Below are 1,153,433 nucleotides of genomic sequence, written 5' to 3'. Positions count from 1 at the left end.
CATTAATACATACTTGGGAACTTCTTATATTCCATTTGGAAATGATTAAAAATGGTTCAGATCAGTTTTGTGCTTATCAAAAGAGTACTTTTATTGATTTCTAACATTTTTTACTTAATTCAACATAAGTATCATATTAGCCTCTTTATCTGTCTTAACCAGAACATCTTGTTTGTCCAAAATTTTCATGAACACCAAAGATTACTCTTGTTTTCTGTTAACCAAAATTATGATAGCTATTTTCAGAAAATATTTGGTTCTCTTCACCCAGCTTTCATTGCATTAACTGCATGAATTCAGGTAAGATTTGGTTTATGTACAGCAGAACTAACAACTGTAACTGGTGATTTTTAATCAAAATTAGGACCAAATAGAGTATGCTGAATCGAATCTAGAATTCAAACTCAAAGAAAGGGGGAAAAGTTATCTTAAAGGAGACGCTAACTAGTAAGTGTTTGTAACAAGGACACCTTTCTGACATTATGTGTATGCATCCGTATGAGCGGAAATAAATGAATAATTGATTCGTGGGGAAAGAATGTCTTGAATCGGACCATGCACTTGAAACAGATACCATTTACTAAAAGGAAATGGGCTATGTGTAACACTGGGAGTTATTATAATCCTGTCAAATAGATCATTTTCATCAAGCAAGACAGGAGTGATTTGAATTGACTGAGGATATTATTTACTTGACCTGGACATAGAGCTCAAGTTAAAGGTTATGTATTCACTGATTTTTTAGTGCTAAGGCCTTGCTATGGTGTTCGTGCTTTGTGTGGCGCCTCTTACCCAGTAAGTGCTGCAGAAAGGATCTCTGAGTAGTTCATGAAATGAATGTCTTTTGGGGACACGCTGAAAAGTGTTATGAAACATTGTTTAACTCCTTCACATTTTAAAGAGCACTTTTTCAAAGAGAACTGATTTGAACTTCAGTTCTGCCACGGCTTAACTTCTGTCATTGGCTGACTTATTCAACTTCAATGAGCATCTCATTTCTAAAATGGAATTAGTGATACCTAGTTCATAAGAATATTGTCAAGATTAAGTGCGGCCACATACGTGAAAACATAAAATAACATTCCAAGGCAATGTGACTCAAAGGAAAGTGCATGAGTCTTATAATTAGATAAACCTACATTTACACCCACCTAGATTTTATTTCTTTATTTGTTAGAGAAAGAGAGACAGAGTGTGCACAAGCAGGGGGAGCAGAAGGCAGAGGAAGTAGGAGGCTCCCTGCTGAGGAGGGAGCCCAGGGCAGGACTCGATCTCAGGACTCTGGGATTGTGACCCGAGCTGAAGGCTTAACTGACTGAGCCCCCCAGGCATCCCTAATTGTGTACTTCAGCCATGTGACTTTGAACAAGTTACTCTGGAGTCCCAGTTGGCTTCTCTTTAAAATGAGCATTAAAATACTCATCTTGTAGAAGAAAATGTTTGTAGAAGCACTTGGAACCATGGGTGACACACACTAAGCCTCTAGTAAATGTGTCCTGTTGTAGTTGTAGTCGTTGTGTAAGTCTGTTCGTTGTAATGGCAGGGGACACTCACTGATGAGAAGGTACTGTTAACGTTGTTATTGCTGGAGTCAAGCTGAGATCTGGATCCCCACAGGAATGAGATCCTGAGAAGAACCCTCACTTTACTGTACCTCCACCCTGTTGCTCCTCACACAATTCTCTAGCACTCTGGGCACATCTGCTGTATGACATATTCATTTGGGCACGATGAGTCTTTCTTGACCTTCACGTGTCCCTGGAGCCTGATTTCTGCAGTCTTGCTCCTTCCTGCTCTCCAACAACTCCTGCCCAGGGGTACTAAGCACGCTCAGTGCGAGCCATATATATGATTCTCTGTAGGTGTCAGCTGGGCCTGCTTGGGATAGGGAAGGCCCTCAGCTTGGCCTGGTCAGCCCCTGACCACCTCATAGAGGTCTGTGGTCAGAGACATCCCAAAGCAGGCCAGTGCAGGCAACTTTACAGTGGGCCTGGGTAGGGCCCCACAAACCCAATTTGCCTCCAAATGGGCCCCTTTCTTGCCTGTTCTCTAATGAGGTGGGGTGGATTTCACCTCAGTTGCTTAGTGGCCTGGCACCCTCAGTGAAGGGGAGCCTAACGGAAAAGTTCTGTGGCCTGTATGATTTCATAACCTCTGGTGGGTGGAAATGATCTTGTGCTTTTGTTCCCCAAGTTTAATAAGCACATTACCGTTCCCTTCATCCAACAAACTCACAAGAACCGCGCTGTCCGATATACTAGCCATTAGCCACACGTGCTGTGGAGCTTCTCGAATGGGGCTGGTCTTACCTGAGATGTGCTGAAATTTTAAATACGCGCTGAGTCTCAAAGACTTACATGTAGGAAGAAAATATTTAAATATTACTAAATAGTGTTTTATGTAGATTATGTGAAAGAATATTCTGGAAGTATTAATTTAAATACATTTTTTTAAAAGATTTTGTTTATTTGACAGAGAGAGAGAGCACAAGCAGGGGGAGCAACAGGCAGGGGCGAGGGAGAAGCAGGCTTCCTGCGCAGCAGGGAGCCTAATGCGTGTCTCGATCCCAGGACTCTGGCAGACACTTAATGACTGAGCCACCCAGGTACCCCTGAATTAAATACATTATTAAAATTAATTTCATTTGTTTTTCATTTTTGCTTTTTTGAAAAAATGCAGCTACTAGGAAATTTAAAATTGACATGTGGCTCATGTTATATTTCCATTGGGCAGAACTGAAATAGATACTATGGACCCAAGCCAAGCCATGTGGGAATATAAATTTTAATTCTATTTATGTCCCAGTAAAGTTGAAGACAATTCCAAGTAGGCAAGTGTTATTTTCAGAGCAAGCATATAGTAGCAATGTAATTTACCAATGAAAAATAAATTGTGTAAAGACTCTTGACTACCACAGCTGACCATAAGGAGCTTTATTATTGTTGACTAAATCATAAAGAAGAAACACTTATGGTCAGTGTTACCTGGCACTGTGTAAATTGTAGTTAAATTCTGTAAATTTCAAATGACACCATTTACATAAGAATGACTCAAACAAGAAGATGACTAGGGTGACTCGGTAAACCTGAAGGACTGCAAACTAGAAATGATGAGATACACAATTTCCATATTAACTGTCAGAACATGTATTTTTAAAATACTCCTGTCATATACTTTTATGTTTAATCAGAAATTAAGTTAGTAGTGACATTATCTAAGCAAGTCTTAGGAGGATTCTGATTAGCTAAGGATATTTCTTTCTAGTTACTGTCTCTTCGTATTCTAATTGATAAAATTATTACATTATCAGATTAAGGGTGGGGGAAATTACATGCATAGAAATCTGGTTCTGAGCTGCATTCTATTAGACACAGGGAGGTGTATACTAGTAGGCTTAGTTCTTAGAGGTTAAACAGTAGGAGTATCAGTCTATCAACTTTTAGAAACTTGATTTTTGGTTGTTTATATGTCTATGTACATTAGGATACAATCAGAAAAGCAGAACTACTAGGAGCTATATTCATTCATTCGTGTATTTATATTAAAGGCTTTATTATGGAGGTTTGACTGAAATAGCAGAAGCTGACTAGCAGGCATTAGGAGGGCACTGTCCTTGTGTCTGATGCTAAAGATTGAAGTTTACGTGGATAAGGGAAGATGGTGTGAAGTGGAGGAAAGTAGGAACAAGCTGGCACCCGTAAGCATCAGTTCTTACTGCCTTTTACTTTTATGGCAAAGGTTTTCTACAGAAGCCTTCATCGTGGAGTAACACACACACACACACACACACACACACACACACACAGAAATTGGAAAAGCAAGAGGAGAATTCAGTAGAAGATGGAGCTCTTGTACACCCTGCCCCTGACTTATACCAACGAGGTGCACCAGGGGATGAGTGACAGTTTGTATGACCTACACCGATGGCTGCTGCTCTACCTCCAGCCTGCAAATCAGAGTGACCCAGTAGCTCACCATCCGTGGAAAGATACAGGGAAGGGAAGTCAGGGAAGTGTAGTTGAACCTAGCCAAGAGGAAGCAATACAAAGCCACTATTGTGTCTCTTCACGTGTGTCTTAAAATGCGTTTCCATCTGTCCTCCATGCATAGTGTTATCAGGCATATATATATATATATATATCTAGCTTTTCTTGTCTCTCTCCCCTCCTTATCGGACACATGCTTTGAGCGTGTTGGCTGGCATTGTCTCCTTGGTGTGTATCTCTTTCTTTCTGTCTTTTGGGCCTGTTTTTGTTTTGTTTTGTTTTTTCCTTTTCTCTGACTCTCTATCTTTTCTTTCTTGCATCTTTGCCTCTTGGCCTCTTGCCTGTTGGTCTCACTCTGTTATGATCAAGAGACTACATTGCTTTTACAATTTTTTTAGTTCATTTAGCGAATATATTTTTACGGTCTCTATTCTTAACATTCAAATACAGGGCGACTTAGATTTATTTCTAGAAAAAATTAAATCAACTTAAAAAAAAGTGGCTGTCCCTAGATTCATGTTTTCTGTGAGTAAATAGCCCTGGTGGGAAGAGTCTGATCAATGTGAAAAGTGATCGATGCCAAGCTGTAATGGGTGCCTCGGAGCTCTGACAGCTGCTGTGCATCACCTCTGGCCACTGCTGCGTTTGACTGGCCAGTACCCCATCTGGTTCTTAAAGAGTACTCACCACCTCATTTCACTGTTCTGCATTTTTTGATATTAGAGAATGCCTCAGGCAGTCAGAAGAGGTAGCTGCCTCCAAAATTAAGGGATCTCTAGAAAGTATTCTTTTCCAAATTTTTTCTAGAGACCTTTTGCAACCATCATCCATTTAGAGCAATTACCAAATTAGCAAACATACAGTTGCGCAAGTGGATGTTATTATTTTGTCACCTTCCCATGTGGACCAGACGAATGGGACATTTTTCTTCTGTAGCCTAAACGTGTGAGAGTTTGATTTTGGGAGAAGGGTCATTGGAAATACCAAATGTTGCTTAGTGTGGTGTTAGGGACATTGACCAAGAGGGAAGATTTGGGCTTGCTGGAGAACAGCAGAGAGCAGCAGGGTACTTGGATGGAGAGAAATAAATGTCAGGAGATAGGCAAGATGGGAGAGTCCTAACAAATTTTTTGTGCATCTTAGCTTAATAAGGATGGGCCCTCTACTGCTCTGTATCTTCAAAAACTCTCACATCTGAAACCTGTGATCGGTTAGGTGGATCTGGGTCTTGCCTATGGGTATAGGTCCAGGCCCTCTCCAGGCAGAAGGGGTAATGAAGACCTTAGTTCAGGACAGAGGATCATTCATGACAGGTGGGCTTCTCCCTCAGGTACACATAAACTACACACACATACCCACCCACAAAACCACCTTGGAAAGGGGCGAGTTGTAATTATCATATTGATATCTGATGTTGCTACAGAATTTCAGAATTTACAGAGTGTTCATTATTTCAGAATGCCAAGAGTAAGAGGTTAGTGACCGCAGTTAGGAGGAGTGTGGAGAGAGTAGTTAAGAAAGAACAAGGAGATAAACAGGGAAGAAATGCCCCGGGATGGGGAGTACCTAGAAAGTAAGAAACAGAGAATGCAGTTAACTGAGGGAATTCGTTACGTTATCACAAATCTAATCAACCGATGAGTGATGTATTTTGTAGATGCTCCTAGGCATCTTGAAAAGAGATGCAGCAGATTGGAGAGTACTGAGATTTCAGTCTAGACTACAAAATTAATTAAGACTATTTGGGAAAAAATAGGTCAGAGATTTCAGAAAAGGACAGCTATGCAGGCAGCTTTTATTAAGCTTTGCAGGGTTGGGAATACTGATGAAGGCCCACATGTGTTTCAAACTGTTCTTTGGCTACGGAGACGCAGAGCTGGACAATCAGTGGGCTCTCTCCTCATTCAGCATTCAGGATCTCGGTGGGGGCAGGGAGTCATCAATTTAAGCAGCCTGGGGAGCAGATGCCTGGCTATGCATGCAGAAACAAGAATAGTCCCAACTGACCTCAGTGACACAGCAGTCATATGACTCTGCCTAGACTGCCCTGTGAAGTCTGAGAAGACAGCATTGTGGGTCCCCCCCACACCAAAACACACACTGCCCCAGAAAGCGGACATCAAAGGTGAGAAAACTAACCACCACCTGTTCTCTCAAAGGATTGACATCACTTAGTTCCTCCGGAGTCATCTTGTGTAGATTAAATGCCTTCAGCACTCCCCCCCCTCCCCAGTTTGTGGTAGTTATATCAAAATTAGGATGATTCTGATCTTAGCAAGGAAGTTGTTCTCTCTTCTCTAGGGTTTTCATATTCATTGCTATTCCCTTCAGTGCCTCTTTCCAGGCATCCTTGACAAGTAGTAGTGGAGTATTCAGAACAATGGACTTCATGAGACTCTTCTCAGATTTGCTGTGACCTTCTCTGTCTCTGTGTGTCCCTGATGCAAGAGAGAAGAAAATAAATAAAAGGACATGCCTTCCATTCTCACTGTGCCTGTCATGGTTTCCTCATCTTTAGCACGAGGTGACCAAGCTGCATTGTGTCCAGGTCTACTTGAGTTTTGACAACGTGACAGAAACAAATTTGATGCCTTTTGTAAGAACTCACAGACTTTTTGTATTAAGCACTTTTCTTTTCTTTAAAATTACTAGCAGATAGGTTCAACATTTTGGAGACCTCCAAAACATGAAGATAAAGCTTTATTCAAATATGAAGAATTTTGAAGAGCTTTGGATGTGTCTCTTTCAAGTCAGTAATTCCATTAGAGAGACAGGTACCAGTGCACAGCCTGTCAATAAGAAGTGGATGGATGTTGAGAGGGCATGGAAAAGGTGGGGCTGTGCAGAAGTTGTAACACAAAGATGAGCTAGCAAAATGCTAGCTTCTCTGTTATGGCTGGGAAGTGCCTGGGTCCAGGGGGTGTGGTAGAAAATCAGGATGCTGCCCATTGATTGTCCCTGCAGGAATGTGTAAAAGTCAGGTCATATGAAGCTTGGGGATCTGAAGACCAAGTTCAGGAGACAAACTGCCTTTCACACTGGTGAGCTAGGGCCAGAAAGTTGGTAGAGCCAATAGGGTGGAAATGCTATCACAATCATATCTTCCTCAGTTAGAGTCCCAGAAAAGGAGCTCTTCCTGGAATTCAACCTTATACTAAATTGCTTAGGACAGACACCTAGGAGTTTTAAAATGAGTTTCACTGTACAGTATGGAGGTTCCTCAAAAAGTTAAAAATACTACCTACCCGACAAGCCAGCAATCGCACTACTAGGTATTTACCCCAAAGGATACAAACACAGTGATTCAAAGGGGCACATGCACCCCAATGTTTATAGCAGCAATGTCCACAATAACCCAAATATGGAAAGAGCCCAGATGTCCATCAACAGAGGAATGGATAAAGAAGAGTGGTGTGGATATAGATAGATATACATATACATATACATTTACACAAAGAAATATTACAGTCATCAAAAAGAATGAAATCTTGCCATTTGCAATGACGTGGATGGAACTAGAGAGTATTATGCTAAGTGAAATAAATCCGTCAGAGAAGGACAAACACCATATAATTTCACTCATATGTGGAATTTAAGAAACAAAACAGACGCACATAGGGGAAGGGAAGGAAAAATAAAATAAGATGAAAATTGAGAGGGAAGCAAACTGTAAGAGACTCATAACTATAGGGAACAAACTGAGAGTTGCTGGAGGGGAGGTGGGTGAGGGAAAGGGATAATTGGGTGATGGGCATTAAGGAGGGCACTTGATGTAATGAGCACTGGGTGTTGTATGCAACTGATGAATCACTAAATTCTGCCTCTGAAACTAATAAAAAAAAAGGTTTTGCTATATAGGAAGAGGATATGAGTTCCTTTGGGATCGCACATTACATTGTGTCTTCGTAGATGCTTGATTAGATCATGTCTACAGGCAAAATTCTTTTCACTGAAACCTACAAAGAAGAGAAAAAAGGGCAACAGTATTATTTTTCCTTCATCTCTTTATATTCATGATGTTAAGGGACAATATATAATTAACTTTAATCTGGTATGACTGTCTGGGGACTAACCATTATTTCAGGGATAGGCCTTATTTGGATTTGGTTTATGTGTTCAATCTTGTACTGCACAGTTTAGGGTGGAGATATAAAAGTCAACTGAGTAGGCATATTATTGACTTATTTTGCCATGTTATCCATGATCATATTTCTGTTGTTTCTTTTTTCTTATAATTATGCTCATTAGAGAGATTCTGAAAAGTACAGAATATAATTTAAAAATCATATTGCCAATAGTTTCACCACAAGAGGCCATTGCTAGTAACATCTGGAGACATTGCTTTGAAGTTGTTTTCTTTGGCTTTGCAAATCATAGAACATATTATTAACAAATTTTTAAAATTTTTTAAATGGGCATGATCCTTATTTCCCTTTATTGAAGAGGGCTGTAATAAACCAGTGCTGATTCTTAGTGATTTAAAGTAGACCAAACTTGTCTCTGCTGTCTCTGATATTTTCAGATTTACCTGTCTGACTTTCCTACTCTAAGTGCCTCATATGGTGGAGCTTTTGTCCACCCTTCCCATTACATCACATATGCTACTGGGCCTCCAATTGGCTTGTAGTTCCTTTGAAGATAACCCCCACCCTCAATCCATACTCCAGCCCCAACCTTCAGTAACATATTCAAATAGGGATTTTTAAAATACCCAGAACCCCTTGACATCAAAATTTGCACATCTGATTCACTAATGACTGAGGTAGATTGAGAGGTCCCCAAATCCTACTATGTTGTATTTAATGTCCCTATCTGGAACTCCATATGGGATGATTAGAAAATGTTCACAACATTGGTGCTTCAGAGAGGGTCTACCTCCCTCTTTCCCTTTTACTTTTAAATTTTTAAAAGAGATTTTATTTATTTATCTGACAGAGAGAGAGCACACAAGCAGGGGGAGGGACAGAGAGAGAGAGAGAGAGAGAGAGAAAGAGAAGCAGGCTCTCTGCTGAGCAGGGAGCCTGATGCGGAGCTCGATCCCAGAACCCTGGGATCATGACCTGAGCCAAAGGCAGATGCTTAACCAACTGAACTACCCAGGTGCCCCAACCTCTTTCCCTTTTAGAGTTAACTAAGCCTTTAATTTAGAACTTGTTTATGAAGATATCTTATTTCTATTTGGGAATGTGTGTATTTTCTCTTGTTTCTCTTCTGTGAACAACATCTTGTCATCTTGCTGGGTCTGTGTCCCAGTCCAGTGAAGGAGTTTAGCTAGTGTCTGGTATCCAGTGAGACTGTGCCACAGGAACAAGGTTTAGCCAACAAATCCAGGAGTCCCTTGATTCCTCTCTTTCTCTCACCTGCCCACCTCACATGCTCGTACACACATGCCCTTCTAATCCATCAGCAAGCTCAATCAACGAAGACTTCAAAACACGTCTATAATTCAGCACAGTTTTCTCTATCCACTATCACTGTCCTTGTCCAAGCTCCTGTCGGGAACAATTGTGAAAGACTTTGAAATGAGCAAAAAAGATTACCAGATGTTTAGTCTAGCACATTTTTTCCTGGTCATCTGTGCCTTTTATAGTTTTTTTGAAGCTATTTTACAACTCTTTTAAATTGTAAAAAACTGATAGTAATGCATATGATTCTTATTCATAACAAATGCAATTGGTTGTTGCCTTGTGAATATTGGCCAGTTTTGCATCTATTGGTTTTGAAATTAATTTCAGCATTGCAGATTGGTAATACATGTGTGTTCTTCGACTTCTTTTTTCGATTAGTTGTAACATCTTACTGGTTTCTTCATTAATTAATGAATTAAATACCATCTTTGACATATGTTCATTTTGTTTGTATGAGAGTCATGGTTTTATCTTAAACATTATTCTTGAACACCATTTTCAATTCCTCACTGGATTATATTAGTCTTCTAACTTGTTTGACTATTTTCTCTCTGTTCTCCTTCAGATATTTCTCCATTCAGCAACTTGAGTGATCTATTCAAAAATTAAAACCAGGCCATCTTGCTTCTCAGCTGAAAAATTTCCAAAGGCTTCTTATTATTCTTATAATAAAATCTAAACTCCATAGCATGGTTTACAAAACCCTAAAGGATCTGGAATTTATAATCTCTCCAACCTAATCTAATGTCCTTCCCCTGATTTTTCACCACACTTCAGCTACACTGGTTCCATTTCTGTTCCTGAAATGTTTCAAAACTTTTTCCATCTCAGGACCTTTGCACTTGTTTATCTCTGCCATGTTCTATCTTAGACATTTGCCTGGTTGACTCAGTGTCATTGCTTAGGTCTCAGCTTCTTTCCCAGATTCCTGTGAGAGCTTTTGGTCTCATTTTCTTCTTCAGAAAAGCTTGCCCTTGTTCATCTTTATAAAATCGGCTCCTGCATTTACTATTTATTTTGTCCTATTTATTGTAATCCATATTGAGCTTACTTATTCCTTTTCTCATCTCTGTTTGATACCCCCACTAGAAAAGAAGACTCAATGAGTGGATGAAATGTGTGGTCATATTATCTGCTTTATTACCATATATATTTCATATAATAAGGAGTATTTGTTGAATAAATGAAAAATGAGTGCCACAAATTACCAGGGGAGGAAGAAGTCCTTGAATTTCAGAGGCAGAGATCTGGGGACAGATGACTGAGAAAATGGAGGTAAGTTCCAGACAAATGTTAACCAGGAAGATGGTGTGTTTCATGATGACCAATAAGCCAGGTATAGGTGTGGATATATCCAGGAATAGGAACAAGTAAGGGTACAATGCCCAGATACGAGTATAATAGTCTTTGGAAGAATAGATAATCCATCTTTTATCTACTTGTTAGTCATATATATTTAGTGTAAGGTCCTAGCCCTTGTTGTTTAGGGACTTTGGTAGAAATTCAATAATTACCCCCAATCTCATGAATGTAGTAATTTTATTAACTGCATTTTTAGAACATATTGATATATAATTAATGCTGGATGAATATATAATGAGTGAGTAAATACCTTGTAGGTGAATATAGTTAATAGAGAGGGGGATAAAGAAGATGCTTTGATATACTGATGATATTTGAACTGATATGGGGAAATGAAATGTTGCTCTAAGAGTAGTTTGAATAACAAGTGCTCATTGTCCACCAATCTTTCTCTTATTCTCTTATTCCAAGTCCTTCATGGTCTTGTTCTCGTCTTCAGGTGACTCTTCTTCTTCTTCTTCTTCTTCAGATTTATTTATTTATTTTAGAGAGAGCATGCATGTGAGTGTGGGGAGGGGCAGAAGGAGAGAATCTTCAAGCAGACTCCCCACTGAGTGCAGAGCTCAATATGGGGCAGTCCCACAACCCACAAGATCATGACCTGAGCCGAAACCAAGAGTCAGATGCTTAACTGACAGAGCCACCCAGGCACTCCACCTTTCATCTTCTAATCACTTTATTTTTTTCTACTGATCTCCTATTTCTTTTCAGTATATTTTACTTTTTATTGGCATTTCTCTACTGCCTTCACCTTCTCCAGAAAATCAAGGTGGAAGGGTCTGAAAGCCTCATGTGTATCTTACTTGTTCTATTGAGATTTTTGAGAAGAACATATACATTAAGGACCATAAGTTGATGATGTTAGTGATGCTGATATTTTAATGTTTAGTGAAACATCATTAAGACATTAAAGCCTCCAGACCATGAAAATTGAGCATTGACCATGAAATTATGATTATAGGTAATGGAAGAAATTAGATGCCTCTACTTGGATTCTCCAGAAAGTAGAGCCTGAACCAAAAACTTAAGTTGTCATACTTCATTGGGAGAGTGACATCCAAGGTGATGAAGAGAGGACCAGGTAAACAGGGAAGGAAGGAGAGCAGAACTAAGATGCATTATGAAGTTGACCAGTGCTATAGGTGACTAGTTGTTTGGCTGCCAGGTCTGCCTAAAGAGGCATACGAAATGAATCTCACGATTACCCATGTAGGGAAATAAAAGGGAAAGCAAATCTATCAGCTTACATTCCCCCTTAGTCATCGGATCACCCATGGGATGATAATTTTTCAGCATTTTCAAGCGGTACATTTGTGAATGTCAAGAGGATTCCAGTGGGCTTACTATTACAATGTCATTTAAAAAGCTCCTGGGCAGGAAGTAAGTGATGTGTTGTGCAGATCTGAGGTGAGGCACCACCATGCTGCCCTGGTATGAAGGTCCAGGCGGCCAGAGTAAGAAACGGGTGAGACCAAGAGAACTTGAAGGGGTGTAAATAAATGTTTAAAATACAGGGAAGTAGCAACATTAAAAAAGGGTAGGGGAGAGACAGAAGACAGGGAACAAGACAGAGAACAATTAACCAGCTGAGTGAACCGTATAGAATGCAATCCGTCTTTTAAAACCTCAGACCCTTCGACTGTGAAATGATGAAACTAATGTTGGCTAACAGTGAAATCATGCAATGATTTTTAGAAACACTAATGCTTAGGTCCCACCTTCAGATATTCTGATTTACTTTGTCTAGTGCAACCCAAGCATTGGAATTAAAACAAAACAAAATAAAACAAAAAAACTGCCTAGCTGATTCTCATATGTAGGCAAGATTGAAAATCTTCATTTAGAGCCTCTAAGGGCCCATTCAGTTCTTTTTTTTTTTTTTTTAATATTTTATTTATTTATGTGACAGAGAGACAGCCAGCGAGAGAGGGAACACAGCAGGGGAGTGGGAGAGGAGGAAGCAGGCTTCCAGCCGAGGAGCCTGATGTGGGACTCGATCCTGGAATGCCGGGATCACGCCCTGAGCCAAAGGCAGACGCTTAACGACTGCACTACCCAGGCACCCCGGGCCCATTCAGTTCTAATGCATTATTATTCCATCTGCTATTTTAAAAACTTTTTTTTTTTTTTAAAGTAGGCTTTGCACCCAGCATGAAGCTCAATGCAGGGCTTGAACTCATGACCCGGAGATCAAGACCTGAACTAAGATTGAGAATCAGACACTTAACCAAATGAGTTACCCAGGTGCCCCTTTAAAAACTTCTGAGGAGAAATATTCTCCAACCATGTTCAGCCAGAAGTGTCTTATAAGAACTTTCAAATCCAACAAACTTACTTTCTTCCTTTTAAGAACCATATCTCAATTAAGCAGATGATTCTGGATTCCTCAATTTTAGGTGAACTATAAGTTAAATTAATTATTTCAGTGGGCCTTTGATTAATATGTTTTTGTTTCTCTGGAATAACTCTGTTGCAATTTCTATTGGCTGCATAGTATGGTTCTGCAGAAAGTCTGCCTGGTGATCTTCCCCCTTGCCAAATTCTTTTGGAGAAATTGCTGATTGGAAACTCTTTCTTCCTCTTTTGCAATAATTGGACTGATTTTCAGTTACTTGTCTCTAAAAATATGAAATACTAAGTAGACATAAAATATTTTTAAATATAAAATATATATAAGGTATAAAGAAGGAAGATGTAAAAAAAAAAAAAGTCCATGCATCCACTACCCATTTTAAAAACAAAAAATTAACCCAAAATTCCTTGTGCAGATGCCCTTGCACTGTAATTTATTCTATTACGATCACTCAAAGGTAGCCTCCACCATGAATGTGATGTATGCATGTGATAGAGAGGGAGAGAGAGGCAGAGAGAGAAACAGAGACCAAGATGGAGAAGAACAGGGGGTGGGGGTGGGGGAGAAGGTCACTGCATGAGGCATTTATGACCACTACTAAAACTTATGTACACAAATTTTCCCACATTTTAGACAGAACTCAACTATGTAGTCCCACCCAGATGGCAGTATGCCCAGTATGAAAATAAAGTGGTTTGCAAAACACATGACATATTCTCCGCTATACCATGATATTTTGATGAACATTCAAATTGCTTTCCTTTATTACAATAGAGCTGTTATAGACATTTTTTATAAGTCTCTCAGTGTCCATGTGCAAGAATTTCTCTTAGTAGCTTTTTTTTTACCATAACTCAGTGTAAGAAATGTATTTTACATCATCCCCCAATGTAAACATATTCCCATATAAACACTTAAAACTGGAGGGAATTTTCACCAAGAAATAGTTATCCATTATTCTCTAAAAAAATCACCAATTTAGAGTTCTCAATTTCTATTGCTTTTAACCTGTCTAAATATTAATACTAATTCTCCTTGATCAGAAAGAACTGAAGGCTGATCCTGAGATGTTACATTTTTTTCTTCTGGATTCATCAGACTTTTCAATTATAACTTTCCCATGAAAAACAACTCACTTATTTCTGAACATTAGATTTTTTCCCCCACATTTCTCTTTTTACCAAAATCATCTGATCTCTTCCCTGAATCTGGGTGGGGGCTATGAATGAACCAACCTAAATGAAGGAGTTTGCTCAGGTCTCATTGGACAACACTGATTTCATGATCACAGCCTATTTCATTATTAGGTGTTTTTTTTTTTCTCAATTTTGTCAGGGTAGGAAAAATGCCATATTGCTTTAATCTGAATTTCCTGTGGAATATATAAGGTGAACTTTTTGTTTTCAAAATGTTTGTGGACCACTAAATATGTATATGGATGTATTTATATGTCTGCGTTTTAATTATAAATTTCTTATAGAGTCCTTTGCCTTTCCCTTTTTTTATTAAGTCCTCATATTTTTCCATATTTTGTGAGCTTTTTATATAAACTTAACCATTAATATTTAAATGTAAAAATAGGTATATTTTATGTTATATGCAATTTCACTATATATGTAATATATAACATGCATGTATGCATTTCTTCATTTTATGAAGACCAGGACAGAACTATAATTTAAAATTATTAATGAGGAACTAGTAGGAAGATCAGTTGGAAAAAAAAGTGAAACTGGGTGCTGAGACAAATTGGGAAGTCTTTGCATTAATCCATAAGAAAAGGAAGTAAAATGTGAAATGTAGAAAAGAGGAAATAATAGAAGTTCCAACTGAGTATTTTCCAAGAAGTTTTGGCAGTTAATTTACTGCCCGTAAGAGATGTTACCAATGTCAATTGTAAGTTATTGCGTCTGTTGTCTGGGAGGAAGGTGCTGCCAAAAAGAGAAATGAGAGTTGGTATAAGGAGTGGTTTTATGGCGGAAATGATCGGCTTGGGAGATTTAAAAAGTATAAAGAAGCAGAAAAAGTTCCCATAACCCTAGAGGGCAACTGATACTAAGATTTTAATGTATATCCTTTTATTTTTTTATTATTTTTTATTATGTTATGTTAGTCACCATACAGTATATCCTTAGTTTTTGATGCAATGTCCCATGATTCATTGTTTGTGTATAACACCCAGTGCACCATGCAATATGTGTCCTCCTTAATACCCATCACCGGCCTATCCCATTCCCCTACCCCTCTGAAGCCCTCAGTTTGTTTCCCAGAGTCCACAGTTTCTCATGGTTCATTCTCCCTTCTGTTTACCCCCCATTCATTCTTCCCTTCCTTCCCCTACCGATCTCCCTGCTATTTCTTATGTTCCATAAATGAGTGAAATCATATGATAATTGTCTTTCTCTGCTTGACTTATTTCACTTGTATATCCTTTTAGTCTACTCAAAGTATACTTTACAGAGCTGTTATTTTAAGTACAACGTTTAAAACCATTTTTACATTTAATATGAGTATATCTTCATGTTAAAAAACATTTTTTATAAATAGCTATTTAAACATATGCACCATAGTCTTATATAAATGTACTATTTCCTTAATTTTGGACAGTTTGATTCGCTTCAATTTGCCATTATTTTTTAAAGAAGTTGGCATAATCTGAAATATTTTTGTGTACAATCTTAATTAAATTTTTGTTTATTACCTAGAATAGAGTCTCAAAAATGTTATTGTTATAACAGTTAGGTGTGTTTTAAGCAATTTGTTACATGGCTTCTCCTCTCAGAAGAACTATGCCAATGTATATTCCCCCAAGCAGTCAGAATACCTGCTTACCATACCTTCGTCTACACTGAATATTCACATTAAAACAAATGGACAAAAGCAAGGAAAGAAAACTGCTAATTTAACCTGTGAAAAACAAAATAGCATCACATTGTTGCTTTACTTTTTATTTATTTTTTCACCTATTCAGAAACTCTGAGCTTTTAACATGTATGTATGTATGCATGTAGTGTGTGCATATGCATATGTAAAAACTGTTTATTTTGGCTATTTATTGAAACTCAGTATTTTAAAATATGTTTATAAGTGTTTTTTTGTATATCAGGGATTTCTTTTTTTACTTTAATATTTTTTTGCAAGTACATTTTCCCATTTGTTAAGGAGTGTTACGTTTCAATGTGTTGATTTTTATGGAATTCCTTAATGTAGTTAAAATATTTATCAAAGAAGTAAAATAGTAGGAGGCTCAGGAGATCCTTGGGTCAGCAAGTGGGCAATAGGCATTTGAAGCCCCACAGTAAAGGGTAGGAACATGAAAATGGAAGAATACCAAGAATAAATGTTGTCTGTGGATTGCCTAGTATGTGGTGTAAGCACTTAATAAATATTTGTTGGCTGATTGCTTCTAAATCCCGCCTAGAATTTGTCTTACATCTGTCTCTACTCCGGTCAAGATATAGTAATGAATTTCTTATATTCAGTGAGGGCAAAGCATTTCTGTAATTTACAAGTAGGTACAAATTAAAAATCTTTCTGCTTCCATACTTTGAGTCCCAGTGTTGCCAGACCTGGATAAACTTTGGCGGATCATGTTCTTAGCCATAACAAAAGCCTATGGCTTTGTCTCTTTTCAACGTAGTGTTAAAATTTCCTGGCATAGTTGTGTCTTCATATAACATAGAAGCAGGAGAGGGAGCCATGGCTTTTGAGGCTGGGCAATATTTTAATAATAGTACCCCCTGCGTAGATGAGGCAAAGGGGAATATCACCAAGAGACTTCTTGGTAAAGCCAATAGCTTTGTGTTCTCTCCCACGTTATACTGTATTTGAAAGGGATAAAGGTTTGCCTCAGATGGTTTTAACTCTTTATAAATAGGCTGCTACACTGTACTCGATGGCAAGTTTTAGTTAGTATGATGAACCCAGCCTTTCTGCTACTGAGCATTTAGGGTCATTCTTAGATCTGGACTAGAATTCATCTCCAGCCTTCTAAGATTCTTGTGGTGGATGATTGCAAAAAAACACAAAAAACAAAAAACAAAACAAAGCAAAACAAAACCCCAAAACCTAATTGTGTGAGATATAAGTGATTTTTCTGGTATTTTTTCCATCTTCACAATTGATTATGCACCAAGAAATGGCTGCAAGTGTACACTAAGGGGTGTACCCGAAGGGGTGTGTGCTCAAAAACAATCCACCTGACAGAGTCTTGATTCCACCACCTACTAACTCTAGTGACTTCAGGGAAGCTATCTTACCTCTTCAACCTGGAGTTCCGTCATTCTTAAAATCATCTTGTGACAAGTTCCCTCCAGTATCAAAGCTCTTGCATCCTGCAGTCTTGTTTTCTCAACCCTGGGCCTCTGCAGATCCTTTATTCTTCTCTGAGTCTCTGGGTCCCACAACCATTTGACATTTTCTGGGTCTCCCACATTCCTCGTACAGGCCTTGGGGAAATGGAAGTGTTGCCATGTCCTAAAGTATCTATCCATTTCCCTCTTTGAAATCTGGACTTATGGTACTGGTGGTGTTGTATATAAGGCACCAGCCTGTGTAGGGGACAACTCCCTCACAATGTAGGCCCATTGTCTTCAGGTGCCCCTTTCTGTATTGAGAACTTTCCGTGGGACCCCAAACCCTTACAGATTTCAAAAGGGGCAAAGTGACCATGGTGGTATTTGTCCTTCGTGCTCTAACTCTTATTATCTTCCTGAATCTTTCATTGTTGCTCTTGCTTCCCCTCTAACCCACTTTTCCCATTTCTTCCCTAGGCTTCTGTTGTATATTTCCCCTGTGCTATCGCCTGCTAGATCTTTCTGACTGTGTCTTCAGTCAATCAGACCTGCATCCCAATAGCTAATTGTAGGTAAAATCTAGAAAACCAGTTTATTTTCTTTAGTAACACCAAGTCTTCAAGTCTCTTCTTTGCTTTAAATTCAAAATTTCTCTTTTGAAAATCAAATCTGAATATTAGCTCTTTGTCTTTGAATTCAGCATTTATCATCCTTAAAGTAAATGAATGCCCTGCCTGACTAAAAAAAGTTTGGTACAAAGAAGTCAAAAGAGAAAAGCATATTGACATTATTCAGTAATTTTCCTCATTGACCTTTCTTCAACTATTATTATAACTTGAATGTCTATAATTATTTAAGATATCAAATTTCAATTTTCAAAACTTGAATTTTATTTTATTTTATTTTATTTATTTTTTAATTTTATTTTTGAGTAATCTCTGCCCCCTATCTGGGGCTCGAACTTACAACCCTGAGATCAAAGGTTGCACACTCTACTGACTGAGCCAGCCAGGCACCTCCAAAACTTAAATTTTAAATGAAAGTAGTAAAGTTCTACTTGTCATTAATTAATGCACACTGGCTTTTTGATAAACTTACTGTATCATATTTGATTGGAAATGTATCTGTGCATCTGCATATAATTATTCTTTTTTGGGTAAATAACCTTCCTGAAGCTCTATTATTATTATTATTATTATTATTATTATTATTACTATTATTATATTAGCTTTACCAGCATATAATTTTTAGAATCTAAAATTCATCTATTTTAATTGGGCAATCCATTGACTTTGGACAAATATGTAGAGTTGTGGAACTACCACTACAAACATAATGTAAGACATTTCCTTACCCTCCGTTGCAGTCCACACTCACAGCCCCTGACAGCCAGTGAACAGCTTTTTTTTTACTATTGTTTGGCTCTTTCTAGAATTTCATGTAAATGGAACCATACTTTCTGAAATCTTTTTGTCTGGTTGATTTCAGATAGCATATGCATTGGAAATCTATTCATCTATCAACTGTTTCCTTTTTTATGCCGTGTAGTATTTCATTTAATGGATATATCACAATTTGATGAGTGTTTGGGTTTTTCCAGTTGTGGCAATTGTAAATAAAGCTACTATGAATATTCAAGTTTAAATTTTTGTGTGGAGAGATGTTTTCATTTTTCTTGGGTGACTCTGTTGGAATAGGATTGGTGGGTTTTATAGCAACTGGTATTTAACTTCTTAAGGAACTACCAAACTGTTTCTCAAGTGTCTGTTTTATTTTGAATTTCCACAAGTGATATGTGAGAGTTCCAGTCGCTCTATATCCATACTAACACTTGACATTTTCAGTCATTTTAATTTAAGCCATGGAGAGGGTACATAGTGTCCTCTCATTGTGACTAATGACTGATGATGTCAAGCATCTTTTCATGTGCTTATTTGCTATTTGTAATAAATTCTTTAATAAAACTCTGTTCAAATCTTCTTTTACTGGGTTGTTTATCTTTGAATTACATTGTAAGTGTTCTATACGTAGTTTGGGTTCAAGTATTTCATTGTAGATATGTCTTGCAAAATGTATTCTCCCCGTCTGTGTCTTGTCTTTTCATTTTCTTAACATGTCTTACAAAAAACAAAAGTTTTTTTTTCTTTAAATATCGATGAGATCTAATTTGTCAATTTTTGTTCATTTTATGATTGATTTTTTCGTGTGGCCTAAGAAATCTTTAACAAACTCAGGGTCGTAAAAATATTCTTCAGCTTTTCTTCTGATATATGGTAGTTATATAGGTTCAACTCCTAGAATTAGGTCTATAATCTATTTCGAGTTAAGTTGTATATATATAAAGTTAGGGTTGAGTTTTTGTTTGCTTGCTCTGTTTGTTTTTTTCCACATGGATATCCAAATGTTTCTGTTTAATATGCTGAAAAGACTATCCTTTCAACACAAAATTACCTTGGCATCTTTGTTGACAATTAAATGTTTATATATGTGTTAGTCTATTTCTGGACTCCCTTTTCTGATCTATTTATCAATATATGGTTATGATTATACCAATATTATACCTGACTACTATAGATTTATAATGTCTTGAAATCATGCTGTCATTTAGTATAAATCCTTCAGCTTTGTTATTATTTTCAAAATTGCTTTGGCAATTCTAGAACTTTTGTATTTCCATATAAATTTAGAATTAGCCCATCAATTTCTCCAAAAGCCCTGCTGAGATGTCAACTGGGATTGTGTTGAATCTTTAGATCAATTTGGGAGAAATTGACATATAAACACTATTAAATCATTCTATTCATAGATATGGCTGTGTTAGCTCAGCTGTCATAACAGAACACCACAGGCTGGGTGCCTTAGACAACAGACATGTATTTTCTCCCAGTTCTGGAAGCTCAAAGACCAACATCAAGGTACTGGAAGCTTAGATTTCTGGTGATGCCTCACTTCTTGGCTTATAGCCTGTTACCCTCTTGCTGTGTCCTCACATGGCCTTTCCTTTGTGCACATTTTTGCGGGGAGAGGGCAGGAGAAGAGAGAGAGAGAGAAAGAGAGAGAGAGAGATGTTGTCTCTTCCTCTTCCTATAAGACACCAGTCTTACTGTATTAGGGCCCAAGCCTGACAACCTGTTAAAGTATTCAAACAAGCCAATCACATCTTCCCATGGGAACCAGAGGTCACTCCACTCTCTGGGTTTTATTTCTTGGCCTCAGGAAATCTTGAAGGCAGGAAACAGAAGGTGTTGGAAGCCCAACTGCTTGCCCATATTTTGTGAAAGCCTGAATCACATAGTTGAAGAGAGTGAGCTAGAGTACAGGAAGACAGAATTGTATGAGGACAGTAGGGATTGAAAAAGAGACACTGCCTTCAGCACTACGGCTTTGAAGTTTACCTAGGGACTCCAAAACTTAGTCTGATTGCCAATCCTGAAAAATCTTCCATCCTATACTCTCTTAATGTGATATGGAAACAGTAGTCCTTGGTTTAGATGAACTATGAAGGCTTAGTTAGGTCAGTATGGAGAAGAGACTTAAGTCTTTTTCTTAATTGAAACTTCCATTGGCCTAATGTAAGAAATAAAAGTCAGATTTAAATTGATTTAAGAAAAGTATGCTGGAGAGGATGTGGAGAAGGGGGATCCCTCCTACATTGTTGGTGGGAATGCAAGTTGGTACAGCCACTCTGGAAAACAGTGTGGAGGTCCCTTAAAAAGTTAAAAATTGAGCTACCCTATGACCCAGCCATTGCATTACTGGGTGTTTACCCCAAAGATACAGACGTAGTGAAGAGAAGGGCCATATGCACCCCAATGTTCATAGCAGCAATGTCCACAATAGCTAAATCGTGGAAGGAGCCGAGATGCCCTTCAACAGATGACTGGATTAAGAAGATGTGGTCCATATATACAATGGAATATTACTCAGCTATCAGAAGGAACGAGTTCTCAACATTAGCTGCAACATGGACGGCACTGGAGGAGATAATGCTAAGTGAAATAAGTCAAGCAGAGAAAGGCAATTATCATATGATTTCTCTCATCTATGGAACATAAGAACTAGGAAGATCGGTAGGGGAAGAAAGGGATAAAGAAGGGGGGGTAATCAGAAGGGGGAATGAAGCATGAGAGACTATGGACTCTGAGAAACAAACTGAGGGCTTCAGAGGGGAGGGGAGTGGGGGAATGGGATAGACTGGTGATGGGTAGTAAGGAGGGCACGTATTGCATGGTGCACTGGGTGTTATACGCAACTAATGAATCATCGAACTTTACATCAGAAACCAGGGATGTACTGTATGGTGACTAACATAATATAATAAAAAAACATTAAAAAGTAATAAATAAATTAATTAATTTAACAAAAGTAAAGATATTTAAATTTCTTGAATATATGAGTTTATGGTTTATATTTTCTAAAATTGCCAGATTGTTACACATGCTTGGACTGACTAATGAATAAGTAGTCGCTGGCCATTGAGTCAAAGTCTTACAGTTCTACAGAAGTGATAACAGAAACCCCTGGTGCCACCAAAGTGAGGGATTATGTATCCATTTATTCCTTCTCAATGAATACAAGTGTGGGAATTCATGTGTGACCATCCACAACTGTTCGCAGCAACAAATAAACTAAGATACTACAAGGTGAAACCCTAGACCCCTATAAACTGGGATCCAGTTTTGGTGATGCATGGAGTATCTCTGTTACCACCTGTATTGTTTTCTTTATAAGTATGAAAACTTTGTTTCAAGTGACAGGTGGTTGGAAATGCTACTTTTGTTTTTGGCAAAGGCTTGTAAGGCCTAGGCAGGAGAGAATGTTTTGGATACTCAGTTCAGAACCTAACCTCCACAGAAACCATGTCTGTCAATCAACATATACCACTTTGTCATGCTTCGCTTGTCACCACTTTGAGATGCTTCTTTCTTGGTTTTGAAAAATCTTATCAAACAACAAAAAAAAGTTAGCTAAACAATTATAGTATGCCCAATAAAAAGCTCTAGACAGTGTTTTCGCTAGGGCTCCTATCTCCGATGGCTACCTTTCTCCATCTGGCAATTGAATGAATACTGTGTTATGAAAAGAGACAACTGTACTGGCGTTTTAGATTCCAAAGCCATTACGCAATTTGTCACAGAGTAAGTTTCAAGTATTAGCATTGATTTGGTGCTTTGCCTTCTATCTTTCACTATAAATATCTTCTGCCATTTTGGTGACTAGGAAAGGTCACTCTTGCTCTCTACCATTCCTCATCGTTCCACCACCTCACATAAAATAACATTTTTATACTTCCTGAAGTTTTTCCAGATTTAGTCTCATCAAATTGTAATCTTTGATTATCTTCATACAAGCGTGAATAAAATGTGACAATCAAGATAATCTAAGTGTCATATTTGGTAGGTCTTTCATCGATGTTTAAGCTTAACAAGAATATGTTTCTGGAAAATTTTGAATGCATAAAACCTACAGGTTATTATATTCTATGGTTCCAAGACAATTTAGAGTTCATGGTTGTAATGAAATGAACCCAGGACAATAGTCAGAAGGCCTGGCTTTGTGTCCTGGTTTCACCAGTTCCTATCACTGTGATCTGTTGTTGTTGTTGTTTTTTGAAATTTTCCTTTCCTTTTCTTTTAAGATTTATTAATTTATTTTAGAGAGAGAGAGAGCACAAGTGGGAGGGGCAGAGGAAGAGGGAGAGAGAGTCTCAAGCAGACTCCATGCTGAGGCAAGAGCCTGAGGGTGGTGGGCTCCATCTCACCTGAGATCATAACCTGAGCTGAAACCAGGAGTTGGATGCTTAACGGATTGAGCCACCTAGGCGTCCCTCTTTTTTTTTTCATTGAAGTATAGTTGACGCACAATGCTACATTAATTTCAAATGTACAGCACAGTTGTTCAACATCTCTGTGTGTTGCACTATGCTCACTATGAGTAGCTACCATCTGTCACCATACAACACTGTTGCAATACCACTGACTATATTCCCTATGCTGTGCCTTTTATCTCCATGACTTATTCATTCCATAGCTGGAAGCCTATACCTCCCACTGCCCTTCACCCATTTTGCCCGTCCTTCCACCCCCTTATCAATGTGATCTTAAGTATATTTTCTATGAGCTTCTTTTTCTGTATTCGTGCAATGGAAATTCAATCCTTGCCTTTCTAATCTTACACTTTATTGTGAGAATCCAAGAAGATAATGAATGTGAAGATGTTCTGTAACGAGTGAAGTGTTCTATAGATTTGGATTATTATCTGCTTCACAGCTGTCCTTTCATAGATGAGCCCTGGTTTCTTAGTCATCCAAGGTCAAATAAACAACTCTGAGAAATAGAAAGTTTTAATATAATATTTCTGAAGCACTCTGATAAGCCCTCTGGATTTTCTCCACTTTAGATTGTATATTCTTGTCCCTATACCCAGGTCTGGTCATGTAAAAAGTAAGTAAAAGATCAATCATTTTTACAGTGCTTAAGTATATCTTTCATACCATGATTGCTTCCAGTTAACCACTTGCAGCTAAAAAAAGAAATGAATTTTGAGGGACGTATGTGATTTTTAGTTGCAAGCATAAACACACTAATTCCCTAGGCTCCCTGAATATAGCAAAGTCATGTCAGGTCTCGGTAAACTATGGGAGATGCCATTGCTATGATTTCATGTGATCTTTAAGAGGTTTCCTTTTTGTTTACTTTGTTTAATAGAGGACGATCTCTCTCAACTCTCTTTACTGTTAAATCTACACTACTTAGAATACGACCTAGGGTATATTAGGGCCCAGTGGATATTTATTGAATAAATGCTTTTATAATGAGAACTCAAATAATCTACTATTACTAAAAGTCATTTATGTGTGTTTGGAAAGAATGTGGTTGATAGATTAAAATATATTGTGTATCAACAATTTTATAAATGACAACTGGGAGACGTATAGGAAAAAACCCTTTCTTGGAGTTTCTTTTTTGATGTCCAGGCAGGGGGGAGATGGAGTGAGGAGAGCATTGAGAGCAAAGAACAATGAGAATCCAAGTTTTATTGAGAAAAGGAGCAAAATTTATGCTGTAGCCTCAGGCAGCAAAGGATTCTTGAAGGAGGTAGAACATACAGGATCATGTCAGTATCGTAACTGGCAATAGAAAAAATTATAGGAGACCATTTGTGATACAAGACGTTTAAACAAAGAAAACAGACTGAAGATATGATGACAACCTAGAGAGGGGCACATGCAGAATTCTAAAAAAATAATTTCCCAAATGTATGTATATGTATATATAATCAATTATGTGTGTGTGCATGTATATACTAAAGTGATTCTATTCTCTGTATGAACTCTCCACCAATATGCAAAGGCAAAACAATATTAAGTTACTTTCTTGGTGTCCTGTTTTTCAGGAAGGACAGGAGCTCATCTGATAGAGTGTGTATGGCCTTCCTTTGAAATCAAATTCTGGCTCAGCTGGTTACCTGAGCTCTTGGAACCTCAGTCGCCTCATCTCTAAAATGCAGATAATAATGATGATGGGATTTATCGAGGTACTTAAATTTGTAAGTACCCAGCCTAGTGGCTTGACATGTGATCTTTTCCTTTTCTTCCTCCCTTCCTCCTTTTCTGCTATTTAGCTTCCTTCCCTTTCTCCTTCCCTTTTCTTTCCTCTTTGCCTCCCTCCTTGAAGAAAAAGAAGTCCTTCTGTATTTAAAAGAACCATATATACTCTGTGCATGCTAAGGGAAAATTTGATTTAACCTGAATTTATTAAACGTCAAAATCTCTAATATTTGGTTGGGTATCCCTCGGTTGGGAAGCAAAAGCAAAATATGATGTGATCCCTTAACAGTATTTTGGGGGAGTTGAGATTTACTCACATGACACAAAGAGCCAGAAGTAAATGGTAAAATGGTAAACTAAATATAGGCAAGCACCATATAGTACAAAGAAAAATTTCTGTGACCAGGTGAGGAAGGAGAATGACTAATCATACTTACCGGTTACAGTGAAAAGAACTGGGACTACCAAGTTTGGGCAATCTTTCTGGGAAATCTGCTGCTTCTGCAGAAAAATGAGGGAGGCAGTTTTCACAGGACTCATTGACACTGTCTCTGTACCACACTTATAAATAAAATAAGATAAATTATTATGTTAAGTAGAGACTGGATACTTTGGAAGAGGATATATTTATTTCCAAAGAGTTATTATTATTTTTTTTAGTTCTCTGAGGTTTTAAGAATATAAATTTGCTCAATCTCAAATTTCTTGAATCTTACCCAATTTGGGAACAGGGTGTTCAGAAGATATTATAAAATTAAGATATTCCAGTAGAGAAGAGAGCGAATCAAACATAATCCTAGAGAAATAATTTCCTCAGTTTTAACCTTCATTTTGCTCTTTCCTCCAAATCCCATGCTGTTGGTCAACACATATCAGATTAGAATTAAACGTCCTCCCGGCCCCCCTTGGGAAACTTCAACTATGTTAAAAATGTAATTAAAAATGGAAAATATGACTTTGGTGTTTTGTTAGCGTCCTATCTCTGCTATAAAAATACTTGAATATATATCATCAGACCAACCATCCCAAGGAGGTATCATGCTTCTTCTTAGGGAAAATTACAGTTGCTAAACAGTCCATGTTTTGGGGAGATTTAAGAGATATGAAGGTATTAAACAGTTTTGAAAACACCTTGTTAAGAGTTTGAGATCTGACAAAATATGCGGAGACTCAGTGCACTGAGATTCCATTATCGGTAAAAATTGAAGTGAACGTATCTGGACCTTCTTTGCCAATCTAGGCTAGTTTTGGAATTCTTCTTTTTACATCTCAAGCAACAAAAAACATGGAAAGTGGTAGTGGCAGGAAGAAAATATACACAGTTTCCACTCACATAGTTTTTATTTTATGCCTTTTGCTTTAATACTGAAGCATGTATAAAATTGTTTTGGAGTCCAAACAGTGTGTCTTGTGAGTCAGCTTTTCATAAGGTATTGTAACAGGATCCTATATACCTCACAAAAGCACAGGTGTGGGATATAGATCACACACACACACACACGCACACACGCACACGGAGTTATTCAAAATGTCAGATAAAACATAAACAGATGTTTCTGGTTTAGGAATCACCATTCAGCTTGCTGATATCGCAATCCTATTTTGTAATCTGGATCCCAATGCAAATCCTGGAGGTGTCAACACTGTTAATCTGTTGGTGGTAGATGAGTTGGCAGTCTGGGCATCTGGTTAGCTTGGAGAGAAGCTAGCAGCTATACTTCTCATTAAGTGGGTACGACTTGACTTGCCACAGGGCTGGCAGGCATTTTTAAAGCTGAGTTACTTTCATAACAAATGCCAGATGCCAGTTAGATTTGTAAACATGAGCCAGGTTTCAAATAAATCTGGTTGAACTTGAAAATATTAATGTGCCCCGTTGGAAACTCTGTGTTCTTCCCATATGGCTTTCCAAAGCTTCACACATGCAGTTTAAGGAGTGAATTCCTGAGGCTCCAGGGTGGGGAGGTGGAGGGAGAGCTGGGGGCAGGGGTTGGAAGTGTGTGATTTAAAAGGAATGGAGTTGGTTCCTATAAGCCAAAGAGGCTGGGGTGCAGAGAAGGAGCACTCCTATTTCATTGGGTAAAAAAAAGAAAAAAAGAAAAAAGACTTTGTGATCCTAAAGGACCATTATGATGAAACCAAGAGTCTTTATCTCCTTTTTCTCTCAGTGCCAAGTAATAGTGGACTGGAGCTAATGAGACATGAGTTGTAGACTTTGCTCTTTTGCAAATGATCTGAACACTTCACCTTTCTTGGCCTTAGTTACCATGTACAAATGACTATAGTAATTTTTCTGACCATACTCACAGTTCAAAATTATAAAGAATAAACTGAGATAAAACTGTGAAGTTTTGTCACTCTGATGGATCTCTGGAAGATTTAGAGACACCATCATATTCTCTACAAATATCTACTTGCTTCCATTGTTATATATATTTTGAAATGCATTTTGGAATTTATTTGATTTTAAATTGTTGCCAAAATGAGATAATGCATGAGCTCACTATTGAACTTGAGTACATGCATCCTGTACTTGTTTTTCATGTATGAAAATAATTGAATAGACATGTAAAGCAGGAATTTTACTGCATAAGGAAAGAGAACAGATATTTATAAATAAAATCTTTCACAAAATGGTACACTAAGTATTGCTTTTATGAGATAGTATTTGAGGACAAGTAAATCATGGTTACATTCTGGTTTCACATTTCGTGGTTGGGTGACCTTGAGAAAGTCATCTTGGTATTATTGGCCTCAGTCTCTATATCCATACAATGGGGTTATGTTTCAAAGTTACGAAGACATATGCATGTCAACTATTTAGTATAGTTCCTGGCTCATAGAAAGCACAATATTAATGTTAGCTATTAATACTGGTTATTATTTAGAAGATAGTTTTCTGTTAAGCTTTCAAAAATTGGGCCAGCTGAATAAAATTGAATGAATATAAAATCAGCATGATTGCTCTAGCACAAAGATAAAGGAAATTGATAAATACTTAGATGGAATGTTTATCAATTCTCTTCATTCTGTTTAACACTATGCTTCAGGATTACAAAGATGAGTAAGGTATAGTCATTTTATGAAAAAGTTCACGTGCTTGGGGACACAATATGACCAGTGACTTGATAGTGCAACTGATGGAGCTGTCATGCAATTTCAGAGAAGAGACACCTGCCTCTGACGCAACCCCATCATGAGGTAGGGATGGGAGTTCAGTGTCCAGAGACACCTCTTAGATGAGAAGATGCTTAAGCTAAGTCTCAGTGGTAACAAAGAAAAGGAGATGATTTCCAGGCAGAGAAACAGGATTGGCCAAGATGCAGAGGCCTGGGAAAGTCTGGCAGGTTCATCAATGTGAGTAAGTATCAGAATGTCTTGTAGGAATTATTGCTTTGGGAAGGTGGTGAGAGAATGGACTGTCCCAGAAAAGACACACAGTAAAGAATGTGGGCTCTGTCTTGAAGGCAGACCTTTGGCAAGGTGATTTGGAGGTGAATGAAGGAAGAGAGGAGAGGAGCATGGGCGGAAGTAAAACAACAAAACAAAACAAAGACCCAAGAAAGATGTTGCTGTGATCCAGGTGAAACTGATGATGGCATAAACTCAGGTGGTGGCAGATGAGGTGGAAACAAGTGACAGAATGAGAGAGAGAGATCAAGGTGGTGGAACCAGCTGGCATGTGAGGAAGAACGTAGGATAAAAGACGAGTCACAGATTTCAGGTTTGGTCAATTCAGAGCAAAGTAACAACCTGTTCCTTAACATCCTTCAGAAACTTTTTTTTCCCTGATTTTCTCATCTCCATAATTGGCTTAGTGCCTAAAGCTTTCAGAAGGTCTTGTGTCTTAGAGCAATTTCCCAGAAAACAGGTATCACCAGGTATCAGATTAAAAAATCTGAGCAACACATTACTTCACCCATCCACTCCCGGGGACATTGGTGATCCTCCCTGCACATTAAAATTCAACTAGATCTTTCTTTTTATGTAAAGTACACCTCAACCAAATGTGATGTTTGGGGTAAAAACATATTTAAAAAAATACTAAGCCTGAATGAAAAGATGTAGGTGAAAAACTTTAGATCAGTATAAGGTGATACCCGACCTTAATTTTAGTTCACTTCTCTAGATCTCAGTTTCCTCTTTTATAAAATAAGTATACATTGGTCTAGACTTTTGTGCTTAGCTACTGGGGCATAGAGAGCTCTTTGAGAACGTGCCTCCATTTCCAGAAATATTAACATACCTATGTATAAATAAATACCACTCAATTTCAGAGAGGATCCTGGATCTTTCCTAAAGTCTGCTATTGAATCCCCAAATAAAAACCTCTGATCTAGATGACCTAGGAGGTCCTTCCTAGAAACCTATGCTAGAAAGAATGCATATATGAAGATAGGAAGCCAAGGGACAGGAGAGACAGAGACAGAACGTTTGCAGGAAACTATGGCCCTATACTTTTCCTTTTTCTCTTCCACCTCCTCCTTCTTCTTCTGATTATTATTATTATATAATCATATATTATTATACATTATTATTTATTATCATGTTAATTATTATCACTGCCTTGACTTAGTACATTGAGTTTTAATGCAAAGCATACTATTAGGTTGACCTAAGTCTTTGATGGCCCAACTAATAGCTTAATGTGTCTCTTTCTTTAATTTATCATGTAAGATAAAATCTATTTCAGGTGTCTACATTAACCCTAACCAAACCAAACTGAACCAAATAACTTCTTACTTTCCAAGACAAGAGAGGATTTCTTTTCTCCACTTGGATATGCATGTTTTTGTAATAATATTTCTAACAAAAACATCTAGAAATATTTGTGACAGGTTATACTGGTGGAGACATACATTTGGGATGGGCCAAGTGTGTTGGAGGTGTAAAGAAAGCTATTGAAAGGTACTTTTGCATGTAATTTTCTAACTTGATGAATCTGTTCTTAAGAATTACTATTCTAGTTACAAATAATAATTATGTCTGTCAGGTTGGAAAGACAGTCGGCTCTTGACCTTGTAACACCATGCTTTGAGTTGGTTTTTATGAAAAGCAGATAGAGAAATTAAAAATATGCTTTACATCATAGAACATTGCATCAGAAACTGGGGATGTACTGTATGGTGACTAATATAACAAAATAAAAATTATAAAAAAAGAAGGACCAGAAAAAAAAATAAAAATAAAAAATAAAAAAATAAACGGTCTCTATATTCCACACACACAAATATATATATATGTATATATATATATGCCTTACATATACACTTCTCTTTTTATTATTGTTCAACAAAATAACAATGTGCATTTATTTTTCTCTCCAAAGCATCTAGTTATGAATCATTTTTCCAACTTGGGAATTTTGAAAACTGAACCACTTCTAAACAACCCATATCAAGTTCTTATTTGGTTATTTCTTTGGTAGACTTAAGTTTTCATCCTCCCTATAAATCTAAAGTTAGTTGCAACTTTGATTTGATATTTGACTCTTGAATAAATGTCATAAATGTGGTGACAGAATTATGTATGAATTTCAAAAGTTATATTTAGTGCAAGGTCTTCACCAACTGCTTTAGTAGGTTTAACATATTGTGGTTTTTATTTTAGTTTAAAATGGAAAATGCACTTAGTTCCTCAGTATTCCCAGGATTTAAAACAGTCAGTGAATCACCAAAACAAACAAAGTAGGAGAAATCACAATATTTATGAGGAATACACAGTATATGTAAGACTATGAAAATCACCAAGAAAATGAAAACTATTTCTAAAGAGTGCTTTATATTCAGTTATTTTAATTTAAGGTGCAAATATAGGCTATGTGATACATTAACATTTTTAAAATTCTGAACATGTATGTGTTTGGCTTGACAGAATAGCAAAGGTTAAAATTCTGCAAACAGCTGCATACTGTTTGTAAATTGGAAGGACTGGAAGGAATAAACTTGGTGGTCAAGAGCTGTGGAGTCAGGTAGAGATTGATTCATAGCTTGGCCTCATTTCTTGCTGATCGAGCAAAAGTGGGCAAGTTTCTTAGCTGTAAAATGGAGATATTGCCCTTTCTTTATAAGATTGTTTAACGGATTAAATAATATGACATGCATCACCTTGTTTTAATGGCTCTATAGGACTTTAATGCTGTTGAAATGATCTGTTCCACTCCTTCTGTCCCTCTTAGGATGTAAACTCTTATACACAGAGAATTTACCTATCCTATTCACCATTGCATTCTTACTTTTTAAAAAATTTTTGTTGAAGTGTAGTCGACACAAAATGTTACATTAGTTTCAGGTGTACAACATAGTGATTTAGTAGGTTATACGTTATGTTGTGCTCACCACAAATGTAGCTACCATCTGTCACCATACGATGCTATTACAATACCATTTATATTCCTTATGCTGTACCTTTTATTCTTGTGATTTATTCATTCCATGCTGGAAACCTGATTCTCACCCTCCCCTTCATCTATTTTGCCGATCCTTCTGCCACCCCTCTGGCAACCATCAGTTTGTTCTCTGTATTTATCAGTCTGTTTCTGCTTTTCTGTTTGTTTGCTTGTTTATTTGTTTGTTTTAGATTCCACATGTGAGTGAAAATGTATCCTATTTGTCTTTCTCTGTCTGGCTTATTTCACTTAGCATAATACCCTCGGGGTCCATCCATGTTGTCACAAATGGCAATATCTCCACCATTCTATTTCTTAGAATAGTATATGCACATTGTAAATGTTTTATAAATATTGAATCAATGGATCAATGTTTAATACCAGGCTAAAAGGATTTTGTGTTATTTTCTACAGCAATGAAAGCTACCAAAGTTTTTAAATGTGAGGAGGAGGAGTGGTGGTAGCAAAATAAGATATCAAAGATTATAGACCTAACAATAGCATATTAAATACGTGGTTGGAAGATGAGGTGGAGATCGATATTAGAGGGAGGAATCATCACTTACATCTGATTTCACACGACTTTGGAACAATAAAATAAGTTTCAACAATCCTCACCTTAAAATAAGTAGCTCCACATTAAAAACCATGGCTTTTTGGTTTGATACTTTACAATGATCTCATCATTTCTAACATATCACTCTACGATCTCATCTCCAAGCATTTCTTATTAATTAGAGAGTAAAATGGTTGCATGAGAAAGGCATGGCTTCTGCTGAATAGAAGTTACCACTGATTCATCAGTCTTCCTACTTTTGAGGAATAGAGGAAATGCTGCTGAAATGTCATCTCTATACGCATGTTGTGGTCTCACTTTTGAAGTTTGCACATCCAGTCTGTTCCAGGCTGGCCCTTATTTTGTTTGGATTTGTATGCTCAGAGGACAGAAGGGCTATTTCCCATCTTGCTCAAGCATCTGAGCCAAGGCTGAAGTGCCCTTGAGATTTCAACAGGAGTGCTAAATTTTGCAAAGTTATGCCAAGTTCAGAACAAGATGAAAAATGAGCCATGCTGAGTAATTGCTCCTTATTTTCAGAGTTACTCAGTGAAAGAGAAATATATGTAGTATGACTTAGATACGAGGCTACAGTGTTCAGCGACCACAGGAATTCACACTGATGTGCAACGACAGATCTTTCTTCCTACATTTGCCTGAATAGAAAGCACATTTATATTTCCTTCCTCCCACCTACCTACATCATTATTTTACACTTCTCAATCTTTTGTCTATCTCTAATATCTCCTCTCTTCTCATTCCCAGCTGATTAGCTCAGCTGGTAACTCAGTCATTGTGACATACCAGACATACCAAACTACTACTCATCTTCCTTCCATAAAATCTATAACCCACTTGCATGCTTACTGCTTCTGCTCTCTCTCCCTCTGTTTCATATATATTCGTATATATTATACATAATTATATATAAATATATATTTTATAAATATATAAAATTTATTTATATTTATATTTTTATATATGTATATATATGATAGACAATAGATAGATAGATGCATTATGGAACCCATATTATATTACATATATTATAGGCTGTTCTTCACAGAGACCTCGCATCCACCTGGTATCTGGTTCCCATCCCTTCTCACCTACTTATTGACTTTGTTCCTCTAATTGCCTCACCCCACCCCCAACCTCTTCTACATAGTCAGTCTCTTCTTCTCTACAGAATTAGTTCTATGGACAAAAAACTCTAAGTGATCTCTTCTTGTTCTGCATCTTCAGCTAATAGCAATTTCCATGCAACCTTTAACAGGAAATTTCCTACAAGAGTTATCTCCAGAAGCTTTTTTATTTTTCACCTTCCATTCAGAAGTGAGATGACTGAGCCAAACATACATAAATGTAACGCTTTAATAAATTGTGCAAGTCTGCCTTCAGTACAGATTATATGAATGTGTATTTTCACTAAAAAGTCTATTTCCACCACAATCCTGAGGTATTGAAAAGGCTAATGAAAAACCTTTTATCTCATAGTGTGGAGAAAGCTCTGTGATTTTGGAGTGGACTTAAAAAGGTTTTTTAACAGAAATTAAACTAAAATTAAGAAGGATTAAATTAAAATGCCTTGATTTACTTCAAATGTTATTCTACTTGTGATTATAATATAATACTTGGGGGAAAAACATAGTAAGCTAGGTTCACAGACTTGTCTTCCTTTTCTTCTATACATTTCTGAAAATAATAGCACAAACCCAAGAAAGTCTCCTATATGTCCAGGCTCATATCTATTTGTATTATTCAACATATCCCCTAGTTTACAAATTTATAAATTTATAAATTATTTTCTTGAACAAGCATAACTGATTTATTCTCCATCCAGTAGCATGGATGCAACGTGCGTGTAAATATTTTTGATGTTATAAGTTCTCAAGAAGGTAAGTAAAAAATATAGTCAAAATTAGCTTATTAAGTTGATATTTTATTTCAATGTGCTTCAATGCATAATTCATAATTATATCTGTCAACTCACAGATTACATGGAGCCTTTTAGTGTGTTTAATGAATTTTTCAATAACTCTGTAAGGCATTCGTCCAAGTACAGTTTTCCTTAGGAAACTGAAAGCTAACAATAACATCTGTGAGGTTCGTGATTCATTTTTTATACTTAATAAATTTGACAGTTTATTTGCTTGGCCAAATAATTGGACATGACAGCCGAGAACTTTCTAAAACAAATTAAACATCACAATTTGATCATCTTTTATATGTAAATATTTCCTGTACAAAAATCCAGCCTTCAAAGATGTTTAATAAATGATAATATTTGTGTTTCAATCACTTATAATTTTGGAAGTTTCTTTTTGAGACATATTGCAACTTTTATTTTCTATGCATTGACTTTATCTGAGTGCCAAAGCACTCTCAGGACATATATTCAAGTTGCAAATTAATGACAATTAAACACAGTATGGATTTTCAGAAGGTTCCCATGACCAAAGCATTTGGTCATAAACCTACGGTAACAGATATTCTGGTGACTGTGTCACTGTTCTGAAGACAACTCATACAGAAACCTCATTGGAAAAAAATGTTGAAGTGTGAAAAATTTAGGTATTGATGAGAAGGTGAAGCAACCAGAAGAATTTTAAATTTATTCATCCATTTCAGAAAATAATTTTTAATTATTAAACAAAATTGAAAATATGTATTATTTCTTGTCATTTGGAAATTCTAAGGGTACACTCACACTGTGCTTTTTTGCACAGGCTATGATGACAAAGATTCTGTAGCATACTGTGTTAATATGAAAAGAAATGGAAACAAATAACAAAGTCCATAAAGAGTTGAAAGGATAAATGAAACATGAAATTTTGATCTATAATAGTTGAAATAGAACTATTACACAGCAATAGAAATGAATGCAGCATACCTGCATATGCGAGACTAAAAATTAATATCAAGGCATATTTTAGAGCGAAAATGCTAATTTCACAAGATGATAGAGCACATAATACATTTACATGAATATTAAAAATATGCAAAATGAAGAAGTGTCTTCTTTAAGGATACAAATGTTCCTGGTAATGCTCGAACAATAAGCAAGAGGAAGATGAATACAAAATTTAGAATAGTGGAGGAAGGGAAGGAAGGAATGGAACAAAACAAATCAAGGTGGTGGATATGCAGCGTTTATTGTATTTTTACTTTATACCTCATACGTAATTTATAAATATTACCTTGTAGCTGTTTAGTATTTAACAAAAATAAATTTTCAGAAACTCAGTTGAACATTTTAGGAATTAAATATTGGGAAAAAACATTATTTTATATGTTCATCTTGGTTCAGTAAGTTTGTTGCTTTAGTTAGGGCTAACTTCAAAACCAATTCAGCTAACTCAAAAAAAGAGGTGGGATACATCCTAAAAATACCACTATTTCATGCATATTGTGCCCAGACAGGCTTTATGGGGCCTAGAACCAGGATATAACACATGAGGGCTAGAAGCAGATCTCCCTCTCCATCTTCCTTTTTCTACCTCCTCTCTCTCCTGCATGTTCTCTCCTGTGGAAGCTCTTGGATTTGTCACTTCCCCACCAACACCAACTTTCTCTGTTATCCACAGTTTTCTTTCTCAGTGCGGTGACTCAGTCCAAGTCATTACATGCTAATTCTCAAGTGTGCCAACTCCAGCTGTCCACAAACCCTCCGTTTCTTAGTATATTTCTAAGGAAACAGAATCTGACTTGTTACTGAATGATGATCATTTTGACTGACTTGGAGTCAGTTGCCTACCATTCATCCAATTAGCTGTGACCAGAATGAGAGTGATGGGACAAGACACAATGTGCATCCCACAGAGGCTGAGGTCTGGAGAGAGATTCTGAGAAGACAGGGTGGGCTAGGGCAGTCACTCCAAAATATACTCCCATTTATATTATGTTGAGTCTTCAGTTTCTCCATATGGGGCTTGTGGTGCTTCCAGTCATTCAATCTGAGCTAACTCTTCTCGAGGATAAATAAACATTTCCCTAATGGATGTTGTGGTCTCCTAGCCTCTGCAATTCTGTATTTTAAGGTGATGTTCTGCTCCTCCAGGAACTTCAATTAGAGATCAGGAGAATGGGAATTGAATTGTCTTCCCCTGAGATGACTAGTTCCCTGATGAGGTGTTTTAGATTTCAAAGAGCTGTCTAGCAGCTGGTGCTTCCTCCCTAATATTAACCCCTCCTTTACCTTGCCTTTATGCAATTTAATAGTAGGATAGAAGTGGTAAACATCCCAATTATCTTTCTCTTCTCCGTGGGCCCACTAGATCAAGTCAGTTTGACTACCCACCTAACCCACTGCTGTTGGCTGCAGGAAACAAAAGGGACCAGCTGAAAGGGTATGCATCGATGACCAGGCAGCTACTTTTAGTACAGAGAGAAACCCACAACTCATTGTGGGCAGAATAGCATACCACCTCCTGTGCCGGACATGCATCTGGATACCCTCAGATCCCGTTCTCCCTTCTGGACTCCGCTATGTCATTTTGTGAAACAAGAGTCTACAGATTGCATTTATCAGCCTCCTATGACCACGTGATTCATATTAGCTTCTGCCAATAAGAGGCACTAATGGGAGAAGGTAAAAGAAGTGAAACTTCCTGCTTCAGATTTCAGTACTTCTTTTTGTTTATCCCGCTCTTCCGGTTTTCTGTGTTGAAGTCATGTTCTGGAACAACTTGGGGTGTTTTTGTTTTACTTACTAGATATAGTGCCACTATTATTTCCTGTTCCGGTTAGGCGAGGGCTTTTACAGCACAGCTTTGCCCATCTGAGAGGTGAGGCCTTCTGTCTGCAACCGAGAAGAGGAATTTTGGAGCAAAACTAGAAACTCGAGAGTACTTTGTAGATGCAGACTTCTCAGTGTCACCTTGCTCTGTAAGTATGGTAAAATTTCTAGGAAATAAGAAACCCATGCACACTATGTATGTACATTGGTTGTGTTTGTTGGTGCTAATCCTTACAGTATCAAGTTGAATTTTCAAAAATTCAAATGCACATCTTTTACAGAATGCTTTTCAAATCCCTGAAATGGTTTTGTTTTTGTTTTTGTTTTTTTAGCAGAATGATGAGTAAAATGACTAAAAGGTGTTTTAACTCTTCCTAAATTGAGTCTCTATGCTTAACAGTATTACTTTATCAAATTGAAGTTGGAGGGCATTATAAAAAATGGGCTTCAAAATATGATCATAAAAAATGTACCACTTCAAGATAAGAATCAATGATTTGTGAATGACCTCCCTCTAGAGGCACTGACAGTTAAGCATGAAATTTTATAAATGATTGTCCCTATTTTTGAATAATCCATCCAGCGCTCTACTTCAGACTATTTTTAAAATCTAATTCCACTTAAGTTTTTTTTTTTTTGGAATTTTATTTTATTTATTTATTTAATTTAAATTTAAATTCAATTGATTAACATATAGTGTATTATATGTTTCACGGGTACAGGTCTGTGATTCATGTCTTATATAATACCCAATGTTCATTACAACATATACCCTCCCCAATGCCCACTTAAGTTTTTAAGTACCAAATCCCTTCCAATTGCATATAGCAGGAGTTTTCTCCACTAAGGAAAGGCAAGCTCTAAAACTAGTCCTTGGATATGCTTTTTATTTCCTCTGCTATTTTCCAACCAAGAATTTGCATGCATCTTCTAATTTATGCAAGACAGATGAAAATAAGAGAAATCATAACAAAACGCTATTTGTGGGCAAGTATTGGAAAAAACATTATAAACATGGGAATGACTAAAGCTGGTGCCTACTCCTCCACTCCTTTCACAGAGCCCTCCCAAAATAGCATGCATGAGGGCATATCTCCAAAGGGATGTATTTGTAAAGACATTCTGGAGTTCTCTCCAAGTTCACGAGAATCTTGAAAGATGGGGGGGTTTCTAAACACAAATGCTTCTGGATTCTCAAACGTTGTGCTTGGAATGAAAAACTTCCAAGCCATAAAATTCAGAATTGTAAAAATAAAGACATGTAAATGAGGACCAATTAATAGCCTGACTTGGGTCTGTAGCAAGAAGCAGCATCAGGATTTGTAATTTCAATGAAATAAGTAGATCTCATTGGATTCAATGTCAAAGTATATCAATAGGAATAACCACTGAGATCATTAAACCTTCCATAGTGGTTACGTTGGTCCTGGAAACTTGAGCAAACCAAAGCGAAGAAGCCAAAAAATGAGAGACCTTGACCTATCACTTTTGTCTCTGAGAGTAGTAGTGGTGCTATGACAGTTTAGCGTTCGGACATGGACTAAATCGTGTAAAGAGGAAAATACTGCACATCTGCCCCTAAGACTCCTCGCTGTATGCCAGCAGTGTTAACTAATTCTTGCTGGGGATGACTGAGGAAGATTTCACAGAGGTGGTTATATTTGAACTTCTTCTTTAAAAACAGAGAACTTGGACAGTATGAAAAGAAAAGGCAAACCAAGCGACACACTTAAAAGAAAACATAAGCAGCATACTTTTATGAGAAGATAAGGTGCCAGTTTGAAATATACATAAAGCACCTGCAACAGGCAGAGAAAGAGGATAGAAAATGCTAACCTTCTTATTTTGGGGTCAAGGCATGATAATCTGGGACAAAACGATAAACCAAGGATTGTCTCACAAGTATATCAGCAGGCCAGGGATGATGAAACTCTGGTGGTCACTTTGAGTGTTAATCGGGTTTTAAGGCAAGGAATGAAAGTATCAGCTGTGTTAGATACAGTTCCTGAAGAGGATTCCAGATGAGTTACTCCTTTCATGGTCATTACATGCATTCTCTGGAAAGCAACAAACATAATACAGTGCCACAGAATGAGCATAAAGAGGATAAGCCAAGAGCCGGAGAACCGAAATGGTATTTGACATCAGGTGACTTGCCCGTCTACATCTTCTGAAGATTCTGGATTTAACAAAAGGTGTAAAAAAAGTGTTTTTAAAAGTGGGCATGCAAGACCATTGGAATATTTAGGTTTAATCATTACAACTGAGGGAGGGAAATGGCCTCTCAAATCAGACCTTCTTACCTTTATGATTACAATACTCAAATGCTTGTCCTGCTGCATGTATTTTTTTGGAGATAGTAATAATTTAGTCACATTTTACTTTCCAAGTCAACAGTGGTTTTTCTGAATGGAAATGCAATTTACCTTTTGTGCCCAATGAACTTGAAGGAGTTTAAAACGTGTGTCAGACACAGACACACACTTCTAAAGTTTTAACTTTAATGCAGAGTAAGAAAGCTTTCTGCAGGTGAACTTTTTAAATCATATAATCTGAATATCCTGGCAATGTTTAAATCATGGTGTATCATAAAAACTGAACACTCCTTCAATACCTTTGTCTGGTTTAGATTTTCATTGTTTTCATTTGAATTCAGGAGAAATTATCTTAGCAATCTGAAGGAATCACACTTCTCTGTCTTTGGATCAAAATGAAAATGAATCATTTTTTTTTTCCATGGAAAAATCCAAGACAGGCTTTTCCCTGGTCAGTGAATTTAAAAACTCTTTTTAGCTATTTGGTTTTGTTTTCCTAAATCAAACATGCTATTTGTCACTAAAATTACCCATTACTTATCATTGACTAAACCAATAAATCTGGCAGAAATCAAGTAGGCTACATAGCAAACTGAGTAAAAGCTAACATAGCCATGCCATCTTTTTTTCTGAGAAAAAGAAAAACCAAATTGTGAAAAGTCACTCAATGAGTTAATTTTTTCTATTGAAAAACAATTTTTTTTTGCATGAACACTTTCTTTTTCTAGCCTATTCTCTCTACATTAGAGATACTTATTTCATTCAACACAAATATGCATAGTCTGATTTATCTTTTACTTTCTTTTTAATGCTATACTCAATAGTGTTGAATCCTACTGTTTTCTCCTTCACCATATTTTCCACATACATTTAAACACTTTTTAAAACAGTAATAAAGGGTTAGGCTTTAATTTTTGTATATAGCTGGACATAGAAATTTCTACAGATTCTTTATAACTTTCTTTTTCTCCTATTTGATACAATCTGTCTAACCAACTAATTGATTTAACCATCTAATTTCAGAACTCACCTAATGATAAAGCTTTTCCCTAATATAAATGTTCCCATTTATATATAAAAGTGAATGGAAAAACTAGTGTATTTGTTTCTCTTTCTACAATTTTTAGGTAGTTACAAATCCATTCCAAGTTTCCAGGAGGTTGGAACTATAGAAACTAGGCCGGACAATAGGTGTGCAGAGACGAGGGACCTGTCTCTTGGCCCCAACACCTGTGTCTTTATATCATGTCTGAGTATCTCAGCTGTTACAGGGAAGTAATGAGCTGAGTGAGTTACCATTCTGCTGCCATCCAGAATTTACATCTTCTGTTGGTAACATCAGACTGTGCGCATCTCAGTTTCCTTTTTGGTGCTCTGGAAATGACAGAATGACCACTTTAGCTGGTACTTGGAAACTGTGAACATTAGTGATGGTTGATAAAACATTTTAGGAGCTTTCAGCAAAAGGTATGACTAATAAATAAAGTTCTATGTGACTCCATCAGGCAGGAGTTGCAACTTGTCACTTGACATATTTTTTCACCTATCTTGTTTTGCTTTCAGGGACTAGTACTAAGAGAATCCCTATGGTTGTTACCATAGAAATATCATAGAAAACATCTTGATGTCTTGATAGGGGTTATCTGAGTTCATAGGCTCTCTTTCTGAGACTAAAATGTAAGTTAGCAGAATGTCTTCCATTAAATGATATTCCCAGAGTTATCAATTTAAGCTTAGCTGTTATGAAAAGTGCATAAAAATCATTTAAAGAATTATCTCATTTATTCAAAATTTGATTGAGGATATGAAAAACTGTTGGTTAATTTTTGCGAGCCACCTACCTAAGCTCCCGTTGTTTTATTACTTTATACATATAAAGCTTAAATAATATATTCATGAGAAATGACTACTAAAATTAATTGTATCTACATACGATTAAACTGTACGTACAGAGAATAAATATATAGTAGGCAGAAATATAAATGACAGTTTCAGGGATGCTATATTTATGCTGTAGTTAACCATTTTTCTACAGAACTGGAAAATTAATGTAATGAGCTATTGAGCTTTTAATCTGTTTGGGAGTTATTTTCCATATAAAAATATTAGCTTCCTTATAACTTGAGAATAATTTAGATAAATGTATATGAAATATTATTGACCTATTAGAAAGATCTAGTAAATTTAGAGTACTTTTTTGTTGCGCAAATAGACTTACTAGTAACAAAGATGAGAACACCTCATTTTAGAAAGGCTCAGCCTTTCCTGACCTGCATCACCATCTCTATGATGATGACCATCACCTTGCGATGTTCACTCCTTCCCGTTCTGCACCAATATTCAGCTCACTCTAGATGCCTTCACTTGAACGTACCTCTATCCTCTAGGCATAGGCCTAGGAACTTAGAGCTTTTCCTGAGCTTTGGGAAACTTTGAGACTGGAAAAACATGTCACCAAGGTACGAAAAAGAAAACTTCAATATCAGAACAATATATGGCATGATGTCAACTATTCCAATAGCCACAAACCAGAAATCACATTGTTTGGAGCAAATTGTATTTAATGTGAAATGAGTACATTTAAGACTTTTTGTTGTAATGTGGGATATGATTTCCAAAAGTAAGACTGTCTAGTCTTGATATATGGCCTTAAATGACCTTTGCTCAAACCCAAAATAGTCAAACAATTCTCACTTCCTCTTTCATAACATTCTTACTCATTGTTCTCTAACATACCAATGTAGCACCCAGAGGTCTGGTCTCCAGAATGAAGATGGGGACCACACTTCCCTTTCATCCCTCTAAACATTCTCTCCTGGTCCCTCCAGAATACACGCCTTCCTTCCATTTTGCCTGGCTCTTCTTTAGTTTAGGTCCTCGTCTTTCTTAACTGTGAGCTGGATTCTAGGTTTCCAGACTCAATCCCCTTTGCCCTAGTAGTTGTCATACTTTACTATCAACAGCACATGGAGTACTTTTTAAAAACATGGATTTTTAGGCTCCATGTACCAGTTAGACTGTGATTCAGTTCATTTTGGATGCCGCTTGGCAATCTGTTGGCTTGTTGGCCTTTTAAGAAGCTCCCCAGGTAATTTTGACCCATACTTTGAGAAATATTGTAGGATTCCTTGTCCAAGGAATAACTAGAACTGTTTCTCTCCCAGGACACCTATTTTCATTCTTATGGCTTAAAATAATTCATTTCATTCAGTGTAAAAATCTGTCTTCTCAGAATGGTGCTCAAGGCTCTCTGTACTTTAACACTTGCCTATATCTCATCATACTGCATTGTCCTTATATGCTTAGAGACTTACAGCAAAGGAACAATGGCCATAGTCTAAGTAGGCTAGATTATGTCAAGGTAACGATTTGACTTCCAAATCTCAGCTGCTTAACTCAGTAAAAGTTTATTTTTTGTTCGTATTACATAGTGCAGGTTGGTTCAGGGCTTTGGCACATGCAGCTACTCAAAAACGCAGGCAGACAGATGATCTGACATCCCAACATAAATCATTAGAGGTTACTTAAGAAGCTTCTTTTCAAAGTTTTAGTATGCATGACCCATGCCACTTTATTTTTTTTCATGATCTATAAGCTAGATCTTACACACACTGCCTTACCTTTCAAGGTCAAGAAGTGTGGGAGAACACATGGATATTCAGTGAAGAGGAAATGTCTCCACCACAGGACCTTATGTACGGAATTTAAAATCTCCCTCTAACTGAGCCCACATTTTTTTGGAGCCGTCATTCCTGATATTGACTGTCTATATTGTTTACAAACATGGCATAGTAAATTGAAGACTTAGAAATCAATGAATCACAGCAGTCTCAATTTGGAGCCCTTCTAAATTATTTCATCTATGGAAGATGGTCAGAGAAGTAAAGAAGAGTGTAATTATTGATTTCCTCTGGTTATTTCTTTATTTAAAACCGATTGGATTATTAAAACCTGCCAGCACCTTTTAAATCAGTTCTGTATCTTTTATATTTTATTCAAGTTGAGTTTAGTGGTCCTAGTTTTTGTGTTTAATCTGTATACCTTTACGTGATGAAGTATGGAATATATGCCAAGCTCATTCAATCGATGTTCTTCCAAATGTAGGTGGCCTTGTTAATTCTTAGGTGTTGTATGCTGGCAAAGGCCAGTGCAAATAGATGTAATTTTCTACATGTGGGGAACATATTTCCTCATATTGTACTGCTTGGATAATTGTCATCTCTGTTATAACTCACAATATATTCAATAGCTTATTTTTTATAGATATTTGGAGGAGCTGGGGCTTTTTAGTTATCAAAACTAATTTTCAATAAAATAGATTTAACTCCTTGTCTGTTAAAATATAACAGTTCCTGGGAGCTGAAGCAGGTGCAGCCATCCTGCTGGTTTCACCCACATCTTACTGATTAATCTGTTGGTCAATAATAGCACAACGTACTGAGTTTCAAAGAATGATGCAAACTGGCGCTAGCAGTTGTCAAAGATGTTGATAAATGTTTTTTCTGTCTCTTAGCTCTCCACTGGTCTCTCCAATTTAAAGACATTTTGTCAATCGGTAGCAGCAGTAATTTAAAAATAAAAGAGGGGGTTGGAATGGCATCAACTTGAACTTACCGAGTTAAGTTTATGTCATCATTGTAGCAGGTCAACCGACCATTTTGAGCAGGAAAGCAGACCAATTCTGTGGAGGTTAATGGTATTGATTGTCATGTGTGTCCCATCCTCCCTGAATGAAGTGATTATTTATAAATCACCCCAAATTACAAGGGAAACTGAGGAACAACCCAGTGAGAGGGCTTGAATGTATACTCCCAGCAATCTAAAATTTGAAAAGATATATAGATTTGAAATGATACTCTCCTAAAGAGAAGGATTCTCATTCACACACACACACACACACACACACACACGCGCACACACACACAGTACAACAGTATGCTTATATTGCCCATCTTAATGGATTGTGCATCCAGATTATACCTGGATCATTTTACTCCTTTTTTTATTTTTAAGTGGGAAAAATTTAAGATCTAGAGTTAATGTGAAGAGAAATCAAAATTGTTCTTTTGACAACCTGGTAAGTCAGTTTTAGAGGCACCAGAAAAATGTAGGCCCTTATTTTTAATTTGTGGCTACATTTAGGTTAGTGTTTTCTTATTCCATTCTAGTGTTTTCTGGAAGTTTTTCTCAAAGGGAAAGCTCTGTGATCAAGTAAGTGTGAGCCACATTGCATATTCTATTTAGAGAGACTCAATGTACATTTTTAAATTCAAGAAATATTAAAGGGCTCTTTTGGTAAAGAATCACATTTAATTTTACTTAATCCAACAAACACAGTTTTTTTTGTTTGTTTTTGGTTTAGTTACACTTATTAACATTTTCCAGAGCACAGCTTTCAAATGATACTCTGCTATGTGCAGTGAATTATGTGTGTGTAAGTAGTGAAATAGGAATTACCAGAAGGCCTGTCCTCCACTGGCTTCTGGTCCTCGTAGGGGAGAGGTATGCAGTAATGGCCCACCTGTTGCAGGGAGTGATTAGATGTGCAAATGCGATCAATATGTTCTTGGTTTCCATCATTCTTCCATCATTTGTGTGACTCAGTTTGTTTAAAAATCATTTTACTGCTGTTTTTTCTGCACTCTCACATGGAAGAGGCCCAGGTAATGCCTAATGCTCAAACACCAGGGTAGGAATATTGCACAGCGGACTTGTTTAACTTGGCATCACAGGGTTACTGACTTTCTGCACATTTATGGCACTTATCACTGAGAACCCAGGTGGTTGTCCTCAATATGAATGAGAACTTGAGCTGCTTCTCATTTCTTCAAAATGAACTGATCGTAATGTTCTTTTGCAAATTTTTTTTTTTATTCTTAGGAATTATCATTTGAATCAACTCTTATGTTCAGTATAGTCATTTCAAGAGAGATACACTAGGATTCAAGTATTCATTAGTGCAGCAGGGAGCATGTGTCTTTTGATGTCTTCTTACTTTCTGACTGTGATTTTGATGTGTCTTTTTAAGGAAAAAAAATCTGCATCTTAAAGTAGAGGACTACATCCTGGGTATGAATATAGGTAAGTGGGTGTGATTGTTAAGTCGATTCAACTTTAATATATTAAATCCAAGGGGATGATTAAAATGTCCTAAATGGAACTAAACACTATACCTATCTCTAACCTATCAAAAAGAAAACAAAAACAAAAAGCTCAAAAAGACTGAGACAAATCATTTTGGACACAAATCATATTTTATATAACCCCATTGCCCTGAAGTATTCTATTATAGACTGAATGTTTGTGTCTCCCTAAAATTCATATGTTGAAATCCTGTCCCCCAATGTGATGTTAATACGAGGGGGGCTTTTTGGGTGGTGATTAGGTCATAAGGGCAGAGGCTTCATGAAAGGGACTAGTGACTATGAAATAGACCAGTGTGCCCCCTTGCCCCTTTTGCCCTATGAAGATACAGCTAGAATATGACCATTTATGAACCAGAAAGCATTTCCTCACCAAACATGGGCTAGTAGACTAGCGTCTTGATTTTGGACTTCCCAGTCCCCACAACAATGAGAAATGAATTTGTGTTGTTTATAAGCCTCCCAGTCTATGGTATTCTCTGATAGCAGCCCAAGCAGACTAAAACAGGTTCTGAGTACTATTTGAGTATAAATAAGGAAAAGGTCGGAGTGCTTACTCATTTCCAATAGTGATCGTAACAGAGGTCATCCCTTTTTCATGTGCAAGGTCATGCACATAATCGTGCTTGGATATTAAAGAAATCTGCTAACGGTGAAGTTGGAGTCAAGTATTCACAATTTAAGACCACTAGAAAAAAAGATTTTGTTTTCTTTTGTTTTCAAAAGAAAAGATGCAGAAAAATTTCACCTGACTGGTCACCATAGAAAGGTTTATCAGTTGCCTGGGTAATCTATTTCAGGATTATCATATCAATCAAAATTTCATGGATAACGAAAAGAACAAGCAGTGAAAAGCTTGCTATTTTGGTGCAGAAAAGAAGGAAATTTATATGATTTGTTTTTCTATTCTAAGAACTGATTTGTGGTCTTATAAAAGAGTATGGGAGCTTTATTTCTCCCATTTCCCATCTTCTGCGTATTTGGGGTAAACTTCCAAGCGATGGCTACTGCAGAGCTTTTTACATTAACTAATGTGCTGTTGACCAATATTGTACAAAATAGAGGAGCTGAACTGCGTAGCATGCTTTGTAATAGCACATTTACTGTTCTCCAGCCGCGACTTGGAGCCACATCTTAAATTATTAGGAATCGGGACAAGCAGTAGGCAGAAATCACCCACACTTCCTTGATTTGTTTTTGTTTGTTTTATTTTGTTTCAAGTTTTTATTTTAAATTCTAGTTAACATGTAGAGTAATATTAGTGTCAGGAGTAGAATTTAGCAAACTTCCTTGATTTGAAATTTTTGCATGACTAATTCTTTGTTTTTCTATTTCTTGTTTGTTTGTTTACTAATTTATTAATAACTTACTTATTTGTATAGTCATCCAACAAATATTTATGAAGGGACGGTTTGGTACCAACATCGTGTGCTAGGTTTTAAAGATCCAATGAAGATAGCACCCTTTAGTAGCTTCCACTTCAGAGAGGAGCAGAGAAATATGCAGCTACCAAGCCACATAGAAAGGGCTAGACTGCAGGAGCACAAAATTTGTGCTTAAGCCAGAAATTGACTTAATTCAGACTAGGGGACTCAAGAAAGGCTTTTCAGAGGAGGTGAAGATAACCCCAAACAAGTTGGGAGGAAAGGCGGGGAAGGAGTGTGAGAGGTGGGAGAGAAACAAATTGGGAGGGGGGAGAATAGATAAGAGGCTGCTGTAGTAATCTAGAAGAAAAAAGAAGAATGACTGAACTGACAAAGGGAATGGAAAGGTGAGGTTCCATTCAGAAGTCCTTGGTGACTGGGGCAAGGGATGGGAACGGTGACAAGCAGGTTAGAGAGGAGCAAGGTGACTCTCAGGTTGCCATGCAGAACATGACTCCAAATCCATTTGATTCGTTCATTTTGGCTCCCAAAACTGGCTCCAAGGATGTTGAGCTCTGTCATGGCTTCCAGTTCCCTGTATTGCCCTAATTAGAATGAATTAAAATAATTCGGCTATAGAAGCTGACCCCGTTCCATATCTGTGTTTATAAAAGTCCCAGGAAGACGGATCACATACAGAACACAATGGTAGTGAAGCTAAGTAGATGGTGAAGCTAAGTTAGTTTTAAAATTGTCTTCAGCTAATTATAAAAAATCTGGGGAAAGAATGGCTTTCCTTGTTTTAAAGATCAGAATTTCTGTTGTAAAAAAATGTGGTTGATCTAATGATTTGCATAACATTAAAATCCTCATCAAGGTTTTTCTATCTGGGTTTACCTAAAACTCCAGGTATAAAAAATACCATAACATGTGGTCCTTCCCTAAGGAGACTGCAGTTTTCACTGAGAAAATAAAGTATTAAAGAATTACCAGGGGCGCCTGGGTGGCACAGCGGTTAAGCGTCTGCCTTCGGCTCAGGGCGTGATCCCGGAGTTATGGGATCGAGCCCCGCATCGGGCTTCTCTGCTATGAGCCTGCTTCTTCCTCTCCCACTCCCCCTGCTTGTGTTCCCTCTCTCGTTGGCTGTCTCTATCTCTGTCAAATAAATAAATAAAATCTTAAAAAAAAAAAAAAAAAGAATTACCAATAACCGACAAACCATCTAAGATCAGTACATCTCACTAGGGAATTTCTTGGTCTATTCTGAGGAGATTTTAATTCATGACTTGGTAAAATTCTTTCTTTTAATCCATTTATCAAAGCAGAAGGGTGAATGAAAGATCACTGAATTTATTTTTAAACTACAGAGGAAGCCTCCCATATCTGTTATCTTATTTGAGTTTGCTTTTGCCTCCAAAATGGATGTTAATATTATATTCTCACAGAAAACTACAAAACACTATATTACAGCCAGAATGTAACAGAAGTATAATAGTTACATGGAAATGTAACCGAAGGGGTTGAACACAAGGTCATAGGATGTATGTGATAATAAGGTGAAGTTGACAAAAATAACAGCTGCAGAGAAAATTCAAATATACCTTTAAATGTGTACTTACATTATGACATCTTTCTGTTGGATAACTAATTAACAACTGATTCCCATCCAATTGTGCATGAGGTGGTTTGCTTTTAGTAACTTGGTGAAGTCGTAAAGCAAGACCATGGTGACGATGGGAACAGATTGTTCTAAGTCCCACAACAAGGTTCTACCCACTAAACTATCATTAACATTGCTTTGAAAAGTGATATGTACGAGTTTGACGTCACTAGTTTTCCTGCATTGCTAGTTATTTTGTTACATATTCTCATATTTTACATAAGTTTTCCTATCAAAAAAGACTTTTAGTATATCTATATTGATTTAATGCCATATATTTTATCCTTAATATTTGTTCATTGATAAACCAAGAAGAAAAATATTTAAACATGTAGTTTTGAGGATTGTATAAGCGCAATACATTGATTTTCATAAGTGGAGAAACTGACATCCAGAAAGATGTTAGATCCAAAATCATACTGCTAATCAGAGGGCTCTCTGCCTCTAGGCTATAGGACCCTGGAATCCAGACCCGCACTTTTTCCATCATCACTCCTGTTCTTCTCCTTTATTTGATACAAGAATTCTATTTCCTGTAGCTCTGATAAAACACTCCCAGCTATATGTTGCTTTGAAACTAGAGTTTTTGTTTCATTTGACCTTTGCATTTTTTCTAATGACCCTCAAATGCTTAGGGCCAGATTGGCTTCGTGGACATTTCTTTCTTATTGTTAGTGCACCTATATTCCGTGAAGAAAGGTGTAAATGTCTATGTAACCCTGTTCTCTAACGAAGTCCCACATGTTTCCCCGGTCTCTGTTTTCTCAGTCTGTAATGTAGTGGTTCATCACTGCAGTGTGGTGGACCATCATCAAAAGGCTAAAGAGAAAGCCAAAGGTGAGCAAATCCAAAGGAATCCATATAAAAGGTAATGTGCACACATCTTATCTTGGCATTTGAGGTTCTTAATAACCTGTTCCTACTGGGCCTATCCACGCTTACCTTATATTAGATATAAGGGACTCTTTGCTCCTATTGGGACAAATATTTTCAGTGTTTTCTCTGGTCAGTTCATACCCACTTTTCAGTAGCCTGCTCCCACCCCTGCTTCATCCAATATGGTTACAACCATGAATATCCTTCCTCCTTGATTTCACACTTGAGTCCAGCAATTTATACATGGCCTCACCTTGTCTATATGCTTCCCTTACTTCATGCACATTTATTTCTTCTAACTCTGAAATTCTTAACCACTTTTTTTTTCAGCACCGTACTCTGAGACTTAGAACGTTTTATATCTGATACTCGACTCTGTTTACAACTAGTTTCTAAAGTCTTCGAAAACAGGCTTGTGCTTTTGTGCCATTTGATTTCTCCTTAGATAGGCCTGTGGTGTTAGGACTATTCATATATGGCTCTTCCCCTTTTGGGCACCTGGTAAGATCGTACTTCCTCAATCCCTTGAAGGTTAGACACAACCTTACGACTTCCTTTGGAAAACAGAACGTGAGAGCAGCAATGTATGTCACTTCTTGGTATAAGTTTTAAGAGCCAGTGTGTTGTTCACTTATTCCTAACCCCTGCTGTGATACTGTGGCAGCAGATATGAAGATAGAGTCTCGATCAGCTTGGACCCTTGAATGGCTACGATGGTAGAGTTTACTGTTGAGCTGTGATGAAAATGTACTCTGAGTGAGAAATAAACTGTTGTTTTGATATGCCACTAAGATTTGGGCATTCTTTGTTTCTGCAGCATAACCTATGACGTCCTATCAGATTAAGCATCCTAGATAAGTGTCATACCTATGGTGGATATCCAATACATAGTTATGCTGCGGGGGCACCTGGGTAGTGTAGTCGGTTGGGCCTCAGACTCTTGGTTTTGGCTCAAGTCTGATCTCAGGGTTGTGAGATCGAGCCCCACATCTGGCTCCGATCTCAGTGAGGAGTCTGCTTGAGTTTCTCTCTCCCTCTCCCTCTACTCCTCCTGACTATTCTCTTGCTCTTTAAAATAAATAAATCTAAAAAAAATATTTGTGGTGTGAAGAATGAAAAGAATTAACTAGACACTCTAACTTGTAATTAATTTTGGAAAATCCCAGTGACAACCAGCAAACATAACCAGGGATACCAATGAGAAAAACAGTGAAGAGAAGATTTTTGTGCTGACATAAAAAATAAAGCTTAATAAATTCCCTTAACTCTGATTGACCTCAGAAGTACTGACAAAGTCCGGAACAGCCTGAAGTTGCAAATACTTGATGTCTCAATTCCTGGAATATTCATTTCCAAGGCCAGTTGGGAAATGGGGAGGAGGTAAGAAAAGAAAAAGAAAGGAAAAGCTGGAAAGATGGATGTTTATAGAGTTGGCAAGTTGTGTGAGTGAACAAACTGAACAGGGATTAAAAAAAATTATTGGTCTTACTTTGAGCCCATGTGAGACATGCTTACCCCTTATACTTATATATATGATAGCATTTAATACATATATTTGTTATATGCAGAAACATGACAGAAAGCAAAGGAGGCAAGTTGGCATGCGTTTTATCAAAATTATTGCTCTCAGAAAGATGACTGGAAAAAAAGGGTAAGATTCAGTTATTTAGACAATTCATCCCAAACCCGTAAGCAGCACCATTATGACAAGTTTTGCCTTACGTGCAGTCATTTGCATTTTACATGTTTTTTTTTTCAAATAAGCTGTGTGTGCTTGTATAAGGGTAAATCATGGCAAAGTCCTTAAAAATAACATAAAACACTGCAATATCCTTTCAGTTCTCTGCACTTCCATTATATAATTCACGCAGTATTATTCCAAAACTATTGGTTGCCAACTTACTCTGTACCAAGTACTGTTCTAAAACAATTCTTCAAATTTAATATGCATAATAATTAGGAGGGATTCTTGTTAAAATGCAGATTCAGGGCCCCAGGGTTGTGAGTTCAAGCCCCACATTGGGCTCCACACTGGGCATGGAGCTTACTTACAAAGCAAACAAACAAACAAACAAAACGAAATAAACAAATAAAATGCAGATTCATAACCAGTGGGTGGTAACTAAGAGTCTGCATTTCTAACAAACTTCGAAGTGGTATCAATGAAACCGCTATGGACCACATTTAAAACCTTGCTTGAGCAAGGTTTTAAGTAAAGCCTCTCAGGTCACCATTGGTGGCCATTGGTGGCCATTGGTTTGAGAGGTCAGAGCTCACTGGAGCCAGTCGCCACTACCTGAGTGCCCTCATCAGGAGAACCTCAAAGGGGTGCGCCACATGGTCATTTCACGTCCAGCAGTCATGAGTTTGTCCCAACTCACTGAGCCTGGCCAAAGAGGAAATCTATTTGAACAGTTGGCGAAGAGCTCTTCTCTACTCATCATGAACATGGAACTTATTGAACTGATGACTATGTGTTCCTGATATCCATGGAGAAAAATGGACAGCTTCCCATCAAGGAAGAGGAAGCAAAGAAACCCAGTGAGGCCTCCAAAGGAATAGAACACCAAGTGGCACTGCTGAGTCCTGTCCTCACACATGGCAGATTCTTTTTTTTTTTTTTAAGATTTTATTTATTTATTTGTCAGAGAGAGAGAGAGAGGAGACAAGCAGGGGAAGCGGCAGGGGCAGAGGGAGAAGCAGGCTCCCTGCTGAGCAAGGTGCCCAATGCGGGGCTCGATCCCAGGACCCCGGGATCATGACCTGAGCTGAATGCAGCTGTTTGACCGACTGAGCCACCCAGGTGCCCCGCATGGCAGATTCTTAAGCTCATTTGCAGCAGATATGCCCTTGCCACAGTAGCCTGGTTAGCTGAAGGATGGCTGCTTCAAAGATACATATATATTCTGCAAATTAGAGCTTCTTTGTTATTCCAAAACTGGATGCGAAAAAGTTTGAACATTCCCATTATAATAAGATATTACAGCATTAAGTTTATATATGAAAATAAGAACAATCTGATAACTGCTATAAATATTCCTTTTGTTACAAATTTTTATCATCTTTTTTGTAAAAAAGTTACTCATTGGTGCTATTAAGAATTTGAAAATATCATCATTAAAAACCCATCAGACGTTTTGCTCTTATTTTAAGCGCAAAGCTTAATATAAGATAGTATGCTCGTGAATGCCAGCTCATATTTCATGTTAAAATTTTGTAAAGGTTTTTTTTTGAAAATATTATACAAGTTTAGTATTTAACGTGATTCCTAGTATTTGTATCCTATTTGTCTTATTATAATTATATACCGAATGTAATATTTTTTGTTAAGCCACATATCAAGGTACTAAATCCCCTTCAATTTACCCAAATGTGTCAAGCACATTTTATTATTTCTATGTGTCCTACAATATCAAAAGGTTGGAAAGCAATGTTATTGGAGCTATAGCAGTGAATGAGACCAAGTGCCTGTTTTTTTTTTAAGTTTTCATTCTTATGGAAGGAAAAGACAATAAATGCTTAAACAAAAAAAAATATCAGAGAGTTGTAATTGTTACAAAGAAATATAAAATAGGTTGTTTTATTAGGCAGTAATGGAGTGGCTTCTTTCACCTTGTAGTCATAAAGATCTGTGTTAGGAGGTAACTCTTAAAGTGAAATCTGAAGACTAGGGAGAAGACAGACACGTGGTGATCAAAGGGATGGGTAGTAGGGCAGAGGGAATGCCCAGCTTCAAAACCCTGGGAAAATACTTGGCTCGTCCCGGGAAAAGAAAGGCTTGTGTGGTTGCAACATTGTAGACAAGAGGGAAGCAGAAGAGATGAACTTGGAAAGATCAGCAGGGTCACACTATGTGGGGGCCACAGCAAAGACTTATTCTGAGCATGACAGGAAACTATTGAAGGCTTTTATTGGGGATGTGGCAGCATAGAGCTAGTGTTAAAAGCATGGCCTCTGGAATCAACCTGCCTGGGTGCAGATCCCAGGTCTGCTGTTCCCAGCTATGTGATATGGGTAAGTTATTTTACTTCTCTGTGCCTCAGTTTCCTCATTGTAAAATATAGGTGACGATCTCAATAATGTACGTAGGTTTGTTGTGAGAATTAAATTGAGTTATTATTTGTAGAGATGATAATAGCATAATACACTGTGAATATTAAACTGTGTTTTGCCAGATAGTCATTATCTTGAATTTTATACAGCCTTCCCTAATCCAACTCCATATTTGAAATTTTCCAGGAGCCAAGCCTATATTTTTTTCAATGAAACCCTCTAATCCTATAACTGAATACAAATAAACTCTGATTCTATTTTGCTTTGCCATTGGCTCCTCTCTGTATAAAAATATCTTCACAGTAAATTTAATTTTAATAACTTTTTTAAAGCAATGTGAATGGGGAAATAGTTTATATCTTTTTGTAAAGTGTATCCCTTTCTAAAAATATGTTAGCTTTCTAGGATTTCACCATCATGGGTCCATCATTTTGGACCCAAAGGAATATGGTAAATATTAAATCATCACTTAACGTTGTTTTTTTTCTGGATCAAAATAAGTTAATTTTGAAGAGGAAAAACATCCTGCTTATTCACAGCCGCTTGTGTAGTCATATAAATGGAGTAGAGATAAATTATATACTAAGTTTAGCCTTGCTTAGAGATTCTCATTGCATTTAGACGAGAGTATGGGAAAAGAGGTAGAATGAACAGGATGAGAATTCAGGAGTCCTGTGTTCTATTCCTAGCTGCTAAAATAAGATATAGCTCACGAAGATTCAGAATCATGGTTGGCCTCAGTTTTTCATGTGTAAACTGAGAAACTAGAGTAACATTATCATCCCTACATTACAGAGAAGGAATTTTATGCAAGATAAGTTTGAGTTTCATTTTCTGATATCACACAGCTAGTAAATATAGAAAGGAAGGGTCTTGCCTTCATTTTTAGAAGGATTCTGTTTGATAAACTGATGCTGCTGTCTATTTTACATTCTCATTTTTCTCTAGTATTATACAAGTTTCGGTGAAGAATTTTTCAGTAAGGAATCACATTTTTGAAAATTTATGAAATTCCTCACATGATATACACCTATGAATTTAGCCTAGCAGTTTCTTGATTTAAACAAACAGAAACATTTTAAAAGTTATAAACTCACTCTCCTGTTGAAAGGAGAGAGCATAAGAAAGCCATAAAAAGGCTTCTCAATTTTTCTAGAAGTAATAGAGTTCTGCAGAGGTACTGTTTACATGATATAATATTGGAAACACGTAAAAAAAAGTAATATTGGAAACATGTAGATTAAATTTCACTTTATATATATGGGAATTGATGTATGATAGGAAGAAGCAGTTTCAGCAAAATGTAATTTGAGGTTTTTTTTTTAACCACAATTGATAGTTGAAACAAAGTACAAAGGAATCTGCTTATCTTCCTTGAATATGTAAGAAGTTCTACCTTAAGGCTATATTTTTATCAGAACCATTATCTAAGCTTAGTGCCTTGGTGTAAATTTAGTCTCCAGCTAAGGTTAACTTCTGATGAGATGGGAACAAACAAGCGCAGATTTCTCTTTTCACTTGACTGAGTCTGGGTTGTACCTTATAGTGGTGGTGGTGGTAGTGTGAGTGCTAGTGGGTGGAGATGGGAGTGGAAGAAGTTCATTATGAAGAATGTATACCTCAGCTGTGTAGGTAGTGCCCTCTGCTGGTCACTAATCATGTGAGTCAAGACTTCTTTGGAAAAGGAAGTTGAAAAAAATTATCCTTTTGCCCTAAAATAAGCATTCAATTCTAGACTGGGTATTAAATTTATTTTTCTAAGTCTAAATTATAATATTAAAGGAATCAGGAGTCTTTTATTTGTAATACCTAAGTCAGCCTATCACATGACTTTGACTATGGCTAACATAGATTTATAGCATAATTTTAACCATTTGTTATGTGGAAATACAACTTTCTAAAAAATAATTATTTGAATAGCAAAAACTATATGATGAGTTTCCTTTAAATATCCACTTCTCATAGGGATGTTTAAAATTTTTTAATTCTTATTCTACTCGTATTAAATGCTTATAATAATTTAATTTAAACACACAGTTTGGATATACCTCTATTGGAAAAAAAAAAATCTAGTTCTCCACATATGTTACTGTAAGTCTTACATGGGAACAAAGCAAAGGTCAAGGAAACCAAACCGAGACTGGTTGAGCAAGGCTTATCATAGCACGGAGAAGAGCTTCTTCAATGCCTCCTGCCTTAGTCAGAACTAGTTTGGGCACTGGACCAGTATTGGGGTGGTAGGTGAGTAAGAAGTAGCTCTGATGAATCTGATATCTATACCTGGAATCCACTCTCTCTGAATTGCTCTGATTTCCTCTTAAGGAAACCAGGGGCAAGGCTTCTGAACACCAGTTTTTTACAGAGGATAGTTGATAAGAATGTTCTCCCTTTACTTATTACAGGTACAAATCATGTGTAACTTAGACACCTTTCATTAAAGACCAGAAATCGGGACAATTCATTCTGGCCCTGCACCTCTTGAGGAAACTATTAACTTTTATTGTCTTTAGAGTAATGACAGAAGTTAACATTGATCATAATGCTTATATTGAAGCTAGGAAAGGAGAGAGCAAGGATTAGTCACTCTCAGTGGCTTGCAAATGACAGATCTTAGTGAATATTGTCCATTTCTCCAGTGTGCATACATAACCACTATTTCAACTGTTAAAGAGACTTCCAGTCACACACTGGAGGGGAAAAATCCAGAGCAATGTCAAGTAGAATAATTAGAGAAAAACAGCACACTAGACTCCGTTCTGACCACAAGTCCCTGGATATGGCTGCCATTGACGTGAGTGAATGAGATTCATGCCAGTAGAAACAAAGTCGGGCTCAGAGAGATGTCTTAACACCAGTTAGCAGAGTTGTAGGGGAGTCAGTCATTCAGTCAGTCAACATTTTCCTTCACTTAGACTGCAAGATCAGAATTAGATAGTGTTGATTTTTTTTTTTTTTTTTTTTTTTTTAAGAAAGCAATGAACAAGGAGAAGCTGTGATTTCCATCCCCCTGAAACCTGGGATAGGACAGAGGTATATCTGCATACTATGTGGTACAAATGTGGGTGTAAATATATTTGGGAGTCTGATGACAGACACCTACACATGTGTAGCAGAAACACATAAACTCATGAGCAATGTGTCCTTCAGAAAGCCTTTGGGCTTCATTTTCTTTTCTGTAAAAAGAAGGGGTTTAGGCTAGTTAAATGTAATGTTTCTTATAGGCCTAAAATTCTAGGAGTCTGTATATTCAGCCAGTTTTACTTGTGTATAAAAATGTTTTGGAAGAAAGATTGAGAAATTTTGGAATTGGCAGAATGATGAAAATCAGCCAAATCTCCCTCAAGGAAGTTTAATGAGGAAATGGATCTTGTTTGTGTAGATGCTTATCTCAATTTGGCACCTAATATGTGAGTGATCAGAAGCCAGATGAGTGGTAGACATGTTTTCTTTAATTTTTTTTTTTTCTGAGTTGGCAACACCTTACATAGAATTTTGAAAGACAGGAGAAGCTGGGTTTGAGAGGATTCGGGTGGGTATGACTAGTAAGGTAAATCACAAGGCTGAGAATTTTAGAGTGGGAAGGTCACTTGAGATTAATGAATGCAGCTTTCAACTCATGCACAAATCCTGTCCTGAAGAGTTTTGATAAGTTTTAGGGGAAATACATGCACAAAGTAGGATAATATCATAGATATGAAGTATTTGAACATGAGTCAGAGTTAGCCAGATAAATAATGGTGAAAAAGAAACTCTAGAGAGAACACCATGACCAAAGGTGAAAGGATTTAAAAAAGCATGGGGGTGAGGATACATTACAGTCATCTCCATATTATGAAAGCATTAGTTGTGAGTTAGAGAACAGTGGCAAATGTGACTGGAAAAATGGTCTTCGTGTCACGTTTTTTTGTTGAGCTAGGTATCTTAGGATTTATTCCATTACCAGTAAGGGTTTTAAACAAGCTAGTGGTACAGCTAGGTTAACATTTGCAATAGAACAAGCCAGGTGGTTCTATACATGGAGAATGTATTTGAAGGTGGCAGGACTAGAAGCAGGCTCTTTCATAGAGGTTATTAGAGCTAGGACCTAGGGCAGAGTGGAAGTAATAGGGGGGAAGGAGTAAATAAAGAATGGAAATTTTTGGAAAATCAAATCAACAGAATTTCTTTAATTGCTTGCTTTTCAAAAATAGTAGAGAAGACCTACAGATTTTTGGTTTGGGTAACCATTAACATAGGAGAAAAAAAAAGGTGGTAAATGAAGGGGAATATGGTAAGTAGGCACATGACCTTGGGCACATTGAATTTGGGTTGCATGTGGGATATTTAAGTAAGTCTAATTAATGCTACGTTTAAGGGAGGGGGGGGACAGAGACAGAAGAAATTGATACTACCATCAAAGAATGAACAGTGCCTAAACATAGGGTTTGAATTGTTTGATAGATAAGTTCACGAAAGGATCAAACTATAGATAAAACATACAGCTTTTATTTTTCAGTGCATCTGAAGTTTTTGAGCAATTTAATTGCTCCCACTACTTAGTAAAAACCTTTAGCACATTGTAAATATTCAAGTAATGGTGACTATATTTATTATTACTAGTTAGAATTTAATATCACCTTGGGATTGGAGGAAAAAATTGGGACGTAAAAATTCTTGTTTCTTCCAAAATCAGAGTCCATAAAACTCCATGTGTGAATTATGCAGTTAAATCATGTTCTCATGATTAAGTGTCTGATAGAGTGAGAAAGAGAAGAATAAACAGAGCTGGGTTAAGAATGGAGGACATTTCTGAAACAGATGGACTTGATTGTTTTTGAAAATATTACACAGAAGCACATGGAAAAGGTCTGGAAAGGCAGGTGGGGACAGATTGGAAAAGGACTCATGTGAAGCCACGGAATATGGACTTGATCTTGTAGGCATTGACTTTTTAAACAAGAGAATTGAACAGATATGAGTCTTTCTGATTTTGATGATGGCATCTGTGTGAAGACACACTGAAGCGTGGAGAGGTTATAGTCACAGAGATTAGGGACTAAAGCAGTGGGAATGGAGTGGGAACATAATGGAGGAAAAAACCTAGAACCAATGTTGCCTGATCCAGTGTAGTGATGGGTAGAAGACATTTATGCACAATACTCTGAGGTTTCTAGCTTGATATAAAATAGTCTATGGTGAATATTCACTTTCTTCAAACTTTGCTGTGAAACATTTCATCTATTCTTTTTTTTTTTTTTAGAAGGTAGATGAATGATTGGCACTTTTAATCTTTGGGTTTCCCATTACTAGATAACTAAATGCAAATCATATCATTGTTCTTACTGATTTTCACAGGGAATATTAATCCTGAACTAAATATTATTCTTCTTGGTATAAGATATTTATTATTGCTTTTTTCATCATCCTTGTTTCCATTAACATCACTGGTGACACTTTTGGTTGTAATGATTACACTTATTAATATTTGTTTAATACAGGTATATTTAGAAGTGGCTCTGCATTAAAGTTAGCAATATTGGAACAGAAAGAGTTCAAAAAACCATACTCTATAAAGTGATGATTGTCTGGAAATGCTATGAGGGTGCATGATATTTTCTTTTGGTCACTGATTCTTTTTAATTTTATAATCTAGATTTAGATCTAGATGCTGTTGGCTTAGTTAGGCTTACATGATAGTGTTTCTTATTGTTTTAAGCCCAGGTAGCTTTAAGATATGTAAATTTCATACAAACATACATACATTTCACATTTTGAATTAGGACCCAGTAATTTCCTTCACCTTCGGGAATTCCCAAAACAGCCTGATAAATAGTCTTGTTCCAATTTTTATATAGCCTTTAAACAGAGTTTCATTTTAAATTGGGGTTAAATGCTCTTCTGGCACAAATTTTCTTTTGTAATGCAAATTTATTCCCTAGAGCAGCAGTTCTCAAGCTTTTTGGCTCCAGACCTCTTTATATGTTTTACATTTTTGTAGTGTATTTCTTAAATGCTTGACTTGGTAATAAACTGGATTTTCATATCTGCTTCTGCATTCAATCTGTTGCAACAGATATCTGTTGTATATGCTTTCACACAACACCAAAACTTGACAAGTAGTTTCTCAAAGGTTGGTTACAACGTAGAATCTGAAATGTAGCGCTATGCCTTCTATATTCTGTTACATTAAAATCTATTGGTTTATCTTGCATTTTGAGTGGATCTTTTATCCATGCATGATTCAGTCACATAATGCATTGGTTATTTGGAAAACATTGTTCACTGAGTTATGAAGAGGTACCAAACGTGGACACATTTCATGATTCAATACCTTATTTGTCTGTGGCCTCTGGAAAACTCCACTGTACACTTGTGTGAGAAAAGGGTAAATAATATGTTGATGATGATAGGAGAACCTCCATAAGGGCTTGGGGACCACTAAGTGTTTGTGGACCACACTTTGAGAACGAATATTCTGGGACAATTGGCTTCCTTTTAAAAAGAAAATGAAATTGTTGGCAAAGTTTTATGTTTGGCTTATCTATGTTCTCTTTTCTCTTTGCATTTACTAAGAAAATGAAAATAAGAGGTGTCAGCAGGTTTAGGAAGCCTAGTAGAACACGTCTCTGACATCTTGGGTTCCATTCCTCATGAACAAATAACTCATGATTTTTACATGAAGGACTCATTTCACATAGATTAGATATGACAAGCCCAACATCTATTAGTATTCATGTATTCTAATAATATATGAGACAGCTACTGCATAAAAAATATTTTTCTTGAAGAATATGGGAAATACAGAGAATTCAATATGCTGTGCAGAGAATAAATAGGAAAGAACTAGGCTAAAATGTATGATTATGTCTTTAAAATCTTTTAGTACTTAAATATAATGGGCGTGAATACAGTTAAATTCTGTTTTCCTTTTCCATGGAGTTCCATGTTGTCTAGGGTATGAAAAGTTTCCATTGTCTAATATCTTATTTAATTCCTAGATATGCATAGAGTATTTGATAATTATCAGATGGCATCTAATATCAAATAATTTAATCATTCCAGGGAACTAGCTGATCATTATGGTGTTTTATTGACTAACTTACATGCAAATATTGAATGATATATAACAGCATACATACATGCATAGGAACTGAAGTATTAAATGATATATTTTTTTCCCTCTGTAGGACAACAACAGGTATGAAGTTTGCCTGGTTTTTGATGTACTGTTCTGAAGACGAGAGACATATATTCACTACTAAGGAAGCAAATCTATGAAACTGGAGAGAAAAATGTACTTTTCAGATTGGTCTTATTTAAAGCATCTTCATTTCTTGAGTAGTCATTTAGAAAACATTATATTTCAAGCTGCATAGATCTTTGTAAAAGTTTTGAAAGTCATTTAATATAGTTTTTTTTCAGACTTTGGATTTCATGGACAATAAAATGCAATTTAATACAAAAGAAAAAGATTTCATTTTATCGCCAACTCCTAATTTTGCCAAGGCATTAAAAACTAACAAACGAGATGCAAGCAAATTACCAATATGTGCTTATTTAGAACCCTAGTTATCACGGTCTGGGGAAACATATGTTATAAAACAACAGTTAAGAGAAGGTTGGAGAATGACTCTGAGAAGGTTGGAGAGTGACTCTGAGAAGGTTGGAGAGTGACTCTGGACAGTAGCATTAACACTACTGGTGAAATCACAGACTAGTCTCAAATATGACCAACAATTTAGGAGCTTGTTAAAATGGATATTTTATCATTAGCTTATTAATATGATTTCACTGATTTCATTGATGATGGACTCCAGGCTGAATCTTTAACCTCCTGCACGCAGACTACATCTTCTTTTCCCTTCCCTCACCTTCACCGTACAACAATACCAATAAAACATGAAATACTCAACCATATAGCTATTCTTTATATATAAAACACTATAAAAGTAATTTGACACTGCCTGAATCACTGGTGGTTTTTCCTTATCATGGCATCAATATATGCATATATATTAGAGCATAGATCTATATGTGGATTCTAAGGAAATTTTCTGTATAGATTGCATTTAGGGTACCCTATCCAAAGAGAATTATGTCAATGAGCAAAGTAGATTGAGAAAAAATAATGGTATTCATAGAGTAGTTATGTATGGAACAAACACATCTTCACACTTGAACTTAGCCAAAAGGCCGAGAAGCAATGAACAAATGCATCTTTAAAAAAATGTTTCTATCAGCCTGAAATCTAGGCAGAGATTTGTGCCTGTATACAAAATAGAGAAGTTTTGAATTGGTTTCCCCAGTATCTGTAGGCAAACATTTCTAGGACTTACTCTTTCTATGAAGGAAATTCAATAGTATTTAACGATTCACACAAAGACTGATGTATGTCTTTCTTCGCTGAGTACCTCTAATCTGCCCCTTGTCACATAATCTTTAAATCATTTACTCTTCACTGATTAATTCCTTAGAAAGGGTGTTAATCTTCCATCTCTTGTTTTCCAAATCTATAGAATTCTTCATATTATTATGAATTATCCTATATGTAATGCAGTTTAGAGTTATCCCCAACCAACAAAACTCCGGTATGAAACATATAATTTCACGTGCAGAACAATGTTTAACAAAACAGCTTTGTCTGAAGACCAATTATGAGGCAGTGGACTCTGAAAACATTGGCAACACTTTTAAGCTCAAATACAATAAAAAGTTTGAATAAAAGGTGAGGGAAAGGACACTAACACACTGAATAGTTTAACTTCCTGGGTCGTAGTGAATAAGGTAATGCTAAGTTTTTTCTGTTGTACTACAAATAGTATCTTGTGTATTTTTCTTTTTTTTTAATGAATTATTCAGGAAGTTACATTTACTTAATGCTGGTGAATATCTTTTGTCTAAGACACATACCATGTTTTGGTTCATTTAAGATTTTCATGTTCCAGTTAGGTTCCTGCATCCTCTTCTCCCTGCTGTCCATGCTGTTTTCCAACGTCATAAGAGGCAATTATTTAGAACTTCTACTCCCAAAGCATAGTGTACATCCTCAAAGGTGAATAAGGTTATGTCAAACTGCCTTGAAATGGGGGCAGCAAAGGCTTTTATGTTTATTTATGAGAGTTGATTAGGGCAAATCTCTCCCATCTTCCAAACACTTTTTCATCTTTGTTTCTGCTCACATTCATTCCTCACTTTAACTCCTCTTTTGTTTTCTTATTTCTCCATGAGCCTTCCTTTCCGCGAGCACAAAGGTTCTCATTTCTCTATTTATTGTGGCCATTAATTTATTATTAATACCTTAATTATTATTTATTAATATATTATTTATTAATCTAACCATTAATTCAAGGAAATGAATATTAACTGAATGCATATTATGTTGTAAGCATAGTATATAGTGGTGGAAAGACAGATACGGTCCTTGCCCCATACTGCCTCTGAATCAGACAACTCAATGTAACTATGAATTTTAGATTCCATGAGTGCAATGAGGTGAACACACATAGTACAAACATCTAACCCAGCCTAGGAAGGTCCAAGAAGGCTTCCTGTTGGAGGTGATCACCAGCATAAGTCAGTAGAAAAATAAGTAGAAGTTATATATAAGTTTACAAGGCGAAAGGGGTCAGGAAAAACGAAGAGATGTTCTGAGTAGTTGGAACAATCTAGGGGAAGGCTGTGAAATCAGAGAATATGGCATGTTTGAGGAAGGAATTTGATAGAGCTGCGAATAAAGTGCATGAGGGAAGATCTTCAAAGAAATAGGTGAGGTAAAGCTAAGGCTAAGGTTAATTTGTTTTTATTTTTATTTTTTACCATTTATAAATAGTTTGCCATTTTAAAGAGGTGTATCCTAAGGGCTAGGAGAAGTCATTAAAGTGTTTTAAGCAGTAGACTGATAAAAGCTATTTAAGTTTTAGAAATAATAGTCAAGGCTGAAATGTGTGAAGTGATTGAAAGAGCCATTACCAGAAGTAAGGTGATCAGACTATCAGAGGAGTCCTGGCAAGAAAATGAATGGAAGCTGAAGTTAAGGCAGTGGAAAGGGAGCGTGTATGAGAGTTTCAGTTTTTGCTTTTCTTTTTTTTTAAGATTTTATTTATCTATTTGAGAGAGAGAGCACACAAGTTGGGGGGCTGGGGCAGAGCTAAAAGCAGACTCCCCACTGAGCAGGGAGCTCAAAGCAGGGCTTGATCCCAGGACACTGAGATCATGACCTGAGCTAAATGGAGATGCTTAACTGACCGAGCCACCCAGGTGTCCAAAGAGCTTCAGTTTTTTCTTAACACTTGATATGGTCAGTCTCTAAATTAAGCCATTCTTATCGATATGTAGTAGTAGCTCATGGTTTTAATTTGCATTTCCCTAATGACTAATGATATTGGCTATCTTTTCACATGCATTTTTACCATCTGTATATTTTCTTTGGTGAAGCGTCTAAAGATTTCATCCATTTTACTTTTGGGTGTTTCTTATTGAATCTTGGGAATTCCTTATATATTCAATATATAGGTTATTTATATGATATGAAAATATCCTCTTCTAGTCTATGGATTATCTTTTTATTTTCTTAATGTCTTTGGAAGAACAGAATTTTAAATTTTAATGAAATACAATTTATTATTTTTTGAAACTGTACAGATTATTGTTTTGGTCATGTATCTAAGAAACATTTGCCTGACTTGTTAGTGGTAATGTAAAATGATACAATTACTTTGGAAAACTAATTTGGCAATGTCTTTAAAATTTAAACACTGATCTACCATATGCTCTAGCTATTCCAATTCTAGGTATTTACCTAAGAGAAATGAAAGTATATGTTTGCACAAAGCCTTACACATAAATATTCATTACAACTTTATTTGTAATAATCGAAACTGGAAATAACCCAAATATCCACCAACAGTTGAATACATAAATAAATTGTGGCATATCCATGCAATGGAATATTACCCACCAATAAAAAGTAACAAGTTATTTTAATACAACTTTAATATCCAACTGGATATTAAAATAATTACATGGAGTGAAAAAAGCCAGACTAAAAAAAATGAGTATATATTGTATGATTTCATTTATATAAAATTCTATAAATTGCAGCCACCCATGGTGACAGAAAGAAGATGAGAGGTTTCTTGGGGGGAGGGCTTGGGGCTATAAAGGGATGGGGGAAGGATGATTACAAAGAAGCAGGGGAAATTTGGGGAGATGACTGAGTATGTTTATTATCTCGATTGTGGTGATGTTTTCATGGGTGTATTTCAGGTCAAAAATCATACATGTGCAGTTTATTTGTTGATTAAACCCCAGAAAAGTTGTAAATATTATTTCTACACTTCTACATCACAAATATACCAACTCAAATGAAAAAAAAAGGCTGCTTGTTCTTGTGATTTGATCAGATAATTTGCTCAAAATCAAAACATCATCTTTTTCTTGGATTTGTTCAGTAGTTTTTGACTCAGAATGTGAGAACCCTGAGAACTGATAATGAAGCCTTGAGAATGTGGTGACGAGTTGCAAAATGTGTCCCCTTTTGCCTTGAACTCTCACACACTAAGCTGGAATCACTGCATTCAACAGAAAATACCTCTCCCTAGTTTCTAAGTAAACTTCCAGGAAATGATATTAAATATACTTTTTTTAGGTGTCTTTGTAAAGATCTTTTTTTCATGGATTTGGAAAATAGATTTTTTTTTACAATATTTTGTTTTCTAATAAAATTTTCCCAGAAACATATGTCTTAACAAAATTATATATTGGAAATACTGAAAAATGACCTCACATCTGCAATTTCTAAAACATGTTTAAATATTTCACAAGTCTTTCGAGTCCTTTGGTTTTTGTATGTAGTGTTTTTAAAAGAAACCTCATTTCAGTTTTCTTCATCTTTAACATTTGTTGTAACGTTAGAACTTCTAATACTATTTTTAAAAGATTTATCATACTTTTGCCTTTTGATGTGGGACATTTAATTTAAAAACATTGAATTAGCATGAAGTGGGCTTACAGTTATGTTATCTTTAAAAAATAATCACTTCTTTGATTGAAACTTTTTAATAGTTTAGCATAAAGTAAACAATTCTCTTTCTGATCCTGAGGGATTGTGATCAGTAGTACAAGAAAGGAAATCAGTCCCTCTGTCTTCTAACAGTTCTGTATACCAAGGAAGTAATGGGAAGGAGGCAGGATGAGCACACCTTCCTGTTTGCCTGAGATGGTCCTGGCTTATAGTTGTTGGGGGGAAGGGTTGTCGTTGTTGGCATAATTATCAGTAGCTATCTCTTTAGTCTCAAGGTTATCCTTGTTTGAATGATGGAGTGGATCAGATCCCCTTCACTGGGCGGGGGCATCTACCCCACAGTGGTCACAAGGGCTGGTTGCTGAAAACTCACAGCTGGTCCTTCCCAGGAGAAATGACCTCAGCTGAATCAGATTCAACATTATGGGGAGGTTATGCTCCACTTTCCAAGGCTCCACCCCCCAAGCCGCCAGAGGCTGAAAACCAACTACTGAAGCTGGGTTGGCTCCCTTGCTCAAGGTAGGACCGACTCTATGATTCCAACTCCACATGAAACCAGACTAAAACTAGTCTCTAGCTGAGACCATATGCTTGTTTGTGTTTGTTTGTTTTCTACTTTACGCTGCTTCCCTCACTCCCTTTCTCCTGAGATTTCTTGACCAATAAATTACACAAGAATCTTAGGTGCTGCTTCTAGAGAATCTGACCAAGATGTGCTGGAATTTATGCCCCCAGGCTGTTAAGATGGGCCTCTGGAGTTAGATAACTTAGTGGCTGGATGGCAATGAGAGCCCGGTCACTGGTGGAAGGCAGAGTTGATAGTCTGTGGCTTGCTTTGGCTTTGTGATTGTGGACATTTTCACCTATGGTGAACTTAGACAAGATGCAGGTAGGAGAGCATAGATTAGCTGGTCAATGGCTATGATATTTGAGAAGTGTAGAGAAACCAGTAACTGTAAGTATATTTGGAATTTAGTAGCTATTGCTAAACACCATTTGTGTGTGAAAAGAAAAAAAAAATTACAGGCTCAGATGTATTTATTATGAATTTAAAGCAAAGTGTGAATGAAAGTTAAGAGTCCCCCTTAGCAGAATTTAAAGACTCTCATCTCTTGAAGCCAGAGAGAGGACAGAACTTAAAACCAGGCACAGTACTTGACTATAAAAGAGGCAAAACTATTATCAGCTTAGTAAAGATGCCTATGCCAGTCATTGCTTTGATAGAAAGTGTGATTCTGAGACTTGAAATGGGGGATATATAGGTAGATGGAATTGAAATCCTTGAATCTCCTGATTCCCTGAACCCTCTGGGTCTGCAAAAGTGGCCCCCTCCCTTGTTGAAAGATAAGACCTCCCTTGCTTAAAGACTATTCAGAGTCCTCCAAGGAGGTCAGTGCCTTGTAAGACAATGTTTTCCTTCTTCAGCATCTATCTTGATATATGTTGATTACCATCAGGATTTATGGGTCTAAATCTCATGATCTGACTGGGGAAGTGCTAGGTCTGCTAGGGAATAAGAATTATACACCAAAGAAATGATAAAATCTGGCCAACAGGGACTGGCAAGAAACTCAGTGGTTTACATAATTACATCAATAGTTGTGATTTTGGAAGTATAAACAGAGGCATGATAAATAAACTTCAGGGTATCTAGAGATCATGAATATTCTGCATGGTTTTTAATATAGTATTTGGTTTTAGATTTTAGCTACAGGTATTTTTACATTTTCCAATTATGGCTTAGATAAAAGTTCTAACTCAACTTTAAGATCTTATCAAATAAATGGAAACTTAAACATAATAATCTATTTGATAACTGTAATTATCCTTTTATCAGTGTCTATTAAAATGAAAAGGAAATTATATTTAAATATTATTCTATTTCTGAGTATATTCTCTCCATATCCTATTATCTTAATATCCTGAAATGCTTTTAATTATATCAAATTTGAAAAAAAAATGTAGTTTTCCAAGAAGATCCCTGAAGGTAATGACTATATAACCAGATTTTCATAAATTCTGTCTACCTGATAAAGAAAATAATTTAATATATTTTTAATTTGATTCAAAAAGTATTGCAGCTGAATGCCAAACATATAATCTCTATATGTGTTTCTACAGAGTGGTGCCAGATGATCATTTTATGGATAAATAAAAAAAATACATTATTTGATTAAAACAACCCCATTTGGGCTAGAAATTCTGGACGGAAAAAAGAATGAGTGGTTTGTGTCCAGATTGATACATTAACACAAAGAGATAGAAAAGGAGAACCAGCATATATGCTGTTACTGTGAGCCTTTCCACTTAGAAATTCGCTGTAAACATCTCTGAGAACTTCTTCAGACTGCTGTATAGTCGTGATTTTTCCGTCTATGATCTTTGAGTTCTAGAGCTTCCTCATTGGAATTTCGGTTGCAAAGACCGGACACGAAGCAGGCCCTAGGCTTTCCACTCTATATTGAATGAGAGCAGCTTCATTTGTAGCTACCAAAACCACTGAACTTCTAAATAGGATTACATTTGAGGAAAGAAATAATTACACTTTAAAAAACCATTACCTTAGTTGATAGCTAGTCAAGAGGAAAATGATTATAGAGTTTTTTCTCAATTGATTTTATCTGCTAAGCTGGGTCTTTTGCTTGGAGTAACAAGTTAACCACCTCGTCATCACACCTTAATGTCGCTTGCGAGGATCCTCATGTTGTGTCTGCCTTTGCTGTGATCTCCTGCTAATTTCCATTACAAGCCTTCTGCTCTTTGTCAGATTTGTGTCTGACTATCCCCTGCTGCACCTGTGTTTACTGCCAACCCTGTAATCCTGCCCGCACCGATGTTCTCATCTGGAGCCTTTTCCAGGTCACACAGGTCACTTTCTTCTTGACCGCCTCTTGTATATATTGCCCATATTACGTATATCCACTAATTCACTATTTTCAAATATTTCTTTCTTAGTTTTGATTAAATAGCAGCCATGTCTTGTCATGTAGACCGTTGGAACCCACATGGAAACTCAATAGGTAAATGTCCATTGATCGATTGCTGTATTATACCTATGTCAGTACATTCTGAAACTCTTACCTCATAAATTAGGTTAGGAGATTTTTGCTCTTCTTAAAACGTAAATTCTAATTTTGAAACAATATCAAAATTACAAAAGAGCTGTAAGTACAAGAACTTTTCCCCTGAACTATTTGAGGAAAAGTTGTCAACCTGATGTCCACTTGCCTCCAAATATTCTAGTGTGTATTTCAATGTTTATGTTATATGTATTATATATTAGATTCACACAATAAAACAAGCTAGAGAAAAGAAAATGTTATTAAGAAAATCATTAGGAAGAGGAAATACATTAACACCACTGTACCATAAAAAATCCATGTGTAAGTGGACTTGCACAGTTCAGATCCGTGTTGTTAAAGGGTCACTTGTAAATCAAAAACGAGATGTCCAAAAATGGTGTAATTTCAAGAACCATTAGGGCAGGGTTGTTAACACTATTGATGCTATGTGAGTTAAGTCTATGTATATTTCCATTTATTTAGATTTTCTCTAGTGACATTCCATAAATTTATATGCATCTTTCTATGAAGGATTGCCCTTTTTCATTCCAGTTATTCCTTTTTTTTAAATTTAGTGATTCATCACTTACATATAACACAAAGTGCACATCACAAGTGCGCTCCTTAATACCCAGCACCCATCTAGCCCATCCCCCGTTCACCGCCCTCCATCAACCCTCAGTTTGTTCTCTATTGTTAAGAGTCTCTTACGGTATGCCTCCCTCTCTCTCTTTTTCTTTCCCATATGTTCATCTGTTTTGTTTCTTAAATTCCATGTATGAGTGAAATCATATGGTATTTGTCTTTCTCCATGACTGACTTATTTCGCTTAGTATAATACACTGTAGTTCCATCCACCCTGTTGCAAATGGCAAGATTTCATTCTTTGTGATGGCTGAGTAGTATTTCATTGTATATATATACCACCTCTTCTTTATCTATTCATTAGTTGATGGACATTTAGGCTCTTTCCATAACTTGACTATTGTTGATAATGCTGCTATAAACATTGGAGTGCAGTCATCCCTTCAAATCAGTATTTTTGTATCCTTTGGGTAAATACCTAGTAATGCAATTGCTGGATCGTAGGGTAGTTCTATTTTTGACTTTTTGAGGAACCTCCATACTGTTTTCCAGAGTGGCTGCACCAGTTTGCATTCTCACTAACAGTGCAAGAAGGTTCCCCTTTCTCTGCATCCTAGCCAATTCCTGTTGTTTCCTTTGTTGTTTATTTTAGCCATTCTGACAGGTGTGAGGTAGTAACTCATCATGGTTGTGATTTGCATTTCCCTGATGAGGAGTGATGTTGAGCATCTTTTCATGTGCCTGCTAGCCATCTGGATGTCTTTTTTGGAAAAATGTCTATTCATGTCTTCTGCCCCTGTCTTAACTGCATTATTTGTTTTTTGGGTATTGAGTTTGAGAAGGTCTTTATAGATTTTGGATACTGCCCCTTATCAGATATGTCATTTGCAAAAATCTTCTCTCATTCCATAGGTTGTCTTTTAGTTTTGTTGATTGTTGTCTTTACTGTGCAGAAGCTTTTTATCTTTCAAGTGTGTATTTCTTTCAAGAGTGTATTATAACACAACCATCAATACTAGGAAATTAATGCTAATTCATTTCTACCATTTGAACCTTAGACCCCATTCCAGTTTTGCCAAGTGTTTCAAATATTGTCCTTTATAGCAAAGGTTTTGGTTCATAATTATGTACTATATTTTGTTTTCATTTCTTTTTAGCCTCTACGATACTTTCAAAGAGTATAGTTCTATTACTTTGCAGACTGTCCATAAATTCAGGTTTGTCTGATGTTTCCTCATGATTTAATTCAAGCTATGCATCTTGGGAGGAATATCACAGAAGCGATGCCATGTTCTACTCATTGCATTCTATTACGTGTCTCATGATTTTAATGTTTCCTAACATTAGTGGTATATACGTAGATCACTTGAATAAGGATGGTATCTGCCAAGCTCTTCCACTGTAATGTTACTCTTTTTCTCTCTTTAATTAGTAAGCATATCATGGGGAGATTTTTTTTTTAAGATTTACTTATTTGAGAGAGAGAGAGAGTATGAGCAGGAGGGGGAGAGGGAGAGAGAATCTCAAGCAGACTCCACACTGACTGCAGAGCCCAATGCAGGACCCCGAGATCATGATGTGAGCTGAAACCAAGAGTCAGACACTTAACCTGCGCCACCCAGGCACCCCCCTGGGGAGACATTTTTAACTATGTAAATATCCAATTCCTATGACAGTTTTCATTTGTTACTTAGGTATATCAATATGAACTCATGGTTTCCTATTTTATTCAATGGGTCATAAGACGTTACTATCATTATTTATTTTGATTCTCGATTCGTCTTGGATTTGTCCACTGAAGACCCTTTAAACTAGCTTCTGTAAATTTTTGAATATCCCTATCATTCTTTGAGTACTTGTTGTCTGGCATAAAATGATGTTCCTGGTTCACCTTTTATTCTCCTTGCCTGAGCCCTGAGCTCAGCCATTTCTCCAAGGAACCCTAGTTCTTGCAAGTGGAGAATGATAATTAGAAGCCAGATTTAAGGGGAAGGTATACTCTTGTTATTGAGCTATCGTTGCTTGCAGGCCATTCTGGAGGATAGAACTTAGAACACACACACACACACACACACACACACACACACACATATACACATACACACATCTATACACATTTTATATCTATCTGAATTTGTCAACATATATTAAATACCACACATTTCTTATCTCCAATTCCAACCCCAAACCTCAGGATTCATTCTACCATTCTCTAATTCAGTTCTTGTAATTCTTTTCTCTGGCAATATCAATCTGGTCTCCATTAGCCATAATATATTTAATTTGCTCAGTATCCCTGTATGTAATCAATTTTCCTTGCTGCTTGCACTGCGTTCCCTACTCACACTACTTTGGCTGATTTCTTACACTTGCCCCACCCCCACCCCACCCCTCCATGGACTTTACTGGGTTCAGGCTCTGACTCCGCCCCAGTCCAGGCTACCTCCATAGGAGCACCCTCTTTCTCACTGTTTCATCTGCACTGCTGATGTCTTCTCTACACAGTTGTCCTCTGACACCCACAGTTGGCTTCTTCTCCACATGGACACCTCCCTTATTCTTTGGGCTGGCTCTGTCACCCCACATCAGTGGTTAGCCTCATCACTCCCACTGGACTCTTGACACCTAATGACACCCTTTACAATGATACCTCCTTATCCTGCTCAGCCTCTAAAACCCCAAGCCAGGCCACCTCTTCACATGGATTATTTCCTTCTAACCTCGTTCAGACTCTGACCCCCATCCAGACATTCCCTTTCTCCCCGTTGGGCTTTGATAGCCTACAGTGCTCACTCATGACATGTAGCTGCTTTACTCACCTGCTTGGTCCTCAGCACCCCACACCAGGCTCTGCCTCCACCTAGACTTGCCCCGCCTGACTTCAGAGCATGAGGACTGAATTATTCAGGAAGGAAATAGGAGGAAAAAGAAAAAGGAAGAAGAGAGATCTTTGATCTTTTTGCTTGCTTATAGTCACCCCAAATTTCCTCTTTCTGTTGTTTTTCTTTCTCTGTCCAAGGAGTCACTTCCAATTTGCTTTGGTACTTTTATCCCAGTGAAGCTTTTATCTTCCTAACCAATGATCTCAACCCTGTCTTCTCTATTATGTATTATTCTTATATGAAACTCATTGCCAGATGAAACTTGACATTCCTGGGTGTTTAATATATACTATTTAATTTTAATTCACACCAGTGTAAGAATTATTGGCTTAGCATAATGAGCTCTGATTTGTATACTCTTATTTAGAAGCAGAATTGGTAATATGTATCATTTTATTTCTTCAGGATGTTTTTATATTACACTGCAGCAGTAACTTTAAAAGAGAGAAAAATCCAGCCCATCAACCAGTAAATATGATTTTAATGAATATGTAAATTTCATCCCCACTGAATTGACTAAAGTCATGTATTATTTGGCATTATCTACCTATATCCTATAGCAGTGAAATGCTCGAATCATTGTGAGAGCTGAAATAAATATACAATAAAAATGTAAATACAAAGAGGTAATTTTCTGAGGTAGGCAATATTCCTAAAAATGTTTTTTACTATGTTTATTCTTCATATAATTCCAGTGGGAAAAATATATACACATAAAACTATGAAGGTTTATAACATTGTTTTAATGATGTTTAAGGAAGTATTGGGGATTGTGATATAAGCATGTGTTCTAATCAGTTCAATATTTATTCACGTCCAAAGTAACAAAGACACCACATTCCAGATAGTCTCCCACTGGCGGGCACAATTACCCTGCAGATAGTACAGAATTCTAATGTGATAAATTAAGAAAATAAAGGATGTTTGAATAGATGTGCTGCTTTAAGTAAGAGTGACATGATTACCTAAATGCATATTATCTTTTTAATGGAAAGACAATCTTTGTTGGCTTCCCCTACTATCAGTGAACAGAATTTCTTTCTCCCTAGTTTTAGTCAAAAATAGTTCAGTGACTGGCTGAGTTCCAAAGACTGAAACAAACCAAAGATTCCAAGTTATTTTAATTGCATCTGGTGGCAAAAGTCATAAGATTTGCTCCACAGATGCAGGCAATGCATAGGAATGAGTGGAGAGGAAAGGAACTGGCTTTGGTGAGCATTCTTTGTGTTAAGCACCATGATAACTATTTTATATGTTATTTCGTTGACTTCTCAGGCAACACTGAAAGTTATCTTTACTCTCAAATAACAGCAAATTCATGGAGAAATTAAGTTACTTGCTTGATCAGTATATTTTATAATAAATACCATCCGGGGCAACCAAATAAAGCAATGTAAATGGCAGCTCCTGGAGATTGCATATGGTGGCCCCTTGTAAGCATCAAGCACAGCTAAGTCTCTTCCTCAACTTTTCAAGACATCAGTTTCCTTCCTGAACATGCTTCTTATAATCATGCAAGAGGTTTGTAGAGCTTTCTGAATGTTAAATAAAATCAAAATCAGAAATTATATTTCTAGCTGAATTTGTATATAAGATTTTCTTCAATGAGGAAATTGGCTAAAAACAAGAAACAATATTATACAGAATAGCAGAAATTCACTCAAAAGTTATTTATTAAATTTCCTAGTCTTACATTAATAAGAAAAATCCCCTTTATCCTTGAAAGTCTTCAGCTGTAGAACAGTGATGACTTTTCTTTAAGGGTTGCAATAGTGAATGTAAAAATTGTTTGATTTTATGGTCTTATGTGGCTAATTGTGAACATTTTCATTTCTTCAGTATGGGCTCTATATGTTTCATTATATTTGCCACTGATCCTACATTAGTGTTGGTGATGGGCTTTGACAGGTGCCTAATACCGTCTTTTAAAATGTTACCAATGTTAAACTCAGCTGGACTTAAACGTTGTACTTCAACTTTCACTTTACTTTTCCCAAATTTTTCTTTTAAATTGAGAACTCCTAAAGCTATTTGTAACTTGGTTTTCTGGGATCAGTTTGTGAAATTAATGTCCATTAAGAAGATATATACAAGTGCTTGAAAGAGAGGTAGAATTATTAGAGTGGTATTTAATAAAGAGGTGGTCATTGTCATCTGTGTGTGATATTTTTATATTTCATCTACTTGTGATTGTGTCCCTATGACCCATCGGTACCAACACATACTCACACAGTGTACATAATACATAACCACGCACACACACACACACACACACACACACGCACACACACACGCATATCCTGTGTGTTTGGATCCTTGTCTTACAACCCCTTGGTCTTAACAGTCAAGCAGCCTTGGGCAAATCACTTACACTTCCAGAATTTAATTTTCCTCATTGAACAACAGGAAAAGGGCAAACTCTTGTTATTATGTAATTATAATGATAAAGTGAGTTAATATATGGAGACAGCTTAACATATAGTCAACAAAAACTTTAGTTATCAACACAGGATTTATTAACTATCTTATATGACCTGGCAATGGTTTATATCAAATTTATTATGTTACAGTTTACAATTATTTAAATGTTTAATGTATTTTGGTTTTATCTACCTCATTATATTTTATGTCCCTGAAGGCACTTGAGGTATAAAATTCCTTTATGGGAAGAATCATTGAGATATTGAGTTTTGGAACTAAGAAAGGATTTTAATCTCTATAGCACTAAAACAGTGCTGTTTAAAAAATTATTTAAGTCAATTAAATATTTGGTTATGTGAACTAAAAATGTGTGGCTAATAGAATTTCAATTAATTCATATTTTGGTATTATAGAGATATAATTGGAGATATTTTGAAAGACCAAGATTTTGCTTGCTGCTGAATTTGAACTTGAGTACAATTTTAAAAAATTGGAATTTTCAAAATTTAGGGTAAAAGTTTGGGTTATGAACATTTATTTTAAGCATCATAGCTACAGATAGAAATTGGCTCAGACTTTTCTAAACACCATTATTTACCGATTTTCAACTTTATTTGACCAATGACTAAAGATATACTCTTGAGCTAAAAGGAAAGCTCTGTTTCAATTATTAAATTTGTATTATTAAAATTATGTTGCATTATTAAATTGTGTTATTAAAATATTAAGTTTTATGACTACTTTTTTCCTATTTGGGAAGAAATATCACATGATTCTATAGCACAAAACAGTTTTACTTAATTATTTCTGAGATGCAAATTTTCAAAATGAGTCTCAGACAATGTATATTAATAAACAGGAATCCTACTACATAATTAAACAACTTCAAAGAGCACTTGTTAAATTGATTCTCCTTTTGGACTCCCTATACTTGATGACAGCAATGACAATATCATTTAAGCTCTTCTTTGAAAATTATCAACCTTCATGACATAAAAAAAAAAACACATTGAAATACAAAATAAATAAGTTTATACATTTATAAAATTAGTATAGCTCTGTAAATATGTACACACACATATATATACACAACTGATTTTGCTATAATCATTTATGGATAGCAAATATTCTTGGTGACAGGATCAGTGTCACTGATTTTTCCTTTTGCCTTAGGCTTCAATGTGACTCGGCAGGTCATGATTACCGATTCTATCTTCATTTAGCCTTTTGATATTTTGTTCCCCATGGCTTATTTTGCACATGTTTTGATTTTTTAAAAAAATAACTGCATTTGGGGTGCCTGGGTGGCTCAGTCGTTAAGCGTCTGCCTTTGGCTCCGGGCGTGATCCCAGTGTTCTGGGATCGAGCCCCACATCGGGCTTCTCTGCTGGGAGCCTGCTTCTTCCTCTCCCACTCCCCCTGCTTGTGTTCCCTCTCTCGCTGGCTGTCTCTCTCTCTGTCAAATAAATAAATAAATAAATAAATAAATAAATAAATAAAATCTTTAAAAAAAAATAACTTCATTAAAATATTATTTCTATTGATTAGTGAGATAACTTTAGTTTACTTCATCTCCACCCCTCATAATACAGATCCTCAGTACTGAATTCTGTTATTATTGATCATTATGTTTGCATTGAAGCACTTGATCCTTTTTATTGTTGATAACTAACTTCCTGTTTCCCTGCGGGCATCTGAATTTGTGATTCCTGCTTTGTTCATGAAATTTAGGAAAGTTGCCCATTCCACAGCACTATCAGTTAAATGGTGCTTGTGATTAATCTTGGGGCTTCTTTGTTCCACGTGCTATCAAAGGTATCTACCAAGTTTACTGGATAAGCAAAACAAGTTTTCAGAAAATTCTAAGTGTATCTTCTTAAGAAGAATTTACAGTGAGCCTTATATACCATACATACCAGCAAACGGTGATTATATATTTCCATGAAAATACAAACTGTACAAAGAAGTATGTGTTACCTTTTCACTTGGACACTCAGCTGTTGAAACTTTCAGAAACTTTCAGAAGTTTGATGGTTTCGCTTCTTGGGGTTTTGAGTGGCTAATTTTAATGGTGATTTTAGAAAACATTATTAGACAGCTGTTTAATAAGCTGTGAAGTAATAAAGGACCAGCATTTCCATAACTTTTTGTTGTATTAGTTACTTGTTCTTTGATATTTTTGTCTTGAAATGGCCTTGCTGTTAGATGAATCACCTTTGGGATAACTGATGTGGCAATAAGGTGGTGTAAAAAATATGGGTAGATGCATTTGGCACCTTCTATTTAAGTTGTAACTGAGGCCCCCACTTTCATTCCTTTTTAACATTGATTATTATCACCTGCCACTACCACAGACTCACTCTACACAGGTGAGCAGCGTGGTCCAAATGTGTCATTTTTCACCGAAATTAGGAACAGACATGCCTTAATGGCAAAAGTATTAGAAATTTTAACTCTAAATGAGTCTTCCATTTTAATTTTATATACAGAGGAGCAATGTGGACTGTAGGCTTGTGAGAATTCATAAGAAGGGCTTAAAGGGTGCTTAATCTTAAGCACAGTTAAGGAAACCTAACTCCGGTTTAATACAATGGTTCCAGGCACTGTGGAAAGTCTTACAGTAAACTGAACTCTGTCTTCCTTTGGGATGTGTTGTATCACTTACCAGCCAGCATGCCAAACAGGAGGATTTCCAGTGATTACAAAATACATTGTTGCATCTTAACCACTCCTGTTGAAAGCTTTATCTCCTTCAACAATAAAAAAGTGGTAATTGTGCCTAGACGTTGAATGTTACATTTAGAATACATATCATACCTTAACGCTCTTTCTCTCATCACTACTAAGTATAAAAACCCCCCGAATTGCCTCTGGCCAGGCACCCAGTTTGTACCTAATTTATACTGGGGTCTTTCTGAAATTTAATTTGTAAAAATATTAGACATTGTAGGTCACTTCTTCGTTCAACAAGGCAGCTTTTTATTGCTTCCAGTTACTTCATACTATTCGTTTTCCTTTGACCTCCTTGGTTAAACTCGGTTGTTTTGTATGTGAGAGTCCCTTAAATAATAGCTATTATTCAGAATTTTGTCTTTAGACTCTCCTCTCCTTCCCTCTCCTCTCCTTCACTCCCCAGATTTCCCTGGCCTGTACGCTCTCTTGGCAGTCCTCCTCTCATGGGCTGTACGCTCATGAATACCTAATCCATATCTCTAGCTCAGAATCTGCTCCCTAGGTCCATCCATCTGCAACTACATACAATAATCTCCCCTTGGATGTGTTGCAAATACCCACATTCAATCCCGGTGTTCCTCCTCCGAGTTCTTCCATTATAGTAAATGACACAATTCCTATGCCCACTTTCCCAAACCAAGATCTGAAAGCTATGCTGAATTCTGTCCCTGAATCATTCCATCAAGTTCTGTCCGTTGTGCTCCTTCATAAGCTTTCAAATTGCTGTGCTTTTTCTAGTTACCACACAACCACCTTAAATTTGCCTTTATTGTTTCTCAGATGACTAGAACAGCAAACTAGCTCCAGATTCCCTGCCTTGAGTCTTGTCTCTCCCCGGGCCCATGTCCACACTGCCCAGATTTGTGCTTCTGAACAGTCCTTGTGGAGGCCTTCTTGAACTGGTCTGTTCTCACTTCTCAGCCCTTTCTCTTCTGTCTACCCAGCATCTCACTATCCCCTCCTACCCATCAAAGTTATAATCAAACCTCTTATTTCCTATCACTTTCTCCAGGCTCTTCCCTGGTTTACGACACATTTTTTTATCCCTCTTCCCTGGGATAACCACTTGTGTAGGTTCGGATTTAGAGTCTACTTCGGGGAAGAACCTTGACCAGTAATCTATAAATGTCTTGGCTGGCCCTCTTCTCTGTGCCCACAATACTTTGTGCTTCTCTTTGCTATCTTATCTACCAGATTCTTTGTCTGCTTTCCCAACAGAAGACTCAAGGGTAGTAGATAGGAGATATCTGGGGGGCAATTGTGATCACATTTATAACTCCTTCCAGATTGCCAAAGGAAAGAATTTGGACAGAGAATTCTCAGAAAGCAACTGAAATCACCCCTACTCATAGTGGGGGCAAAAATGATCAAGTTTGGGGTTGGGCTAGAAATAAGACCCGTTCGTGCTCACTATAGGTAAAGCCAACTCATGTACAGTGTTACATTGTATGGCACATTTTTAGCATTTTGTTACTTGGAGATTGTTTTGAAATATTTGTTTTGTTCTCCTCATTCATCTTAAGCTCCCTGTGGTGGAAGACTTTAATCTCTACCAGATATAACATCAGAGGTCAGTCTCTAGAGTTGAAAAATCAGATTCCAGTCCCAGAAATTACAACAGTCCCATGTGAATGTGTCAATAAAGTGATCATAGGATGGTGATCAGTGAAATATAAATACATTATAACTGAGAATATAGTTTTGGGTAGAGATTAAAAATGTTTGAAGGAAAATTTTAAGAAAATGAATAAAAAATGTTAAAATAAATTTCAAGTTTTTATATTGGAAAACAATTGAAAAAGACATAATAATGTTAGGGTTAAATTGCATATTTGTTTTATATAGTTATTTAAAAAATAAACTATTTTTCCAGTGTTATGACCATGTGGCTACTAATAGTAACATCCTGACCATCACTGGTATTCCTTGGCAACAACCACATATACATTCTTTGACCTATATATTTGATCCCTTTTTTTTTTTTTCACATTTGATCTCTAATACTATTCACCATTTATAGGAAACAAGTATCTTTGGAGAGTAGCTAATTTTATGTCTTAGGGTAGAAAAAAAAATCAATCTGGTTTTGAAAATGTTTTTGCTAGAAATTTTGCTTTCAGAAAATCTTAGAGTACAAAAATGTAACACAGTCAACATAAAGTGTTCCCAGGTCAATTTGTGATGATCAAATACCCCAAATAAGATAATACTAGGAATAATAATTATAGTTAAATGGAAAGTTGAGGTTGTGATATGAATCATAATGATGCTTCAAAGAGACCAATGTATAGAGCATGTTGCAGGCTTGTTGTAATATAAAGGAAGGATAACTATAGTAGGATATGCTTAATATAAAACTTACTTTTAATGAGCGGAAGAGTTGTAACATATAGACCTATTTTGTATCTTTTATTAAGTGTACACCAACTTACAGCATGTAGCTTGAATCTCCAGCTGTGTAAATAGGGTTGTGAAAAGTTTTACTTGTCAGGTACTGTATAAATTGGTCGTAGAATTCCTGAGAATGCCTGGTATTTAAGACTGTTTTGTTTTGTTCTCCCTCATTGGTACTTTGTGAGTTTCTCCAAGGCCCATGGTGAGAACCTTAAGCTACTGTGTGTGTGTGTGTGTGTGTGTGTGTGTGTGTGTGTGTGATGACGGTTACCCGTCTTCCTCTAGCCGGCTACTTTCCTCATCCTTAGCCCCATGTTTCTGATGGTCCAATCAATATACAGAGACTCTCTGCTTTGAGGTCCAATTGTCACTACAGGTGCCCTGTTAGGCAGCATTTAAAATAGCTCCAGATCTGTTGATCCTCACCTATGTGGCTCCACATCTGGTTTATGGGAAATAGTTATGCGTCCTTCCCTTAAAAACTGGGAGTACCAACTGCCCGATGTAGCTACTTCTCCTTTACTTCTGCTGCTAGAGCTTATAACCACCAATTGCTCCCTTGTCACTTTTACGACAAGTTTAACAAAAGCTACAGCACCCCCTAACTGCAGGTGGCATATGGCCGCTTCTGTGAGAAATCCCATTGAAACCCTGGTCTTTGGACTTGCGACAAAGGGGGAAGCACACTCAACCCCCCTTCTTTGCCGGTTTAGATAGAACACAGAGCGCAGTTGCAGGAGCTCCCCCTCACACAGCTCACCAGTCTGTTTTCTGGTCTCAGTCTGAATGAGTAACCTTTATGTGGGTCTGGACAAGGTCCCTAACTTGTTCTTCGCCATCCTTTTTGAAATCTCTGAATGCCAGTCTGTCTCCCACATCATTTTGGGATCTGAAATCTATTGTTTTTGGGTCTCAGACACAGTTTAATTTTAATATCCAGTTAGACATGTTTCCCATAATGCGAGCACATTGGGACAATATAAGGAAATAGCAAGGGAATGAGTTTTATAACACTGACCAAATAAAACTTTGAAAATGTGATTTTAAAGAAAGGTACCAGGGTACATACTCCTTATTAGTCACTCAAGGTTTACATCATTGTGATCCCATGTGGTGACTTCCAATTGATGGGTTGATAACACAAACCGAATACCCTGGGCAGGTTTGAGATAATATAATTGTGTGTGTATTGGGGGCTGGGGCAAGTCTTGTAACATTGCTATAATCCAGAACGGTATTAAAATACTTATTATTGGGGGGTGCTTGGTGGCTCAGTCAAAGTGTCTGCCTTTGGCTCAGGTCATGATCTCAGGGTCCTGGGATCGAGCCCCACGTCAGGATCCCTGCTCAGCAGAGAGTCTGCTTCTCCCTCTGCCTCTACCTCCCTGCTCATGCTCTGTCTTCCTCTCTCAAATAAGTGAATAAAATCTTTAAAAAAAAAACCACCTTATTATTGTAAATAGCCTAAAAATTATAGAGCCAGAAATAATGAAGAGATAAGCCCACAGTTTTAAAAAGTAATGCATTTTATAATTATTGTATTTACGTATGTTTTGCCTGCTACTTTAAGTGTCTAAGAGAAACTAAATTTTTAGGTTTTGTGGGGGTTTTTTGTTTGTTTGTTTCTGTTTGTTTGTTTAGGACGTGCTTAGTAGACACTGTCAGCTTTCTAGAGAGCTTATACTCTGCCTCTCAATGGAATAAGTAGTAAAGGATTTGCAACCATCTTTAATCTACCACATTAACTATGTGAAATTTTCCCCCAGAGACCCTTTTAAAATTTTTTAAATGTATTAACAAATTATTTTTCTGCAAAGCTTAACGGATTGATCATTAATTAGATTGCAAGCAATGGTTAGTATGCCTCTTTACAACATAAAAGTGCCATAGACTTTAAAGAATCTTAGCAACAGTTAAAGTAATTAACTTTACATTAGAAGAAGAAAGTAAAATACAAAGACATAAGATTATATGAATGAAACACCAGGGAGCCACTGTTAGAGCCATCTCACCGTTAGTTAACCTTTTTAAGAACTATGTGTGAGACACTGTGATAAGTGTTTTGTTCAGGTTGTCTCACTTATTCTTCATAAAACCCACTGAGGTATGTTCTAGTATTGTTTGGACAGTCGCATAATTGTACAATTGTGTATTTATAATTGTGAGGAAATGATAACTTGAATTAAGTAAATTGCCCAAAGTCAAAAGATTAAAAATGGCTGAATTCGATCCAGGATTCTGCGACTAACCCACAAGGCAAAACCTGGATCCTCACAGCTCTGTGTGGAACAAGGATTGTCTCGTGCACTCTTCCTTATGGTAGTCATATGATTAAGAAGTTTCTGCTTTGTGTGTGTATTTTACTATTGACTTTTCCTCTTAAACCATAGGTACTACCTTCCAGTACCTTCTTGAGTAAGAAACACACTGATTTTTTTTTTAGTGCTTTCAAATATATCTTGTACTTTTTTAGCTTAATTTTATAAAATTTAGAAATAATTATGGAGAAAAAAAAGCATCCAGTATTTCGCTTTCAAGAGTCAATTGTCAGTTGTATCTTCAACTGTTTATGACCTTATTCTACACATGTTCGACATCATTCGCACTGCACTGACCATTTTGTGACCTGCTGTGTACTTTTGTTTACCATATCATAAACATGTGTTCATGTTATTGGAAACATTTTCAACATCATATTAAAATTTTTATATTAAAGAACATTTCAAACATACACAAAAATAGAGTAGTACAGAGAACTCCATGTATCTGTCACACAACATCAACATAGCTAATAATTCATCCAAAACTATTTCGACTCCCCTCTGCTCCAATTCCTACCTCATTTCATCTAAACATTACTTTCAATATTTGAATGTTATTCAATCTCATCACGAACCATATTTTGCTTATATAAAAAATCTAGTTATCATGGAAATTTCATCACGATGTCCCTGACTAGATTAAACACACTGTTCTGTGATTATATTAAGAAGAAAAAACGTATTTGTGCTCTCATATGAGCATCTGTGCCATATGAAACTTTTTCTAATTAACTTCCATGCTGCTGCTGAATCCTCAACAAAATTCTCTAGCATATACATGACACATTGACACACCAAATATATCAGGTTAATGAAAAAGCAGGGCTCTGGTGCTAATCACTTTTGAAACCATAAAATCACAACTAGTAACTTTGAATACACGCGATAAATTGCAGACACAGTTGAGAGTTCTGAAGCAAGTATTAGAAAGTGAACACACCTTTCATCTTAAAATATTAACGGCTCTGCACAGTAGAATCTTTCTATTCATTATAGACTCAATTTGTTTTAACACTTCCATTGGCTCTCACCTTTGTCCCAAATAGTATTTATCAGCCTGATTCATATTTCCTGTCCACATAATGAAGCTAGTGAAAAATGTCTGCCCTCCAAATACTGCCTCAGAGGTCTTGCTAAAATTCTCTCAATAATCTTTTACATCAGCAAAAATAATTTAGGAAAAAAAGGTCCGTGTGACAAGAACCAGGGATTGAGGTAAAAGAACGTCTTAGAGCCAAGTTCAAGGACATCACGTTATGTGACCATAGGCAAAAGTCTGTCAACAATTCCATTTAAAAACCCATTTCTAAAAGGTCTACAGCTCTGCTGATGTGGTTACCATGAGTCCCAATCTAACTTTAAAAAAAAAATGTGATCTTTTAAATTACATTTGCCAATCCACTTGGGCTGAGGACTTAAGAAAAAGGACAAAAGTAAAGTATTTTACTCTGAAGCATATTTATTTACTCTTTCTACATTAATTACTTTTTCTGCAAATAATGTGCTCATTTTATAATTGAGATACAAATTAGGAACTATTTTTGCATTGTTGGCTCACTTTGCACTTAATTCTCATCCTTTCTCTCTCTCTGCAGTCCACTAAGTACATGGATGTTAAAATTAACTCCTGTCCCATGTATTCACCAGTGTAATTTGGTTCCTATGATTTTTATTGATAAATATTTGCTTCCATTTATTGAATGCTTACCATGTGACAGGCACTTTACCAGCCTTACCTCAAAACTTCACCCCACAATCATGTAAGGTAGATGTTACTACTCCTTACAACAATAAGTGAACTGAACATCAGAAAGACGAAGAAACCCGCCTGTGGACACTCAGGCGCTTGGGTTGTGGAAGAGCATAGCTTTGTTTGAATACAAAACCTATCTATTCTTGAATATTTTCTGAATAGGTGATAGAAAGATCTTGCTCTAATAATGTTCATGTCCTTATGCCACTTTGACTATCGAGATAATAAAATACTATTAATTTCAGTTATTTCATTGGCCTCTTTGAAAGGAACATTGTAATTCAACTAAAATATGTTAAACGGTCTTCATTTACAGATACATAAAAGTAAAATTTAGAAGCATCTCTAAAAACTGTTTAGCCCAATACAAAAAAAACAGGTTTTCTTATTCTTTCAATGTTTTTGTTCTAAACCTAAAATATTCTGTATCTTTGTCCTCGCCAGAGACATGGAACGTAGCAACTACCATCTGAACTCTTCCCATCCCATCTGCCATGCCTAGAAAATTAACTCTAATTTTATAAAAGCAAAAAGAATGTTAGCATCACGGTAATTAATTATTGTTTTTAAAACACTATTTCACTGAACTTTTGCTTCATGCATTTCTCTGGGTTCGTGGTTCTTGCTGAACTACTTCCTTTCATAGTTCTTTTTAGTGGGACTCTGTGGGCGTCGAAATCCTTTGGTCTCTTTATGTCTCATATGTCTTGATTTCGTCATGAGAGTTTGGATAGGTTGTAGAATTCTAGACTGACAGTTATTTTCCTTCAACATTTATTGTTGATTTTGAGAAGTCTGTTGTCAGTTAAGTGCCTTTTCTTTATAGATAAAATGCCTTTCTTAGGAAATACGACTCCAGAGGTAACTTTTACTAGTTTTTTCTTTGATATTCTGAAATTTCACTGCAATGTGTTTAGATGTAAATTTTCTATTTATGCTTCTTGCCATTTGATTTTCACGTTCAATCTGAGGAAACAAATTTTTAAAATTCTGAAAAACACTAAATAAATGTCTCTTTTAATATTGGCTTCTTTCTTTTGGGGGGGGGAGGAAAGGGAAGAGGGAGAGATTGAATCCCAAGCAGACTCCATGCCCAGCACGGAGCCTGACTCAGGGGCTCCATCTCACGATCCCGAGATCACAACCTGAGCCGAAACCAAGAGTCAGACGCTCAACCGACTGAGCCAAGCAGGCGTCCCTTAATATTGCCTTCTTATCAACTCCTCTTTTTTTCAAAATCTAGAATTCCTCTTAGGCATTTGTGGACACTTCTCATTCTGGCCTCTGTGTCGCTCTCTTAACTCTGCTTTCAAGTATTAAACAAGCATTTTTATCTCTCTCTATTACTTTCAATGCTTCCATTCAGTTTAATAATTATCTATTTCACTCTCTAGTTTAATTTTTTTGTCCATTGGCTTCTTTTATTTCAATGTCAAAAATATTTTCTTTTAAAGATTTTATTTATTTATCTGACAGAGATAGAGGCAGCCAGCGAGAGAGGGAACACAAGCAGGGGGAGTGGGAGAGGGAGAAGCAGGCCCATAGCGGAAGAGCCTGATGTGGGGCTCGATCCCATAACGCCGGGATCACGCCCTGAGCCGAAGGCAGACACTTAACCGCTGTGCCACCCAGGCGCCCCCAAAAATATTTTTTTATTCCCAGGATTTCAAATTGGTCCCTTTATTATTATTATTATTATTATTATTCTTAATTATTCACAGCCACCTGCTTTTTTCCCTGAAAACTTTTCTTCTTCTTCTTTTAAATACAATACATTTTTAAATCTCTGCTAATATATCATGTATGTATAGTTTTTAGACTGTTGTGATATTTGTAATCTCTCAGGCATAAATTTCCTATTTATAAAATGTGTAACCTATCTTTCATGACCTTGATTTTCCTCGTGTAGTATGGAATTTTAGTTTATAAGATTGTTCGAGGTCTTTCTTTTTAACTGTTTTTTTCTGCACCTATTTCTCCACATCTACTGGTTTTCAGTTGTTTCTACTTGGCTACTTCAGGTGCAGGTGTTAGGTGGGTGGTTTGATTGTGAATCTTTGTTTCCTCCCCACCATATCCTTCTCCGCCTCTTCTTCTAACAATGTCCATTGAGGTAGTGATTTTGGTTTTGAGTCTGACTATATATCTTAAAAATCTCAACAAGATAAAGATATATTTAATATTTTGTAAAGATTTAACCTATTAGATTATCTTTCATAAATTGAAATAAAAATTCACAAACTATATTGAGCAGAAAGTTTACAGTGACATAGTTAGAATCATAAGATCGCATAAGGTCACAAGAAACCTTCCATTTTATAAAAAAATAAAGTTCAAATTCAGAAAGGACAAGGACTCTGGGAAACAAACAGAGGGCTTCAGGAGGGAGGGGGGTGGGGGAACAGGATAGGCCGGTGATGGATATTAAGGAGGGCACATATTGCATGGAGCACTGGGTGTTATACGCAAGTAATGAATCATGGAACTTTACATCAGAAACTAGGGATGTACTGTATGGTGACTAACATAATATAATAAAAAATTATTATTATATAAAATAAATAAAATAAAATAAATTTAAGCTACCAAAAAAAAAAAAAAAAAAAGGACAAGGAACCTCCATGATGCCACACATTTGGTGAGTAGACTATAGAAAACTATAAACGAATTCTCCAGACTTCTCACTTCTCTACCCCGCTTACTTAATCCTCCTTGTGCAAAATGCTCATTGACTTCTGAGAACAAAGGCTGGTGTTATTTTCATTCGAAGAAATAGGTGTCTTAAAATATCTCCAATTATAGATTAATGTTGGTCCATGAGGCTGTTTTGTCCTGTACATATATTTGTTTGGTTCACTTAGAGTTAATAGTTTACATGATTGCTACTACTAAAAGTGAGAGATTAAAAAAAAAAAGGACAGACGGCAACACGTGGCAACTATAGGCCACAGTCTAGCCTGACAATAATTACACAGGGATGAGTAACGACTGTGTCCATTTAGATGGAACATTGTTTTCCTTCACTGCTCCCCACCCAGCTGCCTTATTCACTCATACTTCTTGCCTCTCCCCTGAGTTGGTGATCCTTGATCTCAACACTCACAGTTCTGTAACACATTTTTGAATTTTCATGTTTCTGCTGCAATGGTGCCTTACAAATATTCACCATAAACACCTTATTACACATTAGTTTTATCAGATTAAGTATTTTCTAGTAAAGCAAAGTACTTTCTAGCAGACATTATTTTCTAGCACCAGGCAGACTGGTGGCAGGTGCAGGAGTTCTGCAAAGTTAGACAGCAGGAAAGATGACTTGGGCACCTGGGAGCAGGTGCCAAAGAATTTAGGAGCCAGACGAAGGGAGAACAGAGGGTGCTGAAGGTGTGTTTTGCTTTCTTTCTAATGGTGTTGACCACTTACCCTAAAGCCTTTGCGCTGCTACTAGGCAGCATAAAGTCTCTGTCATCTCCTTGTCCCTTTCCCGTGAGGGCACAATTACTTATGGGACTCAGGGTCTCTCTAAAATTGAGTTCTAGGGCTGAGAGAAACTACCTCGAGCTGGAAGGTCCTCCTCACTTGCCCTCTGTACCAATAGCACTGCCCCCTTATTTCACTGGGGGTAAATTGAGTGTTAAGTATCAGAGGAATTATAAGGCACATTGGGCAGCAGCCAGAAAAATACCACTCCAGTGGCAGCTGTTTAAAGAACCACCCTGTTTGTTGCAGAACTGATCAGCAAAAAGAACCCCAAAATGATTACTGCACCTTTCTGTGTTGTAACTTTCATTAAGACCTTGCAGTTACCCATGTACTCTCGATGTCGGCAATCCTGGCCATACATTCAGATTCTAACTGCCGTGAGCCAAACCTAATAGGCATTTGAGTTTTCTGCTCCTGGCTATCATTAGCTCATTATCTTGGAAATCACCAGTCCGAATTACAGTATATTTGTGTATTTGTACATGTACACAGAGATTGACGTCCACTGACATCCGGCGATGGTCCTCAGAGAGCGCTCAGATAATGTGGAGTACAGTATTGAGGAAAGTTTCTTCATGGCTTTTGTATGACACTGCAGACTATGTGAGGCCCCCTTCTGTTTGTTCTGACGCCGTCTTACGCTGACAGCCATGTGGGACTCACCAAATGTATGTGTTTCCTAGCGCTGCTATGACCACATACCATAGATGTGGTGCCTAAACAACAGAAACTTATTTACTAACAGTTCCAGAGACTGGATGACCAAGATCAAGGTGTTAGGAGGTTTGGTTTCCATTGAAGCCTCTTCCCTTAGTTTGTCGATGGCCGTCTTCTTGTTTCGTCCTCACACAGCCTCTTCTCTGTGTTCATGCATCCCTGGTGTCTCTCTGTGTGTCCAGATTTTCTCCTTATAATACAAATCAGATTGGACGAGGGCTCACCATAACAACTTTATTTTAGCTTCATTACTTTTTAAAGACCGTATCTGCAAATACAGTCACATTCTGAGGTATTTGGGGTTAGGACGTCAACATATGAATTTGGGGTGGGGCACACAATTCAGCCCATAACACCAGGCATATTGCATTTGCTCACTTGCTCTCTTTCCCACTAAAAACGAACCACTTGAAGGCAGGAGTCATGTCATACTTATCTTTGTGTTTCTTGTATCCATCATTTTCGATTAAAAATATTTATAGAACTGAACAAGCTAAAAAATGTAACTATGATGTTTTGTGACTTTGAAGAAGTTTTATCTGGTCCTGACATCCTTGGTTGGGAATGATAGGTGTCCAAGGGACTTATCTACAACTAAATTGCTCTTTAAAAATAAAGATTTTATTTATTTATTTGACAGAGAGAGCACGAGCAGGGGGTGGGGGCAGAGGAAGAAGCAGATTCCCCACTGAGCAGGCAGCCCAGTGCAGGGCTCAATCCCAGGACCCCGAGATCATGACCTGAGCCGAAGGCAGACACTTAACCGACTGAGCCACCCAGGTGCCCCCTAAATTACTCTTATAAAGAAATTCCAGATCTAGCCATATATTCAGAGCTAGGCAAGGGGTATAATTTTCTATTTAAAATGAGTGGGGGTGGAGAATAACACAAGGAAAGAAATAATGAGAGAACATGAAAGGATAAGTATACATTGGGAGAGGCTGTCATTGAATATATGTTGGTTCCCATGTCAGATAAAATAAGCCATTGTCTATACTTTCAAAGGGCTCATAACTAACGTAGGAACAAATATGTTCAAATGCTTAGGAATCTGTAGGAATAAAATATGGACAGAATTGTATCAGTGGATAGGAGCTAGCAAGTGCCGCAGTATTAACAGAGACCAAATTCCATTGTGGTCTAAAAGAACGGCTGTGGGTTTTGGTGAGCAAAAGTTGTGACTGAATTGAGGACAGTAGCTTAGTGTTGGACTTTTAAGGATAAAGGGGGAAAAGCAGCACAATTTAAATGGTTGGTTCCAGAATTTGGAAATCAGGAATGGTGAAATTATCAGGAGGGAGTTGAGAAAGAAAAAACCAGCATGGTTTTCACAGCGCAAATCTTTTAATTATTTTATTGACTAACATATTGCCTTTTAAAAAATGTTCTTTCAACTCTGAACAATGAACTGTCATGAACATTTCAATCATAACATAAATTAAGTCTACCCAGCATAAGCTTAATATTTTCAAAGGATAAATAGCTAATTAGTCATAACAAAATGACTTATCCTACTGTCTAGCTGGCATGGGAGTTAAAGTTCTGAGATTTAGGTCATAAATCATGAGATGATGGGTTCCCCGCACCCCAAAAAAAGCAGGGAAGAAAAAGAAAATATAGAAAAACCCATAAGATGTTTTGATTTCAGTAATCTACTGCTCTAAGCTCATAGGAAAATTCCTGTTCGCTTAAAACATGACAATTGGCAAACTTTATGTCACTCTAGCCTATACACATTCCATGGCATTACTTAATTTTTTTTCTTATCTTTTTAGCTCTAGGTGTTATTTCCAGTTCTTCATGTTCAAATGACAGTTTATATTGTCTTCAACAGAAAAATCAGCCCACAGTTTACGTACACCTCTTGGAAAATACGTGTCTGTCCACTGATGTTGGCTCAGTTTCTTTCTTTTTTTCTTTCTTTCTTTTTTTTTTTTTTTTCTGAGCTGGCATGGTTTACACTTCTCTTATGCTTATCTTAGGAGATATATGTCCTAGCACAGAATGCAAATTAGAAATACAGAGCATTCTAAACTAGTTTCCACTTGACATTATTTAATAACAGATTATTATGATTGCTTTAAATAGTGTATGAGGTATTCCTTGGAACTCAGGTTTTACATTCATTTATCACAGTTTTTTCAGACTCTGTTATAGATGATAGTAATTAAGATTATTTTAAATGTTTTACTAAAGGTGTATTACAAAACACTTAAGAGATAATTAGATTCTAGGTATTTACTAAATGCTTTCATATAAGAAGTTGAAATCCCTTTCTTCTGCATGCTGTTCCTTGGAGGGTTGGAACTCAGAGTCAAACCTTATTCTACCTCCCCTCTGATCCCTCCAACCCCATGCTCAACCCCATGTATTTTAGGGGGGGTCCAAGATGATCTTCCTTATTCCTGTGTCAGATAGTTTCTGGGTGGATTTGGCTACCACCATCAGGAGATTGGAGGTGAGAGAAGGGAGAGTCCAAGGCTCGCCCGTCTTTCCTTCCTTCTTGGCTTGCTTCCTTCCTTCCTTCTTTCCTTCTTTCCTCCTCTCTCCCTTCCTTCCTTCCTGTCCATCTGTCTTCTTTCCTCAGTATTATTTTTGTGTGTATGTATATGTTTTTAATTTTTGCAATTAAAGTATAGTTGACATACAATGTTATTGTCCAAGACATTTCTTCACCTCACTCTTTGCATCAAACAACATATCTACCTGTACCTGTGCTCTCCCTGCTTCCAGCTCCCACCTAATAGGCCCTCCTGGCTTCCTCCAGGTCAGCCAAGCTCTTTGGGTTCCAATAACCCCATCTATTCCCTTGGTCTCAGTCTATGTGTAGTGGGAGCTTCTGCTATTTCTAATCTCAGGGTTACCACATTTTCCTCTTGCTTGGAGTCCCAGGTCTATCTGTTAAACCAATGTCACTCCCATTTTAAATATTTGGAATGAGTATCTTTTTCTGGTTGGATCTTGACTGATTCATTCCATTTCTTTTTTCTTTATCTGATGATTGGTAAAATCACACTTACTCACACAATCTCGGTTAATATTATCATCATCATTGATACTGAAATATGTGTATTGCCATCTGCAGTGCACAGTGATCAGTGGAATGAGGGATAAGACTAGGCCCAAGTAGTGGAAATGATAAGATGGAAGGCAGAAATGTTGACATACATATTGGGGTTCTGAATTTGTAGATGGCTCAAAATATGGACCTTGTTGAATGAAGATACTAGTGAGGAGTATTGGAGCCTCTGATCTGACAAAACTTGGGGATAGAATTTCTTTATTCATTCACAGATAATTATAGGCTCTAACCAAATGGCAGGGTCTTTGCTAGGCACTAGGTTGAGGGAGCAGGCAAGACTAGGAACATACAAGATGCAGGGGGGACTGCATTCCTTCTAGAGGCTCTAGGAGAGAGTCTGTTCTTTGCCTTTTTCAGTTTCTGGAAACTGCCTGCATTCCTTGGCTTATAACTCCCTTCCATCTGCAACTCCAGAAATTGTATCACTCCAAGACCTTTGCTTCTCTGACTCTGACTTTCCCCCCTGACCTCTTTCACTTATAAGGACCCTTATGATTACAGAGGGCCCATCCGAATAATCCAGAATAATCTCTCCATCTCAAAATCCTTAATTTAATCACATCTGCAAAGTCTCTTGCTATGTAAGGTGACATATACAGAGGTTTCAGGGATTAGGGTGTGGCCACCTTTGGGGACCATTATTCTGCTTACCACACCCTTGCCATACCCCCTGAAGCATTGGGATGGTTACAATCAGACTTTGCAAAGGAGATGCTAAAAACAATAGGTAAACCCAGCTGGGTGCCACGTGCCTTTCCTTCCCTCCCTTCTCCCCTCTCCTCTCCCACCCCCTCCCTTTCAGCAGTTCTGCTTCCTGGTAAACTCTGCACAGAGTCCAGAAAAAGACTGCCTTGTTGTCACCTCCTCTGTTCAGGCCTTGGCCTTTAGGAGCCTGCTCCCTTCCTCTCCTGGGTCTTCCTCTCCTTCAGTTTTGAAGCTGGTGGCATGGTGGCTGCCCCGCCGGGATCTCTGAGAAATGTGGCAGAGTAGCCGGTCAGCAACTACCCGGATTTGCAGGCTGAGCTGTGCAGCAGGGGCTCCACACTCACCCTCGTCACATTCACCACGCGAGGGGGCAGCATTCAGTTCTACAAGCTAACGAGTATCCACAGGCAGTTTTCCTGGAAGTAGGTGTGCATCAATGTCAGGGAAGAGCTGCCACCAACAATATATCAGCAACATCCATAATCCTGGTTTTTTCGAAACAGAGTGAGAATTGACCAATATCAAGGAGCGATGCTGTGGGAATCCAAAGAACTGTGTGGGTTTAACGTCTCCTATTAACATGCTGCTCATGTCTTAATGAAAGCAAAGAGCATGGGTTTGATACTGTTTCCAAAAAGGCATGACCTTGGAATCTGATTGTGATGAACAGCTACTTATTACCCGAGCATTTAATCAGCTGGTAAACTCTATTCAGTGAGATTTCAAGGGCCAGCTAATGGTCAGGGGCCTAAATATGTAAAAAAAATCTTATCAATCCACCCCAATCTGTGGGTTTTGAAGAAGCAGAAAGAGGTGACCAACTCAAGCTCTGGAACTAATGGAGGATAATATTAAAGAAGATGGCATAGTCGCACTTCATTATTATTAATCTTAACAGTGTAACTATAGTTGTTTGGTCCAATCAAGGTGAAGAAACAACAATTTCATATCTTACCTTTATTGGTAGTGCAGTCCAAACAACAAATATGAACGACTTTAAACCAGTAGTTGGCAAAAAAGGAGAAAGCCACAAAAGACAGCAGAAGACCACACTGCGATCAGGTTTATAGCTCCTGGGTAATTGCTTGATTCTCCTCAGAGACTGTCAATATTCTGTTCATTGCTATTGCCAATAAGTCATTGCTTTTGTTCGGATGGTATCACGAGTGTTTTTATTGTAATCTTGATACATGCAGTGGTAAATAAAAAGTCACTCATTTTGCCAAACTAAAAAAAAAGCAAGAGCTAAACCCCCAACTTTAAGATAAACTGGCCAATTTGCATTGTTCCCCAACACACCTCTTTTTAGGAAAGAGTTTTCAAAATCAGAGAGGTGGCGAGACCCTTAGCACAACTGATGAAACCACCCAGTTCCGGGATAGTCAATAGAAAACTTTTATTGAAGGACAATTTTGCAGTGTATTTTTTTTTTTTTTTTGGAGGATTTCTCTGAAAGTCCAAATTTAGGTGACAGCAAACAAGTAGGCAACGACGAGTGGTGGTAACAGCTTTTTCTAAGCAAGTGGAAATAGGTGTGTGCTCTGTATGAAATGAGGGCTCCTTAGTATGCAGCTGTGGGATCTTCCATCAGTGGCCGGACCCACACGTTCTGGGACATTCCATCCATACTGATAGCCATAAGTAGTGCCCCTTCGTACATTCAAAGAACAACACCAAATGCATGAAAATCCCATGTGAAAGGGTATTTCTAGACTATGGATTCATATATTCTAAAGGGACTCTTCCCAATTTTCCACTGAATATTTTGAGCAGAAAGGTGGAATTTGTAAGAGATAGAATGTAATCAAAAGAATTAAGGGATCAGAAAGATGTTCCTAACCAGAAACGAGGGAGAGGAATAGATGCCCGAAAAAGCCTCTACTGGGATCTCCTTCCATTTGGGGCTTAGGATGTGTGAAGTGAGCCCTAGGACTTCCATGGGGACACATCCTGGGAGAACAGAAGCACTACTTTGGGGAAGGACACTCTTCTATAAACTTGAGAATACCCTACGTTTTTCAGCTCTGTTCAGGAAAATTAGTTAAAGCCCAGTTTCAGTTTTATTTTTTTCATAAATGTCTATCACCCTCCCCTCACTCCATAGGAGATTTCAGGAATAACTCTAAATTGCACATCTGAGAAGTTTGACTGAAATCAACTATCTAAATGTAGGATTGATAAAAATAACTATTTAAGTAGCATTGATAACTGACAAGAATTGTATTGCCTCCCTGCCTGCCCCCTGGCCTGAGGTAACCTTTTAATTGTCAAAGTATCATGATGAAATATTTCACAAGAAGATTAAAGATTTCACATTTAGTTCCCAACCCTAAATTTATGCATGTTGAGAGTAGAGATCCTTCTCTTTCAACCAGGAAACAAATTTCACAATAAACAATGTGTTACTTTAAAAAAAAAAAAAGATTTTATTTATTTATTTGACAGAGAGGGAGAGACAGCACAAGCAGGGGGAGCGGGAGAGGGAGAAGTCAGGGAGCCTGATGTAGGCTCAGTCCCAGGACCCTGGCATCATGACCTGAGCTGAAGGCAGACGCTTAACCAACTACACCACCCACGTGCCCCAATTCATTACTTTTTAAAGCATAGTGTAAGAAATAAGACAGAGAATAAGGTTGGCATTTCTCAGCAGTTTAATTTACAGGGCCTGGTCTCTTTTGTATTCTCTTTTGTTTGCTAAGCCCTCTTTTTTCCAAAATCCTCCTTGTCTGGGAATGGGGGGGTTTAGATCAGTAACAGGTATGGGGGGGGGGAGACTCAGTAGTCAATGCTAAATAGACAATGAATATTACACAAGATATGTTTACATCCTTTCACTCTCATTTTCAAATTTACCATTAATCAATTGAAATAGATTTCTGTTCAACATTTTTCAAGACCATGTTAAGTAAGACCAATGATATTAGCTACCATTTATCTACCACGTGGCAGGCATTTTCCTTGTGGTATTTTTGATATTCTCAACAACCCAACTAGATAGTTGATACAATCATCATTTTATTATGAAAAAATCGAGAGTGAGTACATTTGTAGTAAATAACTGAGTTGGGATTTCAACCCAGAGAACTTAATCCCAAAGTTTGTCATCTTTCTATAATGATTTGTTGTCTCTTTCAAGGGATATCACTGAAAATACTCTCCGTGAGCGAAGTCATCAATGAATTATCCAGGAACCGGGACTGAGTTATGCAGTTGGTGCTCTAGTGGGCTCTGGAGCCCACTTTTTTTTTCTTTTTCTGGCTGCATCCCTTTGGTCTCTAATATTGGACTTTTTTCTCTTACCATTTAATCAGATTTCTTTTTTTAAAAAAAGATTTTGATTATTAGAGAGAGAGAGAGAGAGCATGCGCGCAGTGGGTGAGCACAGCAGGGGGAGGGGCAAAGGGAGAGGGAGAGGCAGACTACCCCAGGAGCAGGGAGCCTGCCTTGAGGGCTCCATCCCAGGACCCCAGGATCATGACCTGAGCTGAAGGCAGACGTTTGGTGGACTGAGCCACCCTGGCGCCCCTAATCAGATTTCTTTACGCGGAACTATTTTCTCCTTCCGGGAAGAACGAGAACAATTCAAACTTAATCATCCGAAGTCATGACTTTTCGTAACTATACTTTTGCTAATAGAACAGAATAGAAAACTATTCAGTTATAATTTTGTAATATTATTGTCACCACATTTTTCTGTTCATGGGAACTTTTAAATATAGTACGTACACTTGACTATGCTGGCATCACAAATGTGTGAATGTGTGCACAGATGTAACAACTTCGGCTTGTGGATGCACAGAACTCCGAAAGTGTTCTCATTACTCTTAATCCAGTGGTATCATGTAGTAACTAGTAATAGAAAGAATTAGCACTAGAATGATCTGTTATTTATTTTTTTAGGTTGGGAGCATGAGCATGGGAGGGGCAGAGGTAAAAGGAGAGAGAGAATCTTAAGCAGTCTCCATGCTCAACGCAGAGCCCAACACTGGGCTCTGAGATCTGATATCACGACCTGAGTGGAAATCAAGAGTCCCACGCTTAACTGACTGAATCACCCAGGCATCCCTTCGCACTTGAATTAAATGTTCTTGCTATGCCTGATATATATGTGGTCTTCTTACTAAAGTTCACTTATTTGCTAATATATTGTCTGGCTGCACATTTGCGCCACGCAAAGGTAATTTCTATACCTAAAAGATACTGAGGAGTGCTCAAGGTTGAGAGGTTTCCAAACTGTGGTCATCAGTAATCTCTTGGGAGCCTGAGAGGAAAGAGGAGCAGGTAGGCTTAACACCTGCAATCCCGTTCTAGACAAAGCAACTGTGCATCTATATAAAAACAGAAGATGAAAAACATACACATAAATGAAAATTAAAAAGATATCTATATAATACATATTTTAAATATTTATAGACAGCCATGTAGGATTTTATTTAAAAAATGGTTTTAGTAGTAAAGCGGTTATTTTTGTCCACCCTATCGAAAATAGAGGTGATCACTCTGAGGCCCCAGGCACACAGCTACTAGACCTAAACCAGAACACACATTTTTTAAATCCTGATCTTCCCTAGATTAGCTGTTAGTTGTGAAAATATTTTATGAAATTTTGTTGGTTGAAGTTTATCATTTTCCTAAACAATTTATTTTGAACTGCAAAGATACTCTTTTTTTCTTCTTTTTGGGGGACACATTCCTCTTCTCTTTGGAATTGTGCTTCGAAGTTTAGATTATAAAATCGAAATCCTTTCAGAGGATTTCTGAATAGATATTTTTTTCCTAGAAGAGGGTTTTTTTTTTTTCATATAAATTAAAAAAAAAAAGATAACTGGGTGTAAGTCTTGCTGACTTGTTCTGTTATTCAGCTCGGATGTGGTAAGATAGTTTTCCCAACCTAAAGCTAGAAGCTCCCATTTGTCAAGTATGCTTTTGCTCTCGAGTTGTAATAATTTTTGCTTCCTTCGGGATGACATCTAGAAAAATCAATAAGTTGTGCTCAGAGGGAAATTCTGTGCACAAGTTTTCTTTTATTTTTTTAGAACACATAGCCTGTTTAAGTAAGTCTGCTTATTCTTCCAAGTAAGCAAAGTCTTGAGATGAAATATTTGTTTGACTGAAGGATTTAAATAGGTGTCTCTGTTTTTAGAATCCTTTTCCCATATTATGTTGATGTGTACTTTAAACAGCATTTATCCTAGGGGAGCGCCGAGGACCTCTTGTTTATAACTAGAGCCATTCTGATGCCTGCTATTTCTTGCCACATTCTTAGGCAACAAAAAAAAAAACAACAATTTTTGTGTTTCTCCCCAGATATGCAAATACAAAACAGGGAATGGAATATAGAAAAGAAAATAAATGCTTGGTTTCAGTATCTTCTCCTTTCTTTCCCCTGACTTCTTTCCACTAACATTTGTAAGCATATTAAGATATCAAAATGGGAGACAGTAGTAAATAACAACAAAAATGGAACTGGGTCAGAATTTGGATTTGAATATTTGAATATCAGTTTCACTATTTATCAACTGTGGTTTAGGGCAGATTATTACAACTCTTTAAAGCTTTTTTTTCCCCTTGTAAAATGGGGATTGCGATACATATGTGGAATGGGTAGGAAAATTCTGTGTCTGATACATAACAGGTATTCAGAAAAATGTTAACTGAATATGAATGTGATATTATAAATAGCAAAGGATCAGTTAACTACAAAATATTCTTTTTTACCATTATGGATAGAACTAGAATAAGTCATTTTTTATATTACATGAGAATTACAGTATGCATTCAGTTATAATTATCTAGGGAATGAAGTACCTTTTATAAGATGGCTGATTTACCATTTAAGATAGGAGAGCATATCCCTGAAAAAAATGGGCACCAGGACATGTAACTTTTGGCAAACAAGTGAAAGGTCAAGAACAATGTGACTTGGAACTAATAGCAGCTCAGTGGCTAGATCCATGGCTTGGTAACTAAATCTAAGAACATTAGTTATTTGGAAAGAGCTTACCAAAATGATGAACAGGGTCACTGAAGGGAAAAATTAACAAGAGCTTCCAGATAATTTATATTAGCTACTTGATTTTTCCCAGGTTCTACCTATGCACTGACGTTTTGGGAAACCATGCAGTAGAGAAACAGAGCAGAAAGGGAATAACACTTATTGAATTACGTGTTCCAAAAATTGTGTTAAGCATGTTTTGCACGTAAAAATAAAATCATTCTGTAAATCATCTTCTGATTGGTAACCGAAAGAACCAATAAGCAGCAAAACAAAACAAAACAACCCAATCCTCTCATGCTACGGGAAGGATGCTATAAGAAATACAAGCTGTTTCATGATATGTGTATTTAAAATGTGAAGTACCCTAAATTTTATTTATTTTCATCTCATATCCATGGGTATAGAAATAAATGTAAGATCTTAGTGAATGAGAATCGTTAAGTGAAGTGATATTACTTAGCTCGGGCTGCCATAACGAAGTACACAAGCTGGAGGCTTAAACAACAGTAATTTATTTTCTCACAGTTCTGAAAGCTAGAAGTCCAAGATCAAGGTGTCAGCAAGGTTGACTTCTTCTGAAGGTCATGAAAGGTAGATCTATTCTAGGTCTCTTTTTTAGGCTTGTAGACGGACACTTTTCCCCCTGTGTTTTCCCATTGTCTTCCCTCTGTACATACAGAGTGTGTCTATGTGTCTATGTCCAAATCTTCTGTGTACAAATTTGATAAGAACACCACTCATACTGGATTAGAGCCCACTCTAGTGATCTCATTTTAACTTACTTAACCTCTGCAAAGCCTCTATTTCCAAACCATAATCACATTCTGAGGTACAGCGGCTCAGTTAAGACTTTAACATATGAATTCTGGAAGTGAGGGACACCGCTCAGCCCATAACAACTACATTCTTCATTTCTCTTCTTCATAATTCCTCGCAGGAATGACTTGGTTGTAAAAGATGCTCCATAAATATTCAATAATGATAATTCAAGGACTCTTTGCATCAAATATGCAAAATAAAACTTTGTTGTCCTAAAGATACTATAAATATATAGTTTTATAAGTTAAGTCAAAACAGAAGCCATCCACATTAGAATACTTTGGGCACTTGAACCAGGCCAGACCACAAAAGCTAATTTAGGTTTGAGGACTGGATGGAATGATCACTCAGATACAGGGTCATTTCCTCTTTGGTTTACAACCAAAGCAGAAACATACAATTAAAGATATATACCAAATCAAGGCTACAAATGAGTGGACATGGCTCTCCGTCGCCTCCTTTTATGCCTACCAAAAACATGCCCAAAGTTTGGTGAGCTTATCGGTAGACTGAAAATCTCTGAGTTCAGAGGATTCCCAACTGTAGTTTACCTACACTCTTTGGAACTGAAGATGATGGGAATGATGAGAATGATGGAGGTGTAGAACTTCATTATTCAAGGATCCACCCTATTTCCAGGAATTTCCAAGGAAATTCCTGCTGAGCCACAATTGCATACTTCCAAGTTCTATTTCTTGTTGCGTGATTGGGTCTCTTGAAGTTTCAGGGAGTAGGCATGCTCTATAGCAATTTTTCAATGAAGTGTAAATTTGAGTATGTGTGAAAAGCACTTTGTAAAATGTAAAGTATTATGTCCGTCCTCCACTTTGAATGTTACAAATAAATAAGTAAAAAAAATAAGTCAGCAACAATTTTTATATATGTATATTTCTATTTATAGTATGTGTACATACACACATTGGGTACTGACTATGTTCCAGGTATTGCTAAGGATTAAAGATACAGAAGTAAAAAGAAAACAGATGTTATTCCTTTTGCACAGAATGTATAGTATAGCAATTTTGATATAATTTTCATAATGCTAGTCTTATCAGGACTACATACTTACTACCAAAACAGTTGCAAAAAAGGCTCAGTAAGTCTCCAGAATTTGGCAACACTTTAGTGGGTTGGCTTCCATAATTCCAGGACGCTAAATCAAAATACATTTAGTGGTATTGCATACTTCTTTCTTCTTTATATACAGAGCACACACTCTCTCCAAGTTCAAAAAGAGAGAAGGTTTCTTTGCCATTTTCTGCATTCTTTTTCATGGCTGTAGATTTTGACACTTACCAATATCTTTTTCATAGAAATAGGCAATTTATAGGACTATTCTTTGAGAAAAACATGATGTCCCTAGGTTTTGTCCTAAGAAGTGCCAACTAGAGAATGCAAGAGTAGGGACCTTGAATCAGGCTCTACCTGGCATGCAAGAGAGGGGAATACTTAAATTCTCCATCCATTAACAGGTTCAGGTGTATGCATAAACCTTCTACTCACGGATTGAAAAATCAGGATTCTTACCATTAGGGTTATAATTTTAAGGGATTAGACAAATTTATCACAGTGTCTCAGAAAACTACAACCAGAGATTAAGGGCAATTCATTGCATTAACTATTTTAATCCAAGCCCCAACTACCTAACACTTCCAGAACATCTCCTCTGTGCTTTTGGCTAATTGTTTTTTAACTGAGATCTGATAAAGTCTCTTTTTGTACATCTTCCATCAGGACAAACTAGTTATAGCTGCAAAGAATGTGTACCAATGTCATTAACCCTCCTTCCTTGCCAGCTAATTAAAGCTGAAGAACGAAGTCATAATTCCTCAGACACTGAAGAATTGTGTGGGCTGTGAATTATCTTCAGCAATAAATTATTGTAGAAATAGCCCATTAAGGTCCACTAAAATTGGAAAGGTTAGGGTTAGTACAGTTCTTATCCAAGTCTTGAGTGTTAGTGATAGCCCACTGCCCTGTGGTAGCCTGAAGTGCACATCACGTGCCTCATGAGAAAAGGAACACTCTCGTGGTTTCCCTTTCCCATTGCACTCTAGGCTGATCCGAGCATCAGTTAAAAATCCTTGTCAAGAGTAAGTATTGAGAGTTCAAGAGTTCATCTCTAAAGACCCAACGAAGACTATCCTGTTTTATTGCTCTTATTTGGGCATGTATTAGAGCTGTTAGAGAGTCTGGTTAAGTCTCTTGAGTCTTTTGACTTCTGACAAACACTCCGTAAAGAGAGAAACTTTAACCTACTGTATTCTAACATGTTATATTGGAAATAACACCTCTCTTCTCACATGGACTCTATAAGAAGGAAGTTATTATTATGTCCCTGGTAATCTAGATTACAGTTAAATGGGTAAACAAGTAGTTATAGTTGTTGTGTGATAAGTTGGTAAGAGAAGGAACTAGTTCAGTTGTGAATAATAACCTCCATGTAAAATAATTTCCCCCAAATTTCCAAATATTGATTTATCACCCCAAGAATTTTCCAAATACCTACAGTTTTAGGCTATTGCTTAGTTATTCAGCCACCTATCCTACCTTGAACTCCTTCCCCATTTCCCTGTAGTGCCTACCTCTGTCAGGATTCGTCCTTCCCATGGACAACACCTCACTCACCCCAACCACATTTAGAGCTTCCTGGAAGAGTCAGGGTTGCTCCGATTTCATGTTCCCCTTGTCACTTACGTCCCTTTGGTTCTTATCTGGATTTTTTCCCCCCTTTCTGACCCATTGTTTCTCCCTATTCTCCTGAGTATTTCTGAATTTTGAGTGCTTGCGTAATCCAAGGACCCTCTAGCTTCCTAATTTTTGTCCTGTGATCTAGTTTCCTGGCCTATCTCCAAAGTCAATTGTCACATGCTGTTCTGACAAGTTAGCTATCTGAACTCGAACAAGTCTCTTAATCTTTCTGGTCTCAATTTTCTCAATAAAATAAGAAGCTCAGTGTCACTTTGAGGCCTCCCATTTTAATGTATCAATGGGATTGAGTTGCACTTGACATATAAATTCACCAGTTTGGGCCCTGGTTATAGTGACTTTCAGATAAATGAATATCGTATGTGAATAACCGGGATATAAAGAACATTTTGTTTTGTTTTTGTTTTGCTTTTTAAAGGAAGTTGGTTTTAGAAAGTATTTCTAGGGTAGTATTTTATAAAGGGAAAAAATCTAATAGATAACTATTTCAGTCGCTTTTAAATACTCTAAAGAATATGTCTTACTTATAACTTACATGAGACTTGACTTTACCTAATTATCCATCTCACACAGTATCAGATTCAAAAAAATGTATAAATGCAAATTACTAATATTGTTTTGATCTCCTAATATGTATATATTACTGTGAGTTTTTAGGAATATAAATATATATTATATATATATAATATATTATATTACTATGAGTTTTCAGAAAAATGAAATGTCTAGATGGAAGCCAGAAGGGTATTCTAAATATGTTTCATATATTAGCTCTTTTATTTCTCAAACCCTCTAAAGTACATACTATTATTACTTCTATTTTACAGATGAACTGACTGAGGAAGAGAGGTTAAGGAACTTGCTCAAGTTGAGACAGAATAGGAGAGCCAGGGTTTAGACAAGAAAATCTGGCTTCAGAGCCTGTGCTTTCAGTATCACACCATTCTGCTCTTTGCAACCAATTCTAAGAAAGTCTTTGAATGGCATAAGGTTTGAAAAGGCAATAAGGTTTATATCTGTAACACAAAGCAAAACTTCTAACACTTTCCTTTACTATCGTACTCTTAAAAAGTCACACAGAATAAAAGCTGCACGTCTACCTGCTCATTCTTACTCTTTTTCTGCCCCTCAATATAATCTGAATGGATTCTTAAAAAATCTTCCCCACCTATTCTTTTCTCACCTCCCAAATACCTTATTCTTCCCTGGAGGCTGTATGTCTTTCTCATATGAGTTAGTTTAATTCCTCTGGCTTGTTCAATACAGCATCTCTACATGCTTCTAAACACAGGTCAGCATGAAGAGAGCCCAAAAAAAGAGGTTGCAGGGTTAAATAATCACATCACCTCAACACTTAGTGCCCCTGTACACAGCCGTACAACCTCGGGTGCAGATGTCCCACACGGAATTCAGCTGTCAGTCACTTGAACTTTTATGGGTTTTTCCACGCTAGGATTTCCATCTTTAGTTTACTTCTCATTCTAGGAATTCCCTGGATAATGAAAATGAGGGAATGTTTGGGCCTGTGTTAGGGAGGCAGATGAATCAAAAAGCCAAAGAAGGAAAAAAATTCTGGCTTCCATCTAGACATTTTGTTTTTCTGAAAACTCACAGTAACATTTCTTTTTTTTTTTTTAAAGATTTTATTTATTTATTTGACACACAGAGAGAGACAGCCAGTGAGAGAGGGAACACAAGCAGAGGGAGAGGGAGAGGAAGAAGCAGGCTCAGCAGAGGAGCCTGATGTGGGGCTCGATCCCAGGACCCCGGGAACACGCCCTGAGCCAAAGGCAGACGCTTAACGACTGAGCCACCCAGGCGCCCCCACAGTAACATTTCAAAAGGTAATGTCTGCTTTGAAAAAAATATAAGTTATGATTTGATTTCGCATGTATAAGTTTCTGGCTCACAGGGTGAACTGAATTTCTCACTTTCCCCCTGACTATTTAGGGGATAAGGAAACACAACCCAAGGAGGAAGAGATGGCCTAGGACAGCTAACTGGTGTGGCTTGGAAGAAAAAGAAAATGAACAGACCCAGAAATTTTATACAAATTTGAGAGCCGTAGAGCCTCACTATTCAAGGAGGGCACGTTTGAAATTTGACTTTCAGCAGAGTGACGAAACTCTTTTGTAAAAATTGTTTGAGCTGGGACGCCTGGGTGGCTCAGTCGGTTAATCATCTGCCTTTGGCTCAGGTCATGATCCTACGGTCCTGCGTTTGAGCCCCACATTGGGCTCCTTGCTCAACAGGGAGCCTGCTTCTCCCTTTGCCTGACGCTCCCCCTTCTTGTGCTCTCTCTCTCTTACAAATAAATAAATAAAATATTTTTAAAAAATGGTTTGAAGTTGAATCTTAGGTGGGCGATTAGCAAAGGACTTACAAAACCAAGTTATAATTTATAATCTCAAACTGACAAAGTTAGTAATTGGTTTTACTTTTTCAAAGCTTTAGAGAATGACTTAATCAGCACCTGCTCATATGTGAGTGTGTGAGCTCATGTTTGCTAATAGAGAGGGAAGAGGGATAAGTCAGACTGACTCACCATTGGTATAAGACTTTTTCACTTCTGCCTGAGACAAGAATGAACCTCAGATGAGTTTGCTTCTGGACACACTGCTGATTAATCACTACGATAACATTGAAGTAGTCATTCTGTATCATGGATGTTTAAAACAAATCTTAATTTTCTAGAGTTGGAACTCATAGTTTTTTGCTTTTATTTTTGTTTTATTTTACTTTCACATTTTCACTGAACTAACGGAGCTTATTAGGAGTTTGGCTATTGGGAATAAACTATCAGAGATGCAGGAAAAAAATTTCCAGCTCTTCGGATCTAAATGTAATTGGTAGATTAGAAAAATAGACATGAAAGTTAAATACCAATAGAATAATCCAATTCAGTGATACTTTACAGTTCCTGGAAATTTTCTTATCTGGGCAGATAAAATTGCTGGCTTGCTAAGAATAAACAAGAAAATAAAAGCCAAATTAAATGCCAGATATTAAGTACTTAAACGCACATATTTTGTGTCTTGGATCCTTCTGTAGATTTTCACTCAACCCAGTTCTTAATTTACGTACAACCTGAACGACTTTGGTCATATCTTATTCCAACTGTAAGGAAGTGGAAGACAATCTACCTGCAAGGACTTTAAGGGTATCAAGGAAAGAAAGTAGACTACTTGGCAATGAGATAATAAGCAGAATAACTCAAGACTTAAATGCTCACAGGAGTCACACCCAGAATGCCCCTTTGGCCTCTCCTGGGCTGTGCAAAATCAGTGTTTAGAGTACAGCCCGGAAATGTGTGGGCGTAACAATGACCAGAATTATCAAGAAAAGATTTAATAATCCTCTATGTATGAATTTATTTGAATGGATTTTAATAGAAAATGGTTTAACTATTGATATTTATTTAGTTAAATCTTACTAATCTCAAAGATTGTGTTCTCCAAAATGGTTTTTTCATAAAATCCATTTAAAGCAAAATATAAGAACATCACAGGACATTGTGTAAGTTAAGGATCAAGTATGTGGCAATCATAGTATTCTTGTTAGAGTCAGAACTGTCTCTAGCAGATATTGTATCTGGGGTGTATATTTAAAACTAAACACAATTTTGCCAGGTTCCACAGTAGCATTTTCAGCTAACTTTGTCCAGAAATACCATAAAACACACACACACACACATACACGGACTAAATAGGGGAAGGTCTAGGATGAACCTCTTAGGACCAGTTGGGCAATATGAGACTGAAGAAGTTCAGATGCTCCCATAATCCTGCTTGGTGGAGAAGGGGGACATTATCTAGAAATATGAAGACCAGGACAGATTAAAAGGTGTGATCTTTCAACTTTAGTAGCTTCCAGAACTGTGTCTCTAATCCTATCCATTTCCTCATGGGAAATAGTTATTTCAGTGACTACCAGGAGGAATATCTACAATCTGTACCTTTGCCCAAGATGTCAAAGATGATTCATTCTCCTACAGCAGCAAGAGCCAGAGAATTCTAAGCAGTAATGGCTCTTTGGCCAGACTACCACCTGCTGCTCCCAAGGGAGGCTCATGAACAATCATTTCCAGCATCGCCTCTCTGAAGTTTCTGGTATTTATTTTTCCCACAGGACTTTGGGGCCTTGGCAGCTGGATAGCTGCGTGAGTCTGTCTCAATCATCTCAATTAACAGCTTTTATCAGAGGATCTGTTCGACTTTGTTTTGGCAGCGCTGATGGTACACCATTCTTTTTGAGACATACGTCTAAAGGAAGTTATGTTGAGAACTACATTGAGGCAATACGCTTCTGTCACCCCAAACAAATTGTACCCTGCCCATCTCTTTGTCAAGGAGAGTTCAGAGATTAGAGAAGGGACTGCACATTCATGCACTGTTTGATACTTTTGGTAGCTATTACAGGACATTGTGAAGTTAATTTCCATGTCACTGACTCAATTTAGTTAATTTGTTTCTGTTTGTCTGGATATGAATATAGTGCTCAATTTTTCCCTGGAAGAAATTCATTTTTGAGGAAGAAATCAAAGAGTTTATGAAAAAAACACACAGGAGAAAAATCTTAAGCTGTTAGTTTTTATAAAAATACTGGAGATTTTAGTAAGTTACCATAACTTTCCAGGTTTATTATGAACTTTGGAGAGTGCTTATAATGATTTTACTTGGTATTATTACCTTAATCATAGCTATAAAATTATTCTCATATGAAAAATGAATCAGTTACTAGTTCTCAAATTATTTTCATGTTATTCCTATTTATTTTCGGCTTGGTAATATGGTTTACAGGACTAAAGAAAATTTTTTTAGTTAATTCAAATTCATATTTGGTGACAATTAGAATGGTATAATTGATATTTTAATAGATAATTATTTTCCTTTTATATTTTTTCAGGAGAATATTCTATATTCCTAATTTTTATATTAGCATATTTGAGAACCAAATTTATTGTCTAAGATAACACAGTTTTGCTTACATAATAAAAGTCAGTGGATAGATGAAATTTAAGAAATAAAATATATGGAAAATATCTTAGAAGTAATATACTTATGATGTGGGAATATATTTTTATTTAGTTACTGTGTCTATTGCATTAATTAATTTATTATTTTATAGGGGCATGTAAGTATTTGAGGAACATATTTTTAGGATTTTTTAACAAGCTGCTGAAACTCTTTGAAAGCTGAGAAATGCCTTCTATTTCTCTGGAATCTAATACTAAGTGTAGTACTTGATAGATTATATGAATCTGGTAAGATGGCTGTATTTCCAATGTATATAATTGCTAAGGTAATTTAAAAATAAATAGATTCATTTATTCATTCACTCATCCATTCTTTTATCCATGAACATATATTTCTTGAATAGTTACTCTGTGCCAGACATTGTATTTTATGTTAGAGGAGAAAGATCAATAAGGATACATCCAATGTTTAAACTGCTCAGAATTCTTAAAATGATAACAAAAAATGGTCTGTTTTCTAAGCCATTCAACAGCTTAGCATAATTCTGATACAAAAACAAGATAATAGCATAAACAAAAGGGAAATTATAAACCTATTTCACTCAATATATACATTTATGTATATAATTAAACAATAATGTATTGAATGAAAAAGTTATCATGGACACAGTGAGTTCATCCCAAAAAATGCAAGCATGGTTCAACATTAGAAAATCTATTACTGCAACTTGCTATGTTATGATAGAAAAAAATTAATATAATACAGTCTGGGTAGATTAAAGATATGTATTTTTTAAATCTATGAATTAGGAGAAAAGAAAAGAGAATGTGTAAAAATTGTGATGGAAAACATACACTAATACCATATTCTGAAGATGTAAAGGAGAAGATAGACTTACTTACTTAAGACTTACTTGCTTAAAATTTAAAAATAAAAGATAGTTTTTATACAAAAAGATACTGTAAGTAGAATTAAAATATAAGTTATAGACTTTTGGTTCTGGGTAAGATAGGGTCAATGCCCCTTTATCTTAAACTCAATGATAAAACCTGGACAGAATGCATGGCCAGCTATTTGAGAACTCTAAGAAATAAATATAAGAAGGCATATTGGGGAAGAACATCAGAATTCAAAGGACCTCTGAGCCAGCTATGAATTTGCCATTGGTCTGCCCTGGTTATACCCACACCAGAACTTAGCGCATTGCACAGTCCAGAATAAGCACTGTGAAGAAGACAGAGGTCTCTCTAGTTCCAGCCCAAGAAACTGAAAAGGAAACTCCTAAAACTCAGAGACAGTTGGGGAGATTTCTTGGAATTTTTTCTTTTTTTTTCCCTCTCCATTATCTTGGGAGGAATGGTAATGGCAAGAGTTCTTTTCCCCCTTATTTTTTTTTTTATTGCTATTAATTTTTCTTTGGAGAAAACATTCTTTCCTTGAAGGAAAAGAAAAAGGTTGCATAAAATCTAATTTGTTCTAGAAATATAAGTGGCCTTTCCAATACATAATACTTCGAATATCAAAGTATATGGTAAACACACAAATAAGAAGGTAACATACCTCCTATATACAGTATGCTATTTTAAATCCTAAAACAAGCTCCGTAAAGTGCGACTGGCAAGTCAGAAACCAGCCAAAGCCTAGAAGGCCCGGAAGCGTCCTCTCCTTCAATCCAGCTGCAGCTTCAAGAATGTGTCACTGGACCTGCTGTGTTTATGTTTTCTTTCTCTCTCTTCCTGCTGTGTGTAACCCTGAACTGGGTGGGAAGGGGCAGTTTCTGGTTGGAAGTCTGGAAAGAGCAGCCTGTGGCACTGGAAAGTTCTTGGCAGATAATAAAGAGGAGGCGTTCGGGAAGGCCACGCTGTAAAGCTGTTTATGAAATCCTGGGCTCGCCCTGATCTGTGCTGTTTGGGAAGGAAGTGGCATGCCATCTTTAGAGTGCTGAAGAAATGAGCTGTCAACTCGGAATCTGCTGGAGGTGACAATGTCCTTCAGTGCTTGAGGGGAATTAGAGACATTCTCAGATGAAAGGAAGCTAAGCGTAGCTGTTGGCAGCTGACCTGCTTTATAAGAATTGCTAAAGGAAGTTCTTCAGATTTAAGGGAAATTTGGAACATCGAGAGTAAAGAAAGGGAAACAAAAGGAAAATATCTATGTGCATATAATACTTTATTTTTCTCCTCCTTGAATTTTGTAAAATGTATTCAGTAGTTGAAAGCGTGAAATAGAACATTCTTTGATGGGAGTTTTCAGGTATGTAGAAGTAATAAAAAAGACAGCTAAAGCATAAAAGAGAGAAGTTATAGTGGTAACATTTCCACATTCCAATTAGGTGATAAAATACTGACTCTAAACAAACTGGGAACAAGCAGTATGTATTTTGTAATTCCTAGAGTAAGCTCTAGAAGATTACGCAATTCTTTTTTTTTTTTAAAGATTTTTATTTATTTATTTATTTATTTGACAGAGTAGAGACAGCCAGCGAGAGAGGGAACACAAGCAGGGGTAGTGGGAGAGGAAGAAGCAGGCTCATAGCAGAGGAGCCTGATGTGGGGCTCGATCCCAGAATGCCGGGATCACGCCCTGAGCCGAAGGCAGACGCTTAACCGCTGCACCACCCCGGCGCCCCAGATTATGCAATTCTATATGGTCAAAAGGACTAGGAGGTATTTAGAACACTGAATAAGAAAAGTATCAAAAGAAGAGATAAAAACGCCAACTGCCAAATGATGTTAAATTTAGAAAAAAGTTATAGAGTCTTTCTTCAGAGTCCCTGGGAAAATTTCCATAATATATCCTTGATATTCAAAAAGAGATTATTCAATATATCTTTAGGGATATGTTGTGTTGAACACAGACACAGCAAAGAATAGTAAAACCAGTTGAATGACATAACTGTAGAATTTTTTAAAAATTTCCTATTATAGCTATTTAATTTATGAAAAAGGCAACTACTATCATTTTGCCATCAATCAGTCACATTAAATAATCAATAATCATTACTAGTTTCCTTGAATGACCAACTGCTCAAATTTGAACTGCACATGTGTTTGGCTAAATTTGAGAAGTAGGTATTATAATTTATTAAAATCATCTTTGTTTTACATGAGAAATGCTACATTTCAATTTTAGTTTTATTTCATTAATGACTAATAGTTAAATATTAAATAGGCAAATTTCTACTGGATGCTTTATATTCTGTCACTACCCTAAGAGCAACATGTGTCGATTTTATAAGAGCAACTGGATCTCTCATACACTGCTGGTGAGAATAGAAATTGGTATTCAGAAGAACCGTTAGCAGAATCAACTAAAACAAATACATGCAAACTCTATACGTTAGTTTTTTTATTGCTGAGTAACAAATTACCACAAATTTAGGGGCTTAAAACAAAACCGTCATTAGCTCACAGTTCTGTGGGTCAGAAGCCCCACACAGTATGGCTGGGTTATCTGCTCGGGGTTTCACAAGGCTGAAATCAAGTTGTTGGGAGGACTGAGTCCTCATCTGGAGGCTCTGGAGAGAAATCCACATCCTAGATCATTCAGGTTGCTGGCAAAATTTCAGTTGTCGAGGCTGTAGGACTAAGGTCCTGTTTCCTTGCTGTCAGCTAGGGGCCACCATCAGCGACTAGAGGCCACTCTTCAGTCCTTGCATGTGGACCCCCGTATTATCAAGCCAGCCAGCATGCAGCAAGTCTCCCCCTTGCTTCACATTTCTCTGACTTCATGTTCTGCTCCCAGCTAGAGAAAAATCTCTGCTTTTAAAGCAGCTGGTGTGATTAGATTGGGCCCATCTGGAGATCCGTCTATGATAAAACCCATCTGGATCTCTCCCTTTCATTAGGCATTGGATCCAGGAGGCCATTTTTAGTATTCGGCCTACCTCCCCCTCCCCCGACTGAGCAGTTCCTGTCTTACATAATACCCAACAGAAATGCATATATAAGTTCACCAAAATATACACATAAGAATGTTAATAGAAGGAGCACTCATATTGGCTAAAATTGAAGAAATTATTCAACAACAATAGGACAAATTGTGGTATATTCTTATAATTGATATATAGAAACAAGAATGAGCAAACTCCAACTACTTACAACAACATAAATGGCTCACAGACATAATGAGGAGTAAGTAAATATCAGTTTTATGGCAAATGGAGGGGTACCTAACCCAGCCCAGAAAGTCATAGAAAACTTCCTGGGGAGAGTAAAGCTTTCACTGCAAAGAATTAGAATATGTGATGGGAGAACGGGAGGTAAGGACTGAATTTAAATTGAGATAATATGAACAGAAGTAAAAATCTGTAAAAATTATAAGCAGATAGGTGTTATGAATGGATGGCAAAATTGTGGAAAAAACAGTGTGCCTAGAGATTTGACAGAGGTCAAAACATGGAGAATCTTCCAAGCCATATTTAGATTGACCTTAATCCTTTGGGTCGTGGGAACATGGGAGCTCCTTGCAAAAGGAAAGATGTGGACATATTTATGTTTGGGATCACTGACACTGCAAAATGGAAGACAAAGAGGAAAATGTCAAGGAAACTAGACTTGTTAGGAGGCTATCCAAAACGTACAGGTGAGAGATGGTGGGAGCCCCACCTAGCTGGAATGAAGAGGGAAAGAGAACAAAGAAGAATGAATGCCTTGTATCTGTCTCTCTTTCAAAAATCTCTTCTTAAAGTCTTAATTCACGCCAAAGTACAATTGACTAGTAATACAGCTGCTGAATATTTCCATATCTCCCAAGAGAAGGTGAAATTACCGATTAAATAGGGATCACGGTTCAAGTTGAAAAGACAACTTCTAGTTGTGCAATGTCAAGTATTTTCCTGAATAACTTTTAAATTCTTTGTTTCTTTGTTTCTAAATCATCAGGACTTCTCCGAATGCACCACATCGATGCATAAAGGAACCGGCTGAGGTAACTCAGCAAAATCTATGCCTTAATTCTATGACTTTCACCAAGCCAGCAACAGCAGAGATCTGGGGCAGAAATTCTTCAGGACTTTCCATACTACCATGACCTGGGGAGGGGGGCCGGGCGGAACGGGGGCCAGTTGTTTAAAGGAAATTTCCCTAGCCACAGATTTACTATATCTGCCAGGAAAGCCTCGCGAAGTCAATTCCTATAGACACAAACTAGGCCAACAGAGAGGTCAATGACATCTGCATAAATGTGTGCTTTTTGACTTGTATAGACAAATGTTATAAAAGAAATATCCTTTTCTTTTTAAGTTTCTATTGTGATTGTGTTTTATAAAGGCTTCCCCAAGGTTTTAATCCTAATTAGCTTACAAAGAGAATGGACTTGACTTTTGAGATAAAGCATACGTGTTGATAGCTTAATTTCACTCAAATTCTATACACATTTAATTGTAATTGTTTTCAATAGAGAAATAAAGAAATAATTTTTCTGTTACTTTAATTGAACTAAAATTAGTCTCGAATTAGTGTTTGGGTTATTTCTTTGGATTTCCGCTTCCCTTCCTATCAGACTCACACACACACACACACACACACACACACACACACACACCACTCACATACACATATGTACACTTATATTTTGCCATGAATTATTTGACATCAGACCCTTTCATCAGGCAAAGATTCCAAACTTCATTTGTAAATAATGTCCTTACTCACGACAGGACTTCTACATTTTTTAAAGAGAGAAAAAAATAGCGATGTCTTTTAGCAGAAAATTACTCCTGAAAGTTTTAATTTTTCTCACATTTTTCATCATGGTTTAACTAAGTTATCTTAATAAATCTTTGGTCTAGGTTTATATCTTTTATATAATAAAGCAAAAAATAATTAGAAATTGATTACAATATTCCAGATATTCCATATTCCTGAACTCCTTTCTGGAGGTAATAAATGTGACTAAAAAGTGACTTGAAGACTGGGGCTTTTCTAATTATCCCTTTTTCCTGATTGGCAAGTACTGATTAGGTGCTCAAAAATGTCAAATTTAGTTCATTACTACACCTTGTTAAGAATTATTAAATTCTGAGTCAGTCATCCCAACTATTGAGATCCCACCAAGCTTCATATCATTTTCATTCTTAAAGATGTCTTCCATTCTTCTAAGTCATTAGTGGATTTGTTGAACTTCAAAAGATTAAGAACTTTGAAAACTCTCTTCAGGCTTGTAAAATGATTTCTTCATGTTTAAATGTAATCATTTAGCAGGGTGCTAATACACATATTCTACAAACATCCTCTGCAACTTATTATCATATGGGGCTATGATAATACATTGAGGGCTTTTTCCAAATGGTTGAATGAAATTTTCTTGAATTATTAATCTATTATTAATAAAGATGTGTTTCCTCTTAAGTTGAAAGATTCCTGGCTTTTAGTAGACATTAGGAGTCAGAATAACGTCCTTTCTCTTTGTTGCTTACAAACCATCTATGTATTTCGTAGCAGACAATATTTTGAAATATTAGCACTTTTATACCTGGAAATTCCTTTTTACCCTAGGACATATTCTCCATTTAAAACCAGACCTTGAGGCTGAGAAATGCATTGCCTTAGAACTAGGTTGTATAGGGATTAAAAGAAAAAGGCAAGGAAGTTAATTTTTGCTTTGATTTTCAAAATATGTGGCTGAAGCACATTTATAAGACAACTCCTAGAATGGTTTGGGGGTTTAAGAATAACAAGGATCGTTCTGAAATGGTCATAACTAGACACAGACCTTGAAAGTAGACACAAGGCCACAAAATAGTACATGGAGACACAGATGCCGTATTATCTTTGGATAGAGCTGGTGAAGTGGAGGTGGTGGTGGGACGTAGAACACGCAGAAAAACACGATAGAATGGAAATATTTCAGAGGTTGCCAGTTTGAGTAGATCTTTATGATATAGAACCAGATGAATTTTTTTCATTGATGTCCTATTTCTATAAAAACAGGTACCTGGACTTGGATGTAACCTTAGTGAAAAGTGGGAACGAAGAAAACTCTTTACCAATAGGAAAATTCTGGAATTATCAAGGACAATGATTGAAATAAAATTGTCATATATTAAAATTTATACAATTTTGAACTATTTTATTTTTATTTTTTTATTAAAGTATAGTTGACACACAATGTTACATTCATTTCGTGTGTACAACATAGTGATTTGACAAGCCTGTATGCTATGCTATGCTCACTGCAAGTGTAGCTCTCATCTGTCACCATAAAATGTATAACAATATTATTAACTATATTCCCTATGTTGTACCTTTTATTCTCATGACTTATTCATTCTGTTACTGGAACCTGTATCTCCCATTCCCCTTTACCCATTTTATTCATCCCCTCCCCACCCCTTGGCAACCATAAGTTTGTTCTCTGTATTTATGGGTCTGTTTCTGCTTGTTTGTTTATTTGTTTTGCTTTTTTAGATTCCAGATATAAGAGAAATCATGTGGTATTTGTCTTTCTTTAACTTATTTCACTTAGCATAATACCCTATAGGTCCATCCATGTTTTTGTCACAAATGGCAAGATCTCATCCTTTTTTATGGCTGAGGATATTTATAGATATTTTTTACAAATAAATTTTATTAATCTGCGACCTGTGAATTTGAAATTTACACCAGTCATTCTAGAACCAAGCCTGAAACCCTTGGTATTTCCCACCACTTGTTGATGTCAAAACTGTGTCTACGCACCTCCAGTCTTCTAATACTGCTTCCATTCTCTAAAATTCTTTTAAGTTTACCAAAAATAACTCTGTCATGATAGTTAAAATTTCCTGGGAAATTCAAACTTGCTTGGAGCAGGCAAGTTTTTTTCCTACATGCTTAAAAAAAGTTTGTTATGAGAATAGTTGAAAGAATAGTTGAATGGGTTTCATAGTGAACACCCATATATTCACTATCTAGATTCTATAATTAGCATTTTATATGTGCTTTATGGTCTATCCTTTCCGCCATCAATCTATATTATTTTTGATGCTTTAAAAATAAGTCATATTATATTAGTATAGTCTCCTTTAAATACTTTAGCACCAGACCATTAACTTGAGTAAAAACTTTTTTATGTTTTTTTTTCCTGTTGGTGTAAAATCTATATACAATGAAGTGTGACTTTTAAATATAACATTAGATAAGTTTGATAGATATTTATATTCCAATAAATAGGCAGAATATTATATTGTCTCAGAAAATTCTTTCACGCCCCTTCCCAGTGAATTTTTACCTCCACTACTCAGAGGCAACCACTGTTCTGATTTTTTTTCACCATAAAGTATTTTCTCTATCTAAATGGAGCTACGCAGTATGTCCTCTGTGGATCAGGCTGTTTTCACTTGGAATGGCTTCAGATTTATCCATTTGTTGTGCATTAGTAGTCTGTCCTTTCCTTTTTATTGATGTATTCCATTGTATGACTATGCCATTTATGTATCTATTTTTTTTATAGACATTTAAGCTGTTTCAATTTTTTGACTGTTATTAATAAAGCAGCTGCTATAAATATTCTTGCACACATCTTTTTGTGGACATTTGTTTTAATTTCTTTTGAGTAGCTTTCTAGAAGTAGAATTACTGGTTCATAAGAACAATGTAAGTTTACTTTTGCAATAAACTGCCAGACCTTTTCTGAAGTGGTATCTTATTTTGGTTTTTACAAGCTTTAAAACTACCCTGTGCTTTGTGTTTTTGTAAACACCATTCCTTTCACTAGAGAAGTTAAAGAAGAATAGAAAATAAAATTTTTCAGCTTAATAACAAAGATATTTGTTCCTCTTTGTCTAAATATAACATTTAAAAACAATCCCCCTTAATAATTGTTCTTCATATTGTATCTAAATTTTGTTTCAGTTTTGAACTCTGCCTACGGGCATTTTATTTCATTAATTTTAAGTTCAAAAAGCATTTGTAAGTAACTAACAAGGTCTAGAAAAATTCCTAAGCTTGATGGTTAAATAAATAAGTCATAATTTCTACCCTCAGTGGTCTTAACAAGAGGCAGATGTGTAAATAGCTACGTTTGAGGATTATAGATAGTATTATACACACACACACACACACACACACACACACACACACTACAGGAGGGCAAGAGGAAAGAACTGTCAAATTTACCTGGTAAAATGAGAGAAAAGCCATCTTTGAGGGGGAGATGCTTGTGCTTAATTTTTTATACAGGACTTTTAGAAGATACCATGTGGTTTAAATCCTTCGTTACTTGAAGGATTCTTGTTTTTATAGTTTGTTTTTTGTTTTTCGTGGAGTTTTTTGTTTTTGTTTGTTTGTTTTTATAGTTCTGTGAACATTTGGCTTTCTTCCTCTGCAGTCAATATTGTGGAAAGTGAGCTGGACCAAAGATGTTCATTCTGGCCCCATGTCTGTCCCTTGGCCTGTGATTTTCAAAGTCCTCAGTTCCTAATTTGTTTCCCTGACAACATCCACAGCATTGGGGTAGGGTGGGAATATGGCAACTTTCTTAAACCCTAAGCAAATGTGAGGCATTGTGAAGGTATACCATCAGTTATAACGCCCTTTTGTCTTTGCACTTTTCTCAGATGCTCTTGAAAACACTCCATGTTCTGTGTCTTGATCCACACAAGTGCATATCTCATGAAATAATGCACAATTGCCTCTTAACATGTCTGTTTCCTTGCTCCAGAACTTTCTTCCATCACCTTATTCCCGTTACTAGTCTCAGCTCTTCACGTTTGCATCATATCTATGGAGTTAGAGTTGCCAAAATGTGTTCTAATCTCAAATGTCTCTTGGTTGTTACTCCTACTCTGTTTATTAGCATATGGAGATATGCAGAAAACCAGTTGTCTTGGTTTCCTATGGCTGTTATGATAAATGACCACAAACTGAGTGGCTTAAAACAATATGAATTTGTAATCTTTTAGTTCTGGAGGTTAAAAGTCTGAAATGGGTTTCACTGAGTTAAAAATCAAGGTTTCTGCAGGGCTGTTTTCCTTCTTAGAGTCTTTAGAGGAGAATTCTTTTCTTTGTCTCTTCCAGCTTTTACAGGCCATCTGTAATTCATGGTTCGTGTTCTCCTCCTCTGTCTTTAAAGCCTGCAGGGTAGCATCTTCAAATCTCTCTTTGACTCTGCTTTTTTCCTCCTCATCCATATTCAAAGGACTCTTTGATTACACTGGGCCCACTGGATACTTCAGGATAATGTCTTTATCTTAAGGTCAGTGGATTAACAATCTTAATTCATCTTCAACTTTAATTCTTTCTTGCCATATAACATAACTTAAACACAGGTTCTAGAAATTAGAACATGGACATCTTTGGGAGTCAATTATTCTGCCTACTATACTGGTATTAGTTTTTTGTTTATCCGTATGTTTTGTTTTTAACCTAACAACGCTCTTATTAGAAATCCTGGACATCTCCCTCACTGTTGGCCCTTTGTTCCTGTCACAACATGTTCTTCATGGTCACTTTGTTCAGGCCCAACATTGTTCGGAATCCTCTCTCTCTTGCGGATTTACTTAAAGCGTCCTTTGGGCAAATGACTTGTTCCCAGAGCTTGAGAGAGCTCAGTCCTAGGAGGGGGCTTGGGCTTCAGTCTTGCATTTGGCCATCCATTTATTTCTCTTGTCATCCATTCTCCTTTCTTGTTAAAGTGCTAATGTTTAGTGAAAAATAAAAACACCTTTATCATTACTTGCCATTTTTCCATTTCTTTTTCAAGAGTTTGGAAGCTCTTAATAATTTCATGATCTTAATGATTTATTTATTTTTTTGTAGGTGTCAATCATGAGTCTACAAATAAGAAGTAATGGGTAGCACATAGAAGTTTTAGTTAACCGACAATCTACTTACTGTCACGTTCTATTTTTTCATTCCCAGTGGAATATGCGTGTATGTTTGTATGGGGGGGTGTATGATACTAGCTTTTGTAATAAGTAACCCTCAAAATTTTATTGTCTCAACATTAGAATTTTATATCTCACTAGCAAATAATCCAGTGTGATTGTTCCTGATTGTCAAATAACTTTTCTCCATTTCGTAATTCAGGGACTCAAATTCCTTCCCCCTAGAGGTCTGTCAGTCTATAAGGCCTTGAAGTCATCTGTAGAAAGCAGCAGAAGAGGAAACTGGTGGTATGATACATGCGAGTTTTTAATGAATCTGGCCTAGGAGCAAGGCATATAATTCTAATCAGATTCTGTTGGTATGAGCTAGTCCTATGACCACAGATAGATTATTGAGAAATAGAGTTCGTGGATGGACAGGTGTTTGCCAGTGATGACTCCACACTGTGGAAATGAGAGCAGGAACATGGGCAGATCTCTAAGCACGTTAGAACGATATTTCTTGATTGGCTCTGTTATCTCTCATACTTTCCCTTCCATATCCACTACCCACCATTAGGATCTTCCTTAGTTCCCCATGATTCTTCCCCAGAAATTCTGCACTCTCCTCATATGAACGAAGAGAGGCTCATGCCCGTGGGGTGGTTTCAGACATGTGGGTTACATGTATACTTTCTCTATGACATATCCCATAACATATCATACAAAGTGTCTAGCTTTCATTCTCAACTCTCTCCCCAGTATTGCCCCATAGAATGTTAGATTTCTGCTTTCTTTAAATTCAGAAGGCTCAACTGCTCCATTGCAAGACTTTCATGCTTATCTTGTAGCTCAACAAAGATGCCTTTCCTTTTCTTCTTTCTCCTACCACTTCTCACCTTAACATAGGTTTCAATCTTCACCAGATTCTTCAAACTCTCATGCCTCTTAATTTTTTTGTATTGCTTTATATTGTATATCTAATATCAGTTCATCCACTCTGACAAGTCAGATAGTAAAAGCATTTTCTTAAGACCTTACCTTTCTTCCTATACAGAGCAGCAGCCAGTTTGAATAAACACAAAAAGATTCAATGATTGCCTCTGGTAGAAGACTTTGGAATAATTCCCTGGGCTTCTATGTGGTCAAGGCTGATTTCTCAACTATTTCCTGCAGGATAACTCTTTTGGTCAGTGACATGCTGCATATAATTGCTAAAAATGCATGTGGGTGGTCAATCCCAGAGTTGGCCATTCTCTGGATTAAAATAAATGAACTGAGAAAACAACAGTTACAAAATAGTTCAGGTTTCCATTTTCTAGGGTAAAAAACACAAAGTAGAGTTGGTTATTATATTGTTTACTTGACTAAAGATAAGTAAACTCTTTCTTTATTAGGAAGTATAAATTTTATTGTTCTAGATTTTTCCATAAAACTGATCAAAGCTATGGCTCATCACTACAAGATTCCAACCTCGCTCCAATAAAATATTTATAGGTATAGTTGTACAAGATTCTGTGTACAAATTCAGGGGATTTCAAGATTTTTGAAAGCACATGAAACCCTATTTTATACTTATCTCAAGGAAGTATAGCACAGGGATCAAGATCATGATCTCTGGAGTAAGACTGTCACACAGGCTTTCTGATCTTGAGTAAGTTTCTTAACTCTTAGATGCCCTGGTATTGTCTTCTTTTAAATTAGGTAAAATTACTAAACCCTATCTTATAGGGTTGTTACAAGGTTTAAATTAGTTAATGTTTCTAAAATAATGCCTGGTACATGGTAAACACTAAAATTACGAATTAAATAAATTTGTAGTAAACTAATTTATCAGTTATTTATTTTCTTCAGTTCAAGGGCTCAAAATAGAACAGGTCATCACTATGTTCTTCTTCATCCAAATTTCTGATTTCTAAACTCTTAATGAAGCCATTGAAAAATCTATTCAAGTTATTATACTGGCTAATATGGGCTTTCTTATCTTTTAAAATGTTCTATTCTTACACTAAGAATCAATATGTGAATTCAGTAATAAAAAAATCATTTAATTATATAATATTGAAATATAATCTTATTTTTAGAACAAATGAACTAAAAAATCTAAGAGAAATTCTACTTTAATAATTTACATATGCTTTCCCAAGAGATGGATTAATTAGGCCCTGATTGTGAAAGGTAGAGGAGAGGAGAATATTGCAAAAGAATTAGAATTACAGGTGCCTGGGTGGCTCAGTCAGTTAAGCATCTGCCTTCAGCTCAGGTTATAATCCCAGGGTCCTGGGATCGAGCCCTGCATTGGGCTCCCTGCTCAGCAAGGAGCCTGCTTCTCCTTCTCCCTCTGCCCCTCCCCACAGTTCGTGCTCTCTCCTCACTCTGTCTCTTAAGTAAATAATTAAAATCTTAAAGAAAGAAGAAGAATCAATATTCAATAAACGTATTACTATGACTATACATAAATGATAAATAAAGTTTGCTCAGCAGGGAGTCTGCTTCTTTCCCTCTGCCCCTTCCCCGTTCAACAGCTCTCTCTCTCTCACATAAATAAATAAAATCTTTTTTTTTTAAAGGAATTAGAATTATAAAAGAGAAAAACAAATTGTGCTCTATTTTATTTTCCCACTAGTTCCAGTCTTGTCTTTCTCTTTAGTGGCTTTTATTCCCACCTGATTTTTTAAAAATAAAAACATAAACATTATGTCTGTAAACCTGTAAGCAAACCGTACTTGCTAAAGGGTCTGATTTTCTCCATTTTTTTCTTTTCTTGTCTTTCTCTCTCTTTTCTACTATTGATGTGTTTTTTGGAGTAGTGTTGTTGGGGTTCAGAGCTGATGGCCAAGAAAGAATTCTTGAGACGTCTTAGGTGCAAAAAGGTGGTTTTATTAAAGCACGGGGACAGGACATGTGGGCAGAGAGAGCTGTTGCCCCCAGAGTGTGAGGAGCAACGGATTATATACTTTGGGGTTGGGGGAAGTAAAGACAAAAGGAAGTTCTAAAAGGACTTTCATATGCTTAAGGAGACTCACAGGATACTGGAGGCCAGGCTGTTGTCCAGCTAAGGTAGTTTTTCCCTCTAGCAAGTCATTAAACCTCAAGACAGTTGGAAGTTTCCTGGAGGAAGGTTCTACTCTGCCTGCCTCAAATTATTTGTCAACGGACAGCAGGTTATAAGGACATTTAATTTTATCTACATTTCCTCCTGCCTTTGTTTCCCACATCATTATTATTTTTCATTTAGCCTTTAACCCCAAATACACTAAAACTTACAGTTTTGGGGTTTCTTTCTTGCAAGCAGAAGGAGTGTGTATGCTTATGTGTCTGTACGTGTATTGGCACCAGGGAGGTCTCGAAACAATTCATAATCAAAAGGTGAAAGTAAACTTTCATATAGAAGGCAGTGAATTCGCTGTGCTTAGCACTAAAGAAATAAGTTGTAGAACTTATGGGGCTAAAATAGAAGCAGTTCTCAGATGAAAATGAAAAAATTCTAATTCCTCTAAGAGGAAAACAGTCCTGATGTCCAAGTATTTTAGTTTATGGAAACAAAACAAAACAAAACAAAACAAAAACCTGTATCTTAAATCCTAAATGACCATCTTAATACTCCACTTCTTAATTCGAATTATCACAATTCTGCTGAAAACAAAAACAAAAACAGCTTACCTTTTTGCATCAGTCATTTAAGCAAGCTGGTGCCTTCTACAATTAGGAAAAGGAATCAAGGTTGGACATGACACTTGTGTTCCTTCTTTAATGTTTCTGTGGGTCTTACTTAGTGACTTCTATTTTGTAAGCGATGATTTCCAGACCCTCAACTATTCCTGTCCAAATAGAAAGTGATTTTAGTCTCCCTAATTGCTATCACATTTGCTGTGAAAAGAGTTTAAACCAGAATCCTGAGAAAAACATATTTTATACACACTGACATTCAACAAAATTAATTAAACCAGAAGCACATTTTTGGCTGTAATAACGCCAGCCCAACAGATTAAATAGACATTAATTTAGCATTAAATTCATGCTCTTTTAAAATAATGGTTTGACAACATTTTGTTTGGTTTCAACATTTTTAAGGATCTGAAAAGCTGTTTTAAACATGTATTACCATTTCCCATAGAAAAACTGGAGTCATCTGATAGGCTCTGTAAAGAGCAGAGCACAAGGTGTGGCATCAGAGATCCAGGTCCTCCTTCCCCGTAAATCTTGGCTCTACCCGCAGAGGTCAAAAGATAATCCACTTACCCCTCTACCAACAAGAGTCAAAAGCAAGGCACATTTAAACTGGGAGCATGCCTTCCCAGGGTGTAGCACTGCACATGGAGGAGGGCTCAGTATCCCCTTTGCTCCCCCTAAGCATTTTTTTGGCCATTCTCCCTTCATTTTCACAGTATCCATGAAAGCAAATACAAAGCAAAAAAACACAAAACCCACCAACCAAAAATGCAGCTTGAATCTCTTGTCATCAGGTTGAATTCCTCTCAATCCTGTAATATTGTCTTTCATTCTATTTTAGCCATTCCCTCTGCTGTATTCTAAGCCTAGTCATGACCGATAAGTGCAACACATTATAATTTCAATTTTGACAACTACCTCCTAAATTTTCAACTATGACCTCAAACTGTCAACCCCTTCACACGCTTCATTGATAGTATCACTGCTTCAATATTCTTCATCCACGTGATACACTCTTGCTTTCCTGAGCAAGATTCGTTCTCATGGTTCATCACCATCATCAGTCTCTTGCACATATTTTGACTCCAGGGTAACTCTTTCCCCTTTGCCTTACTTGACAAAACCACCGCCCTGGTTCAATGCACCTCCCAGCCCCTGTGCAGCTTGAGTTTGTGGAGAAATACACAACCATGCTGAGCTCATTCCATGGCATATTCATGAGTGCGAAACTCACAGTGGGCCCTTCATATTTTCAGGAAATCATTTTAGTGTCCTCTGATCCCTTCAGTGTCTTATTCTCTTCAAAGACAATTTCATATCTTCTCATTTCTCTAGAAACTCCCAAGACCTCATCCCCTGTTCTTACTCTCAGCTGGTTAGTCATATCTACCCTCTAACTGCCATCTGTTCCCACAGGCTCAGCCTTCCCATTGATAAACTGTCCCTAAACCTACCTAAATCTACTCCTCACCATCTCCCTTGCTGCCATCATCACTTATCTGAGCCATCATCATCGTGTGGCTTCTAGCCTGACCTCCCTGACCTCCCTGCTTTTACCCTTGCCTGCCACACTTATCTGGTCTCATTACAAACTAATACTTTCAATACATGTCAGATCATAGCACTTTCCTGCTCAGATTCTTTCAATGGCTCCCCATTCTACTCAGATTAAAACCAATTATAGTGGTCTACAACCCACAGTATTCTCTGAGCCCCTATTACAAGTCACCCCATTATCTTTCTCCTTTGCTCACTCCTCTCCAGCCACCCTTTCCGTTTTGTTTCTGGAATACTAGAGGAACACTCCAACATTAGGGTTTTGTATGTGCTTTGCCCTCTGTCCAGACAACCTTCCTTCATATATGTACGTGGCTCACTCTCTCACCTTCTTCAAGTGTTTTGCAAATGTCCTCCTCTTCTCAGTGAGACCTTCCTTGACCATGTTATTCAAATTACATTTCCATGCCCCTCAACATTCTTCACATTCATAACTTGCTCTAGCTTTATAGCACTCATTGAATTCTAATATAGTATTTCATTTATGTATCATGTTCATTGCTTATTTATGCTTTCTGCCCACTAGGATATAAGTTCCATAGGGAAGATGTCATCAGTTTTCTTTAGAGATGGATTTCAACTGCTAAGAGTATTGTGCTGACACATAGATATGTTGTCATATCTGTTGACAGAGTAGACACTCAGATATGTTGGATAAACAATAACTATTCATAAAGATTTGATACTGGCAGTTATGAATGAAATTCAATATCAAATTTCTAGATGTGTATATTTGATGGAATTATTTAGAAGCATTTAAATTAGCCATCTAAGATGGAAAATATAAATTATATACAAGATTTCATACACACACATACTCATGAACACAATAACCAAAAATATTTAGTGGAGAATTTTCATTTCCACATATTAATAGACTATTAAGAGAGAGAGGACAGCCCTTTCATGTAAACCCTCTGAATAATATCTTGTTCTTTAACTAAATTGTTCTTTTGTGAAATTTGCCATAAGGACGCTTACCTTGGAGGAATGAAACAACTTATATAATTTTGCATCTATTGCACTGTGCTTCCAGGTGGCAGGTATAATTAAGACATACCGGTATGTTACAACACGACAGATCTCAGGCTGACGAAGTGCGGTTAGTAAAATAATAGCCTTAAATAAAAGTCACCAATCTCCCGTTTTAGTCTCTTGGTACATGTGTAGCATTAAAATTGTAATTAGAAAATATATGATAACACTGTAGAAAAGAGTTTGGAGAAAAATACCAGCTCTCATAAAAACGAGAACTTCTTAATCTCTCCCTCATGAATAGGTTGGGCAATGGGACAAAGAATAAAAATTCAATCCCAAAAATGCTATTTTGAAATCAAATTTGGCCTACATTTTGATATTTGTAGGAATGTTGCATATCTTTTTCCCTACGATTATGTGGTTGGGTTAGATCTTAAAATTAAGTGAAGTATTTAATGTTGACGTACCAATGGAGAAACATGCTCCAGAAAGAAAAAAAAAGTGTACCATAAGAAAACATTCTTTTCTACCTTTAGAACATTTGACTTAAAGATGTGGGACCACAGATCTTACTATGATGGTGAAAGTTTCAGACATTCTAGTCAGACTGAAGTAGAATTTTTAAAGGAATTGAATTCTTTTAAACTCTACTACTTGACTCAATTTACAACTGTGAATTCCAGGACCAAAACCAGGGCCTGGGACAGAGTCTAAGCTTTCTTCTCTGTTTTAAGCAAACCAACCAGCCCAGCCCTGAGGGTGTTGGCAATAGAACAAAGTGGAGGATAAACTGATTTTAAATAATGGTGCTTTATTGAAGTCTCAAACTGTCCTTGGACCGACCCTTCTTCAGTGCAATTTGTAATTATAGAAGTTCACGAGGTCCAAGCACCACTAGACTCAAAGGAATCCAAACATACTGATTGCACACAGCGCCATTGGCAGGTTCCAAGAGAGGCAGGTCCCTGTTTTAATCGCCGCCCCTGCCTGGGAGTCTGGCCCCACCCTCCACACAGAAGTCACTGCCTGCACAGGGAAGAGGAAGGGGCCAAAGTTCGCAGCTGAAAGTCTCACCCCTCTCCACACGTTCTTTAATCAAGGAGGAGAGGTAAAGAGTAAGGCAGAAAGTTGAAGGCAAGAAACAGGACACAATATTTGGGGGGAAAGTGAAGAAACAATAAATGTGTATTATCTGCACAGAAGTGAGTTAAAATTTTCCAAAAAGAGCCAACATGCTTCTTCAAGCCTCTTCATCCATCACTGTCTTCTTGAGGCAGCTCTGTGAGCCTAATGGAAAGCAGGTAACCATACGAATATACACATTTACTTGCCAAGTTTTTGTGTATGAAAGACTTACCTACCCTTCAAGGCACTTCCCTGATCTCTGGCTGATCCTAAGACGTACACAAGGATTTGGAAAGGAGAGTCACAATGAATGATGCAAAAATAAAAAATGACAAAGGTGACAAAAATAAAAAGTGCAGTAATAGGGCCAAAGTCAAATATTCAAAATTTTTCTTAAGTTTGGAGCATTTGGGAAAAAATGAAATTTAGTGAAGTGTTGTTCCTCTGAATCGACACTTTTTTTTTTTTTTTTGCAGTGAGGAATATTTTACTTGTATTCTTTTCTGTATCTAATAAGATTTGTTTTCCTTTTTTATTATAGGTTGAATATTAACCCTCAAATTATAGATTATACCACTGAGATAATAAAATTTAATCACATCTTTTCTTTGGAATTTAGTAACAAAATAAAAAAACAAATATAAAAACTCATGAAATCTAATTAATCCTTAGATATGGTTATATACCTATAACTTCCTTGGAAAATTAGGCCAAGGTAAACTCAAGTTACTCTTTTTTTTTTTTTTTTAAAGATTTTATTTATTTATTCGACAGAGATAGAGACAGCCAGCGAGAGAGGGAACACAAGCAGGGAGAGTGGGAGAGGAAGAAGCAGGCTCACAGTGGAGGAGCCTGATGTGGGGCTCGATCCCATAACACCGGGATCACGCCCTGAGCCGAAGGCAGACGCTTAACCGCTGTGCCACCCAGGCGCCCCTCAAGTTACTCTTAAGATGTTTATTTCCTTTTGTTTCCCAAAGTTCAGGTGCTTCAAGATAGAGTTACATTGCAGACTTGGAAACACAAATTATTTTAGATTTGTGCTACATAAAGTAGCGAAGGAGCCCTTAGCAGTACTAATAATGAGAAGCAAGATTAAACTAAAATTTAAGGAACAAAAATATGATATTATTAAAAAATATTACAATAAAAATAATAATGATTCTGATTTTTTAAAGATTTTTATTTATTTGTCAGAGAGAGAGGGGGCACAACCAGGGGGAGCAGCAGGCAGAGGGAGAAGCAGTCTCCCCACGGAGCAGGGAACCCCATTCGTGACTCCATCCCAGGACCCTGGGATCATGACCTGAGTGGAAAACACACACCTGACTGAGCCACCCAGGCCTCCCTATTGTCATTTTCTTGAGCAATGTCGTTCTTGACATTTTGAACCAGTGTCTGGCATATAATTTTTCTTTAACATTATTAAACGAAGAGTAACCCAGCAAAGCTCAGGCAATGCCACACTGTCCCTCCTTCATCTCTTCTAGAAAAGCAGAGGCACTAGGAAAAATGAGCCTGAGTCTATTCCTTCCCATGCAGAGGGAAGGAGGGGAATAGAAGAATGAAGATTGAGAACTCTGGCGCCAGACACATCAGAAATCAAATTCTGTTAACCAGTGGCTGTGTGACTTTGGACAGACCTTCACTTCCTCAGCTATAAAATGGGCACATTAATAGCACCTACCTCAAAGATCATTATGGGGATTGAGATAAATGTTAAACTCTTACTGTTAACTTTATACGTTTTCAACAACTATTAATAAAAATCACAAAACTTTCCTTAGAAGTAGGCCATCACTCCCACTGACCATCAGGCCCTCATTCTAGCCCAGCTTTGACTTGCATCTAAGAACTGGGCAGACCAAAGGAACCACGTGTGATTGGCAAAACTGAACTCTGGGTTTAGACTAGCTTTGGAAGCTGCATTTATGTTCTTGGCACTAACTGTAAGGTAGCAGACTTCTCAGCGTAGTGCTGCTTCATTGCAGAGATGTAATTAAATAAAGCGGTAAAGAGGGAGGCTCTGGACACTCTGGGGACCCTGCTTCCCTAGGGAAATGCTCTGTCTTAGGAATACACGAAGCACTTACAAAAATCTCTTAGCAACTGAGGAATCTGAAGCACAAAGGCAAGAAGTTAGGTATGCAGCAGAAAAACAGAGACAAAATTTCAATTAGAGAAAGGGGCTAAGTTAATTTAGGTGCCCCAGGCACAGGCTAAGCTTTACGTGTTTCCATGGTATTTACCAGACAGCAAACATGGCCATTGTAGTGACAATTAGAGAAACACTATTTTTGAACCCTGTATTTTCTGTGTCCATGTGGAAATGTTTTTCTCTCCAAGATCTGACACTTAATGAAATTCTCAATTTTTTCCATTATCTTTATGCCACAATAAAATTAGAGCCACGAATGTGGGAAGTGGTGGTACAAACAACAAAGAAATATCGATAAGGCATTTTAAGCCCTGAAAGATTTCGTAAAACATTACTCCCTATTCTATGAGCCTCTGTTTTTTTTTTCTGTGTGTGTGTGTGTGTGTGTGTGTGTGTGAAATCAAAAAGTCTGTATGAAGAAATGTACAACTTCTCACATAGAATGATGTATCAATGTAATCTTTTTAATAAGCAGTCCTATCAGTTTTTATCAGAAGATATTTATTAAAAGTCAACTATGTAAAGCATTGTTAGGCAAAAGGATTCTTTTTTTTTTTTTAAAGATTTTATTTATTTATTTGACAGAGAGAGAGACAGCCAGCGAGAGAGGGAACACAAGCAGGGGGAGTGGGAGAGGAAGAAGCAGGCTCATAGTGGAGGAGCCTGATGTGGGGCTCGATCCCATAACGCCGGGATCACGCCCTGAGCCGAAGGCAGACACTTAACTGCTGCGCCACCCAGGCGCCCCTAGGCAAAAGGATTCTTAGGAAAGATTACCACCTTCAAGCAGATTGCAGCCTAATTAAAAAAACACTACAGAGTGTGAGTCAGATGACTTTTGACCTCTCCTCCCTTCCTTCATTCTGGCACATGCTCATCCCCTTTGCCAGAGCCTGACATGCTCTGAGTCAACCCCTCAACTGGGAATACGAGTTGATGATATTTAGAACAGAGGGAGGGAAAGTATTCTTTTAGAATAAGACCCAGGAGCCATATAAAAAGAAGTATCAAGGTTTGTTTCTCTTGTGTTCTCTACATACAAAATCTAAGTAGTTTATTACCTCTAATCTCAGGCCTACCTTGTGGTGAAGCAAGATGGAGATAACTGATTCACAGTCATCCCAGAGGTTGAGAAAAAATGACACCTGATGGATCAAGCAGAGAGATTCAAGTTACTTAAAAGCCATAAAGAGAAAAGAGACAACAGAAGAAGTCTCAAAGGCAGAGGGCTATTAGTTAATGATCACAAAGTAATGGTCATGGAGCTGGTTCCAAATCCCAGTTTGAAGAATTCAAACCTGGAGCAGAGTGGAGATTTGTCGTCTGGAGGAGGTATCCATCTCTCTGCATGGACCAGGGCATATGAGCGAGGCAAAGGTCTTGAACATTTTTCTGAATTAGATAAGACTATCTAGCCATATAGTTGTTTAAGACAGTCTGTACTAGGGGCACCTGGGTGGCTCCATCGGTGAAGCGTCCGACTCTTAATATTTCAGCTCAGGTCATGATCTCAGGGGTGTGAGATTGAACCCCACGTGGGGCTCCATGCTGGGCATGGAGTCTGCTTGGGATTCTCTCTCTCTCTCCCTCTCTCTCTGTCCCTCCCCACCCCTCTCTCCCTCTCGAAAACAAAAAACAAAACAAACCAGTCTGTACCAACGTTCCCTTTCACTATTAAAGGACACACCACCAATCATAAAATAAATAGAAAAACAAAACTTAGAAGTATGCAGCCAATATATAAGCCATAAATGTTCATGGCTTCATGCTCATAAAGGAAATGTTCATAAGGAAATGTTCATAAGGAAAAAAACCTGTGTTCATAAAGGAAATGTTCATAAAGGAAAATGTTCATAAGGAAAATGTTCATAAAGGAAAAAAACCTGTGTGTTCTAGTCAGAAATATCATCAGGAAAAAAATGTAACTGAACCTTGAAAGATGAGAAAGATTTAGATAAATCGAATGGGATGGGGATAGAGGCATGGTTTATGGTAACAGCGCAAATAAGGATGGGAACGGAATGAAGGTGGCATAGGTAGGAAACCAGCACAACTGAATGCCAAGATTTCTTTCTATATAAACAATATCAGAAATAAGACTGGCTGGGAAGCACCATGTTTTAGAGACATGTAGATTTGGGTAGAGGACTTTACACTTGTTAAAATAGTTGTAGAAAGCCTTTGGAAATTCTTGAACACTGGAGAGTGATGATGGAAGTTATATTATGGAAAGACTGGTAATTATAATATGGACAAATTTGAACAGGAAGACAGACATTCGAAAAGAGGCCACAGGGAGGCTTCTGTAGCAAATCAGGTGTGAACAGAGAGGAACAGACCACTCTGATAGACATTTCAAAGGAATAAGCAACCAGGGTTGGTGCTAGGTTATATATAAGAAACAGCAGAGAGAGAAAGTTCAAAGGTCACTTCCGCTCTGGTAGACTAGAAGAACAGTGCTGGGTTCACATGTTCCCAGGGCGTAAATGGGAGGTAAGGTATCAACTTGAAGTTCTGTCTTTTCGACTAACCAAATATAGGACCTCCGCCAGTAGCTCAATCTATTTGGTTAATAAAAATAAATCCATTTTCTCATCTGTACAATGAGACCAAAAGCTTAGGTGATCTCTGAAGCCTTGAAAACTTACTCTTTTCATGACTTCTACTTTAATTGTGTCAAATCAGTGCACATACTGAAAATCAGAAGGCTGAGTGAGGCTTAGAAAACACTGTATCTCTAGCCAGTCAGCATTTGTACTTTCTTTAATCTCTTGCTGCGCATGATGAAGAAGTTATGATGGTACCAGTTGCTGTGCCCTGATAGGGCTGTTTAATATTCTAACCAAGCAACAAAATTAATTCGAGTTTAAATATTCAAACGACCCTTTTCTAACTCTTGTGGTAGTTTTCTTCTTCAATTCAGGGGAATTCTATGACATTGGTATGACCCTAAGCAAGAATGTAAAGTCCATTCCCAGCTCACTAAGTCCAAGGCAGTGGGAATAAAAACAGAATCACCAAAAACAATAGTAACTAACACTTGGTTAAATTGGAAAGCAATTTAGATACATCGTATCTTTTGCTATTCAGACCCACTTCTGAGAGTAATATACTCATTTTACCCTATTGTTAGAGCTGATAACGTTGAGATGTAACAGTTATCCTTTTTCTAGCTACAAATTACTTAATAGTGGAGTTAGAACTATATCTTGAGCCTTTCTGATTCCCAAACCAATTTTCTTAACTTGTAGATCCTATTGAGGGAATTAAAATAGATTGCGAATTCTTCCAAAGGATGCGTGAGATTTCTTCACTGACTGAATGAGACCCAAGAACTAGAGACAGGAAGAAGTTGCTAGATTCTGGATTAGCGTCCATTCATCTCCTGCTGGGCTGGCTTGGTAGAAAAGATTACTTTGGAGCTCACATTTGAGAGCGGAAAGGAAAGAAAAATCAGAACCCTTACTCTGTACTCTCTCCCTTACAGCAGAATAAAGCAGGCAAAGGGAGAGTTAGTCTTGACTCACCTCTGCAACAGAGAAAGTTAACTTTTCTTGAAACTTCTCCTTCAGTGGTCAGAATACCAGGCATGGAGATGTACTTCCCTGTGACATACCTGAAATCTGAAAACATTCACTTTGACAACCACACAGAGTTTGTGGGAAAGGCTGTCAGAGAACACCTTCTCTAACTAAAAATGCCGTTGCAACTTAGTAGGTGATTACCGATATTTTTATCCACATGTCATAAAGAATTTAAAGAGTTGCTCAAGCTATGGTGTCAGTTTTGGGCCAGTGATATAGGGAAGAAAGAAAAAGCAATACATTCCTCATTAACAGCTTCTGCGTCATGCTACCTTCTTCGTAACTGGGTATCAAGTGTCTTTCCTTTAACTTGTAAAGTACTGATTTAGTACTATTGTGTGCAAAGCGATAGCTTTCCGGTGAAAGAAAAAAATAAATAGGCTGAGACAGAAAGTTTGTTCAAAACATAATGGAAAAAAATCATGTTACTAAGAAAGGATTAGGACAGAAAACTCCTGTCTGTCAGCTCTTAGATCGTTATTTTTCTTCATCACCTATCTTTTAAGGCGTTTGTCCACTTTCAGTCATGTTTAGAATACAGGGACTAAACACCTATAATAAGCATGTGAAACACATTTCGCTAGAGGTTTCCTAAGCAGCTTGGGCTCAGAATGCAAAACTGAAAGAGTCATCAACCCATTTGCTGTGCAATTTGCTGAAGGTGCGTTGTGCACTTGCCGTGGTGCCAAGTGCGGGCCGTCCAAAAGTGGTGCACAACCATACGTTGCTCTTGCAGCGTTTACAGTCTAGGGGCTGAGAAACGCATGAAAGAAAGCGCACAAAGCGTTATCTACTTGTACAGTGTAGTAAGTGCGGGCAGAACCGGAAACGAGGAGTGATCCATGAGACCAACAACGGAAGCTACATTGTGATCAGAGAAGACTTCATTGTGTAAGAGATATGAAGACAGGAAGGTAGCTCGGCAAGGAGAGGGAGCCACAGAACTTCAGGCAAGGGGAAAAATAAGCAGGCATAAAAAGTTCTGAGGAGAGAAAGTGCTGGAAGAAGGCCAGTATGGCGAAAATGCACAGACCGCAAGAAGCCAAACACGGGATGAAGGGGGACAGGAAGCCAAGACCAGGTCATGCAGCGTCTTGTAGACCACAGTGAGAATTCTGAAGGAACTGAATGCAAGAGAGTCACAAAACTGAATTTATGTTGTAGAAAGATCTTTCAATTTGCCGTATGAAATATGCACTGAATGGGAGCGCCGGTTGGATGTAAGGGAAACGTTTGCAATGCTTTTGTAGAGGTCCAGCCAAGCGGAGGGGATAATGAGAGGAGCAACAGAAAACGAATGAAAACTGATTTGAGACAGGCTTGGTCAGTCTTGCCATTGTGTTTCATGTGGGAGGTGAGAAAAACAAAGTTTAAAAAGGTTCAGTAAAAACAGGAGATCAGAACATCTGTCATGTTCTCTATCTTGATGGTAGTTTGGGTTACACAGCATACGCATAAGTGAAAACTCAGCAAAAGTAATCTTATGATGTATGCATTCTTATATTAAAAGAAAAAAATCTGTAAATAGACATTGAACACAAGTTAATTAATGTATGCTGAAGGATTGAGGAAAAAGTGTACTGATGTCTGCAATTTACTTTGAAACGCTTCATAAGATAAGATGGATTTGACTGGGGAAAAAAAGGCAGAAGGAAATGTAGATAAAATTATTGTCCGTATAACCTGCACCCCATTGACAAATACTTGAGGCAGGCAGAGTAGAACCTTCCTCCAGGAAACTCCCAACTGTCTTCATGTTCATGCCTTGCTAGAGGGAAAAGCAACCTTAGTTTGACAATAGCAAGGCCTCCTGTATCCAGTGAGCATATGAAAACCCTTTGGAACTTCCCTTATCTTTACTTCCCCCTACCCCAAAGTATATAATCAGTTGCCCCTCGTCATTTGGGGGCAGCAGGGAGCAGCAGCTCTTTCTGCCCATGGGTCTTGTCCCTGTGCTTTAATAAAAACCACCATTTTGCCCTAAAGACATCTCAAGAATTCTTTCTTGGCCACAGGCTCTGGACCTTACCCCGCCAAACCTCACCTGTATTCAGAAACTACATCAGATTGATGGAAAAGATAGAAGGATGAATAGATGAATAGATACAGTACATGATAAAATAAGCAGAGTAAGTATCAGTAAAGTTGCTAACTTGTCATATAGTTGGTGATAATGGTACCTTTGGAGAGGTGTTTGGAAATATGTATCAAAAGCATTAAAAATGTAGATTTCTTTGACCTAGTCAGTCTAATTCTAGAAATATGTCTTGTGAAATAATCAGAAATGCACACAAAGGTTTACTCTATAATGTTTAAAGACGGTGAAAAATAAAGATTGATAAATAAGGATGTGGATTAAATGTATTATATCTATATATGATTAAATTCTATATCCTCAGTATCATTCTGTGGGAGAAAATTTAAGCAATTGTGAAAAAAAAATCAGAAGAAATGTCCTAGTGGAAAAAGTAAGTTTGTAATACGTGATCCATATTTTATAAATAGTATTTGAAATGTTAGATATTTTACCAAAATGTTGACAATTACATTATTTTTATCTTTATATTTTCTCTATTTTCCACAATTTCTACAATATTACATATATGTTTGCTTCCTTAATAAAAACAAAAATGTAATTTTAAAAGAATTTTACCATATTATTTAAAATTAACTGAAATACCAAGATGAGCAATATTTACCTAGTACAGTAAAATAAGACTAAAATGTAAAGGTGGATTATGGCTTAGAACTTCTAAAATGTAATCAGAATATCATAGGGGGACTTTGTTAATATTTGGCTACATCCAACTCTTAATTATATGTAGTATGAGGAAGCAAACAGTCTCCATGAGGTTTCAGAAATGGCCGGAGGGAGTTTGTGCCAGAAAAAGAAGCCAAGAAGATTGTTGGCTGACATTTAAAATCTCAAAGCAGACAGGAAAATCACTATTTGCGTAGAACAAGCCTTGGATGTGTCTGAAGAAAATTGTTTATATTTTGTTTTGTGATGTCTTTGGGTTTTTGGGTTTTTGTTTCTTTTCATTTGGTTTTGGTTTCTTCGTGTAAGATAATGGCAGTGCTATGACCCACTGACCTTCTTTACCATTAAGTTAACCTTTGACTCAAAATGGTAGATTCTTTCCCTGAGGCTAGTGTAGCCCTTCTAAATCTCAGGCTTTCTGGAATTTTTGTCAGGAACCTCGAAAGCCTCTCGTGATAATATTTAGTATAAGTGGTGAAAAATGCGATTTAGATGAGCTCTGTTAGACTACTTTCTGGATAGTTACCCCCCCCCCCAAAAAAAACCTGAATCAAACAACATCAAATCATCTATTGACATCAGTCTAGATAGTTCTCAAATTTATGTTTAGTCCTGTGCTGTTTGATGTCTTAATAGATAATTTTAATTAATATCAGAATAATTTAACTTTTTAAAAGAGTAGAGTGATTGGCAATGCCTTCAATAATAGAATGAGGGGTGCCTGGGTGGCTCAGTCAGGTAAGCGTTCAACTTTTGATTTTGTCTCAGGTCACGATCATAGGGTTGTGAGCTCAAGCCCCATATCTGGCTCCATGTTCAGTGTGGAGTTTGCTTGAGATTCTCTCCCTCTCTCTTTGCCTCTCCCCCACTCACGTGTGCATATGGACGCTCTCTCTCTCTCAAATAAATAAAGAAAATCTTAAAAAAAAATAGAACGGAAGTCTAGAGATTAACACGGTTTGGAATGATGATATAAACTGAAATGAAATGTAAAATAAATAAGCAAGAAGTCATATAATTTTATGGCAAGTACCAACTGCATATGATCAGGATTAAAGATAATTGGCTTAAGAGTTGTATATAAAATCCAAGGATAGGTGACTAAAATCTCATTATTTGCCAACATCATGATTCAGTTGCCCAGTAAAAGCTTATGCATTTTAATATGATCCAGGATCATTTGGGTCTATTCTGTTCATATGAGATTATAATTAAAAGTATTTTCCACTCTTGTCACATTTTAAGAGCTCACTACACAAAAGACTTACCTAGCTAATGAAAGATTTGTTTTGCACACTGAACATCTTAAAATTTTGCATGGTTGTCAGAAGAATCAAATAGAAGCATAATAGATACCTTCAAATATTGAAGAGCTACAATTTTTAGAGTGAATTAACTTTATTCAGTAAGGCATTGGAAGGCCAAATGAGTGCTAAAGAGAATGATTATTTTCTATATACTATATACTATTGTCTCTTTGAAGTCTAGGATTATGTCTTGTTCTGTTTCTAGCACTTAGCCCATTGTCTATAATGTTTAGTCAGCATTTGTGATTATTGGTGAGTGAATAAATGAATGGAGGACAACAGTTTCCTATGCATAAGACATTATTTTAACAATAAATCTGTCCATGAGGAATATTTTGGTCCTATAAGGAATATTTTGTTAACTTTTCATCTTTTATTTTTAAAAATTGTGTATATTTTAAAGTGTAGAATATGATGATTTGATGTACAGATACATAGTGAAATAATTGCTACAGTCAAGCTGATTAACATATCCCCCTCCTCACCTGGTACCTTGTGTGTGTGGTGAGAGCGCTGGAAATCCACTCTCTTGACAAATTTCCAGTATTCAACACAGTAGTCACTGTGGTCACCATGCTGTACATTAGATCTCTAGACTTATTCATCCTATATAACTATCACTTTGTTCCAGAATAAAACTTTTTTAAACTTAAAAATAAAATAAAACGGGTGTCTGGGTGGCGTCCGACTCGATCTCAGCTCCAGTCTTGTTCTCAGGGTTGTGAGTTCAAGCCCCGCATTGGGCTCCACACTGGGTGTGGAGCCTACTCCAAAAAAAGAAAAAAAAAAGAAAAAAGAATAAAAGTTAAAAAAAAAGAAAAAGTGTCCAAAAAAATGGAAATGGTAACAATGTGATCACTAGAATGACATGAGCAAAATCGACATTACCGGTTTCAGAAGCATCAGAGAGAAAATCCCTGCTTTTACAGGAACCTTGTTTTACTCTGCACCCTCCCATCTCCTTTATCTACAAAGCAGCTATTTCCCATTATCATTTAAATTTGCTCTCCTCTTTTCTACCTTAAAAAATCCTGTTTTTGCTACTATCCTCTATCTCACCTTCCTTGTGTAGCCATTGTCTGAAATTACTTTTACATTATTGTATTATTACTCTACTTCACATCCCCTTAACTCTCCAGCTCAATGCTTCCTTCCTCACCGCTCCACTGAGACTATGCTCAGCGTGGGGTCTAACAGATTCCTTAGTTTTCAATCTAATGGACACACGTGCTCAGCAACATTTGACAATCCTGACTGCTTGCTTCCTCTGAGAGACTTTCTCTCTCTTTGGTTTCTGTGGTAACACAATCTGCTGTTTCCTCTTTTGTCCAAATACCATCTTTATGCCCATACTTTTCTTCCTCCTTTTGGGGTTCGCATTTTCCCCCTCATTTGCATGCTATCCAGAGCTTGCTTTTCTTCTCATTCTACCATTCTCCTTCATGACTCATCCAGTCTTTTATTTCAATTAGTGCATATGTACTAATGACTCACAGATATATGTGTGTGTGTGTGTGTGTGTGTGTGTGTGTGTGTATTTTTTTAAAATCCCAGGTCAGCTAACTAATTTCCAAACCCATGTATGTATCTTCTTATTGACCATCCACATTTGAATGACCCATAGGAATACAAGTCCAACTTGTCTAAAACTAATCCCTTATTCTTATTGCATTCAAAACCTGATTCTTCTTTCAGTGAGTGATACAACAAATACACTTTTCCAAAACAGAAAGTTAGTTATTATTCTTCACTTTCCTTGACCGTGGTTAATCCAGCCATACATGAGTGCCTAAGTCTATCGATTCTATCAGCCAAATGTCATGTAATATAACAAATGTGTCCTCATAACATATGTCCTTACATCTCTTAGGTCTTTCAAACAAACCCTCTACCAATTTCTTACTTTAAGCCACCACAATATTGTGCCTAGAGAGCTGCCATAATTTCCTATCTTATTTCCCTGATTTGAGTGTATATTACACATAGCAAGAGTAATTTTTCTAAAACATGAGAATGATTGTGTCACTCCTTTTCATCAAACCCTTCAATGGCTACTGATTTCTTTCAGGTTATAGTGCTAAGTTTTTCAGAATTTGGTATCTACTTATAGTCCTAGAGTCATCTCACATTAATATCTACCTCTTAGATCACGCATAAACTCTACCTTTTCTTATCTATCAGTCCTAGAAAACACCATGCTCAGCCTCATGTCTGGCTCTTTAGATAAGACGTTCCTCTGCTTGAACTATTCCTCCTTTCCTGCCTCGTACCCGCTTCAGCTCCTTAATTCAGGTGCCACTTATTTCAGAAAAACTTCCCTAAACTACCTCATTTATACTCCGATAACACCCTTAGTACCCCTTTAGAGAACTTAGTATCGTAATTTGTAATTGATTAGATTGTTACTTCTTTTAGTTGCCCTTAGGTTATAAACTGTGAACAAGGTGGGGGCCATGATATGTAATCCAGCATTGTCTTCCCACTAACTAGCACAGTGACTGGCATTTAGCAGATTCTCAAAAAAAAAATTTTTTTTTAAAGAAACAAGTGAATATAAAGGAGGAATGTTTATCAAATACGAATAAATAAAATTAAGTTACACATTCATGACACAAATAATAACTTAAGAGCATGGCAGGCACACATTGAAGACTACTTAGAGTTTTTCATTGGAATTATGGCAAATAAATATTGACATCTAAGAGGTGATCAGAGCAATAAGAAAAGATACCTTCATCTGAATAGGACCTAGTTTGAAGGAGGAGGGAGGGATGTCATTTCTGTGTACCTTAGAATGAACTTTGAGCTATGCTATTCTGTTCTGTATATGACTTATTGGAAGAAATGTTTGAAAAGCTATAGTGATGGGGGGAGCACAGAGGACAGTAAAATGTCTTAAAACCTTTATTAGCAGAAATGGTTGAAATAATTGGACCTAATTAACCTAGGGAAGACAAATAAAATGAAGACTGACTCCAATATTTGGCTGAAATATGGTTGCTCCAAATTTTTGAAAGACTCTCCTAAGAGAAAGGGATATCTGCTTCATATGGCTCAGAGGTTAAAACTAGTATGAATGGATCTACATGGAGATTGAACATCCTCATCATAGAGGGAAATGTCATATGATCTAGAGCTTTACAAAGAGCTTTTAGAGGTAAGACTTCCATGTTGTTAAAGGTGTACAAACGTAGTATAGAGGACTACAAAGAGTTCAGGCATTAGGGAATATAGGAAAGGTTCATGAGAGATGATCGCTGATCATATGTGAAGGTTCGTCAGTATGTAAGAGGTGGACAAAGGTGTAAAGCTAGAGTCATGTACTCTGTTCCATAAAGGTCAAGAACATAACATAAAAACCAAGTCAAAATCAGGGGACCACAGGACACAGTAGCACTATGCAGCTCAAAAGAGAATCATACAGGCCAAACTGAGTCCAGTAGACAGACTCATGCTCTTGTGGGACCATTAGTATATGTGAGAACCCTGCTTTCCAAACTGAGCCTTTAATCCCAAAAAGTATGCTGACACTATTTGATTATTCTCTTCAAATGTTAGACAGCATAAATGACAAACCTTAGCAAAGATAAGAGAGACAGACCTCCCTTCTGCAACTAGGTCTTCTGGTTCCAACAAGAGGATGTGGAGGCCCTCCGTGGTTTAAAGCAACATAATATTTCTGGAATTCTTTAAAAACCGCAGATTAAGGGATGCCAGAGAGAGAAACAGGGGCCTCTGAATTTGAAGCGAAGTTCCTGGATATGTGGGCTACCAAGATCCTCCCAATTCATCTTCAGCCACATCCATTCTGGAGTTTTGTTTTCAGATACTCCCCAGACCTCCTCAGAGCAGTAGGCAGAGTCACCATTTGCCCTTCCAGCAGGATTTCCTTAAGAAGAGCCCTGTCCCTTTAGCTCCTCCATATCTAGAAATTAATTTATGGAAATACTTTTGACACCAAATATTCCTGTGAAATATAACCCCTGAAGAACTTCATAACCTTGTGTGAATACATTTATTGGTCTTTTCCATAGAGTACATTTTGGTATTGGGGGAAAAAAAGGGACGTCACTATGAGGGAAAGTGTGGGAAAGGGAAGTGTGCAAATGACAGTTTCCTCTTCAGAACTTGCCTAGAGAAAGTGTTTCTGTGGCAAGAGGGCTTGGTGTGTCCCCTCTGCTTGTGACTACCTCGAAAAGATTTTGACTGTTTTCTAAAGTTGTCCAGAATCGACATGGGTTGTGAATGCTTCCATCTGCTCTGGCTGCAAGGGCACACAGTGCCCTAGTTTAGGTGCCAAGTTTGTGTTCTGTTGGAAACCACATTGAATAGTTTGGCAGTATCAATGCTAAATCAAGCAGAGAGATTTCCCCTTTTTATGAAACACCCACAAAAGTCAACATGCTGTTTTTTAACATCTATCCACCAAGTAACAGAGTAATAAAAACAACATTGGAAAGATCTGAAAGTATTCACATTGTTTTATTCTGCCATCCAACATGATTTCCACGAAATATTCTGTGGTTTAGTTAACAAAAAAATGAACTAGAAAACAAGTAGTTATTGAACATCTATCTTGTTCTCAGAAATGTAAGGAAAGTATAGAGTACATATAAAAAATTGATCCTATTCTGAAGCGTTAGTAATTGGGTAGATGAGAGAAGACAAGCATACCAAAAAATTTATTTAATTATACCCAAGGTAATGCATATTAGAAAACGTATTTCTCCTTACTCTTGTTCAATTCCTGACAATCTCTTCTCTAAAATACATCTAGAATCTGTTCTTTTCTTTCTTAGTGGAGGTTACCAATGATCTTATGGCTGAACAACCTCTTTTAGACTAGCCCGCCCAGCCCCATCTCCAAACAAATCTCCACGTGGTAAACTAATCATTTTAAAGCAAATTCAATTATACCATTCTTTTGCATAAGATCCTCCGAGGAATTTTCATTACACACGTAAAAAAAGCCACAATGCTCACTATGCCACAAGGTCCGGCACCAGGCAGCCCTGCCCATCTCTCCAGCCTCCTCTTGGGCCCTGTCCTTCTCTAGAGCTCACTTCGCTGAGGGGCGTCTACCGTGCCCTAGCCATCTTCCTAAAATACTCTCCTCCCGCCCTTCCTTGGAGCTCGCTCCTTTCCATCATTTAGGACTCCTCTTACATGTCTCCCTCCGCCAGCGCACTTCCTTGAGCACTGGGTTTGAAGTCCATCTCTGCTCTTTCCCACCTCGACTCCCTACTTCATTCTTAGCACACTGTGCCGCTTTCAATTTTTCATTTAAAGAAAATGAAATTGCATGCTGGTGTGTCCCCCATCCTTTGCCCCCCATAAGCTCTGTGAAACAGGACCCGTATTAGTCTTATGCCTATGGCTTCCAGCCCAAGTACCTACTTTGGAGTAAGTGCTTTAATACACTTTTTTAAATGAAAGACTAAATAAATGAATGCTCCATTTTCAAAAGGTAGACCAATGTTTTCCAATTTGTGTCATACTTCATGTAAATACATATCAAATCATGAAGTAGAGAAGAACCGGGCCGTGAATTCCATCAGCAGTGAAAGAGAATGAAGCGAACGGTCGGTTGTGGTTAAATGTACTCTCTGCTCAGTGTGGGAAGCAGCGGTTTGGAAATACTGGTAAACTCCATTTTGCTTTTAATGAAGTTGAAGAAAGGTAAAGCTTTACACAGCCTGACAGACTCAGGGACAGTTTAATGTAGGAAAGAGGGCTTGGGGTACCGACTTGAAGGAAAGATAGAATTTGAGTTGGGATGGAAGGGTGAAGAGGAAATGGTGAAAAGCCATCGATGCAGGAAAGCCAGGATGACACGGCTTGCTGGGTACTGAGGCAGCCTAACTGCCTGCTTTTGAGATACCAACATTCCATGGAATTGGATTTCTGAATTCTCTGTTCGCCCACTTAAATATCCTGGTTTATTTCAAAGCAGTTCTTTGCTTTTTTTTTTTTTTTTAAGTGTTTCATAGAGCATGGCTTCCTTTAACAAATGCATGAAAAGTGAAAGAAACCAGACTATTTTACTCTGTAAAGCTTCCTGATATTTAGATTTTATTACAGATTCTGTAATGCTTTTATCCTTATTCATTTTATTGAAGAGTTGGTGACATTTCGGAACATGCTTGCATCTGAGAATAACTCATGGCCGAAGCGGTCCATTCGTGAGGGCTCTCTCGTAACGAAGCCAAGTGGGAGGGAAATGTCCGACTTTGTTATTTGCTATTTGGTTAACCCTCTTCATCCAGCCTCATGTACATCTTGAGCAGAGACAACCTCGGAGGCCAGGAGTATCAGTGCCTCGTCCAGTCTATCTGAACCTCTCATGTAGTATTTAGATTCTATTTGTCCCACTTCCTCCTGCAGCCTCTACTACAAAACCAGTTCACTGAAACTTTGCTTAGTTTCACAAAAGTGCATCCTGGCAGCACCTTGCATGGACTCATCCCGGAGCTCTGGTTCTGCCATGGGGCTTATCCTCTGCTGCAGGGATGTTCTGGGCACGTGGGCAGGCATACGAGGAAGCTTAGGGAGTTAATGCCGATGACCTCGGCCTTGACCAGTGGGCCAGGACCTGATGGATATATACTTTCTTCTTTGTCCCCTGGGTGGACAGCTCTGAGGCATATTTCAAACGTCTCCTCTTAAAGTCACATTGGAGCAAGGTCCAGCCATGTGAGGTGGGTAATTAGGTAACAAATTCTTGCACTGCCTTTTTTTCTTCTCTTCTACTTTCTGTCTTGTCCCTCTCTTTCTCAAATGAACTACCTACAGACAAGCCTTTGTCCCAGGCTCCCTTTGGGGGGATCTAAAGCTAAGACATCCCTTAAAATAAAGCAGTAATTGGCAAGGTCAAATAGCAAGATGCTTAAGGTACTCAAAAAGGCCTGTAACCCAAAATAGCACTGATGCAGACCGTCCACAGTTCCACAGATCACCCTGTAAGCACTAGCCTTTATTACAGAAAGAAGTATCTGTCAGGGTAGCTACTGGCGTGAGAAACCGGAGCCAGTTTGGGCAGACAGGAAGCAGGTTCCCAGCAGAGAAAGCAGGCAAGCTGGAGTTCTGTAACAACCAGGAGATGCCCCCCGAAGACTGTGGGGTGGAGCGCTTGCAGCAACACTTAGGAGAGCCAATGCTCAGCACAGTTCATGTGACTCAGTCTTGCCTGGGGTCTGCCCAGATATGGAACCTTAGGGGCTGGCACTCTGCTACTCTTTCTCTCTGTCCAGTTGGCTATTGGTCAATGCATGTGGCCTTTGTACAATTGGAAGGTACTTTAATAATCTCACAAATGGTTAAGACCAATTCCATGGCATTAACAACTAGCAAACCTGTCATTTTGATATGGGCAATGGGCCATGAATTATTGAAGTCATTGTAGTAGGCTGTTTTACTCACAGAAAAGGGTAAAGCTCAGCTGATAGTCTTAAGTACTTTTAACTCTTGGCTATGCCCTGCTCAGCTTGCACTAGATAAAGTGCTTCAAGGAAATCTGTAGATCAGGAAGCAGGGCTCTGGGAGAGGGGGCGACCAAGCTAAGGGCAGGAAGTAAGGTCTTCTGCTTCCAAATCAGACTGCTAAGTTTTCTCTGATTTCGTGTACCTTTTTGAAAAGAAAAATGAGCAAGGTTGAGTGGTGAGGGCAGATCTAGGTCACAATAATACAGCCTACCTTTGAGAACTTGTGGCTTTCTTTCTTTTAGAAAAGATTTTGCTTTTTATTTCCTTCACACATCTGTGTTTTCCTTTACTTCCTGCTCCTCTTAGCTAGAAATACAAGGTTTTTTGCTTTTCTAGCCACATATGTACATATTCACCCAGTGTTTGTAACATCTACTTCGTTCTCTTTATTTTTTAAATTTTTTATTTAATTAGCCAACGTACAGTACATCATTCGTTTCAGATGTAGTGTTCAATAATTTATTAGTTGCATATAACACCCAGCGCTCGCTCCGTTCTCTTTAGCAAACACTTTAGTCCTAAGCTTCAGGACTAAAAAGTCAGCACATAGCCTATTTTCCTATCCCAACCCCCACAAAACATTGATTATGTTGTGGTTGATGTTGAGGGCAACCCCCTGCTGGGCTCACTAGGACTTGAGCTTTTAAAAGGCTTGCTCTTGCCTCTTAAATTAAGCTAATAGTTTTTCTTAAAATTGTTAAAATTTCTTCCTTCCATTATTATTATTATTTAAACGTCTTGACGTTCTGAGCACCTTGAGTATCTCCCACAATGTACTTTTCCCTAGGTAAATCTGATACTTTATAATACTTCTGTTAAATATTTATAAGCAAATTTAATACATTCCCATTCTACGGGAAACAGTGATAAAACTGAATTTTCCCATTAATATTACGTAACTAGTTACCCTAAGGGGTACCAACAGTTCAAAGCTCACATAAATATTAACTTTAAGCCCTTACATCTAGGGTTTCCCATTGTTAGTTTAACTCAGAGCCCAATAACTTGACTCCCCGGAGGCAGATCCTCAGCAGCACTATTCAGTTTTAAAGTCAGTGTGGAGCTCCTGAATCATTTCTTAGACTCTCTCTTTGATTGGCTTACCGATCCTGGTTTTGCTGTTGTCACTTGCAATGTTTTGTTTTATCTCGCAAATATGTATGTGAAATGGATCAGCACAGAAGTTTGAATATTTGTGGCCATCATATTTTTCATTTGATTGCTAAGTCTATTTTGACTAATGCAAGAAAAACTCCAACATTCAGAGTCAGCAAGTATTTTACAAAAGTCCTTTCCAAATGGAAATGGTAGAAGACTCTAAAATGAGTTGACCACTGAGTCAGTTTTTATTGTATTCTAAATAGAAAACTTCAGATCTTTGAGTACCTTAAATCCAAAGAGTTTAATCTAGCAAATGAATATTCATTACTCATTAAAGCTTGCTGACAAATGTGGAAAATAAGCTAATAGGAAAACAAAGAGCACGTAAAGTATGTTATTTTCATATTATTTCCTGATGAATGGTTGATTCAATAAGCATTCCCAAATCCTGTCTCCATGCCTTTCTTTATAGAATTAGCCAAATACTTGTTTCCCCAGCCTCCTTTGCTTTCCTAATGAAAGGGACCATTGTGGCTGGCATCACCACTCTGTCCTTTGGCCCATTAACAATAAAAGGAAATCTACCTCCAGACTTTTTGTAATTAAAGAAAAAAATTAAGTTCATTTGTCTAATCCACTATCAGCTGGGTTTCGTTATTGTATGCATTTGAACACACCCAAACTGCCCACACCACCATATTCAAGTGATGTGCTGCCAGCACCAGTATTTGCTCTTAAGTATCATTGTCTTTCACATACTAATATGCAAAAGGAAGCCACAGATAGCTGTCACTGCCTAATAATGGAATAGAAATATTATTCTAACAAAGTATTCTATAATGATGAGTGTTACTTTACTCAAATAGCATCAATCAGTTTTGTACCAACTACGATGAAGAAGCAGTACAGAGATTTTATTCATCAATAATTAAACCTTTGTTTGTTTGCTTATTTGTTTTTGCTACCATACAGTTCTCCTGAACTTGAGTAATAGTTCTTCTTTGATTGTTGGGAAGTGCTAAGAAAAATAACTACCCTGAAGTATGTTGGCAGTTAGAAAAAAGATGTTGAATTAAAAATTTAAATGTGGACACTCTACTTGAGAAGACTGGGACCTCAGTCTTATTATATTCTGCTGTCTTACCGATTTCTCTCCTTTCCCCCGGAATAGAAGTGAAGTTAGAGCTAGCTTGATCCTTCTAGCTTGGATTCCTTGCAGAAAAATAACTTTTATACAGAAACAAATGTCATCATTGGTCCTCTTACTTCAGTAGAAAGGGGAGCTATGAGAGAAATTAGAAATTCAGTTATTATTATCCAAACAAATGTACCTACCATTCTTCTAGAACTACCACTATTTGCACAAATAAAGTGACATGTTGACTCTTTTATTAGAATGTTCCCTTTTATCTAACCAGATGAGGGATTGTTCATAGATCTAATACTAGCCTAGAAACCAAAGCAATTGAGAAGACACATCTGTACAGGACCATCGATATTAGGGCTCAGGACTCAGAGGACCCTTGGCATAAGACTTGCCACTTCAAGACCACATAGACATCTTTTCTTTCAAGAGCATTCGAAGCCAAACCATGAATCTGGATAAAGGGTGTAGATTGAATCTACATTAAATACATTTCTATGTCTACCCTTAATGAGCTTTTTGAAAATAAATGAAGGAATAATGTTCTCAAGAATGAGGTAAGAGATAAAGAGAAGGTTCCAGGTGAAATTTCCTATCTTCACGTAAAAAGAATGAACAACAACAAAAGGACTTCATTATTCTTATCCCCATTCCTGTTTAAAAAAAAAAAAAATCCTTAAAATTCAGAACTTTAGGTTGAATTGGGACAATAAGCCAAAACTGAATGTCCTTTCTCCCCATGAGAAAAAGAAACACTCCCAACTAGATCTGTCAGGTTCCTAGAACTGTCATAACAACGTACCCCAAACAGTGTCCTAAACTATAGACCTTTACTGTCTCAGCTCTGGAGGCTCGAAATCTGAGCTCCAAGTGTCAGCAGGCTTGGTTCCTCCTGAGGACTTTGAGGAAGATTCTCTTCCATGACTCTCTCCTAGTTTCTCAAGTTGTTTGGCAATCATTGGTATTCTTTGACTTGTAGGTGTTTGCCCTGATCTCGACCTTCATCATCACGTGGCATTATTCCTATGTGCGTGTCTGTCACTATGTCCAAATTTCCCTGTTTACAAGCATACAGTCACATTGGATTAGACTCCACCCTAATGACTTTGTCTTAACTTGATCTTGTTGAAATAGATTTCTACATAAGGTCACACTCACAGGGACTGAGGGTTAGGACTTCAACATCTTTTGGAAGACATAATTTAACCCATAACATTAACTGAGAGCTCTCAGCAAAATAATAAAGAACAAGAGAAGTTCAAGTCCTCCACAAAGACTCCACAAAATTCCAGATAATCTCCCAATCCTGCGCCTTCAGGCTTGAGTGAAGTGTTTAGAAGGCAACATTTATTCTTCATATTCCATGTTCAAGATCTTAGAAAGGGAGTAAAAGAGTCAAGGAGAGGTCATCAAAATGAAATAAAAGTAAATGGAATGTTTGGGTGGGCAAGATATAAAGAATTGTCGTTGCAAACATGAACATTTTACAGCAAAAATAGGTAACATATCAAGCAAAAGATAGATGAAGGACTCAGTCTGGAAGAAATTCTAATCTAAACACCATAAGAAAACCTCCATGACTGCCCCATATTAAAGGAGAATTTAGTGAAGGCATAAATTTTGAGGAAAAAGTCTTCAAAGATAAGATTATTAACAATAACAGAGTAACATTAAAATAAATATTACTAAAGGAAAAAAATCAAGAATTAAAATGGCATTATTATAAACCAATAAATTGAATACCATCTAAGGGGATAGAAGAGCTCAATTTTAATTATCTGGGGAGAAAAATCATTGCAATAAATGCAGAGAAAGTATGAAATAGAGACAAATGAAATATCAAGAGAAAAAAGACAGAAATGAAGGACAAAGACCATCCAAAATAAGTGTAATCAGTGTTTTTTAAAACCATTCAATGATACAATAGCTAAAAAACTTTCTGAAATAAATTTATAGGTCTCACATAGGTATATAAAAAGAAATAAATATATGTTTGTGATGAGTCATAGCTTAGAAAACAATGATTTATTTAAGTATATAGATGGAAATTTGAGGAGCTTATATACAGAAGGATTAGGGTGGCCTACGCATCTTTTTACCATCATGTCATGCCAGAGAACAATAAAGCAGTATCTATATTTATGAAAGTCTAAGAAATAGAAAGTATAATAACAAATTTATACCTAGCATTGTTCTTCATTAAGTCACAGACTTGTATTTAAAGTTATAAATTTTCTCAAGCATGAAAAAACTGAAGAAATATAACACCTCAAATCCTTTCTTTCAAAAATTGATTGATTAAAAAAAAATTGATGACCAAATCTAGACAGCAAAGATAAAAAAAATACATAAATTACCTGATAATAGACAATCTTTGCTAAAATACCAGTGTTGAGCATTTGAATACAGATTTAAGAATAACTAACCATGGGACTTACATAACATAGCAACTTAACAGTATAATTAACAAAACTAAGAATAATAGAGAGGTGGAAAAAGTGTAGAGTGTACTAATTTACTTTACTTCCAAAGCAGGGAGACAATTGGTAAGAATTGGTATTTAAAAAGAAAAAGAAAAAATTGTGTTTTTAAAATTTTCTTTTTTAATTCTTTTTGGGGAAACCTTAATAGCTACCATCTTCTGAAATTAAAAAAAAAAAAAGAATCTGAGCTTCACCATTTCCTTCATTTTCAGTTTGGTTTCTTTCATTCTGTTAAATATAATTTAAAAATACATTTTAATACTTTTGTTAAAAATAGCATGCAAGGTGTGATTTTATTTTTATAAAAGTTCTTTCTTTATTCATGGGTCTATCCTTCTCTCCATATATTTAGAGATGCTTGGAATAATGTCCACCTTCTATCTGTCATGATTAGTTCTAGGTGGAGAAATGTGGGAATTTTTTAACCTTTTATTTTTCTGTATTGTTGCAATCTCTTCTTTGAATTTGTAACATTAAAACAATAACAAGTCAATTTTCAAAATAACAGAAATGGCCATTTACATAGGACACTAAGCAGCTAAATAGAGAACCAGTAACCACTTCTATATCCTTATTCATTTTGACAATCAGATTTACTTCCCCATCTTTAGTTCCATAGCTCTGTACATTTTGAATTTTGAAGAATATTATTAGGATGTTTATTAGCTTAGAAGCCCATGCATATAGATATTCTATCATAGTATAGTATTAAATATTCTTAGGTTATTAATTCTACACAGAAAAAGGCTTCATATTCTCAATTTCCTTAAAGGGAACATTGTTACGTGAACTTACTTGAGCCTTATTTTTGTAAATGTTGTTGTTGGCATAACGAAGTATTGTCAGCCTTCAGCTCACTGAGCATATAATCCCGTCAGCTATTAGCTGGCTTCCTCCGGGAGTGCAAACACATTGCTAAGGATCTACCATCTTACAAGCTATGACTGATAACCCCCAGCAGAATATGCAAATGAAAAAGGGCACAGTTTTAACAAAGCAGTATAAAGTAAATAATGTCTTTGTATGAACAGAGAGGGGTAATCTTATGGGAACACTGTTTACTACTTTGTCAGAATTCTAGAACTCCATATGGCATGTTTACATGTAGTTTTCTTTCCACTTTCTTCTCCTTTAAGTTTTGGGCAAACATTCAATTGATTCTGGTTCAACTAGAACTGATTCATATTTGTAAATATAAGCTTGACATTGCAAAAGTTTACCTTTCGTTTCATTGTTCATCTACGTTAAGCGGATTGTTCTGAAGAGTTATGGGTTCAAATGAGGTCAGTATGTACTTTTGCTTGCTGAAGGGCTGATCACCTGGTGACCTGATTACTATATTCATCAGTGTTTGATGAAGTTTTCAATGCATTGGATATTCCATCATATGGATTCAATAAACAGAAGTTCTGAATATCCTGTAGAGGCAAAGCTTCATGCTGAGATGGAGAAGTAATTAAAGATAAAAGCCAGATGATCTCTTGTGTCAATTTAGATTTTATCTTTTCCATAATTTACACACACACACACACACACACACACACAAATGATAAAATGAGCTAATAGAAATTTTAGACAGCTATTAAAAGTAAAATATTTAAAACTTTACAAACTGTCTCAACATATATTTATTGACCATATTCTATATGGATGACTCTTCTAAGTATAATATTTTGGATAATGTGACTCACAGCAAGACTAGTTTCTTGCAAGAGATTCAGTGGTGGTAGCAGAATAGAAAACAAGGGAGGGATTTCTGGATATAGCCACAGTTGGGCAAGGATAGAAGAAGAACTTTATAGCACAGTTGTATCTCTAAAATGGAGTACAAGATACCCAGCAAAAGAAGAAAAAAGAGGGGCACCTGGGTGGCTCAGTTGGTTAAGCATCTGACTCTTGATCTGAGCTCAGGGCTTGGTCTCAGGGTTGAGAGTTCAAGCCCTTACTTAAAAAAAATTTAAAAAAGAAGAAAAAAGAAAGGGTCACATAGACCAATTGTTGGCACATTTGACTTTGTATCCGTAGAAATGCTTGATTTAGTGTAAGGATTTTAGGAAAGAGGAAAAGGCTGTGCATTCATGCAGCATCGTAACACAAATATAGAACTGAGCAACTGACATTACCAGGCAGATAAGATTGAAAAAGTCACCATCCTATCTTCAAGGTGGCTTCCATCTGGTAGGTAGGGGAATATAAATAAATAAATAGGTAACAACAATATAAAAATGATAAATTGTGAATGTTCAAAGGAAGTACAGCGGCTACTGAGAAGCACCACGCATACACCCTTCAGGAAGGAAAGAGTCGTTCACCCACTGCTGGAAGAAAACCGTTAGGTGTCAACCCCTGCAGAACTGCCTCAGCTGAAGAGACATGCTTCCCTGCCAGGTGGCCCGCACCTAATGATTAATTGATGTGGGGGTGTAAATGCCAGTTTCCTTATCCTGACTTCAGAACACTCCATGGAGTTATCTGAGGTCCTCACTGAAACTAAGTCAACCACTCTTGCTGCTCAGTCCGGCTTTTTAATCTTTCCTTCCACGGGTGTGTGTCTCCAGATTATTCTCTGGGGGAAACATCTATGTGTTAATTGCTGCATCGGTGTCTGCTTCCTGAGGAAGCAACTCTGTAGAACTTCGTATCACTAATAGTTCAAGAATACGGATGGTGAGATGGAATTTTGGAACTGGACTATTTACCAGTTGGTGGGTGGTAAGATCCCAATTGCTGGTGGTACGTGGAACACAGCCCCTGGTAGAAGGTGGCAGTGTCATTGTTAAACCTTGCACTGGTGAACTGGATGCAATAGTGGTGGAGGAGAATTCACTAGCTGGTATGATATTATCAGGCTTTTGAGAAAGAAAGTGGAGATAGTAACTATAAGGACTATGGAGATAGTTGACTCTTGCTAAGCTTTATTGATGTGCAGGACCAGCAGGCAAAAGATGAGCTACTATTTTGGCTTTGGTGATTGATACTGGTAAGGCTGCTGTCATACAAGGGGTCCGGAAGCAATGTGTTTGGTACCAGATGGTATGGTTGGGATCCTCTTGATGGTTGCTTACCCCATTTTGAGAGTAAATGACAGTTGCTCTCCTCTTGTCACGGAAGCAATATTGCTTTAAAAGCCAGAAGCCAGAAGACCCAGCTGAAATCTAATGTGAGCTAAGTATTAATTATCTATGCGAGTTACTACATATCTCTGTTTTTCAGTTTCCTATGTGTGAAATGAGGAGGCTGGACAGCTAATATCAAAGTTCTTCTTCAGCTTATTATTATAAAAGAAAAAAGTGGACAGATATTCTAATACAACATTTAAAAGAAGTCACAGATTTCATGGCTTTTTTTTTTTTTAATGTAACATTTCATGCAGGGTCTAGAGAAGAAAACATACAACCTTGTGTTTTTCACTCTTTTAGTATGATAAATGGAGCAAGTCATTATGTGATGTGGGGAATGATCAATAAACGACTAATTCACCAAATAAAAGATAAAGGGCATATGGCAGCAGATCCTGTTGGAATATCTACAATTTAAAGTCTGTTGTGCTTCTGTTACACATGGAAAGGACTGAAATGGAATACTGGTAGCGAGAGAAAGAATTCCTGCTTCAGAGTTGGGATGAAGCGTTCACGTGAAGGATGGGAAGTTCCACTTCATTTCTGGAAGCTGATTCAAAACAATCTGCAAAAAGTTTTAAGGCTTTAGCATTCTACTGCTAGAATTTTAGAATGTTTAGTTTAAAAAAAAAAAAAAACATAAAAAAAAACCCAATAGAGCTTTTCTGGGTCTGATTTAGAGATGGTCTCTGTAGTAGTAAAATTTTTAAAATCCAGTTAATATAGCAAACAGAAGAGGGTGGGTGATACAAACATTCACACAAGTCCTTTTAACCACCTGATAAGATTGCTCAGGAAGCTGGAGAGGATGTGGAAATATGTCTTCGTAAAACCAGAAAGCCCCAATACAAATTACATTCGATTTGTGAGTCAGGCAAACTACTTAAACTTTCTGCGCTAATATTCTGTTAAATTGATTTTTTTTAGTGTGTGTGTGTGTCTGTGTGTGAAAGAGAGAAAGAGAGAGAGATAATGGAAACTCAGAGAACAATGAGCATTACTGATATGTCAGTTGTTGCTTCTTTAATTCATTTAACTTTATTAGTCAAAGACTATCTTGTAGATAATTTGAAACCACTATGAAGTCATTTTTTCACTTCAAGAATGTTGGTTTTCTTTATAATAAGTTATCTTAATAAACTTCCATTACCAGGCTTACAGAGATAATAAAAACTTGAGCTGATATATAGTATTAATAACACGATGTATCCTCACGACTTAGTATGTTACAGGAAACAGAAATATCAGGAAGGGAATCCAGTTCAGTACCTTCACTGACCATCATTGTTCCTCATTAGTCAAGTCAGCAATAGATCTGGTTTTGCCATAATAGCAGTCGGTATGAGAAAATTATATTAACTTCCAAACAGAAACCTAATTGTAAGTATAATCTTAGCATTTTTTTTTAGGATAAGACTAGAATTAGTTTCTAGAAATGTTATTTTACTCATCATTCCTTTATCTTACATATTAACCACATATACATAAAGTTGCTGTGATATGCCATTTACATAACAAAATGGTTACTGCTTTGCAGGTTTGGCTTTGTACTGTATCTAAAGTACTCTGATTATAAAGCTTTCTCAAGATCTTTAACCTTTTGTTCCATAAGAATTGTGTGTGGTCTAAGTACATCATAGAAGCCACGCCTACATTTTCTAACTTTTCCCTTTCTCTACCTATTTTCCCCTGCCTGTTTCCTACTGGGCCTTTCATTTTCATTACTTGTTCATTTCTAAAAATAGATGTAATGACCACTCATTCTTCTGAAAGTTTCTGAAACAAAAAATACTATGTCCATGAATGGGAAGATTCAATATTGCTGAGGTATCAATTTTCCTCAAATTAATCTATAGATTTGAAATAAACCCAATCATAATCCCATTAGGCTTTTTAAGTAGAAACTGATAACCTGATTCTAAAATTTACATGGAAATTCAAAGGACCCAGAATAGACAAAACAATCTTTTTTTTTAATTTTAAAGGTTTATTTTTTTATTTTAGAGTGAGAGAGAGAGAGAGAGAGCACAAGAGCGGTGGGGAGGGATAGAGGGAAAGGGAGAGAGAGAATCCCAAGAAGACTCCCTGTAGAGCATGGAGCCTGACCCAGGATTTCATCCCAGGACCCTGAGATCATGACCTGAGCTGAAATCAGGAGTCGGATGCCCAACAAACTCAACCAGCCAGGCACCCCAACAAAACAATCTTTAAAAAGAAGAAAAGCATTTATGCGACCTTACTCAAGTCTACCATAAACATGAGGTAATCAAGACAGAATAATTCTGGCATAAATCAGTGAAAAAATAAAGAGCCCTGAAATAGGCCCGCCCTTACCAGAGTCTACTAAGGCACTAAAGCAATGCACCGGGGAAAAGAAAGTCTTTTCTACGAATGGTGCTGGAAGAACTGGATAACTGTATTAGACACCATAAACATAAAAGGTAAAAACGTAACGATGTTTTTAGAAGAAAACAAAAGGTCTTTACGGTTGGAAGAAAGCAAAGTTTTTTAGAAGGCCACAACAATCAATAACCATAAAAGAAAAATCATTTTATTTTTATGATGAATAAATTACTCTTCATCAGAATTGAAAAACTTTGTTCCTCAAAAGACACAATTAAGAAAATGAAAAGGCAAGACAAATCCCAGGGGAAAATCTTCACAAATTATGTATCTGACAGGGGCGCCTGGGTGGCACAGCGGTTAAGCGTCTGCCTTCGGCTCAGGGCGTGATCCCGGCGTTATGGGATCGAGCCCCACATCAGGCTCCTCCACTATGAGCCTGCTTCTTCCTCTCCCACTCCCCCTGCTTGTGTTCCCTCTCTCGCTGGCTGTTTCTATCTCTGTCAAATAAATAAATAAAATCTTTAAAAAAAAAAAATTATGTATCTGACAAAGGCCTATATATTTCTGGAGAGGTCACCTACATCATTAGTCATCAGAGAAATTACGATTAAGATCACAGTAAGATGCCACTACACACCTACTAGAATGTCTAAAATTTAAAATGGCACAACATAAAATGTTTGTGAGTATATTAACCGACTAGAATTCTCAAACTCTGTTAGTTGGAGTGTAGAATGGTAGGAAGTGTAAAATCATGGGAAAACTTTCAGTAGATTGTCATAAAACTAGACATACACTTGACCCTATAGCCCTGCAATCCTGCTCTTAAGTAGTCACCAAATAGAAATTAAAACATATGTTCATAAAGACCTAAAACAAATGTTCATAGCAGCTTTATCGATGTTAGACAAAAACTGGAAGCAACCCAAGTGTCCATGAAAAAAGTAGATAAACCCTGGTGTACTCAGCCAAAGGAATACTATTAAGCAATAGGAAGGAACAAACTACTAACACAAAGAACACTGATGTACCTGAAAAATTTCGTTGTGCAAAAGACACTTTACCCAGAAATGTACATACTATATTGTCCTATTTATATGAGTTCTGTAATAGGTAAAACTAATCTCTGGTATGAAAAAGAATTAAAACAGTAGTTGTCTTTGGGAGATATGCAAAAGGATTGACCAGGAAGGGGTACAAGAAAACCTTCCGGAGAGACGATGATATTCTTTTTCTTGACAAATCTTTGGGTTACATAGATATTCATATTTATCAGAATTTATCACATGGTACACTTAAGATTTGTGCAATTCACTGCATGGCAATTTAAACTAAAAAAAAGAACTATAAACAAAATTGAACCCTAGTTAATGATATGCATCCTGATGTGTTGAGGGGTGAAGGGTACAGATACCAGAAACTTACTTTAAAATGTATCAGTAATGGGATAAATTGATGAAAGTTCAGAGAAATGGATAGTTGGATAGATATGTGACAAGCCAAATAGAGCAAAATGTTTATTGTTAGCATCTAGATTGTGCTTAAGTCAAGTTTCTTGTATTTTTGAAAATTTTTATAATTAAATATGGGATAAAAGGAAAAATAAATATGAAAGTTGATTTTAATGGTACTTATACTAAATAACCTTCTAATTTGAAATTATCTGACTCAATATATTGTCTGTTTTATGAGAAGATATTTTTTAAAATGGCAAGCAGAAAATAGAGAAATGAATGAAGAAACTGGTTTAATTTAATTTAATTTAATTTATTTATTTGACAGAGGGAGACAGCCAGGGAGAAAGGGAACACAAACAGGGGGACTGGGAGAGGAAGAAGCAGGCTCCCAGTGGAGGAGCCCGATGTGGGGCTTCATGTGGGGCTCGATGTGGGGCTCGATCCCAGGACTCCGGGATCACGCCCTGAGCCACAGGCAGACGCTTAACGACTGAGCCTCCCAGGCGCCCCTGAAGAAACTGTTTTTAAAGTGCTCTAAGAATATCGAGTGCCATGGGATTGAGTCTGATGTTCTACTCAAATTTTTCAGTAAAACACTTATAGCCATGAGAGCATATTTGATTTTACCATATAGAATAAGATTTACACTTAAATTAGTAGGTAAAAATTTTAAATTGAAAGAGACCTTAGGAATCATCTTCTAATCCCACTTGTTTTAAAGATGTGAATTAATTCAAGGTCACACAGCTAGGGAATAGCAGCGTGTTTACTAAAAAGACTCTGGGAAATCTGACTCATTGCCCTCTGAAGTTCTCTTGTGCTATTTTGAGAACCAGTCAGACAAGCATCTAGACTACCATGAAGAGCCATCTGTGAAATGGGCCCAATAATGTCTGCTCTGCTACTTAAGACCTTAGAGAACATACCAACGCTTTGGATTGTTCATAACACTGTGGGAAACTTAAATACCACTTGTGAATTTCAATTTCATGTGTACTACATCGAGGCGATAGACATTTCAGGTCAGAGGATTTCAAAAGGCAACTGATTCACCAGCTGTGATTTAATCCTTGATTTTCCATAAAGTCTGCATCAGTCGGAATACAATGATACAAGTGACCACAAGAGACAAACACATTTGAAATTAGAGCAAGTACTGGTGAGAACACATTCAGAGAGTTAGAAGACTCACCACTCTGCCATAAATTAAATTACAAGTTTTATTTCTATATACACTCTTCAAAGATATTTAGAATAAAACAAAATGTATTTAAATCCCTTAATGTGAGCTTTCCTCAAAGTAAAACATTAAATCAGAAGAAATATATTGTTTGATAGGAATATAGCAACAAAATATTTAACAAAACAAACCATATATTAGAATATATTATTGTGAAAATTAATAAAAGGAAACCTCACTTAGAAAGGAGTTGGGAGGCCAGCAAGGGGAGCTCTTACGCCCTACCACTCACTCATCATCAGTTGTAGACCCTGCATGAGAGACATGGCTTGCAAGTCCATATTGCTTTAAATACTGCTTTACAATCCCAGCAGGAGGAAGGAAGCTTTTCCTCTTCCTCGGCAGTAGGCAACAGCCCAGCTGACGAGAGACTATCATAACTCAGCCAATAAAAAGCCACCATGCTTCCAATCCCCAGTTTATTCCAATAGTCTTTTATGTTTATAACCGCCTTCCCTAGTTCCCTCTTTCCTCTATGAAAGACTGGGCTTTTATTCCTTGGGCTCGCCTATGGTTTTGCTGTAGCTTGCTTGTCCCAGATTGCGATTCTGGGCTATTTCCAAATAAACCCATTGTTTTGTTTTATTTTGTTTTTCTGGTAAAATAACTGGCAGTTTTATTTATAAGGTTAACACTATAAACCATTTAATAATCTCTATGTAGTTCTTTCCATGTGAACATAATTATTTTTTAACTCTGTGTTGACTATTTTATAAAGAGATGTACCTAAATTACGCGGCTTCGCATGGGATTAAGAGAACTGCCGTATGGAAAAGAGAAGTAGGTAGTAAAAGAAATAAGTGGGTAGGCTTTGTAGGACACCAGATCTTTTAAATTTATCCATAATTGCAAAGTGTTATGTTTCAGACTCTATTCTAAATCTGGGAACAGACAGAACAAAATGCTGTTTGTATGATGGCTTTAGCCTAAGTGACAGGTTTGGATTTTAGTCTCCAGGCATTATAAGGCCTTTGAACGCTCAAAACTAGTTTTGAAAAAGGCCTCATAATGCCTGAAGACTAAAACTAAAAACTAAAGTTTTGGTCTAATCAGAGAAATAGAGTAACCCATTTTGGATTTTTATAAAATAAAGTAAATGATTCATAGGAAAGAAAAGCTGAAAACAAGGTGCCCAATTAGAGAAGCAATAGAGTAATCAACATAAGAGACTTTAGGGCCTGAGTTGAGGGAGTTACAATGGGCTTAGAGAAGAGATCAATAATACTTAAGAAGTAGAGTCAATAGGATATGGTGAATGAAGAGATGTTTAAATCAAGGAAAGAGAGGGACCAAAGATGCCTCTGAAATTCCCCTTTAGAAAAATGGCAATTCCAATCAAGCTGAACACTGGAAGAAATGTTTTCTTTGTTTGGCCCTTCCACTTTTGTCAAGGCGGTATGTGTTGAAGAAAAGTGATTCGAATTCAGTTTAGAAAATGTCACTTGCCTACTTTTCTGGGATAAATTGCAAGCACTGTTAGGATTCTACATGGCCTATAGTAGATGGTGGCTCCCAAGGGGAGCAGGTATGGATTTGCCTTAATATATACCATACAGGGAGAAGGTAGGGATAGAGAACTGCTAACTCAAAAGAATGGGTAAATCTGAGTGCTTTGGGTTTCATTATGGTGAATAGAGAAAGTTTATTTTTTTTATTTTTATATTCAAAATTGATGGTATGAATCTCTATGTACTTGAGTGTGGGTAATCTTACTTATTAAGGAGTTCAGATCCTCAAATATTTTAGTGGATCTCTAGAGTAAGGCCACATATGTGCCCAGAATAAGTCCACAGAACGCTCTTCTGTCTGTCCTTAAACTCAACAGTACACTTAAACCACTTGAGAGTCATGGCTGCTCAAGCCCTCTGGGAAGTCAATGCTTCCTTTCTAGTTTCCAGGCCAAGTCAGTGTGGCCGTTGCTTCATTTGTTCCTTTACATTTCCAAGAGGGGATGACACCATTTTCTAGATCTTTTGTGTGAAGAATTCATCTCTGTCCTTCTCTGTATGCTGTGTGGTCTCCAATCATAGGAGAGTCCATAAGCAGCACAAAGAAGGAAAGAAAACACTTCCTTCAGCTTCAGAGCTTTAAAACTTCTTAAAAAAAAAAAGTATTTATTTGACAGAGAGCAAGAGAGAAAACACAAGCAGGGGGAGTGGCAGGCAGATGGAGAGGGAGAAGCAAGCTCCCAGCTGAGCAAGGAGCCCGACGCAGGGCTTGATCCCAGGACCCTGGGATCATGACCTGTGCCAAAGACAGATGTTTAACTGACCGAGCCACTCAGGTGTCCCCATCTTTGAAACTTCTGGATTTGTGGAGATGAGCAGAATACTGATGCTGTCACTCTCCCGTAACTATCTGTCTCTTACAGTTCTGTAATATGCCTTCAAACCCAACAAACCTTGCCCTGTAAGATAAGCAATCAAAACATCCCCTCTTCATACTTCAGTCAAAGGATGAAAACCACCAGTTATATCAATTTACGCATTTGTTTGGGAAGTAAAACTTTCTTCCGTTATTCAGAGGGATCTAAACCCAGGCTTCTCCTCACCTACAGCATCAGAATGGCAATTTCCAAATAAAACTCAACAACCCAAGCCGGAATCTAACTCTCCTCTTCTTTGTTGTCAACATGGCATCAAAGGCAGCCATCTCCCCCACTTCATACCAATGGCTCCAGCCATCCTTATGCTTTTACTTCACCTCTACATTGACCCAGTGTGGTCTATACATCCTAGAAAAATTGCAATTGTTTAGACCCTACAGCTCCCCACCTGACCCCCTAACTTAAGCATCGGCCTATTACTCTGCTGATTTTGAAGTTTTACTGAAATTCCCATAGAATTGAGAAAAGACTTACTTGTTTGTTTTGGTATCTATGAAATTTCATATTTAAAAAAATTTTTGCAGTGTTTGGGGCAAGGGAGATTCCGAAAATGCTGTCTCAATTTCTTCCCAGAGGAGGACTCAACCCTTTAAATTGTTGTTGGTTAGAATTTGTGGTTTTACTTTTTTTACACATCTGCTGCCTACTGTGTCTGTAACATCAAAAGTTCACGACGTGTTATCACTTGCTTGTCACAATCTGTCTCTGTTTAATAACCAGCACAAATGGAAATGAATTAGTCCTCTAATTTAAATAATGAACAAAAATACACAGCTAATGAACATTTTTTTTGGAGCCAATTATTTTTTCCTAGGCTAAAAAAAATGATGTGGAAAATGTTCCTTCGAGGGACATCTCAATGTGTATTCTCACAGATTCTTGAGAATTCAGGAAACATGCTTGCCCATCAGGAAACAGAATTAAATGGGTAATAAATTTGTCAGGTTTCTTCATAGACTCAAAAGTACTTCCAAGGACCCAAGAATTTCTTATTGCAATTCTCTGATTAATAGATTATATAAGTTCTAACCATGGAAGGGCACTGTGTACATAAAATCAATTTAATGGAAATTATTTTAGTATTAACCAAACTCTGTCCTTCTAATTACCCTTCAACAAACTCCTCCTCCAGGTATACACTTACAAATTGAGTTTCTGGAATTCTGCAAACACTTTCAGCTTGAGTTTATTCCATGCTATTTTTAAAAAGTAATGACTAAGTAGAAAACTACATTATCATTAATATTTGAATCCAGATATAACTTAATTATTCTTGCATGGCATGGTTATTGTTTGAACAAAAATTTCAAACATATTAAAATGACATAATCTGAACAACTAATTTTATTACATTTTGTTGCTGAGGAAATACACGAAGACCTCTCAGCTACGATCAGAGATGGTAACAATTTCTTTTTGGAATAATAAATGATGGGAAGTAGAACTAAATCAAGTGGCAAACATGCGGGCTCTTTCTAAATTAATAAAAAAATGAAAATGACTTACTATTTTTACGTTTGCTCTCAAAGGACATTGGGGTTTCTTGGTCCAACTATTTTAGATTTTGCTGATGTGCACTCTGTTTTATGGTCACCAATTTCCCATCTTCAAAGATATCAGAAAATGTGAAAATTACTTTAATCTGGTTGTTACAATGGTAGATTACCATTCCCTTAAAGTTTATGAGTGAGTTTCTCAGGTAACATAGGAAATCACTTCTAGAGATTATTAATATTAGGTGATCCTCTTTGCCGGCTGATACTGGTGGGCGTTAGGAAGATTGATCCAACGGTGCACAACAAATTCGAGCAAAGAGCAACTGGAGGCAACAAGATTGGTGAAGAAGGGATCTCGGGATCTGGGTGGCTCAGGTGGGTAAGTGGCTGACTCTTGATTTCTGCTCAGATCATGATCTCAGGGTCCTGGCATCAAGCCTGGCATTGGGCTCCTTGCTCAGTAGGGAGTCTGCTTAAGGATTCTCTCTCCCTCTCCCTCTGCTTGTGTGCTCTCTCTCTAAAATAATTTTTTTTTTAAAGAAGAGATCTTAGTACGGTCCTCCAGTTATGAAATGAGTAAATCATGGGACTAAAAAGCAGAGCGTGAGGAACACGGTCAGGATGCTCTAACAGAGACGCGACGGGGCCGATGGTGGCTGCAGGTCTAGGGAACAGAGCATAATGTATAAACTTGTCAAATCATGACTTTGTGCACCTGAAATCAATGTAACATTTTGTGTCAACTATACTCAGATAAAATATATATAAAGAAGCAATCTAAAAAGTTCAAGTGAGAGGTAATTATGTCTGAATTAGTGGAAAGGAATGAGTGAGAGATATGGAAGAGCTATTATAAAAGGACATTGAGACTGTGTGAAAGAAAATTTTTTTAAAAAAGACAATATTTGGGGGCGCTTGGGTGGCTCAGTGGATTAAGCGGCTGCCTTCGGCTCAGGTCATGATCCCAGGGTCCTGGGATCGAGCCCCAGTCCGGCTCCCTGCTCAACAGGAACCTGCTTCTCCCTCTCCTCCCCACTTGTGCCCTTTCTTGCTATCTCTGTCACTATCTGTCTCTCTCTCAAATAAATAAATAAGTGTAATCTTAAAAAAAAAAGACAATATTTATATAATACTGAAGGTATAAAGGCAGGATGAACAGAGATATTATTTGCAGATAAAAACTCAGAAAAAAGGGGCGCCTGGGTGGCGCAGTCATTAATCGTCTGCCTTCGGCTCAGGGCGTGATCCCAGCGTTCTGGGATTGAGCCCCACATCAGGCTCCTCTGCTAGGAGCCTGCTTCTTCCTCTCCCACTCCCCCCACTTGTGTTCCCTCTCTCACTGCTGTCTCTCTCTGTCAAAAAAATAAATAAAATCTTAAAAAAAAAAAATCAGAAAAAAAATGCTGATTCATGATTGGAAAAGCACAGAATATTAGTTCAGTTGTAAGTTTAAGCTCATTGGATGATACAGGTAAAGATATTCCACAGGCAAATGAGAACAGAAACATAGAAAAAGATCATAAGTGCTAAAATCTGGTAATCTGCCTCAGTACTTTTCAAGTTTTCATTTGCATATGAATCATCCAAGACTTCAAAAATGCACTTTTTGTCCTAGCACATCTCAGGTGGGGCACAAGATTCTACATATCTATCGAGCATCCAGGTAATGCCCAAATTACTGGTCTGACGACCACACTTTGGATAGTAAAGTACATCATTTTTTTCTCAAATGTCACTACTCATTGGAATCTCAAATACGTTTTTTTTTTTTTTTTTTTTTTTTTAAAGATTTTATTTATTTGACAGAGATAGAGACAGCCAGCGAGAGAGGGAACACAAGCAGGGGGAGTGGGAGAGGAAGAAGCAGGCTCATAGCAGAAGAGCCTGATGTGGGGCTCGAACCCAGATCGCCGGGATCACGCCCTGAGCTGAAGGCAGACGCTTAACCGCTGTGCCACCCAGGCGCCCCTCAAATACGTTTTAAAACAAACAAACAAAACTGATGCCTGTTTCCCAGCCCCAGAAAATCTATGTTGATTAAAGAGTAGCCTGGACACTGCATTTTAACTCCCAAGACAATTCTTATGCGCCGCAAGTTTTGAGAACCCTGTCAAGGTGGTAGTTTGAAAGAATGAAAAACTATGTTTAGACAGGTGTAGGGAAAAGTAAGAACATAAGGGGAAAAAGCAACCAGAGAGATGGGAGGAAAACTAGATGGGTTTTTGTATTTTGTAAGTCAAGTGAGAAGAGAAAGTATAAGGTAATAAGTATTATCAAACGCTGTAGAGAACGTGGAAAACATGAGGCCAGAGTAATGATGTTAGATTTAGTGACTAGGAGATCCACGGTGGTCTTAAGATGTTTTATTTTGGGTACTGGGCGAGTTGTTATTTTCATTAATGAAGAAACAATAACTCTATAGTGCTCATGGAAATGATTATGAATCAATCCTTATTAATAATAAAAGAAAATGCAAAGTCAAAAAATACATAAAACTTCAAATTCTGCTACGCTAAAATAATTGGCATCAAGATTTTTTCTTTCATTCAGGATGGTCCTTTTTCTTTTGTTTGGGTAGATGATAGAATCATCAGAGCTAAATAGATGAACTAATTTTATCAATATAAGATAACACTAACACTTTATAATTTCAATATTAACATTGACTTTATCAGTAGATTAAAAGAACAAGATCTTGGGGCACCTGGGTGGCTCAGTCAGTGAAGAGTCCAGCTCTTAATCTCAGCTCAGATCTTGATCTCAGGGTTGTGAGTTCAAGCCCTGTGTTGGGTGCAGAGAATACTTTAAACAACAACAATAAAAGTTAAAAAAAGAATCCCACAACATCTCCAATATCTCAGGTAAATATTAAACCATAGAAAAATGTGCTATTTCCTCCAAATGTATATATATAGTTTAAGAAAAATAAGATTATAGGAAATTTTGAAGTAAAAGCCATTATTTTTTTGTTAGATGCATACGGCAACATTAGGCCACACTCATCTTTGAGAAGAGAAATGAGGAAATCAGCATGTTCATTTCATTCTACTTCATCTCCTTCCATTTTTAAATTATATATATATATATATATATATATATATATGCACACACACACATATATATATTTACATTGTTGAGATTTATTACATTATTGGCTGTTCCATAATCACAATGGGCACAATTTTCAGCTGACTTTTATATATTTTTTAAATTTTTTAAAGATGTATTTGTATGAGAGATAGAGAGTGTGAGCAGGGGGAAGGGCAGGGGGAGAGGGAGAGAACAAGCAGACCGCCTGCTGAGCACGAAGCCCCACAGGGGACTCGATCTCAGGATCCTGAGATCATGACCTGAGCCAAAACCAAGAGTCAGATGCTCAACTGACTGAGCCACCCAGGTCCCCCAGCTAACTTTTATATTTAAAAGAATTCAATATTCACTAGTGGTCTGTTACCATAATTACTTCTTCCCTCTTCTTTTAAAAAAATACATATATTGGTTTCTTAGGTTTTACTGTAACCTTATTTGTTTGTTTAAATGCAGTCTTCCGGGGTGCTGTTCCCCATTATACTTAAAGGACAATTTGACCGGATATAAAATGAGTAGCTTTTACTTTTGTTCTCCCACTTAGAACTTTGTAACCATAATAATAACAATACTATTTAACATTTATTAGACAACAGTCTGTATGCCAAGAAATTTACATTCATTGTCTCCTTTAGTAACACAGCACAGTAACACTATTGCTGGAGGCTAAATAATGTCCCCCAAAGATATTCAAATTCTACTCTCGGAAAACTGTGTTACCTTATTGGTAGAAAAGAAACTTTGCAGATGTGATTAAGGATTTTGAGATGAGGAGATCATCCCGGATTATATGGGTGGAGTCTAAGCATGCTTGTAAATGTTCACAGAAGAGGGAGGCAAAGAAAGGTTTGATTACACAGAGGAGACGACCACGTGATGGAAACAGGAAGCACGGTGAGAGAGAGAAGATGCTACACTGCTGGCTTTGAAGATGGATGAAGGGGCCACGAGCCAAAGAAATGGAGCTCTAGAAGCTGGAAAAGGCAAGGAAACAGATTCTCCCTTAGAGCCTCCAGAGGAAGCATAGCCCTGCTGACACCTTGGTATTTGGCTCAGTGAAGCCACTTCTGACTTCTGATTCAAAGTTTTGATGCTTTAAGTCACTAAATTTGTGGTGATTTGTTTCAGCAGTCATAGGAAACAAATATACCTATGAATTTAATACAGTTATTGTTTTAGTTCGGGCTGTCCCAATAGAATACCATTGACTGAGTGGCTTAAATAGCGAACATTTATTTCTTACAGTTCTGGAGCCTGGGAAGTCCCAAATAAGGTGCCAGATGATTAGGTTCCTGGTGAGAACCCTCTTCCTGGTTTTCAGAAGGTTGAGGATGGAGAGAGAAAGAGCAAGTTAGCTAGCTCTCTGGCCTCTTTTTATAAGGGCATTAATATCATCATGGAGGCTCCACCCTCATGACCTAATGACCTCCCAAAGGGCTCATCTCTAAATACTGTCACACCAGGGATTAGGATTTCAATGTATGATTTCTGGGATGGACACACACATGAAGTTCATAACAGTTACTATCCTGATTTTATAGATGAAGAATCTCAGATACAGAGAAGTTAACTAATTTGCCCAAAGTCACGTAATTTACCAGTGGTAAGAGTCAGGATTTGAACCCTAGCAGCCCAATTCTGGCACCCTCACAATTAACAATACGTAGGCTTGTGAAGGAGCCTCTCTGTCATTTTATCCTTTTCAGTTCTAGTCTGTTTCATATTAAAGGGTTGCTGACTTTCTTTTTAATTACATCTTCTGATTTTCAGCATAATACTTAGCACTAAGTGACCTAAGCTCAAATTGAGAACATTGTTTCAGGCATAAAATTTCTTCATTCAGCAAATATTAACATCCTGCTTATGAAACCTACAAACATTATACTAGTACCAAACCAGGAGATTTTGATATTGTCTTATACAGAACAAACCACAGTTCCTCATAAAACAATTAAAACCTAATTCACTAGAATTTTGTCTGCATCAAAATCAGAGGATTAGTCCTTCAGGGTTCAGCAGGGATTTTTATCTCCACTGAAAGTAACCATAAAAACAGTGATTCTCAATAGTTTGTGTAGGAATATAAAAAAGTTTATTCTCCCGGGGCACATGGGTGACTCAGTCAGCTAAGTGTCTGACTCTTGATTTCGACTCAGGTCATGATCTCAGGGCTGTGGGATCGAGCCCCATGTTGTGTTGGGCTCCTCACTCAGCGGGGAGTCTGCTTGAGATTCTCTCTCTCTCTGCTGCTGCCCCTACCTCTGCTTGCACGCACATGCTCTCTCTCTAAATAAAATCCTTTTTAAAAAAAAAAAAAAGTTTATTTCCATTCATTGAATTTCAGAGAATAAGTAAGTTTCACACACTTTACAAAAAATATTCTAAGAAAAAGAATAGCAAACACACATGGCAAAAATTCAAATAGTATAGAAAGGTATAAAATGAAAAATTGCATCCATGTGTGCTGTACTCTCTTTCATAATTAAATTAACCATTTCCATATTGGAGGGGTGACCATATAATTTATCACCTAACCAGGATATTTTTTTTTTTAAAGATTTTATTTATTTATTTGACAGAGATAGAGACAGCCAGCGAGAGAGGGAACACAAGGAGGGGGAGTGGGAGAAAAAGAAGCAGGCTCATAGCAGAAGAGCCTGATGTGGGGCTCGATCCCGTAACGCCGGGATCACGCCCTGAGCCGAAGGCAGACGCTCAACCACTGTGCCACCCAGGTGCCCCATAACCAGGATATTTTTAAGGAGAGACAAATGCTAAAATAATAGCAAACCAGCAAGGGTCAGGCAAAACCCAGGACCTAACTGGGCTTGATTGTTGGAAATTGAAAATATTTTCAGGTTTTTCCGATAACTAAAAATGCTGACATAAGGTTTATTGTATCTTGGTATTCTTTTGTAAGAATGACTAGAAAATGAATCACTAAATATGTCAAAATCTGTGTGGATTTCGGTTTTGTTAAATATCAAATTACTCTCCAAACATATGACAACAGTTTATTCTCCTACCAACAAAGTATGAGAGCCCTGTTATCCCACAGTCTTTCCTATAAGAAATAATACCAAACATATTTTTTGACAATATATTTACAGATTTAAAAAACCATTTCTCTGATTTGTTTTGTAGTCCTTTAGCTTTAAGTAAAATTTACCATTTATTTATTTGTTTGTGCTTTTGTCTATTTCCTGAGACTTATTTATTCAATTCATATTTCTATTATTTCTATTATTTTTCTATTGTGTTATTATATACATATTGCATATATACATATAATATTTCTATTCTGCTCCTCCTATATATATGTAATATATATTATACATAATATATGCAGTATTTCTGTTAGATTAGATTTGGTAATTAGATTTTTATACTCATAGGTAAGAAATTCCCCCTCTGAAAGCAAATCACAAACTCTGCAGTATATGGTCAAAGTTTAACTTTGGAATGAGACAAAAACTGTCTTACCTATTAGATTTGGTCTATGTAAACTCTGTGATTTCAAACAATTCACCCATTGCCTGTATATGCATTCCAAATATTTTCCTAATAGATCATGTCTTCAATATTTCCTATGGCATTTTAAGAATTGTACTTCTTATATGTACTGACATTTATTATTCATTTGCTTATTTTCTTCTAAAGCCATAGCATTTTGAGCATTATTTTCAAAGAGAATTGATACATGGTCAAAATCATTGTCTCAGTTTTACAAGAAAAGAGTGAGGTCACTCCTTGAGTGCTATTCTGAACATTTAGATTTGCTCTATCTCTGGGCAAAGTCTATGTAGTTGATTGTATACACCATCTCCTCTGGTCACAAACCGTATTGAGGGAGAGAATATAGATGAATGGTTTGAATCCATGGTTATTGCTACTACGAAATAGCAATCGCAGCAACAACACCGAGCACCCGCGGCGTTCATCGTGTACGCTGAGCATCGTCCTGGTGCCCGATGTAACAGAAAGGACGAAAATAAGCAGGTACATTAGTTAGAATTCTATTTGTACTTCTGAAAACAGCCCCCTTCTTCATTAACTGCTCATCACTGTACTATGCAAAAGATAATATTCTAATTTCTCACCAATGCAAACCTCTCCTCTCAATATCTCAACTTTGCTTAGGGGGCTGTCATTAATTAACAATGTTCAATGTCCTAATTTAATTAAGAAGTAATTGACCGAAATATAATCAAATATTACCTTGAATGAAACCTTGATGAGTTATTGTTATTGCTTTCAATTTGCATTTACTTTGGATAAAATATTAAATTATTCTGTTAATTGATTTAAATACTAGTAAAAAAATCAGTGAGTATCCTTAATGGGTTAGGAAATGATAAGTTCTTAGGATTCAAAGATAAGTAATATTGTGGCTACATGCAAGAAATAAAAAATTTAGTTGTGGATTAAGAAAAAAAGGTATATTGTAAAATGAAAAGGTCTTTAGAAATATAATATAATGAATGGGAAAGAGAAAATCAATTGGAATAAGTAGAAAACTGTCAACAGACAAAGACTGTATATACTCAAGGTAGGAAAAATCATCCAGACGTCCCAGTTATTACTAATATAAAGCGGAGTCTAAATGCATTGCAATGTATTTTGAATGCTCCTTTGGAGTTCATTATGTATAGCTGACCATACTCTTTACCTGGGATCATTCATCATCAGTTTCGAGGCGGGGGGATTCATGAAATAGTTAGGGGGAAAAAGTGAGTGGATATCTGCTTAGCCCATTAAATAAGCCTAAACAGTTTGGCAGACATCACAGTGACAACTTTCTGAATCACATCCATGTAATAACCAATTCATTTTGAGGATTTTTAAAAATCCTGCTTGAGAAAACTGGAAGAAATCAGATAGTATCGTAAAGAAGACTTTTCATACCAGAAAGATGAGGAAGAAGAAAAGGGGCAAAGAAGAAACGTCAAAAGCTTCTACAATCTGTTTATGAAAACACCAGAATTGGTCAATTGCCCCAAGGCAACAATAAAAGTAGAACGAAATCCCTGAAACATTAAGTATTCTCTTTTGGTTGCTCTAGGCAACTAGATGTGAAGCACACAACTCCTGGTTCCTGCTCAATTACCCTGTGACGCTCCGATTACAAAGCCTTAAATGGCATGAATGTGTGTGTTAATGAGTCTTTTTTCTTCTTTTCTTTTCTTTTCTTTTCTTTTTTCTTTTCTTTTCTCTCTCTCTTTTTTTTTTTTTCCAAATAGACTCCTCACCTAGAGTGGAGCCCAATGCAGGCTTGACTCTCCAGCCTGAGATTGAGACCTGAGCTGAAATCAAGAGTGGGACACCCAACCAACTGAGCCACCCAGGCACCCCCTCCTTTTCTTTAATAATACATAATCCTTATTAAAAAGCTAATTTGCAGATAAGTGATAAGATTCAGATTCTGTATTATCACAATTGTTTTTTCCTGGGGCAGGGTTAGTGAACTGTTCTTTGATACTCTGAGATTTTCCCAAATGTCTGACTCATTCAAACTCTACACACAAGGTTTTATAAGACAGTTTTTGTCTCATTTCGAAGTTAAACTTTGACCATATACTGCAGAGCTTGTGATTTGCTTTCAGAGGGGGAATTTCTTACCTATGAGTATAAAAATCAAAGACCCAAGGACTCCTCATAAAATAGAATCCTAGTCAGAATTTGCTCAGTCAGTCTTCTGTATGCCTTGTAGAGAGAGTTGTTGAGAAAATTCAGGCCTATTAGCTGCAGTCACTGAGGCTTGTGAATGCCAGTGAGACACAGAAAACCATGATCTCAGAGATTTAATAAGCAGCCCTCTGACCTACCATCTCCCCCTTGGACTCTTTGTCTACAGGATGATTTAATAGTTGTCACCAGCCTGGGCTCTCAGCAACCATGCAGTGTAACCATAACCATCAGCTTTGACTGCTACACTCACTCACTACCAGCGAGGGTCTATAGAAACAGTGAGATATGGCCCATTTCAGCAAGCAACAAACTTTATCGCCAATAGCAGTGCCCAGGAGAGGCTTGCAAACTGAGTGATGCTTTAGCACTCCCTCTTATTTCTAGCCATGCAACCCACCAACAATAACCCAAATAAATATAACATCTATGAAAAAACAGTATGCTTGCTATAAAAACACAGCCCCAGGAGAAGTTTCCTCGCCTCCAAGCTTTCACCCAGGTTGGGGTCTGCAAACATTCTAAATAGAAATTCTGGATTTTAGTACTGGAAATTCTGGAAATTAGTACTTTAATCATCTTAGTATTTTGAGATAATTCAAGGAAGTGATATTTATTGAAAACCTGTTCTGTGTATGTTATTTCACCTAGTTATTACATTAACACTTTGAGGTAGATATCACTATTCCAGTTTTACAGATAAATAAACTCAGAATGAGATAATTTATGTAACAAGTTCCAAGCCACAGATCTAATAGTGGCAGGACTAAGGTTTGAAGCATGCGCACCTCTGTGTGTGGAAACGAGCTCCTACTCTATCATCTACATACACAAGGACAACATTGGCTATCCGTAGTTGCTGCATCTCTTTGTTTCAGTGTTGGGGTTAGGTAAACCTTAACAGCAGTCAAAAAGTATATTCTAGGTCTGAGAAGGGTGGCATGAATCCTAATTGGTGTCTAAATTAGTAGGATCCCATGTGATATGTCCATTCGGCTATGTGTTTTGTGCAACCTTGAACTCCTGAAGATCTCCTGGCCACTGGTTACTTACCAGGACTCTTACTGTCTATTTTGCTCTGCTTTCCTCTATACTTCTGCTGATTTTTCTTATTAAAAAATGTTTGATGTCTAAATATTTTTAGGGTCTTATAACTCCTTCTACTCTTTGATTTATCCATAGTCAATCCCTGTCCTTACTCCTCACAGAAAGAAATATTCTATATCTTCAATATTCTATTCAAGGTACTTTCCTAAGGTCAACTGCATCATTCATCTTTAGTGGATGCAGACAGAGTGGGAAGCTATGAAAAAACTCTCTTTTGTTCCTCTCTCACCTCCAAAAATAGCAATAGTTAGCCATCCTTGTCTCTGTCACTCAAGGGATAAGACAAGTTAAACTTCTTTCACTTTACAATGAACCCCATCCATTTCTGTTCTCATTTTCACCTGTAAAAGAATTATCTATTATTCATCCCTTATATCTGCAACTTCTTTCACTCCAGTAGCTTTGTTATCATTCCAGGATCCTAGGTTAGAATTCCTTCACATAACTGTTAGCCCAGAAGGGCCTGGAGTTCCACTATACAAGGATGCTGGGTGTAGAGGGGCCATTTCATTTTAAAACTACAAAACATGAAAAAAAGAAATAAAAAAAGACACAAACAAATGGAAAGACATTCTGTGCTCATGGATTGGAATAATAATTAATAAAGTTGAAATGTCCATACTATCCAAAGCAATTTTACAGATTCAGTGTGATCCCTATCAAAATTCCAGTGTCATTTTCCTTTTTTTTTTTTTTTAAAGATTTTATTTATTTGACAGAGAGACAGAGACAGCCAGCAAGAGAGGGAACACAAGCAGGGGGAGTGGGAGAGGAAGAAGCAGGCTCTCAGCAGAGGAGCCTGATGTGGGGCTCGATCCCAGGACTCTGGGATCATGCCCTGAGCCGAAGGCAGATGCTTAATGACGGAGCCACCCAGGCGCCCCTCCAGTGTCATTTTCCAAAGAAATAGAACAAATAATCCTGACATTTGTAAGGAACCACAAAAAACCATGAATAGTCAAAAAATCTTGAGAAAGAAAAACAAAGTTGGAGGAATCACACTTCTGATTTCAAACTATATTACAGAGCTATAGTTATTAAAATAGTATTATGGGATGCCTGAGTGGCTTAGTCAGTTGAGCATCTGACTCTTGATCCCAGCTCAGGTCTTGATCTCAGAGTCATGAATTCAAGCCCCACATTGCGCTCCACACTGGGCATGGAGCCTAGTTAAAACAGTATTATACTGGCATAGAAACAGACACATAGATCAATGGAACAGAACAGAGAGCCCAGAAATAAACCCATACATATATAGCCAATTAATTTATGACAAAGGAACCAAGAATACAATAAGGAAAGACTGTCTCTTCAATAAGTGGTATTGGGAAAACAGAACAGCCACGTGCAAAAGAATGAAACTGGACCACTTGACCACTATCTTACACTGTACACAAAAATTATCTCTAAATAGATAAAATACTTGAACATAAGCCCTGAAACCATAAAACTGCTAGAAGAAAACACAAACAGTAAGCTCCTTGACGGGCCTTAGAGATTATTTTTTTAAATCTAACATCAAAAAGAAAAGCAACAAAAGCAAAAATAAACAACGGGGACTACGTCACACTAAAAACTTCTGAACAGAAAAGGAAACCATCAAAAAAGTGAAAAGGCATCCTACTGAATGGGAGAAAACATTTGCAAATCATATATCTGATCAGAGGCTGATATTTAAAATCTATAAAGAACTCATACAACTCAATAGCAAAAAAAAAAAAAAAATCCTAACAATCCAATTAAAAAATGAACAGAAGATCTGAATAGTCATTTCCCCAAAGAAGGCATATAGGTGTTCAACAGGTATATGAACAGATGCTCAACATCACTAAACATAATGGAAATGAAAATCACAACCACAATGAGATATCACCTCATTGCTATTGTTAAAATAGCAATTATCAGAAAGACAAGACATAACAAGTGTTGCACTGTTAGGGGGAATGCAAACAGGTGCAACCACTATGGAAACAGCATGGAGGTTCCTCAAAAAATTAATAATAGAACTACCATATGATCCAGAAATTTCACTAATGGCTTTTTATCTGAAAAAAAAAAAAAAGAAATCACTAATTCTAAAAGATGGATGCACCCCCATGTTCATTGAAGCATTATTTACAATAGCCAAAACACAAAAGAATGTAAGTGCCCATGGATGGATGAACGGATGAAGAAACCATGGTGTAGACAGACAATGAAATATTACTCAGCCATAAAAGGGAATGAACTCTTGCCAGTTGCGACAACATGGGTGGACCTCTAGAGCATTATGCTAAATGAAGTAAGTCAAACAGAAAAGACAAACACCCTATGATCTCTCTTATATGTGGCATCTAAGCAAACAAACAAATAAGCTCACAGATACCGAGAACAGGTTGATGGTTGCCAGAGGCAGGGGTTGGGGGCAGAATGAAAGGGTAAAGCCAGTCAAAAGGTAAAAATAAGACAGTTGCAAACAAGGAATTGAGCTTTCCTAGTATTTACAATATTACGAAGAGGATCAGTCTGCAAACTTTTGAGAGTACTTCGGGAAGTATTTGCAGCAGCTTCCAACCGATGCTGTTTACTTGAAAACCCTTGTTTTTAAAAAAATGTGAAGCACACACTTACCATACGACTTTTTAACCCCACTCTCAGGTATATGTGCAATATAAAATGAAAGCACGTGCGCACAAAAACCCGTATGTGGAGGCTTATAGCAGCCTTTTAATACTTACCCCCAAATGAAAATAATCCAAATGCCTTATAGTAAGTGGAAGAAGCCCTGGGGCATGTGCAGATTCTGAGGCCCGGTGAAGGAGAACCCAGTACCCTAGCGGACTGATACGGAACTATACCTTGAGGGGACAAACCAGCCACTTGTTTGCAAGCTGAGTACAACAGGCCCTTTCTCCTAGAGACCTGGGCACCTCCTCCATCAATACCGGATCTGATACTAGATCTGATAAACAAAACTTGCTCAAGTCTGGTAAAGGGCAAGGAATTTTGATGTTTTCCTGCTGTTTCGGTCTTACTCCTTCATTCTCGCCTTTTTTGGGTTATCAGCAGGTGTTAAGCAGCATCAATGTGGGTACACATTTATTTTGCACCTAGAGAACAATAGTCAACCATCTCCACAATTTACCTTTGATTCAAGTCTTCTTGGTTGTTCATTGAGTCTTATTGGTCATTACCGTGTTTGCTGCCTCCTGGATTCTGATATTTTGGTGCCCCCACCTGGCTTCTTTGTGGTTACATCTTCATGGTTAGTGATATAACTCAGCTCTACAATGGCCTCCCCTAACATCACCCCTGACCTGCATAGAAAAGCTACCACTGAACCATTTAGGGATGTTGGTGCGCCTTTTATGAGCACATTCCTCATGGATTTGATGAATAACATGTCTCTCTGATTTTCTCGAGCACAGATTTTCTGCAGGGTCTTCTGGCCCCACATAAAATGTCTCTTCCAGCATGCTCACTTCCTTCAGTCTCTTTATTACTTCTGCTGTCTACCAAGGAAACTCAGGCATTTGTACTTTGCTGAATTTCAGCCATCATTTTGTCCAGACTTCTAAGTCATCCCAGCAGCAAGTTTGTCCTCTGGAGTCCTTGCCAGGGAGCTAGAGCCTGTGTCTTGAGAAAGTGAGCCCAGGTCAGAATTCTTGGTTATCTAGCCTTACTCAGCACTCTCAAAATGTATAACAGGTATTCTCACTCCTGCGGCTACGTACTACTAGTTAACTTTTACAGATCATTTGATGTGTAGTATCTTTTTCTTATATCAAGCTTAGCATAAATTCCATTCATATCATGCTGAAATTTAATCCTAGTTTTCGGCCTGGTAGTCAGGACAGAACATGGAGGCAGTTCCTGAAGCAGACACCTGTTGCCTTGCAATGAGGAGGTCTCTGCAGAATATTCCAGCACGGTAGACGTGCCAGTTCTTAACTTTGGAATGGTGGGTCACCTCAACAAGCCTAGGGAGGTCAGAGGAGCTGCAGACCCAACCTCTATAGAGTCACCCAGCCAGACGTTACCATCTTACATTACAGGCCCTGGGCTTTCTCATCAGAGTCTTTATCTCCATATATTAGAATTGCCTTGGCCATGCACATAATGTCTCTACAGCTCTACAACACTCACAATAAGATCCTCAGCCTGCTGCTCAGCAAGCTCCTCTTTCACTGCAGAGGATGAGGACTTTTCATTAGGGTCTTTGACTCTTGTGAATAGCCATCAAAATCAAGCCTGCTTTTCAAAGGCCCTTAATCTCGCATTTTCCCTCTTCATATGATTAGTACAACTTTTCAATAACCAGCAAAATCCACTGTTTTTCTGGACTTCCCTCTCCCCTATATTTTTAAAATTCTTTCATTATTTTTCCCATAACATCATTTTTCTCCACTGGGACATTCTTCCAAGGTCTTTAGTGGTTAAGCTGCTGTCATGTTCCAGGGATTTCCCATGCCCACCTACCTACCAACCACAATGGTGTCCTTTTCACCCGCAGGGCAATGGATAAGATCTCGAATCTCAATCTTACCAACTGTTTTCTTGGACCACCCTTGGAACCACAAGAGTTAATCTAGATCATCTGAGAAGCAGGCCCCAAGACAGAATCAAGGATGTTAGGGATTTATTAGGGAAAATGCCTGTGATGGAAAACAGAGTTGGAGGAGGCTGAGGGAGCTGTAATACCATAGAGTTGGTCTGATCCTTGGGAGGGACAGTGGGAAGGAGTAAAGGTTAGGCAGAAAGGTCTTAGATGACAGAAGTTCTATACAAGTTTAATAAGTCTGACAGAGTGTTCTGAGCTCAAGTGATCAATCTGTCAGAAAAGTCTCACATGTCCTTTCCAAATTTACCTCTTCTGTGTTCAGAATACCCAGTTATCATAAATATTTTGACTTGTTGTCAGTAGTATGCTGGTAAATGTTTAATAACTGGGTCTCCAGGAAAAAAAAAAAAAAAAACAGTCCTGATTGACAACGATATCCCAGTATATCCCATTTAGGGCTACCAACAAGCTACCACTGAATGCAAAATTGAAAAGAGATACAACAATACACACCATTATAGTATTTCCACTCTCTAAATACAATAGACATAAAACCTTAAGAACACAGAAAATAGCAAGAATAGGGGAGTAATGATTATTAACTTTGTTTCGTGTGTGTGATTTAATTATCTTTATACAATTAAATCTTTAATATTGGCCATTTTAAACAACAACCTTGCAAAGTTCCTGAAAGTTTTACAGTTGGCTCTTGCTAGCTGGTAGGAACCCTTCCAGCACACTTGTTGTTTATGACCCTTTTAAATTCCCCTTCCCTGGCTTATGGCTTCTTACTCCATTCTCCTTAAGAGCTGTCTCTACCTTGGATCTTCCCCCTTTCTATCTTCTTCATCTTTACTGGCAGGTCCATTGATATGCCTTTGGTTCTCCCAGGTTAGCAATTCAGGGAAACCGAAATAAATCATCAATTCTTCCAGAAAGTACAGAGAAGTGTCAACTCTATACACTCTAATCAGAAAACTCTCACTTTATGTTCACATGCCACCAGTTTCTAGAAAATAAAGAAATGATCTACAAGCCTAAATTAGAAGGCCCGCCCCCAAGAACATCTCATGTAATACATGTATCTGTCCTGGTAGAAGACTTGATCTTTTGGTTCACCATAAGATCTTATATTGGGTTTTCCCAGGAGAAGACTCTGCTACAAGGATTCAAGTGCAAATACCTGTGGAATACAGGAGACACCGGAGAGAGAAGAATGTCAGCCAACAAAGGGCACCCTATGAAACCATCTACTCCAGAAAACACCTGGAGTTTAATCCCACAGGGAACTCAGGAAACTGCTAAGCACATATCTAAGAATTATTCCAGCTCCTGAGAGCCTACGTGAGAAATGCGGGGGAGGTAGAATGAGACAGTTAAATTTTCCAGAATTCTTTGTCTGCTTGGATAGAGCTTTCCTCCATTCTGATAGAAAAAAATACATGTGCAGATAGCAGGGACTGCAAGGCTGCTGAAACCCCACTGAAGGATCTAGGAGTTGTGGCCAGAGTGCAGATGGCATCTGCTACCCACGCTAAGGGCCTGTAGGAAAAACTTTCTTGGGAATCTAAAGTCTCATGCTTCAAAATGGCTTTGCCCTTTTATCATTACAATTATGACCATTATTTCGTAAATATCCCATGTACTTATATGCCGTTCTTATGATTGTATTTGGCTTCTTGGTGAATATGTGAAGTATGTTAAAATATAACATGGAGAAGTAGAATTTCCTTCTACATCTTTTCTGATTTTGAAGATCAGAACAGATTTCTTCATATTTTACTTGAAGGGTGTTATGGACTGAATTGTGACCCACCCCTACAAATTCATATGTTGAAGCCTTAAACCCCTATGTGACTATACTTGGAGATATGTTTTTAAAGAGGTTATAATTAAGGTTCAGTGGGGTTATATGTGTGGGCCTCAATCTAATACAACATGATTGATGTCCAAATGGAAAGACGAAGAAACACCAGGGAGATGAGCACCCAGAAAAAAGGCCACGTGAGGACACAATGAGAAGATAGCCATCTAGACAAGGAGAGAGACCTCATGAGAAACCAAACCTTCTAACACCTTGATCTTGGACTTCCAGTGCCAGAACCATGAGGAAATAAATGTCTGTTGTTTAGGCCAGCCAGTCTGTGGTGTTTTGTCATGGCAGCCCTCACAGACCAATGCAAAGGGAGATTATCTCATCATTTCTCAACTATAGTATAACCTAGCTGAACTCTGAGTTTGACAGTGACTTTCAGGGACTTTGAAACAAATTAGAACTTTTCAGAGATTTTCAATTGATTACTCATGACACCTTCACACATACAGCACTGTAGATTTCCAAAAGACGGCCTTGAAACCAAGACTGAAAATAAAAGTACTGGAAATTGTTTTATTTTCTCTCTCATTTTGTTTCTGCCATGGCTGAGTTCGGAATGCTGTCCTCTCATTATGTGTAGACAGCCAAAGATATTAGGTCAGTTTGAATTTCCAAAATGTGCTACTCATGTCTCTACAATATCCAGGAACTCACTTTTGTTTATTTGAGTAAACTTATGTGTATATTTTAACGAATAAAATATTCATTAGGTATGTGACTTTTGTTGAAGTTTTTTGACATTCTCACTGACTATGATCATAGCTATTTAATTATTTTAACATTGATGCTTTGGTACATTCTTTAATTGCTCCATTTATACAGCCAACAGCACAAATGTATGAAGATCATTTCTGTTAAAATAAAAACAGCATCACTAAGACAATAAAATTTTCACATTACCTCAAATAGTGTCTACAAAAATAGAACCAATGCTTTCCTTGACTGTCTTATGAACATATTTTCTGACGTCTTTTTAATATCTCTAGCTTCTTTTGGTTAAGTCATTATGCAGCTAGTACTTACAGTTTGATTTTTAAGGGTTCTTTAAATACATTAAGACAGTCTCATGAAACTTAATTTCTCTCTCCAGCAAGAGGGAGAAGGTTAGCTTAACCACTGATGAAATAATGGAAAATATTCACAAGTTTGTTAGGTTCAAGGTGTTCCTAATCTGGCTATTTAAAAACTATAGCCGGGGCGCCTGGGTGGCTCAGTTGGTGAAGCGTCTGCCTTCAGCTCAGGGCATGATCTCAGGGTCCTGGGATCGAGCCCTGTGTTGGGCTCCGTGCCCAACAGGGAGTCTGCTTGGGATTCTCTCCCTTTTCCTCTCCCTCTGCCCCTCTCCCTGCTTGTGGTCTCTATCTCTGTCTCTCTTAAATAAATAAATAAATAAATAAATAAATAAAATCTTAAATAGTAATAATAATAATAATTTTAAAAAGGCTGCCTTTCCCCCACCTAACTGTAATAATAACGAAGTCCCTTGGAATACTCCCCTGGGACTTTTGTTATCTGCTAGTGTTTTTCCTGGTAATTGATGAGTGGTAGTGAAAGAGGGTCCATGCCATGCAGGATGGACCTGATTGTTAATTAGGTTTCACCACAGGATCAAATGATGCCCAAGGTTCTTTAAATTCTAAGGTAAGGAAATATATAAATACAGTATTAGTCTGGCTTGGTTTCATTATTATACTATGCTGATAGGTAACCACAAAGACTCCACACTTGAACACAACAAAAGTTATTTCCTGTTCACTCAACGTGTCAAGAATGGGCTGGAGGGGGCTTGGCTCCACATAGTCACACATAACACAGGCTGTTGTATGTTTCACACCCTTTTATCTGCATTCTATGTAGCATGTGGTCTTTGTGATTGGAGAACAGAGACAGAAATTACACATGGACTTAATGCCATCTCTACCAGTAAATTACATGTATCACTTTGCCTTAAAACCTATTGTTAGGAATTAGTCACAGAGCCCTTCCCACTTACAAGTAAAGGTGGGAAAGTGAAATCCAGCCATGTATCTAGGATCGAAGAACTGCATATGGGTAAGCGACAAACTTTTCTAATAATTCCTCTTACTAGACTCCCTAGTAGATTGATAATGAATTGGTAATTTTAAACTACATAGAAGCAATTTGAAAGCAGCAAAGTGTTGCACAGATTAAATCACTTTGCAAAGCAAACATATCCAATAATATAAATCCAAGTTGGTGCTGTGCCCCTGCAAGGGCATGTATGTATATTACACCTTGAGATAGGTTTTGATAATTCCTTCTTGAAAATTGTGTGCAGATTCGGTCAAGTAATACAGACCCATGCGTGGTTTTAACTTCATAGCTTCTTGACCAAAGATAGAATGATTCACTTCATAACTTGCCTGTGTTTGAGGCTTAACTCCACATTTTATTTACATGTGTGTATATTTCATTTATTTCCTCAAAACTATGCGAAACTATTTAACGCAGGCTCTTAAGAAAACTCACGCAAGTATATTTTTAGAAATGTGTTAACAACTTAATCACAGAATGTGCAGTGGATTGCTCTGAATGCCTACTTGAAGGGATAATATGTTTGAAAGTAGGATGTCAGTTCCAACTTCTTATTTAGAACTTTAATTATTTCCTTAACGTCCTTAACTGTACTTATTTCCTTAACTTCATAACTGTACTTAATTAAAAAGTTAGTGCAGGAAGATATTTACAAAATCAGCAATATTTATTTATTTATTTAATTTATTTATTAAGATTTTTATTTATTTATTTGACACAGAGAGAGAGCCAACCAGCAAGAGAGGGAACACAAGCAGGGGGAGTGGGAGAGGAAGAAGCAGGCTCCCAGTGGAAAAGCCTTACATGGGGCTCGATCCCAGAACGCCGGGATCACGCCCTGAGCGTGATGCTTAATGACTGAGCCACCCAGGCGCCCCCAAATCAGCACAATTTAAAACCCCATACAGAACTCAGCTGTGAGATTGATAATAAGCCAAGCTGATTGGCACTGCGTATCCTTTAATTCTGCATGGCCAGCAGTTTTGTATTTCTCTAATCTTTGTAATAAAAACAAAGCTACAGGAAAAGCCAGGAATTAACTATAAAAGTTTTGAAAGGCATAATCCTCATCACAAAACAAAGTGACATGGAAGGAACCCAAACTGTGACAACTCAAACTTCACATTATCACCAGTTGAGTTTTTCTAACACACGAAGATTAACTGAAGGCAGATGACGAGAGCATAAGGAAGTAGTAGCCGGTCTTGTTGGTCTGCATTACAGGTGATTTGTAATTCCTGTTAATCCTTACGTGTTTTGCACTTCAGATTTCCCATGCCCACGAGGGATTTTCAAGTATCAACTTTGAACTTCTATCCCACTCTCATTTTATTCCTCAGAGGCGTGCTCCAGGGTTCAGTTACTATAGCTAACAACAGCAACAAAAACCACCACTCATTCCAGGGACAATCAAGAACGTGCCTGAGCTAACGTCCCATTCATGTAGCACAGTCCGGCCATTCTCAGTTTCTTTCAAAATTATTTGCCGTTGCTGGACCAGGTAACCTTTCGAGGAGAGTAAATTATTTAAGGAATGCAAGTCTGGCATTTTGTTTCTTTTTTTTAAGATTGATTTATTTATTTTAGAGAGAGGGAGAGAGAGCCTATAAGCAGGGGGAGGGGCAGAGGGAGAGGGAGAAAGGGAGAGGGAGAGAGAGCATCTCAAGCAGACTCCCTGCTGAGTGGGGTGCCTGCTGCAGAGCTCCATCTCACCATCCAGAGGTCATGACCTGAGCTGAAATCGAAAGTCGGATGCTCAGCGTACTGAGCCACCCGGGTGCCTCAAGTCAGGTTTTAAAATTTATATAAAGAAACTCAGGCATGAGGATTTAATAAGGTAAGATGTTGCTTTAGAAATCTATGCTAGTGACCTCCCAGGATGCCAGCCCATCTCTAACGAGGGCTAGTGCCACAGTCTAAGCCACCAGTCCTGGGCACAGGTGTCCCAATGTTATTAGTACAGGTATTATGTAGCATGAGAGAGGTTCTAGTCCGTGCTCTAGAAATCTGGTTCATATAAACATCTCCTGAGATCATGGTCATGTTGCTGGAGTTTCCCTGACAGAGAATTTTTGAATCTCTCTGTTAGCCACTCAAAGATCCTCAGTCAATTCACCAAAGATCTTCTGGAAAATCAGAAGGGTGTCAATGAGGTTCTCTGGGGAATATGTCTTGTTCAGTCATGAGGCCCTGCAAATCCTGAGACCCTTTGCTAAAAGGTATTCAAATGCATAAGATAGATTGGTACTGTGCTTGAAGAATGACTATATTAACTACAAGGTACTTCGGCAGAAAGATACTACCAAGAAGAGAGGTTTTCACAATTCTTTTTTTCTTGCTCACTTTCATCCAAACGAGTTTTGCCAGACTGCTTCTTATGTTGCTAAGGTCTGCAAAAGTTCATAATTCTTCTTTATGGGTGTGATGGTCAGTGTGATGTGTCAACTGGGCTAGGCTACCGTCCCCAGGGATTCAAGCAAACACTAATAGAGGTGTTGCTATGGAAATCTTTTGTACATGGGAAGTAACTATAACCAATTGAGTTTAGGAAGGGAGATTATCCTAGATAATCTTGGTGGACCTGATTTGATGAGTTGAAAGCCTTGAGTGGAGCTGAGGTTTCCCTGAAGAAGCAATTTCCTCTTGTGGACAGCAGCTTTCCTCTGTGCCCTAATGTCCCAGCCCGCCCTTCCCAATGACCTGCCCTGCAGAGTTTGGACTCATCTAGTCGATCTCCCACAATGCATTTCTTAATATACATCTCCTACTGGTTCTGCTTCTCTGCTTGAGCCCCAGTTGATACAAGGGGTAAGTAACATACCCAGGAAGCCCCACACCAGCATTTGGACTAGATCTTAGGCTCCTCAGAAAAACCTCACTCTACACCCTGGGATTGCTGCATTGTGAGAAGTTTCTGTTACTAATAGTTCACAAAACTGCTATTTATAGACTGAAAAGCTACACAGAAATATCAGGCATTGACTTGCTCCCTTCTGACCGTGTAAGGCTGAAGGCAAACAAGAGGACAAGGACAAGGACAATCCTTTTGAACTGGTCTAGGCATTTGATGGCAGCAAACGTCTCCACTTAAACCTGAAAGACAACATTGTAACGGCTATGACATCCTTCCCCTTTTCATTGCTTTACACGTCTAGAGTCTGCAACCTTTCCCGAGGGGAGAGGAGTTTGCCTGTTTAATTACAAGGTCAATCAAAGCACTTACGAACTTATTGTAAAGACTGTGCCACAAGAGAAAATAATTCATCAGATTTTCATACTCTACTTTTTAAAAAGCTCTCGAAATTTTCATCAGCGGTATCATGGTATATTATCATATTTTAGGTTTTGGAATAACCTGGACCATTGCAGATGATCAGTGTGCGATGCACTCTAGGGCTTGATCGGCCACCAGAATGCCTGAGCTGTGCGTGAACAGCGTTAGGGGCTCAGTTTTCCAGATGGGGGCATGTGAAGAATATGGCTGCCACATCACAATATTTCAGTTTAAGGCCTTACTATACCTTACCCAACTTTGAATTTTCTTTATAATCTTTTCCAAGAGACAAATGTGTCCTGCCAAATCAATCATTATGCTTCTTTTCCTAAGACAATAATCATTATTTGGCCACCATTTCTTCTTTGAGCTTTGGGTAGCAGGAAATTTCAGAAAAAAATTCAGCTTCCGAATATGCCTATCAGCTCACATTCATCCTATTATTGCATTTTATAGCCCCCTCTATGGTTTTAAATGTTCTCTTTCTATCTGAATATGAAGTAGTCAGAGGTGCAGGACAGGAAGAAAAAAACAAACGACCTGTCTATTCAGATAGGAAAAAAAATAGTGTCAGAGACCCTAATGAGAGACTGAAGTGCTCAGAGCAAAAAGTATCTTGCGTCTCGACAAACTGCCTGGCACAGTGAAGGGAGAGTGTCTGAGCAGGGCTCCGGAGAAGGAAGGGTGATCTTCCCATAAATGAAATGTATTTGCCACAATGTACCTCAAGCTGTTTCTGTAAAAAGTGTCAACAACACATATGTATCCAGCAGGCGTATTTCCATTCAATACGTGCTCAGCCCACGAGTTATAAAAATTAATTGCTAGGACAGTTCCATATGGTTAGGACATCTGCTAAAAGACTTCCCCCAAGCAGATTCAGGGAAATACAATTAAAGAAAGCATGTGGAATGTTTGGAGCCATTTTTATGAGTTCCTAGTTTAGCTTAAGTTCAACAACAGCCGTCGGAGTCAGGTAAAAAATTGCCAAATTATATTCACATTCACCCACTGACCAGCAGCACACACTGTTATTAAGATTCAAAGCCGCATAGCCCAGTGCAAGGAGATCTCTTTGAAGGGGGCAGAAAGCAACAGGAAGTATTTCAGTGCTGACCTCAGGGTTCAGAAGAGAAGCACTTGGTCTGGTGGAGGCAGGTGCCAAAGCCTCTCAGAGAGTTGCCCACCCCCAGCCCTGTAAGCTCACACTGAAACCAGCTACTTCCCCTAATGGAAGAGTCCCGCTGACTTGGGATATTGAGGAAACTAGGCTTGACTTGGAAGGCAGAAGCAGTTTTCCCTTCATAGACATTCTACCAGACTACAGTTCCCAGAAAAAGGTTTTTAAGCATTCTATTATGCTGCTTAATTTTTAAGGACATAGCAATCCGAGCATATCATCGATGCCAAAGATAATCTGTAATGTGAGAAAATGCATTATCATGCTTTTGTAACTACTGAAAAAACAGCACTGCCTTCCAAATAAGAAAGTGTAGCATGTATAGGAAAAATCTTGGAAAACTATTATGGGAAGCAGTTTTTATAATTTGTTTTTCTAGTGATCCGCCTATCTCCTTTGACCTTTAGTTCTCGACCAAATGTTGGACTTAGTTTTTGCCAAGGCATGAAAATTATTTGTGTTTTCAATTTAGTGTCCATTCACACTGGTTAGTCTCAAAACTCTAAACAAATATAGATTTTAGGTAGTTATAAACATTTTCTTGTAAATGGGTTATACATGTCATAAGATTAAGTATCACAGAATGGGGGAAAGGTACAGAGGAAGGGAGATTTTTCCATCAGGTAGGCTTCCATACTATCCAGAGAGGGTGTAGTGATTGGTATAGAAACATGGGGAGAGATTTCTCATCTAACACTTGCCTAACGCAGCGTAATGGGTGTGTTTCTTAAGACTGTTGGTGGATAGAGACAGTGCTGGAGGGATCTTTGTCACTGTGGACGCACGCGAAGTTTCTACTACTGTACGCAAGCCAGCACCAGAGCTGAAGAACTAGATTTTTTCTTTGTTCCCTTTGGATTGTTCCCCCTGGTCATTGTACTCTTTGATCCCACCACACCTCATAGCAAGCATTAAACAGACTGAGGAAACAAGTGTGAGGACATGAAGAATGAGGCGTAAAATTTCTTCCCAGGGAATTAATTTATTAAATAATTAATCTCACAGAATGACCTTCCTGAGTCCTTGATACATTCCAAAAATATCCCCTTGGATAGTGTATAGTCATATAAGTCATATGCTTATAAACATATATATTTTCGGATTCAGTTTGCTTTTCATTGTCAAATTTTTTGAGTTTTTGTTCATGGGTAATATTGTCCGTAGTATTCTTTTTTTTTTGTGATGTCTTCATTCTGCCTTGATACAGTAAAACTAGCCTCAGAGAAGGCTTTAGGAGCTCATTCTATTTTCTTTATTTTAACCTCTTCTTTTTTAAAAAAACAGTTTGTGTTGAGTTTGGTATTCTTCCTTCCTTAAATACTTGGAAGGATTGACCAGTGAAGCCATCTAAACCTATTGATGATGATGATGACAATGATGATGATGATGATGATGATGATGATGATGATGATATTTTTCATTACTCTTTGTTTGAGCACAGCTGGTAAACCCTATCCTTCCTTGGCCCTCAGATTCTGGAGTGAGCTTATGATTATAAAAATAAAAACATCTATTAACTCATTTAACCCTCACAATAACACTATAAGGCAAGTTGTTTTATGGCCCTTAATTTACAGATGAAGAACAGAGAGGTTAAGTAACTAAATTAAGTTCACACAACTGGTAAGTGGTGAAGCCAGTATTCAAACCCAGGCAGATGGGTTTCAGATCTGACCCCCAAAAAAGTTGAGAATAATGTTCTTGTAAATATTTTCTCCTTTCTCCCTTCCTCCCTTCCTCTCTCTTTCTTTTTCTTTTTCTTTCATCACAACAGCTCTATTAACTGGCTTCACTACCTAGTCATACTTCAGAACCCATCTCTTGGCAGAAGCATGGAAACAAATTTCTTTACAGAACATGAATTTTCTTTTATTATTTACTGGTTAAGGTGGCTTGAATGGGCCTCTGCCTCATAATCCTTTAAAAAGTAAATAATAATGGAAATAAATTGCCAACTAGATTTTCTAAGGATCCATCCATCCTTTTGTCCAAGTAAAATTTTTATCTGACCTCTGAAGAGTTTTTATTTAAGATTATGACAAATCCACTTTATTTAGTAAAAGCTATGACTCTAAATATCTATTAAGTCATTACATAGGTTAATCAGCAAAAATTCTAATGTTAGACTTACTTCAGAGTCCAAGAAAAATACTGGTAGATCTCCATTCTCTATCCCCTTTCTCACATAATACTAATGCCATTTCATCTCTGGTACACAGGGAGAGTTGCCACACTCGGGGTGCCTACAGACAGAGAGATCTTCCATATGGGTTTTCCTAATGTGCGGCCTGCTTCCTACTCTCTGTCTTCTGCCCTTGAGATCATGTGGGACAGAGAGTTATAGCAATAAGCTACACCCTGGGTGCCTGGCTTTCTCTGACAGACTTGGAGAGGATAGTGGGTTTGCTTGTTTTCTGTTTGTTGGTTGGTTGGTTTTCTCACTTGAACCGTATCTTCCTCCCTCTCCTTCAAAGCCTTTTCTTTTTCTCTCAAGTTCCCTTTGGGAGCTCTTTATGCATTTTCCCTATATATGTCAGGATGGAAAGTTCTAGACTTTCCAATGAACCCAAGTAAAAGTATAGCAGAAAGGGTACTACTTGGTAGAATGGTGATTCCATGATAACAATAGTGCTATCACTGATGGGGAGAGAGAAATCTTTCAAGTGGTGAGTAAAGTATAAATATCCTCAACTATCATTTCAAAAGCAATCTCCTTACTTGGTGCCCATTCCTTTAATATTTCACTATCATTTTTCATTATTATTCTAGGAAATCATCTGGATAAAAACAGTATGTTTACAGAAAGTCCCCTTGCTTTTACCCAATAAGGCATTTGAAGTCATAAGCATAATAATGCAGTGAACTTGGACAGTGCCCTTATACCAAGGAATGCTGAGTGCTTTCAATAACCAAGTGCCAACTCACCAGCCTGCCTGGAATTCTTGCTGGTAGGCCCTTGCCCATTTTCTCCAATTTTTCTTTGCCACAAAATAAGGGCATAAACTGAGATGTCAATATGCATGTAATTTATACTAGCAAATGCTATGTTATCTCTCTTCCGTTTTGAAAATTTTCCCAGGCTCCTTCCTCACATCATTGTGCAACACTTTTTTTTTCCTCCGAGTGCTTTAATGTTGAGTCATTAGAAATAGAATGTTGAATTGTAAAATTGATTATATATATATAATGCCTCCCCATCATTAAAATCTAGTCTAACTATAGCACAACCTTAAAACCAGGAAATTGGCATTGATATAACCATAGAGCTTATTCACATTTCATGAGTCACATATGCACTTCTGTGTGTGCGTGTGTGTGTGTGTTGTGTCTGTGTGTGTGTGTGTGTGTGTGTGTGTGTGTAGCTCTCTGCAATTTCATCACATGTGTAGCTCTGTGTGACCATCACCACAATTAAGATACTTACCTGGGCCAACACCACGAGGTTCCCTTGTCCTGTCCCTTCACAGCCGCATCTTCCCCAGTCCCAATCCCATGCCTAACCCCTCACAACGACTCATCTGTTCTCCATATCTATAATTATGTCACTTCACAGACATGTTACATAAGTGGACTCATGAATGAATGTATGTATCCTTTTGAGATTGGGTTTTTGCATTTAACATAGTTTCCTTGAGGTTCATCCAAGCTGTTGTCTGTATCAGGAGCTCTTTCTTTGTTAGTGCTGAGTGGTACTCCATGACATGAATGTACCTACTGAAAGACCATCTGGGTTGTTTCCAGGCCTTGACTATTAGAAAGGAAAAAAACAAAACAAAACAAAAAAACGGTGCCCTATGCATTCATGTACACATTTCTGCATAATTTTTAAATTTTCTCTGTAATATATGTCCTCTGTAATAAATGTAGCAAGTTTATTGTTAGCATTAAAAGTAACTACCAAACTATTTTCCAGAGTAACCATACAATCTTACATTCCCAGAGGCAATAAATGAATGATCTAGTTTCTCTGCACCCTCTCCAGCATTTAGGGTAATCGCTGTATTTTTTAATTTTAGCTGTTCTGAAAGTGTGTTGTGATATCTCCTTTTGGTCTTAGCTTGCATTTCTCTAATGACTAGTAACAATGACAACGATGATGATGATAGTATTTTTCGTAACTCCTTCTTTGAGTATAGCTGGAAAACTCTGCCTTTTCTTTCTTTTCTTTTCTTTTTTTTTTTTTAATTTTATTTATTTATTTGACACAGAGACAGCCAGCAAAAGAGGGAACACAAGCAGGGGGAGTGGGAGGGAAGAAGCAGGCTCCCAGCAGAGCACAGAGCCCGATGCAGGGCTCGATCCCAGGACACCAGGATCACGCCCTGAGTCAAAGGCAGACGCTTAACAACTGAGCCACCCAGGCACCCCAACTCTGCCTTTTCTTGACCCTGAGATAATGTTGGTCATCTTTTCTGTGCTTATTTTTTTATCAGTATGTTCTCTTCTTTAAATGTCTATGGTGCTTTCTGCCCATTTTTAATTGGGTTGTTTATTTATTAATGTTGAATATTAAGTTCTTTATTCTAAACACAAATCTTCTTTTGTATGTGTGATTTGCAATTATTTCTCCAAGTCTGTAATTTGTCTTTTCATCCTATTAAAAGAGTCTTTCATAGCACAAAATTTTTAACTTTGATGAAGTCCAATCTAACAATTTTTCCTTTATGTTTTGGTGTCAAATCTTAGAGCTCGTCTAATCCTAAATCCCAAAGATTTTCTCTATTTTTTTTCCTAGAAATTTTATAGTTTTCTGCTTAGTATTTAAGTCCCTGACCCCTTTTTGAGACAATTTTTGTATGAAATGTGAGTTTTGGTTGAGATTCGTATTTTCCAATGGATGTCCAATTGCTCCAGCACCATTTATTGAAAAGGCTATCCCTTCTCCCTTGAATTGTTTTTGCTCTTTTGTCAAAAAGTAATTGGACATAATGGTGGATGAATATTTCTGGCTTTTCTGTTCAGTTGATTTGTGTGTCTGTCCCTCTACCAGTTCTACGCTGTCTTTGATCAGTGTAGTCTTAACATCAGGGAGATTGATTCACTTTATTCTTTTTCAAAGTTGTTTTAGCTATGGTAGGATACATCACTTTTAAAGACAATAAAACTAAAACAGAAAGGTCAAGTCTAGCAGCCATAGGTACAGTAACAAAAAATATCATGATATCAGTAAAAAAAATTTGATTTATGTTACTTAAAGAAGTTTTAAAAGGCTATTAATCTATTTCTAAGAATTTATTGCAAGGAAATAATCAGAAAACTCTATTAAGTTGTATGCCTAATAATATAAAAACACCTGACAGTGGCTTCTAGTAACTCAAATTTTGAGTCAAACTCAGAATTACACACATGTGGTCCACTTTTTATTGTTGGTCTGCAAACTGGGTTTTAGTGAGTCTATGGCAGGATAGAGTAAAGAACTGAGACTAAGCATTAAACTTTTATAGCAATTTGGCAAGTTGAACTTAGTAATTAAAAAAAATAGAAGCTTATATTTTAAAAAGATTTTATTTATTTGAGAGAGAGTGAGCGACAGAGAGAGAGCACGAGTGGGAAAGGAGCAGAGGGAGAGGGAGAAGCAGACCCCCTGCTGAGCAGGGCACCCACTCGGGGCTCGATCCAGTGAATCCAGGATCATGACCTGAGCTGAAGACAGATGCTTAACTGAGTGAACCACACAGGTGCCCCAGAAGCTTACATTTTATGCCTTCTTTTTCTTTTCTTTTCTTAGTCATTCATTTTTATTGCTATTTAATTTGTCACAAAAGTAATGATCTACAACAGATTGGAAATTTTAAAAAAATTGGACCTTCACCACAGAAACATTTAGAAGCAGTAATGGGACCAGTGCTTCCTAGATTATATCATTTCATAGCACAGATTTTTAAAAAGTTGATGATATTTATGGGACCCTAGGGTAAAGTCAAGGGCATTTACTTGCTTCCTAACTGGGTTTGGATGAAAAAAATATAATTACACCATATATTTATGATAAGGAAAGCATAATTCAAAACAGGGAAGAAATTAATTATTGAGCCACATAAAATGAGCAATTTAAACTTGTTTCTGTGAAGGTGATTCTTTGTGTCAAGACATAAATGTTGAATTTATATTTAAGGAATCTAACAGGTGTTCCTTTCCTTCCCTCGACAAATAAAACCTTGAAATTTTTTGTTTGAGAGTGCTAATGGATTTTTAGTCTAAGTAGACCATTTTCATGTCAAGTATTTCAACGTGTCCAGGCTGCTCTAACTTGCAGAATGATCGTACATTGGCAGAGCAGCCCTGTTGCAATACCCTGAAGCAGGGCATAGAGAATACCCCCGGTGATACCGTAACAGTGATGTAACGGGACAGATGGGAGCTACACGGGTGGCGAACAGAGAGTAATATATAAACCTGTCAAATCACCAAGTTGTACACCTGAAACTAATGTAACATTATATGCCAACTATATTCTGAATTAGAGAGAACATTTTCAAACAGAATGAAAAAAAAAAAAACGATAAAGCAAAACTCAGAAGATCATGTTGTTCCATTTTTACTCCTCTTTTCATCAGACTGTGTACATTAATTGAACATATTTTATGAGAAAAAGAGAGAACTGGTTTTCTGAGACATGGAAACAGACATGGAGGACATTACCTGGAGCTGCCATGGCCAGGTGCCCCATCTTGCTTCCTTTCCCACCACCACATCTGGCCGCATGTTGGTCTTTTCAGCGTGTTCCTTGACACCTGGAATACAAACTCCTTCAACAGCTCCACAGCAGTGGTGTGCCCTGTTGCTGCCTGCGGGTGTAGACATCCAAGCAGGAGAGGACCTCCTTGGTGTTTTCACTGTGTCCTCATGAAACAGCATGTGCCTGCACTCCCGGTGTTCACAGCCTACAGAGCTAATCACTACCCCGCTCCAAGCAGCACCAAACCGGGCTGTTCAAGGTCAGAGGCGACTGAACCAAATCCTTTCCTACTCTCTCAGACACTGCCTACTTACTATCAGGGCAGAAGAGATCAGGATCTCTCGGCTTTTCATTTTGAGTCTCTGCACATCTGTCTGGAAGCGCCGCAGAATCATCCCCACTTTGGTCACAGTGGTACTCAAGGAACAGCGCAGTTGCCTATCACGTAGTATGTGCTCGATAGAGACTTGTGGAATGAATGACTCTCTATCAATACGTGACTGGTTAAATAAATATGATCTGTCCATACCATGGGATACTATGAAGCCTCTAAATAGAATGGAGCTGTCAGTGAATAGCTCTGGGTGAAAATATTCAGCGGCCAACTAGTATGCCTAATATAACCCAATTTACATAAATTATATTTAAGGAATCTAACAGGTGTTAGATTAGCTCTGGGTGAAAATATTCAGCGGCCAACTAGTATGCCTAATATAACCCAATTTACATAAATTATATGTGTTTGTGTATACATCCAGCAATACTATGAAGAACTTTAACAATTTGAATTTGTTTTAATTTTTTGAATTCTTTCTGGTTGATTTCCAATCTTTTTTCTAATTACTAATGTAGACTGCCTCACAGATAATTAACAGTGAAGAGTGGGACCCCAGAAAGAAAGAACAGTGAAAGAAGAGCCAGTCCAAGGACGGAGCTTTGTTCTTCTTTTCAGTTGCTTACATTGTAACTGAACTGAGCAAATATGCATTGTGAACATTTAATAATGATCCCTGTCTCCCAAAGATCTTCCACATACCCTATTTCATCCGTGCCTCGAGTATTTGACTTCTGTGCTTTCTCTTGCTCCAACCGTTGGTGCATTTTTCTAAAAGTCCCTTCTCTGCGAAGCTTCTCTGGGAGAGCCCAATAGTGGAGTCTAGCCGATGAGTACCCTGGGTATTGGGGCTACTCCGTCCTCTCCTGTCAGGCGTCATCACTCAGCTTCATCTGTGGAGCTGCACGGAAGCCTCCCTGGGCTGCCATGGGAGACAGCTAGGTAAGTAACAGTAAGGCAGTTGATGCTGTATTGCCTTATGAAACTTTTACTAATTGTTTTTCTTTTCTTTTCTTTTTTCTTCTTCTTCTTTTTTTTTTTACATACATGGTATTTTCTTAAGTCACAATTCTATGGGGAATGAGCCAGAAACAAAATCAAGTAAGAGAAATTGTGTGTACTTAGACTCACTCCTCTGTGCTTATGGCTAAAACTTGGCTAAGAAGCAGTCAGGGTACTTGGGTGGCTCGGTTAAGTGTCGGACTCTTGATTTTGGCTCAGGTCATGATCTTAGGGTCCTGAAATCTGGGTCATGAGATGGAGACCCACGTCAGGCTCTGCTTCTCTCCCTCTGCCCCTCCTCCCTCCAAAAAAAAAAAAAAAAAGCATTCCTGCCCCACCTGAGTCCCTACTAACATTGGAATATTATGGTCTAATTGGTCCTCTGCCCTCCGTGCAAATAGATTTCTAGCTGCTCGCATCAAGGTGCTCCCTGACATGCACAGATGTTGCTTAAGCTTAAAGCTCAAACCTTTATAATAAATGAACTAAAAGGCAGAAAGTTAGAATGATTCACCCAAGGACACACACAATGATGAAGTTTAGATAACATTTAACCTACTGTGTTATTTTTCTCACTTATGACATTTTTGCAACCTTATAAAATGATAATAAGATACAGAGTTTTAGACATTCAAACAAGCTTTTCAAAGAAAGCCTTTTTGAAATGAGTAATTTTCATCACATTTTCAATAGGACAAACATTTCTAACAGTAGCCTTTTCACAAAGGGAAAACACATACATTATTCAAGTATCTTCCCATACCATTCCCCTGAAATTGACTTAGTGATCAATAATTGTGTTTACTTTATTTTAGACTTTTGCATTTTTTAATACAATATTCTTTTCTGAATATAAAAGAAAATTGAGACAATTCAGGAAAGTATGAAAATGTTTTAAAAGTTTCCATAATCTCATCCACACAGAGCTAACCACCATGGATATTTTTAGCATATTTTTGTCAATTGGTTCTCTATGCATTTTCATCTGATAATAGATCATGAACATTTCCCTGTATCATTAGCCATTTTCTAAGCATGACTGAAAATGTAGTTTTCTGTTGAGATTGTTGTTTTTAAAAGTGTTTTGAGAGACATTTATTTGAAAATACTTGTGAGATTAACTCTCAATTTTATGGCATTTCTCATATGTAGAATACCTTAACTTTCATGCAGCATAATTTAACAGCCTGTCCTTTTGTGCTTTTATTCAGAGAATGATTTTTCCCATAGTTGAGTAAGGTAATATTTACATAACTTTTCTCCTAGTCCTTTTTTTTTTTTTTTTGGTATATACCCAGAAATAGAACTGCTGAGTCATATGCTAGCTTTAATATTTGGAGGAACCTCCATACTGTTTTCCGTAATGGCTGTACTAATTTAAATTCCCACCAACTGTGCAAAAGGGTACCCTTTTCTCCATACCCTTATCAATATGTTATCTTTAGGATTTTGGTGGTGTTTTTTTTTTTTTTTTCACAATAGCTGTCTTAATATGTGTGAAGCGGCGTTTCAGTGTGGTTTTGCTTTGCCTCTCCCTGATGATTAGTGATGTTGAGTACCTTTTCTTACACCTGTTGGCCATTTGTATGTCTTCTTTGGTAATTATTTGTTCTGATCCTTTGCCCGTTTTTTAACTGAGTTATTTGTTTTCTGTTATTGAGTTGTAAAAATTCCTTATAGAATTTAAGTATTAACCTCTTCCCAGATATAAGTTTTGCAGATTTTATCCCATTTTATAGGTTGCCTTTACATTTTGTTAATTTTTCCTTTGCTGTGCAGAAAGTTTTTAGTTTGACATAATAACACTTGTATATTTTTGCATTTGTTGCCTGTGCTTTTGGTGTTATATCCGAAAAAAAAAAATACTGCCAAGACTCATGTTAAAGAGTTTTTTTCCTATGTTTTCTGTAAGGAGATTTATGGTTCCGGGTTTTACATTTAAGCCATTAATCCGTTTTGAATTGATTGGTGTAACTTACGGGTCTAATTCCATTCTTTTGCACGTGAATATCCAGTTTTTCCAACACCTCCCAATAAGCTCTCTCTCTCTCTTTTTTTTTTTTTTTGGCCTTTTAAAAAAGGCTTTATTGAGGCATAATTGATATGCAATTAATTGTATATATCTAAAGTGTACAATTTGGTAAGTTTTGACATACATGTACCCCCATGAAACCATCACCATAAGAAGGAATATTCATCACCACCAACACTTCCTTGTGTCTCTTTCAGTCCTTCCCCCACTGTTCCCAGCCTCCTCCCCAGGTGACTACTGTTGTCACTATAGACCAGTGACTTTTTCCTCGACTTTTATGTAAGTGGCGACATACAGCATGTACGCTCTTATCTATGCTCTTACTCTGCAGAGTTGTTTTGAGATTCTCCCAGGTTGTGAATATTTGTCCCTTGCTATCCCACTGTTTGGAGATACCACAGTTTACTGATCCACTTGCTTGTTCGAATCCTTGTGTTTGTTGTTATTATTATTGGTTCGTTACAATTCCTTTCTAAATCTGTACTTTTATTTTGTAGTATGTTGTGACATAAGGGTCTTACTTTCTTTTCCTAAATTTTTAATCACTTTTCTCCGTGTTACCTCTTAAATAATCTGGTATTTGCCAAATAATTAGAAATGCCAATTTTACCATTCACTATCTATTTATGTATATAAAGATATACATAAAAGCACCAACTCCAGGATTCAGAGTATCAGCCACAGAAGTCACTCCCTTCACATTTCTGTTATCTTTTCTCTCTTGCTCCCACCTCCCCAGTTCAACACCCAGCTGGTTCTGGGTGGTAGAGTGGAGGGAGCTGACCTCTCCAGGCCCCCAGTGCCCTCCTCAACTGCAGCCTCTTCAGTCTGAAGTTACATCCTGAGGGAGAAGGAAATTTTATTTTAACATGTTCGTTGAAAACTGCACAAGACTTTTAATTCTGAATTGAGATGATTCTTGAGAAAGCGTCCGTAGGATTTACTATCTAAGAATAAATGAAAAAATTGAAACTTTCTAAGTTATCCTTTCAAGTGCAAGGAAATATAGCCCCAAGTGACTTTAAAGCAAAGTAAGGAGAAAAAGCAGATGCTTTTTATTTTTACCTCTTCTAGTTCCTTATTTAATCCCACTCTTCATTTTAATGAAAAATGTAAGTGTAAAAATAGACAAGAGAGAACTGGATATACATTTTCTAGTTGTCAGATGTGTGTGTGTGTGTGTGTGTGTGTGCACATGTGTTTGTGTTTGTGTGTGCATCAGACTTCCCTTGTAAAATCCAAATACATATTTTAGAGAAATAGTATCATTTGTAAGATTGGGATCTCTATCTTCTAGGATAATGACTGAAATTGCCGTGGCTGGAATTTGCCTTAACTCTACTACGGCTACTTGGTATAAATATCTTTTTGTAAGGCACCTGTCTGGTTCTACAGCACATGGGAGTCAGCCCTTTCACAATGGGCCATGTACTTTGGGCAGGGAAACCAATTTACAGCAATGAGAAGGGGAAGAAATCGTATCCTAATAAGAGATAAAGAAGAACCATAATCCTTTTTGGAGCCTCAAGGTGGAAAGATCACCATTGCATGGGGTAGTTATATTAGTGTGTACTTTAGACGCATGTGCATTTATACGTACACCCTAACTTAATGGTCCATAAACATAATGCTCACTGTAGGTCTGGATCTGCCTCAATGACATAACACCCAAACCAATGAGTTGAGAATGAGCTATAAGGATCGCCATAATATATAAAAAGCTATTTGAAATTTTTAAAAAAGCACACTAGATAAATGAACAAAGAGTAAGAAAATATAAATGACTGTTAAACATATGAAAACATGACCAAATGCACTCAAAACAAGATATGTGTGAATTAAAACTATACTATTATCTTACTTCTCACTGATCATACGAGCAAAAGTCCAGAAGTTTGATAACAAACTGTTAACGAAGCTGCAGGAACACACATACATAGTTCATGGGCAGTGTAAACTATTAAAACATCAGATGTAAAATTGCAAGTAACAATGTTTTGTATTACTTACAATATCAAATTTTGAATCCAGCCTGAATGTCAATCAATAGTAAACTGGTTGCATAAAGTTGTGATAGAGGCATGCAGTGGAGTTTGAGGCTGCTGGAAAAACTGAGGGAGATTTCTATTTCTTGGTGTGGAAAAACCTCCAAAGCACTGAAAAAGTGTATGCAAAACAGGGTGTATAATATGGCATATGTTGCATAAAATGGAAAAAATCAGATGCTATAATCATTTGTGCTTTTTTTATAGAATTGTTTTTTTAATTTCTTACTTTTTTAAAGATTTTATTTATTTATCAGAGAGAGAGAGCGCATATAAGCAGGGGGAGTGGCAGGCAGAGAGAGAAGCAGACTCCCTGCTGAGCAGGGAACCTGACATGGACTCATCCCAGGACCCTGGGATCATGACCTGAGCTGAAGGCAGATGCTTAACCAACTGAACCACCCAGGCGCCCCATTTGTGCTTTTATATACATTAAAGAAATGGTAATTGTATGTATGAGAGTGCTAGAAGTTATTATTTATGAGAGATGCATGGGAACTAAAAGGATGGGAATTGGAATGAGATCTTTTAAATAAATTTGTTAGTTTTGAAATCATGCTAGTGTATTACATTTATAAAGAAATTAAATTAAAAGAAACCATAATAATGTGAAAGAGGAAAGGGGAAAAGGGACAAAAGAATAAAAAGGAAAGAAAAATCAATCCATTTGCTTTTGTAGGTACAGTATTCAGAATAAAGCCAGATTATAGAAATTTTTCTCCCAACACCCAACCAAGTAAAACAGAAATTGTAAAATCTCAATAAAAACTCACCAGAAGGAGTAGGTAGGACCTTATGCTACTCGTAAAATGGTTGTTGAGGAAAAGAACATAAGATTCTGTTACAGTAGGGTTCTGTTCTTAAATTTTCTTTCTCTTTTTCTTTTTTATTTTAAGATTTATTTGTTTATTTGAGAGAGAGAGAGCGAGCACCAGCAGGAGAGGCAGAGGAAGAGGAAGAATCCAAAGCAGACTTCATGCTTAGCATGCAGCCTGACGCAGGGCTCGATCTCTCAACCCTGAAATCCCTACCGGAGCTGAAACCAAGAGTCAGATGGTTCATCAATTATGCCACCCAGACACCCCGTTCCTAAATTTCTTAAAAGTAGTACTTAAAAGAGAAAAACGGTCAACAAAATCTTGAGAATTCACATTTGCATTTTTGTGTTTGAAAATACAGGGGTTTGGTCAGTAGTTCTGTCCAGTTTGGGGTCCCAGTCAGCAGGCCGTCGCAGCCGTGGAGCCCGCGGTAGAGCTGCAGCTGGACTGAGGATGCCCAGCACAGCCTCCAGCCTCATTAAAGCGGGAGTCCTGTTCGGAGACACAAGGCGGCGAGTGGCCCACCAGGGCAGGGGAGCAAGTCAGCACCCGCACCCAAGTCCTCAAGAAGGCTGGAAAACAAGACTACTTTCTCAAATGCTCACATACCAATGTAAGGACCACAACGAACCAGGCAAATATGACACCACCAAAGGAAACTAATGAAACTTCAACAGCTGACCCTGAAGTAATGAAGATCTATGAACTGTCGGACAAAGAATTGAGAATAATCCTCTTAAAGAATTTAGTGAAAAGAAAACACAGGTATATAAGAAAATGAAATCACTGTCTTGAAGAAATTGCTGCATTCCCACGTTCTTTGCAGCATTATTCACTATAGCCAAGTAACAGAAGTAACTTAAATGTTTATAAGTGGAGGTTTATCGATGGAGATACACACACACACACACACACACACACACACACACACAAACAGGAATATTACTCAACCATGAAAAAGAGCAAAATCCTTCCATTTCTGACAACATGGATGAAAGTTGAGGGCATTAATCTAAGTGAAATAAATCAGACAGAATAGAACACATATTGTATGATCTCACTTATGTGTGGAATCTACTAAAGCTGAACTCATAAAAACAGAATAGAATGGTGGTTGGCAGGGGCCGGGAGAAGCAGGGAGATGTTGATCAGAGGGTCCAAACCTCCAGTTATAATAGGAATAAGTTCTGAGGATCTAATACACAGCATGGTGACTATAGTTAACAATATCATACGGTATGTTTGAATATTGCTAAGAGCATAGATCTTAAATGTTCTTACCATACACACACACAAAATTGTAATTATATGAAGTGATAGATATATTAACTAACATAATTGTGATAATCATTTCATAATATATACATGTATCAAATAATCATATTGTATGCTTTAAACTTGCATAATTTTATTTTATCTCAAAAAAGCCAGAAAAAAATGAAATCAAAGTGAAGATAATAAAATAATAGAATAAGCTATGGAAATAACAAAAGTTACACTCTTACATATTTAATAGGTGAATTAAGAAGAACAGGAAGAAGAAAGACTTTTATGACTAAAAATATTATTGTGTGGAAAGATTTAGGATACTTGCATTAAGACAGGAGGAAAAATACGAGGAAATTTAAAAGATGAGATGTTTATCAATATGGAGGTGAAGCAGAGTTGAAACAATGGAAGCAAAATTAGTATTCTTGAAATAGAGACATAAATAAATATAGTGGAAAAATGTACTCAGAGACATAAAAGAAGAAAATTCCCTAAAATGTAGTGAAAATGGAATCTGTAATTTGAAATGACTCATTATATTCCAAGAACAATTGATGCAGAATAATCAATATTGTGGCACATCCTGCTTGTGTAGTAAAATACAAAGATAAAAAAAAATCTTCAAACATCTTAACAAACCAAGCAATCCACCTGTAAAGAGATTAAAATGGAACCTGGTCTCAGATTTTTATTTGCAGAGGACTTTCGAAGTGCTTTCCAGGCACTGTTCTAAGTGTTTTAAAACTACTATCACGATGGCATTTAGCTTAACAATACAATGGAATCGTGACTATTAACCATAGAAATCAGGGAAGAAAAACTCTTATTCCATAATTTTATCTAGAAAAAATCATAATTCAAGTATAAAGACAAGAGTTCAACAATTTTAAATAAGAGAGGTTGAGGAACGTAATACCAGAGCTCATCTTGAAAACTTATATTGTGGATAAAGTCAGAATAATCAAGAGATGAATTAAGATAACATACTCAGAAATGGAGAAGCTTTGGGAAAATAAGTGAAGGTAATCATTGACTATTTGAACATACGACAAATATTAAACAAATGTAAGGACGGTTAGGTCTACAGAAATCTTAAATGTCTCGGAAAGCAATAGTGATAATAAAACTATTAAAATGAGATGGGAGAAGGAAGGGCAGAGAGGATGCAAGATTCCTAAGTTTCTTACCTTTTATATCAGGGAGTCAATTTTTCAGAAAATTGAAAAAAGAAATTAAGGAAAAAATTGATTATAGCATTTGTATATTTACATAATTGTTCCCCCCATCCCTTGAGTTGAAGAAGCATTGATTGGAATGATATTCAGTATTCCCTTCACTTCAAATGCAGTTTCCTTATTTTTTTTTCCCATTAGGTTCAAGTACATTTAAACTTTAAGGTGTTATTAAAATTGTACATGTAGAATTATCAGAGTATTATAAAATGAATGCTATCTATAGAGCTGGAATATACGTACTACATGTATTTGTTGTACTCCCTCTGCCTCTTCATGTTAGTCTGTCTGTCCCTGCAGGGACAGTATTTGTAGTGATGCTCGCCAAATGAGGATTCTGGTTATTTGATGGTGATGGTGTTTGGAGTCATTTTCACGTCTTCTTTAAACTTTTTTTGGAATTGCTTGTATTTTCCGTAAAGAACTCATGTTTTTTAATAAAGAGAATGAGATCATTGCATACAAGGGGAAAAAAAGGAAAGATACCATCTTGATACATACCAGAAGCCTTTGGTAGTTGACCACATTTTAAAAGAAAATATTAAACGATGCAACAGATAGCATTGTTGCAACGAAAGAGTCATTTTCTTGGTTTCTCTGAAAACCATAATATATCTGTAACTAAAAATAACCACTTGGTCTGATGTTCCTGTTTCTGAGATGGTAAACTAAGACTTTCTAGCTAGTCTGTGAGGCCTCCCACAAGCTTACAGAATCAGGACTTTGGGCTGGAGGGCTTCCCTATGTTTGCTTTTGAGTGGAATCGTATAAGTATGGATGTCAAAACAAAATTTTGAGGTCATCAAATCCTATTTCAGAGATGGGGTAAAGAAAAGCCTAAAGACCTTAGTAATTTCCATGGAAAGATTCACAGCTAAGGGAACTGAGACCAGACCTAAGACCTGTCTTCTAAAATCGGCCGAAATTAGCCACATGCCACATTGCAGATCTGATTTTTTTCATATAATGGAGATGACTGTTTCACCAAATAAAAATATCATATTATCTGAGTATATAAAAATAATTGTCCTTGTGTTCTCTTAGGTTACCTGTAATTAAACCAAAGCTTCAAAAGGCTGTAAGACAAGAGTTCATAGAAAAGAAACTCCCTGTTGATCTGTCAGCAGAATTAATATCTGGTGCTGGCATAGCTGGTGATTTCTTTGGGTTTTGTTTGTTTGCAACTCATGAATTTTCTATAATTACATTTATTATTTTGGAATATTAAAGGAAATTATAATGTTTCAAGAATCAGAACCTAAGATTTTATTTTTTTAAGAACCTAGCAATTTTAATCCTTCGCTTCAGGAAAGAAGTCTCTTTTTCCAGATAGGATAATGAGGCCATCCTTTCTTTACAAAGACTATTTGAAATCCAGAAAATAATTGGGAGAAAAGTAACTTTTCAAAGAGACCGTTCCAAGGGTACCAGGGGTCCTGTGAGCAGCAGCAAGGACCAGCAGGAGAGGAAATGGGTCATCATGTTTGGGGACATCAACTCACGAGCCTGAGTCACCGCTCGAGGCCTCCCATGAAGCAGCTAGAGCTGGTGTCACCGATTCACTTTTTTCCAGTATGAGCGGAGGAACATTCATCTGTTTCTGTGGTGATGTAGGCTTTCACAATATCCTCTGGCCAAAGAAATGTAACCACAGCCATAATGACTTCAGACTCCAGCTATTTCAGCAGCAGCAATAACAGCAAAAACACAGCAGCGGCCAATTCCCAAATAAACTCATGTGAATGCTTCATATTAGCTAATTGTCAAGGGGATTTTTATGGGAAACCATATCAAGAATGTTGCAGAGCTTCCTAGGATGCTGTTTTCCCTTGCTTGGATCTGAAAAAGAAATGGAATGCCAGGGCAGTAGAATTTATTTGTTGGGAGTAGGGATAGAAATGTGAGATTTCTAAGAGACTCGTAGTCTTTGGCTTTGGTGCTCATGAATCCCATGACTGTTGGTGAGTCACCTGACCTCCATGCATCTGGCCTCTTCCCCCTCACCTAGTCACCCCACCCTCAGGTCCGAGATAGAAAAAGGAATGATATACCTGATAAATACTTCTCAATCTCTTTTCTTCCGTGACGTTCATAGCGGATGACTTTCACATATGTGACACTTCCCCATGAGCACGTCTATATGTTGACATAAAAGGAAATCTGGTGGAAATAAAGCCAGTAATGCTACAGACAGACCAAATCACAGATGAAACCGACCTCAGGTCATGTCGACTTCTCAGTGTATTAGCTGGCACGCCACCCCTTCTTACCCACCAAAGAAAATATATCAGAATGACTGAGAAAAGTGTTACTATAAGGGTAAATTTGGTTCCAGACTAATTTATATGCCAACACATTAAGGCTAATCTTCTTAAGGTACAATGGGTTTCTACAAACCAGTGGGGGGAAACTAATAGTTTTCCTAAAAAGAGCAAAAGAAAAGCAAGGGTATTTTATAGAAATAGAACTGTACCTGTCTAAAAACACATTAAAAGGCCCTCAAGATAGCTCAGCACTTAAGAAATCAAAATTACTGGAAGAACAATTTATTAAAATGTTTAATATTTAATAATAGACACAGCTGTCTAGGACATGAGTTAACAGAAACTCCTGTGTGAAAATGTAATTCACTCGGCCTTTAGAAAGATTTCGACAATATAAAATTTTTTGTGCATGTCTCTTTCGACCCATCAATTCATCATATAAATGCATTTGCCCAATAGTTTGAATTACATTATATTTTTAGCAAGAATGCAAGTAGCTGTCGCCTAATGAAAGAAGAATCAAGACTGGATTTGGTAAACCTAAATTTAGGGTTCGGCTCATCTTAGTAACTACAGAAACTTGAGCAAGCCACTTAAACTTCTTTGATTATCAGTATCATTTTGTGGTTTCTAATAGTAACTACCTTACTTATTTACAAAAACTAAATGGGAATAGATAGATGAAATCTCTTTGGAAATTCCAAATTATAGACAATGTTTTTACCAACACCACCACAACCAAAATTTCGTGGTTGCAGTTGTATCCTACTTACGAAAATAATCAAATATATATATCCTTTAAAATGAAGGCAGAAAGGATTCATATCCTTACCAAAAGAATTTGCTCCTGGGTTGCTCCATATAAATCATGTTAATCATGTGTTTCAACAACAATACCTTATAATAAAACATCAGTGTAAACAGAATTTATGGTGTACACGTCAACTAGAAAAAATATATATATACATAAGTCTTTGTGATTTTAAATATAATACAAAAACATGACTCCAAAATAGAATGTTTTTCTACCTGATTCCTGAGCAGAAAAACAGTGCTCTCCTGCTGCAGAAACGAAATTCAAGTGGATTGTTTTATATCAGAACCACTGTGTTGATCTTTGGAGATGAAGACTGCAGAGCTACGGTAAAAATAGGGGAAAGGAAGACTTTGCTCAGAGCCCGTGTGTGATTGAAATGAATCATCCTGAGAACACGGTTTCTCCTAGCATACCTTAGTTCAAAAGCTAAATTAATACTGAAAGGAGATTTATGGATTTCTTTGAGATTCTGTATATTTTAAACCTGATTAGATCACCCAAAAGGACACTGGACCACACTAACCCACGAAGTAGAAACTTAATATGGGTTCACCTAACAGAGGACGTCACTGACACAGAATCAACAAGCCGATTTGTAGCTGGAACAGCGTTTTCCAGCTCTGTTCTGTGGAATGTTGCGCTGGAGAACATTCCTTCCAGGAAGTATATAATAAGCACTATGCTCATATGCACACTCAGTGCTCTATGAGTAAAAGCGTTTGGGAAGGTAAGTGTGTTGTTAATCCCCTCTTGAGGGTTCCTGAGGCTCATTGACTTATGAAAGTGATGAGTATTCTTACTGTAAAGAGAAGTGGGAAGATGTAACCTAGACCTTCCCAGTCTTCTGTAATCTAAAATTCTTTTGTGCTCAACACATCTGCTAAATTTCCAGAAAGCATTGTGTGGGATATCAGTTTGGGAGATACTGCCGTGGGAATGGAAAACGTGGTTGCAGAAACAATATTTTGAAGTGGCCTGCATATGATGCTTGAAAACAGGGCTTTAAAATACATTTCTTCTAGAACTGAGAGTCATAAAAATATTTATCCTCATGAATTGACTTTTTTTTTTACTTTTAGCAGATAATGTAACATAGAAAATAAGAAATGTGGTCTCCCATTTGTTGTATTTGTTATGTACTCGATGCCAGGCACTGTTCTAGATAAGGAGAATATAGCAGGGAACAAAGTAGACAATACCCTCTACCCTCGTGTATCCAACCTCTAAGAAATAAGTTACTATGGTGCTTTAAAAAGGTTGGCTGATTAAGAAGCTACATGACTAAAGATAGCGTAAGTTATTTGTGGACCTTCTATCAGTGAAGTGACTTAAGGTTTTCCCAATAGGGGCGCCTGCGTGGCTCAGATGGTTAGGCGTCTGCCTTCAGCTCAGGTCATGATCTCCAGGTCCTGGAATCAAGCCCCATGTCATGCTCCCAGTTCAGTGGGGAGTCTGCTTCTGCCTCCCCCGCCATGCTTGTGCTCTCTCTGTCTCTTTCTCTCAAATGAATAAATAAAATCTTAAAAAAAAAAAAAAAAAAGAATTTCCCCAGTACATATCATAGCTTGTCACTTGTCTTTGGTTCATTTTTTCAGCGTTTAAAAGATTATAGTAAAACACGCATAGCATAAATTTACCATCTTAACCACTGTTCTGTGCACATTTCAGCAGTAAGTACATTCACACGGCTATGCAGCCCATCCCCAGAATTCTTTTCATCTTGCAAAAGAGTTTTTCCTATTTTGTATACATTCTATTTCCAGATACTCTAGAAGAATGAAAAACAATGGGATAGGTCTTAGGTAGTTTGTAAGTGTGCAATAATATAGGAAAATCAAAAGCCTTTGATATTATCAAATATAATATAATTAGATTGAACATAATAGTTTAAAATGGGGAAGGGGAGCTCCTGCTCTCTCCTAAACTTCTTTCTCTGCAGCATTTGCTTAGCAATTCCCTGTTCAGATGAACAGTTTTTCGTGAAGCTTTTGGTAACTTAGCACTGACCTTCAACACAAGTGGGTCTGAAGGAGCTTGGGAATACATCCGGGATCATCAAACTCTACTTTACAGCCAACGTTATGATTTAGAAGTGGGGTAAGATATCAGCTGCCACATCAGTAATTCCAAGTCGCTGCGTTTAGAGTTATGGCACCATAAATAAGAAACCAGCAATGCTGATCTTATCTCTCTAACCGAGCATTCAATGCAAACCACAGACTATCACTCAAAGTCATAGGAAAGAATACACTCTAGCTGAGATTCAATATATTCTACAAGCTGAGCCAGTTTTTTTTTTTTGAAGTCAAATTAGCTATCACACTTTTACAAGGATATTGAGAAATAATTGCCTATTATTATCTACACTTACTCAAGATAATTTACTCGCTGTTGAAAAAATTTTTTAATTTAATTGTTTCTCAGCAACCTAAACAATCTGTATACTTTTCCAAACAGCTTATGTGATAGTGATCAAATTCCAACGTAAGAAGATGAATAAAATTATGGTACATAAAAGTTTACTGAATAAACTGAGTTGAAATCAAAGTGTCTCTTGTGTCATTAACTTGCTAGGTGAATTTACTCAAACCTGGACTAATATTGAGCAGATACTTACCCGTAAGGCACTACTGGTTAGTGATAGCTGGTATTCTTTCTGAATAATTGTGCCCCCTATTCTGACTGGCCTATGACTGTGTCACTTTGGTGTTTTAATCACTTGGAATGTCGTAACTGCTAATAATTTACAACTTCTCAATGTCCCTGTTTACATCTCTGAGTTAATTAGCTCAATATTTGGTCATGGGTAATTATCTGCCTATTTATTTGATTGTTTGCTTTTCTACGACAGGAATTCACAAGCAATTTATTTAGATCTGTACTATCACCACCCTCCGTAGATCTGAAAATATTAATAAAACCGAATGTAGCTACTTCCTTCAATAAGTGGAAACCACTCTTTATAAGACTACAGTGTTTGAAAATTTGAAAGTTTCGTTTGTTTTATAATATTATATTTGTTTAACTCTGTCCCAGAAATGATTTATTCGGAGTTTCATTGTAAGCAGTCCAAGCTTTCACTAGCGGTGGGTGCTGTAGGATTTTACACGGTATTAACTTATTTCCCCATGTTTGAGTTACTTAAGTAAAGTAATTCTTTTAATACGACAGGGTGGCAACTTTTTGTCCTGTCTGAAAGACCTTTCCCTGAATTACTTTATATTACAAAATCATCTTCAAACAGACAACCACAGACATTTGAAATTTCAGGCGTTCAAAAGATTTATTCATTTAAGTGTTAGAAAGTTCTTACATTCCAACTCATTTCCAGTTCCCAGGCTTACTGAATTACTGACTCATGCTGACTCATGGATGGGTCTTATCCCTGGATGCTTCTTTTATTTATAACCTGAACCAAAGTCTCGATTTATTTCTTTAACAGAATTTTAAGAAAATAAAACACAAAGAGAAAAATCTACTGCCTGCAGCTTCCATTGATGTTTTGAGTTCTGTACCGCGTTTACCAGAAATAGCTCAAGTGAGGCTGGAAAATGCCGTAAAATATATGACAGATATAAAAGAAAATGGTCCCTCGGCTATCATAATGCTATTTTATATTTATATAGTAAAATATGTCACATACGTCAGTTCATCTGAACCGCGTGACAGCCACGTTTTGCATGTAGAATATTCTACTGTCAGAAGGCTGGAAGTTTCTATTCCTGGGGGTCATTCCAGTTACAGCCCCTCTTAACTATTTTCTGATGTCAGAAGAGGCCTGACAAATGTCCCTATTGACCTCTTCCTATGAGTTTGAATTAACCCACATTCTGACACTGGCAAAAAGCATGTCTCTTGCCTAACCAGGTATGTGGTTCAGTGTCAGGAGTCACCTTGGCTGGGATGGGGCAGGAGCTATGGTACAGTCCCCTTCATTTCCAGCCCCTGGTCCTCAGGTCCTTATTAGAGCCACTTTCTACCATCCTGTTTCTACCAGCCTGTTTAATTGCCTTGTTACCTAAATCACCAGTTCAGTCTCTAGCCCTTGGCAAAAAAAAGCCGTGATGGATTAGTTTCTTAGGAGACTAAGAAAAGGACATGGATTTAAGGTTTATTTGGACTAGTCTCTACGTTTTCAGTTGAACCTCTCCTTTATTAACAGGTTTAACGAAGGAGGAAGATTTGCCATGCCCATATGTTCTTTGTGGTGTTATCGGAAGATAAAAACTAAACTCGTGCAGGCACACATCAGAGAATTAAATATTAATTTTTAGACATCGTATACCTTAAGCAGAAATATAACAGCCAGAGCTGTAGAAGTATGGAATGAGTAGTTTAGCAAGAAATTTCCTATCTCTTGTGGTGTTTAGTCATTAGCCAACATGAACAGTCAGGGATGATTCAATGATCATTTCTCAGTCTTCATCATTTTTGATGGATCAGCAGCATTTGACACAGCTGATCACAATCACCTATTTCCTGGATTATTGCAGTAGTGTCTGAACTGATGTCTCTGTTTCCAGCACATTCTTTGGTCAGTAAGAATGCACAGCAATTGTACAGAATCTTGCCACGGGCTAGAGATTGAACTGGTGATTAAGTAGAAGGGCAAATGAAACAAACGAATGGAATTAAAAGGAAGGCAAAAAGTGCCTTATAAAAGGGTCTGGATACTAGGGGCTGGGAACAAAGAGGTTGAATGATTATCCTTGTCTCATCTGCACCCGGGAGCACTGCTGACTATAAACAGAAGCACCTCTTACCTACCCATTATTCTAACTCTGCATGTATGTGCCCATTAAAATGTAATATAGTTCAATCAAATTGTTTCTAAAAACGGGCCCATAAAAATCATTTGCCTAGGGCTCCATACAACCAATGGGTGGCCCTGACTGAAATCCCGCATCAGTCCATAAAATAGAACATCTTTTAATGATTTTCCTGCCCAGCATGTGCTTTTGGAGGGCTCTGTACTGCCAGTACTTGCCCCAATACCAGACACAGCACAGTCTTAAGCTTTTTTGCATTTGCTGTTCCTGAGTAACTCTCGTCCCAGATACCTACAGGTGTCGCCCCTCACCTTCTTCAGCCTTACTCAGGAGTCATCCTCAGTAAAACTTCCCTCCATCATCCTACGTATGAACGCGACAATCTCCATTCTCTGTGTCACCTCCCCTCACTGTTTTCTTTCTGCAGAGCCCTTGTTGCCATTTCACATGTTCACTTACTCGTTCGTTGTTTATATCTCCCCATGAGAATATAAGTAAGGCTTTTCTGCTTATTCACGGCTCTGTCCCCGGTTAGTAAGAATATATTTGTTGAGTGAATGAAAGAATATTGGATGAGTGGATGAATGAATGATGGCTGGACTTTACTTTGAAGTTTCCCTTCATCTCCATAATCCTTCATAAATTTCCATTTATAAAATCCAGTGTATGTTGATTTCCTTTTACAAAGATATCAAATCAAAATGAAGAACAAGTCATACTAAAGTTAAAAATATTTTCCTTTTTTTAAAAAAAAATTAAATTCACTTTAGTTAACATATACTGTATTATTAGTTTCAGAGGTAGAATTTAGGGATTCATCAGTTGCAGTCAACACCCAGTGCTCATTACATCCAGTGCCCTCCTTGTGTGCTTATCACCCAGTTATCCCTTCCCCCTACCCACTACCCCTTCATCAACCCTCAGTTTGTTTCCTATAGTTAAGAGTCTCTTATGGTTTGTCTTCCTCTCTTTTTTCATCTTATTTTGTTTTTCTTTCCCTTCTCCTATGTTCATCTGTTCTGTTTCTTAAATGCCACATATGAGTGAAATCATAGGATATTTGCCTAAAAATATTTTCAACAAAACTTTTACAGAAGGTGATTGTCTGGTCTTGCATTGTGTGCGGGATCATTAATGTTCTGCCCATGATCTAAAACCTTGGAAGGAAGCATTCAGTTCCACAACTATCTGCCCATTGCTTTTTGTCTTATTTTAGCACCATATGTAATTTTAATTTTTCCCCCATTTCTGGGACTTATTTTCTATAAGTCAACTTCTTCTACATTCTTTCTTCTATGAATTTCGCCCAATTTAGGCTGCTTTTCACTCCCTTACTATGGTCCTGAATATTCTTTCTCTAACCCATATTGTTTTGTGGTTGCCATATCTATAGATCATATTTCTATTGTGATAATTTCAGAATAATGCTTAATAATATTTTCTATGAAGGATAACTCAAGAGAACTTACAGCGGTATGCATGTATATAAAACCCGATAAACACTTTCTCATTAAAAGAAAAAAGCTACCAAAAATAATTTTGATTCCTTCATATCTGAGTCAGAGCATAAGGTGATATTTGCAATTCCCATGACTATTTTTTAAAAAATACTTCAGAGTGGTGGTTTACATAAAAGGTATTAATGTCCTCCAAGTACAACATTTGATTGTCATCTTTTTTCTCCCTTAACATGGCTGGGACTGGCATAAATCAACTTTAAGAAACACAGTATGACTTTTTTTTTTTTTTTTTTTTTAGTTTAAGACTACTGTTAGCAATAAAATCTGAGTTCAGACTGATTTTGGAACTCAGGCTTACAAAGAAGAAATAAACTCTTCAGCAGAAATGAACATGTAACTTTTCTGTCTTTCCAATAACATATTAATAAAGACAACTTTCTAAATAGTGTCAGTCAATAAAATTTGAACTCTAAGCCTGTTAGGAGTGGTGATTCAGCCCCAGCCACACTGGTCCCCAGCATAACCGATGGCCTCATTTTGAGGACAAATGGACTATATCAAGGCAAATCTCTGTGATTTTCCATCCAGGATCTATGGAATTTGAGCGTTTATTCCTAATTATATTATTGTTATGACTTAGCCACTTAAAACTTAGACTAATAAACTTAGATTTAAAGAATTAGAAAATTGGAAGGCCAGTGATCTGTGTGATTTCACACAGCTACTACTTTGCTGTAACAGTTAAGAGTTTGGGTTTGGTATCAAACTACCTTGCCACTTAGTGGCCATGTAGCCTTGGGTTTCTTACTGTTGTTTGTGATATTATTGGTGTTATTACTATCATTATTTTTGTTATTATCTTTTTAGGACTCTTAAGCAAGTTAGAATACTGATAATCCTTTCTATTCAATGTTAAGCAAATGATAATTAAAACTACGGGCTTCTGGGAAATAACAGGACCTCTTCAAAAACAAATAGATGAAATAAGTAATAATAAATGTGTAAAATCCCACAGCGATTTCAGTAGACTAAAGGGTACAGAAGTATAAATAACTTTCCAGCAAGGGGAAGATGAATTTGGAGTTCTAGAGAACCAAGGAAGCATCACGAAAAAATCATGGCCTAGATAGTATGGCAGGTGTTAGCAGCAGTGAGCACAATTAATTAGAGGTGGGGCACCAAAGACATATTTGAAAGCACAATTTTCCTGAGTAACTCCAGCATAATAATGAAGTTAATTTCTAAAACAAAACAGGAAATATGTCATTTAAGGGAAAACATTTGATGTTTAGGCTATGTTAAAGAAAATATTTAATAATTTCATGAAATCATGATGTCTGGAGGTTTTCTGGGGGGTTTAGCTAACCCAGTCTTATTCACTTCTTATCTTTAAAAGGGGATGAAGGGTATGTGTTGATTTCATCGATAACTAAAGAGTAGAGTCTCCAAAACATTTTTTCTTATACTGTTAAAGGAATATTGGTGAACATACCCCAATGTATTTATTTGCAAGTTGATATCAATAGGTTTTCAACAAAGGTTTAATTAGCTGAAAAGATAAATTAGTAGATTGCAAATAATGATTTTTAAAAAAAACTATTATAATACTTATAAATGTATCCACTATAGTCTAAATACCATGGTGATTTGATACTCAACATTATCCATTTACAAATGCATAAACAATCTCTTCAATAGTCTTAAAACTTATATCTATCTTTTTTTCCCCATGAGCTATAATTTTCATTCTAGTTTCCACGTAGAGTTTTATCCCAATGTAATATAATTTCACTCTTGAAAGTCTTATGCTAATCTCTCATGATTCTATTTAAGAAAAATATGTATATGCTAAGTTAAAATTGTTAAATTCTCTGACCCATAAGTCTCTAAGTGATAGAAAGTCTTGTGTTAAAAAGTCATTACGATGATTATTAGTCCATAATTGATCAAAATGACGCAAATATTATATATTTTCAAAAAATTATTAATCATAAAAAGTATTTTTGAAAATGCATCTGTTGTTGATTTGTACTGGCTTATTCACCAATGAGTTAATATAATTATGAATAGTATATTTTCTGCTAGATTAGACAGCATAAATTCAATTCCTATTTTTGGCTTTTTTAGATGTAAATATTGAGAAACTATGTTCACATAGTAAGGAGATAAAAATGCAAAGAGTTTTCCTAGTATACTGTCACTCAGTTCTTTAAGTTCCATCCTAGTTTTATGGCAAAAGCCATAAAAAGCCATTTTAATGATGCATTGGCTAGCTCTTTTTATTATGTCTTCCTTCCGTGTTCTCGAAAATAAAGAATTGAAAACCACCAGAACTGCAAAAAGGATTTCTTACTTATTTATTAGTTATTCATTTTCTCATCACTATCACCTGTATTTGAAATTATCTCTTTGTTTGATGCCACAAAAGTTTTAATACCCAGGAACATATGCCAAAGTAAGATTGAATGTTAGTAAGAGGTATGCCTTTGTTGGGCAAAAGTGAGCGAAGAGTGAGTTTGAAGGGGATGCTTGGACCACAGATGAATTCTCAAGAAGATTTACTTTAGGAGTTAAAATTTAGGAGTCAATGTTAAAGATCTAGTAATTGATTCCCTTAAAATTAATCTCTTAAATTTATTATTCTTCCCTTCTTACCACATTATTCTGCCCTTCTTATATACTCCAGGGATACATTACCCTAGTTTGAAGAATGCTGTTTTTGAAAATCTCTGAAAATAATGTTGAGTATTTAGAGTAGGACAAAAGTCCCTAAAAATAAGACTTGGCATTTGGAGGAGAATGAATAAAATACATTGTATGAAAATGGTAGTTTATTTGGGTTTTTGTTTGTTTGTTTGTTTAGATACAGAGATGCAAAGTTGTTCTTGATCAACCCGACTTAAGCCAGGATATCTTAGCTCCTAACAGATCTCTTTTATTTTGTAATTGCTCAGTATATTCTGCCCATACTCCGTATCTCGCCTGTATTTTATTATGTCACACCAGATACAGTACAACGTTCTTTTCTCGGATACAAACATAACACACGGTCACAAAAAATTTGCTTCCATCTCATCCTTGCTATCTTCTCCAGTTCAACAAAATGGGTGTGTGCATGTATGTGCGTGTGTGTGTGTGTGTGTGTGTGTGTGTGTGTGTTGCAGAGCTTGGGGGGAGTGTCATTACAAACCATTTATAAGTAGAAGAACTGTTTCTGACTTGTTGCTTTAGCCTATCCCTCTATAAAACTATGATTCAGTCTCACATTGACTATGGGATATAGCTTATCTTTGGTTATACTTAAAAACTATTAAATTGTACACTGTAAATGGGTGAATTGTATGATATATGAATACATATCAATAAAGCTCTGATAATAAAAAAAAGGCAGTATATTGGAACTGAATAACTAACCTCTCAATAGAATAAGGACCATAATACAGGGACAGTTACACATAAGAGCTCTTCTGATTCATAAAGATTAGGAAGCAGATTGAAAAGATCTATGCTTATGCAGTCACACAAATGAAGAAGGAACATCACATTACTATAGAATTCTAAAACTGTGCAATATTTCTTGAAATTAGAAAGAGGCAGTTGAAGAAAACAAAGTGGGTTTTTTTTTTTTACTTTTTTCTTATATGTATCAACTTACACAATGGTATAACTATTTACCCATTATTCTTTAACTGATCAAATGAGTACCAAAGTATCTGAGAGAATAGTAATGACACAGAAAATGTGGGAGCTTCAAGAGACATAAAGGCCCATTCAGTCACTACTTTTATAGACTTTCCCAGTGTTAAAGAAGCCCAGAAAGGTAAAGATATCACACAGAGAACTTGTTAAAGGCCGAGTAAGACTAGTCATCACGTCCTTTAGCTAATGACAAGGTGTCTTACCTTAATGTACTGACTCCAGGCCCAGGAGGGGTGGAAGCTAGACAGAAGATTACAGATCATGATTTCTTTGAAAGTGAAGATCGACGCAATTTAAAAGCAGGAAAGTTAAGGGCTTATATTACAAAGAGAAAAGAAAACTAACTATAGAACATTTCAGTGAAAGCTGTGGAGTTAATATCAAAAGGAGGGGGGTTTCAATTGAGTCAGTTACCAAAGATATCCACTGAAACACAGTGATCCCACCACGTGTCTCTTGTAGCATTAGACAGACTCGCATCTTGAATCATGAACCTTGAGTCAAGAAGGCCAAACGACTGGGTGGAAGAGAGAAAAGATGACTGATGAGACAGATTCATCACCATGGTCCTCTTTGGACGGTCTCAGTCTTCATTCTTCAGATGGAAGAAATACATCACACGAACTGCCCCATAAAAAGACATAATGTATAACCAGAAAAGCAATGAATAATCAGTTAAACAAAGATTGTTCATGAGATCTCTTTTATTCATGGCATATTACTAGATAATTCCCAATTCAATATCCAGGGTCTTTGCTGAAATTGTAAATAATCTCTCATACTTAAAAAAGAACTTTAAAAAACGTTTAAATAACTTGTCTTACAAATTTAGAACGTTGTATGAATTGCTTTCTATATTTATTCTATTCAAAATAAATTAGAAAGTACGGTCTTCTAAGGACTATCACCTTAACAAAACATCCATGGAGAAACAGCTCTTTTCACACATCTGGCAAAGGTAAAATTTGTATTATATCGAGGCTGTCAAAACTTAGAACGCCCCAACATTTGCAGGGCCTGGGGCAAGAGTACAAAGGAAGGCTCGTGTACCATATGTCTGTATATTTAGAAGGTATAAAACAAACCTCAAACTATTTAATAAAATATGCCCCATCCTCCTACACTGATTAATGCACATTCAAAACCATAAAATGAAAAATATGTGTAAGGCTGTGGATTTTATTTGACTAAGGGTCAGTGAAATAGCCGAGGCAGGGTATTAAATTATTTTGGCACAACTATCATTCTGCTGATGTCTCAGTGATACTTAGAAGAATTCCAATCACTGTATAGTGTTATAATTAAAATTTTCACATAATTTGTGTTCCAAGGTGAGTAGTGATCTAAAGGATTAAAAATAACATGTGATGTATTTGAAGTATAACAAGTTTGGACGTAGTTTCACTGGAAATGTAAACTAGAGTGAAAGTAAAAGGAAATTACTGAAATCATTTTTATAAACTTATTAGTTTGTTTTTTCTGAAACATTTAAAGTTATCTATTAAAATTAACAAGAAAATATACTTACAGGAGGCCAAATTATAAAATAGAGAATTTTAAAATTAACAATGTTTTTAATTTAATTTTGAGAAGCTAATTATGTCTATCTTATCTTTAAAAAAAACACACCAATTTTACAGCTGAGCAGCAGGAAAATGTCAATACATTACACTGAAGTGACCTAACACTTATATTATAGTCCCACAAATACCCATTATGGCTATGCACTTTAAGTTTGGCTAAATCAAATAAGCATCATGAGATTGCTCTTACCCTAAAAATTTTGGGGAAAAACCCTAAGCATTATAATGTGTGTGTGTGTGTGTGTGTGTTTACTCTTGTACCAATTCCTAAACCCTATATCCCAGAAAGTAACCAAAATTGTTTTTTAAATACCAAAGAAGTACTTATAGCAAGACGTAAGTCAATTTTTCTGGTTTTGAGGGACGAAACCAATAGGTGATTATTTATGTCTCTTAATGCTTTCAAAGGCGCTGTCTTCTGAAGAGCGAGCGTGGCTGCGGGCTGGGTAAGCAGGGAGAAGAAAGGAAGAGCTGCCTGCACCAAACAAGAAACACATTGGCCGACACAGCAGCCGTGCCCAGTCTCACAGATCAGTTCTCTAGTGAGCCAAATCACAACGAAGCTTTATGAGTTCACACTACACGGATTACTGGCCTGCAAACCACAACCTAATCTGTGTCCAGTAAGAGCCAATCAATATTTTTCTCAGCATCTCTAACTGAATGACACGAATGAAGTGGTTCTCACTGGGTAAGAGGCTGGCTGTTCAGATTCTTGGGAATCTTGTCATGCACAGCTAAGAGTGTTGATAATGGCCGAGAAATGTACTCCCACACTGACCTCTAATTTTCTTTGTTCTTTTCCAGTCTCCCTTCATGTGTCCTCCTCCCTATATTTGGCTATCATTCTGTCAATTCTTTCGTGTTCCTGATTTTAGTTTGATAGCACATTTGCGTCACAGCGGTTGCAAGCGGTTGAGAACTCAGGGGAGCCTGCAGGCCAGCAGCCCTCTGGCCCCGTTCCCCAGATCCCTGCTTCACTGTCACCAGATTGCCACCCATTCTTGCCAACACCTCTGGTCACAGGGCTGGTAAGTATGTGTGCGGTCACACATGCATGCCTAGCTGCTTCTGAATCACAGAGCCATCATAAGCTTTTTTGCATGACATCTAGAACCACCCAAATCTCACCACAGTTTCCCCAAGGCAGAATTTATTCATCTCAAAAAAAAAAAAAAAAAAAAAAGAGGCATCGAAACTATTCTGGGACTTTTACTACATGGACAAATTAGGAAGGCAGTAAAAACATTTTATTTGAAATAACAATCAAAAGCCAACTTGGAGCGCAGCAAGACGGGATTAGACCACCACATAATTAGCCTTACTGGAATCGATTCCAAGAATGTAAGAATTTACTGAGAGGCAGTATATTTTCTGGAACTATAACCAAAGGTGGATGGGGAGGATAGGCAAGTAAAGACAGCCATGGGGAACTTGAACTTTCATCATCTTGGTTATAGTGTTTTCAAGTATTAACTGTGCTTGGCAAGCAAAAAGCAGTCAAAAGTCCAATAACCAAGTGTAAACTTCACACATCTAAATCTCTTGCAATAGTTCTAGACAATACTTGGCAATCAGCTTTGTAAATGGGTTTTAAACAAGCACTCCTAATGATGAAACAATATAGTGGAACAAATTGCGGTAAGAGAAGCATGTTGTTGATGTCAAAGAAGTCAGCCAGTTACGGTAATACTAACAACACATTTTTTTGTCCACACTGACTCTGGTCCTGGTCACAGGCTAATTTCTGATGCCTGCTTTTAAAATTATCATCCAGGGTGCATGGAGAAATGTGGAAACCTTAGGTATGTTTAAAAATGGACAAGAAGGGGTGCCTGGGTGGCGCAGTCGTTAAGCGTCTGCCTTCAGCTCAGGGTGTGATCCCAGAGTCCTGGGATCGAGCCCCACATCAGGCTTCTCTGCTAGGAGCCTGCTTCTTCCTCTCCCACTCCCCTGCCTGTGTTCCCTCTCTCACTTGCTGTCTCTCTCTCTGTTAAATGAATAAATAAAATCTTTAAAAATAAATAAATAAATAAATAAATAAATAAATAAATAAATAAATAAAAATGGACAAGGTAATTCAGTTAAAACAAAATCTCAGAAATACAGAGCATAACCTGATATATGGACATATATTAACGAGGGACAAAATAGACAATCATCATTTTAGTCATTTTAATGACACATTATTAACCCAAACATCACTCTAACTTTTGTGGCACTCTCCTTAGTGAACATAGATCTTCTTTTATTTTTGGTTAATAATAACAAGCATGTATTTTATTTTATTATTTATTTATTTTTAGAGAGAGAGAGAGAGATGGGGGAGGGGCAGAGGGAGAGAGAGAATCTTAAGCAAGCTCCACACTCAGTGCGGAGTCCAACCTGAGGCTCGACTCATGACACTGAGATTACGACCTGAGCTGAAATCAAGAGTCGGATACTTAACTGACTGAGCCACCCAGTTGTCTTTACATACGTGACTTTTAATTCAAAATAATTATTATATGATTCTGATTGACAGGTTTATTCAGAAAATAAAAACTGCCTGTTCCTTTTAAGATTTGAAACATAATTGGATTTTTTCATGACTGAAATCATATTTACGATTTACACGTTTTTTCATAACACGATATTAGATGGTACCGTGGAGCGTGGCAAATGATACATTAGATGCTCCTGAGAGTTCAATACCACATTTGGACAGAAAAAATATATATACCAGTTTAAATGAAAATAGCTAAACAATCATTATCAGTCAAATTCATAGTTTAGCTAGTAATAATTGGGGAAATTCAAATGAACAAGAGTCAGTAGAGAAGCCAGGCTGAGAATTTATGTTGAAAGGTCATATGGTGGTGATATTAAGAGAGAGGACTCTGGGGCCAGACAGATCTGGGCTCAGAGTCCAAGCCTTTCTCTTACTCAGAACGTCTCAACCCATTATTATTATTTTTTCATCTGTAAAATGGAGACAGTAACAATCCTTAACTTTATAGTATTGCTGAGAGGATTAAGTGGGGGAACTTAATGCAGAATGCTGGCACACGGGAACAATTTCATAAATGTTTCAGTAAAAGGACAAGTGGAGGCTAAGGTTGCAAAACAAGTGTGACACATTGCAGGCAAAACAATAAAAGGGGCCCTTTGACTATAGCACAATTAGATGTGTATAAACTATAAGAGATGTCCTCTATAAAGAATTTCTGAACTTATAAGGAGAAAGGAAAATATCTAAAGGCAGAGAAGAAGATGATGAAAAATGAGAAGGAGAAGGAGATGAAAAGGAAGAAGGAAGAGAAACAGAAAAGGAGAAGAAGGAGCTGCCTTACAAAGGAATGACTTTAGGCTGACAAAAATATTGTCAATGGCACTGAGGGAAGCCAAAAGAAAATATAATAAAACTTCAACATTTTGCTGGAAAGCGTATGTTAATCAGAAATTGTGACCTACAAAGAACTATCATTCTAGAATTAAGATATAATTAAGGTGCTCCTGGGTGGCTCAGTCAATTAAGTGTTCAACTCTTGATTTTGGGTCATGTCATGATCTCAGGTTTGTGAGATCAAGCCCCATGTGGGGCTCTGTGCGGAGTGTGGAGCCTGCTTAAGGTTCTCTTCCTCTCCCTCTGCCCCTCCCACCACCCTCCTGCTCAAACTCTCTATAAATAAATAAATAAATAAATAAATAAATAAATAAGATTTGTTTTCAGATAAACACATACATGAGAGAATTAGCAACTACTACAGAAGGATATACTTTATGAAAAAAAATAATTGGCCCAGAAGGAATAAGAAAGGTCTCTGAAATGCAAGAATGAATGGCAAGCAAAGACATTGTTTAATATGTATGTAAATCTAAAGCAACTGTGCCTTTAGAATTAATACCATTGTAGCTATTATTACTTCTTATTGTCATTATTTTTATTAAAGAACAGAAGCTTTTAGAGGCATGAACTGGTAGGAATACCTCTATGGTAATTTTGATGATTTTCTGGAGACAGACTATGTACTAGCCTTAGAATAAGGAATCTCTAGGGGCTGCAGTCTTAGTGAGTCTCCTACATTTTCATTGGTTTAACTTTAGTAACCTCACTATATTCTCATGAAGGAGATCCTAGAAAGATACCTTCTAGGTTCTGGCAGGAGGAAGGGAAGTGTAATCATTGTGACACATGTCTAGATAATTCTCCATTTGAAAAGTCTATTCTCTAAGGAAAAGATTTTGCCAGAGCTTGATCTCAGGTCAAGACTATTTCTGCCATTCCAGCCCCTTCTAGACTTCCTTTCTTCTGTAAGGAGGAGAAAAGCTGTATCACTTGAGAAATACTTGTGAAATACATAACACAGAGACCCAGACCAACTAAACAATGAAGATTTAATCATAAGATTATAGAACACTTCCATTCTCCCACAGCTGACCACCATATCAACAGGGCTCTAACATAATAACAGTGGATAACAGCTGAAAGAACTACAAGACACAGACTCCCTCAGAGGAGGATTACTTAAAAGAAGCCCAGAGTCAAGAGGGGAGACAAAAACAAATAGAGGAAAGCGAAGCCTCTGGCAGTATGGTAGAATTAAAAACATCCCAACTCTTAGCCAGATTAATAAATTCTCACACTAAAGGTCTATTTACTATAGTTTCTGTTACTAATGCAACATGTTCACTTTTCATAAAAACTACAAGGCAAGCCAAAAAGAAAAAAATGTCAGAGACTGAACAGACAAAGCAAGCATATATACTCATATATGAGATGGATATTGGAATTTTCACACTGACTACTTAAATAGCTATAGATAATTGTTAAGAGTTTCAAAAGAAAAAAGTAAACAACATGCATGAACAAACAGATAATATAAGCGGAAATATGGAATATCTCAGAAAGAATCAAAGGGAAATAATAGAAATAAAAACAATATAACAGAAATGAAAAATGCTTTTTAATCAGTAAACTGGATAGTGCCAAGGAAAAAATCAGAGTTTGAAGATATGTCAGTAAAAACTTCTCAAATTGGCATTCAAAGATTTTTTTCTCCTTTTAATTATTTTTTGGAATAATAGTAATAAAGATATTCATCCATCGAAAGATATAATAATCATTACATTAAATGTAAATGGTTACATATGCCAGTGGAAAGAGATCATCAGACTAGACTAAAAAAATAAGACCCTACTATATTTTGTTTACAAGAAAACAAGTTTTAAATATAAAATTCAGATAACTTAAAAGTAAAGGCATGGAGAAGATTATACCATGTTAACACTAATCAAAAGAGAGCTGGAGTAGCTTTATGAATTTCAAGCAAAGCAGAATTCAGAACAACAAAAATTACCACGGATTAAATAATCCTAGGATTATTTATTATTAGGATTTCATAATCCTAAAAGGAATAATTCTCCAAGAAGACCTAAAAAACCTAAATATGAATGAATCTAACAACAGAGCATTAAATACACGAGGCAAAAGACTGGTAGATAGATAGAGAACTGAAAACAGAACTGAGAGGAGACTTGATGGGCAAGTCCATGATTACTTTTGGAGACTTTACCTTCCATCTTTCATTAATTGATAACTCAAACAGGCATAAAGTCAGTAAGGATATAGTTGACCTGAACAGCTTGATATAACTAATATTTATAAACTATTCTGTCCAACAACAGCAAAGTATATATTCTTCTCAAGCTCACATGGAACATTCACCAAGAGACCACATTCACAGCCATTAAACACAGCTTTAACAAATTTAAAGTAATCACACAAGGTATGTTCTCAGACCACAGGGATTAAATTAGAAATCAATGATGGAAAGGTAGATGGAAAATATTTGTTAATTAAGCAACACTCTTATAAATAACACATAGGTCAAATGATAAGTCTTAAAATAATTTATAAATTTTTGAACTAAATGAAAATAAAAATATAACATCAAAATTTGTGAGATTCAGCAAAAACAGTGCCAAGAGGGAAGTTTGCAACATTAAGTATATCAATTAGAAAAGAAGAAAGATCTAAAATAAATAATCTAAGCTCCCATCTTACAAAAGAAGAGACAGAAGATGAATTTAAGTGTAAAGAAAGCAGAAAACAGTAAAAATTGAAGCAGAAATCAATAAAATTAGAAACAAAATGATAATAAACTTAACAAAATCAAAAGATGGTTCTTTTAAAGATCAATAAAATTGAAAAATCTCTAGACAGATTAAGAAAAAATGGAAGAGATACAAATTACTAATATAAGAAAGAGGGCCAGGGCGCCTGGATGGCTCAGTCCGTTAAGTGTTGACTCTTTATTTTGGCTCAGATCATGATCTCAGGGTCGTAAGATGGGGCCATGTGGGGCTCTGTGCTAAGCATAGAAACTGCTTATGATTCTCTCTCTCCTCACGCTGTCCCTCCCTGCTTGCACTCTCTCTCTCTCGAAAAGAAAAAAATAAGAAGATGAAAGAGGATCTATCACTATTGATCCTATAACATTAAAAGGATGAAACAGGAATATTATAAACAATTCAATGCCCACACACTTCATAAGCTAGATGAAGCGGACCAATTCCTCAAAGACACAATGTACCTAAAACTCATACAAGGAGAAGCTGACAATCTGAATAGGCTTATGTATATTAAAGAAATTTATTAAAGATACAAATAACCTACCAAAGCTGAAAGAAGCAGGCCCAGATGGGTTCACTGCTAAATTCTACCCAATATTTAAAGAAGATTACATACCAACTCCCTATAATCTCCTTCAATAGATAAAAGCAAAGGGAATGCTTCCTAACTCATTCTATGAGGCCAGCATTATTATTTTTTATTGAGAGAGAGAGAGAGTGGGGAGAAGGGCAGAGAGAAAGGGAGAGAGAGAATCTTAAGCCGACTCCATGCCCGCATGGAGCCTGATGTGGGGCTCAGTCTCACAACCCTGAGATCAAGGCCTGAACCGAAACCAAGAGTCAGGCACGCTTAACCAACTGAGCCACCCAAGTGCTCCAAGAGATCAGCATTATTTTTATGCAAAGTCAAACAAAAACATTACAATAAAGGAAACTGCAGACCAGTGTCTCTTAAGAATATAGATGCAAAATCCTCACAAAAACATTAGCAAATAAATCAAACAATAAATGGAAAAAATTGTACACCAGATCAAGGTATTCCAGGTATGCAAGGCCAGTTCAGTATCTAAGAAATTAACGTAATCTACCACTTAAATAGGCTAAACAAATCTTGTGATTGTCAATGCAACTAATGCAGAAGAAGAAGCTGACAAAATCCAACACCTATAAATGATAAAGTCTCTCAGAAAACTAAGAACAGAGAACTTTCTCAACCTTACGAGGAACGCCTACCAAAGAATTAGAGCTAACATCATACTTAGTGGTGAGAAACAGGATGCTTTCCCCTAACAGAATCAAGACAAGTATGTCCTCTCTTACTACTCCTATGAAGTATCATACTGGAAGTCTAGCTGTGCAATATGGTAATAAAAAGAATTAAAATGTATAAGGAAGAAACGAACCTGTCTTTGTTCACAGATGACATGATTGCCTACGCAGGAAACCCCAAAGAATCAACAGAAACAGTTCCCGGAACTAATAAGCAGATATAATGACATCACAGGGTAAAAGGTTAATATGTAATAATTATTTTTGGTCTCCTAAGTATCAGTAATAAATAATTGGAATTTTAAATTAGAAACATACCATTTACAATAGTACAAAAAAACATAAGAAAAGAAATACTTTGTTACAAGTTTAACGAAATATGCACAGGATCTATATATGGAAAATCACAAAACTCTGAGGAAAACTATCAAAGATGTAAACAAATGAAGAGATATACTGTATTTATGGTTGGGATAGCAGTATCATCAAGATGTCAGTTCTTCCCAACTTCATCTATAAATGCAGTGTGGTGTCCTGGTAAGTGAGGACGGACAGTATGGAGCTGCAAGCAAGCATCCAGGGCAATAAAGAGGGAGCGGTTCCTTGGTCCTTCCAGGCTCATACCAGAATCTCAGCTATTTACATGTGACTATTTCATTTCAAAGGAGTGAGAAAATTAAATCAAAGGAAAGATCAGAAAGATAAAAGTAAAAGAAAAGCTGTTCCCAAGGCCTGACTCAATTTATCTAAACCTCACTTTTCCAGGCTGCCTGGAATAGAGTCCTTCAGACATGGGAAGAGCTTATCTCCCAACAGCTGCATGGCAGACAAATAATTTTTAAAAAGGTGCATCCCAGTAAACGCTGACCACCACCTGCCACCAAGAAGACTAGAATTCTTTGATGTCCAGAGCTTTATCCTTTTTTTTTTTTTTTTTTTTTGAGGGGAGGGACCCAGGGAGAGTGAAAGGGAGAGAATGTCAAGCAGACTCCATGCGGAGTGTGGAGCTGGTCATGGGGCTTGATCTCACAACCCTGAGATCGTGACCTGAGCAAAAACCAAGAGTCAGCCACTTAACTGACTCAGTCACCCACCTAGATGCCCCCAGAGCTTTATCCTTTCTCCTTAGTTCCCCGGAAACGCAGACATCTAGCACAGTGGTCCCACAAATGTGTCGGATAGCATCTCTCCGGAAGCTGAAATATGATTTAAAAACAAATTTCAGCATTCTAGAAATTAAAAAAAAGTTAAAGGCAACAGAAACACATGTAAAATAGAAACTGTGAAGAGAGCTGATGTCAGACAAGGTTTTATCCATTTGCTAATCCTGCTGTAACAGAAATGTATTGTTTCATGGTTCTGGAGACTAGAAGGCCAAGAAAGTGCCAGCAAGGTTGGTTTCTTTTGAGGGCTAAGAAAGATCGGTTCTCTGCCTCTGTCCTAGCTTACTCGTGGTTTGCTGGCACTAGTAGCACTCCTTGTCTTCACCCCGTGCATCACCCCAATCTCAGTCCTCATGTTCATGTGGCATTTTGAACACATGATGGTTTTCAAGTTTCCCCTTTTCCTAAGGACACAGGTCATATTGGATGAGGACCCATCCCAATGACCTCACTTCACGTGATTACCTCTGTAAAGACCCTACCTATCTCCAAATAAGCCCACATCCTGAGGCACAGGTTAGAACATCGACATATGAATTTGGGAGTGGGAGGGACACAACTCAATCCACAACAAAGGACAATGTCACTTCAATACTAGTAAAGACAGGAAGCGGGCTTCCTAATGTGCTATAAACAGAAGAACATTTATTGATGGTTGCAAGTGTGTTTTTTGTAATTATACATGTTTTTAGAAGTTAGTAGAAAGCAAGATCAATTTTCATTTACCTTGGGCTAACAGAATGGTATGATAAAGAGGTTAATAATGCCCAGGATATGAGAAATTAGAATAAATTTAGTGAGTACATGGAAGAAATAAAACACACACATTTGTACAGTGCTCCGCCCAGCATATTCTACGGAGCCTTGAATCAATTTTTAATTTAAAAACTGGTCAACCATGCATTGTCCCTAAGACAGTGTGAATCGCCAGTTTGGGCCTTCCTACACCCCTCTCATGAAAAACCAGCAGCATCCACATGAAGGAAGGTAAAGAATATATTTTTATTTCTTTCCTTCTATGTATCACAGCTCAGAGTCCTGAGCTAAATCAACCAAAATAGGAAACAACTGACCTGTTGCAAACATACTGCTCATTCATGTTGCCAGAGAAAATCTCTCCTCATCCCTACTCTATTTTCTAAATCCACCAAGGGAAGAGACAGAATGTATCCTTGAAGGTGTGGTCTCCTCAGTGTGGTCTCCTCAGTGTGGTAGATGGAGTGAAAAAGGCAAAAGCACAGCTGTCAAGGAGCTTACTCCTCTTTGGAAAAGACAATGACATCTCTATAGTAGATATTTGTCCTTTGTACTTGTCCAGAATCATTACCTGCCTTCTTGATTTTTGGTAATTTTCTTTATTATGAGTTCTGGCTGCCACATATAGAACCCCAGGGAGGGGGTTCAGTCTATTAAGGGGCGGACTGCTGATTTTGGCTCAGGTCATGATCTTGGGGTCATGGGATCAAGCCCTGTGGCGGATTCCATGCTCAGCTCAGAGTCTGCTTCTCCCTCTCTCTAGCCCCCTCCCCCGCCCTGTCTGCCCCTCCCTCCTTCTCTCAAATAAATAAATAAATAAATAAATCTTTAAAAATAAATAAATATAGAACAAAAAACTCATATACCCAATTTCTGTAGCTAAGGTATACAGTCTAGGACTCACCCATCATTTGCATCCAAACAAATGAGCACCTAGAAGAGGCAAATGTGTGGGGAGAACCAGTCACCTGGCAGGTGGGCAGAGGCAGGTGAATCCTAGGGTGACAGTGCTGGACCTCCAGGTCAAAGTGTCAGATGACTGAGTGATGGTGGCAGGGTGCTATTGCCAGAGAAGACTGCACAGCATGGCTGAGAATTGTTACCAGTTTAACACAGCCTCAAGGTCTATACTTGAGCCCTCCTGGGAATTCTGAAAGTCGTCCATTACCGTTAATAATTTCCATGCCCTCTCATACCAGTCAGAAAGCAGTCTGTTACTGACACCTGAGAGCCTCTGAACAATAAAATCATCTACTGTAAAATCTAGCTACTATGAAGAAAACAAACCAGTTGGTAAGAAAACTCAGTGGTCCCCAAATAATTTTTGCTCACAACTCCCTCAAGAAATTGTAAGCTGGTATGGACCTCCAGCATGTTTTTAAGTGACATCCAGTTTTTTCATAGGAGCCTAAATACTAACAGAGAATGTAATTTCTGTAATATGGCATATATTGACGTTTTAAAATAAAATAGTTGTAATACTCTTAAATGTGTCCAATGCAAATGTGTATGTTTGGAGACACATCTCTTTTTTTTTTTTAAGATTTTATTTATTTATTTGACAGAGAGAGAGAGAGCACAAGCAGGGCGAGTGGCAGAGGGAGAAGCAGGCTCCCCGCTGAGCAGGGAGTCCAATGTGGGTCTGGATCCCAGGACCCTGGAATTATGACCTGAGCCAAAGGCAGACGCTTAACCGACTGAGCCACCCAGGCACCCCAGGAAAGGCACCTCTTAATAAGATGAATAGGGCTTTTTTTAAAAAAAAAACATTTCAGTTAGCTTATATGTCGATGGTTAAATGTAATACATTGCTAGAGTCAGTCAATTCCATTGTTATTTTTCATTTTAATATTTGTAAGCTTTGAGAAAACTACTTAACATACATAATAAGATGGTAATTGAAGGAACTGTATTAGAGCAATTTTATTTCTTTGACTGTCTTATAGGTTATATCTCAAAAATGACTTCAGGAAGTCCTAACTGAATTCTCAAATGATACATTGTTAAAAATAATGTTGATGATAGACCACAATGACATACATTTTTTTTGGTTTCAATAACCAAATGCCCTTTCCAATAACTATTGATTACATTGGTTACTCCTTTTTCACATTTAATTCAATAAACTCAGAAAACTTTGCAAAATTACAATGTTATTATGTATTACACAGTTACCAATACAATATTTCTAATAAGAGGTTTTTATCTTATTGGGTGCAAAAATCGATTTTTATTAAAATCTTGAAACTGCAGTATTAGCATATTCAACTTGTGGAAAATATTTGCCTTGTTATTTAGGTTGGTAAACCAAATCTTCACTGTCATTTCAAATATACAGATTAGTTCTATTTTATTTTAGAAAAACACCACATTTTTAATTTCAGACAAGTGTTAATAAAGCATTTCAATAAGTATAAAAACCACTAAGAAGTGAATCACAGTATACACTGTGAAAGATAGTTCTGTAAAATCAGTGACTATTAAAAAGATATAGAAATTATCTAATCAACCTTTATATGTTACAAAAATGAGATAATATATCATTATAATTTTTTCTGCTTAACTTTTAATGATGCCATATCAGTAATTAAATTATTTATGGCAGAGCATGATAAAAGATATGATAGAGCCTTAAATGTGCATGAGTACAAAGTCCAATTCTAATGGTTGGCTTGTGGGAAAAAACAAACAAGAATTGATAATAAAAATCTGTAATAATGTTGATAATTTTGTTAAGTATCATGATACAATTTTTTCTATGTATTAATGCTAGTTTGTAGTAATGAAACATAACAGAAATTACATGTAGCTTTGTTAGTAGGAGGTAGAAAATACTAAACAATGTGTGAGATAAAATAATGAGCATTTACTAAAATTAGAAGAATAGGTGAAAATGTGATTTGAGTTTGTTTACCTTATTGGCTAATGTTCACTTAAAGTTATAAAATTACATATGAATTTTGTCCATATATTTTTATCAAATGTGTATTGAAAATTTTGATAGTGTTAAAGAACATCTAGTTAGCAATTAACTACTAGGATTAACATTCGAATTGATGCAGCTTTGACGCTTTGAAAGTGATTGCTTTTAAGAGAAGGTAAATCATTTTAAAGATGAACATTAAAATTTTTGAAAATAATTGCTTGAGTTTAAATGTTTTTAAAACTTTTTTCGTGCATTCAACATTTCTTTTTCATGCTTTCTTAGCTTTGCCTTCATAGTACCGTCTCTTATCTCTTATCTCTATATCACTCTCTTAAGAGTGATATAGTCTTGGGGGCACAGGGGTGGCTCAGTTGGTTAAGCAGCTGACTCTTGATTTCAACTCAGATCATGATCTCAGGGTCCTAGGATCAAGTCAGCATCAGGCTCCACATTTAGCAGGGAGTCTGCTTCTTCTTTTTAAAGATTTTATTTATTTATTTGAGACAGAGAATGGGAGAGCACACAAGGAGGGCAAGAGGGAGAAGCAGACTCCTTGCTGAGCAGGGACCCTGGGATCATGACCTGAGCCAAAGGCAGGCACTTAACCAACTGAGCCACCCAGGCAACCCTGATTATGGAACTTTAATAGAATATGCAATGAGACCATTTTGCCCTTGAAACATAAAAAAACTTATGTTTGCAGCTTATGTTGCTGTTTTTAGCTAATATCCTTTTCTCACCACCAAAATTTAATCATACTGAAAAAAAAACTAATCATACTTTACCTTAAGCAAGAAGCCTGGAAGTTTCTGTCAATATGCTTAACATGTAGTAAGTACACAAATGTTAGTTGTCTGTGATTCTCAGTCTCTTTACCATTTGATTTCATTTTACACATGCAACAACTTTCAGGCACACACATGCGTGTGTGCGCCAGGTCAAAAATGAATAGATTAGGTAGATAAATAGATCAATTGATAGATATAACAAATAAACAAACAAACAAACCGCACTGGGTCTTTGCCCCTCCAGATCCACCTGAAGTTTATTATTTAAATTTAATTAGCCAACATATAGTACCTCATTAGTTTCAGATGTAGTATTCAATTATTTATTTATTTATTTATGTATTTATTTATTTATTTATTTAATTTATCCCTCCACGCTGGCCCTTACTTGGAAGTCACTGGGGTTTCTCTTCCCATGGGCCTCTGCTAGGTTCAGTGTTGGAGCTCTCACAGACTAAGGGTGCCTATGGTTCCCTGTTCTCCACCATCTACTTTCCCCAGCTGCTCCCTATCCTTGCTGGAATTGACAATCTTTTTAACTTTAGCTCTTGTGTTAGATGTGTATCTCTATCTCATTGTGCCATCATTTGTAATTCCCTGATTGCTTGGCAACTTGGGCATCTTTCTTTGTGAAATGTGTATTTTAATATCTTAGCAATCATTTGAATACATTCTTTTATGAAGGGATTGTTTAAGTCTTTGCCCATTTTTAAAAATAAGTCTTTGCCCCTTTTTAGATATCACATCGTTCTTTTTTTATCTGTTTGTTTTATTTTGTAGGAGCTCTGTTATGAATATAAGTCCTTTATGAAATGTATGTGTCACAAGTATCTAGTCTGTGATTTGCCTTTTAGTAGCTTTAATATTAAAAATGTCTTTCAATGAATAAAAAATTTTAATTTTAATGTAGTCTGCTTATTAATGTTTTCTATTATGGATTGGGTTTTTGCACTGTTTAAGAAATTTTTGTTCATACCAAGGTCTTGAAGATTTTCTCCTGTTTTCTTCAGATAGCTTTATTGTTTCCTTTTTTATGTTGGGTCTATGATCCATCTCAAATTAATTAACTAATTAATCATATATGTAAAGGATCAAAGTTCATTTTTCCATATAGATATCCAATGAACCCAGCACTATTTACCCTACTTAACTGCAGTGGTGTTTTTGTCATATAGCGTATCATATATCATGTGTGGAACTGTTTCTGGCCTCTCTATTCTGGTCCATTGGTCTGTTTGTCTGTATTTATGCTAACCCTACACTATTTCAGTTACTATAGCTTTGTAGCTAGTCTTTGTATCTGGTACTGTACATCCTTCCTTTGTTTTTCTGTACCAAAATTGTCTTACTTTATTAGGTCCGCAGCATTCCCATAGTAAATGTACCAATTTCACACACACATAAATTAGAATTTTCATTGAGATGGTATTGCATCTTAGATAAATTTTAAGAAAACTGGCTTTTCAAAATATCAAGTTTAAAATTTTCCTTTAAATGCAGTGTTGGCAGCATTGCATAGGTTTTGATATATTAAATTATCATTCAATTTAAAATATCTCCTAATTTCCTTTGTAAATTCTTCTTTGACTAGTGGTTTATTTAGAAGTGTGCTGATTGATTTCCAAAGTTTTAAAGATTTTGTAGTTATTCTACTCCTTGTGATTTCTAGTTTAATTCCATTATCTAGAGATCTCTGCATGATTTCAATTCTTTACAATTTGTAGAGATTCACTTTATGGTCCAAGATATGTATTATTTTGGTAAATGTTCCCTGTGCAATTGAAAGAATATATATTTTATGGTCTTAAGAAGTCATAGTCAATACATGTCAATAAAGTCAAGGTGGTTAATTGTGTTGCTCAAATCTTCTAAATCTTTATTGATTTTAGCAATTTTTTCCCATGACTTACAGAAAAAAGTGTGCTAAAATCTTAAATATTGACTTTGGTTTTATTCTTCATTCAATATTGTCAGCTCTCATTTATATATTTTCTCAATTTTAAATTTTTAAGTGAATATAAATATTGAATTATTACATCTTTCTCTTGAATTGACCATTTTATATCTAGTACTACTTGTCTTATAATCCACTTTGATACTGATATACTTAAACCAGCTTTTTTTTCTCACTAGTGCTTGCATGGGAAATCTTCTTTTTCTTGTACTTTCATTTTCTCTCTATTTTTCTAAAGATTTTATTTATTTATTTATTTATTTACCTACTTACTTATTTATTTGTTTTCGGGGAGAGGGGCGGAGGCAGAGACTCTCAAGAAGACTGCCCACTGAGCACTTAGCCAATGCAGGGCTCAGTCTCATGACTCAGAGATCATGACCTGAGCCAAGGCCAAGAGTCAGACGTTTAACTGACTGAGCCACCCAGGTGCCCCTCATCCTCTCTATTTTTCTAATTAATGTGTGCCTCTTACAAATAGCATATAGTTTAACTTTCTTTTTTTATCCAGTTAGCAAACTTTGTCCTTTAATTGGAATATTTTCCATTTATGTGTAATATAATTACTAAGATATCTGAGTTTAAATAGTGGGCCTCCTCAAGGAGTGGCAGGTTCCTCAAAGTAAGAATGGAAGCAAACAAGATAAGCAGAGTATGAAAATGGTCATTGGCACTGCCACACATCTCCAAGAAGACTTAGATGAGTAGCAAAAGTGGTGAAGTGGAGGGTCTGGCAACTAACAGGTAGAGCCAGGATTTAAACATGAGCTATGCAATTAAAACCCAAGATCTTTTCTCTTCTAACAAGCTTTTCCCAAAGAACACATGCCCTTTTCTACTTTGAAAAGATCTATTCAATTCAAATGCTACAATCTAGAAAGATAAACAGAAATGGTTTCCTGTGTGATGGTGGTTTAACAACAACTGGAAACCCTATGCACAGAGTCAGAACTCAGTAAATGTGAGTAGCCTTTCCTTAATTAGAAATTTTTTTCAGCTGTTTGAATACTGAGTAGACATATATTTAATAATTGCCCTCTATGAGTAAGGCACAGGGCCTAAAACAGAATAATATAACATGGTATTTTGGAGGAATACGGTGAAGTAATACCCTAGGTGCATTAACCCCAGGCACTAACCCGAGGGGTTAGTAAGGACACTAACTTTTCATCTTCTTTACTAGGAAAGCAATAGATGACATTTAAGGGAAAATATGGATAAGTATGAAAATATGTAGGTCAAAACCAGAAAAAAAAGCTTACAAAGTTGAAATTTAATACTTCAGTTCAATTGCATAAATCAAAAAATAAGTTAACAAAAATTCCATAAATGTGATTATTTGATTAAAAACACTATTTTAAATTAATTTATTAAAAAAGCTTTTAAAGAAGACAAAAGTTCATTACAGTATTATATTTATCTTGAAGAAGACAATGTTTTAAGCCTAGAAATAGCCAAATACCTCTATGCTATAAAATTTCCTTTAGGCTATTACATTTTTCTTAAGGGAAAAAAAAATACTTAATTTCAGCCCACATCTGACTTGTGAATGACTATGCAATACAATGTTACACTGAAATCCTAAACTGTCTGAATGGGACCATAAGTCTGAGATATGAAACTAGCTACCATATACTGAATTGTAGCCCAGGTAAGTTACTATTTGTTCAGGGGACCAAAAATACTATTGAATGTGCATCATTTTCAATATGATTTATGAATTACATAATTATATGTGTTTGGTTTGTTTCTAGAAGAAATACGTACAGTTCACTGCTGCCCTCTGCTGCGTGGAAGGGTGAGGGACAAAGAACTGTCACAGAAACCTATTTGACCTACACTTAGCCGATTCGCTGTATTAACCCTCACCAGCCATTCTTTCTGTAAAATTGACATACTGACTGATATTACAAAATGAGACCTCGGATTAGATGGTAAGTGCCGCTAGAACACCCTCATACTTTTAGAGAGAAGGTTGTGATTAAAAAAAACAAACAAACAAACAAACAAACCTCAGACAAGAAGATCTTTGTGACGCAGCTACTATTTCAGAGACAAGGTCTGGAAGAAAATCTCATTACTAATAGGTCAGTATAGTTTTTCTTAGGTGGTTTAGTATCTGATTATGGGAAGAAGATTTAGAGAACATATCATTCAAATGCCCAGTCAATGATAAACTCCTATTGTTGCTAACCAGCACAAGCCACTTTTGTGTTTTGGAAGGTTTGGAGTTCTTTTTGTCATAGGTAGAAAGCCTTCAGCGAGCACTTCTCACTAACAGGTGGCTTGCTATAATAGAAACAAGTCTTAAACTATCTTCTGACAAATACACATTTATTAGCAAGCAGGAAATCACCTCATCTTGTCAGGTGAGCCGGGAGCCTGCCCACTCAGTCCTCATGGGCGCTCCTGAGCAAAGCGCAACGCCAGTCCTTTGGTAGAATCATGCAACACTCTAGGCAGTGCACCGAAGGGTTCCTCTGTGAAAGCGGATGCAGTGGTAGTATGGGAGAGTCAGAACCAAACATTGCACACACAATAGCACATCACACTCTGAAAGATGAAAGTGTCTTTTTATGTTGTCAAAAAAACATTAACTCCTGTTAAAATAACAAAATAATGCCTAATACAACTAAAAGTTATTCCTGAATATATCACCACCTGGTCCATTTCCAATTCCCACACATACCCAAAATGTGCTTTGTAACATCTAAACAGTGTCCCCTAATACCTTTTGGTTGATGATTTGACTTGCAGAATGGTTTTCTACTAGCAGGGATTTTCCACATTAGTTGGGAATATTCTGCTACCCCTGAGTCCTTGTGTGAAGGAAGGGGTTATCTTGAAGCTGTATTTAATAGCAGGATCAATCTACCTTTTTATCAGATAAGGTAACAAATTACTCTGTGATAGGAGTGGAGGAACCAGACAAAACAGAGCTTTGGGATTATAATGCTACACATCCTGTATTCTTATATTTTGTTTCTGTAAGGCAATTGTCAGAAAGTGGCTGAAGATGGAGTTCAAAGATTCCCTGAGATTAACAAACAAATAAACAAAAAACACCCCAGGATTTATGACTGTTTTGTGCTTTATTTCTAATAATTATTTGATATTTGACAGATATTGGCTTAAACTTGTTCTCACGGTAGTATTACACCCTATAAAGAGGCCATGGAGGAGCTTCTGTAAGCTAGATGGACTGATATTTATCATCTCCAAAAGAAAAAAGAAAACTCTGACCATCGATAAATGGTTGAATCAATCAGTTCTCAAAGCTTACCAAAGATAATGAATTACTATGACCAACAGATGATGAATTACTATGACCTACAGATGATGCAAGAGATTCCAAAAGATGGAGGGGACGTGGTGAGCAACAATGAGGGGCTTGGAATACTCTTGTGAGTTAAACCCCTGGTAAAGTACAATTACTAAGCAAAACACTAAAACCGATACACCTAAATATGCTAATATCAAAGATGAGGCAAAATCAAAGAGTAATGGAGTTGATCAGAGAAAATTTGCTGGAGATGAGCTTTAAATCAGATCTTAATGGGAAAAACAAAACAAGACAAAACAAAACAGATACTTAGATATAGAGAATGAACTGGTGGTTCCCTGAGGGGAGGTAGCTGAGGGGGTGGGTGTAATAGGTGATGGGGAATAAGGAGCACTGAGTCATGTATGGAATTGTTGAATCACTATATTGTACACCTGAAACTAATCTAACACTGTATGTTAACTATACTGGAATTAAAATAAAATAAAAAAGGAGTACACATATCTTGGTGAGCACTGAGTGGTACATAGAGTTGTCGAATCATTGTACTGTACACCTGAAACTAACATAACACTGTACGTTAATTACACTTGGGGAAAAATGGTAAAAAATAAAAAAAGTGGAAAAAGTGAAATTACCATACAAGTTTAAAAACATCAACTCAGTGGAAGAAAGAGATCTGATTGAATTAATAGAATCAAATCTTTCTAGTTCGAAAGAGCAAGCCTTAATGTTTTAGTCAGATGAGGAAGTTCTCTAGGTAGAAAAGCCTGGATAACATAGGTAAGGCATGAAGATGAGAACTACAGTATGAAGAGAATCTAATGCAGTAAGGATGGCAGGCCTAAGCCCTTGTAACATAATTCTGATGTTGCCAACAACACTAATCATCTATGCAGTAACTCTACAACACAACTTTCCAGAAAAAGGTGACAAAGTCCCCTTCCAAGCTGAAAAAAATTTTAGAATATTTTAGTTATGAGAATTAAATTCATTAAAATGATATTTTTGGCATAAATTTCTATTTGGATTTTCAATGAAAAAGTGAAAGTTTAAGTATTAAAAAAATGAATGTAGCATATTAAGATATGGAAGAAGAACAGAAGCAATGCTACAGAAACGACAAGGACTACTTCAGTCATCAATAATGTGATCAATGAGTTTATTTCCTTGCCAGGCAAAGGAACATAGACCAATAAAGCAACTTACCATTTTCTTAGTGGAATGTCTTTATCCTAGTGGATTATCTTAGTGGAAAAAAATCAGTGGGTTTTAATGTACTGGAAAAGTGGGTTTTATTAGGGTATTGCTAATTAAGGATTGAAAATCACATTCAGGATAGTCCAGAATGGGTTCCAAGTATGTATTTGACTGGTTAAAATGATCCTGTTTTTCCTTGTTCAGAAAATAATTTTCGCTTAGATCTGGTGAGAGTGTAGGGTACTGATATCTCTCAAAGTACTTTGTCATTTATCACCTTCAACAGATGGCCTCTCAAAGTTCATGGTCATCAGTTTCAAAAAGTTGTGATAAAAAAATAACATTTAGTTTTGATACCTGTTAGCAAGTGCTGCTTCAAGTGGAAAAGTCACATTTTACACAGTGTACGAGTTATCTCAATTGGATTTCTGTGTGATTAAATTTCTTTAGTACATCTTCACCCTTCCACTTCCTATACGTCATGGCCTCAGACAAACAAGGTTGGCAAAATACAGATCATGTCAGGTGTGATTTCTGATAAAGGTAACGTGAATAACCTTCCCAGGTGTAAGGTTCACTGCTTAACATTTCTGTACCTTGAATGAGTAACAGGATGGTGCGGGATAATAATGCTTTCCATTTGCTGGAAATGGTTCACTTGTGTTCATCTGGAATAACTTGATCCATCTGTTCTTATACAATTTATTAGATTTACTACAACTATAAAGTTAAATTTAGATTCTTGGGGGAAAAGCTGTATGAGCCAACATGAATTTACAATAATATTCAATTCTATACCTCTTTCCTTTGACCTGAATAAATTGACCAATTTCACAATTTCACATTGCCTAAGGATAACATTTAAAATACAGCAAAGTATGTCCCTTCCTTATTCAGAGCGAGTTGGAAATGTGATCTATAACTAAAGCACAATGATTCAACTTCTCCTTAACAGAAGAGACATCAATGATTGGCATCTTCCAAAGTGAGTTTTATTCCTTTAAGATATTTGTCATTTTGGCATTTGGAAATGCAGCCCTTCATGTATGCCCTATTTTAATTTAGAAGCTCTCCATGTTAAAAATTGCAAGGAATTATATATCAATAGCCAATACCAAATGAAAGGTATACTAGTAAATGCCAGCTTGTCCACTAATCTCCCATAGTTAATAAATTAAGGTAGTTTGCCTATGTGACCACCGGCTGTAGTTATGTAGCCTTAGACAAATTACTCAAATTTTATGTGCCTTCATTTCCTCATTTGTAAAGTAGAGATAATAATAACACCCACTCAAAGGGTGAAAACCAAATAAGATAATACAGATAAATTTCATGGAGCCTAACACATACTAAGTACAAAATCTGTTAGCTACCAATATCGTTGCTACCAAATTCTGTACATTCAGGTGACATCTGTTGTTCATTGTTACTCTTAACATGAGATCACTCAACCAACTCACCAAGTCAAGACGTAGGAAGGATAACTCTCACAGGCATGGCTTTTATTTTGAGAGAGTATGAATAGTCAGTTTCACTTCTGAGTTAGAGAATCTGAGATGAAAGGAATCGGGGACATTAATTACTTTCCCAGGTGGGTCAAAAACAGAGTAATAAAAAAGTTCTCAGGCTTGATACACCCTGATCACTAGCCATGTGAGTTTTAGAAGGAATTAGTGGTAGAATTTTCAGTAATACTTATTTTCTTTTTCATGCTTTTCTTATCTTTACATTTTTGTAAGCCAAGTTATCACTTCTACAGCAAAAATTAAAACAAGCAAACAAACACAAACTCTGACGTTTTTTGAAGGAAGAAACCAAAGAAAATGTTAATTTAGTAGTAACTTCACTGGTTAAAACTAAAGTTTTGTGATTTTAGTAAATAAGCTTTAGTTATCTGAGACATTTAAAAGCCACAAATCATAATCTGATGATATATGAATAAGTGAAGAATAGCCACAGTGACTTGGGAAAGTGATTTCTAATTTATTGTTTATGAAAAACTTGTTCAAAACTTAGGTAATGTGGGAAACATCCCCTCCACCGACACACTCACAACAGAGCGAATGCAATATAGGAACATTAACATTAATATCTGTTAGTACTAAAATCTTGAGCTCCAAATCCCTATTCGCCTATTAACGGAAAACACCTCTTTCAATGTCTTTGAGGATTCTCAAGGGTGCTTACAAACCGTGTCTCATCAGTTCTGGCCTTTTGCCTCCTCCTGCTACTAGTGTAGTTTGACTCTTAGCCAAGATGCCACCTTGGAGCTAAAACCCTACTCCTGATCCATTACCATATCACCACGCTTTCTGCGTGATGCTCAGTTTGGGGAAGGGCCTTCTAGCAAGGGCATACCTGCTTTAAAATCTCCCGGTAGTTAATGATAGAGCTCTCCCATTTGCCGCATGAGTACGTGGCCAAGGCAGGGTCTCATGGCCCAGGCACCCACTGACAGGGGCAGCTCCGTGCAGCCACCAGTTTCCTTGACCTTAAATGTCACCACTACCACGATCCCCTCTGCCATGGAATACCTCCTGATTTACCTACTCATCAGTATCATATATGGTGAGATGAATATTTGCCAACTATTATGTTCATTTATTGTGCTCAGTCAGGGAATACTCCACAGCAAAGGTGCAGGAGTCCTGACATGTTGTAGCTTTTTCTGGGCTCACATATTTTGTCACTGGTCCCAGGTCATGCAAATACCCCTCCACCCCAGTTCCAACTGGAATGAGTTTCAAAATCGGCTATACCTTATGATCCTTATACCAATAGGACATTTTCCTAAACGTGGACTCACATTTCCAGATTCTTCCTTCCATGTCTTTTTCTGTGATCTGTGCATTTTGGGGCCATTCAAACTGATCAAATACACTTGTATATCATTGCTTAGTATATTAACATGGTTTCCAGTCTCTTTCCTCAACCCCAGGAAGTCAACCTCTCTGCAGAGTAGTAGATTCAGAGAGATAAGATATCTATAAACTCTTGCAAGGTATAGGAATGAAAGCTCTTATCCACCCCAGATAAATTTCAAGTAAATACACCTCTAGTATATAATCACTTCCCAAGAAATGAAGTTGGCAGCTCTGTTTTTCACCCCCTTTCAACTTTTCATGTTTTTCACCCCCTTTCAACTTTTCATGTTTCAACTAAATAAAATGTTGAGATTCATAGACCAAAGAGTAGTTAGCCAGCTATGTAAGCATGTGCTTTTAAAACTCTCAGATTTGTCAGTATTTCTGACTTTTTGCTTGTGATATCGTTTGTGTAGGCCGTAAGAGATAATCTGTATACTTCATATCTTTTTTTATTAAAAGTAAATACCTGAAAGTATTAAAACAATATGGAACAATGTAAGGTGAAAGTGTGAGAAAGAGAGAAAGTGAGAAAAGCACAGGAAAATCAAGGAGGAGATGTGCTGACATCTAACAGTGGTTATGTTGGAAATGTTTTTGGAGGGAATATTTGGTAATTTTTTCACCCTTTATATAATTGTAAAATGGTGTGGTTGAGGCTGTTGTACTTTTTTTTGGCAATATGAAGAAAAAATGATTAAAAAAACAGTACTTTGGGCATTTCGGTGGCTCAGTCGGTTAAGTGTCTGCCTTTGGCTGAGGTCATGATCCCAGAGTCCCTGGATGGAGCCCCTCGTCACTGGGCTCCCTGCTCAACAGGAAGTTTGCTTCTGCCTCTCCTTATGTACCTCCCTCCGCTCGTGCTCTTTCTCTCTCTCTTTAAATAAATAAAATCTTAAAAAAAAAAAACCACAAAGTAATTTATTTGCACCTCTAGGGTAGGCATTTGTACCTTTTGAATGACACTGCATTTATACTGAATAACTTCTCTAGATTTTGAAGTAATAGAAATAGAAAGAACATCAACCCTTTTGCCACAGATTATTTTTAATTTAAACGTTTTACTATTCGCTAAAATGATATTAGTATAGTCCAGTTTTTCCATTTTGAATGTTATCCTCAAACTATCAGATAAAATAAAATTCAGTTTCTTTCTTATTGGAACCTGAAATTATCTGCATTACAAGTGGGAAAGGAACCCATTATCTATAAATTCAAAACCCACTTCTATTCTCTATAAAATGTAGTCAAAAGTAGGGTGCACTGTCTTAGATAAACCATTTGATTTATGTGGAAAATAAGCAACTCCAGCCAGTGTTCAAGGATTTCAAACCTGTTGTCTTAAAGTAGATTTAGTTTCATATTTATCATACTAATCTCCACTGTTCACTCTCTCTCTACTATTGATACATTTTCTGATGAAAAAGTACCCCGTATAAAGGTCAGGTTGTGAAAAATGATCCCATTTAGTTTGTAAATAGTAACATACAATTACTTACTGTTTTTAGATAGCAACAATATTTCATATATTTCCTTGGAAACTACAACTGATAAAGTCAGTTGTGTAGCCCATAGAGATTGCAGTGATTTGTTTCTCTTTAACTTATCCTTGATCTGACTTATAAATAACTCCCCAAGAAAGAAAAGAGAAGTTTGTATTCCCACCCCCTACCCCAACTCACGTTCAGATACTCTATGGAAAGAACAGTAAGCATGGCCCTAGGAATGCAAACTTGAAGTGTGAAGACCTGTAGCAGTTTGTGGCCAGTGCTGGTGATCAAGAAATGGAAGAGAGAAAACAAAATTTATGTCATATTTTTCTTCTTTACTGGCTTCCTAGATTTCTCTGTTCTATGATATATAGCAGAATGGGATATTTTTTTCTAGCTAAACCCAACCTGGAAAAGAATGGCATTAGACTGACTAAGAAAGAAATCCCAATGGAAGACACTAATAGAAGGTCTCAGACCTAGGGAGGACAAGGAGCTGAGCTCATGGCGTAGGCTAACAGGGACGGCCACAATGACCTTTGTATTGGATGAGTCATTTTATCCTTAATCAACAGGAAACCATCATTGTAACCTTAGGAGAAAAGCACCAAAGATTTTTCTTGAACAAGGCCAATGTCTAGTGCAGTAGTTGCCAGTTAGTCTGGTGGCCTTTGAAAATTCTTACTTGTCCCCTTGAACCCAGAGGGTAGTGTTCCACCTGTTCCATTCTGTCATCAGGAAAGGATATAATGTGAGAAAAGAGAATTTTGGTAAATCCTATCCAAAGATTCAAAAAACTAAAAATAGTAGTCCATGGGAGTTTCAGTTAGCAATTTAAATTCAGGTTAGGAGTTACCACTATAAGAAATTTGCAAGGTTTGTGATTCCCTGTGTTTGCAATTTTGTAGTTGTTATGGTGACTTTTGGTTGTTACTAGCAGTCTTCCTGCTTATTCTTGAGAACAACAAACACCAAAGGAACTAGGGTCGCTGTATCTCGTTTATGAGCTCAATTTTGGAGGGCAGAAAGGAACTCCAAAGAGCTTGAAGATGAGGTAGCATTTACAAAAGATGAAGAAAGCATTTGTGTCCTTGGGACCTACTGAAAAGAAAAAAGACCATTGGTGGCAGGTCTGGTTTTGCAAGACTTTAGAAAAGATTTTAGCAATGAAAAACATTTGTTGATATTTCTTAACAGTTTAAATTTTATTTGCAAAGTTTATGGAAAACTCTTTTATTTCTATAATATTGGATTAAAAGTTTATTCAAGTAAGAAGTGCCAGGCTGTTCAGTAAAAGACATTTAATTGAGTTTTCTAAGGGAAAGGAAAACAAGGCTTAAACAAAGGCAACGAAGAGTATCCCCAAACCTCTATAAGACAATCCTCTGAGAACTAACTTATGAAGTCATTTCCCTTCCTGCGGTTCATATACAAGTTTATAAAGGGTTCTAGAGTATAAGCCAAAAATGGAACATAGCATTATGCAGTAAAAATTACAACTAGAAGACTAAATAGACACGAATTCAGGATGCTGATGACCACTTCTCAATCCAAAAATAAAAATAATTTCAGGCATTTGATCATGTTCTTCTCTGGCCTGGAATAATTTAGTAGTTAGCCATGGCAGCCATCACCTGTTTGTTTGTATATCCCTCTATGGGATTCTGCCCACCCACAACACCTGCAGCCACATGTTCAAACCCCTCTCATTCCTGACCTTGGCCAGTTGAAGCAGGACTAGTCCCTGATCAGAGGCAGTTAATTCAGGGGATGCTGAATCCATGGGATGTTGAATCCTTTGGTCTGTTGACTGCAGTTGGAAGTAAAGAATTCACAATTGGAAAGCTGAGAGACAGTAGGACCAAAACACCTACAATATCTATTAACTATGAATTCTAAGCTTTCAAGGATTCCTGAGAAATCCAAACCCTCCCTATCAAGCTCTACTTTTAGTGAGACCTTGGTGTGACGTCTCTTCCCAAATTTCCATGAGAAGTCATTGATTTTCCCAAGGGCAGCCTCATAATAAATTGAATTAGCTTGAATTTTTTCCATTTGTTGCAGCTATAAGAAGCAAACCAAAATACCCTATATCCTATTTTTCCATTAAAGCAAAATCTCTTCCAGGCATTATTCAAAATTTACATTTTCCAAGCAGTATTCTTTTTAGCCTATCCTTTACATCTCGTCCCAATATAAATATAGTTTTTTACACATAAAGCAACCATCATTTATTTTGTCTAATTGTTTTCCTTTTCCTGTTCTGTGAGTTTCACAAGAACTGGGAGCAAACTTTTATTTTTCATACCCCATATAGCATATAATATACTCACATATCAAATAGGAGTTTTGAAAAAATATTATGGTATAAGAGACTGAGCTAAGAGTAAACCAAAATATTAAATTTGGAATAAGTAGGTGAGATTAATAACCCAAGGCTTTTACCTCATGTGATTCCAGCTGACTTGTACTTCCAACTATGGACTGAGCCAGCCATCAAAAATCTCCAGTTGCCACATGCTCTGGGCCAAATGCAGCATGGCTCACAGCAAAATACTGTTCCCTTCAGTCAATATCATGAGTCCAGTCTAAGTCTCATGGATCTTCACCGGGATGCCAGTCCCCTACTCTTCTGTAACGCTATTAATCTAACTTCATCTCCCCCCCTTCTCCATCCTCCCAAATGCTTCCCTCGTGACTTCTGGAACTGTCGTTCCCACATCCCACCATCTCTTCTTTGAAAATTTCCTACCCTTTATTGCTCTATATGAAATTTGGCTCTTGCCTGCATACATTTCTTCCTGCTTCTCTCTCAAATACAGACATGAATTATTCTCTGTTCCCTATGGTCCTTGCATTCCAGACACTGAAGGAGTCTTCTCATAGTTCCCTCACTGTCACCCCCATGGTTTTACATCTTTCAAAACTGCTTCTTTTTTTGAAGTACATGTCAGAGCGCTTACCACTCTCACTATACCATGATATGCCATCTACCAAAGTCTCAAACTCTGTCTCATCAGTGGACTCTGCTACTCCATTCATCAGTCATTGTGAATTCAACATCAACAGATAGTCATCTAACAACTTGGCCTCTCAATGCTTGGACCTTTCAGGACCTTTCCTCCTCCTTACCTCAACTATCCTCCTAAATCTCCATTCTTTGATAGTTACTTACACTCTTCTGTCCTATTTCCCTAAGCTAGTTCCACTCTACTGGCTCTGCTACGTTTTTCATTGTCTATATCCCCCTTCTATGTCCCTACTTTCTTCCCTATCAAGTACAGATTCCATGGTCCAAAACTAGAATGACTCTCTCACAAAAATCCTTTCATCATACTGGACTAGGAAATCCCTAACCCTAGTTAAATTAACCAACTGCTTACTTGGTACAGCTGTGTCCAAGCAGCTAAAAACCTTGGACAAATTCCACATACTTACTGACTGCACTCATTATAAATTTGTGTTTATGCTAACGGGCATCTGACATTGCTCTAGTAAATCCACTTTCCTCTCTGAGACAACTAGTTAACAGACAGCTAGTTAGCACCTTGCTCTCCTTAAGTCTCTAAAGCTCAGTTGCCTCCCACATACAGCTTTCAACAACTTCCTCATTGAAAAGAGTAAAATTTCAACAAAAAAAGCCAATTCCATTTTCCTGCTATGAATCTTCTCAAACTACCACCAACCACACGCACACAAATTCTGTTTTTCATCCTCTCCTAATGAAATTAGGGTCTCTTTTCCTAACTAAGTCTATTCCCTCCCCTGCGCCCTAGAGCCTATCTTTCCTTGCCTTTATAAGGATACTGTTTTAGATTTATCCTCTTTCTCTCCTATATCACCAGTTTTTCTCTCTAAGCTGGGTCATTTTTCAGATTAGAAATATAGACCGATATCTTCATCATAAAAACAAGCAAACGAAAAGTATTTATTTGAGGGGAGGAGTAGAGGGAAAGAATCTTCAAGCAGACTCCCTGCTCAACACAGAGCCCCTGTGGGGCTTGACCTCTCAACGCATGAGATCATGACCTGAGCAGAAACCAAGGAGTCGGACACTTAACTGACTGAGCCACCTGAGCCACCCAGGTACCCCCAAAAGGCTTTTTTGATCCCATGAGAGCTTTCAGCTACAACTATGTGTCTTGGATCTCCTTCACAGAAAATTCTTCCCAAAACTTGTCTAGACCCATTTTTGCCACTTCCTTACGTCACATTTTCTTCTCAACCCACTGCAAGTTGAGCTACAGTCTTCATTATTTCATTGAATTGGCTTTTCTTAGAGTTACCAATAACCTGAATCTTGTCAAAGCCAATGGCCATTTTTCTGTCCTCATCTTACTATGATTCTTCTCTCAACAATTGACAGATTTGGCCTTTCTTTCCTTTTTTCAACACATTTATTTTTCAATTTTGTGACTGCAGTCTTATTTTTCTTCACACCCTTTACTTGAAATTTCTTTCTCTCTCTCCCTCCTTCCCTCCCCCCTCTTTTTCTCCCTCTCTTTTTCCCTACCTTTTCCTGCTTCTTCTCCCCCATATGATTTCTATATTGATGTCCCAAAGCCAATGTCTATAGCTTGAGCTCTCATCTTTCCCCATAAATTCTATGGCATTAAATAAAGCTGTATACTGAAGATTTCCAAATTTATATCCTGATCCTCAACCTATTTTTTAGATTTTAGACTTGAATATCTAGTTGTTCAGTTCATACGTGCGATGGATATCCAATACACTTTGGCATGGCTTACTCCTTCACGATCTTCAGGTCCTTCTACAAATATCACCTCCCTGATGAGACCTTCCCCCCAAAACCTAGGAAAAAGCAAGCTTACTTTAAGACTTCAATTTTCTTTGTAAAGTTAAATTTTTCTTCATAACACTTTTTACCATCTGGCACATATTATTTATTTATTGTGTCTTTCCCCAAACCCAGGAAATCTAGCTTCATAAAGACAGGGACTAATTCTGTTGCCTTCACAGCTATATTTTCAGTGCTAAGTATAATCACGGACTGATAATATGTACCCAATAAATATTTATTGAATTAATATTCCTCACAATACACCTTTCCCAATTCAGAAAATGGCACCACTGTATACCCATTTGCTTAGAACAAAAATATCTGGAGTTATACCTGATTCTTCTCTTTCTCTCACCCTCCACATCCCATCCTGTTAATCTAACTCAAAATGTATACCAAGTCCTAACATTCCTCACTATCTTAATTATTATCTACTTCCGGTCCAAAGCACCATCCTGTCTCACTGGGCTATTTCTGGAGCTTCCTAACCATTTTCTCTGTGCCTTCAATTTTGCCTCTTGCCCCAAGATATCCTCACACACACTACAACTGACTGATCTTTCTAAATAGTAAATTCTATCCCACCACACCTGTACTCAAAATTCTCTAGTGGTTTCCCACTAAGCCTATAAAATAGTCCAAACTATTCAACACAATATGTGAGCTCCTATACAATCTCCTCCTTGCTCACATCGCCATCCTTATGTCTCCACACTACCCCTCATCACTTCCTTCAAATACACATGAGCATTCCCATCCCAAGTTCCTCTGTTTGGAACACTTCCTCAGAGTCTTTGCCTAGTTGATTTCTATTCATAACTTGAGTCTTAAATGATACCTGTTCAGGACTTCTGTGTTCACCCTTTCCAAAGCAATTTGTTCGCCCCTGTCGCCAAGCACTTGTATTGTCTATGGTTTTCTATGCATAAGTAGCATCTGAAATTTGTTTCTTGTATGTCTGTTTGATTAGACATACAAGACAAAGATTAATGTCTTTGTCTATCGTTACGCAGAAGACCGTCAACTTGTGGGCAAGATCATCTTATTTGCTACTCTATATCTAGTACCTAGAACAGTACCTGACATTGGTAGATGCTGAAGAAATGTTTGTTTTCTGACTGGCTAATTTGGAATTGTGTCACCAGCTAGACCCCAAGACTGACCTTTACTGCCCACCTGCTTGTACTCACTAATTTGTCTTACATTTTTCCTTAAGCTCTTCTTTCCAGCTTACCTCTTTCTAAAATTTATATTCAGCTTAATGAACATATCATGTATTATTCATTTCAGAGTTAGCATTTAGTGATGCATCAGTTGCATATAACACCCAGTGCTCATTATAACAAGTACTCTCCTTAATGCCCATCACCCAGTTACCCCATTACCTCCACTCACCTCCCCTCCAGCAACACTGTTTGTTTCCTAGAGTTAAGAGTCTCTTATGGTTTGTCTCCCTCTCTGTTGGTCTTATTTTTCTTTCCATTACCTCTTAACTTAGGCAAATGAACCCTGAATCCACCACCCCTGGGATAGTGCCTGTCCTGACAAGACTTCCCACTGGCCTAGATTATCCAGACCAGTTGAGCTAAACCCCTGACTAACCCGTGCCTGTGGAGATGGAACATGGAGTGACCCCTGAAATGACCTGCAATTACCTTTACCTCATTATAATACTAAAATCTCTGCCCAAGGAGAAGCCTCAGCCTCATTTACATAACATAGCATACAATGTATGTATAGGCATGTTTCCTTAAGGTGCATGTATGACCTTGTGCCCTGTGTAGACAGGATGACAAGGCTTCCCAATCTGAATATTCACTCTAACCCTAAACAAAAGGTAGCCATTCACCCTCTGCTGGGGAGTCACAACTTTGGAAACTATCCCCTCCCCTTACCATGATCTTTTTATTTGCTGCAAATGAAGTCTTCTTTGCATAAGAAACTGGTATAGTTTCTTATACTCACCTGGTATAGTTTCTGTGGTTCACCAAGGAGCAAACTCACATTGGTTCAGTTACAGTTGGACAACATGGTTAAATCTCACACAACATCATGAGCTCATTTTGTGGCTGAATAAATTATTTCACATCACTAAATGCTAATTTCATAATATAACAATAATAGGCCTATAAATTAAAGGACTATAATGAACCTCAACTGAGATCACACAATGAAAAGTTTTATGTAAACCAAATACTCCAATCACCATCTATACAGGATTATTAAAATCCTGGAAAGACTAGTTTATCCCAAGCATAGGCCAAAAAAATAAGTGAAAATGACAACTTCTACTATAGAAATATAGCGTTTGTGTGATAATACTTGATCTTTGAAAGGTTATGTTAATGTGTTACTCTTTATTTCAATGACAAGAAAATAATATTCAACATTGGTTGTCATGCAATTTACTGTAATTAAGGGGGAAACCCCCATAGAGAATTTTGTTCAACACTCTTAAATTTTGATATCTCAGACATGATACTTATGAAAAATCTACCAGTACGCCTTACCACCATGGCCCTTCCTGACTCTATCATTTTGCCATCTGCTTGAACAAATGCCTCGTGTTCAGTCATGGGGAAACACTTGAGTTAAAAAAGGGAATAAAGGCTACACTTCAGCCAAATGGGAACTGTTAAATTCAAATTGCAACTCCATTACATGACCAATTAAAGATAAAAGTGACTAACAATTAACCAATTAAAATGGCAAGTATGTGAATCTGAAAATACATAGATTAAATTTTGATCAGAGGCAAAGATCTACTGAAAAGATCTACTGGAAAATTAAATGACCAGAATTGTTCTGTTGAATTGAAAATAAAGCAGTGATCTCAAAGCAAAAAGTAAAAATTCTATTCCTGGATTTAGAATTTATTAACTATGATGGAATATTCCACTTCTCTGGGGATCAATTTCTTTCTCCACAAACAAATGAAAGGTGTAGGATATGACCTAGATGACTCCAAGGTCTTTCACCTGCTGGAATCGGAATTCCATGAACATCTTCTGAGAGACCAGCTCCAGGATGGGAGAAGCTACAGACCAAAAGGGAGCAATGACACGAAGCTGGAAGGAGCTATCAAGGCCTGGACACACATAGCGTTTAGGTAAAAGGAAACCCGGATGGGCCCAGATTTAATTGCTAGCTTTACTGCAAACTCTCTGAATGACCTCTGGGAATTTTTGCTGTCCCCAAACTCTAGAGCGTTTTAAAAATTATATGAGATAAGGGTGGGAAAGCACCTTTCTCTCTTGGAAAATTCCAAAGGATAATTATAAATACCTTCTATAGCTCATAATCTCAGTGTTGCTCATGTGTATTTATTTAAATATTTGTCCAGACTTCTGCTATCATAGATGATATCAGAGATGACAGATTGCTTCTGTTTATCAGGCTCTAAAAGGAATGTACACACTTTGACACAGCATGTTGGGAAAAGCAGAACTCCCTAACTGAAAAGAAAACAACTCTGAACTTTGTGATATTAAAGAAATATAGCTCTAACAAGGCATGAATTTAAAGACATTTGTCTTCAGTAGATGTAGATTTCGCCGGGTTAGGTAAATTAAAATTGTATTGGAAAATTTCTCTGGAGATTTTGTACTTTTTCATTTTCCCACAAATTCACTTGAGTAACTTTGAGTAATTATAGCTTTTTTTACACTTTGTTTTTCCACAAATTCTCTTCTCCTAAACTAACAGCAATTTAATTAATTACATTTTTAGGTTCGTTGGTAAACATTGGCAACCCAAAGGAAGTATAATAGTCAGTGAGAAAAATATTTGGGTTCCAGGTTTAGTCTAGCCTTGCCATGTGGTATTGGCTAAAAAGCCTGTCTCTTACCTATGCCAGTTAATGAAAAGGTTACGCTCTGAGACTGGAAGTTTAGTGGGCAAAATGTTCTAACAAAGGAAAACATCGTATTCTATATAAAAACATTAAAAATTAAATCAAGATTTTTTATTTAATTATCCCTTTTCTCTCTTCATATATATACATATATGCACAAAATTATTTTAATATGAACATATGATTTTGAATTATCATTTTCCTGTTGATATGGAATGCATATATTTTTCATAGGACTTAGATAACGATCAAGTTTATAATTTATCTCATACTCATATTTTTACTCAAACTCAAAATAGCTGAGATTAAAACTAATCTAAATATGAGGTATCATGTGCAAAAAGTAAGTAAAAAGTATAGTGCAGATTAAAGTGAACTATCTGACCACCATGGATTCAATCTCATGTAAAAATGTCATTAATTAAAAATAATGTAAAAATGCTCTGAAATGGGTGTTACAAACACATGCAGCCATCATACCATGTAACTTCTCTTTTCAACTTCCTAGAAACACAGAAGGGAAATGGGAGACAGGCAAAAAGAAAAGACGGCAGAATGAATAAAATCGAGAGAGGAGGTTTGAGAAAGCAGGGAGAGGACAAAAACATGGAGTTAACAAGAGGAGAATAACGGGGCAGTAGGATGAGTGACGATTCCGTGTCCTGCTGATTTTTCTTTCCATGCCTTCCTGCTTGATACTTTGTGTCTGGTTTAAAGAAGAGTGCGGGGTGGGGGGGGAGGTTAGTGCTTTTGGATGATTGTACTTCACAGGAATGGTACTTCTTCTCCCACTCAACTCCCCGTCAAGCAAGTGGTGGTGGAGATGATTTTTCATATCGTTGCCTCTTCCTGAAACCCAGATCTTTACAGAGAAGGTAAGTGCCTCATCTTCCAAGATGTTACAATTACACACTGATGATCTTTTCTGTGGGTTCCGAGACTCTGATATTACTGACTCATGGGCCCAATGGTGAAATGAGCTTGGTAATCTTTGTGTAAGCAAATATTATGACGCATGCGCTCCTCACATATTCTTGATGAAAACATACAGGGGAATGGACAGTGCAGGCATAATGAAATGATGAGACTATTTCAATTTTTATTGTTGATATTTTAGTTTATTTGGCTTGGCTTTTATTTTAAGGCTTGGATTGGCTTATGGAAAGCATGGTGGACAAAATATATTAAAAACAAAAGACAAAACTTGACTCAGCCTTAGCTAGCTTTAAGAATCTAATATTCCTCAATGAACAGTTTATTTTCTATATACAAATTCAAAATGTAGTATCTCCATACTGGTTCCTTATTTGTTTTGTTTTTTATGCTATAAACGATTACAAAGATGTTGGTCATTATTACTATTTTTTGTAATAATGTTACTAAACCACATAGTGGTATAATACTCTTATTTCCAATTAAACTTATTTCTCTGTAATGATTTGTCCCGTTTGTGGGAGTGTTCTGATAAAATGGACCCCCTTAGGACTCATCCTTCCTCATTTGTAATTTTTTTCTCTCATTAGCAATTGATCCCCAATCCCCTCTGTTATAATGTATTTAGCTTCTGGAATCTCTATCCAAACCTGTAACTCTGCCTGCACAGGCTATGAACTGTTCCTCACGTTTGGGGGAGGCAAGGGAGTTAAATGAGCCTATTTATAACAACACCCTTGTGTTGCTATGAGACGTGCCAGGGCAGAACTGAAAATCATCATCTTTGTCATGTGAGCAGAAGGTATAAATAAGGTGACCAGAGAAGTTTTATTGCTGTTAGTAACAGATGCAGCAGAGCAAAACAGCTATTCCAATAATACTCCCCATATGCTGGTGCAAACAAAAGAAAGATCTAGCAGTCTCAGGCTAAGTGAATTAGTGCTCCTCAGTGATGCCATTGCCCAGGGCTGGGTTTTGTTCTTTTTCTATGATGTCTTTTCAGTGCCAAATATCTTGTCAGTTCCCATTAACAAAGAGCCGGGCTGCCTAGAGTCTGGGTTAGACATATTCCAAGGATGGCAATTGCCTGATTCACAGGTTGTTAATGTGACATATCCTTAGGCCTTGGATGCCCTTTGGGGTCCAAAAAGTGCAAATAGGTTTTGTTTTGCTTTCCACTCTAGTTTTCAAAGGCAACACTCTTGTCCCTGCTACCATTTCTAGCTAGATTTTTGTCACTCTTTCTTTATCATTTGTTCCTCCTTCCCAAAATATGAAATGCAAAAGACTGACCTTGTCCATGAGTGGACTAAGTAATTATATTTAGCTAACATCGGAGGGAAGAAGACCTTGAACTTGCATTTTAACTCCAAGCCCGTGATTGTGGGATTTGTACTTTTTTCTAGCACAGCTGATGTGGTTGATGAACAAGTCTCATTTTCACACGCAACCTCACCCCCAGGGTTTCCTGCTTTTTCGTATAAACATTAAGAGTGGTCTTTAAACAAAATAGAAATCCTATTCTGGTCAATGTGGAGTCATTAAGGAGGAGAAATATTCACTCATTTTTGTCTTGGTATTATTGATACAGTATGGTTTGCCTACATATGTATCTGAATGCCAGGATTTTAAAACAGCTTTTTTTGCTCTGACTGGTTTCTCCAATAACCTCAGCATATTTTGTGGTGCTGTAGATAAGATTTTGGTAGTCCACATTTATCCACGCATAAATCAAATACTAATTTGAGACTACTATTATATGCAATATATTATAGTAAATACTGTGGGGAGTACAAAGATGAATTAGTATGTTTATCAAATGGATCAGAGTCTGATAGAAGAGATTAACACCTACACATAAACAACTTTCATACACGCTTTATTCTCTTCCACGGAGAATGCAGTTACCATTGATTCAGCTCAAGCTAGCAATCTTCACATCATCCTTAATTTTCTTTTCCCTCATATGATACAGCATTGATTATAAGATCTGCATAATTTGTTTTTGAAATGTTTTTGAATGTTTCCCTTCTTTTCACTACCAATGTATTAATTCATAAACTTAAACTTTCTCATATGGTTTATTTCAATGAATTGTTTGATTATCCTGGAAGCTGTATGGAGATATTGGAAGATTCAAAACAGAGGGACTATGTGATTATGCCTACTCTTTAAAAAATAGTATTGTTGATAATTTAGGGTCTGGATCATAAGCAGACAGTTTTACTAAGAGTGACAAAGACCATTTCAATCCCATTGATGAAAAAAAAGAAAGCAGTTAAATCAGAAATCAATAGTAACATGGAATACCAGAAACTTAGTTCATTCCCTTTACTAGGACCATAGTAAATGTGTGATAAAATATAATTCCTTAACGAATTAAAATATAATTATAATCATAAATTAAAATATAATTCCTCAACACAATATCCATTGAATTCAAAACGTTATACTACTTATGTGTGATGGACGAAGATTCCCTTTTAAGCACTGGGTGGTAATTGCCACAGACATACTTGAGAGTTAAAAGACCCCCCCAATTTGGGTCCTTGGCCTATGAGGCAAGAGGTATCACAGTGGAAAAGCCAAGGGAAAGCCTAGAAAACTATCCCCCCACTTCTGACCAACGTACCAAATTAAAAACATTATCATTTCCAAGAAAAGGACTCACGGGCATTATCAAATGATTAGTTAGCCAGTCAAAGGACTGGAAGAAAGATTGGAAGATTCAGGAAAAAGATAACTAAGATTGAGGTATGTGGCTAGACCTATCAGAGGATGTTAAATATGAGGATTTTTGTGTCATATGTTAACATGCTCAAGAAATCAACTATTACTGTAAATGTACGAAACCACCAAGGACGGAAGCTGATGTTAGTTAGTGTCTGCCATTGGCCACTCTGATGCTGGCATAATAGGCACATGAAAAAAGTGGCCACAGTGACAAGAATGGACCAAAGTTGATACAACTACTACCACCACTGAATGTTCAAACTGCCAACAAGAGCAGAGGACCAGTAGTGTTTTCAATAGACAATAATACCGCTAAACCCCAATATGGTGCTATTCCTACAGCCACTATGGAAAACAGTATGGTGGTTTCTCAAAAGGTTAAAGATGGAACTACCATATGACCCAGTAATCTCACTATCGACTCTGAGAGGGTATCCAAATGAATTGAAATCAGGATTTCAAAGAGATATTATATCTCCCATAGTGACAATAGCTAAGATGCGGAAACAACCTAAATGTTCATCAATAGATGAATGGATAAAGAAAACATGATACACACACACACACACACACACACACACGCACACACTCACACACAACGGAATACTCTTCAGCCTTAGGGAAGAAAATCCTGCAGCATGGGACAACACTGATGAAACTTGAAGACATTACACTATGTGAAATAAGCCAGACACAAAAAGGCAAGTACTGCATTATTCAAATTATAGGAGATACATAAAGTAGTCAAATTCATAAAACCAAAGACTGGAATGATGGTTACCAGAGGTTAGGGGATGGGGAAATGGGGAGTTGTTAATCAATAGGCATAAAGTTTCAGTTCAGTAGGCTGAGTAAGTTCTAGAGATCTGCTATACAGCACTTTACCTATAGTCAATAATAATGAATTGAACGTTTAACATTTGTTAAGAGGATGTATTTTAAGTTTCTTATCACAGTAAAATAAATTAAAAAGAAACACATATACACACAATATGGCACCATTTTTCATGGAGACCAACTGGCCATGAGGGGCATCATTAACCACTAGTGCACAGGCCAGATATTTGCTTTGATAGAAATAGATACATATTCTTAGTAGGGCTTTTCTTTCCTGCCTACAGAGTTGCAACCAGCATCACTATCCAAGGGCTTATAAAATGTTTGGTCTATTGATACAGAGTCCACATACCATCACAACAGACCAGGTAGCCCACTTTACCAAAAAAAATATGGGAGTGGGAGTGACCCATGCCATGGAATCCACTAATCATGTCATGTATCACACCACCCGGAACCTGCTGGCTTCACAAAATGCTGGAACCACATTCTGAAGGTGTAGCTGAAGTATCAGCTCAGATACTCTTCCTGAGAATGGTGCCTACATACTTTAAGATGCAGTGTGTACCCTAAATCAAATAACTTTATATAGTTCTGTGACCCCAAGAAGAAGAATACATGGGTCCAGGAACCAAGTGGTACAAGCAGGAGTGGTGCTACCCACCCTCACTTCCAATCCCCACTTGGCCATCTGTGATGCCAAAGTCAGCTGTAATGGAGGGAAGTACAGTTTGGCCACTCATCTCCTGCTCTTGCATTTCTTTCAGGAAGAGAGGTCCAACCAGGTGCCTAGTGGACTTCTTCCTAAACATATGAGAAGGGAATCCGAACACACAGGCGTAGACTGGGAAGGACATGGAGATACAACGCTCACGTGGCCTTCAAGAAAGGACGTGCTGCCCAGCTTCCAGGAGCCTGTCAGCAGACGGTCTGCAGCTATCAGCCCCTCCAGGCACTGCCTCACCTGAAGACAGTCTGCTTACTCATGGGCACGTCCTTTCTGAGGGGGTCCCTGTCCAATGACTGACAAAGGTGAGGGTGATCCATTGCCATCCAGCACCCATGGGCCACTGACCTCAGAGCTCCCCGGAGGATACGTTTAGTAGGCCTGGACTCCAACTCAACTTTTCTTTGTGCCTGCTATATACTCTGCTCCGTCTATGTTCCCCAGGAAACCCAAAATTTAGGAGCAGCTATACAGTGATATGGTTTTTAAAATTGTCCTTTATTTATTTATTTTTATTATATTATGTTAGTCACCATACAGTACATCCCTCGTTTCTGATGTAAAGTTCGATGATTCATCAGTTGCGTATAACACCCAGTGCACCATGCAATACGTGCCCTCCTTACTACCCATCACCGGCCTATCCCAATCCCCCACCCCCCTCCCCTCTGAAGCCCTCAGTTTGTTTCCCAGAGTCGATAGTCTCTCATGGTTCATTCCCTTTAAATGCTTGAGAAAGTTCGTGTAACAATACTAAGAAAAGGTAAACAAGTTACAAATTCCTTCAGGGGTGAGAGCATGTTTTACTCATCTTTATATTTTTATGGCTGGTATGGTAGCTGATACAGTGCATTAAATTGAAATGAATTAATACTGAACTGAGATGCTGGATAATAGATAATATTCAGTAATATAGTCAATAGTTGTCCCTTTTATAATTAGTCACCCTTACTTGTTTCTACTTACTTATTTGCTTTCCGAGACTGAAGTGTGAGATAAGAACCCACCGCCTCACTGGGATACAGCGCTCCTCCTGTTGAAGGAATCCTACCCCCAATCCTGTTTCCTTGAGGAAACGTCTACCACGTCTATACTTACAGCCACTCTTTTCACCTCCTTTGACTTGTAAGGTTGGGAGAAGTTGCATGAGTAGTGCAATCCCGTCTCTATTCTGGAAGAACTGGCCAACAGCAAGCACACTTCTTTCTGCCTATTTTATAAGAGATCCGCCCCTATGGTGAGGGGTGTTAAATCTAGGACAATTTGGGTAATTATTTCAATTTGAGGGACTATGAAAAAGTTTTAGGAAGCCTATTTGGCTCTTAATCCAAGTCATATTCTCCAAAACCAACTCTAGCAATCATAACAGTGATATTTTAAGTCCATCAGTTGAAATTTTATGTGCAAATATCTCAGATGGGGAGAGGAGTGCAATTAAATCCTGAAGTCCAGCTGACTCCCCAACTGGTGATAACTTCTTTTCCTGTTCATAAGATCCCACTCTCCCTTTGCACTCAATTCATCCCCTGACCCCCTTCTTCAATGCATCCTCATAGCCTGTGTGGCAGAGTCTGCTCGGGTATTGCGATCATTGTATGGAAATTCAGAGCTGAGGGATGTAGACAGAATCAGGAAGCATTAGGCTCCCTAATCCACTGTACTTGCTTCTACCTATAACGTAGAGGGCCGGCTACCGACCCTAGCAGGCAACTCTTTCTCTGTTAAGGTGAGGAAGTCCTCTGTGAACACAGTCAATCATTACCATCCACTTACTTGTCATTCTAAGAGTTGCATTGAGAAATGTTTGCTCAGCATAAACAAGATTATTGGCACACAACCATAATGAAGAACGTATTTTCTTACTGTGTTACCTCACTTTTATTGGGGAGGGCATAACGTGGCTTCATAATGATTTGTCTTGCATAACAAAAATAATATCATTGAAAAATATTAAACAGGTATATTAAATTACTTTTCCATAGGTCAAGTTTCCCTGTGGCTTCCCACAGACTGTGGCCATCATACAGAACAAAGAAGTGAACGGTAACTTCAAATTTTAAAAACATATTTTTGAGTGACATGGTCCTGAAAGATTTTTTTTTGGAAATATAGAAGTTTTTTTCTATATTACAAAAGCTTTCCTTTACATATTAAGAGTAAGTCTTAGAAGTCTGAGCTTAGAGGTTTACTATAGTTATGGAAGATGGGGAATATTCGGTCTCATATTTGTTATATTTGTTATCATTTATTTTAATAATAAAACAGAAAAAAATCTTGGCTTTTATTTAACAGGATAGCATATGTATTTTTTCATTTTTATAGTGCCATTTTCCCATCTCCATTTCTCAACACGTATGTACATTCAAATAAGTAGGTCAATATCCTAGTGTGTATATCTCACTCATTTGTCTATTTTCATATAATCATAATAAAAATATTTAGGATGTTTCATTGGTATTTGTTTTTACAAGTCAACCTATATGCATTGACCTTTGACCTGCTTTCTTACTTAATAAGACATTAAAGATCTTTTTCCAAGTCAGAAAGTATACACTTAACTCATTTTTTAAGCATTGCTTTGTGCATTCCTTTAAATTAATGGAATTTTTTAGAGCAGTTTTAGACTTACAGAAAAATTGAGCTAGAGCCTTCCCACCCAGTCCCTCACACACATGCACACACAGTTTTCCTTGTTATGAACTTCTCGCATTGATGTCTACTAATGTAAACTATGGACTTCAGTTAGTAAAAGTGTACCAGTATCGACTCATCGATTGTAGCAAATGTGCCACACTAATGCATCGTTTTGTTTTTTTTTTTTAAAGATTTTATTTATTTATTTGACAGAGATAGAGACAGCTAGCAAGAGAGGGAACACAAGCAGGGGGAGTGGAAGAGGAAGAAGCAGGCTCCCAGCGGAGGAGCCTGATGTGGGGCTTGATCCCACAACGCCGGGACCACGCCCTGAGCCGAAGGCAGACGCTTAACCGCTGTGCCACCCAGGCACCCCTAATGCATCGTTTTTAAATCAACTACCTGACATTATATTGTGTGGATTTATCTCTCCATTCCTTAACTGATGAAGAATCTGGCTATAGCTTTTTACCACCATAAACAGTGCTGCAATAAACATCCTTCACCATTTAGCTTATGCATGAGGAGCGTTATTTCTCAGGTGAGTTTTCATATGAAATTATCAGGTGAAAGTGTACTCATATTTTACCATTTGCTGCCACTTGTAATCATCCCCTTTTTTCATCAGGTTTTACAAATGCAAATCACATCCTCTTCTAGAGTCTTGGTACATAGCTAGTGAGACTTTGGAAACTCATGTAATATGCTTGGATTTTCATAAAGAATTGGATGACACGTTTGGCTGATATTACTGTAAGTACTACTGTTAAGTACTGTGTTCTGAAGGGATGAAAATGATGAACAGATGGGTTTATAAGAATCTGTACTCACATACTCTTATTTCAATGTGACAACTTTTATTCACAAGTAAGTTCTCTAATAGTTCCCTTGGGTTGTTTATTCTTTGCAGGATTATTCCATATGTTCGCTACTAAGTGACCTAGATAGCTAGTCCAATCCAACGTTCAAGCTCAGTAAAACTGATCTATTCCTGCATTTTATATTGTGTGCCCTTTATACTCATAGCACTTCTCATGTATCTGGAGTTCTTCTACAAGGAAATACTGTAAGATCATCTAGCTACTATGAAATAAAATTCCATATACCATGGACACATATGGTCAACAGTGTGCCCATAACAGTAGTAATTTGCTGGCTTCTTGCCTATAAACTTGTTGACAAAGAACACATGTGTGTATGTAATGGGGAAGCAATGGAGTTCAATCACGATTTCTGAATGTGATCTTTGTGGGCAAGGAAATCCAGATATGAGCCATTTTGACAACCAGATTTTAGATGAAGAAACTCAATTTCAGGGAAGCAAAGGGAATTGCTTCAGATCACCCAGTCAGTGACTGATAGTATCGAGACAGAGCAGATGTCTTCTTAAATGGTAGCTCCAGCCTTTTCCACTACGCGATGCTTCGTTCATCTGATATTTAAGATCGGTTCTGTGTGAACTCAGCTATCCTACCACCCTCCTCAGTTTATTCACTTGGAAAAACAAACAAAATTTCTGCCTTTCCTCAACCTTGCTGTATTAATTATTTAAAAGAATATTACTTTCAAATTATAATAGCTAATTTTTGTATTGCTTACCATGAGTCTGGCATCCTGGTTGATTTTTTAAAAGTGATAATCGTTTTTTAAAACTTAAAATTTTGGCAAAACAGACATTACACAAAATTTACCATCTAAACCATTTTTTAAAAGATTTATTTATTTGAGGGAGAGAGAGAGAGGGAGGAGGGGCAGAGAGAGAGGGAGAGAGATACTCAAGCAGACTCCCCACTCAGCGTGGAACCCGAGACAGGGCTCCATCTCATGACCCTGAGATCACAACCTGAGCTCAAACCAAGAGTTGAACACTCAACTGACTGTGCCACCAAGGTGCCCCAACTCTGAACCATTTTTAAGTGGATAGTTCAGTAGTGTTAAGTACATTTACACTGTTGTGCAACCAGTGTCAACTAAACAACTTCCCATTCCTCACTCCCATCAGCCCCTGGCAACCACCAGTCTACTTTTGGTCTCTGTGATTTTGTTTGCTCTAAGTACCTCGTGTAAGGAGAATCACCATATTTATCTTTCTGTGACAAGATGTTTTCACTCATCATAATGTCCTCAAGGTTAATCAATATTGTAATATGTGTCAGAATTTTCTTCCCTGTTTAGGCTAAATGCTATTCCTTTGTAAATACATACACCACATTTTGTGTTTCCATTCCTCCACTGATGGGCAGGCAGTTTGGCTACTTCTACTTTTTGACTACTGCAAATAGTGCTGCTGTGAATATGGGTGTATAAGTACCTCTTCTAGATCTTGATTTCAGTTCTTTCGGGTGTACACCCAGAAGCAGAATTGTTGGATCATGTAGCAATTGTATTTTAAATTTTTTGAGGAACCTCTGAGGGCTAAAATGTGAGCATTTTAACCGCTCTTTCTTTCTCTCTGACCCCAGTAGACATGAATTATTGTAGTAATAAATCTTTGGACAAAAATCACAAGAAAATATTTATACAAGCAGTGAGTTTATAAATAGAAAATTGATAGCAACAAAAATTTTGTAAAAGACTGTATATCAACTGTTTTGTCCCTTGGAGACTTTGTTGCCAATAAAATCACTAGCTGAGTAGATTGAGTGGGAGCCCCTGTTGCAAGTCCAATCTTCTTAGGAAACGATGGGCAGGTCGACAACTCTCCACCATAAAGACACCAATGTTGATAAGTTTAATTTTTTAAAAATCTGGTTTTCCTATATGTTATCTAAATAATTCAGGGAACTAAGATTTGTGTATTGTTTCCCTTTGAACATATATATTATGAAAACATGAACAGATATGATAAAATTTTAAGTTTTCTGGGGAGATAGTTTGATTTGAATTGTCACTAAGAATATGCCATGGAGAGAAGTCCCCTTTCTGAGGGGCAAGTCTGTAGGCAATAACACAGAAAGGGAGTGGCTATGGCTATGGTGGGTGAGGCTGATATGTGAACCTGTTCGTCTTCCTGTCTGTTCAGTAGCAACAGTCTTAAGTGGAACACTGTCTAAGGCCGTGGTGAGTGATGTGGGACCTGGGGAAATCTGAGTCCCACTGGAGGCCCCGACTCCCATTTTTCTCACAAAGCTATATTTAGTAATCTGGGGCCTTTTTGCCTGGACAGAACTTTGCAAGTGGTTCTGATGCTTATCATCTGCATAACTTTGGGAAAATTAATTAACTTCTTTTTGCCTCAGTTGCCTTTCAGAAAAAGAGAGATAACCAAACTGCAAACTGGATGAGGGTTTTGTAAAGATTTTAAAAGGTTACACATGTAAAGGCACATACATGGAACTCAGTAGATGTTTATCTATTGTAAAAAGTAGTATTAGCATATAGATTAGCATACCCAGCTCATAGATTCTTCTGGAAAAAGAGAATCTAGATTTTGAACATGCTGACCCACAGCTAACCACTGTTAATGACATTATGACTTCCTAATTTCTACTCTCAACTCCCCAAAAGACCACCAGAAAAAAACTGGCAATCAAATGAACTTAAGTTAATCAGACTCAACTACAGAGATAACAACTAGAGAAAATAATGGCTGGATAGAATTTGAACTGTGTCTTAGAATGGAAAGTTTAATGGAGAATTTTATGGGGTTTGAAGATTTGGGCTCCAGTGATATAAGGCAGATCTTTCAAGGTGAGGAAAGAACTGGGATTGAGTGAAGTTTGTGACTAAAAATCTCATGCTGAAAAATTAGCTAAAAGATTTTGGATTACGCCAGTCCTCTCTCTTGTATATGTTCCATACTTACCATGATATTTGAATAATAATAATAATGAGCACGTACTGATGAAATTTTAAAAATGTGGTTTTCCTGTTCATTACTGAAGAAGTCAGGGTAATAAGCTTTGCCTATTGTTTCCCCCTGAATACCTGTCTTATGAAAACCTGAACAGAAATAATACAATTTTAAGTGTTTTCTACTTTGAATTAGAAGATACTAAGAAATAGAAGATACTGAGCAATTATGTCATGGGGCCAAATGGGGATAAAGATTCCTAAGCTCACTGTTCTATTGCAACACATATTTTAGGACTTTTTTTTTCCCCCTTGTACCAGGTGATGGATTCTGTGATGAGGGAATAAGAATTAAATGTGACTTTGGTAGTGACCCTTGACTCCATCGTGAGGAGAAAGTGGTACATTGTTAAAACCTTCCACTGAAATGTGTTTCTTATTATAGAGATATTCTCATGTATACTATAAAATATACAAGAAGGGGCACCTGGGTGGCTCAGTCGGTTAAGCATCTGACTTCAGATCAGGTCATGAACCCAGGTGCTGGGATCCAGCCCCATATCAGGCTCCCTGCTCAGCGGGGAGTCTGTTTCTTCCTCTCCCTCTCCCCCTCCCCCCCTGCTCATCCTTTCTCTCTCTCTCAAATAGATAAATAAATTCTTAAAAAAATAAAAAATACCAAAAATATTATAATATATAAGAAATATGACAATGAATTAAGAATAGAAAGCCTTAATCTCTTAAGTGTTTTGTACAGAACACAGATGGTTAGACTTCCAACTGGAAATGTGAAAGATTAGATTGCATGGCTCTCTGTTTCTGTTGATTTATTTTACCAGGCTTTATTTCATTACACAATGGTATATAAACTAAACGTCTCTTTTAATTTTTTAGTACTTATGTTCTTCTTGAGATATGCTGTACCCTTTCTTGGATTGCCTTGTTCGCATTCCATTCCACAGACTTGCACATCAGTCCCTGTTGGGAATACGTGTGCTTCTCTGAAACCTGGATTAGTTTCTTGGAACTGATTATAATTCAGATCTCATAAGAATTAATTTTTATAGCTGATCCTGTCCCTGCTCTTCATGTATGTAGTACGTCATTACTCAATATTTTAATGTTTGTTATTGAAGGTCGAGATAACTATTTGAAGTGAAAATATTGATCTCTTTTATCAGAATCCTTCCCAAATATTTGTAATCGTGGCTAAAAGTCTGGTAACCAAAAGAATGTATAACTTGAAACACACACTGAAAACCTGACAGGTATGAAGATTCTTGCCTTTAATTAAGGAAATGGTCCATAAAGAAGGAAATGAAGGAGCCCTTAAATTAAGCCAGTTCTGGGCAAAGCACTGTCCATATGAACGTAATATAACAGCAAATATATTTTTTTCTGAACAATTGCGAGCCAAAAATGTGCCAGGTGCTTTCATAAATATTATTAATCATTTTAAAATGTGAGGAAATAGCCTCATTAATGTGAAATAACTTGCCCAAGATTACACCATTATAATATGATACAACAAAGCTTCAGTTATATTCTAATCCCTCAAAGCCATTTTGTTCCCTATTGTATCACACTGCATTGTTTCTAAACCCTATTCTGTGACTTCTAAAACATGCTCTAAGGGCGAAGAATGTATCCCATGATGCAGATATAAGCCATTCAGATAAGACAGCCAGCTAGAGCTGATTTAGAGTCTACCCAAGAGGGCTTCCTGGAGGAATGTGATCTCGGCAGAAAACAAACAAAAAATTCGAGATTCTGCTAGATGCAGAAATGTATTTGCTCCTGACAGGGATGGATCTGTGAATAGCAGATTCCCAGTAATGGGGCTGAGGCTTAGTGGTCTTCAAAGAACTCATGGAAACTTTCCAAAAGAGAAAATCAATTCTAAACACCTACCAAACCCAGAGAACACCAGTACTGGATAACTTACAAAATACAAATAAGATTTTTTTCCCTCTGTGGCAGGCAGAATCATGCCCTCTTCCCCTCAGAGATGTTCCTGTCTTGATCCCCCAAAGCTGTGAAGTGTTACACGGTAAAAGGGACGTTGCTGATGGGATTATGTTAAGGATCTTGAAATAGAAAGATTATCTATGCTGCCCAGAGCAATCCACACTTTCAATGCAATCCCTATCAAAATACCATCAACATTTTTCAGAGAGCTGGAACAAACAATCCTAAAATTTGTATGGAAACAGAAAAGACCCCAAATCACCAGGGGATTGTTGAAAAAGAAAACTAAAGCCACGGGCATCACAATGCCTGGCTTCAGGCTACATTACAAAGCTGTGATCATCAAGACAGCATGGTATTGGCACAAAAACAGACACATAGATCAATGGAACAGAAGAGACACCTCAGAAATGGACCTTCAACTCTATGGTCAACTAATTTTTGACAAATCAGGAAAGAATATCCAATGGAAAAAAGACCGTCTCTTCAATAAATGGTGCTGGGAAGATTGGACAGCCACATGCAGAGGAATGAAACTTGACCACTCTCTCACACTATACACAAAGATAAACTCAAAATGGATGAAAGACCTCAATGTGAGACAGGAATCCTTCAAAATCCTAGAGGAGAACATAGGCAGTAACCTCTTCGACATTAGCCATGGTTACTTCTTTCAAGACATGTCTCCAAAGGCAAGGGGAAAAAAAGCAAAAATGAACTTTTGGGACTTCATCAAGATAAAAAGCTTCTGGACAGCAAAGGAAATAGTTGACAAAACTAAGAGGCAACCCACGGAATTGGAGAAGATATTTGCAAATGACATTATGGATAAAGGGCTGGTATCTAAGATCTATAAAGAACTTCTCAAATTCAATACCCAAAAAACAAATAATCCAGTCAATAAGTGGGCAGAAGACATGAACAAGACACTTCTCCAAAGAAGACATACAAATGGCTAACAGACACGTGAAAAATGTTCAACATCACTAGCTATCAGGGAATTACAAATCAAAACCACAGTGAGATAATACCTTACACCAGTTAGAATGGCAAAAATTAATAAGACAGTAACCAACAAATGTTGGTGAGGATGCAGAGAAAGGGGAGTCCTCTTACACTGCTGGCCAGAATGCAAGCTGGTACAGCCACTCTGGAAAACAGTATGGAGGTTCCTCAAGACATTAAAAATAGAGCCACCCTACGACCCAGCAATTGCACTACTAGATATTTACCCCCAAAATACAGATGTAGTAAAATGAAAGGGCACATGCACCCCATTGTTCATTGAAACAAGGCTCACTCTGAATTAAGTGACCGCTCTATTGCCCCTTCATTCTGTAGGGCTTAGATTTCCTCCAAACACTCCTGTTCTCCTAATTCCTGCTAAATGTCTTTGCAACTGTGTCCTTTCTCCATTATACAGTTCCAGTGAGATTCTCAGTGCCGGTATTCTCAGATGCCCCACATTCAGTCCTACCTACCTTGTGTGTTATCAGCCTTTAAAAACTTCTCTTGTTTACAATCTTGTGGTGATTGTCGAAGCATAATTTTCAAAATGTTAAAGACATAATTGTCATACACAGAGCTAATAAGCATACAAAAAGTTTTTGTTTGACTCATTAATGAGGGAACCAGAATACAAAATATAAATTTTACATGGGCAGTGAAGAATGGTGCTGAGATCAGGTCTCTGAATGCAGATTAGATTATGTCCTATGGAACAATGAAACTGTGAATGTGGAAGTAATCATCTCTGACAGAAGAAAACCCAGTTGTTATACCTTATCAGTTTTCTATAACTTAAATTCTATATTTCAGAGCTATGCAATGCCCGGATCCTGATCAGTTTTGATTTGCACAATGAAAGTTCCATTTTCCAAGGGAGTCAGGTGTGTTGGATAATACTTTGGCATAATGCTAAAAATGTTACACCATCATCTTGCTTATTTATTTCCAAGTTGAGGATAATTCCCTGGAACATCCTTAACAAATACTAAAGTATATAAAAAATAAAAATGACTAAATAAATACTGACTTGCAGGAGAGCAAATTTTGCCACATAATGTGACTTTCTAGTTTAAAACAAAGTTTTTATTCATTTAAGCCCTGTGCTGGATTGAGCTGCATCTGTTTGGTTAAGCTGGGATTTATATTTTCCTGAATCTCCTTTTCTGTGTGGTTCTGGATGTGACTTGGAAGGGGAAAGGTAACTAGTGGCTGCGATTTGTTGAAGGACTCCGGGATAAATACTAGTGACGTTCACACGCAGCGATGCCTACCAGATCCCAGGTCGTCCCTCCTCTTCCTCGCTCTCTGATCAGCTTGCCTTCCCAGCTGAGGGCCGGGCTGCACACCGCTGTTCCAGGCCCACAAGCAGATGCTTGGCAATGGTACACAGAGGCTGAGTGCTTCCTGTAGACATCTCCCTGGAAGCCCCTCTGCACCTCCTGCATCGTCTCGTTATGCTTAGTTTCTATATTAACTTTCAAGCTCTCAATTTCCCATTCTTGCCAGCGTTTTTGACAGATGAACTTAGTGACTCTGTGCCCGATCCGTATGCTCTGCTTCAGACCTTCCCTTCACTAGCTCTTCCCACAGTTCTGTAAGATCTAATGTCTATAATAAATCACTTATTTCCCAGATGCTCAGACTAGCTCTGCTTTCCTGGCTTAACCCTGAAAGAGTCATTCCTATTATTTTAGAGCTATGATCTCTAATTTCAACCCTCTCAGATGAGATATTTCCAAACACATTCTGACATAGACGCTCTCCACTAAATTTATGATGATAATACTAACAATACTAACAATAATAATGATAATAGCTAACACTAATACTTGTGAGGGACCAACAATACTATAAATGATTTATTACTAATCTGCTTAGTTGTTTCTCATCCTCTTTAAGACTGCTTCCTCTGTCTTTGGGGAAAAAAAATCATGTTTTAAAATGTGAAAAATATTCTTCCTATTCCTGAGGCCATATTGGTATGAAAGGATCACAGGGAAATCTAGGGGTGTAGTGAAAAGTGTGGTGTGGGTGGCTAGGCTAGTCTGGAGCCTGTTTTATGTACAGGGCAGAGCCATTCCTAGTTCACTATCATTATTGGCCCTCTACGATGTAAAGAACCATTGCTAAAAAGGTCCCCAAATGCTGAATATTGCAGTCACAGGACTTGTTGTGGATTTGTCATGTCAGATACATTGCAAAGCTGTTTACATATATTATCTCACATAATCCTGCCCACGATGCCAAAAGGTAGAAACTATCAGCCTCTTTATATAGGTGAAAAACTGAGATTGAGAAAAGTAACTTACCCAAGGTCACACATTATATATGTAATCGAGACTTCCAGTTGTCTTCCTGCATCCATTCTCTCCTGCTGCTAAACCCCCAGGTCTTAGCTGAAGAGATATTCACAATAACAATGACTACATTCCTATCCTCCCTCGCAACTAGGTACATCCATTTGGCTATATCGTGATCACTGATGTAAAAGTAGGAGTGGTGGAAAGTTGCCCTATGGGGAAAGACTATAGTCTCTCTTGCCTTCTCTCCTGACTGCTGTAATGCAGATGTAATGGTTGGATCTTCAGCAGCCAGCTTGGCTCTCAAGGTGACATTGGAAACGGCATTCTAACACAATTTGCCGTAAGAATCTTGAATCCTTGATACCGGAACACCTTAGACACCTGCCTCTGAACTTTTACCTGAATGAAAAAATAAATTTCCATTCTATTTAAGCCACTGTTATTGGGGTTTTCTATAACTTGCAACCGAACCTAATCTCAATTAATGCAATAATATAAACTTTTATGTACACACAAGAATAAAACCAAAGAAGCCCATTACCAGTACCACCATTCATTCTTACAATTCTTTTCCCCTGGTGGTAGATTGGAAATTAGAAATCTTTCTCTGTTGTTATAGATTTCCAGCCTTGAGTCTGAGAACTTACATTTATCAGGAGTCCCTGAAAATGCCAATTTTATACCAACATGACCTCTCATCAGAGTACTAAGAATGGAGAGCTATTGCTAAAGTGCAACTGATTTTTTTTTCTGTAGTAGCACATTGGTGGGAAAATGCATGACTCAGGATCATGAAAATTAAAGTGACTCCAATCCTAAGTGACATTCAATTGTAAAATTGGACTGGATTGGTTTTTACAAACTATAAAAGCATAGCCCTGATTCACTTTAAAATATGACTGCCGGGGAGTTTTTTTTCTGTTCCTTTATACATACGAGAGAACTGAACTGGCTTCCTCTTTGGCTTGCTAACAGGAGTATATAGATTATATTATAAAAGCATTTTTTTCTTAGAGTAATGAAAACCAGACTTCCATTTATAAGGTAAGTACTAGGGATGTAAAGTACAGCGTGATGACTAGAGCTAACACTGCTGTATGAAATACAGGAAGGTCATTAAGAGAGTAGATCCCAAGAGGTCTCATCACAGGGAGAAAATTTCTATTTCTATTTTTTTCTTGTCCTTATAGCCTATCTGTATGAGAGGAAGGTGGTTAGCTGAACCTATTGCGATAATCATTTCACTATTTATGTTTATCAAATAATCATGCCATTAGGTTTTAAATTTATATAGTGATGTATGTTAATTATTTTTCAATAAAACATGAAAAAAGAGTTATGGGAATCAAAGGAGAATGCTAGGAAAACAAACTCTTGTAAATGCGACGTGTAAATATGCAGACAGCAAGGCTCATACGTGACTGACACAAGCTCAGAATAGTTTTCGCAGTTCTTACCATTCTTGGGGCCAAATATCCAAGATCATTGACTTCTGTTGCCCATTGCAATTTAGAGGGCAGTGGGTTTTTAATTAACCAATTACACTGATTTCTGCTGGGCTTTAATAAGCATTGAAAGTTTATACACATAACTTATGACTAACTAAGCACTCAGATCTGGATGAGGGGAGATAAAGAACTGTTAAGAATCGATCTGGGTGTTGTCCTGTGATGGCCTTGTAGGAGGTAGAGAAAACTACCTACATTTGGGATTTGAGCGTTCCATGAGACAATCCCTCTATAAATTAGTTCTTAGATTTCTAGGTGCCAACATTTCACCATTAGAGTTTAATTTGGTTATAAGATTAATATCTCTCTTGTTTAACTTTAAACACTCCTGAAGTGAATAACATGTTAAGTACATCAATTTCTTTCTAAGTATGTACATCAAGAGTAGACTGTAAAAGAATAAGGGGCATTGGACTAGCACTGGGCCTCAGCACTCCGGTATGCAGGCCAGCTCAAACGGCATGCTTCAGTTCACAGAAGCATTAAGAAAGCATTTTGTACCTTTGGGTGGAGGTGAGGAAAAAACAAAACAAAACAGTGATCTGATTAAAAAGAGGAGATGATGAGATCAGAGATTTGTTTCTTCTACTGACCTCCATGGTGCTTTCAGGTCACAAAGCTGGCACTTGAAATCAAATCAATCTACCTCTCAGTATTACTCTGTTGAATCCAGTTGAAAACCGAAACATTAACTACTCAATCAAGTGAACATCGGGATTATATAACAAAATGGTCTTAGTAATATGTTTCCCTGAGTTTCCTAAATTGAGCAACTTTTTTGGCATCACTGGAACTAAGCCAGAAGGGGAAGACATGAGGTTGATTGTGTCTTTCTTTGGGTGGGTAGGAAGAGCATGAAGGGTGGAGACAGTGATCAACCGAGTAAATCATCCCACAAGGAACCTCGTACTCCATTACTACATAGCAATTCCTCATTTTCTCGTTGTGGCATTCCCTGCTTCTTTTCTGGAAGGAACCAAGTTTTCCAAAAACTTAGAATCCATTTCCACTTCATCAGAGACAAATGAAAAGATACATTTCAACTTTCAGGACCCCTTTCAAAGAGTTGAGTAATAGGAAAGAAAAACATAATCCAGTGACCATTTCCCCACCTCTAACTTATAATACTGGGATCTATTCAGAACTGAATAACATAGAGGAAACATAAAAATAATCTTATTAGAACTTGGTCAAACACTGACCCCACTGGGAGTTCTTTATCCAAATCCTGAATCCCTTCCCTGTACTGGAGGGATTCAGGGAAAGGCCCAGTGGAGCCAGAATTCCATGTCTGGAAGGATCTAGGTTGTTCAAATGGGAAGCAGGTTCACTTGCCAGTCATTTCCCTTTTGTTCTCACCATTTCTTTTTCATTCTTAGATAAAATAAAGATCTAATGGTTTGTTTTCTAGAAGTGTAGGACCACTTCACACAGCCCCTTCCCTGTGAAAGCAGATAAGTTTGTTATTGCACATTTGACTTAGTAGAGCTGCTGCTTTTAATGTAGTAATCCTTGCAAATGAAAATGGAGTTAAGGCAGCCTGTCTGAAATGGAGACTCTAAAATAATGAAAAATAAATGCGCAATAGCTGACAGGACCCGACAGTCCAGCAGTGTGCACTTGTCTTCATTTGGAAAATTCTGTTTCTGTTCACGTATAACTGGGGATGCCAACCAGGGCTACAAAAAAAAAAAAAAAAAAAAAAAAAAAAAAACAAGCTGCCAGGAACTGTCTTCATGTTCATGGGCTTGAGATCACAGCCCGGTTTCCTGTTTCTTCATTACTAGAGTACCATATGGCCTCTTTCTGCAGCAAACACATTTGCCCATATTTCTAGGGCTTTAGGCCAAATTACACTGAGAGACATAATATAAGAATTTCTGAGTGGTTGTTTTATCTTATTTTCTTGTACATAATCATCATTTTATATTAAATTTTCAGTGTGCTGGAAATAGTAGGTGACAGTGTGCTGGATTCGACTCTAACTTTCACAAATACCTTTCAAATTAATGTTTGTAGGCTCAGTCACCATGTGTATTTTAGAAAACATATATTCCTGGTCAGAGAGGAGAAAAAAAAAAATGCTCCTTCATTTTCTTAACTTAAATGTGTGAAAAGGTTTCTCTGTTCTTTAATACTCAGAGATGAAGCATTTGGAAAAGACAGTTACTTGCAAAGAAGGTTGACAAGCGGTCTAGACTTCGGAAGACTGGATCACCAAATAAAAAAATAAACAAGTACTTCCTGATACAACTTCCAGAGTTTAACCATATTGCCACGTTTAGACTTCCTCTACTCATAATGGAAAACAACAGCTTTCTTCCAGGAATGTCATAGCCACGAATGTCTTTTTATCATCAGGGACTGCACCGTAAAATACAGGAACGAAACTGTTCGTGGTAGAGAGTCAGTTATCTTCAAAGAAATAATGGAATTTTCATTTCTTTAGAAGACTAGAGTTCAGTCAGACCTCTGCTTTGTTGCTGCTGCTGTCGCTGTTTGGTTTTGTTGTTTGGACTTCTATAAGGATGCAAAGTGCGGTTCCCACACATAAGGCGGCAAGGCAAGTATCCTTGCTTTCGCAGTCTGATACACTCAAAACCTTTACATTATCATTTTGAAGAATTAAAGAAGAGAAGAGGAAAGAATGGCATCGAGAATGATGTGAAAAGACAACCAAGGAAATGGGGCAACAGTCAACACCAGTGACAACTCAGCGTTATCAGAAATATGGAGTGAGGAGTAAATGTAATCCCATGAAATTCCAGAGATCTGGAAGACGTGGAGACCCCTCACAAAAAGTAGACTGAAAGCTCAAGCTTTTTATGTGGATGTTAATGAAGAGAAATCCCACCGGAGGACTTAGATACATGTAGGTATCCTACTATGGCTTCGCAAAGTGGCATATTCGCACAGTATACGTGGACACGCGCAATGTTGTAGAGAAAAAGGAAGTCCACATACCCTTGTTCCCTTTTAATTAAAATAGATGTTTTAGTACCAGACTTCTGAAGATAATCTCTTAAGCCAAAGGGGTCTTTGTATACCATATCAAACCAAAGATGAGAGGGCATTTTTGGAAAGGGAAGGGAAGGGTTTTTATTGTCCTTTACATTACTGTGCATAAAACGTCAATTTTATAAATTGAAAGTTGTTTTATAATTTAAAAAAAAGCCAAATCTCTCTTTAGAGGAATTGTCCTAATGTACACAAGGCTTCTCTCCACTTTATGACTTTTCAAGCTACCACTCAGGGATAGTATCTTCCATCTCTTTAAGTAGAATGGACCATTTCTTCTCTTGTACGAGATACTGACATGGTACCAGTTCATGGAGGAGAAGGGGAGTAGGACAAGATATGTCAGACCAGCTGGCCACATTAACCAGTGGCTTAACACACATTGACCTCTCAGTGGCTTAACACAATCCACTGGACAACCATATGGGGTCCTTCAGAGTCCAATGGGGTGTTTACTGGGGAATCTCCTACTGGGTGACTCAGGGACACAGGCTCCTTCCATCTTATGGCTATGCCACGCCCAAGGTCTTCTGAGATATATATTTAATAATTTGGTATAAAATAATTTCAATTTCCAGAATCAAAGACAGGTTGTGGTCAAGTCCAAGAACTAAAAATGCTGCACCGCCAGCTACACTGTTACTGCTGCTGTTTGGCATGCTCTCCTCCCCTGCTCACCTCTTTTAATGCTGATTGCGCTCAGAATATGAAGTATGTATTTAATAAAAGGACATCTGGCTCATTTTAATGTCTAAATTATCAAAATTTTATGCGTCCATGTCAGGCCCTGGTGTGTTTACTTTGAAACAGGTTCAAATAAAGTTCACTTTGACAGAAAGCTGTGACAATTTTATGTGTTAATTAGCGTGGTCTAACGGTCAGAGCATCAAGTGAAGTCAGCGGTCCTGTTCCTTAGCGCCTTTTGGACTTCATCTTGCTGTAAGTATTTTTGGAAAGTCAGGGCTCATTTTCTCTAGCTGTCACACAGAGATGATCCTAGGGTAAAACAGGGCATTAAAATACTCTAGGCTCCAAGGTGCGACAAACTCCAACGCTTTCAAAGCTCCTGCAGTGACTCAAGCAGAGTGGGCCGTAAAACGTTGCCCTGGAAACTGGTGTTTCATAAGCCCCAGACTCATACCTTAATCGCACTGGTGTTCCCACCCTTGAATAACCCAATTTGGGAGACTTCTACGTGTGAAGTGCTTGATGGTCGATTGCGATGTCCCACGTCATCCACGTTTGCTCTTCAGTAGACAGTGGGCAAGCACTGATAGATACACTCATCTGCTAGACTGGAACGAAAGAAGCAAATTTGGGAGCCATGATGTATATTTCATTGATATGCAAACAAAGAATAATATTAAGCTCAGCTAATATTCATGTTAAGCTTGTTGCTGTCAGGCTTACTCAGACCTCTGTAACAGAAGGCGGAGAATTATCCTGAAGGAAAAGCGGAAGTCCCAGGGCCTTCAGGGAAGGCAGTTAAGTGGACTATACTATGTGATTCTAATTCAAGTAATCCTTATTTTAAAAATGGGAAAAGTCTATAAAATATCCTTCTAAGAAACTGGGGATTGAACATAATATGGCACCTCTAAGCCCAAGTGATCCATCCCAAAGTGGCAGAGCTGACTTGTCCTTTGTTAGCCACATGGGAGGGAGGGGGTAGGGAGTAATGATCTCATAAGCAGATGTCACTTAGGATGTATCTGGGGAAATAAATGAAAAGATATCCTTTGATTTCTTTACTGTAAAGAAGACCAGTTTTAAATGACTGAAGAAGTAACACTTCTCTGAAGAAATCTCTGCTGTGGAAAGAATATTTTGAAAGTAGCTGTTTGGATACGTTTCCATTATTATATGATTTTGATGCAGAAAGCAATTAAGTATGCAATGTATAAAAACTTGGGAAAAAACCACCTGGATCTAAAATTTTCTGACTCATTGAGGATTTTTTTCAATGAGGGGTTTCAGTGGATTTTGAACTCATTTATTAAAACTGTACAAAATCCAATTGTTTTGTGTGAATAACCAATTGACCTTGAGGGCTATATAAATTTACTAGTCAAATTACCAAACAACGCTTTTATTTAGTTTGTGGCTGAGATTTAAAAATAGTATCTTGAGTTAGTAAACATAGCCAATAATGCATTCTTTTTATTTGGGTTTGTATACATTTGTGGAGATGGTCTTCCACCAAAATAGCCAACGGTAGTAGGAATCACACAGAAATCCAGGGAAAAAATACTGACTTACATTTAATCACATTCCTAACCTCCCCACCTCCTTCAAAAAACCAGTCCTCCAGCCTGTGTGGATTCAGTTTTGTTTTTGTTTTTGTTTTGGTGGGGCAGAAGGGGTGACTGCAAATAGCTAAAATTAAAAATTAATTTAAAATCATTTCCTCATATTATTTTTAGTTTCATTTTTCTTTAAAATTTACAGTGTATTAGAATAAAAATACATACATAAATTATAAATTAATCAAATATACATATTGATTATACAATCATGCTCAACAGGTACACGTTAAAGTATTTTTTACTGATAAAGGAGCATAATAAAAATTTTAGAGATACAATGTTAGGCTACGAAGAAGGGTATACAAGCTAACATACGAAATGAGCTTACAATGTAAGTATCATTGGTTCCTGTGTCTCACCCTTACTCCCTAAACATCTTGCTTCAACTGCTTCTATGTTGCAAATTTATCCAATATGTCTTATAGAGATAATGAAATAACATACAAACGAAATTCCTATAATGTTCCCATCCAACACACTGATTCAAGGAAACCCTAAAAAGTTCCATGAAAATCAAGTATGGTGCCTAATTAAACTGGTTACAAGTTATACAACTATTTTTAACATGGTTGTTGTAATCCTATCAATCCTCAAATTTTAGCCTCTGTCCACAGTGTGAAAACCAACCACTGCATTATAAATGACAATCATAGTAATAAACACAATGATTATATGTTGTGTCATTTCACAGATTGAAAATAATCTGATTCTCTGAGAAGGTTATCACTTCAATGACATGAGCCCTGGATTTAGAATAAAAGGACCTGCTTTTTGTACTGATTCTACTTATTATTATCTAACTGTAGACAAACCATTTGCCTTTTCTTTGCTTCAGTTTCTCCACATGCAAATTGAAGCTATCTGCTCTATCTCAAGGGGCTGGTGAGGGTATCAGATAATAGTTACATGCTCTGTGTAAGCTATAATAATTTATATTTGATATAATTTGATATAGGATTATGTCCTTATTTTATCTTATAACCTATATACCAAGCTCAGACATGAGGTTGTAGAAATAGAAAGAATAGAAAGATACGCAAAGAATAGAAATATAAAGATTAGAATGTTCAATCAGAAAAAAAAAAAGCTAATTTAGACAAGAAGATGATTTTTGGTGGATTAAGCCCAAATCAGGTACAAACCTATGAAATGTACATTCTGCAATTTGTAGCACGACAATCATTTTTTTTCCACTTGAGTCCTAGATGAAGTTGATATTTGCAAGTAATCATTTGTTATATAAACACTCACCTAGAAAATCGATCACAATTCAAAGCAGATGTACTCATGGGCTGCTGTTTTTAAAATAGATTGCTGCCCTAGGCTGTAAACATTATATCTAGCTGAGTTTGTGAAAGAAATCACAAAGGCATTTCTCTGAATTATTTAGCCTCATAATGAGTGATGTAATTTCTCTGAATTTTGTATTTTTACAAACATTTTTTTCCCTGGGTCTGGGTTCCAAGAATTTTGCAGAGTTAAGTTGAGGTCATATATCGCATAACTCACTGCTGGTAGTAAAAAGCAATGTAACTCGTGATCAGCTTATAAATCTGATTCTCTTGCTCAATTTTGTATAACTCTGAAGGGCTTCTATTGGACCATTGTCTTGAAATAGCAGAAGCTGGCCTAACGATGACCATAAAAGGAAAAATAGAGTATATATTTTTTTAGAGTAAGCTTTTTTCTGTAAAGCGTTAGATAGTAAATATTTTCAACTTTGTGGGTCGTTCAGTCTTTGCTGCAACTACTCAAATTCTGACATTTTTTTAATTTTATTTTTTTATTTTTTAATTAATTAATTTTATCATGTTCAGTTAGCCATCATATAGTACATCATTAGTTTTTGATGTAGTGTTCAATGATTCATCAGTTGCGTATAACACCCAGTGCTCATGACAACACATGCCCTCCTTAATACCCATCACCCAGTCACCCCATCTCCCCACCCCTGTTCTGTGACCCTCAGTTTGGTTCCTGGAGTCCAGAGTCTCTCATGGTTTGTCTCCCTTTCTGATTTCTTCCCATTCAGTTTTCCCTCCCTTCCCCTGTGGTCCTCCGCGCTATTCCTTATGTTCCACATATGAGTGAAACCATATGATAATTGTCTTTCTCTGCTTGACTTATTTCACTTAGCATAATCCCTCCCAGTTCCATCCATGTTCATGCAAATGGTGGGTATTCATCCTTTCTGATGGCTGAGTAACATTTCATTGTATATATGAACCACATCTTTATCCACTCATCTGTTGAAGGACATCTGGGCTCTTTCCACAGTTTGGCTATTGTGGACATTGCTGCTATGAACATTGGGGTGTGTGTGCCCCTTCATTTCACTACATCTGTATTTTTGGGGTAAATACCTAGTAGTGCAATCCCTGGGTCGTAGGGTAGTTCTATTTTTAATTTCTTGAGAAACCTCCATACTGTTTTCCAGAGTGGCTGCACCCACCAACACAACTAAGTGTTTACCCCGAAGATACAGATGTAGTGAAAAACTGACATTTTAGTGTAAAAGCAGCCGTAGATAATACATGAACAAAAGGGCAAGGCTGTGTACCAATAAAACTTTACTTACAAAGAGAGACTGTGGGCCAGATTTGACCTGCAGGACTGTTTGCCAACCCTGATCTAGAGATTGCTTGAGGCCTATACCAGGCATTACATGAATGAGCTTTATAGATTGTTTTATTTGGTTTATTCTAAAATAAACATTAACACCTGCCTGTTCTAAAACTAACTTCCTCATATTTAGTGCCTCATGTGTATTGTCTCACACATATATACTTCTTATATTTATTAAATATTTTTAAAAGGAGGTATGAGCTTCTTCCTCACAATACTTAATCTTACTTGAGTTAGCTTTCTGCCCAGAGTAATTGGCTTTTACCCTACAAAGCATTGTGCTGAGTGGAGTAAAAGTGATGACGCTTTTCTTCTTAGAGTTCAAACTCAGAAAGAAAATAGTTCAGACAGAAACAAAAGATACCGAAAAGAATGGAATCTTGCTATTTGCCATGACACAGATGGAGCTAGAGTGTATTATGCTAAGTTAAATAAGTCAGTCAGAGAAAGACAAATATCATATGATCTCACTCATACATGGAATTTAAGGAAGAAAGCAGATGAATATATGGGAAGGGGGAGAAGATGAAACGGAGACATGGAAATAAGCCGTAAGTGACTCTTAACAACAGAGTAAACTGAGGGTTGATGGAGGGAGGTGGGTGAGTGATGGGTTGGATGGGTGATGGGTATTGAAGAGTGCACTAGTGATGAACACTGCGTGTTGTATGTAAGGGATGAATCACTGAATTCTATTCCAGAAACCAGTATTGCACTATATGTTAACTATCAAAATTTAAATTAAAAAATAAAATGTAATTTAATTTAAAAATTAAAACAAACAAACAAACAAGCAAAAGATATAGACTTTGGAGAGGGCCTGGCTTATGAGAGATCTGGACCTACCCACCAGAATCATAAAAGTTTATATAGAGGCCTTAACTGGGTTTTGCCATGTATTCAGTCCAGATGGCCTCAACAACACCATAGTCTTTCAAGGCAGCATCTTGGAACAGCTCCCACTGGGGGAACAGTGGGAAAAATGTATATTCCAAGGACGGGAGGTAGGGGGTGAGGGGCCTCTGATTGCCTGGGGCCAGCTGTCAGGTCAAGTGGCGGTCATGCCCATTTGATTACCTCCTCCAACATAAAGTAACATACATAATTTCAGATACACATAATATGTTTTTTTATTTTTAATAATCCCTTTCATTTATCACATTGGAAAATTTTTTATCAAAGAAGGCATCTAGATCTTCACCCTATTTTTTTCTGAGCATACTGTCTTATAATTATTCAAATAAATCAGCCATTTAGCTCACATTAGCTTACCATATTTTCATACTGTGTTCAATATTAACACATTCAAATTTTGCTTTTAATATAAAAATAAATTTTTAAAATTCATCTTATTTTCCATTTTTATAACGTGTGTTCCAGGATATAAACATCCTAATACACCAAGACTATTCAGCATCTTTAATATCATATTTATCCACTGAGGATCTTTTATAATTGCAAAAATAATGTTTCCTCATGGGAATAAGCTATCACTCCGATCTCAGTCTTCTGTCTTTGGCCCCTCTCTCTAGATACTGAGTAAAGCTTTAGTAATTGACAACAAACTGACCTGGGCTTGACGTTCAGCTCAGAATCTACAAGGACTGAGCACAAAACAGATACTATCATCCTCTCATTATGTGCTTTTCAGAAGAGTTCCTTTTAACAATACAAGTAACTATGGTGAGTAGGCTTTTATCTTAAAGAAATGGATACATAAATGCACTTGCCCAGAATGAAAAAGTTTTGTTTCTTACATGAAGGCTTGAATTGCCTGTTTTGATTTCATTATAAACATCACAGTCATAATACCTGACTTTTAAAGCTTTAGCTTGTATAACGAAGTTTTGCCTTGTTTGTGTTTTTCCAATTTGTTTTTCCATGTCCATATGTGCTTGAGGGAGAAGCTAACTTTTCCAGTGTATGACACACAGTCTTGGCTTATCTTAATAGTTTTTATTAAATGGTATTATATTCACACTTGTGTCTGATGATGTGTATCTAATGCTCTGTCTCATTAATCATAGAGCATTTATTCTTCTCATTTTCAATCTTTGTTTTCTTCAGGGTTCTCGGTTCATCTTTACTGTCCTAGTTTTTCATTTCACGGTGAATCTAGCTTCTTCAAGGGCACTTCTCCGGTTTCTCAGTGGTCTTTCTCATGGTCCGTTATCTGTATATTTCTTTTTTTTTTTTTTAAGATTTTATTTATTTATTTATTTGACAGAGATAGAGACAACCAGCGAGAGAGGGAACACAAGCAGGGGGAGTGGAAGAGGAAGAAGCAGGCTCCCAGTGGAAGAGCCTGATGTGGGACTCGATCCCAGAACGCCAGGATCACGCCCTGAGCCGAAGGCAGACGCTTAACGACTGCGCCACCCAGGCACCCCCCGTTATCTGTATACTTCTTAGACTTAACGTTTTACTAAATATATCAATGTGAAGAGATATATAACATTACTTGTTTAAATAAATAAGCCCTTCAAAATCTGTACGACTACTGAAAACACTCATACATTAATGTTTATTTAACTTTAATCATTGAACAACTTAAATAAATGCTGAGGGTGATACAATTCTTTTCAACAGTTCCTACTTCTCACTTCTCAATGTCAATATTTACAAAACACTGCATGTTTTCCATGTGATGGCAAGGCCGCAGAGTGCTTCCTGGCTGGATTGGTCAAGCGAAAACCATAGCCAGTCGAACTTGAGGGAATTTCATGGCACACTTAAGATGAAGTAGATGACAAAATTTTATATGCTCTATTTTTCAAATTATGGGTTGAAGGGCCTCTGCGATGAAATAGCAGAGTTGTTTTTAGAGCAGTGAAGACACTTTGAGTGTGAGGAAAACAATAAAAATGTATTGTCAGGAGCCCAGAAGCAGGACTGCTTTTGTCTCGAGTCCTTCTTTGTTTTTAGTGTCTGGCAGAGTGCCTAGAACCTGGCCATCCAGAAAGTGTCTGTTTAATAAATATTGACTTTGTTACAAAACAAAAATCGAACAGCACCATGTTCGAAATACTCTTATTGCTAAAGCAGTCTTCTAAGCCTCTGAGAAACTAACAGCCCTTGAGAGAATTTGTGGGGCGTGTGCTCTCTCCTATGTTTTTTTTAGTGTGGTTTGTCTGATACAAAGTGAATTATAATTCTTACTGGGTCATTTAAAAATCCTTCTTTTCTGAATTTTGTTGTGGAACTATTTAGTCATATTAAGTAATTATCCTGAGTATTTTGTAAAGCATTCTTTTGGTCTCAGGCCCAACTGTGTATCAGTCGTTTATAATTCTAAGTATTTATCTACTTCCCAAACTTTCAGTTTCATGGCAGACTAATGGAAACTGTGACCAGAAAATCCATCATATTTTAAAATAATGCCCTGAGAATCTACCTTTTAATAAAGCACAGACCAAATCAACCAAATCAAGAATAGTGAGAATAAATGTTAGCCTTAGTAAAGGGTATGATTTCTCTCATTCCCTTGACAACCATCATTAGGCTGGGAATGACAGAAACAGGCTGACAGAAAGCAGAGAAATATCTCTGGGTAATGAGATGGCAAGCATGTGGGGCATTGTCAGGTAGCTAACTTACCTGGCCCGTCCTTGTTTTTGATTATTCATCCCAGAGTCTTTCCCTGCCTCCCCGGGTAGGTTAGCTCTCCCTGTCACATGTTCCCATAGCAACCTGTCCTTCACATTTCATTATATGCATCAGATATATCTTACTTGGCACATGCATCAATGTCTACCTTGTCAGATTATAAATTCCACAAAGGCAAAGATCTCACCTATCTCGTTCATTGCTGTTGGCCCCAACACCTAGGACGGTGGGCTTGGTCTTTTGTCAGCATTCAGCAAATATTTGTTGAATGCATGAATTAATTAAAATGCAAACCACCTGGAAGATTCAAATTATTGGAATTGATCAGCTTGCTACGGTGATGGCCGATATAATTTGAGTAGAGGAACCAGGAAGTCCTTGCATTTTAAAATCATCTCTCCTCCTTCCTCTCCAGGATATTTAAAACTCCACCATTAAGGCATTGCTTCTACAAGGCACCATTGGATTAGATGAAATTTAAAACAAAGAACCCTGTTTTCAGTCTAGTATCCTAAAATGATTTCTTATGGAAAAGTTCATCCAGGGCAAACTATACCGAAGTTAGCAAAGAGAAGGTCGTAAAGAGGATCAACATAGGGGTGCAGGGAGAAGGCAAGGAGAGGATGAATGACCCTGCCTATGGCTGACTCCCAATCAGAGTGTGCCAAGTGGTCCTGTTGCCCAGGGAAGGCCTGTGATGGCTGATGCGTCAATTGATCTAGATGAGAGGCTTAAAAAATAGAAGTGGTGCTCGGGATAAAATGTGCCCTTCTGCTACTTTTCGTCTGTCTATTCCTATTTATACACATCATATCATGTAAGTGCATGATATCATATCTCCACACATCTTTCTCATTTTTTCCTGATACTACCCAGAAAAGTTACTTTGTGTACTTAAAGTTCTAAGAAAAACAGTCTAGAGGACAATTCGCTTTTAAAAATTAGTATGTAGCGCATTTACCTGGAAAATACACTAGTAGACAAAACCCAGTCATTTCGTTTGTCTGCTTTAATAAAGCACTAAAAGCTCAAAGTAAATGTAACGTTCTTTGACTGAGGAAAACAAATTGCTCCCTTTCAAGTCATCAGCCACATCATAGCGCATGAGAAGGAGCATCTTAACGCTGGGATCGTTTGATTTCGATTCGCTACTGAGCGCATATCCAAGGGCATTTTTAAATGGGCTCTGCTAGTCATATTCTACTAAGGAGTACTTAGATTGCTTAGTAAGTTATCCGAAATGTATGGGGTTTTCAATTGTTAAAACTGGCAGATGAATCTCATCATTAAATATCAAGAAAGTCTTTGGACACTGATGATGTATAAGTTCATTCCTTGAGAAACTAGACTTAAAATGAGGAAAGAATACAAATCAGAAAGGAAAGTTAAAAGCAATTAATAACAGCAATTGATTAGGGCCAGAATCAAATTTTAGAAGTTATTTTAGAACTAAAACCAAAACAAAACAAGGCATTTTGTAACACCGTTAATTTGATTCTTTACTTCCTGAAATATTTCAAGTAAGGCATATGTGTTCTTACTCATGGATAAATTGTCACTAACAGTCAAAAGTAATAAGAGGCCAAGCCAGAGTTGAATTTAATTCTCTTAATATGCCTTTTTGCCTCGGAATGTTTTATGGTTAGAGTGAATTCATTCCTGGCAAAAATAGACAAGGCAAGAAACAACAATTGTTGGAGAGGATGTGGAGAAAGGGGATCCCTCCTACATTGTTGGTGGGAATGCAAGTTGGTACAGCCACTCTGGAAAACAGTGTGGAGGTCCCTTAAAAAGTTAAAAATTGAGCTACCCTATGACCCAGCCATTGCACTACTGGGTGTTTACCCCAAAGATACAGATGTAGTGAAGAGAAGGGCCATATGCACCCCAATGTTCATAGCAGCATTGTCCACAATAGCTAAATCGTGGAAGGAGCCGAGATGCCCTTCAACAGATAACTGGATTAAGAAGTTGTGGTCCATATATACAATGGAATATTACTCAGCTATCAGAAAGAACGAGTTCTCAACATTTGCTGCAACATGGACGGCACTGGAGGAGATAATGCTAAGTGAAATAAGTCAAGCAGAGAAAGACAATTATCATATGGTTTCTCTCATCTATGGAACATAAGAACTAGGAAGATCGGTAGGGGAAGAAAGGGATAAAGAAAGGGGGGGTAATCACAAGGGGGAATGAAGCATGAGAGACTATGGACTCTGAGAAACAAACTGAGGGCTTCAAAAGGGAGGGGGGTGGGGGAATGGGATAGGCTGGTGATGGGTAGTAAGGAGGGCACGTATTGCATGGTGCACTGGGTATTATACTCAATTAATGAATCATCGAACTTTACATCAGAAACCGGGGATGTACTGTATGGTGACTAACATAATATAATAAAAAATCATTTAAAAAAAAAGTGAATTCATTCCCATGTTAATATCAGTGAGACATGAGAAGTGATTCTTTTCCATAATCATACCACTAAATTCAACCAAACGCTTGAAGAAATAATATCACTAACTGTGTGGAGAAACCAAGTAAGGATATTAGTCAAATAAGTGGTACAAATCATTGCCTTCTTATAATTCAGCAATAAAATTAAGTATTTCTTTCCAAAATTCTTTGATATGATGGTTTGGAAGCTGAAGTTCCACTGAAGACAGTAATTAGATGACGTCTTTTCTCTCAGATCACTGACCTAATGGGCAGGGCATTTTATGGATAAACGTCAAGAGGGCAGAGCCGTGGTGTGCCCACCCTGCAGCTGGTCGACCTGGCCATAACTCCCACTTAGCCAATCACTAATGGTGCAACCGGAGGCAATTTATGTAACTCATAAACCCAGCCTTGGTTTCCTCATTTGTAAAATAAAGATAATCATAATCCAGCTTGTGGAGTTATTGGGAAAATAAGAAGTACTGAGTATTAGGCACTGATCTTAAATTTATAGTGCTCATTTTGAGTTTTACAGACATGTATTTCCCATTAACCTATGACCACCAAAAGCCAAACCAGCTGCAAAATTTAAAACAAAAACATTTCCTGTGTTTCAATGGAAGTATCCTGTACCCTTATCCTCACTTTCAGCCTCCCTACCCTCCAACGAAGGCAGAGGAATCTCACAAAATGAGACTGAAAAGTGAAACAAATGGACCATGATTTATGTTCAATAGTTCATCTCCCTTTAAGCAAGGTGACTGAACAAGAATTCACATTTGCAATATCCTAAAGAGGGATGCAAAGTCGTTAGGGAAGAGTTAGGTGAACAAACAGAGCATAAATGGAAAGAAAGGGGTAAGGTATACCAGAGTCTAGGGAACTCAGTCTGAAAACAAGTGATTTGCAAACATGCATTCAATTCATATATGTAGCAAGCTACTTAGAGAGGATGTGTGCAGTATAAACTCCTAAAGCAAAACCTTTATCTTCTTATGACATTCAGTTATATTCAAGAGTATTCAACATTCAACAAAAGATTTGCAAAGTAAGAATAGTTTTAGATAAACTTGGCTCATAATTTAGTAAGTACTTCAAGGACCTCTCTCTCTCTCTCTCCATATATATGTACATATGCATCTGAAAAGAGAAGCTTAAATATTATCTGCTCAAGCCTCTTAATTTTAAAGAAAAAAACAAAACAAAACAAAACAAAACAAAAAAAAACTAAGCCCAGACTGTTACTCACAGAGCTAGTTAGAAATGAGAAGTTCTGATTTCCAGGTGGAAAAGACCACACATCAGCAGCCATGCCCTACATTTAGTCGATTCTAATAGAAGTTTTGGTCCTACTCCAATATTGCTGACCCATGGCCATCAGGCAGCTCTCCTTTTCTCCTAATTCCAAGCCCCCCTCCCCCCGCCAAGTTTAAAACGGATCATCCAAAATTTCCCCACATTCCAGCTTCCTAAATTCTCTTCAAGATTCTTCAATAAAATAATTTGCTTTAAGTTTTCTATTTAATGAAAACACACCATTCCAACCTCTAACTAGACTCCAGCCAAGATGAGTCATCAGGTGAAACTGAGAAGCAAGAGAGGAGTTTAGTTTCAGTCCTGAAGCGAGCATTTCCGGAGGGCAGAGGATCAGATGGCTTAGCTAGAATAACAGTGCCACCCTTTGGGGAAGGAGAGTATTGCTTCCTCAGACGCTTCTAAAATGGTATTTAAAGGCATGTTCTCAAACCGAGAACACTCAAGTTTAATTCTCTGTCTTTCTTTTATTTTCATTTATTTTGCTGACATCAAGTACAGAGAATTAGATTGGGGGTTACTCGTAATCCTTGTTCATGACATGGTCATCACTGTTGCATTTAAGGCAGGGTCTGCTTTTCGTTAGTTAGTTTTTGAATTAATAATTTTTAATAATGTAATAAGCCCGATGGACCCACCACCCCCAAACAAAAGCAAGGCCCCTGGCAATAACCTCCATGCAGTCCCTCCCACCCTATGTCCTTGCCTGGCCCCCACCTAGAGTGACCTGGCTCATGCAGGCCTGGACCAGATTTGAGGCACGATTGTCACAGGCAGCAACATTTCTGAAAGTTTTGTTATATTGAACTAACAATTAGTTTTCTAAGTATCACCACTGACTAATCCCATGATTTTAAACAATTAAATTAAATTAAAGATTGAAAAGTGGAGAAGCAAGAAGGCAATTTGGTTAAGGACTTGAATTCTGGAGTCAGACCACTTTGGGTTTAACTTTGAGAGTCGCTACTTACAACCCCACCACTTACTTTCATCCTGGCCAGCTGTATAACCTCTCTAAGCTTCGATTTCATCATAATGAAGGACAACAGTGCTAGTTCTATGAGAATGTGCCTGACAGTCATGCAAACTGGCCTAGTGCTTGGCTCAGAGAAAATGTTCAGTATATGCAAGTTAGTATTGTGTCTATCTACTATTCTCTGGGAAGTACTTCTTAAGTATTATGTTTAATATGTATAGTAATAACATGTCATAAAACAAATTTCATGTTATTGTAGATCTTTAATTCCAAGAAGAGGATCACTGTTACTACATGTAATAATAATAATATGCTACATTTTTAAAGACATATCATTTTTAGAATGTCTACCTCATCTGATACATTAAAGAGTTCTATGAGGTATGTTTGAACAGGCAATATTATTTCAAATTTATACAATTGAGATTCAGTGAAGTTAAATAACTGATAAAAACGCATGGCACGCATATGCCTGAAATCATCTGACATTCAATAATTTTGTTTGTCTTCGATCCCTCCATTTTGCTCTGAGAATGTGGGCAGTGTTTTAGGGACTCTCTTCTTTATGCTACCTGGTCATATTTTGTTACTTGGAACAAGGTAGTCACCTCTTTCCCAGCCAAGGAACTATATCACATAATTCCCTATCATGAGCCATTTTTTTCAAAAATCAAACACACACCAAAACTTTGGCTCAATTTATTTTTATTACTATTATCATTTATTGCATCCTGTTTATTGCAGAAAATATTTTCATTTCCTTGGGACCTGACATATGTCATTTGCCATTTCTCTTGTATTAATCAGCAAGTCGTCCAAAGCATTTGAATGGCATTCAAATTCAGAAACAGCTTTGTAAACTTTTCCTGAGCTGGAAGTGACTGGTTTAAACAGGACTGTACTTCCTGATGTATCTTAATTTCTAGGTTAATAAAGACTCTTGTCTACTCAGAGTTAAGAGCTTCATTATTTGTTTATACTCTTTTATTTTCAAGTCGAATTGACAAGAAAAACACCATTTTGTGAACAAGTCAGACTCCCTTTAGCTTGGTTAATATGAACAGACTTGTATCGGTACTTCAAAAATGTCTTATTTTAAATTTAAGTGTTCAAGTCATTTCGTTTATATTCTGTTTTCCGCATGACCGTCAGCATTATATTTTGTAATACAATGTGTCAATCATCTACGAAAAATGTTCTAATAGCTTTCATTGCTCTTTGAATAGAATTCAAATTCCTTTCCATGGTCTTCCATGTTTATATATCCTGGCTGTCCTCCCCCTTCTAGCCTCCTTTCCCACCATTATCTCCTCCCTCACTGCCCCACAGCTATTCTGATCTGTTTTCTACTCCTCCAACCCTCCAAGATCTCTCTTTCTTTAGAGTCTGTGCGTTGGAAGCTCAAGATGGCGAGGTGCTTCTTGCCATTCAATCCTCTGCTCAAATATCACCTACTCATAAAGGCTATCTAGTTTATCTACAGCACCCCATCTAGATTTTTAATCCTCCCAAACAACTCCCTGTGTTATTTTTTGCTTATATAACCTAAAATCATCTTGTTTTCGAGTGTATGGTTTCATTTTCTGTCTACCCCCATTAGAATATAACTTCAGTGAGAATAGTGAATTTGCATCTCTTGTTTGCCTCTGGTCCCCTAGCCTCTCTAAGAGTTCCTTGCTTCAGGTCCCACTTGCCTTCATGATTTGGAAATTGTACTGTAAGTTGTGGTTCATTCCAGAGTCTATAGTGGGCAGCCCTTCTTATATGCCAGACAACTAGACCTCCTTGGTTGTCAGTTGTATAGTCACATCTCTCGTGTTTACCGGGCTTTCCCCAACAGGAAAACAATGCCAACACTTGCATATAAAAAATGAGGCTTATTAGAAAAAACGAAGAGGTCAGACAAGTGAGGTAAAAAATCTCACAGAACCAATGGAAGGGAAGAGCTTGACCTTTTCCTTTGACACTCTACAGATGGATGAACAGTAGTACAAGAAAGCAGCAAAACCTTACAACGCGTTTTAATCCGAATCCAAACCCAACCCTGTGGATCTCACGAGATGAATGCATCTGAGATAACATGCTAGAGGGACCACAGTTCCCTCCTCCCCCTGCCTCCACCCCCAGCCAAAGAGCCAATTTCTGAAAAGTCGCATGACCAATGAATGACTTAGAAGTGCAGTACAAATCCTAGGGCTATTCAAATCAAAATAGAAGTAGGAACTTCCCCAAGTCTAGATGAATATAAATTTCTAAATTGAGGCCAGGACTGCCCTCTTTTCTGAGGGCGAGTGGATGTTTCAGTTAGAATTCTGTTCCAAAGCAAGAAAATCTAAATTAATGTTGTTCTTTAAAAACTAGATGTTGATTTCTCTTCACAAAATCATCAGGGATCCAGGTTCCTTTCAACTTGCAACTCTGTCATTCTCAGCATGTGACTTTCTCCTCATAATCCATATACCTGCTGGAACTCCAGCCATCATGTCTGCATTTTAGCTGATAGGAAAAAGGAGAAAAAAAACAAAACAAAACACCACCTCCCTTCCAGAATATTTCCATTAAGTCATACACAACACCTCTGCTTAGGCCAGAAAATACTTAATCCAGGCAGTCGTGATTGCAGCTACCAACGAAAAGTTCTAGTGAAAATGAAGGAGCAGAACATCGATATTTGGTCTGAACTAGGAGCTTCTGTTATACAGAACAAAGCCATCTTCTGGGACTTTCTGTCCACAGCACTGAGTCTTCTACTTGCCCCATTTAGGAATCTCAAAAGGAGAGCTAAGCTTGGAGCCCCGCAGTGTGTTCTTTGGGGCAAAGCTGCTACAACTTATTCTGCATCCAGCTATTGTGCTCAATGTTGGCTAGCATGAATGTAGGCTTGACACTGTAAGAACAAATGCAACAACTTGAGGGCATCAGTTATTATAACCAAACCAAAGGAGAGTTTGTCTGCCCGACTCAGCAGCAAGTCAATAAAAACTGACACTGCGCTTTTGTGGTAAAGAAAGATAGGCTTTTATTGGTTCAGCATCACCTACGAGAATGGGGAACTAATGTGGTGAGTCCTGAACTCCCTGATGGCTTGCAGGTGAAGGTTTTTAAGGGCAAAACTTGGGGCAGAAATCTCCTGAGAAGGTGGGCACCACTGACTGGAGGACCATGAGGTCATGCTAGCGGGTGTTCTGGTGTTACTTCATCTGGACTTAGAATCTGGACAAAAAATAGATATCTTTATTATTTATGTTAGAGAAATTCATTAGGTACATCTGGTGATTATATCTCTAGGGTAGTACCGGTTAACTACTTGTCCTACAGGTTTCTTTGAATGATAGGCAAGCATTCCTATCTCTTGAGCCAAAGCCTGTGTATTTCTTGGCCAGGCTAGTTGTGCCCCTTGTTGTTCATTCTTCTATCTGAACGAACAAGAAAAAATTTTAAATTTTTATTTAAATTTTTATTTAAAAACTCAATTCCTCTGATGTCATTTTATCAATGCACCTAGCATAAAAAACTTAGGTATAAGTTAATAGACACAAAACAGATTCCTTCCTGCTTACCTGTCCTCTCTGTATCTGTTTCCTTGATGAGTAAGCAGTTTCAGAATTTCAGGAATCACCAAATAGAGGGGTCAGCAAATTATTGTCTGCTGGCCAAATTTAACCCACTGCTTATTTTTACAAATAAAGTTTTATGAGAACACATACAAATCTATTCACCTATATATTGTCTATGGCTGTTTTCATTCTGTAATAGCAGAACCGAGTAGTGGCAGACATTGTTTGGCCTGCAAAGCCTGAAATACTTACTATGTGGCCATTTTCCAGAAAAGGTTCACCAATCCCTGACCTAGAATCTTGGACCAGGAAACACTTTAGAGATGACCCAGGGCAGGGGTTCCCATCTTTGATCCTTCAAAAAATATAATATTTCTTTTCCCTCCAGTGCCTTTTGCCTCAAAAGGTTATATCTACAGAAATATATTTGTTAATTAAATAATTTAATGTGCACAAAAAGACTTTCGATCAGAATAGCTGCCCAGCACAGGACACTTGTTGGACCACATTAAACCATTGTTGTTATTGCCATAAAAAGTAGAGAGACAGTTTTATGCAGACACTATTCCCTAACTGAGGAGGACATAATTGATTTCAACTAAGCTTTATTTAAAATACATTAAGGTTTTCAGATTCCCTTGACATTCTAAAGGACTCAGGGGAGTTTGGAGACCCCGGTTGAGAATCATATAGGTGAAGAAACCAGCCTGTAAGAGTGTCTTGGTCAATGTCACTAAATAAGATTTAACAGTAAGACCCAAGTATTCAGACTTATCTTTCCATTTATTGCCTTACCTACTGCCTGAATGCATAAGAAACCAAGAAATAATGGGCAAATCTCCTACCCCCTCACTAAATAGACTTCAGTAAACAATACAGAATCTTCAGAGAGTTAGGGCCCTCTGGTTGGGTCTGAACTTTGAAAAACCAATAAGTCTCTTGGAACAGATTTTTTTTTTTTTTTAAAGAAAGACAGGAAAAAATATAGTATTTTAAAATTTCAACACCTAACTTTCTAAGCACAGTGAATCTAAAGTACCCTTAATCATTACCAGAGTAAAACAACTGTTGGAGTCTTCTGCGCTCTCTCAAGGAGTTCAGGCGATTCTTTGGGATAGCTTCTTCTCCTCAACATCACACTCCCCTCCCGCCTCAACTTTACCCATTTGGCAAGAAAGACATTCTTGTTACTGTGGTCTTCTTTCCCCACAGCATTGAAAATTTGCAGAATAATTTGTTCAAGTTACCAGGAGTGATTCCAACTGCATCGTCCACATTCACTGGCAACTTTGAAAGTGTTTTGCCTCAAAACAGGGATTAAGCCTTTTATTAGTTGGATTGGGAAAAGGCCACGAAATTCCTTGGCAAAGAAGTCTCAGAATCAAACTGTTTTAGTTCTCATTTTAAATGTGTTATAGAGTTTTTGTTGTTGTTCTTTTGTGGTTCGTTATTCCACTTAGAAACAACTTAAAGTGACAGCAAGGTGACAATAAGGATTATTGAAGAATCCTTTACTGTTTTAATTTACTAGGGATACAAATTGAAAATAGAAACCAACCAAAAAAAGAGAGATTTTCACCTTTAAATGATATAGAAATTGTAGTACTAAGAAACTCTAATGATCACCTAATTCAACCTCCCAGAGAAGAAGACATTCAGCTAGTATGGTCAAGTACTTGGCCAAGTTGTGGAAGGAAGAGCTCTGAAGATGAGTCAAGGGGAGCTGGGTATTAGTAACTGTAGGACTAAGGATAAGTGAGCATGGCTTTTCTCATTCATAAAATGAGAAAGAGAAGGAGACCTTGGTGAACATCTCCATCTGTTCAACTCCAAAACTCTATGACTTTGGTGAGACTCTAGGCCATTCTTAGACCCTATAGCCCCTGATCTTCAGTGCAGTGATATTTCTGCTAAATCATACAGTTATCTTCTCGGATTTGATCAAAGTAATCAAATTGGACTGACAGCTGTCTCCATAATCCATCTACATGTCTCCTTTAATAATGGCATAATTATTTAATACTTATAATTTTAATAACTTATACACCTAGCACCTCAATTTGTTACATTCACATATTAAACATTAGACCAATTATTTTCAAGTAACTACCAATGACCAGCACTATAAAAAATCCTAGGGAAAAATTCTTGAAGATGACAAGGTCTCTACCCTCAAGAAATAGGTAATCTGTATATGAGTGGCTAAATATTATTCTCTCTCTCTCTGATAGATGAGGTAAGAGACACAGGGGGAGCTGAATGATTTGCCATGGCCACACAAGGAGAATGAGACAAACTCTAAGCTAGAACTGACAGCTCCTGGCTGTTGTTCACATGTTCTCATCACCAAATTCCATTACGCTTGCCTGATACATTTTTTTTTCATAGCATCCCTCCACCTACTATCATATGTAATATAAAATAAAAAATAATACTTTAACACGAAACTTTCACAGAAACTAAAATTTGAACTGCTTCAAAATAGTACAATCCTTTTTATTTTATTTTAATTTTTTTTAAAGATTTTATTTATGTATTTGAGAGAGAGAGAGAGTACAAGCAGGGGGAGTGGCACTGACTGAGCCACCCAGGAGTCCCCTAAAAACAGTACAATTCTGAGCTTAGGCTACAATAAAACTGGAACAAAAATAGTGATGTAAAAAAATCACATGTTCATTACTAAATTCTTTAACTGCTATTAAGTATGCATTTTTAGGATTAAGAAAGAACAATTTTTGGTCTAATCCTACCACCTCATAACTCTTTGTCCTAAACCATTCCCAGGGAAAATGACTAAAACTCTAACTGATGAATTTGGAAATTCTGGCTTATTTGAATCTTTTCATATACCTCTTCTATTTTTGATAGTTTTCTGAATCATTTTGTGAGCCCAGTGCTCTAGGAACGTTTAATTGTCTGAATCTCAAGAGGTCCCGCAAACAAGCCCCTTACAATAGTGAAGAGCTGCTATCTAAAGCAAACCCTGTAAATAAAAGATCTTATCCTTTGTGGAGATTAGGAAATATCACTTTATACCTGAAGATATCTCAACAATTAAAAATATTGAAAAAATCATCTGAAGATTTATATACTGTCTATACCTGTCAAATTTGTAGATATTGTCTATATATTGTCAAATTTCTAGATATTGAAAGCTTCCACAGTTGTCTGGGTTATCCTGTTCATTTCTCATAAAACTTTTGCATAAAATTATAGGTCGGTTGAATGTTAGGGAATATTTGTTACAACCATAAATTATGCTATAGCAGCAATGTGGGTTCTTTATGAACTTAAACACAAATAATTCAAAAACAAAATATTCAAAGAACACTTTTCATCATCATTAAGTGTCATGAAATAATTTTTTCCAATTTGTTGTAACTGCTTATGAAATTTAAAAAAGAACGAAAACAGAAAACACTATTGAATTATTTTGTGTGAGATATATTCTATAATACTCTTAAACTAGATTCAAAAAAACCACACCTGGGTCGCCTGGGTGGCTCAGTCGTTAAGCATCTGCCTTCGGCTCAGGGTCCTGGGATCAAGCCCCTCATCGGGCTCCCTGGTCAGCGGGAAGCCTGCTTCTCCTTCTCACACTGCCCTTGCTTGTGTTCCCCCCTCACTGTCTCTCTCGGTCAAATAAATAAAATCTTAAAAAAAAAAACAAACACCCATGCCTGTAAAGTAATAATTGGCTGAAAATATCCAATAATATTGATTTATTTCCTGTATCTTAACCTACTTCACATATTCTTAACAACAGTAAATGTGTTTTTATTGCTTTTTAAAAATTACAGTATTTTTTAAAATTCTTTTCAAAATGCAAATGTTCCTGGCATTAGAGAATTGAGGAAATACTAATTCAAAGACAGAAATTTTCCATTTAGTTCAAAGTTGCCCTTTAACCTTTAACCTATAATCATTTTATTTGTGATTTAAAAAAATTTAAGAAAAGAAATAACAAAAAATACCAGTATGCTTGTGAGACATTTTTGCCTATAACTTTTCAGTGTCCCATGGAAACATTGGTTTCTATAGATTTTATTTCAATGAAAGTCACCTTTTTGGATGCTTTTAGATCTGTATGCTTTGAGGTTTGTGAAAGTAGACATATTTCCATTTCTTTTTATACCTTAGTAAAACGAAAAATATGGTATCGTCCCTATAGCTTTGAGGCACCATTCATATCAAAATCCAGTTCAGTCACTCCAAAGGACAGTAAACTCCCCCTCATCTTTCCTGTTTTCCTCCCCTTCTTATACTTTGGTCTCTCTCAAAGGAAGCCCATATCATAACTTGAATTCAGCTAATCCAAAATGCTACTTTATCGAAATATTCCACTTGGGACAAATAATCCACAAATCTAGCTTTGAGCCTTCAAGGAAAACCATGGTGGTTTGTCCTCAAGTAAAAAGAGAAATAGCCCTAAGATATTCTTTTCAAGCCATCCATTAGCATTAAACTTGATTCTCAGAGAATGCTCAGGGTAAGTGGCATACACAAAAAGAAATTCTACCAGCTAGAATGAACAAACTCTATGTATGCACTATATGTATGCATATCTCCCCTAGTTTAAGATGAGCTTCCATTTTCCCCAAAATAAAAGATGGTATTATTTATCAAGCTTTGTAGTATGAATTCTGCATACTACAGATCCAATGACTTTGGAATCATACTCAGTGATTCTCAGCCTTCACTTTTCACATTCAATTAGGAGCTTTTAATTTTTAAAAAAGATTTATTTATCTTAGAGAGAGAATGGAGGCTAGGGGCAGAGGGGGAGGGAGAGAGAAACCCAAGCAGACTCTGTGCTGAGTGCAGAGCCTCATGCAGGGCTCAATCTCACAACTTAGGACCTCTTATTTTTTAAAGATTTTATTTATTTATTTGTCTCAGAGAGAGAGAGAGCACAAGCAGGGGGAGCAGCAGGCAGAGAGAAAAGCAGGTTCCCCAATGAGCAAGGAGCCCGATGTGAGACTTGATCCCAGGACTCTGGGATCATGACCTGACCCAAGGGCAGATGCTCAACTGACTGAGCTACCCAGGTGTCCCTACTTAGGAGCTTTTAAGATCAGCAGAAGCCTTGGTTTCATTCAAAGATTCATTCTCTTTGGTTCAGGGTGCAATCTGAGTATAGTTATTTTTTTCAAAGTTCAGGGGATGTGTGTCATTTGCAACCAGGATTAAGAACCAGTGACCCAGAGTAAAAATAACTTTATTACATAGCATTTAATTGACCTCTAGAAATTCACTCAACCCCAGTATATGTTGCTCACACTTAATCAAATATTTTTATTGGAAAATGGATGTCTCTAAAAATATCAAAGAATTATTTGTTCAACATTGTTTGAAAATTATCTCATGGAAACGATATTTCATAATAATTCTTCCATTATTTCAGTGGAAGATCTTGAGTTCCTTCTGAAACCATAAATATGGTCCTTATTGGTAAGTGAGAACTGATTTAGTATGCGCAAATACGCAAAGAAGAACTATGTGGTAATTACAATTATGACACAGATCTTTGTTTATTGATATTCATGAAATAATAGTAACTTAAATACAGAGATACAGATTACAGAATATTACACCAAATGCTAATAATGTTTTTGGGCAAATGGTATTTTTGGTTAAATTTCTTTATTCCATAATGTTTGATCTTTAAAGTTAGTATGCATACTTCTAACAAAACGACAAGCAAGAAAACTCACAAGTAGGGGGAAAAGAGAAAGGAATAAGAACAAGAAACACAGAAAAAGAGAGGAAGTGGCAAAAACTTGTGTGGAATGCTTTGGGAACATCGGGATTATAGCAGCTCTTGAAAGATGATTTTGTAGAAGCCTGGAGGAAAAATCGATTTCAATTTCCAAAGTGTGTTTGTAGCAAGCTGTACAATTTACTTGTCAACAATAACACTGATAAAACCTTTAGAGAGTATTAGAGCTCTTAGAAGAAATGTGTATATTGTTAGGTGTCTACAATTTTTATAGTTTCATTATTTACAAAAGGAGATTCATAAATGATAGATTAGTTTACACAATCCAGTCCTGAGAATGAAAAGCAGTGTAAGAATGTTTCTTGTTTAAGGATATAAGAATTTATCACACTTGGAAAAAAAACTAGACCATTCTGCCTAATATTTCTATGGCATTCTTTCACCAATATAACCAGTATTTATTGAATATCATCTAACTATCTAAATCTAGATCTAAAAATGTTAACTGCCTAAAATTTAAATAAAAATAAGTAAATAAAAACAGGTTGCAATTTGTATACCACCCCCACCCCCCTCCAAAAAACATTTTAACAAACATAATTTTCCAACCCTTAGAGAAAGGAGTGGGCAAATATCTATTTGTATAAATCCTGTCTTCCATTTTAATATTACATTTATTATGAAGTGGGGTGGAAGACAAATTTTATCTTGGGCATAAGACCCATCCTCTTCAGCTCTCTTGGAGACCAGGCACAGGTGGACATGGCTGTCCCTCTTCCTCTGCTCACTGACCTTCCCGGTACTGCAAAGCCGGCCTCACTGATTTATGGAATACAGATCCAAGAATCCTGTATCCACCGAAGAGAGAATGTCTCTTCTTTGCCAAAAAGATTAATTCTAATTAATACTAAAATGGTAAATTCATAGTTCTAATTCAAATTTGTTACAACTACTCGAAGACGATCTCCATGAGAGCAGGAATATTGCCCATCTTATTTACTAGACTCCCCACTCTACCACATCTGTCAGGAAAGTCTTTCAACAGATGTTTGTTGTTGAATACGTATAAGAATAGAGTTTATAATTAGGACATAAACTGACATTTTCCTACCAGATAAACTTTATAAATAATTATTTAAAAATGGTAAACACGTGTGCCCTTATGTGTTCATGACATAAGATGGCAACTATAGCACGAGGTGAGAAATGAGATGACATATGCCTTTAATAGGAGGTACTCATTAAATGTTAGTTTCCCTCTTTCCACTATATTACACTGTCTCTGATTTTAAAATCACTAAATACATATACAACTCCCATTAAAATAAATCATCCTATCTACTTTAATGAGTTCCATGAAGGTCGGAGCAATAACCATTTTGATCTTTTGTTTTGTTTTGTTTCCCCAGCTCTTACCATGATATGCAATAAATATTTGTCAAATAAATAAATAAAATGTGAATGAATGAATGAATGAATGAATGAATGAAACTCCCAATGTTATTGGAAAATTTAAAAATAAATAAATAAAAGATAAAAAATAAAAGTAAATTACAACATATGTTTATATCGTTATCCCATTTTATCCTGCAGAAATGAAAGGATGAAACTTGGAATCATTTTTCTTTCCAAGTTATTATGTGTGATTCTCTAATCAAGTCACTTTTAAATAATATTTATTTTCTATAAGGCTCTACCCAAGATACAAAGGGGATACAAAACTGTGATGAGCAAGTCTCTAGAAGCTTAGAATGCATTATAGAGAAGACAACACACACACACACACACACACACACACACACACACACACACAAAGTCTAATGTAAAGAAGATGTAACTTTATAATGGCACTGACAAGCAGAACTTTCCAATCAGGAGGATTCTTTGAAGAGATTTGAATTAGACTCTGTAAACCCTGACAATTTCAATAGCCAGAGATTGAGTAGGAGAGGGAGAACATTCTCATAGCATGGCTATGCCAAGTAACTTAGGGTCTAATGAATAGGCTAGTCGGACTGATATAAAGAATTCACGTAAGAGAGCTATCAAAGATAAAGTTGGACAAATTCGAATAAAATAACCAATGGAGAGCCTTAGTTACCCATTTAAGGAGACGAATTTTATTCCTTGAAACATGTTTGAACAGGTTGGGCAGCCTCTAATGACCTGGCCGTTTGTACCTTCTCTGACCTTATCTGCTACCAACCAATCACCTTGCTTCCTCTCCTCCAGCCATAATGATTTTCTTGCTCTTTGTCGAATGCATCAAGGCTTACCTGCCTTAGGGTCTTTGTACTTGCTGCTCCGTGCATTACTACTGCCATGCTTTTCCTCCAGATCTTTGTTTAGCTGGGTCCCTCACTTCATTCTTGCTCTGTTCGGCATGCTCCTCAAATCGGGGTTTTATCATTCTATGCTTTTATGCTCTGCTTCGTTTTCTTCATAGCATCACCTAACAGATCTCTTTCTCACACAGAGACACTTACATTTTGTTGTTGTTGTTGATTTGTCATTGGTCTCCTGTATTAGAAGTTGAAAAATAAATTTGATGCAGCATGGATATCCTGACTCTGTCATGTTTACTCCAGAGCTTAGAAAATAGGTAGAACAAAAGGAATGTTCAAGAAATAGTTATTAAATGAATTGATAACATCTTAATAGAATAATTACTAACAAATAACTAAAGAAGGATTTCAGGAAGACTAGCATATAATATGGGAATCTATGACAACAATCTAAATAAAAAGTAATAGATTAGCCTGAAATGATCATCATGGAGGCTTAAAAAAAAAAAAAGAAAGGGTGTAAAACTTCAGTTGCCCCACTAGGCTCAGAATCCTTATCTGTAAAATAAGGATTGTTGAACTAGAGGTATGATCTCTCAAACCTTTCCAAAACGTGACTGCAAAATATGTGAGTCTAAGTATCATCAAGGAACATTGATATCAGAACTGAGGGAAGTGGGGGCACCTGAGTGGCTCAGTCAATTAAGGGTTTGTCTTTGGCTCAGGTCATGATCCCAGGGTCCTGGGATCAAGCCCTGCATTGGGCTCCCTGCTTTTTGGGGAGCCTGCTTCTTCCTCTCCCTCTGTCTGCTCCTCCCCCTGCTCATGCGCTCTCTCTCTCTCTCTCTCGGTCAAATAAATAAATAAATAATCTTAAAAAAAAAAAAAAAAGAACTGAGGGACAGGGAAAAGTTAAAAGATGGCTCAGAATTCTACCACGGTGGTTTGGAAGATGTTGAAGCTTGTCCACAGCCTGGGGGCAGAAAGAAGAGGAGTTGGAAAAAACTGAGGGACATAAGAAAAGAAAGAGGTGGAAAAGCCACATTGTGGATCATGTATAAGAAAAAGGAGCCACTGCAAGAGAGAAAGATGGTCGATAGAGCCCCACTGGAGAGGATGGGGCCGGGGATGGTGCCAGAGAAGATTCTCTTCAAGAGCTCCAGGACGCCTTTGGAAAGAGACATTTTACTTGAAAGATACAGACTCACAATTCTTGATAACAAAAAAACATAGTTGTTTTTTATGCTGTTGCTCCAATCAGTGAAATGAATCCAAAAATAGTCCCAGCTTTGAATGTCCACCTCACCCTGGACTCATTCAGTTCACACAAAGCTTCCTCCTTCTCAGCTCATGGTCCTACGTTAGAAGTTACCACTTAATTAAATCCCTCACTAGAATTGTGAGTATTCTAACCATCCATGACTTCCATCTTGCCCATCTCCAATCCATTCTCTAGAAAACTGCCAGAGAGGGGTGCCTGGGTAGCGCAGTCGTTAAGCGTCTGCCTTCGGCTCAGGGTGTGATCCCAGCATTCTGGGATCGAGCCCCACATCGGGCTCCTCCGCTGGGAGCCTGCCTCTTCCTCTCCCACTTTCTGTGCTTGTATTCCCTCTCTTGCTGGCTGTCTCTCTCTATCAAATAAATAAATAAAATCTTAAAAAAAAAAAAAGAAAGAAAGAAAGAAAGAAAACTGCCAGAGAGATCTTTTTAAATTTTTCCTTGAATCATATCCTATCACCTGCTCAGAAACCAGCTGTGGTTTCTCACTCGCCTGTTAAAGAAGAGATTACTTGATCTGATCATGCCCCTCTCTGACATGTCTTGATCCATTCTCTCACACTCCCATACCCCCTACTTCCTATCACCCCATTCCTAAAGCTCTAGCGGCACTGTTCTGTTTTATTTGCTGCATAAAAATTACCACAAATTTAGAGGGTTGCAACTACACACACATATATTATCTCAAAGTTCCTGTGGGCCAGGACTACAGTCACACCTGAGCTCAGACCTCTGCCTTCACGTCTCACCAGGCCGCAGTCAAGGGGGCAGCCGGCCTCCATTTTCATCTATAGAATGAATTGGGGAAGAAACAATTTCCAATCTCATTTGTGTTATTGGGAAAATTTATTTCCTTGCATCTAGAATAAGATCCCTGTTTTCTTGCTGGCTTTCATCTGAGAAACACTCTTAATTCCTAGAGGCCACCTCCAGTTCTGTGCCACATGGCTCTCTCCAGAGGCCTTCTCATAACAGGCCGCTTTGCTTCCTCAGAGACAGCAACAGAGAGAGAATCTCTCTCCTCTGAGAGTCCCCAGGCCCTCTGTTATGAGTTTTCATCTAATTAAGTCAGGTCCAGTGAGGATAATTTCACTTTGATTAACTCAAATTAACTGATTTGGGACTTCAACTGCATCTAGAAAATCTCTTCACCTTTGTCATATTTTATTGGCGGGAAGTAAGCCATAGGTCTCCCCCACATTCACGGAGAGGAGACTGCACAGGGCTTAAACATCAGGGTGAGGATTCTGGGGCTCTGGGGGCCATCATAGCATTCCGCCTACCACAGCCTTCAATACAACCCTTCCTATGGCAAGATTTGTCTACACCGTTGCTTCAGTCTGTTAGACTCTTCCTTTCGCTCTTCACCTAGTTAATCCCTAAGCATTTTTCAGAACTCAGTTTGCATATTGATGCTTCATTTTCCTTTCTGGACTATCCTTTAATACCACATGTTTTTATTTTTTGCCATAACATATTTCAAAAGCTTCATTGAGATGACATTCACGTATACATTTAACTATTTAAAGTAGGCAACAGCACAGAGCTGTTAGATGTGATCATCATCTAATTTTAGAATATTTTAATTATCCCCAAAGGAAATTCTGTACCCATCAGAGGCTGCTACCCACCCCTCTCTGCCACCAGCTGTAGTCAAACACGAATCCCCTTTTTGTCTCTATACCTTTGCTCATTCTATGTACTTCCTACAAGTTGATTCATACAATATCTGGTCTTGACTGGCTTTTTTCACTTAGCATACTGTTTTCAAGGTTCATTCATGCTGTAGCACGTTATCAGCGCTTCATTCTTATTTACTGCATTCAATTCAAATAACATTCAACTGTATAGATATACTACATTTCGTTTATTTACCCATCAATTGTAGACTTTGGGTTGTTTCCAACTTCAGGTTACTATGACTAATGCTGTTGTGAGTGTTCACGCACAAGTTTTTGTCTGGACATATGTCTTCAGTTCTCCTGGGGTATATCCCTAGGAGTGGAATGACTGAGTCATAAAGTAATTCTATTTTGAGAAACTGTCAAACCATTCTCCAAAGTGGTTATACCGTTTCACACTGCCACCAACTATGTAGCGAGGGTTTCAACTTCACGTTTGTCAACACTTGTTACTATCCTTTTTTGGGTGGGGGGCAGGTTTACAGATGGATTTTACCAAATATTAAAAAATTTTTAAAAGTCAATTTGCCATAAACTTTCAGAAAATTGAGGAAGGAACACTTCTTAATGCGTTTATGGGGTCAGAATTACCCTGATACCAAAACCAACTATGCATTAGAAAAAAAGAAAATTATAGAACAATATTCCTCATGAAAATAGATGCAAAATTCTTAAGAAAATATCAAATAAAATTCAACAATAAAGAAAGGTGCATCATGACTAAATAGGGCTTATTGCAGAAATACTAAGTTAATTTAACATTTTTATGAAAACAAATGCAATTTGCCACATTAATAATTAAAATAGAAAAGTTATATCATTTCTAGAGATACAGGTAAAAATGTCTGACAAAACTGAACCCTCATTCATGATAAAATCAGCAAACGAAGAATAGAAGGAAACTTCTACCTGTAAAGGACAGGAGAAAATACAGTAATATTGTACTTGAGAGACTGAATTCAATCCTGCTAAGATTGAGAACAAGACAAGAATACCCTCTCACTATTTTTATTCAACATTGTACAGGAGATTCTAGGCAGTGCATTCTAGAAAAGAAAAGTAAGTAAGAAACATAAATATTGAAAAGGAAGAAGGAAAATCATCTTTATTCACAAGCAACATGACTGTGTATATTTCAAAGTCCCCACAGCCCCCCCAACTACTAGAGCTCAGAAGTAAATTTAGCAAGGTCACAATATACTGTCAGGAGATAATTCCTGCTGGGTCTCTCATGTTTCTGCCTGACCACAGGGCATGTGGAGGGTGTCTGATTGATGACTCATACTCCGGGTATTTGTATTGGCCCCAGCAGGCTGGCTGGAACTTCTGTCTGTTTCTACTCATCTGTCTCCAGTGTAACATCCTTATGCCCAGTGAAATCATCCTTGATCATCAGGGTTCAGACCTCTCTGCCACCCTCCCTTTCCCACTAAGCTCGCTTTTCCATCATTTTTTTTTTTTTTAATAGCTACACTAGCAAGTGTAAAGTGGCATCTCACTATGGTTTGGTTGGCATTTCGCTACAGACTAATGACACTTTATCATGTTCTCATTGGTCATTTATATAACCTTTGGGGATAAAAGTCTATTCAAATTCTTTGCCTACTTTTAAATTGAACTATATGTCCTTATATTTTTGAGTTGTCAGAGTTCTTTATATATTCTGGATACAAGTCTCTTATCAGACATATGATTTGCAAATATCTTCTCCCATTCTATAGGTTGTCTTTTCATTTCTTGTGGGTATCATTTGCAGCACAGAAGTGTTTTATTCTGATGAAGCCCATTTATCTATTTTTTTGTCTTGTGTTTTTGGTGCGATATCAAAGAAACCACTGCCTTACTCAAGGTCGCTAAGGTTTACTCCTGTTTTCTTCAACGAATTTTCTAGATTAGCTCCTACATTTAGGTCAATGATCCATTTTGAGCTCATTTTTGCAAATGGTATGAGGAAGAGCTCCAATCTCATTATTTTGCACGTGGACATTCCATTGTCCCTACTACTACCATTTGTAAAGAAGACTATTCTTTCTCCTACTGAATTGTCTTAGCACCCTTGTTGAAAATACATTTACCATAAGAGAAGTTTATTTCTGGACTCTAATTCTGTTCTGTTGATCTGTATGTCTATTCTAGTACCATACCATCTTGATTGCTATAGCTTTGTAATAAGTTTCAAAGCCAGGAAGTATGAGTCCTTCAACTTTGTTCTTCTTTTTCAAGATTGTTTTTTCCATTCTCAGTCTATATCCATTACTTTAAACCTTTGAGAACACATCCTCCCAGCTTACATGGTTCCAGACTGAAATGTCTTTTTTTAGTCCTTCCTTAAATGCCAGACCATTCTTCCCTTTGTTTGGAAACATGTTGCATGCTTCCCCAAATTATCACTGACAGTAATCAACAGTGAGCACAAAAAGCAGCTGGAAATCAAGGACAGGATGGAAAACAAGGGACTGTTAAGAGAAAATGACAGATTTAGGTCACCAGAAAGTCTTTGAATAGGATGTTATGGGAACAAAGTGACTGTCATAGTGAAAAATTAGATCATAAATCTTAGAATAAATTCTTATAACAGTTTCCTTGTGTTTTTCTTTTCCTCATGTGGACTGGGTAGATGGTGTTGACTAAGTTAGTTCATTTTCTCAGACTCCTACAAAATGAAATAAATCTGTGCTGTTTCTCATGTTCTCTTTGCAGATCCTGCCTTTTGGCCTTTTGTAGCTAATGTTCATGAGGTTTTTCATACCAGCTGGAAATTAAGCAGTTCATGCTTTAGTTATGCTCAAAAGAAAAAATAAGTTATCGTTTGGAGAAACACTTACATTGAGAGCGTTTCAGTAAAGTTATCCATATACGAAGCTTATGAGAGCAGACGTCTACATGCCAACTCTTTATATAGTCACGTCAGACCCTGTCAGATGGCCAGAGAAAGTTACTGCTTTCATTTAGCAGAAACAGAAACTGAAGTGCCAGGAGGTAAATTGACTTGCTTCGATAAATGAGCACAGCAGGGACAGAGCCGGGATCAAAGTGCAGTTTGTCAGTCTCCTTGGGTCACTGTTACAGGTTGAACTGTGTCCTCCAGAAAGACAAGTTGAAGTCCTAACCACTGGTGCCTGTGCACGTGTGCACGGGAACTTATTTAGGAATAAGGTCTTTCTAGATGTAGGCAAGTTGAGTTCATTAGAGTGGGCTCGAATTAAATATGACTGAGGTCATTGTAAGAAGAGAAATGCCATGTAACAACAGAGGCAAAGACAGTCTGCAAGCCAGTGAATGCCAGGGGTTGATGGGAACCATCCGAACCTGGAAGAGGCAAGGAAATACCCTCCCCAACACACTTCAGAGGGAGCATGATCCAACCCTTTGCTTTTGGACTTCTAGCCTCTAGAAGTCTGAGATAATGAGTTTCTGTTGTGTGATGCCACCTAGTTTGTGGTACCGTGTTATGACATACCTAGAAAATGAGTACAAACACTATGCATTCCTTAACACAAGACTTTATAACAGGAAATAAGCCTTCTCGGGGCACCAAATGGTGCCTCACAATATAAGAACCGTTCCTTGCTATTCAAACTCAATTCCACTGCATTGGACAAATTCAATCTTGGCCAGTGACCATGGTATAAAATATTCTTCCCTTGCGTGAATACTGTCAATAAGGAAAAGCTTCCTACAACATGATTCAGGGAACTCCCCCTTTTGCACAACTCTGTCTGTTCAAAATTCCTTCCTCAAACTAATTTGCCTTCCACCCACATCCATCCATTAATAAAAGTTCTTTTTTTTTTTGAGGGTTCTCAGGATTGTCTAATTTCTCTTTCATTTCACAAGACTTTAAACATTTAAAATCAGAGAGATAACCCCCACATCCTCTTTTCTTCCGATAATTTCAAATGTTTCCCATAGATCATACTCTAAAACCATTCACCATCCCTACTAGACAGATGTCAGTGAATCAGCGCCCTCTAAGTGCAGCACCCAGAACTGAACGCCAAATTTCCAGCACCAACTGCTTAGAAGAGATGAACACATAGCCAGCTAGTTTGCTCTCTATACACCTCTTCTGAAACAGAAAACTACTGCTATTATGGCCCAAACTATCTCTCAGTGAGGTAAATCTTGACAAATGGAAGAACCGTTTATTCAGACTAACATATTGTCTATGATCATACAACCCTGAATGTGCCCGATCTCATCTGATGTGCATATTGATATATTTGGGGTTGGGGCAAATTTGGGAGTCCATCAGTTTTTCCATGTAAAGACAGAGGATCTAAAAAAATATAGGGGCACAGGATGGTAATAAAGCTAAATAAGTATCAACTCCATAAAATAAGAGCCCCAAGTATTACAGCAGTTTGAAAAATGAGCCAAATAAAACATCAAATTGGATGTGAATAAATAAATAATTCAACACTTAGGATTTTATTTTATTTATTATTATTATATATTTTTCTAGAGAGGGGGGAGGAGAGGCAGAGGGAGAGAAAGAATCTCAAACAGGCTCACTGCTGAGCATGGAACCCAACTTGGGGCTCGATCCCAGGACCCCGAGATTATGATCTGAGCTGAAATCAAGAGTCAAATGCTTAACCGACTGAGCCACCCAGGCACCCCTCATCTCTTAGGATTTTATTTTTTTTAATTTTTTATTTTTTTATTATAATAATATATTTTTTATTATATTATGTTACTTAGGATTTTATTTTTTTATTTTTTTAATTTTTTTATTATAATAATATATTTTTTATTATATTATGTTACTTAGGATTTTAAAATATGTATTTTCTTTTTTTTTTTAAAGATTTTATTTATTTATGTGACAGAGAGACAGCCAGCGAGAGAGGGAACACAGCAGGGGAGTGAGAGAGGAAGAAGCAGGCTCCCAGCGGAGGAGCCTGATGTGGGGCTCGATCCCGGAACGCTGGGATCACGCCCTGAGCCGAAGGCAGACGCTTTAACGACTGAGCCACCCAGGCGCCCCTAAAATATGTATTTTCTATTGACTAAATTGTGTCCCATCCAAATTGGTATGTTAAAGCCCGATCCCCTGATCCCCCAGTGTGATTGTATTTGAAGATGGAGCTTTTAGGAGGTAATTAAAGTTAAATGAGGTCATAATGATGGATCTTCATAGGATAGGATAAATGGTCTTATTAAAAAAAAAAAAAGGAAAAAGGAGGCTCCTGGGTGGTAGAATTGGCTAAGTGTCCAACTCTTGGTTTCATCACAGCTCATGATCTCGGGGTCCTAGGATCAAGCCCCAAGTTGGGCTCCCTGCTCAGCAGTGAGTCTGCTTGAAATTCTCTCTCCCACTCCCACTGCCCCTCTTCCCATTCATGCTCTCTCTCTCTCTAAAATAAATAAACAAATCTTTAGGGGAAGACAAGGAAAAGAGCCCCCCCGCCCCCGTCTCTCTCACTCCCCATGTGCATGCACCGAAGAAAGGCCATGTGAGAATATAGAAAAAAAAAAAGAAAATAGCCATCTGTAAATGAGGAAGATTGCTCTCACCAGAACCACGTCAGCTGGCACCTTGATTTTGGATTTTCTGGTCTCCAGAACTGTCAGAAGCAAATTTCTGTTGTTTAAGCAACCTGGACTCTAGTATTTTGTTATGGTAGCCCTATCTGGCTAATATAATATTAATGCAGGATGAAGAAATAAGATAAACAGCAAAATGTGTAGACTCAAGAACTTCTCGTCACAAACTCCACATGAGTTGAAATGCGTTACAGCTGTTCTGAAAAGTAACATGGCCGAGCTGTTCCAAACCAGGTATAATCCAAATGGCAGCTGGCACCCGCCTTTTCATTAGAGTTAGGTGAGTGCACGCTGAACTGCTGCTTTCTAAGTTGCCTGCATCTAAATGCCTCCCTGAGATTGTGTGTGTTCCTGAAGTCCATGAGCTCATGCTCTTATGACCCCCTTGGCCTCCCAGCTCCTGCATTCACACCTTCAGTCTCTGCTTTGCCTTAAGACAAGCAAGCATCCCCAGCCTTCAGTGACACAACTGAAAGATCATAAGCAGGGCCAGTTACATGGCTGTGTAACCAGTGCAGTCACACAGGGTCCTGAGTTTAGTGCCCTGGTTAACTGTCTTGAGATTCTTAATCATTCTATCTTTGCATTTGCATTTCTGAAGTGAAGTCTGATGGGCCAATGGAGTATATCTTCTAAACAGCTCATCAGAAGCTCTCAGAAGAACTGAGCTCCTGTAGCTACCGCAATACCAAATTGATAAATTACTCCTATTGTTCCTTTTCCTCCTTCCAGGTTACACTCCTTCAGTCCCCATACCCATTACCTAGGGATACTTCAAAAGTAAATTACCTATGCACAAGTCCCCATTTAAACTTTTGTTTTCCAGGGAAGGGAAATGAAGGTTAAGGCAGTTGTGACACTAGAATCTAAGGTTTAGTGTCCCCAGAATACAGACCCTCAGAAAGTAATAATAAAGTGAGGCCACCTGTGTGACTTTCCTGAGTTCCTTTCCACCTACCCCTTTTGAATAATTAATATAAGTCATGTATTTATTATTCGACACCATTGCAGAGAATGGTCTACTTATGCTATGATAAAATATGCAGATGAACAATATAACTGATGATTTTACAAGCTTGTCAAATGGATGTCTATGCCTGGATAACCATGACTGTGAATAATTATCATGGTAAGACTAAAAAAAAAGGAGAGAAAAAAATTGAAAAATCCAATTTGAGAAATTTGTGAATATGATACCAAAAAATGGACTGAAAGGAGATACATGCTGAGTGAAAGAAAGCAGGTTTGGTAGAAGGAAGAATCCACAAGTTAATCATACACCTATTCAATTATAGAATTAATAGAAGTTAGATAATGCGTACTGATGGAATAATCTGAGGTTCAAATAGATTCTTATCAAAATGTTAACTAGTGCAAAGCTTACTTTCCCTATTCATACCACTGCAACAAGTCCAGAGAAAATAAACTAATTTCTTTTTTTTCCCTGAATGTTTCTTCTCAAAATCAAGACAGTATAATAGAGCAGGATAAGTACGAAACTACAAAACAAAAATGATTTCAGATTTGTGCAAGCCCTCCTGGGATTGGGAAAATTTGGGAGGTTGTTTATTTATTTATTTATTTTTTTATCAGATTAGGTCAAAGTTCATCTAATGGAAAAAACTTTCAGAACTACAGTGCAATGAAAAGGATTTTTAAAAGTAGGTTTTCCATGAATCAAAAAGAATAATTGACACTAGTTCTACTTATCTACTGTTGAACAACAAATCAGCAGGCAGCTTAGTGGCTTAGAAATACAGCTGTAGTTATTTAGTTTTCATATCTCCAACTCCACCAGGGGTCTGTGTGGAAGACTCCTCTCTGCTCCGTGTGGCATCAGTTCAACTGGGGACTACAGGGTAACTTCCGAGATGTGCCTCCCTTCCATGGCTGGCAAGTTGGGGCTGGCTATTGGCTGGGAGTTCAGTCATGTGTAGCTTTAACTTGAGCTTTGGATTCTCTTGATATGGACCTCTCTGCAAGCTGCTTGGGCTTCCTCATGGTATGGTGACTGGATCGAGTGAATTTCCCAAAAGGACAAGGCAAAAAAAAAAAAAATCACTTTTAATGATTAAGCACAGAAAAATCACAAAGTGTTACTATCATGGACAACCAGATTCCGGTGAAGAGAATATAGACCCTACTCCTTGATGGAGGCAGGGTCAAAGTGAAGTCGTAAGAAGACCGTACGGAAAGAACATATTGTTGCCATCCTCCCTACCACAAGAGTGAATAAGGGAAAGGCGCAAAAACTTTCTATAGAGCTGGTTTCATAGAAAAGCTTTTTGATAACATTATCTGACACATTATTCTTTTAAAAACTGGGGGCCAAAATACATCAACAAATTATAGCCTCTGAATTTATGGGCTCTGCAAAAATCAGGAAAAAATTAGCTTTAGCAAAAGGTGAAAAGAACAGTACCACTTATTCATATGACTGTGGCCAAGATTTTGATCATCAATAAACTCTAACTTTCTCATCTCTAAATTGGAATTATTATATTGTGACGGTTGGGAGAATATAATAAAGCATTTTATGTAAAGTAGAAAGCTATCAAATGCATTCAAATAACATTTTTACCTCCTTCCTTGAGTATTGCATTTCACTGGTTATCCTCACCAACCTTTGAGACCCACAATGTGATAAATTAAATAACAAATATGAAAAGAGATTATTTCTGGAATTATATTCCACTGAGAAAATTCTAGATAGTAGGCTGTGGAGTGATATATTATAAATTATCTTTGTTACCTACTAACCAAATATTTCATTAAAAAAAACCAACAACCCTCATTTAACAAGTCAAGTGCCATTGGGTATACTCTAGTCAAGCCTGAAATATTCACAGGCAAGATATTGTCTACCCAAGAAAAATACAGTTAAGATAGCCTTCGGGAAGAGTAAAATTAAAAACAAAAATAGAAAACACCCTTCTCTGCATCCAGCAAAAGCAGGAAATGGGTTGTATAAAGCAAATAACCGAAATGGGAGCATGAAGACACTTAAAGTACTTACATCAAATTAGAACCCACTAATTCACCATGACCAGGATAACGACGCATCTATAGAATATTACAAGCAGCCAAATTATTAAAATATTTGTGTATATTATTACTACTTAATCACAGTTAATAATGTGAATAAAGAGGCTTAACCAATGACAACGCTTTAAGCATGATGATTTTTAAGCACGCGAGACAAGCTGTAGAATTTACAATCAGTCTCGAAAAGAAGGAGAAACCATTTCACTTCTTAGTATTGATGTTTTTCTAAGTACACATCACAAACTTGACTGATGACAGCTACTGATACATACTATTCTAGAAACTAGAATCTTACAGGAAAAAACTAATTACTCTTTGAAAAAAAAATTACATATGGCCTGATCATTCATACAAAGAAACAGATGAGTGCCATTCCATTAGCAGGTCCTGTGAGAATTTCTTTGATGGGAGAATTGATATTTAAAAAGTCATTGATAATCTTGGCCATGGTGGAGAAAAGCAGATGGTAAGGCACCTAGGAGTGCATGCAGTGACAGGGGCAGGAGTGGTTTGTGTGTTGCTTCTGAGGGGAAGGAGAAAGAAGGGTGAGGGTGGGGAGTGTCAGCCATGACACCAAAAGACTAAACCGTGTGAGCCTGACCTCAAAATACCTCCTCATCAGCACATTTTTAAAAACTTGACAATGGAATATCAACACCTTGAAAAAGAAGGAAATCCTGTTATTTACAACAATACAGATAAACCTGAAAGGCATTATGCTAAGTGAAATAAGCCAGAGAAAAACACGGTATCACTTATATGTGGTATCTAGAAAAAAAAGAAAAAAAAAAAAGCCATGTGGGAGAAACAGAAGAGAAAAGCATTTGCCGGGGACTGGAGGTTGGAAGATAAGAAGTTTATAAAAGGCTACAAACTTTCAGCTATAAGATGAATAAGACCTGAGGTCTAATATAAAACATGGTGACTATAGTTGACACTGTTATCTTATAATTGAAATCTGCTAATGGAATAGAACTTAAGTGTTGTCAAAAAAAGGTAAATATGTGAGATGATGGATGGATGTTATTAAACTTGATGGGGGGACTCTTTCACATTGTTTACCTATATCAGACCATCAAGTTATAGACTTTAAATATCTTACAATTTTATTTGTCAGTTATACTTTAATAAAGCTGGAGGAAAATGTTGCAAAATGCTTGCTTAGATTAGAGGAAACAGATTTCTGAGGAGAACAGTTGAAGGAAGCTGAGATTTGCATCTCTGTGCTGTGGGAACTGATGTACCCAGTGAGTTGCTAAGTGCAGAGTGGTGGGTGCAGTCAGTAAGGGGAGGAGGGATTTTCTGCAGAAGATTTAAAGGCATTAATAAATCAACTAAATGTCTGCTTTGATGCGCAATTTTAAAGAGCATAAAGGACACAATACTCATCCTTGAAAAAACCCTTTTTTTGTTGTTGGTCTAAATGCTAAATCTAAACAACTGTCCTTAGTACTGTGGAAATTTAATAATATATAAATAAGCTACAAATTAGCACATGTCTAATACTTATCTTTTAATAAGTATTGTGTTCTTCATGGGAGTTAATTTGGAGAAATCCCAGTTAAACCAGCAGCCCTCAACACGTACAGACTCAGGGTCATGTGGTTGTTTCAAGACTAAGAACTCAATTTCTATTTCTTTAATCTGATAATCACTGGGGTATCATTATTTATTTCAAATTGACTGTTCAAAAGTACAAATACATTATATCAGAAGTGATCTCAAGCTTTCCCACGTAATACATAGAAATTATAATTTTTTTGTGAATGTATCATTTGAAAGTTGCTAGAATGGGTCCAAACAGACATGATAGTTTTGCAATTTCCTGAATGTATTATGAAATGGGACTGTTTTGGATCTCTTCCGAACATTCTTATGTTTATAATTTTTTCCTAACAGAAAAAGGACACTAGGTGAAAAACTAATGTAATTTGAATAAAGTATGGGCTTTAGTTAATCATAATGCACATATCAGTTCATTAGTTGTAATAAATGTACCATTTTAATGTATGATGTCAATAGGGGAAACTGGGGGTGGGTACAAGGGAACTCTTTGTGCCATATTCATAATTTTTCTGTAAATCTAAAATTGTTCTAAAAAAGAAAGTTTTAAAAACTCTTAACAATTTTCTAATAATTTATATGACTGTTGCTGCATTGAAAAAATATTTAAAAATATATTTTAAACTAAAATTAATAAAAAATTGTTTATTGATCATTTATGAGCAAATATCAATGAAGAATTCGACCATGCTATTTATTGAACATTAATGCACAAAGAAAAACAATATCTATGAAGTCATTTCAATTTTTCAGAAGTTAGGGATTGAAACCAGATATTGTAATGTTATTATTCATTATTGTGACAGGCCAAAATGTGGTTAAAAGTTTTTATTTCTTATTTCAAAAAGTGCATCGGTATAATTAAAAATATTTGCCCATTGTTTTCCCTTTCTGTACTATTATATTTATTTTTTATCTATTTTTGCTGGCATAATTAAATATATATCTATATATATGAAGTATAATAACCAAGAATTGCCATTATCTTTTCTGGTCACTAGCATTGTTTACCAAGCTTCATGATGAGTACTGAAAATATTTTGTCTTGTAGCAGGAAAGTTTTACCAAAAAATTATCTACTTCAAATTGCACCAGATCTAAACAGCCTCAAGATAGAATAAATTCTGATAATTAATAAGAATCTCATCAAGGGTCATATTATGATTCCAGGACTGGGAGAATTCAACTGTTACCTTGGTTACATACTCAAAGCAACGACAACAAATAAAACAAAACAAAACAAGAAATAAGCAAACAAAAAGAAATTAGGATGTGGGTATGTGTATAGAAACCAGGTTATAGAGATACCAGAGTGACCAAAGTTTTATACCTAGAAAAGGAAATTTTTCCAACCAGTTTGTTTCCAGCAACTATTCTTCTCAAATACATTCTTTCTCCATATAAGTCATTAGTTTTCAGGATTTCTTTTTCCCATACTAACACGCAGGATTATTAGTGCTTTAATGTGGAGGTACAGGAGAAGAAGGACGGAAAAATCAAAATACAACCCTAGGTATGTATTAGAATTTCTGAAGTTCAGTACGTGTGTAAAAATGATCCTCCAAATGATTCATGATTCTAAATAATCTATCTCCCAGGGTGTGTGACCTCATCTTCTTGCAATCCCAATTAAGAATTCCTGATGTAAAGAATCTCTCATTTGCTGGGCGTTTAATGGGTATTGACCATACATTGTATGATGGCTGGTTTCTCAACTGCATTCTTACCATTAGCTCATCACATTACTTGTATCATAGTCTATCTCTGGGGTTGGTTAATCTTCTGGTCATGCTGGGTGCTCTCTCCATCTCAGTTCAAAAACGTTATTAACAGCATTCATGATTCCTAAGTTCCAGAGCATCACTCTTTCATGACACATACTACCTGGCTTCGCTTTTGGGATCTGGACTCATCTCCTCAACTCTTAGTGATTTACAATATTTGAGAAGGAAGAGGAGGAAGAGGGGAGTGGGGTTTATTTCCCAAAAGTTTAAAAGGAGACTCTGCAATTGTTGATCATTTAAAGCTCTCGTTTTTCATAACTAGATTTGGTGTCATTCTTAGCTTTTAGACCACTGATCTCGCACTCTCATTTCCCAAGCTTAGGAAATAAATACAAAGGTGGCTCAGAAATTCCACACCCATATGGTTCTCAGATTTTCAAGGATAGTGAAAATTATTTGCCAGTTTGCCTTTAAGAATATTCATGTTTAGCTGATTGTGTGTCCTCACTTCTTGTACAAAATATGTTTTACCTATATATCCACCTATACAACATACTTTCAAATTCAGTAAGAATATTTTGAAGTTCCTTTATAGCATCATATACTTAATAAGAGAAATTATTTAAGTCCTTCCTTATGAAGCCAGTTTTCCAGTTTCTATTATTTATATAACTTTCCTTGTGAGTCAATATTACCATTGCAACAATAAGACAGTTAGCTAAGAGGATTAAGTTAGAGAAAAAATAAATCATCACCAAAGTCAGTCAAAGCATTCAGGAGCTCTGTCTGCCCCAACAAATGGGCCCCATGCTTATTTCAGCATTTAGAGTAGAAGACTGACTCTGGGCTCTGCCAAACATGGACACAATATATTCTCCTCCAAAGCCTATATGCTTCTTTCCCACTTAGTCTGTTCCCAACTTTAACGAACTGTGTTCCAGAAGTCCATTAATTGAGTCTATTTGGATTTGTAATGCATTTTCCCAGAGAAATGTGATGAGCATGTTTCCAGGCCTGCCCACAAACTCTATTTATTCATAGAATGTTAGAGCTAGCGGGACTTAAAAAAAATCATTTAATCTAACCATTTTAAAACCATAATGTTACTGAAATTATAATAATAGTTGCCCCCAGAGAGCCTCCGGAGACCTTCTTGAGTTCATTGAGGCTCCTCTGTGTCCTGACAGGGCCAGTTTATTTACGGTTATAGAAGACGACATCTAGGGAGCTGTACCAAGAACTGGGCTTATCCTGGGAAAATCTCTGTGAAAGCTAGAACATTCTCTAGGTTTTGGAGATCCATCAGGGAAGGGGCACTAGCAGTAAAGCACAGTGAAATCATTCCCTGGGTAGAAGTGTCTCACTAGAAATCAGGAGCTCTCAGTCTAGAATTTCTATACACAAACTGGACTTTATCTGTTTTGTCAATACATTTCCTTGACTGAATTGACTTCACATGGTAGTTCGCTTGAGTAGACGATAAAGGAAACATCATCTCAGTTGGTAGCAAGACATTATACCCACTCAGGGAATTTGGAGTGGCAATAATGTCACAGCACACAGCTTGTGCAAGATGACATTTATTTCCCAAATGCCTAGGCTCAGGGTTATTTACTCCCTAAAAACTCCATACAATATCAGGGAGAAATCAAACTTCACCCTTAGATGGCAGAATCCCAATGCAGCAAAGTAACACTTGTAAAGCTGCTTCTTCTCAGCAAGAAAGATCACAGAACAAGCTTGTTTCTCCTTTTTTAAAAAAATCCATGTCCCTTTTACTTAATTATCTAAAGAGGATCTCATCTTCTTCACCCCCATTAATTATCTAAAGAAAATCTCATTCCTTCACTTAATTTTCCCTAAGATGACATGGACCATCATAAAGAATTACTGTCCTGGGACCAATTAAATTGTTATTTGTTATTTGTTTTTCTGTTTTTGTGTTTTGTTTTGTTTGCGTAGAGAAAAAAACCCCATAGTATTATATTTGCTTGTCTGTGAAGTATTATAATATTATGATCACACAAATAGAGACCTTTTACTTCCTACTAGTGAAAAGTGTCCCAGCTAATTATTCAGGTATTTAACACAAACTTTGGAGTCAGACTCAAAATTTTGTCCCACTAACACAATACCTATAAACTTGGGAAAGTTACCAGATCATGCCAAGCCTTAGTTTTTACACCAGTGAAATGGTAATAATAACAGCTCTAAATACATAGGGCAGTTTTAAGAATTTAAAGAGTAGGAATGCTCAGGGAAGATGGCAGAGTAGGAGGAGCCTAAGTTTACTTTGTCCCACAGATACAACTAGCTAACACCTGCATCAGTGTAAATAAACCAGAAAATGAACCCAAAGACTGGCAGAACTGACTCTCCACAGCTAAATATAAAGAAAGAGGCCACATCAAAAAGGGTAGGAAGGGTAGAGATACAGTCAGAAGCCAAACGGATCCACTGGACTGCCCACGGGAAGGAGAGACACAATAGATGTAGAGAGGGAGAGGAGCAGATCCCCACATCAGGCACCGCAAGCATGGGGGACCCGCACAGGGAAGACAAATCCCCATAACATTGGGCTTGGCTTTACGAGTTCTTACAATCAAGCAACTGGAACTTTAAAAATCAGTGGGCTCTGTTCTGTGAAAACTGGAGTGCCGTAGGAAACTGAATCCCCACCCTGAAAGAAACAGCATATCAAACAGCCATGATGAAGTACAGCACAGAAGCAGCAGTTTGAAAAACACTCAGGCTATATGGAGAGGAGATTAATTTACTAATCTCAGAGCATGTGCTGGATGGGCAGGGATCTTTGGGAGACTTCGCCAAGAACAAAAGAGCTGGGAGGTGCCATTTCCCTCCCGTTTTCCTCCCCAGCCTAGATACTTGAACATCTGTGGGAATCAGCTCAGTGCCAACACTCTCCACCTAGCTTACTAACAGCTCTCCCCTTGCACACTTCTGCAGATCCATCCCAAATCCTGGCCAGCCTTGAATGGAATTTTCCCAGCCTCTTGGAGTGGACCAGAATAGACCTTGAAGGCACCGTGCAACCCACCCCACATGTTTCCTGTGGACCCACCTCCTCCAAACTGGTAGGCCTTGGAAGGAGTTCTCCCAGGCAGCTGCAGGTCTCCTGCAGCAGACCAGCATGGACCTTGCTGGCACCACACATCCTGGCCCCATGTTCTCCTGCAGATCTGCCCCATCCAATAGGCCATTGGCTAGAGCCTATCCCAAGCTGTGCCACAAACCTGGAATTGTGAAAACAGCTGGATAAGAGCCAGCACCATTCCAAAGTGACTTTTGCCCCAGGAAGAAAGGAAGAGAACCACACACACCAGTTCCACTGCAGCCCCAGCAGTGGGCTAGGGGCAGACATCTGGTTAGACAGCAGGCCCCACCCACCAACAAAAGCTTCTCAGGAGACAACACAGGGAAAGTGCCCTGCAGTTCCGTGCTACTGTATCTCTGGCAAGCACCTAGTCTGACTCAACTCAAGCCCACGGCAGCCCTAGTCTGGCCCACTAACAACACAGAGACCAAAGCTTATCCCACAACAGCCAAAGAAAGCCATTGCAGATTACAAGACTGAAGGCAAGCACAGCTCAGCCACCACAGTAGGGTGAACACAACACACATAGGAGACACCCTAGAAGTGCCAGGTTCTGATGAACAGGGGACATTGCACTGCAGGGCACTACAGGTCAACTTCTTCATAAGGCCACTACTTTCAAGAGCAGGAGATGTAGCTGACTTTCCTAACACATAGAAACAGACACAGAGAGTTAGACAAAATGAGGAGACAGAGGAATGTGTCCCAAATGAAAGAACAGGACAAAATTACATGAAGAGAGCTAAATTAAATGGAGATAAGTAATATGCCTGATAGAGAATTTAAAGTAATGGTCATAAAGAGACTGGACTTGAGAAAAGAGTGGATGATGTTAGTGACACCCTTAACAATGAGATAGAAAACATAAAAAAGAACCAATCAGGGGCGCCTGGGTAGCGCAGTCGTTAAGCATCTGCCTTCGGCTCAGGGCGTGATCCCGGCGTTCCAGGATCGAGTCCCACATCGGGCTCCTCTGCTGGGAGCCTGCTTCATCCTCTCCCATTCCCCTGCTGGGTTCCCTCTCTCGCTGGCTGTCTCTCTGTCACATAAATAAATAAAATCTTAAAAAAAAAAAAGAACCAATCAGAGATGAAGAACTCAATAACTGTAATTAAAAATACATTAGGTGGAATATAGTAGAGTAGAGGAAGCAGGAGAAGGGATCAGAGACCTGGAAGACAGAATCATGGAAAGCAATCAGGTAGAACAGGAGAAAGAAAAAATAATTATAAGAAATAAAAACAGACTTTCTGGAATTCAGTAACACCATCAAATGTAATGACATTCATATTATAGAGATCCCAGAAGGAGAAGAGAGAAAAAAGGGAACAGAAAATGTATTTGAAGAAATAATAGCAGGAAACTCCCCAAATCTGAGAAAGGAAACAGAAATCTAGATCCTGGAGGTACAGGGAGCCCCCAACAAAATCAACCCGAGGAGGTACACACCAAGACATATAGTAACTAAAATGGCAAAAAGTAATGATAAACATAATTTTAAAGGCAGCAGGAGAAAAGAAAATAGTTATATACAAGGGAAACCCCATAAGGCTATCAGATGATTTTTCAGCAGAAATTTGGCAGGCCAAAAGAGATTGGCATGATATATTCAAAGTGTTGAAAGGAAAAACAAAACTTGCAACCAGGAATACTCTATCCAGCAAAGCTATCATTCAGAAGAGAGGGAGAGATAAAGTTTCTCAGACAACCAAAAGTTAAAGGAATTCATCACCACTAAACCAGCCTTTCAGGGGATATTAAAGGGGACCCCTTGAGAGGAAAGGAAAGACTATATGTAGGATTAAGAAAAGTAGGAAGGAAAAAAGCAGTAAAATTAAGTGTATCTAAAAAAGTCAGTCAAGGGATTCACAAAATAAAAAATAAGTGAAGTATGACACCCTATATCTGAAACATGGGCAGGGGGAAGGAGGAATAAAGAATAAGTTCAAACTTAAGTGACCATCAACTTAATATAGACTGCTATGCATACTTTGTTATATACAAACCTAATGGTAGCCACAAATAAAAAACCAGTAATAGGTATGCAAAAAATAAAGATCCAAGTATATCACTAAAGAAAGCCAGCAAACCATGACCGAATAGAGCAAGAGAAGAACAGAGGAGAACTACAAAACCATAAAACAAATAACAAAATGGCAATAAGTATCTATCTATCAATAATTACTTTGAATGGAAATGAACTAAATGCTCCAATCGAAAGACATGGGGTAAAGGAATGGATAATAAACAAGATCCATCTATATGCTGCCTACAAGAGACTCATTTCAGACCTAAGGACACATGCATATTGAAAGTAAAGGGATGGAAAAGCATTTAACAGGCAAATGGAAGTGAAAAGAAAGCCAGGATAGAAATACCTCTATTGGACAAAATAAACTTTCAAACAAAAGCTGTAACAAGAGACAAAGAAGGATGTTCTATAAGCATAAAGGGAATAACCCAACAAGAACATATAACAATTGTAAATACTTATGCACCCAACATGGGAACACCCAAATATGTAAGGGAGCTAATAACAAACATAAAGGAAGTAATTGATAGTAATACAATAATAGTAGGAAACTCTAACACCCCACTTAAATCAATGGATAGACCATCCAAACAGAAAATCAGCAAAGAAACAGTGGCTTTGAATGATACTTTGGACCAGATGGATCTAGCAGATTTATTCAGAACATTCCATCCTAAAACAGCAGAATACACACTCTTTTCAAGTGCATATGGAACATTCTCCAGAAAAGATATATTAGGCCACAAAACAAGTCTTACACTTCGAAAGACTGAAGTCATACCATGCATCTTTTCTGACCACAATGCTATGAAACTACAAATCAACCACAAGAAAAAATCTAGAAGGAACACAAATACATGGAGATTAAATAACATGCTACTAAACAATGAAAGGGTCAACCAAGAAATCAAAGAAGAAATAAAAAAAAAATACATGGAGACAAATGAAAAAACACAATGGTTCAGGGATGCCTGGGTGACTCAATCAGTTAAGTGTCTGCCTTCGGCTCAGGTCATGATCCCAGGGTCCTGGGATCAAGTCCCCCATCAATCTCCTCGCTCGGTGGGGAGCCTGCTTCTCCCTCTGCTTGCTGCTTTCCCTGCTTGTGCTCTCTCTCTCTGTGACAAATAAATAAACTCTTTTAAAAAATGTAATGGTTCAAAATCTTTGGGATGCAGCAAAAGCTGTTCTACAAACGAATTGTATAGCCATATAGGCCTACCTCAAGAAGCAAGAAAAATATCAAATAAACAACCTAACCTTAAACCTAAAGGACCCAGAAAAAGAAGAAGAACAACAACAAAAAAAACCCAAACCAATAGAAAGAAGGAAATAATAAAGATTAGAGCAGAAAAAAATGAAATTGAAACTAAAAAATAATAGAACAGATAAATGATACCAGGAGCTAGAACTTTGAAAAGATCTAAAAAATGGATAAAACTTTAGCTAGACCCAACAAAGAGAGAAAGAAAGAGAGAGAGGGGGGACTCAAATAAATTCAGAAATAAAAGAGGAGAAATAACAACCAACACCACAGAAATACAAAGGATTATAAGAAGATATTTAAAAAATTATATGCTAACAAAATGGACAATCTAGAAGAAATGAAAAAATTCCTAGAAACATATAACCCCCCCAAAAACTGAACCAGAAAGAAATAGAAAGTTGAGCAGACCCAGTACCATTATAAAATTGAATCAGGAATCAAAAAACTCCTAACAAACAAAAGTTCCAAGACCAGATGGCTTCACAGGTGAATTCTACCAAACAATTAAAGAAAAGTTAATACCTATTCTTCTCAAACTATTTCAAAAAATGGACAAGAAAGAAAAGCTTCCAAACTCATTGTATGAGGCCAGCATTATCCTGATACCAAAACCACATAAAGACCCTACAAAGAGAGAGAGAGAGAGAACTATAGGCCAATATCTCTGATGAGCATAGATGCAAAAATCCCCAATAAATTATTAGCAAACTGAATCCAACAAAATATTTAAAAAATCATTTACCCAAATCAAGTGGAACAAATACTGTTAAAATGGCCATATTACTCAAAGCAATCTACAGATTTAATGCAAACCCTATCAAAATACCAACAACATTTTTTTATAGAGCTAGAATGAATCATCCTAAAGTTTGTATGGAACCACAAAAGACTCCAAATAGCCAAAGCAATCTTGAAAAAGATAAAACTGGAGGTATCACAATCACGATATCAAGAGATACTATAAAGTTGTAGTAATCAAAGCAATATGGTACTGGCACAAAAACAGACACAGAGATCAGTGGAACAGAATAGAGATCCTAGAAATAAATCCACAATTATATGGTCAATTAATCTTTGACCAAAAGGCAAGAATACGCAATGGGAAACACAGTTTCTTCAGCAAATGGTGTTGGGAAAATTGGACAACTACATGCAAAAGAATAAAACTGGACCACTTTATTACACAATACACAAAAATAGACTCAAAATGGGTTAAGGCCTAGACCTGAGACCTGAAACCATAAAAATCTAAAAAAGAACACAGACGGTAATTTCTCTGACATCAACCATAGCAACATTTTTCTAGATCTGTCCACTGAGGCAAGGGAAACACAAACAAGAATAAACTTTTGGGACTACATTAATATGAAGTCTTTGCACAGTGAAGGAGACAATCAACAAAACTAAAAGACAACCTCCTGAGTTGAATGGGAGAAGATATTTACAAATGATATATTTGATAAAGGGTTAACGTCTGAAATATTTAAAGAACTTATACAACTCAACACCAAAAACCAAATAATTCAATTAAAAAAATCAGCAGAAGACACGAACAGACATTTCTCCAAAGAAGACATACTGATGGCCAACAGACACCTGAAAAGATGCTCAACATCATTCACCATCAGGGAAATGCAAATCAAAACCACAATGAGATACCACCTCACACCTGGCAGAATGGCTAAAGTAAAAAACACAAGAAATAAGTGTTGGTGAGGATGAGGAGAAAAAAGAACCCTCACGCACTGTTGGTGGGAATGCAAACTGGTGCAGCCACTATGGAAAACAGTATGGAGTTTCTCCAAAATATTAAAATTAGAACTGGGGTGCCTTGGTGGCTCAGTTGTTAAGCATTTGCCTTCGGCTCAGGGCGTGATCCCAGGGTTCTGGGATCGAGCCCTGAATCGGGCTCCCTGCTCCACTGGGAGCCTGCTTCTTCCTCTCCCACTTTCCCTGCTTGTGTTCCCTCTCTCGCTGGCTCTCTCTCTCTCTCTGTCAAATAAATAAATAAAATCTTTAAAAAAAATTAGGACTACCATCTGATCCAATAATTCCACTACTGGGCATTTAGCCAAAAAGTACAAAAACACTATTTGAAAAGATATATGCACCCCTATGTTTACTGCAGAATTATTTACAAGAGACAGATTAGGGATGCAACCAAAGTGTTCATTGATAGATGAATGGATAAAGATGATGTGGTATGTATATACAACGGAATATTGCTCCGCCATAAAAACCCATGAAATTTTGCCTTTTGCAACAACATGGATGGATCTAGAGGGTAATGCCAAGCGAAATAAATCAGTCAGAGAAAGAAAAATACTATAGGATTTCACTCATCTGTGGAATTTAAGAAACAACAAAGAAACTTGGAGGGGCAGTGGGGGGGGAGAGGCAAACAAAGAAACAGACTCTTAACTACAGAGAATAAACTGATGGTAACCAGAGAGGAGGTGGCTGGGGATGCGTAAAATAGGTGAGGGGGACGAAGAGTGCACTTATCATGATGAGCACTGAGTAATGTATAGAATTATCGAATTACTATATTATATACCTGAAACTAATATAACGCTGTATGTTAACTACACCAGAATTTTTTTTAAAAATGGGTAACTTTTAAAAGAAACATTAATTATTAGTCATTACTAATTAAAAAAAAGAATTAGAAGAGTAATGTATATAAATGGCCCAGCGTAATAACTGACACCAGAGCAAATATTCAGGGAATGTGTAGTTTTTACAGTTGTTAATATTGTTATTTCTATCATTAGTTTTATTTTAAATCTAACCTAATTCTTTAGATTATTTGGCTTCTTTTTTATCATAAGAATATTTTTTATTATGTTAGTGTTAAGTCAAGCAGAGAAAGATAAGTCAAGCAGAGAAAGGCAATTATCATATGGTTTCTCTCATCTGTAGAACATTAGGGCTAGGGAGATCGGTAGGAGAAGAAAGGGGTTATTTGGCTTCTACACAATTTTCCATAACTATGTAAATTTTAGTCATATTTACATAAAATAATCTTTCTTAATTTACTATAAGTACCATTTATTTTTAAATAAATTTGCTTTCCTTTCAATGTTATTTTGGCAGTATTCACTCATGTGTCCAATTTGTTTTAATAATTCTGAAGACAGGCACCCTCTTCTTGCTTTCCCTATTTTCTACTCAGTGTGATGTTGTTATGAATACAGGCTATGTCATGATCAACAACAAACACATAAATGTTTAATATCAATTCCTGGAACTTCTCACTACCCAACAAATTCATGAAGGGCAAGGATCGTACTTTATTGATTTTTTTCTTTGCCTTTCCATTCCCCCACCCATGAAATGCAGGTAAACTTTTCAGCTAATAGATGATTACTTAATACATTGAACAAAGTAATTTAGAATGTTTCACCATTAACTACCCATCATGAATATAATTTTCTATTTACTATTGTGATCTATTGCCCTTCTCCTCCCACTAATTGATGAAGATATTAAGGATATTGAATTTGAAGCTAAGATAGATTACCTTGGGTCATGGGATCAAGCCCTGTGTTGGGTTCCACACTAGGCATAGAGCCTGCTTGAGGTTCTTTCCTTCTCCCTCTGCCCCCTGCCCCACTCACATGCTCTCTCTCTCTCAAATTAATAAGTAAATCTTTAAAAAAAAAAGATATATTACCTCTGTCACTTCAGATTTGTCACTACATTGCAAAGTTATTTTCACTTCAGGTCAAATATCACAGAACAAAGGGACACACACACTAGCCTGGAATTTAATTTTCTGAGACTGTTTGTCGATACTGGGCTATGAATGTCATCCAAATAGGACATTTTGTTCTGTCCGTTGGAACATAGTGAGACTGAAATTTAAAAGGCTGAACAATCTCACTCAGCATGCTACTGTTTTAAATAATTGGTGTTATCTTTCCTAGCATGCCCCTCCTCCCAATGACTGTAAAAGATATGAGAGGACATATCAAGCAGCAATCACACAGTGTTTCTTGATTTTCTTAAGTTAACTGGAAATAAAGTCTGGTGGAAAGATTTTAACAAGATTTACAGGAAGCAGGGATCTTAGATGCTTTCCAGACTTCTGATTTGTCCAACATTTTTATGACTTTTCCTATTTTTCCTATCAAATACACGTTTTTAATAATAACAAGGCAGTACAACTAACTGACTTCCATTTCAAGAACATTGGAACATTACTCATCAGTTAAGAATAAAAATGAATAACATATTCCTGATATTAAACTTTATACACTTTTTAAATTTATGGCTTTAGTGCCCTTGAGGAAATTGTGTTTGCCAATTCAGAGAGCAACATTGCTGTAACTTTTCCTATTTATATTTGCTTTGTCAAAAATATACTTTAACAAAATACTGTGTCAAAAAATATACAAAAATACTGTTTTTAGCATTTCTTTTATGAAAATCTGATAGGAAAACCACTTTCTAGAATATCTAGTACTCATTTTTATTAAAAAAGCTGTATGTGTTATCATTAGTTTATCTGTTTGCTTGTTCTGTGCCCTTGCCATGCTTCCTGACCTTCATTGACTTTGGGCTTTATCGTTTGATGTGCTTTGGCATAGGAGCAGATGTGACATTTGCTACCGTCAAAGATAAACAAAGCCGGACGCTAAAGTGGTGAAGATAGATTTTATTCAGTACTCAACCCTTGCAATAGGGAAAAGGGTCCAACGTGAACTGAGCTCTGCTTTCTGCAAAGGTGACTGTGCTTTTTAAAGGGAGAACGTGAAAGCAGCAAGGGAGGATGGCCGAGATGTTAACAGTCAGGCAGGTGGAAACTTAAAAAATTTGGAAAGGGGAGTTGACTAATGTGACCAGGCCTCTGGGTTTGTTCATTGGTGCTTAACCAGAGGAGAAACAAATTGCTGTATCTCTATGACGGGAGGCAGCAGCGTAACAAGTTAGGCCCTCACCTTCCCACAGGAACTGAGAGCTGGAGTTATCTCCCTAAATGTTTGCATTACAAAGGACAACTCTCAGGTCCTTGAGGAGATGGTTCTGACTGGTGGAAGTGTTACATCTCAAAGAGGCAGAGGAAGGATTTACAATTGCAAGCTTTCTCAAGAAACTGCTCTAAGAGAGGGTTCAGGAGCCTGCTTATCACCAGGTTTGGGCTGGAACAAACTAAATTTTCCTGGCAAGACTGAGCTTTCTTGGGCAGGCATTTTAGGAGGAGCTGGGGTCATCCTAGGGTGGGAAATTGAGCTATTAGAAACTATGCTTGTGTTTGTTCAAGTTTCCTAGGTGGGGGGAGGGGAGGAGGGCAAAATCATTTGTGCTGAGGAGCTGATGTTTTTATAGAGTAAGATTGAGGCTTAGTTATGAAAAGGCTAAAGGAATCCTGACTAGAGTTTGATCAAGGAGAGAGTTTTTGTCACCACATTGACCAGAAAAAGCTTTAAATACAACAGAATGATTTGTATGCTGCCCTCTTGCTCTGGCCTTCCATTATGATAATGGTATATCCCCAAGAGTAGCTACCAAAAGATATATGAAACTAAATTAAGCCCAGCAGAATCCAACAGAGCTCAGAAAAACCTACTATAGATCTAAATAGCATCCAACAGAATTCTAAAAGTCGTAAAGAAGCCCAACAGAGCCCAGTGGAGACCAAAAAAGTGGCAGATAATCACAGCAAGAAATAATGCTTTTTCCCATGAGCCACCAACATTGAAGTTGTTTACTGCTGTGGCAAAGCTGACTGATATACCATGGAATCATTGCCCGGGAAGATGCTTATTCATCTCATCCTTCCTCCTCTTCATTTAGCCAGGGGAGGTAAACTACATCTATTCATCCCCAAATGAATGGTTCATAAAACAAAGAAGATATAACTGTAATTAGGTCAGGTCTACTTGCTTCCTAGCAGCCCCCAAGTAATGCATAAAGTACAAAATAAAAGGGGGGGGGGAGATGGGGTATCTGTATTATCCGTATTATGGAAAATGTTCCCTTTCACAAAAAATAAAGCTTTTGATTCCTTAAGCTTGGAAAACTATCGTTTAGCGACATTTGTTAACCAGAATATATCCAAACTCCTTGTTGTACCATGTAAGACTCTTCATAAACCAGCTCCAACCTCTATTTCTTTCTGCTCTAGAAGCATAGGATTACCTGCCTTTCCCTGAATGTTTTTTCTTGTCTATGGACTTTGCACATACTTTCCCTCTGCCAAGCATACCTGTATCTATGTAGAGAGCTCCCATTTCTCTATGAGTTCCAGGTCAAATGTAAACTCCTTTATGAAACTTTTCTTAATGTAGCTGTTCCCCAATGTCCCATTCAGTCCCTCATATTCATCAAATTCTACCTCAACCTTAAGATCTAGTATAATTTCAAGTGTATCCAATGGCCATTTGTTTAGTGAGGGAAACACTCATCCAACAGCCTAGTTTTACACTTCTTTAACTTCCTCAACATGAATGGTCTTCACACCTATTCCACTTCAGCCATCCACATCAAAAGCATCAATAGAAATTGTTTCATCTCTGAAATCTTAAGTTCTAATATCTTTTTTCTGATTACAACCTCCTCCTCTAACTCTTTCTCCCAACCTGACAATTTTTTGGTCTTGTCAAGTATTGATCTTCTGTTTTCAGTCATCCCATCCCAACCAGTGCCCTGGTTTTTGTCACGCCCCTACCCAGCTTCAACCTCAAGGTACAGTTCATCAGGGAAATACTTGCTTAAACCTTCAACTGCTCTTACTCAGACACACTTACCCTATAAAACTTCAACTAGTAATTCTGCGATTTGCCTCATTTTATATTCATCTAACGTTCTAAGTATTTTAGCAGAAAAACCACAAACCATCTCTTTGTCTTTTTCTTTCTTTCTTTCTTTCTTTCTTTCTTTCTTTCTTTCTTTCTTTCTTTCACTTACCTGCAAGTAGTGGAAAAATTAAATGAAAATCCTTTAAACAATAAGGGCGTTTATTGTCTCACGTACCAGAAACCCAAAGGCATTGTTCTTTTGACATTGATTCATCAGATTGTTATCTTGGCTTAGTCTTTGGGTTTATGCCTCCAAGATTGCAAAATGACCGCTACAGTTCCATGAATCACATATAGAATAATATTCAGACCAAGAAAACAGGAGTTTATTCCTATTCATTTATTTGAATAACATGAAAGACTCTGAAAATCCTCTCTGTGTTTCCTCTAAGCTTTCATTGGACAGATTTGGGCCATAAGCCATTGACATAAGTGCAAAAAACAAAGGATCTGGCATTTTAGTAGGAATTTGGATTTGTTAACCAAGCATTGAGTGGTTTCTGGCTAGGCAACAATCAGGGTTTTCTAGACATTAATATTGTTGCTTATAAATGCATAGCCTCCATTTCAGCTGGCCCTTCAGTACGGCTTGATAATATGCCTCCTTGTCCTAGTGCTTCTCAAACTTTAATGTCCACACAAATTACCTGGGGATATTTAGAAATGCAGATTTGATTCAGTAGGTAGTGTCCTGAAACCTGCATCTCTATCAAGCTATGAGGGGATGCCCAAAGCCACCTGATTGCTTGCTACACTCGGAGTTACAAGACTCTGTTCCCTTCTCCCTTCCGAGTAGTTGTCATCACTCTCCACTAGCTTAACACCATCCCTATGACTCTCAAGAAATCACCTCATTCTCTATTTTACAGAGAAAATATACTCCATAAGGTAGCAAAACCTTAACTTAAGAGGTAATATAGTACAAACATCAAAAGAATGGCCTTTAGGGGCGCCTGGGTGCTTCATTTGGTTAAGTGGTGAACTCTTGATTTCAGCTCAGGTCGTGATCTCAGGATCCTTGGATCAAGCCCCATATTGGGCTCCCTGCTCAACGAGGAATTTGCTTCAGGTTTCTCTGCCTCTGTCCCTCCTCCCACTTTCTCACTTTCTCTCTCTCTCTCCCTAAAATAAATAAATAAAATCTTAAAAAAAAAAAAAAAGAATGACCTTCAGCATTAAAAAGCTAAGGTTTTCAACTCCAGTTATACTTCCTCCCCTGTAATATTTTTCATTATCTTTAACCTTTCTGAGTCCCAAATTCTTAACACATAAAAATGAAATGAAAATATTAATGCCAAACACTTCATGCTTTTGAGGACTGAGGTCATGTTTGTTTCTTGATTATAAACAAAAAAACCCCAATTTAACTTAGAGAAAGAATTGAAAGGATATTAAGTAGTGTATTGGTTAATATTAGTTTTGAGTGTAAGAGAAAAAAAAAATAACAGTGACTTAAGCAAGTTAGCAACTCATATTCAAGGGTCTGTAGATATCCTGTCCAGGTTGGTATGGCACTTCACAGTGATGGAGACTTAAGCTGGGATACATCTAGTTGCTGAGAACATACATTTAAGCATATATTTCAAGCACTTGGAAAGAAGATGTACTCACGATACTATTGGGCTTCCTGTGAGATGGAATCAGATTAAAAGTACATTCATCAGCTCAGTATGCAAGTCTCCACTCTTCCTGTGGCGCTTGAGGTCTCAGGAACCAGATCTGATTCACAGTCTGGGCTCAATGAAACCTGAAGGTTCTGCTTATTTTCTTTTGCCCAGGGCACATTTACTCTGATAAATGATTATAGGGATATTAGAGGAGAGTAAGATAATTTACAGAAAGTACTTGTGAAGTGATTGATCTATCTTGCCTCAAATTTACCCAACTTCTTTTTAATTCAAGGGATGCTAGATCTGAATCTTGGGTGAGAGATGTTGATTTTATATCATGGTGGCTCAAATCAGGCTTCTCGTGGCCAGACCTAGAGTCCTTCCAGTTACACAAATGAAGTATAACACTAGTGGGTCACACATACATTTTCACTGTGTTTAGATCCTTCTAATTATTATTACACACTCTCTGTGTGCTTTGATAAACATAGCCCATCTGCTGTCTGGAAGTTCTGGGAGTTTAGAACTGTCATTGATCTTTACCTGAGATTCTCTCATTTCTACTGAAATGTGGGAACTGATTTCAATAACACCATCTCTCCCAGCACTGATAAACAACAGAAAATTGCCAGTAAAACGTTTTTCAAAGCTGCAAATGTTCCACTAACCTATATCACTATCACACACACACACACACACACACACACACCCCAATGTAAATAAAGGAGAGGTATATATGGGGCAAATGTTTCAATCTACAATAAATTGGAAAATAAAATAGTCCTTCACAATAGATAGTCTGAGAAATATTACTAATGCATCTACGTATCTCCTAAGGGTCCATGAAATCCAGGTTATAGAACTTCGGGAAGAAAATCGAACACTAACAAATGTGCTTTAAGTATGTGTATATTTCTTTATTTGAAATATAGAGGTCTCTTACCATTTGTATATTTAACATTCCATATTTCAGCCACATATAAGCAACCCAGAAGTTTCTCGGCATGCAGTATGTACTTTGTCATTGTGCAGAGGCAACCATTTGAATTTTGCTTTGAGGCTGGTGTACCCAAGTGAGTCACTTATAATAAGTAAGCCTTGTCTGACCCAACGTCTATCACAATGTGATGCTGTTACATTGGACTCCTTGTCACCTACACAGTTTATAGTAAAGATTCTATATTGCCACTGTAATAAGGAGTATCTGAATTTCTCAGAAAGTTCTTTCAAATGCTTCTAAAAGTCAGCATTAATTAACCAATCATTATATTCAAAATTAAACAAACATTATAATGGAAAGAGAAAGATATTTAAATGATGTCAAACATATAACAAGAATAACAAAATATGTATAAGTATTGACACTCAAGAAAATGAGAAGACAAGTTACAAACTAGATGAAAATATTTGCAAAAAATATCTGATAAAGGATTGTTATTCAAAATATACAAAGAACTCTTAAAGCTCAACAATAAGAAATGAACAACTTGATTAAAAAATGGGCAAAGATCTGAACAGACACCTCAACAAAGAAGATATACAACTGGTAAATAAGCACATCGATCAATAATTTTATAGGTTAGGGCAGAAGACATGAACAGACACTTCTCCAAAGAAGACATACAAATGGCTAACAGACAAATGAAAAAATGTTCAACATCATTAGCCATCTGGGAAATTCAAATCAAAACCACACTGAGATACCACCTTACACCTATTTTAATGGGAAAAATTAATAAGACAGGAAACAACAAATGTCGGAGAGGATGCAGAGAAAGGCGAACCCTCTTACACTGTTGGTGGGAATGCAAGTTGGTACAGCCACTTTGGAAAACAGTATGGAAGTTCCTCAAAAACTTAAAAATAGAACTACCCTACAACCCAGCAATTGCACTACTGGGTATTTTCCCCAAATATACAGACGTAGTGAGATGAAGGGGCACACATGCCCTGATGTTCATAGCAGCAATGTCCACAATAGCCAAACTGTGGAAGGAGCCGAGAGACCCTTCAGCAGGTGAATGGATAAAGATGTGGTCCATAAATACAATGGACTATTACTCAGCCATCAGAAAGGATGAATACCCACCATTTGCTTGGACATGGATGGAACTGGAGGGGATTATGCTAAGTGGAATGAGTCAAGTAGAGAAAGAGAATTACCATACGGTTTCACCTACATGTGGAACATAAGGAATAGCATGGAGGACATTAGGAAAAGGAAGGGAAAAATGAAGGGGGGAAAATCAGAGGGGGAGATGAACCATGAAAGACTATGGACTATGGGAAACAAACTGAAGGTTTCAGAAGGGTTAGCCCAGTGACGGGTATTAAGGAGGGCACGTATTGCGTGGAGCACTGGGTGTTATATGCAAACAATGAATCATGGAACACTACATCAAAAACTAATGATGTACTATATGGTCACTAACATAACATAATAAAAAAATAATTTCATAGTTTAGAATAATAATTACAAACAAACCTTAAAATGTACTTATTTAGGGTGAGGTCATGGGAATAGATACATCATCCATTTTTTGTAAAAAGCATGCTTCTTATAACCAATTAATTGACAACACACTCTCTAGAAATGGGCCTGATCAATTCAACATGGAATATTTATCCAGTAACGTGTTCCCTTGCAAAGTCATATGTTTACCAAAGATTAAAGACTATATTGTAATGCCAAAGGTTTTGTTTCAATTAAAAAGTTTTAATGCTAGTGATTCCACAACTCATTCAGAAAACAGACAATTGGGAAAAATTATGTTTATTAAGAACAGGTGTTGCCTTTACTGGAAGAACAACAGATAACTCAAATTTCAATGCTCTAAATATTTTAGAATTAACATGAAAATTCTGATGTAAATATCTGGCTTGTTTTCTGATTGTGCTATTTGTCTTAGTTCCTCATCATTTAATATCTGACAGAGCTGAGTGGGTGTTATTTTGTTCTTTCTTTCTTATATTCCATATATGAATTCAAATAGCCTTCTCTCACGTAAATAGTTTTCTGATATAAACATTCCGGTAGAGAATAAAACTCCTCATAAATTAGTGGCTATGTTCCTGTGGCAACTAAGTCATATTCTTCAATTTTCACTTGTTTTCCCAACTGCAAAGAAATTTTAGAAACACCTATAATTAGATTCAATAAATCAAATCATTATCATATTTTGTCATTAGTAACTTGAGGAAGAATTTAGTGTATGGAGAAAATATGAGGATCATCATATATGATAAAAGTATCATCTCTATTAGATTTGAGAATTCTTAACTTTAAAATCATTTATACTAGTATTTTTTGATAATTTGGGCAATTATTTGGAAAAAATTTAATCAGAGTCTTACTTGATGCTGTTTAAAAAAAAGAAGATGAAATAAATGTTTGCATGCACGGTAGGCTGAATAACAGCCCCAAAGACACCCACGTCCTAGTCCTTAGAACCGGTGTATGTTACCTTATATAGCAAAAGGGACTTTGCAGATGTCATTAAGTTCGGAATCTCGAGATGGAAGATTATCCTGGACTATCTGGACTACCCTCAATGTAATCACCCTTGAGCTTATAAGAAAGGGGAAGGCAGAGGGAAATCTGACTACAGAAAAGAAGTGACAAAGGAAGAAAGAAGTTGGAATGATGTGAGAAAGGGATCACAAGCCAAGAACACTGTCCAGAAGCTAGAAAATTATGGAAGAGGATTCTCCCCAGTGCCTCCAGAAGGAAGCAGCCCTGCCACCACTTTGAACCCAGTGAAACTGATTCCTCACTTTTGGCGTCCAGAGCTGGACGAGAATGACTCTGGTATTCGAAGCCATCCAGTTTGTGGCGATTTGTTTCAGCAGCCACAGGAAACACAACCCGTATGTAAAAGTAAAATGACACAATATATATATCAAATACATATGGTGTGCATACTGAAGTATTTGGGACAAGTCATCTGTCTGCAGATTACATTGAAATGCATCAAAATAGATTGATATGATAGACAAAGTGATGGAAAGATGGAGAACTATACTTAAAAAGTAAGGAGAGTACAATGTTAATAGTGGAATCTAGATGGTAAGAATATAGGTTTTTACTGTAAAATTCTTTTAAGGTTTTCTAAGTTTGAAATATTTCATAAGAAAATACTGGGGGAGAATCATAGATGAAAATATAGGTTATGATGACCTGGGATTTAACTATGACACTAAGGGAAAAAGCTAGAAATGAAAAAGGTATTGGATTTGCACGAGTCAAAATGAGAAGTTTTGAGGTAGAAAATCTTAAAAATGAACTAAGTTAAAAGAAAAATAATGAGCTGGGAGATACTTGCAACATGTGTGTTACAAGGTATATGTCCATAATATGAAAGTGGAATATTGTCACCAGAGGTGTTTAATGGTCTCCTAATAATGCTTGAATACAATGAAACTATTGCATTTAGGATTTAGGTTAATATTCTGTAGCTGTAGTTCAACTTGGCAGTCAATTATTTTTCTTTCTCAACCTACATCATTATTTTTATTAGAGAAAGTTATGTACAAAGGGTAGGGAAGAAGAAACCCAACTAGAGGTGATGAGAAAGTTGTTCTTTATTTGTAATGATGCTCATTAGTAATACAGATGATATCCTGGACCTTCCATGGGCGGAACATGTACACTCGATGTTAACTTAGAGGTAAAGGTGCATCTAAAATGATGTAGCCATAGTCTTTCCTTGATCTCTCTTCCAAGGCATGAAGCTGTTTCTTAAGAAACTAACACACCATTATCCTCATTTTACAAATATTATTGCAGGATTAGAGAAGTCAAGTAATTTACCCAAGGGCATACAGCGAGGAAGTGATAGACCCAGAATTCAACATTCGATCTTGAGATTTCTAACTTCTATATATGTATACATACATATGTTTAGAAGTTATATATGTTACATATAACATATCTATATATATATGTAGTTTTTCAATGGATATATATATATATCAGGTGTATATATGTTCTCTACACACACACACACACACATATATATCCACCACCATGTATATATAAAATGTAAGTCACCATTAGTAGAACATCTGTTTTGAGTTATTTTCCCAGTTTGTGAATGAATTTAGGTCACAACTCTACTGGGTTCTTTTTTGGTTCATTGAAATACATATAATTCAATATTCAATAAATATATATATATATGTTACATGTATTCTATATACACACATATATGTGATCTACTATAAATCATATATATGTGTTTTATATATGCACACACATATATAAAACATATATGCTTATATGTATATATCACACTCAATGTTTATCTTCCGTGAACAAAAGAGGCATGATCTAAATTCATTTGCCAACCAGGAAAATAATTCAAAACATGTGTTCTACTAATGGTGGATCAGTAGCTTAAATTTTACAGAAGATGCCAAGTCATGAGTTGTACACAATCTCTTGGTTGTGTAAGGCACAAATGTTTGATTTGGTTTTTTGGTACTCAAAGAATAGGAAGAAAGATGCAACAGCTTTAAGAGATAGTTTGGGTTCATAGGAGACATATGCATGGTTGGTGTTAATCCCTGTTTAGAACTGGGCAAAATCCAGATGCATCAGAATTCTCTCCAGACATTCCTTCAGTGTTATCTTTGGAAAATCAAGTTGCTCTATATTAACCACACAAATGAACATCCTAATGTTTTAGCCAAGTGAATGGATGTTAGACCTTATTTATTTAAACTGTTTCTTCTTTCTGTTCATTTCATACTATTTTCTTCTTTAATATACTTTATGTGTTTGCTCATTATCTATCTTGATTATTAGCCAGTTTACTTTTTAAAGCCAAGTAGAATCTGTTTTCAATTTTTGTTTTAGAATGGTCAACCACAGCATTCCCAGCATTTGGCCTGAAGTTTTCAATTAGGTTGCAATGACTTTTTAACTTAAAAATATTGTTGTTCTTTCTGGCTGTATACTTAACAAGGAAGGAGAAACAACTTTCTCCTTGCTTTGATAGTCTTCCACCAAATAATAAAAACCTGGCCCAAAACACTAAAGTAGATCACTTCATTGAATCTGGTGGGAAGGAAGATAATGAAAATGGAGTGGCACTAGAGATTTTGACAGTAAATAAACTTTGCATGTTTTTAAAAGAAATCTAATATGATCGAAGCAAACTCTGAGTTGTGGTATTTAAAAATAGCATTTTTTCTATCTTTACAGTTTGATGACTATAAAGATATTTTTGACTTTGACTTTTGTAGTGTTTTCATTATAAAGAACTCCAATTTCAGTCTAGTTTTCAGTTCTATTTAAAGAAGGCTTAACAAAAGCATGAGAAGAGTTGATTGCAAAGTTTAACTACAGGTACCGAGTACTAAGCTAAATCCTAACTGCAATAGTTTTATGTATTTATGTATTTCTCCCAGAGAACATAGGCAGCCTGTGGCACAGGGATTGTCATTTTAGCTGAGGTGTACTTATCACTTAATAAAAGACCTTTTCTCCATCAGTTTCCAGAGCTACCATTGCCAGTTGTCTATGATGCTGTGGCAGGAAGCTGCGGTACGACACCATTGTGCATACCAGGGTCAACACATAGGCCTCTGTCGCATAAGAAAAAACTGCACACCATGTTTCATGAGAAGAAAATCATTTTCTATGGGGTAAATCTTAAGAAGAGAAGACACAGATGCATGGACTTCCCACTGACTCTATTTCTAATGCTGAAGCTATGGAGGTCTATTCTCCTTGATTTTCCACATCCTATCATTTGCATCTGGGGCACGTTGGAATAGATTTGTTGGGTAAGATTTGATCAAATAGTACTCAGGCGTTATCACTATGATCAAATGTTCTTCAAAGAAACCCTGATGTAGTTCTTGAATACTTGGGGTTTTATTCAGACTTTGGTTGAAAAACAACACTTCATTAAGGAAAATATATTTGCCAACATACTTAGAAAGCCATTAATATTCAGTAAAAAGAATAAAGGTATGAGATAGAAATACCAATGCATATGTTGTAGGTATTCAACTGCCTGTAACTATAAAAAAATACCACATCCCAGTCACTTCCCTGTATTGGCACTTTTTCCTCATGATTTTCTAATGAAGAGGCTACCAATCCATCTAGCCAGAGATAAAATACCAATTATTTTATTCCATCATCTGTATTGTTATATATCATAAATACATGACATATCTTAATACATCTTTAATAAATACAATAACAGCAACCATTCATTGTTAACTATTCCAAGTACTCAGCTCAATGCTTTATGTGCATATTTTTCCATTTAATCCTCATAACAACCTTAAGAAATAGGCATTGTGTTTATCTCCATTGACAGATGAAGTATTTAAGATTAAGTGAGCTTACGTGACTTGTCTAAAGTCATATTATCAATAAGCATCTATTGATTGTCTTGTGTAATTCATGCTATCCCTTCTAATTCAATACCCCTGAGCAGCTGCATCTCTCACCCTAGCAGGAAGAACAGAGGTGACTTCCTTTCAGTCTTATTACTGGAGAATTACTGGAGTCTTATTATTGAAGAATGGCCAGACTTGCAGCCACCTGCTCCCTGGAAGAAAAACCGAATGATGAGCAATAGAAGTCAAACCACCAGAGTAAAAGACCAATTACAAATAGAAATCGTACTAAGGTGATTAAAAATATAATTATGAATTTGGACAAGGACTTACCTTTTATAATTCAAACAGAATCAATTTTGCTATCCAAAATATACCAAATCTGCTACCAGAATCATCAGCTAACAAAAAAGATCTGAAGCAAACTGTCCAGCTATTAAAAAACAAAAACTAACTAATACACATTATTGTTGAAAAACCAAAAGAATTTATTTACTGAGAGCAAATGAATGTGAACATCGTATTTGCCAAGCAGATATGTTATCAACTACCTTGTCCCTTCCCTATATAAAGACTTTGTGATCAACACCTCTTCTAAGAGCATTAAAAGTTGTGCTGGAAAATGTTGTCTCCTTTTCTGAGTAAGTTCCCTGGCTGCACTTCAGCACGGAATCTTATAAAAAGCAGAGCCAAAGTCCTTGGTTTTGATGTGTCATACCCTGAAGATGATTCTCAGCAGTAAAAATCGTTGCTCCTCAAATACAGGCAAGATTGTTCATTGCCAGCAATTTACCAGTATGCTTCTTTCTTCCCCCATTCTGATTTTCCACCAACTACAACCCTTCCACAACCTTTTTTAGTGGTACGGTAAATTCCTCCAAAGCTCGTGGACTTACCTCTAAAAGTCATCCCCCGGACCCACGATTCTGAGTCTTTGTGAAAAGAATAAACTAGAAACATACATCAAAATGAAAAGTGAGAACTGAGACTACTTGTAGCAATATGAATTAGTTGTTCAATAAGACTTCACCCAGGAAAGATAAGACTATAAACCAATAAATATTATTTTCTTCAAGATACTCATGTCAATTAATTTATCTGAGACAATAGTTGGGTTTCTTGGGCAAAGAGATGGCTTATCAAATAATAGTTTATCCATCAAATCTTCCCTTAAGACCCTCACCCTGCTCTGTTCACTAATTCTAAACAAATTTAATCCTGTCACAAATTTTGCCCAATTTCCATCATCTATCCACCTTGAAACACTTGCCCAGACCCCAACGCTCTATAACCATACATTCAGCCTTCCCTCTTGTGACGTATTGTTGAGATCTGTCAAGGGGGTATTCTAACTCACAGCAGTGACTTCTAATGTATTTGGTTTTGCTTTATTAAATGGTTGTTTTGTAATATTTTAGAGAATTCAATAAAAGAATGTCAATATGGTACAGAGATCTGAAATCTTCCAAGTCTGACCATCAAGAAAAGCTGTTTTTAGTTTAACCCATTTTACAAGCATCTTTGTTATTCAAGACTTCAGGGAACAGAATAAGATGGCCCATCACAACCAGAGACTGTGAAAATTTCATGGAGATAATATCAAGATTATTTAACATAGCCTCATAGATTGTGAGTGTAGATCAAAAACACTTTTTAGTGGTGAGTTTCAAAGTGTCAGCAGTTTTTTTAAAGTGCAAAAAGAGTGCAGCAGGCAGAATTTCATTGTTTTTTTGATTTGTGTGTGTACTTCTCACAAATTAAATCCAGGCTTTGTTTCCTAGAGCAACATTTGGAAGATATTTTTTAAACAGACCAATGACTAATTATTTGCCCACTTAAACAAATAAGTAGTTTAGAGAAGGTAATTCTTTTTATCTTATTATTTTAAAAATCAATTACAAAACTTAAAAAAAGGGAAAACAGTTGACTTAAATTCATAAAAAATAAAAAAAGCTTAAGAGACTTCAGCTCTAAGGCTCTAAATAAACATTTGTTAGAGCCTCAGTTTCAACGATCTCTGTTTTCATGAGGTATTGTCAGCTGTATTATTTAAGAAGAAATCTTTGAGCCAGCTGTAAAATGCAACAGTTGCATTAATAATTGTCTGTTTGCTTACATGGTATAAATACGCCTTCCTGCAAATGCATTAGTATCTATGATAACTATACATATCATCTATGTGAACTGACGCTGTACTGACGTATTAGTTGATTAAATACCTTTCAATACTGGCCCCTCTTCCCCTCTTAGTAGAAAGTGTTAACGCAGGGGATCTAAGTTGGGTTCATGGACACATAATTTAGCCTGTTATAAAAGGTAGGAAGATTATTGACATGAAGACATTTCTACTTTTCTTTGGCAAAATCCCCAAGATAAAACCCTACAAAACCTACCTCATTAGACATGATGGGAAGTGGGCAAAAAACTAAAGAAAAATCAAATGCACAAATCAAGGTCTTAATGACTTAACCTGTCACAGAGCCACACTGTGGAACACCGGAAGGTAACAGAGAACTTTTCTTCAGCTATTCACTTTTTAGACAGGAGAGGAAACAACAAAGCCTAATTAAAAATAAAAAGCTTAATAAATGCAAGGAAATTTTAACCTTAAAATAAAGGGTTTTGTGCCAGCCACTTGCTTTAGCACTGGGCTATGAGACTATCAAACGAAGAATATTGATATGCCAATGAAAAAGAATAACCAAGAATATTTTCAGCAGAGGTATGGAGTAATTCATAACCATGCTATGGAGGTTACTAGAAATAGTGATATCAATGTTTCTATTTATTTTTCATGGTTTAGACATATGGGGAAGAATAACAATGTAGATCATTCAAAGTTACAGTTAATTAATATATTTGGTTTAGTGAAAGACTTTAGAAGTTATATTTGGTTATATAATTTTTGGTGTGAAGTCTACTACTGCCATGCAGTTGTAAAGCAATGATGAGAGATGGGAGACTAGGAAGGACAGAAGCCTCTGGAAGCAGGCTGTGTGCCCTACTCTCCGTGCTCAGCCCAGCATCTAATACCTAGCAGGTATTCATTTTTTATTTTTATTTATTTATTTTTTTAGAGATTTTATTTATTTATTTGACAGAGATAGAGACAGCCAGCGAGAGAGGGAACACAAGCAGGGGGAGTGGGAGAGGAAGAAGCAGGCTCATAGCGGAGGAGCCTGATGTGGGGCTCGATCCCATAATGCCGGGATCACGCCCTGAGCCGAAGGCAGACACTTAACCGCTGTGCCACCCAGGCGCCCCTAGTAGGTATTCATTTTTTAATCCAGAAAGGGATGTTCTTGAGGACCTGAGTTAAAGGACCTGAGTATCTCCAATTGTGGATGTCAATTCCGCACCACTGTTTTACTTAGTAACTTATCTTAGGAACATGACTGGGAGCATACACAGCAAGTCTACCATCATTTCTTCAGCAGCAGGGCTGGAATGGTGGCCTGAGTTCAAATTCCATCTTCAATGCTCCTTCACTGTGTGACTCCTGGCAGATTCTGTACCTCCCTTGGAGTAGCTCTCCTTGCTGGAGATGGAGAGAAGAGGAGCAGCTTCCTCAGAGGATTGCTGGGGTGAGGACTAATGAGGTAATCCATGCGGAGTGGTAAGTGTGGTTGCCTGGTCCACAGAGGGCATTCAGCAAATACCGGTTATCACTAGTACTCATACCCTACAATGAAATCAGAGAGTCTTTTGATAGCTGAGTGTATGAATGTCCTGTGCTTGCTCTAACAGAGTACTACAGCTGTAGTGGCTTAAACAACAGAAATTCATTCTGTCATAGTTCTGAAGGCTAGAAGTCCAAAACCAGTATCACTGGGCCAACATCAGAATCACTGTTGGCAGGGCCACAGTCCTGTTCCTTGCCTTTTCCGGTTTCTGGAGGCTGCTGGTGTTCCTTGGCTATGGTGTCTGTGTCCCATGTCTTACCTCTGTCCTCCTCTTGTCTCTTGTTCTTTGGTGTGTTTCTGTGAATCTCTCTCGGCCTCCCTCTTGTAAGGATACACCTAATTGGACTGAGGGCCCACTCTGATAACCTCTTCATTTTCAAGATTCTTAAACATAATCATATCTGCCTTCCCTTTGTGGTTTGCAAGGTAACTTTCACAACTTCTGGAGATTAAGACTTGGGTATCTTTTGGGGGAACCGTTACATAGCCTACCAAATTAACATTTAATACTTCAAAAATTAAGGGATTTGCTTCCCCAGCTGCATACTATGGAAGTAGTTCTCCCTCTCTCTTTCTCTTTCTCTCTCTCTCCCCTCTCCCTCCTTCCCTCCCTCTCTGTTCCCCTCCCTCTCTTCCTTTCTCCTCTTCCTCCAAAACTTGTCCCATTTACTTAACTCTATATAAGTGGCTTGACCAAATAGTTTTTTTTTTTCTTACCTACCTGGAAGACTGGTGTAGGCAGCTGCCAGCTCTTGTGGAGGGGCTCATTCAGGTCAGGATCTGCATCTTTGAGAAGTCCTGCGATTCTTTTGAATTTTCTAGCATGATTATTCCTCACGGTCACAAAATCGCTGACCCAGACACAGGCATTCGAAGTAGGAAGAAGAGAGAATGTTTCCAGCAGCTTCTGTCTATCAGTAAACCAAAACTTTCCCTAAAAACTCTCAGGAGAATTCTTTTTATGTTCTATTGGCTAAAAGGATATCCTCCATCATGAGATACAGGGGAGGCTGGGAAAAGAAAAATATAGCTTTTCTAGAGTGGATAGTAGAAGGCATCCAGATAGGAAATTAAGGATGACTGCTGTGTAAGCCAGCCTAAGACAGGTCTAAGACACTCGGTTTATAGAGCTGTTGGAGGGAGGGTGTACAGGGCAGAGGAGGAAGGAGAAGCAGAGAGGTGGGACTTTTACTGAGTGCCTGCCAGGAGTCAGGCAGTGAGCCTGAGAGTTCCTCACACTTTCTCATTTCATCTTCTTAGTAGTTCTTTGGAGCAAGCCTTAGTATTCCCATTTTGCAGATAAGAAGACTGAGGCTCAGAAGAAATTAAAAACACACTCTAGTACAGAGTTAATAAGTGGGAGGACAGAAACGAAACTTAACTGTGTCTAAATCCAGACACCGTGCTCTTTCTAGTATATTTTAATGAATTATCAGACCCATTAGATCATTTGTGGCTGACTTTTTCCCCTAGCAGCCACTCTTCTTTAAATACTCTTTTATCTTAACAGTGTTGACCAAAACTCAGAGCGCTTCACAAGAATCATAAATCACTCTAGGCTGTGGTTATGGGGGTGGCTGAAATGCTCCAGCTCCATCACAAACATGCCATGAGAAGCAGGACCTGGCCAACATGTCGCAGTATGCAGTTCAAATGCAAATATTGCCCAATGAGCCTGAAACCTTGTCCTCACCACAGAGAGTGGGCTTCCCAGGCTTCCTGTGGCACATGTGATACTTTTCACCAAGAAGGATTGGTTAAATGGCATTTGTTGGTGACAAGCTCTAGCAGGAATGCAGCTTGAGTATTGGGGCTGACATTTGGAGTGAGGTCAGTCTTGTGTCTTCAAATCTGCCCCTACAGACACGAGTTTCCAAATATATTGCTGAGAGATTTTTACACAGAAGAAATTCCATTGGTGGAGGCGTTGGCTTATTCTCGAAAGAAGACAAATCTTTTGTTAGAAGTGTCTGCAAACATAGGAAAATTTAGTCAAGAAGAACAAATATAATTCAAAAATCTGTCCCAAAAACTAAAACAACCATTTTTAATGATCTGAATTTCATCTTCTTCTACCTCATCTCCTTCCCCTTGAACTAATCTAGTGCTTTCTGTCCCTGTTGGAAGTGTATAATTCTAACTCATCAGTTCGCGTGTTTTATGAAAGCAATAAAAAAAATAAAAATTTCACCCAACAACAACAAAACACTGTACAAGCCAAAACATCTTTATACGTACATTTTGTTCTGATAAAGTGTTAATGATTGTAGTAACACAAATTAGCTGAAATCAAGAAGATCTCAGATTGTAAAAATGAATTCATTCCCTTATAGTTAAGGAAGGTTCCAAACAGTGAAGACACAAAATAGTTTTCATAATTTGCATATTCTTGGGGTGGGTCGGGTTTGTTCATCCATAAAAATAAGCCCTGGTCCTGGAGGAACAGGTAAGCATGAGGAAACAGGAGTGAGGATACCAACCCCTGGCAGAGATCCAAACCCTTCGAAGTGAGGAAATCTGAAGAAAAAAGAAAACTCTCTTTTCAGTTTGTTGGGGACACAGATTGGGTTTAGACCAAGTTTTTTTCTGTATCACCCAATGAACCTCGCTCACCAGACTCCCATGCCCACACTTGACCACTTGCATTGATTCCTGGCTAGCAGGAGTGGCCCCAGAGACTGCCAAATGCCAACAGAATCGCTAACATAGACCCCATGTAGGACATTAACCAAAGCCAACATTACTGGATTTGTAGAGGCTCTGGTCCCCACTACCCCACCCCAAGACTGCCTGGATAGGCCTGGTAATACAACCTGGAAGTGAAAGGGAGTTATTCCCATGAGGCGTGAACTCACACCAAGGTAAAAAAGAAGATGAAGAAAAGCTAGCGGATACATTACTCACCCTTCCTCCCCTATGGGCGGTTCCGATACACAGTAGGTCTGTACAACTTTTCTAAAGATGTTCTGCAAGATGAATGACACGTTGTGTCTTTTTACAAAGCTATAGTCAGCTCAGCAACGCACTGACTGTCCTTCACTCCAGTTTTCCTGGAACCAAACCCCGAATAAAGCATTATTTTGTATGTTTTTCATCTGGCCTCATTTTCTGAGGAGTCCATGTTAAGACAGAGTGATAACAGTCAGATCTGCTCTCAGAAGTAGGGGTGGCAGAGCTTTAGTGCTAGGCATTTGCAGTTTAAAATGTGCAGAAATGGGCATGGTAGGATCCAGGGATGGTCATGGGTCTAAGTCATAGCCAGGATAAAGTAGAGAAGCCAATCCCTCCAATGGAAATGTAAGTGGAAGTGGGAATCATATGTTTCCATGCCCAACTAAGATAGGAGATCAGAGAGAGAAAGGGCAATGTGCTGTGAGGTTGTACTCCACGTAACTTCTCAAATCACTCTGAGGTTCTCTGAACAGGGGCATTTCATTAGAAGTAAGAACAGACTGGGTTTTCAGTATAAATCAGTAGAAAGGAAGAGGATGATAGAGCAAATGTGAAAAAGAATTTCCTTCCAAATCTTGATGTCTGAGCACACTGACAATGGGTCCCCACTGCCCCCCCCACCAATGTTTCAGGAAGAGTCCAGACTTCAGCAGACCTGAAAGTTTACAAGAACCTACCTGGGAATAAGGAAATGTCCCCAAGATTTCAGCCTCATTCACTACAGCAAACATTTACCAGACCTTATTCAGCCCAAGTTCAGCAATAAAGTGCATTACGAAGAGCATGTGACAGTCATCCAAAGTTATGATTTCAGTGTTAGGTCATCTCCCTACTAGTTCTGTGATGTTCCTCACTTCACTTCAACATTCTGAGGCTCCGTGTCTTCTGTGGACTCCAGATAACACCTCCTCACAAGATCATTAGCAGAATCAGTGAGATAATGTGAGAGATCTTTTTTAATTGCTACCTCAGTTAGAATGTTTTTGACTACGAGGTACAAAATATCTAACTAAATGTGGCTAATATGATGAGTGCATTTATTATCTCTCATGACCAGAGGCCCAGAAATAATTGCCAGCATGGGTGAACTCAGAACTAAACAATACTGTTCTGCTTCAGCTTTCTCTAGTTCCATTGCGTTCCCCATGAGTTTGGGACAGTTACAAACATTGTGTTTTCACACAGCTGTATTGAAAAGTAGGAAGGGGAAGGGCCTCTTCTCCTGTGTTTCCCTCTTTATACTAGGAAGAAAAAAATCTCCCTAAAAGTCCCAACAGACTTCCCTTCGTATCTCATGGGTCAGAACTGGCTCACACGCCCCACTCCTAGCCAATTGTAAGTGAGGAGGCAGAAGTGCCCAAATTGGTTTAAACTAATCACTAGCTATCCCTTGGGCTGGGGTAAGACCTCCCCTTTCTTCCTAGAGTTCTTGCGACCTGATAGGTGAAAATAATTAGGGTTTTGTTGGTTCAAAAGTAGGGAATGGCTATTGACTAGAAAACCAAAAGTGATTGCCAGAATTAAAAGTGTTAAACAGATAATACTTTAAAAATACACTTTATGGCAAAGAGTACACCTATCTTGATGAGCACTGGGTAATAGATGGAATTACTGAATCACTATATTATATACCTGAAACTAACATAACACTGTATGTTAAGTACACTGGAATTTAAATGAATGAATGAATGAATGAATGAATGATAAATAAATAAATAAACCTTATGACCAAAAAAAAAAAAAAAAAAAGGAACAAGTTCCTGTCCTTAAGGATCTTAAAATCCAACCTAAAGAAACAAGCTTTATTGAAAGAGGGAGGATTTATTCTAAAAATCTGTTTTCCCTGTGAATTTGGATTCCCACTATTTTCAAAGCAATGATCAGGACAACAGATTTAATAAAGTGTTTACCACCTAGTCAATTGCTTCTGCAAAAATATGAACAGCAGTGAATGAGCAAAATAGGAGTCTTCCCTACTAAAAATAAATTCTGGTTTGTAAAACTCAGAATTAAAATACCAACCCTGATTGTTCCAGATCTAAGATTACAGATGTAAGAAAAAGTCCATTTCTTCACTTTCTCTGTGATTGGGTTCTGATGTGCATGGACGTTTGTGTTGTACAGCCCCCTGGGGGAGGGGCGTCATCTGCCAGGCCTCCAAACACGTCTACATGGGGGATGGGATACCCAGCAATAGGGAGTAATTTCATCTTTCACTTGATGGGACTGTTGACAGAAATGGTACAGGGTTTCAAAGAATTAAGAGCAGAGACTGGGGTTTAGGAATTGATAAGCAAATGCGGCGCCTGGGTGGCTCAGTGGTGAAGCATCTGCCTTCAGCTCAGGACGTGATCCCGGCGTTATGGGATCGAGCCCCACATCAGGCTCCTCCGCTGGGAGCCTGCTTCTTCCTCTCCCACTCCCCCTGCTTGTGTTCCCTCTCTCGCTGACTGTCTCTAACTCTGTCAAATAAATAAATAAAATCTTAAAAAAAAAAAAAAAGGAATTGATAAGCAAATATTTAACCGTGCTGTAAAGAACAGATAACTTTCCTGGACAATTTTCCCCCATCTTCTTCCTGTTTTTATCCCACTTTCCATTGCCTCTGTGTTTGAAAATTCTATCTTGCTATGAGTTTTTAATGAAACCAGTATGTTTATCATAGTCAATGGCAGATGCGGTCATTTACAATTCAAGGTTATATTATGTTTCTCCTCAGACAACTGGCAGCTTCTATAGATTCCTTTGCACAAACAGTGACACCAAAGTTCTAATGGCAAGAAGCAAACTCAGCAATTCTGGAAGCAAGATCGAGCTTTGCCAACTGATCTTTTCTTTTCCTTAGGGGGGAAGAAAACCCAGAAAGGTAAGAATGAAAAAGGTGGACAAGGAAACATGCTCACATATTTTAACAGAGAGATGGGCTTCAGAGTTTTCTATGATTCTAAATGCTTGGTTGACGCTACAGCAGACCCTACAGGGCTATCGCTTCCCACAATGTCAGATCTCTGGGCAGTGGGAACAGACTTGATTAGCATGACTAACTTTCATAGTCTCCAGGCTTCAGACATCAGCAACAGAGAGGAGCCAAGCAGACACTGGATGAATAATAAATAATGAGAAACATGTTGCAACATTCACTTTCAAATTGTATTTTCAATTTTTTCTTACATCCCCAAATTTCTAGTAAAATGAAGTTATGCTGTTTCATTAAATTATCTAGATGTCATTTAGGGGAAAAAAAGGAAAACGACTTTAGTATAATTTCAAATGTCTCCTTCACGTCAGACACAACCATGCTGAAGTATTTCTTGTATAAAAATTTCCACTTGTTCCCAATGTCCAGGCAACCTATGCAACTATTTCTCTCTTTCCCTTTATGGTCAAACTTCTCAAAACACATTACACACTTTTCCATATTATGTCCACTCCTTTCTCATAATAATCTTTCTGCCCCTATCAGTTTGTTTTAACTGTTTCTCAAAGTCCATTGGCCTCTTTTCAAACAATCTCCTCAAACTTCTTGAAATATGTTACTCTTGTTCTATTCAGCCTTGTGGGTGTGTTCCGAAGACATCACATTCGCCTGAAAATCCTGCTAAACTTAATCATATCATTGTTTTCTCCCAAATGCAAGCATTCTCCAGAAGGTTCCTTGAACCTCAGCCTTTTTCTCTTTCAGACGGTCTCATCCACTCCTGTGGCTGCAAATACCCACCCCTTCTGTATCTATCCCTTAAATTTTACTTCTCATCTCAGCAGCCGACCCACTTGTCAACTGCTAAGTTGACTCAGCATCAGCATCGGAGAACTTCTACAAACTCCCTTCTGTTCCTTCTCCTTCTAGCCAGCTTCCCGCCAATCAGGATTAAAACGCAAGACTTACCTTTGGTTCTTCTTTTGAATTGCTAACACCCAATCATTCACTCACTTCCCTCACCTCTATGTCTGCAGTGATTCCTCATCTGAACTTGGTTTTCACTACCACACTCAAGGCCAATGTCCCATTATCTCTGTTCTAGAACGCTCGAACAGACATTCACCTTGTCTTTCCACATCCTTCCACTCATCCTTTTCCTGTCAGTTATTTTCTCAATGCACGATTCTGACCGTGTCACTCCTGACTCAAGAGCCATCTACGCGTCCTCTGTTTTCTAAAGGCCAATGTCTGGTTTAGCATTTGCAGCTCTTCGTAGTTACGGTGGCAGCTCTTTTAACCTTACAAATTCTTGTGTAGAAGGCACGGTTTTAGAAACCTAGAGGGACTCAACACAGAGAAGGAAAAAAAGGCAAAAACAAAATAAAACAGAAATAAAGCAGAAAGGATATTGTTTTTATTTGTCTTTTTACTTTTTCAGCTGGATGGTGAAACAAACTTTTAACAATGATTGTATTGCCATCTGCTGGAATTATTAGAGCACATTTGAAGCAATTCTTTTTTTCAAGTGTGAAAGCCTTGACTTCAGTTTTCAAACATTATCTCTAAATATAGCTTTAAATGTCTAATTTAACAGATGTTTGAGTTTCTTATAAAAAATTAGCTTTTTTTTTAGAGTGGAGGGTAGGAGGGGCAGAGGAAAGGGGGAGAGAGAATCATAAGCAGGTTTCATGGCCAGTGTGGAGTCAGATGTAGCCTGCAATCTCACAACAGTGAGATCATGACCTGAGCCAAAATCTAGAGTCAGACGCTTAGCCAACTGAGCCACCCGGACACCCCAAGAATTAGCTTTGATTTAAAGCACACAAAATTACAATGAACAAAGTAGCATGACCTTTGCTTACATCAGACTATGAGCATTCACCCTTTATTACTGAGAGTATCCTAGTGAGCCCAAGAATGAAACTGATTTTCTCTATGGAGAAATAAAGTATCTTGTCTAGTATCAAGTGCCTTCCAGAAAATCATATTTTCTGATGCTACTCAAGAATTCACATTTATCCCGACCTTTGACCCATAACTAGAATTACCTTTTCCAGGGAAGGCTTCCCAAGCCTACTCTTATTGTCCCTGATTTTATGTATCTTATTATTGACATATAGCTTTTATTTGGGAGACTAAACATGAAACATTGCCTGGGTTTGTCTCTCCATACTCAGTAGTGATTAAGAATCTGGTCTCTAAAGTCAAACTGCATGTTTCAAGAAGTGAATTTGCCACTTACTAGCTCCTAATTAATATTTTCGTAATCAGCTTCCTCTTCTGTCAAGTAGAGATGACAATATTTCCTTCACAGCGTTGTTAGGAAGATTTAATTACCAAAACTTTAAAATCATGCAAAGCAGCACCTAACAATTCTTTTTTTTTCATTTTATTTATTTTTTTAAATAATTTTTATTTTGTTTTTAGTCACCATACAGTACATCCCCAGTTTTTGATGCAATGTTCCATGATTCATTATTTGCATATAACACCCAGTGCTCCATGCAATACATGCCCTCTTTAATACCCATCACCGGCCTATCCCAATCCCCCACCCCCCTCCCCTCTGAAGCCCTCAGTTTGTTTCCCAGAGTCCATAGTCTCTCATGGTTCATTCCCCCTTCTGTTAGCACCTAACAATTCTTAGCTAGTATCAAGCAGATTGCTACAGATATGAATTATTGTCACATAATAACCCCAACAGGTAGCAGTGAGTCCCACTAATAGAGGGTTTACAATGAGTATTATTAAATGACAGATTTTTATTAGCTATTTAAAAATGATTTCGACTTTTTGAAGTATAATTTACATAGAGTAGAATTCATCAATTCTGACAGGACAGTTTGATGAGTTTTGACAGCTGTTTGAAGTTCACTCGGCTTCTTAAATCTATAGGTTTATATTTTTATTATATTGGGGAAGTTTTCAGTCATTATTTTTCAAGTTTTTTCCAGAACCATACTCTTTTTCCTTCCCTTCTGTGACTCCAATTACATGAACATTAGTCCTTCATGTAGTGTGGTTATCCCCTGAGGCTATTTTTCCTTTTTTAAATTTTTTTTCTGATCCTGAGGTTGAATAATGTCTCTATATTCAAGTTTATGGCTCTTCTCTCAACTCTATTCTGCTGTTGAGTGTACTCAGTGAGTTCTCCTTTTAATTTTGGATACTGTATCCTACCTCTAAAATTTCCATTAAGTTCTTTATGTTTTCTATTTCTTTCTTGATACTTTCAATTTTAATATTTGCTTCAAGAATGTTCACAATTGCTCATTTAAGCATTTTCGATAATAAGTACTTTAAAGTCTTTGTCAGATAATTCCAAGCAGGGGAAAGGAAAGAAGCTTTAACTCAGCTGGAATTCAGAAGTTTGACTCTTACATGGGATTGATATTTTAATTACTGAATGAAACTATCCATTAAAAAAAGAAAGAAAGAAAGAAAAAGTGACGAGAGAATGTTATTATCTGAGAATGACCAGTATGAAACCTGTTCCAGAATTTATTTAGAGGGACACTAAGGAGTGTTTTCTTATGCACCTATAGATTTCTGATAATTTTACATATTAATTAACTATATATGATTTATTACTTATCTCTCTCTGAGGTGTATTTTGTCCTTCCTCAATTTAAAATCAATACTCTGATCCAACTTTTGTTGAAATTTTTATAGTAACACTTCCAAAGACAATACAGGGACAGTGTCCTTGTTAAGTTCTTGTATGTCTAAAAATGCCACACACCCCACCCCCACCTCAAGTCATAAACAGGATCTTGAGAACAAGATTCTATGATCACAGAACTTTTTACTCCAAAGTTCTTAGTGTTGTTTCACTGTTTTCTATCTTCCTGTGTGGCAAATAAGAGGACCAATAGTGTTATCAGTCTCTTTGTAACCCTGTTTCTCTGTCTGAAAGCTTAATAAGGAGAGGTCCTAATCCCACAGGTTTATTAATTGCTCCAGGATCTGGCTAGGAGTGTTTCTTTTTTCAGTAAAGTCTTCCAGCATTCAGATGGTCTTTATCATCTAAAAACTTAAGTCTTCAGCCAACTCATGGGGATTTCTTCCATTAATTCTTTGGTTTCTGTTATTCCTCTTTTCTTTTCTCTCCTTCTGAAAGTCTTATTATTTAGAATAATTTATTTCATTGGTTTATCTTACATGCCTCTTTTTGTTCCTAATTTCCATGTCTTCTCTTTTTCTGTATCCTGATACGCTTCTTTAAGCTCGCATTTTGGGTCATAACCAACTCAATAACCATCAATGTTTATGCTGGTTTTCACAATCTTTTAAAAAAAATTTACCCACATTTTTTGCTTCAAATTTATTTTATTATATTATTTTTATTTTTTAAGTTGTCCCCATTTAAACCATTGAGTCCATAATCCAACTAGATGAAGTTCACCTATTCTAATTTTTTTAGGGATGGCTCTCTGTCCATCTACCAATACTTATTAAAAGTACAGTATTCCATCAACACTGATGAAAGATGAAATAAGCTACGTGAACTGTTAGAATCAGAAGAAAATGAGCATTTTACCAAAATGCAGTCAAAAGAAGAAACAATTGAGGAGGAAAAAGAAAAAAAAATAGAATGAGAGAGACACCAGATTACTGAAGGAGAGGAAAGAAAAATAGAGATAGAATCTGGTGGCTGAAAAGCTGAACAACAATTCAGGGAGCATGGGGAAGAGCTCCATGTGGAGCGCTCCATGTCCCTCACAACGGGTAAGGGACAGAAAGCACAGGCCTGCTTCATGAGGAGCTAAAGAGGCAGAGATTGTGGAGGAAGAGATGCCCTCAGAACTCTGAGAGGAAGACTGATGGGCCAAGGAGAAATGAGAAGCTCAAGTGGTAAGGAGACAGAAATTGCTGGACAACTCACCCGGGGCTAGAAGCCCGGTCACTGACATCAAGGTACAAAGGCGGGTGGTACTTAGCTGAGGGAGGATGAGGTGCACCTTGTGGCAAATGACAGGACAAGGTTAAACTTGAGAATAAACAGAATAAGCTAAAGAAACAGTAGAGAAAGCAGGAAATTACGACCCTTTGCAAAAAGCTCTCCAAGAGGGACTAGAACATATTCAGCAGGAACGTAGAACAGAGCAGGACTTGAACATGAAGCTCATGCAAACAGCCCTTCAAGGCTTAGAGGAAGAGGGTGATTAAAAAAAAAAAAAAAGCACAAAAGAGAAGATATGAGAAGAAAACCGAAGATGTCTCAGGAGTAACAGCACAGCAACATGAGGAGGAGAAAACTCAGGAGAAAGAGTTGGACAAAATAATAGAGGAAGAGAAGGGAAGAAGCTGGCTGAAAAGGACAGGGAGCTGAGACCTGAAAAGAAAGGAAGAGACAACTTCTAAATGAGGTCATATGTATGAGAAAAGTTCAAGTTCAACAAAGTTTGCAAAGAAAAGCAAAAGAACAGGAAGAGTGTGCTATGGAGTAGGATCACATCAATGAAGGTCTTAACAAGCTAAACAGTGAACAAGAGAATTTTCTAAGTGGCTGAGGTTTTGCCCAGGAGTACAGCGGGCCTCTGCGGTGCACAGGTCCTTTCAGCAGCTGGCCCAGGAAACAGAGGAGGAAAGAGATTGCCAAGAGTTTGAAGCAGAGGTAGCAGCAAAGATTTGCCAGGAGAAGATCCAGATCTAGCCCACCCATCAAGTGTTGTCCGGAAACACGCGTCCTGTGCAGAGTAGGCCCTAATAACCTTCCAGCATGGTCTCATAAATATCAATGTATTTTTTCCGTCTTTAAATAATTTTTACTACAGTATGCTTCTATGTTCCTTTAGAAAAGAAATAAAGTACAGTATTCTAATAGCCTCTTCAAGTTTATGACCACCCTTGCAGACCCACAACCAGCATGTTATTAGGAGGAAGATTCTTTAGAACCGGCCAATCTATTGCTTAGCAGACAGAGAAAGAAAATATGCTTTACTGCTCCTGGAGGCCGGTGTCAAGTGGACAACCAACTGTGATCCTGGAATGAATGGATGGGGAGAGAGGCCACCAGGTTCCTGGGCTTTCCCCAGATCTCGAGGTGAAGACAGTCAGCACCTGAGGGGAATGGTCTGGCTCAGCAAATCAGGCCTCTTCTGGACAACTGTGGACTGTGGCAGCCCCTTCTCGGGTCCCCGAGGTGACAGGCCTGGGAGCTGGCTGAGCTTCTCCACCAACATCTGCAGTGTCCCTGGGTTTTGTGCCAGGCTCCCCCAGATCAGTTAGTCTCTTCTCAGGTCGAGGGTTTTTCATGTCCCCTGTCCCGGAGCCTTATGAGGAAAGCCGCCTGGTGGTCCCCGTGCTGTCTCCAGGAGCACTCAATCTTTGCTTTTCAGGTGGGTCACACTCCACTTCCTGTTTACAGCTGGCTAATATTTCCCTCCCTCTCCCCCTGCCCCTGCCCCAAACTCATACAAACCAACTCCTCAAGGGCCCAGTGAGGACCTTGAGAGGACAAGGGGGTCAAGCACCTGTACTGAGCCTACATGTTCTCGGAATATATGAAAAACTGTTTATACAAGTTTCCCCTCCTCCCTTACCCGTGGTTTCACTTTCCCGTTTCCGGTACCTGCAATCAGCTGTGGTCTGGAAACATGATTCTCCCGCCGACATCTTGTCAGAAGGTAATTAGGAGCCTAGCTCTGTGTCAGGATATGTCATTCCCCTCACTGCACCCCCTCACATAGGCATCTTATCACCTCCTAGCATCACAAGAAGGGTGAGTACAGGACAATTAGATGAGAGAGACCACATTCACATGACTTTTACTACAGTGTATTATTGTAATTGTTCTATTTTATTCTTAGTTATTGTTGTTAATCTTTTGCCATGCTTAATTTAAAAATCAAATTTTATCATGGGTGTGTACATATAGGGAAAAACCCAGCATGTATAGGGTTTGCTACTATTTGCAGTTTCAGGCATCCGCTGGGGGTCTTGGAACATATCCCCTGCTGAGAAAGGGGTTCTACTGTATTAGACTATGATTGTTAAGTACTTTTCCTCCCTTTCCATACATTATAAGTTCTTTGAGAATAGAAACTTTATCTTTTAATTCTATCTTATCTACACTTTCTTTATCAGGGGGATCAGCTGGAATTTGAAATTCCGTAAATATCTTCTGCTCCCAGAGTTCACGTTAGACTACCTTTGTGGACGATTCCAAGTCACACCACTAGATGGGGAACATGACATATTTCTCCTGCCTGAGAAAACAAGTAAGGATTCCATCAGGTGACTCTGGGACTTTCCTATCTGAATTTTGATTACTTTCCAAGTTTGGGAAGGATCTACCTCATCTGAAAGAGGTGGGGAAAAAAAAATCTCACTTACACCTTAAGAAATTGTTTCTATGGGTGAGGGAAAGAATGAGTGACTCCCCAGCCCTACACCTCCCAGCATTAGCAAAGCAAAGTGTTTATTTCAGAAAGTGAAAAGAACAGATTGGGGTGGGGGTGATGGGCTAAAAAAAAAAAAAAAAAAAAAAAATAGAGTTCTTCTGCCAAGAGTTATCGTCTGCATAAAAATTCCACTCAGATCCTATTTGTTACATGCCATTTAAAAAAAAAAAGTCACCCCCAATTCTGCCTCCAGGATGAGCTGGAACACTTGTTTGTGATGCTTCATTGACCTTGGCTGTCCATCTTGTTCCACTGAAATGACCGGGTTATTTTCTCTAAAAGTAAATGCCTGAAACTCTATTATAGATGCTAACAGATAAGACAATACTGCTCTGCGTGACCACTATGCAAGGGTTAAAGGTCAAAGTTCACATTCGCTTCATTAAAGTATAATCTGGTGCCTTGCTCAGTTTGGCATGATGTTGGTTCATCTTTAATACTGCCTTTTAAGGAAGGTAGAAGCATGAATCCAAGGGGAATTCTTCTATTTTAAAATTGCCTTCATCCAACATGGAAGAGAAACGTGGAGAACTTAACTGCATCTTTCATTTTGGAGGAAAAGAGAATGATTCAGGTCAATGGAAGTATGCTTTAGGTTATCTAACCAAACACATCACATTTGATTTTGTAGAAGAAGCAACTTATGAGAGGCACACGGACCTGTAGGCAGGAATGATTCCCTCCTGGTGTACATCTGATTAACCAGGCTTCACCAGCACGAAGGTGGGCCATAGACCTTTCCACAGCTCTGCATCCTGGGCTTCCCCAGGACATGGAATCACATTCACTTGCAACAACACTAGTTAGGAAGCCGCAATAATACGGCTGGTTCAAATGAGCATGTTTGCCTGGCAGGGCTATGCTGCTCCCAGAACTCCCGCTGTGGTTGTCCACTGATGTGCCTTTTCTTGGGAAGCAGGGGATGGACTGGTGGCTCTATCTGAGGTCTTTGATCATAGGAGGGGGGCTAGCACCTGTCAGAGTTGTGTTTCACTCATTCTTTCCAAAGAAGACACTTCAGACAGAGTAGGAAGGAGCTACTTACCAGAGTTAAAAAGGCAAAAAAAAAAAAAAAATTTTTTTAAGGTAAAAGGCTCCGCCAACAAAATAGGCATGGAATTTGGGAGAAAGCTGAATTTGTGGCTGTCTATGTCCCCACATCAGCAGTACCATATACTGACAACTTGACTGGAAACTTTGGAGGAGTTTGGGAACAGCAAGACAAAGAAAGACGTCTTCTTGGGTGATGGGCAAGGATGGTGTTCCTTCCTCTGGTCAGCTGTGTGGACAGCTGATGTGTAGGCAAGAGTGGAAAACAGAGCACATGCCAAGCATTGTCCTGACAATGGCCTGATTGTGCTCTGGGCATAACTTTGGCCAATTCCTGATGATGAACATCCTTCTTCCTTAAGCCAATAGACAGAATAATATACTATGTGTTGAGAACATACCTGTAACTGTCACTTGATCCAGATTATCTAAATCTTCACAGTGATCCTATGGAGTGTTAATATTAACTACCTTCATTTTACAGATGAGAGAATTGAGCCCAGGGAAGGGAAATTTCCGAGGTTTCACAGGTAATAAGAGGGAGAATTAGGATTTTTAACTCAAGTAGTCTGACCCAAAGCCTCTGGCTATACCCACTATAATCGACTATTTCTCAAAGCAAAATCCCCCATTTGTATCAATAGATACCTAATGGAAATCTTATCCTCATTATCTCTGATGGAAAAAAAATATGTTACAGAAGTAAAGGTGTGAGTAGCACAGGGAGCAAGGTGATGAACTCTGGGCTTAGGCCCCGTGTCAAGGCGATATCTGCAAGAGATTAAGAAAATTAATGAGACATTTGTCAGGCAAATAGGATTGGGAAGGGGCGTGCAGGCAGAAGAGGATGAGAGGTTTGTGTAACTGGAACCAGACTGGTTTAGCTGGAGTGTAAGCCACAAGTGATGAAACCAAGCTGCCCAGGGAGACAAGAATCAGCTCTGATCGAGGGGCCTTTGGTAGAATGTATTCCCCAAGCTTTAGAGGTTTAGATGTTTTATCCTACGGATGATGTTGAGTCACTAAAAGATTCTGGTCATTCAATGGGTGTGTGAGGATAGTGGTGACATGATTAGATTGTCATAGCAAGGGTTAAGACACTGAAAATAGTTTCTACTGTCTTATTTTCCACAGTAGGGTCACTCCACTTAATTTTGCGATTAAACAGTTACAGCCATCTCAGAGGCACCCACGGGGAATCAAAAGCCAGGGGGAATCAAAAGGAATGAAGAGCTTCCGGTGAAAAACCTCACAGGTTCCCCTCCAAGGTACTGAACATAGAGTTGGATGCTTTGTTCCTACTCTCCTGCTGTTCTTTGATTCCTCCATCTGATTTCCAGTAATTTCGAAGATCTCAATTGTCTCTTTGGTTCAGACTGCTTGTCCGTGGTGCAATGAACTATATTTCTCAGTATTTATATAGGCGATTCAAGGTTTCATTTGAGAGTTGACTTTCCTGATGCAAGTGAGTTAACAACCTTGGAAACCCCTGCACTGATTCTAAACAGGGAGCCGAAGTCTCTCTACCACTAACAGGTCAATCTTGTTTGTTTCACACTGACGAACATAGATGTACATGCGACATACATTTGTACGTGGAGATCTCTATGTATCTATACATACATGAATACATACCCAGACAAATACACATGCACATTCATTTCATTTTTAAACTTCATTCTTACAAGTTAAAGGAAAATAATCTTCTAATATTATGAATTTTGTATTCACAGGGTAGCAATACCTGACAGAAGTGTCCTGAGGCTTAAATGACATGACATAGAATATGCCTAACACAGCTTGACCCAAAGCAGAAACTTGCTCCTAGCCCCACCCTCCTCACCTCTAGCAGATTAGAAATGGACATAAGGAATTTTACACTGTAATTTTCTGGATAGTGTCAGACAAAGGCTGGAAGTCTACCTCAAACTATATTAAATGAAAAAGATTTTTTTTTCCTTTTGGTTTTTGGAATAAAGAATTTCAGAAATGACTGGACCCAGGGCCTCAGTTGGGTCAGGTTTTTTGGAGCTCCCTTCCCCTTCTCCTTCCCCCACCTCTCCTCCTCTTTCATTTCTTCTTCCCTCTTCTTCCGTGCTTGATGTTAGCTAAATTCTCAGGCGGCTTTTCCCCAGCAGGGACAAGAACAGTCGCCAGCACTAGACTTAAACTCTATACTTAAACTGTAGCAGCTGAGCAATCTCAAAAAGGAAGAACACTTCTTTCCAATACCTTCAACAATGTCCCAAAAGGCTAGCGTGACCTAAAAGCCATGCATGTCCTGAGAATCATTAAAAAATTATTATCATGACCCCTTTGTGCCAAATTGGTGCGTTGTGCCTAGCATACTGCATGGAATTCAGGTAAATTCAAATAAGGAAAAAGAAAGAAGCTGGCAAATGTTCAAACAAAGGCGACTACTTTGACCAAAGGTGAGAAGAGGACTCCATATTGGGTCATAAAAAAAGATTAGGTTCCAGCCTAGGAAAATGAGGGCTTTAAGCTTACACGTAACAAATTCATATATATTAAGACACTAAAGTAGAAAGATCAATGACTAGTGCCCTGTGCCACTAGTGCCACACAGAGGGAAGAAACTTATGTGAAGACGAAGGCAAAGATTGGAGCAACACAGCTACAAGCCGAGTAACTCCAGGAATGGTTGGCAACCACCAGCGGGTAGGAGAGACGTGTGAGGCAGATCTCCCTCCGAGCTTCCAGAACTGTTGAGAGGAAAACAGTTCTGTTGTTGAAGCAGTCCAGTTTGTCATAACATGTTACAACAGCCCTAGAAGACTAATAGAGATGGCAATGTAGTGTAATGGAATGCAAATTAAATTCTAAGTAAAAGACTTTGGTTCAGTCTACCCTTTTACAACCTACACCGAAGGCCAGTTTATCATGCTGAGAGTTTTATTTGTCTTACCTGTACAATGGAACACTGGAAGATGGAAAAATAATATTTCTCCTACCAACTGAGAGGATTATATGAAAATTGAATCAAATTTTTTGAAACTATACTATTTCAAAAGGTGTTCAGTGAAACTTGAGGGTCTATAAAGATGGGTTCTATGGCGAAGCAAGTTGGGAAAATCCTACATTTATGACTTTTCTCCAAAAGACTCACAATACAGGCTTTATATAAGAGGCAAAAGGAAGACTTGTAACTTGGAATCTGGTTAGTCTTATTTAACTGTCTTCCCCAAATTTACTTGACCATGAAATATTGCCTTTGATGGACTCCAGTTAATATCTTGTCAATGCTTGTCTTCCTTGGGAGTAAGTTTGGGAAACACTGCACTAGGCCATTATAAGACACTCCACCTTTTGGGGGTATGCACTCAGGAATTGTTGACGTAGGATGAAATGAAGAACTCTTGGGAACTCTGCAGAAATCATCTGGTGGTGGTGTTGCTGCTTTTGCTTGTTGTCCACGGCTACTTTGATTGGAATTTGAAGAGCTTTATAACCGGAGTGACAGGTTTTATAAAATGCATACCCCATCCCCCACCCCCAGCCCAGGAACACAGAAGTACCTCTGCTTCCAGAAAGACGGCAGGAAGGAAACCAATATTTGCTAGGACTCCTCCGCATTCTGGGCCCCATGACAGGCAGATCATTTCACTGCATTTTTGTGGTCTTAATGTTTGCATCCTAACACCCACATATGATAAAGGTATCTAGATATGAATATATATTTCCTTTAATTAAAAAAAGACTTAAAATCACATTATTTATTCACACTTTTATTGGCAATAGAACATAAAATAAGTAAGTACTTAACAGTCTAGTCCAGAATGGTACATCTATTTTTACATTAGAAAGAACCTATCAGGACTTTCATCTCACTGGACCATCAACCGATAACTGTCTTAACAATTCGGAGCTATGAGTGAATTCATTCACATGTCTTGGCTGTGAGAACATAGCAGTGAATGTGACAGACATAGTCCCTGGCCTCCTGGAGCTTGTATTTGGAGGAAGGAGAGCAAGCACAAGGAAAAGAAATGAGTATAAATATATATAAGGTGATAACAACACCATGGGAGAAAATTAAGCCGAGAGGTGGAATTGCGAATTTCATATGCTTTATCAGGGAGGGCCTTGCCGGGCCAGGGGCTTTGAGCAGAACCTGATGGAAATGTAGTCAGGACACCTGAGGAGGAAAAAGAGAGAGCCGGTTGGAGGAGGCAGCGAATGCAATGTTCCACCAGGGAACAGTAAGGAAGCCCCAGCGTGGCTGGAACAGAGTCATTAAGGGGTAGAGAAATAAGAGGTGAGGTCAGAGCATGGAGAGTGGGAGTGAGGACACAGGTCGTGTAGGGATTCACAGAACATGGTAGACTTTGACTTTTACGTGGAGAAACTGAGAAGTAATTTAGCATTTTAAGCATATATATTTAAGCAAATATACATGAATAATACTTGCAAATGTCATCTACGCGGAGGATGTGACTATGGTGTGGGGAAGGAGAAAACTGTGGAAGTAGGAAGACCAGTCAGAGGCTGTGGATCCAAATTACTCTAACGTAGTGATGGCAGTGGCTCAGACGGGGCTAGAGCCGTAGGGATGGGGAGGGTTGTGAATGTGTTTTGAAGACAGAGCTGACAGGGTTGTCTGACTGATAGCATGTCAAGTATGAGAGGAAGAGAGGAGTCGAGGATAAATGGGCGTTTGGACCGAAGCATCTATAAGGATGAAGGTCTGTTAGATGAGATGGAATAACTAGGCAGGAGCAAGAATTTTTTCTTCTCTCTCACTCTCTCTCTCTCTCTGTGTCTCTCTGTGTGTCTCTGTGTCTGTCTCTGACTCTCTCTGTTTTGTGGGGAGGTTATGGGCAGGTGGAGAAGGGAGAATCATGCATATGGTTTGGGACAAATTCAGTCTAAGACGCCTTTTAGCGTCCAAGCGGGGATGGTAAGTTGGCAGTTGGATATGTGGCCGTGGCGTTCAGGGTAGACCCTGGGCTCCGTGTCATCTGCTTACTTATGGTACTTTTTTTTTTTTTTAAGATTTTATTTATTTATTCGACAGAGATAGAGACAGCCAGCGAGAGAGGGAACACAAGCAGGGGGAGTGGGAGAGGAAGAAGCAGGCTCATAGCGGAGGAGCCTGATGTGGGGCTCGATCCCATAACGCCGGCATCACGCCCTGAGCCGAAGGCAGACGCTTAACCGCTGTGCCACCCAGGCGCTCCTTACTTATGGTACTTAAAGCTGTGAAACTACACTCAAGAATTGAGTGTAGACAGAGAAAAATAAAGGACAGGAGACTGAGTCTTGGGGTTTACCAGTGTTTCAGAGACCGTTTTTGCACTTGAGTGTCAGAGTGGCGTAGTGGCCTGGCTCAGGCAGCCCAGCTGGGAAGTGAGCGAACAGGGGGCTCCATCGGCACCGTGCAGTCGCTCCTCCTGGAGCACGTTTAGCCTCCTGTCACGAGAGAGCAGTTCAGCAGGGGAGCTGAAAACACTGCTGGTGCCTCCTGAGAACGGGGGACTCTGTGAGAGGACTCTCATGAACCCAGTGAATTGGCAAGAACCAATATTTTAATCACATTGATTCCACTAGACATATAAAACCAAACACCCTTTACTTCTTGGGGTACAGGTAAAGGCTGTAGTTTCAAGATGATAAATACTACGTATCACATTCTGTCTAATATATACAATCATTTATTGAGTTTTACCATATCAGGCACTTTGCTAATCATTTCTATGCTGAATACTTCCCATGCCTCTCTATGTCCACTCTCCATCTGGCACCCCACCTCCACCGTGGCTCAGAGATGCTGATCATTATGGGTCCTATCAAGCGGCTCCCTATCCTCTGTTCCACACAACTGTCCTGGATTCCAGTCCTTACCCTTACCTTCCGGTCTCAGAGGGGTGGGGTGGGTGAGGGGTGTGGTCCTCTATGGCTAGCCTAAGGATACAGAACTAACCATTATGCCACTTTCCCTATGGCCTACCGACAACTTTATAAATTGTCCCTTTCTTAAACCCTCTTCAAATTACCCCCATTTGATTACGTCATCTCTTTTCCTTTGAGAATCCTGAGTAATACAGTGTTAGAATGTTGTTTTATTAGCCCTCCCCTCTACACCATGTCAGTATGATGTAGTTATAATCCCCATTTTACAAATAAAAAAAGAGAGGTTGTTTGCCTGAATGCACACCACAAAGGGGCAGTCAGGATTTAAACCCAGGTTTGTCTAACTCCAAAGCCTGTACTCTCAACCATTTTACTATATTGCCATGCAAAGGCAATTCTAATCAATAGTAATTATAAAATCACAAGCAGTTATGAAATTAAAAATAAATCAATTCACAACGTATTTAAAATAATTTTTTTAGTAATTGTGTATTACAGGATAGCATTTCATAAGCACTGGCTCATTTGAGGCTTACTCTAACCCTGCTATTATCACCATTTTAGAGATTTTAAAAAGTGAGACTTATCCTCTGATAAGTATCCCCCCACCTCCGCTGCTACCCCCAAAAAGAACTTCCACAAGAAAGCCTCAGTGAGCAATTTGGCTTTTATAAAAGATACACGAGTGACACACAGGGAGACGGATGGCAAGCAAGTTCACGATTGCCTAGTAATTTTTGTCTTCCAAGTTCCTTCTGGTCCACTCTACCTATGAGGGCTCAGCTCTCCTCCTCCACCTAGGCTGTGCTCCACTCTGATCATCCGGCTCTCTTCTCCCCCAGGTCCCCTTCGTACCCCAACATTTCTATGCTCCTCCCATTTTTACAAATACCAATGTTTTATCCCAAGTATATACCCCACCTGTATACCTAAACCTGTCCGGATTTGGATTGTGGGTGAGTCTTCCCTTTGGCATAATCTAACTTCTTAAGAGAGTAGTTAAAACTAACTATCTATCTATCTATCTATCTATCTATCTATCTATCTATCTATCTATCATCGATCACCTGTGATTCTCTATCTGGGTATGTATGTGTGTATAACTATGAATGTGTGTTTGCATTACGTTGGTGGTTAGCCTCTAGAACGGTATAGAGTGTGAGATATAACCACTAAGCTACCTAGTCATCCTGCAACAACTTTATAGTTGTGGTCAGAGGACAGGAGGAAAGAAAGAAAGAAAGAAAGAACTGAGAAAGAGAAAATAAGAATTTACATAATTCTTCGATGTCACAACCAATAAATGGCAGAGCTGGAATGTGAATGCTCCAGAGTGTGTGTTAATTTTTATGTTATATTGCAGCGAAAATGCTGTAGGCACACAAATGTTTGGTTGTTGTTTTTTTTTCTCACTGACAAGGAAGGAAAAATTAGTCATATTCAATATATGAATTAGGTTTAAGCATTTTCAACAGATTATCCTCCTTTGCCAGGACTGCCATGAAATTGACAACTTCGCAAATGTCTACGTGTAATGCCCTCAGTTTGCTTCTGTGGTCAGTATCGCCAATAAGGAGAAGCAGACCAAGTTTTAGCCATCAGGGTCTTGAATGCATTTGACAGTGCCTGTGATTTGCTAATCACTAATCAACATACCAAGATTTTCTGAGAACCTGTCCTGTACCCAGTGCTGAGCCAGAAAACTTTGCATGGGGCTTTAAAATTTTAACATGTTTTCATTCACTCAAAACAGGGGTATAAAACAGTCATTCACAACGTAAGATAATACCTACTTCTGTGTCAAATTGCATGTATGAACTACAGATATCAAAGAAGATAAAAGGGTCAGAGCGGTCCAGAGGTGTTCATGGATGAGGTAAGCTGATACCCTTGTAGTTAAAGTTTTGATGGCTCCTTTCTGGCTTCAGGATTCTAATTAGTAGATGTTAATCTTTAGATATCTATCCTTTAGTTCAGCATTCTTCTGAAATAAATTTTAAACAAAAATGGCAACAATCACTACTAAAGGTAATAATCGCTTTCAACATTTTCAGTCGGTACAGAGGGTTCTTGCCATTTTCGATGCCCGAAGGAGGTTAATAGGAGTAGGTCTTGAGAATGTTTTCCACAGCTGGTGTGGAGAATGCACCGTTCCTGCAGTCAAGCTCCTAGAATCTCAGCTCTCTTTAGACTCTCAATAATCGAGGGCCCCAGGCTGCAAGGAAAGCACACCAGATGTCCCCACAGGCCTCCTCCCTGGCCTCCTGCTCAGTCTTTCCCAGGGATAAAGTGCAGGCAGTGCAAAATAATCTGTCCAAAATTTTTGTGGGTCCGCGACTTTTAGCCTCTAATCATGCCTAGTGTCTGGCCCATCAAGGTCACACTAGCATGTTTTATTCACTACAGCAGGGTCCTTGGAGTCCTGTATTGAAAACACAAGATCTCACAGGGTCACCAAGGAGGAAATACTATGGGGCAAAAAAGAGATTATGTTCTTTTCTAGTGTTGCTTCTGAATCTTTTCCCCTCTACTCTTCATAAGCCCTTCTTCTCACCCCAAAAGAAGTAGAGTCATCCTGCCGGTCGTTCCCCAGGTAGCTACCACTTGATTCTCCCCACATGCCTGACCAGAAGATCTGAATATGTATGAGAATCTTTAAAAACCCTCTAGGCTGGGGAGCGGGACAGTGAAAGAGTAGGGGCCATTCCTCTAAATTGGCGAGATGATGTCGATACCACAGCATTAGTACGTTTACAGGAAAGAAACCAATGTGGGAGGGGTAAAGGGAAATTTCGCCTCTCCTTTGGAAAACTCAAAGCAATAACAGTGGCTGGCAATCAAAGTTCAAAAGGCCCGAAGCCTGATTAGTCTGTTAAAATCTCAGTGGTTCGTATGGTTTAGGGATTTAAGGAGTGGCATTAAAATGCCATAAACATCATAATCCACAGAATCAAGTTTTTAGAGCTCTTGGTTTTGTTTTTGTTTTTTGGTCTTTTAAAGAAAAGAGACCTTTTGCCTTTATGAGTTCCTTCATGGGGATTTCATTTCAGAAGCTCAGGTTTTAGAGAAATAAATAAACCAAATTCCAAGGCGCATTGAGGTCTCACCAAGAGGTGGCATTTAGAAGCTGATCATGCCGAAGTAAGCAGGGAATTGGGGCTGGGGCCATTAGTCACTAGTTTCCAAATACAGATGGCTTCTGAAGGGCTTTGGAGGACACATTCCTTCTTCAAATCAACCCCCACGCTTTGCTCCCATTTCAAAAGTCATTTCGTGTTTTAAAGCAGAGATTTTTTCCAAGTGTGTTTCTTGAAGAATTTGGGGCTGTGGAGGAGACCAGGTGGGCAGTCTCGGGGACCCCACTCTAGCTATATCCCCATTTACTCATTTTGAACTTGTTTGAAACATTTACCAACAAATGGATTGAAGTATTTAGTTTTGTAAAAGGCATTTTGCTAAAAAGTAAGAACAACGACAGAACAACAAATCATCCACAAATTTAAACAACTACCGAGTCCAGGTGTCACTTTCAATTGGCAGCGTTTTAGCACGCCCCTGTGCGGTGTGGAGCAAGAGTGCAAGAACAGCGCGCTCACAACTTGCTTGGCAAAGACCGGGGCTCTAAGGATGGAAGCCCCAAAGCTCAGATGTGATGGGGAGAGGTGATGGGGAGGAGGAAGGAAGGTGATGGGGAGGAGGAAGGAAGGCTAAGCCCCAGGGAGGTGACATGTTTTATTTTATTTTTTAAAAGGTTTTATTTATTTATTTGAGAGAGAGAGTGAGCAGGAGCAGAGGGAGAGGGAGAAGCAGACTCCCCGCTGAGCAGGGAGCTCGACACGGGGCTCGATCCCAGGACCCTGGGATCATGACCTGAGCTGAAGGCAGATGCAGGACGCAGAGCTGAAGGACGCAGAGAACACTGAAAGAGTTGAAGCATAGTATTAATGGAAGGTTCAACCAAAATGCCACATAAGCAATGTCACATATTGAGTGGAGAGGCTGTCAATCAAGACGCAACTTTCCAAGGAAATCCTTAGGACCCAGCTACAGGATTTTGAGCCTGTCACCACTTCAAGAGCGTCCCCAGATGGGAAATGAAGAGGAAGATGGAGGAGAAGAGCTTGAGATAGAGTTGTACTGTGAGCTCCACCCTCTACCCCAGGGGGAGGCAGGGTTGCGAGCTGGCTCCTCACTAGCGAGGGGGGTTTCAGAGGAGATGACATGGAGAATCTGCCTTTTTTGCCTGAGTTTGGGAAATTTCTCCGACACATGCCAGAGCGAGAGACCCTCTGCTGTTCCATGGGAGCAGACGGAGCTGCAGTGAGGACTAACTTTATTCCCTCCAACTGCAAGCCAAGATATATAATGCCTAGGGCCAGGCGGAGGAATGCCAGCCTGGGGCCTTTTTATATGGGACCTAATAAAAGGCCTAAAAGAATTTCTGCCTGAGGACAAGAGGATCCTTACTGAGAGGATCTGTATAAAATAAAACACAAGAATTTCGAAGGCTGGGGGTGGGGGGAGTGAACAACAGGCCAAAGGTGAAGAGAGTCGTTGTCTGATACTATCCAAGGGGCCAAGCAGGTTGGGAGACCTGGCAGACTATCTGTGGGGCTCTGAGAACAAGAAGCCATGGACAGGCATGACAATTAAATTTTTCCTGTCCCCTAATCTTCTCCCTTCCTCAGCCCCAGAGTCAGAAAGAGCAGCTATTGCATGGCAGGAAAGGTTGGCAAAGAAGCTGGAAGCCCGTGACACCAGACAGACGTGTCCAGCGCTCTGGCAAGTGGATGACAAGTGGTATTTTTGACTGCAAACTGCAGTGTGCATTAATGTAGTATGACTGAAGAGCTGCTTTCTGAAATAAAACTGTGTTTTGTAACTTAAGCAATTTGGGATTTCTTTTTATAAAATAAGAATGGCCAGAAATGTCATGGTGCCTGATAGTTTTCTTCCAAAGGCAGAAAAGAAAACAGAACAAAACAAAAAACAACCAGAAACAATCCCCAATGAATTAATCGTAAAATGGCAGTGGGGTAAAGTGCCTTTTAATTACAGGCCCGATAAGCAGGCTTGTTTATTGCACCAGTTAGAGGTGCTTGTAAGAGAGTGGACACCACTGGCACCGTGCTGTCCAGGGCAGGGCTTGACCCTGCGCTTAACGGTGAAATCCCCGGACACTGTGGTCAGGGGAACAGTAATAAGTGGAAAAGTCCTTGGAGGATTTGGGAGGTTGATTGTCTGTCTGGTTGCTTGTTTGGTGTCTTCTAGTTTTTCCTTGAGAAAGATTCTTGCAGGTACGTTCAGCTACATGCCAGCACTCTCTAGGACCCCACACTGCAGTAGAAAGACGACTACATTCATATCCATCCATAGATATCTATCTATATATCTTTTCATATATATGTTTGGGGTTTTTTTGTTTTTGTTTTCTTAAAGTGGACTCATGAGAAAGGTAAAGGGAAAGTGTTTGGTTTATAGGGAGATAGGACACAATGGTTTACTTACCCTAACCCTAAAAATTCTTCTGTTTTCTTTTCTTTGTTTTTTGTTTGTTTGTTATTTTGTTTTTGAGGTGGGGAGAAGTAGTTTAGGTCTCCTGTCAAAATATAAACTATCTATCTGAACCTATCTTTGCTTCTCTCAGTAAGATCATTCACAACTTCTCACGAAAGGGAAACATAGTCACAGAACAAGAAGGAAAATGATTTCTTAGGAGAAAATGAAATTTGCTTTCATAGACCAAAAAACCAGGCATGATGTAACAGCCTGCAAGATTAACAACACATTGTCCATTAGACTCAGCAGGAAATGGACTGGAATTGATGGCTCAAGAATGACAGGAAAAAGAGCCTGTTTCCTTGGGGTTTTAGGATACATTTCTAATGAGTAGTTTTATTCATAAAATATTTCTGCATATTCTATCAGAACAGCAAATAGTAGTCTTCTGAAAACACATCCAGTTCTGTGTCTTGACCCACAGATGAGGGAAAAGCTGTGTGTCATGATAGCTGGAGAAAGGACTGTGCATTTCTGGGTCCAATAAGAACAGGGTGGCATTGATGACTATCATCTCTGATTTTCACCTTCTCACAGGTGACATCAAGGGTGCATTTACTCATTCACACAATAAATGCCTGGAGTTAAAGTCAATCATAGTTTCGAGGACCAGTCAGGCTCCAATCCATTGCTAGCTGAGTGATGGTAACAAGGTCACTTAATCTCCCTGGGCCTCAGTCTTCCTACTTTCAAACAGGAATGATAGCAGTCTTGACCTCATCGAACTTTTGTGAAGATTCGATGAACTAATGTTAACATGATATGGCCACAAGAAAGAATTGCCCAGGTTTCATGCTGTGGGAGCATAACTGATGAACAAGCCCAGCTACTATCCTTTTGGATCTAGGGCCATATTCCCACAAGGCTGCTCTCAGCCAATGACCAACAATGGTGAGGGTACCAAAGAAGGTCAATTCTATGAGACGGGAGAATCTCAAAAAGATGACCTTGCCTTGAAGACTCTCCTTGGGTTGGCAGAACATTTCTTGGAATTGTACTGCCCCGTGAGACCAGGCTTCCTTCCTTCTTCTCTCCTTCTGCACTGTCAGAACATCATTGTGGTAGGAAGGCTCCTGCCACTTTCTGCTACTCCCTCCCCTTTTATCCTTCACAGGCTTTTCACTCACAATTAACCTTTCATTTCATCTCATCTTAATGTATCCAAACTAACACAGCTGGTTAAAGACCAGCATCTAGTACATAGTATGTGCTCGGTAAACACCACTTCTTATTATTAAAGGGACAGATGGGCAGCATAAACATGGACTGTATGTTGCAATTCAGAGGAAGGAAAAATCACTTTGAACCAAGACATTCAGAAAAAAATTTTATATAGGAGAAAGATTTTGAGCTAGCTGGAAGAATCTTTAAAGTAAGGTTTGCTATTACTGGGGAAAGACAGTTTGAGCTAGGAGAAAATAAAAAGCCGAAACACAGAGATGGAGAAGTGGAGATGCTTCTAGATTGGCTGGAACGTAGGGTGCATACGCAGTGGTGGTGCCGTGAGTTCAGTCAAGTGGGTTGGGGCGAAACTGTGGGAAGGATTTCTATTAGTCTATTTTGCTTGTTGTAACAAGCTTTGGTGGCTTACAACAGACATTGGCTTCTTATTTGTGTCACACGTTGGTGGTTGGGGATCGGCTGTTATGGCTCTATTTCTTGTGCCTTCTTGTCCTATTCTGAGTCCCTGGCTGAAGGAGCAGACCCTGCTGGGGACACATGGTTTCTCAAGGAAAAGGACTGACGGAAACATACGATGGCTTTTGAAGCTTCTGCCAGACGCAAGATGTATGTCATGCCTGCTCACATTGCTATGGCTGAAACAAGTCATATGGCCAAGCCTGGTATCAATAGGGCAAAAATACCCCCCAACACAGGAGGCACGGGAGTCACATTGCATTGGATGTGGATGTCTGATCCTCTCACAGCAAGGGGGGCTAATAGTTGGTACCAATAAATCAATCTACCACAGGAAAGAAATTATTCAGTCGACCAAATGTAAACATTTAATGTTTTTGTTTTAGCTGGCCAGTGACGCCATCGGGGTCGTGTTCGTGTACAGAGGTGCAAGCGGAATGGGAGTGTGGAGAGAAGAATTCCACGTGGGGACAGGTGGGAGAAGATGCCAGGCAGGCTCCAGTGGTGACAGCTGGAGTTGATGGGGCCCTCTGCTCCGGGACCCATCTCCCTACTCTTTATTCTGAGACCTCCACAAGCAGATGAAGAAGAATGTCACTTGTCAGGATGAGGAACAATCAAATCACTTTATAAAGTATCTGGATATTAGAGAAGACGGGGCCAGTTCTCAGATTAAGCCTCCGACAAGTAGGAGAGAGAAGCTGAATTTCTTTTCAGAGCCCGCTCTCCTCCCTCTACCTCTATGCTTCTAGGTTTCTACAGTTTCCACCCCCGTCAAACAAGCCCCAGCCCGTAGTGCTTTCATTTTATCCCCAGACGTGGCCAGGTCTCCCCACCGGTGATTCTGACCGGGCCCTCCCAGACTCTCCCGCTGCCTCTGGCCTGACCCTTCTGCTTCAACCCACCTTCCACAAAGAACCACAACTTGCCATCACGGCTGTGACCCCCCCTCCTTATGGCCTGGCAATGTAACTAGCTATCTGTTCTCCTTAAAAATGCATTCACTGTAAAATGTTATTTTACTCTCCTGTCGTGAAATACTTAGATTGTAAATGCATGCCTTAGAGAGAGAGTGCCTCACCCTCCAAAAAAGCAGTCTATCATGTCAGCCAGTGGGAGGAGATAATCTCCAACGAGGGCCACTTAGGAGCAGATCTTCAACCAGATCAATAGGCGAGTGCTTGATGTGTTTGAGGCCCAACTCGGCCACTCCCCCGCAGGGCTTGTGGAGTGTGTCCCACATTGAGTTCTAGTCTGCACAGGGTGCAGAGTGACGAGACAGACCCACACAGCATTCTTTAATCCTGTAAGTGTGTTTTAATGTGAGTGCTGGATTCAGAGCCAGAGACCAATGTCTGAACATCCAAGGGCCTGTAAGGACCATTCTACACCCTAGAGAAATTCCCAGAAGTGGCAATGCACTTGCTCTACTTCCTCCACACTCATGGACAAACTGTTTCTAATTCACTGTTTTTCACGGGATTCAAAAAAGAAGGTCATGTCAGAAAAGGGGGGTGACCCTAAACCAGCACTGATTTGGCAAGTGTGTCTGGCCTCCTCTTGAGACTCAAGACATTTCACCAGCAGAGTCATCAGTGCTCTGGTGCGGGCAATTCTATTTTTTTTTTTTTTTCCTTCTGACTCAATTCTAACATCTGACCGTTGGGTGAATAAATAACCTCCCATCTTCTTACCAGTGACATCAGGTCACATAATAACCATCTACCTCAGGCACAGAGAGGCAAAGGCCGCCAACCACAGCTTCCAGATTTTCTTTTCCAAGTAAGTAGTGCATCTCGTTAGACCTGAAAATACATTGCCTGGGGTCAACTGCTCAGGAGTCACTTCTGAAGGCGAGTGAAGCTTTCAAGTGAGGCTGGAGGAGAAGTCACCTGGAGGCCTGGTTACTGTGACTTGGAAGTCCCACCACGACCTTGGTGCCACAGTGCCTGGGACTCTGGGACTTTGGGCACCAGAATCCTTTCCACAACAGAGAGAGAGAGAGAGAGAGAGAGAGAGAGCGCGCGCGCCACTGTTCCTACCACAGGTAAGTGGAAAAGCATTTGGGTATGAATAAATTTTGCAACGTATGTGTGGAGTAAGGCAATAGAACAGGGCAAGACAGAGAAACCTGAGCTGTGGGCCGCTGGGACACTTGGGCTGACTTGGCAGATGACAGGTTTTGTTACAGATTTTTAAAATAATGCTGCTTTAAGAACAGAGAGAAAATCAAGCCAAGAAACATCAACAGTAAGTTTTCCTCCTTTTTTCCCCCTAAGATATGCTGAAGCCAGGTTTAATTTTATGTCAGGAAAGAATTCCCTCCTGAGACTTTCCTGGCCACGGTTCAGTTGAGGATAATGTTTTCCAGCCATGTTTCCAGAGTCCCTCAAAAGTTGAAAGGAAAATGGCAAACAATCGTGAAGCCTTCACTTTGAAGCAGCAGGGGGAGCTATTATGATAAAGAAATGGGTGGCTCCAGTCAACATTCCCTACAGGTCGTTTTCCAGACCAGGGAGGACCCGCAGGATGAAATATTTACAGATATCAGCAGCTTCTACACCTGTGATTTTAATGCGAAGCCTTATATGTGATATTTTAAATCAAAAGGGGAAGAAAAAAGAGTCTTAGATATTTGTACAAGTTGCTGGCAGCCTGTAAAGCGAAACAGCATTCCACAATGACTTTCATCACCAGTAATGAAGCGTATCTCAGACAGTGTATTGCAATCCCAGGGTCTCTGGTGGAAGTAAATGTTTAAAATAGAACTTCCGGGGTATAAAAAAGAGCCGTTATAACAACCTCACCAAAATTTACCGACTGTTACCATAAAAGCTATTTCGATGCACCCAGAGTTCTTATTTGTTCGGTAATTCTGGTTTTCACATTACTTAAGCCCATTTAAAAATTGAGGGGGAGGAAGGTAAGGAAGCCAACCTCACTGCTTATCATTGGAAATCGTTTCTGTTCTCCTTCATGTTGGGTTGAAGTCCTATGTGAAATCACACAATGTTAAGAATTAAATGATTACTCATGTTTTAGGCAATCTTTATGCTCACCTACCTCTGATTACTTGGTTCCTTCTAGTGTTTGCCGAACCCTTACATTCAGAACCTGCTGGAGCTACATTTGACATTATTGGTATCTCTCATGTACATTTCCGTGACTATTGCTTCTATATTATTGTCAAGGATGACCCCCAAGAGTAATAAATGTTGGCTTCCAGGGAGAGTCAGGAAACCGGAGTCCAGGAGAAGAGGGAGGTAATGGGGAATTGGCTAGAGCACAGGAAATTCCAGAGAAGAGGCATCTTTCCAGGAGGAAGTTGAAAATCAAAGGTCTCTCTGACCAAGTATGTGGGCAATACAATCACCTTAAAGGCTGATATTATACGGTCCAAAGAATTCTGTTGTAGTGGAGTGCCTTGGGTTTTCAGACGGATTATGGGAAAATAATCTGAGAAAGCAAGATATCTTTCAGAAAATAGACTTTCATGAAACTAATACAGGGCTGGCAGGAACAGAATTGATAAACCGGTGATGTAGAATGGAATATACAGGTAAGCAGTGGAAGCAAAAGAATTGAGAGTACAGAGAAAGAATCAGACACAAGTTCAAGAATGGCCCAGTCTTCCCTCAGAATAATTTTGGGAGAAATAACTGTTAATATCCTATAACATAATAAAATATCTTCCATTTCTGCCCTTGAGAGAAGATGAACAAACATATCAGTTACTTCCAAACATGGCTGGTTTACAGTAATATACCCCCTAATCAACAGGGTCCTCAGTGATTCTAGCAAGTTCCCAATCATTCGGCAGCTGGAAAGGTACTCATTCTAAACTTCGATCTGAGTAGGAGCTGCCACCTATCTTTGCTTTATCCTTATACTATGAGCCAGAATCATACTTTGGATCAGAACAAGACTGTGCATTCCTACATGTCTTTCATGGGACCTCTGATCATGCTTTGATCTCCAGAGGGTTCATTAGAAATATAGCGATGGTGTTACTCCTTGGAATCAGGGATAAATCAGTTAAGGAAAATTTGTTGATGGTTTGGGATTAAAATCTGTTATTTCCTTGCGGAGTTTCTGCGCGTTTAAATGGGTTTACAGAAGTACCTAGTTTACTAAGCAGTGTTAACTCAATAAGAAATATGAAGTTTTTATGTTTCTAAATCATTCTTCCCGATTGTACTCTGCTGAATATTAATTCTCTTCAGGACATCCGAGGCAGCCGTATCATTCTCCAATTGCTTTCAGATATGAAGCCTTGGTGCAGTCAGTTATCAGGCATGAGTTTATCCTCACCCTCTGCCCTCCTCCACTTTACCCAGTACAAGACACTGACACCCTACCTGCTTGGAGGTCTATCTCAACGACACCACCACCTCGTATTCCCATTCTAGGATTACTTCCAGCGTTTTGAGCTGAGAGGTAGGGCCTGGAAAGGGAAGAGGTTCGTGCTAACATGCCCTGCCATAACCTCTTTCTAAGGGCAGTAGAAGCAGAGAGAGAAGGTGCACCTGGAGAAGTCAGGTAGACTTCAAAGAAGAGATGGTATTTGAGTCGGCTGTTGAAAAACGAATGGCACAATCAGACAGGGTGGAATGCATTTTAAGAACAGATAAAAATGGCATTTGCAAAGACCAAAGATATAAAGATGCCTTTATATGCATATGCCTTTGGGGTAGGTGGGGAGAGTGTGGGGAAAATGGCCGGGGGAGCCATTGGGGCTAAACTGTAAATGGCTTGGTAGTATCTGTTAAGGAGCTTGGGATTTTTCTGTATATGAAATGGGGAATTATCAAAGGTCTTAAAGAAAGAAGATGATATACAGAATGTCTGACTTCACAGGAGAGATAAGAAACTAGGGCACTCTTAGGAGATCACAGCTGTGCTCATCTGGAGGAGAGCTGTGAGTGCGTGAGCTCAGTGCATGACAATGGGGAAGGAAGAGAAGGAGCAGATAGGAGGAATCTTTAATAGTGGAATTAAATTGAGGGTGAGTCAGTGATTTTAAGCTTAGTGCTGCGTGTATAAAAACATTCTCATGGAGACGGGAACACAGGAAGAGCTGGCTGAGAAGATACTGGGTGCAGTTTGGGACATGTTAAGTTTGAGGTGACTGTGGGACATCTAAGAGGAGCTGCCCAGGGGGCAATTGGGTGGGAGCTCAGGAGAGAAGTCTAGGCTGTATGTGGGAAAAAAATCAGTGACTAGATGAGGCTTCAAGCTAGGCGCGTGGATGTGAGAATGTCCAGTTAGAACACGTAGAAAGAAAGCAGGATGATACGGCTAGAGCATTTAAAGGACTGAGCCAGGTAGAAGAGGGGCTAGTGAAGAAGGGTGAGAGAAAGTCAAGAGAAGAAATCAAGATGGGACCAGTGTCTCAAAAGTAAGGCGGGAGGAATGTCACGCCACACGGTAGTTCCAGTGTTAGTTAAATGTTACAGAAAAATTATGCAAGATAAAAACTGAAGAAAAAGTTGTAAAGAAATCAGGAAGTACTCGGGTAATGCTGGCTTTAACCAGACCATATTTTTCTTGGGTTTTAGGTATCTGAAATGAATGTCTTAAAGTAGCTGTTTTAGAGAATTTTAGCTATCTATTGGATCAGAAATCTCTGCAGATGCTGACTTTTTTTTTTCCCCACAGTACATGAAATGTGCTTATATCCTTACATTTTTCTTTAGGATAAACAATTTTTGAGCAAATAAGCAAAAAGGAAGAGACATTCATCTTTTTTTTTTTTAAGCATATACTATACATGAAAAAGGCTATTACTGAAGGGTTGGAAGTGATAACAGCAATTTTTCTCTGTAGGAAAGGAAATAACTTAGCTTCAGGAAAAGTAGCTTGCTGACAAGGCAGTCAGTCACATGGCTTCCCAAAGGAAGTTAAAAGATCAGTTTTTTAAGGTCATAGTTCTATGGAAAGTGAAGTTGATGTTCACTTGAATAAAGCTTTTTTCAGTTATACTGAAGTGGACGTCAAAATAACCAGCAGAAACACAGAAGGATGGGGTGGTAATGTTTCCCTCTGTGCTCCAAGCTTCTCAATGTCAAATTAGATTATTTGCTGAAAGAGCAAACGTATTGAAATGTGATAAGAGAGTGTACCTAGGACATTTCCCTATTCAATATCCTTGTCCCATTCTATGCAGGTAAATACATATTTTCTTGAACAAAACATCAAGAATAAAAGGTTTCCAAAATATGGCATTCTTCTTTGGTGAAGAATTGGACAAATGGTTTACCATATAAATTTGCAGAATTTTTTTATATTCATAAATGACACATTATCAAATAAAATTGATTCTTTTATTTGTTATTTATACTCAAGAAATAACAGAACTTAGAACTAACAGTATATAAGAAAGTCTCAGAATATATGTGGACTCAAAGAGAATGAAGAAGGGAGGTAAAATGAATTAAGCACCTAGATACTTCAGGTGCATATTGAGAACTATGGTAGCATTAATGATAGAGTCTGAGAGTTGCGTCGGTGCTGAAAGGCGAGGTCTCCTCAACATTTGGAGCGGTCTCCCTGGCTCCCCAGGCCCACTTAATGGTTATCTCATCACAGTGTGGTTGTCAATTAACTTGGACTTGTTCTCATTCTGAATCAAGGATAATTTGGATCTAAGAATAAATGGGGATGAACAAAGTGAAAGATTATCTCAGGCACCTCACTGTGGATGACTTCTCCTTCTCTGTCCATTTCATGGCTCTCTTGGAAAGCAAGCCAGCTGAACTATAATAAAAGCATAGGGTTCTACCTAGATACCTCGCATTTTCCTAGAGTTGTATCTTCTTTTATAACCTTGGAGCTTATACATCCCTCCTGCACAGTGAGGCATTCAAGTCAAATATCTACGCTTGATCACACAGACTCGAGTTTCAATACCAACGCTACCACTTACAAGCTGTCTACCGAGGCAAGCTGCTTGACCCATTCCAGTAAAATGGGATGATTAAAATGCCTTCTCTGTGGGCCGATTATAAAGACTAAATGTGATGCTATCTGTTACACTTGGTATAGTGCACAGAACTTAAATGGCAGTTGGGAGAAAAAAATGACTTAGATATATTCACTTTCCTGGAACTGGTTATTTTAAATAATAGTCTTTCCAATTTTTAAGGTCTCAAAAGATTATTAATGTCTTTCCTTTCATTAAGCCAAAAATCTATCTTATTCTTAATTTTAATTCTTATTCTTAATTTTGTCCACTAATTATTCTGTCCTCTGGAATACCGCAAAATGAATCCAGTTTTTCAAGTAGTTCCATTCCATTCAATAGTGAAATGTCCACTGCTGAGAAACAAAGATGAACAAGATGTAATTTCAGGCTGAAATAATCTCAGGTAATAGAGCAGAGAAGCTATGTAACCCACATGTGTCATAGAGGTGAAGTGTTTAGGTGTCCAGAGGTATTATGCTGTGCATTCAATTACCATACAAACGATATGAGCAGTTTAAAGGACAAGAGCAATTATTGGAACATAAAGAAGTGAAGTGTATGATTGGAAAGAATTTGTGGAGGCGTCGCACCATGCCCGGCGGGGTGTGGAAGACACAGTCTCGGATGAAATAGCAAAGCACCCGGGCATACTCAGAAAGCAAGGGGTTGGTTGGGCAGTTTTGCTAAAGCAGGTTTTCTGAACTGTGGGCTGTAGGCGTGAATCTTTGGGGTTTCAAAGGAGACATCGGTCTAAATATGCACCAAACAGAGCAACAACAAATGTCTCTCGCATAACTGCCCTCTTTCTGAAATACAACTTTGCTGCGATTATAATTAATAATACGGTTATAATTCTGTTTTCTTCATCTGTGAGTACTCAAAGTACAGCTGCTAGCATAGAAAGTCCGTGAAAGTTGTTCACATTAAAAAGAGAGCCATACATGAAAAGTTTGGGAACTATCAGGTCGTGGTCTAGACTACTGAGTAGAAACAGGCCATTCTTTCCACTTGGCAGGGCCCCCTTCCCCTCTGGCCTATGCAAGGACATCCCTCTGGTCACTCACTTGTCTTTTAACTTTTTCCTTACTACGACAGCTCTCATTATCGTCCAAATATGCTGTGATTTCCCCCAGTCTGGAAAACCATCCATCTTAATGCTGCTTCTACCTCCAACCAGCTATTTTTACAGAAAAAAAAAAAAAATACTAGGAAAAATTTTTGTGGATGCAGTTTCCGGTTCCTATTCCAGTATTTTCTCTGTGGGCTTCACCTCCAAAATGCATCTGCTATCTGACGTGTACCTCTACCACCCTGGCCCAAGCCACTACCATCTCTCTTCTCTCCTGGATCCCTGTAGCCTCTGAACTAGTCTTGCTGCTTTGTCCGCACTCCACACACTCTATTCCCATCGTAGCATCTGCATGTACCCTGTGGAAGCACAGGTCAGATCATATCACTCCTCTGCTCAAACCCCTCCCCCCAATATTTCCCACCTCATTCCGAGTGTGGTCGGAGTCCATGCAATACCTCCCAGGACGCATGCTCTCCACACTCAGAGTTCCCTCCCCAACCCCATCCCCAACCGTGCGGCTTCCTTGTCACTCCTCAAGCTTACCCGGAGATGTGGCCCATCTCAAATGATTACGTGATATAGACCTAATCTGTTAGGAGCAAGTTTTCTCTCTTCAGTATGATTTCCATTGCTTGTAATGGGTCAGTCTATAGTGAAACATTAGCTTTGCCTGTGATTTGAGAACATTTTCTAGAAACTCCATTAATAAAACACATCGATTTCTTTTTCTTTTTAACGTATCCCCAGTGATTTGCTCTATATTTTTGTCACATGACTCCTTTTCAGCTTTCATTCTCTTAAATACTCTTTATTACTGCACCTGACAGTTCCCTTCCACATGGAAGTCTCTCTGCTTAGTCTTCGGAGACACTGGGGGCTCTGCCACCTCCACGAGGGCTCCCCAGGCTCCTTTGCAGGCTCTCCTTCTAGAGCTCCCAGCCCTTAGGTGATTTGCAGAACTCTCTTTAGCCCCTGGCTCCTCCTCCATATTCAACCTGGGAAATCTCATCCACTCCCTGATTCAAATCTCCATCTAGACACTGTGTATAATTTAGCCCAGACTTCACTCCCGAGCTCTGTTCTCAGTTGCCTACTAGTCGGCTCTGTCGATACGTTGCAACGTCACTTCAAATTTAACATGCCCCAAATTGGAATCATTAAATTCGTTTGCAGTCAATTTTTTAAGCAAATCATATCCTCCTATGAATGCACTACCATCCGTGGAGACACCATCCTAGAAATCTCCAAGTCCTTACCTGTCCGACACATTAATTTCCTTGCAGGGATCTTTAGGAAAAGGCATCTTTCCCCCAGACCACAGTCTCCATCTTTGAATACAGGAATTTGCATAGCTTAATGCAAATATATCCTTAAAATTGGAAACCATATCCTGCATCCAACACAGTAATACTTGTGCACCCTGAAATCATCGATGTGGATTCTGAATATCGAAACTCCTCGGTTTATGTTCTGGCTCTGCCTTTTGCGGTCTTAAGAAACTCGGTAAGCCTTCTTGAACCTCAGTTTTCTCATTTACCAAGTGGGGATAATAATTATGACCTCATACTTTCTTTGGACAGATGAACTGAAATAAATTATATGCTAGTTCCTGGTGGCATACAGATACTTCCAGGAGACACTCAAAACATTTAATTTCCCTCATTCTTTCCTATCATATAAGGCAATCATACTTGCTTGAAAATTCCTCTGCTCAAGTATGTTTGAAATGTATCCCCTCCCCTTAAGAATAGGTTGTAAAAGTAATCCACCTGTGTGATTTAATATTGATAAAACCAAAGGACACAGCTGGAGGGTGAAACTCAACTGACTTACAAGCCGCCTGACCTACTATCTGGAATGTACAAGGGATCTGCTTAGTGCAATCTTATTACAAGATGGTACATTATCTTTGTCTTGTTCTGTGGAGTAATGGGAGTTTGTCCCTGACACTCCCATGCTCAGCTCACTGGAACACTGCTTCAGAACCAGTTAATAGACTTAAAATTGCGGATTGATAGCAATTCACACCTGTATTCCTAGTGTAACTTCTGGAGTCCAAATCCCTTCACTAGCTATGCTGCCCGGGACCAATTACTTAATGCTCTACGCCTCAGTGATAATGCAGGGTTGCTATGAGGATTGAATAACTTAATAAATGTAAAGGGCACAAGAAGGAGCCTCTATTTAGCACATCACTGAAGAGCCATTGAGCAAATTTTCTCAGGGAATGAGCATCATCTGGAGGTTTCTATTCATAAGAAGAGAGTCGATGACCCAGTTGAAGGAAAATATCATAATTATGGTAAGCAGGAATTAGGACAATTGAAATTTTAAATATTGGTTTTAAATATTGTTCTATATATCTCGTTTTTTTGGTTCTGGAGTAAAGTCCTGTTTCTTGCTTAGTGCGTAATTGAGAGCACTAAGTATAGGGTTTTTTTGTTTTGTTTTGTTTTGCTTTGTTTTGTTTAGAGGAAGGCTATTCTGTTAAAAGCCCAAGTGCTATTCTTATCATATATTCCTGTTTCTCCTCATTATTCACACACAGGGATGACTTTGTCCTTGGACTTAGGCTTCCATTAACAGATGTCATTACCCACTTCAAGCAGCTGTCATTAAAATACATATGACCCTAAAAAGAAATATGGAACTCATCTAGGATTTGCATTTTCAAACATATGCAATTATGGCACATATCACAAGCAACTAGTAAGATGACTGGTGTGTTTCAAGAATGATTTCAACTGGATAATGACAACCAACTACTCTGGCATCAGTGTGATCCTTTAACCATGGGCTTAATATAAAGCCCTTCATTGTTTCCTCTCCTAAACTTCCCGTCTCACAACACACCTTCCCCCCGACTCCCAGAATATCTCACTACTAGATTCCCTGGTGGGTCCTGCATATTCACCGAAGCAAAAGATTACGTCTCTCTGTATTAACTGCATGTTGTCCACATTAAGCCCTGATGTTCTTGGATAAAGTTGGGGCATGGAATTTTAGCATCAAATAAATGTCTTTTTCCCAGACCTCACCAAGCATTCTGGGGACTCCAGAAATCTTATTTACTAATTTTGGAAGATCAATCCTCTCCTCTACGTAGCCAAGCAATCCTTGCCACCAAATATAAGTATTCTTATCTTTTCTATCACTATAGTTTTATTATAAAGTCGTGACTAAAATAGTGGGAAATAGAGTCCAGTTGTTGTTGTTGTTGTTGTTTTCCCCAGCTACCCTGGGCCAGGGGAGGGGGGTCTGGAGCCGACTGTTTATTAGTTTTGTGTCTCAGCTTCTTCTTCTGAAAACAGATATTATAATAATGGTACCTATATCATAGGATTATTGTGAAGATGAATCGAGGCAGTTTATATAAAATGGGTAGAACTGTACCTTGTATACATTAAGTGCTTAATAAATATAAGCTATTATTAGCATTGTTATTATTTCATCTTGCTCTGTCCTCAAGGGACAACAAGCTAAGACAAGGTACACTATGGAAAGTCAAAATGCATGGAAACCTCTCGTGTTTCAAGTAACAGCGCAGGCCACTCAGCTAAAGAAAGCCGAGGTCCCTCAAGGGGCAGCCATATGCATTCAAAGTAAATGGAGTAAATATGGGGCAGGAAAGGCAAAAAATAAATTAATTGAAATAGAAGCACAGTTTCAAACCATGCCTTGAAACACAAAGGTAGCATTTTCGCTTTGGTGAATTTTTTATTTGCAGTCTGGGAATCTTTCAAGGTAGAAGGGGTTTGACTTTCTGGTCTCAGTCAGGCATGGAGAAGAAACTACTAAGTCCTGACACGAAAAATATTCACCTAAATTTTATGCATTTCATTCCCAACCTACTCTCTCAGGACAAATAGAGCTCACAGTTGAGCAACTATTCTGAGTTTATCCCTCCCTATTATAATGCTGAGTAATAGAGTCCATGAGATTAGCACTGTTAGGACAAGAACTCGTTTTAATCAGAAGGAAGGAAATCACCACTTCATCCAAGAGGGTTGCTGTGATTACATGGCTAAGAAAGGCATTCATTTATTTTAAAAATGACAACAGCCTTCATCCTCTGTATGCATCTGACAGTACTGTTTACCGCATATCATGTGAAGAGGATACTCCAACGTTTTTCTCCAGATATAAGAGATTTAAATGGCAGGATTGTAAAGGCAAAAACAAACAAAACAGTCATCGATTATCAGAGAGCTCCAAGTCATAACAGAAATCAAGCTAGTATGTAAACAGCAGGTGATGTAGCAGGTAATACAGTGTATCAGCAGACCTGAGTACTCTAAAGTAACTTATTATAAAACCTTACCTTGAGTTTCAAATAAACCTTCAGACAATATTAAAAAAGAACACAAAATTATAACCGACTGGCCAGGAACAACAAGAAGAAGAGGATATCTCTCCATTTAACCTGAATGTACACTGTGTTTTATATAGAAATGTCCATTCCTGTAGCAGAGAACTATTTAGGGCCTGGGGGAGGGGGGAGGCGCAGCGGGAGAGAAGAAGTCAAAGTCTCTCTCGACCCAGCAAGAAAATATGAATGAATAAAAATGAAGTTTAAGGAATAAATAACTAAAAAGGAAATTGAGTGTTATAATTGAAAAGAGAGAAAAGGTTAGACAACGAAATTAACAATTTCTTTCAGATGATTTGGGAGAGAAAAAGAATCTTAGATGAGTAGGGACATATGCTTAGGGGTGATGAAAGACTGAAGGAGAAAACAGATTCTGGGAGGAAATAGAAAAATATGATTCAGTACAAGAAAGGGGGAAATAAGCTTTCACATTGAGCCAGAGACAAGAGACAGAGAAAGATGGAAAGAGAAACACGCCGCACATTTTATTGCACAATACGCTTTCTGAGCCTTTGGCAAAAGCTATCTTTCTTCATTCTTACTTCCAGAACTAGGCTTCCCAATTAGCCTGTGTTCTTTCCTCAGTGGAAAATGCCTTGAGTCTAGATACAGATGATCTCAAGGATCCCACTGACCTCAGGCCAGGCATCCAGGCACTGTGGAGACGGTTGCTGAGAAACAGGGCAGGGAAGCCTCATAAGGACGGTTCTCTCCCAATAGAGGAAAATAACACAGATGTGAAATCTGGGACATGCAAACGGACAAAATACGTAATGATATAAAGAAGCAAGGGACAAGCAGTGCAAAATCTGTAAGGATCCGGTGCCCTGGGAGCATTCCCAGAAGTGGAGCTCAGTCTTGGCCTTAAGAGGAGGGGCAGTTCCAGGAGGAGTTAGGTGTTCCAGGACGAAGAAGCGGCATAAACAAACACAGAGATGGAAACACTCTGGTGTGTTTACAGGACGATGAATGGGGAAAATACCCTCAGTAGGATTGGCCGGGTCCTATGAAGGTTCTACCCGCCACAGGAGGTGGGACTTTTAACTGTCCTAACATGTGAACCGACGGGAGGATTTTGAATGCAGGAGAAGCATGATGAAAGAAGCATTTTAGAAAACTTGCTTTGATGGCAGTGTGCAGGAGGGCAGAAAGAAGAACCAGAAAGCAGGACTGACCCTATTTCAATAGCCCACATATCGGATGATGGATTGAAATAAGGTGGTGGTCTAAATTGTTGCATGAAGTGTAGATGCAGTGGATCAAGAGACTATATAAAGAAAAATGACTTGTTTTGGGGGGTTGGAGGAGAATAATGAAACTCCACATCATCCTACTCGATGGCCATAAGAGTTTAATAATAAACTCTTATTATTATTTAAGTATTTATTTGAAAGACCTTTTGGCACTTAATCATACTTTAATCCATAGGAATGCTTATCTTCCCAGACTTAATGATCTTATCTCTCATACCCGCCACCAATCTTATCAAAAAACACTGATGTTTAACAATTTCTGGGCAACTTTTTCAATTTCTCACATTAGACTCTTCTATGATATATTTCAATGAAAGAAATGTCTGCAACATATATTCCACTGAATTCTCTGAGATTGCTAGCAAACAATCAAATCTCTAGAGAACATCTTCATTATAAAAAGAGACCTCTAAGGTCATCCTCAGTACTAACAAAGAATGTGGAACATAAATTCCACAAGTAAAAGACCGCAGATAATCTGAAAAACAGCATTTTTATAGCTCTGATTTGAATCAACACAGGTAGCAAGGCTTCTGTTTGAATTCCTTCCTAGAAAAAAAAAGTCTTAAAGAGTCACTATCACAGTTTTCTGTTAACAAAATGAGGGCAAAATATTTGAGCTTCAAATTCTCCCTCCATCTCTGAGATAAAGGGGGAAGTGGAAGGGAGACAGATCAAAGGCACACCTGAACACCAAAAGATGTCATCGACCTGTCCCTAGGGGACATGTCATGGAGTCTCTGGCCTTTATTTGATTGTAAATGATATCATTTGCATGTCTACAGCCATCCCAACAAGCCTCACCTGTCCAAAAGGAACTCATGTTCATAGTCAATCTCTCCACCACGCCAAACATAGGTTCTCCAAAAATGTCTCTCCGAAGACGTCTCTCACAGTGCAGCCAGTCCCAGAAGCTAGGTTCTTAAGGGTTATTCTCCAAATTCTCCTCATCCTAACTCCCCATGTTAAATCATTATAATTCAAATCAGGTCCGCAATTACCATTAAGCTTACTCTACAATATGTTTTGAATCCATCTACCGCCTCCATTCTCCTACTAAGCACCATTACTTCTCATCAATTTGACGCAATGGAGTCCTTATTTCCTCCATATTCAATTTTCCCCTCTGTGATGCATTCCATGCAGAATCCAGAGGACTTCTTCTTTTTTTTAATGTATTTTACTTTATTATATTGCCATCCTCACTGAAATTGTTCAGTGGTTTCCCATTGCATTTAGAATAAAGCCAGTTCTTACAAAGACCTACAAGACATTGCCCTCACCAAACTCACCTTGTTCCAGTGACTCCTAACTTCTCTCCATTCCTTGAACATACCCTTCATATACTGTTCTCTCCATATTTACCTGCCATTGGCCCATCCTTACAGAGACCATTCCACAGCTCACCAAACCACATTTGTTCTTCTGATTAATTTCTCCCTTCTAGAATTCATCCTGCTGCATAGTAGAAACGATCATCTAATCTGCAACGTTATGTAGATTTGTATTTTTATTTGCTTAATATCTTCTTCCCTCAGGCTGTAAAGACCACAGGAATAGAAACCTTTCTCACTCTGTCCCTGAGGGGTAGGACTAGTCTAATATCCAGCATGAGCCTAATAAACACTTGATAAATAAGTGTATCTAAATGTAAGATCCAGTAGGGCAGGAATCAGACTGGTTTCCTGTTATGTCCCTACTACCTAGGGATCTCTATCTTAGGAACATTGGTAGATGTCTCCAAAATATTAGTTCAATAAATAAACAGAGGAGAGGTCTCACTGTTTTTCCCACTAAGTGCTAATTCCATTGAGAGTCAGGCTTAATTATAGAAAATTTCTCAAAGTGAGCTAGATTCTCTGTTTATCACTTCAATAGTTCCACTCTTTGATCAAAGCCTGACTACACAGAATAAGATTAGTGTCCCTGCAGCATGAAGCTGGGACATACCATGTCCCTCCTATGTCTTCCCTCAACCAATCTCCAAGTGAATGGCATGACTTCTAGATGTTTCCTCATTCTGCTTGTTGTTCCCAGCATGTACAATAGTTTTATAACTTTTCCTCTTGAAATGCATTTTCCCAAACTGTAACTGTGACATATACCAAGATATCCCACATTCCTATACTGGATATTTTTAATAGCATTGCCCAATTATATACCTTGGCAGTCAGATTCTAGAATTAATTTATTCTGACCTCTCAGCATACTATTACACTCCAGAATGTGATTAAACCAGGTCATCTACTTCCAGTACTTCTGCATTTGATTTTCTAAACCTAAGTTAGGATTATACATTTACTCCTAGTAAGTAACCATGAGATTTAACTCTGATTTCCATACTTGAGATCTTCTTAAGTCCTGGTTCTGTCATACAGCACACTCATCTCAGTTTTTTTGCCATCCAAGACCCCAAGTGTTGACTGTACCTTCATTCTTAAAACTCGGTCCCTCATCTTCTAAGAAATCACTCTCTTCTAATCCGTGGTCATCTTTCTAATTGCTCCTTCTCAGTCACCTGTGAGGCTTTCTTCTTTTTAGTCATTCTTCTTTTAGTCAGTCTTCTTTTTAGTCATAGTGGTCATTGGTAAGTCATGAAAGAAATGATTGGGAATCTCCTCTGTGCCAGGGACTGGGCTAGTGTCTAGACCGGAAATATGAAGATGAGTAAGTCACAGCCTTTGTCCTCAAGACTGTTTCCCAAAAGTCTCCTGGCTTTCACTTATTACCAGGCAATTTTACCTTTAAGCATTGTTAAAAATATATACCCTGCTAAATCCTAAATCAATGTATTCAACCTTATAAGCTCTCTTGATCTGTGGGTGCTTATTTTCAATGGTTTATTGGGCTTCACTTAATAATCCCACAAAAATCTTCAAATTCAACCTGGCCCAAACTTAACTCATTGTTTATCCCTACCTCTATTCCTGATCTTGATTGATGGTTCCATCATTTACCCAGTCATCTAAAGTAGCAAACTGGAAGTTTTCCCAGATTTCCTATTACTCATTTTTAACCTAAAATGGCTCACCAGGTCCTGTCAATTCAATCCTGTGAATATCTCAAATACCTATCTTCCTCCACATTCCTACTGCTACAGGTTTAGTTATCATCTGTCAAATAGATTATTCTTATATTCTTCTAACTGACTTCCATACTTCTAATCCCATTCTTCACAAATCCATCCTCCACACTGCTGTCAGGATGCCAGAAAGAAGGGAGGAGGTTTATAAACCATGTATTCAGTATAGTAACAAGCTTTCAATGAACAAAAGAAGTAATCAAACATGAGGCAGAGAAAAAATAATCTCAGAAAATAATTTGGAGTCAGGGATAATATCTGACACTTCTTCTTTCTTCCTGGAACTCTGATGCTGCTCTGAGTGCTCGGCCCGAGTTATCTCCCTCAATGACAGTAACCCCTATGAGGATTGATAAGGAAACAGAAAGGTTAACATGTCCAAGGTCACTTGGCTAGTAAGCTAGTAGATCTGAACCCAAATGGTCTGTCTCGAGAGCTCATGCTCTTAATCACTCACTAGTTTGCCTCCTAAGAATGAGTTACAAGTACAAAAGTTATGCCATGAAATTTTACGTACTTGCTACAGGCAGCCAACAGTTAACGCTTTCCCAAACAGCCAACACAAAAGAAAACGGTTGTAAGATTTGCAGTGTAGGAAAGTAGAAGCAGACAAGATGCCCATGGAAAACACTGCACTGCTTACTGCTAAGACCAATTAAAAAAAAAAAGAGGGTAAACGGACAGAAGTCAATTGGGCTGTTCAAAACTGTCAGTAAGGGCCGTAAGCTCCCCCCACAACAGCCACACCAGGCCGTGCTTATGCTCTGATGAAAGTAGTTCTCAGTCTACATTCTGACATTCTTTTCAACATGTAGTAATAAGCAGGCAGAAAAAGCATAGTCACGTGACCTTATAGATTTGGTGGTCTCAGCTCCTGCCTCAAGAGCTCAGCCAAGGACTTTGCGAGTATGGTTGACTCAACCTGAAACGAATGTAATGTGTGTCAACTATACTTCAATAAGAAAAAATTAAAAAAAAGAAAAAAGAAAAAAGAATGGTCTCCTCAAGGCAGACATAGCCATACTCTAGCAACCAAATCAGCCAGCCCTCTCATCCTACTCGGTTCCAGATTCTGCTGTCGAGTGAGAGGACATCTTCACCTTTGTTAGGCCACAGCCCAGTCGTGCAAGGACAATGGTACCTTTACAATATTTCCGGCAAATCTACTAACTTTGAATGCCAGGCAAACACTTGTGAAAACTTATTTCTATTGCTCTTTGCCAGGTGTTCTTAAACTTTGCGGCCATGGACTGATTTGGCAGTCTGACTAGCCTGTGGACCACTTCTTGGAATAATGTTTTTAAATACATTAAAACCATGATATTTCAAAGCAAAACAATTACATTGGAACACAGTTATCAAAAATAGTGTAATAAAAATCTGTGCTTATCTTTTGAATCATTAAACAATAAGGCCTAAGAGCCACTGTAGCTCTGAAGTAATGAGTCTGAATTTTACTTGGGGGTTCTGCAGTACCTGTAATGCTATGTGAAAATTGACCAGACTGTCAGGGAACCCCAAATCAGGTTAAAGGATGCTTTCTAAGTGATGCCAATATTTCATGGAATCCGGTGATAATTGCTTAATGTATCCATCTTAAATTAGACATATTCCTAACAGACTGGAAAGAGAATGAGTCCACAGACCTGGGCAAATGTTTTCCAGGCCAGAAATTAGAACAGCCAGCAATTTTGTTGTAGCTTTAATGCCAGGGTTAACATATGAAAAGAATCTAGCAACTGATGGGTAGACAGCATCTACAGGAAATAGAAAGAAAGGTAGAAAGATCTAGCCTTGCTCTTCCAGCACCATCTAGGGAAGGGGAGCTAGAATCTTGATTTTAGGAAACATTCAGCTGTAAAAGTGCTTTGACCATGGGATAGGCATACCTATTCTTACTTTCCACATCAGAGCCACCTAACGGGAGCCCTGGACTGACTGCTAAGGCTTATTTTATTTTATTTTATTTATTTATTTTAGAAAGAGTGAGCACATGGGGAGGTGCAGACAGAGAGAGAGAAACTTTAGCAGACTCCACACTGAGTGCAGAGCCTGACGTGGGCCTTGATCTCATGACCCCAAGATCATGACGTGAGCTGAAACCCAGTCAGACACTTAATGACTACACCACCCAGGGGCCCCCTGACTGCTAAGACTTCTAGAGCGTCATCCAGGAGTCTCTGATCCTCCTGAACATGGGTATAAACTTTAGTGTAAGAAGATAATCCAGAACTCATAAGCACCAGAGTCTCAAAAGGGATCTTGATCCACCAAAAGATAAGAAGCGTTTTCTAGACTATTTTTTTTCCTTCCATGACATACCTGTGGCAATAGTTTTATCTTAGTCATCTGGGTATATTTTCTTTTCCTCACACATTTCAATTTAAAACTTTCTTGATTTGGTCAAGAAATTTCCTGCCCAATCTTTTCCCTTTTTCCTTGCGGAAGGCACTAAATGTCTCTCCAGAAAAACCCTTCTAGTGTGTGAGCACCAGTGTTGTAAAGTACCTCTCCTTGGACCCATCACTTAGCAGATTTTAAGTTGGAGGCTAAGGCGTTTGGAATCAACACAGGAAATGTATGAAAAGAAAAAAAAAAGCAAATTTCTCCTTCCCAGGTTTTCCTTTTTCTACACTGAGCTTCATGCCTGGGATCTCAAGAATCTGGACGGACAAAGAGCAAAGGCCACCACCACCTTGTTCTAAATACAGAGCTATCTGGAAGCCCGTAAAGACCCGTGAAGAAGCCCATGTCACTAGAAGCAAACCACAAATGCTTAGAAGAGGATGTGTCACCATGCACAAATTGTGGCTCAGCCTCTATTGTCCTGGTGGCTCAGAGCAGGGAACGTGTCTATCTCCTTGTTGACATAGGGCGGTCCTAGAACAAAGAAAGTTGATGACATAAACATATCCTTTTCCCCAGCACTTGAGTGTGTGTGATTTAACCTTTAACTCTTGCTTGTTGATGTAGGTGAGATGTCAAATATTTTCTACTGAGCTGTTTGGCAACTGTTTAAAGTATTTTCATCACTCATCCAGTAAGGTGAGGCCAGGCTCCGTTTAACCAGCACTGTGAAAAGTCGCCTCCCCCACCCTGTCTCTTCTCTGCCACTTCCCCCAGACTGAAACAGGAAAGCAGCGACAAAGAGCAGGGATCAGCCTGGTCGTCACTGTAAATCTGCAATTACTTAAAGGGTTGCTTCCTGTTTTTTTGAAAGAATACTCTCCTAGCACGGAATAGAGACTAAGGTCTTGTGACCAACTGTGAACAAATGATTTAAATAGTGACACAAACAATAAGGAGTCCGGTATCAGATACTGTAACCCCGTTTTCATCCTCCTTTACTTCTTCAGACTTAGCCAAAAACCCTCTTACTTCCTCTAGATCCAACCTCTGCCATGAAAAAACAAAACAGCGCCTTCTGCCCTCTTCATACTTGGAGGAAACCCATTCCAACTTTTCCTGAGGCTGAACTCATCTGTCTACTCATTCAGGGCAAACGTTCTAAATTCTTCTATTTCTGTTTAATGTTTAAGCCAAAGGTATAAAGTTCTTGTGAGTTTTGCCTTTGCAAGACCAAGGTCCGCCCACCACCAAAAGGAAAAAGAAAGTAGAAAAACTCTCCGTGGTGTAAGTTCATTATATTTTTTTCTTAGTGGTCAGTCTTATCCCCTTAGATACAGACAATGCCGCTGAAAAACACAGACTCTAAAGCAACCGGCAAAATAGCAGTGCATCTGTAACGCACACCTGGAGAAATCAGTTTGGGGGAGCCAGACACCCCCATTAGCATGTTCATCTTTTCAGTCTGGAGCTCGCACTCATTTCTTGGAAAGGAAATCTCTGTCTCATTAAAGAAAGCTGGTTATGCCAAAGGCACAAAAGTAACAGGGGAGGTGGCAGGGTGGGGGTAGGGTGGAGGAAGGTCACTGCATGACTCAGAGAAGCTTGGCTTCTATAATTAATATTTTTAAGCCATCTTACTTCATGTTTAAAATAGAATCGTATGGTCAGAGGGAAAAAACTAACACATAGCTAAAGCAGGGTTTCTAAATTATACACATACACACAGATACTGTATGTATACGTCAAAGCTACACACACACACACACGTACATATAACCACACATAGCTAAGGTAGGGTGTGTCTTCTATGTGTTTATTGGATTTAGATTTTTAAATCATCCATGCTACATAATATAAAATTACCTCAGTCGAACGGTCTACTGGTCAACACATTAAAAATCTTTCTACAAGAGTATGTCAAGTAGCCATAGGCTCAATTCCTATCCCACCAGTCATTCAGAGCAGTCTCATCCACGACTGCACCTTGAGAGGAAGAGGTGCAAAATCAGACACTTCGGAGACCCCGAAGCCTATCTCAGACACCATCCATGCCTCCCTCCACACACTCAGCACTTCAGGGACCCAACGGCTTTGAAGAGTTCACATACGAGTCTGAAGGGCCCTGAAGTTTTGCCACCTAAAGATATCCTTTGACATCAAATCTTTTCTCTGTAGAAAACAAGTCTTAGGGAATTGATAAAATATGGTGCACACTTGCTAAACATCAGCTTCAAAGTCATATTTAAGGCATATCAAATTTCTGAATCACCAGCTAGAGAATATGAAAGTTGACGCGGTTCAATCTGACACAGCCATGACTCTTCGGGGAGCTAAACTTTTTGGGGTTCATATTTTAACTCATGGGTAGTCAGGGAAAGGGCAAGAACAAAGAACAGTGGTAAATAAAGCTGTGCACAATTCGAGGGCAACTCATTTCAGGGACAAAATTTAGTTAAAAGCCAACATTACTTGACTGAACCGAACACGTTTTTAAAGATAAAACTTCATCAAATTATTTTTGATAAGCAAGCAAAGCCTGCAATGCCTCAAACTGTGTTTTCTTTTAAAAAGTAGTTCATTAGGGGCACCTGGGTGGTTCAGTCAGTTAAGCGTCTGCCTTCGGCTCAGGTCATGATTCCAGGGTCCTGGGATCAAGCCCTACATGGTGGGGGGGGGGGGGTCCCTGCTCAGCGGGGAGTCTGCTTCTCCTTCTCCCTGTGCCTCTCCCCCTGCTTGTGCTCAATCTCTCTCTCCCTCTGTGTGTCAAATAAATAAACAAATCTTAAAAAAAAAGATTACAACATTTAAAAAAACATATTTCATTTATGTGCCAAAATGTATTTTTGTGTGGAATTTATGAGCATCAGGGTCACCAAATGGCAGCACCATACTTAAAAGGAAAAGAAAAAGAAAAAGAACAAAGAAAGGGAACGAAAACGGGGGTTTTGGGAAAGCACCTTATGGGGAAGACCACCATTATGAATTTGAGTGTCAAAGAAGCAGCAAATGGAAAATGGTCTGTTCAGTCATAGAGAATTTAAATCCGCCTTGTATCAAAGTGTTCACTGCTGCAGACTTTAGCTAGGCATGAACGCTGACCCCTTCCTCTGCTTTTCCACTCCTCCCCAATTATGCCAGGGATCCTCCTCCCCTACCCTGTTTGTTTCTCTCACATGTCTCCTTTTTGTTCTTTGTTCTCTTCTAGTCTCCACACTGTTAACAAAGCATATAGTTCGTTGGAAAATTAACAGTGATGTTGTATCGTTGAAACCATATGCCCACAAATGCGTACATATAGCAAACACACACGCACAATTTGCTCACTATTGTAAATCAAATAATGGAAGCGTTTGGGTGTTATTTATAATAGCATGCTTATCGGATGAGTAAGTCAATGATGACCTAGCATGTCCCTTGGTGCATTCTAAAATAAGGAACACACCAGACCCAATTCCTTAAGAGAAATTTCAGGAAATAGGGGAGAAGTCTGAGGATGGTTGGCTCCCTTTCCCCGTGGCTTGCATGGCCCTGCGTGGCCCTGCAGGGGTGCTCCTGTGCACTTCTCTCCAGAATCCTCACCTTCCGTGTTTCCCTTTCCAGCCTGCCAGCCATCATTCGGTCATTGGCACGCTTCTTCTTGCCATGTATTTCCACATTAGTTTAAATTCTCCTGTACCATGCCGACTTGCGTGCTCTCACTGCTACAATGTCCCACGATACTGCTCACAGTTCTTGATCGCTCAGGTGTGTGCTAAGGTTCACTGGGGGGCTGAAACGTCTGTAAGACGAAGCACAGAGGAGTTGCGTTTGGGGTGTAATATGTCAATATACAAAGACAATTCAACCGAGTGAAGAATCAGTTTACTCTAGTGGAGGGAAAGAATTCAACTCATTGTTTTGGCCTGCTGCCTCCAAAACAAGGAGTTGACGGACTATGTTTTTCCTCCCTCAACCTCTGGCAATTCAGTTCGTTTCATGGTTTCGAACCTAGGGTTTCTTTAGGGTCTCTTTTTGTAGGCTTGAATACGGCACATGAAAAAGGGCAAAGGCAATCAAGAACATGCTGACTTTTAGAGCTAACAAAAACAACTTTCGTCTTGAAGTAAGAGGAAACAAGGTCCAAGCAACACACACACACACACACACACACACACACCCACACAAATATAATGTTAACTACAAAATTAGTTTTAATGTACTCAATCTGCTTCCATTTAATTTGTTTGATAACATGGAATGTTGGTAACGGTGTTATAAAATGGCATTCTTATTGGAGCAATTATACATTGGCACATCCTTTGTGGGAAATGACTCTTGCAGTGCAGGCAAATTTTAAATGTAAGTTGGCGGTTTATTTAAAATTCCAGGTGCTTGACCAGTAATTCTACTACTATAAATGTAGGCTATAAACGAAAATCGGAAATGAACACCAAGATTTATGTAGAAGGCTATTATTCCTTACACCAGTGTTATAATCAATAAAAGCCTAGTGGTAACCTACCTTCTGATGATAGGAATATATTTAAAGTATAGTAAATCTATAGGATTTAATATTAGGTAGACATCAGAAATCAGATTTTCAAAGAGTACTACATGACATAAAAGTGTATGCAATATTCGAGAAGAAAATTCAGGATATTAAATTGTATCCATAGCAGTTCTCAATGTATAAATATATGTAAATAGATACATATGAACACAAATATAGATAGACAGAAAAAAACTGGAAGGAAATATACCAAAATCGTGGCTATATTTGGATAGCCAGAATAAATGATTCTGATATTATTTTTCTACTTTTCTGCGTCCTCCAGATTTTCATAATTCGCGTGTGTTAAAACTTTTAAATCTAAGCAACATTTTGTCGTCTACCTCTGTAATCTTCATCACCTTTTCAAAATTCTTTTAAGTAATGTGACTAGCACTGTTGTTTCCTTCTTTCTCACATTCTTACCTTGATTTTTTTTCCTTAGATATGGCTGCTGACTCTGTTCCCCAGCTTCCCCTCTTGGCTTGCAGTAGAAACTCTGGTAGGGGCCCTCCTTAGGCTTTAGACACCTGTGTATTAGCTCTTTGTAACTTCCTCATTCAGATACCATGGTCGATAACCAGCGCATCTTGGGTAGGAGGTCCTGGAAACAGAGCCTAAGAAAGGGCTTCAGATACATGCGATTGGAGGGAGAGATCTTTAGGATAAACCAGAAAGGAAGTAGGGTAAGCCGGACAGTGAAGGCGAAAGAGCCAAGGAAGCATGCGGCCTTGGGCGAAGCATGGCCTTGACTGGCGCACGGGAGACTGCAGCACAAATCACACCACGGATGGGTCTCACCTTGCTGCGGCTGTGCTATGTGGCCAGGCTTTTGTATCCCTGAACCTGGCAGTCGTGAGCCACTCGGGAAGGTGGGGGGAATGGTGACGCTTTCACTTCCCCAGCAGTTGGCTCTCATCAGCTAATGGCCATTCTCCAGAAAGAACTCAGAACACCTGAGGAGATGCACCAGCTGGCAAAGGCAATCTGGGTGGGGCCCCCAAAGAATCGACTGCCCACGGTGATTTTGGAAAAGTGGAGAAGCAAATGGCTGCGGGGTGGGGGGGCAGTTTTAAATGAATCAGGTACGAACAAATAGGACACACTTTTAAAGTGACGCTGCCATCCCTACTTGGAAGAATGCAGATGCAGGGCATTATGATAGTAGACCACGAGCAGACTGGATCCTATGAAGGCATTTAAAAATCCCAAAACAGTTTTAACATAGGAGCCTAAAGAGATTCCTGCGTAAATGAGTCCCTCTATTACTCCAAGATCCTGAGAAAGTTTGAACAGCAGGTATATATTTAATTTCCTCTAACACTAATACTTTTTCCATACAACCGTGAGCCTTAAAAACAGGTGCTAGAGTTCCCCTAGAGATGGCTTAATTTTGCAATCGGATGAAAGGGCTCCTTGGTCCAGTGGTGCAAATTACTGAGACACTGGGGTGAGAGGATCTATAAACTGTGCTATAAAAGCCTCCACCCTTCCTAGCTTTGATGTCTTGGTGTAGGCAACAAATACGATATACTTTCCAAATGTTCCTCTCCATTCACTCATGCTCTGTGAGCTGAACGGGGGGATAGCTGAGGTATCCCTCTGTAGCAGAACAATTTTGGTCTTGGGAGGATTACCTCAGAAAAGGTCAGGTCTACAGGTTCAAAACCTGCTGTCACCTGAACGAAGAAGTCAGTCAAATCTATTACCGGCTGTTAGGTCCAAAAACTCCTTCCTTTTCAACACCTGATAATCTTATTGTGCAGACCCCCCAAAAGAGCATGTTTTTCTCTCTAACTTCCTTACAGATCAAACAAAAGGAGCCCCCAAGTGGATAGCAAAAATATTGACAAGTATTTCAACACCGAAGGTACAGAATAGGGAAAAGAGATGGTTAGAAATGCTAGAAAAAGAATGAAAGGGGTGGAAAGGAAAAAGAGACATTTGAAAACATCTTTCTCTTTACTAAGCAATTTGTCTCCTAACTTTTTGAGGCTCCAGTGATAGTCTTCAGGAAACTTGGTGATGTCATTTCCTTTCAATCGGCCGGTTACATAAAGGTTGGGCAAGAGCCAAGTGAAACAGCCCTCAAACAGATGGCCATGTGTGTAAATGCCAGAAAGTGAGAACAGCCATTTGCAGTTGGTTTTTTTTTTTTTTACCCCACACGTGGTATAATGTTTATTTTACAACCTCTCTTATAGGCTTATGTGGATCATTCTTGTCATTTTTCTAGGAAAAAAAAAATCCCAAAGGAAGCACTCATAAAATACAAAAGACAAATCATGAAATAGTGAAAAATAAGGTAACGAGCACAAGTGAGCATTGCATTGAGAGAATATAAACCATCAAAGAGTGGCCCATGTAATGCTCTTCAGTGTTGAGGGGGGGGATCAAACATGCTAAAAAAACCTGTCTTTAAGAGGAAATTTCAAGTGAGGGAGATTTTACAGCGAGGCAACATATTTGTCTTATGATCTTCAAGAAATTAGAAATGAAATGCCTATGTCGTTGACAAAAAGCCATGCTTTCCAGACTTGCTTTTATACCTTCAAAACCAATCTAAATGTAGCTAGCGTTCCTTCACCATGAGTGGTCTACGTATCTCCCTGTTCCAAGTACATATTGATGCAATCAAGAGGAGTTTACACTTTTGTAACTGTGAAGAATTTCAGTTATGCATAATAAAACACAGCAAGGAGTTTGAGGCTTCTCAGCTTCGAAACCTAAATTCTGTTCTTGCTGTCTGCAATGACTGATAACAGCATTTTCTGTCCTTGCTGCTAATGAAAATGAAACGTGGGTGTTCTTTTAATACCTAGTCCAGCATGTGTTATGCGGGTTCAAAGAAAGTAAGTTGATCCTTCATGACTTCTATCGATCAGCTTCCTTTGATATTTCACTATTTCAATTAAATAAGGACATGTAAATTAAAAAACACATCCAACCCTCTTAAATCCCTGTGACATAGATATCAGCGGGGAGGGAATAAATAAGAGGAGGCTAATCGTGTTCCTCTTCTTGATTGTTTTCTTCTTTGTGGAAATGTCTCTTTTATTCCCTGGGGATTAAGGGAATTTGCTTTCTCTTCCATCCATCAAATTTCCACAAGTGTGTAATTATGCATTCTAGTCTCTACTTGAGTAGATAGCCATAAAATGCCAGATTTATTTGTTCACAGGTATTTATTAAACAATAATTATGGGCCAATGACTGAGCCAGAAAGGGATACCAGCTGAGAGAGCACTACTGAAACAGGTCAAAATATTTTCAGATTTTTGATTTAAATCTTACTTCTTCGGTCTTTTCAGAGCTTCTGCCTACTTTCATGCCACTCCAACCTTTGGAGCCCAGGAAAGTCTTTGGAACTCTGTGATTTCCTGTGAGTTCTATACCTCTTAGGTCGGGGAAGGACAGTTTTAGAGACCCTATTACCTTAAGGTAGGATGGTGTCCTCAAAAGGGTTTTCTGCTTATTTTGGATTCTGCTGCCTGAACGCCACCAGGCAGAGTAATAAGTTCCATATGCCCATTTTTTTTTTGAAGAACACATTTTCAAAGCAGCAAATGTTTTGACGGATTGGCTCTTGGAGAACCTGAATACTGTTATACACATCGTTTAGCATTTCACAAGACCCCTACTGTTAAATTCTGGGAACGGGGCCAGGGTAACCTACCTACTGGTGCTCTAAGTAACGTGAAAATATTAAGAATTCGTAGCCATCATGCTTCACTAAGACATATCTGGAATGTGAGGATTTCGTTACTGCCACGGAACGGAGTGTGTGTGTGTGTGTGTGCGCGCGTGTGTACATTATAAGTAAAAGAAAGGAACAGGCCCTTAGAGTCAAGAAATGAACAAAAAAACTTGAACTTTTAAATCTTTCATCTAAGGTAATTATTGAATTCTGAACTTAAATACATGAGAAACGATGGAAAGAGACAAAAAAAAAAATACAAGATGTATGCAGTAGCTTTTAATGTTTTTTTCTCCAGGTAAAGAATTTCATAAAGCCTTCTTGCTTGCCTCATATTATCATCTCTGTGCATCCTGTATTACTCACATGAATAAACATTCTTTGAATGTCTTCCCAGATTTACTTAAATCTAATATTCTTCTGGGACATCTCTTCCTTCCTTCCCCCACCCCCACCCTGGGATTCTGAATCAGTAGATCTGGGGTTGGGCCCTGGAATTTCTATTTTTAAGAATCACCTCAAGTCTTTCTCAGGACCCAGTATGAAAACTTTAGGAAATTTTAGGAAATGCTTCAAAAGCCAAAAATCAAGACTATATCTGTGTACACTCACCAAATCTGCTATTTCTAATTATTTTTTCTTTTAATTTATTGGCTTCTGAATTACTGTCATGCAATCTATCCTTTTGTTAAAATCGTGTTTCTGCATTTGATCTTCCACATTGTTCCAATATCTGTCTTGTCTTAGCCCATGCAACAAAAATACCACACGTGGGAGGCTCATAAACAACAGACATTTATTTCTCACAGTTTTGGAGGCTGGGAAGTCCAAGATCAAGGCACCAGCAGATTCAGTATCTGGGTTACACTCTGTGGCTCATGGCCAGTGCCTTGGACCCGTAACCCCATATGGCAAACGGACAAGGGAGATCTCTGGGGCTTCTTTCATAAAGGCACTACTGGCCATTCATGAAGGCTCCATCCTCATGACCTACTCACCTCCCAAAGGCCCCATTTATTAATACATCACATTGAGGGAATAGATTTCAACATACGGATTTTAGAGGGACACAAATATTTCATCCATAGCATGTCTCTTTGAAGAAAATATTATCTACAGGTAATTGGAGTGTCCAAAGTGATAAATTTTTTAACTATTATTTATGGTAAGAAATGATATGCCATGGTCACATAGTTCCTTACAGAAACGGGGTTCACTGGGGGAAGGGAGTGCAAAGAACTTGAAGATGAAATGTTAAAAATTGTTGCCTTGAAGAGTAATGCAATCCGATAGTTTCTGATCACATAAGGCAGTGGACGTGTTTCACTTGGTTTATTAAATATGGACTGCATATGGAGGCCGTAGAGCAAGGAATGCAGTCAGATGGCTAAGTTAAAGTCTCAGTTACACTCTTTAGAACATTGAGATCTGAGCCTGTTATCTTCTCTAAACTCTTAGAAGCCTTTTTCTTCATCTGTTAAAAGGAAGATCTACTTCATAGAGCTGATTTGAGATTTAGAGAGATAATCTATATAGAGTCTGACATGTGGTAGCTGCCCAGAAATTTTTACCTTTGTCGTTATGATTAATATCATTGTTATTAAAATATTAATTGATGGCCTACTATAGACCAGGCATACGCAACGTGGCCCAAGACCCCTGTTCCATGGGGAGCCTAGAGGAATGGAAGGAAAATAAACAAATATTGAATATAAAAATAAGAATTTCAGATAACACTAAATATTGGGAAATTTGAACCACACTGAGAAATTTTAATACAATCCTTGCCATTCACTCATTTATCCAGTAAACATGTATTGAGCACATACCATGTGTTAGGTGTTGTGTGGACTAGAATTAAAATGTCAGTGGTGCCTTAAGTAGCTGTTCATCCAATCTGTGAGATGAAACTTAGAAAAATAACCACAATAACAGTACAGAATGTTTTAATAGGCATTACAGAGGTACATAAAAAGTACTTAGAAATTCAGAAGTCCAAGAGACTTCTTCTTTACTGGTGGGATTAGGGAAGAATACCAGAGAGAAAATCATATTTTGAAGTAGGCTCCTCGTAAGATTTCTAGAGAAGGAAACCATGTACAGAAAGTGCTGGGCAGGAAAGAATAGAGCATGCTGTCGAAAGAAAACATGTCAGATCTGGCTGGAGCGTATGAAAAAGAGTGATGAAGTTTTAAAGGAATTTCAAAACTGATCATGTGGTTTGGGATACAATTCTGTAAATCATAGGAAGTCATCGAAGGTTTCTGAGCAAGGAACTGTCATGGTGTGGCAAAACCGCGTTCACCCAGCAGGAACATCTGGGAAGGACTGGGGCAGGAGGCAAGCTGGACGCACAGAACTTAGTTGGAGGCATTAAAGTCGACCCAGGAGAATTCATAAAACCTGTGTTAGCCCCTGGCCTCTCTCTTCCTCAGATACATTTACTTACGATTCCTCCATCTCGTTCTCAGCATCTTTGAAGGAATATTTTTGATTTTTGCTTCTTTTTCACCAAAGAGTTTTCAAATGTGTCTTAGTTAAGAAGTACACAGAATGGTAGGTTAAACAGGATGGTAGGGAGTAACTGTTGTTCTCAACAAAAAGTAGTGGTAACCCTCACTTATTAGGGTCACAGCATGCACATAAACTCTTCAATTCTCCAACAGCCTCCTGAAAATGCTACTAGGATTTCCATTTTAAAGATGGAGAAACTGGGGCTTAGCTAGGTTCATTCCACACATGATCTAAGGATATTGGGTTAATGTTGTTTTCCTCAGGCAGAACCCAGAATTCTCTCATTTTGGAAGAGTTTGTCATCTCGCTCTATTCTTAATTCTAGCTTTCAGTCAGAACGCACTAATAATCAGTGTTCATTAAATCTGAGGGAGCCCAGCCAGAGAGCCCACGAGGGAATGAATAATGAGAAGGAGGCAGGGAATGGCTGGCAGTCCTAGGACACGAGGTTCCATGCGCCACTGGGTGGAAATGGGGCAGAAAAATCAGAATGGTGATGACATCGTTAATTCTTAATATGAATAACTCCTTATAACATCACTCTAGATGTTGTCGGGACACCAAGGAAACTGAATCTGAGGCCTTCTGTGGAAGTATTCTTAGTTGATTAAAACTCTTCAGACTAAATGGACAAAATTAAGGTCAAGTTTAATATTCTCAGTAAAGACAATCTTTGGGCTTCTGTTGACACGTGTTTCTGCCATCAAGCACGTGTTTCTGCCATTAAGAATGGCCACCACAGTGGGTCTAATACCCAGCAGGCCTCCCTCCTAACTGCATGTTCAAGTGAGGAAACATATTTCATCTTTTTGAATTGACCACAACCATGGAGTGTTTGGTGAAACCAGATCGGGTTGAATAATGAAAGCATGAAATTGCTTCCCATTTTTCACTGGAAAGATGAGAATATTTAATAGAAACCAGGCACGAACTGGGATCTCTGAACCCATTTTATCAAAATGCCCCCTTGGCCGCAATTCTCATGGAAAAAAAAATGTGGATTCTTCCTCTTGGCAGCGCTAAATATTCCTGTTTTATCCTCAAAAATAAAGGCAGGCTAACGTGCTATTCAGCCACAAAGCTCAGTGACCAGGTGAGATGGTGCGGTAAAAGAGCCCACTTTCCCTTCTTCGCCTGGCTAGACACTTCTCCTAGGGTCTTTCTCTTTCTGCAGGCTCTACTCAGACTCATTGTAACTGGCTGTGTCTGAAAATGACACTATGTTCCTAAATGTCACAGTGTTTGGAGGAGGACTAATTGTATAATATGGTGCAGTAAACTGCCATACTCATCACGGCTTTCCACTTCGCCAGGCTGGAAGCGAAACGTCAGAGGAAAGGCCTCCTCAGGGTTTTATGGGGTGGGAAATTTTGACTGTAGAGAAAATTAAACTAATGTAATTTATTAGGTATCTATCCATCCATCCATTTCACAAATAATATCTACGTGGCACTCTGCTAGGTGTTATGTGGAAACATTTGAAAAGTAATTATGTGCAACTGCAAATTATACTTACGTGACACATCCAAGGGGAGGTGCACAGCACTTCTGCAGAGGAACACAGACATGATGTCGACTGTGAGAACGCAGCACGGGACTGGGTTTAATTAAACGTGTGCTCGTAAGATGAGGATGAGAGCCCTGAGAGCATATGCTCTGGCATTTCATCAGTGTGCTGAGGCCATGTCATGGCCAAGTGTTGGATATGGAATAAGCTATTTGACACCTAAGATACCGTGTCTCAGTTATAATTATTTTTGTATCTTTTATGCATGTAATAATTGGTATGTGGTTTCTTATATTATTATAATAATATGTTGTATATATTATATGAAATAACATTTAATTTGTATGCATATATGTGTGATTGGTAGGTAGAAGGAAAGAAAAGAGAAAGAGGAAGAGGAAAGGAAGAAAGGAAAGAGGGTGTGAAAAGAAAGCCTGTGCCTTTCCAGTTTCTTCCATTCCTCCTTCCTCAATAAAATGAGTGCAATTTCCCACAAATTAAAGTCCAGAGGTCACATTATATTTTTTCTTAAAAATCCAATTTCAGTGCTTCACTCACCAAGGTTGATGAGAAGTTTGATATCATTTCTTCTTGGGGTCTGAGAGCTCAGAGATGTCCAGAAAAGAGATCTTTCCATCCCCATGTTTCTGTGTCTTCTTCCACAACGCCAGAGCTGGTTGGGCGCGGTCCTCTTTCACTGGCCTCACACCTGGTCACTGGCTCTGATGGCTTGCCCAGGCCGCACGTAGATGGTGGGTGCTGGGGTGAGGGCCCACAGGGATCATGGGAACCCCAGCTCTAACCCCAGCTTTTCAGTACAGACCACCTCATCTGAGAGGCTGTCACATTTGAGAAGAAGAGACTTGCAGCCCTCTCTTTAGTTCCCACCGTCCAACCACTCTTTTGATGTGAGGCCACTTCCCTTGAAATTTTCAGTAATCTTGTCCATTTGAGACAAGGCAGGTTAAATACCTCTGCAGGTTAAAACTTGAAAAAATAGCATTTCCCCTAAGTTAAGAGAAATCCAAACTGAAGAATTCAAAGACTTATCTCTCCCCTTGAGAGGAAGATGGAAACATATCTGTCACTTTTTTCTGTATCATAGATAATTATTCATAATTATGGATATTATTGCTATCTGCTTATCTATATCTGCATATACATCTGCATATCTGTTATCTGTATCTCTTTATATAACAATCTAAATCTATGTCTACATCTCTATTATCTATATCTATATCACAGATTAGTTCTTTTTTTTAATTCAAATTCAAGTTAGTTAACATAGAGTGTATTATTAGCTTCAGGGTAGTTTAGTGATTCATCAGTTGCATGTAACAGTCAGTGCTCATTACATCGAGTGCCCTCCTTCATGTCCATCACCCAGTTAGTTACCCTCTTCCTCCCTCCTCCCCTCCAGCAACCTTCAGTTTGTTCGCTAGAGTTAAGAGTCTTTTATGGTTTGCCTCTCTCTCTTTTTATCTTATTTTCCTTAGTGGATCCTTTTCCATATTGTGTTGTCAGCAAATCACCTTGATGTACATATTATCTCTTGTTAGCCACAATCTTCCCTTGGAAATAATTGCAAAATCAAAAGAAGCACAGGGCTGAAAAGAATCTTGGGGTTGCTTATTTGGTATCGCTTAAACTTTGAATATCCCAGCCCCACATTTACAACTTTGTCACACTCACATGAAATGGTCTATTATTTTTTTGATATATTTCTTGGAATCAACTCATTTATTTTTTTAAAACACATTATTTTAGGGGTGCCTGGTGGTTCAGTAGGTTAAGCATCTGCCTTCAGCTCAGGTCATGATCTTGGGGACTTGGGATGGAGCCCGGGATCAGGCTCCCCGCTCAGTGGAGAGCCTGCTTCTCCCTCTCCCTCTGCTGCTCCCCCTGCTTGTGCTTTCTCTTGCTCTCTCTCCCACTCTCTGTCAAATAAGTAAGTAAATAAATAAACCTTTAAACACATTATTTTAAAAGTAAATCTTATTAGCATAAGTAGACAAAAACTTGCAAAAAATTTGCCTGACAATAAATAAAATGAAAACAAAATGTTGTTCAGTCCTGCTATAATAGGTAAAGACTTTGAGTTTGAGGCTGCTCCTTGCCCCATTTTTTTTTTTTGTGACCAAAAAGAGAATTTAAAAGGAAATAACTTTTTTCTTGTGATTTTTTTTCTTGTTTAATTCTGAATTCTTTCTGTCACCTAAAAAAATTGTGTATCATACTTTGGAAAACACTAATGGAGTTGATTTCCTTCACTTTGTTCAAGAATTGAGCCCCAGAGAAAATGGGTTTATAACTTGCTCCTGAAAAAGCTGAGATTAGTCTTTGGGTTTCTTGACCTTGAGCTGCGTGCATTTACCCCTGTCATCCACCTACCCTGCCTGTAAGTTATTATAGAGCCATTTATTTATCTGTGCCTGCCACTTTAACTGGATGGCAAGCTCACTTGCTTGAGGTCAGGAACTATGACAATGTTCTTTCTATACTCTCCCGCACACTGTCTTTCCCTCTATAGACACTCGATTCAGAAATAAAGTTTGATTTGATGTGAAATGTCTGTGTCATCACCATGAGATGTTTGTTTGGAAATTGAAATTGCCCCTCTCTCACCTCCAGATTGGCATAAATGGCCATCCTTGCCAGGCATTGTGCAAGAGGCTCGGGTGACTAAAACACAGCTTCTGCCACCAGGAAATCTAGGTGGTGGGGAGAATGAGAGGTGAGCAGGGGGAAGACTTGCATAGATATAACTCTCCTAAAGGCAAGATATGCAATAATAGTGCTAGTTATGAAGATCTTAAGGAGCACAGAAGAAAGAACCATTATGAGAGTAAAAACAGATGAAGAATTGAAGTGGAAAGTGGAAGAGGAAGAAGATGAAGAAGAGAAAGAGGTAAACATATTGGCTCAGAAGACTAGAGCTCTTTGTTAAGCTGAGGGAAGACCACCTCAGCTCAAATTAAAACACTGGAGAAGTCTCAGCTGTAGAGTGAGGGTCATGAGTAGAGTACAATACCCAGAGCTACCCAGAACAAGGTAATTTAATTGGAGTGACTTCTAAAATCCATGTATGCAGCTGGGTTGGCCACCCCTATTCACAGTCTCTGACTTCAGCCTACTTAACATGGTCGTGCTGAGATCACGTTGGTGGTCTAATGATTCCTTGCAGGCCAGTCTCTGTAGTGCGGATGGGGAGCTTGTAGCCATGGGCCACCCAAGCGTGCAGGTAATGGAGAAGATGTTAAGGAGCAGTCCACCCAGGTGGCCGAGGTGGGGCCAAGATGTACAGCCTGAACTAACAGAAAATTGCCTCGTGTTCCATATAGGAACTTTTCTCTTTTCCTTCTTTCTTAACTTGCCTAAAGGCCAATTTATCTGCATGAATTCAGGCTTCCAAGAAAATTTGTTCCTTGGGTAATATCCATCTACAATTTCCCTTCGTTGCCATTTTACCGTAAACAGGAGAAAGCTTGGGGCAGCTGTGCTGGCAGAATCTGTTACTACTGTGTTTTTATGAAAATCTAGCAGCTTCCCAGCCCCTCTTTTTTTAGCACCCCCCATAGCTTCCCACCCTCACACCCCTGCCACCCACCCCCACCCTGCTCCTTCTCTGGACTCCTGTTATTTTTGTTGGAGATGCTCTTCTACATGTCATCCAACCATAGTCATTGGCCCTGATGTGCTGGGGCCTTCCGGGGCTCCTGGGGAGGGTTCACAGTTATGTCAGAGGAAGGAGATTATCCAAGTTCACTGCAAGAGAACTAATTAGCTTCTAACTACAAACCATCTCCACAGAATGTGATGGTCTTGATGTTTAAACAAAAGTCACAGTCCAAACCCCCCACCTCTACTGCTCATTTCACACCCAGATATAAGAAATCAATCTTTTCATGTTCTTCTTGTGAACTTGGCAAGTTCAGTCATTTCTATCATCTAGTCAAATTCTTTGTCTTCTGAATAATTTCATGAAAGGGGAATGGGGGAGCTGATAACCTCCACATTGGAAACTAGCTCTCATTCATCTATACTCTCCAGATCTAGCATAGTACTTAGTGCAGAGCTAATGCTCAAAGCAGAAGTCTGTCAAATGAATGATTAATGAGATTTCGGGAATAACCCAGTGAGTTAAATGTAACGGTAAAGTAGATATATAGATGCCTGTTCACTTTCTGATAATTCAATCCATTGTTGAAGTCACATTACCTATAGATTTCCTGTAGGTCTCTCATAGTTCAAGTACCAATAGTCCACATGTGACTTTTTGGGAATACTGTTGGTGGTACTTTGTGAATTCTAAAGCACAGGAGTGTTGCTTTAACCTACATGATTTATTAGTTTAATTAATAATGCATTTGTAGCCTGTAAGAAGCACTATTATTGCTTTGGGAGGTCAGCTATGATGCTTCCAAGATATTGCCTTCACAGAGCTGTCCTGAGAAGGAGTGTGTGAATAAGCAGAGGATGTGTTGAGAAATAGAGGAAGGTAGAGAGTGCTAGCCTGTCTATAGCATGGGCCTCAAAACAGGGGAGAGGAAACAGGGCAAAGCACTGACTCCAAGTTTCCAGACACACTCGATGTTTTCCTAGGACAGCCTTGCTATCCAGGAGAGTCTGATCTGGTAGACAGAGTGTGCCAGAAGGATTCGAGGCTGTGTGCTTTGTGAAGTCAGGTGACTAGCAATCAGTATCATGATTCCAAATGATCTATCTGGTTGAAAGCTCAACTCCTGTCAATAGCTAAGGGTGCAGTTAGCTGCAGGGATAAGAAAAATAGGTTGGAAAAAACTAGGCAAGAGCCCTATTAAAGGGTTCTTGAATGGTGCCTCTCCCTCAATCATATATTGAAGTCCTAGCCCCAGGATCTGAGAATATGATCTTATTTGGAAATAGAGTCATTGCAGAATTAATTAGTTAAAATGAGGACATACTGAAGTAGGATGGGCCCCTAATCCAATATGACTGGTCTCCTTATGAAAAGGGGAAATTGGGATACACACACACACACACACACACACACACACACAGGGAGAACGCTTGTAAAGATAAAGGCAGAGATTGGGATAATACAACAGAAGCCAAGAAGTACCAAACAGTGCCAGTAAACTAGCAGAACCTAGGAAAAAGGCATGGAACAGATTTCTCCCTCTCGGTCCTCAGAAGGAACCAACACTCCTGATACCTTGATCTGGGACTTCCAGCTTTGACAACTGTGAGGCCATAAATTTCTGTTGTTGAAGCCACTGGTTTTGTGGTACATTGGGAGGGCAGCCCTAGGGAACTAATACAAACTTCCCTCAAGTCAGCTGGCAAAGCTCCAAGAAACGGGTAAAAATTGGGGCGCCAAGGCCAAAAGGCAGTCATGGGGACTAGGTGGATGTTGCAGACGTAAGTGGGGGACAGCTGCAACTTCTCCAAGCTTTCTCAGTCCCCATCCCACGAATCGCAGATCCTGGAAACAGAGCAAGTCCGATCTCGCACACCACCCATTGGTGGGCCCAAACCTCCCATTACGCTGAACGCTCCGGCCAGACCAGTCCAAAGCCTGCGGGGGCTGAGAACACAGGCTGAAATCCCTTTGCCTGTGGGGAAAGGTGGCAAGCACAGTCGGCATCTCACAGAGAAGGAGAAATCAGAAGTCGTTGCCAGCCAACTCTGAGTTTGTGCTTCTTTTCCCGATACCCTTCTGCAGCCACGCCCCAAATTTTGTTTACGATACCTACCATCCTTTGGTTCTTAAACAGGTTTGGCTTTTGAGATTTAGACCTGGGTGTCCCTGCCACTAGCCTAGGTTCCCAAACATCCCTCTTGCAAACATCACCCCCAGTATTTGTTTGTAATACTTGAATTTCCTTTGGTTCTTCAATGGATTTTGCTTTCTGGATTTAGCTCTGTGTATACCTGCCACTAGCCTAGACTACCTAAATGTTCACCCTGTGTTCAGCATCACCCCCCTTGCCGTTGGCCTCCTTCCTGGGCTCCGCCCTCCCGTCTCCAGTTAGTGTGTCCTTCTCTTCGACTTCCTGATGAGCCACACCCCCAGACACTGTTTCTGCTAAGTCTGTCTGATGGGACAAGACGCCTCCCAAACCGGCGGCCAACAGACAGATTGGGAAATCCTACGAGCCAAAACAGCTGCTGTGGGATTGCTCGATAATCTAACAGCACAAGTAGAGAAAATTACTAGCTATCTAGAGAAGCACAGCATTTAGAGTAAGAAGGCATTTCAGAAATGTATCTAATACAACTCTTATTCTATATATAGGGGCCCAGATCAATGATTCCAGAACTGCAAAGCTGGCTATTTGAAGAGCCAGCACGTGGGGGCTGAGGGAAAGAGGAGAAGTGCCAGCAAGCCTCAGGAGAGCTAAGATGGGTAGCTAAGTGGACCGTGCTGGTAGAATAGCTTGTGGCAGAGGTAGCGTGACAGGAGAAAGAGCTTTAAAAAAACAAGTGCCTTCAAATACTGGGTAGAGACCGCATCAGGAAGTTAACATACTGGTTGTTCTCAGACTTTGGTGTAGAAGATACACAGAGCCAGTCCTGAGGATTTAGGGTCTTTGGAGTAGCGACCAAGAGTCTGTGTTTTTCCCAACACCCCTCCTCGCCATGACTCTGATGTATGCCAAAATGTGAGGCTCGTTACTGATGTGACTATCAGAAAGACTTGGTTTCTATCCCAGCCTTTCGTAGCCCGTGTGTGAGCACGTTTGTGCGGGGGTCAGGATGGGGGGGGAGGGAGGATAGATGATTTTTAAGATTACCTTAAAATTTGTAAAAGTTAAAGGAAAAACACATTCAAGGGATTACTATTACCATTTACAGTAATAGCGTTAAGTATTTGCTAAAACAATTAATATCAAATCTGAATTTGAAGAAGCGGTCTAGACTGCCCGGGACAGGGAGACAGGGAAAGAGGCGCATGATTCATTTCCTTGCTCCAGTGTGTGGCGTGAAAGCAGCTCTGTAATTCGATGGACTTCCTGTGACCCTAGATACTGACAGTGCCCAGCTTGTCAGCACCTGAGCCCTTTAAACAGCATTATCAGCAGAGCTTCCAAACAGAAGAAAAAGGCAAATTGTCCAGGGCTGCCTACAACTGAAACCAGAGCTGTGCAGACCTAGGCCAAGAGCAAACCTGGCCAAGCCTGACACATGCACACGTGCACACACGCACACTCACACACACTCACATGCACACTCACGCACGCACACACACACACAGAGGTGTGAAAAAGCAACCCACACTGACTTTTTTTTAACCATCATAGTGTAGGAGTCACATGGTTAATACCTTTGCAAACAGCTAGCACTTAGTCATTTTTCACAGCTGATGGATCGTGTTTCCGTTAGCCTTTTGGACTACATTTAAAAAAAAAAAAAAAGCAACCACAGAGTCTATGCCGAAATCATCAGGGACAATGAGCTGGAATCATTCATGTTCCCCTCTTTTTCTTCTTTCGCCCTGTGCCTAGAAATGCATATATTTTTGAAAACAAGGAAGAATTTGAGACCCTGTGAAAATTTCATAAAGTATTCCTCTGAATCACCCTCAAGTCATCCAAAAGGAGGCCTCTCCATCCCATTCCAGTAAATGTTATTCCAGTTCATGACTGTGCTTGCTGGCTGCTGCGAGGTCCCTGGGAACGACTTGGACCTGGCAAGACGGGCCCTCCGGGTAATGGCCTTCTCTGCCTGCTGGAAAGAATCATTTTTCAGTTCAAGAACAAATAGCATCTTTTGCATTTCGGTTGTTGGTTTTATTAACCAACTGTCTGCTGAAGACACTTCAACCTGAATCCTGCTCATTTGGATCTGTTTCTAAGTCTTAGCAATCGATATTTTCATATATGCATCCACAAGTGGACATTGAATATCTACCCTGTGCTCTACACTGCATAATCATCATCTGGAAATCAACATTCCATAGGAAATATAAGACCCATGCACACAAAGAATTCTTGGTTCATGTGAGTTTAGATATGTGATTAAGTGTCAAAATTAGGTAGATGTTCAAATTCCAAACCATTTCCTCTTTTTCATAGTGTATTTGGACACCCGAGGCATCACTCAGAAATTACCCAAAGTGGGGTTGTTGAGTCAGCTGTAAAACCAAGCTTTGGTAAGCATGCCCATCCAGGACTTCAGATGATCCGGGATTCTGTGTAGGGATACTAAGCAATAGGCTTAATGAGAGCCATTCTGTCCCTACTTTTTTTAACCCGCAGTGGATGAATTAAAATTCAAATTTTAAATTTCATTTAAATCTGAAATTGCAGGGGTGCTATAAATGCATTTGTTGCTTCCCAATGCATATCCAGACCAATAGTTTTCTTATTTCATGTAATCTGGGTGACTTTGTGACAGCAGTAGTGGGGAGGCGATGAGTCTAAGAAAAGAGGTTGCTACTAAGTATACTTGAGTGAGATGATCAATTTGATACGATGAGAATGTATCTACTTATTTATTTGTTACAAACAAATTGCAGGTCTGGATTTACACAAGTTAAGTGTAAACTGGTCATGTCTCTCTGTGACTTAGCTCCTATATATACCTGTGTGTTATTTCAGCATCACTTAGAAGTAGGTCTCAAGGTGGCATTGCATTTGCAACGATTTCCTGGAGGAGGGACAAGAAAAGTCAAGGAGATCCTTAAGGTGGAAATGCAGGTTTGCCATCAGTGGAAGGAGAGAGGGAGAGGAGGATTGGGTTGAAAAGTTGCAGACGGCAGTGCATTTCCAAGAAAGGTTTGGCCAGGCTGATGGGAACTCAATGTTGGTGCAAAGTCCTGAGTCTCCCAGCGATTGGCGTGCATTAGCTCCCCCCGCCCCACCCGCACCCTAAGCTCAATTGTCAGCAAAGAGCAGCGCCTGAGCAGCATGACTCAGCACAGACCGTGATGGCGCTGGAAGGACAGCACCTGAGACCTCCGTCGTTGATCCCTACACAGCTGCCGTGAGCACCCCATTTCAACGTTCACCACTCTGTGGCAACATAAGCATCGTCAAAACCAAAGTCTGAGGAATGCGTTTGTTCATTCATTCATTGAACAAATCTTTCTTAAGCCTTTACTGTGTGTCAGGCACCGGGCCCAGTGTTATAGATTCTATAGGAAACAAGCAAGGCCTCTGCCCTCATAGAATGTATTGTATAGTATATTAATTCCCTCGAGAATACTGCCCGAGGATTGAGGTTCTCCTAGGCTAAAGACACAATGCCCACTTCTAATGGTTTAGAAAATGACAATTTTTGGATCCTCATTCATGGTGTCTATTTTGGAGTTAAGTGTGTTGTCATTTACTTATTAGAATCTGCACAGAAATTTATCACAATCATATAAAATGATCCTGCCTGTGCTCTAGTCTCATCTTTTTATTTTAATACATTGGGTTGAGCAATTATGGAAGTCAGTATTTCTCAAATGTGCTGCCCGCACAACCATTCCAAACCCTGTGTCTTTGTGAGTTTTTCCTCCAATAGTTGAATGTGACATCTAGAACAGGGGATGACAGAGACAGAGAGAGAAGGAGGAACATAGCAGGGTGAGGAGAAACCATCCCAGGGTTAATTTCCTGTTGCTACTTAGCTCATGCTTAGTTCCACGTAGTACAAAGCCTGAAATTCCATCGTTAAAAATCAATCCCTTTGGGAAAAAAGAAATAATCAATCCCTTGAGACAAGGATTAGCCTCTCCAGGCATTTGTTTTTCAAATTGTAAATATTTTGAGAGAAATAATATACATCACTAACACCTTCGTGTGGGTGAGGCTATCAGCCCACTTTTCCTGTTCATCGGATGAGGGGAAAGTAAGTCACGTTGGAATCACTGGACGCCTGGAAGTGAGAGGGATCAGAACTGATAAACTCTAAGTTCGTCTGTGGTCGAGACAGAGAAAGTGAAAAACACGAGGTTGCAACATCATGAGTGAGATGGACAGTGATGGTAAGCCTGGTCTGCAAGAACCCGGGAAGAGGATTATTTCTGGACATATTCTGGCATTTCTCTTATGTTGTCATTGCAAAGGCATGCAAAGCAACACACATTTCAAACCAAACCTGATTATGTAGAACAGTGAAAAACTAGATTACACCAACCTATCCCCTTGAACAACTCTGGCATTTCTGTACATGTTCACCACCTTTAGATTTATCCCCAAGTAAAAGTGTTTCCTAGATGAAAATAGGTTTGGGCGGCCCTCGTCTTGCTTTTGACACCCACCGATTCCTTTTTGTTCACCTAGCTGAAGATCCTCTATCCTGAGCTTTACCCAGGTCTCCCTGAGCTCTGTGTCATGCTCCGGAGCATTTCCAGCTTCAATAAGATTTCTGGGTAAAAACTGAAATTTATTATTCTTTTTCTTTGGGAGAGAGGATCACAAATGACAAACTATTTCTATCATGATCTCCTGGTATGATTTCTAAGCAGATGGGTTGAGGCCACAGGAATAGCCTGGTATGCACTTTGAAATCTAAATCAAGCCATGTGACTGATCGAAGAATAAGTAGCCACTATTTGTGGTACATTGATTCATTCAACACACATTTAATGAATGTCTTCTCTGTGTCAGGCACGGTGCTACATTCTGGGAATACAACGAGCAAGGGAGACATACTTCCTGGCTTCACGGAACCTACAGTTTACAATCCCAATCTCCAATATGCACGAGTAACAACCATATCTTTTGAATACTTATGTGCTCAATGCTTTACATAATGAATTTTAATCTTTACTACAATTGCGTGAAGTAAGGAGTAGACGATGGCTCCATTTTACAGCTAACTAAACTGAGGCTCAGAGAGGTTAAATCATTGTTAGTTCAGTGACATGTGGCTAGTAAGGACGAGAGGGGAAATCCAGACCAGCTGTGTTTGACTAGAAAGTCCGTTCTTTCCATCATGTTACTACTTACAAAGGAAAAAGGAAGGAACCTCCACTGTGGGTCTAGCCTTCATATTCTCTCTCACTCTCTCTCACAAAGTAGCTGTTTGGGGACCTAAATAAACCCCTTTACCTCTATGTTTCAGCTATGTTAACTGTGAAATGAAATGATAACCACACTTTTACAGGAATGTTTAAAAGATCAAAAAGCCATTAAAAGTCTGTGAAAACTTTTATAAATACTAAATATCAGTATAAATTTAATAATGTGCACCAATTTCATAATTCTTCAAAATTCTCAGTTAAGATGTAAAAGTGTTCTTCTTATAACCCAAGCGTGCATGGAGAGAAGGTCTGTAGAGCCTCCTCCCACTCCAATGACGTTTTCAGCAAAAATTGGAGTTGCCTTTGGCTTCTCATGGGCAAACCTCAGTTCTCTGGAAAACTGTGCCAATGAGTATGAATCAGTTGAAAATCAATTTGACTAAATTGGTGATAAAATAAAAGTTCTGCCCATTTCAATAAAACATAGTAAAAAGAAAACACTGAAGTATATATAAAACAATTAGCACAGCATCTGGCACGTTGGTTTTGCTGACTAAATTGGATATTTATGTGATTCCAGTTTTCCTGGCATAACTCCAGTTTATGTTGTAATAATATTAGCTTTCACTTTTAATTAATAATAAGGTTATTAATTAACTAGCAGAGTTGCCAAACCAATCTGGAATATGGTAATTTTGCTGAATTATAAGTCAGAACTAGAAAGATATTTCTTTAAAGACCAAAACCTATCTATATGATCAGTTCTAAGGACGTGATTTAGAAACATCTGCCTCCACTCACGCTCTCCTTGGGGGCCACAGACAATTCCAGTCAGGACTGACACGAGGTTAGGGGCCACGAATTTTGGAATGTTAGAACCATAAAATCTTAAAGCATGGTGCCTACGTTTAACCCCCAAGTCTCCACTCTTCCCAGTTGATTCCATGGTGTCAAAGGTCGGAGAAGTTGCCACACTGAAATAATCAGCACCCCTGGAAATCCCTCTCAGCACCGATCAATCACTTTCCACCAGCACCCAGATGAATTTCTTTAGAAAAACAACAGCCACAAGTATCATTCATTTCTCTTAGGATAATCCTATTCAGAGACCATGACACTAATATTGAGCTTCCTAAACATGTGAGAGCCAGGAACATACCTTATAGTGAGCTAAGGCATCTAGTTAGGAATTGGAGTCCTAGCTGCTGAAGAGTTAAGACGGTGGTTCTCAAGGAGCGGTTCCCAGAATAGCAGCAACATCCCCTAAAAACCTGCTAGAAATGCAAATTCTCAGGCTCCCCCCCCCCCCCCCCCCCCCCCCCGTCTCACTGGATCAGCAGCTCTGTGGTTGGGCCCAGCAATCTGCTGGTTTTTAATAGACCTTCTAGGCAATTCTGATGCAAGCCAAAGTTTGAGAACCACTAAGTTAATGCAAGTTCCCATCATTTCTGATTTATTCTCAGGATGTAAAGACTTTTGCAGCTTAACTCACATGTCATGAAGTAGAATATTCAGCCACTAACGGAGAAAGTTGGGTCTGATAGGAGAGGGACTTCCTTGATGGAATCTCTGTATGAAGTTTCAAAATATGGAAAACTGAGCCCTGAAATGTTATGATGTTGGTATTGGCAGCAGTACTGCTGAACTGCAGAGAAATACAGGATCCTCCTGCTGTTTCCTTTTCGCTGAATTCCTTTCTAGCCTCTTGGAAAGGTTCCCTTGAGGCGTTTCTGAAAATATAAACCTCCCCATGTAAATGAGTTGTTTACCCTCTGATCATTTGTTAGAAAGCATTGAATTTTGCTGAATCAGGAGTAATTGCTTTTGACAAGCATACACATAAAACAGTAAGTGATACTGAAAACACTTTGTGCAAGTCTCAAAACTTGGCACACTTCTAGATTCTTAATAATGGGTCATGCCATTTGGCACATCTTTTCATGTAATCTTAAACGAAGTCAGGCCAACTAACAGAATAATAAGAAGTGAGTACTGAAAGTTGAACACAACTGAGATGTTATCCTGACAGAGAAAGTGAATGTGAGGCACATGAGAGATTTCAAGATGGGGGGCTTTTAAATATAAGAAGTTTAAACTGGTCTGTCTTAATACTGTTTGACTAGGAAGAAAGAAATCTATAGAGAGCTAAAATGATTTCAAGGAAGTGGTCAGTTTTTGAGTGTTCCAGGACTAGAAAGAAAAAAAAAACAGTAATATTTTTTTAAAAAGCAAACAAAGCTACTTTTGAGAAAAAACGTGTTACCTTCTGGACATAGTTGCATTTTTATCCTTCAGTTTTTTATCTAATTTACCAAGTTTTCTTTATTTTTTAATTATGAAAGTATTAAATGCCAGGATTAAATATTCAAATATAACAGAGTAGAGAGTACAAGGTAAAAGATAATATCCCTTCCATTCATTTTTAAAATTTTTTTCTACCCTTAACCTAAGAGGTAGCCACTGAACATTGTTTGGTATATATATTTCCAGGTTATTATATATGCATATCTATAAATTTGAATTGTATTTCTGCTTCTTATTTTGTCATTGTATTATGTAAAATTTTCTGGACGAATATTCACCAAATTTGGAGTACATATTTGAAGACATCTTAGAATAAACAAAGAGTGGCTTCGAATATATGCCCCCAAATCAAATATTAAAAGGGAAAATATTCCAATTCTGTATGTTTTTCTTTGGTATTGAGCTTCTTCTCATATGGGCACTGATCTGTAGTCGGCACCAAGATAAGTTGAACACATATTTCTTTAATAATGTTTTGATGTCTCCTGAGAAATAATGGACACAATAGCCTTGTTTTATGTTTAGTATAAAATAAGGCATTGTACATATTGTCATCTGTCATGGACTTTTCCCCTTCTCTCTGTCAATTGTGAACAGCTTTCCTTGTTAGTTTATACAGAGTTACTGCACTCCTATGGTAATAGGAAGACAACCATCATCTCAATGGTTACTATACCATGATTTGCTAAACCTCTCCTCTATTGATAGGCTTTGGATTGTTTCCTTTTGTTTACTATTGTTAAATGATCCTTTAACAGCCATCCCTGTACATTAATCTTTGTGTATTTTTGTGAGCCTTTTAGTAGAGTGGATCCATAGAGGTAGACTTTCTGAATAAAAAGGAAAGAACATTCAGGGGCGCCTGGGTGGCACAGTGGTTAAGCGTCTGCCTTCGGCTCAGGGCGTGATCCCGGCGATCTGGGATCGAGCCCCACATCAGGCTCCTCTGCTGTGAGCCTGCTTCTTCCTCTCCCACTCCCCCTGCTTGTGTTCCCTCTCTCGCTGGCTGTCTCTCTCTCTGTCAAATAAATAAATAAAATTAAAAAAAAAAAAAAAAAAAAGGAAAGAACATTCAGAGGGATGGGCACTGCCAAAGCACTCATTAAAAGACAATAGAGAATGAGAGCTTGTATATCCCCACACTGTCAAAAAAGCTGAATGGTACCACTGCTAAAATACTTTGGTTCTAGGGGGAAAGGGGTATTTTTCTTCAAGACTCCTTTCTCTGCGAGAGGATTTAAAAGTTCATTCTGTAGTTTGTCTTTTCACTTTCTTGATGGTGAAGCATATTAGGCATAAAAGTTTTTTATTTTGATGAAATCTAATTTATCTTTTTTCTTTTGTTCTTTATGTCTTTGGTATCATATCTAAGAAACCATTGCATACTCCAAGGTCAAAAATACTTACTACTATGTTTTCTCCTAAGAATGGTATAGCTTTATCTCTTCCATTTAGGTCTTTGATTCATTTTGTAACTTTGTATATGGTGTGAGGTAGGAGTCCAATTTCATTCTTATGCAAGTGGATACCAATTGTCCGAACTCCGTTTGTTGAAAAGACTATTCTTTTCACCACTGAATGAGAGGAAAATCCAACTCCTTATATTTTGATTACGAATTTTTTTACCATTTTGTCAATTTCTGCAAAAGTCATCTGGTATTTTGATAGGGATTGCATTGTATGTGTAAGCCAATTTGGTGTGTATTATAATCTTAGTAATACTAATCTTAATATTATTCTCTGATCCATGAACATGGGATGCCTTTCTTTTTTTTTTTTTTTTTAATGATTTTTTATTATATTCTGTTAGTCACCATACAGTACATCATGGGATGCCTTTCTGTTTATTTAGATCTTTTTAAATTATTTTTCCAACTAATTTTATAGTTTTTAGAGTGCAAGTTTTGCACTTGTTTTGTAAATTTATACCTAAGTACTTTTTTATGAAGATTTTATTTATTTATTAGAAAGAGAGTGAGAGAGAGAGAAAGAGAGTGCATGAGTCAGGAGGAGGAGCAGAAGGAGAGGGAGAAGCAGACTCCCCATCAAGCAGGAAGTCCAATGCAGGGCTAGATACCAGGACTCCCAGATCATGACCTGAGCCCAAAGCAGATGCTTAACTGATTGAGCCACCCAGGCACCCCTATTTAAGTACTTTTAATGCTCTCTGTAAAGGAATTTTTTTTTCTTAAAATCTTTTTGGATTGCTCATTGCAAGTATATAGAAATATAATTTATTTTTGTATATTGTATATTAGAGGTATCCTCCAACCTTGTTGGGTTTGATGATCAATTCTAAGAGATTTTTAGTGGATTCCTTAAGATTTTCTAAATATAAGTACAAGTCATCCACAGATCATTTTAGGTCTTCCTTTCCTATCTGAATGCCTTTCATTTCCATTTTCTTGCCTAACTGGCCTGGCCAGGAGCTCTAGGACAAGTTAAATATATAAGGTAAGAGCAGATTTCCATGTTTTGCTCTTGATCTTAGCAGAAAATGCTCAGTCTTTCATCATTAAGCACAGTGTTAGCTGTGGGTTTTTCATGGATGCCTTTTATCTGGCTAAAGAAGTTCCCTTCCGCTCTTAGTTTGCCAAGTATTTTTCTCATGAAGGAGTGTTAGATTTTGTAAAATTCTTCTTCTGCATCCATGGAGATAATCAGTTCAGCTTTGTCCTTTATTTTGTTGATAGCTCCAGTGCCACAGACTCACTGTTCTTACTGAGATTCAATACATTTTCTTGAAAAAAAAAATTGTTTTTTCTTTTGCTATATGCCCTTAGGACAATTTCCAGACATTTTAAATGATTTTTCTTTTATAATTTTTACCCACTATGGATGTTTCACTGGGGAGCAGATCAACAAAGTTCTTCTCACTGTCATGTGGACATTTCTTTATTTCTTCTTAATTTTTATATTTTTTGTCCTTTTAATAATATATGAGCTGAAGGGAAAGTCAAAATTCAGGCTTAAACCACTATCTCCAGAAACCGAAGTGAGAAGGAGGGAAGTATAATAGGTGAGCATTGTTCTGGAGCCAGACTGAGTTCAAATTCCATCTTCAATGAGCAAATTACATTTTGTGCCTCTGTTTCTTTACCCATAGAACAATAGTAGTATTCACCTTGTCAGATGATTGTGAAGATTAATGCCTTAAAATATGCAAAGCAGTAAGAACAGTATCTGACATATAGTAACCCATCAGTAGCAGTTATTATGATTATTATTTTATTTATAATGTTTCTAGTACCAGCTAAGACACCCTAAAGCAGTGAATCACACACGTAACTGCATATCAGACATTTGGTTATCCTTTTGAAAATGCAGAATCTTGACTGTTCCTACAACTATCCCCAAATCAGAATCATCAGGAAGGCTCCGGCAAAGGTCACAGGTGCCAGCCTAGCATCAGTCTGTAGAGAATCCTCAGGGAGCCACATACCTAAATTTTTTAAAATGTACTTGCCTAATGACACGTCGACCAACTTGGATTTATACAACTTTATGGTTTTATTCATTCATTCATTCATTCATTCATTCATTTAATATACTTTCAGCCAACATTCAGTTATGTTCAAGACACTATGCAAGAAATTTCAGGATGAGTTGAACGCGGTGGTAATTCCCTCCAGAAATTCATATACACGGATTTGAATAATTGGTATATTCACAAGTAATTGGAACATAAGGCTATAAAAACACCATATGAAATATCCATCAACCATGGCAGGGAAAGCTTCTTTGAAGAGAAGAGTCTGAGGCTAACCCTTAAAAATGTCCCAGACATACAGTGAAGAAGGGCAGACATCAGCCCTTCCCAGGCTAAAATTATAAATTCTTTCTCCCAACCAACTTCAGAGCGTTGTTCAGTTCTCACAGATCTCTCTCACCACTTTGAAGGAAAAGAAGGAGTAAGAAAATGAGCCTCCGGTACTTTGGTCCCGGTTGCCCCCTCCTCAGAAGCTTGCCGGCAGTCAGGGAGGCCTGTAGCCCATGGCACCCTCTGGCTAACGGCTGGCTTCCGGTTCCCAATCCCACCACTCATCCTTCACCGGCTGAACAAGTGGTTTGCATATCACCATGGCTCTTGTCACTGAGCTCGGTCCCCAACCTTCTGGTCTGGGCAGATATTTAGAGTAGAGGTTAATTTACGAGCGCACAGATGCATTCCAGTGCTAAGATATGAACTACAGCTGAACCTGGACCAAAGATTTAACTGCCCACCCAGAAAGCCATATAACCCATGCTCCAATTTAACAGGAGAAGAAAAATAAACCACTGCCATTTACTTTGAGCAGGGCACCAAAAGGAATGTGGAAGGCCGTTGAATCATCTGTTCGCTTCTCAGCTTGAAATGCACTTTTGTTGTTGTTGTTAATCCTGTTCCTCTCCATCTCCTTCCTCTTTCCTGAGGGAAGGAGATGGCATGAGTGCCCAGAGCAACCGTAACTGTTTAGGCTGGGAGTGGGTGGGGGCACGGTTTCTCCCCCATGCCCTGGCGGCTGACCTGCCGGGCTCTGGCTGCCCGCCACGCGTACATGATCCAGATGGCCTGCGGCACAGCCAGCGGCCACGCAGGAGGGCAGGGGAGCCACCCCCAGAAGAGCTCGCTGTGCCCTCTTGAGGGGAACACTGCTCCACCCACCCGCACTGGCCAGCGTCTGTGTATCAGGGATTGGGGAAAACACATGTGGCTAAAAGCAGTTTCTTCTTTTACAACAAGCGTTTATCCTCTTGGCGGAATATCCACTTAAATATCCACCCCAGGCCCCTCAGGCACGAGGGCCTATCGATGATGCCAAAGAAATCTGTATAAATTGCTTTGAAGGCAGAGGAAGCTAGGTGCCCCCTCCACCTCCCCCTCACTTCTAGGCCTGAAGAGACACTGGTTGGCAACTGGGAGAATGGCTCTTGTCGAGCCAAGGGTAAAATGAGTTCTGAGGTGCACATGCCAGTAATCAATCTGAAAGCCCTTTCCCTTCACGGTCACTCAGTCAGGGGTGCGTTCCCTGCTTTCTTCAGCACATACTCCTTGGTCTGTCCCCTCTCAACTTTATTCCCCCTTCAAGACAGAAGTTTTTTTTGGTCATCTGATTTCAGCACCAAAAATGATGTTTTCATCCTGTCTTTATGTGCAAATGTGATGGGGTGTTTCCCTCCAGACTTTGTTCATCATGGTTTTTTTGCATTAATTTCTATTTATTATTATTATTATTTTTTAGGATTCGTGTATTTATTTGAGCAAGAAAGGGACAGAGAGAGTGTGAAGGGGGGAGGGCAGCAGGGGAGGGAGAGAATCTCAAGCAGACTCCCCACCGAGCGCTGAGCCCCACGTGGGCTCCATCCCAGGACCCTGTGATCCTGACCTGAGCCTGAATCAAGAGTCAGATGCCCAACTGACTGTGCCACCCAGGTGCCCCTAATTTTTATATTTTTAAATGTTGCATTCAAATACGTCATTGACGGAGATTTTTTTGAACACACATAAATTTGCTCTGAGTCAAGTGGCTCCCTGGCCTTGCCCTAGTTTCAGCCTTGATGGGCAAAGTTACTTTTTTTTTTTTACTTCAAAAATTTTTTATTAAGTTTTTATTTTAATTCCAGTAAAGTTAACACACAGTGTTATACTTTTAAAGATTGGACTAACCACTGCCTCCTGAGGTCATGGCCCCAAGAATCAAAGCTCTTTGAAAGTATTAATATATCAGTGAAGACACGGGGTTCCAATAATAAACTCCTTTGTATGAGAGTCAGTAGTACTGGAACCCAGAAAGAAAACAGCATGCCTACCTCTCCTCCTACAGCTATGTTTCTATGCAATTTCTCTAGGAATGTTCTAGAAAACGTTTGAGTATTGCCTAAAGACACATTCTCTATAACATTATTTCTTTGTTCTTGTATTGAGTTTTACCTTGAGGTCCTTCTATAATAAGTATAAAATTGTAAAGTACAATGAAGAGAATGTCTGGAGGGACATATTATTATTTATTCTAAGAAAATAGTCTCCTGCTGGTATGTGAATACTGATCCAGCAAATTGGAAACACCATGGAAAATAAATGATAAAGCAAAGCTGACAAGTTTATTTTCAAAGCAGGAGACAGGGATCCTATAATAACTTTCTGCTATTGTGACTGTTTCTGTTATTTTATATGATTGATGTATGTTTAATGATTTTTTATCTGATGCAACCGGGAACTGTGGAAATGCAATTGCTTAGCTTAGTGTATGCTTCTTTCTTAATAAGTGAAGCTTGCTTTTCCGCAAAGCAAAGATCTTGGTTTTAAACTTATGTTACTCTTAGAAAATCAGCTAGTATGGCTCCTTCAACTTAAGGGATGCAAACCAGTTACCCGATTTGACATTAGGGTCCCTGAGCTCCTAGTAACATCTACATTGTGGGAGACTTTTGTGTGTGTGGTCTTCTTCATATGCTTATAACACCATTCTGCAGTAGGTTAGACAGTTATTAGCTGTTTTCCCGTTTCGCAAGGGAGGACAGTGAGGCAAAGAAGATAAACAGGCACATGTGGGTGTGCGTTTCGTCAGTGGTGGGCTCAGCACCTCTCAGTGTGTAGCCTGTGGTCTTTTTATCACTAAATGAAAGATTCTGATTAATTTTTGTGCTTAGATTATTAATATACTTACATATATGGAGTTCCATCTATTTTAGATCCTTAAAATAAACCCCTAATTGTATCATGGGGAGCACAGGCCATGTCTGAGAGCTCACTTCCATTTTTCTTATTTTTCTCTGATTTCCACTCCCTTCATCCTACTATGAGTTCCTTCCAAGGAGGAGAATGGATCCTGGGCAGCAGAAATAGGAGAAACCTTTTAAAGTGTTGGGTATCTGAATGCTTTTTTACCAGAAACAGGATAAGAATCAACTTATGGGGTCAGATTCATTTTCAGCACATTTTTTCTTTTCTTACACTTGTCGCTGCTCCTTCTCATTTATTGTGATCTCTTCCTCTGGAACATACGTTATTCATAGCTTGAGATTCCTCCTATGTGTTTCGTATCTGATCTCTTCTGAGATCATTTTGTCTCTTCGCCCCTTCTGATTCTGGAACACATGTTCAACTCTGTCTTCCAACTCACTCCATTTATTTCCTACAGTTTTTCACTGTGCTGGTGCTTCTAAGGTAAATGCAATCCCATGATCGGAGTTTGGTTTTCTCTTATTCTTTCCCTAACACGTTGACAGTTCCCTGTTTATTTCTACCTGCCTCTTAGCCACAAAAGTTTTGCTTTATATTTAAATCCCAGTCTGCTCTCATACCTTCTCACATCTAATCCCTTAGTTCATAGAATCCATATGCCCTCGATTTTCATAAAGAATCAAAACAGGTACTTGTAAATCAATTCTCATTTCTGCAGATGCTTGTAGTTTCCATCACACCTTTATTTAAATGTTCTGCTCCATGTTATGAAAGCTTTTAATGGACCTTCGCCGTGTGGTTTTGTTTGGTGATTTGTCTATGAATGAGAAAGTGAGCATTGGGGAATTCCTCTAATCAGGATGGGTAGATGCTTCTAGGTTCCTAGGTTATTCTTCGAAATCTTTTCTCCAATATTAAGCTAGAGGGTGGACATATGTGGCTTACTAGCCATCTAAGAAGTGGCGGGGAGAACGAAGAATACCAAGGAACATGCAGGCCCCTTGAAATCTCTGCACGACAGCAACTTCCGTGGTGAAGCCACAGGGCTTGACTGGAAGCCTTGCTGCCTCGTGGACCTTTGCATTACAGACAGCCCTTGACTGACCCGCCTTCTACCCAGGGTGGCTGCCTGTCTCCTCTGGGGTTCAGCTCACATACCTGCTGTTCCTGCTACTCACTGCCTTTTGCACTCGTGACATGAATCCAAGGCCTCCCACAGGTACAAAAATGCTAGGTGCCAGGCAGTTAAATGGAGTCGTAGCAGTGTGCTCCCCCAAGTGAGACATTTTTATGTAACCATATCAGGGTGACATTTTGATGTAAGCTTTTGGACACATAGTTCTGTGTCCAAGTGGACCTGTGAGCATGTAAAACCAATTGTTCTTTCTTACCAACTAGAGTCTAGGCAAAGCTTCTATATAACCACCATCGTTGGGTTAAACCCAGTGATGATTATGGTAGACTTTCATATTTACTTTTGTTGCTGGTTGTTTTTTAATTTCTATATTGCTGATTTTCCCCACAAATATAAAATCCTCAGAGAATCAAGTCAATACAAAGTCTCCGCTGATGTGGGGCTCTGGAGTCAGACCTTTGAGATTAAACCCTGACTCCGTCACTTACTAATGGTGCGGTCCTAAGAAATGTCCATGTGCCTCCGTTTCCTTAGCTACAAAATAGGAGCGTGGGGGAATAATAGCACCAAACTTAGTATTTTTTAAAATTAAAATAAATGAGTTAATGTATGTAAACTTTAGAATGGTGCCTGACACTGACTAAACAGTTAATTTTAGATAGCATGTTATTTTAAAGGACTTTTACAAGTAATAAATAAACAAGTGCATGCTTTCTGAAAAAAAAAAAAAAAAGGGAAACACTCAGAAGATTATAAAACAAAAGAATTAAAGTTCCATTCCTAATTCTCATACAACTCATAACCTGGGATGGGGCAATAAGTAGTCGGTGGGTACTAAATCCTTTCCTAAGACTACCTGGTACAAGTCCCACACATGGTGTGCATGTAATAAATGTTAACTTATACTTAAAGTGTTTTTCTATGTGATTCTAGGTCTTCTTAAGTATTTCGGGCCCACATATCATTTCCATATGGCACAGGACATCATAGACCACATACCCTGACCAAAATTATTGAGACATGTTGTTTTTAAACAGACATTAATGAAGGCTATAAACTGATTTATGCTAGACTACTAAGAAAGTATAAATATGGTTGTATTTAAATGCTGAAATTATAAGAGAACAGCTCGAAGGCCACCTGGAGGATCCTTCAGGCCCACCAATGGTCATCAGACCACACTTAGAGAACTGCCAATTTATGTCTATTTATATGGACCAATCGCAAGCTTGCTTTTTAAAACGACACTGTTTTATTATTTTGTCACGGTCAGTTTGGACCTCACTTACCCTTCGCCAGATCCTTTTTCTGCTCTTGGGAGATACAGCCAGTTCCAAATTAATTTATTACTCTACTTCATTTTCAGTGTCATAGAAAATATAGTTTATCATGTCTCAAGCTATGACAACAAATGCTTCTATCAATGCCGTCATGAAAACAGAGTCACTCCAGAAAGAATAAAATGAAAACAAAAATTGAAAATTGCAGTTTCTCTAAGCTTCCTTCCTCCCTGCCAAGTTCTATTCCTTTTTCCTATTGCTCTCCTTTGGGGCCCAGCTTTGCAATTGGCACGGAGCAGTCAGAGGGGCCATTAAAGATTCCATGTGACTAAATGTGCCGAGCAAACATAAATGCCAAAGCCTTGAGTAAACATACTGCCTGGAGCCCTGGGAGTCAAGAAGGGAAGATGCTTGTATAGGTCAGGGCCACTGGGCCTCCCAGCATCCCGAGACCACAGATGGATTCTGGATCTGAGCGACATTGCAGATTTCTGGAATTAAGATCCCAACCCTCCAGGCAGGAAGCCTGATCCGGAAAGATTGAAAAACTAGCATTCTGTAGGAAATAAATAAGGGACATTTTCCCCTCGAGTATTTCCTCTTTTAAAGAAGTAATAGAACAACTAAATTTGCTGCCATCTCCTCGAACCTCTGATATTTTTTTCTTAATATATTGAAAACCATTTCTATGGAGTAGGTCTCAAAGAGGAGACCTATGCTAACTGAAATTGTCAATGGAAGATTTCTTCCTAACATGTAACTCTTAAGAGCACTGGAGTCATCAAGACCTATGTTTTACTACTCAGGTCCTCAGGCAGGGCCACATTGTCAAATCAGCAACAAGATATTTTTTAAAGGTTTATTATTATTATTATTATTTTTTTAAAGAGTGGGAGAGTGGGGGAAGGGCAGAGGGAGAGGGAGAGAGAGAATCTCAAGCAGACTCTGCCCTGAGCACGGAGCCCAAGGCGGAGCTGGACCTCACCACACCGAGACCATGACCTGAGCCGAAACCGAGAGTGGGATGCTTAACAGACTGAGTCACCCAGGCACTCCCCGCGAAATGAATTTTTTTTTTAAGATTTTTTATTTATTAGAGAGAGAGAGAGAGAGAGCGCACGCGCATGCGTGAGCATGGGTGGGGGAGGGGCAGAGGGAGAGGGAGAGGTAGACTCCCTGTTGAGCAGAGAGCCAGACCCAGGGCTAGATCCTAGGACTCTGGGATCATGACTGGAGCAGAAGGCAAATGCTTAACCAACTGAGCCACCCAGGTGTCCCTGAGCAACATAAATTTTTTAATGGGATATATTTACCTTTAAGGTTCCTTCTAGGTTTAGAATCCTCTTTTCTTCTTCTGTACTATTCTGCTAACGATTTTACATGCTCTGAATTTGACACTGCAAGAGTAAATAAGAAGGCAGTGCATTATTAACTTTGAGACAGCATAGACAGTAATACTCTCTTGTCTTCTAAATCTATATATATCATTACATTGGGGCAGAACCCACCCTCATACATAAAACTACATTAACTAGTCACCTTCAGTCTCTCTGAAGAAAAGAGTAGAGATTATATTTATTTATTTTTTAATTATATATTTATTATATATTGTATTTATTGTATTTATTAATAAATATATAATATTGTATATTTATTATATGTACTACCTCTCTAACTATATATAGTCTGTAATTTATATATAATTACATATGTATCGATTAGAAAGATAGATAGATAGATAGAGGATATATACCTTTACATGTATAGCCAACAAAGCACTAGATTTCAAAATAGGTAAAGAACTTTTACAAAGGAAAAAAAGACAATCTTACATAAAAATCCTCAAAAGACTTGAAGAGGCATATCAAAAAATGGGCAACTAAAAGAGCAATAAACATGAAAATAAACTCAACATCTTTGGTAATCAGAAAATGCAAATTACAACCATGACGAGGTAATGCACAGATGAGTAAAGCTAAAAAGTATCACAATGTCAAGTGATGGTCAGGATGTAGAGCAAGAGAAACATTCACACAATGTAGGTAGGAACATAAACTTGTGCAAGTCTGGAAAGTAGTTCAATGTCATATAGTAACGTTGAAGCCTATAATGTAGCACTTGCCCTCCAAGGGGTATATCTTAGAGAAGGGCATGGCATGTTCTAGGGCACATGAACAAGAATGCTCATAGCATGCTCGTAACAGCCCCAATCTGGAAACAACACAAATATTAACCAACAGTAACACAGGTTGTCTTTATGCACTGAAATATCATACAGGGAGGGGAATAAAACAATTACAGCTAATTAACAGCATGAATGAGTCACATTATTCAGTGAGAGAAGCCAGACACAAAGGGATGTTTATAGTACGGTTCCTTTGGTATAAAGTTCAATAGAGTAAAAAAGCTATATTATTTGAGGATGCATACAACGGTCATAAAACTATAAAGAAAAGCAAAGAAATGAGTATCACCCAGGTCCTGACAGTAGGGGAAGCGAGAGCGGAGGAAGGGGGTTTCTTGAGTGAGTTGGGTTTTACATCTCTGATCTAGGTGACAGGGGCACGGATGGTGTCTTCCAACCAGTTTGTCAAATGCTAGTTTTAGGGTTTTTTTTTTGTTTTTTGAATGGACGTTATGCTTCACAATTTAAAAATTTAAAAATTTTAAAAAGACTAGCAGGTTGATGTGTGAAAATTAGAATCTATATTGAAGACTCAAACCTTTGGTAATTGAATAGGCATGAAAGACCTTTGGGTGTCAACGATCTGAAACGGAAAAATTCCAAAAGTTAGAAAATTGCTATTAAGATTAGGAGCATACTAATTTCCCAGAACCGGGCAACCCACAAGCCAAAAATATTCCTTCCATGTTGCTTTACTTTTACTTTCTTTGGGAAGGAATTCAGAGATCCAAACCGGCTCTACGAGTAAAACTACATTAGCTAGTCACCTTGGTTAAAATAGTTAAACATGTTATAAATATTAACATAATAAGTAACTTCTCTGAAAGTGTCTGTAAAGCCAGTAACAAAGGAAGCCGGAGAATCAATTGAATGGTTCTTTGGAAAGGGAAGGACTCACTCTCTTCAATTCCTACATACAATGAACCCATCTAAATATTCACCTACGACCTCAACTCATTATTTCTTTTTTCTTTATTTGCTCTGCAATCTATTGCATCGTTTTGCATAGTTTACCTAATCCCACTGTTTTGATTTAATCTGGCTTATCTCCATACAGGATGGAAGTGGAGGAGATATAGATTCACATATAACTTCAGATCTTTCAGTAGTGATGCCGAATCCACAGCCTTAGCCACTTGAGCTTAAACAGCTCCAGTTTGGGGCAGGTTCTCTGTAAATCTAGGCAGTTCTAAGACTTCTTGTATTTCTCCAATTTTTTTTTTTTTGGTTCATTTCCTGCCAGCCTTTATAATATCCACAAACCATAGGGCAGACGATTGTTTTCTCCTTACAAGGTATGCCTATTAAATTTAAAATATGAACTACTCAAAAAAATAAATAAGTAAACCCAGAGGTCACTCATTATCAAAAATCCTGATGTGAGAATGTTTTTGTCGTTTAGTGCAGACTGCTGGTCACCCAGCGTATGAAGGCGACGACCCTGTCCTGTGATGCACTGGAAAGTAACACCACATGTAGACAAACTCATCTTTTCTTAGTAAAAATATTGGGAGGGTGAGAAGAGGGGACAAACAAAACTAAAACTTTGCTTCAGACGTTGACAATTTAAAGTGTTCATGTTTTCTAATAATTCACCCCGAAGTTATAGGGATACGTTCTTTCTAATGCTAACTCTAGACTAATAACTCCATGCTTTTCATTATCTGATTTGAATACTTTTTTTTCCTTTTCTTGGTTGCATCCCAAACTTCAACTTTGATACTTCACAATCAAACACGCCTTTGCTCAAGCTTGTGACATTCTCATAAATATTTTCCATACTCGAGGACAGACTATCAGAAAATTTTATTTTTCATTGGACTCACAAAGAAAAGGAAATGCACAAGGATCTTTTTCCTTAACATGGGTTCACCCTGAGATCCGAAACCACCCAGCACTGAAGTGACGAGCCTTCCATCACTACGGCCTCTTGCTGAAGTTGGATAAGAGTGTCTATGCCAAGTAGGCAAGATGTCGGGGCAGAGGGGTGGGGGTGCTTGTTTCCTTCTCCCACTCCTCATGTTGTAACTTTGGAGGGGGACTCCGTTACTATAGCCTGCCAGAAAAGTCAGTCCTTTTCTTCTGGGAACTAACACAGCCGGTCCTTACCTGACCGATTTCTTGCACATAGGATACCTGAGTGTATGTTTTAATTTCATCCAATTATTTACTCCTTAAAATATAGAAGGAGAAAGATCAAAGTGTCTTTTCTAATGCCTCTGCCAGTTTTCTGTTCATCCAGATCTTAACCTAGCTTGGCTGAATCATTACAGTGCAAAGTTATTCTTTCACTGTGGCAATGACAGAAAGGTAAATCATTAACCAAAGACTAGATGAGTCTATAATTATTGCTGACCCTCTCCGGTCTCTATGATATGACTTGGGGCCACCATGTAATCAAGAGCCTGGTGTGAGAGTTACAAGTAGGCCTGGAATGCCATCAGTCTGTCCAGTCTTGGGTCACATCACTGAAGTTTCTTCCAGGCTCCAGCTCCTATCACTCTTATCAATCACCCGTGGAGCATTTTCTCTCTAAACACAAGTTAAAGTTGGTGATGGCACCCATCGTTTCCTATGCACATTTCAGTTGCATTTTATGTGGCAGATTCCACGTTAGCCTAAGGAGTTAAGTTTCTTCAGAAAAGTCTCTCTTCTAGTCCACGAAAACTCGAAAAGAAATTCCCAGTGCAATCATAGGAAAGTTCGTACAGGCAGCATTTCATGCTTAGCTCACTTGTGTTGGACGAGACTAAAGGAAAAGTTCCTCCAGCAATTGCAGAAAGGAGTTGTTCTCTACCAGCCAGTTCCTGCATTGACGAATTGCAATGTGCTAAAACAAGAGGAATCATAAGAAATATATTCTAGAAGATGGAACCAAAGCAAGGCAAGGACAGAAAGGTGGAGAAGAAAAAGCTAGAGAGGCTCTTTATGTCAGGGTGTCAGAAAACAGAACCTCAGTGAAAGTCTGATCCACAAAGCTTGCCAGGGAGGGGCAGAATATGGGTTTGCCCAATGGTGATGCATTTCTTCAGAGGGGTGCAAGTCCGGGCTTCTGAGGTGATGCTCTGAATTCACGGCATTTCACAAGACCACTGAAAATGCTTCGTAATTGTTTGCAGCTGCTGTTCAGCCACTTCCTTTACATTCCATGGGCCTGGAGACAGAAGGAAAAAATTCTTTATGCCAGTTTTTGTAGATCATAGTGTTAACTATAAATCCACTGCAGTCTATAAAATACAGTTTTTATTTCATGGTTTCCACTTCAGGCCAGATCATAAATTTTTTTAAAAACAAAATAAAGCGAAAGGGAAAACAAATAAAAACAACAGAAAGGCTTTTTTTAAGTTTAAGGAAATTGCCCTTTATATACAGTAAAATCTCAGTAATTCAGATGTGTCCAGATTAGTAAAAAGTCCTGATTGTGAGCTATGAAGTTCCAGTATTCAAGTTCTTATCATATGTACAAGTATGTGTGCTTGTCTGTGGGGGGCCTTTATATTCTAGGGTGTCACAGATAGCCTAGTGTGTGGAGTGTTCTGGAAGCAGCACTGGGAGCACTGGCAGTCTGTGGGGTGGTGGGCAAAATTCCCCTGAGATGAGAGGTTGGGAGCAGAACAGGATGGCAGATATGTGGTATGTGCAGAGTCACTTTCCCTCCTGCTTCCATGGCCAGTAGTGCTAACCTGTAAACTTTCTGTTGACCAAAGAAACAGCCTCAGCATGTTTCTTAACACGGAACTCCAATAAGCATTCGTCCGTCTAGAGCCTTAGCCCATTCTACTAAGTCTGTTTGTGGGTCTCGATGATTTCGAAGCTTCTTGGAGCATTGTAATTCCAATACGCTGACAGAGATCCTGGAAGAACACACTCTGAGGAATGCAAAACTGTAACCAGTGTGTAGTTTATAATATACAAGCCATTTCCAAGTTGCTTCACCCATACTTAAAACATCAGCTAACTCCATAAAACACAGTAGTTCTCAGCAGACTGAAGGGAAGGGGTGGCAATGAGAAAGTTCAGGCTGGGGGTTCAGGACCCATGCGTTGGAATCATCTAGGAAGATTTTTTTAAACACCCAAACCTGGGACCCACCCTGCCCATTATCTTTGCTTAAGTCTGCAATGGAGCCAGGAGAGAACGCTTGCTAAAAAAATCTGTTTAGTAAGTTTTGATACATCCTTCTGTCCAAAGAGCCTTTTCTGGAGTCTTGTTTATATGATTTATTTCTTTAGACAATCTATTATCTCCAGGAAAAGCAATGGTAGATGTCATCTCAGCCCCTGCTCGAATTGAATTTACACATTTCAAATAAGTACAGTGCAAATGAAATGATTTTACTATTTTCTGGAACCAAGACATTGCATTTTTCAGATAACCACATAATGGTGTCCACTCAACCGTTCCAGTTTCTCAGGCCAAAAAGCCTGGAGTCATTCTCAGTTCTCCTCCTCTCACAAACCTCATCCAGTTATGTTTAGCCAATTCTTGGCTCTTGTTTCAGCAATGACCACTTCTTACCACCTCCTCTGCTAAGCCTGCGCCAATCATTCCAATAGCTTTTTAGCTGATTAACCTGCTTCAATCCTGGGTTCTTATCTCTTCTCCACACAGCACAGAGTGATCCCAATAAAACTTAAGTTGGATCATGTCATTCCTCTGTTTGGAAACCTCTAAGTACTTAGTCCCAGCCAACGCCAAAGTCATCGGAACGGCCTGCAAGACCCTACACTTCCTGACACTCCCCTGCCTCCATTACTTCCTTCTTTGTCCACTCACCCCACACCTCCTTCTTCCTCAGTCTTCATGTATCCTGCACATGCTGTTCCCTCTACCTGGATTGCAAATCCCCCAGGTCCCCACATGGCCCTCTCCCTTGCCGCCTTCAAGTCTTGGCTCAAATGTCACCTTTTCAGCGTGCACCTTGCTAACCCCCACTCATTAAGATTTTAAGAACACTACTCCCCATCCTGTGTTCCTGATTTAATTTCCTCTGTAATTTGTATCACCATATAACATAATATTCAGTTTAGTTATTTATTTTGCCAACTCCACATGGTCAGGGATTTTGGTCTGCTTTGTTCACTTGTTCATTCCCAGCATCTAGATAGCACATAGCAGATACTCAATAGATATTTGCTTAATAGAAATAAATGAATGACTCAGCTGATAGACAGTATGATTCAAGGATTAGAGGAAGCAGCATCAGTAAGCAATTAATAATTGGGCCAACGTTTTCTGGGAATGTACTCCCTACACTTCCACATTCAGTCTCCCCTCTCTGTAATAGGCTAATCGTTCTTCCCTTTCACCAGGTCACAAGATTGCAATCAGAACAAATAGGTATCTATTTTAACACTTTAGAAGAAATGTTCTGCCTTATCTAAATAGTCAGGAAACAATTATGCAATTTGTTGTTTATGTCGTGTGCCTCCCCTTTTCTTTCCCTACATTATTTCACTTAGCAATTTCATAAAACACCAATAGCCAAAGAAAGGATAAAAGCGAATTTCAAATTTTGTTACTTATTCATTTCTTTGTAACTGAGAAAAAATTTCAAAATATTAACTTAAAATACACATGGAGATTATCTGTTTAATCACCATTGTCTTTAGATCGAGCTATTGTATTTTACAAATAAAATATATTGGATTTCAAAAATAATTTTAGGGGATTTTTCTGGGTACGGAAAGCTGTCTAGAATAAGTGGTACGACACAAAAATATTTAAATTAACTAACAATAATGGCTAATATGTATACATTTTCTAGACAGCCACCATTATGTTATAGCTTTGTGTGCATAATCTTATTTTATCCTCACTTAAACCCTGAGAAGAGAGAACACATTTAAAAAAAATAATCTGAGCCCTCAAATTGTAAAACATCCTCCCCAAGGTCACACAGCCTAGTGGGCGGCAGAGCTGTGATTCAAATTTTGGTTCATCCGAATCCAAAGACACCATTTGGTCCAGCTTCACTTTTCTACGACAGCGGTTTATGGGGATGGTAAGATGAAATATTTTAAACCAGGATGGTTCTAGAAAAATTGAGTCATAAGCTTAGAGTGTTTCACATTAGCCTGAATTTCTGAGTGTTGACTATAAAAACAAAAGTTACTATCATAACAAGTCAGAAGGAGAAAAACTGCTGATAGCACCACAGAGTGCCTTTCCCCAGGAACCGCAAAGTCCTTTCACAATAATGCCAACAAAAAAGGCATTCACGGCATAACATAAAATGGACATTTGGTGTCTGTGTAGTTAATTGGATCGAGAGATATACAAACTGGATAACTCAGTGATTTTTTTTTAATTTTCAATTATTCAACTTATCTTTCTCTAGAGATCAATGAACTGAGGCTGGGCCCACAAAGTCACCTCCTGACTTCCTGTTTATCTGTGAGTGAGGGCGTTTTGTTGAATAAGCACATCAAGAGATGTCTTTCATAAGTCTGTCATTTGAAATTACATGCCTATTCCTTTGCCTATTTTGGAAAGGGAAGGAGGTGGCAGACCTTGCTGAAGAGAAAGGAAAAGACAGTTGAGGCATAAATACGTGGTGTGGTGTGGTGTGTGTGTACAATTTCCCTGGCAACTCATGGCAGGTCAAGACTGGGTGTGTGTAAGAGGAGTACATGGAGGTGGTATGGGAAGGATCCTAGTTCCTCCCATCCTACTATTTCCCAACAAGGTCTTAAAAATTCTTATAATCTTCAAAAACATTCTCGGGGCGCCTGGGTGGCTCAGTCGTTAAGCGTCTGCCTTCGGCTCAGGGTGTGATCCTGGCGTTCTGGGATCGAGCCCCACATCAGGCTCCTCCCATGGGAGCCTGCTTCTTCCTCTCCCACTCCCCCTGTGTTCCGTCTCTAGCTGGCTGTCTCTCTCTGTCAAATAAATAAATAAAATCTTAATAAAAAAAATTCTCTACCAAAGCATGCATCACAACAGCCATCATTGTTCTCTTCATCAAATCTAAAGTCTTCATTTTCTTTCTCTTTAGAGATGGTCTATGTGACCATTTTCTGGATATCGTGAAACTATTTGGTGCTCTAAGATTCTGGAAAAAGCTCTGTAGAAACTTTTAACCATTCATTTACATCCCAGTAGATCTCTCAAGTCAAAAGATAAGGAACAGAGACTAAATCAGTGTAATTTCATGAGTGGATGATGAGGAATCTCGGTGAATCTAAGAGAAGGTCCATGAAAAATCAAGAAGGTATCAGGAGAGAAATGAGTGGTGGTGACAAATGGCTCATGTGTCACTTGATACTGGCTCATATGCCATCTTTGGATTATGAGCTGAACAACATGACTTTGGCCACAAAGGGAACTCTCTAACTGTACTGTGTAGCCGAAGGCTTTGATCTTGACTTAAAACTTTTGCTTCTTTTAATGTGTAAATGATTATGCTAAACATTAGCCAAGGAAAATCAAGTACACAGAAAGACCTCATATTTATAAAACACTTGACACTAGAGAAACAAATAATCTTAGAATTAACTGGAATGAGAACATGTGATATCTTTATAATAAAGAAAATAAAGCCTTCATTTGGGAAAAAGCAAATGTTCTAACACTATTGAAAAAAAAGAGCTTAGAAAAAAATTTACTTTGTCAAAATGAATTATCTTTGAAATTAAGGCTAGAAGTATGCAGTGAACAGGTCTTCAGTTTCTGAGTTCTGCTTTAAGAGTGACATAAGTCAGGTAGACGCATCATCATAGAGGGCTAAGTCAAAGCAAAGGCCAGAGATTTGCCTGCTAATGGCGGGTTCAGAGACACAGCAAGAAATTCCATGGTGATTATGAACACGGCCTTTGGTGCCAGATGGCCCAGGTTCAAAACCAAGTTCTAGCACTTACTAGCTGTGCTGTCTTCAGAGAAATTATGTCATTATTTAATGTCTAAACTGTACCTCAGTTTTCTTTTCTAAAAAATGAACATTAAAATGAAGGCTTCTTTATGGGGTTCTCATGCAGATCAAAAAGACAGATAAAGCATATATAAAGCACACAGAACAGTGACTTGCACAGGTGAATGCCACGCAGTATTAGCGATCGTTGTTATTTTTTATTATTATAGGCAAATAGAGAAACAAAATGGAAGCTGGAAGCTGGAGACATTACTATTATATGTGAGTCACTCCTATGACATGAAGTGACATAAGCCAAGGTGATAAATCAGAGAGTGCTGCATGGCACAAGACAGATGATTAATAAATATATGTTGAATGAGTATATTAGTAGCTGAGAATCCTAACTGCAGGCCAAGGAAATCTAAAGCAAATCTGCGTGTATATATGAATGGCAAAGAAGGTTGAAGTAAGCTAATATGAACAAGACTTGGTTTTATTATCAGCTATGCACCCCTGGAATGAACCAGATAGCTTAAAGGAGCAGTGCTGGACTTGTTGCCCAAAGGGAAAAAAAAGAAGAAGAAGAAAAGAAAAGCAAATATAAATGAATGACCGTAGTCACTCACTCACTGTTATGAAGACTTGTGCTTTGATATAAGTAATTTTTTTCCTCCTCCAGTTTCAGTGATTTGATGCATTTAAGAAGTCTCAATAGCAATGCAAAGTGACGCTGCAATTCACAGGATAATTTTGGTACAATAACAAATAAGGAAATGTGACTAATCTGCCTTCGTCTTATCTTTTTCCTGTAGTAATAAACCAGTTATTTTGGGATGGTTGAATATCGCCTTCCCTTCCCATACCCTCCCTTTCCTAAAACACTTGTGAAGGTTTTGTTTATGAAAAGAAGTCTATTCTAACTACTTCATTCACAACATGCATTCTACAAGCTTCTGACAACAAGAAATTCCTCTTGTACTCTAAAATAGTTGTGTCCTAGAACTCTTGCCAAAAAGGCTAGCCAAAATGGTTATCATTTTCAAGTTCCCATCTAGTTATTACTAACGGCCAAACAAGACATGTAAAAGGCATCTAAAGAGATGCCCATCTAGGGACAGTCAAGAATGTGCATTTTATTATGTTGGGTCTTGGTCCACTGGCCAGTGGTATAGGCAGAGACTACACTCTTCAAGCTATCAACATGCACTCTGATGAGTTAAATAGAATAACAAGGAATTAGGTAGTCATGACACTGGCAGAACCCAACATCTTGAGGATTCAGATGTAATACAGAAGATACAAATACTTTAATTACAGAATAAAATGGCACATTAAATTTCAATGAAGATTTAGTTGGGATTGTAGTATCTGGATAGTCTATATTTCAGTGAAATGAGTCAAAATGCAGAGCCTGTCTGGGAGCAACAGAATGGCTTCAGATAAAATTTACTGCAGCTTCCAGAAGTTTCCTACTGCCTTTTCTCTTAGGACAACTGAGAATCTTTGCTCAGTGTTATTCTTTTGGGTTTAGGGGATCTTCCATCTATTCTGAAGAGTTCTCCTCGTGATCTCTATCTTTTGGCAGGTGCACTCTTTAAAAAAATATATAGGTAATTTGCAAAAGAAATTCAAACATTTGGGGAATAGAGCTGTGTGTCATAGACTCTCCCACTCCTGCTGCTACTCTAGCCAAGCAATACCCTAAGGAAGGTCAACAGTCAGAACCTCTGGGAGAGAAACTCCCCACCCCAGCACTGGTATTTTTAAAAGCTCCCCAAATGATTCAATATGCAGTCAGAATGGAAAACCAATGGCTGAAATTAACCTAATTTGTTGGTTTCCTTGACCGGAGGTTCCCAAACATGGGAGTTTAAATATTTGTTGAAAATAAGATTCCTAAGCACCAAGGGACTGAATCAGAATCTTTAGGGATGGGAGTAGGTGGAGAATGGGATTGGTGGTGGTGGTGATGTGGTGATAAGGAACAGAAATCTGTATTTTAAGAGTACCTTATGGGAAATCCCTTCTTTTAACCAACCAAACTCCTAGGAACAGTTCTGATGTCGTGTTCTAGAAGGCTTATTAAAATGAGTCATCTACTAGGTCATACCATTTAGTTCAGATTGCTTTCCTTCTTGAGAATATTACTTCAGTTTTGCTTGACGCAAAGCAGTACAAGTTTCTTTGCCGTATGGCTTTTCTCTGTCAAATTCACAAGATAATGAGACTGCTTTGATAAAGCTGTGTAGGCTTTTGGAATTCCCTACTTGATATGCTTTGCGAATGTTCATGCCATTTGTTACTGTGAACCAGGAAGAATATAAAATTATCAGGTTTTTAAAAACTGAGCTCCATTACAGATGGACATCTCAAGCCCTACCATAGTTTATCACCCCACCTTTCTAGTCTATCCCCATGGACTAACTCTTCTGAAGATTCTCATTAGTAAGCATTAAAGACTACCCTCCTCTCCCAAGGGACCTCCAATGCTGGAGCTCCATTCGCTGACACCACTTCTGGAGCAGGCCAACTTCCTGATTTCCAAATGTGTCTATTTCCATTGGCCAGCAATATTTTATCCTTTGTGGTTTCGTAAGCCTCTCAATTCACTCTTCCTCTATGATGGAAAAAGTAGAAAGGCACCCTCTGCATTTTTCGCCAGTCCTTCTGAGACCAAGAACATTTCCTTTGCAGGGATGAGGCTTATCCACTGGCAGAAAAATCTGCTTCTCACTCACCACTGTCTTCCTCGGCCTGGAGTGGATGGATTTTAAAGAATTTAGGGTGCTGATCCATACTGCCTCATTTTGTTCTGAGGCTGTCTCAGAATGGAATTATAGCTGTGAGCCAACCTCCCACTGCTGAAAGTAGGAAATCTGTATGAGCTGGACAGAGAGTAGGTGTTGTATAAACACACTTCAATAAATAACTTTGGCTTGACCTCAGTCTTATCAAACAGCAACAATAGATGTTTGTGGCAGACAATTCTTAGGCCATAAATTCAAGAAAAACTTACCTCTTAACCCAGTAAAACTGAAATTTTATTTATCCCAGAAAACTTTTCTAGGTCCGAATATCCAAACTTTCTATAGGAGATTGAGCCTAAATTAGTGATGAAAGTTGCCTACATTGACTTAAAACACTTGAAAACAACCCAACTTTGCACTTGAATCAACAACTGAATATAATTATGGTCAATGCAGTTTCCAAATATAGAGAAGAAATGTTGGTAAATGGAACTTTTCATGGAAAATAAAGATCAGAGTGAGTAACATCAAAGGGAAGAAGATATCGAATACTGACAATTTTCTAGGAACTCAGTTTGTACTCTTAGACAGCAGATATACAAAAATGAGGAAGCGATGGAGGGGAGAATTGCATCTTAAAAGCATTCATTTTATAATGCATCCACCACAGGGCTAAGCAAAACAAAAAAGGATGCCGAGGACCTTTAAATTTGTTTTCTTATTTTCTTAAAAATATTACAATCTTTATAAGACAGACATCATGAAAGGTAAAATAAAAATTGTGTAGTACTTGATTAGAGTCTAAGAAATTGGAGCAGACAGCAAATGTTATAATGGTTCAGAGATTCCTTTTGGGAGGGCATTGTCTTGGACCAAGTGTGATATAGCGGAGCCTTGAATGAAATGATAGGTAACATTTCAAAATAAGGAACTAGTTACACCATGAAAATAATTAAATACTTATAACTATCATCATAATCTCATACTCACTTGAAATAAAGAATAATAATAAAGAAGCTGTATATTCATATGTAGCTGTTTCGAATTACTTTATATGGCACATATGGGTTCAGTCTAGAAGCTCTCTCAAATTTCATGCAGATTTGAAAGAATATTGGATTTCACTGACACCACTTTTAATCAAAGGACCGAGCTTAACTCTAGATAAGAGCTTCTGAGTCTGTAAATAAAGTCACTCAAGGAAACTGGTCCCATTACATGATATTCACCATTATCATCCAGCCTGATCCCCACTTACCCACCGACCTAGATTCCAAACAACGGGAAAAATTAAATCTGCTCTCAAATAAAAATATTTTCCCACTAATGAAATAATTAAAAAAATACTACAGAAGTACAGATAGGGAAGATAGTGAATAATATTGTACTAATATTGTATGGTGACGGATGATAGCTGCACTTACTGTGGTAAGCATTGTGTAATATACAGACTTGCTTAATCACTATGTTGTATACCTTAAATTAATATAACGTTTATGTCAACCATACTTCAATAACAAAAAAAAATTATGTGAATATTTTACAAATAAAAAACAAAACATACTGCAAGTTACCACATAAAAAACAAAACATACTGCAAGTTACCACATAGAAACCATTCCAAAATGGTTTCAGGCTGTGACATCACCACTGACATAAATCCATCCCCCATGATTATGCCAAGGGAATACCCTCACTTTAGAGCAATGACAAGGATATATGTTTTTTTTAATCCAGGCCCATTCTTCTTCAATCATATCTCATGTAAATGATGTGATTTTGAGGTTTTCTTGCTCCCCTCCCCCAATTTTCTATCTGATTTAGGTTTGAGGAAAATTAGACCGAATCACTTCAGTTTTGCTTATCTTGATGAGCCCACACTATAAAGACATGGTGTCAAGAGCCTAAACCTTGGAGTCAAACTATTTGAACCCAGGATCTGCTACCTATTAACTGAGTGGATTTGTGTGAATTGCCTCACCTGTTGAGCTTCAGACATCCCACTTGAAAATAGAGATAATATATAATACACAACAAGTCTATTACAAAGGCCATATTATCTGATAGTTTCTCAATACACAATAGTTACTGTCTTGCATCATCATTAATATTGACTTGTATTATTAGTTCTGATAAGATTCTGGACAAATCATTAACTCTTTTCAGGCTTCAACTGCCCTCGTTATGCATGAGTGGGACCTTATGACAGTCTCTTCACTTCCTTCCAGTTCTAAGATTTTATGAAGGAAATCACATCTGCCACCAATATAAACCACAAACATAAGTTATGCATTTCTGCTGAGAAGTAGTTCTACTTCTGCATTAATGGAAATTTCACAATTTACTTAAAGAGGACTGAGTGGTGGAGGCAGAGGACTTGCCAGCAACATATTTCTCCAGGAATATACTTTCCAAGCTGGGTTCTGGGTGAAAAGCTCACGTAGGGAAGAAGAATACCATCTTTAGGAAACAGCAAAACCATTCCGATGGTTTCCATAGGACTTTAGTCATTTCTTTATACAATATTCGCATTATTTTTTAGTGAGTTCCACCAAAAGTGCATGTAAATCAAGGATGGTATGGCCAGGGAAAGGGAGACAGGGTTTAGAAGTGAAGGGCCCTGCCTTGATTCCCAGATCTCCCACTGCTCAGTGACCCTGAATGTCCCTTGTCTCATCATCAGGAATAATAACGTCCACATTTAGAGGCACGGTGTGTTGGCATTTGCAGCAGGTCTGGCACATGATAAGTACTCAGTCCCAACTATCTTCTCCTCCCCACCCCTTAGGAGCAGAGAGGTCGCTGTAGTTTTCTTGGTCAAGAGAGTTGCCAGCACTAGATGGTCAGATAACAGATGTTCTTTTGAACCATTTGAAGCTGAACTGGACACACGGATTTTCAGGAGTCTGTTGACTTCCGGAGAAAATGAAAACAGTTCATTTTTAAGTAGTAACAGTGAACTATTGACATTTTATTCCACAGCTAGAATCAGGCTAGTTTAAAAGTGATTATTTCCCAAAGAGCTCGACAAGTGGGCTTGGAGAAAGGAGCCCCCGATCAAATGTGTTTGAAAAAACTGGCCTTCTGAATATCTAATATAGCCCACCGCCCCAACACACACACACTTGGAGATTCACGGTGTGAAACAACAAGTTAAGGGCTTTGAAAAAATGCTGCAGCAAGAAGCTTGTTTTGCTGGGTTTAAGCCATTATTTCCCAGTAGTATTTGGCCAGGGAACCCTTTGAACACAAATTGAGAAATGCTATTTTTTCAAGAAAGGGAAGGGAGTAATAAGTGTGCGTAGTATGTTTAGATTTTTGAAAGCCATTATAAAATCTGTTTTTGAACTTTAGTCACTGTGGGGTGGGGCGCAGTGTTTAGATGTGAATCAGAAACTGAAGAAGGCTTAAAAATAGCAAGCTCAATGTGGTTAATAAGTGGACACTACTGTGCAGGAAATAATGTTCCCAGATACTTCAGGAGTCCTTACCAAAACAGGGGTTATCATTTAATATCTGGAGAGATAATAGAGAGGAATGAGAAGGCACTGATCACTAAGCAATAAATAAATATTCTGGAAGAAATTAATAAAAAATCCATGTTTGTGACTGACATTAAACTATGATTCATGAAATGACAAGATTAAGAAGAAACCAAATATTTTAAGATCTAAAACGTCTGATAATTGTCTTTCTCTGCTTGACTTATTTCACTTAGCATAATCTCCTCCAATCCCGTCCATGTTGCTGCAAATGTTGGGTTGTGAAAGACAATTATCATATGGTTTCACTCATTTATGGAACATAAGAAATAGCAGGAAGATAGGTAGGAGAAGGAAGGAAAGAATGAAAGGGGGGTAATCAGAAGGGGGAATGAACCATGAGAGACTATGGACTCTAGGAATTAAACTGAGGGCTTCAGAGGGGAGAGGGGTGGGGGAATGGGATAGGCCGGTGATGGGTATTAAGGAGGGCACATACTGCATGGAACACTGGGTGTTATACACAAATAATGAATCATGGAACACTACATCAAAAACTAAGGATGTACTGTATGGTGACTAACATAACATAATAAAAAATTATTATTAAAAAAAGATTGAAAAAGTCTATATGTGGCAGGTAAATTTTAATGTTAGGATTTAGGTATAAATATCTAAAATTCATTTCATCAATACATAGTTATTGAGTACCTATTATATGCCAGGTAGCACGCTGGGTACTAGAAATAAAACAATGGAGCAAAATCTTTGCGTGAATGGAGCTTACAGTCTATATAGGAAATGGCCATAAATTAAAAATCATGCAAGTATGAAGTTGTGCCTGCAATAAGTCCTGTGAAAGGAGAGACTTATGCCCTGATTTATATTTCGGACAACAGGATGGGGAACCACACCTGCTTTATTCCCTGTTGTATCCCCAGCACCTGGCACAGAGCCTGGCACAGAGGAGTTGCTCACTAGATACTTGTTGAATATGACTGTGGTTGTCATAAAGAAAGAATGGAGTCATTTGTGCAAGATGGGACAAGGATTGAAGCGGCAGGAGACAGGTCCTCGAAGACCAATTAGGGAGTTCTGTTTTTATCTTAAGGTCAAAGGAAACCACTGAGTACTTTAAGCCAGAAGGAAGGGTAACCTAATCAGATTTGTGCTTAAAATTGTTATTTTGCTTCTTGAATTAGGGTGGGGAGAGAAGAGCAAAAGGAGATGAGGGTACCACCTGGGAAGCCACTGCAATAGTGTAGGTAAGAGATGATGGCAATTTGGATTATTGTAGTCATGGAAGGGTGGACGCATTCAAGAGAAATCTAGAAACTGACATCATACACAGAAGGACAGAGAGATAAAGAAAAGAGAGGTATCCAGAAAGGGTCTTGGATTCTTGGCTTGCATAACTGAAAGAATGGTGTGTCACTCCCTGAGTTAGGAAGTAGTGTGGGGCCCGGGTGGCACAGGGACTCCTGGATTGAGTTGAACATATGGAATGAATGGTTGTGAGTGAATAATTATGGCTCAGGAAAGGGAATCAGAAAATATCCATTTGCTTCATTCTTCCTCATGTCCTAGCACCTATTTTCAGCCAAGATTGTGGTAGTCATTGCTCCCTATGGACACTGGTCTGTGTGTGTCCCTGAATACAAAAAAAAGAACCCCCCCCACACACACACAAGAAAAAAAAAGAAAAGAAAAGAAAATTATTTATAACTATGTGTGGTGATGGATATTAACTAAATTTATTTCATTAATCATTTTCCAGTATATACATATATCAAATCATTATGTTGTATGCTTGAATACAGTTATATGTCAATCAAATCTCAAAAAACTGGGGGTGGGGAAGTCAACATAGTACTGGGTATGTGAGAAATGGTTTTAGGAGTCATCATGCCTTCCCCGCACAAAGAAAAACTGTATGTCTATCTTGACATAGTATTTTTAGCATCTTTCTCCTTTTAGCATTATTCATGTTTAAGAACCCCATAAAGAACTGGAAAACAACCATAGAAATGCAACTGAAATTTGCTGAGAGTTAGAACAAATCTCCTAAAGGTTTATGTAAAATACAGAAAGCTGAGGAAAGAAATGGTAAAGTCCAAGGAAAAACCAAAGATATATTTATAAATTAGTCTGTGACACCCCCTGAAGTCTGGAGAGAGAAATTTACAACACATAAGAGAAGAAGATAGAGACAGGCAGAGAGGGGGTGGAGAATGGAAGCGTTATAACCAGCTGCGTTTGAGTAGTGCTTCTCAAACCTTTTCATTTTTAATTACAGTATAGTTCATGTACAGTGTTATATTAGTTTCAGGTGTACAATAAAATGATTCAACACTTCCATATATTACTCTGTGCTCATCAAGATAAGTGTACTTTTAATCCCCTTCACCTATTTCACTCATCCTGCTTTGACAAAAGAGGCAAGAATAGGCAATGAGAAAAGGACAGTCTCTTCAAAGAATGGTGGTGGGAAAACCCGGTAGCTACATGCAAAAAAAATGAAACTGGGCTACTCTCTTACACCATACACAAAAATAAACTCAAAATGGACTAAGGACTAAAGGTGAGACCTGAAGCCATAAAAACCGTAGAAGAGAACACAGGCAGTAACTTCTCTGACATTGGGCATAGCAGCATTTTTCTAGATATGTCTCCTGAGGCAAGGGAAACAAAAGCAAAAATAAACTAGTGGGTTAATCAAAATAAAGAGCTTCTGCACAGCAAAGAAAACTATAAACAAACTAAAAGACAACCTACTGAATGGGAGAAGATATTTGCAAACAACGTATCCAGTAAAGGGTTAGTATCCAAAATATATAAAGAACTTATACAACTCAATATACACAAACAAACAAACCCCAAATAATCCGATTAAAAATGGGCAGAAGACATGAACAGACATTTCTCCAACTTTAATGTGCTTTGGAATCTGTTGGGAAATTGTTAAAATTCCAATGAGAGTTCAGTAGGTCTAGATGGAGTCTCTAACATTGTGCATCCCTGACAAGCTCCCAGGCGATGCTGACGCTGACCACAGCAAGAGTTGAGACTAGCAGAGCTTAACGAGTCAGAAGAACACTGGGTCCTGGTTCCATTAACTGTGTCCCCTGGTGAGGCAACTCAAGCTCACTAAGCCCCAATTTTCTCATCTCTAGTAGAGAATAAAAATAATACCTTTATAACAGGATTATTGAGGGATTAATTGTGATAATTGTAGGCCTATAAACAGTATTTCCTAAGTGTTAACTGCCAGTATTACTAGTATTGCTAAAGTCAGAATTCTAGGAGGTGGTTAAGACTGAAAGCACAAATAATGTGAAGTTTTTAGGTAACTTCATATAGCTAAAGGATCCACAAGTATTACATTTATCAAGGTGGATTAGAATGTTTGAAACTTATCAAACATATCACTATGGTATATGATCATGGAGTTTAACGTATCAGGTAAATTTTATGTTTTAGGTTCATTGTTTCTCAATACTCCATTCAATAGCTCCCTGCCCAAATACCAATGCCAATAAAACTGAATTGTACCAATTTCCGGACATAGAGGACTTAAGCTGACAAAGGCATCAACTCCATTTGAGAAAGTCAACTTGAAGACTATCATAACAATATGTTTGTGCTGAACAATTGCATGCTTCTATAATAATAGAACTTTCACCTCCATCTCTCTTTCAATTAAATGCTTTTGTGTCCAACATTAGAGAGGCATAAATTACCCAAATTAAAAAGAACATGGAGAAGGGTTCCTGGGTAGTTCAGTCAATTAAATGTCCGACTCTTGGTTTTGGCTCAGGTCATGATCTCAGGGTTGTGAGATCAAGCCCTATGTCAGGCTCTGTACTCAGTGTGGAGTCTGCTTGTGATTCTTTCTCTCCCTCTGCCCCTCTCCCCCCTTTCTAAAATAAATACATAAATCTTTTTTTAAAAAAATATGGAGAGAAGAGGATATACTCAGTCTATCTCATTGAACATACAATGGATTTAAAGGGAGCTCTGACTCTTTCTGACAGAGAGTATGTCCCACAGGTCCTTCTGGAATCCAAAGAAGATAGAAGTCCTTCAAAAATAATTTACTTATTGACGTCAGTAATTCTGAAGTAAAACAATTAAGTGCTTTCAATTCATTTTATGGCAAACAATTGTGCATTGAGAATCAGCTATATGCATGCCATTGTCCTAAGAGTTGTGCAAGGGCAAGAAGTTTAAGTGAGGTCCTAGGCCCAAGAAGTATATGATTGATTTTTCAGACAAGTCATACACAAATGAAACACAACGATGGGCAGGACACCATGTGACTGATTACCAAAGAGGCATTCATAAAAGGTACCAAAGGAGAATAAAAACGAGAATGATCAGGGTCAGTAGAAAATATTATCTGAGGAAATAATGCTTGATTTGTGCCTTCAAGAGTAACCGAATTTGGATAAAGCTAGAAGCTGGAAATTCATTACTGGCAGAAGTAGCAAGAACAAGTTTGGGGTGGAGGTGGTGAAGGGACATGGGATGATTTTGTGTCTGCAGAAAATAATAGAAAATTTTAAAAATATATCTGTTCAGTATGGTGGGGCAATATCATGGGAAGATTTTGACAGTCCGTTTAGGAGACTGGAGTGGGAGAAGGCAATGCATTAGAGGAATGGATGTGAGTGTGTGGATAGCAATATATGTGCATGTATTTGTGCACTATTTAATAGCTAGAAAAATTATGGAAACCTGCATTTTCAATGTAACACCAGGTGATGATGCTGACATATATACCCTGTATCCATAGCATGTGGCACCTAAACTTTGTCAACACTGAAAGAATTCTGGAGTCAGGTGGGTGTTCACTCCACTCTTCCATCGAGGAATTCATTTTTGGCAATATATAGAAGGACTCTTTTGACTGGGAATTTTTGTAGTATGGTGAAAGGATTTACTGAGATTTACAGTCACGACTTACATTCTCATTTTATGCACTGCAATTTTCTAATTATAAACAATGACCCGTAGAAGACCACCCATGTGTTCTACTAAACAGTTAGTCAGAAGACCTCATCTGTGTGGCTCAGGCCTATGGAAACAGATCTGATCCCATCTGACCTTCCGTGTGTCTTCAGGTATCTGTACAACATGATCCTTGTTTGGCCTCGAATGTCCATCTCTTGCTTCCAAGTCCTTATTTCTAAGTCTAGGTCACTACCCATGCAGCAGTTAGCTCTAAGCATCACCTTTATTCATCTTTATTGATTGAGTTCTTCATAAAGTTCTGCTTGCCTCCAGTAGGTTCCTCAAATTCTGACCATGGCTTTGCTGCACCAGATCCTGTGTCTGTGTGTGCCTTCTCTCTGGCAGCTGTGTTTCCTCTGGGAGAACAGTGGTCTTCTGTCTGCTGCGGCAAGCAACAGTCACTTCTTCTTGTAGTGAGAACTGAAACCAGAACCATCATATGCCATTTCCTGGACACTTCCTATTCAAGTTCCCGTCCCCTCACCCACAGAAGCTATAGTTTAGCAGTTAGGAGCGATAGGTTCTTGGATTTGAACGTCAGCAACCAACTGCATACTCTTGGACATTTAACATTTCTATACATCAGCTTTCCTTTTTTTAGATTAGGATAATAATAGTGCAACCCATAGAGTGATTGTGATGATTCACTAATATATGTAAAGGGATTTAGAAGACTGTCTGGCACACAACAGGCACTCCATAAAGGTCAGTTGCTGCTGCTTTGTATTATTCTTATGCTTATTATTAAATCTCTCTTGCCCCACTATCATGTAGATTGCATGGTATATCACTAAGTTTCTCCACTTAAAATAGGTTCTAAAATTACAATCTTTATCACTGTCATTTAACTAGGTATTTGAGTATTTTTATGCATATTTCTTTTTTTTTAATTTATTTATTCAAACAGAGAGAGATAGTCAGAGAGGGAATACAAGCATGAGGGAGCTGGAGAGGGAGAAGCAGGCTTCCCACTGATCAGGGAGCTGGATGCGGGGCTTGATCCCAGGACCCTGGAATCATGACCTGAGCTGAAAGCAGATGCTTAACCAACTGAGCCACCCAGGCACCCCTGCATATTTATTTCTATGTGTCAGTATACCAAGCCTGAGAGAGTACTACATTACCGTTCAGTTTTAACCTTTCTGTTGGGGACAAATTTTTACTGAGAATTGAGAAATAATAGAATCTGTCTTTTAGTGCCTGATGCAACTGACAAAACTGCTATTTAAAGTGAATGAAATCTGATATTCTTAAGTGTTTTTGCTGCTACACCTTTACAAAACCTCTAAATTTACAAAAGAGCCATCAACTAGTCCATCAGCTAGTTGACACATCCCTGAACCTAGACTCCAGTGTGAACTGAAACAATGTAAAACAATGTAATTCTTATTGATGATTTTGTTACAGAGATGAGATTTTTGTATTTGAAAACATTAAAAAGCAATGCAAAATTGGGAGGTGAGGAAGGAGTGAGATCAAATAAGCTTAACCTGTAGTGTGAGGGATAAAGAATAAATATCAGGAAACACTTATGAACAGCAAATGCTATTAGAATGGGGTCATTACAATCTTCTTCCCTGAGAGCCCTTTAACAAATGTGGATTTAGATGTAATCTGTTTTAGCTCAATAATTCAATGCATGCCTTGGCAGCAAAGGGAGTGGATTTGATTATCTTGTTAAGGTTCTTTTGGTCCTCTGATTCTATAATTCTGAGAGGAACTTCTTGGTGTTCTTAAATCTTATGTTTCTCAACTAAAAACAGAAAGGCAACGCTAAACTGTGTCCACAGTGCTCTGAGGTCTTCATGCTAAAGGTGCTATAAACAGCATGGATACAACAGATTTATTACTAATTGGGGAAATTGGTGACTTGAAAGAGGCACTCTGTAATTCTTAGATATCTAAGTCTTTCTTAGCATTTCTTGATTTTAGAAACATTCACCTGTAAACAAAAGCATTCTATAATATTTTAAAAACATGTTTTAGCTATTTCAGTAAAGTTTTCCTTAAAGAAGAATGGCTAAGGAAACAAAAACGAAACTCTTAAGACTGAATCAACAGGTATTCATTTTGAAAGGTACATAATCATCTCTTCAGTAAAGTATAACAGTAGATACACTGCCCTCCCCCGCAGGTAGAGAATCCATAAGAAATGTGGACCTACCACTGACTTAATGAATAACCCAGCTTGGAGTCCTAGTTACACTGTGCACAAACTTCGAAAATCATTAAAGTAATCCTTTATGTATCTTTTTTACTATGATCTTATAGAGATCATCGTTTCCCCTTTATATTCATTTGACAATCATTTATTAAGCCCATAAAATATGCCAGATGCTATGTTGGACATGACCTAGAGAGAGACAATAAAAAGTAAACAGATAAGCAACTATGTGATAATGTGCCGTGGTGAGAACAGAAGGATGGGCTAGGACTTGTCTGGGTGAGGAGGACCACTTTGAGTTGGGTAACATGCCTGTCCTCGATCTGACTCCATTCAGATTAATTTCTTCTCAGTGTCCTGCTCTGTTCTATACCACAGTGGGGCTGACCTTGGCAGGTCACAATCCACAGGCTTTTACCTTAACTAACTCATGGCTGGGTTTAACCAATGAAATCACTGACATGAGACTGGAGTGCTGGAAGAAGGGAGAAATCAGTGCATACCCCACTCCCTACCCCCCACCCCCACTTTGGGTAGTGTCTCCAGCAGAGGCTATATATCCTCCCTGGATTTCACCTGTCATGCCTGATGTGGTTCTAGCTTCTGCTGTGGTCCCGGACTTCAGTAAACCTACCTTCTCTTTTTGTCCCTCCTGCCTAAGGTTGATTGTGGCTTTCTGCTGTTGCTAATCTCCGGGTTGTTTTACTATCTCCTATTTGGCTTCTCAGCATTTCCACCACATAGGTAACCAATACTGTGTGTTAAATTTCTTATTTTAAATACTTAGGAGTGGTTTCATTTTCCTGGGTGGACTCTGACTATTTAATTTAAGGCTAAACTGAAGAAGTGATATTTAAAATAGAAACTAGAGAACTAAAAGGGTCCAGACATCTGAGGCTCTAGAAGGAGAAGGTCAAGCTCGATAAACATGAAAGTCCACAAAGCACGGTTAACCTTGAGCTCTTCAAGGAGCATAAAGCAATCCAGTGTGGCTGTGCTATCATGTGAGAAGGGAAAGTGATCAGTTGAAACCAGAGAGATAAATGGACATAGGATTACATGGTTTCCAGTTCTAAGTATGAGAAAGATGTCCAGAGATGCTTTGATTTCAATTTTTGAAAGGTTACTCTGTCTACCTAGTGGATAATGCATTCAATATTAGAAGGGAAGACAGTCCAGAGTCCAGCCAAGGAGATGGAGAAAAGTAGGCAGCTTCATGGAACTTTATAGACAAGACCCAACTTACAAGTCGCATCAATATTAAGGACAAAAGAAAGTGAACCAGGGGAGACTTTGTTAAATTTTAAACTGAACAACCAAGTGTATGCTGGTATTCTCAATTGAGAGAAAGAAAGAGGAAGAAGGTTGAAGGCAGGGAAACAGAGAGAAGTAAGAGTTCAGTTTGATCCTGTTAGATTGAAGTGTCTCTTAGACCTCCAAATAGAGATGTAGAAGAGACAGTGGGTATAGGAGCCTAGAGTTAAGGGAAGAGGTTAGAGCTGGAGATAGAAATTTAGGAATTGTTGGCAAACAAATCGTTTTTAAAACCACAGATCTGGATCACATTGCCTAAGACGAGAATGAAATTGGAAGCAATTTATTACAAGACATCAGTGATTGTTCTAAACACAGGATTTTGAAAGAAAAAGTCATTAGACATAGCTATTTAAAAAAAGACTTTCTAAAGTACCAGTAGAAACATTTTGTACGTGTGTTAAAAAAAATGATCTGAGAATCCAAAGGCTAGTGCTCACAATTAATTTGATTAATGTAGACAGCTTTTCAAACAATATAGGACCTATGACATCGCCCGAACGGTGTTTGCCATTTACATGGTCTAAGTGAAGCAGATGCTAATTAGGAACTCTTTTCCCTGCAAGACATAAATTTTCCCAGGAAATCAATCATCTTTGATGCACTGTCTGAAATGGGTGTACAACTATCAACTGCCCCTGAATATTACAAAGCTTTAACAGTTTATCTTTCATTTCCTCCATCCCTACCAGACCAAGTAATATATCTTCAGATATTCTTGAGGATCTATTCTGAGAAATCTTCAGCTTCTTACTTTGACATTCCACGTGCAGTCAGTTGACCAAACATAGCACTTGCCTCACGTAGCTCATCTGCTGTCCTTAGCCTTACTGCTCCACTCCTAATCTGGTGGTTCTGATCTGCTCTCAACCGGACCACTTTCCTCCTTCTGGGCAGCCCTTCCCAACATCACTCCTTTCAAGTGTGCTCTTCCTACCATTCCCCAAGTGACGTGTTGTCCTACTTCCTGGAATTCCTAGAGTGGCTTCTTACTCATTCCTAATCACATCTATGTGTCTAGTCCTCCAAAAGAGCATCCACACGGCCTTGCCTGAGACCCCAACCTCCCTGACATCTCCCAAACATCACTAGCTACTTATGCCAATAGGACCCCAGGAGATTTAGTGTAAAATAGGTTTGGTGCATTTTGTTCAAATGTGTTTTGAAGCATTCAGGGAATGAAAGGTGTAGTCCCCAAATAAAGACTAGAGTTTATTTTAAAGATTCAGAATTATAAAAGAGGTTGCATTACAAATGGAGTAGTGATAAAGCATAGAGAAAGGGAAAGCAAACTCTATGAGTCAGTTGTGGGTTTACCGGCTGTTTTCTCTTCTATGAAAAGAAGGCATCTCGGAGTTGGAAGATGGCTTTAGCAATATAGAGAGTGGGATTTCTTCCCCCCTGTTTTTCCGATCATGAGAAGAAAAAAGGAAAAGAAAACAAAGGCATTCTAAGTGTGGAGAAGCCATAAATATAAGCTTTCCCAAAGATCATAGGAAAACTATTTCTGAACGAGAAATATAAATGTTGAGAACTGAGAAATAGGAGAAAACCATCAAGAGGCCTCAAAATAAACACCAGATAAAAGCAAGGAAATGTTTACACCCCATACAGTGCAGCTGGGTGCACACAGGTGAGAAGAAATGGGGAAGTCCTGGGAAGGAAAGTTGAATTGTAGTATGATGAAAAATAAAATGAAATAATTTTATTATTTTCATATTAATTTTTAAAGTTATATGTACACCTATAATTTTAAGTTTTACGATTATAGACACACCTATAATTTTAATAGTGGGCACCAGAGTTTCCCTTAAAGAGAAAAACTATCTTTGTCTGGGAGAATACCTTGAGATGTTGCTTTGGATGGAAAAAATGAGTCCTCTGCAGAAACATGATGTGTAAAATGGCAATTTTTTTAACAATTGGATAAGGTGTTCTTCACAAACAGCTAACAGTAATGCAATGATCGGGGTAAGGAAGAAGAGAAAAGTGGGAAGAAAGTAAAGAGGAAAAAAGAGGGGCTCAGCAGCATGGCAACCTGCAAAGCCTGCAGAAGCAGGCCTCCAGGATATAGCCCAGAGAATCTTCTAGTCGATGGCATTGTAACAGTGTTGTGTGGCCACACATGGTAGCTACACTGGTGGTGCGCATAGCATAACTGTAGGGTTGTGGAATCACTATGTTGTACGCCTGAAACTAATGTAACATTGTGTGTCAACTACACTTCCATTTAAAAAAAGAAAGGGAGGGGTGCCTGGGTGGCTCAGTCAGTTGAGCGCCCGAGTCTTGGTTTTGGCTCAGGTCATGGTCTCAGTGTTGTGAGAGTGAGCCCCGCATGCGCTCTGCTCAGGGTGGAGTGGCTTGAGATTCTCTCCCTCTTCCTCTGCCCCTCCCACTCTGTCCCCCTTACTCCCCACCCTGCCCTCGCTCAAGCATGCTCTGTCTCTCTCTATATATAAAAATAAATAAGTCTTTTTAAGAATTAGAAAGAAAACAAAAAAGGAGGGCTCTATGAGAAAGCCCAGGGGTGGGAGTGTTGGAGTTCATGTATGAACAGAGTTTTCAATACTCAATTTACAGTGATCTGTAGTGCTGCAACAGAAATGCCCTGCATGGCCCTAAACCTTCCCTAAAGTCAGCCAAGGATTTTAGAAAATAACAAAGTAACAGGCTTTATTCAAGTTTAGAATGGCCTGGAACAGATACAAAACAGGAGCTTTAGTTGATGGGGGTTGGGGAGCATAAAAGCCCCTCCCCCCACCACACCCCCGATTTCTAGATGTATTGGGAGGAACAATAAGAATGTGGAATGAGAAGGGAACCACTTTTTATTTAAACCTTAAAGAAATGACCCCCTTGGCATTCGGATTACAGAAGTATTGATTAACAATACTTAAATTCTTTAGGAAAAATTATTAAATTCCCAGTGCAGCTATTTTCACATTTGGGATTATATCTGTATATTTATAGATTGCAAAACTAGTAATTCATAATTATCTCTGCTGAAATCCTTACTTTTTTTTTTTTAATTAAAGAGTTGCAATCTCTATAGGGCAAAGAATAAAGCATTGACAGGATTGTGAATGAAGTGTCAGGGGAACTCAGCCTCTGCATCTTAGGACTTACTTCTTATTGGCACATTCGTCATCAGGCAGAGAGTTTTAGTCAGAGTGCCTGGGAGGAAACAATTACTGACGCCTGTTCCTGGTTGCACGGACATTTGAAAACCTTTTTAAAACTGTGGGTCTTCTACAGATCAAAGATATTCACTTAAATGCAGGAGTCTGCATAAAATCTCAGGGCATTCTTTGCTCCCCTCTAACTAAGAATCCTGTACCGTGTGCTGCATTTGTGCAATTTCGAACCCTGGGAAATGTGGTAGCTTGGCCCCTTCTGTTTATTTATGCAATAAGGAAGCTCAACAATTAACTTTAAGATTCTTTCTGGTTCTAACATTTTATTCCCATAATATAAAATACTATCAGAAGAGATGAATATTCCTCCTTCTGATCACAAATTTCGAAGGCAAAAGCCGTGCCTAGTGCCTCTGTGGTCCCTATTTTTTAAATATGTATATAGTCAAACAGACTCTAGTGGCTGTAGTCCCAAAACGTTACTTGCGAGTAAAGGATGTTCGAATCTACTCCTTTCTAAATGCTGTATATTCTTTCATCATAAGCATCACCCTATGGAGAAGTAGAGCAGATAAATACACTGGTAGGGGTGCAATGAATTATCAGGATGACGGTTTGCAACCAAATGCATTCCCTCCCTTCTCCGTATTACGTCAGCGGCATTTCAGATTGTCCCCGGGGAAGCGAGCATCGGGATGTGAGGAGTTGGGGATTCAGTGCTGAGCTCGCCAGAAACCACAGTGTTAGAGCGAAAAGCTAGGTCATCGTCAGCCCTGTGAAATGTGAAGCAGAGTTTTCAATACCTTTTAATAGGTGGTATAACCTGTCCCCTATCAATGGCTTTTAGTCTGATTCCAACTTTTTTGGTATAAATAATGCTGCCACGGAGATTTCTGGGTAAATGTCTTTGTGAACACATTTGAATATGTGTGTAGGGTATGTATAAGACCTTCACTTGGTACCATGTTATCAAGATGTCTGAGGACTTTGACACAAGTGGCTTTCCAAAAGTGGTTAAGCTACAGAGATTGCAATCAGCACCTCGCCATTCCTTTTATCAATAGAATGTTCTTTGAAGTTGCAACTGAATCGTAAGAGCAAGCCATGAGAAAATATATAAGTTCAGCTGATGTTATTTCAATATCTACAAGAGTGATGTTTGGAAGCATATTTAAAGAATGCAGATTCCTATCCTATGTAACTAACTCCACCTATGGAGTTAGATCAAAAAATAATAATTTCTATCTTTAAAAGTCCCTCCCCCCACACAAAGGCCAAATCTCTCAGGCAATCAATTAGATGAAAGATAAGAGGTCCTTTCGACAGGCCATGCGCCTCCACTCCGAGAGCTGAGAAGACTAAAATACTAGCCTTCAAACGATGAAGTCCCTTATAAACTTATAAATAGGACTCAGAATGTTCTATCGGAATTCAATGACTGTCTTGACCTAAATTTCTATTGTTATGTAACTTCAAGCGAGCTGAGAATGTAACCCCCAAAATGATATTACATGATGTAATTCCTTTAGTAGCTAAGCATTCTTCGACCCTAGAAAAATTTAAAATTAAGTATAGAGGTGTGCTTAAGAGAATCAAAGTGATCTTACTAATGTTTTTGGTTGATGTTATAACTATGTTTGGTATTTCTAAAATATTACTAATGTTTAAGGGAACTTGACATATTAAAATGAGAGATGAGGTAATTCCAATTTAAAATGCATAATGCAAAAGTTGATTTTAACTATAAGTTTACTCACATACAATGGCTATAAAAGCTTTGAATATGAAAGAGGATTAAACATCATTATGTTTCTGTGCATTTTTTTAAGATTTTAGAAAAATATTAAGTATTTTGGAAAGTTTTTCAGATAGATAATGGGCATGCTTAAAAAGGAAGTCAAGCAGATTAAATTTACAAAATTAATTTAAATATACATAGAAATTGAGTTAACTAAGTATATAAATGTGATTGTACACATTGAAAATTCCCCTAAAAACGGTTACTAAAAATTATCTGGATTTACAAATAGATTAATAAACTTGTAAACTGAATTTAAAAACTTAAGTAAGACGGAGGGTTTTGAATTTTCAGCTTTAGTAAATTGAATGCTAATTTTTTTTTTAAGATTTTATTTATTTATTTGACAGAGAGAGACGGTGAGAGAGGGAACACAAGCAGGGGGTGTGGGAGAGGGAGAAGCAGGCTTCCCGGTGAGCAGGGATCCCAACTCAGGGCTCGATCCCAGAACCCTGGGATCATGACATGAGCCGAAGGCAGACACTTAACGACTGAGCCACCCAGGTGGCCCCGAATGCTAAATTTTTAAGCAAAAGTAAACCTCCGAATAGTCTCTTCCATATACAAAAGCTACTTTTAGGACATTTAAAAAATATTCACATTTAATAATTGCCACTTTCACTGTCCTCTCCTCACGCCAGTTCATTAGGGCTAAGAAATAAAAATTTTAAAAGGAGCTCCTACACATAAATTAAAATAACCCATTAGAGAAATTGACTAATTTCTAAGGAAATGAAATACAAACAACCAAAAAACATATATGAAAACATGCTTAACCTTACTCACAGTTAAGGATAAAGGAAAAAATCAAAAGTGTGGTCTCCTACAATGTGGGTAGAAGCGCTGATATACGGGCTAATATGTCGGTAAGAAGGTAAACTAGAACCACTGTTTTGGAAGACAATTTGTCAAAAACTATCATGTTTTAAAATGCACATATCTGTGGACTTGGTATTTCCACTACCAGGAATTTATCACACATACATAGAAGAATGTGTTCAAAAAGGAATGTCCACTCAGTATTGTTTGCATTTAAAAAATTAAAATAGCCATCAGTAGAGGACAGGTTAAATATGTTATTAAATCCAGGCAGTGGCTTAACATACATCCATTCAAAAGTACAAAGTAGTTGTTTATGTATTGATATATAAAAAGCTTCAATTATGTTAGTTAAATTATGTTAGTTAAAATTATGTTAGTTAAAAAATAAATAAGCCAAGCACAAAGCAGCTTTACGATATACTCCCAATATCTCCTGGAAAGAAACAGGACATTACGCATATGCACAGAAGATTTCTGAAAGAATATAAGCACACTCTTAAAGGTCATTGAGTATAAGAAAGATGTATTAGTTTCTAGGGCTGCTGTAACAAAGTGCCACACACTGAGTGGCTGAAAGTAACAGAAATTTATTCTCTCACCATTCTGGAGTAGAGAAATCAGAAATCAAAATGGTGGCCGAGCTCAGTGTGCCTGAGGGCTGTGAGGGAGAATCGGTTCCATGCCTTTCTCGTAGACTCCAGTGCAGGCTGGCAATCCTTGGTATTCCTCTGCTTGTAGCTGCATCTCTTCCAATCCTATCTCTAAGTTCACATGACATGTCTCTAGGTTTTCACCTGGCCTTTTTCTTTTAAAGACAATAGTCATATTGGAGTAGGGCCCATGCAATGCCAATAAGACCTCATCTGAACGAATCCCATCTGCAATAACCTTATTTCCAAATCAGGTCACGTTCAGAGGTACTGGGGTGATGACTTCAACATAGCTTTTTGGGGAGACAAATTCAACTCATAACAGAAGGATATGGCCATCCGAACTTAGAGAAAAACCTAAAAATTGGTTAATAAGACTACTAGTTAAGTGATGCAGGCATGATTAAGGGCTATTATGGTCCTGATCCCTTCTAAGATAAACATTTAGACAACAAATACCATGCTGTATAAACGGATTGTCCAAATCTCAACATTTAACATTCAGTTAAATTTAATGATGTTTCTCTCCCTCACTCAGCCTTCCTTTCAGTTAAAACAAGCATGAAGTAAAGACTCAATTTCCTTCAAATAGTATTTTTATTTCATGGAGTCCCAGAGATGAAAGGGCCTTTAGAGACCTTTTTGTATATGCCTGTAGTGCTTGACAGTATCTTCAGCAAAAGGCCAGTCTCTGCTCGAACGCCTCTAGAAAGGACAAACCCACTGTTCTCTGGAGCAGGCCTTTCTGTGACAGGATATTCCTGTCACAGATGGTTAGAAAGCAGACAGTGAGCCAAATTCTGCCTCCCTAAAATTTCCACCATTATGTTTTTGGTTAGCCATCCAAGCTCTGTAAAGTTGCATATATATTTAATATTTTATATTTTAAATTATACATACATATATACGTGTAAGCATGTATTTTATAAAATGTTCTAAAATATATTTTCAAATATATGAAAAATATATTTACATTCATTTAAGCTACCAAAATATCTGAGGACATCTTTGGGCTCTATGCCATGTCTTACCTAGTGGCAATTGTAACCCCATGTCTTAGAGGTAAATAGCAAAAATTAAAATTATAGAAGCAGTAATTAGATAAAGGAAAAGTAGTGCGGCCAGCAGAAGCCGACAGGAGCACAAAAGCACTGAGAAATAGCAATCAGCTATCGACAAAACAATTAACCAGCCACATTCTTGTTGATACCGGTTCTTGCAAATACGTCTGCGAGCAGAAAATGCTCATCATGTAATTTGATTAACATTTTTATAAGAAAATACCCCAATAGAAATAGAAATTCTACAACTTTTCTTTGAAAACTCAAGTCTTTTTTCCAGGATGTTCCTAAAGAGATATATTCTCCTGGAGAGAATGGGAAAAAGCAAGAAAGCAAGTTCATGTACATAAGAAACAGCTGAAAGCTTTGAAAATAAGAGGGGGGATTTCGTGGGAATTTTGCCCAAGAAATCTCTTCGAAAAATTAAATGCTTTAGGCAGCTTGGACAAGGCATGGAGTCTGCGTGTGAAAGGATTCCATAAAATTGTGACAAATTGTTCCATTCACAGTTCCTCTGCCAGATTTTGTCACACACTCTGAGAGACATTAATAAATATATGTCAGCTTGTCATTCCTTCACAAAATACTCCCTTCACCCAAATAAATAGGCTCGTTTGAGGCTACAATGGCCATCTTTGTCTAAGAAATACTCGCTCAATTTGTAGATACACAGTTTGCTTGGGGTATCCATTCACACAAAAACTACAATGATGCCTCTTTGGAAATGTGAAATATCTCCAGAGCTCCCAGAGGTGCTGCAGGAAAGTGTGATCCTGAGTCACTGGGACGGTCAACAACTGTCAGAAAATCAAACCTAAGATCCTGCTAAGAGGAAGTTCTAATAAGACAAATGGAGCCCAGCATCAAAGTCCTTTGTCCACCCAATTGTGCAGGGAGGTAACTCAGAAAAGCGAGTGTCCGAATCTACCCTCTTTCCTTCATTGATTGTAAAGGACAGCATTTCTTCATTACTTCCGTAATTTAAAGAATCTCCCCCATGACAATTAAGGCCTTGAAGTGATAACCTCCCAGAAGAAAAAAGTATCACTTTTTACTTTTACAATAATATTTGTGACTGACTTGTGGTAAAAACTAATGGAGAGGCCATCTGTGAGCACATGAATGATACAACTGTCTGGGTAAGCAACACGGAGTCACGGGTTTCCTCCGCTGAGCTCCAATAGGATTTTACCAGGAAACAGTTGATTCGGTTCCTGGAGGGGTGAGCAGTTTATTGCCAAAGATAAGTTTACTCAGCGTTAAAAAGAGGCACTATTATTTAGCTCTTTCTAGAAGTCACATTTCAGAAATGGTTTGTGGGTTACTTCCTTTTTTTTTCCCCTTAGTGATGATTTTTGTAGAATTACTCTTAGCTGTAACATTTAGAATGAAATAAAACCCAGAAAGAATGTAAAAGATTGGATACCTTAATAAAGTCGTGGCGAGAGGAGGGAGTAAATGCGTCAGGATATCCACTAAATTCTATTTAGAGTGTCCCACAGGACACTACAGCAGGTAGCTGGCAGAAGTCCTGTTTATCTGGAAGCATGCACGCTTCATTTGCTCACAAATTGCCAAGACATCGATTTTAGCATAGTTGTGTCACCACTATCATTGTAACCTGCCCTCACTAATTTTCACTACTGGTTCAAGTGTAGGGTTCCTCTTGGACCGAACATTCTGCTATTCTTCTTAGAAATACTTCCCTAATATTGTCTCTCACTTCATTATACCCAGAGAGAGTTGGTTTGAGACTGGGTTTTGCAACAACAGAGGTTTTATTCCAACAATGGCTAATTTGGGGTTTGGTATTGGCGTCGTGACCTATAAGGACATGGAGGGTTGCCACTTTCCAAGTTATCCTAACTGACTGGTGACTCCTCCTGAAACAAGAATCCCTGTTTTTCTTTTCAATAATTGCATACACACACACACACACACACACACACACACACACACACGCTGCTTCTGGTAGCGTGGCCTGTGAGACCTAGTTAAAACCTGTTATTTCCCCACCGCCAGACAAGAAGTCAAACTCACCTGTCACCATTACCACTTACTCTGTGAAAGACCTGGGCAAGCAAACAGGGGTAAGGAGCTTTATCGACTGCAGCCTATCTTCTTTATCTGGAAAAAACCCCACAACTTTCCTACACTACTCTCACTCTTCTTCTATGGTTCTGTTCCTTCTTTTCTCTCCACGCCAAGAAACTTTGTAGCTCGGAGTTCTTCCAGTCCTTGTCCATCATGCCCTGTAGGTTTATCTCAAGACTCCAATTCCCTTCTATTCCTTCACAGACTTGGTGTATGTGTTGTATCTGTGCTTAACTTACACGAACCATAATTCATTAACTCTACAACTCCTTTCATCGCAAGACACACCATTATTTTATCTACCACTAAAAAAAATGGAAATGCTGCCAATTTAAAAATCTGTGTGTGCCATCATGTGTATGACACATTCTAACTTCAGAATTATTGAACTGTGAAAAAAAATTTATCTTTGAATTGATGAACTATGGTAATTTAAGGCAAAAAGGAAAGAGAAGAGCCTTAAATATCCTTATAAGGGCATTAATAGACCTGCCAGCTTTCTCCAGTTTTGGTTTCCTGATTGTCTATAGTCCTGCCTATCTCTTCCTTCTCTTGATTTCTTTATTACAAGAAAAGAGGGGGCCTACTATGTGCAGGTCCTGCGGTCAGTGCTGGGACCACTAAGTAAACAAGAGACGGTCTTTGTGCTCAAGATGCTTTTGATTGGGGACACGGATACAAAGATCTGCTGAAGAATTACATAGAGTGACTGTCCCTCTACTAGACAGAGCACAGCACCCTATGGGAGCAGCGAAGGGTGACCTGACCCAGTCCAGCCGAGGTGATGGAGAGCACTCCAGAAAGGCAGCATCGGAGCCAAGATCTCAAAAACAAATAAGAACATTTGGCCGTTCAAAGGGACAAGGCAGATGAGGAAAGGAGAGATACTCAGGTGAAGAAAACAGTAGGCAGCAAGAGAGATGTCAACATTGTGTTCTGGCAAATGCAAAGGGTTCCAGAAGACTGTGGGACAGGAAGAGGTGAGGTGAGGTAGGAGCAGCCCCCTGAATGGTCTTGTTTGCTGTGCAGAGGAGATGGAAATTGGTTCTGGGGACATGGTGAACCAACAAAGGGCTTAAGGATAAAGTGGCAAGATCAGCGAAACCCTTTATCTGAACTTGTATTACCTTCACTTTGTGAAGATCAAATTAATGAGGAATAATAATCCGGATCTTCCCCCTCTGCCCTGGCTCCTGAAGTTGCACCATGATTGCACTGGATAACCGCTTTTGTCTTGTCTTTCTGGAGACGCTTATCTACCCATATTGATTCATCCTATTCAGTACTTCATATAATTTTTTCCCTCTACTATCTCTTTCTGAAAGTTCCACCAGTTAGTTATTGGCTTCCTAGACTCATCTTCTATGATTTTTTATCTTCTTCAAAATTTCCATCTCCTAGTATTATGGTTCTACTTCAGGGAACATTCCTAGAATTTATCTTCCAACCCTACTACTCATATTTTTATCAGAGAAACAGCACTATCATATTTTGAATTTCTAAGAACTCTATTGGGTTTTTTTTCTTTACAGCAATCTGTTATTGTTTATGGACTTGATAGTTTCCCAAGAATATTCTTCCCAAAGAATATTAATAAACAGTTTTAGCATTTGCATGATCCCTGCATTATCTCTATTTTCTTCTTTTCCCCTGTTTCCACCTTATTTACTTTGGTTCCTCTCTCCATGATGAGGATTCCCCTTAACCTTCTGGTGACCCAAAGTTCTTTTTTCACAGTTAAGAGGGGAGTTTTAAAGTCTGAGTGGAAGCTCGGTGCACACATGCATGGTTGGCAGACCCCTTCAGGGAGGACTTGTAGAGAGCTGGCCATTTCGTCAGGGCTTCCTAACCTCCGGTCTATAGGGGCCTTTCTTCTGGTGATTCAGTTTTTCTAGAAAAGTAACCTTCTAATCTTTTGTCTTTGGGCAGCAAGCTCGTTATATGTTGTGTGCATATGAAGGAAAAGGGGACTAGGGAATCAAACCATTCTAGAAGTTTCTAATGAGAACAGAATTTTATTAGTTCCCTTGTGTTGAGCTATCCATCACCACCTCTAGTGTCTTCACTTATCTGTCACCTTCACTCATCCATCACCACGCCTGTCTTCGAATCACCAGCCACTCTCATTCAGTTTCTCTAGTTAATAAATGATGCTCTGGTCTCTTGTGGTAACGATAAGCAAAGAGGGGGAGGTGTTATAGGCATGAATGTCCTGTTCATGGAAGGCCCTGGGGAATTAGAAGAACCTGTTAGGGTTTCATTCCCTGAAGAGAGGACCAACTTAGAAAACTTTACCATCTCCACCCCTTGCTCCATCCCCATTCCTCAACCCTCCATCTACCATACTGGCTACTTCTGGGAGCTAAGCCTCTCCTGGGTTCTCAGTGTGAACGGCTTTACCACAGTTACTATGCTACCTGCGTGGGCAGAAGGTCTGGATTCCTCTGCCCTAACAAGTCAGTGTCTACACCTTCATCTACTTTCTATCACTCAGTGATTTGTTCAAACAGCTTGTCTGCTGAAGCCCTCTTCTCTTCTCTTTGTCCTTTTAGGTTTATAGGCTTTTATTCACGTAAGTTTAGTGGGGGCTTGGGAGAGAGAGGGGATAAACATGTGAGTTCAATCTGCCTTCTTTAACCGAATACTGTATTTGCAATTTAGATTTGCCATGTTTTAGCTCAAATAATTCCTTAGGCTCATGTATGGAATAAACATCGTTTCTGAACCATAAATCAATAAGCATGATATGAACATTATGTGAGACATTTGAAGTCAGAGCTATCCTGAAAAATTAAAGTGCATAGTCATAGTTCCTAGCTAACACGTACTCTCCATTTTCTTCTATTTTTATACTGGTTTTGGCCTCAATTAAATTTTCTAAAGCCCTAAGCCAAGATGGAATAATAAGATGTCGGGAAAACTTGAATCCCGTCATCGCTCTCTTGCGATCCCAACTGTCTCACTCTGATCCCCTGGATGCTTTTCTCAACACTTCAGGGTATTTACACACACGACTGCAGACTTCGGTAGATTTTTGATCTAGCTGAGGGCCAACGTTTCCGCTCTCAGCTCAGAAGGACCTACCTTTTTTACTTTTGCACATCTGGCTCAGCACCACTGAACCAGCAACTCAAGTTTTGAAAAATCTGCACTTGCAGTAGGTTCAGTCGATTAATCCGGTACTTACTATTCTTCTGCTCGATTGTTTGATTTCTTCCTTTTTCCTTGTAACCTTCTCAACAAATGCATTCTCCACTGGGCAAGACCTGGAGAGATTCTCAAACACTAAGCGTTTAAAGATATACTATGTATATCTTTTTGTATATATTTTGTATATCCTCCTTAAGGGGGGAAGCAGTTTTATTTAAAATGTCTTGATAAACCTTTGGTGTGGATGATAAGGAGAACCTGAGGGCATGAAAAGGCTGGCACCAAAGAAATAAAGATATCTCAGCCTGTCGCCAAGAAGAATTTAGAAGCTTGCAAAGACTGGAGGGAGCAAACCATAGGGATTTCTAAATCACTCCGTATATGAAAAGAATAGGAATTCGAGGATAGGAAAGAGTATGGCTCTGCAGAGGAGCAAAGAATGACTTTTAATTCTAGGGATGTCTAATATTCAAATATGTGTGTGTGTATATGTCACAATAAATAAATATGTATTTCTAATATTTATTAACATATATAATATGATACAGACTTAATTAATATATATGTCAGTATATATGTAAATCCCATTCATCTCCAAACACCTTCAGAAAAGACACGCGAATGTCTTGATTTAGGTGGATTTCCTAAGGGGGTTAGAGTGAACTGAGCAAGGAAGAATGTTGAGTTTGACATGGTACAAAATAGAGGTGGCAGATGAGGAAGAGCAGAGTAAACCAGGAACTAACGGAAGAAAAAAAAAAGTAGCAGAAACAAGAGTCCAAGCCAGCAATGGCCCGGAAAACTGTAAATCATCTCCCCCGAAAATCCATGGAGAGACAGGAAGGAACTCAAGGTTCCCATTCTAAATTCATAATACATCAGCTGACATCTGGGTTAGTTTTATGCAATGTCTCAGAGCCTAAAAAAGGTAAGCAAAAATTGTAGCTTGCTGAAGGAGGCTGCTGCTTTTTTTTAAATTTTTTATTATTATGATATGTTAGTCACCGTACAATAATACATCATTAGCTTTTGATGTAGTGTCCATGATTCCTTGTTCTTATACTCTGCTTTCCACCAGGACCAAACAGAAAAAGTATTTAACCTAAGTAAAGACACAATGGAAGGCCTCAGGAAATCCCCTTTGCTGAAAGTGTCCCCAGGGTAAATTGGGGCGGGGAGAAGAGGCCTGGTGGAAGGAATGGAAGGATGGGGTGGGAGATCTATCGATAGGGCTGGATGGCTCCCAAGGTTGTTTACGATCCTGAGAGTCTATGGTTCTAGGAGCTCTGCAGACCAGACTGTTCCCATTTTCACCAAATGCAACTCAAGTCAAACCGATGTTATGTATATGCCTCAAAGCTCTCTTTGCAAAGTCCAGCCACACGACGTGGTAGTCCTTACTCTTGTTCAAGCCACTGATGGGGAAATGGAGGTCTTGCAAAAACTATTCCACTATTTCCTGTTGGATAAATTCTGTCATTCTGTAAAAACACCAAAAAGAGAAATGAACAGAGTTGAAAGTGGAAAAGCTTCCAAAACCAGGAGGAGGTGGGCCGACTTGGAAGAGCAGAGTCAGCCTCTTACCCAGAGGTCTCCTCCTGGTCTGGACCAGGTTTTTGTGTCTGAGAAAGGGGTCGGCATGCTAATATACTATTTGTATATGTGGTGCTTTCTCATAAACACCCTCCAGGGACTTGCATTTTAATTCAAGATGCTGTCTTTATTTTAGGGATAAATCAGTAAAAAGGGTCGGCACTAACCTGTCATTTTCGTCTTCTATTTTAAAGCTCTCTGTGCATGGGAGTTAACTTCTCCCAAAACAAGCATTTGGAAAATTCCTAGTTAGGCCGCTTGCTTGTTTTGTGAATGACGTTTGTGGTCAGCTCTAACATATATAGCTGCCTTCTTCAGATTGTTGTCTTTTTCATGCATGTTTTTCTTATTTTGGCATTTTTATGGAAGTGATTAAATATTATTTGGTTTCAAGCTGGTGTAGAAATTGTAGAGATGTAGAAAATCCTCTCTAGCTGAAATCTGACATACCCATACCCTCACAATCATCAACACATACACAAATGCAGGCAGCGTTCCTAAAGTGTGCCCATAGCTTTCCTTCCTGCCCGCCCTCCCTCCCTCCTTCCCTCCTTCCCTCCTTCCTTCCTCCCTCCTTCCTTCCTCCCTTCCTCCTCCCTTCCTTCCCCCTTCCTTCCCTCTTTTCTTTCTTTCTTTCTTTCTTTCTTTCTTTCTTTCTTTCTTTCTTTCTTCTTCTTTCTTTCTTTCTTTCTTTCTTTCTTTCTTTCTTTCTTTCAAGTGTCAAGGGCAGGAAATGAAAGTAAATATGATTTCCATTTCATGTTTGGCTTGCTTTCTGATAGAAGCAGCATTGTTTGGGTGCCCAGGCCTCCAGCTTTTACCCAGAGTTCAATGTTGTGGAAATGTTTTTTCAAGTCTTATTCAGAATGACTGAAATATTTTCGCAGAGTGTCACCTTCCAAACTTTCATTAATGTTTACAAGCTTCAATAGCAAGTTGGAGTGGTATAGGAACTTTTAAAGGGATGTTCTTTGCCCACCCTGCCTTCCAATAAAATTAAGCTGAAGAGAAAGTAAATCCTGGTATTTTAGATAAAAAATTCAGGACACACTGATTGGTATGTAGCAAATTCCAAAAAGTATCCCCAAGAAGCAGAATGTTTTTTATTCTATTAAATCAGTTGTGTTTAGTGTTGTATGATTAAATCTAACAATTTTAGGAGAAACTCTGTATTTTGTTATTAGCAAATTCAACTGGAGAAGGGGAGTATGAAAGAGAAATCAGGACCCATGCCAGAATGAATTTTTTGTGAGAAATTCTACAGCTATCAGAAGACTTAAGAAATCTATTCAGTATTCAATATCACTTGTAGACTTAATGAGAGAAAAAAATCTATTCCATTTAATTACTTCTTAGAAGGTTTAATTGGAATATTGGCTTCATTGCCATATAATTCAGTACTTGGATCTGCATAATATTTATGTGATAACTAAAAGATTATATATCTGGATATATTTTTTAAATACTCGATTTGTATATGTTATTATAATAATGATTGGAGGCATATTCAAAAAATTTCTTTACCTATCCACATTATTTGGTTGCTAGGAGACAAATATGAAGCATCTAATATTATTATTAAATAGGTTATAATCCACTTTTAATTTCACAATTGCTTTTGGATGTGTATTTATTCAGAGTCTGTAGATATATTATACACTCAGTGCAAATAACAACATCTTTCTCTGCCTGGGCTTTATTTGTAATTTAGAGAAGGGTTAATAACCATGAGTCTTACTAACTAAGCAGGTGCCTAGGTGCTTTTTTTAGGTGCTCCCCCGAAAAAGTAAGATGATCTCTGACTCAGAGCATTGTCAAATTATTTGCAATTTAAAATATGTTATGATTTACATAAATCAGCTGAAACCAAAATGTGTATGTTTAATTTTTTTTGTATCAAAAATGCGTATTGATAGTATCTTATATAACATTTCTGTCATGATCGATTTTCTCTCTATTATCATAATACACTGGAAAGGTACCTTTCAAATTGAAGAATGCTGCACACAGAGAGTAGTTATTTGCCACAGGACACAAAGTAGTGGCTGTGCCGATATTAGCTACAAGGTCAACTATACCCCAGCCCATTGTACCCCATTGGAGTAGAAAAAGGACCTTTTCTACTGAGGAATACCAAACTTGAGCCTTCCTTACTTTAAATAAATTATCTTATGATGTTTGTGTCCTCATTAACATTTGTATTCTTTAAAATGACTCTCTTCTATTATATTTTAAGAAGATCCATTCAGATAAATACCTTCACTTAATTCTTTAATCAACATAATACTTTTATGGTTTAAAAAAAAAATCTTTACGTTGTGTCCAGACTTAGTGGCAATTCAGTGTAGGGACTATGCAATAATAATGAATAGTTTTGAATAATGAATAATTCTTCAACAAGATTATTTCAGCCTCGAATATTTCCCAATCCAAAGAATAAATTTTTCACCTGATTCATCTCAGGTTTTACTTCTTTATGAGTAGCGCTTTGTTGCCAACTCTACCTCTGTCCTCCCTCTATTCCCTCACATCGTTTCCCTTGCTTGGATCGAAGGCTCTACCTCTCCCTATGAGCTTTCCTCAGGACTGCCCTAACCCGTGAGCGTTCCTCAGCTAAGAAGAACCAGATGGCCACGAGGAGGAGATGTTAATGTTTCCCTCGCCTGTCCTCTGGGCAATCCTTCACAGGGGACAGGTGTGCTGGCTCACCACTACTCTGAGACTTACACTAATCCAAATAACAAAGGACAGTTGTCCTATTTTGATGGCAGACTTAAGGCAGAAGAATCCTACCTTTATGCTGCAGAAGATCAACTGGTTTGGTGAACAACCTGTTTGGAGAAAGCCCTGAGTTGTCCTACATATTATATATACGGTGCCATTTATTACACATACGATAGTACCAAAATAATTTTCTGACTCAACTAAAATATTTTAGGCAAAAAGAAATAAAAGGCATTAAGATTTTACATTAGAGTGCCCAAAGGTACTTGGAGATTAAAAAGTGTATGCATCTGGGGGTGCCTGGGTGGTTCAGTCAGTTGAGCGTCTGCCTTTGGCTCAGGTCATGATCTCAGGGTCCTGGGATCCAGCCCAGAGTTCCGGCTCTGAGCTCAGCAGGGAGTCTGCTTCTCCATCTCCCTCTGCCCCCACCCCCTTGCTCCTGCTCTCCCTCTCTCTCAAATAAGTAAATAAAACCTTTAAAAAAGAGTGCATGCATCTAGCAAAATAAAATAAAAACTAGGTAAATTCATAGCATCTGTGCTAAGAGAGACACTAGGGATAATTTAAAACTCAATTTAAAACAAGGTCAACTATACCCCAGCCCATTGTACCCTCTATTGGAGTAGAAAAAGGACCCTGATTGAAGGAGTTCCCTGATTCTCTGAGCCCCATTGTTATCACCTTTAAAGTGGGGACAATTGTACTGCTCTAATTTGCAACAAGGATATGAGGATCACATGAAAATATTTTTAGAAGTTTTTTTAAAGTTGCATTCAAAAATGCATAATCAACATCATCCTCACGAAGGTCAAAGTCCTATCCCATTCCTTTTCTGCTCTCTGGTTAGAGGTGGCACTCATGCTTCAGCAACAGAAGGATAAGAAAGAGAAGTGATGCCCCCCGGAAGAGATCAGTAGCACCTTCGCAATGTAGAATTGCCTTTTGCAGCTATATTCTGACTACCAAAGACACCTCCAAAAGAAAATCTACATAAATCTTTGTAGATTAATTCCCTAACTTTATCAAACCAGGAAAAAGAAAAAACAAGCTCTGGAACATCTCAGCAGGCAAGCACATGACAGCAATACAGGCCTCCTTCTAGGGCTCAGAAGCCAGACTTTGTACCTATTTGTTCTCTTCGCCCCCGTGGTGTGAAGCAGACAGGAAAGGTAGGTCATTTTGCAAATCATCTGACTCTAGCCTGAAATCAGTAACCCAGAAAAAAAGCACTTGGAGGAGTATCAAAGAGGGGGCCAGGCCTGGGCCTTCTGATAAGGTGTAATGTTGAGTAGGGTGTGGCTAATAAGACTGAATTGACCCTTGATACCGAAGGCACTCCTCCAGCATGCACACCGTGTGTGTCTGCTCCAGAAGGGAACTAGGGAAGCAAAGCCATTTTCTCAGTCAAGGGCCACCATGGTATCCAGAATTTGAATTCTGGGCTTCTAAATGCTGAAAGTATATTGGTTTTCCTATAAAATATCTCCAAGTGGGAAGCCCTCTGAGCTAAAGGATGGAATCCTAGGGAGTGAAGCCATGGCTTGTTTATCTGCAGCACCCAACTGGTGAACCAGCAGTATCTAGCTTATGGAAAATGTTGGATGAATGAACGAGTGAAGGAATGATGAACAAATGAACTCCATGAAATACCCAATAACAGTGGTCTTTAATTTTTTTGTATTGCAGAAATTTTCAAATATAAACAAAAATAGAGAGAATTGTATATTGAACCCCTATAGACCCATCAGTCTGCTTCAACAATCATGTTTTGGGGCCCCTGGGCAGCTCAGTTGGTTAAGCATCTGACTCTTGATTTCGGCTCAGGTCATGATCTCAGAGTCATGAGATTGATCCCCATGTCGGGCTCCATGCTGGGCGTAGAGCATACTTATGATTCTCTCTCTCCCACTCCCTCTGCCCCTGCCAGTCCCCCACTTGCATTGCTCTCTCTCTCTCTCTTTCTAAAACACAAAAAACAATCTTGTTTTGTCTATTCCCCCCCCTCAATTTGAGGTATGGAGTAGGTTATTTTAAAGAAAATCCAAGATATCATCTCTAATATATAAGGATAATGCATTTACACACTTGACAAAATTAACAGTAATGCTTTAATACCTTCTAAAATCCCAATCTCTCTGCCTCAAAAATCTCTTTTAATGCATTATTTGTTAGTCTCATAATCCAAACAAGACTCATAAAATTGCATAGTTTGCCTATTAAAGTCTCTATAAATCTATAGCATTGTTCCCACTCCACGCCACTCTTATTTCGTGAACACCATTGACTTGTTGGAGAAAGCAGGCCATTTATCCAGTATAATGTGCCACATTATGGATTTGGTTGACATGCCTGGTGGTGTCATTTAATTTGATCTTTTATCTATATGTCCCCTAAACTGGTAGATATATCTAGAGGCTTGATTAGATTCAGTCTACTTCAAATACACGTCTCCGTTAGCTGTGTGCTTCCTACAACATCTCACAGAAGTGATCCTTGAAAGGTACCAAATGGTGGGAATCTATTTGGCCTGTTTATATGCCAAGTATAGAATATAACAGGCTCATATTCTGGACCTATTAAAAATCAGATCTTCAAAGTAAACACTGTATATCCTCTCTTTTTGGTTTTACTTGTGTTGATGGATCTGTATCAGTGCAGGAACTAATTGCGTGTAGCTATTTTCTTGAACCTGGAACAAGAGGAACAGTAGAAGTCAGACCAGTTTAGTGGGCATTCCCCTCACTAAAGAAAGGATGTCCCCCAGGTAAGGAGAAACATTTCCAGTTTGGAAAAGAAGGTGAGAAGGGAAAGCTAAATCATGCTTGGTGATTACAATGATTTGTTGATAGTTACTATCAGTGAAACATATTGCTTAAGGGAAGTTAGAAATCATCAGGCTCCATTAGGGTAGGTGCTACTGGGAAAGTATAAATCTGAGAAGAGGGAATACCTAGGATAAGGTAGTAGGGCAGCAACTTAAAATTGATTGGTTTCGTTAGTTTCTAGGGCCGCTGTAACAAACTCTCAACACCTAGGTGGTTTGGGGTGCCAGGGTGGCTCAGTAGGCTAGGCGTCCGACTCTTGATTTCAGCTCTGGTCATGATCTCAGAGTCATGAGATTGAGCCCTGTGTGGGGCTCCGTGCTGGGTGTGGAGCCTACTACAGATTCTCTCTCTTCCTCTCCCTCTGCCCCTCCTCTCCCACTTGCATGCATGAGCGCTCCCTCACTCTTCCTCTCTCTCAAAAAATACCCAAAAAACAAACAAAACCTAGGTGGTTTAAAACAATAGAAATGTATTCTCTCACAGTCTGGAGGTTAGAAGTTTGAAATCAAGGAGGTATCAGGACCCTGCTTCTTCCAAAGGCTCCAGGGAAGAATCCATTCCACGCTCTCTCCTCGCTTCTGTTAACAGCCGCAGTCCTCGGTGTACCTTGGTTTGCAGCTGCAGGATTCCGACCTCTGCCTCCATCCTTACGTCATCTTCTTCCCTGTGTGTCTGTGTCCAATTTCCCTTTTCTTATAAGGACACCAGTTGTCGGATTTAGGGCCCATCCTAACCCAATAGGACTTCATCTTAACTTGATTACATCTGCAAAAACCCTATTTCCAAATACAGTCACATTCACAAGTTCCAGGTGGACATGAATTTCTGGAAGACCCTATCCAACCTGATACAATGGTCAAAAACACTCTCCGTCAGAAGGTGACATTCGAGCAACTAAAGTGGTTAGAGAGCTAACCAGCCACGAATCTGGAGAAAGACAGTCCAGGCAAAGAGTAGCCAAGAGAGAAAGTCTGAGATGTGAATGGACCTGGTGTGTGAAATGAGGGAGGGGAAGATCAGTGACAGCAGCAGTGACAAAGGTAATGGGGTGGAGGACAGAACAATACAGCCTGGGAAGCCATTTCTAAGGACAATGGCTTTGACTCTGATGGAGATAGAATTACCAAAGGGTTCTAAACAAAAGTGTGGTATTACTGGATATTTTTTCACAAGAGCCGCTAGCTGCTGTATTGACTAGACTGTGAGAGGGATAAGGGCATAATCTTTTACAGATTATTTCAATAATCCATGGGAGAAATTGGATGATGGTTTGGACCACAGCAGTAGCAGAGGAAGTAGTTAGAAGCTATCAGATAATAAGAATTACACATAAAAATGTTCCAGATTTTTCCCCCATTAATACTTACCTCTTTTATTATTAAGAGTTTAGTCACCTGTTCATATTCATTCCCAGAGAATGAAGGCAAGCACCCAAAGTTTAAGAATTGGTTTTATGAGAAAATCTTAAAATGGGAATTGAACATTTCCTTTCTCCTGCAGTTAACAATGATAGCTACCATAGGGCCTGCTATGAATCAAGAATTTGTTATTTTACATCCATTCCTATATCATTTAATCCTTGAAATAAGCCTGCACTACATGCATTGTTTTCCATTTCACAGGTAAGAAATGTAAAGTTTAGAGAAGTTAAGCAATTTGTCCAATCATATGAATGGTTAATGACAGAACCAGGATTCTAATTTATGTGCTGAATCCCAATCCCTTGTGATTCTCATTGTACTACAGTGTGAAGCAGGAAAACAAAGTCATTATTCTATTTAAGGACCACTGTGGTCTTTACACACCATGTTCCAGAGAGACTTCACTTGACGTTCCTCATTTGTAGGTAGTTGATTAACCAATTTGACTGATTATTATTAATCAGGACTATTGTGAAAAGAGACCCTTCCATAGTCAACATATTAGGAGAGAACATGGCTAGTCTATACCTTATAACAGGGGTGTGCTGGGGCTGAATGTGCAAATCTCTTTCCATCTCCACATTCAATGACGTCACATGACGCCTTGAAATAAGCCATGCTGGGGGTAGTTACGCCATGGAAATCAGCAAGCACAGTAAATTACAACTTTTTTATTCGGAGACCTGGTTTACCAACAAACCATTGCCTATAACTCAAATTCAATCACAACAAAATATAAAGGGGTGTGTGTGTGTGTGTGTGTGTGTGTGTGTGTGTGTGACAGAGTTGGGGGGAGGGGGAGAAGAGGGAGAGAGCAGGGAAAGAGAAACGAGACGAGACAGTGTTATGAAATTACTGAGTGTAGTTAATGTCTAACATTAGTTTAAAAACTGCCTCAATATAAACCAAAATAACAGAATGTGTCCACTGGCCAGATAAACACATTTAAAGTTTATGATTACACATTTCCTGGTTGGCCTCGGCAACAGGACTTTAGGACTTAAGCATTTTCAGCAACAACTGCACCATTCTGGACCGGTTTTCATCCATCCAAACCCACGCCCAGCCTAGCCTTCCAGGTGGTGTTTCTTCAGCAAACACACTTTTGGTGAGCTCAGTTCTTCCACAGAAGACTGAAGCGACAGCGATCCGACAGCGGGAGAGGCCTGCTGATGGGTTTCAGGAGTATTGGCTTTTCTCCCAACAGAAGCTGGTGATGAGGTTTCTTTCCCTGGGCTGGCCTGAAGGAAAGTTCTTTTACCAAAGATAGATTGAGGAGAAGAATCAGTCTCAATATTAACTAGAATAAGTATGCTTTGCCTATCATGGGGGAAAAAAATCAGGGTAGCTCCATTTAGAGGGAGGGATGATATCTGAAAGCCAGGTAGAAATTGTTTCAAGGGTTATTGGTTATTTTGGATCACCCCCACAACTTGTATCTTTCATCAGTATTTCTCCTAAAAAACAGCGGCTTATCTATTGAACCAACACACGGACATGCACACCCCCACACACAAACACATAGACACACACACATCTGCTACCACCTCTACTGCTACCCAATCTCTCTCTCTCTCTCTCTCTTTTAAGATTTATGTGTGTATGTATGTATGTACTTACTTGACAGAGAGAGAAGGTAGGGACAGAGGGAGAGGCAGAGAGAAACTTTCGTGGACTCCTCGCCTGACACGGGACTTGATTTCAAGACCCTGAGATCATGACCTGAGTGGAAACCAAGAGTCGGATACTTTAACTGACTGTGCCACCCACGGATCCCTACCCAATCTCTCTTAAAGCCTTCCTCAGAGAGACAGTGCTTTTCAGCAGCTCTTCACTGCTATGCTCAGCTGTAGCGTGACTTCCCATTTTCTCTCTCTCAAGGCCAGATCCAGGGTCAGGACAGAACTTTCTCCTTATGGTCAAAGTCTAGACACCAGGGACAGACGTCCTGGAAAGGGTGCTGAGGTCATGATCAAAGCCAGAAAAATGAGTCCACATCAGTCCATTGATCCCAGGAGGGCAGCAGAACATTAGGAGCTGAGGTACAAAGCCAAAGTGGGACAGAGAAGGCCAAGGGGCCCCGGGGGCAGGGCAGTCATAGGAACAAGCAGGCAGAACGTGATCAGCGGGCATTCCAAAGCTGTGCTGGAGAGTTAATGTCACTTGTAGACTTTTCGATTCTTTATAAAATTCTAATCAGAGTCAGCATTGCACAAGGGTAAATCACAAACCCTGGAACCAGACTACCTGGGTTTGAAGCCTTGCTCTGCCATTTACTAATTCTGTGCCTTTGATCGGTTCCCATAGTTTCTTCATCTGTAAAATGGAGGTAATAATAGGTTTTAACTCACAACACTGTTGTGAGGGTTAAATAAATGAATATTTATAAAGTACTTAGAAGAGCAACTGTACTGTATAAAAAGATATAAAAGAAAACAATATTCACCCGAGCCTTAGGAAAAGAAAATTACCAGTGTGATTGGACCTCCCTTTTATGTATCCTTCCTTCTCTCAGAGGAAACCACTATCTTGAATTCGTGATTTATCATTCTTTTTTTCCCTAAAGATTTATTTGTTTATTTGGGAGAGAGTGAGAGAACCGGGGGAGGGGCAAAGGGAGAGAGAGAGAGACTGAACCTCAAGCAGACTCCCCGCTAAGCACGGAGCCTGATGCCGAGCTCCACCCCAGGACCCTGACACCATGCCCTGAACAGAAATCAAGAGTCAGACGTCAATTGACGGAGCCACCCAGGTTCCCCTGTGATTTATCATGCTTGCACATCTTTATACTCATTTATATGAATAGTTGTGTCTCTAAGTATTGAGTAATTTTATTTCTCATATTTTAAGCCATATATGAATGGCATCATGCTTGCTGTATTCATCTGTATTTGTTCTTCCTCCTGAATTCATCTGTGTTGATATAAGCCGTTCTGGGTCATACATTCATGTCATTCCTGTTATTGTTAGAGTATTCCCAGTGAATACATGCGCCACAATTTATTTGTCTGTTCTCCTATTGAAGGACACTTAAGTTGTTTCTACTTTTTGCTATTGTAAGCATTCTGAGACATTTCTTGGCAAATGCATGGGAGTTCCTCTAAGCTGACTTAGAAGTGAAATCTCTAAGGTTTAGGGTAAGCTTATTTTCAAATTTACTTAATATTTTAAAAATTATGCTTTTAAGATCTTCAGACAAGTTCACATTATCATTAGCGCTCTACTGTGTGTTAACTGCTACTTGAAGTCCTTTAGACAGATCAACTTATTCAGTCCTCAGAATGGCACTACGAAGGAAATTCTATTATTTCCCTCACTTTATAGAAGAGAAGTCCAGTAGTTTTCCTCACATTACACTGCTGGTAAGCTATGGAGCTCAGATTCACACTGGGAGACACACTGATTCCAGAATCATGCCAAATGCAAAATAAGATATAATAAAAAGTCAAGGTCTTCTGACCAAAAAGCATCACAAGGCAAATAAAAAGATTTCATTGAAGGAGGTAAGGTCTCATTAAATCCAGTATTTCCTCATCTTAACTAATTACATGTGCATAGACCTTATTTCCAAATAAGGCCTAGCCTGAGGTTCCATGTGGACAGGAATCTTGGGGAGGAGAGACAATGTCCAACCCAGTACAGGATCCCCTTCTACATCTGTAGCCAAAAAGAGGATTCTACTCCACTTCCCACAGGACAAGTCTTTGGATATTTGGGAAGAGCTCTATTCATAGATCTCCCTCCCTAACCCACCTCATATGCTCGAGGAGTCTCTTGCCTTCACTCACGTGCCCAATTCAGGCAGGCCACCCTGGCAGAGCCCCTGGGGGTTCTCAGACCCCAGGAAATTCCCTCACTGTCCAGTGGGCCTTGCTCTCAATGCTCTTCTATTTGCCGCTGTCTCCTGCAGTTGAAGGAGATGGATACAACTCCACGATGGATACTGTTTCCCAGGTGTGGACAGATCCAGACAGCATACAGTGAACCCTAAGGGTTGCCAGTAACCCCCATACTACTGCTCAGGCCCTGACTGCATGAGCCATACATTCCAGATCATTCAGGAGAGCGGAGTAAGTTCAAGCTCTGTCCCTAGCTCTAGAAACAGAAGCAAACCGAAGTTTCTGCACTTACATTTCTTAACCTTTAAAGAAAGTAATACTTGCCCTAACCTGTTTGACCATAATGTTGTGAGGACAAATATCAGATTGGTACAAAAGACTCAGATAAAATCCTCAGATAAAAATGATGGGCAGAATGTGGCTATGCACCCACAGCACAATGGAATGTAACCTTATTTTATGGCATGGGGTCCTTTAATAATCCAGTGAAATCTATGGTGCAGGGCCTCTGCAAATGCACAGAAGCATGGGCCCACTCACATATATAAGCTTCCAAATAACTGGGTAGTGGAATTACCCTCGAGTCCAGACACGGATTCTCCCCCTTCTCTAATTAAGAAGTGATTTTGAGCCCGAGGGTTAAGTGACTACGGAAAATAGTGTTCCTTCCTGATTCGCAGATGGCCGTTCTGGTTCGGAACTGAAGCTGTTTGGCCAGTCTCAGCACAGCACGTGGCCATAGCTGGAGCAGAGTAGAAATATTTTTGGATTGAATTCAGTGTCTGTGGACAGTGAGGCACCTTCTCAGTCGTAGCAACTTTGAACTCCAAAGTACAAGAGGTGAGGCTTCAGGCCCGCTCTTCTCATTTTCTGTCTCCCCCGCCTTTTAATGTCCCCATTTCAGCAGAAATTTACTCAGCTCTCTTTGAAAGGATGAAATTGATCCATTAAAGTGATCCTCACTCATCTGTTAGAAAATCAGGGTCCAGGACTGTTCTACCTGAGAAGTCAGCCTTAAGAAAGTTCACCACAGCCAGAGGAACATAATTTTATCTAACACATGATTCACTAGACAGTATCTCTTCTAGTGGTGGTAAAAATAATTTAGGACAAGAACACCTTTCTAGTAATGTATTTTTCCCATAATTTTAACATGATTCACAGTGTTCATATAGTCTCAAATTCTTCAAACACTTCTCATTGAATATGATTTCCTTTGTTTTCTACCAAAAACCAAAACAAGAGTGGAAGACAGGGAACACCTATTTAATAGATAAGGAAACTGAGCCCTTGAGAAGTTAGGCCACTTGCCCTAAATCCTACAGTTAGTAAGAGATGGAGCCAGGACTTTCACCCAGATCTGATCCTAAATTCCACTTTCCTTTGTTATACCATAAAGGTAAGCATGTACATAATATCCGATTTCAGTTTTCCAATGCTCCCTTTGAAGCCAAGATCTAGTATGACTTCAGGGATAGTAGGGGGTCATCCCAGGAGTTGGAAGTCACATAATTTTTCTCTCTTTCTGGGTAACCTTAAACTGGGTGCATGGTGGACTTGACAATTGCCTCCAACTGATCAAAAATTGGAAAAAAAAAAATCTATCCCTATTCTTCCTGATAACTGAGATCTCTTTAAAAAGTGAGCTGTGCCTTTCATGCCACAGTAAGACACAGGATTGGAAATGCAAACATCTGGGTATAGGTCAGTGCAAATGGCTGATATCAGATCTCTCTCTGAAAACAAGTCATGACAGGGGAAAGGGTAGGGAGAGAGTCACCACCAAAGCCAGACACTGTCTGAAGCTGCTGAGAGCCAAGGGGAGAGAGAGGAGTCTAAAGACCAGTGGCACCTGCCTCCTATCATCCTTGCTCTTCTCCCTCTCCACTGAGCTCTCCTCACTCAGAGAAGAACAGAATGAGTATGCTCGTGCCTGCAGGAGAACTCCGTGTTTCCCGAAGTGTGGTCCCCAGACTAGAGCATCTGAATCACCCAGAAATGCTGGTTAAGCCCTCAGATTCCCAGGCACTTCACACGCCCCCTCACCCACTGACCCACCCACACACCTTTCCAGTCCTGGTTTGAGCTGGGGCCAGGAGTTCACCCTTGTAGCAAGTTCCCAGAACGTCTGCTGTGAACATGAATGTTTGAGAACTATTTTTCTAGAGGCCGAATTGAATCATGAGAACACTGACGAATACTTACTTTTGAACCATCTTGAGGAAAACACCTGAGTGAGAGCTGTTTTATGGATTTCTTTTATAACTCTTCTCTTCCCTTATCTTAAAGTGAATTGGTGTATTTTTTAAAAATTATGCAACCCTGCACGTGTACCATTTCATTTAGATACACAAATGTGATCTCTATATATCTGCATAAAGGTTATTTTCATTTCTTTTCCCTCTTTGTACAGCTCTGACACCCTTCCTTCCCCTGTCTATTCTCATCTCTATGAGGTCCTCAGTAGTCTATAATGCAATCCACTCTAGTCTCCCTTATAATTAGGCACACAAACTCACACACACACACACAGTCAAACTTAAATGGTTAGGTGTTGCTTTTCATATTACCAAAACCATATTTTACATTTTTTTCTGTGTCGTGTTTGTCTCACTCAACACCTCTATTAGGTAATAGAAACCCTTCCATATTACAAGGCTTAACTCTAAGGTATTCTTTTAAATGATTGCATATGATTTCGCAGTGCAGATGAATCATAACTTATTCAATCATTCTCCTACTGACAGACAAAATTTGTTCCCAGGTTCCTACTCTATGGACAATGCAGTGATTAACATCTCTGCTCTATTTCTAGGGATAGATTCTTATTCATAGGATAGAGAGCTCTGTAAGTGTTGGCTACAATAATAATTAATACTGGTATTTTATAGATTTATATGTATTTTTATTTTTAACCACTGTTCTCAAATTGCTTTCCAAATAAGATGTTTTAACCAGTAGTTCATATGAGTATTCTTTTTCCCCTTTACAACTTCTCATTATAAAAGTTTATATTGGTAGCAAAATGCAATTACTTAGATAAGTTTATCATATTGAATTTTTTTTTAATTTTTATTTATTTATTTGACAGAGACAGCCAGCGAGAGAGGGAACACAGCAGGGGGAGTGGGAGAGGAAGAAGCAGGCTCATAGCGGAGGAGCCCGATGTGGGGCTCGATCCCATAACGCCGGGATCACGCCCTGAGCTGAAGGCAGACGCCTTAACGACTGCGCCACCCAGGCGCCCCTCATATTGAATTTTTAAATGTCCTTCACTTTGAATATCCCAACTTTTGAAGCACCATTTGAGTTTTACTCATACTACACATCACAGCAAAGAGTAAGCATTGAGTTCTGAGGTGCTGTGCAGGTGCAACCAACAAAACGAAAGAAAAACAGGCAGTCTTCAATAAGACTTCCATCCAAATATTTCAGATCGATCGATCGATCAATAGATAGGAAAACCTCCAATATTTGTCATGCCTTGCCAACAGCCAAATCTGATAGGATCAGTTTTTCTATGTCTGTAAATATGCAGGATAAGTCAAGGTCAAAGAACATTTTCTGGGAACAATAGCTATCTTCTTCATTTATTTTTGTGACGCTGAAGAGGAAGAAGAAAAGCTGTGACTTTGCTAGATCCACAAACTGTCACCCGTCCTTGTTTGATTAGAACATCTGGAAGTGTCCAGCAAGGCATCAAGGTACACAGATAGTTCACCTAGGACCACATCCATCTGAAGTGCCATTTACAGTTCATGGGAAATGGCAGGGTTCAGAATGGGATGTTTAAGGGAGATAAGAGCCCTAGGGAGGGGGCAGAAGAAGGGCTGGAGAAGGGAGAGAGAAAGCTTTAGGTCTGTGAGCTAAAGGGGGGAAAACCAGCTTAATTATGGAAGAAAAGACACATGCATAGGATAGCTCGCCCAGGCAGAGCTGCTGTGGAAGCACATTCCAGGAAAATCTTAAGAGATTACTTTAATAATAAACCATGCATTCTTCAGCAAGCCATCACGGGATTAACTACCCTTTTCCTAGGCTGGGAACACAGTCGTCAGGTTTTTGTTTTTTTTCCTTCTCCCTCATAGGCAGGTCTTATGCAAGGCAAAGTCATGCAAGGACCATAGTTTTTCAAACATTGCATTGAATTTTCCTCACCTTAATGTGCTAAACATTAATTTCAATAGGATAAGAAAAGACCATTTAGGCAGGGTTAACGTCGGGGTGGGCTTGGGCGTGATTCTCCGGCTGCAAGGACATTCATTCTAGACCTCCTGAGAAGAGAACAATTTCTATGGGACAGGAAACTGTTCCATCAGAGATAAAAAGAGTTAAATTTCTTTTCATGCTTCTTTTTTTTTTTCTTACTGTGAGCAGAACACTGAATTACTGCCAGAAGCAATATCAGCACCCTAGAGTTATAAAAATACTCTTCAAATCAGAGTTCTCCACTATTGACTCTTCAGATTTCTGTGTAAGATGACAGAGTTGTCTATTTTAAGCTGTATGTGTGAGCCCACTGCTCATAAATGGACTGTTTTCATCAAAGTCTTCTCTTGAAACTCCAGCCCATGGCAGATGAAATCATTTTCTTCCTCTGGCTCCTTAGACATATCCCTTCCGTGTGGTAGAGCAAACGTATGTTAACATTTCTAGTAACAGTCTTTTGATTAAAAAAAAATAGGTTTGGGTGGTCACTTCTGAGCTGAGAAAGTATTACCTACAGAGGTTAAAAGAGAACCCCCCTTCTTCCCCCAATTGCCAATGCCTCTATTTCCTGAAATCAGCTGTCATTTGTCCAGCTACTCAGCCTTTGGAAGTGTAACCACCCTTCTGGACTCCTGGGTCTTAGAAATAAAGCAGTATGTCCTAAAATGTACCAGAATTAGAGTTCTCTGCATAAATGTTATAAATACTGTCTTAAGTTTAAAGTCTACATACCTCTTATCATTCACAGGAAGTCATTTTTTTTTTTTTTAATAATAGCAAATTACCTCAGAGGAACATTGAAAACTGTCAGCACCACCCTCCCCACCCTTGCACCCTCAGGTGTGAGGGGATGAGACAGGTGGCAGAAATCATAGAGGCCAGGAGAGGTGGCGCTCCCCCTGTCATGGGGTTATGCTGCTCTGTGCCCCCAGCTCCCGGGCGGTCCCAAGCCTGACCTACTTGAGAGTGGGGACTGCCACTCACACTGAGCTGCCCCAAATTACACAGCGGCTTTGCAGCTGGGCTAGGCTTGGACCACAAAATGCATCCTTGGTGTCCCATGAGCCCGATTTGAACCCTCAGTTCCCAGAGGTAAAATGTAAATGCGCTGTGTGTCCCTTATTCAGTAAAAGCAGTAACCCTTTCTTATCCAAGTCCTAATTTGGCATTTTCACATTTAGTACACACTCTCTCCAACTTCGGGGGGGGGGGGGAGAACCTAGACATGCTTTTCACAAAATAATTTCAAATTCTTAAAAAGTGACAGAATTTTCTGGGGTATTGTACAATTGTTCATGATTTTAAAATAGGGAGAAGATGACTTCCCAGCTTGTGGAGGTTCGCGAAGCTATGGAGTGCCTTCTGCTGAGCACTGCGTGTCAATATTTTCGAATATTTTATTTCTCATGTTGCGTATTCTTCTTCGAGGTGTAGGGAGCACTTAGTCACGTTATGAGTCTACACTCGGGAGTACAAACGGTGAGGGTCAGGACATCATCTTTGTATCAGAGGCACGGCTTATTTAGATAGCTTATACAGAGGTGGACGTGTATGTTTGCATCCATTTCAGAGTATTGTTTTTATATCTATCAGGATTTTATTTCGTCCATAAATACCGTATGTTTTCCGTGTACACACACACATTTCCCACCAAGTTAAGGGCACCCGCACCAGCAATGCCGGTAAAGGAGCCATCACACGTTCCACCGGAGAAACGGCAGATCGGAGCTGGGAGCCTTGCCTCTTGCCAGGAAAGTCAGGAGTAAAGGCAGCCCTTTGTTCCGAGGGCCCCAACGGGTTAGGAGGACGTTCGTGTGCCACATCGCTGAAGTGGCAACCCAGCGCAGGAATTTGTGCAACGAAGGTCGGGTGGATCCCACCCCTTTCCTGCGGAGTTTCCCTTTCCTGTCCTTATTTGCCCCCTCCCCTGTCCCGCGTCCCCAGCTCCCGGCGGCCGGGGCTCCGACGGCGCCCTCCCTTGTTCGTCCCTCCCCCGCCGGGCCCGGGCCCCCTGCGATCGCCCCCCGCTGGCGGGGCTCGCGAGCGAGGGGAGCCGGGCGCTCTGCGTGGCTGCGGCTCGAGTTAATAAACAGTTAAGTTTGGAAGACTCAGCAGACACGTTGAGGGGGAGTTACCAAGCCCAGGCAGCAAAAACATCCCGGCGCATTCCTGGGGAGTCCTCGGCTGCCAGCATCTGATTAGAACCATATCTCGCCGGGAGTGGCCGCGCGGCTCCGAGGCTCCCGGGCCGGCGGCTATTTAAGCGCGGCCGCCGTGTCGGCTGCGCGGCAGCCCGGAGGCTCGGCGGCGGGAGGGAAGTCATGCTCGCTTCGCGGAGGCGCTAGCTAGCCGTGAGTCGCTTTCCCGTCCTTCCTCCCCTTGGCTCCATTTTTCGCCATCTCCGCCCCTCTTGGCTTTTCCCCCCTTGGGGTGCAGCTCTGGGACTGGGGGGGGGGGGATCTTAGAAAGGAGACCGTACTTGGGGAAACAGCGGTTTTGTGGCCTGACATCAGAGGAATGCTTCCACGGACTGCATTTACCTTTGGGGTCCGGCTGCAGATGTCCAGCTTGTGACATTTCACAAGCGCCTCCCTTTGTGTGTGTGTGTGTGTGTGTGTGTGTGTGTGTGTGTGTGTGTGTGTGCTTGTTTAAAAGCTCTGCGGGTAACCCTGGTAGAACGCTGGTGTGGCTACTGACTGCCTCATTAACTCCTCCAAGGGTGTTTATTTTTGCCATGTGACAAAGGCTGGGGACCCGGTTTGTACCCCCCCCCCCAGAAGCTTTTTCCTGGTGACTGACAACGTGTGGCAGGAAAATGTGAACTTTGTCTTACACCCGCATTCTTAAGAAAGTATCTGCCCAAGAGACCGAACAAACTTGTTTTAAATCCCTGGAGCGTTTAAAAGGTGTGTTGGCCTGCTTGCTGTAAACTGGCTGGAAAGATTAAGTAAGAATTCTAGAAAAGGGGGAAAAAATGAATGGGTTAAAACCATGGAGCCCCAGTCAGCATAGCGGTTTTCATAGCATAGAGCCGACTCTGTTACTTGTCTCTGCTTCCTTTCCTCTTGCTTGACTCAATTCCTAGCCTGGAATTCGGTCTGCCGTCAATGTCAGCAGGGAACTGTTTGAGTCCAAAGGGAAATTTAACTGGATTAAAAGCACTTAAAGAATCTGGATGTTATCTCCACGCCCTTACCACCCCCCACCACCGCCACCTTTTCCTCTTTCTTTTTAGTTTGTGTTTGGAAGGAAGACAGGCACCCTTGTAAAATGAGAAGAGCAGAAATAAGCTTCCAGACACATGGAAAGACTTAACAATTATGGAGGGGAGACTTCGTGAATAGTAAATGTTGTTATTACACTATAAAGTGACTTAATGAAAAAATTTCTGGCCCTAATCAGGCAAAGCAGGGGAATGGAGGAGAAGGAGGTAAGACAGAGCTAACTCAAACAGAAGTAATGGTTGAAGAACGAAGGCAGCTACGAAATGCCTTCAAGATGTCTGATAAGGCTCTCGAAATGGCTTTGATGGGATTTATAATTGATCTTCCTTACAGGCTTGAGGTTAGCTCCCCACACGGGAGCATCTACTAGCTGTCGTGGAGGGAGGAACTAGCTGGGAATGGGGAGCACTGCAGCTACCAAACGGCTTGTCTCCCTGGTCTTGGACATCGCCGTGCTTGCTTCCTACACCCACAGTCAGACCAGGATTAGGCTACTTTTCTCTGGGCCTGGTGCCCCGCCCACCCCAGGTTCTGCCTCTCCCTCCTTGAAGGGAAACGGGCCTCAATGACACTGTAGGAAAGTTTATTGCCTTGAGAATTCAGAAGTATTTGGGACTGAGCTCTCCGTAACCTTTGGGGAAAAGACTTTTTTGGTGAAGCTCTGGGTATGTGGCAATACACAGTGCCACACTTCACACAACATGGAGTGTGCAGCGTGGACAGTCCCCTGGAGAAAGCACGGAGGAGATCCAGTAGCCTTTTCCAGTGTGTATTTCTGGGACTGATGACTTCCTCTAAATTCCTCATCAGTCTCCCCCTAGGGCAGACTGGATTCTTTTTCCTGTTGGTAAATAACTTCACTTCCCCTTTCCCTTCCCACTGTCAGCTCTGTCCCTTCTTATCCAAACAACTGCCCAGGAAACCAGCTCTCCTCTACGCCAGAGCCTCCTACATGTTACTGGATGGCTAGAACGAATTGCGGGTAGTGGACCGTCCTCCACCTTTCAGCCATGAAACGTACGTTGTTGGCATTCTGGTCTTGGATGCAACTGGATCTTCACCTGCGGATGTTAGGAGAGGGAAAGGAGCCATGCATGGCACTTGCTAAAAGCCTTGTCTAATCTGTTGAGGGAGAGTCTGCATTTCCACTCAAGACTTTTGACAGTTTTATATTCAACTAAAAGTCCAAATTCCCGTGCATTAGGTTTATTTGTTGTCTTACTCCAAGGGTTGAATGGACCTTAGTCACCTTGTCTGGGTTGAGGGAGTTGCTTTTAAGACTCTTGTTGGCAGGAAGGTGGTACAGGGACCTCTAGAAACTTCTGATCAGATGGTTGGGGGTGATATTTATTGGCCTGCTTGGCCATGCCTTAATTATCTGAAGATTAAGAGAGCAGGAAGGCCTCTGCCTTACTGGCCAGCAGGAGGCTTTGTGGATACGAGGGCAGCAAGTATGTGCTGCTTCGTTTCTAATTCTACCGTAAGCCTGGGCTTGCTACCACTGATATTTTTTATCTGAATGGTTTTGAAGGTATTATGTGTTTCTCTCCCTCAATCTCTCCTGCCTTGGGGATTTCATTGATGCTTTTCTCAAGGACAAGCCAAGATGCCGAAATGCTCGAGCAGGCTGCTGAACACTGGGCTCTCCCGTGTGTCCAGTTGCCCTCATGGCATCAGAACATGTGTCCCCACATGGGAAGGCTTGAGAGCAGATTGGCTGGGGAGTGTCCGTTAACAGACTGAACATGTCAGGTTCTCTGTCCTCCACAAGGAATCAGAACGAGACCTATACTGGCAATAAGAAACACCCGAGCAATAGGATGTGGCATTTTAAAATTCTCCCTGGTGCTGCGTGTACTTCTGAAGTTGAAGCCATGCCACCGAGTCGCACAGAGGCAGGCCAAAGTCACGTCTTGGTGACACTGCAACAGCAGGTCGCTGGGCTTCGTGGAAACCTAACTCAGAGTGACGTAGCCCGACTGGGTTGTATGAATCAGAAAGAGAGCAGACCTTCAGTCTCCTCTTGCACAAAAACCACACTAATTTCGGATGCAAGGAACCCGTGATGCCGAGGATGGACACGAAGGGCTGACGTTCACGCCAGTTTCTGCCTCCCCCCCCAGGACAATCAGGTAGTGGGATGAGAGCATGGGTTCCAGAGTCCTACCTCCTTGATTCAAATCCCAGCTACCCCATGGCTGCTCACGTGACCTTGGGCAAATTGCATAACCCCTTGGTCCTTAAGCTTCCTTCTCTGGAGAGAATAAGAGTACCTAACCCAGTTTGTTAGGGACATTTTTAATCTAATATGCTAAGAATACTTTATTCTCTGTGACCTAGAAATGTGGGTGTTTTGTTTTATTTTTGCCCCTGGAACAACTGAATTATGTGTCTTTGTGAAAACGGAAGGCAGAGTGGAGAATCCCTTCATCAAAATGGGGCGCTGCTCGTCTACCTGAGAACTGGTAATCATTCAGGCACTCAGTATTAGCGAGGCCGGTGTTTGCTGTGCTCACGCTAGAGCAGACAGGGAGTTACTCTGTGTTCTCCGCCTGGAAGCCTGGAGTCTGCTTTGGTCAAGCTGACCTCCCCTGGTCTCACTGAAGTCTCCACCCCCTCTCAGCCTCCCTACGGAGTGGGAGCGTTCTTCCCCAAGTCAGCATTATGGTAGAAGGAAGTGGGAAAGGAGGGACCACCCCTACGAACCGGAGCGACTGGGCTAGAAATAAAGTCTTCCAAGTGCGTGCGGCCCCGTCCTATGCTTGCCCACATAGCTGGGCAGGTTGCCATGGTTACTCCCCTTCCCGCATCCTTCTACCCTGGAAGGAAGCCTGCCCCTCTAGGGTGAGCAAAATCTGGACAAATTGCTTCCTGATCTAAAAATGGAAGCTACTTTTTCATTGAGGTAGCCTCTCCTGACTACCTACCTCATCCTTTTCCTCTTCTCAACTTATTTTAATCTTAACACTTAATTGTCTAACGCTTGCTAATTCTTACATCATCAACGTAACGCAACATGAAGGCTTATGAAATTTCAGGAACACAGGAGCTATTGCTTCAGTATTAAAGAAGCCTGGCAGGTTTTCTGTGCTACCGTAACTTGTATAAGCTAGCTAGAGGCAAGTGACCTTTTAACTGCCTTAAACCAGTAAGAATTCTGAGTGAACTCAGCAGGCTGAGTGTTCAGCTGTAAGGAAATTACCAGAAGGCAGAATGCAGGAGGGCTGTCACTTAAATTTTTAGGTAACCACAGAGTAAGGGAGCAGGTAGAATAGGAAGTAACAATCCTAGAAAAGTGAGATTTAAAACGCTGTTCCACCTGGAATAAATTTGGGGGAGGGATATATGGTTTCACATTTTTCTCTGGATAAAAGGCTGCCTTATTTCTCTCTGATGCACAGTGTTGCTCTGAAATAGACTGAGATCTTTATGTGACAGATGAAACACATAAGCTCCCATTTCACAATCCAATTCATTCAGTCTTTCAAGACTGGACACTTATACACTCACGTGTATTCCACCGCTAGAGAGAATTCATCTAAAATAGTGGTTCTCAGAGTGTGGTCCCCCGACTAGCAACACTGGCATCATCTGGGAACTTGTTAAAAATGCAAATTCTTGGTCCCCATCCCAGATCCACTGAGCCAAACTCCAGCAGTGGGATTCATCCAGCTGTATTTCAACAAGCCTTCCACGTGATCTAAGAGTAACTTTCACAATTCATTTGTTTTATAATTCCGTTGTTCAGTGGAAAGCATAACAAAGTATGTGGATTCCTACAGTCATGGAAATAATAAAGCAAAGCATTTAAACATAGTTCAATTTAACCAGATCTTAGGATGAAAAAGATGAAAAAGCACAGACCTTGACATTGTTCCTGCTATCTCAAGTATTGTTTTCTTGATCCAAGGAAAATCGATATACTCCTTATTTTGTATTATCACCTCACTTCCAAATCCTTTCTCCTCTTTTGGGTTTTTTAAGAGCGTAATTAATCTCCATTTATTAGGAGACTATCCCAGTTACTTCTTTTTAAAAAGATTCTAGTAAACTAGATCATTTTACCCGTGAACCAGATGGTTTTCTCTAACCTATAAAACTTTTTATTTTGTTTTTCATGCAATGCCCAGAGTGCAGATGAAGGCTTGTCCATACTGGTAAATGAATCTACTACACTTGGTTTTTATAGAACTTATGGTTTATAAAGTACCATTCCATTCTCCCATTTATCTTTCACTATAAGTAACTTTAGATAGAAAAAATATCTGTATTTCTTAGTTCAGATATGATCATTACGTATCAGCTTGCTCAAGGTCATAGCATGAGATGGGAGATGAGAGGCAGGATTCAAGCATGACTCTTTCTGATTTAAATCTTGGTGTTTATCTGAATATTTAGTAAGCACCTATTATGTGGATTATGTCGCTAGCCTGGCAATGGAAGAACACCTAGTGAGTGGAAATCTAGAAGAATGTCTACATCACGTGGAACAAAGAATGTAGACTGTGGACCCACATTGGGATGACAGCTATGCCATTTCTTAGGCATGCTGCTCCATGTCCCTGACCCTTCATTGCCTCACCCACCTTGCAAAACAGTCCTAAGAATGACCGATGTTAATCAGAGACTGATGTTTACAGAGATCACACCTTCGACTGAGAAATACAAGGGTGTGATCCAGAATTAGAGAATTGGAATCAGGTCTCAAGGAGGTGACATAGGTCAGGGCTTAAGAGCTTAGACTCTGAACTGCAGATGGCCGTGTCCACGACTCACTTTGCCATTTCGGACAAGAGATACCAGGTCTGAGCTTCGTTTTCTCCATCAGTCAGATGAGTTGCCTCCAAGTTAAAGTTAAGTGTGAAGCCATAAACAAATGCTTTCTCAGAGCTGCTGCTTCAGAAATGCACCCGCTCTGGACCTACAATTCTCAGTGCAACAATTCGGCTGATATTTGGAAAATACTCTTGCTTTAATTGTTTGTGAGCTTGAGGCAAGCTAAAATCTAGAGATGAACACATTTCAGCTGAAAAGTTAGAAGACCTTCTTTCTTGCACACCTTGAAACTATTGAATGTGAGGGTCGAGCAGGAGAATGTGGCCATGCTTCATAAACCAGTACGGGCCCACAAATATTAACTCTTAAGGTACCACTTAAATCTCATCTGGGCAGGACAATTCAGTCCTCCTAAGGTCTAGAGTTAATCCGTACTCCGAGAACTGGAAAGTGATGAATGGCCTCACTAAATGTGTCCATATTGGATCTGGCTGCCCTCCTTGTTCTAAACGTTTCGCACAATTGACCACACTTATTTTCTGTATTTTAAGTGTCCGATTAGGGGTCCAAACCTGTTTGAATCTTCTGTGATATGTACTGCAGATGCCAAAGTGCATTCTGTTATCATTGAGTTGTCATATTCTCGAACACCTGTCAGAGGCCTGGCAAGGTTATATGAAGAATGCTGGGGGCGCCTGGGTGGCAGAGGGGCGCCTGGGTGGCAGAGTCATTAAGCGTCTGCCTTCGGCTCAGGGCATGATCCTGGCATTCTGGGATCGAGCCCCACATCAGGCTCCTCCGCTATGAGCCTGCTTCTTCCTCTTCCACTCCCCGTGCTTGTGTTCCCTCTCTCGCTAGATGTCTCTATCTCTGTCAAATAAATAAATAAAATCTTTAAAAAAAAAAAAAAAAAAGAATGCTGAGCCAGTCTGGCTTTGGGGTACAATGTTAATCCAGGGGGGAAACATATAACCGACCTCTAGATCAGAGGATCAGAAGCGGGAATTTCTTAGTTCTTCTGAGTAGTTGTGCAAATATTTGTCCTTTAAAAGAAAGTCTTAGCTGTGCTTTAATTACATTAGCACTGGGCGGTGGTGGTGGTAGTATTTTTTGTTTTTGTGTTTGGGTATTTTCTTTTAAACCTTTGCTTCTAAAGTTAAACACCTTAAGTGCAATCCCATTTTTGAAGTAGGAAACAAATATGTAACTGATCGAATAGGCTCTTCCATCCACAGCTGACTGATAATAAGGAGATTTAATAACAATTTCTGCTTGGACCAAGGTTTACCTGTAACTGAAGCTTTTCAGAAACATACATATTGACAATTGACAAACAGTTGAAAAGCTGATTTTATTCAATGGTGAAGCTGTCTTCTGAAGGGTATCTTGTTGCATAGATGCTTGTTTGGTGCCTGTTAACTTGTTCTTTGGGGATTTCTGGTTTATTCAGCTTGTCTAAAGTTCTCAATTACTAAAGGTTAGCTGTGATTGAAAGTTGGTTGATAATATTGACCTGACACCTGCTAGCAGACCCGCAAATGCCAACAATTGATGCTTATAAGAAATTTCGAGAAAATGACACATACTCAACTAATATGTGGTTTTATTATAATGAAGTGGTGCGGGTAGGGTCCAGAAAAGAAAAGGACACCAGTGTGATAATGGACTTAGCTTTTAAAAGAATGGTGGATGTCAGGTAGAAGAAAAATGCATCCTAAGAAAAGCACATAAGCAAATTATGCAGGTGCATGTCCAAAGACACAGACTGGCCAGTTTGACCAAGAGAAAGTACAGATGGCAGAGAGGAAAGAGCTGGATTTGGAAAGGAGCAATGGATTGCGCTGAGACTTGGATAGAAAGACAAAAACTTTAGTCCGTATTTGTCATGCAATAGATCTCTTTGTTAAATCAGGAAAACAAAATGCTGACTCAGGTAAATTAGCCCAGCTCTGTTGACAGAATGAATTTGAGCAGAGATCGTTTAACAGTTGAAGAAAAACCTATATTTCATGACAAATCAACAATGTAGAGAAAAGATTTGCTTAAGAGAATATTACGAGGCAAATGGAAAATATGTGTTACCTCTAATGTTGTAAGTGCACCTACTCTTTACCAAACTATGTGGGTATCGAAAAGTAGGACCTGACCTCAAAATTTCATTGAGTTGGGGAAAGAGTTCTGTATGAATCAGAGGGCAACAATAGGTCGTGGCAAGTGTAGAAAAACAGTAGGCTGGTGAGAGGTCAGTGAAGATTCCCCTGAGGCAATACACCTTGCGTGGACTTTGAATGATGGGAAGGAATCCACGTAGGTGAAGGCAGTAAGTATTACAGCCTAAGGACGCAACACAAGAAGGCACGGGGTGTGTGTGTGTGTGTGTGTGTGTGTGTGTGTGTCCAGGGCAAATGGAAAAGATTAGCTTCTCTAGGGAACAGGTCTCTATATATAAATATGGAGAGAGAGAGAGAGAGATAGATAGATACCTGATTAATATAAAATCAGGAAGGCCATGAGGTCTAATAGGGCATTCCCACAAGAATTCAACCATAAAAGTAGGTCAGTTACAAGTGGTTTCTTACAACTTAGATTCTCGTTGGACTTCTTTGAGAAGGTGAAGGAAAAATTCATCCCACAAAGAGTTTCTTTATTTCAAGTATTCTAAATATCTTAAAAAGTTCTTATGTTACGTGTACAGAAAATACCAAAATGACACTGTAATACGAGTTGGCGAATCGTGAGGGACAAGATACATGATATAAGGAAGTATTGCTTTTTTGGAAACAGGAACTTGGGGTGGCGATGAGGCAAGATTAGGGAAGAATACTAAAAATAATTTTTAAAAATTTTTGGTGGGGAGGGAGGAGGGGAGTGGACATAAAGGATAGTTCTAGAAAATAGAGGGTCACGGGTTTGCCAGATTCGGTAGACATGCGAACAGTCTACGATAAAATCTTAGTTTTGTGCTAAACTACAGACAGTACTGTTATTGATCTTTTAGGCATATCCACGTACAAAATACATTCTGTAGTTCTGTTTCCAGATAGTGTATAGAGATACTAATGTTCAGCTTTCTGTATAAGAACTCTTTAATAGAAACAAGGGAAGCAACTCTGTTCTGTTTCAGGGTCTGGACTCTTACACTTCATGCCACCAACACTTGTTTAAGGGCTTCCTATTTGCATTGATAATAAAGTCCAAGTTTTTAGAGACTGACATTAACCCGGTACTATCGGATACTCCCTTTCTAATGCTCTTGTAAGTAGACGATGTTACTTAAATACCAAAGCCACTTTTGGGAGTGGCCTGGTTACATTTTCATTATATTGTTTGATTAAAATCTGTGATTCAGTAGTTTTGCCTGATCTATTGTACTCAGAAAATCTGATTATTAAGAGTGCCACAGAATGTGTTTGTTTCTAGATTACCGAGGTTCATGTCAATTTTGAATTGCTTGCCCTTCTGAAGTGACAAAACTAAACGCCAAGTGAGCAGAGTGCTTCTTTCTGGTGTTTATGAAAATAACGTTGATTCAGAAATTTGGATAACTTTTCAGAAATCATCATTGACGTTCTTTAATAACCGAGCGTATCACAAGATTCTTTCCTCCTGCGGGCTCTGTCACACAGATGCTCTTCCAGGCTGTAACACGGTTCTAGAAGACTCCCAAACATTGAACGTAAATATCGTCCATCTAATTCGTGATTTAAGTAAATGTCATCATTTTAAAACTGTCTTTTGGAGAGGGTAATTAAACCCTTAAGACCAAATTTGCATCTTTCCACGGTTGATTTAAATAAGAAAGCAATTTATATAGGATTCCTTGAAGTAGTACTGATTTTGCTCTTATTAAACATTATTAATGGCAATGAGGCTTTCTACCCTAATCAGAAACATTTCCTTTAAAAAACTTAGCACCGATTGTAACTATTACGTGCTTGTTCTCTCTCCTCTGCCTATATGGTAAGCCCCTTGAGAAGAGAGGCCTCGTCTCTCTCAGCACTGTATATATAGCAGAGTGAAGCACTTGGCACACAGTAGGTGTTCAATAACCAATAACCAGATGGCCAAGTGAATGAGTGACAAGCTGCTCTCATTTGCAACATTGATTGTGATTTATTACAGAGTGGGCAAAATGGGAAACTCCAGCTCACCTTATCATCTGCTGGTATAAGTAAAACAGTTTTGCATCTTTTTTTTTTTTTAACTTTAAGGTTATTTATAATGAGTAACATCCATATGTTCCTCTAGTTTATATCTGCTCAGGGCCTGAGAAAGGCAGACAAGCTGTTACTGAAATTCTCCAGATGGTATGGTCTTTTCAAGCCCTTGGGTTAACTTCTACCAACGGAGTATTCACAGCTCATACATCGATCTGACCTGATGGGTGTAATCACCTGGCTAATAATTATCGTAGTGGTGAATAGTTTCCAACCTGATACTTCACCCAAGGACAACTTCTTATTCTCCTTCTGTTTCTTCTTTTTAAAGTTGCCACTAAACTGTTTCCTAAAAAACCCAATAAAAATGGAAGGAATAGATGAAACCTTTGGCACAAGCACTGGTTAATTAATATTATCCCTTAACACAATTTCTGCCAAAATAAAAAGAAACCTGTTTTTTAATTAGCATAATGCAGCTGTAATGTGGGTAAGGATGTGATGTCCTTTAGGCTCCTTAAGATGCCTGAACTGGGTTGCCAATTCATTACTGTTCCACAGACCCCAATGTGTCCCAGGAAAACAGCCTAAAAACCAATAGACCATACACTGACCAAGTTTTAAAACCCAGCATAGAAGAATTTTTTCAAATCCTAGTGACCATTTGATCCAAACTTACTGTTCATTTTTTAATACGTCAGAAGTTTTTCTCAATAACTCTGGATGTAAGTATCAGTGAATGATGCCCAAGTCGATAGTTCAAAGCTTATAGTGGGCAGCATTCTATATGCTTTAGACATGCATGTGTTCATTTTGTAGGTTCTCTTAGCTTTTGAGTTTAATTTCACATGACTGAATTCTAAAGCACCCTCATTTCTATCTGTAACCCAAAGTAGACTGTAGATTTACCTATGTTTTAAATATTACTATCTGGCAAATTAGCTTGTTTCTAAGGAATTTAATTTTAAAAATGCAGAAAGGCACATGTCACCCTAATATCACTATTCGAAATGCATAAGAAGCAGAAATCTGTCTCTCACCGTGCTCACTACCTTCTTAACCAGCATTTCCTTGGTACTGATCTTTCTAGTCTTTCAAGTTATATGGAGAACATATATCAAATGGGGGAAATGCTGTATAATCCGCTTCAAATGAGAAGCTATAACGATGTGACTATTTTAGTCGGTAGCTGCCTTTTATAAAGGATACTCCTTTAGGTGATCACATTTCAAAATACCAATTCACCTATATCAGCGTTTAGAAAACTGGCATTATGGGAATTCTATTTTTAGGATAAGATGGATCTTCTTAGAATGAAGGTTATTAGACATAATGGTCTTTGATTTTTTTTTTAAGCTACCTTTAGGACACTTGGTTTATTTGAAGTTTGAGGGTCACCACACATCATAGCTTGGCAAGATGGGATAACCTTGGATCTGACATTTGAGATTGTTAGACCTTAACCTTTCAATTAAAATACTTTGTTTCCAAAAGATTAGCCAAGTATTAAATGAAAAAAACGGCAGTGTCGAATCACTGAGTGGCAAGTTCATGCAACTATCATACTACAAAGCGATGTGACTCTTTGATGCCATGGTCCATACTCAGATTTGTGGCCACCCCGGCCTCCACACCGTTGCTCAAAACCTCAAAGTCTTCCCAGTACCGTCTAGACATAACGTAGTTCTGAAAATTCACTCTAATCCAGTTTGACCCAACTTTCAACCTTTTCCCCTCGTATCACCCAGCACGGTCCTGTATTCTAGCCAAGCTGACATAAATATCCTTTACTCACTGCTATCAATTCCTCTTTCCTGAAAGTGTTTTCTGGCTAATTCACATTCTTCCAGTCTGAAGAACTGAGTTTAATTCTCCCTTTTTGCCTGTATAACTCTAAAACAAAGAAGTTAAGAGCATATGTATTAGCCCTGTGGTATTTTTAGGGGGTTGGTTGACTTTTGTACTTCACCTTCTCTCCAGTCGGGTAGGGATGATAACACTTCCCCCATAGCATTAAATGAGAGTTTAAGCATCATATATCACACTTGGCATATAAAAAAATCCAATAAATTTAACTTACAAAAATATGGCATTCCTTCTGGTTTCCTAACAAACCTGTTTAAGCCATCACCAACCTTGCACTTTCCATCCACTCTGCTCTCTTTTTATCCAGAATATTTATCACCTTCTGAAAGACTGTAATCCATTTATGTGTTTCCCTGTAATCCATTATGTGTTTCCCTAAAAAGGAATAGATCTTTATCTTGCTCATTGACATATCCCAAGCTCTGAAGAGTGCCTGGCACATAGTAGGGACACAGATTTATTACATGAATTAGCTCACATTTGGGGGTAAACTTCATTTTCAGTCTCTAAATTATAGTGATTTTGAGCAGAGATTAATCACCAAACCCCATATGCTCTGAATAAAATAATAATGATAATAATAATAAATTTTTTAAAAAGCTGGCAGTATTTGAAAGCCTTCTTAATCTTCTAATAGTGTAACTTCAGGGCAAAATCTAGGGTAGCCAATGACTTCCCATTTGTATAGTCACTCTGGCTAGGCATGGTGTGAAATGGATGACAGGGCTTTCAGAGTCGAAAGGAAAGACATTTGTTTTTAGCCTTTCAAGGGACTTTCTTAGATGTAGGTGCAAATATAAAATGGAACTTAGGGTAGGGAACCTCAACACTGGAGGGACTGACCCTCAGAAAGAAATTTTAATTACATCCACTTCTGATAATTAGCCTTAAAAGTAGAACTTCCGGGGCGCCTGGGTGGCACAGTGGTTAAGCATCTGCCTTCGGCTCAGGGCGTGATCCCAGCGTTATGGGATCAAGCCCCACATCGGGCTCCTCCGCTATGAGCCTGCTTCTTCCTCTCCCACTCCCCCTGCTTGTGTTCCCTCTCTCGCTGGCTGTCTCTATCTCTGTCAAAAAAATTAAAAAAAACAAAATCTTTAAAAAAAAAAAGTAGAACTTCGCTTATGTTAGTGGGACTAAGAAAATTTAGTCTTTAGTGTTGTTTCTCTCACTATTTTCTTTGGTGTAACTCATTATCTCCATGCTCTGTAGTTTGTTAAGGACTGCTTCCTAGTTTAAAAAAAAAAAAGTAACAACTATAAACATCCCTAATTTCAGATTTTGCTGCACTAGAAGGCATCTGTGGGGTATAGAAGGGCTTGATCATTAGTTTTTTGAGGATTTGTTTTAACCTCCTTGTCTACAATATTGAATCTTTTTAATAAAGATTGGATTAGGAACTGAATAGCGGCTTTCAAAGAAGACTTGTCTTTGCACAGAGCTACAGAGTTCAGCTGAGGAAATGAATGATCTAATTACATTCTCTGACGCTAAAAATGCCGACATTCTAAGACCAGAAAATAGCAGATGCCACCGTGAATCCGTCCAAAGCTTCTAGAACTGGCTCGAGTTACATTTATTTAATGACTATAATCGGGATAATAAAGAGAGACTACACAGGGGGCACCAATCTAATCACTTCTATCCATCCCATGGTTGCCGTAGTATTTAAGTGTCAATTACTTAGCAAGCACAGAATTTTGCAACAGGTCATTACTAGTTCAGAAACTAGATGAGATTGTTCTAAAAGTTAATGAAACATGTTGCTTAAATATTACATTTCTTATGAACCAGGGAAACTTCCTTTACAGTGAGTCATTGATGTTGACATTCCCGTGTAGGCTAACCAGAAGCCTTTTCGTAGTTCAATAAAAATAGGAATATCTCATAATGGGCCAGGAGATCTCAGTGAAAGCCCAGCAAAGTGGCATGTCATAAGCAACCATTGCTACTAGTTCACCTTATGCTAGAACTATAGACCCAAGTGTCACCCCCATGTTTTATCATCTTTAAAAAAAAGCCCAATATGGATGCTGTACGTTTAAGAGGCCTGGGAGAAGGAAGAACTCTCAATCCATCTGCTTATTCTGGGAAAGGCTCCTGTGGTAAGTCAGAATTTTTTTTTTTTACCAAGTTCTTGCTTTAAAACAAAAGCTTGCCCATTAAAGGATCCTTGGGTCTCTGAGTGTTAGGCAGGTATATGAGTAATAACTTAACACAAAGGAAAAATACTTGACACAATGTCTAGCCAAAGCTCTGATAAGTACAAAACAGAATATACTTCAAACATTTCTAGCACAACTGTTAGACAGTAGTAATCTCACTATTAACTTAAAACATATTCATTTAACATGGAAGGAGTAGAGGATTAACCAGCATTAGAAAGCTATCTGCAGCTGGAGATGACTTTGAATAACACATTTTAAAAGACACAGACATCGATCCAATAAGTGAGTCTTTAGTCTAGAAAACCAGAAAAACTAGATTGTCCTAGTATATAAATTTATCATCTCAAATAAGTTAAGCCCTTTGGGGGAAATAGTGATACCTTTGGCACCATATGAATTGATGACTTGTTTAGTTAATTCATTTATTGCTTTTTAAAATATCCAAACTGAGCTGTTTATCAGGCTAGCAGTATAGGTTTATAAGAAACAGCATATTACATTGACTATAACTTCACATAAAGTAAGACACTACTTCTTCAGTCTTGTAGAATACTAACTAGATCAAAAATAAAACAAACAAAATCATATTGTGGTTGGGGAAAAAATAGCACTTTTCTAGGCTCTTCAAAGTCAGTGGTTAATGCTATCTCAGGAGCTTATCTTAAAAAGGAACAGAAGTAAATGAAAGATTCAAGACTCGAGCCTTTGGAAATGTTGTCTAATGACATAACCAGGATAATTTTCTTAGATATCTTATTTTCATGCAGCAAATCAAAACAACTTCTTTTTTTGTTGTTGTTCCTTCTCCTAGCCCTGGAATGATATTTAATGTCAGAAAAGATAATGTAAGAAAGCAACCCAGTGGAATATGTAAGTTAGAAAATCTTCCAAGTCACTCTTTAAGTCCTAGAATAAACTTTTTCTTAAATCTGTACAGATTAAGGTCTTTTCCTTGTGTTTTTTTTAAAATAATTTTTTATTATGTTATGTTAGTCACCATACAGTATATCCTGAGATTTTGATGCAATGTTCCATGATTCATTATTTGTGTATAACACCCAGTGCTCCATGCAATACGTGCCCTCCTCACTACCCATTGTGTTCTTTGATTACTATAACTAAGGAAGAAGATGAGTAAGTTGTATCTTCATTTTGTAAGAACACTTAGTTCTCTGAAATACCACCCTCTGTTTTAATCTTGTTGGTAGAAGTCACTTCAATGACTTGCCAAAGGTGGTATGGAAATGGACTGTCTGAAAGCTTCTTTGATTAGGAACATTGTTTAACGTTTGGGATCACATAGAGGTGGCTTTTTGCTGAAGGCTCTAGTAGATACAAGACTCCCTGCATCACTTTTCCGAACTTGCTGATTGTGCTTCATGATTCCTAAGGTAGCTGTCTAGCTGTGTTTGTGGAAGGGAGGCCCAGTGAATGGTGAGACTTACATGATTCTAACAGGCATAATTTCGATTACATTTACTTGGATTTATAGAGAGAGAGTTCATGAAACAAAACCCGTCTCACGTGCTTAGGCTTTGTAAGCGAAAGTCCGACATTGAGCGGTAGGTTTTCTAATTGCAGCTGGAACTTCCCCGCTCATCTATCTGTGCTGCGAAAGGACCCTATACATTTATTGTTTGAAGTAATTGCTTCAATTGTACAGCAACTAAAATCCCCGGTCTGCCTCCTTTAGCATGGGTTAATGTGCTACCTCGACTATTCCCATCCTTCAGCTTAATTTAAAAATGCACTTACTTTTTCTCCCTGCTTGCTTGGTCCAATAGCATTTCCGAAAAGAGGACAGAATAATGACGGAGTGCGCACGTTAGCTCAATGGTACTCGTGCATTTTTGCCATCTTGTGCTCACCTGCAGCAGCTTCTTGGAAAATTTGTAGATAAACACAGTTTCCAAGCAGCTAGTCTAGCTATTTCAGGACCTTTTTTGGATCCTGCCACCTAAATTTTCCAGCCTTGAGTAGTAGTAGTAGTATCACCTCAAGAAGCAAGAAAACAAGTTGGCAGACTCACCTTTCTCCTTGTCTACCAGAACTCTGAAATCTCCTAGGGATTTCTTAGCTGTTAACCTATCAAATCTGGTCAGCAACGCAGAAGTAATGAGCCTGTATTCTTATTTCTCCCAGAAGAGTTCCCCTGGCCTTTTAGATAGCGTCCTGCACTTGCTAACCTTCCTGATATCAGGAGGGGAGAGGGTTGGCTATCAGGTTGCTGGTCCTATGCAGACCTGAAATTGGACAAATAAATAGAAAGTCTGTTTTATTTTGTAAATGATTCTTTTTGTCTTCATCTTATTTAAAAACAACCAAGTCTTTTCTAAGGGAAATCAGCTAAGTTATGAAGAACCATCCGTAAAGTGGTAATTGATGTATCAAGCACACAGATCACAAAAAGTAGTTTTAAAAACACATATATTCTTAACCATGGGGGTTAGCAGGGTCCGCATCATCCTTAGAGATGAAGCATGAATGCCCTGTTGGAGGTGGATATCTGGCCCAACTAGAAAAGGTCCTATCAGACATGGAAATGTGAGCCAATGGTAAGTTTCTCGTGGAAGGTTAATGCCAGCTCTAAGGGGGTGCTGGGCGCTAAAACAAAGGACATATTCTACTGGAAAGGCCACCTAGAACTCAGAGAGGACATATCAGGGTGAGACCGCTTAAACGGATCTGGTGTTGTGTCTACATAGCTATAAGAACTTTTTTTTCATAGTTTTGGTCTATGTACAGACAGAGAGAGAAAAAGAAGTTCTGCCTGTCCGTATACAATTACGACACATACACCGCAGTTCGACTTTTCTGTGCTGATGGTACAAGGCAGCTGGATTCTTGTTCCTTTAAGCTCCTCAAAACACAGCTTGTCTCTGAAACATGAGTTGTGGAAAGGTACAGAAACACTCAAGCACTGGCTTTGAGGATTATATAAATGTGGGCCTCTGCCTGGAAAGGAAAACCACATTGGGATTTAATATAATTCAGCCAGGCTATTAAAGAAGAAACCAAATTTCAGGCAATGTTTCTTGCCTTGGAAGAGGAAAAGTTTAAGATTACCTGCTTGCTTTTAAAGTGCTCTGCTGTAGTATATCATAAAATAATTCTACTGGAGTACGTGGCACTTCATTCTTACTTATGTTTAAAATACAGATGGTTCTAAATAACATGCTTTCTTTAGCTCTGCGAACATCCACGCAGACTTTCAAGACGACTGTTGTAACGGCACTACAGTAGAAAGTGGACTGTGTTTAACAATTAGGATTTATAGTACAAGTATCATAGGTGAAGGGCTCAAAGGAAAAAATTATTGTATCCTGAAATCCACATGCTAGATAGGCTGTACACCCATTTTGACTTAATTCAGGATTATTTCATATGGGAACCAGAAAGCACAACGTGATGTTGTGTGTTTTAGGACACCAACTAAGATTCATTTCTATGATTTATTTTAAAACTGGCTTGCGGCTAGAAAGAGGAGTTTGTTTTGCTAGCTAACCTAACTTGAGAAGAATAGACATGAAAAAAATGAAATACTTGCTGGTCAGTTTGGTTAGATATACATATATGTGAGGAAAGACTGTTGAAAAAGGTATGAATAGGAGCGCCTGGGCGGCTCAGTCGGTTAAGCATCTGCCTTCGGCTCAGGTCATGATCTGGACATCCTGGGATGTTAGCCTGGAATCAGGCTCCCTGCTCACCGGGGAGTCTGCTTCTCCCTTTCCCTCTGTGCTCTCTCTCTCACTCTCACTCTCTCTCTCTCACTCTCTCTCAAGAAAATAAATAAAGTCTTTTAAAAAAGATAAGAAAAGAAAAAGGTCTGAATAGTGTCAGTGTATTGGCCTAGGAATCAAATGGTACAATGACAGTCCTTTTCCCTCACTCGGTTCATTAGCTTTTGGACTACTTTTTTCCTGCAAGGTAATATCCGTTATACATTTAAATGCCAAATTCAAAGTAAAAGTCATATGTTTACTGTGTTTTTGTACCAGTTCCATAATGCTTCTCCTCAAATCACTGCCCCAAAGGCCCTGCAATAGAAAATTTCTAGAGGCTTCCATGTTAGCAGTGGTGTGTTTTTTTTTTTTTTACATTTAAAACCCTAAAATTGTTCATATAAATTATTCATTCTTTAGAATACCCCCTTCCCTTGGTTTAGGATGAGAGGAAAGCAGACTGAAATATAGTATCCTACTTTACCATTTAATAGTACACAATAGAGTTCTTCTAAATTCAGATTTTAAAACTGATTTATTCCATTTGCCCATTCCAGTTATCTAGCAACACTTCAGATTTTAAAAATCTTATTCCTTCCACGTGATTTTTCAGCATACTTTCTGGTTACGGTCACTTCATAACTAGAAATAGAAAACTCCGCAAGGGCCCCTTTTCTGTCACTGTCTTTACAGCATGGTGTCCCCCGCCTTATGACAGCACCTTGGTGCAGGCTACATGCCGGGTTTTCTCCCCTGAAGCAAGCGCTTGGTGACAGAAGCAGATGCTGCCATCACTGACCCTGCAGTAGTGTCTCAGCATAAGGGGAGGAGTGCCTGGCAGAATTCTGTCACGTCTCCACAGTCCCTCTGGTCACACAGCTCTTTCAGCCTGCTCACATGTACCACTGTACTAATGAGGTTGCCCAAAGTGTGGAAGCATTTCTTGGCTGGGTTAGGTGGGAACCCTGATGTTTCAGCCCAGGTCTTTAGAGTAGATTGCTTACTGAATACCCATTCCTCAGCCACAAAGAGTCTTCCCTTCATCCCTACCCCCCAAAACACACACAGCTGCCCCATGTTGACTTTGGTCTCTTGACCATTTCCCAAAAATGTCTTGGCTTGCTATGCAAATTTACCCACCATATTGCCAGCAGCTACCTTTGAGCCTAAAGCCCAAGGTGTATGGCCCGTCCACCCCACAAAAAGCCATATTTAGCCTTTCCTCAGAATTAATGGGAATCACTCATGGCTTCTTCCATAGGTGACTTTGAGAGCTCTCTAATAGAGAAAGCAACAGCTAATAAGGTGTTTCAAGATGGTACTTAATATTATGAACTTGACTCAAGGACGCAGTCACTACCTTGCCAGTCTCACTCCTCCATGTGGCTCCTGAGGTATAAGTACAAATGAGACAAGAGCAGATAAGGAAACAAATACCACATTGTTAGGGGGATCAGGGCCCAGGAACCCCCAGATGCAGAGATCTGATAAGTAGGGCTGAAGCACACTATTCACCAGACCAGAAAGCCTCCATTCTCTTTTCCACGTCAGGTTGTGTCTGCTGCATTGCCCTGCCCAACTCACTTGAGATAGACAGAGCACATGTACCATAGCTAGTTGAGCCATGTCCAGATGGTCACTGGTGTCAGGGGTACCATGGTAGAGCATAACCCAAATGATCCAATGCCAGCAACGTACGGCAATGACAGAAACATGATTTTCAAGCCTCCAAAGTTTCAATATCAACTTCCTTCCCTTTGTAGAAGTGAGTTAAAGGATAAAGTCAGATTCTAGTTTTCCTGCTGTGTTCGGTCTAAGCTGGGTGGTGCTCAAGAACTGAGGTGGAATGATTGACGGGATGTTACAGTTGAGATGGGTATACACTCTAACGTCAGTTAACCCAACTCCAAGCCGAGAATTCCACGTGGTCAAAAGACCACAGGGATAGTCCAACGTTATAGTCTTTCTTAGAGTCTGAGTGAGTGGTTCTAGACTCAGTTCTCTATGCATGTCTTTGATCATGCAAGCGTGCTAACTTATACCCAGCTATCCCAAGAGGCAAGAGCATACTTTGACTATGAGTTTACACTTTCTTCTTTTTCTAACTCTAGGGAGTTAAGTACTCTAACCAGTCATTGCACTGAAACAACTGAATAATATGATTGTAAAATCGAGCATAAACTTAATACTTCAGTTCAATTTGTGAACAATTTCAGACATTCCTAGTGAACTGCTTGCACTGTCCAGTTTAGAGAATGGGCCCTCATCTGGAGAGCATTAAGCTCCTTTTTAAAGCTTAAAGTCTCCTAAACACTATTTATAATGATGGCTATTTTTTAGGCTCTAGTAGGAGATATTCCTAATAAAAACTCACTTTAAAAACAAAATGGGTGTGGTGGGTACAAAAATTAAGAGAGGTCATAATGAGTCAAAAATATTCAAAGTCGCCAACCCAAGAAATCAAACTTCCTGTCATGCTTAAAAAAAAAAAAAATGAAAAGGCCACACACTGAATAGTAGAGAATGTACTAAAATGAATTTGAATTCTTTGATCTGTGAGCTGCAGCTCAAACCTAGCCAAATACTTTCTTCCAAGCAGCCAAATCAACATTAATAAGCCAGTTTGACCAAACAGGACCCGAGCTACCTAGGTAAAAAAGAATCCAGTGACAATGCGTGATTAGACCACATAAAGTCCTTTTTCTGTTTTGGTTCAGAAAACATCTATGAAATGAAATTCTGCTAGGCTATCTTCCTGTTCTGTGCTTGCTGTATCTACTAAATGGAACGTATTCTTGGTTCAGTCTGTATGTAATGGGTTTAGCACTGTCTTCTTAAAAATAGTTTTAAAAAAGTTATGCATATAATCTCTAGGAATAGGACAGTAGAGTCCGTGTGAAGCTCTGGACACCAGCTCCATCCCAACCAGCCGTTTAATGATAGGCAAGTTGTACATTCTTTCTTGCCCTCAGTTTCTAATCTTTAGTAATGAAATGGTGTGACCGATTATTCCCTGGGTTTCTTCCAGCTCAAAGTCTAACCACTTGATATTTCTTTAAGGGGACAAAGGGTCATGGAAGTGGGTGGTTGGAACTCAGACTTGTCAGTACATTAGAATTACCTGGGAATCTTTCAAATATATTGGTGTTTGTGTCTCTTCCCCCAGAGATTTGGATCTAACCGACCTGGGTGTGGCATGGACATCTTTTTAGGAGCTCTCCAGTAAAAATTCCCCAGGTTATCTGAGGTAGACCCTCTAAACCGCCCATGGTAATGGTGTAGTCTTGGATTTGACTCAGCGTCTCTGGGTGGCTTGGAGTAGATTCAGAAACCGGAGTTGAACAGGAGGGGCTCTACCCCAGGCAAACACGCTCACTTTTTCACCTGGGCCTTCCCGGTTAAAGCACTCCATCCTTGTCTCTGTGTTTGCTAGCTGTTTATTGTTGGTCCTCGTTGTTCTGAAATTGTTTAAACAGTCGCTGTGGAAAAGCCATGTTGGATGCCACACAAGACTACACCGGACACAGCACGTGAGACACAGTTTGGATTTCAGCACAACTACCTTCCAGTGAGCTCTTTCTATGCAGGAGGCGCTGAGGCTTCTGGTAATGACTCTGAAAACTTTATTCACATTTTACACATGTGAATATTAGAGAAGTTGCCCCGAGCTGCAGAGCTAGAAAATGGCAAAAGTGTGTAAGACACACACACACACACACACACACACACACCCGCCCACCAAGCCTCAGCCTTTAGCAGCTCTACTGTCCTACCTCTACCTAAAATTCACTGTTTGGGGCACTCTTGGTCTGACTTGGTTCCAAAGACCGGGAAAAGCTTCTCGGTTCAGTCCTCCAGGTCCAACAGCATGCTTTCTGTGGGTTCAATGCAATGGAAAATGCTCTCTGTCAAAGCATAACTTGTGTGTACCTCCTTGACTCAGGCATGTCTTGTCCCTGAGGCCCCCACGGCAGCGTCAGCACTTACAAGAAACTCTCCTAAGGACTCCTTTTGAGGGTGCATTCACATTGTCTCATTTCCCCCAGTTAAAAGGCTGCAACAATCTTCCTGTCTATTGCACCGGGCCTTCATGGAGTAGAGTAAGCCTTCCCTAAAAGCATAGGATTCTGAGCAGTTTTAAGGAGAAAGGTTTTACATCAAGTGTCAGAAACAGCTTAACTTTGCTGTATCATTTCTGGCAACATCCCTTATTCTCGAAAGGTTACTTGGGAAATAATGGCGAAGGCAGCTTGCTGCCCTCTTGGACCCCGAGATCTGCCTTAGAGGTTAATATTTCACATGTCCTAAAGTTGTACCCCAGCGGAGACAGGCATAAAGTTCCAAAGGACAAAGGAGCATGTTTTCTGATAAGTACAAAGTACTGGACATTCTAGCAAAGATCTTTATGTTGCTTTGTTCTTAACTCTTCTTAACTCTCCTGTGTCCATTTTATGGGACTCTTTCTGAAAAGTTAACTGGTACGTTCAAGTCAGTGGGATGATGACTTTAAAAGCAGCTTAGAAAATACAGGTTAAAATCAATGTGATTTTTTTCAAGAAGATAAGAGCCATCAGCATCTATAGGAGACAAGGGAACACAGATCATGTTCAATTTTAAGCCTAACAACTTATTAGTGATTGATTTGATTTTGTCTTACGAGTCCATGAACTTACTTATAAAATAGACCCATTTTACTTCCCAGAGCTGTCAGGATAAATGTTTCAAGTGCTTGGTAGGTAAAATGTTTGTCCCCTCCTCCTTAAAAGTAAAAACAGAATCTCTACCATTTGTGGAATGGAGCTACCATTAAGTAAGTCCTAAAGTTATTCCTTTTACCAGCATTTTGAGACTGACCAAGCAGATTTCTCTCTGCTGTGTATAATTAGGGTAGGAAGGTTGCTTGGGAGAGAGGGGGATACTTGTGTCAGGATATTGCCGAGAACCCTGGAATCATTAAATCCTATCATTGTTGATACCCACACAATCTTACTGAAGGAAATGGTGCCAGCAAGAATAAGGAGGTGCTGACCAAACTTCTCCCTACACAAATTCATCCCTACATGGGTACGTTCCAGGGTTCTAGATACTAGATATCTTGCATGAATCACTTTAAGGGCTAAACAATCCAGCAGTTTTTTGGTTTGTTGCTGTTTTTTCCTTGTGCAAGGGATATACTTGTCATAAGATGACTCAAGTAGTCTTCTGGTATACATTTCTCAGAACCTTCTCAGAAACTGCAAAAAGATGTTGCAAACTCCAAAATCTCTTCTAGTCATCTGATTCTTGCACCATGGAAAAGGGAAGTTCCCGCATTCTTTCAGGGAGGTTTGTGTTAAGTCCAGAATCCAAGTTATGTATCTTTGCTCAAATGGGAGCTAATTTTCTTGACTTAGCAAAGTTTCTTTCACAACTTGCTGTCCTATAATTAGGCCTTAAGAAGGAGTCAAGAATCTACAATAGCTTTAGATGCTCCTCTCTTTCCAGCTGTGCCTTCTTAGCCTCCTGTCTTCGAGTTTCTAACAAAGGGAACAGCCCTCCCCTAGGAAAGGGAACCAGCTAGGGTTAGATGTGAAGCTGTTCACGTGACCCTCTGTATATGTTTTTTAGCTTTCATTTGTAATCCTGGCTTTATGATAATCCGCCTTGCGTGTGTTTCCTGATTAATTTTGTGCTCCTTGGTCAGAAGAGTTTCTGTGACTAAACCCGAGGAATAAGAACACTGTAGGCTTTCTGGATGTCCTACATCTGCTTCTTCCCTGTTACTAAAACCTTTACGTTACTAGAGCTTTAAAACAGAACACAGAGATTAATGCACTCTAGATAATTTTTTTAAACAATGCCCCTAATTTGGGAAAGTAACCAAAGAAAATAGTAGGGCACCTTTTGGCCCTCAGGTCCCTTTTCCAGGCCCAAACCCATTCCAAAAACAAGTCATTATAAAACCTGCTGAAGGTTTTATGAGAACAATGGACAATTCTGTAACATTGTCAGAAGAACTATGCATTTGAGTTTTTCCATCCTTAAGTTGATTATTCTCTACAGAGGGACCTGAGTCTAGAAGCAGGACTTTCTCCATCTACTATATGTCAGATGGTAGCTTGGACATTTGGAATCTGTGATGGGGGATTTGCCCTTTTAACCTTGGGAGAAAGATAAATGTTTATCTGTCTGGTATATGGGATACTGAAAGGATGCTTTTACCGAACTCTTTCAAAGAACCTATTTACCATTTCTTTATAAAGGAGTTTATCTCTGAGTCTTGGGGCTTTGGGGCAGAGTCTGCTCTCTGATCACTTCAGGGAACATGGATACATTTTAAATGGCGTGACCCGCACCGCAGACCTACCTTCGGTTATTGCAACCTGATATACGTATACCTTTTCTTCCGGGAATTTATGCTAAAGAAACATTTTTCTCTCTAATAATTTTTTTTTCCTGGCCCCTTATAACTGCTCATTCCGAAACAGTGGAAGGATATAATTAAAGGATACCAAATACCTTTAACACAATTCCAGTGGTGTGAACAGTTGTACTTAAGTGTCTGAAAAGAGAAGTTTTCGCTGTAAAACCTTGTTCACTTTAGAACCCTCCCATCTTGGCCCCGTCTGCCGACACTAGATTGGAGACCTGGTCTTGAGCTGTGAGGTTGCTGTGTCTTGTATCACTTTTATGACTTCACATATCACCATTCCCACTCCCAAGCCCCTCAAAATGTTTTGTGGTATTTCTCAAATTCCTTTGAAATATTCTCACTTTAGAATAAAATTTACCAAATTTAATGACCTAAAATATTTTCTTGTCAGAAAGAGCATCCAGCAGAAAAATGCAATATTAGGCTCCAAGGATGGTCAGTAAACTCCCTTACCTAGATTATTTTCAAGCTGAACTGGAGGGTAGGAGGGGCAGGCTTCTGGAAGAGGTCTTACCTATGCTCTCCAGGGGAAATCGGTAAGTGGGATGAGCTGGATGTTGGGGAGAGGGGAGTTTGGAAAGAGCCAAAAAGCAAATAATGCTCGAAAGAAATGAGAAACTTGGGTTGCTATACAAATGTCTCGCATACAGGGGCTCCTGGGTGGCACAGCGGCTAAGCGTCTGCCTTCGGCTCAGGGCGTGATCCCGGCGTTATGGGATCGAGCCCCACATCGGGCTCCTCTGCTAGGAGCCTGCTTCTTCCTCTCCCACTCCCCCTGCTTGTGTTCCCTCTCTCGCTGGCTGTCTCTATCTCTGTCAAATAAATAAATAAAATCTTAAAAAAAAAAAAAGTCTCACATACAAAACAAAAAACGTCTGAATCTTTGTCCTAGATGTAAGGGGAACCACCACAAGACCAAGCAGGAAAGCTTCAATGTTATTCTAAAATTTAGAAGAACTTCATTTAAAAAAAAAGAATCCAGATCATTCCAATACAGAAAGCACAAGCCATGGACAGGAGCATCATGGTTATTATGGGAGCAAAAGGAAGGGAGGGAAAAGGCTCACGAAAGGGGGTAGGTGTCTGATGCATGCAGTCAAGTATCCCCCAGAGACTGAACAGTAAAGTAATTGGATTTGGTCAGGACACCCATCAGCAGCTGTAGTTGAGTTTCTGAGAAGAGAGTTGAGATGAGCAAGTCCTTTGAGAGGAAGGGAATATGAAAAAGTAGAGGGTAGAAGACTATCAAGTTCAAATGTTTAATCATGAAAGGATCATGAGATGATGATTAGAGGGTTACAGGGAAGTGTTTTCCTTATTTCTGAGATGAGATCTAAGCAGCTTCTAAAGGAGAGGGCCCAATGGGGAAAAGGTGCGGACGCAGGAGGATGCATGTCCTTGTATCGCCTTAGGTCAGAGCTTAGTCTCACCTCCTATTGTTAACATGGGCAAATATCCTCTAGAATTGTAACAAAGTCTCCGAAATTAAGAAAATAATTATTAGCTTCCTGAAATTGGAAGAGTGTGGATATGACTAGGAGATTTATCATGTCACCAGGAAACAAATCTTGGGAACCACGGAAATCAATCAAGGCATACAAAATAGAGGTGTGGCATTAGTGTCCTAGGCCCGCCATAACAAATCACCGAAAACTAGTCGACTTAAAACCACAGAAACTTATTCTCTCAGTCTTGAGGTCAGAAGCCCAAAATCAAGATGTCAACAGGGTTTGTTCCTTCTGGAAGCTCTGAGGAAGAACCCGTTCTGTGCTTCTTTCCCAGCTTCTGGTGGACATTGGCAATCCTTGGCATTCTTGGTCTGTAGATATGTCAATCCAGTCTTCACCTCCGTATTCGCATTACCTTCTCCTCTGCGTGGCTTTTTGTCCCAAATTTCCCTTTGCCTTTCTTTTATAAGGACATCTGTTATGGGATTTAGGGCCCTCCCAAATCCAGGATGATCCCAACTGAAGATCCTTAATGACAGTTACAAATACCTATTTCCCAAATAAGGCCACATCCAAAGGTTTGGGGGTTAGGATTTTGGACGTATCTTTTTAGGGGCCACTACTTGTGTAATAGAGCATCTCTATAGCTAGTATGGGGCTTCTCAAAGGAGACCCGTGAGTGTAACATGTGAGGAACTCTGGCTTGGGGCCAGACAGCCTGGGTTAGACCCAGGTTTTACCACTTAGCAGCTGTATAATTTAAAACCCCTGTGCCTTGGCTTTCCCTCTGAAAAAGTGAAATACTACTATTTCATAATACTCATGAGGTTACTCTGAATTTTTTGTAGTTAATACACATAAAAGCCTACCAGTACCTGCCCCAACTAAATCTTGAGTAAATAGGGCTTGGAGTTCCCTGCTACATAAGACTTGCACCTGTGAGGAGACCGTCTGCCTGGCTGCCTACCAGTCAGGTGTCTTTGAGCACAATTAACTACGAAATCTCCAAATTAAATAATTCAGATAACATTAATCATACACAGATTTCTGTATATATGTGTTTTTCAAGACTATTAAGACTCTAAAGACCATTTAAAGCCTCATGGGGGGGAGATGAAGTGTGCATCTTGAGGAAAATGTGTTAACATTTACGAAGCCAGGGAAGTGCAATTTATGCTGACTGAGAAGCAAAAAAATGTAAGACTTACTTTTTACCCTTTAGTATCTAGATAATTACATATATTTCCATGTGGCGGACTGGGTCCTTGAATTTAAAAAGCTCCAATAGGGCACCTGGGTGGCTCAGTGTGTTACGCATCTGCCTTGACTCAGATCATGATCTCAGAGTCCTGGGATCTGAGCCCCACATCAGGCTCCCTGCTGAGCGAGGATCCTGCTTCTCCCTCTGCCTCTGCCCCTCCCCCCCAACATGTGCTCTCTCTCCTCTCTCTCTCAAATAAATATATAAAATCTTAAAAAAAAATAAAAATAAAAAGCTCATATAAAGGGGTGTTTTAAAAACAGAATTAAGAGAGCTTTTTGGGGTGGGAGGACTATACCAGTCCATGGGTGGTCCTAACAGGTCCTAACAAAACTGTGAATGGCTGCTTCCCTCTGGTCTTCAGTCCATGTAGAAAGTTAACACTCTCTCAGAAGCTGTGTAGAAACTTTGACTTCTGGGAGGGGAAAGAGTCTTTTGAAACATTAGTTCACTTCTGTGTGCTTACAATGACTCTAATTTTTTCTCTTTTACCTGCCATGATACAAAGGGAGTCTTACGAGAACACATGCCACAGCTGTCTTGAGGTTAATAATGCTAAATGATAGCATACAAGTATTTCCACTCAATGCATTGCACGACAGACATCCCATAAGTTCACTCTTCCCCTGATACATGTAAGTGTTAATGTCAAAAATGGTTGTCCTCTAAAGTATAGTGCTAGGAAAGCCCTGGAAATCGTACGCAGAATCACAACATGTAAAAAATATATATATTTATCAATAGGAATAAGATAACATTTTTAACTCTATTCTTGACACTGCCTTTACAACTAAATGGTTTTTGAAGCAGAATTTATAATGTCCAATTTCAGATGCCAATTGCAATCATCTCAGACTCAGCATCCAATATATTCATACTTGGCTGTGAATTCTTATTTTTGTATGTGTGACATGTTTTGATCCCTGCCTTTAATACTAGATTTTTATGCCAAAATTCCAATACAAACTACTTGCGTAGATAATCATTCAATGTTATGAGATGTCAATTCTTAAAGAAAAACCCAATAAACACCCTCTTTCCATTTTGGAAACTACAAAGGCAACAGTCCTACCTGCTCTTCTTCAGAGTTCAGTCTGACAGGGGAGAAAAACCAAACATGAGTCTGAAGATACATACTCGCAAACCATGAGTTGCAAGCCGAGTAGCATACAGTCTGGGTTGGCTGTGTCACGATCTCATTATGCCTCTGAACTCTGCCCACAGGTGTCTGTAGTAGGTTATGTTCATTTGAGACTTCAGGGATCGTCTGGTGTCACTCCGTGTCTGCTGGTGCTGGAGTTCGCTGTCTGCCTTCCTGCCATGTCTAACGAAGTAGAGACGAGCACAACGAACGGTCAGCCTGACCAACAGGCTGCACCAAAAGCACCATCAAAGAAGGAAAAAAAGAAAGGTATGGAGAAATCCTCTTGAGGCCATTGAGGGGAGCGAGTGTTGCTTACCTCTGAAGACATGTGAGGTTTGAGGTGAACGAAGTAAGAGTTGGCTCTTGCCTCGTTTCCACCTCAGCCTACTCTCAAGTTCTCCTCAGCAGGAAAGTTGGCCTTTGGCGGAGATTCGTCTGCTCCACTTATAATAAGATGTGTCTCTGAATCCTGTGATTGCACCAACTGGATCCTGCTGGCAAGCGTTCATAGTAGCTTGTTTAGTTGATAAATTATCAAACTATCAATTATTAGATGACTATCTTTCAGTAACCTCTTTACCACTTTGCTTTACTGAAGTAGCTGTTTTTCAGAAACCGAGATCTTTATTTTATTAGACCCTGTTCTCTTGACCTGAAGTACCACTAGAAATTGCCAGAGTCCTTAATCATTCATAGCTTGAGAAGATGCCGTGGCTTGCCTGCCTTTTACTCTTCTTCTTTAGCTATGGAATGAGACGACTGCAGTCTCTTTAAGAAGAGCAAAAGAAATTATGAAGATGAGATAAGGATCTTAATGATTTTCAAAGGAATTTATTCATAATTTTCTTCTGCCTTCTTGGCAGTTCAAAATGTTAGTAAATAGTGCAGTAGCTTATTTTTCTTTCATTAAAAAAGAGCATTATCCTTCTTATTTTCTTTTAAAAATATTTTTTAATTTAGGATGAAGAATATCCCCAAATAGCACCTCACACAGTCCCATACGTTTCCTATAATTCAGTCCATTTTGCAGAGTTAATTTTCTCTCCACCCCAACACAATATACAGTATTACAGAATACAATTTTTTTTAAAGATTTTATTTATTTATTCCACAGGATAGAGACAGCCAGCGAGAGAGGGAACACAAGCAGGGGGAGTGGGAGAGGAAGAAGCAGGCTCATAGTGGAGGAGCCTGATGTGGGGCTCGATCCCATAACGCTGGGATCACGCCCTGAGCCGAAGGCAGACGCTTAACCGCTGTGCCACACAGGCGCCCCTACAGAATACAATTTTACTCAGAGGAGTAAGAATAAAGATAGAATATTGCATATTTGAGTAATTGTAATATAACCAATAGGTATACTACTCAGATTTAGAGATTCTAGAACATATTTTGTCATACCTGGGGATGATATTTAAAGACATTTATAAATTTTATCCTATATTTCTTTTTTTTCCCCTCAGGCTCTGAAAAGACGGATGAGTATCTTTTGGCCAGATTCAAAGGTGATGGTGTAAAATACAAGGCCAAACTAATTGGCATCGATGATGTGCCCGATGCAAGAGGGGATAAAATGAGCCAAGATTCTATGATGAAACTAAAGGTAAAAGGGGAAAGCATCCTTAGTCTCTATCTCAAGCAAATATCCAACAGCGGGAATTATATTAGAAGTTTATGGTTACCTATATCTCAATTACTTGAAAGAAAAACATTTCTAATCCCATAATTGATCCAGTGATGCCCCATTTTCTGAGGAGTCTTGAGTTTGTTTTCATATTGTGAATGCTGTTCTAGAGACCTGCCTTAATCATGTAGTGCAGGGCTATAGATGCTTTTTCCTTTGGACACATCAAGTTTTAGATCCTGGAAGTATTCAGGTAAAATTCAGGTCTCTATTTGGAACCTATAGCTCTTTCGTGTTAGCCCTTTGGTTTTTGTTTGTTTGCTTGTTTGTTTTTAATTTTTAAATTCTAGTACTGTTGTTATGTGAAACTAATTAAATAAATAAAAATTGTTGAAAAAGACCAGACCTAGAAGGATCATCTTTGAAGATCTGATCCAGTCTTCTTGTCTTTACCAATGACTATTCTGAGCCCAACAGAATTAGAATGACTTGTCCAAGTTCACATAGCTAACTCATGATGTCCTGGATCAATGTCTTTTATTTCACTCCTCCCATCTATTATGAAAGGTGCCTAATCCTTTTGTAGATGGTAAACCAAGCTGAAAATAAAGCTGTCTTTCAAAAGTTTTAGTATCAAAAGCATCATAGGGTAGTTTTAACTGGATTTTTCTTGTTTTCCCAATCTCATCAGGGAATGGCGGCAGCTGGTCGGTCTCAGGGACAACACAAACAAAGGATCTGGGTCAACATTTCCCTTTCTGGAATAAAAATAATTGATGAGAAAACTGGGGTAAGAATTCACTTTCACTGACACCTTTTGACCACCTGAGTCTAACAAACAATTTGACATAAATCTCAGCTCCCTGTTTTCCTTTTCAAAAGTCTATAAGAAAAAAAATAGTATATATTACTTCTCCAAAAGTAACAGAGAGAAAACAATAGGGTAGGAGGTGAGGAGTCAAAATACTTTATTTTGAAATTCATTTTCTGTAATAGATGTGAACCTCCCGTCTATAAACACGGATGTGCTATAAATATCACGTCAGTATTTTTTTGGACCCCAGGTACACAGAACTAGATTAACCCTAACCCCTGGTTTCTGATGCTGTCATTGATCTATGCCTGGGTCTCATTTTAATATATTTACTACAATTTAATATATTTAATATATTTATTTGGTAAATATATTTAATATATTTACCAAACGTAATGGCTAACCTGAAGCTAGAATATTACCTGTGACGCGCTTTTCTTCCTTCTCTCTTTTCCCTTCCTCTTCACCCCACAGATATAACCTTGCTCATTTTTGGGTGGTTGCTGTTATTCTATTGCATAGGAACAGTCTTACTTATTTTGTTTATTTTCTTGTAACCTTATCAAAAGACGATCAGATTATACTTCAGGTTCTCTGGGACTTTATTTTCTCTACTCAACATCATAAGATTCATTTACTTAAAATGTCGTTTGTAGCTCATTTTCATTGCTGTCAAATACAGTCTCAAGGTAATTGGGGAGACCTCCAATTATTATCCATCCTTTCCTAGAGATGGCCATTATCTATCATGCAAAACCCACTGGTCACATACAGAGCCCTGGAACCCTGACACCTGTCACTCACCCTGCTGGTCCTCGTGCACTGCTATTTCCATTCTCCATCATCTCTCAAGTCTTATTTTCCCAAGCCCATCAGGAGAATGGTGGCAAGTTTCCTTCAAGCATTCTCTTGTTCCCCAAATCTTCAAAGATACCCAATATACATTTTCCAGTGGTGTTAGGGATTTGGAAACAAAAACCAAGATGCATTATGACCACCTACAAATATCCCTGAAGAGTTGAGCCCTGCCATGTGCTTGAAAGGATCAAGAGAAGGGGGAGCGGGGGAACAGAGGAGAAGGCACTACTAAACCAAGAAACCCCTTGCCCCATGTAACTCCTCGATACTGATGTGAACATGCAAAATACTGGATGCCAGCATTTGGTAACTTCCAGAATATTCTGTGGATAATTGTTCTGATAGTACTTAGGATGGTTTTCTGGCCACCCAGAGCCATTGTCAAAGGATCCTTGTGATCACTGTTCTAGTTTAGTTATGCTATTCACCTGAGTTTGACTTTTAGTTGGGAAAGTCGACCCACTTGGGTGGTTTAGCAGTGAAATATCCCATCTTTGCTTTAGAAATTCTTGGTCTCCTGATCCTCAATCCTTTCTTGCTTTGTGGCCTCACATCTTTGGGATGAAGACAATTATCAATATTTTAAGACGTGTTTTTCACACTTCTGTTTTCTACTCTTTGTTCCTTTTGGAGCCCTTACTAGCCAGGATAAATGTAGCTCTAACCTTAAACCAGAAGCAAAAATTTCTTCCTTTAAATGTTTTGGCCTTTTCATATATGCCTAGGTGTCTGATGCTTCATTGTGCTACCATATAGATTCTAGCTTTATTAATAAATCATTTTTTATGTTTCTTTTTCAGGTAATAGAGCATGAACATCCAGTAAATAAGATTTCTTTCATTGCCCGTGATGTGACAGACAACCGGGCATTTGGCTATGTGTGTGGAGGAGAAGGCCAGCATCAGTTTTTTGCCATAAAAACAGGGCAACAGGTAAGCTTCAAGCCTTGAGGTATCCCTGGAGGGGAACTTAGGTCAATGGTGATTTTAGAACAATAGTGAATTATTCCCCTAAATCTTGAAGGGACTTGGAAAATTATCATGGTCCTTCTTGTTTTGTTAAATACTTATTTACTCTGCTGCCCTTTATGTATCTGGTAGTGGGGATTGGGAAAGGCGGTGATCCCCCATAAATCAGGGGAGGATGGTAAGGAGCTTTAAGAGAAAGGAGGAAAACAGTACTAATCAGAACTGATGGGAGACAAAGAGAAGAAAATAATAATATTAAAATACTCATAAAGATGCTTTTTCTTGCTTCAGGCTGAGCCATTAGTCATTGATCTTAAAGACCTCTTTCAAGTTATCTATAATGTAAAGAAAAAGGAAGAAGAAAAGAAAAAGGCAAGTACTGCCCAATATTGACTCTATTAAACTTGAGACTATTCAGGACCATGTTTGAACATTATACAAACATATGGCCCATCTGGAGAGTTGGCTTCTTTGTGTCTCTTTCAATTATAGAAAGTTTAGAAATATATCATCCGTTCTTCCCAGTAGAGCAATGGGTGGATGTTACAGTTAGACATGTCTGATTTTCAGTCCCTGTCTCTTGTCTTCTCTCCCCACAAGCTTCACATTGTTTCCAAAGACTACAGAGGATGAGCAAGTTTAAGCTCAGAAAGTGTATTCAAATCTGGTATTGATATGAAAAGGGCAGGGGACTATAGGGCCAAAATAATATGCAAGACTCTCTCTTGCCTTGTGCTCATGTACTCATAGGTATATATAAAGATAGATAGATAGATGATAGATAGATAGATAGATAGATAGATAGATAGATAGATAGATGATAGATAGAGAGATAATAGATAGATAGATGATAGATAGATGATATAGATAGATAGATAGATAGATAGATAGATAGATAGATAGATATTTAACTCCCTTTAACTGTAGTTACTGAGATCACTGAACTTGTGTCTTTCTTTTTAGATGGAGGAAGCCAACAAAGCAGTAGAGGTAAAACTGCATCTTTACTTCTCATGAATTGCACACGTGATGTGTAGAAGTCCTTGTTTGCTACGGGTCCGGGCATGCTCCCCTCCTAGCTTATGACTGTGTTCATGATCCCTCTGGCCATAGAAGATGTATAGTTGAATTATCAGTGCCAAAATCATAATTGCTTAGCAAGCCAATACACTAGGAAATTACGTTTTATAAGAAAACTCACCAACTAAACCCTTAAACATTTGCCATCTTTTCAGAATGGGAATGAGACCCTATTGACCCTTGATGACCAAGCTAACAAACTGAAATTGGTATGTATGTGATTTTTTATGACTCTTATTTAACTGAACATGGGTTTACTTCCTATACATGTTGCCAATACCAAATCTGCATTGAATCTGTATGGAAGTCCAATTATGACAACTATTTCCCTAAACAGTAATATAACATTGATGTCAAGATACAAAGTAATCTTTTTAGTAAACACACCTGAATCTAATCCACAAATTTTTTTTCAGAGTGTGGACTAGATGGATTTGTTTGGGGACATGTCTGAGCTTCCAGGCCTAAATAGTCTAATACTAAATCTGTATTAGTTAAATGAAAATCAAATTATGACAACGATTTTCTTAAATCTTAGTTTAGGAAACAATTACAACAATATACAAAGTAATATTTTTTAGTAGACACATCTGAATCTAATCCAAATACTTTTTTAAGGGTGTTGACCAGATGGATTTGTTTGGGGACATGTCTACACCTCCTGACCTAAATAGTCCAACAGTAAGTGCCTGTTTTTAAATTTGCAATGTAATGAAAGTGACATCTATAACTCAAATTGGCAATTAACCAGAAATCTTGAGCATCTTGTTGAAACTTGGAAGGTAACTGCTGATTTTTCCACATAAAGTATAACTGGCTACTAGACGGATTTGCATCTAAAGTTACCATGGGAACCTATCAGCACTAATTCAGATATATTAATTTTGCTTGGAGTTTAGAGCTGAGCAGTGCAGTCCTTCTTGGTATTACTTAGGATCAGAAAGGGACCTGAATAATTTTCCTTGGCATGAGCCCCACTCGAAGGAAGTGTTTGCTAGATGATTAATTATAAAACCACACGGCCTCTTCAGTATTTTTCTATTTTTTCTATTGTGACTTAACAGCATAAGCTTGGTATGAAGTAAGACTTAAAACAAATAAGATGCTCAGTTATGTTTAACCAAGGACTGTCCTTGTTGTAAAAAGTTGTTCATTCTTCAAAGGACACTATAGTGTATCAAGTCTTCTAAATATTGATTGATCCATAACAGCTCTGTGAGAATGGAGCAGTATTTTCCTTTATAAGTAAGGAAATGGTGATTCAGAAAAAAATTCATTCACCCAAGAAAGAGGTCCAGATTCAGGGCTTAAGCACAAGTCTCAGACCTTCCAAAATAGGCTCAAGTTAAACTACCCATGTAATTTTCAATGACTTCTTTTAACTATTATTTTTTTAACAGTTTCTTGAGTACCTGCCATTTGCAGGGCACAGAAGTGAAAAGTACAATGTCAATGACATCATGGAGTTTACTATCAAGCAGGGAGACCAGCATTAAAACTAATCACAAGACCTATTAATTAATGTTAATTGCATGGTATTTGTCTAGTTTAGAGGTTCCTGTAATGCCTTGGAATAAATGAGTTTCTGGACTTGACCATAAAAGATGAGAAAGCAATAACCAGACAAAAAGAGCATCAGTCTAGAATAATGAGAGGAATGTCTGTCTAGGAGTCTCTTATATCAGGGAATTATCAAGCAAGTCTACATGACCAAGAAGGTCATAGGAATGAAAGTGGCAGCAGATAAAGGACAGGGTAAGTCTACCTTGCCAGAGTATTGCAGAGAAAGCAGTCTATGAACTTTCACATGAGATGCTCAGGCCCGTGAGATGGGAAGGGGCAGGGGCTGCATGCTCTCTTCTCTGTCCCCGATCCTATGAGATTCAGGATGCATAACAGCATTTCAGAGGCCCTAAAAAGCCTACAATAGAGAAGAAGCCTGCTTAATGTTCTTTTCAGCGGTGGGTCCTGACTCACTTGTCTGTGGAACCTTTTATTCTTCATAATGTTTGTTACCATCCTAAGGAAACACTTTTTGAGAGACAAGATTAGATGATCCTGAAATGTCTATCCTAGCCCTGAGGTCCTTTTGATTCCTAGACAACTTTGTCTTCTCCTCTATAGTAGCCCCTTCCCAAAGTGAACTGATCTTTGAATGATCTACTTTCCACGTGTAACTGACATTCAAACACGGATCTTGAAAGAGATCAAAGCACCCAAGCTATGAAATAGAATTCCGGTGGGATAGGCAAGGAAGCACCAACTGTTTAATCTTCTTCTGTAGACTTCTAGAAAGTTCTGAAAGAGGAAATGAAAACAACATGAGTAATCCCGAGTCTTAGTTATATTAGACTTAATGCATTCTAAGAATTTTGGGCTTATAGAAATAAAAGTGAGTTTTAAACTAACTATAAATTCAAGTAATTAATACCGTCAAAGTAGATGGTATCTGATAAGTAAGAGAATGCTAATGGCACTAATTATGTGCTTGTTGGATTTTGCCCGTGTGTTCTTGCATATTGACTCCATATTCATAGGTCACAAAACAGATTTATCTCTACTTGATAAAAGCAGAATGTTTAAAAATATTCACACACTTAGAGCAGTTGCTCTGGAAGAGATGAAGGGAGGAAGAAATCTAAATTACCTGGACTTTATTACTGGTTCCCTGACCCATCTGCCCCTCCCCCAGCATTCAGACAGAACAGTTTTATGTGTTTCAAAGAAAACTCATGTTACAAACTAAGTGGTATCCCTTAGAACATAATTTTTATTAGAAAATAACTGAATAATATTCTCCCATACTGCCACTCAAAAGAAAAAGAAGGAAAGAAAAAAACCAAAAAGACATGTTCTCAGACTTTTAAGATGACCATTTGAAAGCACAGTTATTATGAGAAGAACATAAGGCGTGAAGGAGGTTAAGTCTGGGACAGGGATGGGATCAGGGCACAAAGCATGGTGTCATGCATACATAAGAGGCCATGGGTGGGCACAGGTGACGCTGAAGTAGAAAGAGCAATGGGAAAAGGCTTTGTAAAGAATCTGAACTTGAGTTGGATCTTTGAAGTGGGTAGGAACATAGAGAGTAGTTAGGCTAAAAATAAACTGGGTCCTATTGTAGGTCATTTTGAAAGGCTGGCTACTTAAACACAGGGGAGAGCAGGAAGCCACTGAAAGCTTGAGCAGGGAGGGCCAGGGATTCCTCAGGCTGGAATGGTTGGGAGAGATCAGCTTCCTGGAGAAAGCTAGGCTGTGGAACTCAGGATACAAGAGCTCACCTTGGCGCAGACACCTCTGTGGCTGCCCGCTTCCTCCTCTTCCCGGAGCTCCTTATGAGCCGGGACTGCGTTTCACTTTCATGTTATCGATGCTTCTCTCCCCAGTGCTCAGATGATGGCGGAGCAGACACAGTGTTTGACAATCCAACAGAGAATTTTAATGAAGTTCTGACCTAGTGGGCGGATGAGGAGTCTCACATCATCCCGTCGTAGTCTATGAATTAGACTCTTAATCCTGGATTAACAACAAACCCAACCTGAGGAGAGCCTTATACATTTTACTTATAGGGCGACTATTCAGAAGTCTAACATTGTGGCTCCTGTTTGGTGTCCTAAGAACTTCTTCTGAAGTATTTGAGAAGGAGAACTCCACCAGCTGTGAACACCCAACTGTTCTAACCCAGAGGTGGCTCATCATAAATGAATAAATATTGAAATCACAAGCTTTTGTAATACATTTTGTCCTATCTTTTGATTGTTAAAGATCCCTATGTTAAGAGATCTTCCAATCCATTTCTTTGATTAAAAAAAAATTTTTTAAATTATAAGCTCTTTCTTCTGACAAATTCTGGTTATAAAGAGAAAAACTGACTTTTTAAAGAATTGTATTTTAATACCTAACAGTAAAGGAAGCCAAACATAGACTACCAATTAGGCCTGATTTAAGACCTAAACGTTCAAAAAATTTGTTCTTTTAAAGCCAAGGAGGTCCATTTGGGCCCTCTTTTTACTTACTAGTTTGAGAATTTCTTATTCCCTTGAGGTGGTTTTTGTCCCAATGATCAAAACTATTGAATAAGCTGCCCGGGGTAACGCTAGACCTCTACCTTCCATCTCAGCTGGGCATCTTTGCTTATATTCTTCTGTGGCTGCAGACGGGAGCAGTTAATGGATCGAAGTCGGGCAGAAGGAGGGTGCGTCAGTTTGACAGCCCTATCCCAGGGCGAGCCCAAATTCGTTATGTCACTGACCTGAACAAAGACATGTCAGATTTTTCAAATTTGCTGATTTTCTGTTGAGAGGGATAGCTTATCTAACAACGGAGAATGCAAATAATTAAGATAGGGAGGGAATAGACTGTGTACAGTGAAGTATTTGATATGTTTTTCAAATTAACTCTAAACCCACATCTCTACCTTATACGTGAATTAAAGATTACATTGTACATAAATTAAAGATAAATTAAAGATTAGTTGAATTTATCCACCAAATAGATGAGATTACTGTCATGACACAGGCAACTCTAAGCTGTATTATGAAAAAATGCACAAATACGAGTGGCTAATGTGGTTAGAGTGTATCAGAATTTAAAGTATCACTTTCTTCTTTCTAGAAGGACACAGACAGAAGGATGTGTCCAGAGGAGACTAGAATGATGGGAATGAGAGATCCAACTTGACCTTTAAAAAGATCCTTAAATATTTAAAGGGGCATATCTGACAGGCCATGTGATACGGTGGGAAATCTGTTTTTGCCCCTTAGAGGAAAGACCAATTATAGGGAAATATAGCTGACCTTAAACTTTGTCACAACCAGAACTATAAATTTAGAGAGATGACTCTGAGGGTACAATAGAGGGGACCATGCCTCAGGTGGGAGGCTGGGTTAGGCTTCTGAGGTCTTTTCTTACATTCAAGCTCAATATGCTTAGATAATTGCTTAGAGTGACTAGCAATAGATTCCCTTTAAGATTTGCAAAGGCAAGAATGGGAACAAGGAGGATTGTGAACGCAGCCAGTCTGCAAGGGTGAGCAGACACATGACTCGAGCAGACAGTACAGTTTCACTTTAACGAAGCGCCAACAAAGTTGAGATCTAAATAAAGGGTCAATGGGTAGGGGAGACACACGGAGGACCTATTCCACGGCTAGTAAAGAAAGGCGCTCAGGGAGGTGATGGGAGGAGGTAATGGTCACCGGGCCGGTCAAGACCGAGCTTTAATGGGCATTGTGCCGATCCTGATGATCTTGTGAGCTTTCTTATGTGAAGTCTCAACATGGACTAACACTTTCTTTTCTCTTTTTTTTTTTCTTCCCAAATGTGATAGGAAAGCAAAGATATCCTGTTAGTGGATCTAAACTCTGAAATCGACACCAATCAGAATTCTTTAAGAGAAAATCCATTCTTAACAAATGGCATTACCTCCTGCTCTCTTCCTCGACCAAAGCCTCAGGCATCTTTCTTGCCTGAAAATGCCTTTTCTGCCAATCTCAACTTCTTTCCCACCCCTAATCCTGATCCTTTCCGTGACGATCCTTTTGCACAGCCAGACCAATCGACACCCTCTTCGTTTGATTCTCTCAAATCTTCAGATCAGAAGAAAGAGAATTTGAGTAGCTTGTCTACTCCACTGAGTAACGGGCCCCTGAATGGGGATGTTGATTACTTTGGTCAACAGTTTGACCAAATCTCTAACCGGACTGGCAAACAGGAAGCTCAGGCAGGCCCATGGCCCTTTTCAAGTACGCAAACACAGCCAACGGTGAGAACTCAAAATGGGGTATCTGAAAGAGAACAGAACGGCTTCCATATCAAATCCTCCCCGAACCCTTTTGTGGGAAGCCCTCCCAAAGGACTGTCCGTACTGAATGGCGTAAAGCAGGACTTGGAAAGCTCTGTCCAGTCCTCACCACATGACTCCATAGCCATTATCCCACCTCCACAAAGTACCAAACCAGGAAGAGGCAGAAGGACTGCTAAGGTGAATTGTCTTCTCCACATATCCATTGGCAGAATGCATGTTCGGTACCAAAGGGTGGTGTGATGCAAGCTCTCTTTCCTGCTGCTCTTATAGTTTCCTGTGTGGCTGTGAAATAGAAGGTGGGATAAGGCACATTTTCTCCAGGAATACCTTCCTCTGATTGCTGCCCTTTCTAAGCTTCTCACTCAGCAGTGTGTTCACACCCTGCTTTCCGTTTGCATGTCTTGTCACTTATTATTAACTAAACACAAGTTTTTCCATTTTTAATGCTGCTATGCTTCTGTACCTCTGGTAAGTTCGATCGTCATGTTCTGGAAGGGGAGGGCAAGGGTTCTTTGTGATGCCTTGTGTACCTTCCCCACACTAACACACGCCCCACACACCCCTCCTATTGCATAAATATCCAAGGTGGTGGTGGAAAATTCTTGAGTTTGCCTCTTCTGTTCAATGCTGACTGAATGATTGATTGCTTTAAAAGACACTTAAATATTTACTAGTACCACTTCATTCAAAAGCAATTTAAAATGTGGTTTCTGTGAATATCTTTTTAAAAATGTCATTAGGATAGGCAGGCTGGCCTAATAATTAGACTAAAGTATCATCTTTAGGCAGACTGATTTAAACCCAGTAGAATAATCAAAAATATGTAGGTTACTTATTTATTTATAGTTGTCCTTTCGTTCCCAGCTTCAAGCTTTTAGCTGTCAAGGAGACTAGACTGGTACAAGTGTGTAAATGAGTAAAATAGATTTCACCTTGAGAGCTCTTTACTTCAGTTACCAAGACCCGATATTCTGTCCATTGCAGGGATCTGTCTTTTTTGGGGGGGGGGAGAGGGGAGCTTTGCCTTTTTGTAGTAGTTTATTAGTAAGAGGAATAAATTTTTCTTTTCGTGGTTCTCAAATTTGAGGTACAGAATAGGAGACAAAATAAAGCTGTCTTTCACTATTACTGAGTAACTCTTGTGTCTCCCTCTCTGCCCTATCAGTCTCCAGCAAAAGACTTGCTTGCATCAGACATCTTTACCCCTCCCGTCTCAGAACCTCCGGGCCAGACATCACCTACAGGACCATCTGCAACCCTACAGACCAACCCTCTGGATCTCTTCAAAACAAATGCTTCTGCCCCAGTGGGACCCCTTGCAGGTCTAGGTAGGTGCTTAGAGATCGAGTCAGATTTGCCTCTGTTGCTTTCACTTACAAGGTCATAATGTGCAAGAGGAAGGCACTTCATATCCATAGAGGTTCCAGGGACAGAAGATCAGAGTATCCCAGGGAGCCTTTCTCCCACTTTTACTTCCGTAGACCCCACCCTCCTTTGGTACTCTTGACTTGCAACTGAAATTTGGCTCCTGAAGTTGGCATGTGGAAAGAAAACCATTTTCATTATTGCACTTACCCAAGCCAACTGGCAATGGCTTATGGACGACAACTGGAAGGGATTCTGATGCTCAGACCAGCTTCATTGGAGAAATGAGGCAGAGCTAAGAGAGTCTTGTCTATCATCTGTATTGGAGAAATTGGTGACACGCAGGTCTGCTATGTAATTTGCCATTACTAGCTCAAAGTCCCATCTCCTAGTAAATTGATCTGCTTCTTGGATAGGGTATCCTGTCCAAGGGTATCTCCCGAGGGGGAGATAAGTTAAGTCCAAAGCAAGTATAAGTCATACAATGCAAGTCTTATGTTCTCAGCCCAGCTCTGTTCCTAGGCATATGATGGGTAGGAGACAGGCATGTATCCTGATTGGTCTCTGGATACTTAAGCCTTAGCTGCTCCTTGCCAATATTTTGGCTATCTGAGCATCTTAATAGAGTTAGAAGACAAATGCTAGAGACCTGAAGTCAAAAAGAACACAGAGATGAGGGAAGAGATGGGATTTACCAGATGCCCATGATGTGCCGGTGCTCATTCATAAATGTGCCGAGCTCACGTGAGCCACGGAGCCACTCCATAGCAGGACACTGGGGAAGGCCACTTGGCTGAGGACTAGCCTTACTCTTGTTTGCCCGCAGCCTCCAGTTCCCCTCTGTCTCCATGGTACAGTCTTCAGAAATCCCGACAGCAGTCTTTGCTGTCCTGCTGGGGATTCTCTTTATTTTTCTGCTTCTTGGCACCTCTACAAACTCCCAACAGACTCTGTTTTGGGAGTGGGTTGGGGGAGCTATGGATGAAGAGGGACTCTCTTCCCCCATTTTGTAAAATTTGACCAGGGCTCTTGGTTTTCTCTGTCCCTTGTGGAGTAAATCATCAGGACCCTATTCTTTGTTTCCCCTGCTGCTTTCCTGCAAAGGAAAATATTTTCATTTTGTCATATTAAATCTGTTTAAACATATCTGGAGTATGGCGACAAGAGGGGGTTGTTACCCAACCGCTGAGTGGCTGAAATCAATGCGGGTGTGAGAAGCCAACTTGTTCCAGGTCTCTGCTTGCATTTACACCATCAAGACTCTCCCTAAACACTTCATGTCTCTTGCGGGCTTCCCCTTTTTTTGCATCGCTCCTTTTCCTGCCCCCCAAGTAGAGCTGGTGGGTGCTTTTCCTTGCAGAAGGGTTGAGAGCTTGCATGCATACCTGCAACTAGATCGCATCCCAGAGCTTGACAGTCTAATATCAATGCCCCAAAGAATTTTTACAGCCAATATTTAACAAGTCAGCTCGAAAATACAGCTGGACCCTATAACTGTTAATTTATTCAGACGAAGTGAAGCTTTTTGGCTAGGTGCCCCTGTTGAGGCCTTGGGGTATACAACTGCAGAATACTGATGATCCTTCCAAGTTTGGACATGGGACTCAAACTGAGCTCTACAGTATAGCCGCTGTCCACTAGCCGGGATCCTCAGCCAAACCATGGAAGGTTGTAGGTCTGGCTTCCGCTAGACCCAGCTGGGGGACTCTCTCTTCTGGAGAACTGGGGGTGGGGAGAGGGTATTGTAGAAAGCTGAGACTTCAGCTTCGACTAGCTACCCTGTGTTTTAATCTAGCATCAGAAGGTAATCAAATTAACTTCTTACACCCACACTTTCTTTTGCCTTACCCCTTGCCTCTACTTTCTCCAGCAGAGCCTAAAATATCTTGGAAACACAACACATGAAATCCATCAGATGGGAATGAAGGCTGGCATAAGCATATACTGAGAAAGCCTTTAATTCCTGGCAGATATAATATTTTTCTCTTTAACTACCACCACTTCCTCTAATACCATCAATGACTAAAGCCTTACATTTTCCTAAGGGAAAGCAAGTCATCCAACATGAAAAAAGATAAAATTCTACCCAATTTGCACATCCAGTTGGCATAAATTATCAGTGAGTGACTCTGGCTTTGGTTAACAAAATTTAAATAAATTTGTTTTAAGGTGCTAGCAATCACTTTGCTCAAACCCAACCCACTTTTAGAACCCCATACGATAGAATGTGAGAGGACCTTTCCCCTGATTAGTTGTGAAAAGAGTGTGTATGCTCTTTGGTGTAAATCAAGTCTGATTTCTGTAACTACAAAATAAGTATTCGAATTAATTTCCATTTAAAAAAAATAGTCTTATCCCTTGATACCAAGGAGGCAGAACAGGAGAATAAGGCACTGGATTTGGAGCTGGTAAGCCTGAGTTTTACTCTCTGTTGTCACAGACCGTGAGCTTCCCAATTTTAATAATCAGTATTCTTGTACCCAGTTCCCTAACCTCAAAAACAAGCATGTTCATTTAGTAAGATGACCTTTTCTGAAACCTACCACTGTCTCTGAGCCCACCGGACAGCTTCATGGCCAGATGAATAGGCTTCACGATGATACAGTTGAGTCAAGTAACATCAATCTTCAATACTAAGAAAATTTAAGATAGAATATCTTGCTACATGAGCCCCTGAACGTCACTTTCAAAATATTTCTCACTCTGGAAACAAAACATTCCTAACTCAGGTTAGAAGTTTGGAGGCCTTTTCTTAGTTCAGTTAGAAAGCTTTCATAACTTAAGAATGCTCTTACTCTAAAGCTCAAAGCAAGCAGATTTTGAGAGCAGAGCATCATTCATGAATAGCTATGAGGCTGAATTTAGGTATTTTTGTTTGTGGTGGCATATACTTGGGAAGAGGCAGGAGAGACAATGTCCTATGTATGAGACCAAGCTGTAGGGAATGAGCTTCTCAAGAAGAGGGGGAAAACTTTGGAGAGACCTGTATTTTAGTGATTTCATCAAGTCTTCATCAACATGGCGAAGACGCAGAGAGGGAGCCATTCCCCCACAAAGATTAGACGCCCGGACAAAGGCAATGAGCTACCTCAGAAGGTTTTGGTTTTTTGTGTTCTTAGGGTCTTGGGGGGGGGGGGTTGCTTCATGTTGTCTTCTCTCCCTCCCTGCCTCTTCTGAGTATTGTGCTCTGACTTCTGGCAAGGTTTAGTGAGTGACACATGGCAGGAAGCACTTTTATTTGAAACAGCACTCCCAGGATAACCAGCCTTTCCTCCATTTATATGTGTAAAAGTCTAAAACTATCTTGGCATCAACCACATTTTATCATCCTTTTATATAGCTGTGTCAACCTTGGCAGCATTTAAAAGCAAGGAAACTGAAATGGTTTCTTCAGGATGCAAGCATGTTGAGGCCGCGTATACACGCGTGATAGCTGCTTTCCATAAGACTCCAGACAGGAGCCGGCTGCCAAATGAAAAGATCAAATCAATGACTCAGAATACCCAATGGATTATCTTAATTAACTACTTCGTAATCAGTATGGTTTGCTTATGTAAATGTATTCACTCAACAAATGCATTCATGCTATCAACAGGCTCTGTCCTGGCTGTTTGAAATGGATCATTGTGATAAGTACTCATTTTTTCATGACTAGGTCCTTATGGAGTGCATTATCCTTCTAATGAGAATAGTTTAAAAATCTGTGGTAGAAAGAAAGGGCTTCAAAATGCAACCAACATTTGAATGCCAGCTATTCTGTGTTAGCTAGTTAATCTTTAGAGTGATTTAATCTCTCTGGACCTTTTTTCCATGTCAGCCTTAAGGCTTAAGGAAGGTGTTTGCCATGTAAATGCCTGGTAAATGCCCCTCCCACCCCCACCCAGATTTGTGCTTTCTGAAACTCAAGAATCCTCTTCAAGCTTGTGTCCTGATGAGTCCTTTCTCCTGCTTTCTTTAGGTGGTATACCAGTTAGCCCCCCTCAGGCAGGCCCATGGAACCCAACATCTTTAGTCTTCAATCAGTCCACTTCAGTGGTCCCAGGAGCCATGATGAGTGGTCAGCCTTCAGGATTCAGTCAGCCAGTAGTTTTCACCACAAGCCCAGCTGTTCCAGGTTGGAGCCAGCCTTCATCCTTTGCAGCCTCAACTTCTCCTCCAGCCCCTGTTGTTTGGGGCCCATCAGCATCTGTGGCACCCAATACTTGGTCCTCAACAAGCCCTTTGGGGAACCCTTTCCAGAGCAATATTTTTCCAGCTTCTGCTGTGTCTACCCAGTCCCCTTCTATGCTCTCCTCTCTTCTGGTCGCTCCTCCTCAACCACCTCCCAGAACTGGCCCTCCGAAGGACATCTCCAGTGATGCCTTCACTGCCTTGGACCCACTTGGTGATAAAGAAGTCAAAGAAGTGAAAGAAATGTTTAAGGACTTCCAACTGCGGCAGCCACCTGCTGTGCCTGCAAGGAAGGGAGAGCAGACTTCCTCTGGGACTTCAAGTGCCTTCTCCAGTTATTTCAACAGCAAAGTTGGCATTCCTCAGGAGAATGCAGACCATGATGACTTTGATGCTAATCAGCTGTTGAAAAAGATCAATGGTAAGCTACCCACTTCTCTGTCTGCCGTACCAATGAGTATTTCCCCTGTCGTATGGGCCCACAGAGTCCTTGGAAGAACCCTCTCCCACCCACCAATAACCTAACTCTTGCTCTCTTTGGTAATCAGTGGTTATGGAGACAACTTGACTGGTTACATTATGGAGCCAACTATTCACCTTAGCTGTTTCTAAGGGCTGGCCCAATGCTGCCCTCTTGTGACAATTCCTAAAAGGGCTGCCAAGAGCTATTGAAAGTCAGTGGCTTGTGGCACGTGGAAGGCTGTATAACAGAGCCTCAACCATCACTCCACCGAGTTAGTGAGGGAATTCTGAATGTCTTCCACTGCAGGTACATATGCATATATATACCTGCCTCCTCTTCTGATGAATTTGCTGTAAGAATCACCGGGAGTCCTAGTATTTGGTGGTGATTTTTGTTCCATGATGTAAATTCCAAAAGAATGGAATTTAATTTCGGAGATAAGCTTGACGAAAGGACTTTTGCCTACGTTTGGGAAAAATTTGTCTACTAACTTCTTGGTGTTTTTGTCTTCTAGAACCACCAAAGCCAGCTCCCAGACAAGGTTCCCTGCCAGTTACCAAATCTGCTGACAACGCATTTGAGAACCCTTTCTCTAAAGATCCTTTCAGTTCCTCCCAAGCCTCTGTAAGTATCAACTACTAGAAGCTGTTGAGCCAAAGCACCGCCACGCAGAGCTACTGCGTCGTGAATTCATCTTGTTTGTGTAATAACTCTTTGGTGCTAACGGATGTTTAAATAAGATTTATCACTGAGAACCATCGCAGTGAAAACATCAACTCAGACTGAGGAGAGACTATTTTTGCAGGGGCTGCTATCCTGAGCTTGAGAAATGAGTATCACATAGAAAAAGTCTTTTGTATCTCCCTTTGCCTGGCTCGCAAAAGCACTCTGGGAGAAAACTGAGCCAAAATAATACTATCTTTAAAAATCTTTCAAGGACTTAGGTTCCTGATTTCCTGCCCTCGATCCTTTAGCTCATAGGAACAGTACCGTTCATTTTGGAGAGGCAAGCATGAGTCGTGTGAACCCTGATTTGGATGTAAATAGTAAATATGCATCACGAAGTGTAAGCAGGCAAACACAAATCACCGCAGACCCATATAATATCTGATTTGTCTGTGACCTGAGGGATGTTTAAAGGAATTTGAGAAGTCTTACTTATAGAGAGGGTTTTTTTCTTCATAACTGTAATTAAACTTATTGACTGGATGATTTTATCTTCATAGATGGCTCCTCAACCCACATCTTCTGATGTATATAGGGATCCTTTCGGAAATCCTTTTGCCTAACTTCTGTAAGTAGAAGATCCTATTAAGCTTGGGGGCGCCTGGGTGGCACAGCGGTTAAAGCGTCTGCCTTCGGCTCAGGGCGTGATCCCGGCGTTCCGGGTTCGAGCCCCACGTCAGGCTCCTCCTCTATGAGCCTGCTTCTTCCTCTCCCACTCCCCCTGCTTGTGTTCCCTCTCTCGCTGGCTGTCTCTATCTCTGTCGAATAAATAAATAAAATCTTTAAAAAAAAAAAAAAAGAAGATCCTATTAAGCTTAACTTTGGTAAGAAAGCATGGCATGGGCGGTGAGGGTGGAATTTTAATTTTAGAACTGGTACAAGGTTAAATCTCTGTACCTTAGAAGTAATAGACATGAAAACCTACGCTTAACTAATTCAGTAATGACTAAGCTGAGCTTTTAAGAATAGAATTCTTATACATGCTACAAAATAGTAACATATCCATGGGGATATGGATTTCTATCATAGCCTATGTTTTTGATATTTCAAAATAACATTTTTGCATAACAATAAAACGTAATAACACATAATAGCTTTCTAGTTGTTTTGTTTTTACTTTCATACGGAGGTGACTGCAAAGCCTCCTAGTAGTTACTTAGTTTCCTATAGAAGGTTGGAAATCTGAAGATCTTTTGAAACTATAGAACAGGTCAGCTGACCAGATGCCACCTCCCAAATCAATTTATTTCTCTATAAGTGGTCTCAAAGTTAGTCTAAAGTAGTCTGAAGGTACTAAATCCAAGAGTGATGACGGCTGCCCATATCTCCTTCATATGAGCGGCATATGACCAGATGAGTCAGCAGGTAGATTTTATCCTAGATTTTATCCTAGGTAAGTTGTTAGGTGTAACTACCTTAGACTGAGACCCTGGGATGGCTCAGCGTGACCCTTTCTTTATCAACAGTGAGTGGAAGCAACTCTGTCTGATTTCAGAAGATTGAAGTTAGTGGATGAAAGAAGCCTTGGCTGCATTGTAGAGGAGGAAGGGCCTAGCTGGTACGGGAGAGTAATAAAAAGAACGAGAGGGACCAAACTCATTTTCTTCAGTCTTGCCCCAGCCAGGTGGGACTCCTGCTAAAACCTGTCTTGACCCATCTAGAATTTAATTATTTTAAATAGACAAATATCTTAAATTTGACATGAATAGTCAGGTTGACTTTATTTGCAGTTTGGATTGTTGCCCCTCCCTTGACTTCTAGAATTACGGTGTTACTTAAAAGGCTTTTCTGTAAAGTCAGCTTCAGAGAATGGGCTGAGATTATTGAAAAAGCAAGTTCTGGGGCCCCACTCCAGCCCTAAAAAGTCCCCCTCTGGTGCTGAGGAAAAGCTCCAGGTTACAAGCAGCCTGATGGTTTCTAATGCTGATAGAGCAGTGTAATATGCTGAAGGGCTAGAAGTCTCAGCAGAGACTCATCCTCGCCCTCATCTCCAAGGGAGGCAAACATGGACAAATAGGAATAAACTGCATCCAGAGTCTAGGAGGATTGTTTGCACTAAATTGCATTGACGAGAGGTCTCCTTGGAGGCCCCTTCTTTCTTAGGTCCTGAAGGAAGGATTATTTTGGTGAACTTGTTTAGCTTACAGGCTGGGGTCGGAGGTGGGGGAACACGATCATGGGAGAAAATAGCTAACATTATTGAACGTTTGTGTTAATCACTTCATTGCACGTTCTGCATTGATTATCTTATTTAAGCCTCTCGTATCAGCCCTAGGAAATACAATTATTGAGGTTTTAAATGATGATTTGATATTTAATATTGATATTTAACCCAAAAATTCTAACCGCGGGTTTTTTTCTTCTCTGTACTTCTCTAGGAACTTGATATGCTGACTGTCCAGAGGAACAAAAAGGTTGGCCTTAGTAGTCAAGGACAAAGCTAATAGCCAGACACGTCCTGACCTCTGCTCTCGTTCCAACTTTGACGTATTATCTGTTGCCTTATTGCTTGCTGCCTCTTCCACTTGTAAAATGCCTTTCACTTTTCTGTTTAGATTAAAGCTAAACTGAATCTATGGCTTTAAATAAATTAAGAATCTAAATTCTCTAGCTTAAATGTAAATGAAGTAGTTTCCCTACTTGAACCATTGCCTAGTGTGTTTCTAGAACACTCTACCATGTACCCTCGGTTGGGAGATGCAGCCACCACAACTCCTCAGATGACCCGTTTTGAATAAATGTTAAAATCCTTACTGTTTGAAGTTGTTTGGGGTTCTGTTTTATAGCCTAAAACCTAAAGGTTATAGTATAACAAGGCACCTTCTTAAATCTTGCTTCATATCAACATTTATAGAGAATTTTTAAAGGAAAATTGGAGCAAGTCCAACTTTTCCTTAGATACTTGGGAATCTGACACACTTAAGAACCCTTTTAAAAATATAACTTCTCTCTCTGAAGATTATTTTCTCTTAAGGGCAAAATTGTTATTCTTTTTTTTCCAATTTCTTGCTAGACAGTGAAAATGAGGGAAAAGCATCATTTGTCTCTCCTCTCCTCTTCCCTCTGATTCTTTTTTCAGTCAGTTTTGCTCCCAGGTTTATATAGCATTACCTCCCTTCCACAAGCAACAGAGTTTTATGGGGCAAAAAAAAAAAAAAAAAATCTAAGGATTCATGGATCTGAAACATCTCTGCCTTCTCAGTAATCGCTAAATCCCATAACTAGAAGTGCAAATGGACACAACCTTTACCCTTTCTGTGGAATAGGAGGCCATCCTCTCGAGCTGAAGTTCCAGAAGAGCAGTTCACATTGAAACAAATGAAAGAAAAACTGAACTCAACTCAGCAATGAAGGACTGTATTCTGAAGAGCCAACACATCAGAAAGTTCAGTGTGATTGTGCCAAATATATTAGGTGCTTATATGGGGTCACGCTAGACCTTTATCAGATAACTGGAAAACTTGCTTGGAGCCACAATCTCATAGTTAGGAGGAAGATAGATGGTGATTGGGTGGAGGGGAGAGAAGCTGTAGAACAAGTATTTGGTGTTCTCATTGAAAATCTAACGTCTGCAGTATTTTTCCTCCTCATAACCTTGGAAACTCTCCCAGTTCATTTCCAGTCATATCGTTAGCACAGTTCTGAAGGATTTGTTCTTGCCAAAATGAGTTTCATTTTGTTATGTTTATGTTGGGTTGTTAAATGTTGTCTCTTGACCCTTAAACGCTCAGGTTCTTGTGGGTATTAATCAACCATACAACGTTACCTTTAGGTAGAAGAGGAGGATGACTGCTCAGGATCTAAACAAGATGGTGGCCTCACGAACCTTTATTGATTAGCCCCAAGTAGCTCAAGCTGAAGTCCTGTGGTTTTATGTTTAATGGCAATAGCTGATCATGTATGGCATAATTTTCCATCTGGCTTCCTACTCAGTCATTATAAACACGAACTGAAAATAGTTTTTTATATGTCCAAATACCTGAATGTGCTCAACTGGAGGCAATTATTTCTAGGTAGTAGAATTTTTGAAAGTGGACAAATTTTGAAATGGGTGATCAGCCACACAGCTGTTTTGTACATCCTTGTTTTCTTGTGCACTTTTCTGTATGCAAATAGAGCTATAAATTTACTCATTTCAATAAACTGGAATGGCCGAATCTCATGTGTTAGCATCAGTTTATTCTTACACTTGACCCCCGCTTTGAGTTGATGTGTCACAGTCAAGGTATAAAATATATCAGTCCAAGGTGAGCAAATATTAGTACTTTCTGGACTGTCCCAAAGATGAAGAGAACGTGGAAATCTGTGAAATAAGACCATGAGTAAACAATTGTCGGATATCTTTTAGTGCCTCATTCTCCTCTTCCCCACCTACACATATTCCCTTCCTGGGAGTTTAATGGGAGTCCAGTGGATAAGACCTGTATCAGAACCACCTCTACTGACATCTAGTATAAAAATCATTTATTAATGAGCTCTTGGTTCACACCTTCTACCCTTTGCCTCTCCTTGTTCTTGATTCAGCTGTGTTTGACCTCACCAAGACACAGCTGTGTGGACTGATCTAGGCTGGTGTAGGCCACTCGGAAGAATTTCTGTGTGAGGTGGGCAGGCCCAGGGTCAGACATCTTTAGCACGAGGACACTCTTAAATACCCTCCCTTAGTGTAAAAGTTCAAGGCTCTCATTTTTTTTTTAAAAGACCTAGATCTCCTGGGAAGATGACCCTGAGGCAGGACTTGCTTCAGTACAAAGGCTTGATCTTATGCTTTTCTAAGGAGGAGGACAAACTTGGGAGCAGGTGGGTATCATTGACAGGCATTTATGATTATAGGCTGGTTGTTCATTATTACTGCCTTCCCTTTCCCCTTAATTGAAACATTTGGTCCCCTTCTGCCAACAATGAGTAGAATATAGAAAAACAGACTCGACACAAAAGCAGCTTCCAGTAAGCCACAGATGTGCTGGAGAAGGCTGCTGATAAGAACATGTTGCACAAATTATCTGGCTTATCCAGATGCTCTGCAGTGTGTCTGACCCACTGAGCCTGTGTGCTGTTTCCATGTGGCTTAATCGGTAAGATCTTGCCAGAGGTTAACCCTTGCGCATACGTACAAGGGGAGGACACTCATTTCAGTGCAGTAGGAACTACTGTTGGCCAAGCAGGGAGAGGTGCTTACTGAAGTGTCTCTGCACAGTAGAAGCGGACTTCTTTTTTGTAAGTCTATTTAGTAATAGTAATAGTCACACCCATATGTCCGAAGTTCAGGTTTTAAGGTAACCCTATTATACATGGAGGAGGGTTTCTTTGAGGCAGCAGATAGATCTAAGCTAAAAGCTGAACTTGAACAGCCAGCATGCCCCCCAAATTCCTCACATAAAGGCAATACAAAGGGAGAAGGTATTGATTTTCTCGAGATAATCCTGCATCTATGAAGTGCTTTACCATTTACACAACGTAATTTCTTTCTATTGATATCATAATTCTGTGGGGTGGGATCTCTCACTGTTCCATCTCATCTGAGAATGGCATCCATGCTTTAAAATCCCTCCAACTCTTGAGTGACTTCTGTGGTATTTTATTGTAAAACTGTGCATCGTGGTGGGGATATCTTTTCAGTCCGTGATTTTGAACTCTTCCATCAAAATGTTAACCATGGTGTCTAGAGAGAGCCAAACACAGCAAATTCTGTGTCTGTCCTGCGCTGAAAGCAGGGAGGGGAAAGAACAGAGGATGCAGCTAACTCAGAAGTTCGGTTGACCCTGCAATAAACTGATGAGTGAGGACTCTGACCCTTGTTCCCGGAATAGGTTCAATACAAAGTCTTCTAGTAAAAGACAGGAGCTCCCTAAAAGTCCCTGGTAAATATTTAAGCTATTACCATTGGAGGAAATTGCTAAATAGTAAAACATCTAATTCTTGCTGGGAAATGTTGTTTTAACTAACTTTCTTCTATTAAAAATAACTAAGACTCAGTCCTAAATCGATATGCCAAACTCAGACACACACAAGGCTGTGTGATAGCAGCGGCCTTGTTAACATGTCCTAATTACAGCCAGGCTGATGGCCAAGGGCCAGCCATGTGTCATCTCACCTAATGAGGGCCTGAGCCCCTTGTTTGCCCTTGCTTTTCTGGAATTGTGTGCTTCATTACTAAACCTCTATTGTGCCCTGAAATATATGAGTTCCAGTCTCCAAGGAGATGACAGTGTGGGTTGCTCCGTGGCAAAGAAACTGGGTTTCTGCCTTGACCACAGTTGAGGTGGTTATAAAAGCAGAAAAAATACCTGACTCGAAAAGTCTTCATGACTAAGTTTTCTTCTGATGCTACTTATGGAGTTTTCTGTCCATTCTCTTTTCATTTGGTTAACTTCAATTACTATTATTTTACCTTAATTGTAAGAAAGTGAAATTATTGCTGTTGTAAAAGTTACATGATGACCCGACTGGGCTGAAGCTGAGCTGTGGATGGTTCTGGGGTGTGTCTGAGGCTACCTCTACCAGGTACCTACCAACGCTAATTGATTATCACAGAGACTTTGGTTTGGGGGTTGCTAAGACAAGTGTTGGAACACAGGAGCTAATGGAGAGGGAGGAGGAGGGGAATGGAAAGCTGATATGATATTTGTCTCCCCACCTCCCTCACTAGCCTGAGAGACTGGCCTAGTGGCTTGATGATGGAAATGATAGAGCTGGAAGCAGGAAGAGTTGTCTTTTTTTGATGAAAACTCTCGGAACAGACTGTCACGTGATAGCCCATGTGTCCATCGGTAATGAATGGTCTACACCAATGGAAAGGTTCGCAGTGGTTAAAATTAGTAGCATGTTATTTTTATCACATAAAAAGTCTAGATTGATGGCTGCTGGTATTGGCTGAGCAGCTCAACAAGGCTCTCAAGGACATAGACTCTATGTTAGCTTTTCACCCCAACTTTAGTAGCCTTTTGGCTTTCTATTCTCATGGTTTTGGCTAATGGTCACAAGATGGCTGCACAGCTTCAAATATGACGTTAGTATTCAAGGAGGGCAGAATGGGAAAGAGCAGCACAATCAAAGTCTGCTCCTTGTACCAGGCATTTCAGGTTTTTTCGAGGTTTCCCAATTACTTTGCTATGTCTCTTTGGTCAGAATTCAGTCACATGGACACCGTTTGGTGCAAAGGAGAATGGGAAATCGAGCTTTTAGCTTTGCCAACCTCTATAGTGAAAGTAGTTAAGGATGAGACATGGCTGGCTAAGTAATTTATGGGGCCTAGGGCAAAATTAAAATAGAGGATCCATTGTTCATAAACCAGGGGAAAAAGTGCCCTTAAAGACGTTGATGCATAAACACATCCTTTCTTCTGCAACCTTTTTTTTTTATTATGACATATTTTATTTGCTATTTAATGTTGTTCTAAGTAAAAAAGAAATGAAATTTTGAAGTTTTAGTGTGAATTTTATTGCTAATCTTCAGCTGGTAAGTGGAATCGCTGAAATTATATAACTTGTATTTCGTAACTCATACACGCATATATACTTAACGTATGTATTTCATTCCTACCAGAATAGTAGAAACACTGCACACAACTAACTCAACTGTTTTTAATTCACTTCTTGGTATATGAACATTCTGCCAGTACATGCTACCCTTCAGTTCACTAATGAGTAAAGAAAAATGGTGGAAAGAAGAACTATGGGTGACTCTATCCTTTTCTTTCCTTTTATATTATTTTTAGTATAAGTAGATGGCTAATGCAGAAACGTAACACTGCTAGTAAGAAAGATCTGATTGGGTTTCTTGGTCATTCGTGTTTCTTTTTGTGTTGGAAGCAAGTTCTGGTTCAAAAGGAGAATGTGACATCTCGGGGCTATCACTTACACAATGCTAGGTATAATACACCAACCTGATTCTCACTTTTGCTTTGACTCATTGAACTCCCACACATCATGGGTCCACCTGAATTCCACGTTCATGGGGCAACATCAACATTCTGTGCAAATGCGGTCGCATGGAGAAGGGACACAGTGTACATTTCCTCTGCTCGTGTGCGTGCTCCATTTTCCAATCATACTTGGTTTCAAAACAAAAGTCCAAACACAAAATTAAGAATTCCAAGGTGGCACTAATAGAGCATGAAACCAACCACGGGGCCTTCTCGAGGGCTTGAGCCTGGTCTGACTGCATAGGTCGCATGCCGTTGAAGCCTGCCTTGGCAAGAGGGCCTTGGAAATAGGTGATGGATTAGCCAGCCAATGTGTCTCCCACATGCCTGGGTGATAGTTTAACCCTAACTTGGCCTGCCTCCAAGTGCAGATCACAGCAGTCTTTGAAGACATAGCACCCTCAGGGCAGAAGAGAAGCCCACACATGGAAAGCACAGTCAGCAAGACCAATGTCAAGGTACTTCGACTAGAAGGTGTAAGCTCAAGAATGCAGAGGACTAGTTTCTGTGTGTTAGTATCATGAGGGTTACCAGAGACTATAAAAGTTAGAAGGGGGCGGGTTAACTAAAAGCCCCCGTCCAGGAGGCTTTAATGTTGGCATGATGTAATTGGACGCCAAAGTGATACACCATCTCACTTGGAAGGCTGGAGGAGGGAGGACGGGAGGACTCCTGAGCTCTTCCGTGAGGACGTGCTTCGCAATTCTTCATTTCACTTCCCTGCAAACACAACTGCCAAATCTGGAAAGCCGGCCCGGATTCAGGGATGGTCCACGAAGTCCCTGAATAATAACAGCAAACACCCACCCGACATTTACCACCCACAGGCAGTATTCTGAGTGCCTTACAATAAGCAATTTAATTTCCAAGTAGTTCCATGAGGTGGGCTGCTACTACCACCACCATTTTATATACGAGGACACTGAGGAACTTCCCAAAGTCACAGAGCTAGTAAGTGGCTGAAGTGCCCGGTGTCCTTGCAGTTAACCTCAGATTCACCAGTCCAGCACTCCACTGCCCCTAAAACTCGCCCCAGTGCCTTTATGCTGACTTATCTTCCATTCACCAAGATTTTCTTCTCTTCATAGTCCTGTTCTCCTCTTCTACTTCCTATAACCATTATGCCCCTCATGACATGCTTATGCTTATGTTTTATTAGGCAACTTGATTCCCCTTTGGGATTTTCAGGGCACATTTTCAGAATGAATTAAGTACCACATAAAAGTTTGAATTATCTAGTTGTTATAAATGCAACACATCGATCTAACCTCACACAAAGCATTCTAATTCAGGTATTTCCCATCCGCGTATTTAACGTAAGCTGCAGACTGCTCACAGGAAAGAGGGGTTGTGAGTAATGTTCTCCAGTATCTTCCACATCATAAATAACAAATCATCCTGCATCCGCTCACCAGCAGGCTAGTTGGGTGTTCCACGGTCAATGAGGGGCCCAATTTTATAACAGTCATACTGTTGTGTACATGTTTCATAAAATCGGACCCCCAATGGTATCATGCTCTTAATGAACTGAATCAAAATTATGTATTCATGACACAGTTTATTTTACACAGTGCTTTTTCATTCTCTCCTTATCAGTTCTTCAGGGTTTAAAAAACCTATTAGTGGTGATGACTTCCTTCATTCTTCTGATTTGACAAACACAAACCCTTGCGCTGCGGAGAATAGAAACTGAACCAGCGCACACGGAGCAGAGATGCCTTGCAGCCCATCAGCAGTGCACACACGGCCCCGTGGCAGGGAAGAGTGCAGATCAGTAAAGAGGAAAAAATGGAGGAGATGATGCCAGACCAGAAATAGGATTAAGTTCCTGAGTTAAATCATCTGTAATTACCGACTGGCCCTTCCCCTAGAGAAGAAGGATTAGCAAAACATGTCTGGAGAAGAAAAAAAACTTTTTCTTAAACTGGGCCAAAAATTTGCTTACACTGCACTGGGGTAGAGAGCAAAAATGTACCCATGTTATGGTTTCTCCCTTTCTTCCTTCCTTCCTCCCTTTCTCTCTCTCTCTTTTTCTCTCCCTCCCTCCCTCCATCCATCTGTCCCTCCTCTTCTCCCTTCCTTTCTCTCTTTCTTTCTTTCTTTCTTTCTTTCTTTCTTTCTTTCTTCTTTCTTCTTTTTCTTTCTCCCAATGTGCTCTTCCTCACAGGTTTCCCGTCTGCTGGGTGTGAATGCCAACATTTAGTCGGGTCCTGCAACCCCAATCCAGCCATGATCACTCCCTCTGAGGGTACTCTCTTTCTCGGCTATGTGTCCAGGGGTTCACATTTCTTCCCCTTTTCCTGCTCTTCTCCATGATGATGCTTCGTTTGATGGGGAAAGAGGAACGTTGAGAAGGGGCTTAGACCCTCAGACAGGTCCTCGTACTGTCCTCGGATTCCTCCGGTCTGTACAGCATACACCTCACCTACGTGGCTACTACCGTGTGGGGTCTGTAGCTAATACTCTTGGCTAAAGAATGGAGTCTGCTCTCCCCCCTTCAGCTGAGGGCCTACAAGGCCTAGTGGTTCTGCCCAAAGCCTGGGCCCCCACCTTGGTCTTCGCTAACTGGACTCCGAGATCTGCATGTGAGTGCCTTTGCCTCTCTGCCCTCAACTCTAGGCCCACATTGTCCTTGAGAGACAGCAAGTTTGCCAGCTACCCTCTCTATCCCTCCTGAGAGCCTGGGAACTTCTTGGTATCCTCTGTGGCCCACAACAGCTGAAGAAACCTATGAAGCCAAATTCAGTCCCTCCTCTGCCCAACCACACACCACAACCACTTTTGTTCTGGTTTGGCTTCCCCCATACTGGGAAAGTCTAGAAGTTGCTCTCCCAGAGTTCCAGATGGCAAGGAAAGAAACATCTGTCTCTGACCTCAACCTACTTACCATGCTGGCCCCACTCCAGAGTGTGGTCTGAAAACCTACCGCGAACACTCATCTCCAGGCCTGCCTCCCTCCCCTGTCCCTCTCTCCCTCTCACAACTGCTCTGCTCCAGTAGGAGAGGCCATCTTCTCCCATTCCCTACATCACAAGCCATGCTATCCCCACTACTTTGAGATTCACAGGTGACCAATCACTGCTTCATTCCACCATCTCCTTCCCTGGTCAATAAGCCTCACAGTTCAGCCTGGAGGTTGCAGAGTCAAGAAAACATAATTTTAAAAGAGAAAATAAAAGAGAATTTAAGATTTGCAAAACATTATTCCCTATTATGTTTAGCTGGGTTTTCATGTTGTTAATTGATAAAACTGTATCTAATTTTGTCCTCAAATACTAGTTTTTTTTCGTCAAAGTTCCAAGTTCCAAAAACCAAACATACCTGAGCCAAATGAAATCAACCAGTCATCCAGTGACTCTGAAACAACCATGGAATAACTATGAAGTACCCATTATGAGCCCGCTTACCTCTTCGCAGACTGTCAAAACACTAATGTAATACAAAGAAAGATGACTTCCAGATGTAGAAACCAGAAAAACAGTTAATGGTGACTCATTAATGAAAATAAAGACTATAAAAAGAGCTTCCTTGACAGGGACAGGGCAAGAATTAGGTGTATGATTTTAGACACAGCAAGTTCAAATTACCATAGGCAAATCAAAATCCACCTTGAGATTTCTTAGAAGTACTTGAAGATTGTTAAGCTGGGAAATAACACCATAAGATTTGCATTTTTCAAAAAGTATCGCTTCTAGATATCTATACTTCTAAAACAAGAACCCAGGTGATTCTGGTAAAGGAACTTCAACCATGAGACTTCTGGTTCTGAAGAGTAGGCCTAATCTTAAGAGTGGGTAAGATAAGAAGGGCTAGACTGAGACGTGGAGAGGGTAGAGGAGAGACCCCTGAGGAACATCAGCATCGTATAATGGACAAGGGAGAGGAGCTGGCAAAAGAGAGGCAGAAGATCAGGGAATGTTGTATCACAGAAGTTAAGGGAACAGAGAGTTTTAAAGCGTAAGAATAGCCAGTCAAGTCAGATGCTCCTACGGGACAAAGATCAGGGCTAAGAAGTGTCCACCAAATTTAGCAATAAGGAGGTCTTCCATGGAGTAAAAAAGACCAAGGCAAACAGCAATAGGCTGAGCTTAACCATGTAGGAAGGGAAGAAAGCTGACACAGACTGCAAAAAGAGTGTGGCTAACCAAGGCAAGAGCAATACGAGAAACCCAAAATGGAGAAATCAAGGAGCTGGATGTTCAAAAAGAGGAGAAAGGGGATATTGAGAGGATGAGGATGAGGTAATCGGAAGACTTGGAAATCATGGTCAGACAGTAGGACACTGACATTTGCAAAGAAGAAGGCAGTAGAGGTGCTAGAATGACGCTAGGACAGTGGGCTAGATGGGGTGAAGATAAATATTCATAGAACTGATCAAGAAAGAGTGAGGTGGGCGGCACTTCAGAGAGCACTGACATCACTGAAGGAAAGGCCAGAGTTAGAGTAGGGAAAGAGAGAGAAGACCATGTCAAAAGTCTCGGGTGAATGTAGACAGTCAACCGTGTTGATAAACAGAAGGGGAGAAGGTGGTATAGCCAGATCTTGTCAACTTCAAAAGAAAAAGGGACTGTATTAACTCTTTCTTAAATGAAGCGCTATAATGCCATCAAGGGGGCCCTAAGTAGTTCCATGTGACTGTAAACAGATCTGAGCCTCAGGAATTCCTATTAGTGTAAAGGGATCGCCAGACTTACATCACTCCCATTGAACTTTCACACACAGCCCCAGAACCACTCCATAGAGAAATTGTTCTCTCTTTATAAAAGAGCTTGTTTGAAAGTGCTGTAATGAAAACGGTATAGAACCAACAGTGAAGAGAGCTGGAATCTGACACTGCCCCACCGCCGATTGTGTGACCTTGGGAGTGTCCCCTCCCCTTCCTGGACATCATTTTCCTCATCTATATTTATGTATTCATCTATTAATGCATAATTCCCACTGTCTGTTGAAGCCTAATAGTGGTAGGCACCATCCTAGATGTTGGGGATACAGCAGCAAGCAGAACACACCCCAAACCAAGATGCCTGCCATTTGAAGATTCTACTTCCCTCCGGCAAGTGTGTGTGTCTTAAGTGAGAGCACTATAATTTCAGTGTAGTGGCGTAAGACCCGTAGATCTTTCGGGATTCAGTTGGAAACAGATACGGAATGAGATGGCAGCTCCTACTTGGGATCCCTGGACACTGAGGGAGTCCATGAAATTTGTAATAATAAACTTCCAAAAAACAGCTTCCATCACTTTAAGAGATCCAGATGGAAATTATGTCCAACACATTTACATCATTTCAGTAAAAATTAAGTGTTTCTGCCTGATGGTCGCACATTCTAATGTATACATGTACGTGGCTCTGCCTTAAAAACAGGAAAAAAATATTATTATTGTGCAATAAATATAATTTAGTGCCACAAAGTTCCCAAGCAAACTGAAACCAAAGGGAAATTAAAAAAAAAAAAAAATTTTAAGGGTCCCGAGTGGAGAAAACTTTGAGAGCCCTCAGCAGAGTGGAAAACTCTGGCATCAGGATTTTAAGACATGTTTGTTCAAATCCCACCTCTGCCGCTTTGTCCACATAGCCTTGGCCATATTTCTCCACGCTTCATCTGTAAAGCTAAACCGGAAGCCTACCTTTTATGGAGTTGAGAGGGTTTATGAGAAAAGTTATAGTTTCATGTTGTTTAACGTGACATAATTCAAATAATAACAGCAACAGAGCTGATGTATTGTGGGAAGAGCCAGAGATGTGGAGTCAGTCACAACCAAGGTCAAATGCCAGTTTCTCAGCAACTGCAGATGGGTGATGCTGGACAAATGATGTAATCTCCGTGCACTTCCGTTTCCTCAACTGTGCAATGGATTATTTTGACGATTAAATTACACACACACACACACACACGTATGTATATATATACATATACATATATATGTTAGCTATAATATATATGTCTATTAGCTTGACACATTAGAAAAGTTTGATAAACATTTATCCTTTCTTTTCTTTGAAAGCCATTACATATTAAATGAAAATGTTATTCTTTTCACTTCTCTTGTCTAGCATGCTTCACTTCCCCTAGATATAACTGAAGTATAAACCTCATTTAAAACATGTCAGGTACATAATAGCTGTTAAGGGCAAAGAAGAGTTAAAAGCACTACAAAAATGAAATGTATATTGTATTTTACATGTCACTAACATACAATAAATATAATAAAATATAATATATATAATAATATATTGTTGTTATATTCTACTGCTCCCATTCCTTTGCTACGTTACATTTAGTTTGAACCATGGGGATAAAATGAATAGAACTTCTACAGAACAATTCAGCATTCAACCAGCCAGCTGTGAAATTCTCCTTCCCTCTTCCATGTGGGGGTGGGGGCGGGGGTGGGGGGAGCTCAGTCAGTCTCCTAGGACAGAGGTGATTTTCAATCTCCATTCATATCTAATTATCAAGTCAAGGATCGCAAAGTCTAACCAATGAGCATTAAGTCTAATTAGCATAAAACATCATCTTATCTTGCCTGCTTCCAGATCCTTCTTTCTGATAAGTATCCTGGCAGGTCCCGGGAGCCACGTAAGAGTCTTCAGCCTTGCTACATCAGACTGGACAGATTCCTACCATATCTGGGTGCCGCCCACTCGTCATTAGCTAAGACTCGAAAGAAGTGTCTTTGGGCATCGATTTCATCACTGGCGTAAGGACGAGTGTTGCTGCCCACTTTCGAATCACCTCATTACTTGGCAATTCTGCACAGTCTGCAGGTTGATGACGAGCTCAGGAGCCGATGAAATTAGCCCCATGAGAGACCCCAAACTCTCCACATGAAAAGGAAAGGGAGGCAAGAAAGCCTGAGGAGAATAAATAACTTCTACTCTGAGTAGGACCATTAGTGGAAAGGCAAGGCAGTGCTGGAAAAAGTAACTGTCTGGTATCCTCCAACCCCACCCTCTGTTTTATCAGACTGCCTATGTGCTAATGTTTGAAAATTGCCTCTTTGTAATTAGTAAGTATTGATGAAGGCCCCTTAAGTCCTGTGTCAGCAAACATTTCTTCAGAAACGTAGCGAAATACTGTTTCTCAAGCTGGTCATTCTAAATACCAACCTGGCCACACATTTGAATGATCCAGCAAGCTTTAAAAAAATACTGATGCAGGGTCCCATCCTAGATCAATTAAATTAGAATTCTTTGGCGGGGGGGAGGTATCAATGGCTTTGCGCAGGTCCTGGTCATCCTACCTTACAAGCAGTGTTTTAAGAGCAGCTCTGACATCCACATTCTCCGGCACTTTGAAAACACCTTACCCTTGGGGCACCTGGGTGTCTCAGTCGTTAAGTGTCTGCCTTCAGCTCAGGGCCTTGATCCCAGGGATCAAGCCCCGCATCAGGCTCCCTGCTCCCCTGAGAGCCTGCTTCTTCCTCTCCCACTCCCCCTGCTTGTATTCCCTCTCTCACTGGCTGTCTCTCTCTGTCAAATAAATAAATAAAATCTAGGAAGGAAGGAAGGAAGGAAGGAAGGAAGGAAGGAAGGAAGGGAGGGAGGGAGGGAGGGAGGAAAGAAAGAAAGAAAGAAAGAAAGAAAGAAAGAAAGAAAGAAAGAAAGAAAGAAAGAAAGAAGAAAGACACCTTACCCTTTCCACAAGTACCAGGGAAAGTGAAAATATGTAGGGAAGGGGGTCCTCTAGGATGGATGGGAGCAAACTGCTCCATCTCCGAATCTATCTTGGTGACAAGTGCATTTCTGAGATAAGGAGAACATATCCTCCCGCGGGATACTGTGCGTGCCTGCGGGAGTTTACCTGGATTCTTCAAAAAGATCCACCACGTCTATAAAGAAATCCAGCTTTGTAACTGCATTTTGCGCTCCGAGGCACCCCTGAGGCGATCACCCACACGGCTCAGCCTCAGATTGCCACATCGGTCCCTGGTCCCTGCCTCCTGTTCCAGTCATTAGTTCTTTGACTAATTTCTTTCACCAATTTATGCCTCTCTGAGAATCATCCACAGACACATTTTTCCCCAAATGGCACACCCTCTCATTCTTCCTCCCAGAGTCTCCCCAGATGAGAAACACTGGAGTTTTGTTTTGTTTTTTGGTTTTTGTTTGTTTTCAACACTCTCACTAATCTTAGTCAATTCAGCACTCACGGGCTGATTGTTGGAATTCACTCGTCAATATGAGAAAACAGTAAGCCAAGAATTACAACATGACTCTCCTTGGATTGGACTTTGGCTCCCAGGAAGCCCAGTTTGACAAAAATCCCAACCAAAACCAAGCAGTAATTGTCGGGCCAGTTCTCCGGCCCTTTGCAGATAAACGCCTTGCGGGACCTGTCTGGCCATTCCACACGGAGCCGCCCCACCTGAGCAGATGTCTGCGGGCCAGTGGTTTGCCTTTGCACTATGCATTTTAGAAATAAGTGTCCTGACCGCTGGGCCCACTCCTAGGTGAGTCGCTTTTCCATTTGTCTCTGGAATTTCACTGCAGGCTTTGATCTTTCAAGGTCTACTTCTTAACAGTGAAGTAGGTAAAAAATGTCAGCCCACATTGAGACAGATAGCCCCAAAGTTTAAACTTTGCAAAAGGGTGAGGAAAAGTGCGGGGAGTGTCTGTTTGAGAGTCTCTAAGGACACCTGTTGCCATTTCCAGCAATTTCTTTTAAACAAGGCGTTCAAATGTGAAGGCCAAGATAGTCTTTCAATACTCGGAATTCTGAAACAAAGCTGGTTTTCACCAGAGTGTGATTGATAAGCCTGAGTGTATCAGTCTCTCACATCCTAAAAGTTTAAAAGAAAGAAGATTACTCTCTGCCTCATTCTGCCTCGATGTCTACCACACCTTTCTGCCCCCTTCCTTCATGCCATCACTTCTCTGCCCCTACCCCCACTCCTGAGCTAAAAAGCCTGTTGCATTCAGAAAACATTTTCACTTACCCGGGCATCGGGGACAAAGGGGATTTGGGAAGGCAGTTACTAAAAGTTGCCTTAGCCTTCTAATACTTAGCCTGACCCTTTCTTAAGTTAAAAAAATAATTTAAACAACCGCATTCCTGGATTGAGACTCCCGCTGATCCAAAATGAGAGGTGGCTGGGAAGGTTGCAACCACTTTGAAGTTCGTGCCCCTGGGTCCTGGCTGCACTCAGCTGTGTCAGGGAGGACCTCACAGCCCCCTTGGGCGGCCCCCCAGCTCTGAGCAGCTGCACCGCTGAGCTGGATTTGGCTTCAAGCGCCCTCACGGCCAGGGCCCTCCTTAGGAGTTTGTTAGGGTGACCCGCTCGAACACTCCGTGCTCTGCCCCTTGATGGAGGGTTGAGGTCAAAACAGAGTGTTCAGATCTGTCGCGAAGTGAGACACATGGTTTGGCCAGAGAACTGGAGTTTGCAAGTATTTTTTTAAATACAGATTCGATCAGAATGGAGCACTCCTCTGGAGGGAGGCTTCCTGAACTCAGCCCCAGGCGCCATTGCTAAGGAACAAACCATGTAAGTTTGGGCAGGTTACTCAACCTTTCTGTACCTTGGTTCCCTCTGTAGGATGACAGTTGTAGTCACTTCCCAGTACCACAAACCAGGCGGCTTCAAACAACAGAAATCTACTGCCTCACGATTCTGGAGGCTGGAAGTCTGAAATCAAGGTGTCCGCAGGGCCATGCTCCCTCTGAGACCCAGGATAGGATTCTTCTTAGTTTCTGCTGCCGGCGGCAATCTTTGACATCCTTGGCTCACAGCTACCTCATTCCAGCACCTGCCACTGTCACCACAGGGCTATCTTCAATCATCTTTCCTTTGTGCACGTCTGTCAGGGTCTAAATGTTCTCTTTTTATAAGAACACCAATCATATTGGATTAGGGCCAACCCTAAATAATTCACTTTATCTTGATTTCCTCTGTAAAGACCCTCTTTCCAAATAAGGTCACATTCTGAGGTACAGGGATTAGAACTTCAACTTTCTGGGCAGGGGGATGGGGTCGGGGAACACAATTCACCCCATAGTAGTGACAAGAATAGCACCTATGTAATAGAAGTCTCTGTGACAGTTACATTATTATACGTATATTGTACTTACAGCAACTGTGCCAGGCACAAAACTCAGTATATGTGAAATATTCTTTAAAATAATAACTCACTATTACTTCAATATGCTTTCTGGTTGAGGAAAGGAAGGGATAGAGTTAGAGCTAGGCTTCAGGGGATATCACCCGGCTGCACATACTTTACCTGAAGCCAAGTGACCGCGAGCCATTGCTACCGGTGAATTGTGGGGCTAGATCAAGAATCATTTGCTTGCCAACGTAAGAGTGCCCATGAGAACAGGTCATGAACGGGGCATCCTCTCTTAGGTTTCTCAAAGTAGAATAGAATTGTTACAACCAGCGCGCTGGCAGACTCATAGATCTTAACGCAGGTCCTGGAAGCGGGTGGCCTGAGTTTGATCGCAAGGTCCATAGTTTACTAGCTATGTGACCTTGGCAAAGTCCTTAATTTCTCTAAATCTGTTCCTCACCTGCAAAGTGGGAATAAAACTGTGACTTGCTATGTGAAATTCCTGCTAATTCATGTCCTGTCCTTAGCACTGTGACGGGCCACCTTTGAGGGCTCCATGGACACAGCTACCATTATATTTTATTTTTAATTTGTAAATAACAACATATTTACATGGTTCAAAGATCAAAAAACATAACAAGGTGTACATTGAGAAGTCCTGATTTCCCTAACCATAACTTCTCATGAGATATATGTTCTTACATGTGAAGTGCTTAGAATCCTACCCCCTCCTGCCCTACCCTATTCTCATGGGCAGCTACTCTCATTAGCTTTCTGTACATCCTTCCAGAATGGTTTAGTGCAGATTAAAGCACAGAGGCGTACGTAATCTTATTCTTCCCCTTTCTTTTACATACTATCTTGTACTTTGCTTTTTCTTTTTTCCTTTACAATCTATCCTGGAAACCCTGCTGTATCAATTTAAAAGGAACTTCCCAATTCTCCTTACAAATGATTAATTTCCCACTGTGTGGATATGCAGTCCAGATAATCCATCTTTGATGAACACTTAGGTTGTTTCCAATCTTTTGTACTACAAACAATGTTGCAATGGATATTTTTAGTCCTATGTCATGTTGCAAGTGGATAATACACCTGAGGAATTCCCAGAAGTGATGTAACAGAGTCAAAAGGAAATCACCTTTGTCACTTCGCTAAAATTGCCCCGTGGCCCCGGGAGGTTTGTATTACTCTCCACTTCCCCCAGCAGAGTATGAGAGTACTTATTGACCCACAGCCTCGCCAACAGCCCTCGGGCAACATTTCGATATTTGCCAGTCTCACACATTAAAAAACAAAATGGTATTCTGAAATAGTTTTAATTTCCCTCTCCCTTTTTATTATTTTTTAAATTGAGGTATAATTCATATACACTATCCTATTAGTTTCACGTTTAAATCATGATGATTCAATGTTTTTATACATTATGAAATGATTCCCACAATAACGTTGTGTATCTTTTTATCTGTTTAAAGGCCATGTGTATGTTTTCCTTTGTGACTCTCCATGTCCTTTACTCTTTCTCCCATTGAGCTTCTTGTCTTTCTTTTGTGGATTTCTATGACCACTATAAACTAGTCCGTCGTCTCTGGTATGAATTACAAACATCTCCCCCAATCTGTCATTCGTCTTTTGATTATATAGGTGGTGTTTTTGGTATAGATATAATTTCCATATTTATCTTATTCTTCATTATTCAAATAGTTAAGAAAGAGCACTAACCTGGATGTTAGAAGTGCCAAGAGTGGCCAGTAGGTGGCCCTTGGAGAGAAACTGCCTGGGTTTGAATCCCACCCTGCCCACCAAGTGCCCTCAGCTGTGTAACCTGAAGAAAATTACTCACCATCTCTGTGGCTCAGTTCATTATCTTTGAAGTGTGATAATACTAATAATAGGGATCTCATAGGGCTGGTGTAAAAATTAAGTGTGGTAATAAGAATAAAGTCTTCGAAGAATTTCTGACATAAACTAAGCACTCCCAAATGTTAGCAATTATCATTCCATTTATCGGAGTTAAATTTTATCTCAACAATCTGGAAAAGCACCCAAACATCTGTGAACGGAAAAGCGAGGCTTAATTATTAAATCGAAGATATCCAAAATGTCAGTTTTCCCTCCTTCTTTGGTTGTATACACCTGTGTTTTTAATATTCATATTCAATACAAGTTAGCAGATATTTACTCATCAACTACTATTGGACAAGGATGGCCGTTTGTTTATTCATCCAGGTAGCACAGCAAATATTTGTTGAGTTTGCAACACTGGCCAGATATTACATCAGGAACTGCAGTGTAATGCTGACCACGTTACAAGGGGTCTCTGCCCTCACTGGGCTTACAGTCTACTAAGGAGTATAAACAAATACACAGCAACTGAAACTCAGCCAAGGCCTCTGAGTGAAGCCCGTGACGCTGGGGGAGATACGCTCCTGTGACTTTCACCATTGCACGTGGGCACTGGCTTCATCCGTTCTGGCCTCTGCAAGGACTTTGCTCCTGTAACTCCGCCCCCTCTCTCCTGCATCATCAATAGCTCCCTTTGTACTGAATCTTTCCCATCAGCCTACAGACATGTTGTCACATTTCTGTTAAATGTTGGCTCATCCTCACCCTTACTCCAGACATACGCACTCACATCCAGCTCTTGGAGTGACGTAGCGCTTACATTCTGACAACTCTCAAATTTATATCTATGGTGCACCCCACTTCTCTGAACACAAAGTCTAATTACTTAAGTCAGCAGCTCTTGAAAAATCTAACAGGCATCCCAAACTTAACATTCCAAAATATTCCCTGATTTCTCTACCGACCTCACCCAACCTGCACCCCTACTCACTGAGTTACTCAGGGAAACACCTGGGAATCACACTTGTTTCCTCTCTTTGCATCCTTCCCACAGGCAATCTAACAGCACATCTATTGGTATTATCTTCAAAATATATCCCAAATCTGCCCACCGCCTGCTATCTCCACTGTGACTATTCTAGCCCAAATCACTCTCATTTCTGGCCTGCGTCCAACCTCGCCCACACCCGCTAGTCAGTTTGCCATTGAGCAGCCAGAGACATTTTTAAATCTCTTGAAAACATAACTCTGGTGTTACTCCTGTTCTCATACTCCTCTAAGAATTTCCACCAAGCTCAGAATCAAATCCAAATTCCTCAGCATAGCCTATAAGGCAGGGGCTGCACCCTACCTGTTTCTCCAGACACGTCTGCCACTCTCCTTTTTCTGCCCTGCTCTGTCACCGTACTTCTGTGCCTCCGACATACTGTCTCAGGGCCATTGCACTTATTTACCCCCAGGCATAAAACACTCCTTTTCCAGATACTCACATAGCTTCTCTCTGAATTCACCCAAGTATCTAACCAAGCATCACCTTCTGTTCAGGTCATGTTTTGCTATGTAACAAAATGCCCCAAGAGAATAGCTTAAAACAATACCAATTATTTTACTGGTTCATGAGTCCAAGGGTTGAGTGGGCTCAGTAAAGAGGTTCCCATGGGTCTCCCACATGGATGTAGTAAGATGGTGGCTGGGCCTGGGATTCTTATGATGGCTTCTTCACTCACATATCTGTCATTGGGCTGGGAAGACCCAAACCATGAGAGGCTGGAACAATTGATTCTCCTTGAGAATCTATCTCTCTACCACTCTCTTTGTCTCTGTCCTCCATGAGGTAGACTCAGGGTAGTCAGTTTTATACATAGTGGGAAAGGCTTGCAGAGCAAATGCTTTGAGATAACCCAGCAGAACTTGCATGGCCTTCTCAAGCCTGGCCTTTAAGTCATGCAGGCTCACTTCCACTGCATTCTATTCATCAAGGTATTAAGAAAGATACTACCAGCTTTAAATGGAGGGCACATAGCCCCCATCTGTGATGGGAAGAAAGATCAAAACAATTGTGAACACATTTTTACATCACCACACCTCCTCCGAGAGAGCTCTTTGACTGCCCCATATAAGAAAACTCCCTCCTCTACCCCAGCCCTAGAGCCCTCTCTAGCCTCTTACCCTGCTTTATTTTCCTTTACAGTTTGTATGTCTTCACTGATTTTGCATGTTATATTTGCCGGATACTCGTTTATTGTACCTCACCCACTAGAACGTAGGCTCCAGCCGCCAGAACCATTCCTGACGCAGAGCAGGCCCTCCATAAAGGTCATTGAATTTTGGCTCATCAGGAGCACATGAAAGGAGCCCTTAAATAAAACTTGGGAAATCAGGAAAGGTCCAGAAAAAAATGAGTGTTGGACACCGCTGTTATATTATCTTCTCATCCTGATGAATTGCATGAACTAAGCAAACTGGCAGATCTGTGGGTTAAGAAGGCAGTGCTAGTTAGCTTATATTTCTCCACTCAAAGGAGCCACATTGTCTTATTTATTGACAAAAAGATTCCTTCCTACAGCAGGTGTTTTCTTGCCTGGGTCTGCCACAATGTGTCCTGGAGCGTGAGCTGCTCCTGAGGTTTCCTTTTCTAAAGCTGGAAACTTCATGGCGGGAGACGGGAGCAGGCATACATCAATGGCCCTGCATGTAATGCATTTCTGGCCCAGAGTTACAGCTCCTGTCGTGTTGACATACATCACTTTGACCTGGAAAGTGACTTTCAAGCTGAGATTAAAACACTTAGCGATATGTTTTACTTGATAAACACATTTCATCTAAGAATCCAGAAAGTGCTTTATGGATACCTCTCCACTCCGCCTAATAACTCAGCAGTTGGTAAGCATTGTACTTACACAGTCCTTGAGCCATGAAACATTATCTACCTCGTGAGTCAGAGGAGCCCAGGAGGGAACAGTGGGCTCAGAAGGAGCTATTCAAGATCACTTGTCTTCTTTCTTCATATTTATGTAATGCATTCATTTCAGGAACACATGCCTTTTGCATAATCTATCTACTATTTCCTCCTGATAATTCCCCAGAGTCTTTCTTATTTTGCCACCAAGTAACCAGGTATCTGCAATGAAAGGAAAACAGCCAGACGCTCACACACTTTTCACTTTATTTTTGCCTAATTTGACACCAGTTAGGTTTAAGCTTAAAACAGATCCAGGCAAGAACCACGTTGTCCAACTGCTGTGCTTTACCTAGAATGGCTATATTAGAAAGAAAGAACAAGAGAAAGAGAGAAAGAGAAAAAGAAAGAAAGGGAGGGAGAAAGAAAGGGAGGGGGAAAGAAAGAGAACATTCTCATTAACTTACTGAATTTTCAAATGTCTAAAAAATCATGAGACTGTTACATCTGAAAAGTATTCACTAAGCTATGACTTTTTAGGTCATTTCAAAAAGGATTTGATTGGTGACAGGGGAACAGGGCAACATTGCAGTGAGCTAGGAGTTGAGAGACATAGATTCGGAATCCAGTTTTGCCACTAACTGTCCAACTTTGGATAAGTAGTATAATTCTGGTTTTAGTTTCTCATCTGTTAAAGAGAACTAATAATGCCTACAAAATAAAAGATTAATGAGAAAATGAGACTTGAAAATTGTCTAGTAAAACTAGTAGACAAATAGAAGAAACTGCTTAATTAAAAAAAAAATTTATTGCATGCTGTGGGCTGAATCATGTCCCCTCCCCTTCCATTCATATGTTGAAGTCCTAACCCCCAATACCTCAGAATATGACTGTATTTGGAGGTAGGGTCTTTAAAGAGGTAATGAAGTTAAGATGGAGTCATTATGGTGGGCTCTGATCCAACATGACTTAAAAGAAGAGTGCTTATAAGAAGAGCAAATTTGCACACAGCTGTAAAGAGAAAGGATGATGGGAAGACACGGGGAGAAGACAGCCATCTACAAGCCAAGGCGAGAAGCCTCACAAGAAACCCACGCAGCAGACACGCTGCTTGATCTCAGACTTCTAACCTTCAGAACTACGAAAAGATAAATTTCTGTTGTTTCAGCCATACGGTCTGTGGTATCTGGTTATGACAAAACTAGTAAGCCAGCAAATATGCTGCTCCTGGTATCTGGAGGGTTGTAAGTCCCACTCCCAGGACGAGGGTGTGATCAGAGGACCTTCCTATGGGGTCATTCAGGGGTTAGGGTCATTCCAGGGATGAATCCAAATCATGGTCTTGTAGGACAATAAATGGTCAAAGGCAGAGCTCTGTACTAAATCCAGAGTGTGAGTCAAACCTGTAGAAAAGAAAAGCGCTCCTTAAGGTAGAAGTTGAGAAAGAAGGCAGTCAGTGTGTACGTAATTAATGCAGTGCTATTATTTATGTAAAGGATGTTAGAGAACAGTCTATGGGCGATGCCAATATCTTTGGAGCAGGATCCTGGCCCCAGTGCGTGAAACAGATGAGTAGACTTTCTCATCAGCCCCCATCACTGGCTGGGTTCTAGGCTTGCCCAGCAAAGGACTCCTCACTCTGGAGTGATTACAGTGGATTTTATCTCCCATGATGATCCTTCGGTCCGTACTGTTCTCTCTGAACTAGTTATTCATTGAAGCTGCTCTCGGTGGCAGGTGGGAAAGATACAAGTATCATGTCACTGATCTATAGGGTGCAGTTTCTAGAACCAAGGGAGTAATCTCTTTGGGGGAGATGCTAAAACAAAATGCTAACCAGATTATCTGAGTAAGTGATAAATACAAAAACGGTAGATAGGAGCAGGTAATCCAGTTGAAGGCGACAGGACTAGTATTGGAGAAACAAAGATATTGAAAAGATCCATAGAGACATTAATAAATGGAGCCTAGAGTAATTCCCAAAACCAATGGTAAACCAGCTCAGTGACATTTTCAGGTTAGTGATAGCTTCAAGTTTGGGCTTGATATAAAGGGCACCCCCAACCTACTTGAATTGCACCCTTTCAGATTTCACGAATATCCTCCAGATGCTGCCAAGCAGTGTTTCTCAACAGTGTATGAATATGAGAATCACCTGGGGTACTTTATAAAAACGTCTGATGCCTGGAGCCCATCCTCAGAAAGACTGATTTAATTGTTTTGGAGGGATGATCACAATCTCACAATTCCTATTTTTACTATCTGAGGGTTACGATATGCAATGTGTTGACACCCACTGCTGTAGGTGATAAAGGTGCATCTGTTGTTGCCTCTTGATGAGACCCATCAGTTCCAGAGGAGATCTTAGCTTTATGGAAAAGTTCTTGTAGAGAATTTCTCAGCCATGTACTTTCAGATACACACTAATACTCAGGCTCCGGGAAAACAGGTTCACCAAAGTTTGGCAGCCTGTTTAATATAGGTTTAACCTGTCCTTTTAAAAGATGGAAGCTTATCAGACTCCCTGATTTTCTGGATGGTGTAGGCAAGAGTCAGGTTTACAAAAATGATGTCTCCAGTCTGAAAGTCTGCCTTACTGACAGACAAGTCTTGCGCAAGTAGGATGTGGGTGGTTCACCAGGAAATTGTAGCCTAGAGAAATACAGACTTAGATCTGCCGAAGAAAACGTGATCAAGAATTTCCTGTCCCTTCTTGCACTTAGTTATTCATTCGTGTTCAGAAAACATTTACTGAGCACCTACTATGTTCCAAGAACTTGATATGCAAGCCACGCAGGGTTAGAATTTTCCCAGCTCACTGATGCTGTTATTTAGAATATAAGCTCCTTTAGTTTGGGGATCATTGTTTTTGCTTTATTTTGTTTTGTTGTTTTGCACACCATTATATCCCACATGCCTAGCAGATAGAGACAATTAATAAATATTTGACGAATTAATGAATGAATGCATGAGTAAGTGAATTAATTAAATTAAATATATCATTCCCAAGGTGCTTATGACATAAGGAAGAACAAAATTCTATAAGAATGTGTACAGAGAAAAATAAATTACACAAGGAGTTTAAGAAGTGTTCATGGGGGGAAAAAACCCATTATGCCCAAGATGAGATCATTGTAGTGTACTGGAAATAGGTTGAAAGGCCTGAAGACATAAGAAAAAGTAGCTTATCTTGGGAATTTCAAATTCAATGTGGCTAAAGCTTTGATGGAGAAAGTGAGGTTGAAGAATTAGGAAGGAGAGCGGCCATATAGAGCTCTCTAGACCATGTTTAGTTTCTCATTGCAACTGTGACAAATTACCATGAATCAGTGGCTTAAAACAATACAAATTTATTATCTTACAGTTCTACAGGTCAGAAGTCTGAGGGGGGGTCTCACTGGACCAAAATCAAAGTGCCGTTAGGGCTGCATTCCTTTCCAGCGGCTCTAGGGGAGAATCCATTTTCTTGGTTCTTGAAGCTTCTGCAGGCTGCCTGCCTTCCTTGGTTCATGGCTTCCTTCCACCTCCACAGCGAACAATAGCCAGGGGGGTCCCTTCTTGTGCTTTGAATTTCTCCTGCCTCTTCTTCTGTCTTCACATCTCCCTGAACCATTCTACTTTTAGGAGCTCACATGTTTGGAATGAGTCCATCCAGATTATACAGAATAATCTTTCTTAATCACATCTGCAAAACCCTTTCTGCCATGGAAGCTAAAATATTCACAGAGTCTAGGGATTAGGACGTGGACATCTTGGAGCGTCATTATTCTGCCTGCCACACCATGTTAGAAAATTCGGATTTTATCCTAAGAGGGATAGGAAGCTTACAGAAACGTTTTCAGGAGGGGAGTGGTACGATCAAACCTGCATTTTTAAAAGATCCTGTGTATGATTTATGGAAACTGGATTAGCAAGAAATTATTGTCATCCAGGAGAGATGTAATGTTAGTATAGAGCAGAGAAGCGTCTGGCAGAGATGAAGAACGGATGGATTTGAGAGTCATTTATGAGACTAAACAACAGATTTTAATGGTTGATTAGCTACAGGCGATGAGTGTGAGGGACGCAGGATAAGACGGGCAGCACCCAAGCCTCCGGCCAGGACAACTGCATAAAAGAAAGTGCTGGTCACCCAGATAGTAAGTACAGGGGGAGGCACAGCTTTGAAAGGAGAGGAAAAATAATGAATTTGTTTTGGGAATATGCTGAGTTCAATGGACCATAATGAAGTCCAAGTGCAGACGTCCAGTTGGAAGTTATATCCAAGAGCTTAAAATTCAGGAGAGATGTCTGGACTGCAGACTTGTTTCTGAGTGTCATTAGCATATGCATGGAAACCAAAACCCTGGGAAAGTATTGAGAGAAAAAAGAAAAAGCTTTAAGGAGAGGGCCTTGAGGAAAAACAGAAGGAGGAGGAGTCTACATGGACAAGTAAGAAAACAGAAAGAAGGGAAAAAAGAAAGGGTAGGGGTTTAGTGTCATTCAGTCCAAGCGAAGAGAGTGTTTTAAACAGCAAGAATGGCCAAGTGCATTGACCTTTGCGAGGAAATGAGTAAGAGAAGCACTGAAAGGACCAAGTGAGCCACGTGGCAGTCATCATTGACTTTGGCCAGAGCAGTGTCCCTGGGGCAGGAGGGCTGAGCAGTGATTGGGAGTAAGGGGTAAGAGACAGGGTGCAAACTACCCTTCCAAGGAAGTTGGCTAGAAAAAAAAGAAAAAGAAAGTTGGCTAGAAGGATGAGAGAATTTAAGAGGTACCTAAAGGGGCATGGCAGGTTGAAGGAGGAGATGCAGCTCTTTTTTTTTTTTTTTTTTTGATGAAAGAAAAACATAAATATGTTGATAATAATTCCTTTAAGAAGTGACATTGTGAAGGGCAGGGGGAAATGGGAGCAGCTGAAAGGAAATGTAGAGTTCACAGAGAGGGTTTTATTTGCTCATTCATTTGCTTGTTTCCGTTTAGTATCAAAGATTTGAACACAATGTACAACACATGGAAAGAAACTGGTAGGAAGGAGGAGTTTTAATGGAGAACATATTCGATTGGTCAAGGTCTCAGAGAAGAACTGGGATCTAGAGCCTTTCTGGAGGCCTTGGCCTTACCGGGCCAGCCCTCTGGAGTAAAAGGCTGCACTCTAGAAGGACAGGTGCTAGCTTAGGGAAGTCGGGCCAGAGCATTTATAGGATTCTTATTCAGTGGCTTTTGCTTTTGGTTTTGTTTTGTTTTGTTTTTCTTTCATTGAAGGAGATAATCATCCACGGAGGTGTTGCAACCAGAAGAGATCCAAAATGGTGAACTGAGAAAGAAAGAAAATTCAAAGCCAGAAAAGCACAGCTGGGTCTGGGGGTGGAAGGGAAGGCTATAAGGGCCAGCGTAGAGGTGTTAAAATGCAGAACGGTGAGGGGTCAGTGCTGAAGCAGAGTGCAGAGTGATGAGACTTACAGTTAGGACATGCACAGTGCGGGGTGGGACAGCTGGGCTCCCAGGAGCTTCCTACAGGAGCGGCTGGGCCCGCTGGCTTACATTTGCAAGAAAACCAGGCAACTGGAGGCTTTTTCAGACTCTGGGGGATGCAAAGGGAAACAAGGTCTCTAGCCTCCCTGAGCTCATAAGGTAGTGGGAAATCTAAGACGAATCAGTGTGAAACAGGCAGCAGGATGATTTGCCCGTTTTCCTCATCACCATCACTAACTGTGGTTAGGTTGGAAGTTAAGTCACAGAGCAGTACAAGAATTCAACAAGAAGACCAGTTGAAAACACAAAGCAGCATACGATCAAATGTCAAATGAGAGCTCTAGTTAAAGGATAAGTCCTTGGATTTGCGGGGTGCCAGGGTGGCTCAGTCGATTACGCGTCTGCTCAGGTCATGATCCCCGGGTCTCTGCTCAGCGGGGAGCCTGCTTCTCCCTCTCTCCCCTGCTCGTGCTCTATATCTCGCTCTCAAATAAATAAATAAAATCTTAAAAAAAAAGTATAAGTCTTTTGATTTGGAAGGCAGAAAAGGGAAGAAGAAAGAAAGGGGGGGTAAACAGAAGGGGGAACGAACCACGAGAGACTATTGACTCTGGGAAACAAACTGAGGGCTTCAGAGGGGAGAGATGGGATAGGCTGGTGATGGGTAGTAAGGAGGGCACATATTGCATGGTGCACTGGGTGTTATACGCAAGTAATGAATCATGGAACACTACATCAAAAACTAGGGATGTACTGTATGGTGACTAACATAAAAAATTATATAAAAAAAAAGAAAAGTAGTAAGTAAATCAGACTGGCTCGGCAAGACTCCTTGGACACAGACACACATCATGCCATGAAGTTGACATGTCCTGTTTTCTTAGTTATGCCCCACAGATAACACAAGACAATGAAAGGCCATTACCCATAGACTGCAGAATGAGCTCCTGGAGCGAATGGTCCGAATGTGACCCTTGCCTCAAACAAATGGTAAGTGTTCATTGTCATTCCCCATCCATGACCCCAAATGGAAACTGTGTTGCCAGCATCTCCAGGAAAAGAACTAGGAGGCAGGGAGCCCCCCGCTGAGTTCCAACCTGAGAAGGAAAGATAAATATCTATGTAGATGAGGCTCACTTTGCCTGGAAATCTCAGCGTGGCACACAGTAGTAAATGCCTGCCTTGAGGAACCGGATTCTGCAGTGAGACGGCCAACCCTAGGAGGCGAGGTGTTACTTTAACATTAGTGACTGCTTAAAACCATCAACTCAACTGGGTCTAGAAGACTACCGTGCTGTGGATGCAGTTTTAGATCATTATCCCTTTTTGGCCATAGAAATTCTAATATTTCCAGCTGGTTTTGTGCAGTTCCGCTCAAGGAGCATTGAGATCTTCGGACAATATAACGGGCAGAAGTGCGTAGACGCTCTGGGAGACAGACGACAGTGCGAGCCCACTGAGGCCTGTGCAGACGTGGAGGAGGACTGTGGCAATGACTTTAAATGCGGTACAGGTAATCCTTGCGTCCCCCTGGCTCACCGTGGGCTTCTGTGCGCACTCAGGACCGAAAAGAAGGAAGCCCGCTCTTACACACTGGAGTTTGCAAGTGCGAAAGGGGCCGGTCAAACGGCTGTCTGTGAATGCTGTGCAAAGAACTCAACTGTGTGCCCGTTCCCTCCCCCCATCGTTAAAGTCCATTTGCCCACTTCAGGAAGAGAGAGGAAATCTGGCGTTAATCACACCGCGTCTTTCCTGATTTTGATCGCAGGCAGATGCATCAAGAGGCGGCTTCTGTGTAATGGTGACAATGACTGCGGGGACTTCTCAGACGAGGATGATTGTGAAAGTGACCCCCGTCCCCCCTGCCGTGAGAGGGCTGTGGAAGAATCCGAGCTGGCGCGGACAGCAGGCTACGGGTCTGTATTTGGCTTAAATGTTTCTAGATGCAGATGGGCGAAAGGGACCTCCATCTTTCCCACCGCGCTGGGGTGGTGGAGGGCCTGTGTGGGGGGCAGAGGAGCCCCCCCCACCCCGGGTCTGCATTCTGCTTGCAACACACTTGAGCTTAAGAGAAGGTAAGTACGAAATCAGTCTCTCAAGATCCTTTGGACAAACTGCCTGGCCTCAGGAGGGGTCGGTAGAATCAGGATGATAGGTGATTTTCTCGAATCCGGCAGGACAGGACGCACCTAGGTTATGAACCTCGGGAAGGCCACAGCAATGTCGAAGTGACGTGGTAACACTTGACACTGAATTGCCAGGGATAGGTCTGGCAATTCAAGTATTTGAATTGTTGGCAAGGCTGTCTTCCGTGGGGACTTGCCTCAGACCTACACCTGGTCAGACGTTCTCAGGAGGGAACAGTGTTGTAGAGTCGACCCAAGAGGAAAGGGCAGAAGAAGCAGTTCTCATGACAGATGGGGATGGTGTTGAGACTCTGGTTCTTATTACAAAGGCAAGTTTCACCCATTCTCTGTACAAAACACAGGGGCTCTGGCCAGCTAAGCTTGGATGAGAAGTCTTGACAGTTTAGAACTCAAGAGTTTTACAGAATAAAGACCGTTGTCACCTAGAGATCTGTGCTCTAGGAGTTAGGAAAATGACATAGGCCCAAGGTGGTGTTCTGTTCTGTTCCATATAGTCAGAGACCGTTCCAGGGATGTCCATGGCATAGTTTCCATTTGTTATTCTGAGCTGTTTTCAGTAAAGATATTTCCAGTAGATTTGTTGGCAATTGTACTCAACAGAGACACAGCTTTTCTCGCATCCACTGGTCTATTGACAGAGATGGCATGTGCGATGTGTCTTATCAACCTCATAATCTCAGTGCCTGGTTGGTCATAGGTGCTCCGTAAACACAGGGGGGTGGGGGCAGATAGACAAATCGGTGAATCAATCAACCAGTTGATGAATTAATGAAAATAAGTGCTTCTAAAATACTGTCATTTGCCATCAGGGAAGATTGAAACTGGGTCCTTAGAAATAACTTCAGGATCAGGACTCAAGTCCTGGGAATGGGGATAAGGAGAGGAAAGAAGATGGGGGTGATGGTAAAAGCAAGACTAATACAGGGACTAAGGTACTGGTTCTCAGCCAGGGGTGATTTTCTCCCCAGAGGACATTTATCAATGTCTGGAAACGATTCTAGTGGTCACAACCATAGGGGATGGGATGGAGGACCCAGGGGGTGAGAGAGCCCTGCTGAAATCCAGTGGGTAGAGGCCCTGGATGGTGCCAAGCATGGTGCAGGGCACAGAACAGCCAGACCCACAGCGTCAGTGGTGCTCAGGCTGAGAAATCCTACACCAGCGTAGGGGGCAGTTCCTAAGGTAAGGCCTCGGGAGCAGGTTTGGCTATAAACAGAGATGTCTTCTCTCTCTAAGCCACATGGAGCTTGCACTTGCTGACTCTCAGTAAGGAGAAAAATCCAGGGTACCAGGAGTCAGGCACCAGATAAAACATTTCACACACCCTTTATTCAAGTTATAAAATCTTGTCCTAGCAGCATCCAGGTATTGCTCACGAACTAAGCGTCTTTGGCCCTTAGCCTAAAGGTAGGAGTCTTGAATCCAGTGTACACTCTTTGTCTCCAAACATACGGGGTTCTTTTAATAATTGTCAGTAAATAGTAAGGGGGCTGTCGGAAACCCTATAAGCAGATCACTGCACGCTCCAGTGAGTTCTGACTCTTCCTGCTGCTTTCCTCAGGGAGAGACTATGAGTCCGTGGAGAAAGTCCATTATGACTTTATTTTTGCTTTATTTGGGATCCCAGAAACAGTTTTCTCCTTAATCTAAACAGATGGGCTTGAAGCAAAGCATTGCACATATTAATATATTTTTGCTCAATGCAAATTTACACCTTGTAAAAGGATATAGAAATTTTAGCCCACTCGGCTGAAAAACAATCATCCATCATCTACTGCTTTTCTTGGTTCGGAGAAAAGAAAAATTTGTTATATAGCATTTGCTAGAAAGTTTCATAATGAGGCATCCCAGAGAGCTGGCTAACTACATCATGCTTTGCCACGCGGTAAGGGCTGGTGACGGGGAATGACGCAGGGCTGAGTCTTCACGACAAAGCAAGTGGGTGGGGCCCCAGCTATGAGGAAGGTTGGCAGAAGAGGTGAAAAATGAGGTAGGTCCTCATAGAATAAATCCACCAGTGTTTTTTTATTAAATTCCCATTACCATGAACGATTATTTACAACTAATTTCGTCTTCATAAAGCCTATTATTCTCCAACAGCTTTCATTTGCATAACACTTTGAACTTTCTTTTCTACATTTTTCTCTCTGTTAATTTTTCATAATAGTCCTGAGGTTGTCAGGGGAGGTATTATATTCACTTCACAGGAAAAAAAAAAAAAAAGTGAGTGAAGCAAGTAAGACCAGTTTAGTCTCCTTAGATTCTAGCAGAACTCTTTAGTTTTTAGTGGAACTATACCCAAGTTTCCCTGACTTTTATAAAACTGTATTTTTTCACCGTGCCCCCCATGCTCATCCCCACCCACATCATTTCCCCGCATCACTGCAAAGCCTGTAAGTCAACACCCTAACGTCAAAGCAAAACTACTTAGAAAATGAAACTCCTTAAGTTGCTATTGATTACCTGAATTTTTAAATTAAGAGTATAGAAGAGTGGAAATCAGTTAGTAATACTTAAGAAGAGTTCTCGAAATGACATGCTTTATTATGTTGGTGATATTCTTCAATCCCATGAACACTGCATATTTATTTACACATACATCACCATTATTCTTCTAAGAGGCCCTTGGGATATATTGAATAGAGGTAATAGGAGTAAACATCCTAGTCGTAGGAACAGGCTTATAACCTGCTTCTTTGCAATCCAACCTGGAAAATCTCAGCAAGTCTTATCAGCGGTCACGTACAATCAGACTCTTTTACCCATGAAAGTCACAAGTACCCACAGTCATTAATTTATACCTGTTTTCTCATCTGAAGGACTCCGCCTTAAATTCTTAATGCCAGCAGAATTCCCTTGTATCACAAATGTTTCGGCCTCTTGCCTTGTAGGCATTTGAGATTCTCCAGAAGTGTTTAGGGAAATCCCCAACCCATCTTGCACTCATTGAAAAAATACAAATCCAAACCAGCTGTAAATGAGGTATGGTACGCGATGAATTACTTTTTCCTGTGATCTAAGCGTAGCACCGCGTCTGCGGAGGGGGGTTCTTTTCTGTTCACCTGGTAAATTGGAGCTGCCTGTGGTTCTAGATGCCGACATGGACACGGGCATCTCGAGGCGCTGCCAAAATACGCATGCTGTTTTTATTTCCCCGGCGATGACATTCCATCCATGAGAAGTTTTCCTAATTCTTGGCCGGAAAAAAAATTGGCTCATTCTAGACTAGACTGGCTGTCTCTGTAGTAGTGGAACCCAGTCAAAAGTTTTGAAACATTTCTTCCTCATCGTGCCTTAGACTGTGGAGCAGCCTCATTGTGACTCTCCAGATGGATGCAGCCAACTAGTCAATTTGCTGTTCTGCAGAACAAAACCTTCGAAGTGGGGTATGCATACTGTGGGGGTGCAAAAAGACTTTCTAAGGGGGAGACAGGTACGTTTTCAACTGTTAGTGGCTTAACTAACCTATCGAAGCAACAGTCAATCTTTGATTCCATACATACATATTTTTCATAAACTTGAGAAACCTAACAACTCAGTGACATCCAAGGGGAGAAGCCTATTCTCCCCTCTCCTCCTCCCCTTTTACCATCACCTAACTTTCACCTTTCAAAAGAAGAGTGCCCCCCTCACCCGTCTCAGTTTTACTCTGTTGTGGAAGAACCAAGAAACATTTCCAAACCCTGGTGCTCAGTTGGACTCCAGTGCCTTGTAAGTCAACTGATCTCCAATTCTTTTTGAAAGAAATTGTAATCAATTATCAGATAATGGGCTATAAAAACAATTTTTAATGAAAGACTAGTCTGTGATCTTTTTCTGGCACAAAACTCAGAAGATCAAAGAATCAAGGGACATTGCCATGACAAAATTCCTTCTCTTCTTTTCCACTGATGGACGTGAGTGAAGTTTCTCAACAATTACGTCTATAAAAATAGAAGGTAGGAATACAATTGATCCTGAATCTTGTCTTTTTCTAGCAATAAGTAACATTCATCCATGAAGGCAGGAACCAATCAATTAATTTAAAAAGATGCCCCATTCATTTCATTGAGACACCTTTAAAAAAAAAAAAAAGTTTACTTATGTGTGTGTCAGCTATCTTAAAAATTTTAATATACTTATATATACCGCTACTAATATAACCATATAATAGGAGTTTTTAATTACTTAGACCTGGTAGTCAAAGGATACTTAATAATTTTAAAATTTCAATTAATACCTTCTTGGTACAAAAAAATATTTTAAAAAGTGACCCATTAAAACTTCCATGCTAAAATAACATTACATTAGGTTCAACTGTGGCGAAAATGGAACAGAAATATGGATTCAAGAATCAAAAGGGGATAGGGACATATGGGAAATCTCTGTATCTTTCACTCATTTTGCAGTGAACCTAAAACTGTTCTAAAAATGAAAGTGTCTTTAAAAAAATAAAGAATCAAAAGGACTACTATAAAATGTCTAGTTGCTAAAGAAATAAAATCATTGCAGTGATTCGATACCATCACTATGGCATTGACAGTTCATTGGATTTATTTTTAAAAGAGGCAAAATAACTGTACTTTAAGATATAAATACTTAGAGCATGCTGAGAAATTATATCTTTTGCAACTACTTAAACTTAAGATGAAAAATCTTACATGTCACACTAACATTGTGCAGGTAGGCAAAATTTATCATAATTTTTTATAGAGTAGACAAGCAGAAAATCTGAAGACTACTACCTGAAATCGTGGCATACACAGTTCCACCTCCAGGATTTTGCTCACACCATTCCTCCTGCCCTTCCATCACCATTCTGCAGAGCCCAAATCAGATCTACTTCTTCTAACCTCTATTTATGACCCTGCCAAGGAGGTTTCTTCCTTTTTGGGAACCCGTGCTACTCATTTGGCACATGCGCATTCGACCTTGGACTCTTTTTTGAAATTGGCGGTTGTGTGTCGAACTCCCTAATTTGCATATAATTTTCATGAGATCAAAGACTGTGTATTAACTCTCTTAATATTACTCACTATTTACTATAAACAGCACACTCTGCGTAGCTATCACAGTCACTGAAGAGTTAATCATCATTATAAACAAAGATTAACGTCATTGTTCCCTGAAAGTGAAGAGGTACAGGGTCTCTGTTAATGCAGATTTATGAAGGACAAGTTCACTATAGAACAAAGAAAATGTACTGGAAGGCTTGTTTAAGAAACAAACGCAGATCCTTTGTTTCCAGTGTTCCATGTCTTTGTATCAAAACCTTAGTCATACCAAAGGGGAAAAAAAAGTATGACTCATTTGCTGTAGATGCAGGGATGGGTGAAGAAGTGAAGCTGGAATGTTAACCTACCATGAGGCATTAGCTGCTTGAAAAAGGAAACCAGATAATAATGTCTTTTTTCTTTCTTATTCAGCTAAGTCTAGTTTTTGGCCCTATGTTGAACTTCAGGGCCATAGCTTTTTTCATGAACGGTTCTGATAGAGCAAAAAGTCCGAAGTGATTAATTTTAACTATACAGTTAGTTCTGAGAAAGATATTCCTGAATTGGTTCCTTAACCTACCTCCCTTCAAAGTTGAGCTATAGTGTCATTTTCTTTGTAGATTCAAAGTTTTATTAAGAATGTGCCATTTGGAGGCACCTGGGTGGCTCAGTCAGTTAAGCGTCTGCTTTCAGCTCAGGTCATGATCTCAGGGCCCTGGGATCAAGCCCTGTATCAGGCTCCCTGCTCAGTAAGGAGTCTGCTTGTCCCTCTGCCCCTTCCCCCCTGCTCAAGCTCTCTCTCTCTCTCTCTCTCTCAGATAAATAAATAAAATCTCAAAAAAAAAAAAAAAAAGAATGTGCCATTTATGTGAAGATGTTGTTTTTAACAGCCCACTGGCAGTAAGATACTCTTTCAATTATCGTTCTTCCATTAGCAGTGGGTTTGAGAGTAAACCATCTACACCCTTTGACAAATTACTCTTGAAACCACCATCCAGATTTATAATCCAGTTCATTGGAGTTTGGGATGTGGTCTAGGGCCATGGAAGAATTTCTTCTTTTGTGTCCAACTCGGTTATAGATGTGCAGATCAAACCTCTATTTTGGCCTCCCTGGTCTGGAGCCATATATTCCAGACTAGCAGCAAGGACCGTTCCTCTGATTCACAGAAGTGTACTTCACAAAGAACTAACTGCTCCTTATTCATACATCGCTTTTAGGTCTACAAATCAGACTTCACTTTTTTTAAGCTAAATAAGATTTCTGTTTCTGAATTAAAGCTTGCCAAATAAAAATATTTTGCTGAGAGGAAAGAGTAGAACTTTTGAGAATGCTTTGTCGGGATGCTGACATTTTTGTATTTCCCCTTGGAAAGTATAATAGAAATAATATAAGCCTGGAGAGAATGGGGTTCTTGACAAGCAATGAGACAGCTGGAGGAAAAGGCTTGAGTTTAAAGAGAATGGGGAGAGAAAGAGCCCCAATGTTGATTCATAGATTAAAAATTACATGCATATGTTATGCTGCCCCCCTGAGATGCTCTGTTCTCACATAATTTAAATCGGTGGTATTACAGAGTTGGCTCTGAGCTCACTAAAGGAGGTTAGCGAAGAGTTACAGCAGTGGAGTTAAGACTCTAGGAGCCAGATGGTCCCTTGCTCCCTAGGTATTGCATTTCTTTCATTGTGCTCTCAACAGTGCCCTAGTTGCCTGGAAGTTTATGAGGCCTTCCTAAGGTATGCTTGCTGCCAGAGACAGAAAGCAGAAGCGAGCAGACTCTTGCTTCTGTTCCTGATTATATCACGCATGTATGGGGTGATGGGGACATGAGCCAAAGCTCTCTCTTTTCCCAGCTACAGAAGACTGCCTCACATTAGCTCCAGGGATCTCTGTATCTGATGTTACTCTGTTCATTTTCAGCATCAACATCTTAGGGATGGATCCCCTAAGCACACCTTTTGACAACGAGTACTACAATGGACTCTGTGACCGCGTTCGGGATGGAAACACCTTGGTCTACTACCGCAGACCCTGGAACGTGGCTTCTCTGGCCTATGAAGTAAGTCTGCTCAGAAGCAAACACATTGCTCAGCTTTTAGCTGAAAAGCCACTTCAATAAATGTAATAGTAAATAATGTGAAAAGTTCAGTGGAATAAGAATCTGATGGGAATATAAGATTGACTGAAGAAAGAAGAGTTGTAGCTTTGAGCTCTTTGGAAAACATATGGTGGTCTACAATCAACCCTCAGTAATGTGCCCTTGGTGATAGTTTTGGCAAATACCTAGACTCCATAAAAAGAACCATCTAAGATTCTGATAAAACTAAAAATTAAATTAATGATGACTTAAGTACACTGCTCATGCTATTTATGCTCATTTTTGGCTAGCCTACCAATCAAAACCCATCTTGACATTTGTTTTTTCCTCAGCATTCCCCTTGACAAAGCCTGCTTGACTAATGGGAGTGGCTGTTTTCATTCACCTCAAAACCCTCTAGCTCTTGTGAAACGATTTCTTAAAATGATTTTTGCTCTACCCTTTGCCACCCTAAACTTAATCACCTTCCTGAAAGTCACCTAGATTTTCTAGAACCATCCACAAACTGGACCATTCCATTTAAAAGATTAATATTTATCACCATTAGAGAGATTTTCTTTGGTCTAAGCAAGATTAAATAAAGAATAATAATTAGCTTATTCTGAACCAGGTGCTATAGTAATCTGTTTTTTTCAGTGGTCCCATTGGCGACCCAGAAAGTTCACTTTATTCAGTTTTCACAAAGTCCTTTATCGCCGTTGTCACTCTCAATGGTTTCCAAAACACATATACTTTTAAATAAATGTAGTTAGTATTTATTTTATTTTTAACAATGTTGTAAAACAGTCCTTACCCATTGCAGCCTGAAGCAATCCTGCTTTCCCGTGAATCAAGGATTTTAAAGTCTGGACTATTTGACTGCCATTTCTTTCACATGTGACCACATTACCTCTCTCTCTCTCTCTCTCTCTCTTCATAGAATCATTTTCCCACAAATTTCAGGGAACATGTTGGATTATTGATTTCTCCCCCTCATGCTTCAAAGAAGGTTTACCTTCTTTAAGCACATTTTTTTGAAGGGAAAATGATCGTCTTTCTAAAGGGTATTATGAATGTTCCACTTTCTTAAAAAAGAATACTCCAGAGATAAGGTGACCTTTGTCATTGCTGATGGAAGAGGGGTTGTTGGTGTCTTAACTTTATTTGGTTTTTAGTTCTCAGGTCTGCATCATACAGTTTTCCTGTCTTCGTCACTGTGACCAGCCTCTTAGCTTCTCTCTAGGGGTAGGGATGGCTGTGAGTGCCACGAGATGGTCGGGGCTGGGATCTTGCCCATGACTGATCTTGAAGCTGCATTCGGAGAGTAAATACACTGTTTTCTCTTATTTACAAACCTGGAAATAGACGGGTTTCTGTACTCAGTATTTTGGATTTTCCAAGGTGATGTGTTGCTTACCCCGTATATTACTTATACCCCCGGGGGAGTTGGGAGCAACATCTCATAACCAAGCACATTAATATTTCTGCAGCAAAACTAACTGATGTTTACACAAAGTGGGAGAATGAAGACTGTAGTAACTTTTTTTTTTTTTAAGATTTTATTTATTTATTTGACAGAGATAGAGATAGCCAGCGAGAGAGGGAACACAAGCAGGGGGAGTGGGAGAGGAAGAAGCAGGCTCATAGCGGAGGAGCCTGATGGGGACTCGATCCCATAACGCCGGGATCACGCCCTGAGCCGAAGGCAGACGCTTAACCACTGTGCCACCCAGGCGCCCCTGTAGTAACTTTTTATCAGTTCAGATCAGGATAATGCCTCCAAATGAGTTTTGGCATCAAGTTGATAAAAAAGCAGAGAGGGATTGTGGGCCTGGATGTTGAGTCGATGTTAACCGAGGAGGAGTGCTGATGGAGTTGGCTGGGGGCTTGCTGAAGTCCCCAGACCACCTCCTTGGTACCACAACTGCTGATACTCGCCTCACTCTCCTCTGTGACGGTCTTGGGAAATAGCCAAATTTGTTTCCACCATACGTAAAAGAACATGAGCTTATTCAGTGGAAATCTCTATTTTGATTTCTTAGAAAGAATTTTTCCTACACCTTCTAATAGCCAATGGAATAGCTTACCTTCTTTTTTGTGTATTTTATTAGAGTAACTGAAGGCAAAGAATGCATTTTATACTTCCCTATAGCTTGTTATACCAATACCCAACTCAGTATATGTATACATGTGATACTCAACAAATTTTTATTGGATGAATTAATTTTTTAAATCCTGGCTTAGTTACTCATTGACAGTAATTTACTGTCTTTTATTTTTTTGAAAGAATTCTACCAAACTATCAGTGTATGAGGAATATTTCTTAATAATGACATCTGACTCTGACCTCAGGGCCTCTTCTCTCAAACGTGGCCCTGGTTCTCTGGCTCTCCAGAACACACTATGTAGGTTGGAATCCCATCTAAACAGCAGTAAGATATCGGGTAATCATGCCTCAGTTCCTTCATCTGTAAAATAGAAATACTGATGCCCATTTTGTAAAGATAAATCAGTCTAAAACACCTGGGAAGTCACCGGCACATAGCAAACACTCAGTAAATATTTGCTATCATTCTTTTCTTAAAGAATATAATTAGTAAAAGACTTTGCTATGATTCAATGTGTAATTAACAGTCACATTACAGGTCGGGGTTTACTGGCTATTTAATAAATCAGAAGAAGGAATAACTAAGAACCACCGAAGCCTGCAATTATGGGGAAGAAAACAAGGATGGTGTCATGTACAAATCAGTTCCATTTCCCTTGTTTTTCTTTGGTCCTCTCCACTTTTGTTCTTGAAAGTAACAATTTTTAAACAGATTTCAGGATTTCATTATCATCTTCTTTAACCCTGGGTCACCATGAATATGTAAGATTTAAGAGATCAACAAAGAATTGTAAAATGCTCCTGGATTCTAGTCATCGTTTCCACCCCGCATCCTACCCAAATCCTGGGTAACTTTTATATCTCGTGGACTACAAGTAACTTTTTGTTGCCCCTTAACTTCCTGCATCTGTTCTGGAACCACTCACATCTGGAACCACATCCTTAGCCTGTGTTCACCAGAACTGTACTGCCTCTGGCATTGGGAAATCCAACATTTAACCCTTTGCCTCACTGCAACTGGCCCATCTCTCAGCTCTCGCCCTCATTTATGACCACAAACCTACTCTTGGACCCCATCAAGACCCAGCTCTTCAGCACTGGCTTTCCTCCCAGTCTATCTTGCTCCTGGGGTCTTCAATTCCTTCCTCTAATCAATCCAGATCCATTTTGACCACTCTTGATAATATTATCAATGTCCTTGCCATCTATTCCTTCTATAATCCAGAAACACTCCAACTTTAGATGAACCCTATTATTTTTCTGCCCCTCTTGTAAACTTGTACTGCTTAGAGAAAATCATAACGATATAAGAACTGGTGGCATTATAGCCTCACCCAGGGCCTCCACACAGCCCAGCAGGTCCAAACACCTGCCCCCAGGCTGCACTCCTCCCCAATCCCGACAGAGGTGGTTAAAAATTTCCAGCAACCCCCTCAAGCTCCTTATCTGACCATTCTGATCTTGAGCTCAGTAGATGGCATGAGCTTCAACTTGGCAGAGACTACCCAAGCTTAGACAAGAATTTTCTAATGTTTTCTTCAAAGTTGTCCTTCGGTACAAACTTGCTTCTCACTCAGTCCACCCTTAACATCCTTCTGTTCTGTCTCAGTAGAATATGCTGGATTTTTCCATATGCTGGATTTCATGCCAAGTACCTTGCTAGTTATGCTCTTAAGCCTTATGTCAACCCCTCTCTCTCTCTCTCATCTTCTACCTTGCCTTAATATATAAATAAATACTTCAAGACTCTCATTTAAAAAAACACAAACACAAGAAGGAAACACCCATCTCCACATATTCTTCTTACCTACATTTGCTGGCTCAATTTTTGCATGTCTCGTTAAGTCCCTAACTATATTAGTTCACTAGGGCTGCCATAACGAAGTATCACAGACGGGATGGTTCAAACAACAGAAACTTATTTTCTCACAATTGGAGAGGCCAGAAGTCTGAGATCAAGATGTCTTCAGGGTTGGTTTCTTCTGAGGCCTCTCTCCTTGGCTTGTGATGCCATTTTTCCTATATCTCCACAGCCTCTTCCCTCTGGTCTGAGTTCTAACCTCCTCTTTTTATAAAGCCACCAGTCACATTAGGTTAGAGCCCATTTTAATGACCTCATTTCAATTTAATTAACTCTTTAATGATTGTGTCTCCAAACAAAGTCACATTCTGAGGTACTTGGGCTTCAGACTTACCACATGAATTTGGGGGGACACAGTACAACCACAACACCAAATCTCTATTACCTTCTTGCTCAAACTGCTTTTGCCCAAGTCCATATTGATGTTTCTTTGGAGCTCCCTTTACTTAGGACAGCCCGTAAATATAGGTCTCACCGGAGTTCCCACTTTGCCTTGTTTCACTGGTCTCTGCCTACATATTCTCCTTGGGTTGATTTCATTCCCTCCTGTGGCTTCAATTTTCACCTCTAACCTGATGGTTTACAAAGACTGTATTTCCAGCCCATGCTTCCCCCCGAACTGGATACCTGTATAGCTAGTTGCATGCAGTCATCACACAGTTAACATACCCAAAGCTGACATCCACTCCTACACCCAGGTCCCTGATTCTTACTCCTGAATTCTTCACTTAAATGGATACAATGAAACAATGAAATAATATCTTCCTAATCACCAAATTCAAAATCTGGGAATCATCCCAAAGACTTCCTCTACAGACCCATCTCCCTCAAAGCCTACAATAGTCAATCAACCTCCAAGTTCCATTGTTTCATAATGTCTCCTGAATCTGTCTCCACTTCTCCATTCCCACTGCCATCGCCACAGCTTTAGACATCTGTCATTTCTCAGCTGGGCTGCCATGAGAGTCTTCTTATCAGCTTAGAACCTCTAGTTTTGCTCAGTTTCAATTCATTCCACACACATCAGTATGAAGTGATAAATCTGGTCTTATCACCTTGCTGCTGAAATGGAGTGAGTGTTTCCCTACAGTCAGCAGGATAATAATCAATCTCTGTGGTAGGGAGAAAAAGGTCATTCTTAACCTGGCTTTTGATTACCACTCCTCCCTCAGCTTTCTCCTCTAAATTCTCTGTTTTGGTTCGATGCCCCATCTGCAAATTAATGCAATAGCCTCTGCTTTCCTTTCTGTTCCAGGATTTATTGCGCCACATCACACACACCCTAAGTCAAGTTTTCTAGTTATTGACTGTGGCCTCCTGAGAAACTCCCATTGTGTTCTTTGCCAAAACAATGATTACTGAATTAATAAATAAACGCATGCAGTATTTTAACAATATTTACTTTAAAAAAGATATATTTATTTATTTAGAGGGGGGAGAGCGAGTGGGGAGAGAGGTGGAGGGAGAGGGAGAGAGAGAATCCCAAGCAGACTCCGGCTGAGACCCCACGCAGGGCTCAATCTCATGACTCTGAGATCATGACCTGAGCTGAAAGGGAGACGGCTGTTCAGCCCCTGTGCCATCCAGGCGCCCCAGCCATCTTTTCTTTAAAAGCTAATGCTTCTAACGAAGGTAAAAGCCCGTCATCAAGTAAAGATTTCATTGGAATTGTCGTTAATGAACATTCCAACTGTACTTTCTCCTGCAACTTGAGTCCATTTAGAAGTCCGGGCAGTGTATAGATGAGGCTTATTATGCACCTGCTGGTTTGTTTGTTGCATATGGATGTTTCCAAGGAACAATAAGACTGGTCTTATAGGGGCGCCTGGGTGGCACAGCGGTTAAGCTTCTGCCTTCGGCTCAGGGCATGATCCCGGCGTTATGGGATTGAGCCCCACATCAGGCTCTTCCGCTATAAGCCTGCTTCTTCCTCTCCCACTCCCCCTGCTTGTGTTCCCTCTCTCGCTGGCTGTCTCTATCTCTGTCGAATAAATAAATAAAATCTTTAAAAAAAAAAAAAAAAGACTGGTCTTGTAGAAACTGCTATTTTGTAAGGAACTATGGTCTATGATAAACTAATATGAGTTCAAATTTGGAGTAACAGGCAGGAATCAAATAATGAAGGTGCTCATATCCATATTTAGTAATTTACACATGACCCCGAGCATGAGGGGGAACCGCTGAGGACAGCAACATGGTCAAAGCTTCATTTTAAATCATTGTGTTTTGTGGACATGAATTTCAAAAGGAAAAGACCAGAGAGATAACCACACAAGGAGGTTATTTTATGGTCCAAGAAGGAAATGATGGAAGACTAAACTGTATCTATAATAGTAGAGACTGAAATGAAGAAATGAAATTCAGCATTTTTTAAAAATCTAGCATATTTAAGAACAAAGAGTTCAATGAATTGAAGTGTAGCGTATGGTCAATTGGCCAGCTCTGAATTAAGACTCCCTGGGTTTAAATTCTGATAAGTTCCTCCAATTACCATTATAAGACATTAGGCAACTTATTTACCTACCTGAATCTCAGTTTCTTATCATAAAGTGGGGTGGTAATAATACATACTTCATAAGATTTTGAAAGAATTGAATGTGTTAATAAGTGCAAAGTGCTTAAAACCATGTCTAGCCATAACAAAGGAAGCTCGCCATGGGTGTCAAGTATGGAGACAGAAAGTCAAAGTACACCCCCACTGGATGATAGGCCATCAAAAAAGACCTGGGAAGTCAGGGAGCGGGGAATCTGCCAAAGAAGGGTCAAAGTCAATTCCGAGAAGGAGATAATGATTTGGATTTTGATAATTTTGAGTGCGAGGGTCTGTGGGACATCTAGATGGAGTGATCCTGTGAAGAGTACATTATGTGTGGGCAGAGAGAAGGATCTGAATTGCAGGCAGAAATTTAGGAATCATCAGCATACAGACGATCATTAAAATCTTGAGGGTGCTTGAGATCATCCAGGAAGTGCACAATGAGAGAGAAAAGAACGTAGAGAATGAAGTCCTGGAACACATTAACATTTAAGATACTAGCACAGAAAATGATCTCTTGAAGATAATGGAGAAGAACCATAATTGTTACCTATTACTAAATTTCAAATTACCCCAAAATTTAGTAGCTGAAGAGTTGGGAGTATGGGGTTGGCTTCGCTCAGTACCTTGGCTGAGGGTGGGTCATGAGATGGCAGTCAGTTTGTTCTTTCCATGTTCCTTCTCTCAACTAGTGAGAGATGCCTTTAATAATCATAATAAGTAATACATGTTCTTATTATCTACCTGTACAAAGTCTTAGGTGCGTCTTTAACAGTTTTCCCTTTTTACCTTCTATTTCCAGCTCTCCCACCTTCTCCTCTTCAATGTGAACTCTGAAATATTTATTGGTTGTATTCTATCTCTTCCACTCCCAGTTCCAGAAATAGTGTTTTTTTTTCTTTTCAAGAAGCATCAGTTGGATAAACCATTAAACAGGAGAGCTTGAATTGACCCTTATAATATGCAGGGCCTTCTGGAACACACAAGCCCCTTTGCCCCTCTCTCTAATTTCATCTTCTCCGTGTCTGTTTATTTTAATTTTCATAAAGAAACTTGCTTCTATCCTTGCATCATCCTGCTTTCTAGAATCTTGCCACTTGGCCTCGCTTCAAGGATTTTTTGCTCTTTCTTCATGATGATTCCCAGTATTAGTCCATCTCTGACTGCCTGTCATTGAGCTCAGACTTCTTTTTGGAGTGACCCCACATTCACTGTTTCAGACTCTACTCACTACTGTCATCCTAGCAGAGTCAGACAGGACCATTCAAAGGCCTCCTAACTGATACCCTGACCAATATTCTCTTACAACTGCCAGCAGTCCTCCACACTGCTAAGTTCATCTCTGCCAGTGCCTCTTTCTTCCTAGCTAGTCAGGATAAGTGCAGGTGCCTACAGATTACACCACCCCTATCCTGCAGCCCATTAGCACACAGTAAACCAGGAAGAGCATGGCCTTCCTGGAGAGTTAGGGAGTGCTTTTCTGGTGCCATTTTGCTCAGCTCTGGCCCTTTTCAGCACTGAAGACTGAGTAGAATTGTCTTCGGTGGCTCCTGTTAGAGTAGGCAGTTACGTTCTAACAGGATACCTGGAAGTCAGCAACAAGGAAGTCATGGTCCACTATCGCGAAGGTAAGAGGCCTATCCTGGCAGCACTCCACAAGAAGCCAGAGCAAACCAGACAGGCCCAAGAGGGCAGGTGCCATGACAGGAAACCCCTGACCAAATTAGGGAGAAAAAGTGCAAAGCCCTGCTTCCCGCCCCAATAAACATTCCACCCCCTAGTTAACAACTGTCAATAAAAGATAGAAACTCAATCCCCAGAGTGCACAGCTCTCTCTCAAGCTCACCTGCTCTCCTATCTTGAGAGTGTACTTCTCACTGTAATAAACTTTCCACTTTGTGACGCTTATCTACTGTGTTGAGTGTCTGTCCTCGAATTCTTTCCCGAGTCATGACCAAGAACCTTCAGAGACTCATTCCGGATGGGCTGGATTCAGGCCCTAGAGCCCAGGGTCTCCCCAGTTCACACGGCAACAATTCCACTAGCCGTAGATCTCAAGGCAACAGAAATCCTATTCATTTTTCAAGGCCAAGTTCAAGGCAACCTCTTCCATGAGTCCTTTATTTTACTAGCCAGAATTGGTCGAGCCCTCTTGGGCAGGGTTGTAGAAGAATTAACAGCTTGGCCCTAGAGTCAGACTTTCTGGGTTTCAATGCTAGCTGTGTGAGCTTGGACAAATTTCCTAACCTGTTTTCTTATTGGTAAAATGGGGATAATTACAGAAATTATCTTAAAGGTGAGAAATTAAATGTTTTATTCTATCTAAACCACTTTTAACAGCCCCCGGCACAGAGTAAGCACTCAATAAACATTAGTTATTATTGTTAGCTGCATTAAAGTTAAGAAATTTTTGTTGGCATCTACTATATGCCAGGCACGTTCCTAAGTGGTGAGGCTATAGCGGTGTGTGGATAAGACAGACACGTTCCCTGACTTTTGGAGCTTACCATCAGAAAGTCTATTAAACAAGTAATCATAAAATAAAAGGTTTTTCATTTTTAAAATTTTTTTAAGATTTAAGATTAAGGTTAAGATTTACGTACTTGAGAGAGAGAGAGCCTGCAGGGGGTAGGGGCAGAGGGAAAGAGAGTCTTAAGCAGACTCCACACTGAGTGTGGAGCCCCATGTGCAGCTCGACCTCAGGACCCTGAGATCATGACCTAAGCTGAAACCAAGAGTTGGATGCTTAACCAACTGCGTCACCGAGGCACCTTGCGTTTTGTTTTATTTTCAGAGACATGAGAGCTTATAGAAAACAGACTTGTTAGTCTGTGGGATTAGGAAAACCCCTCCCCGCTAAAGAAGTGATGTTTAAGCTAAGACTTGAAATAGGAGTAGGAATTAACCAGGTCAAGCCATATAGAATGTATATGTGGGAGAATGTGTGTGTGTTTGGTTTATTGGGGGCGGGGAAGGCAGATGTCACAGAACATTCCAGAAAGTAAAAGCAGCATAAAAGAGCCCTGTGGTGGGAAAAAGCATAGGGTATGGAAATAAAAAATGTGTCTAAGGGGCTGGAATACAGTCAGGGAAAGCATAAGTCTCGGAATATGTCTAGTTTAGTTTAGACTTTATCCTAAAAGCAGTGGGAAGCCTGAAAGATTTTAAGCAGGGAAGTGATGTGGTTAGGTTACTCACCCCCTTTATATCACCCCTTTACTCACCCACTTATTCCAGCATGCTTAGCTTTAATGAAAATTATACACATTGTAGCATTCCCACTAGATGGTAACTTCAGCCTCCCTGTCTGAGTCCATTCAGGCCGGTATAACAAAATACCAGACACAGGATAGCTCAGAAAAACAGAAATTTATTTCTCACAATTCTGGAGATGAGAACATCAGGAGTTCTGGAAGTCTGAGATCAGAGTGCTACTCTGCTTGAGTTAGGGCCCTCTTTTGGGCTACAGACTTCTTGCATCCTCATATGGTGGAAGGGGCTAGGGAGCTCTGGGGGGTACTTTTATGACAGTGCTAATCTCATTCATGAAGGCTCCTCCCAAAGCCCCCCCTCCGCCCCCGCCATTGCATTGGGCATTAGCATTTTAACATGTGGATTTTGTGGAGGGACATAAACATTCAGACCATAGCATTGCCTGCGCAGAACAGTCCCCCTCTGTATGCTAAGGAATCTGATCTGTGCTGCTGACTGAAGAGATGGGTGGCTCCTTCTCAGACCAGGGTTACAAGAGTATTACTGCAGGGGACCTCTGCAAAGAGTTTAACCACTGAGATCAACAAACCTCCCACTGATACCTGACAATAATCAAGTTGGCAAAGAATTCTTCAATTGAAAGTTTTCATTTTTAACTAGGTTGTTTAGTTCAGGTGTTTTTTTTTTTTTTTAATGCAAAAATGAAAGTGGTAAAAAAAAAAAAACAGTCGAAAAGTCTGAACATTGCAAAAGATTATTCAAGGAAATATAAGCTTGCGCCCACTCCAGATTTCCGTTTCACAGTTCCCCTTCTCAAGGGCAAACACTGCTTTGTCGATTTTTCCAGTAATTCTCTGTGCACACAGAAACCTTTCTTCGCCTGCTTGCTTTCCTATTCTTTTTTTAAAATTTTTTTTAGTTTTTTATTATTCACGTACGTACGTATGTAGGTACGTACGTATTAACGGACAGGAGAGTATAAAGGTTGAGAGTGCTCAGCTCAAGTCCTAACCTTTCTGCCTAAATTAATTAACATGTGCAAAATATTCAAAGCAGTGCTGGCCCAGAAGCCTTCAGTCAGGGTTGGCTTTATCATTTCTCTCTTCCTTTCTTTTTTTACACAAATGGTAAGTATACTGTGCATCTGTTATGCAAATTGCTCTTTAATTATTAACATATTAACATTTGAAAGCTTGCTCTGTTCTAAGCCCTTCATATGCATTATCTCATTGCATTATCTCATAACAGCCTTTGGGCTAAGTACGGTGAACCTCGCTTTTTCATAGACCAGGAACCAGACAGAGAGATCACTGTGCCCTGTCCTCAGAGTCACAGAGTCTGTATCAGAGCCCAGCAATGTCACTTCAGTGTTTCACTCTTAAATCCCTTGCTCAAATACCTTTCAAAGAATTGCTTGATTTTTCTTTCATCTGTGTTTATTTGGGGTGGTTTTTTGCATGTTGTTTTTAACAGAGTTTCATCATTCTCTTTTAGACAAAAGCCGATAAAAATGTCAGAACTGAATATTATGAAGAACAGATGGAGGCATTCAAAAGAATTGTCCAACAGAAGACGTCAAATTTTAATGCAGATATAACTTTAAAATTCACACCTATCGAAGCAATTGAAAAGTCTAAAAGTATACCTAAAGAAAATTCTGACCAAAAAGACTCCAGTCTTACAAATGCGGAGAGTAAATTTCGATTTACATATTCCAAAAATGAAACTTACCAACTGTTCTTGACACATTCTTCTAAAAAGGTAAGACCAAACACAATATACAGGATATAATGGGATATTTTTCAAACTAACCAAACCCCCTCTTTTAAGTTTAAGTGTTTGGAGCAGATAGAGTTCCCTGGAGAGAGAGAGAGAAAAATAATACTCAACAAATCCCCAAATACGTAGCTAGGAGGTCAGGGAGAAGAATGCTAACTGGAGAAGAGCCTCATGGGATCTGTACTAGTATAAGGGGGTGAGATGTTCGGTGGTGATGAACAGAGAACAAGTGTATTAAGAATTCGGAGCATACTTTTGGTCTGAGACTGTGGTAATAGACTGTTCAATTTATACCGTCTTCAGAATGACAATGAAGAATCAGACCGAGGAATTTTGGTAATTCATTGCAATGCGTTGCACCGATGACTCTTTACTTACTGGAAAGCGTCTCTAAAATAACGATGCCATGAAATTGTACACATTGCATATGACATTGGTCTGCTTACTTTGTAATCATACCTTTAATTTAAGGCTTTGAAAATGTGTTTGTTTTTTTATATTTAATCCAGATTTAGAATTTTGTTTCATCACCTTTGAAATATACAAGACACTTTCTGTAATCAGTATGATGCTGGTAAAACGTTCATTCTTCCTTTTCTGATAACACAGTCACCTGTTTAGATATGCTCTCCCCTTTAAAAATAATAATAATTCACTCTTAGTACTTATGCCCAATCATACAATTGTTTTGTATGGCTCTGTACCTTGTCTCTGTATTAATATGCATACCTATCCATAGTATGCAGTTGGAAAATCCTTTAAATCTTACAACAAATATTTAATGGGGATTTCTTATGTGGCCAGGTGCTGTTCCAGGGGCTTAGAATACATTTGTGAGCCAAACTAAAAAAGATTCCTGTCCTCATGGAGCTGACAGTTCAGCAGGGAGAGAGAGACAAAATAAACATAATAGCAAAATAACAAGCTATATAGTATTCAGAAAGCGATAAGTGCTATGGAATAAAGCAAAAAGTAGAATAACACAAGGGAAATCAAGAGTGCTGGGCCAGTGGCAATATTAAAAAGAAAGTTCATTGTAGACTTCATTAAGGAAATGAAATCTGAGCAAAGATTTGAAGGAGAGGAAATAGCCAAACAGTCATAGTTAGGATGATGTATATTGCAGAAGGAAGTGTTAAGAGACAAGTCTCTAAGGTGGGAATATACCTGCCCATTGGGCCAAAGTGAACCAGAAGGAGAACGGGTTAGAAAGGTTACCCTGAACCAGATGTGAAGGGCCTCACAGCCTGTTCTTAGTTTAGCTTTTTCTCTGAGTGACACAGGAAGTCAGTAGAACTTTTCGAATAGAAGATTGACATACAGTAGTATATTTTAAATGAGAAGCAATTATGAGAGTGAAGAGCAAAAGTAAGAAGGTCTGTTGAAAACTATTGCAGGAATCCAGGTGTGTGCAGACAGACAGAACAGGTGTAGAGTCAAGAATGATTCTACGGTTTCTGACCCCAGCAACTGGAAGAATGGAGTTGCTACGAACTGAGATAGAGAAAACTCGGGTAAAGCAGGTTGAGAGAAGAAAAACAATAGTTCAATTTCAGTCAGATTAGGTTGGAGATGTCTGTTAGACATTCATTTGGAGATGTCAAGTAGGAAGTTGGTGTTATAAGTCAGGAGTTTGGCAAAAAGATCTGGGATTGAGCTCTAGGTTTGGGAGTTGTTCATAGGTAGATGGTGCTTACAGTCACAGGGTTTCCTGTGACCACTAAGAGTTAATGTAAATAGAAAAGAGGAGATCCAAGACTAAACTCTAGGAACTTCGATAGAAAGAGGTCTGGTGAAAGAGGAAGAACCAGCAGAGGACAGCAAGATGTGGCACGTAGAATGCCCTAGAACCTCACTACTCAAAGTGTGGTCCATGGGTCAGCAACATCAGCATCACAGGGAAGCTAGAACCTCAGCCTCTAACCCAGACCTACTGAATCAGAATTGCATTTTAACAAGATTGTATGGGTGATTTGTCCACACTTTACAGTTTGAGAAGAACTTCCCTAGAAGATAAAAAAAAGAAACCTTATCAAGGAGAAAGGAGTAATGAACTGTGTCAAACGTGCTAATGTGTCAAAGAAGAAGGACTAAGAAGTAACCACTGCTGGCTTTAGCATTGTGAAGGTCATTGACGACCTTGACAAGAGAAGTTTTGCTGAAGTAGTGAGGAGAGTTGCATGACTGAATTAGATTTAAGAGAAACTGGAAAGAGAAGAATTGAAAACAGCCAGTATAGAAGATTCTTTACAGGAATTTCACTTCTAATGAGGGCAAAGAAATTGGTAGCAAATGTTTAGACAAGTGAGGCTGAGAGTTTTTGTTTTTATTATCTAAGATGGAAGAAGCAACTTTATATTTGGATAGAAATGATCTAAGATCTACCTCTGAAATAAGTTGAGCCAAAGAACGTTAATGTCTCTCTGACAAGTTATAGCTCCTACTTTTAGCAACAATGAAAAGGAATCCAAATAGTTTTGTGTGTCTTTGAGACTCCACTGAGAATTATTATGCAATCATCAATAGGCGAATTCATAAGACTTCTTAAGTATGGATTAAGTTTCTTTAAGATTGTTGTTGAAGACTGAATCACTGACCATCACCCAAAGTCATACAGTGGGAACAGTTGTTCTTCTAAAACACAGGAAGTTTGGTGTGATGTTCATATACACCAAAATATACTTTTAAAAAATAATAAAATGTTTTAAACTTCCATGTAATCGACATATGTGAACTGCTACTATAGCAGGAGAAACTTAAATGAACCATCTACAAAATCATAGGTGTGAATTTAGTTTGGTTTTGACTGGGACAGTCTGTGGCATTGAAACACATAGTTGTCACTGCCCTAGTTTTCTCCTGGAAATTTAAACCATCATCGCTAGGAATGCTTAACTATTCACTTGTTTAGCTTTCATGTCTTAAAATGTTGTCTATCCTCTCTTTGTTATCAGAAATGGAAAGGACATAGTGGAAGGAGCAGGGAGACCTGAGACCTAGGTTTGTGATTTGGGGCAAATAACTTGATGCCTTTGGATCAGAGTTTCCCATCTGCAAAATGGGGAGATTGGGCTGCATATAGAATGTCTACTTTTCCTTCCATTGCCAACATTTTACCATCAGCTTAGTGGGGTATAACTTACAAGTGATAAAATGCAAACAGCAATGTTTTAAGTCTGTAGTTCCGTTGAATTTTGACTTTTGTCTCCACCTGTGTAACTACCTCGTCAAACAAAACATAGAACATTTCCATCAAGCAAATTCCCTCATGCCCTTTTCAGTCAATCCCCTACTGCCTGAGAGGCGACTACTCTTCAGATTTCTCTGACCACAGCTGAATTTCACCTGACCCAGAACTTCATATAAATGAGATCATACAGTACATACTCTTTTTTATCTGACTCTTTTTGTTCAGCGTAATATTTTTGAGATGAATTTATGTTGTTGCATGTATTGGTAGTTTGTTCCTTTTTATTGCCAGCTAGTATTCCTTTTTGTGAACATACCACAATTTGTTGACCAATTCTTCTATTTCTGGACATTTGAGTGGTTTGTAGTTTTAAGCTCTTCTGACTAACATTGCTCTAAAAGTCTCGTATGGATCTTTTTGTGGGCTATTTTGTCGCTGATCTCAGATAACTATGTAGAAGTGGAATCGCGGACCACAGGGTAGATGTATGTTTACTTTTCTAAGAAACTGCTAAGCAGTTCTCAACAGGGATCAGGCCACTCTACATTCCCACCAGCAGGGGATGAGAGTTCCAGTTGCTGCCCATTTTCATCAACAGTTGGGACTAATCGCATTTTGAGTTTGCCATCCTACTGGGTTAGGCGGTCATCTAGGCTCACAGCTAAAACACTTACTGCCTGGGGAAGTTCTAAATTTTGTGATTTTTAAATTTGAAATAGTGGTGATGAAACGCCTATTTTTATTCTTTTGTTCTACAACCAAGGAAAAAGTGTTTCTGCATGTGAAAGGATTAATTCATCTGGGAAGATTTGTGATGAGAGGTCGTGATGCCATGCTGACAACAACTTTCTTGGATGATATAAAAGCTCTGCCAGCTACCTATGCAAAGGGGGAATATTTTGCATTTTTGGAAACCTATGGAACCCACTACAGTAGCTCTGGGTCTCTAGGAGGATTCTATGAACTAATATATGTTTTGGATAAAGCATCGATGGAAGAGAAAGGTATACCTGGAAATAGAGTTCTAACTTCTAATGCTGTTTTAACCAATCATTATTCCTATTGCTAATCTCTTTCAATGGTTAAAGCTTTAAAATAAAGTCCTATAACCTGCTTCTTTGAGAGAACTCTCTCCCTTTGGCATCTAAAACCCTATCAAACAACAAATTGACTTCTATCTCAAACAAGATGACTTGGTCATGCACTGTTAAGAAATGCACAAAATTGTACTGTAACTTAATATTACTTGTGATGCTACTTTTAGTGAAATACTATTTAAAAAGTGAAAAAAGTACAAGAGACATAATTTACATAATCTATTTCTTAATCAATAAACTGATTCAATTATATGTATGACACTTATCTTCCAAAGGATTCTTCAGTATTGGAAGGAAAATATTGTTCTCAATTTTCTTTTAGGGAGGAGGAAGAAAGTAATGTTAAGATCGTATAAGTCTAGTGTCTTAAAGGAAGGGTAGAAAATCAGTTTTACCTCATCTTATGACAAGTCTAATCATAGGGTGGTAGTTGAGTAGATTTCTGACCACACTTGAAACATGGAAAAAAGGCCATGGTTGATCATCAATGTCTGACACATGTACAGGAAATGTCTGTGTACTACATAGTTACCATACTGGCCTAACAGCTTCATCTAAGCCTTTTAAGAATAAAGTAGATGCAAAGTGACTGTGTTAATAAGTTTTAATTATTTATTTTGTGAGTCATTATGACTACTTATAATATTCCTTAAAGAAGAGATAGGTGCTAGCATATCTCCTTTTTCTGCCCTCAAAGTTTTTCAGGGTGTCTCTTAGGGAGGGAAGTGTTGCCAAAAACTGTTTCCATGGCTCCTTTCCTGTAGCCTCTATCGGTGTCAAGTGAAGAATGGGATATGGCTATGAGCTTAGAGCCTGACATTGCCCCCACAGTTGGTAAGCACTTTATAGGTGAAACAAATATGACATGGCCAGAACGAATTGCTCTTGATGCCTCAGTCTTGAGCAGGGAGAAGCACTGCCAGGGGGAGTGGAATATGAGGTTATTTGGCTTATACTGCCCTACAGGGCTATATCCTGTGAGGTAGAATAATGAAGTCTCATGAGTCCTACCTGGTAGGCTATTTTGATAGATATCACATGGGTGGGGGACACAAGAGGACTATGTCTTAAGCAACCTGAAAATCAGAAGAGAAAGGCTCAGCAAGAATAATCAAAACACAAGGAGCACTTCAGGCTAAGAGTTGCTTTGGTGAAAAAGCTCCAGGGGCTGAAATCTTTAATCTTGGATAACTCAGACCTACCCACTTAAATTTACTTAGCCTCTGGCCTTAGTAGACAAGGATCATTAGGTCGGTTCTGGTATCTTTGAGAGGGAAGCCGTCTTTCTCACTTCTTCATTGGCAATACCTGAGGACCAAGCCATGTCCTGCACCTAAATTTGGGATGTCCAGACCCTGTCTGAACATGAAAAGGTCCACAGTGGAGGTAGGAAATCTAAGCTCGTTGGGATCACTTAGGTATTTTCATCCCCATCTTCAGAATCGAAGCCTTTATGCTTCTTAGGTTACAGTTAGACATCTAGTGTTCTGGATTCCTAGCATGGTCTTCCATTTTTATCCTCCCTCTCCCTTTCTCGTGAGGAAAGCCACCTGGTATTTCTCAAGTTCTCACTAGTTGTGGGTACACAAAAAATATTTATTGAATAAATGAATGCCTGAATGCCCCAGATCCTTAATTCTAAATTTCAACTTAAACCCTTGGTTTAACTCAACTTCTCCCTTTCCTTTTCCATAAAACATTTAGGCATTGAAATGATAAATAAGAGTGAAAACTGACATGGTCAATGAACTGAGGCAGTTTACCCTTAAAATAAAATAATTATTCTCTCTTTTAAATAGATAATAAATTATATACTTGAATTAAATATTAGGATTTTTCTTCCCAGTAACTGTAGCATCTGCACACCACAGTGAGTCAGCTTCTGAGACTGCCATCTACTAAGTAACATTCATAGGACCAAAACAAAATTGTCCTCTATATAAGCCATCTGCTCAAAGCAATAAACTAGCTACTTTAATAAAGAACAGAGTCTTCCAAAGAGGATCAAGAGATGTTGATGCATCCCACGACCAAATTCTGAAGTCAATACAGAGAAGTGCTTAACAACCAGACAACTCTGGTTCAAATACTAACTTGGCTAATTGCTGAATTCCATCGGTGGATTACTTATCTGCTCTGCCATTCCATATCCTCATCTGCAAAATGAGGACAATAATAGAACCTACCTCAAAAGACCAATGTGAAGATTAAATTAATTAATGCATACAAAATGCTTAGAATGATGTTGGGTATATGATAAGCATTCAATATATGTTAGATGTCATTGTCTCCCTTCCATGTTAGCAGAGGTAAAGGACTTTACTATAACTGCCCTGTTCTTATGTCCCTTTCAAACAAGCTGTAAATGTATATGTCCTTTGTTATTAAGTTGACAAGCAAATTCAGAAGGAGGCCACTAGATCCTAATGCAAGGACAAAGCAGGGCAGATATGACCTTGCGTTTGAGTTTAGTAATAACATCTAGGAATCCCAGTAAGTACTTTTCTTACAAAATAGCAGAATTGGAATTTATTTGTGATGCTGATAGATGTTATTTAATAATTTTCAACTAAATACATTGAACAGGTATTGAAATAAGGGATGTACAAAGGTGCCTCGGATTTAATCTGGATTTTTCTCTGAAAGCTGGAGTTGAAGTCAAGGGAAAGATTAATAAAAATGATTGTTTAAAGAGGGGTGAAGGTGGAAATGGTAAGTATGACCTAACTCATTCACTACTTAAAAAAAAAGGAGGAGGAATTGTCAATGAGCAGTGCTCTGTCACTGTAAACTCTCCTTATTGTGTATCCTCTTTATTTAAAAAAACTTAAAGTGCTTCAAAACTATTTTATCTTTACGGTGGTTTCCAAACCATTATAAGCACAAGTAAGCCATGGACATGCATTCATTGGAATCACCATTGTGCAGGTCACACAGCGTACAGCTCTGGGAAAGGCCTTTCCACTATGGTCATTGTAGATTTCATATTTTTCATGGCAATGGTAGAAGGCCAATGGTAGAAAAATGTCTTCAGGAAAGATCTCTTTTCTTCCCCCTAATTTTAACAAAGCTTTCTAATGGGCTAGTGGCAGGACCCTGTGTGACCTTTAAGAGAGGAGAAGACCAAAACCATTCCCCTAACTCAGCCTTCCACCTGACTCAAAACCCCCAATCTACCTTCATCCAATGAGTCAAAAGGTACAAACTTCCAGTTATAAGATAAATAAATACTGGGGATGTAATGTACAACATGATGACTAGTTAACAGTACCATGTGGTATGTATGAAAGTAATTAAGAGAGTACATACTAAAGTTTTTCATCCCAGGAAAAAATAAATTTTTTGTTAACTCTATGAGGTGATGCATGTTAACTAAACTTATTGTAGTAATCATTTTGCAATATATGTGTAGGACAAGTCATTACGCTGTACACCTTAAACTTTTACAGTGTGTCTATATATCTCAATAAAACTGGGGGAAAAGATATCCCAATTCATCCTTAACATTCGATCAGTGCATAACCTTTTTAAAAATATAAATATCTTTGGTATAAATGCTGCTCATGTTGGTAATATTTAGCAGATTTACAAGCTTGAAGTAGTGCTGGAGTTCTCAGTTTTTACTCTAATCTTACTGAGAGTATTTTCAGACTTACAAATGGTTGAGGCTCACCTTTAAAGAATCAGATGACAGTGGGGAGGCAGGGAGAAGAAAGCCAGATATTTTTAAAAGCTAACACGTGGCCATGATTGGAAACCATTGATGAAATGCAAAGAAAGCTGAACTTGCCATCAAATGTCCTAATTTCAATAGTTGGCCCTTAAGCTAGTCTCCGACTAGTCGCTCCACCTGTCTGAGTCTCAGTTTTCTCATTTATAAAAATGAGGAAGGATAAACAAAAATCTTCTTGAAATTCCTTTCCAGTTCAAAAAATTTATAATTCTAGAAGATTCACAAATTTTGTTAAAAGTGGTTCAGTCTGGAGAGAGAGAGACTGAGGAGAGAGATAGGTAGGAATTTGGGATGGAGATAAATTTTGCTTTTCACCTGATTCTTTTTTACACTTTTTGATTTTTCACAATATTAAAATCATTTAAAACAAGCCTATAAAAATGTAATTATGAAGGTAAGTATGAAACCAAAACTGTATAGTATAGTACAGCCCAAAGTCATGTGTAGTTCCTTGTGTGCAAGTGGATAAGTGATGACCTTGGAATCATCAATGTATCTCAACTGTCATACTGTTTTTATTTTTTTAAAGACAATTGAAGTCTACCATTGGCTATAATAAAAATTGCTCTTGGAGATTTGGGGTGAAAAAATTACATAAATAAAATTCAATAAATATACTAGACGATACTTTATGAAAGGGTTCAATAAATGTAATCAAATGTCACAGAACTATAAATGTTTCACTTATATCTTCTTTCTCTTCTCAGTAAACATTACTCGTGATGGCATCATAGATGATGTTATTTCACTCATAAGAGGAGGAACCCAAAAATACGCATATGAACTGAAAGAGAAGCTTCTCAAAGGACCCGAGATGGTGGATATGACTGACTTTGTAAATTGGGCCACTTCCTTAAATGATGCCCCAGTGCTCATAAACCAAAAAGTAAGGAATGTTTATTTTCAAATAGGAGACTTTTACATTTTCTCATTAAATGTAACTGTGGGTTCAAATGAACAGTTAACTTCATCTGAAGGAGATGTGAGCATTCCAATGCACTCCTATCTCATCCCTGGAAAGAAGCAGGACAGAGAGGAGAGGCATGGCCTGTGGGATCACACCAACCCGGACTGAGTTCGGGTCTCTGTCCTCTAAATGTGTCAAGTTCTCTGACCTCTGCAACACTACACTCTCCAGGGCTTCATGTTTATTTTGCAGATTTAGCAGCATTGCTTGCATAGAGCCCCTAGCACAGACTGGGACAAAATACGTGCCCAAGAATTGTTAGTTCCCTTCCATCTGCCCCTGGTTGTCCCTTGCTTTCAGGGGACATCAATAGCACCACTTCCAAAACAGGAGAATCATGAAGGGCCTTCATGAAAGGGAAGTTCATAAGATCTCAGAAAATAAGACATAGGGTGAGCAGTTCTTAGGGTCCAGAAATTCTGGCTTTTTTGTATCTTGATTACAGTCTTCAGTTTATAAACCTATTAGTCCTTATTTCTAAGGGAACCAAACTGCATTGTAATTATAAAGATGTAAATGCTAGTCTCATTTAGCCCCATCACTTGCTCCCCAAACTTACTAGAAAGGGTATATAGTTTCCTTTATTCCTTATTTGTTTTCCTACTTCCTTTTACAGCTTTCAATTTTCCCTGTAGGTTACACAATTTTCCCTCGGGTCAGATTTATCTTTGACAACCCTCGACTTTGGTTTGATTAACTGGAGTTACAGTTGTGTTGGTATTTTGATAGGACTAATTATTGGGAATTTTTGTTCCTTCATCCCATTTTACTGTCTTTAAAGAGTGAGTGAAGCTATCCAAACCATCACATTTATGTAGAGGAAGAACTCAGAAACTGGAAGATTATAATCTGCTTTCCACTGAAGTCAAAGAAATCTAGCCATTTAGATGAGCTAACATATCTATGAAACTTCAAATATTTTGCCCCAAAAGTAGGACAAACAGGGGGAATAAGTTGGCCAAGAAGAGATGCTCTTTTTTTTAAAGATTTTATTTATTTATTTGAGAGAGAAAAAGCAGAATAAGGGGGAGGGGCAGAGGGAGAAACGGGATCCCCACTGAGCAGGGAGCCTGATGTGGGGCTCGATCCCAGGACTGTGGGGTCGTGACCTGAGCCAAAGGCAGGCGCTTAACCCACTGAACCACCCAAGTACCCAGAAGACAGCCTTTTATTTTATTATGTTTAAGTCACATTTAAATTCATTATTTTGAACTCAGTAAAAATAAATCTATGTCAGAATATCTTAAATGAAAAAATAATTCATTTAGAAAGATGTTTACATCCACATGGACACTTAAACCGGCTTGTCTTCTCATCCCTACAAAGAAAGTTCAGCTGTCTTTGTAGGGATCCAAGATTGTTCTCTGAGAAGGTCTTAATCATCATCTGTCATATTCTAGAGCCAATTTTAAAAATCTCAAGTAAATAAAGCATCTGCTGAAGATTTACTGCTAAATTTGCTGGAACTATTCAAAGACCTCCGTCAACTCTGTTTGGACAGTCCCACTGGCTGGAGGCAAAATATAATTTATCCTATTTTCAAGGGCAACTATTGATCTCCATATTTTTAGAATAGTAGGCATTCCATCTAAACTACCTGTATAAGTTCTTTTCTTTATATATTGGAAGCCTGGACTTTTCATATGATTGTTCTACCTAAGAAAATGACAACCATAGTAAGTCACTAAGGAACCACTTTTTAAAAAAGTATCTTCTTGTAGATAAAGTGCAGAAAACAGTAAAATATTATGTGTTTTACTGACTTTGCGTGGCCTTTAAATCCCTAAAGAGATATGATATACAGTGTGGTTTGACCTTAAAATAGATTGCAAATTATTTTGATTTTATAAATCCGGTAGAAGTGTTTTTCTGACTTAAAAGCTATTCCATGAGGTAATTAAACAATCTATAATCACTAATTAATTCTTTGGTAAGTTGAAGCATTCTATTGTCTATGGATGACATGTTCAAACACCAGGGATGGTCTTAATATTAAAATAGTTGACCCTTCCATTTAATTATTTAAAGAACTGGCAAAACCCCTCCCCACCTACACTGAAATATCAACTGGTTTATGTTTAATCCTCTGAGCAAAGTAAATCAACTATCTAGGTATTTAGGTTACAAACACCTTATCTTGGAGAAAACACTAGGAAGTTATATCACTCTAAAGAATTTTACAGAGATTTTCTAAGTAAAACAGTTATATACAGCATAACACAACATAACATAACATAGCATAACATATTTTCCCATGCTAAAGTAACTATGAAAAAATAAAATAAAATAAATAAAATAAAGACTATGAAAAAAATAAATAAAAATAACTCGTGGCTCTGATTATGGCTTTCCCCGTGGGCTTCAGCAGACCCCAAACCTCTTCTTGAGGAACGTGTTAACCCAGCCCAAGATTTTTTCCTCCGCCCTTCCTCATGCAGAGGAGATAGGGCCTTGCCTTCAGTATTGACTTTTGTCAGAGCTTCAACTTTCATGGAAGTATATTAATTCTATTTCTGGCTTGCCTGAATGTTAACACAACATTTCTACATTTTAGCTCAACACAATAGCTGAACTGGGTTTCTTCTGAAGCTTACTGCTACAAACTAGTTAAAACATGTCAGCTGAGGAAATGACATTTATTAATGATGGCCTGAGAGATCTGAAGTGTATTGTTTCCTCTAGAGCGAAGCGGCCGAGATCAGCACAGCTAGCGCAGAGCGAGCTGGCTTCCTGTAAAGTTCTGTTTCGGCATTAGAAAAACCAAAGTTATATAACCCACTGCTTTATTTACTGAAAGGATGTTACATAATACAATGTCTCCTTTATGAGAACTCATGGGAAAGTCTACTCTTTAATCTCAGTTTTAAGGCTTATTTTGTTTCTCTTGGGAATCACGTAAATATTTCTTATATGCGTGTGACCATTGCATTCAGTTGTCTTACTCAATGCACTAGAAAATATACCTAAATTTGTGACCCAGCTCATGCCAATGGGCGGGTCCTCCTGGCATGAATTTTGTGTTGCTTTTGCCTTCATCTTGCCTTTTCCATCCTCCATTCTCCCTTTCTCATTTCCCTCAACCAACTTTACGCACCCACACGTCAAGCTATATGAAGCTCTTTCTGGAGCAACTTGAGTCATATGAACTATTTACCTACCGCATTTGTTCTATCGGACAACTCTGAGCAGTGACGCCCCGGTGTTAAAGAGCATAAGCATTTAAAGAGCTGCAGTACCAGCGCTCTGTGCTGTAGCCATTACAGTTATAAACACATAGCGAAAATCATTCCGAACTCTCTTGCGTAGGGGTGAAAATCACACTCCTTCTATCAACAAAACTACATTTGGCACATAGTGTGATTCGTTTGGAAACCTGTGAGAAAGCTCAACGTACTTCATATTAAATTATATTTCCATTTATTTGTATGTTGGCAAGTTTCATGACAGATGACCTCCACTGAAAATATATCTAGAAAAATGAGAACAGTTTTCTTAATTCGTAGAGAGCCAGAGTTCGTCAGAAAAAGACGTGGCTCTTCAGGAAGACTTCCCGAAGTACATTTTAATTGTTCTTTGTCTTCCTGTGGGACTTTTGCCTCCAGGGTCTGAGGCTTCTCTCAGACTGTGGTCACTGCCCGACCTTCATCTTTATCTCCTGGAACACTGTTTATGCATTTCATCCACACTGTAGTTTCGCCATGACCCTCTATTCCTGTATCTTAGATTATCTGGCCTTGACTTTCCTTTGAAGGGTAAAATAAGATGAATTTCTTTTCCTAAAAATCAAAATAACTCCACCACATGCTTATGTCGTTCATGCCAATGTGGCAACATGGGTAAGAGGCTACTTCCAAATAAAGAGGACATCGCTGAAATCTAAATCTCATATATTAACTCATAAAACTGTGTGCTGGTGAACATTTGTGTGGACTGTGGAAGTGCTTGGCATGTGCTGTGTATGAGCCTATTCGCACTTAAAAGTATTATAAATGTTTTCTTTCACTTGAGGACTTTCACTCTTTAGGATATTTTTTTATAACAGATGTTCTCTTGTTTACTTTTTATTTCGAAATAAATAGACTTACTGTAGAACTGCATAAATAGTAGAGACAGTAAAACTATAAAAATAGCACAGAGTTCACATACACCCTATAGACCAGCAGCCCTTAATGTGAACAACTTACATAACCATCGTACAGTTGATCAAAATCAGAAAAGGAACATTGTCTAACCCACGGACCTTATTTAAATCTCACCAGTTTTCCCCCTAATATCCTTTTTCTGTTCCAAGATCCAATCAAAATCCCACATTGCAATTAGTTGTCATGTCCGCTTAGTTTCCTCCATCCTAGGACAGTTTCTCAGACTTCTCTTGTCTTTCATGACCTTGACATGTTTTGATGAGTTTTGGTCACCTCTTATGTCAAATGTCTCTCAAGTTAGGTTTAGAGAAGATTGAGGTTATGCATTTTGGCAAGAATACCACAGAAGTGATGTTGTGTCCTTCCCAGAACATCATGTCAGGAATTATAATGTTGATTTTTTTTATCTTGACATAATCAAATGTGTATTTCTTTTCATTATAGTTGGTGCTGTTGTATCCTATTTAAAATCTTTCCCTACTTTAAGGTCTTGAAGATACTCTCCTATATACTAACTTCCAGAAGATTTACTGTTTTGCTTTTACTTTTTGATCTACGATCCATCTAGATTTTTTTTGTGTGTGTGAGATTGAAGTTTCAAGGTCATCTTTTTAAAAACTCTCCTATGAATATCTCATTATCCTAGAACAATTTATATTATTGATTGCATCTATTAAAATCAAATATCAGTCTACTTTCAAAGTACTATGCCTTCTTACTAAGATGATTTGAAGATTTGGGGCTCCTATCTGACTCAGTCAGTCGAACATGCCCACTTGATCTCAGGGTTGTGGGTTTGAACCCCATGTTGGGTGGAGAGATGATTTAAAAATAAAATCTGAAGAAAAAAAGATGATTTCAAGATTTAGTCTATTGCCTTTGTTTTTAGCAATTTTACTCGGATATGCCTGCATTGAAAAGAAAAAATTGTAACCTCGCTTCTCATTACTGGGGTGCACTTTGTTGTCTTTTATAGGCTTGTGTTTTGTTTTTTTTTTTAAGATTTTATTTATTTATTTGACAGAGATAGAGACAGCCAGCGAGAGAGGGAACACAAGCAGGGGGAGTGGGAGAGGAAGAAGCAGGCTCATAGTGGAGGAGCCTGACGTGGGGCTCGATCCCGTAACGCGGGGATCACGCCCTGAGCCGAAGGCAGACGCTTAACCACTGTGCCACCCAGGCGCCCCAGGCTTGTTTTATTCTTAGCCATTAGCTCTTCAAATATTGCTTCCTAAATATTCTCTCCTTCTGGGACTCAAGTTATATGGATCTTTCGCTTTCTCACTCTATCTTTTATGTTTCCTACCCTCTTTTTGTATTTCCCAATCTTTTATCTCTTTATGCTTCACTGTCAGTATTTTCTCCTGACCTATATTCCAGTTCATTAGCTTTGCTTTCATTGTATCACAGCTGCTATGTAACCAGTCCACTAACTGGAATATTATAATATCAAGTTATAATAGTTCTATTTGTTTATTTTTTCCAAATCCTCTGTTTTAAAAAATAATTTCCAGTTTCCTGCTAAAATTGTTGATCTCTTCTTTTATCCCCCTGCTCATGTAAACATAGTTCTTTAAGTCTGATCACTCAAATCATGACATCCTCCCAACTCTGCTTCTAGTTTCTAGTATTCCTACTGGTTCTGATTCACGTTGCCTTGCTTCCTTGTGTACCTAGTTATTGTTTTGGGGGGCTGGATACTATACTTTAAAAATTGTCCTAGGGGGATGCCTGGGTGACTCAGTTGGTTAAGCGTCTGCCTTTGGCTTAGGTCACGATCCTGGGGTCTTGGGATCGAGTCCTGATTCAGGCTCCTTGCTCAATGGGGAACCCGCTTCTCCCTCTGCCTGTTGTGCCTGCCACTCCCCCTGCTTCTGCTTTCTCTCTCTTTCCAAAAAAAACCCAAATAAATAGAAATAAAAATAAAATTTTTTCTAGGAATAGCTTGAGGCCTGGGATGATTTTATTTTCCTCCAAAGAAAATATATATTTACATCTGGGAAGCTTCTGGGGTTACAATGATTCAAGATTATTGTTTTTTTTTTTTTAATTTATTTTTATTTTTTAAGTAGGCTCCATGCCACGGAGCCCAATGAGGGGCTTGAACTCACACCCTTGAGATCAAGACCTGAACCTAAATCAAGAGTCTTACGCTTAACTGACTAAGCCACCCAGGTGCCCCCAAGATTATTCTAATACAAACCAGACTGTAGTCTTTGCCAGACCTATTCCACTTCCAATTCCCTTTAACTTCTAGGGTTGTAGTCCTTTGGGTCCCAGTCCAAAGTATGGCTTGTTTTTCTTTGCTGTCCCTGAATACCAACCTTCTTTCCCCAGCCCAGTAATCTGTGCTCTTTTGCCATAGCCCTTCTGCTGCTTGTTCCCAAATTAGGAAATGTGTCAAGGGGAATGTGGCCCCAAAACACTAGGCTCACCTCACTGCATTTCCACCTCCTCCCAGATCTTAGCCCAATCAACGTGACCTCGTTCGTTCTCCAGGGCCTTCAAACAGATTTTTAATTTTAGTTTATTTGTTCAGCTTTTGTCATTGTCCTCAGAGGAAAAAAAATCAGTTGACATTGTTTAATCCATCATTACTCTTATGCACTAATTTGTGGTAGGTATTTTTTATGTCCTCTTTCTTGAGTCTTTGGATTCCAATTTCTTTTAAATTTCGTGGCACTTTGTTTCAAAGTGCTATGCCACTCAAGGGCCTCAATTTCTAACGATTTATTTACTCAGCTCTTTAGAGTCATGCAGTTGAATTTGCTTATATAGACATTTGATACACACTTTCAATATATGTTATGGTTTCCCCCCCATAAGAATTTTTTGAATTCTGTATGACTGGAATATTCTTCTTTCTGGCCCAGCACCCTCAAACCCTCAAATCTCAGCTTAAGGGTCATTTTCTCAGGGAAGCCTTTCCAAGCTTCCCTATATCAGTTGTAACAACTAAGTATCTTAATCCATGAATTTAAGTGTGCAGAATAAATCATTTTACTTCATTTTCTTTAAGTCTAATTAAATTTGACATTGAGATCCCATCCCTTCATGCTGCTAGAAAATTCATCCTTTATTCACGTGTCAGGCGGAGTTGAGGAAGATCTTTCCTTGTTGCCCAACTTAATGCAAGAACACTGATGCTTCTGTTAGGAAACTAGGAATATGATATATGTAAATATTTAGTCCACAGTGGTGGTAATCTCCTTGTTCAAACTCACCTGCTCACTGGATCCGTGGTCCCTGATATGGACCTTGATATGGTGCTTGATATGGACCTTGATGTGGACCTTGATATGGACCTAGCTTCCCTAGGGGCACACCACAGTTCCCACTACTTCCCAAAACAGCTGCCAGAGACCTAGTTATAGTTTTTTTGCTACTTGAGGGACATACTAAGTCTGGAGGAATCTCCTCCCTCAGTGGCATTCTTCTCACACTTCTTCTCCCTGCAAAAATTTCTCAATGAGTTCAGGCTTTTAGGGGGGAAAAAAGACCAGTTAAGAATTTGCCTTTAGGGCTTTTCTGTTCTTGGCCTTGCACAGAAACCCCACTTCAACAAGAGATAGTGAGCACCTGGCTACCTGCTAGAGAGAAGAGGAGCGGAAGAGGCAGCAAAAACAATTCACAAAATAATGTCAATATATGATCCTGTGAAAAGTTTAAATCCATGGTTGTGCATTTTTAAAACACATGTACCCATCCCATCTAGCACCTACCATAGTTTCCATTTTAAGTTTATCTGTATGATTATTTTAATATCAGTCTTCTTACTTCCGTAATGTGATCTCCATGATCACAGAGACATGCCTAGTTTGGGTCACTACTATAGTCTTTTTTTTTTTTTTTAGATCTATTTATTTATTTTAGAGAGCGAGAGAGTGAGGGAGGGGCAGAGGGAGAGAGAGAATCTCAAGCAGACTCCCCACTGAGCACAGACCCTACTCCAGGTTCCATCTCATGGCCATGAGATCATGACGTGAGCCAAAACCAAGAGTCAGAGGCTCAACCAACTGAGCCACCCAAGCACCACAATCTGTATGATTATTTTAATATCAGTCTTCTTACTTCCGTAATGTGATCTCCATGATCACAGAGATCATGCTTAGTTTTGGTCACTACTATAGTCTTGAAAGCTAACATCATATCTGCGAATACCAATCATTAAATAAGCCTTTATTGAATGTATGAATTGATAACTAATTCAATGAATGGTACTGCACAAGCTTCATCAGTAGAAAAAGTCCTAAAATTAAATGGTTTGCTTTCTTGCAGCTATCTCCTATCTATAATCTGGTTCCGGTGAAAATAAAGGATGCACATCTAAAGAAACAAAATTTGGAGAATGCCCTCGAAGATTACCTCAATGAATTCAGTGTGAGAAAATGCGACCCATGCCAAAATGGAGGTACTGTGATTCTGCTGGAGGGAGAATGCCTGTGCTCCTGCCCAGTTGCATTTACGGGGATTGCCTGTGAAACCAGTAAAGGAAAAAATTTAGGTAAGAACAACTAATGATATATCATTAGGGACAAAACTGTGCGTTTTAAGCTTATTTAATTTGAAAACTAGCTCTTGAACTAATTTGTATGAAACTTCCAGATTATCCATGTAAATGGAGGATAAACTGAATGAATAATGCAAATGGACAAATCAGACTTATATGTCACTGAGCATGCAATTTTAGATCTGCCACCTTTGCATTTAAACAGAACTATGAAAAAAAACCTCTTTAATTGGAATGATTGACCCCTGAACAACATGGGTTTGAGCTGCGTGGCTCCACTTAGATGTGGATTTTTTTACAGTACAGTATTGTAAGTGTGGTTTCCCCTCCTTACGATTTTCTTAATAACATTTTCTTTTCTCTAGCTTACTTTGTTGTAAGAATACACTATATAACACATATAACATACAAAATATGTGTTAATCAACTATTTATATTATCAGTAAGGCTTCTGGCCAAGAGGAGGCTATTAGTAGTTAAGTCTGGGGGGGAGTCGAAAGTTCTACACAGATTTTCAACTGTGTGGGGGGGTCAGTGCCCCTCACCCCCACGTTGTTCAAGGGTCAACCGCAATTTTTTTTAAGCAAGTGAGCAAAATTCCTAATCTCTCTAAAAATGTTTTATATTTTCCAGAGAAGTTTTTTCACATGTTCTTATAAATACCCTTGAATAAGATGAACTTCAAAGTTGAATCCCTAAGACCTATGACTTTTAGGTTCGCTTTTTCAGATTGCAGGAAACAGGGATAAACAACTGTCTCCCCAATTACAGTTGGTGTTTATGAAGCTCTGAAATATCATTTATCATTGTGAAACACACAAAAGCCTCTCAAGATGTCCAAAACCTGTTGTAGCAACCTAGTTACCTCGTTGTTAATACTGTGATGAGACACTACCACTGTCATGACTCAGTTTATCACTTTCTTATCCCCTCTGCTTCTATAGCTTCTGTCTTTTCTTGATGCCTCCTGCATTCAGAATTCCCTAAGACTCCGTAGAGGGTGTCATGGTGTACAGCCCAGATCCCCCTTCAGGACCGAGCACCCATCCCCTCACCTCCAGATCCCCCTTCAGGACCGAGCACCCATCCCCCCACCTCCTAGGAGCCTTACCTGCTGACACTGCACACAACATTTCAGTTCTCCTCAGGAATTGCCCTGTAACAATGGAGCGACCACACCCAAGGTTATGCTCCCCGCCTGAGGGAGGCTCATATCGGGTGTGCTCGGTCTTTGAGCAGCCAGCCCTCTTGCCTCAACGAGGATAGCTCCGAAGCACCACCCAGCTTCAGAGCTCCCCGTGCGAGTTGCTGAAGCCTCTGTTGCCAGAGCATCACAACTGAACTTCCCCTTATTCCTAATTTTGCTTTCTACATTCCTCACAGCCTTTTTTCCCAAGAGCATTCACAAATAAATATGCTGCCTACAAACTCAGATTCTCAGAGTCTGTTTCCAAGGGAATGCTGTCTGCTGCAGAGCCTGATTGGATCCCTTGAATGTTACTCCATTATCTGATATGTAGTGTTCCTAAAGCAGGATGAGTTTCTAATGATAGCAGGAACTCCAGGTCTTCCTACGTCTGTTCTGTATATAGCGGACTTCGCCAAGGTGCTGATTTTTGTTCCAAATGGATATGGCCACAGAAGGGTCAATTACCTAAAACACGATTTTTATGTGTCTGCTTTAATTAAAAACAAAAACTAGACAGAAGGTGCTTGGGACTCATGCGCTCGAAGTAAGATAACACATGTAAAAGACTAATAAAGAACTTGAACTTGGGGAAAGTGTTCACAAACTATTTGTTATTATTATCATTGATGTCTATTTCTACATCTTTTTTATATGCAAGCAAATAAAAAAACACATATATTTAGATAGATGAAAGATAGATAGATAGATAGATAGATGATAGATGAAAGAGAGAGAGAGAGAGAGATCCTTCTTTCCCCATTTTTGTTCTTTACCCAATGGTACTAAAGTATATACGTTGATCCATGTCTTGCTTTTATGACTTACAGTAAATCTTAAAGATCTTTCTTTATTATTTATTTATTAGTATTTATTCAATTTATTTAAAGTAAAACAAAAACAGTTCCCCATTTCTCCCACCGCACCCCCACCTCTCACAACCATGTATCTATTTTCTGTCTCTATATGAGTTTTGTGTTTTGTTTTGTTTTTTTTCCGGTTTTTTAGATTCCACATATAAGAGCAATCATACAGTATTTCTCCTTCTCTGTATGATTTATTTCATTTACCACGATGCCCTCAAGGTCCATATGTGTCATTCTTTTTTTGTGGATGAATATTCCATTGTGTATATATACCACAGTTTCTTTATCCATTTATCCATTGATGGACCTTTAGGTGGCTTCCATGTCTTGGCTATTGTAAAAAATGCTGCAGTAAACATAGGGGTGCATATATCTTTTTGAGTTCGTGTTTTCATACTCTTCAGCTAAATACCCAGAAGTGGAATCGGAGGATCATTTAGTAGTTCTATTTTTAATTTCCTTAGGAACCTCCATAACGTTTTCCATAGTGGCTGCACCAATTCACGTTCCCATCAATAGTGCACTTGGGTTCACTAACACTTGTTATTTCTTGTCACATCCTAACACTTATTATTTCTTGTCTTTTTGATAATAGCCATTCTAAAAGGTGTGAGGTGATAACTCACTGTAGCTGTGAGTTGCATTTCTCTGATGACTAGCGATGAGCATCTTTCATGTGCCTATTGGCCATCTGTATGTCTTTTTTGGAGAAATGTCTATTCAGATCTTCTGCCTGTTCTTTAATTGAATTTTTTTTTTTGCTATTGAGTTGTATGAGTTCTTTATATATTTTGCGTATTAGCTGCTTATTAGATATATGGTTTGCAAATATTTTGTCCCATTCAGTAGGTTGCCTTTTCATTTTGTTGATGATTTCCTTTGCTGTGCAAAAGCTTTTGAGTTTGATGTTTATTTTTGCTTTTTTTTTTTGCTTTTGCTTCTGGTGTCAGATTCAAAAAGTCATTGCTAAAACCTGGGTCAAGGAGTTTACTACTTATGTCTTCTTCTAAGAGCTTTATGGTTTCAGATCTTATGTTCAAGACCTTAATCTATTTTGAATTAATCCTAGCCTACTCTACTATTTTCCTACTTTCATCTCTTTGAAGATGTTAAACATGTTCATTTGGGAGTCTCTCTTAAATTGCTCCAGAATACATAGTTTCTGCACTGCAATTGTTTTGTTTTGTCCATTAAGTGTACTAACTCATTCTCATGGCATTTTTTTCTGTGTACTCAATAATTTCTTATTACAGGCTTAATCCTCAGTGGAAATTGTTTCCTGCGGGAATCCTGTTACTCTGAGTATTCTTAGGGTTAATTTGTTTCTTGTGAGGTCCTTGTTTTCATTCATTTTGCACCAGTTTCTTATGTAAATCTCTTGGTTCAGATGCCACATTTTGTGTTTCACAGGTAATGAAGATCAAGTTCCCTCCACCTATATACATAGTAGTTTTAAGGACGCTAGTATCTTCTAGTTGACTTTTCACACCTGACTCAGGATGGTCCACCAGCTCCTCGATGAAATCTTTCTTGCTGAATCTTTCTCTCAAGGAATCTCTTCCAGACATCCCATTTTCTGCAAGATGTTCAGTTCCAGCAACCCATTTAAATTGGACCTGCTCCCGTGATGAGATTGAAAACCTTAAATATCATCTTTTTTCAACATGCTATTTACTTAAAGTAGAATGCTCTCCAATTTTCTCCCTCATCAACCAATCCAACCCCTGTCCCTTTATTCCCCTTGTGTGTTTCTACTCCTTCCACACCAGTGTTTCTCAACCTAACGTTCTCTAGATTTACCTGGTTAGGTTTTTTTTTTAAGGGCCAGAAAGAAAAACACAGATGTCCATCCATGTCAGTTAAACCAGAACCTTTGTGGTGGACCCTTCCCGGGGCATGATTGTTTTTTTCTTTTCCTCTTCTTCCCCTTCTCCTCCTTCTTCTTCATCCTCTGGTTACTCTAATCATGGAAAACTTTCCTTCTGGACCCACAACAATTAACATCTCTTCAATGAAATCTTCTCCAATTTCTCCAAGAATCAGTTCTTTGCCTATGCTTCCTGAGCACTTTTCCCTCTGCTTTTCCAGAACTAATGACATTTCATCTTTCTACACAAGATGAATATCCCTCTAGTTTGGAAATGTGTCTTATATCTTAAACCTCATTCTATTCCCAGCCCCTAGAGAGTATCTGGCACACAATGGTGCAACAGAATAAAGGGATACATAAATGGATGGATGGACCCAAAGTTGAAGTCTTATTAATCATTAAGATTTGATAATCCTTTTTTTTCTCTAGGATTTCCAGCCAAAACAACAAATAAAGCTTTTGACTTCCTTGGGATCAAAGAAAAGTAAAAACCAGGACTTTCCAATTAAGGATCCTGCTCTTGGAGATAGTTCTTGCTGCCAGATGAAAAGCAACATGAACATCCTATTGCCCTCTGAAATCTCCTCTTTCAGATCCACAATGCTTCTTTTCCTCCTTAAACTCCTCCGATGTTTCCACTTTTTATTCTTGAATGAGCAGTCGGCAGTGAACTATGCCAAGATTGCTTTCTCCCATAGGCAATGCCAGTCTGTTGCTAACAAACAAAATTAAATTAAAAAGAGAATGTTGGCTTTAAAAGTAATTGTCAATTGCTTTGTATGATTAATATGTTCCACCAGTTCCATTACCCCAAGTCCGTAACATGCAATTTCATTCTTGTGTACATCGTTAGTTCTTATTGGGTCATTCATTGGTACCTGCATGCATTCATGCAGCAAATACCTACTAAGTGCCTGTCCCATGCATACATAGCACTCTGCTCTTGTTAGTCTTAGCTCTCCAGTTTAACTCTAGGTTTCCAAGGGAAGAAATGTATTGTATTTGTAACCAAAACAATTAGCTTAAATCATGTGAAATTGCCTCTATTCAGTAATATTTTACAAAAAAAAACCCAAAAACCACAAACACAATAAAACAAATAACCAGCAATTTCATATGTCCAGCCTAATACCCAGTCTTATGAATTGTATGAGGTAAGGCTACCCACATAAAAAAGTAATTAAGGGGGGGGTGCCTGGGTGGTTCAGTCGGTTAAGCATCTGCCTTCAGCTCACGTCATGATCCTGGGGTCCTTGGATCAAGCCCTGTATCAGGCTTCCCGTTAAGCAGGAAGCCTGCTTCTCCCTCTCCCTCTGCTGCCATGCTCCCCACTTGTGTTCTCTTTTTGTGTCAAATAAATGAATAAAATCTTTTTAAAAAAAAGAGAGAAAGTGATTAAGGGAACTGACTGTATGATTTTAAATACTGTGATACTTTAAGGCCTCAGAACTTTTGAAAAGGTCTGAGACTTCCCCTAAAAATAAGACACAAAATACAAAGGAAAAAATGCAAAATCAAAATTAATAAATGTTAAATAAAAAAACAATATGACCTTGTCGACTCCATTAATTGCTATTGTTAATAAACATTTCCTGCATTTATAAATAAATTTGTTCATTTTTCTCACTTTGCACAAATTCAGAATGCACGTAATTACAGAAAGATCACAGCAAATTATTTATTTGCAAACAATTTAAAAGCAAAATTTTTGAAAATAATTTTCAAGTTCTTTTTTAAATAACAAAGAAAAAGGTTATTGGACATGAGATGCATTTTAATGTTAGGTGTGATATGGAGATGGAGCTCTAAACATAGAAGTGCCGGCCTGGCCCGTTAGGTTATGAAAGTAACCCTGGGAGCTCAAAAGAATTCCTGTTCCCTGCCCCCAGAAACCTGGGTGAATCAAAAAAAAATTCTGATCTGTTAAATGCATGCAAATACTGAACTCAGCTCTTAGACAATTCTCTGTTGAGAGAGTCTCTGCTGTAGAGCATCTGGACTAAGGGGACCTACTGAGTAAAATCTGAGAATTCCTTGTGCTCTTTTGTATTATAAATGTCAAACAAGAAAAGAGCTGAGCCTCAACCAGACTCCCCAGGGTCTGCTTAATGATTTGTCAGAGCCCCTCCTACCGGAAATGGAGGGACCGGTGCAGGTTCACTGTTGACCACCACATCCTCCAACTTCCCTTCCCAAGTGACGGATCTCGAGACCATTTCCAGCAGGGTGCACCACTGAGACACCAGAAACTGCCCAACAGGAATCAGCCCCTAGAAGACCGTCTATAAACCTAAACTGAGGAAGAATCAGGAGAAATTGGGGGAGATGAGGACCTCCGGGCCGCCAAGCCTTACCTGGCTCAGCCCAGCCTGTGGTTGTGAGGAAGCAGACTCCTGAGAAGGAAAGGTATAGCTCGGTCCAGGCAGATGGGGCACAGTATATCCCCACCCCTGCACGCTCTATCCCCACCCCTGCACGCTCTCTGAGGAGGGCACACCACAAACTCAAGGAAAGAAACATGGGGAAAACAGTCCTCTGTTTCAGGCCATACATTCTGATGATTACCCTGAACCCTAGCCATTATCGAAAGGACCCTGAGACGCTGGATGGGCATTCATATTCTCTTGGGCCTAATGGGAAAAGAAGCTTTGGAGAATCGCTACCGTTTTCCCTTTTAATACTCAGAACTCAGGTAGCTTATTCATTCTACTGATCGCCTGGTAGATAGCATCATATGCTTGGCAACTAATAAATGTTTGAGGTGTGGGTCGGCATCCTTACCCTGGCTTTACACCGCTGTCTCCCCAAAGCCCTTTGACTAGTATACACAAGGGGACGGGCATACAACAGTCCACGACAGCACCCTTGAGTTAGTTTCCCAACAGTTATTTATGAAAATAACCCAAAATGGTGGATAAGAGACTAGGCTTACCTTGGGTTTATTTTAAAAGAAATAAAAGTATTCTCTCCTCAATCACACACAAGCACACTTATATAACCAATTCACAGAACAAACATCTATCTCTGCTCACCTCCAACTCCCCCCAATCTCTCCACCCCCGCCTCATGTTCATTACCCACTACCATGCTAAGAGCAGTGAAATGATTCAAGAGAAGGGAGTGGTGTGGCTTTTTAACAAGAGACAAGTTACTAAATCCCCAAGCCCTAAGATACTCCCAGGGGTGATAATATTCCCTTCATAGGATTTTTGTGTTGATTCATTGAGATAACACACTTAATGACTTTGGCCTTTGTAGACAAACAATAAATGGTAACTGTTACTATTGTTATTATGCAAAGCTATTGACATAAATCCTTCCGAATGTGACTTTAATATTTGTGACATTTAAGAAAGCCAAGAAGATTAAATCTAAAAACCGAGAATAATGTATTATGGCAGAATGGCTTAGTACTTTCCTCCAAATACGTAGTGGGTTCAGTGATTTTTTTTTTTTAAGAGGAGTAATTTTTTTTTTATTGTGACAAAGTACCATTTTAACAATTTTTTTTTGTAGAGAGGCAGCAGGGGAGGGGCAGAGGGAGAGGAAGAGATGATCTCAAGCAGCCTCCCCACTGAGTGCAGAGCCCAACGCCAGGCCTGGTCCCACAACCCTGAGATCATGACTGAACCAAAATCAAGAGACAGATGCTTAATTTTCTGAGCCACCCGTGCCCCCATTTTAACCATTTTTACATGTACACTTCAGTGGCATTAAGTATGTTTATACTGTTGTGCCACCATCACTACTATCCATCATAAAACTTTTTCATCATACTAAACTGAAACTCTGCACCTAGGGAAAAAAAAATAACCCTCCAGTCCCTACTTCCCCAGCCCTGATAACCACTATTCTACTTTCTGTCTCTGAATTTGACTGTTTTAGGTTCCTTATACAAGTGAAATCATAGCACATTTGTCCTTTTGCATCTATTTCACTTAGTGAATATCTTTCATCATATATCAGAATTTCCCTATATACAACAAAGAATGTTACTCAGCCTTAAAAAGCAATGAAATATATATATTGATGTTATATTTATATATTCATTATATATATATATCACATTTTTATTTGTCCATTTCTCTGTTGCTGGACACTTGGGTTGCTTTTACCTTTGGGCTGCAATGAACATGAATATACAAATACCTCTTTGAATCTCTGCTTTCACGTCTTTGGGGGTATATACCCAGAAAGTGGAGTTACTGGATCATAAGTTAAATCTATGTTTAATTTTTTGAGGAACCACAATACTGTTTTCCACAACAGTTGCACCATTTTACATTCCCATCAGCAATGCGCAAAGGCTCCAATTTCTCCACATCCTGGTCAACACTTGTTCTTTTCTAGGTTTCTTAATAATAGCCATCCTAACAGATACAAAAGTGGTATCCTTTGTGGTTTTGATTTATATTTCCCTAATGATGAGTAATGTTGAGCATGCTTTCATGTCCTTATTGGCCTTTTATATCCCTTCTTTGGAGAAATATCTATTCAAGTCCTTTATTTTTTAATCAGGTTGTTTTTTGTTGTTGAGTCTTGGGAATTCTTTATATATTGTGGATATGAATTCCTTATCATCTATACAACTTAAAAACAGAAAAAACAATTTTCTCTGATTCTGGGGTTGCCTTTTTACTCTATTGATAGTGTCCTTTGATGCACAAAAGTTTTTAATGTTGATGAAATCTAATTTACCTATTTTTCTTCTGTTTCCTGTGCTTGTGGTGCCATATCCAAGAAGTCATTTGATCCAATGTCAATTTTGTCATGAAGCTTCTCCTCTGTGTGTTCTTCTAGGAGTCTTACAGTTTTTTTTAGCTCTTGTGTTTAGGTCCTTGATCATTTTGAATTAATTTTTTATATTGTACAAGGTAAGACTCCAGCTTCATTCTTTTGCATTATGGATATCCAGTTTTCCCAGTATCATGCATAGATCAATAATATTTTTTAATCATGTGGTAGCTTACTAAAATCAATCAACCTAGAAGGGATTTAAAAAAAGAGGGTTAGGATGACAATGAATCAACTCACAAATTACGTTATAATAAATTTGTTTCATAGCTACATGATAGATACTCTTAAGTCCTCCTTATACCGTTGCTAAGTGGTAGTATTAAGTTCCAAGAGGTACTATAGAATTTAAAACAGCAACATTTGTATTCTTCTGATCAAAAGAAAAATTGTCACTAGGTTACACCCAGCTATAGCTAATTTTATATTAAGTCATAGATAATTTTATATTTAGGTAGGCTTCTTGCCTGACAAATTCTAATTTATGAAATAGGCTATTTAAAAAAATAAAGAAAAGAATGTAAGACTTCACCAATATTTATGTTTTACTGAAATGGAAATATTCCTATTTTAAATTAAACAGACAACAAACTAGGAAAATGAGTATATTCATACCTGCAATTAGTTGGCAGTGGGAAAGAATAAGAACTCAAGAGATGCATTTTCCCCTTTGTCATCTTCTCTGAATCTGTAAAATCCCAAGGCACATCTGTTTATTTTCCAACTTTTCTGGCCTAACCTTACTATTGGGAAGGAAACTGGGAATGAATGAATGAATGAATGAATGAATGAATGAATGAACAAACGAACGAATGTCAAAAGCAGAAATAGATTTTTCAAATGTGACCTTTTCTTTTACTTGTTAAAGTACAAATTATTATTAAGAATTTGTCAAGCCCAAAGACCAACCCAATGAGAGTGTGTATTTTGATGATGTCAGTTAAACATTCTTAACTTGGAGAAGGAGTGAGACAAAAAGATTGCAACTTAGATTCTGCCTCTGAAAAGACCATATGAGGACCAAAGAGGTGAGAAGCCATGAAAAGAGAATAGCAAGAGCCGTGTGTAGAAAACAGCAAGATTCAACAGACCTTGCAGAGCCTTACAGGCCCCCCAAAACCCAAGAGAGGGTAGAGCAAAAGAAAGTAGTAAGTATATTAATAAATAACACAGAATTCTATACGCTTTGTTCTTTTTTCTCTTTCCTTTTCAAGTTTGTTAGTCTGATAAAAGACTCCTTAAATAAAGTTTAGATTATTTTCCATCGTCCTGTTTCAGCAGTTCTTTTAGAGATCAGTAAACGTTTGCCTGGGGTTGGGTTTAACTTGTAAAGAAAATCGTTCAGTGCTCTCCATGAATTTAAATAAAATTTACTCATCCTGTTGAAATATAGTGGGAAGTCTCTTTCTGTTGCAGGATGAGTTCATTTTTTACTGAAGTGGATTAGTAAGTTATTTCTTCCAGGGACGCCTGCGTGGCTCAGTCGGTTACGTGTTTGACTCTTGGTTTCAGCTCAGGTCATGATTCAGGGTCGTGGGATCGAGCCCGGCGTTGGGCTCCACGCTGGGCATGGAATCTGCTTAGGATTCTCTCCCTTTCCTTCTCTCTCCCCCTCTGGCTCTCTTCCTGCTTGAGCCCTGTCTCTTTAAAATAAATAAATAATATCTTTTAAAAAAATAAAGAAGTTATTTCTTCCAGAGCATTGATGTTCTGAATGGGTTAAGGCCTGCTTTCATCAAAAATATAAAGTACAAGAGCGAAAATCCATTCTGTTTTCAAAACAAAAAGTGAAAGAGAAATAAGGCAAACCAAGGAACTGCCCATTTCCTCTTGCACACCCTTTTTAAACATGCTTGTTCTTATCCTGCTTTCTTCCTGCTACTTTCCACTTGGCTATTCCATATCTATCCAAACAGGGAGACTAGAATTTCCTTGAATTTCTATGAATCTATTTTGTGAGTTTGAGTTGTTCTTTGCTGGCGCAGTTCAAATGCATGATGATAGAAAGAGACAAGTTTACAAAATAATGAAGTTTTAGCTGACCCTTTTCCCAGTGTGGAAACTCGAGGGGTCACTCAACATTTCTGTGCTTTAATTTCATCATCAAAGAGCAGTAATGTAGTGACCCTCTCCTAGTACTTGATAATATTTTAGCCGAGAGTTTTCCTACAGCTTCTCATAAATAATGGGCTTCAGGGAAGGCTGTACACATGCAGGATTAGTGTGCAAAACCGTATAATGTTTTGATCAGATTCCGAAAGGAACCCATGAGCCAAAAAAAAGTTAAGAAAAATAGAAGTTGCTCTAGGATCTTAGGATGACAGAAGGAAGTATGCAAATTAATTCGCACTGGAAGAGTTTCAAATCTAGTTAGGGAGCCAAACTTAATGCAGCCGATACAATGGGAGAACCATAAAAGGCAAACACATCAAAGAGCTTCATTTTGTGCTGCAGTCTGCAGGCGTCCAGAAAAAGAGGGAGAAGAGTGAGTGCGCAGAAGAGAAGGCTTCCTGGAAGAGGTGAGACTCAACATCCTTCTGTTCTCCTATCTCTGGGGTCTTGCCTGGGCATGTTAGTGTTGGGCACATAAAGGAGGTGATCATTTGTTTCTTCTCTAAAATGTTAGCCATTTGGGATATAAAGGTGAAATTATGTCAGAGTTTATGAGTCATTCTAACCTTCTATGGTAACCATTTTAACCAGGCTCCTTTTAAAGCCTGATAGATACAACACTAACAAGGCTTTTAAATAACTCTCAGTAAGTAGTGTTACCTGAATTTTTACTAGTGCTCTTTCCCTCCATCTTCTTGTAAATCGATTTTGAAAAATGAAGCTGGTTTCTGTGACCCACTCCACATCTTTGGGCCTCACTGTCTCCCCCTAGCGGTCACCTTCGGTGAATACCAATATGGCGGACTCATTTTACCCTTGCCTGAACAAAAACTATTATTGGAATGCAAATTTAGGAAAAGAGAATGCATGCCCAAGTAGTTAAAGAATTCTAAAGACTCTTGCCTCCTCTGAGCTACTTCTCCCTTTCACTAGCGGGAATAATTGCAGTGCGCATACCAGGAAAATAGAACTTTATCTTCTTTAGGTGGTTATCTCTATATTGTCCGTCATCTTTATTGCATTTCCTGTTTCGCCTTCCTGCTCAGGGGCTTATATACTTAATTGACTTCACAGGAAATATACTCACATACGTGCTTTTTGAAATATTTTTTAGGTAAAGTGATTACACTCCAAAAAAAAAAAAAATCATTGGTGGATGATGAAGTAGGGTTGAGAGCTTGAGTCCTTACCTGTTCTTTCTTAGTCAAGTAACTTCTCTTAAATAAATGTTTTTGACAGAATGCTGGATTTATGTCAATAACAACTAAAAATTACCATAAGTTTCATTTGGAAATAAGCACAAGTTGAAATGGAATGCAACTGAACAAATTGAAATTCAAAGTTCTCCTAACCAGAGACTTATCCAGTGAGCTACATTTTTTATGGAAATTGCTAGATTTCTGTTCATGTGTAATTTTTGTCCAACTTACTGGTACAGAGAGAAAAATCATAGAATGACCAAGAATAAGTAATTAGTATGGACTACATGGTGAAAATATGTTGTAAAACTCAGTAGTAAACAATGTCAGAGCATCAGGATTATTTCTACAGGCAAGGCTCACCTGATGATCTGTTTGCCATCTCGTGGCCAAAGTCATCCACCCCTCCTTCTAGACACCAGGCTTGCCTGCACCTTGGGATTTCCTGGGAAACTAAAAAATCCTGATGACTGTGTCTCAAACCTAGAGATTTTGATTTGATGGCCTGGCTGAAGCCTGGGAACTGGGATTTTTTAAAGCATGCCAGGTGATTTTAATGTGCAACCAGGTGGAAAACCACTGCTTTAGACCCTAAACTGTACCTGCGCTGTGAAAAAAACGTTTCAGCAGACAGTAGATACGAGGCATTTTGGTTAAGCTAAAGAATGTCTCCATTTCAAGGCCTTCCACTGACAAAGGTTTTCCATCTAAAAGCATGCCTGGTTTCTCCACCTGTCCTACCTTGATCTTCCTCCCATTTATTCATTGAGCATTTATTATGTGCCAGAGACGGCAATTTCAGATTCCTGACTACCCACTTAATTCCTGACCACTCCCTCTTTAAAATACCCGCAGGTTTCAAGGTAGTATCGGGTTCTTTTCCACCTCTGGAACTTGCCCCCTGCTCTGTCTTCATGCTTTGTCCTGGCAACGATTCTATCCATATTGTTAATCACATCTTCATTTTGAAAAACATTTGCATTTTAAAAAATAAATAATAGGGAACATCTTTTTAAATATAGGACTTGGATTGTCAGGGCAGTAATTAGTATCAGCTCACCACCAAGTGAAATACTATTTGGTGCCCCTCTCCTAGGTGGTAGTACTTACAAGAAGATCTGGAATTTCACAACCCAAAATTCAGGAATCAGTTGACTTTCCTTTTCAAGAGGCAACAAACATGATCTTCCACCCTCGAAATTACTTTAGTGTCAGGCTATGTATTCAAAATAAAGGAGATAAATCCTTGTACCAGAATGTGTTCAGAGAGGTATTGCAGATAATTGGTGGGATTTGGGATCAAACACCATGCTTGAAGAACGTATCTAGTTTACCAACATGAGAGATTGAAGCACCTGATGCTAATAAAAATTGCTAAAAACCTAACACGTGAAGCTAGATTGATGTATAATTTATATTTTTAATGAAACGAATGCCCTCCTATGATACGTTTATGGATATCTCCACCATTTAAATATTGGTGAGATAGGTTTAAATACATTTGGGATTGTTATCATATTCCTGTTATTCTTTTTAAGATCATAGTTATGTTTTTAACAAGTACTATGTACTCAAAATAGAAAAGTCAGAAAGTCGGCAAAGTACAAAACAATATTGGTAATAAACCGTCAACCTAAGTCAACCACTGTTAACATTTTAGATTGTGTCCTTCATTCATAGATAGATAGATATAGATTCACAAATACAGATTTTATATAAAACAGGTTAATCTTGGGCACCCGGGGGGCTCAGTCAGTTAAGCATCTGCCTTCTGCTCAGGTCATGATTTCAGGGTCCTGGGATCGAGTCCTGTGTCAGGCTCCCTGCTCAGTGAGGAGTCTGCTTCTCCCTCTGCCCCTCCGCCCCACTCATGCTCTCTCTCTCTCTTTCTCTCTTTTGCAAAAATAAATAAATAAAATCTTTAAAAAAAATTAAAATTAAAAAAACAAGTTAATCATGTACACAAGATGTAATATCCAGGCACTTCTTAAAAAATTCCATGTCATCTTCCGGACTTCAAACTTCCCCCAAGTACTTGTTCTCATATTATTAAAGTATAAGAACTTGATAAACCTGGCCAGTTATACAAATGCCCTGAGGGCTGAGATAACATGCAAATAAACCTTACATATCAATGTGTGAAGGCTGGACAGACCACACGGTTCAAAAAAGGAAGTGCACCCTGCAAAGCTAACTTGCACATTCACTGTCCGCCTTACGGCATCTTCGGGGTCGCCCTGTGCCAGGCACATCAACTCTTTCCAATAAAATGGTAAGTAAGAGATTTTATGACTCTCCCTGGTCGCCTGGCAAACATCTCATCTTCTCTACGCAGAGCAGGGAGGGGTGGGGAGGTTCTCGGCCAAGCCCTCCAAGCCTTTGGAATGTTTGCTTGACCCGTTTTTGTTCCATTTGCAAATAAAGCTGCTGAGTGTTACACCAGTTGAGAGCCTGTGGCTTCGGGATTTCCCGTTTCTGATTCTAGCCTTCAGAATAGAGGAAGGGCTATGACCTACGGAAAGAAAAGTTGCATTCTTTGTCTTTGCCTCTTAAGATAGCAAGGTGCCAGGATCAGTAATGGAGTCAAGTTTCCTGTTATAAGCGTTTTGGATCCCAGAGAAGTCCAGTGGTGAATGTTGGGCAGTATTGCTGGTGATGAGTGCCATTTTGACCACAGTGGATTTTGTAAAGGAGCTCTGTTGTTTAAAAACGCATTTTGGTATTTTAGCTAAGAGATCTGCAAACAAAACCCAAATAGTCCAAACCTTAGGGACAGGTTGTGTTCCCAAAGTTAACTGAAAGTCATTATTTGGAGCACACTTAAAAGAGTGACTGGATTCCCAATGGTACCATAGCAACTCGCTTAACCCCTAATGTCGCTGAACTGTGGTGTTAGTATTCTACTACACAGTTTCCTATTATTTCTCTGTAAAACTCGTCTGTGTTCTTATACATGTAGTGTTCTTATGCTCCCAGAGTCTAGAGGAGAGCTAACTTTCTACCCCATGCAGCCCCTCCATCATTCCCCAGTTCCCGGAAGACTGGAAACTTGGTTATCCCTTCTCTTGTGAGAGAGGGGATTGCTTCCTCTGCCAGCCCCTGGTGAAGAGACAGGGACTGAGACAAGGACTCCTGCAGGTACACAGTTGGGGGACGGAATGCACCTCAGGCATTGGAGTAGAGAGCGAAAGGGCTTCATGGGATAGGTTGGGAGACTCTTGAGCCAGAATTGGGAAATACAGAGGTGAGAGAGAATAACCTCGCCATAGAGGAGAAAGGGAGGAAAAGAGATTGGGTCAGAGGTGCAGAGTGATGGCAGGGAGGAGTGAGCAGCCATGGAGGAAATGGTGGCATGGGGATCCTACCTGCAGCCACACTCTTGGAGAAAGGCAGCCACCTGTCCAGATGGGACTTAGAAGTCCCCGTAGTGTTTCCAACTGGGTCTTTAGGTCCCAGATTCTTAGAAGAAAGCTTGACCTTACAATTACTGATAACATTTTCAAAAATAAGTGAAGTTTACAGAGTTATTTGGGTTTTCTTAGGGAAAACGAGGTGATAATACCAGAAAAAAAGTTTAACTGGGTAGTGGGTATTTGGTGCAATACTTAAGCAATGTTTTCTCAGGGGATTACCATCTCTCTATTACAAAAGTAACACATAGTATTAGAGAAAATTTCTTAGAAATATACATATGCAGAAATGAAACAATATATATTTTCGGTAGTTCCAACACCTGGGAGCAATCCCTGCGAAGTTGGTAGAGAGCTTTCTAGAATTTCATCATTTTAAAACATATTTTATAAATATGATTTTTTATAAGTGCTATCATACTTTATAAACCTTTTCCTTACCTGCTTTTTTATTTAAAATATCCTAAGTAATATCTGAGTTATGATAGCATTTTTCATGATGAATCATTTTTCCAAGAATTAATCATATCCATACAGTTAGACATTTAGATTGTTTCTTATTTTTCTTTCTTTATGATAATATAGGCAATATATTCATTTATACATGTTGCTGCTCAGGAAAGCTATGGAGTTAGCCCTATGTTGGCCCATGTTCTTTATAACATGATTTTACATTTTGGAAGTGGCCCACGTTCTTTGTAACTTGGCCTATGTTCTTTATAACATGATTCCACATTTTAGAAGTAGAAGGACATAGCAATAGGATTCTAATTCTCAAACATCCGCCCCTGTAGAAATTGACTTGATCTGTGAACATAGGCAAATTAGCTCACCTCATGGTCCTAAAATGAAAACAAAAACAGAATGCTACCCATCCACATGACAAGTAATTTTAGGTACATTTCAAGTTATTGAATTTTCTGGAAAAAAGAAAAGGAGAAGCAGGTATCTAATAATGCACCAATTTTTGTATGGTCGTGGTGGGTGAGGAAAAAATCTTTTATGAATAAACTTAGGAGGTTTTAAGAAATGGTGTAAAAGTTGGTTTTGGAGTTTTTGTTTGTTTAGCTCCTTTCATTCGACTTTCAGTTGACATGTGAGCTACTGACAAAAGAAACGTGCTCTCACCCGCTCAGTCATTCGACCGAGGTTTATTGAGCCTCTACTCCACACTGGGGTTTGGTTGGATGAGAATGCAGGGTGAACAACGCAGACGGGGTCTCAGCCCCCTAAAGCTTACACTCAGTGCGCTGGGTCTCCAATGTTAGTATGCCTCTCAGTCAGGGACAGGGCTGAAGATTTTGCATTTCTAGTAAGTTTTCAGATGCCGCTCCTGACCCAGGCACTCAGAGGACCACTGTTTGGTAGAAGTGATGGCTCACAAGTGAATCAAAGTAAACAAATCAAATACCTTGTAGTGACTTCAGGAAGGAGGTAAATACACAGGGAAAGGAGACGTCGTCTCTAGGGCTCTGGTCTCATAAAGTGCCGTCTACACTAAAGCACTGGTTCTCAACTCTGGCTGCCCATGAGAATCACTTGAGCAGCTGAGAAGTCATACCCATTCCCGAGGCCCCAACTGAGACCAGTTAAATCAAAACCTTGAGGTGAGAGGTGGGGCACAGCGAGGGTGGAGAACTGCTGCACCAAACAGCAAGAATGAGCCAGACGCGGGAAACATGGCAGTAAGAACTGCTCCAAGCAGAGGAAATGGCAAGTGCAAAAGCTGCTGCGAGACGAGGAGAGCTTGGATCTACAAGAAGACCAGGATGGCTAGGGGATAAACACGGGCAGATGAAAGTGGCCAGAGGTGCTTTTAAGAAACAGGGAGCAGCCAAGGGATTCGGTCTTATTTTGTTCACCCTAGCAGTCACTGGAGGGTCCAAAGCAAAGGAGTGAGGGCCATTATCTGGTTTACATTTTGAAAGTAGGACTACTTCTGGGGCGCCTGGCTGGCTCAGTCGGTTGAGTGTCAGACTCTTGGTTTCAGCTCATGTCATGATCCCAGGGTCGTAGGATCCAGCCCCATGTTGGGCTCCACACTCAGCATGGAGTCTGCTTGAGATTCTCTCCCTCTGCCCCTCCCCCAGCTCATCTTGTGCACAGTCTCTCTCTCTCTCTCTCTCTCTCTCAAATAAAATAAATAAAATTTTTTAAAATAAAAGAAAGAAAGAAAGTAGGGCTACTTCTGAGGTGATATGTGTACTGTGCAGGCAGCCTTGACCACGCTGGGGCTTAAATATTGACTTTTTCTCTCTTTTAAAACTGTGGCCCAAATTTGAACACCATCAAGTTAGAGAATAAATAGTGTAGGGTTTCTAGAGGGAATGGGTTTAGAGACCTTCAAGGAACTTGAGCGACTGCAGTGATAACCCAGCTGAGAGCAGAGAACATAAATCAGAGGAATCAGAGAACATAAAAAGTGAGCTAGAAGGATCCCCTTAATAGCTGGGCTTCCAACCCTTTTCTTTCAAGGAGAATGAGACTCTTGTTCTTATCATGTAAGCTGGAGGGGTCCTGAAAAATATGCTAATATCCCCACATGGAAATCCGTTCAACTCTTCATGCTTCTCCCCATCCCCACTACCTGGCTTATATCCTCTTCTTCTGAAAAAGGGGCACCTGCCTTTTGCAGCAAGATCTAGCCTAATGTGTTAAAAAAAAAAAAAAAATCCTGTGCTGTGCCAATCCAGTTTTAAGCCAAGGATGAGAGGTTCAAATACTAGGAGATCTCTTTCATCCCCATGTAAAGACATGTAGGAGGAAATGAGAGCCACCTCTTGGAGCACATTTTGGCATACATTAAACGTGTGACACCCTTGTCCTTAAAGTAAGTGGGTGTAGGATTTCAGCTCTTGATTTGGTAACTTCAATATCACTTCCGTAATTGTCCACGTTGGATTCCATCTGTCCTTTCTGTCCTCTCATGTCATTCTCTTTTGAAAATATTATGGTACGAGGGCACCTGAGTGACTCAATAGGTTAGGAATCTGCCTTTGGCTCAGGTCATGATCCCAGGGTCCTGGGATCAAGCCCCGCATCCGGCTCCCTGCTCAGCGGGGAGTCTGCTTCTCCCTCAGCCTCTGCACCCCCCCCATGCTCTCTCTCTCTCTGTCATCCTCTGGTACTTTCTCTCAAATAAAAAAATAAATTCTTTAAAAAATGTTTAATAAAATAAAATAATATGGTATGAAAAAAATATTATGGTATGTTACAAAACAAATAAATTCTCACGTACCACCCAGATTTCACACATATTACCGTTTTGTCATAATATTGCCATTTTGCCATCTTTTAAAAAAAAATGAAAAAGACAAAGTTGAAGATCTCTTTTCGCCCTTCCCAGTTCCATGCCCCTCCCTCCAACAGCAGGAGGACACCTGCTCTAAAAGCAGCATCTTGCCTACCCGGGCATGTTTTTATGTTTATATTTCATCTGCCTGTGTCTGTAAAATAACATATGGTGTTGTTTTGTCTGCTTTTATTTCTGCAAATGCCTTTTTTCACCCTACATTGGTATGTCTTCAAGACATATCCATTTGGACACACGCAGGTCTGGTTCAATTTATTGACTTGTTATGTAATTACATTGCAATTTGTTCACCTATTCTCCCAACATTTAATTTATTGTCCTTATTTTCCACTTCAAACAGTCCTAGAATGAATATGTTTCTACATAGGGCATGGGCACCTTCAAGTTTACTGAATGTTAGCAAGTGGTTCTTTGAAGTCATTGTGACAATTTCCCTCTCACCAGCCTGTGGGACGGTTGCCATTTCTCTCCATCAACCCTAATACCAGTATCGTCAGGTATTCTGACGAATTCTGAGAATTTGTAAAATCCCACTTCATTGTTGTTTTAATTTTCCTTGATCACTACGAAGATGGAACGTGTTGTCTTAAGTTTATTGACCATTCAGGCAACCTCTTTTGTAAATCCTTTTCACGTAGTTTGTCCATTTTCTTACAGATCATCTCTTCAAGTTGATTTATAGAAAATCCTTATTCAATTCTAGGCATTCATCCTGGGTCGATTATGTGCATTGTGAATTTTATGTTCCCTGGCTTCTTTTTTACTTCATTTTTTTGGTGTCTCTTTTTTATATAGAGGTTTTGAAACTTAACACTAACAAATTTAAAAATAGGCCTTTTATCATTTCTGTTTTTGACATCCTTTTAAAGAAGTTATTCCCTACCCCCAAATATTAAAGCTGTTTCCTAACCTTTCATTTTTCTTTCAAACTTTTAAAGATTTGATTTTCATGTTTAGGTCTTTATTTTTATTTTTTTTTATAACTTTTATTTTGTTATATTAGTCACCATACAGTACATCCCCAGTTTTTGATGCAATGTTCCATGATTCATTATTTGCATATAACACCCAGTGCTCCATGCAATACATGCCCTCTTTAATACCCATCACCGGCCTATCCCAATCCCCCACCCCCTGCCCTTCTGAAGCCCTCAGTTTGTTTCCCAGAGTTCACATCAAGATTTTATTTATAGTTGTGATATGAGGTAGTCATCTAATATATTCCCATGTGTATAACCAATTTAGTACTACTTATTTTCATCTATTCTTTTCTCCTACCACTTTCTAATGCCTCCTTGGTCATATGTCCATTTCCCATATATACATGACTCGGTTTCTAGGCTCCCAATTCTGTCATATTGGACAATACGTTTCATAAGACTCCATGTTTGTTTCTTACGTCTTACTCATCTGCTCTAGATTCATATATCCTTTTACCCAAGTACATATGCTCTGCCTACTGTCTAGCAATTTCTACAGTTCTTTATTAAGATTTCCATTATTGTTCTCCCAAACAAAAGGCCCTAAATACAGTGTAATTACCCACTGAACACAACCCTCCAACCCTATCTCTAGTTCTTAAAACTTCTCCTTGGAAGAGATGTATATCATTTTCACTCATATTTAATAGGCCAAAGTAAGTCACACATGGTCTTACCTCAGCTAAAAGGACAGACACGTAGGGATGTACAATTGTCATGGCATTTGGGGTAATGGCAGAGATTGGGAGCCCATTTGGAAAAAGAGTAATATATACTACAATGTATATTGGTTTATACTGGTCTTTGTGTGACTGAAAAATGTCTTCATTTTTACTTCATTCTTAAATGATAGTTTGCCTGTGCATATTCTAAATTGATAGTTACTTTCCCTCATCATTTTAAAGACTCACTCCACTGGCTTCTGACTTGGTTATTGTTGGAGTATGTGCGCCGTCAAATCCGTCACTCTCTGTAGGTGAAATTCTGTCATTCCCTTTAAGATGTTTCTTTATGTTTCTGTTTTGCAGCTTTACTATACTTCATAGAGATGTGAATTTATTTTTATTTATCCTGCTTGGTACTGAGAGTATCAGGTTTAAGAGGAGGCTACAACATTTTTATAAAGAGCCAAATAGTAAATATTTTAGGGGTGCCTGGGTGGCTCAGTCGTTAAGCGTCTGCCTTTGGCTCAGGGCATGATCCCAGAATCCTGGGATAGAGCCCCGCATCAGGCTCCTCTGCTGGGAGCCTGTTTCTTCCTCTCCCACTCCCCCTGCTTGTGTTCCCTCTCTCGCTGGCTGTCTTTCTCTCTGTCAAATAAATAAATAAAATCTTTTTTAAAAAAAGTAAATATTTTAGGCTTTGCAATCCCTATGATCTCTGTTACAACCATTCAGCTCTACCACTGTAGCATGAAAGCATCCATAGACAATGCATAAACAAATGGGTATGGCTGTGTTTCAATAAAACTTTATTTATAAAACATGGCAGGCTGAATTTGGCCCACAGTCTATACTTGCCTGATTTAAAGCCTAATGACTTTTTGCAATTTTGCAAAATTCTTAGCTACGATTTCCTAAAAACTATTACTTTACCATTTTATCCTTCCTACTTTCTTTGCCTAGGGTCCCTATTAGATAAAAATCTCATGCTGTCCTCCATGCTTTTAATTACTCTTCCAAATTTTTTAACCCTGTGTCTCTCTGTGATGAATTCTAAGTCAGTTCATCAACTTCATCTTTCAATCCACCAAGTTTTTCTTCATTGTGTCCAGGGTGACCAATTTTCTCAGTTTGCCCAGCACTCTCCCAGTTTTAGCACTAAAGTCCTATGTCCCAGAAACAACTTAGTCCCAGACAGACCAGGATAGTTGTTCACACTACTCATGCCCAATCCAGGTTTTATCCCATATACTGAATTTTTGTTCCAATGATTAAGTTTTTATTTCCAATTTCCAATAGTTGTTTTCACCTGTTTTTACTTACTATCTTCCTATTTGTTTCACGTGTTCGTATATTCTCCTATGGATATCATTCATATATTTGTTTCTTGATGTCTCCTGAATCTGGAAAGTCATTTTCAGATTGCTCTACCATTTTAACTGAAGGTAAACCCATCTTTTAATTATTAATTTTGTTAGGTCTTTATTTCCTTTAATAGTTTTCTTTCCATATTTTGGAATTTTGTGTTGTAGACCCATTTTGAAAAGGTTTTTTTGGTCGACTGGCTCATTTTTTCATCCTAAGTGCCTTCTCTAGTGTTGTGCTCCTCTCTACTACTTCTTCTTGAGGACCCCAGCCCAGAAGCAGCTCTACATTGACAGCTGCGGGATCAGGCTCACCGTCATACTGCACATTTAATGTACTCATTACTAAGTCAGTTGGCAGCTTGGCCCGGGTTCTGGCTCTGGGACCGTGTCTAGCCCAGGCTTTCCCAATTTCAGCACTTTTGGGCTTTGTGAGATATTTAGCAGCATCTCCGGTCTCTACCTACTGGGTGTCAGTAGTACCCCTGCCCCCTCGTCGTGACAACATACAAAGCATTTCCTGATATTACAAAATGCCCCCGCCAGGATCTATTACTCTATCAAAATCATCGCCAGTTAAGAACCGCTGGTCTATCCTAAGGAAGTTCTTAGTGGCAGATCATTTGGTCTCTTTCCATGAAGCTAGGATGGGGGGGGGGGGGAGGGTATCTGTCCTTGCCCTTGACTTCAAAGAGTGACCCTAGTTCAGGTTTTCAGGTTACTCTACAGGGGCTGAACTAACAAATGCTTTCATAACCTGAACCAACAGCCCAACTCACCTGCCCACTAGTCTCACTCACAGCCATGTGTTTCTGTTCTGTTTCTGATATAGAAAGGTGTACTGTTAAATTTTCTCATTTTATATTCTGCCTATCTCTACTTGACATATGGTTAGGGCAGTGAGAGAGCCACAAAACTTTATTTTATGGACCAGAAGTTGATTTCTCTTCTTTATCTCTTTTCCCTCACTTCCCTGTAACTTCGTATCTTTCTTTTTCCCTTTCCCCCGTCATCCTTGATCAGTGGTACAGGGCAAACCAACAAAGTGGAGGAAATGTGTCATCATCAGGGTTGATGAGCTACTGGGAGTGTCCAGTGTCCAGTGTCTCCCGGGGCTCCACCACCCCCCTTTACTCTTATCCCAGCCTATTAAGACAGTGGTTCTCCAAGTGTGCTTCTTAAACCAGCAGCATCAACGTTACCTGGGAACTTAATAGAAATTCTTGGGTTCTACCCAAGTCTGACCAAACAAGTTTTAGGAGTGGGACCCGGCCCCTTGTGTGTTAGCAAGACCTCCAGGGGATTCTGATGCATACTTTGCATCAGAGTTTGAGGTCCCCTGCACTAAGACTTAGCTAAAGAGGTTTGAACCAGTGGTTCCCAGCCTTGTTGCACATTGGAACCGCCTGTTAAACTTTAAATTACACCGTTATGTGATTCAGCTCAGGTGGGGCTCAGGTCCCTTTATCTTTTAAACTCGCCCAAATGATTCAAATATCCAGTCCAAGTTTGCATTAGTAATTCATATGCTGCTCACCCATTTCGATGACCACTTATGCCAACTCTTACCCAGTATTTCAGGAATTCTCCTACGGAAATGAGTAAACTTTTAGTGAACAAAATTTAAAATAAATCTCATCTGGAGGTGGACTTCCTGGGTTTGAATCTCAGTGCTGCCCATTACCAGCTATGTGACTTTGAACAATTTACGCACTCTGTGCCTCAGTTTCCCCATGTGTAAAAAGGGATGAATAACTCTACCTATCTACTAGGGTTGTTGCAAGAATTACATTGGTTTATCTATGAATGTCTTCAGATTAATGCCTGTCACACAATAAAAGCTACAAAAAATTTCTCTGAAATATTTATTTTGTAAGGAAAGCATGCAGAGCACCTTCAAAATAAACTTATGTCAAAATAAGTGTTTGAGAAGGAAAATTTTAAAAATCATTTATAGAATGTTTCTCTTTATTTTTTTCATATTGAAACCTCTGCTTTAGAAGACCCATTTTTCCCCAAAATGTGATATGCTCTTTAAAAAGATTGATTCAATAAAAATTAACTTCTTTCATTAACATTTTTAAATTTTTACTATGTTTTCTAAACATCAGCTAGTGGAATTTGTAAAACCAGAGCTTAGAATCACTGTCCTATCCTCAGATTTGAGCTTCACAAACTGATAAGCCAACAATAAATTCAACCCTTATGTAAATCCTGGCAGAGGTCAAAAGAAGTGGAAATTGAAATAAACATCTGCTGAATTTGATCTTTGAGCTGAAAGCATTTGTGTGAAATATAGTGAAAGCATTTTAATAAGGTAGATATTTGGGATGTTTAACTTAAATGAATACATTTTGTTGTGTGAATGCCTAGACATAGTCCAAAGAACTACCAACAATTTTATCATTACAGCTTTGAAAGACAAGTAGTTGAGTTTACTTTATCACATGAGGACATTCACCCGAAAGAAACTAATTCTGTCACGTGTACCCACAACTGCATGAGACAGCATTTCAGGACTGGGTGGAGTTTTTTTTTTAATAGCAGAACATAGCTATGCCGACACAATAGGGCTGAGATACATACTGTTTAAATTAGTTACCTAGGGTGTGGGGGAGCGAGGGAATTTCCAAACTATCTATTGTTAATTATCAAGCACACAAAGAGAAGACTGTGAAGGTGGAATTGTTGTAACTTGGGATTTCTGAGCAAAGTCCACCTGTAGCTACTGAGTCCACAGAGCTTAGGTGGTTTCAGTTCTCAGTAGGTGTAAAAGTTAGCCAACTTCAGCAAGCATTGATTGAATTTGATAAGCAGGTCATGCCGAGAGGGAGGAAATTCTAGAAAGTAGCCAGCACAACAGTGTCTTAATGATTAATTAGGCAAGAAAACCCAGATATACCTTCCTATGTCCTGACACGTCTACATCCCTATTTGCTCACCCTTCTTCCCTTCCACATGATAAACCCTCCTATTTAACTTGTAAGCGATACACATCGAAGAGAAAAGAGAAGAAGAATAGAGGAGAGGAGAGGAGAGGAGAGGAGAGGAGAGGAGAGGAGAGGAGAGGAGAGGAGAGAAAAAAGAGAAAAGAAAGAAAAAGAAATCTTCCAGGACATTCCTAAAAAATGATGGTATACCTACTCTTTGATCAGCGAGAACACTGGTCTCTCCTCCTTCAGTGCTCATTACAGACAGGCAGTCAGTCCAGACATGAGGGAGTATTGCTTTCTTGGGCAAGCAACTTGCAAAAACTAGACGCATAGTACATCTCTACGTTTGTAATAGCTACACTACTGTTTCCGTTGTTAAGGTCTGCGCTGAACTGAACAGCTACGGATCCTGCATTTATAAATACTTTAAGAGAAGGATTCGATTTAACAGCATACTATTTTAATTATTCTAGTAAATTTGCCCTAGACCCACGGAGAAGACTAAAGCGAAATGATGGTTACAATAAATGGCTCTTGGAACCATTAGGCTGATGCTAGAAGGTTGCCCCAACTGAAAATTCTGTTTCCTAAGGCTCTCTGGGTAGCTTTGTTTCTCCTTGCTGCCTCCCCACACGGAAGTTTGGTCAGCCTCCATTACCAGATCCATTTGATTTTATATATGAGATACCCATTGTTTTATGTTACCGGCTTGGTTCCTGGAAACATTGGAATTGGAGACCCCAGATTAGCTAGTTTCCTTTTCTGTCTTTAATATTTTATGAGTTGAACAAATTACATAGTTCTAGATATATAGAAAGAGTCAGGATAAGGTTTGGTAAACTTTGCCTTCTGGGTAGGCAACTGATTTTGGACATGTTTGGATTGGAAACAGTGTCTAGGTATAAGAAACGAGATCAGATTTAAGTGCATAACAGCCTACTGGGGGTTTCTGAACTAGTCTTGAGTTGTATGGGGGTGCAGGGGTGGGGGAAGGTTATTAAAATTTAGTATTAAGTAGGGTATTGGTTTCTGCAACTTACTCTGAAATGAATCAAAAAACAAAGGTGAACGGCTATGATAAAGCAAAGAACGGCAAAATGCTAACAAAGCATCTAGGTTGGGTATATTGATGTTCACTTTCAACTTCAATTTCAGCTTTTGGATATGCTTGTAATTATTCACAATAGAAAGTGGGGAGGAAAGTTAAGTGTCAGATAGACTGGACAAACAGAGCTGGAAATTTTACTCTAATCCTCCACTTCCTGTACTCTTGGCCCGCGCATTTATACAGCCTCCGTTTATCCCTATAGATCAGCACTAAACCCCTTTCCCTCTAAATGTAACTATCATTTTCCTCTCTTGTATACATGAGATGTGTGATGATATTTTTTTTTTCAAAAAATACAGGAAAATGTAGAGAAAGTAAAAACCCCACCCTGTGAAGAAAGCTACTGTTAACGTTTTAGGAAATATTTTCTCGACATATCACTAGGCAGAGTATGAGACTTTTCTTTGCACCCCTTATAGCTGTACTTGTGTGACTTCACTTTCAGGTTGGCCAAACCAGCTCCGACACTTCCTTTAATAGATGGCTTCAACCCCTCCCTTCCTTCAAGAAAGTTCTCACTTTTCACTGTCTCCCCACCCTTACTGACCCTTGACTTGCTGTGTCCTGCCTTCAGCATTTCTCTTGTCAATGCCTTGAAATGTTCATCCAGCACCTTTGACATTCCAGTGTATCTTCTCCCCAATTATTTTGCTTTCCCCCACGCTATCTTGCGTACCCTAAGCCTCATATTTGCTACTGGACTCGTAATGTTGTAAGAGCCTAATTTGATTAAGGCAAAACCATCCTTCTAACTTAATAAGTAACGACACAATTTAAAACCAAATTCTTATTCTAGATAGAAATGAGGATACCCAGGCCCATCTGTTTCTGCTTAATTAGGGAAAACACAGAGATTATAACTGTAACACACACAATTCTTAGTTTCAGAAAATATAAGCCAACCTCAGTTCATGCAGTCTTCACCTGGATTCTGTCACTGCTTCTTCCCACGGTTCACAATGAGTGACTGGCAGTCTCTGAAGGGCAGGGAGTATTCTGGGATCTCCACACAGGTTTTGGCAATGTTAAGGGACATTTTTATTTTGTGGGAATAGAACTAGGTTTTTGTTCTTTAAAAAGTAAGAAGTATTCACACTAATATTTGAGAGGTATCTTTAAATTATGTGCTTCAAGGCGTTTTTATGAGTTCTTTCTTGCACTGTAAATTTTGTAAGCGGTTTCCTGATTTTTTTTAAAGATTTATTTATTTATTTGAGAGAGAGGGAGAGCATGAGTGGTAGGGACAGAGGGAGATTGAAAGAGAAAATCTTAAGCAGACTCCGAGATGCGGGCAGAGCCCTACGCGGGGCTCTATTCCACGACCCTGAGGTCACAACCTGAGCGTCAGGGTGGTGAGATCTAGCCCCACGTCACGCTCCACACCCTGCTTAAGATTCTCTCTCCCTCTCCCTTTGTCCTTCCTTCCCCCACCACAAAAAAACTTTAAAAAATTTAAAAAATTTAAAATAAAAACCAACGCCTTTTTGGATAAATACTATAGTCTGTCCTTTGCTGATTTTCCTTTTTATCTCTACAGTCCATTTGGAATTTATTCTGACACATGGAAAGAAGTAAATGTGAAGTTAAAATAATATCTGTTTAATATTTTCTTTCCTTATTTTTGTTATTTTTAGATCAGCATACATTATGGCTCTCTTTTGAGCCATCTGTATTTTATTTTTGTGTTATTATACATTCACAACTACTATTTTACAATATATTCTAATATCGAATAGGGCTAGTCTCCCCCACCCCTTCCATCATTGCTCTTCTTTTTCACACTATCCATTGATGTCCTTACCCGTATATTTTTTCTAAACAAAATTTACAAATGTACTAAGTTCTCTAAAGATTCCAGTTGTGATTCTGATCACCATTCTTTCAGTATCAAAGACTAAAAGTAAAAAAGACTAGTATATAGTGTCCAGCTTTCCTTTTTAGCATTGCTCCGTATAGAGTTCAATTTACTGTTGCACTGGAGAGATGTCTCCGCCTCCTCGAGTAACCTGCTTGTTCTCCGGTGGGCTCTTTACCGCAAGGCTTAGTCTGGCCGAGGAGTAGAGAACAGATCATACAGAGAAGAAAGTCATCTCCTAGTAAAATTGTAGTGGCTAAAGCTGGCTAACCTAGCAAGCCAGTCACTGGGAATGAAAGCATTCTTACTTTATTTTTGTTGTTATTTCTGTGTTATTCTCACATAACTTCATTCTTCTCTTGAAGTGGCTATAGAGGTAAAACTAAGGTGCTCAGAAATGTGTGTTCCTCAGACTTTCATTAAGAAATTCCTTTAAGAACAAATTCTAATTCTTAATATCTCAAGAATTACTCTTGGGGCGCCTGGGTGGCGCAGTCGTTAAGCGTCTGCCTTGGGCTCAGGGAGTGATCCTGGTGTTCCGGGATCGAGCCCCACATCGGGCTCTTCCACTGGGAGCCTGCTTCTTCCTCTCCCACTCCCCCTGCTTGTGTTCCCTCTCTCGCTGGCTGTTCCTCTCTCTGTCAAATAAATAAATAAAGTCTTAAAAAAAAAAAAAAAAGAATTACTCTTGAAAACCATGAGCGTGCTTTTGTCAGTTTTTCCATGTTTTAAGACAAAATTTTACACAGTGAATCACTCAAAAGTTTGAGCGAGATATATTCATCTATTAGGCATGTAAAATATTTTCCTAATATAAACTTCTTAAAAGGTGGCTATAAATCATTATTTGAAACTCTTCCACTGAAGTAATGACTAACCCATTAAATTGCAAAATGGAACACTCCCAAATCACATGATTCTATCTTAAAGCTGTTATTACTTAGTTTCTTTATTAAGGTAGCTTCAGGATAAAACATTTATGTTTCAAGAATGCTCATTACATAAAATTCTAGGGTCCCTTGTCAGAAGTCCACCATTTTGTTTTCATATACCCTAAAATCAGAATTCCGTGTCATTTTAAGAGGTTATCTAGCAACTTTCCAACCCTCACAGCATGAAATTCCCCATGAAGTTTGCGCAGAGATCACCTCAAGGGTGACCAGACAAGATCTCACCTGTCCTTCCACCCCCGGATAAAGTGATTGCTGGACTATGTCATTTACAAGGTGAGATCCAAGGAGCCAAATTATCTTTTTGCTTTTAAGTAATCCTAATACTTAACACCAAAAGAAAAACCAAGACCATGAAAGATCACAGCTATCACCTCACTTAATCATATTCCAGAAAGGGCAGTTTCAGACACCTCGGTGTTGATTTTTTGTTCTGTTTTAGGAAATCTATTCTGAATAACTTCCCAAAAATGCCTCCTAGTTGCCAAACTCTATGGAATTGTTTTACTCTTCTTAATAACATTTGAAAGTCTTCCTTTGACTCTTGCCTGGTTCTCCTCTCTATGCCAGTAACAATTCCTTCTCAGCTCCCTTTGAACTTATGCATTTCATTTGGTAATACGCAAGGTCCCAATCTTTGCCTTCCTCTCACTCTGCCTGGGTATTTTCTGTCACTCTCAAGGCTTCAGTCACTACCCCTCTGCTGATGACTCACATGTCTAGCAGCTCAAATGCCACCTGACCCAAACTGAAGTCATCATCCTTCTCAAAACCTGTTCTTCCTTCTATATTCTATAACCCAGTGAGTGCAGCCACTGTCTCTCCATTCACCCAAACCTTATTCGTCTCTGTCATGTAATATCTCTCCACTGCCGCCAGGGCCCAGCCATCCAGCTTAAAAGCACATACACGTTCTCTCCTCTCTAGCCATATCTAACAGGCTACATTCACAACTCAGGCCCTTATCCTCTTTGACTAGATCATACTCTTGCAACTCACATTCCTTAAATTCGTCATTACTCTGCTACTAGAATGGTCTTCCTAAAGCACATATCTAATTATGCAACTTTCCGGCTTTAACCCCTTCAGGTGGCTCCTAGTGGCCTAGCAGAGGGCTAGCAAACCATGGTCTATGGCCAAATCCAGCCCGTTGCCAGTTTCCACAAATCAAGTGTTCCTGGAACACAGCCACGCCTGCTCATTTCCTCTGGTTGAGGAAATGGTTGATCTCAGGCTACAGCACAGAGCTGTATAGTTTCAGAAAAGACTATGTGGCCCCAAACCCAAAAATATGAACTGATCCCTTACAGAAAACGTTTGCTGATGCCTGGCCTAATGGATACCGTCTGAACTCTGTGGCATGACACGTCCTTTCAGTGCAACCTCTACGTCCAGGCTTAGCTCTTGCCACACACACTTTTAAACCTTATACTCTAGCAGTGCTTGTCTGCCTGCAGTTTCCCAGCACAGTCCGACAGAAATTTCCGTGAGGACGGAGCCATCGTATGCCTGGGCTGTCTCATGCAACAGCCATTAGCCCCATGTGGCGGTGAAAATGTGGCTCGTACAACTGCATAACTGAATTTCCAATTTTATTTTATTTTAATTAACATAAATTTAATTAACATACATGTTTAATTGCATTTCGTTTTAATTAACATACATTTAAACTTAAATAGCCACATGTGAGCTACGACATTGGACAGTGCAGCCCTAGACTGTGTCACCAGCAGTATCTCTGTTCCTTCGAGGGGAGTATTTCACATGTTTAGAATACCCTGTCCACCTGGGGAACATTGATATTTCAACTGTCAACTTAAGGGTCACTCTTTCTAAGGAGGCTTTTCAAACTCCCAAGTCCATGTCTCCCCCAGAAGACCTGGGCATGCTTCTTTCAGTGTTTTCCCTGTGTCATCCTATTACCAGAAAACTTCTGTTTCACCCCAACCAGAATAGCAGTTCCTGAATGCAGATGTCTGTTCGATTTGTTTCTGCTTTAAAAGCTCCTAACCCAGTGCCTGCTTAATTAATATTGGTCAAAGAGATTGATCGATGTCACATTCAGAGTTTTCTCAACACGCAAATCATTTTCCTTCATTTCTAGTTCTTTGACAAATGAAGGATGCGCTCTCACCCGAGTGCTGAGATATCCCAGGAAGCCCTCTCCCTCGCCCCCTTCCCACTAGATGTTGACTTCTCTCTGGAAAAAAAATAACGGATCCCCTTGGCAACCTGATTTTGTTCACACATTTTTAAAGTTCACTTTAATAATAGCATCTTTGATACTTAGGGTCAAAAAAGCCACATTCTTCTACAAGTTGTAATGAGGAATCCATGACCACTCTGCCAAACCTACTTGTTTGACCTCTATGAAATTTGTTAAATCTGCTTTTTTTTGAGAACACACTGCCTATTTGTGGCTTATGTAAACCCTTAGCTATGGCAGCTAACTTGCTTTTTATTTAGTCTCAGCAACGTTTAATATTATCTGTTCTAAGGACAATAGAAAATGCTATGATTTGAGTTTTCTACGGATAGGAACCCAGCCTGCTGAACTGTGCATGTGGCAAAAACAAGAATCAACAGCCTTTGAAAGGAGGAGCCAAAAAATATTGATGTCAGTTCTGAGAAAGTTTGAGAAATCTAGCCCAGACAGGTGGATTTCAAAGTCAGCCAAGAATCTAAAAGTACACGTGTTTACAGCGTTCAGAGTATCAAAGCAAAGCTTCCATACACTTCCTTTTTGAAGTTCCAACTTAAATATTGGCAATTTTTAGAAGGTTTTTTTTGCTTGTGTAGAATCAAGAGCACTTTAAGCTAAATTACTCCAAAACGCTTTATGCTTTCTTGAAACCAACATGTTTTAAATAGTTAAGGTTTAAAATCAGATGATTTTGATCCATTTCAAGTGGTTTTTTTCATTGCTCGAATGTCTTATTTATACTCTAATACCTTAACCCTGTTGGATCAAGGAATGTGGAAAAGAAGGATAAGATAATGAATGACGAGGGCTCTAGGATGTATCTGATCACTTCTCTTTCATCTTCCTACCAAGTAGGTAGTGTTGCCAGTACACACCCCTGGGTCATCTGTCTGGCACATTTGCACAATGGTTGTGAGCTGTGCAGAGCTAATCTGTGTGCCTTTCCAAGTTCTACCTTTTCCTACCCGCTTTACCCCCCCCCCCGGGGTCAATCTGCTTCACCTCAGTGGCCTAATTTTCCCCTAGTAAAGTAGGGGGCAATGGTAGCCTCTCCCTTGTGTGTGCGCATGGGTATCAAACGAGCCAGGGTTTGTGTGGTGCCTACCACAGGAAAGGAGTTCACGGGATGTTTGCTGTTTTATTTCTGTTATTTAAAATGCTTCGACCCTCAGTGAAAATGCATTTCAACCGTAGTTTAAAACCAAAAGGATTTTAATTCCTTCAAAATGGTTTTGAGGGGCTCAAAAATCTTATTTAAAGATGAGGAATCACCTACTTTCTAACAATGCTTCGAAACATCGATTTCTCTGGGGATATGGAAAGAAGAAAGCACGAAATTTCATCAGCAAATGTGAATCAGCCTAGGCTGGGAAAATGAGGACAGCTGTGGAGCTCTTCCCCCTGACTCCTGACCCCCCCCCCCAGAGCATGGGCAGGGAGCAGGGACCCCCTTAATTAGGAGTAATTTTCCTCTTGTTGCATCTGAGCAACCCAAGAAGTTTGCTTTGTCTCCGTCTAGGCTGTTGGACCAATTCCCAAAATCTTAGAAGAAAAAATACAGGGGAAAAAAAAAAACAGGAAAGCTCTCTGAGAAAATACAGGAAAGCACACTCAGAGCTTACGAAAGGAAATGTTGCCAAAGCATCAAACCTTCAAATGCTTACAAGTTCCAAATTTTCTAAAAGCACAGTATGGGGCTGGCATATACTAGATGTTCAACAAACGTCTGGGGAATGAAGTTTGCTAAAACTCACTGTGGATAGCTTTACTGTCACATGTGATAGACTGAAAAATGGTGAGGTATCAACTGTGGACGTATGAAGAAAAATACCTCTAAGTGTACTTTTAGGGTAAGAAATGTCCAAAATAAATGATATTGTAGACAAGTCATATTTTTATTCCTTCATTTGGAGAAATTTTCCTTTTAAAGTGTAGTCCTTACCAATTGGGCCCCTAATCTGGAGACAGGAATCCAGTGTGTTGAATTGTGCCAAAACTATGGATTCGTATCCTTTTTATACCTAACAGTCTTGGCATAAGAGCTTAAAGGCTAATAGAATACTTGTCTCCGTTTGTAAATACAAACTACAGTTTTTATCATGTGTCAAAATTAGGTGGAAATAAATTTTTCATACATATGCTATAAAATAATGGGAAATAATTATCCGTTGTGCAGAGCCAAATAAAGATACACGGAATGGAAAATCTTTTACGTATTTCAAAAATTAGTATCTGGGAACTATAGACCTTTAAGGCAAGAGAGTGACCACTTTTGAGAGTCATCCTTTTGGGGAGTATTTAGACCTTAAGACCTACTTTGTGTGTGTGGCATTGTCCCATATTGACGCAATTGTATGAGGTAGGTACTATCACCATCATTATTCCCACCTTCAGATGAGAAAATTGAGGCACGGAGAAGTCGCTTGCCCAAACTCTCACACCTAACGTTCAAGAGCAGGCAGTCTGGCTCTGAGGTCCAGGCTCAAAACCTCTGTGTCATTTGCCTTGAATGGGATGATGCTTTCTCCATTCTGTTCCTGGCCATGACTCCGTCACAGGACTCAGTAACGCGAACATCTTTCCTTTCAGTTCCTATAGATCTCTAGCATCTTGTTAACAGGTAAATGATATTCCCTTGTCTAGATATACCACATGTTGCCTCACCTGTTCCCGACCTGTGGACTTGGAATTTTTACTTTTCCACCGTAAAAGCCACTTTCTTTCTACTCTCAGAACTATTGCTTGTGTGACATCAGAGAGGAACCGTGTGAATGAGTGCGTAAACAGTATCACTTGGAGCTCCCGTGGGAGGAAATGACATTTTCATTTCCCCCAGGAAGGAGTTGTGTGATAGGAGCTCCGTGGGTTTAGGATATTGTTATGGAAAAATTAGCTAATTGTGCCAAGTTACCATTATGCTACAAAATGGAATTGACAGACAATAGCCCCAAGCTAAACTATAATCACACAATTCTTGTTCTTAGAGAATATAGGCCCGCCGCATTTGCTGGTTTTCACACAAGGGAAAATATAGTTCTTTCACTTGGGCTTTAAAAATCTACAATCTCACTGTTGAGGAGACAGAGTGACGAGCTCCTGGGACAACTCCGAGGTTATAGGCTCTCTGCCACAGGAGCACCTTTCCATCTGCCTCTAAGCTTCACCCCCTATTTTGGAGTTTTCTCATCTTTAGTCCCTGGGTCACCCGTCCACCACACAAGCAGGTACGTTGCTCTGTTTTTTCTGTCTGTATGAGACATGGACAAAACATAACAGAAGAAAAAAAACAAACATGTTCCTTCTTTCCTTGGCACAACAGAGTTGCTGTGAAATTTCTAAAACAAACAGAAAACAAACAAAAAACACAGAAGAACTAAACAAAACACCCCTCTCCAAGTCTTACCACATACTCTTCTTGGAAGAAGGACCCATGGTAGCTCTTAAGTCTGTTTACCAAGCTGTGTAAAGCCTATTTGTCCTCATCCTGCCTGAACATCCCGATCCAAAAGCCTCTTCTCTCAGGTGTCCCTTGGAGCAGCTGCCTTTTCTACCCTCTTGACCCAAGGGCCTGTAGGGCCATGTGAGACAGCAGAGAATTCTCCCCTAGAACCCATTCAGAATAACCCACTTAACCAACCATAGCCTTATTCTTACTTCTCTCTCAGAGAACCCTGACAAGTTATGGTCTCCATCCCCTTTACCTCAGTCTCCCAAAATGCACACATCCTCACAAACATTGACAAATATCAACTACCTGCTTAAAGCAGAGATTTATAGGGCTTATGACCATATATCTCACTTTGACTTGGGAAAAATCACCGTACAGCTTAGAAGAACCCCCCACCCAGTTCATGCACACACATACATTTTTTTTTAATTGTGGTAGAACAGACATGGGCTTTTTATAATGAATTGTGGATTCTAGGCTTTGTAATTTTTAAGAAAATTGTTGAAATAGATTGAAAAGAAAAACTTGGAGGCATCCTAAGAGAATTGGGATTATTTCAACTGGAGTAAAAGATAAAGTAATTTTATAGTTTCTGGAATATGAAACAGTATAAGGAGTTGGAAGGTTCTCAGAAGCATACCCTCGGGAGGACCGAAAACCCTGTGGAGGATACGGCCAGGAGGGAACCCAATGCAAAATCCCTGGCCTGATAAAACTTCCTTTTGGGCTCTACTGTCTGTTTACAAGAGACTTGTACTTTAAATAACAAATTCTCTGAACAAAGGTTATCAGTAGGGGCCCTCCTGCAAAGAGGTGAGCTTAAACTGAAGCAGGATGAATTCAGAGGAACCAAAACAATAAGGTCCTTTCCACTGCACCTGCTTTTCCAGTAAGGTAGCTCTCTCACTGGGAAGTGCTCTGGATCACATGCCACATTGTAAATGGCACCCCCTCCGACAGTGCGGGGCGCAACCAACCGAGCTGTCCTTGCTCCTTGGCCTACACGGAGCCACCTTAGAAATGAACAGGAAAAAGGCAATAGTATGGAACACCTCCCCTACTCCCATCCGTAACCTCATTTCCCTCCCTTTTTACTACCTCCCACCGCTTTTGGTTTTGAGAAATGAGAGAAAGGGAGATGTCGAAGAGAAGGAGAGGGGAAGGAACAGGGAGGTGGGGGGAACAAGCTGACCTGGGGACATAGAGCTCCAAATCCAGGGAACTAAAGTTTCTGTCCCTTTCTACTTTGCCCATCTCCTAGAACCCAAAATCAGGGAGACCCTGGGGCGGTGACACTCTTTAGAGTGATCCACTTCTGCCCAAGGCTTCCCATGCACCCGAGGCTGACCCGACAGGCACTTTGGCATTCTCACACACACCCAGAAATCTTCAGCGGTCTCCACACAACAGAGTGGTTTTCACGTGTTAGGAGGGGAAGTGGTTTGAGAGCTCAGCTATTGGAGGCTAGAGGTAAATAAAACAAAACCCCACCCTGATACACTCAGCTTTTCAATGGGTTTATTAAGTCCGTCTAAATGATGTTACTTACTTTTGGTTTTTTAGTTATTTTGGATAAGGCAGTAGACACACTTTCTGCTGATTCGATGGAGCTATTGTAGAAACTACGTACGAATACTTAGAGGGCTTGAGGCTTCCTTTTTCTCTCTCCTGGTAGTTCCGTTTTTGACTACAGAGACTTCATTGTTCTCATCTGGCCTTCTCCTCACACAATAGCTGCTCTTTTTTGCCCCTTCCTCAGTAGACAGGTGGGTTGGCCCACACAAGTATTGCAAACAAATCGATCTTCGCTTAATTAACTATCTGGATGTTTGCCAAGTTACAAGTGACTTCTTTTTTTTTTTTTAAGATTTTGTTTATTTATTTGACAGAGAGAGCGAGACAGCCAGCGAGAGAGGGAACACAAGCAGGGGGAGTGGGAGAGGAAGAAGCAGGCTCCTAGTGGAGGAGCCTGATGTGGGGCTCGATCCCAGAACACTGGGATCACGCCCTGAGCCGAAGGCAGATGCTTAACAACTGCACCACCCAGGCGCCCCTACAAGTGACTTCTTTAGCTGAGGCCCGAAGGGAAGAATGAAAAATTCACCTAACAAAGGGTAAAGCATTCCCTTTCTCTTTCTCAGGCTTCCTCGAAGCTTACTCCCACAGCGTTCTCTTACATACAGCACACAGTTTGATGACACCAAGTACCTTTGCATTGCTGGGTACACATGATCATTTTTATCTGCTTAGTTTAGGATCAATGAATCATTCTGAATCTTGATTGTATCAGCCCATGTATTAGCCTTCCCTCCCATATTTGCATGATTTGTAAATATTACAAAGCTTCCCTGTGAAGATGAAAACAGTTAACAGAGGATACCAGAGACAAAGGAGGTACAGACAAGTTAATAGCAAAGCATTAATCCACATCCTCTCGGTGGTGTTTTAGCCCAATGCAACTGACTGTCTTCCATTATCAATGCGAGCCATCTCCATCTCTAGGAAACCTCTCCTCTTTGTTCTAATCCTGTCTCCCCAACTACCTGTTCACATGAATATTCTATATTCATAACAAAGAAATATCCAAAACCCAATTGTCCAAACCAGGTCCCTTCCCCACCTATCCCATTTCTATCAGAACCACCCACCTTGTCTTGAAGAAAAAAAGTGTCGTCGTCATTTGAACTCTTGATTCATTTCTTTCGTATATCCAGTCTGGTACTAAGCATCTTAGTTCAGTGATGATCAGAATTGTTCATGTCACTTCCCACACAGGAAATGATGATATTAGATGGAATGAGTAAACCAAAAAAAGGTTCCTCGTGTTGGGAAGTAATTGCCCAGGGAGGGGTAGGGTGATCCCCACAGCCCCCCTGATGCCGTCATGCATCAGAACCTCAACTTGCTTCTAACAGCGGGGCACCTAGGCTGGGAAGCTCAAATGTAATTCATTCTTTCTTCAAATGTCTCGTATATCTGCCCTTTTATTTCCATTTCTGCAGCTACCATTTCACCCAACGTCACTCTCTCATACTCGAGTTATTATAACATCCTCCTGACTGCTTTCCTTGCCTTTCTTCAGGTTATCTTTGGTGGGGCCACTGACTAAACCACTTACTCAGTACTTTTGGCACGAGCCTACAATTTTTTCTCATTACCTATGACAGTCAAACTCAAATTCTTTTGTCAGACTTTCAAAAAAAAGAAATTACGTGGGCCCATCCTACCCGTTGAACTTACTTCCTGCTATTATCTCCAACAACCTCTATTCAAGTGACATTCGCTTATTCATTGACTGTCGCCAACACCATCGAATTTCTTATATTTGTTCTGCTTCCAGAAGATGCTGAGGGTAGTAGTGAGTAGTTGTCACTATTTGAGGAGCCTTGTAGTCTTGAGTATGTGACTGCATGTTGGGTCCTATGCCAGCCTTCACAGCAACCTCATATGTGTGCTAATAGTATTCCAGTTTTATAGATAAGAAAGTTGAAACTCAGGTTAAGTAACTTGGCCAAGGAGAAAAATTGATTAAATGGTGGAGAGCTAAAACTTCAGTTCTCAGCCTGACTTCAAACAGCACACTCTCTCTACTGCCTTCGTCCAATGTGACCTTCACTTCCTCTGAACTCACATTTCTTTCCAGACCTCTTATTTGACAATAATTTGCCATCACATGATAATCCTTTGATTGTTCTTTATTGTTCTCTTGCACGGATATGTAGCTGTGTGCATTTTTATCTTTATTTGTCCAACTGTGCTGAGAACATTTGACTACAAAACCTGTAGCCCCCATAATTCTTCGGTGTTGCTCCGTCTCTGTGGATGTGACATCACAATTTCTGAATTTTTGCTAAAGCTTTAGAGTTCCTCCTCAAGAGATTGGGTTGACGTTAATGACCTTTATTTGCTGTATTTGCTTTTACTCTTTTGCCCAAGTATCAAATACCTTAATTTTTCAATTTATAGATTACTATAATCTCAAAAAGCCCCAATGCCTTCTTTAGTCTATGAAAGTCCAGAATGTCCAGCAGATTTGCCAAGACATATTGTCTCTTTAAGTTAGAGATCTTGTCCCCAAAATCTTCTAATGGTTGTTTTTAAATCTATTCTTAACTTCAGAGCAAAGTAAGTAGTGTAATCTTCCCATTAACCCAGATTTCAGCCTTAATAGCAATATGAGTAATATCATTTAATATAAAAGTATCATTGAAAATCCTATTACATGCTTAGAATGTATGCGGCTGACAGATTTAGAAAGCGATGATTTATTGTACGGTTCTGATCCTCCAGAACTGTGTTGTCCGATACTATAGCTACTAGTCTCATGTGGTTATTTGAATTTTAACTAATTAAAATAAAATAAAATTTAAAATTCAGTTTTTCAGTTGTATTAGCCACATTTCAAGTGCCCAATAAGGGAAGACGGTTAATAGCTACCATATTGAACAGCGCAGATATAGAACATTTCTACATCACAAAAAAATCCTATTGGACATTACTTCTCTAGAAGCTCATCAACAGTTTTGTTGAGAAATATATAATATATTTGATGTAATTGATAGCAGCTAATAATATATTAGCTACAAGTCCCTGTAAATAAGTAGCTATCTTAAGTTAGAGTTTCATTCATCATTTATTCACTCAGCATAACACCTGGCTCCTAATAAGTGCTCAAAAATGTTTAACATGTGTTTGTGGACTAAAGATGGCTCTTTACAGATACTCAGTGATCTGGCATCATAACATACATTTTTTTAAAGCAAAGCTTTAAGCAACAGAAAGAGAAACAAACTATTCTACAAACAAGCAAGCTTCATTTCATGAATTCTGCCAATATGCTCAATGTAAATCTGTGGCAAATTGTTGACACCCCCTCTGCCCCTGCTTGGACAGCTGTGGCTCACATCTGCATCAAATCAGCCAAGAGTTATTTATTTTCGAAATGTGCACCGACCTGCTTCTAAGCCCAAAGGGTAAAAATGTCACCTTTGTTCATTTCTCAAGAAAAATATTTTTAAGATCTGCACTGACTGTGAAAGGAAAAGCTGTTCCTTGGGGTGTTATCCGTGATCCCCTCCTCATTTCCGGCTTTCTGGCAGCCCATCACTCCTGCCCCATCCCTTGTTGTCATATGAACAGGAAAGCAATTCCATTGCCCCACAAGTCACAGTGGTCTCTCTTCTTCCAAGGAATTTAAATTGATTGTTGAGATTTTGTTTACGAACTGTGCGATTTTGTAATTACCTTAGTATTTCAAGGACTGTGAGCTTCCTGGCACAATACAACTGTTTGATTCAGTCTTACAATTCCATTACCTAGGACACGGTCCCGTGAAAGACAACCAATAAATACTTTCACGTATATAAATTAACTAGGATTAACAAATGTGTAACCTTGCCTGGAGTTAAGTCTGTTAACTATCAATAATATTTTACTAAAGACACAAATACAATTAAAAACAAAACAATTTTGATGAGTAACCTTTTTCTCAGATTCCTCATAAGCTATGCAAAATCAGACTGATATACGTAATGATGGGGTAATTATTATGGAACTAGGTAGGAAATTGTGTTAGAGCACCTAGAAATAAGACTGGATGTCATACATTTGGAGTCCATAGGTAGTTTACTTGAAGAATCATCACAAATAGCAGGAAAGCCCGCGTTCCCTGGAAACAAATCTGGTGCAAATAACCAGAGGCTAGAGCTGTGGTTCTCAGTGTGGTCTGAAGACCCTGGGGAATCACTGAACCCTTTTAAGGGAATCCACAAGGTCAAAACTATCTACATAATAATACTATGATGTTATTTGCCCTTTTCATTCTCACTCTTTCATGAATGTTCAGTGGAATATTCTAGAGACTACATAATTATCTGGAAAGGCTTTTAAGATATTCTTCCCTTTCCAACTACATATCTGTGTGAGACCATATCTTCATTATCTTCAACCAAAACAGTATGTCACAACAGACCAAAAGCAGACCAAACATGAGAGTACAGCTGTTTTCTATTGTACCATACATTAAAGACATTTGCAAAAAATGTAAAACAGTGCTATGCCTCTCACTAAATTTTTTGTTTTGGAAACCATATTTTTTATGAAAGTGTTATTCATGTTAATATATAATGATTTATTACTGTTATTTTAAATGAACCAGTAAATAAGTGAATTGTCTCAATACCCACATTAACACGAGCTCTTTGAGGTCCTCCAACAATTTTTAAGTGTGCAAAGTGGTCTTGAAACCAAAAAGTTTGAGAACCACTGCTCTAGACTACGGTGGGTACCAATATAAGACACATGGGCCCCCAGACAATGATTAACTCAAGAAGAGAAAGATCAAATGGAACCCTGTTTTTAAGCTGGCCAGACTCTACTCAAGATGCTGACCATGGTTCTTCATCCAATCAACTAAATTATCCACAGCTTTTTGGAGGCTACATCGAAGTTTTCCTTTACTCTCTTCTCATAAACCAAACCATTCATTTGCCTAGCCAAATATTTGCTAGCTCTTTCCAGTTGCATACAAATTGTTTTGCTTCATAAACTATTTACTCTAAAATGCTTCACTTACAATGGTTTGAAATGAGGATTCAGTTTTACTTTAAAGAGATGGTTGTGTCTGCCGGCAGCCTGGGCTGAGATTGGGTATGTGGTAGCAGGACACAGATACCATTTCTGAGACCTGCTGCCCATCATCTGTGCATTATTGCAAAGAGAATGGGTAGACCAGTGTCCAAACCAACCCTGACTCATCTCCCCAGTGGCTTATTAGTGTGTTTAGTGTCAAATGATTTATATTTTTAGGTAACAAGGGCTAATAATATCAGGAAAGTTTATATTAAATTGGTTCCTTTTGTAAAATACTTCAATGTCCATTTTAATTAAAACTGACCCCTGAAGGGCATTGGGAAACGTGTATGTGTGTGTGTATGCTCTCAAACAAGCAGCTTTCAATCTCCTTCTTTCAACCACTCTTATCTTTGGCTCAGAGGAAGGTCATCACTTCTAACTGCCATGCACTGATCCATTCCCCAAGAGCTCAGAGAGATGCCAGTTTGACGACACACTTCTCTGTGTCCCTGCAGCTTCTCTCTATCTTGCATCCTGCTTACAACCGCTTTTCAACTTCTGCCACCTATGTAAAAATCTATTACTACTTGGGTGACCCAACCTTTCGTAGACGCTGTGTCAACAGCACCGCACTGATAGCGATGTGGTCAGAGCGAACAGAGAGCAGCTGGGAATTGCTGACTCTGAGAGAACCTAGACTTCATGGCCTCAGTTGCTGCCTCTGTAAAAGAGAAACACTTGGCTGTACCTCTATTCACCTCCCAGCCACACAAGAAGAATTTTGAGAATGACGTAGCCTTTGAGCAACTCCTGATTAGCACTCTTGCTCCTAGTATTTACACTGTTTTCCTGGTTTCTCATTCCACCTAATTCTACCACTGCCTCAAGCAGCATTTCTGAATCATTCTGATGCATAATAATAATTTCTCACATCTGGCCTGCTTATTTGGCATTTGAAACATACTACCCTGTAATAGTCATTGTTCTATGAATTTTCCAGAAATATGTCATTTGTTTTCCAAACAGCCTTGAGTTTCTTGAGAGCAGAGATTTTGTCTTATTCATCTTTGACCACAACACCGGACAGAATGCCTCTAGTCTGAAAGCTACTCAGCATATTCAGATCAAAAGACTGACTCAACATTTATTCCATACCTGCTACGTGCCAAGCCATGTGCCAGTTGATTTTGCATGCATTATGTAATTTAATCCTTGAATTTGATGAAAGGGCTTGTCCAAGGTAACACAGCAATCTGAGAGCAGCGACCATTGGGGCTGGCAGCTGGTGCTGTTGGGCTCTGAGTGAAGCACTATTTTTTTTGTTTCATCACACTGCCACCCCTCAATGGATAAATCCTGACTAATAGCTCTTACTCCTAACTTTTTTGTCTTCCTCCTCTTCCTAATCAATACCAATCAATATCAGGATATAAAACTTGAGTATATTTTCCTTTTAAGATGGAAAGATACTTGTACAAGGTTATGCTCCATCCTTTTATGGCGAGCCTAGGACCATCAGTCATCCCAATCTCTCACTAATACTATAGCCTAATAATTTTAAAATGCTAGGATGCTTGGCAATTCCAAGCAGATTCATCAGAGGGTTGTAGGAGGAGAAAAAAGAGGTTCTCACATACACATCCCTGTCTCTACTAGAGTGATTTTAACTTATATCTATTTTAATGCAGATTTCATTTGGAAGAAAGTCTTCTACAGCTTTTAAATTTTGAAATCTGCTATAATCCAATCTCAGTTCTTGGGTGCTATGCCATTATAGGCACCACTGTCAGCGACGAAGTCAAAATATGACCTAACCATTACTAGATATCCTATGCTATAGAGGTTGGAGAGTGGAGAAGACTCCAAACACTCATCTGGCAGGGCTGACTCAGCCATACAGCTACGGAGAGCAAACTCACTTCACCAACTTTATGCCTTAAAGAATGCTACCAAATTCCACATGCACTAAAATATTTCCTCTATTGGTCAACTATAGTAATATCTGAATCCCTATCCACAGGGCCTGAGATTCTAGTAATTAAAAACTCCAGAGGTAACATAATTCAGAAAAAAGAAAAAAGAAAACAAACCAGTGCATTTCAGGATCCAAAGACTGGGAGTCAAATCCTGCCTCAGCTCTTAATTTCTCTGTTTGCCCATCCGTGAACTAGAGTAGACAATCCGTGCTTCACACCGTTAGCAGGTTTCAGCAGATGTTTTCTGGATAGATGGATAAATGGGTGGATGGATGGGCAGGCAAGTGGATGGACAGTTGGCTAGGTAGCCATCAAGCGTAAGTAAAATTGTCTGACATATAACTGTATCACTTATAATATAAGTGAAAGGCCAGATTTCATGTTTTAAAGCAACACAAATGTCTTATAGTTTTGTAGGTCAGAAGTCTAAAATGGGTCTCACTGAGTCAAATCAAGGTTTAGTCTGTACTGTGATCCTTCTGGAACTCTCGGGGGAGAATTCATTTCCTTTCCTTAGCTTATGGCCTCCTTCCATCTTCAAAACCAAAATGGCTGCTGGAGTCTTTCTCAGGCTGCGTCACTCTGGTATTGATATTCCTGTCTCCCTCTTTCCTGTATAAGACCTTTATAATACATTGGGCCCACCTGGATGATCCAAAATAATCTCCTTATCCCAAGACCCTTGACTTAACTGCTTTCCTGCAAATTCCCCATTGCCATACCAGGTGGCATATTCATGTCCTAGCGATTAGGAGGTGGACGTCTTTGGAGGGGGGGGTCATTATTTTGCCTACCACACTACAGGATGGTCTAGGTTATATTAGGAGTAATATAAAGTGATTCAGAGATTCTTGATCTTGATTCACCATAAGAATCATTTAGGGGCTTTAAAGAAAACAGATGCCCAGGTGCCTCACCCAACTACTGTGTTTTAACTGCACCACATGGGCTTAACCATCAGCATTTGCTAAAAGTACCCCGGATTATTCTGTTGCAAAGCATCGGGTGTATTTAAGAAAGTGGATTTGGACCATCACACAAACTTAAGTTTAAGGGCTTCTTCAGCCTCTTAGGTACTCATTTTATCTTTCTAAACCTGAGTGCCTTTATCTATAAAATGGGCATAATAATTATGTGAGGACTAAGTTTAGTAATATGTATAAAGTCCTGGGTGCCTTGCCTGGAATATGTTAATCCCCCGATAAAAGTTAGCTATAATTATTAATTTTTTTAGAGCAGGTCAAATTATATCCCTAAGTTATGGCAAAAGTGAATATCCAAGGACATATTCCAAATTCACCCGTCCTGGTCAGACTTAAAGGAGCTTAGAGCTCTAATTCATTCTGCTTAGATCATCTGCAAACTGACACAGCTCAGGGGAGTTGTTCGTTGCTCGTTTGGTTCTGGGCAAAGGCTGACCTCTCCTTAGATGCTCTCCTTTCACAGCCACTCCCTTTTTGTACTGCAGAGAGTGGGCCTGTGGGACAAATTAGCTTCGTATTATGCATGGACAGATAGTTGTCTCCATTTGTCAACTGGTGGGATGATATGTACACTGAGTCCCCAACCCAGGAAGGTCCTTAGTCCTACTGGTGTTTTAAGTCTTTCCTTTAGTAAGACAGTATCAGCCCCTGTCCTCTGAAAGACTCAGTTTACCATTCCTGGGATCCCCAGCCCCAGCCCCAGCTCAGCCCATGAGGTGGGACATTTGATCAGTACATGACAGCAGCCACACCCTGTCCCACAGAGAAATGAGATGCTCTGTATGATGCTTCCACAAGAGAAAGTCCTTATACCATCCCATCTTATTTTCATGTGTTGCTGAGGTTAGAATGGGCAAAAAGAACCATTCTACTTTTATAGTGAGAAAAGGCTATATTTAACTAAATCCCAGAGGAGTCATCCATTGTAGTACAGCAGTGTTTTTAGATTTTATTAGCTTCCAAAATAAAAGAGAGAGAGAACATTACATCATAAGTGAGGGATCTTGCTTTATTAGCTTCCAGAGTCAAAAAAGAAAGAGAGAGAGAGGGGGAGAAGGGAAATTATATCATATATAAAAAAAGATCTCATACATTTTTTTGTCTTGTAGTTTCCTTTGCTAGCCCCTTTTTTTAGTGGCTGGGGAATTAAGGGGAAATACCACATCAAAAAATGTTGACCCTGGTGATTTAAAATTAAAATCTGTGGCCCTTAGTATTAAGGAAAACTGGAGGCTTATGATTCTATTTCCCCTCCTTTGGTTCTTGACAGAAGACGGCAGCACATTGCTGGAGGTGATGGTATTTCCAAAGTTGGCATGTCCATGGCGTGGAGCACTTGTGGAGATCTTTCTATCCCTTGGGAGGCAGAAGCAACATTTGGATTTGTTATTTTTGAGAAATTTTTAAAATATTTTTTTAAAAAGCACAAAGAAATATATAACAATCACCAGTGGGCCCATCACCAAGAATTTTGTCCTATCTGTTTGAAGTGTTTTCTAATACGAAATGAATAAAGCGTAGATACAGAGTTGAAATCAGTCATCATTCCCCCTCTCCCATTTTGGCTTCCAGTGACAGTCTCTATCACGATTTCACTGCGACTCTTCTGAGGTTGCTTTCTAGTGTCCCAGCAAAGGTCAGTTCTGCTCATCCTGACTTGTGTGATCAGGACCCCAAACCCTAGAAGCTGAAGCTAATGACCGCTCCGGTTGAGTCACCCATTGCCACTGACTGGATCTTTCCCCTCATCCAGATCTGGTTATGGTGGCTGGAAGAGAGGCACTAGGCTTTTGTGGGTCAAGAGCAGACATAGCCTACATGGCTAGCTCAAGACTTCTGTTTTCTGGTTCCTGTGTGGGCTTCTCAAGGTAAAAGACCTTCCCCAGCAAAAGGCACTTTGGGTCAGTCTTACTGGAGTCAAGAGAAACAATCCTAAAAAGAGAGAGAGAGAGAGAGAAGGAGAGAAACAATTGTATGAAAAAAATCCAGCTGAATTTCAAGGGCTCTTGGGTTGCAAATCAAATGCTTTCTGGGGCCAGGCACATGATTTCACTGAGCCAAGTGGTTACAGCAAATTATGGAAGCCAGGCGAAGTTCCAGCTAATTGTTGCACTGAGAAATCAGACTTCACAAAGAAAGCCACAAATCTGAATGTTTACGTGAAATCGCTCTAGCTTTTACATTTCCCCATGGTTTTTATATTTAGAGTTTTAAATCTACAGAAAAGCTTAAGCAATAGTACAGCAAGCAACTATATTCCCTTCCAGTTAAATTCACCGAATTGTTATCACTTGGCCACATTATATGTATATGTATAAATGATTTTCTGAACCATTTGAAAGTAAGTTGTGCAAATTATGACAATCATCCCTCAGAATGTAAGCATGTATCTTCTAAGAACAAGGGCAGGCTCCATTTTAACCATAATACCATTATCACACCTAAGAAAAGTAAAAATTTCTTTATCATTTAGTTGCCCATATTCAAATTTCCCCAGTTGTCCCAAAATTATCCTATAATTTTTTTTGTTCAAACCAGGATCCAACCAAGCTGTACATATTGCATTTTATTATATCCCTTCGGCATCTTTTAATCTGGAAGAGTTCCCCTACCTTTTATGTTTTGCTAATAAATATGACTTATATGAATTTGCGTATGTGTGTGTACACATCCTCACACACGCAGGCAACAAGACCAGGTCCACAGGCCAGATGCATGCTGTGACGTGTATCTCTGCACCCAGATGCGGTCCATCCAAAGCCCCATTTCCAAAAGCATAATCAATCATCAATACAGTCTTTGCCTCAGCTCGCATCCGTGCATTTGCTTAGTAGGCATGGAAAGATGAGAAAGAGAATTCCTTCTTTCATTGCTAGTTATCGACAGGCCTTAGCACTGACACTGCTAAACTCCAAGGATGAATTAGATGAGAATCACCTGGGAGAGGAAGCAGCTACAAAGCGCGATTGCTGGGTTCTACCCTAAACCTACTCAGTCTGGAAGCACACTTTAAAAACACCTCCGAGGGAGCGCCTGGGTGGCACAGCGGTTAAAGCGTCTGCCTTCGGCTCAGGGCGTGATCCCGGTGTTATGGGATCGAGCCCCACATCAGGCTTCTTCTGCTGTGAGCCTGCTTCTTCCTCTCCCACTCCCCCTGCTTGTGTTCCCTCTCTCGCTGGCTGTCTCTATCTCTGTCGAATAAATAAATAAAATCTTTTAAAAAAATAAAATAAAAAATAAATAAAAACACCTCCGCTTATTCTTCTGAACACTAAACTTTGAGGACTACTATTCTAAAGACTCAGAAAAATTACGAATTGAGCCCTACCTCTGGCAAGTTCGAGTGAACCTCGACATTATACGTTATCACCTGATGCAGTGAGTACTCTGAACGCCTCAGAGGGAGGGTCAGAGAAGGCTTTGGTGGACTGGTAATCTCTGAGTGGAGTTGAAAGAAGATTGGGTCACCCCAGGAGAAGAGGAAGGGGAAGAAGGTATGGAAATGAGAGTAGCAGAAACTATGCCTCTTGCAGCTGGGGAATGTGATGTGGCCAGGACTGATGGAGGAAAGCCTCAGATGCTCTGTGAAGGAGTTTTGATTTTTGCTCCCTGAAGGGTTGGAGAGCCACTGGAGGGCTTTCGGGAGACATGATCCGGTTGATCAGAGAAAGACCATGCTTGACAGCTCTGGGAAGAAAGGATTAGAGGCAGAACAATTTCATAAGAAGCCATTGCAATGAAAGAGGCAGCAAGTGATGAAGGCAATGCACTGGGGAGGATGGGCAGGTGGGATTCAAAAGACCCTTGAGACACAGAAGCAATAGGACACGTCTTGGCGGATGTGAACACAGGAGTCAGACAAGCAAGACTAAAGCTGATTCTCAGCTTCCCATTCAGTCTCATGTGAATGAGTGTCTGCAATGCCTGTTGGACATTCTGGGGAAGATGACCCTTAGGTGGTTACCAGGTCAGGAGAGCAACAGCAAATACCTCAGAACTGAACACGCGGACCCAGTAGAGACAATGCAGCTGGGGCAGATTGGTGCAGGAGACCTGCTTTAGATCAGACAGAAGGCTTGGGGGCACTTGCACGCTCAAGAAAGAACTCGTAACCCACTTGCATGGGTGGGACCAGCCAGTAGGGAACACCATGGTTTTGTTGACATCCCTGTGCCTTTTGCTTACTTCTAGCGCATTGGTGGTCTCTCTCCACTCTTTTCAATGGTGGTCTCCCAAGTGGAGTGAATCCAACAGAAGAAGGCTGAAGACAGTTTGTTGGACATGAAGGGAAATTGTTAGAAAGATTCTATGTTTCAAATCTCACCTTTTCTATTTTTGTGTACATTTTACAATGGATAAAGAATATTTGCAAAGTAATATGCGTGTGTGTGTAGATGCATAGGTAGGTAGTTAGGTAAGGCTCACTAGAAGATATCCCCATATTAGGCTGCAGGCTCAAATGTATTTTACTGCCAGCAATACACGATCAGAAACCTTGAGTGACCACTCTCCTGCATGACGAAAACTCCAGAAAGGAGAGCTTCCAGGAGGAGAAGGGCAGACACGGGCGTGGGCCTTGCATGGCCACTTCTCAAAGATCACTGGCCTCTTTCCAAAGGTCGTGCCAGTAACAAAACCCCACATAGCAGAACCGCTGGAAGTTGTGCAAGTCCTCGTACCGTTTCTTACTTTGTGTGTGTTTGTAGAATCTAAGAAGCTGCGAGTTGGAAAACTTTTGTGTCAATCAGCTAGTTTTCTGCTTTCTTGAGAAGCAAAAAGAAAGGGTGGTTGGAGGAAGGAGGGTGGGCTCAGGAGGAGATAAGGGTGGAGGAAAGTAGAGAAAAACCAGCCTTTTTTTTTTTTTTTTTTTTTTTTACACTTGAACCTGGAGCCCGTCCCGCCCCTTGCAGGTTGTACTGTTTCTCTGATTTGTGGGTGAGAGTTATGAGGGGAGGAAGGGGAAGTAGCTGTTCAAGTGAAAGAAACTAAGCAGAACGTGTTTCTTGGCTGCTCTCTACATGATCCGTTGTCACCCTGTTACCAGCGGGCCTGGGCACTGGGTAGTTTATGACAGCAGATCGTGAACTCTCGCTACGAACACACACTGCGCATAACCTGTGAGCAGGCTGTGATTGGCTTCACGACAAAGCTCCTGACAACTGGACATTGTCAGCAGGGCAATGGCGAGTTTCGGGAAGGTGTGGATTCGGTTGTGCTTTATCTGCTGCTCGTTAGTCCCAAGCAGTGGCAAAGCTTGGGCTCTCCTGCCAAATGCGCTCCCTTGCTGGGCAAGCAGACGGCGGAAGCCCGCCTGATCTGTCTCCACACTGCCTCCAGATCCTCATGGAAACGGAAGCCAGCAGGACGGTGCTAAGCCCTAACTTGAGGCCAAATCGTTTTCCCTCGCACACACATTCATGATCTGTTTTCTGGACAAGTCCCCGGGACCTTTGAATGGCACAGCACCGCCTGTCCTGGAAGGGTGGCTCGACTGGCCATTGGCTTCATGTCTCTACTTGAAGAACTAGAAGGTTAACTGTCATTTTTTTTTAATTGAGAGGAGATGAGTGTTATAATTGCTAGAGCACAAGAACAATAGTGCGATATTTAATTTCGAGAACAGAAAAGCGAGCATACTGACAGCCTTAGGTAGAAGCAGTCCCGTGCCGCAAGTAGTAATGATCCGGACCGTACAGAAACAGGGTGAGACTTCTCAACCTGGGGTAGACGTGAGGATGGGGCAAGAGAGGGATAGTAGAAGCAGCTGCCTGGATTGTAAAGACAGAAATTCTGACATCCTAAACAGGTACGGATGCCAGTAGCCATGAGCTGAGAAAGCTGCCTTCCTCCATCCCGCTACAGAACCCCCCAGCGCACTACTCTTCACCCTACGGTATTTTACTCCCGTGCGTGGCACAATAGCTCTGCACATCATGCGTAAGAAAAAGCCCGGTATTCAAGTCCACAAAGAATGAGCTATTCATCGAGAGCTTCATCATTTTCTTAGAATTGCTCTTGCTGGGGGAGGGGAGAGTCCTCAGCATTTCATAAAATACCCAGAAGCATTGAGGTGTTGGCTATAATTCTGCAGCAGATGTAATGCAAGAGCTGGTATTTGAGCTAAGAAACCTTTGAATGACTTTATTTTATGTGATTGCTCAGGTTTCCTCATAATTTATGACAAGCTTTAGTGAGAAGCTACAAAAATAATGAAAAGTAGATGGCCGAATAATAACCCAATATTAGATTATTGATTTCCTTAAAAAATACAATGCAAGTATTTCTTTCCAACTCCACCTTCTGTTAACACCATCTCAAGAGGGATTATAGTGAAGAAAAATAAGCCTCTCATATTTTGTATTCTTTCCTCCAAATGAAGGGGAAAAAATACTACTGCTATACAGTGACTTTAAAGTCCTGTGTTAATCTGCTGCTTCAAAGAATGGTTGCATGTGTCCAGAGCATACAGTAAAATAGGCTTGTGCCAGAAACAATGCTTTTACTTTTGCATTTATTGATTATAAGCCTCATAACATAGAGGAGCACGGGGAGAACCAAAAGGAATTTTTATCATCATTATCATGTTGTTATCAAATAATAAATTATTGTATCTCTTTCTTTATGAGGAATTGTAAAAATAGAAAAAAATCGAGTGTTTATTACTATGTAATAATAAGATCAGCTCAATGTAAGAAAGATTTGGGTAAGGTATCTACATTTTCATTGATTTTAGGAGCACTTCTTTATTTTACCAAACTCATCCCATAGCTTTTACTTATTTTTGTTAAATTTGCAAACTTTTCAGGGTACTACTAACAAGCATAGCTACCACTCAATTTAAACACTCAAATTTTAAAATATATTCTTTGTAACTATGTACATGTCTTGTCCCCCATTTTGGATAGCAAAATTTATTTCTATCCCTCAGAGGTGTAAATTGCTGAATTTCCCTTTTCTGGGGGAAAAATATGTAAAAAACAATAACTGTTCCACAAAGCAGGAAGCTGCCCTTGGCCAATAAATTAATTCACTCAACAATGTTTATAAAGTGCCTTCTGCGTGCCAGGCACTGTATTAGGAACGACGGATCCAAGACAAATGAGCCATAGTCCTCACGCTTAAAGAGCTCAAGGTCTAGTGCGAGAAACAGACTTGTCTCCAGCAACTAAAAGATACCTCGGAAGCCAGAGCAAAGACACCTTGCTCCGTCTTGAGGGATTGAGGTCAGAAGGAGGCGACATCAACACTGTGCTTCGGGGCTTGATCAGGAATTAACCAGGTAAAGGAGAAGAGGGGAGATGCATTTCATGAAGGCATGTTCTGGCTTTGGGATCTTTTCTTTGGCATCAGAGGGAGGTTGGTGGGAAAGAGAAGAAACAAACATAAGACTGGTTTTAAAAAATTAATATTTCTTCTCTTTCTTCCTTTCCCTCCCTCATAACATCTAGCAAAATCCAAGGACAGTAGAGTTGCTTCCTGGGGCCAAGACCCAGGCTCCTTCTGTCTGCCAGCTCTGCCATCCCTAAGCATTGCCCTAGTCATCAGTGAACCCCAGGGACTCAGGCCCACATGGCATTGCAGCCAGTGTGGAGGGGAAAGCAGGCTAGGACCCAGGTCCAGGGCACTTCCCAGGAGCTGCATAAATCTCTTCTACTTTGATCCCATTGGACGAATCTTCACCATATGACCACATCTCGTGGCCAGAGGGGCTAGAAAATGTTCTCTTCTGTGTAGTCACATGTCTGGCTAAAACACAAGAATTCTCTTACTATCAAACAGGCATTGGCAAACTTTTTCTGCAAAGGGCCAGAGAGTAAATATTTTAGGCCACATACAATCTTTGTCACATGTTGTTGTACTTTGTTGTTTCTGTTTGTTTGTGTGATTTTTTTTTTTTTTTAGCAACTCTTCAAAAACGTAAAAACCATTCTTAGCTTAAAGGCTGTGCGAGACAAGCCATAGGCCAGATGTGGCACATGGGCCATGGTTTACACATCCTTACTGTGGCAGAAGGGAAGAAAGACTCTTCAGGGAGGAAAGTGATGGTGTCTAACACGACCACTACAAGATTATAAACACTAAGGAGAACCTTGTCTTGTTCACTATTCTAGTCTCGGCATAGTGTTTGGCCCATACAGTGGGTGCTTACTGTTTATGACTGAGGGATGAATTGATTGGTTGATTGATTGATTGATTAAAGGAAGATAAGGTGTTTAATTTAACAACAATTTGTTAAAATCTCACTTAGTCCCAATGGTAGTCTCTCTCCATAGCCTATAATTTGAATACTCCAGTTTTTCCAGGGTTTGAAGAAAAGTGTAACCAACAGCAGACGAGTGTGAAACCACGGGGCTTTCTGCCACCCGCACCCCATCAGCTCATATAGTCCAGCACCCATTTCACCTCCCCAGGGGCAGATACAGGTAAGCCCCAAGTAGTCCACGTCTTGGAGCGGAGTTCCCGAATCGACAGCAGGTGGGCAGCCCCAAGTGTGCAGGCAGATTACAGACCCAAAGCCTTCTAGGTTCCTCCCCTTGTATGCCAGGGGCAGAGGGGCAGGCAGGAGAACCTCGCTTGTGTTTTGCCCTTATAAATGTCATATGCTTGGTGGGAATGTCAGCAGATGTGTCCAGGCTGAACAGACACTTTTTAGTTCCCCTTATTCTCCCCCTTCTTACTCAATATCCTGAGGACATAATAGAACTTTACTTGTCTCAGTCAGCCCAGCGAGGGGGAGGGAGGGCTGGCTCACTCAACCGTGCCGCTGGCCATCACCCTGCCAGGCGTCTGAAAGTGCCACAGTTCTTGGACTCTGCAGGCTGAGCAGACACGACACCACAAGTGAGGGGGGCCCAGACCCTGGGCCTGGAAAGACTCACTAAGTGAGGCCATCCTGCCTGCCACATTGTTCTGCAGGACTCGGGTAACAGCTTCTTTCAAATAAAACTGTAACTTGTTACAGCAGGGAAAGGTGCCACTCCAGGTGCCGGGAGCATAGATAGTGCCTGCTGGAATAACCAACAGACAGTTCTGCTGGAAAATGGCAGAAGAGGTGGACCTCGGACACTCCGATGTGGCCTTGTTGTAGCCAGAAGGGTGATAAGCAGATAAAAATGTGTCTGTCACTGGCTGTTTCGTAACGGAATAGGGCCTGTCACACGTTCCTGTTCCAACCTCTGGGGTCGTTGGTGGTAAGTGAAGTCTTGCAACAGAACCAGAAATGTGGTCCTATTGGGCACAGATGATTTCTTTCTTCCTGGCTCCTGATGAGTGTGTGCTCAGCCTTTTGATGAGGAGAAGCAAATTTCAATTCCGCCCCCACCCCAAACCTGAAGATGGGGCAGAGGGTGGGGATTCATGGGAAATTTCTACACAGGCCAAGGGCAGGAAGCTGCCATCAACCTGCCTTCTCAGAAGGAATCCTGGCAAATGGGGACAAACGATAACAAAGGGTTACAAATGATCTGAGAAAACTTTCACAGTGACAGTAACTAAAAACAAAAGTGGGTTGGAGCCTTTGACCCTCGTGTATGAATTTCTGCCTCTTCTGAAGAATTCACTAGGCCTCCCCCCACCCCCCTTTTAACTAACGTTATAATGAGGTAATTCAGAGAAGAACGTGGGCCTCTTACTGGGCCTCCTAGCAGCTGTGGTATTTTGCGCAAGCCGCGTAACCGCTCTGTGCCTCAGTTTCCTCCTCTAAAAAATAAGAGTAGTAGTAGTACTTACCTCAGAGAGCTGTTGTGAGTCTAAAGTTATATGAACTTACTGTGTACTAATACATAATCATAGATCATTAATATTTGCCACTTTAAATATTTTGGCATTAGAGATTATCCCATGCAGAAAAATAGATAGGTTTATGAACACAAGGCAAAGTCCTGGCTGTGGCTTTTCTGTCCATGCTGCAGGACTGTCGGGAGAGATTTACATGTGGACGAAACTAACGTGCATATACAAAAAGGCACGAACTTCGAATATTATAATACCCAAGAAATTAATGATAAATGATAGGTGAGGGGCAAAAGAAGACATTGTTCTTTCCAATAAAACCACACCTTTAAAAATCCTCCATTAAAAGTGATCACGAATATCAAAGGAATTGCAGTGTATTCAGGAGACCTGCTGGGAGAAGTCAGCCTTCTGTTTTAAAAAGAAAAGGCTGGGAAGGATTTTCCTTCTCTTGGGGAATTATTTTCAAGGCTCATATTTATGTTGCCTGCTTGTCATTTCCATCCATTTAACTCCCAGGGGCTTCATATGCTCCCCAGCTCCTGCCCGAATCCAGAGGGCCCTTCTTTGGACTGGGAGCTCGATAAAGCTGGTTTCTGGGGGAAATTCACTCTTCGAAGTTATGGCAGCCTCCTAGAACAGTCACACTGACACCTAGTGGTCTGAAGGCTAAGTGCAAGCAATTGCTTAACCCATTTTCATCTTTTTATCAAGGCCCAGGGTCAACTACGTGGAGGTTGGAATCATTTCTGTATCCAACCACTAGGAATACACCAAATACGTAGGTGTTTGGGCAGAGATGAAAATCCAACGGGAAGTCTTAGAAACTGAAGTTAGCTCATCAGAAGCTGGTGGGGGGTTTCTGTCATAGATTTGGAGCGTTCAGGGCTTGTCCTGTTTTTCTACTTTCGCTAACAGACCTCCTTACATGGACAAGAAACAGGCAAACCCATTAAGTATATAAATTCAATATATGCTTTACTAATAATATTGCTGAGTCCACGCCGTGGGTGTTGGTCAGCATAGTGCCTGACCTTTCTTCCATGAGCAGGTTAAAAGCCCCTACAGCTCACCTGCTACCTGTAACTCATTCCCCACTCTGTCTTTCCAAGCCAGGGACAATCCCAGCAGGACTGCCTGCTCTTGGGTGATAACAAACGATGGGGGAGAAAAGGTCATCATGCAACAAAACTTGGTGCCCTTCATCGTGGACTTCTTCCATGCAGGCACTTAGACTTTCGTAGAAAAACAGCACAAAGGTGTTTTGGACTTTTGTGAAGGTGGGCATGTTAGTTTTCCGTGGCTCCCGCAACAAATTATCAAAACGAGGTCACTTACAACAACAGAAATGTATTCTCTCACAGTTTGGAGGCCAGAATTCTGAAATCTAGGTGTTAACAAGGCCATCCTCCCTCCAAAGGCCCTGGGGGAGTATCCGTTCCTTGTCTCTTTCAGCTTCTGGTGGGCCCAGGCATTCTTTGGCTTAATGGCTACATCTCTCGGTTCTCTGTCTTTGTCTTCACATGGCCTTCTCCACCTCTCTTATCTTTCTCCCTTCTGCATTTTAGAAGGACACTGGACGCTGGATTTAGTGCTATCTGGGTAATCCAGGATGATCTCATCAGATGATCCTTAATTACCACAGACCATTTTCCCAAATGAGATCACATTCACCGGTTCTGAGACATGAACGTATCTTTTTTTGAGGGGGAGAGGGGGTTATCATTCAACCCACTATAGTGGTTATAGACAACAGAGAGAAAATTTAGAAAGAAAAGCAGCCAACTTCTGTACCCCAATCCCACTTCCCCATGCTGAATCAGGGTACCCCTCAAAAGTTAGCTTAACCTTGCCATTAAATTGCTATAATTCTTTAGTAGGAGTTGATCAATGAAGATGTGAGGATAAGAGCAGAAGGATCCCAATGGTTTTTTGTTTTTTTTCAGGTTCCTTCCCTTCAACTTCATTGTACTTTCCATTGGATTTTCTCACAGTTGATTATTTGTATGGGTAGTAAGGATGAGTTCTGAGAGTTCTAGAAGTGATCAAAACACATTCTGTGTGTGGTGGGAGTTGCCTTGCTGGCACACTGGGAGACCCGTGCGTACACTTGTCTGTGTGTGTTTGGTTATTGTTGTTTTTTTAAAATTCAATTTATTTAAACTAAAGAAAACCAAAACCAGGACGGTTCACTCATCTCTTCCAATCCCCCAGCCTTCACCTCTAGCAACCACCAATCTAGTCTCTGTATCGATGAGCTTGGTCTTTTTACTTTATTTATTTTTAGATTCCACATATAAGAGAGATCACATGGTATTTGTCTTTCTCTGCCTAACTTATTTGACTTAGCATAATACCTCTGCGGTCCATCTATGCTGTCACAAAGAGCAAAATTTCATTCTTTTTTGTGGCTGAATAATATTTCACTGGTTATATATACTATAGTTTTTTTAATCTATTCATTCACTGATGGACACTTAGGTTGCTTCCATATCTTGGCTATTAGAAATAACGCTGCAATGATCATCGGGGTGCATGTATCTTTTCAAGTTAGTGTTTTCACTTTCTTCAGATTAAATACCCAGAAAGAACTGCTGAATTATACAGTAGTTCTGTTTTTAATTTTTGAGGAACCTCCATACTATTTTCCACAGTGGCTGCACTAGTTTGCATTCCCACCAACAATGGACAAAGTTTCCTTTTTCTCTATGTATATACCAATACTTGTTATCTCTTGTGGTTTTGGTGGTTTGGGTTTTTTTTTTTTTTTTAATAATAGATATTCTAACAGGTATGAGGAGATATCACACTGTACTTCTGCTTTGCATTTCCGTGTGGATTAGTGATGTTGAGCATCTTTTCATGTGTCTATTGGCCATCTGTATGTCTTCTTCAGAAAAATATCTCTTCAGATCTTCTGCCCATTCTTTAAATTGGTTTGTTTGTTTGTTTGTTTGTTTGTTTGTTGCTATTGAGTTGTATGAGTTCTTTATATATTCAGGCTATTAGCCTCTTATCAAATGTATGACTTGCACATATTTTCTCCCATTTGAAATGAAAAGGTTGCCTTTTCATTTTGTTGATGGTGTTCTTTGCAGAAGCTTTTTAATTTGAAGAGTCCCACGTGTTTATTTTTGCTTTTGTTACTTTTGCTTTGATGTCAGATTCAAAAAGTCATTGCTAAGACCTCTATCAAGGAGGTCTTACTGCCTGTGTTTTCTTCTAGGAGTTTTATGGTTTCAGGTGTTACATTCAAGTCTTTAATCCGTTTTGAGTTCGTTTTTATGTATTGTGTAAGATAATGGTCTAGTTTCATTCTTTTGCATGTGGCCGTCCAATTTCCCCAACACCATTTATGGAAAAGACTATTCTTTTCCTGTTGTATATTCTTGACTCCTCGGTCATAAACTAACTGACCGTATATACATGGGTTATTTCTGGGCTCTCTATTCTGTTCTATGTGTCTGTTTTTATGCCAATACCAAACTGTTGTCATTACTATACCTTTATAATAGTTTGAAGTCAGGTAGCATAATTCCTCCAGCTTTGTTCTTTCTCAAAATAGCTTTGGCTATTTTTTTTATGGTTCCATACAAATTTTAGCATTGTTCGTTCTATTTCTGTGAAAAAATGCCATTGGAATTTTGATAGCGATTGTATTGAATCTGTATATTGCTTTGAGTTGTGTGGACATTTTAATGATATTAATTCTTCCAATTCATGAACATGGAATATCTTTCCATTTATTTGTGTCTTCTTCAATTTCTTTCACTACTGTCATACTCTTCAATATAAAGAGGTTTCAAACCTCCTTGGTTAAACTTATTCCTAGGTATTTTATTGTAAATGGGATTGTTCTCTTAATATCTCTTTCTGATAATTCATTATTAGTGTTTTTAATCATTTTGGTATCCCAATATGCCATGGGATGCCACACGCTCCCATTTGTCCTCATGGCTGGCAGAAATCATGATTCTCCAGAGAGAAACCCTTAGAGGAGCTCAGCAGGATAGGATGGGTTACATATCATGTGCCCCTTGAATAAATCTTCCCAAGGTGATTCTACCATACCCTGTGCTTCTAACCCTCTGCTTTCCCTGTCCCACCTCGAAGGAGACCATCCAGAACACCTTTATTTAACCTATCAGTCAAAAAATGTCTTTAGTCAGTGAAGTGTGCTTATACCTCTCAAGGAGTTTTTTAATGTTTTTATTTATATTAGAAATTTGTCATTGGTCCCTTGTTACGTTTTTGCCACATTTATATGTAAGTCATTTAAAATGTTTTAAAAGTTTTAAAAAATATTCTCAATCAAACACAGTTTTGTCTGGATCGTAGAATGTATACATATAAGCTTGATCTTGTTGAAAGATCATTTTTTCCACCATTTTGAATCACTTCCATTTTCCTCTTCCCTTCACTAAAACTGAGGTAAAAAGAAAGAAAATATCTCACTGTGGAACAATATCAAAGCAATTGTATCATTTACAGTGAGTTGTTTACTCATTTTTCAGATACTGCTTGACTATTTTTACTATTTTTTATGGTAAAATATACAGAACATAATAAATTTGTCATTTTAACCATTTTTAAATGTACAGTTCTGGGGCACCTGGGTGGCACAGTCGTTAAGCGTCTGCCTTCAGCTCAGGGCGTGATCCCAGCGTTCTGGGATCGAGCCCCACATCAGGCTCCTCTGCCATGAGCCTGCTTCTTCCTCTCCCACTCCCCCTGTTTGTGTTCCCTCTCTCGCTGGCTCTCTCTGTCAAATAAATAAATAAAATCTTTAAAAAAAAAATTGTACAGTTCTGTGGCCATAAGTACATTCACTCTGTTGTACGACCATTAACGCCATCCATCTCCTGAATGTTTTCATTTTCCCCCAACTAAAATTCTGTACCCATTAAACAATAACTCCCCATGGCCTCCTCCCCTCAGCCCCTGGTTACCACCATCTTACTTTCATTCTTTATGAATTGACTACTCTACGTACCTCAGTTAGTAGAGTCATACAATATTTGTCTTTTTGTGACACTTAGTTTACTTCACTCAACATAATGACCTCGAGGCTCATCCATGTTGTAGCATGAATCAGAATTTCCTTCCTTTTGAAGACTGAATAATATTCCATGGTGTGTATACACCACTATTTTCCTCATCCACTCCTCCACGTTGACACTTGGGTTGCTTCTACCTTTGACTACAGTGAATAATGCTACTGTGAACACGAGTGTACAAATATCTGTTTAAGGCCCTGCATTCACTTCTTTGCGGTATATACCCAGAAGTGGAATTGCTGAATTGGTCTTTGAGGAAACACCATACTGTTTTCCACAGTGGCTGCACCATTTTACATTCTCGCCAGCAAGGCATCGAGGCTCGATTTCTCCACATTTCCCACCAACATTTGTTATTTTCTGGTGTTTTTTTTTTTTTTTAATAATAGCCATCCTAATGCATGGTTAAATATTTTAATTAAAGGAAATACTTATATACTTATATAAATAATAGGTGATTCTCTTTGTAGTATCTTTATTCTTTAGGAGAACCACACTATTTTAAAAATTATAAAACAAGAAGAGATTTTGGTGTGTTTCATTTTTTATTTCTGTTCTTTGAACCATAGATGTTAATGGTGTTTTGTTGTTTTTGTTTTTTGCTTTTTTTATCCAGGCAGAAGTTGTTTTATATAAATTCTTTGCTATCAATCTGATTTTTGCCATGGGCCTTCCCAAAGCATAGCCTCCTTCCCTAGCTGTACCAGTTCACACCCTTCAACTTCCCTCTGCAGCCAGATGAATAATAAACACCATCCCAGGGGAACAATGAATGAACCATAATGGTGCCCGAGGCCTCTGAATGGCCAGATGGATGATTCATCTCCCTGACTCTAGGGAGCAGCTGTTTGGAGGGAAAAGAGACCTAATATACTCCTCTATGTAAACATATCACCCCCATGCCCACACACACAGACCAAACAGCAAAAATAAAGCAAGCAGAATTGTTTGTCTTTGCCTTCTCTCACCCTTCAGCTTGCCTGTGATATTATAAAGTCAATGAATGTATTGGCCTAGAGCCCTGCGTCCCTGTCTTGCTTTGTACCCTTGCTCATCTCAGATCTGCTATGATCACAACTGTGGGTAGAACAAGTGTTAACACATTGCCTGCCATGATTAAATCATTAGGGATTGGTGGAAAACTTTTTGGAACAGAATAAGAAATTTGTCTTGTATGAGCTGAGGATTCATACTCAAAATCATAACCATACAAGAAGGAGAGAAAGTCATGATTCCTATGGTGTATTGTGGCAAACACGGGATTTAGAGGTAGAAAAATTCAGTTTAGGTCTCTTTTCTACCAGGTGCTTGAGCTTAGTTTATCCTTCTCTGACAATAGGAATAAACCAGGCTTTGGAAGGATCAAATAAGATACTGTGTGTGAGATTTTGCTTTAAAATGAGATGATTAGGTGGGGCGCCTGGGTGGCACAGCGGTTAAGCGTCTGCCTTCAGCTCAGGGCGTGATCCCGGCGTTATGGGATTGAGTCCCACATCAGGCTCCTCCGCGGGGAGCCTGCTTCTTCCTCTCCCACTCCCCCTGCCTGTGTTCTCTATCTCGCTGGCTGTCTCTATCTCTGTCGAATAAATAAATAAAATCTTTAAAAAAAATTTAAAATGAGATGATTAGGGGACACCTGGGTGGTTCAGTTGGTTAGCACCTGCCTTTGTTTCAGGACTTGATCCCAGGATCCTGGGATCAAGTCCTGCATTGGGCCCCGTGCTCAGCAGGGAGCCTGCTTCTCCCTCGGCTTGCCATTCCCCCTACTTGTGCTCTTTCTCTCTTTCTTTCTCTCTGACAAATAAATAAATTTTTAAAAATGAGATTATTAGGGGTGCGTGGGTGGCTTAGTTGGTTAAGCATCTGCCTTCAGCTCAGGTCATGATCCCAGGGTCCTGAGGATGCAGCCCTGCATCAGGCTCCTTGCTCAGCAGGGAACCTGCTTCTCCTTCTCCCTCTGCCCCTCCTCCCTGCTTGTGCTGTCTCTCTCTCAAATAAATAAATAAAATCTTTTTAAATGAGATTATTAGTTCTAATAATAGAATTAGTAACAGATATAAAATGCCAAACTCTAGAATTTTTTGCTAACAATACAAGTGTACACAGTTTGGGGGGGGGGTGTTGAGGTCATTTGTACCCTAAGATGAGTTATCTTAATTAAGCACAGATTTTAAACTAGATATTGGCAAAGCGCCACATACTAGAACCACTGGCACATTAGCAAGGAGTCCGCAGTACTCTCAGAAGAAAATGAAGCAATGTATGAAGGAAGAGATAAGTGAAAACACAGAGCAGCTAAAGCCATGAAGCACCTCGGAAAGATGAGGGGTCAGGGGCTGGTGGGGGGCGGGGTGGTGTTAAGAGCAGGATCTACATCGTGAAGAGCTTGAAATTGAGAGCATCACAATTTTAATGAGAAAGGGTGCAAACTGCCCTAAAGAGCCCCATGGTGACAAAGGTGAGAGAAATTGCTCATCTCATGGCAGAGTCTTGTTATTGTGACTTATAAGAGAGAAGTGAGGTAAGAGGTGTGAGGTGATTATACAGTTCACTCCTGATTACTAAATACTGAATGCATTTTCTTCAAAGTTCAAAAAGAGAGATGGAACAGGAATGGGAGGGGGAATAGGAGGGAGGGCTTCACATTGCCATATTCTGTAGAGTGAGGTCTTTGTGGAAACTTCCATAACCCTTCACTTCTTATGTCTAGTTTTACTTTCTCTGTTCACACTGTTGATCCCTTGATGTAACCTGTCTTGATCAGCTTGCCAACGCCTTCCTCTTCTGAGTAGTTCTCTTCTCACAGAACTTTCACATGCTGGGAAGGAAGTCTCTAGAAAACCCCACAGATGGCCTCATCTCCCTACCTCAGGCCACTCCATGTTGGCCATATACTTTCGGTTTCTAACTTCTTGTCAAGTGTAGAGAAGGAACTCACTGTCCAGGCTCCTGTGTCCGTGTATGTCTGTGTGTTTGTGTTTGTGTCTGTGCTCGGGGGAATGTGGAGGCTGAGAAAAAAGGAAGCAGAACATTTCTATTTTACTTTTCCTGTGTCAAACAGCATCTTTCTCAACCATCAAGCATTTTTACTTCAAATTTCATATATTTTTAACAAAGTAAGTTTCGTTTGGCTGGTTTATACTACTTATATGTAAAAATAGAATAACCAGGGGCACCTGGGTGGCTCAGTCAGTTAAGTGTCTGGCTCTTGATCTCAGCTCAGGTCATGATCTCAGGGTCATGAGGTCAAGTCCCAGTGTGGAGCCTATTTAAAAAAAAAATAGAATAACCACTAGAAATAGTAGATGAAATTAAGATCTCTTTGAGATGACAGAGTAGAAGACATGGGAAAAATGAAAGGACTTATATTGCATAATTGTCAATACTTAAATATTATCTTAAGATCCAAATGAGCCAGTAGTAAGATATCTATGAAAACACTTTAATTATCTACAAGTTCGTTGGTCAAAATGTAAATTCCTGAGAGAATATTCTCTAATTTGGTTTATTTAGTTAACTCAGGCTACGTGAATTACACAGTGAGCAAATGTAAGTTAAATCTGCTATAAAAACTTTATAAAATGGAATAACTAAAATGAATGGTTGGGACTATCTGTCTGCATCAGACTCTCTATTCTCTGCATCCTGTCACCATGCCATTAGCATCAAAGAGTCAAAACCTTATAGCAGAAGAAATTTCAGAAACATATAGGAAGTCTTACTGAACTTCCGTATCCATTTTGCGTAAGCCATCAGAAGCCACGACAGAGTCAAAACTGTGTTGGTGCAGGAGCTATTTGGTAGGATGACCAGAAAGAGGTTCAAAGGCTCTAATTTGTAGAAAGATGGTGATTTTCAAGCCTGGTCTTTAAAGACAGAAGGTACACACAAAAGCCTAATGGTTCAATATACCTTGAGAGTCCAAGGTGACACAGGATTTGGAAAATGGGCCATCACAGTCTGAGCTTTAACAGTCACTGGACTATCTTGTTCTTCTACTTCAATTCACTCTAAAAGAGAGGACACAGTAGGAACAGGTGCCTGAGGTAATACAAGAGGGAGTAATGATAGAGAGGTTTCCTGTTAAGGCACTTAGGCCAGCCTCCTGCAGGACAATGGCCAAGTTCACCTGTGTTGAGGGGAGCCAAGCAACATGGCTCCCAGAGAGACCCCACTCATGCCAGGTGTCTTCTTCTGACTATATTACACCTCAGCACACAAGGCTGGCTGCTGGGTTGTCTGCAGTTCCAGCTCCACCTTTACAAGTCACGGAGAAAAATGTAAGGTGGCTTCCGCCACCAGCCCCTCCTCCCTGTGCCCTTGCCCAGTCTGCAGCAGCCTGATCTTGCCCTAAGAACTCAATTTGCGGTGAGAAGCACGTTCCCACATCCTGTTGAAGAGGGGCCTGGTGCTCCCTCCAACCTCAGAGGCTCAGCCAACTGGAATCCATCACAGCACATTCGCAATGAGGTAGAGACCCTGTTAGATAGAGAGCTCTTAAAAATAGATTCATGACGGGTTCAACACTCTTGAAGAAGCTAAGGAAATCATGTCCCCAGCTATCATCTGTGTGCTTAGTCATGGTGAAATTCAAGTAAATTCAGCCCATCAGCCAGTATAATATGTGGGATAGATATTATGGAAAGAAATGCGCCAGGCATTAGGAAGTGCTTGTTTGAATGGATGGTGGCAGAGGGGTACTGTTTTTGAGGAAGAAAAATAAATCTAGGTTCCTGCTTTTACATCTCGTTGGGGAAACAGAATATACACAGTAAGTACTTAAATTATGGTGCATTAAGTACCTAAATATTTAGACAGTGTTAATGGGGATGAAAAAAGTGTACCACAGTTTCATTATCTCTAGTGCAACCCGCCATCTGCCATTTTGTGAGAAGTTGTCACAAGTACTGTACTTTCAGCCAACTTCCATTAACTCTATCTTTACAACCAATACCAAGGAAAATTGTTTTATTATGTAATTTCTGACAACAAACGGTTTTAAGAAAGCTCATTTTCAGATTAAAACAATTCCTTTTTCCAAGTTTATTGAGTAGAGATTAAGTCTCTTTAAAAAGAAAAGACAACTTATCACTCTTGTGTGAGTGCGTGCGAGCCCACTCAGAAGGGGAGGAGGACTTGGTTGTGGGGAACGTATGTTATTTTCTTTAATCTAGTCAATAGAAACCAGTGAAGTTGAATACCATTGCCCTGTGAAAGTTTGAACTGCTTGAGTATATCACAAATTTTCACCAGCCTGCTTCCTACCTCAAGGATGGCAAGCTTATTTGGCTTAAGAAAGAACTTTCTATCTTCTCAGTCTTTTTATTATACCTTCTTATCAATCCTTTGCTGAATGGGTTTGAGCAACATGGCCCATGACCCTGGTAGAAGCTGGGTTTTCTTGTACGGCACCATGCCCTCACCTGCCTTCTTCCCTCTTCCATTCACTCTGACTACAGTCTCTGAAGCCTTGGGCAGGCCTGGGTCTGGCTTCCTGGGACATTTTCCCTTTACATATGCACCTCCTTGCAACCTCCTGTTATCCTTTGATGCCATCGTCCGGGTAATGGCAGCAGTGGTCGGAACTAATTTTATTCAATGAGAAGAACCATCAATTCAGACCATAAGTCATGGGTAAAACATGACTTTACAGTAAAAAAAGAAACAATAATAATAAGAAAGAAAATGTACATACAGTAAAATTGATCAATGATGAAAGAAAGAAACAAACCAATTTGGGTCAACTATTATTAATTGCTGTCTCCCTCATGATGAAAAGCATTACATGCAATCCAGTGCAAAGCACTTTCTTCTCTTTTTCCCTGGCCTATATAGGGAGAATAACAGCATCCCTAAGAGTGGTTTGCTCTCCTCATGCTTTAATTACAAAAGTAACACAAACACATCTTACAGAGGTAAAATGAGGCTTCAGTTATTTTAAATCTATTAGTTACCCATGATTTGTGGCTGTTTTAATTTCTTTTGTGCTTTATAAATGAAACTTAACAAAGATGAGACTTTCAAAGACATGGAACTTTGAAAACGATCTCTAATGGTTGTTGGTTTGGGGGTTTTTTTTTGTATTATTTATGGGTTTGAGGGTTTTCGTTTGTTTTGTTTTTTTTTTTTAGGTATTTATAGATTTTAGATTATATTCTATTACAAAAAATTAAAGGTGGACTTTCTGATAAGGTATTCCCAATAATCCAGGAGCAGTAAGATTAGCTCAGGGCTTCTCAACCTGGGGACTGTTTGGACCGATAACGCTTTGTTGAGGAGCTGTCCTGTGCGTTGTAGGGCGCTCAGCAGTATCTCTGGCCTCTACTCACTGGATGCCAAGAGCATTCCCTCAGCCAGTCATTTCAATCAAGGCTTTCTCCAGACATTGCCAAAAGTGCTTCTCATTGAAAACCATGGATTAATCTAATATTCAATATACATTTAAAAGTATGAGCAGTGTAGGGGCGCCTGGGTGGCTCAATTGGTCAACCGTCTGCCTTCGGCTCAGGTCATGGGAACTGAGCCCCGTGTTGGGCTCCCTGCTCATGGGGGAGTCTGCTTCTCCCTCTCCTCTGCTCCTCCCCTACCAACTTGTGCTCACTCTCTCTCTCTTTCTCTCAAATAAATAAATAACATCTTTAAAAAAAGTATGAGCACTCTAAAAATAAATCCAAAACCAAGCAAAACCCTGTTATCGACAACAGTCATAGGGTGTTTTTAATTTTTCATATGAAAATATGTAGACAAACTGGTACAAAGGGAAACATTTTCTTAATGTGTACAGTTTCTTGATGTCTGTCTTAAATGTCATCTCAGCCTTTGTTTAAGTATGTACTTGATCCATTATTTTCAAATAATAATAAAAACAAAGAAAGATTTTCTGGAATCTAGAGTTGTTAACTAGAAACCCAGAGGATGTAGCAAAGCCCTTTTTGCTAGCAGCCGTCTTCCTAGGGGCTGTGGCGAATGTGATAAGTTTACGTCAGTGAAGATACATAATTCTGAGGAAGGAAAAATATATGGGGGCTAAAGGAAATTCATTTCTATCAAGAGCATTTCTACAATTACATCTGTGTAATTATAGAGCAATGAATGGGAGTAGTTTGGACTTAAACATTATATAGGTATATAACAGATGGCAATAATAATGAATTGCTTCAGATGACTTTGAAAGAGAAACTTAAGTAATTTGAGATGAAATGCTTGATTTGCCTTAAATATCCTGAACTCTGAGGTCTCCCAGATGTAAAATACCTCTTCTTAAGAATAAGTAGGAGCCCAATCTTTAAGTCATTAAAAGTTTAAAAAGTCCTGCAAACCAATGTCAAGTGTTAATAAGGAGAAACGAGGTGCAAAGTATATGACAACTGTCTGTACTATCTTCTCAGTTCTTTTGTAAATCTAAATCTGTTCTAAAAATAAAAAATAAAATAAAATCTATCTTTTAAAAAAGTTTGTGCAAATAATATGCACTGATATGGATCAATTATAAAGGAAAATAACAGAGTTAATATTGAAAATATTTAACAGCTGGAGTCGCACAAGGTACCAAGCAATCAGAATGGTTGTTGATGATATATCCAGCTGTGCGGGTGTGTAGCAAACTGAATATCAGTTCTGGAAAAAAGAAGACTGCAAAGCAGGAGTTTCCACTTGTGCAAAAAGTAGGGATAGGAAGGATGTGTGTGTGTGTGTGTGTGTGTGTTTATATATATTTGTATATGCACAGCTTAGAAATGTACATAAGAAACTGAGGACAGTAGTTGCCCTGGTGAGGAACTGGGTAAATTCACCATGTAATTTATGTTTAAAGCAGGTCAACGTTGAGAGTAAATGTGAATGTTATTAATAGTTATTCCAGAACAGTAGGCATAAACTTGTCTTATACTGGGAAGTCGGGATATATGATACCCCTAGAACTGGGGCAATAGGGCTTGGAGTTTCAATGCTTAGAGTTGACTGACTTTTCACTCTATCATACAATGATACATGGCTCCTACACTCTTTTTAATTTTTTTTTTAAGATTTATTTATTTCTTTGAGACAGAGAGAGAGAGACAGCAAGTGCGCTAGAGAGGGAAGGAGCAGAGGGAGAGGGAGAGAGAGAATCTCAAGCAGACTCCCCACAGAGCACGAGGCTCAACCCCACAACCCTGAGATCACGACCTGAGCCAAAACCAAGAGTCGGATGCTTAACTGACTAAGCCACGCAGGCACCCCTCTTGTTAACTTTTTAAAAAGTAAAAAGAACCCTGGAAAATGGAATGGCTGTTCAATCTACAATGAAATCAGGATGGGAGAATTTTAAAAAAAATTATTTTAATCATTTTTGCCTTTCTATACTTATCATTATGGAAGAAATCTAGTTATTACTGTTAAGATTAAGGGCAAATCTGGGTGTTAAAAAGTTTGTCCAATAAACTTCTGACAATAATAATGATGAAACAACTTCTAAAGCCAAGCAGCCATGTAAGTGGTTACATATTGATAGAGTTTGGGCTATTGATTTGTCAGACATGTTAGTGTAAGCTCAGGGGCTATTCCTGTTTCTTCAAAGTGTCCTACATAAGAACGTATTACTATTTCTTTCCCTATCTTTCGATGTTCAATGAAAAGTTTAAAACTGTGGATAAAGCAATCTCAAACTTAGTAACTCCATTATGTTATCCAGCAGGATATTTGTTTCAGTCACATTGATTTAAAATTAGAACATAATGTACATGCATTAACCCATTTCATACTGATTTAAGAACAAAACCCTGCGGAAAAATAGGTACTGTTATTATTCTCATTTTACAGATGAAGAAAACTGAGTCCCAGAGAGGTTAAGAAACTTGTTAGGTCATGTAGCCAGTAAATGGCAAAGTCAAGATTTGCACCCAAGTCGATAATTCTAGAGCCTGGGTTATTAACCATGACGCTGTCCTGCCTCCTGGGTCTGGGTGGGCAGCTAAGAGACTACGTTCCAATTCCAAATCGACCCCTTCCAAATTTTCTAGACTAAAACCAGGATGTGAAGTTTGACATTGGGTTAGTGTGTTTCATGGGTTTTCCCCCATGAAATCCAAGATAAGAAGTCTCTGTGACTAAGAAGGATATTGCTTTAATCTTTTGGTTGCTGTTTCCTCTCCAGTGCAGTGAGAGAGGCGGGCCAGATGATTTCTAAGGCTTCTCTTGCTGTATAAAAATAGGAAACTGTCTTACATTATAAACACTTTAAGAGTGCCTTACAGAGATTAGTTGCATCGTCCAACGGCCCCATGACACGGCATTATGATCCCTAGGATAGAAGTGAGCAAACTAAAGCCCAGAGAATCTGTACCCTGCCCTAGGTTAAACAGCTAGTAAGATTCAAACCCAGGCAGTCTGACCTCCTAGTCTGTGTTATTAACTACTCTGCAATGTAATCTCTCGTTATAAATCTAGAATAAATTATAGATCTAGAATATAAATTGCAAAATATGGAATAAGTCCAGAATAAGAGTTCTTCCCTGGAGACAGACTTTCTTACATGTGGGGAGCTAATTTATTTTTTTTAGATTGATTGATTGATTGATTTGAGAGAGAGAGAGAGAGCTCACACATGCGTGAGCATGAGCTGGGGGAAGGGCATAGGGAGAGGGAGAAGCAGACTCCCCACTAAGCAGGGAGCCTGACACGGGGCTCGATTCCAGGGCCCTGGGATCATGACCTGAGCCGAAAGCAGACGCTTAGCCAACTGAGCTACCCTGGCGCCCCAGGAACAAATTTTCGTACTATTACTTCTTCATGTATCTTGTGTTAAGGTTTGGAGTCCTCTGCAGCTCTGATCTCCTTGGGAGGGTTCAGGGAAGGACCCATCTGCTCCCATCATCCAACTGTCCCCAAAACACCCAAACTCTCCTTATTCTGCTATCTTCCTGCCTATTGCCTCAGGGGTTGTTCGAGGATTGCAGGAAATCATGGGGATTAAAAAAAAAAGTGCTCAAGGAAGCAAGGTAGAAAACAAGATGTTTTCAGCAACTTGGAGATAGGGTAGTAAGTTAAAGGAGCAAAATTCAAGCTGGAAAATGCTGCTGTCATCTGGTTTTCTCCTTCTAGTACCTAAGTCCCTTTCTCCCATCCTGCAAATACATGGGCACTGCAGTTTGGTACAAAGAAAAACTCCAGCTGAGGGCACCATTTCTTTTAAATTGCTATTCACAGTATTCAGCTCAGTGCCAAGTTTTATTTCCCCAAATATGCATTAGAAGCCTGAAGGTGGGGCGCCTGGGTGGCACAGCGGTTGGGCATCTGCCTTCGGCTCAGGGCGTGATCCCGGCGTTCTGGGATCGAGCCCCACATCAGTTCCTCTGCTGGGAGCCTGCTTCTTCCTCTCCCACTCCCCCTGCTTGGGTTCCCTCTCTCGCTGGCTGTCTTTCTCTCTGTCAAATAAATAAATAAAATCTTAAAAAAAATAATAAATAAAAAAGAAGAAGCCTGAAGGTGCCAGGCCCTGGTCCAGGGGGTGTGGGGATACAAAAAGGAATGAGACCCTTTCTGGACTTCGGAGCCCTAGACACACCTGCCTGTGCATCCCTGTGCTCATAGTTCCTGGCTGTGAGCCCTTCAACATGCTACTTAATATTTCTAATAATAATCGTTTCCATATATTGAGCCCATGCTCTGGTTTTGTGGTTTTGGAGTCTCAAAAGGCAAAATGTATTTGGGTATGTGGCCAGATAGGTGGTGGTAGGAAGAAAGAAAATGTTTTCTAGGAGAATTTTGGGTTCTGTCAGGTATATGGCAGAAATGGATATTGGACATTGTCATGGATGTCATGGAAATGGGTACTGTCACGGCTGCATGTGTATCTTCAGTGATTTTTTTTAACGCTACTGATTTTCAAATATTTCTAGAACTAGAAAACTTCAAATCCTTGCTTTGGAGAGAAAGAGCGAGCACACCATGAATGTTTCCAGATTAAGCGGAAAGTCACCTTCACAGAGAAGGGTGACTATTTGCCTGCTTTCTTTACTGAGTCACATCCTAATTCTAGTCGAGGACAGAGACTGTGTGGCAGGACTTCTCAGAAGGAGTATTACATGTCCTTATAGAAGAGACGAGACTGGAGAAGCAAGAAAGCTGGATATGAGACTTCCCAGCCAGTCTCTACTGCTTCCTGGTCCCCTCCCCCAGCCTGAGCCCCCGAGACAGGACCAGTCTGGAAGGTGAGCACATTCTGCCTGCTCATCTGGTTGCCCTTGAATCAGGAGCACTCGATATTTATAAATAAGTCAGGAAACTCGCTTTCTACTTACTTATCCAAATGAGTTTTTCTGCCACATCTCCTGTTTACCAAGCAGATGCACCTTAACTGCGGGCGGGAACTGGAGAGCTCTTGCAAACCACAGAGCTGTTAAACGTGGCCCTGCTACAGAAAGCATTCAACCTGAATTTACAGAAGAGCTTACTTTCATTTTTTCAAGGGTAGTTTCTATTTCAGAGACTCAACTGTAAAATATGGAAGGAGTCCCTTCTTAGCCACTTCCATATTTTTTTTTCAAGTGAAACAAAATAGATAAATGCCAAGTAAAGAGTAAATCCAGCAGAAGAGGGGGAGAGACAGGGAGGCAAAGAAAAAAAAGGTCAATTGTCACTTAAACAGAAATAAGCAAGTCAGTGTAAGACAAGCAAAAAAAAAAAAAAAAAAAAATCCTAAACAGTATCTGCACAACACTAGCCCTCCCCCTTCAAGAAACTCTCACAACCGATTTTGCCATAGAGGAAGATAAATGTTACAATGTCTCCCTAACCAATCAGCGACGCCGCAGGCCTCAGACCAGGAAGCCCTTCAGAGTGTAGTATTTTAAATTGTGCAATTAAGACTTCTGGCTCTCAGCTAGTTTTTGTTCCCTGTGCTTGTAGGATACAAAAGCAGATGTGAAGTCCCTCATGGCGAAGTTTAACACAGGGGGCAACCCCACGGAAGAGGTCTCTGTCAGCAACCGCCCCTTCAAAGTCACTGGGCAAAACTCACCTTCGGGAGTACAAGCCAGAAAGAATCTGTTCAACAACCAAGGAAGTGCCAGCCCTCCTGCAGGACCTAGCAACGTACCTAAGTTTGGGTCCCCAAAGCCACCTCTGGCCGTGAAACCCACGTCTGAGGAAAAGCCTGACAAGGAGCCCAAACCCCCATTTCTAAAGCCGACGGGAGTGGGCCAAAGATTTGGACCGCCGCCAAACTCGGCCACCAGAGACCCCGAGGTGAAAGTGGGATTCCCGAAACCTCTAGGCCCCAAGCCCGTCACCGTGCCCAAGGATGATGCCAAACCCGTGTTTCCCCGGCCCCCCGGGAATAAGCCTTCGCCTCACAGTGCAAACCAAGACCATGACTTAAAGCCACCAGGCCCCAAGCCGGGGTCTCATCCTCCGGCCCCGGAAGCTGAGCAGAAGCAAGCGTTCCCCAAGCTGGCTGGGGTGAAAGGCAAGTTCCTGTCAGCCTCCCAAGACCATGACCCCAAGCCCCTCTTCCCCAAACCCGCCTTCGGCCAGAAGCCAACCCCAAGTACTGAGGACACCCACGAAGACGAGAGCCCCACCAAGAACGCGTCTCTCCACAAAGGACCCCCGGCTCCCTTAGGAGCCAAGGCCAAAACCGGCGCCCAGGAAAATAAAGACCACGGGGGCGAGATGTCCAGTTCGCCCTTTTCTGGTGTGGTTCTGAAACCTGCTGCGAACAGAGGAAGCCCGGGCCTGCCCAGAAATGCTGAAGAGAAAAGAGAAGATAGGAAGATAGATGCTGCCAAGAACATCTTCCTGAGCAAAATGAATCAGGAGGAGCCCGCCTCTGGGGCTCCTCCTGCCAAGTTCCCTAAGACGCCTTCTAAGTTGACAGCGACAGGGCCGTGGAGCCAAAGTCAAGACAAGGAAAAGGGAGACAAGAATGCAGCGACCCCCAAGCGGAAGCCCCTGCCTCCCTTGTTTACCTTGGGCCCGCCGCCCCCGAAACCCAGCAGACCCCCTCATGTTGACCTGACCAAATTCCTTAGAGCAGCCGCTTCTGCAAACAGTGAGTTCTTTTCTCGTTTCGCTAGTGACCATGCTTTTGTTCTACCGCAGAGGGTGTTTGACCCTCTGGGGGAAAAATTATACCAAGGAACGATTCCTTCCCTGGTACCCCTGTGTATGTGGCCACTCGGCTTTGGCACTTTTTTTCCTTTGGTGGGTGAGGTCGGAGAGGTAAAAATCCTTAGTTCTGCGAGAAAATGCCTCAGGGGCTGCCTTTGGCGGCTGGAGGGAAATATATGCATTTGATTGATAAATGGTTTTGCTTTCATTTACATCCTTCGCTGGGTTTCATTTCTGCTGAATGAGGCTGAGGTGTGTTCCCCTTACTACCGCGAAAGAGCTAGACAGAAAGATGAATAACCCTCTAAGTCGGGGCCTCTCCAACTCGGTCAGTGTTGATGCCCGGGGACGTTTGGCAGCGCCTGGAGGCAGTTCTGACTGTCACGACTGGAGGGTGCTGCTGGCACGCGACAGGTGCAGGCCAGGGAGGCGGCTCTGTGCCCCACGCCGCGGGCAGCGGCCCCTCGCAGCAAAGCCTCCAGCCCAGACGGTCAAGCGATTGTCAGTGTCCGAAAAGTCATCATGTGTTTCCTAAGCCCGATATTCAAAGAAGAGATGAGCAGGGCTCGTGAAACACCACTTTCTGTTTGATATCTCAGCTGTGTTCTGGATAAAGGATAAAGCTTTCTGAACTTGGCTGATTCCTCAAATAGTGCAGAACTAGGACCGTAAGCCAGCCAAAGGGACTCATTAGTCTCCTTCTGGGAAAATAGTTTCATTTCCTACCAGAGATGGGACGATCCTATGGCACATGCTAAAATTTGATGCTGAATGACTTGGTAAAGATTGGTGACCCCCGCACAGTGATGACAGAAGCTCATTTATGCCTGAAACGATTAATATTTTAGGCCAATTATGTGCAATTATTGTTTATTGTTGGGGAAGGTGGAGAAAGGATGCCTATACAGAGTGGCATAGGGACCACACCTCTATCAGACATATTTTTTCCCTTATAAAACTATGGCCTAATTAAAGAAGTTCTAGGTGTAAAGGTGGTTTTTCTTTTCCAGCTTTGCAAAAACATCTTGCAATATATCGCTTACAATGCATCACCATGCAATAGATCAATATTCTGGCTGCTAAACAACAGATTAGTGATCCAACCCCCCCCCCCCCCGTTAATCTATCATGTAGAAAGCACATTTGAAGTGATGCCATGATCATCCGTCTTCTAGAAAAATTCAGCCATTATACTTGTGTCCTTCCCTGTCACCTTCTCATGTTAATACTGGTCCATAACTCAGAAATGTTATTTTTGTGAAAACTTCTAAAAGATCCCTTCCCTTAGTTCCTCTGTGCCTCGGATAAAAAGTTAGCTATCATAACCTCCATCTTATGGCTCTAACTTCAGACCAGGGAAACTGTGGTGGTGTTAAGCAGAAATCCTTGGGAGTTTTCTTCCACGTGCTCCATCTTTATTTCCACTCAGCTCCCAGGTTTGGGTGACAGTCACTGGTTGTCTGGTGTCATGCTGTTGAAATGTTAATGAAGTCCTCTCGCTCTATGGTTCTGGCAAGGGCAGTACTGAGCTTTCAGTGCAATAAAGTTCCAAGGGACCCAGGCAAAATTGCCTAGTAGGCAGAGTGGATCCTTGCCCTCTTTCTCCTTTTTCCCCTATCATGACCTGCCTCCCCACTGCTCCGGTGCCCCAGGACACAATTTAGACTCTAAATCCTCTCATAATGTTCCCCACCTCCAACTCTGATCCCTTGGGATGTATTATGCTCCAAAAGGGACCTTGTTCCCTCTTCATCCACCGCTTTTACAAATCAAAACTCAATCCTTCTTAATTTGAACTGACCTCAGGTTAGTGTCAGGATAAAGCAATCTGATCCCAAACTTCAAATTATGAATAACACCCCTTTAAAGCATTCACATTTTTGCAAGCATTTAAATTTTTTTTCACTTTTTAAGATTTTATTTATTTATTTATTTATTTATTTATTTATTTATTTTAGAAAGAGAGAGAGAAGGAGAGAGGGGGAAAGGGCAGAGGGAGAGGGAGAGAGAGACACCCAGCTGAGCACGGAGCAGGGCTCAATCTCATGACCCTGAGGTCCTGACCTGAGTCAAAACCAAGAGTTAGATGCTTAACCAACTGAGCCACCAGGCCCCCCATAATTTTTTTTAACTTATTTTTTAAATAGAAATTGCATCTAGCTCAAAAAAAAAAAAAAACCAAAAAACAAAAAACCAGTAAGTATAAAATGGCATACAGTCCTTGTCTGTCAGCCTCTGCCCCACAAAAACCACTTTTCTTAATTTCTGTGTCCATCCAGTTTCCTTAGGTTTATGTGAGCAAATATAAATATAGATACTAATTCCCCCAAATTTATACTCAAGAAGTAAAATATTATATGCAATGCTTTGATCCTTGTTTTTAACAAAATTATAAAAATCTTTTATATCTTTTCATATTTTAATAAGAGGTAATTGAATATTCCTTAGAGTTGCATAATATTCTGGTAAATGAATGACCCACCTAATTGATTGAACATTGTGCATTATTTCCAAACTTTTTCTGTTTGAAATCACGCTACAAAAAATAACCTTGCATATGTGTCACATGTGTTATTTTCTGAACATGGAGAATTTCTTGAAAGGCAGGTCTGCTGACTCCTGATCCCACCACTGCTACTTTTACGAAACCATACTAAATAATGTAGCATTCCACTTAGGAAGATTAAGAATATACAATATTCAGAAAGTGTATAGTGTTCGAATTAACCAATGCTTCATGTAATAACTCTGCAGGTTTGCAAAACTCTAACAGTATTTTCTTAGGCTTCTACCTGATTCCTTCCTTTCCAGGTTCACATCCAGTTCCTTAAAGCTCTTCCTCATACCTACCCTCCATCTTTTACCATCTTTGTCCAATATATTGGCCATTAAAATGTTTATTATTTATGGAGGACTTGTTGCATACCAGATACACATTACCCTGTTCACTCCTCCCAAGAACCCAATGAAATAAGAATTCTCTGAAGAAACTAAAGCTCAGAGAGGTTGGGTAACTTGCCCAAGGCCATAACATGACTAAGCAGGGGTGGGACTGATGCTTAGGTCTCTCTGATTCTAGGGCCCATGTCCCCCTCACCATCCTCCCTCCTAGGCTTCCTCTCATGAAACACAGGATATCATGAGATAATAAATCAAGCATAAGGGACACTCAAAGAATCCTTTTCCTTCTCTGTGTGTGTGTGTGTGTGTGTGTGTGTGTGTTCTTTGGTTGAAACATCTGTTTTTTTGTTTGTTCATTTGTTTTTTACTACAAATACCACTATAAGCTACATGGAGACAGACACCAGTCTGCTTAACATTATTTATTTGGTGCACATAAATAATATATTCTCAAGAGTTGCTCAGGTTTGTCATCCCTTCAAAGTCTATTTTATCAGAATTCAGTATTAATATTCTCTATAGCTTAGCAATTACTTTAACAAATTAGATAACCTCTGTCCATAGACTTGCACTCAGTTGACTAGAGCTTCCATGTGAAATGAATATTATACACAGGGTCTACATTGTAGATCTACTCGGCTTAACTGGCAAACCATAAGCTTGGGTATAACATACTGTTTTCTGAACATGAAGCTAATAGCTTTTTTCCCCCCAGAACCGTTTGGGGCTACAAAAGCCTAAACTTTCAAAAAAAAAAATTCTAACATATCCAAATGTTCTCTGAACTAACCTTTTCTCTGGTTCCTTTTGGTTCCTGGTGAGAGGAATTCATCCTAAGCCTCCGTGTGTGCCCAACCAGCAAAGTTTCAGTTGTTAAGATCCCTTGGCTTGACTATTGGTTTGCATGTGGTGTTAGTAATAAATCTGCTTAGAAATATTCCATCCAACCCTTATTCTGGTCTTGTTCTTAATACTGGAGAGAAACTAAGCCTCACTTTCCATATGTTAGCTTTAAGAATGGTCAGTTAAGCACCCAAGCAACTGAAGGGGTAAGGCCAGCGTCCCAGCAGGTGTTAGCAAAGGGCTAGTAGCTTGACTGACCCCGTTCCTTATCTGCTCATGCAACTCTTCAACTAATCCAGCCAACAACATTTTGGAACCTAAAGGTGTTTGGGCTATTTTCAGCAGCAAGGATGGGGGGGCAGGATTTCCTTCACACACCGTAACCGGTCTCTTTTCTCCTTCCCTTCACTCTCTTTTTACATATACTCTCTAAAATTGCCTTATTAGATATTATATATCACGTTACATCAATGTGTGTTGCTCCTAGTCATTATAAGGGAAAGGGATTCTACACTCAAAAACATTTAAGAAATTGGGAGAGGGGTAAGTAGATTCTTAACAGCAGCGTTTCCACAAACATCTGATACACTAGTGTGCACTTGGAGTCTAAGAACAAGATACCCTAAAAAACAGATGCCCGGACTCGTTTTCTCAATCATCTCACAGATTGGGCCATTTCAGAACACTGAAGAGCTAGAGGCAAAGCTCTGTGGTACACAGACTGGAAAGGAAGTTTCTCAAAAGCATGGGTCAGCTTCAGGGGACCATGTTGTTCTGCTTTCTCACTGTCCAGGTGCCTGGGGCACCTCGTGGCTGGTATCCACTCTTACTTTCTGCTCCCGCCTGCGCCCACTCTACTTCATTTGCCCTTCTTGGTCCCTAGGAAAGCAGTTTTCCATAAGACCTGTAGGTCTTTCTTCTCTTCTATGTTGAAACTTCTGAGGAAGCACTATTCGTTGGGCAACTTACCTGAGTTTAACCCTTAAACAGAAATGCCTCTGAAAGAGCGTCCCCTCTCTTACCCACACAAGCCCCTGGGCAAGTCTAAAGAGCTTCCTATTCTTCATCTTTCTCCTCAAGTTCTCAACTTCCACTCTTCTAAGATAAACCAGCTCCTCCGTCTAAACCCTGTTCTCTCGAACAGCCTGTTCCCCACTGTATTATCCCAACAGCATCCTTTGGGCTTTTTTAATCTAATGTTTTTATCATTGTTATTAGCAATCTACATGGTCTTTATCTTTACATCCTGGCATTTAATTTTACTTTGGAGCAGTCTGAGACCACCCTCAATTCTCCCCTTTGAAAAATGATTATATTTTCTGTCTCTATTCCCAAAGGAATCTCTGTCTTTAAGGTTTAAAAACCTAGCCAAGATATGTCAGTGTCAATCATTCCATCACCAGCATTTTCTGAGAGAAGATGTGTCTCTTTGTTTTCAGGGATTTTCTCTTCCATATGCAGAGGGATCACACCATTTCTTTTGATCTGGCTGACAAATGACAAATGCATCTCCGTGTTCTAATCCAGTATGATAAGTTCACCAGCTCTGAGTGTTGTTTTTAATCCATCTTCTGCGGAGTGAAAGATAGCTGTGCTGGTCTTGGGGGCTGGGTGCTGTTATCATGTTCTGAGATTTTATTTTGGGCCCTATACCAGGGCAAGCCCACCCGTGGCAGCTCATCCCCTTTCTGACTCTGGTGTGATCCTGTCGTGGTATTTAGGGCTTTCATGCTATAGGCTTCTCCTTGACCTTCCCCAGGGTGCTGACTCACCCCCGAGTTCACTTCTCCAACCAGGAGTGTATGAAGGAGAAGTCACAGGTTTTCCCAAAATCATTGTCTTCCCCCAGTTTTGCTTCTGGTTCTGGGGAACGAGTAGAAAGCTTTATTTGCTTCCTATAACACCCAAGCCTTCTGTTTCTTCCCCTAGCCACCACTTTGTGAAATTTATCCAACTACGTTATTTTCCCTTTTTTGCGTGTGGTGACCACAAGCGACTTTGGGATAATATTTATCTTGCCCTATTTTGTTTTTACAATTTTATTCGGGAATTGTAGGAGGGACATCCTGGAAGTCTTCTCCCTCATTACTTAATAGCAACTAAATATTTCAGTTATAATCTAGGTGTCAGCAATATTTCCAAAGGGACCATCACTTCACACCCTTCACAAGGCAGAAAGGAGACTCACATGAAGTGAGTGTCCACGGCTTGTGTCATATCCTCTGGACTATGCTTGGTCAAAGATGCTTACATGACCACTCCGGAAATCTATTCTGAGGAGTCTTCAGGTCACAGTCAAGGTGAAGCAAGGGGAAGATCCAGCTACCTGATGGGTGTTTTACCTCTGGAGTGTTGTTAGTGTCTGACCTCTGAGAACCTGCGAATTCCCTGAGAGTCATCATAGTTTAAGCCTTTTACAGTCAATTAGTTTATACTTAGACCGGCAGAAGAATCGAATACTGGGTAGGAAAATGAGCCAGGAGGAAAGGACCCCCGGGGCTGACCTGTGAGGAAGGTAGTTTCCTCTTTTCAGGGTCTAAGTCATTCGGTCTTCGAAAAATCCCCTCATCATATTTAAGTTCCTGGTTCCTTGCTCAGTGCTCCATTTGTCTTTAAACTTCTTTCTTAACTGCTCAGGCACCAGCCAGTCTTTTAATATTAATTTTAGCACAACAATAGTCCATCCTTATTATCTAATTTACAAGGAAACAATTTCTTTACAGGGAGAGTCACCATGTCTGTAAGAGAGACTATTGCTTCTCTTAGGGAAGAGAAATTTCTGTAAAACCTGGTTTGGAGCAACATGCCATGATTTACCCTATTGTAGTAACTTCCTGTGATCAAGCAAGCAGAAGCTGGTATATTTTTTAGCAGCTTACAATAGAAAATATGGAAATATTGCTTGATGCAGTGACATTGTCAACATAGCAGCATTTGTGCTAGATCAAAGAAGACGTGGCAACTTGTAACATAAATATAAATTTTGTTTTACAATGACTGACTTACCCTTAAATAAAGTATAAAATGCATATGAAGCGATTTAATAGATACCAAATTTGATCAAAATTATTTAATTCTTAAAATTTTACCCAGAAAGGTAAAAGCATTAAGATGAAATTGCAACTTACAGGAGAAAGGAAAATTAAGAAGAAAGTCAAATCTAAAACTCAACAAATATGTAATAGTCTAATAATTAAATACATACAGACTCTTATCGATTTACTTTTAATTGTGTTTTCACACATTAAAATTTTTTAAAACCTAGATAGGAAGAAGGGGTAAATGTTATAATTCAGTGTTCTCTGGGCAAGAGATATCTTGCCTCATATAACCTGCTAAAATTATTTCCAAGCCAGGCCAAATAAAACCCTTTTTTAAAGGATTGGATTTCCACAATATACCTTTGCCACTAAAGGCTCCTTCTTTGTTTGCCTTGATGAAAATTATTTCTAAATATTATGGGTTTATAATATTTATGAATAACACCTCTTTGTGCATATGGTTTTTTTTATTTTCAAAACAAAATGAAATTAACTTACGTAACACAAGAATTAACTCCAATTATTGGAGAACCAAAGTATACATCAGGAGCAGAAATCCAGCTACTTGTTTTTACAAATATACCTGGAAATGTCCTATTCTTTTAGAGGAAGCACAATCATGATAGTCATGACAAGGCTCGAAAGCCCAGAGAACCATCTAAAGCACTAGATTCTTTGTTTTTCCAACACATGAGATACAAGGAAGAGAGAAAGAGTCTAAAAGTTGGAGACTTTAACTGCCATGTTAACCACTAGCAAAAGGCAAAAAAACATATTTCTCTTCCGTTTAAATTGCCACTAAAGAAAAAAGGTGATATTTTATTCTGTCTGGCATAGTGAAGGTAGAAAAAACATGCAGAACAGCCAACAGCGATAGATAGATACTATCAGGAAAAAAGTAACTGAAGGTGAGACATCTGGCTACAGAAAAAAAATCTGAACAGAAAACCATACAAGGTTTTTCTTTCCCCAAAGCAAGAAGTGGTGCTGCAGAAACAGCAGTCTGTGTTTGTGAAAGCAGTCGGCATCCCTCAGCAGCTGCACTGTCGCCTAGCACAACTGCCATTTCAGCCAGCGGCACACGCCTGGCACCGAGCCTGTGTCTTTCCAGGGGTGGCAGCCGGTCTGGGGAGGCACAGGAAAAGGGGCTTGCCGCAGAACACCACTCTTTTCTTGGGTTTCTTCTAGTTCTCAGAACCCTAACGTAGCTCACCTGATTTTCAAGAGCAACCTGTGTAGTGATATCATAAGTACGACCAGGCAACTAAAAACCTGTCCAAAATCATTGCAAGGCAGATAAATACCACAGCTATCCAAACTGTGTTGAGTGTTTATTCCCTTTGTTCTAGAAAAAAAAAATTTTTTTTGCTCCTCTATTTTAAGTGGAGATAGAATCCTAGATTGATACCACAAGAGCCTCTCGTGGTGGTTTGTTTTTAAATCCTACAGTATTTTCTATTTTTCTTCCAAATTGTCACCTTAAAGAAATTGCTGTACCCATATACTCTCAGTTACTGAGGGTTTAGACTGTGGCTTCTCCAAGACCCCCTTCTTCTCCCTGCTCTCCAGAACTTTAGTTGTACACACACACACACACACACACACACACACACACGCGCGCGCGCGCGCGCGACTTTCTCCTCAGCCATTTCTTTAAAAGCAGTTTCATGTGGAAGGAGGATAAATCATGTTTATAAAATAATTTCAGTCGTTCATGTTACTCTAAATTTAAAAAGATTTTTCTAGACCCAATAGAGCAGTTTAATAGACAGGAAACGTCACTATTTTGTAGAAAGAGGCTGTCTTTGATTTCTCTGAAGCCTTGAGTCCTTAGTCCTCCTGGGGAGAAATTAATTGTGATCTGGCTGTGTGGCATGCAAGGAGATGAGGTTTCTTTTTTTTTTTTTTAAAGATTTTATTTATTTATTTGACAGAGATAGACAGCCAGCAAAGGAGGGAACACAAGCAGGGGGAGTGGGAGAGGAAGAAGCAGGCTCATAGCGGAGGAGCCTGATGTGGGGCTCGATCCCATAACGCCGGGATCACGCCCTGAGCCGAAGGCAGACGCTTAACCGCTGTGCCACCCAGGCGCCCCAGGAGATGAGGTTTCTAGATCTTCTGCTAGATCTCTATCTGCCTGTTGGGAACTCATGCTTTCTTCACTAACTCTGCGTGATTATCTAATGGACCAACTGGCCGTGCGGACTATTACAAGGTGATGTCGTATCTTAGTCCAGACTGCTATTACAAAAATACTGGTGGCTTAGAGACAACAGAAATTTATCTCTCACAGTTCTGAAGGTGGCGAAGTCCAAGATCAAGGTGCTGGCAGATTTGGTGTCTAGTGAGAACCCACTTTCTGGTTGTCTTCTCACTGCATCCTCCCATGGCAGAGCCATGAGGGAGCTCTCTGGGGTCTCTTTTATAAGGGCACTAATCCCATTCATGAGGCCATGACCCCAACAACCTCCTAAAGTCCACTCTCTTAGCACCATCACACTGGGGATTACATATCAACATTTGAATTTGGGGAACACAAACATTCAGTCTATGACAGATGGCCTGTGCCACTCAACCCAGCAAACGACACCTCCACCACTCCCCCAACCATTGGCCTCCCTCCTATTTTCTTGCTTTCTTCTTCATTCTTATCTTCTAAGCTATGATGATTTTTTTAAGATTGTATTTATTTGAGAGAGAGAGAAAGAGAGAGGGAGGGAGCGTGAGAGCGGGGAGGGGCAAAGAGAGAGGGAGAAGCTGACTCCCACTTAGTAGGGAGCCAACACGGTGCTCGATCCCAGGACACTGAGAACCCCACCTGAGCCGAAGACAGACACTCAGCCAACAAAGCCACTCAAGCAGTGATTATTTTTTTAATCCTATTCTTTTCTATTCTTCCATATTATCACTGCAAATCTCCTTTCTTGGGTCAATGAGACCTGTTAGTAAAGCCTACAGAAAATGCTGAGATTTATGGAGGCATGAGGACCAAAGAGGTTGCTGAATTCTGAACTACTAAGAAACCGTGGTTAATTATACGTGCCAACATGATTTTGAAATGGAAAACCTAATGCAGAAAATAGAAAAGCTGCTGGTGTGCTCCTTAAAATCTCGATAAAGTTGATGCCAAATGCCAGCCCATGTTTCATGGAAAAATCGAATGGTTTGCATGGAAGATCAATGAATGTGCACACGGCTTGAATTCTCAAGGTCACTTCAGGCTTCCAGCTCCAGCCTCCTCTAACTTGCATCAGTTTAGGAACTGCCTCTCTGCCCCTGCGCTGTACTGAAGTCACCCAAACAAGACTTGGAGTCTTTCCTTAGTTTTCACCGCAAACCCCTCATTGAAGGCATTGGTGTGCATGACAGACGTCAGAGAAGGTGTCAGAACCAGAAGTTTATTTACACTGCATCGAGGCTAGAAATTTAAAACTAGGCTAAAAATTCAAAAGCAGAAAGGGGTTTTACAGCTCAGGCTCCCCTGCCATCCCCTGTGGTTCACCTTTCTTTTCCTATTTCTCTGAGCCCTCCTTCCTAATGGCAAAGAAGAATGAGAACACTCTCTGTCTACTTATTCAGAATAGTTCAGCTGTCTGTGATCCAAACCTTACACTCAACTATTACCTTCCTTCGCATATAAGCAGTTCTTTATTCACGGGTTACCTCCCCATTTCTTATGAGGGTGGAAGGAGTTAATGGGAGGGGGATGGCCAGTGGGGGAAGAAGTGGTTTTATTGTATATTACTATTAATGGCCATTGTATTACCAGGAACAAGCTGTTGATGAATAGAATATGCCCAGGGGAGTTTGGACAATCCCAGTGGAAGTACAGGAACTGAATTGTTCCAAGTTGGAGTGATAGTCAGGTTGTTTGACCTTCTTATCTGTTTTCAATGACTGATAACCAGGGATCCCTAAAAAACAAGAGTGCTTGAAAGTGGCTTTCTTCTACCAGACCTGGGAATTGAAAGTTTTCAGATTCTTTCCTGAACTAAAATACTAGAAGGATACCCATGAAAACCGATGTTCCTTACATGTGTTCCAGACCATTCTGACATTATGACACCTGATGGGTCTCTAAGGAGAAAGATGGCCAAAATGGATAGACATTCTGATCAACAATGTATGTGTCATATATTCAAAAGGAGCAAGAAACATTAAAATTGGGCCTTACTCTTTCCAAGATTCTCAGACTTTAAGTTGCATAAGAAAACCCCCAGTTTCTAGTTCAAGAAGCCACATGGGACCCAGGAATTGGGATACTTATCCACATCACTAAATGGCTCCAACGCAGGTTGTCCTTGGACCACATTAAGAAACACTGCAGGCTGTGAGAGCTATTACAGTTGGGGAGGAGGAAGGAGGATGGTGGGGAGAAGAAGGGTTTCTAAGCCATAGGTATTTTTCTGAAAACAAAAGAAATGCTATCACACTGAGATAGGACACTGAAAGTTGGTGATTACATCCAAACATGGAAATGAGGGAGTGATCTGTTTAAGCAAACAGGCAGTATCCTATAGCTCATCTTAAAAATTTGCTTAGTTAGGGAAAGTGCGAAGTGCTATTCAAATATCTAACATCTAGAGGGCTGGTACCAGAATCCTAGAGGTTCTTTCCCATGTCAGGCACTCACCTGCTAGCTGCTGGATCACAAAGACAGCCAGGGGTCCCTGAAGGGTATCTGGAGCCCTTAGAGGGCTTTAGCTAGTTCACTCTTTTCACAGTGAGGGTTAAATTGTGCACATCGGCTGACTGGTGGCTGGCCCACAACCAGCTGGCCCAGACACTCCTCCTAGAAGAGCGTAGGGCTCCTCGCACAGAACACCTGTAACCAAAGACTCTGCCACTCTCTTCCCCTCTTTCCTTTCTTCCTTTTTTCTGTTTTCTGTTCCCTTTTATTTTCATCTCTTTTCTCCCCTTCTGCCACACAGCGGCCTTCAGGTTAGCTCAGCACAGTGTTTTTACATGGCACATAGGATTACTATTCATCAAATTAAAAACCCACATTTGGCACTACTGGTAGTGTGCAAGGCAAAGAAAAAAACGCAAGTGCTCCCTAAGATAAACAGCCTTAGAAAGTCTGAATAACTGGGCACCACTGTAAGAGCTGCTGTTTTGTTGATGGAGGGAGGCCAGGAGGACCAGGGAGCTCATAGTCCTGCCCTACGTGACTGCTCTTGTTCCCTTGGGAGGTCTCCGTGCTTGGTCGAGCCCCCACGCTCCCCTCCACCCAAACTGACCAGGAGGGCTAAGGGATGAGCAGAATCAAAAGCTCCGGATGATTCTCTGCTCTCAATCTGGTCACTGCTCAAGTGCAACTCTACTGGCCTCGTTTCCCCACCATGGAGATAGCATCACTTGGTAACAACGTTCATCTTTCCCTTCAACGATGTTTTGTGTATTCCGTATCTAACCTTTAAAATAGGCCTATGTTAATATAGCACTTAAAAGAAATTTAGCCAATGAAAAAGAAAGCGAGGCGGTTGTCCTAAACTAAACTAAAGGGCACCTTTCCTCTGTAATGCTCTTTGGTTGCTCTTCAAAGGAATACGAGTCTGAAGAAAAACGCTCTCAGGTTTTGATGCTGCAGACAAATTCCTGCATCTGTGAGTCTAACGACAAAAGGAGAGGGTGACTGTGGCATAGATAAAAAAAGGTAGTTTTTCGAGCTTGTCACTATTTTTGTAAGCTGGAACCTTGTTTTTAATCTTGCTGCAAAGTTGATTGAAGAGCCTGCAGGCAGCACCATGAGCACACAGTGATCTATGAGAAGTGAGATGTATTATAAAGACAGGTGCACCTTTTGGTTTTGAAAAGCACAGTTTACACGATTGTTTTCCATCAGGGAGCGTTCAGAGCAGAGGCTTTGTTGCTAGAGATCCTCGGATTCCTATACAAGGTCCCACAGTTACTGTGGACCCCAAGGAGGGTTCTTAGCCCCCTTCTACCTCAGGTTTCTTTTTTTTTTTTTTTAAGATTTTATTTACTTATGTGACAGAGAGACAGCCAGCGAGAGAGGGAACACAAGCAGGGGGGAGTGGGAGAGGAAGAAGCAGGCTCTCAGCGGAGGAGCCTGATGTGGGGCTTGATCCCAGAACGCCAGGATCACGCCCTGAGCCGAAGGCAGCCGCCTAACAACTGCGCTACCCAGGCGCCCCTACCTCAGGTTTCTTGTCTGTTAATAGAGATTAGTCTCCTCTGTTGCTGGGTTATTGTGGGGATTAAACAGAAATGTACAACATGCCAAAATGTATTTAGCAGGGTTCCTAGTATATCATAAAGACTCAAGTCATTGGCCGCAACTTAATTACATTTATAGAAGGGGGAAAGGAGAAATGCTCAAATAAAGACCCTATTGTAAAATAGGTGAGTGGGGCACCTGGGTGGCTCAGTCGGTTAAGCATCTGACTCTTGGTTTTGGCTCAGGTCGTGATCTCAGAGTCGTGAGATCGAGCCCCATGTCAGGCTCTGCGCTCAGCATGGAGTCTGCTTGGGATACTCTCTCTCCTTCTTCCTCTGCCCCTCCCACTGCTTGTTCTCTGTTCTCTGTCTCTTTCTCAAATAAATAAACAAAATCTTTTAAAAAGGAAAAAAAAAAGAAAAACAGGTGATTAACAGATGGTGGCCAAAAGCAGCTACCTCGGGAATCAGTCAATGCCAGAAAAAATGTCGGCCAGTTGTTGCAGACGTTAAATCACATTTTAATTTATTTAAACACACATAAAAGATTTTCATTATCACTGTATCAGCTTGATCCTTTGAGGTGCAATATCTCTTTGCATCTCTCTTGCCACATCATTCTTTCTTTCAGTGTGAGTTCTACTATTTGTTGACTCAAGTCCTCCTTTCTCGGCACCGGCTTTTCTGGAAAGTGGAGCGTCTTTATTTGTGTACAGGTGGTAGTGGAGATTCAGCTAGATGGTTTGCTGTTTCTGCTTGTGCCCCCTGCCTGAACGAAGAGCCCGAGTTCAGCGGAGTGAGGGAGTGGCTGAATGAGCCCTTTCCTGGCTAGTCATTGCCAAGGACAGCCCTTTCCTCTTGGACATTGCTGAGCTGGAGCTCTGTTCAGCTTCGTCATTCTCTCAATTCCCGTTGTGCAGAAGTCCAACCACCTGGCTATAAGTGCTTTGCTCCCCCAAGTGCTCCCCTGGGCCCCTTGCTGCCCCCAGCATTCTCCGTCTCTGAGTATAGAGCCTTCTGGGTGAGCTCTCAGTCTTTATGGCCCTCTCTCTTGTCTTCTCATTGGGATTCTATTTCCTCTTTGAGATGATCTCTCTTTAAATCTGCCTTTTAGGGGGGCTCCTGGGTGGCTCAGTTGGTTGAACATCTGATTCTTGATTTCGGCTCAGGTCATGATCTCGAAGTCCCCGGATCAAATCCCGTGTTGGGCTTGGCACTCAGCCAGGAATCTGCTTGAGATTCTCTCTCTCCCTCTCCCTCTTCCCCTGCGCCACTCATTCTCTCTCCTTCTCTCTCTCTATCTCTCCCTCTCTCTCTTCCTCTCTCTAAAATAAATAAATAAATCTTTTTAAAAAAATAAAATAAATCTATCTTTTAGGGATTCCTCATGGCTTCTCGTCCACTAGGTCTTTACTTTCTTGTTTTCCAGTATGTTTATGGTTGCATGTGTGTTTGTTATAATCACTTTTCTTTTTGCAGCATTTCTAGAGATTTGGGGTGAGCAGAGCTTACTACAGCATGTAGTCAGCCTGCCATCTTGACTGGGAACTTTTAATCATGTATCTAAGGGGGAAAACATTAATAGGACTTTTAACCATTGTAAAGCATCAATATCAGAAAAAACCTAATGGGTCATCTTGAAGGAATCATCTAAGGTTTGGGTTTACATGATGTCAAAAAACTGAAAAATTCAACCATTCATAAGGATTGGTAATGTGTGTATGCCAGTGTAGAGTCTGCGCCTAATAACAATAAATAAGACAAATGTCCTAAAGAAGCCAATTGTATAGGTTTTTCACTTTTTGAACTAGGTTACAAGAAATACAATGTTTATATATAATGAATACTTTCCCCTATCTCTAAGGATTTAAAAGACCTAAAGAAAGAGCCTTGAGAAATGTGTTGAGTGCTTTAAATGACATATAATTTATTATTTGGAATTTTAAAAGTTATATACTCTTCAGTCTGGAATCTTACTGTATAAATGTCAACAGAATATAAGCTGGAATTGAAGTCAACTGAAGTTGGGTCAATATTGTTTTTACTTAAAGTGCTTTCCATTTAGTGAAAAAAAATGTATAAATTGATGTTGACAGATATCCATTGGGTAGAGATTAATTAATTTTTGATAAATGAGATAGAAGTAATTTCTATAAATTTTTATAACTAGGTCACAACAGGTTGTGCATTATCTCTCACTTCTCAGAGAATTCCCTGGTTCAAAATTTATATCCAGCAAGTATCTCTCGATAACACCATTAAAATAAATTTGGGGGCAAAGGGTGAACCATCAAGAAATACATACATTTACTGAAGATTTTTTTTTGTTACACCAGCAAATTGATGGAAGTTACTTCCATCTTGATTTAACACAGAATATTAAAGGAAAAGCCCAGTTTTCAATAACGGTAGCACATTTAATAGCATATTCTGCAAATATGAAATTAGTCTTTCTATCAAATGGACTAATCATCCAATGTGAAAATTCTTTGGGAATTTCTTGAAAAGGCAAGAAAGCTAACCTTTTCATAGTCTGTGAAAGAACAGAAAAAAGAGAAATTTGTATCAATTATACATACTACCCAATAGTTTAGGATAGTCTCATTCAAACTCATCAAAATAACCCATTTAACTTTTGTTTTCAATTTTTCACCTTTTAGCAACTTAAAATGATTTAAACAGTCAGCAACATTGATTTTATTAAGATAGGAATACCTCTTAGTAGAAGAAAACTCACCAAACTTTCTTTTGATTCAAATAATTTAACAGGTTATTATTTTAACTTTTTGTAATTCTATTCAAGTACAACATCACAAAATGTTTCAGGCTTCATTGATCAATTCATTGAATTATAATTCATCTCAAAATTTTGGCAACTGCCTGCTTCAGATAGTTTTGTGAAAAATATAATCAGATTTTCTGATATGGTCACAAAGTCAGCCTAGAACATTCATTTTTAACACATTCCTATGTTCTTTCTAATAATTAAAAATTGGCTTTTCTTTTAAGTTGCTAAATAGAACTGGGTTTTCCATTAGATGAAGTAAATTTTCATCACCTCAAAATACCTCACCTGACACCTGTTATAAACTTTTCTTTTTCCCCTTCATTTCTCAAGGCATTATTTCTCCCACCATGGCCTGTGGATCATCTACACCAGGATAGGCTCAGGCACTTTTAAAAACTTAAGAACGCTGCCCCCCCTACCGCCACCCCAGTTCCATCACCACCGTAGGCCGCTTGCTAAATCCGAACTACTGGCCTTAGGGCCTATGTAGTTCCATTTTTTAATAACTTGCCCGAGAGATTCTCATGCACTGTGACAATAGAAAAAATTTAACTCAGATCAGCCCTTCTTTAAATGGCAAATACTATTTTATATTTTGTAAAGTCAAGAACAGACTGTTTTGAGCAGTGTTGGGAATTCATTTGCCTTAAGGAAGCCCCCAAAGGGACAGGGATGGGAGGATGGAGATATCAAGGGAAGGCATATCTTGTAAACCAGTTAGTTGGTCTGAACCATTCCAGACCATCTTGTCATAGACACCTGGTTGTCCTGACATGCTGCTCAAGCTAGCATTTGGCAGTGGACTTGTGTAAAATCATAGAAGACTCCTGGACAGCACTCAGTCTCCCATCACGTTAGGAATCCCAGCCAGTCCTCCTGTGAGAGGCTAGGATCTTGGAACAGGTCCTCACAAATCAAATGCATATATTAAAATCGTGTTCAGCTGTGACTAACGATCCCTTGGATACAACCACTTTCCTTCCTGGACCAGAGTTTGAAAGTACCTACAAAGGGAAACATACCAAGAGGAGGCATCAGGACCTTTGAAGACAAACTTTGTCAGCTTAGTTCGGCTTAGAGCTAGGGCTGCCAACAGCATGTCTCCTTTTTCCTAAGAAGACAATTCAGCCTGAACAATATTTGGGGATAATGAAATTTTCCTGAAACACCTTGAAAAATTAACAATAACAACAAATAAAAAAGGAAAAAAATACCACGAAAGTGAGTGAGACCGAAGTGCCAACTTTAGTAGGGGAAATAGTGGCATGAAGAAAGTCTTCTCTTAATCCACTCCTCTACCTCTAGCCGGACACTATTTTACCACGTATTTGACATCACCCACACACCAAGGACCATGACCTTCAAAGAGCTTAAGTTATGGCTCCTTATCTTCACTCTGATTTGGATCTGTGATGACCTAGTTAGCAAGGGATATGATAGGGCTAAAATATGCTGCTTTCCCACATTGTACCTGCATCGGTCACACTAACGCAGTTATAATGATGTCCATGGTCTGAGTCTCTTTGAAAGCCTTCTAGTTAATTAAAACTTATGTTGAACAAAGATAGATCTAAATAAAAGCGTCTATTTTTATTTCTTAGAGGCACCTGCACAGTGTCTCTGGAAGCTTCCTCAAATTTTAGTGAAACCAGAAGACAGTAGTGTATAATATTTGGTCACACCGCACACACATACACACACACACACATGCATGTTAATGTCATCTGTACATGCCACCTGCTCTCCATTCACAACCACATGGTTTAACGAACAGTACGAAGGTAAGTAAGTTTGCAACAGAGATAAAGGGATAAAAGCAGTAAAAGATGGGATGAAGGAGGGAGGCAGGGACCAAATGTGTTAGGCCACAATCAGGTTTGGGGCCTTTTGCATGAAGGTGAGGGTGATCTGGTCAGATTTGGTATTTGGGAAGGATTGTTCTAGAAACAGTATAAAGAAGTTGGAGGGGCGCCTGGGTGGCACAGCGGTTAAGCGTCTGCCTTCAGCTCAGGGCGTGATCCCGGCGTTATGGGATCGAGCCCCACATCAGGCTCCTCCACTATGAGCCTGCTTCTTCCTCTTCCACTCCCCCTGCTTGTGTTCCCTCTCTCACTGGCTGTCTCTATCTCTGTCGAATAAATAAATAAAATCTTAAAAAAAAAAAAAAGTTGGAGACCATTGCATTAATCCAGGCAGGAGCTTGAACTAGAGAAGTGGCAGTAGAGATGGGACAAGAGGATGGACCTGAGAGATATTTAGATGAGAAAATGATGGATTAGCCCTGTGGGAGGACCACGATTTTTATTTTGAACAGATTCAATTAGAAGAGTCTTTGAGATGTCAAATAGGCAGGTAGTTACAAGGGTCTGGAACTCATAGAAAGCTTCAGTTCTCTCTTTACATTGTTGACACATCAGCCTGCTTCTTGGGACCCAATGCTTTTCCCAGTTTTTACGTTTCTGTCTGATAGACTATTATCTAGATCTGCACTGTCCAATACGGTAGCCACTAGCCACAGGCGGCTGCTGAAATTGAAATAATTAAATAAAATGTAAAATTTAGCTCTTCAAATACACCAGCCACATTTCATTTGTTCAATAGTCATCTGTGCCTAGTGATTATAGTACATGACAACACAGATACTAAACATTTCCATCATTCCAGAACATTCTACGGAACAGTGCTGATCTAATGACCTGCTGGTACTTCAGTCACATCTCCAAAACTGAATTAGCGTTTCCTGCAATATCATACCAGTTACATTCTATATGGTGTTAGTCATTTCTGCACCTGAACCCTTGTGTATCATGAGTTCCATGAAAGCAAGGACCCTGCCCTACTCAATTCTCAAGCCCCCTTACACCCAGCAGAAAGCCTTTGTACTATGTGCTTAGCAAGCACTGGTTGAATACATGAGTAACTGAGTAAGCCAATATCTAAAATTCTGTTTCAAAAACATATAGAAAAATAACCACTTATGTAATCTCTTCGATTTTATGCTGATGATATAGTTACTAAACATTGTAAATATAGAGTAATATAACCTTATAAGATGGCTTATGAGATGGCATCAGCATGAGAGTTTATCACACATAATTAGAACGTGATCAGAGCAGAGGCAGGAGAGGTAGAAGGTAGAAGGCATTCTCTCCCGTTGCCTTCTGCCCCTGCCGCACTCAGTATTGGGCAGACCAGACTTCAGTGGGTAACACCTGCCAGCAGTTGCTACTTCATGGAGACAGCAGCAGCAATAGTGTCCGTTTCTATAGCATCTCTGCTTCTCTATGTCATGTGCTCTTCCCCAAAGGGTCAGAACTGCTGGCCATACAACCATAGTTGTGGTGAGAATTCTGCCCACATCATCTTCCTGGGACTGGTCAGTGTCACGATAGGGACTTCCCTTAAAGTCTTAGTCAACACCCAACCTCCATATGCTCTTCACAGTGTTGCTGCCAACAATGCCCCCACCATACATGAGGATGAGAGGACTGAAACAGGAATGAAGTGTTAGCAGAAGGCCTGGAAGGAGTGAAGAGGCAAAGGAAAATGGAGTAGGACAAGAGAGGCAAAGCTTGAGTAGAAACACATCCCTCCTTCTTTCTTCCAGCTGCATGATAGGGTTTAATAGAATGGTCCTGTTTATGCAGGAGGAAGAGGTAACTGTAGGTGGGGAATCATTATTTTGGACATGGTGACCCATTGGGGAATGGTGTGCTTGCAGATCGTAACAAATCATCATCAAGCACCAAGCATGTGCTAGGTGCCAGACTAGACCCTAGGGATCCAACAGAGGATCCTGCTTGTCCCATAAGAGGAGCAAGTCAGTGGGCACCTGTACTGCCCTGGTAAGTGCTAAGGTAGGGAAAGCACAAGTCCCGGCGGTAGGAGACTTAGGGACTCCTGGGGTGTCTGAGGAGAAGGCTACCTGTTGGAACTGATGCCTAAACTGAGCCCCAAGAGTAGGCATCACCCTGGCCAGTGAGGGAAGAGGAGAGAGGCCCAGGAGAATGGCCCAGGAGCAGGTGCAAAGGTCTGGACAGAAGTGCCAAAGGCAGTGCCAAAGCACAGTTTTCTGTAACTTAAGAGTATTGGCCAAAGAAGCGTGGGAAGTAAAAAGTTACTGGAAAGATAAACCCTGCATACTCTTCCCTGTCCTCTAGAAATGAAAAAGAATCCCCTTTTCCCCCTTTTTTTTACTCTACCCCATGTTTCTTACTCCTCCACAGGAATGCAAACCAATCCTGCTGTCGGGCTATGACATGGGGGCTGGGGCAGGGTGGTCAGCTAGCTGTCTCTGCTCTGGAGCAAAGCTGGTTGCATTTCGTTCCCATCTCAAGCCCTCGGTAGCTGTCAGTCTTGGGGCAAGTTCAGAATTTGCTTGCTTCCTCTCCTACAGATGAGAACAATAATGCTACCTACCTTCTGCAGTCTCTGAGGAATTACGTGAATTCTTCCAGAAGCTGAGCTTTTAGTGCCAGGCATCTAGAAAGCACTCTACAAAGATTATCTGTTGTTACTGTTTTGAGCTAAGAAGACTCTTGTTTGCTAATGTGGAAACCAGTGTTTAGCCTACATTTCCATTGGAAACAACTTGCAAACTTTTCTGTACCCCAACCCACTGAGAGTCAGGACTAGGAAGAAGATTTTAAAACCCAGCAAGTGTTCTATGTGTTCCACAAGATGACATGTTTCCTACAATAAGGGATTTCCCAAGATTCTGAAAAAATTTTCAGGTACCTATCAGAAAATTATTGCAATATATTAAAAGATTTGGACCTGAGCCTTTTGACTACAGCATCTGAATAGGTACTCTGATCTTTGAGCCTTAGAAAAATTTCACTGCCATAAAGTGCTTGGAACCCCATGAGGCACACGGAACAAGCTCAATAAAAAGGTTAGATGCTATCTCGGAATTGCCCATCTACTTTGAGTTCTCCGGGATGTTAATAATGTTATAGGGAAAAAGTAATTCAAGTATGTTTGGGAACTCCCGGGTCTAGCAAAGTTCAATTCATAATTTACTGTAAGGTCTCTAATACATTACTGGGCATTAAGAGTATCCAAAATGAGCATATAGTTTGTGGCAATTTCCAAATCATATTTGACCACACAACTTTTTTGTTTCTCTCCAAGTAGTTCGGCAGGACCAATGTTCCTGGGACCTAATTTTGGAGGAAATTCTGTATGAGATAAATGCAGAGTGACAGCTAATACTTACAATTCAAATTCACCCATGAAAAAAAATATTTTGTGTTTGTGAGAAAAGTTATTTTACTATACAGAGCAGAAACAGCATAAAACGGAACTTGAAGTCATTGTTCTAAATCTTAATTTGCTTGAGATGGGGAAGCTGAGTGAGAACAGCTTTGCAAAAATATGTCACCAGTCAAGTAGGAAGTGGGCATTCTTGCAGCTTCTAACAGCTTCAGCCACTTTGTTGTTCAGAGCCAGAGCTGCAAGGCTTCTTATCTCGGAAAGTACGCACACATGCACGTACAACCCCGAGAACGTGAGGGAGATGATGAAGAGTGTTGGGGATTTGGGTGGCACCCTTTTACATATATAGTTTAAGGTTCAAAAGTTGGCAGTGAAATAATTGCAAAGCTTGAAAAACTTGCTGGGGTTAAAATGGTTTTGCATTTGAAATAATTCCCTGATTCTATACCAACCAGCGGTTGGAGCATTTGTAGTGAATCTCATCAGCCCATGGTTAGTAGATGGGACAATGTAGTTGTGGTTAACGTTGAGAGATTCCATCTGGGGCCCAACTCTATCAACTCGGGGGATATTGGACAAGAAATTTCTTTGACCACCTTCTCGTTTGCAAAATGGGAAGGGTAAATTAGACCACCCCGAAGGGACCTTCCAGCTCTATAGATCCGTGAAATTGAAGGAAGAAGTAGGTTATAAAGTTCTTCTGGCTGTTAATTCCCAGGAAATAGAAACATCTCCGGAGAGCAGGGGCATTGTAGTAAGAAGACAGCAAAAAAACAATCAGCTCTAGAGGTTAGCCACAGCCCCCAGGAAACCAGATAGGTGTCTAGGCCCTGGCCTATGTATGGGCCGCTGTGTAATGTTACTAAATTCAGGGTGATGGTTTTGAAGTAGTGAGTGTGGACCATGAATGCCTAGAAATAATGACAGCTGTCAAAAAGTTCTATTCCAGTATTACCAGGGCAAATTTCCTGAGACAGAGTCCACGTGTTGCAATGTCAGAAATACTGTATATATGAGAGTGAGGATAACTGCTTTCCTCCGTGGGTGCCTAATGCCTAATTGAGATTATAACCACCCAGTCTGCCTACACCATCTCAGTTACAATGGGTTTGGGAGGCCAACCGAAATGACTAGCACGTGAAATGACTTAAATAAGAAAATCAAGAAATCATGTTGCTATTTTTAAATTTCTTTTAACAAAAAGCCTCATTTCTGAAAAACCCCGATGTTTTTATCTTTGTTTCTCTTCCCACCATTTATGATTGTCTCAAGAGATAAGCAGCATTTATCTTTTGAAAGATGGGCACTTTTAAAGTCAAGCCGCTCGTGATAATTGGTGCCAAAGGAAGACTAATCATATGATCATCCAAAGCAGCGAGTTCTTAAACGTTCCGTCGTGTGAAAATATGGATTTGGTGGATGTTGTTGGGTGGAGTCGAAGCACCATGCCTTTCAGATCATGCTGTTCTTAGGTGGATATAAACGTGACTTGGGATTCTCTGCATACAAGATGACAGTTGTGAACAGGCCACTGTGGGGCAGCAGAATGAGCTCTAGTGGAAGGGACGCTGCACTGCTGTATTTAGAGAGAGCTGATCCGTGCTCTGCACCTGCCTCTGGAGCATGTAACCTCTGGATCTCACTCATACATAAAGCAAGCTCTTTGATTGTCAGAAAGGCCACTGGCCATCTGAGACACACTATTCCTCATTGAACACAACTGTCTTGCTTAGTGCAGGAATTTTTGCCTGTTTGACTTCTAGCCACTGAAAAGCCATTGCAGCAACCCTCCTCCCCCACCCCAATTCCAAATGCTTCCTTGGAAGCTGGTACAGCCACTCGGAACCAAGACTGGCCAGGAGGAGCAGTGGGCAGTCATAAGTCTGCAGTTTTATACATCTTAGAAACATCCTATGGCAAGAAAGCCACACAAAAAGGCGCCCTAACAGTTGAGCGCACTTTGGAGTTATAGAGCAGCAATTCCATACACTTTCACAGCAAACTTTGGTCATTCTTCTCTTCTTCTCCAGAAGAAGGCAGGGTTTTTTTCCCACTGAGGTCAAAAGAAGCCCCCAGCTAGTTACAACCATCCGGCACCCCCACACTCCAGCCCGTGTCAACCATTTTCATCTCCAAACAGTCTTGATTCAATCCAGCCCAGCTATGGCTTCTGTTAGGCTCATGCATCCACTGGAGTCTTCCCGGAACCCTGTCGCATAGATGGCTAACCCACATGCTGTTAACGTACTCCCTGCTCCACCAACTGGGTCCTTTCTTTGATGTTTTCTTGGATTCTCTGTAAAGGCTGACCAGTCAATGTAGAGTCTGCCTGGGTGAATCTCCTCTCTGTTCTCTTTTCCCACCCCAGGTCCCCTTTTCCTTTCGCCAGCTCAGAGATTTGACTATCAACAATTCCCCTTCCGCCCAGGAAGTTAATGATTAATCTTGCTCACCCCAGAACCATCTCAGTACACACATGGGTGAGCAGGCAAACGCATAGCCATGACTCTTGGGGAATCTTAAGGTACTCCTCTTCGTAAAAACAAAATAAAACAAAACACCTGGGGAAATCTTTCTGTTGGGGGGAAGAGTTCTGCCTGCGTATGTTTGCACTTAGTATACTGGTTGTTGATTTTCTGCGTTGCCTAATTTCTCCTTAGCTTCTCTTTTCATCTTAGACAGTAGCATGTATTTTTTTTCCAGTTATTTCACCATTGAGATGCTGAAAAAAACTTGCAAAGGAAGATGTTTAGCTTTTATCTTTTTTGGGTTTTCAAACAAATGAGACTGGGAGATAATAAGAGCTGGAGGGCACTATTTTTGGTTTCCTGGGATGGTAGAAAAATATAAGGCTTGAATAAGGAAAATAGGATTCTACTACTGCCATAGATCTCAGTTCAATCAGCTAGTCGCTGATGCAGTAATATGGAGGGTCAAAAATAAACAACTTGCATTTTAAGACTGAAGAAAGAGAGGTTGTGATAATATCACACTTCGGGCAACAAGTTGCACACCTTAAGTAGTGCAATGACTACTTAAAGTTACCAGTCTCTTCACAGTCTTCTACATTTTTATGTTGACCTTTGAATATGACAAGGTCTAGCACCATTTCTACACCAGTGATTCTCAAACTTTAGTGTATGTTGGAATGACCTGAATGACTTATTAAAACACAGATTGCTGGTCCCCAGCCCCAGAGTCTCTAATTCAATAGATCTGGGATGGGGCCTGAGAAGTTGAATTTCTAATAAGTTCTCAGGTGATGCTGATGCTATTGGTACTGGGCCTATAATTCGAAAACTACAATCCTATACTACAGAAGAAAATGGATAAATGCTATCTTCAGGTTATTTTTAAACATTCTTTAAAGCAATCTACCTAAGACATCTTTTTATACTTTAAACCTTTTACCAGATCAGTAATTTCAGCATTAGCTGACTTGAGTTTCACAATTTATTTCATTTAAAGGAGAAGAAAAAAAAAATCAGTTTCTCAAAATGTGGGCTATAGGCCACACGCATCAGAACTCCCTGAGTTTCTAAGCAAGAAAACAAACCTCTGAATTCCTTCCAAAACCACTGAATCAGAATCTCTAAGGATGGGTTTCTAGAAACTATTCGTTAAATAAGCACCCAAGTGATCTTTATGAACCCTAAATTGTGAAAACTACTGCCATAGATCTCAGTTCAATAGGCAGCCTAATAACAAATGTCTGAGCAGTTGAATTCTGACAATTTAATAAGATCCTAAAATATGATTCTTTCCAGGAACTAGGAGTCATATTTCAGTTGAAGATTCTGAGCTATCAAATATCACTTTAGCTTTTAAAATAAATACGCTATAGAATTTACTGATGTTTCAGCTATGATACAAGGGTACCCTAAACATCTTTCTATGATTGCTGTACATAGTTGATCTTTCCCCATCATGTACCAATTTTTTTGTCACTAAGTAATTAACTTGCATTCTTTCTGTTTAATGTTATCCCAGTTAGACTTCTCTAACTTACCAGGGATTCTTTATATATATATAGTTCTGGTTTTCTAAAGCAACTATAGGCCCTCCAAAAAGGTGTTACCAACAATCTGAGTTAAGTGTGCCCCTTTATTGTAGTCCTGCAAAAAACTACATTGGAGGTTTGGTCAAAATGAACACTATGACACAATTTGTAGGTGTCGAAGTTTGCCAAGATAAGTATAAGTAATGCAGTTTTAGCAAAGCATACCAGAAGAAATCAGTCTGGGAGATTTTAGGCAGGTATAGCTTCTCCTGTCTCCCCAGTTCTTTTTTCTTTTTCTTTAAGATTTTTTACTTATTTATTTGAGAAAGAGAGAGCATGAGCAGTTGGGAGGAGCAGAGGGAGAGAGAGAGAAGCAGAATCCTCGTCACACAGGGAGCATGACGTGGGGCTCGATCCCAGGACCCCAGGATCATGACCTGAGCCAAAGGCAGATGCTTAACTGACTGAGCTACCCAGGTGCCCCTATCTCCCCAGTTCTTAAAGATAACTTTGGGTTGATGTCCATCATATGTTGCTTGTTTGAGGTGAAATCCTGGCACATATGGAAACCCCAAGGTGGGGGCTTATCAAGTCTCTTATCCTTCCTCCCAGCTTCATGACACTGAAACTCCAACCTTTCATGGCTGTAAAATATGCATTTAGCAAGCCATTATTATCTGGATCTAATGTCACCATTTTATGTACAATTTCTCACTGGGCTACCAGCACTGTCTTGCTTCACTGTCCACAGAGTATATAAAAACAATTAACTATCAGATATATATAGATATAGATAGATATAGGCACATTGCAATCAAGCACAAAGATCAGTCAATGGATAAGGGCAGAAGTTATCTACAAGTTTAGAGGGATTCAACTTCAAAACGGACTCCAAAGTGCATGGTCTTGACTGACACTCTTCATTGACTAGTTTAGATTCTTGTCTCCTCCATGGCTGACATTTCTCGCTGAACTTTGACTAGTCTAATTCTTATCTATTCATAATCCTTGGTCTTGGTCCTATACTCCCAACTGGTCCTGCTCTCTTACTGCCAAAGATGTCCTTTCTCTTGACCAAGTCACTGATTTTAAGTTTAATTCATTTTAGACCCAATGAATTTCTCTATTGGATGACCTTTTATTACAGTTCCAATACTGATATTAAATGTTATTCTTTCTACTAATTATATGACTTCTGCTTATATTTTACTGTCATCCTTCCTGTTCAGTGCCCTGTGACATTCAATTATACTACTGTGCACTAAAACTTGTATTATGGTGTCCAACCATACAGTGATAGAAGATAGGAATGTCTGGGCAGAGACCAGGCCAGTGCAAATTCCTTAGGCAAGAAACAGCTTGATGTGGTTAAAGAAATAGAAAGACATGGCGTGGGCTGGAATACCACAGGTAAAGGGGAAATGGGCTGGAATAATAGGCACTGACCAAATCCCATAGGTCTTAGGAGGTCATAGTTTGGAATTTGTGATAGGAAGCCATTAAAATTGGAGTCATTAGGAACAAGAGTGTTACAATCTGGTTTACATTTTTGGACTTCTTTTTGCTGTGAGGAGAATAAAATGTAGGCAAATAAAAAAGAAGTTGAAAAACTGGCTAGTAGGCTTTAAGGTGAGGAACAATGTGATTTGGACCAACATGGTATAGTGGAAGAGACATAACTAAATTTGGAAAATGTTTCAGATGTAGCATTGATAAGAATTGTTCGTATATCGGGTGTAGGGAGTTAGAAAAAACAAAGAGGGATCAGTATGAGTGATTGCTAAATATTTATTCATTAGATGTTAACTTATTAATTTGACCAATTTATTATTACATTTGGACTTCCTACAAGATAAGATGCACAGTGCAAATGTAATAGTATGATTTTAATTTAATTATATAGTTTAGTGCCGGAATTTATTAATTAGATTTCGGAACCATAAAACTTGGTACATATTGTTTGACTGGTTAAAACCATTAAGCAAACCATACAGTTGAGATCAATGAGGGGGAGAAGTCTGTATGTCCAACTGGTAAAACTGGCTGAGCTGTGGACAGTCAGGACAGTGTATTTCAATCTGAGGTCTTTGGACATTCTTAGAGATCCTTAAATTTTCTATACACAATTTTTAATTGTGTTTTTATTCAAATGAAAAACTAAAAAATAATTAATATAGGCTTTCATTTACATTAATTATGGCTACAGTACACCTTTATTTGCCTTAGACTAATGAAAAGTTAACAAGTGAAATCCAAACAGTGTCACAATAACCATAAAAACAAAGGTTTCACAGTAACTGGAAAAAGAAATCTAGTGGGGAAATTGAATTAGAAAACAGAACATAAAACTATAGCAATGCTAAACTTTAAAGAAATATTCTAATTAGAGCACTTTAATTAAAAATAGAATATGCAAAAACAGAGTATGAATATGGGCTAAAAAAATGGATTTACTCAATGATTAAACACATGCTGCTAATTGCAAAGATTTATTACACCATAAGGAAGTTGTACAAATACACCTAATTTAACTACATTTTCCCTCTCAAATCTGTAATAAGAAAAGGGAATGAACATTAAACGGAGTATCTACTATGAGCTAGGTGCTTGTGATAGGCACTTTTGTTAACTAACATAATTATCATAAAATTATCACGAAGTAGGATTTTTATCATTTTTCAGATTAAGCAGAGGATCAGAAAGATGAAGTGATTGTGTTGGCAAAATTAAAAAATGGCTAAAATGTCCAGTGGTAGAGAGGTTATGAGGAGACAGAACTTCATCTAGTCCATGGTGAGACAGCCCCACGGAAGGACAATCTGACAGAACGTATGTGAACATAAAATGTGCAAGTGCTTCTGTCTCAGCAAGTCTACTTTTAGACATCTATTTTAGAAGACTACCACCACATATAAACAAAGAAGCCTGTACGTGGCTGCTCACTGCTGCCTTGTTCATAGTCAAGGAGGAAAAGACAAAACAAACCATGCACTATCCCATCACACAACACACTGTCACAGTTACACAGAATGACATAGGCCCAGGATACGTAATGTGATATTCAGAGTACAGGAATATTTGGGGTTTTAATTAGATATTTCTATGCATACATTCATAGGTGAGCAAAGGCACAGAAAACTTCCTGCAAAGAGAAACAATGGTTGCCCCTGGGAAGGGGAGAAGAATGGGGGTGAGAAGTCATGTGAAATTTTACTTTACCTGTGTCATAAAACTTTTCCCAGACGTGTTTAATATATTGTTTGTGTAAAAAAAAACAAAAAAACGCTTATTTTTTTAAGAAGGAAGAAGGAGAACGCGGCATAACGTCACACTCCCAGTAGGAGCTTCTCTATGGCTTTTACATATTTTTTCTCTTCTGGGTCTTCTATGTCTCTCTCTTGTCTAGGTCTTCATTTATCATCTGATGCTTTTGTGCTATGTCTGGACTCCAAAAATAGCAATGACAATAATAGTCATGGTCATGGAAGAGGCAAACGTTAACTGAACTGAAAACTTTCTGTGTACACCCGTCTGTCTACACAGGTGTGCTTCTTATAGTGACACTGGCTTGCAGTCACTTTTGTCTCTCTTCGAAACAGTCGACGTTTCGCCAGAACACCTGTTCTGTCCAAGCACTACAGGGAAGATTTACCTTCTTTCATGGCAGTTCTGATCCTCTTTCCTGAACTCATATGACTCTCTACCTGGTCTGATGGTCTAATTTACCCTTTTCCAAACCGCATCGCTTTAGCAGGGGGAAAAAACTGTCTTCCTGGATGAGACTATGACCAGGCAATTTCCCTTAATAAAACTTTCTTTATGGCACTTCCTATTTCTTAACTTAAAAAAGGTGATTTTCACAAGTTAATATAGCCTATAACTATGGTTGGTTTGGTGTGCAGAGTTTTTTTGAATTTTTGTTTTATTTTATTTTTTTTTTTAAGATTTTATATATTTCTTTGCAGGGGAGGGGCAGAGGGGGAGGAAGAAGAAGAGGGAAAGAATCCCAAGGGATTGAGGAGGTCAATCCCAGAACCCTAAGATCACAACCCAAGTGGAAACCAAGAGCCAGATGCTTAACCAACGGAGCCACTCAGGCGCCCCTGTTTTATTTATTTACTTTGTTTTGCTTACCTAGTTGCCAACATTCAAAAATTGGAAGATTTTCTAGAAAAATCTAGATTTGTTCTTCACATATTTACAACAGGCTAGAACCCCTCACTAGCCACCCCATTGAGAGAGGACACAAGTCTCTTGCTGACCACAGTCACATTTCCAGTTCAGTGTACGAAAGCATGTTCTTGCCTGGCTTCCAGTGACAGCTGAGTTTAAATCACCTGCTTTAATTATTCCTCTATTTGCTCATATTCTAAAGCTGTGATATTGTCTCTGCGGCATCAATATTTATTCCTTCCCTGCTCATGGATGTCATATTTCTGGGTTATATTGATTTTATTTTAAAATCATAGGGAAGAACATTCACTATTCCTTCAGCATATAAACCAGTTCATATGTGAGTGTTTCTAAAATTTGAGTTCTAGTACTTTCTTTGCTTCCATATATTAGTATACTTTTAAAACAACTTTTGGTATTTGAAAAAAAGAAATAACGGTTATTGTCTTCTGCCCAGATATGTTCTGTCTCAGAGCAAGAGGCACTTGGTAAATTAAGAGCATCTGACAAAAAAAATGTTTCTTGTATACTGACTTTTTCCTTTTAAAATCATATTTTACATTCTTTACAAAAAGGAAAGATTCAAAAGTCAGCAATCTTCCATCAAATTACTGCCTAATAATTTGAATTTCATGTGATTTTATGAATTGAAAATAAAGTCATTTATAAGAACAAATTATATTTGATACATTTGACATTTAATATATAATTACATATCATTATATGAACGATTATATAGACAGCAAATGAGTAGTAAACAAAGTGACTGGGAGGGGTGAACTTTTAAAGAATAAAAAAAATATTCGGAGACCCTGAATGTTAAAGTTAGGTCTGACACAGAGAAGTTTAAGATAGTGAAGCCTTTCTTTACTTATTTTTCTCTAATTGATCATTAAATTGTTTTGATCTCTACCTCTTCACCTTCATCCTAATTTCTGCTTTAATTATCTTTGTAAACACTGATGTTTCAGTATTACTTTTCTTTCCATTTCGATGGACTATTCTAAGCCGGCCAACATTTTCTTGGCAGCTTGCTTTCAAAGTAAAGTGTTTCTTACTAATACGGTAACAGTGCTTTGTTTTCAACTACATTGGTTTTCAAAATTTCCCATCCACTATGGGTTTACAAATCCTTTGAAGATAAGAACAGATGACTTTGAATTAGGGCAAGGAAAAATTCCGTAAAACTAGGTGTTCTAAGACTGTGACCCAGAAGTTTCAAGTCCTACCTTTGAAAGCTGCTGGGGATCTTCTGAAAAATTTTAAGATAATTTGACGTAAATGGCAATATCTACTTATATGCCTATATTGTAAATGATATTCTATATCAGAGCAAATACCAATCATAAAAGAGATGATGTTCACTTTTTTCAATGATTTAATTAGATTGAATGCTAGATATACCTCTAATATTCTGTATATAGGAGACACACACACACATACACACACACACACACACAAATAGAATGTCATATAAGCATATGAAAAGATTTTTAACCTCACTTATAAACATAGAAATGCAAATTAAAATGTCATATCATTTTTTTACCCACCAGAATTGTTAAAGGCTAAAAAAGTATGATAATGCACAATGTTAGTGAGGTTATGGTAAAACAGGTATTCTCATCTTGAGCTAGAAGACAAATGAATTGGTAATACGTACTAAATAACATTATTTACCAAACTGTTTTAATGTTTCATCTTTTTGACTAGTAAATTCCACTTTCTAAAAATTGATATTATCAATGTATTTACACTTGTGTGCAAAGTACAAGAATGATTTTGTAATAGTGACTGTCTAATAATCCAAAAATATCTAAAAAGAAAAGCAACCTAGAGTCCCTCAGATGGTCAAAAAATTCTACTCTGGGCATATATCCAAGAGAAATGAAAACATATGTCTACAAAAGACTTGTACATGAATGTTCATACCAGCATTATTTATAATAGCTAAAAAGTGGAAACAGCTCAAATGTCCACCATCTGGTGAATAGATAAATAGATGTGGTATCCATGCAGTGGATTTTAATTCAGCTATGAAAAAGAATAAAGTATTGATACCTGCTACAACATGATTGAACTGCAAATACAATTTAGTGAAAGAAACCAGTTACAAAAGACCACATATTATATGATTCTATTAATGCAAAATGGCCAGAATAGACAAATCTACAGAAACCAGAAACAGATTATTGGCTGCCTACGGCAGGGGGAGGAAGGCAGGGATAGGGAGTGACTGTTAATAGATAGAGCGTTTATTTTTGCAGTGATTCATATGTTCTAAAATTAGGTTATGATGATGCTTGCACAACTGTAAAGTATGAATACCATTGAATTGTACACTTTAGTATATCTATTGAATTATATCTCAATAAAGTTTTTTTTAATAACCAAAATTTCCATCAGTAATGAGGCTGGTCAAATAAATTATGGTAAATCTAATCCATGAAGTGCTCCACACTATGAAAAAAGAAATTTATTGCTTTATTTGCCCCAATATAGAACAATCTTTTTTTTTTAAGATTTTATTTATTTATTCAACAGAGATAGAGGCAGCCAGCGAGAGAGGGAACACAGCAGGGGGAGTGGGAGATGAAGAAGCAGGCTCATAGCGGAGGAGCCTGATGTGGGGCTCGATCCCATAACGCTGGGATCACACCCTGAGCCAAAGGCAGACGCTTAACCGCTGTGCCACCCAGGCGCCCCAGAACAATCTTTTTTTTTAATCAAGAAAGCAAAATACAGAATAATATGTGTATCACGGTCCCATTTGTGTAAAAAAAATGGAATATTTCTTGAAAGATGTACAGTTCTTGAAAGGCTGGTAACAGTCATGTTTGGGGTGGGGACTGAGAGATGGAAACTAGACTGTGAGATTTTTTTTTCAATATTCCTTCTTGCATTTTCCTAAATGATTTACCATGTATATAATTATTTTACAATAAACTGTCTTAAGTTGTTTTTTTTTTCTAAAGGAAAAAGAGTTAAGGAAAAGAAAGTCCAAATCAGTAAAACGGTAAATACCCTACTCTGTACAACAGAGGTCAAGTGTTGGGTACACACAGATACTGACAGCGGACACCCATCCTCAGAAGTTTACTGTGTAACCAGGAAGAAAATAAATAGATAAATAGATTAATAGATTGATTAATTAACTTTGAGAATTTTAAAGAAAATAAAGTTAGTGTAAGAAACCAGCTGTAACTGCTCCGTGTGCGAATGGAGAGCTCTCTGAACGGCATTAGGTTGCAAGGGTGTGAATACTGTGGAAGGGCAGTGCAACCACACCACATTTAAAAGGGCAGGTGGCCTTCAGAAGCTTGCTTTCCACAGAACGGTCAGAGACGCAGCAATTAGCATGTGGCTTCAGGCACAAATGGCAGTTTAGAGAACTTCTTTCAAGTTGCTAGAGTATGATTATCCAATTCCCTCTACACAGATGGAAACAGATGAGCCCTCAGACGTTTAATCAGAGCCTGTCCCATAGAGAAGAGACACAACAGTTGCAGACTCAAGGATCATTCACCATTCGTAATACCTGCTATATGCTGGGCAGGCCCACATGCTATTTCTCATTCTCACAGCCATCCTGCAAGTTAGGAATCCGGAGTCTCGACACAACAGGCAAAGAATAGAAACCCAAAGAAGCGAAATAAGGTCCCCCGTGTGCCACAGCTAGTGCTGGTTGGGATCGGTGGTCGAACCCAAGTCTGAATGACCCCAGCACACCTATTCCTTCTACCAAACCATTCCTCTTCCCATGTTGAAAATCATCGCGGGCGTGTTTAGGAATCAGGAAAGTGAAAGTAATGTTTGTTTGCTTGGGTACCTAATGGGATGATTCTAAGGATGTAAAGTTAAACTTCCTGATTCTTTACCCGTTCTAAGATAGTCTAACAGAACCAGGACTAGGCATGATTGGTTTGGGGAAAAGGTGTTTTGTTTTGTTTACAGTTGAGGTGGGTAGACTGCAGTGTACCCATGATTCAGTCAGCTCAAGTAATAGCTAAGAAGGGTCGTGAGCGTTACAGCGTGGTCAGGTGTTTTTACAAGGCAGGTGTGTATGACCACTTCACAGATGAGAGAACAAAGACTTGGAGAAATCAAGCAACTTACTTAAGGCCCCAAATTGAGTAATAAGCAAGTGAAGGTTATCATAAGTGTGCTGGAGTCTGAACTCAAACCCACACCTCCCAAAACCTCTTCATTCTCTGCTCTGCCATGAAGCCACCCAAGCAAAATAAAGATACAGACATGGCCAATGTAGACTTTTGTTCTAAGAAGTTTGGCTGTAGAGGGAAGGAGGAAAAGCAGCTGGTAATAGAATAGGGACAAGGGTTAGAAAGGATATTGTTGTGTCTCTTTATAGAGTGGAGAAGATTAACCTTGTTTAAAGTAAAGCATGCTCTTGAAAGGTGAAACACATAGTAAGTGCTTAAGAAATGATTTTGCTTGATGCAGGTGAAGGAGTTAGTAGTTAATAGAGCAGGGTCTATAAGGAAGCCGACGCCGCAAAGAACCAAGCATGCCAGTTATTACGAGTAAGGAAGATTGACACTTTTCCCGAGAATCAGGGGCAAAGAAAAGGAGGGCGAGCTAGAGATAGGGAGGTTTTAATAACTTAGAACGAAGGCTAAGCAGGGAGGTCAAGTGGAGTGCTCTCCCTGTTCTTAGTAAAACAAAAAATAAAGTTATGTGTGGGGCAAGAGGAAGGCATGGGTGAAGTCCAGGAATGTGGGGAGTTTTGAAACAACCATTATGGTAAACGTGATCAGATCACAGTGATACTTGGTCCTGAGAAAGTTCATGTTCAGTTAGGTGTAAATGAATGTGCACGGCCGTGCAGCCGCTAGGGTTTCTGTTAAGTGTGCACCTAGATTGCTGTACAAATTTCCTTGTGCAGTGTTCACCAGTCTGGGACTCTGGAAATGCCAAGCAGCTGCTAGAGCTTCTTTTCCCTTTGGATGGGTAATAGCTATGTGCCTTCCCAGGCCCAAGGAAAAGAAAAGAAAAGTCTCTATTCCAAGTTGCCATTTCAATGGCTAAATTCTGGGGCAGGCATGGAATAATTCCCGAAAAATAAACGTCGAACTTTATAAATGGTTTCAAAATATTTTAAGTCAGGATAACTTAGCGACGATTTTATTTGCGACACCCCTCATCTTTATGGGATCATTTATTATGTTTATACAACACTTTGGACTTTTCAAAATGCCTTCACGCATATCAGCTCATCTAATCCTTACACTTGTGAAGTAGTTGGGATCATATTACTACCATGCAGGGCAGATGGAAAAACAAAACCTCGAGGAGGTTAGTTAACTGATTTGCTGAAGACAAGAAGCTCTTTAGTGATAGAGCTGGCAGTAAAATCAAAGTTTTCTAACGTCTGGCCCAGTTCGAGACATCCCAAGAAAACCAAAGTTAGAAATCCCCACATCTTCTCCCCACCCCTTTTTTTCTTCCCCCTCAATTCTGTTCCTTTTGTTTGGAGAGTTTAGATCCTTGGGCAGCCTGTGTTTCAGTGAACCTAGAGCCGCCCTTCACAGAACCAGAGAACCCTGCACACCACTGACTCATGGAGGGCCCTTAACTAGTGATTTCTTCCTAGGAAAATGGCTCCGGCATCCCATCCATCAGGTACCCACTCAGGCGTGCCTGAGCAGGGGCATTTGACTTGTGCAGGGCCTCTTCTGAGGTTCCAAAATTAAAGAAGATGAAAATCTGTCAGGGCGCCTGGGTGGCACAGTTGGGTGAGCCTCCAACTCGGTTTCAACTCAGGCCATGATCTCAGGGTCCTGAGATTGAGCCCTGCATCAGGCTCCACACTCAGCTAGGATTCTGCTTGAGACTCTCACTTCCCCTCCATGTGCCCCTCCCCCCTTAAATAAATAAATAAATCTTAAAAAAGAAAAAAAGATGATGAAAATTGAATCAGATGTTGGTAACCTCCCAAATTCTTGAGAGCTGTTTTTGTGCTTTTGTGTCTCTCCCTTTCATTCCCAACCTTCCGCATTTTTCCTGTAACCAGTCTGAACTGTTGCCTTATACAAAAATAGTCAGTTCTCTCTCATTTTTGCCAAGAGTCACCTTTTTTATTATGATTAAGAATTTTGTTATTAAAATTATTACATCTCTGGTGGAAGTTCAAAGGTTACAGCAAGATGTAAGTCAAGCTCCTACTTCTTTTTAGCAAAATGCCCCGTATCTCCTTCTTAAAGCCTTGAACTACTGTCACAATGTCCAGGAACACAGTTCTGGGATTTTGACTTGCAGTGGGAATGGGAAGTAAGTTGCAAATTCCCCTGATTAGTTTACCACCACCGAGTTGTCCTGTACAGTCCAGGAGTGCAGCTCTGTGCACTGAGAGGCCCCTACCCCTACACAATCCTACCATTCTTTGAGGAATTCCAAATGGTCTTGTCAGAGCCAGTATTTTAAAGCCACAGACCACCTACACAACACCTCCTGAACTTTGGGGGATAAGACCCATGGTAGATCAGTTTGGGGTGTCGTCTCTCAATTTAAATCCTTAATTTTTGATGCCCACTAAACTCCAAACTTGTATTTTTCCTTTATTTATTTCCTATCTTCTAAGTCCTTTGATGACTGCATTTCAAATTCCTCAATTCCATTTCTTGAGTCTTTTTTCCTTGCTAGCCTGTGTCAGTCATCCACCTTCAAGGGCTTGTTTTCCACTAGCTCTTGAATGTCTACTTTCCTACTATCTGGTTTCCCAAATCAAATTCTGATATAAATTACAAATTTAACATCTAAAACACCCATATATGTGAGTATATGTTTCAGAATTACTTTACAGTCTCCAGAGATATTTCTGCTCTACATGAAACTGAAAATCATTGTACAAAATCACACTAAGAGGAAAGGTATCAATCAGAAAAGCTAGACTTACACTCAGATCTTTGGAAAGTGTGTTAAGGCGTACGTTGGAACTTACCAATAATGTCCATGTTCTTTCCTTGAGGAGCAGCGGAACAGAGCAGAAAGGGCATAGACATCATGAGGATTGACTAGGGCTCAAACTCAGCCACAGATGAGTTTCTATTGCTTACAAACTCTATGAGTGTGGATATTTTCTTCACTATCGAATGGAAACTAAATAAGAACATAAACCCCAGAGGGTTAGTCTAAAGATTAAATAAGATTAAATATGTAAAATGCCTAGAATGATGCCTGGCAGGAAAAAAAAAAAAAGGATTGCTTAACATTGTTATCATTAATCCCAGAAATTTCCTATAGATTTAATGTTTCTGTTTATTCTTTACTTATTTTATTATAATTCAATATCCTCCCTCTTCTTTCCATCACAACAAGCTAGATTTTTGTTTTTGACAATTCCAATATTATTAATTATATTTTAGCATACTTTATAAAGTCCAGATTGAGATTTTAAAGCCTATCATATTACATTAAGGTAAATCACCTGGGTTGTGTTTTTTTTTTTTTCTGAAAAACTAAGATGCTTTTCCTTAGAATGATTTTGCATACATGCAAATATATCCCTTGTAGTATTTGAAAGTGACCGCAGATTTTGCAAAGGAAAATGTTTCACTGCTCAATACTCTTGTAACATAGGAAGACCTTAGTGTATGTGTTCCAAGCTTGATGAGGAACAGAACGCTTGAACAATTAGTTTAGTGCTGCATTATGCCTTTCAAATGATCTCTGACAATTTTCCAAAGGTAATTTTTAGAAAAATCCAATCAGTCCCCCTCTGTCTCTCAGCTGTGCTTTCCCCAGCTCTGCTGCATCCTCAGGCAAACCCTTTCCTGGTGGTGGTGAGACAGATGCTGGCAATGCCGGGGGGAGGGGGGCTCCTCGGAGTTCCAAGTCCAGTGGGAAAGCAAGCACCCCCCTTTCTGAGTAGCTCAAGTTATTATAACTAAGGAAAGAAGAATGGATGCCAGGCAAACAGAACAGCAGGGACCCACCACAGATGCCCCGTCAGGAAGCTCATGTGCCCATGTAAACATGAAAAAGTATTACCTGGGTTTTGGGGTGAGTCAGTTTTAAGTGTTTCCAGTTCATCATTCCCCAAAACATGTCTGTAATTTCTCACCTCCAGGTCTTTGATCACTTTCATACGGTAATTCCCCTGGCTTGTCAAAATCTTTTCCATGAAAAGATGGATGGATCTTTATCATCCACTGGTGGATAATAAACATTTTTCTTCTGTTTAGACAACAGCTTATTAATTTCCACTCATGGTGGCTCACTTCCTGTGAGTACAGCTTTCAAATCATTTAGGAATCTATCAAACCGTATTATTTATAAATTAAAATAGGATGTCATTTTCATCTGTCAAATTCGCTAGGATTTTTAATGCGTATTCTGTGATAACAGAGGCATTTCAAGTCAGTAAGTAATAGCTCCTTAGATTAATGGTGCGGAGATGCCTAATAAATGATCTAAGAACAATAACAACAGCAACAAAAACCATAAAACTAGATCACAGTCACACCTAACTCCAAAACAAATTATTAATCATTTCAAAGAGTTAAATGTAAAAAAAAAAAAAAAATGAGTCCAAAAAGAAGCAGAGGGGCACCTAGGTGGCTCAGATCGTTAAGCATCTGCCTTCAGCTCAGGGTGTGATCCCAGGGTCCTGGGATCGAGCCCTGCATCAGGCTCCATGCTCTGCTGGGAGTCTGCTTCTTTCTCTCCCACTCCCCCTGCTTTTTTTCCCTCTCTCACTGGCTGTCTCTCTCTGTCAAATAAATAAATAAAATCTTTAAAAAAACAAACAAAACAAAAAAAAAACAAACAAAAAAAGAAGTAGAAAAAAATGTAAGGTTAATAATTATGTGCTCTGAGGGCGCCTGGCTGGCTCAGTCAGTGGAGCGTGCAACTCTTGATCTCGGGGTTGTGGGCTCCCACACATTGGGTGTGGAAATTACTTGAAAATAAAATCTTTTAAAAATAATAATAATGGGGGAGCCTGGGTGGCTCAGTCAGTTAAGTGTCTGCTTTCAGCTCAGGTCATGATCCCAGGGTCCTGGGATCGAGCTCCTTGCTCAGTGGGGAGTCTGCTTCTCCTTCTCCCTCTGCCAACCACTCCTCCTTCATGTGCTCTCTCTCTCTTTCTGTGTGTCAAATAAATAAGTAAAATCTTTAAATAATAATAATAATAATAATAATCTGTTCTCAAGGTAGAGAAGGCATTCCCAAACTTAACTCTAGTGATAGAAACTGTATATAAAAGAATTTACTCACTGAATTAGAGAAAAAGTGGTAAGTCTTATATATCTAAGAAGTTTAACTTTTTGATGACAAAAATGAAAGGGGAAAGACATTTCTAACATAAATATAATCAGTTGGGAAATTTTATTTATCAGATTTGTGGGGAAACTAATTCTCCCTACCTAACCCCCCCCCCCCCCCGCCGCCAAACAATAGCTGCCAAAAGAGAACATAAGCAATTCCTGTGGGCATTGCCCCGGCAGGTACCCCACAAGTCAGCCCTGCGCGGTCTGAGCACATTTTAAAACTCCATACTAGTAAGAGGACTGGAATAGGAAGAAGAGAACATGAAGCCAGAGGGTAATCTTGTTGTTGCTGTTGTTTCATTTGTTTATTTAAATTCAATTAATTAACATATAATGTATTATTGGTTTCAGAGGTAACACCCAGTGCTCATTACATCCCACGCCCTCCTTAATGCCCATCACCCAGTTAGTTACCTCATCCCCCCCACCTCCCCTCCAGCAACCCTCAGTTTGTTTCCTGTGATTAAGAGTCTCCTACTGTTTGTCTACCTGAGAGAGGTAATATTTTTAATAATTACCAAAATGAAAACTTTGGAGAGAGGCAGAACTATCTAGAAGGAATTAAAAAGCTTTTTGTATATATCATTTTAAACCCTGTCACTGACCCTTTAAGATAACTTTCAGTAAAGTCCTTACTTCCTTCAAAGGTTCTGAAGGTTTTGGGTTTTATTTGTTGAGGCATGGTATGGTTTTTGTCTTGTTTTGTTTTTTGGTTTGTTTTGGGGTTTTTTGTTCTCCTTTTCGTTGTTGGAGGGTTTTTTTGGTATGAACAGCCAGAAGCAGAAGCCAAAGTTACTACATTCGGTTTGTCCATGTGAATGGCCAAAAGATGAATACCCTTAATAAAGATGTTCTATTAGCCACTATGAAAAGGCAAATACTCTTTTAAAAACAGGCAAAGGATTTAAATAGATAATGCAATTAAAATGAAACATAGTTATGAAAATGAAAAATTTGACCTCAGTGGTGCTCAGAAACATGTAAAATTAAGACAAAATGTTTTTTCAAGAGTGCATCCCCTTTTCTTCTAAAAAAAAATTGCCCCCAAATTAGGAGGACAAGAAAAACAAACTTCATATTTAGGGAAACTAGACAACATACACAATTCCAATGCATAATGTATAAAATCAGAAAGGTCAGCGCAAAGCCAGGGGCTACAGAGACATTCACTTCATTGGATAGCCAAAAGAACCTATGAATTTTTTAGGTATAAGCAGGTGCATGCTGGTGAATTTTGAACTAGTTCTCTAAGACAAACTTTGTGTATGTGCATTCTGTATGTATCCAAACATGTAATAAATTTTATAGACGTAAAAGACACATAGCATGGAATATATAAATGAGAATAAGCCAAACAATGCTCTTTATTGAACATTCCAGAGCCAGTTGTTGATTTTTGCCAATTTCTTGTACCTGTAGCCAACCTATGGTTACAATTAAGGAATAACTGTAGTTCCAACCTGAATGTCGACTGCTATTTTCATTTATATTAACAAGAGGAAAGTAAAACAACAAAGATATATGCCAGAACTTCACTCATTTGCCAATGATGTGAGTGACTCTTTTGCTGACCTGTATAATAGCTTTCAGATACTGGAAAATAGTTCCTGAATGTTTTATGCCATTCACCATGTAGTAGTTACAGAAACTACACACTTCTAAATTTAATCTGCATTATAAGCATTTTCTCCACCACCTTCTTAAATCTAACAATCAACGAAACAATAAAACTGAAATTTGTAGTTCTTGTCTATTTCCAGGAGCTAAATACTCCCATCATGCCCAACTTCAAGCTACCATAGTGAGGTCACTGAATGCAGAGTAGGGAAGAGACGCCAACAGTATACCATTACATAGTCTTTCCACAATTTATAGCACTTCTCACAATTTATATGTATTTTACCTATATGTTTTTAGTTTTTATCTATCTCCCCAAACCCATAAGAGCAGAAATGTGTGTGTTTTTTCTCTATTGTATCCTAGTGCCTAGAACAGAGCTTGACACATATAGTAAGCATTCAATAAGTATTTGTTGAATAAAAAAATAAAATGTTCAACTTACACTATGCCAGGTACTGTCCTCAGTGTTTTACATGTGTTAAGACTAAAGTCCTCACCACAATCCTATGAGGTGGCACTATTATGATCTTCATTTTCCAGATGAAACCAGAAGTGATTTTTCCAAGTCACCCAGCAGGTAAGTGGTGGAGGCAGGATTTAAACTCAGGCACTTTGGCTCCAGATCTTGGATGCTTTATCACAATCCATTCGCTCAATATATCAGAGCCCTGATGCCAGCAAAAAGAAATCTCAGAACGTCAGATGTGTGGCAGACCTTAAAAGCAACCAGGTCGCATTAGAGCATGTGGACAGAGATGGTATACTGGAACCGATTCATTATCTGACAGGTTTGGTTTCGTAGAAAATGTTTAAAGACATTTTACAGCACTGTTGGAAATTGTGGGAAGTAAAAGTTCCAAAGAAAAATCTTTGCAAACGAGAAAATAAGACAGTTATTAACTCCAGGAAAACAGTAAGTTGAATGATAAAGGAAATGTAATCAAAGTACACTGCTTGATTCAACAAAAAATAATACTTACCAAGTCATGATAATGAAAACACCGAACATGGATTTAATCCAAAAAAAAGTTACGCTTTTCCTACATTGGACAAGGAAGGGGAAGAGGGCAAAAATCTACATCTACCAAATAGAAAATCAGTAATTTTTTCAAGCAGTAGCTATATGTATATGTGTGTGTGTATATATATAAAGGTAAACGCAAAAGAAACATCTAAAATGCTGGAAGTTTTTGGTATTTGATATTGATATTTTGATAAAAACCAAATTAAAACAAAAGGCAGAATTTTTTCCATAATGTGAAAAATTCAAAACATAATAATGCCGATGTTGGCAAAAATATGTGAAAATCATTCTCATACACTAACCAATGGAACTGTCAGTTAATGTCTCTCTGGAAGACAATTTGATATTTTGTATCAAAAGTCTTAAAAGATGTTGTTTGACCCAGCATTTCCACTTAATGGAATTCATTCTAAGAAAAAACTTTAAATATTTGCAAAGACTAAGATATTTCTTATTACAGCAAAAAAGAAAGGAATTAATACAAATATCCAATATTAGAGCCTTAGTGGTTTTTTTTAAATCATGGTAGAGCTGTCCAAAGAAAAATTGTCCCATTACTTAAAATTATATTGTAATCAGATTAACCCAGAATAATACATATGATATTGAGAAAAATTAAAATACTGGTAACAAAATAGCAAATGCTTCCATTTTACTCCCCTGCTGTAAAAGTATGTTTGCACTAACATGTAATTCAGTAGCTATTGCTGGGTGATGGGATTATGGGTGATTCATATTTATTTAGTTTTGCTTATCTTTATATTATAATTTCTACTATATATGTGATTTATTTGTGAGGTTGTTTAATACACTTCAATGTTTAGCAATCATACCTAAAACAATATCTCATTAATGGTTCAAGGAAGTCATGAAAACAAGTAAGAATGTGTTACCTATGAGAGCAGACACAAAAACTACACTTCTTGGGTCTAAAATAATGAGTCCAATGAAGCATCATCTATATTTTTAAAATCATAAAGAATGTGGCATTAAAGTTGATGTAGACTTCTTCACAAAATCTGGAATATTAAAACTATGGTTTACAAAAGCTTAGAAAAAGTAAGAGAAATTCTTTTTTATTCGTTTTTATCTTTTATTATGCAATTTTCCACCCATATACTCTACACCTAGATTTAACAATTGTTGAGGTTTTTCTTAACAAGGTAAGAGAAATCCCTTTTATAGTGGTAATTAAAGAACTTATCTATCTTTAAAAAAAGAATGTTTATCAACATTACTAATCGTCATGGAAATGCAAATCAAAAGGCCAATGAGCTATCACCTCACACATGTTAGGATGTCTATTTTCAAAAAGACAAGAGATAGCAAACGCCAGGAAGATGAGAAGAGGGAACACTTGTATACACTGTTGGGGATGTAAACTGGCACAGCCACCGTGGAAAACAGTACAGACTTTCCTCAATAAATTAAAAGTAGAACTACCATAGAATCCAGCAGTCCCACCTCTGTGTATATATCTAAAAGCAACAAAATAATTATTCAAAGAGATATCTCTACTCCCATATTTATAGCAGTATTATTCACAACAGCCAAGGAATGGATACAACCTAAGTGTCCATCAACAGATGAGTGGTTAAATAAAATGTAGTAGATATATAAAATGGTATATTATTTAGCCTTAAAAAAGAATGAGATCATGTCATTTTTTACAATATGGATGAACCTGAGGTCATTATGCTAGTGAAATAAGCCAGAAAGCCAGACAAAGACAAAAAATGTGTGATTCAATGATATGTATAATCTAAAAAACAACAAAAAAGTCAAACTCAGAAACAGAGAGTAGAAAGACGGTTGTCAGGGGCTAGAGTGAAGAAAATAGGAAGAGGTTGATCAAAGGGTACAAACTTTCAGTTATAAGATGGATGAGGTCTGAGGATCTAAAGTAAAACGTGGTGACTATAGTTAACACTGTATTGTATAACAGAGCTAGAACGTGAGTGTTGAGAGACTACTAGAACTTAAGTGTTCTCACCTTCTACCCCTCAAAAAGATAAATAGATGATATGGATGGATGTGTTGATTAACTCAATGGAAGGAAAAACTTTAAATATATATATATATATATATATATATATATATATATATATATATATATAATCATCGTGTTATACAATTTAACTATTTTATAGTTTTATTTGTCAATTATACCTCAATAAATCCAAAAAAATAGAACATTAAAAATGTCATGTTCTATGGTACTTAGAATATTATACTCTTTAAAGCATTAATTTAACTTAGGATGCATTTCTTACATTTTTATATTTGAGATCCTCATTTCTGCAAATTTGGAATAGCCAGCTCTTATGTTTTGAAGATTTATCTTAATTCATGGTATTTTTTGCTCTGCTTCTTAGGTATCAGCAAAGGCCAAACGTCTTACTCAACTACTTCCCTACCACCACCTCCACCATCCCATCCAGCCAGCCAACCGCCATTGCCAGCATCTCATCCAACACAACCGCCAGTCCCAAGTCTACCTCCCAGAAACATTAAACCTCCCTTAGATCTAAAGTAAGCAAAGATTATCTTCCCATTTCTTTGTCAATCTCTTGCTGTAGATTTTCAAACTGTTCTTGGCTGAATGCTGGAGTTGCATGGTAAACTGCTGGGGCCACTAATGTGGGCAGATGGAGGGAGAAGGGATGGCTGAGCAGGCTGCTCTCATACCCCTATATCCTTAAGCAGCTATTGTTTATCTGTTTCTACAGTGGTTTTTCCCTTGGGAGTTCATTTGAAAAAAATTTTCACTGCCTTTTAAAAATTTCGAAGCATTCTTCAGGTTAACATTAGGATCATCTCTTCCACCATCACCATCACTGCCACTACCACCACTACCATTATCACAATCATCACCACCACCATCATCACCATCAGCACCATCAGCACCATCATCACCTCCACCATCATCACTACCATCACCATTATCATAATCATCACCACCATTATCATCACCACCACCATTTTCACCACCACCATATTTTACTGACTACTTATGACATGCTAGGAACTTTACATATATACGTAGAAAGTGTTTTCATCATTTCACAGATGAAGAAATGGGAATTTACAGAGGCTAAGTAACTTCTCCAAGATTACACAAGAATGTAGAGTAGAAATTTGGAGCAATGTCAGTCTGAGTTCAAAGAAAATGCGTGCTTCTAACCACTCTACTAAATAACCTCCTTAAGTAAAAAATGCAGGTTTTCTCTCAATCTTCAGATTTTTGGCTGGGTGTTAAAAAACAAGCCCACTCTTGCTTTTCTTAGATGGTGCTTTTTAGAAATGTTGATACTGTATGGGTTGCTATGGATGGGATCTCCATCCATGATTTATCAGAATAGCTGGTTAAGGAAAAAGTAGGCAGAAGATTGGAATAGAACCAATGTCGTTTTATTTTTTTTTAAGAGTCAATTTAATTTTTTTTTTGATGTAAAGTTCGATGATTCATTAGTTGCATATAACACCCAGTGCACCATGCAATACGTGCCCTCCTTACTACCCATCACCAGCCTATTCCATTCCCCCATTCCCCTCCCCTCTGAAGCCCTCGAATGTCATTTTAAAAAGGCATTGGACAATGGCAAGTGTAGATCCTTATGGCAAGTTTGACTAGGTGTTCACTTTCTTCTTCTAGAAAATTGCTTTACATGATTCTCCTTTACCACAAATAAGCAATATCCCCAAATATTTATCTACAGTTTATTTTTCCTCCACTTTAATCCCGTACCAGACTGATGTTCTTTACATTTAAAGTACTTAATATCCACAATCCATATAATACAATCTGTTAATAGCAATATCTTTACATTAAAAGTACTTCATAACCTATACACAAGAATCTATTAATACCAATATCTGATTGACAGCTTTCTTTTATTGATGATGATCAAGGTTTAGAGCAGGGGTTGAAAACACACCTGTCATAGGTAGCCACCACCGTGTTTCACTTTACTGTGCTTGTTTGAGGTATAAAGGCAGTAACTAGAAAGTGTTAGAGCAGCTGAGGAGCTATTACCTTGCTTGTGGCCTACATTGTGCATTTCTGTTAACTGTGTGCCCTTCCAGGCGTTCGATTTTGTGAATTCTAATTGAAAGCCTCTAATACCCCATGATATCTTGCTACCAAATAAGAGCTTAAGCCCTCTGCCTACTAACATGTGAGTGCTGAATAAATATTTGTTTAGTTAAAATAACTAATGAACATGTGTTCTTATATACCCTTGACTTCTATAAATTATTTTGCTTTCACAAGCATTAAATTTTGTTTATTTTCCCTAATTTTTTTCCTAGTCTGATAAATTTAACCCACTAGGTCATGATCGTAGCACTTTTGAATTTTATTATGTGACCCTATCCCAGCTACTGCCTTCAGTCTTGTGTAATTCTAGTGAGAAATTTTAATAAATACCCTGAGCATGAATCCCTGAAAATTTATAAGACATGAAGACTGATAATTGTTTGATTGAAGAAATTGTGAAGAGAAGGAATATTTGGCACTATTCCTGCTGTATGAGGAGTCCCCAAGACCACCGTATGTTTGAGGATTCATTTAAAGAATGCACAGGACCCAGCGTATAGTACTCATGGCTAAGATTTATCACAGTGACATTGTCCTTCTATGCTTAGGAGGGACACACTTCTGAGAATGCTCCTTTCTCCAGCTCTGGAAATTTATAATACCTCTTCCCAGGGAAGCCCAGTAGAGACAAGTTTTTATTGAGAGTTGGTCACATAGGCACCTTCAGCCTAACCACTACCAAAATACCACACTTCTAGAAGGAAAGCAGGTTTTCACCACAAGTTGCATTGTCTTGGCACAGCAAGGCACTCTTATCAATTAGGCAACTTTTCATATCAGTGTAGAATTTTTTAGAAACGGAGTTCCCAGATGCAAGCCAAGGGCCAATCTTGGTGTCAGATTCTTCTAAAATTAGCACCTTAGGCCTACTATGTTATTAAGGACTCCTAGTTAGAAAGTCGGATTCATCTAAGAGTTTCCGACTCCACAAAATGCATACTCTCAGAAGAAAGATGAAGAGAAACAAGAGTCTTCTTGGATGTTGTATTGCCTAGACAAACAATAATTGGGGAATCTGAAAGTCAACTATCTGACGGAGAGAATAGAGGGAATGAAATTAAGGGACACCTACATTTCTTTTTTAAGTAAAATTGTGGTGTATAGTGAAAGACTTTCAGGCTCCCATCAGAGAGCTCAAGTAAATTCCAAAATGAAGAAATAGCTGGATTAGAAACTTTGCCCCAAGTAGGGGAAGCCAGGTAAGACACGAAGAAAAAACAAGAGCAAAATAAGTCTTGATATTCAGGCTCAAAAATTTATATTTCATGTGAGAGGGAAGTTTATGGGATAATCTTTTAAACAAAATTGTGAGATATGTTTGTTCCTGTTCTTTCCTCATGCCGCCAGCCTTCAAAACACATGCATGGGTGTTTTCCACACATTCCCTCTGCCAGCCTGCAAATGCCGTTCCTCCGCTTTCTGGTCAGAGGCCACTCTCAGAGCAAGTCTAATAGATTTTTTTACATTCACTCGGGAATTTTTTTTTTCTTTTTTTGAGCCACTACTTTGTACTGTTGTAATCGTAGTTCAGGAAATATCAGTGAACAAAATAAAGATCTCTGCCCACATAAAACAGGGAGCAAGAGACCCAAAGAATAAATATAATAAACAGGTAAAGGAGATAGTATGGTAGGAAACATCAAGTAGGAGAAAAGAAAGCAGAGTTAGGTGGTGTAGTGGGAGGGTGGGGTTGGGGACAGCGTGTCGCAACCTTAAGAAAGGGGAGGGTAACTCCCTTTATAGGCAGTTATACTTGAGCAAAGACTCATGCAAGTGAAGGAGTTAGGCTTGCTGATGTCTTAAGCAAGACCATTCCGGGAAGAGACAGCAGACAGAACAAATGCCTAGAACGTTCAAGGACTAGAGTAGCGTGAGCAAAGGAAAGCATATCAGGAAAAGATTCGGCTCATGTAGGGCCTTGCCAGTCATAGCCAAGATTGTGTCTCCTCAGTGAAATGCTAACCACTGAAAAAAAATTGAGCACAACAGTGATGTTTTGACTTATGTTTTATCAAGATCATCTTAACAGCTATATGAAAAGAGAGAGTAGGCAAATATTAAAATAGGGAAACTAGTCAGGTAGATATTGCAGAAATGCCGGCATGGTATAGAGGTGGCTCTAATCAAGATGGTGGCAGTGGAGGTGGAGAGAGGTGTCCAGATTCTGAATACACTTAGAAGGTAGAGACAACAGAATTTGGATTTGGGGTATGAAGGGAAACAGGAATCAAAGATGGCTCCAGGGCTTTTGGCTTGAGCAACTATAATATTAGGATGATGTTTCCTCCAGCTGAAATGTGGAAGGGTGAAGGGGAGCAAATTTGGGTGTGGGGAAGATCAGGAAAGCATGGCTATGTTAAGCTTGAGGTATCTTTTAAACATCTAAGTGGTGATATTGAGGTGGCAATTGGGTATCAAGAGCAAAGAGTTTGGGAGAGAGTTCTGGTTTTAAAATATAAATGTCACGGTCATAGGCATGTATTCTCCACTTAGAATCATGAGACTGTTACAATCATCAAGGAAGTGCGTATAACTAGAGAGGAGAACCAAGCCCTGGGGCACTCCAACTCTACTAGGCCTGGGAGAAGAAAAATGGACAAAGGAGAGTAAAAAGGAGCAAGCAATAAAATAGGAAGAAAACAAGAGGGTGGTGTCCCGGAAGCCAAGTAAAGGCAGTATTCCCCAGGAGGAGGCAGTGATAACTGTGCCCGATGCTGCTGAAGGCCAAATAAGGGAGGACTGTGGAGGTCAGGGGGGTGAGACAGCCTCCTGGACTTGGCATGCAAGCCTGACTGAAATAGCGTTAGAGGAGGAGGAAAGGAGAAGAACTGGAAAGAGCAATTATAGACAACTCTCTCAAGGAGAAATGGGGCAGTAACAGGTGAGAAAAATGGAATTGAGGTTTTTGGTTTTTTTTTAAGATGGAAGAAATAACGGTATGTTTGTATGTCAGTGAGAAAGATCCAATGAAGAAGGAAAAATTACAATGGTGGCGAGGGGAGAATTCCTGAAACAAGGACTAGAGTGAATGGGAAGCAGTGTTCGGGGGAGGGACTGGCTTCCCAAAGGAATAAATAACTGAAAGGTTTACAGTCTCCCCGAGGGTGTAGAGTCTGGCAAGAAAGTGAATTTTTAACTGGTGTTAGGGAAGGAATTTCAGGAGATAGGGTGGCCTTTATCACCTGCCTCCCCAGAAGTCAGATGTAATGACATCATTCAGATCAGGATGCCTTAAGAATGTAAAAGATTGAGGGGCACCTGGGTAGCGCAGTCGTTAAGCGTCTACCTGGGTAGCGCAGTCGTTAAGCGTCTGCCTTCGGCTCAGGGCATGATCCTGGTGTTCTGGGATCGAGTCCCACATCGGACTCCTCTCTGGGAGCCTGCTTCTTCCTCTCCCACCCCCCTGCTGTGTTCCCTCTCTTGCTGGCTATCTCTCTGTCACATAAATAAATAAAATCTTTAAAAAAAAAAAGAATGTAAAAGATTGGAGGCAGAAGAGAATTAGAAATAATAACCATCTTTTAAAATAAAGAGGCTGAGGCCAAAGTTCTGCTTTATTTTAAATTGTATTGTTTCCCCACCTAGTGGTCAGAAGTCAGCTAGTGACATTTTCTGCTGTTACTCAGGCAGCGGAAGAGAAACTGAAACAAGTGGAAAAACTTTACCACTAATAGTGTTCAGCTCAACATCTTTTAGTGTAATACGCTTCTTGGCACCACCTTTAAAAATTAATTATAATTTTAACAGTATAACTAATTCTTCATAGGAAAACAGAACCAATGGTTGAATATTTTTGTATACAAAACAAATCCCATGTTTATTAATAGTAACGAGACAGGAAAAGTGAAGTGATAAGAAATAATAAATACTGGGAAGTGACTAAGGTTGGAAAAGGGAAAAGTTCAACGGTTCTTACCATGAGGTCATTAATAGCTTCAGATTTGGGGGGCTCTCAAATTAGAGGAAAAGTAAGAATTTACCATTATATAACCTTCTTCTTTATTAGAAATGCTTAACATTGTCTGGAATTTGAGACTTGCCCTATCAGACATGCACTCCCAAGTGGCCTTACCTAACTCCATTTGGAAAGCATTGGCTGAAACAAGTCATAGTTTTATAGGTCCTCCTGCATTCAATACAGGAAGACATGTTCCTGAGAAAAGTTCGCAGAGAAGTCGAAAGATTTTATTCTCAGCAACAGCAGGTATAGAAGCAAGTTTCGTGTGACACTTAGATTTGCCCTTTTTATTTAGAAAATAACAACAAAAAACAAAAAACCCCGACAATTAAAGTTGTGAATAGCAAAGCAGATATAAAGGTCAATAGCTTTACATCTTTAAAAGTCAGGAAATAGAGTCTAATAGCTTTCTTTTTTTATATATATATTTTTATTTTTTTTTAATTTTTTTTATTACATTATGTTAGTCACCATACAGTACATCCCTGGTTTCTGATGTAAGGTTCGATGATTCATTAGTTGCGTATAACACCCAGTGCACCATGCAATACGTGCCCTCCTTACTACCCATCACCAGCCTATCCCATTCCCCCACCCCCTCCCCTCTGAAGCCCTCAGTTTGTTTCTCATAGTCCATAGTCTCCCATGCTTCACTCTTCCTTCTGATTACACCCCTTTCTTTATCCCTTTCTTCCCCTACCGATCTTTCTAGTTCTTAAATGGCAGTCGTAACGTTGAATTGACTTTGCCTTTCCTATGTAATTCTGCACACCACCGTGTAAAAACAAAGAACCGGTGAAAGGTCCTCCTGAGCAGATACACTGTTCTAACAGCTAATAAGCTTCCTTTCCTTCTCCTTGACCTGCTCCCTCTGCTTAGGTCTGTGTGACAGGTGATTGGTTTCATTGTTTGCCTGTATCTTCAATGCAGTTTTTCTCAATGCCTGCAAGACTTTTTTTTTTTTTAATAATTGGCAAATGTTTAATCTCAGTTTATTATGACACCCACCTACTTCTCCTCCTCATCTTTTTCCCCTTCATTCTTTACAATCATTCTTACACAATTTCATATTTATTGAACATTTTCATGTTATATGGTGCATTCAGGGTTCTATAAAGTAAACTAAGATTTATATGCTACCGTGTTGGGTCCATGAATCAATGTATGCAGCGAACATTATCTACAAGTAGTAAATGGTTTGTATAAACGTTCAACTACATATGTATGACTGTGCTATGCAGATACTCTCCATTCTGCAATTATTTGTTACTCTTTCAAGTGTTTTAGGAAGTAAACTGAAAGTCCAGTGGTCTTTTTGACTAATATTCTTTTTCAAAAATGATCATAAACAGTCGCTTTAGTAACAAACGTTAATTTAGTTTCTTTGTATTGCTGGAACATAATTAATTCATCAAAAAAAAATCAAAGTCCTATACATGACTCAAATTATCCTAATAGCTTTCTAAAAATGACAGTCATAATAATAAATTAACTAACAAAATGACAGTCTCTTTCTTATAGTCTCATGGTAGGAAGAGAGCCCTGCAAGCAATTACTCTATAATTATAGTGATAGAGAATAATCACTATAATGGAACAATGTATGACACATAGAAGCAGCAACTGCGTGGGCCTAGGGCGTCGGAGATGACTTCACAGAGAAGGGAGTGTTTCGGGAGAGGCTTAAAGATTAAGAAGGGTCACAAACAGGGGATGATAAGGAGAAAGATTTTTCTAGGAAAGGAAAACAGAGTGGGCTAAGCATAGAGGAACAAGAAACAGAGTGTTCAGAGAGTGAATCAATATTAATATGTAAAAAAAAAAAAGAAGATGTAAGAGGATATATGAAAAATAAAAGTGTCTGGGGTGCCTGGGTGGCTCAGTCGTTAAGCGTCTGCCTTGGGCCCAGGGTCCTGGGATCAAGCCCCACATCAGGCTCCCTGCTCTGCTGCGAGCCTGCTTCTTCGTCTCCCACTCCCCCTGCTTGTGTTCCCTCTTTCACTGGTTGTCTCTCTCTCTCCAAATAAATAAATAAAATCTTTAAAAAAAAAGAAAAAGAAAAAGAAAACTGTAAAAGAACAGGACTGGGGGATGCCTAGGTAGCTCAGTTGTTAAGCATCCGCCTTCCGCTCAGGTCATGATCTCAGGTCCTAGCACCCGGTCTCACATTGAGCTCCTTGCTCAGTGAGGAGCTTGCTTATCCCTCTGCCTGCCACTCCCCCTGCTTGTACATTCTCTCTTCCTCCCTCTTTCTCTCTTTGACAAAAAAATAAACAAAATCTTAAAAAAAAAAAATAAAGAACAGGACTGGTCATAAGAACCTTATATACCATGAAAAAGGCTGTGGATTTTATTCTGTAGGATGTCAGTTTATTTTGACATCCAAGGTATTTACATCTTGTGCTTTTAATTAATACTCAATTCATTAAAGTTAATGATGCAAAGGCCTAATTTAAGTACTTAAGTTCACATACCTATCTTATTTATACATCTAGTAATTTTTATTTAAATAAGAATAATTATTGTCAGTGAGATCTTTGATTAATGATTGGACAATTCAGGTTAAATTCTTTCAAATGGATAGTTACATTTAAAAATTTAGTTTTAGTACTGTATGGTGACTAACATAATGTAATAAAAAAACATTTTAAAAAATTTAGTTTTAATTACCCCTTCTGTTTTGTATTGCATGTACAAATCTATATATTGAATTTTTTAAGCATTTCAAAAACCTGACTGAACAAATTTAATAACTGCACTAAGCAAAATCTTCCCCAAAACTGAAATGACTCTTATAAATCTATCAAAGCATGTCCAGTTCTCATAAATATTCCAATTGTATTTGCAATGAGATTTTTCTTATACCTTTTAAGAAGCATATTTATTTTGAAAAATTTTATAAAAGACAGAGATAATAGTATAATATGCCTCCATGTCCCCTGCACCAACTTCGACAATTATAAATTCATCACCAATCTTGTTTCATCAATACCCCCACCCACTTCCTTCTTTCATATTATTTTGAAACTAATGCCAAATACCATATAATTCTATTAATGAATATTTTAGAAGGTATCCCTAAAAATTAGACTCTATATATTCATATAAAAATCAAGTCCATGTTCAAATTTCTAATTATCTCTTTTTTTAGTTTGTTGGAATAAGTATCCATATAAAGTCTGTACATTTTCATTGGCTTATACATTTGCAATTCTCTTTCAAGCTATAAGCCTACCCTCTATCACTTTATTGATCGATTGATTGCAATTTATTTGTTGAAGAAATCAAGCTGTTTGTAGGCATTATAGTTAACCACAGCTTAGATTTTGCTGAGTGCTTCCCTATAGTATAGCTTATGTGTTCCTCTCTCCTCTGTATTTCCTGTAAATTGGTAGTTGGAGGTAGAGGTGACTTAACCAAATTAGTTCTAGTTTCTTTGGTAAGACTACTTCCTAGGTAATGGTGTATTCTTTTATCAGAAGCCTGTAATGTCGGGTTGACTCTCCTTTTTTATGTGAGCAGCCTTTGACACTCAACATTGACACAATCGAAGAATCCATACTTTTCAACTAAATTAAAAAGTCTAACAAATATTAAATTAGTTTGACATAACTAGCTGAATATTTGCTAATGTAACACATCTCTTAAATATTACAAATCCTTAAAAAATTGAACATAGGTATACTCTCCCAATGATTATAAAACTTATTTCACAAATTTTTGTATCACAGGTTTGACTTACTTCATCATTTCTGTATTTAACTCTGAATCTCTCAAGGACTAAAAAGATTCACTAAGGGAAATAAGTGTCTTTTTATGACCAAGCTAGTCAGTTGATTAATTGGGCCTTTACATTTACCTAAATTAAGAGCTAAAGCATATATAAGTTAAATTTTAACATTTCAAATTTGTTCAGAAGTAAGTTTATTGGATCAACAATTGATGACCACATATGTTTACCATCCCAGGTGGAGACTGAAACACGTATGTCTATGGCAATTCTTCCTGAGCCACAAGTGTACAGACTGAGTTTGTTTTATGGTCTAAGGGATAACAAGGCCCTTCCAGTCTACATTCTTCAAATGGGGTTAGTTTTGCAACCAGCATCTCTTGGGTTTAAGTAACACTCTTTCCTAATTATTTAAGTGGCTTGAGTAGTGAACATGAGAGTGATATAATTTGCATTAGAGAGATCATTTTGGCAGCAATATGGAGAAGGGACTGTAAGGGTGGAGATGATGGAGAGCAATCCTCCTCACTAGAAGATGGGGGCAGATGGCTACTGCAAGAGTCCGTGCTAATGATGATATAACTCTGTCCTTGTGTCTAGCAGGAAAGAGTAGAGAGATGGAGGGAGGAAATGAATTATAGGAGACATTAAATATATGGAACCGACAGAACATGATTAACTTGATGTGGAACTGAAGAATAGTGTGAAGTAAGGATGCATGTGAGGAAAGGTAGATACGTGGAACTGTGGTGCCATTCACTAAGATAAGAAACCTAGTAGGAAAAACAGGATTATGCTGGGATAAAAGAAGGCAGCCTTAGTTTCTGCAATGTTAATATAGAATTGGCTGTGGAACATTCAAGTAAAGATCTGTATATACAAGTCTGAAACTCAGAAGAGAGTCCTGTACTGGGGATGTCAATGGAAGTCACCAACACTAAGGGAACAAATGAAGCTGTGGGCATATATGAGACTCATTCAGGGACCGATGTAGAGTGGAAAAAGGAAGGAAGCCAAGACCGGAACACAAAGGAACATCATCACTTCAAGGGGAAGTCAAAGGGAAATAAGACCACCAAGCAAATTGCAGGATGGTGGTCAGAAAGACAAGAAATGAGCCAGGAGAGATTTCTTATGGAAACAAGGAGACTCTAGGAAGGCAAAATGGCCAATACTGTTAAGGGCCACAAAATAATCATGTAACATGCAGGCTGAGAGGATTTGGTAAGTAAGTCTTTTAAGAGTGGTTTCAGCAAAGGGTCGGCAATAGAAGCCAGAGTGTAGTCATGAAGAATTGAGTGAGAGGAAAAGAAGTCAAATCTGTAAGCACAGACAGCCTTCTCCACTTTGGCTGGGAAAAGGAGGACTATCTGTGGTAAAGTGGAGGATTTAGAAAGGTAAAGAAAGAGTTTGGCTTTTATGAATGAGAGTAACTTGAGCTGAGGGAGAAAACAAAATGAGATATTTAGGAATGGGGAGTGAAAGAAGAGGAATAATAATAATATAAATAATATGATGACACACAGAAGAAAGAAGAAAAAAGGGGTAAAACACTGATAATTTAGATAGAATTCAGAACACAGGTGGAAGGAACTTAGAAGGCAAGAATAAGTTTGGGTTAAAGGAATATATTTTCTTAAGAGAGTTCACATCCAATAACTGCTATTTTATCAGTGAAATAAGAAACAAGATCATATGATTATAGGGGAGAGGAGAGGAACAGTAGATTTGAGGAAAGTAGTGAAGGTTTTGAATAGCCATTGAGAAGGGTGATGAGAGAGAAGGTTCACTAGGAAAAGGTATATGAGATTATAGAATAGTGTTGAAGTTAAAGTTGAGATTCGATGCCATTTGTAATATCCAGAATCAGTGAAATAGCAATTTTCTCCAGCTATGCTAGTCAACCTGGGGATAAAAATAGAAAATATAGATGGTTGCATAAATCATTAGGGATTTGTGGGGCCCAGGTATTGATAACTGTTGGAGTGAAGTTGGAGTGAAGTGGTTTGGAATGAAGCACCTTGGAGTCCAAGCCACAAATGATGGAAGTAAAGCCAGGTGGAGAACATCTGGAAAGAAGGAGTCAAGGTTTAGAACTACTTCTCTTTGGTATCTATATGATCTATATGATAAAACCAATCAAATGCCTTCAGAATCCCAGAATTGAAGTACTGATATGCTGCCATTTTAACAGAAAACATATTACTGCCCTGAAGCAATGGATTAATTTTATGTGTCCACTATGAATACAGAGAACTGTCCCCAAGCTCCCTGATTCTCCATGTTTTTGCCCTAGTAGCAGCAAAAAAAAAAAAGTGGCTAAAGCCCATTCCAATAACTTCTGAAGTTTTAAATCTGAGCAAAAATTAAAGAAAAAAGAATAATTTAAAAGTGATCCTTTTATTCTTTTTCATTTTTCATTGTAAGGTGAGCATCTATTTGCTCCATTTTAACCTTCTCTTCTTTCTTGCTTTCAGAAACCCTGTAAATGAAGAAAATCAAGATGGTGTGATGCACTCTGATGGTATGGGGCAAAAAGATGTTTTATTTATTTATTTGTTACCTCAGATACAGAAATTTGAGTTAATCATTCTGATAGGGTCACTATTGGGCCATTGTCATCATTGGTCCATTCAAGACCCCTCTCTTGTTTTACTTATGTATGTATTCCCTTGTATCTCCATGACCCACTCCCTTCTCTCTGTTTTCAACCAGAGACAAATATTCTAATATATTTAAAATGTGTGTGTCTGTTTGTCCGTATTCTTTGCATATTCTTCTATGTGTGTATATATTTTAATTTACATAAGCAGCATGTTATAGCTCACTCCACTCTTTTTTTTTTTTTTACACTCAGCATAACATGTTTTAGGGGGCCCACTCATGTTGCTATATGTATACTTAATTTGTTAACTACTGCACAGTACCCCATGGTATGTACCCTATGCTTTCACATTTTACTTCCAATTCACTGGAATAATTATTATTCAGTGTATGTTCTTATCCATACTCCCACATGGACCTCTGAGAGACTTTCTTTAAAATATATATCCAGTAGTGGAATGGCTGTTCTTAAGTTGTGGAATATTCATTTTGACTGATTAGGACTAGAAAAGCTGCATATCTGTGTGTACTCCCATAAGCATGAAGATTCAAGATGCTTACTTTTCACCAATGCCTGGTATTATTCAGCTTTCCAATTTTGAGTCTTATATGTACAAAATGATATCTCACTTCATTTTCATATTTCTGCTTCTTTTGGGTCTGAGTTCTTAGTTTGTGTATTAGCCTTTGTGGTTTCCTCTCCTATAACTTGCCAGTTCATATCCTTTGAACACTTTTTTTCTTGGAGTTGATATATTTTTCTGGTTGACGATATATTTTTCTGGTTGACTTGGAGAAGTTCCTCTGTATTTCAGATATTAATCCCATGTCAGTTGCAGACACTGCAACTATCTTCTCTCATCCTGTCCGTTGTCTATTAACCTAACCTGCCCTTCACTGAACATAAATGAATTTTGATATAATCAGTTAATTAATTATTACATTGTAACTAGTGTTTTAAAGTTTTAGTGAAGAAATCCTATCTCTAAAAAATAAAAATATTATCTTCTATTTTCTTCTGTAAACTTCATCCCTTATATCTGAGTCTTTGGTGTCTTTGCAGTCCACCCTCGAGGAGTTAGTAGAAACCCAGATTTACTGCCTCATTTATGGAACCAGTTTTCCCATTACCACACTTTGAAATCCATCATTTTCTCAATATTATATAATGCCATCTTTACACTACATCAACTCTATAGGTGTGTGTCTATGTATGTGTATGTATGCATTTGTGTGTGTAATAACTGTGTATATAAGAGTGTATGTAAATTTATGCATCTTTCTCAGAGCTCTCTGCTCTATTCCTCTGGTCCTTGTGTTTCTATACCAACACCACACTGTTTTTATTATTATTACTCTAGATTATGTCTTAATTTCTAATAATTAGTTGATATCACTAAACACTTGAATAGCAAAGCGTCTTTTTTTTTAGAGAGAGAGAAAGAGAGTGAGCTTGGGGGAGGGACAGAGGGAGAAAGAGAAAGAGAATCTTAAGCAGGCTCCACACCCAGCTTGGAGCCCAATGCAGGACTCAGTCTCACGACCCTGAGATCATGACCTGAACCGAAACCAAGAGTAGGCCGCTTAACTGACTGAGCCACCCAGGCACCCCAGTAAAGTATCTTTTTAAAAAAAAACCTAATTAACATGATGTGCTTGATACATAAATCTAAATCCTTGGGAACAAATAAGTCAAAAAGTGCAGGGGCGCCTGGATGGCTCAGTCGTTAAGCATCTGCCTTCAGCTCAGGGCGTGATCCCGGTATTCTGGAATGGAGCCCCATGTCAGGCTCTTCTGCTGGGAGCCTGCTTCTTCCTCTTCCACTCCCCCTGCTTGTGTTCCCTCTCTCGCTGGTTGGCTCTCTCTCTGTGTCAAATAAATAAATAAAAATCTTTAAAAAAAAAAAGTGCAAACTAGTTGTGATTTTCTGACAATAGCTTTGTTCCACACAAGCCCATAAAACCAAATATGCATGCCTTTTATAAAGAGGATAAAAAGTCTTCATTATGTTTTGGACTTTGAATTAGTTTATGAAAGCCAGGGAGATGATTTTACTGTTAAATTACAAGTATTGAAAAGGCCATAGTAAAGATCTAAGCCTCATATTCTATTTTGTACTTATATATCTCTGATAAAGCATAAGTTCTGTTAGATTATGAACTATGTTGAATATATTATATCTAATAATTCTGTACTAATGTGCTTTTTAATTAAACTATATTAAATTTTATTCTTTTTTAAAAACCTTTAGGTCCTGGAAATCTCGAAGAGGTCAGTTTTTTTCCCCCTTCTGATATAATACAGCTTAACTAAAATACTTAACAATTACTGTGATTGATGTTCTATTGACATAAACCAGCAAATGGAAATTGTTATGAGTAATAATGATATTTTTCCATTTATAATATTACTTCATCTAAAATGTTTGAGACATTAAACACCAATCATTACTCTGACTCACAGGAATTTTGTACTGCTGCATATAAACTTTGTACTGCTGCATATAAACATTAAGTCTGGCTAGACATCTGAATTATATAGCAGAATATAAAATAAGATCTTTTTGTTCTTATTTTTCCAGTCTATCTCTTGAAAGAAAAAAATATTTTAAAGAAGACAAATCTACACACACTTAAATTTATGCTTGTTTTACTAAGTATTTGATCAATGAAATATGTGTATGTTCCCTTTTTGAGTAATTAAAATTAATCATTACTAATGTTTTCCTTGACAGGAACAAGACAGTGAAGGAGAAACATATGAAGACATGTATGAGTTACATTTTTTTAACCATGATTTCATCCCTCTAAAATGAAGATTATGATTTCTATGAGGGAGAATGGGTGGATAGTCAACACTGAGGGGAAAAAGCTTTATTGTTCAAATAACCGACATGTAATGATAACCTTTATTTTGATACAAAGGACTAAAGATTCTTTATTTGTCTAAGAATTTTATGGAGGATTCTTAAAAATGATCTTCTGTGAGAGGCCAGAGACCCGCAGCAGCTACTGGTTAGACCACAGGCGGGAATCACTGAGCAAGGAATGTGGACTTCTTGCTCTCAGTGTGTCCTTGGGCAAATGAATTAATCTCTATGCGACAAGCTCCCCACCTAGACAGTGCTTCGCCTCACAAGGGTGCTATCAGAAATAATTTACCACAGAACCAGATGGCAAAGTTTCAACCTGCTAAAGCAGAAAGATGTTAAAAATAGCTCCAAAACGGGTTTCTGGATAGGCCAGGACTAAGAAATTTCTTGGAGAGTGAGTGAAAGTAGAAATAATTATATTATCTTATTTTATCTTTTTTTGATTCAAATATCTTTATTTTCTCTACCTGGTTCTTATACAACCAATTCTGACTACAGTTCTGAACTAAGGTTTGCATGTATGTACATGTGCATGCCCTGTACCTGTGAGTGCTGCAGGGGGGGGGGGAGAGTAATTGTATTCTTGCCGATATCAGCAAGAACAGGGCCTTTATAAGCAGTGTCTCCCACTGGCTAGCACAGGTTGTGAGGGGAAGCAGAGCCTTTGGAAGGTAGCCTCATTTGTATGCCTCCTACTCAATTTAAGAACAATCTCACACACCCAGGAGTTTTGACAACCCTTGGCTTTATACCTTCATCTCTACTGTCAGATACTGTCTTCTGTTGTGGTTAGAAACCTCTGGATATGTGAGCTGTAACACATCAACACTTGGAAATGCCAAATCAATCTAACATTTTGTATCCACAGAGAAGCATCCAAAGAAAAAGAGAAAAAAAAGGAAAAAGAGGAAAAGAAGAGATTAGAGTTGGAGAAAAAGGAACAGAAAGAGCGAGAAAAGAAAGAACAAGAAATAAAGAAGAAATTTAAAGTAAGAGCTTGCTTGCTGATGGGTAAAAAAAGAGTGATCTCCTTTTATAACTTCCACACAAAGGGGGCACCATTCTTGAAAACTTACAAGGTGGGAGAATTACTTAATTGTTGTTTCCTTAAAAGTAACTACCTTCATAACAATAATTAGTTTGTCCAATATGCTCCCTTATCCCTGCACTAAAAATGTAATGTGATAAAGTCCAAATAAAATATGGTGGCTTAGAATTAGTGGGCATCTAGGGAATTTTATGGTGATTGAGTGAATGAATGCTCAGGTGCAGAAACCCATCTTGGCTCTCATCATTTCACATTTGATCTTAACCAACTTATACTATGAGCTCGGAGCCACACACAGATATCCCTGTGGCATGTATCACAGTGATGCGAGGGACACAAATGTCTCTGGATGAACCAGACCTGTCTCAGAATAAGAACTATTACTCCAACTGCTAGTGTCCAGACCTGACTTATATTTTTGCCTGTATTTTTAGCTTACATACATGTTGACTTCTGACACCCACTCTTTCTCATCCTTCTTTTTCCACCTGGATTTCTGACCTCTTTCTTTTCTGATCTTTGATTTCTAATTGTATGACTCCTATTACTACCACCAATGCTCCACTGGCAGGCTATCCTCTCTTGGCTACACCATCTTTGACGACATGGCCCATCTGGCACGGGTCTGATGTGTTAGCTATATTTAAGGTGATTACATGAATTACAGAACTAGTCTTCACTGTAAGAAGGATTCATCAAGATTCCTTTAAACATTTAATTCCTCTAGAATATTTAATATACGGTTTGAGTTATAAAAATTTGATTTCTATATAACTCCCCAGTATAGTTATTGCATTAAAACAAAGTTTCAATCGCATGGTGCAGGAAAAAAACATAAAGTTTAGAGTCAATTGGACAGATGTGGATTTAAATTCCAGCTGCCCGTGTGAATTATGTGATTGTGGGCATATTATTAAACTTCTCTAAACCTCAGATTCTTATTTCTTTCTTTTTTCTTTTTTGGTTTTTATTCTTTAAAGTGAAACTAAATGATACCTCTCCTGAGAATCTGGTGTGGAATTAATTAAAATACTGTTCATAAGACACTGTATCTGTTAAGGTTCTCATTAAATTTTGAAAAAGCTTACTATCTATAAAATTAAGATTAAAGTATGACTATTAAGACATTTTGCTCATACAGATGTATGGGTACCAATGTTCATATTTTTCAAGTGACAAATATGAAAAATTAATTTCTTAAATAAAAGTCTTCATAACATACTTGGCACTTTATAACTTCAAAGGAATTAGGTGAAGTTTTTTCTTGTGTTTCTTTTGGAGAAATCAATTTTGCACTGTTTCACTCATTCATTCAAATAATATTTTTTAGTAAGAAAAAAATTGGATATGGAAATCTTACCATTAAATATGAACTCAAAATTTGTAAAGACTAGGGCTTCACAAGCTATATTCCTTCCACAAAAATGTTAAGAGATGTTAAAATTTTAAAAATTAAATAAATGTGAGAACTTACAATGGCACCATATTTCATTAAATCTATGACATAAAATATTTCACACTTTCAAATTCTGAAATTCAGATGCATCTTAACATCATGGGCATATCATAATTTAAATTAAGCTGTTTCTCTCCTAGTGGTACATAAGCGATGATATGTCACAATTCATAACATCATGAGTTCCATAAAATGAGGCAGAACTTCGAAAATCACAATGCATATTTGCATATCAAAAGATCCAAGAAATTTTGTTGAAAAAGATACAAATTTAGGACTAGGAAATTAGGAGTTCAGGATTCATGTTCTCAACTAGATTACAGTAGTTCGTCTGATTCACAGGTGATACATTCCCAGCCCCACAGTGGGTGCCTGAAAACATGGATAGTACTGAACGCTACATTTACTGTTTTTTCCTTTACATATATACCTATGATAAAGTTTAATTTATAAATTAGGCACAGTAAGAGACTAACAGTAACTAATAATAAAACAGTTGTAACACTATATTGTAGTCTGTCACTCTCAAAATATCTTATTGTACTGCACTCACCCGTCTTATGACGATGTGAGATGATAAAATTCCTATATGATGAGATGAAATAAGGTGAATGACTTAGCCATTGTGACATAGCATTAGGCTACTACTGATCTGACAATAGGTCAGGAGAATCATCTGTTTCTAGACCACAGTTGAGCACGGGGAGCTAAAACCCTGAAAACATAACCATAGATGAGGGGGGAGATCTATATTCTCCTGCTGTGAGGAAACCACTGTACTATCCAGGATATTTATTTTCAAAACTTCACATAACATTTGTTTGCTACTTTTTTTTATTTACAAAGCTATTTCTTTCTTTCTTCCTTCCTTTCTTTCTTTCTTTCTTTCTTTTTTAAGATTTTATTTATTTATTGGACAGAGAGAGACACAGCAAGAGAGGGAACACCAGCAGGGGGAGTGGGAGAGGGAGAAGTAGGCTTCCTGCTGAGCAGGGAGCCGGATGCGGGGCTCGATCCCAGGACCCTGGGATCATGACCTGAGCCAAAGGCAGACGCTTAACGACTAAGCCACCCAGGTGCCCCTACAAAGCTATTTCTAAAATGTTATCTTGTTTATAGCAGGTAATGTCTACTCTAAGCTTACAGATAGACAACCGCACAAAGTTGGGGGGGAAAGAAAGAAAGAAAGAAAGAAAGAAAGAAAGAAAGAAAGAAAGAAAGAAGGAAGGAAGGAAGGAAGGAAGGAAGGAAGGAAGGAAGGAAGGAAGGAAGGAAGGAAAGAAAGAAAGAAAGAAAGAAAGAAAGAAAGAAAGAAAGAAAGGAAGGAAGAAAGAAAGAAAGAAAATGCTTTTCTCACAAGGAAAAACCCACCACCACCAACTTCCCTCCCCTTTGCTGTTTGAAGCCTAAAGAGAACCATCAGAATAACTACACCATGCGAAGATGGAAAAAAAAAATCTCCATCTACCAAGCAGACCAGCAGCATATCCCGTAAAAACCACGGCACCCAGCACGTATTGTCATACAGAAGTGGTATTCAGTTATTAGTGGCTTCCTCTGCAAGCCCTTCACAGGCTTCTAAGGTCAAAACACATCACTGCTACTCTCTCTGGGACCCCAAGCACATGCTTACGTGTTCCTTGTGGGTCCTGCCTCACCTCCGTGATTTTCCCCTCACCCCTCTTAGAAGAACATTCATCGGGCATGACATTCATTCCCATTTTCTACTTCAAACCCATAAATGTTGTAAATAGGCTGGTGGGCAAGTCGTGGATGTATCGTCTTTCAAAACCCCGTTCCTAAAAGATTTTCTGAATAGTAAGAAAGCCTGTTGTGATTGTTCCCCTCTTTGCAGCTAACAGGCCCTATTCAAGTCATCCATCAGGCAAAAGCTTGCTGCGATGTCAAAGGAGGAAAGAACGAACTGAGCTTCAAGCAAGGAGAGCAAATTGAAATAATCCGCATCACAGACAACCCAGAAGGAAAATGGCTGGGCAGAACAGCAAGGGGGTCCTGTGAGTGCAAATTTTCCTAGGACTTCAAAGTGTTGGTTTAAGACAATATTAAATATGCAAATTCTTTTAAGTGAGGAGTGTTTTACCGGGAGGACAAAAATAGGAAAATTTAAAATGACAAGACTAGCTCCATCTTCACCTCATCAGCGTTATTCTTTTAGTGGGGAACAATGTAAATATTTATATAATTCCAGGGAGGAACAAAGAGTGTTAGATTCCTCACTGATGTTAAACGGGGGGTGGGGGGGGGATGATTCATGTGAATCACTTTGGAATCTTTAAAATAGACTGTAGGCTTACCGCAAACCACGACAGCCTAAGTCTTCGACAAAGTTCAGTCAAACGTGTCTACGTCGGAAGTCTATAAATCAGAAGTTCACACAAAGAGATGAAGGGAAATTTTAAAGAGCACATTGCAATTGATATTTTATTTACAACTTTGAGATATTGAAACTACGGTTACCTGACCATAAATCATCCCTCCGTTTGGTAGATGGCTATATTAGAACAACTGCCGTCGAGATCGACTATGACTCTCTGAAACGGAAGAAGACGTCTCTCGGTGCCCTTCCACCGAGAGCCATTGAAGATGACCAGGAGGTGTACGATGACGTTGCAGAGCAGGACAGTATCAGCAGGTATGTGCAAATACAAATTGTAGAACGGATCACACTGTCGTCTTGTCAGAGATTATATACTTTAAGATCCTAGAATTTGCCTTTCCGTGTTTCCGACTGCCCACTCTCGCTAAATTACCATCTACAATTACAGATACTTCAGTGTGGGTGAAAGGTCACTTGAAACTCCATCGTCTTTTATTTTACTCTTCAGTTGTATATATCAAATACTACTTAAAAAGTTATAGGCCATTTGCCAGGTCTTGCAAAATGCATTGTCATTCCAAAACGTTGTTTTATAATATTCATTCTGATTTGATCTTAGGGTTATGCCTAAAGTAAATAAGATTTTGCAAAATAGGAACGCGAGATATAAAATTCAGCTCTAAAAATATAAAAATTTTTACTCTAAAATCTCTGAGTCGAAATATATTTGTCGTTCTTATTTGAAAAGATAACAGGAAGAAGATTGCTTTTTAATACAACTCTACTTTGCTTTTAAGAGTAAAAAGTAAGGGGTGCCTGGGTGGCACAGCGGTTAAGCGTCTGCCTTCGGTTTAGGGTGTGATCCCACCGTTATGGGATCGAGCCCCACATCAGGCTCCTCCGCTATGAGCCTGCTTCTTCCTCTCCCACTCCCCCTGCTTGTGTTCCTCTCTCGCTAGCTGTCTCTATCTCTGTCAAATAAATAAATAAATAAAATCTTTAAAAAAAAAAAGAGTAAAAAGTAAAATCTCAATTCTCTATGATCCCTGGGAATCAATGAAGGGTCCAATTTTCTTTCCATGGCCCATTCATTCCACTAGATTGGAATGACTTTCCCTGCAGGAATTACAGGAACACTCTCCTGGGGTAGAGGAACAGAACAAGACATTCTTTCTGGAGGAGGCAAGAGGGGAGAGTGGCCATCTTCTCCCATGTACCTTTCCTTCCCATCTTTCCCTTCTCAGTCTTCTGCATCCTTTCTCTATCCCTCCTTTTCTATCTCTTTTTTCCAGCTCTGATCTTCCTTGTCCCTTCTTCTCCTTCTTGCTTTTCCATTTTCCATCTCCTTTCATTCCTTCCTTCCTCCAATATCTCCCTTTCTGGGTAAAGCCATAACCCCTTCAAGTTGAAGGAAAAGAGAATGAAAATCTCCAGCCCAGTTAGAAATCCTTGTTTTTCAATGCCCATTTTGTAGAATTGGGAAACATTCACTCTAATCTCAAAACATAGAATCTGTGCTAGATCTTCACTTGAGTAAAAATGGATCTGTATCCTTCATAATTCAAATTTCAAAGAAAAAAATTGTTTCAATTATCAAACATTTTTAAAATGTAAAATGATCAAAATAGTAATATATTTATAAAACATATGAAGAATTCTGTTTCCTTCCTGCAGTTGTTTACCTCATGTCATCAGTTAAGCTTGCTGTGTTGCTTTCTGACAGCTTTGTCTTTCTAAATAGACTGCAATGCCTTCTTGTCATGTTTTGATGTATGTTGCATAATTTATGGCAAATTTAATTATACAACATATATCAAAGCACGCAATGTATGCACTGGCGTTCACAGATCATAAAGTGGCTTTAGTAATCAGACACGCTCTCTGACCTCGTTTGGGAGTCTAAAAACGCCAGTTTTGAGGTCAAAGTTTTAAAAGGCCATATTCTGAGATTTACAGAATTTTCTGTACATGAGTGTGCCATTCTGCCTATTTTCAGTGTATACACTTTGTGTTTTATGGTTTATTTATTTTTTAAAATATTTTCTCTTATTTTGAGATGAAAGATTCCAGGAATATTAATACATACATATTTATGATGCACATACTCAAGAAAAAATAATAAATCCATGAAAAAGATTGACGTTCTTAAAATGAAGCATTATTTCATCATAATAGGCAACTATTTCCCCAAACTGGTACTATTACCTTTTCCATTGTGTGCAGTCCATAGATACCGCAACTCTGGAAGACACGCCGAAATCTATTTAATGAAATGGAGTTGGAGGAGCTGTATGGTTTTAATGCTCAATATCTTAAATATAGCACCCCAATAGTTACTCGCATGTATGTCGCCCTTACGCATATTTAATAAGAAAATGAAAGAAGAGAAAATGAAAACACAAGTTTGGTGTTGGGGTTTTTGGGGGGGCAGGGGGACGTGGTTTGAAGCCACAGCTGCTGCCAGCAGAGATCTCACAACAGAACAGGCTTTGTCCTTAGTAGACAGGGAAAGATGCTGAGCACGGCCGGCAGCTTGCCCTGGCGAGAGGAGGAAAAAGCACCATCCTCTCCTTCCCCTTCTCCAGATTCCTCGTGGGTCCTTGCATGCCTCACCTGCTCTTTCCTGATCCCTCCAGGGTCGGGGGCTGACTGTGCACTTCAAACTCTGTGGGCAGAGAGGAGGCTTAAAAACACAGGTCCTGACCGCTATCCTCCTCCCTTTTTTCAACTAAAGCAATTTCTGTAATAAATATGAGACATTGAAGAAAAGGAAATTATACATGCAATTACATCATCACATAACAAACTTTCCTCCTCCGCATGGTCCCCATACTTCTTCCTTCCCTCTTTTCCTTCCTTTCTTTTTACTGGCACATTCCTCTCCTTACCTCCACTTCATTTGGTAAATGCTTTGTATTCCAAACAGACCATTTGAAGAAGTTGAAGAATTGCTCTAAAAATAAAATAACGTGTGGCAGCTTTGCTTCTGATTATTAAAACTCCGTTCTTTGGGATAGAGAATCTCCAAGATGAAATGTATTTGTCAGGAGTGGCAGCCAACCAAAATTGCAATTTTTCACATAATTCTAGCTGCTTGCTTCACGCACAAAGGGAAGTGTCAGACAAAATGAATGTGAAAACAGTATGTAAGCAAGGAGAGAATATACTTAAACTTCATCAAAAATCAATTCCTTATTTACATATTAGGACATTTATAGCATGTTTTTCTACAAAGTTCCATTAACAATGTATGTTTTATTTCTAAATTAACCATAGATTTGTGTCAGACCCGTTTCTTTTATTGTGGCTTCGAGGCTGAGGATTCAGATATGAGTGCATAATTAATACTGCATGGCTGTAATATCAGACCAATAGCATTTGCTGGCAGATTATCCAAAGGGCAAAAGTGGTGGTTACAGGGGGTGCAGCAAAGTGAAGACAAAACAGTATTATAGAGGAAGACAGGATGCTGAGGTTCTTACATCAACCCTGCTGTTAATTAAAAGTGGGTTTGGTCAATTCACTTCATTTCTCAGAGCCTCGGTTTCCTTTCTGCAAAATGAGGGGATTAAGCCAGACTTCTGGGATTTTCCCAGTTCTCACAATCTATTCTTCTTTTGCTCTAGCAGAACTCACATTTTAGTGGAAGACACAGGCAAGAAAACAGATGATTATAAAATACGGAAAATATAGAATGTTAGAGAAATAAATAAGAAATACAGGCAGTATGGATTTAGAAAATTGAGGGCCACACTATTTACAATACTAAGAATAAAATTGGTTGGCTCAGTCGGTGAAGCATCCAACTGTTGACTTTGGCTCAGGTCACAATCTCAGGGTCGGAAGACTGAGCCCTGGGTCAGGCTCTGTGCTGTGTGTGGAGCCTGCTTAAGATTCTCTCCTTCTCTCTCTCTGCATCTCCCCCCGCCACGTGCTCTTTCTTTCTCTCTCTCTCAAATAAATAAATAAATCTTTTTTTTTTTTTTACAGAATACGATTTCATGAGTAAGATTTCAACTTTTTAGAAATTCTCTCTTTAAAAAAGAATGTAATGCTACTGGACTAAGATACAATGCTGTGGCTATAACATATTAAAAGAGAATTGGGGACACCTGGGTAGCTTAGTTGGTTTAGCATCTGTCTTTGGCTCAGGTCATGATCTTGGGGTCCTGGAATCGAGCCCCGTGTTGGGCTCCCTGTTCAATGTGGAGTCTGCTTCTCCCTCTCCCTCTGCTCCTCCTCCCCCGCTCCTGTGTACTCTCTCTCTCTCTCTATCTCTCAAATAAATAAATAAAATCTTTTAAAAAAGAGAGAGATGACTGAATTTAATGTAATAATGGTTCTATATGACTTCTGGAATGCTACCGTTGGTTGGTTTTCATAAATCTATCTATGGACTGATGCAATAATGTGTAACCTAAAAACTACCTCATGGTGGGGCGCCTGGGTGGCTCAGTCGTTGAGCATCTGCCTTCGGCTCAGGGCGTGATCCCGGCGTTTTGGGATCGAGCCCCACATCAGGCTCCTCCGCTGGGAGCCTGCTTCTTCCTCTCCCACTCCCCCTGCTTGTGTTCCCTCTCTCGCTGGCTGTCTCTCTCTCTGTCAAATAAATGAATAAAATCTTTAAAATAAATAAATAAAAATAAAAAAATAAAAACTACCTCATGGGAAGTGTTAAAAGCAAACAGTAACATTGTTTTTGGAAACTTTAGGTAGTACTGACACTCATTTGATTCTTATTCGGTTTGTTTTGTTTTGTTTCTTGCCTTGGTTCTATTATGATAAGGAACAATGTCTCTTCCTCTTTACATATAACATCCTGATAACTTTTAACTGCAGTGTTATTTCTCTTTTGTATAATTGTTCAGTATACGTACTTCTCTTCCCAATAACTACATAATTCATACGCTAATTTAATTTGTTTATTTTTTTTTTCCTAACCACAGTCAGAGTGGAAGTGGAGGTAAGCTACACAGTTTTATCAGCAGTTTCTTTGTTTTCAACACTTTTGTCTGTATTAATGACAAGATGCTTTTGTTTGCAAATAATGAGGAGGATCTTAATGTGGTACCACCAGACTGGGAGCCAATGACCTGGATTCCAGTCCTGACCACTGAGTGACCCTAAACAAGTCATTCTTTCTTCCAAGTTTGTTGTGGGTCCTAGGGTGACTATTTCCAGTGTGCCCCGGGCAAAATCGATTTATGCCAATTGTCTGAGCACAATTATTAAAAGCATCCCCCTTCACTTTTAGAAGTATCCCTATTTGGATAATTTATATGGTTACCTTAACTATGACTCCTAAAGACTCCTCATATTCTTATCACCAAAATAAAGCTATTTTACTAATAACTTTCAATGCTAAAATTCTCACCTTAAAAGTCAGATTTCAAGTTCTTTGTACTTATTTCTGCACAGAGGAGGTGCTCAATAAACATTTATTAAATAAATATTTGTCAAATAGCAAGGTTCCTGAGAGTTTACAACAAAGGATTTAACTATTAAAAAATCACTTTGATTAAATGAATCAGAGCTACTGCCAAAATTCAAAGACTCACCTTTCATTCTGTTTTTCTTCACTTATATCTTGATCAGTATCTTTTTCTGAATGTCCCCTCACTATTAATTAAATTTTTATCACCTCCTCCCTCCTCTTCTCCACAATATTTAACTCTATCCCTATTCAGTTTTATTTTTTCTCTTATTTATTCTCCCCCATTCCTTTTATCTCCAATGCACAGTGCCTTTTATCATCCTTCATATATTTATTAAATTTCCCCTCTAAGAATTCCTTTATAAATAATCAACAAAACAATTTACCTACTACCTATGTGAGAGTGGGAAAATAAAGTTTTTTTTAATTAAATTGTTAATAAGGAACAGGGACTTTTCTGGAGTTAAATAAGGCAGATTTATTATCAAATTTTGAGTGACTCTTACATGAGCAAATTATAAAATTAACAGAAGATTCTTTCCCCCCACCATCCAAATGTAGGAATGTTCCCACCTCCCCCAGATGATGATATTTATGATGGGATCGAAGAGGAAGATGCTGATGATGGGTAAGAAAAATTAGTGAACTGCTTTCTTAAAAATGTTTTACATACTGAAATTTAGTGTTGATTCTGGTTAAAATAAAAAGCAAAAAATTGTGCTCCTTATTACAACACCAATGACGATTTGAATGTTTAATTAATAGCAGAAGTAAGTCAGAAAGCATAATTGCACCACACTTCAAGTGAAGTGGTATATTATTTGGAAGAACCTCAAAAACTTTGTCAAAAGAAGTGAAATAAAAAAGAATTATCTGTTATAGATTTTTTTTCAAACTTTTCCCAATCATTTCTTTATCAATCAATAATCTCTGGAGAGTTTATCAGTTGCATGGCTATCTCTGTATAATAATCATAGTTATAGGAAATCCAAATAAAATGAAACCATATGCTATTTGTGGCAAAACCAGTATTGAGGGGGGTTGGGATAACTAGGTGATGGGCATTAAGGACAGCACGTGATATGAGCACTGGGTGTTATATACAACTGATGAATCACTGAACTTTACCCCTGAAACTAATAATACACTATATATTAATTAATTGAATTTAAATTTAAAAATAAAAACAAAAAAACCAATATTGGATGCTTAATTCTCTAGTTGCTTAAACTTTTGTAGTGGTGTATATTAAAATTTAAGATCTGTCACTTACTTAATTTTAAGCATAAAATAATGCAAAATTGATGTTTAAAACTTAATTTTGATTTTGCTTGCCATTTTAAAACCAAGAGAAATTTCACTAAATAGAAAAAAATAACTTACCTACTACTTACCTAGTAGGAGCAGTATTCAAAGACCATGGTCTATAAACTGAAAAGCATCGTCTTGTTGAATACAATGAGTAACTTGCTGCCTGAATGATCAACGCAGTATAATTATAAAAAATCTGAATGTCCACCCAACGTCTTCACATTCCACTGATGATTCCATTCTGATCAATGCCTGCATGCTCCAAAGCTCCACACTACAGGTTGAAGAGAAGAGTAATTCGTGGTCCTGGGGGATTTTGAAGATGTTAAAGGGAAAAGATGACAGAAAGAAAAGTATACGAGAGAAACCTAAAGTCCCTGAGTCAGACAATAATGAAGGTTCATCGTAAGAGTCAACCAACCAAACTCAGTGCACAATAACTACACTAATATTAATTTAATCAATGCTACTAATATTTTATAACCATAACCAAATTCTGACAGGCTTAAGTCACTTCAACATTATTTTCCATCAGTCATCTTAGCCTCATTTACCCTGTCACCCTTACGCTCACGCATTTCCTAAGAGGAATGCATAGTATTCAAAAATTGTCATATGGTTCAAAGATAGATTTTGCCTTCCTACAAACATGCACAGATAGCACACACATGCACACACACACATCTTTACATACTCATACACACTGCATTTAGTAGAACTTTTTTTTAACTGCAGATCTAAAAGCTCACAATTCCAGTGCCACATTTTATTACATAATATTTTATAGTGACTGTCCTTCAAAGTACACATTCTCTTTTAAGAACTAGTTTGCCAGAAATAAAGGACACAGTTGGAATTTCATTTCTCTAAATACAGTATTTAAAGTCTTTGTAGCTCAATAGATTCTCCATACTTCACTGAAGTCTTTATAAAATGTTAATTTCCCATAGAAGTTCTCATTTTAAACTCTTCTGTTTAAAGAATTGGTTTTAGTAAAACCAACACTTAGTAAACAAGACACTCAACATTGTAAGTAAACATGACAAATCCTTTTTTTTTCTTTTTAAACAAATCCTCTTTTGATGCATCATTATTCAAATGCAGACCTGACTTAGAAATAAAAGCAGAGGTCATTTTTCCTGTTCTAATTGCACACCTCCTAATTTTGATTTTCAATCATTTGAACTAATGATCTCCCACACTTTAGTGTAACTGTGCACCATTCTTCTAGTGATGTGTGTTTGTGTGTGTGTTTAAAGTTCAGGAAGTAATAAAAGCAAAGGTCCTTTTCTGTTGCAACTAAATGCCACCCAATCCTGATTTCCGAACACTTCTATTAATAAGCTTTCCCTCTCGAGTTTCAGTAGATATTCCTCTCTTATTCACCATTCTCCTGTTTGGGAAAACATGGTCATACAAAGAATCCTATGACCTTTTTTCATTTCAGCCCTCTATTTCTACTCTTAAAGTCAAATAAAAAGTTTTGACCTGAGCTATGCCACAACGACTCCAAAACATTGAATCCATTTAATTTACTCTGATGTGATAATATGCCCAAACCTCATAGAACAAATCTGAAAATATTGGTCCAATGGCTATGGGCAAAAAAAACAAAAAAAGCAAAACACTGAATGCCTTGACTTTTGACTTTTTTGGCCACCATTGGAGTTCAAAAAAAAAAAAAAGTCTTGCGAAATTCAAAATTGATGGACAGAAACTGAGACTCAGAGACTCAGTGGAGAAATGGAGATGAGAAAGGAATGACTGTCAACAGAATTAGCCTTCAGAAGCTTCCAGGCTGTACTTGTTTATGCCTCTCCTAAATAAAGAGCTCAATTTCTGTGTTTATATTGGTCTGATTATAATTGTGTTCTCATTTTCTTTCCAGTTTCCCTCCTCCTCCTAAACAAGTGGGTAAGTAATAAAAACTAATTATATTTTTTATATCTCATTTCTTGCAGATGGGGTCGTGGGAAAGCATGGGATATAGTCATGGTGTCTGGATTAAAGTCCTGACTCTGAAAATAAAAAACTTGTGTAACCTTGTCAAGCAACTGCTCCTTGGGGGAGGACACAGTTTCTTAAGAGTTAAATAGTCGGAAGAGGAAAATTTTGAATATTGATGGTTTTTAAAGATTTTAGTTATATTGATGGTTTTTAAAGATTTTAGTTATTCATTTGCCAGAGAGAGAGAGGGAGAGAGCACATGCAGGGGGAGCGGCAGGCGGAAGGAGAAGCAGGCTCCCTGCTGAGCAGGGACAACCCCCCCCTCCCGGCCCCCAATGCAGTACTCCATCCCAGGACCCTGGGATCATGACCTGAGCAGAAAGCAGATGTTTAAGGGACTGACTCACCTGGTGTCCCTAATATTGTTGGTTTTTAAACCATTCATCCCATCATAGGGGTCACTATGGAGAAAGGAACAGGTGGGAAGGGATGGACACTGAAATTTCTCATGTCTCCTCTACCCCAATTCAGTCAAGCATGATATATTGGGCTTCTGCATAAGGATTTCTAAAAATGTACCAGATTATATGACACCAAGGCCCTTTTAAATCTAAATTTCTTTGATTTTTTAAATGTATAATTTATATTGTATTTGGAAATTTTCCCATCGCTAAATGTAAAACAGTTTCTTCTTCATACAATTTTGATCAGCTTATTTTTTTATCCCTGCTGAGACAGACCTTTCAAAGACTGACTTTGAACAAAATAAAATGTCTCACAAGAATATTCAGGGGCTTTCAAAAAGTTTGTCTCAATTTATAAATAAATTGAAAGAAAAAACTAAATACACAGATAATCTATTCTTCCACTCTGCTACCTGACCTCATTTTCAATTATCAGTTTGAAAATACATAAGGCACTAATTCAAATTAATCAATAACTGATGATGAGTTTATATCTTAATCTGTAATTTTCAAAAAGTATTCAAGAAATTTAGCTCCACAAAGGGTAGGTATAAAGTGAAACAAATGTGATCAGTTAAGTGAAACAAATGTGATCAGTTAAGTTAAAAAAAATGTTGTTTTTTTGTTTTAATTTTCTTTTGTTCTCAAGAGTCTTTTATGTACATGCGTATAGATTAGTAATTTTTCCCATTCTGGAAACCAATGATATGTCATACTTTTTATAATATTAATGATGGGTTCTTTACATAGCTGTGAAATTAATTACCTGAGTGGGGGGAGAATGCACACACACAGACACACATGTGTGTAATATAAATACACATATATATGTACTCTATACATATATACAGAGAGAGGGAGAAATTCTTAAAGGAAATTAAATCCTTGCCACTAGCAGAGAGCATTTCAACTTTCTATGATAATCATTCCTTAAAACATTTGTACTCTCTTCGATTTATCTCTTCAGCTTAATTGTTGTGGAATAACTTAATAGGCACGGAAGGGAAGCAGTCCTCCTAACTTTATTAATAAGAGGTCTAAATGGAAGAAAAGTTATCTATGGATTGGAAAAGCCATTAAACCAGTTAAGGGCACAGCCACTTTTCCACTAACACTGGTTCTCAGTACCTCCTGGTACCAGGCATGTTCTATTAATAGAAATATTCTTTCCATTTTAAGGTAGTACCACACCTACTATTACTATAAGCTAAAAATTAATGAGGGAGAGATCAGTGAGTAAAAGAGAATGATTGATAGACAGATAGATAGATAGATAGATAGATAGATAGATAGATAGATAGACAGACATAGACAAAGACATATAAATAATGTGTATTATCATAGCATCCCAAATCCCCTAAGAATCAATCTCTACTGCCTATTGCCAATGGCCAGTAATGTTGATTTGTTTGTCAGCACTCTACTAATCCTGCCATTCATCACATGTGTGGATCTTCAAATAATCTCAGTCACTGTTTTGGGGGATTTATCCTGATAATGCTAGTTACAATCACGGTCACTGGCTTTTTTGAGGGATACTTAGCAGAAGCATCCAGAGAGAAACCTATCCCCATCAAGAAACGGACAATGCTTCCAGGAAAAATGTACAGAGACCCCAGGAAAACTGATTTTGTGGTCCTCAAAACAATCTTTACATTAAAAACATCATCACACGCTCATATCAAACTTCAAACTGAAAGCGTTTCAACATTTGATATTTTGCCTTTTGTTAGACATGGGAGACGAAGTTTATGATGATGTGGATGCGTCTGATTTCCCCGCTCCGCCAGCAGAGCTGAGGTAAGTAAAATGTTCTCATTCTGTGATGAAAACCCGACCGCTAGTAGAACTGTTCTTAAACTGCAGCATCAGGTCTAAAAGCTCACAATTCCAATGCCACATTTTATTACGTAATATTTTATAGTGACTTCCTTTCAAAATACACATCCTCTTTTAAAAACTAGTTTGCCAGAAATAAAGGACACAGTTGGAACTTCTTTTCTCTAAATACAGTATTTAAAGTCTTCGTAGCTCAATAGATTCTCCATACTTCACTGAAGTCTTTATAAAATGTTAATTCCACACAGAAGTCCTCATTTTAAACTCTTCGTGAGACCTAAAATCAATACTTAGCAAACAAGACACTCAAAATTGTGAGTGATCATAACAAATCCAAAAAAGAAAATTCGACTAGAATAAAACCCCAAAGGCATGTGCATCTACTGTGTTCGATCCGGCTCACTCTGTCCTCTCTCTGATCCCAGTTCTAAAGCTCCTGCTAGGTTTGGGTGGAGAGCGTTGATCCCCCTCCACACTCTCCCCTCCTTTTCCAGTCTCCCTTCCGCTTTGCCTCTCCAGGGTGTTCTGCTCCTTGTCCCCTGATTATTCTCTGCCCGGTGACTCATTGATGTCTACATTCATTTATTCGTTCGTATACTCATTCACTGGGAAAATATTTGAGCGCCTGATCACAACTGATCTCACTTATTCATCTCCTCCCTTTACTTTCACTCTTTTGCCAAGAGCTTTTTTGTCTTGGATTCACTTCTTAGTTTATATCTCACCCCTCAAATTCTTCAAATCTCTTCTGTCCTCCACAAGATTTTTTCCTTTTATGAAAAAAAAAGATGATTTGTGTTTTCAAAGGACTTTATTATGTCTCTTTTTCACAAAAGCATCAGATTCTCAAAGGTTCCATTCAAATTAAAAAAAAAAAAGTTAAGGGTGAATAGTGACATTCTTCAGCTCACCTAAGGTTTCGATTTAATTTTAGGCTAAAACTATTTGAAAACCTGTTAAGATCAGTTAGTACAAAAGGAGTACCTTTTGAAACCTCTTTTGAAATAGAAAATAACATGGTAAGATCCTTTTTTATATTCCAGTAAACGTGTGAGATGAGCTCGTGCATAAGGTGTACGAAAGCAAGAATACCTCTGTAGCTTTCTCAGGGAAAAAAGGTGAATAAAAGGTCTTGAGCTTGATTAGTTAAAGGATGGAAGTGACATAAATGGGAGACAATACGCAGCGTCTTCTGAGCAATACTACAAAAATGCATGAGTGCTTGTTTATTTAGTATTTATTTTTTACCAACACTGTTAGGTTAATTTTACTGAACAAGAGAACGTACCAAGATCAAAGAAACCGAAGGGAGAATATGCTATCATTTCTATGTGAGAATCAAGTTCTATAGACACAACAGACAAGAAAGATGAAAAGAGAATCATTCTCCTTTTTTCTGAAATGAAAATCTAATCTTCGGTAATATGTTAGGTTTGAAAATTCCTCGCCATTGGGAAGTCACTTCTATGCCTGACATTTTTTAGGCATTTTTCTGTTTTATATTACTGTAAAAATGTCACCACATTCCATAAACAGCTCTCTAGGAACCCAGTTACACACTGGACCCTTTCTTCAAGTAGAATAAAGCCCAGCTGATTAAACTTTATTTGATATGTACCGTTTTCTTTGCTGCTGTTTATTGTCAGAGTTTAAGACTATTTTATGTTCTCTAACATAATAGTCTATTTTTTACTAAAAGTAAAATTTCAATAAATTATTTTGCAAGAGAGCTCATGGGCCATTTTTAACATGCATGTATATCCTGATAGTTCCAAAGTGCTACTTTGGGACAGCAATTCCACTACTGCCCAGAGCGCCCTAACACAGGAGATACTGAAGAAAGATGCAGAACCCAAGGCAGGACAATGTGCTAATTCATTTCACAGTAAATGAACTAAATTCTAAGATTCAAAGCGTAAGAATCAAACACGTTAAATAAGTCCGTTACAAACAAAATTTTATTGTAGGCAATCTAGATAAAAATTAAAATCAGTGTTTATAACTTTTCATCATTCACAAAAAGTCTGATTTTTTAAAATTCCCTCCTTCAGAGATTTCCAGCCTTTTCCCAACAACCACATTCAACCCTAGTAAATGTTCCTCAACCTTGGTTGCAAATTAGTATTGCCTGGGGAGCTTTAAAATATATTTGTCACTATCTAGTCCCCACTCAATCTAATTAATTAGAATGTATTTAATTTAATTAGAATTTCTAGGAATTAGACAAAGTTACTTTTTTAAAACTTCCCAGGTGATCCTATATGTGGCCAGGATGAAGAATCATTATCGTAGGCTTATTCTTATGACAACTAGCTTTAGTCCAGTTGGTATCTATGAGATGTTACCCTGGCCCCATTTTAAGTAGGTAGGAAAACTTGACATACAGATAAATTTTCAAGCCATAAAAATCAATTTTAAAAAGAAAGTTCTTTTTCAAAAAGCCTTTTCTATGATATTGGCCAAGGCACTTAATTATCTAGGAAGGGTTGAAAAATACAGAGAGCTCGACAATAGGTGGGTTGAATCATATGAAACCTCTGATACGTAACCATGTTTACACTATTCCTCAGTAATTTTATATGGCTCACCATAATAAATATTTACTTCCATTTTAACTCATAATCTGTATTCTTTTGAAGAATCTCTTCTGTGTTTTGAAATATTATCACTTATTACAATGAATGTACTAGATTTCTAAGAAATGGTATTAATTAAAAACAAAATTTAACAAAATTGTAATTTTATGGATGAAGTCTCTATTGTACGCTGTTCTTTTTAAACTAAACTAAATGCTGTTTTGTGTGTGTTCTGCCATCTTAGTCAAGGAACCAAGGCTAAGACAGAAGAAAAAGACCCCAAGAAGCTAAAAAAGCAGGAAAAAGAAGAGAAAGACTTCAGGAAAAAGTTTAAAGTATGTCATATTTAAATATCAGACAAAGTTCAAAGCTCTAATGAAAAAAAATGATTTTTAAGTACCAAAATGCATGTATTAAACGTGTGATTATCAATATCAGTTATCCATCCTAACTCCCTTATTTTTTATATAATTTTCTTTACATTTGAATTTATTCCTTTAACAAATTAAGCAAATTCTCATATGTGCACAATAGATATACTTCAATAACATTTAAAATTTAGCTGTTCTTTGAATTTTAATAATTAGATAATCTAAAAATAGAATGGATTAAAAAAGATTATACACACACACACATACACACACACACACACAAATACATATACATACACTGGAATATTTTTCAGCCAGGAAAAAGAAGGAACTCCTGCCACTCGTGACAACATGGTTGGCCCCTGAGGGCGTTATGCTAAGTGAAGTAAGTCAAACAGAGAAGACGAATATTCTATAATATCATATCACTTATATGTGGAATCTTAAAAAGCCAAACTCACAGAAACAAAGTAAAATGATAGTTACCAGAGGCTGGGGCAGGCGGCATGGAGGAGATGTTGGTCAAGCGTACACAGTGTCAGTTATAAGATGAATGAGCTTTAGTGTCTAATGTACAGCATGGTCATTATGCTTAGCAATACTGTATCACATACTTGAAAGTCGTAAAGAGAGTAAATCTTAAATGTTCTCACCACAAAAAGGAAGTGGGAATTATGGGAGGTGTTAGAGGTGTTAGCTAAAGATGTGATGGTAATCGTTTCGTAATATATGAGTATATCAAATCAACACACATACACCTTAAGTTTTAAAAATGTTTTTAATTTTTAAAATAGTGATTATAAGTGGTTTTTCCCCAAAAATTTTTTCTTTAATGTTTTTACAGCATTTTTTTAAAACAAGGAACTATTTATTTAGCAAAGGCTTTCTTAGTAAATTTGTCAATAAATGGATTGGTTGAATAATACACATCAATCAATAATATAAATATTTTTCTTTATTTTTCCAGTATGATGGTGAAATTAGAGTCCTGTATTCGACCAAAGTGTCCCCCTCCTTAACTTCTAAAAAGTGGGGCACCAGAGAGCTGCAGGTGAAGCCTGGTGAATCTCTTGAAGTTATACAAAGCACTGACGATACAAAAGTTCTCTGCAGAAATGAAGAAGGAAAATGTAAGTCACCGCTTACTCGTGGTTGATACGGCACTCCAGGATTTAATAATCAAACACGTTTTCCTGATCACCCCTGTTTTATTAACTTTGTTTTGTCGATGCTTTATGAATTGTGGAATACATTAAGAAATTAGAGATCGTGGGGCGCCTGGGTGGCACAGCGGTTGGGCGTCTGCCTTCAGCTCAGGGCGTGATCCCAGCGTTATGGGATCGAGCCCCACATCAGGCTCCTCCGCTAGGAGCCTGCTTTTTCCTCTCCCACTCCCCCTGCTTGTGTCCCTCTCTCACTCGCTGTCTCTGTCAAATAAATAAATAAAATCTTTAAAAAAAAAAAAAAAGAAATTAGAGATCATGCTGTGCCGAAATCAATGTATTTTATTTTAATCCTTTTTCATTTCCCACCTGCTATTTTTGGCACTGTGGTGCCAAGGTAATGCCAAATTAGTACTTCTCAAAATGCGAATCCACAGACCACCAGCATCAGAAAACCCTTTGTGTATTAAAATTGCAGTTGCCTGGCCCCGCCCTTGACTTGCTGAGTCATGAGTTCTGGGGAGTCAGAGGGAATCTGTGATTGTCTCTCCGTCCCTAGCTTATTCTCAGGTCCACCAGAGCGAGAAGCAGTGTTCTCAAAGAGTGAGTGGCCCTTGTTCTGGTCTGGTTTTGAAATTATATAGCACACGGCCCTTCTAGAATTTCCAGTCTTCCTACCTTGCAAACTTACTTGTTTTCATTTCCTACTTGGACACACTTCATAAGATATAGAATTCCAAATGAATATAAAGGAGTCCCCGTCTTCTTTGACTTTATGGGCTATTGAAACTGACGGAGGGAAATGTTTTTGTCACATTTTATTTATTTATTCATTTTTAAAGATTTTATTTTATTTTATTTATTCGACAGAGATAGAGACAGCCAGCGAGAGAGGGAACACAAGCAGGGGGAGTGGGAGAGGAAGAAGCAGGCTCACAGCGGAGGAGCCTGATGTGGGGCTCGATCCCATAAAGCCAGGATCACGCCCTGAGCCGAAGGCAGATGCTTAACCGCTGTACCACCCAGGCGCCCCTTTGTCACATTTTAAAAGGAAGCTTATTTCACTTAAAGTCCGGGGAAGAGTAATTCAAAATTATGCATCCTGTATTTATTTTTTAATTTAATCCAATTTCAGTTTAATTGCAGTGTAGTTAACGTGCAGTGTCATATCAGTTCCACGTGCGCAATATAGTGAGTCAGCGCTTCCTCACCCCGCCGGTGCTCGTCACAAGGGCGCGCCTTCATACAGCATCGGATTCCACATGAATACAAGAGTCCCTGTCTTCTTTGACTTTATCGGCCGTTAAAACCGGCCGATGGAAATGTCCTTGTCAAATTTTAAAAGGAAGCTTATTTTATTTAAAGTCCAGGGAAGAGCCATTCAAAATTATGTGTCCTATATTTAAAAGCCAAGAGTCAGCGTGGCTGCCCCCTATCAGCTTGGTTAGTCTGTGTAGAAAACATGAACTCTGAGTCGAATTTTAATGACAGGAAGGTGACTCAGGGACAGGAACTGAAATGGGAGTTTTAAGAATAAAACCGGTGACTCAAGGTTGGGGAAATGGATCTAAAGTTATCATGGAGGAGGTGTGGTTGGCTTTTAAAAGGAGAAAATGAAATGTGGGTACAAAGGATAAAAGACAAGGTAGCATAGTATTAAGACTCAAAGGTCACTGGAGAGAATGTGTAAACAGTGCTCCAGGAGACAAAGAAAGCCCCATTCAGACTAGCATTTGTGAGGTTGCACCCCAAGGAATAGCTTTACATGCAGAAAAAGGCTATGCGCTAAAAGGTCATCAAAAATATTAAAAAGTTCAAAAATTCAAAAAGTATTAAATAAGTTATGATTAATATCCCAGACTGAATATTTACACAATGACTATGATAATAATGTGAGGAAATTCTCACGACACGGTAGTAGAGAAATAAGAAGCCTGCTTGATGTGGGATAGGATTTACAGCCATGTTAAAAAAATATGTAAATAAAAGAAACTAAGCTGAACTGCTAATAGTGCCTGATTGAGGTGATGAGCCTAAATGAACCTGTTTTCTTTCCTCTGTTTTCCAAATTATATCACATTTTTTACAAGACAGAATTGTCCTAGTACTTGCCCTGTGGCCCTTTTTCCGGGGCACAAGCGTCAGACCGATCTTGCCATGCTGTCCTGAGATTCTTGTCTTTCACAACAAAGCCTATCTAAAGCCATGCTTCTCAACTCCAAAGTGCACACCCATCGCATGGGGGTCTTCTCAAAAATGCCGATTCTAATTGAGGAGGTCCGAGGTGAGGTGTAACATTCTGCATTTTACCAAGCTGCCAGGAAATGGAAGCTTCTGGTGCATGGAACATACTCTTGAGTAACAAGGGTATAAATGGCTTCATCAACAACCTGTATGGATATAGATGAGCAGGAAGAGGCCGCACCAGGAACAGAAATTTACAGGAGACTCATATCTTTCTAGAAGCCAGTGGACCTTAATTAAGAATGAGAAAAACAAGGGCGCCTGGGTGGCACAGCGGTTAAGCGTCTGCCTTCGGCTCAGGGCGTGATCCCGGCGTTCTGGGATCGAGCCCCACTCGGGCTCCTCCGCTAGGAGCCTGCTTCTTCCTCTCCCACTCCCCCTGCCTGTGTTCCCTCTCTCGCTGGCTGTCTCTATCTCTGTCGAATAAATAAATAAAATCTTTAAAAAAAAAAAAAAAGAATGAGAAAAACAGTAACTACTCAGGGATGATTCTGTAATCTGCTATCATTTCCTGTTTGGGCATCAATAATTCTGATAATTATTAATAATGAATACTGGAGGGCTCCTGCCCTCTTAGAATTTATCATCTGTTAAAAATAAGAAGGGCAAACATTACGTAAAATGGTGATAGATCACAAGCAAGGGCTCCATGTAACTTTCATTGTTTTTTTCTGGTGGAATACCAATGCACCTTACAAGTCCCAAGCTCACCGATAACTAATTCAAGTCTTAGGTGGTTTGGGGTCCATCTCGAACAGAATGGAAACCTGATGATTGTATCAGTAGCGCTTGTGTACCTGTTGTTTTTTATTTAAAGACTTTCTTTGGCCTGAACTTTGTCTTAGCTTCTCCATTTAGGCGGTGATTCTGGGAATCACTTATGAGCAAATGGAAAAGGAGACAGGAAAGGAAAGGCAGTCAACAAAGCCTTGTTACGGAAAAAGCTGCCACTTAGATAATTGGAGCTTATACCAGTTGAGAACTCAGAGCGGCAGTGTTATCACATCCAATGGGAAACAAATTGGGGTACTGACACATCAACTCCTGTCCATGTGGAATGGAAGCCTACTCCAGGGCAGGTGGCGAGCCATTCGGGATACTGAGCAAGCTGGCAAAGAGCTCTGAAAGCCAGAGAAAACTGATCAGTTTAAAAAAAAAAAAAAATTACAAGTGCTGTCCTTGGAAAACTGGGTGAACCTACATGGTAGGGGTGAAGGTCTATGGGAAGGCCACCCAGAGCATCTGCTGTTGCCTTTCATATTAAACTTTATTCCAAAATGTAATTATCATATCTGCTTAATCTCACTTTTATTTTGCCAAATCTCCTGCTTTTCTTAATTTTTCTAAATCTCCTGCTTATTCCTTCCTTGAAGTGGATCCTTGACATTCTTAATTTCCCTAATCTCTGATTCATCGCTCATGCAATTTCTACAGGATTTGGGAGAATTGCTGTGTGGATTTAACCCTCCCTCATCTAGATTATTGCAATAGCCATTCAAATGATATGTCTACTTTACCCTTACTCTCAGCCAATCCACCTGCCACACTGTTACTCAAATATTTTTTTAAAAAATGCACAAATATTATCTCTGCGTTGATACATAAAATCCTGTAGATCAAGCCTCAACCTTATCAACTATTTCCCATCTGCAACTGCCACTCTAAAAATACATACTACTGACTTTCATTCCCTCGATAAATTATGCTATCTCATCCTTCTATGCTATTTTATTCTACTGCTAATGCCCATAATTGTCTAGTAAAAACAATTCAGTTGTCATCTAAAATTGGAAGCTCACCCACTCCCTACTCCCCAGTCACCCATCGCAGTTTATCTCTTCCCGGCCCCACTATGCTACTGCTTTGGTCCCTGTAATTGTCCTTCCTGTTTTATCAATCTGTTATTCGTATTAGACTCTGAGCTTGAGAGTAACTTTACTGCAGTGTTCTCAACATTGTACTGCCAGCACATTCTGCGGTGCCTGGCACCTTGTTCAGGGCTTACTGAATTGAATGTAACAACTTGGAGATTGCAGTTGGAGAACCAGATGAAAGTCTGACATACAGACACGCACAGGAAGAAGTCTGTGGAATAATTTAATTTGTTAGGAGACACAAGTTCTCTTAGTCTTACTGATGTGGTTAGCTTCCTGGGCATCCTTTAGGAGCCTTTAAATCTTTCAGTTCCTTATTTCTACATCTGCTTAGCTGTAAAGGCATTTGCAATCCAACACCATGGTAACCTTAACATTTTCCCTACTTTCCATTCCTTAACCCATCAAAGAAAAGAAAGCATAGTTTACTTAATCTTAATTGGTGACAGTAGAAATTAGAGGTGAAAGCATTAACAATAATCTTTTCCCATTGTGGTGTTGAGTACAAGCCACCATTATAAGCGTTATCACATTTGATCAATTCACCCACTGGCTTGTGGAAACACACATCGCAGGGGCATTGAGATCTTAAATATGTATTTCTGGCACATTCCCAAATGTTTAGAATTTCTCCCTAATATTTGAGCATATTCTACAACTCGATACCTCGTGAGCTGTGGGTTTCCCTACCTCCTGTCACTGGAGAAGAATTTTCTACAAAAAGTGTGGAAGGAGACATGAACTGAATCATTTGTGGTTACAATGTTCTCCATTTTCTTTGGGCATCAAGGAAAGGGAATTCCAAAGATAGTTTGGATTTTCTCAAATCCAATTAGTCATTTCTTTGCTCAAATTGTTTGATTTTCAATTTTAAAACAGCAGATACTTACTGAAGAAAATTTTTTAAATTCAGAAACTTTCAAAGTCCCCTGATTTGAAGCCCTAGAAATAAGGAGAAAGAGACAGAAAGAAGATGAGGAGAGAGAACATTTCCGTAACACTAGGCTAATAATTTAGATTGAGTCTTATACACTGTGTTTTATTTTTTCTTTCTGTTATATTATGAGCATGTGCCCCTGAAGTCAGGCATTGTCCCACTTGCGTGGGTAAATCTGTGCAACATGATTTTATTGTTTTTAACCTGCATGAGGCCAAATTAAGTAAATTGAACTTGATTCCTGGACTTGCTTGTGACAAATGAAATAATAAAGAAATAACAGAAGTTGTCATTTTTATTAAGTAAGAAATTTGAAAATATTAGAATGAAGATATTTTCAACTTTTCCAAAGCTGATCTTGTGTTTCCATCATAATTTTGTATTCACGACACCCTTCTTAAAGGTGAATCAGTCCTGAGAACTGGCACATACGAGGGATGAGTGTTACTTTCTTAATTACCTTTATCCCACCACAATTTTCAAAACACTTGTTTCGAGCCACTGTGTTCTGCTGTATGAATATGAAGTTTCCAAATAATAATTTCATAGGACGTGTGAGAATTCCTGGTGGGCCGGCACCCACAGTAAACATGGCACCCATTCTACATGGCATGGAGCCATGATGACTTTTTTGCTTATTTCATTTGTATTTTTCCTTCATTACTCCTTGTGATGGATGTACATGGAACATTGAAGCAAAGAGATCATTTTTCTACTGCAAAAAAAGATTATTTCTAGGAACTATAATGGAGAGATTATATAAAATATAAGAATTCATGGTAGGTCACTTTTTTCAACACTGTCATGAATCAGTCATGCTTTTAATAGAATGAAGTTTTAGAGATTTTTTCAAGGTACTAGACAGCGAAACCTATGCTGTATTAAAAGCCATTAACCCTGTAAAAATGCTATATAATAGTAATTTTATAGCTAATGAACCCCAAATTATCACATCATTTCAGGAAACTAAAATAGAACAGTACAGTACCATCCCACATGGCATCTCCTTGATACATTTTTCTTAAATAATATTCATAATCATTCATATTTATGTAGCTCACACACAGAAGCAACAGTCACAACAGAGCATTCAGTGAAAGGGACAGCCGTTCCTTAGAGCTCTGGAACGGATAAGATATATAAGAGGAAATATAATAGGGGTTTGAGAGTCTAAAGTATATTTTTATAATTAATTTTGTGAAGACAGGCTATTAAGCTGTATATCATGAGTTATTAACTTTGGTCATGTAAAGGACTAATTAATGCTTAGTTACTACAGACAGTACTTTATCCAGGTCTACACGATTTTAGCATAAATGAGTTTTTAAAAGATTACCTAAAAGCAAAGGAAAATAAAAGGCTTTAATTTCCAAAAATGGTGATTATATTCTCTTTGTTTTGTTCTTTATTTCTTTAACTCTTCTAAAGATTAAAAAAAAAAAAAAACAGGTGTATATTTGATGCTGGAGCAAGTCCAGTCTCTGGCAATAGCTTATAATTTCTTATATATTTCTCTAATTTTGTATCTTCTAATTTTAGTTCAGAGACGTTACAAAGCCTGAACAGCTCGCAGAGATTTCCTTCACTGTCAAAAGATTCAGCTCATGCATATCATTACTTTTAAATTATTAACTTAAACATGAATATCTCATGGGAACACTTATTATTGTATTCTTTTATTTCCCAGTTTAAGAAAAAAAAAAATCGAAACAAAAACAGAGCCCCTATTTTTAACTAATGGAAACAAAAAAAGTTTGGACTATTAATTACTGTCTATAAAGAAATGTTCACATTTTATTTTAGCTCCAAACATCAGTGCAGGTAAAGACAGAGTTCAGTTATTGGGACCATGACAGGAAATCCACAATTTGTTCTGAAAATTGTTATCTACATAGATTTCTCTCTCTTTTTTTTTTTTTTTTAAGATTTTATTTATTTATTTGACAGAGATAGAGACAGCCAGCGAGAGAGGGAACACAAGCAGGGGGAGCGGGAGAAGAAGAAGCAGGCTCATAGCGGAGGAGCCTGATGTGGGGCTCGATCCCATAACGCCGGGATCACGCCCTGAGCCGAAGGCAGACGCTCAACCGCTGTGCCACCCAGGCGCCCCTAGATTTTTCTCTTTTGAGAGACATGTTGAATTGAATTTCTTGGAGATGAGCTTATCCCCCCTTTAAAAATTATGTTAAATTACGATATACATTTAAATTTTTTAGAAGTCTGTTAACATGAAGTTGAATAAAAGACCTGTAATATCAAAGGCAACCAAGGATATTAATTTTAGATATTCTTACATTAACAATTTTTGCTACCTTTGCTTTGACTGAAATAAAAAAGGAAGGTATAACAAGGTCTAATTTTTCAGAGTCTGAGAAAAATATTACATTATTGTGCTTTTATCATTCTGACACATGCTTCATTATATCCATACTACAAGAATTCAAAGATAACTTTGATTCTTCCTTTTCCAAATAGGATTCTAATAAAGTTTTCATTTAAAAATGGTGAATTTCTTGATAAAATATTTCAGTGGAGGTTTTTTTTTTTTTTTTACACTGGAATATTTCAGGGGAAAATTCATTTTCTTAAGTTTCAATCTATAGTTTCATTTGAATGGTCCCACTTTTTAAAAAAAAATATTTCTGCCTTTTAAATCAATGATAATATGACATCAGTATGTTTAAATAAGTTTGTTATCATTTGTATTAATCTTTGCCTATGAGCTTCCTGGTATATCATTTTTTACATATTTACTCTAAAAAATTAGATCTAAAGTGGACTAAGCCCAATAGATTGAAAGAATTTAGAGACTGTATTGACAAGGCAATGAATGCTACTAATCTCAAGCATAGAGTGGTGTTCGGGTGTTAACACAAAACTAATAATTCCAAAGATTCGCAATATTAATTAAATTCAGCAGAAATTTCTCAAGAAAAAATTTCTTGGGATTATTTTGCACAATAGGGGCAAAGATAACATTTGCTTTCTTGCATAAAATATGGTCTATTTCCTATTTAACAGGGGAATCACTAGAATGCCTGGTATGTGTTCTTCTAATAATGATTTGTGTCATGAAAGATGAAAATGCACATGTTGACATGTTGTCAAATGGCAAAAGCAGTGTGGAAGACCTTCCGCACTGAACATGAGAACTATTTTGAGACTGTATAGAATGCATACTCCCCCAAGCAATCGCAAGATTGCTGATCGGAAAGGGGAGTTGAACGCAGTTTTGACTTCGTTCATTATAATGAAATTTTAGAAGTTAAGGCTTTGATCTTACATACTTACCTCCCTACTTTTGTATTTAGAGAAACTATAAATTCTCCTTAGGACTGGGTTGCGTGGGTAACAGCATGAAGAAACAGAATAAAATTTGGAGGAGCTTTGTGCTACCTCCTGCAGTAGGAGAAGAAGATAATTTGTTTCTCTTTAAGGGGAAAGGTCGTAAATAGAGGAAAAGAGACATGCAGGAGAGAGAGGAAAAAAAAATAGAGAGAAAAGGAGAGGAAAAGAAGGGGAGAAAAGTGGACACGAATATGAAAAAATAGGTCGGGGCACCTGGGTGGCTCAGTCAGCTGAGCGTCGGCCTTCAGCTCAGGTTATGATCCGGGGTCCTGGGATCGAGCCCTGCATCTGGCTCCCTGCTCAGCGGGGAGTCTGCTTCTCCCTCTCCCTCTGTACCCTGGCTTGTGCTCTCTCTATCCCAAATAAATAAATAAAATCTTTAAAAAAAAAAAAAAGGAAAAATAGGTCATATTTGGAAATAGAATTATTCAGTATATTATATCACATTACATCATATCTTATTACATTAAATATTCAATTCTATTTCACTTTCTTAAAAAAACAGTAAAGATTATTCAATTGTGTACTATTAATAAAATTTATTTTCCTTTTTTTCATAGATGGTTATGTCCTTCGGAGTTACTTGGTGGACAAGTAAGTTCATTTTCTTCTACTACTATACTTGTAAAAAGAATTTTACACTTTTCTTTAAGAAAGATTCTTAATATCATCTAAATAATATAATCTACTAAACTGTCATACAAAATTTTAAAACAATATGCTATACTAATGTCAATATGGTAGTACCCATAATAAAGTTAGGGTTTTCATACAGTGTCACTCTTTTAAATAGACAAGAACCCTTCTCATTCATGAGTATACAGTTCATAGTTATAAACATTCATTGGAGACAGACATGGCAAACATTGGAGACGGGAAAACCACTAACACTTTCAGTAATATTTTGCCTTTCACTTACAGATTAATGCAGTTGGCTGAACTGCATTAATCAGGGAAGCCAACTGCATTAATCAGGGACCAATTAGTGTCTTCACAGTAGGTGCTAATGTCACCTGTTAGTAATTTGGCCCCAATTGAGGGCTTTTCTTTACTAGGCATAGTAGAGTATTAAGTTGCCTTTTTGGAAGCATGCCAAAAAAAAGATAGTCGTCAATGATTCTTCTCTTCTTATGAATAAGACGTTGTCACAGTCTGGTACTAGTGTTCTGTGAGAGTCCCCCTCAAACATTGTAAGATACTGTTCCAAGTCTATCAATGCAAGAAGTGAACTCCATTATCAGGTCATATGCCAACGTAAAGATTTGCAGAGTTCTGCATAATAAAAGAATCAGGAAAGATTCACAAACTGTATCCATAAACAACCTGATACCAATCAGAAAGAGACAAATCAATGCTAGTGCTTTGTCAGCAAACTAGTAAAGAGTCGAAAGAAAAATAATCATAATACTTTTTTTTTTCCTCAGGGCATTAATCACAATGGTAGGCAAGCACTTTTCTATTTTATGAAAGATACAAATTTCAAGGAATGCATACGTGGCAAATAATGGGACATCTTCATCAGTGATGATTACAGGATGATGAAGAGAGAGAATTTAGAAAGTATACTCTATCATTATTGATTCACCATCTAGTAAAGTGAATACTTAAGAAACATTTATTGAATGAATGATAGGAAAATCTGTCCCCTTTGCATTTTTATCAGATTTCCATCAGTCAAACCCTCCCTTCATCTCAGAGAAAGGATCCAAACAGGAGACAGAGGCAACTCACAGCATCTGCCATAGTTGGCAGCCACTTGGAGGGCCTGCTGCTGCTTCCATGATAAAAGCAGAGATAGTACAGGACCCAAAAGTGGGTCTGGTCAAGGTGACAGTCACCTCACATTTCTGAACTTTGAAACTGTATTCTACATTTCAAGGCTATATTCACATTTATAATACTTTCTATTTTAATTACTTGTATATCATTCTCTCCTCCACTAGATTATAAGCTTCTTAAAATCAAAGCTTGTGTCTTATTCATGTTTATATCTCGTGGTACATAAGAGAGACTCAGTAGGTGTGTAGAACAGCGTATTTTACAAAGATTCAGGACCACATACAACCAAAATGTGTAAAAGTAGCCAGAACTATTATTATGCATGCAGCCTATAACCATAAATATTTTTAGAATTATATAACATAAGAATCACCATACTAACCATACCTTGGCTACTCATTTTGAAACTAATATTTATATATTTTAAAATTAATATTTATAAATTTTAATTAGAAACATGCAAAAATGATGCATCCATTTCCTATGCTAAATATTATTCTATTTCTTTTTTTAAATATTATTCTATTTCATTCAGCATTTGAAGTTCAAGTGAAAATATATATCTGATATTAACAAATATAAAGAATCCATTAGGGAAGCACCTGGCAGGCTCAGTGGGAGGAACCTGTGACTCTTGATCTCCGGGTCCTGAGTTCAAGCCCCATGTGGGGTGTAAAGATTCCTTAAAAAAAAAAAAAAAAAAGACTCAGTTAGGGCCCCAAGTGGAATATTGTGCCATAATCAGTTTGTTCAGTTCAATAAACACTTCTTAAATGTACAGCTCCGTGTTAGGCTCACGGTTGGATCTAAAGATAAATAAAACATGGTGTGTGTTCTTGAGGCAAGTTTCCACTATTCCGTATGTCTACGATATGGAATACATTGTGGGTTTTTGGTTATTTTTAGAATAGAACAAAGAATTAGGGTAAACCAATGAAAGACGATGCAGATGAATATGAAATTTCTTCCCACTTATAATTCACAACACTTAACTTCTCACCCTTAAATGCTTAATTGTGTCATATGAAAACATACTACTAATTTTTTTATCTAAATATTGCCTTAATGCTAAGAAGATATTTTCTTTAAAATAAAAATTATTTTCTACATTTACAGTGATGGAGAGATCTATGATGATATTGCTGATGGTAAGTCCCACATGGCACCCACCACTGAGAACAATAACAGTGAATTTACTCTTCTCACAAATACTAAAAATAGCTTGCCTGATTAATTAGAGCTTTCCAATCTGATCAGAATTTGAATCACTTGAAAATGTTAGGAAAGGTAAATGCTCTGGTATAATTTAAGAAAATTATTTTTGCACATGACTGGAAACCAAGGAAGAATCTTATTTATTTTCTTTGAAAACAGAAGTATAAAAATAATTAGTGAATTTTTCATTATATCATTTATCTTAAAACAAATTACTCTCATCCATAAAAATATGTATACTTGACCAATTAGTAGATACTTATTTCATAAGCTATAATACTCACTAGTATTCTTTTAGCATCACATATTTATAAATTACAATCTAAACAAATTAATCTCATCTGAAATGACGCATAGAGTTACTGATGTGGCCTTTTAGTTTCCTTTTAAACTTACGATTCTAACTGATATTTCGTATCTTCAATCTCATTTAGAAATAACTACTAAAAAGTACATTTAATTAAGTGCTAGATAAAATAATCCCAAGTCTCATTTTGATAAAGAATAAATCTGTCCAGAAACTTTGTTAGAATTAAATACTGAGCAATGAAGGTTAAAACATATATGGTCTTCCATGTAACTACTCTTTTACAAAGTGAGCCAATTCTACATTTTTTTTAAATCCTAAACTGGGAGAGTGTGAATCACCCACATTTCTAACCTTGGAACACTTAGAAGCTATGTGTTTTGTATAACTCCATTGAAATTTGTATTTTTTTTTCCAGGTTGCATCTATGACAATGACTAGATATCAGCCTTGTTCATTTTGTTATGTTCATTTGATGCCAAAATGAAGTCTGAGTTTTAATTGACATGGGATTGGATATCATAGAAAATGAATGCACACAACTACTTATTACCATTGAATATAAAATTCTGATTATCTTTATGAAGTTTTGAAGCTTTCTACTTAGAAAATGATCTTAATATCTTGGAAGACTGCATCGATGAGATGTAAGAATTACTGAATATCTCATCTGCTCAGCTTCGTGTTGAAGGCGCTTCTTTTAGACCATCAGTAGACAACCTCCCCTCCCTAAAAGAAAAATAAAATGAAAAGAAATGACTGTGTTGTCTAAAGAAATAGGAGGAGGAAGAATAAAGAAATATAAGGAAGAAAATATTAAAACATTACACAAGAAGGAAAAGTATTGTTTGAACGTTTATGATCGTACCTTATATTCTTTATTCAAATTATCTATCTTTACAAGGGCACAACTGTCTCCTCTCTTTCTGGTGGGATCAATGTTTTAAAAATTATAGTGGTAGCAGAACTTGTGTATAAACGTTGTTCCTGTTTGTTAATTGTGAATATGTTAATTATTTGATAAGAATGTATGCATTTAGTGTGCACACTTAAGATTAAAACTGTAGAAGAGTCAAAAATCAGTTTTCTTTTTGCAGATTCATCCACTAACAGTTTCATTATGTGCTCTCTTTAAAGTACTGTTGGAACTACAGTAGATAGGAATGAGGACTACCCTAAAATCATGAAGAATGGAAGATGGACTTTGAAATTAATTAGGCTTTTATGGTACCTCTTTACTATGAAGACTCTTTTGAAGGTTTCTGCTCCGCAGTTACCTCTGTGGAACTTTTTTTTAACCGCTTTACTGGAAAGTTGACCTAGCGTTTGGACTAGAACATTCCCTACTCATACATACTCTTTACCAAAACAACTCCAAACAAAATGTGAAGCATTTGGATTCCAAATGCTAAGAACACTAAACACCATGATAAAAAAATGCAAAACCCTAACACCCAAGAAAATGGCATGTTAGGTAATTTTTTTACAACTTCCAAAATAGGCAAATCCTAAAGCTGGCTCAACTACTAATGAACCATGATGTGATATTGGGTAAACTATTTATCCTCCCAGTTTCCTCATCTGCAAATTATAGGATTAGATGAAATCAGTTTTTCCCACCATTTTTGCGACCAGTTACCTCAAACTTTTATAATCCTTCCCCCAACCACAAATCCTGTTATTTCAGAAACCTCTGTGTATTTGTAAAACTCATTATTAAATAACAATTAATGCATTTTCCATATTTTAATATTGCAAAGGCCCATTGGAGCTTCTGAAGAGTGGTCCCACTGAACTGAAATCATTTCATCATTGTAACCTCAGCCTTCATATGGGTAAAGTGTGATTTCCATTTGGTGTGTTAAAATTTGAAAATAGGCATCAAAAAAAAAAAAAAAGGAAAGAAAGAAAGAAAATAGACCATCAACGTTTTATTGCTCAATTTATAGATTCTGGGAGTCTGAGGCCCCCACATTAGAAATCAATGGTGTCAAAGTCTCCCTCTAATAATGAAATACTTGGATGTCTACTTTTTGATAGGGTAACCCAGTATATGCTCATATGATGAAATTATTTTAATAGATCAATTACATGGTTCAAAAGTGTTTTTATTTTTGTTAAATTTGGTAGCAAACATACATTATACACTGACAGTATATTTCCAGTTATTTTTTTCTGATTGAGAATAACATAAATTCAATACAATGTCAGTTTTTATATTCCAAATTAAACCAAGAGAGTACTTTAGCATTTTGAGTTGTACACCAAGAAACAGACACACACATGCCTACAAAAAATTTATGTAATAGATAATCATCTAAATATAAAAGACATATTTAACATATTAATTTTAATATACTAAATATTATTTCTGTTATAGTTTCATGTATGGAATTTTGTCACATGAGAAGAGCTACAAATAAATAATACATTCAGCAGATAACTTCGCCTTTACTTCATCAAGAAATTGAGGTTATCAACCTTTCTCTCCCGTACTTTGACCCCACATCTGCAGAGTCTTTCTCTAAGCCCAATCTTACCTGTTTTTGTTTGAGCCTGAGAAGATGGAGCATCTCCTGTCTAAGACTAAACCTTCCACCAGTGTCCCTGATGCTTTGCTTCCTATTTTAAATGAAATTGAAATAACCAAGCACAATTCCGTTCAACTTCCAACAACGTTCTACCTTAACCCCTATTCAAACATTATCCCAGGGAATAAGATGTCACTCCTCAAAGCCATAACCTTTATCCAATTTCTTCTTCTTTCTTTCTCTGGAGTCTTCTTCCTTCACAATTAACTAATTCTCTCTCTCTCCCTCTCTCTCTCTTTCACACACACACACACACACGCACACACACACGCACACGCACGCACATGCACGCGCGCACACGCGCACACACACGCACGCACACGCACACACACACACACACACACACTCTCCACCCAACTTTCCCCCTTTCCCTTCTTCTCTTCCTCTTCTTTAACTTTCACATTGTGCAGATCCCCTCCACTAGGCTTACAAACATACTGAAGTTATTCTCATTCAAAAAAACAGCAGAAAACCTTGCCTTCAAACCAAACATCTCTCAAACTACAACCCATTCCTATCTTCGATCTTCCTTTTCTCATCCAATTGTCTTAAAATTGTAGGGTACATTTGACAACCAGGAGAATACTACGCTTCACAGACCCCCAACTATGGGAAGCCTAACTCACCAAAGGTCCTGCCTTCTACACTCTGAAACCCACTTCCACGGTTGTGCCAACACCAGCCTTCCCACAGACTGCTCCCAGCCAATGACTATGCATGGCAGTCCTATTCTTGAAAGATACAGAAGACCTCAGGTGGCAGGCTATGGTTCGAAGACTCCCTGACTGCCTTGCTAAGACTTCCTTACCCTGCATAGTACTCTGAGATGCTTCCTCCCAACATTCCTCCCTCCCCTCTCTACTAGGGTCAGACTTGCATTGCTTTCTGATGTCTCCTCCAACCTTCCCTGGCTCCTTCCCCATTTCCTCTCAATCGTAGATTTTTCCTTTTTTTTTTTTTTTTTTTTTGGTAACGTCAGCCATTTATGATGGGAAATAAATCAGATGAAGCACAGACCACACTATTGCTCTCCAACTTGCCAATAATTAGGAGCCTTTTCGTGGGGGGTGAGTGATGGACAAACCTCATTTAGTGTCTAGGGCTGCCAGATTGCATTTCTGTTAGAAGCACCAAATGCCATTGAGAGGTCTGGTGGGAATATAATCATAAAAAACTAAGGCTGCTGCACACGAATTCCTCAGCATCTGAGGTGATGCAAATGTCATGTCCTAGAAAGGAAATTTAAAGTCAAATTATGGTTTGGGATTTGCCCAGTGGAGAATAATATTCAACAGCTAATACAGGCTATTGGCAGACGGGTTCTTACTAACAAAGAAGAAGCAGAAATACCTTCTATGACCACCTTCTTATTTCAGTTCTTAGAAACAGATCTTTGAAATGAGGTGATATTTTTCAAAAACTTCAATTAAGTTGATGAAGAATTTTATTCAGGCATGTAAACTATCTCTACCCTTTCAAATTCATGATCTTACACATGCCGTCAGATATGGAAGCTTGACTCTTCATCAGATCTCTAGGAGCAGTATTGAAAGCAAGACTTTTTAAGTTAGGCTGAAATTTAGGTTATTGTTCTTTAGCTAACCTGATATGCTTGTTAGAGCTTCACCCTATACGGTGGAAGCTGTCTTAAGAAAAGCACTGAAATGCTGTTGCCACCCACATGCCTCAGGGAACCAGAGGTTTGTGTTTTTTGTGCGTTTTTTGTGGTTTTTTGTTTTTGTTTTGTTTTGCTGTGGGTTTCTTGTCTTTAATATGTATAGATCCAAAAGTGCGGTAAGTTCTCATGGTTACTAACCTCCAAGATCTAAATAAATGTACAAGACTAGAAAACCAAACCACAAGGTATTAAAAGTTTTTGTGCATTTGTCTAGAAGAGAAACAACAGAAAAATCTCTCCAATTGGTAACATAACTGTAGAAATAGACATACTCAGAAGGTATCTTAGGTTGGGTCCTCCAGAAGCCGAGCTTGAGACTGGAATTCTTGTGTGAAGGATTTGTTGAGGGGGCTCTGTGGGGGGAAAAAATCTGCAAAAATGGGGAGGGAGGATAGCACAGGGAAAGAAGTTGGGCAAAGATGTGGATCGAGCTGCAGCCCATGCTCAGCCTGATTTCAGAAGACAGCACTGGAGCAAGAAGGGCTCCACTGAATTACTCCGCACCCCCGAGGGCACGTGATATGATGAGCACTGGGTATTATATGCAACTGATGAATCATTGAACTCTACATCTGAAACTAATGATGTACTATATGTTTGCTAATTGAATTTAAATTTTAAAAAAAGATTGAATTAGAAAGAAAGAAAATGATCAGTTGAGGACTAAATCTAGTAACTGAAAATTATCCTAAGATTCTATTGAGACAAAATTTTGGACTAAGGGACAAACATTTCTATTTTAAATGTTCATAACATAAGAGCATCACTATTGGGGGGAAGAAAAAAAGAAGAAGAAGGGCTCCATTGAGTCAGCCACCCTGAGGCAAGGGAGCTGGGCTTCTATCTCTCCATCAGTAGTCAGTCACTGGCTACCCGAGGCTTCCTCCTCCAACCTCAATCTTCTACACATCTGCGGGCAAAACTGCCTCTTTGGGCTGAGAGATGTTCTCTGAAGTAAGGTGCAGCTGTGAGTTTCAGCAACCAATTCTTACAGCAGCTGAGGGATGGGTGCACCTGCCAGTAAAAGTTACCAGGGATAGATCCGAAGTAAATTTCCTGCGGAAAATAGTGGGCTCTCCCATCAAATAGGAAGAGACATGAAAGCATGTATTTTATGGACCAACCACTAAAGCTGGCCTTCCTCACATCATTAAGGGGTTGTCCCAGCTTGTCAAGGTCCTGCCAGAGTCCTGAAACATTTCAGTGGCAATATCACCTAAGACACCAAATTTTACACTGGTAAGTATGTTGAGAGGCAATTGAAAGATGAGTGTTCAGTATAAGTCTATTTATTATTACTCTATGTCTCTCGCTCATTTATTCAAAAGGTAAAATCACCCAATCTCAGTATTTGAGTCAAATCCGTAGATGTGCTGCATTGTCACTGTCATCCTCACCATCTATTAGCATTTATTGAGTGCTTCCTGTGCGCTAGACACTGTGCTGAGTGCTGTGAGCCCTGTCCTATTTAAACCTTATGTCAACCCTACCAAGTCAGGCACAGAGGAAATAACACTGAGATGTGACCTGTGCGTTGCCCAAGTTTCCTGAACATGCTCAAGATCTTACTGTGATAAACTGCTGTCCACGTGTATGATACACACTTCTCCCCACTCCTAAATAATAATAATGATGATAATGATCATGAAAATTGTTCGTGAGATGCAAAGAAGCCAGGATTTAGGAAAATTGTTGGTTCTCTTTCATTATGATGCAGATGACAAGCAGAAATGTTAGTGTTGAATAAGGCACAGAACCCAGTTGCAGGAGACTTCTAAGACGAAATTATGTATTTAATTAACGTTAAATTTGGAGAATACGAGCTGTGAAGTCCATCATAACTTCAGAAAACGTAACAACGTATCATGACTGACCCTTTAACTAACATACCAGAATTCACATATTCAGAGTAGTATCGTCCTTCAAACTAGTCAGTTATAAGGCTCTACAATTATTTCATTGGTTTGTATGAGATAAGATTTATTACTATGCCAGAAAAGGAAGAATTGCACTTTCAAATTTGCCTTTAATACATAGGAAAAATGTATTTGTAATATCTTTGTTATCAAAAGGTCATAAATGTTTATCATTTGAAAAGGGATTCGATGTTTACAAACAGCCTACAACTTATATTTAGAACTTCATCTGGTGTCTAAGGTGAGTGAACAAACAGGGCAATGCTCTGTGAAATTGAATTATGACCATAAGTTAATGACAGTTTTGCGCTCATCATAAATTCCCTGTAAGCTTTCTAGTACCTAAAGATAAATTTTAGTGAATATTTAATTTTCAGTTTATAATACTAATATAAAAGTTTTGCATTTTCCCTCAGTCACCTTTCAAACATTAATTTTCTCATTAAATAAAATACTACGAGTCCATTAAAAGATGCCTGTGTACGTCATCACAATTTTACTCCTTCCTTCCCTCCTCAGAGAGAACCAGTACCTGGTTTTGGTGTTCCTTATTCCTCTGCATTTCTTTATACTTCCCTTACATGTGTACATATCTTTACAATGTTTCAAGTATTATTTTTCTGTATCTTAAAATTGATTATGACCAGTATCATACCGTATGTGCTTTTCTGCAACCTGCTTTTGTCACTTCTCATTGTGTCTGGGAAAGGTGTAGCAAGCATCCTATTGAAGGAAAGAACCACAGATATTTCTGTTTTTCTACTAAAGTCATGTTAGGGGGCACCTGGGTGGCTCAGTCAGTTAAGCGTCCGCCTTTGGCTCAGGTCATGATTCCAGCATCCTGGGATGGAGCCCTGCATTGGGCTCCCTGCTCAGCGGGGAGTCTGCTTCTCCCTCTGCTTGTGCTCTCTCTCTCTCTCTCAAATAAATAAATAAATAGATAGATAAAATCTTTTTTAAAAAAATGAAGTCATGTTAGGTTGTTCCCAACTTCTGCTATCATAAACAATGTTACTACGGACATTCATGTTGGAATCTCCCCGGGTGCATGAGGCTTTCTCTACGGCATGTGCCAGGATTGGAACTGCTAACTGGTAGCACGTCCGTATCCTCCACTTGAATAGATATTGCCCAATGCTCTTTGTGTCTTATTTAAGAAACTCTAAGTTTTACCAGCTCATGAAGATATCCTATATTTCCTTCTAGAAGTTTTAAAGTTTTGCTTTCACTTTAAATTCTTTGAACCCATCCGGAAATATCCATCTTTTTCCTCCTTAAAGAAGCAGTTCCTCCAAACCATTTTTTTTTTTTTTTGATCGGGCTAACCCTCTCCACAATATGCAAAGCCAACTCTGTATCATATGCCGAGGCTCCATTTCTGCTGGCTTCTGCTGTGAGACTCATTCCTAGGACCACACAACTGTGTTTCTGTCCACTATATTCATGCTGAGCATTGCTGCTATTTGACCAGATAATTTCAAGTCTTTGGGCACTTTTTACAGGAAGTTTAGACTTCAGTAGCATCAATATAGTACTAAAAGAGGATTCATAATAATTTTTAAACTCTCACAATTGTGGCAGTAATTTTTAAATAATTACTATTAGAAGGAGTTAGTAAGAGAAAAGTAAAGACATTAATTAGTTCAGAAAAGTTCATGCAGAATATTAGATATAATTTGTGAAAATGTAAAGTAGCAAAATATTCTTCCCCAAAAAATCATTTATCTGATTCCATGCTGACAAATACCTTCTGGTTACGAACTCAGTTTCCCAAGTGTATCTGGAAAGAGGGTACTGGGAGGGGCACCTGGGTGGCTCAGTCGGTTAAGCATCTGCCTTTGGCTCAGGTCATGATCCCAGGGTCCTGGAACCCAGCCCCGAATCAGGCTCCCTACTCAGAGGGGAGTCTGCCTCTCCCTCTCCTGCTCCCCCTCCTTGTGCTCATTCTCTCTCTCTGTGTGTGTGTGTCTCTCTCTCTGTCAAATAAATAAATAATATCGAAAGAAGACAGAAAGAAAGAAAGAAAGAAAGAAAGAAAGAAAGAAAGAAAGAAAGAAAGAAAGAAAGAAAGAAAGAAAAAGAAAGAGGGTACTGTGGTAGAATGGAAACAGATACTTCGGTCCGAGAAAGTCATTCCACTTACAAACTGCTTCCTTAAAGAAAAGATTCTCATAAATATGTTATAGTGGGATCTTCAGGAAAATTCTAAAATAGGATATGAAAACCACTGGCACCAACCATGTAATGATTTTTCCTTCTTTCGAAAACATGGAACCTCACAGATTGTGACCTTTGTTTTTAACGGTGGCTGAGCCATGGTCCCACAGCTCCTCTCTTCACTGGCAGATGTTATCTCTACACTGACAGTGAATAAAAACACAAGCATACTACTTTTCTGATCCTCTTTTCTAGGGAATCCTGCTTACGTCCTCTTCCGTGCTTGCTCTTTTCAACATGTCTCTTTGTAAGAAACTCAAGTTTGAATAGTATTCATCATGAGAGGAGTGTGCCTAAACTAACAATAATTTAGGAAGTGTGTTGGAATCTCCCACTGTGATGACCAGCGAGTCAATATCTCTATTTCTATCACTTAATGAGACTATTTTATTAAGTATGTATGAATCTGTGATTTGAAGTCTTCTTTATAATTAAGCCTTTTTTCACTATGTTGGGACATTTTCAATCACTAATTAAGGTTTTTGACTTAGTCTATTTTCTGATATTAATACAGCTACCGAGCTTTCATCTTATATATAATTTTCATCTTTTCATTTTTTCCTTTTTTTGATTTTAGTGTATCTCTAGGAAACACCATATAGCTGGATTTTTTAAATTAATCTAACAATTTCTACCTTTTAACTGATAAACTCACAGTTTTCTATCCACTTATACATATTAAGAATTGTTTCCTATTTTACATTGCCCTTTCTGTTTGTTAGGTTTTTTTCTATGTGTCTTTGTTCTCCTCCTTGTCTTTTTTGGAGGCTGATTTATCTCTTCCTTTCTTGATTCTCTTCATTCGTTCCCCTCACCCCACTTCACTCATGCGCACATTCTATACTATGACTGTTACCCTTCTTTTAGTGATTCCCCTTATATTTTTTCCTGCAAACTTCACAAAGTCTGAAGCTGATCAATTACTTAACTCCTCCCTCAAACCACATGAGAGCTTTAGATTGTTTAGCTAAGATCACCCACTCCTTAATGGCAGGCCATTACTGTAGTATTTTCTTTCCTTTTTAATCCCCAGTATTTAAATATTGTTATTAAATACGGACTACATTTGCTTAAATGTGTCTACATGATTTACCAATTTTTTACTCCTCACTGTTTCTTTTATTTCAGACTATCTTTCCAGGGCCATTTTCTTCTTCTTGAAATACATATAATGAAAGCTTCAATGGTCATGTCTTTTGGAGGTGAACCCTGCCACTTTTTGATTATCTAAAAATATCTTTATTTTTCATGTTATTTAAAGACAGATTTTTTTTTTATAAGTACAGAAACTTTGGTTGACAGTTTTATTTGTTTACCACTTTAAAGATAACTTTTCTACATACAAATGGCTAACAGACACATGAAAAAATGTTCAAAATCATTAGCCATCAAGGAAATTCAAATCAAAACCACACTGAGATACCACCTTACGCCAGTTAGAATGGCAAAAATAGACAAGGCAAGAAACAGCAATTGTTGGAGAGGATGTGGAGAAAGGGGATCCCTCCTACATTGTTGGTGGGAATGCAAGTTGGTACAGCCACTCTGGAAAACAGTGTGGAGGTCCCTTAAAAAGTTAAAAATTGAGCTACCCTATGATCCAGCCATTGCACTACTGGGTATTTACCCCAAAGATACAGACGTAGTGAAGAGAAGGGCCATATGCACCCCAATGTTTATAGCAGCAATGTCCACAATAGCTAAATTGTGGAAGGAGCCGAGATGCCCTTCAACAGATGACTGGATTAAGAAGTTGTGGTCCATATATACAATGGAATATTACTCAGCTATCAGAAAGAACGAGTTCTCAACATTTGCTACAACATGGACAGCACTGGAGGAGATAATGCTAAGTGAAATAAGTCAAGCAGAGAAAGACAACTATCATATGATTTCTCTCATCTATGGAACATAAGAACTAGGATGATCGGTAGGGGAAGAAAGGGATAAAGAAAGGGGGGGTAATCAGAAGGGGGAATGAAACATGAGAGACTATGGACTATGAGAAACAAACTGAGGACTTCAGAGGGGAGGGGGGTGGGGGAATGGGATAGACCAGTGATGGGTGGTAAGGAGGGCACGTATTGCATGGTGCACTGGGTGTTATACACAACTAATGAATCATCGAGCCTTGCATCGGAAACCGGGGATGTACTGTATGGTGACTAACATAATATAATAAAAAATCATTAAAAAAAAAAAAAGATAAAAAAAAGATAAAAAAAAAAATAAAGATAACTTTTCTGTCTCCTGGCATCTATTATATTTGCGAAGGAGACTACAATTATTTCAATTCTAGACTCGTAGGTTGTCTTTCTTCTGCAATTGTTTTAAGATTTCTTTGTCTTTGTCTTCACTATATAGTGTCTAGGCGTGGATTTCCTTTTATTTATCCTGATTGGCATATGTTTTCTCTCCCCTATTTGCCAATTTTGTCTTTCACAAATCCTAAAAAATGTAAGCCATAATCTCTTTAAATATTGGATCTTTTTATTCTCTCAATTATTTCCTTCTACGAATCCTATTAAAGTATTTTAGACCTTCTCATACTACACTCCATATATTTTCTATCCCTTGGAATAACGGTTTTTGTTATTTTCATTTTTTTACTGATGTAGAAATTATGTACAGCTAAACTTGACCCTTTAAATATACAGTTCTGTAAGTTTAACAAACACACAGTGTCACATAACCACCACTATAAATAAAAATAGAACCATTTCATCATTTCTAAAAATTTCCTTGTGCCATGTTGTCATCAATCAAAAGTAAAGACAACAAAAGGAAAATAAACAATTAGGACTACATCAAAATCAAAAGCTTCTGCACAGCAAAAGAAGCCAGCAACAAAATAAAAAGGCAACCTATGAAATGGGAGAAAATGTTTGCAAACTACATATCTAATAAGAAGTTAATATCCAAAATGTACAAGGAACACATACTGCTCACTAGCAAACAAACAAAACAAAACAAAAGAAACCAAACCAAACCCAAAACAGAATAAAAAATAAAAAATAAATAACCCAATTTAAAATGAATAAAGATGTCAATAAACATTTTTCCTAAGAAGACATACAGATGGCCAACAAGTACATGAAAAGATGCTCAACATCACTAATCATCAGGAAAATGCAAGTTAAAACCATGATGGGATATTACCTCACACCTGTTAGGATGTCTATTACCGAAAGGACAAGAGATAAGAAATACTGGCTAGGATATGAAGAAAAAGGAAATTTGATTACTGCTGATGGGAATGTAAACTGGTACAGCCAAGATGGAAAACGATATGAAAGTTCCTCAAGAAATTAAAAATAGGGGCGCCTGGGTGGCTCAGTCATTAAGGGTCTGTCTTCGGCTCAGGGTGTGATCCCAGTGTTCTGGGATCTAGCTGGGAGCCTGCTTCTCCCTCTCCCACTCCCCATGCTTGTGTTCCCTCTCTCGCTGGCTGTCTCTCTCTCTGTCAAATAAATAAATAAAATCTTTAAAAAAAAAGAAATTAAAAATAAAACTACCATATAATCCAGCAATTTCACTTCTGGGTATATATCTAAAGGAAACAAATCATTATCTCAAAGAGATACCTGTACTCTCATGTTCATACAACATTATTCACAATAACCAAGGTATAAAAACAATTTAAGTGTCTTTACATATTTAATAACATTTATTATTCAGCCTTTAAAAAGAAGAAAATCCTGCCATTTGCAACAACATGAATGAAACTGGAAGGCATTATGCTAAGTGAAATAAGCCAGACAGAGAAAAACAAATACTGCAGGATCCCACTTATATGTGGAATCTAAAAACCAAACCCATGGAAACAGAGAGTAGATTGGTGATTGCCAGGAACTGGAGGGTGAGGGAAATAGAAAGAAGCTGGTGAAAGGCTACAATCTTTCAGTTAGAAGAGGAATAAGATCTGGGGCACCTGATTGGCTCAGTCCATGAAGCATGTGACTCTTGATCTCATGGTCATGAGTTTGAGCCCCATGTTGGGTGTAGAGATTACTTAAAACAAATAAATTAAATTTTAAAAAAAGGGGAACAAGTTCTGAGAAACTAATGTATCATATAATGACCATAGGTGATAATACTGTATTGTGTAATTGAAATTTGCTAAAACAATAGAACTTAAGAATTCTCAACAGCAATAGCAACAGCTATAATGGTAAATATGTGAGGTAAGGAAGGTGTTGTTAGCTTGATGGTAGAAATCCTTTTGTCAATCATACCTCAATTAAAAAAAATTTCTCAGTCTGTAGTTTGTCTTTTTATTTTCTTAAAATCGTCTTCCCAAAAACAAAAGTTCTTCCTATTGGTGAAATCCAGTCTATCCATTTTTTCTCATACTGACCATGCCTCTGGTATCGTATCTAAGAAATCTTCACCTCAGCCAAGATCACAGATTTTTTTCCTGTTGTCTTCTAGAAGTTTTGTGGTTTGGGGTTTTATATTTAGGTCTATGATCCATTTTGAGTTCATTTTTATATAGAGTGTGAGGTGTAGATCAAGGCTTATTATCTATTATATGGCTATCCAGGTGATTCAATGCCATTTATTGAAAGACTATCCTTTCTACATTGAATTGCCTTTGTAGCTTTGTCAAAAAGTAATTGAACACATAGCTATAGATAGATCCAGAGCTAGAGCTAGAGATGATATAGACATAGGTGTGCATAGATGGATCTGAGCTCTTTGTTTCTGTTCAATTAATTTATGTCTAAAATTGACCCTGCCTTCCCCATAGCTTTATAGTAAATCCTGAAAATAAATAATGTGGGTCCTCCAACTTCGTTCTTCCTCAGTATTGTGTTGGCAATTCTACACTTTTTATCTTTCCATAAACTTTAGAATCATTTTGTTAATACCTACAAAATAACTTCTTGAATAAGCTTTGGTATTTTGTATCTTTAAAGGAATCTGTCCATTCGTCCTTTAATATCTGTAGGGTTCCTTAGTAATATCCTCTCTTTCTCTTTTGCTATTTGTGATTTGTAGCTTCCTTCTTTTCTCTCTCTCTCTCTCTCTTTTTTTTTTTTAAAGATTTTATTTATTCGACAGAGATAGAGACGGCCAGCGAGAGAGGGAACACAGGCAGGGGGAGTGGGAGAGGAAGAAGCAGGCTCATAGCGGAGGAGCCTGATGTGGGGCTCGATCCCAGAACGCCGGGATCACGCCCTGAGCCGAAGGCAGACGCTTAACCGCTGTGCCACCCAGGCGGCCCCTTCCTTCTTTTCTCTTGATCAGTCTGGCTAGAAATTTATCAATTAGTTATTTCAAAGAAACAGCTTTTTAGTTCATTTTTTAAAAAATTGACTTCCCTTTACTTGCTTTGGATTTAATTGGCTGTTGTTTTCCTATTTTCCTAAGGTAGAAACATAAACCACTGATTCGAGACCTTCATTTTTTTAGTGTAAACATTTAATGCTATTCATTTCTCTGATTTAGCTCCATGCCAAACATTTTGGCATGTTATATTTTCATTTCTATATAATTCAAAATACACTTTCCTTTACCTTTCAATTTCTACTTCATCCTATGGGTTAATTAGGAATGTGCCTTTTGCTGTTCAATTTCTAAACATTTGGGACTATTCTAGCCCTTTTTGTGTTATTGATTTCTAGTTTAATTTTGTTAAGGTCCAAAACCATGCTTTATATGATTTCAATTTTTCAAATTTGTTAAAATTTGTTTTATGTCCCAGATTGTGGTCTATCTTGGTGAATATTCCATCTGCACTCTAAAAGAGTGGGTATTCTGCTGTTGTTGAGTGTCTATAAATGTCAATCAGGTAAAGTGGTTGATAGAATTACTCAGGTCTTCTAGCTATCTATCTGCTTCTTGCTTTTATCTGTCCTTATGCCAATACCACACTGTCTTAATTACTACAGTTTTGTAGTAAATTTTGAAATCAGGAAGTGCATAATTTACTTACTTTTAATATGGTAATTGATGTAGGAATTTCCTAGAAATTTCCTAGGTAGCAATTTATTTGTATATCTTTTTAACTAATCATTGCCTTCCTTGAACTAATATTGTACTATTTCATATATAATATGAGAACCTTTGAACAGTCCGATTTTTGTCATGCATTTTGCTTCTACAATTTAAACACACAATACACTGTATTGCCTTTGCTCTAAATGAGAAATTATCTAATAATTTATTTACCTATATATAAACCATTTTCTGCATTTTTTTGTCCATTCATGTAGATCTGCATTTCCATCTGCTATTATTTCCCTTTTGGTCTGCAGAACCTCAACATTTATTTTAAAACACATGCTTATGACAATTTATTTCAGTTGTTTAAAATCTGAAAATTTATTTTACTTTCATTTTTGAAGATTGATCTTATCAGATATAGAATCTAGATATTTCTCTCCTTTTTCACTTTAAAACTGTCATTTGATTGAGTTCTGGCCCGCATTGTTTCTGACTAGATGTCAGCAGTAATTCTTCTTATTATTGCCTGTAGTTTATTTGCCTTTTGTTCTCTGATCACTTTAAAGATGTTTCTCTTTAGCTTTGGTATTTGGCAATTTGACTATTATATGTCTGGGAATGGTTTTCTTTGTGTTTATTTGTGACTCATTCAGCTTTTTGGATCTGTGTCTTGACATTTTTTATCAAATTTGGAACATTTCAACCATTGTTTCTTCAGGTCTTTTTTTTCTGCTGTAATCTTTCTCTCCACTTCTCCTGGGAGTCCAATTACACGTATTTCAGACAGTTTGATTTTTTTTAACTATGGTTCTTTTCTTTTTTCTTTTTGGTCTTTTTCTTCCTCATTCTTTCTGTTGGTCTGTGTTCAACCCACTGACCACTCCCCCTTTTTTGTGTCACCGCCTGATGGATTTTTACATTTTTTATATTATATGCTTTTTATTTCCACAATTTTCACATGGTTCTTTTTTATAGTATGCATTTCTCTAGTAAGGGCCCCCATTTGATCACTGCTTACGTCCTGCTTTTCTCTTAAATCTCTAACCATATTTATAAAATTCTGCTCATTCTGATGTCTGTGTGATTTCTTGGTCTGTATTCAATGACTATTTTTTCCTCATGATGATGATTCACATTCTTCTGATTTTTCACATCTAGTACAATTTTTATTATATGCTTTACATTGTAAATGCTATGTGTTTGAGAGTTTGGCTATTGCTGTTTTCTTTTTAATGAGCTCTGGGGGTTTTACCCTCTTCATTAATTTACTGGAAGATCAGCTTGATCCTGTTGAGATTTGATTTTAGGTTTTGTTTGGCTATGTCTGCAACAGCATTTATTTTAGGCTAGTGAAGCTTTTCCCTTAAGTTATGACCTTTTGGGGGTCTCCATGCAAACCTTTCTCTAAATTATAGCCTTCTGGGGGTTCTTAACTGAATGCTCAGGGTGTTTACCAAAGGCTCTTTACTTGCTGGTTAAAGATCTATTGTCTTTTCAATCTTCCACCGACCTCTGGAATCTTCAGTTAGTTTGGAGCCCCCAGGAGCTGTTCTCTGACAGGCCCCCAGAATCTCACCCTCTACTTGTGCAGCTTAAAATTCTGCTAACTAATCAAGAGGTTTCTGGAGCTCCTATTCTGTACAGGTTCCTCCTCTCTGGTATTCTGCCCTCAAATTTCAATTGCCTCCTTATGTCTGAACTTCAATCTTTATTTCCTCCATCTTATGAGACAGCTGTTCTCTATTTGGTTTCCATAGTTTTGCGTTGTGTTTTGAAAGGTGTCCCCAGGAAAAAGCCAGAAAGAATGTGGAGTTCACCTTGTTTGTTTCTTTTATTTCAAGGTCATAGTGCCACATTACCTATTGTCCAATGCCTAAAAACAGTTGTTCACATATTTTGTCTAAATTTATAGTTGTTTACTATGGGAAAGTGAATTTAATACACATTCTCCATCATGGATGAAATCAGAAGTTCTTCATTAAAAATAATCATTTCAAATGTAGTTCCTTTATATTCGATTATCAATATCTGAAGTCCGTGAGTTATAGTTTTTATTTCTACTGATTCTTCCTTACGGTGACTTTTTCCAATGAGTTTGATGATCTTTGAGTATGAACTTTTATTTGTTTGATATTAATTTGTGAAGAGCCTAGGAGCGGACGTCTTGCATACTTTTCTCCAGAAAGAATTTGTAATTGCTACTGCTGGCTGCCAGGGGGCACCACAACCTGGGTCCACTTTGGTCCACTTCTAGGATCCTGGGCTTAATGCAGAAGTCTCAGGTTCTGCTTTTCTACCTCTGGTAGTGCCTTCATCTCAGATCATGGGTATGCAATTGGCATTTCTCCTCTAGATAACTCTGCTTTTCCAGTTTTCTATTTTCACACTGTTCCTCTAATTTTAGTATACTGTTTTGTTTTTGTTTTCTGGTGGAGAAATTCTGGAGATTTTCTTTAGCTAAAAAAAAAGAAAAGAAGAGAAAAAATAAACTATCGATATATATTCTGCAGATTTAACAATGGAGCAGTCATTTGGTCAGCTTTTGCAGGTAAAATTAGCATGAGTCATAGAAAGTATCCTGTGGGAAGATAGGGAGTTCTGCAACTCAGAGGAGTTACACTTCCCTGAAAAATTTTTCCACTTGGGTATATGGCCAAGGGACATATTTTAAAGGGCATATTTTAAACTACCCTTTATCAAATGGAAACTTGGCTTAAAAGAATATTGCAAAGAAACTGCGCATATGTAACAAAAGTTACATACTTTTGTAAGTAATAAAGTCAGAGTTTTTAAAATATGGAAGCTCAGTTACCTTTTCTCCTGATATTAACATTTTATCAACATCATTACAAGAAAAAAGCAATGGCAATGAAATCAGATGTCACAATGTCAGCCACAATTTTTTAAAATGGAGATTAAGGCCATGTAAAATATGAATTTATGTAGATTATCCTTTATTATTACTTAAGTCTAAGTGTATATTGGTCTTTGAGATGTTAGCTAATGATAGTATAAAGCTATTTGATTTGCAAAATATTTAAAAATAAACATTCAGAACATGAAGATAGTTTTCCATATTTTTTCAATGATGTGTGATGTCATGTAGTATTGAATCTAATACTTTGGAAAAAGAGGAACTTATTCTTAGCAACAGACAAAAAGGTACATATCAGTGGGGAATATACTGGCATTTCCTGCTATGGTAAAAAATGACTGAAAAAAAAAAGCACAAAGAACAAAATTTACTGACAAACTAAAATGCAGTCCTATTGGTCAACCAAGACAGAAAGAAAGAAAAAAAAAGGACCAAAAACCTGAAGACTTGAAGAAAAAGATATTTGAACAAAACGCATATGGAAACTTTGTTGTGCAATTGGATAGAAGCATAGATGCTTCTACACTTGGCTTAGTTTATGGTACTGGCTGAATTCTGTCTGAAAAGAGAAAGAAAGTGACTATGAAAATCTTTTGCACCATGAGGATGTTTGACATTTATTTAGTGGTAAACTGTTTTTCATAATGGTTGGTGGCTTCTAGTACCATGTTATCTATCAGATGTTTGGTTTTTGTTTTGTTTTGTTTTGTTTTTAAGATTTTATGTATTTATTTGACAGAGAGAGACAGCCAGCGAGAGAGGGAACACAAGCAGGGGGAGTGGGAGAGGAAGAAGCAGGCTCCCAGCAGAGGAGCCTGATGTGGGGCTCGATCCCAGAATGCTGGGATCACGCCCTGAGTGGAAGGCAGATGCTTAATGACTGTGCCACCCAGGCGCCCCCCTATCAGATGTTTTAAAAAAATGTATTTAATCTAATCTTTCCCTTCGAGGTAAATGTGATAACAATAACTAAGAATCTTTCTACTTTTGTTTTTCTTTTAAAGATTTTAAAATCTGTAAAACTTCTCATGAGAGAGAGAGAGAGAGAGAGAGAGAGAGAACGAGCCAGGGGGAGGAGCAGAGGGAGAGGGAGAAGCAGGCTCTCTGCTGAGCAGGGAGCCCTGCTGAACTCAATCCCAGGACCCTGGGATCATGACCTGAGCTAAAGACAGATGCTTAACCGACTGAGCCACCCAGGCACCCCAGATCTTATTACTTTTCAAAAGAAATCTGTGCGAGGAGGGAGCATTTAGAAAATAAATACTTGGAAACGTTTCCACAGTTTTGTGATTTTTTTTTTCTGAAAACAATTGAAAATATAAATGCGTCACTTATATAAATTTTTATACCTACACACATAAAAACCATGGAAACGGTTTTCTAACCTGCTAAAATCTTCCAGATGAAGAGTTTTGAAACCATTTTTAAATCATTTGCTAAACATTTCTAAATGGTATGCCTTCCAGTTTGCTATAAAAATGAATTGACATTAGGAAAGATGGGCATTTATTAGCCAAATTACATAAAAAACCTCTGTATAACTGATTGTGGAATTCAAAAACAAGTGTGTGGTTTAGAAACTTCAGCCAGTAGAGTAGATCTTCCATTAAAAAAAAAAACCAAAACAACTTGGTATATTGTGAGATTTCAGCTACTAAAACTGAACATCCAAATAAACTCTTCTTAGAATTGGACTTTTCAATTGCTATATCACAAAGTATTAAACAGGAAATTTAAAAAATAATAAAGTATATCCAGCCCCATTGTTGTTATTAGTGTCATTAGTAAAGTAACATTAAAATTTACATTCAACCATCTTTATTTCATTCTTCTGTTTTATGTCTTATTTAATTAAAAAAAAAAGTAGGGGCGCCTGGCTGACTCAGTCAGTAGAGCATGTGACACTTGATCTTAGGGTTGTACGTTCGAGTCCCATGTTGGGTGTAGAGATTACTTTAAAAATAAAATCTTAAAAAAAAAAAAGTAAATAATATGTATCAGAGTGTGTGCACAAATGTTCTTTTTTAAATGATGAGAGGCATATACAAATAATTTGGTAGGTCCATTGCTTAGCACATTATTATAATGAGATGTTTATCACTGTGATTTATAATAGCCAGAAAAATTTCTCTAAAATAATTTTTCTTAAAAAAATTATATAAGTAAAAATTTGTTTTAGAAAAGTTAAAATGAAAAAGATAAAAGCCACTCAAAATTCTACTAGAGATAATCACTGTTGAAATTTTAGTGCATACCCTTCCAAATTTTTTCTGAATGTATGTATCCTTCTTTCACAAACATAGGCTCATACCCTATTTAAAAATGTTTTTATAGAGTGCCTTTATACCTTACAGAATTTTTCTAAAATGAAATTCTCAAGAGATTTTGGAACAGAAATTAAAATTTAAAGGAACTATACTAAGAGGCTACTTCCTGCTATTTTGAGACAGAGCTTAAAATTTAAAGGAACAATTAAAAGGCAAACAAGACCAAGGCTGAATCTTCATAATCAACACCGTGCAAGATGACAACATTTGATTTTAGTCCATTGCCCGTCATTTTAGTGTTCTTTATCTAGATTTTAAACATGTGGTTTAACTATAAAGAGAAATTACCAAAAAAACAGGCCATCAAATGTTGTGGTTTTTTACTCGCTTTATCTTTGGATGGCCTGTGTAGCACGGCAGATAGACAAAGGGAACTAAGATTTTGGCAAGACTTTGTTTCTGTTCAACATTATCTCTGTACCCGAAACTGATAAAATTTGGTTTATAAACTAGAATTATTAACTTTGTGTAACAGGATAGAGAATAGAACCCAGATAGTGATTATCAATGGAGTCATTTATCTTCAGAATCAAGCAGTTACTCTCAGAGGTGTGGTCCTGGACCCAATCTCATACAACATTTTTTATCAGTGACTAATACTATGAGAAAAGACATTTCATTCACACAGCAAATGAAACCTAGTTGGGAAATGAAAACTAAGAAGAGGAAGTCACATTCTCAATGACCAGATTAGAACCAAAATGACCCGGAAAATTGGAGAAATAGTAAGAAGTAAACAAAAGGAGTAAAACATAGGGGTGGGCTAAAATAAACAAGGAAGAAAAACAAGTTTCAAAAAGAGGAATGGCTAGCTATTGGCAAGTATAGAAGATAACTTAGAGATTCGAACAAATAAGCTGAATCAATAATGTATTGTTTAAAAAGCAAACACAACATTGTGAAATGTATTCTTTACTAAAATTTACCTAAACTCCTACTTCCCAGTTGAGTGTCATTTGCAAACACTAAGACTTGTTCTTTTTACCAGAAATTCTATTATTCACCTTAACAACAAATGTGAAGAACACAGCCACTTAAATGACTGAGATAGTAATAGAAGAAAAACTAGTTTCATTGTAAGATTGGGGAAAAATGATTTTTTTTTCCTCTTGAAAGAGATGGAATAGTTGAATAATGATCTTTAAGTAGGAACGTACAGTTACAAAGATGAAAGGTTATTAAATTCAGGCTTTCTTGTACCTTAAGTAATGTAAAAGTGGATCAGTTAGTTGTACTCAACCTTCACGAAAGAATGGAGGAGAAGATGAAGTTAAATTGTATTGGGAAGGGGTTAATTTAGAATAAATAGGGACAAAATACAGGATAAGAAGGGTTGGTTGAACATTGAAACAATTCTAAGAATCTGGTAGAATTTCCACGGATTTCTACTTTTCTAAAATGGTGAAATGTGATACATGGAAGGACGAAATGCAAATTTTTAATGTCCCAACCAGACCTCAAATTTTGTAATTTTTGCCTTAGGTTGTAACTAGAATAAATGAATTTGCACCAAGACCTAAAAGCTACAAGAGCAAGAGCAAAGTTTGTTGTTACCAAAATTATAGTAGTTATGTCAGGAGAAATTTTTAAAAAGTATTCTAATTGTGTTGCACCATTGAATACAAGGGCAACATTAGGAGCAGATATCTGATTGTAGACCTAATTAATAAGAAAAGGATCTGGAATATATGCACAGATGATAGTCTAAGGAAGCAGTGTTCCTCTTTTATTTTCCTGATGATGCTACTGTATGCTGCTTTTTTCTTTTTATAACTTTTACTTATTTTACACTAGATATATATTAATTACAGGACATTTAGACTATAGACAGCAAACAAGAAAAACCGTATGTGTAATTCGACAACTGGAAGGAAAAAAATTAGTTAACATTTTGATGTATATCTTCTCAGACTCTTTTCTATGTACATAGATATGTAAAATATTTTATAACATATAATTTTAATTTATACGTATTTTAAACGTGTATGAAAAAGGGAATTTTGTAATCTGTTGCTTTAAAATCATGAACCTTATTTTCCATAAATATACTAGACCTACATCGTTTTTAATGGTTGTAATAATTTGCATAGTCCCACCTTTGGTCATCTGTGTTTCCAATTGCTCACTATTATAAACAACGGCAATTATATCTCCAATATTGCTTGCTTGCTTTCTTTCTTTCTTTCTTTCTTTCTTTTACCAGCAAAAAGAGCACTGGAACAAAGGAATCCAAGGCACTTACTCATCAAACCGATTATTTGTTGAACATTTATTTATCCTGGACATTGCGTTAACTGTGAGAAGAGAGCTGGTTAAAGCAAGATCTCCACTGTTTAACTTCCAGAGTCACGTAATAAAAAGACAAGGAGTAGGAGGCGGCACAATACTCACCCTCTCTTTAAAGTTAGTCTACTTTAAGAGAAAGTTGCTGGGTCAGAGGCCAGGTGTATATATATTAATTAGATAAAAGTTTCCAGAACTGAAATCTCTATAGTTAATAATTATTAGGTGTATGTATAAAAAAATATTAACCCACAACATCTACATCAGCCAGTGTTCAAGAGCTACACAGACAGAAAACCCAACTCAGCATTCAGCTGTGTCTGCTCGGTTGCAGGCAGAGGAAACCCTCTCCCCCGGCCTCCCGGCGCCCGCGCCTGCGCGGGAACAATCTCCCCCACCGTCCGGGACGACCACCCCGCACTAGCGGCTTGTTAATTCCCTTCTCCCGGCCTGGGCCAGGCGGTCGAAAACGAAACGTCCACCCGACAACTTCCTCTTAGAGAAGTTCTCCTGGCTAAGTGTGGTTTTGAAGATCAAGTGTAAAGCTGCTTAGCACGGTGGTCAGAACGAGGGTGGAAAACAAACTTTGTTACATGTTAACTTGGTTAGAGCAAAGCGACTCTAGGAAGGGATTTGAGTTGTTAAAACCGTGCGCAGCTTTGTTTTTTAATAAACATCGTTTGAACTGATCAATAAGGAAGGGAAGGCTTGAAAGCAAACTGGAGATGGGGCAGGATGGTTTCCGCAGGTGGCGAGCGGCCGCATCCCGGCCTCCTCCCGGCTCGCTTCGGCTCTGATTACGGTTACCGCGGCACTGGAGGGGAAGCATCCTCCACGCTGCAAACTCCATCAATGGGATTCCCCTCGTGGGAAATGCCGCCTCCCGGAGACTTGCTCTCGGAGGGCCAGGCGTGTAGCCGCGACCTCGAGCTCCCAGGCGGGCGGGCGGACGGGTGCGCACGCCGGGAGCCCCATGGAGACCCTGGGTCGGAACCACGTTCCCTCCACGCCCCGGGCAGAGCCGGCACCACCCGCCGCCCGCCGCCGCAGAGGGGCGGGGGAGATGCCGCGGGGGGCGGGCGCGGCGCGCGGGGAGGGGAAGGGGTTCTCGCGCGATTGGGCGAGGTTTCCGGTGTTGTGACTGAAACCCGTCAATATGGCGGCGATCGGCCGCGGCCGCTCGCTGAAGAACCTCCGAATACGAGGTAAGCCCGTTGCAACCCTCACTCCCCACCGCCTGGGGCCCGCGACCCCTGGCTCTTGCCTCTCCCTGGCCGTGGGCAAGGGGAGCGATTAGGGGCGCTGGCCGGAGCCAGGGTTGCCGCCGCTGGCCTGCGAGTGAATCCTAATTGGAGCTGTGTGTCTGTTTCGCGCAGGGCGGAATGACAGCGGCGAGGAGAACGTCCCGCTGGATCTGACCCGAGGTAACGCGGGGCGCCGCGGGCGCCGGCGAGGGAGGGCGCGCTGCTGGGGAGGAGCCGGGGGCTGTGGGCCGGGGGCCGGTGGCAGGGGCGGGCCCCGCACGGGACCGGCGGGGGTGCGGGAGGCAGAGCCCGAGCCCCGCCTGCTGGCCCGCAAGAGCCGAGCCCGGGGCCGCCTCCCGGGACCCATCCCCCTTCCCGGTGCCCGCTTCCCTCGCCCCGCGCCTTTCTCCGGGCCTCGGGGCGCGGCGGGTGCCGGGGAACGCCAAGCGGGACTCAGCGGAGCCGGCGACCCTCTGGGTTCTTTGGACCCCCGAGGAAGCGTTTAACTCCGGTCCTGGAGCTCGTGCAGCCATTCGCCTGGAGGCGGCCGGCGGGAGGTAGAGGCTGTTATTTAGGTTGCCGGAGGATGTCTGAGGGAAGAGCGACCACATCCTGCCCTCCCCGTCCCCCAGAGCAGAAGCCGGACCTGCTGGGTTCTTGCTTGCCTGCGTGACTGCTTTTCTCTTTGCCCACTGCCCTGGGGGACCCGCAGCATTGATAATTCGGTAGTGAAACCTAGAAGCGGTGACTATGGTTAAGTGTCTGGTTTACGCTGTAGTTCATTCCCGTTTCCCTTTCCCGGGTGGCTGGGACTGTAGTTGGCAAAGACCGCCCCCTCACCCTCGCTGCAGGTTCATTGTTTACCTTCTGCAGTGGCGACGGGTTTGTTTACACCTTCGGAACTGGGCGAACCCCGCGGTTGTGTTTTTAAGGATCTAATCCAGCTACTGGCCAGTGAATCTTCTATTAGTCACCGTACTGGAGTTTATTCGACAATATCTCGCTGAAGCTATAGTAGTCATATACAAGGTTTTTCTTTTTTCTTCCACGGTAAACAGGATTTGGTCTACTGATTCCGAAGAAGTCATATTTCACACCGGCTGTAGCATAAGCTGGTTCTGCTATATAGAATCAGTTTCCTTTTTGAGATCTGAAAAACACTTTGGGAAGTTAAAAACAAGTCTAAACATTTCATTAAAAATTTAAAAAATTTAACCTATGTTCTGCTTGACGTAATGACTTATCTAAAGTATTTGTCAGACGCGGGCTCCATTGTTGAGGCTCATCTCTGGTATTTAAAGCATAGTGCATTGTCTAATTTGTTGTATTTTGTATTTCATAGCGTAAGATAACTGTTATAAACTAAACGGCTACTTTTTGTTTAGCTACAAGAGTACATTTTTGTAAGAATATTTTATTCTGGAAGTTCAGGGAGTTTGTTTTGAGGGAACTAGATGCTTGGTGTTAACAGGAAGGGTTCTAATGCACTAAATTGGAACTTTTTTCAGCAGGTAGGGTTTGAGTATTAGTGTAGAAAGATGTAAAGCTTTTGACTTTTGTGTAACAGTTTGGAAACGACTATATAAAATACACATGAAAAATCTATATAAAATATGTGTGGGAAAATATTTTTTAGTAAATTTCCTAACAAAAATTCCCACAGGCTTCCAAATTAGCATTAGAGTTCTGTAACAGATGTACTTTATTAGTGCTTTAATTTTTGTGTGGGCGTATGTGTTTAGATGGTGAAAAGAGCACTTATTAGATAGATCTTCTGTCTTAATTTTCTCATTAAAAGCTGGTTTGGATGTGGGGATAGAAGTAAGTTATATTTGTGCTTTAGGTTGACTTTGCTAAGCTCCTATATATAATAGTTCTGTGGTTGGCATCAGAATTTTGGTTTGTAAAAAAATGTACAAATTTGATTTGATACCTTTGATTTACTTCAAACTTAAGTGCACAGATAAGTCTGTACGTTTACTATTTAAAATGTTATATTTCCTGAGCTCTTTGTGAACACTATTGTTGATAGATGTTTTTAGGAAATGCAACAAGCAGAAAATGCTATTTCTGCTTGCCTTGATAAAATATAGTTTAGTTCGGAATATACACAGCCAATTGAAATTGATTGCAAAAGGCATATACAAGTAAGAGAGGCTATATGAGAATAAAAAAGTAGTTTATTATATAGGGAAGCTATTGTTAAGGAATTGCTATTCCGACAGACGTTTCATTGTTAAAAGAAGGTTTGTGGATTTAAAGAAGTCTTGTGGATCTAACCTCAAGAAAGTTCATGAGGAATTATAGTAATAGTTTGAGAACTATAGGGCAGTCTGGGTTGCTGCTGAAGGGCAGCTGCTTGTGGATTGGATTACAGTATGTTTCAGATAAAGTTTGGGTAACCAAAACTACATGTTTTTAATGGGAAGGCAGTGTTTGCTCTCATTTTAATTGTTTTTATGTAACCTTTGAGAAATTCATTGTGTAGCTGTCTCACAAAGTTCATTGTTAAATAGAAGTCATGGTCATTGTAATTCCTAAAGGAACCATCAATGTATAGCATAAAGAGATCAAACTGTACAGTCAAATAGTTCTGGGTTGTAATCTCAGCTGGGTTACTTAATAGTTAGGTGATGTGGGGCAAGTTATTTGACGTTGCTTAACTCTTGGTTTCTTCATCTCAAAGAGAGATAACTTCAAAGGGTTATTAAGAATGTGAGAAGTAAATGAATACTTAAAATACTCAGTACAGGAGCTGATACTTTTGTGAGTGATGTTAACTAAACGTCAGCTGTCTTCCCACACTATGAAATCAAAACTAGTTGTATCGCATTTAAAATATTTCAGAGTTGTTTGGAACATTATAAACTTGTTAATAAGGAATTATGGTATTGAGGCTTTCATTTTTTTGAGACGTACTGTTAATTGGGTATAGTCTGTCTGAAGTAGAGTTCTTGAATATAACAACTGTAAAGAAGTATTCTGTGAGATTACCAGTAAATTTGGTCTGAGCGAAGAGTATTATATGTACTTAAGATAAAATGTAGTATTTTATTCTATAGAACCTTGGAATTTTTCTCTGACTCCAGAAAATTTCTTAGTAATAATCATTTGGCTAGCCTTGCAAGCTTCTTGAGGCCCAGGAGAGTTCTAGGTGCTTTGGTTTTGGTAGTTAGTTCATACATAGTGTACTTCAATTAAAAATTGTTGGTGGACTAATTTTGATCTAGTTTAGGAAGTTGATTGCAGTAGATCTCACAGTAAACTTATTGGTGATTGTTGCTTTCAGTTTTGTTCAAACAACTGTTCTACTTAATTTGTGAAAGTCCCTGATATTTGCTATTGATATAATTTAAATACTCTCTCTGTTTTGCATGCCAATATCTATTTTGAAACCAAACTGCTTCCCTTAGTCACTTCCACTGCAAGGATAGCCTGTTTTTTTTTGTTTTTTTTTTATCAGTCTCATAGTACATTTCTGGTACTGAATAACTTGAAAAGACACAGAGTATTCTTCCTGTGTAAGTCCTTCTTATTGTACAGTAATTTAATTATTGTGTTCAAAGTGGATTTTCAGGACATGGACAAAACTGTATTCAAATCTAAGTATTAGAATAGAATTTATTTAAAAGTATTGAGTTTTATATTTTTTGATTATCCAATTCTTTTACTTTTCTGTTAGAAAGAATACAAAAATTGTCTTAGTTGCTGTTTAATACTTAGAAACGTAGGAAGGTTATCTGAATGATGCAGATTTGAACACTATTTTTTGTTTTCTTATTTTTTTTCTAGTGAGCAGATTACTCATGTTGTTTAATCGCTGACTTCAGTTAGACAAAACAAACATTGACTGAATGCATATTATTTACTAAATGCTGAATTGAGTGCTGGAGGAATGAAGATAAGGAAGATGTTATTCTCCTTTTTAGGAGTGTATTGGAACAGATATTAATAAAGTGATTGCAATACGGAACAATAAATAAAGTAACCAAACTGTACAAGGACCAGAAGTAGCCTGGAGGAGGAAATGATTAATTATTTGGTAGGTAGAGGATCAGAGAAAGCTTCACAGAGTGACTTACTTCTCATAAGAATAGTGGGGGACATAATGAAAGGAAACGTGGGCTGCCAAGAGACTGTACCACACCTTGGGAAAGGTAAAAGTCAGCAGGAAAAGGAGCTGCTTAGGAAGCCACTGATGTAATCTAAGAAATGGTGGGAACTAGACCAGGATGTTGGAGTTAGAAATGAAGGTCAATATATATTGAAATGGAGTAATCAACTAATTTGTTTTCTTCAGATTTCAAACTAACTTTGAAATACTCCTACACTGTGCGGAGAACTTATATTTCTTTACTAAGAAGGTCGAAGCTGTCTAATGTGAATTCCCTTGACTCCTCCCTTTTATTTATTTTTTAAAGTAATCTTTGTGCCCAAAGTGGGGCTTGAACTCAGGACCCCAAGATCAAGAGTCACATGCTCTACCTACTGAGCCAGCCACGTGTGCCTGTCTTCTCTCCTTTATGTTTCATACATACTTATCTTCTGGTTTCCTGGGTCAGGGAATAAAGCATCTCTGTTCCCTTTCAAGGCTAACCTGGAAAGGAATTTTATGCTTCTAGCACTGTTTCCTCTAAGATTCTTTGTAGAACTAAGATCCCTTTCTTCTTCATTTCTTCCTTCCAATTGGAAGTTTTCTTACGTTTAGTAATCATTCATTGTATACTTCATATGGGTCAGGGTACTATACCAGGCAAGGGATGATGGTGGGGGGTGTGGACAGATGAAGACAACGATTACAAAATAGCTGTTTTTCCATCGGCTCTACAGAAAGAATAGTTCATCCTCACTCTTTAGCTTTTTTCCTTAACCACTATCCTCTTCTAAGCACAGCTTTCCCCGTGTACTGAAAATAGTTTTTTAAAGGATGCTGGTAATCTCATGCAAAATTCATTGGCATTTTTAAATTCCCCATTCTATTTCAGTACTATTACTGTATTAATAGTTTTGTTCCAGGCTCTAAAATACGTTATCTCACTTAATCTTTAATAACTGTTTGAGGTACTCTTTTTATCCCTATTTTACAGTTGAGGATATAGACTTTAAAATTCTAAAGATCTGAAATTCAGGTAAGTAATTCAGCCGGCGTCATAGGATTAGTGAGTGACTAACTGCAGATCATGCACTTGTAGGCACTACACTATTGCTATTCTTGCAACTACTTCTTCACTTGACTTCTGTGAAATATTCTGCTTCTCTTCCTGCCTCTCATGCTGCTCCTGCCTCTGTTCCCTGACTGGTCTTCCAGCTCCATAAGCAAGTGAACCTTAAGGTTCTGTCCTTGATCTTTCCTTCTCTCTTATGGTGCTTTGTCCCTGAACAGCCTTTTCACTGAGGACTTCAAAAATCCATGAGTTGAAAAAAAAAAAAAATCCATGTGTTGGGGTGGTTATGATAATTACATTTTTATTCAGACTCTTTCTTTTAAGCTTGCAAAACATACTAGCATTATGTGTCTACTACTCATCTAAAAGGCGTGATGTGTAAAACTTTGCGCCCCAAAGCATATTCCCTTTTCACTTTCTAGTTACTACCACCATCCTTTGTAATAATCAAGCTAGAGACCTACAGGTTATCTTTGTTCAGGTACCATGTTCCTTCAGTTTGCCTGTGAAATAGCTAAATGAATCTAGTCTTTCCTATTGCACTGTCATTCGTCTTGTTCACATCCTTATTATCTCATTTGGATGATGTAAAATCATTTCTCTCACCTTTTTTTCACTTTCTCTGCTATACGATCGCCAGGTTTATTTTCTTGAAATGTAGATCTGATCTTATCATTCCCTTAAATAAATAAATAAATAAATAAATAAATAAAACGCATTCATACTCACACTTCCCTGGCTCGTTTTTGCTCACAGAATAAAGTTCAGATTTCTTAACTTGGCATGGAAGGCTTTTTATGATTTATTCCAGAATTATTATCTTCTATACTGTCTTAATCATACTATTCTGTCAGCCTCTCTACAGAGTTTACTTATGTAAGACACTCTCTTCCTTCTTTACACACAGTGCTTCTTCAGAGGGAATGGGGAAAGTTCACAAGTCCAAAACACCTACCTCCCCATATTTGTTCTTTCGCCTTGAAGATTGTGTTATACCCCTGGTTGAGAATCTGCTTTAGACAAAAATTATTTATTCCCTGCATATGGCATGCAGTTTCTATTTACTTGACCTTGTGCAGGTCATTTCCTTTGCCTAGAATTTCATTTTGAGTACTCTTTATTGAAATCCTAACTCTTTAAGGTCTAGATCACTTGCAACTTCTAGAAATCATCTCTTTGGGAGTTCATTGCTTCCTCCTCTACTTTTCCACATTTTGTTTGTTCCTTTCTAAATATCACTTGTCATTGCCTTAACTTCTTTGTCTAGTTGTTTTTCCCTCACTGGATCTTAAGCTTCCCCAGCATCTATCATATAATAATAACTGAAGCATTTATTGAATGTCAGAATAGAGAGAGAGATGGGAAATGGAGTAGTACAGCATTAAGGAGAGTAGAAGTAAAAGAACATTTTAGGTTTGCAGTCCTGAGGGACAGTGAGATTGATGGTACCATGAAATGAAGAAATCCATTTTGGAGGGATGATGATTAGTTCAGCTTTGTACTTTGAATTTCAGGTGATTAAGTCAATCAGAGATATATAAAAGGTAACAGCAAATACTAGAATGGTTCTAAACTTGTGATCTGATTGTTCTCTGTGTAGGCTGTTGAGACAGGGAAGAATGTAAGTGGAGAAAGAGCTAAAGATTTGAATGTTAGAGGATGAGAGCCCGAGAAGAAAACTAGCAAGACTATGATCTCAGAAGCCAAGAGGGGAGTTTTGGTTGAAGAGACTGCAAGACTGTAGCATTGAAGTTGGTGTCTGGAGAACTCAGTTTTACTCTTCTTAATCTAAGGACAATGTTGGCATACTATTTAATCTCTCTGGGCTTCAGTTTCTTGGATCTCTAAAATGCGTACTACATTACATGTGTAGCACTATCACCTTCCGTCTTTGTGATCCTCAGATATCACCGTGTTTCTGGGATATTGAAAGGTTAAAAAGAAAGCAAGGTTAACAAGAAAGCCTTGTTAAATCACTGTGAGAAGTATTCCCATAAACAGTAATAATACATGTAGGAGTGATGGTATTTCATAGCACTTTAAATGTAAATTATAGTCAACTCTCAATTTCCTTTTAAGTGATCATCTGCAGTGACTTGCTGCCTCCTCCCCCTCCCAGGTCTCAGGCTACTGAAAATAGGGCTGTGAAAAGCACAGTGGGGTGAGTGAATGGTTTGCATGCCTGTGTATCTGTATCTCTGACTATCACCAAGCTAAATACAGTCCACTCTCATTTACCTGCACTTAATAAAAAGGTGAATAATGATGGAAGAGTGCTAAATTACACAATCTAAATAGCATTTTTTGTATGTGGCTTGGGAAGATTTTATATTCTTTCCTCCCCTACAGTAGATTGATGTGTCTTTTCTTTTATGTGAATTATTAGCATCAATTTTTATTTCCTGAGCAAATACTATTAGAATAGCAAACATAAATAGGTTAAAATATATATTAGGTAATCCACATACGAATAATTGAGAGTTGACTGTTAATGCTTTTTGGATCATCCATTGTTTTGTATTATCTGTGCTTTTTTGTTAGTGTGGTCAGGTTAAAGCTGAATAGCTACTTTAAAATTTTATCTCTACAGGGAATATACTTCTAAAATTATACAGATGCCAAACTAAATTGAAAATAATTGTGTAAAACTAGATTAATATAACATATGTCCCAAGTCATAGGATTGAAAGAGAACTTAAGTACATTCTTAAAATTCCTTTTACAAAGTCTTTGAGCCAGGCAGATTGCATAAACTGAGCAACACACCTGGTAATGATGAAATTTATATAAAATATAAATTTGAGGATATGCCGAGGCTTCAAACATATCCTATTTATGGAGTCAGTTGAGTTTAGTAAGAAATACAGAAGACAGTTTTTTAATTACCTGGGTTTTCAAGAATTTTGCTCTTTTAATTACTTTGCCATTTTTTTACCCCAGTATTTTGAAGATTCGGATTTATAGTGGTTTGTTAATGTCAGTGAGCATATTTTTGATCCATATATTATATAATTGGGTTAGTAACTGTTATCGTGAATCAGGAAGGTACAATTCTTGGCTTCAAGTTTATATTATGGTTGAGATATATCTGTATCAGGGCATAGTATAAGATAGTAGTATTTGAAGAACCTGCCAACTGTCCTTATAAAGGAATCAAAAGCTGGAGGCATTTAGGAAAAAAAACAAGGGAGATAGGTAAGGAATAGCTTAGAGGGAAGACCTCATAGAAGTCTTGACACCTGTCAGACTTGCATTAAAAGGTAGCATTTGAATAGATAGAACTTTGGGTCAGTGTTTTAAAAATTGTAACAATTTTGTGAACTAACATTTCTGGCATATTATTCAGTACTTGAAGGTAATGTTGAGGAAAAGTTGGCGATTATATAACTCTCATAATTATTGAAGATTAATTATATTTCAAAGTAGGGCTTTTCTGGCCTTTAAAGGTAGTGCAGGACTGGACTGAACTGAGAGCTTTTAGGCATATTGTGAAATAATTGTGTGCTTGTGACTATGAGTATATAAATGCTTGGCTGTTATTCCAAATCCAAGTATAAATGATTTTTTTTCTTCCATTGTTTTGTAGTATATGTGTTTCTTTTCCCCTTCATTAATACTGCATGTTCAAAGGGCTCTGTAAATTTGTTATCAAACTTACTTCAAGATGTATGCAATTTGGAAATAGAGATTATAAATGAGATGGGAAGTGTTTTTGTTATTTTCCACACTAAAATGACCATATGTTCTGATCTCAGAATTTAATCATGTGGCCTCACAGTGAGATAGAATATTTGAAATTAAAATCATTCTAAAAAACATGGAATGTTTCATTGCTAAATCCAGACAACCTACCCAGCCCTCTAGTTATTTGAGTAAAGGGTATGCTGGGGAAATTATTGCTTTTATTAACGCAGCAAAATGAGAGTTGAATTGCCACTTGCAGGGATTTTAGTGATCTTGTTCAGAATCCAGTGTAATTTCATGTGTTTCTTGTAATGAATAAAAAGTGAAGAGACACAGAAGCTGTAAACAAAGAAGACTGCCAAGTAATTTACTTTTAGTTACTAAGGAGGAACAGCTTGCCAGATAAAAGTGTATTTGAGTGCTTTTAGATGTGTACACACATATATATATTTATCTGTAGCTTCATACTTGGAGAAATCACATCTTAAGATAGTATTGCTAATTCTTTCCGTGCTTAATGTTCATCCCTCATATACTAAAACTTTTAATTGCCCTGTTTTTTCTCCACTCATAATTCTGTATAATATACTCCCTAACCTTCACCACACCACCACCATCACCACCAGCCCCCTCCCCCAAGAAAAAAAAAAGAAAAAAGGAAAAGAAAAACTGAAGGGAATAGAGTTGCAGAAAGAGTGAGAAGACTCCAGTGGTTGGAGGTAGGTGAGCTGTGAACTCTTAACATTTAGCTATATGGCAGTTTCTGTGTGTGTGACCAGGTGGCTGGTGGAATATCGTGGAACGTTTTATTTACATGTGTTGTGGATAAGTTTTTAATCATATCTATCACATGATTAGCATAAAATCATGATAATGGAATATTTGAATACAAATAGCTATTTTCTATTTTATTTAGAATGACTTGTGGTTTTATTTTATTGCTGTAGCCTGTAATTTGTAATGTTACTTTTGAATGGCATAACTTGGTACAAAGCAGGTCAGATTAATTCTTGTGTAAGATTTCATATGTCATGTAAGAATAAGTCTCAACATAAGTTTTTACAACTTTTTAATGAGTTAAATTTTAGTTAGCATGACCTTAAAAATGTTTAAGTCACTTTGTATATTTTAATAAGAACCTTAAAATAACCTTTTTCTCCTTTGTCATGGGAGAATTCAGTGTTATGTGTTCATGTTTCAACATTGTTTTGAATACAGAAATATAATTATTGTTTTACCTAGCAAAATGGAAGATATTTAAAAAGGTGCTGATTATTCTTTAAAAGGAAATAAAAAAGGAGAAGATTAAGAAATTTGGATAAACTGTAGTGGTTGCCTTTTGCCATGTTATTGTTTCTTCTGTTAGTTATTTTGTTTTATTTAAAAAGTTTAGACTTATTTTTGAGTCGTAGGAAAAATTTTTCACTTACATTAGTAACTGTTTCTATTTAAAGGTACTAATAGAGAAAAAGTAATTAGTTTTAAAATAATTATATTGCAAGTAAATGTTGACTTGGGATACTTGAATATGAATGGATTTCGGGGAGGTATGTGTGTATCTACCAATTATGTTTATTTTTAAGCATATTTGGAAGCTGCTTTAGAAATTATTTTATTAGCTCTCCCATTCAAAACAGGAATCTTCTCTGTAGTATCTGACAGATGTCATCTATCATCACTCAAACCTTTCATTGATAGGTAGCTTATTCAAAGTTGTTTGTTTTCTTTGCTGAGCAGCTAAGTTTGTTTATGAAATTCTTATATCAAACTAGCCAAAATTTAATAAAAGAATCATTTTTCAGTAATTAATCCTAGTTCTTTTGTATTTTATTTTATAAATATTTACAAATAAAAGTAGTAGGTTTACACGTTGGACACTGCTGTGTGTTGTTAGAGAGTCTTACCCTTTTCTTATCATACAGTCCAGTCACCAACTACTTAGTGCTGCTTATGTGTCCAGCATTGTTCTGGTTGTTAGATGTTTAAGACGTGGTCTTTGATTATAAAAAAAAAAAAAAAAATCAGCTCCCATAGTTTGAACTTTATTATATGTTGGAAACTGTTAAAAACATTACTTAAATTATCTGATTTAGTCTTCCCACATTTCTAGAAAATATGTTTTAATATCCTTATGTAACTTATGACGAAAGTGGGGACCAGAGGGAGCCTAACTAGCCCAAGGTCATACTGGCAGTAAAAGAGAGAGGTAGGATTCAGATCCCATTCACTGATTTTAATTCTAAAACCCACACACTTAACCCTTTATAATCTTTCTAAAAACAAGTATAGTAGAAGATAAGTCCTATTGCTGGAATAATTAGTGATTAAATGAGTGTGCTATATATTACAGTAATGTTGATTTGGAGCCCTCAAGAAACAAGTTATTGGCTGAGCTCTGAAATGTACATTTTAGCCATTTTTGATAAAATTATTTCTATAACTATTACATATTTCTCTCCTTTATTAAGAAGAATATATCAACTACATTTTAACTTTTTCTCTTTGGCTGGGGCCATTATGAATGTCGATTATTTTGTTGGAGGTTGGAGGAGGACCATTTATTACTACCTTGTGTGACATTGGACTGTTCTTTTTGATCTTATGTGCTATTATACTCAGCTATCACTTTACATTGCAACTATTATTCCTATATTTAGCAGTCCTTTAATTATTTTTTTACTTTTACTGTGCTATAAAATAGAAGCTATATAACTGGACTTCTTAATATTAAATGGAAAATAAATATAAATAGGTTGTGATTTATGAAGAATTAATTAAGGGCCCCTGCTGTCAATAATATATGTTATCTGTAGTGAATAAACTTGGTGATGATACATACTTTGAGCCTTTATTGCCATTTTTGGGTGTGCTTTCTTTTACATCCTGTTTGTCTTCCAGATAGCATTGCCTCGTAGCATAGTTCAAGGTAGGTGAGGTATGACTTGATAGAGTTAGTATATATTTATACAACATGGATGGTGAGATTATATAAAGATAGATATTAAGGTACAAAATATGACTAATATGGACAAAATAATATTAAATAATGTGCTAATTGCATATGATAGAGATAGTCTAGCTCTGTAGCTAAGAGCATGGGCTTTAGAGTCAGACAGATCTAGATTTGAATCTTGACCCTGCCTCTTAGAACTTTTTTGAGTTTGGGCAAGTTGCCTTTTCTGAGCATGTTTTTTTCTCATCTCTGCTAGAAGTAACACTTGAGTGAATAAAATGTTTGTAAAATATTTATTACAATTTTGGCACAATTTGGCACGTGCCAAATCTATGTCTAATACCTATAGATATTAGGTGTTCTTTAGTGGTCAATTAAAACAACGGAGATGAGAGAAGGGGAAGATAAGTGTGAGCTGGGAAAAAATAAAAGAAAGTGGGGCATTGTTACAGCTTTGAAAGAGCAGGATGTAGTTAAATCAAGAGAAATTGAGCGTGAATAAAGGCATTAAACATTTTACTAAGAGAGGAATAATAAGAATATAGAATTTTAGTGTTCATATGGGATTTGTAAGGTAGGGGTAAGTTACTGAGGGCCTTGAAAACTGTGGAGATGTTAGACCCTTTTCTCTTTTTACATGTTAAAATGCATAATACAGTGAGAGAGCAGTAAATGTTATTATTTTTTATTTAAAGAAACAGATCCAGAAAATGTTTGTCATAATTGTATAGTCTATACATTTTGACAAATTGAACACATGGATAATCAGAATCTGGATCAAGAATCAGAATACTGCAGTACCTCAGAAGCTCCCATTCTCTTTCCTTCCAGGCACTGCTTTCCCACATGAAGGATGCCACTATTTTGACTTCTAATACCATAGATTAGTCTGGCCTGTTTTTGAACTTTCTATGATAACACTCATACAGTATGTACTGTTTTGTATCTGACTTCATATGCCCAATGTTATTTTGTATCACCATGTTGTGTGTAGGCTTAGTTATTTTAATACAGGTCAGCTTATATATATCAGGTATGTCATGATGTGGGTGGATTCTTTCCTTTTGAATGAGCAGTGGATTTATGTGAGTGGATAAGGTTTGGAATAATGACATTAATTCCAACTAAATTATTTTAAAAAATTAAATCATTTTCTGAATATCTCAGTCTTTTGCCTCTTTAGCCTGACCTTTTGCTTTAATAGGTTGTAGGCAACATATCTAGAAAGGTGAAATTTTTTTTCCTTAATGGTTGTTTAAAGAAAAGGTATAATCAGATCACAATAAACTACTCAAAGCTACAGGTTAGAAAGAAAATTGGAAAAATTAGAATTCCAATCCAATAAAAGTTTTATGTTGACCTGATTAAATTGGTGGAATGATTACTGAAATTGGTTAGTATTTCTACAGAAAAAAAAAAAAGGGAGGAGGATTAACATTTCTTGGTCTTCACTTAAATGATATTCTCACGTGGAAATAATCAGTGTGTTAATAGTTTAGATTTACAACATATAGTTTTAAGTATTTATCAAAGTTGAAAAATTGTCAGAGTATAAAATAGAGATGCTTCTCTTTGAAGGAGCGTAAATGTTTAAATGTTTTTTATGATTCTCTTTTTTTAAGAGCTCAAAAGGGACCATTAGAACTCTTGTCTAATCCTGCTTTAGGTTTAACATATGAGGGAGTCGTAAAGTAATGTGATTGATTTTTTTTAGTAGACATTAGAACTTTATGAGATTGAGTGAGAGTGTCCAAGACCTCATTGATAGTTACAAAGTGTCTTTGAGTGATTGTTTTTCTCTCGTTCCCTATACTTCTCAATTTCTCTCACTGGTTTCTGTTTCTTTTTCTATTTCTAGTTTTTCTTTTTGTGACTCTTTAATATAATAGGACATGCTGTAGAGATGGACTACATTTGTCTTTTGCTGTACTTGATAGTGTTTTATGTTCCTTGATTTAAAATAAATTTTAATTGTTAAAGATTTTTCTGTTTTTGTTTTTACTTAATTTGGATTTTAGGGCTTTTTTTTCCCCCCTGAGAGTTGGTGATGCTTTGATAGAAAAAGAGTCCACTGCTCATCTCTTGGTGCTTGTCCCCAAGAAATTAGAGCTGAGTATTGTATAGGAAATTGATCAAATACTTGAAAGCAACTTAGCAATATATGCTTAGCATAGATTAGTAGAATAAAGAACATTTTACTTATTTCAGTTTGCAAAAGCAAGAGTAAATGTGAAAGTGAAACAAGTATTCACTATACTGAAGGTAAAGAAGCTTCTGATGAAGTGCATTTTTTAAATGTTGATAATTTAAAAAATATTAGTATTCACTTTGTTTTAAATATTCAAAATGTTTTAAATTTTCATCCATTTACTCTGGAAGTGTGGAAAACAGTGAGTTTGGAATTCCCTGAAGGTGGGAACATGGTAATAACCTTGGAAGATTCTTGCTGATTCTAAGTCTAGACCATTTAGTTCACTGAGTATGGATTATTAGCTGTCAAAAAAATACTTTGTTTTAGTGGTGAATTTTGAGTGAATGCTTGATTGATACTATTAATTAGGAATGACAGAATGCAGTAAATCTATATTTTGAATCATGTTTTTTAGGATTATATTACTTATTGCTCTTGTACATACTGGTACATCATTTTTTCCCCCAACTATTTTAAATGATTTTTTCCTAGAATAGCGCTGAAGTAGTAAACTGTTGGCTGTCCAACACGATCAGAGGTTGGTGTAAAATGATATTTTGATTATTTTGTGAAGGGTTTATCGAACGATGTGTTGTTTCAGCAGACAATCTTGAAATTATATACTTCGAAGTAGATGTTTCCTTTAAGAAGTCCCCTTGGAAGGATATGTACTTCAGTGGTGATGTTACTGTTAAAAAGATTTCAAAAATTCTGCTTCTGAAGATTGCCAAAGCTTATAATTTAGTCCTTCAAATTGCTAATTGATTTGTCCTTTGGGGGTGAATTGGAGATCAGGAACTGGTCACATGTAAATTGTGGTCAGATATAATGGTGATTCATTGATTTATTCACTCATTAATTTGAAAAGAATTCATTAAGCACTTGCTATATTCTCAGCACCGTATTAAATACTGGGATGTGTACGACTAGATAATTTTTCTAAGAAATACGCTGCCACTATATGTGATGACTCCCATTGTAATCTAGTCCCTGGCTACCTCTACAACAATCTTATTTCCTAACTCTTCTCCTCTTATTCACTTTGTTTGGCAAAACAGCCTCCTTGCCATTCATTCCTACTCATATTCTTTTCAGAGCCAGAACTTTTGTACCTCTGTTAAATTCTGTCTGAATTGTTCTTCCCTCAATATTAGGAGGCTTGATCCCTCAGTTCGTCTAATTCTGTCCAGCTATCACTTTATCAGTGAGGCCTTCTCTGATCATTCTGTCTAAAGTAGCCCCCATCTCCCCCACTTTCCATTCTTTTATATTGTTTTTTTCTTCCATAGCCCTTGTCATTGTTGCCATTACAGTATTATTTATTGTTCGTCTCCATAGAATATAAGTTTTGTGAGGACATTTTTTTTTTTTTGTTCACGATGGTATCCTCAGTGTCTGGAACAGCCCCAGCATATTGTATGTACTTGATTATGTATTTATTGGTGGAATAAATGACTCTCAAGTTTACGTTTTAGTGTGAGGGCTCCAGATTGCTTACTTAACATTTTGACCATATAGTCACTTATATCAACATATCTGTGTTTCAGACTTAATAATTATTGTTCCAAAAATCTTTCTATATATTTCATCTGGGTTCAGAGCAGTACTTTAATGGGGCCAAAGCAGTCACCCAGGAGACATCCTGGCCTCATTCCTTGTCCTCATTCTACACATCAAATCTGCTTAACAACTGATGATAATGATTTTATTTCTGAAAACTGTTAAATCTGTTATTTTTATTACTATTTTTTAAGATTTTATTTATTTAGAGAGAGTGCATGGCAGGAGGAGCAGAAGGGGAGGTAGAGGGAAAGGGGAAAGAATCTCAGGCAGACTCTGCACTGAGTGTGGTGGACCCTGAGATCATGACCTGAGCCGAAACCAGGAGTTAGATGCTCAACTGACTGAGCCACTCAGGCATCCTGATTCTTTTTATTTCTGCTACTGTGCCTTTATTTGGGCTCTCATTTACTTTCTTGGATGAGTGCATTGACTTCATAACTACTCTCTCCGTTCCAGTTCTGTCCTCTCCCAGTCTTTATTATAGCTAGCAACAAGTTTTCCACGTAAGTTAATTTTAATATTCCCAGTGGGTTCAGCATCTTCCTTTGGGCTTTTATAGTATATAAAACTTTCTTTGTTACCTTTCTTATACATTGTGATAATTTGTTCCTCAGGTACAACTGAAAAATATTTATTGACCTTTACTATGTGCAGTTACCATTCCTTTTCCTGGTGGTTCAGTGGTGAAAAAGATTGTGTCTCTGTCCTTGAGGAGATTATATTCTAGTGGGGGAGAATGCAGACAATAAACATGTGAACACAGAATGTTAAGTACTAATAAATGCTCTGAATAATGTGCAGTTAGATATTTGAAAGGGAGTCGAGTGGTGGTTGGAATTGTCAGAGAAAGCTTCTCTGAGGCAGTGATACTTAGTTGATTCAGGACTAATGAGGTGGCATAAAGGTCTGGGAAGGTCTGCTTACTTCTTCCAAGTAGAAGAACATAGTACAGAGGCCCAGAGATAAGGAAAGAACAAACAACGGTTAGTGCTCGATGAATGAGAGGGAGAGGAGAGTATGAGACTAGAGATTGTGCTATGCTTGTGAAGGGAAGCTATTAGAAGGTTAAGCTGGAGAGTGATGTTATCTGATTATTTAGAAAGATAACTCTTGGTTGTTCTGTGGATAATGGACTGAGGCCCCTGGAGAAGGCTGTGCATGGCACATATCACTAAATCAATGTTAACTGAATGAATAAGTGAATGAATTAATCCTTTCACTTTATATCCATTTTGAATCACATGAGACTTCAGTATTCAAGAAGAGAAAACCAACATTGTAGAAAGGATGGTTGCGTTAAAATAGGTCACTTCTTTGTAAGCTGTGTGTGTCTAACCCTAATCACTTTAGTATTTTGAATTAGCAAATAATGTCTGAGTTGTCACCAACAATTCTTTGTGACCATGAGTGAAAATGCTGTATTCATTCATTTATTTATTTATTCAGTTAATTACTGACTATATACCATAGGCAGAGTAGTCTGCTAAGTTTTCTGAAGGTTCAGGGTTGAGGTTACAAGATAAATCAGACCTTGCTCTTAAAATTAGTTACTTGTCATTCAAAAAATGTAGACTGGTTGGATAGTTAAGCTTGATTGACAAATCAGGAGGCTGAGAAAGGAGTTATTAGCCTTCCTTGACCTCTGTAAAATATGATTCTGTTCATTTCATTTTCCTGTAGCTGTTGCTAGATGCTTTCATTTAGATGTTGAATCTATCATTGAAAGTTTAAAGAAATAGGGAAAGTACAGGAATGGGAGCAGCTAATTTTATTTGTAGGAGAAGTTAATTTTACCTTTATTCTCTTTAATGTTTTTAAAATTTTTATTCTGAATATGAGCTCTAAGCAGAATAGACTACAGAAAGATTTTTGGGGAAAATCTTGTCTTAATATCACAACTTTTTCTTATGTATTTTTAAAATTGTAATTTTTAAAAAAAAGTGAATGAGGTCCTTAGCAATATGTTCTCTTTTAGCATCTAGATTTTCAGCTGGTTCAAGTTAAAAATTTTTACTTTTTACCAAATTTTGCTTGTTAATTCTGTGTATGAACAATTATTATTATTATTATTATTATTATTATTTTCTAGTACTCTTTACATCGAACATGGGGCTTGCACTCACAACCCCAAGATCATTATTATTATTATTATTTTATAGTACTCTTTACATCGAACATGGGGCTTGCACTCACAACCCCAAGATCATTATTATTATTATTATTATTATTATTATTTTATAGTACTCTTTACATCGAACATGGGGCTTGCACTCACAACCCCAAGATCAAGAGTTGCATGCTTTTCTAAATGAGCCAGCCAGGTGCGTCTGTGGGTGAACATTAATTTATTTAATATTTTTTATTTGCCAGGCAATGTTCTGGGTCCTGAATATTTTTTAAAAAGAAATTATAGAATAAGTACATTTGTGCCTTTGGTAAAGTAAAATCATACTTTAGGTTGGCAAGTGAACTGTGCAGGGGTTACCCAGAGAGCATGACATTCTTTCCCCTGAACATCACTGAGGCTTCATAATCTTCAGTGTAAAATACTTGGCAGTATTAGGGTTGACACTAGACTTGAAACCTGTTTTGCCATAACAAATATAATTGTATAATGTCTGGGTTTTGGTTTGTTGATTGAGAGATGTTTGGCACTTTAAGCAAATAAAGAAGGAGTTAACTGTTAAGTTGTATTATTGTTTTTTACTGTTAGCATTTCCTGGAGAAAGTATTAGTTTAAGTGCAGCAAGGGCATTGTAATAGCCTAAAATAAATTAATAAGAGAAATATTATGAAAAATTTTGACTAGTGATCTGCCTTTAAGAAATATTTGGTAGATGAAAATATTTGAGTGGAATCCTAGCTAATACTCCAGTTGAACACTCTTATGCTATTGAATTTTAATCGCTAGAAGTAGCATGCATGTGATTCTTAACTGATAATGTTATTTCTTCATTTGATATTTATCTCTTGATCTGAACTGAGCATTTTTAGTAAGCCAAGCTTTGCACTAAAGAAGAGCGTCATGGGTTACGAACTAGTGTCGTTGAAGTTTACTGGTGTGGAGGCTTAAAGCTGAAGCTGAATAAGCACCTAGAGTTAGTTGGCAGACACTTTAGAGATGACTTAATATAGAGACTTCTCTAAAAAGAAAAGGGCTCTGTATATACTAAAGGTAGATCAACCGTTAACTGTACTTTGAGGAGACTTATGCCAATATTAAGTAGATTGTTTGAGATAAACCGGTCCGAAACACCCCCCATTGTTTTTACACACATATTTATACACATAAAATAGGAATAGTAAATTATTTCCAGCCTTATTGGCAATTTGTACAAGTCTGAGTTAACTACTGTTTTACTTTTATTTTACTGTATATTTTTTTGTAATACCAATTTAAGTTATTTTGCTTAGATTAGCATATTGTTTCATTTTTGAAAATATACATTCCTAATTAATACTGTGAAATGAAAACTGTGTTTGTAGTAGGGGTGATCTAGATACAAATTCTTGCTCCATGATATTGCTGGGAAATATCTGACTTACTATTTATTTTCTGAGCCTAAATTTTCCTACATGTGGGAAAGGATAGAATATTGTGCATCTTGCAAGATTATAAATATTAAATGAGAAAATTTGTTCAAAGACGTTAGCATAGTATCTGGCAAGTGCTTAGGTAAAATTCCAGAGGGCAAATGTTTTTAAATAAATAATAGTTATTTATCCATTCTTTTGATCATGGACATTTGGGTGGTTTTTAGTTTCTTGCTATTATAAAGAATTGTAAACAATTATATACATGGTCTTTAACACATGATTTGTGGTACTCCTACCTAAGTTTTTCTAGGTTATATAACTTGTTGTAGTAGAATCATGGCTTATATATATTTATATATCTGTATATGTCTATATATCTTCTGTATCTATATCCTCCTAGGAGCAATGTCTTAAGAGTTCCTCCTGAATCATACTTTTGTCAACACTTGGGATTATCAGCTTTTATTAAAAATACAGTATTATGAAAATTATTAAACATAGACTTAACTAGAGAAAAAGTATAGGAACCCTCATGTATTGCTCACCCAACTTCAATCATTATAAACATATAGGACAATCTTATTTCAGCTGTATATCCTCTTCTCCACCTCATGGATAATTTTCAAACAAATCCCAGGCATGTAATGTTTCATTTGTAGATATCATCAGTATGTAGTTCTAAGGGATAAGGACTTTTAAAATCTATAACTACAATACCATTAACACAAATAAGTAAGTTAACAGGAATTTCTTTGTCTCATCTAGTAGTCAGTGTTGAGATTTTCCTGATTGTCTTACAGGTGACATTTTTTTTTTTAACAGATATCATTTTGAGTCAGGATTCATAAAAGTTTCATACACTTTTGATTATTTTTATTTTTTTAATATGTAAAAAAGGCAAACTGTCCATCATATTGCTTTTATTTCTGGATAATTTATCTTTTCTGTCTGTATTAACAATTTTTTTGCTTTGGTTTTAAACATTTTTAATAAGTTGTTCATTCGCATCCTGCTTTGGGATTTATTGGGCATCCTGATTCTGAGTATTTCATGTCTTTGAACAATTCCAAAAAATTCTCAGTATTTGACTTTTTGAATATTGCATCTCCTGCATTTTTCTTTCCTTTAGAATTCTTATTAAATGAATGTTAGGGTTTCTCAACTTTCTTGTTTTTTTAAGCTCTTTCATGTATTTCATCTCCTTTTCTCTTGTGGGCCGTATTCTGTATAATATCTTCAGATGTGTCTTTCAGTTAATTAATTCTCCCCTCAGCTGTGTTTATTTGGTTTATTCCCCCATTGAGTTTTTATTTTAATCATGGTAATTATGTCAAGAAATTCTGCTTGGATGTTTGTAATTTTTTAAATAAGTGCTGTCTTGAATCTTCTATTTTCAGTCCTTTAAATTGGAGGTTTGTAAGTCATGCTTGTAAATCTCATGGGTACGGCTTGCAAATGCTGCATGATATAGCCATGCTCATCTAAGCATTGTCTGTGACAGCTTTGGTGCTGCAGCTGCTGAGTTAAGTAGTTGTGACAGAGATTGAATGGCCTTCAAAGCTTAAAATACTTATCGTCTGACCCTTTATGGAACAATTTGCCAACACCCCTCTCCGTGCCCCCCTCCCGCCTTAGAGATATAAAACATTATTATTTTATTGTTTGTGTATATATGATAATTCTAATATTTCAAGTCTTTTAGATTGTTTTGTTGTTTATTGTTTCTGTTTATAACAGCTTATTTTCCTTCTGTGTTTGTGATTTTTGCTTGTGCACTTTAAATTTGTTAGGTTATCCAGGCTAAGGGTGGTTACCTGGTTGGGTGAGTGTGTTATAGGAGCTGGTTGATGGTTGAGTTTGCTTTGTCTACTGCCTGGGAGTATGGTAGATCAGGGGCTACTTTTTTTTTTTATTTAAAAATTTTATTTTTTTCGGGGCGCCTGAGTGGCGCAGTCGTTAAAGCGTCTGCCTTCGGCTCAGGGCGTGATCCCGGTGTACCGGGATCGAGTCCCACATCGGGCTCCTCCGCTATGAGCCTGCTTCTTCCTCTCCCACTCCCCCTGCTGTGTTCCCTCTCTCGCTGGCTGTCTCTCTGTCACATAAATAAATAAAATCTTAAAAAAAAAATTTATTTTTTTCATCATGATAAGTGTACTCCTTAATCACCATCATCCCATCCCACTTCCCCTCTGGCAACCATCAATTTGTTCTCTATACTTAAGAGTCTCTTTCTTGGTTTGTCTCTTTTTTTACCCTTTTTTTTTTTTTTTTTGCTTGTTTTTTTCTTAAATTCTACATATGAGGGGTGCCTGGGTGGCTCAGTCGATTGGGTGTCTGCCTTCAGCTCAGGTCATGATCCCAGAGTCCTGGGGTTTAGCCCCGCATTGGGCTTCCTGCTCCACAGAGAACCTACTTCTCCCTCTGCCTCCGCCTGCCACTCCCCCTGCTTGTGCTCTCTCTCTCTCTCTCTCTGTCAAATAAATGAATCTTTAAAAAAAAATTCTACATATGAGTGAGATCATATGGTATTTTTCTTTCTCTACCTTATTTTGCTTAGCATTATGCTTTCTAGCTCTATCTCTGTTGCAAATGGCAAGATTTCATTTTTTATGGCTGAATAATATTCCAAAAATAATACTTTTATGGCTGAAAAATATTCAGTTTTTATGGCTAAATAATATTCCATTACACACACACACACCCACACACCCACACCCACACTCACACTCCGACACGCACACACACCCACATCTTCTTCCATTCACTTATGATGGATATTTGGGCTGCTTCCATAGTTTGGCTATTGTAAATAACGCTGCCATAAACATAGGGGTGTATGTATCCCTTCGAATTAGTGTTTTTGCATTTTCTGAGTAAATACCCAGTAGTGTGATTACTGGATCATAGGGTAGTACTATTTTTAATTTTTTTGAGGAACTCCATACTGTTTTCCATAGTGGATACACCAGTTTGCATTCCCACTAACAGGGAATTTAAGAGGGTTTCATTTTCTCCACATCCTCTCCACCCCTTGTTTTTTTCTTGTGTTGTTGATTTTATGCATTTTGACAGGTGTGAGGTGTAGTTGTAGTTTTGATTTGCATTTTCCCTGATAAGTGATTTTGAGCATCTTTTCCTGTGTATGTCTTTGGAGATATGACTGTTCATGCCTTCTGTTTTTTAATTCGATTATTTAGTTTTTTGGTGTTGAGTTGTATCAGTTTTTTATATATTTTGGACACTAACCCTTTATTGGATATGCCATTTGCAAGTATCTTCTCCCATTCAGTAGGTTGCCTTTCAGGTTTTTTTTGTTTTTTTTTAAGATTTTATTTATTTGGCAGAGAGAGAGCCAGCGAGAGAGGGAACACAAGCAAGGGGAATGGGAGAGGAAGAAGCAGAATCCCAGCAGAGCAGGGAGCTCGACGCAGGGCTCGATCCCAGGACCCTGGGATCACACCCTGAGCCGAAGGCAGACTCTTAACGAGTGAGCCACCCAGGCGCCCTGCCTTTCAGTTTTGTTGATTGTTTCCTTTGCTGTGTAGGAACACTTTATTTTTTTTAGAGGTATATTTTATTCATTATATATATATAGAGAGAGAGAGAATGGAGGAGGGGAGGGACAGAGGGAGAGGGAGTCTTGAGCAGACTCCATGCTGAGCACAGAACCCAATGTGGGGCTTGATCCCATGACCCGGGATCATAATCTGAGCTAACCAAGAATCAGACGCTTAACCGACCGCACCACTTAGACACCCCTAGAAACATTTTATTTTGATGTAGTCCCAGTAGTTTATTTTGCTTTTATTTCCCTTGCCTCAGAAGACATACCTAGAAAAAATATTGCTATGGCCAATGTCAAAGACATTAATGCCTGTGCTCTTTTTAAGGAGTTTTATGATTTCAGGTCTCACATTTAGGTCTTTAATCCATTTTGACTTTATTTTTGTGTATGGTGAAACAAAGTGGTTCATTTTCATTTTTCAGATGTAGCTGTCTCCCAACACCATTTATTGAAGAGACTTTTTCCCATTGTATATTCAACAAGGGGCTGCTTTCAATTAAAATTCTCATGTTGGATTTTTTGGACCATGCAAGTCCTTTTTATTAGTGTTTTTATCCTAAACAGCATGTTTTTATTTTGAATAGTGGGGAAATTTTTTGTTGGTGGTTACATTCTCTGTGTGGAGAAACAGTAGTTCTTTCTGGAGTGACGTGGTTTATTTCTTATTAAACTTTATCAAACTTGAATAAAGAGATCTAAATTTATACCTCAGTATTGCCACAATTTTGTGTCATTGGGAACATGGAGAAAGTGACAGTTTCAGTGACTGTTGTAGAGAAGAGTGCAGGGTCTGGAATGTTGGTTGTATTAATTGTACAGTCCTATAGTCTCTTACCCACAATTTTGAAAACCCAGAAACTCTGAAAATGAAAACTACTTTCATGAATAACTTGACCTGAGAAAACCAAACCTGACCTAAACTCATTTGGCAACAAAATCTGACCAGAATTTGTATTATCTCAGTGTGTCTACTGATATCTTTCACCAAAAAAATATTCCTTTGGGTGATTACGCAGTGCTGCCTTTAATCCTTCTGGGGATGGTACATCTCTGGTAAATACTACATTTTGAAATAAAAATATTTGAATTCCTAACCCTATCTGACCCCAGGTATTCACATGAAACATCAGGGTACTTTAGTGGAAATATGGAAAACAAATATGCCTCAAAAGCATTACCAGAATGTATAAATACATATAAAAATATTAGCAATTACTGGATCATACTCAAACCTCCTGTTCATGGAAGATGTAACCTAAGAAATGCATTATACTGGTTTCATTTGTAGTAGTTCAAAGCTTTTACAGGTTAATTCAAAGATAATTTGTAAATTTGCTTTTAGATTTTGATTATTGGTGTTAATGCAATTATTTATGTACGTTCAAGTGAAATGTGGGGAGGAATAACAAGTAATAAACTTGTAATTAGAGGACCTGTTTACACTTGTATTACATAACTTAATTGTGTATTACTGTCTCTTTGCCTAAGATCATCATTGACCAATGTTGATAAAAAGCTTAATTTCTCATTTGTTCCTTTCACGCATGGGACTCCGGATTAGCTAGTATGTTTTTGTTTTGATAATTTTAGGTGAGTTGTGTCTTGTTTGGTGTATAGAAATCATTTTACTTAACCATAAAACCCATAAACAATGCTAAATATGGTAATGTCTGCAAATCACTGATTCAGAACTTAGTAATGTATAAAAACATGATGCTATTGTGGTAGTCTATATAAGGAGTGCTTAACAGAATGGCCCAGAGTCATACTTCTGCATGTGGCTGTCCAATTTCCCCAGCACCGTTTATTGAAGTGACTGTCTTTTTTTCACTGGATATTCTTTCCTGATTTGTGGAAGATTAGTTGACCATAGAGTTGAGGGACCATTTCTGGGGTCTCTGTTCTGTTCCACTGATCTATGTGCCTGTGTTTATGGCAATACCATGCTGTCTTGATGATCACAGCTGTGTAATACAGCTTGAAGTCAGGCATTGCGATGCCCCCAGCTTTGGTTTTCTTTTTCAACAATCCCTGGGTGATTCAGGGTCTTTTCTGCTTCCATACAAATTTTAAGATTGTTTGTTCCAGTTCTGTGAAAAATGTCGAAGGTATTTTGATAGGGGTTACGCTGAAAGCGTGGATTGCTCTGGGCAGCGTAGACATTTTCACAGTGTTTATTCTTCCAATCCATGAGCATGGAATGTTTTTCCAACTCTGTGTCTTCCTCCATTTCTTTCATAAGTGTTCTGTAGTTTCTAGAGCATAGATCTTTTATCTCTTTGGTTAGGTTTATTCCGAGGTATCTTACGGTTTTTGGTGGTATTATAAATGGAATCGATTCCTTAATTTCTCTTTCTTCAGTCACATTGTTAGTATTTAGAAATGCAACTGATTTCTGTGCATTGATTTTGTATCCTGCCATGTTGTTGAATTGCTGTATAAGTTCTAGTAATTTGGGGGTGGAGTCTTTTGGGTTTTCCACATAAAGTGTCACGTCATCTGCGAAGAGAGAGAGAGTTTGACTTCTTCTTTGCCAGTTTGAATGCCTTTTATGTCTGATTGCTGAAGCTAAAACTTCTAGTACTGTGTTGAAAAATAATGGTGAGAGTGGGCATCCCTGTTGTGTTCCTCACCTTAACGGAAAAGCTCCCAGTTTTTCCCCATTGAGAATTCTCTTATACCATACACAAAGATAAATTCAAAATGGATGAAAGACCTCAATGTGAAACAGGAATCCATCAAAATCCTAGAGGAGAACATAGGCAATGACCTCTTCAACATCGGCCACAGCAACTTCTTTCAAGACACATCTCTAAAGTCAAGGGAAACAAAAGCAAAAATGAACTTTTGGGACTTCATCAAGATAAAAAGCTTCTGCACAGCAAAGGAAACAGTCAACAAAACTAAGAAGCAACCCATAAAATGGGAGAATATATCTGCAAATGACATTACAGATAAAGGGCTGGTATCCAAAATCTGTAAAGAACTTACCAAACTCAACACCCAAAAAAACAAATAATCCAGTCAAGAAATGGGCAGAAGACATGAACAGGCACTTACCCAAAGAAGACATACAAATGGCTAACAGACAAATGAAAAAATGTTCAACACCACTAGTCATCAGGGAATTACAAATCAAAACCACAATGAGATGCCACCTTATACCAGTTAGAATGGCCTAAATTAACAAGACAGGAAACAACAAATGTTGATGAGGATGTGGAGAAAGGGGAACCGTTTTACACTGCTGGTGGGAATGCAAGCTCGTAAAGCCACTCTGGAAAACAGTATGGAGGTTCCTTAAGACATTAAAAATAGAGCCACCCTACGACCCAGCAATTATACCACTAGTTATTTACCTCAAAGATACAGATGTAGTGAAAGGAAGGGGCACATGCACCCCAATGTTCATAGCAGCAGTGTCCACAATAGCCAAACTGTGGAAGGAGCCAAGATGTTCTTCAACAGATGAATGAATAAAGAAGATGTGGTTCATATATACAATGGAATATTACTCAGCCATCAGAAGGGATGAATACCTACCATTTGCATCGACCTGGATGGAACTGGAGGGGATTATGCTAAGTGAAATAAGTCAAGCAGAGAAAGACAATTATATGGTTTCACTCATATGTGGAACATAAGGAATAGCGTGGAGGACCACAGGGGAAGGGAGGGAAAACTGAATGGGAAGACATCAGAAAGGGAGATAAACCATGAGAGACTCTGGACTCCGGGAACTAAACTGAGGGTTACAGAAGGGGGGGGTGGAGGGATGGGGTGCCGGGGTGATGGGTATTAAGGAGGGCACATGTGGTGATGAGCACTGGGTGTTACACACAACTAATGAATCATTGAACGCTACATCAAATACTAATGATGTACCATATGTTGGCTAACTGAACATAATAATAGTAAAAATGGTGAGGATGGTTTAAAAAAAAAAAAAAAAGAAGTGCTTAAGATATATACACTAAGATGTCTCAGGGATATTTGGTAACTACCTGGATGGTAATTTCCTAGTTCAGACAGTATTACTATTCCTGAAAAAGGAAATTTTGGAAAGTTTTTTTGTTAAGGATGAATGAGATTATTGGAAATGATGAATTTGAGGTAGACCAAACATAAGACTGAGCTATGGTGCTTTATTTGAAGATAAAGTCCAGAATTCAGATTTTGAGTCATTGTTCACTTGAAAATGAAAATTGAATTTGTTAGAATTTTGGAGACAATGAGAAGAGAAACCTGAGGGCAAAAGACAGAACTTCAGGTCATGTTAAAGGATATGATGAAGCAGGAGGAGGAATACAAACCTTTAAGGGGACACACAAAGAACAGTGAGAAATAGGAAGGAAGACCAAGGCAGTGTATTTACAGACACCAAGGGAGAGAAGGTAGATTTGGCTCTCATTGGCCAGTACTATAATGGAAAGGTCAGGGAGTTTGAAAAGCTGAGAAGAAGCCCTTGCATTGGGCAAGTAGTAAACTTGAGAACAAGTTTATTGTAACAGTGGCCTAGATTGGTGAAGTTTAAGGAGATGATGAGGCAAGAATTAACTTGTATCTCAGACAGATTTGGTAAAAGAAGTAATTTTACTTCAAAAATGGAAAACAGTGGCAGAAGCATTTTTTTAAAGATAGTAAAAGAGCTCGTGAAAGAGATGAATGAGAAATAGTGAATAACTAATAGTAGAAATATTAGTATGAGATAACATGTAGAAAAAGAATGTAAATGGAGATGTTATATAATAACATTGTAACAGATTTATAACCCACACTAAATTAAGTGTCCTGCCGCCAAAGTGAGTTTGTACCCTTTTGCTCCTTTACTAGTTTCAAAGAGGGAAGCCCTTCATTACATTCAAGAAGCCACCTGTCAGACAAGTGATCTGAACTATAAATAGTCATGTTTCGTAGAGAAAAATAGAAACATGAAAGTAGCTGTACAAGCAAAATGTACAACTAACTTCTAAATAATTCTCATAGACTGGGTGTATATCACAATTATTTGTCACAGCCTTTAGGCTCAGCTGTTCTATTCTTCTATAGGCTTCATTTATATAGTGAATTGTTTCAGAGGCAAACAGGATTTTTCTCATATAATAAAAGATTCCTAATTAGGGGACTGTGGAAATTAATAATTTTACAGATATCTTTTTAAATATAATACATTAAGACATAGAAATTGTGGCACAGCATCCAGTGAGTATAATCTCTATATAGGGGGCGCCTGAGTGATTCAGTCGTTTAAACATCTGCCTTGGGCTCAAGTCATGATCCTAGTACCCTGGGGTCAAGCCCTGCAGCAGGTTTCCTGCTCAGCAGGGAGTCTGCTTCTCCCTCTCTCTGCTGCTCCCCCTACTTGTGTTCTCTCTCTCTTTCAAATCTTTAAAAAAAAAAAAATCTTTTATGTAGTAATTGCTTTAGTTAATTTTACTGTCTCAGAAAATGCTCTAGTTGCAGACAGTATTTTTCATATTGTTTTTCTGCCCAAAAAATGACCGTAAAGTAAATGTCATGACAAATCTTTGAATGACAGCCTCTTCCATAGACTGGTGAATGTCTTTTGTGTACTGTATATGCTTGTGTATACTTTGTGCACAAAGTAAAAGTGCTTTGTGAATTTGGGTACAGTTCTCTGTATTCCCAAGTATTCCACTGATATCTAATTTTATTGTGAGAAAGGGGAAGAGATGAATTCTAAGAAAGCACTTCGTACTTTTTTTTTTCCTACCAAGCTGTTCTTCATTTTCTAACTCAAACCCGAATCATCTTTACTAGAAAATCTGTAAATTCGCAGATCATTTACCATGTAAAAGTAGATAATGATGGAATGATCAGAGGATTATTAGGTAAGGTAGTTAGGTTTTAGTTCTTTATCCAACTACTACAACCTGGGAACATGGTTTCTAGCACTACCATGAACATAAATACAGTGCTTTGAAGTGTGGGGAGAGGAGCAGAGAAGGCTTATGAAGGTGATTTTCCGATGGTAGATAATTTGAATTTCTACCTTTTTTTTTCTTTTTTTTTTTTTTACATTCCTAGGTACTTTCATTTAAAACATTTTATATTTGACAAATTTGAATGGGCAAAGATAGTTACCTTGTAAATTGTTTTAAATAAGTTTGGTTAGGTTTAGGGGAATACTTTTTTTTTGGTCCTCAGAGTTGTAAAATAGATAACATTTTAATGCAACATGATCTTTTTTATTTGCTCCTCTTTTACATACATCTGTACTATATAGTATTATTATAATTAATCATGAGATAGTATTATCTTGTAAATTCTTGTATTTTAATATTCAGAGTTCGGAGGTGGGGACTTCTTTTGTTATAAATGCCAGGTTGTGAAAAGTCAAGTTAAAGTTGCGAATTCCTTAATGTCTGTAATATCTGATAATACAACAAATTTGGGTGGTTTTTTTTGACTACTAGTTGAATTATACTGAGAACTGAATATATTATATGTGTATTGCTCAATGAATTTTCACAGATAGACACACCTGTGAAACCAGCACCTAGATCAAGAGACAGAGTCTGGTATACTTTAAAGTTTTTATAAATAGTATATTCAGTAATTTTTTTCTAAGTGATTACTGTGTGTCAGTCGTTGTTCTAGGTATTAGGATGATACAGTGGTGAACTAAAACAGACTTAAGAGTGTGAGGAGATAAATACCAGTCACATGAATAAATGTAATTACAAACTGCCGTGTATACTAAACATACATTATTCTATGAAAGGCAGTATAATGAGATAGACTGTAGAGTGATTTTATACTGGGGAATAAGGGTAGACACTAGAATTCAGATTGCTTAGGTTCAGATTCTGTTGTCAATTCTGGTATTTATGTGACTTTAGGAAACTAATGTCTCTTAGGACTCATTTCCTAACCTGCGGATAATGATAGTAACCTACTTTGTATGGTTGGTGTGAACATTAAAAGATTTATGTAAAAATATTAGTATAATATTGTAGATTTTCTTTATGTATTAGTAATTTATTTTGTCTCAGTGGGTGTTGTTTTATATTGTATCATTTTTATTTGAAAATGATACAGAAGCATACTTCATAAAGTAGCTTCTTGTCTCTCCTAGAGTTCAGATTAAATAATCCAAAGGGATACCAGAATCTAGTTGCATAATATTCTGGCAGTGTTTATAGCATGTTTCAAATTTTAGTGTGTTGTGGGGCGCCTGGGTGGCTCAGTCAGTTAAGTGTCCCACTCATGGTTTCATATCAGGTCATGATATCAGGATTTTGAGATTGAGCCCTGACTCAGGGCTCCCTGCTCAGCACAAGTCCGCTTGAAGATTTTCTCCCTCTGCCCCCACCCCCCTCATGCACACATGCTCACTTGCTCTCTGTCTCTCTCTAAAATAAATAAACACTTAAAAAATTGTTTTTAGTGTGTATAAGGATCATTGGGGTACCTCCTGTAAATGCACGGAAGTATGGGTGCCTTTCTAGGGAATCAGTGTTTCCTCTCAGTATTACCTCTGGAATCAGTATTTCTTATAATAACTCATGTATTTCTTAGGAACACAAGTTTGAAAAACACTGGGCTGTTAAGTGTCTTGTATGCAGGCCAAATAGTTATTTTGTCTCATCATTTTAACATATAACATTATGAGGTGTTTTTTGCTGTTACTGTTTTTGGTGCATATGCTTATTACTACAAATGGTAAAAAAAAAAATTCTCTAAATCTATACTTGCTCTAAGATTCTGTATTAGTAAATAGTATTATACGTGAGGTTACCCAGTTGTAAAAACCTGGATTTATCCTTGATTCCTCCCTGTCTTTTCCTCTAATCCTCTACCTTTCTGATCGTCTCTGATTCATTACTGATGAAGTTTCTTGCATGGAAGATTTTGTAACATCTATTTATTCCTGCCTTTCTCCTCCTTACAGTCTGTTTTCCAAAGTTGTCTTTCTAGAACACAAAGCTGATTATGCTATCTACTTGCATAAATGTTTACCCTTTGCCCAAAGATACCTAAGTTTCTTAGTATATGTTTCAAGGCCATTGTTATGCGTCTTCCTTTTCCTTTATTATTCTCTATCAACTTGTTTCTGGGACTGTAGAATTTCTTGCTGTTCCTTGAGGAAAATAACATTTTTTTCATGTTTCTATGTTAACGTACTACTTTTTTTCCATCTTATATCTCCCCTTTTCAGTCTTTCTTTCTGGGTATTTATTGAGAACCCACCATGTGCCTGGCATTGTGTCAGAGGCCAGGCTTGCATGTGTGGAAAAGACAGGTTTCCTGTTCTCACTTGTCTTATTGTCTAGTGAAGTCTATCAGGCACCCTCCTTTTCTTTTGTTCACATAATATTTATTACCAACCTCTCTGTTATATACTTTAAGTGTTAATGTGCTTCTCTTTTCTCATTCAATTTTGATCTCCAGGGCTGAGACCATATCTTACATTTATTAATATTCCTCACCTAGCAGTTGGCAAAGTACGTGGCATATAGTGGTCGCTGAAATGTATTTGAATAAGTTAGAATTCTAAATCCAGAGCTACTTCCAGAATAGGTCAAAACTATCCTTTATAGAATACATTTGTATTTTTAGTTATGTAAGTAGTAAAATGGCTGTGTACAATCTAGTGGGGAAACCTGTGCTTCTACTATATTATTCCCATTATATAATCTTAATGTTACAATTTTTTTCTTTAGGAACTTGGGAAGAATAATCTGTCACTTAATGTTTAATTTAAAAATATTTTAAGTCATTTATATTAATTTTTAAAATAAAAGAAAATTTTTTAAAGAGAGTGCAAGCAGGGAAGAGGCAGAGTGGGAGGAAGAGAGAGAGAGAGAATCTCAAGCAGACTTCGCACACAGCACAGAGCCCAACTTGGGACTTGATCTCATGACCCTGAGACCATGACCTAAGCCGAAATCAAGAATTGGATGCTTAACTGACTAAGCCACCCAGATGTCCCAGATTTTAAGGATTTATTCAAAATTATGATTTGAAGTAAAGATTATAGAATATATAATTCTAATTATTAAGATTATATATTCATGTATCTTTTAATTTTTAAAAAATTATTTAAATTCAATTTAACGTATACTGTATTAATTTCAGAGGTATTCATGCATCGTTTAATAGAAGTTCTGTTCAGATGAATCATTTACGTATTTCCAGCTGACTCTATGATGTTTTATGTTCTCTACCTTGATCAATCCTGGCCTGTATCTTACAGTTATAATATATTGTGACATGCTTGTAATAAACCAATTAAAGACATGGTTTTTGTTCCTAGCATTGTAAACCAATCATATCAGCGAACTGGTTGATGTCACTTATTTAATTTATCCAGTCAAAGGTACAAAATGATAACCTTCAACAAGGACCTCCCCCCCACATTAGTATATATATTTTTTCCCCTTGAAATCATTCAAAATGAGCAGTTCTTTGGAATTATAGAAAGGAAGATGTATTTTTGAATAAATAGAAAGAATAAAATGTGAGGTGAGGTAACTTAGACATCCAAAATTGAAGTGGAGGAAAAGAGATCTGAAACCCTGGGTTATTGGGAAGACAATCTCAATATGTTACAGATCAGCAGAAGTTGCCTCACCTCTTCCTGCCATCATTATTATGCAAGTAGGACATGGGAGCAAGAACCCAGCAAAACTATTCTCTTCTATTCTCTAGGAAAAAGAAATAGAATGCAGATTTAGTTGTAAGAACATCTTTTTTTTTTGTTTACAATTTATTTATTAGAGTGTGTGTGCATGAGCAGGGGGAGGGGCAGAGGGGGAGAGAATTCCATACAGATTCCCCACTGAGCAGGGAGTCCAACTTGGGGCTTGATCTCAAGACTGAGATCATGACCTGAGCCAAAACCAAGAGTCGGATGCTCAACTGACCAAGTCACTCAGGCGCCCCATGTGTAAGAAAATCTTATTAACGATAGTTGAAGTTTAAGTATACTTACAGTAATAGCATTTATAATACAATGTGGGATACTTTGCAGAGTGAAAGGAGGTAATGTTAATAATTATAGTGAAACAATAGATGTAAATTTGAAGCCAGGCAGATTAGGTAGATATACTGTCATAACTGCTGCAGTAGTGGTATGAAGAATGTGTCATGGGAACATAAAGAAGGGAACTTGTAGGTTAGGGGAAACCTTTATACATCTGAGCCAGACTTCAAGAATGAGAAGAATTTTTCCCCAAGTTGGCTAGACAGAGGGCAGGCCAGGCTAACGAAACCTAGTGTCATCTTGCTGACCCTGTAGCCCTGCCTCTATCCAAATCATTCTCTCAAGAGGAACCTCATGCCCATCATTCTCTTAAAACAGTCCTATGAAAACTTTCAGTTTTTTGTATGATAAACCTAACATTTAAGAAGATTATAATTAAACTGATTTGTTGGCAGTAATAATAGATTTTCCTTGCACATCTCTACTATGTTATTTATATTTAAAATATGTCAATGATTAAAAGATTATTACCTGCTACAGAGAGGAAACACGACTATTTTCAGGATGTGAGGAAAGATAATACTTGTTTTGTATTCCATATGATTATACCAGAACAAATGGATGAAAGTTAGAAAGGAGCATCTTTTGTCATTGGTATATGAAAAAGTATTCTACTATACAATCCAAAGATGAAACAGGCTCTCCTGGAAGTTTTGAGTTCCTCTGCGTTAGAGGTGAAAGGAAGGTCCTTTTCCCAGGATGTTTTCAGTGGGATATATGCTTTCCGTAATAAATTATGTCTCTTTGATAGTAATAACTGTTAGAGAGTTTCAGGAAATGTTAGAGCTTGAAGCAGTTCTTCCTCAACTTTTGGATCTGTAGCTAAGGGGGAGAAGATGTACTCCCAGTGTCTTTGCTGGGGGGGGGGGGGGCATAGATTTGCTGCTGGCTTTTGCAAAGGTAATACCAACTATAGTAATTCTCATATACTTTTAATCATTATGTCTGCTCACAATCATCATAGATAATATTAAAGATATCATTAAGTCAGATTTATGTAGTTATATTTAATTTTGTTATATTAATTTTTATGTATCCGACTTTACTAGTTTGTTGCTTATTAGCATTTTTTTCATGTATATTCACAAATAAATCACAGAAAATGTTGTTCAACTCTGCTCTCACTTGTAATTCCTCTTTGAAATTTTCAAGAAGGCAAATAAGATGATAACAGTTTCTACTTTAAAAATGAGCAAATCTTGGGGCACCTTGGTGGCTCAGTCGGTTAAGTGTCTGCCTTCAGCTCAGGTCATGATCCCAGGGTCCTGGGATTGAGTCCCACATCAGGCTCCTTGCTCAGCAGGGAGTCTGCTTCTCCCTCTCCCTCTGCCTGCTGCTCCCCCTACTTGTGCTTTCCCTCTTTCAAATAGATAAAATATTTTTAAAAAGAGCAAATCTTTAAAAAAAAATTTAAAAATGAGCAAATCTTGGATCATAAAAGTAATGCTCTAAAACATATTAATCATTTATTTAAACATATTAATGAGGATGCCTGGGTGGCTCAGTTGGTTAATCGCCTGCCTTTGGCTCAGGTCATGATGGATTGAGTCAAGGATCCAGCTTCTTGCTCAGCGGGGAACCTGCTTCTCCTTCTGCCTTTGGCTCCCCCGCTTGTGCTCTGTTTCTGTCTCTCTCTTTCTCACTGTCTCTCTCTCTCTCTCTCTCTCTCTCTGACAAATAAATAAAATCTTTAAAAAAAATACACTAACTTGGGCTTTAAACATTTGCTAAGCACATAATTTTCACATGATTCATAAAAATTGTTTTTACTAAAAAAAGTAATAACTTTTGGGGCGCCTGGGTGGCACAGCGGTTAAGCGTCTGCCTTCGGCTCAGGGCGTGATCCCGGAGTTCTGGGATCGAGCCCCACATCAGGCTCCTCCGCTATGAGCCTGCTTCTTCCTCTCCCACTCCCCCTGCTTGTGTTCCCTCTCTCGCTGGCTGTCTCTATCTCTGTCGAATAAATAAATAAAATCTTAAAAAAATAATAAAAAATAAATAAAATAAAAAAAGTAATAACTTTTAATTATAGTTGCTACATTTATTGGTTGTTTGTTATGGTCTAGGTACTGTACTAAGCACCTGACATCTTGTAACAATGCTTTCAAGGTAAGTAATTAGTGTTTTCACTATAGATAGGAGAAAATGGATGCCCACAAGATTGACTTAGCGAGGGCTACGTGGTTTTTAGGTGAATAAACTAGATTCGAATCTAGTTCTTTTTCATTCCATAATGGTTCTTTACAGTACTTCCAAATAGCTGTATGCTGGTGGTTTTTGGTCATTAATTTACTACGTGTACTTGAACCTAAATATATTTAAAAATCAATTTTATGTTTCGTATTTATTGACAGATAAAGATATTTCTATAAAGTTCATTGCAGCATGTTACAAAGCAGTAAATATTGAAAACATTTTAAAATAAATGCATGTGTACTCACTCAAATATGGACATATACATGTGTACCTGTATGTATATGTGTGCGTGTGCACCTACATGGAGACTTGAGCTGGAGGGGAATGAGTGTGTATGTATGTGTCTGTACATATATAGATCTAGATAAAAGGTTTGTCTACTGTAATTTTCTCTTGGTGTTTTTCTGCATGTATGTATATGTATATGCATATGTGTTTGTATAATATTAAATTGCTAGATATTTAGAGTTGACTATTTCATTACCCCCAGAGAGATTCATCAGGAACACTCAGGACTTAAAAGTTGCACAATAAGAGGAAAAGAGCCAGTGTAATTCTACTAGTTCTTTGTGTTTTGCTTCCTTGCTTTTGAATGGTTTGCCATCATAGCCAGCTAGCCACAGTTTTTTCTCCTTAGCAGCTGTGGGTTTCCTAAACATCAAGGCTTCTGGGAATATCCTGATTGTCTCATTTGTGCTTTATATGTCTCACATAGCACTGTTATCAGTAGATAGTTTTGGAGAAGCTAAATTGGAAACATTGAGCGAGGGTAGGAGGAAATAAAAAGAGGTAAACTTTTTCCTGAATTTCTTTTTGCTTCTTCCTATCTTACCCATCCCCCAGTAAAAACCACATTGAGCTCAGTTTCCCCACTACTCATCCTAGTGTAAGTTAATGACTATCTAGTACAGGAGTTGATAGACTACAGAGCCAAACTATGTGAGCCAAGTCCGCTTTATTGAAATAAAGCCACATTCATTCATTTATGTATTTTCTACAGTTGCTTTCTTGGTACAACAAGAGTTTGGTAGTTACAACAGAGACTTTATGTCCTGCAAAGTTTAAAATACTGTCTGGATCTTTACAGAAAAAGTTTGCAGACTCCTGATCTAGCAGGTAAGGAAGAAACCAGGGATTTCTCATTTCGTTTCCAGGAACTTTAACCTGTTATTTCCACGGGAACATTGTAGCACGTGAGCATTGCATAGTATTTCGTCTAAAATGGCCCTCATATTATTTTGAGTTAGTCTGGGAAGTAGCTTAGTTTCTGGGACGAAACAGCTTGTTTTTCAGCAAATATGTTATGAAGAAACTTTGAAAGTTGTCCGTAGTTGGGGGTTCCTGGGAATTAATTAGGTAAAAGTGAAAGGGGATGAGGAGGGGAAGGAAGGAGAAAGGCTAGATCATTTTGATTTAGATTGACAACTGTAACACCTGTATTATTAGTGTTAGGTTCATTTTATATCATTATTCATCAGGTAAACACTTGATACAATGTTGACTTCTCACCACCTGTCAATTTGCAGATTGTATTTAGGGAGATTTTTTTGTTACTGTTGTCAGTTTTCTTCCACTTGTATGTAGGGTCTATTAAAGAAGGATGTCTCTTGCTCACTGATGTATTTCCACTACCTAAAATAGTACTCGACTATAATAGATGTTTAAATATTATTTGTTGAGTGAATGAACTCAGATATGAGATTTTATTTTTGTAGCAAGATTGTGGTTTTTCAAAAATGTCTACAATCAGTTTGTACCTAGAAAATAGGCAATGATTAGAAATCCACAAACCTTTGTGAACAATAAATCTTTCTAGACAAATGATCTTAACTGTTGGTCCTATCAGATCATTACTTAATAGTAACCGTGTGGTCACTTCAGGTAAGCTTTGGTGCTTGAAAACCTAATTATAAATAAATTGATGCGAACTGGGTAGGTTATATGTTTCCATTAGGTGAATTTCACACTGGCTTTAATGATCTTAATTCTGATTTTGCAAACTGCTGTAGGTTCTAAATTACCTTGAAGGTTGTTATAAAATTTGTATGAAGTTCTATAATAGTTAAATCATTTTGACACCATTGGCTTATAATTTTCTTCTTTAATCTCTCCAGATACCATTTATAATAGTGAAAAGATATTACTGAATACTAACTGACTTATTCATGGTCCCTTGCAGTTCTTTTTAGTGAAATCTGATTCTCCCCATTGATGAGCTGCTTTCGTTCCACTTTTAAGATAACCTCAGAGTCACTATATATAAAAACATATACTAAACCATTTAAAATTAGATTGAGTTACATTGAAATTAAAAAAATATATCCAAAATTTTTAGGAGATGCTCTGAAATCAAATGAATGATCTCAGTATGTAGCAATTTTAAAGTGCTTGCAAATAGCTGGGATATGTAGTGTGCTTAGTGATTTGGCACCAACCAATTTGTGGTTGTCATGGCTAACACCCAGTGTAACAGAATGGAGGAAAATAGGCAGATGCAAGCTAAATGTAAAATAGGACAATGCAGTTTCATTTGCTGAGGAAAACAGTAATTCAGAACAAATAGTTCTTTGGTTTTGTTTTAACAGATAAAAATCTCGAAGTCATAATGGCTCTTAGATTAAAATATCAGCAAAGTGATACTCTTTTTCTTCTTTAGCTTGTGCTTTTGTTTTGTTTAAACAAATGGGATGCTGAATATATGAATAGTAAAATAGCTTGTAGCAACCTGAGGAAATTGGCACTGTATTCCAGGGGGTTTGGTGGACTACCAACCACAGGGCCATATCTGACTGTTGCCCATTTTTGTAAAGCAAGCGAGCTAAGATTGCTTTTTACATTTTTAAAGCTTTTTTTCCCCCCAGTATTTTGAAGATGTTGCTCCACTGTCTTCTCATTTGCTTGTTTCCCATGAGAAGTCTGCTGTCAACCTTTTCTTTGCTCCTTTCCATATAACTTGTCTTTTCTAGTATGGTTCCTTTTAAGGTTTTCTCTGACAGTGGTTTTGAGTAATGTGATTATGATGTGCTTTGGTCTAGTTTTCTTCATGTTTTTGTGCTTGGGATTGGTTGAACTTCCTGGGTTTATTGGCTTACTTTCATCAAATTTGGCAAGTTTTCATCCAGTATTTATTCAAATAATTTTTCTGTCCTCCATTTCTTTCCTTTGAGGACTCCAGTTATACATTTTGTCATTGTGTTAGGCTACTGGAAGTCCTTCAGTTCACTGACGATCTTTTCATTTATTTCTTTTTTCTCTTTGTATTACATTTTGAATAATTTCAATTGCTTTGTCTTCAAGTTCACAATTCTTACCTTCTATAAAAGTTATTATGCATTTATTCCGATGTGGTATATTTTCATTAGACCTAATTTTCATCTCCAGAAATTAAGTTTGAGTGATTTTTATACCTTTCATTCCTCTCCCGAGGTTTTCGCACATATAGGTTATAGTTATAAAAACTTTTAATGTTCTTATCTGCTAATTCTAACATCTTTGTTAGTTCTGGGTCATTTTCTGTTGATTAATTTTTCTGCTTTTTATAGGTCGTATTTTCCTGCTTTTTTACATGTCTGATAAATTTTGACTGGCTGTTAAACACTGTAAGTTTTGCTTTGTTAGGTGCTTCATATTTTTTCATTTCTTATAAATCTTGACCTTTGGTCTGAGACACAATTTAGTTACTTGGAAATACTTTAATTCTTTCAAGTCTTGCTTTGAAGATTTGTTAGGTGGGATAAAAGAAGTGTTTAGTCGATATCTGATTGTTCTCCACTACTTAGCCAAGACTTTTCTGAATACTCTAACCAATGAACTGTACATATTTTCAATCTGGCTGTTAGGAACAGGCACTGCTCCCTGTCCTGTGTGGAAAAAGAATACATTCCTTTTAATTCTTCTGAAGTTAATTTCCTCACACACATGCACTAGCCATTGCCATACCAACTACCTGAGGGGGTCCCTTTGCAGATCTTCAGAGTTCTTTCTCTGTAATGCTCTCTTTTCTAATTCTTCTTGGTTTTCTTGGACTCTGAGTTCTGTCTTTAAAACTTGGACTGTTGGCCTGGATTTCACCTGTCAGCACCAAGGCCTGGAAACTTTCTTAAGACAGTTAGCTGGGGCAATTGTAGGGCACACTTGTGTGTTTCTCACCTCTCAGGGATCACTGTTCTTTACTTCCCGAGGTCCTGTGTTTTGAGAACTATAATTTCATATATTTTATCCTGGTTTTTGGTTGATTCTAATATATTGGACAGTATTTTTGGTGCCTGTTGTATATTGTAGCAAGAAGTAATAGTTGGGATATTGAAATTTAAGATTTAGTAATTAAATAATTCCAGGTGATGATGCACAGAGTTGGACCATAGGTATGAGTGGAGTAGAGGTGTGAAGGTCATTTAGTGAGTCATTCACATGGACTTTGAAGTCACCTAAGTAGATGGATTTGAGATAGAGAATAAGATTTTAAATCAAGACCAAAGTTGTGGAGTTCTAATACTTCATGTTTATGTGTTTGGTTAGGAAAATACTCTTCTAAAATTATGTTAATTTGTCTTGTCTTTTCTTCTAGAACCTTCTGACAACTTAAGGGAGATTCTCCAAAATGTGGCCAAATTGCAAGGAGTATCAAATATGAGAAAACTAGGCCATCTGAATAACTTTACTAAGGTAAGCAACTCATCTAAAATTCTTCGTTCCTCATTATACTTATCTCAGATGCTTTTTAACTATCATTAAGTCAAGAATTCTTGTCCTCAATAGATGGATTGGTATGTTTTTGAGCCTGGTAATGATGGACAGCCAACTCTTGGAAACACTAAAATGCCTATTATTTGAGGTGATGCCATATATTAAGGAAGCAGAATGGTTCCTTTGGGAAAATTTTTTTTTTCTTTTTTTAGTTTCCTCAGTATACATTGTTCTGCTACATTTAAAATTTGGGATTAATTATATATTTTAACCCCCTAAAAGTGTGACCCATAGACCACCAGCATCCCTGTCACCTTGGAGCTTGTTTGAAATGTACTGTTTGGCCCCTACCCCAGACCTATGAATCAGAATCTACATTTTAATTAAGATTCTCAGGTGAATTTGTATGTACATTAAAATTTGAGGGGCACTCTTTTAATCCTTCCAAAATGTTTAATTCTTTGCTATCTAATAATTAGACTATGGCTTGGAGTTTATTTTATTTCACAGAAATAAAAGGAGATGAGAATATAGTCACTGTAACAAAATTGTTTTTTCAATATGGTGATGTGCAATAAATATAAAATAGATTAGGGTTTTTTTCATAGTTAAAGAAGCAAGTACATATGCTTTTTTTTTTCTTTAGTGAAGTTTCGGAATATTCTGGCATGTATTTTTATATAATAGATGAGAAAATTATTTTGTATGAGGGACAAGAAAGTATTATTTTTGAAACAACTTTGAAAAACATTGAATAGGTGCTTGAGAAAGAGTTTTCAAAAATATCCCTAGGTATGTTTCCATTTTTTAGTGAATGTAATGAAAATCTTCAAATGCATGCTTCCATGTGCTTGTCAGATAATGTCAAGTCTTTGAGACCCAAAATTCTTCCAAGATTGTAAATTGCGTATCCTCATTTCACTCCCTTCTATTAAATTTCCCAGTTTTATCTCACCATTCTTCACTCAACTCTAGTAAATCTTGCAACTTGCCTAGATTTAACCATTAAAAACAATTTGATATAGGTTTATATCCTGTTTGAACTTATGGTTCCTATCATAATCATGTTGGCATCTAGATATATAGTTCCATATCTTTTGCCAGCTGGGATTCTGAAAGTTGGGGATGATGTAAGGATGGCAGTGTTTTGTTTTGTTTTTTAATCACTCTAGCACTAGTATATCCTAAAGCAATATTAAAAATCTAGAGCAGCACCTTCCAGTAGAAATATAATGTGAACCACAAATATAATTTTAAATTTTCTAGTACCACATTAAAAGGAAAAGGAAGCATGTGAAATTCTTTTTAATAATACATTTTCTTTAATCCAATATATTACAAATTATTATTTGATGTAATTTTTTATAAAATGTTAATGAAATATTAACATTTTTTATACTAAATCTTTGAAATCCAGTATGTATATTATGCTTTTTGTGCATCTCAGTTCAGAGTAGCCACATTTATAGTGCTCATAGCAACCCGTGGCTAGTAGATACCAACCGTAATGAATAGTACATATATAGAGACAGACTTTGGAATAGGAGTAGTTTAAACAGTTGGACACTTTTCTTTTCCCCTTCTGTATTCTCCCATTTATTTCTGTCTCCATCCCAGGTTCTCTTGGGTTAGGGTCGGTTGCTCTCTCCCTTTTTCCCTTTTCCCCTTTTCCCTTTCCTTGTTTCTCTGTCTTTGAATTTTTCCTACAGTATTTCACTAAGTTTTCTTCCTTGGTTTTTCCTTGATTTGTGTTCTCCCAGTCTCTTCTCCCCCTTCTCCTTCCCTTCACTCTCTCCTTCTCTGCTCTCTTTCTTTCCCCCTTTCCCTTCATCTCCTCTTTCTTCACCTTTCTCTAACTCCTTCCCTTTCTCTCATTCCCTCATTTCTCTGTTCCCTCTCTCCTTCTCTTCCCCCATTGTAGCCCTGTAGAGTACAGAATGATTTATCTCCTTAAGAAAGGCCTAGGCTTTGGGGCTTTTTGTATTGTTTGTCTTCTGTTTTGCTGTATCCTTTCATTATAATTTTCACATTTCCCTCTGGCCCTTGTACCAGGTAAACAGCACTTTTATTTGCTATTATAAATTATTTATGGATTTAAAAACCAGAAAACCAGACTTATTAGAATTTGTTTACAATATGAGGGACTAAAGCTTGAGTTGGGGTCTCAGGGGCTTTCTCATTAGTAAAGTCCGTGAACATTGGACTTGATAAAATCGTTTTGGCTGCCTGGTGATAACAATGGGAGTAGATGGAGACTTGCATTCCAGTTCTGGCCGTAACTAGCAAGGCAGTCTTGGGCAGATTTCTTTACTCGGGTAATCTTGATGCCGTTAGAGGCAAGGTCTCATTATAGTACCTGGCATATAATATGTACTTCGTAACAGATAACATAGCGCTTTTCAACCTGGGGTTTGTTTTTGTTTGCTTAAGTATTTTTGCCACTTTTCTGTTTTTTTGGCTGACCCTAAGGACATGAGTCTGCTTAATAGTTTGAGTTGCAGATTAGTAAGCTGTTACTGTAACAGGGTTTTTCAACCTCAGTAATTCTGACATAATGGGCCAGCTAATTATTTGTCTTAGGAGGCTGTCTTCTCTATTTGTAGTGTATATAACAGCATTCCTGCTTCTACCCCCTAGATGCCAGTGGCACACTTCACCAGTTGTGATAAGCAGAAGTGTCTCCAGACATTGCCAAATGTTTCCTGGGGGCAGAATTGCCCCTAGCTAAGAACCACTCCTGAAAATAAATGCCAGTAGATTTTATTATTAAATTTCTTCAGATATCTAGTGTAAAATAAATGCTTCCCAAATTTAATCGTGATATAATGTATCTTTGAATTCTATTTTGGTGGAGAGCTAGGTTCATAAACATTTACATAGCTGGTATTTCTGTAAAATCTGTAAGTTCATGTCCTTTTGAGTAAAATTAGAAATTCTCAGAAGTCTCTATGAATATCCCTATAGAATAAGAAATCTTTATAGAATATATGTATCTCTATAGAATAAGAAAATAAGAAAAATAACTGATGCCACATAGTTAGACTAGTTAGGAATTAGTTGGTCACCCTTCTCTGTATTCCCATAACAGATTATGTGTGTCTATTAAATTTTACCCTTTTGTTACTGTTGTCGTAAGTTGCTATCTTATTGAGTTTTTTAAACAGAAGAAACTGTAGTATTTCTTTTTCTACTCTTATATACCTTTTTACTCCAAAGCCTGGCATATAACAAGTGTTTAATTAAAGGTTTTATATTACGTTGAGAAGATTTTGTATTTTAAATATGAGTTTTTGTTGTACTACTATTTGTTATGTTATTTAATATAAGCCTGCTGTTAGAATTAATTTAGTAGATCAGTGGGGCTAAAATGTTGTATACGGTAGACTTACCTGCAGAATTAAACTTCCTTGTAAAGTATGAAGAGGGTGCTAGTGATGTGATCCTATAACCATGTGAATGTCACACACCCATGCTTGCCTTCTGACATCATTTCACTAGATAAAGTAATGTGTATAACAGACTGCTGATGAATATAATCTTAGTATCCTATTTTTAAAACTGACAACATGCTTATAATCTAAAGACCTTTTTTTAAAAGATGAAAGTATTTCAGCTCTTTACATTCTAAAAGTTCTCTTTCCCTGTATTTAATCTCCTGTATTCATTTTGAAAGCTCCAAAAGAATCTTTATTTTGTTCTGTATTGAAAAAACTTCAAAAATAGTATAAGCTAAATATAAAAAATTAAAATGGCACAGAACTATTTATGGTACGATGTGAAAGTCCTCTCTCACATACCCTTCCCATCCTCCTCCCCACTGTGACAGAAGTACCATTGGAAAGTATTTATCCTTCTCTGGTATGATTGTGTGTGTGTGTGTGTGTGTGTGTGTGTGTGTGTTTATTTCATTCAGTTGTGAGAATTAAATGAGCTAAACAAAAAGACATGCTTAATAGAGTACTGAGTTTATTTACCATTTATTACACAGACACAAGGTTTGTTTGTTTTTTTAATGACATCATGACATATTGACTTAGTTTGCACTTTTCCACTTTCCAATATATCATAGAATCCTTAACTTTTCTATAAATGTAGATCTACTTTTTTATAGCTACATGTATGTGTGTGGATAGATACATGTGTGTAGATGTATCCACACATATATTTGTGTATGTTTACAAATATATACATAGTCGTACATATGCATATGTACATATACTATAATTTGGTCATTTCATCATTAAAAAATGTTTTTCCTACTTCTTTTTGCTATTTTAAATAATGTATAGTAACACTCGTGTACTTTCTTATGCAGAAAAGGATTTAGAAGTGTGATTTCTTAGCAAAAAGTATTTGTACTTTTTTAAAACCTTCTTCTAAAATGTACTCTGAAAAGATCATGTTGTGGAAATCTTACCTGTGATAAGATTTTTTTTTTTTAAGTTTGGGTTATTCTATCTATTGCTTATTTGTGAGAACTACTCATTTAACCTTCAGAGCAATATGAGTAAAAGGGGAATATCATTTAATTGTCCTGTTTTAATTGATCATTATATTTTTAAAAAATTAATAATTTTATAAGCATCTCAGACTTTTTTATTACCTAGAAGTAGTTTAGACTTCTGTTTTACCTTTGTAAGAATATAATATTGTTGATCATCCCTTTTAAACATTTTAGTTTTTATAAGAAAGTCTTATAAGAAACAAATTCAACAAACTTAATTCAACTGAACTAAAGTAAAAAGACATTATTTGCTCTATGATAAGGAAAACCAAATGTTGGGTCCTAATTTCAGGTAAAACATCCCAAGGGTGGAAAAAATGTTAATTGTATTCTGTCTCTCCATTTCTTAGCTTTCTTTCTTTTTTTTTTCCCTAAGTTAGCTTCATTCTGAAACACTTTCCATTTGGCTAAGAAATGGATACATTTCTTAAAAGATACATCGTCCTTATAGCTTTTAATCAAAAAGGAGAGGGTAGCCCTCTCTTACTATCTTCTACATGAACTGTCATTTTGGTCACATTCAGCGAGCCATTGTGACTGATAGTCATAAAAACACATGGGATGGGAGCAACAGAAACCCAATGAAAAATGTGATATCTAATAATTTTGCATATTAAGTGACTGTTAGGATGTTAATTCTTACATTTTGAAAGGTCTTTAATGATTTCTAAATTTATGATTTTATTCTAAATATAACACATCTATGTGATAGGGCAGGCAGTGTTACGTTTTCATAACTTAAAACAACTTAAAAGCATTAGTTAACCACCACTGAAAGCACAGCCCTAACATCTGTTACTGTCCCTGGAAAATAGACACGGATTGTGACAAATATGCTATGTTTTGTCATAAATTGATCTTTTTAGTTGTTACTTTGATCTTCCAGTTACCAACTGAGTGGGCATTTTTTTCAGAAATGTTTCTTGCTGTTGGAAAAAAAAGAGGGAAATGTGTCTTGCAGTTGAAACATTTATCTTGCATTGTTTTTTCTTTTTGCAAAATGGAGGATGAAGATTTTTTATACATACGTATGGATTTAAAGTAAAATATAAGATTTCCTAAGCTTTGAGACAAAGGAGGAAAATGATACTCCTTTCAAAATACTTTTCCAAATGTGATTTTTGGAGATCATAATAATAACTTTGAGGGTTTTTTTTAGCTTTTCATCAAAACTGCTAACTCTAACAAATGTTAAATGGTGGACAGTCATATATTTTGTGTTTAGGAGGGTGGGTAATTTGGAAACTGAATCTACAGTTTTCTGCAAGCATCTGGCAGTTGTGAAAAAGATAGTACAAAAAATGAGAACCAAGTACACACTTAGGGAAGAAACCAACCCTTGACAGGACAAGACTTTGTTTATTTTTAGGATTTCATTTTATTAACATCCATTGCTGCTGTAGCAAAGAAATGGAAAAACTGCCTTTTTAAGAATTTGAGTTGATATGTAAACCACTGTTTCAAGAAATAACATTTTTCCCATTTTAAAAACACAGTATATTTTTTAAAGATTTTATTTATTTATTCATTTATTATTTAGCGCAAGTGTGCGCACACGTGCGAGATGGGGGAGGGACAGAGGGAGAAGGAGAGAGAGAATCTCAAGCAGACTGTACGCTGAGCATGGAGCCTGATGTGGGGCTCCATCCCACTACCCTGAGATCATGGCCTGAGTTGAAATTAAGAGTTGGTCAGTTAACCAACTGAGCCACCAAGACATCCCAAAACACAATATTTTATATGTTGATGTAAACAAATTCTAAGCTTCATTTTTCTATTAAATTTGAGTTGAAATATGTCCAAGGTCTAAGTGATTACGATACATAATAAACAGTTCTTTTTTTTTTAATTTATTTAAATGTACCATACAATGACAATGCTAGTAATCTTAATACCTGGAAATCTCAAATAAACACTAAATTATGTTTAATAGTGTCAATAGTTAATAATTTTTATGTGTGGTTTGATCCTTTGAAATGGGCAGTTTTTGTTATGTGTGTTTCTAGTTAACTGTTTTGGAAAAAATAATAGTTAATTTCACTTACTCATATATAACCAGAGTGCAGTTCTCCAGACTTAGAATCACACCATTTTTGAGGCTGGAGAAATGAAATAAAGATAGTAATGTTCAGTTACTTACTTTTAATATCCAGTCTCTCCTCTCCCTTTGCCCCTGTATAAATAATTTTAATACAGAATTGTAGTAATATTTACAGTGGGCTCTGGACTCAGACTAGTTTGGTCCGATTTCTGGCTTTACCACTTACTAGCTTTTGGCATTGGGAAGTCATATTATCTACTATCCCTAATACTCATTTGTCTTCATTTACATAAATATTTTCTAGAATTAACAAGATTAAAAGTGAATGAATGTTACTTCTGTTCCTATTCATGAATTTTATATATGGATAACCATCCCCAGGTTATGTAATACATACTCATTATAAACATTTCCAAAATACAGAAAAGCACAGAGAGGGAAATAAATCACCCATGATTACATTTTCATTTTTGGTATTAAAATTTTGATATATAGACTTTTAAAAAATGTATCTTAAAAAAAAAAAAAAATATATATATATATATATATATATATATATATATATATATATCATTTAGAATTTTTTCCTTGTCTTACCAGTACATTATGTTAGTTTTTCCTCATGTTTAAATATTATGTAATATTGATGGCTACATAAGTTTGGTCCTTTTTGAACATTTTGTTTCCAGTTCCTTACCATTATAAATAATGTACAGTGTACTCTTCATTTTAGATTATTTTGTTAATATAAATCACCAAAAGTAGTTCCCAACCCTAGAGCATTTTTCATATTTTACAAAATATTTTCAGTTTATAATCAACCCCACTGATAGTATATTGTCTTATTTGGTATAATCATGTTAAAAAGCAGTTTCTTGCCACGTTGGTGAACTTTATTTCAAATGGTATTTTTCAGTGTATTTGGTTCAGATTTTAGGAAACAGGAAATATGTCATGTTTATTTATCAATTTTGCTGCTTCATTAAATTCTTTGTACATTTTCTTGGCCTCTTCTCAGTAACATTTCCCTAATTTGTTTAGGCCTTTCACATTATAAGTGCCTACTTGTTGTTGTAGGCCCTGCTTTTGCTATATGAGGGTGTAATGTTAAGGGCTGAATTGTGTCCCCCCAATTCATTTGTTGAAGCCTTCACCCGCAGTACCTCAGAATGTGTATGTATTTGGAGATGCGGCCCTTAAAGTGGTAGTTAAGGTAAAATTAGGTCATTTGGGTGATCCATAATCCAATGTGACTGGTATCCTGATAAGAAAAGGAGATTAGTACACAGATATACACAGAGGAACAACCATACAAAGACTTGAGAAAACCCAGGAGAGAGGACCTCAGAACAAAGAACCTCTGTCAAGCTACATTGATCTTCTAGCTTCTAGAATCATGAGAAAATAAATTTCTGTGTTTGAGCTGCCTGGTCGTGGTTCGTGTTACGGCAGCCCCAGCAAACTAATATACGGCCCAAACCTTTGCTTATCATGATTTTGCAAATATTTTTGAGTAATATGTTATTAAACTTTTAATTTTAGGTATGCAGTTGGTTTTTTAGAGATATATGAACTTTCCTCTTTTGTCTCAAAGCTTAGGAAATCTTACATTTTATTTTAAATCTATATGTATGTATAAAAAAACCTCATCCTCCATTTTTAAGTACTTACAACGTTGTGCAACAAACTATAAGAGAAATAACAAAAAAATTTCATACCATTTGAAAGTTTGGTCTAAAGCTTCTTTGTCATATTTCAGAATTTTGAGGATTTTAGAGGAATACCAGTATAACAATTTTGGATAAAGACCTGTGAACAAAAGCTTTTTAGCTTGTTTTGCCTATTTGCTTATTTACACAGCATTTTCTTACCACACAAAGCGATCATTTGTATAGTCTCCTTTTCTGCTATGAAATTTTGCAGTATTGAGAGCTACTCTATTCTGATCCCCTTACCTGTTCCATTTGGAACATTTCTTTTTTCTTTTGCTTCTAAAGAAGAAACTGGATAGGAAATTTTATAAGGAGCCTACCACTAGAATAGGATTAGCTTTTTTTTTCTGCAGTATTGTACCCTTTGAAATATATCCTTGGGTCCATTCTTTTCACGGACAGATGTGCTAGCCACTTTGGTTGGTTTATTCTGTCTGGTTAACATGTTCATAACTTCATACTGAAGAATAATAGTGCTTGGAATCTCTTCTGATTCTTCAGTGTTAATTAAAGGATCAATCTTCTCTTTCATCCATTTCAGTTAGGCCCATTAAATAACTTGAGAAACTTTTATATAACTTTTAGGTAAAAGTTATTTTTCAAAACTCAGACTAAAATGGTCTATAGTCATCCAGGCAGAAGGGAAGTAGCTAGTATTAGATCAGTGTTCTTAATGAAAACAAGGAAAGCCTGTTTGAAGGTAGCAGAAAACTGCTCAGTGGACAAGAAATGTAGGAGCCAAAGCTTCAGAGAAGGGAGAATCTTGTGGAGGTGAACTTAACTTCTCCAAAAACTTTTGCCGAGGGATACTGGCTAGTGTAGAGGTGGGCAGAAAACTAGAGACTCAGACTTTAGGCCCAGGAGTACTGTAACTAAAACACAGAAAAAACAGCCCAGACCTTTTGGTGGAGACCTAGGGGAAATCTAGTATAAGGAGATTCGTGTCTCCATACATTTGTTGAATACTGAGAGTATCTGAGATAGTTAACTTAAAAATCTAAACAAAAAATATTTGAAAATAAAGGTAGAACTTGTAGTGTTTTTGTATGACAAAAATTAGATATATCATCCTCTTGGGACTAATCCCCTCAACAACAAAAAAAGGTTTCAGTTGAAACATGGGGAGCAAGGAGAAAAAGGAAAAAGTGGAGGTAGAGTGAGTCTTACAAGAGCAGAAGTTTATCTGTACTTAATATTGTCCAGTGACCTAACAAAGAAAAGGATAAGCCCTCGGTAGAGAAAGATACTATCAGGAATCTCTGCAAGTTTTTATATACAGAGATTACAGGATCCACCAAAAGGCAGGACTACATGACTACAACAAAAGGAAAAACATAGTAGAAACAGATCCAGAGATGGTCTACATCATTCACATTCATTTAGATAATAAGCACTTTAAATATTTAAAATATGATTTATATGTCAAGAAAATAGAGGAACTATGGAGAGCATAGGTGAAAAAGAAGATTTTTTATTATAGGAAATGTGTGTAAAGTTAAATGAAAATTCAAGAAGGGAAAAACAATGTCTAAAACGAAAAACTCGCTAGATAGATTAGCTGTACTGGAAGACAGATAAATAGAAAATGTCCAGCCAAAGCACTGAGATAAAAGAGAATGGAGAAAATAGAAAAGAGGTTTTAGAGATCTGCAGTATACACAAATGGATCTGATATTTGAATTACCAGAAAAAGAGAAGAGAGAAGATTGGGCAGAAGTAATTTTGAAGAGATAATGTATAGAATTTTCTAAAACTAATAAAATATATATCAACCCAGAGATTTGGAAATTTCTATTTTTCCTAAGCAGGATAGATACAAAGAAAACCACACCTGAACCGTAAAATTGCTGAAAACCAAAGATAAAGAAAAAAAATCTTGAAAGGACTCTGAGAAAAAGGATCTGACCTTCAAAGGAGCCAGGAGTGAGAGTGATATCAGACTTTCAATAGAGACAGTGGAAACCATCTTGAAGCTTTTAGGAAAATAGCAGCTAACCTAAAAATTTGTAAATCCAGCAAGATATCCTTCAAAAACAGAAGTGAAAAAACAAATTTCCAGGCAAACAAAAGTCAAAAGAATCTGTTACCAGCAACCTTGGCTACAAATTAAATAAATGAAAACACCAATAAAACAAATCAACAAACTGAGGATTCTTTAGACAGAAGGAAGAATATCCCATTAAGATTCCACTGACATGAAGAATAATGGAAAAGGTGAATTTGTGGGTAAATATAAATTGATACTGACTAAATATTAACTGAAAATAAAAATAACAGTAATTTGCTGTGGGGCTTGAAAAATAGAAAAAACATCAGTAAAGTGAAAGGTGAGGCAAGTAAATGAAGTTCAAGTGTGAAGAGTCTAGCATTGTTGAGGACATGGTAATAGTTTCTCTTAGACTGTGATTAACAACGCATGTTGTAATCTCAATGGTAACCATTAAAAAATAGTTTTAAAATAGTAAACTTATTGAGGGGGAAAAATGGAATAATAAAAAGTAATTGGTTGATTTCAAATGAAAGCAAAAAGGAGGGTTAAATCTAAAACTGGCAGGTCAAATAAAAAAACAGTAAGGGATAGAAATAAATATGCATATTTGAACAGTTGGTATATTTTCTGGAATTTTATTAAAGAAAAATACCTTATTTTTCAGTCTAAAAAATAATGTAAATATAAATAGACAAAAATACATAACACATATTCACATACTTTTATTTTTCTGACAGCTTCTTTGTGATATTGGCCATAGTGAAGAAAAATTGGGTTTTAACTATGAGGATATCATAATTTGGTAAGTATAGTTCAGTTCCCTCCCTCACCCCTCTGGGTTTTAGTAATTTCAATTCTAGTAATTTTTTTTTATTTTTTATTTTTATTTTTATTTTTATTTTTTTTAAAGATTTTATTTATTTATTTGACAGAGATAGAGACAGCCAGCGAGAGAGGGAACACAAGCAGGGGGAGTGGGAGAGGAAGAAGCAGGCTCATAGCGGAGGAGCCTGATGTGGGGCTCAATCCCACAAGGCTGGGATCACGCCCTGAGCCGAAGGCAGACGCTTAACCGCTGTGCCACCCAGGCGCCCCTAGTAATTTTTTTTTAAATAAAGATTTTATTTATTTATTAGAGAGAGAGACAGCCAGTGAGAGAGGGAACACAGGCAGGGGGAGTGGGAGAGGAAGAAGCAGGCTCCCAGTGGAGGAGCCTGATGTGGGGCTCGATCCCAGAACTCCAGGATCACGCCCTGAGCCGAAGGCAGACGCTTAACGACTGAGCCACCCAGGCACCCCTCAATTCTAGTAATTTTAAACTAAAAGGACAGTATAACACATTATATTTGATTTTGTAGAACAGTTGTTTGATTAGAAAAATTCAAGATCTCTAATGTTTTTGGTTATTCTGTTGTTCTTACTGATGCTTTGTAATTATCAAATATAAAGAGTCCAAGCTAATGATGGGAAATACCTGGATTTTTATAATTCAGACTTCTAAATTAAACATGAAATTCACAGAACAAAAGTTCTTAAATTTTCCTAAAAACAAGAAGAATCTGCAATTCTCTCTAGACCTCACTTCAGACAAAGTGTGCTTCTGGCAAACTTTATTTTCTCAAGTCCACCAACAGAGACATAATGTTATAATTTCATCGCCATCTTTTTGGTGTGCTTGGGAATTAAAATTTATATAGTCTGTGCCTACTGTCATAAAGTATTAATTGATTTAAAACAATGACTCTTTGAGTGGAGTGGAAGCAGGTAGGCAGAAGGGAATAGATTGTAGAGGCATATGTGATACACCTTGAAAAAGGCATATTTAATTTCCCATTGTTTATATAAAATAAACTAGAGAAGGTAGAACAAAATAACATTTTCTTGATTAGTAAGAATGTGCTTAAGCAGCACAGATTAAAAAATAACAATATTAGTGAAATTCCATGGCTTATAGTGAATGATTTATGTATATATAAAATCACTAATAGTTCTGCTTATTGCACCTGAGGAAGAATTTGGTACCATAATTTTCTGTGTATTTGAAACTCATGCAGCAAAACTTTTTTTGTTTTTATGCAGTTTGCGGTTAGCTTTATTGAATGAAGCAAAAGAAGTGCGGGCAGCAGGGCTGCGAGCTCTTCGATATCTCATCCAAGACTCCAGTATTCTGCAGAAGGTGCTAAAATTGAAAGTGGACTATTTAATAGCGAGGTAATTTTCCTAGAGCTGTTTATGTTTTTAAAATTATATATTAAGTTTTAACACATGTATCGTGAAGTGTACAAATTTTTAGTGTAAAGCCTGATAATTTTTAGAGATATATACAGCCAACTACCCCATTATCCTGAGTAAGATAGAGTATTTTCTGCATCCCAATTTCCCTTGCGTCTCCAACCAGTAGTAAACATTATTCTGCCTTTTCTCATTGTAAACCAGTTTTTCCTGTTCTTGAGCATCATATTTGGAAAAATACATAGTTATTCTTTTCTTTCTTCGGTGTTATTTGTCAGATGTATCCATGTTGCTTTTGTTTTTAAAGGCTATGTAAAATTTCATGTTACGAATATACTATAATTTATTACATTCTGTTGGTGATTTTCTAGGTTGTTTTCAGTTTTGGCTATTTTGGATAAAGCTGCCCTGAACATTCTTGTAGGTAGACATATGCACACATTTTTCTTAGGTATATATGTAGGAGTGGAACTGCTAAGTCATAGGTTTATGTCTATTTAGCTTTACTACGTACCGCCAGTTTTCCATAGTGATTGTACCAATTCATATTCCTACCAACAATGTTTGAGAGTTTCAGTCTCTTTACATTCCTATCAGCACTTACTTTTAGTTTTTAATTGTAGACTTTCTGCTGTAGTGTTCATTGTGAGTTTCATTGTGGTTTTAATTTTTTTTTTAAAGATTTTATTTATTTATTTGACAGAGAGACAGCCAGCGAGAGAGGGAACACAAGCAGGGGGAGTGGGGGAGGAAGAAGCAGGCTCGTAGCGGAGGAGCCTGATGTGGGGCTCCATCCCAGAACGCCAGGATCACGCCCTGAGCTGAAGGCAGACGCTTAACCGCTGTGCCACCCAGGCGCCTCTCATTGTGGTTTTAATGTGCATTTCCCTAATAAGTACTGATGTTAAGCACCTTTCATTTGTTTGTCGGTTATTTGAACATCCTCCTTGTCTTTTACTCATTTGTAAATTGGATTATCTGTCTGTCTCATTATATAGAAGTTCTTGATGTTCCGGATATGATTCCTTTCAGGTATACGTCTTGATAGTATCTTCTCCAAGTCAGTCTGTTTTATCTTTCCTCTCTCCACAATTAATAAAACCCAATTTTATAGTTAATGATCTTGGACTCTTTGGAAGATATTATTCTGTGTTTTCTTCCTCTGTGTGTTTAATTAGGTGTCAGGTCGATTCATTTTTATTTTTATGGATACGCAGTACATTTTAGGATTTATTGAAAAGATTATCCTCTGGTGTCTAGATTAGTGACACTTCTGTTGTAAACCAGGTAACTGGTAAGTATGGATCTGTTTTTGTGTTCCTTATTCTTCTTAGTTTATTTGTCTGTTCTTGCCCTTGTTTCTCACTGTTTTAATGACTGCAGCCTGATAGTAAATGTTAATATCTGTCAGTATAAGTCTTCCAATTTTTGTTCTTTAAGACTGTTGGCTATTTTATGTTCTGCATTTTCATACGAATTTTAGAGTCAACTTGTCCATTTCCTTAAAACATTCTGGGATTTTAGTAGTAATTACATTGAAGTTCTAGATTAATTTGGGGTGAATTGATATCTTAATAACATTGACGGTTCTAAACCTTTATTTTCTTGGAACTTTAATTTCAACAGTATTTTGTAGTTTTCTGTTTAGAGGTCTTGCACATACTTGCTATGTTCATTCTAAGGTATTTTTATGAGAGTATTACTGTAAGTTAAATTTTTTCTTTTTCATATTTTTTGCTGTTAAATACGTAGAAAAATAATTGTGGGGTTTTGTTTTTGGCTCTGGGTTTGGATACTAAACTCTTATCTAGTGATCTTGCTAGATTCACTTTCCAATTCTAATTGTTTTTAAAAATTATTTTAGAGTTTTCTGTGTACCTAGCATTAATTGCAAATGATGACTGTTTTATTTCTTCCTTTCCGATCCTTGTATCTTTCTTTTTCCTGCCTTATTGCACTAGTTAGAATATTGCACTTACTAGAAATAGTGATAGTGGACAGCTTTGTTTTGCTCCTGAACTCGGGTTAAAAGTATTCAGTGTTTTGCCATTATTTATGATACTTGCTGTAGGCTTTTTGTGGATTTCTTTATGTTCCTTGTTTGCATCCCTGAAGTAAGCACCACATGTTCACTGTGTGTTTTGTCCTTTTTAAATATTAACTGAATTTGGTTTAATATTTTGTGGAAGATTTGTAGCTAAGTTCATGAGAGGTATTGGCCTATATTTTTCCATTCTTCTAGGTGTGGTATCAGGACTTTTTTTTTTTTTTTTTTTTGCTTTGTAAAACAACTAGGGAAATGTCGCCCTGTTTTTATATTTTCTGGAAGAATTTATGTAAGATGAGTATTGGTTTTTTTTTTCCTACGTGATTAGTAGAATTCACCAGTGAATTTGTCTGGGCATAGGGTTTTCTTTTTTTAGGAAGTTTTGTTTTGTTTTGTTTTTTAAGATTTTATTTATTTTTCAGAGAGAGAGAGTGCACACACAAGCGGGGGGAACAGCAGACAGGGAGAAGCAGGCTCCCCATTGAGCAAGGAGCCTGATGGGGGACTCCACCTCATGACCTTGGGATAATGACATGAGTCTAAGACAGATGCTTAACCTATTGAGCCACCCAGGCACCCCTTTTTAAGGAAGTGTTAAGATTATGGATTCCATTTCTTCAGCAGATACAATACTATTCAGATTTTCTCCTTCTTCTTTTGTTAGTCATTACTTTATATATTTTGAAGCTTTGTTACTACATTCATATTTAGAATTGTTAAACCTTCACATTGGGCTAATCTTTTTATAGTTATGAAATGTCACTTTTTATTCCTAGTAGTACTTCTGAGTATTCATGTTACCTTATATTAATATGGCTATACTCAACTTTGATTTAGGGCTTGCAGGATATATCATTTACCATCCTGTTACTTTCTGTTGTTTTGTCCTTACATTTAAGTTTCTGGCCTATAAACATCATATAGGTTTTTTGTTCATTTTTAAATCTAGTTTGACTGTCTTTGTCTTCTAATTGGAATATTTAGACTGTGTCTAGTGGATTTTTATATGCATGGTCTGTGGGCTTTATGTAGTATAATTATATGCATGTTTATGAGTTTGTTCATTTTGTTAATTTTCTCATATGAGTTTGTTTGCTTTCCTGAGATTTGTCACATCTGTTCTTTGTTCTTATGTTTCTCCTTTTGTTTCTTTTGGAATATCAAGAATTTCTTTTCCTCTTCTATTAATATGTTGGTTGTAAAGTCTTGTCTTCTTTCAGCAGTTGCCCTAGAGATTACAACTTGTGTCCTTGATATTAAGGTTTAGTGTTTTATTACAACCAGAACAATGTAGGAAACCTTTTATAGTTTATATCATCTCCCCTCTGCTTTTTGTATTATTGCTATAGTTTTTATTTCTGCATATATTTGTAACCCTACAGGATAGTTTTGTTACTGTTTTAAACTGGAGCTATTGATACATATTTTTAAAAACTTATTTATTTATTTGAGCGAGAGAGCATGGGGGGAGGGGCAGAAAGAGAGAATCTTAAGTAGGCTCCCTGGTAAGTGTGGAGCCCAACACAGGGCTCCATCTCACAACCCATGAGATCAGGACCTGAGCCGAAACCAAGAGTTAGCGCTTTATCTACTGAGCTATCCAGGTGCCCCAAACTGAAACTATAGCTATTTACCTACATTATTTACCCATTCCAATATCCTTCCTTCTTGCATTTGTACATTTTCGTTCATCTTGCATCACTTTCTGTTTGATAAATTTCCTTTACTGTTTTAGTGGTCTACTCAAGATGAATTCTTTCATCTTTTTTTTTTTTTTTTTTTGGTCTGTAAATGCCTCTATTTTGCCTTCATATCTGAAGGCTGTTTTTATGACTAGTTCCTGTTTTTTAATGCTTTAAATAAGTTATTGTCTTCTGGACTTTTTTTTTTTAACCTCGTGAACAGTACGTAGTCTCTTCTTATTGCTTCTTTGAAGTGATGTATTTTTTACTCTTCTGGCTGCTTTAAAGGTTTTCTTCTGTTCATTCATTCTTCTCTCATATCCTCTCATACTCCAGCTGTGTAGTGTTGAATCTGTCCACTGTCCCACATGTCTTTGATGTTCTTACTGTATTTTCAGTTTTTGTTAATCTTTATGCTTCAGTGTGTTTACTTTCTACTTACCTGTTTTTTTCCTCCATCCTGCTGGTAAATCAGTCTCTTCAATTTTTAATTTCAGTTATTGTATTTGTTTTACTCTTATTTAAAGATTCTAGGTCATTGCTTTATTTCTCCATGTTTCCTTCTATTTACTTGATCATATTTATCATAGTGATTTATAGCCTTATGACAACACTAATATGTGAATCACCTGTGTTCTGTTTCTATTGTCATTTTCTTTTCTTGGTTTTTAGTTACTTGGCCCTTTGTTTATTTTAAAGCATACCCCATATTAGTACATGATTGGATGTGAACATCGCATATGCAGAATATTTGGCTCTAGATTATGCTGTTTTCCTCTTAAGAGAGTTAAGCTTTATTCTAGAATGTTGGCTTATCACACTGATTTTGCTAAAGTTTGGTTTTAGCTTTCCCTTTGATCTATGGAGTGGCTATTTGGGATCTCAAATGACAGCTGTAGATGTTTTGCAGAACCTCTTCGCTTTGACCAGCCTTGAGCTGTAACATCTATCTAGAGTGTTATGTACCTGTTCAGATTTCTGCTTACTTCCTTAGCTTCTTGGCAGTAGCTTTTTGTTTGGTTCCTTGGATTTTTACTCTGTTTTTACACAACATAGAGATTGGCAAGTGCCTTGGAGAGGAGATTGCATGAAGATTTGCATTCACTATCCTATGTTTTCTTTTCTCCGGGATTTTTTTCCCTCAAGTCACAGCCACATTGGCTGCACTAAAGTTCAACTTGTCTCTCCAGTCTAGAAAGATTTTTGCTTTCTGCTAGGACTAAAACTGGGGATTGACAGGTGCCCCGAGGACCAAAGCCTGGTTGGATGTGGAGCTTCTGTGTCTCTTTCCAGGGATTATTATCCATTGCCCTTTTAAAGTTTTAAAAAGTATTTTGTTTACCCTTTACAGTTGTTTTTGGCTAGAGGGGTGGTCTGATCAGCCTCTCTGGTGTGGCCACAAATTGAATTCTGTTTAATTTTTTCTTAATAAAATTGTTTTAGATTTAATTGAATTCAGATAGAAGAAATGCTTCTTGAGTAGCAAATTATCTATATGTATTGATTAGAATAGTGAACTACCTGAACTTAAGGAAAAATTAATTGTTTGGCTGTATAAACTAAAGACTCTTAAGAAATTGAGTAATTTAATAAATTTTACAGAAAAATGTCAGTTAAGTGATATCTGAGCATTAATTTTTGAAATGCATTTAGAGATTACATTATATTTGGTAAAATAGAATTATTGTGGCTAGTATATAAGACTTTTAACATAGTCATAATATATAAAATGTAGACCCTGGTTAAATCACTTTTTTTTTTTAAGTAGGCCCCACACTCAGTGTGGAGCCCAACATGGGGCTCGAATTCACAACCCTGAGATAGCAAGACTTGAGCTGAGATCAAGAGTTAGTTGCTCAACCAACAGAGATACCCATATGCCCCTAAAAATCACATTTAAACTAAAACATAAGCTGAAAGTGTTTTTCCTTTACCATTTTTATAAAATTGCAAATTTTTATCAAAGATAGATGAATTCTTTTTTCAGTAGATTTCTGATACTTTGCTTTTATGTTTATTATTTCTCTATTGATGTATAATATAACTATCTTTTCTGGAGTTTTAAATGAAATAGTTTTGAAATGCTTTATTATAGCAAATATCACAAGAGAACTGGATGTAAGTTAACTAAGTAAATGTCTGCTGGTGTTAAAATCATGTTAAAATTTTTAAATACCGTATTAACATTATGAAGATGGGTCTGACCTGGTGGTATTATACAAAAAAGTGTTTAATAAAGATTTTTATCAATAACTAAATATTTTGTGTATTATTTAGGTGCATTGACATACAGCAGAGCAACGAGGTAGAGAGGACACAAGCACTTCGATTAGTCAGAAAGGTACGCTCTATGAGAGAGAAGGCAGATTTTTGTATTTTACATTTTTAGATTTAGACTGTTTTGTGAAATCTTTATGTTAAAATTTAAAGGCTAAATTCTCATTAAACATTTTTGCTTGTTAAAATTTTATGAGGTAAATAGGTCTGTTAAATTTAGAGTTAAGCATAAATATTTTGTGTAATTATTTTCTGTGATTGGGTACAACTAGGACAATATTTTTTAATACAATATTCACTGTAAAGAATATAGTAGTTTCCCCCCCTTATCCTGAGTTTCGGTTTCCTGAGGTCAGCCATGGTTTTCTTTCTGCCTTACGGTTAGAACGTCTGTAGTAGCCTCATGTTATGTCACAGTACTTACATCATCACCTCACTTATCTGATCACATAGGCATTTTATCATCTCACATCACCACAAAAAGGGTGAGTACAGTACAATAAGTTATTTTGAGAGAGAGAGAGACCCCATTCATATAAATTTTATTATAATTGTTCTGTTTTATTATTGTTAATCTCTTGCTATACCTAATTTATGAATTAAACTTTATCGTAGCTTATGTATGTATAGTAAAAAAAAATAGTATACTTGACCTTTGAACTTCATGGTCTACTTATGTGGATTTTTTCAATAAATTGAGTATAGAACTGTAAATGTATTATCTCTTATGATTTTCTTAACATTTCCTTTAGCTTCCTTTATTGTAAGAACATAGCATATATAACATATACAAAATATGTGTTAATTGACTGCGTTATTGGTAAGGCTTTCAGTCAACAGTAGATTTTTAGTATAGTTTATATATGGAGTCAGTACTGTCTGTGGGTTCAGTATCCACTGGGAGTCTTGGAGCATATCCCCCATGGATAAGGGAGTGGGGAAGAACCACCATATTTCTTCCTTTGGTAGACCTCTAAATGAAATTACTGCTTTTTGATATATTATTGGAGAAAGAGGATTACTTGTTCCCCACTCTGCTTTTCTCTCACTTGTATGCTTGGAGTTAATACCATTAAGTGGATGTCACAAAGAGTTACAAACTGGTTGTTTTGAAGACTAATTGTCCATAGGCAGTTTCAATAAGCATTTCAGACCATTGTACAGGATAGGTCAAAATCTAAATTCTGCAGTAGAGAAGGGTGTTAAGGATAATCCATAATGCTTCTAATGAGAGGTTTTCGAGGAATTTTTTATTGTTATTTAATGAGATACCCTAATGGCAAAACAGTGAACTAAGAGTTAACTTGGTTAGGGCATAGTTACATAAGAATTTTTTCATGTTTCATCCTAAGTATCCAGTTTTATCCTAAACGTTTATGAAACTTAGGCAGTATATAGTTATTTTAATGTAAAAACATCTAAAATTATTAAAATTATTTTTTAAAAAATAAAAATTTTAACCCTTCTCCTCTTTACCCACTTTTGAATTCAGTGCATACTTCGAAATGGGAGAGTGTTGGATTTGTACAGTAACTAGATCCCCTCTTTTTCTTTTTTCTTCCAATTGTCCACCTTGGGGTTAATAGTAATACCCACAGGTGAGCATAGTAAGGAAGAGGTAAATGGATGAATGTCTTAAAACAAATTTACATTCTAGTAAGAGTGATATTGAAGATAGATTACAATATTTTTGTTATAGGTAAAGTGTCATATTGGGACTGTGATTTAACTCCTTGAATTTAAATTTAAAAATTAGATTTATGGTTTTTACTTATTCATAGTCTCTCCTGCCATGATTTTGAGAATTCAGGATAAGAAAATAAAATTTGTTTCTGAAGAACCTAGAATAACTTTTTGGCTATTTGAGGAATATATGTCAATGTTTATCATACTAAGAATTATAAGTGAGCAATTAAAATATATGTTAGCATATTAGAAATAATAAACCCATCACATATAAACATTTTTGTAAAAATATATTTTCCAAAAAGAAACTTAACAGAATGACGTTATTTTTGATTTTCGCAAATGTCTTTAGTGTTTGTCTTGATGGAAAGTAGTAGCTGGATTGTCATATTTGGTTCTTCATTCAGTCTGTTGTGATTTCAGGTTCAGTGGAGCCTCTGGTAAACTTCAGTATATACTTCCGAGAGACCGAGAGTGAAAAAAACAAATAATGTCTTTGTATTATTGTGAAAATAGTTTTAACTTCACAGAATCTCTGAAAATATCCTAGAGACCCTTGCTTCCTGGACCACACTTGGAGAATTGCTGCCCTAAAAATTGCCTGCAGAAGAAAATACAATTCCAGATAGATTCAGACAATTAAATTCAGCTTCTTTGAATTATTCAGTAAATATTTTATTTCAGTTTTGTAAAATGTTTTGGCACGTTACAATTTCGTTTATAAAACAGCCCTGTAAAAGTAAACAGACCCCTAACAATTTAGTAATGCTATTACAAAAGTATTATTTTCTTCTGTTATCTTCATAAATACAGAATAATCTGAGGCAGATATCATTTGTGAATCTAAGAGCAGGAAAATAGCTTATACCTGATGGTAAGATGTAGGCTCAGAAGAGGAATTATGGTGTAGGGTTCCTCCTTGGTTTAGCTAAAAGCAGATAGAGTTAAAAGGAAAACATACTTGCTGAATGAATAGTGGCCTCTATTGGCTAGAGGAACTGTAATTTCAGTAGTATTTTTAACAACGAACACATATTTCTTTTTTTCAGCAACATCTTGGCAACTGAGCTAGTAGAAATTAATGTTAATATTATAATGGCTAGGTCACTGTGGGTTTTTTTGTATACATTTTAAAAGTTTTCAGATTTTCTGTGTAAGTATTAAATCTTATTTTAAAGAAAAGGAAGAAACATTTGTTGCTTTAGGATAACTTAATCCATGAGTATTAAGGAATATTCGTGTGTTTTTTTTTCCTTCTCTTTCACCTGTCTCATTCATTTGGAAGATTTTTTGTTTGTGCTTGTTTTCAGTGTGTCTGATTCGCCCCCGCCCCCTTTCTCTCCTCAAATAGTCCAGAGAATTCTTCCTGGTTTTTGTCTCTGTCATTTTCTATATAATTTTCCCAATTTTCAGCTGTTACTTCTCTTTATCCAATTGAAAATCTGCTCACTGCCTTCCTAACTTAAGCCATCAATTTTGCTCATATATTATTTCTTTATTCATGTAGTAAGAGATTAACATACCATAGATTTTTTACAGTTGAACGGGATTAATTTAGGGAATCACTTGCCCTTGATACATAGGATTATAAATCCAGTAACATCCAATACAGATCAATTATCCCTACTCCAGAGACCTGTTATTTTGAAATTGTTCATCTACCAGTCTTTGCTTATTAAACAGTCATTAACAACATAATTTGTTTTCTTTCTAATTTTCAAACTGAAGATATGTTATCTGTTTTCAGTATTCCAAATATATTCTTGCCAATTAAACTTTTCATTTAAAGTAGGATTCGTCCAAAGTTTTGTCACCAGAAACTTATTATTTGCATCCTACTTTTTGAAATATTAAAACTAGATTATGGGTTACTAACTTTACCTTTTGGCATAGCAACAAGTGATGGTTAGAGATAGGGAGATTATTAAGCGTCTGTTATTAAGCGTCTGTTGCAGATTATTAAGCGTCTATTAAAGTGAGAAAGAATGAGGACCCAAATTAGAGTTTGATGGGAGAGAGAATATGGATAGTTAGGTGAATTGGTAGGACAGGACTTGGTGGAGATTGTATATGGGGAAGAGTCAGGAATGGAATAGTACAGTAGTGTGTTGACAGCTGTTGTTACCACTGATTTCCTTTGTCTAGGTACTGAACAGTTGTATAAAATATAGTTCCTATTTGAGAGGAGCTTAGAATCTCAGAAACATTTAATCTTGTCATTTAATTGATTTATAGTCTGAACTAAAAAGCCAACATTTTTCCATAGTAACGATTATTAACATTTATTGCACCGATTATTAGTTACAGTAATCCTTTGAAATGTTCATATGAAGAAGATTAAAATTGATGCCTGGATCTTATAAATGTTCTATGGTTATAAACACCTCAATATGAACAAAATTGGTTTTAAACATGTATTATGAAGTAAATAACTTCTTTTTCTGATTCCTCCCTGTTACAGATGATTACTGTGAATGCTTCCTTGTTTCCTAGCTCTGTGGCCAACTCATTAATAGCAGTTGGAAATGATGGACTTCAAGAAAGAGACAGAATGGTCCGAGCATGCATTGCCATTATCTGTGAACTAGGTCAGAATTTTCTTCAAGTAATAAAAATGAAGCATTTTAGGAAGTATATATATAAGAATGTAACATTTTTTAATGTGAACTGGGTCAGAATTTTCTCCACATAATAAAAATGTAGTGTTTTAGAACGAATATAAAAATACAACATTTTAAAATGCCTTTCATATGTGAATTTTTTTTTTAATCTTTTATTATGTTATGTCAGTCACCATACAGTATGTCATTAGTTTTTGATGTAGTGTTCCATGGTTCATTGTTTGCATGTAACACCCAGTGCTCCGTGCAATATGTGCCCTCCTTAATACCCATCACCGGGCTAGCCCGTCCCCTCGTCCCCCTCCCCTCTGAAACCCTCAGTTTGTTTCCCAGAGTCCATAGCCTCTCGTGGTTCATTCCCCCTTCTGTTTACTCCCCCTTCATTATTAATTTTTAGTTATTGCTACAAAGATATGAAAATTTAGTTTATAGGAATATAGGAATTGTCCACATTCCAGTGTTCAGAATAAAATTGCTTAGAATCTGGTTCTCAGATATTAGTTAACTGCAGTATATCTTGATGTGGGTTAAAAAACAGTCTGTCATACATTAAAAAAAATCTAAATGCAAAAGGATTAAAGAGTTAAATGGGGAAAAATGGAAAAAATGGATGAGCATTTATCTGATCATTGTAAGGAAAAAGAGTCTTAAATTATCAAAAGAAATAAACAGATTTCAGCAACTATAGATTTTATTATAAGGAAACAAAAAAACATGCAGTGCCAGAGCAAACAAAAAATAAATGTTACAAACATGATAGGTAAATAACTTATTTATATACAGATCAGTAGGAAAAATAATTAATTCTCAAAGAAATACATGGCTAATCAACTTATTTAAAAAGTTCAACCTCACTTAAAACCAAAAAATACAATTTTAAATGACAAGAGAAGATAATTTTCTCCCACCAAAAGTAGAGCTGGTGTAGATTCCATTCACTCTTGATATAATAAATAAGTTAATAACAAAATCGTAAACTAAATTAAGAGAATCAAGCCCTATTATTGAAGATTTAAAGCTACCGTTCACAGTACATATTGATTTAAAGACAAAGTAAAAAAGTTAATTAAGGACATTTTGAAAATAATAAAAATTTACATGTCAGTGTATGGGATGCTTGAAAAGCTATACTCGGAGTTAACTTCTTATCATAAAATGCTTTCATAATTAAGCAAAGAGCTTAATTGAAATGAAAATAAGTACATGAGTCCAAGAAAATAGAAACAGGAGGAAAGAAAATCAATTTTAAGGTAAGCAGGAGGAAAGCAACAATGAGATTAAGAGTCCTAATTAGATAATAAGATTGATAATTTAAAATAATCCATGTTAGTTGGAGAGAAACATACACAGGTACACAAACATACACTAATGTTTAAAAATCATGTAAGTCAGGGAAACAAAAGATTAATATACAAATGAGGAAGAAAATAATAGTTTTTTAAAATTATGAAATATCTTTTATAAGTATTTGAAAATCTTATTGAAGTGAATGGGTTTTCGGAGAAAATTTTATTTCCAGAGTTGACTCAAAAAATAGAAAACACAATAGATAAAAACCATAGAAGTACTTGATGAAGTAATTGCCTCCCAAAAGACTCATTCATGTAGTTTTCTTAAAAAAATTGCTTCAAGGAACAGAGTTCTTATATAACGTAATCTAATTGGAAGTATTAAAATATTGGAACCTACCAATTTTTTAATGAAGCTATCATTTTATATGCATATACACATAGATATACACACATACCTATACACATATATAAAATAAATAAAAGCTTCCTTTGTTAACATTCTAGAATACTTATTTCAGATCAGCACTGTATTATTCTTAATGCTGGATCCCTGTAAATACTATAAACTTTGAATTGCTAATTAAGTTAATATTGCTAAAAATTTTCAGCCAGGGTAGTAAATTAAAATAATAAATGAAGTTTACGTATTGTAGATGATATATCTAGAAAACTCTGACTCAACTGACAAACAGAACTTAAGTAATTCAAGAGATTAGAAACATGAAAATACAAATTCGATAGATTTATTTTCTGTTTCAGCAATAGAATCAGTAAATGTGTTAGAGAAAAAAGATACTATTTCCGAAGTAGAAAAGAAAACTATATATAACAAAACTTCATAAGAAATACGTATGACTTGTGCATGTGTTTGGCGGAGGGAAGGGGTACTTTTGACACTTGAATTTGTCAAGTTGATTCTTAGTAATGTAGAAATGAGAACATTAGTTGTGCAGTGGAGGGGATACTGATTGAAAAGTGATATGAGGGAACTTTCTAGGATGATGAAATTTCTTGGATATTGGTTACAAGAGTATAAAAATTGTTCAAAATTTATTGAACTGTACTATTAAGATCTGTGAATTTTGCTGTACATAATTATATATACCTCAATTTAGAAAAAATAGAGGAGACCTAATTCTGAACTTAGGATAAACAGAAACATTTTTGAGAAACAATAATGGAAGGGAAGGGAAAGGGTTTTTTTTAAGTGTATTTTTATAAAAATTATTAAACTAGGTTATTAAGAGAGAGAAAAATGAAAAGGAATTGAGTTGCAGACTCTGGTATATAGAATACTTTAGTACATCAAAAGGATAAAAATCAGTTTGGGAATCATGCTGGAATAATTTATTAAACATTTGGAAAAAGATTGAGTTTATCAATATTAGGCAAAACTCAATTTCCTGACAGATTGAAAACTGGAATGTTAATCATGAACTCATTTAAAACACACAGATATATGTGCGGGCATGAACAGAAAATGTCTGATCTTTGAAGTAAGGGACGAGTTTCAGAGTTTAAAATCTGAGATTAAAATCTAAAGTTAAATTGAAAAGCAGATAAAAGATATGAAATAGATGAAAGGCTAATATATATTCCCATTAAATGAACAACTTCTTGCAATTGATAGGAAAGAAGAACCATTCCAGTAAAAAATAGACAAAGGATATAAAAAAGCAATTCAAAGACATTAAAAAAAAAAATCAGGGTTTTGGGAAAAGTATAGTCCGTGACTCTTATTAGATACATTTTATCCCCATTTTAAATGTCTTTGACTAGAAAGTTCTTCAAGTCAGAAAGGAAATTGTTGCAAGATAAAATCCCAGATTTCTGATTACTGTTTATTAGGTATCTACTATATGCTTTATTAAGGTTTTCTTTTTTATTTTAGCACTTCAGAATCCAGAGGTGGTGGCCCTTCGAGGTGGACTGAACACCATCCTGAAAAATGTGATTGATTGCCAATTAAGTCGAATAAATGAGGCCCTAATTACTACAATTTTGCACCTCCTTAATCATCCAAAGACCCGACAGTATGTGCGAGCTGATGTAGAATTAGAGGTAGGAACTTCGATATCCTTTTCTAGTTTTACAATATGACTTTAAATATATGCATAGTCTTACTTTGAAATTTTTAAGTTAATAGATGTAGCACGTTAATTATCAAACATAAACTAAGATTGACTTATCCCCAGCAATATTTTATAGCTCATTGAGTTTAGACTGAACTGAAAATATTATTCTCAAGAATATTTCATCAACATATAAAGTGAAGTAGTTTTAAGCCAGTTACAGCACAAGTAAGGTTGTATATACATTTGCCTACTTGTTTAAGAGAACCATTTCTTTTTAAGAACTCTATTATGTTAATTTTGTGAATAGCTCCTGCTAATTATATACTATTTATTTATTAACCCGTGCTAAAATTCTCTGAATTTAGAAGCGCTTGATAGCAACTAATGACCATATATACTTGAAAGAAATAGAATATGAATCTTTCTTTTTAAAATACGCTACAGTTTAATTTTTTTTACTACAGTGTTTTTTACAGTCTAAAATAATAAGACTGCTTTGTACTCTTTTTTTATAATAAAGTATGTAGTGGAGGTTGGAACAGAATTACCGCAAATTAATCTTATAATTTATCTGTGAATGTACTATATTGTTGTCCATTGCAGATACCATTCAGAGTAAGATTAAACCACAGATTTGTTTATATTTGGGTATGAAATTATGCAAAGTATAAAAGATGTATTGTTCTCTAGCATGTCTGTCTAAATCATTAGAATTTTATGTAGATTAGGTTAATACTAGCACCAAAAGGAGAATATAATTTATAAAATAGAACCACTTAATAATGTTCAAAAGTAAGCAAAACTAAGTTATAGTTTTAAAAGTCAGGATAATAATCTTGGGGTAGGTAGTGACTGAATCTAAAGAGGGAATAAGGAGGCTTTAAGAATGCTAATATTTTCTTCATCTGGTGCTAGTTACAGGAATGGGCTTAGTTTGAGAAAATACACCAAACCTTACATTCATGGTTTGTGCACTGTTTTATATATGTATGTTATACCTCAATTTTAAAGTTTAGAAATTTAATTTGTACATTAAAAAATCGCTCAAATTGGGTGCCTGGGTGGCTCAGTCTGATCTGCCTTCAGCTCAGGTCATGATCCCGGGGTCCTGGGATTGAGGCCGTATCTGGCTCCTTGGTCAGCGGGGAGCCTGCTTCTCCCTCTCCCCTTGCTCCTCCACCCTTCTCATGCGCTCAGTCTCTCTCTCTCTCTCTCTCTGTCAAATAAATAAAATCTTAAAAATAAAAAATCACTCATATATTCCTTGATGATGAGTTTGAAGAACTAAGTTTCTCAAACAGCATACCCAATAAAGATACAGAAAAAATGAAATTAATTTTAGCTTGTTACAGGAACAATGTGTTTTATAATAAGGACTCTTTTTTCTTCTTCTTTTTCTCCTTTTTTTTATTAGCGAATTTTAGCACCCTATACTGATTTTCACTACAGACATAGTCCAGATACAGCTGAAGGACAACTCAAGTAAGTACCATTTGTTCCTAGTAATTTTTAAGGAAGTGTGTATGTTGCTTTTAAAGCTTTTAGATTTGCCTGATTGCATATAGAGTCAGAGCAGTGTGAGTTTAAATTTTCTATTTCTCCGACTTACATTGTGGTTCTCATAATATAATTAGTTGTGGTTTAAAAAATTAAAAATTATGGGGCGCCTGGGTGGCTCAGCCGTTAGGCGTCTGCCTTCGGCTCAGGTCATGATGGGATCGAGCCTTGCATCGGGCTCTCCCTGCTCTGCAGGAAGCCTGCTTCTCCCTCTCCCACTCCCTTTGCTTGTGTTCCCTCTCTTGCTGTCTCTGTCAAATAAATAAATAAAATCTTTAAAAATTTTTTAAATTATGAGAAATTTAGCCTCAGAATTAATCTCTTATTTAAAATAGTGTAAGATAGGCTACAGTGGAAACCTAGATCTTTAATTATTTTTCTGTTGTATGTATTTTTAGCATAATTACATTGAGAGACTAAAAGAATGAAATAACAACAGGGAATAGAATGAAGAGCTGCCTTAACAAACTGAGTAAGCAGAAAGCTATATTCTGTAGAATTTTGAAAGTAAGGTTATTGGGGGGATAAAAGCAGATAGAATAAAGGTTGTTTTCTAGAAATGAGGCAGGGTAATTTTCAACATCTTTTTGGAGATATTCTGGGATAACTATAAATTGATTCAGGGATCAATGTATTAATGTATTATCTGTGAAGATTTTACAGATGGTGCTATTACGATAAATATGCTATGAAGTGTTTTTCTAGTAGGATTGTTGGGTTGCAGACATAAGCACTTATTTGATAGTATATAATTTTAAATTCTTACGTTTGAGAATATTGTGAAATGGGGATATTTCTGTTGTTTTTCGTTTTTCATTGTTTTTCATTTTTATGGAAAATAGTGGTTTTATATCTTTAATTACTCCTGTCACTATGGACTGATCACACCCTAACACTTCATGACCTGAGCTAAGAAATCAAAATAGATGCTCTCTGTGTAAGACTTCTCAGATCTTACTCCTGCTAAGTTGTGAATTGGGATTCTTAGGCCCCTTTCCTGGCTTTTCCCTATGACCCTTAACATTCTCCTTATTGATGGGAGAAATGCACTTTCCACGGTTACATGACAAATTACTATGAATGTAGCAACTTAAAATAACATCAATTTATTAGCTGACAGTTCAGTAGGTCAGAAGTCTGGCATAGCTCTTATCTGGAAGTTCTGATGAAAAATCCATTTCCAACCTCATTCAGGTTGTTGGCAGAATTTTCTTCCTTGCTGTTGTAAAACTGAGGTCTCTGTTTCCTTGCTGTCAGCTGGGGACTCTCAGCTTCCAGAGGCCATCCTCTTTCCTTGGCATGTGGCTCCTCTGTCTTCAAACAGAGCAGAAATTCCTCGAATCCTTTGCTTTGAATCTCTCTGACTTTCTCTTCTGCCACTAGCTAGTGAAAACTCCAGTTAGACCAAGCGTACCAGATGATCTCCCTGTCTTTTAAGATCTGCCAGGCTATATAACATTAAATTAGTCACAGTCATGACAACGATACCATATTCACAGGATCCAGGGATTAGGGCATGGAATCTTGAGGGGATGGCAGATATTTTTAGAATTCTGCCTACCAGGATGAGTGAGAGATGAGCCTGGCTATTTTTTGGAGTTGGAGGGGGAAAGTACATTCCACCAAAATCCTTCCTTACCTGTTTGGTTCTTTACTTTCATTTAGTTCCTGGAGTATGGGTATTTCTGGAATATGGGTACATTATGGCCAGGGAACAAGGGAAAATGGAGTGATTTAAAAAAAAAAAAATACTAAAAATTTATTGAATAGGTTAGAGAATTGATTACCGGGCAGTCACTTTTGTTTTTGTTTTGTTTTGGAGAGAGAGCGAGTATAAGCAGGGGGGAGGGTCAGAGAGAGAGAGAAAGAGAATTTTAAGCAGGCTCCACATTCAACCTGGATCCTGATGCAGAGCTCTTTCTATGACCCTAGATCATGACCTGAGACAAAATCAAGAGTTGGGTGCTTAACCGACTGAGCCACCCAGGCGCTCCTGTCACTAACATTTTTTTTTTTTAAGATTTATTCATTTATTAGAGAGAGAGAAATGGAGAGAGTACAAGCAGGGGAAGAGGCAGAACAGAGGAAGAGGGAGAAGCAGACTCCCCGCTGAGCTGGGAGCCCAAAGTGAGGCTTAGTCCCAGGACCTGGAGATCATGTCCCGAGTCTAAGGCAGACACCCAACCATCGGAGCCACCCAGGCACCCGTCACTAACATTTTTAAGAGAAGGAGGACTGAAAGCTTTATCCCATAATTGTCCAGTTCTCACTTCTTCCACCACCCCATCTCCTCATTTTAGTTTCTGTTAAATTCTCATTTGATGCTGCAGAGCTTAGTGTGGCTTGTTTGTATGTCTTTTTAAGTGTTTCATTTCTCTTTTACAGACTGATTACTCACTGTTCTTTAACTTGATTTTGTCTCTCTCTCTCTCTCTCTTTTTTTTTTTTTGTAATTCAACCCCTCTGTTTTTTCTTTCCCAGTTCTCTGGGTTTCTGTGTTCTCACAACTGTTAAGGACTTTATTAGGGAAGACAAAAATCACAGGAAAAAACACAGTTGAGAGTAGTGGTGGTTGAGGTGGCATAAATAGTCTAAGATTGCTGTTAAGTATTGAAACTGGCCATAAGCCATACGTAGGAAATATTTAATGAATGTAAGTAGTTCTGTTGCTTGATTAATTAATTGTAACTATTGCATAAGAAAGAATGGTGAGATATTTAGATACACAATTAGAAGAAAATAGCTGGTGATATTAATAATATCTAGTTGTATCAGTGACTATATGGGTTGTTGAGCTTGCATGTTAGAAATGCTGATATAAGAAAAGGAAAAAGAAAAAAAGAAAAGAAATGTTGAAATAAATTTGGGGCAAGAATTTTCAAGTAAGAGGATATATGTGCTAGGGAACCTGGCTGGCTCAATGAGAAGAAAATGTGACTCTTGATCTTGAGGTCATGAGTTCAAGCCCTACACTGGGTATAGCGATTACATACATACATACCTAGCAAACAAAGAAACTTTAAAAAAGGAATACATGTGGTAAAAGTAAGAGATAATTTTCTTTGCTAAGGGGTAGCCTTTTGACAGGGATGCTTATTAAATAGGGCGGTGTTGTCTGTAGTGCTGAATTAAAGGTGTTAAGTATCTAAGAATAGTTTTCAGAAAGAGCAGGAAAATTAGAACTAAATTGAAAGTGGAATTTATAACTTATTTTAAACTATGTTGGGAGTTTTAAATTGGGGTGGGGGGGTCAGTGTATAATTTTTTTTAATGTTTTATTTCCTGTGAAAATATTTAAATGTTAACTAGTGATAGTTTTTTTTCCTGATACAGTAGAGGAAAATCTCACTTTTAACATTTAATTTCTTTGATCTCTGCCCCTTGTGCCCCCCCCCCCCCCAAGAGAAGACAGAGAAGCGAGGTTTCTAGCCAGTAAAATGGGAATCATAGCAACATTCCGGTCATGGGCAGGTAAGTACTCTGTGCTGCTTAATAAGAAAAACTTGATTATTTTTTCAAATATTAAATTACTATTACAGCATCTAATTTAGATGTTAACCTAGTCTTAACTTTGTATGTTATTATTAGAGTGAGAGGGATTTGTGCAAAATTACTAAAATTGACTGTTTGTAAGTCAATGTGCTAATGATTACCTGGGTGATCAAAAAGTCTTTCTGTGGACATGAGCTATCCATTTGCCTTGGGTAAATAACCAAATGGAATTACTGAGTCACAAGGTGGATATATGTTTAGTTTTATAAGAAACTGCCAGACTTTTTCTCAAAATACTTACACTGTTTTACACTCCTTTCATTAGCATATGCAAGTTCTAATTGCTCTGCATCTTTGTCAGCCATTTCATGTTGTCTTACGTTTTAGCCATACTGGCAGGTGTGTAATGATATCTAATTGTGAATGTTACTGAGATTTCCCCAATGACTAATGATACTGAATGTTTTGTATGTGTTTATTGGCTATTCACATATCTTCCTTTGTGACATGATATTAATGTGCTTTAAATTGTTTGATTCTCCCACTTAAAATTTCAATCTGTACAGATTGTTTGAATTCTACCAGTTATAGTCTTTCGTGTATTCAATAAATTTTAGAATTATACTTTTAAAAGACAAATGCCAAGCAAAATTTTTCACTTCACTTTAGGTTAAGGGGGTATTGGTTAAGAGAGACAGAACATTGTCCTACTCTCTCCAATATTCTGACTCTGAGAATCACACATCAGCAAATAGAAGTAGTAAGCAGTCAGATTGATGCACTTGTTTGGGTATACAACAAATAGAAGAAGGAATTTATATGATAAAATTATTGATAATCTCTAGTCAGTAGGGAAATGTTATTTATGATAATGAAATAATAGCATGATTTTGGAGTTATCTGGAAAAATATAACAGATTTTATATTATGAATACATTGCTATAGATTTTTTTTGAAATTTAGATCACTGGTTTTTTTTTTCTTTTTTATCCTCTTTAGGTATTATTAATTTGTGTAAACCTGGCAACTCCGGGATCCAGTCTCTAATTGGAGTACTTTGTATACCAAATATGGAAATAAGGGTAGGCAAAAGTTACTCTAATTGTTTCATTCCCAGACTTTTAACAGAGGAAATTAATTGTAAAAATTATTTCAGGTGTTGCTTTTTCCTCATGAATTATTCATCTGTATCATAGAGCATTGAAAAAAAACATGAATAAATAAAATACATAAATAAATACTAGTTAAACCCTAAGGCTAATACAAATAATTTGAAATAGTGATGTTGTTAAGAACTATGGCTGAATTAAAAACTGGATTAAAAATATGAAGTTAATTATGCTTTATTCATTAAAAATGCAAATAGTAGAGAAGGGCATTCTCATTGTAAAAGATTCAAGCAATACAGAAATATACTTAGTAAAAAGTAAATACAGTATTTATGTATCTTATGCCTTCTGACTTATGTTTTTATAATATGAGTGGTGGTTTTCATTAAAATTGGGTTGTTATATGTATATGCTTATTTATTAGATATATTCCTAAATTATTAGTGCATAGCAATTTATATCAAACCGCTAAAACAAATTGAAATTGGAGGGAAAAAAATGAACTCTTCAGTTCTTCATTTTCCACTTAAATGTTTTTAGTTGTGTTCAAACAATAAAATTTGCCCTTTTCTTGTTTTTCTTTATTTGAGCCAAACCTGGAGTTGAAAAATATTAGAAAATATTAGCTAGGGGTTCCTTGCCTAAAATGTGAACTGAAGAGCCTTTAGACAATGGAAATGGAAGGAATGTGATTATAGATGGAAAGATCTATAAGCAGGGAACTAAAGGTTGGAGCAATTCACTTGACTGCTTACTTCACAGATGGTGAAAGAACATGGTTTTTGGAGTCTGGCCACTGAGATTTGACTCCTGATGTTAGTCTTCATAGCTCCATGACCTTGGGCAAATTACGTTTAACCTGTAAATCTATTTCTCCATATGTACTACAATGGGGATAATAAAAGATTAATTGAAAAGATTAAATCGTGTATGTAGTAATAAGCATGACTTAGTTATCTCTACTATAGGCCCGAAATGGCAGTTTTCTAAAATAAGGAGTTCTGTTTTAAACAGTTTTTCTTCTGTGAATAGGACATTTAAAACATCTGTTTTAAATTTTTAAATTTAAACAAAGATTCATTCCATAAAAATAAGTGAACTGTATTTATTTGCACTTGCAGCGAGGTCTGCTTGAAGTGCTCTATGATATCTTTCGTCTTCCTCTACCTGTTGTGACTGAAGAATTCATAGAAGCACTGCTCAGTGTAGGTAAGTATTGAAGTCCATTTGTGTCTATTCATACACTGTGATTATTAAAATGGTTTATCTAATACACAGAGTCCCTCAAAGGCAAAATACTGAACTAAATATTGAATACCATTTTCTTACTGCATCATCATAGCATTAAATTAATATAAAAATAAGACCTCAAATAAATTTCTAAAAATAAGAAATATTAATTTCTTTACCATCGCCCTAGGTATTGCAAATGAGCAGTGAAATTAGTAGAAAAATGGACAAAGAAAGAGCAGAGATAAGAAACTGATGTGATTCTCGAATTAGATTATCTAGTTCTCACTATAATTTTGTTTTAGCCAAATGACTCCTAAGTCCCAAAATGAAAGAAGTTTAGATCTGTGTACATCAATAAATCATTTATTTTCTGTATGCCTTTTCAGTCTTCTTTTAAACATTTTTTAAAGATTTATTTATTTATTTTAGCTGGGGTGGGGGCAGCAGAGAGAGGGGAGAGAGAAAATCTCCAGCAGACTTCCTGCTAAGCCAGGAGCCCCACGTGGGTCTCAGTCCCACAACCCCTAGATCATGACCTGAGCCAAAGTCAAGAGGTGGACCCTTAAACAGACTGAGCCACTTAGGCACCCCTCAGTCTATTTTTTTAGCCAACATTTTACAACATTATTTATAGCCTGACTAGCTGATGGTTAACTAATGTGTTTTAGTAATTTCTCATTTTCTTCTAACTACCTAATTTTAACTATTTTAGATCCAGGCAGATTCCAAGACAGTTGGAGGCTTTCAGATGGCTTTGTAGCAGCTGAGGCAAAAACTATTCTTCCTCATCGTGCCAGATCCAGGTAGAATTTAGAGAAATAGTCCAAATTTATTACAGTTACTGTTTTTATGTTAAATTATGTAATATACTGAACAGTATTTAAACTGTTTCTGTGCTATATTTATTTCTAGGCCAGACCTCATGGATAATTATTTGGCACTGATACTCTCTGCATTTATTCGTAATGGACTTCTAGAGGTACGAGTTATAAACTTTATTTTATTCTATTTTATTTTTTAAATTTTCTCTGACAAAGTTTTTTCAGAGCAGCAAGCATATATGATGCATAAATGTGTTCCTACGTACTATTTTGCAATGATAATATTTTCTTTTTCTTTTCAAAGGGTTTGGTTGAAGTGATAACGAACAGTGATGACCATATCTCAGTTAGAGCTACCATCCTTTTAGGAGAGCTTTTACATATGGTAAGTTGAGCAACTTCTGATTGTGTGTCATACCATTAATGTTTTAATTTACAAAATAATGTTACTTTGTAGTGTCTCAAAGTAAATTTGCTGTTTTTTGAGTGTCTTTGCGTTGCCAAGAGCCCTTGATGCCTTCTATCTATACATATATGTATGTGTGTGTATATATATAGTGTGTGTGTGTATTTATAGTATAGGCTAGTTTAATAAATGGAACATGTAAAAAATTAAAAAGTACTGGATATTGATTTTAATACTCACTTTTGCTGTTGACATTTTGAGTCCTGTAAATCTTAATGTATCTCAGAAAGGCCTGCTGCCTAAGGAGTAAGAAATTACAAAACTAGATATTCCTTCAATCAGGCAGCAGTGGAATTGATAACAGCAATCAGTGCCTGAATTTTTAGAAAACTGTGAAAAAAATTCTAAGTATAACTCCCTTGTTTGAAAACATTTTCTGCAAACTTGTGAGTTGAGGTTTAGAAGGTGAGTTCTTTGGGTTTTTTTTTTTGGTTTTTTGTTTTGTTTTGGGGGGGTAGTTGCCTCGATTTTATGACATCAGTAACTTCTGGAAACAAGGAGCTAAAAAGGTGATCCAACCATTCACTACTCCCAGCAAATCAACCAGTGGGAGAACTGATTGTTTGCAAGATAGAATTCCTATTTCTAGGTCACCTGTTTGTTGATAGAATACTAAATAAAAACCATTTTAACTGATTAAGGAAGAAGTAACCTTGTGGCAGATCTTTTAAAATTATGATTTTCTCTTATTGTCAGAGTACTTTTTGTTTTTGTTGTTTCAGTCCTCCCCACCCCTAGTATTTTGTTTTGTTTTTTTTCCCACATAACAGCTGGGCTCTGTGAGTGAGGTAAAGAGAATTTAGTAGAGTTTAATGATAACTGTCTTGTTTACCAACGGATTCTGTAGCCGTATGCTCTGTTCTCCTTCAGCCCATCCATGAAAGAATTAAGTAACACCGCAGGTTTTCATATCTGATATATTTTTTTAAAGATTTTATTGATTTGTCAGACAGAGAAAGAGCACAAGCAGGGGCAGAGGCAGGCAGAGGGAGAGAAGCAGGCTCTCAGCAAGGAGCCCAATGCAGGACTCGATCCAGGATCCTGGGATCATGACCTGAGCCGAAGGCAGATGCTTAACTGGCTGAGTCACCCAGGCGTCCTTTCTGATTTTATTTTTATTTTTTTAATTAATTTTTTTTTTAGATTTTTATTTATTTATTTGTCAGAGAGAGAGCGCGCACGCAAGCACAAGCAGAGGGAGAAGCAGGCAGAGGGAGAAGGAGGCTCCCTGCTGACTCCATCCCAGGACCCTGGGATCACGACCTGAGCTAAATATGGATGCTTAACTGACTGAGCCACCCAGGCGTCCCTTTTATTTTAATTCTTAATATATCTTTTCCTGTAAGGTTATCAATATCTAGAATTATTTGCTCTTTATGAAGAATCTTTTTTTATAAATTTCATCTTTTCCTTCCTCTATGACCAGAATTCTTGATTCCCTTGAAATATAAACGCTGGTCATTTTGAGTATTAGTGGTATTAATTCATTGCTTATTATGCTTACATTTTCTGGCTGCCACATTTAATGAAATTACTTCATTGGTAGAAAGCAGATTGAGTGCTGGATTTTGTTTGGAAAGTAGAATTAATGTGACATTATAGCACTGGATCTAAGTTTTGATGTGTAATCCTTTCAGATCATTTAAGAATTGAGTTTAATTGTAATTAAATTAATTTTAAGTTACTGCTTAAAATTAAAATTTAATGTTATAATAAGGATCTGTAAAATTCAGAGTTTTATTATTGTAATATGAGTCTTTATCTTCATTCTGTCTCATCCTTCTTGAAAGTAGGTAAAATAAATTATAAATATGTATTGGAAAGTGAATCATTAAGTTCTTTTCATGAGTAAAACCTTTACTATTTTATCTATGGATAATCTATAACATAAAATATTTCTATCTGTCAACTCTTAAAAATATTATGTTTCATTTTAGGCAAATACAATTCTTCCTCATTCACACAGCCATCATTTGCACTGCCTGCCAACCCTAATGAATATGGCTGCATCTTTCGATATCCCCAAGGAAAAGAGACTGTAAGTATCAGAGCTCTAGCAAAGACTGTGCCTGGTGTATTTAATACCCATTTAGATGACGTTCTCTTCTTTTTAAAATTCTGTGTGTGTGTGTGTAGATTATGCTTTGGAAATTTTTATTTTTTATTTTTTTGGAAATTCTTTTGGAATGCCTTCAGATAAGGGAAAGTTGATAGTATTATTTAATATAAGCTACAATGTATTATAGCTTAGTAAAATCAAGTTTTTCTGGCATGTTCCTGGACAAGGACATAAACTTTTTACCACATCATTAAAAATGTTGTTTGAGAATTTTTTGACTGTTTTATGTTTTAAGCAGCAACTTAGGCTCTTTAATGTCTAAACTATTTCAAGTTAATAAAGCACAAAGAGTAACAATGTATTCTTTTGTATGTGTAGTAAAAAATTTTGGAGGTTCGTAACCCATACTATAGGCATTGAAGTAAGCTAAACTCTTAAATCTGAAGGAGGTATTGCAAACAATTTATAAACAAAAGTATGGTAATACAGCTGTAGCTCTGCTGGAATTTCGTTGCTAATAATAAAATATAATTTAAAAGGTAAAGGTGGAGATGCTTGATTGAAAAGCACTAGTAGGAATCTCTTTCATTTGGTTAAAATTATATCTAAGCCAGGGGTGTTTTTTTCTCTTCTCTTTTTTTTTTTTAAATCTACCTATTATGATCTGAGAAATTTATATATTTGGACTTTTTTTTGTAATATTAGTGAAATGTAGTTCATTAGCTATTCAGAACTGTGACTTTTTATTGATAGTTATACATTTCTTAAAAGTTTAGTTAGCTTTATTAATTCAGGAGTACACATATGGGCCTCACTATAAATAAATAATATTCTATTAATTTTAACTCTGCCAGTGAATATACTATTATTTAATAGAATGAAGTTGTATTATAAACTAAGAGTTAATAGGGATTATCTCAGTGCTAACTCTAGGCTTCCATTAGTAATGATAGCTTTCAACTTTTTCTTTTTTTAAGTTTATTTATTTAAGCAACCTATCTCTATATTCAGTGTGGGGCTCAAACCCTGAGATCAAGAGCTTCATGCCCTACTGATGCCAGCCATGTGCCCCTTTCAGTTTTTATTTTAGTAGTTTCATGATGGAAAAATGTATTTCCCAAAGCCTGGTAGATCTGACTTCTCTGGGTCAGATTATGGCCATGAATTTCAGGGTTCATCAAGAATTCAAATCTACCTTCAAAATTTCAGCAATAATAGTCTTATAATAGTTTTTTGCTGTTGTTTTTTTTAGCTCAGCAAGGTCTCTTTACTTTCAATAATTGCCAATCTGAGCCCATCTCAGGCTTTTAAAATTTTAAATCTGATTTGTTTTTACCAGAAGTTCTGGAGTTGAGACTTGATTGCTATGAGATTCTTGAAAGCTGTGCTTTTATGGACCACAAACAAGAAATTAAAAATTTTTTAAAGGATACCATTCACAGTTGCAGATCCATGGTGGAGACTGTATGAATTGATACTGGAATCATCAATTATCCACATGGTGGGGGGAAATAAAATATTCCAGCCTTATACCATAAACAAAAATCAGTTTCGGATGGATTAAGGATTTAAATGTGAAAAGCAAATTTTTAAACTTCTGTAAGAAAATAGAGAAAACTAGGTTTCTGACTTTGTAGGAGTTCTTAAAACCAGTATACAAAAAGCGCCCACCGCCACAGAAGAAAAGATTGGTAAATACATAGTTAGCTGGGTCTACATAGTGTTTCTTCATACAGATCAGCAGTGTTTTTGATTTTTTTTGTGGTTTCAAATTTGTTTAAATAATTTACTTTTTAGTAACAGTCTCTAGTCTTGAATTTATATATTTTACTAGAGTAATTTACCAAAGTGATCTGTTTAAAATTACGCTAGCTTTGCTACAGTATTAATTCAGTTTTTTTTTTTCATTAGGCGAGCCAGTGCAGCTTTGAACTGCTTAAAACGCTTCCATGAAATGAAGAAACGAGGACCTAAACCTTACAGCCTTCATTTAGATCACATTATTCAGAAAGCAGTTGCAACCCACCAGAAACGGGATCAGTATCTCCGAGTTCAGAAAGATATATTTGTTCTTAAGGTACTGACATGAAATGTCGCAATTTTTAACTTAGTTTCCTGATTTTTTTTTTTTTTTAAAGATTTTATTTATTTATTTGACAGAGAGAGACAGCCAGCGACAGAGGGGAACACAAGCAGGGGGAGTGGGAGAGGAAGAAACAGGCTCCCAGCAGAGCAGGGAGCCGATGCGGGACTTGATCCCAGGAACCTAAGCGCCCTAAGGCAGACGCTTAACGACTGAGCCACCCAGGCGTCCCTAGAGCTATGTTTTTATAACTTTTTAAAGTTAAAAAGCCTTGATAATTCATCCTTAAATGAAAAATCTTTCTTTATATTTTTAAAATTTGAACTTAGTTTTCTGAATGTGAAGATAATTTGCCTTCATTTTCCTTACTACTATCTCATGATTTTAGGATACAGAGGAAGCTCTTTTAATGAACCTTAGAGATAGCCAAGTTCTTCAACATAAAGAGAATCTTGAATGGAATTGGAATCTTATAGGGACCATTCTTAAGGTATGACAGGATACTTCTTGGTTATGGCTTCATTTTATTATTCATTGTAATTCATCATAGTTATATTTTGGGAATTGACAAATACATGTATGATATAACATATTGTGTTTTTCTAGTGGCCAAATGTAAATCTAAGAAACTATAAAGATGAACAGTTGCACAGGTATGTAACAACTGTTTTGCATTTAAATTGAAAGAAATTAGATTTGAATTATATTATGCCTAATACCCATGAAAAGTAGTAATTGGTGTTTTAAAGATACATACATACATTTTAATCGTTGGTATTCAGTAGGTACATGTATACATTTTTGTGTATACTCTTATAACCCAAAAGCATCAGCTAATTCTTTTTCTAGTTATTTATATTCTGGTTTTAGTTTTGGAACAAATGAAGTACTTCAGATAAAAGTTTCTCAAATTGGGGTAATTTCAGCCATGTTGTAATCTTAGTCCTAAGGTATGAAGATGACATAATAAGGACATAGTTTCTCTCCCAAAATGATGGCCATTTTACTATTCTCCTTCTACTCGCATTTGCATCTGACTTTGGAGGGTTAGCCATTTGTCCTCCTCTTTACATTCCCCTTAACCAAGTTGATGTTCTCCACACCTTTCATAAAACATACTAATGTTCATGGCATACACAGTACTTCAAGCCACTGTGCTATTCTCTAGAATCCCCATGCGTTTTTACTCATTCTGAGTTTAGACTAATCCACTGCCAGTACTGCTCTCATTCAGTAAGAGGGCCTTTACTTCATGTTTCTGAAAAATTTATGTCCTTAACATTATTATTTGGTTGTATTCATCTACTCATGATACTTAACTTAATATCTGTATTAAGTTTATATGGAACATATATAAAGTTAAATTGGAATAAAGAAGCATAGCATCAACTTTTCATACTGCTTGAGAACAGAGATGAAGTCTCATTCAACTTTGTTTCTCCACATCCTAGAATTGGCACCATTTTTGGATTGTAGTGCATGAAATTAAATTGAACTAAGTTAAATGGAAGCTTAGCTCATAATGTTGAAAGTTTTAACATTGAAATATAGATTATGTTCATTGCTTCATAAATTCAGTTGCCTTAATTTTACCTGCAGTGTTTGTGCTTGGCTTTTTGCCTAATTGTGAAAAACGGACAGAATTGTGGTGTGATTTATTTTGCTTAAAATTAATCCAGTATAGGATTATTGTATAGAGACATGGGACAAAGATTGTCCCAAAATACAGTAGAAGAAAATTTATGTTCAGGTGTCTTCTTCATATTTATCCAAGCCTATCTTCTAACTATGTTATATCTGCATTTTTCCAGCTAGCATCTTTGTTTTCTACTATTTCTTTCAGGCATCTCACCATAAAATTCTTATTTCACAAACTGTTCTTGACAATTACGTTGTTTTTTTGGTTGGTTTTTGGTATTTTGTTGTTTGTGTGTGTGTGTGTGTGTGTGTGTGTGTGTAATGTACCAAATGTGTTTATTCCTTGCCATTTACTCTAGTGGTTTAAACCCAAAACATATTCAAACCTTATTATTATCTTAAGCTATGGTTAAGATTTTAAAGTAGTTTTGGTTTCTTACTTTATTGCTAATTTTATTTTGCTTTTAGGTTTGTACGAAGACTACTTTACTTTTACAAGCCCAGCAGTAAATTATATGCCAACCTGGATCTGGATTTTGCCAAGTCCAAGCAGCTCACAGTTGTGGGTTGCCAATTTACAGAATTTCTTCTTGAGTCTGAAGAGGTAGTAATAAGCACTTTGAATATTTTCCAGAGCAAATGTCTTTCATTAAATTTGCCCCCTTCCTTTTATTTCTGAGTATGCATAAGTTGTATTTAGAAACATAGGGAATGAGCCCAGACCTAGATTTGAATTCTGACTCTGTCACTAGCTAGTTATTTGACTTTGGACAACTTATGTGCCTTATAGAAGACCTGGTTTTCTCTTTTTAAAATGGAAGATATATCATCTTCATGCAGCATTGTATTGAATGAAATTTAAGAGAACATACTCAGTGATTGGTATCTGTTATTAGTCACTTCATCATTATCATTATGTTTTTTGGATTTGATTAAAGTTAATTTTCTAACTATAGTCACTAAGTGCTTCTCCAATAATATCATAATGTATTTGCTTTTAGGATGGGCAAGGATACTTAGAAGATCTAGTAAAAGATATTGTTCAGTGGCTCAATGCCTCATCTGGAATGAAGCCTGAAAGAAGTCTTCAAAATAATGGTTTATTGACTACCCTTAGTCAACACTACTTTTTATTTATTGGAACACTTTCTTGCCACCCTCATGGAGTCAAAATGCTGGAAAAATGCAGCGTATTTCAATGGTAAGTATCCCCAGGTTGTTTCAGTATATTCCTGAACTTTATTTTTAATGTAGTGAGAAATGGTATGTTTTTTATTCTGTGTACATGTATTTGGTAAATTTTATTAAAATACAAAAAAAATTAGAGTTAGCTTGATGCTTTGTGCTCTTTTTTCTTTGATATTTATCATTAAATGCTTTCTTTTAGAAATGCTTGTTTATATTTTCATCTTTTTTTTTTTTTTTTTAAGTCTCCTTAATCTCTGTTCCTTGAAAAACCAAGATCACTTACTGAAACTGACCGTTTCTAGCTTGGACTACAGCAGAGATGGATTGGCGAGAGTTATCCTTTCAAAAATCCTTACTGCAGCCACTGATGTGAGTATAACATCAACAAAACTGTATTTTTTTATAGCCAGTTAATTCAGTACTTCATAAAATTTAACCAAGCAAAATTAATTATTAATCCTAAGAATATGAGATGGAATTTGAGTTTACTTTAAAATAGTAGTTCCTCCATTGGGTGGCAGGGTGGCTTACGGCTCAGGTCATGATCCCAGGGTCCTGGGATCGAGCCCCGCATTGGGCTCCCTGTTAAGTGGGCAGTCTGCTTCTCCCTCTACCTCTGTCGCTCCCCCTGAACTGTGCACAGTACCCATATCTTTCTATAAAGGGGAAGAAGCAGCTAGATTGAAACAGAAATATTTTATTTACAAGTATTAAGAAAATATATCAGGGGCTAGACCTCACTTCAATTTTTCTGCCATTTTCAAGTAGCAAAACTGTCCCAAAGCAAAGTCCAAATAGGCTATCCATGAAGTTTGGGTTTTGTTTGTTTGTTTTTATTTTTTCATTTATCTTTGTAGGCCTGCAGGCTATATGCAACAAAACATTTAAGAGTATTACTGAGAGCTAATGTTGAATTCTTCAATAATTGGGGAATTGAATTACTAGTGACCCAGCTGCATGATAAAAACAAAACGATTTCTTCTGAAGCTCTTGATATTCTTGATGAAGCATGTGAAGACAAGGTAAAGGTTTATTATTTTATGATAAAATACTTAGGCATGAATTTTTATTCAATTATTTTAATTATTCAATTAATTTTAATTATTAAAATACTCAATTTTAATAGAAAATTATGTGAAATTATAATGTACTTAATATAGGTGTTTTAGAAACAGAATTTACTCTCATTTTGCAATTGTTAATTTGCCTAATAATTACTTTTTTTAGGCCAATCTTCATGCTCTTATTCAGATGAAGCCAGCTTTATCCCACCTTGGAGACAAGGGTTTGCTTCTCCTCCTGAGGTAAATGTTAAGTAAATTTTTCTTATAGTTACGTTTTTTGTTGTGTCCTCTGTAGCAGTGTATTTTAAAGCTGGATTCAAATCCAAACAAGAAATACTTTAAAGGGTTTGGTGTTAACTTCTGAAAGAGGTCTATTTTAGAATCTTAGATATCCTTTAATACTGAAACTCTGTCTTTTCATTGTTTTCCTTAATGTTTCTTTTATATTTGTGTCTCGTCATGATTTTCATGACATTTTCTTTACTATGATTGGATTCATGTGTTTTTGCAAGAAAATTTATTTGTATTTGAAATTATAGTAAATAATATAGAAATATAGTAAATTGGAGGAAGCTATTCATAAAGTCTTTTAGCTCCTTAAACATACTATTGCTTAAGATGTTTTAGCTCCTTAAACACTGTGGTCAGACTCTGTGTTAAACTATTGCTTGCTTTAATTTACAGATTTCTTTCCATTCCAAAAGGATTTTCCTATCTGAATGAAAGGGGTTATGTAGCAAAACAATTGGAAAAGTGGCACAAGGTAACTTTCTGTTGATTGCAATTTGGGAGTCCTCAGTATATAGTAGTAGTTGAAACTTGAAATGAGTTAGATCACCAGGGAAGATAGAACAAAAAAAGAAAGAAAACTGGAAATTGCTCCCTAGAGAACATTCTGATTTAATGAGGGGAATAGAAGGACAAAGACAGAAAATTGCCAGAGAGAATGGTGTCACTAAAGGGTGCTTCAGGAAGGAGAGGCCAGTGATATATATTTGTTAAAAAGAGGTCACAGAAGATGAACAGTGAAAAATAAGCTGTTGAATTTGACAGTTTGGTCACTGGTGAATTTTGCTAGAGCATTTTCAGTAGAAAGTTACAAACAGATGCTGAATTGCAGTTACAGTTAGGCAGTAAATGGAAGGTGTAAAAATAAAGACAACATAGTCCCCTCTCTTGAATTAATTAGAGAAAAGGAGACAGGGAAGAGAACTAACATACTGATTGCCTACCATTTCAAGTCTTACTTCATTTAATCCTCAGGGCAACCCTATGAAATATATTGTTATTTTTATTTTGTGAATGAAAATTTGAAGTCTAAGGAGAGTAAACTTTATCCTAGAGGAATAATTTATCCTAGCTCACAGAGCTAAAAAATAGAGCAGGGGTGCTTTTTGATTCTAAAGCCCATGCTCACTATATTCAATTTCCTCCCAGTAGCTTATGGCATGCCAGCATGAACTGACACTGTCCCTGTTTTAAGGTAATAAAACATGTAGGCCAGTACAGTAATAAAAATTCACTTATTCAGTTTAAAACTTCACCCTAGCACCCAGAGGTAAACTTAGAAACACTAAGTGGAGGGAGGATCTCATCACTCTTTGTGCTCATTCTCCTTGCCACGTACTAGCTACCTGCCGGTTTAGGGCCTCTTCAGCTTTGGAGCGGGAGGAGGAAGAAGAGGTGTGGGGGCCAAGAACAGACTTACTCAGTTGGTACAATTGTTATCTGGGCTATTTAGCTTTGGTTGTTGCAGATTTCAAATGTTAATTCTTCTACTTGAGGGTTACCTTCATGAGTTTCTCAAAGACCTCACCACTGTGGATCTCTCATTTTCAGTTCCCTTGACTAGGGCAGTGGCTCTTCTCCCTGCCCGCTTATATTGCCTCCTGGTAGGTAGAGGTCCACCCCTCAGTTGGGGTTTTCTTGCCCCTCCAGTTTGGTCCTTTTGGGCAGAATCCTCAAGATGACCCACAGTAGGAACTCAGTACATTTCACAGCTATAAACCGTACCCCTGATCTTTGGCTAGTGTTTTCCAAATGAATGTCCCTCGTCAAAAGATGAACCACATGAATGTAACTACTCCTGTATAAAGTTTAGATATCTGCCTTTTTTGCCCTAAGATTTTCATACATAGAGGAAAGTTTGATAGTAGTGTTGTGGGTAATAGTACCAGTAGTAATTATTATGGTATGCTGATAATATTAAAACCTCATATTACTATTACGAAGTAAATATGGAACCTAAAGAAAAAATAGGAAAAGTACGTTTTTAGAGGCTTTAAGTAGGGAGTTAAGGTAACTTACCAAATTCAAGTTGTCTAAAATGGTTTTGAATGAAAAACGTCTCCTTGTGCCCTTATTCTGTCTTTTGTGTAGGTAAATGTCTGTTAATAGTTTATTTTGTGTGCATTCAGAGATGTTCTATCCATATATAAGTACATACTCTTTATTTAAAAATACAAGTGAGTTCTATTTTTAAGTGTAGATAAGAATCAGTTTTTCATTTAGCAGTGTATTTGAGGGATCTTTTCAGAGCTATACATTTAAATCAGCTTGTTCTTTTTAATGGCTGCATAGTACATTATGTGAATGTACTTTAACTTTTATAATCACTCCTGTGTTGACATTGTTTGCAACTTTTTTTGTTTTGTAAACAGTGTTTGCTGGATATTTTTCCATATGTCTTTGCATGCTTGTACATGTATTTCTGTAGGATAAATTTCTAAAAGTGTAGTTGTTGAGTCAAAAAGTATGTGAATTAACATTTTTGATACATACTGCCAAATTGCTTTCCAAAGAGGTTCTACCAATTCCTACTAAACAGTTTAAGGTGGAGATCTTTTAGCATTTACCCCAAAGATAAAAATGTAGTAATCCGAAGGGGCACCTGCACCCCAATGTTTATAGCAGCCATGTCCACAATAGCCAAACTATGGAAAGAGCCCAGATGTCCATCGACAGATGAATGGATAAAGAGGTTGTGGTGTGTGTACACACACACACACTGTGGAATATTACGCAGCCATCAAAAACCCCGAAATCTTGCCATTTGCAATGATGTGGATGGAATTAAAGGGTATTATGCTAAGCGAAATAAGTCAGCTGGAGAAAGACAATTATTATATGATCTCACTGATATGTGGAATTTAAGAAATAAAACAGAGGATCATAGGGGAAGAGAGGAAAAAATAAAACAAGATGAAACCAGAGAAGGGGACAAGCTATAAGAGACTCTTAATCATGGGAAACAAACTGAGGGTTGTTGGAGGGGAAGAGAGTAGAGGGGTGGGCTAACTAGGTGATGGACATTAAGGAGGGCATGTGATTCAGTGAGCACTGGGTATTATATAAGACTGATGAATCACAGGCCTGTACCTCTGAAACCAGTAATACATTATATGTTAATTAATTGAATTTAAATTTAAAAATGTTAAAAAAATAAAAGGGGAAAAAATAAAGTGGAGATCTTTTCAATAAAAATGACAGTATGACTTTCAGTTTAAAGAATTTAAAAGTTTTTCAACTTTTAGTTGGAAACATTTTTTACATTTGACTTGATTTAAATCAGTGGGGAAAGAGATACTATTTTTTGTCAAAAGGTGCTGAAAGGATACAATTCATTTAATTTTCTTTTTAAAATTTTTAGTGAATATGTTTACGGTTTAATATTAAGAGGCTTGTTTTTGTTTGTATTTAACGAGGAAAGGAATTTAAGATGAAAAACGAAACTATTAACTTACTTATATGGACTTTAAAATATTAATTGAAAATGGGAATAACAGTATAAGCAGAAAGCTTTGGGATATGATAGAACATTTACATTCATAATACCTTGTTCTCCTGTTTTTAAAAAGTCTTAAATTTTCTTGTACAGATGTTCATTTTTCTTGTATTTATGCTTTTAAGATTTGGTAGGTACCTAACATGTTATGAATTTAGTGAATATGATACTGTATACAGCTAAAACAATATTATCTTCCAGGAGTATAATTCAAAGTATGTTGACTTGATTGAGGAACAACTTAATGAAGCACTTACTACTTACCGAAAGCCAATTGATGGTGATAACTATGTTCGTCGAAGTAACCAAAGGTAGTCTAGTTAATGGAATAATTTATTACTGGTCCTCTAATAAAAATTTCAAAACCAGTTCGTAATAATTCTTTATTTTTTGAAATTTTCTGAGTACTTGGGAATTTTATTTCCCTCACTGACATAAGACAAAAATCTTAAAGCATAGGATTGACTGCTCAAGAACTCCAGTGGCACTCAAAACATGCTGACTACCCTACTAATATAATTTGTATACCTTCCACGCTCTTACCTGGTCTTTTTTCTGGTCTCAGCTCTCTTACCATTATGCATTACTTTGAGGCCAGGTAAACTGTTCTTTTTCTAGAGAAATTCTCGTGCTTTTCCACTTTCATATTTTTATGTATGCCGAGAGATTATATCTTTATCTAGTACTTTGTTAGTAGTCTTTGTTTTAATTAGCATATTGTAAATGAGGTAATAGGTGTATCAGTCATCTTTCTTATACTAGATTACAGCGTCCTCATGTCTACCTGCCTGTACACCTCTATGGACAACTGGTACACCACAAAACAGGCTGTCATTTGTTGGAAGTACAGGTAAAAACATAATTTACTTGTTTTAAATAGCTACAATCATAGAAAAAAAATCTCAGTATTTCTAAAGTAGTACCTTTGCAAAAACTTCTCAAAAGCCTTAAAGTTAGCAGCATAATTGCTTTTAAAGCCAACGATCTTATAACTGACTTAGGCACTTTGTGTTTGTAATCCTTAGGTATATCACTGGTTTGCATGCCTTTCCCTGACTTACGTGTCACCTTTTGCCTAGCTAATTTGTTACATAGGCTAAGTAAGCCACTTAAACTCTGAGTTCTGTCTTTTTTGGTTTGTTGCGAAGTTCATCTCTTTTGTAGAAACATACTAAAAAACTGAATTTCTTCATTGTCCTTGTTGGGAAGTTAAACCGAAGCTGATACAGATTCAGTTATCTTTGGTGAGCAACAAACTGGAAGTATTAATTACTATTTGTTTGTACCTCACTATTCTCATGTACACATGGACTATAACAGGCTTAGTGTCAAGCAGTTATTCTTTGATTATATGCACACCAAATTTGTGGCTGTGAATATGTCTTGCTACTAAGTGTTTTCAATAAATGCAACTTTTTTCTTATTTTAGAAATACAGAAGTATTTGCATGTGTGTCTTTTGAACAATAGTAATCTGGCAGTTTAGTTCATTTTTCTGTCAGTGTTCATCCCAGGGGCAAAAGTTTTACATAAATGTACTCGATAGTGTCCTATTTTTATATTAAGTCTTTGAAGACTTTTGGAGCACATACCTTTATATTAGTTTTTTAATTCACTAGTATTCTATTTAAAAAACTGATAATTATGACTAACATTTTTATAATACTAGGTACCAAGTACTTTGTTAAGCACTTTATATGTAATGATTAAGTCATTACACCTTATGAAACAGATCTCTCTATTTTAGCGATTGGAAATCAAGGCATGGGGGATTAACTAACTTGCTCAAAACCACATAGCTAGTAAGTGCTAACTCTAGAATATGAACTCAGAGCCCCTGCACTAGTGCTGTTTAAGAAAGTTTACATAAAATTATTTTAGAATTTTAAATAGGCAAAAGTTACTAAACGCAAACCTTAAAAATTTCATTTTAAGATGCATTGAAAACATATTGTTACTCTTTTTTTATTTTTCTTTCTCCAGAATATTATTACCGAACTCTGTCACAATGTTCGTACACCAGATTTGGATAAATGGGAAGAAATTAAAAAACTGAAAGCATCTCTTTGGGCCTTGGTTTGTAATAAACACTTCTATAAGATCTTCATCATTTTTAGATTTTTAAAATTTTCTTAATAATAAATAAAAATAATTTTATTTAGAACTTCTTCTCAGATTAATATTCCAAGACCAAGATTGTTTCTGCCCATTTTAAATACTATTTTTAGACTGGAAAATAGATGATTAAGCTATTAGTTTTCTTGCTAAGACAAATGGAGCATTAATTCCTAAAGTTCCATATTTAAGTTTTTTTTTCACATTTTTTTCTCTCTCATAGATGGGGTTAAATTTCTTGTTTTGGTAGCTCTCCCAAATTTCTCGAAAAAGTTACTTTTATAAATATATTTGATATAAGTGATTTCTTTTCTTTCAGGGAAATATTGGCTCATCAAATTGGGGTCTCAATTTGCTACAGGAAGAAAATGTGATTCCAGATATACTAAAACTTGCAAAGCAGTGTGAGGTTCTTTCAATTAGGGGGTATGTTATTTCACTCATAAATATTTCTAATGTATATATTCTTGTTCACAAATGGCTGTGAGGGAAGAGTATTTTATGATTCAGTGTAGTCCATTGGAACTATTAATTCACTGAAAGTCCTAATGATAAAAGATTCAAAAAGAAAAGGTGGGGTGGGGGTGCGCACCTGGCTGGCTCAGTCAGTAGAGTATGTGATTCTTGATCTTGGGGTCATGAGTTTGAGCCCCACACTGGGAGTAGAGTTTACTTAAAAAAAAAAAAAAAAGATTTTTAAATGCACTAAGTTAAACATCTTAAGGAGCTCCTTGCTTAATGTTACCATTTCATTTTTATCATTATGTTGAAGTTTAGTAACTGGCAAACAGTGAAAGTATAATGTATATGCAGGAGTCCAATAGTCCATATATTCCAGATTTATCCCAGAAATGTCAGAAATGTTAGTATGTGTCATTTTTCCCCTAAGATTTGCATTATGTTTTTTTAAATTACTTCTTTGTAATTACTATGTATATTAGGAAGGTGTTGATGTTACTTATGGCTTCTAAGTTACTCCTAACTCATTTTAATACATTTTTCCACAAGCTAAACAATTTTTTAATGACTTTTAAAGAAAATTCAAGTATACATATAGCAAACTAATATTTTGGTTACTTCAAGAAATCTCAGTTTGGAATTATAAACTGTCATTACTGCATCTTTTACATATAGGACCTGTGTATATGTGCTTGGGCTCATAGCCAAAACCAAACAGGGCTGTGATATTCTGAAATGTCACAACTGGGATTCTGTAAGGCACAGTCGCAAACATTTGTGGCCAGTGGTTCCAGATGATGTAGACCAACTCTGTAATGAACTTTCATCTATCCCAAGCACCCTGAGTTTGAACTCAGAGTCAACCAGCTCTAGACATAATAGTGAAAGTGAATCTGCACCATCAAGTGAGTATTATTGACAAGATCATATAAAGTTAGCTGAAATTCACATTTGTATTTGTAATATCACAATTTAAATGTATTTGTTACATTCCTGATTTACTTTTTTCTAAGATAATTTGGCAGTAATGGGTTCTTGGAGAATGTGTTATCTTTTCACAGCGGAGAGTGATAACCACGAGACTACATTGTTCTCTCTCCTTGCTTTTCTAAATAGCTTTCGGAAAAGTCTTACTGACAGAGTTAAAAAATAAGCCATGTGCCAGAAGAACCCTTTTTGCTTATCATAAATCTAAAAAGTAAATGTTTATTTGCTTACCTCCTTCATTTATATACTTTTTTCACTCATTTTTCAGATACAGAGATTGTTGAACCAGAATGTATTTGTTAAGAGATATTATACTTACATATTCATTTTTGAGAGAAGAGCTAAATTTTAAAACTAAATATTGAAACTGTTAAAAGATGGAGTATCAAAAATCAATTAAATAAAAGTTTGTAGTTTTAAGCCCTAAATATTATTAGTCGTACAAAATTTAAGAAATGATTCTTTTTAAGAAGATAGTGCAATATTTTTCAAACCATATTTCACTAGGCCAAAGATGCTGTGAATTATAAGAGGCAGCAGTATTTTATGTGCCACTAAAAAAGAAGAAAAAAATACTGCCTATTAAACTAGGACATACCACTGATTACAAGATGCATTCTGATTTTAGAGATGTTACATGTGAAAAATGTGCATCTTAGAATTAACAAAATCTGAAAATACGTTATGTAAGTTTATTTGGGATTTTACTTTGCTTTCTTTCAAAATAAATTTGAAGTTTATAATTATTGATCAAAAAGTTAAAAGTTAAAATGGGATAAAATCTCATAGATGTCTTTGGACACCCAGATTGAGTCTTTTTTTTTTTTTTTTTTTAAGTTAGAGTTGGACACTGAATTTAGATGAGTTCCTTAGTACCTAAAGGAAAATAAATAAGCCTAATTGATTTAAACATGAATTTAAAATGCTGTGACTTAGTTCTTTATAAGTATATTTTAAGAGGAGGAATTCATTTCTTACAAGATTAATTTCTACTACCTATTGTGATTTGAAAAATAAACTAACAGGAATATGTATGAGTGAATGAACATCTATGGTCAAATCTCCTTTTTCCTTTAATTTTATCCTGAATATTTGGAGGTTTTGGAAACTCCCTGCCATTAAAACAGTCAAGCAAAAAAACACTTAATGTAAACTGGGTCATAATGAATCCTTTAATTTTTCCTGGGAAATAACAGAAGTTCCTCGTAATGACATAATTTCACATTTTATTTAAGTTCAAACACTTGGTCTCAAGAAGTTCTTTTTTTTTTTAATGTGGCTCTCAGCAGTTTAACCCTTTATTTTTGAAAATTTTTTTCCTAGATGACTATTCAACAAAAAATTATTGAAATCTGTCACTGACAATTGCTTTGATTTGTTTTGTCATTTTTTATGTGCTCTTATTAACAACCCTTTGATCATAGGTATGTTCATAATGGAGGATGACCGGTTTGGCAGCAGCTCTACCAGTACATTTTTTCTTGACATCAACGAAGATACAGAGCCAGCATTTTACGATCGACCTGGACCTGTAAAGGATAAAAATTCATTCCCTTTCTTTGCTTCTAGTAAACTTGTGAAGAATCGTATCTTAAATTCACTTACTTTGCCTAATAAAAAACATCGTAGTAGCAGTGATCCGAAAGGAGGGAAACTGTCATCTGAAAATAAGACAAACAACAGGCGGATCAGAACACTTACAGAGCCCAGTGTTGACTTTAATCATAGTGATGATTTCACACCCGTATCCACAGTACAGAAAACATTACAATTAGAAACTTCATTTGTTGGGAATAAGCACATTGAAGACACTGGTAGTACTCCAAGTATTGGAGAGAATGACTTAAAATTCACCAAGAGTCTTGGTACAGAGAATCACAGAGAAAACACAAGCCGAGAGAGATTAGTTGTAGAAAGTTCAACAAGCTCACATATGAAGATACGTAGCCAAAGTTTTAATACAGACACTACAACAAGTGGCATAAGTTCTATGAGTTCAAGTCCTTCACGGGAGACAGTAGGTGTCGATGCTACAACTGTGGACACAGACTGTGGAAGTATGAGTACTGTGGTAAGTACTAAAACTGTTAAGACAAGCCACTATTTGACGCCACAGTCTAACCATCTGTCTCTCTCCAAATCAAACTCAGTGTCCCTGGTGCCTCCAGGTTCTTCTCATACACTTCCTAGAAGAGCACAGTCCCTTAAAGCACCCTCTATTGCTACGATTAAAAGTCTAGCAGATTGTAACTTTAGTTACACGAGTTCTAGAGACGCCTTTGGCTACGCTACACTGAAAAGATTACAGCAACAAAGAATGCATCCATCCTTATCTCATTCTGAAGCTTTGGCATCTCCAGCAAAAGACGTGCTGTTTACTGATACTATCACCATGAAGGCCAACAGCTTTGAGTCCAGGTTAACACCAAGCAGGTGAGCAAATACACGTTTAAAAATGAACAATAATGGTTGCATTTTAACAGACTTAAATGGAAAGCATTAGACAGGTTTTGCATCTACGTAAGCCTCAGAACTGACCAATTATAATTGTTTACTATGGTAGGCTATAAGCTCCTAGTTACCCGATATGATTTGAAATGGATTCTTGCAGCTGCGAGGGGGGAAAAGAAATTCTTTTAGGCCCTGACAATAAACATATATGGTTTGCAAGGACACACAAGTCACAAGCTTTTTTTTATTTCTCGCTTCTGCAAGGATCGATTTTAAAAAGAAGCATGTCGGGGGAATCAGGAGCTTAAGACCTACAATAACAAACAACCTTTTCAGGTAGGTCAATTTAAGGCTCCAAAAGTTGACCTTTATTATTATTATATTTTCTCAATAACTACAAATTTTAGTAAAATTCTTTTCAGTTTGTCTGAAGTAGCTGTGATGATTTAGTAGGAACCTAATGAATATTAAATGAATTACTTGGCCCTCAGGATTAAGCAGTAGCAGTTTACCTATGCTCAAGAACTTTTAGGGAATTTCTATGGCATATCTAAAGATTGTGACCAGTCAAAATAAATAATAATAATTACTAAATAATAAATAATTCTGATTTTACCTTTAAAATATATGCAGTGTAAGATTTGTTGCAAAGATTTCTGTACCTGTTTTTTTGTTTTTGTTGGGCCAAATACTTCTAAAAGTTTACCTAGTTTTTGGTTATTAATTCCCACTTATTTAAATGGATTAGTATTTGTCAGATACTGAGAATATTGCTTGACGTGTATCGTGATCATTAGTGTTATGGGTAGTTATTTCCTTATGTAACCCATTTGGCTTTTACAGAACCAAATTCTTAATAACATTAAGAAGTTATTAAGCAGTTTTACTTCAGTAATGCTAATGCATTTAGTAGAAGGGGTTCCTCTGTAGCAGATTATAAATTATATCCCATTTGATAGACTTTTATAAATTATATGGTGATGTCTCATACAGGAACTCACCCATCTTTGGCAACCTCATCAATTCAGAACAAAGAGAGGCAAATCTCTTAATAGCTCACTAGTTTAAATCTGTGCAGTAAGGTTCATGAATTGTATTCAAAAGAGGTACCTCTGACCCACATTCAAATTTGATATTTGTTTTAACAAGCTTGGATACCAGGTTTTCAGGCCTATGGGAGCAACAGTTAGAAGCTTCTGATTGGTAGGAAGACTATAACAGGAAAGGACAGCTGATAAAATTGGTAGCAAAGGAGGAAACTTTTATATTAAAACAAAATATTTGAAGACTCAGACCACTGCAGCAGCCAGGGGCCAGTAAGTAACGTAGCACAGCAAAACAAGCAGGAGGAGGAGTACCATCGTACAGCTCAGTTCAATAACCAAAGTGCTGTTCACTTTGAACCATTCAGTGAAGTTGATTATATCCCATCAAAGCAGGAATTTCTGTCCAAATTGATGAAGGCCTAGATTAAAGAGTTGTACTGTTTAAATATTCATTAAGAATAGACCAGAAAAGACAGCTAACCCCAAATCACTTATTTCCTAACCAGTCTGGCTTCTTAGAATCTTATTTCCTGTGTTCTCTGTTAGACCAGAAGAAAGTTACTTGGAAGTTTTACTCCTGGAGTAAAATGCCAAGTTATTGGCATTATAAAAGATGAATAGGTGTTTTAATTTCTTGTGAGGGAAAAAAATAAAAACAAGAAAAAATAGTCAAGAGACAAGAACAGCTTGTACAGAGGCATGATGGCATCACAGAATTTTTATGTTCATCAAATCTTTCATTTGTTTTTTCAAATTGTATTTAGTACTTACTGTGTGTGTGAACCAGGTTCCATGGAGGAAAAAATCGTGTCAGCATTAGTCTTTCTGTTCCTACTTCTTACCTTTGGTTATTTCAGAGAAAATGAAAGTGATGGAAGCTAACTACAGATTTACTTTAAAATAACAGTTTGGAATCCAGGCTGAGAAGGACTATTATTATTTGTTTTGTTTTCTAATAAAATTAACAGGGTAGGCATGCAGATACCTATGGTATAATGGATAACATGAATTCAGCAATCTTAAAAATCATCTCTCACTGAACTGTTTCCTTGGGACATGGTAGAACGAACATTGAAATAGGAATCCTTAATCCTAAATTCTAATCCTGGGACTGAGTGAATGAACTTGAAAAGGTTTTGTAAATTATCCTGTAATGTCTCATCTGCCTAGACTTCAACAACTTTGCAAAACTTCATCAATCCAGAACAAAACCAGGCAGACCTCAGTGGCTCACTGTTAAGAATCTGTGTGGGAAAGTTCATGAATTTTGAAATATCTAGGCCTCAGTTGCCTCATCTAATAGAATTTGGACTAGATCAGTGGTTTTAAGCTTTTCAAATATTGCTTTTTAAGTAGAGAATCTCTTTTTTCACAGAAACATTTCTATGGAAACCCAATATGCAGAATAGATTAAAATGGAGCTAGTCAGTTGAAATAGAGATCAGGAGGGCAAGTAATCCAGTAATTCCTTCCTATACCTCCAGTACTCCTTTAAGAGTTTTATGAAGTAAGAGAGGTTTAACAATATAATTTTAGAACCACTGACCTGTTTTATGAAATTTGTCAATTTCAGTTAGTGGTTTTTAAGCAGAAATTAGGAGTGGTTTTTCTTATGACAATTTTTTTTTAAGGTTTTATTTATTTGTCAGAGAGAGAGAATACAAGTGGGGGAGTGGCAGGCAGAGCAGGCAGAGGGAGAAGCAGGCTCTCTGCTGACAAGGAACCTGATGCAGGACCCTGGGATCATGACCTGAACTGAAGGCAGAAGCTTAACCGGCTGAGCCACAGGTGTCCCAACTATGATAATCTTAATAGCTACCATTTTGAAGGATTTCTTTTGTGTGCATTACAAAATAATAATTTTTTATATATATCAGGCTACATTGTTATATTTTAAATGACTTGGGTTTCTAAATGCCAGTGCACATTAACATGGAGCCTGTGTGGTGCCTTGTATATACACAGCAGGTGCCTAGTAAATATTTTAGCATGTATGCTGCATGAATAAGAAATCTGTATCAAGAAATCTGTATCTTACAGAAATATCGGTATACCATATTTATTATGGAGTCACTAGTAAGGAATGCATTGAGGTAATATCAGTGCTTTAAATAAAACTGTCTTGTAATATTTACAAATGATAACATTATTGCTGTTTTGTGTCTTCTGTGTTACATAAATCTTGTTGCTAAAGCATTAATTACCACACAAAGGATGATAAGGATTCTTATTCTTCATAAAAATAATGTTAAATGATTTAGAGTTAATAAATATGCCCTTAGTTGTATAATAGCAAATTTACTAGTTTGAAATGATTGTGAAGATAGTCCTTGGATCATACCTGTGACTTCTGAGGTCATTTTTTAAAAAAAATTCTAAATATTGAAAGTTATCTTAATTGCCCACCTTTTCACTTTTACCTGGGAGGTCATAGCAGTTGTTTTTTGTAACAGCCTCATGGTCTTTTGTATATCATTTTATAACACCTAAATGATTTCAAGTGTTTATATGCTCTTAATAAACAAGATGGCACTGTTTGGTACGTGGCTAGCTACTTATCTTTTATGAAGTTACAAAAATAAATTAATTTTTCTTTTACAAATCAAAAACTAATGCAAGTGGGTTTTTTTTATGGTTTTATAGGTTCATGAAAGCTTTAAGTTATGCTTCATTAGATAAAGAAGATTTATTAAGTCCTATTAATCAAAATACCCTGCAGCGATCCTCCTCAGTGAGGTCCATGGTGTCCAGTGCAACGTATGGTAGTTCAGATGACTATATTGGTCTTGCTCTTCCAGTAGACATCAATGATATATTCCAGGTATCATGAATTCTATTTTCTTATTATTTCATACTGTATAACTGCTTACTAGAAATTACAATTTAGAGTGAATACTATTTTGAGAGAAGATAATTTTTTAAGGCAGTTTTGTTGAAAAACATTTTATGATGAAAATTATTTCACCTCTCTCAACTATTCTGTACTTTTATTATTTAGTATATTCAAGTCCCCAGAACATTAAATTCCTTCTCTTCCCATTCTAAATCAGCATCTTGTTTGATTACTTTATCAGTATATTCTCTAAAGTTTAGTGAATTTTTAACTTTGCTTTTTAATCACATTGGACTTATCCTTATTTTTTGTCTCTTATTTTTTGTTTTTTGACATTGAACACAAAGTTGTGTAAGTTTGAGATATGCAGTATATTCCTTCCTTTCCCCCCCCCCCCCCCCCGTAATCCTTGAACCTGTTTATCCTGCATAGGACAGCCACATGTGTCCAGTCATATAAGGTGGTCCTAATCCCATGAGCTACTCTCAGATACCTACATGATATAATAGTAAAGAATCCTCATTTGCTCAGGAGTCTAAAGACATTTTAGATAAATTCTAAAAATATCTATTTTAATATTTATTTAAATTACCGAGAGTAGATAAGAATTTTAAAGATTATTTGTTATTTTATCAAGTTTTGGTAATTTTAACCTTCTTTAGTGAACTTTTTGTTGTAGGTTCATGTGCTGTAGTAATTCTATTTAAATAGCATTTCATTTAATTTTGCTAATATTCATAAAGTGAACTTCTTAATAATTTATCTATTTTAGGTAAAGGATATACCCTATTTTCAGACAAAAAACATACCTCCACACGATGATCGTGGTGCCAGAGTGTTTGCCCATGAGGCAGGAGGTAATGCATGGTTTCTGTTCTTATGAGACTCTTCTTTATATTAAAAAGAAAATTCTTTTTAAAACAAAGTTGATTAAAAAGAAAAATTTTCCGGTAGGATGATACTAAAAATTCAGATATACTTACTTTTGGGTCAACTTAAAAATTATGCCAAAATAATTGTTTGAGTCAATTTAAAACTAAACCACAATATATTTTTGTGAGGGAGTTAAGAAAGTGTTCTCAGCCTCTCAAGAAGACAAAAACTAGATCATTTTATTCTGTTTTTAAAAACTAATACATGAAAAATTCGTAATGCTAACTCTCAAAGGTCTAAGGAACAGGTGTTTGGGGAAAGGAGAGAGATAAAAACATACATTACATGATCTCTCTGTTATGAACAATAAGATTTTAATGAATATATGCATGTCAGCCATAGGTTTAAAACTTCATAAGCTTGATTTTTTTTTTTTAATAAGCACCTCTTTAGACTCAGAATTATTACATTTCTTTATGGAAATACTGAGAATAATTAAAATTATGTCTTGTATAATTTTAATTTTGCATTTAAAATTTTATACTGAAGAAATACAAGCTTATCTGCTAAATTTATTTTCCTAATTTTAAGCAAATTACTCTTTTTTCTCCCCAATTAAGGTTAAGATTTTGAATCATAAAAAGAGTTCTGGTTTTCTGCCCTAATTTTCCCTCTTTAAAAATTTATATAGTTGGAGACATCTTGAAAAGAGGTGTCATTGATACTATCTTTATCAGATTTTGTTTCATATTTACTTATGCACAGGTCTTCCATCTGGAACTGGAGGTCTTGTAAAAAACTCTTTTCACTTGCTACGACAGCAGATGAGTCTTACGGAAATAATGAATTCAATCCATTCAGATGCTTCTCTGTTTTTAGAAAGTACAGAAGACACTGGATTACAGGAGCATACAGATGATAACTGCCTTTATTGTGTCTGTATCGAAATTCTGGGTTTCCAGCCCAGTAATCAACTAAGTGCAATATGTAGTCATTCAGGTAAGTGATTATGTCCTTCTCCACCTAAGTTGAATCTGCTCCTGTCACAAGTCATGTCCCACCTCTGTTGACTGTCCTTCTTACTCAGTTCTCACTACCCCAGCCTTAGTTCAGTCACTCAACATTTCCCTATTGGAGGATTGGAGGTTAGAGTTTTGTCTCCAATTTTGGCTCCTTCCAATTCACCTTTCATACTATTGCCTGAGATTAGTCTGTTGACAGTTCTTTACTGGCTATTCATGCCCAGCACACAAGATTCTTTGTGTGATCTGTTGTCTTTTTTTTTTTTTTAATTGGACTTAACATAGAATGTTACATTAGTTTTGGATATACAATATAATGATTCAGCAATTCTGTTTTTCTTCTTTTTAAATTATTTTTTAATTCCAGCATAATTAACATAATAGTGTTATATAGGTTTCAGGTGTACATTATGGTGATTCAACAATTCTGTATGTTCATCAAGATAAATTTGTTCTTGATCCTCTTTATCTCTTTCACCCCTGGCCCCACCTACCTCTCTTCTGGCAGTCACCATTTTGTTTGCTGAGTTTTAGAGTCTCTTTTGTTTATTTGTGTTTCTTGTCTTTTTCTGATGACTTCAGTTAGCATTATTCTCTCTAGGTCCATCCATTCCTGCTGTTGCAAATGGCGAGATCTCATTCTTATGGCCAAGTAATACTCCATTTTGTGTGTGTGTGTGTGTGTGTGTGTGTGTATATACCACATCTTTAGCCAATCACTATGAATACACACTTGGGTTCCTTCCATATCTTGGCTATTATAAATAGTGCTGAAATAAGCGTAGGAGTGCATATATCTTTTCAGATTAGTATTTTCATTTTCTTTGGGTAAACACCAAGTAGTAGAATTACTGGATCATGGTATTTCCATTTTTAATTTTTTTTCAGGAACTTCCATACTGTTTTCTACAGTGGCTGTACCAAAGGGCATTCACATCAATAGTGCATGAGAGTTCCTTTTTCTCCACATCCTCACCGGCAGTTGTTATTTCTTGCGTTCTGATTTTAGCCATTCTGACAGGTGTGAGATGATATCTCATTGTGGTTTTGATTTGCATTTCCCTGATGATGAGTGATGTTGAGCATCTTTTCATGTGTCTCTTGGCCATCTGTATGCCTTCTTTGGAAAAATGTTCAGGTCCTCTGCTCATTTTTAATTGGATTACTTGGTTTTTTGGTGTTGAGTTGTAGAAGTTCTTTATGTATTTTGAATTTTAAGCCATTATTACGTATGTCATTTGCAAATATCTTCTCCTATTCAGTAGGTTATCTTATTGTTTTATTGATGGTTTCCTTTGCTATGCAAAGTCTTTTTATTTTAGGGTAGTCCCAATAATTTTTTAATTTTGCTTTTGTTTCCCTTGCCTTAGGAGACGTATCTAGAGAAATATTCCCATAGCTAATGTCAAAGAAATTAGTACCTTTTATTTTCTCTGAAAGTTTTTGGTTTCAGGTCTTACCTTTAGGTCTTTAATCCATTTTGAATTTATTTTTCTGTATGTGGTAAGAAAGTGGTCCAGTTTCATTCTTTTGCATGTAGCTGTCCAGTATTTCCAGCACGACTTGTTAAAGAAACTGTCTTTCCCCCCTTGTATAATCTTGCCCCCTTGTATAATGTGTCATAAATTCATTGGCCATATAAGTGTTGGTTTATTTCTGGCCTCTCTGTTCTGTTCTAGTGATCTATGAGTCTGTTTTTGTGCCAGTACCATACTGTTTTGATTACTTCAGCTTTGTACTCTGTCTTGAAATTTTCAAGATTACTTGACTATTTGAGGTCTTTTACCATTCCATACAAATTTTAGTATCGTTCTAGTTCTTTGAAAAATACTGTTGCTAATTTGATAGGGATAACATTAAATCTGTAGATTGTTTTGGGTAGTATGGGTATTTTATCAAGAGTGGATCTTGTAATCCATGAGCATGAATTATCTTTATTTGTGTCATCTTCAGTTTCTTTCATCAGTGTTTTCGTTTTCAGCATATAGGTCTTTTGCCTCCTTGGTTAAGTTTTTCCCTAGATATTTTCTCATTTTTGGTACAATAGTAAATGGAATTGTTTTCTTAATTTCTCCTTCTGCTACTTCATTATTAGTATATAGGAATGCAACAGATTTCTTTATATTTCATAACTGTAGGCATGAAAAATGTGTATTCCCTTTTATTCCCTCTTTCCTCTCCTCCCTCCTGACACGCAAACTCACACACAAACAGCCCCTTTGGCTGGTCCACCTCATCCTAAACGTCAGGATTCTACCTGTGAAGCTCTCTCTCACTCTCTAAGTCAGATGTTGACATTCCTTCCTCTTTACTCTCATTGGCTTTTGTACATAGATCTCTTATAATCATTACTGGTTGGTTATTTTTTTCCCTTCCACTCATTAAGTTCCTTCACTGTATGGACGGTCATGTCTTTTCATTTTTATATTTCTAGTACCTAGCTGCATACTGCTTTGTGTAGTAGACAATACGTTTTTGGTGAGAGCAGACTCAGATTCACCTTTCTTGTTTGATTCAGTAAATGACATATGCAGGTCTTCCCCAACTCATGATGGAGTTACATCCCGATAAACCCATCGTAAGTTGAAAAAAATCTTAATTCAAAATGCATTTAATATACCTAAGCTACCTAACATTATGGATTAGTCTGTCCTATCTTAAACATGCTCAGAACATTTATGTTAGCCTATAGCTAGGCAAAATCATCAACACAAAGTCTATTTTATAATAAAGTGTTGACTATCTCATGTAATTGATTAAATAACTGTACTGAAAGTGAAAAACAGAATGGCTGTTTCGGAACAGAATGGTTGTAGTGTATTGGCTGTTTACCCTCATGATCACATGCAGACTGGGAGCTGTGGCTCGCTGTCACTGTCCAGCGTCACAAGAGAGGATCATAGTACTGCAAATGGCTAGCCCAGGGAAATTTCCCAATTCAAAATTTGAAGCAATAGAGTCTCTACTGAATGTGTATCATTTTTGCACCATTGTAAAGTCCAACCATCATAAGTTGGGGACCATGTATATTAGAACTTCAAACTAATAAGTGTTCGTATATGTGTTTAAAGTGTTTCCATGGATTCCTTTTCTTGGTATCACTTAGCCACACTCAGAAAAACCTAGTGATATCAGAGTTCTCTGGGTCACTCTTCTAAATTTCTCCTTGGTGTTCTGATTCAGAGCTTTCCAGCTGATGGGTTGTAGCGTGCTGATGCACTACAGATGAGATATGGGTGTGCTGAGATCGTTAATTCCCTCAGTGTTTCCATGCTGCTGGGGCTGGGGTTTGGACAGACCCTTGGACTAGGCACTTTCCACTATGAACAGTCCTGTCCAGGGCCCTTGCATGTTGTAATTATTGTCATTTCCCGCAAGTGAGAGGTTTGGGCAGTATTGTTCTGATGTATTGCACACAGTAAAAAAAATACTCTGTTTTAAATAATCACTTGACTCTACATCATTTATGATATTTTAGTTTCTGCAAGTTCTTCATTTGTATACTTATTCATCAAATACTTATGAAGTACTTACTATGGATTTTACGTTACTGTTTTCTACTTATTTTATCAAACAAGAAATAGGGAAACCAGCCCCTCAAGTACCTAGTCACCTAATTCTAATCCATTTGTGACCTGTAGTGGGGAGCGGGATCAGGCGGAGCATCGTGAGGTTTGGGATTGTGAAAGACGTGCTGCAGCCATCAGAGCCTCTCAGCTGGTTGGCCAGTGATGTGAAGTGTTAGTGTAAGAAGCAGCAGTGGAAGAATAGCTCTGAATTGGGCAATGATTACAGTTTACTACTGATACCACCTTAGAAGTGTGAAGGGTGGAAGGCCAAGTGGTTAAAAAGTCGCCAAACGTTGACTCACTGATTCATGCCCTCAACGTAATATTGTGCTGCTACCATGGGTCAGGCATTAAACTAGATGACAGAAAAACATTTGTGAGAGGAAAAAACAAAACAAAAAAACCACTGTTCTTGCACTCTTTGAGCTTCATTCAGTGGGGGAAGAAATGGATGAATGGATTGATTGATCACTTGATCAGTCGATTAGTGAATATAATACTATATTTGTAACAAGTGCACCAAGAATAGCTACATGGTATTAGCAAAGGAATATAACCAAGTAGGCAGGTCAAAAAAGAGACTTCTGAAGAAGGTACTATTGAGCTATGATCTAAAGAATGAATAGAAGCTAAAAAAGTGAAGATGGAGTATAGAAAATTTGAAGACAGAACAGCTTGAGCAAAGTTCTTCTGTCATGAGAGCATGCATGGGGAGTAGTAGGGACAAAAAAGACGCCTGTGTGGATAGAGCTCAGACAGTAAGAGGGAAGGAGAGACATGATCAGCCTAGAGAGATAGGCAGGCACCAGGTCCTGCAGAACCCTGGCTACTCAAAGTCTGGTCAGTGGGCCAGCAGCATCAGCGTCACCTGAGAGCTTGTCAGAAATGCAGAATCTCAAACTCCACCCTACATACTGAATCAGAATCTTCACTTCCACGAGACTTCCAGGTTGTTTGTGTGCACAATAAAGTTTGAGAAGCATTCCTATAGGCCGTATTGAGGATGTTGTTTATCAGAAAGAAGACTTCCGTATTGTCCATTTCAGATGACTAGAAAATAATCTCTGTGCTATTTAAGGATCATTTTAAAGGAACATCAAGACTGGAACATAAGACGTTTCTTTCTCTAAAACTTCTGGTCTGGTGGTAATGGTTCAAAAATGTAAAGCTCAGAGGAAAGGCTATTGGAATCAGATATCTGGTAACATTTTATTCTGTATCTGCCACCTTCACAGATTTTTATGCATTGTATGGTTCTAGTATGCTTAAAGGAATGATTTCTTTTTTTTTTTCTTAATGAGAATGCTTGACATGGTCAGGAATAGGACCTGACTCTTTACAGGTTAGAAATGTTAGGAGTCATCATAGGTTAAAGTTGAGGCCGGTATATCTTTTCAGAAACATGTTGACTGAATGAAGTATAACTTTCTTATTGTTCTTTGTGCTGAAATACTTTGTCATCATAGTCCCTGGGTGGCTTATCTCCTGATTCTAAAACAATATAGTCATCTCTTACCTGGTTATTCAGCATTACTGTTTTTTAAGTACATCTTCAGTTCTCAAATCTTGGCAATAGTTTTGTTTTTTAAGTCAGTGAATGATTAAGTAGCATGTGTTACTTTTAAGTGCCTGAAAGGCACATGATTTCCTTAATAACCAGAATTTTAAAACTATGCTGAATTTGTAGATCTTCTTTTCTAAGGAATGAAAGCATTTTCTACTTAGTATTTTGTAAACTGTAATCTTAGGAAGTGTTTAGAAGTGAGATGAAGGGGTCATATCTAGTCTATGGAAAACAACAGGGAGAGATTGACATTGGTTTGGTTTCCTGGGCTTTAAAAATAGAGCTTTTTTTTCTCTACTGTGACAACATGCTGTAGTAGAAAGAGTACTGAACCATCTGTCAAGAGCTCTTACCTTCTGGCTGAGTTGTGTCTCCTCTCTCCGAATCTCTCTTCTTTCATGAGATGAAAACTTTAATTAATTTCCAATATTTCTTATAGTACTAAGGTTGTATAATTTTGTAGGTTGCCCAGTGTTACTCCCTAAAAGGATAGCTAAAGACTTCCTGATGATGTCCATTTGCTTTAATCACTATAAGTGCTCAGGAAAATTTTAAATCAAAAAAGTTAATGTCACTTTAGCAACACTGAGGTGTTTGGTTGACTTCAAAATCCCATCTAGGAGTACTTTAGCAATGCATGGGTAGTGTAGTAAATTTAATTCTAAGGAATGAACTGGTAAGCTCAGGGAAGTATAACTTATATTGGTAATTATTAAATGGGGAGAAAAGCAAGTCATAGAATAATAATACAGCATAATCCCACTTACACACCCAAAGAACTAGAAAAACAAATTTAAAGTAGCAAAAGATCTTTAATTTTTTTATTTTTTTTTAAAGATTTTTTATTTATTTATTTGACAGAGATAGACAGCCAGTGAGAGAGGGAACACAAGCAGGGGGAGTGGGAGAGGAAGAAGCAGGCTCCCAGTGGGGGAGCCCAATGTGGGACTTGATCCCGGAACGCCGGGATCACGCCCTGAGCCGAAGGCAGCAGCCTAAGGACTGTGCTACCCAGCTGGCCCCAAGAGATCTTTAAAAATATGTATGTCGGGAGCGCTGGGTGGCTCAGTTGGTTAAAGGTCTGCCTTCGGCTCAGGTCGTGATCTCAGGGTCCTGGGATCGAGCCCCGCATCGGGCTCTCTGCTTCTCAGGTAGTCTGCTTCTCCCTCTCACTCTCCCTCTGTGCGCTCTCTGTCTCAAATAAATAAAATCTTTTAAAAAAAAGATAACATATGTCAAACTTCTAATCGTTATTTCCCTTTGGAGAGGTATTTAGTGTGGGGGTGGGAATAATGGGAACAGGGGATAGTAAGGTATCTTCCTGTTTTATTCTATATACATCTTTATTTGAGTTCTTTAATCATATATTCATATATTATTTTTGTAATTTAAGGAAATAAAATTTATGTGTGTCTCTTAGAATTCAACAAATTTCACTATCTGAGCAGTACGAATTTACTTTGAAGATCATTTTGGAAAATAATTGTTGAAAACTGGAAAGAAATCACAAGAAATCATCTCCTCTATGGTATATAATGAAGCATAGGAATTAAACCATTATGATACTTTAATAGAAATAACTGATTTTTTTCTTCAGACCTTCAAGACATTCCATATTCTGATTGGTGTGAGCAGACTATCCATAATCCCTTAGAAGTGGTTCCTTCTAAGTTTTCGGGGATTTCTGGATGCAGTGATGGAGTGTCTCAAGAAGGCTCGGCCAGCAGCACCAAAAGCACTGAATTGCTACTAGGTAGGTTTTCAGATTTATATCCAAGCATTGTTTATAGAACTATACTTAGTTTGGTTGTTGTCGATCAATAATGTTAATTGAAGTTGTCTCAAAACTACGACAAGTCAGTTTTATTCAGGTGTCCTTAGCCCACTCTTGCCACTGCTGTTGTGTGTCCTCTGAGTTGTCCTTTTCCATTAGAATTCTGTTCCCAAAATGATTGGCAGGTTATGCGCAGTTTATCTCAGTTTGAGATCTTCAAGTATGATTTAAAAACAAGTCTCATGAGTTGTTATCATTTTCTGTTGTGATAAAGATAAAATATTTTCATCTTTTCTTTAGGTGTTAAAACAATTCCAGATGATACACCAATGTGCCGAATACTCCTTCGCAAAGAAGTTTTGAGATTAGTCATTAATTTGAGTAGTTCAGTTTCAACTAAATGTCATGAAACCGGGCTTTTAACGTAAGTAAACTATAAACGTCAGTTTTCTTCGTTCTGCTTTCTAGGGTGAAAAGATCCTTGAAATACTTCAAAAGTTAGGCTAATTAATTACATCAGTAGTTCTGCATGGTATATCTGTGTGAGGCTAGAATTTCTTCATGTACTCCAGCCAAAGTAACATATGGTCAAAGACTGAACGCAGAAGTAGGTATGTGAATCCAGCTATCTTCTATTAAGCTGGACTTCAAAGAGATCTGTAAAAATGTAAAATACCACTCTTTACACTTTCTTCAGTTTTAGAAAATATTTTTCATTAAAATGTAAATATTTATGGGGTGCCTGGGTGGCCCAGTTAGGCATCTGACTCTCCATTTTGGCTCAGGTCATGATCTCAGGGTCATGAGATCAAGCCCCATGTTGGGCTCCGCACTCAGGCCAGAGTCTGCTTGGGATCCACCTCCCCCCCCACCTCTCCATCCCCCCAACCCCTGTGCTCATGCTCTCTCTGTCTCAAAAAAAAAAAAAAAAAAAAAGTGTATATTTATGTTAACAAGTAATGGGTTTTGTTTTTTAAATGAATTAAAATATATTTTGAAGTTTTCTCAATTTTAATTTCTAATATGGTAATTATCAATGTCTATAGCCCACAAGAAATAAGCTTTTGGGGGGTCTTCTATAATTTTTAAGAAAGTATGGGAATCCTGAGACTAAACAGTTTGAGAAAAGCAGGTCTACACAAAACAAGTGTTATTTTCTTGGTTTAATTTTTTCTCTATTTTTTCCTCTTTTTGTAATAAAAGTTGCAAAATTTTCATTTTTTTCTAAATCATAGCAACATGATAAAGGAAAATTCACATTGAATCCACTATGACCATCGTTGATCTGCACTATTAAAAGTAGAGTGGTGGGGCGCCTGGGTGGCTCAGTCGTTAAGCATTTGCCTTCGGCTCAGGGCGTGATCCCGGAGTCCTGGGATCGAGCCCTGCATCGGGCTCCCTGCTCCGCTGGGAGCCTGCTTCTTCCTCTCCCACTCCCCCTGCTTGTGTTCCCTTTGTCGCTGGCTGTCTCTCTCTCTCTCTGGTCAAATAAATAAATGAAATCTTTTAAAAAAATAAAAAAATAAAAGTAGTATGGTCCTCAAAAGAAATGCAGCTCAGAGTCTCCTATGGACTTTTTAAAAAAACCGTGACAGAGATGCCAGGGTCCCCCTGCAGACCTCCTGGCCAGATGCTCTAGCAGTAGTGGATCCTTAGCCTGTGTACTACCCCACTGCACCCCACCCCTGCTTCTGAGGTGCTGTCTTAGCTAAAAGCTACTGTTAGAAGGTGGAAGGATACAAAGAAATAGCCTAGTCAAGGATATTTCAAACTTAATTTTGAAAATAGTTGAGTCATCCTAGGATGATAAATAAATTTTACAATTTCTCATGCTAGTGAAAAAGAATATTTCTGACTCTCTGAGAAGCTTTTGGGTTTTAATCATTTTAAGAGATAATCTAGTTGAAGTGTGACGTAGGAATATTTAATATTTTATATTCTTATGCCATCATTCCAAATGCGCCATCTGATCAATGTGTGGAGGAAAAAATTATTTAAAACGCGATGTTTTGGAGGGAAAAATAGGTAAGTCCTTATTAGTAGTTTTTAATCACACCATCGTCTTTTCTTTGGTTTTAGGATTAAGGAGAAGTATCCGCAAACATTTGACGACATCTGCCTTTACTCTGAGGTTTCCCATTTGCTCTCACACTGCACATTTAGACTTCCGTGTCGGAGGTTCATACAAGAATTATTTCAAGATGTACAGTTTTTACAAGTAAGTAAGACTTGTATTTCTGAAATTTACCTTTCAAGAAAAATTCTGTGTTTGGGGTTAAGTTAAAAGACAGATTCTCTCTCTTGATGCGCTAGAAAGTCATTGACAGTTTACCTCTTCTTTCTTAGATGCATGAAGAAGCAGAGGCTGTGCTGGCAGCACCACCAAAGCAACCGATAGTTGATACAGCTGCTGAGTCCTGACCTCCTGTTTATGGTGTCTGCAGATGAATACCGCACATACTCATATTTGTGGATTTCCTAAAAGCCTCAGAAAATGCTGACTGACTGGGCAGCAAAGACCGGAGTCTCTTCTGTTCCAGCAATTCCTGGTACATGCACAGTTGGAACTGCAGACTTCCCTAACCAAAACAACTTCCTCTTTTCCCGGTTGAACCCTCTGGGGGTTCATTGCTCATTACCACAGTTTTCAGAGTTTTAGTTACCATTATATGCAAGAGCCAAGCACTGAATACCTACATAGGTTTTCTATTTTTTCATTTTAAGAGCATAATAACAGTGGAACAATAATAGGATATGCAGAAGCACCCTTCACACAGTTACTTCTGAAATCTTTTTTTTTTTAGGGTAAATATAAAGATGCCTTGTTTGTTAACTAACTCGTGGGAACCAGGAATCCGTGTCTCTGAGGCTGCACCCTGTCCCACAGTGGGGTGTGCTGTAACTGCTGGTATTAGAGGGGGAACTTTGGCCCTTCCACATTTTTCTTAATATTTCTAACACTACTTCAGAGGTTTGTAACCTCAAAGCAAAAGAAGAGCCTCAACAACCCAGGACTTATAAGTTATTTTTATGTTACTAGACTTGCAAACAGTTTGTTTTCTGTCTCTTCAGTTTTGTGGCAATGTGTTATCATAGGCTATTTGAACCAATTAAGGTTTTTCACTACAGTTCCTGACTCAAATCAGAATGTCATTTGATAATTCAAAGTATTTCCCATTTGTAGAATGGACATGTTTTCAGTGGACTTCTCATTTTCATCAACTTCCCATATCACCATTTGAAACAGGAACTTGAACAAGCACTATTAATTGAGACCTAAAGCAAAAGAAAGCAGTAAATAACACTTTGGATCTCCTGAGGAAGAGAGAAGTTTGCCTCCGATTTACACATTCCGTGGGAAAAGAAGAGCCATATTTCCTTTTTAAAAAAATCATTAACGCAACTTTATGATTAAAAATTGTAGTGAAAAGCCTTAAGTACCAAATTTTAAAGCAGCAGTAATTTAAATTTTTTTATATCAGTGTTCTTGTTTTGCACAAACTAAATGCAGTGATAGGTGAGTTTATCAGTAGTCATTGCCTTTATCACACTTGTGAAGTTGTTAAGTTGATGAGGGCAAGGTTTTGTTTGTGTGTTTAATTTGTATATGTTTAAAGATATTTGGAAATCTTTACAGGAATTAAACATATATGCAAATTTGTATATAAAAATAGCATGGCCATCACCATTAGAATGCTTGTAAAAATGAAAGGATTATCTTTTTTGAGGTCTATATATAAATAGAAAAAAAATCCAGCTGGACTGATTAGGACCCTTTTTTAAATTCATTTGTTTATACCATTTTTACAGTTACACATCAGCTTTGACCCAGTCCTAGTACCTTAAGATTTTCCCATAGTACAGATCCTTTTTATAACGGGCTTGTTCTTTGAGATCTCTGTAAAGAACCCTGTGAACTAGAAAACGTAACTCACAGAGATAGTTTTTTTGTTGTTTTTTTTGTTTTGTTTTGTTTTTTTAATTTACTGGCACTGAAAGTTCCAATTGGGATGAAGCGTTTCATCTCACTTCATAACACCTCTTTGACTGCACTTCAGTGAATTGTTCTTACATGCACTGTGTAGCAACTTACATTATAACAAAGCAGATAAGGGCTGTAAGCTGCTGCTTATGTTAAAAAGTGGTTCTTCAGATTTTCTCTCATAAAATCCAAGTGAAAATAAAATATTTTTTTTAACTTTAATTTATCACTGAACCCAAGTGTGTATTTAAATGTTAACAGTACTTTTAAGAACGTTGCCTGTCACCTTGGTCTTTGGTTTTGGATGATTAAAATGCCTTCCAGAGAACCAGATGTCAGAGTTACTAGACCAAATAGTGGTTAAAAACTCCAAAGGAGGTAATTTAGTATCTTATTCATTATGGGGTTGACATATTTTAGACATTCATTTTAAACACTACCTCAGTTAATATAGAATATAAAATCTGTGGTTTAATCCCTCAAAAGTTAATAGTAATTCTTTTTTTGTCACACACACACACACACACACACACACACACACACACCTGTTCCCATCCCGGAGCCCACTTCACTCCTCTATCCTGAAATGAAGTCTTTGTTACTATTAGCCTGAACAGTTTTTTTGACTAGTACTTTGAAAGACATGTGTGTATACATTATAATAATTGCCTATAGCACTTAGTTTGAAGAGACAGAGTTTTGTGGTTATCAGTAATCTAAGAAAAAATGTCTATACTTAAATGTATAGTGCTATTTTTGGTTTCTCCATGTTTCACTGACAGGTCTAATACGTTTTCAAGTACTCGTCTGTATAAAAGTAGACTTTCATGATGAAAAATGCTCACATGCAGTGCCAAGTGATTAACTTAGTGTTTAAAAATATTGAATTATAGCAGAAAAGATTAGGAATGGTGTCAGTGGTCATAGAAATAATTGAGAAAATCATCTATAAATAATAGATACTACCAGACTATAAAATACCAAAATAATGTCAATACTGTAGTTTTTCAAGATTTTAGAATTAATCTTAGTCCTTATAAATTTGTACTATTGGTAATTATTGAATAATTTGGAGGAATTTGGACAGTTGTGCTGGTTGTAAACTGTGAATATCTAATTGTAAAGTGAATTGTCATTTCTAATTGAAAATTTTTTTTCAAGAACAGATTTCAGCTTCACATACTAAGTAAATACTGATAAATAATAAGGAAATTAGAAATTAGTATTAATAATTAAATATGGTCTAAAATTTCTTATACTTTTATTTCCTATTTATGCCTAGCTAGATTTGAAGGGGGGACGTCTCCCTAATAAAAATTTTTCTAATAAAGATTAGTAGCATAAGTACATTCTGTAAGACAGCGACATTAAAAGAGGCTCTTTGGAGGGATATACATTCTTACACTAGTTATTCTAACATCATGTGTACAAGTTCTTTTGAAATGGTAGCTTTAATAGTTTTCAGCTCTTTTATCCAGAGCTTGAGATCATTAAAGCTGAGTTTTTCAGGGCATATTAAAGTGTTCAACAGTGAGGTGTCAATGCTTATTTAGATTTGTCTACTGCTCTTTATAAATTTTTTTTCATTCCATTCAGAGGATGCCTTTTATCCCCACATTAAAGCACAGATCATTGAGCAATAAAAACTAATTAAATTCTCATCCAAATTACAACTGCACTTTTTGCATGGTAAGAGTGAGGTGCTGATTTTGTGTGAGATTAGCTTTGTAAACTACCTTGGGAAAAAGTCCTTTGGAATTAAGGTATTCCCCCTTTTGTTTCATGCTTCCAGTGTTGTCTAAAATTCACAATCCATTAAACATGGGGAAAAAAGTAGAATTAACTGAGAGTTTTTATGAGAAGAACTGATGGAATAAAAGAACATTTCAGGTTTTCCAAAATGTAAGTTGGGAAAGGTCTCCCTTGCCTCCCCATTCAGGAAATCCATTATCACCAGCTTAATTTCAAGAGTATCACTACACTGAGAGTTTCATTATAAAAGCGTGCTAGTGAAATGGATAGCAGTGCTTATCAGACAATATTGAAATCTGTGAGAATCTTTCTAGGAACATTTCTTTTTTCCTTTTAGTTCCAGGTTCCCAAAGTTTTTTTCATTCATAGTAGGTTTTTACAACTCACACAGAATGTGGATCTCCCCCCCCCCCCGGAGTATTTTTATAATGTAGGTGCATAGCTATGCCACAGCACGCATTAATTGCACATCTTGTTTGATTTTCTTTACAAAATATTTAATTTGAAAAATATAATTTATGCCAAAAAAGTATACCTTGTAATTTTGCCACTAAATAGGTTGATTTAGCACAAAATACAAAGTCTTGGGGCAGGGGGTTGGATAAAAATTTTTCATAGATAATAGTTGAAAAATGTTCCATTACTGGCCTGGCAGAAACCCTGAAGCTGCATTGTAAAACAAATGGTGTAAATTTTGAAAAGTGGTAAGGGATTGTGAAAAAATCTCAGACTTAATGCTCCCTAGCCACATGATATCCTTCTTTTTTTATTTAGTAATAAGCTGCTACATATTTGGAGGTTCTGGTGTTTGTAGGTCACTGAACAGACATTGAAATCTGATTTATATTGTATAACTGTAACATAGAAAGAAAAAGTATTTATATATTTTCCGTAAGACTATTTCATTGAGTTGTGTATAATTTAAAGAAGGTTTGTCCCCAAATGGTTTTGCTCACCTTGATTTTTTTTGTGTGTGGTTTTCTTGTTTTTGTATAATGTGTACAGTTTATGTCAAGGGCATTAAAAGCCTCCTGAAGCATAATCTTATCAAAGGGATACATTGTTAATAAAATGTACTTAAAATTCTTAAAACTTGTGTTCTCTTTGAAATTTTAAAACAATCAGTGTTGATTTGAATTACATACTACAGAGGCTGATAAATGTGACTCCCGGTAAAAATGATTTTTAAGTACCACAGGTAAGAGTCTAGTTCAATAGTACATTAGTGGCTATTCCAGATGTTTTAAAGTATCCGTACTTAAACATTCTTCGTAATCTAATCAAACAAATAGCTTTACAGGTTTTATTTTTAACTTCAAATCATTATAAAGTGTTTGAAAAAATGAGTCTATCTTTAGACAGAATAGTTCTGAATTTTTTGAGGAGATAATATACAACATAACTGATGATGGTATGATGATGACATTTCTGTGGAAGGTACCTGATTTCTCACGCAGAAGCTGTCCTATCAGATAGGCTATCAGTACAGCCACCTAGTGGCAAAAGAAAATACCACAATGGAAATTACCAAGGCTGGAGAACAAAATTCGGTGTCAAAGACAGGTCAAAGCTAGATTATAGTTGACTAAACGTGGTAAAATGTATGTCTCACTTTCAGAAATAGATTTGTTTGGATAGATAGGTCTTTAGGCACATTCCTGTATATCATTTTCCCATTGCCTTCTGTATATGTGTGTTGTTCAACAGAATAGTTGGCCCCAAAATAAACTAAAAGCACACTTAATACATCAGACAGCTGGTCTTTGAAAAATGTGGACCTACATTTCAGCAAGTTTGTTTAATTTGAAAAAAACCCCGATTCTTTGGTATATAAAAGTTCTCAAAAGTAAAGTACTGTCTTAGTCCATTCAGGCTACTATAAGAAAACGCCACAGACTGGGTAGCTTACAAACAACAGAAATCTCTCTCTACAGTTCTGGAAGCTGGAAGTCTGAGGCCAGAGCGCTAGCACAGTTGAGTGAGGGCCCTCTTCTAGGTCCCAGAGTCGTCTTGTGTCCTCACATGACAGAAGGAATAAGGAGCCTTGCAGGGTCTCCTAAGACCATTAATCCCAAGTACATGAGAGCTCCAGCCTCGTGACCTAATCACCTCGCAAAGGCCCCATCTCTTAATAGCATCATCCTTGGGGGTTAGGATCTCAACATATAAATTTTGAGGGGGACAATCATCGAGACCATAGCAACTACTTTTGTGTTGATTTCAACAAAAAGCAAAATATACTAAAACTTTGTCTCTTTAATGCTTATCAGAGGATTAAGTCAACTGCATTTGCTCAGTACTATAAATTGAATATATTTAGTTATTGTGTTGTAAATCGTTTAACCGCTAATTCTGAAGGCTTTTTCTCTTCTGTTTATCTTTTCAAGGGTTTCTAAAGTTCTACTTAATGCAAAATGTTTAATATGTTTTATAGATTCTTTGAGATGAAAGCCAGTTTTCTTTCCACGGAGCTCTTAGAAGAAATTCTAGATGTTGCCTATTTCATCTTGATTTTCTCAATAAATAAACATTCTAGTGGAGAATCAGTTTCGCTAGAATCAGCATTGAGTCAGGTAGGTGCTAGAATGGGAGCAAGGTCCTTTGGCAAGTGCATGGTTCTGCTGCGTGGCTAGGTCCCTGCTCCGAGCCTGAGTGATCATGGACCCCTGCACGCAGCCAAGGACCACTCTCCAGGGTGATGTATTTGTAAGTCATTAATGCCACTCCTGCATACCATCAAAATACCCTGATATTTTTAAAGAACTATTAATTTGGCTTTGGGTACTTTTTTTTTTTTTTTTTTTTAAAGTAGGCTTCATGCCCAGCGTGAAGCCCCGTGCGGGGCATGAACTCATGACCCTGAGATGGAGACCTGACCTGAAATCAAGGGTTGGACACTTAAGCACCCCTAGGTAAAATTCTTTTTAAAGGTATATTATGGTTATATTAGGAAAAGTAGAGCTTAGAGAAACACAAATATTTGCAGGTGAATCATATGATTTGCTTCCAAATATCAGGAGAGTGGAAAAGGGTATGGATGGGCTGAAACAGCTATGGGTTAGTAGCCGTTGAAGCTGATGATACACATAAGGGTTTGTTAAACTATTATACTTTTGTGTCTTTTGAAATTTTCCAGGAGTATTTTTTTAATTCTAATAATTCTGACATGAATACAAATTTCAGTTTCTGAAGAACACTTCTTAAAGCAATGCTGTTAAGATGGCATATAGTATTGACAATTAAGGTTTTAAATATGAATGAATTTGATGTGATGGCCATGGGAGAGGGATGTTTATAGCCAAAACTGTAGTCATAGTGATAGTGTAAGCATAAAGTTACATAGCCCAGCATTTCCTATTGGTATGTTGCTATATTTCAGAAAGCCATCAGTTGCCTTAGGACAGCGATTCTCAAAGTTGAGTGTGCCTCCAAACGCCTGGGAGGGAGCTGATGAATATATAGACTTCAGGCTTCATGTCATGGAGATTCTGATGAGGAGGTGTGGAGCGGTACCCAGAAATTTACATTTTCAGTAAGCTCACAAGGTGATTTATTGGTTATACTTAGTTAGATTCTCATTTCACTGAGGTAGATAAAACACAAAATGCAGTGGAGAAATACTTTAATTAAGGCTTTGTGCAACAAAATTGACTTCAAAGTTTCATGGGTTATTTTTAAAAGAAAATCTATGAAAGATACTATTTACAAATCAGTCTTCACTGCCATTGACATTTCTTTTATAATTGTACCATGAGAAAGCAACAAAGAGGCTAAATGATGACAATACTGGCCCCCAAAGTCTTCTCCAAACTATCAGACTAATTGAGATACTCATTTGTACTACGTTAGAAGTACATAACCAGTTTTTCCAGCAAAAGGTTTCGTTCTATATAAGGAGAAAGTTGAAAAGCCTGAACAGAAGCCCTGGTTTGTGTTGGTATATTTAGGCCAGTTGGCAGCCACCTCACTTGGAGATGTGGATCTTTTGCTCTCACTCTTGGTTGTGTGTGTTGATGACACGGTGCAGGGCATTTGGTACCAGAGGCCTAGATGGTGTCATTTCCAGCACAGCAAACAAGGAACTCCCAATTATGCTTGCTTAGAAATGTGATAAACATAAAGCGTTGATGGTAGAAGGAAGAGAAAGAACGGGCATGTACTGAGCACCTGTTATGCATCAGGTGCATTTGTATATATTGAGTCAAGGACACAAAGCTGCTGCCGAGAGAATACGGAATTTCCCACTCTATGTAGCTTTTACAATTGTGTCTAAACCATGTCCAACAATGACGTTTCCTTTTATTCATTGTTAGCATAACAGGAATATAAATGAGACAGTGAGGGTGTTTTCTTGACCCAGACAATTGCAAAGACCAAAGGGTACTAAATGAAAACAGGTCATTTATATATAGTAGTTCTTGAAAAAAAGAGGAACCATAAAATGTGAATGGAATTAATAACATTTTCTTTTTTTCTATTCTGAGGTAGTTGTCAAAAAATTATGGTCAAAGACTGATGTCTACCAAGTAGGAGTGCTGTTGTCTTGACACTGAGTCAAAAGTCCCTTGCCAATCCCCCCTTTAACTGTAGTGCGTCAAGCGGAAAGGCAGTTGTGGGGGTCCGATTGATCATTCACGTCTTACCTTATCAGGTAAGGTCTGTGTGCCCAGAAGAGTTCGTTTTACTGCATCGATGAACTACAAATTCTCACTTCAAGGCAAGTCTAAAATCTGTTTTACTCTCAAACATCTGTGACTTTTTCATTAAACACACCCAGAATAAATTAACATTGATAATTTATGGTCTAGTAACGAATCTTCTGTGGCCTTTACTGAGACCTTAAGTCTAGTTCCTTTACCCTTAAGATACTGGACATAGGGGTAAAACTTAAAGGAAACTTTTCCTTGCTAAAAACTGAACTTCTAGGGCCATAGCCACCCTGTCCAGTACTGAGTGGGCAGGGTCTATCCCCATGTCAGGTGCCAGGTCTACGTTCTAAAGGTAAGCCTGGAACACAGCGGCAAGGTAAGCCTATTCCCACGATCCCACCGTTTCTACGGCAAGCCTGCTCCAAGGAGGGATTTTAAGTTCCATAGCTTCTGACCTTTGAAACCAAGCCAGACTGTAGTGGTCTCACGTGCCAACGGTGACCGCTCACTGGAATTACGCGCCGAGGCCTTGGGGGATGCAATGGGGCCGGCGATGCTCCTTTTTTGCGTCTATGTAGCATAAAGGCATGAAATGGATATACTGATTAGTGGTAGTGTTCACCTTCCTCTAAAAGGGTAATGGAAGAGAGGCTGCTACTCCCACTCGAGGGAGGAGAGGCAAGACCCAAGGGTATGGCCATTTGCATTTTGTACTCTGAACAGAGTGCTGGCTCTGGTGGATTTGTGGGGAGACTGGACTTGTCTCCAGACGTGGGTGAAGCCAACTGGGACACATAATTTAAACTAGTTTCTCCAGCTGGAATTTCTCCCAGGGAGTTCATGTAGTTTTTTTCCAATGACTTTGGTAAATTTTCAGGTGATGTCAACAGTCCCAGCTGACTTGGTGGGGCTTTAGGGGGTACTGGGACATGGCCACAAGAAGCAGAGTCAGAAGCTGCCTGATTATAGGTAAAGTTCTCAAAACAGATGCAGGGTCCGGGGCCGGAGTAGCTCGTCTCTGTTGGAAGGAGGTAAAGGTAGGTGGGCTTGGTAGACTCGGTTTCTGTGAGTGACTTCCTAGTGCCTTCCTGCTTGTTTAGAACTTCAATAGAGTCTGGAACACAGTCTTTGATATTCATTATTGTTAGGCGAGGATTCTCCTGGAACAAACAAAAAACATGCGAATATGGTGTGTGTGTGTGTGTCAGAGTATACAAAGTACGTGAAATGCACTCAAGGCTTCAGGTTTTTGTGTGCGTTTCATCCATGTCATAAGTTAACTGGAGGTGGTGCTGCACACCAAAGGATTTCCCCTGGTGGAAGAAATCTCAAAGCTCCATGCACCCATTTCGTGGCTATGGGAGCCAAGGTGGCTGTTGCTTTGTTATATCTTCCTGAAGAAGTCTAGAAAAGTATGATTACAGCCCCAACCCCGGATTAGTCTTTAACAGACATATGGCACACATACAATTCCCCAGCATGTACCTTGGATTTTATTAATGACAGAACACTGCTCTTGTAAGGATCTGGAATATCAGGATAACACTTCTCCTTCATCCTAGAAAAGAGTGAAAATTGGACTGAATTTTGCGATATAGTGACTAGTTACGAGGACTCTGGAGTCCGATTCCCAGGTTCTAAACCTTGCTCTATCACGTACTAACTGTGTGACCTTGGGCAGGCTATCCTTACAGCTACTCATTGATTCAGTGGAGACAATTACGGTGCTCACGGTGGTGGTGTGAGGATTGAATGAGCTGTATGTAAAGCACTTAGAATGCTGCCAAGCACACAGTAGGTGAACTACCAGTATTAGCTGTGGTTATTGAACAGGTTTTTCAACAATGACTGCTGTTTTCCTTTATATTGGCCTGGAAAGCAAAACTGTTTAAAAATTTTCATATTTTCATCTAAGTCCCTGTCCTTTGCCTTTTCAGCACCTTCTCTCATTATTCAATATGATTGCTAGCTTCTTAAATTCCTTTCTAGATTTTTTTCCTCTGACTTCTTGGATTAAAGTCTTCCCCACACACTTACCACTGACTTTTCAGGTAGCATATGATCATGAGGAGCAAAATGCAGAAAACCATAGGGAGTATGATACGGATCAGTATAGGGGCTGGAGAAGAAAACAGAAAGTGCTGTTTTTAATGAGTACTTTTCCGTCCTCAAAGGAACAAAAGTAAGTTTAAGATTGAAATTAATTTTACACAGTTATTATTCTTCAAAAGTCTATTTATGCAAGATTCAATTTGAATTCTGGCTGATGGGGTGGGGGTTCTACTAACCAAGCAACACGGGGGACCATCTGCTATCAACACCTTATGACTTGGATTTGTTTCCTTTTTAAGATTTTTAAATTTATTCACTTAAGAGCAAGCAAGAGCACGAGTGGGGGGGGGGGAAGAGGGAGAGGGAAAAGCAGACTCCCGCTGAGCAGGGAGCCCTATGTGGGGCTTGGTCCCAGGACCCTGGAATCATGGCCTGAGCCCAAGGCAGACACTTAACCAACTGAGCCACCCAGGTGCCCCTCGTTCTGACAAATTGGATCACTACTAATTCCTCACTCCCTCCTTGTATTAGAATTACACTCCCCACCTTTGCCAAAGCTTCATGGTGGGGGGGTGTACTTTATCCCTTGACTGGGGGCTCAGTCGCATGACTGCGTTTGGCCAACGGGCTGGTGGTAGCTGTAACCCTAGGAGCTGCTGTAAGCGCCCTTGCACAGGAGTGCGGCTTGATCCGGGGACGGGGATGTGGTGGGTAATGCTGGCATTTTGAAAGGGAGGGCAGGCCTGGTAGATGCCCAGCCCAGTGCTATGAGGTAGCCCAGGGCTCTGGAGGCAAGGACTCGCAGAAAGGGAACAGGGCGCCGAAGCAAACACCTCCACAACTGGCTCCAGGTAGCCCTGACGGCAGGGAGGGGCCCGCCGCTCTCCTCCTGCCCCCGCTGTGGGGTACTTCGCTCTCAGATCCGTACTCCGACTGCTATAATTGGTTTTAAGATTGGGTTAATTATGGACTTATAACCTACTTGAGAACAAGCCTGGGGACCTAACCATGGTAGTTTCCAAGTTTAGGACTGGTTTTGCTAAACTTTTTACTAAAATGCCGTACTTGCGTTCAGAAAAGTGCTCATAAAGTAAGCTCGATGAATCTCACAAACCGAAAATAGCCATGTGACCAGCACACGGCTCAAGAAAAAGACCATGCTCAGCTCCCCAAAGAGCCCGCCTGGGGTCCCCATCCAATCATGATCCCCTCCCAAGGTAACCACTGTCTTGTCTGCTAACAACACAAATGGCATTTGCCTCCCTGTAACGGAACCTGCAGCAGGAGTCGGGTCTGGCTCCCGTCACGTAGCATGGCATCTGTGAGATTTGCCCACGTTATTGTGACTGTGGATGTCACTGTCATTGCTGTGATTATGCAACAATGTATTTTCCTCTTTAATAATAACCAATATAATCAATAGAGAGTCACGGCTAAATCTAAGGGAGGTTTAGCATGAATAAGGGAGAAAAGGAAAGCTAGAAAATACACTTGAGGTAAAGGTAATTATTTGTACTATATATGTGTGTGCGCACACACACACACACCTCTACCAACTAAATGAATACCAAAGCTGGAATAAAAATAGCCTGGAAATTAAAATGTAAAGTTTTAAAATTTACCCCAAAACAGCAAGAGTGCTCAAATAATGGAAATTGTGGACTGAAATCTTAATCTGACTTGGAGAGTTCTGTCCTTTGCCTTGGAAACCTGAGGAGTGAGCAGCACCGAGCAGCCCTACCCGCCGTGGCCATTCTGTCCCCGCAGCCCCGCCACCTGCAGAGGGACCCTGCCTAAGGCCCGAGCCCGCTGGTACCTGCAGGTGGGCTCTTCAGCCGGTCTGCCTCTCAGGGAGGAGTGTCCTCCACAATCCTCTGTGTGATCCCTGCTTCTCCCCTTCTTCCTCCATCGTTCTCCACTTCCCGCACCACCTGCCCGTTGGCTGGAGGTCTGCCTTTACCGCCAGCGGGCTCCCGCTCTTCTCCCTGCCCTCCTCTTTCTCCTTCCTCCAAGCCAAATGCATTTTGAAAAATGGATCTCTCTACCTCACTTGCCTCTCCCAGTCGGCAAACACCAGGCTGGTGAAGGAACCCTTCTTGCCCCTGCCCAATCCGCAGCCAACAACCCACCCCACCATTCTCAACTGCCCCCAGAAAGACAAAGTCAGGAAGCAGTTGGTTCACCACTGAGGGAAACCATCTAGAAGGCCGGCTGCAGAGAGCAGCTCTGCTGAGGGAAACAGCCGCCCTCCTCTAGACAGATGGTCTGGGGCTCTTCTGAAGTGGACCCGAAACCGTGCCTTCTGGGATTTTCAACCCGTTTTGGGACTGAGTTCCAGGGAGTGCCTCAGGGCCACCGAGACAGGCCAGAGGAAGGTTCCAGGTTGTAAGTCAGTCAGATTGGCCCCACTGTTTTCTGGTTAATGTAATGAGATTCTGTGTAACATTTTTTCTGAAACTGAATCTCATCTGAAGAGAAGAAAGGTTTAAAAACTCCTGATCTCGACAAAGCCCACAGCAGTATGTGTGTAATCTGTTCGTTTCCCAGCACCACCTAAGGGAGAAGTTTTGATTCAGGAAAACTCACAGTATTCATCCGGAGTTGTGACCTTCGTGAAAGCGCCATGGGGGCCCTCGCCAACACTGGTGTATGGGGTGACCAAAAACTCATAGAAGGATTCTGGCTGTAAGTTTTCCACGACAAATGTCTTTTGTTTCGGGTTGTCAATTTTGTATTTGCAACACACTGCATCATCTGTAATTAAAAATTATTTTCAGGAAAAATAATTATGAAGAGTGAGAGCGAGATCTTGTGACAGGGTTGGGCACTAATACTCTTATTGACTCAGCTCTGTCAACATCTTAAATCAATCAAAAATTGAATCATCATTCCATCACTCTGGGTCACTGGTAAAAATTTTTAGGAGATGGCAGGCAAAGCAGAGCAACCACGAAACAAGGGATGCTGGTGATCCAGAAAGAGCATGCGAATCTGGAAGACACAGTAAGAGCTTGAGAGAGACTTAAAAATACATTGTCATAACCTTTAACAAGGTCAAAGGAGAAAAAGAAAAAGGAGTTAGCAAGAAAGTTTCATAATTGTCAGGTTAAGGAGCTGACGGTACTCAAATGCTTCCAAAAATACCAGGCACTTTAAGTAAGTTATAATACTGACCCCCACCATCTTGCCCACTAATTTGTTGAAGAGCAATTGGACCATAAAAGTATGCAAGAACAGGATTCAGCCTGGCCACGGTCACACATGACCACCTTTCTTTGTTTCTGTTGTTGTTGTTCTTTTTTATTCAAGATTTTAATTTACTTGACAGAGAGAGAGCACAAGCAGGGGAAGCAGCAAAGGGAGAGAGAGAAGCAGGCTCCCCGCTGAGCAGGGAGCCCAACTCGGGACTCAGTCCAGGGACCCCAGGACCACGACCTGAGCCGAAGGCAGCCGCTTAACAACAGAGCCACCCAGATGCCATGGGCACCTTTCTAATGGTTTTGCATAGTGAGGTCTTGAAAGAGTAAACAAACAAAAATGTCACCTGAAAGAACTGCCTTTTCCCATCCTGAGTGGCACTGCCCCGCCTTGGATTTCAGGTAGACATGGTACCCTTGTATAAAACTGGGCTGGGATTCAGTGGAATAATCCTTCCAGCTCAGAGTGAAGGAGTGGGAGGTCAGGTTACTCATGACTACTTGCGGGTTGTCTGAAGGAGCTAGGAAAGGAAGTTGGGGTAAGAAGAGTCATCACCTGGAAATAATCTCCGAGCACTCATGTAAACTAAAAGCAGAGCCACAGCCAAGTCTGGAGCCTGTAGGCACTTATGCCAAGTTCAGGGGTTTTCCCTTTTTCTCTGGGGCTTTCATGCCTTGACACGGTTTTGTGAGGGCTGGGAAGGAGTCGAGCCATCTTCCTGTCCAAGCCTGGCCTTTCACAGGTGAAGGAAGGGACAGCCAAGGACATTCAACCTCTTGCACAAGGTCACACAGTGGAAAAGAGAAGAAAGGGTTTCTTAGACGTCATTCTGCTCTTGAATTCTAAATAGTGTTTGACAGAAGACCCTGCCAGAGAACAGACTGAAGGGGGTATTTGAGGAACTCTAGTTCCCAGGTGGTGACAATGCCAAGCCATCCAAGTGTCACTGGAATACTCCGAGAGTGTTTATTCTGAAGGCTTCCTGAGCCTGTTTCCCACACACGTGTGTACGCCCAGTGTGCACACGGACATGCACACCAGCAACACACCCGTGTGTCTCAGATGGCGCCCACAATGGTGCTGTGGGAGACGTGACCTGATCAGTGTAAGGCAGGGGAGGTCCCCAGTGCCCAGATTTCAGTCGGATCAAATGGCCTTCCGTTGCTGATGGAATCACAATAAAATTTCTGGGGGGTGATTTCAAAATAGGTGTCAAAATTCTTAAAAAATTGTAAAAGAAATGAGTAAAATCAAGCCTTTTGGCTCAAGTATTCTATCTCTAAGACTTCATTTAAAAACCATTATTGTGGATATGGATGAAAATTTCACTAAAATGATGGTGACTCAAAGGGCATAAGAGATTGGGCTAAGGATACAAGGGACTGAGCACTACAGGTGGAAAGACACCTGAAGATGAATTTTGTAGTTTATAGTTGAAAACACTGTCATCATCCTGAATGCCCGCCAACAGGTGATTTGACACATGCAAACAATTACACACTTTGCAATGAGGCAGTTAAGTAATACTTAGTGACATGACTCAAAAACCGCATAGAGTAGGATCCCATTTTTATTTAAAAATGTGTATCTGTACAGAGAAAGGAATACCTGGATATACATCAAATACTAACTCTGCATATTTGCCTCTGGTGGTAAAATTAGCAATGAGTTTGTTTTCTTCTTTTGCATAACATTTTATAAATTGTCTCTACTGAAAATGGTTTATAGTTTATGATTAAAAATATTTTTTAAGAAAGACCTAATTACCAGAATAAATGGGACACTGAAAATTAGGAAAGGTACTGAAATATTCCTAAGCCCATGGCTAGGATCTCTGCATCGTTCTGAACAAGTCTGCCCACGGACACATTACGTGCTGTAAACTTACCCAGTTCCTGGGAGTATCCTGTTTTTTTCTCTAGTAAATAAGGAACGCTTTCTGTAGAAATTCCATAAATTCTGAAGTTGTATCGGACCCCTGGTCTGAAAGCACCTAGGGAAGAAAGGTCAATAGATTTTCAGCAACACAGAGTGACATTCTCTTTATTTCTGAAAAGGAACAGAATAAGAAATGAATTGGTGTCTCCTAAATGATTTCCTCCTTAGGATTTCTGCACTTCATCTCCACCACCTTTCTTGCTTCCGTTGGACTTGGAGTCCTCCACTGTCTCCAGCGAAGGCTGCAGTGACTGTCCTCTACCCCATCCTCTCCGACAAGAGCTCTCCAACGCCCTCTAGTCAATGTGCATGAAACCAGGTGAGGAATTCAACCAGACACAGAACCATTTTAAAGTCTTTTGTGACTCCAAGTCCCTCCAGCAACTTGTCTTCCCTCACCCCCACGAAAGCTGAGCATCTGGAAGGCTTTGCTGGCACTTCTTTGCTTTCCCCTCACACCTGCACCTCTGCAATCCACCTTCAGCACCCGCCACACCACCACACTGCTCAAGCCGAGGGCAGCCTCGCTTCCTCATCCCCACCGGCAAGTGAATGCCCTCCCTAGCTCTGAACGCTGACAAGTTCCACATCTTTATCTTAAGGCCAGCAGATGGCGTTGCTGACCCCTCCACTCAAGCCATGAACCTAGGCCTCTTTGCTAAACTAGCAATCTTGAAATTACAACTCCAATGTGGCAGGTAAGAGGTCAAATTCTGTATTTTCCACTGAAAGTGAAGGAGTTGACGATTGACTACCACAACTCTATGTCCTAAATGTCTCCCAAATCCCTACATTTCTTTGCTTTTGTAAGTGAGGTTATAATGCCCCTTTGCCATCTATTTGAGACCACTGATTTCGAGGTACAAATTCATAAAAACCATGAAAACCTATCCCAGCCTGAGGTCCAGATAATCTCTGTAAAAGTAGATTGAAGGCCTAATCTTAGGCCACATCACTATCACATCTGAACTCCTAGTACCCATGCTGGATTTGTCATTTCAAAATTACTAGTTTAGCACAAACTCGCTGTGAGATGGTCCAGAGGTCCTAGTTGAACTTGCTGCGAGGTGGAGGGAAGAAGATGGTAATATGCAGGGTTCATTCTTACCTGAACTAACAACTGTGCTTGTGGTATTGGGACCTAGGTTTTTCCACTGGAGATCGCAGAGCGGGTCCCGGGGATGGTCACACCAATCCACGACGTAGCCTGTGACGTTTCTGGGTTGGGGTTTCCAAGACAGAGAGAATCCGTCCTCTGTGCCTTTAACTCTTTCTTCTTCAACTTCTGCTGTACATTACAAATAGAGCCATGCTTCAGATATAATGAATTGTACATTTTTAAAAAAGTGTTTAAAGAAGAAAATCAACTTGAACATCACTGTCTCTGACAATTAAGAGCCCTATCACTTCAGTGGCTACAGAAGCTTGTGGGCGGGGTAATGTTTCCATGGGTGTTTTCCTGCCTCACTTCCCAGCAAATATTCACTTCTGCCCTTTGGATGCCTCTTGTCCTAATCTTCTGAGACCCAACCAGACTTCAGTCCCAAAAACAAGGGTCAGCAAACTACTGCCAGCAGGACAAACCCAGCCTCCAAAGCTTGCTTTATGACCCTTGAGCTAAGAAGGGGTTAAGATTTTTAAAGAGTTGCAAAAAAAAAAAAAAAAAAAAAACCCAAAAAACAAAGAATATAGGATATAGAACAGAGGCCGTATGATCTGTGGAGCCTAAAATATTTACTATCAACTATCATTCCCTTTACCCAACAAGGAGCTGACCCCATGTCTGGTACTTGATACTTTCAAAAAAAAATCTCTGTTGAGCAAGTGAGTAATGCTGGCTGCTCCTGAACGAACTACTACTTCTTTGATGTTGGGGGTAGAAATTGAGTGAGACTGACAAAAGAAAAAAGTCCAGCTATGGACTAATTTGGATTATGGAGAGACGTGCACAGTCCTCATGACCCAGCTGCCACCTCAACATATTTTATATGTCAGCGTCGCTTTCAGCCGGAAGCAAGTGATATGATTCCAACGGACTCCCAATTCTACTGATTTCAAGCAGAGTCACCCTATACCTCGGGAGGTGAGAATTTCTCCTATTTCCCGAGGCTGCCTTCATAGCTTGCCACTGTTCACAGTGGCAGTGGTCCCAGCTGGCCGCTCGAGTGAGAGCAGAACCAGACCGAGGAGTGGGCCTGCAGGCAGCTGCTCAGAAAAGCAATCAACGACGAGCACATACTGCACGGTACAGACTTAACTGAACATTTACTCATTATTCATCTGCAATTTGAATTTAACTGGGCCTCCTGCACTTCCTCTGGCACTCCTAATTACAGCTGGACACTGGTGTGAAAACACAGTGCTCTTAATTTTTCTAGTTATTATTCAGCTGGGGATACCTGAAGAAACATGTAGCTCTAGGTATAAGACAAAGGGTTCCCTGTGAAGGCCTTTGCATATACCACCTACATGGCTTCCTTCTCTTCTTCCATTAGAGAAGTAAATCTCTTTCACATCGGAGCTGACATTTTTCACTTTATTTATTCACACTGGCTAAAATTTCATCCCACACTCAGAATCATAGCTCTTATCAAGCTGCTTTTCGAAAATTGCAAATATGTTTTGAGAAGTAGAGATAGAGGAGGGAAGGAGAAAGGAAATCTTTTTCTTCAGTCATTCACACTCTAGCATGAATTGGTTTAACCTTAACAGTCAGCCTCATAGGGCATCAGTGACTTTATCCACTGTGGTGATCTAAGAATGTGGGCCACTTAAGGAAGGCTGGACAGAGCCTCACAAGGGAAGGTATGGGGGTCTGAGGGCAGGGTGTGGGGAAGGAAGGTAGGGTAGATAGAGAAGACCCCCAACAGCCAAGTGCTCAGCAGTGTTGTTTGGACTGGGCCTCATGCAAGGCAGTCTTTCTTTTATCTATCAGCTCCCCTAGCGTGAATGAAATGCCCACTTTTCCTCATCTTGTCCTAATGAAGACACAACTTTTCACTTTTTCTTTTCTTCTTCTTAACTCATTTTTAAATTTAAATTCAACTAATTAACATATAGTATATTATTAGTTCACTTTCTTTTCTAATGCAGTTTTTGAAGAGCAAAGGTCATGTGAGGTAACTCCTTAGTAAGTTTTCCTTCGGTGCCACAATCCGGATTTCTTTTTCTTATTTGACACACTGGATAGTTCTAAAAATAAATAAAACACCGCCGCCCTCCAATGTCGCCTACGTAACCCAAATATAAGCCTAACTTGGAAGCAAGTATAACCCAGCCTGCTCAGCCCCTCCAGGAGGGTCTGGAAGGCGTTGCAGCAGGAAGTAAAGCTCAGCATTACCACAAGCACAGGAAAGACCGCGGATGTCGATGACATTCTGTCCGCGCATGCGCGGTCGCACAGAGCGCCTCTGTGCGTGCGTGCGCGGGGGAGCGGGGGTGTGCATGGGGGGTTGTGGGGGGTTGTTTCGGGGGGGGGGTGTGGATAGTGTGTCCAGCCTCTTCTCTCAGCTGTCTCAAGCAGGTGGTTCTCGTGGCTACTGGTTGTACTTGTAAGGTCATTTCCCCCTCATCTGGTGTCTCACAGGCTACGGGACTAGGCAGTTACCATCTTTCATTCTGCAGCTTCTGCAAAGCCTTCTGAAAAGATGATGCCAGTCAGTTCTTTCGTCACCTCTGGCAATGCTCATGGGCTCTTTCCGGGTGACAAAGACTGACAAAATATTTTACAATAAATGCAGCCCATATTTCATAAGCTACAAAGCACGTTTAGAGCGACTCCAACTCTCAGTGGAGACTGCTTATTGGTGTTGCATTTACTTGGGTAAACCTGAGAAAATTCTCTGAATTTGTTGAAGGATTTCAGGGCAGCGTTGCCCTGGGCTGTGGCTGAACATTCATTCACCCCACACTGAGGAGGGATGTCCCAGGATACCTGCAGCCGGCTTAGACCGAAAGAAAAGGACAGTGTGTGGCAGCTAGACATTTTGTCTCCCCGGGTTATTGCCTTTCCAATTTGTCCATCCCTACTTAGTAACATCACCGATGCTTTCCCAGAGAATCAAAACAAAACAAAACTCACTGTTTCCAGGATCTCCAGAGACTATGATGACTGAAGCAGGGGACGTGCCCACACTGTTATTAGCTGTGACGTGGATTTGGTACAAACACTGATCAAGGATTACTTCTGTGCCATTGGCTGGAGCAGGAATGGAGAGGAGCTTCGAAATGGATGATCTGTCTAGATTTTCTATAACTATATTATAGAACAGAATCTTCCCATTGGCCTGCAATTTCGATAGTGGCTGAAAAAAATATGGATCATCATTTCAGAATGGGCTTTCCTTTGAAAGGAGTTTGCATAAGTACTTTTTTATCTTTTCTGTCCCTCAGTTGCCTTACACACACACACACACACGCAGACACACACACACCAGCAAATTAAATAAACACTCTAAACCAAGCTTGAAATCAGGCATTCCACTCTAACTGAAGTTGAGTAGAGAAGGGGATCATTTGAGCTCCTCAAGAGCATAATGTGTCCAGAGAAGAGGGACCAAGCCAGAGAGGAAGGGGTTCTCTTCAGCCTGGATAAGGAGTCCTTGGGCGCTGAGCCGGGAAGACACAAGCAGATGCTGGCAGGTGGGGCCTGGCCCCTGGCCTCCCCTCCTCCTGCAGGCATCTTCTCCCTGCACAGTTGTGCCCTGAGCCGTTCATGGAGCACACAGCTCCCTCCAGACCGTCCTCCAGGTTCAAGAGAATTCCCTGTCCACACAGTCTCAAACCCACTGCCAGGGCCTGTCCTTCCAGCCTGCCCTCTCAAGGGGCCTGGTGCACCCCTAGGCCTGAGAATGGACTGCGAGCAGCTGTTTGCCGGCGTATGGCCAGAGCCTGGACACAAAGACTGTGCCCACGTGTGAGTGCCGGGCTCCTTGCAGAGATAGCCAGCCTGGAGTGGGAAGGACACCCAGGGGGCCATGGTTGGGGGTCAACTCTCCCAGGACTGTTGTGTTTGGTATGAAAACATGAGCTGAGGATCTGAGAATTCTGAACACAACCCGGACTTCCAGGTTGCCATGAAGGCTTTAATGGGCAAGGTAGAATGACAAAATAGATTTTACTTTTTTTTCCAAATATATTTATATTTAAGTTTTTTTAGCTTGACTCATAACTCCTGTATATAAATATTGTATCTAAATATTCATAACTTTTAAATATGGTATATGCTTCTCCACTTACATTCGTGTCCTGGGCCCTGCAAAAGTTAGAGCAGGCCGGAAGAGAAGTTACAGAGTGCAGAACTAGCCATCCATGGGATGGGCTGTCAAGGAAGGAGCAGTCCAAGCATTAGGGAGATGGGTCGGGCGGGGACTCCTCCCCTGGGTAAGATGTTCTACTGGACTCGTGTTAAGATCCCCCCCAACAAAGACTGCACCAGTATCTGGGGTGTCACACTGAAAGACAGTGCCAAGCAAATCTGTCTTGTGGAATCTGTGGGTCTTACCTTCCAGAATAAAGTCACAACACAATCTCCTTGCACTGACTTCACATTTCTCCAGACGTCAGGAGCCTCTGAGGGAGCTGAAATGAACCAAAGGAAAGATCGTGGGTCATGCTATATTTGTAGAACAATACAAGCTGTTTCTAGTTCGGTCAAATGAAGTGATGATGACCTGTCCTGAGGCTTGCTTCTCACTCTTTCACTTTCTGTGACTTCTACCCACTTGCCCATGGCCACATTGTTCACTCCTCACTAAGTTCACATAGTAGGTGCTTTACAAAAGCTCTGCTGCATCAAACCGAAAGCTCTTATGAACATCAAGCCTGAGCTTCTAGAAGCCACCAGAAAATTTTGGAATCATTCATCAGACCAATTGTAGGAGGTTAGTTAGGTAAATTTCTCATTTGCTGGATTTCTAGGAGCAGCAGACCGTTGCTACTTCCTTGCTTCATTTGCAAAGGTTGCAATGGAGGTGCACTAATGGGGAGCCCTAGGGCTGGTGGTACTCTGATGTGCGTTCATGATTTCACGGTGGCTGGTCCTCTCACCTGGGCACCCCCCCTTGATCCCCTCCACTGGGAAGGCCACACCCCCTCCTCCCCATGCTCCTTTCTCCGCCAGCTCCCAGCCTGCCTGGGGCAGTTGCCTACCTGTTGGACACTCAGGGCACTTGCTCACTCCCTTACTACACTGTTCTAGAAAAGTCTATATTTACTGTCAGTGAATTGTAGGACAAGTGATTTGTGATTTGATTCAAAACATCTCAATGCAAGAAAAATTATTTTGGAACATAACATAAAAATTTAGCTGTTTTATAAAAATATAGTTTACTGTGCCCAGTAATTGGAAATTTAAGTAAGTCCCTTTTTAGTTGCTGACACTTTCTCCTCAACTTAAAGATGACTGTATATTTTTAAAAATGTACTGAAGCAGATTTCCATTTGCTAAATAATCCACTGGAGAAGGCAATAATCAAAAACTTACTGAAATACTCAGAAACAACATGGGACTCTAAGCTCAATGCAAAGTCTTCAGCTAGTTTGTAAGTTAGTCTTGTGAGAACAGCACCCTGCGGCACAGTTGACAGCACTCTGTGTTTGGGTCAATATAGTTTCTACTGTATTTCTACTGGTGCCATTTCCATCTGCTCACTACAATTACAATGAAGTATGGTTCTAATACACATAAACATCAGTCTTTCCAGCAGCAAGCAAAGTGTTGTCAGAGGTTAAAAAACAACAACAAAAAAAACCCTACAGATTCACCACAACCAGCTTCATCTCATTCTCTTGTTACCATCAAAAGCAAAATTACTATTTCAGATTTTTTGCACTAAAAGAAATGCAATTTACTAAAAACTCTATCTTTCTGCCATTTTCCTTTTGCACTTAATTTTAGTTCTAATGTTGGAATAAATTCGCAAAAAATAAACCAAAACAAAACACAAAACTCCAAAGCAGAGCAGTATCATTAAAGTAAAAATTATTTAATAAAACACAACTGAGGAGTATACCACATTACTGTCAGGAATAGGGCTTTTCTAGCAGGGATTCCTGAGGACTCTGTGCCTCTAGAAAAAATGACTGGAGGCCCCAGCATGGGGGAGGGGCGGGGCGGAGCATGAGATTGGGCAGGAGCACCAGACAAGGAGAGGAAGGCTGCAGAGCATAACCAGTGAGGAACCACATGCAGCCGCGGATGAGCTGTCCTTGTCACCCCTCAGCTCCAGTCACTACTTTAAAATGGTCCTCATGGGAAGAAACAGAAAGAGCCCTGCCAGCCTACACACACGAAGAGAAGATGGAATAAAATAAATACATATACTCCTTCCTTCGGCAGTAGAAGAGCCAGGACTCAAATCGACAAGATCTCAAGGCTGTAATAACAGCATCAAGAGACAGAACACACAGAATCCGGTTCTGGGTAAGGGTGGAGCTCTGGAGTCAGGGGGCCCGGGTGTGGGTCACAATCAACAGATCTGTCACTTACGGGCTAGGCCAATTAAATCACTGATCCTCTGTGTGCCTCTGTGTCCTCTGTGTCCTCATCTACAAAGCGAGGATGATTATCCATAGTGTCTCCTCCCTGCTGTGATGCATAAAAGAGAAAAACACAGCAAGCGCTGTGAGCTATGGGGGGTGCTCAGGGAGTGGCCGCTGCCACTATAATTGTCATGACTGGTAGGTCTCTGCCCTTCAGTAACCCTGCACGCTACCAGGTCTCTCCAATCTACGGGCACAACTTGCCTCCTCTGTCAACTGGGCAACAATGACAATTTGTTGCTTTGAATGGGAAGGAGATGAAAGCGGGGCTGGGCCATCTCAACTCCAGAGGCCTATTGGAGCTGTAAGCCGTAGTTATTTGTCAGCAAAACTCGTGGTTCAGTCAGTGGTGAGGAAAGTCTCACTGCAAGAATGATCGAGAGGACTCATAGTTTGCTGCTGCTGAACGATGATGTATCAATAAAAATTGAGTTTCCAAATCTCATTACATTTCCACACATAGCCTGAAGTTGTTTGGTATGAGATCAATGCTTTCCCTGGCATGGACCCTACTGTCTGTCTCTAGTCCTTAATTTTAAAAGTCTACACTAATTTACATAGCCCCGAATCCAGCAGGGATCCAGCAATACCAGTAGCTTATAAACCATTTTGGCAAACTCAAAGATGAGAAAGAAAATGTATGAAAGAAAGAACACTGACTGACGCATGTTTGAGGTGGATGTCTTTCCATTAGCATAAAATTCAGTTCTTTTTAAAAAGATGGTATCCAGCCTTTGTTGCAATATGTTCCCCTTAGCTTTGGGTACAATCAAAAGCTCTCAGGAAAACCAACCCAACTCCCATGAGTCAGTGTAGATCCTTGAGTTAACAGCAGGGAGCCAAACATACCAGCTTCAGCTGTGGTGAAGTTCTGGCACGTCCATTCACTCCATTTCCAGAAGCGGTTGGCATTAGCACAGCGCACTTGGGCCATGTACTGTGTGTCCGGCTCCAGGCCACCGAAGAGGTGCTCACCATCAACCTTGACGGAAATGTTGTGCTTTTTCAAAGAGAGGAAGGAAGGAAGGGTGGGAGGGAGGAAGGAAAAGAAGAAATGAAATGAAAAGGAAAAAGGAAACAAGAAGAAAGAAGCAGAAGAAGGAACAGAGAAGACAGGTGTCATGGTGAGCACACTTCATTGCAAAGTCCAGTCACAGAATGGTACATTCTGATTTGGGGTAAGACCACTTCTTCTTCGGGAAAAGCCCAACTCTAAAGTTTGTTATTAATTTCATGAACCTTTTAAACAGATTACCCTTACCATTTGAACCCACACAGAAATAAGATTTTATTTTTAATCAACTAATTAATTTTTTATTAGTTTCAGAGGTAGAATTTGGTGATTCATCAGTTGCATATAACACCCAGTGCTCATTATATCAAGTGTCCTCCTTAATGCCCATCACCCAACTATCCTTCCCCGCACCCACCTCCCCCAGAAATAAGACTTTAAAGGGTTTTATTCATTAGTTTCTCTCTTCAGGACATAAAGGGACTTTCTGGAAATAGAATATTAAGCAGCATTCTTACTTGTGTCACTTTTCCTTCACCATAGAGGTCAACCTGGCACAACAGTGTATAATAATTCCCAATGGTGTGTACCTTCCAGGTCATGGTGGCATTTGTGGCGCTTACATTTTTAAATAATACATTAAAGGGAGCCTTTGGGTGCACTGCCAAAAAAAGAAAGAAAGAGAAAAAAGGAAACAAAGTAAAAAAAAAAATTCAAGCATAAATCCAAAAAGACTTTGGTAAACAGCAGTTCATGTCTTCATTTATTTATTCAGTGGTGTATCTTTTTGTTTCTTTTTGAAAAAATGGTAAATGAAACCAGACATACAAGATGGAGTAAGCCAACTAAAGTTTTTCTCTCTCACCGATTATATTAGAAATTCTGAACAAAAAATAAGAAGAAACTACCAAGGACTCTTCAAATTAAACAAAAGCAGGCAGATTGTGAAGGGGAATCAAAACTTGGAGAAGTGGCTCATGGGGAGAGTATAACAGAACCCAGAGTCTAAACAAAATAACAATCAACAATGTCAAAGGTACAACCCAAAATTATTCTACATACAAAAACTCAGAACATGTCACCAATTTCCAAAGGAAAAGATAATCAACAGATGCCAACATCAAAATGACCCATATGGCTTCAATTATTAAAGACTTTAAGAGAGATCCATGTCATAACAGTAAACACACTTGAAGTAAACAGAAGAAAAACACTTCTCAGCAGAAAAATAGAAACTATTTTTTAAAAAATCCAATGGAAATTTTGGAACCAAAAAGTATAATATCTGAAATGAAAAATGGACTGGATGAGGTTCAGGTCTTGAAAAGACAAAGTAAGCACCTCCCATCCTGTCTATCCCCCTGAATCCAGTCAATATAGTGCACGAAGCATTCTCAAATATTCTCAGTGTAATGCATGGAGCATTCTCAAATATTCTATTTGCGAACTCTAAAGGTAGACAGCAGCAGGCAGATTGGAGAAGACCAGAATGTGAAGTCTCACTGTGCAGGCAGTGGGAGGGTAAAGGAAGACATGTGGCTTGTAAAGCTTCTACATTTTACTTAAAGTGGAAAATAAGAAAACTGTGAAAGATTAGCAACACATTGTAATCTCCGGAGGAAAAAACAGGAATACAAAGAGACGTAGGCGAATGTCAGTAGATAAACTGAAGTGGAATACTAAAAAATATTCAAATAATCCCAAAGGGGGCAGGAGAGAAGATCAGGGGAACATAAAACAGAGGGAACAAATAGAAAATAAATAATAAAATGATAGGCTTAAGTCCAACCATATTAATAATTATGTCAAATACAAATGTTCCAAACACACCGATAAAAAGAGAAATTGTCAGATGGGAGAGAAAATGAAACCAGTCATGGACTTGCCTTCAACGTGCAACAGGGGAGCAAACATGAATCAATAACCACAAAAATAATTGTAACACTGAAAGAGGGATGACAACAGTGAAAGTGTAAAAGGCCTTTTTGACCTAAAAGATGGAGTTCTAGAAGTTCCTGTCCTGAGCTTTCATCTCTATTTCACTACCCACAGGCTGATGACTCACAATTCTAATTCTCCGTCCCAGACTTCTGCCTTGCTCTCCAAACTCTACCTCCAACCGTCTCTTCAACATCTCCACTGAGATATCTCACAGTCGGGGGACTCAAACACAAGTGAGAGATAAAACCTTACCACTGGCCATCCACTGAGATATCTAAAAGACAGCTCAAACTTGACACGGCTAAAATAGAACTCCATGCTCCTGCTCAGGGCTGCTCCTCCCCAATATCCTCCCCATTTCAGGAAATAGTTCCAGTATTAGCTCAATTGTTTAGGCCAAAACCCTAGGAATCATCCTAAATTCCTCTTTCCTTATAACGCACATGGCTTCCCTAAGAAAGTCCTACCAACTCTTTCCCAAAGTGAATTCAGAATATGACCACTTCCCACCAACTTCATCACTCCATCTGGTGCAAAGTCTTCGGCTGACGACTGCAACAGCCTCCAAGCATCTCCCTGTCTCCACCCTCGCCCCGGACAGCCCAGCCTAAGCAACCTTTTCCTACAGCGTAAGCCACATCACTTATCTGTCCCAATGAACACCTTCTAACACAACCGGTAAGACTACCCTGTTCATTCCACAGTTGCTGCGTGACCAGGACACTCCAATCTCCTTTCTCTCATAGTATGGGCACAAGAACATTCTTCCTGTCTCATAAACAACCCAGAGCTTGTCCCCATCCCATGACCTTTTCAAATTCTATTCTTTTTGCTTCAAATGCTCTTCCCCTCGATATTTTCTGCTTCTGTCTCATTCTTAACCGCATCATCCGAAATGAAGCAGCATCGGGCATTCTCTCCCATGTTATCTAAGTTGACCTTCTCCACAGCACATATCAATACTTGAAATACTGTGTGTTTACTGTATGTGTCCATTCCCCACTCTCAATCCCTCCCCCAACACACTCTCGCATACAAGCTCATGAGGGGCAGTTACCCGGTTTGATTCACTGCCGAGTCCCCGGTGCCTGCTACACCAGAGGCACTCTGTCACTATGTGGCTGACTGAGTGGCGATTATGCTGAAATCCGTGTAGGAATTAAGAAGGTAAAAGGTGAAGGATGAGCATTCTAGAAAAAGTGAACATGTGTAAAGAATCTGCATTTCATAAAAGAGAAGACGTGATCAAAACATAGGAAGAAATATTCAACTTTCGGGAGGTAGATCGAAACCATCACAGATACCACGGTGCACCCAGGACACGGACGGAGTGGAAAGGGCAACCATACCAGCGTGGAAAGACTATGCATTCAAGGGCCGAGGTATGACCGGCGGAGCCACTTTGGAAAACCATTGACTTTATGTCTAAAGTTGCACATTCACATTCTCTATGTCCTCACCAATTCCACTCTGGGGTATACATTTACGAAAACAAACTTAGGCCAGTACTATATCCATAATGCTCCTATTAGCACCCAAGAGCAAAAACCTTGATACGACCTGAAAACCGTCAACAGAGATGCCTGAACAAAATACCAGAGATTTATACAGTGAAGTACTCTATGGCGGTGAAAATCAACGGACTATAACAACACTCAACAGGGGCGCCTGGGTGGCTCAGTCGGTGAAGCGACTGCCTTTAGCTCAGGTCATGATCCCAGGGTCCTGGAATCGAGTTCTGCATCGGGCTCCTTGCTCAGCGGGGAGCCTGCTTCTCCCTCTCCCTCTGCCTCTGCTCCCCCTGCTTGTGCTCTCTCTCTCTCTGTCAAATAAATAAATAAAATCTTAAAAAAAAACCACTCAACAGTATGGGTCAATATCAGTAATTTAATACTAAATTATTAAATTACTAATTATCACACATGGCATGATGTCTTTTATATACATTAAAATCAATCAAAATAAAAACATAGTATTTTTAGGATGACATTAGAAATGAGAATACATGCACCCCTACATACACACATGCATTCATGATTTGAAGCTGTAATTATCTTGGTGGAAGGAGCAGGGCTGGGGGGCTGTGGGACGGGAGACGAAGTGAGTTACTGTCAAGAGTTCTAGTCTGAAGGTGAGTAGGAAGCATGCAGATGCTTATCGCATTATCAAAACAAACAAGTAACAGGGACCGGGGGCCACACACGCATCCGTGAAGAGAAGGGTGGCATCACTGAGAGTTATAAATTAAAACTTTCTTTTTTTTTAAGATTTATTTATCTATTTGATAGCAGTGGAGAGAGGGAGAGAGCGCACATGTGTGCACGAGCAGGGGGAGGGGCAGAGGGAGATGCGGGACTCCCAAAGGCATATGCTTCAACCGACTGAGCCACCAGGGTGTCCCTAAATTAAAACTTTCACTTAGGATGTGAATTAGGCAGAAATCTACAGCACATTTCCTTGATCACACAATGGGTCACACAACGATGAGTTGGTAGCCACAGCGGGCTCTGCCACTAATCTCACCTCGATGAGTCAGGTTAAAAAGAAGGTAAACACTTCTCTTTCTTAAGTAGTTTTCAGCCGTGAGCGTGAAGTTATACGTTTCTTGGGACTGTGGAGCTACTTGCCAACTACACCAGCTTTTGTGTTTACAAAGTGTCTTTTTCCCGGAAAATCTTAAAAAAAAAAATAAAACAAACACAAAACAATAATTTCAGGGTTTATACTTTTGTCAACGCAGATATATAACCCTACATTCAGGGCACACTCATGGCTTTCAAACTACGTTCCACAGGATGGCGTCCATCCCCCATCATTTAACAAATGCCAATACTGAAAATGTTGTTTCAACAAATTCGATTTCTGTGGTGAAATGTGTAAGGACAATGAATCACTGACTGCCCCCCTCCACCGACATGCGGGATGAGAATACTCCTTAATTTATTCTAAATATTCTTAAAAAGTTAAAAATTAGGTAGACCCAGATTACCAGATGGAACTATGTTCCCATCAAGAGTCATCATTAATGGGCTTTCTTTTCATTTTTATGTGACGTTTTCCTTTCACGAAACTCAGGGGGAAAGTACTGTGCAGCTGGCGCCACTGAAAGGCTTCCTCCTGACTCTGGGTGGGTGGTGGTAAACGATCTGTTCCCATTTTCCCCAACATCTACACGTGGCTCTTGTTGTCACAAGCGCCTTAAACAGGGAGGAGTTTGTCAAGAAGGCAACCAGAGCTAACTTACGATTCAAATAAAGTGTAGCTTTGGGAGAGCTGTTTGAGCAAGCCAGTGTCCCTCCCGGGATCCCAAGTGCAGTTCAAAGTCATGAGGTCCTGGGTTTCGCAAGAAAAATCCTTGGGCTCCTCAAGGACTTCTGTCCACACAAAGAAAAAAAAAACAGATGAAAGACTTAGTTAAACCCCCTTATTGAAAGACAAGGAAAAGGGAAAGCCCCTTCTGGGTCTGAGGCCACAGAGTCACTCTGAATGATAAAAGCATCACACCCGCACCTCCAGAGAGTCATAATTCAGGCACCTCATCTCAGCCTTCTCCCTTCCCTTGTTCTTGTCTGAGGCATCCCTGGGACAGTGGTGGGAGTTGTGCAGTGGTCTGCAGTGTGTCCCCGTGATGGGATTGTACCCCCAGGGCCTGCTAAGAGGTACTCAACACCTATGGTTGAGTGTCAGACAGACCAAGTGAGCAGAAGAATGAATGAATGAATGAATGAATGAATGAATGAAGTCAGTGCTGCCTGCTGTTTCATTGTGGAAGCTGCGGCTCACAGAGAGCCTCGGGGCTATTATGCTTGGGATGCCTGGAAGTCCGATTTGGTGGCCTGCTAAGCTGGGCGGCAGGGCGCTGAGAGTTGGAGGACGGTGCACACCTCCAAGCCCCTGACGTCCCTGAGGCTCTCAGAGACCACGCCCTGGGGGACCGCGGTGGCAGGTGTGCTGGAGCCCGGAGCCGCCTCTGCCGGAGAAGCAGGAGGGAGCAGGCCCAGTTGTTGCCCTACCCACAGCACAGGAGAAACCCTGGGCAGGTGCACACAGACCTCCGTAAAAAGGTACAGCGTTCCCTCTCCCCTGTCGCCAGCCACGGAGGCACCTGACTGACGTCTTCCACGCCTACTTCAGAACCGGATGGCCTCCATCCGCTGGATTCCCACTGTGCGTGGCTTCGGTGTTGGGGTGGGGCCCGTCCATGTTCATTCACCCTCAACCAACCAGTCGTGGGCCCATTTCACAGAGAAGGAAACAGGCTCAGAGAGGCTGGTAACCTTGGCCAAGGTGGGACACTCGGGCGCGGGGGAAGAAGATTCAAACCCGGGTCTTCTGGGCACAACCCTGGCTGCCTCCCTTGAGTCGGTGGCCGCCCTGCCATCGCTCTCCCCACTCTGCCATCTTGCAGTCCTGCCAGCATGGCTGAGGCGAGGCAGGGCCCTTGCCACGGGTCCAGGAAATGACCCGAACTTTCTCCCCTTTAATACTCTTGGTTTCTAGGAATAAAATTATCAATAAGGACAAGACAACAACAGGAAATCCTGCAAGTATTGCTTCAGGGTATCTTTTCTAGAGTCTCTCCTAGAAGACTCAGGAGACAAAAGAACATCCAAACCACGGGTGGAAATGTTTACTTGCTTTCTGGGAAAGGAAATTCTATCTCTTCTAGGAAACGGGAAGAGAAGAGCACAGAGCATGTGTTCACTTACTTGACACAAAGAGGACGATGCCCTTTATACCGTCTCCTTGGTCCACCTTACAATAGATATTTGTCCCGGTTTCCCTAATGAAAGCAACATGATTCAAGTTGAACATGGAGACATTTGGACCAAGCTGTTCTCCCTGCATCCGTACGCCTTCCAAATAACAGGATATGTTATTTTGCTGACTCCTGGAAACGTAACAAATGGTGACATTGGAGCCTTCTTCCACCAGCTTATCTTTAGGGAAAACGAACAATGGCTCGTGTCCAAGAGAATTCTGTACTACAAGAGAAAAATAAGACAGCTCATTTAGAACCTCACTCCAATTTCAAACCAGCCCCTCTGGTCTCACTCTCAATGATAGCGTCAGCCTCTTCTACCTGCTGGGGAAAAGAGGAGCCGAAATTTCTAGACAAACCTAGAAAGTTTGGTGCCTGCACAAACACTCCTTCCTACAAGGGCTCCTATTGTTAGGCAGAATACTGCTGTTCTTACTTCAAAGACAGTGGGTGCTGTCGCCCTGGGAGTAGGTGTCACTGCTAGCTTTGCTTCTGATGGCCACAGCTGCTCTCTACGGGCCGCAGCCCCAAGGGAAGCGCTGCGTTAAGTGGGATGTACAATATCTCTTACCACCTGACATACCTGGCACAGGTAGGACTGAGCCCAAGTTCACTCACCCAGCAAGTGGCAAAGCCACGTTCACACCCGCCAGGCCTGACCATCTCCACAGCCACGTGTCCCCCATCCCCATTTTTTTTAAAGATTCTATTTATTTTAGAGAGAGAGTGAGAAAGAACCTGAGCAAGAGGGGCAAAAGGAGAGGGAGAGAGAGAATCTCAAGCAGACTCCGTGCCGAGTGCAGAGCCCCATGCGGGACTAGATCCCACAACCCTGAGATCATGACCTGGGCTGAAATCAAGATTCTGATGCTTAGCCGACTGAGCTAGCCAGGTGCCCACACGTGTCCCTCTTCATCTCTAAACTATATTATTGACCACATCTCTGTCCACCTTTTCGGAAATGCCAGTCACTCAAATATCTCCTTTTCCATCATCTCTCCTTCTATATGACCATCGGTATATAAAAATCCTCTGGTGTCTCCCATTTCAAGCCAACTCGCCGCCCTCCCGGTGCCTCCCTCCCGCCCCCTCTGCACCCGCTCCTCCACAGGGGGCCTCCCTGAAGGAGCTGTCTGCTCTTACTGCTCGGCTCCTTGGCTCCTGCTCACTCAGCCCACCGATGACGTCACCCTGCTGTGTGGCCTGGGGTAGGAGAGCTCTTTTAAAGGTCCCAGGTGATTCTAATACGCAACCATGGCTGAGAACCAGTGTTTGGGGTTAGGAATAATCAGTCAGGTTTTCCATTCATTCTTGAGTTAGTTTGGAGGTAATAGATTTGAGAAATCTAGTCTATTTTATCAAAGTTGTTTATAATGTTGTTCTTACTTTCTCTCTTACTATGTTTTCAGTCTCTGTTTTTTTTTCTATGTGTCCCTTTGTAGCAGTAGGATGTAATGGGAGGAGGGGGGTCTGTGGAACCAGGTTGGTCTAGGCTGGAATTCGGCTCTATCACTTACTGGCTTGATGGCCTTGCACGGGTTCTTTAAGCTAACTGTGCCTCAGTTTCCTCATCTGTGAAGTGGGGATAAGAATAATACATATTTCAAAGGGCTGATGTGAGGGCTAAATGAACATGTAGAGTGCTTAGAACATGACTAAAATGCAGATTTAATTCTATTACCGGTATTAAACTAATCACTAGACTACTCGTGGGTTAACGTGCTATCAGTTTGACTTAATAGATTTGTATAAACACTTAACAAAGGAATGGTTCTACTGGCAGGAATTTCAGATTATCAGGCAGGGTGTGTAAATTGAGAGAGCCAAATGCCTTTGCTTTAGAACTAGCCTATAGTTTTAAATGAGGCATACAAAACTGGCAAAATCCACTCTAAATTTTAATTATAACAAAATTAAATTATCAAAATTAAGAGATACTTAAAACATATTTATCCATAATCTCATTACTCAAATGAAACCTTGATTTCATTTTTCCGTATTCCACCCCTTCTCTCTGCATTAGGGTTGGCATGCGATGGCCCATGGACCAATTCTAGCTTGCCATCTGTTTTGGTAAATAAAGTTTTGTTAGAACACAACAATTCTCATTTGTTTACATATTGCTTAGGACTGCTTTCATGTTACAATGGCAGAGTTGAATAGTCATGACTGAGACCAATAGAGTCTGTAAAGCCTAAAATATTTCCTATCTTGCCATTTACACAAAAGCTTCCTAACCTCTGCTCTAGATGAAGACACATTTTGTCTTATTCTAATAAAAACATACCTACAATTTATGTTCTCTTACCATTCTATAATAAACACGGGTCCCATGTTTAGAAAATAAATACAAAATTGTCTCAATTTGTATAATTATCTCTAAGAATAAATTCTGAGGCAAAACCATAGACGCCTATCTATGGCAAATTTCATACCCATACTTTTTAGTTCCAAGGGAAGACAAAGAAAAATAATGTCTGTTTCTACTCAGTCTCCTCAAAAGAGACTTCTACTATTTGACTATTGATCCCCAAATAATATTAAACGTTCAACTTTTTAACTCTTCTATCACCTCCCTTCTTACCATCCACTTCCTCCCATGAACTCCAGTTGCTCCAGAACCTCTGCTCGGGGGTCTTGGCATCATCCACCGCACTCCTCATTCTTAGAAAATGTTTCGCACATTCCAAAGGCAGCTTGGATTCCCAGCTCCAATGCAGAACTTGGTTCCACTTCACAGTAGTGCTATAGTCCTCCTAGAAATAAAGAGTAAAACTTGGAAACATGGAGCCATGCCGTCCTGGAAAATGGCTTGACTACAGAGTTACCCCAGAGCACACACCCAGGAGCCCACCGCAGCTCCCAAATAAGCACCATGCGGCGCCTCACTAACCAGCTGGGTACCACGCTCTGATGTCTCAGCAGAACCTGCCACAGCTTCTTGCCTTTCGAAAGCTCACCTCCCACCCCCCATAGCTCTCTGATTCCAGGGGGCTCGTGGGGAGCAAGTGAGAGAAAACTGAAGCTGCTCAAGTCTTGGGGGAAGAGAAGGGAGTCAGAAGGTAGGCACAGGGCTCGTCACACAGAGCCTGCTAAGAAAATTTTTGCAAATGAAAGAACTAATTGAGTCATTCTTTAAAAATAAGCAAGATTGAAGAGTATTTTCTTAATAATCATTTTTAGTCACGGTCCGATCAAGTTGGCCAAATCTCAGTAGAGAGGGCAGTCCTTCGTGGTACCCAGGAGCACTGATGGCTCCCAGAAGCCAGTAGAAGGATCTCTATGAGGCCCTTGGGCTTTGTTTGTCTGTTTTCTGTTGGGTTTGGTTTGGTCTCTTATCTTTGCAGATACCGTGGTCAAGGGGCCATATCCTCTTCTTTGAGCTCCACCTGTTGGACTCTTTCATCCCCAAAGAGGTCAAGCACACAAGAATGTCTTACACTGTGCTCTTGGGAAGTTTGTCCAAGTAGAACTGCAACTGGTCTTCCCCTCACAGCCTTTTTTAAAAGATTTATTTATTTACTTTAGAGAGAGAGAGAGAGAGAGAGAGAGTGCCTGAGTAGGGGAGGGGCGGAGGGAGAAAGAGAATCTTAAGCAGGCTCCATGCTCAGCGCAGTAGCCCTACCTGAGGCTCGATCTAACGACCCTGAGATCATGAACCGAGCCTAAATCAAGAGTCGGACGCTTAACTGACTGAGCCACCAGGTGCCCCTCCACGCAGCCTTTCATCTTGATCTTTCTAAAATACTGGTATTCTCTTTCTCTAGTTCAATAGGCTTCAATGGCTCCTTTACACTTCACCCTCTCAGCCATCTACATTCTGACTCCAACCTACCTCTTCCTCTCGGGAGTCTCCTCTCTGGACACAGTGCTCTACCTTGCACTCGGGGCATAGCTTTTCGCTTTTACACGCCAGTGTTGGCTCACACAGCGTTCCTGGCTTAGTGTCCCCACACTCCCTCCGCACTGGGAATTAGTCCAGGCCACACCCATCCCCGCCTCCCCCGAAGCCTTCTGCACACTGGGTGTAGTTGTCGGCACTTCATCAGTTGTTGGGTGGTGTCCCTGGCTAAAGCATGGCCCCAAGAGAACGGGGACTGAGCTTCATTCTTCTTCACGTTCCACATGGCTCCAGGCACTCAGGCTCCTCGGTGGGACCCACCAGGACACTTGTTTTCTGCCCCCACCGCTGGGTGATGGGGACAACAAACGCTTGCACTTCCTGGGGAAAACGGAGTCTGCGTCCGCATTTCTAAAGGCCAATCTCAAGCCCTACAGTCACGAGGATGGGGGCAACACGCATGTCCCACACAAGCTGGAGTGGACCAACTCTGAGGCCTTCCCTCTGCTTATGTGGTTTCCCTTCCCCAGGCTGCTGGGCTAGAGTGGTGCCCGGGCCGAGGCCAGCACAGCCCCAGGTGAGAGCACTCGGGGCAGCGGGTGACATCTAACTGCACATCCCTTGCCCTCTCTGCAGGACTCCATGTTACAAAGTTTTTCTATTTTGGTTCATTGCTTGCTTTATTCCTAAACTACAAACATACAAGTTTTGAAGTCCTAAGCTACGCAACTTTTACTCTTTAATATGAGCAGTCTTGAGTCCATTTTGATTAAATATTGTTTAAGAGCAAATACAAACAAACCAACCCAGCAACTCTATCAATAATGGCAACCTTGCTGTCCACAAGCCACAGTCTGGGTTTTACCTCCTGCTTCTCTTGGGAATTTAGCCACTTTGTCATTCCCTGTGTCACCAGCCACTCCAGGCACCCCACCCCCCAGCCCCCTTCCTACCGGGAATGCTTCGCGGTCTCCAACCTCCCCACCTGTTCTGCGCTGTGAGCCAGAGTGGACTTTTCACACACTTCCCACCAGATCCTGTCTTTCCTCTTCTTTTTCTGGCTCTCAGCATAAAACAGGAAAACTGAGCATGACCTCCAATGGCCTGTGTGGTTCACTCCCAGCCACGCCTGCCCCTCGGTGTTCCCGGCTTTCAGGCCCAGGAGCTCACAGCCCTTCCCTCAGCGCCTGGGTTCACCCCTGCGGGCTCTCCCCAGAACAGTCTTCTCCACCCTCCCTTCTAAATTAGCTTCTAACCCTCTTTCTTCTTTTGGCTCACACAGTCCTTCTTCCAAGTCGCTGGAGACGGTCAGGCCTCATGGCGACCGCCCAGCAGCACCTCGTCCGCACCGGCACCGCGCTTGCCCCAGCGAGGACGCTCCCGCCTGGTGTTGGTCTCCTCACTCCCGCTCGGCGCGGACAGACGTGCGGCGGGAGGCATGGCGGCGCCCAGCACCTCGTCCGCACCGGCACCGCGCTTGCCCCAGCGAGGACGCTCCCGCCTCGTGTTGGTCTCCTCGCTCCCGCTCAGCGCTGACAGACGTGCGGCGGGAGGCATGGCGGCGCCCAGCACCTAGTCCGCACCGGCACCGCGCTTGCCCCAGCGAGGACGCTCCCGCCTGGTGTTGGTCTCCTCACTCCCACTCGGCGCGGACAGACGTGCGGCGGGAGGCATGGCGGCGCCCAGCTCCTCGTCCGCACCGGCACCGCGCTTGCCCCAGCGAGGACGCTCCCGCCTGGTGTTGGTCTCCTCGCTCCCGCTCAGCGCGGACAGACGTGCGGCGGGAGGCATGGCGGCGCCCAGCTCCGCCGCAAACGGGGAGCTCAGCGAGCGTATCCGTGCAGTAACAGGCAGTGGGCTCGCTCGCTCTCACTCACGACTTGTGGGGATTCTGTGTAACCGCAAACTTGGGCTTTGTGCCGTTCACAGGCTGGTCATGGGGGAGATACAGCTTTCCTTGAATGCGCCCATTCAGCGATGTTTTTCTCATGTGACGAATTGTGTTTGGGCTGTTTCCACTCACTGCAGTGCGAGTTGAATTTGGCAGAGACGCTAGTAAGTCGCCAGAAGCTGGCACGTCCGTCTGTACAGAAGTCAGAAGCTGGCACGTCCGTCTGTACAGAAGTCCAAGGGAGCTCCCCGATTCGTTCCCGATGCAGGCACGGGGCCCTGGCAGCCTGGGCTGCGGGCCTCCCTCGGGCCTGAGCGAGGACTGCACTCCCCTCCTCGGCGGCGGACAGGACGGAGAGCCAGCGGCCGGATAGGCCGGGCACAGAGCGGGGCCCAGGGGAGGCCGTCGGGCTGCCAGGAGGCCTCTGCGCGGCCGCACCGTCTGGGAGGCGGCTCCAGGTCCGGGCGGGCTGCGGGCTCGTGGACCAGGACGCTCCTCCACGGCTGGGTTAGGCACACGACCATCGGAGGCAGGAGGCCTGAAGGCGGCCCCTTCTCAGCACGTGTGGAAGCGCGGTCCGGCCTGCATCTGGGGGAGCTGCCTTACGAAAGGGAGCCTGTGCTCTCGACACAAGCGGTCCCCCTCGGCTGGTTTTCCTCCCCTTAACTGCGGGGGGATCTCATGTCTCTCCTTGACTTTAGGCCTGCGCGGGTCAGACAAGGGATTGTTGTATTGTCTGTTCTGGGAGGCACGGCCACCGATGACCCCGGGCGTGCCTGGGACCATCGCCGCTGTCTGGGCACGAGGGTGAAAGAGGATACCGTCCTGGCTCCCTGGCTCGGGGACCTTGAGAAGCACAACCCACCTCTCTGTGCCTTGGGTTTCTCCTCTCCCCAGTCAGGCTGGGCCCGGTGATATGGGGACAATACATCGGATAAGGCAAAACTCTAGTCTCCAAGATCTCGAGCCTTAGCAGGTTACAGAAGCAGGTTTCACAAGCTGCTCTAGCCTGAAAAAAGAACTCTTACACGAATCAAAGGTGAAAATAGATATGAACAACTGCCTGTTAGAAAAATAAAAAATGGGATCCACTTCGTCTATGGTTAGCCTTAACTTCTGCTAATGGTGGTAAGTACCAGTGTTTTATGAATTCTTCCAGCATTTCTCTCAAATTTCTTTTTCTAGGACAACTAGCCTCATTATGACCTTTGTGCAATATTTTACTGGGTCCAAATCAACAACCAGTGAGTACATCCATCAAAAATATAAAAATATGGGGGCACCTGGGTGGCTCAGCTGGTTAAGCGTCTGACTCTTGATTTCGGCTCAGGTGATGATCTCAGGGTCATGAGATCAAGCCCCACATCAGGCTCCACAGTGGGCATGTAGCCTACTTGGGATTCTCTCTCTGCCTCTACCCCTCCCCTACTCACTTGCATGTACTCTCTCCGTATCTCTTCTCTCTTAAAAAAAAAAAATATATACATATATATATATATATATATATATATATATATATATATATATATATATATATGAAAATACAAAAATGATGAGTATGAGGTCCAACAGTGGGCAGACATGCTGATGGTGGAAGGGGAACAGCTGTACATGAGCAATGCCATTGCTTAACATCAGAACACTGACCAACTCTCATTGTGGGAAACGACACTTGGCCGAGTGGAATGGTAGACCTGGTGTCAATACTAAATTGATAGAGGCAGAGTTATACCTACTTTAGGCCTCTCACTCAGATCTCAAATGCAATCATGAATATGGAAAGTAACTGGAGGCTTCAAATGAGTGGCATTTAGACTTTACTAAAGAAACCAACCATTCTGAATCCCTGTGCCCACGCTTCCAGTGCCTGAGAGAAGAGTAGCCTTTGGCTGAGCACATGGAGAATCCCAGCAGTGACACATTGCTGTGTTTCCCTTCACGCCAGGCAAATTCTCTGTTCCCCTTCAATGAGAAAACATTCCACTGTGTTGTCCTTCAACATCCCATGATAATGAACATGATGTGTGGGTAGATTATTAAGGTTCCCCAGACCATAAAAGGGAAATTGAAAGAAACCACCACAGTGTCTCAATGCACGAGATGGAGAAGCATCCACTAAGTGGACGCAACCATGATTTGAACCAAGACAAGTGAAAAATCTATCCCAAATAATTCAAAGGCAAAATGATTATGAAATGAAGGATTTTCATAATTTAATTTGCTGTAGAAAAAGCCACAAGTGAAGCAACACAGGCCATCTTAAGTTACTCTCCAACATGGCGGGTCTAGGAAGAACCTCTGTTGGACAGAACACACAGTGCTTAGACTCATCTTTCCTTGTATTTCAGCATGGTACGAGCAAAGAGACAGGAAGCCACACTAGCAAGAAGAATGTTGCCAAACAATTACATCTTATTTAGGAAAATGTCTGGTGGACAGGGAAGAAAGAGGGAAGAGAACAAAGAAGGTTGATATTCATGGATTTTTGGAATCTAGGACTCAAGGACAGGCCCAGTAGCCTGCTTAGGGGATACAGCAGAAATGAGGAAATGATCTATTTCTTTAACGCATCTCGACCAACCTCACTGAAACAAAGCTGTCAGGTTACTTGGTCCCATACCCTCTTAACTAAAAACACAGAAATGTAATTGTTTTGAGTTGCTAAAGCGTTTCCATATTGGGATTTTTGTGGATGTTATAAAAGACAAATCATGGTGTCAGAAAAGGATTTTTAGAATGTTGAGCAAAAAAAACCAAAACTTACCACCCAGATGACATTAGATGTTTTAATTCTACTGATTTCTATCTGAAAAACCATTTTTAATTCCTGATGATAAGCAAGGTTGTGGACACTCCATTGTAAATGCAAACACTGACGTGTAGAATTGATAGAAACTTTCAGGGACTCAGGGGCCCACGGCAAAGGTTCAGACCAGACTGAAAGACCAAAAACAAGATATGAATAACATTTAATAGGAACACAATTGAAAAGTCACAGATAATAAACTGGTCAATATCACCACTGTTTAGTTTTGAAAAATAATGCTCACATGTGCGTCTTAGAATCAGACATCTTGAAAGTCTGCAAGGGAATTTAGAAATCACTTGGTAAATAAAGAAAGTAAAGCCTAGATAAATGAAATGACTTGCCCAACAAGACACAGCAAGCTAATCAATTGATAAACAGTAAAACAAAACAAAAGGATACTTTATTGGACAATCTAACTGGTTTAGAAATTTCCAGTCAGTAAGGCTATATAAAGAGGACTCTTGGCTATAAACTTCATATTTCTGGAAATAAAAAATGAGTTTTGTGCTTGAAAGTCAATATTTCATAGTTTAATAAATAACTATAAAGTGGGAGCATACCCTATCTCTAGACATGATTGCTTATATCTCAATGCACTAAACTTAAAAGACCTCTGGCAAGAATTTACTGAACTCTGTGCATGAGACCAGCAAGGCACTTAGTGTGAAATAAAATAATTGTGACAATGTTCTTAGTTCAAGGAAGGAACCCAGCTGGAGAGACACAGGGGCTCAGAATAGGTAAATTCATAGAGAGATGAAGAAGATTGGTGATTGCTGGGGGCTCAGGAGGGAAGCAACTGGGGGTAAGTGCTTCATGATTACAGGGTTTCCTTATGGGGTGATAAATGTTTTGGAACTACACAGAGGTGCTGGTTGCATATTCTAAATGTACCAAATGTCACTGATTTGTTCATTTTAATAAAAAAATGATGAATTTTATGTTATGTGAATTTCCCCTCAATAAAAATTTTTTTACATATACGTGATCATGATCAAAATGTTCAAATGATACAGAAATTGAGACACACCATCCTTCCAGCTCCATTCTCTCTCCATTGCCAAGTTTAAATCCTATGTTTTTCTCAACCTTTCCCACACACTTTAAAAAACCACACTAGATTGTGCATTCCATTTTATATTTTTTAAAGTACTTACGTTATTTTTAAAAAAGTTATGAAGGGAAGTAAAACTATAAAGTTAATACTCATTATTTCTGGATGGCAAGGCTGTGATTTTAACTTGCTTTTTTATACTTTTCTGTATTTTGTAAATGTTCTTCAGGAAACATGCATTACTTTCAGAACCCTATAATAGGCTAGATTTTACAAGAAATATTCTTCTAAGATCCCTGGTTCACCCCACTGTGATGATACTTCAAAATGCATAATTTAGTCTTCTGGGTCAATTTGCACCAAAAGGCTGGGCACCAGTTATTTTTCCAGGTTTATTTCCCACTGAAACTTAATCAGTTGGCATTTTGAGTCTTTTTTTTTTTTTTTTTTGGCATTCCAATTCTTAATGAGCTTTGTTAGAGTGAATCATTTATCAGACCCCATCTGTACAAAGTTAAATGAAGTAGGTTGGAATTTCTGGACACTCAAAGCCCAAAGCACGGTGGTCACTTTCTATTACTATTTGGTTAGAGATTTTTTTCTCCTTTGTGAATAAAATTTCTCAACTCTTCTTTAGTTAAAGGCACAGCCATTATTCATCCTCTCCTTAAACCAGTCAGTTGGGTGTGTCTTCCAAGCCTATGATGTAAGTTAACTGAAAGGATGTTTAGGGAGGTGAAATAGCAGGTCCCTTACAGAATAGCAAGAAATATTTTTAATAATTGTGGCACCAATCGCACAGAGAAGGCCGGGAGCCTGCAAAATCATCCCGGCTCTCCTAGCCCTCATTCCATTTCGTCTGGATAGTAGTTTGTTGCTGTCAGTCTCCCACTCTAGATGCAAACTGCCTGGAGGGCAGAAGCTGAGGCAGAGACATCTTTGAATGGACTCTTGTCCCCAGCACTTGGCACAACCTCTTCCCCACAGCAGAAGCTGACCTCAAGTTACACAGACCCAGGATCTCCACAAGTCCTCAAGAGCACGACAAGCAACAGGTCACTAACACCTCTCCTCCTTGGCCTTCTCTTCTCCCCCGGGCTGCTTTTCTCAGCCCTTGTTTGAGCACCGATCACAGCGTGTTGTAGTAGCCTAGTCCGGGGTTTCTCCCCGAGGACTGTGAGCTAAACAAGGGTGGGACTAAGTCTTACTCAACTCTGTGAAACCAAGTCCAATAACACACCTGTCACAGTGTAGACATCCAGGGACTGCTTGCTAAATGAATGAGTCAACCACCAGCATCAACTGTATTTCTGGAAGCTCAAGAAAGCTACTGTGTGATGCTTTAGGTAAAAGAGGAACTCTATATTGACGTATGCTATCAGTGAGTGTTGAGTGACTCAGGTGGTTTGGAAAGACATCAGTCAGAAATAATTTGGTCAAAAGCAATTGAGGACTTCCTTGGGAAAGAGTGCGAAATGTCAAGGTAAAGTCAGAGGGACTAAGGGACCACACAGATTCTTAAGTCCCATTATTTTTCAGATGAGGAAACTGAGTTTAAAAAAAGGGAAGTGACCTTCCCAAACACATACAACTAGACCAGAACCCACGGTTCTTGGTCCTGGGCCCAGCTCTCTTTTTATAGTGGTGAGTGGGTGATCAGACAGCCCAGGGTTTAATCACAGACTCTCCTCCCACTTTCCTCACCCAGGCTCTCTGTCTGGCCCCCAATGCTACTTAAGAAAATAAGTTCATTTATAAGTTGGGACATCACACAGCCATTAAATAGAATGTTAGTTCTAAAAGAACATTTAAGATCAAAGGTAAAAACCCTCATCCTATGTTGTATTGTTTTTAAAAGTATATATGAAAGTATACATACTGAAATAGACATACTTTACCTGCATACACTTTTATATTTTACCTATATTTACATATCATAGTATAATTTCCCAGTATATATATTTACACTATATACAACATGCATACTTTAAACTATATACAGTTCAATAACTATATATACAGTATAAATATTCCCAGTATATATATAATACCTTCAACTTCTATAAAAAAATCTACATATTTCCATCTCCATCTTGTTCTGTATGTACTAAGACAAGCGAATGGAAGAAAATAAACCAAATGCTATAGTCACGATCTCTGACTGAAGCAGACATGAGCCCAGCGCTAGTTGGAAGTGAGTCTGGGCTCTGTCTCGTGGGTCGGGAGAAACTAGGACGTCTGAACCCAGGTGTCAGCCCTGAGTCTGGCTGGGTCATCGTTTGAGTGCGGGTTTAGCAGGAGCTTGGCAGATGCTGCACAAATTGAGACAAGAAATCCAGGTGGTGTGAGGACAGAGACAGGATTACTTGGCAAAGCCAGCATGCTTAGCTGAGAAAGCTGGAAGCAGAAACAAAGATTGGTGGAGAGAGAAACAGGTAATGAATGCCTGATCTAAATAAAAGAAGCTGAAAGGGTCCATTCTTCACTGGAACTTCTTCTGAGAACAGAGTGTCTCGTACGTAGAAGGCACATAGTCGATTGTCATTGGATCAGATAATGAGACTTCAGTAGGGAAGTGAGCTGTGCCAAAAGCTTGGAATGAAATGCCTCAGATTTTCTGGAGAGCCTGGAGCTGGAGGCATGGGTCTGTCTGAGAACCAGGGGATCTGGCTGGATGTAACCTTCCTATGGTACAGACGACCCCCTCAGCCCAGCCGTGTCACATTTAGCAAGTAAAACAGACAGGGTGAGGGGAATACATACGACAAATGAGAAGTCCTAATTTCCATCTTTCAGCTCCAGATTAGGGAAGATTATCAACAAACTACGAATTTTAAGAAGCCAAAAAAGTAACATTGTGTCATATGCCCTGAACCTAAAAGAAATCGACCCAGACTTAAAGAATACCAGGCAGAGAACTGAGCTATTATCCGAACAAAATCGCCTTTTCATTTCCAAATATCTTTTCACAGATTTTTAAGGGAAATTGAGAACTTCTATGGGTTATTTCCTGCAAACATCACTTTCATGAATCCATGGAACGGAACTGTGTGAGTAATTTCTACAGCATATGCCTGCACTCTCTGTGACAAAGGGAGTTCAGCAAGGAATAAACACAGAATGAGGAAAATGTAAAGCTTTGTTAAACACAGGTGAAAGCAACACAAACCTTACAAACCAACAGACTCAAGCCTGAGTACCTTCAAACTGGTTCCACATAATATACAAAGTCATTATAAACATCTTATTGACACTATTTACAAAGTTGATTTATTGAAAAATACCCTCACTGGGAGAGAAGTTAAGTGACAAACACTATTTCTTTTTCCATAAATAGCATTTCAGTACTTAGCATATTATCTTGCAGCAAATAGCTTCTCAATGAATGTCGCTGAAGGACATCACGACTTGTTCTAACCTAGTGGCCAGCACTGGTCTGCTATATCCAACCCCCACACGGCAAGGTGCTGACGGAATTCCTCTGGAGATGCTACTCTCAATATATCTACCACGAAGTTCTGTGGGATTAGATCTGTTCCGGAGAACCGGATGACCAGGGCACTGGCCAGGAAATGGGTTAAGGTGTGGCTTTATTATAATGAACTATCAAGACAATGAGCTATCAAAACAGTCAAAACTAAGGAAACCATTGCTACTCACCAATTCCAAGTAATTTCCAAACAAAAGACTCGGACAACTTTCCTCCAAAGCACCAATTACCTTGTGTTTTTTCTCTGCGTGATTTTTTTTCTTTCCTATTCTTCCCACTACTCACCTTCACTCTGGTAAGTTCTCAAGGACAGCGATGCCAAGAGGAATGTTGTCTGAAAGACTGAAAAGAGAGCCATAGGTTCTGGATTTCTGAAAAAGATAAATTATACAGAGGGAAATTTTTATTTAATTTTAGCTCTGAGCAGATGTCTTTGACCCCATTGTGGTAGACGATGGTATTAAGGGCTCCCATTCTTCTCTCCTTCCTCCACCCATGCCTCTTGTCACATGAGTTTGGAGTCCCCCCTTGCCTCCCAAAGAGTATATTTTCCTGCTCCAGGACACTTGCTGAGGCAGAAGCCATGGTGTGCCCGCTTGGAGCCTAGGCCTCAAAAGACCCGGTGTAATTCTGCTTGCTCTTTTGTGTTTCCACCTTTGGCATGAAAAGAGCATTTCTGGGCTACCCTCCTGGACCCAGGAGGAAAAGGAGCAACAGGGGAGGCAGCACTGAGTCACCATGGCTGCGCCCCCCCAAACCCCCCCCCCCCGCCCGGCCCCGGGGCCAGCCTAGGTCAGCCAGCAGCCGGCTAAGAGCAGCCCATCCCAGATGTGGGAGCCATGAATGCTCACTGCTGTGTGCCACAGAGGCCGTGTGGCAATAGAGAAGTGGCCTACCAATTTCCTCAAACCAAGCAAAGGTTAGTAAAGAAAGATAAAGCAAAGAAACGGAAATGAAACATAAAAATAGACCATGGTTTCAGAAAAGCTAAATTTGAATTAATTACTTAGAGAGGAGTCATCTTCACTCTTCCCTGTCTCTCTCATTAAAATTTCACCAACGAAAACCCAGCACATTCCATTTAAAGAGATAGGCAGTGTTTCATTGTTCAAAATAATTTCCGGTTTTCCTCGATTTAGAGGAGGGTTGTAAACGGCAGGTCAAAGAGCTTCACTGATTCATCGGGTCCTTCGACCACAGGACAATCTGAGGGTACAAAGAGTGAACCTAGATGACCTCAAGGAGGCTAATTCATTCTTAATTTAATACTAAGTGTGTTAGTCAAGGGAAGCCCTGAGTTTCACTTTTCTACTTCAAAGTCTGACTCATTCCATTGACAGGCAATGAAACTGTTCAGAGTCCATTTCGCCTGTCTAGCCACCTGGCCTTCACCAAAAGCCAGGAACTTGGTGAACCAGTTCATCCCTTTTCATTGCCCACCACTAACTCGGAACAACAGTGAAGGCATAAAGAGAATACAGCCAGCCGTTAAATTATTCTAGGGCAGTCAAATCTGCTCACACCAGAGCCCAGTTGCCCGCAGAAGCAAACATCTGCAAACGACAGCTTGTACTCATGGGCCTTTCAGCCTGCTTTCTACTACTTCTGTCTTTGGCAAACAGGTCATTCATACCTCTCCAAAATCTCTACTTACAACTTGAGATAGGTTCCTATTACAAGGAAATATCAAAGCCAAGGAGAAAATAAATTTGAGAGAAAGTCGTTCCTGCTTAGAACCCAAGGCAAGGGAAAGAAAAAGGCCAACATGAAGCATGTGACTCTCAGTGCACGACTGACCCATCCTAGTCTACGCAGACAGGATCCTATCCTAACACTGACCTAGGCTGAGGAGCGCAAGGTTCTTCTCTGTAAGGAAATCTCGTCCCGTAAATTGAAAAGTAGATGATTCAGGGAGTGATGTAGGTGGTCTCGTGTTCTCTGTAGGAAAGGGCTACTTATTTTAAAAGGTTTTTCAAATTTTGGAGTTCAGGTAAATCAAATATCTTACGTGTCACAAACTTTAAACAAATTTATAGGCACAGAGAAACTTAAAACTAAAAGTTAGGAGCCACCTATGAATTAAGAGTCACCAGAAATTAAAGAATAAAAGTTGTCATGTAACAAAATCGAGAAACAGGAGTCTTTACAAAGGACTTGTTTCTATGGTCTGGGGATCACAGGGAGTCCTTGAGACGCCTCGGGACAGTCTTGTCTGGAAGTCCCGCCCTTCCCCACTGCCTCCCACACCCGAGGCAGGTTGTGAATCTGAGGAGGTTATCGTCAGAATGAGAGTCAGCAGCTGGAAGAACATTCTGGAGACATGCATGTCAGCCTTTGGGAAATGCCACATGAACAGTTCTCCTAATGCCCCAGAGCCTGATGCTTTAGGAAGAACACGGGCACCCAGGGCTCTGAGCCAGCTGCTTCCAAGCCCCAGGAGACTGATCACATGGCCCATGTGGACCCCCTCCTCCCCTCCCCTGTAAATATGCCTCTAGTTACCCTGTGCCCTGTGCAAATCCATGACATTCAGGGCAAAGCAAGGCCTTCCTGCATCACCTGGAGGACAAGGTGGAGGGCGGAATGGGCTGTGAGCTCCTTCTGAGTGGCCAGCAGCTCTGGCATGTTCTTCCAGGAGCACTGGGGGCTCCAAGTGGGGGCCACTTTTCCTGCACAACTCGGCCTCGGACAGGACAAGGCCACCGTGCCCTCTCCTTCTCTCATAGGGCTCTCTCTCCCTACAACTGTCCGTGAGGAGCACTGCCACTGCTGTGGCCAGTAAGAAAAGGAAGTCGGGGGGGGGGGGGCGCCTGGGTGGCACAGCGGTTAAGCGTCTGCCTTCGGCTCAGGGCGTGATCTCGGCGTTATGGGATCGAGCCCCACATCAGGCTCCTCTGCTATGAGCCTGCTTCTTCCTCTCCCACTCCCCTGCTTGTGTTCCCTCTCTCGCTGGCTGTCTCTATCTCTGTCAAATAAATAAATAAAATCTTTAAAAAAAAAAAAAAGAAGAAAGAAAAGGAAGTCAGGGAAGGACGAAGTGGCAGGATTTAGAAAGGCAAAAACTATGTTCCCCCCCTCGCTCACATTTCTTAGTCCTATGCCTAACTTGGTTCTTTATTTCCATTTTTCAGATCTCCATCATTCCCAACCAGACTACGAGCTGCTTGAGGACAGGCCTGGATCTCAGTCCCCACCGTCTACCACCGTCCCAGGACATAGTTGCAACCCAGTAAATACCTCGTAAATGAATAAAAATTTGTACCAAATTTTCTCACATTCATTCTTCTTTGCTTTCAATTTAATTTTATTAAATAGACTCCTTTTTCAGGCCCTTCCACTTTTTCTGTTGCCAAATATTGTCTAATTCATAGTCTTTCATTGACATGTCTTCTCTGTGGAGAAAAAGGGAGGGGAGAAAAGAAAAAGTGCCCGCTCATTCTCATTCAAATCTCGTCTCTGTGCAGAACGAAGACACCTTCGAGTGTCCCTCGGTACAAACACTACATGCCCAACAAAACACAGCTTTCGCCAGGGGTAGGAGCCTGCCCTTCTTCACTAGAACTTCTAGTTCCGTCATTACTGAAATATTTATTCCTGGGAAGTTTCCTCACCATAAATAATCCCCTTGAGGAGCAACATGACCAGGCCCTTGCTTCCCAAGAACTTGGGTGTGCTGCCAAAAGCGGCAGAATTGGCTAGGTGCCTCCTGACGTCATATGCAAATCCTAGTTTAAAGAAAGAAGTTGTTCATCCCAGGACGCGTGCTGGGGTGTGTGCTCCCTGTGAGAGAGTTCTGTGCGGCAGCACCAAGGGCGGCACGTTCCCCACCTTGCCCAGATCCATGTATCTTTCTTCGTTTTTTTATGAGCCCTGCTATTTGTCTTGGGGGGCCCCCTCGAAAGGGACGGATCACCTGGAAGGCTTCACTCCCATTCCACCACCCCTTCCTCCTAGAGAAAGTTTCATGCACACCTTCCCCTCTGTCTAGACCTACCCGGGTAAGTGTTTCTACCAGTTTTGTAAGGTCATCCCTTACTTATGAGGCTGAATTGGCTTACACACAGCCGATTTTCTTTTCTTAAGCAGTATTCAGTTAGATTCCTGGACCTTGGGACTCTAGCTAGCGTTCAAGCTTAGTCTCTGAAGTGCTCAGCGAAGCCAAAGGAAGGAAGAGAAAACCTCGATCCGAGGAATATTCTGGACCCAAAGAATACATAGGAATTTAGTATATGCTAATGATAATATTTTAAATCACCAGAGAAGAGACTGATTATTCCCCTCAAATCCTACTGGAACGATAACCTGGACATTTGTGGGAAAAGAAAGCCGTAATAGTCAAGGTTGAGGGTCAAATCACTACTCCGGCACTAAATAATCGTATCACCATGGACAAGGTACTTTACCCATTTAAGCTCAGTTCCTTTTCTGTAAAATGAGAATAAAGAACCTACCTCATAGGATTGGTATGAGGATTAAATGAGATTATGAGAAACTATACATAGAAAATCCAATTAATGTTAATTTTTATCATTATTGCTATTGCCTCACTCCCTTCAACAAAATAAATTTCAGATGAACAAAGATATAAATGCAAGAAAAAGAATCATTAAAATTATTAGAATATTTGTATAATCTGTTTTAGCATGATATGAAACCTAGAAGCAATAAAGATTGTACAATGATTAAATGAACATTGCAAAACATTTTAGTGCTATAATTGGCCCAGCAAGAAACTGGGAACAATAGTTTGAATACTTATGTCAAAGTGTTACTATCCCCTAAAATACAAAGAGCTCTTAGAAATTAGAAATCAATCAAAAACAGACAAACAACCCTGTAGAAAAACCAGCAGATGATATGAATATGTAATTCACAAAAAAGGAAATACCAATAACTAAAAGGGAATAAGGAAAAACTAGGCAATATCACTGATAAGTAAATGAGTGCAAATTATAATAGTAGTTTGCATGCCTGCATGTGTGTCCGTGTGGTGCCCAGTTGGCAAAGCCTAAAAAAGTTTGACCACCTCGCACTGGTAAGAGTCTGAGGAAGTAAGCATTGTTACTCACTGACAGTCGAAAAGGATGACATTATCAAGGTCATTTTGGCAATAACTATTAAAATTTCAGGGTGCATTCTCTTTGATCCAGAAATCCTATTTCTGGAGTTTTGTCTTATACATAGTATGCTTATATATGTGTGTCTGTACACAAAAATTATGTATTTTAAAGAATACTATTATAGAATTATTAATATTTAGGAAAAATGAAAACAATCCAAATATCTGTGAAAAAGAATCTGAAAATTTAATTATGGAGCATTTCCACAAAGGAAAACTATGAAACGGTCCAAAGGATGAAACAGATCTATGTGCTGCTCGGAAAGAATATCCAAAAAATACTGAGGGAAAAAGCAAGTTGCAGAACAGCGTGTGCACACAAACACCTCTGGGACACAGGTGTGCAACCGTGCAACTGTGCCACTTAGTACTCTCTTTAGAAGGATCTGCCGCAGGAATGTACCTACCTGACAGCTTCCCCTGCCGCACTTTTGGATCTACTGCACATTCACACCCAAGCCCACAGTCCCTGCAGGCTGCTTCCAGCCAACGATCAAACCAAACCTTTTCTGCCCAACATGGGACTCCTCTAATCAGCAATGTTTGATCGAAGTCTCCCCACTGACTTGGGCAAAACATTCTCAGAACTGCGTTGCAGGTGGAAGCCCTCTTCCCTGTCACCTTGCATCAGGTTTGCCTCCTCCTGCTCCCTTGTCCCTTCGCCCCTCGCCAGGGCTTCCTGCCCGGATCTCTTGCACATCTGTTTTGCCTTGTTGTCTTCTACTTCAAGGATCCAAACTAGCCCCAAAAGACACAACAAGCTATGAACACTTTATAAATTTAGAGATGGGACGGGGTAAGGGAGGTGAGCAGGATGAGGGAAATTATGGTTAACTCTCTCACGTTATGTAATTCTGCAACATAAAGTGTCCTTTAAAACGTGTGTGTTTTACGTATATTTATGAATGCAAGTAGTTGCAATCCTATTATTTTCATATTTAAACCATATACCCCAACAGGGTTAAATTAGCTGACAGTATTTTGTGATTCAAATCCAACCCATAGGCCTAAAAAACAGTTGGAATTTTTTAGGTACTGGATCAGCCTATGAGCACGTCATGTGTTTCTGTACAAAAATGTGACCTCTCAGGTCCTGAGAGAATACAGGCACTTTAAAAATGCATTTTCAGGGGCTCCTGGGTGGCTCAGTTAGCTAAGCACCCAACTTTTGGTTTCAGCTCAGGTCACGATTTCAGGGTCACAAGATCGAGCCCCACCCCCACCCCAGGCTCTGCACTAGGTGTGGAGCCTGCTTAAGATTCCCTCCCTCTCCCTCTGCTCTCCCCCCGCCCACCAAATTAGCATTTTCAAATACAGGAAGTAATCATTGTCCTGGGTAGAAAGACGTACTGCCAGCATACTAGGGTATGTGAAGCTACCTTGTTCGAAGTCCCCCACTGGGAAGCCTGGGAGTGGAAAGAGGTGAGCAAGAGATCACATGAGGTGAGAAACATTTACTCACACTAGTGTAGCTTCTGCTCATTTACAACTTCTCAAGCGCTGGCACACACTGTGTTCTCACACAGTGGGACCTGATTCCATGTTTTCCAAGAGTTCTTTTATCTTACATTTTCCCACGTGTGCCTTACATCTTACATTTTTCTATGTGGTAAGACACTTGAAATTATGGCTTTTCTTTTAGTTGACTTTAGATTTGACACTCCACCTGGACAGATTTTATGTGGCTGGCTTCGTCTTAAAACAAGTTTTAAATAATCCAGATCGTTAATTGCCTCAATGATTTCAGATCTAAGACTAGAACTTGGTATCATATTTAGCGCTCTCACTAACCCTCTTTCCTCTGAAAGAAGGAGGAAGAGGAGAAGGGAGGAGGGGAAGGGAGAGGAAGGGAGGGAGGGAGGAAGGAAACAACACAACTATAGTTTAGTTCTTGAGCATGTAATATTAAAAGAAAGCACTTTACAAGTCCTATCGACCACATGTAATCTAATAGGAAGTAGTATTACTAGCAGCATGATTTTAAAGACCAGTGAAAGACTATGTACTCAAAGTGTGAATGAAGACATCACCCAAGGACTGCTGGAAATGCAAAATCTGAGATCACACCTTAGATCTACCGACTAAAAGTCTGCACTTAAACAAGATCCCTAGGTGATTTCACAGGCACACTGAAGTGCGAGAAGCATTACTATATTCAATATCTATTACATATCTTTGTCTCCTAGGATCCTATTGATACGTAATGGAAGGATCCACTGGTTCCTTCTATGATGAAGTGCACTGCAGAGGCCAGAGTAAGATATGAAAGTCAGTATGAAAATGACCCTGGCTAGCACGAACTGGACGCTAACTGTCTGCCAGGGGCTTTGCGATGCCATTTACGTGAATTTATTAACTGAGTCCTCACAAGAGTCTTATGGAAGAAATTCTGTTATTATCCTCATACACGGATGAGGAAATGAGGGCTAAGAAGGTTAAAAGTAACTTTGACCTAGGATGACATAATTAATCAAGAACTTGAAGCCAGGGGAGTCAGTCTGCAAAGCATGGCGCTTTCCCACCTCATACAGCTTCCTCCATCCTTGGAGTTCTCACCACAATGGACTTTAAGGCATAAAGAATCATTAACAGTTAGAAACCCAAGAAATCCTAACAAAAATTCCAACAGGATTTTTAAGACTTGACAAGCTATTTGTAAAGTTTATACAAAAGAGAAAATGTACAAGAATCATTTCAAAAGAAGTTTTTGGAAAAATATACAAATATACATGACTAGATAGAAAAACAAAGCTGTAGTGTTTAACACAGGGTGGTACTGGCATAAGAAGAGACGAAACTGATCAATGAAACAGAACAGAGTCCTGAAATAGCCTCTTGTATGAATAGGAATTTAGTTTACTACAAAAACAGAATTTCAAGTGAATTGGAAAAAAGACAGTTACTTAAAGAAATGGTGTCAGGTGAACTTCCTACTTTAGAAAGAAATTAAGTTAGATCCTTACCTTTCACTTCATACAGAAATCTGGTATTGTAAAGAGCTAACTATACATATCAAAATAATAAAAGTATTAGAAGAAATAAGATAATTTTAAAAATAATTTTTAGGTGAAAAAGATCTCCCTAAGCTAGACGAAGCACAAAAATCCTAAGATTGCAGGGGCACCTGGGTGGCTCAGTCGGTTAAGTGACCGACCCTTGGTTTCGGCTCAGGTCATGATCACAGGGTCGTGAGATGGAGCCCTGTGTAGGGCTCTGAGCTCAACGCAGCATCTGACTTGAGATTCTCTCCCTTACCCCATGCCTCTCCCACTGCTTGCTCTAGATCTCTCTCTCTAAAATAAAAATAAAATCTTTTAAAAAAATCATAAGATTGCAGAGTTGATTACACAAATATTTAAAATGTCTGTGAAGCAAAAGATAGTTAAAAACAAAAGTATCATGAATGGATAAGCAAAATGTGGTATATGCATACAATGGAATATTATTCATTCTTAAAAAGGAAAAAAATTCTGACACCTGCTGAACATGGATGGTCTTGAGGACAATGTGCTAAGTGAAATAAGTCAGTCACAAAAAGACAAGTGCTTTATGATTCCTCCATTCATATGAGGTACCTGGAGTAGCCAAATTCATAGTGACAGAAAGTAGAATGCTGGTTGCCAGGGGCGGGGGTCTGGGGGAATGGGGAGTTCCTGTTGAATGGGCACAGAGTGTCAGTTTTGCAAGATGGAAAGAGTTCTAGAGATGAACGTCGGCAATGGCTGCACAGTACTATGAGTGTGTTTAACAACACCGACCTGTATGCTTAAAAATGATTAACATGGTAAATTTTATATTATGTATTTTACCACAAAAAAGTTAGTTGAAAAAAAAAAGGGCATCACACTAGAAGAAATATTTAAATCATCTACAACAGACAAAGGACTAAGAACCTGAATAGGTACAGAGCTTCTGTAATAAACAGGAATCAGAAAAGGCAACTCAATAGAAAAACGAGCAAAAGACAGGAACAGGTAATTCACAGAAGACACACATGAGCCATAAACATTAAGAGACATTAAACTGCAATAGTAATCAGCAAAATGCAAATTAAAATGCCATATCGGGTTTCACTCATTTACCAGATTTAAAAATTTAAATAAAAAAGCAAAAAGATAACGGCTGATGGTAGGAAGGATGATGGAAATGGATTCTCATGCACTGATTTTAAATTAGTACCTGGGGTGGGGGCAGTGTTATGATTTGAAGGATTGTATCTATCAAGTGGAAAAATGGACCAACCCTTTGACCCTAGAGCTCTATTTCACAGGAATATTCAGGCTGACGCACAAAGATGAATGCACAGTGTTTTCTGAAGCACTGTTGCTAATGCTGACAAATTTTAAACCATCTGAATGTCCATTAATAAGGGAAAAATGGATAAATTATATTTCTGATTTAGAATAACTTGTGGCCTTTAACAAAAGCGTTTGTACTAACATGGGAAAATCTCTAAGACTTGGAAAATGAAAAAGTAAGCTAAATAATGTATCTCATTTATATCTATTAAGATAATATGTATGAATACACATTATGCAAATGTATAGAAAAGTAAACAAAATCTCGGAATGGTATTTACCAAACTTCACCTTCCCTCTTCTGAGTGGGAGTAGGCGTGACCATGGTAGTTCTACATTTCATTCCATATGCTTCTCTATTTTTTTTAATGAGAACTTATTCAGTTATTATTTGTATTATTTCTAAAACATAAAAATGAAATTCGGACAACCTGGAATAAATAAATGCTGAAAAACTAGTACACTTGACCCTTGAACAACGTGGGTTTAAACTGCACAGGTCCACTCATACACGGATTTTTTTCAATAAATACAATACAGAACTGTAAGTGTATTTTCTCTTCCTTATGACGCTCTTACAACATCTCCCTTTCTCTAGCTTACTTCGTCGTAAACACGGAGTATATAATACGTATACAAAACAAAACTGTTTGTGTTATCAGTAAGGCTTCTAGTCAACAGTAGGCTACTGGTAGTTAAGTTTTGGGGGAGACAAAAGTTACATGCAGAGTTTTAGGCACTCGTAACCCCCGCGTTGCTCCAGGGCCAACTGTAGAGCTAAAATGAGAAGGGAAGAAAGGCTGTGAAGCCAGTAACAGGGTTGCTGGGAAAGAGATGCTCACTTTATGTAAATACAAAGAAGCCTGCTTGGAGGGAGAGATATTTCTGAGAATATTCTGTTTATGTTTTCCCATTTCCCTTTTTTTTTTTTTTTTTTTTTTTTTTAAATCAAGGAGGGCTTCCCTCTCCAGGGAAAGGAGGGCCAGGTCTTACTGTTCCTGTAAGTGAGCAAGATGACAGTCGCTCAGATTTCCTTCTACTGGAGCCAACAATGCCCCAGCCCAGTTCCCACAAGGAAAACATACTCCTTCCTCTTGTGAAAGCATATTACCACTGATCTCTCTTTCAAAACCATAGTAGTTTTCCTAACGTGGTTCCTTTTTCAGGACAGAAGGGTTACAAGGAACATCAGAGAGTCTGGAACACCTCCACACCCCTCTGTAGGTGTTCCTGGTCTTTCAGGTTAAAGAAAGGGGTAGAAGAAGAGAGCCAGCGTGTAAGGAAGTATTTTCCCTCATGTGGCCCGAGTCCTGTCGGACACTGTCAGGCTGGCCTTTGATACAAAACGCTCAGACACGTTCGCTGGGACAACAAGAGGCAGGACTGGGACCATGATGTAAGTCACCAGGAGGCAAGTTACAGCTGAGAATTAACTTTGTCCAGCAATCAAATATTAGGTGGTGAGCTCCCTGCCAGTATTGGCTTCTAAGACTTCTGAATGCTACCAAGGCAAACACAAACTGAGCCTAACCTGAAGATTCTAAATAGGTACGTGGGAGTCCAGTGCTTTAAAAAGATCCACGATTGATTCTGAGGCGCATTTCAGTCTGGGGCCCTTCAGCCTCAAGGGTGCCTGAGTGCATTTTCAAGCAGCTCAGGAGAGAGACAAAGGAGGGCAGTAATGAAGCACCACCCCCAGGACCACTCCAAAGAGGGTCCTAGAGTTGGGGGCACAACATATTGCTTATAACCAGACGCCAAAGCCAATCACCTGTTCCCTGTGTGACCACAGACAAGTTACTGAACTTCTCTAGGCCTCACTTTTTTATCCTCACTGATAGAAGGAGAATGACAAAACTACTGCCTAGCTCACTGGAGAAGCTTAAATGAGCTGGCCTATGTAAAGTACTTAGAACAGTGCCTGATCCACAGTCAGTATGAACCACCGTTGTTCTGCACGGGAGGAAACCGAGGCTGACCAGATGAGTAACTCCAGGTCTGTCCCGAAGTCGGCGTTAGACTTGGGCATAATACCTCAAGCTTCTTTCCTTCCAGCTCAAATCAAATACACTACACTCACTTCGATTGGAGCCCCCCACGTTTACTCCTCTTGAGCTGGAGAATAAGCTTATTCACAGTCTTCTAGCGGTGGAGCCTGTCAGTCACCAAGTGGTCCTGGTCAGTGACACCCAATGGCGCGCCTCCCACCGCAGGGCAGGCAGGCAGGACACATGCATGCAGGCACGGACGGGCTGATGAGGGACAGGCCAACGACTGTCAAGAAAGGACTCAGGGTGTCAGGGGCAAAGCTCTGGGCTACGCGGCGTGTTCGCAGTCACCGCGGCCAGCTCTAGGGTCTTGGACAAGTCCCTGAACCCCTCTATGCGGGTGGGGGGTGGGGCGCTTGTATTTCCAAGTCTCCCGCTGCTCAACCTGCCAGCTCGGCGCTCTGTCCACTCGCTTGGCAGAGGCGGCCAGGTGTCTGGGGTCTCCTCTCCGCTGCCGGTGTGAGCGCCGCCCACTTCCAGGTGTAAACACAGACCGGGAGGAGGGACTTCACGGACAGCGCGGAGAGGAGGGAGTGTTGGGGGGGGTGTTCCAGGGGCGCGGGGGCGGTGGGGACAATTAACTCCCTTGGCGATGTGCTGGGAGAGAGGCAAAAGTGGGTTACATGGGAATTTTAACTCAATAAACATCCCCGGCTACTGAGAAAGAAGCGACGGGGCCGCGAACTTCCAGCAGGGTAGAAACGCCGCGGTGGAGCCGGCAGCGTGCGCTCTGGAAAGAATTACTCTCAGTGTTACGCGCCGGGCGGGCGGGCCAGAGGCGGGGAACCCTCCGAGCACCGTCCCGGAGCAGGTCGACCCGCGAGCCCAAGCAAACGCGGGGCAGAGGCGGCGCGGGGCAGGGCAGGCAAGCGGCCGTGCGCCGAGCCGCGTCCGGCCGGGCAGACGCCGGGAAGGGGCTGCAAAGCTGTCTGATCCCTCCGGGCGCCGCGCCGGGGCCGCCCGCGGGAAAAGCTGGCGGGGCGCGGGGAAGGCCGCCGCCGGGCGCAGAGGAGAGCGGGCGGGCGGCCGGGGTACTCACCCGCGCGGATGGGCGGGCGGGCGGGCGGAGGGCTCCGCGGGCCGGGCCGGGTACTGGGCGGCGCGGGGCCGCGGGTGCGGACGCCGGTGTGGACGTGCAGGGGCGGCCCCGCGCCCAGGCTATGAATCAGCTGCGGGGCGAGCGCCGAGGGGCGGGAATTACGGGAAAACCGCGGGGGAGGGCAGAGGGCTGAGGACTTTTGCAATTTCCCGTCCTGCTGCGCACTCTTGGCACTCCTGGGACCCACAGGAATTCTCCCCCTTTGGGTCCCGGGGGAAGCGGCCGGGACCCTGTGGGAGACGGATGAGACCCCGCGGAGGTGCGGCCCCGGACTTGGCGGGCGGGCGGACGGACTGGGAGCGGTGGGAAAGGAAGAGGGAGAGGCCTGGAAAGGAAAAGTTTAACCGAAGTCGCTGTGGGGCCGAGGGAGGCATCGCGCGCCCGCCTCTCCTGCCAGAGGCAGCAGGCCCCGCGGCGGCGGGACGCGGAGGGCAGCCGAGGGACCCAGGAGCCGGGGTGACCGCGCGCGGCCACTTGTTATCCCAAGCGAGAGACAGAACCCTGGGCTCCCTGGCAGAAAATCTTGGGGCAAAAGACAAAAGCTCCAGCCGAACTCCGGACTATGTGTGCATTAGGCGGTCAGAAAAATAAAAAGGTGTTTGAACGGTTCTAGGACCGTGGTTCTCATTCCTACCTAGAAACGCCTCTGACAAAGTTTCATCTGTAACAACAGTCCTAAAGCCTTTGTTTCACAAAAGAGAAGGGTATGCTACAACTTGCTTTTCCCCTTAAAAATGCCATCCGGTCTTTGAAACTTGCATTTCAAATGCAGGGCCTTTGAAATATCTACCTGGCGCCTCTTCATAATTATGTGTTGGACTATGGAGAGCCCTGTGGACTTGAGCTGGAATGGAGACCATCCTGTTAATGCCCTGTTGGGAGAGGTCATGGAAAAGACATGACCTCCAGGTGACCCTTGAGCTGCCACTGGACAATCTGGGCTCCTCACCCCCTTCCCCTGTCCTTGGAAAGGGGGTTCTGCTTGCCCCTGGCTCTCCCAGGGGCTGCTCCATGGACATAGCCTTGAGGTTGAGAACACCCACAGGGTATACCTGGCCAAACCTGGTTTCAGGCCTCTGCATCAACTTGTAAGGTTTGGCAGAGGGATGCAGGGATGGGCTCATCTTGTGGCCACTTAAAACAAGCCTCCTACGTAAGTTCCCTTTGCTTTTTAAAACTGCACCTACCACCCCGGACTGACCAGTGTCTCTTTTAGGTCACTCCCTGCCCTCCAAGTACTGGCCATTGCAGATTTCAGGTGGGAAGCTTCCAGGAGGGTGGAGAACCACCATGCTTCTGTGTCCTGCTAGGGCCCAGAGAAGAGAGCGGCGGCGTTTCAGTGTCTGGAGAGCTGGGATGCCTGATGTTTTGGAGGATTATTCAGGGAGCTTTGCTAGACCTGTTCTGGTCTGGTTTGGGGACCCTGGACTATTATGAATGCCAAGCACTGTAGGAGGGGAAGGAACCCAGGAGTGATTAAGAAGGATTGCTCGTGAATCATATCTTATCTTAGAATCACTTCTTGAATTGACCAAATGGCTCAAAATATGTCAGAATCAGCCCAGATGTTACTTCTGGATTGTGCAGTTTTTGCTCTTCCCACGGAGAGAATTTTGTTTTAGGCCTCGACACATTTACTACCTAATGGTGCCACAAAGACCATGGTGCAGTGTAAATATTTGATGAAAATGAAGAAAAGGTACTTTTGTCTAAATAAACGTATGGTCCTTTGCCACACCTCATTACTTCCAGAGCTTTAAAGTGTCCATTAGTTTAGCCATCTGCTCGGCTATGGAAACTACCAGACCGGATCCCAAAAGGTCAGAAAAGCTTTCTGATTCTATATTTCAGTGAGTGAAAAAAATTTTAATTTCTTCTTCATAGAAACTGTTCAGAGGGATGTCTCTTAGAACAGATGTGATGCCAAGTTAAAAAATATTGAGTATGAAGAATTTCTACAAAGTGAGTCTTAATTTACTTTGAGCTCCTAGTACAACGAAGGAAACAAAATTGCAAAAAATTCCATGCTGTTGGTTCCAACCTTGGGAGCACCCTGCTGTGACTTTCAAAACTGACCCCATGCTGAGCGGGAAGGAAAGACCAAAGAAACAGGCAAGACCACTCCAGATTGGTATGGGTCAGGTTTAATAAGCAAGGGAGCTCACATGTGAGGCTTGTCTTGGGAAGCTGCTGGACGAGTGATCTCTGCCCCTGCCGGCCAGAATCAAGGGTTTATGTAGAAGCCTTACCTGGGTTCACTCAGTGTAGAGTCCAGATGGTCTCAATAACACATTACTCTCTTAAGGCAATGTCCTTGCAGTGGCCCCACTGTGGGCAGAACATACATTCCAAGGACAGAGAAGGGGGTGAGGAGCTTCTGCTTCCCCAGATCCAATTCATAGGTCAACCGGAGGTCATGTCCTCTCAATGACCTCCTCCAACAGGTACCCACAGAAAATTCCTTTATTTTGTGTACCATTTTAATTGCTTAAATTTATCCCCCTTTCTAGAGTCTAGTAGCTATAGCACCTGTAATTTGTGATTCTACTAGGTTGAATAGTATCCTCCAAAAATTTATGTTTAGCCAGAACTTCAGAATCTGACCCTATTTGGAAATATGTTTGTAGATTTAATCAAGTTAAGATGAAGTCCTACTGTATTAATCCAATGACTGCTGTCCTTATAGGAAGAGGGAAGTTGGGACGCAGACACCCAGGAAAAATGCCGTCTGAATACTGGGGCAGAGATTGGAGTTATCCTGCCTCAAGCCAAAGAATGCCAAGAAGTGCTGGCCACCTGCAGAAGCCAGGAGAAAGGTACAGAACATGCCTCTGAGCCCCCAATGTTGCAGGATCGCGGGGTTCTTGTCTCACAGAGTCCAAGAATGAATCTCGCAGTCACATAAGGGTGAAGTGAAGTGAACGTTTGTTAAGTGAAGGTGAGAACAGAAAGGAAAGAAAAAAAAGCTCTCTAGACTGAGAGGGGTCCTGAATGAATGGGCTGCCACCGAGGGCTTTTACCTGACAGTCTTTTATTGAGAACTGACCAGGAAGCTTGTGGCCTTGAGATTCTTGTGCCCTCTGGTCTGGGTTTGAGCAAAGACTATTGATAACATTCCTAAAGGCTTACTTTTTCTTTGAGGTCTGGTCATTTTCTGTGGTTAAAATGTAGTTACCAAAACAAAACAAACAAACAAAAAAAAACAAAAGCAAACCCTCCCCCCACCCCAAAAAAACAAACAAAAACAAAACAAAAAAACCCCCACTAACATCCAGGGCCAGCTGGTCTGGTTTGTTTCTTTATCTCTCTTTTTTTAAAATATATTTTTAAAAGATTTTCTTTATTTATTTGACAGACAGAGAAAGCATATGAGCAGGGAGAGAGGCAGGGGAGAGGCAGAAGCAGGCTCCCCACCGAGCAGGGAGCCCAAGACCCTGAAGTCATGACCTGAGCCAAAGACAGACCCTTAACAGACTGAGGCTCCCCCCCCTCCCCCCGCCCCAGGCACCCGCGTTCCCTTATCTCTTGTTCTGCTCCGTCTAAGCCTCTCCGCCAGCCAGGAATAGTTTCAGAGCCTAGTCAGTGCCTCTCGTCTCTCCTTGCCTGCACCTTAACCCTTACCTTACTCACTAAGAAGGAACTCTCCCTGACAACACCTTGATTGCAGACTTCTGGGCTCTAGAACTGTGAAAGAACAAATTATTTTAAGCCGCCAAATTTGTGGTCATTTCTTATAGCTGCCCTAGCAAGCTGATACATAAGCATGCAGGACATACGTATTCTGAAGGTTAGTTGCAAAATTAGCCCCAAAATAGGTGAAATGAAAAAGATAAAAATACCAAAGACATTAAGCTAAGAGCTGAAATACCCTTCCTTGTTTAGCCTTCACAAGAGTACGTTGGGAAAATACACATTCATTCTGTTGCATTTGACCCTCCTGCCTACTGTTCTCTCTTCCTTTTGAATTCAGTAGCACAACTCTCTCCACTTCCCCCCTTTCCCTGACTTTCTTCCCCATCACCTGCTTGGCCTTCTTGTTCTCCCTTAGACGTTGCCGTGTCCAGGGCTCCATCTCTGACATTCTTCTCTGAATCCACAGTCTCCCGAATGAACACATCCATGCTTCTGAATTCCGTGATCACTTGTGCACTGAGGACCCCGAATCTTCCTTTGATTGCAATTATTTCATCTGAAATCCGGGCCACCTTATTCGTACATCAAAATCAATATGTCCAAGTTCAAACTCCACTTTTCCCCATGTGATTCTCTTACAATAAGTGAATGGCCCAGACTTTAATTTAGACACCAACTCAAAAGACCTGGGAAATGATCGTCATCGTCCATCATCCACCAGAAGGTCTCATCTGTGTAACTACTCTAGAAAGGCACGAGTGGGATGTACCCCCACCCTATCCAACTTCTTGCAGGAAAAACAGTTCCATAATTGTCAGGGACACTAGCTATAGATCTGGGTACGGGTATAGACATACATAGAGATATATGAAATCAGGTATGTAAATTGAGAAATATAGTCATGATTCTATTTGTTCGACTACTACAAATATCTAAAATTACATGTTTGGCAGTGTTCGTTGACCACACCGATGGAGCTGGAAGGAACTGGGAGTTTTCTGAAGAAAGTGGCTTCATCAGGTAAGTAGGAGATGCTGATTTGTAATTGCCCTCATGGATAAGAATTCTCTATTTGGGGGGCAATAGATCACAGTTGATATTTTGAAGATTCACTTTTAGGTCTTAAAGTATTATGCTGCTGTGGTGATGCTGCTTAAAGTATGGTTGTGGGCGATACCGGCATTATTTCTAAAGAAAACTTAATGGAAATGAAAATGTTATTTCGTAAATGTATTCTCATGAAAAACTACATAGGCCTCCAGAAAATTTTTTAATCTGATATATCATACAGCTTGGTTAGTTAAGAGACATCTATCACTTCCAACTTTATATATATAAAATGGAGCCTGCAATGACAAAGCAAGATGTCGAGTGTTAGAGAACCACATGGAATGTTCACATTGTGTAATACCAGGGGATTCATTATAATCACTTAATTATGAATCACCTTCCTTTCAATACCTGTTAAGTGAATTTTAGTGAGGGATAACATTATCCTTAATAGTTCTAAAGGAGTTTTTTGTTTGAACTAGATATTGCTTGAAGATTGATTCATGGATTAATTGATCGATTTTACACAATCTACCCTCTCCTGGGTATTGTAATTGTGTTCACACTGTGTCCTAGAAATCATCAGAAACCAGACAGTGAGAGAACTTTTCTGGATCTTTTACTTTTTTTCCCGCATGGGCTCAGGGAGAATGTTGAGTATGTGTTTGTTCAGATGACTGCTTTTATTCTCTTGGCTCGCGTTCATGAGAATGAACAGTTATGAGTGAGGTAGTTAATGCTAAAGGATAGAGCATTAATACAATGGGGGTAGTGCTTGGAGAGAACTCAATGGGAACTTTTGGGACTTTTGAAAGCTATTTGCCAAACTTAATCTAAAATAAGTCTACAGTCCTAGCTATATTTTAAATGGCATCTTTTACAGACAGTATGTAGTTGGGACTTTTTAAAAAATTCAGTCTGGCAGTCTCTACATTTTAATTTGATAGAGTGGGTAGTACTCTTATGTTTAAGGCATTTATTGATATGGTTGGGTTTAGCCTACCATTTTACTATGTTTTCTTCTTTGTTCCCTCTGGGTTTTTGTCCTTGTATTTTTCCTTTTCTGCCCTTCTTTTACGTTATGGGAATATGTTTTAGAGTTCTATTTTAATTTGCCTTTGGTTTTTTCTTATTCCTCTCTGCATGATTTTTTAGTGTTTGCTCTGTGAATTACAATATACAGCCTAATTTTCAGTGTCTACTTGAGATAATGCTGTACTATTTCTTTTAATAGGTGCATTTAACCACACCACCTGTCCTTTACATTATAGTTGTAAAATGTATATCTACAATGAAATAAAACCTGCAATGTGATATATATTTAAAACAAATTAAGAGGACAAATAGTCTTTTATATTTTCCCACATATTTACCTTGCTCAATATTCTGCAGTCCTTCTCAAAGATCTCCATTTCCACCTGATCTCATTTCCTGAAGAACTGCCTTTAACGTTTTTGTTTTAGTGCACATCCACTGGAGTACATTCTCTTGGTTTTATTTTAAAATGTCTTTATTTCGTTTCATTCCTGAGGGATATTTTTGTTGGATATAGGATTTTGGGTTGACGATGTTTTTAATTCAACAATTTAAAGACATTGTTCTATGGTTTTCTGGCCTTCATTGTTTCTGATAAATCATCAGTTATTCAAATCACTGTATATATAATGTCTTGTTTTTCATTATTCATCCTGCCTGGCATTTGCTAAGCTTCTTGAATTTGCAAATTTGTCCTTTACCATATGTGAGCAATTTTCAGTACTTCTTGAATTGTTTTTCTGCCCCACTGTCTTTCTCATCTCTTTCTGAGACTCCAGTTACAAAAATCCAGACCTCTTCGTATAGGCCTAAATACCCATGTGGCTCTATTAATTTTTTTTTTTTTTAACTAAGCTCCGTGCCTAGTGTGGGGCTTGAACTCATGACACTGAGATCAAGAGTCATGTGCTCTACCAAATGAGCCAGGCAGATGCCCCTCTATTGTTTTAAATCTTTTCCCTCTGTGTTTTTACACTAGATAATTTCTATTGAATTATCCTTACGTTTGCGGACTTTTCTCCCACCATCTTCATTCTGCTATTAAATCTATCCAGTGAGTTTTGTTTAAAAGATGTGTATTTCAAATCTAGAATTTTTATTTATATATTCTTTTTAAATATTTTCTATTTCCTTACTGATACTTCCTATTTTAGTTCATTATAGGCATATTTCTTTTACTTCATGGAGCGTAGTTATAATTGCTGCTTTTTTAAAGCATTGCTTGATTATTCCAGTATTTAGATAATTGTGGAGACAGTCTCCATTGATTGTTTCTCTTATGAGAACAGATCACATTTTTCTGGTTTGTTTGTTTATTTAAGTGTTGTCAAGTAATTTTGGATTGTAACCTGGACATTGTAAATATAATGTTATGAAGACTGCATTCTGTTATATTCTGCCAATGGCATTCATTTTCTTTTTAAATGGACAATTCACGTGGTTGGACTCAAGCTGCAAACTTGATGTTGCTTGCAGTACATAGTAGCTCTAGTCTGAGTTCAGTTTTTTGGGGCTCAGCTGGGCTGCTTTGAGTTTGTCTGCGTAGGCATGTTTTAGGCATTATGCATGATATAGACTTTAAACACAGCTCCCTCCTCTCTAGCTTTCTCTTTTCTGCGATTTCCCTCCTCACTTTCCAAAGGGTATGTTTGCCCCAAACTCTGACCTCTGGTTCTTCAAGCCAGAAGTATTGTGTATTTTCTAACAGAGTTTTAAACACCCCCTTACTACCCAGATTTGGGCCGGTCTCAGACTAAAGGTTATAAAATGTAGGAAACTGACTCTTTCCCTTCCTCCAAGTGTTGACATCCACCCCTCCCCACCAAGATCTTTCTGCTGTTGATTATTCTCCACTTCATTTAGATGTGGGTTTTTAAAAGTTATTTTTTTATAAAAAGAAATAAAATAATAAAAATAAAAAATGAAGATATTTTTTCTAGTGCTTTATATTGTTATGTGAAGGAGGGTCAGTTTAAGGAGGAGATACCCATGGATGACTAAAAGTGGCACTTGTATAGTTGTATTTTCACCTGCTAAGTAACTAGCTTGTTGAGGGACAGTTGTGTGAACTGTTTTCCTTTGCTAGTTAAGATTTCTTTCCAATTAAATATTCTGGAAACAATCCAGTTTTTCCAAAAGATTGAAGTAGACTTGCCTCTAACTTCAATCTGGAAATTGATGAAAACCCATTGAAATCATGTAAGGTCAATAAGTTGTCTTAAACCTCACTTTAGAATGAAGATTTGTATATATCAATAGCACTATAATAACGAAGTGAAAGGTTTTAAGCAACAAAGAGAAGTTGTCAAACTTACCTTTGTATTTCCCCTGAACTTTGTTCAAATGCCAAAAACAAATTTATTTGAGGGAGTTACAGTAAGCCATAGCTTCATCTTCATCATTCCATTGTGCTTAAATTAATTTCACTCGGATTGAAATGAAAACTTCCCAAAAGCGTTTACTTCTATGTTCAATCTTGTCAGCTTCTCAAATGTCACCATCTTCATCCAATTCTAACACAACAGCAATTATTTTGTCCATTACTAAATATCAGATGATGCTTAGTCACTTTGGAATAATGCTCAGGTAATTTCCACATGCCCAAGGCATTTTAGGAGAAATGTTTGTTGAAATTCAATACAAAATAACCGAGCTAAACTAGAATAAGATGAAGCACCCCAAAAGGAGAGAAATGTTATTCCGTCAATGTTATTAAATCGTGTAGCAAAAATAATCATAAGAACTTGTCTTCCTCAAAATTTTTGGAAAATGATGTCTAAAGATGAAGTTGTAAACATTCTGAAAAAGAATGATAATAGACAATTTCTTTTGAAACTCTCCCCTGTTCTTAGAAAAATATTCCACGTGACTGGAAATTTAGGCTTATGAACGTTCATAGTTGCAAAATTGTAATGCACACACACAAACACATACCCAAACACTCATTAGAAAAACATTATGGGAAAAATGGGGAGATACTGGGGTGGGGAAAGGACATTGTTTGTAATAGTGGCAAGCTAGCAAGAGCCTAAGAATGTTCTAACAGAAGATGGAAAACTTTATGATTTAATTATCTCTTTGTACTGCAATGGAAATAACACCCAAAATATATACTTACATGAAAAAAATAAGAATCAGAAATGTGCATTTGGTATGTCCATTCACCTATTTAATTTGTTAATGTTTATGAGATAGATACATAGGAATGTTTTGAGTAGGATTATAAGAAATTGGTAACTGTGGTTGTTGGGGAGAAGGTCTAAGAATGAGGTGTGGTTTGTAAGGGATGCTTGTACTTTCATTTTAGACCCGCCTGTGTAGACCGGCTTTTTGTCATGAATGTTTTTATTTTTTAAAAGTAATAATCTTATTTTTATTTTTTAATTTAATTTTTATTTTTTTAAATTTAAATTCAATTAGCCAACATATAGTACATCATTAGTTTTTGGTTCATTAGTTGCGTATAACACCGAGTGCTCATCACACCACATGCCCTCCTTAATGCCCATCACCCAGTTATCCCATCACCCCACCCACCTCCCTTTCAACAACCCTTAGGTTTTTTTCCAAGTCAAGAGTCTCTCACAGTTTGGCTCCCTCTCTTTCTTCCCATTCAGTTTTTCCTCCCTTCCCCTTTGATCCTCTGTGCTATTTCTTATATTCCACATGTGAGTGAAACCATATGATAATTGTCTTTCTCTGATTGAGTTATTTTCATTTAGCATAATACCTTCCAAATAATCCAGTCAAGAAATAGGCAGAAGACATGAACAGACACTTCTCCAAAGAAGACATACAAGTGGCCAACAGACACATGAAAAAGTGTTCCACATCCCTTGGCATCATGGAAATACAAATCAAAACCACAACGAGGTTTCACCTCACACCAGTCAGAATGGCTAAATTTAACAAGTCAGTGAACAAGAAATGTTGGCAAGGATGTGGAAAAAGGGGAACCCTCCTATAGTGTTGGTGGGAATGCAAGCTGGTGCAGCCACTCTGGAAAACAGCGTGGAGGTTCCTCAGAAAGTTAAAAAGAGAGCTACTCTACAAGCCAGCACTCATACTACTGGGTGTTTACCCCAAAGATACAGATGTAGTGAAAAGGGGCACCTGCATCCCAGTTTTCATAACAGCAGTTGTCCACCATAAAAAGTAATAATTTTAAAAATCAAAGAATGCCCTACGTAATTGAGAAGGGACCTCATTTGTTATTTATTTTGATTGTTATACACAAGTTATAACCAATTATAATCTAAGGACATAGAACAAACCAAATTAATGGCCTCTGGGGAAGAGGTGACCGAGGATCAAAGGGGAGAGCTTTAACTCTACCTTTTTGTATCTTTTAAATTTTTGTATATATAAATATATTATTTAGTAAGAAAAACTAAAATTTAAAATGCTATGATGACTTCCCCCCTGCCCAAATGGGACACACGGATCTGAATGTAGTGTGTGAATGGGCCCAGCTTGGCAACCGTGGGCTGTATCCATCCCAAACAAACAGGGGTTGGCGGCGAGACCCAGGCTGTGCAGCAGGAGTTGGAAAATGCGGCTCCGGGCACCCGACGACTGTTTTAGCAGTTGGCCTCATGGAGCTGGGGGAAAGAGAGCGCCTGACCCCCAGAGGCCTGGGTTGGGGCACAGACCTTCCTATGGGGAAGAGGGAGCTCTTGTTCCAGGCAGTCCATCACCAGACAGCCTCAACTTCAAGGGCCATCCTCTCAACAATGCTGCTTGTCTCTTTCCACACTTTTTCCTTTTTTAAAAAAATAGCTCTCTGTAGAAAACTATAACATTATACAAACATAGAAAGAAGGAAATCATAACTATTTGCTTATTTAAAATAGGGGGGAAATCCTGACAGGTCTTACTTATTACAGCAACACGATTGGCAATAACCAAGATGTGGCTGTTTACTGACAATATTAGAAAGTTGGGAACAGCTTTCAGGTCTTACGTTATCTTCACCTAAGGCACCCCTAGGCTGTGTGCAGGTTTGATTTTCACTCAGATCCTCTCTGATGCCGGTCGGATGCTCTCGCCTCTTCCAAGTGGTGCCTCTAGGACGGAGGCTGCTCGCAGGTGATAGCCATGGAGCCTGGGCGCGGGGGCTGCCTGCGCTGCTGGAGCAGAACAGAGGGCGGGAGGGTGATGCGGATTGGCTACAAGGCCAGGGCCACTCTCCCCCGCATTCTGTTGGCTGGACTTCAGTCACCTAGTCCCACCTAGGGAGGCTGGGACATGGAAGCATCCTCTGTGCCCAAGAAGAGGAGCAGGAAGGCATGAAGACCTTGTCTGGGCACGGAAGGAACTTGGTTAATAAATTAACGATACATCTTTTTTTTTATAATAATATTTTTATTATATTATGTTAGTCACCACACAGTACATCCCTGGTTTTGGTGTAAAGTTCGATGATTCATTAGTTGCGTATAACACCCAGTGCACCATGCAATACGTGCCCTCCTTACTACCCATCACCAGTCTATCCCATTCCCCCACCCCCCTCCCCTCTGAAGCCCTCAGTTTGTTTCTCAGAGTCCATAGTCTCTCATGCTTCATAACGATATATCTTATAGTGAAATATTCATCCATGAAAAATCAGATTTCAAAGAACATGTAATGACAGGAAAATGCCAGTGTTCAGTGAAACAAGCAAGATACAGAATCTTATGTTACTAGCTTTGGAAAACATAATATTTATATATGTGTATTCATGCTTAAGAAGGAAATATAAACTGTTATTTGTGGTTATCTTTACACGGTAAGGTTATCAGTTATTTTTTATACTTTTGGAGAAATAGCTGATTTTCTGCAGTGACCATATACTGCTTTGAAAAGAAATATGTGTAATCTAAAAAACAGGATTTTTTTTTTCTAGGTGGAGGAGAAATCCTCAGAGCATCCGAAACCAGAGCTGACATTTCGAATTCCTTTATAAGTTGCTACAGACTGTGAATTTGAACTTATGCTACTAAGCCTTTTTTTCCCTTTAATCAGCAGAGGGCAGCTCTCTGCTTTCCTGCTTATTTTTTCTTACAGCATAGATGCGAGCCAAATCCCCTGTTTTACACATTAACTGTGGCCAGAATCGCATATTAGATTTATTGTGTTGGGAAGGAGAAGCCAAGTCTGAAACCTATCTTTGCCAATTGCGACACTTACTGCATAGGATACATTTTGCTGCACAGAGCAAATGAGCAAACCAGGTCTGCTCTTTAGATGGTTTTAGTCTAAAGCGGTCACTATTCACATATTGACAGGCTCAGCTACAAAACTGTGAGAACAGCAATCCACACGGTGAGCATTGTCCTTGTAGGAAGACAGCCACAGGGTGTTCCAGGAGAGAATGAGGTGGTTGGGTATTTTGGTAGGCAAGGGCTACATGAAAGCCATTTTTCCTTTGCGCAGGAAGATTTTGTGGATTAAAAAATAGATATCATTTTTTAATTGTCCAGATAGGGCAAAGAACATTGAGAGAATAGAAATAAGACAAAACAGATGCACATTAAAAAACAAGGAAATTTGCTCATTGTGTATTTTTAATCCATTGTGTTGGAAAATTTACAGGATTGATCATGTCCAGTGTTAATGAGAGTATGGGGCAACAGTTAATTCTCAAATGATGTTGATAGGAGGAGAAGTTGGTCAACCTTTATATTATCAAAAATTTTAAATACATGTTTACTTTGGAGAAATTGAGCTTCTAAGGAGCCCCTTTGCCTCAGGGTAACTCCCTCAGCAGAAATAAAGTGGGTGGGTGGGGGGTGAGTCAGGCCTCTGCTCTGCTGCTTCTGCTTTCATAACCTAACCTGTAAAATATAACTATCCCTCTCAATTCCTTAGCAGGCCTGGTAAGGTCCAAAGTGGCTCAGGAAACCTCTCAGCTCAGCAGGACAAGCTGCATAGAGAGAGAGAGAGAGAGAGAGAGAGAGAGAGACTATAGAGCCCTCTAGTGGCCACCAGCTGTCTAGAGAACTGGCTCCTTGAGGAATTTGTGTTGTCTTCCCACCTTGGCGCCAAAAGACACGTCTGACCTCATAGGGTGCTGACGCTTGGCCACCCACTCCCCGCCCCCAGACTCTGGTACTAGCCAGGAACAGCCCTCTGGCTCAACTTGGCCATAAATGCGGTCAGGGTGTTCCCCAGGTGGGGCAGCCCAGCCTTCCTTCCCAGCAGTGTGCCCATGCAGACAGCCACGGAAGCTGGCCAAATCCCCCAAACTGGGGTCTTGTGTAGACCCTCCACGGAGCACAGGGACACCCTGGTAAAACGATTCCCTGGAGCAACTTAGGTTTCTAACTACTTCCTTGAAAATGTGCAAATTAACCTTTGAAGTGGCCATGGGTTCTACAAGATTGAGCAAGTAAGGAGAAGGTTAGGTTATGCTGGGAGGAAAGACCAGGGGGCCCAGAAGAGCACCCTTCATATTGCAGAGGGCTGCGTGTGAGCCGGCTATCAGGATTGCCACATGCCCCCGTGTCGTGTGCTGGGCCACCCGTGACTCTAAGGTACTTCTGTGCTCATTAGTGAAAAGTGGGTGCAGGACTTGGCAGGGACACAGAGCCTTTGGGTGAAGCCACAAATGCCCTCTTCTCAGGCATGAGTACCTGCGTGCTGAGACACACAAGTTGGAGAGAAGGGGACTTGAGTTTAGTTCCCACATACCCCACCCCGTTGGCCGGACACCTTGGTGGAGTGTGCCCACCTCACAGTGTGTCAGCAGCCTTGGGTTTTTGCAATGCTGAAGGCTCCCAGCCGAGGGAAAGGGTGAGGGCTGCAATCTAGCCGTGCTCTGCTGGCCAAGTCAAGCTCTGTGTCAGTCTGGGGGGTCACTTTGTGTAACAAGCACAAAGGTGCATTGTGTACTAGTGGCCCTGGGTCTATCGTGTATCGCCCTGTAATGACCCTGTTAGGTAGACAGAGATCGGTTTACTGTGAAGCTAATGGCACAGACTTTTTCCAAGATCTGGGAGAGGTTCAAATGGTCATATTTTGTTCTAAAACCGGCAAAAGTAGGATAATGTAACTGTACTCATTTAAAACTATTGTCATAGCCACTTTTGGAGATGGATACAATGACAATAATCTCTATTTTATAACGGAGACACAAAAAGGTTAGATAGCATTACTATTAAGTGGTAGAGCCTGGAATCGTTGCAAGCTAATTGATGCCAATGCCAGAAAATCATGGACAATGTGTATATTATTTCCAAGGGGACAAAGCTTCCAGAAGAATCCAACGAAGTACTGTTCTTTCTTGCCCCCAAATCTCCAAATGTCATAATAGATGTGAAACATCTTAAGATGTTGTTCTAGTCAGAAGAGACCAATCAGAGGCAGAGAACAAATCATGGAGCAGAAGACACAGTGGTCATTGGGAAGCCAGTCCTACACATCATGTGGCAGCTGGGCCACACAGCCATTGCCACCAAGGAGAGTGATATGTCTCGTGGCCACTGTATTATGTAAGGTACCGTCTAAAACAAACTGCTGTGGCTGACTTAAAACCTACATTTATCTCCTTCTCATTTAACAGTCTAGAGGTGAGGAAGAAGGGACGGTGGGTATTGGGAGAGGTTCACTGTGTGTACCAATGCCCTGAGGCCGTGGTTTGACTTGGAAGGCCGTGAGGCCTAAGATCTGTGAGCACAATGTGAGAATTAGTACAAATTGTAGAACAAAGAAAGTGAGCAGGAGGGAAAGCCCTGGCCAGGAGGTAATGAAATGCCCGCTGTGTGGGGCAGAGAGCACGGGGAGCACAGACATAGCAATGGCAGCAGTTTCAGGGAACTTTCCCACAGCTGTGGGCTATGGTAATTTGACAATAAGAAAATGCACAGGGAATCTGAGAGTGACTTCTGTTGACTCATGAGAAGACTTGGGAGACCCAAGAAGACGATCCTTGATTCAGGGAACAAGGAGAGGCCAAGTTTTTAAAAAAATGACAAAGAAGAGACAAATTAAGACTGTTTCTAGTCAGCTCAGGGCAGACCAAGTTTACGAATCCTTTAGTGAGGAATGATTCACTATTACACAAGAACCCATGGTTGGTAACCACATCCTTCCCCTCCCCTTCTCAACCAAAGTTCTGGAAAGAGGACTATTTTAGGCATCATTGTTTCTACCTTATCTTTTCACCATTTCTATGTCTGTAGGGCTATGGTTATTGCCCAATTCCATGGATTCTTTACAGTTTTATAAGGTATTCTTCTGTATCATTTAAGTGATTAACCACTGACTTCCTCATACACTGTCTTGCCGTAATTTCTGTGACTCTAGGTTCTCCCAAGTCTCTCTAGCTTCATCTTCTCATTCTCCTCCCTGAAACCCCCCCTCCTCTCAGCGGTCTATCAGAGAGAGTGGAATGATGCGCTCAAGTCCCGTTACAGCCGCCGTCCAGGTTGTAAAGTCTGGAAAGCTACAAAGTTACATATCCCAAACTTCCTTGCATCTAGGACTCCAGACGTGTTTTAGATTCTGTCAGTCAGATGGACTCCCATGAAAACATAGGGAGACAGGGAATCAAGGAAGCTTGGAGAAGAATCTAACCAAGGAATTGATTGGGTTCTTACGGAAGTCTAGAACTCTTAAGTTGGTTAAGAGTCACTGTTACATAGAGTCTGCCTAGAAAATACGTCTGCTCTGGTGTTTCAGTTTCCTTGTGTAGGTAGATGATTTCTGTGTCGGTCGGCTCCTGACTGGTGCATGCTGCTGCCTTACAAACCACCAGCAGCTCAGTGACTTGCAGCAATAGCTTCTCTGTTTTTTTGCTCACGGGTCTGTGTCTCATTCAGCGTAGCTCTGCTCCAGGCTGCTGGTCACCTGGGCCTGGCTTCAGGCTTCAGTTGGGTTCAGATGTGCTCTGTGTATCTTCACAGTCTCCTTGATCAACAGTCACCCAGGGCATGTGCTTCCCAGAGCGGATTACAGAAGCCCGAGGGAGACACCAAATACACAAGCACATTCAAAGCTTCTGCTCTCATGTCTGCTTGCACTTTCTTGGCCCAAACGAGGCACGTGGTCAAGTCCAAAGTCAGAGGGGTAGAGAAGAATACTTGTCTTCCAGGGGGGAGCAGGAGGGAGATTAATGTTTTCTAAAAATGAATCAAATCTATTCCAACTTCCATGATAAATCTTGAGCTTAGACTCCTTCTCTTGGTCCCCACACATGGCCTGTGGGGCATCTCCTTTGTGCTGATGCTGCTTCCAAGGCCTCCTGCCAAGATGAGCATGGCCTGCATATTGTTGAATGACTACCAGTTTGCAAAACAAAGTAGGACAGGGTGAAGAGATTGACTTGGCTTTCTGTGGAGAAAGGACATTCTTGAGAGAGACTGACCACCCCCGTGTGTGTGTGACTAAAGATTCCTGTAAATATTGACGGAAATGTAGCATTTCAAGTCTTCCTGATTGAGCCTCTGTCTAATTTTTCAGGTTCTTTCTCTCAGTTCCCGCTCTTGAACCTTCTACTCTTCTCAAACTACAACAAACAAAAACAAACCCCGTTAGAAAAAAAGGAAAGGTCTTGTGTGAATACTGATGTACTGTTAGAAAGACAAATTCAATCTCTTTTGCCATTAAAAAAGGTGTAAAGTCAACAAACAGCCTGAAATACCTTTTATTATGTTATTAAGTTCTCAAATAAATCACCCAAATCAAATGTTAGACTATCAACATTTTGATGAAATTTTCGTCTGGAACCACATCTGATTTTGAGCACTTTTTTTCCAAAGAGGAGATCTAGGAGGCTCAGAATCTTCCCACCAACCTTTACCAGGGTTTCTGCTAAAATATATAATTGCTTCAGATAAAACCATGAAGCCTTTGGAAAAAGTTCTTTTTGAATAATCTGTTAAAAAATAGATGTATTCCTTTTTATGCATTGATTTCTTCCAAATCAGTCTTCCCACTTAAACTGAGTCAAGAAAACACCTGCCTTGGAGGTGAGAACAGCCTGTGCTTAGGAAAATGGAGTCACGGGAGACGCATGTCCCTGCACTTAGTGTGAGCCAAGGGTAAATATATGTAGGTTAAAGACCCCTTAATATGCATCCAGGTTTTGTTTCTCTACCTTTCCAAGGATTGAATGTGTCACCCACCAGAAGGATGACTTTGTTTTGCAAACTGGTAGTTATTCAACAATATGCAGGCCGTGCTCATCTTGGTAGGCGGCCTGGGAAGCAGCATCAGCACAGAGGAGATGCCCCATAGGCTGTGTCTGGAGACCAAGAGAAATAGTCTAAGCTCAACCCTGTAGAAACTATGACCATCAAAACCACCACAACTCCCTAGCCTCTTACCTAAGAGGTCTAATCTTTTTTTTTTTAACTTTGTATTATGAAAAATTTCAAACCTATACCAAAGTAACCGAAGGTAGTATAAGGAGCCCCACGTAGCCATCACTCAATGTAAACAATGATATATTCCTGGCCAATGTTACACCATCTGTATGATTATCTACTCTCCTTCATTCCACGGGACAATGTTGAAGCAAATCTGAAACATCCTATCATTTCATCTGTAAAGACCTCATCTCTAAAAAATATGAATACTTTAAAAAATCCAATATCATTATTAGGGTCAATATCCTATATTAAATAAGTGCAATGTATACATTTCAATTAAAGAGAAAATTTAGTAATTTCTCGGTATAAGACAGAGTTTATAACTGTTTCAAATCACTACAATAAACAGTCCTCTCTGAGTGTCAGAATGTGGAAACCACAGAGGCAATTAATCTATAAAACCTGTCACTGAGCCCATCACTCTAGCTACTCACTTTAATTGGAACAGTTTGGTTCTATATATTTTAAATAAATTAAAAACAAGAGATTTTCACATTCTGCTCAGCTGCCAGTTTGTTAAATGCTTCCTGTTATTGCTCTTGAATAATTTTCTGGGGAATTTTTCATCCTCACAAAATTGTTTTTCTTAGTGTCTGTGTTAAAACTTCCTTTGAACTTCATTCTTCCTTGGTGCAGAAAGACACATTTTCAAAGTGGTTTCACCAGCCTGCTGTCAAACTTCAGCATCAGTGGGTGTAGTAGTCTATCACTGCCTCTCTGACAAGTGTCCAATGCTTAAATTCCAAGATATTTAATATTGTAACTAAGTGGCTTATTGAAAATAAGAGAGTGGTGTGTGTGAGCGTATAGTTGGAGAGGTTCCATTTTAGCCCTAAGCACTGGTGGCTTGCTTGCCTTCTAGTTCAATAAATCAACAACACCAAACTTTCACTGCCATATGGTACTTCTTTCTTGTTTTTCTTTACAATTATTTGGCCCTTTCTGCAATAGCGTCTCAGAAACTAAGAAGTTAATCAATCTGTGCCTTTACAATGAAGAAAAATGTTTTCTTACAACTGCTTTCTGAATCTTTTCCATCTAGCCTCGCTGCTCTGCCACCATATGTCTTCTGCTCTATGTAATTCTTTGTCGTGGTCCGTTCAGGCTGTTATAATAGAATACTGTGGACTAGGTGCTTGCAAACAACAGAACTTTATCTCTCGCAGTTCCGGAGGCTGGAAAGTTCAAGATCAAAGTGCTGGTAGGTTCAGTGTCTGGTGGGAGTCGGTTCCTGGTTCATAGATGGCTGTATCCTCACCAAAACGTCGCAAGATGGAAGGGACAAGGAAGCTCTCTGGGGCATCTTTTTTTTTTTTTAAAGATTTTATTTATTTATTTGACAGAGACAGAGACAGCCAGTGAGAGAGGGAACACAAGCAGGGGGAGTGGGAGAGGAAGCAGCAGGCTCCCTGCAGAGGAGCCTGATGTGGGGCTCGATCCCACAATGCCAGGATCACGCCCTGAGCCGAAGGCAGACGCTTAACGACTGCGCCACCCAGGCGCCCCATCTGGGGCATCTTTTATAAGGGCACTAATCTCACTAACAAGGCGCCACACTCCTGACTCGATTGCCTCCCAGAGGTCCCGCCTCCTAATATCATCACATTGGGAATTAGGTTTCAAAGTCTGAGGACTGAATGGTAATAACGTATCCTGACTTTGGTGGTTGTATTAGGAAAATGCCGTTTTTGTAGGAAACATACTAAAGAATTTGGTGGTAACGGGGCTTGAGGTTGGCCATTTACTCTCAGATGGCTCAGGAAGAAAATATTCTTCTTTCTGTACCTATAAGTTTTCTGTTTTAGTTAGCGATTGTTTCAAAAATTTTTCAAATTATGGACATTCATCCCTGTCTCACCTTAAGCTGTATTTGTGAACAGTGGTTTGTGAACAGTCCTTTGGTGAACACTGTCCTGGATGGGCTCTGAGGAAACCATCGAAGATTGTCTTTGAACTTTGTCTCTTTGTAGATCTGAACATGAGCTGGTTCCTCATCCTCTGGCTTCCGATTGGGTTCAGCCAGTGGGAGAGCCTGGTTGGAGGTGGGATGAGGGATATCTAACCTGGCCCTGCACTGACGTGGCTGTGATCTTGCACTGAGGGCCACTGCTCATGCTCGGTAGCCCTCGCTGTCAGCTGTCTCTAGATTCTAGTAATTTTTCTCCATCTCTTTGCCCCTTCTGACCTCTAACTGCTGTGGTTAGCCCTGAGATGCTTTATCACTCCGTGTCATTTCCTCTTACCTTGTCCACACCTTTTTGAATAATGTATTCATGACACTCCTTTCAAGGTGTTAATGTATTTTCTAATATTCAAGTACATTAAATATCTCTGGAAGGATACACAAGAAACAAGTAATAGTTTCTATGGGCTAGGAAACTGGGTGGGGAAAAAATCGTTCATTGTAGACTCTCAGAACTCTTTGACTTTTGAACAATGTGGATGCATTAGCTACATACATACAGTTGGCCCTTGAACAGCCCCCACACGGACGTATATGACCCCAGTGTGTAACTTTTGGTTTCCTCAAAACTTAACTACTAATAGCCTGGGTCGTTGGGAAGCCTTCGCAACAGCAGTCCATTAACACATATGTTGAATGTAATGTGTACTATATGCTGTATTCTTAAAGTAATCTAGAGAAAAGAAAATGTTATTAAAAATCATAAGGAAGAAAAAATACATTTACAGTATTGTACTATATTTATCAAAAAGTCTGATATAAGTAAACCTGTATAGGGGTGCCTGGTTGGCTCAGTTGTTAAGCGTCTGCCTTCCGCTCAGGGCGTGATCCCAGCGTTATGGGATCGAGCCCCACATCAGGCTCCTCCACTGGGAGCCTGCTTCTTCCTCTCCCACTCCCTCTGCCTATGTTCCCTCTCTCACTGGCTGTCTCTCTTTCTGTCAAATAAATAAATAAAATCTTAAAAAAAAAAAAAAGTAAACCTGTAGAGTTCAAACTCATGTTGTTCAAGGGTCAAGTGTGTGTGTGTGTGTGTGTGTGTGTATATAATATGATATATATACAAATATATATACACAGACAATAAAATGCAGTAATGTCTGATACAACTATTTTTCTATGTAATTATCCTAATATGAAAACTTTTACTTTGGCACTTCTTTAGCTTTTCATGCTTTTCATAGGATTACCAAGACCTCTGTATTTCAGGAGGGAATTTAAATTTTTTCACTAATATCAATGATAATGAAATATAGACTTTCTTGAGGAATGAAAATATTTGAAATTGGACATCTAAGCTTAAACCATTAAGTAAAAATGACCTTGACTTTAAAAAATAATTGGTTCCTCACATGACCTAAATTGATATTTGGCTATGTTTTATAAATCAATTTCTTATCCAGAGGGCATGTTTAACTAACTTGTAAATTGAGGTCTCCTTTTGCATGGATACGTAAGCAGATCGAAAAACCATAGAAGGAACAAGAGATTTTTGCCAAAGACAAATGCTTAGAGGAGGAGGAGGCATTAGACTCACTGCCATCCCGATTTAGCCAAGTACAAAGGTAAAAGAAGGGATTTTTCAGACAAACAAGATTGCAAAAACTTAACCTCCCATAAACTATTGAAGGATGTGATCCACCAAAACAAGGAAGTAAACCAGTGAAGAGGAACATTAAGAGATCCAGTGCAAGACGGATGTGAAGGAAGTCCTTGAAATGATGGGAAAGGAGACCAAGAAAACATATAGGGGACAGCACTAGAAGTCAGTCCATTCAGGTAACTGCAGGCCAGAGTCTCTAGGAGAGATATCTTCAGAAGATGAAATGGATGGAATGTTAATTTATTTGTATTTATCAAGAGGAGATTTATCAAGAGGGGAAGCGTTTGGAAATAAATTAATAATAAATATATAGAAAATTGAGCAAAGGGAAAAATAAGACATATTAACTTTAGGGAAAGAAAATGTGAATGGAAAAAGCTGTCATATTATATTACAGTGCTAAGCTTTATTTATCATTTATGTATAGTCATGATAATATGTTTATTCAGTATTGATTTTTTAAATAATTTATTTATTTGAGAGAGAGAGGGAGGGAGAGAGCATGAATGGTTGGGAGGGGCAAAGGGAGAGGGAAAATCAGACACGGGAGCCTGGATGCCGGGCTTGATCCCAGGATCCTGGGATCATGACCTGACCCGAAGGCAGATGCTTAACTGACGGAGCCACCCAGGCACCTTTGAGTATTGAGTCTAACTTTACTGAGACCATAGGTGGATGAGAAGTATGTTCTGTGTGTGCGTGTGTGTGTGCACGTGTGTGTGAGAGAGCAATGTTCTGCCTCTGTGGAGGAAAGCTGATGGGTAATACCTAAAACAGAATTATTAAAAAATAGACACATAAGCATTTTTTTCAGAGCTATGCAAAAAATACATATCAAAGGAGCTGGAACTACTTGCCTCTGGGAAACGGAAACGAAAAGGGAGGGGCTGTTTCTTCTCTTAAGATCTATAGAGCCATTTGACTCTTGTCTGAGGTTGAGTCCCCTGGAACACATTTATTGGGAAGTGCTCCTGAGATCAACACTTGTGGACAAGACCCAAGTGAAGGGTAAGGGAGCCATTCGTATCCGCCAGCTGCGCTGGAGATGGCAAGGTGCAGGGAAGGTCTGGAGAGCAAGCAGGAGCGACACCAGCACAGGCAACATGTCTGTGCTCGTTTTACAGGAGTTGGGAAATAGCGTCCTCGGGTTTTTTAACTTTGCTTTTTAAAAAGGGATACATTATTGTCATATCTATGCTTTAATTTTGTGGTAGTTCTACATTCAAGTAGCCCATAGAAACCTTCCCTCTCTACCCCTCAGAAGAGCTATGGGTCACAGAAAGATCTGAGCATTCTTGGAGCTCAGGTGTTCAGGGGTTAACTTGTTCAACCCAGTGTTTCCCAGATTTATTTGTCTGCAACCCGTTTCTCAAGTCACATGTTAATATCTTCAGGAGTACAGTTTAATAAACTTATTTAATTGTGATTGGACTTTCTTCAGGAATGCAATCTCCAATTATGGCATCGTTCTTAGAAGGAAATAAGATGCCGCTTATGAGAAGGATTCCAAGAACTGACTGTGGCCAAGACAGGGTCTGCCTATACATGCCCGCCTGAGTGCTCTAAAATGGAAACAAAACAAAACACACCTCAACTAGAACAAGGGAAAAACAGATGGGAGGAGGTGGTGGCTGTTTTGAACCAGGTTTGGAAGATGCACTAAGCCTCATGGGAATTACAAGAGCCCAAATGGGATACGGTTTTGTGTTTAAGTAAAAAGGCATAGAGAAGGGGGAAGGCTTTATCCTCAAGAGGCTGGTTGGAGGAAAAGGAGGCACATGACAGAGCAGGTGGGACAGATTCCAGAAGAGGCAGGCAGCGAGGCTGGGGTTCAAGTGGATGGAAACATTTGGCTTCAACCTAAACTGGCTGCGTCGGGAGCAGCCTGACCCCAGGAGCTCCAGGTCCTGCAGGGACTCTGCATGGGCAGGAGCCCCCCCACCTGTGGGGACAGGGATGGAAACTGAAACTTTGATTTAGGTGTTGAGCTGTCAGTCACAATCAGATGACTCAAAGTAGATCTGTACTGTCTCCATCTGTGTCTCATTTGTTCGGTGAGCTTTCCCGATGCTGGGCTAACTTCACCCTTGGAAACAGAAACTGTAAGGGCTACCCCAAAGCAGTAGCCCGAGGTCAAGGGGGAGAGGCCAACTGGGGAACACAGGGTGGTCTTCCGAGTCTGAGATGACCCTCTCAAGAAGAGGAAAAAGTGCACTTTATCTTTACCCATGGTCTCTTAGGCGGTGAGGAAGGTGAGTTGTGGGGACCATGAAGTACCCCGCAATTCAGCAAACCTGACCACATAGGCTAAGGCAGATGGTGGGGATCTCCTGTCCATGTGCTAAGCATTCCTCCCTTTTGAATTTAAGGTTTTTTTTTAACGTATTAAGGAGATACAAAAGAACATTTAAAAAAATAAACAGGGTAACAAAATTACAGTAATAAGACAGGCAAACGGTTGCTAGGGGTTAGAGCTGGGGGGAGGGTGTGACTATCAAGTTTATTTGTGATGATGGAGAAGTTCTGTATCTTGACTGTGGTGGCTGTTACGGGAATCTATTCCTGCGGTAGAACTTCCTGGAAGTACATACAGACATGCACACTCACACTCACACTCACAAATAGTCCTTGTAAAAAACAGTGAAATCTGAATAAGGTCTACAGTTTAGTTCAGAGTGTGCACCAAGGTCAACTTTCTGGTTTTGATCACTGAACTTTACTAATCCCTGGGAGAAGCTAGATGGAGGATACATGGGAACTCACTTTGCTCTTTTTAAAATTTCTCTGTGAATATAAAACTATTTCAAGATAAAAATATTTTTAAAATGTGAGAAGTTTAAATAATAATCCCACAACAGAAATCCATTACTGTTGGAGAAAGGCCATTACCATTATTTGAAAACCCATTACCCAGCTGAGGAAAGGCCATTACCATTATTTGAAATCCTTCAGTGTGATCCTTCCCGACTCTCTGGCAGAGAGAACTGCTATCTGGATTTTTGTATCCCTCATCCCTTTGCTTTTCTTTATAGCTTTATCTCGTATGCTTACATCCCCACCCAACATACTGTTTAGTTTTGCATCTTCTTGAATGTTATGTAAATGAAGTCGTTCTGCCTATATTCTGCTCCTTGCTTTTGCACTCAGCGAGCATTCTGTCTGAATTCCATCCATAATGAGTGTTGCTTTTTGATTTGTTCATTGATGTATTCATTGTGACTTTGCCACAGTTTATTTATCTGTTCTTTTGTTTATTAACATTGGGTCTGTTATCAGAGTTCTTTCCCCAATTACAAACAAACAGTGCTGCTACGAAGCATTCTTCTCCATGTCTCCAAGTCCACAGCGCACGAGTTTCCCAAGGGACTGTACCTTGGGGTGGAATTACTGAGTCAGAGAATTTATCCACTTTTCCGACTTGCTAGATGATGCCAGATTATCTTCCAAAGTGGAACTCTTGCTGTGCATTCTCAGTGACATTGGTTATTATCAGGATTCTTACTATTTGTGTGTATGGAATCTGATCACTGGGTTTTAATTTGTATTTTTTCCCTAATTTCTAATAAAATTGCTCAAAATAATACATTATTGTCTACTTCTTTCTCTTCTCCTGAGAAATACACATTTAACGCTTTTGCCCATTTATCAGTTGTCTTCCTTATTGATTTATGGGGATTCTTTATATATTCTGGAGGTTAATCCTTTGTGTTGCAAATACCTTCTTCCAGTTTCTGACTTACCTTTTTACTTTCTTTATTGTGTCTTTTAAGGAAATAAACTCTTAATTTTAATATAGTTGATCTCATCTTAAGAATCATTTATAGTACATATTTTTTCAAAAAAATATTTACGAACCAGAAAATCATAAAGTTATACCTATATATTAATTTTGATAAATTTTATACTTCTCCGTTTACATTTAAGTTCTTAATACACCAGAAGTTGTAGTGTGAAGGTTTCAATTTTATCTTTTAAACATATGGGTAATTTGTTTTCCCCATACCCATATACTGAAAAAATGTCCCCCCCCCCCAGGCATCTGCAATGTCAGCACTAGAAAAAAGCAGACCCATTTCTATGCAAATGTAGACCTGTTTCTGGGCTCTATATTCTGCCGGACTGGTCCATCTATACCTTTTCATACCAATACTGTGCAATCTTACTTGCTTTAGCCTTAGAATAATTTTAATATCTGGAAGTCAAGTTCTCCCATGCGGTTCTTCTTTTTGAGTGTCTTGTCTATTCTCGGTCCTTTGCTCCTTCATACATATTTTCGAATCAGCTTGCCAAGTTTCCCCAAAAGCCCAGGGGAATTTTGACTGGAATTATACTGAATTCAGAAAGTCATGTATCTTCCAAGTGTATGTGCATGTATACTTGACCATGTTTTGCCGCCAAATAGATCATTTGTACAGCGTTATACTTCATTAGATCCCTGGGGCATAACAGGCAGGGAGTTGGTCTGGTATGAAGGTACAGGAAGGTTCTTTCCTGGCTGCAGTATATCACTATAAGGTAATGATGAGGAAGGAGATCCTGTACTCAAATTGCCGTGAACAGTGTTTTCACTTATAAAGAGCTGTTGTCTAAGTCAGAAGATCTCAGGGATTGTAATTGCTATTACATAAGTATGTCAATATAAGCGGGTGAAGCGGGTATTTCTGGGAATGCCTTGCATGGACACTGCAGCTAGACTTGCAAGCAATTGCTAAATAACACAGCGGTCAAAAAAGCCTTTTACATCTGTCCATGTCTTCCCAACCATAAAGAGCTCGTAAGAATTTTTCATCAGGACTATCGGTCCGATTCAGATGAGAGTGTGAGATCGTGCAACACGGCTGCAGGATGAGCATAAAAATATAGGAAGAGAGTAGATTACTCCGTTGCCCGATCAGAGTAATATTCATACTCTTTGCTTTGCAGTTCAGTTAGAGTTAAAAAAGCCACGTGAAGCCTAAGACAGGAGACATCTGAAATTCGTCACGCCATTTTCCCCACCACCAATGCCCCAGCACAACCTCATTTGTCTTGGTCAGTGCAGCTCGAGGATGTGCTGCACTCTGCTTTCAGCTTGAAAATCTTGTATGTTGATGCGTATCCCATGACTTCTAAAGATAAAGTGCTGTTTCACTGGCATTACTCACTTGTGTCAAAGGCTTTCTGGTAAATTCTTGAGGCCTGCACCTTGCGGGAAAAGACATCAGTTTGCCACTTCCTATGAAATGGGCTGTCCGTAACGTTGGTTGTAATCTGATTCTTGTGAGGCACTCGTGGACGACGCTGCCGGACCAGGTTCAGTGACAGCACACAGACGCGGACCTGCAGGGATGCTCTGAAAGTGAAGGCTTACTTCCATTTGGCTGTAGCGTCAATTCAGTGGACAAGTAATATCTGCCTCCAAATCACCGCTTTTCAAACTGTCCAGGTGTTTAATCCGAAAGCACAAACCAGTTTCTAGTCGCTTGGGGTCACGGAGTGGCTAGGCAGGATCCTTGCCCTTAAGAAACTTCGCATCTAATAGATGAAGCCTGAACGAGAGCCTTATTGCAATCAGACTGTTCTGGAATGTTCACTGAATCAATCAGAGACAGTGCTGGGGTTTGCAGAACGATCGCAAAGGCAAGCGAAAAGAAACCGCGCTGATTGTCAATCCCCTAACGGCATTAATTGAGCATCTGTTTGAGATAGACCTTTTTTGCGTGCTTCCTCCTAAAAGAATTTGTTAAGGCTGCATATTTCCTCCTGTTTTTGGTGCGAGTGTGGGAATAGCCAGAGAATTTGCCACCGAGGGGGGCTACACAAACACAATGCTAGTCAACGAAAACTTTCGAATGCGAAAGAAAACCATGATTGGTTTATTAGAGTGCAAGGAAATTCTGGTGTGTTTCTTTAAGCTCTGAGATACCTAAACACTAGTTAACATTTATGAAGTGCCTGCCACGTGCCAGGCCTTATCCTAAGCATTTTATATGGTTTATCTCATTTAATCTTCACCCTGTGGAAACATCAGATGCTGGAATGATTTTTTTTTTTTTTTTTTTTTTTTTGTATAGAGAACTGAGGTGAGGCTTAAATTAAAAGAAGCAAACATGGAACCTAGGCATTTGGCTCCAAAATCCAAGGTCACACCCTCTCTGCTCTCCTGACCCTTTCAAAGCCAAAGACTCACCTCTTCCCAATGTGGTGGTCAAAAGAGCTTTTGACCAGAAGCTGAGGTGCATTCTTGAGTCTCTGTTTTCCTTCGGAGCTTCAGGCAGCTTTGATGGGAGGCTGCTGCAGCCTTCTGCGCCAGGCCGTGTCCATTTATGGTTAGGGAGTACCTGGATCCCTTGATGAACCGTGGCTTCATTGCGCATGGCAGGTGTCTCCTTACGGGGCTGGGTGTGTGGGAACAGGGGAAACCTCATCTCCGTCCCCTGAACCCAAAGGGGCACAGTGACATCATAAAATTGTCAGAATGTCCTCATGACTGAACTGTACCTAAACTTTCCGATAGAATCTGTCCTCGGTGAGCCTGTGTTCCTTGCAGGACTTCTTGGCATCATTCAGAGATAACTCTGACCTGGGAGAGAAAGGGGAAAAAAAGAGAGAGAGAGAGAGAAGAAAAGAAAACAGGAGAAATGGTAGCTTTGTCAGTTTTCAAAATGTATAACTTAAGGCAGAATCAAATTCTTCTTGAAGCAAAAACTGCAGAGTCACAGCTGTCACTGGGGAAAAAAATGCCGAGTTTAGAAAACTAAACTGTTATCCTCATGTTTTGATTACAATTGCCTTTGGGCCAAATTTTCTCATTAGATGCTCATACATGTTTTCCATCATGTGCAAGAAAGGTTTTATACAAATTCCATTTCCCAGAACTCCGTGAATGAAATGGAAACCCCCTTTTTCTGGTTGTGGAAAAAAACCAAAACAAAATCCAAAACCCTCCCGGCTCCGTGTTTCTCCAGTACCTCCTGGTTTTGCTAGGTGGCGCCACAGGCTCATGGATGGGCCTTCCTCCGCTTGTGAGGGACTTTTCGGAAGGAAGAGAAGGAAGGCGGCTTCATCTTGGGAGATTCTCCTCAGGAGTTCATCAGGTTCATCAGATCAACTGATAGGAGGTGAGATTCATTTGCCAAGGCTCTGGCCTCCATCATTTTAGGGAATGTTTGTTTCCCCCTTTCCCCTTCCTGGTTGGTCACAGCTGGCAGTGAGCAGGTGTCGAAGGCCCTAGGTTTTGGCGCTTCTTGAGGAAAATGCTGGGACATCTTGAACTTGATCCTAAATATCGTGTTTCTCTCTGAGTCTCTCAAAATTTGTTCAGGAACTTGGGGAAGAAGGACCAAAGGAAGGGACAGTAATTCAGAGACTTGTATCAGCTCCCGCCCCATCTCCTGAGCAAGGTCAGCCTGTGGGGAAATCCCAACCCTTGTCCTCTGCTGCAAGCCCCAGTGTTTCCCAGCCTCCACTGGATAACCTTTCCCAATCCGTGCCGCTCTCAAAGCCAGCCGGCTGCGGAGGAATGGAAGGCCCTGCGGTGGTGGTGGGGGCTGGGGGCTGGGAGGACCAGGTAGAGCACAGGCCCAGAAGCCCTGTCTGGTCTGGCAGACACCTAAGGACCTTTCGATTTCAACGAGAATCCCCTTTCTCACCCTACCAGAGACCCCAAACTCCCAAATTCCTGACTCCTTTGCCGGAAGGCATGAAAGACTCGTCTCAAAACACCAATGTGATGGCAAGGTTTTCACTGGAGAAATGGGGGGAAGAATCTATTGCATAATGGCACTGCCCAGGGAGCACTCCGCGGAGAAGCCAGCTGTGAGTGGCGCGGGCCACACGTAGACAAGAGGGGGAAGCTGGAATGGAGACAAACCTCACCTCCCTGGCGCCTTGCTGGGGCCACGGCTTCCTCTGCACCTGCGCTGTCTGGGGCTTGGGAGTCAGATACAGATCTGTGATTGGCAGGCTGTGTGCCCCCAGGTTTCCAGGAGAACTGAGGTTTCAGAGAACTGTCCCAATACCTTTATAGGCACGCACATGCCGCTCTGCTCCTGTGTCCTGGTTGGGGTTCGGACATCCCTGCCCCACATGCCCTGCCCCAAAATCTGCTTCATGCCCAGAGTCACCCAACAGTGGACATAGGTCCTTGTTGGGGGCACAGGGCTGAAGAAGGACACCAGCCAGGTGAAAGATGATCTGTATACAGTCCAGGAAGGAAGCCTCATAGACAGTCGGATTTGCACAAGCCCCTGGGACACAGTGGGGCGCTGCTGGCACTGAACGTATTTCGGAAAATAGAAGGGGAGAAAATAGTTGATAAAAGTAATAATATACAAAGTAAACACAGGAACAAAAATAAGGTTTGAAAAAAATTATATACATATTCACAAGAAGGTAAGGAGAACCATAAAAACCCAAAACTAGAGGGAGAGAAACTGACAATGAAAATGCATATCTGTGGATTTGCAGGACGACGTTCTGAAACGGCCTTCAAGACATCGATCGAGCAATTATAGGAACTCTTAGAATGCCCCATTTATCTTGATACCTCCCTGTATTTAGAGCTTGAAGAATCTACCAGCCCTTCCTGCATTGGTCTCTGTCATAACAATGATGCCTCTTTTGGCAGTACACATCCGTGGACTTAAGTGCCATGAGTCATATTTCGAATTTTTAATTAAATCACGGTCTAGCTAGGGTTTGATTTATTTAGACCTGAATTAATTTAGATCCTGGTCCCCGTAAATTTGCATAGTTTATTTTACAAGCTTATGATTGTATGGATTGTAAAACCCTTTAGATAGATGACAATATAGGTTGTAAAATCACTCCCTTATCTTATCAAGAGTGGTAGAATATAATAACTAAGGGCTGTGTTAACTGTATTCTTGAAACTAGCATTATAAAAGAAGTCTGTTGTTTTCTAAATAAAGACATTTATGAGATCATTTAGAGATATTTCATCCCATATGTTTTCACTCAGTTTTAGTGATACGGCGACTCCTTCTTCGCTGCTAATAGTGCTGATTTTTTCTTTCTTTCCCAGAATGGTTACAGATGGTCATAAATCCATACAGTAAGTATCTAGCACAAAACGCGTCTGCCTCAATCAAATATAGTAAATACTTTTTAAACTGCAGAAGTGTGAGTCATACAGATGTCACTTTCCTAGAATTCTGATTTAAAAAACCGTGGTGGCTAATTAATGTTCCCCAGAAGGGGTCACAGCTTACAGGAAATGAATCGGAAGGTGACAGGAAGACAGTTGGGAGCAGTGTGCTCTGGGTGAGGATTGCTGGTAAGGGCCTCATTCCTGCAGCCAGAAACTGACAGCAGCCTCCGCAAGAAAGGGTAAATCCTGCCTGCGCATTGAAACCCAGATTTGACCAGCCTTGGAGAGGCAGGGGTGGAGAGTAGAGGAAAGGACAGGGAAGGGTCTGGGTGGGGCTCGGGGGGGGGGGGGCGGGGGATGGCTGAGGGGACAGTGGTGAGGACCCCCCCCTTCCCCATCCCCCTTGCCGCTGATCTGGTCTGAGCCCTGCCGTCAAGTTGCTTTTGTGGGTTTGGGCTTTTATAGAACTTCTGAGCGTTAAATGTGATCCAGTGGGCACAAGTGGCCTTCAGCACTCATGACTCAGTTGAATATGTGGCTCATAACAGGTCATCACATAACCCTCAGCAGGGAAAATGAGTCACATTCATCTTCTGCAAAAGGCAAAATGAAATTTGCTTTGTGGGAAGAGAGCAGCAAGCTGCCCACGGTTGGGTGCCAGGCGGGAGTGGAGGTGTTTGCCTTCCTGTGGTCAGTGCCCTGGGGCCTGGAAGGGGGCAGGGGAAGGAGCTGGAGACCAGACCTGCGTGGAGGTGCTGGAGCTGCTTTCCCCTGTTCTAGTTCATTCTTTACACTGGGTTAGAGTCCCCACAAGGTCCAACACAGGGTTATTTTTCCTCATGCACGGTTTGATGGACATGAAACATTTACAAAGGTCTAAAAATCAAATCAAATTTCATTACATGCTAAATGAACTTATTTGTCAGAAACAAATGATTCTTCCGGGAAATCTGGAAAGGGTGGGTGTCACACTTCTAGCAATTCCTGAAAATCCTCATGCATTATTAATTTTCCTGGAGGGAGGGGCTGCGAGGGCCTTTGTTTGCAACACCCGGAGCATAGCTGTGCTCCTCTCAAGGAGGTATGCTAACCGTCTTTTTTAAAAGTCATTTTGATGCGCCTGATTGCATTTTTGATGGGGGTTGGGGCAGGGAGGAGATAACTATGACATCATCCAATAAAATGCCAGGTGTTGCAAATCCCTAAAGATTGGAGATCTTGGGGCTGCTACTGGGAAGCATTAGCAGGATCCTCTCCCTGCCCTGTGCCTGGCGAGGGTACCGATGACCCTGTTGGGGATGCAATGAGAGGAGGAGTCAGGGTTCAGTGAGAGTGTAAATACCATCTGCCAGTCCATCAGCAAACACTGGAAAGTCCCATTGGCATGTGATACTGCTTTTGTGAAAACGATGGATTTATTGAATGGGAATACGAAGCCAAGAAACCTGAGTACCGTTTACAGCATATCATGGGAGTTAAGACTTGTGTTAAAAACCCAGCTCCACAACTAGCAAGCTGTCTGACTATGAACAAATCATGTTATTTCTCCGTCTCGGTTCCCAGGAGGGCTGGGCTTTTTAATCAGCACAAGTTGCCCTGCTTCTGAGTCTTCTAAGTTTCTTTCCTTGTATTTTGGTTATATCCTAACAAAGAAAAAAAGGACAAGTAATTGCTTTTTTCTACATGTTCCACTATCATGTATAGAATATATATACACTTTTTTTTTTTTTTTTTGCCAGGAAAGTCATGGTAACATATGACTGACACCCCTTCTGTTTTAATCTGCATTCCTAATGATAAGATCTTGGCTCTGACTTTTTTGAGTGCACATGAGAAGTAAAGCCATGCTTGGCTCTTGTAAGTACATGTGAAAGAGTGGACATCATCACTATAGTTGGGTTGCCAATCATCTAACAGAAAAGACAAAAATGACTATAATACATACTTAGATCTAACAGAACAAAAAGGCGTGGTTAGAGGACAAATAAGGCGAAGTTGTAAAGAATGGATGGAGTTAGGCAGGGAAGGCTGACAGGCGCCAGGCCAGCCCTGAGCCGGGAGGATGTGCTGGGCATCAGCTCAGACCCTTGCCTGCTCGATCTTCCTGATGGCCTCTTCTTTTCTGTTCTCACGTGGGCACGGAAGGCAGGCGAGAAGGACCTTTCTTGGCTCGCTTATTGCTTGTACATACGTGCTCCATGGCAGCTGCAGCTGCTGCTGTCTCTGGGTGGAGGGAGACACTCTCCATTTTATATTTTTGGATCCCAACCCCTGTCACCTTTCCTGAAGTTAATATGCAATACCTGGAGTGGGCTTTACCCAGGCTTTCTGTGAGGTCTGACAGCTTCTCAGGGGATCAGAGGGGTTGCTGGAATCAGGGCTCTTCCTCTGTTGAGCCACCTTCAGTACAAACGCCCACCCCCTGGCCCATGTACATGTATGCATGTGTGTATTGGGGGATGAAGGGAGATTCGTGGAGGTTCCAGAAGGGAGCTTCCTGGGTCTCGAGAGGTTGTCTCTGGGGGTTATCTTATGTGTCAAGTTGGAGGGTATTTTTGGATGAGGTTAATGTTTTAATTTGGGAACTTTGAGTAAGCAGATTACTCTGCACAAGGCGAGTGGGCCTCATCCAATCAGTTGAAGGCCAAATAGAATTAAAAAAACCCAGCCTCTGTGAATGAAAGGGAATTCTCCAGCAAGACCGCCTTTGGGCTTCATCTGTGCCATCGGCCGTCCTGGGTCTTGAGCCTGCCAGCACCCCGTTGCAGATTTGAGATTTATCAGCCTCTGAAATTGTGCAAACCAATTCCTTATGATAAATTGCTTTCTATTTATGCATATACACATGCATGCGCATATGCAGACAGGCAGTCACACCCTACAAGTTCTGTTTCTCCAGAGAACCCAGACGAATGGGGTCCCTCACGTACTTCCCTATTTCCTAACTCTCTCTCTTCTCTCTTTACATCCTGTGGTCCTTTCTCTTTAAATCCTCTTCCCCCTGTTCTTGCAGGTGGGGTTCCCTGGGAACCAGAGCCTGGGGCACAGAGTGTTTATTAAGTCGTACCTTTGGTGTCAACAGCTGTGAAAAGGAGGAAGTGGGAGCAGGATTGAGATGAAGGAGAAGCAGAACCCCAAAGTTCGCCAACGGCAACGTTGGCCAAGCCCACAGGGGCTCTGGGGCTAAAATGATCTGACAGAGTTGTCCCACACCTGCTGAAAGGCCCACCTCCATGCCCCCAGCTCAGCCGCTGAGTGTGGACAAATCCTTGGGTCGGGCATCTCCCTGCAGCTGAGGCAGATCTGCAGGAGCTTGAGCGGGAGGCTGTCCACTGATGCCCCCCCAAAAGCTAGGGCAGTGAGTCCTCCCTGGCAGGGACAGGCAGGGGCTGCGTCTTCAGTCACCACATCTGGGCAAGAGGATGCTCGTTGTCCACCCGTAGGCATTTACCTCTTTGAAGTGAATGATTTTTATCTGGGCACTTAGCTGACCAGAATAAAGACTACAGCTCCCAGCCTGTCTTGCGGCCAGGTGGGACTATATGCTTTGCTTTTGACCAGGTGGATGTTAACAGAAGTCTGTGTACGTAGCTTCCATGCTGTGTCCTTAAATGGAGTAAAAGATGCTTTTCTTCTCTCCTTTTTCCTTCCTACTGACTGGAAGACCAATGCCACGATGGCGGCTCTGGCAATCACTTTGACCATGAAGTTACCTTGGGAATGGAGATTGCGCATATATATGAGCGCAGCACAGAGGAAGGAGTCTGCTTCTCTGCCCCCGGGGATGATTTGCCAGCCCGCTCTGGCTATCTCCAGACTTCTTGAACATGAGAGAGAGACAATCTTTGTTTTTGTTTAAGTCATTCTTATTTGGAAATTTTGTGGTTTTTACAGCTGAAATGAATTCTGGTTTACACTCCTCTATACCTTTTTTCTCAAGGTAAAACTCACCACTCCCTAGAGACATAATCAAGCCCTATACATTTGGTCCTTTCCTGTTGTTTGCATCCTCTGTAATGGCTTTTCTCCTCAGCCTAACTTTTGCGGGTTCAGCAGCAAAAAGAGTGAAGTCTGGTCTCTGAGATGACTGGCTTGGAGAGGGGCAGTGTGTATATAGGGGTGAGTTTTGGTCAGTGGGAAAGAGTGGAAGGGCTTTCACTCTGGCTTATGGTTTATTCTCTCTTTGAATCTCCACAACTAAACTCACCTCATCATAACAGGGTTCATTTCCTTCCAACTATAGCCATTTGATTAGCATGAAAAACTCATATTCCTCTCATCTACATACATTTGACTCTATTTCACGTAAACTTGTGCTGAGCCCCTTTTATGTTGAGGGAGGGTGGAATTTGACCCCTTTTACCCTGGGTTACATTGACAAATTGTATTACCTTAACTGACAATGAAGGGCTTCTGCCCAAATGCCTTTCCTGTCCTTAGAGTAAGGGTTGAGGGTGGAAGAAATTTTACTTCCCTTACCCTCCAAATTTGGGGCAATCTGGGCAAAGACCAGGGACAGGAAGTGGACGTGTGGAAAGAAGAGGGAATACTCAGAAGGAGCAGCAAGGGGGTGGGGTGCTCACACCCCATTGTAGAAGACCAGGTCTAGGGAGGTTTATCTTCATGATCTTTGCCTCCTGGTATTCATGCCCTTATCCCTTCCCTTAAGTGTGGACAGACCCTGTGGCTTGCTTCTAACCAGTAGGACACAGCAAAGGTAATTGGACTATGATTATGTGTAGGTGATGACAGTATATACAATTGTAATTCGTAACTTGCAAGAACACCCCCTCCTCTGCTGCCTTTGAAGAAGAAAACTGCCATTGTCGTGAGCTGTCTGTGGAGGGTATGTTACAACAAGGAGCTGAGGGCAGCCTCTGGCCAATAGCCAACGGGAACCCAAAGTGCTCAGTCCTTCCGCTGCAAGGCATTGAATGCTGCAGCCACCTGAATGAGCTCAGAAGTGGGTCCTTCCCCAGTCGAGCTTTGTATGAGACTGCAGCCACCATCCATACCTCGATTAGAGCCTTGTGACACACCAGCCAGGGGACCCAACTTTGTTGTTCCTGGGCTCTTGACAAATAAACTGTGAGATAATTAATGTGTGCTGTTTTAAGCTAGTAATTTTGCTGTAATATTGTTACAGAGCAATAGATAATTAATACATCTATAGTAAGGAATTTGGCCTTAGAAAGAAAAGAAAATGCAAGCAAGCTCTTTTGATGAAGGCTTTTCAGAGTGAGATAATTATACTCTGGAAGACTGGGGATGGAAACACAGCAGAGGAGGACAGAGGTTCACCTTACACTGTGCTGAGTAGTTTTAGTAGGAGTAGGCTGGGGGGCTATAAAGAAGGCTGGAAGTTCAGCAGTCCAGGGATAAAAGTAGCTAGAAATGGAAAGGAAACTAATGTGGGAATTAGCAAGAAAAAGGCTATATAAGTATTTGTGACAGAGATGGGGTAGTTGGTCTCTTTTGGGGCAGGATTGAAGCAAAGGCATAAGCAGAGCTCTATTTTATAAAAGAACAACACTGGCGTTTGGGTCACGGTGCTGAAGAGGGTGGAGGTGGTGGTGACAGACTGGGAAGTGTTCTGCCTGCAGATGGTGGGTGGCAGGGGACAGAAGGCTTTCTGAGAAAAGATGCTTCAGGGGGCAGAGCAGTGAGAGGGAGTCATAGTCTGCTCCCCTGGGCTCTGGGTTGGAAGGCCTCTGCCTGAGTCCCAGCTCCAGGAACATTATCTGTGTCACTTTGGCCAAGTCACTTCATTGCTTCAAGCCTTGAGTTTCCACATCTGCAAAGCGGGACTCACAGAACCGGCCTCACTGGATCATTGTGCTGTGTCGGTGAGGGAAGGCACCAGAAGGGTCCAGCCTGGCACATAATGAAGTTCTCATCAAGGATAGCTTTAAAAAAACAGGGACTGCTTTTTCTTTCCCCCTTTGTTCATTTGTTTTGTTTCTCAAATTCCACATGAGTATGTTAATTACAACTCAACTTAAAAAACAAATAAATAAAAATTTTAAAAAATGACTGGATAAGGAGTCCTAAGAACTAGTCACATTTGGACTTTCCAAAGTACTTGTAGTGATCAGCGGCAAATCACATCGCCACTTTGAACAGAGATGGCCCGTGGGGGGCGGGGGTCATGATGGCTCCAACCAGTGATTTTCTTCCTTGGCTGCATTTACCAAACTGAAATTACCTGGGAGATTTAAAACACATTGATGCTAAGGGTCCCCCGCCCAGGGAGTCTGGTTTAATTGGTCTGGGTGTGATCTGGGCATCAGGATTCTGAAAAATCTCCCAGATGAGGCTAACGTGAGCCGCGCTTGGGAATCCCTGCTTTATTCCTTCAGTCATTCCTTCATGGTCGCCCCTGATTGTTTTAGATGTTTTAGTTTTGTTCACCCAGCTAGATGGCAAGATTTTGTCTCACCTATGAGTTATCTTTTATTACCTGGCAGGGTAGGAGGCACAGGGGACAGGATGTCCAAAGGCTTGGCTTCTCATTGTTTTTTCCTAACTGGCTGTGGGACCCTAGGTCATGATAAGATTGAGCATGTACTGTGTCCAAACACTGTTCCCAGGGCATTTGCATGCAATAGTTCATTTATCCTGATGAGATGGATTCTATTATTAGCCTCGAAGCTAATAATAACCCGGAGAAGTTCATCCAAGGCCTCACTGCTGTATAGCTGCACGGGAATCCAGGAGGCCTGAGTGCCCACCGTGAGCCACGCCATGCTCCCGGGCTGGTACCGGCTGCTCTTGATTTTAGTCACCCCTAAGTGGAGGAGCTGGACTCTCCTTGAGTCGCTCCCAGCTCCGATGTCCTGCTGGCCCTGCCAGCAGCTAGCAGAGATATCACGTAGCTACTCAGCCACGGACTGATTGCTAAATCAAGGAATTGAGATCAGACCAGACTGGGTGCAACAGAACTAGGAGAGCAGACCCATGGAAGCCAGGACCTCAGCCAGTGTCTCTGCTCAGAACAGTGACCCGGCTAGAAGGAAAATGTTATGTTAACCACTGTGCATTCCTTTATGCTTTTGGCCTCTCCTTTGCCAAGCAAATGAGCATAGAGAGATGTGTTAAAGTCAGCAGAGGCTAGGTTGGCCTACGATCTTGAAAGGTGAATTTCCTGGCATTAAAAATAATGATCAGGAATTTGGAGGAATAGTGTCTAACAGCAAGAGAAAAGATGACAAAGTCTCTTGCATGGGTGTGGCCAAAAAATAAAAAATACTTCTATGTGACTGGAATTTTCCATGGCTGCTGGATCTTAGGATGATGGCGTCTGATGTTCAATTTTAAGTTGATGCCTGTGCTTTTCCGTGTGATAATGCCCTTTATTAGTACTAAACTATCCATAAAACCTGTTACACACACAGTGGTTTGTGAGAGGTGCTTTGAGGGAGTAAAGGAATAGGGAGGGTGTTGACCATGGAGAGAAATGGGAAAAATGGGTGGTGGAGGCAGGAGATATCACAGAGAGCAGAGAGAAACAGTTTAGGGAAAGCAAGGAGGCATCGACAGAAATGCAGGTCCCTAGGGATCCTCAGGTATACTGGGCGAACGCTTAAAGAGATTTAATTGAGCATCTTAAAGGATGGGACGACCCCAGAGTCTGAGGGACTGGGATGCCCCAGAGGCTGACATGCGGGTTCTTCAAGGTAAAATGATGTTGCAGTAGAAGAAGGTATATACAAAGTCTGATTTGCCCAGTGGAACAAAGTCATAAAGTGGAGACTCCTTCATCTACGTAGATTTTGAGAAAAAGAAGAAAGGTGAGGTTGAGTAGCTCCTTCAGCCGGGCAGGGGTTGAAAGGTGCGCTCCACCTCAGACGATCTCTGGGTCCTGCATGTACATCCCGAAGGGGATTCTGAGGAAAACTGGAATTACAAAGATTTTCAGATACTGTTGTCTGGCCCCACTGCAGAGAGAAACGCTGACGTAGCTGGCCTGGGAGGTGACCCGGGCACGGCACTTTTAAACGCTCCTCTGGGGGTTTATATGCAACCAAGGCTAGAAACGGCAGTCTCGCTGGAGAACCATGTGGGAAGCACCCATGCGGGGCCAAGAGGTGGCTGGCAGTTCTGTGGAGAGCTTAGGGCCTGTGCGCTCCTACATTTCTTAGTTTTAAACTGATTTCGTGGTGATCACACTGTATTAGGTAGCGTTAGGAAGTTAGTATTAGGAACCTTAGGTGTGAATAAATACCCAGAATAATAAATGTGGCTTTCCTTGCATAAAATCCTGGCAGGAACTTTCCCAGACAGAAAATCTGCAGACATTGGCTCTCAGCTGCTGGAAGGTGCCTTTGGATCCCTTGGCATTTAGATGAAAGAGGCCGAACACAATGTGATTGGCTCCGAGACCCGGGGAAGCTCCAGCTCTCCTCAAATATGCCCCCTGCTATTAGAAATTATCCAGTTAAACGTCTGATGTTATAGAATTAAAAAAATAAATCAAAACTAAGAAGTGAAGTGCCTGGCCCAGGAAACCCAGCCGGAGGGGGTTTGGAGTCTTTGAACAACCATCCCACTGCTGTTTCCCTTAAACCTCCCTGCCCTTCAAATGTAAGGGTTTATATGTGGGTAACCCCAGGAGAAGTAATCAACTTAAGTTCATACTCAGGTGTACATGACTGATAGAAAAGTGTTTTCTTTCTGCAGGTTGTGATAACTGGGTGAATACAGAAGAATGAGGAACCTGGACATGGAGAGAGAGGTAAGTGTCAAGACTGATGGGAAAGGTCAAAGCAAGGGGGCCCCGGGAGGAGGATGAGGGCAGACAGAGCCGATTTCACAACTTGGGCTAGGGCTGTGCCTCCAGAATTGAACACGAGGTGGACCCTCCCAGGGCGCTGGAAGAGGGAGGAGAATGACTTTATGTTGAACGTGTTTATGAGTGGACACATTTTAAACTGTCGAGTGCCAGAAACCACCCACTCATGCGGAGCTTAGAGGAAGCCCCTGAAGGCTGTCCCAAGTGACTCAATCCCATTACTAAGAATCACTTGCATTAGGGCTATTTCTGCTTCATCCAAGAGGTTTTCAGTTACCTTCGGAGTCAACAGGAAATTAATCAGCAAGCAGAATATTGAAAGAAGATCTGCATCTCAGAGTCATTAAAATAAAAGCAGATTTGAGGACATGGGAAGGTGCTTTTTTTTTTTTTTTTTAAATCCTCTGCCCTCTTTCTTAATAAATTGAAGATTCCAAAACTTAAAGCCTGAGGACCGGAAGCTCCTTGGAGGAGGGGGTACGCACTGTCCTAGGACCTGCACCCCCTCGATAAGCATGCTGGCCCCAGGCCGTCCACACAGCTCTCCCTCGGCTCTCTCAAAAAGCCCCTGGAAACCTGACCACGCTGGGTCACGGTCTATTGAAAACTTCCTGAACTCATCTCAGGCCACATTGCTGTCCCGTATTATTCAACTTGCCTCTCCCCTCTAAGCTCTTGGGGGAGCGAATTTTTATTCCCCTTGTTTTGGAATGATTTTATTTATTATTGTAAGCCTGGGTGGAGAATGTACTTCCTTGCTTATCACACAGTTTTGTAGGAATATTAAGTAACAATAATACCTGGATGCAGTTGAGAGCGTTAAACTCTGCCTATCACGTAACCTTTGCTCTGCCGTCCTGAGTATCTGGGGAAGCAGCTTCCCTTGCTCTTCCTTATTATGGAAAGTAGAGAGCCCCTAAATTCGAGAATGGCTAGGAGGAAGGAGGGCCAGAAAAGTTTTCAAGTTCTCTACCACTAGCTTCTGACCCATTGATCTTACAAAGATTCCCCTGCTCCACCTGCCCCAAAGTGGTGGTGACGAGGACGGGTGTGACGCCAAATGCATTTCATATGGAATCTTAGTGAAAGACCCTCGGGGCTGCAAATAACAGAAACCGACTCCGGTCAGCATAAGCAAGCAGGAAGTTTATTGGAGAACCATTGGGGTTTCTCACAGAACCCACAGGCAGTTCTCAGGGGCCTGCCAGGAAACTCAGGCCTTGTTCTTTTGCTCTCCCTCTCTCTGCCTCTTATCTTTGTTTCCTGGCCCTGTAGTAAATGTGAGTTTCATGAAATCAGGGAATTTATCTGGTTTGTTTCCTGCAGGCTCGCCCACGCCTAGAACAGTGCCTGGCACATAGTATTCGATCGGTCAGCATTTCTTTGTGTATTTCTCAGCATGTCTGAAGGCAATTGCCCCACAGTACCCAAATTTCCATCTTTGAAATTCAGGCTTGTGTCATGTGTCCACCCCTGGTCTGTCTAGTCCAGCCGGAGGATGGTGATTGAGGCTGAAACGCTGTTTGTGTGAAAAGAGAGTCTCAGAGTTAGGCAGATATCATCACACATGTCTACCACGCTTCCGCAGGTACTTGTCATCAGTGCAGATCGTTTGTGGGAAGTGGGCACGTGGTAATTCCCAAATAGAGCTATCTTTTGCTGAATCGCCAAGCAGAGGGGGACTCCGTAGCATGAAACTTCCTTGCCACTTTGCTGATAAGCTGTCAGCCAATTTCTCTTTGGACATCTCCAAGGACAAAAGAAGACACTATTTCTTACGAGTTGTTCACGCCATTTTAAAACAAATCTAATGATTAGGAGACCCACGCATGCATGTATCTGCCCAGCTTCAACCTCCGTTGGTCCTCGCTCTACCTTTTTAGGATCATAGATAGAGGGTTCCTCTTCCATATGACAACCCTTCCAAACTTCTTTGAAGAAGTTACCATGTTACTTTGGAGTCTTTTCCTTGGGGTGATCAATAAATGCTGTCTATGCACTCATCCTATTGTGTGTAGGATTGCCTTTCCCTGATTCCTCAAAGTGATAGAAACAGCAGCTCCGTTGTGGGTGGAAAGGAGGCTTCCCAGACATGGCGCTGCATGATCTGGTCCCCATATAAAAGACAGATTTCATGGGATATTTTCAGGGACCCCTTACAGATATAAGAGTTTTCATTAGTGGTGACCTCTGCTTTGGGGAACACGTGTTGCCTGTGAGGGGTGGATGACTAACGGACGGAAACTTGCTGTGTCAGCTGGTTACTCTGGACCATTGAAGATCTAGTTGGTAACCTGTGGCTGTTCCCATGCTCCTGGTATATTTATTAAATAGGGATCATTAATATCCTTCATATCTTCTCTTTTGAAAACTAAATACACTCTCTTTAGTTTCGGGTTCGTTCGGTTATACACTGCATCACACCATGGAACAGACACTTTGAGAGCGCCGACCACACGTGTGTAAGGAATTGAAGTAGTTGTTGAGACAACAAAGGACAAGATCTCTACCTTCAACGCGTTCACAGTGAAGCCAGAACGGACGGCTGAATTCACAGATGCTGTAACCCAGGATGAGGGCTGTGCTGAGGCGGGATGAGGACCAGCGGCCCACAGAAGGAGAGGCGGGAGGTGGGAAGAGGCTTGGAGAAGCGGGCCCTGGGAATGCTGCCCGGCCATGGTGGGGCCCGTGATGAGTCTCCGGGAATGAGGAGGAATCGGCCAGATGAAGGATGGGCGAGGGAGGAGGTGGGCAAACCAGGCAGCGGCTTTGCATTTGTGAGGCTGTGGAACAAACATCGTGGTTTGTTCAGCATGGAGCGGAAGCCAAGAACAGGAGTGCGGGAGTGGCCAGATGGACAGAGAAGGAGGCGTGCGCGGCTGTAACAATCGGCTACTGCTATGTAGCCAACCGACCCCAAACCCAGTGACTCGAGACAATAAGCCTTCACTATTGCTCACGAGTCAACAGATCAGCTGGGAGGTTCTGCCGAACTGGGCCAGGCCCGTCTGCTCTCGGCTGGGCGCGTTCCTGTGTCCGTGGCCAGGCGGCCGATTTGGGGCTGGCTGGTCTTGGATGGCCCGGCTCACAGGCCAGCAGCATGTTAGCTGCCAGCGGGGTTCGAGGGGATGGGTTTGTCTCATACAGCAGGCTGGCCTGGGCTTGGTGTACAGAGGGGGCCGAGGGAAAGTGAAAATACACGCTCAGCTACTCAAGACCTAGGTTTGGGTTTGTCATACCACCACTTCTCCATTTTATTAGCCGTAGCAAGTCACTAGACTCCTCCGTTTGAGGAACAGGGACAGCTCTTGATGGAAAATGCTGCAAGGTCTTGGTGCAAAATGTGGACATATAGGAACAGGGGAATAATTCTAGCCTTTTTTGCAGTCAGTTCAGCATAAAGAACTTAGATGTTTGGAATTTCCCTAGACAAAGGTGGGGAAACAGCAAAAGGATATTTTATTATTATAATTATGTTCGTTTAATAATTAAATTTTATTATAAAATTGTATTAAAATATTTAAAAATTTAAAACTTAATTTTGATTTACACATGTAACATTAAAGCACATTCTCCTTTAAAAAAGAAAACAGATATCAGGTAAGACTAAGGTCTCCTGCCAACCACGGCCATGCTGAGTAGGATGACGTGGATGATGTTTCCTGGATGCCACCTGTCGGGTCCCCTCCTCAGCATCCTTCACCTCTGGTGGCCCAGCTAATTAGGAAGCCACATGAATGTCTTTACCCCCAGATCACATTCTCTACTTCCCCATAAGGATATCAGCAGCAACTTGGTCAACTGCCTCATGATGCCCAGATCCACTGTGGCTCCAACATTCCTTGTAGATTCTAGGTCTAGTGAACTGTCAGAGAAGAGAAGGTGTTGGGTCCATTTTGGGCTTTCTACATCTCCTTTCCCAGTTCCTCACATCTCCTTTACTGACCCATTCTAGAAGGTGCTCAGGTTCCACACTGAAGAGACTAGTCTACTATTGGGGGCATCCACGTTGATCTACTTTTTGAGATTCGGGAGCCAGTTCTCCTGACACCGAAGTTCCGTAAACACAAGGAGCAGCATTTCCATCGTTTCTTCCCGGGTCCTCCCAGCTCCCGGAGATAAATCAGCGAGGCGCACCTGCCGACCTCGTGTAGCCCTGTCAGGCCGATGTCAGGCTCCTCTCCTGGCTGGATCTTCAGTTCTTTCAGGCCGCTGAGCTCCAGTCTTTCTACTTGGCATGGAGAAAAGAGAAGGAAGGACAGGAAGAGATGGGGGAAGGGAAGAAAGAGGAGAAGGGGAGAAGGGGGGAGGGAGGGAGAGGAGAACAGGGTGCATGTGCTCTGTTGCTTCTGCTCTTAATTTATATTGCACCACACACCGTATTTGACCAACTTCTACTGTTTTTTTTTTTTTTTTGCATCTTATTTGGCATTTAGTTAAAAATAAAACTTGTTTTAAAATGTTTTCTAGAAGTAATCGTAAGAAACTATTAGCGGTGATTACATTTGGGGAGGGGAGCTCAGCTGGCTTGTTGGGGGCTGGGGGTTTCCGCTTTTTCTTTGGCATTTTTCTCTACTGATTGAATTCTCTGAGCATGCTGAAGAGACTCCTCTAGCAAATACAACTGTGGAAAATGGTCCTGATTTTTTTTCCTAATTCCTCTCTTTTTACTAAAAAGTATTTAAAAGGTAAAAATAATATTTTTTAATTATTGTAGTTTCTACACTCTACATGGTGGATTCTACAATCTATTTGTAGAATATTGATACACGCCTATCAGTCACATTATGCCAGGCACCACAATCATGTGCTCTACGGCTGTCATCTTCTTTATCCTAAACAACCCCGTTGGGAAGGGCTTCTTACATGTGGTTTAAAGATAAGGAAATGAAGGCACAGCGCAGTTGTACAAGTTGTCTAAGGCCACACAGCTACTAAGAGTCAGTGCCAGGATTTACCCCCTATTCTATCTGACACCGTGGTCAAGGTTTTAGCCACTCTGGGATGATACCTCCTTCCATCTTTTAATAGAGAGTCCTTTTAAATTGGGGATCATCAGAAAGCATCTTGGGAAGCCACAAAACGTCTTGTGGCCTCCCCTTCCCAGTCCTAGGCCATCCACACGAGGTGGAATAGTAGTCAGAATGTCTTCATGGGAGTCTCTAACCTCTTATCTTTTCTCTGAACTCTGAACATCCACCCTCCCAATGTTGAAAGCCCATGTCTGACCGAGCTGATGCTATTCCTCCCTTCTTTCCCAAAGCGTAAGCTGCTATTTTCTGCAGAGTTGTTCTTCTTACCTAATTTGTCCCAACTGATCAAAATTCAGAGCAGAAGAGTGTCTCCTTATCAGGTTTTCATCCACTTGGGAGGTGAAGTGGTCGTTAGCCCCATGAAGACTTTATTGCATATGCTGTTCTTAGCTGACCTTCTCCCTGTCTTGCCAGATAGTAAAGTGCTGTGAGTCCCACATTCTGCTAGTTGCTTTGGGTTTTGTTTGTTTGTTCCTTGTTAACCACAAGTGAACTTTCAGTCTGGGAATAGTTCCCAAGTTTCTGGAAATAGTCGGTAAGTGTCTCCCTATCTCTCTGTTGTTGCTGTAGATCAATTTTGAGGAGAAATTTAATGTCAGAACCTCTTTGATTTCTCCTTCTCACTTGCCCCTCCTGCCCCATGTTCAGTGACTGACTATTCTCGCTTTAAAATATCTCTTACAACCTACTTTCATAACAATTTTTTTACCTACAATAAATAAAGCAGGTTCAGGCTTTTGAATTTCTTAAGCAACATGGTGGCAACAACTCCCAAACCAGACCAGCCTCCATGCAGATTTCCTCGCCGGCATCCACCCCACCCTGAACGATTAACCTAAATCAGTCACACTCATTCCATTCCCCTTTCAGGGGCTGGTTTAGGAATGGGCTTGTGGCCACATTCTTTTCAAAGAAGTGTGGGGAGAAAAGGTCTACTATGGACCTTTTGGCAAAGGTGTCTTTGCTCTCAGAATGCTGAAGAGTCCACTTCTTCGCCTCTTTGGGATGTGAGGCTTCCGGGTGTGATAGCAGAGCCTCCAGCACCGTGCCTTGTGTGGGGCATACGGAGCCTCCCCTTCTGCTCGTTTCTCGTTATACGCAGCCTCAGCCGTCCATTTTTCAATACGAAGCATCTCCACAGATATACCGGCCTCTCTGCCTAGAAGCTTCCTACTTCCCATCTTACTCATGCTAGACCAACCGCCCTGAAACACAAAACACTTTTATGATCCATTCCTGTCTTCAAGTTACCTTCTGTGAAGGGAATTGAGAGTTAGAGGCCAGAGTCCAAGATTATAAGAATTTGTACATTTCTGTAACTTTGTTACTTCCCCATGTTTGTTATTTTCTTATACGATTCACACTTGGTCTTTTCCATTCATTCAACAAACATTTATTGACCAGGTGCTATGCTATGCCCTGGAGGTAAAAGATAAATCCATAAAAATGAGTAAGAATCAGTTTCTGCCATCAGAGAACTTACACTTTAGTGAAGGAATATGGCAGGCGCTAATGCTGCCCCCTCAGCAGATCCCCCATGTTCTTCCTTCTTAACAGAACCCCTCGTTTTGTTCAGACAGTACTGTGTTTTGCTTGAGAGGATGATTTGTAATTTGTCTAGGAGTTATCATATGAATGAGACTTCAAGGGAAATCTACTGGGGACTTAGGGAAGAATTCTCCTGATAAAAGGCCTGAGCCAACCACCTACTTCCTTACTTCTTGGTGCCCCGTTCTCCAAGACCATGATGTATAAAGCAGTAGTGGCCATCTTGAAATTGAAGGAAAGGCCAATTGAATCAGAGAGAGGCTCACAAAATCCCATAAAATCATTAAACTGCTGATCCAGCTTTGGAACTGTGTGCATCTAGATGTAATTCTCTGAAAGGTAATCAAGTGCCTTTCTTATTCAAGCCATTATTAGTTGGGTTTTCTCACTAAAATGAGGAAGAAAACCACACAAAGAAGTATTTGAAATATAATAAATGTGATTATTGAGTTATGCATAAGAAGGCAATGTACATAGAAGGATTCAGAGATAAATAACTTTGTTCCTGATTCTAGGAACTTCGGTCCAGGAGGAAGCAGACGCATCAGTGCATATTTGCAAGGTATGTGATAAATACATGATAGAAATCTTTGCAGAGAAATATGAACCAAAGGGGAAACTCTGACTTTAGTGTCTGTAATGTTTGCTCACGATGAGAGTAAGTTTATGCATTTTTGGCAGGAGCCCCACAGGTGTGACATCATGTCCTTCTTAGAGCACCAGTAGGTACATGATATCAATGTGTCCCACTACTGGCAATATTAAATTGGATTGCAAGGTTCAGAAGGTGTTCACCAGGTTCATTTCTTCAAATTTACTGTTTCCCCTTGTCATTAATAAGTATTTTGTGAGAAGATGTTTTGAGACAATGTAGATATACCATTTCTTGGATTATTGGTTTTTTGGGTGTTGAGTTTGATACGCTCTTTATAGATCTTGGCCTCGCCAACACTTGTTTACTGTCTTGTTAATGTCTGCCATTCTAACCGGTGTAAGGTGGTATCTCATTGTATAGATAAAACATTTCTTGTCAAACTTTCACCCACTAGTTTTAACATCTATTGATGATTCTTGCTGAATCGATTATTACAAGGATATTTGTGAAATGATTTTTAAAACTCTTTTATTTCTTCTCTACTTATTTTGTGGCAATATATTATAGGGAATAGCTTTTTCTGCTCCTTCACTTATTCATTCATTCATTCATTCATTCATTCATGTCAGTATGAACTTACGGATTCCTACTTTATTCAATAGATAATCTGTAAATATAATTTATTTTGATGCCCACATTATCCCAGATTTGGCAGTGGGAACCCCTTCAAACTTCCTTCTCTGCCCTTATTCTTGGAGAATTTCCTTAATTTGTTGTATAAGAAGATATTGCAGATTCATCTTGAACTTTTCCTGTGCTAGCTATGAAATCAGATGTATCTCCAAGTGACTCTGTTTTCTTTTAGTGGAGAATGGTTTGAAATTCAGAAACTAAATCTGGGCATAGTGGTGTTCATTGCTCCTGGAGTGCCATGGCTTCTGGGTCTTCTCAGTGGACATAAAAAAAAAAAAAAAAAAAAAGAAAATATATATATATATATATATATACACACACACACACACACACACACACACACACATCTATACATACATCTGTATCTACATAGATGTAGATATAACATCTATGTGTATATACCTATAAAGATATATAAGTAAAATACATATCTGTAATATGTAGATATAAAATAAACCATGAGGTCATACTGATAACTCCAATTTTAATCCAACACAACCTTCTCTGACAATGAGAAATCTGGCCTCATTATCCTCAATGTATTTACTTATTTAATTCTATAATATGCTGAAAGCAGTTTTATAATTACTGACCCATACGACTGTAACAAACTGTGGCAAATTCAACTAACTTGAGTTCATATTTATTTATAGTTCTTGTTATATTTAGTCTGAGGGTATAGTATACTGTGTACAAAAATTACTTGGGTTGGTTTTTCCCCCTCCTTTGGTGAGATTATGTCATTGATTTGAAATATAGTTAAGTTTATTTGTTTGGGTTTTTTTTTGCATTCCATTTTAGGTTTTGTTTTCCCCATTTATAAAAACTTCATTATTGCATAATTGTTTTGAGTATATAAACATAATTCCAAAAGTCAAAGCTATATAAAAATACTGAGAGTGTCACTCCCCCACCTCTTGTTTCTTCTACCTTCTTCACATCTATCTCTTGTATCTCTGAGTATCCTTTGTTTTTCAAGGAGAGACATGTGTATTTTCTTTTCTCCACTTTTATAAAAAAGGCAGCACCGTGTAGATATCTTTCTGTACTTCGCTTTTTTCAGTTAAAAATGGTTCACAAATATTACCCTCAATTATTTTTATGGCTGCGTAGTACTCCATTATGTGGCTACAACATAGTTGATTTAATGACTTGGCTACATTTCCAATATTTATGGTCACAAACAATGCTGCATTGAGTAACCTTTTGTATATATATTTCCATGTTTCAGGCGGTGTATCTTCAAAGTAAGTTCCTGGATATGGGATGGCTGAGTCAAAAGGTAAACATATATGTTGTTAAATACTGTAACATTCTCCTCCTAAAGGTTGTACAATTTTTACTCCCATCAGCAAGGTATTGAGGATTCCTATTTCCCCAAAGCCTTACCCACAAAATGTAGTGTCAAACTTTAAAATTTTTGCCAATCACAGAGTTGAGAAATAGTACCGCAGAGTTGTTTAAAATTCTATTTCTCTTCTTATGTTCAAATGGTGTTCAGATAGGTGTATGTGTGTATTCTGTTTGTCTTTTGCTTGTTTTTGTAGTTGTTTTGTTTTAATCAGGCCTACCAGGTCTCTTTCTGTGATTTTTAAATAAATTCTTTAGTTGCAAATAGCTTCCAATTTGTCTTTGTCAACTTTGTTTAAGTGGGGTTTTTGTTTTTGTTTTGTTTTGGCCTGCAATATTTTTTCTTGTAAATTTTTATATCTTTTATTGCCTCTAAATTTTAAGTCATAGTCAAAAGTCTTTCCTTACACCAAAGTTACAGAGAATTCACCCACGTATTCTTCTCCCATCTGTGTGGTTTCATTTTTTTTCATTTTTGTCTCTGATTCATTGATGTTTATTCATATTTATGACATGAGATATGAGTCTAGTTTAATCCTTTTCCAAATGGCTATCCAGTTTATCTCAGCAGCTTCATTAAAACACTCATCTTTGTTTTAGTAATTTAAAATACTACCTTTTTCATACACTAATTTTCCATGGGTACTTGTGTCTAGTTTGTTTGGGTTTTTTTCCTATTCTATTCTTGTTTGCCTGTCTTTTTGCACAACAGTACTGTACCGTTTCAATTATAGAAGCTTTATAATAGTTTTAATATCATTAATCCTCTTGTAACTCTTCTTGTTTTGTTTTTCTAATTTTACCATCAACTTATATAGCTCCATTGTGAAAAACCTTTCTGGTATTTGTATTAGGTATTTGTATTTATAAAATAACTTGGGGGAACCTGGCCATTTTTGGATGCTGAATTGTTCTATCCAAGAACAAGAGATGGAAGTAATTCTTGATTTGAGTCTTAGAAGTTGGACTGGTAATAGATGGGTAAAAAGGAAGGAATATCACCCAGACAAGAAACAGCATGGTACCTGCATGACAAGGGCAAGGGGTGGAAGTTAGGGGATAGCACTTATAAACTGAGGGGAGTGGTGTAGAGACTAGGGACTCATTCACTGACTGCTACCCATAAAACTTATTCATCAGTGGCTAGGAGTTAGTTGAATGTTGTTACCCTGTTCAGTCAGTCATAGGGGAAACCAGATCTCAAATGGCAAGCTAGTGGTGAAAGCCAACAAGGAGGAACCGAGGCTGTAGGACTATGGCCAGAGTAAGGGACCCTGGAGCTGAAAGGCTACAGTCTGATTCACAGGTATACCAGGCTCAAGACGATTGGTCAGCCCCAGTCCCAGCTACTATCCCACATGCCTCATTGTGCCCTGATGGTCAGTCACACAGAACTCTTCACAAGACCTTTGAAGTCCTGTTGCCTGTCTCCATGCCTTTCTGCTAGTTGCCTAGAATGCTCTGACCGCCATGTTTGGTGAATTTTAATGCATCCCCTCAAAACCTGACCTATCATTATGTTTTCTGAGAAGCTTTCCTGTTGGACACGTCTCTTCTCCCTCCAGTGGCACTGATTGCTCCTTTTCTGTGCATACCAGTAACAGTCCTAAAAATGATCATTTTGATGATAGTAAACATTCATTGAGTGTTTCCATGTGGTCAGAATTGTGTTAAATGCTTTATATTCGTTACTTTACGTAAGCCTCATGACAACCCTATGGAATGGATACCACTATTAGCCTCATTTTACAGATGAGAAATGTAAGTAATTTGTCCAGGTCCAATAGCTGGTATGTGGCAGATGTGAAGTTTAAACCCAGCTCTGTCTGATATCAAAGGTGGCCATATTTACTATGCTACAGCATCACTTTTTGCCAGTTATTTGTTTGCAGAATGTTTTCCTATTATAATGTATGTGCTTTGAAGGCAAGGACAAATTCTTGCTTTTCTTAAATTTTCAAAGCCTACCGAAGGACCTGACATCCGTAAGGTTCTCAGCAGTGGTTGTTGAATGAATGAATAAATGAATGACCCAAACACTCAAATATGCCCATTGCCTATAGAATGAAGTCTGTCTTTCAAGATTTCCTACTAATCTTCTATCCTTTATTCCCCTAAATGGATTCTCCTGTATACAGAACATATCTTGCATTATCAGCCTTCTGGTCCCTTATTTACGCTATTCTTTTTGTGATGAATACTACTCTTTCTCGCCTTTCCAATTCAATTTTATTTAAGTAAATGACCTCTCTATCTTTTTAAAAATCAAAATGCCCATATAACTCTGAATTACAAATTTCCACGGATATATTATCATGTATCGTGTATCTTTCGGGTCTGTGCTCACATAGTATGTATTTCAGATTGTCATGCTGTCCCTCATCTTTGAATCCTGCACGGTACTAGGGCAGTGTTGTGCAAGTGAATGGCAATCAATAATGTTTGCTGCATGAATGACAATGACAGGTGGTTGTTAGTCACACGAGTACAGGGCTCTTAGGAAGTCGTCTGTCAGCCCAAACTCTCTACTCAGGTATATTAGGCTCAAAATCCTACTATTAAGCATTTATTCTCTTGGATTCCCCTGAATTTATCTTCTTAGTCTCTTCTTTTTTTCTTAATCATGTTCAGTTAGCCAGCATGTAGTACATCGAAAGTTTTTGTCGTAGTGTTCGATGATTCATTAGCTGTGTATAACACCCAGTATTCTCATTCTTAACTCTTTATTATTCTCATTAATCTCATTCAACCCAGGATGATGTCAGTGTTTTCCTCTTGATTCTTTGGGAGTTAATGGTAGAACCACATACCCCTCCTATGAAGGACATCAAGGGCTTCAAATCATTGAGCCAATCCCTGAAAGTCATGTCTAGAATCACCAGGCAGAGGATAGACTTCACACAGCTACTCAGACTGTCTTTTCAGCCCCTGTCATAGGGGTGACTGTTTTCTTCCATGGCGGGATGAAGAGATCAACGCTCTACTCTGTCAGTGGCTGCCTGTAGATTTATGAAGTTAGTACAGCAACCCGCCATTTGTGTCTTGTTCCCCTTGCTCCCCTCCCAATGGTTATTTATCCAAAACCATTCTCCTTTGTCCTGTTTAGGACTAGACTGGCCAATAAGTGTCTTAAACACAAACCAATTATTATCGGCTGTGGGGGTTAAAGAGTCAATTTAGGCGCAACTTATCAGTTTGCCAGGCAGCTTGGAAACTCCCTTGTGCCTGAGGGTAAACTGTATATGACCCATCTAGATTTTTGTAGGTTGCATCAGAAGTCTCACCTTCAAAGGTCAGGCTTGAACGACTGAAATGTTGTCCATTCCAGGATCTGAAGTCACTATCCTATCCCGGGAGATGTTTATCTCCTTCAGAAACCCAGACGCAGTACCAAATGTCCCTTTCTTAGGAGATGAATATTCCCTTCCTCGCATTATTTTCTCTTTCAACTTAACTCATCAATTTTTAATCAGTTATCTTTCCATTCAAGTGCATGTGTTGTATGTCAACTCTCTCCCCTTTGGAGATCCAGGGAAGGGCTTACTCCTCATTCCCCTCCAGCTCATTCCTGTCTCACCAGAGCTGACCTGACCCTAAGTCTCTGCAGACGCTGCGGCTGTCAGGAGCAAAGAACACACAGGGTGCTGCAGGGTACTGGCCCTGCAAAACACAGTCCCTGCATGCCGGCGAGCTGAGAATCTAGATGCCGCTGAGTTCTATTTACGATACATTTTATAAGGAAACAGGACTCCTGCCTGAGGCCAGAGGGGAACACAGAGTCCAAATACTCTACTGACTCTGCAGAGAGGTTTCCCTCTCCTCTAGAGGTTGGGCTCTCCGGCCCGAACTCTCACTGGGTCTCGTGAGACTCACCTCACCAGTCACAGCTCTCAGGGTTGCTTCTCAGCCAGGCAGGCCCAGAGGTCCCCAGCCGTACCCTGTGGTCAAGCAGAGCAGCTGGGCCAAAATGATTTTCAGTCCAGTCTCCCCTCTTACCAAATTTTCCAGCTGGATGGACAACAAGCCCTCTGGGGTTAGCAATGTAACCCCAGGTTCCAGAGCGAGTCAGTGGTTCAGCTCTGTTAGGGAATGCGGGCCCGCTCAGGCTTCCAGGACCCAGCAGACCACATACTCCCTCTTCTGCAACAGGATCGGCCTGTCTGCAGAGAAATGGAATTAAGCTATTAGCAAGTGGTTTCTGACTCTTGCAGAAACACAGGCAAGAATAGCCACTTCTACATGTTTTAAGAGAGCTGTTTGTTTTGGCAACACTTCACTATATTACACATTCCTGTCACTTAATTGTCCTTGCAAAGATAAACAAAGACCTTCTGAAGCAGAGCTGGGAGCTGTATGACAGCCAACCAAATGTTTGCTGAATTGAGGAGGAAAAGGGGGTTAGCTGTATGTGTTCAGCTGTGCTCTGAAATGACACCATCTCGTCTCCACGGAGATCCGTTTCCTGGGCCTCCGCACCTCTCTCCTACCAGTAGCCTTCAGTTCCAAAAGAAAGTTTAAAAATATGCCCCAGGTCTTTATCTCTTCATGATCAAACTGCTTCCCCTGACCTTGGGTGTTGTTTGGTGAGTTCAAAGCTCACACATGAATGTTTTCAAGTTCTTTGCTCTTTAGTGCATCAGTATAACGATGTTAGTGCGGATGGTGACCACACACCTGCAGATATCTTAGCAGACGTCGATAAGCAGCCCTCAGGAGCTGTGAGCTGTGCACGTGGACCTAAACATGGGTGTCTCCCGGTAAAGGCAAGGAGAAAGGAAAACACAGCTGTTTATGTCCACGTGTCTTCACCTTCTATGTGTGGTTTCCGGCTGGAGAGCCAGGGCAGATACACGCATGCTGGGGGTCAGTGCTGGGGGTCAGTGCCTGCCTGCGGTGAGTTAGTGAGCTCCAGGGTGGACAGGTCCTGCCAATGTGTGCCTAGAGATGCCTAAAACCTTTATTTATTTATTTAAAACATTTTATCTATTAATTTAACAGAAAGAGAGTGAGAGAGTGTAAGCAGGGGGAGAAGCAGAGGGAGAGGGAGAAGCAGGCTCCCTGCTGAGCAGAGAGCCAGATGCGGGGCCCGATCCTAGGACCCCAAGATCGTGACCTGAGCAAAGGCAGATGCTTAACCGACTGAGCCACGCAGGCGCCCCCAGCTAAGACCTTTTAAGTGGAAGCAAAAGAAGCATCCAGTGGCTTTCCCGAGTCTTTGGGAATATTAAAAATTAGAAGTCAATTCCTGAAGGTCACATTTAGGGGTTGAATGAGAGTAAGAGTGGCGTTCATTTTGGTCGCACCTCCTAGTTCTGCACACATGTTCATGATTATCATGGCCCATGTGTTCTATCAAGAAACTCATGAACTGTGCAGAAACTACTTGATGAAAAGGCACACGTGAGAAGTGGAAGTGAGAACCAGGATGCCCATCTCCAGCCCTCAGCTGCTGATTCTTCTACGAAGAATGTTGTCAGAAGAGAAGGCAAGGAAACTGGCTATGTTGAAATTATGCTTTATCTTTTCAGTTATTAGAGCACTGTCAAGCACCTGGTACAGAAGAAATGACATTTTGTTGGGCTTATCAGTTAATTGAAGGAAATAAGAGGGTCTTAAGAGGCAAAGGACATGAGAGAGGAACTAATCGCCTTTGTACATGCTGTTCCTTTTGTCTGGAGTGCCACTCTGCCTGATTCATTCTCCCCTCCTGTCACCTCCATCAAGAAGCCAGCCTTGGTCTTCTCAAGTCCATACATACCCCTCTTGTGTAATCTAGTTTTTCTTGCTTTCATAATTTTTACTTTACTGTATTTTGTTTGAAATTGCTTTGCCCAGCACTGCCCACCATTGCTCCAAGCTCTTTCAGAATAAAGACACTGTTTATTGTACATGTCTATTCCTATGGCCTCGCACGCAGTAGGCCTATATTCAATATGTGTTAACATGAAAGACTAAGATTCTTTTTACTCCATGAAAGAAGGCAACAGGTGAGAGGTTGAAACAGTGCAGCTGAGAGAAGGAGTGTAGCTGAAACAAATTACCACAGACCGGGAGGCTCAAAACCACAGAAGTTTCTTCTCTCACTCGCTGTTCTGGAGACCAGAAGTCTGAGGTCAGGATCACTAGGTAGAATTCAAGGGGTGTCTGCAGGGCTGTAATTCTTTTGGAAGCTGTAGGGGAGAATCCCTTGCTAGCTTTTCCCAGGGTCTGGTGTCTACCCCATTCCTTGACATGGCTACAACCCTCCACTCTTCACGGCCAGTATCTCCCAACCCGTCTCTGCTCTGCCTTCCTGCTGCTTTCTCCTCCCTGGGTGGGTCAAATCTGCCTCTGCTTCTCATGTAAGGATACGTGTGATTATATGCAGGGCCCACTCAAATGAACCAAGATAATCTCATCCGAAGATTCTCACTTTAGTCATAGCTGCAGAATCTTTGCCATAGAAAACATTTACAGGTTGCAGGGATTAAGAAATGGATATCTGTGAGTGGGGTGTTTTTTAGTCTACCACAGGAAGCTTAGAAAGAAAATTGTTTTCATGATGATAAAGGAACTAGCAAGAAATAATTTAATGAAGATTAATATAACTGATGGAATGAGCAAAATCTTTAAAATGAGGAAGTTGGTAAAGAAGAAATAAAAGAGAAGTTATTATTAAAAAAAAAAAAAGAAAAAAAAAGGAACCAAGATATTTAATTGGCGGTCTAGAAAGACAGATTCCATAGCCCAATTGTTAAGAGCACAGATACTGGGACTCACCTGCCTGGTTAGAATCTGGCTCCACCATTTACTGCTGTGCGATCTGGGGTAAGTTCAACTTCTCTGTGCCTTCATGTCCTCATCTATAAAATAGGAATAAAATTGTACCTACTTCTTATGGTTGTTGTAAACGATTAAAAGACTGGATATATTTAGAGCATTTGGAGGTGTTTGCTACTATCTGTTTAAGGAAATGAGAAATCTACAAGAAGAAGTATGAATTTAGGATAAAATAGAAAGGAGAAATGTGTGGAAGACACATTGATAAGAAAAGAGAACTTTAAAATGATTGACCAAGAGAAAGAGTAAAAAAAAAAAAAAAGCTTCACAAATGATGTAAGATGAAAGATATTTTTTAAAAGCAAATTAAAAACACTTGCAGCCACAAGTTTGAAGGGAAAATAGGGTAAATATGTTGCATATCAGAAGAAAGGCCAAGACTATAATTGAGGACATCAGGGAAATTGCATAAAGCAGAAAAAAATGTTCCAAGGCTAACAGCTCTTCCTTCCTTTATATATTTATGTGGTTGGTAGTGTGCTTCTCAGATCTTCTATGTCTATTCTGATTTTTTTGCCTTGTTATTCTATTAATTGCTGATGGAAGACTGCTAAAATCTCTGTGGAATCGTCACTTTTTCTCTTTATTTTTTTAAGATTTTATTTATTTATTTGAGAGAGAAATAAATAAACTTATTTATTTATTTATTGAGAGAGCATGAGTGGGGTGAGGGGCAAAGAGAGAAGCAGATTCTCTGCTGAGCAGGGAGCCTGATGTGGGGCTCGATTCCCGGACTCCTGGATCATGACCTGAGCTGAGGCAGACGCTTACCCAACTGAGCCACTCAGGTGCCTCTCAATTTTTCTCTTTGATGCTGTTTTTACCTCATGTATTTTGAAACACTTTTGTTAGTTGTATACACAGTTATGATTGTTATGCCTTCCTCAGCGAACCGAAACTTTTATTATAATGAAATATTCCCCTTTATCTCTGATAACACTTTTGTCTTGTGTATTAGTTTCCTAGGATTGCCATTAAAGAAGTACCGCAAACTTGGTGGTTTGAAACAATAGAAATTTATTCTCCCTTAGTTCTGGAGGCTAGAAGTCCAAACCCCCAGTGTTGGCAGGGCCATTCTTCCTCTGAAGGCTCCAGGCAAGAATCCTTCTTTTTGTCTTCCAGCTTCTGTGTGTTGCCTGCAATACTTGGCGTATCCTTAGCCTGTGGATGTATCAACCCAACGTCTGCCTCTGTCATCACTTGCCTCCCTCTCTCCATGTGTCTCTGTGTCGAAGTGTCTCTCTTTTTATAAGGGCATTGGTTTTTGGATTAGAGTCCATCCTAATGCACTATAACCTCATCTCAACTTGATTACATCAGCAAAGCCCCTATTTCCAAATAAGGTCACATTCACAGGTGCCACGGGTTAGGACTTCAACATCTTTTTGGAAAACACAATTCAACCCACAACATCTTGAGATCTATTTTGTTTGATCTTCATATAGCCTCTGCAGCCTTCTTATAACCTCTATTTGCATTGTATATATCGGTATTTTTCCATCACTTTTTTGAGCCTAGTTGTGTCTTCAGATTTAAAGTGTCTCACTTATAAATAGTAGTTTTTAAAATCCATTCTGAAAATCTCTGAAGATTGAATTGTTTAATCCATTAATATTTAGTGTACTTATTTGTTTGGGTAGGCCTACCATTTTATTTTTTGTTTTTTACCTGTCTCCTCTATTTTTTAGACAGATTTTTCATTCATTGTCTTAGAAATTATTTGAATATTTTAAATTCCATTTAAATTTTCTTATTGACCCTTACCTATGCTTTTTTGCATTTTTTTCCTTGGTGGTTGACTAATAATTACAGTATATATCCCTAACTTTTAACAGTTAACATGGTAATAATTTGTGTTAAGTGTGGAAAACCTCTGAATACATAGAACTGTATCCACCCCTACTGTGTCCTTTGTGTTAGAGTTGTTATGTAGATTACGTTTACCTATATTATAAATCCCATAAGACCATGTCATATTTTTTGCTCTAAACAGATTTATTTTAAAAATTAAGAGAAAAAAGGAAAAAAATCTTTTGCCATTTCTTAGGTGTGTGTGTGTGTGTGTGTGTGTGTGTGTGTGTGTGCATTTGAAACCACTTCTAATGCTCTTCACTCTTTTCTGATGACCCAATTTTCCATCTAGAATCTTTTCCCTTTGGCCTAAGGAACTTCCCTTAGCATTTCTTATAGTGCAGATCTGCTGGCAACAAAGTGTCTTAGTTCTCTTTTATCTAAAGTTGTTTTTTTTTTTTTCTGCTTTCATCTTTGAAGGATATTTTTGCTGGATAAGGTATTCTGGGTTGATAGTCCCCTCCCCCCTAGCACTTTAAAGATATCATTTCATCCTCTTCTAGCCTCCATAGTTTCTGATGAGAATTCATTTCTTAATTGGATTTAGTTTGAAATGTGTATGTATGTATGTAATGTCTTTTTTTCTGCTTTTAAGCTTTGTTCTTTATCTTTTGCTCAACAATTCAACTATCATGTTTTTCGATGTTAGTCTTCATATCTATTCTAATTGGTGTTGACAAAGCATCTTGAGTCTGTAAATTTCTGGTTTTTCAACAAATTTGGAAAACTTTTGTCCGTGATTCCTTCAAATACTTTTCTGCCCTATGCTTTCTCTTTTCTTCTTCTGAGACTACCCGTGTGTTGAACCATTTGATATTATCTGAGAGGTCCCTTGTTCATTTTTTTCCAATCTTTTTTCTCTTTGTTAGTCTATTTAGATAATTTCATTTTCAAGCTTACATCTCCATTTTGTTATTGAGTTTATCTGGTAATTTTCAAATTTCAGATATTGTTTTTTTTTTAGTTCTAGAATTTCCACTTGGTGCTTTTATTGTTTAAAAATCTCTGCTAGGGGCGCCTGGGTGGCGCAGTCATTAAGCATCTGCCTTCGGCTCAGGGCGTGATCCCGGTGCTCTGGGATGGAGCCCCACATCGGGCTCCTCCACTAGGAGCCTGCTTCTTCCTCTCCCACTCCCCCTGCTTGTGTTCCCTCTCTCGCTGGCTGTCTCTATCTCTGTCAAATAAATAAATAAAATCTTTAATAAATAAATAAAAATCTCTGCTAAATTTCTCTATGTTTTCATTCATTAGGGGCATACTCTGCTTTACTTTATCAAGGATAATTAAAATAGCTGCTTGTCTGTTAGTTTCAACATCTGGTTCACTTGGGGTCAGATGTGGTTCATTTTCTTTTCTCTTGAGAATGTGCTACATTTTCTTGATTCTTCATATGTCAAGTTATTTTGGAGAGTATCTTGTATATTATGAATATGAAATTATGAAGATTTGGGTTTCTGTTATTTTTTCTAATGTGTGTTGTTTTCTTTGCTTTAGCAGGCAGTTTTCTTGGCCAGGCTTGAACTGCACTCTTTTTCTTTAGACAGCAGCTCTGTTCTTGGTTTAAATCATTTGCTTCAGCTGAGCTGCTTTATTTTGCCCCGTGTATACATGGTTCAGAAGTCAGTAGGAGATGTGAGTAGATAAAATTTAGGGAACCTTTCTCTGTGTCCTTTCTTTTCCCTTCCAGGATTCCTCCATTCACTTCAATAACAGTTCCCCAGGTTCACTTTTCTGATTCCTCTAACCAGAAAGATTATGGGTTTTGCTATAAGTGCCCTCACCACTAGACTGCCAAATGCCAAATGGACCACATTCATCCCGGACTGAAAGCAGCAGAACTGGGGAACCCAACTCATAGCACTCCTCTCCTCCAAGCATCTACTCCCCACACACTGTCTTTCTGCTTCTGTTCACTTTCCAGTGACCTCAGCTACTTGCCTTTGTATTTTATCCAGGTTTTAGCTGTGTTTTCAGAGGGGAAAGAGCACCCTCTGGTAAGGACTTAGTCGATCATTACCAGAAGTTAGAAACCCACTTGACCTACAGTATTGTTTCTGACAGTAAAGAGCTGGGAACAACTTGAATGTCCACCAGCCAAAGACAGTGGTACATCATCTTCTGGAATACTATGTAGCCGTTAAAAAGAATGAGATCAATCTTACTACTAAAAAGGATGGATCTCCAGGACATACTCCCAAGTGAAGAGCAAGTTTCAGGACTGTATGTATAGTCCGTGTAGAGGGTGCTGTGCTGTGCCTCCCAGGTGCTCCTTTGAGGATCAATGTGCTCATTTCCCCAGCTGCCAGGAGCACTGGCTGCTGAGGGATCACAGTGGAGTCTCTCCTTAGGAATTACCCTTGGCTCAAGGGAGTCATACTTTCTGAAGTACATGCCCTCCTCAGGGACAGCTCTCATCCAATAACTGGTTAACATGAGGGGACACATCGCCTCCATGGGGGTCAACTCCAAAGACCTCTCCCGGTTTCAGAGTGCCTGTGAGATTGGCTGAGACATCAGTTATGTCTGTACCACAGTTCAGCTTGTCCTTCTGCCCACCTCTGCACCCTCCCTCCCTATAGGTGTTGTTCCAGTGATTCATTCCCCCATTAACTCTCCTGCGTGTGAATCTCCATCTCAGAATTTATTTTCTGGGGAACCTAGGGCAATGCAATACCTCTCGGGTAAACAAGCACAAACAGCACATATTTCTGTAAGTTTATATATGTATGTAAAGTCAGGGGAAAAATATGGAAGAGTGTAGGTGAAATCGACAATAGTAGTTACCTTCAGGGAGGATCTAAGGTGAGGGGAGGACATTCAAGAGACACTTAAATTATGTGTGTTGTTTGAATTTGTTACAACTCATATATATATGAAATTTTGTGGCATTTTTGTGGAATTAAAAACAAATACAATTATGAAAACCAAAAGGTAACTCTTCATTCATGCCATTATCCCAGATCCTTCCAAACCTGAGCTCTAGGACCATATACCCAACTGTCGATCATACACTTCTACTTGGATATCCCTTAGAACCTTCACATTCATGTCCCCAAAACAAACTTACCATCTCCTCTTTCCAGTTTTTCCCCCCCTCTATTTTCTGTCTCGGTGAATGAGAGCATCACTAATCACACCTAATCACACAAGCAAGGAGTATGGAAGTCATTTTTGTCTTTTCTTTCTACCTCACCGCTTCACTTCCGATCTGCATTCGTGTCCTGTTGATTCCATCTCCTTACTATTTCTTGGACCCCTTCAATTCTTTTCATCCATTAGTTCAGGTTATCATCCACTTTTGCCTGGAGTCTTCTTTCAGAATCCTGACTTTCCTCCTTGGCTCCCGTCTTGCTTCTTTTTGATCCATTCTCCACGTTCCAACAAGGGCAATATTTCTAAAGCATCAAGCTGTTCCATTTGTACAGAGTAGAGTAGTCTGCATGAAACCATTTATATTCTTCCAGTTGCCAACCAACCCATTTTATGATCATTTCCATGTTGGGTCTAAGAGGCAGCTGGTAGCCTGGAAAGAAGAATGAAATGCCCCATCTTGGCCTGGGAGATACAGAGAGCACCCTTTGGGCTAACTGGTCATTTCCAGTAACAACCATTCTTTGAGATTCCACTGAACCCTGTAGATTATACCGTGTCCATGGATTAACTACAGGGGGTTTCAAAAAAGAGTAGTGATGATGAGAGGAATGGAAGAAAGATGCATGGAGAAAAGGTAAGGGGAGACATATGTGTACGTATCATTTTGGCAACCTGACAATGAGCTGGGTCATGTCCTTAAATGGAGGCAGAAGCTGAGAACTCCGTCTTAGAGAGAGGGTGGGGAGGGTGATGCTGAACTGTGTGGGTCAGTTCCCACCACCCTCGCCCCAGGGTTTGGGATTCTTTAATGCTGTTGAAAAAGCAAATTTGGTTTTTTTGAATGGCAGAATTGTAGATAGATCTTAAAAAAAATTTTAAATTTCCATTAAAATCATCATGTTATTTTTGATATATTAAAAATAATAATAACACCAAAAGTTTAAAATGGCAGGTGCTAAAGGGAGACTGAGGCTGGAGGAGGAAGAGGAGACTTGCTTCTTCCTGTTTGCTTCCTGCTCATACCATCTTGCAGGGCTGTTTCTCCCAGGCAGCAGCGGCTGTCCTTGCCCAGGGTAATGGTAGTAGCTAGCTACAGGTTTTCTAGCATTCTCACAACCAGCCTCGCCATCCTCCTCGGAGGCACCAGCCCCAGGAGGCCAGAGAGCACTCTCTAGAGCCCAGTCCTTGGCCTCCAGAGCCTCTCCTGGAGCTCACACTCTAGTGGTCTTCTCAGAAGGTTGTGTCCAGCTGAGTGGGGTGCTTCCTCCAAGCCTCTAGGTCTTGAGAATTCCCATCCCTTCCCTTGTTTCCCAACCCTAGGGCAGTAACTATTTCCTGAAGTTGCTACTTGCATGATACTTCCATGATCCCTTTGGTTCTCTTTGCTTGTCAGTGACCTGGTTAATAATTCTTTGTTCCCTATTACAATAAATAGTGTGGTTTCTGTCTTCGTCATGACCGCTTTTTACTCCAGGTGAAAATTCTAGAAGAACTAGAAAACCCCTTCAGTTTTCACTTATATTAGGGCTACACCTGGTTGGAAAAGAAGCCTGGGAGAAGACAGACACTTTAAGGGCAGAGCAGGGTAGTGGGAGGCCCTGGGCATCAGATAGCAGGATGCAGGTGTGTTGGGCACTGCCTCCTCACCACAAACCTGACTGAAGAACTTGAGTGAAGGAAGTATCTTCTGTTCACAACTTTACTAAGAAAAAAGACTGGAAAAGGGGTCTGAGGATAGGGAGAAGAGTGACATGCACAATCAGAGTTGAACTGGATGTTTCATTCAGTTCGTTCCATGATAAGAATGCTACTCCTGGCAGGCTGTGCTCAACTGGCTGTACCCTTCCTCCTGACATAAATCTTCATTGCTTTCCCAGGAGAAACATCGCCATTTTGCCAAATGGCAGCTTTCATAATGAAAGTTTCAATGATTTATTTATCTTCCCAAGATTATCTAAACATACGAAACTTAATTGGACTTGTCTAAACACTGTCAGTCATCCATAGCCTCGAAGACCTCCGTACTCCGTATTCAGAGTGTAACTAAAATTCATGACAGGATAAAGATGCCAAAACCCTGATCTCTGGTAGAGGCAGAAGGAAAAGTTGTGTAAAATGTTTGCAGGCACTTTGTAGCTGTGCTGCATTATATTTCAGTTTTAAGGGAGGAGGTGAGAGTGAACCTACAGGGCAGAAGGACATGGTAGAGAAGTGCCATCTTCTTGTGAGTCCTTGTGACCCTCTTTAGCCTCCAGGCATCGTCCCCCCAGACTGGGAAAACTTAGGGTACAAAGAAACAGAAAATTTTAGACATTTGGTGCTGAAAATCAATGCTGAACCATTAACTATAGTACTGTATTTGTCTATAACCATTTTCGAATCATATCAAATTAGCTGTTACCTACACAGCCTGGTTAGAATAGTGCTGAATATTTCTCTTGACCTTGAAGCCCCAGGCTATCCCAGAATGTATTTCTTAGTTACTTTTTATGAATTTTATCAGCTCAGTCACTGTGCAAACCTCAATTTTTGCAAATCAAGCTGGACTGTCTTCTTTTTTTTAAAGATTTTATTTTATTTATTTTAGAGAGAGAGAGAGTGTATGCAAGCAGGGGGAGGGGCAGAGGAAGGGGCAGAGGGAGAGAATCTCAAGCAGACTCTGCACTGAGTGTAGAGCCTGACGTGAGGCTCAGCCTCAGGACCCTGTGATCGTGACCTGAGCTGAAACCAAGAGTCGGATGCCTAACCGACTGAGCCACCAAGCTGGCACCCCCAAGCTGGATTGTCTTTACTCAACCTATAGAGTTCACCAAAAGACCGGAAAAGATAGAACCAACATTTTACTTCTGCTCTGCTGTTTTCAGTGATAGAACTAGTTAAGTCAAACTCCGTTGGATGTCAGTTTCTTCATCTGTGAAATGGAAACAAGCATGAACACTTGCTTTGTTTTCCTTATTAGGGACGTGACAAGAATGAAATGAAATAGAGTTCTTTAAAAACTGTAAACAACTACATATTTGGGATGTCTCCTCGGGATTACTTAGCAACTTACGAAAGTCTGAAGATTGCTTCTGCTTATGACCTTAGGAAATTCTTCAACCTTGCCAAAATTTAGCCCTAGGAGTAATGAGATTAATTCCTTTTCCTATTTCTCTCAGAAGAAAGCTGTGGAAGAGAGATACTAAATGGGAAAAACCTTGTACATTCTAGAGTTCTTTCTAAAATTCTCACCAATTACAGCAGCTGAAAATTCTTCTGATCTTTGTCAGAAGCAACATCTACACCACACGAGTAAACATAATCCTTTAGCTTTGGGCAGCAACCACTGTCTGCCAAACCTGGTACCTTCTTGGCTCTGTGTGAGTTTTTTGATGCACAGGAGAAGCCAGGCTGCGTCCCTTTGCTGTCCTCGTACAAGTCTATCTGCTGCTTTAACATCTCCATAGCCCCAAACCCTGTGGCATCAGTTGGAGGTGGTTTTCTGCATGCCCGCCCTTCAAACATTCCTTCTCCCCATCTTGATTCTTCATATTCAGCTCTCCTTGCCAGAGTGGGTCAATGCAAACTGACATGTTTTATGACTTAACTGGGTCTTGTTCTTTGAATTTAAGGCAGATGGCACTCTGGAGTCTCTTTGTATGGCGTGTCCAGATCTGAAAGCCTGCAGGGTCACTCTGTGGACGCTCAATTTCATAGTAGTTGTTGATACATGACATCCATCATGTCCTTTAACAAGCATTTCAGACAATTGGACTTGGCTTCCGATGGCCTCAATGGCCAGAACATCATTGGCTAGTGTGTTTTCTGGAAGCAGCACTGACATACAGCTTTTCTAAATGTATCACCAAAGGGCAAGGAAATAGCCAAAAGCTCCAGGAAGATTGCTCAATTTCACTTTCCCAATCTCAAACAAAGACATATAATTAGTGAAACCTCATTCAGATCTAAAACCCCAGCGGTACGAGATAGTGGAAAACGGAGACTTGAACTTTGCAGTCTTGCCAGATAGATTTGTGCTCAGCTCTCTTGACATCTCAGCAGCGTTTGGCACAATTCACTGCCCCTTCTCTCCCCAGGCGCTTTTGCTTTGCTTCTGTGATGCGGGATTCTCCTGGGTTGCCACCTACCTTTCTGGACCCTCTGTTCTCAATCTCTTTTCTGGTTGTTCTTCCTCTGCCCTTTCCTTAAATGATGGTCTTCCTCTTATTTATGAGCCCAGGCCCGCTTTCTTTTCTTTTCTTTTTTTTTTTTTAAAGATTTTATTTATTTATTTGACAGAGATAGAGACAGCCAGCGAGAGAGGGAACACAAGCAGGGGGAGTGGGAGAGGAAGAAGCAGGCTCATAGCGGAGGAGCCTGATGTGGGGCTCGATCCCAGATCGCCGGGATCACGCCCTGAGCCGAAGGCAGACGCCCAACTGCTGTGCCACCCAGGCGCCCCCGCTTTCTTTTCTTATCCTGTATGCTTTTTATTTTTAAAGATAATCTCATTTGCTATCTATCTTGCTAACTATCCATGTCTCCAGGTACTGTCTATTTGCTGTCAACTCCCAAATTTACATTTCCAATACATCTCTCTCTTTTGAGTTTCAAACCTGAATAGCCAACTCCCGACCAAAACTGTGTGTCTCAAAGGTAAAGCAAATTCAACGTGTCTGATAATGAATCCATCCTATTTTCTCTCAAAATGTATCACTTTTCTGTGTTTGCATCATCCAAGGAGTAGTCCAACCAGAACCTTCACGTTTCAGAGGGTTCTGCTTTGTACCTCGTGGCTGGCTTCCCAGAGACAGGAAGCAGAGACTGCCGGGTCAGTTACGAGCTAGGTCTGTAACTGGTGCCTTATAACTTCTGCTAATTATATTGCTCAAACCAGTCAGAGTTGACCCAGATTCAACACAGTGGAAAAATGGACTACCTCATGATAGGGGTGTGGCAAGTTGAGATTGCAAAAGAGTGTGAGGAATGGGAGGTGTCCCTGTGACTGTCTTTGGGAAGGGCAATCTGCCACACTGCCAAGATTAGAAATAAAACTCAGACTCAACTAACTGCAAACCCAGAGCACCCCACTTTGAAGCTATATGGCTTCATGTGTTCAGAAAAATACTCCTTTCACTTCTGGAAAAGAACTGAAATCAAGGAGTATTGGTTCTTCTCCATCATTAGCTAATTTCTCATTCCCTTCTTCATTCACTATCTTTCAGCGCCTACAATAAGCCCAAGCATTGTTTGAGGGCATACAAGAATGACTAGAACGAGCAAGTCCCCGGTCTTCTGGGGCTGGAGTCCGCTCTCCACTGTTGCACAAGTACATTCATTCTGAATCGATGGAATCAGAATCGGTTGTTTTGAAGGGCAAGGAATAATCCATTTTTGATCCTAAGAGATGTTGAAATGAAGCTCTGCAGGGAAGGAGAGGTCTGCACAGAGTTTAAAATTAAAGCTTGACCCGATCAAAATTTATAGCATCACAAAGTATTTAGATCTCTTGGTGTGCCATGTATACAGGGGAGATTGTACATTTTAAATATTTACAGCTGATAAATATTTTTCATTGTATAACAGTACTTGACACACAGCGGCTTGTAGGGAAAAATGCTTGAATTCGGCATGCAAGTGCATTGATTTTACCTTCTGTCCTAGGGTTAAGCTGTGACACTGGCTAAATGGCCAGCACTTGGCAGGCCAATCGCCAAAACAATCAATTGGATCACTGTGCGATCCAGTCCCCTCATTAAGACAATCGAAACAAGAACGACCAAATCAGATTGACTCTATGGAAATCTAATCAATTGCTCCATAATCAGATATAACAGCTCTCCAATCAAATTAATTTTATTTTATTTAGTTTAGTGAAGCGACATAGGCACAATTTTCATGGGTGCCTGTTCTTTCCTCATACATAGCATGACATAATATTAGCATTTGAAGGGATTCTAGAGACATCTGGTTCTCTACTTCTCCTATGGGAAAAAAGGATAAGCAGCACCCTAAGTCACTAGGTAAATGTGGGGTGTCCCTCCGGAGTGCCAAGTGTATCTTCAAATTGGGAGGGGAATACATTTATATATTTAAACAATATAAATATATCATGGAGTATGTATTAGGATAGATTAGATTATGCTCTGCTAACCAAAAACGTCCAACCTCAGTGATTTAAGACAACAAGCTTATTTCTCATTCATGCAACATGTCCATGAGGGTCAGCTGAGGCCTGTGTTCCACGTTGTTCTCATTTCAGAATCCAGATTGATGGAACAGACTCTCTATAGAACTTTGTCTATTATATTAGTGGAGGAAAAGACAAGGGGTAAATCATAAGCTAGATCATAATATACTCACCTGGACTTGGCACCTGTCATTTCCACTCATACACTTCATTGGCCAAAGAAGGTCATATAGACCCATCTATCTTCAAAGAGCATCAGGGAAGTGCAACTGTACAGTGTGTCCAGAAGAAATAAGAAACACTTGGTGAACAGTGTTACTGTCTACCACAGAATGGTGTGCAAAGCTCATATAAACTTTAGGATGAAACATAAGACTTGAAGAAGTTTCTTGAAACCTATGTACACCCCCTAGAATGATTAAATATGAGAATCTTAGAAAATGATGTATGCTTGTCTGAAATGTCTTATTTTATCTTAAAATATGTGTAAATATATACATTTATATAAATACAATATATATAAAATTTATACACTACATATAAAATATATAAATGTATATTCCTTCCCTTATCTTTTGATGTCAGTGTAAGGGAGTTTTATGACAGTGGGCTCATTGATTGGATTTTCTTATTGTCTAATATTCCTAAGTGCCTGGTCCTTGTGAGAATCCGAAGCCACTGGCCAAGCAATCTAAGTGAAAAATCTGTCCAGACGTTTTACAATTCTTTCACTGTTGTCTCTTCCACACAGTATTTGGAAGCAATTTGCAAATGCAAGTAACTTGCATTTCTTGAATATTTCCAAAGTTTCTACTTAGCTTTCCAGCATTCACTGTCTATTTTGAAATATTTCAGACACACAGACAAGAATCCATTCTTGCATATTCACCACCTAATCAGTATAGTTTTCACACAGCTCTATTTCTTTTGTAATCATAATCTGCACCTTTAAATAATATTTAATTGAATCATATAAGTACAAAAGGCACACCCAGATTCGGGAATGATACAACTCAAGTGGCAGTAACAGAAATACAAGGGTGTGCGAGAGAGGACACAGGCCCCTAGCCTCCACCATTCCTGTGCTTCAGATAGTACATTTCAGATAACAAATGGAGAGCACCCGCTGGTGAACTAGTCAAGTGGTTGGTTAAAAGAACTTGTATTAAACTTTGGTGGAAAAGTTAAGGAGCACTCTCCAGGACCCTCATATTGCAATTAATGATCCTAAAGCCCAGAATCTGTGAACTACCTAAATTCATTCATTCATTCATTCATTCATTCATTCACTCATTTATTAGTTCATTTATTCACCGGTCCATTCAGAGGCAGTATAAGATAGTGGACAAGAGCACGGGTTCTGGCACCAAATCATGTAGTTTGAATTCCACTCTTGCTATGTGCCCCATGGCCAGTTTCCCTGACTATAAGATGGGAAGATCAGGTCCTACTTCATAGGGTTGTTGAGAAGATTGAATGAAATAACGGGTGTAAGTTATGTAAATGTTAACTTATGATAAACTCCTTCATTTGATGAATCTTTGCTGAGCAAATACCATGTGCCAAATATTGCCTTCGCTGATAGAGAAAGGAAGGAGAACAATAATAAATAACATGATTGCCTCCCTTACGCAGTTTTATAGTCTAATTCGAGAAGCCAGTATTACACGGTAGGCTTCCAAATAATTAGGTACAATTTGCTGACATCCTGTGAAGAAGGAAAGGGTGGTAGGAACGAGCCTTTCCTCCCTATATCCTCAGGAATCAGTAGAGTCTGGCATATAAGACATGCTCAAGAAAATATGTCTGGAATGAATGAATAAATGAATATATGACTTATGCAAAGAATAATACCCATTTCGTGGATTTGTCAGCATTCTGCTTCTTGTTAGAGACTGGGATTCCCGGCAGCGGGAGAGACCAGAGCTGCTTGCTAGGCCGGTCGTTTTCTCCTCCTCTTCCCTCTTTTACCCATTTACTAAAACTGAAGTCCTCTGGTTTCTAGTGTTCCTAGTTCACTAAGAGGCCTTCTGTGGGCAGCTCTTCTAAGATGTGACCTTCGATTGCTAGATTCAGAATTCTGACTTTTGTGTGGTGATTATCAACACTTCTCTGTCCATTTAGGAAAAATGCCAAGAGAATATCATTATACATTTGAGCCACTATTTTTATATGCTTGGAAGTGAGTTACTTTATTGGTAGAGGTTGAATTTTTTGAACTTTAAGTATCTTTTGACTAGCAAGGAATGTTGCTGTATACTAAGTCAAATGTTTTATTGCTCCCCAAACCTAGCCTAACAGACCCACCACTTAGCAGATCTCTGAGGCCTTCTCTAACCCGAATGACAAACGCATGCAAGAAAACCCGGGCTCTGGAGACCCCCTGGGGGACAGGGGCAGGGATGCACCATCCCGGGGGGGCTCGGTTTTAGCTGAGGGGTTGCCCCTTGTGAAGATGAAACAGAATGTTTTGAACAGTTTATCTAGAACTTTCTTCAAGGTAAATTTCATGCTTCCCTGACTTCTTAGATAGAAGGTTCTGAAAAGCAGTGTGTCCAGTGTAGCAGAACTGATTACACCTATAGAAATCTCCCCCGTGGCAGTTGTAAAGAAGAGAGCGAGCAGCCCTGAACTGTTTCTGTTAGCTCCTATTTCTCTCACCTGTAATAGTTTCTCAGATGTGTCAGTTGGACGTGGCTGACAAGGGCCAAACGTATTTCCACCACTCCATATATAGTTCCCCCACGGTCTGCTGAGTGTGGCAGTTACCCCAAGGTCTGCTCATGAACACCACGGGGCAGAATATTTGCCGTGTTTGGTGCTCGGTTTCCCGTGGGCACCCGCGAAGGTAGGTGTCTGGCACTCCTCAGCTAGTTGGCTGTTGACAATTAGCATAGATAATTAAGCCTTCAGAAGCCCATTTTGCTGGTCTTACAGAGTCCTGTCTCATCCTCTCAAAGTCTGAACATCTCTCCTTCCTGTATTCTTCTCTGTATTCTTCTCCCTCTCTTCCTCTCTCTTCCCTCCTCCTCTTCTCGTTGCCTCCCTTGCTCCTTCTCCCTCTCATGCTTTTCTTTGGCTTCTCTCTCCTTCCACCCTTCATACGCCTCTTCCTCCCTCTTTCTGCCACCTTGCCCCCCTCTGCAAGTCTTGCTCGTCTTTCCCCGTCGGCAGAAAGCTATGTATGGAGCCTGCCGTCTTTGTCTGCAGCTGCCCCACAGACTGAGACACAGAGTTTCCCTGCGGTGTGTCTGAACCTGCCAACTCTTTAAGACTTCAGATCTGGAGAGAGCGAGGCCTATTTGAGGAGAACTGGTAGGAAGAATCACCTCCAAGCCTCCAGTCAACACCTGCGGGCGTGCAGAGGCGCCCTCCGGGAGCGTGCGGCTCATGGCCCACGGGGGCCCGCCCAGGGCGTTCGGCTCGCGGCTAGCATCCCAAACTGCAGGGCAGACGGAAAGACAAGCAGAGAAGCTTGATTGAAACTGAGCAAAGTAAAAACACAATATTGGATCTGGGAAGAGTTGATGATAGCTCAACGAAGAATTACAAAGTGGGTTTGAAACTTCCTGTGGGAGCCCTGGGCTGGCCTGTGTTCCCACTCCGTGGACGCTGTGCCAGCACACACATCTCCTTTTCATTTGTCAGCGTTCTGCTTCTTGTTAGAGACTGGGATTCCCGGCAGCGGGAGAGACGGGCGCTGCTTGCTATGCCGGTCCCGTGCTCCCGTCGTGTCTCTGCACGCATGCTTTGGAGGTCCTGCTTGTTGTCCCGGCTTCCTGGGCAGGGGCTGTGGCCGCGTTGCAGGAGCAGGTGGTGCCCGAGGACAAGCCCTTGTCTTTCCCCAAGGCAGTTCTCCCATGTTGCCTCCCAACCCCCGCCCCCATATGCTTTGTTTTGGACCGTTTCCTTTCTTCCTGAGCTTGCCTGGGCTACCACCCACTTCCCAGAACCAAAGAGTTAAGCATGCAGCAGAGAGGTGCTGGGCAGCTAGCTGGGAGGTGACATGAAGGAGCCCCCCAGGGTGCTGGAACTGTTCTCTATTTCGGCCGAGGGCTGGTTGTATGAGGGTATGCATCTGTAATCACTTGTCCAGCTATACATTTGAGATTGTGCACTGCACTGTGTAGAAGCTATACCATTAAAAAAAGAAGAAGAAGAAGGCGGAGGAGGAGGAGGAGGAGGAAAAGAAGAGAGACTCTTGACTCGGCAGATCTGGGTTTGAATTCACTGAAGGTTGTGTGACCTCTGGCTCTTGCCAAGCCTCCGTTCACCCCCGCAAACAAGGATAGCTTGTTTTGCACATTGGCGGCTGAGCGCATGACACGAGCTGAAACGCATTCGCAGTGTATACGGTGCTGGGTACAGGCTTAGTGCTCACAAGCAGGTTGCAAATATCATCATTATTGTTTGAGAAAATTATTCTCCGAACGCGGTAACAGATGCAAATGTTTTGAGTTAGCTTCTCTCCACATATTGGAGCATCTGGACACCATCTTTCAAGGCCTTAACTCAAAGGTGAGACTAACTGTGGGAATTTTAGGCACTGAAGCAGGCTAACAGAAGAAAATTATTGGGCAAGGAGCCTTTCATGGGTGCTGTTTAAATTACACCAGCTGGGCAGCCCAGTCACCTGGCCAGCCCGCACAGGCCTCACCTGTGTCTCACACCCGTTGCAGCCACGTGTCTTGAATCCTGCAGGCAAATTCTGATGAATTCATTTTTGGCAAATAAACGCCGCTCATATGCAAAATGTAAACTTTTGATTTGTGCGCCCTGACACCAATGCTGAGAACCACAGCTATGACTAATGGCATTATTTTAGCTCAGCCCTGGAAAATCGGAGCCTTCCTGATTCTTTTTCTGCCCTCATTAAAGTCCGTGGTACTATGACCAGGAAATGGAGGAGACCCGTGGTATTTATTGCTGACCTCTACTCTGCACGTAACTACTTAGAAATCCATAGAACTAGGGAGTGTGGGAGCCGTGTGAAGTCTTCAGGGTTGGCTGAGCGAAGACCCCTCGCCCTGCAGACGAAGCAGGACAAGTCACTTGCACGGAGTTCATTCATCTTCAGCAAGGACTTATTTAGCGACTGTGTGCCAGGATTTGTGGTAGACCCGGGATTACATAAGCTGGCATGGAAAATTTCTTGTAGCTCCCTTCCAGAGTTCTCCTGAGCCAGACTGTAACTCAGATTGGTACTGCCTGCTACGCATCGATGCTTCAGTAGAACAATAAATCTAGACTCCTCGCAGAGTTAAATCGCCAAGGGAGAAGCAGGGGTGCTGCCAGCTGGCGCCGCAAACCACACAGGCTTCTACGCAGGTAAGAGCCTGTGCCCTGAGGGGGGGGGGGATCCGTCTTCACGGTCGCTTCCCTGCCTTCCTCTTAGAATCTCTTGCGTTACACAGAGCTTTGGGGGGGCATTGCCCTGTGTCCTGACTTCCTGAGTTTTCGGCTACTCTGGATTGTCATTCCATTCTGGGTTCACCCCCCAAATGTGCTAGAAGGAGAAAGGGAAGACACGAGGGGACTGGCCCTGGTCTCCAAACTCCCCCCACCACGGCCCTGAAGCATGGGCCGTGGGGCATTAAACCTGTGGCCTGGAGATGAGTAACGTAAGCTAGTGAAGTTGGCCAGGTCCGTGGTGCCAGCGTGTTGAGGGCTGTGGCAAACTGTAGGGGACACGTGCTGTGTAGAGGGACAGTCAGTCACTACTCTGCTCGGTGGGCTTTTCTTTGGAGATCGCAGACTCAGCATTGCCACATCTTCAGATTTTTCAAGATAAGCCAGAGATTTTGATTTTTTTAAGATGACATTTCCCAGTTTTTGGAAATCATTCTGTGGGTCAAATAAAAAACATTTGTTGACTCCTGGGCTGACCCCGCTCCACCCCCAGCTGCTGCCCAAGGGATGGTCCAGAGATAGTCTTTCAAATTTCCGGTCAGCAGACAGAGAATAAGGATAGGCAGAAAGATGTTTGGGTATGAGAATGTATTGCTTCTTGGCCCAGGACAAACAGGGCAGGTATGGTGAGGGGGCTGAATTCTAACCGTGCTCCTCCCCTCTCCCTCGCTGAAAGTCATGTCAAGTCCTCTGAGCCTCTCTTTCTCCACCAGTGACATGGGTGCATGTGTCTTCTCAGGGATTTGTCATTCAAGCAAGGGACCTCATGTGGTTGAGTATTTCATCCACTTACTCGTCCATTCAGAGATTTCTTGAGAAGCTACGGTGCAGCCGACACTGTGCTGAGTGCTGACACTCAGCGATGAGCAGAAGAGACAATGTGAGCCTCACAGGACACACAGCCGAATGGGAAGGACAAGCAACTTAGGAACCAGTAGCCGGGCAGCGTCCTAAGCATTGTTTCGGGGTGCGGCGTGTCCCTGGCCCCTGCCGACCCTGTCTTCTGGGCCTCTTCCCTGGCTTTCCTGCCACTGGTCCCCAGGCTGCTTCCTGAACCTGACGGCTTCCTCATGCCTCTTTTCTTCCTTAACATCGTTGTCCTTGCTGCTCACTCTGCTTGGAGTTAGCTTTCCCCAGCGATTGCAGAGCTGCTCCCTTGGACCACTCACACCCCCGAGAGGTGTCCTCCAGATGGCCCATCTAAAGTAGCCCCACATTTGACTCTGGTTTTGCCCATGGCTCTGCTTTATTTTATTTTTTTTTTTGTAGTCCTTGCTATCACCCGACGTTCTAGTATGTACTTGTTCTGTCGGTGGTGACGTTGTCCGTTGTCTGTCAGCTCCAGAGGAGCCTGGACTTTCATCTGTTTCTCTCCCTACCATCTCCCTGGTGCCTGGAACAGAGCCTCGGTCCTAGTGGTTATTGATCAAACCTTTGCTGAATGAGGAAATGAAAGAAGTACATGGGGAAATGATTTAGGCTCAGGAAAAGCTTCCTGATAGAGATGACCTTTAAGCCAGTGAACTGGTCAGTTAAAAGCGATGCTTAGGTAAGGAGGGGGCGTGCGCAAGTATTCTGGGCAGAAGACACAGCCTGTGGGAGTCCTGGAGATGAGTAGAGCAGCAGCAGTGAAAGCAGTGGAGCGTCGCTGGGTGATGGGTGTGGAAAGGGTGTGGAGGGGGTGGGGCGGTGGACAGAGCTGTGGGTGCAGGGAGAGGCGGGAGGCAGGAGAGGAGGACCCTGGAAAGCCTACTGTGGAGTTCGGACTCGATCCTACAACATAGGAAAGCAAAATGGTACAGCCCATTTGGAGCGCAGCTTGGCAGTTACTTATGAAGTTAAATATCCATTTGCCATACGACCCAGAAATACCATTCCTGGCTATTTACCAGTAGAAGGAAAACTTACTTTCACACACAAAACCCTGAGTTTTTGTAACAGCTTTATTTTTAATCACAAAAGCGATCTGCTCTCTATTTTGAATGCTGTGATAGTTACATTGACTATGTGGGCTTGTCAAAATCATGCACTCAAAAGAGTGATTTTTACTGTATAGAAATGACTCTTTGATTCAAAGAACTATGGGAAACTGTCAGAGGGTTTTCAGTAGAGGGGTAGCACTGTCAGATCTGTGTTTCGGAAGGATCACTCTGGCAGAGGGACGGCAAGAATGGAAGTGGGAACCACCGAGAAGTCGAGAGCAGGGGAGCGCGTGAGAGACGACTGCAGCTTGGACTGTGCTGGCAGAAGTGGGGGTGCAAGAAAGTGAGGACTTGATACATAGTTAGAAGATAGAATCAGCAAGGCTGGGTGATTCATTGGATATGGGGGATGAAAAAGAGGGAGGTGCCAAGAATGATGCTGAGGAATTTGGCTTAGGGGCAACTGGATGGACAGTGGTGTCGTTTGCCATAAACACATAGGACTTTTGAGGAGAAGGAGAGGCCTTGGGAAGCACAGGGCATGAGTGTGTGTGAGCTAACAGTGCACTGTATCCATCGGGAGCATGCTGAATGTTCTCATTTGTTTCTTTAGTTCTGTTTTATCTTAGCCAGGTAACACAGACCTGAGGGCTTTAGTCTGCGGCCTCTCTGAGGCCGTGACCAAAAGTCCGCCAGCTTAGGGGTTACCATTGACACTTTACGTTCTGTAGCATCCAAACACTTTCATCTTGGTGCTGCCATTTGGCTGGTTAAGACATCATGTCTATTCAATTTATGTAGGCACAGCAATATGATTAAGATAGTTATTAAATTAAATGGTGGACCATTCCACATGCTATCACTTTCAAGGAAATTTAGAGAGATACATGCAAAGATAGATAGATAGATAGATAGATAGATAGATAGATAGATAGACAGATAGATAGATTTCAAAGAAAAATCAGTATGTGTGTCTTAGACTAGAGAGCTGTCTCCCTCATAGAGCATTTAGCACCTGTGCATGGATGTGGCTGGGGTGGTTTTGCCTGAACAGAGGAAGAATGGACTTCCACATTCTCCTCTGCTTTGTCACCTCCTTCCATTCCCTGGCCCAGATAAAGCTGAAGTGTGTATCTCGGGCCAAACCACCTTCTGCTGTTCTTATGTGGCCCCAATTCCGTGTGGTCTGGCCTGGCAAAGAGAAACTTAAATTGAATGAGTATGGTCCATGGCCTGAAGATTATAGATTTCCTTCAAAACATCCAAAACTCCGAACAAATGTTATATCACTGATCCCCAAAATATTCTTGTGAAGTTAATCGGAAATCCTTGCCTGTATTTATGAATAGGGAAGCTGGAATACAGAGACATTCATTCCAGACAAATCAGCTTAGATTCTAAATGGCAGAGGACTGATTCCTTGGTCTTCCCTGAAACGTCTTACCCTCGCCTCAGAGGCATGTTGCAACTTTATAGCCTTTCTAAATGTCAGATTCAAGGGAAGTGCTGCTCAATGGTTGCCTCTTGGTGGGTGGGTGTGACGTTGTGATCATTCATGTTTTCTGGTTTCCCTGTAATAAGCATGTGTTACCTTTATAATTGAGAAGCAAATGAAAGAAACGTCATTTGACAACAGTGTGCACAGTGGGAAACCATTTTTAAAGAAAAATGTACAGACGCGATTACACATCCAAATGTTAATAGCTGTCATTGTGTCGGTCTGGGAATATGGGTGATTTTTCTTTTTTTTTCTAGTGCTTTGTGTTTTTCATTTTTTTTCCCCATGAATACACATTACTTCTGTAATCAGAAAAAAGATGCAAACTCTTCTTTAAAAAATGCCATGCAGCCTTCCTCTCCCCAGTTAATGCAGTAGGACTGCGTGGGTGAGGAGACCGGGCTTTCAGTTCTGACCCTGCAAGTGCCTAGCTTTGTGACCGAGGCAAGCTGCATCCATGACTTTAAAGAGGGGTCATAATATTCGCGCAGCCTCCCCCCAACTCCCCACCTGCAGTGTCAGGTTCCAATGAGCTAATGCATCTGAGGGCACTTGGAAGGAAGGTACCGAGTGGGGAGCCATCGCTGGAACTGCTCTTCCATAAATACTGTGTTCAATATTATGAAGGGAACATGTTGTAATTTGAAGGCACATCATTTTTATTTTGAGGCAACAGGCGAAATCAGTTATTAAACCAATCTCCTGTCCTTTGGCACTTCTTGTGCCGGCTGATGTCATGTCAGAGTGGAAGGAGAGAAGGTTTGTCCCTGTACGCCCAGGCATCCTGTCGCCATGCAGGATCAGGCAGAGGGAGCTGGCCGAGAGCCTGTGGGGGTGCGGGAGGCCGGGGTGCTGCCAGCTCTGGGCCAGGGCCACCCCCGTGGGCCAGGCAGAGGCCCAGCCTGAACAAGGATTCTAGGAAAGCTGCAGCAAGCTGCCCCCCCAGGTCTTGGCTGCCGGGCCTGAGTCTTCCACTGACAGACAGTCAGACCCTTCTGGCCAGCGAAGCCCGACTCTTGGCTGCACACTGACAGAAAATCTATGGCTGAGTAAGACGGCTCCAACGAGAGATGGAGGACTAAAACCTTCTTCTCTTCCAGTGAAAAGTCATGTAATTATCAGTGTTTAGTCATATAGTTTTATGGCCACAATGATTCACACAGATTCTCTATAAGAAGGAAGAAAAATGCCATGGAAAGAATGGCTTATAGGTCAACCTGTTCAAGTGGAAGAGATTTCATATATATGAGCAGAGAGAAAGGGAGATGTACATTTCTTTGAATGTGAAGTATCACTAAGCATTTAAAAATGTATTCTCTTGATCTGGCTCCCCCTCTGTGTCCCGTGGGATGGAAAGAGAAATCATTTAGTCTCGGAATTAACTTAATTCAAGTTTCTTCTGCGGCTAAGTGCTAGTGGAAGAGGGGACCACGGCTTTCAAAAGCTTATATTCTGATGCCCCTTGTGTTAAGGCTTCTTTATTGTTAAGTGATTGGTGTTTTGGTGGAACTATGGGTCCTTGAACCACTTTTCTAATTATACCTGGCTTATTTGCCATGTACCTAAAAGAAAAAAAAAGCATTTCTCCCACTCTTTCAGCAATTTTAGGAATTGTTCTAGGGTTAGAAAAGACAAACAAAGCTTAAGCTTATGAATATTAAAACCGAATGTTGGAAAACGGCTTGAGGTAATTTGATTGCTCAAATTTAATTCCTTAATTGATTACTTAATTCAATTACAGTTTTCTCCTGTGTGACTAAGCAGAGCTGTATTTAAGCCAGCCTGGAGAGGTGGCCAGCTCTCTGCATCTGTAGCACAATAGGAAATAGCATGGCCCTATTGGCTCAGGCTCTGAAGCTGAGGGCGGGGGGTGCTAGACCATCAACAAGACTTGCTAAGAAGTTGGAATGACTTTTGCCCCCCATAGCGTATCACCCACCCTCACCTATACATAAAAAAAGACAATAACAATGCTGAAAGAAGGTTAGTGAGAGCGAATTCCCCTGAAGAGAGAATTTCTTCCCATCCCCCTACTCAAATCAAATGTGTGAGAGGAGCTGGAGAAGGGTCGAAGATATGGGTTGTTGACCACTCACCCCTAAACTAGTGACTCACATTACTGCAGAAACCCAAGATGGCCATGGATTCAGAGAGAACTCTTGGGTAAGTTTGACGAATGTTCTCTAGAGTTGGCAGGGCACAGAGTCTGCAAAGTCTGAGGGGGAAAGTTTGATAGAATTGTCCCCAATAGTAGGGTGAAGAGAAGGGCCGAAGGGACAGCAAATAACACTGCCATCCGTCATGGGCAGGGGTGGGTGTCATCTTGTCAGCTGTGGTTCAGGGAGGACACCTCAGATGAAAGCCAGGCTCTGGTTTCCTTGAAAGGACCCTGCCCAAAGGGTCTTCCCACAGGGACTAGACAACCTGGCAGACACTGATGGGTCAGCTGTCCTCTAGGAGCTAAGAGGATCTTGAGTGGTCAGCCAGGAGATATTACTCTGTTCAGGGAGATGTCCCCAGCAAGGAGATCTCCAAAAAACCAGCGAAAGTGGTGTATGAAAGAAAAAGCCACGATTTGCCAGGTAGTGGACACATGACCACATTGCTACAGTGCTGGTCAAGTATAGCTTTGTGCCCCTTTCCCTCTCCTCCCTCTCCTTGCCCTAGTGCTGGAGGAGTTAGAAGCCACAGAGTAAGTTGAGGAGAGGGCGTTTTAGGTTAAGTAAGAAACTGTTCAATACCCACTTCCCTTCCTTAATGTAAGTATTTGACCTGGGCTCAGGCCTGAATGAGGGAGGAGGGGAGCTTTGAAATACGTGAGAGATTGAAGCTTAGCTTAGTGTTAGACGAACTGGACTTTTTCATACCTGAAAAATGAGACACCTTTGATTTCTGGCTGACTGGAAAAGATAAGGTGTCTGTCTGAGATACCACCATGCTGCGAGGAAGACAGATCCAACAGAGGCGGCCAGAAGGCAGTGGGTGGGATAAAAATGAATTTGTTCCATGAGGGTCGAGCCCCTCAATATTTCACCTATTGGAACGAGGATTCTGGAGAAAACTGTCTTTGTATACTGTGATTTTACGAACAGTTTTGGAGACGTGCAATCTTGGTACTTGACATATAAAAATACTCCCTTTATTTCTACAACACACAGCTCAGCAGACCTCTATCTTTGATAACCTGTTCTAGCCTAGCTCTGGATTTGGAGAGCTCTTCTTTCCACGTATTCTGCAGAGATTTTGATGGTAAGAGCTGTGTAGATAGTCCAGAATGTAAAATTGAGAGTTCAAAGGCAAGTCTGTTGAAACAGAAGATAAAGTATTTGTGAAGCATGACTGGGAAGGCTTCTCTGAAAGGCTGGCTTGGTTTTTGAGAGTACCCTTAGCATTTGGTGACTTGGAGCACAGTGATTAAGACACCCAACTCTGAGCCTGGTCCTGTCTCCTCCTGACCATGGGACAATTCCATAACCTCTCTGAGGTTCATTTTCTCCTTTCTGAAATGGGGATAGTAATAGGTACTTTACCTCATAGAGTTGTGAAGATTAAGTGCGTTAATGTGTGTGAAGTGCTTAGAACAGTGTCCAGTACTGTGGTAAGAGGCACTTTGGAGTGTCAGTCATTGTTGCAGACACTGTTGGGGCCCAAGTCGTATCTTCTTGGTCTACTCCACAATTGCCTACAACAGTTCACGCACACTCATAGCTTCCAGTCCCTTCCTTCCCTTCTCGTGGGTCTTCTCTGGCAGCAGGCGTGAGCTCAGGCCAAATGCATGGCGGACTGAAAGCACCAAGTGTTGATGCCCCAGAGGAGATCTTGAATCAGCAAGGGTTGGAGCTGGAGGATAAACAGCCCAGCTCCCTGGTGCCCCAGCGAGGGGATTCTGTGTTCTATGCAAGTCTCTGAGAGAATCCCCAGAGGGATCGAGCCCTAGTTGTCCCTAGCAATGACCCACTCACTCATGCATCATGGATTGGCCTGCCCCCTCTCCCTTACCATGTTTCCTAAGATTGTCTCCAAGATAAATGACTTTAACTCAAATCCTGTCTCAGTGAGAAGCATTGTGGGAACCAAAACACACAGCTCTTTTATATATAAGTCTTCTAGATGCTTAACATCCTCTCTTAACATATTTTTCATATAACCTACCACCCATAGTAGTTGTGGAGCCATAATGGGACACTTGTTGAATTTTAATTTTATATCATCTCCATTTTTCATTATTTCTCTCTGTAACCCCATGAGCTTCTAATTAGAACTGTCCTCCCAGAACTTCAGACGGTTGGATAGTTATCCTTTTCTTAAATATCGCCTCTCAGAGCATTCCAGGGCTCTGTTTTGCTCACCCTTGTGTTCCCAGAGCCAAATGCAGTATCTGGCAATAACAGTACTCAATAAAAACTCTGCTGTCTTACCAGTGGGAACCCTATCCTTCATGTTAAATCAGAATCTAGCTTGCTGCCAATCAAACCCCAAATAATGAGCAAGCAATCAGAGAGCTAACTTTATAGGGGTGCCTGGGTGGCTCAGTTAGTTAGGGTCTGCCTTCGGCTCAGGTCATGATCCTGGAGTCCTGGGATCGAGCCCTGCCTCAGGCTCCCTGCTCAGTGGGAAGTTTGTTTCTCCCTCCTCCTGCTCCTTCTCTTTCTCTCTCAAATAAATAAAATCTTAAAAAAAAAAGAAAGCTAATTCTATATAGTAGGTACAGCAGCCTGATATTTATGTTGTGGTGGTTTAGACCTGCACTGGCCAGTACAGTAGCCACTAGCCACATGTGGCTACTGAGCACGTGAAACGTGGCTCATCTGAATTGTAATGTGCCACAGGTGTCAAGTGCACACCAGATTTAAAGACTTACTACCAAAATTTAAAAAAAGAGATATCTAATTACAGATTTTTTATGTAGATTATGTAATCTGAAATTTTAAAAAATAATGTGAATTATTTGAATAATATGCAAATATAATGCAAATAATTTGAATTCTATATCATAATTTGAAATATTTTGGATATACTGGGTTAAATAAAATATATTATTAATTTCACCTGTTCTTGTTACCCTTTTTAATATGTACTAGAAATTTAAACTTATGTGTGTGGCTTATGCTCTATTTCTATTGGATAGTGCCAGTCCATCCCTAACTATTATTGCTTTTTCTCGACCATCTCTCACGGGTGGTAATGTTCTTATTCATCCTCTAACTGAATGTTTTTGGGGTACCGGGCCTGTACCAGAGGCAGGGCACATGAAGGTTTAGCATTGCATTGCCTGCTTCTTGAGACTGGGATGGGGGTCATGAGGAATGAGAAAGGCCCCAGAGTCTGGGTCCCCTCTGCTAGCCTTAGGTGTATTCTTCGTGGATCGCAGAGAGGGAGTGCAGTGGTTAAAGCCGTAACATGTCAGTAATAAATAATCGGAATCCAATACGTGTGTCTTTACTGGAATGTCTCTGCGTTCATTTGGTTGGTAGGTTTTGCGTCCATGGGTGCCTGAGTAGGGCAATAGCCTCCTGCCTCAGTTGAATGTTGACTTGAGATTTCAGCATCCAGGGAGGTATGCCTGAATGTAGGATGTGTATCTCCTAGTCATTGAGCATCACTTAACCTTTTTAAGCCTCAGTTTCTAACTCTGTAACATAGGAATACTGCTACCTGATCATGTATGTCACAGAATTGTTATAAGGAGCAAATCAGAGTGGACAGATTAGATGTATGTGGACCAGACTTTGGGATGAGTTCCTGATATGACCCCCATTTCGGAAGCTGCAGAAATTTGACTCTGAGTGACCGAAATATCCCAAAAGGCATCCAGTGGCTGATGAACTATTCTTCTTCCCTTTATTGAATGCCTCGATATAAAGTCTGTAATAGACTCTAGGTCCGAATATCTGTTATGACTTCATTAACTTAAATAAGTATCTATATGACATGTAGGTTAGTATGATCATTATCCCTATGGGTTTGTTTTTATAGCTATGCACACTTCTCACTCTTGAGAACCCCAAGGAACAAAATGTTATTGGCATCCTCTCCAGAAACAAAGAACAGCTGCATTTGTTTGGGACATTTCCCAGGCTGCTCCTTCCTCCATGTGTGAAGGATGCTGTTGGTCTGTCAACCGCACATTGAAGAGGGAGCTTGGGTTCTCATCACTCCCTTCACCAGCACTCATGCAGCTGCTCGGCACTCCGTGTGGGTTCTCTACTGTGTTTTAAAACTCCGTGCAGTGGCCTTAGGCGTCAGGAGCTCTACCTGCCCTCACCTTTCTTCTAAAGTGCACAGTGGTGATGTGGAACCCCAGTGGAGGAAAGTCCTGGAATGTCCCTGCTTCTACCAGCACTGATCTCAATCTGACAATCACCACCATATATAAAAGGACTAGACTGTTGAGACTGGAAGAACCTTGAGAGAGTTGAGTGGTTCTCAGCTCTGGCTGCCTGTTAGAATCTCCTGAGGAGACTTTGAAAATATTCGATGCCTAGGCTGCCTTGAGCCTGAGACTGGTTTAGTTGAATTGTAACAGGGTCCTGGCAGTTGCTGCTTTATAAATAAGTGCTCTCCAGGGTTGAGAACCACTAATCTGAAGTCAGGACTAGAACCACCATCTCATTTCATCATGCAGATAATTGAAGATAACATGGCTTTGGACTCAGACATCTTTGAATTTTGAATTCTGCCTCATTTACTCATTAGTTGAGGCCTTGAACAAACTCTTAAAATTCTCAATTTCCTTGCTCATAAATGGGAAAAAGAACCCTTAGAACATTTTGGGGGAAATTAAGTGTGAAGACTTATGTCTGTCTTCTGTACTCATTTTAAGTGAGCAACTTGAGTATAGGGACCATCTAGTAATAAAAATAACACTTAACTGAGAAACTACAATGTGTCAGACATGACAAGTGCAACATTTAAATGATCCCACTTAAGCCTCACAAAATCACTGTATGTTAGTTAAAGAACAATTTCATGGGGCGCCTGGCTGGCTCAGTCAGTAAAGTGTGTGATTCTTGATCTCGGGGTTGCAAGTTTGAGCACCATGTTGGGTATAGAGATTACTTAATAATAAAAAATCTTAAAAAAAGAATAATTTCATGCAATGAAACACATAAGACAAAGATAAGTGAATTGTGTCTGCCCAGGATCTCACAGGCTACAGCAAAGTCAGGGTTTGAACTCGGATCTTTCTCACCCCAGTTTGTTCTCAGTCCATGCACTGTAATATCTCCCTGGCCTGTGCTAAATGTTGTTTCCCTAGCCCCGAGCACAATGCCTGCTGCACGGAAGGTAGTCAATAAGTATTCAGTAAGTGGATAACAACTAAAATATGTAAATGAACGAAAGAATGACGTACCTAGCTCGTGGAAGACCATCAGTTAGTGTTACTACTCGGTTGATCAGTCTGCTCTGCTAACACCATCAGATAAAAAGGGTTTATCTTCAACAGAGGCGACATGCAATAAGAAAAATTATCATGTGGCTTCTAATTATTGCCATGATAACATGAAAAAATAGACAAGCAACTGATCAATCCTATTCTTTCACATACTATCAGGCAGGATGTGATTTTAACTTGGAGCATGTTGATAGCTGCAGATCAGAAAAGCAAATATCAGTTCATGCTAGTTTTAGAGTCCTGTTAATCTTCCAGATTGTTATTTGGACACTAGCTGTCAGCATATTTTATGTATTTCCTACATGTCTCATGAACACAGCTGTGTTAAAACTCTGAGGGTTCATTTTAACACACGAGAGCAGCTTGGACTAGTCGGAAATGCACGAGATGTGGAGTCAGCAAGCCCGAGTTCAGGTTTTGGCTGTCCACTTACCAGCTGTGAAGCTTTAAGCCCAAGCATCTCAAATGAAATATGCATGCCCTGGAGGTTTGGGACATTATACTGGAAGGTCTCAGAGATGCAGGATAAACACAATGCATTCATTCATTTACTAAGCAAATATTTATTGAATGCCAGGCATTGTATTTCAAGTGAACAAGATGGATAAGGTCCCCCGTTCTCACGAAGCCTTAGATTCTTCAAAGAGATATCAGTTCAGATACAGATGAACACTATTTTTAAAAAAAGATAACATGAAATTACTTTTTAAAGGCCCGGTAACAAGTTTATTTTAAAAGGCTTGATAATGGATTATTATTAGTTGCCTACCCAGAATTCACTTTCCCCTTTCTATTGGCATGCTGTTTTCAATTAGATGTCTACTGTTGTTGCCATACACTGCCCATGGGATGGGCATTAGTTGGCTTAGGCCAAATATATTCAACTCCCCATTGGTTTAGGGGTAGCCGCGTAACCTAAACAGTCCAATCAGCATTACTCTTGGGACTCTGGCATGCAATCCTGGTATCAAAGTCGTTTTTATTGCTTTTCCTCTCAGCACCGGAGAATGAAGATGTAAAGTCAAGAGCTGCTGGGGCCGTTTTGCTGCTAGGATGGGAAGAGCTTAAGGATGAAGCCAATGTGAAGAGAAGGGTGCAGCTAAGTGGACCCCACTCAGGGGGTTGCCTCATCTCTGAAATTCAAGGTATAAAGGCTAATAGATTCCTTTATTGCCTAGCTGATACGAATCAACTCCTCTGTTTCTTGCACCAGAGAATTAGTAACCGATAGAGAAATTTGGTTCCAAGAGTGGGGTACAGTAAAATACAAACCCTAAAACGTGGATTTGGCTGAGCAGAAATGATGAGATAAATGGCAATGGCCTGTTGGGAGTCAGGCCTGGACCTGGAGGCATAGCAGGGGAAATGGCAGGAAATATCCAGGATTGTTGATTCTAGGAAGGTCCTATAATAAAGAATCAATCTTAAGAGAGGTGACCCCTCTGAAGGCAGAGAAGGAAGGAAGTGTGGTTTTGCTTAGAAAGGCCCTCTCTGGGGATAGACTATAACCCAGACGACCGGACTCAAACAGTGTCGCAGAGACCAAATACTCTGCTCCAAGTGAAGGTCATACAAGCAAAGACAGGAGGTAAGACTGGGGCAAAGGACAAGCCTAACCCCTTAGGCCACTCTCCAAACTTCCTACTAAACAGCTCTCCCCTGACAAAGCACATAAGAGCAGCTGTGATGGAACCTGAGGTCAGGGAAGAGATCATTCCACTCCAAGTTATTGTCAGAAACTGTCCAGAAACAGAAGCCAGCACAAGAGTAGCAGCTATTACACTGAGGCTTTAGGGGACGATCATACAACAGGGACCTGTCATTAGACAATATAAAGTCCTAGACTCAAATACAATGAGCAAGACAGGCTGTCTGTCTCTGGTTCCTAGCCTATGGAAGTGACGAGTCAAATATCTTGGTGATAACTAAGTTTACAAAGGAGCTGTATTGCCTAAGAAATCCCAGTCCTGGACAACCACAGTTTCTGACTGTTCAACTCCAACGGCCATCTCAGACTCTGTGAAGCCACACACAGAAAAGGGGATTATGCAGCTCCTAGAATGGGAACCTTCTCTAGATATGTCAACGAACAAAAAGCCTCCAAGAGAAGAAAATCAGAGCCTGCCAAATTGGTTACACTACTCGTCCACTGTCGGATCATCATCAGAACATGAGGCTGAGAAGAAAAAACAAATCCTTGGTACCAGCATTTCCAAGCCAGAGTCCTGAGATTCACCCGGATCCGACTATTTAAGTCATGTTCACCTGCAAGTCACATAGCCATCCCAGGGGAATTATGTCTTATGTGTATTATTGTCTGAAATGTGTCTGTTTGTGTGTGTGTGTGTGTGTGTGTGTGTGTGTGTGTGTGTGTGTTTCCCCCAATTCTTCTCTTTTATAATTGAGATTTCTTTCATTATAGTCATCCCTGGTCTTTCCCTACTATCGTATGTTGGATGTGTTGGTGATTGATACATTTGTCTTAGCCATATTTTTTTAAAATATTTTTTTATTATATTATGTTAGTCACCATACAGTACATCCCTGGTTTCTGATGTAAAGTTCGATGATTCATTAGTTGCATATAACACCCAGTGCACCATGCAATACATGCCCTCCTTACTACCCATCACCAGCCTATCCCATTCCCCCACCCCCCTCCCCTCTGAAGCCCTCAGTTTGTTTCTCAGAGTCCATAGTCTCTCATGCTTCATTCTCCCTTCTGATTACCCCCCCTTTCTTTATCCCTTTCTTCTCCTACCGATCTTCCTAGTTCTTATGTTCCATAGATGAGAGAAACCATATGATAATTGTCTTTCTCTGCTTGACCTATTTCACTTAGCATTATCTCCTCCAGTGCCGTCCATGTTGCAGCAAATGTTGAGAACTTGTTCTTTCTGATAGCTGAATAATATTGTATTGTATATATGGACCACAACTTTTTTTTTTTTTTTTAAAGATTTTATTTATTTGACAGAGAGAGATACAGCCAGCGAGAGAGGGAACACAAGCAGGGGGAGTGGGAGAGGAAGAAGCAGGCTCATAGCGGAGGAGCCTGATGTGGGGCTCGATCCCATAACGCTGGGATCACGCCCTGAGCCGAAGGCAGACGCTTAACCGCTGTGCCACCCAGGCGCCCCTGGACCACAACTTCTTAATCCAGTCATCTGTTGAAGGGCATCTCGGCTCCTTCCACGATTTAGCTATTGTGGACAGAGCTGCTATGAACATTGGGGTGCATATGGCCCTTCTCTTCACTATGTCTGTATCTTTGGGGTAAATACCCAGTAGTGCAATGGCTGGATCATAGGGTAGCTCAATTTTTAACTTTTTAAGGGACCTCCACACTGTTTTCCAGAGTGGCTGTACCAACTTGCATTACTTTAACCAACCGGAAAGAGCTACATCCAGACTGAAAGAAGGTTTCCTATCACCCAGAAGTCCTGGACATGGAACTAGATGCAGTGCTGGATGATACTTGGGTTGTCTATTTGGGGGGACAGAATGATTGTACTTTATGTAGATATGGATGGGCATTTTAAAAATCGCATGTATGGGAAGACGGATGCATGTAGGTGCTGTATAGTCAAAGAGGTAAAGTGTCTAAAACCACTTAATGTATATCCTAGGATTTAGCAAATAAGCTACTGTAGTATGGAAAATAAGAGCTAGGCTTCTAACAGTCAAAGAAAAGAATTATAAATAGGGAAAGTGGGAAGGCTAGAATGAACTCAGTGGTGTTGAATTAGAACTGGGGGTTAGCAGCATGAACTCATGATTTTTAATATGTAGGTGCCCATAGAAATAGACCTAGATATCTATCTGAGAGAAATCCTAGAAGCAACGACACTCAGTACCAATGAATACAGTTCTTAATTGCCCAGATCTTGGTTTCTGAACACCATTCTCTGGTAAAAATTACCAGGGTTCTTTGGAGAAATGGCTGATTCTAGGTCTGAGGCAAAGAAAGTAGAAGCTGGGCATGCAATATCTTCTGCTGTTAGAAATAAGGAAGTCCTAAAAAAAAAAGATGATGGGGATATGTCAAAAGCACATAGGAGCCTACTTGAGGGAGCCACCAGTGGTCAAATCGGGGACAACCTGAACAACAAAATAAATAATGCTAATAATAGTTTATAACCCATAGACTAAAATGAGAATGCACAAACCATACTGATATACGCAGACAAACGAATGGGAGAGAAGAAAAGTAAACTAGAATTCCACTAAAAGTGTAGAAGGAATGATGCAGTTAGAAAGTCACCAGTTAGCAAACACCACAGTAATAATTGTTTCAGGCAAAACTCATCAATAAATGCTAAAATTTGTAGACAAAAGTATGAGAAATAGGATATTTACATAATCTTAAAGTATCCTCCCAAAAGTTTATGATTAATCACAATGGGGGAAACAGTGACATTACAATAGTGAAACATGGCAAGCCCCAGCTTCGTTCAGTGTTGAAGGTTTTCCTCACTGTAATGGTCCAAGTCACCATCATATATCTCGGGTTAGGGTGCATTCAGGTGGCTACAGCATCACGCTGTGTTATTTATTCCAAAAATGATAACCTGAATCTAAATTATGAGCAAGCGTCAGGCAAACCCAAACTGAGGGCCATTCTACAAAATAACTGACCAGCACTCTTTAAAAATGTCAAGATCATGAAAGACAAAGAATTCTTCCAGATTAAAGGCAACTAAGGAGACATAACAACCAAGATCGAGTGTGGTCCTGGATTAGGTCTTGAACCAGAGAAAAGACATTAGTGGAACAGTTGATAATACTTGAATAAGGTCTGTAGCTTAGTAACAGTGTTGTAGCAGAGTCAACTAATATATATATATATATATATATATATATATATTATATAATGTTTCCATGCCCCCCCCTTCTTTCAAGTCTTTCCTGATCCCTTAACTATCATAATTCCATACTTACATTCATGTCTATATTCTAATGGTTTCTGTTGTGATTCAGAGGTCTGTAGACTGGCAGCCTGTGGGCTAAATTGGGCTTCAATCCTTTAAGGTTTGGCTGGCACAAAAGTCTCCCCATCCCTGAAAATTTGATTTGTCACAGCTCCCAACTACTCTCTATTGTCTCAGACATCAGGCTGGCTCTACTCATTTATATGACCTTTTTTTTTTTTCTTAGTAGTAGTTTAAACATTACTACCAAAATTTTGAAGCCTTGTGTAACAAATTAAGCAAAATATATTTTCACAGATACCTTGACTTCAGGCTCTGTTCGAATAGTCACGTTTGCTGATTCATTGGGTCTGAGTTAATGTTCGCCTGACTTTTCTTACATCATGAAAATAAGTGCTATTTCATTTTTGACTCAGAAATAGCCATTAGTCACCAAATTCCTCACGCTGTTCTTTGAGTTTAATGGCAGTTTAGATCAATTGCCAAATATATGAAAATGAGGAGGTTCAGAGACATTCTGTATTTATTACTCATTTCTCAGAAACCTGATGGGCTCTGGGTGTAGAGATTACATCATCTCTTCCAGAGTCTTCTTCTACCCCATAATCTAATCACCTGGGAAGCTTTTAAAATGCTGATGCCTAGATGCTACTCCCAGAGATTCAGATTGAATTCTTATGCAGTAGGACCTAGACTTTTTCTCCTCTTCCTCCCTCCCTTCCCCTCTTCCTCCCTCCCTCCCTCCCCCTCCCTTTCCTCCCTCTCTCTCTTCCTTCCTCTTTTCTTTCTTTCTTTCTTTCTTTCTTTCTTTCTTTCTTTCTTTCTTTCTTTCTTTCTTTCTTTCCTCCGTCCCTCCTTCTCTCTCCCTTCCTTCCTCTTTCTTTTTCTTTTCTTTTCTTTTCTTTTCTTTCTTTCTTTCTTTCTTTCTTTCTTTCTTTCTTTCTTTCTTTCTTTTTTTCTCTTCTCTTCTCTTCTCTTCTCTTCTCTTCTCTTCTTTTCTTTTCTTTCTTTCAGGTTTTCCAAATGATTCTAATGTGCACCTAGTTTTGAGAACCACTGATCTTCCTTGCTTATGTTTGAAGTGATCAAGCACCTATTGTCTTAGGGAAAGGGTGTGATAGAACTTTGGTAACTTTGATAAACAAGGTTTATCTTTCAATACTTCTTGATATGCAGGGCAGCTCACTGAGAAGAAAGTATACATTCAAATTTCCTGGGGAGCTGGCTAAGTGTGCAGCTTCCAGGGTCACACCCTCCCCGATTCTGATTCAGTGTTTACTGAACACCGTGCTAATTACCTGTTAGCTGCTCCATAGAAGGAAGACCTATAGCTCTCTGCGTTCAAAGCTTTATTTCTGAATTACTTGTCCTGACCCATTCATTCCTCCCACTACTTTACTTCTTCTTAATCCCACAAACTTCCAAATGTGTTGCTCACACTCTAATTTTCATCATCACCTTTCTCATTAGGCTTAACTTCTGGCATTTTCTTCTTGGCTCCTCGTTGACCATAGCTTGATCTCCCTCTGTGACTCTGCATTAGTTTGTCTTGGGAAACTGCCCACACACGTAGGCTTGTTCTTCCCAGAGATTTCCCTGCTGCAAAGTCACCTCTCCCAGCTTCCACATGCTGGATTTACCTCTATTTGAGCCTCAGTGTATTCACTGGGTAAAAAGCCACCTGAAAACTGGATGGCTTACCACAAACACGATTCTATGGGATAGCTGGCTGTTAGGACCAGCTGGGCTGGAGTGGGACTCACTCCCATCTTTGAGATCTCACTTGGGATGGCTGGGGCAGCTTGGGGCCTCTCTCCACCTGATCTCTCATTCTCCATTAGTTCTCTGGACTTCTTCATATGGTGGTGGAGGGGCTCCGTGGAAAAAGCAAGAAAGGGCAAGCCCCAATAAACAAGTGTTTCTTCAAGCCTCTGCTTGCATTACATTTGCTTATGTCCCGTTGATCAAAGCAAGTCACATGGCCAAGCCCAAAGTCAATGTGGGAGGTGGCTACCTGAAGGCATGAATCACTGGTGCCCATTACTACAAAAATAGACCACAGCTTTCCCCTTAATGCCAATTATTCACGCCCCTGTCATATGCAATATTCCCTTCCCCCAAGCATCCCTACAAATCTCACTCACCTGTAGCATTAAGCTCAAGGTCCTGGGTCCTGTGATTTCTATCAAGTCCAAAGGAGGATGAGTTCCTTGGCTGTGGCTCCTTTGGGTTCAGAAACCTGTAAGTGGACGGGACAAATTATATGCTCTGCCAACACTCAACAAACATTGAAAGATCGGGGCCAGGACAATCACAGTAAATATTTCCATTCAAAAATGGAATTAAGGGAAGATACATAGCAGGCACTGATTCATTAGAATTCTGGAATCCTGCCAGGCATGTGTTGCCAGGTCTTCCCATTCTGAGAGCAGGACCCAGTTCTGTCCCTGGGAGTAGCTTCCCAACCCATTGTTGCCTATGGCTCTTGGTGCCTGTGGCCCAGCTCTTGGCTTTGCCTCCCTTTTTGCTTAAGAAATAGCCTGTGCTGGGGCGCCTGGGTGGCACAGCGGTTGAGCGTCTGCCTTCGGCTCAGGGCGTGATCCCGGCGTTATGGGATCGAGCCCCACATCAGGCTCCTCTGCTGGGAGCCTGCTTCTTCCTCTCCCACTCCCCCTGCTTGTGTTCCCTCTCTCGCTGGCTGTCTCTATCTCTGTCAAAATAAATAAATAAAATCTTAAAAAAAAAAAAAAGAAAAAGAAATAGCCTGTGTTGGCTTCTAAGTAGCTTTCTGAGGTCGCTTCTTACTAAAAAAAAAGTTGGGAGCCCAAAGGCCATTTTGCAGTTTGTGAAACCTCAGCTCCTTTTACTCCAAGCTGGCTATGTATATTTCTGTTGCAGTTTGTTTTCTTTTAATTAAGAGTTTATTTATTTATTTTTAGAATAGTTTGGGTTCACAGCAAAATTGAGGAGAAAGTACAGAAATTTTTTCATCAATCCTCTTCCCCTACACATGCATAGCCCCTCCGTCATCTGCATCCTGCTCTGAGTAGTACATTTGTGACTATCGATGCACCTTACCTGACGTGTCGTGATCACTCAAAATCCATAGTTTAGGGCTCACTTCTGATGCTGTACATTCTCTGGTTTTGGACAAATGTCCAATGATACATACCATCATTATGGCATCATACAGAGTATTTTCAGCTCCCTAAAAAACCTCTGTGTTCTGCCTATTCATCCCCACCAAACCCTGGCAACCACTGATTTGTTTATTGTCTCCTTAGATTTTCCAAAAGGTAACTGTGTTTTTTTTTTTTCAGTACAACTCTCTTTAAAATGTTGTAGGTGTTTTATGATTGTCACTTCAGTTCACTACATGCTCCAAAACCACATCCATAAATTCTTTTTGAGACTGGCGTCTCTCTTCTTTGGGCATGTCTGGCTGCTGTGAGGCAATGCCATTAAGATTCTTAGAAATTCTTTTGTCTACCTGCGATGTTCCACTGGAAACCACCTTGTAAAACCCAAAACCCAAAATTCAAGAACAAATAAGTTGAAAAAAAAATGGGAAGGGATTGTTTCCGCAAGGGTAGCCACGTAGAAAGAGACCAGGAATTCACGGTGAACAGATCGGGGACATGTGGTTCTCACCGGATGCTGTGTAGATGCGTTGAGCCTCATTAGAGGGGCCTGACTGGGCAAACAGCCACAATCTGACCACTGCTGTCCCAATGTATACACAGTTTCCCAAAGTATTTTTTTTTCCTTAAGATATTTTACAAGTACGTTTGCAAGTTATTTCATGGGATTTGTCATATATGGTTTTAGATGGCTGGACGGTTCTCCATCGAATGAATATGTCATCATTTACTACTCCTCTCTAGCACCTTGTTTAGGCAGTTTTGGTTTTCTGCTGTTAAAATAATGCTGCTGTCATCATTTTTATGCATTTTTACTTTTGAGTTCATTGATTATGATGCATTTTCCAACCTTTTAAGAATTGGATCATCGGATACTATTAGAAACATTCAAGGCAAGTGAGCTAAGGGGCCAGTGTTTTCTAGAAGAATTGTAGCAATTAATGACACTGTCATCAGCCTACCTGTTTCCTGAGACTTACATTTTTATTGTTTTTCTTTCTTTTTTAGAATTTAGCAGACAAAAATGGCGTCTTGTGGTTTTAATTTCCATTTCTTTAACTGCTAAGTAGACAAGCATTTTTTCTTTTGTTAAATTACTCAAACTAATTTTTCATGTGTGACATCTGCTCCAGTTACAGAGTGTCAAATTAACATTAGGCTTGGCTGCAAATGACAAAAACAAAAAAATTCAAACAATACAAAGTTTAACAGTGGTGTTTTTTCTTTCTCACAGAAAAGAGGTCTGGGGGCAGTCCAGTGCTATGGCAGCACTCCAAGCTGTGAGGGACCCAGGGTCCGTAGATCTTTATTTTTTTTTTTACATTTTTTAAAATTTAAATTCAATTAGCCAACATATAGTACATCATTTGTTTCAGATGTAGTGTTCAGTTGTGTATAACACCCAGTGCTCATCACATCACATGCCCTCCTTAATGCCCAGCACCATGTTCTGTAGATCTTACTGCTTTGCTCAATCCTCAGCATGAGCTCCTACCATGTGATTTGCATTCCCATTGGCAGGAAAGAGATGGGGGTTGGAGTGGGATAAGCCCTTCTCATGAAGGACATTTTCATTTCACTTGGTTTATATCCCATTGGTCAGCACTTAGTTTTATTTCCAAGGGAAAAAAGGGGAGAAGAGCTATGACGTTGACCAGCAGCCTCTGCCACACACAGCAAATCTCTGTCTCCCATCGGGGCTGAGAAAGTAGCAGCTCTGGGAGGAGAAGACGGTGCTGTTTGGCAGGGGAGTAAATGTGAGAAGAGTGCCAGGACTCAGGCTGGCGCACAGATGGGTGTGTGTTGGTGGGAAAATGCCACTGGTGGGAAGTTGGCTTCTCTCTGGTCCTGGACCCTTCCCAGGCTTAACTCAGCCTTCTCTAATAGACCTTCCATCTCCTCCCCAAATTCTCATTGTTTTTCAGGGCCCCGCTCCCATCTCAGCCTTCTCTAATAGACCTTCCATCTCCTCCCCCAAATTCTCATTGTTTTTCAGGGCCCCGCTCCCATCTCAACTCCTTCTGCAGCTTTCCCTTACCAACCCAAGCCTTCATTACTCATTTGAACCTAGACACAGAGATGGGTTTTGTTAGTTTATCATTTCTATGTGTAGTTGGCCCAATAAGATTACAAATTTATGAATAGCAGGTGTAGTACCTTACATTTTTCAATGGCCAGCACCCCCTTCCTATCTCCCCTTCCACATTCTCTTATCTCAGTTTAGGAATCCCTGCTTACTCCCAAATATCATGTTCTGGAGGAATCATGGTTTATAAATTCAGTGAACACGATTTGCTCAAGAAAGTATCAAGTGTTTATTTGCAGAATCAGCTTTCATGTTCTTCTCGTTGGTAAACAAACTGTATGGCACTAGGATAAGAACATTTGGAACTCAGTAATATGATGTTTTGTTTTGATTCCACAGAATTGCTTAATAGATAGCATAGAGCCGTCAAATGATATATTCCTGAAAATTGTTACAAGTGTCTCGAAACTGTGTATCAGGGATAGTTAAGGGGATGAGGATGGTGCTTGGTCATCAAGATGTAACCATCCATTTCATAAAAAGGGGTTATTTGCCCATGTATTCACAAATCTGTAATATGTATCAAGTGTCTGCTACTGACAAGGCACAATGTCAGATAACATGGGGTCAGATCTATGGGAGACTCAAGATGAACCAGACTGGGATTCTGCTCTCAAGAAGCTTTTCACCTTGTAGGTGAAAAACACACACATTAGTGTAACATTTTCATTATCCCTTTACCTGCTGGAGGGTGGATGAAACCCCATTAGCAGAAAGAAAACATCGCTATGGGTTGATCAAGCACGAACAGGCAACAGAAGAGTAGCTCAAAGCAGCCCTTGGCTCTGCCCTGAGGATACCTCTTGGTCTGTGATGAGTCACCACAGATGGGGCTCAGGAGTGGTTGTGCCCTCTCTCTGGGCTCCTCTTCAGGGTCTTCTTTGCTTTTGCCCCCTCATCCCTCCTCCTGGGCACTTCTGCTTTGGTTGCTGTCTTGTGCTGAGGCATAGGCAAGGAAAAGCAGCTTTCCTGGCCTAGCTTCAGAGTGCATCATTTATTCATTCAACAATCATTTAATCAAATATTAAAAAAAGATTCTCCACCTTCCTCTTGCCAATACGGACTAAAAGCATTACCCCAGTGTGTTATTATGCTAATAGAGATACTACCTTTTTTCTTACCTCTACCAAGTATCATCTACATTATCTGCTTTTATATCCTACCTTGATATGAAACAGAGCTCTAAGGAGAGAAGGTTTGGTTGGGGAGAACCCTGTCCTCCTACAGGGAGAAGCAATGGGGTCATAAGGAGGAGCAGAGAGAGTGTCCAGAGAGTGGGGTAGGGATGAGTGCCAAGATCGAGAGGACAGTATAAACCCAGGTGGGATGGCAGGCATCCTCAGGGTGGGGAGTGGAATTTCCATGGGTGTGCAGGGATGGAATTGGGGCCTTTTTGATAATATCTCTTGTTAGGCTCAACCTGTCCTGCTGATGATTATGTATTTTGGCTCTTCCCCTACAAGAAGGGGTACTGTGAAAGGTGGGAGAGGAATTGTTGAGGGCCTACGCTAGGAAAATGAGGGGCAATGTGGAGCCAAGAACAAGTGTGGCCTTGGAATCAGGTAAAAGGAACACCCGAGTTCACATTTCCTCTCAATCAGTTATTGACCATGTGGATTTGGGCAAACTACTTATTTCTCATGTGTAAAATGAGGATAATAGTACTGACATCACACCTAGTACACAGTAATGTCTTGTTTCTCCACAGAGGTCATTAAATATTTTAAGCATAACATGCTGTAAGATGTATGGCTAATGGCCTTATTAAGCAGGCTATAAACTGTACCTTGATAAAATGATAAATGAATGAGTCCTTTTATAGCTACAAAATTATTCAGTAGATCACTCACCCGGATTCAGTGGTCCACTTCCAGAAAGTTCTTGACACATCTTGAGTTGTCAGGCTGAGGCTTGAAGAAGGAGGAACCTCTGGATTTCTGAGTCAAGGAAACCACAGGGGTGCAGGTGCTTGGGTGTTCCTCTTCTCTGCTTGCCAGCGAGGGGGGCCCCTCAGCCTAAAAATATCTGCCAGGGAGCTGGGGCGAGAAAGGGCAGAAGCCGTGTGGGAGGCGCTATGGGAGGAGTTTGGGAAAGAAGGTGACAGGATGCCAAGGAAATTCTGTTTGGCTTAGAGATGTGGCCTCGGGCCAGTTCCTTTCCTTCTCCCTTCATCCAGAAAAATAGAACTCAAAAGTAGGAGTCACCACCTTCTTCCTGCCCCCTCTCCCAGTGCTGCTCTCTGCTTGGCTATGGCACTCCTCCAGGGGCAGGACCGGTATGGGAGAAGAGGGGCGATGGGGACCCCAGCAGTGTTCTTAGGTTCTAATGCCCAGCCTCTCACCCACCGAGGCATCCAGCACCCTCTGATTCTGTGCTTACATCCTGACCGCATTTCTTCCTATGGCACTCCCTCCAGAAACTGGGCCTTGGAGAGCCTTCTGAGCTGGGGGCTCAAGGTTGACTCCGCCCAGCAAACTGTGGCTGTGTTTGCATTTGTGCTTGGTGCCGTAGGCATTTGCAGCTAATTGTGTCTAGAAACACTGAGATACGGCAGAGTCTCTAGGAGGTGGGAAAGGAGGAGAAAAGAACACGGGACATAAGAAGGTAGGCACATCCTTGCTTATGTCACCCACCAGAGGCAGGGCCTTGAGGAATCATCTACCTTCGGATTGCAGATTAGCATCTCAGCTCCTCACCAGGCACCACTTACCACGCAACAACCAGAAACCAAGATTCCAGGTCGCTGGGAGCAGGAACGGTGCCGGCAAGGTTGAGGATGGGGCGACGAGAAGAAATGGGCCACTGGTACTTGCTGGAGGACAGCTGTCTCGCTGGCTTGTCCACACGGGGGTTTTAGATCTTTGGCTTGAAGGAAATGGATATTGGGGTGGGTGCAGTCAAGGGAGGAGGATGGCCAGAGAGTGCCCCAGAACAACCACCGTTAGGGGCACACAAAGTCCCATCAAGGAGTACGCAGTTATGGGTAATTCCAACAGAATCTGTCTCCAGACCCTAGTTTCCATATGCGCTTTCCCCTAAAACGGATCCCCCCACCCTGGGGGGCACACCCTAGGTGTTAGACTGGTTCTCTCCCTCAGCTCCCCTTTTGCACTGCCCCCCTGGGTACTTTTCAAAAGGAAGCCCCATCTCCCTTGCGTCTGCCTCTCACCGGGTACGCTGCCTCCCCCAGGAAATTCCTCCAGTGCACCAAATAAAGGGCCGGCTTGTAATACTGATGTCTGAATCTCAAGTACACGTTTGGCATTGCTTTCAAGTAGGAGGAGGTGAAAGGTTAAGATTATAGCTTCAAGTTAATTATGTAGGGTATTTTCCTTAACATTTACTCCAACATATGGGGAAACAATCTTCTTTAGCTTTTACCAAAAGATTATTATGTATTATGAACTCATATGCATTTTTAGTTTGGGTACAAGTCTCCCACTTGCTTCAGCTTTTCTGTACATTTAGTGGCCCTATGAATAGCTTCTCTCCGTTTGTGCTGGTAATTTCCACCAAATATTTTCTTATTCTAACAATAAGCAATATTCATCCATAATACAAAAATGAATCTTTAAAAAAAGACTACTTTCTTACTTCATGCTTGATGATTATTTTTAAATTTTGTATTATGATTATTTTATTTCACCCAATTATTTTCTAAAATAAATTGTAATGATAAATCAACCTATAATATTGATTAACATGTAGATTCTTTTGGTGACAGGAAGTTTTCACTTTCCTAATTTTGAATTAATAATAAGACAAATATTCAACCTTGAAAAAATTTAATATGTAAATTTTAACTTATGTACATATAACCAAGAATTATGATATGGTGACCAATACAAGATTTTCAAGGTTAAAAGTATATCCTACTAAGATAAAGTTCTGTGGGTAACATAGATGGAAATATGCATGCAAGGAGGACTAATAAATGATGAAAAATTTCTGGCTGTTAAAAAGAGCTGATTCATGCGTCTTTTGAATAGATGAAGGTGGGCATTCAATACATTTTATCGAGTGATTTAACCATTTGAAAAGTCAATGTGCCAGAAGTTACATATTTCTCTATTACTTAAACTTGCAATAAAAGTGTTATATGTTAACTTAAAAATGTGTGAGGGAGATACATAGTTTTTCCAAAAATGTTAGGAGATCCCAGAGCAAAGCCTTTTATAGATCTCTGCCCCGGGAGGCGGGAGGTGAATGCAGAAATGGAAGGCTTGGGCAGGGGATGCCAGCCCCCTCCACAATTTTGTCCAGAGGTGGGGTTGTGCCCGTCATCACTGCTGGGCTTTCTCTCCTTGTTGTCAGGGTCTGGACTGGCCTTCCGAGAGAAGCCTGAGCTGGAGCACCTCATCTCCAGCGAGCTTGCTCAGATGCGAGCCAGCGCTACGGGGGGCACTGCGCTGGGGTACCCACCCCGGCTGTGCCCTGCAGTTCCTTCTACATGGCTCACAACTCTGCAAGGGAAACAGGTGCTGCAAGGGGACGTCTCACCACCCCTGGGGAGCACGGGGTCTTCTCGTATCAGAATGCAGCAAAACAACGCTCCTGAAAGCAGTGATAGAGGCAAAATTGCTGAAGTAGGGTTTGTGCGCGCTCCTCTCTGAAGGGTGGTAGCCTTCTCAGGTGGAGCCAGGAGTAGGTCGTCCCGGGACAGGAGTAGGTCAGAGTGAAGCAGCAGAGTAGGGCAGACTGGTCTGCAGCAGACTCGGTTTTGATTGAAAGACCAGGTAGAAAGAGTCAAGATCTCCTTTGCCTCAGCTCTTAGATCCCCACTGTGACCCTAATCTGCTGTGACTAGGGTTACTATCTTTCTGTTCCTGGACTGCTCCTGTGGCCCTTTAAAACATCGTGAAACAGAACAGTTGGGGGACGTGTGGGAGGAGCCTTCGAATTATCTAGTGCATTTGCTCATTCACTCAGTGGTTTGTTGAGTTCTCCCTGAGTGCCTCAGCCAGGTCTGGGCCCTGGAGAGGCAGTGCGACGAGACAGACACAGGCTCTTGTCTCGTGGACACCACCTCTTAGCAGCACGCTCCACTCCCTCCTTTTCTGATGCCTGAGGCTCGGAGAGGTGAAGGGACTTGTCCAAAGTCACACAGCCACGTGAGAAAAGAATTTGCTGAACATGTGCCTCGTGCCCGCCCCCCTGGAGCTACAGCAGAAATATGTGCAGATGAGCTCGTTAGATGAGACTTATGCCCAAGCTGGTATTATAAAGATTTAGAGGGCACAGGCGAGGTGAATCGAAAGTAATTATTTAATTGCTTTAATGACTTCAGGGCAGTTTTTGTGCAAGAAAAAAAATTAGGGGGTTTGTTTTTGTGTTTATTGTTTGTTTCTTTAAAGCTCAATTTATTAAAGCTACACATTTAAAACTCAAGTTCTTAATTTTAAATCCTGCTTACAAATAAATACTTATAAATCTAGAAAATTTGGGGAAATCATTTTTCAAGGCCTTAGACTGATATGCTATATCACTTATGAATTCAGTTTTAACTACTCAAAATATTTTAGACTGCACATACAAATTTCATACATTTGATTTCCTTTGTAAGTAATAAATCAATTGCCTGATTTAACAAAACATCCTGAGGGTCTGAATACGCTCTTAAGGAATTAAGAGGTCACAATCTTATGAGGGTAGTGAAGCTGAAGTTTTCTCAGATGTCTCAATGTTATATAAACTTAGTGAGATTTCTACTTAAAATCAAAAGTCTAAATTAGTTATTAGATTTACATTGTAAGATGAAATTTTTTTTAAAATATTTTATTTATTTATTCGACAGAGATAGAGACAGCCAGCGAGAGAGGGAACACAAGCAGGGGGAGTGGGAGAGGAAGAGGCAGGCTCCTAGCGGAGGAGCCTGATGTGGGGCTCGATCCCATAACGCCAGGATCACGCCCTGAGCCGAAGGCAGACGCCCAACCGCTGTGCCACCCAGGCACCCCTGTAAGATGAAATTTTAATGCTGATTTATTTATAACTCAAATGTTCACATACCTAAAATACCAAATGTGTACAGATTCCTAAGGCAAAATATTTTTTTTAATGTTTTTTTATTACATTATGTTAGTCACCATACAGTACATACCTGGTTTCTGATGCAAGGTTCGATGATTCATTAGTTGCGTATAACACCCAGTGCACCATGCAATACGTGCCCTCCTTACTGCCCATCACCAGTCTATCCCATTCCCCCACCCCCCTCCCCTCTGAAGCCCTCAGTTTGTTTCTCAGAGTCCATAGTCTCTCATGTTTCATTCCCCCTTCTGATTACCCCCCCTTTCTTTATCCCTTTCTTCCCCTACCGAAGGCAAAATATTAATACTGTAGTTTAGATACTCTTAAACAGTTCTATACCAAATTTGACTTCTTTCTTAAATAAAAGAAATTAGGGGATAGTTCAGATCATCCTGCCATATTCTGGGGGTTACCATCCCAGGGAACTTTGGGGGTGGCCTTCTTAGTCTGCTGGAGAATCTACTGAGTCAATCCTTCCCTGTTGCCCTGATTGTCAAGAACTCTCTGAGTGGTGTCCCCAGGCTTGGCTTTAACATTCATGTTAGACAGTCCCTGATTCGGCTGCCCAAAGACAATTTCAGCTTTCCCTCAAAATGGTCGTTTGATTGGAGTTTACTTTTCTTTGGATCTTAAGATATGTAAAAGTATTTTATGCCAAACATAAAACAGGCTTGAACTGAGAGACTCCTGCATTGGTCGATCACCCCTGTTTCTAGAACCTCACGACTCTTAGGAATATTAAGATGTCGATGCGTGTTCTACTGGGGGTGGTGAATCATTTCCAAGGATGGTCCCTCCTCTACTTTAAAGTCGCATTTGAAGACGATGCCCTGGCCTTCGAGGAATGGCCTCCTTTTTCTAACTCTCGGGAGCTCCTTAAAGAGTTACATTTCGACTTACCTCTTGAAAGCCCTCCTGGACCTGCTGCAGGAGACCCAATATGTCTGCGAGGGGGGTAACAGATGTTTGAGGAATTGAGTAAGAAATTCTGTGAAAATGTGGAGTCACGTGGAAGGCTGATGTAGAGTTGATTCAGCAGGGACAGAGAATGAGGGTAGCCTTCGAAGAAGTTTGGCAGCACACAGGGTGTAAACTGAAGGAGAGGTAAGGTCTAAGGAAGCATCCTGGAGGTTGCTTCCTCCAGGGAAGTTCTGAGGGAGCTCTGAGGGATGGCATCATAGACACAAATTAAGTGAGTGCTTACTGTGGCCAGCCTCTATCTTAAACATTGTACAGGTATTGGCTAACTCATTTCCTTCTCCTGGCACCCCTAGAAGGTACATATCATCATTATGGCCATTTTCCAGAGTGAGGAAACTGAGGCACAGAGAGCTTAAGTCATGCACTGGTAGACTGCATGTGTGATGATGGAAGATATTCCAGCATACGCTTAAGTATGACATTTGAACAGGCGGCTGTGTACCCCAGCTCCTCCTCCCAGTCTTGCTGGCTGTTCCTGCTTTCAGAGTATTATTCAGTCTGCCTTGAAGTGATTCTTTCTTTTCTTTCTTTTTTTTTTTAAGATTTTATTTATTTATTTGAGAGAGAGAGCTCGTGCGAGTGGGGGAGGAGCAGAGAGAGAGGGACAAGCAGACTCCACGCTGAGTGCAGAGCCCTACGCGGGGCTCCATCCCACGACCCTGAGATCACCCCTGGAGCCAAAATCAAGAGTCAGACACTCAACCGACCGGGCCACCCAGGCGCCCCAAAAGTGATTGTTTCATGCAAGGTGCTTTTTGGCGTGCTTGAGGATGGAGCAGGGCCAAGCCAAGCTTATGAAAACAGATGGAAGGGAAGAGTTTTGTGCCTGCCTGCCAATAAGTGTTTGCACTTTGGGCAGAATTTGATCTAAGACTTGCTGCCATGGCAAGAGGCACCTGTTAGTGAGCTTGTCCAGGACGCTTCACCTCTCATCTCCGGAGGTTGTTCTTGTCTCCCAGGAACCCTGACAATTGCCTAACGACCCCATAGCTGCGGGCAGCCTGAAACTGCCCCAGGTCACACGGCTGGCAAGTGGCATCGCCAGCACTCAGCCCCTAATCAGTGCAGCACCCTGCCCCTATGTAAGAGGAGGTGAACGTGAGCAAGCAGGTACTAGCGAAGGGGCGGGGCTCTCAGGCAAAAGGCATCGCTAAGGCCAGTAGTGTTTTCAGAGGAAGGATTCCTTTGAGTCAGGAAAGGAGGAGGTGACAGTGTGAAGACAGTGGGTGCCTCTAATTCTAGAGGTAGAGGGAGGAAAGCTTCTGTCTGGTGGATCGCATTTCCTTTGTGAAGTAGAAATCAAGGGCCCGGGTTGAAGCAAAGGGGGGGGATTGGTAGTGGCAATGGGACGGATCCCTTTTGTGTCCCCCACTTACCGTGTCATGGGGAGCAGGGCTGCCCAGCACCTAGAGTGTAGAACTTCTCTGAAGAGAAGCCTAGGAGGCTGAGCATGGCCCTAGGGTCAAGGTAGGGCATTTGTCCTGATCCCTGGTACCTATTGCGATGTCAAGGTCATTCAATAGGAAGCCAAGGATACCTACCTGTCCTTCTCATGATCGCTGAGAAGAGGGACAAAGCACAGCCTGAAGGACCAAGTAGCCAGAGACACTTGCTCAGCAGGACTCGGCTAGTCTGGAAGGGGAAGATGACGGGGCGTTTTCCTGTCCTTTCCCAAAGTGCATGGGAGTGTTGGATGCTCTGTCTTGAATTTTAAGATTCCCCAAGGTCAGTGAGGAGGACAGTCAGTTCTGGAGGAAATAAAATGACTTTGCCTTTTGTTTCTCTGCAAGAGCTGATGAATAATTCAAGGCGATGGTGAGGAAGTGGGCTCTGTGAGACAGACCGGCTCGGAGCAGGGACATCCTGGTGGGTTGCCATGGGACTGAGCTCTGTCTCCATCTTGTAGACTCCTTAGCATTGCTGGCACAGGTCCCACACAGCTCCCATGGAGCCGCGCTGCTTTTCAGCCAAGGGGCTGAATGTCTGCCACAGAAAGGCCCTGGAGGGACTTCCAAACTCAGGCAGAGACAGGCAGGCGTGAAGAGGCCAGCTGCCTTCCTCGCAGGCATTTGCTTTGTACTGAGAGGACAAATGAGGGGGCGCTGCCAGGGGGCAGGGGAGAAGTAAGAAAGCGGGTTGGCTGGCTGGGGAATCCCACAGGCCTGCTGGACCCTGCTTCTGCCTGCCCGTGGGTGACCACGGGGCTTCTTTCTCTGCTCAGCTGGAGACAGTCTCTCCCGGAGTCATCTTATCAGTAGCCCTTCCCCAAGGGCTCCCCTTTGATCTAGAGTTGCTGGTTCGCATTCGAAGGAGTCGATGTCAAGAGCCCTCTGATAGGGCAGATGCCCACCTCCAGCCAGAACTGAACTCACACACCGGCCAATCGGACACCTCGCTCAGAGAGTTCATCACATTGTCTGGATTTTGCCTTCCAATTCGGCTGTCAGTGTATTAGTATTATTGTCTCCTGTAATGCTCGAGATACCTTTGAGGCACTTTAAATGCACAAAATACCACACTGCTTGTCTTGCAAGAGTGGCTGTGCAAAGGTCCTGCCACCAACACACCACCCAACCCCAGGGCTGGCTCCTGCCCTCCTCGCCGTGTGGAAGACTTTCCTGGGCAGCCACGAGTGAAGGAAGAGAAAAGGGTACCCGTTGACTATCCTGGTATTTCAGAGTATAACCTTTACGCTGTGCAGTGTTCAGCTATATAAAAGTTGTGTTTAGCGACTCAGTCATAAGCGAACTTGAGAGATACTGGCAGTCAGATCAAGGTCTCGTATGGGACCAGGGAGTGGGTGTTGATCTCAATAAACCCCTCATTAATCTTCGGCAATATTCCCTGAAATACAGAGGAAGGGAACTGCTGTGTGGGTGCAAATCCTCTTCAAGGAGTCAACCTCCTGGCTTAGAGTCACTCCCTGCAGTCAGTGTGGTCTGATAACTTTCTGGTCCCCCAGGGAAAATGAAGCATCTTACTTCATTAAAACAGATGTCCTCAGTGTTTTGTAAAGTCGTGCTCCCTCAAAAAACCCTTGTACCTGAGAGTAGAAGGAATGATGTCACGGTACTCTGAGAGTGTGGTGTGTGTGTGTGTGTACTGGGAGGTGGGGGAGGGGCGCTGGAGGAATCACTGTAGAAACAGAGCCTTGAGAATCCACTCATTCATTTAGCAAGCACAGATCGAGTGCCCACAGAACAGCCTGACTTAGGAATTAGAGGCATCGAGGCAAGAATAACAATGATAATAGAACACTTGTTGTGACTCAACCCTATTCCAAGCTGCTGTGGTTTGAATGTTTGTGTCCCCCCACATTCAGGTATTGAAACTAAACCCCCAAGGTGGTGGTAGTAGGAAGTGGGGCCATTGGGAGATGATTAGGTTGCTAGAGCAGTGCCCTCAGAAATGGGATTAGTGCCTATAAAAGAGACCCCCAGAGAGTTCCATTGTCCATCCTGCCATGTAAGGATGTAGTGAAAAGACAGCCATCAGTGGGAACACTGATGTTCACCAGACATGGAGTCTGCCGGGGCCGTCATCTTGGGCTTCCCAGCCTCCAGAACTGTGAGAAGTACACTCCTGTTGTTCATAAGCCTCCCAGTTGATGATATTTGTGTCATAGCAGCTCGAACAGACTCAGACACAAGCCGTTCCATGTTTTAGGAAATGTGTAATTTGGTGAAGAAGAGCAATGCATACCCAATTAACCAGAAAACTCAGGAAAACAGAATCAATAATACAAGAAGAAAAAAAAGGAGCTATGGAATTGCCCAGGAGGGAGACATCATTTCTGAAGTTGGAGGTGGGAGATGGGAAAGGCTTCCTGGAGAGGAGCATTCCTTTTCCTTTCTTGGTCCCCTTTGTGAGCCAAAAGACAAGCTGTATTAAGTCTACTAAATCTAAGAATAGTTCTAGAGATTTAACTACCCTGGTGTTTGGAATGAAATTAGATGAAACAAAGAACCAGTGTTGGCATCTTTGGGTTTGCCAGAATTTCATACCTATAGTCTTTTTTTTTTTAATTTAAGATTTAATTTATTTATTTAAAGAGAGCGTGTGTGCACGAGCTGAGGGGAAGAGCACAGGGAGAGGGAGAGAGAGAATCTCAAGCAGACTCCTTGCTCAGTGCGAAGTCCAACCTGGGACTCATCTCACGACCCTGAGATCATGACCTGAGCTGAAATCAAGAGTCCCATGCTTAACAGACTAAGCCACCCAGGCTCCCCCCCTCCCTTGTCTATAGAGTCTTCTAAGGAACCCACAGATACTCCATTGCCTCCTGCTTCTCCTCTGAAGCAACCTGATCTTTGAATTCCAGCCTCCTTCAAGTTATAGAATCTTTCTGAAATAATTTCTTCCTTGGGATTATTGGTTTTATGTTTCGTTTAAGTAGTAGTGTAGAAAAAAAAGAGTTTTCCTGTCTCTTTCCTCTACAATAAACAATTGTCAACAATACTATTGACTCAATAGGCCTCTTGTGATGTTCCCCTTAGGCAATAGTGACCACTTATTATATTCTTTCTGTGGTAAAGCCAACACAGTTGTGATGAAAAGAAGGAGCAAAAGGAAGATTATCACATAAAAATAGAAGTTATTTCAAAAAAATTGTTGACTATCTTTTTTTTGAGATATTGTTGTGTGGGGGAGACAGAGGTGAGTTCTGGTCCTCAATATCAAATAATTCACAATATAAAAGAATGAGCAAAGCAACCACACACGCACGCACGTACACGCACGCACGCACATGCACGCACACGCACGCACACGCACACACACGCGCGCACACGTGCACAGAGGCAGTCACTGAAAAGGAGAAGCTTCAGAGGAGGACGTGCTCCTGGTGACGTCACTGTTTCATTTCACACACTGGTGCCCCGAGCCCCTGGTAATTTATGTAAAAGAGACAGGGTAGTCGTTTTGAGTTTTTTTGTGTCCTCTACAAAGAAATTAGCCAGGCTAGGGGGTGCCTGGGTGGCTCAGTCGTTAAGCAGATGCCTTCGGCTCAGGGCGTGATCCCGGCGTTCTGGGATCGAGCCCCACATCAGGCTCCTCCGCTGGGAGCCTGCTTCTTCCTCTCCCACTCCCCCTGCTTGTGTTCCCTCTCTCGCTGGCTGTCTCTCTCTGTCAAATAAATAAATAAATCTTTAAAAAAAAAAAAAAAGAAATTAGCCAGGCTAGGTAAAGTGATGGGTGAGGGCCAGGATTTTAGAACTTGAAAATATTTTGCTGCCTGTCTGTTAGCTGACCATGATGACAGTTGGCTATAGTCCTTAGCAGATGCATTTCCCAAGGATTTTCAGATTAATGAGCCCAGAGAGCCTCCCGTGGGGCGAGATAGTCATGTTATTATCAGATGACCAGGAAATAGGGGAATCTAAGGGTTGAAGTGAATGATGGGACACCAGGAGTTATCAGCCTAGGTTCTCATAAACACTTTTGTTTCCAGGACATGCAGGAGAAGGGGTGGCTTCAAGCCTGTGTGACCTCAGGGGAGAGGGAGGTGATTTTCCAAGTGTACATTTGGTCCTTTGCCTCTGTGTTTGCACATGCGCCTGAATGCTGTCCGAGCCTGCAAAAGCCCCCCCTTTGCAGTGGACATCCATCGTGACATCTAACAGCTCAGCACTTTCCCAGGACCCCTGGTCGGTTTGAAAAGTTCCAGATTTATGATTCCATTTCCCCAGGAAGGACCCAGAAACTTCTTTTCCCAAATTCCTTTGCAGCTGGAGAGAAGCATAGGCCTGGCTTCCTTAGATGCACCCGTGCAAGACTCGGAGGAGGAGGAGAGTTTGCAGAGTCAAGAGTGCTGAGTGGAAGCCTTTCCATGAAGGTCACAGAGAGACGCTGGGTCTACAGCGGCAGACGTTGTGATGGTCCTAATAGCAGTTCCCCTGCAGTCCTGGAAGAGCTGTCTCTCTTGGGACAATTAATTTGCGTGTTGGTCCTAGCTGAGTAGCTGCCAAGCCTAATTATCCAGCCTTCCCAGGTAGCCTGTGGAATAACCAGGGGAGCCCAGTGAATGCCACAGAGGTAGCCACAATGAGATGTTTGCAACCAAGCGTCTTACTTACCCTCCTTGCACATATGGGGCATACCAAAGACTCAGCAGTGAAAACGAATATTTTAATGTGCTCTTAGTAAACATTTAGGTATTCCAGCCTTGCAAAGAAAGTATGCATGCGCTGATCCTTATTTTGCAGTCAAAGAAATAGACTTTTCAGAAAAGTCTAGCAAGGGACTCAAGTGATTCAGTACACCCAGATTAAAACTAGAACCAGGCTTTCTGACTCCTAGTGCAAGGCTTTCTCCACAAAATCCTGCTTCACTATGTAAGGAGACTTGAATCTCATTCTTGATTGAATTCAACTAGACATTCTCAAGAACATAAAAATCCTTCCAAGTCACTGTTGGCTTAGGGTACTCCTATGACAGTGGGCAGGGTGGGACAAAGGTGAAGAAGTACAAAATGTAATGGGCACCAAACAATGCAGTGATCGAGATAATATTTTAATGTGATACTTTAAAAATAAAAATTATTGAAAAAAGCCATGATGAACACATATCAAACTTTTAAATAAAAACAGGATCAGTATGAATGACTTTTCCCTTTGTCTCAAGCTCAGATATAGTTACGGATCCTGTCTTTAGGGAACCTATACATATTATTTCAAAATAAGCTAACAACCCCAAGTAAGCTACCTAATTATCTTCTCAGATATTCCAAGTTTGAATCTTTCCCTCCTGGTATGTGAATTTTCTCCAGCAGAACACATAGCAGCATCTCTCTGTGAGCATTCCGGAGCCCATAAAATTTGGATTAGATCAGAATATCTGTGTCCAGACCTGTCTGGATCTGCAGAAATATTAGCTCTGGCTGGATCTCTAAAATAACAGAGTAAAGAAGACAGAATGAAACAAAGGGAAACATAAGATTAAATTTTCATGACTATCTGGGCTGTTGGCTGTCCAGCACCTCTACATAGACGCCTTGACAAATCGTAATGATGATCATGGTAATTATCATTTATTTGACACTGTTTCAGAAACGGAGTTAGACAATTTAAATGGCTGATGCTTCTTGTCACAATCCCTGTAAGGTAGGAAGAGCTCAGGAGGAAAGTGAAGTTCAAGTCCCTAGTTAACAAATGACAGAGCCAAAGTACAAGCCCAAGTCTGACCAACTCCAAGGCTCAGGTCTTCCTGCCATTATCTGTTTGCTTTCAAGAAAGTAGACTTGTTACATTCCAGAAATCAAGAAGTCTGAGGACTATGGAGCACCCAGACTGGACTTGCCCAGCAGGCCAATGGACATCATTCTACTGATGGCCTGAGGAGAGAGCCTCACCTTCTCTTTGATGAGTGACCGGCAATCTCTGTCCAATGACTGGGCAACACCAGATTATCTCTTCCATGTCGTCCAATCTGTCCAGTCCCAAAAGATAGCCTCACGGATTTTTATGCTCATATTATCCTAGAAGTTCTGATATGAGAAGATATCCTAGAAGTTCTGATATGAGAAGAAGTTCTGATACGGAAAGTTCAGAAGGCATCCTAACGCAGATGGGGAAACTGAGGCTTAGGTCAGTAAAACAATTGCAATAGTGAAAACTGGGGCCAGAACCCAGGTAGGACTCCACCACACCATTCAGCCGCTCGGAGTCAGTCCTCACCCTATGTATCCAAAGGGCTATGGTGCAACAGTGAAGCTAGAGACTCTCCTTACAAGGGTTAGCTTGTAGGCCAGAGGTCAAACACTGGCGTTTTCTGGGCCAAATCTAGTTTGTAGATGTGCTTTTTTTTTTTAATTTGTAAAGTGTTTTTGAAAAATTTGGATGAGCTGTATTTTCAAAAGCAAGGGTTTTCACCTACAAATCCAGATTCTGGCTTCTTTTGAAAACTTCCAAGATGGGGACACACTGGAACCATTTTCACAGATGGCAGCTGTTGGCCGGGGCTGCTGTGTTGTTGGAGCCCACTCAGACCGCCCATAAGAGCCAATTATAGAGTGTTCAGAAATGTTGTAGGCCAACTGTTAAACGCTTGATAGGCTGAAGCCAGCCGTAGTGGGATTATTTACACCACAGATACTGGCCAGACGACAGATTAGAGCTTTTATTTCCTCTGCCCTCCCTCTCTTCCATCCTTCTTCTTTTTTGTGTTCCTTATTGTGTTCCTCCTCCCTCCATCTCTCCTTCTCTCTCTCTCTCTTTTTCTCCTCTTGCTCCTTTGCTTGCTTACTATTTTTCTCCTTTTTTTGGAGTGCCAGTTTATCACCATAACTTAACTGGCTGGAACTAAAGAGAATTCACCCTGTTTAGAAAAACACAGTCCCACTGGGCCACATCGTCACCATGTTATCTCCTGGCTAGGGAAGGCACTGGAATTTTCATCTCCTATAACGGACTATGGCTATAAATGGTGATCTTCCTAAAGCAAGCTTGCACATTGTTGAGTAACGGAAAAAGGTCAGTCATCACAATCTTGACTTTAAGCCCTTTTACAACCTTTCTTATTCAAGTATAACACAAATGTGCAAAGCCTAAAAGCCCAGCTCAAGGAATTATCCTACAGTGAGCTTCACTTAACAATATCCAATTCAAGAAAGAGAATATTGACAGTATAACAAGAGGCCCCCTTGTAACTTTCCCCCTTGCAGCCCCCTTCCTCCTTCCCAAAGGTAATCATTCTCCGACCTTCTAACACTGTAATTTCGTTTTGCCTGCTTTTGAACTTTATATAAATGGGTCTAGAGTATATATATTCTTTTACATCTAGCTGCTTTGATTCAACATTCTATTTGTGAGTTCCAGTCATTTTTGGGAATGGATGGATTCCACAGTTCTTCCTATAAATATTCCATAATTTAGTCATTCATTCTACTATTGGGGGTTTTCCAAATTGAGCCATTTTAGCCTTGGTTCCCCCAAAAGGAAAGCCTAAGCCAGAGGTTTACCTGTGAACACTTTGTTCAAGAATGTGTTTCCTGGGAGTTGGTATGCAGGCCACGGAGAGTCACATGGAAGAAGGGAGCCCAATCTATGGATGTGTTACTAAGTTAACCACTACTATAGTCAGCTGGTGCTCAATCCTGCCAGCGTCTTGTGAGGAGCCGTGTGAAATGCATTTCAGAACTGTTCACCAGGGAGAAGAGAAGCGGAAACATCCATCCATTGCCTGTTGGCTCCTGCCTCCCACTGGACAAGGATGATCCCACCAGCATATCTTCTGTCCTTCCAGGTTGTGCATGCATGAGTTTTCCAAGGGAATCCCAAGCCAGAAAGGCTATGTTGCAGGAAGTCCAACGTATGTGGTGCAGGTCCTAGACAAAGCATTACTGATTTAACCAAAGTCTGCATGAAATCAGCTGCGACAACAAAGGTAAGGTCAAGTGGATTTTAAAGTTGTGCAAAAGAAATGTCTGTGTATTGGCTTTTTTGAATTTGTCAGCATTCTTGTACGTGTATCTTGGTGCACATGTGTACATATTTGTTAAGTATATTCATAGGAGTGCAATTGTTGGGACATAGATATTCACATGTTTAAGCTTGGGCGATATTGCCAAAGCGGTAATATTTATTTCCATTCCCACCAGCAATGCATGAGAGTTGAAGTTGCTCCAACATTTCGTGTTGTCCTATCTCTTTTTAAAATATCCTTAAAAGATATATACATATTTCTTTCTAATATATATAGCTTTCTAAGAGCTAATGATTGTTGCCAGATTGTGTCTCCTTAGCTGCTCGGTTCACTCAGCACCACATTTTACATCTGGTCATTTGAGTGCTGTGTCCTGGGCCGCAGATGTGCTCATGTATTCTGGGCTATTGTGGTGAGATCAACAACTTTGCACTTGACCTCTGTGGCAATCCAAAGAAAACAAAGGGAAAGGAACAAGACATTTAACATCCCCAAAAGAAGTCACCATAATTGATTACATTTCATTTATCAGGAAACCATTCCAAATCTTTGACTAATTTGGGACTCCCTGTTGTGATAGAGAATCTCTTCCTTGATGAGATGTTGTAATTCTTGCCAGGAGTAGCCAGGGGCCTGCTTTTCTCTGCTCAGAGTCTAGGCTGTCTGTTACATGTACTCTTTTTTTTTTTTTTAAATTTATTTATTTATTTATTTATTTATTTATTTATTTATTTATTTGAGAGAGAGGGAGCAAGAGTGAGTGTGAGGAGGGGAGGGGCAGAGGGAGAGGGAGAGAGAAACTCAAGCAGATTCCTTGCTGAGCATGGAGCCCAGCATGCTCATGACCCTGAGATCATGACCTGAGCCTGGGATCATGATCTGAGCCAAAATCAGGAGTTGGACACTGAACTGACTGTGCCACCCAGGTGCCCCACATATAGTCTTTCATTAGAGAAAAAGGAAGGAACGAGAGACCACCCTTAAAAGTTTGGCCCCAGATTCCCTTTCTCCTTTGTTCCCATCCAAGGTGAACCAGCACCTGGCACCTCTGTAATTCAGCGGCCAGCGCTCTCACTTCCACTGACCGTAATCGCATTTCCTCCTGTGTGGTCAGCCTGGCCTGAGCTTCAGAGTAACACCGCCTAGAAGATGCACCAAGTCTTGGAAGACCACAATTAGGTATCTCTGGCTTCTAAACATCCCTTCCGGATTTAAGGACGTGGGTTACATGAACTATAAGTGGAAAGAGTTTCTATTTAAGAAGCCTCCAGAAGCTCCCCAGGGTCCTCTTTCTCTGTGGCCTGTTGTGACCATTTTACTGCCTGACCACCAAGAGCAGAGGCTCTTCAGTCCTGCCTTTCCTTGTGTGCTGGCCCAGCCCACCTGGCCTCCACTACGGCCTTTCCTGGCCACACTGCTGGCCCACCTCGCTATGCCAGGCCACGGAGCTCTGCCGACAAGGGGCTGTCCTGGGGGATCTGGCGAGTCCTCTCCTCTAGAAAGATGCTTTGCCTGCTCAGGGCAAATTGCTCTTTCCTAACTATGGGCTAAAGGAGGTCAAACTGACCCGAACTTTTACACTGAGAAGCATCTAGGAGGCGTCCTTAAGCATCTCAACACTCTGTCATCTCCTGAGGAAGAAGGCCCTCGTCTACAGCACTTTGCTTTTGCACAGAGCAGAGCTGGTTTGCTCATGAGTACTTCTACATTTCATGACTCTAAACATGCTGACTCCCCATACCTATGGGGGGCAGGTGGCAATAAGGGTGATTGGCAGCCAGACTTGACAGCTTGATCCTAAAGCCGCCCTGCTGTAAGACTAGCCAGTGTTCATTGCTGGACTCACTACGTGCCTTACTGAGCACTTTCCAGGCATCTATCTCATTTAATTCTTGTAGATCTTCGAGGCGGCTGCTAGAATTAACCAACTTTATAACTTGGGGAATTGTCTTTGGATACCTAATTAGGAAGTGGTCACAGTCGGATTCAAACCCAGATAGTGGCCTCCAGAGTCCACACCCTCGGTGGCTATGTTGTACCTGCATTTCTGGCTTAGTGCCCCAAACAGGGGCTCTCAGCTCCCAGCTACTTACCTTCATCTCCTCTCCTTGTGTTCCCAGCTCCTAGGACTGTCCTGAAAATGACTCCAGGGAATTTGGTTGGGTTGTAGCTCCCACCCTTGTCTTCTCGCCAAGGCCCCCTGAACCTCCTGAGATTGGATCCCCTGTGTTTTGAGCTGTGCATTGGTGTAGACCATAGCCTGTATGGGTAGACTAGACTCCCAGCTTCGAGCCCCAGCTCGGCCACTGAGCAGATGTGAAAACTTAGCATGTCATTAAATGCTCCGAGGCTTAGTTTCTATATTCATACCATGGGATAATCCCAATGCCTGCCTAGTAGGGCTTTTCATAGGATTCGAGGGGCTGAAGCATGGCAACACTTCACACTAGACTGGGCACTCCGAAGGATGCAATGATTGCCCGCTTTACTACCAACAGAATTCCTGTTCGGTGTTTGAAATCTCGAGGTTGGAAAGTGCAGACACAGATTCCTTTTGGTTCCTGGTTTCTCCAGGTCCTTCTCTCCTTGCCCACATTTTAGCCCCACTCCCCCCTGCAGCCATTTCACGTGGCTTTGGAGCACCGCGCATTTTCCTATCACCACTTTCCTGGTTGCACAGGGACTCAGCTCCTCGCTCCATTTGGAGAGGACGCTGAGGTCTTCCCGGTGGCCCTTGGTCAAAGCCTGTGCCATTGCTGTAGCCCTGTGGCTGCAAACTGACATTCAGCAACTCACAGGCTTGTTCCATATGAGGAGCGTTGGAACCTTTGTGAGGTCCTGGGTAACCGCAGATGATTACCTTCAGTCAGAGGTCTTCGTTTCCCCTCCTAGACTTCAGACCTGAGTCTAATAGTGTGAGCCTGCAGCCACCAGCTGTATAATGAGAGCCCTAAGGTCAAGCCTCACACAGAGAACTTTGTGTTTTTCTAGTGGTCTCCCATTCATTCTGTTTGGTTTCATTTTTTAAAAGATTTTATTTATTTGAGAGAAAGAGAGTGTGAGAGAAATCACAATCAGGAGTAGGGGAGGGAGAAGCAGACTTTCCCCTACTGAGCAGGGAGCCTGACTCGGGATTCGATTCCAGGACCCTGGGATCACGACCTGAGCCAAAGGCAGACACTTAACTGACTGAGCCACCCAGGCACCCTAGTGGTCACCCATTTAAACAAGGAAAAAAGAAAGGGGTGAATTCGTTTTACCAGTACATTTTATTGAACCCAATGTCCAAAACATTATCAGATCAACAAATATTTAATTTAAAAATTATTAATGAGGTAACTTATTTTTTAAAAAATTTGCACTAAATCTTTAAAACTGGTATGTAGTTTATACTTACAAAACATCTTAGTTGGCACTGCTCATTGCAAGGGCTCGGCAGCATACACACTACTCACTACGGTAGCAGACAGTCGGTCCGCATGACCCCAGCCTCCTTAGACACTTCCTACTAGAGGTCTCCGTCCGAACAGCGTTAGCACGTGACACAGGGCCTGGCGCACAGAGGAGGGCGGTGCCTGGGTTACTCTCTCCTTCTAGCTTTTCTTTCACCAGATCAGCCCCGTACTGACTTATCCTTCCCCTCTTATCTGGTTATATGTTCACCTTTTCCAGGTGCTGGCAAGGGCACTGGAAGGCCTGGCGGTGATATTTAGAGCAGTGTTGGGTGACATCCCCAAGGCCAAAATGGCCAGAGCTAAAACTAGATCCCTGCTCTCTAGACTCTTTGCCCAGCCCATTTGTGGTTTATCCAGAGGGTGACTTCAAACCAGCTAGACTAAAGACAAAGGCTTCGTATAACTGATGGACAGAAATCCTGTCCGGAAAATGCACAGAGCTCTCTATCAGAAGAACATCGGTAAGCTGTCCATGAGGGCTGGCTTCCTGTCCCAGCAGTGCTGTTCCGCTCAGTTCAGGGATCCAGAACCAGAGATATGTGTACATTTTGCTTCTGACACTGTCTCTGCTTCCAGACCCTGCTACTACCTTCCCAGTGGAGAACCACCATCGTACCGTGGTGGTGTTTCAGAGAGACGGCACCCAAATGAGAAGCTCTAATATGAAAGTTTAGGAAATCAAAATAATCAAACTTCTAGCAAAGGCCATTCTCTCTGCTCCTTGTTTCTCTGCCCTTTCAGAACAGCTTCTCTTTCCAGCTGATACATAAAGGCTCCAACTTGACTTTCATTTTCTCAGGAGCCATGATGATCTCCCCCAGCGTCTGTGCCTTCGCGTCCTTCCCGTATTTCAGATGTGGCCCACGAGACCAAGCAATAGCTAAGTACATACAGCAGAGCAAAGGATGGAGCCCAGATTGACCAGAGGTCTTCCATCCCTTATCAATTTACCCAATAACATTGTCTTTCTCTGTAGAGGTTACAATTTTATGCGCATAAATGAGAATTAGAACATCTCTGCCCCCTTCTTCTCGGTGGTAGAGTGGTGCAATGATGCATGTTGCCGCCCATTTCACTGGAACATTTGCCATAAATTTGCTTTTAAGAGACATTCTCTTACAGGACTGTCCATGGCCCTTGCATTAAAAATGAGAAAAATATGGAAACATGCATTAAAATATTCGGAAATAAATGGCTTCTTTATTACATAAAAGCTCTCATGTGTCTCAAAGTTACTGAGAATAGAATAATTTATCGTAAACGAGATTATTATTGCCGGGAAAAGGTCTATTTTAATGCCAGTTTTCTCGGGGATTAAACCAAACCCAAACGGTCCACTGGGGGTGTTCATATATGTGTAAGTCAAACGCTTAAAAGCTCTAAGTGGGAAATACATGCTGATGTAGCATCTTTGGGAAGACAGAACACATTCTGTTTGTTCTTATCTCGGGGGGTCAGCGCCAGTGTCCAGAAACAAAATGAAGATAATGACTCCTCTGAAACCCAGATGAAAATCCGCTGTGCTTTGGGGTTTGAATTGCGATGACCGTGGAGCCTCAGCCTCTCAGCCCCCAGGGTCTCCAGCAGCTGGGCGGCGGCCAGCATCAGGGATCCACTCGGCAAAACAAATACGGGCTTGAGAAAATGTTATCCTGTTGTCCTTTTGGGCACATATTTCGCAAGAAGATAAGTGGGGACTCGAAAGGAAAACTACAGATCTGGAGTTAAGAAAAAGAGTGAATCGTTTTTCTGGTAGAGCCAGAAAATAGGGCGTTCTGGTTAATATGCACCATGGATGGACAGCTGGCTTTCGGAGCCTCAGAACACGGTCAAATGTGCTTCTCGTGCAAGCGCTATTGAATTAATATTATGTGTATTAACATCGTATTTATATTGAATGAATCTTAATGTGATCTTTCTGTGTTGAACCAGGGTCATCTTTATAAATATTAATTATCATTGCACAGTAACTGAGCAGAGAGAGACCTAGTGATTAGAATGCCACGTCAGTCACCTTCGCAGGGACAGTTGTAACGGTCTTGGAGGGGAGAAAACCTACCTTCCCCATGAAGCCGGGGTGTCTAATGACTTAGGCAAGGGAAGAGAGAAGTAATGGGCATTCATTTTGTGGCCAGTGTAATGCCCGTAGAGACTGGCATGCTGCGGGTTGTATTTCATATTCCCTATACTATAAAGGTTTTATTACATGACTTAGCGTGTGATAACAGATGCAAGGCACCCCGTAAGTTTTCTCCTAACCTTCCCGCTATCATTTCTTTACCAGTACTCTTTATCCCATGTCCATCTGCAGCTTCGTTTCTAGTCAGTACATTGCCTCCCCTGTGGAAAGATCCGCAGAGCTGAACACTAACATCATCATGACTGTCCTGTTTGGAGGGATGGAGGGGAGGGTGTGGGCAGCCAGGGTCCTGGACCGGAAAGAGGAGCTGGCAAGGAGGAAGTCTGGCTTAAGGACAGGCCCCCCAGGACTGATGCCTTGGCAGTCTATTAAAGTCCTTGGACGTCTGCACTGGGGTTGTAACAAGAGCCAACATTTATGAAGTATTTCGTGTGTGCCAGGACCTGAGTATTATCTCCTTCAATCCTAACACAACCCCGTTAAGTAGGCACTGTTATCTCTGTTTTCAAGACGAGGCTAAGGTTCAGCAAGATGAGCTAAACCCCAAGTCCACCCATCGGCTCCGTGGCTAATTCCGTGCTGTGTGCCCCCTCGGAGTCTGAGCTCTGCCCTATGCGCCCCACTGTTACACGTAGCTTGTTTCTTGATCTTTACCCTCTTTGTCTCTCTCCTTTTTAGGATGATGAAGACTTCAGAAAATGTGCTCCTATTATCTCTATTCTTTGTAAACTTAAAGAGCAATGTGGCGGTTTCTGGACTAAGACTCACAGGGCCCAAATTCTTACCTTTGTGCAGCCACCAACTCAGTGTGTCATGGTGACACTGGACCATTGGGCCTCAGTTTACCCATCTGTAAAATGAGGGAGTTGGACTAGATGGTCTCTGAGGATGATTCGGCCTCTGACTTTGGGTGTCTCGCCAGGCCCTAAGGCCTAATAATTGTAACAGTAACATGAAACCTGTAGCAGAAATTCAATGATATGGAAAATATGGTGGGTAAACCCACGCTTCCCATTTGTGGAGGGCGAGGCACGTCGGGAACTTCTTTAGGTCCAAACTTGCCTTCCTAACACAGACCTTGAACTGCTGCCCCGCCCCAAGCTCCAGCAAGCAAAATGAAGCTGAGAACAGTTTCTGTTCTGTTCTAAGAACGTGCCCAGGATTCTGGGCTGTAGAGCTGATTCGCGTATTTGCCACATGTATTTGCAGACTGCCTTTTGTTAAGTGGTTCCAAGTCCAGTTTGTAAAATAAGAGACTGCATCAAATCACTGCAGCTACGGCAACTGCATTCCCGTCCACAGCATCCCACCCGGAGGAAGCGTGTTTTTAAACCAGTGAAGGCGAATCCTTCCCACTGTAGGAGAGAGAAAACATAATTAGGCCAATTCGCCACAGCGAGAGGCCTGCCGTTCCTTGCCTTTAACGGGGACAGAGTACTTTGGAGAGGAAAAGTGCCAAATGGTATGTAATTTTTAAAATCTTGTAAGTGTTTAATAATTAATGCTTGTTTTCCTGCCATTCTTCCCCACTCCCTCAACATCTTCCCCCACTCCAGTATCGATATCCTCTCAGGAATTAGAATAGCTTCAACTGTTTACATAACCAGAGATTAAATCCAGTTAAGAAGACGTCTGGGGAAAGAAAATTACCATAAAAAAACCAGAAATATTGTTTGCCTTGGGGTTGCAATTTGAGGCTCACTCTTAGCTAAGAGGGTCATTTGGTAAAAGCTTTTTGGTGGACACTGGGATGGCAGCGGGGGCCGTTGACTATTATTTGGAAAGCAGGCATAAGTGAAAGCATGTGGTTGCTGACACCCGGCCTCACCTCTGGAAGGGATCTGCTGCGCTTGCGAGATAAGATAAAACTCTAATGCAAATACTGATTGAGTTTCTCATCTTTTGTGCTGGTCTGCCATGTTGTGTTATCTCATTTTTGTAGGCTTGACCTCCGTACAGTTGGCGATTTTCTAGGTGGGGAGTTGTTGTGCCTTTGTGCGTGGTGGGTTTTGTGCGTGGAATGGAGGTTGCCTGACCCTCTGCCTCCCCTCGGCTTCTCTGTGCCCTGCTCTCATGAGCCTGCCTGATTTGGAGGCAGAGTCAGCCATTACTGCAATAAGCCATGATTCAAAGTGGATTGAATGATGGGTCACCCCAGAGGGAGCTGGCATCAGCCTGGTATTGCTAATCATGGCTAATCGGGAAGGAGCAGATGGGGACTGTGCAGGGGAGGGAGTGTTTACAGCAACCCAGATCTGGAGCACTTCCTGGGTGAAGGGGGAGGCAGGGACGGCGGGCGGAGTGACAGCTGCCAAAGTGGTCCCTCTGGGTCAGTGGCTCTTGACCTCCTCAGAGTGCACAAGAGTCATCTGCTCTGCGTGTGAAGAAATGCAGATTTCTGGGCCCCCAGCTCCAGAAATTCTGATTCTGTCCGTAGAGGAGGGTCTCCGATTATTCTCCTGCAGGGAGCCCAGGATCAGGAACACCTGGAAGGGCAACGGGCTGACTGCCAAGGGGGAAGGGTCCAGGAGGAAGAAAAAGAGCAGAACGTAGGAAGTAAACAGATACCTGAAGGCAGCAAAAATCAGGTCTTTGGAGTCACACTTCACTGTAATCTCTGCAATGTTAATCTTCACGAGCATTCTTCCTTCCTGTGTAAAACAAGGGGAAATAACAGCGGTGATAATGGGTAATGTGCAGTGAGCTCTTCACTTCCCATGGGCTATGTGTTCTAGTGGACCTCCTAATTTAAACCTCACGATAACACTCCAAGGAGGACATGTCGGTATCTTCATCTTACACGTGGAGAGACTGAGGCACGGACTGAGTATATAACCTGCCACACTGCTGAGAAGTGTTGGAGCTGGGATTTGCACCCAGGAAGCCGGAGCTGGGGGAAGCCAGTGAGCAAATGTAGTCTCTCCAGCCCCTGCCTGACACAGAGGGGCTCTGAACTTGCTTCCTTCCTTCATGGTGTCGCTGGGCATGGCGGTTCACTGCCCTGACTTTTGTCCAGCTCCCTGTTCTCTGTCATTGCTGGACACCCGGGGGTAGGGACTAGAGTGGGGTGAAAGGCGCTGGATCTGAAGACCTTCTCTGAGTTTCTGTTTCTTCATCTCTGAAATGAGGGCCGCAATTCCCTTAAGTCATGGGGTGCCGTAATCAAATGAGACAATGCCCGTGAAGACAATTTTGTAAACTCTAACGTCCTGTACAAATATCCAGTGATGGTAAGAAGACATACACAGCTCCGGTCATGACCCAGAGTAGCTGATACCACTCAGATTCCACTCTCCTCCCTTCTAGTAGTTCCCAGTAAAATAAAAATGTGTGTTTATGTGTTGTCAGATAGTGGTATAGTCCTCCTTTCCTAATGAGGCCTCGTTCTCTCGTGGGTGGAGAAGGGGGGGGAGATTAGATGTAAGTGTTGAGGCTGCCCCTTAGGGACAGAGGGAAGACTTCATCCCAAGGAGGTCAGGAGGATGGCCAGCATGCAGGGGATTCCATGACATTCCAGAACATTCCATGTATTCCAATAAGGGGTGAGGGGAGTCCATCCCACAGGCAAAGACTTGAGCTCTCCAAGGAGAGACCAGCCCCTTATTCCTGGCCCTTGCCGTGTAAACAGTCTAACCTGCAAAGCTGATGAACCCTTGTAATATTTAAATGTTTTGTGACATCTTTGACTCAGGTGTAGTTAGTGTCTTGTACCTGCTGTTGGAGGTTTTGCTGAGCTAGGATTGTACTGAGGTGCTGTTCAAGTGAGAACCTCCTTTTGAGAAGAGCCAACCCAAACCCACAGATAGGAATGTGGCAAGAGCCACAGTTTCTAGACTAGACAACAAAAGCAAACCAGAAAAATGATCACTTTGAGTTACTGTCTGCTTTTTCTGAGTCTCCTCATGATGGCTCTTAGAAAAACTTCAGAGCCACCAAAGAGAAATAATGATAATTTTGCCCATAATGAGAGCTTGCAAACAAATTCTTGTGACAAATCAACACCATCTTCCCACATAAACCTATATACTTCCTTCTGGAAGAAAGAGGACAGTTTTTTTCCCTGGGAAAAGTAGACAATAGATCTGGGAAGAGCCCTAGTTAAAAAAAATAAATAGAAAAAAAAATCTTTCCCACTTTTTGGCAATAGGTAGAACTCACTGTTTTTGTTTTGTTTTGTTTTTCATCTGTATTTCATCCAGTAAGAACCTCTTGGTTAGGTCTTCTCTTTAAGGCAGACCAGTCTGGAGAGGGAAGGAATAGAACTCATTTACAGAATTCAATTCCTTTCCATTCAATTCTATTCCCTTCCGTAGGACTTGATTCACACTGAGGAGCTGCTGTAGTCAGCGGACTGTGTAGGTCCTGGGAGACAGAAATGCGGGATATTGGCTTAGACTTCTGTTCTCCTGGATCTAGAATGGAAATGGGCATGGGCATCCCTGGGCCAAAGGGGGCTCTTTTGAGGGCAAGGGGGATCAGAGAAGACAAAAAGGCCAGAAAGAACAAAGATTAAAAATTGGCTTATACTTTGGTGGCGAGGCAGGAGGAACTAAGGAAAGGGAAGACTTCCCTCTGAGCAGACCATCTGGACGCACTCTATGCGTGCTGTCCTACCGCGGAGACGATAGGATTGGAGAGTTCTTTCACATACACGGCTTCACTTCATCCTTAAAACAAGCTGACGTATTACCTTGATTTTACAGATGAAAACACTAAAGCTCAGTCATGACCTGCTCAGGTTTTGAAGCTGCGACATTGAACCCTTATCTCCTGTCAATCTGTCATTCTTCCTGCCCTCTCATCCACTCTCCAGACATGTTGCATTCATAGAACATCTTACCCCACTAAGAGTATTTTAAGTTCTATCGTCCTACGTACACTTCATTTATATTTCTCTTCAATCCCCTACCTGGGATAAAGTAGTCTTTGAGAATCGTGGTTTCGGCTGTTGTTTTGTTACTACTTAGATGTCTAAGACAAAGCCTTAGTTTTCTCAACTTTAAACGCTGGGTCTGGACTAGACTAAGAAAACGTTCAGCCTTCTGTGATTCTGAAATCTGTTAGTATGTTAGTTCACACTCCATTTCTTTTTTTGTTTGTTTTTTGTTTTGGGGGATTTTTTTTAGTCTTCACAAAAGTCACGTATTGAGAAATGGTGTTCATGGTTCATGCCAAATTCATTACAGTTTGAAAGTTCTTTAGAGGCAGAAAATGAACTTTGATATTTTTGCAAATGTAAAAATTCTTTCAGCCATGCCAAATTAACTCAAAACATCTGAATGGTTTGCCTCCAGGTATCATAAAACTTTCTCTTTTAGGTGGAATTCTATTTCGGAAAAATTCTATTTTCATAGATGTTGTAGTAGAAGCTGAAATGTTGCAGAGAACCCTGGCGGGATGCATTTGCTGTGTGGGCTGAGAGCCAACTATTGTTCTTGCTGATTCTCAGTCGAGAAGGGAGAAGTATTTACTAACTATCCCTGGAATCTCTCAATTAGCTTGGAATTTAAGGGATTTTCCTGACGTGGTGTGCAGAGGTCATTTAATTCAGAGGGGCCCAGGTGAAAATTCTTAACCCTACAGTGGAAGGCAGGCTGGCTCGGGAGGCCGGTTTAGGATGGGAATCCCACCTCGTTTTCATCAGCCAGCTGGTGGCCTGAGCTCAACCACCTTCTCCAGGGGCGGCTCTGTCTCACCCCGTGGATGACACAGAAGCAGTCTAAGACCTGGTCTACGCTGAGTAGCGTGAGAGTGACTGACTCAGAGTGCAGTCCTCCGAGCTGGGTTCCCAGGCCCAGCTCCCCACCAGTGAGCTCCTAAACTCTCTGCGGGCGGGCAGCCAGCATCTGCTTTCCGGAGCGTCCAAGTGACACTTATACATGCTGTAGATTGAAACCACGGCTCTGCAGTCTTCTGAAGGACACAAGAGTTATACACACACAGAAAACAGAAACACAGGTATCACACCAAAATCCCATACCTTCTGGAGTGACAAGTTGTAAAGCAGCAGCTGGGTGCCCAGCTCCTGTGGAGTCCACGGGTTGCTGGAGAGGCAGAGAGAAGATGTCCCAGGACCCTTGCCCCGGGGAGCGCCTATGAGAAAGGTGAGACAAAGAGGCAAAGAATAAGGCTGACCACCGGGTGAAAGATGGGTGTGCTGTTTGGATGGAGGCAGGGCAACGCAAGGATCGGCAGAAGCCAGCCTGGCCTTGAGAGAAGGGGAGAATAGGGTCAGCTGACATTTGACTGAAGAGGTATTCAACTTAAATGTTAGATGTCTTATAGACGGTGGCAGGTAGATTGAAGTTGTGCTGCTCAGAGCTACATTCGTGGACCTTCCACACTGGTTGTGGGCGGGGAAGGAGGATGAAGCATGAGGAAGGCAATTGTTTTCCCCACAATAAGAGGGGGATCACAAAGCGGACAGATAGAGGTGCTAAGAGGTGGTCTGTAGGGCCCACACAAGAGCCATGGAGTCCCTCGGAGTTCCAGATTCGGAGCCAGTGAGAACGTGAGGGGCTCCCAGGGAGAGGGCTCCTTCCTGGGGAGCAAAGGCTAGGAGAGGAGGTGAGGGTCTAGACCGGGCCCGCGGTTCTCTTCCCACAGTTGGGCAGTTGGGCTGTGGGTTAGAATTTGAGTCTCCACCATCTCACCCCCCCCCCCCCCCCCCCCCCCCCCGAACACCATCTTCCAAGAAGTGCGGCCCCTGCTGGGGGCTGGGCGGGCACAGCAATGCTGTGTTCCTTGGAGAGCCGAACCTTGCAGCCCGGGAGGTGGAAGCAGCCCCAGCCTCAGTGCGCACAGATCGCGCTGTGGGGCTGGGTGGCTAGAACACAGGACAGCCCCCAGCCTGCTTGCAAGCTTTCCTTTGCCAATTCCAATGACCGATTTATTTATCCTTGATCTCTGGCTCTTCGTTTGCAAAAGGGAGCCAAAATGTTAATTAACACAAGAGGTTAAGCCGTTGTTTGACCTCCTGGCTCTGCAGAGGGGGGCAGAGGAGGCCACGGGGGAGGACGAGGAAGGCGATGTGATCTCTGCTAGGCTTTGTTTATAAGTGCCTCCCACTCACTGAGTTCCAGCCTAACTGTAAAAGACACGAAGGGTGTGACTATCAGGCTGGAGGTAAATGGGAACACACTGTGGCTTTGTCTGGGTCTCTAGGGAGTTTTTGGTAATTTTTTTCCTTTCCACCCCCCCCCCCATAAAAATATCTGGGGATTCAGTGATGCTGACGCCGCATTTCTCACCTCAAACCCGCACTGCACTTTCTCTTCCTTGAATGTATGTGTGGCCGTGTTTTCTCCCCTCCTCAGCCACAGGCAGTTTCTCAGTAGCCCTCGCTGCCCCCGTGGTCCCGCTCCTGCTAACTTTACACGGACCAGATGGTGTCTAAACAAGTCACCGCTATTGCACGCAGGCTGTGCTCCGCTCCTGAAAATGCACTGGGGCTGGGGAATGTTGGTTCCTGGAAGCTCACAGGGTTTCCTCTAAGCCAGCAGGACCTGTTTATTTTATTATTTAAAAAAATTTATTTTTCACTGAAAAGGGGACACTGCCCACATTCAGCGGCTCACTAATCCTTTCAAGTCGATAGAGTCAAGCCGCTCTTGAACCGAGAGCCACAGTAGAACCAGGGGCTGGCAGTGGCGGGAGAGCTTACCGTGGTCACCAGCGGGGACAGCCTTCAGACTGGGGTGGAATCAGGCGCTACTGACTTCAAGCTTCCGTTTTTAGAGATTAAAAATAGTATTTTAAGTCTCTTATTTAGATTTAGCGAAAACTTGGCTCTGGTTAGCACCCATTTGGGTCCTTGTCGCCAAGCTCGCAGGACAACTTGGAGGAATGGTTGCCCTCAGTAGACACAGACTTCCCTCCTAACCACACCCAGCAGTCCATGCTCCACCGTCCATCCCCAGAGCCCGGCCCATCACCTGGCTCCACGGGACACACACACACATGGGTTCCCAAGCACGCAGCTTCTGAGCTTCTTTGAGGAAAATGTGCCCGTGTAGAGCAGATCATTTTAAAGGTACATGGGCTTAGGAAACCAATGGTTTCAGTTTCCCTATTGCAAACCTAGCTAGGGCTGCCCCTGACTGTGGGACGCATTCATGCATCTCCTCATTTTTGTGTTGCTTCTTATCTGTGATCAATTCAACAAATGTGTAATAAGTGACTGTAACATGCAAGAGGCCAGATGGTCCCAATTATCCCTTCAGTTCTATTTCACTTTTTATAATTTTTAAGATACTTCAGCATTTGTGGTCTGTTGACTTTCCCTCTATTGCTGAGCAGGTACCAATAGCCTTATTTCCAAACGAGCTAGTGGAGGCAGGTGATGGGTGTCTGAAGTCACAGAACCAGTAAACGTAGAGTGGGAATGTGACCCACGTGTTTCAACCATAAGAATGAGCATCTTCCATTATACCATAGCCACTTAGAGGTGGAAGCCTGAAGGTCTGGTAAGAGATTTGCTCTGATGGGCCCTTGGAAACTGAAGACAGTAAAGTTGGGAAGAAATATGGGTGCCCAACAATGCTTACCACTCCCCCCATGAGCCTGCAGCTGACAGCAGCAGCTTAATTAGAGTTAAGAGCTAGATTGTCTACTCACTGGCTGTATGTCTTGGGCCACCTAACCTCTCTGTGCCTCAGTTTCCCATTTGTATAAGGGGAATAATAAAAATCCTCAATTCATACGGTTATGAACATTAAATGAATTGATATTTGCATCGTCTTAGAATAGTGCCACCTAAGTGCTGGTTAAACAAGTAAAAAGCTTTGCTCCTAAGCTGAGCTTGGCCAGCTGCTGGGGATGAGGGTGTGAGAAGCATCACAGCATTCTATCGGGCACTGACCAGGAAGGCTGCAACTGAACCCACCAAGCAAATCAGCCAACATTATTGTCAGTGGGCAGGAGCCACTTTTGAGTTAGCAGTATTCTCTGAATGTGCTTTGACAATTAGAGAAAATATTTGAAGTCATTGCTATACTGCAAAATCAGGATGGGTATGGCTGCCTGTGAGGCACCTGACCAGCCTGGCTGACGAACTGCTTTGTAGAGTCACAGAATGGTCAGGGTGGTATAGATCTTACTGATCAATAAACCCCAGCCTCCACATAGATCCAGCCCTCTCCTCCTAGATCTGGAAACCAAGGTTCAGAGAGAGCAACTGATTTGCCTAGAGTCACACAGCAAATATACCCAGGTCACCCAACTTTCTGAATCTTTTTTTTTCCTGCCCAAACTGAGGATCTAGCTTCCTGGTCCTTGGAAAATTGGCTGAGGGAGCTTGTTGTCCTGGTTTTGTGCTTATTTTGGATGCAGTTCTAAAAACTTTAATGGATTATGGGATTCCCCTGGAAGTTAGAGCTCTTGTTTGTTCCTGGAGAACTGGTGACACCTCACAGAAGGAGAAGAGTACTGGATCTTTCCACCCTATCTCGAATAGGGGTACTAAGGCCTCCTCTACTCTCAGGGGAGTCTAGCAAACCAAGCATAGATTCCAAAGGCATCCTTGGTGGCTCCAAAGCCTACAGATAGATCCAGAAACCTCACAGAGCCCTGAATCCTGGGGTCAAATGGTTCAAGATAGAGATGAATGTCCAACCTACTATTTTTTTTCTTTGCCAGAGACACCCCCTGCCCAACACACACATACACACATGTTTTAAAAATGGTGGTGGAGGGGATGTATTAAGAACCTATACAGCATGCAAGTGCTGCAGGAAAAACCTATGTTTCATCATCTAGTTGGAGCCAAAGAGCCCATGATAATGACTGCTAATGTTAATGTTCATTATGAGCTAAGTAGTCCTATTAGCCCTGCTCTCCAGATGAGGAAATTGGGGTTCAGAGATGTTAAACAACTCGCCCACAATTGCACAACTAGAAAGTGGCAGAGCAGAGCAGAACATTCCAGTGCAGCCTGATGCCGCAGACAGGACACTTGATCCCTGTGCTGTACTCCCTCTGCAGACATATGGCAGTAAATGGACCATACAGAATCTCCAGTGAACATGCAGAGAAGAGACTGGAGACTGTTCACATCAGCAGAGACTGGGATGTGCAAGGCAGAAGCAATTTAAAGAGAATGAAAGGGGAAAGAGGGCCCAATTCGAATCCAGATGGATAGGAAGCACAATGCAAAAGCAAATCGAAAAAAGCTCAGGCAACGGAGGGACCCTCAGCAAGGTGAGAGGACAGGAAAAGCACAGGAGAAATGCCCTCTGCAACCCAAACCCACCTCATCCGATAGCCTGGGAACCCGCTTTCAATCTTCCTAAGTTATAGCTGGCTGCAGCCAACTGTTTGCACAGTGTGTGGATTGGAATATTTTATTGCTTTATAGATGCAATAAAATAAATGTGATTAAGGGCAGCAATGACACTTGAGGTCTGGTGAAGAAGGCTGGAATACTAAAGCCGGGGCTTTCTCTGCACAAGGCTCCTTAATGCGACAAGAGGAGTCCGTTTTCCATTGTTGTGTTGGCAGGACATGAGAGTGGATGGAGGATAAGAATTTTTAAAAAGTCAAGACCTAAAAAAAAGAGAAGATGGTGTTCTGGAGGGGGTGGGGGCAGAAATGAGGCAGCATTAATGGCTCAAACTATGAAAGCAGGCTATGCAAGGTATGCTTGGCCTCTTCAAGGAAACAGATGTGGCGTCTGACGCGTATAGGGGAATGTGATGGAAGAAATCTTGAGCATGCTAAGATATTATATTTCCAAGAAAGATTGGGGTAGAATGTTTCTTTCCCAGCAAAGGAAAGTTCTGGCGGAAGGAAATGTGAAGAATGTGGGGATTCAAGGTGAGATGAAGCCAAGGGTCCACTGTGGGTAGAAAAGGAGAAGCAAGAGATTTGGGGAATTAGCATTCACCCATGGAGGACGTGGTGAGTTCTAGTAACTTTGGGCTGCAGGAGAAAAGCCACTTTTACTGAGAAAAATGCAAATTGGATCTCCAGAATGCTGACAGCCAAGAATTGTTCTGGGTGCGTGGGGCCAGAGGAGGGAGTAGGCAAGGGTAATGCTACAAAAATGAGTAAGATAAATCCCTTGCATCTGCATTAAGAATTTTATACCCTAGTGTGGGAGAGTGATAGCCACACCTTGCTCTATGACATGATGCAGAGTGGCATGGATATAAAACGCAGTCACTAAAACTGGAGCCTGGACCTTAAGTGAAGGAGTGTATGGGACTCCTAACATGCTGGGGCACACAGAGAGCCAGGAAAGGTTTTGCAGAAGGGGTGGCATTTCAGATGGATCTTGAAGGATGGAGATCGTGTGAAAGAAAGGAATTCCAGGCTTCCTCGTGTGCCTTCTTGGCTAAGATATGAATGCCAGAGAGCCCGGGGCGTTTTGGTTCAGGTGAAAGTGTGAAGGTCTGGATGGCTGGGTCCAAGGCTATTTGGAGGTTAGAACAAATCACACGGCACTTTGGAACCATGCTGAGGAGTCTGGATTTTTTTTTTTTTTTTTTTTTTTTACAAGCTAGTGTTCCTCAACCAGTTTTCTGCCTCCATACCGTTTATATCCATGGTATGACAATCCTAGATTTCAACAGGCACCTGCCCTACTAAAGAGTCATGTTGGAATTGTAGGATGGTGGACCTTTAAGGAGGGGCGTGGTAGGATCAGAGCCGGGAGATAAATTAACCAGGATGGAGACTGAAATCAGGAAAATCAGCTTGCAAGCCATTAGGGTTATCCAGGTGGAGATGATGAGGGTCTGAACTCACCATGATCAGGAGTGTATAGAGGTAGAAATGACCACGCTTCATTCATTTTTGCCTTCATTGAACACCCATGATGGGCCAGGCACTGTGTCTATTGTTGGGAAATACAAATATTAAACCCCAGGACCTACCACACATTGCTTAACAAGCAGCGAGGCGAGTAAACCAATACTAAACCATGTAGGCGCCAGGACAGAAGCAACGGAGGGACATTTAGGAGCACAGAGGAGAGGCGTTTAGTTACATGTGCTTTCAGAAAAAGGCTTCTTGAAGGAAATAGGCCTGAGCTGAGCCTTAAAAGAGAAGTAAGAACTACCGAGGTGGAAGAGGGGCCAGGCAGGGGTGGGGAGAATGAGAGAGCGTGTACAAAGACGTAACAGCACGAAATGGCATATGACATAAGAGGAGGAGCAAATATCTTGTGCAAAAATTGAAAATAGTTGCCGTATTAGGAGAAGGGTGCTCTGTGAGGAAACTGACGTGGTTACTGCATAGGAAGTTTGGGGGTGTGCATCTTGGCAGCGACAGAGACAGTGACCAAGGCTGGAGCAAAGACTGTGGTATCAAGGAGTTTGGACTTCAGATGAGAAATGACGTAACTCAGATTTGTGTTTCAGGGAGATTATTTAGTAGCCGTGTGAAAGATGGATGGAGGAGGCACAAAGCGGGAAGGAAGCAAGCAAAGTGGGCAATGATGAGGTGATGGGAATGGTGAAGAGGGACAAGTATGAGAAAGCAAGAATAAGATCTGATGGAAGAAAGCATCTAGGAGGAGCCCAGGTTTCTGATCTCATGATTGAGGTTGATTGCGGTGCAATTTACAGGGTTGGAGAGGGAGGTAAGGCAGGTTTGGGGCTAGAGGGGACGGCCAGCTAGAAATGAAAGGTAATGGGTTCTGCTCTGTACCTACCAAGGAATTATCTGAGAGTGATTTCTAGGTAACAGTTGGATATACAACTAGAGCTAGGAAGAGAAGCCTTGGCTGAAGTTCTGGAATTCGGAGTCATCCTCCTGTGTTGGTGCTTGAAACCAACGGGTGGATCAGATCACTCAGCGTCATGTGAACGGAGAGGGCCAAGGGCAAAAACCTGGGCAGCAGGAACGGGTGGCGGAGGAGGTGACTTTGAAGGAGGTTAAGGAGGAGTAAGATGAGAGGCAGGGGGTAAACCAGGAGAGAGGGGTGCCTGGAAGAGAAAAGGTGTTTCAAGCAGGAGGGAACGCTCGATGTCTCCTGGATTAGGTAAGAAGCTGGAGACAAACCAAAGAGAAGCTAAGACAAGACCTCCCGTTGGTGGAACGTTAGCTATCAGCAGCAAAGAAATGAAATATGTTCCTGTACTGGGAATACCATGTGGGGGCAAAGTAAGAACGAGAAAGAAAAGGAAGGCAGGTTAAGATAAGGCGCTATGGGACAAGCAGAGAAAAATGTTAAAACAAGACAATACCCCAGAAGAATGGCTATAAAATACCAAATGCGGGGCGCCTGGGTGGCCTGGTCGGTTGAGCACAGACGCTTGATTTCGGCTCAGGTCATGAGCTCAGCGGCGAGTCTGCTTGAGATTCTTTCCCTCCGCACCGCCCCCTGCCCCCTCAGCGACGTCTCTCTCTCTCTCTCTCTTTCTCTCTCAAATAAATGAATAAGTCTTTTAAAAAGATACCAAATGCACCGTCAAGATATCCCTATCGCCTTCCTAGAGGAAGTGGGGGCGGGGCAGGAGGCAGCAGAAGGAAGAATGGGGCAAGCGTAAGCATCTCGTTGTTGCAGGATGAGTGACACGGTAGCGTGATTAATGGGCATTTTGGAAGCCGATGCTTACAGAATGCAGCCTAACTTACGGAAACGAAAATGGGCTAAGACCACAATCAAACTTGGAGGTGTGTTCAGTAAATATTTGAAAATAGATATATTATCACCCCAGAAAAAGATCGGGGTAGATTTCGTTTTTAAGAATGAATGATGGCTGCTCCCGTGACAAAAAGACAGGCATGGTGAACCTCCCGGTGAGAGCACATAACAGCGTCTGTCACACATCTGCAACAACAACAACAGAGATGGAACTCGAATCAGCTCACACCGCTAGATTCAGCCTTCAGTTTAGAGGGCAGAAGGGGCAGAGCAACATCTTACACAACAGCATGGAAACAAAATTAGCAAAACCCAGACCGTGGGAAACTCGGCAGGATAAATAACCAGGTGTCTCCAACAAAGGAATTGTAGAAAGAAAAGAAAAGAGGGGAGGGGGCTGTAGATTATGAGCCTAGAAACATGTCACCCAAATGCAATGGGTGGAAATTTTTAGACCCTGGTTTCAAAAAAGCAGCTATAAACACAGTGTTATAAACATTTGAGGGAAATTTGAATACTAATTGGATACTTTGTGACATTTAGGGAATTATTTCAAGTGTTTTTAGATGTAATTTTTTAGAAATCTTATCATTTGGAGATATATCCTAAAAGATTTATGGATGAAATGATATAGTGTCTGGGATTTGCTTCAAAATAATCCAGAGAGGTTCAGACAGAAAGGTGTGTATGTTACGGATGAGACAGGATTGAGCCTGAGCTGACCATCAGTGAACCTGGATGTTGGGTTCATAGGGATTCAGTATACTACTCTCTCTATTTTTGTGTATGCTTGAGAATTACCACCATGAAAGGTTTTAAAAAATCAAAGAATAAATGTGAGCATACCCATGACCTTTCAGAACTGTGAAAGGACTCCAACTTAGAGTGTTATTATTTCAAAATTGTCATTATTTCCTTTTGATGTTGAATCTCTTCTGGTTTTTAATGTTCCTAATTAAAGAGCTTCCACCAATTCTTAAAAGTTAAAGATTGCTGCTGGCCACTGTCACACAATGAAACGTGCAAGGCAGGGGAGGGGTGGGCGGGGGTGTGCATGTGCGCACATTTTAATGTGGTTGTTTTGGACATTGCTTTTCTCCAGTTTGTCAGCACCCAAGGCTTCTGGGCAGTGGCAGAGAGGGACAACACAAGGGAAGCCAGAGAGGTCAGACTGACTCTGTTCGGGAAAGGTAGATTTGGGCTGTCTGCCTTTCAACAGGGTCTCAGTCAAAAAGACAGTAGCTATAAAGAGGGGTCTGCTCTTGGCTCTGGAAGGCAGAGAATTCAGAATCGGAGAATTTCTTGAGGCCAGGAAGCCATTTCTCTGTAAGCAGATGGGAGTTTCCAGCTAGATGCTCAGAAAATGCTGAAAGCAATATGATTTCAGAAAGGAGGGTCAAGAGGGTAGACCCACATTACAACAAAGAAGAATAGCACCAAGATGAGAGAGCAGCTGCCCACAGTGACACAAGTTTGTCAACATAGTTCAAGGACAGAGACTTGTCAGTTGCCCTCGGTCTTACCTCCTGCTATATAAGTTCCCCTGGTATGACAGGTGACCAGAAAGAGAACTGGTTTGCCTGCCAAAGGAAGCTGATAGTCATGGCAGAAGCCTGGGCATGCTTTATATAATATATTTTACCTTATATATAAAATATGCCAATTAGGGGCTTTTACTTTGAGCTATGATATTATTTCCATCATCATTTAAGAGTCCTGGGGCGAAGTGAGAAATTAATCCGCACACCCATTTTAGAAACCATTGTGGCCTAGGGTATACTTCTGAGTGTTCCATTTGCTGGAGAATCGTACTGATCCCTGGGAGAAGCAGTAATGGAGTCATGGGGACTTGAGAATAAGCAGGAAGGGCTGGATGCTTACACTGCCACTCAAACACAATGGCGCATGTGGGGAATGGACATATTGTTCTCTTGGACCGCTCCCAAATGGGAACGACAACTTATCCTGGAGCAGAAGAGAGGAGAGTTGCCAAGGCATCAAAGCTGATTGTGGGGAGGAAAACTTAGGAGTGTGACATTATGTGGAAAGTCTCAAATGTCCAAAAGAACTTATTCCAAATCCCCCAAGAAGAAAGTGGTTTGTAAGACAGTGAACAACGTAGTGGGCCATTATAGGTGCAGTAAGAAATCGGGAGGGTAAACCCACCATTTGAAGAGCTAGGGAGAGTTGTAATACCAATGCCTAAAAATCCCCTCCTCTCGTTTCCCTCCTCCTTTCTCTATCTCAGTGAGGCAGCAGCAGTCATGGCAAAGAGGGAGCCATACTGAGCCACTATGAGAGAGAGAGAGAGTGGAAAAGGACCCCATAGAAATGGGTCCGGGTCTAACCCCTGCATCACACAAAAGTGACAGCAGCTGTAGCAACTAAGTGAAGCCCTCAGAAGGTGGAGTGGGGATACGCAAAGGGGGTTTACCGCAGAGGAGGTCAAACCCTACCAAAGAGAATTCGAGAACCACCTTGGTATTCTAAAGGAAGGGAAAGTCCTGGGGGAACTGGTTCTTGGAATCTATGGGAGAGCAGACGAGAACAGCTACTCATACTGACTGGTACCTTTTCTCCCTGAATGTCCTCTCCTGGGCTGGCTGGTCAGGGAGTCTTGGGATAAATTCCCGTGACTCGTTCTTTGATACAGGATTATGATGTTTTATGAAATCAAATGTTTATGATGTTATGAAATCAGTTTTATGGCAGAAATCAGCAGAAGAGAAGTTCAAATGCCCTTCGAGGTACTTTGTCTAAAGTCAGGGGAACAGTGAGGGTTTGGACACCTCTGAGTTAAAACCACTAGACTTCTCATGGGAATAGTTTTGTTTTAATTCAATTAAAAAGAAAAAACTAGAGAAAGGAAATTAAAAAAAAATAGCTAAATAACTATGAAAGGACACTCCAACGTGATGCATGATTGCAAGAGAGTTTAAGAAATGAAGCACCTAATTACAAGTTTCGGTTTTCTAAGGAGACGTCGCCTGAAGAGACAGGCAGGCTTTGAACTCCTTCCATAGACACCATCTCCCTCCCCCTTTCCATGCAGAGCTCATGTATCTCCAGCCCCGGACATCAAACTGTTCTGTGATCTTCCTCCTTGTCATATGAAGCCACCACTTTTGTGAGTCCTGGAAGTCTTAACTTTCTTCTACCTCTTCCAAGAGTAGCCGACAGCACCCCCTGCCCTGCCCCTTCAAAATGTGATGGTGTGCCCCCTTGTGAGCGCTTTCTCTTTAGCTTCCCTTGAGGGGAGAGCCATGGCTGGAATCTCGGTGGGGATTTTGTTTGACTTCCTAAGGTGCGTGAACTGGGATGTATTACCAAAGAAGTTTTTTTTCATTTTGTTTTTTGTCTGCTCTTGTTGCTCTCTATGCTTTAAAACATTGAGTGGTTAAAAATAAATAGATTTATAAGGTCTTTTCATACACTGCCTTCTTAAAGGTTAAAGACAGGAGATGGATTAGGACAAACTATCTCCTTTGCTCCCTAGACTATCTATTCTCTGACTCCTACAGCTCATCAGAATACAACGCTAAAGGGCAAAGAAGAGCCGAGAGCTGCAAATAATAGGAGAAGCTATCTGTCAACAGAATAACAGCTGGAAGGACAAGGACAGATTTTCACTCTTCTCTTTGTCATCCTTTCTTGAGCCCAGAGGCAAGATTATTCCAAGTCACTATAAAAAATATGGGCCAAGATTATGGCAGCCTGGGAAGGCCTTATTTTGGGCTTTGATCACTTGACCTTGGGTCACTCTGTTCATCCAGACTAGTCCTAAAGATTTTGTCAGCACTTTTGGCAACTTCCAGACTTCATCGCACAGTTCAGTGTGTATCGGTCACTCAAGATAGGGTGGTGCGAGACAGAGATCCCATAGTTGCTCCATAGTCATCCAAATGGTTAGGCCAGATGGCAGGTGAATATGGACCTCAAGGCCATGACCACGTCTTAGAGCTGCCCATCTCAACTGGCCTTGTAGGCCAGGTAAACTTTAGCTACAGGCAGACAGCATTCTTTGGTCTCATCATCCGACCAAAATGTAGTCCTATGCTGAAGGTGAATGTGAGGCCTTCATCACCCTTGAGTTAACAACACAGAACCAATGGAGAGTGAAAGGAAAGAATTTGCATTCTGGGAGCGAGCGAGAGAGAGAGACCCTGTCCAAAGTCTAGTTCTGCTTCCTTTTAGGTGTGTGATCCTGAGAAGGTCCCTCTGAGCAGGACGCCTACCTGCCCCGAGGAATACATGAGACAACGCAGGTGACATACTGGCCAATAGTAGGTACGCTCATCTACTGTAACTGCTGTCGGCACCGTGGCGTAAAACAGGCCTCGCTTGGTTCTCTAGTACACGAAAATAAGCTTTCAGGGAGTATGTCTTTTCTATGCTAATTGCTATTTTTTCCCCCTTCACCTTCCACCTCTCTACCCTTTCCATCCTGTGCTCATTATTACCAATTAGAGTTTTCCCCAAGACTTTTCTAGCATGTGCTTCCTCCCTTGGATTACAACTACAAATTAAGGCCTGCCTAAGGTGACCTCTCTGTGTCTGCCTCATCCTCTCATGATTGTTTCCAAACAGCTATAAACTAGGCCCTCAGTACAAGCAGCCTCCCTAACAAGGAGCAGGTAGTGGCTGAGCCATAGGTTTGCCCAGGGATGCTGGGCGGGGGGGAGGGGGGGGAGTACTGGGAGACTTTGAACTGGAATAAGGAGACTTGGTCATGGTCCAAAATCTACTGCTTGGTAGTTGTATGACCCTGAGTCCATTCCCCTCAGTTGATTCATTGGTAAATTGGAGCTAACAATGCCCGCTTTGCTGAGCTCACGGGGTCTCTCCCACGGGGCTGTTAGAAGGCACCAGTATAATAGTGTTTCCTCAAAGATGGTAGGCACAGCAACTTCTGTCATGTGAACGATGGGTTCTGACGGTGCTCGGCTGAAGTTTTTATTACTTTTTAAATTTAAAGCTCTGTCCTTACTTTTAGGTGTATTAGAAAAAGTCTATAACTAGCACACCACACTCGATTTCATAGATCACATTTCTCAGGAAGAGGCTCGAGTGAAAGACAAGAGACAATAGCGAGTATATCTGTGCAAGTGGGTGGGGGTGGGAGTGGGGGGTGCCTATTATGTGCCATTATGACAAAAAAGGAAGGTGGTGTCCTCATAAAATATTGGAGTCTGCAAAAACGGAATAAATGGACCAGCTGTCTGAAGACTTTAGGGAGCCTAACAAATGTGTCATTATTATCCCTCTGGAGGTCCCTGAGCTTCCTCGTCTGCCCAAGCCAGCGAATGGTTGCTGATGCCTTCCGTGGAGCAGACACCTTTCTGGGTTCTGCGGATATAACTGCACAAGGTAGACGAAATCTCTCCCTCTAGGAGCCCACATTCAGGTGGCGCGGCCTGTTTAAACCCACCAAATGGTTGTGCAGATCTGACCTCATGAGGTACAAAGAAAGCATTTGACCGCTGCAAACACTCTCTCAATGTCTGGTATTGTTGTAGTGAGATGCTAGAGGAATTGATTGGAGAATATCTAAAAAATGTCTGGCAGAACCCAGAGAAATGCACTAGTGTGGACAAATGTAAATTGTTTTTGTTTCTGTTGGGTTTTCCTCTGGGTTAAATTCCTGGAAAAAGTTTCCTAAAACTTTTGCACAGTGAAAGGACTTCTCTTACATGTCTGTGTTTGGCAATAGGCGCTCTCTAGAGGTAAGGGGAAATGTGAATCTAATGAGTATCATACTAGAATCGTGTATTCTAGTCTGCAAACAGTCGACCCAGCTTGAATTAATCTAACCGGAAAATTACTTTTCTGAATCAAAAGCTCTTCTGAAATCCAAATATGTAAAAGTCTAATTTGTTTTCCTTCATTTCCTAATTTTAGAGTTCTGTCCAAAAGCATTAGCAAATTTCCCTGGACCCATTCTCGCTTTTTAAACCCCTGGAGTGACTTGTGTCTTAACCGCGATTGGTTGCGTTACGTCTGCGTTGATTGGATCCTTCTATCAGCTCACGAGTGGGCCACTTGACCACCTTTAAAGGGTCAGTTACTCCTACGTGGGAAATGACTGCCTCCGTGAATTTACTAAATAATATCCTCGTAGCTTGAAAGAGTTAAAGTAAGTTTCTAAAGCAGCATAATTTCCCAACAAGGAGTAGCTTATGTGCTCTGAGAGACTGTGTTGAAAAATGAATAGTAATGAGTTCACAACAAAATCACTGCCCAGCAAAGGCTCAGACCAGAGGATGATATGCGGACAGACTGTAGCATGCTGGGGCCAAAATGTAAGAGGGAAGATGTATTCACCAGGCCTGCAAATGAGACAAGTCCACCTAACCGTAGCTTCCAGACCCTCCTTAAATGAAGAAGGAAGACAGAGTTCGTGACTCCTACATTGTATCACACGTTTGCCTCGACAGCTCTGTGGTTAGTGTTGTGACTTGGGATGAGGGCCTCACTGTTTTGCTAAAAAAGCTAATAGGCAAAGCAGGTAAACTGTGCTTGCGCTTATAGCTTAGTGCTAAAGAAGAAAAGAAGAAGGAGCTTAAGTCTTTCTATTTTAATTAAGTAGTAAGCAGACGAAACCTGGCTACCTGGTGTGTAATGCAAGGCTTGTAAATGTGAAACACAAAGTAGGGATATAAAATGCTTCTTAAAATGAAATCTCCCAGAACTTGGAACCCGAAGGAATGTTGTCTCTTTTCAGCACATTCTCATTGGGAGGTCATACACTTCTTCTGATTGTGTTGTTTTCCTCTAAACATTTGGAACTCCTCTTGTGGAATTGTCTTCAGAGCCTGCAAAGCATTTTTCTGAGACTCCCACTCTGTGCCAAGTCTTCATCCTTTGGGGTGGGGTGGGGGATGGGAGCCAGTGCAAGGGAGTGGATTTAATGATTTCTGGAAAGAGCAGAAAGTCATCCAGAGGCCAATCTGGTAAATGGCGTGAGTATAACCATTTGGGGTTAAAAAATAAATAAAATGCTGTCTATAAAGCACAGAGCCTGGCTCTGTCATTTGGCCTGTGAACTGACTCTGAAGGCAGTCCTCGAAGGGATGTTTCCACGCAGCTTTGGCCAGTGACTGGCATTCTTGGAATAAATGTATAGGGTGTCCCAGAGTGGCTCCTTTTGCAAGAGCACTTCACCCATTTTCTCATGTCAAATGAAGAGTGCTTGTTTCACAGACTAGCACAGTCATGTGTGGAGAAGAGCCATCCTTTACTAAGGATCTGGAATCAAGATAAAGACTCAGGTAAACATACCTTCTCCATAACACTAAGGAAAGAAAAGCATTCGCTGAGAATGCATTTGCTCTTCCCCCTTGAACCTCAATTAGGATTCAGCCCTGGTCTATGGGTTTACCATATACATCCTAATAGAAGGCAATGTCAAATATGAGACCCTCTTCCACTTTCCCTTCCCCCCTGCCACCGAATTTTAAAGATATAGCAAAAAACACCAACCATCTATTTATAAGTACTTAATTTATTAATTTAGTTACACAGACTTTAAAAATCATTTAAATGCTTATAAAATTGATATGCTAATACCATTTTGTATATATGTTACATTTCATATAAAGAAGTATTTCTATACCCATATTTTTCCCCTGTCCTGTTTCAGTTTATCCCAAGCAGCAGCACAGCATTAGGAGAGCTGTTTTCTTGCATTCGTCCTGCCGTTGCATGTTCTCAACACCCGGTACGCAACCACTTACTGTAATCCGGGAAAAAGTGATATTTAAAAGGCTTGTTCACATTAACACTCACTCTTGGAAATGTGAGGCCTTTCACCTCAGCGAAAGAATAATTAAATATGTATTAAAGTGCGCCGATTTCACTTACAAACATCCGAATCCTGCATTGATTGAGGGTGTTTCAAGATAATGTATCTTCCCTGAAAAGAACTGTGTTATTCAAAATAAAATAAGGGTAAAAACACCCTATAGTAGGAGACTCTGAATATAAAATGATTCCCTTGGGGCGCCTGGGTGGCTTGGTCGGTGAGGCACCTGGCTCTTGATTTCAGCTCGGGTCATGATTTCGGGGTCCTGGGATCAGCCCCGCGTCATTGAACTCCATGTTCAGCAGGGAAACTGCTTGAGGATTCTTTCTCTCCCTCTGCCCCACCCCTAGCATGCTTGCTCTCTTTCTCTCTTTCTCTCTCTCTCTCTCAAATAAATAAATAAATCTTTTAAAATATAATAAAATGAATCCCTCTTTTCCCAAGGAGTGATTTTGGGGAACACCCTGCCTGGCATTCGAGTGTGCACAGAGTTAATGATTTGTTCTCTGTTACCCACAAAGATTGACTATCTCTCTGAGTTGCCATTTCTACTAAAAGGGTAAAAATGGATTAGCAGCAGAAGTCAGAGTTCACAGGAGGAAATAGAATGGCAGTGTAGTGGACAGCGGACAGAATACGTCTGATTTTCTTTTGGCACACAGTAGGGGGAAAGCCAGTGCGATCGTTTGCCCCTAGAGATGGGAACATAGGCACTGGATTACAAAGCAGATACCAAAAAGCTCTCCATTTTTGCGTGTGAAAAAATAACAGAAAATAGCCAAAGGAGAGAGGGAGGAGAAAGTAAACAAGAAGGACAAGAGTCTGTTCAGTTAAATAATACTGCTGCTCATACCAAGGCATTCTCGAGATTCTGGCTTTGGGCTTTCGAGCCTTGGGTTCTTGTAAACCGTCCTGTTTTGTTGCAAACCCCCATATCAACTCGCACTGTATTTGACATTTCGGCTGAAGCTGATGTCCTCATCCTGGCGGGGCCCTCAGATTATGTACGGCCTCTGTGGCTGTTCTCCTGTGTTCAGAATGGTTCACAGTGTTGATGCCTTCACAGGGACAGCGGCAGTCCATCAAAATGACAGGCTTCCCACTGTTGGCCTCAGCTTGCTAGCGTTCACATTTGATTTTGGAGACGAAGAAATTAAGACATTCTTCTGGAGGATGGGCGGAGAGCCCTGGTTTCAAATTTCTCTTTTTTTTTCTACTTTGCAGGGTCTCACAATGATGGCCTTCGAGGTACAGGGCACAGCTTGCTGCCCTGGCTTAGTACGCCCTGGTCCATGATATTCTGCTTTGTAACTTCCTCATACTAATCCTATAGGCACCTATGCTCCTATTTTTGGACAATTGCTGGCATGATTTGGAAATTGCGTTATATCCTCTAAAAGAGCTGATGTGGATAAATAGTCTGTATTTGTTATTCTCTCCGCGATGTCCCAGCGGCCAGAAATATTGACAGCCATGTGGATTTAATCATGTCATGAGTACAAACTCCCCTCAGGGCCAGAAAAATGAGTTCATATATATCTTCTCGAGAAAGCCCGTGGAGGCAGTGAGGGAGAGTGGACGAAACTGGGTACGGACTGAGTTCTTAAACTGGCATCTCGTTTCCGTTCTCCCCCTTATCCCTGGACTATGGGCAAGTCACATCCTCCTGGTCATCTGGTCCCATCGTTATGGAACAAGAGTTGACTCATTCACCTCTCAGATGTTGTCAAGGTCTGCTCCTCTGTATTTCTAAATAATAGTGGCTGCCAGGTACAGAGGGCTTAGTCGGAAGTGGACACCCTGCGGAGAGGTGCGCGGGTCAGCTCTTTCAGTCTACCTCTTCGACCTCGAGGATCGGGGCTGTTATTTACAGGTCTAGAAACTGAGGCTTCCAGAGTTAAGTGACTGTCCTGGAGAAGACCCCTTTTCTTTGACCAGGGCCTAGCGGATGGGTTCAGACATTTCAGAGCATCAAGTAACAGAGCAGCCAGAGGATTTTTCAACACCCCTTTTGGTTCTTTTCCTTTCTTTGCTTTGTCTTTTGTAGGCCTCTGGTGGGCAGAATTGAGTTAGGCTAACTCTTCTCTTCCTGACCTATTATCAACACCAGTCCATGTGAGGCCCCTTTTATTATTTTCATGTCTCCCCCTTCATCTCAGCCTCGCTCGCGTCCTTCTGCGTGCCCTCGCTCTGCGGTACTGTACCTTTGCGGCCCATCTTCCCTATGTTTAGCTAGACAAGTACAGCCTTGAAAAGTAACGTTATTGTGCATCAGTGGTTTTGATTTGCATACTTGCTGTCAAGATTTGAATCTCCTCTTTTTGTTATTCTTTTTTTACTCAACACTGAGATTCATCTGTGTTGCTATGTGAAAATCTCCTTCTCTGTGTCTGATAACCGGTTACGTAGGAGCCCATCATATCATATCACACATTTTCTTTATCGATTTCCCTCATCAATGGATATTTAGGTTGGCTCCAAATCCTTGCTACCACACACAGTCTGGCATGAGCATCCTCTAATGTGTCTTCGTACACACTTAAATGAGGATTTGTCTGAATTATATACACAGGAGCAGGATTTAGGGCTGGTTTACCACTTTTCCACATCCTTCTCAGCACCTGCTATTCTCTGGCTTCCTAATTTTTGCCAATCTCTGTGTATTAAGTGGTATATCACTTCAGTTTTAATTTACATTAATTGGACAACAAACGAGGTAGTATATTCTTCATATAATTATTAGACACTTGGGTTTTCCTCCTTTCCTACTTATATCTTTGCCCATTTTATTTTTTTTCAAAGATTTTATTTATTTATTTGACAGAGAGAGAGAAAGCCAGCAAGAGAGGGAACATAAGCAGGAGGAGTGGGAGAGGAAGAAGAAGGCTCCCAGCAGAGCAGGGAGCCTGATGTGGGGCTCGATCCCAGGACCCTGAGATCACGCCCTGAGCTGAAGGCAGCTGCTTAATGACTGAGCCACCCAGGCGCCCCTGCCCATGTTTTTTTTTTTTTTTTTCCTTTACTGTGTTTCCTGACTTTGCTGGATTTTATGATTATGACTTTTTAATTTGTCTTCTTTTGTCTTAGGGCGGGTTATTCCCCCCATTTTCTCTGCTTTGAACTTCATTTTCAATATTGACTTAATGGAATTACAAGAGTTTCTTTCCCCATCTTGACATTTAGTCACCTGTGGGTTTTAGCTTGTGGTATCTCTCAGTCTGCCACCTGTGTTAGCTTTATCAATAAAGGTTTTCTTAATTTCCTTCAATATGTCCTAGTACCTGACTTATCTTCTTTTTGGTTTTGCCTTAACCTTTTGAGAATTCTTATTTTTCTACATAAATTCTAGAATCCATTTTTTATATTAAAATTTTTTTCTGTAATTTTTATTGTAATTACACTGAACTTAGAGATTGACCAAGGAAAAACTAACTCTACATGATGTTAAAGCAGGCTGTTAATATATATTCTATGTAATGTTCCATTTATTTAGGTTTTCTGGTATGTACGTGCTTTGATAGTTTAAATTTTATTCTCTGTGCAGCTCTTGTGTTTTCTTTAGTTGAGGTCTATATGCTTTATAGTTTTTGTTGCTACTATGAGTGGTATTTATATTCTATTTTCTATTGATTATTGCTTGTTTATAGGAACACGATTAAGTTGTGTGTGTGTGTGTGTGTATATATATATATATATGAAATAAACTTGCTGAACTCCCTTTTAATTACAATTGTTCACTGCTTTTCTTAGGTTTTCCATGCATTCGATCATGGTATTGTAACTGCAAATAGTAACAATTTGGCCTCCTTCCTTCCTGGTCTTAATGCATTGACCAGGACTTCCTGAACTCTGTTTAAGTGTGGCAGTGACACCAAGATGGCAGTGACACGTTGATGTCTTGTTCTTAACTTGAAAGGAAATTGCATCTAAAATTTTTAAATTAAATTTGATGATTGCAGTCAATCATTAGTAGAAAGCCTTTATCAGGTTGAAGAAGTTCCCCTCTATTCCTAGTTTTCTGAGTTTATTTTAAAAACTTAGATGTTGAATTTTATGCAATGCTTTTCCTTTTTATTAAGATTTTATTTTTTTAAGTAATCTCTATACCCAACGTGGGGCTCAAACTTAAAACCCTGATATCAAGAGCCATGTGCTCTACAAACTGAGCCAGCCAGGTGCCCCTATTCAATCCTTTTTTCTGCATTTGTTGAGATAATCGTGTGATTTTTCTCCTTTACTCTGTCACTGTGATCAATTATTTTAATAGTTTTATATTTTCTTTTCCTAAACCATTTTTCTCCAGTGGGCCCTATTTGACCAAGCTTTATGTTTTAAATAAACTATTGAATTCTGATAGTTGATATATTTTTTAAAGACTTTATTTACTTACTTATTTGAGAGAAAGAGCCAGAAAGCATGAGTGGGGGCGGCAGAGGGAGAGGGAGAAGCAGGCCCTCGCCCCCCAGTGAGGAGGGAACCCAATGTGGGGCATCATGACCTGAGCCAAAGGCAGACGCTTAACCGACTGAGCCACCCAGGCGCCCCCTTCTAGTTGCTATTTTAATTAGGATTTTTGCATCGTGTTCCTAAGCGAAACTGATCTATATGCAATTTGTCCTCTTGAATTGGATTTGGTATCAAGACCATACAAGCCTCACAAAATGAGTTGGATCCTTCCTTTCCCTTTTAGTCTTTGTCCTCCTTTTAGTCTTCTTTGTGCAGCAGCTTGTGTAAGACCGGGAGATTCACGGTGAAACAGCCCTTCTCCCGGTTTTCCCCACATGAATAAATGGCAACCAGTTATCAGAACAAAAGCCGTGACCGCTCTCTTTGTTTCACACCCATATTCAATTTCGCAAATCCTGCTGGCTGCGCCTTCACAGTCCGTCTCAAATCCGGCCGCGTCTCCCCTCTACCGCGTCCACTCTCGTCTATGTGAGATGATGATCACATCTGGGTGGTGCACGAGCTTGTGTCTGGTATTCTTGCATGGCTAATGGTCAGACACAGGCCGCCCAGCGCTGGGCGGGTGAGACCGAGTCACGGTCTGGGGGAGGGGGACACCGCATGCCATGCATGGGCACACGGGGCTTGCACACAGAAACCGAGTGAACAGCCAGGGGTGGTGGGGGCCAGGCTTTGTGGTGTCAAGGCTGTGGTGCCCCCGAGTCCCCCAGGAGGATACAATTGGTTGCATAATTCGAGGACAGCAGGTACTGCACCTTGTCCATCTGATAAGCTGTGTTTGGCTAGGGCATCTTTCCTGCAGGAGCAGAATGGGGAGGGCAACTTGTAGGTAGGCCATTTGAGGCCTTCTTACTATCCCCCCAGATGTCAACGAAAGACATAATATTGGGCCTTATTTTTAGGCCTTTCACCACACACTTCCTCGTCTAAACCCTGCAGTAGCAACGACACGGCCCTTGGTGGTCTGACAACTGGCCACGTCTCTGGCCGTATTTCCTGCTCTTTCTCTTGCTGCACATATGCTATTCCAGCCTCAGAGACCTGCTTGTTCTTCCTTAAACCCGTCAAACATGTTTTCACCTCAGGCCCTAGGCTCTTGCTTTTTCCTCTGCTTGAACCCTCTTCCCCCACATGTGCCCACGGCTTCTTTTCTCACGTTCTTTGGGCCTCTACTCACTTTCTTAGTACAGAACAGAAAGCATCATTTTGCATGCTTTCAAACTTGATGTAAAGGCTATCCTACTACATATTGCTTTTCTTCTTCGTTATTATATTTTTGATATTCATCCGGGTTGCTGCATTTATCTCCATATCATTCATTTTATCTGCTCTGTTTATTCCATTTTGTAAATGCAGCAACATTTATTGCTCTCAGTTCTGGCGGATGGATGTTTAAATTGCTTCCAGGTTGTTTCCGTTACAGACGCGCTTCCATGCAGAGTCCCACCAGGTCTCCTTGTGAACACGCATGAGATTTTTCTTTAGGGTATATATGAAAACGCAGAAGTGTTGATCACAGGGTACCAAGGACTTGCTGGGAGTGGGCCTCAGAAGTGGGGCTGGGAGCGTCACGTGCAGTTGTCCTCTGGTTAAATAGCACAGAAACCCCTGGAAGAGCTGAGAGACCCTGAGACCTAAAAAAGACACTGACTTAAATTAAGTAAGTGCTGACAGTTGTCTCCGTGGTTCACAGAGGAGCTTCTGTCTGTGAGAGGAGTCAGAGCTCTTGGATGCCATCGCGGAGGGCCACCCTCTGTGGAGCATCTGTGACCACTGACAGAACTGTGGCAGCATCCTCCCCCTGGCAGGAGTGGCTGCTATGACAGATGGTTAGGCTGGGGGGTCCTAACGCTTAGAGATGTTGGACTTTCTCCCTCCGCCTTAGTGAGTCACTCTTTACCTACAGGGAAGAATAGAGAGACTTGGTCTTTGTCAATGATCCTTGCTAAATTGGGAGAATAACAATTTTCCTGTGGGAATCCTTGGTAAGAATCAGATCCCTAGAAACTATGGAAAGAGACTCAAAACATCGTCCGAGCTCCTGAATTAGAGCCCAGCTTTCAGATGTCTGATGGAGGGTGTGGCCCAGGGAAAAATGGCTTTATTGGCACGTGCATCTGTTTACTTTCTCCCTCCTCTAGTCCTTCGTTTTTTGTATTCTCTCCCTTCCTCCCCCTCTTTCTCTCTTTCTCTTTCTCACTTTCTCGGTCCCTGGTATATGTGTAAGATTTGCTGGTAGTATTTCAAGACCCTGCTTTGCCTCTGTGGTGTTCATGTTTCGACACTAGAGGAAAACAGAGGAAATGTTTAATATTTTCAGTAACAGTAAAGGGTTCAGAAGAAATCTGTGCATACTGAGCCAGCCCCCACCCTGGAACTTGTCCTTTGGCTTTCACCTTATGAGCCTGTTCTTGGATGACTCTCTCGAGTGCATTGGAGAAGTGATGCTTCCCCTCCAGGATGTCATCATGGGGACCTCTGGTTCCCATGAACCTCACAGAGGCCCAGGAAGATGGCTATAATGGCTCATTTTGGTCCCAGACACAGACAGTAGTTGAACATTTCTCATATCAACACCATGACGCATGGACACTCAGTCCCTTCAGAAACAAGAGCCAAAGGCAAGAAGGAGTGAAGAATAAAACATTCAGTTGAAAGTCGGGAGATGTGAGTTCTAGTTCTGACTATGGTACTAGCTAGTTGGTGACCTTGCCCAGTTACTTAACCCTCTGGGCTTAGTTACCTTATTTAAAGCATGTGGGTTTGCAAGGAGATGGTCTGTGATTTTTAGCAGATTTTACTGAGTGCTTGAATTTTTAAAGCCCCTGTTGGGAGGATGGATCTACTTCTAAGCAACTACTAGATACAACCTAAGGTACGTTTTAGTTCTCAAATTTCTTGACATTGGAAGAAATTGCTTTTTTCTATATCCAAGTTCACTTGAGTTGTGATCACTTGAAATCCTGAGTGATTTTACAGATGCCGTGTTACTGAGAGGTCACATGATTTCTCAGTCCAAACTCATGCCTGGGCGGATTGAAGGATCTCTACTGTTTTCTCATTATGCAATTACCACACACTTGTACCTTCTGGGGGCACAGTCTTCTTGGAGTTAGACTAGTTGTGTCTTACCATGATCACTCTGTTTCTCAGCCTTTTTACCTATGACTCAGGGAGTGTATGGCCCAGACCCACCAGAATGCACCGATGGGAAGGATACAACCTACTTCTAAGCTTAATAATGGGAGGCCTTGTTTCAATCTAATATTTTCCAATAATAAGGACTCAACTCTACTTCTATGGCTTTCAAAGGTGCATTTTCCATGAAATTGAAAGGAATACTCTTTTAAGGAGGTTGACAAAGGCATGCATCTCTTATTAACCATTGTGAGAACAACTTGCTTCTTGAATATGGCTGCCATATTACTTTCCTATCCAAAAACTGCTATCAGCCCTATCACCTGTAGTATTCAAGCCTGTTCACTAATTTTTTTTTAAAGGAAAATTTCTATTCTCTGGCCCCATCTTACCTCTTTGTCATTATTTCCCATTGTTCTAGCTTGCACTCTTCCCCCCTCCCCCCACTATTCTCAAATAAGCATATTTCCACCCCTGGGGAATGGGGAGAGGGCAAAACTTGATTGACCACCTACCATGTGCTAATAACTGTCCTGAGTATTTTCATATTCATTATTTGATTTTATAGCTGAAGAAATTAAGGCTCAGAGAGATTGTATACATTGTCCAACTCAGAAATAGAAAAGCTGAAGTTGTTTCCAAGGGCTGTTTGGCTTTGAGCCCATAATCATTTTGTTTTATCATCTGCTTCCAGCACAGGGGTCCCACATCCCACCTACTAATCAGCAGTGTTGTTCTGGGGTCGTTCCTGGCAGACCACCCCAGTACCTGCTCCCAGTACCTTCCGATCCCTTGTGTAAATACCTAAATCCCTGAATGAAGTTTCTTTTGGCTTATATAACTACAGTGACTTCTGAATCCTGACTGATACAACCTGTTATCGGGATTATTCTTTATATAAACATTAGTAAAACTTATTCTAGAGCTCAAACTTCTTTTAGCCTTGCTTCTTTGTTTTACTGATGAGGAAACTGAAGCCCAGAGAAAAAAAGAGAATTATCTGACATCACATAGCTAGGTAGTGACAAAGTTAAAACCCTATCTTTGCCCAGAAACGAGGGACCACATGGCAGACTGAAAGAAGTGTTTAGAGTTTTGAGGTTTTTAACCCAAGTCCCAATCGTGACCAACACTCACTAGCTCTATCTCCTTAGAGAAATCACTTCACTGCTTTGGGCCCTAGTTTCTCAGTTTGTAAAATGGGAATGCTAATACCCTTTTGCCCCATTGTGGTGAGTATTGGGAGATACTACATGTAAAATGCCTAGTATAATATCTGTCTCATAATATATGCTCAGTAAAAGGTTAGATGCATTATTCTCTATTTTTGTAAGATTTTATTTATCTATCTATTTATTTATTTGAGAGAGAGAGAGAGAGAGAGGGTAAGGGCTGAGGGAGAGAGAGAGAGAGTCCTAAGCAAACTCCGTGCTCAAATGGGAGTCTGACAGGATTTGATCTCACAACCCTGAGATCATGACCTGAGCCGAAACCAAGAGCTGGATGCTCAACTGACCGAGCCACCCAGGTGCCCCACATTATTCTCTATTATCCAGAATCAGCAAAGCCAAACTTCTCCACGTTGGGCACCAGATGGAAAATGTCCAATAAAGACAAGCACCTTTTGCTGTCCCTCCCACCTAACTCCAGGATACTCAGCAAATGCTCTGAAAGCAAATGGACAAGACAATGAACTCCAAATCTGATCGCAGCAATTCACTCAGCATTACACACAGCAAAGAATAAGAATTTCTAATTAAATAAAGAATCATGAGATTTACTCCATAGCACATATAGTGCTGGGTTCAGGAGGGCATAAGAACATTACATTTTTCTTATTCTTGCTAAAGAAATGTTCAGCCATGAACATTTAAAATCACATCATTTCCCCTCAATTCCTTCTCTGGTAGGAGGGAAGGTGGGGTAATAAAAATCTCTGTTTTTCAAATACACATGGATTAATGATAATAGTGTTATTTGGTCTTTTCAATTGATATTGAGAGGCATGAAGAAGGCATTGTGAAAAATTTATAATCACATCACGTATTTTAATCTCTAAATTTAATGCAGGTTGCAGATTTCTAGAATGTCAAAGGTTCTAAGTCATGTGGGGCTGTAGGCATTTAGAATGCAGATACTCATATGCTGCAATGCTCTCCCTGCCCATTGATGGGACTTAGCTTGTAAACAGTGCCTATGCAGGGAGATAAGCTTGTGAGGGGCAGAGCGTCCCAGAAAGGCATCTCTCTTGAAGGTGACTGGTCGCTGTACATGGCAAGGCATGGGTGAACGTGGACAGAAATCTTGACTGAAATTCAGCTGTCTTTTAATCCACTCTTTGTAGTGTAGTGTAGTACTCGGGTCTCAACAGAAAACAGGGTACATTCAAGGCAATATTTGAAGAGTGTTAAAAAGGGAACTCTTTGTAGAGGTAGAGACAGGAAATTAGAAGGGACAGTGAGGCACAAGGGGCTAAACAGTGAGCGGCATTGCCACCCCTAAGCTTGAAGGGGCAAGGAGAGAAGGCAGGGTTACCGGGACCTAGTAAGAGCTGTAATGTGGAAGAGGAACCGTCTGAAGGGAGGAGTTTGACCGTCAGTAGATGGACAGGACCACAACAGCCCAGTAGAGAGGGGGTCAAAAATACCCTGACCTCACTCTCTCCCACCCTCTGATCTCCTGCTAGTGCCCCCTCCCCCAGTGACTGAATCCAACAGAAGCCCAGGGATGGGATCCTTACAGGCCAAGATCTGGGGGGACAGGAGAGAGTGAAGAAGCGTAGAAGTGGTGCCGATGGAAGAGAGTTCTGCACAGCCAGACTGTGAGTGCAGGGAAAAGCACAAAAACATTTTTTTCTCAGTTTTTCCTGTATTGTAATAGGTCTATGATTAATTCACCCTTATTGATGAAAAAAGTATCTGTTATATCCTTGTCTCAGATCACATTCGATATGGCATTTGGAAGGCTAAGCTCAATTCTCTCAAAGAACTGAATTCTCTTAAATGGGAGGATGCTTCACTTTTAAGCCAAAGCAAGATCTCTAAGGGCTGCTATCGTCAATAATCTTCTGTGTATGTTGGATCTGTAAGGGGCCCAATAAGTGGCACTTCTGTTCCTTGCTCAGTGTAGACATAGGCATTGGGCAGGCAAAGATTATTTAAGTCACCTTCAGTATTGTTAAGGCTGATACTAGAAGACAGGTTTTAGTAGGAAGGCCAAATGGGTTTCCAAAGACTGCTGCAGAATTCACCCATCCTCGTAGGCAAGGCGGGAAAATTGCAGATCTTGCCCACAGGGGCGGGGTCTTGACTGCTGGACTCTTGAGCAGGTGGAAACACATGCTTCATGCAAATAGACAGACCCCAGATGAGGAGAGATGGGGGCTGAGGTGCCTTCCTTAGTTTCTTCTCCCCAATTCAGAGGGTACATCTGTCCTTAACCCCCCACTGGGAAGGTTTCCAACATTTAAAACATATAAAAATAGACAAACCAGACTCGTCTGTGGTTCATCCACCCATTATCCTCTTTTGGATAACAGGACCCGTTGGTGATCTATGGGAGAAGGGGGTCCAGTTGTCTCCCAAGGAATGTATTGGTGCCCATACCCAACTTCCGGGAACCCTTGTTGGAGCTGTGGACAACTGATTTGCACAACTTCTTGAAGGGAAACCAGGTCTGTGTCTCGCTGCTCGCCCCAGAACCTCTGTACCCCTGCGCTTGGGGGAGACAGCAGGAGGACCAGGCTCCATCCCCGCTCTGTCCTCCAGGTGGCAGGAGCACCATCTGGACTGTTCTGTGCCTGGGGCAGCCTCAGGCCAAGCCAAAGATAACATTGTGTCCATGCACAGAACACACTGTGCTTTTCTAGGTTCCCAGGAAACCAAATCACAGGGAAGGTCAACAGTGTTGTTAGACCGTGGATAGCTCACATTTGGGGTATGAAGAACAAATATGAGGCCCCAGGACTTCCTTCCATCAAGCGTTCAAGAGCCCCCTCTTAGGTCCCCTCTGATCCTTTGCTAATCAGGTACTTTCAAGCCCTGTTTACTCAGGGCAGAAATTCTTGAGTACCCTAACTCAAGTGCTCGATGTAGAAAGCTGCTCTAGTGGCTGTGGAGAGAATCAAGGCGTTGCAGAGCCTTCTGCCCCGGCCCCACCAACTGTCTTCTCCAGTGTGTCCTCCCTTCCCCATGAGCGCACCCTAGGGCCATGGATCCTAGCCAACATGGGCTACCTGCTCTCCCCAATGTCAGAAACTAGAGCCACATATACAATTGCCTGCTTGATATTTCTCCCTGGATGCCTCAAAGGCACACGTCCCGCCTCCATCCCAAGCCTCTTCCCCCTTTCTGTGAAGGCACCCCTGGTTGGCCAGCTGGGCAAGCGAGAAACCCAGGAGTCAGTCCTGCTGTCTCAGCCTATGTCTGAGTCATTGCCGACTCATGTCAACGTTGTCCCCTAATGATCTCTCGAGCCCATTTCACTTCTCTACTTTGAAGTCTTTCAGTAGCCTCCTCTTGCTCCTGGGACAGAAATGAAGACTCTAGAAAGGCTCGCTGGACCTTAATCTTGCCCTTGCTGCATCTTCAGCCTCTTGTCTGCAGTCCCCTTTGCCTCCCTCCGTGGTCCAGTCTTCAGGTGCCATTTCTCCTCCCACCGAAGGGCCGCTTCCTGTGTGCTTTCTCTGCTTGCTACACTCTCCCTACTCCTCTGTGCAACTTTGAGTCTGTCTGACTCTTCCAATTTCACCTAGCAGGCACTTTCTCAGGGGACTCTTTCCAACTTTCTGGAATAAACTGAATCTCCCCATTACATCTTTTCTCAGCATGAATACACATGGCCCCTTTAAAGCAGTTGCCATAGTCTCATTTTGACCCTTATTTATGGATTATTTTATTAATGCCTGTCTCCTCAACTAAAATGTATCCTTGTGTGGGCAAGGACCACCTCTCTTTACGCAGATAATGAATTGCATTCACAGCGCCCGGCATAAAGATTAGGAGGTTGTCCAAAACTGTCAAATGAATTGTGAGATTCTCCTCCGACACCCACTGGGGCAGGGCATTGTCCATGCATTGTTGCTTCCACTCTGGGCTGCCCTCCTCCAGCTCCTCGGCTTGTCCAGCTTCTTCTGTGCAAGTCCTGTCCTTCCACTCAGCTCGGCTCTGTGTCTCCCATGGAGGGGGGACTCCTCCAGGGAGGGCCTCGGTGCCCAAAGGACTTATCTCTGAAATTGCTCCACTAGGACCCCGCTGACTTCCCCACAGACATTTCATTGACTTAACTACTTTAACGATTTTAAGAAGCTTCCTGCCCCCCAGCTGCCAAGGCCACCTCCCTTTTGGGGAATTTGATGGAGCTAACTAGAGCTTTCCTGGCTCTTTCTCGGCTCCAGGCAGAATGCAGACTGAGGCCTGCCATGTGAATCAGAAACTCTTGGCTTGCTCCCACTCTGTCTCTGCCCTCCTCTCTTTTTCTCTCTCCTTTTCTTTTCTTTTCTTTTCTTTTCTTTTCTTTTCTTTTCTTTTCTTTTCTTTCTTTTTCTTTCTTTCTTTCTTTCTTTCTTTCTTTCTTTCTTTCTTTCTTTCTTTCTTCCTTCCTTTCTTTCTTTCTTCCTTTCTTCCTTCCTTCCTTCCTTCCTTCCTTCCTTCCTTCCTTCCTTCCTTCCTTCCTTCCTTTCTTTCTTTCTTTCTTTCTTTTTCTTTCTTTCTCTTAACTCTTCAACCAGCCGCAGGGCTAAGACATTTTTTGTATCGGGGACATACAAACCAAAGCTTCTGTTGAGGAACTGGCTGTGAGGAACCAGGTCAGCCTGACGGAGTGGTCCCCGTGCCAGCACACCAAGCCCACAGAACTGAGGGGACTTGGTCTGATGCGCGTGATTTTGTAGAAAGGTGTCTATTTGTGCCTTTCAGAGTACATAGGTCTCCCCTGGTGTGTGCATATTCATAGCATGTGTGTGTGTGTGTGTGTGTGTGTGTGTGTGTGTGTGTGTTGGGGACCGTAGGAGGGGTTGGCACCTGTCTTCCACAGCCAGCCTTTCTCACTTCTCCAGCTGTCCGAGGTCTCTGTAAGAGATCCTGGGCTCATTGGGAACCATGTTTCCTGGGGCAGCCGTGAGAATGTACCTCGCCAATCTCCAGCTACAAGGAGCAAAATTGACCCCCACTGCTGTGATCTGAAGTACATCTCCTGTTTGCACTAAGGTCACACTTTCTTCGGACTAGTCCCAGCCAACAACTGTACACAGCAGGGACATCACGGCCAGGCCCGAGCCGGGGTGACATAGGGCTCCTCCGACAGCTGAGTTTCACTCAAGGACCCCCTGCCCACATGGCTGAACCTTTGTAGACCGCAGGACAATCGGGAATGTGTCCATCCAACCCTCCTTCCCTCTTTGCTCCATTCGGGACAGACTTGCATCGCCACTCGCAGCCACACCGGCTCCCCACACGCGTCTCTCACAGGCATTTCCCTTTTTCCATCCTGGCATGTTTAATCCCATTTTAGTATCTGCTTCTTGGAGAACCCAGAGAAATACATCCTCCTGCCTGTGTCCTCTGGAAGAGCAGCCCGATGAGTTACAGCAGAGTCTTCCAACCATGTTTTTCTGGGCTATATAGACCTTGAGATAGGAAAGGATGAAAAAATACTAGAAACTACTTATATATAGTGCATAGACCTATAGGTAGACCCCACACAGTGTTGTTATTGTTTTTTTTTGGGGGGGGTTGTTTGTTTTTGTTTTTTGATTTTTTTTTTTTTTGTCAACTAGACAATGGCATGGTTCTAAAAATGCTCTTGGAAAGCAATGAAACAGCATCATGCACTGAGGTCCATAGGCAGTCCTTAGTCCCACTGACTTTCTTCTTGACTTTGAGAAGCATTTTATTATATCGTATTGTATTGTAAAGATTTTACTTATTTATTTGTCAGAGAGAGAGAGCACAAGCAGGGGGAGCAGCAGGCAGAGGGAGAGGGAGAAGCAGGCTCCCTGCTGAGCAGAGAGCCTGACACAGGGCTCGATCCTAGGACCCTCGGATCATGACCTGAGCCAAAGGCAGATGCTTAACCAACTGAGCCACCCAGGCGTTCCTGAGAAGCATTTTATGAAGCATGTATGAAGTGATGACTTCATCAGTGACCACAGCAAGGTCAAAGTTTTGCACAGGGAGGCCAGGGCTGCCTCAGCATTTAATTCCAGGTTCTGGATACTCTTGGTCTTATGGGTCTTCCCCTTCATAAGGACAGACACCAAAAGGGAATGTTTCATATTCCAAATGGAGGGGGGGAAACTAGTGAGCGAATGAACATAGCATCTATTCTGAAGGCGGTTGCCAAGGCTGTGTGCTGTAGATGAAGAGGATAAAGTTAATGGCTCCACCAACCATTGGAAGAATGGTGTCATTGACATGAGTATGATATTTATTGTCATTTTATATTCATACATGTACATATAAATGAAGTGCATTTAATGAGGGAAACATTGATCTGTGATTCTAATCAGAAAGTGTTTATTATTAAAAGTGACTACAGCATTTATTGAATCCTTATATTGCCACACATTACGTCAAAGACTTCACATCCGCTGTCATTTAATTTTCAATTTACAGAAGAGGACCTCAGTGGTGGGGCAGGATTCTGCACAGTAAAAACACAACTTTATCCTCTCAGATTGTTTTCTAACTAGATTTATTTTCAAACATTGAATCAATAACCAGAGCAACTAATGAAGGGTTCCAAGAAGCAAACCACGTGGGACATTTCTGGAATAACCAAGCAGGTAGAGTTTAACAAGTTGCCCTGCATTACACAGCTAGTAATGGCAGAAGCAAGATTCAAACTCAAAATTGTTGGACTCTGAAGATTTCTGTTCCTTGGAACAATAATAGTGAGCACTTAACAATAGAGTTTAATGCCTGAGAAACAAACAACAACAAACTTTATGATTAAAGAGATACTTGGGGTAATTCAATACAAGAAATTACTGTGATTTGAACCTGAGTTCTAGTCCAGTTGTCCAATGACCTTGACAGCTTTCTCTGGGGAGAAAAAAGCCTATCTTCTTAAAAGTACAAAAGGACGCTGATATGGAAAAAACACTTCCTTCTTGCAAAAGCAGTAGGAGGAATAACAAAGAAAATGAGATAACTCTATCAATATGGTAAACCATGTAATTGTTTCAAGCCGATACTACTTCAGCATTCTCATGGGTATAGGAAACCTATCATCATGGCTGAGTTTTGTTTTCCTTACTTCCTCATGGCCATAGAAATTCCAAGTTGCAAAATGAACTAACTTAAAAAAAAAAAATCCCTACTTCTTTGAAAATTATTCATTCTTTTCCGCCTGTTTTCTCCCAGAGAAATATTTTTGAACAGTGTTTGCTACCCCTATTTATAGCTTTCCAGTTTTGGCAGGTATGGGAAAGTTTATAAGTGGTTTGTTTTCTTTGCTGTATCCAGTGTTGATTCAAGTCGCTTTAGCCACTGGAACAATTGGAAGCACTTTCAAGGAAGGTTGAAATCTGTTGATGACTGATAACATTGTGGAATCTAGACCATCTCAATCAAGATTTCTTTGGGGGGTTCAAGGCAGTTAGAAAAATCTTAGGAGGGCCATGCTTTGAATAATTATCTCTACTTCTTTCTCGGTGATTGTCCTGGAGGAAGTTTTCCCCTTGACATAGGTAGGAAGAGTGTCTTTTGAACATTTTCCCAGTTGTTGGCAACCCTGGGTTGGACTCAGTTTGACGGCTAGATAAGAATGCATGTGGCAGGCACTCCATATCTGAGCTCTGGCCTGCAAGGAACCTTCCTTAGGAACCTATGTCTAACATTTGGGTTTTAACCAAGTTTCACATGCTGACCAGAAGCAAACATTAGTGGTTCTTTTGTTTAGGAGAGATGCCTGGAATTTCTGGGTTTTGTTTCATAAATGACTGAACTAAATAAATACATTTGAAAGCCAGTAGAATTATAGGCATCTTCCCCTCCCATCTGGCATGTTTTTATGGGTGGTATGGTTGTGTTTTTTTTTTTTTTCTGGATTTTTCCACCCTTTGCCTCCCTATAATTTGTGGGCCTTGAGAAAAGTCATGGTTTGCCCTGTAAATGTAGAGGGAGAGCTGGTTTGGGGTCATCTCACTTATTCTTGTCGCCTGGGTCTTGTCTGCGGTGCTATAGGGAGGGGGCCACAAGTTATAAAGAGCCTCAACACAGAGAGATGGATTTCCAACTTCAAAAACATGGGAGAAAACTGCAGGGTTTCTGAGATTAAGTGACTCCTGGAAAGTCAACCTCACTGGGGACTGGAGCAGAAAGAGGGGGCTGCCCGCCTGTCATGCGATCCAGGAGCAGTTTGGAGAGGGTGCAACTATCATAGCTCATAAGACTCTTAGAGAAGACGAGGCCCTTGAATAACTCTTACCCATCTGACCGGGGCCGCAGAAAGGGCAACTTCCTCACACACACCTGGCAGGCCAGGCACATTCCCCAGTTTTCCTTGAGTAAGAGGCTCCTCCAAGGTCACTTAGTGAGTGAGGCTCGGTCACTTCTAGAAAGAGATCTGAGGCAGGTCCATACCCACCACCCACCCCCTAACCCATCTTCTTATTGGCAGATCAGGTCTATTCTTTCCCCTTAGGTCATCACTGTGATTTACGCCCCCTTCTCTTTTTAAAACGTGCTAAGTGCTTTAATGAAGTCTTTTAACATTTTTATGATGAAAAATTCAAATATATACAAAGGTAAAAAGGATAATATACGGAACTCTATAGAGCATCACCCGGATCCAGAGATTATCAAGAGTTTTACCTCCCCTAACTTTCTCTACTGAAGAATTTGAGAGTGAAGCCCAGCCCTCAGGCATATCTCCTCTCATCCTTCTTACCCAGCTCCAAGCACTGCAGACATTTTCACGAGCAGCTGTGCCATTTTCCCACTCATGAAATTCCTTCTATCATATCCCACACACTTAGATCTCACAGTTCCCAGTTGTCCCAAAGGAGTCTATGTACAGCTGATCTGATTGAACAAGGATTCTACCGAGGGCCTCTCACTGCATTATATATCTTCCATCTGTCTTTATCTTTTACTTCCCTACCACAAACTTTTTGGAGGAACCAAGTCAATTGTCTAGATGTTCATTTTTTCCCCACAATTACATGTATTATTTGAGGACTGAGAGTTAGGAAACTTCTCCCACCAAAACTCTTCTGGCAAACAATGAAGAGCATTAAGTTTCTAGATTGAAAATATGATTCATGTCTAGATTGTAAGTAGGTGATGATGATATACCCGCCCCTCCCCCCATAAGAATTTCCTTAGATGTCATCCTAACTTAGTAAGAAGGGTTGTCATAGAAACCAGTTGCTCTGGTTTAGGTATACTTCTTTTCTAGAGATACAAAGTAAAATAGCAGGACAAGAACTCATTTTTGAGGTGATAGATTGAAACTGGAAGGGAATAAACACCAATAAAAGGGTCTGGGCTGCGCTGGGAGACAGTCCACAGTTGCCTTTGTTCTTCCCTAAGCAAATCCCTCATCCCCTGTTTTTTTATCATAGAGTTTTAAAATCAGCTTTATTGAGGTAACATACAATGAATGATAAAGTGCATATATTTAAAGTGTACCATTTGATACTTTTTGACATATGAATATACCCATGAAACCATCACCATAATTAATAGAAGGATCATATAATTCAGCTCTAAGTTTCCTTGTGCCCCCTTGTAATTCCTCCCTCCTGCCCCTACTCACACCTCCTGCCAACCCCAGACAACCACTGAACTGCCTTCTGTCACTCTAGATTAGTTTGCATTTTCCAGAAATGTGTATAAATGGAATTGTACAGTATGTACCCTTGCTTGTCTGGCTTCTTTCATTGAGCATAATTATTTCGCAATTCATCAATGCTGTCCAGAGTATCAATAGCTCATTCTGTTTTATTGCTGAGTAGTAATCCATTGTATGTTATTCCTGATTGACCACGTAAGGATTTAGGAATCAACCCGATCACTCCTGAGTCTTTAATGGCTTCAGTCCTTCTGATGACACACTGGCTTTTCAGGCCTCGCCAGAGAGTAAATCCTTGCATTATCATAACATTCTTGAACTTCCATGATCCCAGTTTGGTCATGTAGGGATCTGAACTGTCCCTGTTCTCTTCCAGTTCTATAATTACATGAGTATGCAGGTGGTGGTGGTGGTTGGCATGGGGGGGGTTGGGGGGAGAGTAACACCAATTTAATAAATCATAGTGACACCAATGTTCATTAAAAGGTAACACCAAAGTCCCTTCACCCACAAATCTTAGGAATGCTGTCTTGAGCTATGGAAGACTCGAAAGATCCTATTTCTTTAGCTACTGTTCTATAAATCCCGTCACCTTTTCTAAGGATTAAAACAATGATCATAGTGAGAGTGATTTTCTTTAAATCTTCTGCAGAGGATGTTGTTGTTGTTGTTGTTGTTGTTGATGATGACTCATTATTTACGATGTGTTGAGTTACTTACGAGGGCGGTTTTAAAGCACAGGTTCAGAATGTTGATCTGATTACCATGGGACATATCTACAGAGAACGGTTCCAGAAAGAGAAGGTGAACACGATCATGGTGAGAGAGAAAGAATGGGAAGAAACACTGTTTTCCATCTTGCTCGCAACCCCTATTATAGAATGCAAATGATGTCCCCACACTATCTCCCATCCCCCACCTGAGGGTGATTCAGCAAGGACAGGATGTCTTTTTACTAGAAAAGCTTATCTTTCCCAAGAAAGCAGTTCTGATTTGCTTGGCACATGCTGGTGTGAGCATTCAGCCTTCTTCCTTAAAGAGTCAAAGGAGAGTGTGAGGAGGGTGTGGCAGGGGATCCAGGGTCACAATTGCCATTTTATTTCTTCCTAGAATAACATATTCTTTGCTGGTTGCCAACATGCTTATTTTTATGTAGATTTGACCTTGGATGTAACCTTGAACAACTAAAATAGAATAAAATAACTATAAGCTTCTTCAAAAAGCTTGACCTTAAAAATATATAAAAATATAAGACAAAGGCAGGAAAATGAACCAGGCCACAGCTTGGAGCAAAGAATCACTGAGCTTCTTGGGTCTAGTTAAAATATCAGCTTTGTGCATATTAGATTCCATCCTGTGTTTGATTATTTCTGCATTGAGTGCTGCCTTTATCGATTGCTAGAGTGGAATGTTCAAGAGCATTATATTACAATCTGTCTCCAAATGGCTTTTCAGAAAGAAATTTCCTGTAACTCAGAGGCAGAAATTATGCAGGGAACACAGGGAAGAGACTAGACAGCTGAATTTCACCCAGACTTTTGCATATGGGAAGGTGATGGAGCTCACCCAGAGAGAACTTGTATTGGCTTTCTTAGTAACGGGGGCCAGTTTCAACTCATTACTATCACATCACCAGAAACTAGGGGGAATACTGTATAAAGCCAAACTGATGGGGGTTGTGCCTTTGACATTCACAGTACTTTCAAGACACTTTAGAGCCCGGGGCTTCTTGGCTCATATTGTTCCCCTTGTTTATGTCTCCTTCATCCACCTTATATATTCTTGCCTAAATCTCACCTCCTCCATAAAGCCCTCCATCCTCTTTCACTGATCACCTCCTCTCTGAAAGCACTACATTTTGTACCACTGAATACCAACTGTGTGTTATTTTTAAGTTACATACTCTTTGATTTTATTTTGTAGACTTCCATCCTAAGTTACATATTACATATTATGTATCCTCCAAAGAAAGTTATAATGCATTGTGCAGAGATCAAGTGTTGTGTGTGTGTGTGTGTGTATGTGTGTGTGTGTGTGTGTGTGTGTGTGTGTGTATTTCATCCCACTTGGTTCCTTTAGTCAAAGATGTGGTTTATCAAAATTAGTAATATTAGGGTCATGTATACCAGAAATTTCTTTTTTTTTTTTTAAGATTTTATTTATTTATTTGACACAGAGAAAGCCAGTGAGAGAGACAGCTAGTGAGAAAGAGACAAGCAGGGGGGAGCGGGAGAGGAGGAAGCAGGCTCCCAGCAGAGGAGCCTGATGTGGGGCTCGATCCCAGAATGCCGGGATCACGCCCTGAGCCGAAGGCAGACGCTTAACGACTGAGCCACTCAGGCGCCCCGTATACCAGAAATTTCAACTCAACTGAGATTAATCAATAAAAAGAATTTATTGGCTCAATATAACTAAAAAATCTAGTTGTAAATCTGGTTTCAAGTGAGGTTCAATCAAATGGCTCAAGGATGTCAAAATGGACCTGATTTTCTGTCTCTCTGCTTTACCTTTCACGTGGTTGGCTTTATCTTATGATTCTTCTGATAGAAGGATGGCTGCTCACAACGCCTGGGACAATATGTGCATCTTGTTCACATCCAGAAGAAAGAGAGCATCTGGCTTAAATCATACATTCGCTTCCAGCAATGCCCATAGAAATGAGTATCGATATACAGATTAGCTTAGCCCAGCTTCCCTGGGACGGTGTAGATCCCCAAACCCAAACTGGGAAAGTCAGATTAGGATATAGGAGCTTGGGAGGCAACTAACAATTGCTATAAAACTTCAACCAACTTTATTGATCAACCTCCCACAATCTGCTAATATTGCATCTCACATAAAAGGGATCTATTCTCTGCCTTTGAGGTATTTTTATTCTAGAGAAAATAAAAGGAACCAATCAATAACTTTGTCATTATCTGGCCTCCACAGAATTCGACAAATTCTTAGGTTGCCCCATCAGTACTAAGGTTTTCCAGGGACTGTAGTTCCCTTTTATTCACTGCCCATCACCACACTTCTCCCTCCAAAAAAGGGAAAGGGGGAAAAGAAGAAAGAAGGGGAAGAAGAGAGGAAGGAAGGAAGGAAGGAAGGAAGGAAGGAAGGAAGGAAGGAAGGAAGGGAAAGGAGAGGGAGGGAAGGCAAGAAACGCACTTTATAGTCAAAGACAGAAACCCACCCCTGGCTCATGTTCCATCGAGCTGGAGGACTCCCGCAACAGGTCAGTCACACTACAGGAGTAAGAATGTGAAATGAAGAGCCATTATTATTTACTGGACTGACTTGCAATTGCTAGTTGAGCCAGATGAATACCAGGTATTTGTGAGTGAGACACTGGGTTCCTGGAGGTGACACTCCCCTCAAGGGTGAAGCCTGTTCCTTCTTGGCCGCCATTTAAAAACTGTGCAGAGAGAGACCACATGATTTCAACGCCTGTGTTTCTGCTGTTCTGACAAGACCTGGGGTTACTCCTGCTGTCAGGAAGAAGCCACTGATTGGTGACAGGTCCGAAGTATACTTTCAGTTTGTGTGATCAATTAAGCAAACCCTGGTTTTCAGACATCTTCCTCCCGAAGCTAAGAACGGCAGGGGAGGCACACCATGAAAATGCTGATTACTGCGGTGATTTTGGAAAAATCATCTTGCCATCTGAAAAAGTCTATCTTTGATGTGAATCCCTGTGGGAGGGGGTAGCAGGCAGGGAAGAAGATAAATGTCTTCAGGAGAGTCTGTGTGGAAGAGAGAAATGCCTCCATGTCCTCTGGTATAACAACAATTATTTCTGAGAATAAACTCCAGACTTTGAAACAGAACAAATAGTCTTCACTTTGCACAACCTTAATATCTGAAAATATAATTTCCAAACATCAAAGAAAGAAAGGAAAGGGGATGGAGTAAGAAATCCCTCTTACAGAAAGATTTGTGCCGGGGTCATTTAAATAACAAACGCCCCTTGGTCTTGTAAGGTAGTTCAAGTCTCCCCAAAACTTTGTGGACCCATCTACTCTGTAAACAGAGGTAGACGTGAGATGCAAAGGTTCAGGTGCTTGTTGAAGCTTGAATAAAAATGTGAAGTGCTTGCTTCATCTGCCCCAGTAGAAGACTTCAACTAAAAGAATCCACGCCCAAACTATTAGAAGTTATAGAGCAATTCAGTAACATGGCGGGATACAAAATCAATGCTCAGAAATCAGTTGCATTTCTATACATGAATAATGAGACTGAAGAAAGAGAAATTAGGGAATCCATCCCATTTACAATAGCACCAAAAACCATACGTTACCTTGGAATTAACTTAACCAGAGACGTAAAGGATCTATATTCTAGAAACTATAAATCACTCTTGAAAGACATTGAGGAAGACACAAAAAGATGGAAAAATATTCCATGCTCATGGATCGGAAGAATTAACGTAGTTAAAATGTCCATGCTACCCAGAGCAATCTACACTTTCAGTGCTATCCCGATCAAAATACCGATGACATTTTTCAAAGAACTGGAACAAATAGTCCTTAAATTTGTATGGAACCAGAAAAGGCCCCAAATCACCAAGGAACTGTTGAAAAGGAAAAACAAAGCTGGGGGCATCACAATGCTGGATTTCGAGCTGTACTACAAAGCTGTAATCACAAAGATAGCATGGTACTGGCACAAAAACAGACATGTAGACCAATGGAACAGAATAGAGAACCCAGAAATGGACCCTCGGCTCTTTGGGCAACTAATCTTTGATAAAGCAGGAAAAAACATCCGGTGGGAAAAAGACAGTCTCTTCAATAAATGGTGCTGGGAAAATTGGACAGCTACATGCAAAAGAATGAAACTTGATCACTCTCTCACACCATACACAAAGACAAACTCCAAATGGATGAAAGACCTTGATGTGAGACAGGAATCCATCAAAATCCTAGAGGAAAACATAGGCAGCAACCTCTACGACATCGGCCAAAGCAACCTTTTTCATGACACATCTCCAAAGGCAAGAGAAACAAAAGATAAAATGAACTTGTGGGACTTCATCAAGATAAAAAGCTTCTGCACAGCCAAGGAAACAGTCAAAAACACTAAGAGGCAGCCCACGGAATGGGAGAATATATTTGCAAATGATGCTACAGATAAAAGACTGGTATCCAAGATCTGCAGAGAACTTCTCAAACTCAATATGCGAGAAACAAATAAAGAAATCATAAAATGGGCAGAAGATATGAACAGACACTTCTCCAATGATGACATACAAATGGCTAACAGACACATGAAAAAATGTTCAAAATCATTAGCCATCAGGGAAATTCAAATCAAAACCACACTAAGATACCAATTTACACCAGTTAGAATGGCAAAAATTGACAAGGCAAGAAACAACAATTGCTGGAGAGGATGTGGAGAAAGGGGATCCCTCCTACATTGTTGGTGGGAATGCAAGTTGGTACAGCCACTCTGGAAAACAGTGTGGAGGTCCCTTAAAAAGTTAAAAATTGAGCTACCCTATGACCCAGCCATTGCACTACTGGGTATTTACCCCAAAGATACAGACGTAGTGAAGAGAAGGGCCATATGCACCCCAATGTTCATAGCAGCATTGTCCACAATAGCTAAATCGTGGAAGGAACTGAGATGCCCTGCAACAGATGACTGGATTAAGAAGCTGTGGTCCATATAGACAATGGAATATTACTCAGCTATCAGAACGAGTTCTTAACATTTGCTGCAACATGGACAGCACTGGATGAGATAATGCTAAGTGAAATAAGTCAAGCAGAGAAAGACAATTATCATATGATTTCTCTCATCTATGGAACATAAGAACTAGGAAGTTCGGTAGGGGAAGAAAGGGATAAAGAAAGGGGGGGTAATCAGAAGGGGGAATGAAGCATGAGAGACTATGGACTCTGAGAAACAAACTGAGGGCTTCAGAGGGGAGGGGGTGGGGGAATGGGATAGGCTGATGATGGGTAGTAAGGAGGGCACGTATTGCATGGTGCACTGGGTGTTATACACAACTAATGAATCATCGAACTTTACATCAGAAACCAGGGATGTACTGTATGGTGACTAACATAATATAATAAAAAAAACATTAAAATTTAAAAAAAGAGATCTTAAACACAGTTTTATTTAGTGTCTTATGCAAATTACTGCATTGAAAGAGATCTGGAAGATAGGAAGAGTTCTTGCTTTTTGGAAAGAATTACATCAGATGAAAGAGGCACAGACTTTAGTAAAACCAAAAATGACGTGTGGCGACACATTGTTCCATCTTCTCCAAGACCTGTCTTGACAGAAAGAAGCTGTGGTACTAGAGTTCGTGAGGTGAGGGGTTGCGTTCACTGGTGTTCAAGCCCCTGTCAGTCTTGGAGTCTGGGTGCCGGGGTCTGCGAGACCAAAATGAAGGATGACACAATACTCGCACTCAACTGGTGTGTTCTTCTTGCCAAGCGTGCCTCCTGAGCTCTGACTTGTCCCTCCACATGTCATCTCCCACATTCTCGACATTGCCTGCTCCCTCAAACATCAAAACATCTGTGAAAGGAGCACTCTACAATCACAAAATTAGAAAAGCCCTTTGTATCTCATGTTTAGACAAGATAAGCTGGGGGTCTCTGTGGTAGCTCATTTCTAAAAGATTAAGAGCAAGCTGTTGCTGTCTGGAAAACTGTGGCATGGTAGAGACTTCGTAGGTGGCTCTGATGTGTTTTAAATTCTTAAAGGAACGTTCATGGATAGATGTTGACCTGTAACAGGCTGGAATCAAGGGCTGCATTCTCTTTGCTAGATTGTTCTCGCAGCTATAGCACAACAGAAATAATGTCAACTTGCTCCTTCCCGCAGCACCGGGTGGACTCTCGGTATCAAATGTCAGTGGGATAGAGAACTTTGGAAAAGAGGTTCTAACAAGAACTTGTTAGAAGAGACCAACAAATCTGATTAAAAGATTGGAAAACAAGGGGAAGAAGCTGATATAAGGCATTGAATTACTTAGCTCAGGGAAAGTTGTTCTGAATTGATGGTAGCTGGCGTTTCTGTCTTCGCGTGAAACTTGTGCGGTTCAGATTGAAAGAACGTGTGAAAGTCAGGGAGCTTGTTGAAATGGGAGAAATTTCCAACGTGACTGAGGATCGGTCTTTCTGACCTGGAAAAATCTGCAAAAAAATTTGCCTGATAGCAGCAGCAGAAAGACCCCTTAAAGCCTTCTTCTCCCCAGTTCCTATCGTTTTTCACTTCCCAGAACTCATGTTTCTAAAAATCCTGTGAATCACTTCCACTTATTGAACAATCACGTATTCACCCTGGTTTTTCTGCGATAGTCTCCATTTATGATTTTGTCTGGTGTAATTATTAATAGCCTCCCCATTCCATGTCTAAGTATTCCATTTGAATTATAAGGTATGTGGTTGTCCTAGTAAGAGCCAGCATGACTTGATTTGGGAAGTATATGTGCAGTTCCGTAGACTCTTAAAAAGTAGCTCAGAAGACTCTGCGGTGGGGCAAACCGGCCTAGATTGGCGATCTTTTAGCCTGACAATGTATAATTGCACGACTCTACTGACATGATCCAAACGCCAGTCATTCCTCCTGTGAGAGGGGCACGGACGACCACCCACACGTCTCTTCAGCCTCATTTGGAACTGACGGGAGTTATAACAAATCCCACACTTTGAGTTATGAGTCTTAAGGGAGAGAAAAACCTCATTCCATCAAAGCTGGGAACTCCACAGTTTTCAGATGCTCGGGACTCAAGGCCCTCACTCATCCTCACATTCTACCCACGTCTGGGGATGTATGATGATAGAAAGGGAATAAGATCTCTAAGTTGAATGTCCATTTCGTCCATTCAGCTAATACTTCTTGAGCACTGCTTGTGCCAGGCACTGTTCTAGGTACTGGGGAAGCAGGAGTGAAGGGAAGAGACCGAACCCCATCTTCTTGGTAACTAGTTTCATAGGGAGGCAGACAGCAAACCAACAAGTGCACACATAGATGATAGATAGTATAGCTTCTAACATATTGTAAAAAATTGTGAAAGACTGTGGGTCTTGCATAAGGTGCCCAGAAAGAGAAGAGCAGAAGAGCCCATTCTCCAATCCTGCCCTTAGATCGAAGGCAGCACCGTGTCTGCCGTGAAGGGTTGCAAGATGCCTGCTTCTTCCCTTAAATAAAAATAAAACGAGTAAGTGCTGGTTGCACAAACCAAAGGCTTGTCGCTACATTGTGCCATGCTAGAGTCCAGCCCCCCAAATGCGAGAGGACTAGCTGTGGTGGTTCCTTGAGCTGTCAGCAGGAGTGGCCCATGCCTCAAGTCAAAGGAAAGTCCCATTCCTGCCCAGGGATTCCGTGTTTCCCAAAATAAAAGCAAGGCCAAAGAGACATGAGCTTTGTTTCTGAGAAGTAATTGGTTTGGGGATTTGAGTTTATCATCGTCTCTGTTCTCGTGCACTGCTTTCATCTTCAAGCCTCCCCCCACCCCCTCTTCAGTCCTTGGGGGGTCAGAGTGTGCAGTATTAGCTGGAGGAGGGCTTGGGTTTTGTTTTTGATTTTGTTTTGTTTTGAGATCATGGAAGAATTTTGGAAGGAAGAATGATCAAAAATAAACTTGTAAGAATTATACCATGACTGTGGTCATAAAATTTTCCACAAATGAGCTACAAAATGATCGAGAGTTGTTATCTGTGCCCCCAAACGGAACTGCAGCATTTTATATAGATTTTATAAAAATGGTTGTAGGGGCACAGAGGGTTCTTCATAAATACTTACCAAACTGCATGGAACTATCTTGTGTGTTCTGAAAACAAATATTGTAGTAGATGGAGCGCTTTGCTCTGGATGTGTTCCAAGAGTTGTTGTCACTAAAGGTTTAACTATATAAAGATCTTACAATAGACTCTATTTTCATGGAAGTAGACTGCACTCTAATTAATACACCAGAAGCTGAATCACTCTGTTTTTTCAGGCACATAGAGAGGAAGTGCCATCTCTCCTCAGTTATGACACACCGCCTGTGGATGCATAGTTACTTCTTTTTTTAAAAGGAGCAAGAAAAGAAACAGCAGTGACAGCTAAAATGGCAGAAACCTCAGAGAGAGGTCCCAGGGAAGAGACCTGTGTTGGCCAGACTCGCAGAGTCTAGCAGCATCTGACTCTCTCCTTTCCCATACCAGAGGACAGGAGCCCCCATGATGATGCCAGAATTCTTCCAGATATACCGGATGGTCTCTCTCTCCCATCCTCCCCAGGGGCTATTTCACTTTCCTAGCCTGTCTCTATGTCTTCGGCCCACCACACCTTCCCCTCTGCACCTGGCAGAGACTCTACCCTGTACTTCCCAGACAGTGCAGGAGGCAGCAGAGGGAAAGCCTCCATTTCAATATCACCCCTCTCTCCATCTTCTCATTAGACCATAGAAGAGGTGTCTTTCCTCCAGGCTCAGGCAAAGCCCTCAAACCCAGGCTCTAGATCCCATACCTTCCCACATCCTCAGGAATTTGCTCTTTTAATTGCCCACGCTTTTTCCTGTACCTTACGCTCATAGAGGAATGTGCTCCAATCTCTCTCATCTTAAGAAAATAAAATAAAATCCCTCGACTACCTGATTCCTCTGATGAGAGGCCTTCACACCAGCAGAACCAGGATGATAGAGATGGTGGCACTCACTGTCTCCTCTTCCTGACTCCCATTCCTTCTTACCTGCAGTCTACCTCTCCCACTTGGCAGCCATTCCTCTCACTAAGGGTTCCAGTTCCTTCCTGATTGCTAATCTACTAGACGGGGTTCAGTCCTTGCCTTCCTTGACCTCTCTGTGGCATTGGGCTTGTCTCCCATGCCTTGTCTCCCCCAGACACTCTCCTTCTAGTCCACAAAACCATTCTCTTGGATTTCCTCTTAATTGTTTGGCCACTCCTTGGCTCTGCTTCTCTCGTAAATGTGGGAATTCCCTGGGGATCCATTTTTGATCCGTTCTTATCCTTCTTCTTTGCTGTTCCCAGAGTGATTTTTTTTTTGGCAAACCTAATCATTTTACTCCTCATAAGGTCCTTCCGAAGGTTTCAGTACCCTTCTCCTGGGCAGGGCTCACATCACCACAGCTCTCCTGACCAGAATCACGCCAGCGTTGTCTCTTACTCCTTTCCAATAAACTCTCTAAACTTCAGCTATAATTAACTGAACAAGTCACGTTCTTTCTGGTTTCCATGTTTAGAAAATGCTATTTCCTGGGGCGCCTGGGTGGCACAGCGGTTAAGCTCCTGCCTTCGGCTCAGGGCATGATACCGGCGTTATGGGATCGAGCCCCACATCAGGCTCCTCCGCTATGAGCCTGCTTCTTCCTCTCCCACTCCCCCTGCTTGTGTTCCCTCTCTCGCTGGCTGTCTCTATCTCTGTTAAATAAATAAATAAAATCTTTAAAAAAAAAAAAAAGAAAAAAGAAAATGCTATTTCCTTTACTTAGAGCACATTTTCTTCCCCCATCTTCACCTAACGAAGTCTAAGATTTTCTCCCAAAGTTCAGTACACATTTTTATCAGAAGGTTTATTAATTTCTGTTGTGTTTATCTGTTTTTTCCACTAGAGGATGAGTTTCTTAGGACAAGGACTCTATTTTATTTATTTATTCTCTTAAGCTCTGTATTCTCCTTGTCCAACATAATACCTGCATGAGCAATGAATTTGTTGAATGAATGAGTGGGTAAGTCAAAGTTCATTCCTCTTGATTCCAAGTCCAGCATGTAAATTAAGTTCAGGTCACATGGACTTTTCCTATTAGACCTGAGTACAATGCTTCTAAACCAATTGCATGCGTCTCCACAAAATAAAGGATATTGATTTTTTATCTACAAAATAAATGTAGGTCCCGTTGGGAGAAATGTGTTTGTTCTGGCCTTTCTGGTAGTCATGAAAATGAATTACAGCCTTGGGCAAAAGGGCATCCCTCAGTCAAGGGGATGTGGTGTGATCTGGTGGGTAGAGAGTGCATGTGAGAGGCCATATTCTATTTATACCTGGTGTTGACTCTTCCTGGCCGCTAAGGTGATGGGCAGTAAGAACTGACCTCTGCTCTCCTCTCTTACAGTCCATCCCTGACATGAAGCTAGCAGAAGAAGGGATTTGCTCTTCTATTTTCAAACCAGGTTTGTTTCTAGGTTAAAAAAGCATTTGCTAAGAGATGGAGGCCAGCGAGATCTTTGCTAGGATTGTATTCCCATGGATGTTTCTGGCTTGGTTGCTGCATCTGTGTAGTTCTTATGGGCTCATCATGGGTTTGTGCTGTTACCCTCACAAGATACCAAAGTCTTTAAGAGTAAAAACCATATGGGGCACCTGGGTAGCTCAGTCAGTTAAGTGTCCAACTCTTGATCTCAGCTCAGGTCTTGATCTCAGGGTCATGAGTTCAATCCCCCTGTTGGACTCCACACATGGAGCCTACTTAAAAAACAAAAACAGAAGAGTACAAACCATATGTTTTTCTTTCTTTGTATTGTCTCAAACCAAGTTTAGCTCTCTACCTTTGCAGTGTTGGCTAACAGACCTTAATAATTTTTGAGTATCATTACCACTCATAAGGTAAATACCTTGTCTTGAAAAGAAGTGTAAAATAATCATAAAACCACCGTTTGGCATTTAGATTTCCAAGATGATGACATATAAGCTTCTCTATGGAATCCTGGAAAATATGAGAAGACTTGAATCAGAATGGATGCACCCTCGTGGCATAAGCTTTTAGAGCACAATGACATGATTTTTTTCAGTCTATTTCTAGGGCAATAAATTATATGTTTTTAAGTTGTGGCATAATCTGCAGCAGTAGACTAATATTGCAGTGATGGATTGCTTTCTGAAAAAAGAGTTCTATGCACATCATTTAAAAATGTGGCAGAGAGAGAAGTGATGGTCCTCAAGTAGGATGGATTCCAACCAGCTTCAAGTTCTGGGTGCTTACAGCCCTTTAACCTCCCTCAAACACTATGTTAAATATTAAAATGACATGAGCATTTGGTAGAACTTTTGGTTCAAGACGTCTGTATCTGTGAAATCTCTTCATAGTAGCTAGTCTCTAAGATGACCCCAATGGTCTTGCCTTCTGGTATTCATGCCCTTGTGTAGTGTCCTCCCACAATGAACAGGGCCGCCATGCATAACCAACAGGATATATAGAAACAACAGTGTGTAACTTCTGAGGTTGAGTCATTAAAACATTGCAGCTTCTGCCTTGCTCTCTCTTGGATCACCTTCTCAGGGATCAACTAGCTGCTCTGTGATGAGGACTCTTATAACAGCCCTGTGGCAATGTTCGTGTGGCCAGGAATTGAGGCTTCTGGACAACAGCCACCACCAACTTGCTAGCAGTGTGAGTCAGCCATCTTGAAAGTGGATTGTCCCGCCCCAGTTAAGCCTCCAGATGACTGCAGGCTCAGCCAACATCTTCACTACAACCTTGTGAGAGACCTTGCACCAGGGCCAACCAGTTAAACTGCTCCTAAGTTCCTGATCCACAGAAACTAAGTTTTGGGGGGATTTCTTACACAACAATACATAAAACTTGAACCTGAATTAGAACAAACTTATGGTCTAACACTGTAGTTGATACTGTGGTACATTCCTGAGATTGCTTCCTCAGGACTGACATAACCATATCCCAGCTCCTAGAAATATTGCATCCTGACAACACAGAGTTATGTCCCTCACCAGAAACTGCCTTCCGCTGAAAGTATGTCTCATCCAAGATTATGATCCCCTGCCTGGGATAGTTGTGACCAGTGACTAACAGATGTGGGGGTAGAAAGGTCTACTAGCCCCCTTGCTTCAGGCTGTCTTTCTCCCCAGTCTTGCTTCCTTCAATTACTCAAAGCTTTATCTCCTGAATGCACTCAAAAGTAAATCTTCTGCATGCACCTCTGTATCTTAGAATCTGGTTTCCAGGACATCAAACCTGAAATAGTTGGCAACTAGGATAGTCCTTGGAAGGGGATACTCTTGGAGTATATGGCAGGTGGCCTGGTTGGTTTGCCAGGACCTACAAAGAGAACAAGTAAAAGACTGGGGATGAGTGTATCTGGGGAAGAGGCACATGGATGGGCCTATGTGGGTAGACATGACCAGAGAGCCTATACTACAGAAAACTTAGTAACTAACAGCTAGTAGGTATCAGCCAGCCTCTGTGCTCTTCAACCCCAGTGCTTTTACAGTGGATTCAGAAACAGAGCAGCCATGATGGTAAGGATGAAGGCTTACACGTTGGCCAACAACATGCTCACAAACGCTGACTGGTCAACACCATGACACCAAGGCTAATGACGCTGCTGCATGTCCATCCAACATGTCAGTAACAAAGAGTGATGCTGTGTCTCCAACATGGCACCCTTACCAGACATTTGGTAGCAAATCAATTCTTCTGAATCTTTTAAGTCCTAGAAGGAGGAGCAATTTACCTTGATTAGGATTGATACACATTCCAGGTCTATGAGTTTGCCCCTCGTGCCTGTAGGGCCTTGACTGGACGTCTTTTGCTGCTCCTATTCCCGGACTTAGAGGTTTATGCACAGGCACAGCAGCCAGGGCCTGAGAAGAACCTGGTAATTCAGGAAAGGTCTAAGTCACCCCACCAAGCTACCTACCTCGATCAATAGATCTGCTGGTTGAGCGTGAGAAAAACCTAGCTTGAGAAGCAAGAGCCTTAATTATGACTGCGAGGTCAAGTGCAGCAGTAGGGCTAGCATTCATCTCACTAGCACTTCTAGGTTTTCACAAGAAACAAGACCAGCCAGGACCCTGGAGAAGCCATTTCCAGATAGGTCAAAATTACCATTAGCTGCAAGTGGATGTGAGTGGCTCATTGTGGATGCTGCGGAGCTCCGTGTGGTCCCCCCTTCAGCAGGAATGTACTCATACCTCCACTGCTGGGCCTATCAGCCGAGGCCGGGCCATAGCTACATGGCTCATGGGAATCACCCTTGGCTACAGAGAACAGCCTCACCTAGGGTTACGCTTTCAGGGACAGCCAGTAACTGGCTGATGTGAGGCCGCAAGCACATTTGCCTCAATTAGGACCTCTCTGAAGGGACTTCTCAGCTCCAGAGCTTCCCATAGGAATGGGAGGCCTCTGCTGCAGGTGCTTGGCGCACCGGCTCCTGCTTTTCCCCAGTCCTGCCTTCCTCAGGTCCTTCTAAGTGTATCTCCCAAGACACTCTCTCAAGAACCTTCTGCACGCAATTCTCTGTCTCCAAGTCTGTTTCCAGGGAAGCTAACCTAACAAAAACTTCCATATAGGGATTTTAATCTTTAATCAATACAGAAAAAAATCAGTAACAGGCCAGAGGGGAATCCATGCTCTTTATGGTTAACCCCATTGATAGAAAAGCTAAAAATTATAAGCTTTGAGGTAAGAAGTTAAGAAAAAAGCTTGAGTAAAACAGATATCACAGAAAGTACTATTGGCTCTAAAATCTTGTTTACAAATTTGTTTAGTAGTTTCCCAGAAGAACATGGTCTCTGGGCAACGGGACACAGGACAAATAAGTTTTGATGAAGGCAAAAAGGACGAAATCCTGGGGTCAGCGAGTCTGACTGACGGGCTAGGGGCTGCAAAGAGAAACTGAACGTGTGGTGAAAGCATTAAGTAGCTAGGGCATCGTGTCTACTTCCTTTGTGGACGGGGAATTACAAGAAATAAGGTGTTGAGGGTAGGTACACTTTATATCTCTCCGTTTTCTGAAGGGGTGAGAGATCCTCACTTCTTGCAGCTTTGATATTATTACCATGCAGTGTTCTGTTAGTGGTGACTACTCTGGTTTAATTATTTCCTATTTGTAATTTTCATAATGTATTACTAAACAACTGGTAGCCTCTTTAAAAGAAGAAATAGTTCCATGGAAATTAGCTGTTTTGCTCGAGACAGAGAGAGAGTGGGGGGGGGGGGATTAGTAACAATTAGTAGGTTGTAGGTCGTGAGGGTGAGGGCTCACCCACCTGGGTATCTGGACTTTACACTGGTCAACATCAGTGCAATCCTATGGTGTATTACTGATTTTTCTCCCCAAATGTCTTGTCTTCTGTTTGCCTGAAGTTCTCGCCCCCCTTCTCCATCCTGCTCTCTGCCCTGAGAGGGAAGGCTGAGCAGTAGGGATTACCACAGGGGTCTCATGCCCTCCAGCTCCTGGGTGGATTCAGCCGGTGGGGAGCACAGCCTGGGCAGGAAATATGAGGGAGGGAGGAGAGTGAGGGTAGGGGATCTTCTTGTGAGGTTACCCCACAGGCTGGATAGACGCACCCTTCACTCCTGTCAGAGAGACCCTCTATAAGGTTCTAGGAATCGCGGTCTAGGAACAGCCCCCTCATCTGGCCCCTTTAGGCTTAGGGTGTTGCTAGCCATCCCCCACCATTCCTTGCTGCAGGCTTCCTCATCATCCCCTCTGGTTTCCCTACACCCTTCCCACATCTTTACCAATAGTCCTCTCCTCAAGCCCTCACATCCATTTCCAGCGTGCCACGGCTCACTGCCTGGCCCCTGATAGAATGATTCGCCTTCTATTTCTTTCCTGGTTAGGAGGCAAAATCTAGATCTGGTTCTCACAGAAACAGGCTAAGCACCCATGTGCCAACTGCTTCATCAGTCTAGGCTAGGAAATCCCTGGGAACTGGTGTTCAAAGATTTACAACATAACTCTAAGTGGAATGAGGAAACTCCCACCTCGTTTCAGTATAATGGTGTTGTTTTCTTGAGGAAAGTGGCAAGGCAAGAGACTGGAGCAGAGAAGGATTAAAAATACTAAGCTGCCATGAAGAGAGGGTGGTGAACACTAAGACTTGGCATCAGAATGGCCGCAGGTAGTAGCAGGCCCAGGCTGAGAGCAGATTGAAACCAGAGGCTTCGGCAGAGCCACGCCAGGAAAACCATTGTATGTAAATGGCCAATGAATGGCCATTTCTGCCACTGTCTGCCATGTCTGTGTCCAGCATTCTGGTGACAGCCTCACTGACGAAACCCCTCCCGTGTCCCAGACATGATGTTTTAGGTGCGTGGGCTCATTTTGACTTCACAGGACCGACAAAGCTGGCGTGGGAAAACAGTCCAAGAGATTTGCCCAAGGACCCAGGGCTTGCAGATGACAGAGCCAGGATTCCAACCCCAGAATTTAATCACCCATTCAATCACCCTCTTCTAGAACAGATTTGGCCCGGCTTTAAAGATGCACATCAGGCGAGAGGGGAGACTGGGAAGGTTCCACACACCTCCTTTGACCTCTTGGAGATCATTGACGCAGACTTAAATGCATGGTTAGCGTGGTACCAATCCACTCTGTGGGAGCCACAAATTCTGCAGAACTGAAAGAGGTCCAGGGTGGTCAGTCCTGGATCCGGGAGCCTGTTTCCTTCACTGCCCCTCCTTCTATCGCGCACTTCCTGCCCAGGTGTGGCTTCTCACTTCCACAGGGCCAGGTCCAAGCTCTGGGAAGCAGGGAAATGGGACAGAGAAAGGTATGTGTGTTCATGGATTCTCCTCTGTGTGTGGGATTGCACTGGGAGAGCGGGGTGGAGCGAAGGCATTCCTCGTGCAGTAAACAACCCAGACCAATTTGCACCCCAGCCGCCGAGCTGTAATCTTTTCATTAAGCTTTGCATATTTATAACCAGGAGTTCTATTGCTCTGGTACAAACAAGATTGCAATCAGCCTGCCAAAGGGTTTTCTCTAAACATCAGTCTTTATGGAAGAAAAATTGGTCAGCCACATTGAATGCCCCTTTAAAAAGCAAGCCCCCCTCCATCTCTTCAGCTGGAAGACGGTGCGCAAGCTTGGTCCTAAGCAAAGGCGACTTGCTTCCTTTAAACTACGGCAGTCCCCCCTCCTCTGCAGGGATACGTTCCAAGGTGCCTGAAATCGCGGACAGTACCGAACCCTCCATGTTTTTTCCTATACACACGTACTTAGGATAAAGTTTAATTTATAAAGCAGGCACACTAAGAGATTAACAATAATTAAAATAGAACAATTAGAGCAATATCCTCTAACAAAAGTTATGTGAATGTGGCCCTTCTCTTAAAATATCTTACTGTACCGTACTCTCCCTTCTTCTGTGATGATGTGAGAGGAGAAACGGCCTCCGTGAGGAGGCGCTGTGAGGGGACTGACACAGGTGTGGTGACGTACCGTGAGGCGCCGACTGACCCGACTACAGGTCAGAAGGACGAGGGTCTGCTTCCAGACCACAGCTGGCTGTGGGTACAGCTGAAACTGCAGAAAGCCAAACTGCCGAGAAGGCGGGACTACTGTACCCTCCCCAGGTGTTCCTCAGTTGGGACAGAGCAGTCTCAACTCGTTCTAGATGCTTTGCCTAGTGGGTGCCAGCCTGCTCGAGCTGCTCCCAAAGATGCTAATGTTTCATTTGAAATCTGAATCTGAAATATGCTGCCGTATTTTATTTGCATGTCCTGAGGGCCTCTTGTGTTTTTGCGGATTCTCTTCAGTGAATAAAAGTAACTGAACAGCAGGACGCTGGGTGGAACAGTCAGTTAAGCATCTGACTCTTGAGTTCGGCTCAGGTCTTATCTCAGGGAGGTGAGATCCAGTCAGCATTGGACTCCTCACTCAGCAGGGAGTCTGCTAGAGTTTCTTTCTCTCTGCCCCTCCCCCCACCCCTCCCCCCATCAAATAAATAAAATCTTAAAAAAAATAAGTAGCTTAGATCACTGACCCTATTCCAGTGTGCAATCTCTTGCTACAAATATGCTTGCCCATGTCCAGACCCATTTGTTTTAAGGAAAAAATGGAAGAGAAAGGGGATACCTCCTATCTCTGTTTCCTCAGTGTAGGGGGCCTCCATGAGGTGGTGAGTTAGGATGGAAGAAGTTTAGTTATGCAGAGGCCAGACACATGTACCATAACAGAAACGTGCCCCACGTCTATTCCACTGTGAGAGGAGCAATTGAAAGAAAAAAACCCAATCACTGTGGGTAGATTCCTTATTCAACTTGGCAGTGCAGATCCTGGGGTCTTACCAGCACAAGCAGTGCCCACTGAAGTCATAGGAACAGGGTTGCCACATTGTCTTCAATGGAAGAGACAGAATCTCAGATTTTGAACTGGAGTGGAAAATCCTGAGCTCTACAGGGTCTTTCTTAAGGTCGAAGGAATGCTACTCTGAAATGGGAAGGTCCTTGAGAATTCCTACGTTATCCTCAGAAGGGCCCCGAGGGAGTCTCCTGCTGGGCCTGGCCTGGCCCTCTATAGGGCTAAGACTGTGCTAAGCCCAGCCCTGAACATTGAGATCCTTTCTGTGGTTCTTTTAGAGCCTGTTCTGGGGAGAAGCAAGTCAAAGAGTGCATTTCTGCTGCTATTCTTGCTCCTTTACCCAGCCAACCCTCAGTCACCAGCATTTCTCAAACCATAGTTTAGCTGTGAATACCCGAGATTTTCTTCCTGTGCTGACCACAGTCGCCCTGGTGGTCATGCCACTTTCTGGCATAGCCCGGCAGAGAGCCAGCTGCCTCAGAGACTCTGAGAGGAAGGGAGAGGAAGGATGCTTTCCCTTCATGGCCCAGAGGGACTGTGGGTCCCAACCGCCTGGACACTCAGGGTAGAATCAAGCTGAACAAATTATAGGGAGTCATTTAGGCATGGGGGGGGGGGCAGGCGAAGAATGTGCCTTCATCCAGGCCAATGTTTTCAAAGGTCTCTGTTTTGTGAAGGTGTTGTAGCCAAAACTTGGCTTTCTCTTTGTGAATGAACCCATTTGTGAAAAATTCTGAAAAAAAGAAGCAGCAGGAGGGGAAGAGGGAGGAGAAGAAGGAGGGGGGACGGGGAGGAGGAGAGAAAGACAGACAGACAAAATGAGTCTTTGCAATGCTAGCTGTTGAAGATACCCTACAATTTCAGAGCTTTAATCTCCCCTGAGTATTCTTTTGCAGTTTTTAGCAACATTTCGGTTCCCCACATCTTTTGTCCAGAATGCCAAGATGGCAGTCATGACACTCTTCCGTCCTCTCAGAGACTTGCAGTGGAGGGAAAGAAATTCAAGTTCAGCCCCTGGGTAACATTTACTGAGCATGGAATTGACCTGGTGCTGGGAACTCGCAAAGGCCATCTGCTTTTGTTTGGAAGCTAAAACTTCCATATTTGAAACATTAGACGTGACTTTAAGTCCATATATTAGTAAGGTGCGTGGATACAAGATAGAAGAGGGAATTTAAAGTTAACAAAAGGCAACTGTGAGGTGAGGCTTGAGAGAGAGGAGGGAAGTTAGGCAGAGGATTGAGACAAATAGAGTGTGAGGTTGAAGATTTTGAGTGAATAGCATGTACCTTACTTATCAGTACCTCCTTGCCTTTCAATCTCTCTTCCCCCAGATACACACACACACACACACACACACACACACACACACCTTTCCAACATTCTTCCTTTGTTCCTTCTTTTACTGAAATCTTACTCATCATTCATAGCCTAACTTACCCTCTATCTTCTTTACATAGACCTTTTCAGCATCACCAGCTGCCATTGGTTCCCCTTTCTGGAAACTCATCTTCCACTTAGTGGTTAATATCACCCAAGTTATTCAGTTTCTATTTATTTTAAGTCTCGGTCTTGCTAAATGGTAAAGTCCTTGAGGACCAGAATCATGTCTTCCAGTGGGATCAGACATAGGAGGAAACAGCGGGACCACATCACAAACAATGGTTTGATGGATGGAAGGCTCAGAACCTTTGTTTCTCTGGGAACATTACCATGCCAAGCGTCCCCATCTGGACAAGTTTTCCATTTCTTGGCCATGTCATCGGCACCACCACATAGCCTGTCTCAGACTTCTTAATAGCTCTTCAGTTTCCCTTTCCAGCCCAGGGGCAGGAGCACACTGATTCCCTGTAAAATGTTCAAGAAGAAGAGTTGCATTGTTCTTAAAAGACAGAGAAGAGCGATTGCCTGCTTTTTGTACTTAATACATAAATATTTGTTTAAGCTGTGATAAAAAGCCCAACTTGAGGACTGTCACTGCACACTCACCTTGGAACGGAGGGCGGGTCAGATGATGATCTTTCTCAGCTAATACTCTAGCGTCAGTTGCCGTTTCAAGAATAGGCAACCTTAGTTGATCGGTATGTGGGTAATCCAAGACCTTTGCTCTGGCTCACATCCCTCCTGACCTCTTTTTAGAATTTCGAGTTTCTGTGATTTCTTCCCCAGGGGCATGAAGGATAGGGAAGAAGAACAAGGAAGACAATTAACAAAGGCAATGTTGTTAGGGTCACACAAACCCTGCGTGGAGACTGGCTGGAGAGAGGGCTGAAGGCTGATGGCTCAAAACAAAAGTTTGAGGTTTTGGGTCACCCCAAGACTTAGGAGATAGATGCCGGCCATGTCCCTATTGCCCTGGAAATATACAAAATGGTAGTCTCAAGGCAAAGTGGGCCGTGTGCAGTATTTGGAATGTGCTATCCTAGTTTTGCCTTCTGTTTTAATTTTATCCCAAGATGTAATCATTAATGCTATCATTGAATGCCAGACACTTCATGTGCGAGATGATCTCATCAGTAAAACAACTTTCCATGGTGAAAATAATCGCCTCCTTTATACAGATCAGGAAACTGAGGCTCAAAGAAGTTAAGTAAACTTCATCTGTTCAGCAAATATTGATTGTTAGTCTTTCATGTGCCAGGGCTTAGAAACTAAAAGTGTCAGAACTAGGACCCAGGGGTGAGTGTATCTAGATGCCAAGCCTGTGTTCTGTCCATAGAACTGTGTTGCTTCCCTTAGGGAGGAATGTCTCCAAAGGGCCTTCTCTTTCACCCTCATTTTTAAAATATTCCCTTTGCTTTCTGGAAGCTCTTTAAGTGCAAAGTGAGGACTATTAACTATGTTCACCAAATGGTAGTGATGATGTTGGAATATGTCTGCTTTATTTGTTGTTGTTTTTTAAAAGGAAAGGTAGACAAGGACAGTTTTGGGACTGATTTTGTGCTTCTTAGTTTAGGAGTAGATTAGGGAAAGAATTTGAGAGCCAGTAGCTCCTAAAAGCAATATTTTGGCTGTGGGAGCTTCTGTAATCTAATTAACTAAGTGGAAAGAATCAGGGATGTTTTATTAAAGGGACTCAGACTGACACTTAAGTTACATTCCACTCCTCATTCCTCTAGGCTCTGCCTCAGAGATTCTAGCCAGTTCTTCAAGCCACATACTATAGTCAGCACGGCCTCCCGCGACCCGGTCTTACCGAGGGAGTCTACCTCTTCAACATGTCCACCTCCTCCACCCACACTGCCGTTCACAATCCAGATCACGCTTTCTCTTGCCTACATTTCTTCGGGTAATTGATCTCCAAAGCTCTGGTCTTATTCCCCTCAAATCCATTTCCCACACAGCTGCCAGAGTAACTGTTCTGACATGGAAATCTGTAATATGTAAATTTGATCCTGTTTCTTCCCATTGCTCTTAGGAGAAAGTCCAAACATTTTCGACAGGGCAAATAAGCTCCCCCATAATCTAGCCTGGCACTGTTCACTGTGATGTGAGCCACATACAGAATTTAAAATGTTCTGGTATCCGTATTTAAAAAGGAAAAGGAAATAAGGGAAAACAATTTTAATATGTTTTATTTAACTTAATATGTCCAAAATATTATCATTTTGATATGCAGTCAGTATTTTTAAAATATCAATGAGATATTTTGCCATCTTTTTTCTTAGGCTTTATCTGCAAAATCTAGACACCAAATTTTTATCAGAAATACTTTACCTGTATTCAGATTTCATAAAATTTACCCTTTATAGTGTAAATTCACATATCCATATTGTACTTAAAATTATTCCAATAACTAAGCCGAGTGTTGTTTTAAATTAAAATTAATTAAAATCAGACAAATATAAAATTTAAACTTAAAATTCACTTAATCTGTCACATTAAGCCCACTTGAAGCACTTTATAGCTGCACGTGCCTGGTGGCTGCCATATTGAACAGCACAGATCCAACCCCTGGTTCAATTTCAGTAAGACCTTGAGGATATGCTCAGTAACGTAAGTCGGACAGAGAAAGACAAATACTGTATGATCTCACTTATGTGTGGAATTTTAAAAAGTCAAACTTGTAAAAACAGCAAAATGCCGGCTACCAGGGTCTAGGGAGTGGGGGAATAGGAGAAAGGTTGTTTAAGGGTACAAACCTGAAACTAGTAGACAAATAGGTCTTGGAAATCTAAGGCACACTGTAGTGATTATGGACACCATATTGTACCATAATCATCAAACTTGCTAGGAGACTACACCTTAATTATCCCACCACAAAAAACAAATGGTAATTATGCAACATGATGGGGAGTTAAGTATCGCTACAATGGCAGTTCTATTATAATATAAAAAAGGTGTCATATCAACATGTTGTACACCTTAAATTTACACAATGTTGTATGTCAAACATATTTCAATTAATAAAGAAAGAATAGTAGCCAACACTGGTATATGTCAGGCACTGTTCTAAGTGTTTCCATATATTAACTTACTTTAATTGCGTTGTCACGGGACAATCATCCCGTGAAGGAGATACAATTATGTCTCCATCTTACAGAAGACAAAATTGAGTCACAGAGAAGTTGAGTAATTTGCCCAAGTTCACACAGCTAAAAGTAGCACAACTGAAGTTTGCACTGAGAGTCATTCCGTGAAAGTTGTGATCTTAACCACAACAACTTGACTGCCTCAAATTCCACGAGCTCCAAGAAGCTTCCTCTCACCTCAAGGCTATCACATCTGTTTTTCCCTCATGCGTTAGTGATTCTGCAGTCGAGGCTAGGGGGACGCACACTGGCTCCTTCAGACTGGGAGGGTGCCATTTCCCACACTGCAGCATTATTTTTCTGGTACTTATCTATGTGGATTGTGGCAGTCAGGATATTACTAAGACAAATGTCAGCATTCACAACATATTCCAAAACAGAAAATATTTAATCAAATGTGCTTATCAGTTCTTGTCCCCCTTTCAGAAATGTCCAAGCTGCTTTTAAGCTGATACCTTCCCCCTGTCCTGACCGAAGCATTCGATGAACCCTCTGGATTACATAACTTGGTGTGAACTCTCTGCCTTTGGCCGTAGGAGACAATGGTTCTTAGAGCGCTGACATGAACATTTCCTGTCCTTCCCGGCTAATGAAGAACAGCCTTTCCAGGAAACATGTGCTTTGTGAAGTCTGACATTAAGAGTGCACTGAGACAGCCTGAGAATGGGGTGCAGTTAAATATGATTAAAAGTAGAAGATTAAAGATATTACAAAAATATTACAACAGGAAATGGAAAAGAATGAGCGTTATGAGCAAGGAAGCTCTTACTGCCCTTTGACCTCAAAAAGAATTTACCTAGTTACATGAGAAGGTAAAGGGATGCTGTTACCATAAATCACTATTAAAATTCACATTAACAAAATTACATTTAAGAAATTAGATGAGATGAGGGAAAGCTAATTGGATTCTGGGTTAGTCAAACTAATCACTATTCTTTTCACAGGCAGGAGATAGGATTTATACAGAAGTGCCACTGACATGTTAATGGCCATTGGTGAGGAGCACCAAATGGTTTGGTGTAACTGCCAGATATGAATCAGCTCCTTAATTTAACTCATAGACATGAACCTGGAAAGATTATCTTCTAAGATACTTGCAGCCAGAGCGTGGCCTTAACCAGCACCGGGTTCTAAGCAAAAGATTTGAACATCTGTGGGCCTCAAAACCATGCGTGAATAGCCTATGGCAGAAATCCTGTGACAGCACGTGAGATAGAAGAGTTTTAGAAAAATCATCCATGGGTGGGGGTGTGAGAAGTGGCTTTTAAACTTGGAGAGAAAACCGGATCCTTTCCTTCACCCCTAACCTATCTCCAGCCACACCAGGGTTTCTCCTTTATCCCTATCCACTATGAAGAAAGAATAAACATTTAGGTGCTCTTTCAGCAAGGTTGCTGACGTCCACTCAGTGTTTTACCTGGAGATCAGATTTTTGCTTCCAGCCAAGATGGAGTAACAAGGACAAGAATGACCCTCCCTCTTGAAACAAGCAGGAACCTAAAAGGTATATGAAACAGTGGTGTTGAAGACACTGAATATCAAGCAAAAAAGGATGGTGATCTCTCTGCAGGCCGGAAGAAGAAGCACCCAAAAGGATATGAAGTGATGATGATCAGCTCCCATTGTAGGGCCAGAAATAATGCCTATTTTTACATTATAGACTGAATGCCATCATGATTCGTGGAGAACTGGGTAGGGAACACAGTTGACTCTTGCGTCGGTACTGGGGAATAATTAGCCCTAATTATTGAACACTGAACATTTTTTCCATTTCCTCCTGACAAATCTTAAAGCATGTCCAAAAAGATTGAACTCTTTCCAAGTAACTTAGTTCTATTCCAAAACAACAATGTGGCTGCTGTTTATAGGAATACAAAAACATCCATCATCCAACAAGGTAAAATTCAGTGTGTAGCATCCAATAAAAAAAGTATCAAAAAGCAGGAAAACATGGGGAGAAAAATAATCAATTGCAACTGACCCAGAACTGACACAGATGTTAGTTCCATATGCTTGAAAAGTTAAGTAGAAATTTGCAGATATAATAAACACCCAAATTTAACTTCTACAGATGAAAAGTACAATGCCTGAGATGAAAAATGCACCAGATTGAATTAACAGCTGATGAGACATTTTAGAAGATTAATAAACTTGAAGACATCATTAAGAAAAATGATCCACAATGAAATACAGAGAGAAAACTGAATTTAAACAGCATCAACAACAACAACCCGAGCATAATTGAGCTGTGACAACTTCAAGCAGCCTAATAAATTGTTCCCAAAAGAAGGGTGGGAGTAACAGGCAGCCTAACAGGGTCCCCCAATGGTCCTTCCGGCTGGTATTCATGATCTTCTTTTATCCCTGCCTCTCGAGTGTGGGATTAATTTATTGGTTTATTAATTTATTTTTCTAATGAGGAAAGTGTGGCAGAAGTGACGAAATATAACATTCAAAATTAGATTACAAAAAGATTCTGGTTTCTATCTTGGGGGCTTTCTCTCTCACTCTTTCTTGGATCTCTTGTCTCTGGGGAAGAGATGCCATGTCATGATGCAATCCCGTAGAAAGGTCTATTTGGCAAGGAACCAAGGCTTCCAACAAGCATGTGAATGAGCTTGGAACTGGATGTTCTGAGATCTGCCAGTAGCTATGGGTCAACACCTACACTGCAACCTCATGAGAGCTTTGGAGCTAGAGGCCCCCAGCTAAGCTGTGCTTAGATTTCTGACCCATAGAAAGTGTGAGATAATAAGTGTATGTTGTCTTCAGCTGCTAAATTTTGGAGTAATTTGTTACACAGCAATAAATAGCTAATTCAGAAAAAAATATTTATAGAAATAATGGCCAGAAAGTTTCCAACTTTGATGAAAACCATAAACCCACAAGAAACTCAATGAGTTCCAAGTACAAGAACAATGATGAAAATCACAATTAGACACATTATAATAAAGCTACTATAAACCAGTGACAATGAGAAAATCATAAAAGCAGTCAGTTAAAAAAAAAAAGATAGAGTAACAAAGCTAAGGATGAGAGCAAATTTCTTCTTGGAAAATATGTAAGCAAGAAGACAGTGGAACAATACCTTTAAATTTGGAAGAATAAACATTATCAATAGCAAAATTGTCTTTCCCAAACAAAGGTGAGATAAAGACTTTTTCAGACATAGAAAAGTTGAAGGAATATAGCACCAGAAGACTAGAACTTCACTGCAAGAAGTGCTAACAGAAGTCCTTCAGGCAGAAGGAAAATGATAACAGGTGCAAATATGCATCTACACAAAGGAATAAAGAGAATTGGAAATGGTAACTACCTGGGTAAATATTTAAGATTTTAAAAAATATGTAAATCATTTAAAAAGATAATTGACTAAACAAAAAGACTAACAATGTAGTGTGGGGTTTATAGCATTTGTGAAGGTAAAATGCATGACAATAATATCATAATAGCACAAGGGATGGTTAGGGAGAAAAAGATCAATTAATATTAATATAAAAGGATTAATATGTGCACTAATATAAAGATTCTTATACTATTCATGAATTTGTGTCATATCTTTAAGATAGATTGTGATAAGTTAAAGATGTATACTATAAGCCCTGAAGCAACCACTAAAATAACAAAAGAAAGAGTTTTAGTTATTCAGCCAACCAAGGAGATAAAATGTAATTGTAAAAAATAATTCAAAAGAAGGCAGAATGGGGGGAGGGCCGCAAAGAACAGATAGGATAAAATGTAAAAGAAATAATAACATTAATGATTTAAGCCTAGCTATTTCAGTAATTATATAAAATATAAGTGATCTACATGCCCCAATAAAAAGACAGAGATTGTATAAAAAAGTAAGATTCAACTATACGTTGCCTACAAGAAACCCACTTCAAATAGAAAGATACAAATGGCTTAAAAGTAAAAGAATAGGAAAAGATATACCATGCTAACACTAATTAAAAGAAGGCTGAGGTATATTAATATCAGACAAAGTAGACTTGGAGCAAAGAATATCTTCTGGGACAAGGAGACTCATTTCATAAACATAAAGAAGTCAACTCACCAAGAAGACATAACAATTCTAAACTTTTATGGATCAAAATTTGTGAAGCAAAAACTGGTCGAAGCCCAAGGAGAAATATTAGCTAAATATTTTAGTATCCCTCTCTCAATTATTGATACAAGTAGGCAAGAGACTTCAAGACATGAATAACACTACCAACCAACTTGACCTAACTGACATTTGAAAAATACTCCACTTGACAATGGAAGATACATTTTTTTCAAGGGCATACAGATCATTTACCCAAGACAGATTATATTCTGGGCCATAAAGCAAGAATCCACAAGTTGTATATTCTATGACCATAATGGAATTAAATTAAATTAAATTAAATTAAATTAAATTAAATTAAATTAAATTTATTTAAATTTTAGTTCAGTAGTAACAGAACACCTTTGGAAAATCCTCCTAAGTATTTGGAAATTATATAACACACATATAAGTAACACATGGGACAAGAAGAAATCAAAAGCATTAGAAAGTATTTTTTGAAGTGAGTCAAAATATAAAAACAGCATATCAAAATGTGTGGAACATATCTGAAGCAGTACTTAGGGATATTTTTACAGCACAAAAATACCTGTATTAGAAAAGAAGAGAGGTCTCAAATCAATGATCTCTACTTCTACCTTGAGAAACTGAAAAGCAGGAGAGCAAATTAAAATTAAAACCAAAACCAAAATAACTTTGAAAACAAAGTTGAAGAATTATCAACTGACTTCAAGACTTAAAGCTACAGTAATTAAGACAGTATGGTGTTGGTACAAAGATGGACAAAACAAGTCACTGGAATAGACTAGAAAGTCCAAAATAGATCCTTACATATATGGACAGCTGATTTTTGACAAAGGTGCAAAGGCAAGTCGCTAAAGAAAGTCTGGTCTTTTCAACAAATGGTGCTGGAACAATAGGATATTCATATGCAAAAACAAAAAAATTAAACTGGTATGATCCATATCTTACCAAATTACCAAACTTACCAAATTACCTTAAAATGGATCAGAGATCTAAATGATAACACTTCTAGAAGAAAACATAGGAAAAAATCTTCATAGCCTTGGCTTAGGCAAAGATTACCTAGATATAACACCAAAATCATTATCTATAAAAGAAAAGATTAATAAACTGGACTTCATCAAAATTAAGAACTTCTGCTCTTCGAGAGAGACACTGTTAAGAGGATGAAAAGATAAACCCATGGTTTGGAAGAAAATATTTACGAGGCATACATGGGACTTGTATCCAGAATACATAAAGAATTCTTAGGACTCCATAAAAAGAACACAATTGACCCAATTAAAAAAAAAGTGCGCAAAAGATTTTGGTGACACCTCACCAAAGGGAGAACATGTGCAGCTCAGAAGAACCTGAAACGATGCTCAACTTCATTCGGCATTAGGGAAACGCAAATGAAAACCACGATGAGCTACCCCAGCACACTGATTCAAAAGGCGGAGGTGACAAAAACTGACTAAACCAACCATTGACCAGGACGTGGAGAAGCTGGAACTTTCATACACTGCTCTTAGGGATGCGAAATGATACAGCCACCTGGGAAAATGGTCTGGAAATTTCTCTCTCTCTTTTTTTTAATGTGTATTTTTTGTCAACTTGTGGAGATATAATGGACATACAATGTTGTGTAAGTTTAAGGCACTGATTTGGTACCCCTAACAAGATGATGTGGTATGCTCACCACCATCTCTTCTTTCCTGTGTTGTTAATTTTAACCGTCCTGACAGGTGTGAGGTGGTGTCTCTTCATGGTTTTGATTTGTATTTGCCTGATGCTGAGTGATAGTGAGCATGTTTTCATGTATCTAATGGCCATCCGGATGTAAGAACGTCTAAGATCTACTCTTCACAACTTTCAAGTATATAATATAGTGTCATTAACTATAACCACCATGCTATACATTAGATTCCCAGAATGTATTTCTCTTGTAACTGGAAGTTTGTATTTTTGACTAACATCTCCCCATTTTCCTCATCTCTCAGCCTCTGGTAACTACCATTCTATTTCTCTGTATCCATGAGTTCAGCTTTTTTAGATCCCACCCATAAATGGTACCATACAGTACTTACCCTTCTCTGTCTGACTTCTTTCGCTTAGCATCATGCGTTCCACGTCCATCCATGTTGTCACAAATGGCTGGATTTCCTTCTTTCTCATGGTTGAATAATATTCCATTCCATATTCTACATCTTCTTTATCCATTCATCCATCAATGGACACTGAGGTTTTTTTCCCCTCTAGGCTGGTGTGAATAACGCTGCAGGGAGTGCAGATATCTCTTCGAGATTCTTTTCATTTCCTTTCGATATACACCCAGCAGAGGAATTGCTAGATCATATGGTAGTTCTATTTGTAATTTTTTGAGTAGCCTCTATGATGTTTTCTATAGCAGCTGTACCAGTTTACATTCCCACCAACAGTGCACAAAGGTATTTACCCAAGAGAAATGAAAGCATATGTCCGTGCAAAAACTTGTATGCAAATGTTCATATAGCAACTTTATCTGTAATAGGCAAAAGCTAGAAACAATTCAGATGTCTGTTAACAGTTAAATGGATAAACAAACTATGGTATATCCATACAATGAAATACTACTCAGCTATAAAAAGAAATGGAGTGTTTATACTGGCAAAGTGTAAAGGAACTTCAAAATAGTTTTGCTGAGTGAAAGAACCCAGACCAAAAAAATAAATTAATAAATGAGTACACGGTCTGTGATTCCATTCATCTAAAATTGTAGAAAATGCAAACTAATCTATAGTGATAGAAAGCAGACCAATGGGGTGGGAGTTGGGGGACAATAAGGGGCAGGAGGGAAAAGTTACAAATGGGCACAAGAAAACTTTTGGGTGTGATGGTTTTATGTCCATTATCTTGACTGTGGTGAGGGTTCCACGGGTGTATACAAACGCCACAGCTTTTCAAACTGTACACCTTAAACTCATGTCGTTCATCGTATATCACCTCAATAAAGCTTATGCCTCAATGAAGCTATTAATTAATTTTGTAAAATTCTACTTCAATGAAGCTGTTAATAAAAGAAAAGGAGATCAAACCCAGATGTAGACAAACCGGTTTCTATCTGTAAAGAGGTGAGATGGTATGGTGACTAACTGACATGATCCTGAGAAGCAACACAAGTTTACTTCAAGTTGTAATTGCTTGTTTGTCATGTTGAAACTGTGGGGAAACCAGGAAGGCCAGGGCCATACTCTGCTCATCACAGATGTCGCACTTGTGGGGTCCTTGAGGCACTGCTATCCAGTGTCCCACTACTGCTAGTGTTAGAAGAATTTCTCTATTCTTTGGAATCTCTCCATTTCACTACCTTTCTTGACTCTTTGGGTGTGGAAATTATTAGGGAGAATATTAGTCATTAAAGTCAAGTGTTAGGCTAATTCCTGGGCTATGAACCGGTCTAGATACCGCATCTGGTTCTCTTCTTTCTTCAGCATTCCCTATGAGGTACAATTTAAAGAAAACAGAGAATTTTAATGAGATTCAGAATCATACTGGGTCCATCCGTCTTGGAATGACATTGGATGTGGCACCACTCCTGGTGGCAGCAAGGGGGAGAGATAAATGACAGGTTTCCCTGAGGTAGAACCATGTCATGAGAGGAGAAATGTTGCCCAAACCTGGTCGGTGGGTCGGCTGGTGCACAGCAGTCGGGTGGGGGAAGGCACCCACCTCAGCAGGGAATTATTCCTCGGCGCTGGGCCTCTGCTACTATTTCCTTCCTACCGGATCTACGTATACACCACTATTCCTGAATTCTTTGTGCCAGGCCCTGGACTAGGCTCTTCACATATTCTTCACGCCAGTCTTGCCAGGTGTAGCTCAGTTAGGGTTGCGTTTGGCTTCGTGGGGCTTAGCTTCGCAGGCTGCTGCTTCCTGTCCCTCTTATCTGTTCTCCTATCACTGGGAACCCAGGGATGGACAGTCAGGATAGGTGCGACCATTCAAGGAGAAATGCTTCTTTTTTTTTTTAAGCTTTTATTTTTTAAGTAATCTCTACACCCAATGTGGGACTCGAACTTACGACCCCAAGATCAAAAATCACGTCCTCTACCAACTGAGCCAGCCAGGCTTCTCCAAGGAGCAATGCTTCTTAATTCTACTTGCTCCTTCACTCTGGGGTGTGTAGTTCAGTCTGCATGGCTGCTCCATCTCTGGGTCCTGTAGCATGTTCTGGGTGGGAACAGGGGGGAGGGGAAGAACAAAATCATGTGCCTGTGGAATCTATCTCCACGGGTACAGCCCCACCCAATGACATCTGCTTATCATTCGTTTACCAGAACCGGGTCCCATGGCCACCCCAACTCTACCCACCTCTGGGAAATGAGTGTTTCTAACTGGAAAGATGGCAAAACTCACATGGCCGTGTGAGAAGGAAGAAAGGGAGTGGACATACTGAGCAGGAAACGAGCAGCCCCTTTCGAGGGTCATATTAATAACCCTGGTTTACAGGTGAGGAGACTGATGGCTGAGGAGTTAGCAAAAGTAGAAACTAAGAGAGATGAGATTTGAGGCGGCTGCCGGGCTCCAGCCCCTGCGCACTGTCTCCCCACAGCAGAAGGCACCTGCTCGGAGCACCGCGCCCCTGCATCACCTCATTGGTAGTGACCATCCCCACAAATGGATGTGAGAAGGCTATTCTGGCCTGCTTTTTTGCAAGATCAATAAAGACCTTCTTCCAGTGATTTCCTTCCTGTAGGCAAGTCCGCAAACTGATCTTCATACTATATATATACTCAAAGAAATCGATCTAAGATTTACTGGAATAAATATCGAGCTTTGTTTACATGTGGTACTATTTGCTTAAGAAATGCAGGGTTTCCCCCGCCTCTAAAATTAGGAACAAGATCTCAGTTGTGTCTTATTCACGGAGTAGCCCAGAACACATTGCCAGGCTGTGAGAATAACCTAAATTCCTTTGTCTTCACCAAACACTCCTGCTGTTTCTCTCCTGATGGCAGACCGTTTCTTTACATCGAGTGACTGACTTTGTAGGCGTGCTTGCTGCTTTCATACAGCGGGATGGGTGAAAGAGAAGGTGCCAGTTTCCATCTCCTCCCTTCTCAGAAAAGGTACCAGAACCACAATCCCATAAACTCTCCTGTCAGTGGAAGCCCTGAGTTTCATGTGTGTAGATCAAAGTAAATACAAACCCGTTTCACCAGTTTCAAGGGCCATGGAGTTGGCACAGACGCACTTCGGGCTCGACTCCAGTTCCTGGTACTGATATGGCCCCATGTCACCTTGGTGATAATCATGCCAGATCCACATGCACTTTAGACGTCACACGTCTGTTATCTCTGGGACTTGGGAGTGTGCAGGTCCTACTGTTACTCTCCTTACTTACACGTCATAAAGGCTAAGGACGCCTCTATGTTTGAAAGTCCTGGATCAGCTCATGTGTGTATGCTTGTACTCAAATAAGTCATTTGCTTTTTAATAAAAGGATTCTTAATTGTGAATTATAAAAATGTGTAAATTGACAAGCGTGAATGATGATAAGACAGTGTTTGGGGGACTCTGAAGACTATTGGCAAAACACCAGCAAATTCCTATCCCTTACTAGATTTTTTTTGGCCTTGTTTGTCAAGTGGGTGTCCACTGTGCTCACATTAGTCAGATAAGTAGCAAATCTCCCTTAACTTGGTGTCTCCCAGGTTAGACACTTCCTTTCATGTTAAGGAACAACGTGAAATTAGTATTCGACTGAGTCTGGTCTTAAATCTCAGGATTTCCTTTCCTCTATTGAAGATGCCATGTGGAAGAATTGTACCCTTTCAGCTGAGGAGGTATTTCTTGTCTCTGGTTTGGTTTGTTTGGATATTTTTGGCAGTGAACACTTGCGTTTGTTTGCATGTTTATAAAGAGTCCTTTATTTCACCCTGTGTGAACTTGACATTTCACTTTTAATATAAATAAATTGCAAATCAAGCAGTAGTCATTTAACCCTGTGCCAACCAAAGTAGCTAAATACAAAAACCGAAAGTCTAGAAGGTTCTAGAGGTGTCTGCTTTGGTTGGAATGGCAGCCTCCCTGCAGCAGCACAGAGCTAGAGTTCAAGGAAATGGTAAAAGGAACAGAAGTGTTTTCAGTTTCCTAGTCACTGCTCGGCTGTGCTTCACAGCAACAGTAATCAAGCCATTTCGACATTTTGGCTTTATTAAATGAGCGTTAACGATGGAAGCCCGAAATGTTCCTGCCTCTGACCAGTACTTGCACAATAACCTCTGGTCTCTTCTCTTCCTCCCCTGAGCACACACAAACATACTACCTGTGTGTCCTTGTGCAAACAAACTAACCTTTTTGAGATTTTTTTTCACCTGTGAAATGTCGATAATGCCTAATGGATGTCAGAAACCTGGCCCTAAGTGTTCTCTTATCCCCAGGGCTATCTTCATGGGCGTGCAGATGGTGGAGCCAGACAGGGACCCATGTTTAGAAGGGCCCCCACTCTTGGTCTCACTCTGCAGGCACCATCTTGAAATTGTGAATACTTTTTGAATGAAGGACCCATCCACATTGCCAATTTGCATGGGGTCCTATGCATTATGGGCCAATATGCCCATCCATTTTTACTCTTTTGCCCCTTTCTCAAACTTTTTGGGTTTAAAGAACTAGATGTTCTCTTGGTTACCCAGGTTGTTCATTCCATCGGTTGCCCACAAGGTGTTCTGGTGGCCAGAGTGACGCCCATGGCTGGACTCCAGTTTCTCAGCCTTGACCAAGGCCTTTCCCTTCTCCTGCACAGTGTCGCCACCATGCTTCTGGTTAAGGGATATGCAGCTAGATCAGGAAATAGCTCTCAACTGTAAAGCTTTCCTTACAAGACTATGCTTGCCCCCAACTTCTAGTTGACCCAGCACAGAAGTCATCTAAAGAGGCCCATCGGCAAGTCGATGTGTCAGGTCATTGGTAGTTCTTGATTTCATGATCTGTTCCTTAATATTCCCCACCAGGGGCAGACCCAGATTTTGTGAGGCCTGAGCTTATGTAATTTGGGGCCCTGTTTGGAAAGAGAAGTACAAAATTAGAAATACATAATTATACTCAGGGCCTTGCCAAGGGCCCATACTAGTGAAGGAGCCCGAAGCCTGTGCTTTCTTAGTTTCCCAGCAGACCTGCCAATTCCTCCCCCTGTAGAGCAAGGAGCTTTCAGCCTTCTACTCCTCTACTTATGGAAACAGAAAATGATCCCTCCAACACCCTGGCCCATTCTTTCGCACCATGTTGCTTTTTATACGCGGGTGATAAGAAACTGTGTAAGGGACCTTGAGCTTAACATTGTTTAGCTCCTATGAATGTGGGACTTACTCAGGATGGGGCCCCTCTCTGTTTAATTCCATGAGTCTTCATCCATTCCTGGTCCTTTGACACCAGGCAGTTGCCAGAGGCTTGTTGACTTCTGTTCCCAGTCCTGAGGTCTTCCCTGAGCTTCAGCCTTGTGTGTGTAGTGGCCTCCTCGACACCTTCCTGTGGGTCTTCTCATTCCTCGCTCTCCCCCACCTGTCATAGCCCTATTGCTTCTTTCTCCAAAGTAAACCTCAAATCCAGCACCCCCTCCTTTTTTTGCATTTTCACTGCCATCAGCCCAATCCAGGTCACCTCAACCTCCTCTATGGTCTCCCCATAACCACAAATATTCCGTTCCAATACAGTCTCTGTTCAGCATCCGAAATAATGTTCTAAAACCTAAATCAGATACACGGAAAAACCACCTGTAACTGGATCACTGCCATCCCCAATTTAACATACCTTAATGGCTTCTCATTGGGTTTTAGATAAAATTCTTGATTGTGGTCCATACAGTCCTACCTGATGTGCCTCCAGCCTCCTCTCCACCCTCCTCTTTTACCAACAATGCCCATTGCAAGTCCTCCCACTCCCTCCTGTCTCCAAGCCTTAGCCCGTTCTGTGTCTCCTGACCTGGGGGCCCTCACCTCTGCTCTTTGCATATGGGCCCTTCAGTTCATCTTTCCACTAAGACACCGAGAAAGCTTTCCAGTCCACTTCAGGGGTGAGGTCCACCCCTCCCATTATCACTGTGCCCCATTTGCTTCCTTTACAGTCAGAACCTAGTATTTTTGGAAATGACATACTGTTTTGGTGTTTGTTCACTTGTTCAATATCTATTCTTCCATTACACTGTAAGCTCATAGAAGGGTAAGGACTGTGTCTGTTTTCTTCCTGATGTCTATTACATGCCTTGGATAGTGACCAGAGAAACTGGCACTAAATCCGTATTTGTTAAATGAGTGAATGAATGAGCTACCGAGCTACCTCCAAACATGGAATAGACGTTATTATATTTGTCACAGTAAATTTAACTGTTTCTATGAATTTTTCCCTGCTTGACAAAGAACTCTATAAGATGGTTATAAATAATAATATTTAACACAGTGTTCAAGATGCACGTATCCTATTAAGTACCCAATTAATGCATATTTAATTAAATTAGCTACCAAATTATTGATGACCACCAGCTCTCCACTTAAAACTTTCAATGGAACACAAGAGAGATGATCATCTCGGCTGGAGGAGCAGATCATAGGGAGAGAATAGGGAGGAAGCAAATAAAATGTTAATTTCTAAGTAGTAAGTATGAGAGATACTTAAGATAGTAGATAACACCATGCCCCTAACTGAAGTGTTAATGTAGGGGTATTACTGTAGTTTATATAGAGGAAGAAAAGTCACAACTTTTCCCTGAGCGTATCAGCATGATTTTCTATGATAGTCATTATTAGATTAAGGTCTAACTCACCCAATAGTTGTCCAATAAATATTTGTGTATTTAATGAAACACCAGTTGTCACTTTTGAACTTTTTGATGTGATGGGACTGTTTATCTCCCCTACTAAATTATAATCTTATTGAAAGTAAAATCTTGGAGATATAATTGCTATTTCTTTGAGTCTTCCATAACAATGCCCCATATTTTTTTGCAGAGAGAATGCTCAGGAAATGTTTGTAGACTGATATATACTGTATTTCCACATTATATGCCAAGGCACAAAACCAGGTACTTCATTGCTATTTAGGGGAGTAAAAGTGGTGATCTGCCTTCTTGCTAATTCCCAAACCTGAAAGGGATCTTACATATCACCTGGTGACACCTTCACTTTCCCAACAAGGAAACAGTCTAGAGAAGATAAGTGTCTTGCTAAAGTAATACCAGGGCAGGAACTAGACTCTGGGCTTCCCAGCTGGGGGGTCCCCTATTTTTCTACTGTACGATGCTGAGCATGTAGCTGCAGAAGGATAAGAAGAGAAACAGAAATTAAATGTGATTTACTTAAGTTACAGATTATTTAATGAGATTCTTGAGCATTGAAAAATATTTTTATTTTATCAGTTTCATCAGTGAAAGCACAGTGATAATTCCAAGGTTAATGCTAAATTAATTTGCCTCATAAAGACTCTATTGTATTGAAACAAGGAGGAAATGTACAGAATTAGACCGGTCATATTTCAGAGAGACAATGTTTGTGATTTATGATACTGTCCCATTATTTTTCATAAGATGTAATACATCTCAAAGCTTTAATTTACGATTATTTTATCTTTCTACTAGGAAAAAGGCATTTTTTCCCCAAGACGAATAAATAGCTAGCAGAAAGTGCTTAATTATAAAGGTAGCTTTTAACCTCTGATTTACCCTTTTCTCTTGATTTTGACAAATAGTGAAAATTAATGTAAGCCCCAGATCAAGATATAGAAGGACTGAACAAAGACCCTCAAATAATTTGAATTTTACCAGATAACCCAGACTGACCACACAGTTAAAAGACTTCTCTCTTACTGGAAAATTGCGTGTCTTACAGTGCTAAAGGGGCCCCAAAGTAATACCCTACAGCTCTTTAGGGAGATCTGTTCTTCCGGCAGCGAGCAGGCTGCCCATACAGGGGGTGATTAGCTCCTGCTGCGTCTTGGTATTAGCTGAGACTTTCAAAAACATATCACTCAGACCTCATCCCAGACCAATCTAGTTTGAATTCTGAGTATCTGTATTCTTAGTACTCTAAATATTTAAAATATTTGAAATGACATGAACCTGATGTGTAGTCAGGGTGCAAAAACGCTGGTCTGAATGGGTTCTTCTGCCCAGATGGAGCCTCTCTGTGTCCCAGCCCCACCTGGCGAATGACAAGGCTGGTTCTACCAGATCCCATCTGTGTTTTCCAATCCTGAGCTGAGGAGTGGGGAAGAGAATGGCAGCTCCAGGTGTGTGCCTGGAGGACAGATTTTGTTTTGTGTTAGTCTTTCTGCCAAAGGTGAAGAAAAAAAGAGAAACAAAGGCCTCCACTATCTCTGAGAGCAGAGTTTTTTTTAAGCTCAGCTCTATTAGCATTTGGGGCTGGACGTTCGCTGTGAAGGGCCGCACGTGGTAAGGTGTTTAGCCGCACCGCTGGCCGCTGCCCATTAGATATCAAGAGCACTCCCGGCCCTGAGTTGTGACAACTAAAAAATGTCTCCAAATGCTGCCCCGGGGAGCGCAGGGATTTGGCCCTGGTTGAGGTAGCCTAGACCTACCTAGCAGCGGAAGGTCTGATGGAGAATTTGGTGGTGACTGCGGGGGTGTGGCTCTTGTAACGGAGGAAGGCGAGTATGGCTTGTTGGTGAAGACACTGGTGGAGATGCGGATTTGGGCCAAGGCAGCAAGGAAAACCCTGAAGGTGGTCATAGTGCCCGTGACTGTAGGTCAGCAGTGGGTGGCGGGAGAGACTTCAGCTGGTCATGCTAGGCTCCGGACAAAGGGAACCAGGAAGTGGGGAGCAGTTGCAGACTCTTCAAAAAGAGGTAAAGTGTTGGTTGAACTTTGGGACTGGTGGAGGGAAACGTGAAAGGTGTGTAGAAGTGTTGGCAGGGGACTCGAATGCCACTTTTGAAGGACTAGCAGGTCACATTTGGGTTGGAATCTTGAGAACAGCCAATAAGAAGCAGGTACTCTTGATAAGGCAAGGCTCGCAGATGGTAAGTCAGTGGAGTGAAAAGAAGAGAAGACTTGGCTTTGAAATCTTCTCAAGATTTATTTGACACAATAATTAATGTTTCATTCATCATAGGTATTGAGGTAGGGCCTGAAAAGTTATACCACATTTCCTTCTACTCTCATAAATTCAGTCATATTTAGCCTACTTGCTCTCCCTCCTTTGATAAAAGAGGAAAGGGAGGTTAAAGAGGACAAAAGGGAGCAACTTCCAAAGCCTGAGATTAGTCCTGACTTCAAAATTTAAGTCACGCAGTTCTACCATTTAGGCTCGGAAGGGACCATCATTTCATCAGTGCTTTTCTAGGATATTTTCATACAGAAAAAGCCCTCCTTAGGTCTACACTGACAAAGGCAGTTATAGCTTTTGGTAAAAGAATGGATAACACTATTATATATTTTTTTTATTTTCGTACAGTAAATTCTTGAAACAAACAAAAGACAATTCAGAAACATTTTCCAGAGTTGGTTAATGTAATTCATCAGGTTTTCTGCATTTAGGGAGCATATGACTTTCTTTTTATAGAGAACCATACATTTTAAAGCAGAAAGTGTTGTTAGAGGTTATGGTTCATCAAATATCAATCTTAATAAAAACTATGGACTATGAAAATGTTGTATGAACTGATTCTAACATTGAAAATGCATTTGGCTGAATGCTAGGAATGTTAAATAGTATCCCCGCTGCAAAGTAAAAAAAAAAAAAAGTAAAAAATAAAAAAATGTATATATATTTGCAATTTCCCCTTTGGACTTAGAAACTGCCATTTTACCACCACTTATTCAATAGTTTAGGAAATGTACTGTTAATTCAGTATCTTCAAGTGTTTCAGTGGAAATAAACTACTTGCCACTTGGAAAAATTGTTGAAATGTGTTTGGAGAACACTACACCAAGGTTTAGCTGGTCGCGGTCCAGGTTCCATATCACGTTGCAAACAGGCTGCTTTTAGACCAGCTCAGCTTGTGCTTACTTTTTTTTTTTTTTTTTAAGGTCATGGAAGCTGAAGGTTGAAAAGCAAACAGAAAAAAAAAACCAAAACATTTTCTTCAGCTCAGAGATAAGCAGGAAACCCAAAGAACATGTTCGTAACAATAAGACCTCAGTAATAATACTGCATAGAAAGTCAACCAAGTAGATCTGACAGAAGTCCAGGCAGACATGCAAGAGATGCTTGTGGTGAGCTGCTGAGTCATTCCCCGGCCTCTCTGCCTCATCTGTACATTGGGGACATAAGCAGTGAAGCTGTATCACTATGAAAGTATAATCTCATTGGTATATTTTGAAAACAATGTTTGTAAATGCCTAGATCATTTCTGAAAGACACCTTCTCTTGAGAGATAGAGGTAGAGTTAATGCATAGTTCCATATTCTGAACGAGGGGTTGAAAGATGCTGTTGGTATCATGGGATTTGGGAGTTGTCAACCAAGTTAATTCCAAGTTGACGACATTTATTATCTATATTACTGCATAGAAGCCCACCTGACTTCACCTATCTTCAGATAGTCCTGGATCTGCCACTGGCTTGCTGCGGAACTTAGGAGAAGTTACTTATTCTCTCCGAGCATTGCTTTCCGTGTCTGTCAAATGGAGAGGGAGAAGTAGGTTCATCTCTGGGGTCTCCAGCTCTCCCGTTCAAGATGAGCTGGCTGTCGTGTGCTGCTCTGCTCTCTCTTGTAAGAGTCTCTATCCTGCTAGAAGTAAGAACTTACAGGAATTTTCCACTTAGTTGGGAGAAAGGAGAAGCTCTGAGCTGGGGTGTGTGTGTGTGTGTGTGTGTGTGTGTCCGGGTGATAGAGAAGAGGGGCGGGAGGACTTGGGAAAGACGCATTGAATGCTACAGCTCCCATGCTGCAGAGAAAGCCTTGTGGGGTGAAAACGACAAGAGACAGTTCCCGCACACGCCCCTGCTCTGATCTGCAGAGGTGTGAGGTGCACAAATAACGTTGGAAGGCCCCTTCTTAGATGTGATGTGAGGCCCGGGAGACTGTGGGATCTGCAATGCCGGCTGGGACCCTGAGCTGTCAGTGCCGTCAGTAGATTGGCAACCAAAACATGCCAGCAAGTGCAAACAGATTCTACAAATAAGAGTATTTGGGTTTAAAACATTAAATAGCCAAAGGAAGATGTTTGTGAGTGAGGTATGGCTTCGTTTCTACATAGGAGAGAGAAGACGTTTACAAAAGCGTGGATTGTTTTGGAAATGTTATCCCGAACTTTAGGGCATGGAACTGGTGGGGATAGAGAAGGTGAGGGTGGAGAGATGCTTGCTTTTTATTGTAGTGCGTTAAAAAAGAGGGAAAAAAGTGTCACATGCAAGTTTTGCTTTTCTTATGAAAGTACGAATTCCTTCTAAACGTATAGGTGGGACACGACATGAATTGTGGACCTCGGGGGTTTGTGAACCACTTCCCAAGCAGCAGGTCATGGGAAATCCTGGGCTGCCTCGAGCCCAGACATGCCCCATGAGAGAATAGCACTTGATGAAAAGGTTTGGGCTTCAGAGCGAGAAGGCTGGCCCCTGAGCCTGCTCACCTCTGGGGCTGTTTTCTGTATAAAACATGAAAAGAGCACCCGCTTTGTAGATGGTGATGGAATCAGATGATAGAAGTGCCAGCTTTTCTGAGTATTCTTAAGCAGTAGGTGCTGGCGCTATGGGTAAGTTGCACTATCTGACCATTATTCATCGTCTCATCCTGGTTCTGCCCCAACGTAGACTCTAATGTAGATGGATTGATTTTACAAACACATGCAGAGCGCTGGCTACCTGCCGGGCACGCCTCTAAACGGCATATACGGCATATACGTTGTAACTCACTTAGTCCCCGGGGAATCCCAGCAGGTGGGGACTGTGATTATCATCCCCATTTTATAGGTGAGAAAACAGAGGCACAGAGAGGTCAAGGAATTTCCCCAGAGTCACAGAGGCAGCAAGTGGTGAAGCCAAGATTCCAGTCCATACACTGAGCAGAGTGCCTGCCCGAAACCCCTACGGGCCACTGCCTCTGTGCAAAACTGCAAGTATAGCCCGGTGCTTTAAAACCCATTGGCCTTCTCAGGGGGAATGTGCTAGATACCCAAGGCAGAGATGCTCCTCTGCCCCTTCTTCCTGTCCTCAGGTCTGGGAGTTAAATAGGAACTCATGGATTCACTGGCTTCCAGGTAGAAGCAGAAGAAAACTCCTCCACTCCCCTCAGCCTCAGCAGCTGCAGAAAATGCCTCCTAGGCTCCCTGGATAGCTCGGCTCTGCGGTCTCATGCCTGTGTCTCTGCGGCCTCCAGGCAAACACACGCTGTTGAGTTACGCTATGCTTCCTGCCTTCAGTGCACGTGTACTGGGTGCCCGATATGTGCGTGGGACTTTCAGAGTCTACAGGAACGCAGGCTAAATGACCAGCGCCTGCCCTCTGGAAGCCTAAGGACTGCGACGGGAGGACACTGGGAAATGCACAGGAAAATACAACCCACGATAGGGTAACAGATGGAAGGTTTGAGGGAGTTGAGGTGAGGGACGTGATTCAGCCTGGGGCAGGCCAGTTCAAGGTGGAGTCTGCTCACGGAAATGGCTATGAGAAGAGGATACCCCGGGAGCCTGGACGTTCTTCGCATCATCAAACTCGTCCAACATCCATATCTAGTCCTGAAGTTCAGTCTCTGGGAGTGTGAGGATACCCGAGAGTCTGCCTCCTGGAGGTTCAATTGGTGGCTATCCTATTGTGAATTATGGAGATCACCTCCTCCAGAAATGCTTCCAGAGCCCCTTGAGCCTGAATTACCCCCTTCTCTGTCCTCCCAGGTCACCCTGGGCTTGTCCCCAGCTTAGCCCCTGTAAGGATCTGCTTCAACCAGATCGGACAGCTTCTGCTGAAGACTTCCTTGAGCTCCTGGGCTGTCAGTATGCAGCTTTCCTCAAACACATTTGGGGAGATTCTCACTTGAGGAATACCTGTTAACTAGAACTCCGAGAAGCACCATTTAGAAGTGCTGGGCTAGCTGCCGAGGAGGGAGAACTCCGGGGACAAGGCTCCACCCTGGAGGACTCAGATTTTAGTGGGGACGACAAAAGACTAAACAAGGAATTACAGTGTAGTCTACTCAGGGCTAGACCGCGGGTGTGTGCAGGGATGTGGGAGCAGAAGGGCACAAAGGAAGAGGCTCAGAGAGGGCTTCGAAGAGCAGCTGCCACAGAGCTGAGTTTTCAAGGGAGCATCGGCATCTGCTGGGATAAAGGAAAGCACACTGCGGGTAGAGGGCCCTTGAGCACAAAGGCACAGAAATTAGGAGTAGCACCGCTCTTCAGGAGGCGGCCGCCACTTGTAGGAGAAGCATGAGGTATTACTAGGAAAATGGCTGTAAATGAGCCTAGGAAAAAAGAGGGCAAATCAGGAAGAAGGTTGCATGTCAGACGTTGTGTTTAAATATTAGCTGGTTGTAGGTAATGAGAAGTCATTGAACCATGGAGTAAGATCGTCAGCTTCCCACAGTGTAAGGGCAATTACAGAGTGGATGGAGGACTGATTGAGAGGTTTTGAACCTGGATACAAGTGACTGGTGGAAACTGCTGGAATGTCCAGGTGAGAGATGCTAAGGGGTAAGTAAGAAACGACAAATGGGAAGGAAAAGTATGAACCAATGCAACTGATTAAGAGACAAATTGACTTATGGGTGGAGAAAGACAGGGGATGAGTCAAAGTTGACTCCCCAGTTTCTGGCTCGGATGACCGGGTGGCTGGTTGTATCACTGTCAGGAGAGAGAACCAGGCAGGGGGACAGAGTCCTGTGTGGAGGGGGAAAGAACAGCTTCAGATTGGGGCATGTTTATTTTTAGGTTTTTATGGAATCTTGAGCTAGAATTACAGGTTTAGACTGGAAGTTTAGACTGGAAATGTAGATTTGGGAGTTGTCAACCTAAAAATAGTATCTCGAGCCACGGGAGTGGGTGCAATCATCCAGCAAAGTGAAAAGAAGCCAGCTAAATGCAGAATCTTGGAGAACAAATGCCAAGGGGGCATGGAGGAGGGAGCCAGGAGGTCCCAGTGGAGTGATGTGGTGAAGCCTCATGGAAATATGGCCTGGAAATCAATACCTGTGTGTTGTTCCTGCTCTTACAGGAAGTACACAAACCCATGTCAGAGCCGTGCTGTGGTCAGGGTCCATGAGAGAAATCATAACTGACACAGACCATCTGCCTGCACCTTGCATCTCTCCCTCTTCCCATCTTTGCTCCAGTCCTTCAAGTTTGTGTGCTGGTTGGCTGGCCCACCAAGGTCAACCTCCCTGCTAAGGTCAACCTTCCTGCTGCGTTCCCTGCTCTGCCTCTGTCCTTGTCTACTCCACCATACCAACACTGGCTTCCAGCATCAACCCAGAGCTGCTGGTCTCTTTGTGAAAGGTGCCACACTCACTTCTCCCCCCAGTTCCAGAGGACCAGACCCAGGATGATCAGGAAAGACATCAGGGCTTGAGTCTGAGATCTAGAAGTCATCTTCATAGAAGCCGTAGCTGAGACCATGGATGAGATTATCAAAGTAGAGTTTGAAAAAGGAGAGGAGAGGGACAAAAAGAAATTTGAGCAATAATCTGCTTTCAGGGGGCTAAGAGAGAGACCAGGCCAACAAGGGAGGCTATAAAGTCATATTCAAGAAGACCGAAAAGGAACCAAGAGAACACAGTGATATGGAAACCATGGCTGGTGGCTGATAAATGAAGGGGGGCGTTCATGGTGCTGAATACCGCGGAGATTTTGAAGGTGACTCGAGAACAGGCCAGTGGATTTGGCAATGCAGAAATCAGACAACCTGCTAAAGAGATGTTTCCGTTATGGGGAGGGGGCAGAAAACAGCCAGGAAAAGGAAGCGGAGGCAGAAAGAAAGCTCTTTCCAGAGGTTTAACGATGGAGGAAACAAGTTTAATTAGTCAATGTAATTCGTTTACTTCTTAAGCATCAACTCTGTCCAAGGCACTAAGATAATCAAAAGTAAAAAAAAAAAGTGTCTAAAGCCTCCCCAACACCAAGTGTAATTGAGATGGTGAGCCACGCAGAAAGTTTACCTGAAAATACAAGACATTGCGTGATGGTTTGACATCTGCGGTACCAAGTCCTGGTCTCGTGCCACGCTTCCATCTGTCTCTAATTTCCTCCAGTCCCCCAGTTTCAGAGACGACCTGTGACATAAGCCCCATGTACTGATGATGACTCCGAGATGTGCTCTACCTCCCCGCCTGCCTCCCGACCCCAGTCTCCAGACCTGTGGTTCTCCCATCTCCACTCTCATGATTTGACCCCATGGGTTCTAGAGCTGGGCTTGTGACCCATTTAGTATTGGTGCCGGAACACCCGAAGTCAAATTTGGGATCACTTTACTGAAAACGCTTACCTTAGCTTTAGGACTGGAAGGCAGGGATTTAAATAAACTGTGTTTCCTGGAGACCTAGACGTGACCCCTGGCTTAGCTCTAGAAAAGAGCATGGAGAGGCCTTGTATATATAACACGCATACCCCTGATTCACTTTCTGTTTCCACTCTTTGTTTTCTCTGTGACCTGTTTCTAAGTTATGCTCTTGCTGGAAGCACCGCTCCTGGGGGAAGCCTGCTCGTCTTGTCTTTCCCGGCCATGGGCGGGGGGGAAGTTGAGGACCCAGAAAGGGTACCGAGGGGGGCTGTCCTGTGCATGGTAGGATGTGGAGTGGCATCCCTGGCCTTTGCCCCCAGATGCCAGGAACTTCCCTCTCCCCAGATGTGACAACCAAGAATGTCTCCAGACCTTGCCGACGCCCCCTGATTGAGAACCACCACTGCCGGGACTTCTGCTCCTGCAAAGCCATATTTGCAATGACAGCGACTCATTTTTCAGCCCGGGAGAGACAGCATCCCTGGGCCAGAGGGAGCCAGGAGGGGAAAGCCCTCGCCCTGGCTTTGTAATCCTCTCACCTACCAGCCACTTCTGTGTCTTTTCTTCACGCAACGCTGAACTCTCCAGCTCCGACCTCCAGGTCCTGAGTTGATAATCTCATTACAACTAATCCTGTTTACGGCCACTCTCTTGGCAGAACGGTCTTGTCAGGACCTTTCCTTGCCACCCACTGTTCTTGCTGCTCCATTGTTACTGGGGACTGCGGCCTGGCTGTGTATAAGCTTTCATTGATAGGGCTTATCCTGTTTACGGGGAGTCTGCAGAAGGGCCTCATCAAATACTTCCATCCCTTCCTTCAATAAATGGCTCCCTTTGATCTGTGCAAGGCAAAATAGTGTTTATCAGAAGCTGGGCTTCCTCTAGCTGATGGTGGGGACATCCTGTCCCAGAAAGCGCCCCAAAATAACACTTTCTGAATTTCAGAATATTTCCAGGTTTCTCTTTTTTTGTAAGCTTTTTTTTTTTCTTTTCTTTTCTTCAGAGTAGCTCTTTATGGCAAGTGAAGAAAGGGGCTGATTTTAGTTTTTGGAGCCCAAGGCAATGCAAAGCTGAATGGTTTTCTGCAGGTCACCACCAGACAGGAGAGAAAGACAGGACTGATGACAATATAAACATTTGGAATTAGGACAACTACAAGATTAGGGCTGGCCAGGTGAGATCTCTTTGTGTTGTGAATTTAAAATTGAAGTTATTTAACAAGGTGAAAAAGAGGTCATGGGTGTTAGTCACCTGAATAACAGGATGGTAGAAGCTAGTTCAATTATGCAGATGGATAATAAATGGAGTTGTACAACTTTCCTAGCTTTTAAGAAACTGTCAGGTGAAGACGGATTCTCCATCTACACCGGTGGGTTCTCAAAGTGGGGTCCCTAAATCCAGCAACATGGCGGGGGAAGTTGTTAGAACTGTTAATTCTCAGGCCCCACCCCCGATACTGAATTGACAGTTCTGGAGGCGGGGCCGGCAATGTGTGCGCGCTAACACGTCCTCCCCGGAATGCCGAAGCACGCCTGAGTTTGAGAACTACCCATCTATGTGAATTACCCTCAACCTGCAGTGTGTGTAAGAATGACTCAGGAAACTGACCCCATCCCTGAAGCCACAGATGTCCTTGGTCTAGGGTGCGCCCTGGAAGCGCGCCTTGTCAATGAGTATCCCAGCACGATTTGGAGCCAGGGGTCCAAGGCCCAGGCTTAAGGAAGCACCGACTTATAGACGCAGGAGCCTAGGAAGTTTCCACAGTGCTCCAGTCCTGTTCTGAAGGGACTCCCTTCACAGCTAAGAATGAGCAGGTATCACAATTCAGCTCCGCCCCATCCCCCCTCCTGCCCCAGTCATTCTGTGAAGCTGGCTGCTAGGATTACCTATTGTAGCAGGTGGTTCTTTTCAGGATTACTCCAATACTAGAAGGTAGACCGGCCCCATCAGTTCCTTTCTCGCTGATATCTGAAGCACTGGGCTAACTCCTAACCTGGGTTGGGCTCACACCGCTGGCCTGGACGCGAAAGCTTTTTATCCCATTACTAGTTCCTTGAACCACGATCCAAGACATGGCTGGGTTTTCCCAGGAGTTTCATTTTGCACAGCTGATGCATTCCAGTCATTGTTGGGATGCATTTCCTTCTCCTCTTTCCTTCCAGCCCCTGGACTAGGCCATATGTGCATATACAGGCTCCTAGGATGAACATCCTCGAATCCTGACCTCTCTCCCAGAGCCTGGGCCTTCTACCAGTGCCCGGCTCTTCTGTCTGCAAAACTGCGTTTGCCAGCACAGCTCTCAACTGAATCCCAGCTCAGAGAGGCAGCTGCTGGGTCTCAGACATCTGCTTCTAGATAGGGTATTGCTGTGATTTGCCTCCTGCCTTCCCAGCTTTGTCTCCCATGCCCCTTCAGATTTCTTACCACCCCTCTCCTCAGGGTCTCTCAGGGCTCTGTTCTTGGCTCTCCGCTAATGAAAAACAGTATTTCTCATATGGCTTAATGTGATCTGTTCTCAACACACTCTTTTTTCAGTCAGTCTTTGACACCCTGCAGAGATGGTCATCCTTTGTCCCCACTCACTAGCCTCTATTTGGAGCCTCATGTTGTAATGGATGGGGTTCCAGTAGAGCCACTGTGTATGGTTGTGCAGTTTGTGCACTGCACAAAGACACCTGAGAAAGGGGGCAAGTGTAGACTGAAATCGAGCTTGCATTCTCTTCACCAAGATGAGTGCCTGACACTGTGCTGTGGACATCTGTTGTTTTCTTAATAACAAATATTTATATAAATACGTAATTTCATAAGATTATCAGTTGAGACTAGATTAATGTGCGTTGCTGTCATCTCATTGTTTATGTGAAAATGAAGAGTTTTCAGAGTGCTTGGAAATATTTAATGGGAAATAGTTAACTCAGATTTTATTTCTTAGAGCAGTTTTCGGTTTACAGAAAAACTGAGCAGAAAGTACAGAGAGTTTCTAAGTACCCCTACCCACTCCCTCTCACACCTCCACCAGTTTCCCCTATTATAACATCTCATGGTCCATGTGTCACAACTGATGAACTATACTGATACATTATTATGAACTACGGTCCATTGTTTATATTAGGGTTCACTCTGTGTTGTAGATCCTCCTGGTTTTGATAAATGTAAAATAACATGAACTCACCATTTTTGTATCCTACAGAATCGTTTCACCAAAAAATCCCCCATACACTCCTCCCTCCCTCCCTTCCCCAGTCCTGGGAAACCACTGAGCTTTTTTTTTTCTCATAGTTCTGCAGAAGGTACACTTTCATCTTTGCACAGAGGAATATCTACCAGCCAAAACCACAGAAATGATTCTGCCCAGAAGTACATCATATTTAAAACTTAGCCACTGCCTTGCATCTAAGATCAAACTCCTTTCAAGATCTTTCCCCGGGGGGGGGGGGGGTCACTTCCGTGTATCTCCTCTCCCTTGTGTCTCTTATGCTGCTGCATCTTTTTCCTGGTCAGCATCACCTTGCGCTCCCCTTTCCCCCATTCACCCGTCCCTCCCTCCTCTGATGCAGCGTCTATGTCAGTGCTGTCCAGAAGAACTTTCTACAGTGATGAAAATGTTCTCCGTCTGTGCAGGTCAATACAGTTACCACTACATTCATGTGGCTATCGGGCACTTGAGATGTGGCTAGCGTGATGGAGGAACTGAATTTTAAAATTCTATTTAATTTTAATAATTTCAACAGAACTAGCCCCAGGTGGCTAGTGGCTATTGTATCGGACAGCACAGGTCTAAGTTTTTGCCTCTGCCAGATCACCCTTTGGGAGAGCGTTCATAAATTTTCCGCCTACCTTATACTTGAAATCCTCCCCGCCCCCTCGAATCTTCCCTGGAATGCTGCCTGACCCCTCGCTGGGATACAGAGCTCCCAGGTTCATCACCCTCAAATAGGCGCCTATTCTTCTCTTAAAACGTCGTAGTAAGAGAGCTTACCAAATTTCTTTAATTTATGAGGCTCTTCCATATTCCTTGTCCATACATTTTTTACATCTCCCACTGTTAAATGTTCTCTGTTCCGAACTCTTTCCTGCTAGGAACCAGAGTAGGATTGCATAACTCGTGTTTTCGTTGGCAATAAGTACACGCTGTTGTTAGTGTTGGTCCTTGTCATTTCGAGGATCGTGGCACAATATTTAAGGCATGAAGGAAGGAGAAGAGAAGATACAATAACATCAAAAGACACTAAGACTTCCAGTTCCGGAGTCAGCATAAGGTGAGTGAGGAGCTCTGGGCCGTGGCTCTGGGGAGGCTGGAGTTCTCAGGATATCTGTGCCTCCGGCAGGCCGGTGACGTTAGTCATTTCTCTTCATCTCTCCGGGACTCGGCTTTCTGCTCATGGCAGGCAGGCTTTGACCAGATGCTCCAATTTAAGGTCTCTCCCCGTCGAAAGCGCTCCACAGGTCTAAAGTCATCTGGGAATAACTAGGAAAGTTGAAACCACTTTTGTCATGCAGAAGTTTTCACACAATCCCACCCCCACTGCCCCCTACCCCAACGAAGCAATGTTTGGGATGAGCCAGTCAACTTTGCTAAGGACAAGACCAAAACAATATTTCAAGAGCGAACAGAACGCAGGTCAGGGTGAGTCATCGGTCCTGACTGTAGCAGCGAAACTGACCGCGAAAGTTTGTGCACGGTCCATACGGTGCCCTTAAAACATCTGCACAAACCTTTTATTTCCAGGGCTTTGACCAGAAATAAACACAGTCTTTAATCCAACTTCTGCATTCCGCAGACGAGAAGCAGAAGGATAAAACACGGACGCCCTGGCCGAGTGGCTCTTACCCACGTGCCCATGTGAGTGGTCAGTTAGACGCCTGGTCTCTGTTATATAAGCAGGAGGAAATCTCTGCATATAAAAATAGGGTGAATTGTGCTGAAGTGAAGTCTGTGTTCTGGAACTCTGAATGCACACATAATTACCACTTAGGCTTCCAAGCGAAATGATTTGCTAATGGCAACTCAAATGTGACATGCCCCAGAGCGAAATAATTGATTCATAACTTGGGAGGGTCTGAGTAGATTGTCCTCAGCCAAATGCCTCAGTGTTTTCCCTTTCTGTCCCGACACCGCGCGTCTGCTGCCCCGTGTGTAACACAGGACAGTGTGATGACCAGTGACAGGGGGACAGAGCCCCGCGTACCCCTCCTCCAGAGTCCTTGCCACCATTGCCGTTAGACATTTGTTTATATCTTCGCTCGTCCGCTGTCTCTCTTGGCTAGACTGCAAGTTCCAGAAAGCCAGGGGTCATGTCCATTTCTGCTCAGAGCCTGGCATGTGGTAGGGAGTCAACAAAAATCTTTTGAATAAAGCAGGTAAGCCATTTGCAGCCTCTGCAATCAAATCCTGGGCTTGGATCCCGTGTTCTTGGACCGGCAGCTTTCCTGTCTATGCCTTAGTTTCCTCTTCTGTAAAGGAGCATAATAATGGTATCTACTTGATGGCATAATTGTGAGAATTAAGTGAGATAATACATGCAAAGAGCTCAGAACAGTATCTGATATGTAGTGAGGATTTCGTAAGTGTTAATGATTTTTAATGATGATGGTGATGATGACAGTTGATGTGTAACAAGCACTTCATAAATGACAGTCCTTCTTATTATTATTACTGCTGTTCTTGAAAGAGTATTTGCCCATTGAAATATCAGTTATCTGGAGGCCCTCGGGTACACATACGATAATGGGACCACCGCTTTCCCTTTATACGCTTTGCTGGGCACGGGAGAGACAGTGTTTCAAAGGAGATGCCAAGATGATGTTCACAACAGTACGTGGGGATCTCGGGCCCAACAGAAGTTACAGAACTTTTTACCACCTCATTCATTCATTCATTCCTATATTCAGGAGAGGAAGGGAAAATAAGAGAAAAGGCTTGAGGCTAATTCTAGATCCTACATTTACTACCTGAGTCACTTCTGGTAAGTTACTAAATGAACTGTGTCTCCGAAGAGTATCAGGTGGCAGTAATCAATATGTGATCTACCCCCTGGGCTTAGGAGCATTAAATGAATATGTAAAGGGCCTCGTTCCAATTAAAATAAGAGAGTTTCTAAATTGTGAACATAGAAATTTTGCCGCCAGCCCCCTCCCACCCCCGCCAGCTCTAGCTAGCTATTCTGAGTTTCCAAACTCATCTGGGAGATTTAACTAAGGGCTTTTTCTTTTCTCCCTGACTCCCTTTTTAAAGGGTGGGGCTACTTCCTGTTGGAGGACAAAGAGCAAGGGGACACACACTAACACACACACACACTTTCTTCTTTGCCTTCTGACTCCTTTTCTAATTTGTAAAGAAAATTGAATAATGCTATAATTTAATTTCAATATTTCCCATATACTGTTCTTTAATGGAATAAGGTCATCAAAATCTAATCCTTACCCCCTCCCCAAATTTCTGGATATAGTGACACTAGATTTAAATAATGTGGCATTTTAAGGAGCAAGTTTTTGCCCATGTAATTTATTTGAGAACTGTTATTAAAATTGAATTATTTTTAATAAGCAAATCCACTTTGATCCTTTTTCTTCTTTTTTTTTACAATTAAGGAACACTCACTTTAATATTCATATCTCTTTGAACTATGCCTTACTATTTCTCATTTGAACATGATCTAGCAAGATCAGTAGTTAACTTGTAAAAAAAATAAATGGGGGAAGGGTCTAGCATGACACTTAAAGAAGGCAGTATCCCAAACACATAATCATAAAAACTGAGAAGAGTATCCTAGAGTTCCTCCGTGTGAAAGTAAAATGAATACGAAGAAACGGTACATGACCCGATGCATTTTGTTCTGATGAGTAGGATATATAAGAACTTTGCTGAGCTACAGATTCATGGTTTAGACAGATGATTGGGTAAATGATCTGGAAAATAAAATACAAAGCCCAGAGCATTTCATAAACCTTACCAGAGCAAACTGACTTCTAGAGAAAAATTTTCAGGCCAAATCCCAAGTTCAAGTCTTAATGTAGCTTTTAACCTATGAGAAGCCTTTTCTGAGCATTGAAAGGACTCAGTCTTGCGAGTGCTTGATTCATTCATAGGGATTTGAGATCTTTTTATTTTAAAAAAAAATTTTTTTTAAAGATTTTATTTATTTATTTGACAGAGAGAGAGACAGCCAGCGAGAGAGGGAACACAAGCAGGGGGAGTGGGAGAGGAAGAAGCAGGCTCCCAGCGGAGGAGCCTGATGTGGGGCTCGATCCCAGGACCCCGGGATCACGCCCTGAGCCGAAGGCAGATGCTTAACGACTGAGCCACCCAGGCGCCCCGAGCCACCCAGGCGCCCCGAGGCCTTTTTAAAAAGATACTCAAAGACCAAAGCAAATATAGCCTCTGAATTTTATAAATATTTTATTTTTTTACTTATCTGTCTGAGCGAAATCCGATGTCCTGTGGATAACTCTAGCTACATATAACTTCTAACCTAAAGGAAAAAAAAGGGAGGAAAGAAAAAACGTGCTTTGGGATTTTGTTAGAATTGAAAATCCTTTCCTTTCTAAGTAGCAATAACTTCCGTGGGGCTTTTCAACAATGAGGCTGGTTAAAAATAGTTAAAGCTATGGGGAACAATTGGACAGTTTCATATCATGTCACACACAGCGTTCTTAGTTTCCAAATCATTTCCCTCAAGCCCCTTCCCCTTTCCTGCTTCTCCCTCTCCCTTTGCCAGGAGAATCTTCCTGCTGAGGACAAACTGCTTGGCTGCGTGGCCCCGAAAGTTTGGTTCCCAGGACAGACGCTGGTCTCCTAGTTCTGGAGCTTTTTACCTATGAGATCTTCAGGGAGTGGCTTAACCTTTTGAACCTCAGTCTACCCACATGCAACAGGGACTCACTCTGCAAGATTGTTGTTAGAACCAAATCAGACAGTAGGGACTTTGCTGGCAGGACAATGGTTTCCCTAGGGCCCCCAGTTGCAATGAACTTTCACTTTGACATAATATTGCAATAGGTCAAAAATCAAGTGGCCTTTGGGACATGTATTAATGGATGGGATCAAAAATAGATTCCAAATTCTAGCCTCTAAGAAGGAACAGAAAACAAGTTCTACCTCCTGGCCAGAGCCTTTGAATCTCTAATGTGGGCCCTGGTACATAGTAAGCACTAGATGCATGTGTTTTGAATGTTTTTTAGTGGATTTGACAGAGCTAAGGTACCCGGACTAGAAGAAAGCTGGTAAAACGAGGAGATAGTAGAGAATGAGGGGAAAAGAACAAAGGATGGGAGTCAAGCACACTGCATTCAAATTTTGGCTTAGGAGTGACTTTGGACAAAGGTGCTTAATGTTTCTGAATCTGAGTTTAAATCTGATCATTCTTCTTCCTGTTCCATGCCCACAAGCATGCACACACACAGACACACACAAACCAAGACATACACACACACACACATATACACATACACACACACAGACACATGCACACACACAGACACACACAGAGAGACATACACACAGACACACACACAGACGTAGACACACACACACACAGACATACACACAGACACACAGACACACACACACACACACACACACACAGAAATGACAACAATACCACTCTGAATGGCTTCACACCGCATCCGGGATAAAGTCCTGTCCACCAGGTTCTCCCGTCATTCTCTCCCTGGTTATCTCAGCTCCAGCAATAGCAGCCCAGGGCTCTCCAGCACCTTCATGCCCCAGGCTCTCCAGCGACATCTTTTTTTTTTTTTTCTTAAGGTTTTATTTATTTATTTGACACAGAGAGAGAGACAGCCAGCGAGAGAGGGAACACAAGCAGGGGGAGTGGGAGAGGAAGAAGCAGGCTCCCAGCAGAGGAGCCTGATGTGGGGCTCGATCCCAGAACGCTGGGATCACGCCCTGAGCTGAAGGCAGACACTTAACGACTGAGCCACCCAGGCGCCCCTCTCCAGCGACATCCTGTCTCCTCTGCCCAGAATGACTTGTACCCCCAGCACCAGCACCTCCTCTTCCATTACCTGAATAACCGTGAATGTCTGGCCTTAAGCATCATTTTCCCAGAGAGCCTTTCCCTCCCTTTTCCATGTCTAGGACCGCTGTTGCATGCTCCTTAGTTGCCTCTTCCTGTATACTCCCTGCACTCTGATGTCTCTTCCCCCCAGGAGACTCCAAGAGCTCTAAGCTATGTGTCAAGGACAGGGCCGGGGTGGGGCAGGAGCGTCATTACTGCCGCCATCCCAGGGTGTAGCCCAGTGGCTGCTCGTACTCCTCACTGACGGGATGCGTGAAGGACGTCATGTCTGGACACTAATATCTACGAGAGACTGTGCGTGCTAAAGGAGAGCATGTCTGCATAGAGTTTAGCACAACTCTTGGCACACGGCAAGTATCTCAGTCAATGGTGGCGATCATCACTAAAAAATGTGTAAGCGATGAATTTGTTTCATTTCTGAATTCTTTGGTGGGCACTTCTCCATGAGGAGAGTTAAAGGAAGAGAAGTAAGCTGCCCTTTTGTGCCCATTTTTCGGATTATTATTTGAGAGTTTTAGAGTAGAACAAGATGAAACAACGTGCCAAATCTTAAAATTGGAGCCAGCGCAGAAATGGCTTTGAAGTGATGGATCCATGGTGATTACATGTTAGCATGGGCTTCGGGTCTGGCTACGCTCCAGGTGCAAACGTCCATAACCCAGTCCATCAAACAGATGTTACCAGGTTGGAGAGGTCTGTTGTTTGTTTTTTTTTTTTTTTTAGTAGAAATATGATCTCTGTGTGTCTGTAACCTACATGTTAGCGCTTGCAAAATGACTGCAGTGAATATTGTAAAAATACAATTTGCAAAAGATAATTATGGAATGCACATGAAAGTCTTATACTTGAGTAATAAAATGGGAATACTGTACCTACAGCTGGAATTTTAAGGTAAGATTTTCATGACGGAGACAAGATAAGATTATGGAAAATTTGGTGTGATAAAGTTGCCTCTTCTGTTATTAGAAGATTATAAATAAGTGTGAGACTTCTTTTACTTTCAACTGACCAGGTCTCTCTTTCTCTCTCTCTTTAAAAGATTTTATTTATTTATTTATTTATTTATTTATTTATTTATTTATTTATCAGAGAGAGAGAGAGAGAGCACAAGTAGGGGGAGCGGCAGGTGGAGGGAGAAGCAGGCTCCCCGCTGAGCAGGGAGCCCAATGCTCTGCTCGCATTGTTTGTAGCTCATAATGTCATGAGGGACCCAGGTCATTCTATCTTGCTGATCTGCTATCCCTAGTGCCTCATGTTCTAAGATGTTCCGAGATGTTTGTGATAGTTTGGACATCACATCTGCTTTGAAAAGAGGAAGAGAGTGATTTGTCTGTCTCCTTTTAACAGAAAATCAAAGGCTTTACCAGAACTCCCAGGCAAACATCTACTTTGTCTCATTGCACGGGAAAGTGAATATTTAGCTGGACAAGTGTTTAGTGATGAAAAAGAGGGAAATGGGTTTTAGATAAGCAGCTAATAGTGATGCTACACTTGGCTGAGTCTTTGTACTATCCTGGTTGCTGTTGGGAAGTGGGTGAATAAGTAAAGACTTGACAGACCATTTCTGGTGGTTTCCAAGGGAAACCAAGTAACGGAATTCATTAATAATATTTTGCTGTTAACTTATACTTTAAAAACTATGATATTAGTTAGAATAAGGGATCTAGCCATTCTGAGCTAAGCTAGATGCTGTCCTACACAGGATGAGTGACTAAGGAACTATTTGCAATGGTTTGTAGGTGACTCTGTATGACTGTGTGTCTTGCACGCTAGAAATAGCTGGGCCTTCCTGATGTCCAGCCTGGCACACAGCCTTCTTGCCAAGTCAGGAAGAGATCTGAAAAGTCCCATTCCACTCCATTTGCAGAAGCCACCGCGGCATTTCTTCTTCTGACCCTAATGGGAAGCACATGGAGATCATTGAACGTTGGGAGCCCTTCTATGCTCAAATTATGTTTTTCAAGCAAGGGCTATGATAAAGTAACCTCCGAACATGACCCTGGCAAAAGCCAGTAGCCTTGCTTACTCTGGCCCCGTTCCTGGTGCAATCCGGGGTTCTGGGAAGATTTACTTTAATTACAACCTTTTTTGCCCTCTTTTTCTCCCTCTTACACTCATGATTTTTATATAATGTGTGTTAGAGTTAGCAAAACTGAAAATTTTATTCTTGGGCTAATTAAATGGATGTAATGTGTGCTTGGCTTTTTTTCTGTTTAGAAGATCTGGCCAAATTAGCATGTTGTACTGTTTTTCTAAGGCGCACGAAACTTCGGTTCTCTTTAATTCTTTCGTTTTTATGTCTCAGTGAAACTTTCATTTTTGTTTTCCATGGCAAAGGCAATAAAAAGACTTATGGTATCTTTAAAATTTTCCTTAGCCAAATAATACCCTATGAAGAATATTTCCTCTGAAGCCTTTTTCTTAGTATACTAAATGGCTGTCATGAGAATTGGTTCATTTCTAAAAAGTTTTTGCATGGAGCTTATATATGAAAGTTAAAATTCACATTAATTAACTCAGAATATATTGGCTAATACTAGAAATACTACCTTCTCCATGAATCATGAAAATAGTAGGATACATTAAAATACCAGATTTTAAAAGTATTTTCAATCATACCACATTGCTTACCACAAAATGTGTGAGTCAACAATTTTTGCCTTCTGTTCAACAGCAGCTCAATGTAACAAACATTCATTGAGCACCTAATGTATGCAGAAAGGCCGTCTGCTCTAAGAGAGAAACTGGACAATACAGTACTTGCTCTCACAGGACTCTTCTTCCATTAAGAGGAAACGGGCATGTAAACAAATAATTACAATGCTATGTGATAAAACATAATGATAAAAAGATACACAGGGACAGGGTTTAACTCCGTTGGAGGATGGGAAAGAGAAGGCATTGAAGAGAGTTCAAAAGGAAAGTGACGCATGACGAAAAGCTTTTCTTGATTGGAGGGGGGCTGAGGGAGTGGCGGAGAACATTCTGGGCAGAGAGAAAGCAAGGAGGGGTGTGGGTGTGCCGTTGAGTGCAGGTAAGGAGTGATCTCGAGAGCTGAACCAAGTGCCGGTGCGGGGATGACAGGGGGTGCGTTTGCAATACTTTGGAGGTGAAACTGAACACCTCAGTCGTTTGTATTATTTAATATCTTCCCAAAATGCTACCAAAGGGGAGACTTTTTGTTGGCTTATCAGGACGATTTTGCTGGTACTGTCTTTTCAATAGATAATCCGACTTCAGTTTTGACAAACATTGTATGGGCAGAATCTGTTCTCATTTGAATATTACATGTATGTAAATGCCGGAGGCATCTTTTCAAGGCATTTATTCCTGGTGCATAGCAATGGACTAAGGGTAAAATAAGAACATGACATAATATTTGGTGGGCACAGAGAAAACACCAAACTGGCTTTCTCACTGGTCTCCTTTCTGCCTCCGTGAAGGAGTCACTTGGTCACCTACCACTGCATATTAGCAGAGAACTTTTCCCAACCTGGCCTATAAATGGCTGAGCAACAAACTGCCCCATTCATCCATGCTGTTGACATGTTCTGAGCACTAGGATGCTTGGAACCTGGAATAGAGAAATCCAGAAGTTGTGGTCATTGCCCCTGAGAGAAAGGGGGATATAGACAGACACTCTCAGTACAGTGTGACGAACACTTTATAAGTGGAGCCAGAATCCTCAGGAAATGAAGAGACATGACCTGACATGTCAACAGGAAAACTTCACAAATGAGGTGATAATACAGCTTTGAAAGTTGTGAAGGCTGCAGAAAAGCAGGGACATGGGATGGCCTTCCAAACACAGGGAACTGTGGAAGACCATGTTATTGTTTCTAGTTATTTGTTCCATCTCTCTGGGAGAGGTTTTTATTTCTCTGCCCCAGTTAAGGTCAGGCGTGGCTAAGAAAATGTGAATAGAAGTATTTTGTACCCTTTCTGAGCAAAACCTTAAAGAGCCATCATGACATTCCAGAGTTACTCTTTTCCCTCTATCACATAAGAACACCGTTTCCGAAAGGGGCTGCTCATTCAGTGTGGGTCTCAGGGCAAAGAACACTCTTGGATGAGAATGGACCTTCCAACAAGTCGTGCAAGTGAGAAAGAAAGCTGTGTTGTTGAAAACCGTTGAGACCTGGGGATGGTTGTTATAGGAGCATAACTTAGGAAAGCTGACCAACACAGACACATGACACGCAAAGGCACGAAACCATGAGTACGGAGTGTCTGAGGAATGGTAAGTTTAGCACAGCCCAGAGTGTAGACTCAGTGTTTAGAGCCTGTGCAGCCAAAATAGAACCCACGAAGGGAGTTGGGAACAGATTTTTGAATGGTCTTAAATGTCCTTCTGAGAAAACTGAGCTGTACTCTTTAGAGTAGGAAGCCAGTAAAGCTAAGGAGTGACGTGACATCTTCTTGGGAAGATGATTCTAAAGGGAGCGGAAAGGGACTAGTACCAGCAGGATCAGCTAAAAAGTTGTGTGATACGAATAACTAACACTTATTGCTCATTTCCTAAGTGCCAAGCATTTTGTAGATATTTACCAAAGTAATCCTCACATTATAATACCTTGGTAGGTATTATAATGATTCTTTTTTCATATATAAATGAGGAAACTGAGGCACAAAGAGGTTAAATAACTTGACTTGGTCGCCCCATAAGAAGCGTTAGAATTGGAATTCCATCCCAAGCCATCTGGGTGCCAGAACCCACACTCTACCACCACACCACGCTCTCAGAATCCAGGCAAATGATAATCAGCATTGGAACTAAGGCAGTGCGTGCAGATAGAGAGGAAGTAGCAAGTCTCATATTTCTGAGATGGGCCAGAATGTGGGCATGAGTTGGAGCTTAAGGGTGAGAGACATGGAGGGGCCAGAGATGATGCCCCCCACCTTTTTACTTAGGAGACCAAATAGGTGGTGAAACAATGAACAGAAACATAATATAAGAACACGTTTGGGGAGGAAAATGAAGAGTTTTGCTTGGGATATACTAATTTTGAGGCAAATATGGAGCACCAGGTAGAGACAACCCATTGGCATTAAATATGATCCCGAAGCTCAGGAATGTGTGGGGTGGAGACAGATCCAGGCTGGGCAGAAGGCCAGAGGGCAGATGCAGAGAGTGAGTGCAGAAGAGGACCAAGGGCAGAAGAGGAAGAACCCCATTATTTAAGGAGTAGATCTAGGGGGATTGAGGGAAAGATTGAGAGGCAGTGATAAGGGAGAGAAAGGTGTCAGAGAACAGAGGCTTAACATGACTTAAAACTGGAAAAATTGGGAGACGACTGTCGTCACTTCTGTGGTATCATGCTCCAGCCACATGACGACTTTGAGAAGCGAGAACATCCGCTGACACAGAGGCACAAGCATTGTGTGTCACTGGCATCCCAGCACAGGTACAAGGATGCACCGGGTGGAGGCCGAGAAGTAGCATCGGGTGGAGGCCGAGAAGTAGACCATAGCTTCCCCAGTCATGACGCTCATAGAGTTGACTGCATTTATACTTATTAAAACTACAGAGCTGCTAATGAACTTTTGAAATACCAGGTTCCCATAAATGGAAAGAAACAGTACACTGCTTCAATTTACAGGAATTGCCTAACTCCAAACATGTTAATGAGAAAGATTTAAAGTAAAATCTTTTTTCTGGAACACTCTCATACCTGGAAGAACTGGCTTATTAAATTCACTTCTTATGTGACCCCAAGTATTATTAAATTTCAGCAACCTATAATTGTTAGAATAACATTAAAGATATTTGCATAGAATTCTCCGGGTTTCTGGATAACTTAGTACAATATCATAATTTTTTAATATATGAATAGCTTGAAGGCACACAGAATTTATTATGCAATAGGGCTACTAGGAATGGCTCACATGCATGCTTTGTAGTAAGGGAAGAAGGGAATATTATTTTGTCTACAACACACATGATGTCCAGGGTACCCGAAATTGTTAAGGTCTGTTGAGATGGTGTTTGAAAAAGGGTTCCATGGAAACAAAGCTTAGAAACATGGGGTTAAACAATCTTAATTTTTTCCCATTGCAGGGCTCTGGGAGCCTTGAATATGTTGGTTTACACTTGTAGCTCTAGAGATGGATGTGGTATACAGCAGCCCCCAAACTCATCTGACCACAGAGTCCCCATTTTTTCCAGGAACATATGACCTATCTTAATGATTGTCCTATTGGTAGATTATATTTCTGTTCAGAATGTTTGCCACTCCTTCCTACAGTATCTTTTCTATAGGACCATCCTTCCCTACTCCACTGAATACAGGAGCAGCTGTGGGACCTGCTTTGCCACATGTAATGTGGCCACAAGTAACGTGGGTCCATTTTGAGCAGACACTTTAAGAACTGGCCTGTAGTCCACATATGCTTTTTACCCTTTGCTACAACACCAGCTATGTGCCACATAAAGACTGTTCCAGTAGCCCAGAGTTCTGGAGTGTCCTGTGATGGAAATGTAAATATATAAGGAACAAACCGTTGATATCGTAAGCCATTAATGTTTTAGGTCATTTGTTACCACAGCTAACTTAGCCTAAGCTGACTCCATCCTTCCTTTAAGCATTTCTAGATTACATGGGCCTTATTGCTTTTTGTAGGTGCATGCATTCAGTTTCAATTCTATCAATGATGAGCTGTTCTTAGAACTCCTCTCTAGGTTCAGCCAGTAACACTTGAAGGTGAACTAAAATATATGTAGTGCTCAAACTCTTGTATGCCTGGAGAATTACCTGGTATTACCAAAATGGATATTCCCAGGCCCCGTTCTCTGAAACTCTGATTCAGTGGGCTTGGAGTGGATCCAGGAAATCTGAATTTTTATACCAGCCTCCCAAGATATTACCAATACAAATGGTCTACCCGCCACGCTTTGGGGGGTGTATTGCTCCAAAGCCACGCATCTGATTATCAGTTATAGGTACCATGCATTTAAATAAATGCCATTTCCATTTAAGGAGGCACCATAGAGACTCCTCTTTTGAATGACTAGGGGCATGTATGAAATTAGTTACATCACATTTTAGCTTATATTCATTATATTTCATTGTATTTTACTGGAAAATATTTTATGCACAAAATGGTAGTCAGCTTTGAATGCCTTCGTAGTCAGAAAGCCTGACTCTAGGTGACCCTTGGCTTGTTCAAAAAAATCAATCTGCTCTAAAAAGATTAAGTTTTATTATCGATGAAGATCAAGGGCTATTTCTGTTCCAAGTGACTGAAACCTAATTCGAACCACCTTAAGCAAAACAAATGTATTGGTTACAGAACTAAAATATCCATGGTTTTGAGAGAATAAAGTTTGTTGCTAGTTAAGCAGGCAGGACTCATTAGAACTGGAGACCAGACCTGCCTTTGGGAAGGTGTTGGGAGCGGAGGATGTCGTTAATCAGAGGGCCACGTGAGGGTGGTGTGCAGATTCTGGTGGGAGGAAGACCCGCCAAGCAAGGCACTACCTGGAGAGTCTGGGGAGAGGTGAAGGGACGGTCTACACAGGTGATTTGCAGCAGGGAAGTTTGGCAAGGTGTGACCAGGCAGAAGTCTTAGCAGCTGGTTAAGAAACTAGGAAGGGGGGCGCCTGGGTGGCACAGCGGTTAAGCGTCTGCCTTCGGCTCAGGGCGTGATCCCGGCGATCTGGGATCGAGCCCCACATCAGGCTCCTCCACTATGAGCCTGCTTCTTCCTCTCCCACTCCCCCTGCTTGTGTTCCCTCTCTCGCTGGCTGTCTCTATCTCTGTCGAATAAATAAATAAAATCTTAAAAAAAAAAAAAGAAAGAAACTAGGAAGGGAGAGGGAATAAAGAGTGTCAATGAGTTGGAATCAAGGCTTTATCTATAGTTGGATCTTGATGCTCAAAAGATGGCTTCAAGCATCTGTTTTTTTTCCATCTCTCGGTTCTGTGTTCCTTCATGTTACTTCCCCCTCAGGCAGACTTTCCTTATGAGGAGCAAGATGGGGACCATCAATTTAGTAATCCCCAAGCTAGGTCTCATTGGTCTGGCTTGGGTCAAGGCCAATCTTTGACTCAATCATTGTGGCCAGAGATGCCCCGTTTGGCCAGGACTGGGCCATGTGCCCACCTCTGCAGACAGAGATGAAGTTACAGTTATCTAAATCACAAAGGCTTCCCAAAAGGATATTGGGCCACTGTTCCCAGCAGCAAGGGGGCCATGAAGCCTGTGCAGGGACAAGTCAATCTGCCCACTGTAGACTTCATCATACTTTTCCTACTCTGGATTCCCAGTCTGACAAGGAAGGGAATTCACACACTGGATTTTTTTTTCCCCCAAAGGGGAATGAAAGAATAAAGCAAGCAATTTCAAAGCAAGCAAGCAAGCAAGCAAAATGTTTGAAGTAAGCCAACCATGTCTATTCCTTTCTGGGAAAATATCAGAGAAGAACTCAGTGTTATAGACCACAGTTAGGTCTAATTGCATTTCTAAGAACCTGTGTTTTCTACTCCAAGATTGCCTATTAATAAAATATTTACAATAGATGTATTGAACCTGCATACTAATTAATCTTGCTTTAAATTCATTATTGTGTAGTTTTCATGGCAGCCAGATTTTCCACGCAGACGTCATGTTTAAGAGAGAAAATGCTGGTAACCACTTGTTCTATTAAGTCAGTTACCATAGGCGAGAACCAGAGCCATTTTCTACAGAGTCCTTAAAATACCACGTCGAAAAGCAGTGTGGTCTTCATTATGACTTCTATTAACTCACTCATGATCTTTAACCAAGATGATCTGCAACAAGTCTCTTTACAGAAAAAGGTTTTGGACTCTGCTGTGCCCTTCTATTTATAGCTCATATTTTCACTTGTTTAGTATTATGGAACAATTTTAGGGTAAGGAAATTTATAAGTGAAGTTATTTCTCCATTGACCTATTCTTTTACCTAAAGAAAATTTCCTCTCCTTGTGCCCCTGGTATAATTAGATTCCCATTCTTGTATTTTTGTTTGTATACTCGGTTAGTATAAGGCCTTGTATACAACGAGTGTTCTATAAATGTCACTAATTAATGACTCAGCCCAAGATCAACATGTTTTGCATTATGCCACCATTCACTGAAGCACTGTGGAGTCATTTCTGAGACAACTCAGAGCTCTGCCAAAATCTAGATATTTGGACATTTTACCAGAGACTTGGAAAATTCCAAAAATGAGATTTTTTTTTAAAGTGTGGCTTTATTTTAAAAAAATCAAAACATAACAGCTACTTTTTTTTTTGGTTAATGCTCAAAATATAAAGTAGAGCACAACTGATAAAGTGAGGTCTATTTGGGAAGACAATTAAATTCTATCTAGTTGTTGACAGCTTTGGCAGTCGAGATTTCACATCTGACTGCAGAGAAATATCTCTGATGCATATAATCCCTATATAACTTGTGCAGTCATGCATCTTGAGCAATTTCTTCCCTTTCTCATGTCACAGTCCCTCCTCAGCAGAGCTGATACACTAACAAGTGTATTTATCATTTTCAGACCATTGTAGAAACATAGAACGAGCCAGGGAGCCAGACTCCTGTCCTGTTCCTGCAGCCCACGGACCATCGGGAAGATGATAAATGGCTGCTATCCCACATGGCATTCAGGAACTGAAAAGTGCAAGGGCATGGAGGGCTTATCTGTGTCAGCCCCTTCCTTTCCTAGCTCGTAGGAAAGCTGTTAGAAGTCAGAGTGGGAAGAGAGAGGAGGGAGGAGAGAGAGTTGGCTGCATACCATGGCCAGATGTCCAGAAACCAAATCATAATAGTCTATTCAACTGGTGTCCTTGAATTCCTTGAGCTATTCATGAAATTCTTATAACCTCAAATATCTGTTTATATCATCAGTGTCAGTTCAAGTCATGGACTCCACAGACAGTTTGGTAGACAATCTTCAATTTTATCATAGACAAATGCATTATGGTTCAATCAATTATTCTGCTTAGGTGAGCACTTTGGGATTATGTCCATAGATCTGTTTCCAGTTAAAAATTTAGTTTTCAGAATGTTACTTTGCCAATTTTCACAAGTTTTTGCTTTGGATGTATCTGGGTTTGCCCCAAATGCCTCCCCACAACAGGCACGTGAGCACAGCTGAGGTAGAAATGTAATGTGTTTGGTTACTTGATTCTTTCTTATCACAGGCAACTAACTACTGTATCCAGAGAAGTCCCTGTTAGCATGATGGTGACGCCTGCCAAAGAAACTGTCTAATGTCATGTCGAAGCATTGAAAATGATGACCAACCCGACTGCAAGTCTTCCTTCACTGGAAGCTCTAGCAGCTTGTTGACTCTTGGCATTTATAGTTAGTTGTTTGCTTATTGAATGGTGTCAGGTTTCTATGGCTCCCAGTACTGGCTCGCATTACAGTATAATGGAAGGAGGAAAATTCAGACAAGGCTTTCATGGAAAGCTAGGCCTGCCACAATGTCAGGTTTTTTGGTAAATGAACAGAGAAAAGGGAGATGCAATCTCTCTTGACTTTTCCAAGATTTTGACAGAAGGAAGTTGTGGGGTTGGGGATGTGGGTAGGTCACATTACAACTGGAGATCAGACTTGCCTCCATCTCTGAGAAGGTTGTGTGAGAGGATGTTGCTGGTAGGGTAGGAGCAAGGGGATAAGGTCAGTGTGCAGGCCCAGTGTGGAGGAGGGAGAGATAGCAGAGGGTCACAGAACCTGCAGAATCTAGGGGCAGAAAGGTGGCAATCCAGGTAGGTAATCTGCACTAGGAAGGTTAGGTGAGGTATGAGCAGGTGAACATCCTGGCAGATGGGCCGAGCCTGCCTAGGAGCGGTGGGAATGGGGTGGTCAGGATCAAGAGCACTAGTCAACCACAATCATGGCACCATCTGGGATTAAAGGATAGACCCTAATCCTGAGGGGGGTGCTGGAGGTTACAAGGAGAGCAGCAAGGCAGAAAAAACACAGTGAGTAAATCCTGAAATATCCTATTATAACAGCAGCTTGGTCCCAAAAGAGTGAGGAAAAGGGAACAGATATTCATTGATTGTGTATCAGACATTGAACTTGGCTATAGATTTTCGCCATTCATTTATTCAACAAGTTTTAATTGATCATCAACTACATGCCAGACACTGTTCTCGGCACAGGGGATACAGCAGTGAAGAAAGCAAAATCCTTGCTTCCTTGGACCTTACCTTTTCACAGGGAAGACAGACAACAAAAAAATAAATACACTTTGTACTAGATTAGAGGGTAATGGACGCTCTGAAGAAAAATACAGCAAGGTAGAGATAGGAAGTATGGAGGATTAAAATTTTCAATAAGGAGGCCAGGGAAAGTCTCACAGAGAAGGTGACCTTTGGGTGAATCCTTGGAGGAGAGGGTGTGAGCCATGCAGATACCTGAGAAAGAACTTTACACGCAGAAGAAAGAGCAGGTGCAGAAGTGAGGTGCCCAGTGCATTCAAAGAACAGCAAGGAGGCCAGACAGCTGGATTTGTGTAAGGGAGGGGCACCACAGAAGGAGATGGGGGAGCAAGCACCAGGGGGGTGGAGGTGAGGACAACATCTAAGCCCTTTTAGGCCAGTGGTTCTCAACTGGGATCAGTTTGTTCTTGAGGGGACATTGGGCAACATCTGGAGACATTTTTGGCTGTCACAACTGGAGGCTGCTTGTCCTGATCAAGACTTCAAGCACTCCAAAGTGGCATCTTTACAGCATAGGAAGCACCCATCTGGCCAGTGGGTGGCCAGTTCATTGGACAGTGGCATTCGATTTCAAACCGATCTCTATAAATTGAAGTCGTCAGAAACAGATAGGAAGTTGTTTTATAAAAACTATTACTGATGCATAATCTACAGACAGAACAGTATGCATATCACAAATGTACATATGGATGAATTTTCACAAGCGAAACACCAATACATAACTAGCATTCGGATCAAGAAACAGAACATGATCCATGCCCTGAAAATCCCGCCCCCCCGCCCCCCACCATACCCCCTCCAATTCATCACTCTTCCAAGAGTAGCCACTCTTCTGAATTTAATACCGTACGTTTGTTTGCTAGTTTGGGAACTTTTAATCAAGGGAACATGTATCATATACTGGACTTCTTTCCCTTGACAAGAAGTTTGTGAGACTCATCCATGCTGTTGCATTACGTTCTAGACCATTCATTCTCATTGTTCTGTAATGTGCCACCATGTGAACTAAAACAGGTGATCTATTCTACTTGGATGGGCATTTGAATAGTTTCCAGTTGGGGGTTATTATGAGTAGTGCTGCTGTGAAAATTCTAGTGCATGCTTTTGGTAAACATCTACACATTTCTGTTGGGTAAAAACATAAGAGTGGAATTGCAGGGTTACAGGAGAGAAGAGAAGTCTTAAGGGGATGCAATGTAGCAAATTGTAGGGAGGGCAGTAACAATAGAGATACAGATGTGATAGAGGAGGTAGGACTAGGTTCAAGAATGAAAGAAGAAGTCCAGAGCTCAGGAAAGAAAAGGCAATGATGTGAGATAAGGTGTGGTTTAAGCTGATGGAATGTGCGGGCCGGCATGTAGCTTGCGGAAATCCGGTGGCAGCTGTGTGGGGCAGTAGAGGGCTTGGATAGGAGACAAACAGGCCTGAGTTAGAACCTTGCTCTGCCAGATGTGACTGTGTGTCACTTGATGGCTCAAAGCTTTGGCTTTCCATTGCAAGAAATAGAGGTTGTGGAGAGATGAAATCCATTCATTCCACAACTATTGATTGATTATCTACCTGTGTGTAGGGTGCTGGGGATTCGGTGGTGAACAACAACAAAAAAGAGTCCTTGACCTTGTTGATTTTACTGGGAAGGAACACAGTAAACAATGATTATTTAATTATAATTATGGTAAGTACAATGAAGGAATCTAACCTGAACTGGGGGTCAGGGAGGCTTCTCTGGGGCCAAGTAGACATAAGTCTGGCCAGGAGTTGGGGGTGAGAAATTCCAGGCAGATGCAACAGTTGGGAAAAGGGAAATCTAAGGAGGGAAGGAGTGTGGCATGTGTGAGGAAAAGAGACAGTGAGTGTGCAAACAGAATGCAAATGGAAAAGCGGGGCAGATTTGATGGGAAGGGCAGGCAGAGCCTTTAGGGATGAGCTTTACATGAATTGTTAAGCACTTTAAACTGAAAGTAAGGAGAGGGCTGGGGGAAGGAGCAGGAGTGGTAACGGAATCACGTAAGTGCAAAGATATAGGTTGATTCATGAATTTGCAGTTCAATATTCATCCATGAATTCAAATACACGTGTGGGATGAGGAACTACCAAGTGAATCTGGTCGAGTGTGAAATTACTTGGGTATCAATAACTAGTGGCTGGATGAATATATAAATAATAGTTTATGAGGTTAACATAACTTACAAAAAATATGTTTAAATTATTTCATTCCCTTTGCTCTGATAGTACCTTAATTCTGTAAGTAGATTTCCATTCTGAAAATAGAAGCTCAGATTTATGGTGTTACTATGCACCAACTTCCATTCTAAGCAGTGCCTAAGAGGTGTAGTCTCTCATTTAATCCTCATCACAACAACTCAGGGAGGTACGTTTTATTATTATTCTCATTTACTGATGGGGAAGTAGTCACTGAAAAGTGCGCTGACCCGCTTGCCCAAGATCACCCAGTCAGTAAACACAGAGTCAGAACCCTCCCAGGCAGTCTGATCCCAGCCCCCAGCTCTCATGACTACTCTTTATAGCCTCCAGAAAAAGGTCACAAACAAGCCAACACCAACATCTGGTTGGTTTGGTTGCTCCATTTCTCATCTTAAATCAACACATTAGCAGTGTGCATTACACAGTAATTTCTTGGGAGTTGATTAGCATGATTCAAGTCTCGGGGACTCCATCTCTTAACAGTGGACTAAGAAGGCGGAGCTTCCAAACCTGCAAGTCCAGCTGTGGATCAATGACTAGACCTCAGGAGAATGATGCGTGTAGGGAGTGGGGAGGGAGGCAGGGTCCAAATCCTGCAGGCCTGTGGACCAGGGGAGTGTTTCAGATTGCTCTCTTAGTGCAGAGGGAAGGGATATGATTGGTTAGGAGGTGATCATAATAGTCTGGGTGAGGGATGCTGGTGGTGTAGACCTGTGTGATGACAGTTAAAATGGAGGTGAAATGAGAGAATCTAAGTAAAAGGCCTTGCAAAATGCTTGGCACATAGTAGGCATATGGTAAGAGGTAGCGATTGTTAACAATGAACGCATGTTCATTTCAACCTGGCAGGGCAAATTTCATGGAATCTTCCGCTTAAAGCATGGTGTTGAGAAAGGTACTGAAGGTCTTTCAGACCTACATGGAAGGAGGACCGCAGCGGACTAGCGGCGACTGCCATGAGCTCTGGGTAAGCAGCTGGTGTAGCATGCATGCTGACGGTTGCTTAAATAGTGATTTGCAAGTAAAGACAAGATTCTTACACAGATGATTTTGAGTCATTTTTCTCAACATAAAAATAATATTAAAATATAATACGAAATCTGGGACGATGCAAAAAGTTAGGTTTAAACTACAAAAAGGATTTTTTATTAGATCAAAGCAATACCTGAAGGGTGGTGGATTAGAGAAACTGACTGGGTCGACCTTGCACTTGGAAATAATCACGAACAATGCACAGCAAAGGTTTCCGCAGGCAAGGTAGTTTGACTTAGGTCAAATAATTTAGCCCCTTTGTGGCGATCCTTGATGCATATCAGCATGTTAAAGGTTCAGAAAAGGAAGCACACAGAAAGACGTCTCTTTTACGTTGTTGCACCCAGAACTTGCCAAATTGATTTGACTGTGGAACTCAACTTTTTTACCTAACACTTATTAGTATCTCGTAGAAACCTGATAATACCTGCCTTAAGATTGTGTTATCGTAACGTGATGCTGTGCTACAAATTTGTAATGCCGTCTCTGTTGGTCCCGGCTTTTGTAGAGCTCGGTCAGTGGGAGAGAGGGAGAAGGACACCAGAACGCAGACTTTGTCTTTAGAGAACCACTCTTACTTAATGGTAATTGGTCGCTGTGAATCTAATCACTGACTTGGTGACTGACAGCATTTAACCTTTGTCTGACGAAGATCAGTTCGTAGCCAGAGCCCATGTTCTGAAGCTGCCTGAGCCGGGACTAGCCGGCAGAACACAGATTCCACAGCAGCAGGCCAGTCACAGAACACTAGGGCTCATTCATTTAAAAAAGTTCCAACTTTTAGCTCAGTGCTTGGTACATAAAAGAAACGCCACAAACATCTTTTGAGTTGATGAATGAATACATAACTGAATGAATAACTACGGTCACTTCTTGTCCTCACAAGAAAAGGTAATTATGAGACCAGTAGGTATTGTGCCAAATCTAGGAGAAATTTTACATAACACAATAAGCCTAAGAAATAAACAAGATTTCTTTTTTTTTTTTTTTTTGTTCTCTGGAGATTTAGCAAGTTAGTTACCTTTGTTGAATCATACATACTGAAGAAAATCATGTCTTTGGGCAAAAACTGGATAATGCTATGGAATAACTTTGTCCTTTAATAAAGTTTGCGTGAATTAGACCAGTCACATAATCTCCTTGTTTTTTTGTCTTCTGAACTAGGTGATCTCTAAAGTCCCTTTTCAGTTGAAAAGTATCTGTGAATCTATTCACTCATAAGCGCGATGCTTTGTGCTGTTTTTTTCTTGCAACATTGGAAAAATGCATAATCTTCATTATAAAACCAGGTCTGAGTCCAGATTGAAAGAGCCCCAGGAAAGCACAGAGTTCCAGAATGTTTTGCAAGAATATCCTCCCTCATTAAAGGAATGCTATTAAGAGGAAAACAAGAGCTCTATTAACAGATATCCCTACAGAAGAGTTGTACGAAGGCCCCTTCATCGAGCGTATGGATCTCAACAAGAAGCAGTTTCCTCTGGGGCAGTCTTGATGAGCACGAGTGAGCACGGGTCAACGTGGGGACTGGTGACTCAGGCAGGTACCCAATAACCTCTAGGCACGATTGTAAGCCAACATTTATATGTGCTCATGAAGTGGCAGCCACTGTTCTGAATGCTGTACGTACACTAATTCATTTAATCTTGGAAACGACCTTATGAAGTAGGTATTACTGTCATCCTTGTTTCAGAGACGGGCAAACTGAAGCATAAAACATGAAATTTGCCCAGGACTATGGACCTAGTAAGTGGCAGGGCCAAATTGGGACCCTGGTAGTACGGATCCAGAAGCCCTGCTCTCAAGCATTCTGCATACTGCCATCTGAGACTGTGGTCTGGCCACTGGTGAAAGCTGACATAGACCAAGTCACCCACCATTACTGGGAGCCCACGATGCTAAATGCTGGTAGGGACCCAGTGGGGGTGAAATGGAGACGGCCTCGTTGCTGCTCCTACTCAGCTAAAAAAGGAGCAACTCACTCCAGGCAGAATGGAAGGAGTTTTAGAATAGAGGTTCTGGAGAAAGAGGAAGGTAGAATTCAGCTAGCCTTCAAGAATAGGATTTTGACAGATAAAATGAAGGGCATTTCCGATTCGAGCAACAGCATGGATTTTAGGGTGTGCCAAATAGATTTGCCTGCACGGATTGTGAGACATGTGGTGGGGAGATGATGTTTGGCTCTTAGAAGGTTCTGTGCTGGGCTCAGTAGTCTAAATGTAATTCTATAGGCGATAGGAGCAATTTGGCCTTTCCTTCGGATATAATTCCGAAGATAGCGTCGCGGGCCATAGTCTAAGCAGGAAGAATGGGGAATTAAATCAGGGCCGTTTCAGTGACAAATGTAAAGATGGATGGCGTGGTGGGTGTTGGGAAGTGGTTCTCAGACCCTCCGAAAGAATAAAGATCTTATTACCCAAGTCACTGAGAACGCTGCCAACAGAGAGCCCTCAGCTGTCAAGCCCTATTACTCACAGTCATACACCCTCTTCCTGGGATGGTTGGTGTCCAATGACTAAGTCCTGCAGGGGCGTAAAGGCACCACCTCCCACCACAGCTCAGATAGCTCTGAATGGTCATCCTGGCTTCAGAAGCCCCCACACTGCAATTGAACTTCTTTCTCTGCCCAGGCCGCTGGCTTCCTTCTCTTCAACAGGCTGTTACCCTAAGAACACTTCCTAATGAATCTTCTCCGTGCTAATCTCTTAAGATCTGTATCTCGGGAAACTCAACCAGCCTCCAGTGGCTGCGGAGTCATTGTAGAAACAAAACCCACAGTTGGGCATCTATACAGGAATGTAGCAAGTGAAAGAAAGGGACAAGTCAAAGAAGGTGGCCAACTGAAGTTGCTAGAAGGTTGATGGTCTAAGCTAGCATGGTCTCACCCTAGGACAATTGTCATAGGCCCCTTGAGAATACCCCTGTTTCTCTTCCTGACCCCTAAAATCTGTTCTTCACCTATAGGCTAGAGGGATCACGTAGAGAAGAAAAGCAAAAGTTCTGATCATACTTCTCTGGTCTCTCTATGCTCTATGCTCAAGCCACCATGGCCTCCTTGCAGTTCTGGGCCATGTTAGCCACATACTTGTTGCTCTCTAGATATTAGCAAGGCTCCATCTCTCATTTCATTTATGTCTCTTTGCTCAAGAACTCCTTTTCAGGGAGGCCTCCCCAGTTACCCCCATTTAGAAGAGCAGCCCCTGGGGGTGCCTGGGTGGCTCCACCAGTTAAACATCCAATTCTCGATTTTGGCTCAGGTCATAATTTCAGGGTCGTGAGATTGAGCCCCTCATCGAGCCCCACATCAAGCATCGCATCAGGCTCTGCACTGGGTGTGGAGCCTGTTTGGGATTCTCTCTCTCTCTATTCCTCTGCCTCCCCCCACCCCTACAAAAAAGCAAAGCAACCCCTGTCATTTTCTATCCCTTAAACCTACTTTATTTTTTTCCAAAGTATGTATTTCAAGTTGATACTGTTATTATATTACTTACCTATTTGTTCTGTTCATTGTCTGTTTTTCTATCTAGAACTAGGCAGGAACTTTCTGTTCTTCACTGTTCTATCCCTGGTCCGGAATGTAATTAGTGCATAAGTTAATGAAAACTGGGGACATAGGAGGAGTGTACTTGCAACAGAAAATATGAGTTTCATTTGGAGTATGTGGAGTCTGAAGAGACTTCAGAATTTAGAAGATAGTTACCAATTCAGATTTCTAGGTAGAGACAGAGAAGAGGAAGTTCCTTAGAGTGTCTAGTACCCTGTGAAGTGAATGGGGAGAATGAGCTAGAATATCAGTTCCCAAGCTGCTTTGGGGAACATTCAGAGCATTCTTTCAGGCTGGGAAGGGCATTGCGTGGTGTTCGGTCAAAACCCAACTTAGTCAAAGCATCGCCTGCAGTGGCAACATGTTGTAGGCGAGATCCCAGTGCAGCTCCTGAAGCTAGAAGAGGCAAAGGTTTAGGGCAGCATTGATGGTGGAACAGAGTCCAAGAATTAGGAGTGTGGATTTTAGAGCCAGTCCTTGGTGGTATGAATTGCATTGTTGCCAATATATGTGTGGCCTGCTTTGTAAAGGGGTTGCAATTACAGGATTGCACGGATGGATGAGTTGGTACATAGGGCCCGGCATGCTGTAAGTGCTCAATAAATGTTCATTGCCATTATCTACCAACTAAATATTCTGAACCCTCCTTTTAGCCA

General features: G+C 39.6%; 5 protein-coding genes, 4 long non-coding RNA genes and 1 pseudogene across 30 annotated transcripts; 6 read left to right on the top strand and 4 right to left on the bottom strand.

Annotated features, from left to right (window-relative positions):
* The first annotated feature begins 89,784 nt into the window (after positions 1 to 89,784).
* LOC113260727 (thioredoxin-like protein 1) lies at positions 89,785 to 92,343 on the top strand (annotated as a pseudogene).
* Positions 92,344 to 359,297: 266,954 nt separating this feature from the next.
* DAB2 (DAB adaptor protein 2) lies at positions 359,298 to 517,461 on the top strand. 3 transcript variants are annotated; one of them, XM_026506866.4, is made up of 16 exons: positions 467,362 to 467,604; positions 488,643 to 488,771; positions 495,512 to 495,698; positions 496,895 to 497,034; positions 497,747 to 497,845; positions 499,528 to 499,659; positions 499,987 to 500,067; positions 500,659 to 500,685; positions 500,931 to 500,984; positions 501,394 to 501,456; positions 506,104 to 506,757; positions 507,746 to 507,908; positions 511,904 to 512,536; positions 513,093 to 513,202; positions 513,805 to 513,872; positions 515,683 to 517,461. In XM_026506866.4, the coding sequence occupies exons 2-15, from the start codon at positions 488,748 to 488,750 to the stop codon at positions 513,865 to 513,867; spliced, it is 2,430 nt and encodes an 809-aa protein (XP_026362651.1). In that variant the 5' UTR covers positions 467,362 to 467,604; positions 488,643 to 488,747; the 3' UTR covers positions 513,868 to 513,872; positions 515,683 to 517,461. The 3 variants fall into 3 exon arrangements, with proteins under 3 accessions (XP_057168201.1, XP_057168200.1, XP_026362651.1); XM_057312218.1 differs by lacking the exons at positions 467,362 to 467,604; positions 488,643 to 488,771 and adding an exon at positions 359,298 to 359,569; XM_057312217.1 differs by lacking the exon at positions 501,394 to 501,456 and having other exon boundaries at positions 467,361 to 467,604.
* An 11,929-nt stretch (positions 517,462 to 529,390) lies between these two features.
* C9 (complement C9) lies at positions 529,391 to 584,488 on the top strand. Its single transcript, XM_026506864.4, has 11 exons — positions 529,391 to 529,680; positions 542,360 to 542,465; positions 542,844 to 542,988; positions 543,244 to 543,391; positions 550,516 to 550,654; positions 561,884 to 562,150; positions 566,122 to 566,362; positions 569,042 to 569,167; positions 570,896 to 571,074; positions 579,576 to 579,801; positions 584,159 to 584,488. Exons 1-11 carry the CDS (start codon positions 529,604 to 529,606, stop codon positions 584,215 to 584,217), a joined length of 1,713 nt encoding a protein of 570 aa, XP_026362649.2. The 5' UTR covers positions 529,391 to 529,603; the 3' UTR covers positions 584,218 to 584,488.
* A 3,876-nt stretch (positions 584,489 to 588,364) lies between these two features.
* LOC113260920 (uncharacterized) lies at positions 588,365 to 595,367 on the bottom strand. Its single transcript, XR_006410386.2, has 3 exons — positions 595,200 to 595,367; positions 589,139 to 589,211; positions 588,365 to 588,713 (listed from the first exon to the last, which is right to left on the bottom strand). It is a non-coding gene; the product is annotated as an uncharacterized LOC113260920 (long non-coding RNA).
* On the top strand, positions 590,413 to 744,056 carry FYB1 (FYN binding protein 1). 3 transcript variants are annotated; one of them, XM_057312215.1, is made up of 19 exons: positions 590,413 to 591,042; positions 650,268 to 651,411; positions 694,920 to 695,076; positions 706,808 to 706,854; positions 709,187 to 709,206; positions 709,670 to 709,704; positions 710,676 to 710,796; positions 714,167 to 714,326; positions 714,820 to 714,964; positions 719,596 to 719,612; positions 720,645 to 720,711; positions 721,662 to 721,799; positions 723,283 to 723,308; positions 725,539 to 725,605; positions 728,465 to 728,555; positions 729,559 to 729,721; positions 738,718 to 738,751; positions 741,053 to 741,084; positions 741,877 to 744,056. In XM_057312215.1, exons 2-19 carry the CDS (start codon positions 650,295 to 650,297, stop codon positions 741,897 to 741,899), a joined length of 2,460 nt encoding a protein of 819 aa, XP_057168198.1. In that variant the 5' UTR covers positions 590,413 to 591,042; positions 650,268 to 650,294; the 3' UTR covers positions 741,900 to 744,056. The 3 variants fall into 3 exon arrangements, with proteins under 3 accessions (XP_057168198.1, XP_026362647.2, XP_057168199.1); XM_026506862.4 differs by lacking the exon at positions 590,413 to 591,042 and adding an exon at positions 593,866 to 594,106; XM_057312216.1 differs by lacking the exons at positions 590,413 to 591,042; positions 721,662 to 721,799 and adding an exon at positions 593,867 to 594,106.
* A 12,183-nt stretch (positions 744,057 to 756,239) lies between these two features.
* Positions 756,240 to 764,332, bottom strand: LOC130543697 (uncharacterized). The gene is made up of 3 exons (XR_008959203.1): positions 764,102 to 764,332; positions 763,108 to 763,225; positions 756,240 to 758,266 (listed from the first exon to the last, which is right to left on the bottom strand). It is a non-coding gene; the product is annotated as an uncharacterized LOC130543697 (long non-coding RNA).
* Positions 764,333 to 764,410: 78 nt separating this feature from the next.
* RICTOR (RPTOR independent companion of MTOR complex 2) lies at positions 764,411 to 876,258 on the top strand. 9 transcript variants are annotated; one of them, XM_026506855.4, is made up of 39 exons: positions 764,411 to 764,499; positions 764,671 to 764,718; positions 803,969 to 804,066; positions 815,072 to 815,136; positions 816,414 to 816,545; positions 822,573 to 822,636; positions 826,720 to 826,846; positions 830,063 to 830,232; positions 831,661 to 831,728; positions 835,207 to 835,274; positions 836,295 to 836,377; positions 837,526 to 837,613; positions 838,350 to 838,440; positions 838,550 to 838,616; positions 838,763 to 838,843; positions 840,862 to 840,962; positions 842,895 to 843,060; positions 843,455 to 843,556; positions 843,673 to 843,719; positions 845,173 to 845,308; positions 845,706 to 845,905; positions 846,135 to 846,261; positions 846,750 to 846,914; positions 847,120 to 847,196; positions 847,641 to 847,719; positions 850,942 to 851,051; positions 851,503 to 851,590; positions 852,723 to 852,815; positions 853,174 to 853,280; positions 853,989 to 854,218; positions 855,725 to 856,733; positions 857,016 to 857,087; positions 860,441 to 860,618; positions 861,403 to 861,487; positions 862,269 to 862,502; positions 869,256 to 869,411; positions 869,733 to 869,856; positions 871,512 to 871,650; positions 871,779 to 876,258. In XM_026506855.4, the coding sequence occupies exons 1-39, from the start codon at positions 764,451 to 764,453 to the stop codon at positions 871,851 to 871,853; spliced, it is 5,199 nt and encodes a 1,732-aa protein (XP_026362640.2). In that variant the 5' UTR covers positions 764,411 to 764,450; the 3' UTR covers positions 871,854 to 876,258. The 9 variants fall into 9 exon arrangements, with proteins under 9 accessions (XP_026362640.2, XP_026362641.2, XP_026362642.2 ...); XM_026506857.4 differs by having other exon boundaries at positions 764,419 to 764,499; positions 862,383 to 862,502; XM_026506856.4 differs by lacking the exon at positions 857,016 to 857,087 and having other exon boundaries at positions 764,413 to 764,499.
* A 2,513-nt stretch (positions 876,259 to 878,771) lies between these two features.
* OSMR (oncostatin M receptor) lies at positions 878,772 to 927,966 on the bottom strand. Of its 5 annotated transcripts, none has more exons than XM_026506851.4 (18): positions 927,850 to 927,966; positions 915,631 to 915,716; positions 910,757 to 910,929; positions 904,845 to 905,016; positions 902,208 to 902,483; positions 900,743 to 900,872; positions 900,022 to 900,173; positions 896,076 to 896,218; positions 895,395 to 895,545; positions 892,507 to 892,583; positions 891,085 to 891,307; positions 888,112 to 888,291; positions 886,954 to 887,058; positions 885,412 to 885,585; positions 884,454 to 884,621; positions 881,853 to 881,934; positions 881,301 to 881,373; positions 878,772 to 880,975 (listed from the first exon to the last, which is right to left on the bottom strand). In XM_026506851.4, exons 2-18 carry the CDS (start codon positions 915,701 to 915,703, stop codon positions 880,421 to 880,423), a joined length of 2,907 nt encoding a protein of 968 aa, XP_026362636.2. In that variant the 5' UTR covers positions 915,704 to 915,716; positions 927,850 to 927,966; the 3' UTR covers positions 878,772 to 880,420. The 5 variants fall into 5 exon arrangements, 4 of the variants coding, with proteins under 4 accessions (XP_026362636.2, XP_026362637.2, XP_057168197.1 ...); XM_026506852.4 differs by having other exon boundaries at positions 888,112 to 888,288; XM_057312214.1 differs by lacking the exon at positions 927,850 to 927,966 and adding an exon at positions 918,583 to 921,654 and having other exon boundaries at positions 888,112 to 888,288.
* A 68-nt stretch (positions 927,967 to 928,034) lies between these two features.
* LOC113260911 (uncharacterized) lies at positions 928,035 to 1,052,304 on the top strand. Of its 5 annotated transcripts, XR_008959199.1 has the most exons (11): positions 928,035 to 928,168; positions 930,596 to 930,725; positions 932,496 to 932,562; positions 955,514 to 955,647; positions 957,573 to 957,602; positions 966,318 to 966,372; positions 973,526 to 973,572; positions 975,530 to 975,545; positions 1,010,804 to 1,010,950; positions 1,036,214 to 1,036,354; positions 1,042,667 to 1,052,304. It is a non-coding gene; the product is annotated as an uncharacterized LOC113260911 (long non-coding RNA). The 5 variants fall into 5 exon arrangements; XR_007191163.2 differs by lacking the exon at positions 1,010,804 to 1,010,950; XR_007191162.2 differs by lacking the exons at positions 1,010,804 to 1,010,950; positions 1,036,214 to 1,036,354; positions 1,042,667 to 1,052,304 and having other exon boundaries at positions 975,530 to 976,242.
* LOC130543696 (uncharacterized) lies at positions 1,041,029 to 1,049,493 on the bottom strand. 2 transcript variants are annotated; one of them, XR_008959200.1, is made up of 5 exons: positions 1,049,239 to 1,049,493; positions 1,047,969 to 1,048,081; positions 1,046,147 to 1,046,229; positions 1,044,557 to 1,044,639; positions 1,041,029 to 1,043,343 (listed from the first exon to the last, which is right to left on the bottom strand). It is a non-coding gene; the product is annotated as an uncharacterized LOC130543696 (long non-coding RNA). The 2 variants fall into 2 exon arrangements; XR_008959201.1 differs by lacking the exons at positions 1,047,969 to 1,048,081; positions 1,049,239 to 1,049,493 and having other exon boundaries at positions 1,046,147 to 1,046,342.
* Positions 1,052,305 to 1,153,433: the final 101,129 nt, after the last annotated feature.

The sequence above is a fragment of the Ursus arctos genome, unplaced genomic scaffold (assembly GCF_023065955.2).
Source record: "Ursus arctos isolate Adak ecotype North America unplaced genomic scaffold, UrsArc2.0 scaffold_15, whole genome shotgun sequence".
NCBI lineage: Eukaryota > Metazoa > Chordata > Mammalia > Carnivora > Ursidae > Ursus > Ursus arctos.
This window is presented reverse-complemented; position numbering and strand designations above follow the sequence as displayed.

Coding starts and splice junctions, on each gene's coding strand:
- DAB2 (XM_026506866.4), top strand. CDS start 488,748: ATGCAGGAGGCGCTGAGGCTTCTG. Junction 495,699..496,894: donor AAAGAAGGAAAAAAAGAAAG/GTATGGAGAAAT, acceptor TTTTCCCCTCAG/GCTCTGAAAAGACGGATGAG. Junction 513,203..513,804: donor TCAGTTCCTCCCAAGCCTCT/GTAAGTATCAAC, acceptor TTATCTTCATAG/ATGGCTCCTCAACCCACATC.
- C9 (XM_026506864.4), top strand. CDS start 529,604: ATGTCTGCGGGCCAGTGGTTTGCCTTTGCACTATGCATTTTAGAAATA. Junction 569,168..570,895: donor GAGGGGTGAAGGTGGAAATG/GTAAGTATGACC, acceptor TTCTCTTCTCAG/TAAACATTACTCGTGATGGC. Junction 579,802..584,158: donor CAGTAAAGGAAAAAATTTAG/GTAAGAACAACT, acceptor TTTTTTCTCTAG/GATTTCCAGCCAAAACAACA.
- FYB1 (XM_026506862.4), top strand. Junction 695,077..706,807: donor AAACCTCCCTTAGATCTAAA/GTAAGCAAAGAT, acceptor TCTTGCTTTCAG/AAACCCTGTAAATGAAGAAA. Junction 709,705..710,675: donor GGAGAAACATATGAAGACAT/GTATGAGTTACA, acceptor TTGTATCCACAG/AGAAGCATCCAAAGAAAAAG.
- RICTOR (XM_026506855.4), top strand. CDS start 764,451: ATGGCGGCGATCGGCCGCGGCCGCTCGCTGAAGAACCTCCGAATACGA. Junction 830,233..831,660: donor GAGCTGATGTAGAATTAGAG/GTAGGAACTTCG, acceptor TTTTTTTATTAG/CGAATTTTAGCACCCTATAC. Junction 854,219..855,724: donor AAGTGAATCTGCACCATCAA/GTGAGTATTATT, acceptor CTTTGATCATAG/GTATGTTCATAATGGAGGAT.
- OSMR (XM_057312213.1), bottom strand. CDS start 918,626: ATGAATGTGAGAAAATTTGGTACAAATTTTTATTCATTTACGAG. Junction 888,292..891,084: donor CTCTGGAGATCCTGGAAACA/GTGAGTTTTGTT, acceptor TGTAATGTACAG/CAGAAGTTGAAGAAGAAAGA. Junction 884,622..885,411: donor GGAAAAGGCAGTTCTTTCAG/GTGACATTTTTG, acceptor TTTTAATTACAG/ATGATGCAGTGTGTTGCAAA.